At 43.4% G+C, this 1,114,614-nt stretch overlaps 5 protein-coding genes and 1 pseudogene across 8 annotated transcripts in view; 2 read left to right on the top strand and 4 right to left on the bottom strand.

Moving 5' to 3' along the window:
- Positions 1-24,916, bottom strand: part of CBX1 (chromobox 1) — a gene marked incomplete in the record, with an annotated part of 70,799 nt that extends 45,883 nt beyond the window's left edge. Inside the window, 2 exon segments of the mRNA XM_073608065.1 lie at positions 9,465-9,634; positions 24,573-24,916. Of these exon segments, the coding sequence (XP_073464166.1) occupies positions 9,465-9,577 (113 nt within the window).
- SNX11 (sorting nexin 11) lies at positions 24,741-84,199 on the top strand. 3 transcript variants are annotated; one of them, XM_073608067.1, is made up of 6 exons: positions 24,741-24,877; positions 31,338-31,392; positions 58,601-58,687; positions 58,862-58,962; positions 73,064-73,162; positions 80,219-84,199. In XM_073608067.1, exons 2-6 carry the CDS (start codon positions 31,381-31,383, stop codon positions 80,400-80,402), a joined length of 483 nt encoding a protein of 160 aa, XP_073464168.1. In that variant the 5' UTR covers positions 24,741-24,877; positions 31,338-31,380; the 3' UTR covers positions 80,403-84,199. The 3 variants fall into 3 exon arrangements, with proteins under 3 accessions (XP_073464168.1, XP_073464167.1, XP_073464169.1); XM_073608066.1 differs by having other exon boundaries at positions 24,746-25,090; XM_073608068.1 differs by having other exon boundaries at positions 24,764-24,895.
- A 66,761-nt stretch (positions 84,200-150,960) lies between these two features.
- On the bottom strand, positions 150,961-846,191 carry SKAP1 (src kinase associated phosphoprotein 1). Its single transcript, XM_073608061.1, has 12 exons — positions 846,035-846,191; positions 841,895-842,000; positions 769,895-769,920; positions 636,089-636,208; positions 323,648-323,713; positions 306,642-306,725; positions 304,589-304,713; positions 304,442-304,505; positions 301,807-301,959; positions 239,127-239,159; positions 235,215-235,327; positions 150,961-151,168 (listed from the first exon to the last, which is right to left on the bottom strand). The coding sequence occupies exons 1-12, from the start codon at positions 846,144-846,146 to the stop codon at positions 151,067-151,069; spliced, it is 1,104 nt and encodes a 367-aa protein (XP_073464162.1). The 5' UTR covers positions 846,147-846,191; the 3' UTR covers positions 150,961-151,066.
- Positions 846,192-871,031: 24,840 nt separating this feature from the next.
- Positions 871,032-879,240, top strand: LOC141113846 (uncharacterized). Of its 2 annotated transcripts, XM_073607165.1 has the most exons (6): positions 871,032-871,362; positions 871,468-871,554; positions 874,045-874,095; positions 875,045-875,086; positions 878,624-878,686; positions 878,778-879,240. In XM_073607165.1, coding segments are annotated over exons 1-6 (636 nt in total). In that variant the 5' UTR covers positions 871,032-871,361; the 3' UTR covers positions 879,170-879,240. The 2 variants fall into 2 exon arrangements, with proteins under 2 accessions (XP_073463266.1, XP_073463267.1); XM_073607166.1 differs by having other exon boundaries at positions 871,032-871,554.
- Positions 879,241-929,587: 50,347 nt separating this feature from the next.
- LOC141114636 (U2 spliceosomal RNA) lies at positions 929,588-929,710 on the bottom strand (annotated as a pseudogene).
- A 145,840-nt stretch (positions 929,711-1,075,550) lies between these two features.
- Positions 1,075,551-1,078,381, bottom strand: HOXB1 (homeobox B1). Its single transcript, XM_073607164.1, has 2 exons — positions 1,077,781-1,078,381; positions 1,075,551-1,075,870 (listed from the first exon to the last, which is right to left on the bottom strand). Exons 1-2 carry the CDS (start codon positions 1,078,379-1,078,381, stop codon positions 1,075,551-1,075,553), a joined length of 921 nt encoding a protein of 306 aa, XP_073463265.1.
- Positions 1,078,382-1,114,614: the final 36,233 nt, after the last annotated feature.

The following is a 1,114,614-nucleotide window of genomic DNA, read 5'->3' as shown; positions in this document are numbered from 1 at the left end:
AGAAATCATAAATTCTGCCAGGGTATGTAAACTTATGAGCACAAACTGTATAATATAACACACACACATACATACACACCCACATTTGTGATACTACATGGAGGAAATGGTGAGGCATGGCTTGTGACCTGCTACAAGAAGCTGCTTGACCCTTTAGTGAACAGAGACATGCTAGGTGAATGAATACAAATCGATCTGCCATGACACTACAAACTGCGCCACATCATATGAACCCACCATTTAAATGTTAAGGTAAACAAAAATGACAAGGGATGCAACTACACCAACTAGTTAAAAACAAAAACATTTGAAAGTGTACAATGCCTTTAACTTTTTTTTTTGGTAAAAAATAAAGTTTTCTTCCTGGAGTTCTTCTTTACAGCATTTCTAAACCCAAAACCGGAACTGTAAAAGTCTCCAATTTCAGGCTGTTAATTTTTTTTTTTTTTTTATAACTTCCTGTCTTTGTGTTTACACTCATTTGCCCCATTGTATCTATGAGGGCAGCCATGGTTGTCACATAGGCTGAACTTCAAAAATGTTTGCGTTTGTTCATCTCCAAGGCAGGTTGATGGGAATAGTAGTTACAAAACTACGATAAGGTTTCTGTGTGCTTTCTTTTAAGCTCACACGAAATGACAAGGACACTGCAGTTCTGGCAAGATCAACAGGTTATTTTCGTACTTGACAAAAATGTTCTTAGCTTGAAAAAGAGAACCAATACAGCCGCAACATTTGGTAAGCCGAAATAAATTAAACCTTTGGTTTTATGGCCGGTTCACACCAAGAACGTGTGCTTCGTTCCCATGTGGTGAAATTTTGCAACAGATTAGAACATGGGAAAAGTAGTGAATGCACCAAACTGCATGGTACTGCGGTACCATGTGATTTGCTGCCTGCCAACGCAATGCGTTTAGGGTGTCATTAACCACTTCCCGCCCGCCCTATAGCGGATTGACGTCCGGGAAGTGGTTCCGTTATCCTGACTGGACGTCATATGACGTCCAGCAGGATAACATGCCGGGGCGTGCATCGCGGCGATCGGCGGAGCGGTGTGTCAGCCTGACACACTGCTACACCGATCTTGGTAAAGAGCCTCCGGCGGAGGCTCTCTACCACGTGATCAGCCGTGTCCAATCACGGCTGATCACGCTGTCAATGGGAAGAGCCGTTGATCGGCTTTTCCTCACTAGCGTCTGACAGACGCGAGTAGAGGGGAGCCAATCGGCGGTTCTCCTGACAGGGGGGGGTCTGCGCTGATTGTTTATCAGCGCAGCCCCCCCTCAGATCACCACACTGGACCACCAGGGATCGCCACTAGGACCACCAGGGAAGGGGCAACATGTGGATGGCCAGGTACGTACCCCATGGCCATCCACATGTGCCCAATCTGTGCCAATCAGTGCCCACCAATCGGCACCATTATGTTCCAGATCTGCCCAGCAATGCCCCCAATATATTTTATCAGTGCCACCTGTCATTGCCCATCGGTGCCACCTGTCAGTGCCCATTGGTGCCACCTGTCAGTGCCCATTGGTGCCACCTGTCAGTGCCCATCGGTGCCCATCAATGTACCAATCAATGCCACCTACGAGTGCCCATCACTGCCGCATACCAGTGCCCATCAGTGCCACCTATCAGTGCCGATCATCAGTGCCCGTCAGTGCCACCTCATTGGTGCCACCTCATCGGTGCCCATCATTGAAGAAGAAAACGTACTTATTTACAAAACATTTTAACAGAAACAAAGAAAAACTTGTTTTTTTTCGAAATTTTCTGTCTTTTTTTTTTATTTGTTGCGCAAAAAATAAAAACCGCAGAGGTGATCAAATACCACCAAAAGAAAGCTCTATTTGTGGGAACAAAATGATAAAAAATTTGTTTGGGTACAGTGTAACATGACCGCGCAATTGTCATTCAAATTGCGACAGCGCTGAAAGCTGAAAATTGGTCTGGGCGGGAAGGTGTCTAAGTGCCTGGTATTCAAGTGGTTAACCATAAATTGGCACCCTCATGCAGATTGCAAGGCCAGTGCGATCACCTGCGGTGTGGGAAATGCAAACGGAATGGGCTTTTCCCACACCTGCCGTGTTCTGGTGTGAACCACCCCTAATGACCTTTCAATTGATCTTTCACCTCCCACCCTAAACTATATTTTATGTTCTTTCAACTGCGGCCTTCGCCCAACTGCCATCTACCACTAGTTCAATCTTGAACTGTACTATTAAAAAGAATGGTTATTCTTCCATCATTATATTGCCCAAATTTTGTGGCCACCTTCATCATTACCTGTATTCACATACCAAAAAAGGTGCTCTGGGTTCCTCCTCTTCTCCGTGTGCCAACATAGGAAGCCGCTTTCTTTTGTGGCACACCTGTAGACTTGATCCCGAGCCACATGCAGTGTGTCCATTGATACACACAGTGTGCGGCTCGGTTCCGCTCCGTCATCACTGGATTTGATTGACAGCATCAGGAGCCAATGGCTCCCACTGCTCTGAGTCCAGTGAGGAGGGGGGGAGAGAAAGAGAGAGCAGAGCCCCACTACTCTCAGGGACAGTGCTGGATCACGATCAGGCAAAGTATTTAGGGGGACCTGACAATAGGTTACCTTAATGCAGTGAACACACTAAGGTAAAAAACCTTTAGCCTTTACAATCACTAAGAAAGTACTGATTACCAACTATAGATGTTCCTAAATTATAGCCAGATTTATCAAGCCTTTCACAGTTTTATGTGTTAGGGTGCCACATGGCTTTGTTCAGCCCTCCTTGTACAACAGCTACAGACAGTGATGGTAATAAGTGAGCATGTGTTGTCAAGCTCAGAATTAGGAAGCACAGCAGATAAAAGTATAACTTTTTTTGGAGTGTACCTACACAGCCAAAATCATAAATCACTGGATGTACAAATGAACCTGAACAGCTTACAGCAAAACATTTTACTTTCAAACTAGATGCTGAAAGCCCCTTTCCCTCATCTCTCAGCAATTCTTAATCTTGTGTACACTGCCTGCTTCACCTGCCCAGTACAGCCTACATTCCTGGCATCTGCAAGATGACAAGAATGCAGCTGGGTGCAAGTAACTGCCCAATAGTGGAAGAGGAATGACTGGAACCCAGAAAAAAGGGGGCAGCAATAGACAGCGACTGTGCTAAAAAAACCAATGTGAAAAAAATTGCTACCAAAACGCAAAAAAAAAAAAAAAAAAAAATTAATTCGCATATACATAAAATCGCAAATATTTAAAAACTGTGTTCCTCCAGTTATGCAAATCCACTGGAAGTGGTGTGATATCTCCAAAGTAAGCTAAGCAACAATTGTGTATAGATATACTAAAAATGCGTTTGCAAATAATAATCAATCCAAATTAGTGCCAATAAATAAACAAATTAGATACATTCCCTGTGATAAGTGTTGAATTCTCCGTAATAAAAAAATAAACAAATGATATGCTTATAAAGGTGCAATACATGTACAATTGAGGAGTATAAATAGTGCCAATAGAATCTGATTAAATATAGATGATTAAATTCATGAGATAGGATAAGTAACAGGCGACAGCTCAATCCCCAGCAATCTGGGACATCTGGACTCCTGCAGCACTTATCTGTTCACCTTCTGAGCTATTTCTTCCACAGCCACAATGAATGGTAATTTTCTCAGTATCAAGTGGTTTTATGTAAAATAAACAAAGAGAGAAAACATTGCGCAATATTGTTACAATAAAAGTTCACAGGCAAAACAGCACAGTGATCAACTCACGTGTGCCCGACTTGTTTTAGGCATGCAGATAAGAAGATCTCTGCTGGCTTGTAAGGACAAGGCTTGCTGCGCAAGCTGCTGCTGCTTGATACAATGAATTCAGCAGACTGTGTCCTAAGCTCCTAACGCGTGGAAGGAGCTTAGGACACAGTCTGCTGAATTCATTGTATCAAGCAGTAGCAGCTTGCGCAGCAAGCCTTGTCCTTACAAGCCAGCAGAGATCTTCTTATCTGCATGCCTAAAACAAGTCGGGCACACGTGAGTTGATCACTGTGCTGTTTTGCCTGTGAACTTTTATTGTAACAATATTGCGCAATGTTTTCTCTCTTTGTTTATTTTACATAAAACCACTTGATACTGAGAAAATTACCATTCATTGTGGCTGTGGAAGAAATAGCTCAGAAGGTGAACAGATAAGTGCTGCAGGAGTCCAGATGTCCCAGATTGCTGGGGATTGAGCTGTCGCCTGTTACTTATCCTATCTCATGAATTTAATCATCTATATTTAATCAGATTCTATTGGCACTATTTATACTCATCAATTGTATATGTATTGCACCTTTATAAGCATATCATTTGTTTATTTTTTATTACGGAGGATTCAACACTTATCACAGGGAATGTATCTAATTTGTTTATTTATTGGCACTAATTTGGATTGATTACTATTTGCAAACGCATTTTTAGTATATCTATACACAATTGTTGCTTAGTTTACTTTGGAGATATCGCACCACTTCCAGTGGATTTGCATAACTGGAGGAACACAGTTTTTAAATATTTGCGATTTTTTCATATATTTGCGATTTTATGTATATGCGATTTTTTAGCGTTTTGGTAGCAATTTTTTTCACATTGGTTTTTTAGCACAAAAAATTATTTTCTCACATTGATTGAACTTTGTATCAGAGTGCATCAATCTATGTTATATGTTTTAATTTTTAGGGGATTCTGACCACTATATAATTGATAGCAGCTTGATATCATTGTCAATCTAACAATTTTTATTTAATTAATTGCACGTGCATTCACATACATTTGATTTACACTTATTTGATTGTATATGTCATGCTAGAACATTATTGCGCTTGGTGTTTTTGTTTATTTACTTTAATAGACAGCGACTAGCAACAGCTGTTATTTGTCAGCGCTGGAGGAGGGCAAACAGCCAGGCGAGTCAGACATAAATGACATCACAGCATGAACAGGATAACTAGAGTTTTGCGTTAAATTGTCAGTAAAAATATTCCCCAACCCCTCTGATGCCTATACTTACCTCTGCCCCGGCTCCCTCATTGACACAGGCAAACACAAGTAGCAGCCAACAAAAGCTAGTGATAATTCCACGCACCCTTTCTCCTTACCTATATCATTCGGTGCTGCATTGTGAAGAAGTAAATCGATCTCTTACAATTATCTACATACGCAAATATTTTAGAAAAAGGTGGCGGTAAATGCACTAAGGCTACTTTCACACTGGGGCGGTGCCGGCGTTAGTGGTAAAGCGCTGCTCGTTTCAGAAGCACTTTTACCCCCAAGAAGGGGTTAAAAATGGGTTACAAGCGCCCGTAATGCAGCGCTTCTGAATCGCTTTTCAGGCGCTTCCGAATCGGTGCCCATTCATTCCAATGGGCAGGGGCAGTGTGGAAGCGGTGTATACACCTCCCCAAAGTTGAGGCTTGCAGGACTTTTTTCCTGTCCTGCAAGCGCACCGCCCCAGTATGAAAGCACTCGGGCTTGAGAGGCAGTTTTCTGGCGCTTTACAGGTGCTATTTTTAGCGCTAAAATGCCTCAACGTGAAAGGGGTCTACAAGTACAGGTGTTTGAGGGTGCCCAGAACAGGTTAATGTGGTGGGTTTGAAGATATATTGTTCTTACAAGTCTGCTTAACCTCTTGCCGCCTGCATAACACACATACGCAAAAGCAAAAGGATGGACTTAAACTCGCACAAGCTGCACATGTGTTGCTGGGCGAATGATGTTTCTGTGCTGAAGGCGCACTCACTGTGTGCTCTTGGAATAGAGACTGAGATGTCAAAGACCGCTCTGAGTCTGGACTAACTATGGGTTGCTGGTGGGAATGGCTCCTAATTACCATATGTGACAGTAAATCACAGTAGTCACTTGATCAACAAATTATTCCACACTGTTCCCCCCCGACATTCATAACTTTTTAACCCTTTTGCTGCTGGACAGTGTACAGACCTACAGAACCATTTCCAGCTGTTAGCTGCATTCCCCCTACTGCTGTAAGCTCATGATCACAACTAATAGCAGAGCTGTTAATCAAACTCTGCTGAATAAAAGAATAGATGTGATCAGTGGCTGGCAAGCCGCTGACGGCAGCTCTTCACCTAAAGAGTGACCCCCCCCTCCCCACCACAGCTGCTATGCCCCTCTGATTCCATCACAGCTCCACATTCCCTCAACCATCTGCTTGCACCCGCTATAAAATGCCCCCACCACTCGTATTTGTCCCCTCTGTTTACTAGGTTTTCAGTTTGTGAATGAACAGGGAGTCTATGTACAGAGCACCTTCTGTTTATTCATCTGCAGTGCCTTTCTCTGTCTCAAAAAAAAAAAAAAAAAAAAGGGAGAGACATCAGGGGCTCGATTAGACCCTTGTAATCTCAGCAAGCCTCCCCAAGCAGGGCTGTATGTAAAAAAAACAAAAACAAAAAAAAAACACAATAAGGCCTTGGTTCACACAGGGCATACCTCAAAGTACACCCGTGTGGGGCCGTGCTTATCCACACAGGGATGCACAAGTGTTCCATGCATCCCCGACCAGGAAGTTCAATTGATGTAAATTGGGATGCAGCAGCTGCACAGGCCACTACTGCTCCCAATTTAACATCTGCACATTGTATGCGGTCGGGGTCGTGCACCTGCACCACTGACAAACGGGAAGCAGCTGCTGTGTTCGTGCAGCTACTGCATCCCAACTGACATCAATATGACTGTAGCAGCGCACATTTTCATGTGCAGACAGAGCTGTGTGTATTGGCTCGTTGATTACTACAGTGCTGCATTTAGATGTGTACAAAACTGTCTGCATCCAAAAGCAGTGTTCATTTCTGCCCGTGTGAGCGAGCTCTAAGAAAGTAGAATGTCATTGCCATTAGCCACCTATCAGATTGGGGAGCACCACCAATCTGATTTCAGGGGGGAAAAGGTTTTTAGAATAGTGTACATGGAGGATGCCTGCTGCTAGGTGTGTATAAAGACAAGACAGAAATGTAGACGATATACAAGTCATGGAGTTGTGCATTGATTACATTTGAATTATCTTTGAACACCACATATGCAGTATCAATCTTTTTTTCATTCATTCGGTTTTGAAATCCTTTCTAGTTATTTTTTCTCTGGTAACTGCACAAAAGAAAAGGGATAGCTATCAACACAATGAAAATGGTAACACGTTTGTATTTTTGAAATGAGAAAGAAAATAATCTGAATTTAATGTATTTGTGGAAAAACAGGAAAATAAAAAGCCAAGCTCATCAAAACATATTACTGCCTGTGTGATGAGAAAACATAAACAACATTGACAATTGTCTATATATTTCAAAAAAAAAAAAAAAAAAAAAAAAAAACACACACCACACCCTTACCTGATGTTCAAGAGCAAAGTCCCTTGAGAACTTGTTTACACTTGCAAGTTGGGGGGCAGAAAAAAAAAAAACCACACAGTTGAGTTACCTACCCCAACCATTCCCCTTTAGCTGCAAAGGCAGTGGCCGGGGGTGTAGGCATGCCAAAGCCACGATGCTTTGCAGCAGCAACTATACACCCTGTTGCATTTGGTGGGCACTACCACCCACTGAACGTGACCCATTGAGTGAATGGGGCAGTGGTGCAACTGCTGTGGTGGGGGGCAGTGCAATACTTAAGAGGTTAAGCAGGTGATGAGGTGGTGACATATTGCCTCCTCTCCGCCTGTGAAACGTCTCTGAAAAGGGATCTGAACGCAATCCATGCCGTAACTAAATCTGCCTTCAGGGACATTTATGGAGAAAATTAGTGATAAATGTACAAATCTGAATGCCTGTCAGAGTCTAAGCAACAGTTTTTCTGTGTATTGGTGATCTTGGGCAGCAAACTGACATATTTGTACAGGTTTGTAACAGATTTAGGCTTAATTTACCCCTGTATTGTACTCTGAGAAGCAATTTGTGGTTGATCGCTTTTCAGAGAGCTGTACAGGTGCAGTTGACAGGCATTCGGGAGGCGATACTGTTGCCTCATAAATGCCAGTTTTTGGTTTTTTTTCACAGCCAAACAGGGTTTTTCAATGGGAATCGAAATTGTTAGCTATGTGCTACTCTAACATGACTTTTCCTGGACAGACCTGACTGCTGATTTAGAGAGAAGAGCACAAATTTTAATAAATACCACCAGATCTCAGCACAGTATTCTTCCTAGTGTATTCTGCTCCAATATTAGTTTCTAGTATTAGGTGGTGTACAAATATAGAAAACTACTAAAGTTTGTAAAACATTTTCCTGATTTCTGCTCCATGCCAGATATGTCTAACCCAGAAATGGAATACTATTTAAAATACAACACCTTTCCTAAAAAGTTTATCATCTTAAAGCGGAGTTCCGGCCGAAATATGACTTTTAAAGATAAAAATACCCCTAGAATACTCATGCCTCGTGCAACGTAACAAAAGGTACGCTGTAAACTATGCCCAGTTTTCTATTTGTGCAGCATTATTTTCTTACTTTGTGAAGTTTCTGCACAGCGCGGCCATCTCCAGTGTGGGCATCTGAAGCCACAGTGTCCTTCCTAGATTCCGTGCATGCTGGCTACCCAGCATGCACCTACCGATCTCGCGCATGTGCAGTGCGATTGTGGTCAGTTTGGCATGGCACAGCCATGCCAAGCTGACCAAGATTTTCCATAGACGCCAATGTTAAATGTTACTGGAGCCGTGCGATGCCAAGCTGACCAAGATCTCCTAGGAGCCAACGTAAAACCAGAAATGACGCGCAACGCCACGGCCCCCTAGAGGAGGAAGTGAAATTAGAGATAGGCATAAATCAGGTAAGTGAACAGAAAAAAAATAAATAAATTGCCGATTCATTTTAAGGATGCACATTAGTGCTGCATAGTGAGGAGTGAAAAATGTGGGTGGAACTCCGCTTTAAGTCCTCATGCACACTGGACGTTTTTACAGCTGCTGTTTTTGGCTGTAGGCGTTTTTTTCTACAGTCATTAAACTCTCCATCATGTTATCCTATGTGTCCATGCACACATAGGCTGTTATCAGCAGTTTTTGGCAGTGGCGTTTTTGAGCAGTAAAAAAAAAAAACCCCAAAACTAGTGGGTTCTTAGAGAGGTTTGTTTTTCAGCTGTAAAAACGCTCTGATGCTGATAAACGCTCAAAAACGTTGCTCACCAGTGTTTAACATTTTTGATCCATAAAAAAAAAAAAAAAAAAAAAAAACGCTAAAATGTTATCGCGGAATAATGCTAAAAAACGCTATTGCAAAGACATTGAAAAACTCACTGCAAAGCTACTGACGTTTTTAGAACGTTATTTTAACATCCAGTGTGCATGAGGCCTAAGTCTTAATATGCATCTTAGGTTTTATCATTTAGTATGCATTCACTAAATGTTCAGTTTCTCTGTTTCAGATACATACACTATATCAGTTATATTATGGACAAGCCTCCATGATTAAAGTACTTACTTTGAGAAACCTTTCCACTTCAGCAGATATTCAACTTTTCCTTTAACAACCCGCCGATCCAAGACTTTCTCCACCACGTATTCCTCCTCCTCTTCATCTGCCACTTCTTCCATTTTCTTTTTGTTTTGTTTCTTTCCTGTAGCGGTCGCCAGTTTCCTGGTTTAGTGGGCCTGGAAGGTAAGGAAAGAAAAAAATAAAAATAATTAAAAAAAAAAAAAATTTTAAAACACAAACAAACCATTGCATTTATTGAAGAGTACATTTGCACAGCTGCTGATACCGACTAAACCAAATATTCCTAAAATTTCAGTATACAGTGGGGACGGAAAGTACCTTATTTATCGGCGTATAACACGCACCCCAAGTTTAGGAGAGAATTTTAAGGAAAAAAAACTTACATTAAAATGCCCATCAATGCAGCCATATGGTGTCCATCTGCAGCCTTGTTAGTGTCATTGCAGCCTTGCCAGTGCAGTTTTGCCCCAGTGCAGTCTTGTCAGTGCAGCCTTGTCAGTGCAGCCATGTCAGTGCAGCCATGTCAGTGCAGCCATGTCAGTGCAGCCATGTCAGTGCAGCCATGTCAGTGCAGCCATGTCAGTGCAGCCATGTCAGTGCAGCTTTGCCCCAGTGGTCAGTGCAGCCTTGCCCCCAGTGTCCATGCTTGGACAGATCGCCGCCGACATACTACATGCTATGTGTTTTAAATATGGCCCTCCGGAGTTCGGAGGGACTCGGCGGAGCTGAACGAACGCCGCCGAGATACACATAGTCGAGTGTACTCGGCTCTTTCCGGCGCCACTCACAGTACCGCCCTATGATGGACATAACACAGGTCCAATGGCGGGACTGGGCGTGACTGTGAGCGGCGCCGGAAAGAGCGGAGAACACTCGACTATGTGTATCACGGATCCGCCCCGTCACTGTGATTTAGGCGGCGCTCGTTCAGCTCTGCCGAGTCCCTCCGAACTCCGCGGCGCCATATTTAAAACTACACACTATGTGAATGTCGGCGGCGATCGCCGCCGATAGATCACAATTAGAGGGGATCGGCGTATAACACGCACCCACGATTTTAAGGGGGAAAAAGTGCGTGTTATACACCGATAAATACGGTATTCAGATCCCCTTAAATTTTTCACTCTGCTATATTGCAGCCATTTGCTAAAATAATTTTTTTTAAGTTCATTTTTTTCCTCATTAATGTACACACAGCACCCCATATTAACAGAAAAATACAGAATTGTTGACATTTTTGCAGATTAATTAAAAAAGAAAAACGTAAATATCACATGGTCCTAAGTATTCAGACCCTTTGCTCAGTATTTAGTAGAAGCACCCTTTTGATCTAATGCAGCCATGAGTCTTTTAGGGAAAGTTGCAACAAGTTTTTTACACCCGGATTTGGGGATCCTCTGCCATTCCTCCTTGCAGATCCTCTCCAGTTATGTCAGGTTGGATGGTAAACGTTGGTGGACAGCCATTTTTAGGTCTCTCCAGAGATGTTCAATTGGGTCTAAGTCGGGGCTCTGGCTGGGCCATTCAAGAACAGTCACGGAGTTGTTGTGAAGCCACTGCTTCTTTATTTTAGCTGTGTGCTTAGGGTCATTGTCTTGTTGGAAGGTAAACCTTCAGCCCAGTCTGAGGTCCTGAGCACTCTGGAGGTTTTCATCCAGGGATATCCTTGTACTTGGCCACATTCATGTTTCCCATGATTGCAACCAGTCGTCCTGTCCCTGCAGCTGAAAAACACCCCCACAGCATGATGCTGCCACCACCATGCTTCACTGTTGGGACTGTATTGGACAGGTGATGAGCAGTGCCTGGTTTTCTCCACACATACCACTTAGAATTAAGGCCAAAAAGTTCTATTTTGGTCTCATCAGACCAGAGAATATTATTTCTCACCATCTTGGAGTCCTTCAGGTGTTTTTTTTTAGCAAACTCCATGCGGGCTTTCATGTGTCTTGCACTGAGGAGAGGCTTCCACTGGGCCACTCTGCCATAAAGCCCTGACTGGTGGAGGGCTGCAGTGATGGTTGACTTTCTACAACTTTCTCCCATCTCCTGACTGCATCTTTGGAGCTCAGCCACAGTGATCTTTGGGTTCTTCTTTACCTCGCTCACCAAGGCCCTTCTCCCCCGATAGCTCAGTTTGGCCGGACGGCTAGCTCCAGGAAGGGTTCTGGTCGTCCCAAACGTCTTCCATTTAAGGATTATGGAGGCCACTGTGCTCTTAGGAACCTTAAGTGCAGCAGAAATTTTTTTGTAACCTTGACCAGATCTGTGCCTTGCCACAATTCTGTCTCTGATCTCTTCAGGCAGTTCCTTTGAACTCATGATTCTCATTTGCTCTGACATGCACTGTGAGCTGTAAGGTCTTATATAGACAGGTGTGTGGCTTTCCTAATCAAGTCCAATCAGTATAATTAAACACAGCTGGACTCAAATGAAGGTGTAGAACCATCTCAAAGATGATCAGAAGAAATGGACAGCATCTGAGTTAAATATATGAGTGTCACAGCAAAGGGTCTGAATACTTAAGACCATGTGATATTTCAGTTTTTCTTTTTTAATAAATCTGCAAAAATGTGAACAATTCTGTGGGGTGGGGGTGCTGTGTGTACATTAATGAGGGAAAAAACGAACTTAAATGATTTTAGCAAATGGCTGCAATATAACAAAGAGTGAAAAATTTAAAGGGGGTCTGAATACTTTCCGTCCCCACTGTATATCTTTTAAGCCTTTTCATGCAGAGGTATTTTTGCACAGTGGCTTGCAATGGTTTAAAAATTATTTTTTAGGCCTGAAGATTTAAAAAAAAAACAAAAAAAAACCCCACCATACTCTACATCCTTTACATTTTGGAGAATATGCCCATAAGCATGTGAAAACACAAGTGGCAGCAGTTACGAATGTACAACCTCGCACGGCATATTGTGCAATACATACAAAGCAGATGAGTGTTCTCCTTTAGTATTCTAGCACGAACTCACAAACCACAGGTCTACAAGTGTGACATCTGCATGATTTACCCTCAGTGGAGAAAAATCAGGTCTCCTGCCCTGCCAGACAGGGCTGTACTGTGTGGTAGAGGTGTGTAAATCTCAGGGATATATGGACAGAAATTCAAATGCTGCGATGGGTAAAATTATAAAATATTATATATATATATATTATATATATATATATATATATATATATATATATATATATATACACATATATACACACACACACACATACATATACATACATATACACACACACACACACATTGTCTAAAGTATTGAGACGCCTGCCTTTACACGCACATGAACTTTAATGACATCCCAGTCTTATGCTGGCCATACACTATACAGAAAATCGGCCGAACCCCTTTTCGAAAAACGAACGTTCGACCGTGACCGCAAACGATCGTGCCATCATATAATGACCGATAATCTGTTCAGTGGACATGAATAAATAATTTTGTGTTCGTTTTTTTACATATACCTAGTGCAGAAAGTTCGGACGGGAAACACATTAACCTTGCAATTTATCGTACGTTCGGCAGAAATTTTCCAAACATGCCGTTCGTTTTTTTTCCACAAAAACGTCACAAACGATTATCGATTTATACCCACTAACTTGCCGAAAAACGAACGAAGTGTCCATTCGAACGATTTTTCGGCCGATTTTTCGTATAGTGTATGGCCAGCATTAGTCCATAAGGTTCAATATAGAGTTGGCCCACCCTTTGCAGCTATAACAGGTTTAACTCTTCTGGGAAGGCTGTCCACAAGGTCTAGGAGCGAGTCTACGGTAATGTTTGACCGTTCTTCCAGAAGTGCATTTGTGAGGTACGGCACTGATGTGGATGAGAAGGCATGGCTCGCAGTCTCCGCTCTAATTCATCCCAAAAGGTGTTCTATTAGGTTGAAATCAGGACACTGTGCAGGCCAGTCAAGTTCCTCTGACCCAAACATGCTCATCCATATCTTAGAGACCCTGTTCTGACCTCAACCTGATAGAGATGGGATGAATTAGAGCAGAGACTGCGAGGGTGGGCCAACTCCATATTGAATCCTACAGACTAAAACTGGGATGCCTAGCAATAACTTTTGACAATATACTATATAAAAAAAAAAAAAAAGAAGAGCTATAGAATAATATATATCACTTTATTTTACTGCCTGGCAGTAAGAATAACCTTTATATATGTAATTTACAAGTATACGTGCAAATTATTTCATTTCTAAGCCACTAACACTAATATATATATATATATATAGGCTTTAAAAAAAAAAAAAAAAATTGCATGTATACTTGTAAATGACATATATAAAAAGGTTATTCTTACTGCCAGGCAGTAAAATACAGTGATTAGTGATGATTTAATGCCTACATTCTTAACCACATACATCACTATCCAATATCCATATATTTTGTTATATGGAGAACCATTCAAGAATCCAGCCAACCGTTCATGTGCATGAAATCTAGATAAAGGAGTACACAAGGGTGGGTGGGTGGGTGTATATATATATATATATATATATATATATATATATATATATATATATATATATATCTATCTAATAAGTTAATAATAATAAAAAAAAATATATCAATTATTTTTTTTTTTAAGGATTTTTTTTTATTTAAATACAATTTTTATCAAATATAAAATCATATAAATTTATATATTTTTTTTGGGGGGGGGGGGGGTTAGCAAATTTCACATTTTATAAAATGCTTTTGGAGTAAAAATCTATCTAAAGATAGTTTTCCATTTAAGATACATTAATAATCTATTTTTTCAGGAAGAAATGGAGCTTAGTTATGTAGCATGAGGCCGTGTATTCTGCAATACTTACATTTTTTGGCAAACTCATTCAATGAATCCAAGCCCTGTAAGCTGAGATAACATGCACTGCATTGATGCAGTCACACAATTTCACAGTAACCATGAAATAAAACAAAGTTCAGGAATATTCCTTTATCCCGTTGTTTTGCAAATATATGTACACTACAAACTATATGATTGAATCGGTTCTAATATCGTTGTTTTACTAACCTGGCAGCTTATTCTAAATAGGAAACCTTCATTTTGTTTGTAAATATTAAAAGATTCTAACTACCAGCAAGAATGAGTCCTTACATTTAAGGAGCACCTGTCATTTCAGATCCATCAGGCCAGCGCCTGTTAGCGGGCATCACCTCACCTGCTGCTGCCACATCCCTCACCTTGTTGTGTCGCTGCCACATCACCAGAGGTACCATTAAAGTGAATAGGACTGTCGGTGAGTCAACAGCGGATCAGAGGAGGAGCTGCTGCGGGACAGAAATGACAGTTGCTCTTTAAAAATTATGGATTTAAATTAAGCCTTTTTACTAAAGATTTAAATTGGCTTGATTTAAATCAAATCCACACCGGGAGTACATGATTTTTCTAATTTGTACATCACTAGACTAGTTTATATATTTCTTAGTCTAGCAGACAGGAAGAGAGATTGACCAGTCTTTTATCTTGGGTGTGCTCCCCCTCCTATTATTCCTACCAGCAATTTTCAGCAATCAATGAACAGCTTAGATTTGCTGAATACAGCAGCTGTAGTAGCTACTGTAAATGCTACAAAACGGTTTGTAAACATTGTTCAGAAGTAGGATACAAAAGTTACATTGTTATTTTTTATTTATTCTGTTACAAACATATGAAGATCAAAGGGATGACCTTTGAATGCCATCTGAATATGATGTCAGAGGCAACCTTACAAGAAAAATAAAAAAAAATAAAAGAATTTGCTTTAAAAAATAAAAATAAAATTCTATATACAGTGCTCAACATAAATGAGTACACCCCAACAGATTTTGACACTATACTACAAGTAGAAAGCCAAACTGGGGTGATTGTTTCCCGTGACAAAATACGGCACACACTACAGAGGAATGGCATGCATGGGTGTCTTCCATGAAGGAAGTCTCTCCTAATGGTTCTTACACACAATCCGAAAATCGGACAAAAAAAATTCCGGTTTCTAAGCGATCGTACGATAAATCAGAACGTTAGTATAGAGCTTTCGAGAGCCGATCACAACAGTTCATCCAATCGGACAAGCATGAAAATTTCTCGTATGATACCAGAACGTACGATTTTCATTCTGATTTTTTATTCTGTCATACGAGAATTTTCGTAAATCTAGTAACCTCTCCATTTTCGATATGTGACTAGCATGCAAAGAAAAACTGACCATCATCTGTCGTCTTTTTTTGGATCATGTTTTGTGGCATTTTTGTTTTAAATTTTTTTTTTTTTTTTTTTTTTTTATTAGTAATTGCAGCGATGTGCGTTTTTTTTTCGGGACTGCGACATTATGCTGGACACATCGGACATTTTTTACACTATTTTTGAGACCATTGTCATTTATACAGCGATCAATGCTATAAAAATGCATTGATTACTGTGTAAATGACACTTGCAGTGAAGGGGTTAACCACTAGGGGCAGTGAAGGGGATTAAGTGTGTCCTAGGGAGTGATTCTAACTGTTAGGGGGCTGGACTTCAACACACAGGACAGTGATCACTGCGCTCGATGAGAGAGAGCTGTGACCACTGTCCTGTCACTAGGCAGAACGGGGAAATGCTTTGTTTACAAAAGCATTTCCCCATTCTTCCTCTCCGTGACACGATCGCGGGCACCCGGCGGACATGGAGTCCGCGGGACCCGCGGTCACGGAGACTGCGTTCCTGCGACACTGCTCCTTAAAGGGGACGTACCTGTATGCCCTTTTACCTATCAGCGCCATTCTGACGACGTACATTGGTGTGCGTTGGTTGGCAAGCGGTGAAACATGGTGGTGGCAGCGTCCTTCTGTGGGGCTGCATGAGTGCTGCTGGTTTCGGGAAGCTGCATTTCATTAAGGATATCATGAATTCACAGATGTACTGCTCTATATTGAAAAAGAAGATGCTACCATCACTCTGTGTGCTTGGTCGTCGTGCACTTTTCCAACTTGACAATGATCCAAAACACACACACACCTAAGGCCACTGTTGTATTTCTGAAGAGGAACAGGGTGAAAAGGATTCAGTGGCCAAGTATGTCTCCTGATCCGAACCCAATGGAACACCTATGGGGAATTCTGAAGAGACAAGTTGAGCATCACTCTCCATCAAGCCTCTAAAAAAGGTTGTTCTTGAAGAATGGAAAAAGATAGATTTTGCGATATGTCACCAACTTGTTCATACCATGCCTAGAAGCCTTGGTGCTGTCCTCACAAATCATGGAGGTCATACACAATACTAGATGTAGTCGTTTTTGCATCAACTAACTTGAGTAAAACTAAAGAACTTGTAATCTAGGTTATATTATGAACCTTACTTTCATGTAATGATAGCAAGTGTGTCTCTCTCATCAGAGGTATATAGCAGTCTTGTGACTTCTATCAGTGTCCGGCTGAGCACTGGCTAAAGCTTGTAGGAGGCGTTTTCATTCTTATCCGACTGCCCTAATGGGCTACATGACCCCTGGCTCTCTGTCTAGGCAGTGCTGCATTGGTCCTGTGCTGATCACATATACCCTCCCAAAAAACAAAATCTCACTAGCAATACACAACAAACTGAGCATGTGCAGAGTGCCCCCAAGGCTCTGTACTATCAGCAGATGGATTGGGAACAGTAAAGGAAGGAGAGGAACAGAGAAGACAGGCTCAAACAGTCTTTTTACACAATGCGGAGGACAAGCATGCTTTACTGCATACACAGGCTGATTTTACTGTTGTGGGTCTAGTAACATTTTAAGTACAGAAGGTGGCTGCTTGTATACAAGTAGCATGTGGCCCAAAACTAAAGCTGAGAAGTGTGGGGTACAATCTAAAAATTTCAGAGGGAGAAGGATACCATCTCAATTTTCAGCATGGGCAAGAACAGAAAGGAAAACCTGCAACCTGCGGACATCAGAAGACCATGCCCAAATAGGACAACACATCCTTAACAGCACTCTACACAACTCTCATCTAGAGGCAGACAAAATCTTATAAAAAGGGTACAATAGCAATACAACCATTCAATAAAGAAAGAGCAGGTGAGAAGATAGTACAGCAAATACTACCAAATGGTGTAATAACTGGGTCAACTGTACAGAGTCAAACCAACAGTTCCATACTTTAGGTAACTTCTCTGGACATGCTCTGCATTCATACATGGCTGAGCATGTCCATTTTTTCTGAGGATAATCACCTTTATGGCATAAAATAAGAGCACACTCAAAGTTCTGAATTCTGCTGGTGGTACAATGCACTCCATTAATCCAAGAAGACAGGCTGGTATCATGAGGCGAACTTCTAAAGCAGTGACCCGAGAAATAATTTCGATGACCTCCCATCAAAAAGTCATAAGTCTTATTTAGAGGGTTCCAGCTCTCACCTCCTCCCGGCGCACCATGGCACCGGAAGGGAGATCACCCCTCCCTCTCAGCAATCATCTGGGACACGTCACAGGTCCCAGATGATTGCCCAGCCAGTCATGGCATGCGGGTACCCACAGCGTCAATGCCGGTGCCGCAGAGAGGAGGGAGAGACGAGCAGGGCTTCGTTCCTTCGCATCACTGGACCCTGGGACAGGTATGTTTCCGATTATTAAAAAAAAGTCAGCAGTTGCAGTATTTGTAGCTGCTGACTTAATTTTTTTTTTTTTTTTTTTTGAAATTTGTTTTTTGTATTTTTTTTTTTTTTTTAAGCAGAACTCCGCTTTATCTAAAGAGTCAATGCATTCTTGACATAGTGTCTTTTTCCAGCCTTCACATTTGCATGAAAGGCATTTTCTTTTAACCCCCCGGTTCAGAGCTCTTGGCCTGCCGTGACAAGGGGAAAAATAAAAAACAGAAAACAGAACTATCCTAGTGAGAGTCAGCCTGAACTTTACCAATATGCTCACCACAGGTGCACAGTGAGAAACCCAAAAGCCTCATGTGCCCAGACAGGCCTTGCCACCAGGGGGAAACCAAACTCAAATCCTATTGAAGAGATGGAGATAGAGAGATCCAAAAGTAAAAAAGAGAGCAGAACACACATCTGCCCCTTGCCTGGGTCTTTTGCTGGTGCCTGTGCCACTTGCTGTGGCCCCCAAATCCATGCTGGTACTGCAGCGTGTTGCATGTGGCTAAAACACTGGTTCCGGACTCCATTAGCGCCTCTGCGTCGGACCTATAGGCACCAGTCCTGTTACTCCCTCCTCCCCCTGGTACTGCTGGTTCGCTCCTCAGTTATTCACTTTTTTCTGAGTCAAGATTCACTTTAAAACGACAAACATTACTCATGGTATGATGTGACGCGACAAACAAGGCAGCAAGGTGTAAAATTTTTATTATATTCAATGGTACCCTTCACAACTGAGAGTAGTATTGTTCGAAGCTTTCGCTCAAAAAAGTATGGGGCCGCGTATAGCGTTTTTTACCCCAGCAGACTTCAACAATGGGAGTGCCTAAAAACCAGGGTAAAAACACACCTTATGCGCTTCTTTTGCCTAGTAACTAACTTTCCATTGGCTCAAAAAAATAAATAAATGCTCAAGCCTGAAACAATCGTAAAAACTCACATCCACTCCAGTGCTGCAGTGTCCACAAACTCCCTTGCCAGCTGCTGACCTCTTCAGTTGGTCTTCCTCTGGGGTTCGATTTTTGGCCCTTTAGATGGGTTGGGTAGGGCCGAGATGACATCACTGCCATGATTACGTGGGAGTTCATTCATATCGGCAGATGCTGAAATTGTACACTAAGCCGAGCATGTGCAGCTCTGTTTACATTGCAAACAGACAGGTAAGAACGCAGACATAGCACCTCTCTTCTGTATTAACATGCCTGCAGGTTTTCAAGTAGAGTAAGACCTTGGTTTGAGAGCGTTTTGCAAGACCAGCAAAATTTTTAAGTAAATTTTGACTTGATATACAAGCGATGTCTTGATAACCAAGTAGCGTCATGTCACAACAGAGTATAAAAGAGAAGAGAGGCGCCTCTAAGTGTAGCAATTTGGTTACATTTAATGAAGGTACAACATTTAGCAACTCACATGGTTGATGATTAAAACAGACACATCTAAGTATGGAGATATCCGGGGTAAAGCCGTCCATATAAACCATCCTCCACACCACCATCGACGTCATCCCTTACACGCTGTGGTTCAAGCCACGCTTTCAGATCGCTCTCCTGCAGGGTAGTCTTCCTGGTCATGATTGCAGACTGGTGAGAGCCGGTGGTGCGGGGGATGGTCTATGTGGACAGCTTTACCATGCCTGTGTCATGTGCCTCTTTTAATCATCATTAACCATGCGAGTCGCTAAATGTTGTACCTTCATTAAATGTAACCATATCGCTACACTTAGGCTCCGTTCACACCTAAAGCCGTGTACACACGACCAGACTGGTCCAACGGAACGAACCCGGACAATCCGACCGTGTGTGGGCTTCATTGGACCTTCAGCTGACTTTCTGTTGAAAATCAAAAGGACTTTAGATTTGGAACATGTTTCAAATCTTTCCGACGGACTCGAGTCCGGTCGAAAAACCCCTTCATCTGTATGCTGGTCCGACGGACAAAAAAAAAGGGACGCAAGGGCAGCTATTGGCTACTGCCTATAATCTTCCTTATTCTAGTCCCTTCGTACATCATCACGTTCAAACCAACGGACTTTAGTGTGTGGGCAAGTCCGGTCGTCCGAAAGTCCTTCGTAACTCCGTCGAAAGTCTGTCGGAAAGACCGTCGGACCTTTGATACTGAAAAGTCCGCTCGTGTGTACGCGGCATAAGAGTTTTTGCCCATTTTTCTGCTCCAAGCCTCAGCTCTAAAAACGCCCAACAAGACAAATCCCATTCATTTCAAAGGCCCCTGTTGACATCTGAGCGTTCTGTCGCCTAAAGCAAAACGCCTGTCGCCCAAAAAAAGTACATGAGTTTTTTTTGGCAGGTTACAGGCATTTTAATTCTTTTACATTGGTGACCTTTTAAAATTCAAAACGCCTGTATAAAAATGTTGCAAAAAAATGCCCAAAAAAACACCTGTAAAATAGCAACGCCTACATGTAAACGGAGCCTTCAAGGCGCCTCTCCTCTTTTATACCCTGTAGCTACTGCTGAATTTTGCTTCTAATCCCCTTGTAGAGGCTGCCATTTGTGGATGGACATTTTATGGTTACACAACCTATCATATTGCTATAATCTTTTTATAAGGACTATAAACTGAAGGACTTATGAATAAATGGTTGTGGAACGAATCATCTGAGTTTCCATTATTTCTTATGGGGAAATTTGCTTTGATATACAAGCATGTTTCTGGAATGAATTATGCTCACAATCCAAGGTTTTATTGTATTACAAGTATTTATATAGCGCCATCAATTTACACAGCACTTTACATATTTATTATTCATTTACATCAGTCCCTGCCCTCAAGGAAAATCACTATTTAAGATTGTCTCTTTTTCTACATAAAAGTCCACTTTTAGTGTGAATGTGGTGTTAGTAGTTATACATTGGTGTGGTAGCATATTTCAGCAGCAGAGTGGAGTTTAATCATCTCTAGTCAAAAAAACTATTGTTCTAGTAGCCTAGGAAGTTTTTTTTTTTTTTTATTGCTTTGCTGACTCAGAGCCAAAATGGATCACAAAGTACCGCACACAAACTGGTCTGACGTGTTATATAAGGCTCAGTGCAAGGGGTGCTCAAAAAGCCATCACACTCATCATAATCAATGTTTGCTCAGTTTAACAATTTTATACAAATAAGTCAAAAGACAAATTATGTCAACTCTCTGGCACACGACACTAATCTAACTAAAAATACTGGTGTAAATTTACCCATCCTCTACCCACATACAACCTTGGCATCTATAAACCCATCCATTACCCACTTACAACCATTGCACCTAAAAACCATCCAGTGCCTACACACAATTGCTGCCTCTGAACACACAGCCAGCGTTGTGGACATCTAGCGGTCCGATTTGTGTGCCAAATGCACCCTCCAACAGGATTATTCCATAACCACTTCTATTAGCAGCCCTGATGAAGAGGGAGTCCTTAGTCCCCCAAAACACATTGACCTCTTTTTATTGCTAAAACTTCAAATAAAATACCCTTATTATTTAACTTCACTGGATACCGGGTGCTCCTTTACTTTTCCTTCTTTCTCAATACAAACGGAGTCGATCTTAAGGCCGAACCCCGAGGTAGCAGCCCAAGCCCAAACCTCTTCCTCAAACTGGGCACAGACCTCTGGAAACCAATTCTTTCCATCTGCCCATAACCTTACAACACTGACTGATCGAGTCAATCTAGCACGATCTACACCTCCTCTTCCAAGCTACACACAATTCTGGCACTGATAAACCCATCCTCCACCCACATATAACCCTGGCTCCAATAAACCCCCTTTGTTGCCCATACACAAGCCTGGGACCAATAGAGGATTCGTTTAACAAACATTCTTGGCACCGAAAAAAAAAAAAAAAAAAAAAAAACCTCTGCCGGCATACAACCTCGGCACCTACAAACCCATCCTCTGTCCACATACAATTCTGAAACTGAAAAAAAACATCCTCTATCGACATACAACCCTGGCTCCAATGAATCCTTCTATTGCCCAAATTCAGCCCTAGGTTTAGTTTATGGGTGCCAGGGTTGTATGTGGGCAGCAGAGGATTATATATGTGTGACATAAAAGGCTGGCACCAATAAACCCATCCTCTGCCCACATACAATTTTTGGCACTGAAAAATAAATTCTCTGCCCACATACAACCAGGCAGCTATAAAGCTTTCCACTGCCCACATACTATCCAGGAGCCTAAAAACCTCTGCCCCCTTTTGCTGCCAGAGCCGGTTTTTGCACATGTCTAAGATATTATTTTATTTTATTTTAGGCCTGAGGATTACACAAAACCCACAAATATTATATATTTTCTGAAAGCAGATACCCTAAAGAATAAAATAGTGGTAGCTCCATTTTTTTTGTCACACGATATTACCACAAAAGGTCTAGGAAATGCAAAATTTCAGAAAAAAAAAAAAAAAAAAAAAAAAACAAACCACCATCAACGTGAAGTTTAGGGCAAACAACCGCAATAAAATTACCCACATTTTTTGGTAAAATATAAAAGGATGAGGTTGCATTGAGTAAATAGATACCCAACGTGCCAAAACCTTAAATTTTTGTGCGCCTGTGAAATGGCGGCAAACTTCAGGAGTCTGCCTGTCAGTTTCACACACAATCCCAGTGGCTGCAGCCACCGGATTGTGTGTAATACCGCCCCCCCCCCCCCCCCCCGTCAGGTCCGTACGGACACGGCGACGAAAGGGTTAATGCTTAAGAACAGACACAGCCAATCTTCTTCTTGGGGAAAAAAAGGCCTCCCCCTTTTTCAGGGTTTGAACAGCCAGTGTTAATAAAATCACAACAGAATGCACTGAGGAACCTGAGTTCGAGGATAAGTTCACCTTTAATAATAAATGCACATTTTTTTGCAGGAAAAAAAAAAAAGTATGCTTACTATTTTTTTCTTAGGAGCCTGTACAGCACTGCATCTGTGATCAGCAGATCACAGGTGCAATGTCAGGCTCCTGCAGACTCTTAGTATAGCTATTTGCCTGTACCTCCAATACCAGAAGACAATTACTTCAGTTCAGGAAGAATCAATGAACTACAACAATGCTCACCAGCACCCTCGTAGTCTTTTCATTAAGAAAACTCTGTGAATGAATGACGTGGCCGTGAGGGCGGAACCCAGTAAGGCTAAGCTCTTTTCAGATTGTGATAGTGGGTGCGGGGAGAAGATCCCTGGCCCGCTGAGGGGTCGGGGGAAAGCTGCAGGAGCAGGGACATGTTACACCCTAAAAACAGGTGGAACATGTAACATATTCCTGAAAGTGAACTTATCCTTTACAGTGGTTGTAAACCTCGGTGATAGGAACAGAGCTGAGGCTATCAGTGTACTGTGTGAAGGGGGTGTGTTTCTTCCCTCCAATCAGCTCTCAGAGCTCACTTTAGCACTTTGAATGGCTGTAGAGAAGAGAGGGATGCAGATGAACGGGAACAACTTAGGAGGATTTGTTTCATCTCTGTGTATCACCTGAGGCCAGTCACTTCACTGGGTATATGCGAGGGTCTATAATCACTTCAAGGCTTGATGTAAAGTAGCATGGCCTAATGGCACTACAGACAGCAGGGTACCCACATTCAACCCTGGCACTGATAAATCCTTCCACTGCTCACATACAACTCTGGCTTTTTAGTTACCAGGATTATATGTAGGCAGAGGATAGGTTTATTCTTGCCAGGGTTATATGTGGGCAGAGGATGGGAGTATTGATGCCAGGGTTATATGTGGGTAGATGATGGGATTACTGATGCCAGGGTTATATGTGGGTAGATGATGGGAGTATTGATGCCAGGGTTATATGTGGGTAGAAGATGATAGTATTGATGCCAGGGTTATATATGGGTAGATGATGGGACTATTGATGCCAGGGTTATATGTGGGTAGATGATGGGAGTATTGATGCCAGGGTTATATGTGGGTAGAAGATGGGAGTATTGATGCCAGGGTTATATGTGGGTAGAAGATGGGAGTATTAATGCAAGGGTTATATGTGGGTAGAAGATGGGAGTATTGATGCCAGGGTTATATGTGGGTAGAAGATGATAGTATTGATGCCAGGGTTATATGTGGGTAGAAGATGGGAGTATTAATGCAAGGGTTATATGTGGGTAGAAGATGGGAGTATTGATGCCAGGGTTATATGTGGGTAGAAGATGGGAGTATTAATGCCAGGGTTATATGTGGGCAGAGGATGGGAGTATTGATGCCAGGGTTATATGTGGGCAGAGGATGGGAGTATTGATGCCAGGGTTATATGTGGGCAGAGGATTATTGATGCCAGGGTTATATGTGGGCAGAGGATTATTGATGCCAGGGTTATATGTGGGTAGAAGATGGGAGTATTGATGCCAGGGTTATATGTGGGCAGAGGATAGAATTATACCACCCTGGTAGCTCTGCCCACACTGTGGGGGTCTCCTCGTCCTCCGGTATGCAGAGTGTTGCAGTCCCCATGGCCTCCTCCCCCCTGAGCCCCCCTCACCTCTGTGCACCACAACGCTCCCGGCTCTCAGGCCTGTGTTGGGTTGGGGCCGGTAGGTAGCCTCGGCCGGGTGCTGCACGGAGGTATCAGCGGGGACCGGCTGCACCTCCTCTCGCCCTATTCGTATGGTTCTAAAATGTGGCGCCTCCAAACAAAAGGCTCCACTCTGCCGCCACCAAGGCCGCGCACCGCGCATGCGTACCGCCGCCGAGCATCACGGGAGCTGGAGCTGCGATCCCTCGGCGTGTGCTGTGTGTGAATGGAGCGGGCTGAGGGGTCCTCTAAGGCTGGGAGAGGTGGAGGCGGTACGGGGGATACCCGGGGTGAGGAAGACTAGGGAGCGGGCGCTGTTATTTGTACGGAATACTTACACCACCACACAGACTACAACTCCCATCAGCACCAGCGCACACCGGAAGTGACCGGAGGGGAGAGCGGACAGCTGACAGAGGAACCTGTCTGCACTGCTAAGTTGTTATCTGGTGACAACATGAGGAGACCTGGCTGAGGGAGGCCTGGTAATGATTGGAGGATACTTGTGTGTATGAGGGAGGCCTGGTAATGATTGGAGGATACTTGTGTGTATGAGGGAGTCCTGGTAATGATTGGAGGATACTTGTGTGTATGAGGGAGGCCTGGTAATGATTGGAGGATACTTGTGTGTATGATGGAGGTCTGGTAATGATTGGAGGATACTTGTGTGTATGATGGAGGTCTGGTAATGATTGGAGGATACTTGTGTGTATGAGGGAGGTCTGGTAATGATTGGAGGATACTTGTGTGTATGAGGGAGGCCTGGTAATGATTGGAGGATACTTGTGTGTATGAGGGAGTCCTGGTAATGATTGGAGGATACTTGTGTGTATGAGGGAGGCCTGGTAATGATTGGAGGATACTTGTGTGTATGATGGAGGTCTGGTAATGATTGGAGGATACTTGTGTGTATGATGGAGGTCTGGTAATGATTGGAGGATACTTGTGTGTATGAGGGAGGTCTGGTAATGATTGGAGGATACTTGTGTGTATGATGGAGGTCTGGTAATGATTGGAGGATAGTTGTGTGTATGAGGGGAGTCTGGTAATGATTGGAGGATACTTGTGTGTATGAGGGAGGTCAGCTGAGGAGAGGAGGCTGTATCCTAATATGTAGAGGTTGGGTGGTGACAGGAAGCTCAGCAAACAAGGTTGGACTGTATTGTGTTTCTGCAAATATGAAAATTCACTAAAAAATGCATAGGTGTGAATCAGGCCTAAATGGGAGGCACTGGGTGATGGCGGTTGGGAGATTATGGGGGGCTGTATCCCTGGGTAAAGGCGGTTGGGAGATTATGGGGGGCTGTATCCCTGGGTAAAGGAGGTGGGGTGATTATGGGGGGCTGTATCCCTGGGTAAAGGAAGTTGGGTGATTATGGGGGGCTGTATCCCTGGGTAAAGGAGGTTGGGAGATTATGGGGGGCTGTATCCCTGGGTAAAGGAGGTTGGGTGATTATGGGGGGCTGTGTCCCTGGGTAAAGGAGGTTGGGATCATGAGCGGACATGGACCAGCCATCCACCTGCTCTGTGGGCGGACTCCAACAGAGCCGGTCTGTGTAAGGGGCCTAATAGTTGTGTCACAAGTTGGCTTACAAGGGTTCACTGTGAGCTGAATCACCTGGAAGTGCCTGGTCTTTGCCAGATCCCCTGATGGTGGAGGTGGAATTATGTGGCTTGCATTCCCAGGCAGCAGCTCTTGTGATACAAAAGAGATCGACAGTAGAGCCAATTGGACTTGGTGTTTAAGTCCCTGTGGTAAGTTGGCCCTCTTGTTGTTGGAATCGGTGTGGTGAAAAGGGTGAGGGTAGGTACATTATCAGGTGGGCCCCCTCCTTTATTGAGGTTTTGTTGATGAAGCCAGCGGAATTGGTTTACTAAAACCTGAAGAGTGCAAAATCTGGTGCAGCTCAACATAGAAACAAATCAGCTTCCAGGTTTTTTTTTTTTTTTTTTTGTCAAAGCTTAATTGAACAAACTGAGGTTAGAAGCTGGCTACCATGCACAGCTGCACCAGATTTTGTACTCTCCAGTTTTAGTAAGGCTCCATTCACACTTGTATGACTCCAAAGTTGCGCCGACTCTGCATTGTAAAACATTTAGGTATGACTTTCATGCAGCCTTTGAGGGTTAACATTGAAGTCTATGGCCCTCAACTTGCATGAAAGTCTGACCAAAGTAGTGTATGAATTAGTTTGAAGTTGCTGCAACTTCAAGTTGCACATATGAATGGTTATCTTCAGAAAATTGGGGAACGACTTGTCATGTGACTTTGTTGTCCAAAGTTGCATGACAAGTTGCACAAATGTGAATGGGTCATAATCAATCCCACTGTCTTTAAAGGGCTGGACTGTGATACCTGGCATCCCTAGTACACCCCTCCCCCTCTTCCATATCATCCTTTCTCATCTTGTAGCCCAATTGTGTTTCCTTTTAATCCAAAGCCAGTTACTGCTATTGGTCTGCATCATATGATAGGGACTTGATTGCTTATTGTAGGGAGTGACCCCTCACTCTGATCTTCCTCAGGAGAATGGTTTTAGATGTTGTGAAGAAACCCCCTGCATACAATTTCTACAGGGAAAATCATGATGATCTAGCCTTTCTAGAGATGTTTAGTTTTCAATTCTGAGCACTTGGTCTTTTTTCCTTTGTAATCTTCAACAGCGCCTTTCCATTTTACTGTCAATTCTACCACAAATTGACAGTAAAATTGGTTGCTGTGGACCATAGGACCATCTCTGGTCAGAGTGTTGTATCCCATTATCTGGGGGAAACAAGTTTTTTTTTTTTTTTTTTTTTTTTTTTACAAGTTTACATCCATTTTCCATGGCCAAGCAATCTGCTGGTTCATTGTATCCTTTGACCCTCTGATGCTGTGGAGATTGGCCTTCCAATGCAAATGATGTTCTTTGCTGATTTTGTACTGCAGCATTTATGATGTTACGCTTTTGTTCTGAGACCGATGCCAGCTGTCTGAGAACCTGGTTGCCCTTGGGTGAGGCTCAAAGAGCATCCTGTTAGAATGTGCTATAGTGATCCAGGTGCTTGGCAGACTTGGGTGGTTCAAGAGGAGTGCCCGTTGTCCAAAAAACATTCTCAGTTTATAGTGTATTGAAGATAAAATTAGATCCAACGCATTTCAGGGGAATTGCCTCCCCCTTCTTCAGGGCTAGTATATAGAGAGAAAGATGTATAGTAATGTATGTCCTGGCTAGAGATTTTTATCATGCATCTTTCTCTCTGTATACTAGCCCTGAAGAAGGGGGAGACAATTCCTCCAAAACGTGTTGGCTCTACTTGTATACTTTTATTGTCTATAAACAACTACTGTATATAAATCGTCAAGTGAGACTTTTTTTTTTTTTTTTTCGACATTGGGCACTCCTCTCCAATCGCCTAAGTGTTCCCTGCAGTAACGCCCCCATTGACGTTATCAGAAAGGTAGTAGTTTTAGACCCCAAGGAGTCTTATCACCTACCATCTACAATTGGGATATTACCCATTGGAAGCAATTCCCTTTATAACCTCCACACCCTAATATGCTGCTAGGCATCCTCCAGTGGCACCAGTCCAGGACTGTTATCCACCCAAACTTGATACCCACAGGTGCTTGGCAGAAGAATGCAGGAACTTTTCCCCACCACTGCTTTATGTTGTGAGATGAGGGTAGGAAGTTATAAGTGGCTCTGATGGCTGCCCTTGGCCGATATCCCTCCATCTCCCCATGTATCACTTTTTCCACTTTTTCTGGCTCCTTAAGTTAGTTTATAGGCCCTGATTGGTTATTAAGATGGTCTTTAGGCCCCTTTCACACTGCTACGACTTAAAAGTCGCGTGATTTTGACACAATTTTGCGGCCGTGGTCTTGCTGCAATTTCAAAATGATTTCAGGGAATGCCTGCGTAAACTTGAGGTCTGTGGACCTCAACTCGCATGAAAGTCGAAAAAAAGTAGTACAGGGACTACTTTGAAGTCGGCACGACTTGAAGTCGCGCATATATTAATGGTTATGATTGGAAATCATGGGGTATGACTTGTCATGTGACTTTGCAGTCCCAAGTCGCAGGACAAGTAGCACAAGTGTGAAAGGGACCTCAGGCATGCCACTCTGAGGCCTCCTGTCTCCTCATCTCACAGCAACTTTTGTCATCTGATACACATATTGATGTGCCTCCAACCCTATTTAACAAGTACACAGCATTATTTGTTTGCCCGTGAGACTTTAAATGAGGTGTATCACAAACATACACATGAATTATACATACTGTAACCTTTATTCACAATTTATATGTAGGGGATCAATTCAAAATAATAAGCTAAATTTCTATATTTGTATATCCACTCCATAAAATTGTTTAAATCATATTAATATTAGCCTCGAGTTCGTATTGGTGGTAACCGCTGACCAAATTGTACTTGTTCTCCCACCGTGCATTTAGGGCCTGTTCACACTAGAACACGGTGTGGAAAACCTGAGTTCCATGCGTGCTTCCTGCACCGCGTTCAAATCGCATTGCCCTTGCGATCTGCAGCAGGTATCCGTGAAATGTTAATGACACATCAAATGCAGATCGCTAAAGCAGTGTGTTTGCCCGTACCAGATCATAAGGTACAAAAGTAGTTTGATCTGGTTGCAGTGCGTTTGCAAAAGCAGTACATGCCCTACTTTTGGTGCAGTGCGATTTCAGGCCAGTAATGTGCACAGCGTTCCTGTGCGATTCCTAGTGCGAATCGGCCCTTAGAGGCTCTGATGGCGCACCCCGCCATAATGCCGACCCCCAGTGATTACCAAGCTGTAGTAACATCTGATGATGTGATATAAACTTGTAAGTCCTTGTGTTTTCCATGATTTGTTATTAGGCTATGTGTACCTTTTTTATGTGGGTGTGGGAGTGCCTGTAAATCACACACATTCCTTCACCCGCACACAAAATGTAGTGCTACACAGTAAACATGGCACTCCCATGCGCTGAAAAACGTAGTTTGGTTTCCCGCACACGGAAATAGCATGATGCAATTCGCATATTCTTCACTTTGATGTACCTACTGCATCTTGTATCGTTGCTCATGCCTGAAACACTTCCACATCCTGTAGGGTACTGATACTCTACAGAACATGGGTTTCTTCATGCTGCTCAGTTTCAACTGACTGATCTGACCTTCCTCCTAACAGAATCTGGTCAATGCCAGAGCCCTCTTTAAATGTTTAGACCACTAGTTGATGTTTTTATCCAGCCACATCTACAGGTTTGAAGAACAAATTCAATTGCTGGTGTCTTAAAGTGTTTATTACCCTGAAAAAAAAAAAAGATCCTGTCCCTTTAAAGCATGAATGACAGCACAATGCTTGGGCTGTGTAATTTGGCTATTTGTGTCGCCTGAAATAACTGGCTGATCCTGTCTGGTTCTACCCCCCTGTAAACTGACCACGGTTTATCATGGCTGCTGAGCCCCGACTCCGTGGTCAGTTTATGTGCCTCCATAATCTGTAGCTCTCCTCTGTCCTCTTCCGCATCCCACCCCCCCTCACCTGTCAGCTTGTGACAGTGCCCGCCCCTCCCCTCCTGCTGCTGAAATAGCTTTAGTATTTTTGGGCAATCCCCTGTGTTTTAGATAATGCAATGTCTCCAGTGTCTGTGCTTTATTAAAAAAATGCCTCTGTATACCTTATTTCAATCCAGCTCTCACGTGACCGGCCGCCCCTCTCCTCCTCTTCTCTCCTCCTCCCGACTGACATCAGCGGAGGATTCTCAGTTCCTCCCGCTGTAGCTGTTAGATCAGGAGGGGGAAGAGGCGACCGGCCACGTGAGTGGCGCTCGGAAATTAGATATACTGAGACATTTTTTTAATAAAGCACAGACACTGGAGACCTTGCATTATCATTATATATATATATTACCTCGCATGTGATCTGAGCAGCAATGTGGTATCTGACATCACATATGTGGCTTAATGTTGATGTGCCTCTTTGCTGAAATTTGTACAGCAAGTCTATAGCAAAAAGCAATCAAAACATCTGCTTGTCTGTGCTGACACCTGACAGGTCAGTTCCTGACTAACAAGGTGCCCCCAAATGTGTTTCCCCAAAACAAACAGGCAGCTCTTGTACCTGTTCGGTCAGCACTCAGCCTTTTCACCCAGCAGCTGACAGCTAAAGTAGAGAAAGCATGTCAGTTCACATACAATAAGGGCTATGAATTGCTGGGACTGTTTAATGGCTGCCAGGTAAGATGTGAACCTAAGAATGCAAGCTTTTCCCACCTAGAGTTCAGCAAAACCTTCTGGCCTCCAGGACACGACATATTCAAAGAAGACAAGAAGTCTTCTGTATATGAGATACAAACCCTGGAGCCCCTCATTACGTGTAGGTGAGAAACCTAGGTGACACATTTCAACTGTCCCACAATGCTGCCAGTCAGTGCCTTACAATACAAGGGTGGCTAGGTGGTAGTAGGGGGATGTGTATCTATGTGAAAGAGCTTGGATGGTAGAGTGAGACTATATATACTGTATGTGTGAGGAGGCTGGATGGTAATGAAAAGATTGTATGGCTATGTGGTTTTTAGAGGCAGATGTGACCTATAAATGTCATTATGGAAATAAAGATCCATTATAATATTTATATACAGAGATGATGTTTTATTAGCCATAAGGAGTGACATTGTATGTGTAGCCCCTAAAGAACCTTAAAAGTGACAACTGCGTACATTTACCTTATTTGTCTGTTTGCAGATGGTACCACATGTAAACTGGTTACAGGCTGTTTCAGAATAACATGGATGATGAGGTAAGGTTAAAAGTTGTGTGAGGTAGATAATACAGGGCAGTAATTGCTGTTAATAATAATAAAGCTAGGCAGAATTATTAGCCAGCAAATCTGAGATACAATGACAGTTGGGCATGTTTTAGACAAAACAGAAAATTAGACCTTGAAAAGCATAAACAGGCTGCCTACTCAGAACCATAATATGTAGTGGTATACCGAAACCGAAAATTCAGGATCCAAAACAAAAAGGTTTAAAAAAAAAAAATTAAATTTGAAGAATGTGGCTAGCGTTTTTGCATTGAATTGAATGGGATGCGATCTAACATTGCAGCCAATAGGACGTGTTTTTGCATTGCAGCCTATGGGTCGCCTTTTTTGCATTGCAGCTGATGAGACGCAGCGTGCCATTACCAGCACCTTTTTGTTTGTTTTTTTATTTCTTGCCGGTAACCCTATTTTCAGCCAATGATTTTCGGCGGCCGATATATATCGGTGCATCCATAATATGGTCATCTTCTTTTTGCAATGCAGATGTATGCCCAAAAGCACCCACTTTAAACTACTTGCTGTTATTCACAAACAGTTTTTTTTTTTCTATGAAAGTGCCACAACTACGAATTTTATAGCTGGCAATCACATTCAGTCTGGCCTTGGAAAATGAAATGGGTTTCCCAAAGTCTTTTATCCTCTTTATGTATTGTGGGTTAAATCTTCTTCTTGGACAGCTAAAAGACTTTGGACAGCAGCATTTCCAGTCTGGGGGGGGGAGGGGAGTGTTGCATATACTAGCAGATTGAAATACACTAACGAATGGAAGCCAATTTCTAGCTCACACTGCAGGTACAGCAAACACTCGTTTTTCTTTTGGAATAAAGGTGTACATGAATAAATAAAAGCTGATTGTTGTAAGCACCAGTCAGTGGTAAATGGTTTGTGTCAACCCTTTTAAACTGCTAAATTTGCAGAAGAATTTGTTCTGTTGAAAATCAGCAGACTAACTGGGCAGATCGCAGGTGAAAATAAAGTAAACTAATGCAGCTATTACATCTAAGAATTGGCAAGCTGCAATATAATACATGTTTGCTTTTGAGTATTAATACTTTTTTAAATTGTGATGCCAGTTTGTGTAGGATGGCCGGCTTGAGGATGAATAGAAATTCACTCACTCTTTGAGAGTGGAAATGATGGTCACTAAAAGTGCCAACTTTATGAAATAGTATTTAATTAGTTGCAGACTTTGGGCATGCTACACACACCCAATAAAAGGTCACCATGGTGCACAGGACGTGTGTAACACGTCCAGTCTCTCTGCCTGTTTGCCATGATTCCCCCCAGTAAATATATATATAGGCTTTGATTACCACTTGCCGACCAGCTCACGCACATTTACGGCGGCAGGTTAGCTCGTTTCCGCAAATCGACGTATGGGTACGTTGGCTCCCTTAAGAGCCATAGCAGGCACGTCTGCTGCACAGCGGAGGAACCGATGTGCGTGGCTGGTGGATGCGATGGCCACCCGTGATCGTGGGCACAAGAGCCACAACGGGGATCTGTGTATGTAAACGTACAAATCCCCGTTCTGACAGGGGAGGAGAGACAGATCTGCTGTTCTTAATAATTAGGAACAGCGATATGTCTCCTCCTCCAGTCAGTCCCATCTCCCCACAGTTAGAAACACTCATAAGGGAACACAATTAACCCCTTGATCGCCTCCTAGTGTTAATCCCTTTCCTGCCAGTGACTTTTATACAGTAATCAGTGGCTATTTTTAGCTCTAATCGCTGTATAAATGTCAATGGTCCCAAAAAAGTGTCAGATCTGTTGCACCGCAATGTCGCAGTCACACTAAAATTCGCTGATCGCTGCCATTACTAGTAAAAGAAAAATAAATAATAAAAATGCCATAAATATATCCTCTATTTTGTAGACGCTATAACTTTTGTGCAAACCAGTCAATATACGCTTATTGCGATTTTATTTTTAGCAAAAGTATGTAGAAGAATACATATTGGCATAAACTATTTTTTTTTTTTTTTAAAGAAAAAATTCGGGCTATTTATTATAGCAAAAAGTAAAAAAAAATTTTTTTTTTGTTTTTTTTTTTTTTTTTTTTTTTTTTGTTTTTTTCAACATTGTCGGTCTGTTTATAGCGCAAAAATACTGCAGAGGTGATCAAATACCACCAAAAGAAAGCTCTATTTGTGGGAAAAAAAGGACGTCAATTTTGTTTGGGTACAATGTTGCATGACCGTGCAATTGTCAGTTAAAGCGACAGAGTGCTTTAACTGACATCGCAAAAAATGGCCTGGTCATTAAGGGGGAAAATCTTCCAGGGCTGAAATGCTTAATCAAAGGAATGCTGTGCCGCCTTCAGGGGATTCGTCCTCTCTAACTGCATATGAACAGTGGTGGACTGGAGACCAGGGTACTAGAGGGGGTATATCAATGGTGTACGAATCGCTGCTTTTAAACAATAGCGGTCAAAAAAAGACAATATTTTTTACTCTCTGCTATAAAATATATCCCCCAAAAAAATTATATATATATATATATTATATTATTATATATAATATATAATTTTTTTTATTTTTTTTTTCTAGTAATGGTGGCGATCAGCGACTTATAGTAGGACTGCAATATTGTGGCGGACAAACCGTACACCTAACTGACACTTTTTGGGGACCAGTGACAGTAATACAGTGATTAGACATCTGCACTGTACTAATGACACTGGCAGGGAAGTGTTTAACATCAGGGGTGATCAAAGGGTTAAATGGGTCCCTAGGGAGTGCTTGCTAACTTTGGGGGAGGTGCTTTAACTGTGGGAAGGCAGAAGCGATCCTTGTTCCTGCTTAGCAGAAACACAGGATCTCTACCTTCCCTACTAACAGAATGGTGATCTGCCTTGGCGTGCCACACCGCCAAGACCCGGAAGTGTTAAAATCGTGTACTAGGTACATGACCTGGCACATACTGCCGCAGGGCGGTCGCTCTATGTGCACGGGGAGGTCTTTAAGCGGTTAATTGTGAGGAGGAACTAGAGTTTTGGTGATCCAGACTTAAAGTGTCCTTCAAAGGTATTCTGAATGTTTCCCTAATACAGGGGGTCCCCGGGTTACGAACGAGATAGGGACTGTAGGTTTGTTCTTAAGTCGAATTTGTTTGTAAGTCGGAACAGTACCTTTTTTAAGTACAAATCCAGTCTCAGAGTCAGGAAGTGAGATTAAATCCATCTAATGAGGATACAGACAGTATAATTTTTTTTTTATTTTAATTATTCTTTACTTTTTTTAATTACTTTGTTTTTTTTTTTTAATTTAATTAATACTGTATTTCTTATTTTTTTTATTTTTTTATAAATTTTTTTTCACTTAACTTTATTGCTATCACACAGGAGAAAACAATTCCCTGTGTGATAGCAATTGGAGGTGACAGGTTCCCTTTATTGACCCTGTCACCTCCTAGCACTGCTAGATTTTCTGTCAGAGCTGAGAGGGGAGGAGCACAGCTCTCCCCTCTCACTCTTTACATGGCGGCAGGGACAGGAGGAACAGGTACAGTACACTGCATATTAAGCATATTACAGTACTGCTCACAGGCTGTTACAGGCTGCTCACCTGATGGCACAGCAGGGAGATGGATAGATGCTGTGTCCAGGCAGGCCGGCCGCGGTGCACCTCCGCGGGGCAGCGCTCGTAGGAAAGACCGGGGATCCTGGAGGCTTCACTAGGCCGGACAAGGCCGCGGTGACGTAACTCGGGCCCCGTTCGTAAGTAGGGGTCGTTCGTAAGTTGGAAGTTCGTAGGTCGGGGACCCCCTGTATAGGCTAGTCTCAAAATCCTGACCAGATGGTACCTAGTCCCAACTCCCCTAGCCAGAATCTACAAGACCACTCCCACAAAATGCTTTCGGGATTGTAAGCTACGAGGTTCTATGCTTCACATTTTGGTGGGATTTTCCCTATTATGTGATGCGTAGAAGGGCCTTCAAGATGATATTTCTTGTTTTTCTTTTGTTGGTGCAGTCAAAGCTAGTGTAAACAATTCAGACGACACCTTCCATGTATCTCTCCCTTGTTTGTGGCTTCAGATGTCTGCATTAAGATGGTTATATCACCAACACAAGTTTGATGTTTAATTATTTTGTTTTAGATATTTGTACTCTGTACTACGTCAGCTGATGTTGTAATGTCTACTTATTGATGTTTACAATGCTGAAAATAAAATTCTTTTGAATGTAAGGCTTAATGTACACGGGACGCTGAGGCAACCTCCTCTGAATGAAATTTTTGACAGCTTGAAACTGGCGTTAGGCGCGTTTGCATGCCGCATTCGCATCTAGGAGCGTTTATTTAGGATAACATCATAGCCCAAAGCCCAAAAAACAGTATTATTTTACTATTTTAGCCATTCTGTGAGACCAGAGTGAGGAGTAGCAGTGTACTTGTATCTACCTCAATTTCGGTGCTTTTACTATGGATCCCATAATGAGCATATGTGATGAAATGCCCCTGACGTTGCTGTTGATGAGGCTGGAAAGACGTCGGAAATTGCGTGCGAGAACCAGAGTTCGTCGCTACTGGACTCATCCATTGATTGCGCAGCGCATGTCTGTAGGATATTTTTCCAACACGTATGTACAGCTGCGTAGTTTCCCTGATAATTTTTTTTAATTTGGAAGAGTGTGCCACCAGAGGAACATCTTCAGGGGGAAACCCTGACCCTAAACCTAACCTTGTTCTTCAGGGGGAAACCCTAACCCTAACGGGAAACCCTAACCTTGTTCTTCAGGGGAATCCCTAACCCTAAATATCAACATTCTGGACCACAAAATTTACATTAACAATTTTCTCATTTTATTTCCAAAAAATTTAGAAATAAAAAAAGCCAGATATTAAATTTAATGCAACTATGTTTGATCAAGTCGGGGGTCAAGCTCAATGGTGGGGTCATCTGGTTCAAATCTAACAACATATAGGTCAAATTCAATTTCTACTTTGGCTAACAGCAATGCTAGTGGTGTATAAATAATAAAATGTTCCTCTGTTCAAACCCTTATCAACCTTTAGTTTACTGTAATCAGCCCTAATTAACTCCTTTTCCCCTTCATTCAATTATTATTTTCTTGCTGATTTTAAACTGTTCACATTTAAACTTTTTTTTTTTTTGTTTCCTTTGTTCATTATCATGTTTGCACCTTTAACATATTGTATATGTATACATTTCACACAAAATGTAAACTAAAAAACACTTTATTTAATTTGTAAACAAGTTCTACTTCTTTTGTACCAGAATAGTCATTTTAGTGTCATTTGAAACAGGACAAATTACAGAATAAACTGTTCACTTTTTATCTGCAGTAACATTATTTATTTTTAAACATTGTTATTAAAAAATAAAAAAAATAATTGTTGCAAGACCGTATTACAAAAAGAAAGCCTTGTTTGTCCTAAAAAAAAAAATAAATTTTGTGTCACCCTGTTATAGTGATACTAAAGTCATTTTTTACTTTTTTTTTTTTTTTTTTTGTTAAAAACAACATATGTCATACTTACCTGCTCTCTGCAGTGGGTTTTGCACAGAGAAGCCCAGATCCTCCTCTTCTCAGTTCACTCTTTGGTGCTCCTGGCCCCTCCCTCCTGAGTGCCCCCACCTCAAGCAGCACATAGCTTGCTATGGGGGCATCTTAGCCGCAGCTCCCTGTGTCCGTTCAAACACAGAGCTGTGGCCAAGCCCCACCCCGTCTCGCTCATCATTGGTTCACTGACTTAACGACAGCAACAGGAGCCAGTGTATATATTACACACACACACATGATCCCACACTTCTGGGTAGGAGGTGTGCGCTGCTTCTGCTCTGACTTGTCAGAGCAGAAGCCAATCGTCGGGAAAATGTAAACAAGGCATAGCTCAATTCTCACAGGGGTGAAGTGATGAATTTTGTGTGTGTGGGAATAAAATCCATCACTTACCTTAGGGCACCTCACACAGTACACAAATAACACTGACTAGGCACACCTTTAAGACTTTCCCAGCCAGTGTCATTAGTACAGCGACAGTGCATATTTTTAGCACTGATCACTGTATTGGTGTCACTGGTTTCCACAAAGTGTTAAAAGTGTCAGATTGACTGCCGCAATATCACAGTCCCACTATAAGTCGCTGATCTCTGCCATTACTGGTATAAAATAAATAAAAATTCCAGTATATATCCTGTAGTTTGTAGACACTAATTTTTGTGCAAACCAATCAATATACGCTTATTGGGATTTTTTACCAAAATTATGTAACAGAATACATATGGTCCGCTAATAAAAAAAAAAAAAAAAAAAAAGTATTTATTTTTTTTCAAAATTGACTTTTTTTTTTTATAGCGCAAAAAATAAAAAACACAGAAGTGATCAAATACATAAATTTTATTTGGGAACAGTATTGCATGTTCGCGCAATTGTCAGCTAAAGTAAGCAGTGCCGTATCACAAAAAATGGCCTGTTCAGGAAGGGGGGGGATAAAATTTCCAGAGGTCAAGTGGTTAAAGTGATTGTAAAACAACCCATTCAGTTTAAAATTGAAATGAAAGGCAAAACATTTGTGTATAGATATAAAAAATATAAATACCTTTTTTTTATAAGTGATCACATTCCCTCTATTCTCAGCTGCATAAGAGCCTGGGACGGAGAGCTGGAAAACTAACCATGCTGTGCTTTCCTGCTTAGTGTGGTCAGTTTTTAATAGGAAAGCAGAGGGACTGACAAGAACACCAGGGATTTTACACAAAGGAAGCAATACAAAGAGAACTGGATACTGTCTCATACAATTACAGGGTACAGCAGGCACATATCAGGAATATGAAGTGTTGGGTTTACATATTCTTTAAGTAATGACAAAGTTATGGCTGAACAAACAGGTCCATAGCATAATTGTAAACATTGCTTTGGTCCGTAGAGGGTGAACAGGTGTGAGGCAAAATGGTTAATGCAGACTTCTCTCCCAGGTCCAAATAGTGCTTCAGTTAAGTCTGCCAGCTTTGTAGGGAGTTCCCATGGACTGAAGTTACAAAGCAGAATGAAATATGTAGATTCCTTCTCTGCATTAATGTAAAAAAAGATCTGTGTGCAGCTCCACCCCCCTCCCCCTTAGACTTGATCTTGATTCAGCTCTCTCTCTCCCTCTCCCCCTCCCATGGAGGCAATCATAGCCTGTGGGCAGGGAGTGATACTGAGCCACACTGTGTGTGTCCATTAACAAAAAAAGGCAGGTTCCCCACCCAAAAATAATCCTTCCTAGCACAGGACAAGCATCCATTTTGCGCTAATGTCCGTAGGTGATGGATGAGCCTTTGAAATATGTCTGAAGATTTCTTACTATGGGTGTTTTAGCTATGGATTTGCCAAGGACTGCCTGTCCCATACACCCCTGTGTGAAAAAGCAAGGGCTTTATCCAGATCACCTACGAATTGGGGCTTAGAGAGACGGTACCCGGACCCTGCTTTAGACATCCAGGATCTCACTAAATTCTGTGGACATTGCTAACTTGGGTACCTGGTATCTGATACTGATAGGGTGCTCTACAAGATCTAGAGTGGTAATCCCAAGGGCAGTCTTGTCCTTGGAAGGACCTTCAAGGCATGCCTGCAATGATGGGTGAAGGTTGTGCTCTGATAGCCCTGCAGACTGGACTAATGAGTGCCTCTGTGAGAAAGGTCCTTCTGTAGCTGTCCCCCTTGGATGTGTTCTATACTGCAGGATCCTGTTGTGCTTTGCTGCTGTGGGAGGGGACAGACTCAGCTGCCTGTGTTTGTTACTGTGCCTTCTGGCACAATAGCTTGGTCTCTGCCTTGGTGGAGAAAGAGGGTGAGCCCAGCCATCTAGAATGCTCACAACGACATCACATTGGCACGTGTGCAGCTGCCATTTTGGATTTCCCAGGGTCACTAACATGTGGAAATCTGCACAGGCAGAGTGTTTGGTTTTTCTTTTCCAGGGCATCTCCCTTCAAGTATTGTGATGGGGACTGCTAAGCCACTAGGAGTTTTTTGCTGCAGCTGTGTTATTGAGGCTTTATATCACTCGGCAAGCCATGGTGGAACACAGACAGGGAAATGACAAAGAGGTGGGCTCCCCAATCCCATTTTTTTGGTAGGGAAGACCCACACCCACTACATAGTTTTGTCCTCCAATTGCTTCCCTCGTCAGCTCAGTTCTAAATCCCTGTCCTTATCTGGTATTTCTACTTTTTCAGAGGTGCATTCGTTTGTGTCTATAGAGGTACTTTTGGCAGCCATCTCAGGCTTGAACAAACAGCTCTCAGGGATTCTCGCTGAGTTGGAACGCCTGGAATATAAACATAGGCACTCTCTTTTCCCTCCTCCCCTTTGCAGGAGGACTCCGGATGTAGTGTCTAGGTTCAGCACCAAGCTGGACAGATTTGTCTCCTCATCCAGGGATCTTCAGGTGTTTGTAGTGGATGCCTTGGTGACTCCTCAGGATCAGTTTTCTTTGATCAATGCGTTCCCTCTGCTTCAAGTCCTTGTTCACCTGCTCCTTAAGGTAAAGACAGAAGGTGTGTTGGTGATTCTTATTCCTTTGGCTTGGCCTCCCAAAATGTGGTACATATCCTCCTATGGTACATGGAGATCGCCCCCCTGCTGGAAGATGAGCTATAGACTCTTCAAGATTATCCAGGTCTGTGGTTGAAGACTCTGATATTCCATCCTGCTTTATGGTCCCTGGCTTTGACAGCATGGTTCTTGAGGCCCTAGTCCTAAGGGGCGGGGTTGTTACTGACTCCTAGCCTGCTCAGGTGAGGGAATATGTCCACCAGGAAAATATACCATCACACTTGAAAGGCTTAGTTTGTCTGGTATGAAAATAAAAAGTTTCATCCTTGATGGTATGCCGTGGCGTGCATTTTTGCTTTTCTCCAGTCAAGTATGGAGTTGTCTATGGTCTTGAGTACGATCAAGGGTCAGAGAGGTTTATTGCATCTCATTCCTTGGTAAAGGACTTTGTACAAGGGGAATGTTTCACCTCTCCGATCCCCAGTGAACCCATTCGGTATATTCCTTTAGTGTTTTTATGCGCAAAGTAGTCTTTGTGGCCATTGCTTTGGCTTGTAGGACTCAGAGCTGGCTGCACTCTCATTGAAGGAACCTTTTTGGTCCTTCACTGAGATAAGGTAGTGTAATGGCCTCAGCCTTCTTTTTTGCTTAAAGCGAAGTTCCACCCAAAAATGGAACTTCCACTTTTCCGGTTCTCCCCCCCCCCCTCCAGTGTCACATTTGGCACCTTGCAGGGGGGAGCATATCCCTGTCTAATACAGGTATTTTGCTCCCACTTCTGTGCATAGATACCCGAGCCACCCACGGGTTTCTATGCCACTTCCGGCGCCTTGTCCCCCCCCCCCCCCCCCGATGTCTTCTGGGAGAGACACAGTTCCCAGGAGACAGCCAGGACCAGTGGGATAGCGCAGTGCAAGTCGCGCATGTGCAGTAGGGAACCAGGAAGTAAAGCCGCAAGGCTTCACTTCCTGATTCCCTTACCGAAGATGGCGGCGGCAGCGCCCGAGAGCCGAGGGACAGATCGACTTCGGGTGCCGACATCACGGGCGCCCTGGACAGGTAAGTGTCCATATTTTAAAAGTCAGCAGCTGCAGTATTTGTAGCTGCTAACTTAAAAAAAAATAAAAAATCGGCGGAACTCTGAGGTGGTTTTCTTTTTCCACCTAAACCAGAACATTGTGTTACCTTTTTTTTTTTTTTTTGTCCTTGGATGTGGGTGGTCCACTGCGGCCATACCTGAAGTCTACAGCTCTGATTTTAGCGGTCAAATTTCACATTTGTAATGTCTGAAGGGCTCCATAAGAGAGGCTGCTTCTTCGATCTAGTATTTCTTGGTAGATTCATCAACTCATTTCTCAGGCCTATGGCATTAAAGCAGTAGTAAAGTCGGGGTTAAAAAAATGAATAAATTAAAACTTTCCCCTGTAAGTTAATGTGATAATGTGCTATTAGGCTTCCATCTTCACCCGGCCTTCCTTCCGGGTTCATGGCTCCGGCCATTTGAATGTCTGAGCCGAGATGATGTAGTTCCTGCACATGTCCACAGGAGCCATGATTGTGGCACAGGGCTCTGAAAGGATGGTGCACATGCATCAGTGGAGTCACTGGCTGCAGAAATGGTAAATATCCAGTCAAGGCGCAATCTACCGGGAGTCCCAGTGCTTCCTGGGTATTTCAGCATCAAGCTTCAGCTGTTCAAGGTAAAGGTCAAGATAGTTTCACCTCTGCGAACACCAGTTTTAAGTGGAATGTCCTGCAGGCGGCCTTGTAGTGGGTTTTTCCCTGTTCTGTTTTGTTTTTTAACTTGTTGCTGTTTCTTTGTTACCCAACTCCCTTATTCGGCTCTTTTGAGACATTCCAAGTAATCTTGAATAAAAAGAAACCCTGTGTCCTGTAATGTGCAATCAAGAAAAGAGGATTTTTGGTTCTGCTGTAAAAATCTTTTGCTTGGAGTACATCACAGAACACAGGATCCCTCCCCTCTTTGTGTTCAGTGCTTGTTACAAAACTGAGGCTGTGCTGGATGTGGTTATGCATGGATGGGGAAGCTTGCCTGTTTTTAGCCAGTGTCCATTCACCTGTAGGTGGCAGCATAACTCAAGTAAACATGAATAAGAAGAAACCCTGTGTCCTTTGATGTACTCCAAGAAAAGGATTCCATAAGTAAACCAAAAATCCTAAGTACTTGTCCCCCAGACCTTAACGAGCATTTAACATTTTTCCTGGAGTTGGGATTAAAGTTAGCCAATGAAAGCTATCTCTTAAACTTTAACTACTTGACCTCCGGAAGATTTATCCCCTTTATAACCAGGCCATTTTTTGCGATAAGGCACTGCTTTACTTTAAAGGGGTTTTAAACCCTTGTGTTTTCACCTTAATGCATCCTAATCCATCGGATCCTGCTGCTGTCAATCAATTTCAATGATGCAGGCGCCGGGGGGGCAGGGCCGAGTCCTGCATTCTGTGTGTCCACCTTAGGAGAGCATTCTCAAATGTGGACACTCGATGCGGGGAGGAGCTACCAGCGCCGCCGGGGGACCCCAGAAGTCGAGAATCGGGGCCACTCTGTGCAAAACTAACTGCACATTGGAGGTAAGTATGGCATGTTTGTTATTTAAAAAAAAAAAAAAAGGGGGTTTACAACCCCTTTAACTGACAATTGCACAGTCGTGCAATGCTGTACCCAAATAAAATGTATTTCTTTTTTTCCCCACAAATAGAGCTTTCTTTTGGTGGTATTTGATTGCTTCTGCATTTTTTATTTTGTTGTGCTATAAGCAAAACAATACCAACCATTTTGAAAAAAATATATATTTTTTACTTTCTGCTATAAAACATATCCAATAAAAAAAATCAAATTTTCTTCATAAATTTAGGTCAATATCTATTCTGCTACATATTTTTGATTAAAAAAAAAAAAAAATCCCAAGAAGCGTATATTGATTGGTTTGCGTAAAAGTTATAGCATTTACAAACTATGGGATATTTTTATTTATTTTTTACTAGTAATGGAGCCAATTAGTGACTTATACCGGGACTGCGTTATTGCGATGGACATTCTGACACTTTTTGGGAACCAGTGCTAAAAATATGCCTGGTCACAGTACTAATGACACTGGTTGGGAAGGGGTTAAACATCAAGGGCGATCAAAGGGTTAACTGTGTGCCTAACATATTTTACTGTACTGTGGGAGGTGCTTTTACTAGGGGAAGAGATGGTATCGCAGATTGCAGTTCTGGGTCTTTTCTTCACAATCAGCGGGTGCTGGCGGACATCAAGTTTACGATATCTGCCGATCAACTCCCGCTGTGTGTAAACACAGTGGGAGCGAGCCGGCGGTGGCACGCATGAGCGCTCCCTACCCGGAAGTGTAAGATCATTTTTTATATGTATGTGATCCAGCGTATAGGTGTTGCCCTGTAGCAGTGAAAGTGCTATAGGGTGGACTTGAACTAGTTAAACTCTACTGCTGGATTTTTAATTTTAGCCTTATTTTCTCATGAACTACAGTATTACATTTTATTTTTTTACCACTTCAAATTGCTTATTTTCTTGCTCCCATTAGTTGAGACCTCTGTAAAACTCACTTACACCCAGCCTGCAGCTAGCTGTATTTTAATAAACAATAACACGTATAATAAACTTTGTAAATTGGCCTTACATAACACCTCAGTAATCAATAAAATATGAAATCTGGTAAATTCAGCTGATTATTGTGGTAATGCCTTTAGTGAGTTTGAAAGTTTGATTTTACATCACTTAAAAAAAGCAGATAATGTATAGTAATGAAAATATATCATGTGTTATGCTTTTGTGATTTTTAAAGCAATATTAACCTTAAAATAATAATGTAATACATTGCAGCTCAGAAATCCTTAAATGTGCTGCATTCATTTTTTTTTTCTAAGGCTTTTTCCTGTTCATCTGGTGATATATCCAATACCAGACTTCCTGCCCTAAACTGGCCATAGATCTATTAAAATTCAGCCAGTTCAGCAGTGGCCAGCCAATCTTCAATCCATCTTTGGCCGGTTTGGTTCGACAGCAGTCGATCTACTGATTTGGCTGCTCATGAACAGGCTTGTGGAAAAACTTTAGTTCAATCACCACTGCAGCCAGTAGGCTGCAGTGCTGATCAATGTATTCTGACAGTGACTGAGTCCTGCTGACTTCTCCACTGTCAGAATACAATGACACAGCATGGAGGATTCCGCAATCTACCCTGTGAGTTATTTCTTTTTCCCTAAGCCTGCCGACTGATCAGAAAAAAAAGATGGAGCTTTAGGGCTCTTTCACACGGGGCGGATCAGTGATGATCCGCCCCGTGAACACCCGCTTGCTCAGCGGGGATCGCTCCGCCGATCCCCGCTGAGCAGGAAGATGACAGGACCTGTCAGAGCGCCGCTCTCCCCTATGGGGGATCGGATGATGACGGACCGTAGAGTCCGTCGTCATCCGATCCGAAAACGGATGTAAAAGTAGGGTTTTCCTCTGCTACACTTTTTCGGATCAGAGCGGGTCGGATGTCAGCGGACATGTCACCGCTGACATCCGACGTTCTTTAGGGATACATGTATGTCCGTTTTTTCATCCGAAAACGGAAGGATGAAAAACGGACATACGGATCGTCCGTGTGAAAGAGCCCTTAGGGTGTCTCAGGAAAAAAGAAAACCCGCTGCTCCAGTGAGATAAGGAAGTCTAATGATCCAGCAGGTGCTCGCCTCCGCACACAATGAAATTAGAAGAAATGGCCGCATGCCACTGTAGGTCAAAATCCTCTTTATTTGGACATCCCAAAAATTACAGGCATTAGAATCCTGGGTAGAAGCGTTTCACACACTTCACGTGTGCTTAGTCATTACACAGGTATGTCTGCAAATCAGTTCTTGTATAGTCCCACCAGGTACTAATTGCAGACTCCCTGTTGCATAAACCTCACATGTGAAAGAGAGACCTATGAATATATAATTGTATATATCACATATAGACAAAAGAAAAACAATTAACCAAAAATATAAGACAACTAAACACTAAATATAAAAAATAAAAACATTGTCATAAAACAGCACATAGTCTTGTGTCACCCCGTATCCTTATACTCTAAAACGAATAGCCAATAGACAACAGTTTTCCCTCCCCACCCTGATATGAAAAACAATAGATGCATATAAACACATACATATCAGTAGATGGGGGAATCTCCTAACATAGACTGGGAAAAGACAAACCGCACAAGACACAAAGAGACAGAAAGACAACTGACACACAAGTATACTGTATATTAAAACGTATTCATATACGATGCAGCCCACATCTGTAAGGAACAGATCGGGCACCATCGCATATAAAACACCATCAGTTGAGACCTCTGTGAGACTCACACCCAGCCTGCAGCTAGCTGTATTTTAATAAACAATAAGCCCTCATGCACACAGGCTGTTAAAAAAACGTTATGAAAACGCCAGTATCTTTGCAGTGAATTTTTTAAACTTTTTTTCAGCTTTTTTCAGCGTTTTTGCAATAGCGTTTTTTAGCGTTTTTGAGCGTTTTTCCGCGTTAGCGTTTGAGCGTTTTTCAGCGTTTTTCAGCGTTTTTCAGCGTTTTTCAGCGTTTTTGAGCGTTAGAGCGTTTTTACAGCTGAAAAACGTCTTTCAGAACGCACTGGTCCTGGGTTTTTTTTTACAGCTTAAAAACGCCTATGCCACTTGCAGCTCAAAAACGCCTAGGTGGGCATGAAGCCATAGACTAACATAGACAGGCCTTTTTAAGCTGCAAAAAAAGCTCAAAAAAGCAGCTGTAAAAACGTCCGTGTGCATGAGGACTTACACGTATAATAAACTTTGTAAATTGGCCTTACATACAGAACACCTCAGTAATCAATAAAATACATAAAATATGAAATCTGGTAAATTCAGCTGATTATTGCGGTAATGCCTTTCGTGAGTTTGAAAATTGATTTTACGTCACTTTAAAAAGCAAATAATGTATAGTAATGAAAATATATCATGCATTATGCTTTTTGTTATTTTTTGTTTTTTAAAGCAGTATTAACCTTCAAATAATAATGTAATACATTGCAGCACAGAAATCCTTAAATGTGCTGCATTCTTTTTTTTTTTTTTTTTTTTTTTTTTCCTAAGGCTTTTTCCTTTTCATCTGGTAATATATCCAATAACAAACTTCCTGCCTTAAACTGGCCATAGATCGATTAAAGTTCAGCAGGGGCCAGCCAATCTTCAATCCATCTATGACCAGTTTGGTTCGAGAGCAGTTGATCTACTGATTTGACTTCTCCACTGTCAGAGTACAATGACACAGCATGGAGGATTCTGCCATCTACTTTGAATGTGAGTTATTTCTTTTCCCCTAAGCCTGCCGACTGAACGTCAAAAAAGAGGGCGCTTTAGGATGTCTCCACCGGACTGGAGGAGCAAAGGAGATACCTTGGGACTGTAGCATTGTCAGTCTAGGGGTAGGATAGTGTTAGATGCACTAGCAGATTTAGATGGATTGGCTAACAAATTAACCACTTCAGCCCCGGAAGGATTTACCCCCTTCCTGACCAGAGCACTTTTTACAATTTGGCACTGCATCGCTTTAACTGCTAATTGCACGGTCATGCAATGCTGTACTCAAACGAAATTTGCGTCCTTTTCTTCCCACAAATAGAGCTTTCTTTTGATGGTATTTGATCACCTCTGCCATTTTTTATTTTTCCCCCTTCGTCTTTCAGGACAGCCACCATGAGAGATAGTCTTCTCCTCTTCCTCTAGGAAACACTGCGCCAGCCCATAAATTCTTACTTCCCCCTGCCAGACCTCAGTATTAGTGTTTCCTCCGGTGGGGAGACACTGTGCAAGGAACCTGGCCACTCAGTCAGGGTGACTATGGCTGTTTTTATTTTTTTGTAGCCTATAATGGAAGCAGGGGCTTCATAGGGGCTTGAGGGGGGACTTACCCCTCGTTCTGTTGCCACCACTTCCTAGCCGAGTGCGGCTTCAGGCTGTGGGGGCTCCCTATCGCGGCCACAGGGCTGCAGCATGCAGGCGTTCGCCTTTCCTGTGTACTATACAGACCGCTCTCTTTTTTTCTTTTTGGAACTAGGCGGGCCGGGCGACGTCATTTCCGGCGGAAGGGCGAATGCTTGTCTTTGACCCGCGGCTTCCGGTTCCGGGTCGCGGCACTGATAGGGAAGCCAGGCACAGGCTGGAGACGAGTCTGGGATGCGCACAGGCAGCGTAGGACTCGGTAGTAGCAACCACCTGCAAAGTCATGTCGGAAGCAGATGCTTAGCCAACGGACACTACCTCTAGGATTGTCCCTCCATGTATAGTTCCTGTCATGGGGGGGCAGACACCCTGGGTGGTCAGGGGGAGGGAGGCTCAGATCCCCACATATTAAGGAGGGTCTAGTGCACTCCCAGGGTTGTATCCTTGTTTTTTTTTTTTTTTTTAAAAAGTGACAAAATTTTTTTTTTTTTTTTTTTCTTTCATGTATTTCAGAAAGCTACAGAGAAGTCTAGGTCTACACATAGCTCTAAGAAGAGGTGTGCCTCTTGCAAAGACACATTAGGGGAAGCATGGACAAACGTCTTGTGTAGGGAGTGCATAGACTCCCTTGTTAAGGAGAGGGACTCTGAACAGGAGTCAGGACTTGCAGCCTCGGTCAAGGAGCTTTCGTCCACCTTTTATTTGAAAGGTTTCAGCCTCCCATTAGTCCAGCTCCCCAGGATACAACCCCGCCTCAGGCTCAGGGCTCTGCTCCTGCCCAACCTGCAACTTCAGTTAGGGCAGAGGAAGCTCCAGGGCCCTCCGGAGTGGAACAAAGACAACCAGACAGTTCCTCCTCCGATTCCCAGGATGGTTCTGAGAGGGAGGACCAGGACAGGGAGTCCAGGAAATCCTCCAGATATAAATTATCCCTGGAAGAGGTAGAGGACCTCTTAGGGGCTATTTATACAACCCTCGGTATTCAGGAGGACAGGAAACCCCTGACCCTTCATGACCAAATGTACAAAGGCTTGGGGGAACAAAGGAGGAAAGTTTTTCCAGTACATGAGGTACTGGTTGAAACTATTAAAAAGGAGTGGCAGGATCCCGAAAGGAAACCCTTTTTTTCTAGATCCTTAAAGAGGAGATTTCCGTTCTCGGATGATCCTACATCTATCTGGAATAAAAATCCCAAGTTAGATGCCGCCTTCTCCCAGGTTTCCAGACACACAGACCTGGCATTTGAGGACATGGGGGCCCTGGTGGATGTCATGGATAAGAGAATAGACTCTCTCCTCAAAAAGACTTGGGATTCAACAATTGGTAACTTAAAACCTGAGTTGGCTGTCACAGTAGTGGCTCACAATCTGGAGCACTGGCTCTCTAAGATTCAAGAGCATATTGAAGCTGGAACGGCAAAAGAAACCATTCTGTCTTCTTTCCCTACGATTCTGCGAGGTATCGCCTACATAGCTGATGCCTCGGCAGAGTCAGTACGTATGTTGGCCAGATCAGCGGCTCTGGCCAATTCGGCCAGGAGAGCCCTCTGGCTAAAAACTTGGCCGGGCGATAGCGCCTCTAAAGTCAAATTGTGCGGCATACCGTTAACGGGAGACCTTCTCTTTGGCCCAGGGTTAGAGACCGTCTTGGACCGCACAGCAGACAGGAAGAAATCCTTCCCGGTTAAGCGGAAAACCCCTGCACATACAAAGAAGGGGTTTCGTCCGCAAAAGCGTAAAGAAACTCCAAAGCCGGAAGGGCAAAAGAAATTTTGGGGTCAGAAAGGCAAGGGCAGGGGAGGGGCGATTTTTCGCCCTCCTGAACAGCCCCGTAAAAGTCAATGACTCCCCAACCAGGGTGGGGGGAAGACTAGGGGCCTTCCTCCCACAGTGGGAGGCAATATCCCCCAATCGCTTTATCCTAGGGATTATAAGAAGGGGGTACCATATCGAATTCACAAATCCTCCTCCACGTAGATTTCTTGTCACGCACCTACCCAGGTGTACGGCAAAAGCCGAGGCTCTGTTGGAAGCATTAAGAGATCTGGTAGATCAAAATGTGGTTTTCAGAGTTCCAAAGGCCGAGGAGAGAGAGGGTTTCTATTCACACATTTTCGTAGTGAAGAAACCCACAAGGAAATTCAGACTGATTCTGAATCTAAAGCCCCTGAACAGGTCAGTGACATACAGGAGATTCCGTATGGAAACAATTTTCACAGTCAGAGCCCTGTTGCCCCGCAACTGCTTTATGGTATCTCTGGACCTAAAGGACGCGTATCTACACGTTCCTATAACAGAAGCCTCGCAGAGGTTTCTTCGGCTAGCGGTAGATGTAGGTGGAACAACGGTACATCTACAGTTTCAGGCGCTGCCTTTCGGGCTATCCTCCTCGCCCCGCGAGGTCTTGGCGGAGGTGATGGCTTTTCTTCGGCTCCAGGGTATATCAGTGATAGCATACCTGGACGACCTGCTCCTATTTGCAGCGTGTCCACTGCAGTTAGTAAGAGATCTAGAACTAACAAAGCGGATTCTTACAGGTCTAGGGTGGCTAATGAACTTGGAGAAATCCAGTTTGATTCCTTCTCAGCGCATCACGTACTTAGGCTATCTGTTGGACTCAACGCTACTGAGAGTATTTCTTCCAGCAGAAAAAGTACAAAAACTGGACAAGGCAGTGGCTGTTCTCCAGTGCAGCAGTCAGGTCTCCATAAGAATTCTGATGTCGGTCCTAGGACTATTAACCACTACCCTCCCAGCAGTGCAATGGGCAGGTCTGCACTTTCGTCCCTTACAGTCCTTTGTCCTAAGGGTGTGGGATCACAGTCAGAAAGATCTGGACACCTTGGTACAGGTTCCACCCCAAGTAAAGAGATCCCTCTGGTGGTGGAGGAGGGTCTCAAACTTGTCGCAGGGTCGTCTGTGGTTCATCCCAGTTTCTCAGGTGGTAACCACAGACGCAAGCGGCAAGGGTTGGGGGGCGCATCTGGGTTCCCTTTTAGCACAGGGCACCTGGGAGGGCGACGAACTAAGAAGGTCGTCCAATTGGAAGGAGCTGAGGGCAATCAGGCTAGCACTCAGGTTCTTCAAAGAGGAGCTACAGGGCCACCATGTGCAGGTGCGGTCGGACAACTCGTCCGCCGTGGCCTATGTAAACAAACAGGGCGGCACAAGAAGCGGAGTCCTGTCGGCCTTAGCATCAGGCATTCTGAACTGGGCCGAGACTCACACTCTCTCACTCTCAGCAGTCTTCCTGATAGGAGAAAAGAATGTGATAGCAGATTTTCTCAGCCGAACCAAACTGAGAGAGGGCGATTGGATCCTCAACCAGGAGGTTTTCAATCTCATTTCAGAGAAATGGGGTCCTCCAGAAGTAGATCTGTTCGCGTCAAGAAGCAACGCGAAAGCCCCTTGTTTTTTCTCCCTAAACAGAGGGGAGGGAGCGCGAGGGGTCGACGCATTGATCCAGAACTGGCATTTCAGAATCTGCTATGCCTTCCCGCCCCCAGCGTTATTACCGGCAGTTCTCAGGAAGTTCCAGATGGAAAACACGTCCCTGTTTCTAGTAGCACCACATTGGCCAAAGAGGGCTTGGTTCTCAGTACTCAAGCAGCTAGCGGTCGAACCTCCCTTATTCCTGCCACCTCGAGAGGATCTCCTCTCACAGGGCCCAGTCCTCTGTCCACAGGTTCACCAATGGCAGTTAGCGGCCTGGCTACTGAGGAGGGTATGCTAAGAGCTAGTGGTTTTTCTGAGAAATTAATCTCCACCCTCCTCAACAGCAGGAAAAAGGAAACACGCCAGATTTATAAAAAGGTCTGGGTACGTTTCAATGAATGGTGTGCAGAAGGCTCCTTTGCGGTACACAGTCCAACAACGGTGTTGGAATTCCTTCAGTGCGGGGCAGATAGGGGTTTATCCATAAGTACCCTTAAAGGTCAGGTATCAGCACTCAGTGCTTATTTAGAAAAGCATCTGGCCACCAACCCTTGGGTGGTCAGATTCTTTAAGGCTCTGTCTAGACAAAGACCGGTTCAGGGCCCTCCCTTTCCCAAGTGGGACCTATCTTTAGTGTTACAGGGCCTGACGGGAACCCCCTTTGAACCTTTAGAGGAATGTCTATTAAAGGATCTTACGTTAAAAACTGTTTTTTTGGTAGCAGTGACTACTGCCAGGAGAGTCAGTGAGATTGAGGCCTTATCAGTTAGACCTCCTTTTTGCGTTATTTTTTCAGATCGGATCATCTTCAAGACTGATCCAGCATTTTTACCTAAAGTGGCTTCTGGTTTCCACAGAAGTCAGGAGGTAGTTCTACCCTCATTTTGTCCCAACCCCTCGGGGGAAAGGGAATTAAAATTTCATTCTTTGGACGTAAGGAGATGTATCCTTAAGTACCTAGAGCTGACCAAGAGGTTTAGAAAGTCAGACTCTTTATTTGTTTTGTTTTCTGGGGCCAGAAAAGGATGCAAAGCATCTCGACGCACTATTGCCAGATGGCTCAGAGTAACCATTGGCCAGGCCTATACATTAGCAGGGAAAGAAATCCCAATGGGTATAAGGGCACACTCTACCAGAGCTATGGCAGCTTCTCAGGCAGAAAAGGCTGGAGCAACGCCAGAGCAAATATGCAGGGCTGCAACATGGTCCAGCTATTCCACTTTCGTAAAGCACTACAGAGTGGACCTGGTGTCGGCTAGTGAGCAAGCCTTTGGGCGAAAGGTATTGCAAGCTGTAGTCCCACCCTAACTGGTAAGTGCTCGTTCATCCTCTCATGGTGGCTGTCCTGAAAGACGAAGGGGGAAAATTAGAGTTACGTACCGGTAACGTCTTTTCCAGTAGTCTTTCAGGACAGCCCTAGTTACCCACCCGAGATTTTTGGGTGTCTTATAAAAGACCAGAATGCAGTATGATAATGATATGGGATAGTATGTTATTAATGTGTTCTTGTGTCTCCCCAGCTGACCGGAGGTAATCTTGGAATATACTGAGGTCTGGCAGGGGGAAGTAAGAATTTATGGGCTGGCGCAGTGTTTCCTAGAGGAAGAGGAGGAGACTATCTCTCATGGTGGCTGTCCTGAAAGACTACTGGAAAAGACGTTACCGGTACGTAACTCTAATTTTTGCGCTATAAACGGAAAAAGACGGAAAATTTTGAAAACAAATGATATTTTCTACTTTTTGTTATAAAAAACAATCCAATAAACTCAATTTTAGTCATACAATTAGGCCAAAATGTATTCGGCCACATGTCTTTGGTAAAAAAAAATGTCAAGTGTATATTTATTGGTTTGCGCAAAAGTTATAGCGTCTACAAAATAGGGTACTTTTTCTGGAATTTACACAGCCTTTAATTTATGACTGCCTATGTCATTTCTTGAGGTGCTAAAATGGCAGGGCAGTACAAAACCCCCCCAAATTACCCCATTTTGGAAAGTAGACATCCCAAGGAAATTGCTGAGAGGCATGTTGAGCCCATTGAATATTAATTTTTTTATCCCAAGTGATTGAATAATGACAAAAAAAAAAAAATAAATTTACAAAAAGTTGTCACTAAATGATATATTGCTCACACAGGCCATGGGCATATGTGGAATTGCACCCCAAAATATATTCAGCTGCTCTTCCTGAGTACGGGGATACCACGTGTGGGACTTTTTGGGAGCCTAGCCACGTACGGGGCCCCGAAAACCAATCACCGCCTTCAGGATTTCTAAGGGGGTAAATTTTTGATTTCACTCCTCACTACCTATCACAGTTTTGAAGGCCATAAAATGCCCAGATGGCACAACCCCCCCCAATGACACCATTTTGGAAAGTAGACACCCCAAGCTATTTGCTGAGAGGCATGTTGAGTCCATGGAATATTTTATATTTTGACACAAGTTGCAGGAAAGTGACAATTTTTTTTTTTTTTTTTTTTTTTTTGCACAAAGTTGTCACTAAATGATATATTGCTCACACAGGCCATGGGCATATGTGGAATTGCACCCCAAAATACATTTAGCTACTTCTCCTGAGTACGGGGATACCACATGTGGGACTTTTTGGGAGCCTAGCTTCATATGGGGCTCTCAAAACCAATCACCGCCTTCAGGATTTCTAAGGGCGTAAATTTTTGATTTCACTCTTCACTGCCTATCACAGTTTCGGAGGCCATGGAATGCCCAGATGGCATACACCCCCCCCCCCCCCCCCCCCAAATGACCCCATTTTGGAAAGTAGACACCCCAAGCTATTTGCTGAGAGGCACGGTGAGTATTTTTCAGCTCTCATTTGTTTTTGAAAATGAAGAAAGACAAGAAAAAACATTTTTTTTTTTCAATTTTCAAAACTTTGTGACAAAAAGTGAGGTCTGCAAAATACTCACTATACCTCTCAGCAAATAGCTTGGGGTGTCTACTTTCCAAAATGGGGTCATTTGGGGGGGTTTTGTGCCACCTGGGCATTCCATGGCCTCCGAAACTGTGATAGGCAGTGAAGAGTGAAATCAAAAATTTACGCCCTTAGAAAGCCTGAAGGCGGTGCTTGGTTTTCGGGGTCCTGTACGTGGCTAGGCTCCCAAAAAGTCTCACACATGTGATATCCCCGTACTCAGGAGAAGCAACAGAATGTATTTTGGGGTGTAATGTCACATATTCCCATGGCATGTTTGAGCAATATATCATTTAGTGACAACTTTGTGCAAAAAAAAAAAAAAAAAAAATTGTCTTTTTCCCGCAACTTGTGTCACAATATAAAATATTCCATGGACTCGACATGCCTCTCAGCAAATAGCTTGGGGTATCTACTTTCCAAAATCGGGTCATTTGGGGGGGTTTTGAACTGTCCTGGCATTTTATGCACAACATTTAGAAGCTTATGTCACACATCACCCACTCTTCTAACCAAGACTTCTTCTAAGACAAAGCCCTTTCTGACACTTTTTGTTTACGTGAAAATTTTTTTTTTTTTTTGCAAGAAAATTACTTTGAACCCCCAAACATTATATATATTTTTTTAAAGCAAATGCTCTAAAGATTAAAATGGTGGGTGTTTCATTTTTTTTTTTTCCCACACAGTATTTGTGCAGCGATTTTTCAAACGCATTTTTTGGGGAAAAAACACACTTTTTTTTCATTTTTAATGCACTAAAACACACTATATTGCCCAAATGTTTGATGAAATAAAAAAGATGATCTTAGGCCGAGTACATGGATACCAAACATGACATGCTTTAAAATTGCGCACAAACGTGCAGTGGCGACAAACTAAATACATTTTTAAAAGCCTTTAAAAGCCTTTACAGGTTACCACTTTAGATTAAAAGAGGAGGTCTACTGCTAAAATTACTGCCCTCGATCTGACCTTCGCGGTGATACCTCACATGCATGGTGCAATTGCTGTTTACATTTGACGCCAGACCGACACTTGCGTTCGCCTTTGCGCGAGAGCAGGGGGGGACAGGAATGTAATTATCCCCTATGATAGCAATAGGTAGTGATAAGTACTCTTTTTTTTTTTTTTTTTTTTTTTTTTTTTTTAAATTGGGGTCTATTAGACCCTAGATCTCTCCTCTGCCCTCAAAGCATCTGACCACACCAAGATCGGTGTGATAAAATGCTTTCCCAATGGCGCTGTTTACATCTGGCGAAATCTAAGTCATGAAATGCTCATAGCTTCCGGTTTCTTAGGCCATAGAGATGTTTGGAGCCACTCTGGTCTCTGATCAGCTCTATGGTCAGCTGGCTGAATCACCGGCTGCATTCTCAGGCTCCCTGTTGGGACAGGAGAACCAGAGAAAAACATGGAAGACGGTGAGGGGGGGGGGGGGCGCATTTCCTCCCACAGCAGTCTAGAGGCTAATTAGCCGCTAGGATTGCTTTTACATGAAAGCCGACCGCTGGCTGAAAAGAATGATACCAAGATGATACCTAAACCTGCAGGCATCATTCTGGCATAACCACTCAAAGTCCAGCAACATACCAGTACGTTGCTGGTCCTTGTTGGGCATATATTGTAATCTTCTTTTTTTTTTTTTTTTTTCATGCAGCCTGTGGGCTGCATGAAAAAGAGATTGATCGGTGGGGATTCCCACCATTAAAATACCTCCCTTCATCCACCCACTTCTAATGATGGGCATACATGCACCGTTTGTATATGCCGACGCAAGGGGGCATCCTCCCGCAAAAGTTAGGAGCAAATCGCTCCTCCGCTCCTGCTGCCCCCATGCTTCGGCATATATCACCTCCGCTGGAGTCACGGCTTTTATATATTGTGGGAGCAAACGCTGTTGCTGTCAAGATAAATAAATCTGCTCTGCAGCTGAATGGCGTACCTGAAGACAAAAAAATGGTTAACAATAAAACACAGTAAACGGTAAAGTATAAAAAAATTGCATACCTGAAAAGCAAACATGATAAAACATAATAACAATAAAACATTGCAGAATAGAATACAGTAAAGAGCAGAACAATAGAGAGAGAGAGAACAATAAAACGACAACTATTTTTTTTTTTTTTTTGTAACTGTAACTTTTGTAACTGTAACCGGTTCCAGGTTCGGGTCTCTCAAAATGCGATGGCATCTTGGGAGACCCTGTGAAAGTGTGCCTAGTCTGTGCAATGCTGTACCCTACGCTAAAACTCAACTAGTGTATGGTAGCGTTCAAAACATTCACCAATGCAAAGACCAGGATTGTCAGGACAGGAGGGACAATAATAGCGGGTGTCACGCCTATATCTGCGCTTGCTGCAGACACAACATCTTTTTTGGGGGGGTTCGTTGGGTAGGGGTACTCGGGAGGACATAAAGAAAATGCCTCTCATGCAGCCGACTGCATTTGGTTGGGGATGTGAATGCGGGAAGTACGGGTGCTGCAGAAGTGGTGGGTTCCCAGTTAGGATTGGCGAATGCAGCAGGAAGGGCATTATGCGCACGACGGGCCTGTGTTTGTCTTCTTGGTGGCAGCGGGACACTTCTTGTGCTTGCCACCTCACCAGCTTGAACTGCACTTATGGGACTCGCCACGTCACCAAGTGTTACTGCAGTGCTGGTTTGACTACAACTGGGGTGTACTAGGCCACTGGTGCTTGCCAGTTCACCAAAACGGTACCAAAAAAACTGTTAGCGATCGCAGGGATCAGGCCTGACTCTGCAAACGCTGCAGTTATGCGTTTAATGTTTTGTAAGTTACAGTGATCGATCGATACTGCACTTAGGTGGGCTGGGCTGGTCCGGGCGGAGGGGCAAAACGCAGGTGCTAGCAGGTATCTGGGCTGATCCCGCTAACACTGCATTTTTGGGAACCCTAAACTGCTGGGGACGCTAGTATAGATCTGATCGGATCAGATATTGATCCGTTCAGATACTATACCACTAAGGGAGGTGTACGGTGCGTGCGTGGGTGTTAGCGCTACTGGCACTAACCTGACGCTGCCTGGGGCTGGTGCTTGCCAGTTCACCAAAAAAACTGTTAGCGATTGCAGGGATCAGGCCTGACTCTGCGAACACTGCAGTTATGCGTTTAGTGTTTTGTAAGTGACAGTGATCGATCGATACTGCACTTGGGTAGGCTGGGCTGGGCCGGGCAGAGGGGCAAAACGCAGGTGCTAGCAGGTATCTGGGCTGATCCCACTAACACTGCGTTTTTGGGAACCCTAAACTGCTGGGGACGCTAGTATAGATCTGATCGGATCAGATATTGATCTGTTCAGATACCATACCACTAAGGGAGGTGTATGCTGTGTGCGTGGGTGTTAGCGGTACTGGCGCTAACCTGACGCTGCCTGGGGCGATGCAGACCCTATCTGACCCTAAAACCTAAGTTATATCACCGCCGGGCGATTAGGGGGCTAAACCTTTATTCGGTAATAAACGGTGGGTGCCCTGACACTATAAAAAATAAACTAACTAACCAGCGTCACCCGTAACAGTTATAAGGTGATCACTGGTGAAAGGGTTAACTAGGGGGCAATCAGGGGGTTAAAACATTCATTAGATAATATATGGGGGTCCCTGACGCTATAAAACGCTGACAGCGAACCTAAATATTTATGTCCCTAACTAGCGTCACCTGTGACACTAATACAGCGATCAGGAAGACGATCGCTTAGTGACACTGGCGACAGGGGGTGATCAAGGGGTTAAAACTTTATTACGGGGGGTTAGGGGGGTACCCTAGACCTAAAGGGGGCCTAACACTAACTGTCACAAACTGACACCAATGCAGTAATCAGAAAAAAAAAAAAACTGCTTGGTGTCGGGGTGATGGGGGGTGTACAGTATGCCTGGCGTGTGCACTCTCCTCGACGCCGGAACGGAAAATACTGAGTCGAGGAGCGATGACATCACTTCCTCCGCTTCTGTTTACTACACAGAAGCCGAGGAAGCATTTCATTCGCCAGGAGCGATCGCGAGGGGGGAGCCACGAATGAGTGTCCTCCCCCTCACCTTTGATCGCCCCTGATGAGAATCCGAGCGCCGCAGGCAGCGGGGGGGGGTCGATCGGACCCCCCGCCCGCGGGCAGACAAGGAGATAGAGGTAAGTCCTTATGCCTGCCCGTGTCATTCTGCCGACGTACATCGTCGTCCGGCAACTGGTTAAAGGAGTACAGCCTATGCTCGTCTGGCTGTACTTCTCCTGTGGATCACAGGAGTGCAGTTCTTTTTACACTCCTGTGAGCCGTTTTCAGCAGAGAGCGGGCTGAAGTCACAGACCTGGTCCAGGCTCGGGCAAGATCGCAACATTGAAGTTGAGATCTTCCCACATGACTGCACCAACACCCGGCTCAGCCTCTCGGAGAGTCGCTGAGAGCCTAAGCCGACTGCTCCCACCCCCTCCACAGCCCAGCAAGCCGGGGTGTGAGATGGGGGCAGAGCACAGAGCTGCTGACTGACAGTCAGCAGCTTTCTGCTCAGGGAGCTGTGAGAACCAAGTGATCAGCAGTGTTCGATCGCTTGGTTCTCAGTGTTAGAGGCGCCAGGGGACAGATGCAGCATCTACCTGAGTAAGTATGATTCTTATTAAAAAAAAAAAAAAAAAAAGAACCATACTTCTTTTAAAGATCAATCCACCACTTTTTAAGCAGTTACAATAGTTTTCTCTTTTTGGGATAAAGGTTTTGCATAAATGAATAAAGGCTGATCCTTGTAAGCATCCCTGTCCGTGTCAAATAGTGTCTTAACTCTTTAACTGCCCCCTTTGCTGAACAACATGGCCTGTTAAAAAAAAATAACTGACTTGCTGACCAGATCACCAGATGAAAATAAAGGACATAAAGCCTTAAAAGGAATATTTTAGTTTTTGGGTTTAATACAGCTTTAACCTTCTGTTTCACTGCAATATGAATGGCTCCATGTCTTGCAGGACAAATCATATCTAGCAAATATACCAAGCTCTATCTCTATCAGCTATATCACCTTAATAAATATATCCATAAAAGAGCTGCAAAAAAAAAAAAAGGTAATGTGCAACCCATATCGACGAGAATTAATTGTACTATATTTGTCAGTTATAAGATTTCTTATTGCTTATTATGGGTTAGTACACTCTAGTACTTCCTCACTGAATAAGATAGATTGTGGTACATCAGTAAATTGCACCTTTGATTTGTGTACTTACAGTATGAGAGATTTATCTGCTGTCATTATCTGAACTCCCTGTCACTTTCCAGTAAGCACACAATGAGGTCTTTTGTGTTTTGTAGGAATTTATCACCGTACGTGTCCAGGATCCCAGACTGCAGAATGAAGGGTCATGGACATCCTATGTGGATTATAAAATATTCCTTCACGTGAGTAAGAGATTGGCAACGTCTGGGCCTCCATATTTTAGCACGAAGTCTGTGCTGAGATTTGTAGTTCCAAAAATGGGGAGTACAGATTGTCTTCATCCAAAAAAATCTGATTTTGTGATATTTTTATAGTAATTAAGTCTGTCTTTTACATGCCATTTTGCCTTTTCTTAGACCAACAGCAAGGCATTCACTGCCAAGACATCCTGTGTGAGAAGACGTTACAGGGAATTTGACTGGTTAAGGAAACAGCTGCAGAAATATGCTGGCCTAGTGTGAGTAGTTTTCCCTTAATATATTCCTTTGTACATGTGGACAAATGGACATATAAGAGCTGCAAGATGTCTACCCTGATGAGTTAAATTCTGATATCTGTTTTGGTGCTTAAAGAAGCTCGTTTGGCTGCACCTCTCCTGTGGATCACAGGAGTGCAGTTCGTCCTGCACTTCTGTGACCCATTTTTAGCAGACAGCGGACTTAAACCCGCTTTCAGCTGACATCACAAAGCCGATCCAGGCTCGGGAAAGATCGTGACAATAGAGTCGGGACCTCAGCGAGCTGCTGGGAGCCTAAGATGGCCACTCCCGCCCCTTCCAAGGACCAGGGCTCCTCAGGGAGCTGTGAAAACTGAGCGATCAGCGGTGTTTGATCACTCAGCTCTCAGTGTTAGAGGCGATGCTGCATCCACCTAGGAAAGTAAAAAAAAAAAAATACATCTCTTTTAACACCATGTAGACGCTGCTACACTGTTTTACATTGGGTTCTGTGATGAAATTAAGATACCGTGGATATAAAAAGTCTACACACCCCTGTTAAAATGTTAGGTTTCTGTGATGTAAAAAAATGAGACAAAAGATAAATCATTTCAGAACTTTTTCACCTTTTTTAATGTGACCTATCAGTTGAACAACAAACTGAAATCTTTTAGGTGGAGGGAAGTAAAAATAAAAAAACTAAAATAATATGGTTGCTTAAGTGTGCGCACCCATAGGCTCCATGCACACTGGCTTAAAAAATGTTGCTTGTTTTGTATTCTGCCTGTAGAACCAGCTCAAAGTTATCTTATGTGTTTACAGGCATATTTTGAGCTCCACATTTAGAGGCAGAAAAAAAAACCCTTCTGATTTGCATTTCTGATTGGAGCTTGGAGGCAGAAAAAAAATGTAAAACTCTCCTAAACTCGACTTTGTACTAAAAAATGCTCTATGTGAGTGTTTTTTACTCCCAAGAGAACAGATGTTTTTTTAAAACCAGTGTGCATGGAGCCTTAAATTAATACTTTGTTGAAGCACCTTTTTTGATTGTATTACAGCACTCAGTCTTTTTGGGTATGAGTCTATCAGCATGGCACATCTTGACTTGGCAATATTTTCCCACTCTTCTTCGCAAAAACACTCCAAATCTGTCAGATTGCGAGGGTATCTCCTGTGCACAGCCCTCTTCAGATCGCCCCACAGATTTCCAATCGGATTCAGGTCTGGGCTCTGGCTGGGCCATTCCACAACTTGAATATTCTTCTAGTGAAGCCATTCCTTTGTTGATTTGGATGTATGCTTTGGGTTGTTGTCATGGTGAAAGATGAAGTTCCTCTTCATGTTCAGCTTTCTAGCAGAAGCCTGAAGGTTTTATGTCAATATCGACTGGTATTTTAGAACTGTTCATAATTCCCTCTACCTTGACTAAGGCCCCTCTTCCAGCTGAAGAAAAACGGCCCCAAAGCGTGATGCTGCCACCACCATGCAGCACTGTGGGTATAGTGTTCTTTTGGTGATGTGCAGAGTTGTTTTTGCGCCAAACATATCTTTTAAAATTATGGCCAAAAACTTCAACTTTGGTTTCAACAGACCATAACACATTTTCCCACATGCTTTTGGGAGACTTCAGATGTGTTCTTGCCAAATTTAGCCATGCTTGGATGTTTTTCTTTGTAAGAAAAGTCTTCCATCTTACCACTCTACCCCATTGCCCAGACATATGAAGAATACGGGAGATTGTTGTCACATGTACAGGGGCGGACTGATAACTCATGGGGCCCTCGGCAATAGGAGATTATGGGGCCCCCAGGCAATCAGAGATTATGGGGCCACACAGTATACACACACACACACTATACAATCACACAGTATACACATACATGTACACACAGTATACACAGACAGATGTAAAAAAAACACAGCATACTATCCCTGGTTTTACTGAGTCTGGCTACCCTGATGGGGCCCCCTAGTGGCCCAGGGCCCTCAGGCAGTGCCCGAGTGGCTCAATGGTCAGTCCGCCCCTCCACATGTACCACACAGCCAGTACTTGCCAGATATTCCTGCAGCTCCTTTTAATGTGGATGTAAACCCGATTCATGAAATTTGAGCTGGGCACATATATCTGCAGTGTTTTTTGTTATCTCTCTTCAAAGCTCTATGTCCCATAGCTGTCTCCTGTCCCGTTATCAGCCTGATAACTTCTGACAAGTTCTCCATCACATATGATAAAAGCAGCCTGAGTTTTGTGTTGGAGAGGATGCTATAAATAGATTGGAACAGAGCTGAAAGTCTCTACCTAGGCTTCATTGCAGTGCTAACCAGAAAGAGAAAATCTCCTAACACTATCTGAACTTTCTAAACAGTATAAAAAGATGAAGACAGCAGATACAGGTAAAACTTATGTAGGGAGATTTGGTTCACCTCTGTGTATCATCTGAGGCTGTTCACTTCACTGGGTATATGTGAGGGTTTACATCCACTTTAACCACTTCAGCCCCAGACGGATTTGCCCCCTTCCTGACCAGGCCATTTTTTGCAATATGGCACTGCGTCGCTTTAACTGACAATTGCGCAGTCGTGCAACGTTGTACCCAAACAAAATTGATGTCCTTTTTCACCCACAAATAGAACTTTCTTTTGGTGGTATTTGATCACCTCGGCGGTTTTTATTTTTTGCGCTATAAACAAAAAAAAGCAACAATTTTGAAAAAAATATGATATGTTGTACTTTTTGCTATAATAAATATCCCAATATTTTTTTTTTTTTTTTTAATTTTTCCTCAGTTTAGGCTGATATGTATTCTTCTACATATGTTTGGTAAAAATAATTGCAATAAACGTATATTGATTGGTTTGCGCAAAAGTTATAGCGTCTACAAAATAGGGGGATAGTATTATGGCATTTTTGGCCTCTCGCATGCGTATTGTCCCTAAGCTAAGGAAGTCCCGCTTAAGGACGATACGCATGCGAGAGGACTTTATGACATCATTGCAGCCACCTTATCCACCTCTGTATACCGACAATATTATATGCCATTCATCCTAGCACTGGGGTCACAGTGCTTTTTACGTGAGTACCTGATTTTTATGAATAAAAATAAAGTATTTTAGCCACACAGTGTGCACTGTATATTTTTTCATTGTTTTTTACATGGTACTACGGTTGAAATTTAAGAGTGACAACGTGCGGGCGGTTGTTAAAACTGGTTGGACATCTTCTTCATCTGTACATTCAAGCTTCCATCTGTGACCACTGTAAATGGCGAACGCCTGTTTGACCCATCTGTTAGCTCAGGGGTCCAGTGATTGAGGTGAGCGGTTTGGCTAGCTGGTGGAGGAATCACTGGTTAGGAGATATCACATGAATGTCTATGAACACCCTTATCATCGCTGAGGAGATCTTATCTGTCAACTTTTATATCCATCTTTTATACCAAAGGGGACTTTTTAACATCTTATGCTATGAGCAATCTGTTATTTTGTTTCTGTACGCCCATTTGCCTGCCTGTGCCATTGTGCTGACGTACATCTGTGTGCGGCGGTCGGCAAGTGGTTAAAGAACCGACGTACAGCTATGACGGCTTGCGCAGGGGAGCCAACCTGCCGCAGTATAACGACGGCAGGTTGGGAAGGGGTTAATGTTCCTGTTGGCCTCTTGGCAGCCTCCCTGACCAGTTTTCTTCTCGTCTTCCTCAGTTTTGGAGGGACGTCCAGTTCTTGGTAATGTCACTGTTGTGCCATATTTTTTGTCCACTTGATGATGACTGTCTTCACTGTGTTCCATGGTATATCTAATGCCTTGGAAATTCTTTTGTACCTTTTCTCCTGACTGATACCTTTCAACAGTAAGAAACCTCTGATGCTTTGGAAGCTCTCTGCGGACCATGGCTTTTGCTGTATGATGCAACTAAAAAAATGTCAGGAAAGACCTACTAGAACAGCTGAACTTTATTTGGGATTAATCAGAGGCACTTTATATGATGGCAGGTGTGTGCTGACTCCTATTTAACATGGTTATGAATATGATTGCCTAATTCTGAACACAGCTACTATATCCCCAGTTATAAGAGGGCGTGCACACTTCTGCAACCACATTATTTTATTTTTAAAATTTTATCTCCCCCCCAAATTGAGCTGTGCAGTTTATAGGTCACATTAAAGGTGGAAAAATTTCTAAAATGATTTATCGGAAACCTGACATTTTAACAGGGGTGTGTAGACTTTTTATATCCACTGTATATAGTCCAGTTATGTGATTAATCCTTAAAGTAGAACTTCAGTCTGGCCTGTTTCTGTCTCTTTTGCCTCTGGAGCTGGGCTACTCTTTAATATTCCCCCTCTTCCCCTAACCCATGTAGCATTACATTTTCATTCAAATGGCAATACTGTAGGTACCCTTCTGTCTGTGTTATGCCTAGCCTCCTGCAAGACCCATTGATTGTAATAGACACAACCGCTGTGCTATATAGATTGTCACTTACAGCTGCTGAATCCTCAGTGGTGCTACAGTTCATGCCTTGCACACAGGACAGTGTACAGCAGGATGAAAATGAAGCATGAATGGTTGGGTGACCTTTCTTAAGTTTTTTTTTTTTTTTTTTTTTTTTTTTTTTTTATGCAGAAAAGCTCAGATAAATGTTAAAATACGGGTAGAAAGCTGGGCAGCAGGGAAGTGGGTATAAAAATATGGATATCTGTAGTTTTGAGTTCTGCTTTAACTCTGGTAGTTATAAGTTAATGTGTTTTTTTTACATTTACCTCCTTTGTTTACAGTAAATAAATCCTGTAGGGGTGCTGAAATGAATTCTATGGAAAATGAGCCTGGAGAGCTACAGAAGTTGCATGTTCTACCTTAGGAGTAGTTAAATAAAAGGTATATGAATTTAAAATAGACCTAAACCCAATCATAAAATAAAATATATTCTTTAACATGTTCCACAGTTGTCACCATGAGGAAGCCTGCCCTGAGCAATAACATGCACTGATCATCCATAACTTTATGACCACCCGCCTAAAAATTAGTAGGTCACCGTTTGCTGCCAAAACAGCCCTGACCCATCGAGGTATGGACTCTACTAGACCTCCTGAAGGTATGCTGTGGTATCTGACCCCAGGCTGTAAGTAGCAGATTCTTTTAAGTCCTATAAGTTGTGAGATCCGACCTCCACAGATCGGGCTGGTATTTTCAGGACATCCCAAAGATGCTTGATTGGATTGAGATCTGGAGAATTTGGAGGCCAAGTTAACATCTCAAACTCATTGTTTTGATCAAACCATTCTTGAACCATTCTTGCAGTGTGGCAGGGTGCATTATCCTGCTGAAAGAGGCCTCTGCCACCAGGGAATTCCATTTCCATGAAGGGGTGTCTTTCATCAGCAACAGTGTTTAGGTAGGTGGTACATGTCAAGGTAACATCCACATGAATGGCAGGATATTGCTCAACGCATCACACTACCTCTGCTGGCTTGCCTTCTTCCCATGCTGCATCCTGGTGCCATCTCTTCTCAAGTAAGTGATGCACACGCACCCAGCCATCCACATGATCTAAAAAAAAAATGTGATTCTTTAGATCAGGGCACCTTCTTCTATTGCGCCGTGATCCAGTTCTGATGTTCACATGCCCAATGTAACAGCTTTTGGCTGTGGACACGGGTCAGCATGGGCACTCTGACTGATCTGTGGCTTTGCAGACCCATACACAGCCGACTGCATTGCCTATTCTTTATGCTTTCAACACATCAACTTCAGGGACAACATGTTTGCTTGCTGCTTAATATCTCACCAACTTTTAGATACCGTTGTAAGGGTACAATCAATGTTTTCCACTTAGTGGTTATAAAGTTATGGCTGATCGGCATAGGCCATGTTTGGTTGAAGAAGGTTATGCCCTGCTATGCTCAGATAGCACAACAGAACCTGCATGTGAAGGTGAAGTTTTAGTCCCAAGTGACAGTGAAAGTGTCATTTTAGATATCTTCTCTGATGATGTTAGGCCCAGTACCAGCAAGGAGTTAGAGTACCAGTGCCAGCATGGGGTGGTTTTTATGTCAGATGCTGCAGGGCAAGATGCCGCTCGACCTGTGGATACCCTTTTGTGATGCTGGCAGGATCATTTACCCAACAAATGCAATCCTTTATGGCCACACCTGGTGTAAACATACAGTAGATGTGACTAATTTTAGTTCTATTGATTTTTTTCAAGGTGTTTGCAAGTGATGAGCTCTTAGAGCTTTTTTTCACTCTCTTATTTTTCGCAGCACCCCACATCTACCCTTCTGCAGAACTGGGTGCCAACACACCTTACAGAAATGAAAACATTTCTGAGTTATTCTGAACATGGGTTTAGTCCAAAAACCCAGAATTTCCTACTGCTTGGCCTCTAGCCTCATCAATGCTACGCTTGCTTTTTCACCATTGATACCCAATGACCAGTTTAAAGCAGTGCTCTGTTTCTTACATTTCAACAACTGTTTGATTATGGCAGCTAAATCCTTTTTTTATCTGGCAAATTTTCTGAATTTTTGGAAATTTATACCTTCAAACAAGTTTGATATAGGGTAAAAAAAAATTTTTTACAGGTTGTGCAAAAGCACAACATGGTTCCCGTTTGCCTTCAAAATATCAGAGGGACCGCCAAATTAATACCCAGGGCTGCCCAGAAATTAGAGGAATAAACTTGTACAGTTGATGCGCTTTCTAATCCAAAAGGGCTGCCACCTGCATGTGAATAACTATTACATCGGTGTGCAGCTTTTTAGATCTTTGCATGCTGAAAAACACAGGAGCATATGGCACCATGAAGAAAAATGCAAAGAATTCCCACCATCTCACCATCTGGTGAAACAGCATCTACAGCAAGGCACATCAGGTTTATCAGCAAGAGAAACTGCTGGGTGTCGAGTTTACTGACTGGAAAGACATATATATGCTGACAGTCCATCTACCCAGAGAGCACAGTGGCTGTAATGTAATTTGGGTCAGCTACACAAGGAAAAGTCACTTCTGTGTCACTGAATACAACAGCCGCGGCTAAAAGTTTTGAGAATGACAAAAATATTAATTTTCACAAAGTCTGCTGCTTCAGTGTTTTTAGATCTTTTTGTCAAATGTTACTATGGTATACTGAAGTATAATTACTAGCATTTCATAAGTTTCAAAGGCTTTTATTGACATTAAGTTTATGCAGAGTCAGTATTTGCAGTGTTGACCCTTCTTTTTCAAGACCTCTGCAATTCCACCTGGCCTGCTGTCAGTCAACTTCTGCACCACATCCTGACTGATGGCAGCTCATTCTTGTATAAAGCTTGGAATTTGTCAGAATGTGTGGGGTTTTTTTGTTCACCCGAGGTGATTAAGGTCTGGGGAGTTTCCTGGCCATGGACCCAAAGTTTTGATGTTTTGTTCCCCAAGCCACTTAGTTATCACTTTTGCCATATGACAAGATGCTCCATCATACTGGAAAAGGCATGTTCATCACCAAAGTGTTTTTGGATGGTTGGGAGAAGTTGCTCTCGGAGAATGTTTTTGTACCATTCTGTATTCATGGCTGTGTTCTTAGGAAAAATTGTGAGTGAGCTCACTCCCTTGGCTGAGAAGCAACCCCACACATGAATGGTATCAGGATGCTTTACTGTTGGCATGACACAGGACTGACGGTAGCACTCACCTTTTCTTCTCCAGACAAGGTTTTTTCCAGATGCTCCAAACATCCGGGAAAGGGGATATATCCCCTTTACCCTATTCCTTAGCAGTTCAATCCCTGTACCTTTTTTTCAGAATATCAGTCTGTCCCTGATTTCTTTTTCTGGAGAGAATTGGCTTCTTTGCTGCCCTTCATGACACCAGGCCATCCTCCAAAAGTCTTTTACCTCACTGTGTGTGCAGATACACTCACACCTGCCTGCTGCCATTCCTGAGCAAGCTCTGCACTGGTGGTGCCCCGATCCCGCAGCTAAATCAACTATAGGGGACGGCAGTCCTGGCGCTTGCTGGACTTTCTTGGGCGCCCTGAAGCCTTCTTCACAAATGCAGTGGAGATGTTTTTAATGGGGTTAAGTTCATTTTCATGGCAAAGAGGGACTTTGCAATTTAATTGCAATTGATCTGATCACTCTTCATAACATTCTGGACTGTATGCAAATTGCCACCATAAAATCTGAGGCAGCAGACTTTGTGAAAATTAATATTTTGTGTCGTGTCATTCTCAAAATTTTTAACCACGGCTGTACATAGGTGGGGGCAATGTAATCTGACCAAGCCTTATAGGCCTACCTGATATAAAACGGTTGCCATTTACCTGGTCCGGATGGTCTTCCATAACTCATATGCTCTATAAATATAATCTGTTGATACAGACAGGGTTTTGTTTTTTTGTTTTTTTTTTTGTAGTACCAGGAAACAAACTGGAGTATCTGATTCTTCAGCCAAGACCTGAACATCCCGCAGAGTCGGTGGATGTTGGGCAGGTATTTTTGTTCCTCATACCAAGCACTGTTAATATTAAAGCGGAAAATCACCCAAAAGAGAAAGTTCCGCACTGCCTCCCCCTCACCCCTCACCCCCCCCCCCCACCCCCTCCTCTGACATATTTGTCACAATTTTTTTTTTTTTTAAATGTTTTGACAGGTACCTGCTCCTCCACTTTCGCATTGGATTGCATAGTTCTCCCCACCACTGCCTGCAGCCTTCTGGAACATATTATAGGTCCCAGAAAACTGGAGGACCATTCACAAAGCGCAGCGCATCTTGCGCATGCACAGTGAGCAGCCAGCTGTGAAGGCGCAAGGAGTCACAGCCAGTTGCCCCCACAGTTAAGATGCGAGGGGACTGAAGACCGGTGAAGAAACCATCTTGGGTTATGAGTATCAGTTTATTAAAAGTATTTGTAGCTGCTGACTTTTAGGCTACGTTCACACGTAAGCATCATGTTTTCGGAGCAGATATGCCCATTTTTTTCATTGCAGCTTTTGTCGGGTTTTTATTTTTGGTGTGGAGTGCTGCTGAAAAGGGGTGGAAAGCTGCTGTTTGAGCAGAAAACGCTTGAAAAAAAGCTTATGTTGCACTTTTCAGGCATTTCCATCAAAGTCTATGGGGACAAACGCGCTCAGTTCTGGCTGAAAAAATAGCTCATGTACTTTTTTTGAGCAACAGGCTTTTTTGCTAAAAGCAACAGGACACTCATATGTGAACAAGGGCTACTGAAAACAGTAGGTATTTACTTGAGCGTTTTTGAGCTTCAAGCTACAAAACACTCAAGTGTGAACGGGGCCTTAATTTTTCACATACCTGAAGCTTCTCTTTTAGGCTAGGTTTCCACTATTGCATACTGAAAGTCGTGCAATTTTTTTTTTTTTTTTTGCCGCAATTTTGATGAGACTTGAAGAAATGTCTGTGTATTCTTAAGTCTATGGACCTCAAGTCGCATCAAAGTCAGACCAAAGTAGTGCAGGGACTACTTTGAAGTCGCTGGAGAAGGACAGGTGCTTCATGTGCAGGAAAAATGGATTAAGATGTGAAACCTGTTACTATCATTCCACCTATCCATCTAGACCAGGACTCTTCATCCAGGAAGTCATTTTAGAGTATTTTGATCAAGTGTCTGTAATGTATTTAGGATACCAGCTAAATTTGATTTGGATGTATTGCCTTCTCTGAAGTAAATTTGCAACTTATGTTTTTGGGCTCAACTACAGGTTCAAACCCACAAAAAATGCACAAATATGTGGTAGCCTTATCCAGATCAGGTTTGTTGGAGGATTCTTTTTTTCAGTTTTTTTGTGGGTCATGGTAATTGAAACAAATATATACAGGTGTGTTTTATTTATCTATTTATTTTTTTTAGTTTTTGTGCAACCCCAATTCCAAACAAATTGGGACGCTGTGTACAATCTACATAAAAACAGAATGCATTGATTTGCAAAACTCAAACGCATATTTTATTCCCAATAGAAAATGTACCATTTTGGAAAAAAAAAAAAGGAACTTTGAAATTGATGGCAGCAACAGACAAAAAAGTTGGGATAGGGTCAGGTTTACCCCTCTTCTTTTAGCAACACTTTGTAAATGTCTGGGAACTTAGGAGACCAGTTACTGGAAAGGAATATTGCCCCATTCTTGCCTGGTACAGGATTCTAACTGCTCAACGGTCCTGGGTCTTCTTTGTCATATTTTTTCATTCAAGGTGCGCCAAATATTTTCAGTTGGAGAAAGGTCTGGATTGTAGATGGGCCAGTTAAGCACCCACCGACTCTTCTACTACAAAGCCATTCTGTTGTCATAGATGCTGTATGCAGTTTAGCGTTGTCCTGCTGAAATATGTAAGGCATATGCTGCTTTAAAACTTGGATACATCTTTCAGCATTGATGGTGCCTTTCCACATGTGCAAGCTGCCATCTCCAGATGCACTAATGCACCCCTATATCATCAGAGATGCAGGCTTTTGAGCTGAGTGCTGATAACCCAGAAAGTCTCTCTTCTCTTTAGTCTGGAGGATGCGGCGCCCATGGTTGCCAAAAAGAATGTTACATTTCAATTCATCTGACCACAGGACAGTTTTCCACGTTGCAACAGACCATTTTTAATGAGTTGTGGCCCATCGCTTTGGCCCAGAGAAGATGGTGGCATATCTAGATAGAGCTTTACCTTGCTTATATGGATGGCTCAGTGAAATTTGTTCAGACAGTGATTTTTGGAAGTTTTTCTGAGCCCATCACAGAATCATGTCTGTTTTTAATGCAGTGCCATCTGAGGGCCAGAAGATCACATCCATCCAATATTTCTTTTTGACCTTGTCCCTTACACACAGAGGTTTTTTCAGATTCAGTGAATGCTCAGTGAAATTTGTTCAGACAGTGATTTTTGGAAGTTTTTCTGAGCCCATCACAGAATCATGTCTGTTTTTAATGCAGTGCCATCTGAGGGCCAGAAGATCACATCCATCCAATATTTCTTTTTGACCTTGTCCCTTACACACAGAGGTTTTTTCAGATTCACTACAGGTCAGCCTATAATAAGGCTGACCTGTAGCTACTGTGGATATCTCCCAAACCTCGTTTGTGCCGTTGCTTCAGCTGACGTGCCGCGCAAGTGACGTCATTGCAGCTCTGGCCAATCACCGCGCTGGAGCCAGCAATACCTGGAAATAACTCCGTCAAAGAAAATGTCGCCGGGCAGAGCAGTGTGCTGGGACCACTGCGGGGGCTTCGATCTAAGGTGAGTATTTCATAATGAGCTTGTATGCTATGCATACAAGCTCGTTATGCCTTTGACTTGCAGGTGTTTTTTTGTTTTTTTTAGTGGGTTTACAACCACTTTAAAGTCTTTGCAATTTTACATTGAGGAACATTATTCTGAAATTGTCCATTTTCAGACACAGCTTTTCAGTTTGGTGTAACTCTGCCCATCTTTACTTCTGAGACAATGACTCCCGAAGATCTTTTTATACCCAATCATATTACTGATCTGTTGTCCGTTAACATATTACATTGCAAAATGTTCTTCCAGCTCTTCCTTGTTAGTACCACTTACTTTGACAGCTTTTTAATGCCCTGTCCCAACTATTTTGAGACGTGTTGCTGGCATCAGTTTCAAAATTACTTTTTTTCCTAAAATACTACATTTTTTCAGTTTAAACATTTGATTTTTTTTTTCTATTGTGAATAAAAAATGGGCTTATGAGATTTGCAAATCATTGTTTTCTGTTTTTATGTAAACTTTTGGGCTAGTTTGCCTTTTTGTTTTAGAAAAATCAGGAGATCTCCATTAAAATTTACCACCAAATAAATGCCAAAATTGTAAAAGAAAATCCACCTGGATACACTAAGTACCCTGGTAAAGATATGTAACATTTTACTCACACATGCCAAAGTTGCAAAACTGGGTCAGGTGTTGGGGGTTTGTTTTACTATCGTCGGTAAAGGGCTAATGAGGAGTTTTGTTACTAAGTGGTCCATTCTGCCTATCCTGGATATCTCTCACTACAATGGATGCTATTATCAAGGAAGCTTAAGGCATAGGAGTGGCCACCTTACCCAGCAGTAGAAACTTGAGGAGCAGACTCGCAAGTCCTTTCCCACAGTTCAGAAGCATCCCATTTGTTTTACTGTGTCCTCAACTGTCCTGTTGAGACCCCTGCCCAAAGCTTGTCTGTGCTTTCACTAGAAAGACTGGACATTCTGAGCCTGCCAAATCCACATGCATGCCTTTCCTGGCATTAGGGTGCCCCCTATGGATGGGTTGGCTACTGACATTTTCAGACGCTTGGTATTGTTGCAGTCCCAATGCTTGGGTGCAAGTGTTGTAGTGTCCAAGAGTTTTGTACACTGCTCCCTCACCACTTTCTCACCTCTATGTTCCCGTGTGTCCTCTGCACTGGGACAATTTCCATTGTATGGTCTCTTGCATCAAGACCACTTTGAGTAGTCGGAACCGCTCTAATCTGTTTCGGAAGGGGAAGAGGAGTGGGGCTTTCAAACCCCTGGACCACTTTACTGACTGTGTGGGCAGTCATAGCTCATCACCCAGAGAGGTAAGTGCAGCAGGGACCACGGAGGTGTGCACTGTTTAGGTTGTTCGTTCACCTTTTAGATTTTTTGTGAAAAGGTGAAATTACACTTTAAGTTTATGCACTCCCATCCAGGAACTCTCCCGCTTGTGCATGAGTGTCTTGGATCTGATAGTGACCTTTTTTAAGGCAGTTCTGTGTGCCCAGTTCTATTTAAGAAATCTGCAATGTAACATTTGTTCATATTTTGACAAATGGATCTTGGACACACAGATTTGTTTAACACCAAAAACCATTGGTCCATATTGACATGATAGCCTCACGCAGTTGCTGCAGGTTTGTCGGCTGCCCATCCATGATGCCAATCTCCAGTTCTACCACATCCCAAAGGTGCTCTATTGGATTGAAATCTGGTGACTGTGGTGGCCATTGGAGTACAGTGACCTCATTGTCATGTTCAAGAAACCAGTGGTGAGCTGATTTGAGCTTTGTGACATGGTGCATTATTGTGCTGGAAGTATCCATCAGAAGATGAGTACACTGTAGTCATAAAGGGAGGGACATGGTCAGCAACAATACTCCAGGGAAGCGGTGGCATTGAAACAATGCTCAATTGGTACTAAGGGGCCCAAAGTGTGCCAAGAAAATACCCCGTACACCACCAGCCTGAACCGTTCATGCAAGGCAGGATGGATCCATGCTTTCATGTTGTAAATCTGCACCGTTTAGAAGATATTCACCCTGGATGCTGCCAGTGACATCACCAGCACATGTGTTCTGAAGGTCTGGCATACCTTGCCGGAACTTCAGAGCTTTGCGCCGGACCTGAAGGCTCCCACGCGCATGTGCAGGAGTGACGTCATCTTGGCTAAGGCCAATCATTGCAATAATAATACAAGTGATAGGGTTTTTTGTTTTTTGTTTTTTTTTTTTTTTTTACACACCAATATGAGCTTCTACCTGTCTGCTGGACATCTCTTTCCACACCTTCCTGTCTTCCCTGCATGTTTTGCAGATTCACCTCTGCTGCTGTTTACGTTCAAAGGACTACATATCCAATGGTACCTTGCTGCCTGCAAGCAGTGATTCCTGTACTGACCCCACCTCTTGAAACTCCTCTCAGCACCTCTGTAGATCAGTAGGCAGGCTCTGTGAAATGTGTGACACAACAGTGCCTACTCACAGGGCATAGTGAATACACTGAATGTCACAGACTTGAAGAAAGTAAATGTGTGGGGATCTTCACAAAGCAAAATCTATAAGATTGATGGGAATAGCCTAAAAATAATTGAAAATACAATGTGGAGATGAATATACGATTTCACCTTTTGACCATAGATATGCTTTAATAATCTTTTTCTCTACTCTAACCTACATAGTATTTTCCTTGTTGCTCTCACCTTGGACAAATGAGTCTAAAATGGCAGCTTTATCCTTCTAGAAACCTTTTTGATCCTTCAGAAGGGGCAAGGGCGGTCTTAAGATCTAGACCTTCCTACCTTCCCAAGCTGCTCTCTGCATGTCACCTTCATCAGGACTGCACCCTATTAAAATTGCATGATATCCATCTGCTTCCTGGCTTTTCTGATGCCGAGCTCCCCTTTTTTTTTTGTAGGCCTGTTCCTGCATTGCCAGGGAAAGTTCCTTTTCATATGGGATGCTCCGATGACTTTATTGAAACAAGAAGACAAGGGCTGCAGCAGTTTCTAGAACAGTAAGTCTTTATACAAATCTCAAGCAGCAAGGACACTTTTGCAGCACCAATGCTCCAACCTCCTGTGTGTCTCAAATGTTCCTACAAAAAAATGTGTTCAAAACAACATTTAAGTGTCTTCAATTAAATCTTTATACTTAAATATTCTGGTTCTTCCCCTACAATTCTCAGCTTTTTATTATTTTCATAAGTTTGACATGGTGAAATATAAAGGAGCCTAGTGATGTGAGCAAAAGAGAGTTTTAGGACTAATGTAATGTATACATTCAGTACCATATAGTTAAAGTAAAACATTGGCCTCCCATTGAAAAAAAAATAGAAAATTGGTTCAGCGTTTATAAGTGCTTTTCTCTTGGCCCCCCTGTAAAGTCCCACAAAAGCCTATTGAGCCTGCCCGTGCAGTTGGCCTATTGCAGTTTTCTGTGATGGTGTGGTAACGATGCTGCACTGCTTCTGATTTCATAGTGTTGCCACTCTTGTGTAGGCAGTGCCTGTTTGCACTCCACGGGGATAGGAAGATGCAAGGGGCATGGTTATCACTGTTCAGAATTCACTGTTCATTTAGACCCCTTTCACACTGGGGCGGTTTGCAGGCGTTATTGCGCTAAAAATACCGCCTGCAAACCGCCCCTAAACAGCCTCCGCTGTTTGTTCAGTGTGAAAGCCCGAGGGCTTTCACAGTGAAGCGGTGCGCTGGCAGGACGGTGAAAAGAGTCCTGCAAACCGCTTCTTTGGAGCGGTGAAGGAGCGGTGTATTCACCGCTCCTTCACCGCTCCTGCCCATTGAAATCAATGGGACAGCGCGGCTATACCGCGGCAATACCGCGGCTATAGCCGCGCTGTACGAAGGATTTTAACCCTTTTTCAGCCGCCAGCGGGAGTTAAAACCGCACCGCTAGCGGCCGAATACCGCTGCAAGAACGACGGTACAGCAGCGCTAAAAATAGCGCTGTTGTACCGCCAACGCCCCCACCGCCCCAGTGTGAAAGGGGCCTTACAAGCTTGTAGCTCCTCCATTAGCACAGGGTTCTCACCCTTTCCACTGCATTGCAGTCCTGCCTTAGCTAGGCAATGATATTCCCTTAGCACTGTCACCCTAGAGAAGAAGGATGCACACTCCTACACAGGTGTGTTATGTCCAGACCTACACCTTCTCCAAGTTAATAGACCTTATCCCCCTCCCGTGGAGCCATCCAATCACTTTTATCAGAATGCTTTTTGGCGACTCTTAAAACTGGTACTAAGCTCATAGCGGAAGCATCAGCTGTGAGCTTGGTTTAACCACTTGTCTACCATGTTTATAATCGTACTTTAGTAGCCAGGTAGTTAAAGCGGTAGTAAACTTGGAGAAAAACAAAATAGAAAATGTTCCCCTGCATCGCATACTAGAACATTATGTGAAACTTACCTTAAAACAAAGCCCTCCAGTGGTGCTCTCACTGCTGACAGGGATTCCATCTTCACCTGGTCTTCCTTGACTGTTTACAGCTTGGGTCTCTGAAGAAACCTCATGGGTATGCCGTTCTTTTAGAGCACATGCGCCAGTGACGTCACCTACACAAGTAAATATCTCCTAAACGTGCACCATTCAGTAGATATTTACAGTACCTACAGGTAAGCGTTATCATAGGCTTACCTGTAGGTAAAACATTAATAAATGGCCTTTACTACCACTTTAAAGGGACTGCAGGGCGAGGGGTTATAAACATGTTGCTGCTTATTATTCGTACAGCTTCCTCAGCTTGTCTGTCAACATTAGTGAACAACTCCAGTTGACTATGACTACCTAGCAATATACCATGACTAGATAAATGTGAACCTTTTGTGGTGTGGGTTTTGCTTTTGTTTTGTTTTTTTCATATTTGCAACAGAAATGTATATTTATGTGACTGTCTGTTTTATTCTTTTGCTGGTTTACTTGATATCTGATATCTTCTATTGTCCAATCTTGGTGAGCCTGTGCAAATTATAGCCTCAGTTTCATGTTCTTAGCTGACAGGAGTGGCACCCGGTGTGGTCTTCTGCTGCTGTAGCCCATCTGCTTCAAGGTTTGACTTGTGTGTTCAGAGATGGTATTCTGCATACCTTGGATGTAACGAGTGCTTATTTGTGTTACTGTTGTCTTTCTATCATCTTGAACCAGTCTGCCCATTCACCTCTGACATCAACAAGGCATTTTCGTCCATGCAACTGCTCCTGTTTTTCTCGGACCATTCTCTGTAATCTCTAGAGATGGTTGTGTGTGAAAATCCCAGTAGATCAGCAGTTTTTGAAATATTCAGACCAGCCCATCTGCCACCAACAGCCATGATATGTTCAAAGTCACTTAAATCCCCTTTTTTCCCCATTCTGATGCTGGGTTTGAACTTCAGCAAGTCTTCACCACGTCTAGATGTCTGAATGCATTGAGTTGCTGCCATGTGGTTGGCTGATTTGTGTTACCAAGCAATTGAGCAGGTGTACCTAATAAAGTGGCCACTGAGTGTAAGTATCCCATTGTCTGGTTTCATATAGAATGTTGTAGCAAACAGTTTACTTCTGCAGACGATTTTCAATTTAAAAATCATGATATTTCTTGTTCTTAAAAACTCTCCCTTACAAAGCTAAAGTGGATCCACTAGACTGACTTACTTTTTCCTAGCAGTGGTTTGTTTTTATTGGAGAGCATCTTTTTGTTTCAGTGATTTTTGTGTGCTGATTCTCTACCAGTAGATGGCAGTGTGAGAATGGAAGAAGGCTTAGCTCTCAGCTTATCTCATAGCAAATATTACAATGCCAGGTTTGGTTCTATCTCCTGCATCCACATTGGAAAAGGAAACAGGAAGTATGGATTCAGAACGTAATATACAGATAAGCTATTAAATCTTCAGCTAGTTATTTAAAAACATGGAATTGTTTCTGCTAGTGCCAACCATACCCCCTATTCCCTTGTACAGGTATTACATGGAGGGGGAGTGAAGAAAAAAGTACCTAATAGGTTCACAGAGAGAATAAAACAAAGCTGATGGAAATTAAAAAACAAAAGATGTAAACCCAGTCACTAAAACCTAATGGATTCTTTAACATACTGATGACATTTTAAATCTTTTTACATTTACAGCTTTCAATAAATGATGCTTACTAATCCTGCCATCAAAATGCCTTGTTTAGGCACTTCCTGTAATAGGGTGACAACATAAGAACAGGACATAAGAAAAAAATGTTCCCAAAGTGAGGGGAAATCCCCTCTTAGACAGTTGCCATCAGAGCAGGTGTTCTATTAAGGCCCAGTTTACACTAGTGTAATGCTATTTTAATCCAATCTTTCAGTGTGATTTTGTAGTACAATTGCAGTGTTTGATGTTTTTTTAATGCGTTTACTGCTGTGACTCATTCTTGCTGTCAGCAACAGGGATGAGTCATTGGTTGCTAAGGAGCTGGCACGTGCCAGTGTCCTAACAACCATGAATCATCCCTGCTATCAGCGGAAGATTCTTCCATAAACAAAAGCCAGCATTAAAGTGGATGTAAACCCTTACATATAGAGTGGCTTGCGAAAGTATTCGGCCCCCTTGAACTTTTCAACCTTTTACCACATTTCAGGCTTCAAACATAAAGATATAAAATTGTAATTTTTTGTGAAGAATCACCAACAAGTGGGACACAATTGTGAAGTGGAACGAAATCTATTGGATATTTTAAACTTTTTTAGCAATTAAAAAACTGAAAAGTGGTGCGTGCAAAATTATTCGGCCCCTTTACTTTCAGTGCAGCAAACTCACTCCAGAAGTTCAGCGAGGATCTCTGAATGATCCAATGTTGTCCTAAATGACTGATGGTGATAAATAGAATCCACCTGTGTGTAATCAAGTCTCTGTATAAATGCACCTGCTCTGTGATAGTCTCAGGGTTCTGTTGAAAGCGCAGAGAGCATCACGAAGACCAAGGAACACACCAGGCAGGTCCGTAATACTGTTGTGGAGAAGTTTAAAGCCGGATTTGGATACAAAAAGATTTCCCAAGCTTTAAACATCCCAAGGAGCACTGTGCAAGCGATCATTTTGAAATGGAAGGAGTATCAGACCACTGCAAATCTACCAAGACCTGGCTGTCCCTCTAAACTTTCAGCTCAGACAAGGAGAAGACTGATCAGAGATGCAGCCAAGAGGCCCATGATCACTCTGGATGAACTGCAGAGAACTACAGCTGAGGTGGGAGAGTCTGTCCATAGGACAACAATCAGTCGTACACTGCACAAATCTGCCCTTTATGGAAGAGTGGCAAGAAGAAAGCCATTTCTCAAAGATATCCATAAAAAGTCTCGTCTAAAGTTTGCCACAAGCCACCTGGGAGACACACCAAACATGTGGAAGAAGGTGCTCTGGTCCGATGAAACCAAAATCGAACTTTTTGGCCACAATGCAAAACGATATGTTTGGCGTAAAAGCAACACAGCTCATCACACTCAACACACCATCCCCACTGTCAAACATGGTGGTGGCAGCATCATGGTTTGGGCCTGCTTTTCTTCAGCAGGGACAGGGAAGATGGTTAAAATTGAGGGGAAGATGGATGCAGCCAAATACAGGACCATTCTGGATGAAAACCTGTTGGAGTCTGCAAAAGACCTGAAACTGGGACGGAGATTTATCTTCCAACAAGACAATGATCCCAAACATACAGCAAAATCTACAAAGGAATGGTTCACAAATAAACGTATCCTGGTGTTAGAATGGCCAAGTCAAAGTCCAGACCTGAATCCAATCGAGAATCTGTGGAAAGAGCTGAAAACTGCTGTTCACAAATGCTCTCCATCCAACCTCACTGAGCTCGAGCTGTTTTGCAAGGAAGAATGGGCAAGAAATTCAGTCTCTCGATGTGCAAAACTGATAGAGACATACCCCAAGCGACTTGCAGCTGTAATCGCAGCAAAAGGTGGCTCTACAAAGTATTAACGCAAGGGGGCCGAATAATTTTGCACGCCCCACTTTTCATTTTTTATTAGTTAAAAAAGTTTCAAAAATCCAAAAGATTTCGTTCCAGTTCACAATTGTGTCCCACTTGTTGGTGATTCTTCACAAAAAATAAAAATTTTATATCTTTATGTTTGAAGCCTGAAATGTGACAAAAGGTTGAAAAGTTCAAGGGGGCCGAATACTTTCGCAAGCCACTGTATACCCAGTGACTGGCCTCAGGTGATACACAGCCCTGGTATTGTTCAGGTGGGAGGGGCACACGCTCGTCTACCCCCCCCCCCCCCTGTGCTCGGATAAGAATCTGGTATGGATTTTGTGGGGAAGACCCCACACCATTTTTGATTTATTTTATTTGGGGTGTGTGGTTCCCCTTTAAATCCATACCAGACTGAAGGGCCAGGAATAGAGTAGGCGGTAAGGGGGGCATGCTGTTTTTCCTTTTTTTTTTTTCCCTTAATGCCTACTCTTTTGTTTGCTTTCTGTTGTCAGCAGGAAATCCCCCCCCCCCATTGACAGCAAGGATGACTCTTGGCTGTTAAGGCATCGGCAGGTACCGACTCCTTAGAGAGGCGTTTCAGTCTCCTGAGAAAAAAAATAAGTCAGTAGCTACAAATACTGTAGCTGCTGACTTTTGAAAAAACATACACTCACCTGTCCCATGATCCAGCAATGTGCTCACCCCTGCTGGTTTCACCTGCTGTCTTCTTTTCTTGATGCCGGCATCTTAACTATGGGCACTCGGCTGTGACAGCTTGCGGCTTCACAGCCGGGTGCCCACTGCGCATGCACGAGCAGCGCTGCACATCGTGAATGGACAAGCAGTCTTCTGGGACATGTCGCATGTCCCAGAAGACTGCAGGGGGGAGGGAGGAGAATTTCCGCTTACAATTGCCTAGGCTGTAGGAATCTTGAGTGGGTATTTGTCAAAATTGGGTACTCACTCCTCAAAAGTGCCAATTCTTCAAGAGGAGGGGGGGACTAGTCTTTAAAGCGGAACTTCCCCTTTTGAGCAGAGCTCCACTTTAACAACCAATGACTCATCCCTGCTGCTAACAGCAGGGATTGGTCACTGTTTTTTAGGATGCCAGCGCATGCTGATTCCTAACAAGCAAAAACACACGTTCATATGTGTTTGGTGCTACTCTATTGAGGTCTATGGGGCACAAAATCACACTGCATCGCACCAAAGTAGCACAGGTACTTTACCTAAAGTCACATCACAGTAGTGTAAAGGAAGGTATCCCTGTGACCCCACATCCATGTAATTTCAAAGTGCAATGGTAACTGGCAGCCTCAGCCTGGACTCCAGCCAGGCCATGCCCCCAATTTGTTTCACTCCGCCCCTTGGAGTGAAACTCATTGGGGGCGTGGCCTGGCCAGAGTCCAGGCTGAGGTTGTCACTTACCATTGCACTTTGGGATGACATGGAGATGCGGTCACAGGGATAACCTTCCTTTACACAAATCGATCTTAGGAGCTGCACAAGCTCCCTCCCGACCAGCACTCCCAGCAGTGGACATCAAGGATTAGTACCCCGTTCAGTGAGCCTGAGCGGCACATGATACGGGTCTTTTGGGTCACATCACAGTAGTGTTGCATTGGCATTGATGTGAAAGGGCCCTGTGGAAAACAATGTGATTTCCATTGTCATGCGATTCTGTGCAACTAAAGTCACATCTGAAATTGCACTACTGTGAACGGGGCCTAAAAGGGTTCCCCTCATCTGTCCTGGTGACAACTCAAAAATTTTGACTTTCCAGATGCATTCTATTTTAAGGGCAAGAATAAGGAGGTGAATCTACCTTGTGGGGGCCTAACCAGCAATAAAATCTGCTCTAACCCTTTCATACTCCATCCAAAGCTAAAAAGAGAGGTTCTGACTAAACATACACTTTAAGTACTCAGTGTTCTCATTTATCCGCTTTGGAATTCATTTACAAGTTGGTCATTTTGATATATTTGGTAAAGTATAAAGGGAGTCTTCTGTTTGTTGATCATTAATCACATGGGTAATAACCAATAGTGCTGTACCAGCAATGTCAGATGTATTTACTCAGATGGTCACTGTGCATATCTAACCATTGTTCTGTTTCTTCTGCAGAGCTGTACAGAACATGGTACTCTTGTCGGACAGTCAGCTGCACCTCTTCCTGCAGAGCCAGCTGCCTGTACAAGAGATTGAGGCCTGTGTGCAGGGTCACCGCTCATACACTGCTACTGAAGCCATCCTGAACTATGCTATATCCAACAGAGGATGGACCCAGGAGGAAGCTCTTTCCAGATAGTGGCAGTAGTTCAAGAAGAATTGTATAGGCTTCACACGTTGAACTGTAGCTATGTATTGGTAAAGGGAAACCATGCCTTGGTCAGAAAACATTGTGCACTTTAAATTGGACAACCCCTTGTGATGTCATATTATCCTGATTCCAAAACTGGACTTAATAATGATATACAGACATTGTCTAACTCCAATGATACTGGAATTCTGGTGGATATGTCTGTTGATGTTTTCCCTGACACTGGTCTATCCAGTATACATTATCTGTTTAGATGGTAAAAACAGATTAGGGGTGTTTTTCTGTATTGACTGACAACCTGGCTAGAAGACAACCCCTCAAAGTTTGAAATGCACTCTGTGCATGAGGACAGTATTACACTATTTAACCCGTTCTCGCCTAAGCCTATTTCTAACATTTGGTGTTTACAAGTTAAAATCTGTATTTTTTTACTAGAAAATTACTTAGAACCCCCAAACATTATATATATTTTTTTTTAGCAGAGAATCTAGAGAATAAAATGGCGATTGTTGCAATATTTTATGTCAAAGGGTATTTATGCAGCAGTGTTTTAAACGCAACTTTTTGGGAAAAGAGACACTTTCATGAATTTAAAAAAAAACAAAACAGTAAAGTTAGCCCAATTTTTTTTTTTTGTATAATGTGAAAGATGATGTTATGCCGAGTAAATAGATACCAAATATGTCACGCTTTATAATTGCACGTACTCGTGGAATGGCGACAAACTACGGTACCTAAAAATCTCCATAGGCAACACTGTAAATTTTTTTTACGGTTACTAGGTTAGAGTTACAGAGGAGGTCTAGCGCTGGAATTATTGCTCTCGCTCTGACGATCGCGGCGATACCTCACATGTGTGATTTGAACACCGTTTACATATGCAGGCGCAATTTCCGTATGCAGGGACGAGCTCACGGGGACGGGGGGGGGAGGGGGCCTTTACATTTTTATTTTTTTTATTTTTATATTATTAAATTGTGTTTAAAAAAAAAAAAAAAATCACTTTTATTGCTGTCAGGAGGAATGTAAACATCCCTTGTGACAGTAATAGGTGGTGACAGGTACTCTTTATGGAGGGATCGGGTGTCTAAAAGACCTCCAATCCCTCCTTTGCACTTCAAAGTATTCAGATTGCCGAAAACGGCAATTCTGAATACTGTATATTTTTTTTAAATCAGGCGCCATTTGCAGCCGAGTAAACGGGAAGTGACGTTGTGACGCCGCTTCCGTGTTTACATTCAGGAGACTGGAACAAAGCCGTTTCCGGCTTCGTGCCAGTCTGTCTCTAGCCGCCGAAAGTGGCGGGTCGTGGATCGGGTCTCCCAGTGGGACGGGACGCCCGATCAGAGAGGCATCAGGAGGGGGGTGTCCCCACCCGTTCCTCCGGGATAACAATCAAGCGGCTTTTAGCCACATCAGTTGTTATCCCTGGAAAGCCGATCGCCCGCTCTAAAAAAAACAGTACCGGGATGATGCCTGCAGCTTTAGGGGGTATATATAATTTTTTTTACAGCTGGCTTTCTCATGAAAGCAGCCAGAGCGGCTCATTAGCCACTGGAACGCCCCTTACGGCTGGTCACAGAGGTGAACAAAGACCAGATCTTTGATCGCCTCTATGGCCTTGGAGGACCAAAGTGATGTCATGACACCACTTCTGGTCTAGGGTGGAAGTAAAGGTAATGACCCCAGATATCTCCATAAAGATGACCTGCCATCCTTCTTCCTATTACAAGGGGGATGTTTACATTCTTTGTAAAAGGAATAAAAGTGATCAAAAACTAAATAAATTAAAGGGACAGTGTTAAAACAAAAATGAAAGCACCCCCATCCCTCTGTGCTCGCTTGTAGAAGCAAATGCATACGTAGGTCGTGCATGCATATGTAAATGCACCACACATGTGAGGTATCGCCATGTACGCTAGAGCGAGAGCAATAATTCTAGCACAAGACCTCCTCTGTAACTCTAAAGTGGTAACCTGTAAAAAAGTTTAAAGAGGAGTTACGGGCCCCCATGAAAAAATGAAGTCCGCAGCTACTAATACTGTAGCTGCAGACTTTTATTATTAGAACACTTACCTGTCCAGGGTTCTCGCGATGGTGGCACCCCAGCTGATTTTTGGATCGGCCCTCGGGTGCTGCTGCTGCCATTCGTAGTAAGGGAATTTGGCAGTGAATCCTTTCGGCTTCGCAGCCGGTTCCCTACTGCGAAGTGTGCTACGCTTTCTAATTGGCCTGGAGGTGGAGACAGGTACCTGTCAAAAACAGGTACTGGGGGCGGTGCGGGGGGCGCCCCCCTCCTCCGAAACATGCCAAATGTGGCACCGGAGGGGGGAGGAGTCAGTTAAGCGGAGGTTCTACTTTTGGAACTCCGCTTTAAAGTGTCGCCTGTGAAACATACCATAGTTTGTCACCATTCCACGAACGTGTGCAATTTTAAGGCGTGACATGTTGGGTATCTATTTACTCAGCGTAGCATCATCGTTCATATTTTAGATAAAAATTGGAGTATATATTGTGTGTGTTTGCTGTGTTTTTTTTTTTTTTTTTGTTTTTTGTTTTTTTTTTTTTTAGTTCATTAAAGTAGTTTTTCCTGAAAAAATTGCACTTGAAAAACTGCTCGGCAAATACCGTGTGGCATAAAAAATTGTGACGACCGCTATTTTATTCTCTAGGGTCTCTCTACTAGCAAACAAAAAGGAATGTTTGGGGGTTAGAAGTAATTTTCTAGCAAAAAATACTGATTTAAACAAAAGGTGCCAGAAAAGGCCTGGTCTAAAAGAAAAAAGGTGACGAGAAGGCCAATCAAAGGGAAGCTGCTTTCACAGTGTACACACATGGCGTATCAAAAATGAAGTACAGTTAAATTACAAAATAGCTTTATAAATTTTAAATGAAAATAATACAAAAAAAATCACACACATAAAAATACCTTTCTTCCACCAATAGAAAAGTCAAAGTTGTCATTGAGGAGATTTCCCTTCACTTCTGTCCTATAGCCAAAACAGGAAGTGAGAGGAAATCCCTGTAAATTAAAGGGAATCCCTTTGGGACCCCCAGGTCACCAGAACCAGTGTTCCCATTGGAAGATTTTCCCTCTTACTTTTCTGGGGACAACCCAAAATGTGGGATTTTTTTCTAATATGATCATGATATCATGATAAACAGGACAAATAGAGAGGGTGAATCTCCACAATGCGGACACAGACAGTGGTAATAACCTGACAAGGGTCTAATCCATCTCAAAGACTTAAAACAAAAAAAAAAAAAAAAGTTTGCCTTTAGTTATACTTTAGGTAAATCATCCCTGATGATTCCGTGTTTTTCCATATTTAGGTTTCTATGCATTACTGTTAAGAAACTGATCAAAAAAGGTGATTTATATCTTTACATTCCTTAAATACTGCATGCCTGGACCACTACTTATTTAACTCATACATTTATTTATTTCCTTTAGTGAATTGACTTTAACACCTTTTTATGAGTTATTTACCTCATGTTTTTGGTTTGTGAGGTAAATAACTCATAAGGTGATAATGAATTGACATTTTCAGCCTCTCATGAAATATTTGAAAAAACATGTCACATGATTCTATTATCTTATGAGATATATTTATTGGTTTGAGCCCTGAATGTCCTTCGATTTATTTTTGAATTGGATTCTATTTCAGCAAAGTGTGTAGAAATCTGTGCTTCTATTTTTGGTTATACTTGTGCTTCCTATAAGTGTGCATTTTTCATATTTTGTTACATTACAGTAAAAAGTAGCAAAGTGCACAGTTCATACACATACTTGTGTGCTGTCTTTCCTGCCAAAGGATTGTATTTTTCAACAGCAATTCTCTAATCTTTCTAGGCCATAGTATCACTGGATGAATGAAAGAAAAATTTGAAAGGTTGGCGTAATATGGCAGGAGTCAGTAATTCATGGGCACCATTAACCACTTGCTGGCCATAGCCTGTTTATAAATGTCCTGGACTCCAGGTGGTTAAAATGAGCTAACGGCTGCAGCCGTAAGCTTGGTACCACTTTTTTTAATTTTATTTTTCAGAGAACTCCCGCCTTTTATAGTAAAAGTGATCGCGGCGTCGGCCATTTTTAACTGACAGCTCCAGTTGGAAGTCGCTATGCTAACCATGCGAGGTTAGTCCAGCGATCTTCCCCACTGAGCTGTTGCGTTGTGACAGAGTGGCGGCCCCCCACCAGAACACTCCAATCAGCGCTGTCTGCCATTGTCTGAGAGCACTGATCGCGAGTCGGTCGGCTGCTGGTTTTCCAGCATGAATGTCCGACAGAAGCCGGCCAGCCTTACGTACACACGGGCAGCATGTCGGCCGGTATTTTTTGTACCGGCAAATGTCTCCTGACATTCTAGGGCCAATACTTATATTGAGGGAAATCTTGAATGTAAGAAACCATTTAAACAATTACCTATGGTAAGTCTTCTTCAGAAGTAAATGACAAAAAAAACAAAGTTAAAGGATCGTATTGGTTCTAGTTAGACATGTGCAGAACTGAAAAATTTGTTTAAATTTGGATAGATTCGTTTTGTTACTAATATCATTTCATTGATTCGTTTGGATTTGTTTTGGTTTCAAAAGGGCATTTCCCTATAACCCTGTGCGGTGGTTGTGGGGGTCTGCAGGCGGGAGGCTTATCGAAATCTGGAAGGGGGCCCCTCTTTATGTGTGAAAAATGTGTAAAGAAGAAAACCTCTGGTCTCTTAGAACGCTCTGGCCAACTGCCTGCTCTGCTGTCTGACATTTCTTAAATTGCTAAAGGGGGGGGAATCACCTGATGACATCAATGGGTGTCCATGCCCCTTTGTGCCATCACCAACCGACGGCATGGATTCTGTGGGGGTGGGGACCATACGCTGTTTTATTTTTCTGAATTTTCTATTGCTGGCATTCTTTTGTGTTTACATTTCTGCTCTCAGTAGGGAAGCCCGCTGACAGCTGATGAGTCATTGGTAGTTGCTTCCCGACCTGCTCTTTAACAACCAGCTATTCCTTCATACAGAATTCGAATCAGTCGATCATTTTTCAACCGATTCAAATTTTTCCGAAAATTTGGAATTAGTTAGAAAATGAATATACGAAACAAAATTAAACAAATTTCAACGAAATTCATTACTATTTAATTTGGATACATCTGAATCTCCAAATAACCAAAAATTCATCCGAATTTACAGTCGGAATGAAACTAATTGTACATGTCTAGTTCTAGTGGTGAAGGGTCATTCATAGAGATTTATAAAGGCAGAGGTAACAGATGAACTGGCTTTTTTTCAAGCTATATGCCCCTTTCACACTTTCAAATAAGAACGTTAGAGGTTACATGCAGGAGACCCAAGGGGTTCCTGGCAATTGTGGGCAGAGGACCCAAATATGCCCCCCCCCCCCCATAATGGGGGGACCAACCCGCAGCTATTCGTGGCTGCTTGCATGTAATCTCTCACGGAGTGATTACCAGCGAATGATCAGCCCTGTACCCAGACAGTATTCAGGGAGTATCATTCGAAGGTAATTGTGCTTGAACAATTTACATGAGAGCGGCCGCAATAAGCTGTGGGAACTGTCAGCTTTCCATTGCTTTCAAAAAGCATGGCCCATGGCTTTTGCCCTCAGCTAATCACCAAGAACCCCTGCTTGGTCTACTGCATGTAATCGCTAATGACCCCATTTAAAATTGTGAATGGGGCCTAATAAAGCAGTGGGTTCTAACAGAGAACTTTGAGCCATACTTACAGACCCTGGCAGTGGGGAAAGTGAAGAGAGTTCTGGGATGCAGACATTTGGGATTAAGGGAGGGAAAAGGATAGGGAGATAGGGGAACAATTGGGACTTTATATGAAGCAAACAGTCTCAGGAAAACTATAAATAAAAATATAAATATTTATTGGTACAGATAAATTATAGTTACATGAAAAAGACAATAATTGATAGTGTTTTGTATATAACCCATAGTGTTACATATATGTACACATGCACGTATAATGTAAACATATTACAGAAACAACCAACATAGGTAGAGAGGCCTCCCAAAACCCTGATCTGCATAGGTAATATCTAGAGAGAGACCCTGGGGTAATGGCATCTCAGTCTTGGAGCCACAAGAATGACGTAGGACATAAAGTGCTAATGATAAAAGACACATAGGTACAACCACGGCTTATTGCTAGCTCGATGCGTTTCATGGTTTGATATTACCACTCTTCAGGAGTAGGCACGTGATGCATGTCTAAAACAAAATCCATAAACAATTGACATGTGGCGGAGGAAAGGCTGCACATATGTAGAGAGATAGAACCAATCCCATATTAGTACTTAAAAACAGGTGTGCTGTGTAGGGAAATATGGCATGGCTTGTAGAACCAAAAGGACCAATGGTAATGCTAGCCGCAGGAACTGAGGGAGCATGTATCCAGACCGCAACCTGCCAGAAAGCCCCCCCCCCCATGCCAAGGATAACATCCATAACAGCTAGATCCCAATGGGAATGAGGATGGGCGTAATGTATACATAGTGACATCAAATGGAGGCTTCTGTAACAATAGTAACAATAATATAAAACTCCATGATACGCGGAGTATCCCATATTTATACTGGGGACATATAAATTGAAATATATGGTTAAATATGACAGAGCTCCAGTGACTAGATGATGTAAAAGCCCAGGTAGAGCAAAATTACCTTGTAAAAAGTGTAGAAATGCGAGTCCATAGGGATACCCTAAATATAAGGGACTACGAGCAGAAAATGGAGCCGGCAAGGGATAGGCATATAAAGGCACGGTCCAGGTACACCCCCCCAACGTCAAGCAGCGTGCAAGTGGGGAGGGAGGCGTCACACCCTGTGGTTGGTGCCAAATCCGACCTCTCATTCTGCATGAGAAGTGTGTACCTGGACTGTGCCTTTATATGCCTATCCCTTGCCGGCTCCATGTTCTGCTCGTAGTCCTTTATATTTAGGGTATCCCTATGGAATCGCATATCTCTTTACAGATGTGCAGCCTTTCCTCTGCCACATGTCAATTATTTATGGATTTTTTTTGTATTTTGTTTTAGACATGCATCACGTGCCTGCTCCTGAAGAGTGGTAATATCAAACCACGAAACGCATCGAGCTAGCAATAAGCCGTGGTTGTACCTATGTGCCTTTTATCATTATTAGCACTTTATGTCCTACTTCATTCTTGTGGCTCCAAGACTGAGATGCCATTACCCCAGGGTCTCACTGTAGATATTACCTATGCAGATCAGGGTTTTGGGGGGCCTCTCTACCTATGTAGTTGTTTCTGTAATATGTTTACATTATTCGTGCATGTGTACATATATGTAATTCTATGGGATATATACAAAACACTATCAATTATTGTCTTTTTCATGTAACTATGGTTTATCTGTACCAATAAATATTTATATTTTTGTTGATAGTTGTTTTCCCAAGACTGTGTGCTTCATATAAAGTCCCAATTGTCCCCCTATCTCCCCTCCTTTTCCCTCCCTTAATCCCATATTTGTCTACCATTTAGGGATGGAAAAAACATGGTCCCCTTTGATCATGACCTCACACAAAGTCCCATTTTGCTCTTTTTCTTTTAAAAGTTCTGGGATGCAGATCTAGGATCCAGATTCCTTTTACAATGCTTTAGTTAGACCTCAATTTGATGATTGTATCTGCTTCTGGAAAACCCCACTTACAAAAAGATATTGACAAGTTGGAACAAGGCCAGAGATGGGCAAAAAAGGAAAAGGTCTGAGGGATAACCTATTGGGAGAGACTGCAGGAACTTATGTGAAGAAAGAAGAGAAAGCGGGACATGACTGAAAATTTAAGGGTACATTCACACCAACATTACATTGCAGTGACCGGTGTGCACTGCGGTTCAGCCGCATCAGCACAGTGCTGATGCACCAATCTTGGTGGATCGCAATGTTCACCTTTTTTTTTTTTTTTTTTTTTTATTAACTTTATTGACATTCCACACAAATATCTCATAAAATGCATTGGGCTCCCTAGTGTCACAAGGCAGTGGATTGACGTACACTGCGCTAAAAAAAAAAAAAAAAAGCACACCACTGCAACGCAGTGGTGGGCACATAAGGAGACCAGGCATTTAGCACTGTCATGTGATGGGTTTGCATTGAAATAGCCGCTCAATGCAAAAAAAATAAAAAATACCCTTGTGTGGCCTTGTTAAAGCTGGGTATACACTGGTAAATTCTCAGAACATTTGATGATCCTTGGAAATAATTTGCTTTTAACATTTAATTTTGGTATGAGTGAACTTTACTGAATGAAAACCACATACACTTTTGTAATTTGTACATTCGAAAATAACTTTCTATTCTGCTCCTTCGAATTTTCTCGTCACTGCAATCAAACACAAACGCGGATTTGACCCCACTAATGATTGGAAAAACTAACAAATGTTCTTGCAACCAAAAATGTGAATTGAAACTCTACTAGTGTATACCCAGCTTAGGTGTAGGGCAGCAGTCCCCAACCTTTTTGGCACCAGAGACTGGCTTTGTGGCAGCCAATTTTTCCGAGGGGGAGAGAGATTTTCACATCACAACCCCCCCCCCCCCCTTTTGCAGCACAGTTTCTCCTTTAAATCAGTGTACACAGCCCCCCTTTAAAGCAGTCCCATAGTTGCCCCAGTTCCCCTTAACATAACAGCCCCCTTTAACATTGCAGTGCCCCTTTACAGAGCAGTCCCTTTTACATTAATGTAAAAGAGTCTGCACTGTAAAGGGGCAATGTAATGATGTAATGTAATGCCTCTTTACTGTGCATTTCCCTTATATCATGCCCCCACCCCCCTGTTCAATCTCCTGCCTCCCCTGCACAGTTCTACTTTGGCAGGGCGGAAGCAGTTATCAGTCTGTGTATCCTTTCCTGGGTATCCCACCCCACTGACGATATCCTATCAGTAGGGCATGTGCCGGTGTTCTGACATATAGTGTCCTCCTATCAGATAGTGTCCGCCCCGTACTGCGCAGGCGCAGCGCCTGCGCAGTACGGAGCAGCAGGAGATGCCGAAAATGTCCGAAGTTGATCAGCTGACCATCAGCTGTACACGGCGCTCGGGCACCTGTTAGCGATGGCTGTGTAAGAGGGCCCCTCGCGGGCTCGCTTCGCTCGCCACGCTTCGGGCACGGCCTCGCTGCGCTCGGCAACTATTTATTCTAACTCTATGTCCACTTGGATAGTAGGGAATGATCCTGGACATAGGGTAAGAATAAATGCGCAGGCGCCGTGTACAGCTGACGATCAGCTGTTGAACTTCGGAGACTTTCGGCGTCTCGTCTGTCCTCCGTACTGCGCCTGCGCAGTACAGGGCGGACACTTCTGGATAGGGGACTGTATTCGACAAAACACCGGGAGGAGCTGCAGATCTGAATGGAGGGTGGGAGCAGCACATCTCGTGTGATTACCCGCATGTTAGTATAAAAAGACCCCCGTTCTCCATCTCCTCCTGATAGGATGACAACGTCCAAAAGACGGGAAACCCGAGAGAGAACACACAGGCTAAGTTGCACAGCAGGAGGTGAGTGGCAACCGCAGTCCCTGATAGTCATGCCAAGAGTGCGGTTGCCGCTTACCCTCCTGTGAGGAGGGGACAAGGAATAGGCTGTCATATTTTTACCTTACGGCAGCAGGCTCTCTTCATCTATATGACTGTTCCCTTGAAACCTTTTCTCTAAGGCACTCTGGTCGCACGCTTACATCCTCATATATAACCCCAATTCCAAAAAGGTTGGGACACTGTAAAATCTGCATAATGATTTGCAAATCTTATAAACCCATATTTTATTCACAAAAGAAACATATCAAATGTTTAAATTGGGAAAATGTACCATTTTAAGAAAAAAGAAGGTAATTTTGAAATTGGTGGCCGTAACATGTCTCCAAAAATTTGGGACAGGGCCATGTTTCCCGCCACCTGCCACCCAGATGCAGCATGTCACTTGCCACCCTTACCTGCCACCCAGATGCAGGGTGTCACTTGCCACTGTCACCTGTCCCTCACATGCAACTTGTCACTTGCCTCCGTCACCTTTCACCCAGATGCAGCGTGTCTCTTGCCACCGTCACCTGCAACCCAGATGCAGCTTGCCATTTGCCACGTTTACCTGTCACTCAGATGCAGCTTGTCACTTGCCACCTAGATGCAGGGTGTCACTGGCTACCATCACCTGGCACCCAGATGCAGCTCGTCACTTGCCACCCAGATGCAGGGTGTCACTTGGCACCATCACCTGCAACCCAAATGCATCGTGTCACCTGTCACCAGATGTAGCGTGTCACTTGCCACTGTCACCTGCCATCTAGATGCAGCATGTCACACTTTCCACCTTTACCTGTCACCCAGATGCAGCTTCTTACTTGCCACCATCACCTTTCACCCAGATGCAGCGTGTCACTTGCCACCGTCACCTGCAACCCACACGCAGCGTGTCACTTACCACCATCACCTGTCACCCAGATGCAGCGTGTCACTTGACACCGTCACCTGCAATCCAGATGCAGCTTGTCATTTGCTACCTTTACCCGTCACTCAGATGCAGCGTGTCACTTGCCACTGTCACCAGATGCAGCTTGTCATTTGCCACCGTCACCTTTTACCCGGAAACAGCGTGTCACACTTTCCACCTTTACCTGTCACCCAGTGTGTCACTTGCCACTGTCACCTGCCACCCAGATGTAGCTTGTCACTGTCACCTGCCACCCAGATGCAGGCTGTCACTGGCTACCATCACCAGTCACCCAGATGTAGCTTGATGCCTTGCCACCATCACCTGTCACCCAGATACAGCTTGTCATTCGCCACCGTCACCAGATGCAGCGTGTCGCCACCGTCACCTGTCACCAGATGCAGTGTGTCACTTGCCACCTTTAACTGTCAACAGATGCAGCGTGTCACTTGCTACCATCACCTGTCACCCAGATGCAGCTTGTTACTTGCCACAATCAAACTGCCACCCAGATGCAGCGTGTCACTTGCCACCGTCACCTGTCACCCAGATGCAGCGTGTCACTTGCGACCATCACCTGTCACCCAGATGCAGCTTGTCACTTGCCACCATCACCTGCCACCAGATGCAGTGTGTTACTTGCGACTATCACCTGTCACTCAAATGCAGCTTGTCACTTGCCACCGTCACTTTTCACCCAGATGCAGCTTGTTACTTGCCACTGTCAACTGCCACCCAGATGCAAGGTGTCACTTGCTACCATCACCTGTCACCAGATGCAGCGTGTCACTTGCCACTGTCACCTGCAACCCAGGTGCAGCTTGTCATTTGCCACCTTTACCTGTCACCCAGATGCAGCTTGTCACCCAAATGCAGGGTGTCACTGGCTACCATCACCTGCAACCCAAATGCAGGGTGTCACTTGCCACTGTCACCTGCAACCTAAATGCATCGTGTGACCTGTCACCAGATGCAGCGTGTCACCTGCCATCCAGATGCAGTGTGTCACTGGCTACCGTCACTTTTCACCCAGATGCAGCGTGTCACACTTTCCACCTTTACCTGTCACCCAGATGCAACTTGTCACTTGCCACTGTCACCTGTGACCCAAATGCAGCTTGTTACTTGCCACCGTCACCTTTCACCCAAATGCAGCGTGTCACTTGCCACTGTCACCTGCAATCCACATGCAGCGTGTCACTTACCAACATCACCTGTCACCCAGATGCAGCGTGTCACTTGACACCTTCACCTGCAACCCAGATGGAGATTGTCATTTGCCACCTTTACCCGTCACTCAGATGCAGCGTGTCACTTGCCACTGTCACCAGATGCAGCATGTCATTTGCCCCTTTCACATTTTACCCAGATGCAGCGTGTCACACTTTCCACCTTTAACTGTCACCCAGATGCAACGTGTCACTTGCCACCAGCACTTGTCACCCATATGCAGCATGTCACTTGCTACCATCATCTGCCACCAGATGAATGGTGTTACCACTGTCGCCTGTTTCTCAAATGCAGCTTGTCACTGTCACCTGCCACCCAGATGCAGGTTGTCACTTATCACTGTCACCTGCCACTCAGATGCAGCTTGTAACTTACCAGTGTCACCTTTCACCCAGATGAAACGTGTCACACTTTCCACCTTTACCTGTCACCCAGATGCAGTGTGTCACTTGCCACCATCACCTGTCACCAGATGTAGTGTGTCACCTGCCACCCAGATGTAGCTGGTCACTTGCCACGGTCACATGTCACCCAGATGCAGCATGTCACTTGTCACCATTACCTGCCACCAGATGCAGCATGTCACTTGCCACCGTCACCTGTCATCTAGATGCAGCGTGTCACTTGCCAGAGTCACCTTTCACCCAGATGCAACGTGTCACTTGCCACCATCAACTGCCACCATATGCAGTGTCACTTGCCACTGTCACCTGCCACCCAGATGTAGCTTGTCACTTGCCACGGTCACAGGTCACCCAGATGCAGCTTGCCACTTTCCACCGTTACCTGCCACCAGATGAAGCGTGTTAATTCCCACTGTCACCTTTCACCCAGATGCAGCTTGTCACTTGTCACTGTTACCTGCCACCAGATGCAGCGTGTTAATTACCACTGTCACCTTTCACCCAGATGCAGCTTGTCACTTGCCACTGTTACCTGCCACCCAGATGCAGGGTGTCACTTGTCACTCTCACCTGCCACCCAGATGCAGCTTGTAACTTGCCAGTGTCACATTTCACCCAGATGCAACGTGTCATGCTTTCCACCTTTACCTGTCGCCCAGAAGCAGCGTGTCACTTGCCACCATCACCTGTCACCAGATGCAGTGTTTCACTTGCCACTGTCACCTGCCACCCAGATGTAGCTTGTCACTTGCCACTGTCACAGGTCACCCAGATGCAGCATGTCACTTGTCACCATTACCTGCCACCAGATGCAGCATGTCACTTGCCACCGTCACCTGTCATCTAGATGCAGCGTGTCACATGCCACAGTCACTTTTCCCCCAGATGCAGCGTGTCACTTGCCACCATCAACTGTCGCCATGTGCAGTGTGTCACTTGCCACTGTCACCTGATGTAGCTTCATTTGCCACGATCACAGGTCACCCAGATGCAACCTGCCACCAGATGCAGCGTGTTAATTCCCACTGTCACCTTTCACCCAGATGCAGCTTGTCACTTGCCACTGTTACCTGCCACCAGATGCAGCGTGTTAATTCCCACTGTCACCTGCCATCCAGATGCAGGGTGTCACTGGCTAGTGGCTACCATCACCTGTCACCCAGATGTAGCTTGTCGCTTGCCACCATCACCTGTCACCCAGATGCAGTGTCACTTTCCACCGTCAGCTGCAACACAAATGCAGCATGTCACTTGCCAACATCACCTGTCACCCAGATGCAGATTGTCACTTGCCACTGTCAACTTTCACCCAGATGCAGCTGGTCACTTGCCACCTTTACCTGTCACCCAGATGCGTGTCACTTGCCACTGTTACCTGCCACCAAGATGCAGCGTGTCACACTTTCCACCTTTACCTGTCACCCAGATGCAACGTGTCACTTGCCACCCAAATGCAGGGTGGCACTGGCTACCATCACCTGTCGCCCAGATGTAGCGTGTCACTTGCCACTGTCTCCTGTCACCCAGATGCAGCGTGTCACTTGCCACTGTCAGCTGCAACACAAATGCAGCATGTCACTTGCCAACGTCACCTGTCACCCAGATGCAGATTGTCACTTGCCACTGTCAACTTTCACCCAGATGCAGCTGGTCACTTGCCACCTTTACCTGTCACCCAGATGCGTGTCACTTGCCACTGCTACCTGCCACCCAGATGCAGCGTGTCACACTTTCCACCTTTACCTGTCACCCAGATGCAGGGTGTCACTGGCTACCATCACCTCTCACCAGATGCAGCGTGTCACTTGCCACCGTCTCCTGTCACCCAGATGCAGCGTGTCACTTGCCACCGTCTCCTGTCACCCAGATGCAGGGTGTCACTTGCCACCGTCTCCTGTCACCCAGATGCAGCATGTCACACTTTCCACCTTTACCTGTCACCCAGATGCAACGTGTCACTTGCCACCATCATTTATCACTTACATGCAGCGTGTCACTTGCCACTGTCACCAGATGCAGCATGTCACTTGCCACTGTCACCTGCCACCCAGATGCAGCCTGTCACCCAGATGCGTGTCACTTGCCACTGTACTCTGTCATCCAAATGCAGCATGTCACTTGCCACGTCACCTGCCACCCAGATGCAGGGTGTCACTGGCTAGTGGCTACCATCTCCTGTCACCCAGATGCAGCGTGTCAGTTGCCACTGTCACCTGCCACCGTCACCTTTCACCCAGATGCAGCGTGTCACTTGCCACCATCACCTGCCACCAGATGCAGTGTGTCACTTGCTACCATCACCTGTCACCCATATGCAGCTTGTCCCTTGCCACCGTCACCGGACACATAGATGCAGCATGTCACTTGTCACTGTCACCTGCCAGCCAGATGCAGGGTGTCACTGCCTACCATCACCAGTCACCCAGATGTAGCTTGTCGCCTTGCCACCGTCACCCAGATGCAGCGTGTCACCACTGCCACCTGTTACCAGATGCAGCGTGTCACTTGCCACCATCACCTGATGGAGTGTGTCACCGCCGTCACCTGATGCAGCGTGTTACTTGCCACCTTTACCTGTCACCAGATGCAGCGTGTCACTTGCTACCATCAACTGTCACCCAGATGCAGCTTGTTACTTGCCACAATCAACTGCCACCCATATGCAAGGTGTTACTTGCTACCATCACCTGTCACCAGATGCAGCGTGTCACTTGCCACCATCACCTGCAACCCAGATGCAGCTTGTCTTTTGCCACCTTTACCTGTCACTCAGATGCAGCTTGTCACTTGCCACCCAGATGCAGGGTGTCACTGGCTACCATCACCTGTCACCCAAATGCATCTTGTCACTTGCCTCCCAAATGCAGGGTGTCACTGGCTACCATCACCTGCAACCCAAATGCAGGCTGTCACTTGCCTCCCAAATGCAGGGTGTCAATGGCTACCATCACCTGTCACCCAGATGCAGCTTGTCACTTGCCTCCCAAATGCAGGGTGTAACTGGTTACCATCACCTGCAACCCAAATGCAGGCTGTCACTTGCCACTGTCACCTGCAACCCAAATGCATCATGTCACCTGTCACCAGATGTAGCATGTCACTTGCCACCATCACCTGTCACCAGAAGCAGCTTGTTACTTGCCACCGTCACCTTTCACCCAAATGCAGCGTGTCACTTGCCACTGTCACCTGCAATCCACATGCAGCGTGTCACTTACCACCATCACCTGTCACCCAGATGCAGCGTGTCACTTGACACCGTCACCTGCAACCCAGATGGATCTTGTCATTTGCCACCTTTACCTGTCACTCAGATGCAACATGTCACCAGACGCAGCGTTTCACACTTTCCACCTTTACCTGTCACCCAGATGCAACGTGTCACCTGCCACCATCACTTGTCACCCATATGCAGCATGTCACTTGCTACCATCATCTGCCACCAGATGAATGGTGTTACCACTGTCGCCTGTTTCTCAAATGCAGCTTGTCACCTTTTACCTGTCACTAGATGCAGCTTGTCACTGTCTCCTGCCACCCAGATGCAGGTTTTCACTTGTCACTAGGGATGAGCCGAACACCCCCCGGATCGGTTCGCACCAGAACCTGCGAACGGACTGAAAGTTCGCACAAACATTAGAACCCCATTGATGTCTATGGGACTCGAACGTTCAAAATCAAAAGTGCTCATTTTAAAGGCTAATTTGCATGGTATTGTCCTTAAAAGGGTTTGGGGACCCGGGTCCTACCCCAGGGGACATGTATCAATGCAAAAAAACTTTTAAAAAAGGACGTTTTTTCGGGAGCAGTGATTTTAATGATGCTTAAAGTAAAAAAAAAAAAAAGTGAAATATTCCTTTAAATATCGTACCTGGGGGGGTGTCTATAGTATGCCTGTAAAGTGGCGCGTGTTTCCCGTGTTTAGAACAGTCCCTGCACCAAATGTCATTTTTAAAGGAAAAAATCTCATTTAAAACTGCTTGCGGGTTTAATGTAATGTCGGGTCCTGGCAATATGGATGAAAATCAGTGAGACAAATGGTACCCCCCAGTCCATTACCAGGCCCTTTGGGTCTTGTATGGATATTAAGGGGAACCCCGCACCCAAATTAAAATAAGGAAAGGTGTGGGGCCACCAGGCCCTATAAACTCTGAACAGCAGTATACAGGCGGTGCAAACAAGACAGGGACTGTAGGTTTGTTGTTAAGTAGAATCTGTTTGTCATTTTGAACGGGTACATTTTTAACGTGTTTAGCTCCAGCCAAAATATCTTTTTTAAGCTTTTTGGAAAACATAGGGAAGGGTTATCACCTCTGTGACATTTGTTTTGCTGTCTTTCCTCCTCTTTAGAAGATTTCACCTCACTTTTTGTCCCAATGACAAATGTTTTTTGAGAATTTGGGGTTTTTTGTGGAACAAGGATTGGAAAGCATCAGTGGAAAGGAGAAATGTTTTTCCCATATTAACTCTTACAGGAGAGAATTTCCCTTCCTAGGGGTAGATTTCATCTCACTTCCTGTTGTCTCCTTCCATTTGCAAGTAGGAGTCGTTTGTAAGTTAGATGTTTGAAAGTAGGGGCCTGCCCTATATACTCAGCAGAAATTTGGGCCTTAGGTGTTGTTGTGGCCACAACAACGTAAGCTCTCACAGGGCCCTGCTATGAAATATTAGATCAAGAATTGTAATTACATGCCCCTGTTGAACAGGGGCAGAAAAACTGGGCCTTTGGTGGTGGTGGTGCCACAACACTGTAAATCCTCACTCGCTCTTGGTGGGTGCAGAAATGGGCCCTGCTGTGAAATATTAGATCAAGAATTGTAATTACATGCCCCTGTTGAACAGGGGCAGAAAAATTGGGCCTTTGGTGGTGGTGGTGGTGGTGCTGGTGCCACAACACTGCAACCCCTCACAGACACTCTAGTTAGAACGCAGGAACAAGCCCTGCTGCAAAGTATTGCATCAAAAATTGTAATTACACGCCCCTGTTAAACAGGGGCTAAAAAATTGTGCCTTAGGCACTGGTGGTGGCGCCCAGAACCAAAAATGTTCTTACAAGCTATCAGCGTGATGATTGAGGAGGAAGAGGATAATTACTCAGAGATAGTCACTCAGCATCAGCATAGGCAGTCTTTGAAGGGATCTGAGATTTTTAAAAAAATTATTCGGTTACATCAGCATCAGGTGCTTGGTAGCTGGTGGTGATCCAAGACTGATTCATTTTTATGAAGGTCAGTCGATCGACCGAGTCGGTGGACAGACGCACCCTGTGATTGGTTACCATGCCTCCAGCAGCACTGAATGTGCGTTCCGAAAGAACGCTGGATGCAGGACAGGCCAGTAGCTCAATTGCATACTGTGCAAGTTCTGGCCAGTGATCCATCCTCAAGACCCAGTAACCCAGAGGATTTTCGGTGGGAAAGGTGTCCAAGTCTGATCTTGCCCCTAGGTATTCCTGCACCATGTAAAACAGACGCTGGCGATGGTTGCTGGAACCGATCATACCTTGGGGCTGCAGACCAAAAAATTGTCTGAACGCATCGGTCAGACGGCCACCTTCTCCACCGCTCCTTCTTTGACTGACCGAAGCCTCAGCAACACGTTGTCCAGAAACAGGAGTTTGTAACCTCCCAGTTTCTGGGAACGCGTTGCACAGACCTTTCTGCAAGGCCTCCCGAAGATGTTTCATCCTCTGCTCCCTCTGCGATGGCAAGATAAGGTCCGCAACCTTACCCTTGTAACGTGGATCCTGTCCCCCAAGCACACCAGCTCAAGCACCGCATGGCATCTTTTGGCCTGCGTACTTGCGTAGCCCCTTGAACGGCTACGGAGCACTGCTGGTTCCGAGGACAAAGCACAGTAAGAGGCCATGGAGGAAGAAGAAGAGGAGGGGGTGGAGGAGAGAGGTGTGTCACAATCATTAGCATTTTGGAGGCGTGGTGGCGGAACAACCTCCAACACTACTGCACCTTGTCCTGCATCCTTCCCAGCTGCCAGCAGAGTCACCCAATGCGCCGTGAAACTTAGGTAATGTCCCTGTCCATGCCTGCTGGACCATGAGTCAGCGGTAATATGCACCTTACCGCTGACCGCCCTGTCCAGCGAGGCATGGACATTGCCTTCCACATGCCGGTAGAGAGCCGGAATCGCCTTCCATGAGAAAAAGTGGCGTTTGGGTACCTGCCACTGAGGAACCGCACATTCCACAAACTCACGGAAGGGGGCAGAGTCTACCAACTGAAAAGGCAGCAGTTGAAGTGCTAGCAATTTTGCCAAGCTAGCATTCAACCGCTGGGCATGTGGATGGCTGGGAGCAAACTTCTTTTGGCGGTGCAGCAGCTGGGGCAGAGAAATTTGCCTGGTGACATCGGTGTACCAAAAGCAGATTGCCCACAAGTACTTGGCTGTGACACACCTAATTCTACACCTTCATTCCTCTCAGTGCAGGTCTCAGAGAGGACTGAAGGTCTAGTGGGGTTGGAAATCTCAGCTGATGAGGAGCAAGGAGAGGTCCTCTTTGTTCTTTGGTGTGGGTCTTTTAGATACGCTTGCCAACGAACTGCATGGCAGGTCAACATATGTCTGGTCAAGCATGTGGTACCCAAGCGGGAGATGTTTTGGCCACGCGAGATACGCTTGAGACATATGTTGCAAATAGCAGCGGTGCGATCTGATGCACTCGTCTCAAAAAAGGCCCACACCAAAGAACTTTTTGAATAACGCGCAGAGACTGCAGCGCCCTGCATATGTGGAGCTTTGGGGTGTGATGCAGTCAATGTGCTGCCCTTATGATGTGCCACCTCCTCCTCCTCCTCCTCTCTCCTATCAGGCACCCACGTTGAGTCAGTGACCTCATCATCCCCTCCCTCCTCATCACTGGAGCAAACCTGGCAGTATGCTGCAGCAGAGGGAGCATGACTGCCAGATTGCTGTCCTTCTTGGGCACCCCCTCTGTCCGTGCTCATGTTACTGCCTTCATCGAGCTCAATATCATCATCAGAGCCTTCCAAATGCTGGGCATCCTCCTGGAGCATGTACCCAACACTGTGGTCAAACAGTTCGAGGGACTCCTCAGGAGGACATGGTGGGGCTAGGGAAGGAGTCACTGATGACATTGAGCCGAGGGAAGAGGCCGCTGCTTTGCCAGACAAAGTACCCTGGGCATGGGTGAGAGAGGATGAGGAGGATGAGGACGGCTTGGTCATCCACTCGACCAAGTCTTCCGCATGTTGCGGCTCAACACGGCCAGCTGCCGAAAAAAAGGCCAAGCATGTCCCACGGCCACATGCTGATGAGGATGCACCGTCTCCACGACCAGCACTAGACACAGAGCCTGCTTGCCCTCTCTTATTGGCTTGTGACTGTCTGCCTCTCCTTCTTGGCCTTCCAGACATACTAAAGGCCTGTAGCTGCACTAAGCTGGGATATATATATATATATATATATATATATATATATATATACTGATACTGCAGCTAGCAAAATCAACTGCCTGCCTGTAGTATGAGAACACCACCAACCTTCTACAGGTAGATTTAGCTGAACACTGTGAGGTGGACGCACCCTACTAACATGTAGGTTTAGCTGAACACTGTGAACAGGACGCACCCCACTAACTTGTAGGTTTAGCTGAACACTGTGAACAGGATGCACCCCACTAACTTGTAGGTTTAGCTGAACACTCTGAGCAGGACGCACCCCACTAACTTGTAGGTTTAGCTGAACACTGTGAGGTGGTCGCACCACACTAACTTGTAGGTTTAGCTGAACACTGTGAGCAGGACGCACCCCACTAACTTGTAGGTTTAGCTGAACACTGTGAGCAGGACGCACTGCACTAACTGTAAATAGTCTAGCTGCCTGACTGTGGTACTAATAGGATCAAAAGAACACCAGTAATTTTCTTCAGGTAGCTGTATATACTGTAACAAGACAAGCCTGCCTGTCAGTAAGAAGATAACAGGAACGGATCTAGCTGAACACTGTGAGCAGGACGCACTGCACTAACTTGTAGGTTTAGCTGAACACTGTGAGGTGGATGCACCCCACTAACTTGTAGGTTTAGCTGAACACTGTGAGCAGGACGCACTGCACTAACTGTAAATAGTCTAGCTGCCTGACTGTGGTACTAATAGGATCAAAAAAACACCAGTAATTTTCTTCAGGTAGCTGTATATACTGTAACAAGACAAGCCTGCCTGTCAGTAAGAAGATAACAGGAACGGATCTAGCTGAACACTGTGAGCAGGACGCACCCCACTAACTTGTAGGTTTAGCTGAACACTGTGAGGTGGACGCACCACACTAACTTGTAGGTTTAGCTGAACACTGTGAGCAGGACGCACCCCACGAACTTGTAGGTTTAGCTGAACACTGTGATCAGGACGCACCCCACTAACTTGTAGGTTTAGCTAAACACTGTGAGCGGGAAGCACCGCACTAACTTGTAGGTTTAGCTGAACACTGTGAGCAGGACGCACCCCACTAACTTGTAGGTTTAGCTGAACACTGTGAGCAGGACGCACCCCACTAACTTGTAGGTTTAGCTGAACACTGTGAGCAGGACGCACTGCACTAACTGTAAATAGTCTAGCCGCCTGACTGTGGTACTAATAGAATCAAAAGAACACCAGTAATTTTCTTCAGGTAGCTGTATATACTGTAACAAGACAAGCCTGCCTGTCAGTAAGAAGATAACAGGAACGGATCTAGCTGAACACTGTGAGCAGGACGCACCGCACTAACTTGTAGGTTTAGCTGAACACTGTGAGCAGGACGCACCCCACTAACTTGTAGGTTTAGCTGAACACTGTGAGCAGGACGCACCCCACTAACTTGTAGTTTTAGCTGAACACTGTGAGCAGGACGCACCCCACTAACTTGTAGTTTTAGCTGAACACTGTGAGCAGGACGCACTGCACTAACTGTAAATAGTCTAGCTGCCTGACTGTGGTACTAATTGGATCAAAAGAACACCAGCAATTTTCTGCCTGCCAGCCTGCCTGTCAGTAGGAAGATAACAAGAACGGATCTAGCTAAACTGAATACAGTGTGTATATATATATATATATATATATATATATATATATATATATGCAACACCTGGGATGCATATATATACACAATACACTAAGTGCAGCTAACTGACTGACTGTTCTGCCTAATCTATCTAACTCAAATCAAATTTCACTGTCTGTCTCTCTCTCTCTCTCTCTCAATGAACGCCGGAACACACACTACACAGGGCCGCCGTGCAGGCGGCCTTATATAGTGTGGGGCGTGTACTAAATCCCCTGAGCCATAATTGGCCAAAGCCTCCTTGGCTTTGGCCAATTACGGCTCTCTGTTCAGGCGGCGCTGTGATTGGCCAAGCATGAGGGTCATAGTGCATGCTTGGCCAATCATCAGCCAGCAATGCACTGCGATGCCGCAGTGAATTATGGGCCGTGACGCGCCACACGAATTTGGCGCGAACGGCCCATATCGTTCGCAATTTGGCGAACGGGCGAACAGACGAGTCGAACACGAAGCTCATCCCTACTTCTCACTGTCACCTGCCACCCAGATGCAGCTTGTAACTTGCCAGTGTTACCTTTCACCTAGATGCAACGTGTCACACTTTCCACCTTTATCTGTCACCCAGATGCAGTGTTTCACTTGCCACCATCACCTGTCACCAGATGCAGTGTGTCACTTGCAACCATCACCTGCCATCCAGATGCTGCATGTCACTTGCCACCGTCACCTTTCACCCAGATGCTGCGTGTCACTTGCCACCATCAACTGTCACCATATGCAGTGTGTCACTTGCCACTGTCACCTGCCACCCAGATGTAGCTTGTCAATTGCCACGGTCACAGGTCACCCAGATGCAGCTTGCCACTTTCCACTGTTACCTGCCACCAGATGCAGCATGTTAATTCCCACTGTCACTTTTCACCCAGATGCAGATTGTCACTTGCCACTGTTACCTGCCACCCAGATGCAGCGTCACTTTCCACCATCACCTGCAACACAAATGCAGCATGTCACTTGCCAACGTCACCTGTCACCCAGATGCAGATTGTCACTTGCCACTGTCACCTTTCACCCAGATACAGCTTGTCACTTGCCACCTTTACCTGTCATCCAGATGCATGTCAGTTGCCACGTCATCTGTCACCAAATGCAGCGTGTCACTTGCCACTGTCACCTGCCACCCAGATGCAGCATGTCACACTTTCCACCTTTACCTGTCACCCAGATGCAACGTGTCACTTGCCACCGTCACTTATCACTTACATGCAGCGTGTCACTTGCCACTGTCACCCAGATGCAGCGTGTCATTTGTCACCCAAATGCAGGGTGTCACTGGCTACCATCACCCGTCACCAAATGCAGGGTGTCACTTGCCACTGTCTGTCACCCAGATGCAGGGTGTCACTTGTCACCGTCACCTTTCACCCATATGCAGCTTGTCACTTGCCATCTTTACCTGTCACCCAGATGCGTGTCACTTGCCATGTCACCTGTCACCAGCTGCAGCGTGTCACTTGCCACTGTCATCTGCCACCCAGCTGTAGAGTGTCACTGGCTACCATCACTTGTCACCCAGATGTAGCTTGTAACTTGCCACTGTCACCTTTCACCCAGATGCAGCATGTCACACTTTCCACCTTTACCTGTCACCCAGATGCAACTTGTCACTTGCCACCATCACCTGTCACCCAGATGCAGCGTGTCACTTGCCACCGTCACCCAAATGGAGCGTGTCACTTGCCACGTCACCTGCCACCCAGATGCAGGGTGTCACTGGCTAGAGGCTACTATCTCCTGTCCCCTAGATGCAGCGTGTCAGTTGCCACTGTCACCTGCCAGCCAGATGCAGGGTGTCACTGGCTACCATCACCAGTCACCCAGATGTAGCTTGTCGCCTTGCCACCGTCACCCAGATACAGCGTGTCACTTGCCACTGTCAGCAGATGCAGTGTGTCACTTGCCACTTTCACCTGTCACCAGATGCAGCGTGTCACCACCGTCACCTGTTAACGGATGCAGCGTGTCACTTGCCACCATCACCTGATGCAGCGTGTCACCGCCGTCACCTGATGCAGCGTGTCACTTGCCACCTTTACCTGTCACCAGATGCAGCGTGTCACTTGCTACCATCAACTGCCACCCAGATGCAAGGTGTCACTTGCTACCATCACCTGTCACCAGATGCAGCGTGTCACTTGCCACCATCACCTGCAACCCAGATGCAGCTTGTCTTTTGCCACCTTTACCTGTCACCCAGATGCAGCTTGTCACTTACCACCCAAATGCAGGGTGTCACTGGCTACCATCACCTGCAACCCAAATGCAGGCTGTCACTTGCCACTGTCACCTGCAACCCAAATGCATCATGTCACCTGTCACCAGATGTAGCGTGTCACTTGCCACCATCACCTGTCACCAGATGCAGCTTGTTACTTGCCACCGTCGCCTTTCACCCAAATGCAGCGTGTCACTTGTCACTGTCACCTGCAATCCACATGCAGCGTGTCACTTACCACCATCACCTGTCACCCAGATGCAGCATGTCACTTGACACTGTCACCTGCAACCCAGATGGATCTTGTCATTTGCCACCTTTACCTGTCACTCAGATGCAGCGTGTCAATTGCCACTGTTACCAAATGCAGCGTGTCATTTGCCACGTCACCTTTTACCCAGGCACAGCGTGTCACACTTTCCACCTTTACCTGTCACCCAGATGCAACGTGTCACTTGCCACATCACTTGTCACCCATATGCAGCATGTCACTTGCTACCATCATCTGCCACCAGATGCATGGTGTTACTTAACACTGTCGCCTGTTTCTCAAATGCAGCTTGTCACCTTTTGCCTGTCACCAGTTGCAACTTGTCACTGTCACCTGCCACCCAGATGCAGGTTGTCACTTGTCACTGTCACCTGCCACCCAGATGCAGCTTGTAACTTGCCAGTGTCACCTGTCACCCAGATGCAGCGTGTCACTTGCCACCATCACCTGTCACCAGATGCAGTGTGTCACTTGCCACTGTCACCTGCCACCCAGATGTAGCTTGTCACTTGCCATGGTCACAGGTCACCCAGATGCAGCTTGCCACTTTCCACCGTTACCTGCCAACAGATGCAGCATGTTAATTCCCACTGTCACTTTTCACCCAGATGCAGCTTGTCACTTGCCACTGTCACCTGCAACGCAAATGCAGCATGTCACTTGCCAAAGTCACCTGACGCCCAGATGCAGATTGTCACTTGCCACTGTCACCTTTCACCCAGATACAGCTTGTCACTCGCCACCTTTACCTGTCATCCAGATGCGTGTCAGTTGCCACGTCATCTGTCACCAAATGCAGCGTGCCACTGTCACCTGCCACCCAGATGCAGCGTGTCACTTACCACCATCACCTGTCACCAAATGCAACGTGTCACACTTTCCACCTTTACCTGTCACCCAGATGCAACGTGTCACTTGCCACCCAAATGCAGGGTGTCACTGGCTACCATCACCTCTCACCAGATGCAGCGTGTCACTTGCCACCGTCTCCTGTCACCCAGATGCAGCGTGTCACTTGCCACTGTCTCCTGTCATCCAGATGCAGGGTGTCTCTTGCCACCGTCTCCTGTCACCCAGATGCAGCGTGTCACACTTTCCACCTTTACCTGTCAGCCAGATGCAACGTGTCACTTGCCACCGTCACTTATCACTTACATGCAGTGTGTCACTTGCCACTGTCACCCAGATGCAGCGTGCCACCCAAATGCAGGATGTCACTGGCTACCATCACCTCTCACCAGCCGCAGCGTGTCACTTGCCACTGTCATCTGCCACCCAGCTGTAGGATGTCACTGGCTACCATTACTTGTCACCCAGATGTAGCTTGTAACTTGCCACTGTCACCTTTCACCCAGATGCAGCGTGTCACACTTTCCACCTTTACCTGTCACCCAGATGCAACTTGTCACTTGCCACCATCACCTGTCACCCAGATGCAGCGTGTCACTTGCCACTGTCACCAGATGCAGCATGTCACTTGCCACCGTCACCTGCCACCCAGATGCAGCGTGTCACCTGTCACCCAGATGCATGTCACTTGCCACTGTACCCTGTCATCCAAATGCAGCATGTCACTTGCCACGTCACCTGCCACCCAGATGCAGGGTGTCACTGGCTAGTGGCTACCATCTCCTGTCACCCAGATGCAGCGTGTCAGTTGCCACTGTCACCTGCCACCGTCACCTTTCACCCAGATGCAGCGTGTCACTTGCCACTGTCACCTGCCACCCAGAAGCAGGGTTTCACTTGCCACCGTCACCTGTCACCAGATGGAGCGTGTCACTTGCCACCATCACCTGTCACCAGATGCAGTGTGTCACTTGCCACCGTCACCTGTCACCAGATGCAGTTTGTCACTTGCTACCATCTCCTGTCACCCATATGCATGCTTGTCCCTTGCCACCGTCACCAGACACATAGATGCAGCATGTCACTGTCACCTGTCAGCCAGATGCAGGGTGTCACTGCCTACCATCACCAGTCACCCAGATGTAGCTTGTCGCCTTGCCACCGTCACCCAGATGCAGCGTGTCACCACCGCCACCTGTTACCAGATGCAGCGTGTCACTTGCCACCATCACCTGATGCAGTGTGTCACCTCTGTCACCCGATGCAGCGTGTCACTTGCCACCTTTACCTGTCACCAGATGCAGCGTGTCACTTGCTACCATCAACTGTCACCCAGATGCAGCTTGTTACTTGCCACAATCAACTGCCACCCATATGCAAGGTGTCACTTGCTACCATCACCTGTCACCAGATGCAGCGTGTCACTTGCCACCATCACCTGCAACCCAGATGCAGCTTGTCTTTGGCCACCTTTACCTATCACTCAGATGCAGCTTGTCACTTGCCACCCAGATGCAGGGTGTCACTGGCTACCATCATCTGTCACCCAGATGCAACTTGTCACCTGCAACCCAAATGCATCATGTCACCTGTCACCAGATGTAGCGTGTCACTTGCCACCATCACCTGTTACCAGATGCAGCTTGTTACTTGCCACCGTCACCTTTCACCCAAATGCAGCGCGTCCTTGTCACTGTCACCTGTCACCAGATGCAGCGTGTCACCACCGTCACCTGTCACCAGATGCAGCGTGTCATTTGCCACCATCACCTGATGCAGCGTGTCACCACCGTCACCTGATGAAGCGTGTCACTTGCCACCTTTACCTGTCACCATCACCTGTCACCAGATGCAGCGTGTCACTTGCCACCATCACCTGCAACCCAGATGCAGCTTGTCTTTTGCCACCTTTACCTGTCACTCAGATGCAGTTTGTCACTTGCCACTCAGATGCAGGGTGTCACTGGTTACCATCACCTGCAACCCAAATGCAGGCTGTCACTTGCCACTGTCACCTGCAACCCAAATGCATTGTGTCACCTGTCACCAGATGTAGCATGTCACTTGCCACCATCACCTGTCACCAGAAGCAGCTTGTTACTTGCCACCATCACCTTTCACCCAAATGCAGCATGTCACTTGCCACTGTCACCTGCAATCCACATGCAGTGTGTCACTTACCACCATCATCTGTCACCCAGATGCAGCGTGTCACTTGACACCGTCACCTGCAACCCAGATGGATCTTGTCATTTGCCACCTTTACCTGTCACTCAGATGCAGCATGTCACTTGCCACTGTTACCAGACGCAGCGTGTCACACTTTCCACCTTTACCTGTCACCCAGATGCAACGTGTCACCTGCCACCATCACTTGTCACCCATATGCAGCATGTCACTTGCTACCATCATCTGCCACCAGATGAATGGTGTTACCACTGTCACCTGTTTCTCAAATGCAGCTTGTCACCTTTTACCTGTCACCAGATGCAGCTTGTCACTGTCACCTGCCACCCAGATGCAGGTTTTCACTTGTCACTGTCACCTGCCACCCAGATGCAGCTTGTAACTTGCCAGTGTTACCTTTCACCCAGATGCAACGTGTAACACTTTCCCCCTTTACCTGTCACCCAGATGCAGTGTTTCACTTGCCACCATCACCTGTCACCAGATGCAGTGTGTCACTTGCCACTGTCACCTGCCACCCAGATGTAGCTTGTCAACTGCCACGGTCACAGGTCACCCAGATGCAGCTTGCCACTTTCCACCGTTACCTGCCACCAGATGCAGCATGTTAATTTCCACTGTCACTTTTTACCCAGATGCAGCTTGTCACTTGCCACTGTTACCTGCCACCCAGATGCAGCATCACTTTCCACCGTCACCTGCAACACAAATGCAGCATTTCACTTGCCAACTTCACCTCTCACCCAGGTGCAGATTGTCACTTGCCACTGTCACCTTTCACCCAGATGCAGCTTGTCACTTGCCACCTTTACCTGTCATCCAGATGCATGTCAGTTGCCACGTCATCTGTCACCAAATGCAGCGTGTCACTTGCCGCTGTCACCTGCCACCCAGATGCAGCATGTCACACTTTCCACCTTTACCTGTCACCCAGATGCACTTACATGCAGCGTGTCACTTCCCACTGTCACCTGTCACCCAGATGCAGTGTGTCACTTGCCACCCAAATGCAGGGTGTCACTGGCTACCATCACCCGTCACCAGATGCAGGGTGTCACTTGCCACTGTCTCCTGTCACCCAGATGCAGGGTGTCACTTGCCACCGTCACCTTTCACCCATATGCAGCTTGTCACTTGCCATCTTTACCTGTCACCCAGATGCGTGTCACTTGCCATGTCACCTGTCACCAGCTGCAGCGTGTCACTTGCCACTGTCATCTGCCACCCAGCTGTAGGGTGTCACTGGCTATCATCACTTGTCACCCAGATTTAGCTTGTAACTTGCCACTGTCACCTTTCACCCAGATGCAGCATGTCACACTTTCCACCTTTACCTGTCACCCAGATGCAACTTGTCACTTGCCACCATCACCTGTCACCCAGATGCAGCGTGTCACTTGCCACCGTCACCTGTCACCCAAATGCAGCGTGTCACTTGCCACGTCACCTGCCACCCAGATGCAGGGTGTCACTGGCTAGTGGCTACTATCTCCTGTCACCCAGATGCAGCGTGTCAGTTGCCACTGTCACCTTCCACCCAGAAGCAGGGTGTTACTTGCCACCATCACCTTTCACCCAGATGCAGCGTGTCACTTGCCACTGTCACCTGCCACCCAGAAGCAGGGTTTCACTTGCCGTCACCTGTCACCAGATGCAGTGTGTCACTTGCCACCGTCACCTGTCACCAGATGCAGTGTGTCACTTGCTACCATCACCTGTCACCCATATGCAGCTTGTCCCTTTCCACCGTCACCAGACACATAGATGCAACATGTCACTTGCTACTGTCACCTGCCAGCCAGATGCAGGGTGTCACTGGCTACCATCACCAGTCACCCAGATGTAGCTTGTCGCCTTGCCACCGTCACCCAGATACAGCGTGTCACTTGCCACTGTCAGTAGATGCAGTGTGTCACTTGCCACTTTCACCTGTCACCAGATGCAGCGTGTCACCACCGTCACCTGTTAACGGATACAGCGTGTCACTTGCCACCATCACCTGATGCAGCGTGTCACTTGCCACCTTTACTTGTCACCAGATGCAGCGTGTCACTTGCTACCATCAACTGTCACCCAGATGCAGTTTGTTACTTGCCACAATCAACTGCCATCCAGATGCAAGGTGTCACTTGCTACCATCACCTGTCACCAGATGCAGCTTGTCTTTTGCCACCTTTACCTGTCACTCAGATGCAGCTTGTCACTTGCCACCTAGATGCAGGGTGTCACTGGCTACTGTCACCTGTCACCCAGATGCAGGCTGTCACTTGCCACTGTCATCTGCAATCCAAATGCATCATGTCACCTGTCACCAGATGTAGCGTGTCACTTGCCACCATCCCCTGTCACCAGATGCAGCTTGTTACTTGCCACCGTCGCCTTTCACCCAAATGCAGCGTGTCACTTGTCATTGTCACCTGCAATCCACATGCAGCGTGTCACTTACCACCATCACCTGTCACCCAGATGCAGTGTGTCAATTGCCACTGTTACCAGATGCAGCGTGTCATTTGCCACCATCACCTTTTACCCAGGCACAGCGTGTCACACTTTCCACCTTTACCTGTCACCCAGATGCAACGTGTCACTTGCCACATCACTTGTCACCCATATGCAGCATGTCACTTGCTACCATCATCTGCCACCAGATGCATGGTGTTACTTACCACTGTTGCCTGTTTCTCAAATGCAGCTTGTCACCTTTTACCTGCCACCCAGATGCAGGTTGTCACTTGTCACTGTCACCTGCCACCCAGATGCAGCTTGTAACTTGCCAGTGTCACCTGTCACCCAGATGCAGCGTGTCACTTGCCACCATCACCTGTCACCAGATGCAGTGTGTCACTTGCCCCCATCACCTGTCACCAGATGCAGTGTGTCACTTGCCACCATCACCTGTCACCAGATGCAGTGTGTCACTTGCCACCATCACCTGTCACCAGATGCAGTGTGTCACTTGCTACCATCACCTGTCACCCATATGCAGCTTGTCCCTTTCCACCGTCACCAGACACATAGATGCAACATGTCACTTGTCACTGTCACCTGCAAACCAGATGCAGGGTGTCACTGGCTACCATCACCAGTCACCCAGATGTAGCTTGTCGCCTTGCCACCGTCACTCAGATACAGTGTGTCACTTGCCACTTTCACCTGTCACCAGATGCAGCGTGTCACCACCGTCACCTGTTACCGGATGCAGCGTGTCACTTGCCACCATCACCTGATGCAGCGTGTCACTTGCCACCTTTACCTGTCACCAGATGCAGCGTGTCACTTGCTACCATCAACTGTCACCCAGATGCAGCTTGTTACTTGCCACAATCAACTGCCACCCAGATGCAAGGTGTCACTTGCTACCATCACCTGTCACCAGATGCAGCGTGTCACTTGCCACCATCACCTGCAACCCAGATGCAGCTTGTCTTTTGCCACCTTTACCTGTCACCCAGATGCAGCTTGTCACTTACCACCCAAATGCAGGGTGTCACTGGCTACCTTTACCTGCAACCCAAATGCAGGCTGTCACTTGCCACTGTCACCTGCAACCCAAATGCATCATGTCACCTGTCACCAGATGTAGCGTGTCGCTTGCCACCATCACCTGTCACCAGATGCAGCTTGTTACTTGCCACCGTCGCCTTTCACCCAAATGCAGCGTGTCACTTGTCACTGTCACCTGCAATCCACATGCAGCGTGTCACTTACCACCATCACCTGTCACCCAGATGCAGTGTGTCACTTGACACCATCACCTGCAACCCAGATGGATCTTGTCATTTGCCACCTTTACCTGTCACTCAGATGCAGTGTGTCACTTGCCACTGTCACCTGCCACCCAGATGTAGCTTGTCACTTGCCACTGTCACAGGTCACCCAGATGCAGCATGTCACTTGTCACCATTACCTGCCACCAGATGCAGCATGTCACTTGCCACCGTCACCTTTCACCCAGATGCAGCGTGTCACTTGCCACCATCAACTGTCACCATATGCAGCGTGTCACTTGCCACTGTCACCTGCCACCCAGATGTAGCTTGTCACTTGCCATGGTAACAGGTCACCCAGATGCAGCTTGCCACTTTCCACCGTTACCTGGCACCAGATGCAGCATGTTAATTCCCACTGTCACTTTTCACCCAGATGCAGCTTGTCACTTGCCACTGTTACCTGCCACCCAGATGCAGGGTGTCACTGGCTAGTGGCTACCATCACCTGTCACCCAGATGTAGCTTGTCGCTTGCCACCATCACCTGTCACCCAGATGCAGCGTCACTTTCCACCGTCACCTGCAACACAAATGCAGCATGTCACTTGCCAACGTCACCTGACACCCAGATGCAGATTGTCACTTGCCACTGTCACCTTTCACCCAGATACAGCTTGTCACTCGCCACCTTTACCTGTCATCCAGATGCGTGTCAGTTGCCACGTCATCTGTCACCAAATGCAGCGTGCCACTGTCACCTGCCACCCAGATGCAGCATGTCACTTACCACCATCACCTGTCACCCAGTTGCAGCGTGTCACTTGACACCGTCACCTGCAACCCAGATGGATCTTGCCATTTGCCACCTTTACCTGTCACTCAGATGCAGCGTGTCACTTGCCACTGTTACCAGATGCAGCGTGTCATTTGCCACCGTCCCCTTTTACCCAGACACAGCGTGTCACACTTTTCACCTTTACCTGTCACCCAGATGCAATGTGTCACTTGCCACCATCACTTATCACTCAGATGCAGCATGTCACTTGCCACCAGATGCAGTGTGTCACTTGTCACTGTCACCTGCCACCCATATGCATGGTGTCACTGGCTACCATCACCTGTCACACAGATGTAGCTTGTCACATGCTACTGTCATCAGGTCAACCAGATTCAGCGTGTCACTTGCCACTTTCACCTGTCACCCAGATGCAGCGTGTCACTTGCCACCATCACCTGTTTACAGATGCAATGTGTCACTTGCCACTGTCACCTTCCACCCAGATGCAGAGTGTCACTTGCCACCATCACCTGTCACCAGATGCAGCGTGTCACTTGTCACTGTCACCTGCCACCCAGATGCATGGTGTCACTGGCTACAATCACCTGTCACCCAGATGTAGCTTGTCACTTGCTACTGTCACAGGTCAACCAGATGCAGCATGTCACTTGCCACCATCACCTAGATGCAGCATGTCACTTGCCACCATCACTTGTCGCCCAGATGCAGCGTGTCACTTGACACCGTCACCTGCAACCCAGATGGATCTTGTCATTTGCCACCTTTACCTGTCACTCAGATGCAGCGTGTCAATTGCCACTGTTACCAGATGCAGCGTGTCACTGTCACCTGCCACCCAGATGCAGGTTGTCACTTGTCACTGTCGCCTGCCACCCAGATGCAGCTTGTAACTTGCCAGTGTCACCTGCCACCCAGATGCAGCGTGTCACTTGCCACCATCACCTGTCACCAGATGCAGTGTGTCACTTGCCACTGTCACCTGCCACCCAGATGTAGCTTGTCACTTGCCACTGTCACAGGTCACCCAGATGCAGCATGTCACTTGTCACCATTACCTGCCACCAGATGCAGCATGTCACTTGCCACCGTCACCTTTCACCCAGATGCAGCGTGTCACTTGCCACCATCAACTGTCACCATATGCAGCTTGTCACTTGCCACTGCCACCTGCCACCCAGATGTAGCTTGTCACTTGCCATGGTCACAGGTCACCCAGATGCAGCTTGCCACTTTCCACCGTTACCTGGCACCAGATGCAGCATGTTAATTCCCACTGTCACTTTTCACCCAGATGCAGCTTGTCACTTGCTACTGTTACCTGCCACCCAGATGCAGGGTGTCACTGGCTAGTGGCTACCATCACCTGTCACCCAGATGTAGCTTGTCGCTTGCCACCATCACCTGTCACCCAGATGCAGCGTCACTTTCCACCGTCACCTGCAACACAAATGCAGCATGTCACTTGCCAACGTCACCTGACACCCAGATGCCACCCAGATGCAGGTTGTCACTTGTCACTGTCGCCTGCTACCCAGATGCAGCTTGTAACTTGCCAGTGTCACTTGCCACCCAGATGCAGCGTGTCACTTGCCACCATCACCTGTCACCAGATGCAGTGTGTCACTTGCCATTGTCACCTGCCACCCAGATGTAGCTTGTCACTTGCCACTGTCACAGGTCACCCAGATGCAGCATGTCACTTGTCACCATTACCTGCCACCAGATGCAGCATGTCACTTGCCACCGTCACCTTTCACCCAGATGCAGCGTGTCACTTGCCACCATCAACTGTCACCATATGCAGCTTGTCACTTGCCACTGTCACCTGCCACCCAGATGTAGCTTGTCACTTGCCATGGTCACAGGTCACCCAGATGCAGCTTGCCACTTTCCACCGTTACCTGGCACCAGATGCAGCATGTTAATTCCCACTGTCACTTTTCACCCAGATGCAGCTTGTCACTTGCCACTGTTACCTGCCACCCAGATGCAGGGTTTCACTGGCTAGTGGCTACCATCACCTGTCACCCAGATGTAGCTTGTCGCTTGCCACCATCACCTGTCACCCAGATGCAGCGTCACTTTCCACCGTCACCTGCAACACAAATGCAGCATGTCCCTTGCCAACGTCACCTGACACCCAGATGCAGATTGTCACTTGCCACTGTCACCTTTCACCCAGATACAGCTTGTCACTCGCCACCTTTACCTGTCATCCAGATGCGTGTCAGTTGCCACGTCATCTGTCACCAAATGCAGCGTGCCACTGTCACCTGCCACCCAGATGCAGCATGTCACTTACCACCATCACCTGTCACCCAGTTGCAGCGTGTCACTTGACACCGTCACCTGCAACCCAGATGCCATTTGCCACCTTTACCTGTCACTCAGATGCAGCGTGTCACTTGCCACTGTTACCAGATGCAGCGTGTCATTTGCCACCGTCCCCTTTTACCCAGACACAGCGTGTCACACTTTTCACCTTTACCTGTCACCCAGATGCAACGTGTCACTTGCCACCATCATTTATCACTCAGATGCAGCATGTCACTTGCCACTGTCACCAGATGCAGTGTGTCACTTGTCACTGTCACCTGCCACCCATATGCATGGTGTCACTGGCTACCATCACCTGTCACACAGATGTAGCTTGTCACATGCTACTGTCATCAGGTCAACCAGATTCAGCGTGTCACTTGCCACTTTCACCTGTCACCCAGATGCAGCGTGTCACTTGCCACCATCACCTGTTTACAGATGCAATGTGTCACTTGCCACTGTCACCTTCCACCCAGATGCAGAGTGTCACTTGCCACCATCACCTGTCACCAGATGCAGCGTGTCACTTGTCACTGTCACCTGCCACCCAGATGCATGGTGTCACTAGCTACAATCACCTGTCACCCAGATGTAGCTTGTCACTTGCTACTGTCACAGGTCAACCAGATGCAGCATGTCACTTGCCACCATCACCTAGATGCAGCGTGTCACTTGCCACCATCACTTGTCGCCCAGATGCAGCATGTCACTTGCCACCATCACCTGCAACCCAGATGCAGCTTGTCACTTGCCATCTTTACCTGTCACCCAGATGCAGCATGTCACTTGTCTACATCACCCAGATGCAGCGTGATACTTTCCACCTTTACCCAGATGCAGCGTGACACTTGCCACCGTCACCCGCCACCCAGATGCAGCATGTCACTTGCCACTGTCACCCAGATGCAGCGTTTCACTTGCCACCATCACCTGTCACCCAGATGCAGAGTATCACTTGCCATTGTCACCCAGATGCAGAGTATCACTTGCCACTATCACCTGTCACACAGATGCAGTGTGCCACTTGCTACCGTCACCTGTAAAATGCAAAGGCAAAAAAAAACAAAAACTTGATTACACTGCTTCTGCCAGCTTCTCCCCAGCAGCCTTTGAGCAGGTAAACAGGCGCATTTGCTGGTCCTGGAGTGTGGGCAGGCGGTGAGAGATGATGATCTCTCTGCTCACCCGAGGCTGCAGCTGTGTCATGTGCAGCGTTTGTGCTTTGCTGTAAGGGTGGAACAGCGGTGATGCAAGGCAGGCAGTTACAGATGATGTCATCTCTCTGCTTGACCACCACATCGCTGACAGTGGAGCCTTCCAGCAGCCACCATTGCCTGTCACCAGATGCAACTTGTCACTTGCCACTGTCGCCGCAGTTCTTACTGAAGGAGAGGATACACTACTGCATGCAGTTTGCCTCATCTTTTGAGCTATTTCCAAGAGGGGCTAAGAGCTCCTATTCTGTAATGGACATTTGCTACTAATCTACTAAGGACTGTTTGAGGAAAGAAAAAAGTAGCCAGGTGGGGTTGACATTCTGCAAGCAGTAGAGCTGGAAACAGTGTCTACGGTGGAGTTGGAGATACTCCTGTATGCAGCCTTCAACACAGTGTTGGGTGTCCCCGATCGTCACTCCCCCTATGTCCGGATTTAGCCGGCCCGTGCACAAAAATGGCTCCAGCGAGCGCCAAAAAGAGGAGTGGCGACAGGAGGAAGCCTTGTCTCATTCCGTTCATGGTTCTGACAGCACCCCATTGGCTCTAACTCGAGCTGAGGGGTCTGAATATAGTGTATTTATCCAATTAAACATGGTGTCTCCAACCCCCACATATCGCAACACCGAAGACATAAATTGCCACTTGACCCTGTCAAAGGCTTTCTCCGTGTCTGTCCCCAGGAATACGCAGAAGGTGCAGTTTTTATTGACTATGTGTAGGAGTTTTAGGACTTCTATTGTGTTGTCTCTGGCCTCGCGGGTAGGTATGAAACCCACCTGATCTAAATGGATCAGGGTGGGGAGGTGCTCTTGAATTCTAGTGGCCAAAATTTTTGTGAAGATTTTTAGATCAGCGAAATCAGCCTGTAGCTGCCGCATAAGGTGGGGTCTTTGCCCTCTTCAGGTATCACCGCTATGTGGGCCAAGAGCGTGTCGCGAGGGAACTTCGTGTTGACTCCTAGGGCATTAAAGAATTTGTGTATAAATTTACCAAGAGATGGCAGTAGGGTCTTGTAATATGAGATGGTAAAGCCATCTGGGCCTGGGGCTTTCCCCAATTTAACTGAACCTATCGCGCTCTGCATCTCCTCCAGTGTAATAGGCTCACGCAGCAGTCTGCTTACCTCGGCAGGTAGCTTAGGCATTTGGGAGTTGTCCAAGTATTCCTCTGTTTGAGTCTGTAAAGGGGAGACCTTCTGAAGGTTATACAGTGATGTATAGAATCCTTGAAATTCCCTCGCGATGTGTTTGGGAAGGGAAACTTTCTGACCTGAGGAAGACATTATATGTGGTATGTAATTCGCGAGCATTTGTTCTCTTAAGGATTTGGCCAGGAGTTTACCACATTAATTGCCAGATTCATAAGAAATTCTCCGGCAGACTTGGAGTGCTGCTTTCGCTTTGAAATGCATTAGATCGGCTATCTTTTTGCAGAGAATCAGAAGATCCGTCTCCAGAGATGGGGTCTGGGCTTGTTTATGTCGGGTTTCTACCCTGTTTAAGTCGTTCAGTAGGGAGGTCAGCTGTAAGGAGCGCTGTTTTTTAATGCGGGACCCATGTTTAATAAGTACCCCGCAGATTGCCGCTTTATGAGCTTCCCACACAATGCCAGTGTCACTTCCTGCTATGCCGCTAGTCTAAAAGTAGCAGTCTAGTACCCTCGTCATGTCTTTGAGCACCTCTTCATCTTGTAAGAAGCTTTCATTTAGTCTCCAAGTTCTCGGCTTGGAGATGAGGTAGTCAGTTAGGTAGGACAGTTGGATTGGGGCGTGGTCTGACCATGTAATAAGACCGATCCCCACGTCCCGGACCGCCTGTAGTTGGGAGTGTGGAATAAGAAAGTAGTCAATTCTGGAGTACTGTTTATACGGCGAAGAATAAAAAGTGTAGTCCTTTTCAGAGGGGTGGAGAAGGCGCCAGGCATCTATCAGTTGTGCCCTGTGTAGGGATTGCACGATTTGTTTCCGAGAGCTAGGGTGTATTGATGAGTGACCAGAAGAGGTGTCTTCCAAGGGTATTAGCGGGGTATATGACGTCTCCTCCAAGTATCAACTGACCTCTTGTAAACTCAAACAGCGAGTCCAATCCTTGGACCAATCCTATTTAATTTGTTTATAAACGACCTGGAGGATGGGATAAACAGTTCAATCTCTGTATTTGCAGACGATACTAAGCTAAGCAGGGCAATAACTTCTCCGCAGGATGTGGAAACCTTGCAAAAAGACCTGAACAAATTAATGGGGTGGGCGACTACATGGCAAATGAAGTTCAATGTAGAAAAATGTAAAATAATGCATTTGGGTGGCAAAAATATGAATGCAATCTATACACTGGGGGAAGAACCTCTGGGGGAATCTAGGATGGAAAAGGACCTGGGGGTCCTAGTAGATGATAGGCTCAGCAATGGCATGCAATGCCAAGCTGCTGCTAATAAAGCAAACAGAATATTGGCATGCATTAAAAGGGGATCAACTCCAGAGATAAAACGATAATTCTCCCACTCTACAAGGCTCTGGTCCGGCCGCACCTGGAGTATGCTGTCCAGTTCTGGGCACCAGTCCTCAGGAAGGATGTACTGGAAATGGAGCAAGTACAAAGAAGGGCAACAAAGCTAATAAAGGGTCTGGAGGATCTTAGTTATGAGGAAAGGTTGCGAGCACTGAACTTATTCTCTCTGGAGAAGAGACGCTTGAGAGGGGATATGATTTCAATTTACAAATACTGTACTGGTGACCCCACAATAGGGATAAAACTTTTTCGCAGAAGAGAGTTTAATAAGACTCGTGGCCACTCATTACAATTAGAAGAAAAGAGGTTTAACCTTAAACTACATAGAGGGTTCTTTACTGTAAGAGCGGCAAGGATGTGGAATTTCCTTCCACAGGCGGTGGTCTCAGCAGGGAGCATTGATAGCTTCAAGAAACTATTAGATAATCACCTGAATGACCGCAACATACAGGGATATATAATGTAATACTGACACATAATCACACACATAGGTTGGACTTGATGGACTTATGTCTTTTTTCCTTGTCAAAAGAAGTTTATTGAGTATACAATGTTATAAAGATACATAAAGTAAGTTTACAAGGATCTATAAAGTAAGCTTATTGTTTTACAGTAGGGTTTATATAGGTAAATATCATGAAATTTCAAATATTAAACATTGGGTTCACGTAAACCTAAATTAAAGATATATATCATTTCCTTAGTTACTTTTGTAGGTATTTAAATGATTTATACCTACTATACATATTGTTTACAAGTAGAGTGTATATAGGTCAAATAAATTCTGATAATGAGCTTTAATCGTAAGGTGGAGAAAAGGAAAGAGAAAGAAGAAAAAGGGTTGAAAGGTAGAGGTATGGTCCACAAGGTTGTCCCGCTCGTCAGTTTATTATTCTTTTTAGTTCTCTTTGAAGCCTTAGAATGGGTGTCTCTGTAAGTCATTTAATCTGTTACCATGGCAACAGGACAGAGTCATTGAAGTTTGACAGGAACTGTTGTTTTATCCAAGGATGCCAAAGTTTTTCAAATTTTGGAATTTGATTTTGATCGATGGCTACCATCTTAGCATGGGACATTGTATTATTCATTCTGTGAATTGTTTCTGCTAGTACCAATGTAGGAGATTTCCATGCCTTGGCCACTGTTTGTTTTGCAGCCGTTATTAATTGGATCATAAGTTTGAATTGAGAGAGTGTTAACCATTCCGGTTTTAGATTAAGTAAAGTTAAATATGGATCTGGTTGTATTATTTTTTTAAATATTTTAGATGCAATCACGAAGACTTCCTTCCAGAAGGTTTGGATTACTGGGCACGTCCACCATATGTGTAAATATGTGCCTATTTCTGGGCATCCTCGAAAACAAAGAGCTGAGGTATTAGGTGAATATTTTGCCACTCTAGCGGGTACAAGGTACCAGCGAGTTAGGACTTTATAATTTGACTCCAGTGCTAAGATGTTGGGTGAAGATGACTTAGATGTGAGCCATATGTTAGACCAGTCCGTGTCTTCTAAAGTTCGTCCCAGGTCCTCCTCCCACCTCTGAACGTAAGAGGGTCTATTAAGATTTGCTACTCCATATAATTGATCATAAAGTGATGAAATTGTACCTTTAGCAAATGGATCTTTTGTACAGATTGATTCAAAAATGGAATGGTGTGGTGTATAGAAATTTTTGATTTGGAGATATCTAAATATCTCAGAGTTTGGTAGATCATATTTTTCTCTAAGCGATGGGAATGAAAGGAATGATTTAGATGCTATGAAATCATTTAGTGTCTGAATGCCTGATGTTGTCCAAGCTTTAAAAGAATTTGGGTAGATCCATGCCGGATAAAAGGCCGGATTTCTGATAAAAGAAAGGAGAGGATTGTGTGGAGATTGTAACTGATATTTGGTTTTTAGTTTATCCCAGAGAGATAAGAAGTGTTTAGTTATGGGATTATGAATTTTAAAGCGGTCTTTAGGATCAAGCCATAATAAATTTGATATTAATAGAGGGTCATTTTCTGAAGCTTCTATAAATACCCATAATGGGATTTCCTGTTTTGCATGGTATTTGGACAGACTGGCCAAATGTGCTGCTCTGTAGTAGTTAGTAAAATTAGGGTATCCCAGGCCTCCTTTATTTTTGGGAAGATGTAGTGTGTGTATAGGTATACGTGGTTTAGAAGAGCCCCATATAAACGAAGTTGCTCTTTTTTGTACTATTCTCAAAAAATAGGAAGGAATTGGAATAGGGAGGACTCTGAATAGATAAAGCAATTTGGGTAGAATAGTCATTTTGATTGCATTAATCTTCCCTATCCAGGATAAAGGAAGTTGCGACCATTGTTTTATTAGATTTGTGATCTGTCTTAATACAGGAGGATAATTGGTTGAGAATAAGTCAGAATGAGATGCTGTTAAATGAATTCCAAGATATGGGATTGATTTTTCTGCCCATGTGAATGGGAGTGCAGCCCTAGCCGGGATCAATTCCATGTTTGTGAGTGAAATATTAAGCACTAGGCATTTCTTAGGATTAATCATAAGGCCGGATAGGGCTGCAAATCCATCAAGAGCTGGTATTAAGTTAGGACCAGAGACCTGTGGTGATGATAGAAAAAGTAATATATCGTCTGCAAATATACATAATTTGTGTGTAATACCTCCTACTTCAATGCCAGTTATAGTTTGGTTTGTTCTGATGTATTGGGCCATGGGTTCGAGTATAAGGGCAAATAATAAGGGAGATAATGGGCAACCCTGTCGGGTACCTCTTTCGATATTAAAGGCTTCAGATTTGTATCCAGCATATTTTATATAGGCTTTGGGTTTATTATATAATGCTTTGATCCATGTTAAAAAGTGGGGTCCAAAACCCCATTTTTGTAATGAATATTGCATATATTGCCAGGATACTGTGTCAAATGCCCTCTTAATATCGAGAGATAGAAAACATAAAGGGATTTTCCGTTTTTTAGCAATATGTGCCAATAACACTGCCCTGCGTATATTATCGCCTGCCTGTCTATTTGGCATGAAGCCTACTTGATCTCTATGTATTAATTTTCCTATAATGCTATTGAGGCGTTTTGCTATTATTTTTGCTAATAATTTAATATCAAGGTTTAACAGAGAGATGGGCCGATAATTCACACAGGAAGTATCATCAGAAAGGGGTTTTGGGATCATACAAACAATTGCCATTAGTGTTTCTTGCCGAAAAGAATGTCCATCTAGAAGTTTGTTAAAAGTTTCAGTGAGAATGGGAGAGAGTATTTCTGAGAATGTTTTATAGTATAAAGCCGAGTAGCCGTCTGGGCCTGGTCTTTTGTTAAGTTTTAGGGCTTTTATGGCGTTAGCAACTTCATCTACAGTTATAGGCTCATCCAAACTGCTTTTTTGATTCTGAGATAACTCAGGTAAGGTTATTTGTGAGAAGAAGGATTCAGCCTCTGTAGGATTAAATTCATTGTTTGTCTTGTATAAAGTTGCGAGATGTGAGTGAAATTTATGGACTATTTTAACTGGATTACAAGTGTAAACATTTTTTGATAATTTCAAACGTATTGGTTTGAAAGATTTGTTAGTTGAATTTAATGCCCGAGCCAAATATGTACCTGGTTTGTTTGTATTCATGTAGAAATTGTGTTTGGAGCGTTTGAGGGATTTATCAACTGACTCAGTGAGAAATAGATCGTATTCCAATCTAGATTTTTCCAGATGAGATTTTGTACTCTGAGATGGATTATCTTGAAATGATATGTAGGCTGCATTAAAATTGAGTTCTAGTTTTTTTGCTAGATTTTTGCGTTCCCGTTTAAATAGTGCCATTTGTCTTTGTATTGTACCACGCAAGACAGGCTTATGAGCTTCCCACAGTGTTATTGGGGAGATGTCTGTTGTATTATTAATTGATATGTATTCCTTTAAAGCTTGTTCAATGGCCATCTGATGTAGTGGGTGTTTGAGCATTATGTCCGGTAAGTACCACGTTGGGTCATGCGCTTTTGGTATGGCTGAGGCTATAGTAGTGTATACTGCATTATGGTCAGACCACGGAATCGGAATTATATCTGATGCAATAATTTCTGGTATCATTCCTATTGTTAGAAAAATATGATCTATTCTGGTGAAGGTTTGATGAGGGTGCGAGAAATAAGTGAATTTCTTTTTCATTGGGTTACTTTCTCTCCATGAATCTACCAGATTGTATTTGGAAAGAAGTTGAGAAAAAGGTAATCTAGAGGTTATTTTGGATGGTGTAAAAGGTGATTTATCTAGAAATGGGAGGAGGACCTGGTTCGAATCCCCACACATTATCACTGTTCCTATTTTGTGTGTATTAATCACTTGTAATATATGTGAGAGGAATGGTGTAGGTTGTTTGTTAGGAGCATAGTAGGAAATCACCGTGATTGCTGTATCCATTATATAACCCATGAGTATCAGGTATCTACCTTCTGGGTCTTTAATTTCTGATGATAAGGTGAATGGTGTGGATCGGTGAAATGCAATTAGAGTTCCCCTTTGCTTGGTACAGGCAGAAGCCGTGTAAATTTGTTGATAAAAAGGAGAAATATATTTTGGAGTAGAATCTTTGGTGAAGTGTGTTTCTTGGAGGCATACTATGTGAGCCTTCTTGTTATGGAAAGTACGGAAGGCTTTGGTCCTTTTTTGAGGGACATTTATTCCCTGAACATTCAGGGAAAGTATATTCAGTGGTGCCATGGCAACAGATCAAATAGTTTTGACTTACTTTTTGTTATGCAGAGCTGACTGCGCAGATCAACCTGTGTGGACTGAAGAGATGAATAGATAGAAAAGAAACCAGTAAATTCTGGAGTAAAGAGTAAACAAAAAACATATGAGATTAGATGATACATTGTATAAATTATTTTTTGCAAGTAATCACAATTTACCCGTGAAAGAGAATAAATATCTCTCTCAGGGGAATAAGTGCCTTCGTCACACTCCCACATAATATGGTTGGGAGAATGAGGAGGGCTAATGGGGGTACACGGATCTTCCGCTTACAGGAGAGAAGTGCTATGTCAAAAGACATCAAAATGATGTTTCATTAATTGGAGTGCAGAATATAGTTTTTGTTGAAATTATTTATTCCAGGGTGGTTGTATATGGTTAGTCTTGCCCTAGGCTAAATAATTCAGTTAGAAAGGTACTGTTAATAACATTGGTATTGATGAAGATAGTTTGAATTATTTTGGGATTTTAACCCTTTTAGAGTAAACAATTACATATTTTATTCATATGCAACTGTTTAGAAATGTTAACTCATAAAATTGAGGTTGTATTGCTTCAGATTAGAATAAACAAAAACATAATTCTAGGAACTAGTATATAGTATATATATAGTACTAGTATATATTTGTTTTAAGAAAAGAAAGAAAAAGCTTCCATTACTTCTGGGTTATTAAACATATTTGTCCTAAAAAGTAATAAATCTATTGTTATTACCTGATAATATATAACTGAACAAGAATTTCCTTATTTCACTTATATATTCTAAGGCTATATGAATCAGAAGTAATAAGAAATATAACTGGAATGTAACATGATCCCACACAGTGTGTGACTATCAGAATGCAGTTACATTCAGTTATAAATACAGGTTTTTTATAGAGAACCATCTCTTAGTATAATAAATGAAGAGATATCAGGAATTTGGATGTCAGTCCATTGAATCTTCTTGGTCCATGGATGATGTGGCATAACGGCCTCTTTTGTGAGAATGATGACTCCCATTTTGTTCTGAAATTTTCTGGGTGCTGCCTGAAGGTGGAGATGATGCCATTCTTCTGCGTGTGGGAGTGTTGCTGCTTGTGGGTTCTGTCAGATTTAATTTTAAAAGGGTTTGTTGTAGTTCATCTGCTGATCTGCTTCTGTAAATTGTACCTTGGTAGTTAAATCTGACTGAAAAGGGGAAGCCCCATTGATACATAATGTTGTGGCGTTGCAGTTCCATTAGTTGGGGTTTCATGGATCGTCTTTTAGTAATAGTAAGTTGGGATAGGTCAGCAAAAATTTGATAATTGTGTTCTTGAAAATTAAGTTCCTTTTTTTCTCTTGCAGCAATTAGTATTTGTTCTTTCGTTCTGTAATAATGAAATTTTGTGATTATATCACGTGGGGGTCCATCTTTCTTTTTGGCTGTGAGGGCTCTGTGTACTCTGTCCAGTTCTAAACGTTCAATAGGGATATCTGGCTTTAGTTCTTGTAATAGAGCAGTAATAGTAGATTGCAGGTCTGTCACAGTTTCAGGTATTCCCCTTATGCGCAAGTTTGAACGTCTGGCTCTATTTTCGTAATCTTCAAGCTTAGTTTGAAGTATTAAATTCTCTTTTTTTAATTGTTCCAATTCTGTTATATTTTCTTGGGTTGTAATTTCAATTTCATCCATTTTTATTTCTAAGGCTGCGGTGCGGTTTCCCAGCTCTCTTATTTCTTTGGTTAGGCTTTTTGTTATTTGGTCTGAGGTTTGTTTTAAAGCCTTATGAAGCATCTTTTCAAATTGTAATAATATTACTGGGGATACTGAGGAGGCTTGTGGAGAAGTTTGTGAGAGGATTTGTTCTGTATCTGACTCAAATGGAGAGTCTTGCTGTGACATTTTCTGTCTGTGAGAGCGCCCTGATGCTGTATCTTGTGAGGTGACTGGAGCTGCTTCAGCTGCAGTGAGTGCCTGTGAGCTCTTTGTGAGGTGATTTTTATTTCTGCCACGGTTTCCTCCCAGTACCATATTTCCTGCCCAAACTTTCACAGTTTGTTCCCTGGGGCAAAAAGGTTCAAATGGATACCTTTTGAGCCTGCAGGCTCCGCTTTGTCCTTCTCTTCTCTCCTCAGCGGTGTGGAGCTCTAACAATGCATGTCTGCTCCGCTAGGCTCCGCCTCCTGCCCCCGACTTATGTCTTTTTTCAACCTCACCTACTATGTAACTATGAGTCTATGGCCTTGGTGATGAAGAGGTTTTGGTGGGTGTTTGGAGCTTAAATGCTCGCCAAAGTAATCTCGGTACCCCCAATCGTGCCTCTTAGAAACAGGTATCTTCCCTCTGGATCTGCCTTTACTTCTACACAAGTCCATGGGACCTTACGTGAAATGAGTATAGACATGCCCCGTGACTTAGTGGACTTATTCGTGGAGTGGTACACCACCAGAAATTTTTCTTTTCAGGATGGGTAGTCCGCCATCTCTAAAGAACTTTTCCTGAATGAAAGTGACATCAGTCTTCATACGGTGAAGTTCTTGAAATAGCATGCATCTCTTTTCAGGGACGTTAAGGCCCTTTGCATTTAGCGAGAGCACATTCACCATGTCCATGGCCCCGGGTGGGAGGAGGGGGGGGGATAGACGGAGGTTGGGACGGAGAGTAGCGGGGGAGAGAGGCTGGGGTGGTTAAGTGACTGGGGGAGAAAGTGAAGAAAGTGCTGGTCACTTAGTAAGAAGACCCACCTGAGAGGGGAAGGACTCTAAGGATGTAGCAAAATATTGCTAGAACGCTCCCTAGTTCCAGACTGGGAATTGAGCGTAGGCCTATGGGGGAATGTGGTCAGGAATAGCCGGGAGGAGGCTCACCAGCCACCCTCGACCCCCACAAATGTATTGAGTAATAAACTTTTGTAGTGAACCTAAACATACTGTATAACATGGAATAACATATTTGCATAGAACCAGAAATGTATGAAGCAAACAAAAAAATTGAACAGTAACATACACAGGCTGAGTTGAACATAGCCATTAACAGTGTCCCTTGTAATGACCGACCAATTCTGGGCAGCCTTTCTCCAATCTAGGCTTAGGGCAGATCCATAGCTCCCAACTGTCCCTGATTTCTTTCCAGTGCTAAACCTTTCATTCAAATTCTAAATTGCTGCATTTGTAAATTCCAAAAGCCAATATAAAGGAATAGTAGTGGTAAAAAAGCACCAATCTTGTTTTTTTTGTACAATTCTCCTTTAAGAGGGCGTGGCAATGAGTGTGTCCTATGCCTGTATGCTTTTGCTGATAGGTATCCCTCATTCCCATCTCAAAAAGTTGGGAGGTATGCAGATCCCCTTCCCTGACTGGCTCCCAACCACACTAGGGGAAGACCAGGGGATCTCCGGATCCTCCCCTCTCGGAATCCAGCTCCTGTCCCCCCCCCCCGAGACTGAGGGCGTATGCTCCCCCTATACCCAGCTCACTGCTGTCTACCCCGCGAGGGGATAAGTACTTTCCCGGGAGGCCAGGTAACTGCATGGGCCCCTCTTCATGACCTCCTCCTATGTGGGTATAATTTACTACCCTGCTTGACACCCTGCACAGTAAAACATTCTGACACAAAGTCCTTTGAAGTATGACAGTACCCCCAACAATAGGCATATTTTAGAGGCTTAGTATACATGCAAGGTAAGGAGTGAGTGCAAATCACAGATATATAACCTGGACTTGCTGTCTCATATGACTGAGATCATTTACAGTTCCTCTTGCGGTGCGGGTGTTAAGTGCACAGGCCCTCATCCCTAAAACATGTGAACCGGGAGGGGGTCCGGAGCGTTAGTGTCGGGCTTGAGGTGGGGGCCCCATGTGTCTTGCAGGTGGTGGCATGCAGAAGATTTACCAGATGGTGTGATGAGAAAGACTCTCAGTGGCCACCGGTCTGTCCAGCGTAAGGGTTGCATGTCCCTGCCATGAGCCTCTTCAATGTGGAGGATCAGGGCTTCAATGTCAGATTTCGTGGGGAGGGCCTGCAGAATGGTTCGTAGGTCCTCTCCCAGGCTGCTCGGGTTCTGCCAGGGACCAGCCATATCTGTTTGGAAGACCACCGGCGTTCCCAAAGGTTGATCTGGATCTGGGGAGAAGGTAAGAGGAGCAGATGGGTTTGGAGAGGCGCTGTCCTCCATGCGGGATCCACACGGTGCGGCAACAATGGCGCCCAGCAAGGCGCGCAGCGGGTCGCGGAAATATCGCTGGATCCCACTCTGAGTTGCAGGTGGCCAGTTCCCACGGGTTTGTCGATCTAGTCTTGTATCGTTTATGCGATATCATGCCGTATTTACATGCGTGTAGGTCGGCTGGTTAGTCGTGGTGGTCAGGGGAAAGCCGGGAGCTCCTCAGGAACACGTCTCTACAGTTCAAGATCTTGTAGAGTGAGGGAAAAAAGTATTTGCTCCCCTGCTGATTTTGTATGTTTTCCCACTGACAAACAAATGGTCAGTCTATAATTTTAATGGTAGGTTTATTTTAACAGTGAGAGACAGAATAACAACAAAAACATCCAGAGAACGGTACTTGCCTGACTGCATTATTTAAAATTTGGTGGAGGGGGGATTATGGTGTGGGGTTGTTTTTCAGGGATTGGGCTTGTCACCTTAGTTCCAGTGATAGGAATGCCTAAGGCGTCAGCATACCAAGACATTTTGGACAATTTCATGCTTCCAACTTTGTGGGAACAGTTTGGGGATAGCCCCTTCCTGTTCCAACATGACTGTGCACCAGTGCACAAAGCAAGGTCCATAAAGACATGAATGAGTGAGTTTGGGGTGGAGGAACTTGACTGGCCTGCACAGAGTCCTGACCTCAACCCGACAGAACACCTTTGGGATGAATTAGAGCGCAGACTGCGAGCCAGGCCTTCTCGTCCAACATCAATGCCTAACTTTACAAATGCGCTTCTGGAAGAATGGTCGAACATTCCCATAGACACACTCCTAAACCTTGTGGACAGCCTTCCTAGAAGAGTTGAAGCTGTTGTAGCTGTAAATCCCTAGCTAAATTGGGGGACATGGACAGAAGGTGGAGGTAGAGAACAGCAGGATCAACCAGGTTTTTTATAGAATACAGAAAATTAATCTCATAGTGACTGATTGAGTATGAACAGCATGTAATACATCATTTATTGATAGTTTTTTTTTATGAAGTGAATTTAGTGGCACTTTAAGACAGAGAAAGTGGATATCAGGGGAAAGGGGAGATGTTTCCTGCAAGAGAACCTGTCACAGTGAAGGAGTCTTTTTAAATGTAGGGTGAAGAAGGCACTTTAGAATGACAGTCTTTTTGTCTCTGCTAAGAGGGATTCTTTTTCAGATCCACAAGCAAGACTGCAGTTTAGGCCTTGTTTTTTTCCTATCCAGCTGGTCCCTTTTATTTAACAAAGATACCATACAGTAAACTACACTTTAAGCTAGTGGTGGGCAACTTAAGAAATAAAAGGGCCCCAAGTGAGACCCCTAAAATTACCAGAAGGCCACGCAATAGCTTTGTTTTTGTACATTTGTATTTATTTTGATGGTATTAATGAAACCTTAACCACTTCAGCCCCGGAAGATTAGGCTGCTCAATGACCAGAGCACTTTTTACAATTGCGCTGTTTTAACTGGTAATTGCGAGGTCATGCAATGTTGTACCCAAACAAAATTTGCGTCCATTTTTTCCCACAAATAGAGCTTTCTTTTGATGGTATTTGATTGCCTCTGCGATTTTTATTTTTTGCGATATAAATGGAAAAAGACCGAAAATTTTGAAAAAAATGATATTTTCTACTTTTTGTTATAAGAAAAATCCAACAAACTCAATTTTAGTCATATATTTAGGCCAAAATGTATTCAGCCACATGTCTTTGGTAAAAAAAAATGTCAATAAGTGTATATTTATTGGTTTGCGCAAAAGTTATAGCATCTACAAACTAGGGTACATTTTCTGGAATTTACGCAGCTTTTAGTTTATGACTGCCTATCTAATTTCTTGAGGTGCTAAAATGGCAGGTCAGTACAAACCCCCTTCCCCAAATTACCCCATTTTGGAAAGTAGACACCCCAACGAAATTGCTGAGAGGCTTGTTGAGCCCATTAAATATTTAATTTTTTTGTCATTGAAAAATGATTGAAAAATGACAAAAAATAAAATTACACAAAGTTGTCACTAAATGATATATTGCTCACACATGGCATGGTTATATGTGGAATTACACACCGAAATACATTCTGCTGCTTCTCCTGAGTACGGGGATACAACAAGTGTGAGACTTTTTGGGAGCCTAGCCGCGTACACGACCCCGAAAACCAAGCACCGCCTTCAGGATTTCTAAGGGCGTAAATTTTTTATTTCACTCCTCACTACCTATCACAGTTTCTAAGGCCATAAAATGCCAAGATAGCACAACCCCCCCCCCCCCCCCCAATGACCCCATTTTGGAAAGTGGACACCCCAAGCTATTTGATGAGAGGCATTTTGAGTCCATGGAATATATTATATTTTGCCACAAATTGCGGGAAAATGACAATATTTTTTTTTTTTTTTTTTTTGCACAAAGTTGTCACTAAATGATCTATTGCTCAAACATGCCATGGGCATATGTGAAATTACACCCCAAAATACATTCTGCTGCTTCTCCTGAGTACGGGGATACCACATGTGTGAGACTTTTTGGAAGCCTAGCCGTGTACAGGACCCTGAAATCCAATCACCGCCTTCAGGCTTTCTAAGGGCATAAAATGGTGATTTTACTCCTCACTGTTCCTTTCATTTTTTACAATAATTTTTATTGTTATGTCAGGGAATGTAAATATCCCCTATGATAGCAATAGTTAGTGAAAGTAACTCTTTTTTGAAAAAAAATGGGGTCTATTAGACACTAGATCTCTCTGCCCTCAAAGCATCTGACCACACCAAGATCGGTGCGATAAAATGCTTTGCCAATTTCCCAATGGCGCTGTTTATATCCGGCGAAACCTAATTCATGAAATGCTAATAGCTTCCGGTTTCTTAGGTCTATGGTCAGCTGGTGGAACCACCGGCTGCATTCTCGGGTTCCCTGTTGGGACAGGAAAGCCAGAGAAAATCATGGAAGACGGTGGGAGTGGGGGGGGGATGTTCCCTCCCACTGCTTGTAAAAGCAGTCTAGAGGCTAATTAGCCACTAGGATTGCTTTTACATGAAAGCCGACCACTGGCTGAAAAGAATGATACCTAAACCTTCAGGCATCATTCTGGTATAACCACTCAAAGTCCAGCAACATACCAGTACGTTGCTGGTCCTTGTTGGGCATATATTGTAATGTTCTTTTTTTCATGCAGCCTGTGGGTTGAACAAAAAAAAAAAGAGAGTGATCGGTGGGTATGCCCACCATTAAAAACCTTCATCCACCCACTTCTAATGATGGGCATACATGCACCATTTTTTTTTAACTGTGGTGGTGAAATCACCTCCTACAGCGCTGGAGTCGAGATTTACGTACCGTGGGACCAAACGCTGTTGCTGTCAAGATAAATAAATCAGTGCTGCAGCTGAATGGCGTACCTGCTGAATGGCGTACCAAATGATGGTTAACAATAAAACAAAGTAACATTATAGTATAACAGTAAGACTTACCATGCCTGCAAAGCAAATACAATAGAATATAGTAAAAATAAAACATTTTTTAACGCAAGCTGTGCCTAAAAAATATATGCCGAAGCATGGGGGCAATCTGCCCCCAATGTTAGGAGCAAATCGCTCCTCCACCCCTGCCCCCATGCTTCGGCATATATGCTCTTTTTTTTAACTGTGGTGGTGAAATCACCTCCGACAGCACTGGAGTTACGGCTTTATGTATCGTGGGAGCAAATAATGGTTAACAATAAAACAAAGTAATATTACAGTATAACAGTAAGACATACTATACCTGCAAAGCAAATACAATAAAACATAGTAAAAATAAAACATTACAGTTCTAAAATATAGTAACAACAGAGAGAGAACAATAGATATAGAACAATAGTGAGCGAACAGAGCGAATAGAGCAGAGAGCAGAGAGAGAACATAAGAGAGAGAACAATAGAGTGACAGAAGAAAAATAATTATGACAGACTTACCTGCAAACGGAGCCCTCCAGCGAAGCGATGTTGCACGCTCCCCTGGTCTCCGGCGCTTCTATCTTTGCCTGGTCTACCTTCAAGGGGTTGTAAAATGCATTAAGGTGAAAACCTTCTGTAGTGCAGTAGCCCCCCAGAGCCCCCCTTTTACATCCCTGAACCCGATCGTTCCATCAACGGGGACAAGCACCAGCTGCTGTCTTGGGTCCTCATGGGATAGATTGATAGCAGTGGGAGCCAATGGCTATGTCAATCAAATCCAGTGACATGAGAGCCGGGGGGCAGGGCCGAGACTCAGGAGCGCGCCCGCACGATTGCCCCAATGGAAAGTGGTTCACCAGGGGGGCACACGAGAAGAGGAGGAGCCAGAAGCGCTGCTGAGGCACCCCAAAAGAGAATCGGAGCCGCTCTGTGCAAAACCCTTGCACAGAGGAGGGAAGTATAACATATTTGTTATTAAATAAAAATAATAACAATAACCTTTACAACCCCTTTCAGGCCTTGTTTAGTTGGATTCTTGCATGGCTGTGCTGCGGTAATGTCACTCCTACAAATGCGCACGGCAATCACATGGGCTGTAAATGTGCTCTGAACACCGCATGCTCATATCACATTATCACTTCCAGGCAGGTGGACATTTATGACAGAAGAGACCTGTAGGGTCTCTTCAGTTATAAAAACCATGCCAGTGTTCTTTTTAACTTTTGACTTTACTACCACTTTAAAGTGTTCCACCTTTATTATAAGCAAATGGTGCTCTTCTAGATTGCTGCTTTTGAACGGGTATTTTCCCCTAGTTCCTTCCTTGATTTGACAATGTGAGCAAGCAGAAGTTCACAAATTGAAATGCTTTGTCCCCCCTCGCTGTGTTACATTGGGACACAAAATTGTCTGCTAATGTAACATTCAAATATGATCAAGTTGGCTTAGTATCAGATTGACATTTTCACGTGAGTGGTAAAATCCTGTATGGTGTAGTGGTCACTTGCGTTTTATTTTTTTATGCCCCCACAGTAAAAGCAAGTACCATCCAGAGCATCGGACATATTTTTGGGATCTTGGGATTAATAGGGAAAGGGGATCATTTTTTTATTTGTTATTTATTAAATTTGATTTTGTTTTTTTTCATGGTCGATCTTAATTACATCAGAGAAGACCTGATCTTCCCTCCCTCAAAAACCCCTGTAGCAACAGATCACCTATAATCCCTCTGATAATGTTTTTTTTGTAGCACAATTTAGTAAAAGGGTGGTCAATGACACAAACATTTCCAGCATATTAGATCCTGGATACTATTTCAGTTAATCTTGTTCCTTCAAGAAGAGGTAAAATATTAAAGCTTCAGTACTTCGACTTTACTGGAGGGATCGGCTGTGGCTCTAAGCCGTGCCTTCTCTATTGTCTTGCTGTCAGACAATTAAGTAAAAATGCATATTGGTGCAAACGGGAATAGACGCCATCACAATACTGACCAACTGATTTCCCGCTGAACAACAGTGAAATATCACCTAACCATGTATAAGATTATCAAAATAGCATAGCTCCCAACTGTCCCTGATTTCGGGACTGTCCCTGATTTGGAGCAATGTCAATCTGTCCCTCTTTCCTCCTCATTTGTCCCTCATTTTGGTCTGATCTATATAGTAGTATGTAAAATGCACTTTTTATCTTTCAAAAAGTGTTTCACAGTGCTAAACCTTTCATCCAGTTTCTAAATTGCTGCATTTGTACATTTTAAAAGCCAATATAAAGGAATAGTAGTGGTAAAAAAAAAAATCCTTGTGGATTTAACTAATCTTTTTTTTTAGTTAATTATTCTTTAAGGGGGTGTGGCAGGGGGCATGTCCTATACCTACATACGTTTGTTAGTAGGTGTCCCTCATTCCCATCTCAAAATGTTGGGAGGTGCAGAATCCAACCCTTTTCATATAGCTATTAACCACTTGCCAACCGCCTAACGCAGATATACTGCAGCAGAATGGCATGGGCAGGCAAAATCACGTACCCCCCCGGTGCCCGAGGCGGTCAGCATCATTAGGGGAGCGATCCGTGCTGAGGGGGAGGCCACTCATTTGTGGCCACCCCCTCGCGATCGCTCCCAACGAATGACAATCTTCCTCTGCTGCTGTAATGTGAACACCGGCAGAGGAAGTGATGTCATATCTCCTCGTATCGGTCTTTTCGTTCCGGCGCCGAGGAGAGAAGTCATCCAAGTAAGTCTGCACAACACTACACGTACAGTAGAACACTCTAGGCACACTTTTCACCCCACGATCACCTCCCTGTACCCCCTGTCACAGTGACACCAATAGCAGTTTTTTTTTTTCTGATTATTGCATTGGTGTCATTTTGTGACAGTTATAAGTGGTAGGGCAGTTAGTGTTAGCCCCCTTTAGGTCTAGGGTACCCCCCAACCCCCCCTAATAAAGTTTTAACCCCTGGATCACCCCCTGTCGCCAGTGTCACTAAGCGATCGTTTTTCTGATCGTTGTATTAGTGTCACAGGTGACGCTAGTTAGGGAGGTAAGTATATAGGTTCGCCGTTAGCGTTTTATAGCGTCAGGGACCCCCATATACTACCTAGTAAAGGTTTTAACCCCCTGATTGCCCCCTAGTTAACCCTTTCACCAGTGATCATCGTATAACTGTTACGGGTGACGCTGGTTAGTTAGTTTGTTTTTTTATAGTTTCAGGGCACCCCCCGTTTATTAGCTAATAAAGGTTTAACCCCCTGATCGCCCGGTGGTGATATAAGTTAAGTTTTAGGGTCAGATAGGTTCTGCGTCGCCCCAGGCAACATCAGGTTAGTGCCAGTACCGCTAACACCGACGCACGCAGCATACACCTCCCTTAGTGGTATAATATCTGAACGGATCAATATCTGATCCGATCAGATCTATACTAGCGTCCCCAGCAGTTTAGGGTTCCCAAAAACGCAGTGTTAGTGGGATCAGCCCAGATACCTGCTAGCACCTGCGTTTAGCCCCTCCGCCCAGCCCACCCAAGTGCAGTATCGATCGATCACTGTCACTTACAAAACACTAAACACACATAACTGCAGTGTTCGCAGAGTCAGGCCTGATCCCTGTGATTGCTAACAGCTTTTTTGGTAGCGTTTTGATACAGTCGCTAACAGTCAGGAGCTTTTTTACCTGTGAGTCTCACTAGTGTACCACTAAATTTAGAGCCCAAAATGGCAAATCGAAGGTACACTAGTGAAGAGGCCTACACGTTTCTGAGCATGACAGATAGTGAAGAGGAAGTCACTCATCTGTCAGATTCAGGCTCAGAATACGATCCTGTAAAGGACAGTGGCTCCATGACAGATAGCTCTGACGACGGAGTTGTGGTCCCTGCCAAGGTCAGGTGTACCAGACCCCAATATTCTTCTTCTGTTATTGATGTGCAAGAACCGCAGGTCCCCCGTATGGAGCAGAGCAGTACTAGCGCCGCTATTCCTTCTGGTGAACTGGCAAGCACCAGCGGCCTAGTACACCCTAGTCGTAGTCAATCCAGCACTGCAGTATCAGGTGGTGATGTGGCGAGTCCCATAAGTGCAATTCAAGCTGGTGAGGTGGCAAGCACAAGTAGTGTCCCGCTGCCACCAAGAAGACGAACACAGGCCCATCGTGCCCATAGTGCCCTTCCTGCTACATTCGCCAATCCTAATTGGGAACTCACCACTTCTGCAGCACCCGTACTTCCCCCATTCACTGGCCAACCCAACATTCAGGTGGAAACAGTTGATTTTACGTCATGTGATTTTTATTCACTGTTTTTCATTGAAGATCTCTATAGATCTATTGTGGAACAAAGCAATTTGTACGCTGGTCAACACATCACCACTATTCCCCAGTCCTCCCTTGCCAGAGATTAGAGACCAATTACGGTTTCCGAATTTAAGCTCTTTCTGGGCCTTTCCCTCAACATGAGCATAAATAAAAAGAGTAAGTTGCGGTCATATTGGTCCACTGACCCAATTCACCATATGCCCTTGTTCTCTGCCTCCATGACCAGGGCACGATACGAGCAAATCTTGCGGTTCATGCACTTAAATGACAATGAACTCTGTCGTCCTCGTGGAGACCCTGAATACGATCGGCTCTACAAAATTCGGCCCCTCGTAAACCACTTCAACCAATGTTTTGCAGACTTGTTTACTCCCCATCAAGTTGTCTGCGTTGATGAGTCCCTGATTAAGTTTTCTGGCCGCTTGTCATTCAAACAGTACCTACCCAGCAAGCGTTCCAGATAGGGGGTCAAGATGTATAAGCTCTGTGACAGGGCCACAGGCTATACATGTAGTTTTATGGTTTACAAGGGAAAAGATAATCACGTAGAGCCGACAAACTGCCCTGACTACATAGGAAGCGCTGGCAAGATTGTGTGGGACTTGGCGTCACCCTTATTCGGAAAGGGGCACCACTTACAGTATATGTGGACAATTATTACACGAGCGTGCCACTTTTTAGTCACTTGTTTGATCATCAGATTGGAGCATGTGGCACCGTGCGACCTAATCGCCAAGGCTTTCCCCAGCAGCTTGTAGATTCCCATCTTAGGCTGGGGGAGAGAGCCTGCTTCAAGTGTAATAACTTGCTCGCTATGAAGTGGAGGGATAATAAGAATGTTTTCGTTCTTACCTCCCTTCATGCAGACACGATGGTCCAAATTACTACGGCGACTGGTGTTGTGGAGAAACCCCTCTGTGTCCACGAATATAACCAAAATGTGGGAGGGGTGGACCTCGATGACCAGTTGTTGGCGCCATACCTAGTTGCCCGTAAGGCCAGACGCTGGTACAAAAAAGTGTCTGTTTATTTATTTCATTTGGCTTGGACGGACTGGATCCTTCCTTAAATTCCAGGAAGAGATCGTCAGAGCCCTTCTGTTTCCAGACGGTGCTCCACCTCACCTTCCCCAACCAAATGCAGTAAGCCGGCTGCATGAGAGGCATTTTTTTTATGTCCTCCCTGGCACCCCTACCCAACGAGCCCCCCAAAGAAAATGTTGTGTCTATAGAAAGTGCGGATATAGGCGTAACACTCGCTATTATTGTCCCTCCTGTCCTGACAATCCTGGTCTTTGCATTGGTGAATGTTTTGAACGCTACCATACACTAGTTGAGTATTAGCGTAGGGTACAGCACTGCACAGACTAGGCACACTTTTACAGGGTCTCCCAAGATGCCATCGCATTTTGAGAGACCCGAACCTGGAACCGGTTACAGTTACAAAAGTTACAGTTACAAACAAAAGTGTAAAAAAAAAAAAACACAAAAAAATATATAAGATAAAAAAAAAAAAATAGTTGTCGCTTTATTGTTCTCTCTCTCTCTATTCTCTCTCTCTCTATTGTTCTGCTCTTTTTTACTGTATTCTATTCTGCAGTGTTTTATTGTTATGTTTTATCATGTTTGCTTTATAGGTATGCAATTTTTTTTATACTTTACTGTTTACTGTGTTTTATTGTTAACCATTTTTTTGTTTTCAGGTGCGCCATTCAGCTGCAGAGCGGATTTATTTATCTTGACAGCAACAGCGTTTGCACGATACATAAAGCTGTGACTCCAGCGCTGTCGGAGGTGATTTCACCACCAGAGTTAAAAAAAAAAAGAGCATATGTGCCGAAGCACAGGGGCAGCAGGGGCGGAGGAGCGATTTGCAGATACCTTTTGTGGGTGGATGTCCCCATGCTTCGGCATATATATATATTTTAGGCACAGGTTGCGTTAAAAAATATTTTATTTTTTTACTTTTTTTTTTGTATTTGCTTTGCTGGTATGGTAAGTCTTACTGTTATACCGTAATGTTACTTTGTTTTATTGTTAACCATCATTTGCTTAGCAGGTACGCCATTCAGTTGTAGCGCGGATTTATTTATCTTGACAGCAACAGCGTTTGCTCCCACGATACATAAAGCCGTGACTCCAGCGCTATAGGAGGTGATTTCACCACCACAGTTAAAAAAAAGAGCATATATGCTGAAGCATGGGGGCAGCAGGAGCGATTTGCCCCCTACCTTTTGGGGCGGATGCCCCCATGCTTCGGCATATATATACGGTGCATGTACGCCCATCATTAGAAGTGGGTGGATGAAGGGAGGTATTCTAATGGTGGGCATACCCACCGATCAATATCTTTTTTTTTGTTCAGAGGAGTGTATTGCTCCCATGGTTCAGAGAAGCAGGATCTCACAGTCTATGGATAGTGTAGGACCCACTAATCATGGGGTATTTTGTCGCTGTAAGCCCTCATGCACACAGGCAGTTAAAAAAACGTTATGAAAACGCCAGTATCTTTGCAGTGATTTTTTAAAACTTTTTTCAGCGTTTTTCAGCGTTTTTGCAATAGCGTTTTTGAGCGTTTTTCTTTTTTTCAAATTTTTTTTTTTTTTTTTTTTCAATGGATCAAAAACGCTAAAAAACGTTGGTGAATGACGTTTTGAGCGTTTTTGAGCGTTTTTCAGCGTTAGAGCGTTTTTACAGCTGAAAAACGTCTCTCAGAACCCACTGGTCCTGGGTTTTTTTTACAGCTTAAAAACGCCTATGCCACTTGCAGCTCAAAAACGCCTAGGTGGGCATGAAGCCATAGACTAACATAGACAGGCCTTTTTAGTCCTCATGCACACGGACGTTTTTACAGCTGCTTTTTTGAGCTTTTTTTGCAGCTTAAAAAGGCCTGTCTATGTTAGTCTATGGCTTCATGCCCACCTAGGCGTTTTTGAGCTGCAAGTGGCATAGGCGTTTTTAAGCTGTAAAAAAAACCCAGGACCAGTGGGTTCTGAGAGACGTTTTTCAGCTGTAAAAACGCTCTAACGCTCAAAAACGCTCAAAAACGCTCAAAAACGTCATTCACCAACGTTTTTTAACGTTTTTGATCCATTGAAAAAAAAAAAAAATTTGAAAAAAAAAAACGCTCAAAAACGCTAACGCGGAAAAACGCTCAAAAACGCTATTGCAAAAACGCTGAAAAACGCTGAAAAAAGTTTTAAAAAATCACTGCAAAGATACTGGCGTTTTCATAACGTTTTTTTAACAGTCTGTGTGCATGAGGGCTTAAGCTGCAAAAAAAGCTCAAAAAAGCAGCTGTAAAAACGTCCGTGTGCATGAGGACTAAGTGGGCTTAAGCACCATATAACAATATGGTGTGACCAAATCCCCAAATTTTTTGATAATGTTTTTTTGAAAATGTCTAGGTGTTTTAAACAAGCCTTGCAGGAGGTAAATGTCTTTTTTGCATGTGTGCGCTGTAATATTTTGTTCTGTTGTATGGTCTTATGGCTGCACCATCTTTAACCACTTGCCGACCGCCTAACGTAGATATACGTCGGCAGAATGGCACGGGCAGGCAGAATCACGTACCTGTACGTGATCTGCCTCCCGTGGGCGGGGGGTCCGATCCGACCCCCCCCCCCCGGTGCCAGTGGCGGTCGGCATTTGACTGGGAGCATTGGGAGGCGAGGGGGAGACCATCCGATCGTGGCCCCCCCCCTCGCGATCGTTCCCAGCCAATCGGAATCCTCCCCTGCCTGTGTGTAGTTTCACACAGGCAGAGGATGTGATGTCATCTCTCCTCGGCTTGGCAGTTTCCGTTCCAGCGCCGAGGAGAGAAGACATGTAAGTGCACAAAACACACACACAGTAAAACATGCCAGGCACATAAAACACCCCGATCCCGATGCAGTATCGATCGATCACTGTCACTTACAAAACACTAAACAAATAACTGCAGCATTCGCAGAGTCAGGCCTGATCCCTGCGATCGCTAACAGTTTTCTTGGTAGCATTTTGGTGAACTGGCAAGCACCAGCCCCAGGCAGCGTCAGGTTAGCGCCAGTACCGCTAACACCCACGCACCGTACACCTCCCTTAGTGGTATAGTATCTGAACGGATCAATATCTGATCGGATCAGATCTATACTAGCGTCCCCAGCAGTTTAGGGTTCCCAAACACGCAGTGTTAGTGGGATCAGCCCAGATACCTGCTAGCACCTGCGTTTTGCCCCTCCGCCTGGCCCAGCCCAGCCCACCCAAGTGCAGTATCAATCGATCACTGTCACTTACAAAACACTAAACGCATAACTGCAGCGATCGCAGAGTCAGGCCTGATCCCTGCGATCGCTAACAGTTTTTCTGGTAGCGTTTTGGTGAACTGGCAAGCACCAGCCCCAGGCAGCGTCAGGTTAGCGCCAGTACCGCTAACACCCACGCACGCACCGTACACCTCCCTTGGTGGTATAGTATCTGATTGGATCAATATCTGATCTGATCAGATCTATACTAGCGTCCCCAGCAGTTTAGGGTTCCCACAAACGCAGTGTTAGCGGGATCAGCCCAGATACCTGCTAGCACCTGCGTTTTTCCCCTCCGCACGGACCAGCCCAGCCCACCCAAGTGCAGTATCGATCGATCACTGTCACTTACAAAACACTAAACCAATAACTGCAGCGTTCGCAGAGTCAGGCCTGATCCCTGCGATCGCTAACAGTTTTCTTGGTAGCGTTTTGGTGAACTGGCAAGCTCCAGCCCCAGGCAGCTTCAGGTTAGCGCCAGTACCGCTAACACCCACGCACGCACCGTACACCTCCCTTAGTGGTATAGTATCTGAACGGATCAATATCTGATCCGATCAGATCTATACTAGCATCCCCAGCAGTTTAGGGTTCCCACAAACGCAGTGTTAGCGGGATCAGCCCAGATACCTGCTAGCACCTGCGTTTTGCCCCTCCGCCCGGCCCAGCCCAGCCCACCCAAGTGCAGTATCGATCGATCACTGACACTTACAAAACACTAAACGCATAACTGCAGCGTTCGCAGAGTCAGGCCTGATCCCTGCGATCGCTAACAGTTTTTTTTGTAGCGTTTTGGTGAACTGGCAAGCACCAGCGGCCTAGTACACCCCGGTCGTAGTCAAACCCGCACTGCAGTAACACTTGGTGACGTGGCGAGTCCCATAAGTGCAGTTCAAGCTGGTGAGGTGGCAAGCACAAGTAGTGTCCCACTGCCACCAAGAAGACAAACACAGGCCCGTCGTGCCCATAATGCCCTTCCTGCTGCATTCGCCAATCCTAATTGGGAACCCACCACTTCTGCAGCACCCGTACTTCCCCCATTCACATCCCCAACCAAATGCAGTCGGCTGCATGAGAGGCATTTTCTTTATGTCCTCCCGAGTACCCCTACCCAACGAACCCCCCCCCAAAAAAGATGTCGTGTCTGCAGCAAGCGCGGATGTAGGCGTGACACCCACTATTATTGTCTCTCCTGTCCTGACAATCCTGGTCTTTGCATTGGTGAATGTTTTGAACGCTACCATTCACTAGTTGAGTATTAGCGTAGGGTACAGCATTGCACAGACTAGGCACACTTTCACAGGGTCTCCCAAGATGCCATCGCATTTTGAGAGACCCGAACCTGGAACCGGTTACAGTTATAAAAGTTAGTTACAAAAAAAAGTGTAAAAAAAAAAAAAAAAACACAAACAAAAATATAAAATAAAAAATAATAGTTGACGTTTTATTGTTCTTTCTCTCTCTATTCTCTCTATTGTTCTGCTCTTTTTTACTGTATTCTATTCTGCAATGTTTTATTGTTATTATGTTTTATCATGTTTGCTTTTCAGGTATGCAATTTTTTATACTTTACCGTTTACTGTGCTTTATTGTTAACCATTTTTTTGTCTTCAGGTACGCCATTCACGACTTTGAGTGGTTATACCAGAATGATGCCTGCAGGTTTAGGTATCATCTTGGTATCATTCTTTTCAGCCAGCGGTCGGCTTTCATGTAAAAGCAATCCTAACGGCTAATTAGCCTCTAGACTGCTTTTACAAGCAGTGGGAGGGAATGCCCCCCCCCAACGTCTTCCGTGTTTTTCTCTGGCTCTCCTGTCTCAACAGGGAACCTGAGAATGCAGCCGGTGATTCAGCCAGCTGACCATAGAGCTGATCAGAGACCAGAGTGGCTCCAATCATCTCTATGGCCTAAGAAACCGGAAGCTACGAGCATTTTATGACTTAAATTTCGCCGGATGTAAACAGCGCCATTGGGAAATTGGGAAAGCATTTTATCACACCGATCTTGGTGTGGTCAGATGCTTTGAGGGCAGAGGAGAAATCTAGGGTCTAATAGACCCCAATTTTTTCAAAAAAGAGTACCTGTCACTACCTATTGCTATGATAGGGGATATTTACATTCCCTGAGATAACAATAAAAATGATTTAAAAAAAAAAAAATGAAAGGAACAGTTTTAAAATAAGATAAAAATAATAATAATAATAAAGAAAAAAAAAAAAAAAAAAAAAAAGCACCCCTGTCCCCCCTGCTCTCGCGCTAAGGCGAACGCAAGCGTCGGTCTGGCGTCAAATGTAAACAGCAATTGCACCATGCATGTGAGGTATCACCGCGAACGTCAGATCAAGGGCAGTAATTTTAGCAGTAGACCTCCTCTGTAAATCTAAAGTGGTAACCTGTAAAGGCTTTTAAAGGCTTTTAAAAATGTATTTAGTTTGTCGCCACTGCACGTTTGTGCGCAATTTTAAAGCATGTCATGTTTGGTATCCATGTACTCGGCCTAAGATCATCTTTTTTATTTCATCAAACATTTGGGCAATATAGTGTGTTTTAGTGCATTAAAATTTAAAAAAGTGTGTTTTTTCCCCAAAAAATGCGTTTGAAAAATCGCTGCGCAAATATGCACCCACCATTTTAAACTGTAGGGCATTTGCTTTAAAAAAAATATATAATGTTTGGGGGTTCAAAGTAATTTTCTTGCAAAAAAAAAAAATTTTTTTATGTAATCAAAAAGTGTCAGAAAGGGCTTTGTCTTCAAGTGGTTAGAAGAGTGGGTGATGTGTGACATAAGCTTCTAAATGTTGTGTATAAAATGCCAGGACAGTTCAAAACCCCCCCAAATGACCCCATTTTGGAAAGTAGACACCCCAAGCTATTTGCTGAGAGGCATGTCGAGTCCATGGAATATTTTATATTGTGACACAAGTTGCGGGAAAGAGACAATTTTTAATTTTTTTTATTTTATTTTGCGCAAAGTTGTCACTAAATGATATATTGCTCAAACATGCCATGGGAATATGTGACATTACACCCCAAAATGCATTCTGTTGCTTCTCCTGAGTACGGGGATACCACATGTGTGAGACTTTTTGGGAGCATAGCCGCGTACGGGACCCCAAAAACCAAGCACCGCCTTCAGGCTTTCTAAGGCCGTAAATTTTTGATTTCACTCTTCACTGCCTATCACAGTTTCGGAGGCCATGGAATGCCCAGGTGGCAAAAAACCCCCCCAAATGACCCCATTTTGGAAAGTAGACACCCTAAGCTATTTGATGAGAGGTATAGTGAGTATTTTGCAGACCTCACTTTTTGTCACAAAGTTTTGAAAATTGAAAAAAGAAAAAAAAAAATGTTTTTTCTCGTCTTTCTTTATTTTCAAAAACAAATGAGAGCTGCAAAATACTCACCATGCCTCTCAGCAAATAGCTTGGGGTGTCTACTTTCCAAAATGGGGTCATTTGGGGGGGGGTTTGTGCCACCTGGGCATTCCATGGCCTCCGAAACTGTGATAGGCAGTGAAGAGTGAAATCAAAAATTTACACCCTTAGAAATCCTGAAGGCGGTGATTTGTTTTCGGGGCCCCGTACGCGGCTAGGCTCCCAAAAAGTCCCACACATGTGGTATCCCCGTACTCAGGAGAAGTAGCTAAATGTATTTTGGGGTGCAATTCCACATATGCCCATGGCCTGTGTGAGCAATATATCATTTAGTGACAACTTTGTGCAAAAAAAAAAAAAAATTTGTCACTTTCCCGCAACTTGTGTCAAAATATAAAACATTCCATGGACTCAACATGCCTCAAAGCAAATAGCTTGGGGTGTCTACTTTCCAAAATGGGGTCATTTGGGGGGGGTGTTATGCCATCTGGGCATTTTATGGCCTTCAAAACTGTGATAGGTAGTGAGGAGTAAAATCAAAAATGTACGCCCTTAGAAATCCTGAAGGCAGTGATTGGTTTTCGGGGCCCAGCGGCTAGGCTCCCAAAAAGTCCCACACATGTGGTATCCCCATACTCAGGAGAAGCAGCTAAATGTATTTTGGGGTGCAATTCCACATATGCCCATGGCCTGTGTGAGCAATATATCATTTAGTGACAACTTTTTGTAATTTTTTTTTTTTTTTTGTCATTATTCAATCACTTGGGACAAAAAAAATGAATATTCAATGGGCTCAACATGCCTCTCAGCAATTTCCTTGGGGTGTCTACTTTCCAAAATGGGGTCATTTGTGGGGGTTTTGTACTGCCCTACCATTTTAGCACCTCAAGAAACGACATAGGCAGTCATAAATTAAAGGCTGTGTAAATTCCAGAAAATGTACCCTAGTTTGTAGGCGCTATAACTTTTGCGCAAACCAATAAATATACACTTATTGACATTTTTTTTACCAAAGACATGTGGCCGAATACATTTTGGCCTAAATGTATGACTAAAATTGAGTTTATTGGATTTTTTTTAGAACAAAAAGTAGAAAATATCTTTTTTTTTTCAAAATTTTCGGTCTTTTTCCGTGTATAGCGCAAAAAATAAAAACGGCAGAGGTGATCAAATACCATCAAAAGAAAGCTCTATTTGTGGGAAGAAAAGGACGCAAATTTTGTTTGGGTACAGCATTGCATGACCGCGCAATTAGCAGTTAAAGCGACGCAGTGCCGAATTGTAAAAAGTGCTCTGGTCAGGAAGGGGGTAAAACCTTCCGGGGCTGAAGTGGTTAATGCATCTTTCAGGGTGTGTCCCCCAAATATCTTGTCTTGTATGGATTCTGACCAAATACTTTTGGCGAGGAGCACCCCACCCCCTCATCAGTGCCTCTCATTAGAGTCCACCTGTGTCACTCATGGGTGGAGACCTCAGTTCTCCCATATAGAGGAGTGTATTGCTCCCATGGTTCAGAGAAGCAGGATCTCCCAGTCTATGGATAGTGTAGGACCCACTAATCATGGGGTACTTTGTCGCAGTAAGTGGGTTTAAGCACCATATAGCAACATGGTGTGACCAAATCCCCATATTTTTTTATAACGTTTTTTGAAAATGTCTAGGTGTTTTAAATAAGCCTTGCAGGAGGTAAATGTCTTTTTTGCATGTGTGCGCTGTAATATTTTGTTCTGACTCACAGACAGTTCACACTGCCTTATGTGAATCGCTGGGAGTGTCAATACAAAGTTAATGACGCCCCCAGATCTGTTCACATATCGCAGAGTGAACTGTCAATTCGGACAGGAATCGAATCGCATGGGTGGGAACCGATTCTGGTGTGGACCAAAAAAAAGGTCCCGTACGACTCTGGTTCAAATGCAAAGCGAATTCAGCCATACAATCTGTATGGCTGAGTTTGCATCGCACAGACTTCGCATGTAATTTGTAAAGCAGTGCGGTGGGAGTCACATGCGATGTCGGACAGCACACCAATCTGAATCGAGCCAAACTTCACAAACTGGAGAAAGTAAGACCATGGATCTGAAGAATGCACACAGCTCTTCTCCTCTTTCACCTTTGGGCAGATCAGATCATAATTTGGTCTACTTCAATCCTTGTTATATGCCCCTGGTTAGGAGATAACCTGTGACCCCCAGATCGGTAAAAAGATGGTCTGAGGAGTCCTTTGAATTATTGTGGGGCTGTTTTGAGGTGATGGGTTGGAATGCACTCTGTGAACCACATGGAAGCATGGCCAGGATGAGGCAAGGCTGGGAGGGGCACTTGTCCTGGGCGCAGTCTTTTGAGGCTGGAGGGGGGCGACATATTGCAAGCTGCGCCACGCACTACTCCACCAAATCACCGCTGTCACAGTGCTGACTCTGCCTCTGCTACCAACATCATAGATAAGGGGTCGTAGACATAATCCGTGTCCCTGTTGCTGTGGCCACACTGCTCAACCTTAGTAACAGCGCTGTTGTTAGGGAAAATATGCTGGCTGACATCATCCACCCATCGTCGCTGCCCATTTTGTCATCGCTAGTGGTTGGTTGCTAGGACTGCCGATGTTCCAGAGGCCAATCAAGTGCTTGCCCCATCCCTAGGCCCTGGCATAATAGGAGAACAGAACTTCCTCCTTCAAACCTGCCAGTTCCCAGTGCCCCAGCTTCCTCGTGTATGCCCTGTAGCTGCCTGCTGCACTAAGAAGAAACGGACTATGATGTAAATGGGATCTCTGGGCACCATGATCAAAGGGGGAGCTCTGGGGACCCTGATCTAAGGGGTATGTCTAAGGAACCATGATCTAGGGTGGGATCTCTGGGGACCCTGATCTCAGGGGGATCTCTGAGGAACCATGATCTAGTGGGGATCTTTGAGGAACCATGATCTAATGGGGATTTCTGGGGACCCTGATCTATGGGGAATCTCTGGGGTCCCTGATCTAAGGGGAAGCTCTTGGGACCCTGATGTGAGGGGCTGACTCTGGGGACCCTGATATAAAAAGGGGGGAATCTGGGGTCACTAAGTTAAAAGGGGAAACTTTGGGGACTAATGAAAGGGGGGACTCTGATGTAAAGGGGTAAGTGATGTAAGGTGAGGACTTTGGGGACCCTAATGAAAGGGGGTACTCTGATGTAAAGGGGAACTCTGGGGACCCTGATGTAAGAGGGTAGTACTGCTGTACCACCATGATGAAATAATATGCATTGCTCATGGTTGAGGCAAGTAGCCACAGAACAGCATTAGTCCCGTCCAGCGGAGGCAATGTATACAGCCATGAGCAGGAGTATGTTCGTGTTCAGATCGACAGTCTGGTCTACAGCTCAATTGCCTGGTTTTACTACCCCTTGGCTGCACCTGGAACTAAAGCCCTCAGAGCCACACAGGGCCCCCTAGATAACTGCACCCCACAGAACCCCCAGCCTCCCAGCTCTCCACCCCCTTCAAATCACCACCAAATCAGTCCATTTTAGACTCGCACCACATTTTTCATTCCAGTGACACCACAGACACTGGGACATTTTTCCTTCCAGTGACATTGTTCGCCCCATATTTATTTGCACTATAGAATGTGTACCGCTATTAAACTCATATGTTACATATGTTTCCATGAGATGTGCTGCTCTTTACCCCACCCCACCTGCTACTCCACATGGAGGTGGAGGAGGGGTTTGGGGGGCGCCGTTTGGCATCTTTGCCCTAGACACTGGATGACCTCATCCTGGCACTGCATTGAAGTGACATCGATTGGCTTACTAAGTGTATAACACATATTAATTTCTGTGTAGATTCTTTTGTTCCAACAAGAATTGTTTATTATTATTCAAATAATAATAATAGTGGGTCACCATTTGTTGGACTTCTTATATGCACTCTCTCTGAGCACTTGATTTACGGTCATGCTGGTGCCATTTGTTACTTAGTAGTGTGGCTGTGTAATGGAATCATGAGAACTGCTTGCACTGAATGTGTTATGCTCCTCTTTACCAGATAGCCCCAGTTAATTTATAATTTACTTGTTTTAGGATTACAGGCTACTCATGAAATGCAGACGGGCCCCAGATTGTGAACAGTCCAAGTTGAACCCCTATATTCTAGCTCTGGTGATCTATTTCCCTCTTATTGAGTGTATGTAGGTCCTCCTACCCCACCCCCCTGGCACTATATAATACTTCATACTACATATTCCAGGTTGGTTATTAACCTTAAGATTTTTGGTTGAAATCGGTATCTCCTTTCCCAATCCCTACCCCACAACCCCCTCCCTTCCCTCTCCTTCTCTTCCCTCTTACCTCCTTTCCCCCCTTTTCCATCTTCTGCTTTACATTCACTCTTTTTTCCTTTTGCCTGTTCCTATTTCCCTGAAAACCCTTCTCTTCAGAGAAGCCTATCCTACCCACACCTAATAACTGTACTTTTTTTTTTTTTTTTCCCATCAGCTCATCCCCCACAGTTATTACCTTTTGTCTCCACTTGACCCTCCCTTCTAGATTGTAAGCTCTAACGAGCAGGGCCCTCTGATCCCTCCTGTATTGATTTGTATTGTAAGTGTACTGTCTGCCCCATGTTGTAAAGAGCTGCGCAAACTGTTGGCGCTATATAAATCCTGTATAATAATAATAATAATATTTACGCTGTCTATCTGGTTTTAATAGGATACCATTATCCTTTATCCTGTGTTTTCTCAATTTTTATTTTCAGTTGCTTTTCATAGCACCAGCTTACACATCTATTGCATGTCCCCCGTGCTCGTCTTAGGGGAGAGCTGGTGGCACTACGGCCTTGGTTGTCCTTGAGCATTGGTCCACATTGGTAAGCGACAATGTCATTCTGCAGCAATTGATGCATTAAATATTATTGTACTGTATTGTGTGTTATCAGACTTTATTTAGCATTATTCCTCCTGAAGAAGTGGTAGATATCCGTGAAACATGTAGAGGATTTATTGTTCACTGAGGATCTACTGTCCCTCCTTTTTTCAACCTTGGATGATACCAAGCACCAGTGCAATATGTGTTTATACACTCAGAAATATTCTGTTATTATGAGATTAGCGTTTTTAAATTTGTAGCTGGAAACTTGTTTTATACATTGTGTATCAATAAAAATGTATTTTTTACCTTTTTGTGCAATCCATTAGGGCAGTGTTTCTTAACTCCAGTCCTCAAGGAGCCCCAACAAGTCATTTTTCAGGCTTTCCATTATTTTGCACAGGTGATTTGATCAGTTTCACTGCCTTAATTACCACAGCTGTTTCATCTGAGGGAAATCCTGAAAATATGACCTGTTGGGGTGCCTTGAGGACTGGAGTTGAGAAATGCTGCATTAGTACCGAGTACTGAGTCCATTTATTCAAATATATGGAGACATATGAGGGAACTGTCTTCTTTCGTTCTTTTTATTGCCCTTAGCTCAGGCATACTGGTGGCTGTGGTTAGCTGAGAAAACCCCTCCTTCCCTCCTGGGAATTATGACATCATTTGCCTAGGTAAGAAACCAGGAAGTAACTGAAGAAATGGAAAAACAAAACCTGTTACAGTTCAGATACCAGCCTAGAGTGGGAGTTGAGGATGCTTTCTTCTTCATGCTAAATCGCATGTATGCACACCTGAGTAAGCCAGCGAGCACTATGAGGTTCATGTTTTCTTACTTCTGCAGTGCTTTTGATACCATCAGGCCGGCTCTCCTGGGCAAGAAGTTAACAGCGATGCAGGTTGATGTCTCCCTTGTGTCGTAGATTGTTGACTACCTGACTGGGGACCAAGGTGGTCAGCAATATTGGGGTTCCACAGGGGACAGTTCTCTCTCCTTTTCTCATTACTATCGATACCACTGATTTCAGCTACCAGAGTCTTGCCATCTTCAGAAGTTTTCTGATGACTCGGCAGTAGTAGGATATATTAGGGATGGGGAAAAGACTGAGTTGTGGAGAACTTTGTTACATGGTTTGAGGATAATCATCTGTATCTAAATGTGACTAGGACAAAGGAGCTGGTTGTGGATTTGAGAAGGAGGAGGACTCTGCGGACCCTGTCTATCCAAGGAGTGGATGCGGATGTAGTAGAAAATTATAAATATATGTGCGTGCACATAGCTAATTAACCAGACTAGAGCAAGAACACTGAAGTGCTCTATAGGAAGGGCCTATATAGGGTGGCCGACACCAACATGGATTGGATTGGAGTTGGAGTCTTTAACGGAGAAGAATGTTGTCTAAGGTACGTTCAATCTTGGGCAACACCTCCCACCCACTCCACAATACGCTGGTTAGTCTGAAGAGTACCTTCAGTGATAGATTGTCACAACCACCATGCACAACAGAAGGACACAGAATGACACAATGCACCACAGAATTAGGGCACCAGGCTTTGGGGGGGGGGCACAGTAAGATCCTCATCCCCATCCACTTGCTGGGGATTCAGATTTTTTATGTCTTCTGTGTCCCCCAGCAGGCAAACCAAAGCTTCAATGTTGCTCCTGGTAGGAGAGAGGGCGCAGTGTAGTCATTTTTTTTAGTTTGTCTGCTGTTTACTAGGCTACTGGCAGAGCGAGGAGAGAGCAGTAGGGGCGGTCTAGATGTTCCACTGTCAGAGTGGGCCGGCAAGGATGCAGAGGAGGGCGGATCCACGTGTGCTGGGAATGGTTGGGGCCCACTGTCATGCAGGCTCCAATGGGGAAAGGCAGGGTGCACCCAGCTGTGCAGGGTGGGTCAGACGAGGGGGTGCCAGAGGAGGGCCCCTGGAAGAGAAGGAAGAAAAGTAGGAGGTCAGGGTGAAGGAAGCAAAGATTTCAAAGCAGACTGGAGTTTCAAGATGTGCTGCTCAAGCTCTTTTGAAAAAGCACAAAGAAACTGGCACTGTTGAGGACCATAGACACAGTGGTTGGCCAAGGAAACAATGCAGCAGATGAAAGACACATCATGCTTACTTCCCTTTGACATCTGAAGATGTCCAGCAGTGCCATCAGCACAGAACTGGCGGAAACCAGTGGGACCCAGGTACACCGGAATTGGTGTTCATGGAAGAATTGCGGCCAAAAAGCCATACCTCCAATGTGGGAACAAGGCAAAGTGACTCAACTATGCACAAAAACATAGGAACTGTGGTGCAGAAAAATGGCAGCAGGTGCTCTGGGCTGATGAGTCAAAATAGGAAATATTTGCCTGTAGCAGGAGGCAGTTTGTTGGTGAAGGGCTGGAGAGCCGTACAATAATAAGTGTTTGCAGGCAACAGTGAAGAATGGCGGAGGTTCCTTGCAAGTTTGGGGCTGCATTTCAGCAAATAATATTGGAAATTTAGTCAGGATCAATGGTGTCTTCAATGCTGAGAAATACAGGCAGATACTTATCCATCATGCCATTCCATCAGAAATGTGTGTGATTGGCCCCAAATGTATTCTGCAGCAGGATAATGACCCAAAACATACAGCCAATGTCATTAAGAATGATCTTCAGCGTAACCCAAAACATACAGCAATTGTCATTAAGAATGATCTTCAGCGTAAAGAAGAACAAGGAGCCCTGGAAGTGATGGTTTTGCCCCTACAGAGCCCTGATCTCAACATCATGGAGTCTGTCTGGGATTACATGAAGAGACAGAAAGATTTGAGGCAGCCTACATCCTCAGAAGACCTGTGGTTAGTTCTCCAAGATGTTTGGAACAACCTACCTGCCAAGTTCCTTCAAAAACCTTAAGGTTTGCCACCTTAATGCATTTTATGCATTAAGGTGACAAACCTTCTGTACTTCAGCAGCCCCCCAAAGCCTCCCTTTTACATACCTGAACCCAATCGCTCCAGCGACGGGGATGAGCACAGCAGCTCCAGCCGCTGTCTCGGATCCTCATTGGATAGATTGATAGCAACAGGAGCCATTGGCTCCCGCTGCTGTCAATCAAATCCAGTGACACGGGAGCCGGGGGAGGGGCCGAGTCCTGCTGTCTGTGTCAATGGACGCAGCAGCAAGACTCGGAAGCGCGCCCGCATGAGGGCCTCCATGGAATGCGGCTCTCCGTGGGGGCACTCGAAAAGAGGAGAGGCAAGGATTGCTGCTGGGGGACCCCAGAAGAGGAGGATCGGGGCTGCTCTGTGCAAAACTCTTGCACAGAGGAGAAAAGTATAACACGTTTGTTATTTTTTTATATGAACCTTTACAACCCCTTTTAATGCTGTTTTGATTTTGATTACTCATCTGTTCATTTACTTTCCATTTTGTTAATTGAAAAAAAAAAAAAAAAAAAAAAACTACTAACACTTCTATTTCTGAAAGCATTCTTCATTTACAGCATTTTCACACCTGCTTAAAACTTTCACATAGTAGTGTATGTTGCTTTTGTGTGCCCTAAAATTAACTTTACTTCAATGAAACGTGTAGAATTCCTGTTCAACTATACTCCAACACAGTATGAAATGGAGATGATATTTGTGTAATCCTATTATAAATAATGGAAAATATGAGGTGAAAGGTCTTCATATTTTAAATGCAGTTATGCAATATACTTTTTAACTCTGAAATTATGTGCAATAAAAATGTTTTGTTATTGGGATTTGACATATGTGTTGACTGGTAACGTTAAAATCCCATCTAAAAGTACACATGTAGCTACAGTGATTTTTTTTTAATTTGCATTCTGTGCTCCTACTGGGTAGATACCCCCTCACTTCCTGTCTGGAAATCTCTCTAGTGATTTCTTTTGTAAAACGAGGAAGTGGTAGAACCTCTGTCAGGTTAATTAAGTTTGTGTTGTCCAGTTCAAATGGCATATGCTCTCCTTATCTCTTATCCTCCTGTCACAAAAACCTTGACAAAAGTACTGTATTTACTGTTCCATATCTAAACCTTACTAAAAATGCAGTTGGGCTTTAAATGTAGCATTTTTTTTAAATGTAACATTTCAGTGACTTGGGCTGTGCACTTGCTATCTAGTGGTCCCCAAGTGACTAGAATAAAAGTGACACATTTCATAGATATTTATGCACAAGCACATTTATTTGTTTGAAATTTCATCTCAGGAATAATTGGTACACTGGTTTAACAAATTCTGTCTATTGGAACATTTGCACCTTCAGATATTTCTCAGTTCATATGCTGATTGTAGATAATCTCTGGGCACGATACCAACCATGCCATGTAACACTCCAACCCACCAGCCATAGGCATTGTATTCCTGTAATGAAGCATATAAATTAGTAAATAAAATTTAACAGCACAAATCAGAATACGCAAGTCTGGTAGTAACTGGTCTCTAAAATTTACTGGCATTTTAAATAAAGATAAAGAGGAATATGGCAGGCTAAGGAGATGGGCCACTCGGTTTTAAAGCGCCACAAGGCTTTGGTGAATCAGTACACTAACCCACAGAAGCATATTACAATGCCAAACTCAAATAAACACCTCTCAACGCAAATGTTAAGCACAAGGTTTTCAGTGTTGACCTCTCACATCCCCATCCTTTTCCTAACCTTAAAGTAGTTCTAAAGGCTCAAGGGCTTGAAGGTAAAAAACCTTCTCTGAGCAGCAGCCTTCCCAGCCACCTCTAATATGTATAAAACATGGGAAATTACCGTGCTAACACATATTGAGCATTAAATCAACAAATTCAATTAACAAATTAAATAAAGCTGCAGCTCTACTGTGAGATACATACAGAAATACTAATAAAGAGCAAAGAGAGCTGAGCTAACCCTAATAAAATGATTAAATGTGCATAAATATAAGTGAATTGATAGTTCATATAGATCATCAAATCCATTGACCAAAAATCATATAAATATATAAAATATATATTAAATTGTCCGGGGCAGTGGGGGACCGATGGAGAGTCGAAAAGGACACAGGGGGACCCGGAGGAGGACATGGGGGGAATGGAGGAGGAGCCGGGAATGACACAGGGGGACCCGGAGGTTTACACAGAGGGGGATACGGAGCGCCAGGGGGAACGCAGGGGGACCAGGAGGAAGACACAGGGAGCACAGAGGGGGAGAGCCGGGGATGATCGGTGCGGCAGTGGGGGCAGTTACAAGTACCGATCTCCCTGACAGCCACTGGAGGAAGAGGAGGAGAAGTGGCTGTCAGAAAAGCTATACAGGGAGATCAGTGCGTGTGACTCCCCCCACCGCTGCACCGATCACACCTGAGGCTGCTTAAGTGTCGGGGCAAGCATCGGAGCATTTGCACGAGTACCGATACCAATACTAGTATCAGTGCAACCCTATTTTACACTATAGCGAGTTTTCCTTTTTTGGTATCCTGGCATTTTGTCCACCGAATGCTGAGTTGACTTCTTGGTTCCTGTGAGATGTCTGGTTGGCTTCTGTCCATGAGCTGACATCAGAGTTCCCCTCAGGATAAATGCCTTGGCTGGGCAATAGCCGCAAGCTTTTTAAGCTTGCCATCTGGTAAGCGTATCTTCTATGTGGTGGAGGTATACTGTTTTGTAGTGGTGTGACAACATTCATTTAATTGTTTCTAAAGAAAAAATTTGCGCTAGGTGTACAAACAGTAACTTAGTGAATATCACCCGTGAAGGAAAATCCTGCAGCTATGCACTATACCTTGATAAGGGCACTACTAAATAGATATAACAAAAAGCACAGCGCTGGATATAAATGCAAAAATACAACAAAAATTGATATTACTATTAAAGCACCAACAACTTTCATATGTGATAAAAGAAAAAAATAGAAATGAACAATAACATGAATGCTTCACTATAGTGATATATATGCGTGAACAATAACATGAATGCTTCACTATAGTGATATATATGCGTGACTATTCCCAGTTTTTTATCCACACATTTAGAAAAAAGTCCAAAGATGCAAAAATTATGTCAAAACAAATGTCCAAAAAAGCAATTAAATGTGACTTTGAATAATAAATCCGTGACTGTCACCGTGTTGAAATCCCGTCACCTGGTACAGATTGAAGGCTTACCAGATAGCCTCTGATCAGAGGCATAGAGCTAACAGCTTGGGGTTTGCCCTCCACAGCGGCTGGAACTTTAGCTGGGATGATGGATGTAGATCCACAAACGATCGCCACAGGCTTCCAGACAGCGGTACAATCAGGGAAGAGAGCTCTCACCGATATGGAAGTGTTTAAAAGAAAAGAGAAAACTCCAATGGTGTCGAACGTTTTATCTCTTGTTTATTAAAAGTCGCCTCACTGGCATCCATAAAAACACTTTTCCTTGCAAGGAACCAATACAGCTTTAAAACGAAACTCCGCGCATGCGCCGTCGGTACGAGCGTGTCTATCCTACGGCCGTTTCGTCAGAAATGACATCATCAGGGGCACCTGATAATTGTCAAGATGAACACTTAAGACACTCACCTATATGATTTTTGGCCAATGGATTTGATGATCTATATGGAATATTAATTGACCCCTAATCCTTTCCAGAGCCCCATCTTGATCCAGCAATGTGCATGAGAGCTCTCCAGGGGCTCTCCCTCCACTCTGTGAGCCAATGAAAAGAGAGGGAGGGCAGGGCAGAGCCGTGGCTCTGTGTGTAAATGGACACGCAGAGCCTCGACTTGGAAAAAAGCCTGCTTTGGTGCCCCCATTTCAAGCTGCTTGCTCTGGGGGCAGGAGGGAGGGGCCAAGAGCACCAGTGAGGGACCTGAAAAGAGGAGGATGCGGGTTGCTCTGTGCAAAATCACTGCACAGAGCAGGTATGACATGTTTATTATTTTAAAAAGAAAAAAAGCCTTTAATATCACTTTAGTATTAAATTCTCCCTCTGTTTGAGTGTTTACACCCACCCCTAATTCTCCCTAAGCTGGATTACAAGAACAATGATCGCCTACTCCCTACTTGTATAAAGGTAGAAGTAGGAAAGTGGGCAGAAATTAAAAAAAAGGTGGTATAGTGATGAGGGAGGTGTCGTCCAGAGATGTAAGACACACTCTATTCTGTGCTGCAGTAAGGAAGTGCATGATGGGATATGAAGTTTCCTGGTGGGTCACATGATGATAAAGCAAGCAAGGGGCTCAGGATGCATCCTTTGACATTTTGAAATATGAGGGTGAAGATTTAGGGCTGCCATGGAGTAGGTAAACAAGAGATATGTTTACAGGGATGGCTGGTGCAGAAAACACATTAGAAAAGGTTTCCATTTATGAAAAGTGAATTTTTGCTTGAAAAGGTGAACTTAGCCTTTAAAATGCAACTAGGAAACCTCTGTTTAGCAAAAATTGCCTCAATCAAAAATTAAATTAGCATGGCAAGTTAAAAATATCAGGTTTCACCAACCTGTATTTCTGAAACATATGTGCTGACAATTAACCTTGTGTTCTCAAAGTTTGACAATTTCAAGGCAAACAGCATTTTTAGATGCTTTTCATTATTAAAGCATTGCCTGATGCTCCGGGATGTAGGTAAATATTAAAATACATACCCAAAACTTGTCTGAACATGACAAGTATTTCATATGTATCCTAGAGAGTAAAGCTTAGTACACACTATTTGTTTTTTTTCATTAGCAGAAGGAAAAAAAAATTTAAGAGCTCGGGAGGAGCCGCTGTACTAACTTTGTTAGTACAACGCTCGCCCCCGCTGAGCTATCATGTTCTGACAGGGGGGACGGCCCTCCAATGCCAGAACACACCAATTAGTGCTTTGAGCCATTGGCTGAGAGCGCTGATCGGATGCCAATCGGCAGACCTTTTTCGGTCATGCTCCTTCAACAGAAGCCAGCCGAACAGCCAGCTTCTGTTGGACCGGCTGCCGCACACATGGATTCCCATTGAACCGGTCAATGCCGCCCGATATTTGACCTGATGTACGACCCTTATGCAAGACCTCAGAACATACATGACCATCTTTTTCTTCCTGAAATAAGGGCTTTGTTTTACTCAAGCTACCCTGTCAGACACTTGAGGATCTGTGCAGATAACCATTGGTTTAACTTTTTTTTTTCAAATGGACAGGCTAGGCATCATTCAAGATTATTTAAATATACAGAACACCCTTCACCCAAAGATCCCTTTGCCAGTTTTACTCCTCATGCTACCATAACACAACATTCTGATTGTTCAATGAAACAAACATTTCTATATTCTGACTGAATCTAGCACTCAGTGGTCATTTTGCACTACCATTGTCATTGTTTCCAGCTGATTTTGCAGGACTGAATAAAAGATAGAATTGACTGACTATTACAACTCTTACCTCATTGTCCTACCACTGTATAGGCTATCCCCCCTTCAGTCTATCATGAATGTTACTGCCTGACTCATCTACCTTGCCAAACATGCAGTGTCCACCACTCTTCTCTGCAAATCCTTCCACTGGCTTCCAATTGTGCAACAAATAAAATTCAAAATACTACCAACATACCAAACCATTTACAACTATATTCCAAACTATATCACCAATTTTTATCTTAATATATTACCCAAACTGTCCTCTCTGCTCCTCCCAGGGCCACATGCTCTCTAGTTCCCTTGTCTCTTCCTCCCATGCTCACCTCCAGGACTTCTCCAGATCTTCTCCCATTCAATGGAACACCCTACCTCAATCTGTCCAGCTATCTCCTACTCTATCCACATTCAGACTATTCCTGAAAACTCATCTTTTCAGGGAAGCCTATCCCACTCCCTCCCTAACAACTCAACTTTTAATTATTTCGGTGCAAACTATTATCGCTATATAAATCCTGTATAATAATGTGTTGTCTGAAGCAATCAACAGATCTTAAAAAAGCTGCTTTCAATTCTTGTCTAATTTTTTAAGAAACTTTTGACATCTGAAAGTGACTGAACTGATGCACAAATTTCACAAATCTAATCAGTTAAGGGCCTGTGTCAACAGGGTTTTACATTGCAATGCAAGTCCATGGTAATGCAAAATCCTCTTCAAGCAGGCCAAGTGCAGGTCATATGGAGGTCAACTGCAGGTCAAATGCCACGGCCAATGAATTCTGAATGATCTTAGAAGCTTTTCAAACTGATGTCAAATTTATGCCATTAACAAAAGTCCATAGTGCGTTAACACAGGCCCTAAAACAATTGAATTGAATGGTTGATCACATAATTGACCCATGCATTTATAGTCAGCTTTATAGACTTTGTGCTACAGCCTGTCCTCAGAATATTCAGACTGTAGTAATAATAACTGTAGGATTACAGTTCCAAATGTGCTGGAAAGGCTTCTAGGCTAAAAAAAAATATATATAGTTCCAATCAAATAACATTTTCCATATTTTTACATTTTAAGTCACTCTCATGCAGAAAGTACATTTTTACAGGCTTGTGTTAATCATTATTGCATAAATATGTAATTAAAGAAGAAACCCAATAGAAAATATGTGAATTAAAATTGGCAATATAACGCTTATAAATCTGACCAAATTGTTGAGGTAAGAGTTGAAGAAAAATAATCTAAAAAATAGTGGAGCTAATTGATAACCTCCCTGTGGGTTCACAATTGGACACATAACAGCTGTGTTGTTATATTGCTGCCAATTTTTTGTTGTGATGTCAGGGATGTCAAAAAAGGCAATCCCTGTGTAAGATCAGTAGCTTGCAGCAGAGTGAGCTATCCTGTGTGAAGTGAAAGAGTGAAAAACTTCACACGGTATAACTCACTCTGCTGCTGCAAGCTACTGATCCTACACAGGGATTGCCTTTTCTGACATCCCTTTTCACATATCTGTTTTGCACACATTCCTCCTTGGCCTTTTTATCCTTCCTACCATCATAACAGATATACATGTGAATATATGGGAGAAACCATCCATTTGTCTATATGAGAATACCTTCTATGGAGATCATTACCTCAATGACTGTATGAGGATTTGGCTTATGTGTCAAAGGTCTCCAGATCTGATGTCTTCAACTTTGGCATTTGCCAATACAAGCCTGTTTGACTCATAGGAAGCATGTCCTTTTGAGTTCCAGCCATCTGGTAAGCCTTTATCCTATCGGTGGCAGACTACTCACTTTCACATATTGTCTCATCACCTATTCACCAATTTTTAATGTACTAATGATGTTATGAACACTTGGCGTTTGTCCCTTTAAGGGCCATTCAGTTTCACCACATATTCCATTCCACCTATGGACTTTATGTTTATTTAATCAATTTGTTTTTCTTTTGATTTATTCATACAAAATCACTGTGTTTCTATTTCATTAGATTCCTACGTTGTTTTTACTAATCATTGTGAGACTCACTCAATGATCTTTGTTCACTTAAAGGTTTTAGCGCTGCACTTTTTACCTTTATTACCATACTGCAATTGTCTGCCGTATTAGCTGCTTTATTTTAGGGCGTATTGCGGTGTTATATTTGCACTCTTTCACTTTGTGTAAAAGATGGCAGATGGTTTGATTGAGGTTTGTATCATCTTCTCTTTTTATACATTTGCAAAATAGAATTCTTGTTGGGTGGTTGAGCATTTAGAACTAGCTGTGATGCTCCATTATCTTCATCTATCTCCTTTGTCATGCTATGCATATACTTTGAACAAAAATATTATTTTATTCTTATACAATGTGAAGAAGCAAGTAGATGGTGAAGCTAAAGGTGAAAGGGAGTTGCATGTAAGATGATGGTGGTGCATGAACTGATTGTTAGGAGGCATGGAGGCTGACTGTGGAAGCGTATAAAGAAATGTAGATGACAATGAAGGGGGTGGTGTGATGGGTGGAATTAGGAGTTGATAGGGAGGAGAAAATGAATGCTGATGAGGAGAGGTATGGTAGCTGATGCCACCTTTTAATGTGGGGGAGCTTTTGGTGGAATATGTGGGCAGAGAATGCTTGGAATCTCATCTTTGGGGTCACGGGACAGAAGGGCATATGCGTGATGAAAGTAGAGGGGAGAAGGTGATTTGAATGTAGTCTCAACAGGGAATTTAATGATGCTTGGATAGGGAGGAAGTGTAGGGCAGGGCCCACAATTTAGAGGAAGACAGCAGGGTTTTAGTTAAGGACAGCAGCTGAAAGAAAGCAGGGAAATTACAGGAGGGAACCAAGGCATAGGAGTTAAAGTGTGGAGGATGGGGGACCTCTGGGATAGAGGGGGAATGGTAGAGTATAAACCGGACCAGATTGTGGAAAGTCTGTGATGAAATAGTGTAATTATACAGCTCACATGACCAGAAAGATGATAAAAGGAGGTAGAGAGAAGTTGGTGGTAGCAGATCACAGATAGGAGGAAAAGAGCAGAAATCAAGAGAAGGTCATAGCTGGAAGAGGCAGTGGGATCGGGCCCACCCAATCACTATAACATTCTGCAAAGTCCTGCTGACAACCAACTTCCCTATCTAGTATCATTCCCAGAATTCGGGTACGGGTTTCTCCGCCGAGTGAGGTGGGTTGGGGGTGTATTTATTGACAGGTTAGTTCTAACAAATTTGTAACAGGAGAATATTTGCCTTCAGTCAACCTAGTCTAAAGCAGCCACAGAGCCTGCTGTCAGCTGTATGAATGTTTTGCTTATATCGCAAAAGTAAAAGTGAACTGGCTAAAAAAACTGGTGTAAATAGACATCTAAGATATGGTAAGCTGCAATAAATGTTTGCTTTTGGATGTAATACCGTTTTAGGAAAATAAAAAGCATTGTCTTATATACAAGATATGATAATTTTCTGAAGCAGACCACCATCTTCCAGATCTGACATCCTGTGTATTCAAAAATGTTCTTCAATATGCCATGGTTATAATGAATGACTATTTGAGCAGTTGTGAACACATTATGGTGTTTCACTCACTAGATATTCACTTTCCAAAAAAATAATCAAGAGATTCTAGTTAAAAATCTCAGGAGGTCAGGAATTTAGGAAGCACTACATCTGTCACCAGCAATTATTCCATGGCCAAGCAACTAGATTATACAACACCTCATAATCATGCACTTGCATGATTTGCTGTTTGGCTATTTACATAATGAAGTGACTATAGAGTGTACACAATATTAATATGTTAGCATAAGGCAATGTAACACTGTTCCCTGATGAATAAAATGTATAACAGAAAGGCTGTAATTCCAGTACTTCCCAGCGATAATGCTGCTTTAGGCATTCTTTAGTTTCTACCAAATGTATGAAAGTCAAAAAAGCAAATAGTCCTTTCCAGGATGGACCCTAGCTAGTAACAGAGGTACCAAAATAATGTTCCTGCAGAATATGTTACTACATGTTCCCTCCAATATTGGTCATGTATATACATTTGCTGAAGGTAGGTCAGTCCTGGGGAAAGATCATCCTACAATGAGAACACAGGAAATAATGCTGACCAATCATTTGCTCTTCTGTTTGCATTTTTCGATCACAGCTTCCATAGTTCAGGTTCTCTTTAATAAGGCAGTGAAAGATATGGCTCAAGGTCATTAGGGCCAAGAGACAGAAGCGATCTCTAGACAGAAATGCAATCATTCAATCATGGTAGGTCACATCGTGCCAGAAGCAGGTGGTCTTTCCATTATAGCAACTGCGTAGAAGCATATGCAGTGCATCTGGAAAGTATTCACAGCGCTTCACTTTTTCCACATTTTTTTATGTTACAGCCTTATTAGAAAAATGGATTAAAGTAATTACTTTCCTCAAAATTCTACAATCAATACTCCATAATGACAATGCGAAAGAAGTTTGTTTCAAATCTCAGCAAATTTATTAAAAATAAAAAACAAAAAAATCACATGTAAATAAGGATTCACAGCCTTTGCCATGTCACTCAAAATTGAGCTCAGGTGCATCATGTTTCCACTGATCATCCTTGAGGTGTTTCTACCTGTGATAAATTCAGTTGATTTGGACATGGTTTGGAAAGGCACACACCTGTCTATATAAGGTCCCACAGTTAACAGTGAATGTCAGAGCACAAACCAAGCCATGAAGTCCAAGGAATTCTCTGTAGACCTCAAGACAGGATTGTATCGAAGCACAGATCTGAGGAAGGGTAAAGAAAAATTTCTGCAGCATTAAAGGTCCCATTGAGCACAGTGGCCTTTGTCATTCTTATATTGAAGAAGTTTGGAACCACCAGGACTCTTTCTGGTCCCTCTGACAGAGCTCCAGTGTTTCTCTGTGGAGAGAGGAGAACGTTCCAGAAGAACAACCATCTATGCAGCACTCCACCAATCAGGCCTGTATGGTAGAGTGGCCAGGCAGTAGCCATTCCTCAGTAAAAGGCACATGACAACCCACCTGGAGTTTGCCAAAAGGCACCTGAAGGACTCTCAGACCATGAGAAATACAATTCTCTGGTCTGATGAAACATAGATTGAACTCTTTGGCCTGAATGGCAAGCGCCATGTCGGGAGGAAACCGGGCACCGCTCATCACCTGGCCAATACCATCCTCACAGTGAAGCATTGCTATGGGGATGCTTTTCAGTGGCAGGAACTGGTAGACTAGTCAGGATTGAGGGAAAGATGAATGCAGCAATGTACAGAGACATCCTTGATGAAAACTTGCTCCAGAGCGCTCTGGACCTCAGACTGGGGCGAAGGTTCATTTTCCAACAGGACAACGACCCTAAGCACACAGCTAAGGAGTGGCTATGGGACAACTCTGTGAATGTCCTTGGGTGGCCCAGCCAGATCTAAGACTTGACCCTGATTGAACATCTCTGGAGAGATCTGAAAATGGCTGTGCACTGACGCTCCCCGTCCAACCCAATGGAGCTGGAAAGGCCCTGCAAAGAAGAATGGGAGAAACCGCCCAACAATAGGTGTGCCAAGCTTGTAGCATCATATTTAAAAAGACTAGAGGCTGTAATTGGTACAAAAGGTGCTTCAAAAGTATTGAGCAAAGGCTGAGCAAAGATTTAAAACAAACTTCTTTCATGTTGTCATTATGGGGTATTGTTTGTAGAATTTTGAGGAAAATAATGAATTTAATCCATTTTGGAAAAAGGCTGTAACATAACAAAATGTGGAGAAAGTGAAGCGCTGTGAATACTTTCCGGATGCACTGTATCTTCATACCAGGAGTTTGGTTGCATGACCTTTGCTGAAAAGTAGGATTGGAATTCAGAATGGCTAATTCTCACCTTCAGTGGAGATCACATGTCCAAGGGACTAGGCCTTTAAAACATGTCATCAGCACTGAAGGGAACCCTTTCTTTGGATTTTTCATCTAACACAGGTTAATGTTAATATTTAAATATTAAATCAGTAACTGCTAAAAAAAAAAAAGTACAGTCAACGTTTAAGGTAGCACACACACACTTAGTTAAAGTGGACCTGAGCCAAAAAATGTAAATTGTGCCAAAGCAGGACCATTAAAATTATACCTTATGTCTTGAATTTTTCCTGAAAAACAGTTGTGCATATCATATGTCTAAAAAAATTCTGTGGCTTCCAGTGGTTCTATAGGCTGAAGGTTTTTAAGCTTAAAGCATTATCTGTGCAGCCTCCCCCAGCGACCCCTTATACTCACTTGAGTCCGATCTTGATCCAGCTATATGCATTGGAGCAGCATCTCTCTTTTACTCCTTATTGGCTCAGAGGCAGCAGCAGGAGCCAATTTGCTGTCAATCACAGCCAGTGAGGAAGGAGCGGGGGTGGAGTTGAGTCACGCTCTGTGTGTCAACGGAAACACAGAACCGGCTTGGGTGCAAGCCTGCATAAGTACCCCCATAGCAAGCAGCCTGCAATGGTAAGCACTCGGTGGGGGTGGAGGAGCCAGAAGCACCGGGGAGGACCCAAGAAGAGGACTGGGCTGCTCTGTGCAAAACTATTGCAGAGCAGGTAAGTATAACATGTTTGTAAACCACTGATTTTTATTTTAAAGTACAATCACTTTCAGTCTTGTTGCATATCTGTAGTGTGAGATTCTAAGGTACTGTAAACCTGTGACTTCCAGTTTCATGAGATTTGGAGTGGGATTAAACCCAAAACCAAAAATGTTATATACAATATTACAGTTTACCAATCATTAGCTATGGTGGCTGCAGTAGTTTTCTTTTTTTAGTTTTTTTTTCCCCTCGGTTTTAACCTGGTGATCTGGTCAGTAATACACCTCATGTAATAGAGTGTCCCCACCCACTCTGTATAAATGAGCACAGGGGACATATATTACATATACGGAAAATATTACTCCATCAGTCATCAGAACAGCAGTCATGGGGGTGGGGGGGGGGCAGTTCTGAAATGAGGACATAGAGTCCTGCTACTATCAAGATGGCTACCCCAATACAGAAATAGTGTGCAGAACAAGACATGGCAAGTAAGTGCCAGGATAAAGATCAGTGGCTGAAAGACCATAGACAAAATTGGTGACTAATCCTTTGCTCTCTGATTGCCTTTTTCAGCACAGATTCCAAAGTTCAGATTCTCTTCAATAAGGCAGTGAAAAATGTATGGATGATGTGCAAACTGCAGTAACCCACTAGCAGAATGACTTCAAGGCCAGGAACCATAAATGATTTCAAGGCTGAAATGCACTCATGCAATTATTGTAGATTGCAGACCACCAGATGCAGGCAGCCTCCGAATAATTATAGTAGCTGTGTTGAGAGCCAATGTCCCCAGGACTGAGAACAAAGGAAAGGGTGATCCCTGTAAATGTACATTTCAATTTCCACAGTCTGTTTGAAAACCCATATAAAAGTGGAATAGGCAGGCCTTAGCTGAACTCATGCAAGGGCTGCCTGCTTCCAGCAGTTTATGATCTCCACTGATTACCAAGTGCACTGCAGCAAAAAAAAAAAAAAATTATTATTAATTTACGGTTCCTGACAGTCTTTTTTTTTCACCACTTATCTGCACTTACAGTGTAGGATCCAAACAATGTTTACGCTGACCTGAGTCTTTAAAGCATGATTGCCTATTCTTAAAGACAGAAGTATTAGGTTATATTTGCAATGAGGCTTGGTAACCTGGATATAAAAGCTTATGTATCATAAAAGTACAGCTATTCTTTAACTGTTTTACTACATTCCAGGATTTAATCACCTAAACCTGTGATTAACCATGAAAAAATACTAACACGCAAACATTCCTTGTTGGAATAGGGACAAAGCCGGTAACAGAAGTAATACTTTTTCTGCAGAATATGCCACCGTTCCATTCAATATTGCCACATATGTAGCCCAGGCTTATGGTCCTCTGACATTTGCTAAAGGGAAAGGCCATCCAATGTGAACCCTGATCATCCCCTTTAGTAGAGATTACATGACAAGACAGCACTCAATGAAGCAAGCAGCAGCATTTTTTCCATCAAAGGTGCATATTTTAGCATATAACTCTATATCCATAATATAAAGGCTGTTAACAAAGCTTTATGTTAGCACCTGAATATACAGTAGCTCTGCTGTGGGCTATAAAAGCAGGAAATATGTAAATAGCCAAGATGGAGGCAGGTAAGCTGAAAAGGTCTTAAGTTTGAAAGCAAGGTCAATTGTATGACAAAGATTAAATGAGCTCCGGATCCTGCAGTCAGACGGGTTAATTATGCAAGAACCGAAAAACTGCACTAGTAAGCTAATTAAGCAAGTGAACAGGGACCTGCAAGTTTCTTATTATGAGAGCGGAGGGTTATTCCTAAAAAGCTCCTGGCTAGCAACTGAAAACTTCCAGCATCCTCTCTGCAATGTCAGCTCCCAGTTTCCTGCCTGCCAGCACCAGGACAGGAAGGTGTCATAAAAACCAGCCCTACTGCCTGAGCCACTCAGGGCCTCCGAATCACACACAATCAAAAGATTCATACTAATTAAATCCGGCACACTACCATCAGCACCAAACATTTCTCTCACTGCAGTGTGCCAAAAAGAATTAAAAGAACATTAAACTCTCAGCAATAACAGCTAAACTCCCGTTCCCTCTGCCAAATTGCACCACTCTGGATTATACAGATGTTTGTTAATTATGCTAATTTTTATTAAACTATTAAAAGGAAGAGTGTGCTGGCACAGCCAGTCTGGAATGTGCTGTGCTCAGGATCCTGGCTGCTCACGCTTCCCTGAGCATGAAGCTCTTTTCATCGTCTCGGAAGGGTAACCTATAGCGGGCACCATGTTAAGGCCAACACAACTCCATGGATGCATTATTTAATGCGAAAGCCTGACAAGTTCTCCAACAGAAACATCTCTTAGGCACCAGGATGCTTGATGAACACCCAGATGCACGAGGATGGCTCAGAGGCAAGATGGACATAAATCTGTCGGTAGCATCAGATCATTGAGAGCTTGATGTATGCCTTGTGCGTCTAATCAATCACAGTTATTGGTTTATGATTGCTTATTGCCAGTATTAGTGCCTGTCTGTTATACATTATTGTTTGGGAATGAATAAATTACAATATGCAGCCCCTGCCTGTTCTCTCGCTATGTGATGACAGTGATCCATCTCTCCCGAGCTTTCTGATAATACGGCGGGTAAGTGAGACGCTGTCATGGCAGTGACAGGGAATTATGGCCTTGTCACGCGCGTACTCTGCTGGATGAAGACGATCGCAGGACAGAAACACAGTCAACTGGCACTAATACATCCCAAGACCACCTCAAAATTAACTATGCATGTAAACACAAAGCCTTTTGGGGTTTCCCCAAACTCGGCGCTTCATCTTTGGTGGACTACAACGTGTGACCTGATGAAGGCGATAAACTTATTTCACAGCAACGATAAAATGAACCGCATTATCAAACATAAAGATTAACCTGGAAAGTAATTAAAATGTGCTTTCCCTAGTTAAAATCACTGACCCTAAACCCTTATCAAAAAACTGGTTTTGCACTACTCGCAAGCTACAGTGAGAATACCACATGAATAAGAATCTTATGAGCACCTAGGTCACGCATATGTGTTGATGGCCAGTATTTGTATAATGAATGGCTCCTCATCAGCCCAACGCACAATAATATCATTATGTGTGCAATGCTGAAGCAGAGAACGCTTTGAAAAAGGAAAGGTGGGGGGGATAAACCGAGATTTCGTCTAGTTCTGACCCTAACCCGCTGCTAATACGATGGGCCTATGAAAAGCAGGCATTAATAGGGACTCCATAAAGTGTGCACCGCTCTGACCGCACTCACTCCCTGAGGCACCGCAGCACAATTTGGAAACAATGTGAAGGAAACGTTTAATCTGCTCAACCCATCTGTGCTTCGCATTTCTGCAGCTCTCCCTGAGAGAGAGGCGCCTCCAATCTCCACATTGCCTTTAATATTCTCCTAAATCACATCAGCCGCGTGCTGGAAGGGCTATTGCTGGTGTATCACAGGTTCATGGAAAGTGCACAGGGAGGGGGACAGGAGACGTGGATAATTTCTATTTATTAGAGAAATATCCAAGTCTCGTCTTCTTGGCCCTTTGCAGAACCGCTGCCGAGCGTGCACAGTTCCTGATTAAGCTTTCTCGTTACCAGATGGGTGGAAGTGAAGGGTGTCGTAATTTGTATTTTTTGTTAATTAGCTTTGCTGCGCGATCTGCTGCTACAGGGGATAGATACTGTGCTGCCTTCCATCTCATGGAACCGGCTGGGGCACTGACGGGAGGCATCTTCTACTTTCTGCCACCTTCTGCAAGGTGACATTGTACAGTCTGACCGGACCCCCATCCCTCCCTATTTCTTGGAGGGTCTGCATTCCTTTATCTGGGAATAATTTAATCCTAACACGGACAGGGTGACAGATAGAAGCCGCCAGCCAGGGCTGCAGCCTGTTGGCGTGTTACCTCATCTGCACACGTGTATCTATGGTAACAGCTTCTAGCTTCATTTCCTGCATCCCCTAGAGGGGTGTCACAGTCAGATCCACCTGCTTCTCACCCTCCCCGATCCGGGGTCATGTTAAGGTCGGCACAATAAATGAATGTGAGTACTAATGATCTGTTTACTAGCTGTTTATGTTCTGTGTGTCAGGGGCACTCCAGAGCTCATTATGCTTGCAATTAGACTGCGCCACTGCTAGATATTTAACTCTTTTTTTTCTTTTAAATTAGCATTTTAATAACATTCTGTGAGCACTGAAACAAAGTGGTCATTTTTCACAGGCAAAGTTTCAGCTTCGCTTGAAACTTTCATAAATGATAGGCCTGTTTTTTTGTCTATTAGCTGAGGCAGAAGAATGTCAGAGGGACCTGACCACTGGGCATCCTAAAAGGTTTACCACCACCTCAGCCTGCGGTGGCATCATCTATGGTCATATGGTGGGACACACAACACAAACAAGATATGTCTCCATGTACGCCTGCACTCTTAAAAGGGACAACAAATGACAAGTTGGTTTATTCAGGAGAGCTTATAATGTAATTAATTACTGTGTTTTCCCTTATTAAATTAGTTCTGCTAGTTCAGTATGTTCAGCGTGCAGCTCTAAACTGTAACTCTCAAATACTACCAGCTTCTCACCAGGCTCCCAGTCCATCCAGACACATATAATATATTCAATAGTACTGATTTGAGGGAGTCCCCCGTGCCCATTACAACAATACGTGTAAAAATGATCTAGAGCAAAAATCTCTGGCTTTCATCTATATACAGCGGGTAAAATAAGTATTGAACAAGTCACCATTTTTCTAGGTAAATCTATTTCTAAAGGTGCTATTGACATGAAACTTTCACCACGTCTGTAACAACCCATGCAATCCATACGTACAAACAAACCAAACCAAATAAGTCCAGAAATGAAGTTATGTGTAATAAAATGGAATGACACAGGGAAAAAGTATTGAACACACAAAGAAAGGGAGGTGCAAAGAGGCACGGAAAGCCAAGATGCCAGCTGAAATCGGTAATTAGAAAGCAATCTGTCCTTTGTCAGTGCAAATAATATCAGCTGGTTCAGTCTCAACTTATGGCCTATAAAAATGTCTCACACAAGAAACATCTCATGATGGGTAAGAGCAAAGAGTTCTCTCAAGACCTTTGCAACCTTATTGTTATACTAATGGCATTGGTTACAGAAGGATTTCTAAACTTCTGAATGTTCCAGTGAGCACTGCTAGGGCCATAATCCAGAAGTGGAAAGAACATCATTTCACCATAAACTGGCCACGACCAGGTGCTTCTCGCAAGATTTCTGGCAGAGGAGTGAAAAAAATTATCGGAAGAACTGTCTAAGAGCCAAGGACCACTTGTGGAGAGCTTCAGAAAGACCTGGAGTTAGCAGGTATGATTGTTTAAAAGAAATCAATAAGTCATACACTCAACCGCCATGGCCTGTATGCATGCTCACCACATAAGACTCCATTGCTGAAGAAAAAGCATGTTGAAGCTCATTTAAAGTTTGCTGCACAACATTTAGACAAGCCTGTGAAATACTGTTAGAATATAGTCTGATCAGATGAGACCAAAATTGAACTCTTTGGATGCCATAATACACACATTTGGAGGTCAAATGGTACTGCACATCACCCCAAAAACACCCCCATACCAACGGTAAAGTTCGGAGGTAGGAACATCATGGTGTGGGGCTGTTTTTCAGCATAGGGTACTGGAAAACTTCATATCATTGAAGGAAGGATGAATGGAAAAATGTACAAAGACATTCTTGATAAAAATCTGCTGTCATCTACCAGGATGATGAAGACGAAAAGAGGGTGAACATTTCAGCAAGACATCCATCCCAAACACAAAGCCAAGAAAACGCTCAATTGGTTTCAAAGAAAGAAAATAAAGCTGCTAGAATGGCCCAGCCAATCACCTGACTTGAATCCAATAGAAAATCTATGGAAAGAACTAAAGATCAGAGTTTATAGAAGAGGCCAAGGGAACCTTCGACCAAGAATCACACCTGAGCAACGCATGTGACTAGTTTTCCCATACAGGAGGCGTCTTGAAGCTGTCATTACCAGCAAAGGATTTTGTATGAAGTATTACATAAATTTCAGTTAGTGTGTTCAAAAATTTTTCCCTGTGTCATTCCATTTTATTACAGATGTAGCACCCTGGTGTTTAGGCAGGGTTGCTAACAAATTTAGTTTGCCAGGTAGTAATTGTCCTAGCTAATTGTTAGAAGATCCACTGATTCCGCTCTAATTCTGGAATTGCTGCACCTTTCTCTTCTGTCACTAGGTGACACTGTGGCTGGTGACATTAGATTGACAGGGGCTTAGCAAAATCAGATCATGAATAGATGGGGCGTCTCAGCCAAGGCGGGGGTTTCTTTAGTCCATTAGCCTGCTGGGAGATCCTATTTATTTGGTTGGAGTCAGGTGATCAGGGTTCTGTGCCACCTAGACGGCTGTCTAGGTGGAGGTGTGTTATGTTGCCCCGAGTTGCTAGGCCGGAAACCAGAGGCCTATCCCCGAGACACCTGGCTGCTAGGCTGCCTGAGGCCTATCCGGGAGCAGGAGAAGCAGCGTAGGGTTGGGACGGCAGGATTGGAGTCCAGCCGAGTTGCGGAGTTTCCACCGGACGGGGAACCAGTTGTGGTCAGAGGTACAGGGGAAGCAGTTGTCACTAAGGGACCATCCACCTTAATACCGGAGACTACCGTGAGTAAGCTCAAGCAAGTACCAGAGCAGTCTTCTCACCAGCCGGGGACGGTGAAGAAATGGGAAAGCTTCAGCGAGTGCCAAGCTAGGGACCGAGCGGGTGACGCTTGAGGAGTATACAGCGGGTTAGCTGTGGAAAAGCTCAGAGGATCCAGTGACGACTGGGATCTGGAAGTCTAGTGAGAGACTAGGAGCTCAGTGAGTGAAGACTTACAGTCGGAGACAGAGAAGAACTATTCTGCGTTACCAAGAGTTATGTACGACTACCTTTAGTGACTGTTACAAGTTCAGTTGCCTTAGGAGACAGCAGTCCTACCTATACAGACGTGACCTCTGGCTGGAGGCCTTTCCCTGTATAGCGGTCTACCTATAGTGTTTCGGAGTCTGCCAATTACCATTGCATCTACCTAAGGGTGTGCTGGTCCTAACCCTCTCTCCCCCAGTTCTTGTTAAGAGACAATAAATCTCTTGTTTGCATTCAAAAAGTGATTGACGCCCATCATTTCATCTTGCATAACAGCCACCATGCCTGTTAACCCACTCTACAAGCAAGGATGTCAACTCTTGAGGTCACCATTAGGCCTCTGGAGGCTCGGGACCTTGCTACACACATAACTTAAACTTCTGAACTTATTTGTTTTGGTTTCTTTGTATGTATGGATTGCATGGGTTACTGACATGTGGTAAACATTTCATGTCAATAGCACCTTTAGAAATATATTTACCTAGAAAAATGGTGACGTGTTCAATACTTATTTTACCCGCTGTATATCCTCTCTATACATTTACCACACAGAGCAAAGTAGTAGAAGCTTATTAGTTTCCTAAATATTATACGCAGTGGTCAACTGACTACCATTCACTGTTAAATCAAAACACCTACCATGATTTTTAGCATATGACAAACATTTAAGCTCACAGGCCATAAGAACCCACCACGCGTCTGCGTGTTCTTTTAAACATGGTCATATGAAAAAAAGATACAAGACTGAACTTCCAGAAGTGCCGGTTCTTCAGTGTTCATGCATGGATGAAGGGCCACCCCGTGGGGACTGGCATACTCTGATAGCAATTGGTAAGCTGCAGGCTATTAGGCTCTGGCCCAGCTGCCCATACGTTGCTTCTGACAGTGGAAGGCCTTTCACCTGACTGCAGATCACTTGCACAGCTGCCTCTACCACCTTAGGTGTGGCCTCTCTGAGCTGATGTTGGAGAGAAGATGAGGAATGTATATTTCCTGGTAGTGTCCTGGAACCCAGGGATTTGTGGAAAATGGAATGAAGGGGCCTGCACCTGGGCATGGCAAGTAAAAAGGCACTCTACCCTACTTGAACTTGCTGTCGCTGGCAAGGGGTTGAATCTCAGTTCCATCGTCAGGTATAAGAGACGACCAGTCTCTGTCCTCAGGTGCTTCAGCGGATGGTGGTTCAGAGGGCTTTATAGCAGGTGCATTTCACACCGGGGCTGCGGCCACAGTAAAGCGCCGCTCGTTTTAGCGGCGTTTTACCGCTATTTAAGCAGTGCTTTTCGGCCGCTAGCAGGGTGCTTTTCACTCCAAATAAGGGGTTAAAAACTCCTGTGTTGCAGTGCTTCCGAATCGCTTTTCAGGCGCTTCAGAATTGCTGACCATTCATTCCAATGGGCAGGGCGTTTTGGGAGCACTAAATACAGCACTTCCAACCCCCCCAAAGATGCTGCTTGCAGGACTTTTTGGAAGGTCCCGCAAGCGCTACTTGCCTGGCGCTATGTGGCTTTGAAATGTGGCAGTGCTTTTACAAAAATGACACCCTCGGCATCTCTCCATACATTCCTGTGCTGGGTTGTCCCTGCCGGCCATCATGGCTTCTATTCTTGCACGCTGTTCCTCCAGACATGCCAGGGCCACATGCTGAACTATCCTCGGCCCCATGCAGCCTGCGGGTTGGACACCCCTGACCTAGAGCAAATTAGTTCTTAATTAAGCTGGTTATCTATGGGTCTAAATTGATTAAGCAGAAGTTTGTAAAAAAAAAAAAAAAAAGTTTTTTTCCTCTATTGCTGCATTTACAGCACATACCTCTAGTAAAGCATGCCCCACATCGTGCAGGCTGCTGCTTTGTGTAGACATTCTCTCCCCACGGTGTGTAGCGGTTTGGAGAAGAGTCCTGTGCGTCTTCTGGTCTATCTCAGGTCTGAACCCAGACAAAAATTCAAGCCCTGCTGTGAGCCTCTGCATACTCCCCTCCCATCTATTGTGGGGTGGGCAAGCTTGAATGTAGCTCAGTCCAAAGAACAGAAGCCACTACCCCCCATGCTGGAATTTTACTGCCAGGAAGTGGACTGGGCACCCCGTAGAAAAATAATTCTTCATGAAGCTGCAGCTTCCATAACATGGGACATATTTTATTACAAGTAGGTGATCTAACTACAGCTATGACTGTGAGAAAAAATGTTTGACTAAATTTCTGCTTTAATTCTGACATTTTGAAGCCTAACAAGCTTTAGGAGCTGTCTGTGTGACAATGTTATAAGAGATACAGTTGCAAAAAAGGGGTCCACTGCCCCTACCTATGACTGGCCATTACAGTAGGCAGCATTGGAGGGCAAATAGATATAAACAAGGCCAAGGATAAATCCAAGATAAAAATCAAAGCTTACTTACCGACCAGCCCGCTGACAACCGAATAAACCTGTCTAACAGTATGCATTAAAAGTAGAGGTTTAGTCTGCACACATTTGCAAATACATGTGTAAGCTACAGAGCCTCACCAAGGCACCCTGGTATCTGTAGTTCTTATCACTGACTGATGAGTGACTCCACAGTGGAAACACATGCATTCTGAGTGGGTGGAGGGCAGATGGACTGAAGGGAGCCCACCCCTTCTTAAAGGTACAGGTGCACACTGAGCACCCAGAAAATTGCACAATGGCTGCAAAGGTGTCAGTGCTGCTGACTGTAATGGCCAGTCATAGGTAGGGGCAGTGGACCCCTTTTTTGCAACAATATTATATTGGTCAGGCAACACAATGACACCTTTGCAGCTGTTGTGCAATTTGGTGGGTGCTCAGTGTGCACCTGTACCTTTAAGAAGGGTTAGGCTCCCTTCAGTCCATCTGCCCTCCACCTACTCATCAGAATGCATGTGTTTCCGCTGTGGAGTCACTCATCAGTCAGTGATAAGAACTACAGATACCAGGGTGCCTTGGCGAGGCTCTGTAGCTTACGCATGTATTTGCAAATGTGTGCAGACTAAACCTCTGTTTTTAATATATACTGTTAGACAGGTTGATTTGGTTGTCCGCGGGCTGGTCGGTAAGTAAGCTTGGATTTTTTCCTTGGATTTATCCTTGGCCTTGTTTATAAGCGACATACAGTGCCTTGAAAAAGTATTCATACCCTTGAAATTTTCCCCATTTTGTCATGTTACAACCAAAAACTTAAATGTATTTTATTGGGATTTTATGTGATAGACCAACGCAAAGTGGCACATACTGTATTTATCGGCATATAGCACGCAATTTTTCACTCTGGAAATCGGGTGCAAATAGTGTGTGCGTGTTATACGCCGATACTTCAATTTGGGCTGCCTCAGAGGGGACAGAGAGGGGGGCGGAACGAGCACCGTCAGATTACATACAGCGAGAATCACCTGTTTACTCAGCGGCCTCTGTATTAGAAGTCCTGTCTCCTGGGCCGGCATTGGACCAGTGTTCTGACTATCATAGAAGCTGGTCCAGGAGGCGTGACTTTGTTTTAAAGAGGCCGCCGAGTATACAGGAGATTCTCGCTGTATGTAATCTGATGGTGCTCGTCCCACCCCGCCTACCTGTCCCTCTGGGGCAGCAGTAATCTGAGGTGAGGCTGCAGATGGGCATTGATCAAGCTGCGTTGATGGCACCTGTGAGGCTGCAGATGGGCGTTGATCAAGCTGCGTTGATGGCACCTGTGAGGCTGCAGATGGGCATTGATCAAGCTGCATTGATGGACACTAGTGGGGCTGCATATGGGCAATGACCCTTATTTTGCTTCAAAGAATTTAAAAAATGTTTTTTTTCCTGAAACTTCCCTCTTAAAATAAAGGTGCGTGTTATACGCTGATAAATACAGTAATTATGAAGTGGAAGGAAAATCATAAATGGTTTTCAAATTTTTTGACAAATAAATATGTGAAAAGTTTGGCGTGCATTTGTATTCAGCCCCCCTGAGTCAATACTTTGTAGAACCACCTTTCACTGGAATTACAGCTGCAAGTCTTTTTGGGGATGTCTCTACCAGCTTTGCACATCTAGAGAGTGACATTTTTGCCCATTCTTCTTTGCAAAATAGCTCAAGTTCTGTTAGATTGAATGGAGAGGGTCTGTGAACAGCAATTTTCAAGTCTTGCCACAGATTTTCAATTGGATCTAGGTCTGGACTTCGACTGGGCCTTTCTAACACATGAATATACTTTGATCTAAGCCATTCCATTGTAGCTGTGGCTGTATATTTAAGGTCATTGTCCTGCTGGAAGGTGAACCTCCGCCCCAGTCTCAAGTCTTTTGCAGACTCTAACAGGCTTTCTTCTAAGATTGCCCTGTATTTGGCTCCATCCATCTTCCCATCAACTCTGACCAGCTTCCCTGTCCATGCTGAAGTAAAGCATCCTCACTACACGATGGTGCCACCACCATGTTTCACGGTGGGGATGGTATGTTCAGGGTGATGTGCGGTGTTAGTTTTCTGCCACACATAGCGTTTTGCTTTTAGGCCAAAAAGTTACATTTTGGTCTCATCTGAGCAGAGCACCTTCTTCCACATGTTTGCTGTGTCCTCCACATGGCTTCTCGCAAACTGCAAATGGGACTTCTTATGGCTTTCTTTTAACAATGGCTTTCTTCTTGCCACTCTTCCAGTAGCCTCCCTGGCGGTATTCCCGAGTGTGGCTCGGGGTTAAAATTCAGTACCATTAGCGGTAACCCCGAGCCACACTCGGGATCGCATTGCAGGATCCTGGGGCGGCTTTACTTACCTTGTCCCCGGGATCCTGCGATGTCCCCCGCAGTGTCCGAGGGCTCCGTCCTCCTCCGAAGCCTCTCCGTGCCAGGCTCCGTTCCCTGCGAGCGGCGCGACGCACGGGGGCGGAGCCTGGCGGCAAATTCAAAAAACTGTCAAAATCATAACACATACAGTACTGTAATCTTACAGATTACAGTACTGTATGAAATGATTTCACATCCCTTTTGTCCCCAGTGCTCTGGCCCATGCCCTGCATGCAGTTTTACATGATATACACTGTTCTTTCTGCCTGGAAACTGGAGATTGTCCATAGCAACCAAAAAGTGTCCCTTTACGTCAAAAGTGGCTTTAGACCAGCTAGAAAACAGCGATAGTAAATTAGAACACTTGCAGAATTGAGCGATAGTGAATTGTGGGGAAATTTATTTTATTACTATTTTTTTTAATTTTTTTTAATTATTTATTTTTATTTATTATATTATAATTTATGTTTTTGTGTTTCAAACTTTATCATACCCGGGATATCTACTAGACTCTGGTTTGGACAGATTTAAGTGTGTTATTGTTAAGATTTACAGACCTACAATATAAAACGCCAAATTTCCATGCAAAATAATTGTACCGCTTTCAGCACCTAAAATCCGAAAGAATCATACCGCCAGGGAGGTTAAGGCCAGACTTGTGGAGTGCATGACTAATAGTTGTACTGTGGACAGATTCTCCCTCCTGAGCTGTGAATCTCTGCAGCTCCTCCAGAGTTACCATGGGCCTCTTGGCTGATTCTCTGATTAATGCTCTCCTTGCCTGGCCTGTCAGTTTAGGTGGACGGCCATGTCTTGGTAGGTTTTCAGTTGTGCCATACTCTTTCCATTTTCAGATGATGGATTGAACAGTGCTCCGTGAGATATTCAAAGCTTGGGATATTTTTTTTATAACCTAACCCTGCTTTATACTTCTCCACAACTTTATCCCTGACCTGTCTGGTGTGTTCCTTGGCCTTCATGATGCTGTTTGTTCACTAAGGTTCTCTAACAAACTGAGATTAAATTACAAACAGGTGGACTCTATTTACTAATTAGGTGACTTCTGAAGGCAATTGGTTCCACTAGATTTTATTTAGGGGTATCAGAGTAAAGGGGGCTGAATGCAAATGCATGACACACTTTTCAGATATTTATTTGTAAAAAATTTGGAAAGCCATTTATCATTTTCCTTCCACTTCACAATTATGTTCCATTTTATGTTGGTCTATCACATAAAATCCCAATAAAATACATTTACGTTTTTGGTTGTAACATGACAAAATGTGGAAAATTTCAAGGGGTGTGAATACTTTTTCAAGGCACTGTAAGTTTAAAGGCAGAATTTACACCTTTGTATTTTTATGCTTTGCTGTTTTGCACTGAAATGAATTGAAATGCACATCAGTAATTTGTGTCATAACGCACACTGACACTCAAAATGAAGCATTAAAAACAAACAATGCATTTTAATGTGTGGTGCCATGCATTTTGGTGCTTTTCCACTGATTTCAATGGAAGATGCATTAAAGGGAAACACGCATATGTATGAATCCAGCCTCAGTATTTCAGTTTGAATTGCAGCTAAAATATATCCTTGGGACTTTCACATTAATTACACATTTGACTCTAATTTCCACCTATACGAAACAGATAAACGTTCTATATTACCTAAGGCACTGCTTAACCATGAACATGATTATGCAAAATATCCATAACATATTATGTTTAAAGCCCATATACCTCTAATGGTAATTTACTTAGCTAATACAGGCAATACAAAAAAGTATTCATTTGAGCACAATATATGCTTTTAATTTAGTTATGTTGGAAGATAAAACACAAAAAAGTAACATTTCCTTCCATGTTTATGGCATGAAATTGAGTCTGCAGCATATATAATCCACTCAAGGAAGGTAATAAAAATGTCTGCCTAAATCAAACTAGCACTGTAATGGAGAATAAAGATCTTGTCCATGGCTAAATCAGGGCTAATTCAACTTAACATAACTGGGTTCTTGTAGAAGGCATTCTTACAGTTTTTTTTTTTTTACAGTGTTAGTATCTCTGAACAGCCTATCCGACATTGTTTTTTAACAAGCCTGGTGCAGAGAGCCAAAATAGATTTGCAGTCATCTAAATAAAAAGAAGCCAGGGATTTTCCAGCAAGTTTGAGACCAAACATGCATAATTTTTTATTTGTTAACACAGATATTACTCCGATTGTTGCTCGTGTCACTACTGCAAAATCAAGATGTGCATATCAGTCTAAAGCAGGGGCCTCAAACCGGCAGGCCTCAAGCTGTTGCAGAACTACAAGTCCCATCATGCCTCTGCCTATGGGAGTCATGCTTGTAACTAGGGTTGTCCCGATACCACTTTTTAGGACCGAGTACAAGTACCAAAACTTTTTTTCAAGTACTCGCCGATACCAATTACCGATACTTTTTTTTTAATGTCACGTGACAGTGTTTTTTTTTTTTTTAAAACAATGCTTTCTTTTTTTTTCCTTTTTTTAGGAGGGGGGGGGGGGGAGGGGTGAACGGTGTCTGTGTGGTTTTTTATTTACATGTTTATTATTTTTTACAATAATATATTTTTTTATTATTTATTGCAATATGTGTTTTTTTTTTTTTTTTTTTAATCAGCCCTGTTGGGAGGTTTTGGTGAGATATCAGAGGTCTTAACAGACCCCAGATATCTCCCCCTTGAGACAGAGAAAGAGACCGAGGATAGAGATTCCCTAGTCCCTTTCTCTGCAGCCTCAGCTGCACTGAGAATGAATGGAGAAAAGACAGCGGCTCCTCTCCATTCATAAACTGAGACATCGTAATCACAGGAGATTACAATGTTTCAGTTATGTGAATGGACAGAGTCAGCTGACTCTATCCATTCACAAAGGAGGACATGGAGAGAGACAGCACAACGGAGAGAGACAGAGGGACAGCAGAACGGAGTGGGACAGCAGAACGGAGTGGGACAGCAGAACGGAGTGGGACAGCAGAACGGAGTGGGACAGCAGAACGGAGTGGGACAGCAGAACGGAGTGGGACAGCAGAACGGAGGGGGACAGCAGAACGGAGAGGGACAGCGGAACAGAGAGGGACAGAGGAATGGAGGGAGACAGCAGAACGGAGAGGGACAGCAGAACGGAGAGGGACAGCAGAACGGAGAGGGACAGCAGAACGGAGAGGGACAGCAGAACGGAGGGGGACAGCAGACTGGAGAGGGACAGCGGAACAGAGAGGGACAGAGGAATGGAGGGAGACAGCAGAAAGGAGAGGGACAGAGGAACGGAGGGAGACAGCACAACGGAGAGGGACAGAGGAACGGAGGGAGACAGAGGAACGGAGGGAGACAGCAGAACGGAGAGGGACAGCAAAACGGAGAGGGACAGAGGAACGGAGGGAGACAGCAGAACGGAGAGGGACAGCAGAACGGAGAGGGACAGCAGAACGGAGAGGGGCAGCAGAACGGAGAGGGGCAGCAGAACGGAGAGGGGCAGCAGAACGGAGAGGGGCAGCAGAACGGAGAGGGGCAGCAGAACGGAGAGGGACAGCAGAACGGAGAGGGACAGCAGAACGGAGAGGGACAGCAGAACGGAGAGGGACAGCAGAACGGAGAGGGACAGCGGAACGGAGAGGGACAGAGGAACGGAGAGGGACAGAGGAACGGAGGGGGACAGCGGAACGAAGAGGGACAGCGGAGGGGGACAGCAGAACAGAGGGTGCATGAAGGAGGATGCGGTGGGAGGATGTGGTGACAGTCAGTGGTGATCGCGTGTGGGGGAGTTACAAGCACCGATCACTGCTGTATGTCACTAAGCAGCTGAAAGCCGCGGGGGGGAGAAGCTTGTAACTCCCCCATGCGCCGATCACTGCTGACTGTATAGGTATCAGCGGAAGCATCGGGAGCATTTGCCTGAGTACAAGTACTTGGACAAATTCTCGGTATCGGTGCCGATATCGATACTAGTATCGGTATCGGGACAACCCTACTTGTAACTGTCAGCCTTGCAATGCCTCATGTGAATTGTAGTTTTGCAGCAGCTGGAGGGCCACCAGTTTGAGACCCCTGGTCTAAAGTGACCATGAGCCACCATAATTGCATAAAATGTTTAGGGTTCCTGCTTCTCAAGTAATGAATAGACCAGTGAGGGTTTAATACCGAGTACATTCATTTTTATATTTGTGGGCATGTGGACAGTGAAAAAACACTTAAAGCAGGACTAAACTTTATCAATCAACATTATTTATTTTTAATCCTTATTCTGCTAGCCTTAGTAAGTAAATAAAAAGGTATATTACATTTACTTGTTTTAAACTTTAGTTGCTTCCTGGTTTCTGGCCTAGGCCAAAATGATGTCATACAGCCCAGGGGTCTTCATGGGAATTTTTTCTTTTATCTGGAGGAGGGGTTTTTTCAGCTAAGCACACCCTCCTGCCTGCACGCCTTAGCTAAGGTCAGATGGATTACAGAAAGTAAAAGCTACATGAATCATCTTCCTTTACACAGGATGGCTGCAGCTAGAAATGCTAGGGGGTATTATTCAAAGTGTTTCCCAACAAAATGAAGCATGGAGGCATGAATGGATAAGTGAGCTTGCGTTTAATATTTAAAATGAATTAAATAGTGTTTTCAGTTTGTGGTGCTCAGATATAGTTAAAGTGGTTGTAAACTCAGATGTGAAATATGAACAACGCATATCCCTGCTCTATAGTGTGTACTTGGTTCTCAATCCAGAGCACTAAATGTCATTTCTGTCTGCTGTCCTGTTCTTCTGCTATCTGCTTGAGTCTTTTCAGACAAGTTTTCCTGACACCAAGAGAAAAAAGGTGACGGGGAGGGAGCTTCAGCGCACAGCCTGTGATTGACAGCCTCAGCTCTGTTCGTATGTGAAGGGGGGGGGGGGGGGGAGGTGTCATTCCCTCCAATCAGCTCTCAGAGCTTTCCTCACTGAGTTCTGCAGAGTGTATTTTCAGCTCCCCACCCCCTGTTTTCTGAAAGCTCAGACACGCTTTATAAATTCTGGACTTTGAACGGATGTAGAGAAGAGGGGGCTGCAGATAAACAAGTACACTTTATGTAGGAGGATTTTGTTTTGTCTCCTGACGCCAGTCACTTCACTGGGTATATGTGAGAGTTTACAACCAATTTACGCTCCACTTTAACCTCTTTCCAGCAAGCCAATTGTAAAAGGATGGCTAGGCAGAAGCATTGTTGTTCTGGGAGGACGCCATATGATGTCCTCCCAGGATTGGGCCATGCTCCAGTGCGCTCTGTCACCTGCCATATCCCCCGGACACAGGTGATGACAGATCACTGAAAGATCTGAAAGATCAGGATTACAGAAACTAAGACAGAAGTTGACTGCTTGATCGACTTCTCTCAAAGGGAAATGTTGGAAAATGTGCCTCGAACAGTGGCTGCAACCAATTAGCTGCAGCCATTGCTCAGTGTATTTTGACAGCGGCTGATGCCACTGTCAGAATACTATGTCCTGGCGGTGGGGTTCCTCCCTTCACCCCAAGTGTCTGGAGGAAGGAACCTGCGACTCAAAAATGTTATACAACACTAAACAGAATTAAAAACCAGGAGAATTGCGCTAAATTATTAGACTCGTGAGACAATATGATATGTGCTCACAGTGACAGACTAGTGCACCACAACAGGTGAAACCATGACCAACAAAAAACCAATGCAACCCCGTGTAGATGCACAAACTGATGAATGGTAAAAATATTGAAAGATTCTGAAGTGAATCAATAAAAAATGAAACAAAACAAAACTAAATAATGAATCAAAACATAGTATAAACATATAAGAACAATAAGTGACTAAAGTCCAAAAACTATTGGTGACTCCATAAAAGATAGTGAAATGAAAAGTCCATAAATTAATGATCCAATAGTAGTATCTTCATAGGTGATATGAATGAAAACACCCCAAGGGAAAGTGTTCATAGTAGAAGTGCCTCCACCATAGCAAACACTGCCGCTTACCAGATGATATTGGTCCCTTAATCACAGGGGACCGCAATCAGCAGATGACTGTTACCCCAGCCTGGGAACTTTGAGGAGTGAACCGGACTCGTCAATCCAAATAGTGGTGGTCTCCTCATAAAGTCAGATCGAACCCAGCAGCAAAATCCATATAAAAAATAATAAAGGCTCACAATAGTGTAAAAACCCTTAATATTTATTAACATATAGAAAAGACAAATGCGCACTTACATGGTAGTAGACAAATATCAGCATATAAAAGTATTGAGCCGGCCGGCCTTGAATAAACGCGTAGCTTCTGGGACTAAAGCATAAATCGGTGACGTCAGCACGTCGCTCCTTCTCCCTACACGTTTCGTCACTATAGGACGTTGTCACGGGGCACGGGCGGCATCCTGACGCACCGCTTAAGTACCTAGCATCGAACCAAGCCTCGGTCTGGGTCCTGGAGAAAGAACCACTAGGCGCCATCTTGGTCGAGGGTAAACATACACGTCTAAAAGACCGTATAAAAAGGGCAAGGCAAAAGCAGCCAGAAACCACCTAGCCAATTTAAAAAAACAAAAAGAAAATGTAACAAAATGCCAACTAATGTGAAAATTTTTAAAAATGTTACAGCCAAATAGTGAATTAAGGCCCATCCAATGAGAAAGTATAAAGATATAATAAATGTAATGAACGGCAAATGCGTCACAGCACACAAACAGCGCTGCGCAGCAAAGCAGATTACAAACCTATCCAAACTAGCAAAGCTATCTGAGCGGCTCTGAGGTTAAGCCCAGTCAAGGTCCTAATGTCATTAAATGAACGTAAGGACTATTGAAAGAATATGACATTAATCTCATAGGAAGTCCTGAATGTTGTAGGCGGGCGGGGAGTTAATCTGAATAACAAGACCTCTCAGTGAACAATATTAATAAATAGATAAAGGGACATAAGTGGAGTCGCCGTCCTCCCCTGACATAGAGGCGCCCCACAATTCTCCAGAACCCACCCGTAAAAAACATAAAAGTGGGCAATATTATAAATTCTCATATATCATCATATAACATGAGAATAAAAGAAACACAAATCAAATAATAACCAAAAAACCATAATAAATATATTCCAAGAATTGACAAGGAATACATAAATACAGAACAATATTAAAAAGAATACTAATAAAGAAATATTGTATAAAACAAAAGTGTTCCTATAACAAATAATTGAATTGGACAATAATGAGTTTAAAAGATATGCAAAGTCACTAGGAATTATCGTTGAAAGAATTAACATCAACATTGATGTTTAGGCCAAAGGGGGTGTAACTTATAATTCTATGGACACAAGACATCTCTAACTAGACAACTACCCCTCCAGTGGGGTTTATATTTGTCTATGCCTAGAAAGATTGTATTAGAAGGATCTCTGTTATGTGCTATAAGATAATGTTTTGATACAGAGTGTTTGGTGAAACCCTTGCGTATGTTAATTATATGTTGATTTAAGCGAACCTGCAAGGGTTGCTTGGTCCGGCCCACATACTGCAGGCCGCACGGACACTGAAGCATATATACAACCCCAACCGTGGAACAAGTAATGAAAGGCTCGATTGGAAAAGTTTTGGAGGTACAAGTAGAGGTAAAGCTAATGGTCCTTCTTGTCCTACAACAATTAAGTGAACAGACCTGGCACCTTCTACATTGATAATATCCAGTAAGTTCAGAGAAGAAACTGGATATATTCATGGGGGGGTTCAAAATATTAGGCGTCAATCTGTCTTTCAAAGATGGTGCACTCCTGAAAACCACCTGGATTTTATCTGGCAGAATGGATTTCAACACTCTATCATTTTTGAGGCTATGCCAATGTTTGTTTCTTATATGTTTAACCCTGGAGTGCTGGCAAGAAAAATAGGTGTCTCCAACCGGACCACCAGCCCTTTCAATTCAGCAGATCCTTACGGTCCACATTCTTTACCTGATCCAAAGTATTAGTGAGGGAATCGGGGGAATAGCCCTTGGCCACAAACCTTTGAGTTAAAATCTGTGCCTGAGTCAGAAACACACTATCCTCAGTACAATTACATTTTAATCTTAGAAATTGGCTCTTAGGCATAGACTTGAGCCACGAGACATTATGGCAACTATCGTTTGGGATAAACGAATTTCTGTCAGTTGGTTTGAAATATGTGGAAGTGACAAAACCATCCCCACCGACAGAAATCGTGAGATCCAAAAAGTGGATCTGTTTCAGACTAGTCTCGTAACTCAAATGGATGCCCCTATCATTGGCATTAAGGGAGCACATAAAGTCAGAAAGGTCAGAATGTCTCCCGTCCCATAGGAGGAGGATGTCGCCAGGACAAGGGGGTTGCTATGGGGGCTAAATATGCCCCCAGCCTGGCAAATTTATTTATGGCCAAGTGGGAGGAGGATGTTGTCTATGCCCAGCCAAGGCCAGAAGTGACCTTGTGGGTTTGTTACATAGACGACATCCTCCTCCTATGGGACGGGAGTCATTCTGACCTTTCTGACTTTATGTGCTCCCTTAATGCCAATGATAGGGGCATCCATTTGCGTTACGAGGCTAGTCTGGAACAGATCCACTTTTTGGATCTCACGATTTCTGTCGGTGGGGATGGTTTTGTCACTTCCACATATTTCAAACCAACTGACAGAAACTCGTTTATCCCAAACGATAGTTGCCATCACGCCTCGTGGCTCAAGTCTGTGCCTAAGAGCCAATTTCTAAGACTAAAACAGAATTGTACTGAGGATAGTGTGTTTCTGACTCAGGCACAGATTTTAACTCAAAGGTTTGCGGCCAAGGGCTATGCCCCGATTCCCTCACTAATACTTTGGATCAGGTAAAGAATGTGGACCGTAAGGATCTGCTGATTGAAAGGGCTGGTGGTCTGGTTGGAGACACCTATCGTTGTCCCTTCATCACCAATTTTTCTTGCCAGCACTCCAGGGTTAAACATATAATAAACAAACACTGGCATATCCTCAAAAATGATAGTGTTGAAATCCATTCTGCCAGATAAACCCCAGGTGGTTTTCAGGGGTGCACCATCTTTGAAAGACAGATTGGCGCCTAATATTTTGAACCCCACCACAAATAGATGCAGTTTCTTCTCTGAACTTGCTGAATTTTATCAATGTAGAAGGTGCCAGGTCTGTTCACTTAATTGTTGTAGGACAAGAAGGACCATTAGCTTTACCTCTACTTGTACCTCCAAAACTTTTCCAATCGAGCCTTTCATTACTTGCTCCATGGTTGGGGTTGTATATATGCTTCAGTGTCCGTGCGGCCTGCAGTATGTGGGCCGGACCAAGCAACCCTTGCACCCTTGCAGGTTCGCTTAAATGAACATATAAATAACATACGCAAGGGTTTCACCAAACACTCCGTATCAAAACATTATCTTATAGCACATAACAGAGATCCTACTAATACAATCTTTCTAGGCATAGACAAATATAAACCCCACTGGAGGGGTAGTTGTCGAGCTAGAAGCATCTCTAGGTTAGAGATGTCTTGGGTCCATAGAATTAAAACGGAGGACGGTGACTACACTTATCTCCCTCTATCTATTTAATAATATTGTTCACTGAGAGGTCTCGTTATTCAGATTAACGCCCGCCTACAACGTTCAGGACTTCCTATGAGATTAATGTCATATTCTTTCAATAGTCCTTACGTTCATTTATTGACATTAAGACCTTGACTGGGCTTAACCTCAGAGCCACTCAGATTGCTTTGCTAGTTTGGATAGGTTTGTGATCGGCTTTGCTGCGCAGCGCTGTTTGTGTGCTATGACGCATTTGCCTTTCATTACATTTATTATATCTTTATACTTTCTCATTGGATGGGCCTTAATGCACTATTTGGCTGTAACATTTAAAAAAATTTTCACATTAGTTGGCATTTTGTTACATTTTCTTTTTGTTTTTTTAAACTGGCTAGGTGGTTTCTGGCTGCTTTTGCCTTGCCCTTTTTATACGGTCTTTTAGACGTGTATGTCCATAGGTTTACCTTCGACCAAGATGGCGCCTAGTGGTTCTTTCTCCAGGACCCAGACCAAGGCTTGGTTAGATGCTAGGTACTTAAGTGGTGTGTCAGGACACCGCCCGTGCCCCGTGACGACGTCCTATAGTGACGAAACGCGTAGGGGGAAAGAGCAACACGCTGACGTCACCGCTTTATGCTTTAGTCCCGGAAGCTACGGGTTTATTCGAGGCCAGCCGGCTCAATACTTTTATATGCTGATATTTGTCTACTACCATGTAAGTGCGCATTTGTCTTTTCTATATTTTAATAAATATTAAGGGTTTTTACACTATCGTGAGCCTTTATTATTTTTATGTTGATTTTGCTGCTGGGTTCGATCTGACTTTATCAGGAAACCACCACTATTTGGATTGAAGAGTCCGGTTCACTCCTCAAAGATCCCGGGCTGGGGTAACAGTCATCTGCTGATTGCGGTCCCCTGTGATTAAGGGACCAATATCATCTGGTAAGCGGCAGTGTTTGCTATGGTGGAGGCACTTCTACTATGATCACTTTCCCTTGGGGTGTTTTCATTCACATCACCTATGAAGATACTACTATTGGATCTTTAATTTATGGACTTTTCATTTCACTATCTTTTATTGAGTCAGCAACAGTTTTTGGATTTTAGTCACTTATTGTTCTTATATGTTTATACTATGTTTTGATTCATTATTTAGTTTTGTTTTGTTTCAATTCATTTTTTATTGATTCACTTCAGAATCTTTCAATATTTTTAACATTCATCAGTTTGTGCATCTACACGGGGTTGCATTGGTTTTTTGTTGGTCATGGTTTCACCTGTTGTGGTGCACTAGTCTATGTCACTGTGAGCACATATCATATTGTCTCACGAGTCTAATAATTTAGCGCAATTCTCCTGGTTTTTAATTCTGTTTAGTGTTGTATAACATTTTTGAGTCGCAGCTTAGCCCACTTGTTAACCAATAGCACAGTTTTTTCTTTATACACTTAAACTTGTATCTGATTCAGATACGCAGTCTTCTCTTTTTTAGTGTTTGCTAATACTGAACATCCAGGAGCTATATAATTGCAGAATAATGAGAAATCAAAAAAAATAGGTATATAGAGGAAACACATTCTGTATCCCATAAATTTACTGTATATAAAGAGAGAAGAGCACTACCTGCATCCTTTCAGAAGCACTGAAGGCTTCTTGTGCCCATATAATTTTATACCCTCAGTAAGCATGCTCCCGTTCCTTCTGTGCTCTGTTTCTCAGTGTTCACTTCTTCCTCTCCGATCTCTTTGGTAAAAGGGTATCTACTGCTTCCTGTTGGCAGTACTGGAGGCTTTCTGTACACATTGGGGAGAATTTGCAAAGAGTGATGCAAGCATAATGCTTGCACTACTCTTCTAAACATAAAAAAGAACACATTTCTGTTCTACCATGACTGTGACACACACAGCAAAGAGAGCAGGAGAGCTGGAGTTGCATGCTCATATCTCTCTGCCTGTCTCTGCCCCCTGCCCAGCTTGGAGCAGGGAGGAGGAGGGTTGTTAACCCTGCAGACTTTGCTTGTGTAGTGTAATTGCTGTACAGGCTGAGAGTGGGATGTGAGTTGTCCGCTGACAGTGCACCAGGTCACAGTTGGTGAGAATCTGCCACAGTTTTCTATATGGAAAACTGCCACATTTAACCAGTTAATCTAGAAATAGAAACAGGTGGCACAGATAGACCGAGAACATGTCTATCTGCTTAGTTAATGTGGCACTTGCCATATATTACCATGATAAAGGTGCAGGAAGCTTAGTTAATTCCCCAGATTCCGTTTCATTTTTACATTCACACCTCCATGGCCTGTACAGCTCTTCTAACTCTGCTTTCCAACAGTGCACACCACCGACTCCTCCTGTGTGTCTGCTTCTTTCCCTTTTTCGTTGTCATCCTGTGCTATCACTAATATAAACAAGAATTTGAACTGAATGTAGACTAGGAAGTGAAGTCAATAAACTACTCTAACTTACAGCACACAGCAAATGGCGAGTAGACATACAAATATACACAGTGTCAGGGCAGATTTATTCAAACCATTGCTTTTGGTGTGATTTCCTGATGCAATAAAACAAAAACTTATGCATAATACAAGGTGTGCTGGCAGCATATTGAATGGATGTTATCAGCGATGCCAGATGTTGGTCATTACAGAACCCACGCTAGGGAGCATCTCAGTATGGTGTGTGATTTGACTATGGTCTGAGTCTAGGGCAGACATACTCAGAGCAAGCACACACAAACACACAGCTAAGACACACACAGTGTAGACACTTGTTAGAAGAATGTGGTGGCCCTCATGTTGGGATTTTTACTTTTGCATTAACGTTCACACTGACATTCTTCTTATGTTTAGTGCACTGTTGTTCACATGTTGAAGATGTATTTTGGCAAGGTGGAAATCTGAGATCTAACCAAGATTCCTTGGTTGGCAGTGTGCTGAGCAAGTGCAGAAGATGAGGAAAAACCAGCAGCATTAACCCCTCACAAACATGGACCATAATAAATGTCTTTAACAAAATGGCAACATTTATTCTACATCAATAAGGAAACGAACACACATTATCTGATGCATAACATGCAAATAGCTAAATTAAGACGGTATCGCACACAGGTATATGTGGTTGTGCATTTGGGCTTTAGATATATAGAGGCAGATAATGTAACACTGTGGCTGCCACACTCTTACAGCCAACTTTGATGAGCTGTTTGCTAACATGACCATATTACTGGAGCTTATATGCTGCAATCCAGATGGCCATGCTGACTCATTATATGTGCATGAGCAAGCATCCTCCATACTTGTGACATTCATTTGGTAAAATAATGTACAGCTGTGTGACTTTGGTGCAACTATATTATACTACTATTCCCCCCCCCCCCCCCCTTCATGTTCCCGTAGTCTTACTAAATTCATTATTCAAGAAGTAATATAAAACATTATATAGGATGCAAAGACTGGGACAGTGGTAATAATGGAAAATTTTAACTAGCCTGAAATTAACTGGAGAAATGGCACTGCTTGGGACAGTAAAAGGGCAGAAATGTATAAATGTATTACCAGACAATTTTATGGTACAGTTTCTAGAAGCCCCAATAAGATGTGATGCTCTGCTGGACATGTTTATCTGAAACAATGTGAAGCTTGTTACAAATGTCCAGATAAAAGAACATCTGAGTGGCAGTGACCAAAGCATGTTTTTTTTTAAATTTAAGTTGTAAACATAGCACATACTGAAAATAAAAAAACACAATATGTATTCTGCTACATATTTTTGGTAAAAAAAATCCCAATAAGCGTATATTGATTGGGTTGCGCAAAAGTTATAGCGTCTACAAACTATGGGATATTTTTTATTTATTTTTTGCTAGTAATAGCGACGATCAGTGACTTATAGCGGGACTGTGCGGTGGCCAAATCTGACACTAACTGAGACTTTTTGAGAACCAGTGACACTAATACAGTGATCAGTGCTAAAAATATGCACTGTCACTGTACTAATGACACTGGCTGGGATGGAGTTAAACATCTAGGGTGAACAAAGGGTTAAATCTGTGTCTAGCCAGTGTTTTGGTGTACACAGTGTGGTGCTTTTACCCCTGCTACGCAGGGAAAGTAAATCCATTACTTCCCCGCTGATAGGACAGAGCTCTGCCTTGTTTACATAGCCAGAGCCCTGTCCTGTGTGTGTCGGACGATTGTTAGGTGCCAGCGGTAATCCACTGGCCGGCACCCGCTGTGTAAAGTCACAGCAGAGCCAGGTTGCCGGTGTCGCATGCGCGCATCCCCTACCCGGAAGTGCCAGTTCACGTACTAGGTACGTGATATGGCGCAGCAGAGCCACCTTGCCACCGTATATCTATGGTATATGTTTGGCAAGCAGTTAAAGAGAGCAAATGTTCCAATGTCAATGCTGCTTCACAAAACTTAGACTGGGATGGAATATAGTCATCAAAGAATACAGAACAGAAATGGAAATATTTAACATTGACTATATGCAAACACACACTAAATATGTTCTTAAAGGCAATAAGTTTAAAAGGCTAAAACTAAAACCCTTATGGCTCAAGTCCAATGTTAAAAAAGCCATTAAGAATAAGAAAAGCTCACTTAAAAAAGTATATAAAAACATAGAACACATTTATTTCTATCTGAAAACTACAAAGAATATAACAAAATATTAAAACATATCAGGATTGCAAAAATGTAAATTGAACAACAGGTTGCGAAAGACAGAAGACAAACCCTCAAAATTATTTAATTACCAGTAAAAAGATCAGGTCGGAGCATGCAGACTCTTTACGAGATAACTCTGAGTGAGTGACTGGGGGCAAAGAGAAAGCAAATGTATGAAATACCTTCTTCAGCTCTGTGCATACAAAGGAAAATGCTGGAGCTCAAGTTCATAATGGGGATGGTATTGTCACAGCTTCAAATGAGCCACAATGGCTCAAAATTGATATGGTCCAGAATCAGGCAAAATAAAAGTAAACACAAAGCACCTGGACCAGATGGGGTACACCTACATTATGTGTCCTCGAAGAGCTGAGCTCTTTTTTTGTAAGCTGTTTTTAATTTTTAGATGCTCTTTAAGATCATATTGCATCATTTAAAAATAAATGTACCGACATATTCTTTTGCATTTGAGCTAGCAAAGCAATGCAACCACAATCAATGGCTGACGGATGTAATACACAGGCTCCCGCAGACTATTCCTCCAGCCCCAGTTCAGTTATAAAGCAGCTACTGAGTGTGGTGACGTCATTTGTGCTCCACTGAGATGTGTGGTGACAGATAGGACAAGTAGTCTTTTTGCACAGATATTGCACAGATGTTGTACCTATAATATGGGTATAACATGAAATATGCTGTGAAAGGTGGATTTAGCCTTTATTGGCTGGCTTTTTTTTTTGGGGGGGGGGGGTTAGGGCTCATACATCTTGTGGGGGGTGAAGTTTGGCATCTTCGCTCTGGGCGACCTTGTCACAGCAAAGGTGGTGTACCCCAAGGTTCAGTGTTGGGATCACGGATTTTTAATATAATTATCAATGACAGAGTTTGGGATTAAAAGTATAATTTCAGTGTTTACAGATGATACCAAGCTATGTAGTGGAAAGATATCCTTACAGGATGCCTTCAACTTACAAGCCAATCTCAATGCACTGTTTAATTGGGCAACTATGTGGCAAATGAGGTTTAATGTTGATAAATGTAACGTTACACACTTGGGGGCCAAAAACATGGATGCATCATACATCCTAGGAGGAGAACAGCTGAGGGAGTCAAAGGTGGAGAAGGATTTGGGTGTTCTGGTAGATCATAGACTTAATAGCATGCAATGCCAAGCTGTAGTTTCTAAAGCTAGAAAAATCTGTTCTTGTATTAAAGGTATGGACTGCAGAGAGAGATATCATTTGTACAAGTCATTAGTAAGTTCACAAAAGTGACATTGGAGAGCCAGATAAAGTGCAGAGAAGAGCAACCAAACTGATAAGAGGCATGGAGGAGCTCAGCTATGAGGAAAGATTAACTGAATTTTATTTATTATTTCTTGAAAAGAGGCAATTAGGAGGGATATGATGATCATGTATAAAAAGTGTTTCTACTTTGTGGTCATTACAGAGGACAAAAGTGCACGCTTTACATCTGGACGAAAAGAGATTTAACCTCCACATACAGAAAGGCTTCATCACAGTAAGAGCTGTGAAAATGTGGAACAGACTCCCTACAGAACTAGTTCTGGCCAGCTCAGTAGATCGTTTAAAAAAAAAAAAAAAATGGACACATTCCTCAATGCACAAAACACTAAACTAAATATTACCATTTATAAATGATAAACCCACTGATCGTTGATCCAGGGAATATCTGATTGCCATCGGGGGGATCAGGAAGGAATTTTGTTTTTCCTGTTAGAGCAAACTGGATCATGCTTTACAGGATCATTTTTGCCTTCCTCTGGATTAGCTGTGGGTTTATGGTTCTGCATAAGGAACCTTTCCATTTTTTAATTTTAGCTAAAGACACTTACAGTTACATAAAAAGCACTGAATTAGCTGAAAAAGACACTTTTTTAGTCCTTTATAAAACAAAAAAAGAATATTTTATGTTTGAAACTAGTGAGAAGAATGCTTACAAAAAATTTGAAACCAGTCTTGTCAGAAGGAAAGCACATGAGTATAATATTATGTTAACAGTGGAAGCAGGGCTGCTGATAGAAATCACGGAGCCCTGTACAGCCTACCTGACAAGGCCCCCTTCCTCCAAAAATATCAAATAACATTTTTGCTAAAATGCAACGCCCGCGATACTATGCTTTGCAGCCATGGCAGACATTATACCCCCTTCGAAAAAGACCCATTCAAGTGAATAGCAGCATGGAGGCAAAACCAGCACCTCCACAGTTAGTGATCGGTACTGATGTGTTCATTCATGGTGTTGTGTTCATTCAGGACGGTGAGCCCCCCCCACTCACCATCCTGAAATAACCCACGGGGAAAAGGGGAACACAGAGGTTCCAGACAGCAGGGAGAAGGGGATGCAGATACTAGAACTGATCCTCCTGCAGTGCAGCCAGAGAAAAAAAAGAAAAGTAGAAGCTAGCAGCACTGCACAAGAGCCACAAGTGTCAGCAATAAGGCAGTACCACTGGCCGTCCTGCTTGCCTGGTGCCCGGGCCCTCCTTTTGAACTGATGATGCCTGGGCCCAGTATAGGAGGGCTGGCTGTACTGCCTTATCAGCAGCCCTGAGTGGAAGTTTAGGAGTAATGCTTTATGGAAACAAGAGAAGCATGTATTTTAATAGGAAGTAAAACACAACTATGCTGCCAGCTAAATGAACTGAAATCATAAACACTTATCTTCCTTTCAAGCTATCCTTCCATACTATAGAAGCTACACATTCCCTCACCCCCTACGTAATAGTGATGAAAGGGAAAAGACATGGTTGTAGTCCTAATCAGTAGAGCGGCCTACATGGCTTCTCCAGATATACAGTGGAGTGAGTGAGTGTAGCCCCCCTAGAACAGGAAGTTTATTTGCAGAATCACCAGGTTAAAATTAAAAAAGGAAAAAAAGTCTGAAAAAGGAAACGAATGCAGTCATCACATTTAAAGACTTGTAAACTGCAATATATCATTTTTGGTCTACATATGCAGTAACAGCAGAAAGTTGTACATGTGCACAGCCTCATTAATATAGGAGAAGCTTTAGTGCACGAGCTAACAACAGCAGGGAAAGGAAGTGTGCACAGTTGCATGATGGCAGAGGAAGCACAGTTGTACAAGCTTCAACAACAGAGGTAGTACAGAAGAAGTACTGCTGTCTCATAAAAGCAAGAGGACCACATGTAAATGTAGCAAAATCCAGCACTGGGGTGGGTATTGGTATTATCACCATGGGGCTTTACTCAGATTAAAACAAACTTTCTCATGACCTATCTATCTGTACCTCCCACTCTCCAATGGGTCGCTAGAAGATCCAGACGAATCTGAAATAAAATACACAAATACAAACAATACAGTAATAGTTCCTTTATTGCAAGAAGCAAAACTCCATTTCCTGAGGAATGAAATTTTCTTTCCCGCCATGAACTATATTTACTGTCATAGATGGTTTTTCTTTAACCACTTGACAACTGGGCACTTAAACCCCCTTCCTAACCAGACCAATTTTCAGCTTTTGGTGCTCTCACATTTTGAATGACAATTACTCAGTCATGCAACACTGTATCTATATGAAATTTTTGTCCTTTTTTTCACACAAATGGAGCTTTCTTTTGGTGGTATTTAATCACCGCTGGGTTCTTTATTTTTTGCGCCGTAAAAGAAAAAAGACCGAAAAATCTGTAAAAAAATGCATTTTTCTTCATTTCTGTTATAATATTTTGCAAATTAGTAATTTTTCTTCATATATTTTGGCAAAAATTTATACCGCTACATATCTTTGGTAAAATTAACCCAAATCGGTGGATATTATTTGGTCTTTGTGAAAGTTATAGAGTCCAAAAGCTATGGTGCGAATATCTGAAAATTGATCACACCTGAAGTATTGACGGCCTATCTAATTTCTTGAGACCCTAACATTCCAGAAAAGTACAAATACCCCCCAAATGATACCTTTTTGGAAAGAAGACATTCCAAGGTATTTAGAAAGATGTATGGTGAGATTTTTGAAGTTGTCATTTTTTCCCACAATTCTTTGCAAAATCAAGGTTTTTTTTTTACTTTTTTTTTTTCCCACAAAATTGTCATATTAGCAGGTTATTTCTCACACACCACATATGCATACCACAAATTACACCCCAAAACACATTCTGCTATTACTCCCGAGTACGGCGATACCACATGTGTGAGACTTTTACACAGCGTGGCCACGTACAGAGGCCCAACATGCAGGGGAGCACCTTCAGGCGTTCTGTAGCTCCCAGGCCAATTCTGACATTTCTCTCCTACATGTAAAAATCATCATTTATTTGCTAGAAAATTACATAGAACCCCAAAACATTATATATGTTTTTTTAGCAAAGACCCTAGAGAATACAATGGCGGTCGTTGCAACTTTTTATCTCGCACGGTATTTGCGCAGCAATTTTTTTAACGCGTTTTTTTTGGGAAAAAAACTGTTTTGTGCTTTACAAAAACCAAAACAGTAAAGTTAGCCTAATGTTTTTGCATAATGTGAAAGATGAAGTTATACTGAGTAAATAGATACCCAACATGTCACCTTTCAAAATTGCACGCGCTTGTGGAATGGCGCCAAACTTTGCTACTCAAAAATCCCCATAGGCGACGCTTTAAAATTTTTTACTGGTTACATGTTTTGAGTTACAGAGGAGGTCTAGGGCCAAAATTATTACTCTCGCTCTACCGATCGCAGCGATACCTCACATGTGTGGTTTGAACACGGTTTTCATATGTGGGCGGGACTTACGTATGCGTTCGCTTCTGCATGCGAGCACGCAGGGACAGGGGCGCTTTAAAAATTTTTTATTTTTTTTTATTGTTCATTTTACTTTATTTATTTTAGTTTGATGCTTTTTTCCAAAAAAAAAAATTTTTGACCACTTTTATTCCTATTACAAGGAATATAAACATCCTTGTAATAGGAATATGGCATGACAGGTCCTCTTTACAGTGAGATATGGGGTCAATAAGACCCCACATCTCACCTCTAGGCTGGGAAGCCTGAAATAAAAAAAAAAAAAAAAACGATCCTGGCTTCGATCGTAGCGGTGAGTCGGTAGAAGCGCGGGAGGGGGGGACATCCCCTCTCGCCTCCCGTAAGAACGATCAAGCAGTGGAACAGCTGCTATGATCGTTCTCATGGTGTAGGGAATCGCCGGCTGAAAAAGCCGATATCTGAATGATGCCTGTAGCTGCAACCATCATTCAGATATCTCCGCACAAAGTCAAGGACGTTGTATGACGGCCGGTGGGCGGGAAGTGGTTAAAACGCATTTTTTTTTTAACACAAAGTTGTCCATTTATACAATATTTCTACCACATAACATGTACATACCAAAAATGACACCCCAAAATAGATTCCCCTGCTCCTTCTGAGTACGGCGATACCACATGTGTGAGACTTCCACAGCCTGGCCACATACAGAGGCCGAGTACAGCTGAGCATGGCTCGGTATGGCGGGGTATTGCGGAGTATGGCGGGGTATGGCGGGGTATTGCGGAGTATGGCGGGGTATTGCGGAGTATGGCGGGGTATTGCGGAGTATGGCGGGGTATTGCGGAGTATGGCGGGGTATTGCAGAGCATGGCAGAGTATGGCGGAGTATGGCGGAGTATGGCGGGGTATTGCGGAGTATGGCGGGGTATTGCAGGGTATGGCAGAGTATGGCGGGGTATTGCGGAGTATGGCGGGGTATTGCGGAGTATGGCGGGGTATGGCGGGGCATGGCAGAGTATGGCGGGGGCATGGCAGAGTATGGCGGGGGCATGGCAGGGTATGGCGGGGGCATTGCAGAGTATGGCGGGGGCATTGCAGAGTATTGCGGGGGAATTGCAGAGTATTGCACAGCATTGCAGAGTATTGTGGGGGCATTGCAGAGTATGGCGGGGGCATTGCAGAGTACTGCACAGCATTGCAGAGTATTGTGGGGGTATTGCAGAGTATTGTGGGGGTATTGCAGAGTATTGTGGGGGTATTGCAGAGTATTGTGGGGGTATTGCAGAGTATTGCACAGCATTGCAGAGTATTGTGGGGGTATTGCAGAGTATTGCACAGCATTGCAGAGTATTGTGGGGGTGTTGCAGAGTATTGTGGGGGTGTTGCAGAGTATTGCACAGCATTGCAGAGTATTGTGGGGGTATTGCAGAGTATTGTGGGGGTATTGCAGAGTATTGTGGGGGTGTTGCAGAGTATTGCTCAGCATTGCAGTGTAGTGGGGATGGCTGAGCATGGATGGATGGATGCCTGGATGTCTCTGTGCAGCGCTGTGGGCACTACACATACAGCCCACAGCGCTGCAGACATCCATCCATCCCCCTCCCCGCTCACTGTGTACCGATCGGTACACAGGCGGGGAGGAGAGGGGGAGGAGAGGAACCGGCGTCATCAGATGACGCCGGTCTGTTTACATGTGATCGCGCCGTCATTTGACGGCGCGATCACATGGTAAACGGCCGCGATTAGCGGCCATTTACCGGGATCCGTGATGCGCCGGGTCCTCAGGACCCGGCGGTCACGGATGTGTTCGGGTGCGCGCCCCAGGGGGGCGCGCGAGAGGGGAATTCTGGGAGGACGTCATAGTACGTCCACCCAGAGTTATCCAACCGCCCTGCAGCCGTCATTCGGCTATGGGCCGGTTGGTAAGTGGTTAAAGTTCCACCTTATCGAGAAACTGCTACCACCTGATGGCAGAAGTCATTGTAATACAAATCTTCTTAGGTTAGTGTTGAAAAAGAAACAAAATCTTGACACGTAGTCTCTCTAACAACTGACACTAACTAACTATCCCCATAGTCCTTGCATTGAAGAAAGGAAAAGAAGACAAGTTTTCAACTTCTTAGGTTGTTACCAAATAGAATGGTTATTATAGTCGATCACCAATAAAACCGGGGATCTGGTAAAGTCACAGCTTTGCCTTGTGCATCTATGTGATGAAGTATACGATGTTATCTTTTCCTAGCCGACAGATAACAGCCTTATCCGCATATATGTGTCTCCCGTAGCTCCAATGTAACAGGCATCCGGCAAACCGATCATCCATCACAGAAGAACATCCTGGCTTCCTAAAGGGCTTTGGCCCTTTCAAATAGTCCCAAATGTCTTCACTATACCAGCCTTTTCTTTTCTCCTCACTCTCTTGCATGATATCTCTAGGAATGTATGGGAATTCAAGCCAATACTCTGTGGCCACTCGCTTGTTTAACAGCTTCTTCAGTGGCGATGATTGTGGCCCAATCCATCCGGTAGGCCTGGGGCGACACGGTGGGTTGTTCCACGGTGAAAAGATATTCCCCGCAATGTAAGCATCGGACAAACGGTCAAGGACTTGCGACCAGTCTCTCGCATCCGTTACACAGCATGCCCAAAGCCTCTGAGTCTCCCGTTGTATATAGGATGAAACGCCCATGCGGTTTCAGGCGAATGCCTGTGTCCATCAGCAGCGCTCCAGGCAGTCTAAAACTCGCAGCGGTGCCTCCAGAGAACATTCTTGGCCCCATAGCAGACTGCATCCCTGGCATTCGGAACATAGCGACAGCTCTGTAGAACCTTCCATTTCCGCGTTTGGTCAGACCACGCGATGTGTCTCTGTGCATACTTTAGACAGCTCCTCCCATTGGCTCCTCTGGTCATGGAACTCCCGGGCTTTCTTAATTCCGCCCGCCAACTCGCCATTATCTTGACCCGTAACCAATCACATTGTTGAGCATGAATAAGAAAAAAATGGCAAAGTCCAAAGTCTTCTATTGCATTATTTCTGTGGCAAAGAAAAAAAGAAAAAGGTCCCTTAGTTGCTATAGGTAACCGTAAATCCCAAACTCGAGCACCCACATGTAGCAAAAGTCCAGCTTGTGGGGTGGGTATTGGTATTATCACTATGGGGCTTTACTCAGATTTCTGCTCCCCATATCAGATTATTACTTTAATCTCTTCAACCCCAAAGCTGTTGCTAATTATTTTTTTTCGGGCTTACAGTTACCTTGCTTCCAGTGTCCATCCTAGGGGTATTCATCACTCGTTCAATTGAAACACTGGCTCCAACACTTAGTCCTTTTTTCTCTTTCCAAGTTTTATTCAGTAACATCACACGCAATAGAAAGACAGAGGGTGAAAAAAGGATTTGGGTACCTTGGACATTGCGGTCGGAGATAATTTCTACATCCAGCGAATAACACTTCCAAAGCTGGATTCAGCAATCACCGGATAGGCCCCTCTCACTGACCTAGCAGCCGATGCAATGCTCAAAGACGGTCTCTGCCACAGACCTTACGATTCTAGGTGAACAAATTGTGGATTATCTAAACGGTCTCTGCCACAGACCGTACAGTCTTGAAAGAACTGACTGTGGTACTAATCCAAGATGCGTCTCCGACTGAGTTCCCAGGATCTTCTCAAGATACCAGCCTTATGCTCGGTCCTCTCCCGAAGAGTCCTCCCCTGGTCCCTGCAGTCCCTTGCTTCTTCCTGCAGGCCTGACAGCAAAGAGATCATCATGCCGACCCATAGGCCACTAAGACTCTGATCCTTCCTTTAGTAGCTAGGCCTTAGTTCTGCCAAGCTCAAGGTAGAACCTTAAGGATTCATAATCTCCCAGGCCAGGAGGGCCACGAGGTGGGGAGCGCCAACCCACCCCCCGAGCCCGGGGGGTCAGGAAGACCAACCGATAGCCAAAGAACCACGAAAGATGGCGTCTGTGCCTTAAATACCCCTACCCAGAAATGTCCAGTGTGTGAACCACTCCCACCGAAAAGCCTCTGAGCAACGAGTAGTCAATGTGTCTGACCAGACTGTATTTCCCAATCCACCAATGATGACAGCACCACCCATGGTTAGATGGAAATCTGCACAGTCCAGCCAATCTGGCACAGAAACCATTAAATTTAAGCAATAATAAGTTGAGCCAAAACTGCAGCTACAACTAATTTAAATTTCAAAAGAATAGCATCTGCTATTCAGGAGCAGGGCACTACATAAAGAATTCCCAGAGGCAAAAAAACCTCACTTATATAGCTTCAGAGATTCAAGGATACCCAAGTGTATTCAGAGGAAGCACAGGTGTATACTCTATTTAGTGTAGGTAACGCAAGGAGAGCAATGAGCAGGGGAAGCACAGGTAGGCATTTTTTTGAGAACAATATAATCTCAGACATGCAGCCTCAGGAAATCAAGAAGCACTGACATAAACCATCTTCAAAACAGAGAAAGCACAAGTTTATACCCTCTTCAGGTGAAGCACAGGCATGGAAGCAGGGGAAGCACAAGTTTATACCCTCTTCAGGTGAAGCACAGGCATTGAAGCAGGGGAAGCACTGCTACAGTATATAAAGCTTAGTAAGCAGGGAAAGCCCAGGTAAGCAATATTGTCAAATGACAGAAAGGGTAGGTGCAAAGTTTTCTGAAAGCACACACACACAGTAGCTGGAGAAACCCAGAAGCAAGCGAAGAGCCGTGTAATCAGGGGAATCATGGACATGTAATGGAAAGCATAAGTGCAACGTTTTCACACACATATGCTTTGGTAGAAAAAACACAAAAATAGGAATTTGTGTGAACATTAGGAGCAGCAAATGTGCAACACTACAAAACTGGACAACACAGCTATATAATCTCATGGACACAAGGGAAGCATATCTACAGTATAAAGCAGGGAGGCACAGCTGTATAATCTTATGGAAACAGGGGAAGCATATGTGTATTATGAAGCAGGGAATCATAGCTGTATAATGTTATGAAAACAGGGCATGCACATGTGTATTGTGAATCACAGAAGCACAGTTGTATAATCTTATGGAAACAAGGGAAGCGCACATATTACCAATCACAAAACAAAAGTTGTACTCACTTTTGGAAATGGGAAACACTCGTATTATGAAACAGGGAAGAACAGTCTGCACTTTCACATAGAAACAGTGAAGGAGAAGTGTACATCTCTGAAGCAGGTTTTAAACTCTGTTTTCAAGGACAATGGTTTATATTCACCGAGAGAAGGATAGTTCAGATGAAGTAGAAGCATATTGGAGGCTGCGTAGTGACCCAGATGTTACAGAGGGGCATGGGAGCACACTTGGAGACACAAGGGCATATTACAAGTCACTAGATGGTACAGCATGCACTGTGTGCACACTTGGAGGCACTAGATGACATAGAGTGCACTGGAGAACATTTGGAGACACAGGGCACATGATAAGTCACTAGATGACTAAGGGCACATTGGGGCACACTTGGGGACATGGGGGCACACAGGTGTGCACTTTAAGTCATTAAATAACATGGAGACATTTGGAGCCTCTAGACAACACAGGGTGCACTGGAGCACATTTGGAGACACAGGGATGTATGTTAAATCACTAGATTACGAGGGGCGCACATGGAGTCACTAGATGACTAAGGGCACACTGGAAGACATGGGGGCACACTTTAAGTCATTAGATAACATAGAGACACTAGATGACAAAGGGTGCACACTTGGATACACAGAAGTGCATGTTAAATCAATAGGTTACAAGGGGTGCACATGGAGTCACTAGATGACTAAGGGCACATTGGGGCACGCTTGGGACATGAAAGCACACAGGAGCGCACTTTAAGAGGTAACATGGGGTGCACTTGGAGACACTACACAACACCAATGCACTGAGATGCTCATGGAGGCACTAGAAGACACAGGACTGGCGGCACATAGAGAGTCACTGGGTGTGCTAGAGACACAGAGTACTAGAGGATGGCATGGAAAATAAAGGTAAGCACTACAGTAAGGGGGAGGTTCAGCTTCAATGTGGTGATGCTTGAATGTCAAGCCACACATGGCTTCACATTTTATGCTGACACTGCATCCTGAGAGAGGCAGGTATGACACCTGTTGGAGCAGGCCAAGCATAGTTATCCAACCTTGTGGAAATAGGGGAGGCACAATTGTAAAGCACTGGCGCAGCTGTCTGTAGACAATGTAAAGCTGAGGCCATCATCCTGCATTTTGGGGCACTGCTGATCTCTTCCTTACATCTTCTTACAAATTGATATTATCTTTGTTCCAGTACAGGAGACACAGAATGGGCACAAGGCTCACATCTACACAGTTGCGTTATTACATTACAATGGATTCTTTGTGGAGATAATTGGAAAGACCGCCTTTAATTGCTGATTTATATACTTTGCTGCTGACAGTAACCGGTGCTGGAGGGAGCTCAGTAATGTATTTCCTTTAATAAAAGTGGCCGATTTTTGTATGCGCCCCACCTGGGGATATGAACTTGGGTATAGTATTCTTTATTATTTTAGGGCTGGCTTGGGATTTACCCTAGCAATATCTTAGTCAGCACTATAGAAATGATAACCGTTATATATTATATAAGAGTTTACCAGTACCATCAGAACCAAAATATACACTGAAGCACATGCTATTGCAGGCATTTCCCATAACAATAATCTAGTATCAATACAGTATTTTATTACGTTTGGGTGAGCGGTGGTCTAGGCTGCTGGAGAGAGACACATTTATTGCCCCTTTGCTCCCATGCCTCTGTCTAGCAGAATAAAAACCAAACACCTATTTATGAAACAACAATAGTGATAGGAATGACAGTCACAGATTAAACATTTAGAGGTATCACAAAATACTAAACATTTTAGCAAAAATCTGACACTATTCAAAATGTGTTTTAACTAACCTGCAGTAGGTAAACTGTATGTATGTAAAAAAGGAAGAGTTAAAATTAACTGTGAGCAAAATATTATTTTTTAATAAACCTATATATGCGTGTATGTGTACATGTATATACTGTATATATATATGTATATATATATACAGAATCTAACAAAAGTGAGTACACCCCTCACATTTTTGTAAAGATTTTATTATATCTTTTCATGTGACAACACTGAAGAAATGACACTTTGCTACAATGTAAAGTAGTGAGTGTACAGCTTTTATAACAGTGTACATTTTCTGTCCCCTCAAAATAACTCAATACACAGCCATTGATGTCTAAACCGCTGTCAACAAAAGTAAGTACACCCCTAAGTGAAAATATCCAAATTGGGACCAAAGTGTCAATATTTAGTGTGGCCACCATTATTTCCCAGCACTGCCTTAACCCTCTTGGGCATGGAAATCACCAGAGCTTCACAGGTTGGGACAGGAGTCCTCTTTCACTCCTCCGTGACGACATCAGCGAGCTAGTGTATGTTAGAGACCTTGTGGTCCTCCACCTTCCTTTTGAGGATGCCCCACAGATGCTCAATAAGGTTTAGGTCTGGAGATATGCTTGGCCAGTCCATCACTTTTATCCTCAGCTTCTTTAGCAAGGCAGTGGTGGTCTTGGAAGTGTGTTTGGGGTCGTTATCATGTTGGAATACTGCCCTGCGGCCCAGTCTCTGAGGCAGGGGAACATGCTCTGTTTCATTATGTCATAGTACATGTTGGCATTCATGGTTCCCTCAATGAACGGTAGCTCCCCAGTGCCGGCAGCACTCATGCAGCTCCAGACCATGACACTCCCACCACCATGCTTGACTGTAGGCAAGACACACTTGTCTTTGTACTCCTCACCTGGTTGCCGCCACACATGCTGGACACCATCTGAACCAAATACGTTTATCAACCTCTGCAGCAATGCTGGCAGCACTCATATGTCTATTTCCCAAAGACAACCTCTGGATATGATGCTGAGCACATGCACTCAACTTCTTTGGTCGACCATGGCGAGGCCTGTTCTGAGTGAAACCTGTCCTGTTAAACCGCTGTATGGTCTTGGCCACCGTGCTGCAGCTCAGTTTCAGGGTATTGGCAATCTTCTTATAGCCTAGGCCATCTTTATGTAGAACAACAACTCTTTTTTTCAGATCCTTAGAGAGTTCTTTGCCATGAGGTGCCATGTTGAGTGGCACCTCATGTGGCATGTCCAGTGACCATTATGAGAGAGTGAGGCCCCTTTTACACGGGACGGATCCGTGTTGATCCGCCCCGTGTTTATCCGCTGCTCAGCGGGGATCGCTCCGCTTTCCCCAGCTGAGCAGGCAGATGACAGGGCGGGACCCGCACACTGTGCAGGGACCGCCCTGTCAGATCTCCGCTCTCCCCTATGGGGGATCGGAAGAACACGGACCGTCTGTCCGTGTTCCTCCGATCCGCTCTGCAGACGGATAGAAAAATAGGATTTTCTTCCGTCCGCAGAATCAGACGAGAGCGGAGGCGGACGACATCGGGTGTTAGCGGATGTACATCCGCTGACACCCGCTATCCCATAGGGATGCATGTATGTCCGTATTTCATCCGAAAACGGATGGATGAAATACGGACATACTGTCCGCATGTGTGAAAGGGGCCTGAGAGTGATAACACCAAATTTAACACACCTGCTCCCCATTCACACCTGAGACCTTGTAACACTAACGAGTCACATGACACCGGGGAGGGAAAATGGCTAATTGGGCTCAATTTGGACAATTTTACTTAGGGGTGTACTCACTTTTGTTGCCAGCGGTTTAGACATTAATGGCTGTGTGTTGTTATTTTGAGGGGACACCAAATTTACACTGTTATACAAGCTGTACACTCACTACTTTACATTGTAGCAAATTATAATTTCTTCAGTGTTGTCACATGAAAAGATATAATAAAATATTTACAAAAATGTGAGGGGTGTACTCACTTTTGAGAGCTACTGTGTATATATATATATATATATATATATATATATATATATATATATATATATATATATATATTGCAATATGAAAATTACCACGCAATACATCTTTGCTTAGCACTGTTGGCATGATGTGTAAAATTACTAGTACGTTTAGTTGTGCTTTTAAACACTTTGCAAGGCTAACATTGTGAGCAATCTCATGGCATGCAAATTTGAACATAACTGCCACAGCACTGTAGGAGGCATACATGTTGCTAGAGGACACTGAATAGGGAATTAAATTCATTGTAATTAATTCCATGTTTAATTACATGGAATTAAATCAAATCAAATATTAAATGCAAGTGCCTTTTTCGTGTGTTAGGCTCCATTCGCAAAGTGCATTCAGCCACAATCACTACAGGTAATCGCTGGCTGTGTGAACAATCACGAATAGCCATGACCGTCGACAGCCTGTCATTGCATTGTACAGGCCCATGGGCTATCCACACACAAATGTCAATCCCAGCTGCAGGATTCAGCAGATTCTTGCCACTTGAATGTACATTAACAGGGATTTCTTAACACACATCAAAATTGCAAATCCAGACCATTCACATCTTTGTGTTCTGACAACTCAGTAAAAATCTGTTACTGCATTGCATGTTAAATCATGATCAGCTGTGCATTGCTGTTGATTTTAAATGCCAGCTTGTTGTAACATGATCCTTGCTGCAAAGACCAGTTATAAGTGGGGCAGTGGGCACTTGTTTGTATCTTAAATATATTGGTCAGGCAAAGCACTGATACCTTTGCTGCCATAGTGCTACAGTATCTCACAAAAGTGAGTACACCCTTCACATTTTTGAAAAAAAAGTGTATTATATTTTTTCATGTGAGAACACTGAAGAAACTACACTTTGCTACAATGTAAAGTAGTGAGTGTACAGCTTGTAAAACAGTGTAAATTTGCTGTCCCCTCAAAATAACTCAACACACAGCCATTATTGTCTAAACCGCTGGCAACAAAAGTGAGTACGCCCCTAAGTGAAAATGTCCAAATTGGGCCCAAAGTGTCAATATTTTGTGTGGCCACCATTATTTTCCAGCACTGCCTTAACCCTCTTGGGCATGGAGTTCACCAGAGCTTCACAGGTTGCCAATAGAGTCCTCTTCCACTCCTCCATCCACCTTCCATTTGATCCATTTGTCTGGAGACATGCTTGGCCAGTCCATCACCTTTACCCCCAGCTTTTTTAGCAAGGCAGTGGTCGTCTTGGAGGTGTGTTTGGGAAGGTTATCATGTTGGAATACTGCCCTGCGGTCCAGTCTCTGAAGGGATGGGATTATGCTCTGCTTCAGCATGTCACAGTACAACAGTGAACTGTAGCTCCCCAGTGGTGGCAGCACTCATGCAGCCCCAGACCATGACACTCCCACCACCATGGTTGACTGTAGGCAAAACTCACTTGTCTTTGTACTCCTCACCTGGTTGCTGCCACACATGCTTGACCCCATCTGAACCAAATAAGTTTATCTTGGTCTCATCAGACCACAGGACATGGTTCCAGTAATCCATGTCCTTAGTCTGCTTGTCTTCAGCAAACTGTTTGCGGGATTTCTTGTGCATCATCTTTAGAAGAGGCTTCATTCTGGGATGACAGCCATGCAGACCAATTTGATGCAGTGTGTGGCATATGGTCTGAGCACTGACAGGCTGACCCCCAACCCATTCAACCTCTGCAGCAATGCTGGCAGCACTCATACATCTATTTTCCAAAGACAACCTCTGGATATGATGCTGAGCAGGTGTACTCAACTTCTTTGGTCGACCATAGTGAGGTCTGTTCTGAGCAGAACTTGTCCTGTTAAACCGCTGTATGGTCTTGGCCACTGTGCTGCAGCTCAGTTTCAGGGTCTTGGCAATCTTCTTATAGCCTAGGCCATCTTTATGTAGAGCAACAATTCTTTTTTTCAGATACTCAGAGAGTTCTTTGCCATGAGGTGCCATGTTGAACTTCCAGTGACCAGTATGAAAGAGTGAGAGCGATAACACAAAATTTAACACACCTGCTCCCCATTCACACCTGAGACCTTCTAACACTAACGAGTCACATAACACCGGGGAGGGAAAATGGCTAATTGGGCCCAATTTGGACATTTTCACTTAGGGATGTACTCACTTTTGTTGCCAGCGGTTTCAACATTAATGGCTGTGTGTTGAGTTATTTTGAGGAGACAGCAAATTTACACTGTTATACAAGCTGTACTCTTATTACTTTACATTGTAGCAAAGTGTCATTTCTTCAGTGTTGTCACATGAAAAGATATATTAAAATATTTACAAAAAGGTGAGGGGTGTACTCACTTTTGTTAGATACTGTATGTGCTGGGTGTTCAGTGTGCCCCTGTACCTTTAAGGAGGGATGTGCTCTTTCCAGGCTCACCTGCCCTTTGCTTATCCAATAAAATGAATATACTTCCATTGTGGAGACTCACAGAAGCTAGGCTGCATTCACACCTGAGCATATCGTTTTTAGTCACATGTTTTTGCCATGATTTTGTACAGGTCAAAAGGTCACTGTCAGGGCTGAGCCCAGCCCTGACAGTGACCTCTTGACCTGTACAAAATCGTGGCAAAAAACGCATTAAAAATTGTGGCAAAAACACACGACTTTCTGCCTGAAAACGATACGCTCAGGTGTGAATGCAGCCTAACTTCTGTCTAACCAGCTCCTATCTCTCCACAGTGACTCACCTATTGATGATATCCTGCTCGTCAGTCCTGTCTACTTAAGCTGTCCAGCCCAGATGATCTCTGGCTTCACCTGGGTCAACATCACAGAGACTATATCCTGCATTCCTGTTAAAGACTTTCTTGGCTGACATTCCTTCTGGCTCCAGATCCTGCTTGCTGTTCCACTATGCTGTTCCCTGGCTTCCTGACTTTCTGGCTTTTCTGACTATTCATTCCGGTTACCGAACTTTGAATATGTTTTGACTACGTTTGTTCTATTTACTTTTATTATTAAGCAAGTGTGATTTAAGTGTACTTCTGTCTCGGTCTTTCTCATGGTTTCTGACAGTCACCAATGTAAAAAGCAAAAAAAGCCTGTAATCTGCCTAAAAAGAAGCTCATGTACTTTTTTGAGCTTCAGGCATTTTGCTTCAGGCGACAGAAAGCTCAAATGTGAACAGGGGCCATTTAAATGAATGTGATTTTGCTTGTTGGGCATTTTTGAACTTTTGAGATGATCGTTTTACGAGCTGAAAACGCTGAGGTGTGAATGCAGCCTTAGAGTTAGGACAACAGAAAATGGGGTACCTTGTCGTGGCCTGTAGCTTATGCATGCATTTGAAAATATGTGCAGAATAAACCCCCATTTTTAACGCATATTGTTAGACAGGTCAGTTTGGTTGGTCGCAGGCTAGTTGGCAAATTTAGCTTGGAGATTTGCAAGCTTTTCCGATGTCTAGTGTAAATTTCCTGGTGCTTTCCCACACCCGGGAAGCCTCTTGTTGTGTCAAAAGATTCCATACAAGTGAAAAACTGTACGCAGCCCTACTCGTGTAAATGCCCATGTGTTGGCATTTGCATTAGCGTTTACCCAACCATGTGCATCTGACATATTTCCCAAATGCGAAACCTCCACGAAGTATCAGTGTTTACAGCCATTCACGTGCATGGCAGGCTGTACTCGCCATGTGCGGTTCTCTGGGCACGGAAAAGCACCATAAAAAATGCCTGCAACTCTCCATGCACACTGGTGCATACTGGTGCACCAGTAAAATCCTTTTCTTTTTTTGATGTTGGTATAAATCTAGTAGTCTGGGATGTGGTTCTGATAATATTAGGTCAGGAAGTCCATCCGTTGCTTCTAACCCTCCATGCACATGAACCCTTACCATAGTTGGCAACACACCTACACATCTGTGTGCTGAGATTTGCTGGATGCATCAAGCAAAGCAAAATAAACAGGCTGCCTTAACACAACATGCCCAAATAGGTTGCCCTAACGCAAAGTAACGTGTTGCATTAACACACTAAATTAACCCAACTCAGTGTGAATGTTAAAGATCATGTAATATGTCTGAATGACTGGCCTTGACAGATACAACTAAAGATATAATTAAAATGGTTTTAATGAATAAGGCAGGGGAGACAGGCTGCTGTGCAGTTCATACAGAGATGTGAGCATGTCTTTGGTGATATAAACCTCAAGATATCTATGCACTTGGCTAGCTTCACAGCATATTTCTCTGCCCTTGCTCTGCCCCCCCTTCTGAAAGTCGCTTGGTGTCTGCTCTCATTTATAAGAATTACCTGGCAGGAATAAGGCTGCCACAGGTTGTTCTAGACGATTGCTTTCTGCCTCAGAAAAGGAATGACCTGCTGAATATGACCGGCGTGTGACCGCTGCCTTCCAGCTGACCCTGGGTCTGCTTAACTCAATAGCACCTCGTGAGGTTAATAAATGGGGTCAAATGTCCCAGCTCTGCCTCCTGAGTCACCACACACATGCAACCTTGGAAAGCTAGAGCACAGTGGGAGAGCCATGCATCAATTCCTGCATCTTTTCATTACCATAAATCACCTACCCTCTGCAAAGGGACACAACACTAGTCCAAGTCAGAAAAAACAATGGTGTGCAATCCAGAGCCCACCAGAGGGCAGCAAACATCTTCTACACCCCAAATACATTTTATTTATGGAAAGTAAGAAAATTAACTTTTGCATTTTATGGAGATGTTGCCACATCCAGCTAAATACAATTAAAACAAGAAATACCGAAGTCTTCCAGTAATTAACACAAACCTTCTCTGTAGGCAGATAGGATGCTGAACAAAATGAACGTGGCTATAAAAGCTCTTTTATCCACTAACTAAACTTCAGGACCCCCCCAATACATTTCATCACCAATACTCATTACCCCAAATATATATCCCATTAACCCATTATGGAAGCTGACTTTTTTTTTCCTAAGAAATGTGAAATCTGTGCAAGGCAGATGGACGGAATGAGAATGGCTCAATAAAAACTGCAGTGTCCACGAGATTCCATGAAATTAATTACAAGAGGATTGGGAAGGAAATTAAGTTGCAGCTGAATGCACAGGACTACAGTGCATTTTATTCCCAGACTCAGCATTCCCCATATAGCCTCATAAATCCATGTATTTCATATGGGAAAAGACACCTTCCCTGCGATCCAGTCCAGCTAAGGGCACACATTGTAGATTTAGATATAAATTTCAACAGAGGTTCCTTAGACAGGGGTCAAAGTTGTTCCTAAAAGCTAGATTCCTCCATGTAGAGCTAGAGGCTAAAGGTTTGTAAAGATATGTCTTCATTCATTTCAAAGCAACTCCAGGTAAGGACAAGCAAAATGTATTCCGTTATCTGCCAATGTTCTACATCAATGCACAACCACTGAGCAGGGATACTAAGAGGAAACTGTGTTTGAGATGAGTAAATATGGAAGAATTACCCCCCGTATGACCAGGCCACTCGTTGCGATACGGCGCTGTATTACTTTAACTGACAATTGCGTGCAACACTGTACCCAAATAAAATTTATTTAATTTTTTTTCATACAAATAGACCTTTCTTTTGGTAGTTATAGATCACTAATGTGGTTTTTATTTTCTGCGCTATACAGTGAGGGAAAAAAGTATTTGATTCCCTGCTGATTTTGTATGTTTGCCCAGTGACAAAAGAATGATTGGTCTATAATTTTAATGGTAGGTTTATTATACAGAATAACAACAAAAATATCCAGAAAAACGGATTAAAAAAAGTTACAAATTGATTTGCATTTTAATGAGTGAAATAAATATTTGATTCCCTATCAATCAGCAAGATTTCTGGCTCCCAGGTGTCTTCTATACAGGAAACAAGCTGACATTAGGATCACCCTCTTAAAGGGAGTGCTCCTAATCTCAGCTTGTTACCTCTATAAAAAGACACCAGTCCACAGAAGCAATTGAACAATCAGATTCCAATCTCTCCACCATGGCCAAGACCAAAGAGCTGTCCAAAGATGTCTGGGACAAGATTGTAGACCTACACAAGGCTGGAACGGGCTACAAGACCCTCACCAAGCAGCTTGGTGAGAGGGTGACAACAGTTGGTGTGATTTTTCGAAACACAATATAACTGTCAATCTCCCTCGGCCTGGGGCTCCATGCAAGATCTCACTTCGTGGAGTTTCAATGATAATAAGAACGGTGAGAAATCAGCCCAGAACTAAATGGAAGAATCTTGTTAATGATCTCAAGGCAGCTGGAACCATAGTCACCAAGAAAACTACGCCATGAAGAACTAAAATCCTGCAGCGCCCGCAATTTCCCAATGCTCAAGAAAGCACATGTGTAGGCCCGTTTGAAGTTTTGCTAATGAAGATCTGAATGATTCAGAGGAGAACTGGGTGAAAGTGTTGTGGTCAGGTGGGACTAAAATCGAGCTCTTTGGCATCAACTCAACTCGCCGTGTTTGGAGGAGGAGGAATGCTGCCTATGACCCTAAGAACACCATCCCCAAGGAGGTGAAAACATGCTTGGGGGGGGGGGGGGTTCTGCAAAGGGGACAGGACAACTTCACTGCATCAAAGGGACGATGGACAGGGCCATGTACCGTCAATTCTTGGGTGAGAACCTCCTTCCCTCAGCCAGGGCATTGAAAATGGGTCGTGGATGGGTATTCCAGCATGACAATGGCTGAAGTTGAAGCACATTAAGGTCCTGGAGTGGCCTAGCCAGTCTCCAGACCTTAATCCCATAGAAAATATGTGGAGCTGAAGGTTCGAGTTACCAAACGTCAACCTCAAAACCTTAAAGGGTAAGTTCACCTTTACAGAAAATTCTGTAAGGTGAACTTACTCAGATCCCCCTCCTAGGTCCCACTGACGTGTACAGCCACAATCCCTGGTTCTAAGCCCCTGTATGTCCACGCCAGGAGCCCGGGGCTTAGAAACCCTCAAAACTGAATGTCCAAAACGTTCCTCGTCAGGGGGACGTTTTGGAGTATTCTAATTGGTCAGCGCCGTCACATGGGCAGCGCCGACCAATCAGCAGCCGCATAGCCCGTCCTATCAACTATGCAGAAGAAGAGAGGATCGAGAGAGGATTTCTAAGCCCCGGATTCCTGGCGCAGATATATCAGGGCTTAGAACCGGAGATTGCGGCGGTACAGGTCAGCGGGATCGGGAGGGGCGCCTGTGTAAGTCATGTTTTGCGAAGGGGTCAAATACTTATTTCACTCATTAAAATGTAAATCAAATTATACCTTTTTTGAAATGTGTTTTTCTGGATATTTTTGTTGTTATTCTGTCTCTCACTGTTAGAATGAACCTACCATAAAAATTATAGACTGATCATTTCTTTGTCAGTGGGCAAGTGTACAAAATCAGCAGGAGAGCAAATACTTTTTTCCCCTCACTGTAAAACATATCCAAAAATAATAAAATCTAATTTCTTCATGAATTGGGGCCAATATGTATTCTGCTACATATTTTTGGTAAAAAAAATCCCAAAAAGCGTATATTGATTTCATTGCGCAAAAGATATAACGTCCACAAAAAATGGGATTTATACTGGAATTTTTTTTATACTATGGGGGCACTCAGCGGGACTGCCATATAGCAGCGGACACTAACTGACACTTTGTGGGAACCAGTGACACTAATACAGTGATCGGTGCTAAAAATATGCACGGTCACTGTAATAATGACACTGGCTGGAAAGGGGTTAAATATCTAAGGTGATAAAAGGGTTAAATGTGTGCCTAGCCAGTGTTTTTGTGTACTGTGTGAGGTGCTTTTAGTAAGGTGAAGAGAATACAAAAACGAGGGCACACCAGCCTTGTGCATTATCCTTTGATATGTTTATTAAAGAAAAGCATAAAAAAAGCATAAAAAACTACTCACAAGCATATGAAATGAACCGCAATATAAAAGATTTTAACTTGTGGCAATCTGTCTAATAATAGCAGTCTCCAGATGACGAGAGAGAGGACATACGAACCACTGCTGACTGACGCGTTTTGAAGGGATACCTTCTTCCTCAGAGCCTGTCCTCTCTCTCGTCATCTGGAGACTGCTATTATTAGATGGATTGCCACAAGTTATTTTTTTTTTTATATTGCGGTTCCTTTCATATGCTTGTGAGTACTTTTTATTCTTTTCTTTAACCACTTAAGCCCTGGACCATTTGGCTGGCCAAAGACCAGAGCACTTTTTGCGATTCGGCACTGCGTCCCTTTAACTGACAATTGCGCAGTCGTGCGACGTGGCTCCTAAACAAAATTGACGTCCTTTTTTTCCCACAAATAGAGCTTTTTTTTTGTAGTATTTTGTGGTATTTGATCACCTTGGCGGTTTTTATTTTTTGCGTTATAAACAAAAAAAGAGCGTTATTTTTTACTTTTTGCTATAATAAATATCCCCCAAAAATATATAAAAAAACATTTTTTTCCCTCAGTTTAGGCCGATATGTATTCTTCTACATATTTTTGGTAAAAATAAATCGCAATAAGCGTTTATTGATTGGTTTGTGCAAAAGATATAGCGTCTACAAAATAGGGGATAGTTTTATGGCATTTTTATTAATATTATTTTTTTTTACTAGTAATGACGGCGATCAGCGATTTTTATCGTGACTGCGACATTACGGCGGACAGATCGGACACTTTTGGCGCTATTTTGGGACCATTCACATTTATACAGTGATCAGTGCAATTAAAAATGCATTGATTACTGTGTAAATGTGACTGGTAGTGAAGGGGTTAACCAGGAGGGGGCGCTGCAGGGGTTAAATGTGTCCTAGGGAGTGATTCTAACTGTAGGGGGGATGGGCTACGTGTGACACCTCACTGATCACCGCTCCTGATCACAGGAGCATCAGCATTTCCCCATTCTTCCTCTCCGTGACCACATGGCGGCAAATTTAAAGGGACATACCTGTACGCCCATTTGCCTGTCCGTGGCATTCTGCCAACGTAAATCTTCGTGTGGCGTCCGGCAAGCGGTTAATAAACATATCAAAGGATAATGCACAAGGCTGGTGCGCTCTTCTTTTTCTATTCTCTTTCTGATTGCTCGTATACCCCTATCCTGGAGGGCAGCAAGGCCTGAGACATTATCCACCCTGAACTTTAGATCACCTGATCAACACACTTGTGCGCAAGAGTATTTGTTTGCTGCAGCTTTTAGTAAGGGATGTGATGCATTTTATTCCCCGCTTTGCAGGAGAGCCATTCCACCACATCCCTGCTGTCAGAACGGAGCTCTGCCTTGTTTATCTAGGCAGAGCTCCATCCTGTGTGTATTTCTGACAATCGCTGGGTGCTGGGGGACATCCATTCGCCGGCACCCGCTGATCAGCTTCTGCTGGGACTAATCACAGCAGAAGCAGTGCGCCCCCTATGTGAAAGTGCAGAATATATGTGATTCTGCAAGAAAAGCCGCCCTGCAGTGGTAAATCTGCTATAGGGTGGCCGTTAAGTGGTTAATAAAATCAAAGTGTGTATTATATACTCACAAACCAACGTTTTTACAAGCTCATCAGAACAAATCCAGGAACAGAATAACAGAATTCCTGCATATCATCTCAACACATCAAGGAGGAGTTGCACAAATCTGGAAGACTAATGCGTTTTGAGGGACATGCCTTCTTACTCAAAGCCTTCCAGTTGCTACCTTTCTTTCACTTGCTCTTCCATCTAGATTGTAAACTCTCATGAGCAGGGCCCTCCTAATCCGCTTGTATCAAAATGAAATATAACTATACTGTCTCTATTATTTTGTAAAGTGCTACTCTTAACACATAAGGCCCTGAACACGGTACGGCATGCAGCCCTGTCCAGCCACAGCCTGCTATAGACTCTGAAAGATTGCAGGCAGTGTTGCTAGATGCTGCACCTGTGCCTCCCTGGCACACTAAAACAACAGGAGTGTCTATACATAACTCAGCTCCGAGAAAGTTATATTCACCTATCCGCGCTCCATTGCTTCATCTCTGCACTGCCATAGCCCATGCTAACAGAGTGAGGTTTTGAAAAAGTGGGTAACACCCCTGAAATGCATAACCAGCCCCTTGTCAACACAGAAGGGCTTGCTCACCATCGACCGACCACCTGGGAGATTGCCACCTGCTGGAGTCTTATTGATACATTTTTAAAAATTTCTTTCAAATGAATGTGAGTGCATATTTATTGTTTTTCATTTGACCAATATGTTTTAATAAATGCTACACTTCGGTAGGGGGTTTTTCTCTCTTGTAAGGGATGCATTAGATGAAGATTTCAAACTTTCTGCCATCCTACAGTGCAGCAGGAGGAATGCTTTGAACAGTGGATGCTGCAGCACCTAATTTGAAAAGAGAGAACTTTGAAGCTTTGTAAACAGACCAGAAGCACACAGAGTTGCTGAAACGAAAACCACAGCAGGCCTAGGCATATTCTCCACGCTGATAGACAAACTCAAGACTGGACTATGGAATCCTTCAAGATGTCCAAAGGGTGCCCTGAAATTTAAAAGGTCAGACGGGCACACAGGCACTGCCCTTTGGCTTTTTTATCTGCCAGCTTGCCCATGAATACTGTATGAACATTTGGCTCAGAGGATGTCTAGTAGACCTAGACACATTACATTAGATCTGCCAGATTGCCCAAATGGCATCCCATTTCTATGTATAAATTAAAGCTCTTCTGGATCCTAAAGAATATGTTACCCCCACATTTCATAAGCATGTTATGTGCCTGTTGTATCATGTACTTGTGTTAAAAGTATCCTGTTCATTTTGTATGTCTTCCTTTATGTAAAAACCCTGGTGTTCCTACCAGTCCCCCTGTTTTCTTTTTCAAACTGACCATGTTAGGCATTATTATTATTATTATTATTATTCAGGATTTATATAGCGCCAACAGTTTATGCAGCGCTTTACAATATAAAAAGGGAGACAATACAGTTATAATACAATACAATACAATAGGATGAAGAGGGCCCTGCTCAGAAGAGCTTACAATCTAATAGGGTGGGGCAGGTGGTACAAAAGGTTGTAACTGTGGGGAATGACCTGGTGGAAGTGGTAGGAGATTAGTTGGAGACGTGATAGGCTTTCCTGAAGAGATGAGTTTTCAGGGATTGCCTGAAGGTAGCAAGAGTAGGGGATAGCCGGATAGATGGAGGTAGCGAGTTCCAGAGGATGGGAGAGGCTCTGGAGAAATCCTGGAGACAAGCATGGGAGGAGGAGATGAGAGAGCTTGAAAGCAGGAGGTCTTGAGAAGAGCGGAGAGGTCGATTTGGGTGATGTTTGGAGACAAGATTAGTGATGTAGCTTGGGGCAGAGAGCACATCTATCCCAGCATGGTCTGGGAGCACAGCCTGCCTGGCCTCCAGTGGCTTAGACTTGTGCTGACATCCCCCCTGCATAGACATTTACCGTGAAGATCAATGTACTGATGTATCTCTAACCACAGCTCTCTCATCCCCTTATGCAGCAGAGAAAAGAGGTTAGGTGAGCATTTAGTTTAAAATTGAAATGCAATTACTGCTACAGGGCGGTGTCTATGCGCAGGATCATGTATATATACACGATCCCGCTCTTCTGGGTAGCGGGCGCGAATGCACGCCACTGGCAGCTCCCTCCCGCGGTGATTATTGACAGCGGGAGCCGTTCTGCGGGTTCCATGGACTCGACCTCCACAGGCACCCGCCGTTTATTCATTACACAGGCAGAACGGCAGTCTGCCTATGTAAACAAGGCAGATTGCCATTTTGTCAGTACAGAAGGCATGGATCCTGTGTTCCTGCAAAGCAGGGACATGGATCCATGCCTTCAATTAGTAAAAGCACCTCCCACACAGTGCAAAAACAGTGGCTAGGCACACAGTTAACCCTTTGACTGCCCCTGATGTTAACCCCTTCCCAGCCAGTGTCATGAGTACAGTGACTATTTTTTAGCACTGATCACTCTATTAGTGTCACTGGTCCCCAAAAAGTGTCAGTTAGTGTCTGCCGCAATATCGCAGTCCTGCAATAAGTCACTGATTGCCGTCATTACTGCTAAAAAAAATTTAAAAATCCATAAATATATCCCAAAATGTATAGATGCTATCATTTTTTGCACAAACCAATCATTATACGCTTATTGTGATTTTTTTTACCAAAAATACGTGGCAGAATACATATTGGCATAAACTGATAAAGAAATAACAATTTTTTTATTGGATATGTTCTGTAGCAGAAAGTAAAAAATTTTTTTTTTTTCAAAATTGTCGGTCTTTTTTGCTTATAGCCAAAAAACAAAAAAAAACACAGAAGTGATCAAATATCACCAAAGGAAAGCTATATTTGTAGGGAAAAAAGAGTATACATTTTATTTGGGCACAGTGTTGCACAACCGTGCAATTGTCAGTTAAAGTAACGCAGTGCCGTATCGCAAAAAACAGCCTGGTCATGAAGGGGGGTAAATCTTCCGGGGCTGAAGTGGTTACACATGGGGCCTATAGTTTTTCACTTTTCTCTAAACTGTTGACAATTCTTGACTAGTAAGATAGCACAAAAATATGACGTAGTCTACACCAACCACACCAGATTTCAACTGTTATCAGTTATGAGCAGTAAAGCGCTTGCTGATTTGTTGCACTGGGTTGATTAATTTTGCACATTGGTTTCTGCCTTATTAAAACTGGGTTGAAGTGACACAATCAAGAGAGATGAATTTGAACACAGCAAACAACCAATATCCTCCAGAGATTTTTCACTTGCTGTACTCTAGGCACATTGTAAGAATCACTAGATTGACAACATGTTATATAAATCAATTACAACTGTTGTGTTTAGGCAAAGGAATGATATTTATTACAAAGCACAATGAAATGATGTCTCTGCTGTCTTCTGCAAGCTGATGACTGCCTCCAGTATACAGCCAGATACTACACTCTACAAATGAAAGGCTCTACGCCCTGCATTATTTTTGCAGTACTCTAGAATGGAATCAGAGGAAAGTCCTAGATGTGATGCCACATCATTAGAGAGGTTGAGGTGAACTAAGGTGGGGGCAGGAAGAAAAGTGCAATGTCTTTACAATCTAGGTTTGTACATTTTTTTTAAAAAAAGCACAAGAGAATCCGTTTCCAAATTTACAAGAAAATAAAAACTTCACGTAGTAATAAAAAATGGTAAAATCCTGAGAAGTCTAGTGAAAAAGATTTTGGATGAGAAAACACCAAGGATAGAAAGTATCTCTAATGAAGTGTATCCCAGCTTCTTCATTGATGGTTCCTGTAGAGGCCTTCCGTTCACTGATGTCGATCCTCTTTATATCTGTGAACTACTGAATTTAACTTGGCTGTGTGTGTACAAAGATCCCATCCCAGCTCTCTGACTAAAGTCGGCCATAGACGGTTCGAATCATGTATGGGCAGGCTGATTGTACCTAGTTTATCGATCAATCAACTTGGGGATAACCAGCATGTCCGATTGTTCATGTGAATACTGCCAGCGGCTATAGCCACTAGTAATAATCACTGTGTGTTCTCTCGGCAGGGAGAGCTGCCTGTGTCCCCCTGCCAGGAGAACATAATAGCTCCACGGGGGGATTCCCCCATCAACACAGTCATAGGGAGAATACCCCCGTGATGATGGGGAATCCCCCCCCCCCCCCTGTGGAGCTATTATTACACCTTTTTACACCTATTTAGAAACTTCAGCTTTAAAGAAGAACTCCAGGAATCACAGCATTAAAAAAAAACTGCTGGTTTATAAAGGGTTGAGTCCACCGAGGTTTATGCCACCGCGTGGACTTATCTCTTTTATTTACGATTTACATTTTTACTGATTGCTGAGAGTATAACTATCTGGTGCTTTGTCGTTGGTCAATTGAGTCAGGTACAAGCAGCATTAGAGTCATGTGCAGCGTCATGTGTCATGTGTAGACAGTGGAGGGGAAGGGCGTGCAGTAACACAGCAGCTGCATCAGAGGGCTGGTAGTATAGAGATATATAAAAGCTGTTGGACTTCTTTAGTAATGGCAATTTTTACATAGTAATACTGGTACTGGTAGTAATACTGCCACTATCTTCCATCTTCCAGCTCCCATGCCGAGCAGCTGTCCTGCTGCACTGTGAACACAGGAGATTGCTCACTTGACACGAGTGCCATTCAGAGAGCTCAATGAATGCAAAGTGTTCTCTGACTGGATGGAGAAGAGATTGTGACATCAGGGCCACAACTCTACACCTTGTCCAATCAGAAAACGCCTTGCATTCATTGAGATAATGCATGGGACCTAAAAGAAAGCAGTGATCGCTGTAGAATCGGTACCTACTACAGTGATTTCTAGCTTAAATGGGGATCCCATTGGTATGGCACATACATACTTACAATGATCCAAGCTGGACCAATGTATTTATGTAAATATTATTATACATAAGCTTTAGCTTTAAGCTCTTGTAATCTAGCATTTTTTAAACTGCTGCAAATCCTGAGTTCTTCTTTAAGCCTTGTAAGGCTAGGTAAGGAATTTATCTGAAGCACAAATATGAGCAAGACAGCAGACCCTGACCCACATGTATCATAATCACGCTTATATCCAATATAATAAGACTAATAAATGCATGATTAGTCATAGTTAAGCTGGGTACACACTGACAGTTGTTTTTTTTTCCGCTTAACCAGTGGGTTGAAGGATAAAAAAACAAAAAAAAACAAAAGACAGACCCCCATGCCTACACAAGCGATGTTGGTGCAGCAATCTCCCCTGCTGTTCTATTAAATTCTGACAACGGGGAGGCTTTCCCGCCCACCTCCCTCTCTCCCTCTGAATTCACAGATCACTGATTGTAGCCATTTGCTGCAAGCGCAAATCTATTTCTGGTTTTCCAACATGTCCCTTCGACAGAAGTACAGCAGTAAATATGTACATAAGTCAGCAAAATTTTTTGTTTAAAAAAAATAACAAACGTGTTATACATACCTGCACTGTGCAATGGTTTTGCCCAGAGCAGCCCAGATCCTCCTCTTCTCAGGTCTCACGGTGATGCTCCTGACCCCTTCCCCCTGCCAAGTGCCCCCAGAGGAAACAGCTTGCTATAGTAGCCCCCAAGCAGGCTCACTCCCGGGCTGCTGCTCTGCGTGTCCATTCAGACACTGAGCCGTGGATCGGCCCTGCCCCCTCTGTCTTCTCATTGGCTCCAGCTGCTGTCTCAGCCAATCAGGAGGGAGAGTACCCAGAGAGCAGAGGCTCTCCTGCACATTGCTGGATCGCGATTGGGGGCTCAGGTAAGCATTATGGGGGCTGCTGCACACAGAAGGTTTTTCACCATCATGCACAGAATGCATGAAGTTAAAAAACCTTGAGCCCTTAGAACTACTTTAATATGAACGTAGGCCCAACTGGAGGCATAACAGATTACTGAGCTAGCAACATGGCCAAGCATTTGTAAAAAGTTTGCGTAAAGTGATTCCATTTTATGACATCTATTGTTACAGGTAATTGCTCTGGGTGACTATCCTTACACTGGCCTTTTACTGAGCATACCCCAGACTTTGCTATGCAATGTCTGAGGTATGGCATGTACTATACAATTCATACTCCTATTTCATTGTTTAATAATTAATTGTGTACCTAGAAAAATGATGGATCATTTATTAAATGTTGCTATTTTATTTATTTTTGTAAATGCATATAAAGCTGTCAAGTGCACTTGAACAGGAGCCCGAACCTTGGAAATAAATTGATACCAGCAAGAAATGTAAAACTGACAAAAGGAAGTGGGGAAGGTTCCCCGAGAAAAAAGTAAGTATAAAGCGACCCCAGACAGTATGTGAAAATACAAAAGAGTAAGCATCATTGGACTTATAAATATCACATAAAAATTGGAAAACCTCAACCCAACACTAAAATACCAATGTTGTTATCTTATAATAAAAACAAACACACAGGGCCCAGACTCACATAGACATAATAGTGTGTTATATATGTTGCCACTCTCCCACTATGCGCCTCATCAATGTCAAAAGTTCAACTGAGCTATATAGTGTTTAGATCAATATACAGTGGATATAAAAAGTCTACATGCCCCTGTTAAAATGTCAGGTTTCTGTGATGTAAAAAAAATGAGACAAAGATAAATCATTTCAAAACCTTTTCCACCTTTAAGGTGACCTATAAACTGTACAACTCAGTTGAAAAACAAACAGAAATCTTTTTGGGGGAGTAAAAATTAAAAAATAAAATAATGTGGTTGCATAAGTGTGCACACCCTCTTATAACTTGGGATGTAGCTGTGTTTAGAATTAAGCGATCACATTCAAACTCATGTTAAATAGGATTCAGTACACACCTGCCATCATATAAAGTGCCTCTGATTAATCCCAAATAAAGTTCAGCTGTTCTAGTAGGTCTTTCCTGACATTTTCTTAGTCGCATCCTACAGCAAAAGCCATGGTCTGCAGACAGCTTCCAAAGCATCAGAGGGATCTCATTGTTAAAAGGTATCAGTCAGGAGAAGGGCACAAAAGGATTTCCAAGGCATTAGATATACCATGGAACACAGTGAAGACAGTCATCATCAAGTGGAGAAAATATGGCACAACAGTGACATTACCAACAACTGGACGTCTCTCCAAATTGATGAAAAAACGCGAATAAAACTGGTCAGGGAGGCTGTCAAGAGGCCTACAGCAACATTAACCTGTTCCCGACCAGCCGCCGCAGTTGTACTGCGGCAGAATGGCACAGGCAGGCGAATCGTTGTCATGTTACGTCGCTCCTTAAGCGATGTGATGTGGTGATGTGCATTTTTTTTTTTTCGGCGCCAAACATATCTTTGGAATTATGGCCAAAAGTTCAACCTTTATTTTTATCAGACCATAACACATTTTCCCACATGCTTTTGGGAGACTTCAGATGTGTTTTTGCAAAATTAAGCCAGGCTTGGATGTTTTTCTTTGTAAGAAAAGGGGCGTGCCCGCAGCTCGCCCCTGGAGCCGTTGCGAGTGCCCGGCAGTCTCGATGAATGCCCGGCTCCCGCGATTGCTCATAACATGGCGAGAACCGGGATCTCTGTGTGTAAACTCTCTGAGGGGAGAAGTGACAGATCGTCTGTTCATACAAAGTATGAATAGCGATCTGTCATCTCCTCTAGTCAGTCCCCTCCCCCCTTTAGTTAGAACACACACTAACCCCTTGATCGCCCCCTAGTGTTAACCCCTTCACTGCCAGTGACATTTTTACAGTAATCAACGCATTTTTAAAGCATTGATCGCTGTATTAATACCAATGGTCCCAAAAATGTGTCAAAATTGTCTGATGTATCCGCCATAATGTTGCAGTCATGATAAAAATCACAGATCGCCGCCATTACTAGTAAAAAAAATAAATAATAATACAAATGCTATAAATCTATCCCCTATTTTATAGATGCTATAACTTTTGCGCAAACCAATAAATATACGCTTATTGCGATTTTTATTACCAAAAATATGTAGAAGAATATATATCGGCCTAAACTGAGAAAAAATTTGCTTTTTTAAAAAAATGAGGATATTTATTAGGGTTGTCCCGATACCGATACTAGTATCGGTATCGGCACCGATACCGAGCATTTGCCCAAGTACTTGTACTCGGGCAAATGCTCCCGATGCTTCCCCGATACCTAAAAGTCAGCTGTGATCGGCGCATGGGGGAGATACAAGCTTCTCCCCCAGCGGCTTTCAGCTGCTTTAGTGACACAGCGGTGATCGCTCACCGCTGACTGTCACTGCATTATCCTCCATGCCCCCTCCTTTCCTCTGTGCCTCTCCGCTGTCCCCTCCGTTCTTCTCTCCTTTTCTGTCCCCCTCCGCTGTCCCCTACGTCCCTCTTTCCTCCTCTGTGCCTCTCCGCTGTCCCCTCCGTTCCTCTTTCCTTCCCTGTGTCTCTCCGCTGTCCCCCTCCGTTCTCCCCCTCCGTTCCTCTTTCCTCCTCTGTGCCTCTCCGCTGTCCCCTCCGTTCCCCCCTCCTTCTCTGTCCCCCTCCGTTCTCCCCCTCCTCCTCCTCCTTCCTTTGTGAATAGACAGAGTCAGCTGACTCTGTCCATTCACATAACTGAAACATTGTAATCTTCTGTGATTACGATGTCTCAGTTTATGAATGGAGAGAAGCCGCTGTCTTCTCTCCATTCATTCTCAGTGCAGCTGAGGCTGCAGAGAAAGGGACTGGGGAATCTCTATCCTCTGTCTCTTTCTCTGTCTCAAGGGGGAGATATCAGAGGTCTGTTAAGACCCCTGATATCTCACCAAAGTCCCCCAACAGGGCTGATTAAAAAAAAAAAACAAAAACAAAAAAAACACATATTGCAATAAAGAATAAAAAAAAAAATTATTGTAAAAAATAAAAATTGTAAATTAAAAACAAAACAAAACACACACACACACACACATACACCGTTCACCCCCCCCCCCCCCCAAAAAAAAAAAAAAAAAAAAAGCACTGTTAAAAAAAAAAATTTAAAAAAACACTGTCACGTGACATAAAAAAAAAGTATCGGTATTCGGTATCGGCGAGTACTTGAAAAAAAGTATCGGTACTTGTACTCGGTCCTGAAAAAGTGGTATCGGGACAACCCTAATATTTATTATAGCAAAAAGTACAAAATATTGTGTTTTTTTCAAAATTGTGATTCTTTTTTTGTGTAAAGCGCAAAAAATAAAAACCGCAGAGATGATCAAATACCACCAAAAGAAAGCTCTATTTGTGGGAAAAAAAAAAGACGTCAATTTTGTTTTGGGTACAACGTCGCCCGACCACGCATTGTTAGTTAAAGCGTCGAAGTGTCGAATCGCAAAAAGTGCCCTGGTCAGGAAGGGGGTAAAATCTTCCGGGGGTTAAGCGGTTAAAGGAGCTGCAGGAATATCTGGCAAGTACTGGCTGTGTGGTACAAGTGACAACAATCTCCCGTATTCTTCATATGTTTGAGCTATGGGGTAGAGTGGCAAGACGGAAACCTTTTCTTACAAAGAAAAACATCCAAGCCTGGCTTAATTTTGCAAAAACACATCTGAAGTCTCCCAAAAGCATGTGGGAAAATGTGTTATGGTCTGATAAAAATAAAGGTTGAACTTTTGGCCATAATTCCAAAGATATGTTTGGCGCCAAAAAAAAAAAAATGCACATCACCAAAAGAACACCATACCCACAGTGATGCATGGTGGTGGCAGCATCATGCTTTGGGCTGTTTTTCTTCAGCTGGAACAGGGGCCTTAGACAATGTGGAGGGAATTATGAACAGTTCCAAATACCAGTCAATACTGGCACAAAACCTTCAGTCTTCTGCTAGAAAGCTGAACATGAAGAGGAATCTTTCAGCATGACAACAACCCGAAGCATACATCCAAATCAAAAAGAAATGGCTTCACCAGAAGAAGATTAAAGCCAGAGCCCAGACCTGAACCTGATTGAAAATCTGTGGGATGATATGAAGAGGGCTGTGCACAGGAGATACCCTCGCAATCTGACAGATTTGGAGTGTTTTTGCGAAGAAGAGTGGGCAAACACTGCCAAGTCAAGATGGGCCATGCTGATAGACTCATACCCAAAAAGACTGAGTGCTATAATACAATCAAAAGGTGCTTCAACTAAGTATTTGTTTAACCCTTTCATGACTAAGCCTATTTTTCAAATTTGGTACTTACAAGTTAAAATCTGTATTTTTTGCTAGAAAATTACTTAGAGTTACCAAACATTATATATATTTTTTTAGCAGAGAATCTAGAGAAGAAAATGGAGGTTGTTGCAATATTTTATATCACACGGTATTTGTGTAGCGGTGTTTTAAACGCAAGTTTTTGGAAAAGGGACACTTTCATAAATGTAAAAAAATCCAAATAGTAAAGTTACCCCAATTTTTTTATATAATGTGAAAGATGATGTTACGCCGAGTAAATAGATACCAAACATGTCACCCTTTATAATTGCACGCACTCGTGGAATGGCGACAAACTACGGTACCTATGAATTTCCATAGGCGACGCTTTAAATTTTTTTTACGGTTACCAGGTTAGAGTTACAGAGGAGGTCTAGGGCTAGAATTATTGCTCTCGCTCTGACGATTGTGGCGATATCTCACGTGTGATTTGAACACCGTTTACATATGCGGGCGCGACTTCCGTATGCGTTTTCTTCGCTGCGCGAATTGTAAATTGCGTTTAAAAAAAACATTTTTTTTTTTTAAATTTTATTGCTGTCACAAGGAATGTAAACATCCCTTGTGACAGTAATAGGTGGTGACAGGTACTCTTTATGAAGGGATCGGGGGTCTAAAAGACCCCCGATCCCTCCTTTGTACTTCACAGTATTCAGATCGCCGAAAACGGCGATTCTGAATACTGTGTATTTTTTTAAATTCGGCGCCATTGGCAGCCGAGTAAACGGGAAGTGACGTCATGATGTCGCTTCCGCGTTTACATTCAGAAGGCTGGAACAAAGCCGCCCACAGCTTCGTTCCAGCCCGCCCCCAGCCGCCGAAGGCAGGCGATTGAACACCTGGCTTCCCGATCGCACATGAGGCCCGGTAAGAGCGGCGGGAGGCGGCGGGAGGGGGGATGTCCCCTCCCGCTCCTCCGGTATAACAGCCGAGCGGCTTTTAGCCGCATCGGTTGTTATACTCGGATAGCCGATCGCCCGCTCTAAACAACGGTACAGGGATGATGCCTGCAGCTGCGGGCATCATCCCGGTATAACCCCGGAAAGCCGAGTACGCAGATGTGCGTACGTTCGGCGGGAAGGGGTTTTTAAGGGTGCTTATGCAACCATATTATTTTGTTTTTTTTATTTTTACTTCCCTCTACCGAAAAGATTTCAGTTTGTTGTTCAATTGAGTTGTACATTTATAAGTCACATTAAAGGTGGAAAAAGTTCTGAAATGATTTATCTTTGTCTCATTTTTTTACATCACAGAAACCTAACATTTTAACAGGGGTGTATAGACTTTTTATATCCACTGTAGTATCAAAGTGGCATAGAGAGGCACCAATGTACTGAGGTGTGTGGATCCTAAATGTTACTGAGGGGAAGCGAGCTATAGGTTTATCAGTGATATTTGTATACCAATATCAGCCATATAGACTGTACTTATGGTATATCGGCAGCACGGCAGTGTTCACCTGTCCTTTCAGTAATTGCAATGGATGGATTCACATTTACTTGGATTGCATATTGACTTTGATCGCTACTGATCCCTGAGTGAAAGTATCCCCAAGCAGATGCTTTATTACATCAATTACATCGGGAATACATTTCTGGGATATCTCTCAATGACATCTGATGTATGAGTGAACAATAGTCTGTTATGGACAGCTATTCCTCGCTCTCCAATCCACCGATAAACCAATAGCTCACTTGCCCTCAGTAACATTTATGCCGCGTACACACGATCGGACTTTCTGGCATACTTGGTCCGGCACACTTTCCGACGGACTTTGTCCGCCAGGTGCGGCGGACTTTAAAACGGACGGACTTGCCCACACACGACCAGACTTTCCGGCGGGCTAAATCCGCCCGTCTTTCCGATGGACTTTCGCCGGAGTTACAGCAGTCCAGCCGGAGAGAGCGTCATGTCAACATCTGGAGAAGAAAAGAGGGAAGAAGACAAGAAGACCACAAGTCCGGACCTCCGCTGGCAAAAGAGCGGCCTGAAGACAGCGGAGGAGCCGGCCGAAGAACTGGAACACCGGGAGAAGAGGCCGGAGAGAGCGGAGAAGAACCAACCGGATGCCGGGAGAAGAGGTATCGGAGGGACCCCCGAAGCCGGAAGAAGACCCCCGAAGCCGGAAGAAGACCCCCAAAGCCGGAGGAAGACCCCCCCGGAGCTGTCTAATAAATTATTTTAAAAACCTGTGTAGTGTGTTTTATTATTGACATTTTTTCCCTAGGTGAATGGGTAGGGGTACCATGTACCCCATACTCATTCACATAGGGTGGGGGGCCGGGATCTGGGGGCCCTCTTATTATAGGGGGCTCCCGGATTCCAATAAGCCCCCCGCCCGCAGGCCCCGACAACCAACGGCCAGGGTTGTCGGGAAGAGGCCCTTGTCCTCATCAACATTGGGACAAGGTGCTTTGGGGGAGGGGGGCCCCGCAGGGCCCCCCTCCCCCAAAGCACCCACCCCCCATGTTGAGGGCATGCGGCCTGGTACGGTTCAGGAGGGGGGGGGGCGCTCGCTCGACCCCACCCCCTTTCCTGACCGGCCGGGCTGCGCGCTCGGATCGGGGTCTGGTATGGATTCTAGGGGGGACCCCACGCCGTTTTTTCGGCGTAGGGGCTTCCCTTTATAACCCATACCAGACCTAAGGGCCTGGTATGCCCCGCGCTCGCCGCAATAGGAAAATTTGTTTTTCCTATTGCAGCGAGCGCGAAATGCAATACCCTGCCCTTGCGTCGTATCTGGTCCGTTGGACCAGCATACAGACGAGCGGGCTTTCCGTCGGACCAGCACACAGACGAGCGGACTTTCCGCCAGATCTAGGTCCGGCGGGCTTTTGGGAAAAAGTCCGCCGGAGCCTACACATGGTTGGATTGTCCGGCAGACTCTGGTCCGCCGGACCAAGTATGCCGGAAAGTCCGCTCGTGTGTACGCGGCATTAGAATTCACACTGCTCAGTACGTTGGTGCCTCTCTATGCCACTTTGATACTATATTGATGTAAACACTATATACAGTGCATCCGGAAAGTATTCACAGCGCTTCACTTTTTCCATATTTTGTTATATTACAGCCTTATTCCAAAATGGATTAAATTCATTATTTTCCTCAAAATTCTACAAACAATACCCCATAATGTCAACGTGAAAGAAGTTTGTTTGAAATCTTTGAAAAAATATTAAAAACAAAAAAAAATCACATGTACATAAGTATTCACAGCCCTTGCTCAATACTTTGTTTGGCACCAATTACAGCCTCAAGTCTTTTTAAATATGATGCTACAAGGTTGGCGCACCTTTTTTTGGGCTGTTACTCCCATTCTTCTTCGCAGTTCCTTTCAAAATCCATTAGGTTGGATGGGGAGTGTCGGTGCACAGATTAAACATCTCTAGAGATGTTTAATCGGGTTCAAGTCTGGGCTCTGGCTGGGCCACTCAAGGACATTCAAAGAGTTATCCTGTTGCCACTCCTTTGTTATCTTGGTTGTGTGCTTAGGGTCGTTGTCCTGTTGGAAGATGAACCTTAGCCACAGTCTGAGGTTCAGAGTGCTCTGGAGTAGGTTTTCATCAAGGATCTCTCTGTACATTGATGCATTAATCGTTCCCTAGATCCTGACTAGTCTCCCAGTTCCTGCTGCTGAAAAACATCCCCACAGCATGATGCTGCCACCACCATGCTTCAGGGTAGGGATGGTATTGGCCAGGTGATGAGCGGTGCCTGGTTTCCTGCAGACATGACACTTGCCATTCAGGCCAAAGAGTTCAATCTTTGTTTCATCAGACCAGAGAATTTTGTTTCTGATGGTCTGAGAGTCCTTCGGGTGCCTTTTGGCAAACTCCAGGCGGGCTGTCATGTGCCTTTCCGTCTGGCCACACTACTATACAGGCTTGATTGGTGGAGTGCTGCAGAGATGGTTGTTCTTCTGGAATGTTCTCCTCTCTTCACAGAGAAACACTGGAGTTCTGTCAGAGTGAACATCGGGTTCTTGGTCACCTCCCTGACTAAGGCCCTTCTCCCCTGATCGCTAAGTTTGGCCAGGCGGCCCGCTCTAGGAAGAGTCCTGATGGTTGCAAAATTCTTCCATTTACGGATGATGGAGGCCTCTGTGCTCATTGGGACCTTCAATGCTGCAGAAATATATCTGTACCCTTCTCCAGATATGTGCTTTGATACAATCTTGTCTCTGGGTCTACAGAGAATTCCTTGGACTTCATGACTTGGTTTGTGCTCTGACATGCACTGTTAACTGTGGGACCTTATATAAACAGGTGTGTGCCTTACCAAATCATGTCCAATCAACTGAATTTACCACAGGTGGACTCAAATCAAGTTGTAGAAACATCTCAAGGCTGGTCAGTGGAAACAGGATGCACCTGAGCTAAATTTTGAGTGTCATGGCAAAGGCTGTGAATACTTATGTACAGTGGGGACGGAAAGTATTCAGACCCCCTTACATTTTCACTCTTTGTTATATTGCAGCCGTTTGCTAAAATCATTTAAGTTCATTTTTTTCCCTCATTAATGTACACACAGCACCCCATATTGACAGAAAAACACAGACTTGTTGACATTTTTGTAGATTTATTAAAAAAGAAAAACTGAAATATCACATGGTCCTAAGTATTCAGACCCTTTGCTGTGACACTCATATATTTAACTCAGGTGCTGTCCATTTCTTCTGATCATCCTTGAGATGGTTCTACACCTTCATTTGAGTCCAGCTGTGTTTGATTATACTGATTGGACTTGATTGGGAAAGCCACACACCTGTCTATATAAGACCTTACATCTCACAGTGCATGTCAGAGCAAATGAAAATCATGAGGTCAAAGGAACTGCCTGAAGAGCTCAGAGACAGAATTGTGGCAAGGCACAGATCTGGCCAAGGTTACAAAAAAATTTCTGCTGCTTTTAAGGTTCCTAAGAGCACAGTGGCCTCCATAATCCTTAAATGGAAGACATTTGGGACGACCAGAACCCTAGAGCTGGCTGTCCAGCCAAACTGAGCTATCGGGGGAGACGAGCCTTGGTGAGAGAGGTAAAGAAGAACCCAAAGATCACTGTGGCTGAGCTCCAGAGATGCAGTCAGGAGATGGGAGAAAGTTGTAGAAAAATGAACTTAAATGATTTTAGCAAATGGCTGCAATATAACAAAGAGTGAAAAATTTAAGGGAGTCTGAATACTTTCCGTCCCCACTGTACATGTGATTTTTTTTTGTTTTTTATTTTTTATAAATTTGCAAAGATTTCAAACCAACTTCTTTCACATTGTCATTTATGGGGTAATGTTTGTAGAATTTTGAGGAAAATAATGAATTTAATCAATTTTGGAATAAGGCTGTAACATAACAAAATGTGGAAAAAGTGAAGCGCTGTAAATACTTTCCAATTTGCACTGTAGCTCAGTTGAGCTTTTGACATTGATGAGGCACATACAGGGATATACAAGGTAATACTGACATATAATCACACACATAGGTTGGAGATGTGTGTATGCTCCATCGAACATTTGCTGTCAGAATTTCCGCACACAAATGTTTGAGAGCAGGTTCTCAAATTTTCCGCCAACAAAACTTGTTGTTGGAAAGTCCAATCATGTGTACACAAGTCCGTCACACAAAAGTTCACGCATGCTCTGAATCAAGCACTGGCTATTGAACTTCCTTTTTCTCGGCTCGTCATACATCTTGTACGTCACCGCGTTCCCACACTCAGAATTTTTGGCTAACATTTGTGTGACCGTGTGTATGCAAGACAAGTTTGAGCCAACATTCTTCGGAAAAAATTCCACTGTTTTGTTGGGGGAAAGTCCGATCGTGTGTAGGCGGCAAAGGAGTGACACCAGAATTAGCTCACTATTATGTCTATGTGAGTCTGGGCCCTGTGTCTTTGTTTTATTATAAGATAACAACATTGTTATTTTAGTGTTGGGTAGAGGTTTTCCAATTTTCATGTGATATTTTTATAAGTCCAATAAAGCTTACTCTTATGTATTTCCACATACCGTCTGGGGTCGCTTTATACCTACTTTTTTCTTGGGGAACCTTCCCCTCTTCTTTTTTTTGTTATATTATTTTTGGTATGCTGACCCACGCCCACATGGTGAAATGACGGATGGTTATCCTCTCAGTTTCTTGATGCTTACTGTTCATCAGCAGCATCTCCCCCCCCTCCATTCGGTCTAAATGTAAAAACTGCCTTGGCCAGTTACGACCAAAGGAAGTGAGTCCATGGTAGTAAAAAACACAGCCCTTCCAGCTCTGTGCATTTTTCCAGCAATGTTTACACAGAAATTACTACACCCGGACACTTTGTCAAAAACAATCAATTTTAGCACTCATTTACATATCAAACTGCCAGAAAGAATTGTTTTTGTTGCTAACAGTAACCAATCTGGTTCCTTTCATGTTTATATGCAGATAAGGAAATGAAGAATCTGATTATTCTTCAATTATTATTGGTTATATGAGATCCCCAGATTCAAGGATCCTTGTCCCACCATTCCAACAAGCTAAACTATATATCACTGAGAAATTTTATCACCTGCCACCTGATGGATTGTCTATAGGAATACAGTACATAACAAGTCAACCTCCTGCTTACCAAAAAGGCTAGGGAAGTCTACCCAAAGCTTGTTAATTACCTTTTTTGGAGATACTCATTAATTGGGGTTTGGGAAGGCTCCCAGACTGAAGGGTCCAAGCATGTAAGCAGAGAGACAGCAGTTTCTTGGGAAAGAAAGACCCTGGGTAGGATTGTGTCTAAGACCAGACTCAGGTACTTCAAGTGATGAGTTAGATCTAAATCCTGAAGATGGAGGATCCACCCAAATTTCTGCAGTCTGTACCGTCCACTAGGATTTGGCTGACAGAACATTGCTTATCTGATTTTTTAGAAGGAGATCATCCAGACAGCCCACTACATGGATTCCCTGAGAATGTAGCAGAGCTAGGTTTGGGGAAAGCGCCTTGGTGAAGACCCGAGGTGAAGTGGACAGGCTTAAGGGAAAGGCAAAAAATGGATAATGTGTGCCCAAGGCAACAGCAGTTAGCCTTGATAAGGTGGCAAAATGAAGATATGTAAGTAGGCATCCTTAATGTCCACCACGAGTTCTCCAGCAGAAGTGACCTGAGACCTGAAAGGGACGAAAGGAACACTTCTCATTCTCGGGAAATAAAGGTTTACCTGCAGATGTCCTTGTTTTATTTCTCTGAGGTAGGAAGGTACTCTTACCAACAATGATTCCTTGATGTAGGTACCCAAGGAATTCCCAAAAAAAGGTGTTCCCCTTCAAAGATCACCCCCTCGAGAGACAGTTTGAGCCAAACGATCCTTTACATGTGTATTGAAAGTCAGCTCATCCTGGGTATTTGGCAAAGTGTATCCACTAATCCATCTGCACAGTAGTAAAAGGCCAAAGACAGGAGGTCCAGGTGTTGCTGGACAGATGGATCTGTCAATGGAGCGAGAGTCTGGGAGACTGCCATGTATGCGACAGCAGACTGCCATAGGGAACAAGGCCTTAAAAACAGGTTTCTAACCTATTGTCTACCAGGTCCTTAAAGAAAAGGAACATCTTTAACAGGTGCCTTTAAGGCTTTGGTAAGGCAAGAAACGGTTGTGTCCAAGACATAGATTACCCATTCCCTACATAAACCACGCTTACTAGGGTATTGCTGGGCAATAGTTTAGAAGGCCAGTCACCAAAAATGGGCTCTACTGAGACGGTCTTAGCAGGTTTAGGCATTTTTAGAGAACCAGTCTGGAGACCTTAGGATGGGCCGACGCAGACTGCTCTAAAACAGGGAATGTGAACACCACATCAATAAGGATCGTAATGGTAACCGTACGTTTGGGAGAGATCACAGCAGATAGTGTCTCTTCCTGAGCCTAGTACTCAGAAGCAGAGGATGCGTGATCCTCTTCCTTCTCAGGGTGTGGAAGCTGCTAGGGGAAAGTCAGAAATAGACTCTGCAGGAAATGCTGATGAAGCCTGTTTGCCTCCACCAGGGCTGAAATACTTCCCATAAGTCCAACACGGTGGCTCAGACAGCTCTTCTCTAGATAGACAAGAGGAGGTCTGTGCACCAAATAGAATTGAGGCCTCCAATGAAGGGGGAAACTAGGACTGACAGAACTAGGTCCTTTGGGAGAGACACTACAATCGCCCAGAGTAGTTAGCTGGGCGTGAGCTGGCAAGTCCCCTAAACCATTACCCTTGCATCTATCATCTGTACCCCAATGTCCCTCAAGTGGTACTCACGACCAACCACTGAGGAGAGGGAAGAGTTAAAGCCCACAGTGCCAGACACTGTAGGCAGCTGGATCCCAGGAGATCTCCAAGACAGCTGTGTTGGACTGGTGAGGTGAGAGCTGGTTAGCACGTGAGAGGAAAATGGCACGCACATTCGCAGTGAGTCCAGTGAAATTGAGGCTGCACAAGTGCAATGGTAGCCCCATGCTCTGGTCTGTGCTCCAGAGGGAAGTCAGAAAGGCGCCAAACTTAAAAATAACCAGTGCACCTGCTCCCTGGTTTTGACACTCCATTTAAATGTGTTGCAACCTGCTAGCCCACAATGGAACCACATCATCAATATTATCTTTTAAAAACAGAGGGTGGGTTTGTATTCATAAATAGAGACTCTCTGTGGGCACCATTCCTTTAAATTAGTCAAAACGTAAAAAAAACCTTCTCACCTCCAATGTTTGCGGGGTGATGACGTATTAAAAAGGACTTTGAATGTGCTCACAAAGTGATACAGACACCAAAATAAAATATTGATAACATTTTATTACAAACAATTAAAATGTGTGTTTCTGTCAGAAACCATAAATCAGACCGAGACAGAAGTACAATTAATCACACTTGTTTAATAATAATAAAAAGGTAAACAGAGTAAGCGTAGTCAATACATAGCCAGAGTTCAGTAACCAGATCGGGTGGTCAGCCAGTGCCAATGTCAGAGAGCCACGTAGTAGTACAGCAAGCAGGATCAGGAGCCAGAAGGGACGTCAGCCGAGCAAGTCTTCAACAGGAATGCAGGAGAAAGTCTCTGAGATGTGACCAAAGGCGAAGGCAGAGATGAAGTGAGCTGGACGGCTTTAAGTAGCCAGGACTGATGAGCAGATCATCAACAGCTGAGTCACTGTGGAGAGAAAGGAGCTGGCAATTAGCCGACAGCTGAGCGGCCAGCTCAGAGAAGGAAGGGCTAAGCCCAGTCCTGACAGTACCCCTCCTCAATGACCCCTCCCCCTCGGAGGACCACCGGGCTTGAGGGGAAAACGTCTATGGATATCACGGAGGCCCACGGAACCTACGGGAGTCAACGATGGATTGTACTTCATACTCCTCATGGTTCTCAACCTGTATAGGGTGAGGACGTGGCACCGAGGTGGTAAAGCAGTTGCAGACCAAAGGTTTCAATAAGGAGACATGAAACACATTAGAGATGTGCATACTAGGAAGAAGGTCCAACGCATAAGCCACTAGGTTAATCCTGAGAAGGATACGGAAAGGCCCAATAAACCGAGGTGCAAACTTCAAAGAAGGAACACGAAGTGGGAGGTTGCGAGACGACAGCCAGACTCTGTCCCCAACCTGGTAGGAAGGCGCAGGCAGGCGTCTGCCGTCAGCATGGAGTCTGTACCTATCGTTAGCATGTCGCAAAGCCTCCTGGACTTGTGCCCAAGTGGAACGAAGGCCACGGAGATGCTCCTCTAATGCAGGAATACTCTGCGGAACAAATGAGGCAGGCAACACGGAAGGTTGGAAACCATAGTTCGCCATAAATGGGGACAAACGGGAAGCTGAATTCAAGGCACTATTGTGAGCAAACTCCGCCCACAGTAAGAGGTCTTACCAGTTGTTATGATGGTCAGAAATATAGCAACGTAGGAATTGCTCCAAGGACTGACTGGCTCGTTCTGCGGCCCCATTAGACTGCGGGTGATACGCAGAGGAGAAAGCTAATCTGAATACCCAACTGTGCACAAAAGGCTCGACAGAACTGGGACACAAACTGACTACCCCTGTCTGAGACAATCACCTTGGGTAGCCCATGTAAGTGGAAGATCTACCGAGCAAAAATAGAAGCCAGTTCCTTAGAAGTAGGCAACTTCTTTAATGAAATACAATGTAACATTTTTGAGAACCGGTCAACCACCATAAGGATAACTGTGTTGCCCTGAGAGTTGGGTAACTCCACAATGAAATCCATAGACAGGTGGGTCCAGGGCCTCTCTCCATTGGGTATGGGTTGTAGGGGGCCCACTGGAAGGTGTCGTGGAGTCTTACTCTGAGCAGACACGGAACAGGCAGCTACAAGATGGTTACATCAGCACGTAGACTAGGCCACCAGAATTGTTGGGAAGTGGCCCAAAAGAGTTGATTCTTCCCAGGGTGGCCAGCAGCCTTGGGAGAATGGTAAGTCTGGAGCACAGCAGTACGGAGACTCTCTGGAACAAAGCAGCAGTCACAAGGTTTCTCAGCAGGAGCATCGACCTGAGCAGCAAGAATTGAGCGAACCATAGCCAGAATACGATCAGGAGGGATCACAGAAACCGGAACCGACTCCATCTTGGAAGTGGAGGAAAATTGTCGTGACAAGGCGTCAGCCCTTACATTCTTAGTACCGGGTAAGAATAAGACAATGTAATTAAAACTCGACAAGAAAAGAGCCCATCGCGCCCTTCTGGGAGAGAGGCGCTTAGCCTCAGACAAAAATGTGAGATTCTTATGGTCAGTAAGAATGAGAACCAGCACAGTGGTACCTTCAAGGAGATGTCTCCATTCTTTCAGGCCTAAAATGATTGCCAACAGCTCTCTGTCACCAATCTCGTAATTGCACTCTGCCGGTGACAATTTCTTGGAAAAGTAGCCACACGGATGCATAGCACACTCAGAGTTAGGACGTTGAGACAGAAGGGCGGCAACTCCAGTCTCAGAAGCATCAACTTCTAGGATAAAAGGCAACGTAGGATCAGGGTGTGCCAACACAGGAACAGAAACAAAGGCAGCCTTGAGAATCTCAAAGGCCTTAATGGACTCCGGAGACCAACTCTGTGGGTTGCCGTCTGTCCTGGTTATATCAGTCAGGGGCTTGACCAGAGAGGAGAAGTTACGAATAAACTTCCGATAATAGTTGGCAAAGCCAAGAAAACGCTGCAGACGACGTAATCCCACGGGTCGAGGCCACTGTAGGACCGCTGAAAGTTTCTCTGGGTCCATCGAAAAACCAGCAGTGGAAATGACATAGCCCAGGAATTTAACCTGTTCACAATGGAATTCGCACTTTTCCAATTTACAATAGAGATTGTTCTCTCTTAGTCTCTGAAGCACATGACAGACATCTGTGTGGTGGCCATCCAGGGACTTGGAAAATATGAGGATATCGTCGAGATAAACCACCACACATAACTGCAACAAACGGCTTGACCTTTGTCAAAGACATCGCTAAGAGCGTGGTACTCCTCCAGCAGGGAGGAGAGTGAAGAGGTGCACAGGACCTTGGCTACCTTCTGGAAGCATCTCTCACTGCACTGTGGCGACCAGGACAGAACCTCAGCACGGAGCCAATCAAAAGAAGGGTTGTGCCTCTGTAACCAAGGATAACCAATAACCAGCAGAAACTTAGGTGGGGAAATAACTTGAAATTGGATTATCTCATGGTGAAGGGCCCCTACGGCCATGGACAACGGAACAGTCTCATGAGTCACATGTGTAGGCTGTAGAGGTCTCCCATCAAGAGCCTCAATGGCAAGTGGAGTGTCACACAGCTGCAGCGGAATCGAGTGCTCCGATACAAAGGCAGCTTCAATGAACAGGCCTGCAGCCCCAGAGTCGATCAGAGCCTGTATCTCGACGGATGACTCAGCCCAAGACAGGGAAACTAAAACCTGGGGCTTATCTTTCTGGGAAACTGGAGACGAAACAACGCCACCTAAGGTCTGTCCTTGACAGGACCTCAAGGTTCGGGAGTTTCCTGGACGGGTAGGACAATACTTCAAAAAGTGACCAGCCTGGCAACAATAAAGGCGCAATCTCTCCCTCCTCCTAAGGGCTCTCTCATCCGCAGAAAGACACGTGAAGCCCAAGTGCATGGGTTCATCTTCACAGACTGACTCGGTATCAGGAGGCATGGGAGGTGAGGGAGGCAAGGGTGGGACTGCAAAGCTCGGAGACAAATGTACAGGAGGCTTGTGCCAGCGCTCCTTAAAAGAGAGTCTTTCTCTGAGTCTGGAGTCAATGAGGATGGCAAATGTGATCAACCTCTCCAGCTCAGTGGGTATATCTCGGGCTGCTATCTCATCCTTGATGTTATTCGAGAGACCATGAGAGAAGGCAGCCACGAGGGCCTCATTGTTCCAAGCAACCTCTGCTGTCAGAGTACAGAATTCAATGGTGTAATCAGCAACAGTTCTCGTACTCTGTTTGATGGACATGAGGCTCTTGGCAGCAGAAGCGGAGCGTGTGGGAACATCAAATACCCATTTGAAGGAAGCCACAAATTCTGGGTAACTCAGGACCATGGGTTTTTGCGTCTCCCATAGAGGGTTTGCCCAGGCCAAGGCTCTCTCAGAAAGCAAAGATATAACGAAACCTACTTTGCTTCTGTCCGTGGGAAACGCCTGGGGCAGCATCTCAAAGTATATCTCAACCTGGTTGAGAAAACCTCTGCATTGAACTGGATCGCCCCCAAATCGCTGGGGAAGTGGAGCGGAACCAGACATGCCACTTATAGAGGTAATACTAGAGGCGAGTGCCTGCACAGAGACTGGAGCAGCAGCAGGGATGGTCTGCAACACAGGTTGTTTGTAAGGCCAAACTGATCTATGCAGTGATCTTGGTCATCCAATCTGGAAAAAAAATTACCAACAAGTGGACTGACTGCATCTTCTGAATTCATGGCCTTCGCCTACTGTCAGAAACCATGAATCAGACCAAGACAGAAGTACAGTTAATCACACTTGTTTAATAATAATAAAAAGGTAAACAGAGTAAGCATAGTCAATACATAGCCAGAGTTCAGTAACCAGATCGGGTAGTCAGCCAATGCCAATGTCAGAGAGCCAGAGATCAACGTAGTAGTACAGCAAGCAGGATCAGGAGCCAGAAGGAACGTCAGCCGAGCAAGTCTTCAACAGGAACGCAGGAGAAAGTCTCTGAGATGTGGCCAAAGGCGAAGGCAGAGATGAAGTTAGCTGGACGGCTTTAAGTAGCCAGGACTGACGAGCAGATCATCAACAACTGAGTCACTGTGGAGAGAAAGGAGCTGGCAATTAGCTGACAGCTGAGCGGCCAGCTCAGAGAAGGAAGGGCTGAGCCCAGCCCTGACAGTTTGACACTTGTCAGATATGGCCATCCATGGATTTTTTACTGAGGTCCAGCATAAATCATATCATATACATATTTTTATCCATTCAACAGCTTTCGCGATTCATTCGCTTTCTCGGTATCTGCACCATAAACACGCATAGTCCGCATGCCAGGGTGCCTTTTTTCTGCATGTGAACCATGTGTATCGCTACCCCTTATTGTCTGGGAGTTGTCTTTTTGTTAATAGGGTTGAGAGTTTGTGAACATGTGCCACATTTGGGAAGTTCTTTTGTATGCTAGCATCACAAGTATCCCCCTGGGTCCACGTTTTGTCTTGTTGGCTATTATTGTTTCTTGTATTGGGATTGATCATCTAGTCAGTGAGAATGGGCCAAAAATTGTCAGCTGAACTGTGCCTGCATCCAATCAGATACAGGCACTGTTTGGGCATTTTGACAGCTGGAGGCGGCGAGTTTTAGAATACAATAACTGCAGCAAGAGAGATTTGTCCATCTGCCCTGTTTAGTGTGAATGGGGGGGAACTGTTCGATTTTTTTTTTATTTAAATCTGCGCACTGAGTGAAAAAAAAATGTGTATATGGCCTGTTTAAGTGAACTTTGGCTGGATAAGGAAGTTGGCTGCATCGCATACATGGGCTGATCACTAGCTTGTTCAGATTTAAAACAACCTGGTCTGCAAGGCAGCTGGCCAATGTATTGGTAGCTGTAGAAGAGTATTACTTTAATTACTTATTTCAGCTATCTTGCTTTCTATTTCACAGCTTTGTGAACACATGGTCTTAACATTTTTGTTATAATTCCCAATTCAGAATAGACATTATGTATGGTGGTCAGATCTATGATATCTAAAATGTTATTAAGCATGCACAAGAAACAAAAGAGAGGTCAAAGCACATCTACCATTACTATATTCCTAAGCAATGTTTCTGTCTACTCTAGAGTATTTCACCTTGCTCAAAATACGGATGATGTCTCCACGCTGAAATGACAGCTCATCACTCTTGTCACTCGTGCAATCCCAGAGTCCCTGGTAATAATCTGCATAATTAATTATGGATCCGCCTGTTGGAAAAAAAATTAGTACAAAACACTTAATGCTGTCAAAGGCACTTGCTACAGTCATTTCCCATTTCACTTACCAGGGGTCATTTCTAAACACGAATAAAAACAAATAGATCATTATATACAATATATCATACATAGTACAGCAAAATGATGATATTCATTTTATAGGCTGATAATTTAAATTAAAAACCCTAAGATACAAGTAAATCTTTAAAAGCATGCTAATAATATTCAGAAAAATGTCAAAATTCCCCCACCTTACAGGACTGTTTTATGTTATTTTGCATTTACATGTACTGTGCAGCAGAGGGCAGCCTCTTGTTCTGTGACAGCATTTCCAAAACTTTGATTTATCATGTATATCCAACAGGACTACTAGTGGTAGTTATTCACATTTAACTGCACGCTTTCTGTAATGTCAAAGATGTTTCACCACTTATCCAGGTAGAACTGGCAGAGAAAATGGCAGCAACATGAAGCTGTCAGCAATTGTAGAGGCCATACTGAGATTGGAATGCTCCATAATGCATACCTCCCAACTTTTTGAGATGGGAATGAGGGACACCTATCAGCAAAAGTATGCAGGCATAGGACACACCCCTTGCCACGCTCCCCTTATAGGAGAATTGTAAAAAAAACCAAGATTGGTTAAACCCACAAGTGCTTTTTTTACCACTACTATTCCTTTATATTGGCTATTGGAATTTACAAATGCAGCGATTTAGAGATCAGATAAAAGGTTTAGCACTGGGAAACACTTTTTGATAGATAAAAAGTGCATTTTATATACATCTATATACAGAGGGACATTGCTCCAAATCAGGGACAGTCCCTCGAAATTAGGGACAGTTGGGAACTTTGATAATGTGTATGTATGATGGGAAAAAACTCTCCTGCAGCCTCCAAAGCTTAAATTCCCCTTGAGATTATAATTTGGAAGTGATTTTAGTGATTTCCATAGGCAAAATAAAACATCCTCTGTAGACTGGTGAAGGTTATCCTTAGTATCAGAGTAATGCCCCGTACACACGGTCGGATTTTCCGACGGAAAATGTGTGATAGGACCTTGTTGTTGGAAATTCCGACCGTGTGTAGGCTCCATCACACATTTTCCATCGGAATTTCCGACACACAAAGTTTGAGAGCATGCTATCAAATTTTCCGACAACAAAAACCAATCCTTTAAATTCCGATCGTGTGTAGACAAATCCGATGGACAAAGTGCCACGCATGCTCAGAATAAATTAAGAGACGAAAGCTATTGGCTATTGCCCCGTTTATAGTCCCGACGTACGTGTTTTACGTCACCGCGTTCAGAACGATCGGATTTTCCGACAACTTTGTGTGACCGTGTGTATGCAAGACAAGTTTGAGCCAACATCCGTCGGAAAAAATCCATGGATTTTGTTGTCGGAATGTCCGATCAATGTCTGACCGTGTGTACGGGGCATAAGTGTATTGAAGGCCATACACAGTTGAAGGAAACGGGCATGATCCAATTGCTTTGCCTGTGGTTTGGTCCTCAGGATGTTTATGGAGAAGCAGAGAGTAGGGATGCGATCAGGCATGTTCAGATCCTAGTTGGAACCCACCTACACTATTCTGCCAGAAAGCTGTTCTCCACCCCACGGCCACACATATACACACTCTTTGTATATGGGCAGCTGCGGGCTGGGGAATGTCTGGGCCTCTTAAAACTGGCTCTGTACAGTGATAACTTCCAGGCGGGATAGCTCAGGTAGGTTCGGACCAGGATCTGAACACAACTGAGCTCATCCCTAGTGGGTTGTCCAATTGCCTTGATAAGCCTCAGGCAGTAATGTCTTCAGCTATCTCATAAAAAAATAGGATTAATAACTTACCTGTAAAAACGCTTTCTTAAAGTACAATCACAGGACAAAGAATTGGTTAATTCATGGACTAATGGGTAAAGCTCTCTACCTCAATTGGTTAATGATTTAACCATCCTTGTGTCCTGTGATGTATGATAAAGAAATATGAGTTATTTACATACAGTAAACACTATTATAGTAGTTCTCCACTCACTCTCACCTGAATGGGCCCAGGAGCTGCATCAGATCTCTGCTGCCTCTCGCTGAGCCTCTCTAAACTTAAGTTGTGACTGGAATGTACCTTTAAAGTGATCCACAAATATGGTACTGCATATATATTGTTACTTGTGGGTCTTCCTGAACAGACGTTGATGTAGAGGAAAAGCATGGCTGAAGCCAAGGAGTGGCAAGATTCAAAGGGCAGTTTTTGGTAAAAGTCCTCCCTCATACGCAAGTGGCTTATACTAGCTGGATGATTTTAAGAACCTTGCAACTATTTTTGAAATGTTAGCCTATGCTAAATGGTGGTTGACATGCAGACAAATTCGTAATGGAAAATGTTTCCTTTGAAAATTTAAATTAGAATTTGCTTTCGGTGCTGTCTTGTGTACTGCTTTTACAACAACTGGAACTCTTAATTTATTTGAAAAAGAAGCCTCAATAGAAGTTAGCAAAGCTTGTTAAATCCCTTATGGGATAATAGTGTATAACTCAATATCTTTTCTGTTTGGTTGACATGAAAACTACCTTTTCTGGTTAAATAATATATATATGTAAAAAAAAAATCCCTTATGGGACTATGTGCATATAACATTTCTCCCCATTAAAATCGTTGGTGCAGAATGGAGGCTGCAGGCTTAGACATTTATTTGTACAAATGGATCAGAGGAATCCCATGGATGCAGGGCAAGAAGGGCTACAGAATTCAGAGGGGGCTGCGGCTTCAGTGCCTCCTCTATCCTCTTCTTGTCAGGGCTGGGCTTCTGCTATTACTCTCTTCTCAATGCTCAAGGCTGCTCAGTAGCAGTTAATTACTAACCACTCATTGTTTCCACAGTGGCTCACCTGGTTACCATTACCTGCCCCATTAGTCCAGCTCCTTTTTGCTATTTAAACTGCCTTGCTTATCCCCTCTGTGCTTTTCGGTCAACATCTCCAGTGTGTCGCTGCTGTGTTTCTGTGTATGACTTTGCCTCGCGAATCTCTTTGCTGATTTCTGATCCTGATTTTTGGCTTCTGACAATGCTGACTTCTGGCTTCCTGATTCTGGCTCATCGAAATACTTCCAAACCCTGGCTTCTGTTTTTGACTATGCTCCTGATCTGTTTTTTTTTCTTTTTTCCTTTATTTTTTATTTTTTTCTTTTTTTTTTCTGATCTGATCTGTTATTTTTGCTGTTACATTAAGCCTAGGTTCACACTAATGTGATGCGGGAACCAGTGCGATTACAGCACTGATTCCTGCATCGCATCTCTCCCACAGGCAGTTCACACTGCCTTCTGTGAACCGCTGTGGGTGTCATTACATTGTTAATTGGGCGAGAACACCCATGCAATTTTGATTCTAGTGCGGGGAAAAACAAGTCCCTGCACTTTTTTCTGTGTGAATCTGATGCGAGTTCAGCCATACAACTGTATGGCTGAACTCGTATCTCACAGACATCGCATGTGATCGGCACCGCAGGTGCGGGTGTGGATCACATGCAATATCTGTTATCGCACTAGTGTGAAGCTAGGCTAAAGGTGTGATTTTTAACTACATTTTCTGTCTCTGCCTAGTTTATGGTTTCTGAAACCTCTATAGGAATGCCCATAATTTTGGCTTCTGCCTGGGGTGGAGCTACAATCAGCACTAACTAATAAACATTTTATTTGATTTTCAAACCACAGCACTGATTTTAATAGGGACAAGTGCTGACTTACAATGTAATACAAGTGCATTTATTTTTCACAAACTTTCCATACCTTCTAGATTTAAATCATAATCTTCTTCATCACCTGTGAAAAAAAAAAAAGTTTACAGATTAAGTCACAGCAAGTATCATTCCACTACCAGACTGACCATTCCCCCACAATATTACACAGATGTCTATATCATACAACATTTAACGGGGCCCATATTATTATTTTTATAATTATTCTTAAGGATTTAGACTGAGCCAATTTGTTCAGCACTTTACAAAGTAAATATACAGTACAGGTATGGACAAGAGAATAGGAGGGCCCAACTTAATTTTGGCAGAAATTTGCTACTTGGGTGGCCTTGTCTATACCCCCCCCCCTCCTCCATCCAACATTCTTCAATTAAAAAATGTTTTGGTTGAACAGTGGCTGCATCTTATCATGTAACATCCAATGCAGCATCTGCCAGATTGCAAAAGGCACAGAGAGAAATTCATCCACCCACACTGTATAGCAAGAATAGAGAAATATTTCTTGCAGCCCACAAGTATATGGACAGCTTTACAATCTAAAATGGAGGGGCAGCTGACACAAAAGGTAATAACTGTGAGGAACGAACTGATGGAGAAATACAGTTTTTAGTTGAAGGCAGGATAGGGAGATTGGATATGCAGGCCCAATCCAGCAGCCTTTGGATATCTGTGCTGACAGTGCTCTTTAAACCTGAATGCTGGTTCAGGTAAATATTTTTTTAACCTTATCGAAAAGGAGCAGGAACCAGAAACAGACACCTCTTGGCACCAAATTAAATTTTCCGCACAGGACTAAGAAACCTTGTGTCTATAACACTGAGCATTGAGCATACAGTACAACCCATATGGTGCAACTTATCTGGGTTATAATGCAGATGATATAAAAAAATGTCAATTGCATGTAATGAAATAGTTAAAAACAAATTGGGAGAAGCTAGGCTGCGATCAGCTATCATAGTTGTTTATTGAGGTATTTCCATACACAGGAGTGGGGCAAGATATCTGTATGGTACAGTCAGGGTGACTCCATAGAATCGTGGGTTGGAAATATGGTGCAGCAACAAGGTGCAAGTCCAGGGAGTAACACCGCAGGGCAGAATGAGACAAACAGCAGGATCACAAGGCCGCAATGTGGCATTGCAAGGGAGGGGTCCAGAGTCCCAGTACAGCGATACGGGCACAGCAAGGGACAAGGTAGCAAGATCACAGGGCAGCAATACAGATCATCAAAAGGATTCAAAGATTCTTGCTGTAGGCTCATTGGCTTAGCACAAGGATCCTGCAAGCTGATTAGCAGAGTGAGGGGCCAGCAATATCTACCAGATAGGGAGCGCTAGACCCTGAAAGGAATTGAGGGGGTGGGGGTTGGGTCCTGACCACAATTTTAGATCTCCCTGCGTAGTTTGTGGTTAAACCGCTTCTTAACCAACTTCATTAAAGTGGTGTTCCAGCCGAAATTATACTTTTTAAATAAAAATACTCCTATAATACACAAGCTTAATGTATTCTAGTAAAGTTAGTCTGTAAACTAAGGTCTGTTTTGTTAGTTTATAGCAGTAGTGTGTTATTTTATTAACTTACAGCAGGCCGTGGCCATCTTAAGTGTGGGCATCTGAAGCCAGACTGTATTTCTTCCTGCATCTCATCCTTACAGATCTTGCACATGCTCAGTGCAGCACAAGCAGTGTAATAGGTTTCAGGTCAGGTTTTCATAGCAACGGCAGTGTCAGAGGAAGTTGCCGCCCCTTCCCAGAAGGCATTGCAAACAGGAAATGATGCGATGGGCCACGGCCAGGGAGGAGGAAGTGAAAAATGAATACAGCGGGTATACAGTAGGTGCTGAGAAAAAAATTAAAATATATCCAATTCGTTTACAGTGCACAGTTTAGTGAGGGATGCTGAAGAGTTGTAAAAGTGGGTGGAACTCCACTTTAAGTTCCAGGCCACATGTCTTCGTATAGTTTCACTAAAGGCAAAATGTGGAGAGGGATTAGAACACATGTCAGGTTTTTATTGTTGTCTGTTCCCCTGTTAGGAAGATTCACCCTCTTTATTTGTCTATGTAGACACTAGTTCTGGTGACACCCCCAGGATTCACTCACTTTGGAGGGATTTCCCCACCTCTTCCCCTGACTTCTCTGTCAAGAGCAATGGCACAACGATCCACCCATCCCAGCATGCCAGAGTGCTAGGTGTTATCCTGGACTCTGAACTCTTTCAGCCCCACATCCAATCACATTCCAAAGCTTGCCTCCTCAACCTCTGCAACATCTCCAAAATACGTCCCTTCCTAACCCATGAAACCACAAAGCTCCTGATTGACTAGCACCTTAAAAACCGCTCAGCCTCTGCTACTCCTCTCTGCCAATCCCTCCACTGGCTGCAACTCACCCAATAAATTAAATTCAAAATACTAATAATAACTTACAAAGCCATCCACAACTCTGCCCCCAGCTACATCACTAACCTAGTCCCAAAATACCAACTAAATTGTCCTCTTCGTTCCGCCCAAGACCTCCCTCCTGCTCTCTAGTTCCCTAGTCACCTTCTCCCATACTCGCCTCCAGGACTTCTCCCGAGCCTATTCCATCCTATGGAACTCCCTACCTCAATCTGTCCAACTATCTCCAACTCTACTCACTTTTAGGCGATCCCTGAAAACTTTTCTTTTTAGAGGGGCCTATCCTGCCTCCACTTAACAACTATACTTTTATCTTCTTCATCAGCTCATCCCCCACAATTATTGCCTTTTGTATCACTTGACCCTCCCTCTTCGATTGTAAGCTCTAAGGAGCAGGGCCCTCTGATTCCTCCTGTATTGAATTGTATTGTATTTGTACTGTCTGCCCTAACGTTGTAAAGCGCTGCAAAAACTGTTGGCGCTACATAAATTCGGTATAACAATAATAAAAAATAACTGGTAGGGAAGATTTAGCAATCCTAGGCTGTGATTTTCCCCAAATAAAGGAGGACATGGCAGAGTCTATGGGTTAAAAAATCCTATGGGTAAGAAATATGGGTGCTGCTTCTAGAATAAAGACATTTGGGAAGGATCTTCATTTTGGAGTAATGTGGCCTAGAAAGATCAGGGAAATAGAACTCCACACCTGTAATTTAGATTCCATCTGTGTAAGAATGGGGGTTAAAATTAGAGGTACAAATTTAGACAAATTCTTCTGAATATGAAACCCCAAATATTTCAGGTGGTCTGTCATTTGCAAATGGGATCAGTGTAAATAGTCATAGGAGCTTGGGGGACCAATAGGGAATGTGTATAATTTTCCCAGCTCACTTTTAGCCCTGATAGGTCCCCAACAATTCACAACAAAGCTTGAAAGGAGGCCTGAGAGCCATCGGTATATACTAACGCATCGTCAGCATAAAATTACATTTTCTTCCCCAGGGAGCAACAGCAAGTGCTGCCAGTCAACAGATATTGCCTAACAGAAGAAGCCAGGGGTTCCATGGCAAAAGCTTTGTGGCCATGGCAAAAATTATACCCCTGTCCTGTTTAGCAAGCAATACCACCACCAAATGTGAGCCACTCAAGTGAAACAAAGCTGGGCTCACAGTTGTGGCATGGTATTCCCATTAACCACTTCAGCTCCGGAAAGGATTTACCCCCTTCCTGACCAGATCACTTTTTACAATTTGGCACTGCGTCGCTTTAACTGCTTATTACATGGTCATGCAATGCTGTACCCATTTTTTTCCCACAAATAGAGCTTTCTTTTGATGGTATTTGATCACCTCTGCGGTTTTTATTTTTTGCGCTATAAACGGAAAAAGGCCGAAAATTTTGAAAATAAATGATATTTTCTACTTTTTGTTATAAAAAAAATCCAATAAACTCAATTTTAGTCATACATTTAGGCCAAAATGTATTCGGCCACATGTCTTTGGTAAAAAAAAATGTCAATAAGCGTATATTTATTGGTTTGTGCAAAAGTTATAGTGTCTACAAACTAGGGTACATTTTCTGGAATTTACACAGCTTTTAGTTTATGACTGCCTATGTCATTTCTTGAGGTGCTAAAATGGCAGGGCAGTACAACCCCCCCCCCAAATGACCCCATTTTGGAAAGTAGACACCCCAAGGAAATTGCTGAGAGGCATGTTGAGCCCATTGAATATTAATTGTTTTTGTCCCAAGTGACTGAATAATGACAAAAAAAAAATGTACAAAAAGTTGTCACTAAATGATATATTGCTCACACAGGCCATGGGCATATGTGGAATTGCACCCCAAAATACATTCAGCTGCTTCTCCTGAGTACGGGGATACCACATGTGTGGGACTTTTTGGGAGCCTAGCTGCGTATGGGGCCCTGAAAAACAATCACTGCCTTCAGGATTTCTAAGGGCGTAAATTTTTGATTTCACTCCTCAATACCTATCACAGTTTTGAAGGCCATAAAATGCCCAGATGGCACAACCCCCCCCCCCCCAAATGACCCCATTTTGGAAAGTAGACACCCCAAGCTATTTGCTGAGAGGCATGTTGAGTCCATGGAATATTTTATATTTTGACAGAAGTTGCGGGAAAGTGACAATTTTTTTTTTTTTTTGCACAAAGTTGTCACTAAATGATATATTGCTCACACAGGCCATGGGCATATGTGGAATTGCACCCCAAAATACATTCAGCTGCTTCTCCTGAGTATGGGGATACCATGTGTGGGACTTTTTGGGAGCCTAGCCGCGTACGGGGCCCCGAAAACCAATCACCGCCTTCAGGATTTCTAAGGGCGTAAATTTTTTATTTCACTCTTCACTGCCTATCACAGTTTCGGAGGCCATGGAATGCCCAGGTGGCACAACCCCCCCCCCCCCCCAATGACCCCATTTTGGAAAGTAGACACCCCAAGCTATTTGCTGAGAGGCATGGTGAGTATTTTGCAGCTCTCATTTGTTTTTGAAAATGAAGAAAGACAAGAAGAAAACATTTTTTTTTCTTTTTTCAATTTTCAAAACTTTGTGACAAAAAGTGAGGTCTGCAAAATACTCACTGTACCTCTCAGCAAATAGCTTGGGGTGTCTACTTTCCAAAATAGGGTCATTTGGGGGGGTTTTGTGCCACTTGGGTATTCCATGGCCTCCGAAACTGTGATAGGCAGTGAAGAGTGAAATCAAAAATTTACGCCCTTAGAAAGCCTAAAGGCGGTGCTTGGTTTTCGGGGTCCCGTATGCGGCTAGGCTCCCAAAAAGTCTCACACATGTGGTATCCCCGTACTCAGGAGAAGCAACAGAATGTATTTTGGGGTGTAATTTCACACATTCCCATAGCATGTTTGAGCAATATATTATTTAGTGACAACTTTGTGCAAAAAAAAAAAAAAAATTGTCTTTTTCCTGCAACTTGTGTCACAATATAAAATATTCCATGGACTCGACATGCCTCTCAGCAAATAGCTTGGGGTGTCTACTTTCCAAAATGGGGTCATTTGGGGGTGTTTTGAACTGTCCTGGCATTTTATGCACAACATTTAGAAGCTCATGTCACACATCACCCACTCTTCCAACCACTTGAAGACAAAGCCCTTTCTGACACTTTTTGTTTACATGAGAAAATTATTTTTTTTTGCAAGAAAATTACTTTGAACCCCCAAACATTATATATTTTTTTTAAAGCAAATGCCCTACAGATTAAAATGGAAGGTGTTTCATTTTTTTTTTCACACAGTATTTGCGAAGCGATTTTTCAAACGCATTTTTTTGGGAAAAAACACACTTTTTTAAATTTTAATGCACTAAAACACACTATATTGCCCAAATGTTTGATGAAATAAAAAAGATGATCTTAGGCCGAGTACATGGATACCAAACATGACATGCTTTAAAATTGCGCACAAACGTGCAGTGGCGACAAACAAATAAATTTTTAAAAGCCTTTAAAGGTTACCACTTTAGATTTACAGAGGAGGTCTACTGCTAAAATTACTGCCCTCGATCTGACCTTCGCGGTGATACCTCACATGCATGGTGCAATTGCTGTTTACATTTGACGCCAGACCGACACTATTATTATTATTTTTTTTTTTCGCTTATTTATCTTGTTTTTAAACTGTTCCTTTCATTTTTTTTTTTTAATCATTTTTATTGTTATCTCAGGAAATGTAAATATCCCCTATGATAGCAATAGGTAGTGACAGGTACTCTTTTTTGAAAAAATTGGGGTCTATTAGACTCTAGATCTCTCCTCTGCCCTCAAAGCATCTGACCACAACAAGATCGGTGTGATAAAATGCTTTCCCAATTTCCCAATGGCGCTGTTTACATCCGGCGAAATCTAAGTCATGAAATGCTCATAGCTTCCTGTTTCTTAGGAAGATGTTTGGAGCCACTCTGGTCTCTGATCAGCTCTATGGTCAGCTGGCTGAATCACCGGCTGCATTCTCATGTTCCCTGTTGAGACAGGAGAGCCAGAGAAAAACACGGAAGATGGTGGGGGGGGGGGGGTCATTCCGCTAGGATTGCTTTTACATGAAAGCCGACCACTGGCTGAAAAGAATGATACCAAGATGATACCTAAACCTGCAGGCATCATTCTGGTATAACCACTCAAAGTCGTGAATGGCGTACCTGAAGACAAAAAATGGTTAACAATAAAACACAGTAAACGGTAAAGTATAAAAAATTGCATACCTGAAAAGCAAATATGATAAAACATAATAACAATAAAACACTGCAGAATAGAATACAGTAAAAAAGAGCAGAACAATAGAGAGAGAATAGAGAGAGAGAACAATAAAACGACAACTTTTTTTTTTTTATATTATATATTTTTTTGTGTTTTTTTTTTTTTTTTTTTTTTTTACACTTTTTTTTGGAACTGTAACTTTTATAACTGTAACCGGTTCCAGGTTTGGGTCTCTCAAAATGCGATGGCATCTTGGGAGACCCTGTGTTAGTGTGCCTAGTCTGTGCAATTGTGTACGCTAATACTCAACTAGTGTATGGTAGCGTTCAAAACATTCACCAATGCAAACCAGGATTGTCAGGACAGGAGGGACAATAATAGCAGGTGTCACGCCTATATCCACGCTTGCTGCAGACACGAAATCTTTTTTGGGGGGGTTCGTTGGGTATGGGTACTCGGGAGAACATAAAGAAAATACCTCTCATACAGCCGACTGCATTTGGTTGGGGATGTGAATGGGGAGAGTACGGGCGCTGCAGAAGTGGTGGGTTCCCAATTATTAGGATTGGCGAATGCAGCAGGAAGGGCATTATGGGCACGACGGGCCTGTGTTTGTCTTCTTCTTGGTGGCAGCGGGACACTACTTGTGCTTGCCACCTCACCAGCTTGAACTGCACTTATGGGACTCGCCACGTCACCAAGTGTTACTGTAGTGCTGGTTTGACTACGACCGGGGTGTACTAGGCCGCTGGTGCTTGCCAGTTCACCAAAACACTACCAAAAAAACTGTTAGCGATCGCAGGGATCAGGCCTGACTCTGCGAACGCTGCAGTTATGTGTGTTTAGTGTTTTGTAAGTGACAGTGATCGATCGATCGATACTGCACTTGGGTGAGCTGGGCTGGGCTGGGCCGGGCGGAGGGGCAAAACGCAGGTGCTAGCAGGTATCTGGGCTGATCCCCCTAACACTGCGTTTTTGGGAACCCTAAACTGCTGGGGACGCTAGTATAGATCTGATCGGATCAGATATTGATCCGTTCAGATACATATACCACTAAGGGAGGTGTATGGTGCGTGCTTGGGTGTTAGCGGTACTGGCGCTAACCTGACGCTGCCTGGGGCTGGTGCTTGCCAGTTCACCAAAACGCTACAAAAAAAACCTGTTAGCAATCGCAGGGATCAGGCCTGACTCTGCGAACGCTGCAGTTATGCGTTTAGTGTTTTGTAAGTGACAGTGGTCTATCGATACTGCATTTGGGTGGGCTGGGCTGGGCCGGGCGGAGGGGCAAAACGCAGGTGCTAGCAGGTATCTGGGCTGATCCCCCTAACACTGCGTTTTTGGGAACCCTAAATTGCTGGGGACGCTAGTATAGATCTGATCAGATCAGATATTGATCCATTCAGATACTATACCACTAAGGGAGGTGTACGGTGCGTGCGTGGGTGTTAGCGGTACTGGCGCTAACCTGACGCTGCCTGGGGCGACGCATATCATCGCCGGGCGATCAGGGGGCTAAATCTTTATTCGGTAATAAACGGCGGGTGCCCTGACACTATAAAAATAAACTAACTAACCAGCGTCACCCGTACCAGTTATACGGCGATCACTGGTGAAAGGGTTAACTAGGGGGCAATCAAGGGGTTAAAACATTTATTAGATAGTATATGTGGGTCCCTGATGCTATAAAACGCTGACGGCGAACCTATATATTTACCTCCCTAACTAGCGTCACCAGTGACACTAATACAGCGATCAGAAAAACAATCGCTTAGTGACACTGGTGACGGGGGGTGATCAAGGTTAAAACTTTATTAGAGAGGGTTAGGGGGGTATCCTAGACCTAAAGGGGGCTAACACTAACTGCCCTACCACACTAACTGTCACAAACTGACACCAATGCAAAAAAAAAACAAAACAAAAAAAAACTGCTTGGTGTCAGTGTGACGGGGGGGGGGGGGGTGGTGATTAGGGGGTGATCGGGGGGGTGATCGGGGGTGTAATGTATGCCTGGCATGTTCTACTGTGTGTGTTTTACACTCACTCAGATGTCTTCTCTCCTCGGCGCCAGAACGGAAAATACCGAGCCGAGGAGAGATGACATCACTTCCTCTGCTGCTGTTTACTATACAGCAGCAGAGGAATGATTCTATTGGCTGGGAGCGATCGGGAGGGGCACAAATGGATGGCCTCCCCCTCACCTCCAATCGCCGGGGGACAAATGCCAACCACCTCGGGCACCGGGGGGAGCCCGATCGGATCCCCCGCCCGCAGGAGGCAGATCACGTACAGGTACGTGATTCTGCCTGCCCGTGCCATTCTGCCGACGTATATCGTCGTGAGGCGGAATGGCAACTGGTTAAAAAACCCTGTTAAGCTGTCAACACCCTTCCCCCAAAAAACAGGCATTCAAGAGACAGCAGTATAGCCTTTTGAATGCCTGCCAGCCACTCCTGTACCTCTGCTTCAAAATTGATCCACCGTGAACTGCTTTTCAGAGACTGCTAAAAGTGTAGAAGAGCCTTTAGGAAATTTTCCTTCACTTATTGCCCTGGTGACAACAGTTCCACTAAACAGAAGCTGAAAGAAAATCTGAAACAGGAGCATAGACGGCAATAAAAAACTGATGGAAGGTTTAACCATCCCATACTCTGAAACAAAAACGAAAAAATAAACATTCTGGTTGGACAAGTCTTTGCCATTAACTCATGAAATAACTCTTTTCCTATAGTGGTTCCTTTCAGAAAGCTGGACAGCCTCCAATCACACATCACAGACTTTGTTTGGCATAAAGAGGTCACACTTGGCAAGGTCTAAACCCAGGAAGAATCCAGCCTTTTCTTATTTCAAAGATATTAACAGGCAGCCAGACTCGCTCAATTAATTCAATAGAATGCTCGTTCTACTTTGGCAAGACTGACAGAATTAGAAGTGAACCTGGTTCACCCCATGCCACTTCGCTATTTATGGTCCGTTCACAACAGCAAGTTGCAATGATCGCACGGGTTGCTGGTGTGTGCTGTGAAACACAGCAAAACCATTACTCATACTTTCAGATTCAGAATTCAGAATGTTTTATTTTCAATACTGTTTGCTTACATGTGTCTTACTTTATCATTTCTGTTTTTGTAAAACTTTCTATGCATTGCCCACCTAAGGATATTAAATGTATAATTATTAAATGGGTTTTTGCTTGCTCTAAAGAATGCACAAATCTGAAGAGACCACGAGTTGGTGTTTGCACTCTATAACTGATATTACCTTATTTAGCTAACCTGTAAATGTTAGTGTGTGATGTGTGAAAGCCTGTGTGCCAGCTTGGCACCATGTTACACTCTAAATATGAATGTCACATGCTCTAAAAGTTGGAGTTAGTCTTTAAGCAGTTAAACCTTTCACTAAAGGCTGGAATTCCTTGCAAGGAATTAACCAGTCATCAAAAACGCTCGGGTCATTTTTTTTAAAGAAACATACAGTTGTCCCTTTCCCCATTTTTGCTTCAATCCCTTTTGACAAATACTACGGAATGGCAGTTTTCTCTATCATCTTCTGCAAGCTAAGAGGGGTCAATACAGCTGACAAGACGAGGACAGTTCTTATATGTTTGCTGATAGGGAATGATATGGAACAGCATATTGTAACATTTAAGCCTAGCAAGAGTGCCAATCCAGATAACTGTGTGACGCACTTCTTAGATCCTCTTGGCAGGAGAGATTGCCATGCACATGGGGTTTATCTCTGGAAATAGGTGGACCCTTTGGTTACCGATGTCCCTTACTGGCACCTCCAGCTCATTTTTCATTTTCAACAAACTGAAAGAAAGAGGGAAACAGAGTGCCAGCAACATCAGTGGGAGAGAGTGCGCAAACTGAACATGGCTAGACTCCAGTACAGGATTGAATGGTCACAACCAACTGCATCAGGATCTCTAAGAGCCAGATCTGGACCTGTAGATGTCTGGAACTGTTTTGTCTGCAATCAAGTTTGGCATGTTGCAAGCCACTGTCCAAAGAGGAGGAGGCCCAGCCCACCAGGTAATGCGACAAGTGCATCCCCTGCAGTGTTGTTTGTTGTTGAGGAAGTAAGAGACCATGTGGACAACCCAGGTCACAACGTTACAGTTGGACTGTACTATACTGTACAGGATCAGAGGTTATTACTAGTGTATAGCTAATACCCAGGATGTTAATGTTTCTGCAATGTCAAGGTGCTGGGGGGGGGGACAATTTCCCTTTCCAGACCCTGATGGTACATTGGATGAGCAGAGGACAAGGGACTGGAAACCCAAGATGCTGTGCTCTGATGTGCAACTTTTAAAACTTTAATGAGTTTATGATAGCTCTTAAGATGAGAATAAATCAAGAGAGTTTGCCTTTACTTAACTGTGACATTTCTCAGTGTGGCAGAATGTATGCGTCAAGTTGTAAATGAGTTGCAAAATAAATGTATTGAAACTTAGAATGAGGAATGAATATTTTTTTTTTACAGCCTTGTACACAACCTTGTGTGTCTGTAACACATTTGGGGTAAAGTTATATGTGGCTTTTTCCTTTGTTACCACAGTTTCAAATTCTACCATTGCTGATTTGGTACTGTGCGACCGGTAAAGACTACAGGGTAATGGAGCAAATCCTACCCAATCTGAGTCTACTTTCTCAGCAGCTGGTAGTACGGAGTTCTGTCAGGTTACTAGATTTGGTGCTTAACCTAGAACCCAGGTGTTATGCTGACAGCCCTTCAGATGAGACATAGTAGAAATATGTAATAAAAAAAAGTCAGAGGGTGGGGGTCCTTGTGTCCATGCAACAGAACAAGCTCTAAGTCATGTTGGAAAGGCCTTGCTCAAACACCTCAGGGATGTAAATATTATTATTATTGTTATACAGGATTTATATAGCGTCAACAGTTTGCGCAGAGCTTTACAACATAAGGGCAGACAGTACAGTGACAGTACAATTCAATCCTAAATGAATCAGAGGGCCTTGCTCATTCATTAGAGTTTACAATTTAGGAGGGTCTAGTGATACAAAATGTAATAGCTGTGGGGGATTAGCTGATGGAGAAAATAAAAGTATAATGCCGTGTACACACGGGCGGACTTTTCGACCAAACTCGTCCGCCGGAACGAATCCGTCGGACAATTCGAAAGTGTGTGGGCTTCATCGGACTTCCGACGGACCTTTTCGGTCGAAAATCAGACGGACTTTAGATTTGAAACATGTTTCAAATCTTTCCAACGGATTCGAGTCCAGTCGAAAAATCCGTTCGTCTGTATGCTAGTCCGACGGACAAAAACCGATGCTACGGCAGCTATTGGCTACTGGCTATTAACTTCCTTATTTTAGTCCGGTCGTACGTCATCACGTACAAATCCGTCGGACTTTGGTGTGATCGTGTGTAGCCAAGTCTGTTCGTTCGAAAGTCTGTCGGAAGTCCGTCAAAAGTCCATCGGACCTTTGATGCCGAAAAGTCCACCCGTGTGTACACGGCATAAGTGTTAGGTAAGGGCAGAATAGGCTTCTCTGAACAGGAGGGTTTTCAGGGATCGTCTTAAAGGGAGTTCCACAGGCTAGGAGAGGCTCCAGAAAAGTCCTAGAGGCGAGCGAGGGAGGAGGTGACTAAGGGAACTAAAGAGCAGGAGGTCTTGGGAGGAACTTCTTGGGAGGATGGTATTTTGAGACTAGCTTGGTTATAGAGCTGGGGGCCACGTTGTGGATGGCTTTGTAAGTTGCTGTTAGTATTTTGAATTTAATTTACTGGCTGAGCCGAAGCCAGTGGATGGATTAACAGAGAGGAGTAGCAGACACTGAATGGTTGGTAGGGTGGATGAACCTGGCAGCAGCATTCATGATGGACTGAAGGGGGGATTGCTAGTGAACTAGGAGCTTTGTGGTGTTATTGGTTAGGAAGGGGCGTATTTTGGAGATGTTGAGGAGGTTGAGGTGGAAAGATATGGACGATTCTACGTGGGGCCGAAAGGATACTTCACAGTCCAGGATTACACCAAGGACAAATGTCTAAAGATGATGGCAGAACAAATGACAAATCTGCTTGAACCCTTCCAATATGTAGTTTGCAGCCACTGGATGAAGTAAATTTATTGAGTGATCTAGTGGCTGATCCAGATCTATCATAAAGAGCGTGTATTAGCCCTCATCTATCTGCAAGGGGACAGACTGAAAAATACTTGGTGCTGGAATCCAACTGGGGAACTTTTATACCCCAGACAGAGAACCCCAACTTTTGATTTACACTGGTGATGCAGGGAATAATTTTCCACCCCTAAATACAAGAGTCATGACTATTCTTTCTTGAACCTTGATGTTCTTTGTGTATTTCTTCCAGATCTGTGCAGTAATCCAGCATGAAACCTTGCCTCTGTGCAGGAGCTTCCTGTAATAAAGACTGGACACTGGTGATCTCTCTCTTTGTACAGGATGACTCATCCTGCATCTGCCTCTGCCCGTAGTTTCTGCAGGCAGCCTGTAGTGAGTGAAGCCTCCAGAGTTCCTACCATAGCTCTGCTCTCTGCACAGGCTACGTGCAGTACAGTGATGAGGCCACTGTTATTTCTACAACATAATATCTGGCTTTTCAAATGCATTTGGTACACATAAAGTGTTTTTATATCCTTTGAGGCTATTGAGGAATAAATCTGAATGAATGTTTTTGTGTCTGGAGTTCAGCTTTAATTCAGAATACCAATAACATTAATTATACCTTCATAGCGAGGGATTAGACCCTGTGTGTTTTCTCACTGGACACCAGTCTATGGGTCTACTGTACATCCCAAATTGCACAGGCTAGGTGTGTCATTTTCATTTGGTCTCTGAGACAAATATTTGTGTTTTAATTCTTGAAAGTTCTCAAAAGTTTAATAACCCATAACGTTTTATGTTGGTTCTGCTGGGCATAAAGCATCTATGTTTGGTATCTACGCATAACTTTGTGTCCGGTGCACAAAGCAAAAATCTTACTTTTGCAGTGTCATAAGAAAGTATCATCTCTATAATTTTTGCTGCTTCGTTGGACCCAAACAGTGTAATACGGATCAATAGTAAAGGACTCTGCTAACACATTCAGCAATTGTGTGGCCCTCTCATTCACTGGCAATGTGTTCTTTCTCTTTAAGGCCTGAATTATCTTTTTTCTTTTGTACTTAGACAAAGGGTGTTAATCTAGTTATTACTAATTGTATGTTCACATATTAAGCAGACTGGAATTTGGTTTGCATCTCTACCATAAAAAAGTAGGAACCATATTTCAAATATTCTTGTTCATAATATTGTATTTTTTACATTTCTAGAGAGGAAGGAGGTGAATGGCCATCATATTACCCATGAAGCATATAGTTTTGAGCTGACTGTGGCTCTTGCTCACACGTTTCTTTTATATTAAAAGAGTCACTCTTCATTTTCATTTTAAGACTCCATGCACACTGTGGATGAGGAATGAGTCACCAGTGTTTAGGCGCAAGCAGAGGGCACAGGTGCATTGTTTAACCCCTCCGCCGGCAGCCTGCCAAACGCTACAAGAGACTGACTGCTGGATGGTGCACCTAGCAGTACTAAAATTTAGGGTAGTATGAGCCCAAGTATATAGGCATTCGTCCCTGTGTGCATATCACCCTAAACATGAGTACTACTAGGTGCACAGTCCAGCCCTCTCTATCCATAGCAGCTGTCAGCCTCTCAGAGTTTGGCAGACTGCTGGCAGCAAGGCTGGACGGTGTACCTGTGCCCTCCACCTGCACCTAAGTAATGGAGCCTTATGCACTGGGGCTACATGACCAGTGTGCATGGGACCTAAATGTATCAAGGACAATAAATATGACAAAAAAATAGGGGTTTTTTGGCAGAATTTACACAGGTCTGAACTATTTTCCTCCAGACAGTTGTTCTCTGTGTTAACCCTTCCTGCTAACAACATGAAAGGTCTACAGCATCCTACTTTCTCCTCTTTCTTCCGATACTGACTTTTAGAAAGTCACATTACTGTAAAGCCCACCACAAAAACAGATTCAGTGTATCAAACCTTCAATTGTGGCCATGGGATCCAGACTCTAGCCAATAGCACTCTTATTCATATTGCTTTTGTATCCAAACCATAGACGGTTAACCTTTTCATAGCCAGATTATGTTTTGCATTCACAATATACTGGGGTTGATTTACTAAAGGGGTAAAGGCATTTTTACAGAGCTTAGTGAATGAGATGAATCTGTGTAGACGTCAATTATCCAATGATGTGCAAAGAAATAAAATCAAATTTTTTTTTTAATTTTCCTTGCACGTGATGGGTGATCTTTGCAAATTCTTACTAGATTCACTAAGCTATGACCAGTTCACTGATGTTGCAACTTGGGTGAGCAGATTGATGATACTGGGTTGTACCCCTGACATGTGCCAAGGAATCCCCAGGGTACACAAGAACCACTGCATTAAAGTGGATGTAAACCCAAAATTTATTTATTTATTTATTTTTTATGTCATATTGTAGAGTATAAGATTTCCTATCATTTGAGCCCAGTCTTGCCACACAGAGTAAATCCATCTCTGAGCAATCCTCTTTTATTGTTCAGTGAGAAAATTCTTGACAAACTGAGAAAAACTTTGTGAAATACTCCCCCTTGCGGTGAGTGACAGGTGATTTACATATCTCGTGCACCAGCCTAAGTAAGACACAGGCAGTATTTTTTAATTCCCTCCCACTTCTTTCTTCAGCAGCTCTGCCAGGATTGGCTGTTCCACATAATCTCAGCCCTGGCTGCAGACACTCCACTGGTCTGATGGGGGGGGGGGGGTTGCTGCTGGACACAGCTATATATATATATACTGTATATAGCTGTGTCCAGCAGCACTCCACCCCCCACCCCCCCCCCCGTAAATGACATGTGTAGCGTTTCCATCCTTTCCTCCGCTCTGCATCCTGACAGAGCCCGCTGGAATGGAGGGGAGTCGGCTGCGGGGGATGAGGGGGGTGGAGGAGGAAGACACAGCGGGCGGATAAGGACAGGAGGGGGGCCAGAGAAGAAGGGGAGGTGGTGGAGAGAACACTGTTTAGTAGGAATGGGTGGAAGGCGCGTGATCAGACGCTTACATCAAGAAATGTACGGTTTATTTATGTAAAAGAATACAGACATATAGATATAAAATCATACAAATACTACATAATATTATAAAAAAAAAAAAACAGGTAACAAAATAAGTACTAGGAAGTTAAAATTGGGGTGTGCCCATATTGAGGCAGGTATTTAAGAAAGGCTGACGAGTTTCGAGGAAAACCTCTTCATCAGAGCCAGGAGAACTGGAGCACAGTCTGTATGGGCCGGTTGGCCGACATGTGTACATGGGGAGAGGTGGTGTTGCTAGTAGGAGGATGTGTCCTGTGATGGACAATTGATTATTCCAAGTTCCATACCTAGGTGTTCTATGGATGTAAATAGATTGTATTTTCTTTTTGCGGTGCTGTTAGGCTGTCAGATGTGCCTGTCTCAGGAGAAGTGTGTAAACACAGCCGCAGACTGTAGAGATCCTTTGGAGTGGAGAGCCGTGTGATCCTGGCAGCAGAAGGGGGGGGGGGAGGAGGGAGGAGGTGTCCTTGAAAAACCTTTCCTATCCCTAGGCAGCAAGACGCTTTCTATCCAGGCATCAGCTGCCTCAAGGACACCTCCTCCTCCACCCCCTTCTGCTGCCAGGATCACACGGCTCTCCACTCCAAAGGATCTCTACAGTCTGCAGTAGGCTCTTTTCCGTGATCGGAGATGTACCGCACCACACCACCGATCTTCGCGCGAGCGGCATGTTGTGAAGGATGTCATATGACGTCCAGTCACAACAATTAAACCACCGCCCATCCGTCATTTTGCTATAGGCCAGGCAGCATATGGTTAAAAGAAGAAAAATAAACTTACTGGTTGGATCACCACAGGAAAATAAAGGAAAAAAGCCTAAATAAAATAAAATGAATGATGCCACCACATTTAATCCCAATTTCAAAAAAATTGGGACGCTGTGTCAAATTTACAGCCCCAATTCTAAAAAAGTTGTGACGCTGTGTAAAATCTACATAAAAACAGAATGCAATGATTTGAAAATCTCATAAACCCATAGTTTGTTTTGAAGCAGTGGTGACATAAAGCAAGAGTTTAAATTGAGTCTTAAGTAAATCGGGTGGGTGCTTATTCAAGAGAGCTTTGGTAGGGTCAGGTGCAAGAGTAAACCCAGCAAGCATGGACAGCACACGAAACACCTCAGCCCAAAAGGTCACCACAACAGGGCAAGACCACAAGATGTGCAAATGGGTTCCTCGAAAACATTCTGGAGGATAAGATGTAAGAATCTTGTTAATCCTCGCTGGTACAGGTAACATCTGGTGAGGAGTTTGAAGTTTGTTTCTAGAGCTAATATGTTCACCAAGGAAGATTTAGTGGATTGCCAAATGTCAGCCCAATCCTCTGGGCCTAGCTGGATATTGAGGTCTGAGTTCCAGCGAGTTAGTAGCATATAGTGGAGGTGCAAAGGTAGGAGGGGGAAAACAGATGCATGTATAATTTAGATATTGAGCCAGGGACCCTTGGGTCTGAGGAGCAAATATGTTTGGTTTGCAATTGTTAGTTTGGCCTACAATATAGGAGTAAAAGTGAGATATTTGAAAGTATCAGAAGATTTCCAAATTTGGTCATATAAAATATAAGGTAGAGCAGACATCTGTGACTGACAGTCACCAGCTCTCTGCTCAGGGAGCCCTGAGAATCGAGCGATCAGTAGTGTTTCATCGCTTGGTTCTCAGCCTTAGAGCTGGCGCGTGAACCGATGCTTCATCCACCTAGGCAAGTATGCTTTAAAAAAAAAAGAAGCAAAAAATAAACTCAACTTCTCTTTTAAGTTTGGCATATCAAATTTCCAAAACATGAGCAAGCCTGAAAGAAAGCACATACATCCGACTTGCATACGACTCATATTTACAAACGGAGGAAGCGAGAGGAAATCTGCCCCTAGGAAGGGAAATTTACTCCTGTAAGAGTTATCATGGGAAAAAGTATCCACTGAAGCTTTATCACCAATCCTTGTTTCCAAAATTTTCAAAATCTGTCACAGGGACAGAAAGTGAGGTAAAATATTCTGAACATAGGTACAGACAGACAGCAAAATTAACATTACAGAGGTGTTAACCTTGCCTTATGATATCTATCCAAAACGTTAAAAAATTGGTTGGAGTTACACCTAAAATAGACCTGTTCCAACTTACATACAAATTCAACTTAACCTCCCTGGCGGTATTCCCGAGTGTGGCTCGGGGTTAAAATTCAGTACCATTAGCGGTAACCCCGAGCCACACTCGGGATCGCATTGCAGGATCCTGGGGTGGCGTTACTTACCTTGTCCCCGGGATCCTGCGATGTCACCCGCAGTGTCCGAGGGCTCCGTCCTCCTCCGAAGCCTCTCCGTGCCAGGCTCCGTTCCCTGCGAGCGGCGCGGCGCACGGGGGCGGAGCCTGGCGGCAAATTAAAAAAATAGTAAAAATCATAACACATACAGTACTGTAATCTTACAGATTACAGTACTGTATGAAATGCTTTCACATCCCTTTTGTCCCCAGTGCTTTGGCCCATGCCCTGCATGCAGTTTTATATGATATATACTGTTCTTTCTGCCTGGAAACTGGAGATTGTCCATAGCAACCAAAAAGTGTCCCTTTATGTCAAAAGTGGCTTTAGACCAGCTAGAAAACAGCGATAGTAAATTAGAACACTTGCAGAATTGAGCGATAGTGAATTGTGGGGAAATTTATTTTATTACTATTTTTTTTTTTTTTTTTTTAATTATTTATTTTTATTTATTATATTATAATTTATGTTTTTGTGTTTCAAACTTTATCATACCCGGGATATCTACTAGACTGGTTTGGACAGATTTAAGTGTGTTATTGTTAAGATTTACAGACCTACAATATAAAACGCCAAATTTCCATGCAAAATAATTGTACCGCTTTCAGCACCTAAAATCCGAAATAATCATACCGCCAGGGAGGTTAAGAACAAGAATCTTGTTCCTAACCCAGGGACATGCCTGTATTTCTAATCCAAGGTTTAAATTTTTTAAAACTCTTTAATGACTGGTATGGTACCAATGGATTGGCACGAAGCACAATTGGCACCTATATTTAAAAAGTAATCAACATACTCACCCAGTATTTACAGCATAAGTTTACGTTCTATACAAAACATCCCAGAGCAATAAGGACAAGTACTGCAGATAAAGAACCTTTCAGGCAGGAAGCTTTCTCAGCTGGAGAAGAATGGCTTAGCCAAGTGACTAAACTTTGCTCTGGCTCCCCAACATGTTCCCATAGTTTTTATCATCACAGCTACAGAATCTTTCACCAATAACAACCATATATCAAGCAGAAGAGGCCAAACAATTTTTTCTGAGCGACTTGGTGGCCCTTTTCAGCGCCAAAGCACCTGCTTACAATTTGACCCTGCTAGAGAGAAGGGGGCTTACATCCCTTAAGGTGTCCCCCTCCCCGTTGTGGCTTACATCCCTTGGTAGGGTTTTGAGCATACAAGCCAGCAGAAAAGGGAAGATTGACCATGGTCATAAATTCATCCAAATACAATTCTAAGGTGACTACTGATGCCAATACGCATAAGGCTCTAAAGAGGGACCTCACTCTTGTACCACAGTCTCTATCCTGGGGAAGCTACATCATGTTTGTACTGACTTCCTAAGACACACAAGTAAGGCAAAAGAAGCCCCTTTTAAGACTGTCAGCAGCATGAACCTGCTATATGAATAGCTACTATCAGGGGCGGCTGGTGCTCAAAATTTTTTTTGGGGGGGGCGCAAACAAACTGAAAAATACTGACCCCCCCATCAATTGCAGCCTCACTGTGCCCATCAAATGCAGCCATTGTGCCCATCAAATGCAGCCACTGTGCCCATGAAACGCAGCCACTGTGCCCATCATACCTATCATATGCAGCCACGTGTGCCCATCATATGCAGCCACTTGTGCCCATCATATGCAGCCACTGTGCCCATCATATGCAGCCATGGGTGCCCAACATATGCAGCCACTTGAGCCCATCATATGCAGACGTTGTGCCCATCATATGCAGCCAGTTGTGCCCATCATATGCAGCCACTGTGCCCATCATATGCAGCCATGGGTGCCCAACATATGCAGCCACTTGAGCCCATCATATGCAGATGTTGTGCCCATCATATGCAGCCACTTGTGCCCATCATATGCAGCCACTTGTGCCCATCATATCCAGCCACTTGTGCCCATCAAATGCAGCCACTTGTGCCCAGTATATGCAGCCACTTGTGCCCATCATATGCAGCCACTTGTGCCCATCATATGCAGCCACTTGTACCTATCATATGCAGCCACTGTGCCCATCAAATGCAGCCAGTTGTGTCCATCATATGCAGCCACTTATGCCCATCAAATGCAGCCACTTGTGCCCATCATATGCAGCCACGTGTGCCCATCATATGCAGCCACTTCTGCCCATCATATGCAGCCACTTGTGTACATCATATGCAGCCACTGTGCCCATCATATGCAGCCACTTGTGCCCATCAAATGCAGCCACTTGTGCCCAGTATATGCAGCCACTTGTGCCCATCATATGCAGCCACTTCTGCCTATCAAATGCAGCCACTTCTGCCCATCAAATGCAGCCAATTGTGCCCATCATATGCAGCAACTTGTGCCTGAATGCAGCCACTTGTGCCCAGTATATGAAGCCACTTGTGTCCATCATATGCAGCCACTTGTGCCCATCATATGCAGCCACTGTGTTCATCAAATGCAGCCACTGTGTTCATCAAATGCAGCCAGTTGTGTCCATCAAATGCAGCCACTTGTGCCCATCATATGCAGCCACTTGTGCCCATCATATGCAGCCACTTGTGCCCATCATATGCAGCCACGTGTGCCCATCATATGCAGCCACTGTGTTCATCAAATGCAGCCACTGTGTTCATCAAATGCAGCCAGTTGTGTCCATCAAATGCAGCCATTTGTGCCCATCAAATGCAGCCACTTGTGCCCATCATATGCAGCCACGTGTGCCCATCATATGCAGCCACTTGTGCCCATCATATGCAGCCACTTGTGCCCATCAAATGCAGCCACTTGTGCCCATCATATGCAGCCACTGTGTTCATCAAATGCAGCCACTGTGTTCATCAAATGCAGCCAGTTGTGTCCATCAAATGCAGCCATTTGTGCTCATCAAATGCAGCCACTTGTGCCCATCATATGCAGCCACGTGTGCCCATCATATGCAGCCACTTGTGCCCATCAAATGCAGCCACTTGTGCCCAGTATATGCAGCCACTTGTGCCCATCATATGCAGCCACTGTGTTCATCAAATGCAGCCAGTTGTGTCCATCAAATGCAGCCATTTGTGCCCATCAAATGCAGCCACTTGTGCCCATCATATGCAGCCACTTGTGCCCATCATATGCAGCCACGTGTGCCCATCATATGCAGCCACTTGTGCCCATCAAATGCAGCCACTTGTGCCCAGTATATGCAGCCACCTGTGCCCATCATATGCAGCCACCTGTGCCCATCATATGCAGCCACCTGTGCCCATCATATGCAGCCAATTGTGCCCATCAAATGCAGCCAATTGTGCCCATCAAATGCAGCTACTTGTTGTGCCCATCATATGCAGCCACAGTGCCCACTGACACCCCCCCCCCACTCGCGGGGCTCGCGGCTCTGGCAGCAAACCCCCCGCACGCGTGGGTGCGGCTCTGACAGAGGGGACTTACCGCAGCAGCTCCTCTCCAATGCACCAGAACGGCGGCGACCTCCGCTCCAGTGTGTCTCCTCCACTCCTCTTCCTAAGTGCCAGGCATCCAAAAGGGTGGCCTGCCACTTTGGCCAATCAGGAAACAGGTCTGACACCCTTCCTCCTGATTGGCGGGGAGGAAGATTAGTGTGAAAATAGCGAAAATTAATTTGCTATCATCACACAATTGGGTGGGATCAGGGTGCACTCTCTGCACCCTAAGCCCACCCTATTTTGAAGCCTATTAGAGCCTCTGGCTCTAATCATGTGCTTGAAAATTTTCCACCCCTCCCGACCCCACCATAGGAATCCATGCATCCGGCATCCTGAAAGGGACCGGGCGCATGGATGGGGGGGCGGCGCCCATGCGCCCACAATGCACGAGCCGCCACTGGCTACTATACAATCAACCTGCCAAACAGAACTGAAGCCCTACAAAGTATGTTTCTTGTGGGACTTTTGTCTCAACACCATCTATTTCAAGTACATTGATAACTTCTACAGACAGAAACATGGCTGTGTTATGGGATCAACAGTATCTCCCATTGTAACTAACTTGTACATGGTGGAGTCGGAAAAGAGAACCATGAACTCTTTCAGGGGAATAACACCAAGTAATTGGTTCACGTATGTGTATGATACTTGGGTCGGGAATAGACTTCATAAAACAAGCTTTGTTGTATTTTGCTGGACTATGTGATACATGTTAAGGGACGGGGTGGAATTGGAGATAAAGGGCTACAGGAAACCAACTAGAATGCAAACTGGTGGTTTTTAGAACTCTGCTGTGATAGTAATAACAAGTACAAGGGCTAAAGGAGAAAAAAACACAGAAATCTTATGAGTTCCTAGAAAGCATTTGGTGACTGAGTTTCATTAGAACAGGATTCAACAGGGACAAAAGGTAGGTGGTGTGTGTGTCACAGTGGTTAGCACTTCTGGATTATTTTTTCCTAAGTGCATTATTTTAAATTTAGAAACAATGAACTGCGGGGGGCGTGGCCAAGGCAGGCATGTGAGAGGACGCATCTCCCACAGCTCCCAGCAGCGATCCGGTAACCGATCCTCCCCCAGCCCACATACCGACTTTCTTTTGCCCTATGCAGCACGGGCACGATCCTGAGACCCCAGGGGATCATCCGCCGGCTCTCTGCACCAGAGGAAAGTACCGAAAAGGACAAACTGAGATGACGGGCCTGGAGATCCAAGATGGCGCCGCGGCGTCCTCAGTGAAGCACACACCGCGCGGACAGGACAAGCTGAAAGACTCTGGGCCTAAAACAAGTAAGACGCCAACATTTTCTGGGAAAGATGCCCCTAGAGACATGATATACTATGCACAGAAAATGGCTGGGACATTGGGAACAGAGCAGCCATCCAGTCAGGCTGGGACACATGCTATGCAGGAGGCCATGCAGGCAGATAACACTCAGGTGCTCTGGGGAGAGGAGGAGGGGGAGCAGTCTGCCAATGCGCCTGGGGAACCACAAAGCGCAGCGGACCCGGACAATATGCAGCCTACTTTAGCTGACATACTCAGAGCTGTGAACAACTGTACAGCTTCTGTTAACACTTTGAAGGAGCAGTTTGGGGGTCTGAGAGAAGATATGTCACTACTAAGGCAAGACATACAGAAGATACGTGAGCGGACCACGGTTGTGGAAAGCAGAGTCAGTGACATAGAAGATCAGTTACCACCTATGACACAAGATACCAGAACAGCACTACAACTAGCCAGGGATGCATATGATCATGCAGAGGATCTGGAAAATCATTTAAGGCGAAACAATGCATAGTGGGGTTGCCTGGGAAAGTGGAGGGCAGGGACCCCACCACCTATGTCGAAAACTGGCTAATGGAACTCTTTGGAAAAAATGCATTTTCCCCAATGTTTGCAGTGGAACGTGCCCACCGAGTGCCTTCACGCCCTCCTCCACCAGGGGGCCCTCCAAGATCTATTCTGGCAAGAATTTTACATTACAAGGACAGAGAAGCAGTGCTGAGACAAGCTCTGGAAAAGGCAAATGTTCTCCATAATGGCGTCCGGGTATCCTTCTACCTGGACTTCTCGGCAGAAGTCCAGAGGCGCAGAGCTAAATTCACAGACGTGAAACGCAGATTGCGGCTTTTACAACTCCCATATGCTATGCTATATCCGGCGAAACTACGGATCGTGGTAAGAGGCCAAGCACAATTTTTTGAATCCGCTAAGGACGCTTCAGTCTGGTTGGATAGAAATGAGCAGGCGTTGAAACGGCAAGCTCCACAGGAAGAAGATTGAAAGGTCTAAACCGGCTGCTTGCAGAGCGCTGAGCTACTTGAAAATGTCCTTCTATATCCTTTTCTAGATGGGCAACCAGAGCATACCCTTTCTCCTTCTTTTCAATGTTGAAAGATGTTCCTTGGCTGGGGGACAGAATATTCCTAAGCAGTACAATGAGAGCAAATTGGAACAAAAGTTGAATTACGAATGACCATTTACATTGAAAAAGAGCGATGGAATATCGCATATGTTGTTAAAGTTGCCATGTTGGCAGAAAGTGCGGTTTATAGCACAAGAAGGTTTCCTTTTCCATTGCCCCCCATGGTTGCGGGGAAGAATTTACTAATGAGAGTCACAAGCAGAACGGATAATATATCAAAAGGGCACGAGTTCATCAACCTCACGGCAAAAGGCAAATCCAGTGGAACTATGCTACAGAAGTGGATCCACCACCTTGCACAGGTGCGCATAAATTACCTGTCAACATTACTTGCCTACCAGCAGACATGGCAGACATCCCGCTAGTATCTTGGAATGTTAGGGGACTCCACTCCCCACTGAAACGTACTATGATTCGTATGTGTTTGAAGAAATACATCCCCGGCATCCTTTGCTACCAATAGACCCACTTGACTGCGGACACTGTGAGCTTCCTAGGCTACCCTGGGTGGGAAAAGCCTATCATTCTACGAACACTTCATACTCTAGGGGAGTGAGCGTGCTGATTCACGGTAACCTGGACTATGAAGAAATTGCTAATGAAATTGATAGTGAAGGTCGATATGTTTTTCTCCATTGCAGATTGGGTACATTGACTTGTGTGCTGGCGGTGGTATATATCCCCCCCCCTTCACGGCGGCGGTGCTTAGGTCTCTGCTAACATTTCTGGGTGGCAGGCCTGACGCACCGCTGTTGGTAACGGGGGACTTTAACTGCTGTCTAAATCCAGTTGAAGATAGACACCCAGGACCCGGAGCCTCTGCCCTCTCCAGGGATACCCCCCTGGCGCGGTTGTTGCAAGAGGTGGGCTGGGTGGATATCTGGAGACACAGGAATCCAGGAGTTAGACAATTCACATGTTTTTCTAAAACCCATGGCTGTTTGTCTAGAATTGACCTGGGGGTGTGCAGCTTAAACATGCTCCCGTTTATTTCTGATATGATACATAGGCCTCGCAGCGTGTCTGACCACTCTCCAGTGGTTATACGGCTCATAATTGCCCTAATAGTTACATTACCCAAAGCCCCCTGGAAATTTAACTCTTTCTGGTTGAAACTATTCTGCTCACATGAGGGGATAGTAGGGAGCATGTGTGAGTTTTTCCGCACCCAGGATCCAAATGACTCGTTGGTTGGGCAGTGGGATGCCTTTAAGGCATATCTGAGGGGTGTATTAATCGCTGAAATGAATAAGGTTAAACAAGACTCATCCGCTCTTAAAAATGAACTTGAAGCTAAAGTACAAGAGATGGAACAATTGTATGTCGCGGATCCTTCTGATTCGACCAAGGAGGCATGGCAGGCAGCTTTGTCTGCATATTGTCAACTGCTATCCTCGTCGGCCGACAAGAAGAGATTCTTTGCAAAACAAGCTTTTTTTTGAGGAGGGCGAGAAAACAGGCCGCATACTGGCGAGAATCGCAAACTCATATCAGAAGTCCCCAACCATAGGGGCTATTAGGACTAAGACGGGTAACATATTTAATACGCCTGAGAAGGTGCTGCAGGAACTATCTACTTATTATGAAGACTTATATAAGCCGGGTACAGCTTACACACCCGAGGAGTTAGAACAATACTTAGGACAGATAGATTTCCCCAAATTAAACACAGATCAGAGGGTCCTCTTGGAGAACCCCCTTACAGTGGACGAACTACAGACTGCGGTTGGATCCTTTCCTAACTGCAAAGCGCCAGGGGAAGATGGAATTCCCATAGAGATATATAAACAGTATCCTACTGAACTACTACCCCAATTGCTTAAGGTCTTTAATAGAGCCCGAGAGGAGGGACGCCTACCAATATCAATGTCTAGGGCTAATATTGTTTTGCTACTTAAACCTGGTAAAGATCCAGTAGACCCGGGGGCATATCGCCCAATCTCTCTGTTACAGAGTGACGTGAAAATATTAGCTAAAGCCCTGGCCATTAGATTAAATGGAGTTATTACTTCAATTGTACATGGAGACCAGGCTGGCTTCATGCCCAATAAATCAACTGCGGTTAATTTGAGAAGGCTATTCCTTAATATGCAATCCAAAGCAGACAACATGGGTTCCAGGGCCTTGCTGTCTTTGGATGCCACTAAGGCATTTAATAGCATAGACTGGGACTATCTGTGGTCGGTCTTGCGGAATTTTGGATTTGGTCCACAATATGTCTCTTGGGTTAAGCTCCTTTATAGTCAGCCTGAGGCTACTGTGAGGGTGTCTGGCTTTCTCTCCCCGAGCTTCGCGTTGAGGAGAGGTACGAGACAGGGATGTCCCCTGTCCCCTCTCCTCTTCGCGCTGGCTATTGAACCATTGGCGATCGGAATCAGGGCAAATCGGGGCATTACAGGCTTCTGCTATGGTGACATGCAGGAAAAAATTATGTTGTATGCCGATGACACCATGCTCCTACTTGGTGACACTGGCCCCTCCCTTCAGGAGGCCATGTCGACCATATCTAAATTTGGGAGGTTTTCTGGCCTCCTCATAAATTGGTCAAAGTCTGCCCTTCTTTTATTGGATGGAGATGAAACGCAAGAGGTGTGCGCCACTTGCCCAATTCCGATTACTACTTCCTTCAAATATCTAGGGATTCAAATTACGTCCCAGCCCCGGGACTTTATACATTTAAATATACTTCCACTCCTACAACGCTTCTGAGACAAAATTAAGACCTGGAACTCTCTGTTAATATCGGTAGCAGGTAGAGTAAATTTAATAAAAATGATTCTTATGCCTCAGTTACTCTATTTTCTGCATAACACCCCTATGGTTATCCCCTTAAAAATATTTCATATAGTCAATGCCATTTTCTGAACTCTTATTTGGAAAAATGGTCCCGCCCGGATAAAATTAGAACACCTACAGAGACCCAAGGACTGTGGTGGACTGGCATTGCCCAACCCATGGTTGTATTACCTGGCCTCCCAATTACAGCACCTGATTGGTACATTTGTCCCGTCACAAAACTCATCCCACAGGCTAATGATTCATACAGTAGGTAAGGGACCGATCCATATGGCTTTAGAGGCTTTAGCCTTCACTAAACCACATAAAAAATACCCAACGTTTAGTCTGATTCAAAAAGTGTGGAATAAGTCCAAATATCTCCAGAATGCTGACGGATATACGGAATATAGTCCTATTTGGCACAATGAAACATATGGGGAACTAGCTAAATTACAATGCGGAGCTCATTGGAAGCAGTTTGGAGTCACTCATATCAAGCAAATATTCAGGGATGGAGTACTACGAACATTTGCAAACTTAAAGGAAACGTATAATCTGCCAGCCTCAATGTTATTTTACTATGTACAGCTCAAACATGCAATACACACACAGAGCCGCTCTTCGGAGTGGCATTTGTCCCCAACCCCGGTATTCAGCCTACTGAGGGATGCTGTCTCATCTAAAGGATTTATTTCTCAATGTTATGCCATCCTGCTACAGTCCGTGATGAGACGCCATCCCTTGAGGGTTAGAGAGAAATGGGAAACAGAGGTGGGACAACTAGACGGGGATCAGTGGGAGGAGATCTTTCAGGCAGTGAACCAATGTTCACTCAATGTGTCACAAAAACTCACCCAACTATATATATTACTGAGAACATATTACACTCCACACAGATTACATTTAATGAACAGGCAGGCGGAACCAACGTGTACCAGATGTAAACGTGAGCATGGAGACCTTATACACATGCTGTAGAAGTGCCCCAAGCTACACATGTATTGGGCAGGAGTGGTGCAAGACATTAACTCAATTTTTAATGTGAATCTTCCACAAGACCCTAGAGCGTGTCTCTTGGGGGCTTTGGAGGAATACGAATGGGAAGGACACACCAGAGAGGCTGTGCATAGCGTACTTTTTCAGGCCAGAAGGTTGATTATGACTCACTGGAAGTCTGATAGGCCCCCGACTATCAGGGAGTGGACGGATAATATTAACACAACTCTAAAAATGGAAAAGTTGATTTATCAACATAGAGGTAGCATGCCAAAATATGAAAAAATATGGGGTCCATGGTTGGATGTACCGGGATTAGCACCTATGGAGTTGGTATATGACAGGCTGCTAGGAATCAATGCCGGGTGAGACATGGACGGAGGTTGACTGTGACTGGAACAAGGTCTTAGCCATGTCATATCGAGACGGTTGATTGTTTACTGGATTATGTATTGTATAAGAGGAGCTATGTAACTCTGCTTACAATGTTTGTATTGTCCTTCCTGCAAACTCAATAAAATCTTGTTGGATTAAAAAAAAAGAAACAATGAACTGCAATTTCCATGTCTGTAGTAGGGTCTATACCCCTGGAGGTGTCTGTAACATGGAATATGATGTGGAATTGCTGCTTCTATCTTATGAATATATTTTTGTAAGTGAGGTCTTCGGAACTAGGCACAGTGCAGGCCAGTCAAGTTCCTCCACCCCAAACTCGCTCATCCATCTCTTTATGGACCTTGCTTTGTGCTCTGGTCCAAATCATTTGGTGGAAGGGGGATAATGGTGTGGTGTTGTTTTTCAGGGGTTGGGTTTGACCCCATAGTTCCAGTAAGGGGAACTCTTAAGGCATCAGCATACCAAGACAATTTGGACAATTTCATGCTCCCAACTTTGTGAGAACAGTTTGGGGAAGTCTCCTTCCTGACCTCAACCTGATAGAACACCTTTGGGATGAATTAGAGTGGAGACTATGAGCAAGGCCACCATTATCCAACATCAGTGCCTGACACCACAAATGCGCTTATGGAAGAATGGTCAAACATTCCCATAGACCAGGGGTTGGCAACCTTTGAGAGATGGAGATCTACTTGGACAACATTGAAGAGATCAAAGATCACCGGGGTGTGGCGCCCCTCCCCTTTTTTTTAAAGAAATTTTTGAGCAAGCCCCCCAATTAAAAGTAAAGACGCCATGAAGAAAACCTAGAAAAATCTACTAAAACGTCTAATATTTTTAAAATATTTTTAAAATGTCACTTTAAAAATATAAACTTAGCCTACCTTAAAAATATAGCTTCAGTGAGAAACTCGTCATTCATTTTCATTCATCCCTTTTTTCATGCCTGGGGAGTTGGTCATCCCCACAAATCTGATGCCGGAGTAGGATGCAGGGCAGTGTACAGAGGTCAGTATGATGTAGGGCAGCATACAGAGGTCAGAAGTATGTAGGGCAGCATACAGAAGTCAGTAGTAGGTAGGGCAGTGTATAGAGGTCAGTAGTAGGTAGGGCAGCGTACAGAGGTCAGCAGGAAGTAGGGCAGTGTACAGAGGTCAGTAGTAGCCAGTACAGGAGGGCAAGGTATAGGAAGGTCAGGGGAGCCAGGAGAGCACAGTACTGGAAGGTCAGGAGGATACAGTACAGTAGGATCAGAACAGCTGGGCATGGTTCTGGGGCATTAGAAAGGCTGGAGTGTCAGGGGGGTATGGGGCTCGGGCATCAGGAGGGCTGGGTGTCAGGAGGGCATCAGGGGGGCTGTGTGTCAGGAGGGCATCAGGGGGCTGGGTGTCAGGAGGGCATCAGGGGGTGGGTGTCAGGAGGGCATTAGAAAGACGGGTGTCAGGGGGGCATCAGGAAGGTGGGTGTCAGGAGGGCATCAGGGGGCTGGGTGTCAGAAGGGCATCAGGGGGGCTGGGTGTCAGGAGGGCATCAGCGGGGCTGGGTGTCAGGAAGACATCAGGGGGGCTGGGTGTCAGGAGGGCATCAGGGGGGCTGTGTGTCAGGAGGGCTTTAGGAGGGTTGGGTGTCAGGAGGGCACCAGGGGGGCTGGGTGTCAGGAGGGCATCAGGGGGTGGGTGTCAGGAGGGCATTAGGGGGATGGGTGTCAGGGGGCATCAGGAAGGTGGGTGTCAGGAGGGCATCAGGGGGCTGGGTGTCAGAAGGGCATCAGCGGGGCTTGGTGTCAGGAGGACATCAGGGGGCCTGGATGTCAGGAAGGCATCAGGGGGGCTGGGTGTCAGAAGGGCATCAGGGGGGCTGGGTGTCAGAAGGGCATTAGGGGGCTGGGTATCAGGGAGGCATCTGGGTGCTGGGTGTCAGGAGGGCATTAGGGAGGCTGGGTGTCAGGAGGACATCAGGGGGGCTGGGTGTCAGGAGGACCATCAGGGAGGCTGGGTGTCAGGAGGACATCAGGGAGGCTGGGTGTCAGGAGGACATCGGGGGGCTGGGTCTCAGGAGGACATCAGAGGGCTGGGTGTCAGGGGGGCATCAGGGGGCTGGGTGTCAGGAGGGCACCAGGGGGCTGGGTGTCAGGAGGGCATCAGGGGGTGGGTGTCAGTAGGTCATTAGGGGGATGGGTATCAGGAGGGCATCAGGGGGGCTGGGCATCAGGGGGGTGGGTGTAAGGAAGGCATCGGGGGGGTGGGTGTGAGGAGGGCTGAGGTGTCAGGGGCAGTGTACAGAGGTCAGTAGGATGCAGGGCAGTGTACAGAGATCAGCAGGATGCAGGACAGTGTACAGAGGTCAGTAGGATGCAGGGCAGTGTATAGAGGTCAGTAGGATGCAGGGCAGTGTACAAAAGTCCGCAGGATGCAGGGCAGTGTACAGAGGTCAGTAGGATGCAGGGCAGTGCACAGAGGTCAGTAGGATGTAGGGCAGTACAGAGGTCAGAAGAATATAGTACAGCATACAGAGGTCAGTAGTAGGTAGGGCAGCTAAACTAAAACTAGTTTTACTAAAACTAAAATGTCTAATATTTTTAAAATATTTTTAAAATGTCACTTTAAAAATATAAACTTAGCCTACCTTAAGAGATAGCTTCAGGGAGAAACTCGGCATTCACTTTCATTCACCCTTTTTTTCATGCCTGGGGAGTTGGTCATCCCCACAAATCTGATGCAGGAGTAGGATGCAGGGCAGTGTACAGAGGTCAATAGGATGCAGGGCAGTGTACAGAGGTCAGTATGATGTAGGGCAGTATACAGAGGTCAGAAGTATGTAGGACAGCATACAGAGGTCAGCAGTAGGTAGGGCAGCGTACAGAGGTCAGTAGTAGGTAGGGCAGCGTACAGAGGTTAGTAGTAGGTAGTACTGGGGTCAGGAGAGCAAGGTATAGGAGGGTCAAGGGAGCCAGAAGAGCACAGTACTGCAAGGTCAGGAGGGTACAGTACAGTAGGATCAGAACAGCTGGGCATGGTGCTGGTGCATTAGAAAGGCTGGAGTGTCAGGGGGGTATGGTGCTCGGGCATCAGGAGGGCTGGGTGTCATGAGGGCATCAGGGGGGCTGTGTGTCAGGAGGGCTTTAGGAGGGTTGGATGTCAGGGGGGCATTGTGGGGGCTGGGTGTCAGGAGGGCATCAGGGGGTGGGTGTCAGGAGGGCATTAGGGGGATGGGTGTCAGGAGGGCATCAGTAAGGTGGGTGTCAGGAGGGTATAAGGAGGGTGGGTGTCAGGAGGGCATCAGGGTGCTGGGTGCCAGGAGGGCATCAGGGAGGCTGGGTGTCAGGAGGCCATCAGGGGGGCTGGGTGTCAGGAGGACATCAGGGGGGCTGGATGTCAGGAGGACATCAGGGGGGCTGGGTGTCAGGAGGACATCAGGGGGCTGGGTGTCAGGGGGGCATCAGGGGGGTGGGTGTCAGGAGGGCATCATGGGGCTGGGTGTCAGGAGGGCATCAGTGGGTGGGTATCAGTAGGACATTAGGTGGATGGGTGTCAGGAGGGCATCAGGGGGGCTGGGTGTCAGGAGAGCATCAGGGTGCTGGGTGTCAGGAGGACATCAGGGGGGCTGGGTGCCAGGAGGACATCAGGGGGGCTGGGTGTGAGGGGCATTAGGGGAGGTGGGTGTCAGGAGGGCATCAGGGGGGCTGGGTGTCAGGAGGGCATCAGGGGGGCTGGGTGTCAGAAGGGCATCAGGGGAGTGGGTGTGAGGAGGGCATCAGGGGGGCTGGGTGTGAGAAGGGCATCAGGGGGGTGGGTGTGAGGAGGGCTGAGGTTTCAGGGACAGTGTACAGAGGTCAGTAGGATGTAGAGCAGTGTACAGAGATCAGTAGCAGGTAGTACTGGGGTCAGGAGGGCAAGGTATAGAAGGGTCAGGAGAGCACAGTACTGGAAGCTCAGGAGGGTACAGTACAGTGGGATCAGAACAGCTGGACATAGTGCTGGGGCATTAGAAAGGCTGGAGTGTCAGGGGGGTATGGTGCTGGGGCATCAGGAGGGCTGGGTGTCAGGAGGGCATAAGGGGGGCTATGTGTCAGAAGGGCTTTATGAGGGTTGGGTGTCAGGAGGGCATCAGGAAGGCTGGGTGTCAGGAGGGCGTCAGGGGGCCTGGGTGTCAGGAGGGCGTGTGTCAGGAGGGCGTCAGGGGGCTGGGTGTCAGGAGGGCATCAGGGGGACTGGGTGTCAGGAGGGCATCAGGGAGTCTGGGTGTCAGGAGGGCATCAGGGAGTCTGGGTGTCAGGAGGGCATCAGGGTGCTGGGTGTTAGGAGGGCATCAGGAGGGCTGGATATTAGGAGGGCATTATGGGGGCTGGGTGTCAGGAGGGCATTAGGGGTTCTGGGTGTCAGGAGGGCATCAGGGTGCTGGGTGTCAGGAGGGCATCAGGGTGCTGGGTGTCAGGAGGGCATCAGGGTGCTGGGTGTCAGGAGGGCATCAGGGTGCTGGGTGTCAGGAGGGCATCAGGAGGGCTGGATGTCAGAAGGGCATCAGGGGGGTTGGATGTCAGGAGGGCATCAGGGGGGCTGGATGTCAGGAGGGCATCAGGGGGGCTGGGTGTCAGGAGGGTATCAGGGGGGCTGGGTGTCAGGTGGGCATCTGGGGGACTGGGTGTCAGGAGGGCATTAGGAGTACTGGGTGTCAGGAGGGCATCAGGGTGCCGGTTGTCAGGAGGGCATCAAGGGGGCTGGGTGTCAGGAGGGCATCAGGGGGGCTGGGTGTCAGGAGGGCATCAGGAGGGCTGGGTGTCAGGAGGGCTGGGTGTCAGGAGGGCATTAGGGGGCTGGGTGTCAGGAGGGCATCAGGGTGCTGGGTGCCAGGAGGGAATCATGGAGGCTGGTTGTCAGGAGGACATCAGGGGGGCTGGGTGTCAGGAGGACATCAAGGGGGCTGGATGTCAGGAGGACATCAGGGGGGCTGGATGTCAGGGGGACATAAGGGGGCCGGGTGTCAGGGGGGCATCAGGGGGGTGGGTGTCAGGAGGGCATCATGGGGCTGGGTGTCAGGAGGGCATCAGGGGGTGGGTATCAGGAGGGCATTAGGGGGATGGGTGTCAGGAGGGCATCAGGGGGGCTGGGTGTCAGGAGAGCATCAGGGTGCTGGGTGTCAGGAGGGCATCAGGGGGCTGTGTGTCAGAAGGGCTTTAGGAGGGTTGGGTGTCAGGAGGGCATCAGGAAGGCTGGGTGTCAGGAGGGCGTCGGGGGGGCCTGGCTGTCAGGAGGGCGTCAGGAGGGTGGGTGTCAGGAGGGCGTCAGGGGGCTGGGTGTCAGGAGGGCATCAGGGGGACTGGATGTGAGTAGGGCATCAGGGGGACTGGGTGTCAGGAGGGCATCAGGGAGTCTGGGTGTCAGGAGGGCATCAGGGTGCTGGGTGTTAGGAGGACATCAGGAGGGCTGGATATCAGGAGCGCATTATGGGGGCTGGGTGTCAGGAGGGCATTAGGGGTTCTGGGTGTCAGGAGGCCATCAGGGTGCTGGGTGTCAGGAGGGCATCAGGGTGTTGGGTGTCAGGAGGGCATCAGGGGGGCTGGATGTCAGAAGGGTATCAGGGGGGTTGGATGTCAGGAGGGCATCAGGGGGGCTGGATGTCAGAAGGGCATCAGGGGGGTTGGATGTCAGGAGGGCATCAGGAGGGCTGGGTGTCAGGAGGGCATCTGGGGGACTGGGTGTCAGGAGGGCATTAGGGGTACTGGGTGTCAGGAGGGCATTAGGAGTACTGGGTGTCAGGAGGGCATCAGGGTGCTGGGTGTCAGGAGGGCATCAGGGGGGCTGGATGTCAGGAGGGCATCAGGGGGGCTGGGTGTCAGAAGAGCATTGAGGGGCTGGGTGTCAGGAGGGCATCAGGTGGTGAGTGTCAGGAGAGCATTAGGGGGGTGGGTGTCAGGAGGGCATTAGGGGGACTGGGTGTCAGGAGGGCATCAGGGGGGTGGGTGTCAGGAGGGCATCAGGGGGTGGGTGTGAGGAGGGCATCAGGGGAGTGTCAGGGGGGTGGGTGTCAGGAGGACTGAGGTGTCAGGGGGCTGGGGTGGAGAGCACAGAAGTTTTTTCAATGCAGAGTGGCGCAGGGAGGGTACAGTTGAAAACATACATATCCTGCCTCTTGGATCAGGGAGGAGAGGTGGGGAAGACCGTGGAAGAGAAAGAGCTTGGGCGTGCTTGGAGAAGAGCCTATTCCCGAGCGATTCTGTAGGCTTTCCCGCCCCGCAGCTGCAAGTATGCAAGGGGCTTTCTCAGCAGCCTAGGATTCGGTGCCCATGCGCCTGTGCCGCCACAGCTCAGGAGAAGACTGGGCGGCAACACTGGGATGTGTACACGAGTTACCTGTCACCTGTCAGCGGTCGACAGGTAGCTTGCGATCGACGGGTTGCCGACCCCCCCCCCCCATAGACACACTCCAAAACCTTGTGGAGAGTGTTCACAGAAGAGTTGAAGCTGTTATAGCTGCAAAGGGTGGGCCAACTCAATACTGAACCCTACAGACTAAGACTGGAATGCCATTAAAGTTCATGTGCGTGAAAAGGCAGGCGTCCCAATACTTTTGACAATATAGTACACACACACACACACGCACACACAGAGAGAACATAAATTCCCTTTGAAGTACAAGAAGGCTAAAGACTTGGCTAGTTGCTGTTTATATAGTAAAGGATATAACAAAGGTGAGATACCATGTATTTAAACACTGTGAACTGTGCACTGATTCACATTACATTGCAGCCCCCTTCCTGGATTAGAGCCCATCTCAAGTCTAATGCTTGTATACTGTTGTCTCTTGCTAACCAGGGGCAATCAATGAGAATTAGGTCAGCTTTTTATAAGATACAAATTGGACCCCATGCAGGAGGGTCAGCGGATTGGCGGCTCTGCCACCATTAGAGAGGAACATCTCTCCTAAATAAATCAAGACATGATTGTGGAGCTCTGCGCCCGCCAGACACAAACTCATTCACATTGATTTGAAGATAAATTATTGAAAGTGGCTTCGCTCACTTTCTGCATTTATAAGAACAACAAAGTGAGTGCATTGGCAAAAGAGACAAAAGGTAGGCACTCCTTGTCCTTTTCCCTTTGACTGACATGTCGCTTAATCTGCCAGATATCTTTTTTTAAGCAATGAATGCACTTCAATAAAACGTCTACATCTAGGAATACGAAAAGCAACACACATATTACACAGTTAAACAAACTGCACAGGACAGAATTCAACTCATGAATTACATTTTGCATTTAATAAAAAAAGAAAAACGGTTTAAGTTTGAATACACAAACACATTCTCTGAATTATGGCACATGCTGGATGGTGAAGGAATGGTCACCTTTGTTGGCAAATGGCACTGGTTGGCTGGAATAGGTTGAAAAGCATAACTCTTGTACAGAGTAACTAATAAAGAATTCAGCAAAGGCTGTTCTAAATGAACGTCTGCTTGCTTTCCTGGTCTGATGTAAATGGCTCTGCAGGAACCTGCCTGGTCCCAGCGCTCTCTCTTGTGCACAAACATCCGCTCCTGTACCAGTCTGTCTGGAACATGATCTCCTCTGTGCTGCTGAGAGAGAGTTCTTAATGTTTCCTTCTTAAAAGTCACATGGCCACTTGCACTCCACAGAAACCAACTTGCAAGGACCTTGTGATGGCCCAAGCTAATAGAGGCATTCGAGAGAAGGGTGAGAGTGCAGACCACAGGCACCTGGTGGGCACATTAACAAACTGGATGAGTCAGCTTTGTTTTAGTCTAAACTACTGTATGTTTCTTATTTATTATGCTTCACTTTCCAGCTCTGAGGGCTCTTTTGTCATCCTCAGCTTTATTATGATGATCAGCCTTCTGCTGGCTATCATCTGGTTAGAGAAGAATAAAGCCCAATTCGGATATTAAAAAGATCAAATGACCTCTTTTTCCCTGTTCATTCATAAACTACCATATACTTGCAATAAACACTGCGCAAACAAAGGGATTGCAAAAGAGTGCGCAATGACGCATACTACATTCAATTAAATGTCCTAACCGCGCGCTGCCCAGTATACATTTATAAACGTCCTGGGCAGCAAGTGGTTATACCAGGATCATGGCTGCAGCTGTCGCCCGATTACTTTTACGGTGCCCCCCCCCCCTTCTGCCACCTGCCACCATTTCTGTACTCTCCCATTCTACTGGGAACCCGGGACCTCTGTGCACAGAGGAGATGGACAAACATCTGTTCCCTGATTTCCTCTGTGACTAAAGAAGCCGGAAGAAACAAGGATTTTGTTACTTCTGATTTCAGTGCTTTCTTTATCTGGCTGGTACAGCCCCTGGCATCTGATCACACTGATCTGTGTTTGATGAAAAGTTCTGAAGTGCAGAGGGCCCATTAGACCCCTGATGTCTCCATAAGGAGTACCTGCTTATGATAGCAATAAAGTAAAATGGAAAAAAAAAAAGTAAAAAAAAAAAAATGTAAATAGAACAAATAAAAATAATTGTAAAAATGTTTTAATAAGCACCCCCTACCCCCCCTGTACTCTCACATGTAAACACAAACACACACTTAAGTCCTGCATGCATGCGCAAACAGTGATTGCACCACACCTGTGAGATATCACCATGTTGGAGTGAAAGCAATAATTCTAGCACCATAGCTCATGTTTAACTCTAAACTGATAACCTTCTAAGGGCTTTTAAAGTGTCCTTCTATGATTTGGATTTCTCTGCTGACAGCTTGTCTGGCTGTGGTCTTGGCACAATGGGAGTTTGTTACACTTCACATGGAGTATAGGGGTTGTAGCACCATACTTTTCTGTTATGGACGTTGCAAGCGATTAAAGTTGACCTGTACGAATGGATATATGAAAACTATTTTCCCACTCAGTAAAGAACAAGTAGCTTATGTGTATACAGGCGAAATACAGAGATAGTCCAGTACTGCAGTATGGGTATACAGACCCCGTTGAGTACAGCAATGTGATTACAATGGCACAGACAAGTACAAAAGTGTCATTACCTAGGTACCAGGTATGTTTCTAGACCCTGCCACCCAGGGTGTGTGCCCCAGGCTTTCTACTAAGTTCCCCGGGTTTCCTTTGAGATATGGAGATTATCCATTCTAAGCAATATACAGTTTTCAAATGTTATATAATGTATCTGCTTTTCAATTCATCTATTATTCATTTTGTCATCATAATGTGACATTACAGTTTTTAGACCATTTTTGTTCAGTTTAAGAGATATTAGTTTTAGATATGATCTAAAGTGATCATTATGGTAGCCTACCAGCCCCTCAACATTTTAATTTATATGCCCAAAGATTCCCATAGTCTTATAGGGCATTAAAAACACCCTTGACAGGCACAGTTGAGTACAGCAGTGTGATGAGACAGGTACAGTTGAGTATGGTAGTTTGGTTACACGTCACATACAATGTAAATACACAGAGACTGTTCAATACAGCAATATGATTACACAGAGACAAGTCAGTACAACAGTATGTACAAACAAATGGCCACTGCCCTCACCTATAACTGGCCTTTGCAGCAAGGAGCACATGGAAGGGCAAGGCATGCAAAACAAAACCAAAGAAATTCCCAGCTCAACTTACCTAACAGCCTGCAACCAACCGAATTATCGTGTCTAACAGTATTGCCGCGTACACACGATCGGAATTTTGGCCCGCAAAAGCCTGATGAGAGTTTTTTATCGGAAAATGCGACCGTGTGTATGCTCCATCGGTCTTTTGCTGGCGGAATTCCAGCCAGCAAAAGATTGAAAGCATGCTCTCAATTTTTCGGTCAGGAAAAGTTCCTATCCGAAAATGCGATTGTCTGTGGCAATTCCGACGTGCAAAATTCCTACGCATGCTCGGAAACAATTCAACGCATGCTCGGAAGCATTGAAATTAATTTTCTTGGCTCGTCGTAGTGTTGTACGTCACCGCCTTCTTGACGGTTGTAATTTCAGCAAACTTTTGCGTGACCGTGTGTATGCAAGGCAAACTTGAGCTGAATCCCGTCGGAAAAGCCGTCATATCTTTTTCCGACGAGAAATCCAATCTTGTGTATGCCGCATTAGTGTTAAAAACAGGGGATTAGTTTGCACACATTTGCAAATACATGCATAAGCTACAGAGCCCCATCAAGGCACCCCAGTAATATCTGCAGTTCTAACTCTAAATTTTGAGAGACTCCACAGTGGAAGCACATGCATTATAATGGATAGGCAGAGGGCAGGTGAGCCTGGAGGGAGCCCATCCCTTCTTAAAGGCACAGGGGGGCACTGTACTAGAAATTACAATTGCATGTCTTGCCCTTCCATGTGCTCATTGCTGCAAAGGTCAGTTATAGTCGAGGGCAGTGGCCATTTGTTTGTACTGTTTAAATATTGGTGAGGGGACACACTGGACACCTTTGCTGCCACAGTGCTATGTGCTGGGTGTCCAGTGCACCCCTGTGCCTTTTCGGATGGGCTCCGTCCAGGCTCACCTGCCCTCTTCCTACCCATTATAATGCATGTGCTTCCACTGTGGAGGCTCTTTAGAGTTAGGACTACAGATAATACTAGGGTGCCTTGATGGGGCTCTGTACCTTACACATGTATTTGCAAATGTGTGCAAACTAAGCCCCTGTTTTTAACGGATACTTTTAGACAGGCTAATTCAGTTGGTAGCAGGCTGGTCAGTAAGTTGATCTGGGAATTTTCTTTGGTTTTGTTTTGAGTACAACAGTATGACCACAAAGAGACAGTCCAGTACTGCAGTGTGATTAGACAGGGAAAGTCCAGTACAGTTGTGTGACTACACAGAGACAGTATAATACAGCTATGTTATTATACACAGTCCAGTACAGCTGTGTATTTGTGCACAGGGGTCCTGTGCGTCTTTTGGTCCGTTTCAGGTTGGAACTAAAAATTTGGGCCGAAATTTGACTTTAAACGGTGAATGGGGACGCACTGTACCCCTGCTGTGAGCCACATGTGGCAATACTGTGATCCCAGCCTTAATGAGAGAGTGAAGTCAGGGCTAGATTTCTATCATTGGTGCATGTGCACACACAAAACCTGGTGTTCAAAGTAACACCTTCAGCAAGGATCCCCTTTTCTTACCTGCTTAGTATTTTCTTAGTCTGTTCACTTCAGTCCTTTCACTTAAAATAGTGCAACAACACAAACATACTAGGTAAATGTATTTCAACTGATAATGGGGAAAAATTGTGTGGTCAATAACTACACAGAGAAATAGCCACCTGTTCGCCTGTACTGCCTATAGGCTCATGCCTACTGTGTGTACAGATTAGTACAGCAGTGTGACTAAAAAGATAGTTCAGAACAGTAACGTCACAACAAAGACAGTCCAGTACAACGGTCTTGTAAGTAGGCCGCCCATAATCCATACAAGTGTCCGGCACATGCAGATGGGCCCCACCTTCGCACAGGGTCTCGGGGCTGCTCTTGGCATTCTCAACCCACACCTTAACTGAATTCACGTGCAGGGATGCAGGTCGGGGGCCTTATACCACATTCTCCTGATTCTCATTATTTTAACCAGAGAATCCTCAAAGAACTTAGCCATGTTATAGCAAGAGCATTATTCCTAATTTATAAGTACAGCTTACTGATGAAAAGCAAAAATTGTACCAATATTCAAAAAAGGGCTGAGAAATAGACCTGAAAACTACAGACCAGTCAGCCTAACATCAATTGTTTGTAAATTATTGGAGGATGTAGAAATGTTTAAAAAAAGGCCTTGTTAAAAAAAAAAAGAGTGATGGCCAGCTAAATGGCTGATGAGGTTTAATATTGAAAATGTAAAGTAATACACTTGGGAGCTAAAAATATAAATGCAAGATACTTGCTAGGGCAGTGGCCTCCAAACTGTGGCCCTTTGCTCGCCTTTATCTGGCCCTTGTGCACCATTTCATCCACTTACTCCAACAGAGCATTATTCTTTCCACTAAAACCAAAAATAGGGCATTATTCCTCCCACTGAAACAAATGATGGTGTACTATTCCTTCCACTGACACCAACAATGGGGCACTAATTACTCCTATTGACTCCAATAATTTAACACTATTCCTCCCACTGACACCAACAATAGGGCATTATTCCTCCCACTGAAACAAATTATGGGGTACTATTCTATCCGCTGGCACCAACAATGGGGCACTATTTTTCCTGTTGACTCCAGTATTGGGGCACTATTCCTCCCACTGACACCAACAATGGAGCACTATTCCTCCCACTGACACCAACAATGGAGCACTATTCCTCCCACTGACGCCAACAATGGGGCACTATTCTTCCCAATGATACCAACGACGGGGCACTATTCCTTCCACTGGCACCAATGATGGGCACTATTCCTCCCATTGACACCAAATAAACAGCACTATTCCTCCCATAATACCAAAGATGAGGCACTTTCTACTCCCAAAATTCAAGATGTGGTTTGGCCACACTATGAGTATGCTGTCCAGTTTTGGTCACTAATCTTCAGAAAGGATCTGCTTGAACTGGAGAGAGTTTAGAGAAGGGCAAAAAAGCTAATAAGGGGGCTGGAGGGTATCAGTTATGAGGACAGACTACAAACAATACATTTATTCTCCCTGGAGAAAAGGTGCTTAAGAGAGGATATGACTGTAATATATTAATCCTTAGATGGGGATTCTAGCATTGGGAGGAAACCATTTAACCTAAGGTCTCTAAAGAAGATACATGGCCGCACGATGACTTTAGACAAGACGTAGCTTAAAGAGGAGTGCAGTCTCCTCACATAATTTGTAATAAAAACATCTTGGCCATTCTGAAGCTTCCCTCTAACCACTTTGCATATTATTTTATATATACTGTGATTCTGTACTTGCCAAATATGCTGCAGAAATCTCCCTCGACTAAGTCTTGCTGCAGCCATTTTAACTGTGGGCAGCTGAAGCTGCTGCCTGTCCAATTCATTAATTTACACAGACACACAGAGGCACACCTCCAGCTGTGCAGCCCTCATTGGCCCTCTTATGACTCATCCCCCCTCCCTTCCTGGCAAACTCAATAGAGTGGGAGAGAGAGAGAGAGCTGTGCATGATGTCATAAGCCTAGGCTTTTTACCAGACAAGAAACAGGAAGTGGGCTGTATATGGTATTTACTGGCAGAAAAAAAAACTGTTTTACTATCCTAAGTTAAAACAACAAGGGCAGAAGATTTAATAGATGGAAAGTTGAAAAAATGACTGAAGGTCCGCTTTAATTTTAAACTGCTTAAGGGTTTTTTTACTGTGAGAGCAGTAAGGATATGGAACTCTCTTTCACAGCTGGTGGTGTCAGTAGAGAGTGCAAATAGATTAAAAAAACTACTAGATGTGTTTCTCAGCAAAGACAGTGTACAGGGATATCGAAAATGGCAGTGACATAAATACACACACAAACAGATGAACGCACACACATAAGTTGAACTGGACAGACTGGTGTCTTTATTCAACCTTATCAACTATTTAACGATGTATGTAACCCTTTAGTGCCCGGAGCACAACTTACAGACAGGCCTGTGCTTCTACGTGGTCCAGGCCAGGGCTTGGGGAGGTTCACTGGATACCCATGATACACTGAGAGCCTCGGTCACCTGATGGTTGGAGCACAAGCGTTTCACTCTCACTGTCAGGGTGTGTTTTCCTTTCCCCAACTACCACCAGCTCCTGAGCTGACCAGATTTGCACCAGTAAATAGAAATCTCATTGTAAATATCACCAAAATTCTACTTACAAGGTATTGGCTGTGCCTTTCACTTCATTCTACCTTCTCTATAGTAGAACATCACACAAGGCTTGTTGATGTAGAATTACTTTTTTTTTTTTTTTTTTTTTTAATTAAAGATAGAAAAACAGTCCTTTCCAAATTATGGCAACAATTGTTCAGGCAAAACACAACTACACACACTGACTACACAAAGAAAGCCTTGTACAATACATTATTACAATAACTAAACCGATACTGTACAGAGATTGAGCAGTGTAACTGCATAGACACAATCCAACAGTGTCACTACTTAGGTGTGAATACACCAACATACCCTCTAGTACAGCAGTATGATTTTGCAGATACAGTCTTTTTTAATCAACAAAAAGGTTTTTATTGATGAGAACAGGGCATTACATTGTGTGTGTAAGACATATGTATGACATTTTAAGACATGACATTCACCATGGTTTAGATCCATCAGTCATGCAGAGCTCTCTCTATGTTATACACTTTAGCATATATTATATGACTCCAATTGTATAACCATTCATCCAGTTATCCCATCAGTAGCCTATCCACGCAATTTGGGGCGGAGCTCTGTCATATATTGGAAATTTTTTTGGTGATTTTCTATGTTGATATGTTTTTTTCCCGGATAAGAGTGGTGTTGACCATTTGAATCCATTGCGCCTCCTTTGGGGTACGTGCCGACAGCCACAAACGAGCAATCAGCTTCCTGGCCAAGTATATAAGTTTTGTGAGGGCAATGTATACCGGGGGAAGGTATAGGTCTTCATCTAGGCTGCCCAGTAAACACACCACTGGCTCCAGCCCAAGCTGGACCTGAACAACACTATTTATTCTAATGATAACGGCACTCCAATACCTCACTAGTTTGGGACACCTCCAAAGCATGTGAATAAGATCACCCAGATAAGCCTGGCATTTGGGACATATGTGAGAATCACCTCCACCCCATTTATGTAATTGTATAGGAGTTCAGTATACCCTATGTAGTATAAACAGGTGAGAAAATCTTTGTCCTGCTGACACTGATACCACTGGACCCACCCCCAGGATTTGATTCCACTGCTCACCATCGATGGGGCCTACATCTCGCTCCCACCCCTCTCTGCATGGTAACAAGTCTGGGGCTTGTATGTATGATAGGAGGTGGACATAAATTCTGGAGATGATTCCCTTCTTCTCCGGGTCGGAGTATATGGATTCAAGGAACGTGGAGTCTTCTAGCTGCAAGTTAGAGTGTCTGCTCTGATATCTAATGGCATGTTGTAGTTGTATATACTGAAAGTGGTGTCCTTTGAGTGCAGGGAATTCATTCAACAACTGGGTGAACGGCTTTAAGACAGATCCATCCAGTATTTGGGTGAGGAATCTAACCCCAGCTCTTTCCCACACTGATGGGTCGGGCACTCTAGTCAGGTCTGTGTAAAAGCGATTCCGCCATATAGGAGTCTGGCGGAGATATCCCGTCAAACCCAATATGGTCTTGACCCTCTCCCAGATTTTCATCAGTGACCGAACCGTAGGGCAGGTGGAGGGAACTCTAGGGAAACCCATCTCCATATTGGATAAAGCAGTGTAGTTCGTGTCATTGCCCAGGAGGAGACCCTTGGTAGGATCTAATCCCATCCCGAGATCCCAGCCCATGAAATGCTGTAACTGTGCAGACAAGTAGTACATTTGAGGGTGTGGGACCGCCATACCCCCCTGGTCCTTAGGGAGCTGTAGAGTGGCCAGTTTGATTCTTCTGAGATAAGAGCTTTGAACTGTGAGTCCATGTGCTGGAACCAGTATTGTGGTATCCAGATTGGGGCATTGTGTAAAATGTATAACAGCTGCGGCGCCCAGATAATTTTTTTGAGATTAACGTGACCGATCACCGACAGCGGCAACTTGCTCCAACTAGCCTGCTTCTGCTGGAACTTTTGCAGTATAAGTTTTAAGTTCAGGGCTATGTAGTCCTGTGTGTCCCCAGTCACCACTATTCCCAAGTATTTAAATGAGGAAACCACTTGTATGTGGGAAACGTCCTCCGGCAAAGGTGCTGGTAACGGATCCAGTGGCAACAGGGCTGACTTATGCCAGTTAATGGCAAATCCGATAGCTGTCCAAACAGGTTTATTAGTTGCATTACTGTTCTCAGAGAGGGGCCAGTATCTCCCAAGTACAGCAGAGTGTCGTCCGCATATAAGGAAATCTTTTCCTCCCCCTGTCCTTTGCGGAAACCAGTAATTCAGGGGAGGCCCATACCACAGCCGCAGGTGGCTCCAATGCGAGGGCGAACAGCAGGGGTGATAACGGACATCCCTGCCGTGTGCCCCGAAACAAAGGGAAGAGCTCCGATAGGGAATCATTTATCCTCACTCTGGCCATCGGAGCAGCGTACAGCAGCTGCACCAAGGAGATAAATTTATCTCCCAGACCAAAACGCCGCAAAACCTCCCACAGATATTTCCACTCCACGCTGTCAAAAGCTTTGGCAGTGTCGAGGGAAAAAATGGCCCTATTACCCAGGTTATCTACTGGGATTTGGGTATTAAGGAACAATCTTCTAATGTTCAGTGCCGTAGATCTAGCCGAAATGAAGCCAGACTGGTCAGAGTGAACCAGTTCAGCCACAACTCCTGAAAGTCTAATGGCTAATACTCTTGCTAATAGTTTGACGTCTGCATTAAGCAGAGATGTAGGCCTATAGGAGTCTGGCTGCAGTAAGTCTTTGCCCGGTTTTGGTAATACAATAATAATAGCCTCATTCATAGAGGTCGGTAAGTTACCTTCCTGTAGGGCACTGTTTAGTGTTTTTAGAAGATTGGGCAATAGGGTATCACCATATTTCCCGTATGTCTCTGTTGGTAGATCGTCAGCTCCCGGGGATTTATTGTTGGCCATCTGTGCTACCGCCAGTGTAAACTCCTCTAATTTCAGTGGTGCATTAAGGGCAGCGAGTCCCTGTTGTGTTACCCGAGGAAGAGAGCACTGGTCCAGAAAGTGGGCCAGATTCTCTTGTGTGGGGTGTAACTTAGATGTATAAAGGTCTTTAAAGAATTGTGAAACACGTCAGGTATGTGGGTCTGATCAGTAACTGTTACTTCGTCTGTGTTTTGAATGGCCTCTATATGGGTCGTACTCTGCTGGGTTTTAGCTATCATAGCTAGTAGATGACCTGTGTTTTCCCCTTCGTTAAAATATTTTTGCTGTAGCAAGAACCTTTTGTTTTCCGCAGCAGAGGTGGATACTTGTTGGTATAGGGCCTTTTCCTCCTGCCTCAGATACAGTCTAGTACAGCAGTTTGGGATTGATTACTCAAGAGACAGTTCATTACAGGGTTATCAGTGCTTGAACTCATTCCAATAGAGCAGTGTGATCATACAGATATAGTCCAAAGCAGCAAAATTCTTCACTAACTTCTGGGTCACTAACTCGGAAAAATAGGATTTTTTATACTCATGATAAAAAATTATTTTCTCTGCATTCACTGGAGGACACAACTCTGCTGTAGATCATCCCTAATTGGGTATATTGCCACCTGCAGGAGTTGGAAACTAGGTGTGCTAAGAATCCAAAGCCCAGGGGGCGGCCTCTGCTGGTGGCAAAAACCCCTTCCACAAGTGATGATCTATTTAGTTAGTGATGTGCTAAAGCAAAGCTGTGTCTGACAAAGAATAAAAAAGAAAAGCATGATCTCAGGATCCTGAGGCTAGCTACTCTGAGACTGGTAACAGAGGAATTTATGAAGAATTTCAGGTTGCCATTAGGGAAGTAATGCTCCTGCACGTGAAAGCCGCTAAAAAACAACTGTTATATCAGTCCCAGTGGATTTTTGACTGGGAGACTACTGGCTTTGTTGTCTAAAGAACAAGCTACTGCTATGCATATTTTATCCATTCTGATTGGACCCTGTTGATGGAACCGCAGGCTATCAATGCACAATTTGAGAGTTACTATGCTGGTCTGTACTCCTCGAGACTCTGAGGTATAGAACTCACATCTAGAGGCTGTTGACTTCCCAATCCTATCAGCTGAGTCAAGACGGATGCTAGATTCCCCAATAACCCTGAAGGAGACTCAGAGAGCAATAAGCTCTCTACAGGCTGGAAAGACCCCGGGGGAGGATGGTCTCCCCTCAGAGTTCTACAAAACCTATAGTGAACCGCTTGCTGAGAAACTCCAGGGGGTACTGATGTCATCCTCAGATGCAGCTTCTCTTCCTGTGTCCAGGGCTGCAAGCTGTGGTGGTGCCGAAACTGGGTAAGGATGTAGAACTTTGCTCCCCATATAGGCCCATCTCCCTTCTAAATGTTAATGCCAAGATATTTACAAAAATCCTGGCTTCCAGCCCTAATAAAGTTATTCTCTCCCTAATCCACGGAAATCAAATGGGTTTAATGCCGGCAAGGGGACAGATATCAATTTATGGAGATTCTTTACGATTGCTTATGCGCGGGGCAGTAACACCCCGGGGGCGGTGGCCTCTCTGGGTGCTGAAAAGGCTTTTGACTCGGTGGAGTGGGACTATTTGTGACAGGTGCTACTTAAATTTGGTTTTGGACCCAAATTCATCTCTTGGGTCCAACCACTATACTCTGACCCTATAGCCAGAGTAAGGACAAATAACACACTATATGAACCATTTCCACTCCACCGGGGTATTAGGCAGGGGTGCCCCCTCTCCCCGGGCTTGTTGGTGCCGGCACTCGAGCCTCTGGCAATACTTATTTAAGCGTCTTCTAGTGTCCGGGGTATACCGGTTGAGCCTCTAGTGGAGAAAATATCCCTCTATGCCGATGACAATATTATATTTGTGTGATGCCCAACAGTCCTTAGCTGCTGCCCTTGATATTATAAATACATTTGGTAGGTATTCTGGTGTTAGGATAAATTGGGATAAATCTGTGCTTTTCCCACTAATCCATATAGCGCCCCCTCTAAACTTTTCCGGCGCCTCTCGCTCGGGTATCTTTCTTTAAGTACCTAGGGATTCTCATTCAGAGGAATCTTTCTGTGTACCTGGATGACAACCTTTACCCAGTTTTGAATAGATTTCTCCAAAAATGTCTGGTGTGGAAAACATATTTGTCTCACATACTGTATTTCTAGGCAGCTAGGTGGATTTAAATGTAAAATTATTTTAAATGCTTTTTATCTGGTGATCCTGCCAGTAACACACTTCCTGTATTAGAGTGACAAAACTCATTCACTGTACTGTTTATTTGGAAGAGCAGTGTACTCATTCTAGGACTCTATTCTAATTGGACTACAAACATGTTCTCCTCTCTTCATCTTCAATGCATAAGGAAAAAGAGATTTTGTAGTTTGATCGATGGGAAGGCAGATACAAGTACTTTGATCCTCAACAATACATATAATTTAAGGCCTAAAATTTGATAACTGTAGGCATACTAAGTTAAAGAGACTCTGCTCCAAGCCACTCCTCTCCACTGCTGCTTGAAGCATGGGTGCCAAGTGCTATCTCCACCCCCAGATTAGATGCTGAAAAAAGTAAGCCACCACACACCAGAGGGATCACTAGTAGTATTTAGGTTTGTTGCTTGGGATATCCGCAAGCTTTACAGCACAGTCCCTGCCTTAGGACCATACCTCTACTGCATTTCACCCGATAGGGCTTAGTCATAGAGATACAATTAAGCCCTGTTGGGTGAAATGCGTTAAGGGTGGTGGTCCTAGGACAGGACTGTCAGTGTAAAGCTTGTGAATATCCCATGCAATAAACCTTGATACCAGTGATCACTCCAGTGCACGGTGGTTTCTTTTTTTCAGGATTTTGATAACTATGTAGTCATTTAATGGGGGTATAATCCACCTTTTTTCTCCTGCTAGAGGAGTACTTAGGTCATCAGTTTTTTTTCCTTTTTAATTCTTTAATGCTTTGCTTACATGTATGTCTTTTGTAAGCCTTGTATTTTTTTTATGCATTACTTACCTTTTTGGTATATTACAGTTTTTCCCCAGTAGGGCTATTTTCGGGGTAGGTGTTATCATGCCATGTGGTGTCTTCTCTTCCCCTCTCCCTCCCTACCTGTCTGGAATCCCTTGTGTAAAAGTGCTTGTAAAATACTAGAATCCCCTCCATTACAGTAACACACAAGGCAAACTGTGTATGTTTCTGCAATCCAACCGTGCCACGTACCTTCTTATAGCATCGCTGGGTGCTTCTGTGACCCGCCGGAGATCTGCAGAGGGTGGGGGGCCCGAGATCCTCCACTGACTGCTTGGAGAAGGGGAGATCAGCTGAGCGCTGCTCGGCGCTTCCATGGCCCACTAGAGCTCTGCAGAGGGAGGGGGGCCCGAGATCCCCCGCTGTCAGCTGAGGGGAGGAGGGCAGCAGGAGATCAGCTGATTGCCGAGCAGTGCTATTCCGAAGGTACTTGGCACAATTAGATCATACAAACACACACAGTTTACATTATACACTACTGCAACAGAGTGGATTCCAGCACTCTACCAGCAATTTAAACTAGGGCTTATATGGCAGCCCTTCCCGAAAATCACCCTGCAGGTGGAAGTGAACGCTTTACCCAAACAACTGCAGGGAAAGCATTTTGCGCATTTTCAAGAATTGTACTAGTCAGTTTTCTGGTGGAGAACACAGGTTTCAAACTAGAAATGAAGATGGGGCTTCTCACAAGCCTGTAAATGATAGCAGCCCATGCCTGTGTGATGGAACAGGATGCTTGTGTCCTTGTTGGCCACTGTGCTCAAAGGTTTCAAGAATATTCACTTTTCCTTTTCAACCGCTACCAGTGACACTTACCAACTGGCAGTACTGGCAATGTCTGAGTTATCTCTTTGCTTCTCTCCTTTTTTAGTAGATATAAAGAAGAGGTTAAGAGAAAGATATTAACCCTCCTGATCGCTTACAAAGCCAATCTCCTATAGTTGTTTTATGTGAAGATTTGAACCCAATAAACAGGGACCTTACTGTTCAATTGTACTGAAAGTATTCTTACTGTCAAATAATCTCTGCTGATGTAAGGTAAGCTTCAATTTGCATGCTATGGGTTACTTCATTTTGCATATCAGCAATGGTATTCACACTGCCCTATTAAATAAGGCCAAATGTGTTTGCTTGGGGTCCAAACCAAGGGTCAGAAGCATTATACCAGCTTACAAAAAAAAAAAAAAAAGCAACAGAAAGAGAACATAGTATTAAAGTGGATTTAAACTCAACATTTGGATCAGCTTTAAAAACTAGGGAGGCTTGAGAAACTGTGGCTATGGGTATTAAGCTGGCCATACATTATTCAGTTTCTTTGATCAGCCAGCTGCTCAAAAAAACAAAACTGTACAGATGATTGTATTGTCACAGCAGGACTCCTCTACTGCCAGAATACAATGATCAGCTCTCCAACTGACTGGCTGCAAGTGCTGATCGAACACAAATTTTCCAACAGTCCCGTTTGGGACGATCACTAGATTGAAAGGGAATGGCCATAGATGGATCTAAATCTAGCCCATTCCTGCTGAACCAGCTGAATTTCAATACATCTATGGCCAGCTATAGAATGAACATAAACATACCTTTTTGGTATCACAAGCAGATCTTGTGGGGCCACGTCATAATGAATCCACCTGAATACACGTCATAATGCTGCTGCAGTTTTACACTGGGGCACTGACATTAGCATTTTTCTATTAAAGTGGTGTAGACACCCATGATGCAGAGCCACTATAGACTGTGTGATACGAAGTGGGGTTGAGGTCACGTGACTTAGTACAAGAACACCACAGGATGTTAAGGTTACAGCTTCTGGGTACGTACCGTATATACACAGTATAGTATCTAATGCCTTTCCAATTGTTTCAAGCAGACCCAACAAAAAGAATACTCTTTGTTATTATTCTTTGTTATAATGGCCAAATGTTGCGGCCACCTTTATTGTCAACTGCATTCTCATACCAAAAGAACAACTTTAAAAAAGCAGACCCAAACCTTGAATTAGGATCGACTTTAAAGCCCAGAATGTTATTTTTGCCTGCTCAGGTCCTTTAAAAAGATATATTGCACAAGAAAAGATTTTATGGAAACAGTAAAGCTGGGTATACAAACATTCAAGAAACATTTTTCCATCCTAATCCTTAACATTTTCTCATCACTACAGTCAAAAACGAATATGGTTTTGACCTCACTAATGATTAGAAAAATGAACGAACATTCCCACAACAAAAAGAGTGGAACGAAATTCTATTAGTGTATATACCCAGCTTTTTCGTATTAACTCACACTGCAGATTTTTGATCCCATATAAGGCCTCATGCACAAGTTAAAGTAAAATAACGTTATAAAAACGTCAGTAGCTTTGCACTGAGTTTTTCAACTTTTTTCAACGTTTTTGCAATAGTGTTTTTCAGCATTTATTAGCGTTTTTCTGCGTTTGCGTTTTTTAGTGTTTTTTTTTTTTCAGAAAAAAAAATTATTTATTTTTTTTCAATGGATCAAAAACGTTAAAAAACGCAGGTGAGCGACCTTTCTGAGCGTTTATCGACGTTTATCAGCGTTAGAGCGTTTTTACAGCTGAAAAACGTCTCTCAGAACCCACTAGTTTTGGGTTTTTTTTACTGCTCATAAACGCCACTGCCCAAAACTGCTGATAACAGCCTATGTGTGCATGGACACATACGATAACATGATGGAGAGTTTAATGATTGTAGAAAAAAAAGTCTACAGCCAAAAACTGCCGTAAAACGTCAAAAAACGTCCAGTCTGCATGAGGCCTAAACAGTGGAAGCGTCCTACTGGCTGCTGCCACACTTATGCATTTTCACTGGCCCCCTCTCTTCACATGCAGTTTTAATCTGGTCGCCATTGCATTCATGGACTTGGCCACTAACTTTACCGACTGTGTTTGCACTTTTCCACTGACTTTCAATTTACCAGTGCATTTTTGCAGCAACTGCTACAAAGTCACCAGTGAACATTGCAAATGTAATGACGCACTAAGCACCACAAACTGAACACTATGCCAGGGCTCAAAATTTCAAGTCCTGAGCTACTAGCCAGGCCTTAAAGTGACACTAAAGGTTCGATTTTTATTTTTTAAAAATAACAAACATGTCATACTCACCTCCACTGTGCAGCTTGTTTTGCACAGAGTGGCCGAATGGCGTTTTCTGGGGTCCCCCGGCAGCTCTCCTAGCTCCTCCCCGTCTCAGATAACCCCCTGGGAGAAGCACTCTCCCGGGGGGTTACCTTGCGGACGCGCTCCCGAGTCCTGCATTCGACGTCCATAGCCGCCGAGTGAAGGACTCGGCCCCACCCCCGGCGCCCAAGTCATTGGATTTGATTGACAGCAGCGCGAGCCAATGGCTGCGCTGTTATCAATCTATCCAATGAATAGCCGAAAAGCCCGGGCAACGATCGAGCGCGGGACTTTCGAGGGCTCAGGTAAACCGGGGGGCTGGGGGTCTGGTAATCATCAGATGTTTTTTCACCTTAATGCATAGGATTCAAAAAACACATATAGTATACAAACCAAACAGTAAGGCCCGCCCACCACAATACGATAATGCGTCCCAAAAAATAAAGAAAAAAGTGATACACAGCAAGAAAAGGTGCATTGCATAAGTATGAACATTGCCTGTGAAGCTTGTCAACCCAACCCACACAACTCCCTCAACCCCCCATTACATATTTAACCAATATACACAACTTTATCAGTGCCCATCAGTGCAGCCTCACCTGTGCCCATCAATGCAACCTAAACTATGTTCATCAATGCAACCTCACCAGTGCCTATCAATGCAACCTCACCAGTGCCTATCAATGCAGCCTCACCTGTGCCCAACAATGCAGCCTCACCTGTGCCCAACAGTGCAGCCTCACCTGTGCCCAACAATGCAGCCTCACCTGTGCCCAATAATGCAGCATCACCTGTGCCCAACAATATAGCCTCACCTGTGCCCAACAATGCAGCCTTACCTGTGTCAAACAATGCAGCCTCAGCTGTGCCCAACAATGCAGCCTCACCTGTGCCCAACAATGCAGCCTCACCTGTGCCCATCAATGCAACCTAACCTATGTTCATCAATGCAACCTCACCAGTGCCTATCAATGCAACCTCACCAGTGCCTATCAATGCAGCCTCACCTGTGCCCAACAGTGCAGCCTCACCTGTGCCCAACAATGCAGCCTCACCTGTGCCCAATAATGCAGCATCACCTGTGCCCAACAATGCAGCCTCACCTGTGCCCAACAATGCAGCCTTACCTGTGTCCAACAATGCAGCCTCAGCTGTGCCCAACAATGCAGCCTCAGCTGTGCCCAACAATGCAGCCTCACCTGTGTCCAACAATGCAGCCTCACCAGTGCCTATCAATGCTGCTTCACCCTTGCAGGGGAAGAGAGAGGAGAGGAAGAGGATTATCAGAGAGCAGGGAACATCGCTGTAACAGCTGTCATTTGAATTGCTGAGTGTTTCCCGTGCTCGCTGTCAAATACAGCCCCGCCTCCTGGCCCGGGCACTTTGAAATTTGAAATATGTCAAAAGTTCCGACATTGGACCGATGTTCTATCAAAGTACCCGGGCCAGGAGGCGAGGCTGTATGTGACGGCGAGTGCGGGGAACACTCAGCAATTTAAATTAAAGCTGTAACAGCGATGTTCCCACTCTCTGATGATCCCGCCGCCAATCCTCTTTCCCTGGGTGATTGCTAGGAGGATGGCTTCTATTGAACCCCGCCTGCCGGCGTTGCTCGCCCCCCCCCCCCCGAGGCAGCCCCACACTCATCAGCAATCATTTTCAACTCGCAAAATGCAAGTAGGCAAGTGGAAATTTTGAGGGCTGCACTACGCTATACATTTTCCAGCCTGCTGAACTTTGTACATTGTCTAGAATACCTGGATGCTACAGGCATCATTCAGATATCCTTGTTTTCAGCTGGCAATTCTGTGCACCATAAGAACGTTCATAGCAGCAGTTCTGCCGCTTGATCGTTCTTACAGGTTGACGGAAGTGGACATCCCCCCTCCCGCCGCCATCCGGTGCTTCCCACAGGCTCTCCCGTGCCATCAGGGACCCGGAGAAAGAATCAGCCTCCGCCGGATGACGACCATAGAGATTTCCGGTGACCAGACATGTGAGATATCGCCGCGTGTGTTAGAGCGCAAGCAACAAGTCTAGCACTAGACCTCCTCTGTAACTCTAAATTGGTAACCTGTAAAACCTTTTAAAGTGTTGCCTATGGAGATTTTTAAGCCCTGAAGTTTGGCGCTATTCCATGAGCGTGCCAAATTTTAAAATGTGACATGTTGGGTATCTATTTACTCGGCGTAACATCATCTTTCACATTATACAAAAAAATTGGGCTAACTTTACTGTTTTGTTAATTTTTAATTCATGAAACAGTTTTTATTAAAAAAAAAAACGCTTTTGAAAAATTGTTGCACAAATACCGTGTGAGATAAAAAGGTTGCAACAACTGCCATTTTATTCCCTAGGGCACTGATGGCAAACCTCGGCAACCTCGGTACATTGCCCATGATGCTCATGCACTCTACAGTGTAGGTGAGCATCATGGGAAATGTAGTTCCAAAACATCTGGGGTGCCAAGGTTCGCCATCAAGGCCCTAGGGTGTCTGCTAAAAAAAACATATATAATGTTTGGGGGTTCAGAGTAATTTTCTAGCAAAAAAAATATGATTTTTACATCTAGGAAAGGAGCGCCAGAAAAGGCCCGGTATAGAAGTAGTAAAAGACTTTTCAGAGTTATAAAATTGCATAGTGATTGCTATTATCATTAGTAATTTTCATAACAACAGTAAGTTAGTAAGTTTACATAAAATAAAATAAAATAAAAATGGTTGTAAAATATTATAAAATATTACCTAGTCATCATTACTTAGAACAGGTTTTGCTAGTGACTGTTAATTTAGAGAAAATATGCAATACATTAAATTTTCTCAGTGAAATTAAAGAAAAATTCAGAAGAGTGACGAGAGAAGAATTAAAATAGAAAAAGAGGGAAAGGCATGAGTTAGGATACTAAAAGGCTATATGGTTAAAGCCTTAGGGGTCCCCCTATTGAAAGTAAAGGCTCAGGGGAAGCAAGAGGAGGCTTCAGAATCTCTGCTGTGACCATCTGTATGATAATGTCTAAGGGGCCTTTCACATGGGCTGATCAGACCCCAGTCTCTGGAGCGGCAGATGTCAGTGGACACCTGTCCGCTGACACCCGCCACCATCCGATCCTGTTTACCAAAAACAGACATACTGTATGGTGGTGTTATTCTTCATCCGTCTGGCGGATCGGATGGAAACGGACAGGCGGTTTCCATCTGATTGCCCCATATCGCAAATCGGGACTATGTCTGTCTCCACTCTGCATAGCAGAGCAGACACGGACTTCTCATCCGCCTGCTCAGCAGGGATCAGGGGTGAGATCCCCCACTGAGCAAGCAGATTCCGCTTAACGGAGGCGCTCATGCGAAAGGTGTAAATAAACAGATAAATCCGCGCTTAGGACAATATACGAGCTGCAGCCTCTCCCTAATTAGTTCCCCAAGGGGTCTAATTGCATAGATAGGATAGGTGGTCTGGGAGAAAAGTGGCGCTGCCCTATTGTACAATAAGGTATTTAATGGTGGATAAATTGCAACCTATGTTCATTAAAGTAGGTGCTTATAGGGGCTACCCCCCTATGTGCCTAAATGTGGTCAAACCTCGACCAATGACCGTATATGTGAAAAACCAAAAAAACAAGTGAAAAAATAAAAAATAAAGGGTTAAACTCCTATCACCCCAGTGTAAAAGAGTGCTTCATATATTCAGATTATCATAAATAATGTGGCCCCCTGCAGGGGTGTTTCTTTCTGGTGAGAGGGGGAGCACGGGGGGTGAGCACTTCAAGTCACCGTTTGAAATACACACAGAAGTCACTGCTTTATGTTCCTGAGGTTGATAAACTGCATATATACTGAACTCTGCTATCTACACCATCCGGTTAAAGCCATCTTCGGGTTTTAAATGGACAACATATTTTGAGAAATTTATTCATCTGCTGACATTTATAATATATAATTTTAAAAAGGTTTTTTTCATGATTCCCATGCGACCTGCTATGTGTTGAATCTCAATGTAATTTGAATTTGAGGCCATACCAATAATTCCCCTAGGAACTATAACAAAAAGATTTTGGCACTGGCACTTTATATTTATTATACATATTTTTTCACTTTTCAAAGGGAGTTTGCCCCTGAGAGAGCGCCATATTGTCACAATAGTTTTGAACTTTGGGGTGATTTCTAATTTAATAATTATACGTGTTACCGAATCAATTTCTATTTTCACAATATATATGTAACCTCTGGCACTGACACTTTATATCCATCACACACACTTCTTCACCCATAAGGAAATTTTTGCACCTTATAGGACGCCATAGTGTCACAATACTTTTGAACTCTGGGGTTAATTTTTAATTTTCCAGTTTTTAAAGAATCATTTGTCACTCCCACATTATTTATGATAATCTGAATATATGAAGCACTCTTTTACACTGGGGTGATAGGAGTTTAACCCTTTATTTTTTATTTTTTCACTTGTTTTTTTGGTTTTTCACATATACGGTCATTGGTCGAGGTTTGACCACATTTAGGCACATAGGGGGGTAGCCCCAATAAGCACCTACTTTAATGAACATAGGTTGCAATTTATCCACCATTAAATACCTTATTGTACAATAGGGCAGCGCCACTTTTCTCCCAGACCACCTATCCTAGCTCATGCGAAAGGGGCCTACAGAGAAATGTAAAACAACTCAGGAGGGAGGGAAGCATGGACATATTAAATCCATGGGTAACTATTTATTTATTTATTCTGTTGGTTGAACTAGATGGACTTAGGCTGAAATCCCACTATGGGCGGTGACCAGTGTTTTACTACATTGTAAAACGCCATAAATCACAAGGACACACAAAAAACAATTGTTTTCTGTGTGTCCCAATCAGACTGCAATTCAGCCTGGAGCTGTGCCGCAGTGAGCTGCGATAAAATGCACATGCTGCATTTTATCGCATCGCACCACACATGCACACAGGATCGCATATCACTGTACAGTAGCGCACCACATCATGCTGCTGTACAGTGAAATGACTGAAGTGTACTTTTGTACACTTTAAATAAAGTTCAGTAAAAAAAGGAAGCTGTATGATGCACTGAATCACGCACCACACCGCCCAGCCCACCGCAGTCAACACTAACAGCTGCCGGAGAGGAAACCGCTGAGGTTTACCTCTCTGGCAGCTGTTTGCTGTATGTGAATTATCCCTCAATGTAAAAATCTCAATGACCTTTTAGTTTAAGGGTATATTCACATTTACGAATGCACCCTGGTGGCGATTACATGCGAGAACATCAGCAGGGGTTTCCGTAGTTAGTTGTGAGTAAGCAGCCCCATTCAAAGCAGTGAGTGGTTGCTAGCTCTCGCTGCTAATTGCGCCCACTTGCATGTAATCCTTCATGCTTCAATCACCTACGAGCGATCGGCCGTGGACGCAGACTGCCACGCACTTTGCAGGTCTAAATGCACCCTTATAAGCATTCGTAACCAAATGGTTGTCATTGCACAAGCAAAATATACTCAGTTGTTTTAAAATCGATAACCCAAAATAACCGTTTACATGCCTTGGTACAGAAACATAAAAAAAAAAATCTACAAAGCTGAAAAATGATGCTTTGTAATGTTTATACCGCTCAACAGTAAAGAACAACATTACTAATAGAATCTTCTGCACATGCAACTCATCCTGCGTAGGTTCTGACTCTTGAAGACACTTTTATCTCTTGGAGCAGGTAAAGTGAATCTTGAGCAGACTAAATTCCGGGCACTGTGCTAAGTGATACTGCCCCCTCCAAATGTAGCAGGCCAGTAAAAGTATCCCAGTCCTGCTGCACAACTCCCATAGGGCTCCAAAGTGATCTGTCTCACTTTCTTGCTGCGTTACGGGAAGTCTCCCTGGAGAAAAGGTTTTTTTTTCCTGCTGTAATCGCAGACAGTCTCAGTGCTCATCCACATTTATTGCCATTAATGGCTTCAGTCTTCTCGCTGTATTTGAGCTCATCTCCAAGACGACAGGAGGGCTCAAAAGGTCTCGAGCACAGAAAGAAGGTCAGCCCTGATGGATTAATATACTGAGATAGGAATCCATCTTACATTTGGTCTTTGTGTAATGCATGCAATCACATTGGAAAAGGAGTTGATTAGAATCGCATCACGCGATGACTTTTTATGACAGTATATACTACAGCAAACAGAGCGGCGATGGCACGACAGTTATCCTAGTAGCGGGTCTCACTAAGAGCCCTAACATGTGAACATCTCTTTATAAAGATGATGTTACAGGCCTAAGCTGAACTGGTCAGCTTGAACAATCAGGGGACAGTGCTTCCCCTGGAAAATCCAATTGTACCAAGCATCCAGCTACCAGACAAGTACCCTCATTAATCTACTCTTTGTCTAATGTCTTCTTTCTCACACATCCTTAATATCCTTATCCTCCAACATGCACATACGTCTCCAAAATCATGTTATCCCATATTGGGTATCACAGAAAATGAAATGTGACATTTAAACCTTGTTATCTATCTTTCATCACCACGCTGCCGGTTTCTGCCTTTTCTCATTTTGTAATTTCTGTCCTTATACAAGTAGGGTACTTGCACACGGTACTGATGTGTGAACATCAATATTCCCGGTTCAAATGTCTTGCGTTTATTTTGTGCATATTTGCACGCATGCATAAAATAAATTCCAGCTCCCAGAATGCAATTCACATTAATAGTGCACACAGGTGCTTGCGTGTATTTGTGGGACTATGCACGAAAAACGCTAACCAGCAATGCAAATTTCAGGTTTTTTTTCGTTTTTCTTACTGATCTATACGCAGCACATGTTTATGCATCTGTGTATACAGGCGCAATGAAAACAATGGTCTGCACCTACAACAGTAAAAATATATGTACAGTGCTCAGCACAAATGAGTACACCCCTTTTGAATAGTAAGATTTTAATCAATATCCCAATGAACACGAAAACAATTTCCAAAACTTTGACAAAACTGAGTTTTATAGAACATTTGTTTAGCTCATTACATGAAAGTAAGGTTAATAATATAACTTAGAATACAAAATCTCAAATTAGTTAATGCAAAAATGAATACAAACCATAACAAAAATTACTATATCTAATATAGTAGTATGACCTCCATGATTTGTAAGGACAGCACCAAGTCTTCTAGGCATGGTATAAACAAGTTGGCGACATATTGCAACATCTAATTTTTCCATTCTTCAAGAACGACCTCTTTTAGAGACATACTTGGCCACTGAATCATTGTCACCCTGTTCTTCTTCAGAAATACAACAGTTGCCTTAGATGTGTGTTTTGGATCATTGTCATGTTGGAAAAGTGCACGGCGACCACGGGCACGGAGTAATGGCAGCATCTTCTCTTTCATAATAGAGCAGTACATCTGTGAATTCACAATATCATCAATGAAATGCAGCTCCCTGACACCAGCAGCACTCGTGCAGCCCCACAGAAGGACACTGCCACCACCATGTATCACTGTAGGCACCATGCATTTTCCTTTGTGCTCCTCACCTTTGCGACGCCATACAGTTGTGAATCCATCAGTTCCAAAAAACATTTATCTTGGTTCATCACTCCAGAGTACAGAGTCTGAGTAATCTTCTTTTGCAGCACGGGCCCTGGCACATTCTAGGTGTGCTTTTTTGTGCATGGGTATTAAATGAGATTTCCTTCATGGGCAACACCCATGCATGCCATTCCTCTGCAGTGTACATCGCATTGTGTCACGGGAAACAATCACCCCAGTTTGGCTTTCTACTTCTTTAGCTAACTGCAGTGAACTTGCATGGTGATTTTCTTCAACCTTCCTCATCAGAGGACGCTCCTTTGAAGGTGTTCACTTCCGTGGACGGCCTGGACGTCACTGTGAGATGGTTGCAGCTTCACCTTTGTTAAATTTTTGTATCACTTTTCCTACAGTATTCTGACTAAGTAAAGCTTTGCTGATCTTCTTGTAGCTTTCAACTTTCCTGTGTAAAGAAATTATTTTCTATCTCAGGCCTTGTGACATTTCTTTTCCATGTGGTGCCATTACTGGCAGCATGAAATGGGAAGGGGTTTTCTTTGTTAAGGCTGGCCATATTTGGTCGAATTTTGAAAGAATTTTCTTTTGAAAATCAGAAAATTTGTGTGTTTTGTGATCTGATGGTTCCACCATTGATTTCGAAATTCGACCAACCAAGCCTTTAATTTCACCTCATGATGCTACAGAAAAGAATTTTCGTGGCTGGGAATCTTCTTTTCTTGCACAAGCGCATTTCTTTTTCGATTACATTTCTTATACGATTCTCCCATCATTGATTATAAAATCATCAGTTTTTCAAACAATTTCCAATATGTCAGATTACTCAAATTCGATGGCTGCCCGAAAATCAGCTGTACCTGCAGCCCACTAATGGTGCGAAATACGAACGAAAATTCTTAGATGAGATTTTCGAAAGAAAATTCTTTTGAAATTCGACCCATGTATGGCCTGCCTAAGTAAGGCTCTTTTATAATTAACTGTCTGCTGGACACCTGTTTAATAAATAATTAGACTCACCTGTAGTTGAATTCTTGTTAATTAGGATTTTGTTGTCTAAAATTTTGCTTTGCTCCTAAGACTTTCATTGGGGTGTATTCATTATATTATATGTATTCAGTATATTGTCGCATAGTGTCCCATAGAAAATTTTGATTCAGAAAGCAAAGTAAAGGTTTTCTGACAAATCTGTCGGGGCGTGTACTCATTTATGCTGAACACTATATATATATATATATATATATATAAACTGTATGCGTAAAACACCGCTGTGTTTTCAGGCAGCAGTGTGCAAGAGCCCTTATACATTTCTGTTCCGTTTATAAACTAAATATGGCCATGCACCAGTCAAAATGTGTCTGGTTCAGCAGGGTCCGGCTGAATTTTGAACAGTGTGTGACAGTCCCTGTTTGATTGACTTCTGATGAAGGGACATGTAAATTTTGTTAAAAAAATTAAAATTGAAGTGCCTGATAAAAGTCTATTCCAATAAAAGTCAGGGGGACAATCAAAAAAGTAGCCAATGCATTTATGGGGTTCAAGAGTGCCCCCTTCATCAGGGCTAGAAAGAACATATGGACATCTCCAAATCAATACATTATCCCCTCCTTAGAGTCATATTCAAAACCAAACAGCCAATAGTACTGAAAGTGTCAAAATAATACTGTATACAAAAACTTAAGACGAATATGAGAACATAAAGACTAATCCATACTTTCAGTCAAGTACCGATACCTTTGCGGTGCGATCTGAGCACATTCAAAATGGGTTCAAATCGCACTGCAAAAAATCACATGCGATTTGAACACGAATGCGGTGTGACTCCTGTCGGAACCACATGCGGTTTCCTGGACTGCTCCTGTGTGAACCCAGGCTGAAGCCTCTATGGTAAGCCTGGGTTCACACAGAAGGGGTGCGGGAAACCGCATGTTATTCGGACAAGAATTCAATCCCATGTGATTATTTGCAGTGCAAATGTATCAGTTTGGGTATTGGAGCATTTGCATTGGAGCATTTGCATAAGTACTTGTGCAAATGCTTAGAATCGGCACCGATACCGGTATCCGTGCAACCTTAATCTATGCCATTTCAGTTCATCAATTGGGTAAAAAAAATATTATTTCAATTATTATGATAAAAATTTTTAATAATTTATTCTGGTTAATATATAGACTTAATGAGAAATAAATATATAAAAAATTGTAATATATATCCCAAAACTGATATGTGTATAACATAAACCATGCATTATACCAACTGACTGTACAATTGCTAAATTAAAAAAACAATAATACTAATAAAAATAATAATCATTATTTTTAAAATAATACATTCTGATTAAAATATGGACCTAATGGGAATAAATAAATATATGTTGGAAATATTTTCTTGATCAGCTTCTGCAGCCAACCCGCTGCAGACACTGATCAGTGTATTTTGACAGCAGTCGTTGCAGTTGCAGAATACAATGCCTCAAGAAGGGGGCTGGGGGATTCTTCCTTCCACTTCATTTGCGGTGGATGAGGGAATTTGTTACATAACTGGCTGAACAGAAAAAAACAGTGTATGACCAGCTTAAGAAACTTAAAAAGATCAATCTATGGGACCACAAAATGTGTACCTATGTAGCTATATAAGGGCAAGCCCAAAAATGTGTGTTGTTGTGGGTTTTGTCCCACTTTTATGAAAGCAATTATTATAATACGTGACTTATACAATGCCAACAGTTTGAAGAACGCTTTATATAATTTAGATGGTATAGTTACAATTCAATCCAGTACAGGAGCATTCTGATACTGCTGCAAGATATTGGCAGCGCCACATAGGATGACAACAGGCATGTATAAGTGTAAAACCCTACTACAGCTTTACCTTGCTACTACAGGCTTCTAAAGTGAGACTGCAGTTGGAGGTATCAGATTGAAAAGTACAATTAGTATACTGTAAAGCCATGTGCACACCAGATGCAGCAAGTATGCTTGCCTGATTACCAAAACCCAATCACAGACTGCCTGCTCACCAAAACCCAATCATAGACTGCTTGTTCCCCAAAGCCCACTCACAGACTGCCTGTTCACAAAAAGCCCAATCACAGACTGTCTGATCACAAAAAGCCCAATCACAGACTGCCTGATCACCGAAGCCCAATCACAGACTCCCTGTTCACAAAAAGCCCAATCACAGACTGCCTGTTCACAAAAAGCCCAATCACAGACTGCCTCATCACCAAAGCCCAATCACAGACTGCCTGCTCACTAAAATCCAATCACAGGTTGGCTGGGTGTCATCACTGACACTTATTGTGTATTGTGTCCACTACTCTCAGTATATCATTAGCTTTGCATTTGCTGATCATGTTCAATTAATACATGCAGAGTGTGAGATGCATTCAGCAAACACAATACTGTCAATAAGTTCTGACAGCTGTGATCACAGTAGACATCAATGATGACTTCTCCTGACATGAAGTCAGCCTGCAGGCAAGATGTGGTGAGCTCAGCCCCCACCTAATGGGTACAGGCATATATCCCTGCTTTATCTAGTGTATACATGATGTTTACATTTACATTCCTGGTTGGAGGAGTCTGTCAGTAACCGATCAACCTCTACAGAAGCAGCTTATGATTTTTACACTAAAAGTACAGATTAGCAAAAGCTGAATATCTTGAGATAGTGAAAATATGGCTGTTTGTGCTTGTAAAGCATTTTTTCCCCCTTTCTGTGAACCTCCTGCCTTCTCCTGTACAATGTTGGCTCTCGAACTCGGTGCAGGAAGCACCAACCAGCAGTGGCCAAAGGACCAGCAGTGCAGAAAAAGAAGCCTGCGGCACAGCTGCACATGGACTCTGAACAGTGACAAAGTGGACGGCGCTAGAGAAAAATCTCGCAGGAGCTGGGTTTTAATGTAGCAATTTGATTCAATTTTCCACTCTATAAAATTACCCATCACCGCTCCTTGCTGTCTAACAGACACCTTCACTCTTAATTTAACAATCTGATCCAATTCTGCCAGGGAAATTGGAAAAATTTATCACCTGTGAAATTTTATTTTTCCTCGGTTGTATCTGTTTTTGTAAAACTTCATTAACGACGATGACTTGCTGAGGAAATAATGTTTTCTTTCTTTTTTTTTCCTGATCTGCTTGGGACACGAGAAATAGCCCCAGCAGAGCCTGTAGGCTCATTAGCATAATAAAACAAAGAGAAGCTTACAATGAGCAAAGACAGCAAGCCTTTGGAAAAATGTGTGGGTGCAATGATGCCCTTTTGTATTATGGATAACCTCTTACCTGGTACCACCTCATAGATATCATCATCATCCTCAATTGGGCTATCTGCTCTGTCCAGACTAGTACGCTGACCCATAGAAGAAGAATTTAGGCTTTCCACATCATCATAGGACTCCTCATCATCTTCACATGGTATAGAGGTTGACAAGATATCTGGGCAAATATAAGAACATCTTACTAAGATATGTTAAAGGGATGGCTGTAAATGACATTACACGTACATGGTTAAGCATGCCTATACCGTATATGCATAATTTTACCCATATCTAGGGTATTTTCAGACTTTTAACATGGAAAGCGGTCTTCAAATATGCTTGTCTTTCTCAGGAGAGCATGACACCATGTAGCCCATTTGACAAGTATGTAAATCCTAAATCTATGTTTGGTCTGCTTGGTGTCATGCCTCATTGCTTCGTTTTCTTAAGCAGAAAGTTTATAATTTAAATAATACATTTTATTGGCTAACTCAAAGCTGCATTAAATTCAAAACCAATCCTTTGGTGTGATGGCTGCATTAATTTTATTTTTTTAGTCTTTTTTTGCTCTTTTTTCACCTGGTGATCTGGCCAGTAACATACCTCCTGAATTAGAGTCTCCCCACTTTGGATTAGGGCTGGAGACTGCACTGGACTGACTCGATCAGTCACTAATCATTGGTGGGTGGTAACTTGGGCGAGTAGGAAGAGATCTATTCCAGGGGTATATGCCCAATTTGAGGATGGTGGCAATGAGCCCTCTTGGGGCTTGGGTTGCTTCTTTCCGGTATGGCCTTACCGTCGTTTCCATATGTAGACTTAGAAAGGTGAATAGAAAAAGAGCGCCAGGTCCAATATGATGCAAGTTAGATGGCATGTTAGAAGACGTTTATTGAGAATAGCTGTAAGTACATCGAGCCAACACGCTTTGGGGGAACAGAGACTCCTTTTTCTTCAGGGCCATTTCTGCATGCTAATAGTTAGGAAGAATTCCCAAACAGGTGTGTCAATGGCAAACAATCAGAGGGATGCCAGTCAGAGTATCGGTGTTGTTTGCAGAGGCAACACTGAAGGGGGCATTTGGCACCACAGCATTTAAAAAAAACATTCTGGATGAAGGCGCGCAAGGGTACCTTTAGACAGCAGCATTGTTAATCTGGGGGGGGGGGGGTGTTAGATGTACTAGCAGATTTATATCCACTAACAAACTGAAGACAAACTTTAGCTCACACTGCAGTTACAAAAGCAGTAACAGCAACCGTTTTTTTCTTCTGGGATAAAAGATGATCATTTTAAGGACCCCGGTCAGTGGCAAATTTCTTGACTCGATGCTCTAAATGCTACATTTGCTGGGGAGCTTGTTCCGTTGAAGAATAACAGACTTACTGGCTGGATCATCAGATGAAAATAAAGAAAGCCTAAAAAAGAAAATGAATGCATCCACCACATCTAAGGATTGGTAAACTGCAATATAAGAAATGTTTGCTTTTGGGTTTAATAACACTTTAAGTTAAAGCGGAGTTCCACCCAAAAGTGGAACTTACGCTCATTTGTCTCCTCTCCCCCTCTGGTGCCACAATTGCCACCGTTCGGGGGGGAGGGGGAACAGGATACCTGTTCCCATTTCCGGGAGTCCACACCGCGGTCCATGACGTCACCGTGGGGCTTCCCCCCCCCTGTCGCTGGGCCAGTAGGAGAAAGGAATGGGGCCTCGCGCATGTGCAGTAGGGTTCCCGGCGCGAAGCCATAAGGCTACACTGCCGGGTTCCCTTACCCGCACTGGCGGCGGTAGCACCCGACAGCTTATGAAAACATCAGCTGCGGTTCTGACATTGCTGGACTTCAGGACAGGTAAGTGTCCTATTATTAAAAGCCAGCAGCTGCAGTATGTGTAGTTGCTGGCTTTTAATTTTCTTTTTTTTTTTTGGGCAGACCTCCGCTTTAATAAAGAAGGAACGCACATGGCAGGCTGACAAATGCTGCTGCTATTTGTGAGGCAATGGTTTAGCATCGTCTGCCTGCAATAGGAAGTACTGTTACTGGCAGGATTTCCGGGTATGAAATTTCGCAAAAAGGTTTTTATTTTCTCAAGAGAAATGTATACAGTGAGACATGACACGAGACATAATGAAAAATAGATTATAGGTTTATAAATACTTTGAAATCACATCTGCCCACTACTATTTAAAGTCTAATTTGACTTGGTAGTATAATTTTTTACAATGACAGGTGAATTAATATTCCACATAGTTATTAGCGTGTATTAATTTGCATTGCATATTATATAAATCCTCAACAATGATCTTGCCTCAAACTCTTGTAAAAGAACTGAACACAAGGGGGTTGATTTACTCAAACTGGAGAGTGCAAAATCTGGTGCAGCTCTGCATAAAAACCAATCAGCCTCCAGGTTTTTTTGTCAAAGCTTAATTGAACAAGCTGAAGTTAGAAGCCGATTGGCTACCATGCTTTTGCACTCTCAAGTTTTAGTAAATCAGTCCTAAGGCTTCCCACGCTGCTGGTCTGAGAAATGCAGTTTTGTTCACCAGCATACATTTTTAAATCATGTGAAATTCATAACCCCTTCCATATGCCTTAAAATTGTAGTACTGTTTAAACAGATCTTACACATATGCACAAAAGGGTGAAGTTAAACTCACCTTTCACCAAGAACTGTATTTGGTCAACCCAGTCCTTGGCCTCTGCTGGGCTGGCAGCTGTAAACTGACAATTGAAAGTTGATAAAAAGTGTTAGCTAGGCATTTTGACCTCCTCTTTTGCTTTGAATTATAAGCACTGGATATTACCTGATAGCTGCGGTTACCCGGAGACACAAGCTCAAAGCAGGAATCTCGACGAGAGTCTTTGCGGATGTACGGAACCAGCTTAGAGCTACAATCTTTTATCAAGAAGCCTCCTTTTGGAACTTTTCCTATAATTGAATGTGTTTTATGTTAAATGGCATCATCCTAAAGCATTTACATATCGTAATATATGCATTTGGTTTGCCAGTTACGTTAAGCAATTATTTTAAGAAGCTCTATCCCTGTACCATCTAGTATAGGACCAATCTATACCCTATTTTGTTGTTTCACGTTTTACTTCTCCTCTAGCTCCCCTTTCTATGTTGTCAGAAATATTCCCAAAGAACACTTACTGCAGGCAGAAAGACGTTGAGCATAAACAACATGTAGATAAACCATATTAGCACATAGCCTCCTCCTCTCAAACCCAGCATGTGGAATTCCTCCTTAGTTTATAATCACTGATAATAGTGCCTTGAAAAATATTCACACCCCTTGAAATTTTCCACGTTTTGTCATGTTACAACAAAAAACGAGATTTTATGTGATAGAGCAGCACAAAGTGGCACATAATTGTGAAGTGGAAGGAAAAAAATATATGGTTTTCAAATTTTTTAAACAAATAAATCTGTGAAAAGTGTGGCATCCATTTGTATTCAGCCCCCCTGAGTCAATACTTTGTAGAACCACCTTTCACTGTAATTACAGCTGCAAGTCTTTTTGGGGATGTCTCTACCAGCTTTGCACATCTAGAGAGTGACATTTTTGACCATTCTTCTTTGCAAAATAGCTTAAGCTCTGTCAGATTGGATGGAGAGCGTCTGAACAGAAATTTTCAAATCTTGTCACAGATTCTCAATTGGATTTAGGTCTGGACTTTGACTGGGCCATTCTAACACATGAATATGCTTTAATCGAAACCATTCCATTGTAGCTCTGGCTGTATGTTTAGGGTCGTTGTCCTGCTGGAAGGTGAACCTCCGCCCCAGTCTCAAGCCTTTTGCAGACTCTTAACAGGTTTTCTTCTAAGATTGCCCTGTATTTGGCTTTATCCATCTTCCCATTAACTCTGACCAGCTTCCCTGTCCCTGCTGAAGAAAAGCATCCCCACAACATGATGCCCCCACCACCATGTTTCACGGTGGGGATGGTGTGTTCAGGGTGATGTGCAGTGTTAGTTTTCTGCCACACATAGCGTTTTGATTTTAGGCCAAAAAGTTCAGTTTTGGTCTCATCTGACCAGAGCAGCTTCTTCCACATGTTTGCTGTGTCCCCCACATGGCTTTTCGCAAACTGCAAACAGGACTCCTTATGCCTTTCTTTCAACAATTGCTTTATTTTTGCCACTGTTCCATAAAGACCAGATTTGTGGAGTGCACGACTAATAGTTGTCCTATGGACAGATTCTCCTACCTGAGCTGTGGATCTCTACAGCTCCTCTAGAGTTACCATGGGCATTTTGGCAGCTTCTCTAATTCTCTCCTTGCCTGGCCTGTCAGTTTAGGTGGACAAATATGTCTTGGTAGGTTTGCAGTTGTGCCATACTCTTTCCATTTTCGGATGATGGATTGAACAGTGCTCTGTGAGATGTTCAAAGCTGGGATATTTTTTTATAACCTAACCCTGCTTTTAACTCCTCCACAACTTTATCCTTGACCTGTCTGATGTGTTCCTTGGCCTTCGTGATGCTGTTTGTTCACTAAGGTATTTATACTGAAATTAAATTACACACAGGTGGACTCTTAATTACTAATTAGGTGAGACGTCAGAAGGCAATTGGTTCCATTAGATTTTAGTTAGGGGTATCAGGGTAAAGGGGGCTGAATACAAATGCACGTCACACTTTTCAGAGATTTATTTGTAAAAAATTTTGAAAACCATTTATCATTTTTCTTCCACTTCACAATTATGTTCCACTTTGTGCTGGTCTATCACATAAAATCCCAATAAAATACATTTATCTTTTTGGTTGTAACATGACAAAATGTGGAAACTTTTAAGAGGTATGAATACTTTTTCAAGTCACTGTAGTTCACAAAGTCAACTGATGAGTTACCTTTCTCACTGGAATAGTAACAAAAGCTCATGTTGGTAAGAACACACCACCTCTTCCGCCATTCTGACCCAAATAAACCATGGTCTGGAACAAAGAATAGATACAAAATTAGAAAATGTTATCTTGCTCTTCTTTTTGATACATTAGTGTCCAGGTTTTATTGTCATATATAAATTAGAATCAAATCTGCAAACTGGAACAGCTTGGTTGTGTTGGGAAGACAGGATTGCATTATAGGCAAACTATTAAATGTCCAAATGAAAAACATTAAAAGTAAAAAAAAGTCCCTAGTTGTAATTATATTTCATCACAGAAATATATAATATTCCCAACCACCAAAAAGCTCTGCTATGCTTAGAAGTGCTTCATCAGCACAGCACAGCTAGGTTTAAAAAAGTAGAAACTTTTAACTTCTGGTAAAATTGTATTTTGAATAATAAGGAAACATCACTAGTGCCTTTGCATACTGCTGTCAAGCAGTATACTTAAACAATGAATGTCAATGATAGATCATGTTATTAAGGACTCCATCATACTATGCTTATCTGTGGCATTACTGCCCTAATGCTAATGTACAATATTCTGCACATTATTGTGCTCTGCATTAAGGTAGCTAATTCATTTTAAAAGGAATGAGAATGCACAGCAACATAAGAAGGAACAATGTCGCTTTGGCGGATTTTTTTTGTGCTGCCACTTATTGTAGTTGGGTACTGGGGTGACATTCTACATTCATGTAAATTACCACAATGTAATAGTGTGAAGTAAGCCTAAATGTTACAACCATTACTCAAGGTGGCCTCTTTCAAGAATAAAATTAACTTTTTGAAAAAATAGACCTAATTTTTTTCTTACATTTTGATCTGTGATCACTGGCAACACACAGGAACAAATGTGTAAAAACAGAGTTAACATGATACCAACCTTATTTGTAATATGAGGATATACGCCTATCGGTCATAACATTACTGACAGGTAAAGTGAACGATAAGTTGAAAGCATAAAAAAATGGCCAAACGTAAGGATTTGAGCAACTGTGACAAGGGCCAAATTGTAATGATTAGACGACTGGGTCAGGGCAACTTCAAAACTGCAGCTCTTGTGGGATGTTCCCAGTCTGCATCGGTCTGGACCTACCAAAAGTGGGTCAAGGAAGGAAAACCAGCAAACCGAGGACAGGGTCATGGGTGGCCAAGGCTTACTGATGTATATATGGAACAAAAGCAGGCTGTGTAGTCCAAATCAATAGAAGAGCTGCTGTACCTCAAATTGCTGATAAAGTTAATGCTAGTTCTAATAGAAGTTAGTCAAAATACTTTGGTTTCTCTTCAGATGTAATAAATATTTTGCTTTTCAGAGGAACAACTATGAGTTTTCTGTAATTTTTTGAGGCTTGGTGACCAACCGGGCTTAAAAGCTAAGTTCACCTTTTTTTTTTCTAAATTCCAGCTCCCCCCCATGTACCAATATAGCATTAATGTACTTCTTTTGCAAGAATAAAACAGCTTTCCATTAGTTCTGCACCGGCTTACCTAACTCTCTTCATAGCTGTTTAAACACACTGCTCGATTATTTCTGCCTTACTTCCTGGTCAAACCAGCTGAAGGTAGATGATGCAGGGTGTGTGCTAATGAGATCAGCTAGTCAACTGCTTCCTGTGTCATGACCTAAAGACTGACCAGAAAGTAAGGCACAAGTAATCAAGCAGTGTGGTTTTTTTTAATCAAAAGGACGTTTATTGAGCATAAAAAAAGGATACATACACAAGTACCAAGTGCAACAGGCACTAAACAGAAGGGTAACACCTTTGACATAACCTACAGAGAAGCAATGCATATGTCAGATCACATTAATTAGGGTATTCCTGAGAACCAGACCACTAGGGCCGGTGGGCTCGTGTGGAGGGGTAACATGTAGTTCTTTCCCATAGAGATATAAGGTTTGCAGGGACCATATAACATTGTACTCAAGAGCATAAAAAACAGTTGGATTAAGGGGAAACGAGCAAATGCGTGAGCCACACTGGAGGCTGTGCCTCAACCAGGGATTATCACTCAACCGTGCATGTGGATGAGTTGTCCAACCACCTGTCCCAAATTTTATTGTATTTGGATGGGCAACCTCTATGCAAGTACAACACCTTTTTTAAAGAGGAGGGTGGCATTCACTGCCCTTATCCATTGCTGAAAGGCAGGGGGGTCACTTTGATCCAGGTGCGAACTATTTGCATTCTGGCAGGAAATAGAGATTTTTGTAGAAATATGTTAAGGTACTTCTCCTCTTCAGGGATAGAGAGGATGCAAAGTAGACACTGGTGGGGGCAAAGAGATAGGGGAGAGCCCATGCAGTCATGAATGAACTTAACCACCTGTGACCAGTATTCCTGGAGTCGTGGGCAGGCCCATAGCAGGTGGTAAAATGTACCCTTGGGATCCCATCCCTTGGGGCAGGTCGGACTATAGACAGGTTTGAACCTAAATAGGCGAGTCGGGGTGAGGTAAGACCTATGCAGGATGTATAGGCATGTGAGTCGGTCTGGCAGTTTGGAGGATACTGTCTTAGAGGTGGCCAGTGCATTCTCCCAGTCTCCATCCTCTACAGCCCCCAGGTCCGTCTCCCATTTGGACTTCAGCCGGTACACCTGCAAAGTGGCCGCGGGCAGCATGAGGTTGTTGTAGAAAGAGGAGATCAGACCCCTGGGGTCCTGGCTGCGAACCACATCCACCAGGAGCAGCAACTCAAGCCTGGGGACAGAGTCTCCAAACTGGGAGTTGAGGGCGTATCAAAGCTGGAGGTAGCAGAAGAGCATTCGGTTAGGTAGGCCAAATTTGTCTTTAATGGCCTGGAATGACCTGACCGTACCGTCGTCCAGAACATGTGAGAGAAACAGTAATCCTTTGGCCGTCCAGAGGTTTTGGTCAGGGACCGTGAGCAGTTTGGGAAGTTGAGAGTTGCCCCACAGAGGTGTGTGAGTGTGAAATGTAGGGGCCTTGGTAATGGTCATGACAAGTTGCCAAAACTTACAGTGATGGAACTACATATTGCTTCTGGTGTCTGAGGGCCCATGGGTGCCACGCAGGATGAATTGGAATGGGTGGGCGACCAAGCCGGTGCAGGGAGAGCACACCAGGGTAGAGTGCCAGTCTCTGTCAATTTGGTTGTAGTAATAGAAATGGGACAGTTGAGAGGCAAAGGGTGGGGTCAGGGAGGGCAGTGCCACCCAAGTGAACAGGACATTTCAGAGTTCACCAGGGGAGTTTGTGTCGGGAGGAGCCCCATACAAATGTATTAAGGGTAGCTTCCATGGACTTAAAGAGGGAGGAATGTAGAGGGGCGCATGCCAGAATAAGTAGAGCAGCTTGGGGAGGAGAATCATTTTAACTAGATTTATACGTCCCATGACTCCAAGAGGTAGTCGGGACCAAACTCGGGTCTTTGTTTTGAGGAGGGCAAAAAGTGGTTCTAGATTCAGGCCTATGCAGTCTGCGGGGGCTCTCGAGCAGTGCACACCTAGGTACTTGATTTGACTTGCTCTGACCAGTGGGAGTGCGGCCTGGGCCACCGATGGGACATCAACATCCAGTGGGAGGATTTGGGATTTGGACCAATTGATTTGCAGGCCGGAATATTCTCCAAACTGCTTTATTAGCTGTAGAGCTGTCGCTAGGGAGGGGCCAGAGTCTTCCAAATAGAGAAGCATGTCATCCGCATAGGGGCTGAGGATCTCAGTCATCCGGCCCTTGTGGAGGCCTTTAATATGGGGATGGGCTCTGATGGCGATAGACAGTGGCTCCACGGCCAGGGCGTACAGCAATGGAGATATGGGACACCCTTGGCAAGTGCCCCTGGATAGCGCAAAGGAGTCGGAAATCCTGCCGTTGACTTGGATCCAGGCAGTGGGGGCCTGGTAGAGGAGCTGTAGGCCTTTGACGAATTTAGGGCCGAAGCCAAACCTGCGGAGACATTCCCAAAGGTAGATCCATTCCACAGAATCAAATGCCTTGGCGACGTCTAGGCTTACCACCACTCTGGATCCCGTGTTGTCATGTGTGGCCTGTAAATTCATAAAGAGCCTACGAAGGTTGAATGCAGTGTTCTTGTTGGGCATGAACCCGGTTTGATCAGGATGAATCAGAGTATTACTTTGTTGAGTCACAGGGCGAGAATTTTGGCTAGGATTTTTACATCTAGTTGTAGGAGTGAGATAGGGTGGTAAGATTCTGGAAAGAGGGGGTCCTTGCCGGGTTTGGGGATGAGAACAATGAGAGCTTCTCCCATAGATGACGGGAGGGTCGCAGAGTCGAAAATGTGGGTATATAGAGCCTGCAGTTTGGGAATGACGACTTCTTGAAACGGTGTATAAAATTCTAGGGGAAGGCCGTCAGAACCAGGTGCCTTAGAGGGTGGGAGGTTGCCAGCGCCTCGGTAATGCAACCTGAGGTGATAGGCGCTTCTAAACATTTGGGAGTGGGTAAGGGTGGGGAAGTCGATGTCCTGGAGGAACTGGGATAGTTCAGTTTGAGTGTGTTGTGCTGTGGATGTATAAAGATCAGAATAAAACCGCCTGAACTCCTCTGCCATCAAGCCAGGGGCTGAAATCTCAGCCCCAGAGGCTGCCTGGAGCTGGACCACAACTGGGGGTCTGTGGTCGAGGTGGGCTATATAGGCGAGCAGTTTACCCGCATGTTCGCCATGCTCAAAAATGCGCTGTTTACTAAAAAAAATACCCTGCTTCGCCTTTTCAAAGTGTAATTGATCAGTGCATCTAGATTGCAAACGGACAAGGGAAGCATTGGCTGCCGAGGGGTCTGTGAGGAACACCTATTTGAGGGAGCTCAACCGCTCTTCAAACTGTTGTAGTGCGAGTTTGGATGTGGCTTTGTGCCTTTTTATGCATGTAGACTGAACGGGTGTGGAGTTTGAAAGCCTCCCACACCAACCCGGTGGGCGCCGAGCCCAGGTTAAGGCGGAAAAAATGTGTCCATTCCCTTTGGACGGCGTCCAATTCCGGGAGGGGGAGGCCGCGGGAAGGCGTATTGTCACCCAGTACGGGGAATGGTCTGAGAGCACTCTGACACCGAACCCCACATCCATGAGGTCGGGCAGCAGGGTGGGGGAGATCAGTACCAAGTCAATACGGGACATGGCTGGTTGTGAGGGGGTGAAGCAGTGAACTCTGAAAGGAACCTGCCAAATCTAGTGATAGATGGGGGAGGTGACGTTTGGACATTTGTGCTGAGTCTGTCTATGCTGGGGTTAATCATCATATTAAAGTCGCCCAACCATATTACAGGTACTGTGGGGTGTTTGGCCATGAAAGCAATTCCCTCCTGCAGGGCATTGAATTGGAATGGTGGTGGGATATAAAATGCCATGAGGAGCACCTCCAGGCCACCGATGGCCGCATGGAGGAATAGGAACCGGCCCTGAGTAGCCGGCCGCAGATTGTGGAGCTGGAATTGCACTGTTTTGGCAATTAGGATGGCTATCCCGCGGAAGTTGGAAGTGTGGGGAGCATGATAGAGCTAGCCCACTCAGGGTTTTTTGAGTGCCATTTGGGTTTGGCCCGTAATGTGGGTTTCAACCAGGACAGACACGTCTGCACGTATAAATTTGAGGTTGGAAAGGATACCTACACGCATGATGGGTTGTGGGGGCAACAAAGAAACTGTAGAGCACACAACTGTGTGGGGTGAAAAGTGTGCAACTAGTCCAAGTAAGTGCAGATGGAGTGTCTGAGGGCAAAAAGGATCCAAGAAACAGGGAATGGAGGGGGAGAAGCGGGGCGCCCCGTGCACTGGCACTGGCATGGGGGCAGTATGTGGGAGCCGAGCTGTCCACAGGGAATCAATGATAAAAAAGGGGGGGGAGATCGGGCATGGAGGAGTAAGCAATGCAGGTCCGGAACAGCTAGGCCACAGCCAGGGGGTCCCGAGCAGCAGCGAAGAGGGTAAAGTTGTGCGTGGAGGTTTAACGATGTGCAGGGCCCGCCGCCTCGCGGTGTTCCAGCCATGACAGGACAGCAGCACGGTCTTCAAAAAATTGAGCATTTCCGTCGCAGACCACGCGGAGCCTCGCTGGAAACAACATTGCGTAGGTGAGGTGATGGATGCGGAGCTGGCGCTTGGCCTTTTCTTCTGCACCTCAGCAGAAAAGTCCAGGAACACTGCCACGGTGACATTGCCAACCGGGATGTTCCCCCCACTCCCGAGTGAGGCGCACAACAGTGTCCCGGTCCCTGTAATTCAGGAGTTTTGCGATGAAGGTTCGCGGAGGTGCGCCGGCCGGTGGAGGACGAGCGGCCAGGCGGTGAGCACGCTCCACCACAAACGTGGTTGAGAAGGCCTCTCTGCCGTAGGTTTTACTGAGGAGGTTTTCAAGGCATGTGGGGGGGTCAGAACCCTTTGTTCTTTCAGGGAGACCCACGAACCGGAGATTGCATCTTTGGAGTCTGTTCTCCATGTCGTCCTGCTGGTGCTGGGGCTGCTCCGTGGTCATCTGCAGGGGTGTGATGGCTGATTCTAGCAGATGAGTTATTGTATTTACACCTCCAATCTTTTGATATCAATCTTAGAGGTAAGGGTAGTCTAGCACAGGGAGACAGCCTCAAGGATTTTGGTGGCGTCACTGGAGGGTGACTCCTCTGCGGTCTGGATGTGTGCGATGCCATCTTCCTCCACATACTCCCGACCCTCATGGCGATATTTGTCCAGCTTGGCTATGGCCTCAGATGTCCGTTTCGGTGGTGAAATGGAGGCGGGAGTGCATTTATAGGAGGATTTCCCCAGAGGATAAGTGTACAGGATAGTTTCTCAGATGGAGCCCTCACTCTGCACACCCTACGCCATGTAGCTCCAGGCCATGCCCCAAAGCAGTGTATGAAGAGAGTGAGGTAAGCCTGTGTAGAATTCATGGAAAGCGATTTTATTTTTGCAAAATAAGCACATTAATGCTATATTGGTACATAGAGGAGCTGGAATTTAGAGAAAAAAAAAAGGTGAACTTAGCCTTTTAAAAAACAGTCAGAATACAGAATGCATCTCAGTTTGTTTTGTAGGGGGCTGTGTAGCCACAGACCTGTCAGTGTGTCCATGCGGACCCGTGTCCACAGCCAAAAGCATCTACAATGGGCACATGACCATCAGAACTAAACCAAAGAGCAATAGAAGAAGGTGTCTTTGAGGAGTTGACTTAGCCTCCAAATTCTCCAGATCTCATTCCAGTCTGTGGGATGTGCTGGAAAAGGTTTTCCCTGCAAAGGTAAAGCATAATGGGCTACTATGCATCGCATAGTAGCCCATTATGTGTCACTTATCTGAAACCGAAGCCTGCGATGTCCCCGCTGGCTGGAAGCGTGCATCTTCAGCCCTCTTCCTTCCAGGGCTACGAACTCCGGCTCTGTGACTGGGCGGAGTCGTGTGACGTCACTCCCGCGCTTGCGTGTGGGAGCTGCCAGTCACGGCATGACCCCAGCTAGAAACGGCACAGCGTGCCCTTTCTAAAGTGCGCATGCGCCCAATACATCGGCGCATGCACAGAAGAACTCGTCGTACGGGGAATTGTAAATATCTCCTAAACCATGTAGGTTTAGGAGAATTTCCAACACTTACAGGCCTTAATCTAGGCTTACCTGTAGGTGAAAGTGGTAGTACAGGGTGTACAACCACTGTAAAGAACTGCCACTGACGGCTTGGTGCCAGATATCACAGCATACCTTCAGAGGTCTAGAGAAGTCCATCCTCAACAGGTCACTGGCTTTTTTGTAGGGAGACCTACTCATTATTAGGTGGGTGGTCAAATGGTTGATTGGTGTATATGTCTTCATATATTTAACTGACCCCTAATATTGATCCCCCAGTATGGAAGGATGTGTGAGCTTATCACATTGTGCAGTGACTTAATCATTAATTTTTGTCAGAGAGGCTTTTCTGTATATTTGGAAAGCAAAAGCAGAGTGGAAAAGCCTATCCAGAACTGACAAGCCCCAATGAAGACAATAGAATTGGTCTTTATGGAAATTCAGTTTCAGCACTCCATGGAGATGTGCTCTAAATACTGTTGGATGAAGCACTGACTCAGAGAACAGTCTTGTAAATGACATTTTCTAAAAGTCCCCAGAGACTGGTTTTATAAATCCCCAACCTATCCTTGCTGTTTCAGTGAACATGTCACAGACAAGCGCAAAACAACTCCGTAATCCAGCTGGCCCAAGAGACAAACATTATTTTCCCACCTCATGGTATGCTGCACGATACACTGTAGCATAGGAGAAGCTTTCGCATAAGCAAGCATGCGTATTAACAAGCTTGGGCTACAATATTGACTCAAACTGTAAGTAAACCCTAACAATGAACTTATCTTGCTTGCTTCCTTTTGGTCTGCAAAATCTACAATTAAACGTTTTTGATTACACATTATATTGCCAAAAGTATTGTGACACCTGCCTTTACACGCACGTGAACTTTAATGGCATCCCAGTCTTAGTCCATATGGCTCAATATTCAGTTGGCCCCCACTTTGCAGCTATAACAGCTTAAACTCTTCTGGAAAGGCTGTCCACAAGGTTTAGGAGTGTGTCTATGGGAATGTTTGACCATACTTCCAGAAGCGCATTTTGTGAGGTAAGGCACTGATTTTGGACGAATAGGCCTGGCTCCCAGTCTCCGCTCTAATTCATCCCAAAGGTGTTCTATCGGGTTGACATCATACTCTGTGTGGGCCAGTCAAGTCCCTCCACCCCAAACTCGCTCATCGATGTCTTTATGGACTTTGCTTTGTGCACTGGTGCGCAGTCATGTTGGAACAGGAAGGGGACATCTCCAAACTGTTCCTACAAAGTTGGGAGCATGAAATTGTTCAAAATGTCTTGGTATGTTGACGCCTAAAGAGTTCCCTCACTGGAACGTAGGGGCCAAGCCCAACCCTGTAAAACAACCCCACACCATAATCCTCTCTACACCAAACTTTACACTTGGCACAATGCAGTCAGGCAAGTACTGTTCTCCTGGCAGCCGCCAAACCCAGTCTCGTCCATCGGATTGCCAGACAGAGGATCACAGAGTGATTTGTCACTCCAAAGAACACGTTCCCACTGCTCTAGAGTCCAGTGGCGGCGTGATTTACACCACTGCATCCAACGCTTTGAATTGCACTTGGTGATGTAAGGCTTGAATGCTTGGATGCAGCTGCTCAGCCATGGAAACCCATTCCATGAAGCTCTCTATGCGCTGTTGTTGTGTTAATCCGAAGGCCACACAAAGTTTGGAGGTCTGTAGCTATTGACTCTGCAGCTAGTTAGCGACTTTTGCGCATTTCAGCATGAGCTGACCCCGCTCTGTCATTTTATATGGCCTACCACTTTGTGGCTGAGTTGCTGTTGTTCCTAGTTGCTTCCACCTTTGTTATAATACCACTAACAGTTGACCGTGGAATATTTAGTAGCAAGGAAATTTCACAATCTGACTTATTGCACAGGTGGCAACCTATCACGGTACCACACTTTAATTTACTGTGCTCCTGAGAGCGACCCATTCTTTCACAAATGTTTGTAGAAGCAGTCTGCATGCCTAGGTACTTGATTTTATACACCTGTGGCCATGGAGGTGATTGGAACACCTGAAAGCAATGATTTGGAGGGGTGTCACAATACTTTTGACAATATAGTGTATCTGTTCAATAAGTGCAAAAACGTATCTGTTGATTAAGAAAAATAGGATTTTTGTCCTCATTTTAAATATTTTCATTGGAACTCTTAAGAGACATAGACTGTTGGTTTATACTGCCTTATGGAGGATTTGGACACTGGCAAGCAAAAAACATTGACCAGCCTGGTATAACCCCTCCCACTCCCAGCATGCATCAGTTTTGTAACAAAGCTATGTCCAGAGCAAAGCCATAACCACTGAGAGTGAAACAAGTGACCCTCAATGAAAAAAAATAATTTTACAGTGAGCTTAAGAATCAAATTTTCCTTCTTGCTCATTGAAGAACACAGGATTTAGAGATAACTGGGACATCCAAAAATAGTCAAATTATAGGTGGATAACGCAACAATAAATGCTAACAGGCCCACTACAACACAACAGAAAAAAAAAAACGGGGACTGCCTGCAGTTTAAAGCGGACCTTATGCCCAAAACTGAGGCCTGAACTTCCACCCAGTAAAACTTAAAGGTAAAAGAACAGAAGACCAGGTGGCAGCCATGCAGATCTTGTAAACAGTTGCCTGATGCCGAAAAGCCCAAGAAGCACTCAGATCTAGCAGAGTGTGCTTTGACAGGAAAGGTCGGAACCTGATCCCCACCCCCCCAAGACTATTGGCTTTAACGGTGTCTGGGCGACTGAGAAATGGTGGAGCGAGAAAGTAGTTTCCTATCGCGGGGCCCATCTGAGTTGACAAAGAGAGAGTTCGTCTTCCTAATTGAAGCAGTGGCTCTGAGTTAAACTCGTACAGCACAAATTACTACCAGACAATGAGGAGAAATTCCCCTTTGAAGTACTGGAGTGGGAAAGAGGGATGAAAGTACAAAGTCCTGTTTGGGGTGAAAGGTTGAAACCACCTTAGGAAGGAAAGAGGTTTCTTGGCCTCAACACTACCCTGTTTTTATGAAAAAGTTCTTTACAAGATAATGCCGCCAATTCAAACACGCACCTTGCAGAGTTGACGGCAACAAGTAAAGCAACCTTAAGAATAGGAGTGGAATGTGAAACATTGTTGATAGGGTCCAAATATGTTTTTTTGAATTACAAATTTTGATCCCATGGAGAGACAAGTGAACTACAAAGGGAACCACATGAGAGACACCCTGTACAAAAGTCTTAATCAAAGATTGGAAGGTTAGCAGTCTCTGAAACAAGATCAAAAGTGCCGCAATTTGTTACTTGATGGTACTCAGGGCCAATTGCTGGTCCAGACCCAATTGTAAAAAGGTCAGGATGTGCCTCACAGAATATTTTTCAGGATGAAAGTTTCCTTGCACTAAGCAAAAAAAGTATTCCACGTGTGATGTTAGACATTCTGGGAAGTGGAAATACTATCTTTAACCACTTAAGCCCCGGACCATTTGGCTGGCCAAAGACCAGAGCACTTTTTGCGATTCGGCACCAAGCTCAATTGCGCGGTCGTGGCTCCCAAACAAAATTGACGTCCTTTTTTTCCCACAAATAGAGCTTTTTTTTGGTGGTATTTGATCACCTCTGTGGTTTTTATTTTTTGCGCTATAAACAAAAAAAGAGCAACAATTTTGAAAAAAAAGCAATATTTTTTACTTTTTGCTATAATAAATATCCCCAAAAAATATATAAAAAAAAAATTTTTTCCTCAGTTTAGGCCAATATACGTATTCTTCTACATATTTTTGGTTAAAAAAATCGCAATAAGCGTTTATTGATTGGTTTGAGCAAAAGTTGTAGCATCTACAAAGTAGCGGATAGTTTTATGGCATTTTTATTAATATATTTTTTTTTTTACTAGTAATGGCAGTGATCAGAGATTTTTATCGTGACTGCGACATTATGGCGGACAGGTCGGACACTTTTGGCGCAATTTTGTGACCATTCACATTTATACAGCGATCAGTGCAATTAAAAATGCATTGATTGCTGTGTAAATGTGACTGGCAGTGAAGGGGTTAACGATCGCAGGTTAACGATCGCAGGTATCCCTGTGGACATCGAGTCCGCGGGACCCGCGATCACACTCACGGTGCTTGCGGCAGGGTTGCGCGCGTGCCGCCGGCGGCGTGCATGCTACCACACGGCGGCAAATTTAAAGGGATGTACACCCATTTGCCTGTCCGTGCCATTGTGTCGACGTCAATGTACATGCGGCGGTCGGCAAGTGGTTCAAAGGGAAGTATGGGATTTTTATTTTTATTTTAAATCATACTTACCTAGGAGGATGCAATATCGCTTTGATGCTGCATCTGTGCCCCGCCAGATCTAAGGCTGAGAACCGAGCAATCAAACACCGCAGATCGACCGGTTCTCAGTGTTCCCTGAGCAGAGAGCCGGTGTCAGTCACCGGCTCTCTGCTCTGCCCCCCCCCCCCCCCCATGGGCTCCTGATGCTCACCCCACATGGCCTATTCATGAGTACTGCAGAAACAGAATCACAAGGGGCTGTGCTACAGCTCTGGACATCAAAGGTGCTCCATGGCTAACTAACACAGTACACAAAAGATCTGGAAATCACCACAATGCACAAAAATGGCTGGAAAAAATACTCAAAAAATACTCAAACCTTTCACAGTAGAGAACGGTGTCCATCCTCCAAGGACACTAGCAAAAATTGAAGTATGCTGGGTGTGGGAGGGTTATCCCTGGTCACTGTTTTTTTGTTAGTGTAGAGTCCAAATTCTCCTGTAGGCAACAGTATAACCCATATGTTCCTGAATACAGTGTCCCTCAATATATCCTTTCAAAAGGAAAGTCAAATACCTGTTAATTTTGCCAGAAATGTTTTGAGCTGATGACTTCCTGTGCTGTTTGCCTGTGCACAAGGAGGGGTAATGGGAATGAGGAGGGGGGTTAGGAGAGGTCTGTGTCCTTTGTAACACACTAGAAATGAAGTAGGCAGAGCAGACACCACATGCTTAGGAATTCAGAGCTGTGTTGGCATATCAGAGAGAAAGGTATGAGCATACTATATAATTCTGGTGAATTAAGTTATTCTGGACATGCCACGTGTTCAAAGGATAAGACATGGGGAAATGGGCCATACATTTCAAGGCTAACATATAGCACAGTAGTCCCCATTCCAGCTTTTCTTCTTCTACATAACTTGATATGGAAGAAGACAGACAGAGCATTACAATTATCTGCAACTTTAGCTTTTCTGTATAATGCCTTATGCCATGTACACACGGGCGGACTTTTCGACTGGACTGGTCCGACGGACCGAATCCGGCGGACAATCCGACCGTATGCGGGCTCCATCGGACCTGCAGAGTACTTTTTCGGTCAATAAGCTGACAGACTTTAGATTTGGAACTAACGGTCGAAAAATCCGCTCGTCTGTATGCCACTCCGACGGACGAAAACCCATGCTAGGGCAGCTATTGGCTACCGGCTATCAACTTCCTTATTTTAGTCCGGTCGTACGTCATCATGTACGAATCCGTTGGACTTTGGTGTGATCGTGTGTAGGCAAGTCCGTTCGTTCAAAAGTCCGTCGGAAGTCCACCAAAAGTCCGTCGAAAGTCCGTCGGAAAGTCTGTCGGACCAGTCCGGTCGAAAAGTCCGCCTATGTGTACGTGGCATTAGGCTCTATATTTAAAATAAAAGCTCATGTATGTCTGAAGTGAAGGTCTACATGCAATTTTATTGAGAACAGTTCAACCTTACTCCAAAAATAATGGTTCCCTTTTTGAAGGAATAGTTTATCAGAATACAGCATATTGTGATCGATTAGAGTAATATTTTGTAAAAATATTTAGAAACACCAATCTCATTTTAATGGTTGGAGGATATGTAAAACAATCTGCTTTCATCCTTCCTACTATCCAATACATATATTAAAGATTAAAAGCCGATCTTACAAAGCCAATTCCTGTTTCAATAGAAGGAAATTCTGCCTACTTCCTGTATCAACCAGCTCTATTTCGTACAAGAGCTTATGCTTCTCCCAATGCACAGTTGGCTTCTGCTCCAAAATCTCTCCCCAGTAACATTATCTGCTATTTTAATCACACCTCACCTCATACCTGTACATCATATTACTGCCTGCTTCTCTACCAACACTTTCTGTCTGCTCCTCTACATTAATTTAATCTTAAAGCTGTGGCAGTTCCTAGACCTGGTATCAGTCTTCTGCAGTACTGGTACATCAGGACTGGAGTGAGAGAGGAAGGAAATGTACAAGGAGCCAATCAGTTTATGTGCAGAAGCATGCTGATGGGAGGAAAGAGCAAATAGTTAGTACAGCGGCTCCTCCCGAGCTCTTCAGTTTTTTTCTCGATCATCCCGCTGGGTTGAACGAAAAATGAAACTGTAATGCCCTGTACACACGATAGGTTTTTCCAATGGAAAATGTGTGATAGGACCTTGTTGTCGACCGTGTGTAGGCTCCATCACACATTTTCCATGGGAATTTCCGACACACAAAGTTTGAGAGCTTGCTATAAAATTTTCCGACAACAAAATCCGTTGTCGGAAATTCCGATCGTGTGTACACAAATCCGACGCACAAAGTGCCACGCATGCTCAGAACAAATTAAGAGACGAAAGCTATTGGCTACTGCCCCATTTATAGTCCCGGCGTACGTGTTTTACTTCACTGCGTTCAAGACGATCGGATTTTCCGACAACTTTGTGTGACCGTGTGAATGCAAGACAAGTTTGAGCCAACATCCGTCGGAAAAAATCCATGGATTTTGTTGTCGGAATGTCCGATCAATGTCCGACCGTGTGTACAGGGCATTAGTGTATACCAGGCTTAAATATACAGTATCCCACAAAAGTGAGTACACCCCTCACATTTTTGTAAATATTTTATTATATCTTTTTATGTGACAACACTGAAGAAATGACACTTTGCTACAATGTAATGTAGTAAGTGTACAGCTTGTATAACTGTAAATTTGCTGTCCCCTCAAAATTACACACAGCCATTAATGTCTAAACCGCTGGCAACAAAAGTGAGTACACCTCTAAGCGAAAATGTCCAAATTGGGCCCAAAGTGTCAATATTTTGTGTGGCCACCATTATTTTCCAGCACTGCCTTAACCCTCTTGGACATGGAGTTCACCAGAGCTTCACAGGTTGCCACTGGAGTCCTCTTCCACTCCTCCACGACAACATCACGGAGCTGGTGGATGTTAGAGACCTTGCGCTCCTCCACCACCCATTTGAGGATGCCCCACAGATGCTCAATAGGGTTTAGGTCTGGAAACATGTTTGGCCAGTCCATCACTTTTACCCTCAGCTTCTTTAGCAAAGGAGTTGTCGTCTTGGAGGTGTGTTTGGGGTCGTTATGTTGGAATACTGCCCTGCGGCCCAGTCTCTGAGGGGAGGGGATCAAGCTCTACTTCAGTATGTCACAGTACATGTTGGCATTCATGGTTCCCTCAATGAACTGTAGCTCCCCAGTGCTGGCAGCACTCATGCAGCCCCAGACATCACACTCCCACCACCATGCTTGACTGTAGGCAAGACACATTTGTCTTTGTACTCCTCACCTGGTTGCCACCACACACGCCTGACACTATCTGAACCAAATAAGTTTGTCTTCAGAAAACTGTTTGCGGGCTTTCTTGTGCATCATCTTTAGAAGGGGCTTCCTTCTGGGACGACAGCCATGCAGACCAATTTGATGCAGTGTCCAGCATATGGTCTGAGCACTGACAGGCTTAACCCCCAAGCCTTCAACCTCTGCAGCAATGCTGGCAGCACTCATAGGTCTATTTCCCAAAGACAACCTCTGGATATGACGCTGAGCACGTGCACTCAACTTCTTTGGTCAAACATGGTGAGACCTGTTCTGAGTGGAACCTGTCCTGTTAAACCGCTGTATGGTTTTGGCCACCGTGCTGCAGCTCAGTTTCAGAGTCTTGGCAATCTTCTTATAGCCTAGGCCATCTTTATGAAGAGCAACAATTATTTTTTTCAGATCTTTAGAGAGTTCTTTGCCATGAGGTGCCATGTTGAACTTCCAGTATCCATTATGAGAGAGTGAGAGTGATAACACCAAATTTAACACACCTGCTCCACATTCAAACCTGAGACCTTGTAAGACTAACAAGTCACATGACACCGGGGAGGGAAAATGGCTAATTGGGCCCAATTTGGCTTGGCTTGCATACACACGGTCACACAAAAGTTCGCTGAACTTTGACCGCCAAGAACACGGTGACGTACAACAGTACGACGAGCCAAGAAAATGAAGTTCAATGCTTCTGAGCATGCGCCGAACTGTTTCCGAGCATGCGTAGGAATTGTGCGCGTCGGAATTGGTACAGACGATCAGAATTTCAGAATGGGAACTTTTTCTGACTGAAAAATTGAGAACATGCTCACAATCGTTTGCTGGCTGGAATTCCGCCAGCAAAAGTCCGATGGAGCATACACACGGTCGCATTTTTGGACCAAAAGCTCTCATCGGACTTTTGCCAGCAGAATTTACGCTTGTGTGTACGGGGCATTAGACTGAGTATTTTGTTACCATGGCACCTGAAAGTTGATGGGATATATTAGGAACACAAAAAAAAAATAGGCAAGCATAAGGATTTTAGTGACTTTGACACAGGCCAAATTGTAATGGCTAGGCAACTGGGTCAGAGCAACTTAAGCTCTCCTGGGATGTTTCCAGTCTGCAGTGGTCAGGACCTACCAAAAGGGGTCCAAAGAAGGAAAACCAGTGAACTGGTAACAGAGTCATGGGCAGCCAAGGCTCTTTGATACATGTAGGGAGCGAGGGCTGGTCCATGTAGAAGAAAAGCTACTGTAGCTCAGATTGCTAAAAAAGTTAATGCTGGTTCTGACAGAAGGGTGTCAGAACATACAGTGGATCTCAGTTTATTGCGTATGGGGCTGTGTAGCAGGGTGCCCATGCTGAGCCGTGTCCACAGCCGAAAGCGCCTTTAATGGGCTATTGAACATCAGAACTGGACCACGGAGCAATGGAAGAAGGTGGCATGAGTCTGATCAATCATCAGAAAATATTCTTTTACATCATGTGGATGGCCAGGTACATGTGCGTGACTTACCTGTGGAAGAGATGGCACCAGGATGCACTATGGGAAGAAGGAAAGCTGGCAGAGGCAGTGTGTTGCTTTTGGCAATGTTCTTCTGGGAAACTTTGGAACCTGCCATTCAAGTCCTTGTCTCGATGGGTCAGGGTTGTTTTGGGGACAAATAGGGGGACCTACCCAATATTAGACATGTGGTTATAACGTTATGGCTAATTGGTGAATGTATGTATATATCAAAAGTTCAGAATGCAACTAAACAAAGTTATGGCAAGAGCGATCACTTCCTGTGAACAATTCTGAAGCGCACGCATGGCTTTACCTTTGTTTCTTTTTTCCAGATAACCTTGCTTCAAAAGTTTTTCAGGTTCTCCTGCATCTTCAGATTCTGAAATGAAAAGATTCCAATATTGTAAATAGGGAATCAGATGAAGTATTAATTTAATATAAATTTAATTTGGGTACAGTGTTGCATGAATGCGCAATTGTCAGTTAAACTAATGCAGTGCCAAAAAGCAAAAAATGGCCTGTCATGAAGGGGGTAAATCTTCCAGAGGTCAAGTGGTTAAGCCTCCTTTTAGGTGCATGCATAATGCCCCTTTTACTCACCCAGCCCTGAGCCCATTAAAACCACACCCACCAGTCACTATTGGTGCTGACTTCCAACCCAGATGCAGACATGACCAAGCACATCACTTTTCTACCTCACACGGAAAAAAGGAAGACGGGATTGCTGAGGCTTTTTTATCATAATCAAAATTTATTGTACAGCCAGACACTAAAATGTTGTCAAGAATAATTATTGATTGTTTATTATGACCTTAATTTTTTATTACTGCGATATTCCAAAATGTCTGTGGCTGTTAGCTACCACAACAGTCCATCAGGTATGAAATATATGTACTTACATTGTGCCAAGCTGGAACATTGTAATCCAAATCATACCTGGAGCTCAGTTTTAAATTTAACTTGTACTGAAAATGTACGACAGCTGCCACCGCTGAACTCTCCTTTTAAAGGCCAAGTCTGGGGTGCTGTTCAATTTATCCATTCAGTTGGGTCCCCCTTGGACTGCATGCTCGCTTGACTGGGAAAGGGGAAGAAATAAGTACACATACTTACCTTATTCCTCTTTCTCTTATCACTTGGCTCTATTCTCTCACTGACCTATGCTCTGGAATTCGCCAGACCGTACAATGCAGGACTGCTGGTCTTGCATTGTATGTGAAGAGAACAGAGAGCTGCAATTGGCCATATGCAGAAGATGCTTTCTGAACCATACTTACTGTGAATTGTGCTCAGGCTGTTTTTAGATCTTATTGCAAATTATCCTAATAGGAAATGTTGTTTTGAGATGGTTTCATTGCCTTCTGCAAAACAGACAAGGGCGCATGCACAGAGGGACTGCCAAGAACTTTACAATGAGCAGGTGGGATGGTCTTTTCAGATTTACCAATGCAGGCAGGGCTTGGATGTATCTCTAGTGACAATGAGTTCCTGCTGTTATTTGCAATGGTATTGTAAAAGAGGTCCCTCTCCTGGTAAAAAGAAAGGGGTCAAAATCAAATAAGGGATTTCTATATTTCTGGGCAACAAAAAAATTGTATTAATAGAAGTAATTATGGAGGACAAACTGACCTATAAATGGACCACATATATAAACATACCGTAATTAAAAAGGGCAGTATTTGGTGTCTGAACTTTTCATGTCACACATCTAGGAAAAAAAACTGGTCATACACACTAGAAGGAAATGTAAATTCGTTCTGAATCCCCAGCACCCAGGTCACTTAATTTACGATCCTGGCATCTCTCCGGACACAGAAGTGTTACAGTTGGGCAGCCAAGCAGTTAACAAAAAAAAAATTAGCATGGAAATTAAAATTCAAGGCAGCTTATTTAAACTGCGGTGCATATTTATGGAATATTTAGTATTCTGGTATGTGGCGTGCACAACATGGGAGGAAATATGAATATTACATTACTGTCCCCGAACCAGCATCCAGGACCCTGCTGGCAAGAGCATAACAAATGCCGCAGTAAAAAGTTTTATTTAGATGTTAAGTCTCCCGCCCGCAGCAGGATTTCGGAGAGCGTGCCGCACGCGACCATCACAACGCACTCAGGAATTGAATTACCCAGGGGGGAGACACTGCTGATGAGCTTTGCTGCGCTTATTTAATTTCATTTACTTTCAGTCCATTAGCAGCATGGGGCTTTCTGTATCCCCACAAGAATGTCATAGGCATGAAAACGCTGTATAAATTACAGAGAGATAAACCCTAAACTCACTGCTACACGTACATGTTGAGAGGTTCACTGAAAGGTCTGACCCCCTCTCCTCTATGCTTTTACTTTGGTTTTAAATATCTAAGATAAGTAATTTTTACAGCTTTACCAATTCCTGTTGTTTGGTATCGGGATTTAAGAAAAACTCCACTGAAAAAAAAGAAAAGAAATGTTTTTAATAATTCTGGGGTTCATCACTGGCCCCCGTCCAATGCTCCATCAGTGCCTCCCCTCCAATGCTCCAGCAGTGGCCCCCCATCCAATGCTCCAGCAGTGGCCCCCCATCTAATGCTCCAGCAGTGCCCCCCCCTTCCAAAGCTCCATCATTGCCCCTCCCATTCAATGCTCCATATGTGGCCACCCTCCAATGCTCCATCAGTGCCTCCCCTTCCAAAGCTCCATCAATGGCCCCCTTTCCAAAGCTCCATCAGTGGCCCCCAACCAATGCTCCATCAGTGGCCCCCCATCCAATGCTCCATCAGTGGCCACCATCCAATGCTACATCAGTGGCCACCATCCAATGCTCCATCAGTGGCCCCCCCATCCAATGCTCCCTCAGTGCCCCCCATCCATCAGTGGCCCCATCAGTGCCCCCGTCCAATGTTCCATCAGTGGCCCCATTTAATACTCCATTAGGGGCCCTGTGGAATGCTCCAGCAGTGGCCCCAATTCAATCTGCCCTCAGTGTCCTTCATCCAATGCTCCATCAGTGCCCCTCATCCAATGCTCCATCAGTGCTTCCTCATCCAATGCTCCATCAGTGCCCCTCGTCCAATGCTCCATCAGTGCCCCTCGTCCAATGCTCCATCAGTGCCCCCCATCCAATACTCCATCAGGGGCCCTGTGGAATGCTCCATCAGTGGCCCCACTCCAATCCGCCCTCAGTGTCCTCCATCCAATGCTCCATCAGTGCCCCACATCCAATGCTCCATCAGTGCTTCCTTATCCAATGCTCCATCAGTGCCCCCCTGTCCAATGCTCCATCAGTGCCCCCCTGTCCAATGCTCCATCAGTGGCCCCCATCCAATGTGCCATCAGTGTCCTCCATCCAATGCTCCATCAGTGCCCCTCATCTAATGCTCCATTAGTGCTTCCTCATCCAATGCTCCATCAGTGCCCCCGTCCAATGCTTCATCAGTGCTTCCCTATCCAATGCTTCATCAGTGCCCCCATGCAATATATCGTTGCTCTTTTACCCCAGACAAGACTACTTATTCCTATTTTTATTATTTAGGAGAAAAAGCAATATAAATTTGAATAGTACATATTATAATTTAATACAGGTATAGGTAAAACTCTAGTCTATGATTATTATTATTATTATTATACAGTATTTATATAGCGCCAACAGTTTACGTAGCGCTTTACAACTTGAGGGTAGACAGTACAAATACAATACAATTTGATACAGTAGGAATCAGAGGGCCCTGCTCCTTAGAGCTTACAGTTTTACAACAATATGAAACAAAAGAAAAATTGACAAACCACTGGGATTACTCAATCTTAGTTTAAAAGAAATATTGCAATTTCCTGGTTTGCATTAGTGTATTTATATTTTTTAACTTATGCCAGTCTGACCACTAAGCACAAGTATTTGGTCAGATTTAGTTGATCAGACTACTTTTTTCTAGTCTCAAAATATATTCAAAAGCAGTGGTGGTCAACTTTCTTGATATGGGGGCTTCAAATGCAGCCCCCAACATTACCAAAGGGCCTCACATAAAATCCAGTGAAAGTTCATTATCAGAGACAGCAGACACACAACAGGATATAGTCAAAAACTATGGGCATTATTATACAGGAGATGGTCAGGGACTTTTAGCATTATACAGGAGATGGTCAGGGACTATGGACGGACATAATACCAGTGATGGTCAGAGATTGCAGACATGATGCAAGAGCTTGTCAGAGACTGTTGGCAAGCTGCAGGAGACTGTCAGAGACTGTGAACATGCTATAGGAGTCGTTGGAGACTGAGGACATACTTCAGGAGACAGCCAGAGTGGAGCTGCAATAAATCACTGTTATAACCGAGCAATAGGGAAACACATATTAGTGTCTTCAAAAAGTGCCAAAAGGCCAAAAGGCCAAATGCAGCCCTTAGGCTTAGGATTTACTTAAAAACAAATAGCCTGTTCACTTTCCAAGGGAATTTTCTCTTAACTTAGTGTGGTGTAAATTCTCTTGCCAAAAGAACACCAAATCACACGCAAAGGGGGAAAAAAAAAACAGCATTTTTGCTTGCACATAATTAGATGATGGAAGTCAGCAGAACTTCACCTCATATATTCATCACTGGGCATTAAATTATTTACATATTCTTAACAAGCAACACAAAGGGAAGATTTACTAAAACGGGAGCGCTCAGAATCTGATTCAGCTGTGCATGGTAGCCAATCAGCTTCTAACTTCTTCAATTAAGCTTCAACAATAAAACCTGGAAGCTGATTGGTTTCTATGCAGAACTGCACCAGATTTTGCATGCTCCTGTTTTAGAAAAGCTCCCCCAAAAAAGTATAACTAAAGGCAAAACTTTTTTATTTGATTTTATATAGAGGGGAGAGGGATTAGATCCCCTGTATAGATTTTATAGCTGTCTGTGTCCCCATTAGGGAGATTAATCGTCTCTATTTTTCCTGTTTACCACTATCATTGAAAGTGAAAGTAAAAGAAAATCACACATTTTGGGTTGTCCCCAGGAAAAGTCATGGAGAGGAAATCTTCCAATAGGGACACTGGTTCTGGTGAACTGGGGTCCCCAAGGAATGTCTTTGTTGGGATTGCCTCTCACTTCCTGTTTGGCTTTGGGACAGGAAGTGAGGGGGAACAATACCTCACGTACTGTGTGTAATACATGGAGGCATGATACACTGCATCTAATAGAGGAATAGGGCACTGCTTGCAATAGAGAGGAGAGAACATGCAGAATCTAAGAAGAAGGTAGAGTCCTGATTGGGATTTTACTGGTTTCCCACCTTTAAAAAAATATATATAAATGGTACTACTCTTAGTGCAAGTGGTAAATGAAGCTCGGACTGCAACATATGTTGCATCCATTGTAAAGCACCTGGAGCCTCAACATTCTATCCCTGCGTCCCAATATGCAGAAATAATCAGAAGCATTAGCAAAAGACTGGTGAAATTTCAGGGTGCACCATGATGGCACTGTCATGCTCCTGAAATGGGAACACTTGTTCCTGTGACAACTAAGAAAGTGTTTCCCTCACACTACAAAGATAACCTCTCATTTCCTGTTAAAGGAGAAGTAAAGCCAAAGTTCATTTCATTCTGAAGCCCACTGTCGGCTGACGTCACAAAGCCGATCCAGGCTCGGTAAAGATCACAACCATATGATGGAGATCCGCCCACATGCCTGGACCGGCACCTGGTTTGGCCTCTCATGGAGCTGCTGAGAGCCTGATATGGCCGCTCCCGCCCCCTCCACAGCCCAGTGCTCCAGTGAGCGCTGGAGGGGCAGAGACAGCAGTGGCTGACAGTCACCAGCACTCTGCTTAGAGAGCTGTGAGAACCAAGTGATCGGCGGTGTTTGATTGCTCGGTTCTCAGCCTTAGAGCCAGCGGGGGACATCTACCTAGGTAAGTATGATTCTAAAATAAAAACAAATTCCCATACTTCTCTATTAAGTCTACAAAAAGGAATTATTAGGAAACCTCCCTAAGGAGATGACATGGCACAGATGAAAAAAAATGACAGCAATTTAAGCCCTTCCATCTTAAAAAAAAAAAACAGTTTTGGCATTAAATATACTTTAATATATATTTATGACACACGTAAATAAGGATGAACAATCAATTCACTATTATTCGGTCTCATAAAGGTACACCAGACACACTGTACTTGTAGAAAATAAAGAGGAATGATAAAATTCCACTTTAAGCTCAAGAAGAGCATGAAGGACACAACTAAAGCCTGCCCGAAAATGGCAGCATTTATCATAATAAAACAAATACTGTAAATCTCTTGCTCTCTCTCCACAGCTCATTAGGCCAGCTCTGAAACATATATGCAACTTTGCAGGAGTCCTACCGGGTTAGTGAGTGAAGCTGTGAATTCCAAGCTTACCACAGCAGCTGGACGGCATGCATGAGGTTTTATGTATTCTGTGTTTGCTGATCTACTATGTAAACAAGGCACCAAAAACGTGAAAAGAAAAGCACTCCTAAAATTGAGATCAGACGGTTCTTCAAAGATTTCATTGCCAAGCAAAATTATATTGTGGCTTGCTAAAATTCTGCTTCGAGACATAAGAGTACTATTCAGCAGATGTGATTTCCACACAGACTACGAGGCTTAGCATCACATGGCTGCTGCGTGTCACTTGCATTGAGTCACAGCTAATCACTGGGATGAAAATAAATGGATAAATATGCTGGGTCACAACCTCACACTTCTCTAAATCCAGTCCTTACAACCTTTCAAACATCCTACACCCTTACAAACTGTCCAGGATCAGATTACCCCCTTATACTATTAGAAGTTACCATGTACACCACCTACCGACAACGCTACAGCACAGGTCTAGCCTCAATGGCTATCAGTGCACAGACTTCATCAGAAAATTATCCACAAACTTAGGTTGGCCTTACATGGTGTGGATCTTCATCAGTTCCTGATAAACCAGCCAAAATTTGCTTTGTGGAAGGTTTTGTCAGCCCCCTCCCACCCAACATTCTTTGATATAAAAATCTAAAAAGAAGAGCAGAAATTGTGGGCTGAACAGTGGCTGCATCAAATTAGATGGAGTCGCTGTTTGGGTATTCTGAAAGCCCCTGGTGGTTATTTCTGAATACAATAGCCACATCAAGAGATTCATCAATCTGCATTGCATAGCGTGGATTGAGAATTTGGATGTAGCACCTTCTACTTAGGTAGGTGCTAGAATAGGATTTTTGTGTATAGGTAAGGTAAACTTGTTTGATTTGGTTTGTGTGGGTTGGAAGTGTCTCAGAGTAGCAGGTGGTGACTAACAGGCAGCGTCACTGAGACATCCCTCTTTCTTCTAGAGGATTCTAGAAGTAAAGCTGCCTGAAGTGTTCTAAGGAGCCCTGACCAATCCCCAACCTGGATTGGCAGGGGTCAGGCCTCCTTAAAGACCCGGGGTCAGCCCAGCTGGGGAGGGGGGGGAGTTGGGGGAGTTGTTCAGAGCTTGAAGATGGAGTGCTAGGCTGTTGGGGACTCTGAGGGAGCCCCCCAGTCTGGGGAGGGGAGTGACCTTGGTTGGGCCGGGGGCTCAGGTGTGGACAGAGCCCTTCAAGAAAACGTGAAGGTTCTGGACAGGAGGAGCAGAGAGGACAGCAGTAGCTAGCATTGCCGGGCAAGTCTTTAAGGAGAGGAACAACTGGTTGCAACCAGGAGGGCTGGTGAGTGACATGCACAGTCGGGAGGACTGGGCAGGCACGCCTGAGAGGACTGGGAGCATGCAGTCTGGAATGGGTGCAGAGCCAGTGGAGTGGACTGTGGCATCATGGGCAGTGGAGTCGAGAAGCTACAGCCAGGAGGGCTGGCAGGGCCTGAAGAGGGCTGACTGGAAGCAGTAATCCATCTGTAGGACAGCTAGCACTGGAGACTTTCTATTTTCTTGCTACATCATAGGGTCCCGCGGTCCCTGCCTGCAAAGGGAGGTTGCTAAGGTCTGGCTGAGTCAGAGTCAGGCCTAACTATTTAGTGCTAGCTGATCCTGAGATTCAAGAGCTGTGCAGGAGGAAGGAAGAGGAATAGTCTGCAAGCAAGGAAGGTGCTGGAGAAGAATGAAGTAGTAATGTGTATAGGGAGTGTACATAGTTCGTCCCAATTGATTGTTCTACAATTCATTGGGCATCCCATATTTTCCTTACCCCATCCAAGTTAAATTCCCTAAATAAAACAAAAACAAAAAAAACAAGCACATGGACTGTTCATTGTCTAATGCTTCGTACACACGGTCGGATTTTCAGACGGAAAATGTTCGATGGGAGCTTGTTGTCGGAAATTCCGACCGTATGTAGACTCCATCGGACATTTTCCATCGGAATTTCCGTCACACAAAATTTGAGATCTGGATCTCAAATTTTCCGACAACAAAATCCATTGTCGTAAATTCCGATCGTGTGTAGACAATTTCGACGCACAAAGTTCCACGCATGCTCAGAATCAAGCAGAAGAGCCGCACTGGCTACTGAACTTCAATTTTCTCGGCTCATCGTACATGTTGTATGTCACCGCATTCTTGAGGTTTGGAATTTCCGACAAGATTTGTGTGACCGTGTGTATGCAAGACAAGTTTGAGCCAACATCCGTCGGAATGTCCGATCGTGTGTACGGGGATACTGCTAGATGTAATATTTTGTATTAATCGTGCTGATTTATGCCATGCTTTCTCACCATGTGAGTTTCTTACATGTCTCTCTGGTGCACATGAAAGACTATGCTCTCTAAGAGAGTTAAGCCTAGTACACATGGGCCTGATGTTGGGTGGCTTCGGGTTGTTCAATAGAAACTGTCCAACATTCGGCCCGTGTGTACTGGAGTCGGCCGGCTTCCGTCAAAGGGGCATGGCCAAAAAAGGTCTGCCGACTGGCTCCAGATCAGCACTCTCAGCCAATGGCTGAGAGCGCTGACTGGAGTGTTCTGTCGGGGGGCCGTCCCCCTGTCAGAACACAATAGTACAGAAATCTCCCCTGCTGTTCTAACGTCGGATAGTTAGTACAGAGGCTCCTCCGGGGCTGTCAGTTTTTTTTTTCGTTCAGCCCTGCTGGTGTGTGGTAGGCTTTAGAGGGAAATTTACTAAAACTGTTGTACACAGAATCTGGTGCGGCTGTGCATAGTAACCAATCAGCTTCAGCTTGTTCCGTTAAGCTTTGCCAATAAAACCTAGAAGCTGATTGATTACTATGCACACCTGCAGCAAATTCTGTGTTCACCTGTTTTAGTAAAGCTTCCCCTTATGACTTGATTTACTAAAACTGGAGAGTGCAAAATCTGCTGCAACTGTGCAAGGTAGCCAATCGGCTTCTAATTTCAGCTTGTTCAAACTTTGACAAAAAAAAAAACTTTTGTGTCTAAGTACACTGCCCTCTCCAAACCCATATACCTAACCACAAAACTATGGAGCATATTCCTTTTGCACACCATACTGGAATTAACCATTTGGCACAGTGGGTACTGCAACGACTCCCCACTGTTAATGGAATGGATCATGATTAAGAAATGTTGTCAGTACACCGACAAGCTTGTCCCAAAATGCAAAGCTCTTTTTTATTGCATTATCACGATATGTGATCATGTGAAAGATATGTGATGGCACGAAAGATGTTTTGGGAATGTGCATGGACCCTTCATCACATGGCTCATGAAGGGTCTCTACGTGATCCTGAAGCATTATCGTTCTAGGAGTCCATGCATTAAATAAGAGTTTTTCACTTTGAAACAAGCTTGCCGATGTGCTAACAACATATCTAACCCCATAACCAAACTCTTCACCTTAAAGTGGTTGTAAACCCTCACATACAGTATAGCCAGTAAAGTGACTGGCCTCAGGTTATACACAGAGAGGAAACAAATCCTCATACATATGTCGTACCTGTTCATCTGCAGTCTTCTCTTCTCTACATCCATTCAAAGTGCAGAATTTATAAAGCTTGTCCGAGCTGTCAGAAATAGGCAGTGGAGAGCTGAAATTACACACTGCAGAGCTCAGTGAGGAGAGCTCTGAGAGTTGATTGGAGAGGAGGGATACAATCCCATTCACACAGCACACAGGAACAGAGCTGAGGCTGTAAATCAGCCAGAGCTCCCTCCCCTGTCACCTTTTTTCTCTTGGTGTCTGGAAAACTTGTCAGAAGTGACTCATGCTAATAGCAGAGAAAACAGGCAGCAGACAGAAATGACACTTGCTCTGGGTAGAGATAAGTACACACTATAGAGGGATATGCTTCCTTAATATTACATGTCTGTGGTGTACAACCACTTTAAAAGGATAAGTATAGCCAAAACTATTTTGGCTATAATTCTCTTATGGATCACAGAAGTGCAGTTCGCTCTGCACTCCTGTGATCCGTTTTCTGTCAGCTGACGTCACAGAGTCAGTACAGGCTCTGAAAGCATCCCGACCATATGGTCAGGATCTGCTCAGGAGCCTGGACTGGTAGCTGGCTCAGCCTCTCAGTGATCTGCTGAGAGCCGGTGCCAGCCCCAGACTGTCAGTCCCCTGCTCTCTGCTCACAGAAAGCTGAGAACTGAGCGATCAACAATCTTTGATTGCTCAGTTCTCAGTGCAGAGCCGGCAGGGGAAAGATGCAACACTGGTTTAATGCTGCATCCACCTAGTTGAGTATACATTTTTGTTTTTAAAGTCCAAACTTTTCTTTTAATCTAAAATCTAACACTAACAATAAAACCTATACTTATACAGTGCCATTAAATGGACACATGGGATGTCCCACCTGCTATCTGAAAGGACTTCTTTTGTTACAGTATTGGACAGTATTGGTCTCTAAGCAGGGAACAGAATTCAAAACTTCAAACCATCCGTGTGCATGAACACCTGAAGTGCAAATGTGCTGTAGAGTAACAATCCAGGTGCTTTTCTGAGCCCCGGAGTGCACACATCAAGCCATAGAAGTGAAAGGCTCTGCCAGGTAACGTGATGCTTTTTTGCATCAGTATTTACACGCACATGTTTTCCCTGAAGACTGCCTATCCTTGTTTCACATTATTAGATATTTCTGTTGTTTTGACCACACCTGTGTATTCAAGTTGAATGTATTGATCTTTTGCATATGCTAAGGATTAAAATAAATTGAGATAAAACAATCTGTGCGCTGACAAACGTCTTAGTATCTCAGTTATAACACAGTTTCTCTTTCCATAATGTTCTGATGCTCCTCTCTTCGGTTCTATTTCAGTCCTATCCCACCAGCTGGAAGACAATAGTTTGTGTTGTCACAACATAGCAGGTGGCATCAGAGTGATTGTGAGTCATAAAACAGATGTCATCTTGTAAAAGGTAAGTGATGCTCTTTACACATTGAAGGTAGAAATATGTCTCAACTTGAAATGGCACATACATACAAAATTGGAAACTGAGGTCACAAAAGGTAAGCCATTGAGGCCTGACAAGAATGATGGCTTCACAAACTTTTATTTGTTTTTTAATTGCAGGATATTGATTAGTTAAATACCATATTGTATATTTATATGTTCTGAGTATTTAGTTGTTTTGTCTTTCACCAATAAACCCAGGGCCATCTTAATAGCATCATGGGCCCCTGGGCAAAGTAATGCTCTGGGGCCCCTACAATAGAGACAGCGCAGGTAAACAGACATCAAGTAGGTAGGAGGCAGACAAGTGGAGCTTCCCCTTTTGGGTGGAGCTCCGCATTTAAACAAAAACAATCATTCTGTACAGCAAAGAAACAGTGGGAAAATACTACATACATAAAGTAACAAAGCTGTCCTGTGCATAGAATATATCTGCTAGATCGATGCCTCCCCAGCACTATGGCCCCTCTACACCCCAGATATCCCCCCAGCACTCTGACCCCTCTACACCCCAGATATCCCCCCAGCACTCTGACCCCTCTACACCCCAGATATCCCCCCAGCACTCTGACCCCTCTACACCCTAGATATCTCCCCAGCACTCTGACCCCTCTACACCCCAGATATCCCCCAGCACTCTGACCCCTCTACACCTCAGATATCCCCCCAGCACTCTGACCCCTCTACACCCCAGATATCCCCCCAGCACTCTGACCCCTCTACACCCCAGATATCCCCCCAGCACTCTGACCCCTCTACACCCCAGATATCCCCCCAGCACTCTGACCCCTCTACACCCCAGATATCCCCTCAGCACTCTGACCCCTCTACACCCTAGATATCTCCCCAGCACTCTGACCCCTCTACACCCCAGATATCCCCCAGCACTCTGACCCCTCTACACCTCAGATATCCCCCCAGCACTCTGACCCCTCTACACCCCAGATATCCCCCAGCACTCTGACCCCTCTACACCTCAGATATCCCCCCAGCACTCTGACCCCTCTACACCCCAGATATCCCCCAGCACTCTGACCCCTCTACACCTCAGATATCCCCCCAGCACTCTGACCCCTCTACACCCCAGATATCCCCCCAGCACTCTGACTCCTCTACACCCCAGATATCCCCCCAGCACTCTGACCCCTCTACACCCTAGATATTCCCCCCAGCACTGTAACCATATACCATAAGATACCCCTTGTATTGTGACCCCACTACATCCCTGATACCCCCTACACTGTGGCTTCTCTACATCCCTGATACCTCTAGCACTATAGCCACCTAAGCTACCCCAAGCACTGCTACCCCCTATACACCTCAAATCCCCCCTCAGCATTGTTTTCCCCCATACACCATTGATATCCCCCAGCACTATTATTCCATCCATGTAGCACCCCCTTTTCCAGTGGAGATACAGTGCATGTAAACTTTTGGCCCTGTGCCCACCTCCAGCACTGGACTCACCTATACCAATCAACCAGGCAGAAGGAGGGGCGGAGGAGGAAGCATTCCTCCGGCCATTCCAAGCCTTTCGGTGCAAACAGTGCTGGACAGTTGAGCTCACCATGACACCATCCACAATGCTACTTCCGCAGGTGAGCTCTCAGTGCTGCCGACTCAGCAGCTCCCACTCCAGCTCCTACCATGCAGCCTTCGAGTCCTGAACATTCAAGCTGCATGGGGCGGGGTCAGAGCATCACTGGCACCCTGGCCCTGCCCCTCCCTGCTGGCTGTGAAATAATAGGTATCGTTCTGCACAGCAGTCTCTCAGTGCCATCATGGGGCCCCCAATTTCCGGGCAGCATGAGCTCAAGGACCAGCTGGGGAAAGTGCAGGCGCCCCCCATGCAGCTGGGGCCCCTGGGCAGTGCCCAGGTGTGCCCTCTTATTAAGACAGCCCTGAATAAACCTGAGCACTTACAGCTCCCAGCCTGCGGAATTATCTTCCACTTGTTGAGGTCATGCCTCTACTTCCACTTCGTGTAAGCAATCTGCCAGTGTCTGAAAACATCACAGACCACTGGTGCCCAAACTGCAACCCAGGGGCCACATGCAGCCCTTTGTCACTTATTGCGTGGCCCTCAGAGTGTTTTTTTTGAGGGCACCGTAGGGAACATAAGTGTGGTAGCATGGATTTGTAAAGAAGCTGTAATATTAGTGAACTATCAACTCCAGTCTCTGATGATCTCCTTCAGCATGTCTTCAGTGTGACAGTTTTTTATAGTAATACGATCACAGATTATATGATGCCTTTTGGGGGTGTCAGGGGCCACACATGAGGCCCCTAAATAAAGAAAGTTGATAAATACTTTCTTAGATCAACAATATTCTGTAATGCAATAAATCTATATTAAAGTTGGCCATACACTGATCAAAATTCAGCCAGCTGAGCAGGGACCAGCCAAATTTCAATCAGTGTACAGCAGTCCCCACTTAACAGAAGTAGATCATTTGAGCAACTTCTGTTAAACAAATATGCTGGAAAACTTTTCTTGATCAGTGGCTGCAGCCTATTAGCTGAAGCTGCCTGTAGGGGGGTAGGCGGGCGGTACTTCCTCCACTTCCCCTCCTCATAGGGTGCCAAGTGTGGGTCACATAGGGGGTCTACGCTAGGCACCTTGGTAAGGGTCGCTGCCTTACACATGAGGTATCTTTACTTGAACAGACGAATGAACTATAGGTGACTCACGCAATGTTAATGTACACCACTACAATTACTGTTGCATTTTGGAGGGACATGCAAAGCCAATGCCCTCTCCACTTGTCCAGCATATCTCTGCTACCTCACTCCCAGTTATGGAATGGGGTCCTGCCGTGCACATAGCGCGGACTCCATGCACGCACTTCCTTGACTCTTCCTCTTCTGTACCTGTGCACAGGCAGAGGATCTCTGTGGTGCTGATCTGCTCCTCTTGCTATAGTAGACAATCTGCTCTCGGAGAGAATGCCGACAACTCCTCCTGCAAGAGGCTATCCCACCTGCCACATGTACACGCTTAGGACAAGCTGCATGTAAAACATTTGTTACCCTTGGTAACCACTTGTGTCTTCACACTGTATTAACTCTTGTACTGCTGTCTTCATACCCCAGTATGTCTCAACTGACCCAACTGTGAAGTATGTGTGCCGGTTACTTGCATTACACCTCTTTGGTAACCAGACCAGGCAAGGACAAAGTTTCAAAAGCTTTACTAAAAACTCTCAGCATACAGAACAAAGTGCACAGTCTTTTCCTAACATCCCTAACCTCTAACTCAGGCTTTGTAGCTGCCCCAGCATACCTGCACAGGATAGAGTCCACAGTTGGAATCTTTGGGCAACTTGCAGATCTTAGCATTCCCATACACTGTAGAAGGATCTTTAACCAAAGAGTGTCTGGACTTGTCAGCAGACTGGATGGAGGGACTTCAGCAATGGCAACATGTCTTATACTATGTACACCCCCCCAAATCCAGACGCCATCCCTGTTTTATACAGCACAACACCGGACCAGGGGGTTGGTCCCAAGAAAGCCTGGCAACAAAGACACAGGAAGCATGTTAACTCTAACCCTCCCAGCCGGGTAAGCATTAAACTAAACCTGCTTACATGGCCACTAGTGTATTCTGAAACCTGCTTGTCACGCTGTTCAGAAAATGCCCTGGCGGGAGGAAATGTCTTCATCCACCTCGTTTGTGAGGATAGAGGAATCTCTTTACTCACAGTGCAAGCCCTTCATCTCTCCGCATTCTGATGTGCAGATGAAGATGAAGGTGAAGGTGAAGATCGGAAGCAAATATAAAGATACAGTATATTTTAGGTACTTCTATAAGCATTTAAAAATCACTTTTATGAATTTAAATCTACACATAACAGAACTAAAGGATGATTTAAAAAAAATTTAAGTAAGGTAACTTATCTTACCTAATATTAAAGCCTACGTAACACAGTGGCTTTCTCACAGAGGTTCTATTTCTGGAGCTGAGATTTAGCTAAATGCTGCAAGCTCTGCCAATGAGATCCAACTCCCAATGGTCTTTCTCCCTTGTATCCTACATTCAGCATGCACACTTTACTTCTCAGTACCCATGCCACAATGTGATGGCTCATTCAGTGCAAAAAGTTTACTAGCCAGTTTTCACAGCAGTGTATGAGCATTTACCCTTTCAGAAACAATTTTCTAGGGTATATACAGTTGTGCTCATAAGTTTACATACCCTGGCAGAATTTATGATTTCTTGGCCATTTTTCAGAGAATATGAATGATAACACAAAAACTTTTCTTTCACCCATGGTTAGTGTTTGGCTGAAGTCAATTATTATCAATCAACTGTGTTTACTCTTTTTAGATCATAATGGCAACAGAAACTACCCAAATGACCCTGATCAAAAGTTTACATACCCCAGTTCTTAATACAGTGTATTGCCCCCTTTAACATCAATGACAGCTTGAAGTCTTTTGTGGTATTTGTGGATGAGGCTCTTTATCTTCTCAGATGGTAAAGCTGCCCATTCCTCTTGGCAAAAAGCCTCCAGTTCCTGCAAGTTCTTGGGCTATCTTGCATGAACTGCACGTTTGAGATCTCCCCAGAGTGGCTCAATGATATTGAGGTCAGGGGATTGAGATGGCCACTCCAGAACCTTCACTTTATTTTGCTGTAGCCAAAGACAGGTCGACTTGGCCTTGTGTTTTGGATCATTGTCATGTTGGAATGTCCAAGCACGTCCCATGTGCAGCTTCCTGGCTGATGAATGCAAATGTTCTTCCAATATTTTTTGATAACATACTGCATTCATCTTGCCATCAATTTTGACCAAATTTCCTGTGCCTTTGTAGCTCACACATCCCAAAACATCAGCGATCCATCTCTGTGTTTCACAGTAGGAATGGTGTATCTTTCATTATAGGCCTTGTTGACTCCTCTTCAAATGTAGCGTTTATGGTTGTGGCCAAAAAGCTCAATTTTTGTCTCATCACTCAAAATGACTTTGTGCCAGAAGGTTTGAGGGTTGTCTCTGTGCTGTTTGGCGTATTGTAAGCGGGATACTTTGTGGCATTTGCTTAGTAATGGCTTTCTTCTGGCGACTTGACCATGCAGCCCATCTTTCTTCAAGTGCCTCCTTATTGTGCATCTTGGAACAGCCACACCACATTTTTTTCAGAGAGTCCTGTATTTCACCTGAAGTTATTTGTGGTGTTTTCTTTGTATCCCGAACAATTTTCCTGGCAGTTGAGGCTGAAATTTTAGTTGCTCTACCTTACCATGGTTTGGTTTCAACAGAATCCCTCATTTTCCACTTCTTGATTAAAGCTTGAACACTGCTGATTGACATTCTCAATTCAGTGGATATCTTTTTATATCCCTTTCCTATATTATACAGTTTAACTACCTTTTTCTGCAGATCCTTTGACAATTCCTTTGCTGTCCCCATGACTCAGAATCCAGAAACGTCAGTGCAGCACTAGATAAAAGATGCAAGGGTCTGTCAGGAGTCCAGAAACTCAATGAGCTTTTATACACACACATTATTTACAAGCAAACAGATCACAGGTGAAGATGGTTACATTTAATAGATAATCAAACCCCTTTACCAGGGTATGTAAACTTTTTATCAGGGTCATTTGGGTAGTTTCTGTTGCCATTATGATTTAAAAGGAATAACACAGTTGATTAATAATAAATGGCTTCAGCCAAACACTAACCATGAGTGAAAGAAATGCTTTTGTGTTATCATTCATATTCTCTGAAAAATGGCCAAGAAATCATAAATTCTGCCAAGGTATGTAAACTTATGAGCACAACTATATCAACCCTCACTGATCACCCACCAAAGTATGCACATTAACCTTTCAGTTGCCAGTCCACAGCAGATGTGTTAACCCTTCAGTAACCAATCCCAATCATATGTGTATTAACCTTTAAGTGGCTAGTCTTTAGCATAAGTACATTAACCCTCAATGGTCAGTCTCCAGCATATGGGTGTTAACCCCTCAGTGGACAGTTACTAGCCAATGCACATTACCCCTCAGTAGCCAGTCTCCAGCCTAGGGACCAGTCCCCAGTGTATGCCCATCAGAGTGTCTTTCACAGTACCACTTATTTTGAAAGAACAACCTCCCACCCACTGGTACATTATGTAGTCAGTGCCGGGAGCCAAAACCTGTGTAAGCTCTAAGTCGGATAGATAATGTCCAAGCTTACACAGGATTAATGACTTCCTTCCCTTCCTGCCATGACACTAGCCTGGTGATCTGACACTCAGACTTTAGCAGACTATCCTGGGAGCAAGGGGGGAATCTCACACTCACAGACTCCTCTATACCAGTGAATAACTGGGTAAAGCTTGATGACTCTAATGGCCCAAAAGAGCAGTGGGGAAGTTCAGCAAAGAGAGAGAATCAGTGGAGACAAGGCTTATATTTCAAAAGAACCCTGAGAAAAAGTAATCTCTTTTCAAGCACTATGTTGCTTATTAATGCCTTGGTTATAGATGATGAGAAGGAGAGGGGGTGAGGGGGGTGACTTGCTGCACTGACTCCTCAACTTGCATGCATAAGTATCAGCTTAAGCTTTTAAGCTGTGCAAACAGGCTTTTTACAACAAAGGAGAACATGAGATACTAAAAATATTGTGAAAATGGACCTTAAGGTTTCTAACTAGCTGGCTGGATAGAAGAGCACATAAAATGTATATGCAATATTTAATTTTTATCCTACTAAAAATAATTTTCTTAACTTTTCTAGTCCTAATTATAATATATATAAAGAAACCATGTACGAAAACACTTTGGTTCCCTTTTGAATAAGTACTAAACTATTTTGTTGGGATACAAAACTAAATCTAAAATTCTACCTTTACAGAAAATAACATATTAATGTGTTTATACATTTATTTAGATATATAACCTATTTTAAAATGCTCATAATTTTATTATCTGAAGTCCTGATATAATTCTGCATCTGCACTTTTCTGGGTGTGGGTTAAAATGAAAAAACTCCCCCAAGAAAAGAAAAAATACCATTCAGATTTCTGTTCATGTAGTCTTACTCTACTGAGGTTGCACTGTGCATCATTGACATTTACTATGAAGTTAAGAGTCAAACCCTCCTTTCCTTTAAGCCAAGGAAGCTCCTAACTTAGCCTCTGTTTGATCTGCAGTTGCACATTTCAGGGCTTTGCAATTCAGTAGGCTGAGAGACAACAGAAACACACTAGTAACTGTAATAGACATAATTTAAGGTGTCCCTTGAATGCAACTGTCTTGGCAAACCATTAAACTGATGGGTTTAGTTCTGCTTTAAGTCTGTCCCATTGGCCATTTTGTTCTGTACACCTCAGGGCTTCCATTCGATTGTAGAGATCTCCCAAGGCAATCATTACAAAAGTACATGGGGTTATTGATACAGTAAAGTAAAGATTCATGAACAGAGAGAAAGCAATGTCAGAAAATGCACAGGAAATATATTATGAGTTGATAGAATTTGGAAATAATGTGAAGTTTTTGTGCTTTTAGCATAAATGAAACAAATCCTTGTCCTACAACAGCAGTGGACAGTTAAGACAACACCAGGGGGGTTCCATGCCTCAGTTGAATGCACAGAACAGAAGAATAGAGAAGAAAACCTTTATAACTGGTGGAGGGGACATGACCAGCAGCACAAGTGTGCAGATAAAAATTATCTCCTTTTCATGCAGAAAACCTAACATTAATTCACCACCCAACCACCACACCAAAGTCCTACACAGCTGCTCAAGATGGCACTCAGCTGGCAACAAAGCCATGACAACACAAAGCATTTTCAAAGTAATGGGATTTACTAAAACAGGTATCAGATCCATTGCACACAGCCATCATGGCCTGTAAAACTTCCCCAACAGCAAAAACAAAATAGATGTGGGTTTGTTGGGAAAGGAACTTCAAATAGGAGAGAAAGGTTCTTTGAATGAAAAGACCAGCTCTGCTCCCTACCAGTGCATTAATCTTCCATCACAAAAGACAGAGAATTGGGCATAAAAAAGGATGATATAGGAAATAAGCTCAGATGAAATAATGAGATGTACAATATCTCACAAAAGCGAGTACACCCCTCACATTTTTTAAAATACTTTATTATATCTTTCATGTGACAACACTGAAGAAATGACACTTTGCAACAATGTAAAGTAGTGAGTGTACAGCTTGTATAACAGTGTCAATTTGCTGACCTCTCAAACTAACTTAACACACAGCCATTAATGTCTAAACAACTGCCAACAAAAGTGAGTACACCTCATAAGTGAAAATGTCCATATTGGGCCCAATTAGCAATTTTCCCTCCCCAGTGTCATGTGACTCATTAGTGTTACAAGCTCTCAGGTTTGAATGGGGAACAGGTGTGTTAAATTTGGTGTTATCACTCTCACTCTCTCATACTGGTCACTGGAAATGCAACATGGCACCTCATGGCAAAAGAAAGTCTCTGAGGATCTGAAAAAAAAGAATTGTTGCTCTACATAAAGATGACCTAGGCTATAAGAAGATTGCCAAGACCCTGAAAGTGAGCTGCAGCGAGGTGGCCAAGGCCATACAGCGTTTTTAACAGGACAGGTTCCACTCAAAACAAGCCTCACCATGGTCGACCAAAGTAGTTGAGTGCACGTGCTCATTGTCATATCCAGAGGTTGTCTTTAGAAAATAGACATATGAGTGCTGCCAGCGTTGCTGCAGAGGTTGAAGGGGTGGGGGGTCAGCCTGTCAGTGCTCAGACCATACGCAGCACACTGCATCAAATTGGTCTGCATGGCTGTCGTCCCAGAAGGAAGCCTCTTCTAAAGATGATGCACAAGAAAGCCCGCAAACAGTTTGCTGAAGACAAGCAGACTAAGGTCTGATGAGACCAAGATAAACTTATTTTAGATGATGTCAAGCGTGTGTGGCGGCAACCAGGTGAGGAGTACAAAGACAAGTTTGTCTTGCCTACAGTCAAGCATGGTGGTGGGAGTGTCATGGTCTGGGGCTGCATGAATGCTGCTGGCACTGGGGAGCTACATTTCAGTGAGGGAACCATGAATGCCAACACGTACTGTGACATACTGAAGCAGAGCATGATCCCCTAGCTTTGGAGACTGGGCTGCAGGGCAGTATTCCAACATTAAACAACCCCAAACACACCTCCAAGACAACCACTGCCTTGCTAAAGAAGCTGAGGGTAAAGGTGATGGACTGGCCAAGCATGTCTCCAGAGCTAAACCCTATCGAGCATCTGTGGGGCATCCTCAAACGGAATGTGGAGGAGCGCAAGGTCTCTAACATCCACCAGCTCCATGATGTTGTCATGGAGGAGTGGAAGAGGACTCCACTGGCAACCTGTGAGGCTCTGTGAACTCCATGCCCAAGAGGGTTAAGGCAGTGCTATAAAATGGTGGCCACACAAAATATTGACACTTTGGGCCCAATTTGGACATTTTCACTTAGGGGTGTACTCACATTTGTTGCCAGCAGTTTAGGCATTAATGGCTGGATGTTAAGTTATATTGAGGGGACAGCAAATTTACACTGTTATACAAGCTGTACACTCACTACTTTACATTGTAGCAAAGTGTCATTTCTTTCAGTGTTGTCACATGAAAAGATATAAAATATTTACAAAAATGTGAGGGTTGTACTCACTTTTGTAAGATACTGTATAATAAGGAACATCTGAAAATGTAGAGGGATAGAACCCTGACACATTTGTGACAAAACAGGTAAAATCCCCTTTTTGGACATACAGAATCCTTTCTGGCCATTGAAGTACAAAGGGACCAAAGAGTCCATGCACAATCAACAGCAATGAGTGCATCAACTAGACCTCTTCTTGTACAACTATTAAACAGCAAAAACACAGACAATATTCTCAGATTAGCAAGACAGAAATAAGAATTTAAATACAAAAATGCAAAAGGCACGATCTTTCATTTTTCTTGGAACTACACAACCAAAAGGGCAAAATGGCCAAACATGGCAGTCCAGTTTCAAATTATGCATTCTTCCAAATTCTGTGCTGTTCAAACATCTCTAATTACCTAGTGATCCTACCAGCATTTCTATTGATGAATTCTCTTCTTTTTTTCTCGGTCAGTGCTAACCATGGGTTCAGAATTTAGAACGAAAATTCTTAGTAAAGTTTTAGGAAAATTTGTACAAAAATTCTCAGAACATTCGTTTGTCATTCAAAGGATTTTGTTTGATTTTAATATTTGATTTTGGAATGAATGATCTTTACAGAACAAAAACCACATTGTTAGAAATTCCATCCTGCTCCTTCAAAATTTCTCTTCACTGTGGTCGAAAATGAACATCGATTTGATCCCATTAATTATTAGAAAATGAACAAATTTTCTAAGACCCTTCTTTTTCCAAGAATTTTCGCTACCCATCTATGGCCAGCAATATTAACAGCAGGACACCAGATCCATTGCATAGCCCAGCCAGGAGTGATCTGCTCTAGAACTGCACACAACTAGACAGAAAAAGGTATTCACACTTAAAGTATATAAAAAAACAAAAATAAAAATCAAGAATTATTAACTTTTACATTTTTTATTTAATAAATAAGGTAAACGAGGAAGGCTCACGTCACATACACCTTACAGTGCATTGAAAAAGTATTTATACCCCTTGAAATTTACCACATTTTGTCATGTTACCACCAAAAATGTAAATTTATTTTATTGGGATTTTATGTGATAGACCAACACAAAGTGGCAGGAAAATGATAAATGGTTTTCAACATTTTTTACAAATAAATATGTGAAAAGTGTGGCGTGCATTTGTTTTCAGCCCCTGCGAGTCTACTTTGTAGAACCACCTTTTGCTGCAATTACAGCTGCAAGTCTTTTTGGGGATGTCTCTACCAGCTTTGCACATCTAGAGAGTTACGTTTTTGCCCATTCTTCTTTGAAAAATAGCAGATTGGATGGAGAGCGTCTGTGAACAGCAATTTTCAAGTCTTGCCACAGATTCTCAATTGGATTTAGGTCTGGACTTTGACTGGGCCATTCTAACACATGGATATGCTTTTAATCTAAACCATTCCATTGTAGCTCTGGCTGTATGTTTAGGGTCATTGTCCTGCTTGAAGGTGAACCTCCACCCTAGTCTCAAGTCTTTTGCAGACTCTAACAGGTTTTTCTTCTAAGATTGCCCTTTTTTTTGACTCCACTCATCTTCCCATCAACTCTGACCAGCTTCCCTGTCCCTGCTGAAGAAAAGCATTACCGCAACATGATGCTCCTGCCATCACCATGTTTCACGGTGGGGATGGTGTGTTCAGGGTTATGTGCAGTGCTAGTTTTCCACCACACATAGCGTTTTGCTTTTAGAACAAAAAGTTCAATTTTGGTCTCATCTGACCATCTTCACACCTTCTTCCACATGTTTGCTGTGTCCCCCACATGGCTTCTAGCAAACTGCAGTTGGGACTTCTTTTTGCTTTCTTTCAACAATGGCTTTCTTCTTGCCACTCTTCCATAAAGGCCAGATTTGTGGAGTGCATAACTAACAGTTGTCCTGTGGACAGATTCTCCCACCTGAGCTGTGGATTCTCAATTGGATTTAGGTCTGGACTTTGACTGGGCCATTCTAACACATGGATATGCTTTTAATCTAAACCATTCCATTGTAGCTCTGGCTGTATGTTTAGGGTCATTGTCCTGCTTGAAGGTGAACCTCCACCCTAGTCTCAAGTCTTTTGCAGACTCTAACAGGTTTTTCTTCTAAGATTGCCCTTTTTTTTGACTCCACTCATCTTCCCATCAACTCTGACCAGCTTCCCTGTCCCTGCTGAAGAAAAGCATTACCGCAACATGATGCTCCTGCCATCACCATGTTTCACGGTGGGGATGGTGTGTTCAGGGTTATGTGCAGTGCTAGTTTTCCACCACACATAGCGTTTTGCTTTTAGAACAAAAAGTTCAATTTTGGTCTCATCTGACCATCTTCACACCTTCTTCCACATGTTTGCTGTGTCCCCCACATGGCTTCTAGCAAACTGCAGTTGGGACTTCTTTTTGCTTTCTTTCAACAATGGCTTTCTTCTTGCCACTCTTCCATAAAGGCCAGATTTGTGGAGTGCATAACTAACAGTTGTCCTGTGGACAGATTCTCCCACCTGAGCTGTGGATCTCGCCATCTCCTCCAGAGTTACCATGGGCCTTCTGGCTGCTTCTCTGATTAATGCTCTCCTTACCCGGGCTGTCAGTTTAGGTGGACGGCCATATCTTGGTAGGTTTGCAGTTGTGCCACACTCTTTCCATTTTTGGATGATGGATTAAACAGTGCTCCTAAAGATGTTCAAAGCTTGGGATCTTTTTTTCATACCCTAACCCTGCTTTAACCCTTTCGCCGTCAGGTCTGTACGTCATACGGACCTTACAGCAGGGGGTATTACACCCAATCCAGTGGCTGCAGCCACCGGTACTGTGTGTGAAGCTGACAGGCAGACTCTTGCCTGTCAGGTGAGAGCATTCATGCGGCGGCGAGTCCGGAACCTCCATGGCCAGTGCCAGTGGCTAGAGGGGAAGGAGAAGAGCAGACACACATTCGCTCTCCTCCCCTTCTTCTTGTGACCCAGAAAGCGAAATCTCTGACGTCATTTCTGGGTCAAGCTCTCGGTGTCTCCGGCTAGCTCAGCCAGGAAATAATGTTTTGCAATGCGATCTGCATTGCAAAACATTTAGTGGAGTACAGGGGAGACATACAGTGTCTGTTAGACCCCGCATATCTCAATCTCAGTAAAGAGAAGTTACACTCAAGCACATAAAATCCCCCCCAATTTTTTTTAAGGCCCTTCACCCACCCCCCCATATACACACGCGTGAACGTAAACGCATTTGTCGGGGCGTCTACGCGTGAAAATGTTTATTGCAATACACATGTTACGTATCGCACACCGGAGTGAGAGCAATAATTCTAATACAAGACTGACCTCCTCCATAACACAAAACTGGTACCTATAGGGGGCTTTTGAAGCATCACCTATAGAAAGTATAGGGTACTGAAGTCTGCCATTTCACGGACGCACAAAAATTTAAGGTTTGGCATGTTGGGTATCTAGTTACTCGGTGCAACCTCGTCTTTTATATTTTACCAAAAATGTGGGTAATTTATTGCATTTGTTTGCCCTAAAATTCACGCTAGTGTGTTTTTTTCTGACATTTTGAGTTTCCAAGACCTTTACGGGAAATGCAATTAGCGGACCTCCAGCTTTTGCAAAACTACAAGTCCCATCATGCCTCTGCCTCTGGGTGTCATGCTTGTGGCTATCAGAGTCTTGCTATGTCTCATGGGACTTGTAGTTCTGCAACAGCTGGAGGTCTGCTAATTGCATATCCCCGCTCTAGGGTATCTGCTTTCAGAAAAAAATATAATATTTGTGGGTTTTGTGTAATCTTCAGGCCTAAAATTATTTTTTAAACATGTGTGCAAAAAAACGCAAAAAATCGGCTCTGGTAGAGAAAGGGTTAAACCTCTCCACAACCTTATTCCTGACCTGTCTGGTATGTTTCTTGACCTTCATGATGCTGTTTGTTCACTAAGGTTCTCCAAGGCAATTGGTTCCACTAGATTTTAGTTAGAGGTATCAGAGTAAAGGGGGCTCAATACAAATGCACGCCACACTTTTCACATATTTATTTGTAAAAAATGTTAAAAATTGTTTATCATTTTCCTTCCACTTTGCAATTTTGTGCCACTTTGTGTTGGTCTATCACATAAAATCCCAATAAAATATGTTAACGTTTTTGGTTGTAACATGACAAAATGTAAAAAAATTTCAAGGGGTATGAATACTTTTTCAAGGCACTGTATGTAATCATCCATCCTCTGTTCACCATTCTACAAAATAAGGCATCAATCTATTTTTTACACAGTTAAGTAATACACCATACTATAAAAAAAGACATTGGTCTATTTTTAACACAGTTAAAAGCAGTAGTAAACCACATCCTTAAACAAACAAAAACAAAAAAAAACTATGCAAGACAATTGCATAATGTGCTAGTATGTATCGCATACTAGCACATTCTGAAATACTTACCTTAGAAAGGAGCCCTCCAGTGGCACGCTGTCACCGCCGACAGGGCTTCCATCTTCACCCGGTCGTCCTTCCAGGTTTGCATGCTCTGGCTGTCTGATTGGCCGCGCCACGATGACATCACTCCTGTACATGCGCGCGGGAGTCACAGCGGTGGCAGGAAGCTCTAAAGGGATGGCACAGGTATGCCCTCCAATTAGAGCGCATGCACCAGTAAGGTCACTGGCTGCATGCAGGGTGAATATCTCCAACACAGTGCAAGTTTAGGAGATATTCACTGTACCTACAGGTAAGCCTTATTATAGATTTACCTGTAGGTTCAAGTGAAAAAAAAAAAACTCTTTACTACCACTTTAAGTAATCCACCATACTACAAAAAAAGACATCAGACTACTTTTAAACAGTTACAACTGTTGTTACTGTGTTACGCAACTGACAGACATTCCATAGTATGCCATCATAATGTTATACTGGCCACAAAGGGAAAATTATTAGTAAACGCAAGATGACACATTATATGTGATCAGCATAGAACGTTTTCTGCTTAAAGCAGCCTGTTGTGCCTGTGAGCTACAACAGAGGAGAAAATTGTACATGTGGACATTTACATATTAAGAAATGAAACTTAAAATACTGAAAATTGTGACACAAAACAATACTGAGCATATTCAGTTTTGGCTCACTCCTCTCTGACTTTTCTACTGGTTAATAGGGCTGTTAACTACAGAAATTGGCCAATAGTAAAGATTGGGAAGGGACAGGGGCAACCATAACTTTATTAACTGAGGTCACCAATAGAGCTACTATGAATCGGAGCTTGGAGGTAGTCTACAAACCAAGTAACAGCATGTGTGCTGGCACATTGTTAAAGAGATAGTAAAGTACAATTTTTTGTTCTGCGAAATGAGCTGCTAATAGCAAATTACTCTTGCTGTTGTTTTTATAATTTTTCTCTTCTGCACTTTCTCCTTATACTGCTCCCCCCCCCCCCCCAGCCGTACTGCTGGACTCCAGGCTTGTGGGTGCCCCCTGCACCTTCTGGGACTTATGAAGTCCTGACGGAGACTCCAATACTCGTGCGCTCCCATTTAGTACTATGTACAGCTTTTTCTGAGAACAGATGTGAGTAACATTGGAGTTCTTAACCACTAGAGATCCGCGCTATAGCCGAATGACGGCTACAGCGTGGACCTGCTTTGCTGGGACTACGTCCATTGACGTCGTCCCGTGCGCGTGCGGCCTGCGCGCTCCCTGCAGGGTGCGCGTGTCGCACTCTGTGGTCAGCGAGTCTATGAGACTCGCCTGATCACAGATCGGAGTAAGGGGTCGATCCCGACCCCTTACCACATGATCAGCTGTCAGCCAATGACAGCTGATCATGTGACATCAACAGAGCCGGTAATCGGCTATTTTTTCTCCTCGCGCTGACAGCGTGAGGAGGAAAAAAAAGATGATCACCGGCGGCCGTGAGAGGGACATCAGTCCCGATCACGGCGAGTGCCACCAGATCATCAGTGCCCACCTGTGCCCTCTGCCAGTGCCACCTAGCAATAGGCAGCAGTGCCGCCTACCAGTGCCCACCAGCGCCACCCATCAGTGCCCACAGAGCCACCCATCAGTGCCCACAGTGCCACCCATCAGTGCCCATAATGCCACCCATCAGTGCCCACAGTGCCACCTATCAGTGCCCACAATCAGTGCCTCAACAACAGTGCTGCACATCAGTGCCACCTATCAGTGCCCATCAGTGTCACCTACCAGTGCCCATCAGTAGTGCCCATCAGTGCTGCCCATCAGTGCCCATCAGTGCTGCCCATCAGTGCCACCTATCAGTGCCACCTATCAGTGCCACCCATCAGTGCCCATCAGTGGCCATCAGTGCCGCCTTATCTGTCCCCATCAGTGCCGCCTTATCTGTGCCTATCAGTGCCGCCTTAACTGTGCCTATCAGTGCCGCCTTAAATGTGCCCATCCGTGCCCATCAGTGCAGCCTATCAGTGCCCACCAGTGCCACCTCATCAGCGCATATCAATGAAGGAGAAAAATTACCTGTTTGCAAAATTTTATAACAAACTATTAAACATGATTTTTTTTTCAAAGTTTTCCATCTTTTTTTGTTTGTTTAGCAAAAAATAAAAATACCACCAAAAGAAAGCTCTATTTGTGGGGAAAAAATTATAAAAATGTCATTTGGGTACAGTGTTGTATGACCGCGCAATTGTCATTCAAAGTGCATCAGCGCTGAAAGCTGAAAACTGGTCTGGGCAGGAGGGGGGTTTAAGTGGCCAGTAAGCAAGTGGTTAAAGGAACGTACACGAAGTGGAGACTCCAGCAGGACTCTACAGGTCCCCGAAGGCATCTATATAACTGGAGTTGGGCAGCGTGGCCAAGGGGCAGTATGAGGAGGTATACTGTGTCTCACTGTGCTACTAGTGCAAGCGCCTTTAAGTAAGTCTATGGAGGTTCATAGGGTGTTTGAGGGGTTCAGGGAAGTACTAGGCAGTGGACAGGGTGGAGTTACGAGGTTGACAGTACAGATTTGAAATCGAGGAGAACAAAAAAGAGAGGGGAAATGGTAAGATCCCTTTTCCTCCATCCTAGGTCTCCACAAATTTCTGTACCTACTGGAGGTTTTTTGCTGGAGTGGTGTAAGAACGGTATCTAGCAGCATTTTACGACTGGAAGTAGTGGTGGACTTAGTCCAATAGGGGATGTCACAGTTTATTCATACTTTACCTGCATGTATACCACATCTCCCTTGATAATTTCAAGAAAAAGGTTCCACCTTTGGAAAATTAATTGCATGCTGCTGCATCCTCACTGGATCTGGTCCCTGTTCTAATACTCCATTTAGGCCTGCATGTGAATGGGCAGGCAGCTCAACCAGGTCTGCACTGATCATGGCTGATAGCACAATACCCACTATCATGTCCAGTCTTATCCAGCAGCATTAATTAGTCTGTTCCAGTGTTTGGCTTTTATTGCTTTAGAACGTTCATAGCATGGACAAGCTGGATGAGGCAGATAATACAAATGGATCCCACGTGTGGTATTTATCTTCTCCTTTATCTCCTTTAATTTTTATAGTCACTTGCTTATCACAATACATACCAGATTACAGGAGACCAGTTTTGGTACTTTTGTATAATTTTAAAACAACATGATATATGGCATAATTCCCCTTTAAAGGGGAACCCCAGATATTACTTTTTGGTTTAAAGTAATTAAATAAAGATAGTATCAGCACAATAAAGCTGTGGAAAGATTTCAGCAAAGAAAATTGGAAATGGGGTCTTCCTTGGCTACTCTCTCTGCATACAGGCAAGCAGGTATACGCTGAAGCTAGAGAAAACATTTAAGAAAAAAACTGCCTTTATTTAGTCATTATTTTCAGTTTTTTTTTTTATCATCCTTTGAGTCAAAGTGTCATTTATAGTAAGAGGGACCCCATTCCTTGTTTTAGAGTCTTGTACATATGCCATCATTCTAGTCATTCTCTACATACATTATTCTCACACACAAGGAGGTCTCCCTCTCCTCTATTCCTTTTATTTTTTTCAGGATCAAAAGCCACAACCTGATACTATTTATGGCTTGTTCAGCCAAACTGGAATGGCCTTTATTAGCACTTATTTATGTCTGAAAGGATGTCTTAGGTCTTGTGTTCAGCAGCCTTGTTATACTGGATCATTAGTTTCACCATCTGGGTCACAGTGATTGTTAAGTTGACCATACACGGAGCAAACTTTGTCCAGTTCCTAATGAACGGGCTGAAATTTGATCAATGGATGACATCTTTCAATAAAAAAAAAAAAAAAAGGAGAAAAATTGTCGGCCCAACAGAGTCTGCATCCAATCACTGGATTGGATGCAGGTACTGTTCAGGTATTAATGGAATAGCCTCAGGAGGAGATTCATCCATATACTCTGTTGAGAATGGATGGCGGAATCTGTTATGCCGCAGACACACGAGCGGAATGTCTGACAGAAAAAGTCCGATGGAAGCTTTTCATCATATATTCCGCTCATGTGTATTCCTCATCGGACTTTTTTTTTAGAAAATTCTGACGGACCTAGAAATAGAACATGTTCTAAATATTTCCGACGGAAACCAATTCCTATCGGGAAAATCGCTCGTCTGTATGCTGTTTTGACGGACCAAAAACGACGCATGCTCTGAAGCAAGTACATGACGGAAGCTATTGGCTACTGGCTATTGAACTTCCTTTTTCTAGTCCCGTTGTACGTGTTGTACGTCACTGCATTCTTGACGGTCGGACTTTGGTTTGACCGTGTGTAGGCAAGACCTCTTGAATGGAATTCCGTCGGAGTTCCGTCTGAGAAACCTTCGGAGTTTATTCAGACGGCAAAACCAGTCGTGTGTACAGGGCATTAGACTCATTTTGTTCAGCCTGCAGAAATAAGTGGGTGTATGCCCAGCTTTAGCCCTGGGCACCAATACTTTTAACACGATGTTGTGTTATTCTTGGTAAGGAGTTTCAGGGAATAAGTAAACGTATCATGAGGGGACCATGAAAAGAGACCCGCCAAAGCTGATCTTCAGAAAATGCTAGTTGCCCGGCCAGTATGCAGACTTGCTGGTTGCAAAACTGTCTGAGTTTTTGACCTGGAAAAGTACAGTATACAAATCAAGGAAAAGTCAGAGAAAAGTCAGAAGTCTCTATCTGTATACTTGTTCCAGGTCATTGCCTCTAACTACTAAAATGAGAGGGTCAACAAGTCTCATGACAGACTTCTGTTAAATTAGAGTAATGCCGCGTACACACGAGCAGACTTTTCAACCAGACTGGTCCGATGGGCCGAGTTCGGCGGACAATTCGACCGTGTGTGGGCTTCATCGGACCTGCAACGGACTTTTTCAGTCGACAGACTTTAGATTTGGAACATGTTTCAAATCCTTATGTTGGAACTCCGTCGAACTCAGTTCCTATCAAAAAGTCAGTTCGTCTGTATGCTAGTCTGACGGACAAAAACCGACTCTAGGGCAGCTATTGGCTACTGGCTATCAACTTCCTTATTTTAGTCCGGTCGTACGTCATCACATAAGAATCCATCGCACTTTGGTGTGATCGTGTGTAGGCAAGTGCGTTTGTTCGGAAAGTCAGTCGGAAGTCTGCCGAAAGTCCGTCGGATAGACCGTCGGACCAGTCCGGTCGAAAAGTCAGCTCGTGTGTACGCGGCATTAGGCTTATGATCATGGGTTAGGAAATTAATGTAGAACAAATGTTACATTTTAAAAAATTCGGCCTGTACATGTGTGTGTGTAAATGTTAAGTGCCATCATTTATGTGTGTACTTTATTCTTTCTTGTATTAACCCCTTGCCGCCGAGTGTATGCATATATGTGGCTTTGGCTTTAGGGGGTTATACCGGGATGATGCCCGCAGCTGCAGGCATCATCCCAGTAACGTTTTTTAGAGCAGGCTATTGGCTATCCAGGGATAACAACCGATGTGGCTAAAAGCCGCTCGGTTGTTATCCCGGAGGAGCGGGAGTGGACATCCCAACTCCCGCCGCCTTCCGCCGCTCTTACCGGGCCTCCCATCCCACCGGAAGACCCAATCCTCGATCCGCCACTTCCGGCGGCTAGAGACAGACTGGCACGAAGCCGGAAACGGCTCTGTTCCAGTCTTCTCTCTGTAAACACGGAAGTGACGTCACAATGATACTTCCTGTTTACTTGGCTGCCAATGGCCCCTGTTTTTAAAAAATATACAGTATTCAGAATCGCCGTTTTCAGCGATCTGAATACTCTGAAGTGCAAAGGAGGGATTGGGGGTCTTTTAGACCCCCAATCCCTCCATAAAGAGTACCTGTAACCACCTTTTACTGTCACAATGGATGTTTACATTCCTTGTGACAGCAATAAAAGTGATAAAAAATAAAAAAAAAAAAAACACAATGTAAAAAAATAAAAATTAATGAAATTAAAAAAAAATTAAACATTTTTTTTAAGGCGCCCCTGTCCCCGCAAGCTCGCGCAGCAAAGAAAACGCATACGGAAGTCGTACCCGCATGTGAGGTATTGCCACAATTGTCAGAGCGAGAGCAATAATTCTAGCACTAGACCTCCTCTGTAACTCTAACCTGGTAACCGTTATTTTTTTTTAAATATCGCTTATGGAGATTTTTAGGTACCGTAGTTTGTCGCCATTCCACGAGTGTGCGCACTTTTAAAGCGTGACATGTTTGGTATCTATTTACTCGGCGTAACATCATCTTTCACATTATACAAAAAGTTGCGTTTAAAAGACCGCTGCACAAATACCGTGTGACATAAATATTTCAACAATCGCCATTTTATTCTCTAGATTCTCTGCTAAAAAAATATACATAATGTTTGTGGGTTCTAAGTAATTTTCTAGCAAAAAATACAGATTTTAACTTGTAAACACCAAATGTCAGAAATAGGCTTAGTCATGAAAAGGTAGAGGTGTAGACTCCAGAGAGAGACAAATAATTTTGCCCCTGTACAAATCGTTAGGAATATGCAGTTACGTTTTGGACACCTCAAAAATATTATCACAAAAATTATATTGGGGGACAAGAGAAAGTGCACAGAAGGGCAACCAAACTGATAAGAGGCAGGGAGAAGATCAGGTATGAGGAAAGATTAGGTGAATTTAATTTTTTCTCTCTTAAGAAGAGGAGATAAAGGGGCATATGACCAACATGTATAAATACATAAGCAGTCCATATAGTGAACTTGGTGTTGAGTTGTTCACTTTCTGGGTCTACTATGCAGGCACTTCTGGGAAGAGTGGACTTCTGTTTAAGAGTGCCTGCATAGTTCCAGCACAGATGCCATTGCATCACCAGTCATTAACATAAGGGGGCACCACTTATGCACCACCGACCACCAATGTAAAAGGGCACTTCACCACTGACCACCCCGAAGGAGACCATTGACCTATGACTACTAACCAAAGGGGTTACCTAATCAATTTCCACCAATGTCAGGGGGCACTTCATCACTGACCTCCACTGACGTTACTGATGGAAGGAGGTGCTGCCCTGACCACTCTGCAGCATGCATACCCTAGATCACATATGTCAAACACAAATCCAGCTCTCCACGCCTTGTCACGTGGCCCTCACACCCAGTTTTGCAGCCGAAACATGGCAGAACACCTCTACCACCACCTCCTGCTCCCTGCTGTTACTTGTAAACAGAGAAGCCTTCTGTTTTCAAGGGAAAGCTTTCCTCAAATTTAACAGATCCCTGCATGCGCTCACGGCTGGAACAGATCTCCATAGAGTGAGAGAACGATCTCCCTGCAAGGCACACCACCTACAGAAGGAGTTACTAAAGCCAGGCCAGGTAGGCGAGAGGGATGCAAGGAAGCTTTGAGGTAGGTGTGTGTGTGTGTGGAGGGGGTGTTTGGTGTTGAGGTTGCACACCTTGAACTCTGTACACAGCACACCCCTGAACTCTGCATGCAGCGCACCACTAAACTGTGCATTCTGTACATAGCGCACCCCTGAACTCTGCACCTAGTGTACCCTTAAACCCTGCATTCTGTATATAGCACTTACCTGAACTCTGTACCTAGCGCACTCCTGAACCCTGTACTCTATACATAGTGCACCCCAGATAGAACCGGCCCTTTGAGGGCAACAAAACTGCTGTTGTGGCCCGCGATGAATTTGAATCCCAGCCCTAGATATATTACTGACTGTAGCACTTTATAAGCTGTGCTGTAAATTAACCACTTCATGACCACACTATATCCGAATGACAGCTACAGTACAGCCAGACAGTTCTGGGAGGGTGCCATATGATGTCCTCCCATGATCGCACCTGCTGCGCGCCCGCTGTGGTATGTGAGCGGCGTGCTCTGTGATGGCTGTATCCTTAGGACACAGCTGATCACAGATTGGGCCAATCACAGCGGCCCTTTACCACATTATCAGCTGTATCCAATCACACACTGACAAAGTGAGGAGAGGAGAGCCGATAACCGTCTTGTGTGAACAGGACATCTACCAGCCTCATCAGTGCCCACCAGTGCAGCCTCATCAGTGCAGCCTATCATTGCTCATCAGTGCAGCCTCATCAGCGCACATCAGTGAATGCCAAAAATTACTTGTTTGCAAAATTTTTAACAAACTATGAAAAATGTCAAAATTTTCGGTCTTTTTTCGTTTTAGCAAAAAATAAAAAAACCAGTGGTGATTAAATACCACCAAAGGAATATCTGTGTGAAAAAAATGATATAAATGTCATATAGGTGCAGTATTGCAATTGTCATTCAAAATGTGACAGTGCTGAAAGCTGGAAATTGACCTGGGCAGGAAGGGGTTAAAAATGTCCAGTAGGCAAGTGGTTAAATATACAGCCTGACCAAAGTGATGCTATATAGTCCTCTACCATTTTCATTCAAGTGGAAATATAAAATTGACACAGGCAATCTGTGCTAAATCAGACTCTGTAATTCAGCCAGGGTCAATACCGGGGAAATGAGGACCAGGTCTAGCCAGATCTATTTTTTGTCATTTTTGGAGCAGACCAGATGCAGCAGGAAGATGCGGCATGACAGATTGATGTGTGTGTAGTGCTAAAAGGAAGTGACATCACAAGCTCCATTTTCTTCTTGTTTCTCTTTAGTTAGAGTGGAATATGAGTATCCACCTTTCACTAGTACAGATAAAAGCATCAGTTATCAGGAAAGGTGGGGTTTATGAAAACCGTGTCCGTCTGTCCTCACGCCTACACAGATAAATACTCTTATCAGCAGGCGCACAAACAGTCGCACACCTGCACTGTGCAGTCCGATTCCTACCCTGACACTGAACTCTGACTAATCTTTTAAGAGAAAAAGTCACAATGATTAATTTCACATCTTAATTAATACAAACAAACAAGGAAGGGGATGGAATGCTGCCAGTGACAGCTTGAGGAGGTGATGAAGAGCAGAGCACATCTGACTGGTGCCTGGCCTTTCATGTGAGGACTGTAGCCTAATAACATGTAAATATCATCAACTTCACATCACAACCTATCCAAATATTTTCATTTCTGTGGCTCAGCAGACACTGTATGTAGCCTAATCCCAGGCTCTTTCTGTGCAGGCTGGGGGAGCTGGAGATCAAGCAGAGCCAAAGAGAAAGGCCATCAAGGCACTGGAAGTAGGGACACTGGAGGGAGGGAGATACTGTTCGAGAAACACAGTACATGTACTATATGTGATTGGGGGGGAGAAACGATCGACGTTATCAGGGTTTGTAACGAGAGCACACACTGACAGGAGAAAGCCCCATGCAGACTGTGCCGAGCACCTCAGAAAAAAACAGGGAACAGATGTTTGGTATGCTGAAATCACTGACGTGAAGCAATGCGGGAAGGTTAGGCAGATTAGAAAGAGAGAGAACTCAAAAAGCAGAAAGATCGGTCAAACAAGCAAAGGATTGTCGAAAACACGAAGTAGAAGATGAAAAAAATTACACTACGCTCCGAAAAAGGAATACCTGACCTTATCTATGAAAGAGTCATGATCTGGACTTTTAATACACTGGGCCTCTGAAGGTTTATATCAGGGATATGCAATTAGCGGACCTCCAGCTGTTGCAAAACTACAAGTCCCATCATGCCTCTGGGTGTCATGCTTGTGGCTGTCAGAGTCTTGCTATGCCTCATGGGACTTGTAGTTCTGCAACAGCTGGAGGTCTGCTAATTGCATATCCCTGGTTTATATCAAGCGTCATGCATCCTTTTTTTCCACTAAGATATCGCATGACTTAGCACCTATACAATTCTGAACATTTCATTCATGTGCTAAAATCATGTACGAGGGCTGTGCCAAAAATAATTCAAAAGCAGGTATAACTTTATTAACTTACATAGGTTGTACAAATTTTACATCTTGGCGGAATAACTCTTCCTCTCTAGTAACCCATCTTCTTTTTCATTGCCAGTTAATAATAAATACAAAGCAGAAGCAATGTGCCATCACTGAGTTATTGATGAAAGAGGGTTGCAGGATGTCCAACATCCACAGGAGACTACAGAATGTTTACAGAGATGTCATCATTGGTGACTCTTGTCAATGGTGTCATCTCCCTAAACATTCTGTAGCCTTCTGTAGATGTCAGATAGACGGCACCCCTCCTTCATCAAGAACTCAGTGATGGCACGTTGCTTCTGCTTGGAATCTATTATTTACCTGCAATGAAAAAGAAGAAGAAACGTTACTATAGAAAAAGAACTACCCTACCAGCATGTGAAATTTGAACAATCTATGTAAGTTAATAAAAAAAGTTATGTCCATTTTGCAGCCTTTGCATTAAAAGAGAAATATGGGAAAGATTGTTTTTCTTGAATCATACTTACCTAGGTGGATGCAGCATTGCTCTGATGCTGCATCCCCCGCCGGCTGTAACACTGAGAATTGAGTTATCGAACATCGCAGATCGCTCAGTTATCACAGCTCGGTAAGCAGAGAGCTGGTGACTGACAGTCACCGGCTCTCTGTTCTGCCCCCCCCCCTATGCTCCCTGGACCACTGGGCTGTGGAGGGGGCTTATGCGGCTGGCTCAGGCTCTCAGTGGCTTGCTGAGAGGCTGAGCTGGGTGCCAGTCCAGGCATGTGGGTGGATCCCAACCATATGGTCGCGATCTTTCCCGAGCCTGGATCGGCTCTGTGACGTCAGCAGAATTTAGCTCGCTGTTTGCTGAAAATGGCTCACAGAAGTGCAAAACGAACTGCACTCCTGTGATCCACAGGAGAAGTACAGCTAACGAGCTTTGTCTGTACTTCTTCTTTCAGGCCCCACCCCATGACTTAGTTATTGCTAAAAGTACAGAAATCTGTAGCAGCAAGACGCATATTGGGCATGATTTATTTTATTTATATATTTATTACAGGTACTTATATAGTACCGTCAATTTAAGCAGTGCTTTACATATACTGTATATTGTGCATTCACATCAGTCCTTTCCCTCAAAGGAGCTTACAATCTAAGGTCCTGAAGTCACATTCATACATACATACATACTAGGGCCAAGTTTTACAGGAGCCAAGTAACCTACAAGCATGTCTTTGGAGTGTGGAAGGAAACAGGAGTACCCCAGAGGAAACCCACGCAGGCACAGGGAGAACATGCAAACTCCAGGCAGGTAGTGCCGTGGTTGGGATTCAAAATGACAAACTTAGTGTATGTAAATATTTTGACTTTCATGCTGATCAGTGGTAAAAAAGTCAGTTAATACATGTTTTTGCATGATAAAGCAATGATTTCTAACCAATATGCTGTACCATGCAAACACCTTTGTTGCCATTGTCTGCAATGTGCTGGTCACTCAGCTTTGGGGCAGTCATTGAGAAAGCCCCTGTTTCTGTTCTGCACACATGAAAAGGGAAAAGCGGGGAAAAAAGCAGGTTTTTAACAATACAAAGCTTCCTCTGATTAGCTGAGGTGGAGATCATGACATCACCTGCCCGCCTCTCCACCTCAGCCAAAAAGAGGAAGCTTTGTATTTATTGATTAAAAAAAATGTTGATGGCTGAGCAGGGTTTATTCAGACTCAAATTTGTACCGGCAGCAGACAGGAAGTCTGGAACACAAAGCTGTATATACTGTATGTAGCATCTGCTACATACAGTATGCAGCACTAACAGCAGCCACATCAATAAGTAAAGGAAACAGTTTGTTTGGGCCAGCTTGGTCTTGTGATTTATCAGACCCCCCCTTCACAGATCACGTTACATGCAGTGTTCACTATGAAACAACGTTTCCAAAAGGAGAAGGTTGAATGAGGTAGTGGGTCCCCATCTGGAGCATGACAGAAGCCTTGGAGCTATTAAGTAATTGGCAGTGTTGCAGCAGGAAGAGGACAGGGCATCCCTGCACAAAAGATTTCTAGAAGAAGTTCCAGCTGCCTGCATGACTTGGGAAATACTTCAATAAAGGTAAGTTAGGTCACTAAAGCTGTAGAGAATATAGATTTTCTTTTTTTTTTTAATAAACTTTAGCTTTAATACTAATGACACACTTTGATAAAACTTCATACTACTGACACATCCATTCCTATGACACCTAAACCTACTTAGAAATTTTGACACATCCATGCCTACCTAAGCTGGTTATACACTGATAGATGTAAAAATAAAATCAGAATCCTTCATCTAAGCCAACAGCCTGGATGAATTCATTCTTCCTGGCGGGCTATTTTATTCTGCTTCGGGCTGGATTTAGCAACTGTTCAGCTGAAAATTTTCACCTGGCTTCTTCTATTTTATAATCAACGGATATTGGGTGGGAGGGGGCTGAGAGGACCACCCATTAGGCGAATTTCCTCCAGTTTGTTAGGAACCGGCCATAATCCACACAACGTATAGACAGCTTTAGAACTTTAAACACATGTCTAATTGAATAGAACTTAAAGTGATACTAAACACACACACACTGTTATATACCATTTACATCATTTCTTCTCTTTCTGTATGTGGATGAAGAGATTGTAATTATTTTAATAAAAAAAGAAAACATTTAAAGTACCTTTTTCCTAACAATATTCAGCTGTCACATGACCTAGCTCTTTCCCAGCCTGTCTGCAGGGAAACATAAGCAGGAGGAGCTTCTATTCCTCTGCTGCTGGTCACATGTTAAGAATAAAAAAAAAACAGCCTTTGGAATACAGAGTAAAAATAAAATAAATTATATCAATAAACAGTTTCAATTTGTCATACAAATATATATTTGAGATCAAATTGTTTATTTTTGGGCAATAACATAGTATGGGTGGATTTCGGACAGTCACAGGCTGCGTCACGCCCCTCCAGCCTGTGTCTTAGAATAACTCTCCAAATATCACCCAAATCGTCCTCTCCGCGCTTCTCAAGACCTCCTACTTTCAAGCTCTCTCGTCTCCTCCTCCCATGCTCGTCTCCAGGATTTCTCCAGAGCCTCTCCCATCCTCTGGAACTCGCTACCTCCACTGGTGATCCCTGAAAACTCATCTCTTCAGGAAAGCCTATCATGTCTCCAACTAATCTCCTACCACTTCCATCAGCTCATTCCCCAAGGTTACAACCTTTTGTATCACCTGCCCCACCCTATTAGATTGTAAGCTCTTCTGAGCAGGGCCCTCTTAATCTTCTTGTATTTTATTGCACTGTAACTATATTGTCTCCTTTTATATTGTAAAACGCTGCATAAACTGTTGGCGCTATATAAATCCTGTATAATAATAATAACACCTCCATCGATCTATATGTAATATCCTGCCCCCATTGTGTATAGCCGATTAGTGGGCATGGAGTGGGCTGTCATTTACCACAGTGTATATGCCCACATGTGTGACTCTATAGTCACATGGGCTGCGATGTGACAGGGAGGAAATGTTCAGGCTAGAAATACACTGAAAACTGTGCACTAGCTGCCAACACTGCTCTGCAATATCCCCAACTGCAGTGGGGACATGGACAGGAGAGTGAGATAGAGAAAAGCAGGATCAACAAAGTTTTCTTGCAGGATACAAAAATGAATACCATAGTGATTGAGTGAGTATGAACAGCATGTAAAACATCATTGATAGTTTTTAATGATGTGGGTTTAGTGACACTTTACGTTTGAACATAACCAACTTATGCAACAGTTCTAATGTGCGCTTTTACATATTACATAATGTTGCCACAAATCAGCTTTCTGCTGTATATTCGTGTAATTAAAATAAACAGTTTCCACTGATTTTATAAAAAAAAAAGCTGTTAAAAACAAAAAAAAATGGAATGAAAGCTAAATAATTTATCTAGTAAAGTATACAGACAGCCAAAGTATTCCAAAACTATAAAAAGCATTAAAATATGGAAAACCACAATAGGAAAGCATAGAATCAAAGAGGGGAGAAGTAAAGGGTAGAAAGAGGAGCAGCAAATGGTCAGGTGACAAATGAAACCAGAGAGAACAATGTCAGGGCAATCAAGAAGGACATGAGAAACCACAGCCAGGGGAGCAAGACTAGATGAAAACAGTGACAGGAGCAAGTACAGACAGGAGATGGTTTGTGGGAATGGTGGCTTTCCAGAGACAGGTGTAATGGTCCTGACAACAGGGAAACAGAGGGCACAAACAGGAGCATGTCTAGTTGGAGAGACCGAGTGGGAAAATAAATAGATCAGAGTCTAATGAAGGGGCCCATCCTGCTGCCGTTCACAGGAGCAAACATTTTTTTTAGCAGCTTGATAAAGATTCACACGCTGTTCAAATCTGTTCACTTCTAAGCAGTGTTAATTTTGTAAAAAAAAAAAATATTTTCGTCGACTAAATTACCACTATTTTAGTCAACTAAAATACAACGAAAACTAAAATGGCATTTTAGTCAAAAGACTAAACTACAACTAAAACTAAAATAGCATTTTAGTCAGAAGACTATGACTAAAACTAAATCGAATGTTTACATCAAAATTAACACTGCTTCCAAGGCAGAAATCCAGATAACTGCTAAAAGTGATCAAGAAAGCCAAATAACACATGTCATTAGAGGCTACATTAACCACTTAAGGACCGGAAGGATTTGCCTCCTTAATGATCAGGCCATTTTTTGCGATACGGCACTGCGTCGCTTTAACTGACAATTGTGCGGTCGTGCGGTGTTGTACCTAAAAAAATTGATGTGCTTTTTTCCCACAAATAGAGCTATTTTTTGGTTGTATTTGATCACCTCTGCGGTTATTTTTTTTTTTTTGCGCTATAAACAAAAAAAGAGCGACAATTTAAAAAAAAAAAAAAAAAACAATATTTTTACTTTTTGATATAATAAATCTCCCAAAAAATGTAAAAATGTCTTCATCAGTTTAGGCCGATATGTATTCTTCTACATATTTTTGGTAAAAAAATCGCAATAAGCGTATATTGATTGGTTTGAGCAAAAGTTATCAAAAGCGTCTACAAAATAGGGGATAGATATATGGCATTTTTATTATTTATTTTTTACTAGTAATGGCGACGCTCTGCGATTTTTAGCGGGAGTGCGACATTGCGGCAGTCAGATCGGACACTTTTTTGGGACCAGTGACGTTTATCTAGCGATCAAAGCTAAAAATAGCCACTGATTACTGTATAAATGTCACTGGTAGGGAAGGGGTTAACACTAGGGGGCAATCAAGGGGTTAAGCGTTCCCTAGGGAGGGGTTTCTAACTGTGGGGGGAGTGGACTGACTGGGAGTAGAGATAGATCGCTGTTCCTGATCACTAGGAACAGCAGATCTCTCTCTAATCCCCTGTCAGAACGGGGATCTGTCTGTTTACATACACAGATCCCCGTTCTGGCTCTCCGAAGATCGATCACGGGTGGGCGGCGAATATCGCGGCCACCAGCCACATGCATTGGCATCGCGCGCGCCCCCCTTTAGCTTCTTAAAGCGGCTGACGTAGTATGACGGCGATTTGCGCAGTCATGTCAACCTGCCTCAGTACAACTGCCACGGCTGGTCGGCAAGCAGTTAAACATGCCCTCTGCTATTAACCACTTGAGCCCCGGACCATTATGCTGCCTAAGGACCAGAGGTCTTTTTCCAATTTGGCACTGCGTCGCTTTAACTGCTAATTGCGCGGTCATGCAATGCTGTACCCAAACGAAATTTGCGTCCTTTTCTTCCCACAAATAGAGCTTTCTTTTGATGGTATTTGATCACCTCTGCGGTTTTTATTTTTTGCGCTATAAACGGAAAAAGACCGAAAATTTTGAAAAAAAATTATATTTTCTACTTTTTGTTATAAAAAAAATCCAATAAACTAAATTTTAGTCATACATTTAGGCCAAAATGTATTCGGCCACATGTCTTTGGTAAAAAAAATGTCAATAAGCGTATATTTATTGGTTTACGCAAAAGTTATAGCGTCTACAAACTAGGGTACATTTTCTGTAATTTACACAGCTTTTAGTTTATGACTGCCTATGTCATTTCTTGAGGTGCTAAAATGGCAGGGCAGTACAAAACCCCCCCAAGTGACCCCATTTTGGAAAGTAGACACCCCAAGGAAATTGCTGAGAGGCATGTTGAACCCATTGAATATTTATTTTTTTTGTCCCAAGTGATTGAATAATGACAAAAAAAAAAAATATTTACAAAAAGTTGTCACTAAATGATATATTGCTCACACAGGCCATGGGCCTATGTGGAATTGCACCCCAAAATACATTCAGCTGCTTCTCCTGAGTATGGGGATACCACATGTGTGGGACTTTTTGGGAGCCTAGCCGCGTACGGGGCCCTGAAAACCAATCACCGCCTTCAGGATTTCTAAGGGTGTAAATTTTTGATTTTACTCCTCACTACCTATCACAGTTTCGGAGGCCATGGAATGCCCAGGTGGCATAAAACCCCCCAAAATGACCCCATTTTGGAAAGTAGACACCCCAAGCTATTTGCTGAGAGGCATATTGAGTCCATGGAATATTTTATATTTTGACACAAGTTGTGGGAAAGTGACACTTTTTTTTTTTTTTTTTTTGCATAAAGTTGTCACTAAATGATATATTGCTCACACAGGCCATGGGCATATGTGGAATTGCACCCCAAAATACATTTAGCTGCTTCTCCTGAGTATGGGGATACCACATGTGTGGGACTTTTTGGGAGCCTAGCCGCGTACGGGGCCCCAAAATCCAATCACCGCCTTCAGGATTTCTAAGGGTGAAAATTTTTGATTTCACTCTTCACTGCCTATCACAGTTTCGGAGGCCATGGAATGCCCAGGTGGCACAAAACCCCCCCAAATGACCCCATTTTGGAAAGTAGACACCCAAAGCTATTTGCTGAGAGGCATGGTGAGTATTTTGCAGCTCTCATTTGTTTTTGAAAATGAAGAAAGACAAGAAAAAACTTTTTTTTTTTCTTTTTTCAATTTTCAAAACTTTGTGACAAAAAGTGAGGTCTGCGAAATACTCACTATACCTCTCAGCAAATAGCTTGGGGTGTCTACTTTCCAAAATGGGGTCATTTGGGGGGGTTTTGTGCCACCTGGGCTTTCCATGGCCTCCGAAACTGTGATAGGCAGTGAAGAGTGAAATCAAAAATTCACGCCCTTAGAAAGCCTGAAGGCGGTGCTTGGTTTTCGGGGTCCCGTACATGGCTAGGCTCCCAAAAAGTCTCACACATGTGGTATCCCCGTACTCAGGAGAAGCAGCAGAATGTATTTTGGGGTGTAATTTCACATATTTCCATGGCATGTTTGAGCAATATATCATTTAGTGACAACTTTGTGCAAAAAAAAAAAAAAAAATGTGTCTCTTTCCCGCAACTTGTGTCACAATATAAAATATTCCATGGACTCGACATGCCTCTCAGCAAATAGCTTGGGGTGTCTACTTTCCCAAATGGGGTCATTTGGGGGGGTTTTGAACTGTCCTGGTATTTTATGCACAACATTTAGAAGCTTATGTCACACATCACCCACTCTTCTAACCACTTGAAGACAAAGCCCTTTCTGACACTTATTGTTTACATGAAAAAGTTATTTTTTTTTTGCAAAAAAATTACTTTGAACCCCCAAACATTATATATTTTTTTAAAGCAAATGCCCTACAGATTAAAATGGTGGGTGTTTCATTTTTTTTTTTCACACAGTATTTGCGCAGCGATTTTTCAAACGCATTTTTTGGGGAAAAAACACACTTTTTTAAATTTTAATGCACTAAAACACACTATATTGCCCAAATGTTTGATGAAATAAAAAAGATGATCTTAGACCGAGTACATGGATACCAAACATGACATGCTTTAAAATTGCGCACAAACGTGCAGTGGCAACAAAATAAATACATTTTTAAAAGCCTTTAAAAGCCTTTACAGGTTACCACTTTAGATCTACAGAGGAGGTCTACTGCAAAAATTACTGCCCTCGATCTGACCTTCGCGGTGATACCTCACATGCATGGTGCAATTGCTGTTTACGTTTGACGACAGACCGCCGATTGCGTTCGCCTTAGCGCGAGAGCAGGGGGCGACAGGGGTGCTTTTTTTTTTTTTTTTTTTCTTTATTATTTTTCTGCTTTTTTTATCTTATTTTTAAACTGTTCCTTTCATATTTTTTTTTTTAATCATTTTTATTGTTATCTCGGGGAATGTAAATATCCCCTATGATAGCAATAGGTAGTGACAGGTACTCTTTTTTGAAAAAATTGGGGTCTATTAGACCCTAGATCTCTCCTCTGCCCTCAAAGCATCTGACCACACCAAGATCGGTGTGATAAAATGCTTCCCCAATTTCCCAATGGCGCTATTTACATCCGGCGAAATCTAAGTCATAAAATGCTCGTAGCTTCCGGTTTCTTAGGCCATAGAGATGTTTGGAGCCACTCTGGTCTCTGATCAGCTCTATGGTCAGCTGGCTGAATCACCGGCTGCATTCTCAGGTTCCCTGTTGAGACAGGAGAGCCAGAGAAAAACACGGAAGACGGTGGGGGGGGGGGCATTCCCTCCCACGGCTTGTAAAAGCAGTCTAGAGGCTAATTAGCCGCTAGGATTGCTTTTACATGAAAGCCGACCGCTGGCTGAAAAGAATGATACCAAGATGATACCTAAATCTGCAGGCATCATTCTGGTATAACCACTCAAAGTCGTGAATGGCGTACCTGAAGACAAAAAAATGGTTAACAATAAAGCACAGTAAACGGTAAAGTATAAAAAATTGCACACCTGAAAAAGCAAACATGATAAAACATAATAACAATAAAACATTGCAGAATAGAATACAGTAAAAAAGAGCAGAACAATAGAGAGAGAACAATAAAACGACAACTATTTTTTTTTATTTTATATATATTTTTTTTTTTTGACACTTTTTTTGTAACTAACTTTTGTAACTGTAACCGGTTCCAGGTTCGGGTCTCTCAAAATGCGATGGCATCTTGGGAGACCCTGTGAAAGTGTGCCTAGTCTGTGGAATGCTGTACCCTACGCTAATACTCAACTAGTGAATGGTAGCGTTCAAAACATTCACCAATGCAAAGACCAGGATTGTCAGGACAGGAGGGACAATAATAGCGGGTGTCACGCCTATATCCGCGCTTCCTGCAGACACAACATCTTTTTTGGGGGTTCGTTGGGTAGGGGTACTCGGGAGGACATAAAGAAAATGCCTCTCATGCAGCCGACTGCATTTGGTTGGGGATGTGAATGGGGGAAGTACGGGCGCTGCAGAAGCGGTGGGTTCCCAATTAGGATTGGCGAATGCAGCAGGAAGGGCACTATGGGCACGACGGGCCTGTGTTTGTCTTTTTGGTGGCAGCGGGACACTACTTGTGCTTGCCACCTCACCAGCTTGAACTGCACTTATGGGACTGGCCACGTCACCAAGTGTTGCTGCAGCGCTGGTTTGACTACGACCGGGGTGTACTAGGCCGCTGGTGCTTGCCAGTTCACCAAAACGCTACCAAAAAAACTGTTAGCGATCGCAGGGATCAGGCCTGACTCTGCGAACGCTGCAGTTATGCGTTTAGTGTTTTGTAAGTGTCAGTGATCGATCGATACTGCACTTGGGTGGGCTGGGCTGGGCTGGGCTGGGCCGGGCGGAGGGGCAAAACGCAGGTGCTAGCAGGTATCTGGGCTGATCCCGCTAACACTGCGTTTTTGGGAACCCTAAACTGCTGGGGACGCTAGTATAGATCTGATCGGATCAGATATTGATCCGTTCAGATACTATACCACTAAGGGAGGTGTACGGTGCGTGCGTGGGTGTTAGCGGTACTGGCGCTAACCTGACGCTGCCTGGGGCTGGTGCTTGCCAGTTCACCAAAACGCTACCAAAAAAACTGTTAGCGATCGCAGGGATCAGGCCTGACTCTGCGAACGCTGCAGTTATGCGTTTAGTGTTTTGTAAGGGACAGTGATCGATCGATACTGCACTTGGGTGGGCCGGGCCGGGCGGAGGGGCAAAACGCAGGTGCTAGCAGGTATCTGGGCTGATCCCGCTAACACTGCGTTTTTGGGAACCCTAAACTGCTGGGGACGCTAGTATAGATCTGATCGGATCAGATATTGATCCGATCAGATACTATACCACTAAGGGAGGTGTACGGTGCGTGCGTGGGTGTTAGCGCTACTGGCGCTAACCTGACGCTGCCTGGTGCTTGCTTGCCAGTTCACCAAAATGCTACCAAAAAAACTGTTAGCGATCGCAGGGATCAGGCCTGACTCTGCGAACGCTGCAGTTATGCGTTTAGTGTTTTGTAAGTGACAGCGATCGATCGATACTGCACTTGGGTGGGCTGGGCTGGGCCGGGCGGAGGGACAAAACGCAGGTGCTAGCAGGTATCTGGGCTGATCCCGCTAACACTGTGTTTTTGGGAACCCTAAACTGCTGGGGACACTAGTATAGATCTGATCGGATCAGATATTGATCTGTACAGATAATATACCACTAAGGGAGGCGTATGCTGCGTGCGTGGGTGTTAGCGGTACTGGCGCTAATCTGACGCTGCCTGGGGCGACGCATATCACCGCCGGGCGATCAGGGGGCTAAACCTTTATTCGGTAATAAACGGCGGGTGCCCTGACACTATAAAAAATAAACGAACTAACCAGCGTCAACCGTAACGTTTATACGGTGATCAGTGGTGAAAGGGTTAACTAGGGGGCAATCAAGGGGTTAAAACATTTATTAGATAGTATATGGGGGTCCCTGACGCTATAAAACGCTGACGGCGAACCTAAATATTTACGTCCCTAACTAGCGTCACCAGCGACACTAATACAGCGATCAGAAAAATGATCGCTTAGTGACACTGGTGACAGGGGGTGATCAAGGGGTTAAAACTTTATTAGGGGGGGTTAGGGGGGTATCCTAGACCTAAAGGGGGGTAATACTAACTGTCCCAACACTGTAACTGTCACAAACTGACACTATGCAGTAATCAGAAAAAAAAAAAAAAAATAAAAAAACCTGCTGGTGTCAGTTTGTGACGGGGGGGGGGGTTGATTGGGGGGGGATCGGGGGGCGATCGGGGGGGGGATCGGGGTGTTTTGTATGCCTGGCATGTTCTACTGTGTGTGTGTAGTGTTTTCACTTACTCGGATGTCTTCTCCCCTCGGCGCTGGAACGGAAACTACCGAGCCGAGGGGAGATGACATCATTTCCTTTGCTGCTGTTTAGCATACAGCAGCAAAGGAATGTTCCCATTGGCCGGCGGCGATCGCGAGGGGGGGGCCACGAACGGATGGCCTCCCCCTCATCTCGGATCGCCGGGGAACAGAACGGGACCGCCTCGGGCACCGGGGGGGTCCGATCGGACCCCCCACCCGCGGAAGGCAAATCACGTACATGTACGTGATTTTGCCTGCCCGTGCCGCTTTGCCGACGTAAATCGGCGTTAGGCGGTCCTTAAGTGGCTAAGAAGCATTGGGATTCATAATCATTTTAGTGTTCTCTACTGTAGTGGTTCTCAACCTCAGTCCTCAAGTACCCCCAACAGGCCATGTTTTGGGAATTTCTCTTAGATAAAATAGATAGATAAATAGATAAAAAATAGATAAAATAGATAAAAAGCAACTTGATGTTCATTAACACTTAAGCTGCTCTACTTCATATTTATTTTATTTTTTTTAAAGGATGGCGCCCTCATATTGTTATTTGATGTTCATTAAACCAGATGACTCTTATGCCCCGTACACACGGTCGGACTTTGTTCGGACATTCCGACAACAAAATCCTAGGATTTTTTCCGACCGATGTTGGCTCAAACTTGTCTTGCATACACACGGTCACACAAAGTTGTCGGAAAATCCGATCGTTCTGAACGCGGTGACGTAAAACACGTACGGCGGGACTATAAACGGGGCAGTAGCCAATAGCTTTCATCTCTTTATTTATTCTGAGCATGCGTGGCACTTTGTGCGTCGGATTTGTGTACACACGATCGGAAATTCTGACAACAGATTTTGTTGTCGGAAAATTTTATAGCCTGCTCTCAAACTTTGTGTGTCGGAAAATCCAATGGAAAATGTGTGATGGAGCCTACACACGGTCGGAATTTCCGACAACAAGGTCCTATCACACATTTTCTGTCGGAAAATCCGACCGTGTGTACGGGGCATTAGACAGATGATAATGGGCACCTGTGCCGATCAGAACACTGACTGGCTTTTTTTTTCTTTTTTTTTAGATCACTTTTAATTCACCAAAGGACAACAGGTGTAACAGGTAGGTATGTTCTTCAGTAACAGTAACAGCAATAGTTCATTGTGTTAAATAAAAACTATTTACAGTCTTGTGCTAATGCACCCAATTCATTTCTTAATTTGTTGGTAAAAGTTTCTTAAATATAATAATCTTAAAATACTTATGGTTCTTGTCTTTGTTTTTTTTTAGGTTAAAAAAATTAAAGAGGTAGGGGCACCCATTAAAAGTTTACCCTGGGCCCACTCAAGTCTTTAAGCTGCTTTGAATGACAGTACGGTTAGGTTTAGCTAAAGCAAATGCTGACTACATGGCTCTCCTGTGTATGTCAGCTCAATACATTTCTCACCCACTGTTGATGAAACGTATACTCTCTTTAAGCACTCTAAAGAAGGGCATAAGAATCTATTAATCTGAGATGTGGCTCACTTTTACTGTGCTCTGACTCTTGCATGAAGACCTAAGATCTTCGCACCCACCAAACTGCACTGACTACAGCTGTTAGCAGACTTCAATACAGCTCTGTTAATATATGGGTTTTATCACTCAACACATTGTATGTCAGTGCAGGTCTACACATAATCAGAACAAAAATGAATACAAGTACATTTCTGGTCCGTTGATATGCAATTTGTCCTGCAATAGCCTCTGTTCATCAAAGAGATGAATGTGCCATCAACATCAACGTAGGTCACTGGGCCTGTAGATCTCAGATGTTCACACACAAGTATGAGTACCCTCAATGAAGCCTTCAAATTGTGCTTCTGCAGAACGTTCTATAGCATTCTGGAGACATTCATTTTTATTTTTAACTTTCAATACTTATGTCCGCATGATGTAACATAAAACAAAGCAAAGACAGGTGAAAGGAAGTGCCAGGAGGTTATTGCAGTCAGGCACAACACAGATGGAAGGGATATCTAGTAATAGAGAGGAAATGGAGCAGGGGAAGAGGAAAGCTACACCGAAGTGCAAATATTTAATGGGAAAGTACACAGGGAATGTACAGCCAAACAAAGTACAACCTACAGCTACCCGAATCTGAAGCCTGTGCCAACATTTGTCCTGGACACTCTATGAATTCTTTCACCAGTGCTTTAACCATTTGAGGTATTTAGTAAGAGACATAGTGAGTTTTTTTAAGTTGTAATTTTCTGTCACAATTTTTTGGAAAACGAAGAAATTAAATACAAAAAACATTTTTGCTTTTTATTTACAATTTTTTTCTTTTTTTTTACCATACTGTGACCTATGAGGAGGTGATTAGTTTTTTTTTCACTATGATTGCTTATTACAGTGATGATCTGATCACTGTTATAAGCAATCATTTTCATAAATAGCACGTGCCCTTGTGATAACTTTGGCCACAGTTATCACATGGTACAGGTCGACTGTGCTTGGCCCCTTTACTATCTGATCACTATGGCCAATCATAGAGATCACAAGAGTGCACAATGAATGGCTATGAATGAAAGTAATTGTGTACTGATATTGTGTATTGACATATGATCACTGTGATTGATCACAGTGATCACATGGTACCAGGGACGGCCTCGGTACAACAATCTGTTTTCTGATGTGTCTTGTGGACACAGCGGGTGACAGATCATGTGGCAGCATGGTCCTTGGGTGTGCAAGAGGCTGCACTTGGAGGACATCACATGACGTCCACCCAGGATAACACTGCTCCTGCTTGGCCATCATTTTACAACAGGCCAGGTGTAAATAGTTAATAATGTATGCGTTTTTAAACTTCATCAATGTGCATTAGGCCATGCAGTTTTTTGTGTTTTTGCACGCTGATGCAAGCAAGCATTTTATATCTGATTTGTTGCATGCATTTTTTATGGTCTAACAAAAAAAAAAAGGGGGGGGGGTCATATTTATAAAGCAGTGGATGTGACTCTCACCAAACATTCACTGGATGTGTTTCTTCCTGGTACATGTTTTAAATTACATTTACCGATTCATCTACAGGAAATGTTCAGTGAAAGTCACATTCACTGCATTATACATGAACCCCAAATCCCTGTGTTAATCACACTATACAGCATTTCACTGCTTCCATTCTTTTCAGTGGGACCTTAAACCACAACTTCACTCAAAAAGTCCCGCTGGTTCACTCCCTCCCTCCAGCTTGTAACTCATTAGGTGAGAATGGTGTCACTTGCCCTGCCCCCTACTTGCATGCATCACATGTCCCAGCAAGCTGCAGGACCATTCACAAAGTGCTGCACGAGCTTGTGTATGTGCAGTGGGAAGCCAGCTGTGGTTTCTCACAGCTGGCTCTTGTATCCAGGCTGGCAGCACAGGGGGACCCACAGCTTTAATAATTGGCTGTGGGAAGATAGCACTGGACCCCAGGTATTGGTAAATACCTGATTTTTAAAAGTCAGTAGCTACATTATTTGTAGCTGCTGACTTTAAAAGAAAAAACAAACTGAAGTTCCTACTTAACATACCAAAAAAACAAACATTTATACTCACCTAGGTGGATGCAGCATTGATCCAATGATGCATCTATCCCCCACCGGCTCTGCAGTGAGAACTGAGTGATCATCACCACTAATCAGTCAGTTCACCCTTTCTACTCTGAGCAGAGAGCCGTGACTTTCAGTCACTGGCTTTCTGCACTGCTCCTCCAGCGCTCACTGGAGCGCTGGGTTGTGGTGGGGCTGGTTCAGACTCTCAGAGGATCGCTGAGATGCTGAGCCAGGTGCCAGTCTAGGCATCTGAGTGGATCCCAACCATATCTTTCCCAAGCTTGGACCGGCTGAGTGACGTCACCTGACAGTGGGTCACCGGAATGCAGAACGAACTGCACTCCTGTGACCTACAGGAGAAGTAGGGCCAAAAAAACTTTAGCCATAGTTCTTCTTTAAAGTGTTCAGAAACACAATAAAAGTCATGCAGGCCACGACTTATAAAGCTAGATCTACAGATGTATCTCAAAAAATTTGAATGTCATCAAAAAGCTAATGTATTTCAGTACTTTAAATCAAAACGTAAAACTCATATATTATATAGATTCATTACACATGGAGTGATATATTTCAAAAATGTATTTCTTTTAATTTTGGTGATTATAGCTTACAGCTAGTGAAAACTCAAAATTCAGTATCTCAGAAAATTAGAATATTGTAAAATTATTGTAGACTCGTGATGTCACACTCTAATCAGCTAATTAACTCAAAACACCTGTAAAGGTTTTCTGAGCCTTAAATGGTCTCTCAGTCTGGTTCAGTAGGTTACACAATCATGGGGAAGACTGGTGCCTTGACAGTTTTTCAGAAGGCAGTCATTGACACCCTCCACAAGGAGGGTAAGTCACAAAAGGTCATTGCTAAAGAAGCTGGCTGTTCACAGATTGCTATATCCAAGCATATTAATGGGAAGTTGAGTGGAAGGAAAAGAGTGTGGTAGAAGCAACAAGGATGCCCAAGCAACAAGAATAACCACAGCCTTGAGTGAGAGGATTGTGAAGCAAAGGCCGTTTAAGAATGAGGGGAGATTCACAAAGAGTGGACTACGGCTGGTGTCAGTGCTTCAAGAGCCACCACACACAGACATATACAGGACATGAGCTACAACTGTCGCATTCCTTGTGTCTAGAAACAGCTGCATCGGAGATAACGTCCGAAGCGTCTTACCCGAGCTGAGGAGAAAAAGCACCCGATTGTTGCTCAGTGGTCCAAAGTCCTCTTTTTTTTCATTTAATTTGTAAATCAAGGTCCCAGAATCTGGAGGAAGAGTAGAGAGGCACAGAATTCAAGTTCCATGAGGTTAAGTGTGATGTTTCCACAGTCAGTGATGATTTGGGGAGCCATGTCATCTGCTGGTGTTGGTCCACTGTGTTTTTATCAAGTCCAAAGTCAGCGCAGCCCTCTACCAGGAAATTATAGAGCACTTCATGCTTCCCTCTGCTGACCATCTTCATGGAGATGCTGATTTAATTTTACAGCAGGACTTGGCTCCTGCCCACACTGCTTAAAGTACCAATACCTGGTTTAATGATTATGATATCACTGTGCTTGATTGGCCAGCAAATTCACCCGATCTAAACCCCATAGAGAATCTATGGAGTATTGTGAAGAGGAAGATGAGAGACACCAGACCCAACAATGCAGACAAGCTGAAGGCCGCTATCAAAGCAACCAGGGCTTCCATAACATTGCAGCAGTGCCACAGGCTGATGGCCTCCGTGCCACGACGCATTGATGCAGTAAGTCATACAAAAGAAGCCCCAATCAAGTATTGAGGGCATACTATACTGTACATGGACATACTTTTCAGTAAGCCTACATTTCTGTATTAAAAACACTTTTTTATTGGTCTTTTGTAATATTCTAATTTTCTGAGATACTTAATTTTGGGGATTTACTAGCTATAAGCCATAATTATCACTCTGTGTGTAATGAATCGATATGATATATGAGTTTCACTTTTTGAATTGAATTACTGAAATAACAACATCAACTCAGATACAATCACTGTTCAGTTACTCAGACAGCTGCGGAACCAGGGAAGATTTCTTCATCCATGCTGTATAACAGGGATAGGCAACCTCAACCCTCCAGCTGTAGCAAAACTACAAATCCCATGATGCCTGTGATTGTGGGGGTCTTGCAATGTTTAATGGGACTTGTAGTTTCAAAACAGCTGGAGGGCTGAGGCTGCCTACCCCTGCTGTATAAGGTAGCCATACGCAGCTCAAATTGTGAAATTTCAGCACCACCTAACTGGATAAACTTAGAATAAATATATCAAAGGAGCTGGATGTAAAATTGTCAGCCAAACGGTGACTACATCCTATCAGCTACTGCCACTGTTTGGGTATTCAGACAGTGGTGGCAATTTGAATACAATAGCCACAAAAGGAGATTCCTCTATGTATGCTATTTAGCGTGGATTAGGAAATATATAAATATATGGAAAGCCTTAGATCTGAACTGGACTTATTTACTTCCATTATGACCCAGTGTTTGGTGTGTTGTTCCTCTACCTTAGCAGAGATCATGTGACCAATGCTTAGTTTTTACACGTGACACACCACCATGTGATCTTGGAACAGTGATTTCATCCACCAAGGTATTTCATGTCTTCTGTACAGTCTAAGCATGCCGCCAACCATCCATGTGACAGTGTTCAGGCCTAAGGATTGGCTGTTCATGCATGTGACAATCCACTGATTGTTGGACTTCGGTTCTTTAAATCATCGAGGTTTAGCATCACATGTGGGTATTACCTAGGGCATGCTGCATGCAAATCCAGTCCACCTAGTTATTCTCCAGACTGACATCTACCCATGAAGGCATTTTGATATTTGCATCTCCTTCCAAGAGCCAGCTTGCACCAGGGCTGGGGGCTCCTGAGGGGAGTACTAAGGCATGATCCTGTGATATTTTCAGGAAGATTTGTACAGCACTCTGATAGCCCCTCCCACCCACCATGACCTGCCTGCACAGAGAAGCACAGAGACCCAGTGATTACATCAATAAGTCTAAAATAAGGTATGTAATGAAGACAGAAAACTTTTATTAATTTTCGGTAGCAGTGAAGATTAAATGTCAGCTTTAAGGCTAAAGTCATATCTCTGCATGTATTTTACATGCATAACCATTTATTCCTATGAAAGATTGGCTTTTCTGGAAACTATACCAAAGTTTTACCAAACAGCATTTTTTTTATCACACCAAAAAACATATATGTTAACCTAGTCTTATCTTTGTCCATATCATATTACTCTGATTTAAGATAATAACTTGTGTCATGCTTCTGAAATTGAATGCAATTTCAAGCACAGAAGACCTAAATGAAACCTCTATTGTAGCCATAATCAAGATATCACTCAATAAGAGGTTAACACGCCATCTAGATATAGGATATGGCAGATGTTGGCTCACACTCCTTCCACAAGGGAGCAGTAGAAGATCATGATTGGGCATAATGATGTTTCCATCCCCCACTCTATCGCTACCTCCTAGCACCTTTCTTAACTTCTCAGTCATTCTTCTGTTCATATATTTGAAATGCCCAAGAACTGACCCCTTCAATAGCATTATATTATGATGATAATCTCTATTCTAATCACTCTCTGGGGGGAACAAAACCCAAACATGAATGCATTTAAATCCTTAAAAAAAAGATTGAGGCGGTACGGACAACTAACACCAAATAAGAAATAAACCCCCCCCCCCGAAAAATAGATTGAATCGCAGGCAAGTGACCGAATATATCGAAGATCACATATAATATATTCATCCATCCACTTGGAACCTTAGAAAACAAGGAGCTTGCAATCTTAGGTCTTTAATTCTGAGATATAACCTTACGGTTGTGAATGAACTTTGAAAATCCCAAAAATCTTACAAACAGCGCAGAGTAGCCTTCTAGAAGGCAAATACAGCATGCAATGAGTTACTGTATCTCACAAAAATGAGTACACCCCTCACATTTTTGTAAATATTTTATTCTATTTTTTCATGCGAAAACACTGAAGAAATGACACTTTGCTACAATGTAAATTAGTGAGTGTACAGCTTGTATAACAGTGTAAATTTGCTGTCCCCTCAAACTAACGCAACACACAGGCATTAATGTCCGAACCACTAGCAGCAAAAGTGAGTACACCCCTAAGTGAACCTGTCCAAATTGGGCCCAAAGTGTCAATATTTTGTGTGGCCACCATTATTTTCCAGCACTGCCTTAACCCTCTTGGGCATGTAGTTTACCGGAGCTTCACAGGTTGCCACTGGAGTCCTCTTCCACTCCTCCATGATGACATCACAGAGCTGGTGGATGTTAGAGACCTTGCGCTCCTCCACCTCCTGTTTGAGGATACCCCACAGATGCTCAATAGGGTTTAGGTCTGGAGACATGTTTGGCCAGTCCATCACCTTTACCCTTAGCTTCTTTAGCAGAGCAGTGGTCATCTTGGAGGTGTGTTTGGGGTCCTTATCATGTTGGAATAATGCACGCTGTCTACATGCTGTCTACATGTTACACGCTGTCTCCGAAGGGAGGGGATCATACTCTGGTTAACGTTGGAGGTGTGGCCTGGCTGGAACCCAGGCTGAGACTGCCACATACTTTTCCATTAGTGGATTTGCAGCAATGTGCGGCTTGAGGGATCTCTCCTTCACTACATGCTGATGTTTGGAGCCGAGACGAGCTATGTTCCTGGCCGGCACTCCCAGCAGTTGGCCATTGACTGGAATCCACATTTGTACATACGTACAGCAGGGACCAGCCAAATTTCGATCCATTTGAGGGCTAGCTAGTTGTACACAAGTCAATCTACTAATCGACCTGTAGAAAACCAGCCTGTCAGGTTTTTCCCGAATGATCAGTGCTGCCAGCTTTAGCAGGCAACACTGATCATTGTATTCTACTGATGGGGAAGGCTCCACAACACATTACAATGGCACAGCAGGAGGATTCCCATATCAAATATGTGGACGGGGGATTTGGCTAACTTTTTTTGTTCAACCCGCTGGCTGAAGGAAAAAAATGAATCATGTATGGGCTGCCTAAGTCCACCTTTAGCAAAAAATAAGTGCACCCTGCAGCCCTGAAGCCTGCAAATGATTGCAATGACAATCATAGGGTCACGGGTTCATTGCTCCAGCTCCTGTAGACTATTCCTCCAGCCTCAGGTCTATATGAGGTACTTCAGCTATAGGGCTGAAGGAAGTATCAATGGTCATCACTGCACTTGTGCTCTGTTAGGAACTACAAGGCTCTCTGCCATAACTACTAAGGGACTTGTAGTTTCTACATTCACAGATCTCAGTTAATGAATGAGGTTGCTGTGTGGGAGGAGGCACACACACCTGCGATTAATTAAAATAGTGACAGGAGCTGGTTGGGATAAGAACCCCAGATTCTATAAGTGAGGAAGGGGTAAAGGGTCTGCAGACTCTGGCGATGTTTCATGCTACATTCTAAATATGGGTATAACATGAACCATGGTCAGATATGAGGTGTTGAGTCTGCTTGTCTTCAGAAAACTGTTTGCGGGCTTTCTTGTGCATCATCTTTAGAATAGGCTGCCTTCTGGGATGACAGCCATGCAGACCAATTTGATGCAGTGTCCAGCATATGGTCTGAGCACTGACAAGCTGACCCCCCACCCCTTCAAACTCTGCAGCAATGCCGGCAGCACTTACATGTCTATTTCCCAAAGACAACCTCTGGATATGACGCTGAGCATGTGCACTCAACTTCTTTGGTCGAACAAGGTGAGACCTGTTCTGAGTGGAACCTGTCCTGTTAAACCACTGTATGGTCTTGGTCACCATGCGGCAGCTCAGTTTCAGGGTCTTGGCAATCTTCTTATAGCCTAGGCCATCTTTATGAAGAGCAACAATTCTATTTTTCAGATCCTCAGAGAGTTCTTTGCCATGATGAGGTGCCATGTTGAACTTCCAGTGACCAGTATGAGAGAGTGAGAGCGATAACACCAAATTTAACATACCCTGCTCCCCATTCGCACCTGAGACATTGTAACACTAACGAGTCACATGACACCGGGGAGGGAAAATTACTAATTGGGCCCAATTTGGAAATTTTCCCTTAGGGGTGTACTCAATTTTGTTGCCAACGGTTTAGACATTAATGGCTGTGTGTTGAGTTATTTTGAGGGGACAGAAAATTTGCACTGTTATACAAGCTGTACACTCACTACTTTACATTGTAGCAAAGTGTCATTTCTTCAGTGTTGTCACATTAAAAGATATAATAAAATATTTACAAAAATATGTGTGAACCATTGTCTCCCAAAATACATAAATACAGCTGTCAGTGCCTAAGTGACCAGTTACCAAGCCATAGCCCATAGGGTGGGGAGTGTATATAGCCCTGTATAAGTTACCACTTTCTCACAAAGTTAAAAGCTTCCAGTGGCCATTATGAGAGAGTGAGAGTGATAACACCAAATTTAACACACCTGCTCCACATTCACACCTGAGACCTTGCAGGCTTTCTTGTGTATCATCTTTAGAAGAGGCTTCCTTCTAGGACGACAGCCATTCAGACCAATTTGATGCAGTGCGTGGCGTATAGTCTGAGCACTGACAGACTGATCCCCCACCCCTTCAACCTCTGCAGCAATGTCTATTTCCCAAAGACAACCTCTGAATATGACGCTGAGCATGTGCACTCAACTTCTTTGGTCCACCATGGTGAGCCCTGTTCTGAGTGGAACCTGTCCTGTTAAACCACTGTATGGTCTTGGCCACCGTGCTGCAACTCAGTTTCAGGGTTTTGGCGAGAGCGGAGAGCAGTAACATCAAATTTAACACATCTGCTCCCCATTTATACCTGAGACCTTATAACACTAACCAGTCACATGATACCGGGGAGAGAAAATGGCTAATTGGGCCCAATTTTCACTTAGGGGTGTACTCACTTTAGTTGCCAGCAGTTTAGACATTAATGGCTGTGTGATAAGTTATTTTGAGGGGACAGGAAATTTACACTGTTATACAAGCTGTACTTAAATCTTAGAGTAAACAATATCACTCTTCCAGCACTTAGATAAAACAATATTAAAATTGATTAAACAGGCTGCTGCTATAATAATAAATACATATGTATCAGAAGTCTAAAAAGTTCATGTACAGTGAGCCAAAAGACTTAAAGTATAAGTAAACCCCCCTATCGTTTTCAGCCAAGGAAGCTGCCATCTTTGCCTCTGTTTAATCTACAACTGCCATGATGCTGCACATGTGCTCAGTTACGACACCAGTCACTGGATGGTTTGACAGTTTGGTTGAGAGCACAACCAATGGGAGTCTTACATTTCCGGCACGTGCCGGAAATGAAACCGTTTTATGGATGGGTTTACGTCCGCTTTAAGCAGTGCTCTTCAGTGTATTAAATACAGAATTTTTCACAGTTTATAATTATCCACCCTGTGACATGTGAGTTTAAACTGGAGCTTAATCATATTGAGTGTTCATTGGGGTGCTTGATGGATAGAGTATAAAAACCTTCACTGCACCACGTGATTCCACTCACCTCAAAATTCGCACTCACCAGATTGAGATAGGGTAAACGCTTTTTGAATAAATCTTTCACATTAACCAATTCATATAGGAAGGCCACTTTATCTATGATCAATCAAAAACTCCTGAGCAATTTGAAGCGTGTCGCTGGGCATTCAAGCTCTGATACTGCTGGCAATCCACAATAGCGCATAACTCCACAACACCTAAGTCCTGAACTTCTCATATCCTCTATTAGCACTTTCACCTAGCAGCAAAAAGGGTCACTGGTTCAAACCACGACACCATCTACCTGGAGTTTGCATGTTCTTCCTGTGCCTGCGTGGGTTTCCTATTGGTACTCCGGTTTCCTCCCACACTCTAAAGACATGCTGGTAGGTTAATTGGATCCTGTCTAAATTGGCCCTAGTATGTATGAATGTGTGTTAGGGACCTTAGGTTGTAAGCTCCTTGAGGGAAGGGACTGATGTGAGTGTGCAATATATATGTAAAGCGCTGCATAAATTGACAGTGCTATATAAGTTAATGATATAAATTAAATAAATATATAATGAAAAGATATAATAAAATATTTACAAAAATGTGAGGGGTGTATTCACTTTTGTGAGATATTGTATATGTAGAGTGCTCTGTAAATTGACAACGCTATAGAAGTAACGAAAATGAAACTCTAAATTAATAATAATAAAGGCATTTTACCTTAAGCGTAATAACGAATCATGGACTTGCAAAACTTTTATTATATTGTCTATATTGGACGACCTGTCAAGCACTGCGTAAACTGTTGATGCTATATAAATCCTGTATAATAATATTAGAATTAATTGTCCTTGATCAACATCTGACTTGCAGCCTTGGATATGCTGTACTCTGATACACTTTGCATGTCAACTGCTAGGCTTACACCCAAAAAAAAGAAAGCATTTTATTGTAAGTGCTGTTTAAAACCTGCACACTTTTCTATGGCTAAACAAAAACAGAATTATGTTATTTTCAATCCAAGATTTGATAATCTACCACAACTGGTTAATTTCATGTACAAAAACACTGTTTAAAGACTGATAAACTGGCAAAAGCCAAACGCATCCTCTGAAGACAGTCAGTAATGATAGTTTTTATGAATGACAGTGGAAGACTGTTGTATCGCTTCGTAGAATTCTGCTAAATATAAACACACCATTCTTAATGATGAATAATTTCTAGAAATTACATTTTTTGAATTGTTAAAAATCATTGTAAGTTTTTATTTTTTTTCTGTTCCTGGATATAATTTTTACATTTATCTGACCCCCGTTGGCATTTTTTGCTTACCCCTCTTTGGTTTTGTTGAAATTTAAATTAATTTTTATTGATTGGATGAAAAGTTGCTCTGCCATAAGAGTAGTATAGAATACAATGTGAACCAAAAGATCAAATGGATACAGGTAACTTAATTCATAATGTATGTATAAATTAAACGGATGAAGAAGACAGACTAATAACAGCAAAGAAGAAAAAAGGGAAATTATTTATTCTAATGACCAAAGAATTATGCAAGTAATGGACATTTAAGTTATGTTTTTAATGCACAGATATATGTTGAATTCATCAGTGAAAACATATTATTATCCTGGTTTCCAATGACTCTGGTAATCAGATATTCTTCAATAAGATTGAAAATAGGATGTATTCCACAAAAATTTAAAAATACTTTTTTATTTATTTCTCGGTAATGTTCTTCATTACATTGGCTAATAAGATCATTTTGTTTAATTGGTTTTCTTTTTGATCAAACATGAAGACGTAGACTTGATTGCAAAGGGTCCTTGAAACAGTCTGGGACCCCAGATGATGCTCTCTGTCTACATTGCTAATTTTCTTTTATTCCGTGCATGGGCAGTGTGCTCTCACAAGGTAGTCAACTCATTCCTGTAATAATTGACACACATGAATTACACTGTCTAATTTCCAGAGAGTAGTTGAATGAACCCAATAAGCCACAGATCCTGTACAAGGTTGTTGCATGACTAATTAATCAAATGAGCCGACAACCTTGATCATACTAAGTGCAGGTAATAGCAAAGATCTCATATACCAATTTAAAAATTAAGATTTTTGTATTTACTGTATTTTTTTTTTTTTAAGTCGACTGAGGGGCACAGAAGATCTGAAACAGACTGGGCTATACTGCCATTCTTAGAAGGTTAGGAAACGGACAAAAAAAAAACATTGCAGGCCAGCACCTGTATCTTCCTCTATTCAGCATGGCTCAGTTTTGTGAGCAAGCAGTACATAAGCTAATATAACAAAAAGGGACACAACATGTGTCCCTTAATGGAAAAATCGTTATTGCCCATTGAAGTATATAGAAATTGAGGAATTATTTCACAGTCAGGACATCCAAAAGTAGTCCTACTGAGAAGTGGGCAACAGCCACAGAGAAGTCCAATGAATTTAGGGACCATTCCACACCAGAGTATCTTAAGGAATTATTGCCTATATCAAGGCTAGATGAAGAAAAGGCCATGCAAAATAGAGGAACTGACACAATCAAAAAGAGGGCACCGACGATCAACCCGGAGCTCCAGGCCAGAACAAAGAATCACCTCTAGGAGGAAACTAGAACATGAAAAAAACCATGGCCCCCATCCAACTGGAGGACCATCCAACTATCCACCCAAAAACAGGTGGAAAACACACTATATAAAAATAGTACAGTCATGAACATCACATCTCAGCACCCAGGTGATGTACAGCAAAGGTCAGGGCAAAACAGAGACACATAAAAGAATCCCTAATGACTTAGATTTCAGAGAACCAGACTGAAGGGCTACATAAGAGGATATACCAGTTAAAGGGGTCGTCCCAAGGAGGATGGGAGGGAACTAACTCACCCCCCATTAGAGACTGACAAATAGCGCCTGGAACCTTTTGGTCCATACAAACCATATTTGTGTCTTGCACAGAGACCAGACTTCATAAGAAAGAGGAAAAGACTGAAAAGGCCTGAGAGACCATATTAGAAAACCATCCAATAGCAACCCCACAACCTGCGAAAGGCAAAGACAGGAACAAATCTGCTATACTTTGGGAAAATGTCAAAGGATCACAGCAAGTGTACTCTCTTTAGGGTAGATTTGAGCTAAACAGCCCCACTCAACGATGACCTATGGCTACAAGTGCTAGACACCTGGCAATTTATAGTTAGATGCGTTTTGCAGATGATTGGAACGCCAGAATCCAGGAAACTGACCTTCTTTAAGAAATGCTGCCTGATCGCTCCACAATGGGGATGCCAGAAAAAAGGAATAGGATGGGCATAAGGATTAATGCTGTGATGAGGGCCTGGAACCACTGTAGGATGTTGATGTGCTTGGTCCTTACCAGGATAATAAGCAGTAGGAGCTGATCCCTGTTGATCTTGTGGGTTACGGGTTCCCTCGGGAGGGATGGGACTGAGGTGTATCAAACACCACAAGGGGTGAAACCACATCTGAGAAAAAAGGACTCTCTTGTGGGAAGGAGTACAAGTCAGAGTGGAATACCATTTCCAAGGACAGGTTGCTACTAATGGCAGGGTCCTCTTTAAGGGATTAAAACCCAAAGTAGCACAGTTTCACAAATAAAGGTCACTGCCTACACAAGGTGAAGAGACATTTCAGTTATTTCAATATTTGAAAGTAGGGAATTAATCTGACTGTTAGCGAAATCCCAAAATATGAGAACATCAACAACCCGTTCAATAACATGCCTGTTAATATAAGTTTCTAGAGCATGGTAGGGAGAGACCACTGAGCTATACATTCTCTCTCAAAGAAAAAAAGCTATGCCGCATTCTCCAGAGGAGCAGAGGAAGTTACAGGGTGTTTCCAGTCCTCATAGAGGAATGACTTACAGTGACTGTAATGGTCTTTGTAGTTGTAGGAGCTCTAAAAGAACATAGGCCTGAAACAGCAGGCTGATCCTCTAAATGCAGGGTAGCGTGTACTGCATCGACTAGGTTAGAAACATCTAGGTTAGAACATAGGCCTGAAACAGCAGGCTGATCCTCTAAATGCAGGGTAGCGTGTACTGCATCGACTAGGTTAGAAACATCTCCTTGTAAATCTGAGAATTTGCAGGTAGCTAAAAAACAGCATTTCCTGCAGACTGTAAGGGCTTAGATGGGTCTTAGGCACATTTTGAGTTGAAGACCCAGAGTCCTAGGCCGCCCAACAGAGCTGAAAAAGACTCCCCAAGAGGATGGCCGCATAGTAATATGGGTCTTGGATCGAAGGACATCCAATAAATGCCTCCAGAAGCGGTAGGAAGGTATGGTCTGAAGTCACCTGCCGTAGTATGACTGTCCTCTATGTGGGCAGGGGAATGAGGCTGGAGAATGGATGACCCCTCTAGTGGTTCAAGAATAGCAGCGTGCTTCCTATAGGCTGAATAGTGGGAAAATTAGCACGGCACGTATGCATGGAAAACTTAACCTAGTGGATTATGTTACTGCTCAGTTCCCTAAGCCTTAAAATAATTGTCAACCTCTGAATTAAAAAAATTAACAAAACATATCCTGTTTTTCCAAACACCAGGCAATCCTTGGAGACGTGCTTCCCCCTTCACCCCAGCACAAAACAGGTGATTGACAGCTACAGATGTCAATGTTTCCCAGTGAAACCGTATAGAGGGGAGGGGGAGTGTCTTTTTCCTCCACTCAGGTCTCAGCTCTATGCTGTGCAATGTGTGACCTCAGATTCCTGCCCCCTACCTCCTGCAAGCCAAGCAATACCATCTAAACTGTTTACTTTGGAAGGTTGCAGATAAACAGGTACAGCTTATGCAGCAGGATTTAATTCAGCATTGTGTATCACCTGAGGCTAGTCACTTCAGTGAGCTTATGTAAGGGTTTATTATCACTTTAACATTTACCGTGGTGAAACCAATGCTGGAGAGAATTTGAAAAAGGCACCCAACAATACAAATTGAAAGGTAGTTCCCAGTCGGAATACACCACTTGCTTTAAGAGCGGGTGAAAGGAAAACACTTGCGTACCCTGTTGAGGCTTCAAAGAATCTAGGGAGGAACAAGGTGTTTCGGGGACCTCTTCTGGAGGCAACTTAAAAGCTGTACAAACTACCTGTGTGAGAGTATGGATGAGAAGCTTTTGTGATTGAGAGGTTGACATAATCTGAGCCTCTTCTGATTCATCAGAGGCAGATTCCTCAGATTGGATACCACCTGCTTTATCAGCCACCACCTTTTCTACCCAGTCTTGCATATAGGAGGAACAGGGGAAGGGAATCTATCACACTTTCTGCCACTCTGCGTGACAGAAGCGATCATACCAGTAATTTAGCTTTCCAAACCAGCCAAAGCTGATGGTAGATCCTCCCTAGTAATATATGCTGAGGTAGAAGCATTGGTAGCAGCCATAATGGCAGATAGACACAGTGGCTCAGATTGCTCGTGTCTACCGGTTCTTCAGGAGAGGCTATTGCAGTTCCTATTAGCTTCTACAGGAGCAATAGGTGGAACACTTGTGCCCTTTGCTGCAGCGGTCCCCTCAGTGCGCTTTCTGGAGGACATAGCTTGCTGAAGCAAATGGTAACTGGCTTTGTAAAAAGTAATACACAAGTCCCTCAGTACCACAATTTCCCCTTGGAAGACTCCTGTATAAATGACCTGGTCTTCCTGTTAGTGCAACATAACTAGGCTGCCACTTATCAACATCCAAAGGACTCACGTGACCCCAGGATAGGCTGCTCTGTGTCCCTCCAATCTGTCCAACAGGACTTCTGACTGCAGCTTTTTAAAAAAGCTTCCCACTGCTTGTGTAGCGCCACATGGATGCTCCCGCACCGTGTCCGCGCCTGTGGAGGGAAAAACGAAGGAAAAACACAGTACAGCAACTCATGCCCTCTAGAGGGCAAAACAAGCATAGCAAGGAAAAAGTCAGCCTAGATTTAAAAGAGTGTTGCAGGGGAATACCTAATAATCAGCCCATGCTTGCACAGGGCCACTCACTACTCCCGCCGCAGGACTATGGCCTAAGCCAGAGGTACAGCCTTCACCCATCACGGCGGGTATTGCCAGTCACAGACCTTCAAGGACTGGGTACCCTTTCATGTTTTAGGATCCACTCCCTTGGACCAGTATAGCACCCTGCAGGAATGCCTTAGCTCTGTGGTGTCCAAGATTCCACTACGCAGGGTCCGGCGCCCGGAGGTCGCAATACAGGCAGAACCTCGTAGTTGCTTTTGATCTTCTTTATGAGGCTCGGGTATTAGCATAGTAGCTTTTTTGAAATGGATCCGATTTGGAAAAGCCGTCCCTTGATTCTCAAGAACCTGTTCAGGATTACAGCATGGAAGCTCACAGAGAGTTTAAGAGTCACCATCCACCTTTAAGACACCTGCAAAAAAACTGAAGTACTTCCTGTATGTGAGGGGTTATATAGAGGGGGACTGCCTGTCTTTTTTGTTCTGCCAGTGTCCATTCGCCTATAGGTGGCGCACAACAGAGGTGGAAATGTAAATGGTTGCTCTGTGTCTCGTGATGTATGAGAAGGAAATAAGTATTTGATCCCCAAACAAAACATGACTTAGCACTTTGTGGAGAAACCCTTGTTGGCAATCACAGGGGTAAGACGTTTCTTGTAGTTAATGACCAGGTTTGCACACATCTCAGGAGGGATTTTGGTCCACTCTTCTTTATATATTTTCTCTGAAACATTAAGGTTTATTGTCTGTTGCTTGGCAACTCGAAGTTTCAGCTCCCTCCATAAATTTTCTATAGGATTAAGGTCTGGAGACTGGCTAGGCCACTCCATGACCTTAATGCGCTTCTTCTTGAGCCACTCCTTTGTTGCCTTGGCGGTATGTTTTGGGTCACTGTCATGGTAAAAGACCCATCCACGACCCATCTTCAGTGTTCTGGCTGAGAGAAGAAGGTTGTCATCCAAGATTTTACAATACATGACCCCGTCCATTGGCCCCTCAATGCGGCAAAGTCGGTCTGTACCTTTAGCAGAAAAACAGCCCTAAAGCATAATGTTTCCACCTCCATGCTTGACTGTAGGGATGGTGTTCTTAGGGTCATAGTCAGCACACACCACCAAGGCAACAAAGCAGTGGCTCAAGAAGAAGCACATTAAGGTCACAGAGTGGCCTAGCCAGTCTCCAGACCTTAATCCTATAGAAAATGTATTGAGGGAGTTGAAACTTTGAGTTGCCAAGCGACAGCCAAGAAACCTTAAGGATTTAGATGTGTGTTTGATGTGTGCAAACCTGGTCACCAACTACAAGAAACGTCTTACTTCTATGCTTGCCAACAAGGGTTTCTCCACCAAGTACTAAATCATGTTTTGCTTAGGAATCAAATACTTATTTTACTCACTGAACTGCAACTTAATTTATAGCATTTGTTTTATGTATTTTTTTCTGGATTTTTGGTTAATATTCTGTCTCTATCATGTAAAATACATCTATGATAAAAATTATAGACCCTTCATTTCTTTGTAAATGGGCAAACTTCCAAAATCTGCAGAGGGTCAAATAATTATTTCCCCCACTGTACATATGGGACCTCCACGTAGGCACCACCACTACATTGATTGTTGATAGCTTCCGGGTCTCATGCCCTGCTGCTTACTGAACACCTGCTTGGCACAGGCTCTATTCAAAGAACTCCTGCTATTTTTCTCATCACCTCTCCACTTCATCCAGTGGTGCCTATTTTAGTGATTTTTAGCTTCCAGGGGGATTGATCTCACAGGTATGGCACACATTACAGTCCAAGCTGTATAAATTGCCATCCCTAGAATTAATCTTTAACATTTTATCATTTAAATAAACTTAACCTCCTTAACCTCCACAACATCTCCAGAATTTGACCCTTACCGACTAATGACACCACAAAGCAATTTATTCACTGTTTGATTATTTCCCGCCTTGACTACTGCAACTCTCTCCTTAATGGCCTACCCTTACGCAGGCTATCCCCCCTTCAGTCTATTATGAATGCTGCTGCTAGACTAAAACATCTCACTAACCAATCCGTGACTGCTGCTCCTCTCTGCCAATCCCTTCAATGGCTTCCCCTACCCCACCGTATAAAATTCAAAATGCTAACCACAACATACAAGGCCATCCACAACATCGCCCCCAGCTACATCACCAACCTCATCTGCAGATATCGCCCAAATCGTCCCCTCCGCTCCTTCCAGGACCTCCTGCTCTCTAGCTCCCTTGTTACCTCCTCTCATGCTCATCTTCAGGACTTCTCCAGAGCCTCTCCCATCCACTGGAATTCCCTGTCCCGGTATATCCGATCAGCCCCTAACCTGTCCACCTTTAGGAGATCCCTGAAAACTCACTTATTCAGGGAAGCCTATCCCACACCCACCTAACAATTCCATAAAATCATTCCCCGCATCTATTACCTTTTGTACCACCACCCGCTCCCTTTAGAATGTAAGCTCTATGAGCAGGGCCCTCCTGTCCCTGTATTTCACTGTACTGTAATTGTGCTGTCCCCCTTCTACATTGTAAAGCACTGCGTAAACTGTTGGCACTATATAAATTGTGAATAATAATAATAATAAGAAGAAGAAGAAGAAAACCTGTTTTTTGTTTGGATGGCTGTATGTTCCCCTTTGAATATATATATATATATATATATATATATATAAAAAAGAGAATAATTTCTTATTCTGCTTCAGTATCAGTATTCGGCTGTCATTCTGTACTCTGTGGCCAGCAGACTCAGTAACTGTACAGTTTTCCTACGCCAGCAGTTAGCGCCACATGAAGGGGCAAAGATCAATCCAATTTGTTCCTTGTGGCAAATGTTGTCGATGCAATTCCAAGGAGGGTTATGTACAGTTTGTATCAACAAGATTCCCTGTTGATAAGATAGCAAAGCACCAGATGCTGGTCAATGGGGATTTAAAGGAATTTCTATTTAAGAATAGATTTATGCCAAATATGTAAGTCATGGCTCATTACAATGTTTGTAATCACGTTGGCAAACATGCACAAATGTCAGTCTACATGGGGTTAAAGTGGACATAAACTGTAAAGTTAGATCAACTTTAATAACACAGTCAAGGACTACAAATACAGATTAGGGGTGTGAAACTGTGCAATACCTTTCCTGCCAGCTGTAAAAAGTAGGTCCTGCAGTGCTCCAGCTCATGGACATGGGACCTGAAGCCTCCATGTTGGGACTCAATCTACAGCAGGTCTACACTATGACTACTAACATCAGCAAAATCTTAATTTACTTTCATTGAAACTCTGCTGGCAACTAAGCTGCAGAAAAAAATGTCTGAGCAGCAGTAAACTGCCACTGGGTAAGACCCAAAATTGGAGTACCATACAGCCTGCTATGTAAATATAACAGTGACTTTTCAGCACAACCCTTAGCTTGCCTCACTAATGCTCCAACTCTAATCAAATAGGTGTAACTTTACGAAGTCAGTCTGCTATAAAGCATAACACGTGAACCTTAAATTCAAGATCTTCCAAGATACTTAAATTTCAAGGTCTTTTGATTTCCTTTTCAAGCATAGCTTACCTTCCCCACACAGTAACAGACATGAAACCCTTAGAAGCTCCTGGGGTCGAATTTAGCTGGAAGTGAATCCAGCATTCTGGCAATTCCCGTATGCAAGAGCAGAGGTTACTTTTAAAGAAATTTCATGTCAAAACAACCAGGGGATCCAAAGGACAGATCACATATAGACAGTCAAAGACATGCAACTCTTTATTCTTCCTGTAACGCCATGTTTGGGTCCACATCACAGAAGCCGCCTATAAGCAAATAGGGCCACTTATCACATTAAAAATTACAAGTAGTAAATCTATCACATAGCCCTTGGTGTAGCTGCTGGACTTTTGCCTACAAATGATTAGGAGTATCAGAGTAAAGGGGGCTGAACACAAATGCATGCCACACTTTTCAGATATTTAACTGTAAAAAAAAAAAATGAAAACCAATTATTATTTGCCTTCCACTTCAAAATTGTGTGCCACTTTGTGTTGGTCTATCACATAAAATCCCAATAAAATACATTTACGTTTTTGGTTGTAACATGACAAAATATGGAAAATTTCAAGGGATATGAACAAGGCACTGTATATAGATAGATAGATAGATAGATAGATAGATAGATAGATAGATAGATAGATAGATAGATAGATAGATAGATAGATAGATAGGACTTTCTTCTTACATTGTGAATGTAATAGATTTTTAATGTGGTTGGCTATTAGGAACAATGGACATTTCTCAGAAAAATCCATACAACATTTTTCCTGGTCCATATACTGTAACTTGGAAGGTTTGAGACTAGTACTAGAACACAATCTCTTGTTTAGAAAAATCCACTTCTACACAGACTCTAGGTACAGCCTTGGGCAGCTTTCCTGCTAGTCTTTTTGTCAGATTCCTGGAGAAAAAGTTCATCTATGTTCATTTCTATTGTACAGACATGGTTATGATAAGCAGAGATTTTCTTATTTGGAAAGGTAACACCACCACTTTTTCCAAATGTGGGATCTTTTTTTAGTTTGGTAACTTACCTTTGTTTATTCCAAACCATCAGGGAGAAAACGCATGCTATATTTACAAAGTGCACATTCCAGGCATATTCTCAGAGGATTAACCACATCACAATTCTGTGCATTTGCTCAGAGCCTGATTAGCGGTTGGTTAAGATGGCTGTGTAACTTGTCTTCCTAGGATATCCCCAGGAGGTACTCGAACACTCAAAGCAGTCTTTAAATACTCCAGAATATGTAAGTTTAAAAAAAGATCATTCCTAAAGTTCAGCTTTGAAATGCAGTAATAAATATTACATATTGGGATTTTTTTTTCTTTTTAACACATGGGTATACTTTGCATTTGTATGGGCATACATAGCAATAGTATTTTTTTTCTGTTGTGTTAACCATAAATAAATGCAAGTTTGTAGTTTAAGTGATGCCTTTTTATGTCTAACTTAAATTTTTAAAGATGCCTATCATGGGACATAATACCTGGAGAAGGAAAATCTTGCATTCAATAACCAATAAAATGTATCATCTGAACTACAAAAATGTTGTAAAGGAATATAATAATTAGATGGGATTGTAATGTCATGATGATATCATTACTTTCATTTGAAATAACTTGCCAACTGATTTGGTCTATTTATTAATTATATGCCTTACATTGCCTGATAAAGGTATCCTGTGTGGTTTGAAAATATTGGTCTGTGATGAGGACTATTGTCCACTGATGTCTGAATAAAGATTTCATATTTCGTGGGAAAGATTTGCTGTTGAAGATTCTTGTGTAAAGTTTCATTTTTTATGGCTTCATCCATCTGATCACTTCACCGCCTGTCCTAAAATATATAATGTGTGTCAGACACAAGCATAACCAATTATTCTGGCATGCGTCTTTTTCCTAAGAGTAACTTCTGCTTACGCATTTTTTCATTACAGATTTGTGAAAGGCATATGGTAAGTCTTTCTAACTCAAACTGATTGTGCCAGTCTTAAGCTGGCCATACATGGACTGAAGTTTGTTCGGTTCAGCTGTGACCGGCCAAATTTTGATCCATGTATTGTCAGGGAGGTCGTACTGCCCTGTTGGATTTTAGCGGCTTGATCAGCAGTTTCGGCATTAGCCTACAACGCTGATCAACTGCTGATCAACATATTCTTACTGCAGGGAAGTTTCTCCGCTGTCAGAATACAATAGCTCAGCGGGGAGGATTCCCTTATCCACATCAAATGGGTTGACTGTGGAATTGAGTCAGTTTTTTTTTTTCATTCAACCTGCTGGTTGCTGCCTTAGGGAAAATCATACTTGAAATTCCACTGATTTAGGGAATTATATAGTTAACACTTCAGTGCACAAAAAAAAAAAAATCTTACTTTTGATTAGATGCTGGTTAGCTAAAATTCGAAAAATTAGTTTATGTGTTAAGCACTTTGGTAGCAGCATTTAATAACTTCAGCCACCAATTTGAAACAGCGATTACGAAAGAGTCAAATTATCATCAATAGAACTATTAATTAGGTTAGAGTGAATCTTTATGATGTAGGGGAGCCAGAATGCCACGGGGAATATCCTGTCCGTGATGATGGTCAATAAAAGGTATAACATGGTAATGGGTCCATCCACAGCTGCAACAATGAACCAAATCTTTAAAATTTTACTCTATTCTGAAATACATTATACTGGGGTGTTGTTCATTCAAACAGAAAAGATGTAATACAAAGGCTGTAATGAAAGTAATGCAAAAGTGAGTCGTTGGTCGTAAGTCGGTATAGTAACTTCCTCTAAAGTAACTACTATTTCATAGCAGGTAAATAATGGATTCCAAACAGAAGCAACGTGCAATCATTGAGTTCTTGACTTGTCATTAGCAACTCTTGTCAGTGGTGTCATCTCTAAACATTCTGTAGCCTTCTGTAGATGTCTGACAGCCTGTACCCTTCCCTGGTCAAGAACTCAATGACTGCACATTTCTTCTGCTTGGAATCCATTATTTCCCTGCAATGAAGAAGAAGAGTTACTATAGAAGAAGAGTTACTCTACCGACATGTGAAATTTTAGCGACCTATGTAAGTTAATAAAAAACATTTTTGCACTACTTTCGGTACAGCCCTTGTAATATAACTACTGCATTCCAAGTAAGTGGCTTAAATGATGCTTTAAAAATCTTTAGACATAGCAAATATATTAGAAAGTTTACATCTTATGCCATTTTTCAGTCTAGTTCTGAATCATACAGGGAATTCCCACTCCAAACATGATAAAATAAATGCGCAGTCTCCATTTAAATACACTGACTGTGTGCGAGGTGCGCATTGAAGAAATAAACCATGTTCCATTGATCGCTTCAATTTCAGTAACTTGTTCAGGCATTGATCTTCCTCGTGCCATCAAGAATGGGATTAATAATACAGCATGCCATTGATTACTGTAATACTGCTGATCATACCTGCCACTGGGGCTACTCAGAGAAGCCTTGTCTCTAATAGTCTCACTAGAGGACAGTAAAGGGGAATATATCATTACTAGATTCCTACTTAGCTTTAAGCAAACCTTCCCAGCTCCTGTGGGACTAAGCTTAAACAGTTTTGTAAAGTACTAGCAATCCACCCAACAGAAAAATATATATTTTTACTATGAGTCTCATCTTGTGATTTATCACAGTTTGGTAGAATTATGTTTCATTCTCAGGGCGTAGAGTAGAAAATTATAAAATAAAGGTAAGCGAGCTGGCAACAGACTTATTCAACATGTTCCCAAAAGTCAAAAGACCTGTGGGGAGGAAGCACCTCAGCTGATTTCTTACAGAACACATCCCGGTAATCGCTATATGCAGTGGGAAGATCAGAAGATACAGATGTGGTAGCAATCGGAAGTCTCTCCTTGGGGGCAACCTTGAAAAGGCAGGACGAAAAACATGAGGGACCCCAAGCCAGGATCTGCCCAGAGATCCAGTCCACATGTGGAGAGTGGAGCTGTAGCCATGGAAGGCCCAATACAATGGGGGTAGATGCCTTGGGTAGAATGAGGAAGGATATCCACTCCTGGTGGAGTATCCCTACAGACATCTTAATAGGTACAGTCTGGAAGCGGATAGGGCCCCCTGGGAGAACAGTAGCATCAATTGCCGAGACTACCAGTGGCGTAGTGAGGGGCAAAAGGGTAAGCTTCATGGAAGAAGCAGTTCTCCAGTCCAAAAAATTGCCAGCAGCCCTGGAATCTAGCTATGTAAAGATCGATTGAGGAAAAGCGCCTACATGAAGGAACACCGGAAGAAGACGAGAAGGTGAGGTTTCTGGGTCCAATACTCCATCTTTCAGATGTATTAGACCCAAGCATTTCCTGTATGAAGCGAGCAGGAGTAACAAAAATGACCCTTGCCCCCACAATAGAGACACTAGCCCAGAGTTCTGCGCCTAACACATTCCTTCAGGGGTTAGCCTGGTCCGGCTCAGCTGCATAGGTCCCTCAGCAGGCAGAAGATGCTCCACGGGATGAAGGGAGGGGTGCTCAGACTGGCTAGGGCCCAGGGAGTGCTGGTGTGTTTTTTCTAGGGAACTCTCCTGAAAACGAATGGCGATCTGGTTACACAAGGAAATTACATCATACAAACCAGCGGGGATGGCTCTTCCCACTAATTCGTCTTTCACTCAGTTAGAGAGGCCATGTAAAAAGGTTGCAACCAATGCCTCATTGTTCCAGCTCAACTCAGCTGTGGAGAGGAAGGAAATGATATAGGATACCTTTGCCCGATCAGACAGGAAGTTTTGAGGCTGGAGCTCAAAATGAATGGTGCATAAACTGAGGAACCCCCCGCAGGCCTTGGAGTTGTAGTGAATGTGTGGCTGTGACTGCAACCGGAACAGGTGCAGCCGCCGATTGTACTTGAGGTTGCTGACTCAGGGTTCCCAAGGAGGCCTGTAGCTGCTCGAAGTGGGAAGCCAGATCCTGGAGGAATCGCATCACCTGTGTCTGATTCTATTCCTCGATCTCAAGTCTGCGAACTATGCCCTACAATGGATCATCTGCAGGTAGCAGCACGTCAGCCGGGTCCATGGCTGATCAAACTGTCAGGTCATCTGTGTCCAGGTGACAGATGCACCCCGTTGGGGTCTGGAGTGCACCACAAGGTAGTGGAACCTACGGCTGACTGCTGTGGATGGAGCTCTAGGTGATACAGAAGAGCAGGTACTCTGTAGTGCCAACATGGATGACACTGGGAGCTAGAGCATGAGATTTCCCAGGGCGCAAAATCTAAGAGCCAGCGGGTGTTTACCAGTTTGCCGCTAGTGGTGGGGATGGAATTAGCTGCAGTCTGGCTCCAGGTGGCAACCACTAGGGCCTCCCAGCTCACGCTTACGGTAGATCACAGGGATGTAGAGAGGAAGCTGCAGACTATGACAACAAAGGATAGTCAGGAGATAGCCAAAGGTTGGGGCAAAAAGCAGGTAAGGATAGTCATGACATAGCCAAAGGTCAGGGGAAACAAGCAGGTAAGGACAGTCAAGAACAAGCCAAGATCGGTAACTGGAATCAGACATAGAACACACAGCATGTAGCACACAATATTGATCAGCAGGGCTGGCTTGCAGTGCACAGGTTAATATAGAGTTCCCTGATAGGGGCTGGGGTGGAGTCATGCTTTGAGGAGAGATTACTTAAGCAGCCAGGTGAGAGTGGCTGGCCTCTTAACCTCCCTGGCGGTATGATTATTTCGGATTTAGGTGCTGAAAGCGGTACAATTATTTTGCATGGAAATTTGGCGTTTTATATTGTAGGTCGGTAAATCTTAACAATAACACACTTAAATCTGTCCAAACCAGAGTCTAGTAGATATCCCGGGTATGATAAAGTTTGAAACACAAAAACATAAATTATAATATAATAAATAAAAATAAATAATTAAAAAAAAAAAAAAAAAATAGTAATAAAATAAATTTCCCCACAATTCACTATCGCTCAATTCTGCAAGTGTTCTAATTTACTATCGCTGTTTTCTAGCTGGTCTAAAGCCACTTTTGACGTAAAGGGACACTTTTTGGTTGTTATGGACAATCTCCAGTTTCCAGGCAGAAAGAACAGTGTATATCATGTAAAACTGCATGCAGGGCATGGGCCAAAGCACTGGGGACAAAAGGGATGTGAAATCATTTCATACAGTACTGTAATCTGTAAGATTACAGTACTGTATGTGTTATGATTTTTACTTTTTTTTTAATTTGCCGCCAGGCTCCGCCCCCGTGCGTCGCGCCGCTCGCAGGGAACGGAGCCTGGCACGGAGAGGCTTCGGAGGAGGACGGAGTCCTCGGACACTGCGGGTGACATCGCAGGATCCCGGGGACAAGGTAAGTAAAGCCGCCCCAGGATCCTGCAATGCGATCCCGAGTGTGGCTCGGGGTTACCGCTAATGGTACTGAATTTTAACCCCGAGCCACACTCGGGAATACCGCCAGGGAGGCTACGCTGAGCACATGGAGAGATAAGCTGACAGACAAACATTACTGCATATCCATGACAATTTAAGTCCCAGGGCTAGTTTAAAGCAGCAAACCATGCTAAACGCATGGGAAGTACAGTGTTGATGCATCGATCCTGGGGCATTGCACAGTTTTCTTTATTTTTGATTTTTATAACTTAATTAAATCTCACAAATGGCATTTAATTCAGTTCTATACATTACAGTGGCTTTTTGATGTAGTAATTTGCGTAGCGACACACCTTGAAAAAAGTACTACGTACAGTACTTTTTGCAGCACACGCCACCACAATGTGGTGTGAACAGACTGCGAAGAAAACAAATTGCCTTGTTTTTGCGTTAGGACTGCACTGAGCAAGGCTGCCAAACACAGCCCAAAGTAAATGGTGTTAAGGGGCCCTTACAAAATATATGCAGGCAAATCCAAAATTCTTTTTTACAGTGCTTCTGGGCATAACTAAAGATCCTTGACTCATGAGGCTGTGGAGTTTTGGAACCAAGCAAAAAATAAGGGTATCATCAGTTAAAGGGATTAAATAAACAAGGTCATCAATAAACAGTAACTGAGAGATGAAAATGTGAGCTGCTGCATACATAGGCTGTGTTATGCTTAGGGGTGTAAAATCAATTTTTGGGGAGGAGCGGAGGGGATAAATGAATTGGGATCTAACTTAGAACTATTGTTTTCTTTTATTTTTGATTAAATATATGCTAAATGTAAAAATTCCCATTGTGTGTTCTTATTTCAAACCCTTGTTTCTAATTATAGTTTTTTAATTATAAATGTATATGATGATCATATTTGCTCATTATCAATGCAGGCTGTGCTAGCTGGACCCTGATGATACTCTTATCTCACTACTAGACTAAGGCTGGCCACACATTATACAATTTTCTTGTACAATTTTCCATTAGATTTACCAAAACCATACAATACGAGATCAAATCTGAACACTTTCAATTTGTATGCAATTAGGCAGGCCCTTGTACTACATAGTTGAAGGTATTTTGTATAATGTACGGCTAGTTTAAGACTTCTTTCACACAGAGTGGGGTCCCCTCCAATCAGCAAGGGATCTATAAGCAGACCCCCTGCTGAATCAGAGCTGAATGGGACAGATGTGAGTTTTTTACATCTGTGCCATTTCTGATTGTGCCGGCGGACATGGACGGACCTGTGACAGTTCTATGGGTGGTCAGATACAAATGGACTCCACTGTCAGTTTACATCAGGTTACCTTCCATCCATCACAATGGGAAAGGGCACAGTCCTTTTCCGTTTTTTTTTTTTTTTTTGCACCTGGACAGACTCAGAGTTAGGCGGATGCAAACAGACACAAGGCCTTTGCCCTGATTCACACTGGTGCGATTTGACATGCAATTTGACATGTCAAATCGGCGGCAACTGCCGGCAGTGGCAGCGTCCTAATCGGTGCGACGCTGCATTTGAGGCGCCGCACCGATTTCAAAAAGCAGTTTCTGTACTACTTTTTGAGATTTCAGGTTGCGATTTCCATTGACATCTGTGCAGAAACCCACACAGATGTCTGTGAATTTTCACCGATTTCAAAAAGCAGTTTCTGTACTACTTTTTGAGATTTCAGGTTGCGATTTCCATTGACATCTGTGCAGAAACCCACACAGATGTCTGTGAAATCACCGCTGAAATCAGGACTGGCATGCAGTAGTGAAATTGTGCGAGTTCTGCTGAACTCACACGGCTTTATTCCCACAGCTCAGTGTGAACCTGGGCTTTAACATTCACCTGTCCATAGGACTGCATGGAGCTTCCAATCAGGTCCGCCTGAAAAACTGACAGGTGGACTTGATCGGATTGACCACGTAAAAGGGCCCTAAGGCCTCATTTACACTTGCAGTTGGGGGGGGTTTGGCGTGGTAAAAACATGAGATTGCGTTGCAATTTTACTGCCCCCCAATTGTTCCCTCTTAAGTTGAAAAGGCAGGAGACAGGGGAGTACACATGTTGTAGCCCCGATGCAATGCATGTGGTGTGGCAAAAATAATAGCCTCCTGTCACTTTTGGCGGGTAGTGATGTGCACGACCCATTCAACTAAATGGGGCCACACCACAATTGCCCCGCAATATGCGCAATGTATACAGTTGCAGCACTGTGGTGCAGGTTTATGGGGGTTGAAACAGGCAGTGAGGAGGCGACACAGTGCATAGGCAACTTTATGCTTTATGATCAAGTTCTTCTGCGTTTAGATGTATTTAGATACATTTAAACCTGAAGGCAACTAAATGTACAGTGTGAATTTTACAACTAAGAATCATTATATGCATTCATATACATTTAGAAATGGTCTATAAACACATATAAGTGCAGGTTTGTCAATGCTAGTGTAAAAAAGGCCTTAGTCTACGATTAAGGTCACATGAGGATGCTCATCTAAAACGTGTTTTATTCCTGGTAACTAAAATGTACATTTCATTGAAAATCATAATGTGATTTGCTCAAACTGAGATGTACCCCCCACTGATTGTGTATAGTGGGCATTTTTTAAAATCAGATCATTTTTATTAATATAAGAAATAGAAAAATACATCTATGTATAGGTATTTGTGCCGAGGGGATCAATGCCGCATCCATCAAACTCAGCAAGCTACCCCTCTCTGCCAACCCCTCCACTGCCTTCCGCTCACCCAACTAATGAAATTCAAAATACTAACAACAACTTACAAAGCCATCCACAACTCTGCTCCTAGCTACATCACCAACCTAGTCTCAAAGTGCCAACCAAAAATCATTCTTTGTTCATCCCAAGACATCCTGCTCTCTAGCTTCCTTGTCACCTCCCCCTATGCTTGCCTCCAGGACTTCTCCCATCCTCTGGAAATCCCTACCCCAATCTGTCTGATTATCTCCTACTCTGTCCACTTTTAGACCATCTCTAAAAAACCCTTCTCTTTAGAGAAGACTATCCTACCCCCCTCTAACAACTGTACTTTTGTTTTCTCCATCAACTCGTCCCCCACAGTTATCACCTTTTGTAATGTATAATCCCTTTTGGATTGTAAGCTCTAATGAGCGGAGCTCTCTGAATCCTCCTGTATTGAACTGTATTGTAACTGTATTGTCTGCCCTCATGTTGTGAAACGCTGCGAAAACTGTTGGTGCTATATAAATCTAGTATAATAATAATAATTTGGATTTATATGAAAAGATGTATGAAATACATAGTTTTTGTGGATAAGACTTCTGTCCAATATATGTAATTTGGGACATCTCCACAGCATATGTATAAGCCTGGGGATTGTGCACATCTTGGGCACGTCTCGTATGGACGCCAAAGTGGTCATGTTTTTCTGGCATTGGAAGCTTTTTTGGAGAGAATCCTTCACTTCCCGCCTGGTAAAAAGGTTGTGCCTAAAACAGGCGTTAATGGAGCCTTGGATAACACTAAACCCTGGGGTTCTAACCTTTCCCCACTCTATTCAGAACTAAAAATTAAAAAAATTAAAAAAAAAGATTTGGTTTATAGGTACACTTTAATCCTCAAAGTTCATGCACTGTAGTTGTTCACTTGGTAATTCTGCAGTTACATAGTTACATCGTTAGTCAGGTTGAAAAAAGACACAAGTCCTAGATATCTAGTTCAACCAGAAAAAAAAAATAATAATAATACAATCCCATATACATAGTTGCCAATATTGCAAAAAAAAAATTCGGGACACTTTTTTTGCATGTGTGGTGGAGCCTGCTATAATTAGGGGGCGTGGCATTCGTTTGTAGGCGGGGCATACTGTAACAGAAAAATGGGTCGCGCGAAGCACGGCGCGACGAAAAATGGGCATGGCTTGATCGGAATAGAGGGCGTGTCTTAAATGGGCGTGGCTCGGAAGGGGTGTGGTATGAGATGAATGAGGGATGGAGGGAGAGAAAGAAAAAGAAAGAGAAAGAAAAAGAAAGAGAGAAAGAAAAACAGAGAAAGAAAGAGGGATGGAGTGACAGCAGGCCCAGGTCCTACACAACAGTAGAAATATGTGTATTCCAGAAAGTTTAACAAATCAGCAGATAAAGATACTCCAAACACCTGGTGTTGGCGCTTCAATCATCCCGGCACCATGGTTGTTATGGTGTCAGGATGATTGAAGTGCATTATTTCTATAATTACATTGTAATATATAAATGAAATTATTTAACTCACCATAATGCAGAATCAGTGGGAACCCTGAGCATGTCACCTGCCACGTCGCCTGCCACCAGATGCCGTCAGGTGTCCCCAGCGGAGTCCTCCCTTACATCAGGCATTTCCAGCTGACTCCTCCCTTACATCAGGCATTGCCAGCAGAGTCCTCCCTTACATCAGGCATTGCAGCGGAGTCCCCCTTACATCAGACATTGCCAGCGGAGTCCCCCTTACATCAGACATTGCAGCGGAGTCCCCCCTTACATCAGACATTGCAGTGGAGTCCCTCTTACATCAGGAATTGCAGCGGAGTCCCCCCTTACATCAGGCATTGCAGCGGAGTCCCCCCTTACATCAGGCATTGCAGCAGAGTCCCCCCTACATCAGGCATTGCAGCGGAGTCCCCCCTTACATCAGGCATTGCAGCGGAGTCCCCCCTTACATCAGGCATTGCAGCGGAGTCCCCCCTTACATCAGGCATTGCAGCGGAGTCCCCCCTTACATCAGACATTGCAGCGGAGTCCCCCCTTACATCAGACATTGCAGCGGAGTCCCCCTTACATCAGACATTGCAGCGGAGTCCCCCCTTACATCAGACATTGCAGCAGAGTCCCCCTTACATCAGACATTGCAGCGGAGTCCCCCCTTACATCAGACATTGCAGCGGAGTCCCCCCTACATCAGACATTGCAACGGAGTCCCCCCTTACATCAAGCATTGTAGTGGAGTCCCCCTTACATCAGACATTGCAGCGGAGTCCCCCCTTTCATCAGGCACTGCCAGCAGAGTCCTGTCTTTACACCAGGCATCCCCAATGGAGTCAGGCATTCCCAGCAGTGCAGAATGGGACAAAATAGCCGGGTGGCTGCCAATAGCAATTAAGCTGCGGCGCCACCCACCCCTGCCCCTTCCCACATCAGGTCGCAGCGGGGCGGGTCACAGCTCAAATTCTATTGGCAGTCACTCGGCCATTACTAAATAGTAATTTGGCCTCTGGGAAAATGGCAGCCGGTGGAGACATTGTCTCCTTCGGCCACAGACCTCTAGCAGCAGGCGGCGGCGGAAAAAATAAAAATTGGTAAAATTAGAATTTCCCGGGACATTTCCCGGGAATGGCTAAATCCGAGAAACGGGGCTAAATCCCGGCAATGTCCCGGGAACAACTGGTAAGAATGCATATACACAATCCTTCACCCACAGTTGATCCAGAGGAAGGCAAAAAACCCCAGCAAAGCATGATTCAATTTGCTACAACAGGGGAAAAAAATTCTTCCTGACCCCCGAGAGGCAATCAGATTTTCCCTGGATCAACTTTACCTATAAATGTCAGTCCCCAGTTATATTATGTACATTTATGAATGAATCCAGGCCTTTCTTAAAGCAATCTACTGAACTTGCCAGAACCACCTCTGGAGGGAGTCTATTCCACATGTTCACAGCTCTGTGAAGAAACCTTTCCATATTTGGAGATTAAATCTTTTTTCCTCTAGACGTAAAGAGTGCCCCCTTGTCCTCTGTGATGACCTTAAGGCTGGATTCACACCAGTCCGTTGCAAATTCCAGCACAGCTCTCTGTTGCGAAGAGAAAAAGCAGCTGTTCAGCACTTCCTCTCCATTTGTAGCTGCGGATCAGCTGAGCAGGGAGAGGGGAAGGTGTAGTGAGGAGGGGGACAGAATGCCTGTTCACAACGTAACGCGTCTGCGAATCAGATGTGTTCCCATAGAAGAATATGTGCCTGCAATTCGCACCGCACTGCCTAGGAAACGCACATTTTTTGGGGCAATGCGGAGTGCGAATGCAACGCACATATGTGAACCAGACTGATTGAAAGTAATAGATTTTAACATTTTCTGCATATTGGATGCGGTGTAAGTCGCAACAATGCATACTGCGAAAGCAACCAAAGAGTTTTTTTAAGGGAAAGAAGTGGAATGTTATGCAATGGCCAAGTCAATCACTTGACCTGAATCCGATTGAGCATGCATTTCACTTGCTGAAGACAAAACCGAAGGGAAAATGCCCCAAGAACTGAAGACAGTTGCAGTAGAGGCCTGGCAGAGCATCACCAGGGATAAAACCCAGCGTCTGGTGAGGTCTATGCATTCCAGACTTCAGGCTGTAATTGACTGCAAAGGATTTGCAACCAAGTATTAAAAAGTGAAAGTTTGATTGATGATTGTTAATCTGTCCCATTACTTTTAGTCCCTTAAAAAGTGGGAGGCACATATACAAACTGTTGTAATTCCTACACCATTCACCTGATTTGGATGTAAATACCCTCAAATTAAAGCTGAAAGTCTGCAGTTAAAGCACATCTTGTTTGTTTCATTTCAAATCCATTGTGGTGGTGTATAGAGCCAAAAAGATTAGAATTGTGTCAATGTCCCAATATTTATGGACCTGACTGTACATTTTCTAGTAGGTGTCCCTCGTTCCCATCTCAAAATGTTGGGAGGTATGCTTAAATTGGTTTGGTGTATGTTTTGAGGAATAATTACTGCACAATGCCTGCAACTACAGAGGTCACTAAATGTTTGTTTTAAAGCTGGTGCAGTGTTTTATTTTATTTTAATGTGTAAAGCCTACAGCTACAGTTCTACTTTTAGCTGAAGTGTCTGTAGAGCCCTTCAGAGACTTACATGCTCTTATCTGGCAGGCATACAAGTTTTCATCTATGGAGAGGGCAGATGAAGGGGGAGCAAGAAAAATTGTGCTGCTTGTGCCTACTTATTAGGAGAGAATGGTGAGATGAACACATTTTTTAACCAATTCAACTGCTCATTTGCCTTGACACTAGCCAATCAATTGCACCTGTGGGCCCACAAAAAATGACCAACTGTTATCTCATATATATGTGCATCTTTACTGTAATCAAGTATGCATCTTTACTGTAAGGGACTCTGTCATATAAGAATCATGGAAGCATAATATTGCTAAACCCTCCTTTTGAGAGTATTAGTTGGCCGTCATGCTAATGCTTTGGCTTCCATGCTTTTCAAGTTGCTGACCTGGAATAGGGAATCCTGGCATTTTTCTGACGTGTATGATATACAAGTACAGTATTCTTTTTCAATTGTTGAATTTTGCTTTAGCTTATGAACACAATTTTAACTTCAGCCAACTTAACAAATCACAGTAGTTCTGAGGAGGTCCAGATTACTGCACGGGTATATTAATGACTTTATCTATGACTCTAAAGCAGGGGTGCTCAAATTTTTGAAGAGTGGGGGCAACCTAAGCGATTTGGTAACCGGTCGCGGGTAACAATAAAATTCAATGATTCGGAATTTCATTTTTTTTTATTTTGAATAACATGATGAAGATTTTAAGCAACAACACAGTGGCTAAGTTGTTGGCACTTCTGCCTAGCAGCACTAGGGTTGTCAGTTCAAATCCCAACTATGACACTACCTACCTGGAGTTTGCATGTTCTCCGTGCGTCAGCGAGCTTAGATTGTAAGCTACTTGAGGGCAGGGACTGATGTGAATGTACAATACACAGTATATGTAAAGCACTGCGTAAATTGACAGTGCTATAAAAGCACCTGTAACAAATAAACAATCAGGATCATCATTTTACGTGGGACCAATCCCTGATGGATGTTTACCCACTGTTTAATCACAAAAATCCAATTTTTTATTAACCAGATCACCATTAATCCCATTCTTGTGCTCGGGTATAACCAGAAAAAAAGCTCTGAACCAGTCTAGGCAAAAAAACAGACCAGGGAAGCGTATGCCCTAGTAGTGCAATACACTTCTTTATTAAAGCGGGGGTCAACCTATCTATTGTATTTTTTTTTTTGGAGTTCATTCACAAACTTTTCTTCTCATGATTATCTACTCACATGTTCTGTGTAATAAGTCCGCCTGTGTCCGATTTCGTTGTAAAGAATAACTTATAAAATTCACTGAAGGCGGTTTCCATCTTCATTGTGGGCATTTGAAGCCCACAAGCATGTATTTCCTGGATGCGGTGAATGCTGTGCTCCCAGCATTCAAAGAGATGTTGTGATGACGCTGTTGCACAATGCATGCTGGGAAGTCTGAGACTAGCTCCCAGGGGACTGTGGGAGGGGCTAAAAACACGCCTACTCCCATGGGAGGAAAACCAGGAAGTGCTAAGAAGATTAGAAAAAAAAGGTAATTACGGCGATTTAAATTTTTTTTTACACAGCATGTCAGCATCTAGGCAAAGAAGAGAATGCATAGAGATAATGTTCAAAATTTGGGTGGAACCCCGCTTTAAGCAAAACTAAAATGACACATAATGCACTTACATGCTCCTGGAATTGCACTAAGCTCAACACATAACTGTGAGAGTCCACCTTCAGAACCCCTGTATGGGTGCCACCAGGGCCGCTATTAGAAATCATGGGGCACCGTACAGGCTACTGATGGGCCCCATTTACCCCACCCACAACCCCACCCCTGCCTCCGCCCCTGACCCCACAAGGGAGGGGGGGATCTGGGGGACTGGTGGCAGGAGCTGAAACATGTAACATGTTCCAAAAGTTGAACCTTTAATAACCATTATTATTCTAAACTTTTTACACTATTGTAAAGCAGCAGAGATGTCTTATTTCAGAACTTTGACTAATTAGCAGGGATGAGCTCAGGCGTGTTCGGACCGTAGTCTGAACTCACCTTAGCTATACCACCAGGAAGCTTTACAGCGTCCCACCAATCATAACTGGATCTGAATGGGAGAGATGTCAGTGTTCTGACATCTGTCCCCATACACCACGGACTTGTGTCCATTTACATCAGGCCTCTGATTTTGACCTGAATTGACATGGAGGTGAGCGGATCCAAATGCACACAAGTCAATTCATATCTGGACTCCTGTAGACCTAACATGGAGCTTTCAATCAGGTCCGCATGAAAAACTGACAGGTGGACCTAATTGCAAAGCTTGGGTGAAAGGTTCTTAACAGCTTTAAGACCACCCGCTGTCGTTCAGAATGGCACTGCTGCGCAAAATCACCGTAGCTGTACGGCGCTCGCGGATAGGTGGCGCGCGCCCCCACAGTGTCCACGGATTCGTTACAGAACCAATCAGTCTTCAGGTCCAGGCCAATGATTTCTGGCCTAGACCTGCTGATCGGTTCTGGCGAATGAAATGCCTCCCCTGCATGTGTAATGTAAACACAGGCAGGGGAAGTGATGTCATCTCCCCTAGTGGAACTCTTTTCAGTTCCAGAGGAGAGAGGAAGTCTAACAGTGAGTTGCACAACACCTCACCAACACCAGTACACGTAGGCGAACTTGTCACCCCATGATCGTCCCCCCCAGTTAACCCCTTCACTCCCTGTCACTGTATCACCAAATGCAGTTTTCTGATTTTTCACTGATCACTGTACTGGTGTCATTTGTGACACTAATCAGTGTTAGGGCAGTTAGTAGTAGGCCCAGGTATCCCCTAACCTCCCTAATAAAGGTTTAACCCCTTGATCGCCCCCAGTTAACCCTTTCACTTATTTCTGATCACTGTATTTAGTGTCATGCTAGTTAGCTAGTTACTGTCACCGTCAGGTTTTTATAGCATTAGGGTACCCACCATATATTGCTGAATAAAGGTTTAACCCCCTGATCCCCCCCCAGTACAGGTTTTAATGTCAGGGTCAGCCCCAGGCAGGGTCAGATTAGTGCCAGTAGCGCTAACACCCATGCAAGCACCATACACCTCCCTTACTAGTATAGTGTTTGAACGGATCAATATCTTTCTGATCAGATCTATACTAGCGTCCCCAGTAGTTTAGGGTTCCCAAAAACGCAGCATTAGCAGGATCAGCCCAGATACCTGCTAGCAGCTGCGTTTAGCCCCTCCCCTAGTCCAGCCCACCCAAGTGCAGTACCAATCGTTAATTACAAAACACAACACACATTATACTTACAAAACACAACACACATAACTGCAGCGTTCAGGGAGTCAGGCCTGATCACTGTGAATGCTAACTGTTTTTTTGGTAGCGATTGAAGCAGGCTCTGACAACCAGGTGTTTTTTTTCCTGTGAGTCACTGTACCTGTAAATTTAGAGGCCACAATGTCCAATTGGAGGTACCGTGGTGAAGAGGCCTACGCATTTCTGAGCATGACAGATGATAGTGAAGAGGAAGTCACCCATCTGTCAGATTCAGGCTCAGAATTACGAACCAGTAGACAGCAGCGGCACCCAACAGATAGCTCTGATGACGGAGTAGTGGTCGCTGCCAAGGTCATACCCGACCCCGTTCTTCTTCTGTTGTTGAGGTGCAAGAACCGCAGGCTCTCATATGGAGCAGAGAGCCAGTACTAGTGCTGCTCATTCTTCTGGTGAACTGGCAAGCACCAGTGGCCTAGCACATCCTGGTCATACATCCAGCACTGCAGTAACACTTGGTGACATGGCGAGTCCCATAAGTGCAGTTCAAGCTGGTGCGGTGGCTAGCACAAGTAGTGTCCCACAGCCACCAAGAAGACAAACACAGGCCCGTCAAGCCCATAGTGCCTTTCCTGCTGCATTTGCCAATCCTAATTGGGAGCCCACCCCTTTTGCAGCGCCCGTACTACCCCCATTCAGTGGCCACCCTGGAATTCAGGTGGAAACAGTTGATTTTACGTCACTTGATTTTTATTCATTGTTTTTCACAGAAGATCTCTATAGATCAATTGTGGACCAAAGCAATTTGTATGCTGGTCAATTCATCGCCGCTAATCCCCAGTAGACCCTTGCCAGAGAATGGAAACCTATTACGGTTTCCCAATTTAAGACCTTTCTGGGCCTCCTCATGGGCATAGTTAAAAAAGTAAGTTGCGGTCATATTGGTCCACTCACCCAATTCACCATATGCCCATGTTCTCTGCCTCCATGACCAGGACGCAATGCGAGCAGATCTTACGTTGCATGCATTTTAATGACAATGAACGCTGTCGTTCTCGGGTTGACTCTGAATTTGATCGGCTCTACAAGATTCGGCCCCTTGTAAACTACTTTAAACAACAGTTTGCAGCATTGTTTACTCCTGATCAAGTTCTCTGTGTTGATGAGTCGCTGATTAAATTTTCTGGCCGCTTGTCTTTCAAACAGTATCTTCTCAGCAAGTGTGTCAGATATGGGGTCAAGTTGTATAAGCTCTGTGACAGGGCAACAGGCTATACATATAGTTTTACGGTTATGACGGAAAAGATAGTCACTTGGAGCCTGAGAACTGCCCATACTACATAGGGAGTGCTGGTAAGATTGTGTGGACCTTGGTGTTCCCCTTATTCGGAAAGGGGTAGCGCTTGTACGTGGACAATTATTATACGAGCGTGCCACTTTTTAGTCACTTAATCATGAAATTGGTGCATGGGGCTTACCCCAGCGGCTTGTAGAATCCCGACTTAGACTGGGGGAGAGAGCCTGCTTGAAGTGTAATAATTTGCTTGCAGTGAAGTTGAGGGATAATCGGAATGTTTTCGTTCTGTCCTCCCTTCACGCAGATACAACTGTCCAAATTCAAACGGTGACTGGTGATGTGGAGAAACCCCTCTGTGTCCACGAATACAACCTAAATATGGGAGGGGTGGACCTCAACGACCAGTTGTTGGCTCCGTACCTAATTGCCTGTAAGGCCAGACGCTGGTACAAAAAAGTGTCTGTATACCTATTTCAATTGGCTCTGCAGAACGTTTATGTGCTATATCAAGCGTCAGGATGAACTGGATCCTTCCTTAAATTCCAGGAAGAGATCATCACAGCCCTTCTGTTTCCAGATGGTGCTGTGTCCCAACTTCCCAATGCAAATGCAGTGAGCCGGCTGCATGAAAGGCACGTCCCAGAAGTCCTTTGTGGTACCTCAGATCTGTGTCTGTAGGAAACGCGGATACAGGCGTGACACCTGCTTTTATTGTCTCTCCTGTGCTAACCAACCTGGTCTCTGAATCGGTGAATCTTTCCAATGCTACCACACACTAGTGGAGTAGTAGCATAGGGTACAGCACGTCACAGTCTAGGGTACACTTTCACAGGGTCTCCAAAGATGTCATCGCATTTTTAGAGACCTGAACCTGGAACCTATACAGTTACAAATAAAAGTGTAGGAAAAAAAAAAAGGAAAAAAAAAAGCCAAAAATAGTTGTAGTTTTATTATTTATTTATTTATTTATTTCAGGTACTTATATAGCGCCGTCAATTTACGCAGCGCTTTACATATACATTGTACATTCACATCAGTCCCTACCCTCAAGGAGCTTACAATCTAAGGTCCCTAACTCACATTCATACATACTAGGGACAATTTAGACAGGATCTAATTAACCTACCAGCATGTCTTTGGAGTGTGGGAGGAAACCGGTGTACCCGGAGGAAACCCACGCAGGCACAGGGAGAACATGCAAACTCCAAGCAGGTAGTGTTGTGGTTGGGATTCGAACCAGCGACCCTTCTTACTGCTAGGCGAGAGTGCTACCACTACACCACTGTGTTTTATTGTTGTTCTCTCTCTTTTCTCTCCCTTGTTCTCTCTCTACTGTTCTGCTCTGTTTCACTGAATTTTATAACTGCAATGTAATTGTTTTATATCTTACCGTTTACTGTGTTTTATTGTTAACCATTATTTTATTTGTAGGTACGCCATTCAGCTGCAGCACTGATGCATATATCTTGAAAGAAACAGCGCTTGCTCTCACGATACAAAAATCAGCGACTCCAGCGCTGTAGGAGGCGATTTCACCACCACAGTTAAAAAAAGAGCATATATGTCGAAGCATGGGAGCAGGGGTAGAGGGGCGATTTGCTCCTAACATTAGGGGCGGATTGCCCCCATGCTTCGGCATATATTTTTTACTCTTTTTTTGGCACAGATTGTTGTTGTTTTATTGAGGTAATGTTTTATTGTTACTATTGTTTGCTTTTCAGGTACGCTATTCAGCTGCAGCACTGATTTATTTATCTTGACAGCAACAGCGTTTGCTCTCACGATACATAAATCAGCGACTCCAGCGCTGTAGGAGGTGATTTCACCACCACAGTTTTAAAAAAAAAAACCAGAAAAACGCGCCCATCATTAGATGTGGGTGGATGCAGGGCGGTATTCTAATGGTGGGCATACCCACCTATCAATCTCTTTTTTTCGTTTAGCCCACAGGCTGCATGAAAAAAAAGAACATTGCAATATATGCCCAACAAGGACCAGCAACATACTGGTATGTTGCTGGACTTTGAGTAGTTATACCAGAATGATGTCTGCAGGTTTCGGTATCATCTTGGTATCAGTCTTTTCAGTCAGCGGTCGCTCTCATGTAAAAGCAATCCTAGCGGATAATTAGCCCCTAGACTGCTTTTACAAGCAGTGGGAGGGAACATCCCCCCTCCCGCCGTCTTCCATGGTTTTCTCTGGCTCTCCTGTCCCACCGAGGAACCTCATAATGCAGCCGGTGGTTCTGTCAGCTGACCATAGAGCTGATCGGAGACCAGAATGGCTCCAATCATCTCTATGGCCTAAGAAACCAGAAGCTACGAGCATTTCATGACTTCGGTTTCGCCAGATATAAACAGTGCCATTGGGAAATTGGGAAATCATCTTATCACAGCGATCTTGGTGTGGTCAAATGCATTGAGGGCAGAGGAGAGATCTAGAGTCTAACAGACCCCAATTATTTTTAAAAAGAGTACCTGTCACTACCTATTGCTATCATAGGAGATCTCTACTGTTACGATACCCTCCACGCTTTACACTTCTTGCCCACAGGCACAATCATTCCTTCCCTCTTTCAACCCCACCACTATAGACGAGGTTGCTAAACTACTTGCTAATGTCCACCTTACCACCTGCCCTCTGGATCCTGTTCCCTCACAAATGCTACGTTCACCCTCTGGCTCTATGCTACACTCTCTAACCCACATCTTCAATCTCTCCCCCTCTTCTGGCATCTTCCCCAACTCTCTAAAACATGCACTTGTCAGACCCATACTTAAAAAGTCCTCACTGGACCCATCCAATCTCAACAACCTACTCCCCATGTCAGACTTTCACGTACCTGACTGATGAACCCGATATAGCAGGGGAAGGCCTCCCTTACGTATCTGGTTCCCGGCCCCTGATAGTGTAAACAGAAGGCACAGGAGCGCAGAGTGGTATGAGAGCCTGGCGGGTGACTTGCGGAGATAAGGCCCAAGATCCTGGTGCAAGCGGATTGGAGGTACTTGGTAGGCTGGAGCACAGTTAACTGGTGCAGAGCAGGAGCAAAGTAGGCAGGTCCGGTCACAGGCAGAGTTGGCAGCAGGCGGTCAGCACAGTACAAGGGAGCAGGCAGGTTCAAAGTCCAGGTCACAGGCAGGGTCGGCAGCAGGCGGTCAGCGTGGTACAAGGGAGCAGGCAGATTCAAAGTCAAAGGCAAGCTGGGGTCAGATGCAGGCAGATAGCAGGGGAGAATACGATAGACAAGCCGGGTCACAGGGAGATCAAACTTTCAGACAGGCAAACAGGAAGCACGGGAACTGGGAGCTGCAGAACGGACAGCACCGAGCAAAGTGCACCAGCACACTAAATAGGGTGATTGGCGCCAAACACAGTGCGCGCGTGCGCACACCCGCGCAACGGCGCGCACGGGCACGCGCCCGCGCGGACTGGCGCGAACCGGCGCACACCAGAGTGCCTGACATTAACTCTGTTCTGGGATCTTCTTTGACAGTGCCCCCTTCTTAAGGGCGGCCTCCGGATTCCCAGCTGGGCCAGTCTATCTGCGTGGGCATTCTGAAAATCCCTTAAGAGTTCTTCAGCGTGCAGGTTGCTTTCCGGTTCCCAGGAATTATCTTCTGGTCCATACCCCCTCCGCTTGATTAAGTATTGGGCTTGGTTGTGTCTCTTCCTGCAGTCCAGGATTGCTTCCACCTCAAATTCCTCCTCATTGTTGATGATTACGGGTTCAGGCGGGCCGGTATTACGACCCGAAAAGGAATTGGGAGTAACAGGTTTAAGCAAGGACACGTGGAAGACTGGGTGGACCTTCAGTGTATTGGGTAAGTCAAGCTCATAGGTCACATCAATTTGGGACCCAACTTCCTTGAGGGGCAAGCCATCTTTAAGTTAACAGTAGACAACCAAACCTGGTTGCCAGGTTCTAACATGAGCTCTCCTCGCTTTTTCCTGTCGTACATCCTTTTATTGTATTCCTGGGTTTTAGCCATGGTTTCTCGTAGTAAATTGTTGGTGACGAAGAAGTTCATTGTTTCGGAGACTGCGGGAATCGCACATTCGGGTAAGGAACCGATCAGAAAGGACGGGTGAAAGCCATAGTTTGCAAAGAATGGTGTTTGTTTAATGGCCGAGTGCACAGAGTTGTTGTAGGCAAACTCGGCAATAGGCAGAAGAGAGACCCAATCGTCCTGTGAGAAGGCATAAAAGCAGCGGAGGTATTGTCCTAGAGTCTGATTAGTTCTCTCCGTCTGCCCATTTGTCTGGGGATGGTAGGCAGAAGAGAACGCCAATTCAATCTCAAGGGAACTACAGAGAGCCTTCCAAAACCTGGAAGTGAACTGAACACCTCGATCCGATACTATACTTGATGGCACTCCATGTAGTAGCACTATTTCCTTGATGAAGATCTTCGCTGTTTCCAAAGCTGAAGGTGTACCTTTCATGGGCAGGAAATTAGCCATTTTAGACAGTCTATTCACAATGACGAAGATGGTGGAGAAACTCTCTGCCAGAGAGAGCTCTATGATGAAATCCATTGAAATCATTTTCCATGGCCTTTCTGGAATGGGTAAGGGTCTTAATAGGCCCCAGGCCTTCGCTCGGCTATTCTTGCTTCAAGCACAGGTGGTGCATGATTCCACATAACTCTTGCAATCGTTTGCCAGCTGAGGCCACCAAAAAGTACTTTGTACCAGCTCTGTTGTTTTCAGAATACCAAAATGCCCGGCCAACTTGTCGTCGTGGCAGAGTTCCAGTACTGCCACCCTCAGATTCTCTGGAACCATGATTTTGTCCTTGTGTCGGAACAGACTATCTTGCATGCTTACATTAACTTCCGCAGAAGGAGACCAACTCCTGGAGGCTTGTTTAATTTGGGATATGAGATCCCCCTGAATTAGCAGAAAATTTCCAGCAGGGAGAATGGTGTCTGGAGGCAAGGATTCCCTGGAGTCATGGAACATGCGGGATAATGCATCCAGTTTGATGTTCTTGGAGCCAGGCCTGTAAGTGTAATGTGGAACTGAAATCTAGAGAAAAACAGGGCCCACCTTGCCTGCCGTGGTCTCAATCTCTTGGCTGTTCTCAGGTACTCCAGGTTTTTGTGGTCCGTGTAGACCAGAATAGGATGTGCAGCACCCTCCAATAGGTAGCGCCATTCTTCTAGTGCGGCCTTGATGGCCAAGAGCTCCCGATCTCCCATGTCGTAATTTTTCTCCGCAGTGGAGAGCTTCCATGAGAAAAAGGCTACTGGATGGAGGAGAGCTTTGGCACCTTGCCGCTGAGAAAGTACTGCCCCTACTGCGAACTCTGATGCATCCACTTCAAGGACAAACGTTAAGGCAGGGTCTGGATGTTTCAGAATAGAGGCGGAGGTAAATAGTTACTTGAGCTTTTCAAAGGCAGATTGCGCCTGAGGGGACCAACTGAATCAGTTCCCTTGCTTGGTCAGTTCAGTGATGGGGACAATTATTGCAGAAAAGCCCCTTATGAACTTCCGGTAGAAGCTGGCGAAGCCGATGAAGCGTTGGACCCCTTTTTTATCAGAGGGAGCGGGCCAGTCCAGGATAGCTGACACTTTTTGAGGATCCATCTTAATGCCGTTGATAGAAATGATTAGGCCGAGGAACTGAATGCACTGGAGTTCAAACTTGCATTTTTCCAATTTAGTATAAAGTCCATGCTGCCTGAGCCGGGTTAAAACATTCCGGACATGCCTGCAATGCTCAATGACTGAGGAGGAAAAGATCAAAATGTCGTCTAGGAACACTATAACGTATAAGTCCAGAAGGTCACGGAAGATGTCATTAACAAAGTGTTGAAATGTCGCTGGTGCGTTGCACAGACCAAAGGGCATGATGAGGTATTCAAAGTGCCCGAACCTGGTACGGAAGGCAGTTTTCCATACATCTCCCTCTCTGATGCGAATTAAGTTATAGGCACCACGGAGGTCAAGTTTGGTAAAGATTATTGCTGAACCCAGTCTTTGAAAAAGTTCAGGCACGAGGTAAAGGGTAACGATTCTTGATGGTTACTTTATTTAGTTCCCTGTAGTCGATACAAGGCCGTAGAGAGTGATCCTTCTTCTCGACAAAGAAAATGCCGGCCCCAGCTGGTGAAATGGATGGATGGATAAAACCTCTCTTCAGATTCTCATCAATATAGACCTTGAGGGTATCCAGCTCCTGCTCTGTTAAGGGAAAGATTCTCCCAAAGGGAACTTCAGATCCAGGCAAAAGTTCTATTGGACAATCATAAGGTCTATGAGGAGGAAGGGTCTCTGCCCCCTTTTTACTAAAGACATCAAAAAAGTCCCGTTAAGGAGCAGGGATCGCCTGCTGCGATTCAGTGTCAATGTCCAGACACAGGAATGCTGTGCAAACAGTGCTGTTGGCAGTAACTGGAAAGGAACTTGATTTCACCAGAGACCCGGTCAATGCTAGGGTTATGGGCCTGTAACCAAGGCATCCCCAGAATAATAGGGAAAAGTGGTGAAGAGATGCTGTCCAAACAAAGAAATTCCTGATGATGAGTGCTCATGATAGCCAGCAGAGGGATAGTCTCCTGGGTGACCGGACCAGAGCTAAGGTTGAAACCATCAGCAAGGTAGACAGCAAGTCCCTGTGACTTCGGTTGGAGAGGAATGCGGTGGTGAGCAGCAAAAGTTAGGTCAATGAAGCAGCTGCATGCTCCGGAGTCAATTATGCCCGAGACTGGAAGATCCTGTCCTGGAAGCTGTAGAATAATGGAGAAAGCCAGGTGGTTAGCAAGGTTAGGCAAGGCAGGTGCAAACTTAGAAGTTGAAAGGGACTTACGTGTCTTGTTAGGGCAAGATCTCACGTAGTGACCCGATTCTCTGCAATACATACATAGATTGTTGACACGTCGGCGCTGTCGCTCTTCTGGAGTGAGAGATGGGCGGAGAAGCCCGAGCTGCATCGGTTCAGAGGTATCGAGGACCGAGGTAGGTGGTACATGAGGGCTTTGGCCAACAGGGCTGGTAGCACTAGGGACCTTGGGAAGGACCCAGGTGGGACGGAATTGGTTGGTGGACCTCTCGGAACGGCGCTCCCTTAGGCGCCGATCAATATGAACAGACAGGTTGATAAGGTCATCCAATGTTTGGGGTATTCCAACCCCTGCCAGTTCATCTTTTTTAATTGAATCGGATAAACCCATATGAAATTGGTAACGCAGGGCAGCGTCATTCCAGTTCGGATCCGAACTCCAATGCCTGAACTCCAGGACATGATCTTCTGCGGGTCTGCGTCCCTGTTGTAAGGCGTGCAAGGCGGATTCAGCGGTGGCTTTTAACTGGGGATCCTCATACAGCTGAGACATAGCGGCAAAGAAGGTATCCAGGCTATCCAGAAATGTTGATTTTTGCTCCAGAAGACGGTGGGCCCAGGTCTGTGGTTCACCAGACAGAAGAGAAATCACAAAGCCCACCTTGGTTGCTTCCAATGAAAAGGTGCGTGGTTGCAAAGCGAAGTAAAGTTCGCAGGCATTGCGGATCGATCGGTATTTACTACGCTCACCAGTAAATCTTTCGGGTGTAGGGACCCTGGGTTCAGGGGGTAACATAACCACAGAGGGTGCAGATGAGAGTCCAGCAGCGGAAGCAACTTGAGGGTTGGCAGGTGAGGACAACACCTGGACTCGTCCCTCCAGCCTAGTATAACCTTCTTGAAGGCTCTTCACAGCTTGTGTGAGACCCGCCAGGTGTCTGCACAGTTCCTCCATGGGAGAGGTCCCCTGCTCGGGCTCGGACATGGCTGTCCGATACTGTCAGACTTTCACGTACCTGACTGACTAACCCGATATAGCAGGGGAAGGCCTCCCTTACGTATCTGGTTCCCGGCCCCTGATAGTGTAAACAGAAGGCACGGGAGCGCAGAGTGGTATGAGAGCCACTAGGAGATAAGGCCCAAGATCCAAGTGCAAGCGGATTGGAGGTACTTGGTAGGCTGGAGTTCAGTTAACTGGTGCAGAGCAGGAGCAAAGTAGGCAGGTCCGGTCACAGGCAGAGTTGGCAGCAGGCGGTCAGCACAGTACAAGGGAGCAGGCAGGTTCAAAGTCCAGGTCACAGGCAGGGTCGGCAGCAGGCGGTCAGCGTGGTACAAGGAAGCAGGCAGAGTCAAAGTCAAAGGCAAGCCGGGGTCAGATGCAGGCAAGTAGCAGGGGAGAATCCGATAGACAAGCCGGGTCACAGGGAGATTAAACTTTCAGACAGGCAAACAGGAAGCACGAGAACTGGGAGCGGCAGATCGGACAGCACCGAGCAAAGTGCACCAGCACACTAAATAGGACGATTGGTGCCAAACACCGTGCGCGCGCCCGCACAACCGGCGCACACCAGAGTGCCTGACATTAACTCTGTTTTAGGAAATTCTCTGACACCCCATCTCTTTGCTCCCCTTCTTATCCAAACTCCCCGAACGTCTGGTCTACAACCGACTGAGCATCCACCTCACTGATAATAGCCTTCTTGATCCCCTTCAGTCTGGATTTCGTCCTCAACACTCCACAGAAACTGCTCTCTTAAAACTAACAAACGATCTACTAACGGCCAAAACCAATCGACACTTATCTGTACTCCTACTCCTGGACCTCTCTGCTGCCTTTGATACGGTTGACCACCCCCTCCTCCTCAAAAAACTCCACGCCTTTGGTCTCCGTGACTGTATTCTTCGCTGGTTCTCTCACATTTATCCAACCGCACGTTTAGCGTTTCCTACAACTCTACTTCCTCTTCCTTTCTCAGTTGGGGTCCCCCAAGGTTCTGTTCTTGGACCTCTCCTATTTTCAATCTACACCTCCTTTCTGGGTCAGCTGATAGCCTCCGATGGCTTCCAATACCACCTCTACGCTGACGACACCTAAATCTATTTCTCTACCCCTCAGCTCACTCCCTCTGTCTCCTCACGTATCGCTAATTTACTATCAGATATATCAGTCTGGATGTCACACCACTTCCTCAAACTCAATCTATCCAAAACCAAACTTATAATTTTTCCTCCCCCATATCTCTCTGTCAAAATCGATGGCACAACTATAAGCCCATCCCCCACATGCCGAAGTTCTAGGTGTAGTCCTGGACTCTGAACTCTCCTTTAAGCACCATGTCCAATCACTGCCCAAATCTTGCCACCTCAACCTCCACAACATCTCCAAAATACGCCCCTTTCTAACCAATGACACAACTAGATTGTAAGCTCCTTGAGGGTAGGGACTGATGTGAATGTACAATGTATATGTAAATCGCTGTGTAAATTGATGGCGCTATATAAGTACCTTAAATAATAATAACAAAGCTCTTAATTCACTTGCTGGTCATCTCTCTCCTCGACTACTGCAACTCCCTTCTCATTGGCCTACCTCTACATAGTCTATCACCTCTTCAATCCATCATGAATGCTGCTGCCAAACTCATCCACCTTACCAATCGCTCTATCTCTGCTACCCCTCTCTGTCAATCCCTGGCTTCCGGTCGACCAAAGAATTAAATTCAAAATACCAACAACTACGTACAAAGCCAACCACAATTTAGCCCCCAGCTACATCATTAGCCTAGTCTCTAAATACCAACCTACTCATTCTCTTCGTTCCTTTCAAGACCTTCTGCTCTCTAGCTCCCTCATCACCTCATCCCATGCTCGCCTCCTGGACTTTTCCAAAGCCTCTCCAATCCTATGGAATGCCCTACCCCAATCTGTCCACTCATTTCCTACTCTATTAGCTTTTAGATGATCCCTGAAAACCTTTCTCTTCAGAGAAGCCTACCCTACCCACATCTAACAACATCTGTTTTTAATTTTCTCCATCAGCTCACCCCCCACAGTTATTACCTTTTGTTTCCACTTGACCCTCCCTTCTAGATTGTAAGCTCTAACGAGCAGGGCCCTCTGATCCCTCCTGTATTGATTTGTATTGTAAGTGTACTGTCTGCCCTCATGTTGTAAAGCGCTGCAAAAAATGTTGGCGCTATATAAATCCTGTATAATAATAATCATAATAATAATAATAATAATAGGGGATATTTACATTCTATGTGATAACAATAAAGATGCTGAAAAAAAATGAAAATAACAGTGTAAAAATAAAATAAAAAAGCAAAATAAATAACAAAAAAAAACACCCCTGTCCCCCTGTGCTTGCGCGCAAAGGCGAACGCAAGCATTGGTCTTGTGTCATATGTAAACAGCAATTGCACCATGCATGTGAGGTATCACCTCCTCTGTAAATCTAAAGTGGTAACCTGTAAAGGCTTTTAAAAATGTATGTAGTTTGTTGCCGCTGCATGGTTGTGTGCAATTTTAAAGCATGTAGTGTTTGATATCGATGTACTCGGCATATGATCATCTTTTACATTTTACCAAACATTCGGGCAATATAGTGTGTTTTAGTGCATTCAAATTCAAAAAAGTGTTTTTTTTTTTCTGAAAAAAATTGCATTTGAAAAACCGCTGCACAAATACTGTGTAGGGCCTTTGCTTTAAAAAAAAAGTATATATAATGTTTGGGAGTTCAAAGTAATCTTCTAGCAAAAAAAGTTTTTTTTTCATGTAAACAAGAAGTGTCAGAAAGGGCTTTGTCTTCAAGTGGTTAGAAGAGTGGGTGATGTGTGGCATAAGCTTCTAATGTTGTGCATAAAATACCACAACAGTTTTTCTTTTTTCAAGTTTTTAAAACTTTGTGACAAATCGAGATATGAAAAATACTCAACATGCCTCTCAGCTTGGGGTGTCTTGGGGAAGCAGCAGAATGTATTTTGGGGTGTAATTTCACATTTGCCCATGGCATGTTTGAGCAATTTAGTGACAACTTTGTGAAAAAAAAATATATATATTGTAATTTTTCCGAAACTTGTGGCAAAATATAAAATATTCCATGGACTCAACATGCCTCTCAGCAAATAGCTTGGGGTGTCTACTTTCAAAAATGGGGTCAAATGGGGGGTTTTGTGCTATCTGGGCATTTCATGGCCTCCAAAACTGTGATAGGTAGTAAGGCGTGAAATGAAAAATTTATGCCCTTAAGGGCGTGCATGGTTTTCGGGGTCCTGTATGTAGCTAGACTTCCAGAAAGTCTCACACATGTGGTATCCCCATACTCAGGAGAAGCAGCAGAATGTATTTTGGGGTGTCATTTCACATATGCCCATGTCATGTTTGAGCAATATATCATTTCAGTGACAACTTTGTGTAAATTTTTTTTTTTTTGTAATTTTTCAATCACGTGACAAAAAAATAAAATATCTATTGTGCTCAACAAGCCTCACAGCAAATTCCTTAGGGTATCTACTCTCCAAAATGGAAGGGGGGGGGGGGGTTGTACTGCCCTGTCATTTTAGGACCTCAAGAAATGAGAGAGGCAGTCACAAATTAAAAGCTGCGTAAATTCCAAAAAATGTACCCTAGTTTGTAGACATTATAACTTTTGCTCAAACCAATAAATATATGCCTATTGATTTTTTTTTTTCACCCGGGACATGTGGCTGAATGCTTTTTGGCCTAAATGTAGGACTAAAATTTAGTTTATTGTATTTTTTTTATAACAAAAAGTAGAAAATATAATTTTCTGTCTTTTTTCGTTTATATCGCAAAAAATAAAAACTGCAGAGGTGATCAAATAACACCAAAAGAAAGCTCTATTTGTGGGAAAAAAGGACGCAAATTTTGTTTGGGTAAAGTATTGCATGACCACGCAATTACCAGTTAAAGCAGCGCAGTGCCAAATTTTAAAAAGTGCTCTGGTCAGGAAAGGGGTAAAACCTTCCTGGGGTGAAGTGGTTAAAGGGGAGTGGTTTGGGGATGGTAAAAATGCAGCTTGGCCGTATGTTTTTACTGTTCCCCCCTCCACATCACACGTGTAAAGTAGCATCTCATTGTGTGCTCATGGTCATTGTTATGATGATCAGAGCACAGCAGATACTCTATGGCTCTGTCAGTGTAACATGGCTATTGGGTGCTGACTTTATGTCTGTACTGTATGTAACACACAGCCATAAATTAAGAAAGTCAGCACCCAACAGCCATGTGAGACTGAAAGAGCCATAGAGCACCTGCTGTGCTCTGATCAACATAATGATAATGACCATGAGCACACATGTCTGGGGACTGCACTTTAGCCTGTGTGATATGCCAGTGTGTCATTGTGTGTGCAGGGGGACTGCTTGCCTGTACACCGCCACTGCGATTACCCTTGCTGTGCTATCGCCACCTCAGCGATCAGTCTCTCCGCCAGCACTTACTGAGGGAGGGGAGCCACATTACAATGGAATCCATCCCCTAGGGAAAGCATTCAGTGAGTGGCCGAAACTTTAGTTTGTGCAGGTACACTGGTGCAGAGCAGCCTGCGGCGCGTGATTGTCTGCCTGCACCCGAAAATGGGGAAAAAGTCCCTCTTCTGCTCTCACCTCCTGGGCCCCTCTGTTAAACTGATGGGGCCCAGGAAATTACTATATGCATTGGTAATCAAGAGGGTGCAGCTTAATAAAGTTATTTAGCTAGTTTGTTTTTTTAGCTAGAAATTAACTACAAATCTCCTTTGGCCCCCCTGCTGACCGGGCCCAGTACAATAGGGCTGGTTGTACTGCCACTAAAGGCTCCTCTCCCCGTGTCTTTCACAAAAAGAGCTGCTGCAACCAAGAGGAATATTTACTCAAGTGCACCAAGCGGAACTTGGTGATGTCACAGACACAATGCAAAAGGGTATTTAAACCAGCTTGCAACACAAGCAGACATCTATAACAAATATATCCAGCTATGAGATAGCAGTCAGAGCATTTACTTCCTGCACACCACTAGTGATTTACTCCACCATATGATCTTGGTGTCTCTTTTCAGCCTGGTGGCAACATTGGAACATGTGGTGGAGTCACTAGCAGTGTGCAGGTTGCCTTTCCTACTGCTACCCTCACATTTCCGAATGCTGCTAAAATACACTGCATTATTACTCCGTGCTATTTCACTAGATATGGTACCTGATTAGAGATTCTGGTAGCCATTTCACAAACTGCCTTTTTATGTTAACTAGTTCACCTGAGGAAGATGTGTGTAATCCTATCCATTTTCTCTTAGTACACTTCTTTTATTTCTCTCTCACAGCAGCAGAATGAACCCACCTCAGAAGTCATGTTTCTAGATAAGTGCATAGGAGAGATGTCCCATGAGCTGGAATACCTTGTGTTGTCTTGCAGCTGCCATTTAAAGGGAAAAAGAGAAATGATACCCAAGACTTTAAATGTTATTATTATTTGTTTAAGTATGCTTCCCGCCAGCATTTCCATTTAATGTCCACAGCTGCAACGTGATTTTTTATTGGTTTCGCCAAAATAAGGCTCATGAGAGCAGCCATGTTGTGTTCAGTAAAAAAAAAAACAAAGTTTTCAATACTAATGCCCCTTTGCCATGATTAAATAGATTGATGTTACGCATGACTAATGATAGCAACATAAAGCGTTTCCTAATTACACTGGCACTTATAAGCAATTTTACTGCATGAGAAATTCATTTTTCACTTGAGACATGTTTACACACCCGGCTGCACCAATGAGTGCTAGCACTGCTTGGCCATTCTGCTAATAAAAAATCTGATCTATACCATGGATACAGCAGAAACTGGGGTAAGCAATTAGCATGCAATTATTTGTGCATTATTACATATAAACTTTGTTTCCTGTATTATTATTATTAAGCCAACTGCCTGTAAAGTGTACCCTTACAGCTGACGCTGTACACAACTTCTTATTGCAGCACCTGTATACCACATATCACAGTCATTGCGGCAACTGGAATTTTAGGAAGTACTTCTAGATGCATACATTCATTTGTAATGTACTCAGAAGTTTGAAACCTTAAAGTGATTGTGAAGCTTTGTTTTTTTTTTAAATAACAAACATGTCATACTTATCTCCACTGTGCAGTTCATTTTGCACAGTGTGGCCCTGATCATCCTCTTCTGGGGTCCCCCAGCAGCACTATCAGCTCCTCTCTCCGCATCGTATAACCCCCTAGGAGAAGCGCTCTTCCGGGGGTTACCTTGCGGGCGCGCTCCTGAGTCCAGCATCATTGGATTTGATTGAGAGCAGCGGGAGCTGCTATCAATCTATCCAATCAAGACCAGAGAACCCCAGGCAGAGAGGTCCAGCGCTTCTCAGCCAAGGGATCGAGGGGTCAGGTGAGTATAACCGGGGGCTAGGGGGCCGGCCACTGTCAGAAGTTTTTGTACCTTGATGCATAAGTTGCATTAGGGTAAAAAACACGAGGGTTTACAACGCCTTTAAGCCTCGTACACACAATGAGAATATAGGATGAATGATCGTCCGGTTTTTTGGGTTTTTTTGCATACTAGTCTTATATCGAAAATGAAGAGGTTACTAAAGTTACGAAAATTCTTGTATGACAGAATACAACTTCAGAAGTGATGTAATGTATTGTATTTCAACATATTCTTTCATTTCTGAACATAAGCAGCCTTGGTCACTAAATTTTTTTCAGACGAATACTGTACTGGTTAAAGGGTTTGTAACCCTACATTATGATTTTCTGCCATTCCCCCTATTTTAACCACGTCCCATATAACAAAATGACGTGTGCAAAGTGGTTAAAATATCCTGACACTGCGTTGATCGGGGATGGCTCGTGTCCCTCAGACATAGCCCATCCCCGAGCAGGGTAAACAGCCAATGAAATTAGAGAAATCCGAGTCAGCGAAGGAAACCGTCCCTCCAAAAAGAATAAGGAGATCAGGACCAAGATCAGAAGACCTGCCTACCACCAGCAGCGCCAGATCCCAGGAAGAGGAACCCAGTACCAGAACTGGAATTACACATCCAACCCAAAGAATGCAGGCCCAGTCCTACCTTCCCTATGCCCTGCCAAACCCCTTATGGTTGCCTGCCAGCTCAGGGTCCACTATAATCCCCCCTTTCACTGCACAGCCAGGTGCGCAGTCCAACACTACAAATTTTTCCCAATTAGATTATTTGTATTTGTTTATCCCAGATGATTTGTTGCAGTACACGGTGGACCAAACAAATCTCTATGTAGAGCAATTTATTGCTTCAAACCCCAATTCATCCTACGCCCATATGTTCCAATGGCAACTTCTTACACTAGACGTATTAAAAATGTTTTTGAGCCTTACTAAGAAGAACGAACTGCGTGCCTACTGGTCCACCAACCCATTCACCACATGCCAATATATTTTGCTGTCATGTCCAGGACACGCTATGACATGATTATGCGTTTCCTACATTTTAATGATAATTCGCAGTGCGCTCCCTGAGATCATCCCAACCACGACAAATTGTACAAAATACCTAATAAAAAAAAAATTCCCAGCAATTTGCTGAAGTTTTTGTCCCAGACCAAAATATTTGTGTGGATGAATCCCTTATCCACTTTACTGGCCGGCTGCAGTTCAAACAATATATTCCAAGTAAGAGAGCCAGGTACAGGTAGAAACTGAATAAACTATGTGATAGAGCCACTGGATATGTGTACACCTTCCGGCTGTATGAAGGCAAAAACTCCCAGCTCCAGCTCCCTAATTGCCCAACATATATTGGAACCAGTGGTAAAATTGTCTGGGGAGGGGCGTGACCGGAAGCCAACCTTAATGGACGCTTGATCTCCTAGCTCCATCAGCCCGCAGCACTTAAGGCAATATAGGGGACGATCCACTACACCCATATGGGCAAATCGAGGACCACCCGATCCTCCAAACACAGGGGCACATCACAACCCCCTCCAGGAGCATCCACAGACCTCCGCGCCTTCTTCCTCCAGGCGGACATGTCCCAGAGCGGAGGAGACAAGATGGCGCTGGACACCCCCGCACCTGGATGCCGGAGCTCTGAACAGACCCCGCCGCCTCTTCTTACCCAGCATCAGCACCCGACAGGCGGTGATGGTCATTGCGAACCCAGATACGCATGCCGGAGCAGTGAGTCCATCCATCCACCCGGATCCCCAGACCCTGCAGCCACGTGGGCCGCAGCCGACCATGCTGCCTGCCTCCACACAGCACTATACACAGTGCTCTGCTGCGTTCCCGAGGCTGAGGGTCGGATCCAGTATCCTCAAAGCCCTCTGACTTTTCCCAGGACTATCCAGCTCTGCCAGGCCCTGCACATCCCCCCGAAGGGGTGCACCGTGACCCAGGAGATGACTGTGACAGTTCATGGGCCTTGGCAGTCTTCTCTCCCCCTCCCAAGGCACAGAGACTATCCAGATCCAGAGACCCCAGTGTCTCTAAGCAGCAATTTGCCTCTACACCCTCGTATGCACAAAAAGCCAGCACCCCACCCCATCTACCAGCAGAGACCCACCATACGAGGCCTCCCCAACAACCACAGGCGTTGATGTGGTCTGAACCATGGGATCCCCCATTAACTGGACCACATCTGCCATCTGAAGCAGAATCACTCAGTCCACGCTCCCCGCCACCTGGTCCATCCTCACCCTGCCAGCAATTTGGCCTGATACAGGCTCCACATGTGCCGCCTCAGTGGCACACATATCTACAAGCCATGCTAAAGAGGACTTTAGACAATTGATAGAGGACGTGAAATCCACCTGCCGCACAGAAATTCAAGTTCTCCAGACAGGTCTCAAGCACTTGGGCTATAGAGTGGAAATGGCTGAAGAAGAAATCCAGGAAACTAAACTGGACGTCCATAGAACACAACTTCAGGGAGAAGAACACCGTTCTCTCCTTAGGGACATGCAGAGGCACGTAGAGGATTTGGACAACAGGGGGTGCTGCAACAACATTCGGGTGAGAGGTATCCCAGAATCAGAGGGCACCGAAGACCTGCAATCAACTCTACAATCCATCTTTAATAACCTACTTGGTGAACCCCCCACGAAACATATAGAAATGGACAGAGCTCACCGAGCTTTGTGACCCAAGGGAGCTTTCTCAAAACCGAGAGATGTTACCTGCAGAATTACCTCCTATCCCCTTAAAGAAGGAATTATGAAGCAGGCACGCCTGGCACGCAAAGTTATCTTTGATGGGGTACAGATACAATTATACCCTGACCTCTCTTGGATCACCCTGCAAAAACGCAGACTCCTCCAACCTTTACTACAAATATTGCAGACCAAGGCAATTCCCTATCGATGGGGCTTCCCCTTTACCCTCACTGCAAAACAACAGGGCAAAACTGCTATACTGAGATACCCGGAGGATCTCCGTACGTTCTGCGACACCCTAGAAATCCAACCCCCACAGTTGCCAGACTGGGACTTGGTGGCCACCCCTCCAACACCGCCCACGGTCTGGCAGAAAGTGCCCACCCAGAAGCAGCTCGCAATCCTGTCAAGCACAAGAATTGATAAGCCTTATCGCACCTCTAAAGTTCATACCTTATTACAGGACTTGAACATTCCAGTACAGTTGCTCTACCTGTCCGGAACTTATCTGCCTGTTAAATTTCTAGTTTAGAGTCCCCAAAATTGCCCCTAACTAACTAGCCATTAAGGGCTTGTTTCGATCGAGCTCCGAGAGAGTAGACGTTCATCCGATCACCTCTTACCCCCTCTTGATTTGTAGAACAGAGATTTAAACAGTTTGTCTGTGTTACCTTACTAGTTACGGGCTCCCTGGTGCCCTCTCTCGGCCGGTCCATTGTATGCTTTTCTTTATCACTTGGTTCTAACTACTTACCTCGTTCTTCCCCAACTCTTTTTCTTCTTCTTTCCCCTCAGTCATCTTCAGGTATGCGTAGTGGTGTGTGTGAAGTGTCCTGGTCTCCTCCTGGGGAGGGCCGGCTCCTGGTCCCTGGCCTCAGACCCTGGTGCGTCTCCACTAGGTAAGCAAATAATCATCCTTCTGTACATAACCAGATGGCAAAGATCCTATCCTTAAATGTACATGGCCTAAACTCTAATAAAAAAAGGCATCTGGCGCTGAGGGAGTTCAGACAGTCGGGAGCTGATATTATACTAGTACAAGAGACACATTTCAATAAAGGGGGCTCGTTCGCATTTGCCTCCAAGTATTTTCCCCAGATATATCTATCATTGAGTATTCATAAAAAAGTGGGAGTGGCCATACTTATTAAGAAGGGAACCCCCTTCACTTGTGTAAATCAATATTGCGATCCTAAGGGCCACTTTATTATCCTACAGGGACTCTGGCATACACAACTCATCACGTTATGTGCCATATATGCACCAAATACTAAACAATACAACTTTCTCTCCAAGGTACAAGGTATATACTCGCATTTTTAAATCAAATCCTGGAGTTTTGGTGGTGGGAGGGGACTTCAACCTCGTCCAATCAGCAACTGCGGATCGCCAGGTGGTGGACTCCCGGGTGCCCCCACCTGGGATCCTTAGGGACTCTAGATTGTTTCGACAAATCTCTAGACGATATGCGCTCTTTGATGCATGGAGGGCCCTTCACCCAGGTGATTGGCAGTACACGTTTTACTCCACCCCCACCGTACACACTCCCGAATAGACTACTTTTTTGTCAATAATCATACAATTAAACTAATACGTGCAGCTCAAATACTCCCTATCTCCTGGTCGAATCACGCCCCCATTCTACTTACGCTGGAATTAGACATTCCTAACCGTAGATCCTATAACTGGAGACTTAATACGTTCCTTCTCCAACATCATCCTACCCAAGTAGAACTACATTCCACCCTTAAGCATTACTTCATAGAAAATGCCTCCCCAGATATTTCGCCATCCATACTCTGGGAAGCCCATAAGGCAGTCCTCCGCGGTAAATGTATAGCATTGTCCTCCGCAATGAAGAAAGACACACTAGCTGAAAAACAAAAGCAGAACAGGACCTTAGGGTGCTTGAACGCAAGCTCCAAGATACCCCCACAATACCCCTCCTCAGGAAAATAATCAATCTTCCTTCAACTCTTAAGGATCTCGCCCTAGGTCACATAGAAAAAACACTGACCAGACTGAAACAAATGTTCTATGACAAAGGAAATAAAGCGCATTCCCTTCTAGCTAACAAATTACGCTAAAAGTCCCACATGCAAACGCCACACCAGATAAAAAACAAATCGGGACAATTAATATCCCACCCTACGGAGATTGCCCATGTCTTTGCAGACTGCTACAAAAACCTCTACAAAAACCTCTACAACAACCCAGACATACCCAGCAATCCCCCCTCACCGGACCTATCCCACAAAATGCGAGAATACCTAGAACGCAGCGGAATTCCCCATCTATCACCATCTGATCTGCTGTCATTGAATACACAGGTCACGGATGAGGAAATAGAAGTTATAGATCTGGTGGATGTGGCGAACAGAGAAAACCTGGCATCCTTGCTACTAAGCCTGGATGCAGAAAAAGCTTTCGATCGCTTGGGGTGGCCTTTCCTGTTCGCCACACTACAACATATGGGTTTCCGGGGCCCCTTTTTACAAGCAATCAGACACCTTTATTCCAACCCCTCATCTCAAGTCAGAACCCCCTTTGCACTCTCCGCAGCATTTTCAGTGGCAAATGGTACTAGACAGGGGTGTCCACTCTCACCCCTGCTATTTGCGCTCTGTGTCGAACCCCTGGCCGCATCTATCAGGAACAATCCAGATATTCGGGGGATCTCAATTATTTCCCTCTTTGCCGACGACATTATACTCACATTGACCCAGCCCCATGTTACCCTTCCGATTTTGCATACAGAATTAGATCGCTTTCGTGTTCTTTCAGGATATAAAATTAACGCGTCAAAGTCAGAAGCACTCCCAATTAATATCCCTGATGCAGAGGTCACACTCTTAAAATCCAATTTTCCATTCACTTGGAAATCGACCGCCCTGAAGTACTTGGGAACCTTCATCACCTCCAAATTCAACACTTTGTACCAAGAAAACTCCCCCCCTCTTCCGCTCCATTAGATCCTCATTGCTCCAATGGAAAAAACACCATATCTCTCTATTAGGGCGAATCGCTTCGATTAAAATGACTATCCTCCCGAAGCTACTATATCTCTTTCAAACACTACCCATACCAATTCCATACAACCACCTGAAAAAACTCCAGTCTGACCTACTTCATTATGTTTGGAATTATAAAAGACACAGTTTCCCGAGATCAGAGTTGATGGCGTCCCGTAGTGAGGGGGGATTAGCATTCCCCAACATTATTAAATGCTATCAAGCAGCTCAGCTGCGAGCAGTAGCCTCGTGGTTTACCCACAATTCTTACAATAAATGGACAGAAATTGAAAAATTATGGCTAGCTCCCATACACCCAAATAATCTACTGTGGAATGCGAATGCGGACGTAGCCCCTGAGCTTATGCTGGGCCCCATGTCCCAAGTGAGACGGATATGGCGTACACTGGCTCATTCTCAAGGACTGTCATCAGAAAAATCATTTCTGACTTCTTTCATCTGTAATCTTAAAGTGCCGGATAGCCTTACTTATCAAATGTCACACCCCTGGACATCCCGGAATTTATTCCACTTTGGGAACCTGGTGGACCCTAGGACACGAAAACTATTGTCATTCTCTGATCTACAGAACAAATATGAACTTCCCAGACAGGTGTTCTATGGTATTTACAAATCCGACATTATGCACTTACTATAACTCCTACTCTGCAATTTTCCCCTCCATCCCCATTTGAAACTATAATTTTAGCAGGTAATACCCAGAAGGGACTCATATCGGGTATATATAGGATCCTAAATACATTTTCCCTGGAAGGGCAAGGCAAACATTCTTATATGACTAAATGGGAGAAGATCCTCAATGAGGAAATCCCTATAACACAATGGCAGGCGATATGGTCCCAAGCTGCAAAGAGCTCAATATGCACATTATATAAAGAAAATTCTTATAAAATTCTCCTACTCTGGTACATGACTCCAGAGGTGCTCCACACCATTTTCCCCACTAGTTCTGATAGGTGCTGGCGATGCCAGGGAGCAAAGGGCACCTTTCTACATATATATTGGAGTTGCCCATTACTATCCCCTTACTGGTCAACGGTCCAACAGTTACTAGCTCGCCTCTTGGAGACACAGGTCCAGGCGTCCCCAAAATTCTTTTTGTTAGGCCTATCACCACTTAAGCTTCCTACCCCATACAAGAAGCTAGTACGTCATGTTCTAACAGCAGTGCGATGCCTCATAGCATTACACTGGAAACACACTACCCCACCCTCTGCTGAGGATCTTTATTCCAGAATTAAGGATGTAGAACTGATGGAGAAAATGACGGCCAGAATACAAGACAGATTGGACGCGCATAACAGGGTCTGGGAGCTATGGCATCTCCGGGAGGACCCACCATGATCAGGTAACACCACCACTTGAATGACTTCTATACCCCCTTTACCCCCTTCTTTTTCTATTACCCCCCTCTACTCTTCTATACTGCATACCCCTGTGACTTGTATAGTTACAGATAATAAAGTTACAGTGTTGCAACAGTATTAACGTTACATACATGCCAATAGATTCGCTAAAAGATATATACTAAATCGCCATTGGCAATTAGCATTAGTATTTGTGAATAGATGTCTAGCATCAGCAATATATATGATAATTTACACTTGTGTATTGCCTTTACATTTTCTTTTTTTTTTTTTTGCATAATGTACCGCAAATACGATTGATAATAATAATAAAATGCTATTTGGAAAAAAAATTGTCTGGGACCTTGCATACCACCCCCTGTTCAAAAAAGGATACCATTTATATGTAAACAATTACTACAGCAGCTTGCCCCTTTTTCGTCAAAACATGGCTTGCGGTACCTTCAGAAAAAACAGGAAGGGCTTCCCACAGAGTTTATTATCAAAAAGACTACAAAGCGGGGAATCCGCATTCATGAGGAATGAGGAAGTGTTGAGCATGAAATGGCGGAACAAGAAAGATGTTCACATGATGTCTACAATCCACTTTGACACCTTGGTGGAGATTCAGAGAAGACACGGCCCCACAACTGTATTCATCAACCCGAAAATCTCATTACTGGTATAAAAAAGTTGCATTTCATCTTTTTCATATGGCCATGTTTAATTCGTATGTCTGCTATCAAAAATCAGCTAAAAACTAACCCATCAAATATATTGAAGATATATATATATATATATATATATTCAAATATATTGAAGACATTGTCACTGCCCTTATTTACCAGCAAGGACCCGCACCAGGAAGCATTCGCTCCTATAACATCCCCCCCCCGGAATCCAGAAGAAGACGCCAAAAGAGATGTTGTGTAGTCAGCAGAGGAGTTAGAAGAGATACCAGCTATTATTGTCCCCAATGTCCCTCCCAACCTGGCCTGTGTATCGGAGATTGCTTCAGAAATTATCACACATCCATCAGATATTAGTTCCACTTATTTTTAACAGACTGCCATTTCCCCGTTTCAAATACCTGTTCGGATCATTTGCCTGCTACCACATTTCTACCTTCCACGTTAACTGACCCTGGCCTGTTTACCAACGATGCATTTGCCTGCAGTTTTAAACCACGTTTCTGACTTCCACGTGCACCTACCTCGGGCCTGTAATTCAAACATGTTTTTTGCCTGCCACTTGGACTGATCTTTTGCCTTTCTACTTTCAATACACAGGGATCTCACATATGTGAGGGGCTTCAGAATAGTGTTCTGAGTAGAGAAAACTAGTTTTTGATTTTCTGTGTTCCCAGAACAGGGTCTGGTGTCCGGAGGCTTCAAAGAGATTTGGGTGAGAGAAACCTCTACCCCTGTCCCCCTAGCCCTAAGCTTGATGGTCCTTCCTGCTGCCTGGACCAATACTTTGGCTGCACTGACCATATAGCTGCCTGTAATGACCCAGGACTTTATGGACCATGTTTCTTCCTGCTGCCTGGACCTATACTTTGGCTGTGTTGACCATATCTCCCTGCTGCCTCTACTGACTATGGACAGTATTTCTGTCTGGACATATCTGCCTGCTACCTGAACCAATGCTTTGGCTGTGCTGACAGTATCTCTGCCTGTACTATGAACAGTATTTCTGCCTGCTGCCTAGACCATTGCTTTTGCTGTCGCTGACCACATTCCTGCCTGTTGCCTGGACCGATGCTCTCTCCTGTGGACCACTGCACTACTAAAACCACAAGTAATCTTTTGTTATTTGGTATGTACATGCTATGTGTTAGAAATATGAAGGGCCTTCAAAAATGTGATCGGTAGTCAGAAAATTATATGTGTAATTTATGCTCCTAGAACGCCTGGAGGTGCTACTATGATGTTGGGCCTCTGTATATGGCCAGGCTGTGTAAAAGTCTCACACATGTGGTATTGCTATACTCAGGAGGAGTAGCAGAAAGTATTTTGGGGTATCATTTGTGCTATGTACATGCTATGTATTAGAAATATTTTATACTATTTGTATAATTTTTGTTTACAACTTTGTATAAAAAAAAAAAAAGTTTTCATTTTCTTTCCACGTTTTCTGAAAACTTGTGGAAAAAAATGAACCATTTAAAAGACTCATAATGCCTCATAGAATATACTTTGGGGTGTTTGCTTTCCAAAATGGGGTCATTTTGTGGGCATTTCCATTGTCCTGGTGCTCCAGGGCCTTCAAAAGTGTGATAGGTTTTTATGAAATTATATGTCTAATTTATGCTCCTAGAACCCCTGCTGAAGCTCCCTGCATGTAGGGCCTCTGTATGTGCCCAGGTTTTGTAAAAGTCTCACACATTTGGTATTGTCATACTGAGGAGTAGCACAATGTATTTTGGGGTGTAATTGCAAGTATGCATATGCTGTGTATGATAAATAACTTGTTAAAATGACAAGTTTCTGTAAAAAAGTCTTAATTTTCCCAATAATTGTGGGGAAGAATTGCAACTTCAAAAAACTTACCAAGCCTCTTAAATACCTTGGACTGTCTACTTTTCAAAAAGGAGTTATTTGTACTTTCCTGGCTTGTTAGACCCCTTTCGCGCTGGGGCCGCAGTGCGTTAGCGGTAAAGCGCCGCTCTCGATTTACCGCTGTTTAAGTTAAACGTGCCCCACTAGCGGCCGAAGAAGGGATTAAAAGAGCCCGTGTTGCGGTGCTTCCGAATTGCTTTTCAGGCACTTTGGAATCGCTGGCCATTAGTTTCAATGGGCAGAGCGTTTTAGGAGCGCTGTATACAGCGCTCCCAAACTGCCCCAAAGATGCTGCTTGCAGGATTTTTCCTAACGTCCCGTGTTAAGCGTGTTAAAAGTCCCACTGAAATGAATGGGAGGCGAATTTCAGGCGATATTTCTAGTGTAAAAGGGGTCTTACTGTCTCAAGAAATTACATAGGCCATCAGTACATCAGGTATGATCAATTATCAATGATTAGCACCATAGCTTGTAGACTCTATAACTTTCACACAGACTAAATAATATAATACCAAAGATATGTAGCAGTATAAATTTTGGCCCAAATTTATGAAGAATGATTTATTTGCAAAATTTCACAATAAAAACTAAAAAAAGTGTTTGTCTTTCAAAATGTTCACTCTTTTTTCGGTTATATCGCAACAAATAAAAAGCCTGGCGGTGATTAAATACGACCAAAAGAATCTATTTGTGTGAAAAAAATTATAAAAATGTTGTTTGGGTACAGTGTAGCATGACTGAGTAATTGTCATTCAAAGTGTGAGAGCACTAAAAACTGAAAATTGGTCTGGGCGGGAAGGGGTATATGTGCCCTGTATTGAAGTGGTTAAACTGTCATCCTGCACAGTGTAATTGTTTGTTAAAATTGAATCCTCTAAATACCTTTTTGTGAAGTATCTTCAGGCCAGTCACACGACTCCTGGCCGCTCTGATACTCCGATCCAAGGCTACAGCAGAAGCCGAGCTCTCCCGCTAGCCACTTGGCTCCTCCCACTGTAGCCCTGGATCTGAGTATCAGAGCAGCCTGGAGTCACGTGAACGGTCTGAAAATACATCACAAAAAGGTATTTAGAGGCTTAATTTCTAACAATTACACAGTGCAGGATGGAAGCTTAAGAGAGGGTCTGGCAGCGATTTTTAAAAAATCGTAGTATTTTACTAACAGCAGCAGGGGAGGAGGACACAGAGACACAGACTCCCAAACTGAAAGGCAGGGAGGGAGGAGAGGACAGAGGAGCACACAGAAGAGCTACGGATGATGGAGGCTAGTAAAATGACCACGGTGTCAGGGCTCAGAAGCCATGATAAACCGTGGCCAGTTTACAAGGGGGAGAGCAAAAACTGGCAGGATTAGCCAGGTTTTATACAGCTTTCAGAGGGGCAGGTTAGATAGCACAAGCACTGTGCTGTTTAACCTGCTATAAGGTAACAGGATACCTTTTTTTTTTTTTTTTTAGGTTACAAACGCTTTAAATGAAAATTGTTCGTTCTGGTATCGTACGAGAAAAAAATTCATGCTGGTCCTTTCAGATAATTTCACGTGAACTGAACTGTTGTGATCGGTTCTTGAAAGCGATATTTTTCATACGATTTTCTCATGTGTATTAGGCATTACTGCAGACAGTGGACTAATTGCAGGACTGATCATCTTCAAGCCTACAGTCCTAGTTTTACCCACATAAATGTCATTCATCCGAGTTTTTGGGGATACATGAACAATTCATCCCCTGTATAATGGATTAATATAATTTTTCCCAAATTTAGTCACAGATCACATGTGCTTCAAAACTACAGTCTAGTTTTTTTTAAGAGCATTTTTAAAACAGTTAACTTGTTCTGAATCAAGAACTGCATGTCGGGTTAATACTTTTAATGGTTAGCAGCAGCCATTACAGCATGCCTTCAGGCATGTGACTTTTATCAGACCTATAACGAAAATAAGAATGAGCCTCGTGCCTTGAATGCTTGCAGGATAGCTGCCAATTAAAGCTTCACATCAGGCAGATAAAACACCATTAACTGTAAGTTATGTATTAACCATTAAATGCAATTAATATAAGTACCAAAACCCGTCTTGAGAACAACCTCTTATAATGCCCTGGACAACAATATTTGCATTGCAGAGCTAATCAGTCTGCTGTTACAAAACATGCTGACGAAAGAAGAAAGATGGCCTTATAAGTCTACTGCTGCTCTTTCAATGTCCAATCACAAGCTGAGAGCAGGGAGGTGGCCAAGCTGTATTGCTTAACCAAAGTAAAGAAAATTGTGCACACTGATTTGGCTATAATATTAAAATCTAAGGACTGGTAGGAGAAAAATTATTTCACATTCAAAACCGCTTCCATATTCATGTTTAAAGTGTGTCTGACTGTTTACCCAGAGATCACCTTTAAAATGATTTTTCTTTGCACAAAATGCATAGTTGTTTTTTAAATAATTCCATAACGGACATAGAGCCACACCTAAAATGTCATTCTCCCCAAGCAGTAAAGCTGAAATAAGTAGTAAAGCTGAGCCTGAAAGAAGTAAAGCAGAATTACTGCTATACCAAGTACGGTAGCTTAACAGTATTCTAAGTTCTTTTGCAGTTAAACTAGTACACAAATATATATTTTGACTTTGAAGTTAGCTTTTTGCCTGAAGTTATTAAACTGAATTGTATATCAGAAGTGTCCTCTTCAAAGTCACCATCCAATCCTTATTTTAGATAGATGTCAGGCTCTTTGCCCTTCCAAGTACCACTTAGAGTGAAGGACATTATTACTAGAGATTATGCCATCTTTTGCGATAAGGACATAAGGGGGATCTCCCGAGTGGGTTCTAAAGGGGGGCTGTTGAGGCAAAAGGTCTAAATTGAGATCCATTGGAGCAAGAAGTGACTGAATAGGAATTGTGATATGAATAATGCCTTCATAAAGGTACAGGCCAAAGAATGTGTGAGCAAAGGCTACTGAAACAAGACCATCAAAGCCGAAATCTGACCTTCAAGTGTGCTCAGTGGAGATCCATACCCAACTCAAGGCAGCTTGGAGTTCGGGTTACTGAATAAGATTGACAGATAAGACTCAGGTATTTAGCCTTCCAAGTACAATGGATGTGCACACTGGAGATGCATCATACTTCCCATTGGCTCGGGGGGCGAGGCAGGGGTGTCCATTGTCGCACTTGCTTTTTGCCCTGGTGGTGGAGTCATTAGCCATAGCTATTAGAACAGCGGAGGACGTAAAGGGACTTAGAAGGGGGAGCGTGGAAAAAAAAAATGTGCTATATGCGGATGATATACCCTTGCTTTTGGGAGATATGGAACACTCATTGATAACGGCAATGGATATCATAAAAAGATTTGGTTCGTTCTCCGGACTTTCCATTAACTGGGAAAAAACTGTTCTCCTCCCAGTGGATGGAATAGTACAGGGACTACCAGAAAATGCTAGACAATTACAAATAGTAGAGAGTTTTAAATATTTGGGTGTTAATAGAAAGGTAAACCCTAAGTTGTATATAATAAAAAATCTAGAGGCCTTAATAAAGGCATTTAGAACAAAATGCGGGACATGGAACCGTCTTCCTCTGTCAGTGGTAGGTCATTGCAGCTTAATCAAGATGACATGGCTACCACAGCTCTTGTATATCTTGCAAAATTTGCCAATATGGATCCCCGGGACATGGTTCACGAAACTGGAGGGCCTATTTAGGAAATTGATCTGGAGGAAAGGACAGGCTAGAGTCCTAATGAAGGTACCGCAGCTGCCGAGAGATAAGGGAGGTTTAGCTGTGCCACATCCCTGGAGTTATTTCCTGGCAGCTCAGTTACAACAGATGGGGGGTTGGGAGGTAGGTAATTCTACCACTAGTTATAATTCACGAGCGCTAATGTCTTGTACCCCACATATACACCTGATAGAAGCATTGAAAGCACTGGGTTGAATATGTATCATTTTTGTACTGTTTTTATGGTGTTTTGTATGAAAAATATTTCTGTGTTTATTGGAAAAAAGAAAATGAAAATAAAGGAGATGCATAATCTCCATTCTCGGCATCTTACAAACAGGTAAAGCATATTTCGATCGCTTTTGGCAAAACAACAGTGCCTGCTAACTAACCTGATGTAATGCTTTACTTTATCTAATGCTGTGCTGTCAATACATTTGATGCAGCCACAAGGTATACAAGTGTACCAAGTACTAGATTGCATAGTCTATGACCTTCTTGGACCCGAAAGCTTGGTGGAAATCACTGCCTCTAAGAGACCTCTCACCCAACACCTGGGATTCAATAGTCATGCCAGTGAGTGTGAAGCAGAGATCATATGACCTACGATCATAGGTCTGCAATGTGCAGAAGCTGCTACTAAGCATTAACAACCAGAAAAACCAGGTGGGAGTACCAGGTTCTTCTTGGCCAGTCCACAGCAATAAGGATACCTTCTGTGTAATGCACCCAAACACGTATATCTACTGCGTCTCCCAGTGGGTCTCAAAGTACATGTGAACCTGCCCACCTTGGAATGCTCTTAAGTTTAAATCCACCATTTCTCATTGTTGACTGATAGGATGGAATACTTCCTGGTGAAAAGACCATTCTACCAGGATAGGCATTGGTAATTACAAATCCAATCGCTAGGTTTCTACTCCTGGAATGCAGACTGCTGAGAGGACAGGCACATGGACTCCAACTCAGTAACAGATTTGTTCCACTTTCTCACCACAGTCACGTTTCTTATGCCCTCTTGCTGATTGGCATTGTCAGACAGTACCCTCACTGGATATACCTCACGGGATGAGCCTCCAATGGGTTTAGTGCAGCACAGACAGCCTTATGGCTCTGTATTTCTAGCAGTTTGGATTGTTCCTGCATCCAGCTACATTAAGCACCCAGAACATGTCTTCAACTGGAGAGGCTTGCGTCCTTAGTGAGAATCCTTCAGCAGAGGGGCAGGAAAAGACTAGCCAAAGTCTGCACCTGATCAGATTACATAGAGATCTGTGGGTAATATCGGCGCTACATTACCATTTGTGATTTTCCAGGTTCTTATGCAAACATTGCAAACCCTCTTCAACATAGGAACACTATGTTGTTTATTTGGCATATGGCAAATGGAAATGTATTCTGGAGACCAACTGCCTAAGAGAGGTTTTCCCTCTTTTCGAACTGATTTCCACTCACTTACTGCTAAGTCCATGAGACAGGAAATTAATGGAACTCTCCCCAGTGCAGAAGAGATGTGATAAGGTCAGGGATTTAATTTAGAGTTCTCACTTAATATGATGCCTACATGTAAATCTGTTTTTAACTTTTTGGCTGTTGAACTCAAATGAAGCTGCTTTTGTTTTCTTGTAACTATATTGCCATGGTGTTGAAGCTTGTGTTCGTAACCCAGGTGACTCCTGTTGTTGTTTACCCTTGCCCTGTGTGGGGGGGTTGTGCTAATGCTATTGTTTGTATAAAAGGCCTTGGAAAGATTAAAGAGCGGCAGTCCATTATGCTCAAGAACTGATACACGGATTTCTGACTCTGTGTCTTAATTCCTATATGAAGCAATAATTTGGCAAAGCAATATAAACTATAAGCAACTTATTTAACAGTTGCATCTAACATTTTGGCGCCCGGACGAGGAACTCACCGATGATACTACAAGAGGTGGATGAGCTACGCTGACGGAACAAAAGAAATAGGCATTCCGGGAATCACAGATCAAAAAAAACCTGCGCAGGTAAGAAAAAGCTTTATTTTTCTTATATTCTGTGCTCCCCTGATTTGTGCCTATCCGTTCTGTCAGTTACGGTTCTCCTGGTTTTAAAACACCAGCCTCTGTAGTGGTGAGTCTAGAATTACTGCATATTTTAGTTTATATTGCTGGAATTATTTGTTTGTTTTTGTTATCTGTGTTTGTCTTGTCTGTCTTGTTGAGAAAGTGAATGAGCCTTGTCAAGGATGGTATGAGTTAGAAGGGGATTGCCGAACTAAGCAACAGAATGCGCCTTACCTCACACGATTGGGAACCTGAGGGCTTGTGAGCTTGGGGGTCTGACGCTTATGCTTAACCTCACATCTAACTCATAAACCATAGACGGGTTGAGAATATAAGCCCTGTCTGCTCCATAAAGCAGGGATAAGAGTGTATGAGAGGGATTCCCAGATACGAGGGGGGGAATAAGGTCTCAACAAAGTCCCGAGATCTAGTCGGATACCTGGCCACTTAAAGGAATGCTTGTATATGTTGTAGCCGCATTTTTGTATATGTTGTAGCCGCATTCTGGTTTGTTATTGGGCTAGCATATAAAGTAATTATTTATTATTGGGCTAGCATATAAAGTAATTCGGTTTCAGAAATCTCATTCCGGAGAGGTTTCTAGAATTCTAGCACCCTAGGAGGAAGGCAACGAGGAACTAGTGTAACTTAGCTGGTTTGCTATTGGGCTAGCATATAAAGTAATTATTAATTCTTGTATATGTTGTAGCCGCATTATATTGTACACTAAGTGTCCCACACGCTACCTAGGCAGGACTGTTAGAATGGGCCAGAGGAACACAAAACCCCGTCAGGGAATTGTAGCGCATTATACGGTGCCACAGATAATTAAAAACATCTGTGGAGAAGATGAAGCACGGGACTTAAAGGATGTCCTTCGTAAATTTAAGGTGAAAGGAGCAGCGGGTTTAGACCTGGATGTATGGAGTGAAATAGTGAAAAAAAAAAAAAAAAAAGTGAAATAAAAAGGGACAGACAAGGAGAGGTGTTAGAGAAGCAATGGATGAGTCAGGTTCAATGCTTAATTAAGGTTTCAAATAGAGAAAAAGAAGTGGGGTGGAAATATAATCCAGATTGTGATGGTTGGGATATGAAAGATAGAAGAACAAAAAATGTTGAAATTTTAAATAATCTTAGTTCAACCATCCCACCCCCATACACTGACATAGAACGTAAACCACACAAGATATATCCTGTACTTAAGGGTAGAGAATGTTTTTTTTTGTTGTTTTTTTTCAGGTTTGTGGAGTATAAGAATTTCATTCAGAAACTGTAGCTCCCGTACGCACTGATACATGCATTATAGTAAAGCCAGCTGTTTTTTTGTAGATTTGTGACACAGTTAATGAATACACATGAAGCGACCTGGCAGGATGGGGAGGATCTATGCAGACATAAAAATGACTCTGACCCTGTTTAACCAGTTTATGACTGACCTGCAGACCGAGCTGAGGGGGATGGCAATACTGGAGACAGACAGACACATAGACTCAAGGGCTCCTTTTATTGTTAGATTAGAAGTTTTCTGTCAGGCAAAACAACAAGAGAGGGGGTCAATATCACCCATGAAACAAATGCCAGGACAGACTGTATCAGAATTTTACTTGTCTATGGAAAGTATGATGGCAGATGAGAGAATGGATTTAGAGCTGCCAGTCACGATCCGAGCCTTCAATAGACAGTTTATGGAAGGATTAATTCCACAGATAAGTGAAAGACTGAAAGCTTGCACACCACCCTTAATTTGTTGCGATTTTTGGCAGAAAAAGGTTGCAAAGGTTAATAAGAAGAAGTTGCAAGTGTGTCAGGAAAAGGTTATCTTTTTGGGACATTGTATATCACAAGGTACAAGACATCTCACTGAGGAGAGGATTCAAGTGATAAAGGGAATGTTACCCCCACGGAATTTCAAACAATTGCGTATGTTTTTAGGTATCGTGTCATATTGTAGACAGTGGATACCACATGCTAGCGCTTTGATGCAGCCATTATACGATTGTTTGAAAATTGTACCGTATATGCTTACAGAAATAGCTTATGAGTCGTTTATCACTTTGAAAAAGTTGTTGATTTCTGCCCCGGCTATTGGTATACCAGATTACACCAAGATATTTAATCTGTACATTGCTGAGATCACTGGACATGCCACAGGTGTTCTGACACAGGCACATGTAAAACAAAGACCAGTCGCTTACTTTTCAGCAGCATTAGATCCAGTATCTAGAGGTTCACCGTCTTGTGTACGGGCGGTAGCTGCAGTGTCAATTATCATAGATAAGTCATCAGAGATTGTTCTAGACAATCCAGTCGTAGTGCATACCACACATGACATACATGCAATCTTGTCTCAGGTACAGCCCAAACACATTTCAATGGCTAGGCAATTAAGATTACAGTGTACTTTACTCTTACCTCCAAATGTTACTTTTCAGCGCTGTACAACCTTAAATTTGGCCACCTTTTTGCCTCTTCAGTCACCAGATTTGGCAAGGGGGAATGATAGTACTAATAGTACTAGTGAGAAAAGAAATGAGGACACTGACACTCTTTTGTTTAAGGAAGTAAATGAACACGATTGTTTTCAGCTCATGGAACAGGAGACAATGGGATTCCCACATGTTACAGATACACCGATTTTAAACGCTGAGCACACTTTGTACATAGATGGCAGTAGGTTTGCTGATGACAAGGGTAAATATCACACAGGGTATGCTGTAGTGACTGATACACAGGTGACTTAAGCATAGCCCTTACCAGCCCACATGTCAGCACAGGAAGCAGAATTAAAAGCTTTAGAACAAGCCCTAGAATACTTAAAAGGGCGAGAAGGGAATATTTACACTGACTCCACTTACGCTTATGGTGTAGCGCACTATTATGGCCACATATGGAAGGCTAGAGGTTATCTGACAGCAGCAGGTACACCTGTAAAACATGGAGAAGGGATTAAGAGAGTCCTGAACAATCTTCAAAAGGTTAAACGAGTGGCCATCATGAAGATAGCGGCACACACGAGCGCAAAAACAATTGAGGCAAAAGGAAATGCATTTGCAGATTTGACTGCAAAACAGGCAGCTCTAGGGGAAGGAAGCCCTGAGACCTTAGCAGCGGTAGAGGTGAGTATCCCAGAACCAACATGGCAGCAGCTGAGTAAATTACAGGAGCAAGCAGGGGAGAGCGAGAAAGATAAGTGGGTCAGGATGGGAGCAGCACCAGACCTTGACAATGTATGGAGGGAAGGGGGCAAAATATGCCTACCTGCCTCTCTGTACCCAGCAATGGCAGCGGCAGTTCACCTACCCACACACGTCAGTTCCAATTCCATGTATAGGATTGTGAACCAAGGATGGCTCGCCCCCGGATTCAGTAGCACTGCAAGAAATTACTGTGCAGCCTGCCAAATCTGTCTCCTGAATAACCCAGGACAGAGAGTAAAAACCCCACGAAAACACCAGGTCCGGGCCCAATACCCCTTCCAGAGACTGCACATTGATTACATACAAATGCCTAAGAGCGGCCCTTTTGAATTTGTCCTCGTGTGTATCGATTTATTCTCAGGTTGGCCCGAAAGTTATCCAGTAAAATCGGCTACAGCTAAAGCCACAGCTAAGAAACTGATCACTGAGTTAATACCTAGGTTTGGTCTTCCTGAAACCATAGAATCAGATAGGGGGACACACTTTACAGGAGAAATCATGCAGAATGTGATGACCATGTTAGGGGTTCAACAAAGTTTTCACACCCCTTACCACCCACAGAGTTCAGGATCAGTGGAGAGAGTAAATGGGACAATAAAGTTAAAAATACAAAAAGCCATGCAAGAGTTAAACAAGCCTTGGCCAGAATGCCTGCCTTTGGCTTTGTTCTCTATAAGGTACACTCCAACAGGAAAGACAGGATTATCCCCATATGAGATACTTTTTGGGAATGCACCTAGATTAGGTCTATACTTTCCACAGAGTATGCAATTGCAATGTGATAGTTTGACTGCATATGTGATACAATTACAACAACGTCTAACTAAGATCCACAAAAGTGTGTATTCTTCTCTTCCAGACCCTAACTCAATAACAGGTACACATACTCTGCTACCAGGGGATTATGTATATGTGAAGAAACACACCAGAAAGACATTGGAACCCAGGTTTGAAGGTCCTTACCAAGTACTCTTGACCACAGCCACCTCAGTAAAGCTGGAAGGAAAACCTACCTGGATACACGCATCACATTGCAAGAAACAACCCGAGAGAACAACATGATGAAATATCTACTTACATATTTTTGTTGAAGATTGTTGTTTTACAAATATATGCATGGACTCCTGGTATTAATGTACTTGAAGTAGAGGAAACAACAACTTTCGAATGGGCTACAGATGATCCTAAAGTAGCAAATTATTATTGACAAAGGTAGACTAGTACATCTTTCCTCACAGATACAACAGGATACTGCACCACATTGGTGGGATATATTTAGTGGAATGTCTTCTACAGCAACCAATACCTTTCACTGGTTGTTAAGTCCAATGGTAATTATTATTCTAATATTAATATCACTTACAATCACGAATATATGTGTATACAGGAAAATAAATAGGAAAATTAGGAGAATAGACAGGGTATACTGATAAATGTGTATTGACATCACCCTACTCCTATAAAACTCCTCTTCTTGAATTTTAAGATGTTGGTAATACCTAGGGAGATGGGTTCTACCCCTCTGACAACTCGCGGTCAGGGAAAGGACTCTGGGGAAAAACTGACTAGAACTTATTCATGAGGACCCAGGGGGAAGGAGAGGATGATGTCAAAGGGGGAAATTGATAAGGTCAGGGATTTAATTTAGAGTTCTCACTTAATATGATGCCTACATGTAAATCTGTTTTTAACTTTTTGGCTGTTGAACTCAAATGAAGCTGCTTTTGTTTTCTTGTAACTATATTGCCATGGTGTTGAAGCTTGTGTTCGTAACCCAGGTGACTCCTGTTGTTGTTTACCCTTGCCCTGTGTGGGGGGGTTGTGCTAATGCTATTGTTTGTATAAAAGGCCTTGGAAAGATTAAAGAGCGGCAGTCCATTATGCTCAAGAACTGATACACGGATTTCTGACTCTGTGTCTTAATTCCTATATGAAGCAATAATTTGGCAAAGCAATATAAACTATAAGCAACTTATTTAACAGTTGCATCTAACAGATGTCAAAAAGGCTTTAATTATTAAACACTATCCAAAAATCACAAAAAAAGTTTCTGTGTTACATAACTTGAGGGCATATTTCTAAAGAAGCGAATGTGATTTTCACTAACGATTCACTGGGAGTGAATCAACCAGTATCATTTAAAATACATGCACCAGGATGTTTCACCTGTAGAGAATTGTATGGCGAATTTCAGATCCACTGCTTTATCAAAAAAGTCTCATAATAGGCTCCTGTACAAAAAGAGAGGTTGTGGTGTTGCCCTCAGTAACTGAAAAGCTGTCAGCACCCATGTACTAAATCGCTAACACCTGTATTCTGAGAACTAAACACCTGTATTCTGGCTGGTTGCCATGAGCAAAAACTCATAAAACCAAATATTTGAATAAAAGGAATTTTTTAATTTTAAGTGAAACTGTACCTTTCACCACATTATCAATCATCCATCTACAATAAGCTGTAAAATTCATTAATTCTAGTAGCACATGGGGCAACAAACGATTTATCATAGATATGATATTTTCAAACAATATTTTGCTCAAATTTGATTGCTCAACACAAAAAAGGAAAATATCGATTTGACAACATTCAACCCCGCTTTTCTGTCTGTTTAAAAAAAGGGAATAATTTATTAGTAAAACTATCCATTTAGTGCAATCCATTTCTGAAAGACATAAGCCTTTTAGTTAACAGAAAGAGTAAGGAAAGATATCAAGATATGATTTGAAAATATATTGATTAGCTTGAAGTATTCCTAGAAGTTTACTGTTAAGATGCAATGATATTTTAATGCTATATTAATAGATTTCTTTAAGACATGTTTAACATACCTTTTTTTTATAAAGCAAATCTGGTTACGGTGCCAGAGTGCCATGTGTATCTTAGTGATGATGTGGGAATAATGGCGGTGATACCTCACTATGGAGGCTGTTAGCGGATGTAAATCAGCTGATGATCTGTCAGAATCTTCACTCTGGCCGATGTACTGCCAGTTTATGTAGCGCCATTGCTGCCAGCATGTGAAAGATAAATGTGACCCTTGGTTCCCTGGGTGAGTAGGATACACGCACCTCCAGCAGCAACTACCCTAAGGGATAAAAGCACTTCATCAAATTGCCCGTTCTCTGGCAAAGAGAGCAAAAAGTGTTTGTATGTATGCGTTTGGTCACCTCCCCCTGTATAAAGAGAGGAAAAGACTGTAGTAAATTCACACACCTAACAGAAGAGGCTGGCAGTAAATCCAGGTCTCCTCCTCACCCCCTTTATTATCACATTCACAGCATGAAGTTATGAGCTTCCACACAGCTCCTGCTATAAAAAGGTGATGGATGATAGGGAAACCTCAGGGAGTTAATATATTCTCCCATTAAATTTTACTTTAATTGGTATTTGAGTCAATCAGAAAGCCACTAGACAGTGAATTAAGGAAGAGAAAGGAATGACGAGGGACAGAAGACTATGAGGCTTGCCCAGCTCACTGGGTACAAGGGCCTGCTCTCCTTATATTGGAAAGGAGAGCATAGTAATTTGCAGTAATATTATGAAAATCAGTTAAATGTGTGTCTATGGTATAGATAATTTCCCATGATCAAATAGAAACAATCACAGCTCATTTACTAATAAATAGGTCATTCATGAAATGTTCTTCTACAGCAATAATTGGATTTTTTAACTTATTGTACAACCTCATTCTTGGACTTCATCGAGGGACACATGATTCAGTGACAATCAGGGTATACTGTCACTTAAAGGAGGATTTGGACACTGGCAAACAAAAAAGAGTGACCAGTCAGTATAGCCACTCTTACTCCTAGCATGCCTTAGTTTTGTATAAAAGCAATGCTAGGAGTAAGATCAGGAGTGGGACCTGTGTCCTTAATGGATTTTTTAGTGAGGGCAAAAATCTAAATTATGCTGTGGAAGAAAACGTATTTCTTCCTCATTCAGGGACACAGAATTCAGTGACTATTGGGACATCCAAAAGCAGTCCAACTAAGGGGTGGGCAACAGCAACAAAATACTAACTGAGCCACCTGAAGGACCTTATGACCAAAGGTGACATCAGATGAGGCTTGAATATAAACCTGGTGAAACATAGAGAACATGTGAACAGATAACTATGCGGTGGTCTTCCAGATCTGGGGAGACAGTAGCCTGATGCCGAAACAGGCTAAACACTCACCGATAGACTTTGCCTTAATAGAAAAAGGTGGAACCTTATTCTTAAAGGATAAGTTCACTTTACCTGCAAAAAATGTGCATTTTTTTTAATGTGAGAGGCTATGCCATGGCTCTGGACCCAGAAAGCACTTGTTGGCTTCTATGCTATACTAGTAACAAGTTACTAACACTATATTAAGAAAGAGTGCAGTCTGAATGATAGCCTGGATGATAGTCTTTACGTCTGCAAGGTCACTGGCTGATTATAGTACTAACTTCCAGATAATGTAGCCACTTTAGGCCCATGAGATTGGACCCTACCTAAACAATCTATTCAACACAGTAGACTCTCACACTACATAGGTGCTGATAAATCCAAAGGAGAGAATACAGTACAATCATGTTGTAAAATGTGGCCATCATAAAAGTGGTTGTGGCCTACAAGACCACCTTCCCCTTTTGTTATGATAATAAGGACTTACAACATGTTTGTCTGGACTGAATAAAGCTTGTTATGAAGAGCAACACCACCAGAGTGTGGCCCTGTGTTTGATTTGGTGAAAAAAAAAGACCATAAACAAAGAAAGGCAGGGCCTCTAAGAAAAATATTTTATGGTAAGTACAAATATTAAATGTTCTTCTTATTCATTGAGGGACACAAGTCATAGATACCTGGGACAGTCAAAATGAGAGGTGGGCAGCACTGCAAAAAAAAAGAAAATACTCCAACAGGTCCCTACTAACAGAATAACCGGGGAGTGCTTGTAGCTCAAAGAGCTTATTGAAAAAAAATGGTGCCAGATGGGGAATCAGAGAACACCTGAAAACACATGTAAAGTGAAGACCAGGTGGCAGCCTTGCAAATCTGGGAAAAATCTGAGAAACAGTTGCCTGGGGCCAAAGAGCCCAAGAAGCACTCACAGATCTAGTAGCGTTACAGGAAAGGGTGTAACCCAATCCTTAAGACCACAGGCTTCAACAATGCTCTGTCACCAAGAAATGGTGAAGCAAGAAACTGCTTTACTTTGGCAGGGACTAAGAGAGTATGGGGGAGACTTACTAAAACTGGTGCACACAGAGTCTGGTGCAGCTGTGTGCATAGTAGCCAATCAACTCCCAGATTTTATTGTCAAAGCTTAAAGTGTAACTCCACTTTTGTTGAGAAAAAAACATTCCCCTCTGGGTGATCAATGTACATTGCAAGGATTATAACAAACTTTGTTGCAGATTTCTACCGTTTGTTACTCTGAAGAAATCCCTGTGTGTTTCTCTGTGCCTCTGTTCTGAGTAGGTCTAATTGGAGTGGTTTCATAATTAACTGTCAGGTGTGTAGCTACAGGGCACGAATGAAGAAATCTGCTGGGCCTGCATCCCTTTAGACGGGTTCCTATTGAAAGTATCTCTAAAAAAATGACATTTTTGTTGCAAGGGATGCCTGAAATCTGACTTGTATCTTAGTGTAGACTTCTGGGAAAATTGGTGAGCCAATCACACAAACAGGAAATTATGTTTCTGGGGAGTGGTCAGTACATACTCTGTGTACAGAAAACTCCAGGTAGCCATATTGCAAAATATTCTCAGAAAATTACATTGGCTGCAGATCGAAAAGGAAAGGTAATTTTTAATAACATTCAATCACAAAATGATTAGTGTCGCAATCATATGCGCTATATTATTTTTTCTTTATTTGCTTTTTTTTTCCCCACGAAAGTGGAGTTACCCTTTAATTGAACAAGCTGAAGTTAGACGCTAATTGGTTACTATGCACAGCTTGCACCAGATTCTGTGTGCACTAGTTTTAGCAAGTCTTCTCCAGTCCGTCTTTCTAAAGAAAGCACAGGCTGAAAGATAAATGCAAGAAGACAGAAGAAAAAAGTACAATGTTGGTTGAGGTGAAAAGCTGAACCTAACAAAGCACTGTTTTCTTAAAACATATCTAAACTCAAAAACAAAAATGCAATGTATTACAGCTTATGTGTCCTTAGATGAGGTGACTAAATTTGCTGTTTTGTTTTTCTGGCTTTGTTTCCTTTTTTTTTTTTTTGCTTCTGCTTTATTCTGTGATTGATACACTTTCTCTACTTTCTCTATCTAGGTGGCTACAATCACTCCTCTAGTGTATCTGTGGGGGCAGCCAAAAATATAGTATTGTCTTTGCTTTCAGTTCAGGACACTAACTGGTCTGCTTGCTGAAAATGTATTTAAACTGAACAAATAAAACAAATGCAGCCACCACATCTAAAAACTGGTAAGCTGTAATTAAGTTTTTATTCTTGGGTTTAGTTTAGGCTGGAGGGGGGGTCAGCAACCTGTAGATTGTGATCTATCAGTAGATTGAGGGCAGGTGACTGGTAAATCGCGGTCTGGGCTTGCTGACCTGTCATCCCAAAGCATCAAGCAGAGTGCAATTCAGAGGGACTACTTGAAGGCTAGAGCTGTAGTAGGGAGCAAGTGCCCCATAATCTGATGCCTCCTCTGTAGTGCTGGCTCCTGTCTCATGTAGAGTGAAACCAAATGCACTCCACCTCTTATCCCGGCTAGCGGTCCCCAGAGTAGTGCCAGCATAAGGAAAGAGATCTTCAGGTCAGTGTAAGGCTGGGTTCACACTATGTGCAGCCGCGGGGCAATTCAGGGGGACTGGTTCGCACCTGTTCACCGTTTCAGGTCCGAATTAGGTCTGAACTTTTGACTGAATTCGGACCTGAAACTGATCCAAAGACGCACAGGACTCTTCTGCTGTGCTCCCCACCGCCTCCCCGGAGATGTGTGAACCGGCTCCATTGAGAGCCAGTCACATTCTACTGTCATGCGAATTGGATATGGGAAAAAACCCACATCCAATTCACAATAGTGTGAACCCAACCTAAAGCAATTCACTGGCACCTGGCAAGCATGACTCATTCAAGTGACTGAGGCTGCTCTGCAAGTGCCCTGCAATCTTTTGCAGTGCAGCAAACAAGGATTTAAAGCAGGCAGCATTGTGTTTTCTCACCACCTGCTTTATCCCTTTGAACCCTGCAGAAGCATGCAGTTGCATGGAGCTTTCAGAGTGGCCCCATTTACTTGAACGGGTCGTGATTGGCAGGCGGTAGCACCTGCCAAAAGCAACAGGGGGTTCAAATCCTGCTGTGGCATGTGTACACCCTTGCTTGAGCAGCTAAAGGGGGTAGGGATCGAAGGCGGTAAACTCAAACTTAAAACTAAACTCAAACACAGGGTTTTATTACCCCTTTACTTTATGCATGAATGAGCCCTAAGGGTGCCGCTGCAGAATGCAACTAAGGGCTCATTCTGCAGACACTGCTGCTCCTCTGAAAAGCGATCCGAGTGTGTTCAACAGGTGGTGAGACAATATGTTTCCTCCTCACCACCTGATTTAAACCCATGATTGCCATGTAATGCAAGCGATTGGACACGGTAGTAAGGCAATTAGAGGTTTAAACCAAGTGTGAGGAGGTGACACTGGGCAACACTGTGCCTGGTGATATTTGACTTCTCCCATGTTGTTCAAGTAGATCTCCACCTATTTAAGGTTTTAACCCTAGTTTAGGCAAATAAGTTTGCTCCTGTCAGTAACAGTAGTTTATATTGCAGGCTGACCACACTAAGCCATTGTTTTGCAATTTGCACCAGCTTTGGCATCTTGACATGTAAACGCCTTCAGTTGACTATTGGGATCCCTATCTGATAGACCTAATAGGCGGTTAGCTGAAGGAGCATGCACAGCAGGTCCAACTCCTGACAAAACTTTACTTTGTGTTGAATATAGCAGGTAAGAGTTAGAGCCATTGTCAGGTTTTTTATTGCCATCTACCCCCTACTGGGAAGATTTCCCCTCGCATCTGAGCAGAACAGGAAATTCTGAAAAAAAAAACGTTTAAATGGGGTCCAAGACAAACACAAAAGCACATTTCTATTACACTCAGGAAAATCTTATCAATGGTGTCACAAACAGAGACAAAAATATGAGGGACACTTTAACTCTTCCCCATTCTACACAAACCTGCTGGAGTGAGTCTTTATATCTTTCCGACCATAATCACTATGGTCATGAAGGTTCAATAAGCAGTATAAGGCCACGTGGAAGTCAACATATTGACCAGTGCAGGCCAAAGCTTACTCACAGCTTTCAATGTGTTCCTGAAAAGGGACACATCCATCTAAGGACATCTGTCAATGCCTTGAATAGAAGACACACAAACTACTCCTTCAAGCTGTTTTGTTTTTTATTAGCACATCCCAATGGTATTAGGGCAACATGTACACATCCACAAACTACAATAGGGTAAACATTTAAACATGGATTCCATGTGTCCAGGACACCTTGGAACTAAATGATAGGCAACCAGAATGAATTGGCCCAATGGCAGTATATGTAAATGCTTGTAAAGGCAGAACAGCACAAAGAGTATGCACAATTTGTGAGGGCAGTGTTCCCAGGTTACCATTTATGGCATTTATTCTGCTGAGTCTTATGAAAAAACAATCTACCTACAAAGACCCTGGATTAAGCTCAACCCCCTTAAAAGCCATAATGTTAAACACAAAATGTAAAAACACCAAAAGTGCCTTTTGTTGCTTGTTGTATCACAATGCAATATAAGGTACTGATAATGATAATATGTTTTACAAATATTTATTTAATGTGCTAAAGTATACTATTCTTAAGAATACCACATCAGGCAGCCTCTAATATTCATAAACCATAAAAGTCCATTCAAATTTTTTTTAAATGTGATGTGCATAGGGATGTAGAATGCCATGGGCATTCTCAATCTGAAGAGATTAATATATAATATTCCAGAAGGTTACAGTTCCATGCAGGTATCTGATCTCCACTCATAAGCACTTTAAAGCAGCTGGTAGTACCTGGTATATGCAGTTAGGCACATGTGGTCCGGGTGGACTAAACACAATCATCACCTGTATGCTGTATATTCGTATTTGCCAGATAACGGCCATTGCACCTCCCTCGCACATCAGCCAGTGGCATCAAGTAAGTCCATAAAGTAGGAGGATTATACCATCCAAGTCCATTAGCCATTCAAAGGAAAGCCAGCCATATACTGCCCAACAATATTGTGGCAAATCCTCAGAAAAATAGTAGATAATGTAGAATGATACTTATCAGTCCCAGCTATTGTATCTCAGAAAAAGGCATGGCATGTGTCAAGATGAACGCTTGAACGGTTTCGCCGGCTTAGACCAGCTGCATCAGAGGCAAAATGGCATGTTTATATATTGTTTAAAATGGCAGCCAGGCATTCCAGCAACGTGCAAAATGATCATAAGTTGTTTTGAGTCTTATGAAAACCAATATTTTTGGTGATGCCAGAAGAAAAACTATCAGTAGGGGCTTCTGAAAAACTGGCAAACTGACACACAGACTAGCACAGCACAATTTTTATCATACGTACACTTTGGTTGCATACGTTTGGCCCTTTGCAGATTTATTTATATAGCTCAGTAGCAATAGCACTGTAGCTTTCAAATACAGTACATTTATAAAATGTGCGTTAACTGTAGATGGTACTATATGTCACTAGGTTTATGCAAATTTTGTTGCATTGGCTCCCCTATGTACTGGTGGGATTGCGGACAAGTAGGATCTCTATACCATATACTCTGGGCATGTAAATGTTCAACCAGCTTTTGGCACAAAATATCTATCATCATTTCTGATATTACTGGAATATTAACGCCTGTCAATCCAGCTTTAGCGCCACTAAAGTTAGAAATAGAGCAGTGGCTGAAAGGACACCACATCATTTTTACCCATATTCTCAAAACCCCAATTGTTAGAAACTGGAAATCCCAGTTGACAACTAATCCATCAGAGGTCCTCTCTCTAGTTAGAACCAATTTCTCTTAAGAAAAAGCCCTAAAAGCTCTGAGTTGCAACTCATACCCGACCTACTCTAAGGTAAGGCAACCTCTTATAGAGTGGAGTTCTGTTCACAAAACCTAAATTTAGAGATTGAGATCTCTCTTGGTCTCACTGATATGATATCAATGATCGGATATTATTTACTGATCCAATTTGGCTGTGTAACAATATTTCTGTTATTTTCTTTTGTTTTCACCCTGTACTATACATGAAGCATGAGCTACTAAGCATCTGTGTATGCTATATACTCTGCATTTGTATTAAAAAAATTAATTAAAATCTATTGACAAAAAAAAAAAATGTGCGCTAACATGAAAATGTATCAATAGGAATGGTGCAGCGCTAAAAAATATTAATGTAAAAATGTCCCAAAAGAATCAAAATAAATGTGGTCAAACAAAACTCCTCTCCGTCAGGAAGAAATAATACTCTAATCAGCGAGATCCACATTGAAAGGAGACACAGAAGAGAGATGAAAACACCGTCACCAACACCCAAACTAACTGACCCTTACCATCAGTGTATGGGTTATACACGTGTGTAGAAAAAAGGCAGTCTTCATAGAATAAACCAACGATCTTCTAATGGAGTAGCACCAACATATTCCCCTCTGAACTAAATGGAAGGCTTTAGATCTCCTTTTGGTAGCTGGATATTAAACCAAGTATACTCCAGTATGCATATGCACCTCAAGATCGTGGTACGTAGGGAATAAAAAGAAAACGCTCATTGCACAATCTCCATAAACAAGGATAATTTATAGAAAAGATAAGTCCAGCACTTCTAGCCACAAAGATGGCCGCCGTGTCACCGTCCCACCGCGTCCTGCCTCGTCAGCCCAACGTTTCATCATCAACATGCGTCTTCAGGGGCATAGTTATGACGCCCCTGAACTGGACTTCCGCCTGTCCAGTTCTGTCGTTCCTATAAATACACGTCAGTTTGCGTCATAACTACGCCCCTGAAGACGCATGTTGATGATGAAACGTTGAGCGATGATAGAGACTGGCGACGCAGGACGTGGTGGGACAGTGACAAGGGTCAGTTTGTTTGGATGTTGGTGACGGTGTTTTCATCTCTCTTCTGTGTCTCCTTTCAATATGGATCTCACTGATTAGAGTATTATTTCTTCCTGACGGAGAGGACTTTTGTTTGACCACATTTATTTTGGTTCTTATTGGGACATTTTTACATTAATATTTTTTAGCGCTGCACCATTCCTATTGATATCTCTTCAATTGTATCCAGCAATTTTTGTGTCAGCAGCTTCTACTATATGTTTTATTAAGCGCAACAGATTCTGTTTTTATTAACATGAAAATGTATTGTTGCTCCTAGCTATCAGTCAGAATCCTTGTTTCATTTTTAGCCATTGTGTTCAGAAATGAAAAGCAGAAGCTAACGGGCCCCTTTCACATGGCCGGTTTGTTGCGGCCGCCAGATTCCTGTGCCAGCCAGATTCCTGCGCCAAGAATCTGTGAAATCTTGCTACTGGAATAACTGGGTTATGCGATCAGCAGAGGTTTGAAAAAGCATGACTTTAGTGTGAAACGCGTCAACCTCTGTACATGTGTTCTATGTCCTGGTGGCAGTCTTTTATTGTTTCAATAAACATTGTTGGATTGGCGGTGGTGTGCACCCGAATTCCTCTTTCTTCATATTGCTATGGAAGCAAGCCAGGGCTAGCACCCAATCAATCCATTTGAATTACACTCACCTGGAGCAGCGTTTGCTCTCTCTTCCTACAATCAGCAGAGGTCGCTCTGAACATTTAAACGAATGGCGTGTTCACAGCAGCTGCTGCTAAATGCATGTATCTGCACACAGAGCAATTGGCGGTGGTTTGTCCGAGCCTGGACGTAGTCAGCTGAAAAGATAATGGATATCAGAGGTTCCCACTGGTCAACAATGTAAGACTGTCCTTCTCCCATTGACCACCAATATATGGGACCACTACACCAACTACAAAAAAGAAGCACTTTTACACTGACCACCAATGTAAGGGCCACTACAATTTCCACCATTGGTGTTTCTTTTCTTGCCATTATTATTTGTTCCATATCACGATTGTTACTGAGCATTAAATACATTACTCTGGGAATCAAATATGCTAGATACACTACATTTTTTATTCTTTTATGTATTAATATATTCACAACTTACTGACCACTCAAATGCAGTAAGTAATAATTCAGCAGGGGTAGTCAAATGTGGTCAAAAGAAATAATTTAGCAGGGGTTCCCCAAGATATGAAAATTATTTCAAGGGTTCCTCTGTATTAAAAAGGTTGAGAAAAGCCAATCTAGACCATACGCTAGAAGGGGACATAGACCAGCCCGCACAGCAGTGTTTGTGCACTTGTAGCTTGCTTGCTTAAGGTCATCTATGGGGAAGTAAGTGTTGCATCCCATGTTTTTGGTGTGTGTGCGGTCTGCACAAGTGTGTGCTTTGTCTGTCAGAGGTCAGAGTGCTCCAGTATTTTACAGTCCTTAAAGCCATGAGTTTGGCAGAGAGGTGCCCTGGGCTTGTGTTGTCTCAGTATCCAGATATGACTGAACTGTAGACCTCTCCATGCCCTGCTAGCCTCTCACTGTGCTCTTTGTCCAGCTGTATAAAAAGGTTACTGAAATCTGGCTGGCTCACACATCCTATAGCTCAACACACCCTCTCCTCTCCATGGACAGGAAATCCAGGCTGAGCCTGACCTCATCCTGAACTTTGCACATTGTAAAGGACTCTGATTGATCTTTAGAGTTTGGTTGAAGAGTCCATGTACTTGCATGCAAGGAAGAGAATGTTCCTTTTAGCCATATCAGTATATACATAAACATCTAAAAACATAATAAGGTTCAAACTTGGAAAATTATATAACTGTCTTAAGGCCTGGTTCACACCTTTATATGTGCACTCTATAACACACAAAAACACCTCATAGAAATACATTGAATTCAGTGAGGCTGTTCACATCTGTGTGCTGCCTTAGCAAAAATGAGACATCTCAGATTTTCTGTGCATTTTCAAATGCTGTGATTCTAAAAAAAAATAAGGGAAATGTTTTAAAATGCATGTTAAAAACTGATGAAAAAGTGGACACTATTTGATGTGAATCTGGCCTAAGAAATGAACAGAAGGACTCATATACACTGCCTTAGGTGGGTGCAGTATTTCCCACCTAGAAATATGAAGCTCACTGCAACCAGACCACAGACTGCTATTGTGTTACTGGTACGAATCATTGATTCAAAGGATAGGAGCAGTGGCTGTTGCTGCTCCTAGGTCCGTAAAATCAGGGGGTCCATCAAAGACAATACTGCCCAATACTTCACACAAAATGAAACTCCTAATGCAGAGGAAGCTTTAAATTTGCCTTCCAACTCTGTGCAGACTATTGGGAAAGACAGTAGGCTAATCACATGAACAAGAAGTAAGCTTTCTGAGGATGCTGTGTAGGTGTGTGTGTGTGTGTGTGTGTGTGGGGGGGGGGGTCACAGACAGAAGTGATGGGGTAGTTTAGAACCACACAAGCCAGGTATCTCAGAGACAGCTTTTTTATCCTTAGCAGAAACAGAGGCGGTAAAGCCATCTGAACTCTTCTACGTGCGAACTGTGTGGCAACTTCTGATGTGAAGTGGTGGGAGATCTCCATTGCTCAGTAGTTTTCTGCTCTTTCGCAAGTGCATACAGTTTTGAAGCTATTTATATTTAGTACAGTCTCGCCTTTTTTATTTAACCACTTGCTTACTAGGCACTTATACCCCCCTCCTATCCAGACCAATTTTCAGCTTTCGGTGCTCTCACACTTTGAATGGCAATTACTCAGTCATGCAACACTGTACCCAAATGATTTTTTGTTCTTTTTTTCATACAAATAGAGCTTTATTTTGGTGGTATTTGATTATCTCTGGGTTTTTTATTTTTTGCGCTATAAATGAAAAAAGACCGAAAATTTTGAAAAAAAACACATTTTTCCTAATTTCTGTGATAAAATTTTGCAAATTCGTAATTTTTCTTCATAAATTTTGGCCACAATTTATACTGCTACATATCTTTGGTAAAAATAACCAAAAATTTGTGGAAATTATTTGGTCTGTGTGAAAGTTTTAGAGTCTACAAGCTATGGTGCAAATCATAAAAAAATTATCACATCTGATGTACTGAGGCCTATCTCATTTCCTGAGACCCTAACAAGCCAGGAAAGTACAAATGCCCCCCAAATAACCCCTTTTTGGAAAGTAGACATTTCAATGTATTTAGTTAGAGGCATGGTGAGTTATTTGAAGTTGTATTTTTTTCCCACAATTCTTTGCAAAATTGAGATTCCCCCACAAAATTGTCATTGTAATACCTTATTTCTCTCACATGGCATGTGTATACCACAAATGACACCCCAAAATACATTCTGCTACTCCTCCTGAGTATTACGATACCACATGTGTGGGACTTTTTCACTGCCTGGCCACATACAGAGGCCCAACATGCATGGAGCACCATCAGGTGTTCTAGGAGCATAAATTACACATCACATTTCTCAACCACCTATTACACTTTTGAAGGCCCTGGAGCACCAGGACAATGGAAACACCCACAAAATGACCCCATTTTGGAAAGCTAACACCCCAACGTATAATCTATGAGGCATAATGAGTCTTTTGAATGGTTTATTTTTTTCCAGAAGTTTTTGGAAAATGTGGAAAAAAATGAAAACGCATTATTTTTTACACAAAGTTGTCCGTTTATAAGATATTTCCAACACATAGCATTTAGATAGCAAAAATGACACCCCGAAATACATTCTGCTACTCCTCCTGAGTATGGCGTGTGAGACTTCTACACAGCCTGGCCACATACAGAGATCCAACATGCAAGGAACACCGTCAGGTGTTCCAGGGACACATAGCATGCACATACCAAGAATTACACCCCAAAATACATTATGCTGAGCAAAGCGTAAACAAAAAAGATTACCTGTGGTTGTAGTAGCGCAGTTGTACACAGGAGGATAGCACTGGTCCAGGCAGCAGGCAGGGACTTGGTCAGCAGCGGCGAACACAATTGTCCAGGCAGCAGGCAGGGTTACTGTCCATATAAAGTCCAGGGTCAGTGCAGGCAGAGATATTGTCCGCAGTGCCAAAAATATTGGTCCTGGTAGTAGGCAGGTCCATGTGGTGTGGTCAGTGCAACAGGCAGAGGCATGACGGCAGTAAGTCCTACAGGCAGAAGTAGGGCCTCGTTCAGGACAGAATGGGGACAGGGGTAGAGGCTTCTCCCACCCAAATCTCTTTGAAGCCTCCGAGTCTCCAGACCCTAATCTAGGATTGAGAAAACAAAATAAATTGTTTTCTTCATCCAGAAAAACAATTCTGGAGCCCCTCACATATGTGAGACCCCTGTGTTGAATCCCACTAGTCCAGTTGCAGGGTACAAGATCAGTCCAAGAGGCAGGCAAATATCATGGTCAAACAGTCCAAGGTCAGTTCCAGATCAGGTAGAGGTATGTACAGAATCGTTGGGCAGAAGCATGGTCGAATAACAGTCCAGGGTCAGTTCCAGATCAGGCAGAGGTATGTGCAGAATCGTTAGGCAGAAGCATGGTCGAATAACAGTCCAGGGTCAGTTCCAGATCAGGCAGAGGTATGTGCAGAATCGTTAGGCAGAAGCGTGATCAAATAACAAGCCAGGGTCAGTTACAGAGGAGGCAGTGGCATAAGGCGTGTGAGGGTAAATTGCAGGAACGGAGGCTTACGTTTACCATACTTCACTAATAATTTACTGAAGTATGGTAACGACGAAAACATTCACCTATGCAGAGGCCTGGTTCAGAAGGACATTGTGCACAATAATAAGATGTGTCTCTTCTGAATCCAGCTCTGGTACACACCTTACATTTTTTTTGCCGTCGTTGGCCTGTTGGTTTGGGAGGGAGCTTATCTGGAAAGTGGCGTTCGGAGAGTCGACTTAGAACATCAGATCGGATATTTTCTGGGGGGCCGTTCGAGAATGTAAGGGCAGTGAAAACTTCCTCCTGGTAGCCAAGGAAGCGTTTGGGGTTTTGGGTGGAGTTACGATAAATGACATAAGAATTGTAGATGGCCAAATGAAAAAAATAAATTGCGACTTTCTTATACCAATGGTATGTCCGTCTTGTGGCAAGGTACGGTTCCAGCATCTGGTCATTCAAGTCGACTCCCCCCATAAACAAATAATAGTCAAAGATGCATTTAGGTTTCTGTATGGGGCCATTTCTTCTGTGGATTTCCATGAAGGTATCATCGTGGATTGAAGACATGTACACATCTCTTTTGTCTCTCCACTTCACTGCCAAAACCTCGTTGTTTCGTAGACTCGCTGTTTCTCCTTTTCTCAATTTTTTATTGACCAGACTTTGAGGAAAGCCCTTCCGGTTCTTTTTGATGGTACCACATGCAGGCGTCTTCTTCCGATGCAGGTTGTGGAACAGGGGCAGAGATGTGTAGAAGTTATCTATGTACAGGTGGTAGCCTTTCTCCAGTAGGGGGTATGTGAGATCCCAAACAATTTTCCCGCTTGATCCCAAGTAGTCTGGGCAATTAGGGGGTTGCAGCTGGGTGTCCTTCCCTTCGTACACTTTGAAGGCATACAAGTAACCTGTGACTCGGTCACATAATTTGTATACCTTCACCCCATAGCGTGCCCTTTTACTGGGAATATATTGCTTTATTTTAAGCCTGCCACTAAACTTAAGAAGGGACTCATCCACACATATGTTTTTGTCTGGGGTAAACAGCAGGGGGAATAGTGCAGAAATATAATTTAAAAGTGGCCGAATTTTGAAAAGTCTATCATAGTTTGGGTCATTTCGGGGAGGGCACTGGGTATTGTCGTTGAAATGAAGAAACCTCATTATCATGAGGTATCTGTTTCTGGGCATTACCTTGGAGTATATTGGCATGTGTTGGAGGGGGTGGGTTGACCAATAGGACAGCAAAGTGTTTTTTTTCGTGAGTCCCATGTTAAATGTGAGCCCTAAAAAAACCTTCAACTCCTCCACCGTTAGGTCTCTCCATTCGTAGGGACGGGCATAGTAGGACGTTGGATTATTCGCAATGAATTGCTGTGCATAAAGGTTGCACTGGGCCACAATACTTGACAGCATGTCCTCGGTAAAAATTAAATTAAAAAAATCTATTGGGGAAAAATTCTCCGTGTTCACCTGGACTCCTGGCTGGGCAGTGAAAGGGGGAATGTTGGCTTCTCCTGAATTAGGAGGAAGCCACAAGGGGTTCTGCAGGGCATAGGGAAGGCTGGCATGGGTCCTTGGCCTTTCTTGCCGAGGCACTGCGGTGCTGGTGGATGGCACTGCAGTGCTGGTGGATGGCACTGCGGTGCTGGTAGATGCCACTGCGGTGCTGGTGGACGGGACTGCCGTGCTGGTGGACGGGACTGCCGTGCTGGTGGACGGGACTGCCGTGCTGGTGGATGGGACTGCGGTGCTGGTAGATGCCACTGCTTCCCCACCAGAACGCCTTCGTTTGGCGGGCCGAATCTCTTCCTCCTCTGAGTCACTCAGTGTTTCACTACTTAGGACTGGCTCATAATTTATGTCCGACTCGGAATCGGAAAGGGAATCTGAAAAAGAGAGCTCCCCGTTGCTCTCGTCGGCCTGGGACAGTATTTGGTACGCCTCCTCGGCGGAAAAGCTTCTTTTGGCCATGGTTGCTAAGCCTGCACTGATGGGCACTGATGAGGCGGCACTGATGAGCACAGATGGGCACTGAGGTGGCACAGAGGGGCACTGATGAGGTGGAACAGATGTGCACTGATGAGGTGGAACAGATGTGCACTAATGAGGTGGAACAGATGTGCAGATGTGCACTGATGAGGTGGCACAGGTGTGCACTGATGAGGTGGCACAGGTGGGCACTGATGAGGCGGCACAGGTGGGCACTGATGAGGCGGCACAGGTGGGCACTGATGAGGCGGCACAGGTGGGCACTGATGAGGTGGAACAGATGTGCACTGAGATTGCACAGATGTGCACTTATGAGGTGGCACAGCTGGGCACTGATGGGACGGCACAGATGGGGCGGCACAGATGGAGCGGCACAGATGGGGCGGCACAGATGGAGCAGTACAGATGGGCACTGATGAGGCGGCACAGATGTGCACTGAGGCAGCACAGATGTGCACTGAGGCAGCACAGATGTGCACTGATTGGCACAGGTGGGCACTGATGAGGTGGCACAGGTGGGCACTGATGAGGTGGCACAGGTGGGCACTGATGAGGTGGCACAGGTGGGCACTGATTGTGCAGATGTGCAGCTGGACACTGATCACCGCTGGGCAGACAGGTGGGCACCGATTGGCACAGGTGGGCACCGATTGGCACAGGTGGGCACCAATTGGCACAGGTGGGCACCGATTGGCACTGTACTGATGGTGCACTGTATTGATGGGGCACTGTATTGATGGGGCACTGTATTGATGGGCACTGTAGGCACAGTAAATGACAAACGGACACTCACAGATCACTGACAGATCTCTCTCTCCTCACACGCTGTCTCTGTGTGAGGAGAGAGAGCCGGCAATGAGAGATGATCTCAATTGTTTACATTTTAGATCATCTCTCATTGGAGGCAGCGATCGTGCTGTAAACGGCCGCTGTGATTGGCCGTTTACAGCGATCTGTGATTGGCTGTGTCCAAGGGACACGGCCAACACAGAATTTCCCCGTTGCGCGCTCGTGAGCGCGCACGGGGAGCGAGGAAAGGGGAGGATGTCATATGACGTCCTCCCGGGAATTGACATCCGCGCTGAAGCCGTCATTCGGCTACGGCCAGATGTCAGGAGGTTAATGGAAAGTATGGAAAATTGAAGTCCTAGGTCTTAAAATTACCTAAGCCTTGTGAAGATCAAGGAAGGGTGCCCTTTAGGACAAAGCTGCCAGCTCTGAAACCATACTTGCAGAAGTGATGTTATGAGGTGAGCCACTTTCTGAGACAAGGGTAGCAAAGATCCCTGATAGGTTCAAAAGTAGGATTCTGGCGAACATCAAATTAGAATCCCATGGTTCCTGCAGAGGCCTCACAGGGAACGCATCATGAGTAATCCACTGTATAAAGGAGTGAAATAAAGCTGGCCATACATTGATTAAAATTTGGCAAGATCAGCAGGGAATGGCTGAATTCTGATAAATGTGTGTGGCTGTCCCTGTTCAACAGAAGTCGATTATTTGATTTATTTCTGTTGAACAGACAAGTTGAAATTTTTTTCTTGATCAGCAGCTGCTGTCAGAGAAGGGCTGGTTGGTATGGCAGCTGCAAGGAAACATCTGAAAACTGACTACCTAGATTTGAGTACTAGGACCTTTTTCGCCAATCAGGGATACCTTCCAGCCCAATCTATACTGGAAGTTTGGGAAAAGGATTTAGGGGAGGATATACAGGTGCATCTCAAAAAATTCGATTATCAAAAAGTTAATTTATTTCAGTAATTCAGTTCAAAAAGTGAAACTCATATATTTTATAGATTCATTACACACAGTGATACATTTCAAGCATTTCTTTATTTTAATTTTGTTGATTATGGCTTACAGCTAGTAAAAACCCAAAATTCAGTATCTAAGAAAATTTGAATAATACATAAGACCTATAAAAAAGGATTTTTAATACAGAAATGTTGGCTTACTGAAAAGTATGTACAGTATAGTATGCACTCAATACTTGGTCGGGGCTCCTTTTGCATAAATTACTGCATCAATGCGGCATGGCATGGAGGTGATCAGCCTGTGGCAATGCTGAGGTGTTATGTAAGCCCAGGTTGCTTTGATAGCAGCCTTCTGCTCATCTGCATTGTTGGGTCTGGCGTCTCTCATCTTCCTCTTAACAATACCCCACAGACTCTCTATGGGGTTTAGGTCATGCGAGTTTGCTGGCCAATCAAGCACAGTGATACCATATTCATTAAACCAGGTATTGGTACTTTTGGCAATGTGTGCAGGTGCCAAGTCCTGCTGGAAAATGAAATCAGAACCTCCATAAAACTGGTCAGCAGAGGGAAGCACGAAGTGCTCTCGAATTTCCTGGTAGAGTGCTGCGGCTCTCTGCTCAGAGTAGAAGGGGAGAACTGACTGATTAGTGGTGTTTGATCACTCAGTTCGCACTACAGAGCTGGCGGGATAGATGCATCATCGGATCGATGCTGCATCCACCTAGGTGAGTATAAATGTTTGTTTGTCTGTATGTTAAGTAGGGATTTCAGTTTGTTTTTTGTTTTTTAAAGTCAGCAGCTACAAATAATGTAGCTACTGACTTTTAAAAATCAGGTATTTACCAATACCTGGGTTCCAGTGCTATCTTCCCACAGCCAATTCTTACAGCTGTGGGTTCCCCTGCGCTGCCATCTTGGATACAAGAGCCAGCTGTGAGAAACCACATACCCTCCTTTTGGAGGGTGTCAATAACTGTATTCTGGACAACTGTCAAATCAGCAGTCTTCCCCATGATTGTGTAACCTACTGAACCAGACTGAGAGACCATTTAAAGGCTCAGGAAACCTTTACAGGTGTTTTGAGTTAATTTGCTGATTTAAGTGTGACACCATGAGTATATTGAAATATACTCAAATATTCAAATTTTCTAAGATACTGAATTTTGGGTTTTCACTGGCTGTAAGTCATAATCATCAAAATTAAAAGAAAGAAATGTATGAAATGTATCACTCTCTGTGTAATAAATCTAACTAATATATGTGTTTCACTTTTTGATTTGAATTACTGAAATAAATTAACTTTTTACTGATATTCAAATTTTTTGAGATGCACCTGTACATTGTATATATACCTGTACATTGTAGATATAGATTGTAAGCACTAACGAGCAGGGCCTTCTGATTCCTTGCACCAAATTGTTTTGTAACTGTAATGTCTGCCTTTATTTTGTAAAGCGCTGCAAAAACTGTTGGCGCTATATATATAATCCTGTATAATACTAACAATATATACATACAAAATGCAAATGCAAAAGCAAATACAAAACCACCTGGTGTATAGACGACTCTCCCTTGTCAGCAGATTCTGGAGTTTTGACATACCAGGGTTGCTTGAAACTAACGGAGGAAGTTGGTTTGTAGATGCACAATGTTTGTGTGGCACCCGAGAACGTGGCCCAGGTTGTGGTTGCTCCTTGTTAATCTTACATCCTCTCCCCCTTTTCAAGATGCTAAGCCCTTGTGGAGCTTACCAACCTATGGGCACCCTCTTGTGGTGACTTTAATTGGTAATAACTCAAATAATGGTGGGCAGCCCCCGTTTGCTCTCCTGTGGTGCAACAATATACCATCTGGGACCCATGACTTTGAGAGTGCTGGTGTCATCTTGAGATCCCATTATTTTGAGTTTTCATAAGATTCTTGACTTATGAAAACTCTTTCTATGACAATATACAATTCTTTGTGGATATCCAATGCCTTTCTGGATAATGGTGTAAGCTTAATGTAACTAGGATTCTCCCTGAAGAAGCCACAAAGGCGAAAACATGTTGAAACAAGAGCTTTTACATGAAGCCATTTTTTGACCACAAGAATTACTGTGAAGTTGTAATGGTTTTAATGTGCAGTTTGTTTATATGAAAAAATTAAATTATCGTTTTACCAAATATTTTGGGGCTATTTGGTACATGAAAAGTCCCATTTACTTCTCTTTTTGGTGTGGCAATTTACCTCTCCATCCGTTTTTGAGTGGGCAAACCCTTTTATCTTCAAACTGCCCTGCAGAAAATGCACAAAGAGTGCAAGGAAAACATATACGAGCTGATATCTAAAGGGTGTGTCATTTAGGTATCAAGGCCACAATTAGGCTTGTACATTCTATATCACGAAGCATTACACGCAAAAGTGAATTATAGGTAATTTACCATAATTTCCAGTTATGTCAATAGGGAGCTACAGTTGTGTGAAAAAGTATTTGCCCCTTTCTGATTTTTTTATTTTTTGCATATTTGTCACATTTAAATTACTAAGATCATCAAATTATATTATTACACAAAGATAACCTTAGTAAATACAAAATGCAGAATGGAAAATGGTTATTCCCGCGCTATCATGTGCAGGTATATGAAAGGATGGAAGAGCTGCTTGCACCGAATAGTCCAAGTAAACCCTACACTAACAGCCGAATCAATATACAGTATAGTGCTTTGAACTCTCCCATGGATGCCATTTTTGCCCAGTCTCTATCTTATTGTTGAAACATGAACACTGATCTTACCTGAGGCAAGTGAGGCCTGCAGTTCTTTAGATGTTGTTATAGGTTCTTTTATGACCTCCTGGATGAGTCGTCGTTGTGCTCTTGGAGTCATTTTGGTTGGCCAGCCACTCCTGGTAAGGTTCACCACTGTTCCAATTTTCCTCTATTTGTGGATAATGGCTTTCACCGTGGTTCGCTGGTGTCCCAAACCCTTAGAATTGGCTTTGTAATGCTTTCCAGACTGATACATGTCAATGACTTTGTTTCTCATCTGTTCTTGAACTTCTTTAGATCACGGCATGATGTGTTGCTTTTTGAGATCTTTTAGCGTGCTTCACTTTGTCAGACAGCTTCTATTTAAGTGATTTTTGATTCAACAGGTCTGGCAGTAATCAGGCCTAGGTGTGGCAAGTGAAATTTAACTCAGCTTTCCAAAAAATGGTAGTTAATCACAGTTCATTCATGATTCAGCATGGGAGGGGCAATTACTTTTTCACATAGGGCCAGTCAGGTTTGAACAGCTTTTTTCCCGTAATAAATGAAATAATTTAAAAACTGCATCTTGGATTTACTCAAGTTATCTTTGTGTAATATTAAAATTTGTTTGATGATCTGAATCATTTACGTGTGAGAAATATGCAAAAAGAATAGAAAATCAGGAAGGTGGCAAATACTTTTTCACAACACTGTATGTACAGTATCTCACAAAAGTGAGTACACCCCTTACACTTTTGTAAATAGTGTATTATATCTTTTCATGTGACAACACTGAAGAAATGACACTTTGCTACAATGTAAAGTAGTGAGTGTACAGCTTGTATAACAATGTAAATTTGTCTGTCCCCTCAAAATAACTCAACACACAGCCATTAATGTCTAAACCGCTGACAACAAAAGTGAATACACCCCTAAGTGAAAATGTCCAAATTGGGCCCAATTAGCCATTTTCCCTCCCCGATGTCATGTAACTCGTTAGTTTTACAGATGTGAATGGGGAGCGAGTGTGTTAAATTTGGTGTTATCGCTCTCACTCTCTCATACTGGTAACTGGAAGTTCAACATGGCACAACATGGCACCTCATGGCAAACAACTTTCTGAGGATTTGAAAAAAAAAATGTTGTTCTACACAAAGATGGCCTAGGCTATAAGAAGAGTGCCAAGACTCCAAGACTCAGAAACTGAGCTGCAGCACGTTGGCCAAGACCATACAGCGTTTTAACAGGACAGGTTCCACTCAGAACAGGCCTTGCCATGGTCGACCAAAGAAGTTGAGTGCACGTGCTCAGCGTCATATCCAGAGGTTGTCTTTGGGAAATAGACGAATGAGTGCTACCAGCATTGCTGCAGAGGTTGAAGGGGTGGGGGGCAGCCTGTCAGTGCTCAGACCATACGGCGCACACTGCATCAAATTGGTCTGCATGGCTGTCATCCCAGAAGGAAGCCTCTTCTAAAGACGATGCAAAAGAAAGCCCGCAGACAGTTTGCTGAAGACAAGGAGACTAAGGACATGGATTACTGGAACCATGTCCTGTAGTCTGATGAGACCAAGATACATTTATTTGGTTCAGATGGTGTCAAGTGTGTGTGGCGGCAACCAGGTGAGGAGTACAAAGACAAGTGTATCTGCCTACAGTCAAGAATGGTGGTGGGAGTGTCATGGTCTGGGGCTGCATGAGTGCTGCCGGCACTGGGGAGCTACAGTGCATTGAGGGAACCATGAATGCCAACATGTACTGTGACATACTGAAGCAGAGCATGATCCCCTCCCTTCGGAGACTGGGCCGCAGGGCAGTATTCCAATATGATAATGACCCCAAACACACCTCCAAGGTGACCACTACCTTGCTAAAGAAGCTGAGGGTAAAGGTGATGGACTGGCCAAGCGTGTCTCCAGACCTAAACCCTATTGAGCATCTGTGTGGCATCCTCAAACAAAATGTGAAGGAGTGCAAAGTCTCTAACATCCACCGGCTCCGTGATGTCATCATGAAGGAGTGGAAGAGGACTTGACTGGCAACCTGTGAAGCTCTGGTGAACTCCATGCCCAAGAGGGTTAAGGCAGTGCTGGAAAATAATGGTGAGATACACTTTGTGTGTTACATACACACTGCATAGGAGTTCACTATTTCCAGAAAAACTTGTTTTTCTATGTACTAGACTCTAGTAATTCCCCATAACTACAGCAATGATCATTTTTTGCATTTAACTGGAGAGGGGAAAAAAATAAGCTTTTGAACTAAGTTTGACACTGGGTGGTAAGCTAGTAGTACATGTAGCTACCCTTTACACATTATGAACAGTGAAAGTTAACTTATTCTTTATACATAGACTGGCCTACATGTAACTACTGAGGCCCAATCTCATGTGTCCTTGCTCTGCAATACCACATACAAAAACAAAATAAGATAATGACAATTCAGCTGTCTAATGCAATATACACTCTATGCGTTTGGCTAAAACAAGTTTTAACCAAGCTTAAAAAACAATGGCGCAAGGGGTAATTTTAAATACATCTTAACTAACACACCGTAAATCAAAATCAACACCTGGGGCATGATCAGAGCATTATGGGTCACAGGGCAAATTTAGCAAAAGAGCCTTTTTAACTCTATAAAATTTCATAGAGCATTAAATGTTGCCAAAGGGCATACCGTGAAGCAATGGGTATTAAACAGCAGAGAATATAATGGAGGAAATAACTGTCATGCAAGGCAAAATAAAGCTATAATTTGATTTGGTGTCATTTAGATTCCACAAAACCATTGTACACTTTACATAACAGGAGGATATATTTGCAAAACAGCTTCAAATGATCAGTTTTGGAAAACCTCACCAATTATAGTCGTACTCATACCATCCAGAGGCGTTGAACCCTGGATAGCTCGAGCAGACCTGTGCCCCCCCTATTAGTTACCTAAAATAATATAAGACATGATTTTTATGTTTACAGCTTGTTTTCTATTATAATTTTGATATATATCGATCATGAGAATGTACACTATATCAGTTATCACACCAAATAGCACTTCCATAAATTTTAAGGCAGACTTTACTACCTGTGTTTTTATGTGCTGTTGATTTTATGCAACGAGATAGGTGTAGTCAGGAAAATTTTAACGTAAGGTGACGTAAAAAAAAGATTACACAACATACAATATATCCACTTGCGACATATACATACATATGTGATAACTAATTGAACAAACTCCCATAGTTTTTTACGCCTAATTAAAAACTATTATTATTATAAATTTTAACAGCCCAAATTGACAGCATACATTTGGACAGGTCTCAACCAAAATATAATAGTAAGGATGACAGATTCCCTTTAAGCACTGGGAATTCCTCTTTCTTTTACAATCCACGCAGCTTGTCACCATGAAAAGGAAAGGTTTATCCTGGTAAGTGTGACAGGGTTTCTCCTAGGAATATAATTCAGCCGCAGGGGAACAACGGAAACAGCAGCAGAGTCCTGAATCTCAGCCTGCAGATTTATGGCCCTCATTTTCTCTCTTTACTGCAAATACAATCAGGCAGTAATAGCCTGACACAGGAATACTAGCAAAGCGTACCCAGGGCTGACAGAAAAGCAATGTCAACCAAAATCTAAGAGTTTATAAAGGAACAAACCTCTCCAGCAATAGCAATGAGAAGTCCATCAGGAAAGTGAGTGGTGCCTGTGTTTTATTCCTCACCTTCTAGGGATTACTACAAGCACACAGTGAAAGTAAGGGGGAAAAAAAGACAGACATACCAAAGGGACACCAGCAGAGGGAGACTGAAAGAGAAACACCAGCAACAGAGAGTAAAAATGTAGACTTTCTGCTATTGCAAACAGACTCTTCTCTGACTGTTGGCTTCATTACATACTGTATATACTCGAGTATAAGCCGAGTTTTTCAGTACTTTTTCTTTTGTGCTGAAAATGCCCCCCTCGGCTTATACTCGAGTCAAGCACTTTTCTGCAACAGAGAATGACATTTTCCGAACCAACTTTGGGGCCCTTTTTTTTCAGGGCCACTTGGTGCTAGGAACACAAAATTTGGTGTGCAAACCCGGTCAAACAAGCACTACAACATATCCAAAGCTGGGGTTCCTAGCTCTAAGTGGCCCCGAGACACAGGGCCCCAATATCGGTTCAGAAAATGTCATTCTCTGCTGCAAAATTGGTCAACTGTGTCCATCTGCAGCAATGTCATTTCGGGACCCTTTGGGTTAAGAGACCCCAAATTTTGGCTGCAGCTAGGGGGCATCTAGGAACCCTTAACTACCGAGTTTGAAGTTCGGGGGACCTATGGCTGCAAATGGGCACAGTGAGGCATGCAAATGGGCATTGTTGACCCTCTTTTCCACTTACAGTAGCTGCGCATTTCTCACCCTAGGCTTATACTCGAGTCAATCCGAGTATAAGCTCGAGTCAATTCCCAGTTTTTTGTGGTAAAATTAGGTGCCTCTGCTTATATTCGGGTTGGCTTATACTCGAGTATATACGGTAAGTCAAAGTTTGCTATTTCTTCCTAACTAGACATTCGGGCTTATTCAATATTTAGTTTGTGATATAGTACCAATAAATGATGTTGCGCCCAACAGGCTATATTCAAAGTGCAGTGACCCAGGACAATCAATTAGATGTGTTATTCAAAGCCATAACATACACCAGCACACCACAGATCTTGAAAATAAAGTCCAAGATACATGGTGTGCTGGTGATGTTCTGACTTATGGTTTCCAGCTGGTAGTTGCTACAGCACCCACCTACTTCAGGCCATGTGATGGGAATATTCTATGTGTTCTTTAACATGCAAACTAGAGCATACATTCTCTGCCCTAAAGCACTTTGGATCTTTTGAACCCTGCCCCACCACCACAATCATAAAAGCCAATAGGTTTTCTTTTTGCCTACTTTTATTTTGCCTACTTTTTTTTGGTCCAGTCTGCCCCCTCCCTCTCTTCATTCTCACCATACCCCCTCCAGCAGCTACTTGGCATATCCACATAAGATATACCAGGAGGCATCAGCTTACAGAGTGTGGCTGGAGGAGGGTGGACCCCGTGGCTGACCATTGGGGGACAGGCTGCAAGAACCCGGAAGAGGCAGCCAGCTCCCAATTATATCACAAATAGCTGGTGACATGGAAATTGCCAGAACATATATCGCCAGCACATCACAGATCTTGAAAATAACGTCCAAGATCCATGGTGTGCTGGCAATGTTTTGACTTGTGGTTTCCAGCTGGTAGTTGCTACAGCACCCACTTACTTCAGGCCATGTGATGGGAATATTCTACGTGTTCTTTAAAGTACAACATAGAGCATACCTTCTCTGCCCTAAAGCACTTTAAATCCTTTGACCCCCACCACCCCCACCACCACCACAATCATAAAAGCCAATGGTTTTTCTTTTTTGCCTACTTGTTTTTTGGTCCAGTCTGCCTCCCTCTCTCCATTCTCACTATACCCCCATCCAGCTACTTGAGATATCCACATCAGATATCCCAGGGGGCATCAGCTTACAGAGTGTGGCTGGATAAGGGTGAACCCTTTGGCCCACCACTGGGGGGTATGCTGCAAGAACCCGGAAGAGACAGCCAGCTCCCAATGATATTACAAAGAAATATGGTGACATGGGACCTGTCACAACATATTTTGCCAGCACACCACAAATTATGAAAATAACGTCCAAGATCCAATAGCTCAAGAATGTAGTATGCAACATGGTCACTCATGTGTCTCAAATAATCAGTGGGAAATTGCTTCTATAATTATCCAAAGATAGGCAGAGGTTTTAGAGGTTTTAGGGATACCCTGATATAAAACCTATAGCTGGAAGAAAGCCATGGCTTATCTAGATCTAGAATACTCTAACATTAGCCACAGAACAAACACATTCTATAGAACGGGTCCAAAATTACGTTTTTGGTGTGCAAAAGGATTAGGGTATGTAACATGCCTTAATTATTTGGCAATTTACTTTCTTTTTTACTAGCTATAGTTTTGTAAAACCAATAATGTATTTAAAAGTTCATGTTTACATAATTACACATAATCACGCTCTTTCCTGCTCCAATGGTGTTTACAGTCTAATGTCTATTCCAGAAGAAGACTCAGATATTTGTGGACACAAAAAGAAAATATGTATATTCTATGCACAAAGGTATTCAAGTATTGCTTCTTTCCATATCTAAAATATAATACAATAGAGTCAAACAATTAACATTGTGCAAGTTTGTAACATAGAGTATACATGAATTCAGATACGCACATTTTAAACAATGGTTTAAAATAATTTAAAAGGGAGATGCAAATTTTAAAACCCTGGTTTACCGATAATAAGACTTGTGCAAAAAGGCAGCGTACTAGTAGTATCCAAAGTGTAGTGCCACAAAGGAATTAATAAAGTTGGCCATACTTGTGAAGATTTTTCTTTTTTAGCCCAACAGTATTGATGGACGAATCTCCCTCTGCCAGCTACTGTATTCTGACCTAGTTTGGTCAGAATAACCAAACCAGGGACTGCAACTGTAGTCGCTGGTCAGGCAACTTTTTGCCTCCCAACTCCTCATATTTCAGGCTAAGTCACCGAAATCAGAACCCAAAGAGACACGTGTGTATGCCCAGCTTTGTGTTCTGACCTGAACAGTGGCTGTAGCCGATTGTCTTTAGTGACTGATTCACACAATTTTTTTCGGCTCCTTTGATTTCTCAATCAAAGTTTGTCAAGCCAGGTAGTGTCAGCAGTGTTACCTATGGCACAAATTTTGACCTGAATCACAGAAAACGGCTGAAATTCGAGTCATGTATGGCAAGCTTTAATGCAAAAGTTAAAGTGGAATTAAGCCCAAAACCAAAAATGAAATACACTATATTAACAAAAGTATTGGGATGCCTGCCTTTACACAAAGTCCTAGTCTGTAGGATTCAATATTAAGTTGGCCCATCCTTTGCAGCTATAACAGCTTTAACTCTTCTGGGAAGGCTGTCCACAAGGTTTAGGAGTGTGTCTATGGGAATGTTTGACCATTTTTCCAGAAGCACATTTGTGAAGTCAGGCACTGATGTGGATGAGAAGGTCTGGCTCACAATCTCCTCTCTAATTCATCCCAAATGTGTTCTATCGGGTTGAGGTCAGGACTCTGCACTGGTCCAAATCATTTGGTGGAGGGGGGATTATAGTTTGGGGTTGTTTTTCTTGGCCCATTAGTTTCAGTCAGGGGAACACCTGAGGCATCAGCATATCAAGACACTTTGGACAATTTCATGCTTCCATCTTTGTGGGAACAGTTTGGGGATGGCCCCTTCCTGTTCCAACATGACTGCGCACCAGTGCACAAATAAGGTCCATAAAGACATGGGTGAGTGAGTTTGGGATGGAGGAACTTGACTGGCCTGCACAGATTCCTGACCTCAACCCGATAGAACACCTTTGGAATTAATTAGAGTGGAGACTGCGAGCCAGGCCTTCTCATCCACATTAGTGACTGACTTCACAAATGCGCTTCTGGAAGAATGGTCAAACATTCCCATAGACTCGCTCCTAGACCTTGTGGACAGCTTCCCAGAAGAGTTAAAGCTGTTATAGCTGCAAAGGGTGGGCCAACTTAATATTGAACCCTACGGACTATTGCCCCGTACACACGGTCGGATTTTCCGATGCAAAATGTCCGATCGGAGCGTGTTGTCGGAAATTCCGACCGTGTGTGGGCTCCATCGGACATTTTCCATCGGATTTTCCGACACACAAAGTTGGAGAGCAGGAGATAAAATTTTCCGACAACAAAATCCGTTGTCGGAAATTCCGATCGTGTGTACACAAATCCGACGGACAAAGTGCCACGCATGCTCAGAATAAATAAAGAGATGAAAGCTATTGGCCACTGCCCCGTTTATAGTCCCGACGTACATGTTTTACGTCACCGCGTTTAAAACAATCGGATTTTCCGACAACTTTGTGTGACCGTGTGTATGCAAGACAAGTTTGAGACAACATCCGTCGGAAAAAATCCTAGGATTTTGTTGTCGGAATGTCCGAACAAAGTCCGACCGTGTGTACGGGGCATAAGACTGGGATGCCATTAACCAATTCAGCCCTGGAAGGATTTGCCCCCTTCCTGACCAGGCCATTTTTTGCGATACGGTGCTGCGTCACTTTAACTGACAATTGCGCAGTCATGCAACGTTGTACTCAAACAAAATTGATGTCCTTTTTTTCCCCCACAAATAGAGCTTTTTTTTGGTGGTATTTGCTCATCTCTGCGGTTTTTATTTTTTAGGCTATAAACAAAAAAAGAGCGTCAACTTAAAAAAAAAAAAACAACTATATTTTGTACTTTTTGCTATAATAAATATCCCAAAAAATGTAAAAAAAACAAAACAAATTTCTTCCTCAGTTTAGGCCGATATGTATTCTTCTTCATATTTTTGGTAAAAAAAAATCGCAATAAGCGTATATTGATTGGTTTGTGCAAAAGTTATAGCGTCTATAAAATAGGGGATAGATTTATGGTATTTTTTTTTTACTAGTAATGGTGGTCAGCAATTTTTATTGTGACTGCGACATTGCGGTGGACAGATTGGACATTTTTGACACTATTTTGGGACCAGTGAAATTTATACAGCGATAGAGCTAAAAATAGCCACTGATTACTGTATAAATGTCATTGGGAGGGAAGGGGTTAACACTAGGGGGCGATCAAGGGGTTAACTGTGTTCCCTAGGTGTGTTCTAACTGTGGGGGGATGGGACTGACATGGGGAGGAGACCAATCGGTGTTCCTACTTAGTAGGAGCACACAATCTGTCTCCTCTCCCCTGAGAGAACCGGGATATTTGTGTGTTTACACACACAGATCCCCGGTTCTCGCTCTGTCACAAGCTATCGCGGGTGCCTGGCGGTCATTGGCTCCAGGCGTGCGCGCCTGCTAAAGCGTCTTAAAGAGCCGACGTACAGCTACGATGACTCGCACAGGGAAGCCAACCTGCTGCAGTATAACCGTGGCGGCTGCCCGGGAAGGGGTTAAAGGTCATGCATGTAAAGGCAGGCATCCCAATTCTTTTGGTAATAGTGTATATAGCAGCTTACCAATAACTAGATGGGGTGGCTGCATTTGTTTTCTTTTCTTAGGCTTTTCCCTTTGTTTTCCCCTGATGATCTGGCCAGTAACACACCTCCCGTATTAGAGTTTGGGTTTAGAAAGCCCGGCCCCTAATGACACACCAGGTTCGCCCCAGGGCATTCTGTAAATGGCCTCTTGGGATATATGATGGGGGTTTCCCAGAACAGGACACGTCATTCTGCATTATGCCTAATGTGGCATTGGGTGGGGTCCCAGGAAAGTCCCCCTATTATATTTGAGGAGGGTGGGGAGCTGGCATAGGGGTGAACTTTTTTTGCGGATAAAGTTCTGCTTTAATCTAGCCATACATTATGTGAGTTTAGAACTGGCTAAAATTTACTTAGAGGGTGACCTTGTTGGCACCCTCCCACCGAACTTCTTTTGACTGAAAAATTGAAGGAGCTGGATGGAAAAAATTGTTAATTGAATAACAGCTGCATCCAAATCACATGCAGCCGCTGTGCAGGTGTCTTGATAGTCAGTAGGGCCAGCTGTCAAAATTCTATAGCTGAAATGGGAGATTTGTTTACCCGCGATGGAGGAATCGGTTCGATCCATTTTTGTTCAGCCCACAAGATGATTTAAAAAATTTATAAGTATAAAGCCAACTTAAGTAGACACATTAATTAAGTAAAATAAACAAGGATTCAATTGCTTTGAATTATCTTTAAGCTAAAACGTTTTGCACTTTTCAACTTTCTGGGACATTTTTATAAATTTGATATTTGAGTGTGGACTTTTTTGTGTAACTCTTACATTTTTACTCTTTTAACAAGACAAATCCTCTGTCATCGGTGCTAACCCATAAAACAAAACATGCAATCATATTCTTATGAAACGAGATACATAAATATCTAGAAATAGCATGCTTTATGAGCAGTATAGAGATTACACTACTACAGACACTGATCTGATGACCCCAAGCTGGACATGTCTCTTTGATCAGAAGGCTTTAGGTTAGGCCATAAAACAATCTTGTGAAAGTAATCTGCTCCTCCTTTTTCCTTCCTCAGCTATCCCCCAACAGAGGAAGGGAACCGTCTGTCCTGTGAGAACATCTTGAGATCAGATCATGGTGCATAAATGGGAGACAATCACATAACAGAGCAGCAGAGGAACAGAATTCACACCACAGCAGGCCAGCCATAAATGTTTTCTCCTTGCTGTGTTTACAGCCACCATTCAGTAGCAGCTTTATCTTTGTAGGGTGATAAATACCTCAGACTCATTCTGGTGTATTCTTGCTGCAGCTGGGACTCCAGACGCAAGCCTTTCCTTTGAACCATCCAAAAAACAGGAGTACAATAGCCATCCTCTGCCTGACAAAGAGCAGCTTCCTGTCCTGTTCAATATGATGGAGCTTTTCTCTGCTAGGTGATAAGAACCAATCCTCTAAACATACCAAAAACCTGGGAACAAAGATTTTATACATTCTTTCCCAAGATAAAACACCAAAAAAAAAATTATATAAAAATGTGTGCTGTTTTTTTTCACGTTAGAAATAATACAATTACCTAAAACCACACTGGTTTTTAAATATTTCCTGTGTTGGCTAATAAGATGATATATGTTGTCTTGTATGAGCAGGGCTTCATCAAGCCTGACCAAGCCTAACAGGTGGCTTTTGCTGCATGAACAAACCACTCATCTAGGCATTATGTTTTTTTTTGTTTTTTTTTTACTTTTAATTTTCTTACATTTTTTCTAACAGCCCTGTTAGTTGATAAAATATCCCAACGTCCCACTTTTGAGACTGAGAAAGGGATTGAGGACACAGATTCCTCAATCCTTTCTCTGCAGCCTCAGCTGCAGAGTGAATGAACTTTAAGTACTCTGTACAGAAGCTCCCTGTTCCTTTACAAACTGAAGCAATGTAAACACAGGGAGGGCCACAGGGGGATTGGTTCTAGTAATTGCGCCGACTCCTGCTGCTCTGGGCACCCCTTTTGAATTTTTGGGGCCTGGGCCCTGTACAGGAAGGCAGGTGCTACCCCTTATCAGCGGTCCTGTGTTTGAGTATTAAGCTGGCTATACGTGGTGCAAACATGGTCGATTGCTGACAAACTGGTCAAATTTCTCTCTGTGGGTGGCCCTGTCAAAACCCTCCCACCCAACATCCTTCAAATCAAAAACTGTATGCTGATCAGCCCCATCCAATCAGATGTAAACACTGTTTGGGGTAGTTTGATAACCGGTGGTGCTGCCTCTCAGAATGCAATAGCCACAGCAGATTTGCCCGTCGGTGTATTGGTTTAGCATGGATGGAGGAATCTGACCCTTTTCACTCAGCCTGAAAGTGACTTCAGCTTTCACTGACATTATATGTTATTATTACTAATGAGGTCAAGAGCACTATATTCCTCATCTAGTATATTGGTATCCCCTCTCTGTCAAAATAATAAATATTAAACTGTGGTCTAACTGCTGCAATCACCGAGAGGGTCTATCCGTGACCAATAAAGGAATGTGTAAAAGTGAATGGTACTGCGCTGTTAATATTATGATCAAAGTGTAACACTTAGACCGGGTTCACACTGGTATGACAAACGCTCCTACATTGGGAGGTCATGTGACATGACGTGTGAAAAGCAATGTTTCCCTATGAGAGCCGTCTTAACTGGTCTGACACAAGTTGGTCCGTTTTTTAAAAATGCTCCCTGCACTACTTTGGTCGACATTGATCTTACTTCAGTCCATTGAATATCACTGAAGTCGGATCAAAGTTGGATCACGGTCCTAACTGATCCGACTTTGGCATGTGACTTGTGCTCTGATGATCTTGAAGGGGAACTCCACGCCAAATTAAAAAAGAAAAAGGCATGGGTTCCCCCTCCAAGACCATACCAGGCCCTTCGGTCTGGCATAAATTTTAAGAGGAACCCCCACGCCGAAAAAACGGCGTGGGGTCCCCCCCGAAATCCATACCAGACCCTTATCAGAGCACGCAGCCCGGCGGTGACGTCATAAAGGGCGGGGCCTCCCAATGATGTCACCCGGTGACCCCGCCCCATGCCAATATAAGTAGTGGCACACAGCGCACCCAGCATTACAGCAGGACAGAGCGTTGAGTCAACATCAAAAGAACAGAGGGAGAAGACAGCGGAGAAGGCCCGGCAAAAGAGCAAGAAGACAGCGGATAAGACCCGGCAGAGGCAGAAGACAGCGGACAGAGGGAGAAGAACCAGAGAGGGCTAGAAGACATCAGCGGAAAAGACCGGAGAGGAGAGAAGAACCGGGGCTACTAGAAGACATCAGGGGAGAAGAACCGGCAGAGGCAGAAGATGTCAGCGGAGAAGGCAGAAGAGCCAGAGAGGGGATAAGAAATCGGAAGAGACACCGGAGCTGCCTTAATAAATTACTTTAAAAACTGTGTATTGTGTTTTATTTTTGAAACTTTTTTTAGGTAAATGGGTAGGGGTACAATGTACCCAATATTTTCACATAGGGTGGGGGTCCAGGATCTGGGAGCCCCCTTCTTTCAGATTCTGAAAAGCCCCCTCCCACAGACCCCGACAACCAACGCCCAGGGTTGTCCTCATCAACATGGGGACAAGGTGCTTTGAGGTGGGGGGGGCACAATGCCCCCCTGCCCCAAAGCACCCCCCCATATTGAGGGCATGCAGCCTGGTACCGTTCAGGAGGTGGGGCACTCGCTTGTCCCCACCCCCTTTCCTGACCTGCTGGGCTGCGTTCTCGGATAAGGGTCTGGTATGCTTTTTAAGGGTTAACCTTAACATCCATACCAGACCAAAGGGCTTGATATGGTCTTGGAGGGGGAACCCATGGAATTTTTTTTTTCATTTGGGCGGGGGTTCCCCCTAAAGATTCATACCAGACACAAAGTGCCTGCATTATCGGGATCAAAGTCGGATCCCTGTTCATTTCCCTGTTCACAGATGTCGGACTTCAAGTCGCAGGGCAAAGTCGGATCCACAGTCGTACGATTGTCGTATCGTACCAGTGTGAACACGGCCTTAAGCTGGTAGAGACATAATATTGAATCCAAACAGTGTACTAAAATCGAAACAATACAAGTAAATATATATACAGTGGGGACGGAAAGTATTCAGACCCCCTTAAATTTTTCACGCTTTGTTATATTGCAGCCATTTGCTAAAATCATTTAGGTTTATTTTTTTCCTCATTAATGTACACACAGCACCCCATATTGACAGAAAAACAAAGAATTGTTGACATTTTTGCAGATTTATTAAAAAAGAAAAACTAAAATATCACATGGTCCTAAGTATTCAGACTCTTAGCTCAGTATTTAGTAGAAGCACCCTTTTGATCTAATACAGCCATGAGTCTTTTTGGGAAAGATGCAACAAGTATTTCACACCTGGATTTGGGGATCCTCTGCCATTCCTCCTTGCAGATCCTCTCCAGTTCTGTCAGGTTGGATGGTAAACGTTGGTGGACAGCCATTTTTAGGTCTCTCCAGAGATGCTCAATTGGGTTTAAGTCAGGGCTCTGGCTGGGCCATTCAAGAACAGTCACAGAGTTGTTGTGAAGCCACTCCTTCGTTATTTTAGCTGTGTTCTTAGGGTCATTGTCTTGTTGGAAGGTAAACCTTCGGCCCAGTCTGAGGTCCTGAGCACTCTGGAGAAGGTTTTTGTCCAGAATATCCTTGTACTTGGCCGCATTCATCCTTCCCTCAATTGCAACCAGTCGTCCTGTCCCTGCAGTTGAAAAACACCCCCACAGCATGATGCTGCCACCAACATGCTTCACTGTTGGGACTGTATTGGACAGGTGATGAGCAGTGCCTGGTTTTCTCCACACATACTGCTTAGAATTAAGGCCAAAAAGTTCAATCTTGGTCTCCTCAGACCAGAGAATCTTATTTCTCACCATCTTGGAGTCCTTCAGGTGTTTTTTAGCAAACTCCATGCGGGCTTTCATGTGTCTTGCACTGAGGAGAGGCGTCCGTCGGGTCACTCTGCCATAAAGCCCCGACTGGTGGAGGGCTGCAGTGATGGTTGACTTTCTACAACTTTCTCCCATCTCCCGAATGAATCTCTGGAGCTCAGTGATCTTTGGGTTCTGCTTTACCTCTCTCACCAAGGCTATTCTCCCCCGATAGCTCAGTTTGGCCGGACGGTCAGCTCTAGGAAGGGTTCTGGTCATCCCAAACGTCTTCCATTTAAGGATTATGGAGGCCACTGTGCTCTTAGGAACCTTAAGTGCAGCAGAATTTTTTTTTGTAACCTTGGCCAGATCTGTGCCTTGCCACAATTCTGTCTCTAAGCTCTTCAGGCAGTTCCTTTGACCTCATGATTCTCATTTGCTCTGACATGCACTGTGAGCTGTAAGGTCTTATATAGACAGGTGTGTGGCTTTCCCAATCAAGTCCAATCAGTATAATCAAACACAGCTGGACTCAAATGAAGTTGTAGAACCATCTCAAGGAAGAAGAAATGGACAGCACCTGAGTTAAATATATGAGTGTCACAGCAAAGCGTCTGAATACTTAGGACCATGTGATATTTCAGTTTTTCTTTTTTTTATAAATCTGCTAAAATGTCAACAATTCTGTGTTTTTCTGTCAATTTGGGGTGCTGTGTGTACATTAATGAGGAAAAAAACGAACTTAAATGATTTTAGCAAATGGCTGCAATATAACAAAGAGTGAAAAATTTAAGGAGGTCTGAATACTTCCCGTCCCCACTGTATATAATAAAGTCCTTGGAGCTGGTGCTGACAGGATAAAAAACAGGGGAGGGTAAAGTGATAAAGTCCCTCTCCCACGCTTGTTTAGAATAAAGGAAATAAAATGGATGTCTTTTCTTTCTTGTGCAGTGACACCTAAATACAAAGTGACTGCTCACCTTACAGCTGTAAGGTAACAGCGTTTGACAATAGTAATGGAGGTCCTGGATGGTATAATCAGCCTCGCTGTAGACTTCTAAGGATGGATACCAATGAAATCATCTAGGGGGCCTTTTTCTCCTAATAGGTGATTCCCACTGGGACAAATGTATTAGATGTACTTCTTGGAAGCAGATAGGTAGCTGATAGGTAGCTGATGAAGTCACTTGGGCGTGACGCTACGCGTCAGGACAGACAGGCACACCGGAAATTACTTCGGCGTACGAGCTTGCCGCTCATGGACTGTATGTTTTTATCCTGCAGGTTTATGTGAGTACCATATAGTCTTATAGGAACACGAGGCGGAGCTATTCGAATCATTCTCATGGGCCAACTGTGAATCCAGATTGGTAAGCTTCTAGCACAGATGCTACCTAAATTTTAAAGCCATTTATTGAAACTTACATACAGCTGTTTCAAGCTTGTTAGCCCTCATCGGGAAATGGGAAGCACATAGACAATTTAAACAGTCAGGTTATGGCATGGGACCAAAAACCCTCTACTAGAAACTATGTAAAATACAGCATGGTCTTCCTAAAGAAAATTCCATCCTTGCAGTGGGGCTTCCCACATACTGCAACGGTTACATGATTGTTTATGCCCAGGGTAACAGTAACACAGACTTTTACTTGCGTAATACCTTGCCCTACCTGACAGCTTGTGCTCTCCTCTTCCCCCAGATGCTCTAGTTTATGAGTGGACCTCTTGGCACCTTCACATACAATGCATCGCTATTGGCCCTGCCTAGTACTTGATGAGGTCAGAGTTCCTGTGATGGCTAGAGGGCCTTATAGGAGAGGCTATAGGGGGTGGTCACATAGCGTGGAGGGGGCATGTAGAAGCGAGCGATTAGGTAAATAAAAATCCTTTTACTGGTAACCTAGGTGCAAGCATTTAACCCTTGGATTGCAGGGGGAGTCCCATTGCAAGGGAGGATTTTTCTATTCCTCAGAGTTCAGCTTTAAACAGAAGGTAGAAATCTTACCTAAAAATAATCTATAGATTAAATCTGGCCAAACAGTGTAGATGGAAATTGCCAGAATACACTGATCAAGAAATATTTTTCAACATATTCCTTCGATAAATTTCCAACGTCTGACTTTTCACTGTGTTGCCAGCTTTAATGTAGAAGTTCAACTTTTCACCAAAAAAAAATGAAAAGGTGAACAAACACCATACACCCCCCTTCCCACCCAGGTCCCCTCTGCATTTACCTACATGGATGATTAGCTTTCATTGCCCATGCAGCTGATGCAGGAGTCCAATTATTTGAAAGTCGTGGTCTTGTTCTGAGACAGATCAAAGTGATTACGATTGGTCACGTGTTGACAAGTGACTGTTTTGGCTAATCTGAATCACTATGATCCGTTCCACTGTCCTCAAGGAAAAAAGGCCGTGGGCAGTGAAAGCTAATCATCCATGAAGGTAGGTGCAGCAGGAAATATTAAAATGGGGAGGATGTACAGTATTGGTTCTTCTTTAATTTTTTATGAAAAGGTTATCTTATAAGATCTGCTACCTGCACTCCTAAACAGCAACCAACACTGCCTGGACTGGGCAAACAGCCCTGGCTGACTGCCCCGAGAAAATGCTAAAAGGTGGTTACAAAAAAAAACCCACTTGGAAGACCCCACGCCTGGGCAAATGTCCAATATCCTGAAAGGTTCAAACTCCAAATTTCTTAAGGTATGGGAACCATGGATTGCAACAATGGGGACAGTGGTCGGCGCAAAGGCAAAAAATTCCCAGTCTATTAAAGTTCATATGTATAAATAGGTGGTCCTAGGGCAAGCTGTTCCAAGAGTTGTAGCTGGCTCTAGGGAGATAAGAAAAGAAGCAAAAAGGGAAAGCGCCACTAAGTAGACAGGTAAAATTTATTAAACCCCTAAATAGGGCTACTCACACAACTGAGTTAAAAACAGGCTCATCTCTGAGTTTTGGTCCAGGGCACCATGCTGATCGTCCACCTGTATCGCTGGGGAGGAGAAGATGCTTTGGTATCCCAGGAGCTGGCAGAGAAAGTCCGCTGGTAGTGGTTCCTTGTCCCGATGGAACGCAGCGTAGGCACAGCTGCCTCCCCAACACTGTGGTTCACACTGCGTTTCATTGGGACAGGAGCCATCAGCTACCAGCAGACTTCCTCCCCCAGCTCCTGGGATACCAAAGCGTCTTCTTCCCCCCGTGATACAGGTGGGGGATCAGCATTGCGCCCCAGGCCAAAACTCAGAGACGAGCCTGTTTTTAAATCAGTTGTGTGAGTAGTCCTATTTAGGGGTATAATAAATGTTACCTGTCCTACTACACTTAATGGGGCTTTCCCTTTCTGCTTCCATGTGAACCATGGATCTCTTACAAGTGTCCCACACTCCAATGGGCCTGTTCAGGCCACATATGACCGCTACCTCCGAAGCTTCCTAGTCTGGTATGTCCCTTCCTCCTTCCCCCTCTCCTTCCTCCCCCTCTTGCTATAACCCCTTCCTTTCTCCCCTGGTTTCCTTCTCTGGTATTTATCTGTCTATCTATCATAGGGTCGTAGTCCCTTAGGGCTGGCTTCCTGAGGAAGCCCACTCCCGAGGCGTTCATACTGAGGCCTTAGGGATATAGCTGATGCTATTTGGTATCAGCTACTATGACTGTAGCCCTTGCTGTTTTTCATCTGTAATACCTGATCATCGCTTAGCCCCTGCGCGGGCTAACTATATGTCTGTTCTTGCTCTCAAACAACAATAAAAATATTGCAACACAAAAAAAAACACTTTTCTCCATGAAAGAAAAATATAATATGTACATGAAAGCAGGACATGAACAAAGCCCCCCTAACCCCAAAGAGGTGACCGATTAAAAGCTTGGAACGCGGTACTTTTAATAGAATGCTTAGGGGCCATGTCAGACAGTGCCCAGTCTTAGAACCTTCTATGGAAAGAAATAAATATCTGTAGAATTTCTGACAGTGTCAGGTGATTTAGCAAATCTCAAGCACTTGCTTAAATCAAGCATTGGATCGTCTCTTCTAACCCTTCATGTCTCAAGAAAAGAAAAAAACAGTCTGTGTCTCTATGGCTGCAAACCGAACTATAAGCTCTTTGGGGGCCGAGACGTATGTTGCAAAAATGTAATGGTTGAAACTTTGCACCACTACAGACCCACTCCTTTACATTATCCATGGATTAACAGGGTGCTTGCTCAAAGCACCCTGTCCCTGCTCATCATTAAAGGGAATGAATTAATAGAGGCCGCACTCCAATCTCCACATTTTCGGATTATTTTATTCAAGCATCCATGCGATAACTACAGCCACATTTCAAATCTATCACATCAAAGCATAGTTATAAATACAATATATAGGTAAAATGTGTTCTACAAGTGTAAATCCAGTGCAACATAGTGTACAGTGCTCAATATTAATGAGTGATCATCAAAAGTGCTGATGTGCATCAATAAATCAAAAGTTTATATTGTGCTTCTTCCACTGGGACCATATAATGGAGGAGGGAGGTGATAATGATGTTTTTAAATTGTAGTGATCCGGTGAAACCGGGCTCTCTGGACTCTCACCTTAGATAGAATAAATATGGGCATCAAAACAAGTTCTTTATTGGATGTAGTGTAGTGCCATTCAGGTAGGGCTTCTCTGGTGGTGTAGCGGTTCTCCTGATGTAAAGCACCTATCAGATATGGGAAAGAAGGGGGTTGCCCACCTGGGCTCCACCAGTCCGGTGGAATAAACAGGGAAGGGAGAGAGAGAGGCCTCCAATGGTGTAGTATGTTAAATAAAATTGCTATTTATTGAAAGTTAAAGTGGTCTCTTACATTGCAAATGATTAAAAACAGCATAAAAGTAAAAACAAGTTGAGGAGCGGCGTCTGAGGCGCCTCCTTACTGACTTCCGGTTTCGTCTGCTCTCGGCCACGCCCCACGCGTTACGTCACCACTCGTGACTTCAACTGGGGAAAAAAAAGGAGCCCAGGTGGGCAACCCCCTTCTTTCCCATATCTGATAGGTGCTTTACATCAGGAGAACCGCTACACCACCAGAGAAGCCCTACCTGAATGGCACTACACTACATCCAATAAAGAACTTGTTTTGATGCCCATATTTATTCTATCTAAGGTGAGAGTCCAGAGAGCCCGGTTTCACCGGATCACTACAATTTAAAAACATCATTATCACCTCCCTCTTCCATTATATGGTCCCAGTGGAAGAAGCACAATATAAACTTTTGATTTATTGATGCACATTAGCACTTTTGATGATCACTCATTAATATTAATATTGAGCACTGTACACTATGTTGCACTGGATTTACACTTGTAGAACACATTTTACCTATATATTGTATTTATAACTATGCTTTGATGTGATAGATTTGAAGCGCGAAATCACTTTATTATCATCATTTTGCTGAGTGTAAGTGAACACTTTCGATTTTGCTGCAGTCCGTAGAGACATCATCACTATTTACACACATTTACTATTATTTTTTCATCATCCGTTATTTTAGCTAGTCACGTTGATATTGACTCAGTCCGTTTACTCAATTTAGCGCGAGGTACTACACCATACAGCCACATTCTCCACCCAATACCAATACTTCCTTAACACATTTCACCACACAGTGCTTGATCACAAGTAACAAGGATCCTTTTGATCAATCCCTGTGTGATGAAATGCAGCTGTACTTATGGCATGGAGGCTTGAGTAAAATAATCCAGAAAAGTGGATATTGGAGTTCAGCTCCTATTCATGTATTCTCAAAAATGTAATGGTGCTAAATAGCACTAAAATTAACTCTAAAGAAAACAGATGGATGCACCCTGACAGAATCCTTACCAAGCAGAAGAAAATTAATACAATACATGCCCAGAAGGCAAAACTTGGTGACAAACATTAGAAACCGATGCATAGCCACCACTGGGCAATGTAGATTGCCTACAACAATTAATACTGAGAAGTCTGTTCATTTTTTTGGGAAAAGGCAAGAACAGAAATAAGTTGGGGCTGAGAATCACACAGAGATGTGATGGAAGGTTCAGAAGCTGAACACAGATGTGTTACTAGAGAGAAATCAATGAGGCTTAGACTCTGCAAGAGTTAGAGAAATAAAAACAACGCACAGCCATTCCAAGAGGCTCTGTCGTGTGACTGGCTCCAGCTGACCTGTAGGGAACATATGAGCTGTTAAATATGATTGCACAAGACAAGCAGGACTCAGGTTAGAGTGACTGCAGACAGCAGCCCAATACTTGCCTGTTTAACACAACCTGACAAACATCTATTGTCTGTCTCTGACAACACAGCCTTTCATATAATCACAGCAGACGGTATTCCCTAATTAGCCCTATACATTAATAACGTGTTCATTAATCCCGGGTTTTAAGAGCTAGTAGAAATAACAGGGATTGCTCATCATTGCTACAGCCATCATCCAGGCTGACAAAGGTCGCACGTTGAAAAATAATAAGAACATGTTAACGTTTTTTTCCGAAGAAAATATTATCTTCTTCCCCTTTCCCATTTTTTTATGGAAAGAGATTCTGCCAGTTCGCCCAGGAAAAAAAAGAAGTACTTTTAAAATGAGATTATGCACCTTCAGGGTACCATTAGGAAGTTTTACTGTACTGAGATGACATGAAGGCTCTGGAATTAATATCCCCGAGATGTTTCAAACCTGCAATAGCAATTATTGTACTACGTGTCCCTGGATAAATAATAGGGCCATTCAACTAATTAGCTACAATGATTTCAGCTCCCTGTAAATTCTGTCTCGCTCGGCCATAAAATAACACAGGGAAACTTTCTGTAACAAACTTGTGTCACCAAAGACTTCCATTATTTAATTCACAACGTGTGTGCTCAGGGTGCTATGGTTACAAGACAAGGCGTTTAGAAAGCAACTATATAAAGAATTACGCAGAGGAGGAATCCAAAGAGTGTATACAACTACATCAATAGGTGAAGAAATTATAAAAGAGGAAGAAGAAATCTGTCTTTAACTATAAAAACAGAAAGGAAAGTACAGGTGTCGACTATAAAAAATAATCAGTTTTCTGCTTGAATTTTTTAGTTTGTACTTGGAAAATGACAGCTGTGACCAGATTAGTTATAGTGATAAAAAAGGTAAAATTTTGAGCTGCCCCGAAACATTTTTTTTTTGCATTAAGGTAAAAAAAAACGTAAGCATTTACAGCCACTTTAAGATTATGGAGATCTCCGCCAAAAGTATATTCAAAGCTGAGGTTTATTTAAAAAACATTTTCTCTTTACAACTTTAGTTACAATACTTGCCTGTAATGAAGTATGTCTGTGGAAATCTTCACTGTGGGGCTTCCCCATCCTCTTCCTACTAATGAACCTGCTGTCCTGTTCCTCCTGGCACTGTGGGGGTTTACAGCTTTGGGTCTCCAGGCTCAGCTGCACTAAAGATAATCCAACATGAAATCCCTCCTGCCCTCTTCTCCACTGAAAAAGTTCTTTAACAGATGATTACGCTGTCTGTAACACGATCTGTGAATGGGGAAGAGAATCCTGTGACTGATCAGACTCTTCCCCATTCACAGATCATGTTACATCACTCATAGTCTTACTATGGGGCAGCCATTGTCAGCTGTCCATCCGGTACACTGAAACTGGTGCTGGGACCCAATCATGTGACCGGACCGGAGCGTCTTCAGAATAGGTAAGAATAGGCATCTTTCCTTTTACAGGGTAGATAAAATAGGCTTAGAATGTACCTGCAGACTTTCAAGGGGTATACTGTATGTTGCACATCTAATTTCTTGACTACTAATCACTTTTTTGGATATCCTGGAGTTCCAGAGATAGTAGAAACAGCCATAAAATTACCACATTTTGGGGGGAAAACACCCAAAAGTATTCTTTTTAAGAGGCATGGTGAGTAATTTAATTTTTTGCCACAGGGTTTTGAAAAGTAAAGAACAACATTTTTTTAAAAATTGCAAATATGTCAATTACAACCCCTGGCAAAAAGTATGGAATCCCCACTTTTGGAAAATGTTCATTCAATTGTTTAATTGTATAGAAAAAAACTAATCACAAACATGCCTCAAAACTATTTTCATATAGCATTCCAAACTTCTGGATGTAAGAAACACGTAAAAAAATGAAAAAGAAAGAAAACTGTAGTCAATTGCAATTGTTTTTGCAGAGAATTCTGAGAAAATATTATCAAATCATAAAACAAAAAAAAAAAAAAACTACAGTACACCACCAGTACTTTGTTGCACCACCTCTGGCTTTTTTAACAGCTCAAATTCTTTAGAGGCATGGATTTAACTATCGAAAAACAGTATTCTTCATCAATCCAGCTCCAACTTTCTTTTATTGCAGTTGCCAGATCAGCTTTGCAGGTTGGAGCCTTGTCATGGACCATTTTCTTTCATTTCCACCACAGATTTTCAATTGGATTGAGATCCGGACTATTTGCAGGCCATGCCGTCGACATTATATGTTTTTCTTTGAGGAAAGTTTTCATGGCTTTTGCCCTATGGCAAGATGCATTATCATCCTGAAAAATGATGTTATCACCAAACATCCTTTCAATTGATGAAATAAGAAAAAGTGTCCAAAATCTCAATATAAACGTGTGCATTTATTGAAGATTTAATGACTGTCATCTCTCCCGTACCTTTACCTGACATGCAACCCCATATCATCAATGATTGTGGAAATTTGCATGTTTTCTTCAGGCGGGCATCTTTAACAATTTAATGATTTCATCTCATCACCCTGCCCAATGCATATTTGTGATTCATCACTGAATATCACTTTCATCCAGTCAGCCACAGTTCATGATTGCTTTTCTTTAGCCCACTGTAATATTGTTTTTTTCTGTTTAGGTGTTAAAGAAGGTTTTTGTTTGGCTTTTCTGTATGTTAATCCCATTTCTTTAGGCAATGACTTACAGTTTGGTCAAAGACATTGACTTCAGTTTCTGACCAATTGTTCCTTATTTGTTTTGTGGTGCATTTTCTGTTTTCAGGGCATATTGCTTTAAGTTTTCTATCTTGACCCTTTGATATCTTCCTTGGTCAACCAGTATGCTTTCATTTAACAACCTTCCCGTTTGATTTGTACTTGATCCATATTTTAGACACAGCTGATTGCGAACAAACACAATTTTTGCAACATCCCGTGATAATTTACCTTCTTGTAGAAGTTTTATAATCCTCTCCTTTCTGTCAACTCACATTTCTTGTGTTGGAGCCATAATTCATGTCAATCAGGTTAAGGTTTGCAAGCACTCTTTTTTAACTGCAGACTAATTAGCAGATGTAATCTGATGCAGATGTTTGTTTTAGAACTGCAAAGTACATGGTGATTCCATCATCTTTTCCTCAGAATTGAGTGATTCCATATTTTTTTTTCTGCTTAATCTGCAAAAACAGTTGCAATTGACTACATTTTCCTTTCTTTTTTTATTTAAGGGTTTTTTAAAGCCAGAAGGTTGGAATGTTCAATGAAAATAGTTTTGAGGCACGTCTGTAATTATTTTTTTCTAAACAATTAAATGAACATTTGCCAAGAGTGGTGATTCCATAGTTTTTGCCTGGGTTTGTAATAGATTATTTCTATCACACTGTATGGGCAAATTTAGAATGACACTCCAAAACACACCCTACTACTCCTCCAGTGGATGGGGATACAAAATGTGTGAGACTTTTTTAAAGCCTAGCTCAATTAGGGGTGCACATCTTCACTGGCCTCACGATTCGATTACGATTATCTGGTCAACGATTCGATTCGATTCCACGATGCATCACGATTACCGACGAGCTCCCACTTCCGCTTGGGACACCTAGGCGGCCCTTCCGCCCTGCAATCTTCTGGGACACATCACAGTTCCCAAAAGATTGCCTGGCTATGCAGGACAGCGCAGTGAGACATGCGCACCCGGCTGTGAAGCTGCAAGCTGTCACAGCCGGGTTTCCCACAGTAGTATTGCCAGCGCTGTGGACAGGCAGGGGAGAGAAGGGAGGGTTTGGGTGGCCACGTCGCTGGATTGTGGGACAGGTGAGTGTCTTTTTATTAAAAGTCAGAAGATACACTTTTTTTGTAGCTGCTGACTTTTAATAAACAAAAAATTGACTGAAACTCTGCTTTGAATTAAAAATAACCTCACTCCCTTAAAAAGTGCACTAATCCGGTGCACTACAGGGTACAGGAATTCACACACACTGCTGCTGGGAGGTCAGGAGGGATTACAATCCACAGCTGACAAACAGCTCTGTGAAGTTCCCTGTACTGTCTCTGTGCTGACCAGTGGCAGCTGATGCTCAAAATTTTTGGGGGGCGCAAACTGAAAAATACTGAACCTCCCCCATCAAACACAGCCACTGTGCCCATCAAACGCAGCCACTGTGCCCGTCAAATGCAGCCACTGTGCCCGTCAAACACAGCCACTGTGCCCGTTAAATGCAGCCACCTGTGCCCATCAAACACAGCCACCTGTACCCGTCAAACGCAGCCACTTGTGCCCGTCAAACACAGCCACCTGTGCCCGTCAAATGCAGCCACTTGTGCCCATCAAACACAGCCACTTGTGCCCGTCAAACACAGCCACCTGTGCCTATCAAACGCAGCCACCTGTGCCTGTCAAACGCAGCCACCTGTGCCCGTCAAACGCAGCCACTTGTGCCCGTCAAACGCAGCCACCTGTGCCCGTCAAACACAGCCACCTGTGCCGTCAAATGCAGCCACCTATGCCCATTAAATGCAGCCATCACTTCACTAACCCCCCCCCCCACAATGCACGGGCCACCATTGGTGCTGACAGTTCCTTGGCATTCCTGTTTGCACCTTCCAGCACACTAGGAGTTAACAGTGGAATGTGCACAGGATAGCCAGGGACCTGTCAGCACGGAGCGAGAGGTGTAAGCAGAGTACAAATTTGTACTCTACTGTCTACTTACTGTTGTTAAAATTACTTTATTTTAATAAATGCTGTATTACAATGGATGATGTGCCCCACTGTATGTGCTTTTTAAAAAACTATGTCACTTAATACCGAATTTCACAGCAGTACGATACATGTGACTCCCGGCCCGTCCCGCCCCTCTCAGCTCTACTCTCATGTCTCCTGAGTCCTGACGTCAGCGGGGAATTCTCAGCCCCGCCTGCTGACTATAGCTATCGTATCAGAGGAGAGGCAGGCAGGGCTGAGAATTCCCCGCTGACGTCAGGACTCAGGAGAGCAGAGAGGAGAGCGGAGAGGGGCGGGATGGGGCGGGAGTCACATGTATCGTACTACTGTGAAATTCAGTATGAAGTGACATAGTTTTTTAAAAAGCACATACAGTGGGGTACATCATCCATTGTAATACAGCATTTATTAAAATAAAGTAATTTTGAAAAAACGCTCCGAGCGCTTTCCCGGGAGGGGTGGGGCTAGTCGTCATGACGTCATCCGCAATCGATTTTCCAGTCCTTATGCATTGATGCCGCATCGGGGACACCCGAATCGCGATGCATCGATGCAACGATTAATTTCAGCACTCCTAAGCTCAATGGTTCTCAACTACTGTCCTCAGGACCCACTAACAGGCCAGATTTTAAGTATTACCTTGGGGAGACGCAGACTAGACTCTTGCAAACCTGGCCTGTTAGTGGGTCCTGAGGACAGGAGTTGAGAACCACTGGCCTAGCTGCAAAGAGGGGCCCAAAATCCAAAGATTGCCTTCAGACAAGGGGCATAAATTACACATCCAATCATCTATCTATAACCTTTATCACCTGAATGTACTACACTGCTAGTGCTTGCAATTCAGAAGGTTATTCACTGCTTGACATAGTACATCTGAGTCTCTTAGCAGTGACCCCTTTATCCTCTAAATCAGAAGTGGCCGTTACTGAACTGCTGATTTTCTCAGGTCTCCTCCCCTCTGCCCTCATCAGTTATACTCAGAATTTGAAAGACTTCCTCACTGATGTCCATTTTTGGCAGCAGCTGTGCTGGAACCTTATGCACTGGTACTGGTGCTGGTTGGTGATTAGGACACCAGTTGTAGCCAATAATGGTACAAGATGATACTGTACTGGTGTGGCTGGCAATCAGGTTACTGGTACTTGCCTACACTGAGTCTGGTAACACTGTACTGGTGTATCGGTGATCAGGAACACTTCTGCTGGCTTACACTAACTCTGGTGACACTGGCACTGCTGTGGCGGCAATCAAAACACTGTTGTTAGTTTATACTGGCATGGTTAGTAATCAGGAACTTTGGCTGACTTGCTGGCTGCACTGGCCTGGTGACCGGTATGGGAGCAAACAAAGACACTGTTTCTGGCTGCACTGGTATGGTGACACCGTTTACAGGTATGGCTAGTTATCAGTGATACAGTGGCTGACTGTATTGGTCTGGTGACACTGTACTGGTGTGGCAGCCATCAAGGACACTGTGGCTGGCTACACTGGTCTGGCAACACTGTCTACTGGTATGGCAATTATCTGGGACACTTGGGCTAGCAGCACTGGTCTAGCATTGCGATTAGGGACAATGTGGCTGGCAGCTATGCTCTGATGACACAGTGTACTGGTGCGGCAGCGATCAGGGACACTGTAGCTGGCTGCACTGGTCTAAAGAGACTGTGTACTGGTATGGCAGCAATTAGGGACACTGTGGCTGGCTGTACTGGTTTGGTGACACTGAACGAGCTGCTGGCATCCACAGTGGAAAATACTCTGACTGCTGGCTGCAAAATGTAGCTTTGTTTACATGTGTGATTGTCATGTACCTGAGTGTTTTCAAACTGGGATCTTCCTGGTCCCACAGCTGCAGTCTTACCTGTTATGCCACGGAGGAGCTCTGGAGTTATTGCAATGTTCTCCCGGCTTGATGCATTGCCTTGGACTCACTAGCCCCACCTGCTGGCAGCTGCGGACAATGTACAATCAAGCAGCCCATAAATAGCAGCACTTCCTGTTACTCAGTGCCCGTTTGGACTAGCTCCCTGGGTGTATTGATGACTCTGTGATTTGGACTACCGTGTATTGAACCTGAGCCTGAATTCTTGACCAATCTCCAGCCTGCTGATTTGGTACTTCACCGCCAGCCCATGTATGACCTCCACCTGTCTGTCCATTCTTTGGAATTCGCTTTGCCTGATCTGTTGCTGACTTGACCTGCCTGACTACGTTTTCGTCTGAATCCTCAGCAAACAACCTCCACTTCGGACACTACCTACCACAGGTACCTTACATTACAAACGGGCCACAATGGCCATGGACCCTGCTGAGATTGATAAGGTGATTTAGCGCCAGGGACAATTGATTGTAGCTCATGAACAGCAACTTGCTTGCCTGGCCCCTCTGCACCGGTCCAGACACCGGCTCCTACTCCTGCTCCAATCAAACCCGCCTCTTCCGTACCACCCAACCTTCCCTTGCTTGAAAAATTGAGTGGTGATCCTGAGGACTGCAGATGTTTTTTAAATGTTTGCCATTTGCATTACCGCAACAACCCTGGGACGTTTACCACTTCATCTGCCAAAGTGACTTTTGTAATTTCCTTGTTAAAGGGGAAGGCCCTGGCCTGGGTCTCTCCTTACCTGGAACGCAATGATCCTGTGCTGCAAGACGCTGACAAATTTCTGGCTTCTCTCCAGACTGTATTTGGCAAGCCAGATAGAGCTTCTGGACTCACTTTTGGACATACAGCAAGGTACCAGGTCTGTGACACAGTATGCGATTGAGTTCCGTACCCTGCCTGCTGAGACTAATTTGGACTCAAGGGCATTAGGTGCAGCCTTCCAAAAAAGTCTTAAAGATCGCATCAAGGATGAATTAGTCTATAAGGATCCCCCCAAAGACCTTGAAAAATTCATAGAGCTGTGTGTTCGTCTGGATGTCCGGTATCATGAAAGGTGCCAAGAGAGATTTAGAACTTGCAAGCTTCCTAGGCTAGTTTACCGTTTGGCCCCTAACTTCCAAGCTCCACCTCAGCCAGAACATGAAATCTCAGTTGAACGCCAGGCACCTGTGGAACCCATGGAAATCAGCCGTCTCCACCTAACAGAGTCAGAGAACCAAAGGAGGCGTTCATTGGGCCTATGCATGTACTGTGGACTTAAAGGACATTTGTTATCTGTCTGCCCTTCCTGTCCAGCAAAAGGCAGGGTCTAACCAGTTGTGGAGATGCTGGGTTAGACCTTACAGGTATATTCTCCAAGACCAAGATTACCCTTCCCACAATTATCCATTTGGCCTCTAAACTTGTTTCCTGTGAGGCTTTTGTGGATTCTGGAGCCGCTGACATATTCCTGGACTACAATTTTGCTAAGGAAAATCACATGCCATTTATTCCCAAGTCTAGAACCCTGAGCATCACCACCCTGAATGGACAACCATTGGGAGATGGCCTTGTAAAGTTTGAGACTACGACAATCACCCTTCAGGTAGGCGCACTCCACAAAGTGGAAATTGTCTTCTCTCTTGATTCTCCACTTCTGCCCGTTATCCTTGGTTACCCAAGGTTACAACAACATAACCCTTCTTTTGACTGGGATAATGGAGAACTAACCTCTTGGGGGCCGTCCTGTTATCTAAACTGTTTGTCTCAACCCAAAAGACTTTCTGGTTTTCTGGTTGTCTATTGGCTTCCATGGCCATCCCATCTACATTGCCTCACAAATACCATGAGTTTGCAGATGTATTTTGCAAGCAAAAGGCAAAGGTTTTACCTCCACATCGTTCTTTTGACTGCGCGATTAATTTGATTCCTGGAACACCTCTTCCCAAAGGAAGGACCTATCCCCTGTCATTGCCTGAACAAAAATAAATGGAGGAATATGTAAAAGACAACTTGGAAAGAGGTTTTATCCAAGCCTCTTCTTCTCCAGTAGGGGCAGGTTTTTTCTTTGTTGAGAAAAAAGATGGGGGTCTTTGACCATGCATAGACTATCGAGGGTTAAATCAAATCACCGTAAAAGACTCCTACCCATTGCCTCTCATTCTAGAACTTTTAGGGAGCTGTTATCTTCTCTAAGCTGGACCTCCGAGGAGCTTATAATCTGATTCAAATTAGAAAAGGGGACAAGTGGAAGACAGCATTCAACACCTGTAATGGACATTTTGAGTATCTGGTTATGCCATTTGGACTGTGTAACGCCCCTGCTGTCTTCCAACGCTTCATGAATGACATTTTTCACGATTTCAGCAACAGTTTTGTTATCATCTACTTGGACAACATTTTAATCTTTTCCAAGACTCATCTAGAGCACATCTCACATGTAAAGCATGTATTACAATGACTGAGAGAAAACCACCTTTTACGCGAAGATTGAGAAATGCCGTTTCCATCAAAGCCGTATACCTTTCCTTGGATACATTATAAGTGCTGTCGGATTCCAAATGGACCCTCAAAAACTTTCTGCTGTCATGCAATGTCCCCAACTGACCACTTAAGGGGGCTCCAAAGTTTTAGGGTTTGCAAATTTCTAGGGTTTGCAAATTACTACAGACGCTTCATCAAAGATTTTGCCTCCATTGCTGCCCCCTTAATGCTATGACTAAGAAAGGTACAAATTGCAAGGTGTGGCCCTCAGAAGCGGAATCAGCTTTCCAGCAATTAAAAGACATGTTCAGCAAGGCTCCAGTTCTTCAGCATCCAAATCCCGATCTCCAGAACATTGTTCAGGTTGATGCCTCCAAGGTAGGAGCAGGTGCCGTGCTGTCCCAGAGACAGCCTAAGTCCGGTAGAATCCATCCAGTGGTGTTTTTTTCTAGAAAGTTTTTTCCAGCGGAGATGAATTATGATGTTGGGAATTGAGAACTACTGCCCATCAAATTGGCATTGTCTGAATGGCAACATCTTCTGGAAGGGGCTCCCAAGCCTTTTTCTATCCTGACTGACCATAAAAACCTGCTGTATCTTCAGACTACTAAACGTTTGAATTCACGTCAGGCTCGATGGGCTCTGTTTTTCTCCCATTTTAATTTTGTTCTTTATGTCCCTGGGCATAAAAACAAGAAAGCCGATGCTCTTTCCAGATAGTTCGCTACTTCTGAAGAAGATCGACCTACCGAGCAGTATATAATCCCACCTCACAAAATTAACGCACTGATCTGTACGGCTCTTTCCCAACAGTTACAAGAAACCCAGAATCGTGTTCCCCAAGGCTTGAAGATACCACCAGGTCGCCTGTTTGTAGCCCCTAGCCTCAGAAAACCTGTACTCCTCTGGGCACATGATGGTGTGTTATCCGGTCATTCTGATGTCGCCATCACTCTTAAGACCTTGCAGCATCATGTCTGGTGGCCTCATATGAAAAAAGATGTTACTGACTATGTGGCTGCCTGTCCAACTTGTGCTGCTAATAAAGTACCCCACACATTGCCTCCTGGACTGTTACAACCACTTCCTGCACCTTGCCAGCCTTGAACCTATTTGACTATGGACTTCATTACAGACTTACCCAAGTCCGAGGGCATGACTGCTATATGGGTCATAGCGGATCGCATTTCCAAAATGTCTCATTTTGTACCGCTCCCTGGATTACCTACAGCGGAAGCACTGTCTACCCTCTTCCTTTCCCATATTGTGAAACATCATGGCATACCTACCAATGTCGTCTCAGACCGCGGATCCCAGTTTGTTTCCTGATTCTGGAGAGCGTTCTCACTCTCTACCTCACATCACCCTCAAACAGATGGTAAAACCGAAAGCATGAACCAGACCCTGGAAACCTATCTTTGACATTATGTCAATGCGTTATACTCCAACTGGTCTGAGTATTTGCCTTTGGCTGTATTCGCCATTAACTCCCGTTGGCACAGTGCACTTCATACCACACCATTCTATGCAGCCCTAGGCTATCACCCTCAGACTTTTCCCCTACTTCAGCTTTCTTCTGGTGTATCATCAGCAGGTGAAAAATATTCTGCTACACTGGAAAAAGATTTGCTTATTACTACTGAAGTCAGCAGGCAAGTATGCGCTTTCCTCCAACAAACGAAGACACCATATACCTCCATATGTGGTGGGGGATAGAGTTTGGCAATCAACCAAATACGTGAGACTGAAACAACCTTCTACCAAATTGGGCCCACGATTCATCGGTCCTTACAGAATTACTGCTTGAGTCGGGCCAGTCTCCTATCGGTTGAAATTGCCCTCCTCTGTCCGGATACATCCCGTATTACATGTTTCCCTCCTCAAAAAGGCAATTTTCAATCGCTACTCCAGAACGCAACAGCTACTTCCTCCTGTTCTTGTTCATGGACAAAATGAGTTTGAAGTCTCTAAGATTCTTGATTCTAGAAGGCAGGGTCGTGGCCTACAGTATCTGGTGGAAGACACCCATTCAGCCCACACACTGGTCTGTTGTTACCATTAGCCTTTGTCCATATTACATCTAGTGTATTATCACCCTTTGGTCAGTTATATTTGCATACTGCTGCCAGGGGGCCTTGCTGGGCTGAGCTGTTCCCCTTTCGCTTTTGGTCTTTTGTGGCAGTGGTTTTCATCCAGCTCGGGGGCTGCGATGTGCATAGGGGAGCTCTGTTCCTGATCTCTTGCTGTCCTCTCCTGTCTGTTGACGGGGGCGGCCACCTGCACATCGGCGCCATGTTTTCCACGCCCATACACTGACGTCTCCCTGAGGTAACTCAGGTGTGGGCTGTGTGGGTCATCCCGGACGGTTGGGTGGTTGTTGCATCTGTGCACCCCCCTTTGATGGTGGATGTCTTTTGGACGCCCATGCGTCACCGCCCGTACATGACGCTGGGGGTGTAGCCTTCGGGGTCTTGTGGGTATATCTGGACGTTCAGCACGGTTGGCTTTCTGATTCACTACATGGCGACTGGATAGAGCGGTCACATCTCTAAGAACAAACTGACAACCACTGGATGTTTTTCACTCCATTGAGGTACAACTTTTTTACTTTCCTGACATCTATTGGGTTTGTTACATTGTTTTTATACACATGTAATACTATATCATTCTACATTGCCCCGTAGTCTCTCTGCTCATACCAGTTTTATAACCATGCATTCATGCATTTACTATATTCCATATCTCAGTTAGTTTGTTCATACCAAGATACTCTTATAAGCTTAATTCACTTACTTACATCTTTATGTATATATAAATGAAAGCTTAGAACCCTATACAATAAGTTCATTTTGCATTTATGATGCCCTCTGATATATATGCATCCTTGCAGACATTTTCCAGACACAATTTTAAGGGGCTAAGTGGAGACCGCAGTGAGAAATACCCCTATCCAGTCCGTGCTGATCCTCCGGATGTTCCCCTATTGTGGCCTTTGTTTTGTTCCGCCTCCTCAGCTCCCGAGCTGGATGCATTACACTGCTGCCATCTTGATATCCAGCGTTTGGCGATTCATCTCAGACTTCGGTAAGTATGAGGTCTCTGCATCAGGCCTCTCTTGCTAATCATTCCATCTGCCCCCATTTACCAACCACATACATTTATTGATCTTATTACTTACATTGCAGATACAACATTCATGCATCCGCCCCTGAAGAGCGAGCAGGGTCTCGCGAAATGCATAGGGCTTCATTGATGCTTATTTTATGCCGGTACATGCTGGGTATTATTGATGTCTGCATTATGTTTACATACTTCCCTGTCCACATGTATGTACATTTTATCATCTTATTTTGTATGTGTACTCACTGACCCAGCAACTTTCAAGTTTCATTGTTGCTCATTGATGTATAACATTTGTAATAAATCTTTGTATATTTACGTTCATCTGTGTTGTGTACATTGGCTATTATGCCTGGTAACTCACAATCATTGTTGTTACCGCTCAGTTACATAACATTTTGAAATGAATAAATTGATTTTGTCTCAGTGTTTACTGTGGACATTGGCTAAACCTCTCTCACCTCATCTAAAGTCCCAGGGCTATTTTTCTTGTTTTTTTGTGCACTATTAGGGATGGAGGTGTCAGAGGGGTCACACCAGACCTTAATCTTCCTTTTTTTGATTGAACCTGGGTGGAAGACACCCATTCAGCCCACACACTGGTCTGTTGTTACCATTAGCCTTTGTCCATATTACATCTAGTGTATTATCACCCTTTGGCCAGTTATATTTGCATACTGCTCCCAGGGGGCCTTGCTGGGCTGAGTTGTTCCCCTTTCGCTGTTGGTCTTTTGTGGCAGTGGTTTTCATCCAGCTCGGGGGCTGCGATGTGCATAGGGGAGCTTCTGTTCCTGATCTCTTGCTGTCCTCTCCTGTCTGTTGACGGGGGTGGCCACCTGCACATCGGCGCCATGTTTTCCACGCCCATACACTGACATCTCCCTGAGGTAACTCAGGTGTGGGCTGTGTGGGTCATCCCGGACGGTTGGGTGGTTGTTGCATCTGTGCACCCCCCTTTGATGGTGGATGTCTTTTGGACGTCCATGCGTCACCGCCCGTACATGACGCTGGGGGTGTAGCCTTCGGGGTCTTGTGGGTAAATCTGGACGTTCAGCACGGTTGGGTTTCTGATTCACTACTTGGCGATTGGATAGAGCGGTCACATCTCTAAGAACAAACTGACAACCATTGGATGTTTTTCACTCCATTGAGGTACAACTTTTTTACTTTCCTGACATCTATTGGGTTTGTTACATTGTTTTTATACACATGTAATACTATATCATTCTACATTGCCCTGTAGTCTCTCTGCTCATACCAGTTTTATAACCATGCATTCATGCATTTACTATATTCCATATCTCAGTTAGTTTGTTCATACCAAGATACTCTTATAAGCTTAATTCACTTACTTACATCTTTATGTGTATATAAATGAAAGCTTAGAACCCTATACAATAAGTTCATTTTGCATTTATGATGCCCTCTGATATATATGCATCCTTGCAGACATTTTCCAGACACAATTTTAAGGGGCTAAGTGGAGACCGCAGTGAGAAATACCCCTATCCAGTCCGTGCTGATCCTCCGGATGTTCCCCTATTGTGGCCTTTGTTTTGTTCCGCCTCCTCAGCTCCCGAGCTGGATGCATTACACTGCTGCCATCTTGATATCCAGCGTTTGGCGATTCATCTCAGACTTCGGTAAGTATGAGGTCTCTGCATCAGGCCTCTCTTGCTAATCATTCCATCTGCCCCCATTTACCAACCACATACATTTATTGATCTTATTACTTACATTGCAGATACAACATTCATGCATCCGCCCCTGAAGAGCGAGCAGGGTCTCGCGAAATGCATAGGGCTTCATTGATGCTTATTTTATGCCGGTACATGCTGGGTATTATTGATGTCTGCATTATGTTTACATACTTCCCTGTCCACATGTATGTACATTTTATCATCTTATTTTGTATGTGTACTCACTGACCCAGCAACTTTCAAGTTTCATTGTTGCTCATTGATGTATAACATTTGTAATAAATCTTTGTATATTTACGTTCATCTGTGTTGTGTACATTGGCTATTATGCCTGGTAACTCACAATCATTGTTGTTACCGCTCAGTTACATAACATTTTGAAATGAATAAATTGATTTTGTCTCAGTGTTTACTGTGGACATTGGCTAAACCTCTCTCACCTCATCTAAAGTCCCAGGGCTATTTTTCTTGTTTTTTTGTGCACTATTAGGGATGGAGGTGTCAGAGGGGTCACACCAGACCTTAATCTTCCTTTTTTTGATTGAACCTGGGTGGAAGACACCCATTCAGCCCACACACTGGTCTGTTGTTACCATTAGCCTTTGTCCATATTACATCTAGTGTATTATCACCCTTTGGCCAGTTATATTTGCATACTGCTCCCAGGGGGCCTTGCTGGGCTGAGTTGTTCCCCTTTCGCTGTTGGTCTTTTGTGGCAGTGGTTTTCATCCAGCTCGGGGGCTGCGATGTGCATAGGGGAGCTTCTGTTCCTGATCTCTTGCTGTCCTCTCCTGTCTGTTGACGGGGGTGGCCACCTGCACATCGGCGCCATGTTTTCCACGCCCATACACTGACATCTCCCTGAGGTAACTCAGGTGTGGGCTGTGTGGGTCATCCCGGACGGTTGGGTGGTTGTTGCATCTGTGCACCCCCCTTTGATGGTGGATGTCTTTTGGACGTCCATGCGTCACCGCCCGTACATGACGCTGGGGGTGTAGCCTTCGGGGTCTTGTGGGTAAATCTGGACGTTCAGCACGGTTGGGTTTCTGATTCACTACTTGGCGATTGGATAGAGCGGTCACATCTCTAAGAACAAACTGACAACCATTGGATGTTTTTCAATCCATTGAGGTACAACTTTTTTACTTTCCTGACATCTATTGGGTTTGTTACATTGTTTTTATACACATGTAATACTATATCATTCTACATTGCCCTGTAGTCTCTCTGCTCATACCAGTTTTATAACCATGCATTCATGCATTTACTATATTCCATATCTCAGTTAGTTTGTTCATACCAAGATACTCTTATAAGCTTAATTCACTTACTTACATCTTTATGTGTATATAAATTAAAGCTTAGAACCCTATACAATAAGTTCATTTTGCATTTATGATGCCCTCTGATATATATGCATCCTTGCAGACATTTTCCAGACACAATTTTAAGGGGCTAAGTGGAGACCGCAGTGAGAAATACCCCTATCCAGTCCGTGCTGATCCTCCGGATGTTCCCCTATTGTGGCCTTTGTTTTGTTCCGCCTCCTCAGCTCCCGAGCTGGATGCATTACACTGCTGCCATCTTGATATCCAGCGTTTGGCGATTCATCTCAGACTTCGGTAAGTATGAGGTCTCTGCATCAGGCCTCTCTTGCTAATCATTCCATCTGCCCCCATTTACCAACCACATACATTTATTGATCTTATTACTTACATTGCAGATACAACATTCATGCATCCGCCCCTGAAGAGCGAGCAGGGTCTCGCGAAATGCATAGGGCTTCATTGATGCTTATTTTATGCCGGTACATGCTGGGTATTATTGATGTCTGCATTATGTTTACATACTTCCCTGTCCACATGTATGTACATTTTATCATCTTATTTTGTATGTGTACTTACTGACCCAGCAACTTTCAAGTTTTATTGTTGCTCATTGATGTATAACATTTGTAATAAATCTTTGTATATTTACCTTCATCTGTGTTGTGTACATTGGCTATTATGCCTGGTAACTCACAATCATTGTTGTTACCGCTCAGTTACATAACATTTTGAAATGAATAAATTGATTTTGTCTCAGTGTTTACTGTGGACATTGGCTAAACCTCTCTTACCTCATCTAAAGTCCCAGGGCTATTTTTCTTGTTTTTTTTTTTGTGCAGTATCTGGTTCATTGGAAGGGATATCCCGTCACATATCGTTCCTGGGTCCCAGCCAAAGATTTACATGCTCCTGCTCTAATTCAAGACTTCCATGCCTTCTTTCCCACTAAACCCTGCTAGGCCCCCAGAGGGGTCCACTGGGGAGGGGGCCCTGTCATGTACCTGAGTGTCTTTGAACCGGGATGTTCCTGGTCCCACAGCTACAGTCTTACCTGTTGTGCCACGGAGCAGCTCTGGAGTTATTGTACTGTTCTCCCAGCTTGATGCATTGCCTTGGGCTCACTAGCCCCACCTGCTGCCAGCTGCGGACAATGTACAATCAAGCATTCCATAAATAGCAGCACTTCCTGTTACTCAGTGCCTGTTTGTTTGGACTAGCTCCCTTGGTGTATTGATATCTGTGATTTGGACTACCGTGTATTGAACCTCTGCCTGAATCCTTGACCATTCTCCAGCCTGCTGATTTGGTACTTCACCGCCAGCCCGTGTATGACCTCCGCCTGTCTGATCATTCTTTGGATTTTGATTTTGTAGCGCTTTGCCTGATCTGTTGCTGACTTGACCTGCCTGACTACGTTTTTGTCTGAATCCTCAGCATACAAGCTCCACTTCAGACACTACCTACCACAGGTACCTTACAGTGATCATTGTAATTAGTTACGGTGATCACATGGTACAGGGCCAATTTAATTCCCTCCATACCCTTGTTTTGTAATTTGCTGTATCCAAGTGAGACATCGGTCACAGAATCTGCTGGTGAGCACACTAGTGGTTGTCCTCCCAGTTGCCTCACCATTTTTGTACGACGACTGAACGGAAAGTGGTTAAAGGACACAGGGTTCGGTTTTCCAGAGATAAATGGGACATCCAAAAACAGTCTGAGTGGTGGGCAAAACAATAGAACTGGGGCAGCTCAAAGAGCTGTTTGAAGTACCCTACTCCTTAAGTTGACATCAGATGAAGGCTGAACATCCACCCAGTAAAACTAAGAGAATGTGTGAACAGAAAACCAGGTGAGAGCCTTGCAACTCAGGGAAACAGTTGCATGATGTCAAAAAGCCCAAAAGGCACTCACAGATCTAACAGGAGATGGGAGGGTGGAACCTGCTCCATAAGACCATAAGCTTGAACAATGATCTGTCTGAGCCACCAAAATATGGTGGAGAGGCTGGTTTGTTTCATGGGGATCAACAGAAATGACAAAAAGAGAGTCAGTCTTTCTAAAGGAAGCGGTGGCTGAGAAGTAAACCCGCACAGCACAAACTACATTTGTGCAGAAGGGGAAAATTCCCTTTTAATGTACTAGACTTGCACAGCAATGGAAGGACACGTGTTCTGGTGGAGGTGAAAGGCCAAACCACCTAAGGAAGAAAGGAGGATCTAGGCCTTAACACCAGCTCATCCATGTGTAAGAGCAGATGGGGTTCTTTACAGAAAAAGCCTGCCAGCTCAGACATGCACCTCACAGAAGTGTTAGCAACAAGGATCACCATATTAGGGAAGAGTTGAAAAGGGAATATCTCTGATGAGTTAAAGATATGGTCTTTTGAGTGCAGACAGGACCAGATTCAAATATCACAGATAGATGGCTGTAAAGAGGCAACCACATGAGAACCACCCTGTACAAAAGTCCTAGCAGTCTTTGAAATGCATGAGCCAAGATTTACCCTTTTATGGTACTCAAGGCTAAATGCTGGACCAGGCCTGATTCCAGAAATGCAAGGATTCTTTTCACTAGGTAGTATTTCCTGGGATGAAAGCATCCTTCTTTTGTACATGGCAAAATAAGTCATCCATGTGCAAGCCAGACTTTCTAACTTTTATCAGCGCGAGAATTAATCAAAGAGACCCCTGTCTCTTCAGACCTGGGCTTTAAGAGCCTTGCATTTTAAGCCAACTGCTGTGAAGCAAGGTGGTAAACTGGTCCTTAGGATAGGATGTCCAGTTTCTCTGGACGAGTCCACATGGTGTCTAACAGAAGTATTATTAGGTATGAGTACCACATCCCCCTGGGCCAGTTCAAAGCTATAAGAATCTACAGAATGCCCCTCCAGCTCAATAGCTCAATCCTGCAGAACAGATAAGGAATTTGTTTCATAGGAAGAAAGGCATAGAACAGGCTCTACTGATCCATGGAGTCACCAGAGCATCCACTGCTTCCGCCAGAGCATCTCTGCATCTGGAGATAAACCTGTCCAATTTGTTGTTGAACCTGGAGGCCAAAGGGTAGTAGAATACTGCACTGAAAATAAGCAGAACGCTGGAGCTAACAGGGACTAAGAAAGAATAAAAAGCAAACAAAAAGGTTGAAAAGAAGCATAGCATTCACAAAACAGAAGGTTCAATAAAAAAAGCATACAAAAAAGGGTCAGAGTAGGAGAAAAAAGCATGGTGCTAATTCTGATATGCTGAGATCAGGGGAAGTGAGGGAAGCTAGAGGAAAGAAATTGTGAAGGAACATGAAGAAGAAGGGGTGTTTGGGGGTGCTGGAGTGATGAGGTTTTGGAGTGACTGGAATGGATTCAAAAGGGGTGCTTGGGTTTGTGAAGAAGGGGTAAAAGACTGTGGAGTTACATGTAGCAATAAGTGGTGCTGAGGAATGGTGGAGATGGAATGGTGAGAAAACTTTAGAGTGACAATAATACAGACATGGGACTTCAGTAGAGAAGAGGTGGTGAGACTGTGGAATGACCAAAAGGCTTATTATGTGCGATGACAGATGCTAGAGATGGAGCAATAATACAGAAGAAGTGCTATGTAACTGAGGGATATAAGGGAAAAAGAGCATTGGGCATGAAATCACAGTGTAAGTACTACTGTGGCACATGCATAGAGTGCTGACTGGTTCAAAGAACATTGGGGAAGATGAGGCTTAAAACAGAGGGAAAGTGGTGATTCTTATAGAATGGAGACATGCCAGGGCAGAATGGTGTCAGAACAGACCTATGTGGAGTAGGGCAGTATGTGGCAGAACCAGTGAAGATGGATGGTGTTGGGGCACAGAACTCAACAGAAGAGAAATATTGGGTCTCAGCACTGAGGAGGACCACAGTGTCAAGGCAGGGTGCTGAGTTTATGAGCAAAACAGAGAAACAGCATTGAGAAATAGAGCAATGTTACAGCAGAGCACTGAGGAAGAAAGCAGTGTCAGGAAACAGCACTGAGGAAGACAGCAATGTTAGAGCAGGGCACTGAGGAGGCCAGCTGTATTAGGGCACAACAATGAGAAGCAGAACATTGTCGGGGCAGTACATTGAGGAGGAAAGCAGTATCAGGACACAAAAACAGAGGTTGAGAGCAGTATCAGGGCACAACACTATGCAGGAAAGCAATGTTCAACCAGGGTGCCACAAACATTGTCAAATCATTGGTTGATAAGTAGGAAGTCAGGCTCCTGCATCGCATTATTGTTAGCCTCTCCTCTGCTCCTCTCTATCACCACTGGGTCATGCTCGTAAAGAAAGGAAGAGAAAAAGAGGGAGAAGAAAAATGCTACAATACCAGCCAGTACCAGTGTGCAAAGGTGGAGTAATAAATCACATCGAATGTTAGGTGGCCCATGAATGTGGATGCTGCTGCGATATGTAAAACTATTAGTTACGTTTTTTTGCATTTTAGAATGGGGAGCCTTAAGATTGTACATGCTTTAAATGTTAAGAAGCACTGGGGTAAAGCACTGAGGAGCGAAGTATAGTGGCACAGTACTGAGGAGTATAGAAACCTTTTCTCTAATGCCACTTAACCACCCCCCACATGATCATTATTGCGCAGCATGGGAGGATAAAGTAGCTATATGGCATGGGAAGGTTATGCAGATATATACCATAGTCCACTACAATTGCTTGAAATCAAATTGTTTCAATGGAGTGCATATTCAAGTCATATATCATAAGAGGTGCTGTCATGTTATTGTGTTGAAAGTGGTATTAAAACCAAAAGCAAACATTTATTATATTGCAGATTACCAATTTATAGATGTGATGGCTGCATTTTTAGACTTGCTTTCATCTATATTCACCTGGTGATCTGGACAGTAAGTCTGTTGTCTTTCAAAAGAACAAGCTCTCTTGCATATGTATCAGTTACGGGGATGACACACACCATTCAACGCTGGTGGGGGTGCTTACAATGATCAGTTTTAAATATTTATGTAAAACCTTTAACGCAAAAGAAAAGAAAATGTTTGCTGTAACTGCTTACAAAGTATCTAGTGCTAGTGCATCCAACATTCCCCTCCCCCAAGACTGCCAAAGCTGCAGTCCAAAGGTGCCCCTTGTGCTCCTTCATCCAGAGTTGGGGCACTCTAATACAGATCAGCAGGTGAAAACTGAGGGAAAAAACCTAAGAGATCAAATGCAGCCACCACATCTAATGATTGGTAAGCTGTGATATATTCCATTCAGTTTCGGGTTTAATACCACTTTAAATAAAAACAACAAATGCGCATTATGGAAGAAAGGGGCTGCTGTAAATGTATAAATACATATTAAATATACAGTAATTCACTTATCACATTTTTAGTATACCACATTTCATAGTAAAGCCAGGCTGACTATGGAGCAAGAGCACACATGAGCTCACAATAGTGCACACTAGTTATGATTCTGAGCAACGACAAGTTTTGTCTTGGCTGGCACTGCTGACAAACTGACAGTAGCTGGTACTCAAATACACACACCTAGCTAAGACAGTGGACAATAGCTACTCACTTGTGAGCTCCATAGTAAACAAAGCAATAGTTCTGGTAGAGGTTAATAAAACATCTATGTAACATGTCATGTCTGAGCTTAAGGGCAACTGCATCATTCAGAACAGCAAAATGACTGAGCCATGCTCACAAAACCAATGTACCGTTTTAGTCTACTATGGCTATTCACTAGGGAGTAACCATATAGTAAATAGAATGTGTAAATGCCCTGGGACCTATAAAGTTGGGGGGGGGGGGGGGAATTACTGCAACTCCCCTTTATTTACAAGCTTACATTTTGTACAATACATCATAATTTCCTTTCTTTTGCACCTGTCAGCCCACAGTGTACCAGAGGTATGGGGTTCTAATATGTTTATCTAGTACCTCAAGGGCTGGACAGGATAGTCAGGGGATTCTGTGATATGAGGCACACACAGTTTAAATGTTCAAAAATGACTTGTGACTTAAACTTACACATTTACCTATACCTATTGCCTAAGTCAGTGGTTTCAAACTGGCAGTTTGTCACTGTCAGTCTTGCAATGCCTCATGGGACTTGTAGTTCTGCAACAGCTGAAGAAACCTCAGTTTGACACGCGTGGCCTGACCTAATGCAGACACAAAATGGCAAAACAGCCAAATACATACCACTAAACAAAAAAGTGGCAATTTCCCTGTGAAAAGCAAAAAGAAGTCTCCACAAGAATAAAATAGATACATTAAGTGGTACAAACATTAAAAATTTGAATTGCTCCAGGTATATTACTTTATTTTTAGAAAGGAAATGTATTGTGGGGTCTGCTGCTCGTATTAATTATAGGAAAAGGGTGGGGGAATGCGGGAAATCCTGCAGTTCGGAAATAATTCCTTTCCCCTTTGGAGACCTTTATGGTGAATGTAAAGCCGGATTTTCTGTGTTGGCTTGGAATCAGAACAACATTCCCTTTAGGTTAAGCACGTTGGTCAGGACCTATACAACAACACCGCCCTAAAGGCTGTACATGTTTTACACTCATTTAAAGTAGCCATTTTGTAAGACAGCTGATCAGGAATGACTTCTGAATATGATGTGCTCTTCCAGTCCAAACAATACAATCAGTCTTAATTACAAAGTTATGTACTCTATTTTTCATTGCTATAGACTATAGACATAAATTGTAAAACCCCTTCCCTATTGTGATGAGGCCCATATTTTGCACTCAGAGGTGATTTTTTTTGTCATTCTTTGTGCAGCATGGTAAGATCATTATAGCAGAGTTCCACCTAAAAGTGGAAGTTCTGCTTTAAGCACTCCTCACCCCCTTTTATGCCACATTTGGCATGTCATTTTTTTTTGGGGGGGGGGGGGGGGCAGGTACAGTGAGGCAAAAAAGTATTTTGTCAGACACCAATTGTGCAAGTACTCCCACTTAAAAAGATGAGAGAGGCCTGTAATTGTCTTCATAGGTATACCTCAACTATGAGAGACAAAATGTGGAAACAAATCTAGACAATCACATTGTCTGATTTTTGAAAGAATTTATTTGCAATTATGGTGGAAAATAAGTATTTGGTCACCTACAAACAAGCAAGATTTCTGGCTCTCACAGACCTGTATCTTCTTCTTCAAGAGGCTCCTCTGTCCTCCATTCATTACCTGTATTAATGGCACCTGTTTGAACTTGTTATCAGTATAAAAGACACCTGTCCACAACCTCAAACAGTCACACTCCAAACTCCAATATGGTGAAGACCAAAGAGCTGTCGAAGGACACCAGAAACAAAATTGTAGACCTGCACCAGGCTGGGAAGACTGAATCTGCAATAGGCAAGCAGCTTGGTGTGAAGAAATCATCTGTGGGAGCAATAATTAGAAAATGGAAGACATACAAGACTAGAGGTCGACCGATATGGGTTTTTCTCTGGCCGATGCCGATATTTAGAAATCGCGGTGGCCGATGGCCGATATGTGATGCTGATTTTTTTGGGCCGATATATTAGGCCGTTTCGGCAGCAGCACTTCAGTGGAGCATTTAACCCCTTCCTCGGCCGCTAGCTGGGTTATAAGCGCCCCGCTAGCAGCCGAATAGCGCCGCTAAAAAGACGGTAAAGCGCCGCTAAAACTAACAGCGTTTTACCGTCAACGCCTGCCCACTTCAGTGTGAAAGCAACCTTAAGTAATAAGTGATACAGAAAATTTTTTACATTTAAACATTTATTGAACAAAACAAACCTCCAATCAGTTCACTTGTATGTATAATTAAGATTAAAAAAAAAAAAACTATATCTTAAATATTAAATACACAAAAACAGGTAACCAAAACTTTTGGACGAAAAAAAATGGGCTAACTTTACTGCTTATTTATTTATTTTTTTTTAATTAGTGTATTTTATTTTAAAAAATTGCATTTGAAAGACCGCTGTGCAACAACCACTATTTTATTCCCTAGGGTCTCTGCTAAAAAAAATATATATAATGTTTGGGGGTTCCAAGTGATTTTCTAGCAGAAAATACAGAATTTTTACTTGTAAAAAAACAAGTGTCAAAAAAGATTTAGTCTTTAAATGGTTAAACTGAGAACTTCTACACACGAGTTCAGTCTATTGATAAAAGAACCCGAAGAGATACAAATGTATCTTCTTATCAGATTTGGCAGGCTGCCCAGAGGAGGAGAGAAGAAACCTTCAGACAACTTGCAATTGACTTCTATTACAGAAGTCATTTGCAAGTCCCGCTGAAGTTATAATCGGCTTTTTTTATCAGCACAATCGGCCGATGCCGATATATCGGTCGACCTCTATACAAGACCACTGATAATCTCCCTTGATCTGGGGCTCCACGCAAGATCTCACCCCGTGGGGTCAAAATGATCACAAGAACGGTGAGCAAAAATCCCAGAACCACACAGGGGGACCTAGTGAATGACCTGCAGAGAGCTGGAACCAATGTAACAAAGGCTACCATCAGTAACACACTACGCCGCCAGGGACTCAGATCCTGCAGTGCCAGACGTGTCCCCCTGCTTAAGCCAGTACATGTCCGGGCCCGTCTGAGGTTTGCTAGAGAGCATTTGGATGATCCAGAAGAGGATTGGGAGAATGTCATATGGTCACTGGCACATATACTTTGGCACATATACTTTTTTGCCCCACTGTACCTAGTTTTGACAGGTACCTGGCTCCCACTTGCACTCGGGCTGCCTAGGCTCCCTCCCTGCAATTTTATGGCACATGTTGCAGGTCACAGAAGATTGCCCTGCCATTATTGCAACTATCTCTTTCACTGCTATAGGACTTTTCCACTGTTTCCGTCTCCACTGCTAATTGTTGCCTCAGCAGTATAAACATTGCACCACTTCCACACCTCGTGTGCACTCCTCACCAGTGTCTACAATAGCTTCTATCAGATTTCTCCCCTCACAGTTTTCAGTAACTTCTCTGGCAGCAATCTGCCATTATTTGCCCCCTTTTCTCCATCCTTACTAGCGGGCATAGGTGTGCACCCCAAAGTTTACATACATACAGACACACACTATTATAAATTTATAGTGTGTGTCTGTCCCTTACTCGAATCTGTGATCACTTGAGTCTCAGTGACTCGGTGATCACAGCGCGCGCAGGGAGCGTGCAAAGGGGAGGCCGTCATTTGACGGCCTCCCGGAAATTCAGGTCTGCGCTGTGGCCGTCATTCGGCTATAGCGCGGACGCCAAGAGGTTAATGTTGAAAAATGTAAAGTAATGCATTTGGGTGCTAGAAATATGAATGTAAGTTAGGGAGGAGAACCACTGGGAGAATCTAGGATGGAAAAAGATCTGGGGGCTCCTAGTAGATGACAGGCTCAGCAATGGCATGCAATGCCAAGCTGTTGCAAGTAAAGCCAAGAGAATATTAGTGTGCATCAAAAAGGGGATTCACTCCAGAGATAAATCAATAATTCTCCCACTCCTCAAGACTCTGGCCCGGCCGCATCTTGAGTATGCTGTTCAGTTCTGGGCACCAGTCCACAAGAAGGATGTGCTGGAATTAGTTCAAAGAAGGGCAAAAAAGCTAATAAAGGGCCCGGAGGACCACAGTTATGAGAAAAGACTACAAAAGCATTACAGGGGGTCCCCGGGTTACGAACAAGATAGGGACTGTAGGTTTGTTCTTAAGTCGAATTTGTTTGTAAGTCGGAACAGTACCTTTTTTTTCATTGCAAATCCAGTCTTTTATTTATTTTTGTATAATTTTCTTATTTTTAATATTACTTTTCTTATTCTTTACTTTTTTAATTACTTCTTTTTTATTTTATTAATTTCATTATTACTGTATTTCTTATTTTTTTTTTTTATTGTTATCAATTTTTTTTCATTTAAACTTTATTGCTATCACACAGGAGAAAACAATTCCCTGTGTGATAGCAATTGGAGGTGACAGGTTCTCTTTATTGACCCTGTCACCTCCAAAACAGGAGTCCCAGCACTGTGCTAGATTTCCACAGCACAGCACAGCTCTCCCCTCTCACTGTTTACATGGCAGCAGGGACAGGAGACACCAGAGAGAGGGGAGCTGATGTGTGATGGCACAGCAGGGAGATGGATGGATGGAGACAGCAGCAGTGTCTGTGATCCGAGTCCGGGCAGGCCGGCCAGCTGCCTGGCCGGCCGCAGTGCACCTCGGCGGGGCAGCGGCGCAGGAAAGACCGGGGATCCTGGAGGCTTCACTAGGCCGCGGCCACAACGGGCAGTTTTAGCGGCCTGGCAGGCCACCGGACCGTACCAGGCCTGTGGATGGGCAGACCAGGAACGGAGGAACAGCTCAGTCAAGCAAGGAGAGGAAGATTCGGCCGGCAGTGACGTCATTCGGGCCCCGTTCGTAAGTAGGAGTTGTTCGCAACTCGGATGTTCGTAAGTCGGGGACCCCCTGTACGTATTCTCTCTGGAGAAGAGGTGCTTGAGAAGAGATATGATAGCGATATTCAAATACCTTCCTGGTGACCCTAGCATAGGGAAAAAAAACGTTAGAGTTGGAGAGAGTTTAAAAAGACACGTGGCCATTTATTGAAATTGGAAGAGAAGCGTTTTAATTGCAAACTGCGTAGAGGTTTCTTTACTGTCAGAGCAGTAAGGATATGAAATTCTCTTCCACAAGCAATGGTATCAGCAGGGAGCGTCAATAGTTTAAAAAAAAAATATTAGATGGGCATCTTAACAATCACAACATACAGGGATATACGATTTACCATTGACATAAACACATACACACACCACAGGTTGAACTGGATGGAAGGTGTCTTTATTCAACCTTGCCAACTATGTTCTGCCTGGTCCCTTAATTCTAATACTAGAACCTGGCAGAACCCTTAGACTGCAAGCACACAGCATATTAAAATATTCCCATCTATACAGGATTGTTCTGTCAGGAGTTGGCAGAAAAATCCAGCCTAAAAAAATGCTTGGTGCATATATACAGTATCTCACAAAAGTGAGTACACCCCTCACATTTTTGTAAATATTTTATGCTATCTTCTCATGTGACAACAGTGAAGAAATTACTCTTTGCTACAATGTAAAGTAGTGAGTGTACAACTTGTATAACAATGTAAATTTGCTGTCCCCTCAAAATAACTCAACACACAGCCAATAATGTCTAAACTGCTGGAAACAAAAGTGAGTACACCCTTAAGTGAAAATGTCCAAATTGGGTCCAAAGTGTCAATATTTTGTGTGGCCACCATTATTTTCCAGCACTGCCTTGACCCTCTTTGGCATGGAGTTCACCAGAGCTTCACAGGTTGCCACTGGAGTCCTCTTCCACTCCTCCATGACGACATCATGGAGTTGGTGTATGTTAGAGACCTTGCGCTCCTCCACCTTCCGTTTGAGGATGCCCCACAAATGCTCAATAGGGTTTAGGTCTAGAGACATGCTTAGCCAGTCCATCACCTTTACCCTCAGCTTCTTTAGCAAGGCAGTGGTCGTCTTGGAGGTGTGTTTGGGGTCGTTATCATGTTGGAATACTTCCCTGCGGCCCAGTCACCGAAGGGAGGGGATCATGCTCTGCTTCAGTATATCACAGTACATGTTGGCATTCATGGTTCCCTCAATGAACTGTAGCTCCCCAGTGTCTGCAGCACTCATGCAGCCCCAGACCATGACACTCCCACCACCATGCTTGACTGTAGGCAAGACACACTTCTCTTTGTACTACTCAACTGGTTGCCGCCACACACGCTTGACACCATCTGAACCAAATAAATGTATCTTGGTCTCATCAGACCACAGACATGGTTCCAGTAATCCATGTCCTTAGTCTGCTTGTCTTCAGCAAACTTTCTTTTGCATCATTTTTAGAAGCGGCTTCCTTCTGGGATGACAGCCATGCAGACCAATTTGATGCAGTGTGCGCCGTATGGTCTGAGCACTGACAGATTGACCCCCCACCCCTTCAACCTCTGCAGCAATACTGGCAGCACTCATAAGTCCATTTCCCAAAGACAACCTCTGGATATGACGCTGAGCACGTGCACTCAACTTCTTTGGTCGACCATGGCAAGGCCTGTCCTGAGTGGAACCTGTCCCATTAAACTGCTGTGTGGTCTTGGCCACCGTGCTGCAGCTCAGTTTCAGGGTCTTGGCAATCTTCTTATAGCCTAGGCCATCTTTATGTAGAGCAACAATTCTTTTTTTTCAGATCCTCAGAGTTCTTTGCCATGAGGTGCCATGTTGAACTTCCAGTGACCAGTATGAGAGAGTGAGAGCAATAACACCAAATTTAACACACCTGCTCCCCATTCACACCTGAGATCATGAGTCACATGACACCGGGGAGGAAAAATGGCTAATTGGGCCCAATTTGGACATTTTCACTTAGGGGTGTACTCACTTTTGTTTAGACATTAATGGCTTTGTGTTAATTTAGTTTTAGGGGACAGCAAATTTACACTGTTATACAAGCTGTACACTCAATACTTTACATTGTAGTAAAGTGTAATTTCTTCAGTGTTGTCACATAAAAAGATATAATAAAATATTTACAAAAACGTGAGGGGTGTACACATTTTTGTGAGATACTATACATGTTTATGTGCATATGCATGTAAACTCATTCTATTTGCCGCTATATTTATTTATTTTGACTACTATAATGAATATACATGTTTTTGTGCATATGTGCATACATTATGCCAGTAAGCTCTTCTCCGAACACAGGATGGGGTAATTTTTTTAATGCCCCTAAACACTACTTTAAAGTATGAAGCTAAACACCACAACATGCATGGACACATTGGCCAAAATAAAGTTAAGGCACAAAAAAATGTATTAATCAAAAATGTCTCTAAATGGACAGCCATTAGTGTATTTTCTGTGGGAAATGCAGGTTCTTGCTGATAGAGCTAGAAGATCCTGAGTAAAATATGTACCTAAAGTACTCGTGTTTAGACGCATACAAAACGACTTTATGCATGTACAGTATATGCATTTACTTGAGTTTACATGTATACACACAGAAAATCTGCAGATATGTACAGCCCGGCCATAGCTGATTCCTCCTTTTTTGTATGCTGCACATTTCCCCATAGATTCCTATAGTTCTGCCTTTAGATGCATACAAACCTGCAGTGCCTTGAAAAAGTATTCATATCCCATGACATTTTCCACATTTTGTCATGTTACAACCAAAAATGTAAATGTTTTATTGGGATTTTATGTGGTATACCAACACAAAGTGGCACATAACTGTGAAGTGGAAGGAAAATTATAAATAGTTTTCAACATTTTTCACAAATAAATATGTAAAAAGTGTTGCGTGCATTTGTATACAGCCCCCTTGAGTCAATACTTTGTAGAACCACCTTTCGCCTCAATTACAGCTGCAAGTCTTTTTGGGTATGTCTCTACTGGCTTTGCACATCTAGAGAATGACATTTTGCCCATTCTTCTTTGCAAAATAGCTCAAGCTCTGTCAGATTGGATGGAGAGCATCTGTGAACAGCAATTTTCAAGTCTTGTCACAGATTCTCAATTGGATTTAGGTCTGGACTTTGACTGGGTCATTCTAACACATGAATATGCTTTGATCTAAACCATTCCATTGTAGCTCTGGCTGTATGTTTAGGGTCGTTGTCCTGCTGGAAGGGGAACCTCTGCCCCAGTCTCAAGTCTTTTGCAGACTCTAACAGGTTTTCTTCTAAGATTGCCCTGTATTTGGCTCCTTCCATCTTCCCAACAACTCTGACCAGCTTCACTGTCCCTGCTGAAGAAAAGCATCTTCACAACATGATGCTGCCAACATGTTTCACGGTGGGGATGGTGTGTTCAGGGTAATGTGCAGTGTTAGTTTTCTACCACATATAGCGACTTATTTTAGGCCAATGAGTTTCATTTTGGTCTCATCTGCCCAGAGCACCTTCTTCCACATGTTTGCTGTGTCCCCTACATGGCTTCTCGCAAACTGCAAATGGGACTTCTTATGGCTTTCTTTCAACAATGTCTTTCTTCTTGCCACTTTTGCATAATGGCCAGATTAGTGGAATGCATGACTAATAGTTATCCTGTGGACAGATTCTCCCACCTGAGCTGTGGATCTCTGCAGCTCCTCCAGAGTTTCCATGGGCCTCTTGGCTGCTTCTTTGATTAATGCTCTCCTTGCCTGGCCTGACAGTTTGGGTGGACGACCATGTCTTGGTAGGTTTGCAGTTGTGCTATACTCTGTCACCATCATGTTTCACAGTGGGAATGGTGTGTTCAGGGTGATGTGCAGTGTTAGTTTTCCACCAAACATAGCGTTTTGCTTTTAGGCCAAAAAATAGGATTTTTCGTACCACTTACCTGTAAAATCCTTTTCTTAGAGTACATCATGGGACACAGAGTCAGGCTAATATTCATTACCTGCTGGGTTATATTTCATCATCAGATGAATGGACACTGGTAGACCAAAGGTCTTCAGACAGGAAGTGATCCTATATAACCCCTCCCATACAGGAAGTACTTTAGTTTTGTAGTAAGCACTAAATCTTCAAAAAAGAGGGGAGGGATCTCTGTGTCCCATGATGTACTCAAAGAAAAGGATTTTACAGCTAAGTATGACGAAAAAAATCCTATTTTCTTTTTCATACATCATGGAACACTGAGTCAGGCTAATATTCTTTACCTGCTGGGACGTCCCAGAGCAATAGCCTTAAGGGGAGGGAGACATCCTGCCAAACAATAGCCATCAGAACTTATACGGCAGCCCGCAGTACACTGCGGCAGAAAGCCGAATCCTCGGCTGCTCGAACATCCACTTGATAAAATTGTTGTGAACTTATGCACTGAAGACCAGGTAGCAGCCTTATAAATCTGAGCCACAGATACCTGATGGCGAAAAGCCCAGGAGGTTCCTATACCCCTGTAGAATGAGCTCTCACCCTAAAGGAAGGAGTTTTATGTTTCAGACCGTAGGACTGAATGACCAACTTACGGACCCAATTGGCAATGGAAGCTTTGGAAGCTGCCTGCCCCTTCTTGGGTCCTTTTGGTAAAACAAAAAAAGAGTCAGATCTTTGGATCTCCGCAGATCTAGACAAATAAACCTTGACTGCCCGGACAACGTCCAAAGAATGCAGTCCTCTTTTCCGCTGAACAAGGCTGAGAGAAAAACAAAGGCAAAATAATTTCTTGATTTAAATGAAAGGCCGACACCACTTTTGGCAAAAAGGATGGAACAGGTCGAAACACGACTCTGTCATGGTGAAGGATCAAGTACGGTTCCCTGCATGAAAGGGCCACCAACTCCAACACCCTTCTAGCCAAGGTAATAGCCATCCAGAAGGCTTGCTTGTGCGACAGCAAGTCTAATGGAATTTCTTTAATAGGTTCAAATGGTTGTTTCTGTAACACAGATAGCACCAAGTTCAAGTCCCAAGGAAACATAGGTGACCTAATGGGGGGAAGAAAGCGAGTTGCCCCTTGCATAAAGGTTCGGATCAGTGAATGGGAGGCTAAAGGCCTTTGGAAGAATACTTATAGGGCTGAAACTTGACCTCTGATTGTACTCAAAGCAAATTTGATTTCCACAGCTGACTGTAGACAAGAGAGAATTCTCCCAATCACATATTTCCGAGGATGCCATTTTCTGGCTTTACACCAAGCAATATAAGTCTTCCAGATCTTATGATAAATCTTCCTAGTGACAGCTTTTCTAGCATTCACTAGAGTAGACACCACTGGTCCCGAGATGCCACTGTCCTTTAACACCCTGGCTTCAATAGCCATGCCATCAAATTTATAGACTGTAAATTGGGGCGGAATATAGGACCTTGAGACAGTAGATCGGGGCGACCTGGAAGCGTCCATGGCCCATCTTTTGTCAGTCTCACAATCTCCAGGAACCAGGGCCTTCTGAGCCAGGCTGGTGCCACCAGAATGACTGGAACCCCCTCTCTCCAAATCCTGCGCAAACAAATGTGGAAGGAGAGGGATCGGAGGGAAAGCATAAACCAGGGAGTACTGGCTCCATGGAACTATCAGAGCATTTGCTCCAATTGCCAGAGGATCTCTTGTTCGAGACACAAACTGCTGTAGCTTGTTGTTGAACCTGGATGCCAGTAGGTTGACCTCTGGCCATCCCCAATGTTGGCAAATTTTCTGGAACACCTCTGGGTGTGGGGACCATTCCCCCGGGCAGATCTGCTGGCAGGTGAGATACTCTGCCTTTCAGTTCTCTACTCCCATGATATGGACTGCCGATATAATTGGCACATGTCCCTCTGCCCAGGCTAGTATGTAGTTCACTATAAAAATTAAAAATCTGTTGCCCTAACAATATATAATAAACAAATTAAAAAAGCAGCTAACACTAAATTGCTGGACACAATAACACAATATAAAATGGAAGGTGTAGCGCAAAAAATTTTTTTTTAAACAATAAAGTCCATCTATAATAAAAAAAACTGGAAAGACGATCAAACTGAAGAACCAGATAGAGCAGACAGGAAAGCCACCACCAGCACCCAAACCAACTGATCCTTACGGTCAGTGCGTAGGGTACACACAATATAAATTGGATTTATGGCCCCAGCAGTTCCTCTGCATATATTGATTCACTCCACTGTTAGACCAACCTATTCCTCTCCACACGGATAGAATGAACCCAAAAGACTGCTTCTAATTATAAACTTCACTGGATCACTCCAGCATCCACATGAAGGTACATGAGAAAACAGGGCTCATTGCGCAGACATCCAAATAAATAAGATGTTTATTAAATAAAAAGCTGGTACACTCACATTAATGGATGAACTGTCAGGCATATGGAAACAATCATTGTTTCAAACCAGAAAGATGGCCGCTGTGTCTCCGGTCAGCGTCTCGCGTCACACACGTCCTTTAGCTCAGGATAAAGACAGGGAAGATCTGCTGGTGTTTGCGGGTAAATCGAAAGGGATCCCAACCGGGGGTGTCTGTGACACCAGGAAGTTACTGGTTTTACAGTCAGGAACACAGATGGCAATGAAACTTGATAGTAGGGCTGCACGATTCTGGTTTTTAAACTTGCTTAAAGCCATCACCTCTTAGCGGGCTTAAAAACCAGAATTTTTTTAGCGCTACACCTTCCATTTCATATAGTATGTAGTCCACCTCCTTCAGAGCTGAACGACACCTGGTACCGTCTTGGTTATTTATATAGGCCACTGCCGTGGCATTGTCAGACTGAACCCTAATGGGGCATTTTCCCTTTCGCAGGTTCTGATCCTGCAACCACCAGTTTAGGTATAAGCATGCCTGAGGAGATAATTATGCACATTGGATAATCCAGGGCTTTTCTTCCTCTGTTCCAAGCCAACAAGATGTCTTGTTGTAAGGGCCTGGAATGGAACTGGGCATAGGGCACTGCCTCAAAGGAGGTCACCATCCTCCCTAGAAGACTCATACAGAGCCGAATGGAGGGTTGTCTGGTGCCCCTTATCTGACACACCTGATTCTTCAGGGCACAGATCCTTACGGGTGGCAAGAATACTCATGCTTGGACCGTGTTTAGGATCAGACCTAAGTACTTTAGACTTTGAGCTGGTTTCAAGGCTGACTTTTCGGTATTTATGATCCAGCCTGAGCTTTTCAAATACCGCACTGTGTATATTATGCTCTGTTCTAGAGCCTGTACTGAGTGATCTCTGAGCAGGAGGTCTTACATATATCCAAGCACCAGGATCCCTTGGGCTCTTAAAAGACCCAGTACTGGTACCCTTTGTGAACACCCGGGGAGCTGTAGCAAGCCCGAAGGGTAGAGCCACAAACTGAAAATTAAGTTCCTCTACTGCAAAACGTAGGAACCTCTGATGAGGCTGAAAGATAGGTACGTGTAAATACGCGTCTTTTATATCGATGGAGGCTAGAAAGTCTCCCCTCTGAAGTGAGGTTACTACTGAGCGGACAGACTCCATCCGAAAGGACTGTATAAATAGATGCTTGTTCAGGGACCTTAGGTCCAAAATAGGCCTTGTGTCCCCGTTTGGTTTCTGAACCATAAACAGGTTTGAGTAAAACCCTGTGCCACTTTCAAATACAAGAACCTTTACAATCACTCCTTGATACACTAGATAATGTAGTGCCTGAAGCAATAAGTTTATTTTTGGAGGATCCGAGGGAACTTTGGATCTTAGAAACCTCTGAGGAGGAACCCCGCGCAATTCCAGCTTGTAACCGAGAGATATAGATGAGGTGACCCGCTCGTCCTGAATTGTTGTTTTCCAAATGTTCGCAAAGTGCAGCAACCTTCCCCCCACCTGACAGAGTGGGGACGTCCCCTCAAAAGGAGGGCTTGGTGCTGGGTTTAGAAGAATTTTGGACCCACAGACTTTTTTGGCCCTGGCCTTGCGGCTTGCCCCTGGACCAAGCGTCCTGCTGGTGGCAGAACCGCCCTGACGCTTGGACGTGTGAGGAAGCAGTCCCTGGGTTTTCAAACAAGGGATGTCTGGTACTTTTCTTTACAGGAAGTGGAGAACTCTTCCCTCCGGAAATCTTTTGGATATATTTGTCCAAGTGATCACCGAATAAGCATTCCCCATTAAACGAGAAACCTGCCAATAACTTTTTACAAGGAAGCTCGGCTGACCAGTTCTTAAGCTATAAAAGTCTGCGCATATGTACAGACAAGAGAGCCAGACGAGAAACATGCTGTATTGAATCCTTTAAAGCATCAACAGCAAAACACAGCGCTCGAGGAATATCTGTCTTACTTTCAGGCAGATCATCCACCTGGTTAGGCCTATCAGGCCGTTTGACCTAATCCTGCCAAAGAAAGGGAAGCCTTTAACCACTTAAAGCGGGGGTCCACCTATCTATCGTTTTTTTTTTTTTTTTTGAGTTCATTCACAAACTTTTCTTCTCAGCATTACATACTCACATATTGTGTGTAATATGTCCGCCTGTGTCAAATTTCGTCGGAAAGAATAACTTATATTATTCACTGCAGGCGGTTTCCATCTTCATTGTGGGCATTTGAAGCCCACAAGCATTTATTTCCTGGATGTGGTGAATGCTGTGCTCCCAGTATTCACCGCTCGTTCCCGCACATGCTCAGTGGCATCCTGGGAAGCCTGAGACTAGCTCCCAGGAGTCTGGGACAGGCTAGAAACACGCCTACTCCCACGGGAGGAGAACCAGGAAGTGCAAAGAAGAATAGAAAAATAAAAGGTAATTACGGCGATTTAAATTTTTTTAAACGGCATGTCAGCATCTAGGCAAGGAAGAGAATACATACAGATATTGTTCAAAATTTGGGTGGAACCCCGCTTTAAGGACCAAGCCTCTTTCTGAGATTTGTTGTTTACAAGTTAAAAACTGTTTTTTTTGCTAGAAAATTACTTAGAACCCACAAACGTTATAATTTTTTTTTTCTAAGACCCTAGAGAATAAAATGGCGGTCCTTGCAATACTTTCTGTCACACCGTATTTGCGCAGCGGTCTTACAAGCACACTTTTTTTGGAAAAAATACACTTTTTTGAATTAAAAAATAAGACAACAGTAAAGTTAGCCCAATTGTTGTTATTTTGTGAAAGATAATGTTACGCCGAGTAAATTGATACCCAACATGTCACACTTCAAAATTGCGTCCACTCGTGGAATGGCGACAAACTTTTACCCTTAAAAATCTCCATAGGCGACGTTTAAAAAATTCTACAGGTTGCATATTTTGAGTTACAGAGGAGGTCTAGGGCTAGAATTATTGCTATTGCTCTTGCTCTACCGATCGCAGCCTCACCTCACTTGTGTGGTTTGAACATCGTTTTCATATGCGGGAGATACTCACGTATGTGTTCGCTTCTGCATGCAAGCTTGGCGGGACGGAGCGCGTTTAAAATTTTTTTTTCCTTTATTTTACCTTTTATTTTTACAGTGTTGTTTTTTAAAAGAAAAAGATTGTGTCACTTTTATTCCTATTACAAGGAATGTAAATATCCCTTGTAATAGAAAAAAAGCATGACAAGACCTTTTAAATATGAGATCTGGGGTCAAAAAGATCTCAGATCTCATATTTACACTAAAATGCCAAAAAAAAAAAAAGGCCCTTTAAGAGCTATGGGCAGAAGTGAAGTTTTGACGTCGCTTCCGCCCTGCCATGGTATGGAGACGGGTGGGGGCCATCTTCCCCTCACTCGTCTCCATACCACACACAGAAGAGGATCCAATCGCCTCCGCCGCTCCCGACGGCTCCGGTAAGCGGTGGAGAGCACTGGAGCACGGCGGGAGGGGGGCCCCCTCCTGCCGCCGATAAAAGTGATCTTGTGGCGAATCCACCCCAGAGATCACTATTATCGGAAACCGGACTGCCAGCCGAAGAAGAGGATATCAGGGTTATGGCAGCTATCTGCTGCCATAACAAAGATATCCCTCTTCAAAGTTAGGACATATATCGGCATTCGGCGGTCCGGAAGTGGTTAATAATAACTCCAATTTCTTGTCAATAGGGTCTTTCAAGCCCTGTGCGTTATCTACCTGACAAGTTAAGTTCTTGTTTAAGGAAGAGACTGCTGCATTCATTCATGGGTTATAAAAGGGGAAAAAACTCTTAGGAGGAACAAAATTCCTGTCAGGATGTTCCCATTTTGCGTACACCGCCTGTTTCAACAGGGGATATAGAGGGAAAGTCTGTGCGACCTGAAGAGGCCTCAGCGATCCCAAAGAGGACCAGGGGGGCTCAGTCACCTCTGTAAGAGGCAACTTAAAGGCAGAACGAACCATTACGGTCAGTCAGGATCAAAAACCTCTGCGACTGAGAGGCAGACATCGACTGGATATCCTCTTGTCCAGATTGCTCAGAAGTAGACTCATCTGCCGGGCACTCCACCGAATCCTGAGCTTTAAGCTCTTCCCCATCCTCAACCCATTCCTGCTCCGGACTAGGAGACTCCGGGGAGGGGGATCTGTCACGCTTCCTGCCACCCTGCGGGATGGAGGCATTCATGCCAGCAATCCTGTACTCTAACCCAGCTAGGACTGAGGACAGTTCATCCTTAGTGATAAAGGGTGCAGCAGCAGCTTTGACTGTAGGCACAATACCAAAGAGGCACAGCGGCTCAGATTGCCCGGAAGCCTCTGGTCCTTCAGGGGATACAACACTAGGGATACGACTAGGTTCATCAGGAACTACTGCCCTTCCCTGTGGTGTTAGTTAGTCCCACTCCTCTTTTTGGAAGGCATTTAATAGCCACAAAGTGTACTTGGGTGTAGTATTAAAACACCTCAGAAGGGAGACCCTTTAATAGGGCTCACCAAGCCCCTATGCAACAATCCTGCTAAGCACCTTTAGCCTGCCAAGCAACACCTGGTGACTCACGTGACCCGGGTAAGGAAAAATTAACCAATGCAAGTATCTGTTCAGAGCCTGCTCTGTGTCCCACAGCTGCCTTCTGAAAGCATCACATGCTTGGCCTACACAGCTTAAATAGGCTGAGTGTCTGCGCCGGAACATTCTGTGCGTGCGTGCGCATGCATGCACGTGTATGGTCCCGACGAAGGGGCATGACTGCATTTGCGGACGACGCGAATATTCGTGCGCCCGGATAAAGGCTACTGTGCATGTGTGGTGAAGTGGCGTGCGTCATGGCCACCAAACAAACTGATGAGCACAGTGGCGCATTTGTAAACGCACGTGCGCCATGGTGAACCAAGGCGAAATGGCGCACCATCGTGCGCCATCATACAGGTAAAAAACAGCCAGACACAAGCAAAAAAGGTACACTTTGCAAACACCCACAGCTAGCCCAGAACTCCCCCGTATGGTCACCGCACACAAGTGTCCAGCTTTTATCTAGCTTGACTGATTGTTTACAATCACTGGGACACCCCACAATAATAAAATAAAGGGGTTTCACTTACCCGTCCAGGCACAGGGCCACTTAGAAACTAAGGGCCCAATCTTCACCCTTCAAGGTGGGTTCCTGTCACTTGGACCTTCAAGGACTGGGTACCCTTTTCATGTTTAGGGTCCACTCCCTTGGACCTGTAACAGCGCCCTGCAGGAAATGCCTTAGCGCTGTAGTGTCCAGAATTTCCACTCCGCAGGGTCCAGTGCCCGGAGGCCACATTACAGGCAAAACCTCGCAGGATCTTGAGTCTTCTTTGCGAGGCTCGGGTACCATTTATCTAAGCATAAAAGCCTGTGTCAAATGGATCCGATCGGTCAATCCCTTGATTCATTTTGGAACTATTTGTGGGACTAGAGACCTGGAGCTTAGAGAGCTCAAACAAACCGTGCCATCCACCTTGCAGACACTGGTAAAAAACTAAAGTACTTCCTGTATGGGAGGGGTTATATAGGGAATCACTTCCTGTCTGAAGACCTTTGGTCTACCAGTGTCCAATCACCTGATGATGAACTATAACCAAGCAGGTAATGAATATTAGCCTGACTCTGTGTCTCATGATTTATGAAAAAAAAAGTAAAATTTTGGTCTCATCTGACCAGAGCGCTTTCTTCTACATGTTTTCTGTGTTCCTCACAAGGCTTCTCGAAAACTGCAAACGGGACTTCTTATGGCTTTTTTCAACAATGGCTTTCTTCTTGCCACTCTTCCATAAAGGCCAGATTAGTGGAATGCACGACTAATAGATGTCCTGTGGACAGATTCTCCCACCTGAGCTGTGAATCTCTGCAGCTCCTCCAGAGTTACTATGGGTCTCTTGGCTGATTCTCTGATTAATGCTCTCCTTGCCTGGCTTGTCAGTTTAGGTGGACGGCCATGTCTTGGTAGGTTTGCAGTTGTGCCATACTCTTTCCAATTTCAGATGATGTATTAAACAGTGCTCCGTGAGATGTTGAAAGCTTGGGATATTTTTTTATAACCTAACCCTGCTTTAACCTTCTTCACAACTTTATCCCTGACCTGCCTGGTGTGTTCCTTGGTCTTCATGATGCTGTTTGTTCACTAACAAACCTCTGAGGGGAGCCACCCAACATATGAGGGTAGGGGAAGGATGACGTGAGACGGCGTCAGACAGGGAGGGAGGAACCTGGGTGTGCTGGCCGGCCGGACCACGAGCGTCGATGCGGAAGCTGCGGTGGGAATGAGAAGGGGAGGAGAGAAGCCGGGGCTGAGACCTCATCCCGTCTGAAGCACTCTGGCTCCCTGAGGCGCTGGGAACGCCTACCCACACAGCGGATCGTGGGGCTGGTATTGTGCAGCCCGGGTGGCGTGACATACAGTGTGGGACTGGTGTCCCCCCCCCCCCTCGGGACTCCGTCCACGGAGGCTCTGTCTTGGAGTGTGGAGGCTGAACGTGGAAGAAAGGACGAGTAGTCAACTGCTGCACTACGGAAGGAGAAACCTCCAAGCTCCACCGAAAGGTTCTCTGTAAGTACAGTGTAGATGCTCAACACTCCTGGAGAGAGAGGTAAGAGTGGATCACCCCACAGTGTGAAGATCAGGATATGAATGTACCCCCAGGAAGTGTATAAGCTGTAAGTAATTTCTCTAGTCTGGCAATGTGGCTTCATTGAAAGTAATCAGGAGTATGCTACTTAACTGAAGGGTGTTGAGGGGAGGACTGGTTGAGCACCTACACCTGAAATTGTTGAATTGCTGAACTTGTGAATTACTTTTGAATTCTTTTTTAACTTTTGAATTACTGAAATTTTCTGTGGGCTGTATTGCTCCTGGTATCCCTTAGGGGGAAGTTGGAGGGGTCTGTAGACAGGAAAAGAGGTAAGAGCAGGCCCTGAATAGGACCCTGGCGTAGAGGATTGTGGGTACCATTACAAGCTAATAAAGAACTTATTAAACTTGTATAAAAAACCAGGACCGGACACCTATACTGCAGGGGGGTCTGCTGATCCACCATGAGTAAATCCTCGTTTAAAGCCACTAGGGGTGACACCTAAAACCCCAAAAGATAACACCTCGGGGAGTATAATTAAACAGTACCTGGCCCAGGGGCTCCGCCCAAATAACATCAATTCAGCACCCCCAAAGCAAGGTAAAGCGGATAAGAAGGGATCTGAGGAGAGGAAAAATTGTACCCCAAATCAGTCTAGAGAAGATTTAGCAATTGAAAGCGAACTAGAATCAACTAGACTAGAAGACCAAAGGACTGAGGCCCAACTCCCCACAAAAGGAGATATTCTGGCAATGTTCACGAGATTGGAAAATGCTATTAAAACTGAGATAAACATGCTGAGATCTGACCTGGGACACCTGCCGGCTAGAATTGAGACGGCAGAGGACACATTGGACAAACAAGCCCGGGAGATCCCTGCTCTCAAGGACCAAGTTAAAAACATACAACATAACCAGGCTAAACTCCTCTATAGGTTAGAGGACCAAGAAAACAGAAATAGAAGGCAGAATTTGAGAATATGCTCGGTACCGGAAAGGAAGGGGGAAGACCTGAGGAAGGTTACAGGAGAAATCTTTTCCCCAATACTCGGTGTAGGCATAGAGGACTTTCCGAACATCGAACGGGTACACCGGGTGGGGAGATTTGATGCCAATAGGCCCGACAGAACGCGGGACATTATAGCGAGATTTAGATTTTACGAGGACAAAGCCAGGATTTGGACAAATTTAAGCGGGAAAACTCCTCTGCAGTATGAGGGTGCTGAAATCCAGGTTTTTTCGGACCTGGCTCCAGAGAAGGGAGGATGGGAGGAATGGGGTGGATGGGGAGGGGGAATACCTCTGCTATATGGCCTGTAAAAATAGTTAAAACTAACTATAGATAAAAAAAAACAAGCCTTAGATAGGAATCTTGGATTAAAAAGATGACAACCATTAATTTTATGACCTACAACGTTAGGGGACTGAATATTCCCAGTAAGAAACATATGATAATGAAAGAGCTTAAACGGTACGGGGCGGATGTGGTATTTCTTCAAGAGACACATATTTCTTATGAGTCAAATGTCAAACTGTCATCTAGGGACTTTCCGGTATGGTTTAATGGGGACACAGTTATTAAAGGAGCGAGGGGGGTAGCAATTGGGTTCGCGAATGGAACCCGTTTCGTACTGGAAGATAGGTTAACCGATCCTGAGGGTAGATTCCTGTTTTTAAAAGGGAAATTAGGCGAAGAGGAATATACGATGGCAAATATTTATGCCCCCAATAAAAACCAGATGAAATACCTTAAAAATATCTTGGCAAAATTGAGGGACTTTAGGAAAGGACACACGATTATGATGGGAAATTTGAACTTCTGTATGACACCTGGCCTTGACAGTAGGACCCGGTTGCGGGAGACTACTTCCGTTCAATTAAAAGAGGTTAAACAAAAACTGCATGCCAGCCAATTGGTTGACGTTTGGAGGATTCAACATCCTAAAGCACAAGATTTTACGTTTTACTCCCCCGTGCACGGGTCCTACTCTAGGATAGATTACATTTTTGTAGAACATAGGGATATAGACAAGGTGATGGAGTCCAAGATTGAATCTTCTACACTATCGGACCATGCCCCGGTTAGGATGAAAATGTCAGTACCAGGGAAATTAGGCCATCGGGTCTGATGGTGTTTGAACGAAGAGTTGATTCGAGATGAGGAAGGCTCTGCATTGGTATTAAGGGAACTCGAAAATTATTTCTCATTAAACGACACAGGAGAAGTAACGGGGTCAACCTTGTGGGAGGCTCATAAGGCCTACATCAGGGGGATCCTGATCGAGTTAGGATCACGTAAAAAAGGAGAGAACTGAGAAAACACGCATACTTATGGATGAACTAGGCAAAGCCGAACAAGAGCATAAAAAACATCCGGCCCGCCATCAAGAGTTATATCAAAAGGTAATAAATAAAAGAGCTGAGCTAAAGGTTTTATTAGATCACGAAACTAAGATGGTCTTGAATAGGACTGCAAGGGAAAGATATAAGTGGGGAAATAAACCCAGTAAACATCTGGCAAAAATATTACAAAAGAAAAAAGCCATCAACTATATAGAGAAAATACAAACTAAGGAAGGTAATATGGTCTACTCGCCTAAAGGAATTGCAGATATATTTAGAACTTATTACCAAGAATTATACTCAGTACAGCAGCAGGAAGCTCGACCTGGTGAAAAGAACAGAAAAATAACTAATTTTCTTAGGAATGCAGGACTCCCGAAAATAGCCAAAGAGGTCGGGGAAGCACTGGAGGCCCCGATCTCTGAGGAAGAAATAGGGATAGCCCTGTCAGAATCGGCACTGGGGAAAAGTCCAGGGCTGGACGGCTTTACAATATCTTATTACAAAAAATTCAAAACGATCCTAGTCCCAAAGCTCTGCCAATATATGAACGGCCTGGGGGTAGAGCATAAAATTGGTAGGGATGCATTATCAGCGGCCATCACCGTTATCTTAAAAGAAGGAAAGGAGGAAACGTTGTGTTCTAGCTACAGGCCAATCATCTCATTACTTAACGCTGACATAAAACTTTTCGCCAAAGTATTGGCTGGGAGGCTAAAGGGATTAATGAACATACTGGTAAACCCGGACCAGGTCGGATTTACCCCTAAAAGGGAAGGGAGAGATAATGGGGCAAAAACTGTACTTTTACTCCAAATGATAAAAGAGAGAGGCCCCCCCCCAGGACTGCTACTGTCGATCGATGACGAAAAGGCTTTCGACAGGGTAGACTGGGGGTTCATGATCCAGACTCTGGGGACTATGGGCATTGGCCCAAGAATGAATGGTTGGATTAAATCATTATATCATCATCCAACTGCATCAATAAAATTAAATGGACTAGTGTCTCTCCCTTTCGAGATGAAAAATGGGACGAGGCAGGGGTGCCCCCTGTCCCCAATGCTATTCGTCCTGTCCCCGGAACCACTTCTGGCCACGATACATAACAACACTAGCATATCTGGATTTAAGCTGGGAAAGAAAGAATATAAACTCTCCGCATTTGCAGACGATATACTGTTTTATGTCACGAACCCCCGGAATACAATGCACAATTTAACAAATACCCTGAAACAATATGGGGAAATCTCCAATTTTAAAATAAACCTTGCAAAATCCGAGATATTAAATATTAATTTAAGTCAGACAGAAGAAAGTGTATTAAAAAATGAGTTTAAATTTACTTGGACAAAAGAATTAAAGTATTTGGGAATCAATTTAGCAAATACAAGGGAGAAGATTTATAAAATAAACTATATTCCCCTATTAGATCTGGTCTGACTGCAAAAAATTCCTTGGAACGTCACTATCCTGGTTGGGACAGATCAATATTATAAAAATGGTGATCCTCCCTAAGGTTATGTACAGATTTCAGATGTTGCCAGTAGCCCTCCCTCAACAATACTTGAGAAGATTAAAAATATTGCTAATGAATTTAATTTGGAAACATAAAAAAACGAGAGTTTCCTTTCAAACGTTGAAACAGGGGAAAATGAAGGGAGGTTTAGCGGTCCCTGACATCTCAATTTACTATAAAGCTGTTGTATTGTCCAGAGTGGTAGAATGGGCCAAGGAAAAAAATGAGAAAAAATGGGTTAGTATAGAGAAAACACTAAGTAAAGCACAATTAGGTAGTATTATTTGGAACCCCCCACAACACAGAAGATTAGACGAAAACACTGATACACTGACACACAATGCCTTTAAAATTTGGAACGGGGTATATAAATGGCTTAATGGCAAATACAATTCACCTTTAATTACACTGATAGATAATGAATATTTTCCACCAGGAATGAATAGCATAGGAGGAGTTTGGTTAAAAAAGGGTGTCACACAATTAAGGGATGTAATTAAAAAAGGAAAAATGATTCCCACACAGGATTTGATGCACATTAATCTTGCACAGGGGATGGTTGAATGGCGGTCTCTCCAGCTGAATCATTTTGTTAAAAATGTACCTCAACCTATCAGATCCGGATACGATCTCTCCATTTTTGAACAATTGTTCGTGGGAGAGGATCTGAGAAACACTATATCAAAAATGTATAAAGTGTTACTGAAGACTGACAAAGTGGAGATACCGCCCTTCATTAGAAAATGGGAGAGGGAATTGGGGACAATGCAGGACAAGAAGCTTATTGGAAAAATCTTGAAACTTGCTCATACCTCGGCAGTTGACAGCAGAACAGCAGAAATGAATTATAAGTGCCTGGTAAGATGGTACGCAACCCCAGATAAAACAAGTAAATTTCAGTGCAATACATCAGCAGATTGTTGGAGAGGATGCAAAGAGGTAGGTTCCATGACACATCTGTGGTGGGATTGCCCTAAAATCAGGGAATTTTGGAAAAAGATTCTGCAATTTATTAAGGTGATTACAAAAAAAGAAGTTGTGGAAGACCCGTGGGTGGTGTTGTTCCATGGTGGGGAGGGTGACATAAAGCAGTATAAAAGGTCTTTGGTCCCTCACCTATTAAACGCCGCTACGAGACTTATACCCAAGAACTGGGAAAAGGAGGAAACCCCACTAATCTGGGAGTGGATAGATATGGTTGAGGAAACATATATAATAGAATGTTGGGGAAGCAGTATGGATGAGGATACCAATAGAGCCACAGCAAAATGTGAGGGTTGGACAACTTTCAAAAAGACTTGGAGCTACGCCCAGGAATTGAGATTGTAGGATCTTTGGCAAGGAGACGATCAGTCTAAGTAATAATCTAGCGATCGGAGGGATAGCAGAGGTGGGTAGGGTTAAGGGGGCAGGGTTGAGGGGGGGTGTAGTGGGTAGTGGGTCTAGTCTGTCTAGGTTGAATAAACTGAATGTAAATTTGTTATTTTTAAATTTGCTACTATGATGTGACAATGACAGGGATGGAAAAGATGAACTGCAAAGCTGATTCAAGTCCCTTAATGCTGTCTGCTGAAGTGGCAGGAAAAAAAAAAAAAAAAAAAAAAAACCTCTGAGGGCTTCACAGAACAGCTGTACTTATACTGAGATTAAATTACACACAGGTGGACTCTATTTACAAATTAGGTGACTTCTAAGGGCAATTGGTTCCATTAGATTTTAGTTAGCGGTATCACAGTAAAGGGGGCTGAATACAAATGCACGCCAAATTTTTCAGATATTTGTAAAAAAAAATGAAAACCATTTATCATTTCCTTCCACTTCACAATTATGTGCCACTTTGTGTAGGCCTATCATATAAAATCCCAATAAAATACATTTACGTTTTTGATTGTAACATGACAAAATGTGGAAAATTTCAAGGGGTATGAATACTTTTTCAAGGCACTGTATATGCTGCACACATCTAAACATGGCATTTTAGACGGCGGTGTAAATAAGCCCAAAAGTGGTGTTTTATTGCCTGTGTGCATGAGGCCTTAGGCTACATTCACACTAGATCGCCGCATTTTCCATTGTTTTTTCAAGCGCTTTTTTTATTAGCAGAATTGCAAATGTCAGTTTTTTCAGCGTTTTTTCATCTAGGTGTTTTGTTTTAGACAATGGAAATCACTGGGGGTAGATCAGCTAACAAACGCCTGTAAAAACGCTTGATAACCCCTCAGCACCCAGTCCCCAGCTCATGAGCCCTAAAGTAAATTTGTGTCCAGACTGAGCACACTAAAGTATATTCTGAACAAGCAAAAAAAACAATCACAATAAAACAAGCACTCACCTCTGTAGCTACAAGCAATGTAAAGAAATTCATTATCAAAGTTCAGAGACATTAAAATCTAATCTTGTTGAAATCAATGTTGAAAAAAAAAAAATGTTTTACTTTCTGCTATAAAACATATCCAATAACAAAATGTAAAAAATCGAATTCCTTCACCAGTGTAGTAGGCCAATATGTATTCTGCTACATGTTTTTGGTAAAAAAAAATCCCAATAAGCGTATATTGATTGGGTTAAGCAAAAGTTATAGTGTCTACAAACCATGGGATATATTAATAGAATTTTTATTTATTTATTATTTTTTTAAAATCAGTAATGGAAGCGATCAGCAACTGTTTAGTTTTAGAGACGGTCATGTCCAGCTTATTTTCTATAGCTTCCAACCTGGATCCCAGGTTCTGGAAGTCCTCCAGGATATCACCGGTGATTTTGGCTGCTGTTTGTGCTAGACCCCTGTCCAACAGATCTGACAGTTTCATGAAGAGGTCAGGAGCTGTGAGGATGGAGTGGGGGAACAGGTCAGATAGAGAGGACACATCTGTTGATCGGATAGGGGGGCCCCAGAGTGGAGACCAGGAGATCCTCCATAGAGTGTTCAATGAGGGATTCTGTGGAGGCCAGGGAGGGGGCCACGGGTTGGTGGTTACTCACGTGGGTCCCAGGGTGAAGATTAGGGTAGCTGGAGCCAGGGCTTGCCTGAGTCTGGAGAGCTCCTCTGTGCCTGGAGTGTGTGGCTGCATGGCGCCTGCTACCTCGGAATCGGCCCGGTGTTAAACTGCGGCCCCAGGTCCCTCCGGACTGAGCCCGCTGACATGTGTCCGTTCTCTGGGCTTTCCACCGTTGGATGGTGGCAGTGTGGTGGGTCCCGGGACCCTGTGTCCCCTTGCTAGGTGCGCCGTTTGGCCGTGGCAGTGCTGAGCTCCTGGCTTAAGCGGCCATCTTAGAGATATCCACGCATGCGCCCCTGGAGGATGTTTTTCTACCATTCTTTATTCATGGCTGTGTTCTTAGAAAAAATTTTGAGTGAGCCCACTCTTTTGGCTGAGAAGCAACCCCACACATGAATGGTATCAGGATGCTTTACTGTTGGCATGACACAGGACTGACGGTAGTGCTAACCTTTTCTTCTCCGGACAAGGTTTCTTCCAGATGCTCCAAACAATCAGAAAGGGGATTCATCAGAGAAAATTACTTTACCCCAGTCCTCAACAGTCCAGTCCTTGAACCATTTGCAGAATATCAGTCTGTCCCTGATGTTTTTTCCTGGAGAGAAGTGGCTTCTTTGCTACCCTTGACACCAGGCCATTATCCTAAAGTCTTCTCCTCACTGTGCGTGCAGATACACTCACACCTGCCTGCTGCTATTACTGAGCAAGCTCTGTACTGCACTGCTGGTGACCTGATCCAGCAGCTGAATCAACTGTAGGAGACGGTCCTGGCACTTGCTGGGCTTTCTTGGGTGCCCTGAAGCCTTCTTCACAAATGCAGTGGAAATGTTTTTTTATGGAATTAAAGTGATTGTAAACCTTCTTTTTAAAAAATAAAAAACATATCATACTTGCCTCCACTGTGCAGCTCGTTTTGCACAGTGTGGCCCCGATCATTGTCTTCTGGGGTCCCCCAGCGGCAATCGCGGCTCCTCCCCGCATCTGTAAACCCCTTGTTACCTTGCGGGCGTGCTCCCGAGTCAAGCATTTGCGTCCATAGACACAGAATGCCAGATTCGGCCCCGTCCCCGCCACCCATGTCATTGGATCTGATTGACAGCAGTGAGAACCAATGACTGTGCTGCTATCAATTTATCCAACCAAGAGCCGAGAACCCTAGGCAGAGAGGTACAGCGCGTCTCTGTCGAAGGAGCTCAGATGAGTAGAACGAGAGTGCGCATAGCAGTATAAAAATAACAGAGCCCTGTAAAAAAAAAAAAAAAAGTAACGTATACAAGTATGTCTAGAAAAAAATAATGATTCAACAAATTCTTGCATAAGCAAAGTTGAGCCTGGGGGCTTATGTATAACTTCTTTCCATTCATCAAGTATGGTTTCCACCTTACCTATCCTGATTTCCAATATTTAGCTTATAGTACAGTACAGGTGCATTTTAACATATTTAACCTCAACTACAGCATGTTCTCACAAGAGCCTACATGCAATACAACTCTTCATACACATAGCATGTTCATGATTCTTACAACTATTGGCAGTGATAATTAAACATGACATTAACCTTGTTAGAAAGCTCTGAGAGGCCATTGTAACATACTGTTTAAAGAGTTATGGTAACTGTTTAGAGGCATTGCAATATTTGCTGCAATTTATCTCTTTGCTGTTTATACTGAAAACTATGTTTAAATTAATCACAGCTAGGTGGCAGCAGATACATATGACAAAGGCATTCTCACATTTGAAGGAGATTATAATCTACCAAAACATTTAACCTCTTCTTGACAATCACCTTATTGCCAGCACACTGAAATCAATAATGTTGTTCACATCCACCTCTCACTACTTTTTTTAACCCTGAAATGCCCAAACATTTACTGCCTTTAAGTATTTTACAGGCTTATTCCAAAATGGATTCAATTCATTATTTTCTTCAAAATTCTACAAACAATCCCCCCCATAATGACAATGTGAAAGAAGTTTGTTTGAAATCTTTAAATTTATTAAAAATTAAAAAAAATCCCATGTACATAAGTATTCACAGCCTTTGCTCAATACGTTGTTGAAACACCTTTGGCTTTTGAGTATGATGCTACAAACTTGGCTAATTTTGGGCAGTTTCACACAGCCATTTATAGATCTCTCCAGAAGTGTTCAATCGGGTTCAAGTCTGAGCTCTTGTCGGGCCACTCAAGGACATTCACAGAGTTGTCCCGTAGCCAATTCTTTGTTATCTTGGCTGTGTGCTTAGGGTCATTGTCCTGTTGGAAGATGAACCTTTGCCCCAGTCTGAGGTCCAGAGCGCTCTGGAGTAGGTTTTCATCAAGGATGTCTCTGTACATTGCTGTATTCATCTTTCCCTCAATCCTGACTAGTTTCCCAGTTCCTGCCGCTGAAAAATATCCCCATAGCATGATGCTGCCACCACCAACCTTCACTGTAGGGATGGTATTGGCCATCCGGTTCTTGGTCACCTCCCTGACTAAGGCCCTTCTCCCCCGATCGCTCAGTTTGGCCAGACGGCCAGCTCAAGGGAGAGTCCTGGTGGTTCCAAACTTCTTCCATTTATGGATGATAGAGGCCATCAATGCTGCAGAAATTTTTCTGTACCCTTCCCCACATCTGTGCCTCGATACAATCCTGTCCCTGAGGTCTACATACAATTCCTTGGCCTTCATGGCTTGGTTTGTGCTCTGACATGCACTGTGAACTGTGGGACCTTATATAGACAGGTGTGTGCCTTTTCAAATCAGGTCCAATCAACTGAATTTACCACAGGTGGACTCCAATCGAGTTGTAGAAACATCTCAAGGATAATCAGTGGAAACAGGATGCACCTGAGCTCAATTTTGAGTGTCATGGCAAAGGCTGTGAATACTTATGTACATGGGATCATTTTGTTTTTTATTTTTAATACATTTGCAAAGACTTCAAACAAACTTCTTTCACGATGTCATTAAGGGGTATTGTTTGGAGAATTTTGATAAAAATAATGAATTGAATCCATTTTGGAATAAGGCTATAACAACAAAATGTGTAAAAAGTGAAGCATTGTGAATACTTTCCGAATGCACTGCAAGCATTCCCCAGTAAGGATTTGTTAAAATTCTTACTCCAGCATGTGCAGTTTACAACTTTCAATGCTGCTGGCTCCTGCTCTCTCAGTGCTGCTTCCCTGAGCTTCCAGTCTTCACAGGAAAGTGCTCAAGCGAAACTTCACCCATTTGGGGCATCTTTTTTTTTTTGAGGGGGTGTGGGTACCTGATTTTAAAAGGTGCCTTCTCCCCCACTTCTTGTCAGACAGTTGCAGCGATCTGAGAAGAAGCTCTCCCCCCCCTCCTTCCCCTCAGCCTTCTGGGACATGTCACAGGTCCCAGAAATCTGTGTGACCAATCAAATAGTGCAGCGCAGCACGCAGCTCAGGCATGTGCAGTGAGCAACCGGCTGTGAAGCTGCAAGCAGTCATAGCCGGCTGCCCACAGTTAATGTGCCAGCGCCAGGGACTGAAACCCAGTGCAGAAACTGCCTGGGGGAGGACAACGCTGAATCCTGGGGCAGATAAGTATCCTATTATTAAAAGTCAGCAGCTACAGTTTTTTTTAGCTGCTGACTCTTAATTTTTGAACAGCTGACTGGACAACTGCTTTAACAGTGGACAGTGCAGTCTCCAGTCAGTCTGTTAGCTTGGAGAAGTGAGGGAGAGCTGGACGGAGTAGAAGGGGAGTGCCTTGCCATTCTAGTCTATGGGGGCTGTGTGTTCCTATTGATTCACACAGTGTAGGGTGACACAACTTTAGTTGTGTCAAGGGTTCCTCCACAGGACACTATGGAGAATTGCTTTTTCTTTTAAATAACAAACACATTATACTTACCTGCTCTGTGCAGTGGTTTTGCACAGAGCAGCCCCAATCCTCTTCTTCTCAGGTGCCCCGCCAGCGCTCTTCCTGACTGCCCCCAGAGCAAGAAGCTTGCAATAGGGGCACCCAAGCAAGCTCGTTAATGAGCTGCGGCTCTGCATGTCCATTCAGACACAAAGCCACGATTCGGCCCGCCCCCTCTTTCTCCTCACTGGCTCACTGGCTGTGATTGACAGCAGCTCCTGCAGCTGTCTCAGTCAATGAGGAGGGAGAGTTCCTGGAGAGCCGAGGCTCTAATGCACATCGCTGGAGGAAGATGGCGCTCAGGTAAGTATTAAGGGGGGGGGGGTGCTGATTTCGAGGGACTGTCCCTCATTCTGGAACAAAGTTCCTCTGTCCCTCTTATCTCCTCATTTATCCCTCATTTTGGTCTGATCTACATAGTTGTATTTAAAATGCATTACTTATCTATCAAAAAGTGTTTCCCAGTGCTAAACCTTTCATCCAAAATCTAAATTGCTGCATTTGTAAATTCCAAAAGCTAATATAAAGGAATAGTAATGTTAAAAAAGCACTTGTGAGTTTAACCAATCTTGTTTTTTGTACAATTTTCCTTTAAGGGGGCATAGCAGGGGGCGTGTTCTATGCCTACATACTTTTGCTAATACGTATCCCTCATTCCCATCTCAGAAAGTTGGGAGGTATGCTAGTCTGAGTGTACAATAAATTACAGAAGTCTGGTACCAAATGAAATTCAGTGGGGCATACACTTCTGAACACATACAGTGCTAAATGCGAGCAATGATTGGAACAGCATACAGCTGCATTTCAGCCCGTCTTTGATTTTCACAGGCTGCTAGCAAAGGGCTTTACACTTTTAGCTTCTTTGTGCCTAAAAAAATGTTGGTTTTTAGTTGTGTGAAGTAAACAACCCGTGTACATGAGCCCTTAAAGTTTTTTTTATCTTAAAAGAGAAGTATAGATTTTTTTTTGCTAATCATACTTACCTCGGTGGATGAAGCATCAGACCAATGCTGCAGCTGTCCCCCGGCATCTCTGCACTGAGAACCGAGCCACCGAACATCGCAGATGGCTCGGTTCTCACTCCTCCCCGAGCAGAGCGATGCTGACTGTCAGTCAGCATCGCTCCTGGTCTGCTTCTGCATGCTCATTGGAGCAATGAGCTGTGGAAGAGCGAGGAGAGACCTTTCCCTCCTGATTAGCTGAGACAGCAGCGGGCGTCATTGGCTCCCGCTGCTGTCAATCAAATTCAGCGAGCCAATGAAGAGAGAGGGGACGGGACAGAGCCACGGCTCCATGTCTGAATGAACACACAGAGCAGTGCCTCGGCTCCTGGCCCCCATAGCAAGCTGCATGCTGTAGGGGCACTCGGCAGGAGGGAGGGGCCAGGAGCGCCGGTGAGGGACCCGAGAAGATCTGGGCTGCTCTGTGCAAAACCACTGCACAGAGCAGGTAAGTATAACATGTTTATTATTTTCTAAACAAAAACAAAACAACCCCTTGAGGCTCGATTCACACAGGGGCAACACGACTTCAACGCGACTTTGCAACGCGACTTCAACCCGACTTCAACACGACTTGTGGATCCGACTTTCAATGAACAGGGATCCGACTTGGATCCCCGCCACTGTGTTTGGTATGAATTAGGGGGAACTCCGCGCCAAATTTTAAATAAAAATCCGGCATGGGTTCCCCCCCCAGGAGCATACCAGGCCCTTGGGTCCGGTATGGATCTTGAGGGGAACCCCCCTACGCCGAAACGACGGCGTGGGGGGTCCCCCCCAATCCATACCAGACCCTTATCCGAGCACGCAGCCCGGCCGGACAGGAATGGGGGTGGGGACGAGCGAGCGCGCCCCCCCCCTCCTGAACCGTACCAGGCCGCATGCCCTCAACATGGGGGGGTTGGTGCCTTGGGGGAGGGGGGCGCGCTGCGGCCCCCCCACCCCAAAGAACCTTGTCCCCATGTTGATGAGGACAAGGGCCTCTTCCCGACAACCCTGGCCGTTGGTTGTCGGGGTCTGCGGGTGGGGGCTTATCGGAATCCGGGAGCCCCCTTTAATAAGGGGGCCCCCAGATCCCGGCCCCCCACCCTATGAGAATGAGTATGGGGTACATCGTACCCCTACCCATTCACCTAGGGAAAAGTGTCAATTTAAAAAAAAAACACTACATAGATTTTTAAAGTATTTTATTAGACAGCTCCGGGGTCTTCTTCCGACTTCGGGGGTCTCTCCGGTTCTTCTCCGCGCTCTCCGGGTCTTCTGCCGGGCTCCTCCGCTCTCTTCTACCGCTCTTTTGCTAAAGCGGAGGAGCCCGGTCTTCCGTCTTCTGCCCTCTTTTCTTCTGATGTTGACACGACGCTCTCTCCGGCTAGAATGCTCTCTGTGCGCTCTGCTCTGACTTATATAGGCGGTGACCCCGCCCCCTTATGCCGTCACAGTCCCTGGGCATGCTGGGACTATGACTGCATAAGGGGGCGTGGTCATTGGGCAATGACCACGCCCCTAAAACGTCACAGTCCCAGCATGCCCAGGGACTGTGATGGCATAAGGGGGCGTGGTCACCACCTATATAAGTCAGAGCGGAGCGCTCAGAGTGCATTCCAGCCCCAGAGAGCGTCGTGTCAACATCAGGAGAAAAGAGGGCAGAAGACGGAAGACCGGGCTCCTCCGCTTTAGCAAAAGAGCGGCAGAAGAGAGCGGAGGAGCCCGGCAGAAGACCCGGAGAGAGCGGAGAAGAACCGGAGAGACCCCCGAAGAGAAGAAGGCAGCAGACCGGGCTCCTCCGCTATAGCAAAAGAGCGGCAAAAGAGCAGAAAATAGCGGAGCAGCCCGGCAGAAGACCCGGAGAGCGCGGAGAAGACCCCCGAAGTCGGAAGAAGACCCCCGGAGCTGTCTAATAAAATACTTTAAAAATCTATGTAGTGTTTTTTTTTTAAATTTACACTTTTTCCCTAGGTGAATGGGTAGGGGTACGATGTACCCCATACTCATTCACATAGGGTGGGGGGCCGGGATCTGGGGGCCCCCTTATTAAAGGGGGCTCCCGGATTCCGATAAGCCCTCCGCCCGCAGACCCCGACAACCAACGGCCAGGGTTGTCGGGAAGAGGCCCTTGTCCTCATCAGCATGGGGACAAGGTGCTTTGGGGTGGGGGGGCCGCAGCGCGCCCCCCTCCCCCAAGGCACCAACCCCCCATGTTGAGGGCATGCGGCCTGGTACGGTTCAGGAGGGGGGGGGCGCTCGCTCGTCCCCACCCCCATTCCTGTCCGGCCGGGCTGCGTGCTCGGATAAGGGTCTGGTATGGATTGGGGGGGACCCCCCACACAGTTTCTTCGGCGTAGGGGGTTTCCCTCAAGGTCCATACCAGACCCAAGGGCCTGGTATGCCCCTGGAGGGGGAACCCATGCCGTATTTTTATTTAAAATTTGGCGCGGAGTTCCCCCTCAAGATCATCTGAGCACAAGTCGCATGCCGAAGTCGGATCATGCGAGACGGCGATCCGACTTCAATGATAGTCAATAGGCTGAAGTCGGATCAAAGTCGGATCAAAGTAGTACAGGGAGTGCGCTCTGAAGTCGGAGCGACCTCAGTAGTGTCTATTAAGACGCTCCCATTCACTTAAATGTGAATCTCTTTCTGGGGCGACTTGGGGCGACTTGAGGGCGTACAAGTCGGATCCCAAGTCGCCCCAGTGTGAACCGAGCCTTAATGTTACTTTAAGGCACGGTTCACACTGTCGCGACTTTGAAGCTGTCATCCCAGCGTGACTTTGGCACGACTTGCATAGGTCTTCTTTGCCAGAAGTCAATGCATGTCCTGCCACAGTCGAACTAAAAGTAGTGCAGGACGCAAGTCACTCCTATCAGAATGGTTCCATTGCACTTAATGGGGCGCGACTTGTCATGCGACATGTGCTCTCAAAGTCGGAGCGCATGCTACACCAGTGTGAACTGGGCCTTAAAGCGGTTGTAAAGGCAGAGGGTTTTTTTTATCTTAATGCATTCTAAAAAATAAAATGCCTTCTGTGTGCAGCAGCCCCCCCCCCCCAATATTTACCTGAGGTCCCTTTCTGTCCAGCGATGTCCAAGAGTGTCTCAAGCGTCCAAGATTCTCCCCCCTGATTGGCTGAGATACAACAGAGGCGCCATTGGCTGCCGCTGCTGTCAAAGTCAGCTAGCCAAACAGGAGAGAGAGTGGGCAGGGATGGCTCAGGGCTCCGTGTCTGAATGGACACAGGGAGCTTTGACTCGGCTTGGGTGCCCCCATAGCAAGCTGTTTGCTGTGGGGGCACTCAATAGGAGGGAGGGGCCAGGATCACAGAAGAGGAGGATCCAGGCTCCTCTGTGCAAATCCACTGCACAGAGGAAGTAAGTATAACATATTTGTTATTGTTTTATAGAAAAAAAAATAAAAAACAAGACTGTACAATCCCTTTAAGTAAAAATAAAGGGATAAGAGCTCTGTCTAAAGTAGCTTATAGTCGAATGCTAAAACTGAAACCACCGTCATTAAAAATTTTAAGGAGTTTCTAATGAAATTTGTAGTGTCACTGAAGGAACTATTGAATGCTTTGATGAACAGTTTTTCATATGGGGATGCTAATATATAAATACAGTTAATGTACATAAATATAGGAGTTCTAGAATGCAAACTTACATTGTATTCATATTTGTTATTCGTACAGTATAAGTTCACTGCTATTGATAACTTACCAGCAATTTCTGGCTGTGGAAAGGTTGAGGTGAAACTGCTAAATTCATGTTTCAGTATGGTGAACAGGTAAAAAGTAATTTGAGTAGCAAACATCCCATCCCTGCCACATATATACACACCAACAAATAAAAATTGTAACTTCAAAGTGCAACTAACCCCTCGTATGCTTTACAGTCAAGGAAGCTGCCATCTTAGCCTCTGTTTAATCTGCAGTTGCCATGGTGCTGCACATGTGATCAGCGATGACAACAGACATTTGATGGCTTGACACTTCATTTGACAGTACAAGCAAATGTGATAAATATAATTTACAACATGCCATAAATGTGGCGGTTTTTGAAAACCATTCAATCAATAGGATTAGTTGAAATGTGTGAAGATGAGTCACTAGTTATGATGGAAAGATATCATTGCCAATTCACACTCTATCTGTAATTCTCAGTGAAATAAAAAAGTCAGGCCAAAAATTTTTGAGTTTGCCCTCAAGGACAAGAAGTGAAGGTAAATCATCCAATGGGGACACCTTGTTTCATGGACAACTAAGTGGGGAATTCCCAGGAAACACGTGAAGATAGACTTTTCCAACGGTACACAGGCAAAAAAAAAACCTGGCAGGGGTTTTCATACTTCCACACTTTGTTCATACTAAAAAAACAAAGTTACATAGATTAATACACTTTAATATGCAATTATATCTTGGCCAACCATGCCTTGGTTAGTTTTAATTAACTGGCTACAGGGTTGCGGGAAATGAAGGTATGGAACTTTGTTTACCACATTTAATGTCTCATTCACAGAGACTTCCCTCTGGGAATAATGAAGGAGCAATTCCTAGACACAAACTTCTTGGTCCATGGGGTTTACATACCACATATGCACCATTGTGCTCACTGATTCACATCCTCTGTAGTCTTTTCCTTCGTTTTCCACATTAGCTGACACTATGTACCATCTCATAAGCCCTTTAAGTGAGTTTCCTGAGCCAGTGTGCTGTGAAACCACTTGGCAGAGGTATAAAAGATTTCTATCCGGTCCTCCACTCATGATGAAGTGTTGAAAGCTTTTCACAGGTATTTAAATGATTAAGTAAATATAGATTAGCAAATGTACTCATGTTTGATACCACGCTGTCATCAGGTCCTTCATTCCATTTTTTTTTTTTTTCATTCTAGGGATACTAAAGGGGAAAAAAGAAACCTTTCTGAATCATAATTTGTCCACAGACATGAGATTATTGCTGCACGATCCTGTGGATTTTGTTGGGACTGGGCAACATTCATGATTTAGAAATACTATGGGGTGGATTTACTAAAGGCAAATAGACTGCAGGGTTGATTTTCCAAAACTAGAGAGTGCAAAATCTGGTGCAGCTGTGCATGGCAGCCAATCAGCTTCTAACTTCCGCTTATTCAATTAAGCTTTGACAATAAGTCCTCGTTTAGCTGAACTCGCACGATTTTAAACCCACATTTCAGTGCGAGTTCAGGGGAGATTTGAAAGACATCTGTGTGGGTAATGCACAGATGTCTATTGAAGTCGCCCCCCCGAAGTCGCCAAAAGTAGTGCATGAACTACTTTTGGAAATTAGGGACGGTGCCGTTGCCGACAATAGGCTGCAATTTGGCATGCGGTTTGACATGTCAAATCGCGCCGATGTGAACGGGGGCTCAAACCTGGAAGCAGATTGGTTTGTATGCAGAGCTGCACCAGATTTTGCAATTTTACAGTTTTAGTAAATCAACCTTTATGGGTGCTATGCTGTGCTGAACTCCTGGACTGACAGTACATACTGTGAGCAACTATTTAGCTTGCTTGGATCTTTCTGGCCTATGCTCCTGAGAAAACTTGGATATCAGAGGTCTCTGCAATGACAATAATCATGTGCATCCAGCTGATACAAGTGTGTAAATTTCCTCAACTCCAAGAAGTCATTTCCTGACGGTGTCTCTGGTCACAAAGCTGTAAATTAAAATGGAGTTTCAGCAAAAAAAAAAAACACCCCTGTGTTGTTTCCACCTAATCCTATATCCAACGGGATTAGTAGTGAATGTAAATTTTGTAAATGTTTTTTTTTCTTAAAAAACGTACCTTGCTGTCCCCACCAAGCACACTCCCATCCTAAGTGTGGGCATCTGAAGCCCACTTTTATCTCCTTCTTTGATACAATGCTGTTGGCTATCTCACGCATGCGCATATTATACAAAGTGCAGCGAGGCGATTCTACAAGCGGCGAATGGCCATTTACTGCTGGGAATGATGGCACTCATATCCCAGGAGCCAATGGACGGGCGGACGGACATGACGTACTGCGGAAGCAGAGGATTAAAACCTAAAAAAAAGGTATTTGCACTACAGGAACAAAAAAAACTGAAAAAACAAAGTCAAGTAGATTATAGGACATGGATAACAACAGCATTAAAACCACATTGCTTTTTATGTGGCTATGTTTTGAAACCATCTGCTTATTATTGTTGCCTGTATGTCCCTGTGACTGTGTTTACCAATTAGGATCTGTCTGGTCCGTCCTGGCAGCACTGGACAAAGAGGAGAGAAAACAGCAAAGATTTCAAATCCCTGGACCGATGGAGCGGCTTGCAGGAGACTTGACAGTGCAGGATGCAGTAAGTACACCGGGAACTGGGAGGGGGAGGGAGTCCAGTGTTACAGAAAATCTGTAAAGGTGACCTAAAACTTTAAGCAGACCTTACTCACAAGATGCACTTTGTCTTACTGGATTGCACTCCACTCCACAATGATAAAAAGCCAACCTTTTTGTGTATGTGCATGTATTTAATTTTTTTTCCCCAGTTAACCCTCCTTCATTCTCAGCTAAGGTGAGAATGATATAGTCCCTGCTACTGGAGCCTGCTTGGATATCCGTGTCACCTATTCCAGGAGGCTTCGACTGAAGCATCACACTGCACTGGAGGGCGAACCTTGCACTGCATCATCAGGGGTCTGGCTGCAAAAACCCAGAAGAAACAGTTGGCTACCAGTGACAGAAGAGAGGAAGATGGTGGCACAGAACCTGGCACCCAGCAGCAGATCACAACATAACAAAGCTGGGTTCTCTGGACACCTGAGTATATGAATTAAAAGTGGTAGTAAAGCCCACTTTGTGATTTTTATCTACAAGTAAGCCTATAAGGCGGCTTACCTGTAGGTAAAATGGATATCTCCTAAACTTGCACCATTGAGGTGTGAAGTTCCTCTTTAACAAGTTGGTAAGAGGAGCTGCCTGAAAAGCAGGTGTTATATATAATAAAACGAGTACAACAATTTACAGTACAGTAGAAGGCTTTGGGTAACCCCTGAATATAATGCCCAATAAATCCAAGAATAAACATGTATTAAAAATACCTTTATTAAAATTGCTGTACTGTATATCCCCAACCCAAATTTAAAAAGCAATTCAAACAATGACCAGTCACCACATGCCCTGGAAGGAACCAATGACTAGAATTGTGAACTCAATGGATACACTCAAAAATTGGATTAAGTCCAATTTTAAGTTTTTTTTTTTTTATCACAACCATTATGGAGTTTACAATTCTACAAATTAGTTCCTTCAGGGTATGTGGTAAATGGGCATTGTTTTTATTGTTTTTACTGTGGGTTAAGGGATATGTGGTACAGTCGTTTGAATGCAAGTATTTCTGATACATACATTTATTTTTGGATTTGAAAATTTTCAGTCTTTTTATAGGGGATACCCAAAGTTTTCAATATATTGTATTCCCTATTTATTTGGAACCAATGTATCTTTTCTTTCTTGTTTCTCCCTCCTTTATTTTGTGATTTTCCCATAGAGCTACTTACCTTCTTATCCATAACTAATGTAATGTCATAGGGCACTGGTTGCACCAGGACCTAAATGAGTTTAGTTACACTTTTGCTTGTAATAGAGACATTCTTTTTCACAAACTTACAATATTTTGATTAAACTAACGGTAATACAACATTGTCGCCAAAATAAATATATATAAAAGCCCTTTCATGACTAAGCCTATTTTTGAAATTTGGTGTTTACAAGTTAAAATCCATATTTTTTGCTAGAAAATTACTTAGAACCCCCAAACATTATATATATTTTTTTAGCAGAGAATCTAGAGAATAAAATGACGATTGTTGCAATATTTTTTATCACACGGTATTTGTGCAGCGGTGTTTTAAACGCAAATTTTTGGAAAAGTGACACTTTCATGAATTTTAAAAAATCCAAACAGTAAAGTTACCCCAATTTTTTTGTATAATGTGAAAGATGATGTTACGCCGAGTAAATAGATACCAAACATGTCACCCTTTATAATTGCACGCACTCGTGGAATGGCGACGAACTACAGTACCTTTGAATTTCCATAGGCGACGCTTTAAAAATTTTTTATGGTTACCAGGTTTGAGCTACAGAGGAGGTCTAGGGCTAGAATTATTGCTCTCGCTCTGACGATCGCGGCGATACCTCACATGTGTGGTTTGAACACCGTTTACATATGCGGGCGCGACTTCCGTATGCGTTTTCTTCGCTGCGCGAGCTCGCGGGGACAGGGGCACTTTAAAAAATTATTTTTTTTTTTTTTTATTTATTTTATTTATTTTTGTACTTTATAAATTGTGTTTAAAATTTTTTTTTTTTTTTTTACTTTTATTGCTGTCATAAGCAATGTAAACATCCCTTGTGACAGTAATATGTGGTGACAGGTACTCTTTATGGAGGGATGGGGGGTCTAAAAGACCCCCCATCCCTCCTTTACACTTCAAAGTATTCAGATCGCCGAAAACGGCGATTCTGAATACTGTGTACTTTTTTAAATTCGGCGCCATTGGCAGCCGAGTAAACGGGAAGTGACGTCATGACGTCGCTTCCGCGTTTACAGCAAGAAGGCTGGAACGAAGCCGCTCGCAGCTTCGTTCCAGTCCGCCCCCAGCCGCCGAAGGCAGCGGAACGGACACCGGGCCTCCCGATCGCACGGGAGGCCCGGTAACAGCGGCGGGAGGCGGCGAGAGGGGGGGGATGTCCCCTCCCGCTCCTCCGGTATAATAACCGAGCGGCTTTTAGCCGCATCGGTTGTTATACTCGGGTAGCCGATCGCCCGCTGAAAACAACGGTACCGGGATGATGCCTGCAGCTGCGGGCATCATCCCGGTATAACCCCGGAAAGCCGAGTACGCATATATGCTTCGGTCGGCGGGAAGGGGATAAAGCTGCATCTGCAAAAAAAGATATGTGTCCCTCATGCTACATGCACCACCAATTGCTCCTGCTGTAAAGAATGATTGACAGCTAGAAAAACCTCAGAATCCAACCCTTCTGGGAGTGTCAGATTCCTGGCTCCCACTGCGCTCAGTGGTTCCTCCCACCGACCCCTGCATCACTATAGTGACATTGGCAGCAGAAGTCGTCAGTATCTAAATTCTTCTTTGCAGGTGCAGCTTTATTTTACATGTCCGTTTAAAAGACAGTTGCTTTAAAGTGTACGTCCAGCCATTACTTTTTTTTTTTTTTATTAAAGTGTTACTAAACCCACAACAGTAAAATTAGTCTGTATATGTAGTAAATCATGCTTGTTATACTCACTGTGGAACCTAAGGGGTTAATCCTTTGCATTGTGTATAAAGCTGTTTGATCCTGTCTCTCCAATGCCCTGTACACACGATAGGATTTTCCGACGGAAAATGTTTGATAGGAGCTTGTTGTCGGAAATTCTGACCGTGTGTAGGCTCCATCACACATTTTCCATCGGAATCTCTGTCACACAAAGTTTGAGAGCTGGTCCTCAAATTTTCTGACAACAAAATCCGTTGTCGTAAATTCCGATTGTGTGTACACAATTCCGATGCACAAAGTGCCACGCATGCTCAGAATCAAGCAGAAGAGCAGCACTGGCTATTGAACTTCATTTTTCTCGGCTCGTCGTACGTGTTGTATGTCACCGCGTTCACTACTTTGTGTGACCGTGTGTATGCAAGACAAGTTTGAACCAACATCCATCGGAAAAAAAACATGGATTTTGTTGTCGGAAAATCCTATTGTGTGTACAGGGCATGATTCTCCTATTCTTCCACTGTCTCAAAAAAATAACATGATATTTACAGAGCAAGGGGAAAGACTGCACTTGCTCAGTTTGGTGTGTATTGCTAGAGATTTTTTTTTTTTTTTTTTCTTGGGAGGGTGCATGTGATCAGCACAGGGCCTATCAGCCCTGTCCAGACAGAGGATTAGGGGAGAATGAAAACTCTTCCTACAAGCTTTACTAGGAACTGATAGAAGTCACAAGGCTGCTATATATTGCTGATGAGAAAAGGTATTTAGCAGTTTATATTTACTAAAATAATTTTATTTCCATGTTCTGTGTACTGTGGGAGACCAGATACAGTGAATGCAGTTTGTGGGTTTAGTAACACTATAAGTTTTGGATAGTGAGGAAGAATTAGACCTTCTGTTTTTTTTGTTTTGTTTTGTTTTGTTTTTTTACTGTTATTCATGGCTGCATTAGAGAGATTTCCTTTCATCGACTGTATTGGTACCAACAGTTTAACCAGTGAGGGAAAATCTCATCAGACAGAATTAAATGGGTTTTTTTATTTAGTAAAGTAGGGGAAGGCTTGAAGCCCTGTCAGCATTTTATTGCTGTTCGTGTTCCTATTTAGAGTCCTGACTATCAATACAAACCAGAAAGGGGTTACAATCCTTTTCCACTCTATGCAAAGTTAAAAAAAAAAAACATGTTTTGGCTGAACGTATTATACACATCATACATTATTTAAAGTTTTTATTTTAGCAACTTTTGTTGTAAAAGAAAATCCTCTATATGGAATGCTTTCTCCTTTCATCACTGCCTGAGCAGTCGAGTATTGTTTTACAGATCTATAGCAAATAGATTTGTAGCATCGCAAGTCAGAAGCAGAGAGATGAAGACACAAAATCTGCTGCCTGCTTTGAAAATGTCAAGAAAAAAAGAACAGCTTTTGCTTCTAGATCCATCTTCCCGAAGACTGAACGAAAATGTTAAAAAGGAAAATATATAGACACACGAGGGGATGCAGCAATCAGCAAAAGTGCTTGCCATGAAAAATAATGATGCTATTTTGAATACAAAAGCTTAGTTCAATTGCCATTTGCTTAAGGTGATATTATCTATAGACATGTCACATTGCCTATCCGTACAACATGGCAAAAGCTTGGATTTCTTGACATTAAACGAGTTCTTAGCCTTGGTTACACGTACCCCTAGGGGTATCTTGACACGTCAGCTGATACCAAGGGGGGGGGGGTTCCAAAATCATCAATCATTTCCCAAGGTTGCAACACCTGTGAGCTGATGCAAGGGACATGTGGTTGGTGGACAGTGTTCTCCAAAATAAATCATTTAGGTACCATATAGTATAAATGCAAAACTTGCTTAGGTCATGAGGCGGTTAACTGTAAATAAATAAATAACTGTCCCAGGTTTGAATGAACAAGCAATATGTGTGGGGCTCCTATTGGATGAAGATTGGTTGCCATGGAGCTTAATGAAGGTTTCATACATTGTTTTTTTGTGTTTGGCCTCACAGTAATCTGGCTTCATGATTTAAGTATTGAAAGAAAGTTTGGAGGAAAAGGATGAATGCAACAGATACATTTTTCCCAATTTTCTCCTAACTTGGGGTGAAGTGGGCAGAGAACAGAGCACAGAGAGGGAACATAGGATTTTGCATACACATTGTATCATTGTCTCCAGTCATTTATTGCAGAAAACAGGACCTTATTCCTCAACAAGTGGGCAAAGCTTCAAGCTACAAGCTTAGTGAGCAGTGATTAAAAGGAAAAGGCTAAAATCTCCATCCACAACCATAAAATGAGAGTACTTCTTCCTATCACTTCACATCAAAAGCAATCACCTTATTTACACACTAGGGTGTACAATACCAAAGGTCGTGAAAACAGGACCGCTCGGAGCTAAGCTCTGATCCATACCCGATTGAAGGAAGTTTATAAACTGGATAGCTTAAATAAGTATGTGGGTTCAGGCAGAGGAAGTAAGCCTTCCAAGTACAATCGTATACCTTCCAGGAATAAGGTAACAAGTCCAGAGCATGATGAAAATCACTACTTCTAAGAAACTTCTCCCACCATACCCATTATTTAATAGCCATACAATGAAAGCCAGTGAACTAGAAGCAGGGTGTAGTATCAGGCCCCTGAGACCATAGGTTTGGTAGGTGTAGAAAGCTGCCACCAAGCATCAGCAACCAGATAGGTGGGAGTACCAGGTTTTTCATGGCAAGTCCACAGCTATGAGGTATTGGGGAATATCTTCTGACTTCTTTCTCCACAGAAGTGAAGAATGGAGTTTCAATGAAGGAAACACATCAGGGAACACTACATCCAAAGGGTGAAAGGTGCATCTACTGCATCTGCCAGTGGTTCGCAAATTGTCTGTAAAACTGTCTACGTCTTGGATGTGATTGGGAGCTGTCAAGTCAACAATCGGCATTTCTCACTTAGTGCAGTACATGGCATTTGACACAGTGAAAGATGCGTTCAACTTTTTAAATCAGTTGTAAAGGCAGAAGGTTTTTTTTTTATCTTAATGCATTAAGCTAAAGGCTCTGTGTGTACCAGCCCTTACCTGAGTCCCATCTCTGTCCAGCAATGTCTATGAGTCCCTCGGCCATCTGGGACTCTCCTTCTGATTGGCTGAGACACAGCAACAACGCCATTGGCTCCTACGGCTGTCATTTAAAGTCAGTTAGCCAATCAGGAGAGAGAGGGGAGGAGCCAGGAGCAGCGAAGAGGGGTCAGAGAAGAGGAGGATCCTGGCTGCCCTGTGCAAAACCAACCAGGTAAGTATAAGATTTTTTTTTTTTTAAACTTTACAATCACTTTAAGCCATAACCAAGCTTCTTGTGCCACCTTGGTGATTGATGTATGCAAATGACATGGTATTGCTGGACTGTGTCCTCACTGGATATGCCTCCAAATGATGTGTCCAGTGTAGCAGAAACAGCCTTATGGCTTGTATTTCCAGCAATTTAAATTACTGTATTAATCCTTTCTGCGTCTAATGGCCCTGCCAAAGTACCAAGAACACTTCCTCAGTCAGAGCGGCTCACCACAGTGCGAGAACCGTCCAGCAGAGGGGGGGAAACAACTTACCCAGAGTCATCAATATATGATGAGTCAAATCTCCTTGTCCAGGGAAATCTCCCCATCTGAACAAGATCACCCGTTAAAGTCTCCTGGTGCGGAATTGGGCAAAGAGGACCACATCAAAGGACAATACAGTGAGTCTTATAATCCACATGCACAAGTAGAGCTCATTGGAATCCGCGATGGACGGGGCCAGCACCTGGTCTGTGTGTTAGTGGAGGTGGAGATGGGAGACTGACCTAGTGCGGTGTTAACACACATCTATAGAGAGGGGTTTCATTGCATCCAAATTATCTACAATCAGGACTCCAGGCAGAGAACCTCAATCTTGTATCCTGCATATACCACCCCAGATGTGTGAAATATTCTAGAGCCAAAAATTCACACAATAGCAAAAGACAGCAGACCCTATTCTCAGTATGTGGGAGGAAACCTTCAAATTGTGGAAGACTTGGCATTCCAGGGCTGTGGCTGAAATATTTGCTCTGGAAAAGCAGCATACCTTAACCACTTGCCGACCGGCTCCCGCCGATATACTTCGACAAAGTGGCACGGGTGCGCAAAACAACTTATCCATGCGTCGCTGTGTCATCGGCGGCTAGCGGATGCGTGCGTTGGCCACGCGCCATAGGAGCTTGTCCGCGGATCCCGCAGACTCGATGTCTACCAATGGCCCGCGATCGTGACACCGAGAGACAGAACGGGGGGATGCCTATGTAAACAAGGCATTTCCCTGTTCTGCCTAGCAACATGACAGGGATCTACTGCTCCCAGTGATTGGGAGCAGTGATCTCTGTCATGTTCTAGTGAGCCCATCCACCCTAAAGTTAGAACACGCCCAGGGAACACACTTAACCCCTTGATCGCCCCCTAGTGTTTAACCCCTTCCCTGCCAGTGACATTTACACAGTAATCAGTACATTTTTATAGCACTGATCGCTGTATAAATGCCAATGGTCCCAAAAAAGTGTAAAAAGTGTCCGATCTGTCCGCCGCAATGTCACAGTCATGATAAAAATCGCAGATCGCCGCCATTACTAATTTTTTAAAAAATGAATAATAACAATGCCATAAATCTATCCCCTATTTTGCAGACGTGATAACTTTTGCACAAACCAATCAATATACGTTTATTGGTATTTTTTTAACAAAAATATGTAGAAGAATACATATCGGCCTAAACTGAGGAAGAAATTTGTTATTTTATAAATTTTTTTGGAATATTTATTATAGCAAAAAGTTAAAAATACTGCTTTTTTTTCAAAATGTCCGCTCTTTTTTTGTTTATAGCGCAAAAAATAAACAACGCAGAGGTGATCAAATACCACCAAAAGAAAGCTATATTTGTGGGAAACAAAGGACGTCATATTTGTTAGGGTACAACGTTGCACGACCACCCAATTGTCAGTTAAAGTGACGTATCGCAAAAAAGGGCTTGGTCGGGAAGGGGGTAAATCCTTCCAGGCCTGAAGTGGTTAAAGGCTTCTTGTGCATGAAAGAATTATTGTGGGTCTGAAAAGATGGTACACCGTTCTGCACGGTAGGCTTAGGTTTGTAGGTCTGGGGAAGATGGGTGCTTTTCTTGCCTGGGGCATTCTTAAAGTGTTACTAAACCCACACCAATAAAATCTGTCTATATATGCAGAATAGCATGCGTATCATACTCACTGTGGAACTTAAGGGGTTAATGCTTTGCATTGTGTAAAAATGCTCTTTGATCCTCTATGCACACATTCTCCCCCTCCTGCAGGGTATCTCTTGGCAAGGCCAGATAAGACATAGTGAGGGTAATAAAGCTACACAGGCTCAGTTTGGTCTCTAGTGCTGGAGAGAACAGCTCCTTGTTGAGCTGAGCTTTTCAGGTCACATGGTATTGACATCACACATTTGGGCATGTATACAGATCGTAAAACACAGCCCAGTCCCTCCTTCCTCCTCCATACCTAGTAACTAAAAAATAACACAGTGGGTGGGACATCTTGATTCATGGATGATCCGCCTCCCATAACAGCATGAGGACACAGGCTGTAGTGGAAACCTCCTCCTACCTGAACACTCAGCACTACGGGCAGACCCTGCAGTTTATCATGGTATACAGATCAGCCAAAAAGATATAAAGTGCCAGTATTTTTATGTAAAAAGAAGATTTCTAAGCTGTGGACACTGCAGGGGGGCAGATGAACTATTTTGATATTATTGGGTTTAGTAACACTTTAAAGATCTCATCCGGAAATAAACCAAAGCAATTTTTCCATATAAAAGGAAGTTGAGTCAAATACTTTTTGGAGGCCCAACTGGCTGATCAGCCTTTCTGCAGGACAATTCTATAAAGAACCACTGCTGATTTTTCAGATCAATTAAAACTAGTGAAATGTTCTCAGCCACAAGTTTCTGATGCAGAAGCTAAGCCTAATTTTTTAACCGTCTTGGAGACCCAGGCAGAGGCAAAAATGGGTTGGAAAAATTTAATTGGATCAGATCCCTAAAGGAAGCAGATACTTCAACTGTGATGACAGTTTCATTGGTAAGGTGAGAGGCAGGTGGACCCAAAGAGTGACTCACCTGTTCAGTGGCCCCTCAGGGAAGGACAACTATTTGAAAATAGAGAAAAAAAAGTCAGGCTGCTTCTAAAAAAAGGCAATCATATCAAACTGTTGATGAGTGCAGAAAACCTTAGCTTATTGCTTGAGTTTGCAGAAACTCAAAATAGGTGCCCGACTTTGACATTGGTAGAGGGATCCTTCAATTTAGGTGTCTCACTGACCATCTAAATAATCTATAGCCACATTCTCCCAAGAAGAAGAATCATATAGAAGCTCCCTGTGGATGGGAAGGGGAAAGAATCGGCACTTGATTCATGTGCCTTATTGGGCCCAGGTGAAGCAGGTGAGACTTCAGAGTTACCCATTAGAACTATTCCAAGGACGGGTGTCTGAACCTCAGTCCAGCACTCAAAAAAAAATTAAGATATAAAGCCCTTAAAGCGAAGCTCCACCCAAAAGGGTTACGCTTAGCTGCCACATTTGGCACCTTTTGGAGGGGAGGGGGGAGCGGGTACTTGGTTTTGACCAGCCCATTAGCAAACTAAATGTCATTCAGTTAGGGTTTACATTTTAGGTAACAGTCTAAATGCAAAGCAGGTACCCTCAGGTTTTCTGTACAGACCATTTTCCTCTACAGACTTTCTCTAGAAGTTATTGCTGGTGATGCTCCAATTGGTTAGTTCCACTTGAAGAGAAAAAATTGTGCAAAACATGTGCCAAATCTAGCAATGCATCAAGTGAGGAATTTTAGTAATAGCTAATTCCAGTATGGCCTAATTTTATTTTCAGAGTTAGTTGCTCCACAAACTCTATGTCAATTACTAACTGCTTAAAATGGTCTTTTTTCTAGTAGATATGGTTGAATATGACTTGCCTAAATTTAAATTTGTATAGCAACCTAGCTTGAAGAGTGCTGCTTTATAAACGAACCGAACAGTTCTCCTTCCCCTAGCTCAGTTGGTTAAAACAAGAAAAAAAGCTGAAAGGGTTCCAGTGCTGAATATTGTATGAATAGTGTTGCTAAGCAGAAAACATGGCTGGACACTAACACTAAATATAAGAAATCACAGGAAGCTCTAGGAAGAAGGTCGAGGCTGTGTTTTGTGACCGCTGGTTGACCCAAGCTTTGGACAGTCTGACAGACAGTCCTAGCATTTGTACTTCAAACACATTCTTCTTCCTGAACGCAGGCTGCCCAGGCAGTAACAAGGCACCTTCCAAGCCATTTACATCAGCTCAATGAAAAGGATGAGTTAAGTCTTCTTTTTTTGTGGATTTTTAATTGGTCGTTTGCACAAAATATTCATTGTACATTACAAAACCAAAAATATTAACCCCTGGTAAACATTACCTCACACAGACATCAAATCGGTCTCAAACTATGTAGAAAGTATAAAGATTAACATTATTGCCCGAGAGAGTAGAGAATGGAAAAGAAAAAAACACGAGTGATGCGACGGAGGATCAAACATACTGTGGCATTAATTCACATTGGAGCATATCCGGCTCTATAAACATGCCTCAAACACTGCTCCTGTCACACTATTTATGGGGTCGCCAAGACTTCAATGCCAATTAGAGTCTTATTAGCTTCTTGCTGGGTGAAAAATCTGACACAGTTTGCACTGAAAGGAAGCACCAGCTACTCAGCCTCTTATTGCAATTGGAGGAACGCACCCTCAATGACATAGTGAATCTTTAATAAGCAGGCAGAGCAGTGAACTTGTGAACCGCACACTGATGACCCAATGGGAGCTGTTAACTTGTGCTCCCGGCAAAGGGTTCTCAGGTAGGATACGTTGTTGAACCTGCTGATCATGTGGTGTGCTGCATTAAATGCTCATTTTTCATCCAAATAAGACTTTAAAGCACATATGGTTGTTCCAAGTGGTGGCTCTGCTTTCTGGTAACAAAGCACCTGCCTCAATGAGTACACAACTGGGATATTTGACATGACCAGTCCGGTCACAAGATTCGGAATCCTGTAAATTTCAAACACTATATTAAAGAGATTTGGTATCCAAGTTATGCAGGCAGCATAACTTGCCAATCTAAAGGTGGACATTCACAGGACATTTTATCTATTAGCTAGCAAGCAATCAAGACATATAAAAAATACTCATACTTCCCCAAGCATTATTTGTTTATATAGTATACTGCATAAGCAGCAAATGTGGCAGCAAGTTTAAGAGGAATTCCACCCAATATGGATTTCTGTGTTTTAGGTTGACTGGGTACAAGGTTCCCCCCGCAGTCAATACTGCAGTCCAGGACTCAGGAGCTATATGACTGCAGCATAAGCAGTTAGTTATGACAGGATGGGAGCTCAGCTTTTCAGGTAAGCTACTTGCTATTAATCATGACTTCTCTCCAGCGGATTCTCAGTAGGTATATAGAAAGAACTAAAAGTGGATGAAACAAGTAGGTCAGGGATAATAGGAACCTTACCCTAATAAGCCTAAACAAGAGACTGAACACCATCTTGGGCCATTCAAGATGGATAAATCCATTTTTGATGCAACTGCTTTTCAAACCTTGTCTTGACATATTGTTCACTGCATAAACCTATGAAAACTTTCGACATTTCAAAAAACATTTAATTAGATTTGCCTTTAGCCAAATGTTTAATGGCTTTAATTAATCTAGTAACTCTAAAATATTATCTTATGAAGACAATACAAGAGGATTCCAAACTAAGAACGATTGGACCCTTAGTAGAGTGCCTAATTTTTAGGGCATCTTGGTTTCACTATGCCTTATAAACATGATTTCTAGGGAATAATGGACGGACTAGCTAACATCTGCCAACAGGAACCCCAGAGAGAAGATCTTCTCCAAGAAACCCGAACCCTCCTCCATCAACTCCTCCATCAACATAGCGATAACATATCCCACTCTCGCTCTGCTCAGAAGCTCAGAAATAGGATTTACCCATCTTCTCCGGATTCTATGTAGGAATAAACAAACAAAAGCATGCAGGTTGGTTATCATGAATGCTTGGCATAAAGCTATGTGAGATATGCAGTGTGCACAAGCAGAGCAACAATATCTGGAGGAAGGTCTTTCATCTGAGATTCCACAAAAGTTTAAAACTGGTTGGTTTAGTGAAAACTAAACTGTTGTTTTTGATGGATGTAATGCTTTTACTTTTAGTGGAGAGAGAATGTGGTATATACAGTGCCTTGAAAAAGTATTCCTACCCCTTGAAATGTTCCACATTTTGTCATGTTACAACCAAAAACGTACATGTATGTAATTGGGATTTTATGTGATAGGCCAACACAAAGTGGCACATAATTGTGAAGTGGAAGGAAAATGATAAATGGTTTTCAATTTTTTTTACAAATCTGTGAAAAGTGTGGTGTGTATTTGTATTCAGTCCCCGAGTCAATACTTTGTAGAACCACCTTTAGCTGCAAGTCTTTTTGGGTATAGCTAGAGAGTGAATTTTTTGCCAATTCTTCTTTGCAAAATAGCTCAAGCTCCGTCAGATTGGATGGAGAGCATCTGTGAACAGCAGTTTTCAAGTCTTGCCACAGATTCTCAATTGGATTTAGGTCTGGATTGGTCCATTCTAACACATGAATATGCTTTGCTCTAAACCATTCCATTGTAGCTCTGGCTGTATGTTTAGGGTCATTGTCCTGCTGGAAGGTGAACCTCCGCCCCAGTCTCAAATCTTTTGCAGACTAACAGTATTTGGCTCCACCCCTCTTTCCATCAACTCTGACCAGTTTCCCTGTCCCTGCTGAAGAAAAGCATTCCCACACCATGATACTGCCACCACCATGTTTCACGGTGTTCAGGGTGATGTGTAGTGTTAGTTTTCTGGCACACATAGCGTTTTGCTTTTAGAGCAAAATGTTCAATTTTGGTCTCATCTGACCAGAGCACCTTCTTCCACATGTTTGCTGTATCCCCCACATGGATTCTCGCAAACTCCAATTGGGACTTCTTAAGGCTTTCTTTCAACAATGGCTTTCTTCTTGCCACTCTTCCATAAAGGCCAGATTTGTGGAATGCATGACTAATATTTGTCCTGTGGACAAATTCTCCCACCTGAGCTGTTGATCTCTGCAGCTCCTCCAGAGTTACCATGGGCCTCTTGGCTGCTTCTCTGATTAATGTTCTCCTTGCTCGACCTGTTAGTTTCGTTGGTTTGTTCATGTCTTGGTAGGTTTGCAGTTGTGCCATACTCTTTCCATTTTCAGATGATGAATTGAACTGTGCTCCGTGAGATGTTCAAAACTTGAGATTTGTTTTATAACCTAACCTTGCTTTAAACTTCTCCACAACTTTATAGCTGACCTGTCTGGTGTGTTCCTTGGCCTTCATAATATTGTTTATTCATTAAGGTTCTCTAACAATGCTCTGAGGTATTCATAGAACAGCTGTATTGATACAGAGATTAAATTACACATAGGTAGACTCTATTTACTAATTAGGTGACTTCTGAAGTTAAATGGTTCCACTAGATTTTAGGCTTATCAGAGTAAAGGAGGCTGAATACAAATGCACGCCACACTTTTTAGAAATGTATTTGTAAAAAATTTAGAAAACCATTTATCATTTTCCTTCCACTTCACAATTATGTGCCACTTTGTGTTGGCCTATCACATAAAATCCCAATAAAATACATTTACGTTTTTAGTTGTAACATGACAAAATGTGGAAAATTTCAAGGGGTATGAATACTTTTTCAAGGCACTGTAGAGCCTGACACCTCCAAAGCATGCATAGCACAGCTAAGCAGAGAAATCTAGAACATTATTATTATTATACAGGATTTATACAGCACTTTACAACCCTAGGGCAAACAGTACAGTTACGACAATTCAATACAAGAGGAATCAGAGGGCCCTGCTCATTAAAGCTTACAAACTAAAAGGGAGGGTCAAGTGAAACAAAAGGTAATAACTGTGGGAGATGAGCTGATGAAGAAAATGAAAGTACAGTTGTTAGGTGGAGCCAGGATAGGCTGAAGAAAAAAGTTTTCAGGGATTGCCTAAAAGTGGATAGAGGAGATAGTCGGATAGATTGGGGTAGGGAATTCCAAAGGATGGGAGAGGCTCAGGAGAAGTCCTGGAGGCGAGCATGGGAGGAAGTGACAAGAGAGCTAGAGAGCAGGAGGTCTTGAGAGGAACAAAGAGAACAATTTGGTTGGTATTTTGAGACTAGGTTAGTGATGTAGCTGGAGGCTGAGTTGTGGATGGCTTTGTTAGTTATTGTTAGTATTTTGAATTTAATTCATTGGGTGAGTGTCAGCCAATGGACAGATTATATTATATATATTTAGACCCCTTTCACACTGGGGCAGTTTTCAGGCGCTTTAGCGCTGGAAATAGCCTCTGCTAAGCGCCTGAAAACTGCCTCCCATTCATTCAAGTGTGACTTTTCACACTGGGGTGGTGCGCTTGTGAAACGTTCCGAAAAGTCTTGTAAGCAACATCTTTGGGGCATTTTGGGAGCCCTGTATTTAGCACTCCCAAAATTCCTGCCCATTGAAATGAATGGGCAGCGTTTCTGTAAAGCACTTCGGAAGCGCGGCAACACGGGAGTTTTTAACCCCTTCTTTGGAGTTAAAAGCACCCTGCTGGCGGCCGAAAAGCGCAACAGAGCTAAAGTGCCGGTAAAACAAGCAGCGCTTTAGCGCTAACGTGCCCGCGGCCCCAGTATGAAAGGGGTCTTATTTAAAGTATGACTAAAGGCAAAACTTTTCTTTTAGTCTTGGATAGAGTACAGAAGGATTAGAATGCTTGTCAGTTTTTATTGCTACCGAATAGAATGTAGCCTGGTGCACCCAGTGATCTCTCTCCATCCCTTCATTATTGTATCCATTGCAACCAATTAATTTGTCTTGGGACTTTAAATAACAACAAAAATAATGTGCAATACTGGCTGCAAAATAGAAGTTAATAGGGCAAACATATAGTGAGTATGTAAAGGGGTGTGCCAGTAAAAAGAAATAGACCACCAAGTGCCCAGAGCCAAATATAAAAACAAATATGGGCAGCCAAAACATAAATCACCAAAGGTCAAGAGCTCTTAATATATTATTAAATAAATATTAAAGTCAGAATAGGCGATAAACAGCAACAATAAAGTGCAGCACTGGCTGCAATCTAGCAGTAATTAGAGGAAACACATTAGTTTGTGAAAGGTACAAAAAAACTGCATCTGGTGGTAATGAAAGCTCTTGACTCTTGGTAATTTATGCTTTGGCTGCTCATATTAAGTTTCAATATTCGGCTCTGGGCACTTTGTGGTCTCCTTTTTCTGTGGACTGAACTTTGTGCCTTTCCCTTCCTTATACCGCTAGATGCAGCTTTTTACACCTTTCACATACTCACTATATATGTTTGGCCTATTCACTGCTCTGGTCGGTGACGTCACAAGGGGGCGATGCCACCAGGTGACATCGCCAGGTGGATCCGCCCCTTACCTATATAAGAACTGTCAAAAGACAAGCCAGGCATTTGGCAGTTTGCCTTTTTTTTTGTTCTTTTTCGCGTCCAGCAGTGGCGGCGGCGGCGTGACTGACAATGGATCTATATTGGGGGACATTGTTTTTTTATTTTTAATAAATGGATTGTCAAAAACCGCCTCCTATTTTTATTCACTTTTTCGGTGAATGGATAGAGGTACCCCATACTCATTCACAACTTTGGTACAAGATGCTTTGGGGTGGGCTTCCAGATTCCGATAAGCCCCCTTCCCACAGACCCATACAACCACAGCCCAGGGTTGTGGTTATGAGTCCCTTGTCCCCATTAACATTGGTACAAGATGCTTTGGGGTGGGGGGGCAGAGCCCCCCCACTCCAAAGCACCCACCCCCCCATGTTGAGGGCATGTGGCCTGGTATGGTTCGGGGGGGCACTTGCTCGTTCCCACCTTTCCTTACATGCTGGCCTGCATGCTCAGATAAGTGTCTGTTATGAACTTTGAGGGGGACCCCACGCCGTTTTTGAAAAATATTTTGGTGTAGGGTTCCCCTTAAGATCCATACCAGACCCGAAGGGCCTGGTATTGATTAGGGGGGACCCCCACACTGTTGTTTTTAACATTTTTCTATTGCCGGCAATGGTTATGTATTGACAGCAATTTAATATGTGATTTGACTTTTTTTTTTCTTTAGAAATGTCAGTTTTGCTACAGTAGATTCGATCCACGGTACATGTGCAACTTTGCAGGCAGACTAAGGAGACCCCCCAGGCACTATATTTAAAGGAATTTTTCATTTTTATTGTTGCACTTTAAGCATCATAAAAATCACTGCTCCTGTAAAAACGATCTTTTAAAAAAGAAACCTTGCATTGATACATGTCCCCCAGGGCAGTGCCCGGACCCCCATACCCTTTTTATGGCCATAACTTGCATATAAGCCTTCAAAATGGGACTTTTGATTTTTCAAGTTCAGGTTTTATAGACTTTAATAGGGTTCACCCTTCGGTCAGAACTTTTTCTCTGTTCGGGAGTTCTGGTGGGAACCGAACAGGGGAGTGTTCGGCCCATCGCTACCAACAACGTGAGTTTACTCCTGCCTCAAAAATATCTTGAAACCACCTGTGTTGGGCTTGTGTTGATGGTATCAATTTGAAGAGTTTTTCAGATCATTCAGAATTAACTGAGACGTGCAGTTGACCACTTTCTGACCCGTTTTTAACTTGCTTCATGTAGGTTTTGCACTCCTATAGACTTGTATAAGAATGCAAATACCTGAACAAAATTTACAAAGTCCAGTAAATTGACAGCTGGGTGAAGAAATGGTTTTCGTGACCTTCAGAATGGTGTCTGGTCTGGTCATGTTATTTGCAAGTTTTTTCTTCATTCGAATAGAAGAAAATCTTTTTTTTGTGTCTTTGTATACAGTGGGGATAGAAAGTATTCAGACCCCCTTAAATTTTTCACTCTTTGTTATATTGCCGCCATTTGCTAAAATCATTAAAGTTCATTTTTTTCCTCATTAATGTACACACAGAACCCCATATTGACAGAAAAACACAGAATTGTTGACATTTTTGCAGATTTATTAAAAAAGAAAAAAACTGAAATATCACATGGTCCTAAGTATTCAGACCCTTTGCTGTGACACTGTGCTAAGGCGCTTAGCACAGGTGCTGTTAAGGTGCTGTTCATTTCTTCTGATCATCCTTGAGATGGTTCTACACCTTCATTTGAGTCCAGCTGTGTTTGATTATACTGATTGGACTTGATTAGGAAAGCCACAAACCTGTCTATATAAGACCTTACAGCTCACAGTGCATGTCAGAGCAAATGAGAATCATGAGGTCAAAGGAACTGCCTGAAGAGCTCAGAGACAGAATTGTGGCAAGGCACAGATCTGGCCAAGGTTACAAAAAAATTTCTGCTGCACTTAAGGTTCCTAAGAGCACAGTGGCCTCCATAATCCTTAAATGGAAGATGTTTGGGATGACCAGAACCCTTCCTAGAGCTAGCCGTCCGGCCAAACTGAGCTATCGGGGGAGAAGAGCCTTGGTGAGAGAGGTAAAGAAGAACCCAAAGATCACTGTGGCTGAGCTCCAGAGATGCAGTCGGGAGATGGGAGAAAGTTGTAGAAAGTCAACCATCACTGCAGCCCTCCACCAGTCGGGGCTTTATGGCAGACACATGAAAGCCTGCATGGAGTTTGCTAAAAAACACCCAAAGCACTCCAAGATGATGAGAAATAAGATTCTCTGGTCTGATGAGACCAAGATAGAACTTTTTGGCCTTATTTCTAAGCGGTATGTGTGGAGGAAACCAGGCACTGCTCATCACCTGTCCAATACAGTCCCAACAATGAAGCATGGTGGTGGCAGCATCATGCTGTGGGGTGTTTTTTAGCTGCAGGGACAGGACGACTGGTTGCAGTCGAGGCAAAGATGAATGCGGCCAAGTACAGGGATATTCTGAATGAAAACCTTCTCCAGAGTGCTCAGGACCTCAGACTGGGCCGAAGGTTTACCTTCCAACAAGACAATGACCCTAAGCACACAGCTAATATAACAAAAGAGGTGGCTTCACATCAACTCTGTTCCAGGGGCGGATCCAGAGCCTAGTCTCGGGAGGGGCACTGGCAGAAAATACACTAACTGACCCCCATACTACACTAACTGACCCCCATGCTACACTAACTGACCACCATACTACACTAACTGACCACTATACTACACTAACTGACCACCATACTACACTAACTGACCACTATACTACACTAAATGACCCCCATGCTACACTAACTGACCACTATACTACACTAACTGACCACTATACTACACTAACTGACCCCCATACTACACTAACTGACCACTATACTACACTAACTGACCCCCATGCTACACTAACTGACCACCATACTACACTAACTGACCACTATACTACACTAACTGACCACCATACTACACTAACTGACCACCATACTACACTAACTGACCCACCATACTACATTAACTGACCCCCATACTACACTAACTGACCACTATATTACACTAACTGACCACTATATTACACTAACTGACCCCCATACTACACTAACTGACCCCCATGCTACACTAACTGACCCCCATGCTACACTAACTGACCCCCATGCTACACTAACTGACCACCACGCTACACTAACTGACCACTATACTACACTAACTGACCACCATACTACACTAACTGACCCCCAAACTACACTAACTGACCCCCATACTACACTAACTGACCACCATGCAACACTAACTGACCACTATACTACACTAACTGACCACCATACTATAACTGACCCCCATACTACACTAACTGACCCACCATACTACACTGACTTTCTCTCTCCCCCCCCCCCCGGGCCAGTAACAGGACTGTCATGAGGGAGTCTCACTCACCTTCGTGTCTGGCTGGCCTGCATCAGTCTGGAGGAGGAGAAGACAGCGGCGGCTCACAATGCTTCTCTCCCCCACGCTGTAGCTGCCATGTTCAGTGTCCGGCGCAGCGCTCTGTGATTGGGTGTATGGGGGTCATGTGCGGAGGCGGGACTTCAGGAGCAATCACGGACAGGCCAGCTCTAGCCTCACGTGACCCCCATATGCCCAATCACAGGGCGCCGGACACTGAACATGGCGGCCGGAGCCCGGGGACACAGGAAGATAGAATTAGGAGGAGGCAGCCAGTGACACATACTGGCGCCCCCCTAAATGTCACGCCCGGGGCCACGGCACCCCCCACGCTAGGAGCTCACTCACCTGCCTACTCCCGCTGACTGGCCCGCCTGCAAACTCGTCCCTGGGCCCTGACTGGCCTGTTCATTGCACTAATTTCTCGGAGGGGGCAATTTCCCCGTTGCCCCCCCCCCCTGGATCCACCCCCTGCTCTGTTCTTGAATGGCCCAGCCAGAGCCCTGACTTAAACCCAATTGAGCAACTCTGGGGAGACCTAAAAATGGCTGTCCACCAACGTTTACCATCCAACCTGACAGAACTGGAGAGGATCTGGAAGGAGGAATGGCAGAGGATCCCCAAATCCAGGTGTGAAAAACTTGTTGCATCTTTCCCAAAAAGACCCATGGCTGTATTAGATCAAAAGGGTGCTTCTACTAAATACTGAGCAAAGGGTCTGAATACTTAGGGCCATGTGATATTTCAGTTTTTCTTTTTTAATAAAACTGCAAAAATGTCAACAATTCTGTGTTTTTCTGTCAATATGGGGTGCTATGTGTACATTAATGAGGAAAAAAATGAACTTAAATGATTTTAGCAAATGGCTGCAATATAACAAAGAGTGAAAAATTTAAGAGGGTCTGAATACTTTCCGTCCCCACTGTATGTACTGAAAAGAACTGAACTGGATACAAAAGGAAAATGCTAGAAAACAAAATATAAAGGCAAAAGTCATGCCTTAGATTATTAAAACTATTGGCTGTGCAATGTTTTATGTATATTGCACTGGATGTTTAACGAAAATACAATTTGTATTAGGGCCAGTAAATGAGACTTACTGCTAGCTACACCATGACCTGGATAAATGAAACCCTTCACAGACATATCTTAGTGCACTCTGAGTTGTCAGCAAAGCTTAAAGTGCCGTATAACTTAAAAGAAACCTGTCAAGATAGACATATGGAAACTGCTACTGTTGACTTCCTTTGGATGGTGTAACCTTCCTTCACTACTTGGTGAGTCTCTGAGCTGAAATACATGTCAAGAGTGCAAAAATGCAAAAGTCAGCCATAGGGGCTACCATTTTAAAATCCAGGCCATAGACGTGCAAAGTTAGTCTCCTATCTTATCCTAATTCCTCCATCTGGTCCCTCAAGAAAGTATACATGTTAGTTCATAAAACCAATCAGAAAGACTTACTGTATATGTCTAACAATAATCCGAACTGCAGTATAATGTTACTTAAGTAGCGTGTTGCATTATATATATATATATATATATATATATATATATACACACACACACACACACATACCCATGGCTTTCTCCTGCTCCATTCTTCTGTTATCAGCATTATAACTTCTGACAAGTTCTCCGTCAACTGTGATAAAACCAGGCTGAATTTTGTGTCAGGGTGGGTGCTATAAATAGATTAGCAAAGAGCTGGTTTATTCACAGCACAGCTCTGCAAGTCTCTGCCTATGTGGAGAGGGGGTGTGTGCCTTTCCTCCAATCAGCTGTCTCACAGTGTATGGCAATAATCCACATCCACATTTGAATCAGGAAGAGAAAATTCTAACAAGATGTGCACTTTCTAAACAGTATATAAAGCTGAAGACAGCAGATATACATGTAAACTTATGTAGGGAGATTTGTTTCATCTCTGTGTATCATCTGAGGTTGTTCACTTCATTGGGTATATGTGAGGGTTTACAGCTACTTTAAACGCTTGTGGACTGGCAGATATATGTATACAGCTGTATTATTTCGGGAGGAGGTACTTCTGGAACTGAGCTCCTGTGATTGCGCTGTGACTAAACACAACAAATCACATGCCACTGGAAGTAGCTCTGTACCAAGTGATCGCTGTGACCAATCAGAACTTTACAGAATGTAAACACATGCTGCAGCTAACAGCCACATGTCACATACTAGCCTGACCAGAAAGCCTTTGCACACTGATTGGTGTGTGAGAGGAAATAAAACCTTCATTAGCCAACACTGATTCAATGTTTTTATTTATATTATAAAAAAAATTAAAAGTGCTTATTAACCACTTATGGACCGCCCACGCAGATACACTGTGGCATGGTGGCCCTCCTGCGCAAAATCACATAACTGTACATGATTTCGTGCACAGGGTCTAGGGCACGCGCGCCGCCAGCGACCCGCTCCAACTGGACACAGCGGGAGCCAATTAGCGGGTTCGGTGGACGCGATGTCCACGGGACCCGCCGATCGTTCTGAGAAGAGGCAGAACGGTAGTCTGCCTATGCAAACAAATGAGATTGCTGTTCTGCCAGAGGGGAAAATGGATATTTTAATCAGAAATCAGTTCATCAGAAACACAGATCTCTGTTTTCCCTTAGTCAAAGCACATCCCCCAGTTAGAAAGCACCCCCTAGGGACATATTTAACCCTTTGATCGCCCCTGATGTTAGCCCCTTCCCTGCCAGTGTCATTTGTACAGTGATGGTGCATTTTCTTTAGCACTGATCACTGTACTAGTGTCCCTGGTCCCTTTAAAGTGTCACTTAGTGTCAGATTGACCCGCCACAATGTTGCAATCGCTGATTGCCACCATTACTAGTAAAAAAAAATAAAAAATAAATAAAAATTCCATAAATATATAACATAGTTTGTAGACGCTATAACTTTTGTGCAAACCAATGAATATATGCTTATTGCGAATTTTTTTTACCAAAAATATGTAACAGAATACATATTGGCCTAAATTGATGAATACATTGGATTTTTTACATTTTTTGGGGTATGTTTTATAGCAAAAAGTAAAAAAAAAATTTTTTTTTTTTTTTCAAAATTGTCAGTCTTTTTTTGTTTATAGCGCAAAAAAATAAAAACCACAGAGGAGATCAAATACCACCAAAAGAAAGCTTTATTTGTGGGAAAAAAAGGACATCAAATTTATTTGGATACAGTGTCACACGACCACGCAGTTGTCAGTTAAAGCAACACAGTGCTGTATCACAAAAAATGGCCTGGTCGTGAAGGGGGTAAAACCTTCCAGGGCTGAAGTGGTTAAAAGCTATATTGGTCTAAGAAAACCAATATAAAACTCATTTGGGTATATAGTTGCATGGCCAAGTAATTGTCAGTCAAAATATTACAGCACTGAAAACTGAAAAATGGCCTTGTTAATGAGGGGGGTGAAACATGCCGGTACTGAAGTGGTTAAAATTTGGTTGACTTACCCTTTGTCCCAATCGACTGCTCCAGCCCCTGAAATTTCCTGTGTACATTTTGCTTAGATCTATTCACATTTCCCTCTGCCTCTGGCCTCTCAAGCACCAAGAGCTACAGAAAGCGAAAGTAGAGAGAGGTGTCACAATTCCTTTATACTTGGAAGTGCTAGGAATTTACCAAGCACAGAGTGGGGTGCAGGGAAAGTAAGTATTAACTCATATGGCCTCACTCGCACTCCCGCTTTTAGCTTTTCTAAATATAGGAAAAGTCATTTGGGAAGTATAAACAATTTTTATGCTTCCCGGATGACTTTTTTATGCCTTTAGATGTTCCTGTTTAAAACTTTAGCAGTGCGTTAAAAGACATTTAGTTGCATTTAGTGTGTCTGGACCCGGCGGGGTTGATTTACTAAAGGTAAAAAGACGGTGCACTTTACAAGTGCAGTTGCACTCATTTCCCCAGAGCTTAGTGAATGCAGTGATGTTTCACTTTGTAAAAATAACCAATCGGGTCCAAGGGCTATTTTTCTTTAAAAAGCAAAAAATTTATTTTCGTTTGTACCTGATTCAGTGATGGAAATCAGCAGAGCTTCACCACATTTACTAATCTCCAGGGAAAATGAGCGCATCTGCACTTGCAAAGTGCACAGTCTACTTACCTTTAGTAAATCATCCCCACGGAATTCTATGTGCTCTAAATGGACCTAAACTGGCTGCACCTAAATGCAGGTAAGTGCAGAGTGTTCATGACAATTAGACACATTAGAAATGTCCTCCGAACACATATAAATGCAGGTTTGACAGTTCCAGTGTGTATGAGGCCATAGTGATGCCTGTGGATGAACATGTTACTTTGTCTGATTTAAAAAAAGTACTAGTTTGCTTTAACTCTTTAGGGTTGCAGACCACGCTGGACTGACTCAATCAGTGGTAGTTCAATAGGTAAGTGATGGCAGGGGCAGGTTGGAAGAGTTCTCTTCTGATGATTTCTGCCCAATTTAACAGGAAGGTGGTAGTGAGCCCTTTATTTAGGGGCACGGGCTTCTACCTCTGGGTATAGCCTTGAAGTTGTTTCCAGGTGTACTAGTAAAGGTAGGTAGAAAGGAGTGCCCAATATCCAATGAAAGGCAAATAGGAAGGTGAATTTGTAGTCATTATTGAAAGAGGCAACAAGTTATCAAGCCAACATGTTTCGGGGGGGCAAAGACTCCCCCTTCCTCAGGGCTGCTGCTGTATGTGGATGGTGAATGGGGAAGAATACCAAATGGGTGTGTCTATAACACCAAGATCAGAATTAAATGTATCCGCTGTGTTAGCAGAGGCAGCGTGGGCCAACATTTCAAATATACAGCAGCAGCCCTCAGGAAGGAGGAGTCTTTGCTCCTCCGAAACACGTTGGCCTGATAACTTTTTACTCTTTCAATAAAAGACAAAAACATTCACCTTCCTACTTGCTTTTAATTGGATATTGGGCGCTCCTTTCTACCTACCACAACTAATACACGCGGAAATAACCTCAAGGCTGTACCCAGAGGTAGCAGCCCGAGCCCCTAAATAAAGGGGTCACTACCACCTTCCTAGTAAATTGGGCAGAAATCATCAGAAGAGAGCTCTTCCAACCTACCCTCGTCATCACTTACCCATTGACCTAATACCTAAAACTACTAGTTGAGTCAGTCCAGCACTGTCTCCAACCCTGAAAAGTTAAAAACAAACCAGTACTTTTTTTGGATCAAAGTAACATGTTTATCCACAGGCATCGCTATGGCCTCATTCACACTGGTGCAGTGATTCAAAAGTACTTTGCTTTTAACATTCGATTTTGTAGTGAATGGACTGTCCCAAATGAAATCCACATTCACTGTTAGAAATTAGTTTGTTCAAGAAAGATTTCCCATCCTGCTTCTTCAAATTTTCTTGCCACTGTGTTCGAAAACGAGCATTGGTTTGACACTAACAATTAGAAAATCAAATACATGTACTTAAAACGAAAATTTTCAAACTAAATTCTGCTAGAGTATGGCCAGCTTAAGCGTGCAACATGTAATGCCAAATTGACGTTAAATTGCATTCTCGGGGACTCAGAAGGCAATGAAGCCAGTTGGTCAGAAGGGATTTTAACCACTTGCCGCTCGTATAACTTATACAGCAGCAAGGTGGAACTGCTGCACCGAGTTCACCTACCTAGTGCGTGATCCGACACTTCCGGGTCCGGGGTGCGCATGCGTGCTGCCGGCGACCCACTCTTGCTGTAATTATACACACAGTGGGAGCTGATCTGCGGGTACCGTGGTCTCGATGTCCGCCGGCAACTGCCGATCATCAGCCACATAGACAACAGTGCAATCTGCCTATGCAAACAAGGCAGATTGCCTTTCTGACAGAAGGGAAGGCATGGATCCTGGGTCTCTGCAAAGCAGGGACTAGGATCCATGCCTTCGTCTAGAAAAAGCATATCCCACAATTCAGAAGAACACTGGTTAGGCACACAGTTAACCCTTTGATCGCCCCTGATGTTAACCCCTTCCCAGCCAGTGTCATTAGTTCATTGACAGTGAATATTTTTAGCACTGTGTTAGTGTAACTGGTTCCCAAAAAGTGTCAAAAGTATCAGAATGTCTGCTGCAACATCGCAGTCCTGCTATAAGTCGCTGATCGTAGCCATTACTAGTAAAAAAAATAAAAATAAAAAAATAAATATAAATATCTCATAGTTTGTAGATGCTATAACTTTTGCGCAACCCAATCAATATGCGCTTATTGTATTATTATTATACCAAAAATATGTAGCAGAATACATATTGGCCTAAATTGATGAAGACATTTGATTTTTTATCAGATATGTTTAATAGCAGAAAGCAAAAAATTTTTTTTCCCCAAAATTGTGCAGTCTTTTTTTTTGTTTATAGCGCAAAAAATAGAAAATGGCTTTTTCAGGGCTTGAGCAGTTTGTACTAATAAAATCACAACAGAATGCACAAATGGACCTGTGTTAAGCGCTAGCCAGCCAGCCGTCTCAGTTTCACTGCGGCAAGTTGGCATGGCTGCGCAAATCGCCGTAGCTGTACATCGACTTTAAGACGCTATAGCGGGCACTCGCAGTGTGTCCCCAGAGCCGATGCACGTGCCCGGCGGGCGAGATGACCACCGGGCACCCGCGATCGCTCCTGACAGAACGAGAACGGGGATCTGTGTGTGGAAACACACAAATCCTGATTCTGTCAGGGGAGTAGAGACAAATCGTGTGTTCCTACAAAGTAGGAAAAACGATATGTCTCCTCCCCCAGTCAGTCCCATCCCCCCACAGTTAGAAACACACAAAGGGAACACAGTTAACCCCTTGATCGCCCCCTAGTGTTAACCCCTTCCCCGCCAGTGACATTTATACAGTAATCGGTAGCTATTTTTAGCTCTGATCGCTGTATAAATGTCAATGGTCCCAAAAAAGTGTCAAAAGTGTCTGATCTGTCTGCATGCAATGTTGCAGTCCCAATAAAAATCACAAGATCGCCATTACTAGTAAAAAAAAAATAATAAAATGGTATAAATCCCCTATTTTGTAGACCCTATAACTTTTGCACTTTCACTGGAAAGGGGTGGGACTTTAAATGAGACATGGGGCTTTGCTCCATCCCAAATACAAAAGAAAAACCAATCAAATCAAATTTGCACAAACCAATCAATATAAGCTTATTGCAATTTTTTTTTTACCAAAAATATGTAGAAGAATACATATTGGCCTAAACTGATGAAGAAATTTTTTTACATTTTTTTGGGATATTATAGCAAAAAGTACAAAGTATTGTTTTTTTTTTCAAAATTGTCGCTCTTTTTTTGTTTATAGCGCAAAAAATAAAAACCGCAAAGGTGATCAAATAACACCAAAAGAAAGCTCTATTTGTGGAGAAAAAAAGGACATAAATTTTGTTTGGGTACAACGTCGTATGACCGCGCAATTGTCAGTTAAAGCGACACAGTGCCGTATCGCAAAAAATGGCCTGGTCAGGAAGGAGGCAAATCCTTCCGGGGCTGAAGTGGTTAAGACTGGATAAAGACTAGTGTCTCCTGTCAGCACTGCTCCCCATGGTTCATTTCAGTCTCATTGTTTTGAGAACCTGCTTGCATTTTCCCAGAGAATCAGAACCATCTCTGGCCCACCCCACTATAGGCTAACTGAGAGAAAGTCAAGGTTTGCAGTTCTGAAACCTATGAACACTTGCCCATATGCTAACACTAATATGGCCATTTATTCTGTCACTGACCACACTCTTCTAGTCACTTTACCCACACCTCAAAATGACCTTGGCACTAAACACACCACAATACTGCCATAATGACAATTGTCACTACACGCACTCTCCGTAGAAGGGTAGAGAAGCTGATAACTCTGATACAGAGATCTGTCATTGTTACTAAAAGAAGCTGGCTACTGGCTTTCTTATATGTATAGAAGGGAAAAAAATCAAAGCTAAACAGAATCTCATTAAAAGAGAAGTCTGGGTTTTTTTTTTTTTTTTTCAGTTTCATACTTACCTATGCCGCATCTGTCCCCCGGCGTCTCTACACTGAGATCGTCTCTACCAAGCGATCGAACATCGCGGATGGCTCGGTTCTCTCCGCTCCCCAAGCAGAGAGCTGTCAATCTGCAGCTCTCTGCTCTGCTCCCTCCTCACTCACTGGAGCGCTGAGCTGTGGAGGGACGTGGGGGGGGCATCTCAGGCTCTCAGCGGCTCCCTGATAGGCTGAGACGGGTATCAATCCAGGCACCTGGCGGATCCAGACTCCCATTGTCGGGATGACGCGGTGCCTGGACTGATTTCTGTGACGTCACCAGAGAGCAGACTTCAGATCGCTCTCGGCTGATAACTGGTCACAGGAGTGTAAAACGAATTGCACTCCTGTGATCCATAGGAGAAGCCCAGCCAAACAAGCTTTGGCTGGACTTCTCTTTAAATAGCTATTTTTTCACACTGTAAAAGGAAATTAGGTGTAGGAGGATATATACCGATCAGCCATAACCTTTTCTGATCACCCACCTAATATTCAGTAGTTCCCTTTTTTGCCACCAAGCCGGGCCTGACCTGTAGAGGCATAGACAACACTAGACCTGTGAAGGTATGCTGTGGTATCTGGCACCAACCCCTCAGAAGTAGATCCTTTAAGTCCAGTAAGTTGCAAAGTGGGGCCTTCATGGATCAGACTTGTTTTTCTAACACATCCCACAGATGCTCAATTAAGATCTGGAAAATTTGGAGGCCAAAACCTCAATCTTGTTGTTGCGTTCCTCACACCTATCTTAAACCACTTTTGCAATGTAGCAGGGAACATTATCCTTCTGAAAGAGGCCACAGTTTTCAGGAAATTGTGTTTCCATGAAAGGGAGTACCTGGGTCATCAAGAATGTTTAGGTTAGTAACATCCACATGAATGGCAGGACCCAAGTTCTCCCAGCAGAACATGCCCAAAGCATCACACTGCCCCTGTCGGCTTCCCTTCTTCCAATACTGCATCCTGGTGCGGTCTCTTCTCCAGGAAAGTGAAAAACACACCCAGCTATCCACATGATGTAAAAGAAAATGTTATTCATCAGCCCAGACCTTCTTCCATTGCTCCCTGGTCCAGTTCTGATGCACACATGCCTATTGTGGGTGTTTTTGGCTGTGGATATAGGTCGGCATGGGCCCCCTGACTGGTCTGTGGCTACACAGCTCCATACACAACAATCTTCGATACCAGTTTTTTCTGCTTTCAACACATCAACTTCCGGGACAGCATTTTTACTTGCTGCCTAATTTAATCCATGACTTTCAGATGCTACAGTAACAAGATAACCAGTGTTATTTGCTTAATCTGTCAGTGGTCTTCAAGTTATGGCTGATCAATGTAATTTGCTTCATGGACAAAATAAATAAAAAGCTATAGTGAACACAGCAGTAATATGCTTAAAATTTTAGGACTAATCATATGACTAATCATATGTATGTAGTCTGCACAGACATAAGAGATAGACTTCACATATTTTAAACCCACATCTCTGCAGCTTTCCTGCTTTCTAAAGACAGGAAGCTCTGTCCAGGAATACATCTCACCACTATGACACACTCCATATTGCTCCATTGTTCCTGCTGCCACTGGCTCAAGCCACAAGTATTTGAAAAATTTTGGATTGGGTCCTGTACAATCACACAGGACTATCCTCAGTGTTTATATGGAATACAACTTAGAGGCGGTTAGACAAATGCAGCTTGTTGTAGCTCTGCCTGTGGACTCATTTTATAAATCATCCAGGACTATGGTGTTAATGTCCTGTAATAAAAACGTGAACAGTGTTTGGATGGGCTTCTGCGCAGAAGATAGTACGCTGCTGCCTGTCTTTGTTTTTTGTTTCAAAAATAAAGTAGCTTGTAACCAATAACCAGACACTTCGGGTTTGGCACATAACAGGCTATGCAGATTTCTGTGAGAAAAGTGATCAGATAAGATGAGGGTACAAAAATGCCCTCTGAAGAGCCACCTCCAGGCTCCTGCCTTCAGTGGCTGTTTATCAAATGCCAATCTGGCTGCAAATATACAGGAACAATTCCATAGAGACATACACATTGGCAATATCATAAAAGGGATCCCTGCTGTTTTTTAGGGGTTTCTGTGCTTTAGCACACATTTATTTTGCCCTCTTGGGTCCTCCCACTCCCCTTCCATCAACATGTGATTGCCATTCTTAAAGTGATTCTAAAAGCAAACTTTTTTATTTTTTGGAAAAATAACAAACCTGTCATATTTACCTGCTCTGTGCAATAGTTTTGCACAAAGCAGCCCCCATCCTCCTCTTCTCGGGTCCATCGCCAGTGCTCTTGGCCCCTCCTCCCAGCCGAGTGTCCCCATAGCAAGCTGCTGCTCTTGTGCACATCATTGGATTTAGATCAGGTTCAGCCAAGTATTTAAGGGGGGCTGTTTTTTTTTTTTTTTTTTTTTTAATCCTAATGCCTTTTTTAGCTTAATGCCCTTAGAACCACTTTTAATAAAACCATTCCATTTTCATTACCTAGCTTATTTTAGACACATCATCACTGAGCTTCTCTGTGCAAGAGGACAAATCATGACTGGTGAGAGGGGCCAGCAGAGTGCTGTACATAGTTTCCTGAAAACATTCCAGAACCCTGCCCCAGTACTGTTCTTAAGAGCCCACAGGCCTGATGCAAGCATTGGGCTGGCAATTGGGAGGAGTTTTGTAAATATCAAAATGCCCTCATGGGTGGGTGTCAGTCTGGAGGAATGACCATTCCTAGGCAGTCTACATTTTCACACAAACCACCCTAGGTAAAACCCACATGTAAAGCCAAGCCTCAAAAATTTAAAGAACTGAAATAGAAAGAATACAAGGGGCAGGCAGAAGACTGAAGGCAAGCAGAGAGTTCAGATTTAATCCATGAATAAACAGCTATCTCCAATGTCAGAGTTGATTGATGACTGAAATTAAAGACTGACCAGAACAGTGAAGATTTTTTTTCTTTTCACATTGGAAACCTAAAGTGTTGTTGGCCCATTACATTAGAACCTACGTATCTGTTCTATCAGTCTTCTCTAATCCAAAAGTTCTAAAAGGCCCTGGTGCAAAAACAGTGTTGCAAGCCTACCAACATGGAGATCCCATTTGATTGATTGCCATGTCTGATTTAGAGGGCTGTCAGGGGCCCATTATTGCAAAATTAAAAATTAAAAGGGCACCCTAATAAGTTAACAAATATAGGGATTGATTTTACTTATACCGAGGTATGTTGTGCAGCATCTACCATGACAGCTAATGGCGTCCAGCACTTGTAAAACATGCTACACATAAAAAGCTAGACTTTTTTACTATGGTTCAACATGGCAGTAATCAAGATGGAAAAAATAATAATTTAGAAGACCGATATAACTTTGAACCTGGTAAATCTGAAGTTTTAAATGTACTACATTCAGTAGATTATTCCTAAAAACAAATATCCATAATAAAAAGCCAACATATGCCTTTGCTTGTAGCCATTCAGCACGGTTATAAAATGCTGATCAAACAGCTTTTTTACATCAAACCAAGTCTTAGACATTTAGGTGAATAAGTTCTAGATACAAGAATTTCATGCTACAAAAGCAAAAAATGTCCCAATCAATCAATTAAAGCTACGTAAAAATCCAATGTGTGGCTTAAATGGAGATCAATGTGGATTGTTCTAAGGACGTATACACCTTCTTGAAACTCACTACCGACACACTCTAGTATCACCATTTGTTTCCCTAACAAAGCTTCAGGGGGCAGCCAGCTCATCGAAATTTCATTAATCTAATAGAGTAAAAAATCTAATTCTGCTGGGGCGAGGTGCTACCTGGGAAAGATAACCTTTGCCTGAACTCCCGCGGCTCTGATCTTTCTGCTATTAGTCTGATGAAACAGACAGCAACAAGGATGATTACAGTCATCAACCTCAACAGCGTAAGCTCAGCAATGTACTTATAAACAAAGGGCACCATTACATATTTACAGAACTCTGAGCTCAATGTTTGTGGGAAGAAAAGAAAGACCCCATGAAGAAATAGCAAACGTGTAGGGCACATATACAGACATCAGGCGCAGCACACCACCTCTAATTTTAGCTGGAAGGCATTATTGATGGTTCCTATGAAGGTAGTCTTTACAGAAAAAGTTTTCTTTTTTTTTAATTTTTTATTTTGATAAATTCTTTATTGATTTGAAAAGAGAAAGTAGACACAACTGAGTATGAGCCACACACAGTTGCAGTCAAATGTTAGAACACATAATGAGAGATAGTGGACAGCATATAGATTAAATGTTTTAGCGCATATCTTGCGTGTATATATGCATACGTCTCTTTGAAGGTCTGGTGTGGTGTATGGACTTTAATCTTGGTTTTGGATGTAGTGAAGCATTCTTTTATTAAAGCATTTGTTAACCTCAAAAAAAAAAAAAAAAAAAAAAGAAAAAAAACTGATCCTGTCCCTTTAAAGCATGTTATACAGCACAGTACTTGTGCTGTGTAATTTGCCCCCCTGTAAGACCTGGGTGATCCTGCCAGTTTCTACCCTCCCCTATGTAAACTGACCACGGTATATCATGGCTGCTGAGCTCTGACACCATGGTCAATTTACGTGCCTCCCTCATCCGCAGCCCTCCTGTCCTCCTGTGTGCTCCCGTGTCCTCCTCCCCACTATCCCTGCCTGTATGCTCCTGTGTCAGTGCCCGCCACCTCCGCTCCTGCTGCTCTCATAACTGTTAAAAAAACTTTATATAAGCCCCTCTGTGTCCTAATAACAAGTGCTCCTGTCTGTGTGCTTCATTAAAAAATTGCCTCCTTTACCGGATTTCAGAGCAGTTCCCCGCGATCATGTGACCAGCTGGCTCTCTCTTTCCTCTCCTTTTCACGTCCTGGCTGACATCAGCGGGGGAATCTCGGCCCCACGCACTGCATCTGTCACCCGGGCAGAGGAGATAGCCGGCCAGTGATGTGATTGCAAGGAACCGCTGTGAAATACAGTAAAGGAGGCATTTTTTTAATAAAACACACAGACAGGAGCACTTATTATTAGGACACAGCGGGGCTTATATAAGGATATAGAAATGGGTTAACAACCACTTTTAGTAACAAGATCTTCTGTAGGTACATTCACCAGGTTCAGTATGGTGGTAACTCTGATTCTTCCTTGAATTTTTCATCTCATTGGTGAGGGGAGGAAATGTGGCATATGGTGAGGAGTAATAAGTGGGTGGGGGGTGCTGCATTTCTTTTTTTGTGTTGCACAGTGCTGCATTGCTATCTCTTCCATCACAATGCCGTGCAACAAAAAAAAATGTCCGACTGAGTCCAGAGTCGCTGCTTCAGTGACAGCAGAGCTCAGAGTATTGCCACGTACACACAGCCGGACTTGACAACGGGCTAAACTCCATTGGCATTTCCAACGGAAAGATTTAGAACATGTTCTATATCTGAGTCCGTCGGAAATGCTGACATAAAAAGTCCGATGGGGTATACACACGGTCAGCATGTCCGTCCGAAAGCTCCCATCGGATTTTTTCTGTCGGGAAGTCCGCCCGTGTGTATGCGGCAATAGGCTAAGAGATAATTCCCTTCCCATTCCACTTATATGCCAGAGCCAAGAGGACTCTCTCTGAGCTCACACTGCATAGGCTGGTGAGTTAGTTTGAGGGAGGGGGTATCTTTGTTAGGGGTTTGTATGGTGGGGGGGGGGTTCTACTATGATTCAACACCTGTCAAATCCTCTGTTCAGAATGCTCTTCAGAGGGAAAAGCATATGTGAAGGAGGGGCTTCTTTCTTTCTTTTTTAGGAGAGTGGTCTGTGCTTGGGGGGGCGGGGGGATGGGGGAACTATGCTGAGGGGTTTATGCTGGAAGGGTCTATCTGTACTGAGGGGTCTGTGCTGGGGAGGGAGGGGGGTCAGTCTGCGTTGAGGGGCCTGTGCTGAGGAAGGAGGGGATCAGTCTGTGTTGGGGGGGTCAGTGCTTGGGAGGAGGGGTCCATCTGTGCTGAGGGGTCTGTGCTGAGGGAGGGGAATCTGTATAGAAGGGCTTGTGCTGGGCATCTGTACTGCATAGTCTGTGCTTGGTGGGGGGGGTCAGTCTGTGCTGGGAGAAGAGTCTGTACTGAGGAGTTTGTGCTGGGGGGATCTGTACTGAGGGGGTAGGCTGAAAGAGGGATGTAGGGGAAGATTTTAGGGGGATATAGGCTTTGGGGGGCAGGAGGGGGATGATTTGTACTGTGAATATGGGGTAATTGGTTGCACTTTATAAAATGGCCTGTTGTACACTTTTGACCCCTACACTATACACACTTAGTGGTTGATTTACTAATACTGGAGAGTGCAAAATCCAAGCTTAATTGAACAAGCTGAAGTTAGAAGCCGATTGGCTACCATGCACAGTTGTACCAGATTTTGCAGTCTCTAGTTTTAGTAAATCAACTCCTTTGTGTCATGGTCAGGGGTCAGGCTCGGACACAAGTAGTTAAAGCAGTAGAAAGACTCCCAGAATAAGTATACTGGGAGTAAACAAGCAGGTCACCCTGGCGGCTGATGTGGGCTTACACAAAGTTTGGGGTCTAAGCACTAATTGGTATTCACCAGAGCTCCTGATGGTGGATATGGGTTTTGCTGCATGTTAGTTAGTACCGGGTCACGGTCCTCAGGATCAACCCTACCGGAGGTGAGCAAGCCAGGGTCCAGTAACAGATATAGCATGTAGGAATCAAGCAGAAGTCAGTAAACAAGCCAAAGGCCAGTAATAAATAGTAGCAGGTTGGGATCAAGTTGAAGAGTAGTCAAGGAACAAGCCTAAGGAGTGGTAGTGGAGATAAGGACAGCCGCAGGTACGCAAAGGAGAAAGATATCAGCAAGAGGGAGCACAATGATCAGGAAGTGCAAAGACATGGCTTAAATCAGGAAGTTCATAGGAGAAGCAAAGAGTTCAAGGTTCACCAGTAACAAGGGACAAGGCAAGAAAGGATCAGACAGGGAGCTGTCCGGCATCTCAGGTGGCTCAGCAGGAAGAGTCACTGTAGGACACTTATATTAAAGGTCAATGGGAGAATTAAACTTACGTTGTTGACCAGTGAGAAGACTGCCCCCTTTACAGAAAGCTAAAAAGATAGTTGATATTAGGCCTCATTCACATGGGGAAAACAAAAGTGGCCACAGCGTGAACATCAATATGAGCATATATCATTTAATAAATGGGTAAGGGAAGGGCTGCAAAACTGTGAAGATGGTGAAGAGCAGCACAGCCAGTCAGCACAAACAGCTGTCATGTACAGACTCCAGGACTGCCAGAAGGGGCAGGCAGTGTCTGCAGGCTAACTAGATCAAAGCAGCAACCATTGAGGGTGAAAAGGGGGCGTGTACAATGCATTTCAGAGGACCTGCCTCCTTTTTCAAGTATGCCCAATCATCGGACAGGGTAGTCTTTTATACCAGTATCTGGAAGCTGGTAATGCAGGTGGAAGAGTGAATTGATTATGACAGATTAAAATGGACCAATCAACTGACGGGAGAGGGGGATCAGTGAATGACAGTTAAAAAAGCACAAAATTAAAAAACACAAAAACAGAGTACAAAAACACAACTAAAAACTCAGCATATCTGAGACAAATCTGAAACAATTGAAATAGGGGAAGATAACTGTAAACAGTGGGGAAGATGTTTGTAGGTATTGTTACACATGATTGGATAAGCCCATGGGAGATCTAAAAGAAATATCAGGAGAGAACATAATAAAATATTCCCATGGATCTTAGATCATTGTGATTCCCATGAGGGATACTAAGCAAGGGAGCACAAGGGCAGAGAACAAATGGGAGACAAACAGTACTACCAGTTCGTACTGGAGTGAATCCCAACTAGGTGACAGTGAATAGACCAAAAAACAATAATAAATAAAACAAAAAATAAAATTAATTTGAAAAGAAATGAATAAAAGTGAAACTTTTAAGAAATCTGAATTATAAATGCAGGGACCCAGAGAAATTGTGTATGAATATTCACAAATAAAAAGGAAGGCAAGAAAAGATGACTCCTAATGCCTTACCTATAAACCAGGACCCCCACACAGTTATATGAATACATACATGTATACATATATAAGAGTGCTGATGCTGGACCATTGATTCAAGGACATATGTAATGAATATACAGGTCAGTTGGGTAAATTGCAGCATTACACTAAATAGTAAAAATCATGAAGGGATAGTCAGTCACACTATATTATCGTATGAACGTCCAATTCCTCATTCAAACCTTTTGGAGTGAGAGTGTTCAGAGTAAAAATCCAAAAAGTCTCACGTTTGTATAGCTGTTGGAATCTTTCGCCAAAAGAAGGAAAAAGGAGGGATAGACTCTATAACCCATATCTTGAGATCTTTGGTGGATTTATTGTGTTTGAGAGTGAAGTGTCTGGATACACTGTGCTCCACGTCACCCTTTTTAACGAATCTTCTATGCTCACCAAATCTAGCACGGGCTGTATGGATAGTGCAGCCCACATGAGGCAATTCCATAATTGACCCCGTGCAAGGCTGTGTTTTGCCAGCATGGGGATGCACACATGCTGTGTGCATCCCCATGCTGGTGTCCCGTTGTTGTCTATTGGGACATGTGGCTGCATGGACACAGCCACTATATCCTCAAACTCATCCTGTGTGTGTTCAGGGACCCGCACCCACATGTCATTGGGACACAGTAGCTTTGTCCCTGCAAACATGTGTCCCAAAAGACAACTATGGGACACCAGCACGGGGATGCACACAACACCTGTGCATGCCCATGCCGGCAAAACACAGCATAGAATAGCCCCATGTGAACGAGGCTTTAGTGATTACTGAGAGTTAAAAATCGTTCATTGCTCCTCATTATTTACTGCTGGAAACCTCCTGAGGAACCCCATGGAACCCTGTTCTAGACTCAAATTTGTCCCAGACATATACTGATATCATATAGTGCACATTACTGCTTTTTGGGAATAAACAGTATATTTAATATCCCCAAAACTGGTAGCATTGTGCTTAAAGATAAACTTCACCTTTTGCAGCATGTTACACCCATATTTGAGAAGTAACATGGTCCAAATAAGACCCCCCCAACCAGGGAGTTCTTCGCCCAGAACAAAATTTATGCTGTTGTGTGGGGCTCCGCCAGCACAGCAAAGTTATTCATTCACAAAGATCTGTGAAAAAATGTACTACAAGCCCTATCCGCCACCACATAGACAGAGTTGTAGTTCTTAACGGAGCATGAATGCATTGATTACCGCCCTCGTAGTCCACTGACACTCTCTTCAGCCCTCTGACTGAGAGTCCCTACCTTGGTAGGGACAGAGAGCTGGAGAAAGAGTCTGCAGGAGCCTGACATTACACCCACGATCCACTGATCGCAGATGCAATGCGTTGCACAGGCATTTGCAAACAAAAAAATAAATGAATACAAAAAAATAAATTTTTGCAAACAAAAAAATACATTTTTCCGTCTTGCAAATGTATGTGAACTGCTTTTTTGCTTAAAGAGGCTGTCTCTAGAAAAAAGTTTACCAAACTGTGGATTGCCCCTTATTTTATGCTCTGATAACAATGATCACCAGATGAAAGAATGTGGTGACCAGTGGAGATACTGCAATAAGTACCTGACAGAGGTTCTAAACTGTACCTGCACTATTAAAAAGTATTAAAGTGTTGGCTGGAGTTTGTTTTTAATGGTTCAGATCCAAGTATACAGTGGGGACGGAAAGTATTCAGACTCCCTTAAATTTTTCACTCTTTGTTATATTGCAGCCATTTGCTAAAATCATTTAAGTTAATTTATTTTCCTCATTAACCCTTTCATGACTAAGCCTATTTTTGACATTTGGTGTTTACAAGTTAAAATCCATATTTTTTGCTAGAAAATTACTTAGAGCCCCCAAACATTATATATATTTTTTTAGCAGAGAATCTAGAGAACAAAATGGCGATTGTTGCAATATTTTATATCACACGGTATTTGTACAGCGGTGTTTTAATGCAACTTTTTGGGAAAAGGGACACTTTCATGAATTAAAAAAAAAACACTGTAAAGTTAGCCCAGTTTTTTTGTATAATGTGAAAGATGATGTTACGCCGAGTAAATAGATACCAAACATGTCACGCTTTATAATTGCGCGCACTAGTGGAATGGCGACAAACTACGGTACTTAAAAATCTCCATAGGCGACGCTTTAAATTTTTTTTACGGTTACCAGGTTAGAGTTACAGAGGAGGTCTGGTGCTAGAAATATTGCTCTCGCTCTGACGATCGCGGCAATACCTCACATGTGTGATTTGAACCCCCGTTTACATATGCGGGCGCGACTTCCGTATGCGTTTTCTTTGCTGCGCAAGCTCGCGGGGACGGGGCGCTTTAAAAAAAAAAAAAAATTCTTATTTATTTTAATATTAATAAATTGTGTTTTAAAAAAAAAAAATGTTGATCACTTTTATTGCTGTCACAAGGAATGTAAACATCCCTTGTGACAGTAATAGGTGGTGACAGGTACTCCGATCCCTCCTGTGCACGTCAAAGTATTCAGATCGCCGTTTTCGGCTGAGTTCCAGAGATGCAGTCGGGAGATGGGAGGAGGTTGTAGAAAGTCAACCATCACTGCAGCCCTCCACCAGTCGGGGCTTTATGACAGAGTGGTCCGACGGAAGCCTCTCCTCAGTGCAAGACACATGAAAGCCTGCATGGAGTTTGCTAAAAAACACCTGAAGGACTCCAAGATCGTGAGAAATAAGATTCTTTGGTATGATGAGACCAAGATAGAACTTTTTGGCCTTAATTCTAAGCAGTATGTGTGGAGAAAACCAGGCACTGCTCATCACCTGTCCAATACAGTCCCAACAGTGAAGCATAGTGGTGGCAGCATCATGCTGTGGGAGTGTTTTTCAGCTGCAGGGACAGGACGACCGGTTGCAATCGAGGGAAAGATGAATGCGGCCAAGTGCAGGGATATCCTGGATGAAAACCTTCTCCAAAGTGTTCAGGACCTCAGACTGGACCGAAGGCTTACCTTCCAACAAGACAATGACCCTAAGCACACAGCTAAAATAACGAAGGAGTGGCTTCACAACAACTCTGTGACTGTTCTTAAATGGCCCAGCCAGAGCCCTGACTTAAACCCAATTGAGCATCTCTGGAGAGACCTAAAAATGGCTGTCCACCAACATTTATCATCCAACCTGACAGAACTGGAGAGGATCTGCAAGGAGGAATGGCAGAGGATCCCCAAATCCAGGTGTGAAAAACTTGTTGCATCTTTCCCAAAAAGACTCATGGCTGTATTAGATCAAGAGGGTGCTTCTACTAAATACTAAGCAAAGGGTCTGAATACTTAGGACCATGTGATATATCAGTTTTTCTTTTTTAATAAATCTGCAAAAATGTCAACAATTCTGTGTTTTCCTGTCAATATGGGGTGCTGTGTGTACATTAATGAGGAAAAAAATGAACTTAAATGATTTTAGCAAATGGTTGCAATATAACAAAGAGTGAAAAATTTAAGGGGGTCTGAATACTTTCCGTCCCCACTGTATATTGTAGGCAACATTTTTCTAGCTTGTTTAGTTATTAAAAAGGACTCACCCTCTTCACTCAGACCAATCCAACACCAAAAAGAAGGGATAAGGGGCATACTGTTCTTGAAATGTGCATATTCAGTCAGTGTTTACTTTTTACATAGCCATGTCAAAATGTGCAAAGGCAATCACTTAATAAACTAGCTGAATGAGTGCGTACGAAAATTACCAATAACCTCCATGACAGAGATTGCACAGAGGTCAATGTGGCCACTGATATCAAAAGATTTTCTGTCCTGATGAATCAATTCTCATACAGCTGTATCTTCATTGCCCAAGTAAGACGTGTCAGGAAAAGTATGTTAAAAAGGTGAGCTTATCATAACGCAAAATAAATGATCTCTCATTAATAACATAGCCTGAGCTGCAATGCATAGTTACTGTCAACACATTTTCATAAGAAATGACAGCTGGAACACTTCCTCCATTTGTTGTGTATTGGAAACCATGACAAACGCTAATACAATGAACATAGTATGTGGGTGTTCTATCACTAAATGGTTGGATGACATGCTTTTAATACTAAAGAATATATCATGAAGTGGCAAAAACTCCCAAAGACTAGTCTGTATATATTGGTTGTACCTACTGAAGAAAAAAAAAACATATTGCTGTAAGTTTTCTGAATCCCAACCAGGACACTAGCTGCATGGAGCTTGCATGTTCTCCTTGTCATTTGGTGGGTTTTCTTCCACACATCAAAGACATGCCGGTACGTTAACAGGCTCCTCTTTAAAATTACCCTAATATGTGTGTGCATGTGAGATGTGGACTTTAGGCCTCATGCACACTGGACGTTAAAATAACGTTATAAAAAAGGCAGTAGCTTTGCAGTGAGTCTTTCCATGTTTTCTAACGTTTTTGTGTTTTTAGTATTTATAGCGTTTTTACGCGTTAGCAATTTTTAGCGTTTTTTTTTTTTTTTAAGACTTTTAAAAAAAAAATTTAAATGGATTAAAAACGCCAGTGAGCCACGTTTTTGAGCGTTTATCAACGTTTATCAGCGTTTAACGTTTTTAGGCTTTTTTGTGGTCAGAAAAACAGCTCCTGAAGGCGATTTTAGGGCATTCAGTCAACAGCCCATAAACTCCACTGCTGATAAATGTCCAAAAACGTCCATGCGTGCATGGACACATAGGATAACATAGAGGGGTGTTTATGGGCTGTTAAAAAAAACACCCAAACTCCCAAAAAACTGAAAATTTATTATCAAATACTTACCGTAATTTTCCTTTCCTAATGGACTGCATGGCAGTCTACGTGTGGGTTTACCCCGCCTCCTCACCAATGCTATAGGACCCCATTCCCATAAATTTGAGCTCACCGCTAGAGACTGTGTTCCGTAACTAGCTAACTCTTGACTGATGGGTGGGAACTCTGTCTGCCATGGAGTCCATCAGGAAAATTACGATAAGTATTTGATAATAAATTTTCCGTTTTCCTGACAGACTCAATGGCAGTCTACGTGTGGGAAATAACTATCCAGACCACACGGGTGGGTATGCTGATCAAAAAAAATTTAATTTGGCCCGTCAATCGACAGGATTCTTAAACCAAAGTTCACAGAAGATAGAGAAGCAGGTTCTATTCAGTAATGTGACATAAAGGTATTAATGGAGGCCCATGAGGCCACTTTGCAGATGACGTCTGGAGCCACATGCCGGGCTGCTGCCCACGAAGCCGCCATACCCCTGGTGGACTATGCCGTCACTACCTCTGGAGTAGCCAAGCCCTTAGCCCTATAAGCCTGATGGATGGACTGGACGATCCAGGCCGCAATTGTTCTGGTCGAAGCTCGCCTCCCTCTGTTATTGCCGGAGTGCAAGACAAACAGGTAGTCGGGGCGTCTGAAGGAGGAAGTAGCTTGCAGGTATTCCTTCAGTATTTCGCCTACATCCAGAGAGTGGCCTTCAGTGGACCCCAGGGCCCTGAATGTAGGTCAATTTCTTGGTTCTCATGGAACACTGAAGTAACTTTCGGGTTTGAGCCGAGCATAGGGATGAGGACCACCCGGTCCAGGTAGAAAGTCAGGAATGCCCCAAGGACCCGATCTCAGAAACCCTCTTGGCCGAAGCGACGGCCACTAGGAAAGCAACTTTTGCAGAAAGGTCTTTATTACAAAGCGGAGCAGATCTTGCGGTACTGAGTCCAGACAGTGAGTCAAGAACAAGGGGAAGATCCCATTTTGTGAATCTTGGCCTTCTTTGGGGCCTGAGTCTGCCAGATTAGAGGGTGAACGGCCCATGATGTTTCGGAGAAGGCTGACAAGGCTGAGACTTGGACCCTGAGAGAGCTGATGGACAGAGACAGATCTAGGCCGGATTGAAGGAAACTGAGGACATCCTGGATTTCTGAATCTCTGAACGATCTGCCTCTAGAGGATGAGAATTTGACAAACTTGGCCCATATTCTCCCATAGACTTTATTCGTGCTCGCCATTCTCGAGCTCATGAGGGTGGAAATCACTCTAGACGCGCACCCGAGAGATTCCAGCCTCTCCCTCTCAAGAGCCAGACCATCAGTCTCAGTAACGACAGGCAAGAGTGCAGGACGGCCCCCTGAGAAAGTCCGGCCTGAGAGGGAGAGGCACCGGGTCCCGGAAGCTGAGATGGGTCAGGTGGGGAAACCATGGCCTGTTCGGCCAGTAAGGCGCTATCACCACCACCTCAACTGCTTCTGCTCGGAGTCTCCGTAAAAACCTGAGGATGACTGGGAGTGGAGGAAAAGCGTATGCCCTGTTGAAGCTGCACCGATCTGTCAGGGCATCTATTCCGAAGGCCTGGCTGCAACGGCCCCAAGTTTAATACTGTCAGCGCTGGGCTCAGCCCTTATTTCTCAAAGCTGGCCGCTCAGCTGTTGGCTAATTGCCAGCTCCTTTCTCTCCAGTGACTCACCCATTGATGATATCCTGCTCGTCAGTCCTGCCTACTTAAGCTATTCAGCCCAGATGATCTCTGCCTTTGTCACATCTCTAGAGACGCTCTCCTGTGTTCCTGTTAAAGACTTGCTTGGCTGACATTCCTTCTGGCTCCAGATCCTGCTTGCTGTTTTACTAGGCTCATCTCTGGCTCCCTGACGTTTTGGCTTGCTTGATCAGCTAGTAATGAAATATGAGTGGTGTATCCGCGCAACGGAACAGAAAATTAAAAAAGTGGAGAAAATGGAAAAAAAATGGAAACAATGGAAGAAATCGCATAAAGGACTGCTGCCTCCACAGATGTGATTTCCACCTAGGTGGAAAAAACAGAAGGTAAGTGAAAGGTTAGTGTGTGGGTGTGGCGCTGTCCTAATTTATAGAAATACTTGGTAAATTGTGTGTAGCCAAATCCCATATGTAAAGTCGCATAAACCAAAAATGCAAATAAAAAATTAAACGAAAATAAAACCAAACATAAAACAGCAAAGTGACCCCCTTTGGAGTGTATAGGTGTAACGTTGTCCTAGTGGAGAAAAAAAGAGGAGAAAATGAAAAAAACTGGAAACAATGGAAGAAATCGCATAAAGGACTGCTGCCTCCACAAATGTGATTTCCACCAAGGTGGAAAAAACAGAAGGTAAGTGAAGGGTTAGTGTGTGGGTGTGGCACAGTCCTAATTCATAGAAATACTTGGTAAATCGTGTGTAGCCAAATCCCATATGTAAAGTCGCATATAAAGTATAAACCAAAATTGCAAATAAAAAATTCAACGAAAATAAAACCAAACATAAAACAGCAAAGTGACCCCCTTTGGAGTGTGTAGGTGTAATGTTGTCCTAGTTTAAAAAATACTTTGTAAATCGTGTGTAGCCAGATCCCACATGTAAAATCGCATGTAAATTATAAACAAAATATAAACAAAATCGCATATAGCAAATATAACGGCTAGGTTGGCCCCCTTTGAATTGGGGGAGGGGGAAGGGGAACAGGGGATGAAATAAAAAAATGACTTTAGCCAAAGCTATTCCATCCGCATAAAAACCCCATATAGTGATTGACAAACATAACATTGCTGAATAATTACATAGGTTAAATCGTGACTAGTGCTCAGTGCAGTTTAAGTGAAAAACTTGACATCTTTGTAAAACAAGGCAGGTATTTGTATTAATCTTGGTGACCAGGTGCTCGTGTCTTGTGATCATGCGGACACTCACCAGCTTCTTTAACCCCTGCGGGGGTAATGCGCAGTCACAGTGTATGCCACTGTGCGGCAATCCACAGGCTGTTTCTGGGTCACGGACGCTCCAGTTGAGGTCCCTATGACGAAACGCGTAGGGCGTGGCCTATTCTGACGCTTTTGCATCATCTCCCAGAGGATCACCAACTTAAATCTGACGCTCTCCTGTTTTGATGACATTTGGTTGCCTATTATAAACTGCTTAAATGTGAGTACCATTCTGTCATCTGCGTTCAATAAAGAGTGTTTTATGGTTTTACGCTATGGAATCTCCTCTTTCTTCTCTTATGCCTAAAACGTCACCGTGACCCAGAAACAGCCTGTGGATTGCCGCACAGTGGCATACACTGTGACTGCGCATTACCCCCGCAGGGGTTAAAGAAGCTGGTGAGTGTCCGCATGATCACAAGACACGAGCACCTGGTCACCAAGATTAATACAAATACCTGCCTTGTTTTACAAAGATGTCAAGTTTTTCACTTAAACTGCACTGAGCACTAGTCACGATTTAATCTATGTAATTATTCAGCAATGTTATGTTTGTCAATCACTATATGGGGTTTTTATGCGGATGGAATAGCTTTGGCTAAAGTCATTTTTTTATTTCATCCCCTGTTCCCCTTCCCCCTCCCCCAATTCAAAGGGCGCCAACCTAGCCGTTATATTTGCTATATGCGATTTTGTTTATATTTTGTTTATAATTTACATGCGATTTTACATGTGGGATCTGGCTACACACGATTTACAAAGTATTTTTTAAACTAGGACAACGTTACACCTACACACTCCAAAGGGGGTCACTTTGCTGTTTTATGTTTGGTTTTATTTTCGTTGAATTTTTTATTTGCAATTTTGGTTTATACTTTATATGCGACTTTACATATGGGATTTGGCTACACACGATTTACCAAGTATTTCTATGAATTAGGACTGTGCCACACCCACACACTAACCCTTCACTTACCTTCTGTTTTTTCCACCTTGGTGGAAATCACATTTGTGGAGGCAGCAGTCCTTTATGCGATTTCTTCCATTGTTTCCATTTTTTTTCATTTTCTCCACTTTTTTCTCCACTAGGACAACATTACACCTACACACTCCAAAGGGGGTCACTTTGCTGTTTTATGTTTGGTTTTATTTTCGTTTAATTTTTTATTTGCAATTTTGGTTTATGCGACTTTACATATGGGATTTGGATACACACAATTTACCAAGTATTTCTATAAATTAGGACAGCGCCACACCCACACACTAACCCTTCACTTGCTTGATCAGCTGTTCAGGTTCCTGAACTCTGACTATGTTTTAACTATGTTTATTCTGTTTACCTTTTTATTATTATTTTTAAACAAGTGTGATTTAACTGTTCGGGATTGACTCCCAAGGACAGGATCCATTCGAACGTCTGCACATGAAGGGACCACTTGTTGTGGAATTCTGCTTGGAAGTTCTGGACTCTGGGGACAAAGACCGCTGAAATATTGGCCAGGTTTTTCTGAGCCCAGGACATGATGGGCTTGACTTCTTGGAGCAAGGTGGAGCTCTGAGTGCCCCCTTGCCTCTTCACATAGGAGACCTCTGTGGTGTTGTCCATTCTCAATAAAACTGATTCCCTTTTGAGGAGATGAGTGAAAGATTGGAGGGCACACCAGGCTGCCCGTAGTTCCAAGACATCGGTCGTGATGGTGACCCATCAGACGGGGGCAATGGAGTGGCAGGTGAGCAGATTTTTGCGCTGGAGCCACCAAAAGAACCTGTTCCCCATCACATATGTTATGTGAATGGTTTGATAGGCGTCCCCTGAGTTCTATTGCTGGAGAAACCCTGTCTGGAAAGGGCGTAACCTCCACAGAGACCACTTGACCATAGGGGTCGCAGAGACCATTGTGTCAACAATTTTTAGGCACTGTGAAGCCCTAAGGTGTGAGGAGCTTAAGGCCTGTGAAATTCTCTCTCAAATGACCGGGATCTTCTCCACTGGGAGAGAGATGGTACTTTCCAGCGTGTCGAACTGGGCCCCTAAGTATATCAGGCACTGGACTGGTTCCAGATGGCTTTACTCCAGGTTTAGGAGCCAACCGAATTCGAGCAGTGTGGTGATAACCTGCTCCCTGTGTATTAGCAGCTGCTCCCTGTCTTGGGAAAATAGCAGGAAGTCGTCGAGATAGTGGTACAAGCGTATTCCTTTTGTTGTGATGAGGGCCACCACGGCCAGAAGAACTTTGGAAAAGACTCGGGTGAGGTCATTAAACCGAAAGGTAGGCAGGTGAACTGTAGGTGTTCCTGCCCGACCCTGAGCCGGAGGTATCTGCGGAATTTTTCTGCCACAGGCACGTGAAAATAGACATCTTTTAAGTCGATTGAGATTAGCCAATCGCCTGGCTGCATGGCTTGCTGGATGGTATACAGAGTCTCCATTTTGAATCTTTCGTATTTTATAAACTAGATAAGTTAGGTCTATCACGGGATGCCATGAACCATTTTTCTTTTGCACCAAGAAGAGAGGGGAGTATACCCCGTGGAACTCTTTGCCTTTCAGTACAGGCACCACTGTTCCCTGTGCTAACAGCAAATCCACGTAGGACAGTAACACCTGCTTCTTTTCTTCTAACAGTGGTAGCAGGAAAGAAATAAATCTGGGGGGAGGAGTACTGGTGAAGGACCATGTGTGGCCTGTCGAGACCGTCTTGATGGTCCAGTAATCTGAGATTGAGGCCACCCAGATGTGCCGGGAGAGAAGCAGTCACGCCCCCACCCAACCCGCCGGGACGGGCCCAACCTCAAATGACTTAGCCGGCTCACGTCCACTGGACACCTGGCTTTTGGCAGGCTTTTGGAAGGATGCCTGCCCTCTGCCCTAATTCCTTCTGAAGTCTCGGCCGGGCCTATAAGAGCGTACTTCTCTTGACTGCTGTGTACTGCACCTTCTGAGGCTGGGGCCTCTTCCGACCGAGCAGACGCCTATCCTGAGACAAGAAGGTCGACTTTACACCTGTGGCCTGGAATATGGCACTATCCAGCCTATTGCTGAACAACGAGGGCCCCGTAAAGGGGATCCTACACCAGGCTTGTTTGCTGGATCGGCGAGCCAAGGGCATAACCATAAGGCCCGCTTAGCCGTGACCGAGGACAGCATAGTAAGGACCAGCAGGGGGATAGGGTCGATCGAAGCCTCCCCCAGGAAGGCCACTGCCAGCTTCAATTCCTGGACTGCTGAGCCCCTGGCCAGTTCTTCTGAGACTCCCCTGAGCATGGAGTCCATGTTCTCTGTCCAGGCCTCCATGGTCTATTCTCCTCTCAAGCCCGTCCTTGAAGGATACAGTGTCCTCTAAGGGAAGAGTGACATGTTTGGCCAGTCGAATCAGCGCTGTGTCTACGAGGGGAGTGTTTTCCAGATGTTTCACTTCCTCTGCCTTGAAGAAGTATAATCTGGAGGTTTTACTTGACATAGAAGCCTTCTTATCTTCCTTGCGCCACTCCTCATCAATGATGTCCTTCAATTCAGAAAGGAGCGGGAAGTTAAAACGTTCCTTCCGCAGGTGTTTAAATAACTTCCTTTGCTTAGCCGGGGAAGTGGAAGGATCTAACCACTTGACGGCCTCTTTGATCACCTTAATTAGTGGAGAAACAAGGGCGAAGTCGAAGCATCTGACAAATTCGTCTCCTTCCAACTCGCTGTTCGAAGACCAGGGAGAAGCATCATAAGGCTGGGATGGGCCCGGATCCTCCTGGGCCTCGTCAGCCAGATAGAGTGGTGGGCTGGCTCCGCGTGTGGGTTGTACCCCACTCCTTGAGGGATTGCTGCATCACACACTTAACAAGAGAGTCCATCTGTTGGTTTTCCGTCTCTTTCTCCCCGCCCGCCCGAGCATAACATGGATCACACAATGATTTGCCCCCCAGGACTCGTGTCCCACACTCCCAGCAGGCTCTGCGATCAGAGCAGCTGTCCTAGCAGTGGGCGCGGTGTCTGGAGGAGGAATGGGAACATCTCCTCTGCTGATGGGTCCTAAACGGAGAGTTATGTCTGGACCTGGATGAGGAAGGTTGACGTTGCAACCTGGCAAGGTCCCGATCATCTCGGATGGTAGACTGGTGGTCCGACCTGGATCAGCTAAAATGAGAAGGGTAGAAAGCATGACATTAGGGGATATGTCCATTCAATCGTGGACCTGGCCCCCCCTCCTCACACCCCAAGTACCTAGAGCGTGAGGGCTGGCCGCACGGAGGCGGTGACTTGTCTATGGCACCCTGGCGGACGAATTGGTGATAATCTCACAGCCTTTTAGGAACACCCACACGTCCTAGGAGAAAAGGGTACAAATAGCAGTGCAGCTTCCCCTTTAAGAGCCATCTCCGTCCCCCTCTGCACCATAGCCCCAGCCTGGATCTTACTTTAACCCGAGAGCCTGTTGCCTGGAGGAGCTCCCGCAAACTGCCCACAGTAATCCCCAACATGACAGGGGCTCACAGGGATTGAAATATCCCCACCGTAGTGACGTCACCGCCGTGTCCGGTCTGCACCTGCGCAATGGCAACCCGCCGTAGAATGTCCCCGACCGCACCGCGCATGCGCGAAACCAAGGCTCATTTTTTTCCAAGAAACACGCATGTGCAGAAGCGTGCCAGAGCCGTGACCCGGAAGGGTGAGCTGTGTCCTGAAACGCAGAAGCATTCCAGGCACCACGGAGAAAAAAAAAAGAAAACAGGGCACATAAGGAAACACAAAACAGGGGCACACATACATAAACTGCTGCCATGGAGGAAACTTTAGACCTTGCCAGCCGATCCTCTGCGCCTGGGCATACAGAGGCTGTCCCCAAAACTGGACACAAAGGCCTGGAGCCACGCACCTGCTCATGCCTGGGTTCTGGGCTATCTTGACACCGCTAAGAACATATGCCTGGCACCAACCTCGATCGATTGGACATCCGTAAACATGAGTACATTGCTTGTAGGTCCAATGAGGAGGACAAACAAGGAACGCAGTCCCTAGCGGTGAGCTCAAATTTATGGGAGTGGGGACCTATGGCATTGGAGAGGAGGCGGGGTTAACCCACACGTAGACTGCCATGGAGTCTGTCAAGAAACGGACGTTTTCGAGCTTCAGTGTGTATGGAGCCTTAGACAGTAAAGCCATGTACACTCAACCGGACTTTTCGACTGGACTGGCCTGACGGAATGAATCCGTCGGTCAATCCGACTGTGTGTGGGCTTCATCGGACCTTCAGCTGACTTTTTCTGTCGAAAATCAGACGGACTTTAGAATTGGAACATGTTTCAAATCTTTCCGACGGACTCGAGTCCGGTCGAAAAATCCGTTCATCTGTACACTAGTCCGACGGACAAAAAAGGACGCAAGGGCAGCTATTGGCTACTGGCTATGAACTTCCTTATTCTAGTCCCTTCGTACATCATCACGTTCAAACCAACGGACTTTTGAACGGACTTAAATCCGTTCGTGTGTGGGCAAGTCCGGTCGTTCGAAAGTCCGTTGGAAAGACCGTTGGACCTTTGATGCTGAAAAGTCCGCTCGTGTGTACGCGGCATAAACCCCTTGAGGGCAGAGACTGATTTTAATGTGCAAAATGCAGAGCACTGCATAAATTGTCAGCGCTATATAAATACCTGTAATAATAATAATATTGTGCTAAAGCAAATATATTTAAATGTATCTGTACTGCAGAACACAGCATATTATCGGTGCAAACAATCATTTTTTTTTAACAAGTTGTTTATGGGTTGGTAGCCCAGAAAACCAGCATAGAAAGCCACAAAAAAGTCAAACACTTTTACTGATCACCTTTACTAATGAGCAATTACTGTAATACATGGCCATATATCCAATACAGATTTAATTTAAAGCTAATCAGCCTAAAGTACATACAGGAGTAGATGTGGATGTATTTTTCAACTACAGAAAGATAGTATTCTTTCAGTACATGAAGGGTAAACCTGAAACATAGTGGTCTTTTCTGGCAGGGAGTTGGATGGGTTGTTATTGTATGCTACTGCATGCTATGGGGGGAAGAGTTAGTGGTGCGGTACAAGCCAACCTTTTTCGCCAGAGAAAAAGTCTCTCAGATTCTTGATGTTTAGCAACCATAGTCTACAATACATGCATAAGCAATGTCAGAATAGTGGGGTTAAGGACTGAAAACAAATAATACTAAACTGGTTAAATATACCCCAATGATATCAACACATACAGTGGATATAAAAAGTCTACACACCCCTGTTAAAATGTCGAGTTTCTGTGATGTAAAAAAAAATGAGACAAAGATAAATAATTTCAGAACTTTTTCCACCTTTTAATGTGACCTATAAACTGTACAACTCAATTGCACAACAAATTCTTTAAAAATGGAGGGAAGTAAAAATAAAAAACTAAAATAATATGGTTGCATAAGTGTGCACACCTTTAAGGCTGGTTCACACCACAAAAAAGCACTCCAGATCCATTCCGGATGCTTTTCTGCATGCACGTTTTTAACGCAGTTTGGATGCGTTCCAGTACATTTTTGGTGTGGTTCCGGATGCATTCCGGACTGCATCTGGTGTGAACCATCCCTAAAAAATAACATAGCCACCACGCCTAAAGACCAGTAAACTACAGTATATTCATTTGTTTGGGTTATGTTACACTTTGATCTTGCACTTCATAGGCCAGGGGTGTCAAACTCAATTTCACTGTGGGTCACATCAGCATTATGGTGGCCGGTTGTATCTGTAGGACTATATAAATTTATGCAGGTATTTTTCGCTCAGAAAACAGCTGCAGGAATTCTAACCATGCTCCTTGCCAAACTGCATCAAATGACGGTTGTGGTCAAATTGCAGTAACAGTGAGAGGATCCTCTAGGAGTGCTTTATGTGCGCAGTTCAGCAATGCGCTATGTACATAATACATAGTTCAGGGGTGCGCTACTTTACGAGTGCAGTTTCAGGGGTGCCCAATGCAAAGTGTGCAGAATTTAGGGGTGCCCTATGCACAGAATGTAGAGTTCAGGGGTGCTCTATGTACAGAGTGCAGGGTTGCTCTAAGTGCAGAGTTCAGGGGTTCTCTATGTACAGAGTGCAGAGTTCAGGGGTTCTCTACGTACAGAATGCAGAGTTTAGGAATGCGCTGAGTACAGAATACAGGGTTCAGGAGTGCGCTACATACAGAGTGCAGGGTTTAGGGGTGTGCTATGCACAGTGTGCAGGGTTCAGCTCTCTTTCACAGGCTATCTGCATCTCACTTCCACCCCTCCTTGGCTTTGAACTTTTCACAACTCTCCCTCATCCCCCACCTCTGCACACATTGCCCTCCACAGCCCTGCAAAAGCTTCCTTGCATCTCACCTACCCGGCTTAGCTCTAGTATTTCTGGGTTTCACCTCTCTCACTTGCAGGGAGATCATTGGTCGGCATCTGTGCACCCAGGCAACAGATGGGGATAACAGTGCAACTTACCATGTGATTCCTCATCCCACACTGCACACGCATCTAAATGTCCCCACCGTGACTGCAGGGCAAACATGGATCTGTGAGAGCCACTGAGAGAAAAGCTGTCCTTGTAAATTCAGAAGGCTTCTATATTTACAAGTGACAATGGTGAGCGGGGAGCCGAGGCCGAGAGCCGGAGGTGGCAGAACAGAGTTTCGCCACATTCTACCTGAAAAAAAGGTCCTGGGTGCGAGGGCAACATGAAATGGCCTGGTGGGCTGGATTCAGCCAGCTGGTCTTGTGTTTGACATGTATGTCCTAGGAGATGTTCTCATAGCTACAACACAAGTAGTGATTTAATGTATTTTTGGTGAACCTGAGTTTTTTGTAGCCATCTATTAGTCAAAAGTGTTTAGATTCTACTATACCTCTGGAGAGACCCCTGGCTTTCTTTACTGCACATCAAAATGAATACAATAAAAATCCAATGAAAACTAGCTAACTTTGTTATTTTTGGCAGCTAAGCAAGCTATAGCTTTTGGTAAAAGCACAGCATTCCTTTCCTGGAGGTAAAGAATCAAATGAATAGATTTAAGATCAATTAAATGCTTTCTAGTATACTAATAGACAATCACACAATATGCTCAATAATACGGTCCCCATGGCTCTTTGCACTTTCTACAATAAATTCAATTTTGATCACTTACCTTACCTTTAATCACTAGCTATCCAGCCTGCCAATTCAGTGGACACACAAGTGTTGTAGCCCCATTGCCCTTGACCCCCTTGTAGAAGCCAATGTTTCTGATTCCTAATTGATATTTTCTATGACTTTCTTACCTTTACCTTCATACCAGCCTTTCTCTTGTTATTCTTGCTTATGTATTTATTTATGTGCAGCACATTCCAACCCATTAAAGCACACTATAAAGCTCTGCTGCACATAGAGTTAAATAGAGTGCAATATTACAGTAAAAAAAGAATCAAGCACACTGACGCATTGAAAAAATGGATTGTAGTGCATGTGTACAGAAAACACACCATGGCGTGAGTTATGCACACATTAATGCGCACCCACTGATGTGAACAAGTTCTATTTGGCATCAGCTTCTTGCAATCCCCTGTAAAACAGCATTCAGACTAGGGGAGCTGTGTAAATCTCAGAAGTGGATAGACAGAAATGCAAATCCTTTGGCAGGTAAAACAGCTTTCACATATGCATTTAATCTGAGTGCTTAGCTGTTTGCCTGGAGTTCATCTTTAAATCTAACCTGAAGTGAAAGCAATCACTTGTACTACAATGCAGGAATTTCCAGGTGGCTCGATGTTGGATCAGAGGTCTTATTCAGCTCCCTGGGTGCCTAGAATCTCAGTTCTCTGATATTCATAATTACTGACCCAGTATATCTGGTAGAGAGCCTGGCCCTGGCCCCTCTAACCTCCAAAAACGTATTATTGCTCAGCGAGGGTCTCTATCACAGGGATGGCCAAAAAGTGAGGCTTAGAAAGTAGAAGGGGGAACAGCCAGGCTCTTAAACAGAAAGCTGGGTTGATATTTATATCCTAGAGCACCTCAAGATTATGGGCATTCAGGTTCTAAAGAGGACAACTAACCTGACTCTCAAGCAACTGGAAGTGTCCACTAGATTGTAACAGTAGTAGCTCGGGAAATTTTTACTATGCAAATACTCCCTTTAAGATGGCAGGTATCTGCGGAGGCATTCCCTTTGCCTCCCAAATGGTTATGTTCAAGATGACAATAGACTGCTTAAAGGGTAAGTTCATCTGTTCACAAAAATTGAGCAAAAAAAAAGTGAACTCCAAATATCCTGGTCACCCCTCTGGACCCTGCTGCCAGAGTGAGCATCCTTTATAATGCTCAAAATGGCAAGTGGTTATTGGTCAGTGTTAATTTTTTGTGGGGAAATCTACCACAAGAAGAAACCTCAAATGTGCGGCTCATTGGTCAGTGCGTTCACAAGACTGTGCTGATTAGACATTGTGATCATTATGATGTATACTCATTTCGGAACTGACAGCACGGAGCATTATGTGCAGCGTGGTCAGGAAAGGTGGCCAGGATATTTGGAGTTAATTTTCATAAATAGGTGAATTTACCCTTTAAGCACCTCATAGTGTTTTGTGGGATGCAAACTAGGGTGTACCCATTATTCCTTTCTGGGAAGTCCGTCTTCTTTTTGGGGTGCCCCAGAGAGGGCAACTGTCGCTCTAAGGCAGTGTTTTTCAACCTTTTTTCAGTCAAGGCACCCTTTAAGATGCTAAACATCAAATCTCGAGACACCCTATTCTAAAATTTAAAAAACTCAACTAATAGTTTTACATAATGTAGTAACATCCACATGCGTAGGATACCCAACATTTGTGGTGATTTATTCTTTCCAAGCAAATACGTCTTTGCACACCTGATTAGTATTCCAATGTTTCTCTTCTCCCTCTGTTTCTGTCCCTCACTCAGCTAATGTGACCCTGGTGCTGAAGGAGAGGGGCTGGTGCACGACGTCCTACTTATCAACCAATGACATCATTGGTTGTTAGGACACTGGCGGCTGTATTGGTGCACAATGAAAACCTGTGGCTTTGTGCAACTAATAGGCAGGCTTGATGCACCCACTGGCTTATATACAGTTTTTGGGCAATTTCTAGGTATTTTGCCAAGGCACCCCTGAAGACACCTGAAGGCACCCCAGGGTGCCTGGACACCCTGGTTGAACAAGGCTGCTCTAAGGAGCTGAGCTGGCATTTTATGGTGTCTATTTCTACACAACAGCCATAGGGGGAGATTTACTAAAACTGGTGCACACAGAATCTGATGCAGCTCTGCATAGTAACCAATCAGCTTCTAGGTTTGATTGTCAAAGGTAAGTTGAACAAGCTGAAGTTACAACGGTTTGGTTACTATCTACAGCTGCACCAGATTCTGTGTGCACCAGTTTTGGTAAATCTCCCCCCGTAATGTTTATTGTTTTACTGCAATACAATAAAATTCTTTAAAGATGTCAGTATTAACATACTCTTTTTTTTATTGCAAAGTAAGACAAAGGGAGACTCACATTTTAATAGATGAAACGAGCATGTATAGAGAGTAGTACTGGTCAGTCTTTGGGCTCTCACAAGTGGTCCCGGTGGAGTAGCAGCATCTGGCAATGGAGCTGTATGGATGAAAGGCTGTAGGAAGCAGCCGTTTGCCGCATTTACCAGCATAGAGCGCAAGATGGCGCAGACGTGATGTCACTATGGCGGTTAAGCTGATGTAAAGTGAGGTCATGTCCGGCTCAGCGCCATCTTATGTTCCACGCTGGTCAATGCAGCGAGTGGCCGCTTCCTACAGTCTTTCATCCATACAGAGACTGACCAGAACTGCTCTATACATGCTCATTTGATCTATTGAAATGTGAGTCTCCCTTTGCCTTACTTTCAATAAATTAGAGTACATTATTACTGCACTTAGTCTGGCGCCCCTCTGTGTATTTCTTGTGTACCTACAAAGCTGCTTGCTTCACTCTTATGCCCTGTACACACAATCGGACATTGATCGGACATTCCGACAACAAAATCCATGCATTTTTTCCGACGGATGTTGGCTCAAACTTGTTTTGCATACACACGGTTGCACAAAGTTGTCGGAAAATTCGATCGTTCTAAATGCGGTGACGTAAAACACGTACGTCGGGACTATAAACGGGGCAGTAGCCAATAGCTTTCGTCTCTTAATTTATTCTGAGCATGCGTGGCACTTTGTGCGTCGGAATTGTCCAAACACGGTCGGAATTTATACGAACGGATTTTGTTTTTGGAAAGTTTTATAGCCTGCTCTCAAACTTTGTGTGTCGGAAATTCCGATGGAAAAAGTCTGATGGAGCCCACACATGGTCGGAATTTCTGACAACAAGCTCCGATCGCACATATTCCGGCAGGAAAGTCCGACCGTGTGTACAGGGCATAACGGTGCTGCCGCTGGTGCTGTTACAAACATCATCTGATACTATGGAATTTTAATGGACTTTATTGTTCAAGTTGTTACGCTTTTATGATCAGCACTGTATGTCTTATTATGCTACATCCATCTAGTGCCACTATAGATTTTTTGAAAATAAAAGGCAATTTCCAAATGCCAGGGATCAACACACTGTATTTGTAAAAAAAAATTGCCAGAGCTCTTCATCCTGAAAAACTGTATGTAAATTGTTCTATGCAAATGCCGGCAAAAGCAAATGTTACCAGGCTATTTTCTCTCCAGATTGGATGTTATTCATTCTTAACTTTTGCGTGAATCATGAATATTACGCATAATGACCCCTAGGTGAAGCTGATGATCATACTAAATAAATACTAATTTACTATGATCTTTAGCTCCATCTATTGGCCATAATGCGGTATTTTCCTGATTCATTATACTCTTATGAACGAAGAACATCTGACCTGGAGAGAGAATAGCCTAGTAACATTCCATTTTGCCACATTCACATGTACATGCAGTTTAGCCTTGCAGATTTGTTTTTTATAAATACACCCAACTGTGTATTATGTATATAATTGTAGTAATAGGAAAACACCTGCAACTTGGTAGCCTTACTGTAATTCAGACTTTAGTGTTCACCATGGACATAATTTGCACTGTATGCCCCCCCCCCCCCCCCATGCTAGTGTGAGCTCCCTTTGAGGGGGCTCTGGCTCCTTTCTACCATCTAGAAAAAACCTGACCAGTTAATTATCCCTAGCATGTGTGTATCAGCAATCTTGAAGAGCAGGGACTGACTTGAATGGGAAACTAAAAGGCTACATGATGCAAATTAAATGCATATATTATAATACAAAAATAACTCAGTGGTTATATCGACTCAGAGCTAAAACACTGCGCTGTAACAATCGTTTACATATCGGTTCCCAAAAATGTCTGCCTCCACTCACTGCCCTGGGTGCATTTTAAGGTGACATAAATCAGAGGCTTACTGTGAAAATATTTCTAACATCTGGAAAGCAGAGAATGGATCAACATTGTCTGGATCTATTCAGATTCAAGGGCAGAATGCATGATAAAATGTGCTTGTCATGGTGGCACAAGTCTGGGTCTGCTTGTCTACCTATCACACTGTGCTGTGTCTGTGGGCCTCTGCTAACATCTTCGGGAAAAGTGAACATGAAAGGCAGCATTTAGTAAATAAGACTCCTGCTTTTCCTCTCCTCTTAAAGAGAAAAACAGATGCGTGCACACTCTCCCTTTTCGCAGATGAGCCTTTGGGGAACAGAATGAACTTTTGAACCAAAGATGTGGAGCTTGTACCTCCCCTGTTCTCACTTTAATAAACATTTTTTTCCTTCAATTCATTAAGATTCAAGGAGGAAAAAAAAGTCAAGAGAGGATTAATTTGGCATGCATGGCACACACTGATCATACCTTTGGATGCTTATTAAATCTATGCATGATTGCGCTGGAGAAAATGAATCGCATTGTTTTTCTGCAGTGAGTAAGATGGGGAGCAGCAGAGTCAAAAACAAAAAAAAAGGAGAAGATGATGCAAGAGGTTGATGCCTGCAAGCGGCAAAAAACTACACAATAGGAAGGAAGGCAATAAATACGTTCCTGACGGCAGATTAAAAGGATCAGAAAAAAAGTTAAGGATGCAAAATATGGCAAAAATGTTGTTAGAATACTAGTATAAATACTACGGTCATTAATCAAACTACGGTTCCTCAAATATATATTAAAGACAAAATAAAGAAGCAGGTATTTAGAGCCCTTTCAAAACCATGCGCATGCAATGCTTTGCATTCTACCAAATGCATTATTGTGTACTTACCATTCATTTCAAAGGGCCTGCTTGAAGGAAACCTGTAGTGAGCCGAAATGGGAGAATGTGCTGATCTTCTGGCCCACTCAGGCTTAAAGTTTATGTAAACCCTAAATCTATATTTCAGTATGTTTGGCATTATGACTCACTGTTTTATTAAAATCTGAAATCCAGATAGATATAAAATACACAAATCAATGCATTTCTGTAATTATTCATTTATTTTTAAAGGTATTTTCTTTAAATGCATTTGACTTCTTGCAGGCACTGAACAGCAGAGCCCAGATTTAGTGAGGAAGTAGCAGCACAAACAGCCAATTACGTGTGCTGCAATGTATGGAGCATGACTATAGGAGGAGTGAGCAGATTTACAGAGAGATGAGCTCATAATTCTGATGCTACTCCTTTTACTGTCCAGTCACAAGATAGGGAAATGAGCTGTAACCCTAGGTTCACGATAAGACAAACAATAGTGCGCTACAATTAACTTTCTAATAAAGTGCACAGACTACTGTTGAAACAGTGAAAAATAGTGGTATTACATATGAATGTTAATAAATGGTACTAACAATAAATAAAAAGTGTGCATATCAGCAGTGAATATATGTGATATGGAGACCTTCAATACACTGCTACTAAATGTGTTAAATCACCAACACTGGAGGCATGCAACACCCCTCCACAGGAGCAGATGTTAGCCCAAATAACAATAGTCCCACACTCCTTATGAACAGATAGCTCCACAACAAGGAAGGTGACAGGTATTATTGCCGGCTGATGAAAAATCCCCAAATTACACAGCATTAATGATCTGCTATTAAATCCAGCTCATCCTCTTGGCTCCACCAATTGGTTTACTCATAAAATAGAGATAAAAGAAACAAATCATTGCACAATGATCAGCAACCATATCATCACATGCAGCGCACAAGCGGATCCACTCACATATCCTTAAAAGATACCAGCACTTAGAGAACAGACGCTACTAGCGAATTCCTTTCCTCCTACCGCATCCACCGTGCTTCATGCAGACACATCGGATGACGTCACTGGGTTCTCCCGACACGTTGCGTCACATCTGTCGAAGCTTCATCTGTCACATGCTACCCTTGATAAAGTCACGTGACATGTGACGCAACGCTTTGGGAGAACCCAGTGACGTCATCCGATGTGTCTGCATGAAGCACGGTGGATGCGGTAGGAGGAAAGGAATTCACTAGTAGCGTCTGATTGTTCTCTAAGCGCTGGTATCTTATAAGGATATGTGAGTGGATCCGCTTGTGCGCTGCATGTGATGATGTGGGCAATGATTTGTTTCTTTTATCTCTATTTTATTTTATTTATTTATTTTTATTTATTTTAGGTACTTATATAGCACCGTCAATTTACGCAGCGCTTTACATATACATTGTACATTCACATCAGTCCCTACCCTCAAGGGGCTTACAATCTAAGGTCCCTAACTCACATTCATACATACTAGGGACAATTTAGACAGGATCCAATTAACCTACCAGCATGTCTTTGGAGTGTGGGAGGAAACCGGAGTACCCGGAGGAAACCCACGCAGGCACAGGGAGAACATGCAAACTCCAAGCAGGTAGTGTCGTGGTTGGGATTCGAACCAGTGACCCTTCTTACTGCTAGGCGAGAGTACTACCACCACACCACTGTGACGCCCATATTTTATGAGTAAACCAATCGGTGGAGCCAAGAGGATGAGCGGGATTTAATAGCAGATCATTAATGCTGTGTAATTTGGGGATTTTTCATCACCCTGCAATAATACCTGTCACCTTCCTTGTTGTGGAGCTATCTGTTCATAAGGAGTGTGGGACTATTGTTATTTGGGCTAACATCTGCTCCTGTGGAGGGGTGTTGCATGCCTCCAGTGTTGGTAATTTAATACATTCAGTAGCAGTGTATTGAAGGTCACCATATCATATATATTCACTGCTGATATGCACATTATTTGTATTTATTGTTAGTACCATTTATTAACATTCATATGTAATACCACTATTTTTCATTGTTTCAACAGTAGTCTGTGCACTTTATTAGAAAGTTAATTGTAGCACACTATTGTTTGTCTTATCATATATTTTAAGTGTCAGAGCACTATGAGAATGGTTGCAGCTTAATTATTTAGGCATTCTCTAATTTGATATATTTAATCACATATCAGCGCTTTAGTACACCATTTTTTCAACCCTAGGTTCACACCTATGCATTTTTTAGTGCGTTTTGCACTTTGCAGAAATGCACTACAGTCCATTTAACATGGTTTCCTATGGTCATGACGTCATCTCTGATTGCCCCTGTGTTCCCTGCTGTTCTCATAGGCTGGAAATGCTGGAATCCACCTGCACGATCTGTCAGCTGCACTTCAGAGACACGGACGTTTAGGAGAAAAACCACCTCCGGATTTTGCTGCAGGATTACTATCATGCTTGTGTTTATGCTCCCTTTGTGAGTAGTTTTACTTTTGATTTATTAAATGGTTTACCAATACTGCACTTAGAGGCGCTGTGTTTCTTTTCCTTTGTTGCATTGCAGAGACTGCTTCTAGCTCTTCAAACTGGCCGCCCTTAGTGCTGATACATGGATTCCTCTCCCTCTTCATCTTAGAGACTGTTGCTATGGACTTCGTCCCTCCTATTGAGAGACTTTTTTAATCACATTTATTTGATCTGTGTACCTCCAGGGTCTCTCCTCAAACGAGCGCTGAGTTTATTTTTTGTCAAAATATGTATTTCAACTGTATATATAGCGGTTTGCCTGGAGTTCAGGTTTAAGAAAATTTTCTTAGCTAGAGATCCTGCCAGAGATAGCACTCCCTACTGAAGGCCGACTACCCTAAGCCATTGCCTGGCAATTAGCAGAAGCATTGTCAGCCAGCCATGGCAGCTTGTTCAGTTTGCTTTTGGGCGACTTACCTGATAAGAAGCTCAATGGCCAACTGAAGCAGCACACGTGACAATGCTTCTGCTTTTTGCAAGGCAGTGACTTGGTGTTAACCTGCAATGGGAAACACTGTTACTAGCAGGATCTCCAGGTAGGAAACTTTGTAGCTGATTTACAAACCAATTTGATTAAAGTGGAACCGTATCTAGTTTTTTCAGCTTATAGTACGGTATTTATATGCAACTAGCCATGATCCTTGTTTGCATCGCTTAACTAACTTTTAGTTATGTTAGTCTCCGGAAAACAGTGGAACTTAGGCGCTGTCTTAGGCAAGTGGTTGTTTATGATAAAATCTTCCTCTCCACTTGTATTCACATACTCTTGAATCCTCGGACATGATTTCCACATTTTGATCGCTGTTTTTTACCTGTAAACCTTTTAGATATTGTTGTTTTATGATTGTATTGTTGACTACATTTGAAGACTAACTTCTTTTTGTATGCAACTGATAGTTGCATTTCTTTTTCCTTGTGTATTATACCACGTACCTTTATAAATAAAGTGAATTTGAATAAAAAAGTGGAACTAAAGTCTGCATTGTTATGGTTGGGCTCTGGCCATAATGTGCAAAGATGCACAGCATATTTACAGTATATATTATGGAACACTTAACTTCCAAAGTGCCCTCTTCCAGCAATGCAACATCTTGTGATCTCCCTCTGACACCACCACTGACATCTTCTCTGGGTCTATTTCCGAGTTTAGCCTAGTTGGCCATCTTGGCCTGGGTGACAAAACTCCCACATATGCACATAGGCGTTAATTCATCTTAGGAAACAAATCATGTCAAGATTGAGCAAATTGCTTGTAAATGCTTTAAGGGCACAACAGGTATACATAGCTTCTTCTTAAAGTGGTTATAAAGGCACAAGGTTATTTACCTTCATGCATTCTATGCATGAAGGTAAAAAATCTTCTGTGTGCAGGAGCCCCCCAGACCCCCCTATTACTTACCTGAGCCCCCTCTCGATCCTTGCCTCTCCAGGGACTCACAGTCCTGATTGGATTTTGGCAGTAGCGGGAGCCATTGGCTCCCACTGCTGTCAATCACAACCAGTGAGCCAATCAAGAGATGGGGGGAGGCTAACCGTGGCTCTGTGTGTGAATTGACACACAGAGCCGGAGGTCAGGAGCGCGCCTGCTTGGGTGCCCCTGGAGCAAGCTGCTTGCTGTGGGGGCATCCGGCTGAAGGGAGGAGCCAGGAGCACCGGTGAGAGACTTGAAAAGAGGAGGATCCAGGCTGCTCTGTGCAAAACCATTGCACAGAGCAGGTAAGTATAACATGTTTGTTATTTAAAAAAACAAAAAAAATAAGGCTTTAGTATCACTTTAATAAAAACCTACCTGCTAGCAATTTTTTTTGTAAAAGATATTAGTTTCACTTCAAGAAAACTGTATACAGGGAAAATTTATGCCAAACACTTTTAAAAATAGGGATAAATAAGAGCTACACTTCTAGGTGCTTTATTCAACCATCAATAGTTCAGCTGCATCCATGTTATCTCCGCCGGTAGACCACCACCTCCTTAACCAGTTTCACCACAATTAACTTGATCAAGTCATTTGTGGTGAAACACGTTAAGAAGGTGGTGGTGGTGGTTTTTCGGGTGGAGACATTATGGATGCAGCTGAACTATTGATGGTTGAATAAAGCACCCGGAGGAGCATTCCTAGGTATGTGACTCATTCATCCAGATTTTTCAATGGTGAGTAGAGATGGACTTCTTTGAGCCAGCACCCTGTTTGTCCAGATATGGCACAAGGCACAGGTTTAGAGCAGTGCTGTGATCTATGAATGTTTAAAATACTAAAAAGTCAGAGGGATAAATGTTCTACCTGAGTTTCAGTACATCTGTAAAAAAATTTGCTACTTAGTTATGAACAGGATTTTCACTTGAACTGCATTTTCATACAGTAATATTCATCTTTTACTGCAGGAAAATGGAAAAGGGTAATTGCACTCTTATACAGTAAACAGTCAGTCACCCTGGTAATTGCTCATTTTTGCCTCACATGTGTACATTTATTCATAGATCAGTAAGGGTGAATGGTTTCTAAATAAATCACTTCAACTCAATAAAAGTACCAATGCAGGGACCACAAGTTTTCTACAATACAAAAGATCCCTTTACAGCAATCATAGAAGTTAAATATGAAGAGAGAGTACCTGAGCACAATAGTAGAGCGTGGTAGGAAAATTGATAGGATACATTTTTCTAAAAAAATTTGACAAATTTCTGTTCTTTGGTAAGAATGCAGATATATGAGGAGTCAATGAGACCATGTAATGACATTGTATGTCTATGCATATAAAACAGAAGATGTATGATCATTTGATGGAATCTATTAGACTGGCAACCACCAAATGTGTAACAACCAACCACATGTTAATGTAAACAAATGTATTTCTAATGCACCATCTTCAAACAGCTTTTATATTGGTAGGCTTGGCTATGTTGGTAGCCTACATATGTTAGAAAGCTTATGCAATGATAAGGAGTTCATGGAGGAAAGAGGTTCTATAAGATAATCATTACCGCAACATTTTGACAAATGCTCAGTTGGCTTAGACAGAAATTTCCTAAAGTTTACATGTTGCTGAAGTCAAGTATTGTAATTGTGTCTTCCAAGCTCATAAATCATGCAGTTATGTAGAAAAACAAACCATCCAGCAGTCAGACCATCTTCCAACAAACAACTGTAGTCTGATGAGTATTGCCAGCTTTATGGTCTTCAAGAGATACAGTGGAACAAATTATAGGAAAGAACTGTTAACATTGCTCGTAAAAACACATTCTCCCTGTCATTCTTCCATACTGCACTAGAAACCTAACAAAGTGTCTGCAGATGTTCAGACCTAAAGTAGAAACACCTACAAAAGGCACACTTGCAGCTTCTCAATTTTCATTTACAAGCGAAGGAGGATTCTAATTTTGGACGAATTTTCGTCAGTTTTTTGTTGGATGCCAGTCCCAAATTGAAAGCGAAGAGGGTACTCACCATCAGAAAATGTTCTGACAGAATTCAACGTCAGAAGTGACGTAATGTCCAGTTTTTGTCTGCCAAAAATTTGTAAACGGCTGTCAAAAGCAGCATACTAACGATCAGAAAATCGGCAGATCATTCATCGGACAAAATTTATCTTCAGATTTTCTGACCGTGTGTACGGGCCTTAAGGGCCCGTACACACGGTCAGAAAATCTGAAGTTAAATTTCGGATGTGCAGGCTCCAAAATTTTTGTCTGATGTGACCACAATGTCCGATTTTCTTTTCATTAGTACAGTTTTCTGCCCAAAAAATATCTGAAGCGCAAAACTAGGCATTGACGTTGAATTCAGTCGTCCGAAAATTTTCTGATGATTAGTACCCTCTTCACTTTAGCTTTGAGATTAGCATCCAACAAAAAAATTACTAAAATTAGTCCAATAATCTGACCCTGTGTACAAGGCTCTAGACCTCATACACATTATTAGATTTTCCTGCAGAATTTTGTCTTCAGATTTACCAAAACCATGTAGTGCAAGGACCTGCCTAATTGCATACAAATTTAAACTCTTATGGTTTGACCTCATATTATATGGTTTGGGTAAATCTGAAGACAAAAATCTGCAGAAAATCTAATAGTGTGTATGGTGTCTAACAGTTATTTTTTTTCGTTCAACTCAGCAGGCTGAATGAAAAAAAAAAACTGAAGAACTCAAGAGGAGCCACTGTACTTACAATCCCTTGTTAGTACAGCAACGTGCCACACTGCTATACACACAGGCCAGTTTCTATTGAGCCAGCCAATGCCGCCGGATATTCCGCCCTTGTGTATGGCCCTTTAAGCTGGATACACACTATACAAGTTTTGTAGTTCGATTTCCTTTAGATTTACCTTCAACTACCTGATTGCATACAAATTGAAAGTGTTTAGGTTTGACCTCATATTATATGGATTTGGTAAATCTAAATGAAAAAATCTAAAGAAAATTGTATAGTGTATATCCAGCTTTAGGGTGTACTATTAAAATGTTATTTACAGCAGCTTACTGATCCTTAAATGTGGTGGCTGCATTAGCTTTCTATTTTAGGCTTTTTTCCTTTATTTTCAATTGGTGATCTGGCAAGTAACACAACTCCTGTCTTAGGGGGTCTTCACTTACTTCCCGTTCCACTCCTGAAATAAAATAGAATGTGGCTGAGCACTGATTAGCCATTCACAGGAAGCTTTGTATTCTATGAATAAATACAAAGCTTTCTCTGATTGGCTGAGGTAAAGATCTTGCTGTCATCTGTCCACCTCAGCCAATCAGAGGAAGCTTTATATTAATTCATAGAATACAAAATCTTCCCATGAATGGCCGAGCAGCGGTCAGTCCAAATTTTGTCCTGGGAGTGGGACGGAAAGATTTTGCCCCACTGCCGAAACACAGCGCTGTATATTGTACCTAGCCGAGGAGCCCAGCATGCCCAGCAAGCGTACCTTTTAGTGCAGTAAATAGTTTAAGGGAACATTAAACGCAGAGTTAGATTTTGAAGGGTAACTTCACTTTTGTGGGGGAAAAATTAGCAAATAAAAAAATATTATAGCATATACAAATGCGACACAAGTCATATTGTAATTTAATGCTATTAAAAATTACCTTTCTTTTACAATCTGCAGAGCTGTAAATTTCTATAAAATGCAATGTGATATGGCTACATGGAGGTGTTCTATATGGTACACAGAAGGCCTCCCAGTATTGTCATTTCCTGCTTGTGTGATTGGCTCACTGATTTTCTCAGAAGTCTGCATGAAGATACAAATCAGATTTTGGGCATCCCCATGCAGCAAAAAAAAGTCATTTTTGGTGAGATACTCCCAAAGGGAAATCACGTCTAAAGGGATGCAGACATTGCAACTTTGCTCATTAGAGCCCTGTAGGTGTAGCAGCTGACTGATAAATATAAATACACTCCCATATAGATTCCTTCAGCACATGGAAACAGACTAACAAACAACTATTTCTCCAGGATAACAAAAGGTAGGACTCTGCAACAAAGTTTGTTAGAATCCTTGCAATGTACATTAATCACCCAGAGGGGAATGTTTTTTTCTCAACAAAAGTGGAGTTACTCTTTAAAAAAAAAAAGAAGAATGCAGGCAGCACGTCTAAGAATTAGTAAGCTCCAATATAATACATTTTTGTTTTTGAGTTGATTACCGCTCTAAGGTAAAAAAAATCTCCAAATAGGTCTAATTTTAGTATAACATATTGAATACAGTAAATTATATGGAACTCAAATTCAGCAGAACTTTACAGGAAAAACAGACAATCAAAGGAGCCTACAATCTAATGTACCTAGGAGACACAAAGAAATTGGATTAATTTAGGCCTTTGTAAAAAACTTAAAAAAAAAAAGGCTGAAGGATTGCTTACTTTCTGCCACAACGCTCACCAAGAACCTGCCCGAGCGCACAGTCTAGAACCTCCTCCTTGCGATACAGAGCAAATTTAAGCACACTGGATATTACAATGAAAAAATATTTGCTATCGTATTTCCACCTGTCTGAGCTCTAATCATAGCTTAAACTAATTTTTTTTTTTTAAATAAGAAACATACCTACTCTGTGCAACGGTTTTGCACATGGCAGCCCTGATCCTCTTCTTTTCATGTCCCTTGCTGGTGCTCCTGGCTACTCCCACTCGAGCAGTGCCCCCAGAGAAAGCTGTTTGCCCTGGGGGTACAGCTGCATGCTTGCTCCCGAGCCGCTACTCTATGCGTTCATAAGACACAGAGCCGTGGCCAGTGGTGGCAGGTCTCTTTTCGTCTCCTCCTCCTCCTCTGCATCACGGTGCCTTTACCGTGCGTCTCCTCCCTCCTCCTCCTATGCGTCCAATAGGATCGCCGGTCCTTTCAGCCAATCGGGTGATGGGTCTTAGGACCCACTTCCTAATTGGCCGGGAGGAGGATCAACTGGGTGGGCTCGGAACACAGTGCATATGAAATTCCACTAGTGTACAAGACTAATGGCAATTCAAAAATACCTGCAGAAAACTAAACTCCCTCAGCTCCCAACACCAATTTTCAAATCGGTGGAACCAGATATCACAACTTCAAAAACAATACAAGTCATTAAAAAACAGCTACTGAAAAATGTCCAGGTAGCTTCTCCCTATCCTGTTATAAAACCTTTCACGGTATCCTTGCCCACATTTCCATACCTACTGTATGTGAACAGTTAGGGAAAGAACTTTATATGAGACCAGAGTCTCTCTTGGCCCATATAACATTTCTTCCCAAGGAATAAAAAGACCCATCTACCTGTGCCGGCTGTAGGCCTTCTTGCTACCAGATTACAACCTCTTCTGCCCAAATGCATCTCTAATAACCAAGTTTACTTTGTGCCAGGAAGAGAGGCCAGAGCCAAGGACCTTAGTGTCCTGAGCCTAACACACTAATCTAAACAGCCAAGGTCACTAGTCTTAGCTTTTAGCTTTTGAGTTGGGTTTTAATGTTGCTAAAAACAAATAGTTTTTAGTCTGCATCCTGTTTCCTCCACATAATATCTACTTGCTCACCACTATTAAAATGCATGATTTTCATGTAATGACCTACTGTACAAGACTGTTCTCTTTTTTGTACTTATTGTACACACTTTATGTGGGAATATCAATAAACAGAAAATTTAAAATAATGAAAGACCCAAACACAAGCAAAGTAACTTGGCATATGCAATCCAAAGTAGTGAGGAATTTAAAGAACTGTGCATAAAGGGAAACCTAACCTAAAGCTGAGTACACACTACAGTTTTTTTCATGCAACCCAGAGGGTTGCACGAAAAAAGACTTTCAGCTTTGGTAGTAGCCACTATACTAACCATGCAATGTGTGTTCTGCCATTGGCTGAGAGCGCTGATCCAGAGACCATCGGCTGCTGCAGCATATACGTCTGACAGAAGCTGGTCGGCTTCTGTCAGAAAGCCTGACATACACATGGGCAGAATGTTGACTGTTTTTCTTTTTGAACCGGCAAATGTCTCCCAACATTCTGTCCATGTGTACAGGGCTTAACACTCAGTAAATGCAGAAGAGAGCAAACTGTGAAGTTCAGGACTCAGCAGTCTACACCTTAAGGGGAATGTTCCAGAACTGCAAGGTGGAACTGGTATGCAAGGGATTTTTTTTTTCATTTTTTTATTGTACTTTTCAAGAGTTTGGTACAATAAAGAGCCTATTGGGCACACCCAGGCTCGTTGGACAAACAAACATAGAAAGCAAGAAAAGGAAACTAAAACAAAACAAAACCATAACTAAAAAGTACACTCAGACCACAGTGATTTTAAAGAGGCTATAAATGTCAAACCTGATTAACCAACTCTAAACAGGGTGAGGGAACTTTTGACACCACCTATCACCCACATACAAAGCAGGTTTTTTATAAAATCACAGCAGCAATTTTACCGTTTTTAACTTTAGCCATGTAACCACAATAATTACAACGTCCCCCAAGATTTAACAGCACCATGGTTATGTAAGTTAGAACGTCTGCGACAATTAAAATCTGCCATGACTTTTATGATTCCTTGACATTTGGATTAAAAAGGCTAAAATTCAGGGGGTATGTTCCCTACACTCATTTGAACTAAGAAAGCAACAGATGAGTGGCGAAACGTCTTATTACAAAACAAGTCCAGCTTAATATAACTAACTACTACTAGCTATACGAATACTATAGACCTGGAAAGAAGAACCTTCATGATATTATACTTCATGAGATCCAATTTGATCATCATTTAGTTATACTATATTGTATGGTTGTGGTAGAAGAACAGATGGTCCAGATTAAACCAAGAAAAACAAACTGCATTCAGTGTGCCTGGAGGGATTTGAATCCAGGAGCTCAGTGCTACAGGGACCAACCACTTGTCCACAATGTTGAACAATTAGAAGACATGCATACAATCAAAGCTGCAGTCTAAATTGATAGAAGAACTAGTAAAGCTATATACATGAAGGATGAAGATAGTGAAACAAAGAATATAGTCTTCTATGAGAGGCTGCTTACCAGACACACAATGTAAAACATTGTGTAGAAATGTGTTCAATTATGCCACAATGTGGACAGGTGCCTGAAATAATGCCACTGTGCTTCTGGCCTGACAAATCACCCATGTTTTACTTACAGAAACACATTGGCTATGGTGCCAACATCAGCCACCCACACAAAGGTCATTTTACGGGCAGCAGAACTGGCACATTGTAGAGATGGGGCACAGAGACTGATTTGTTGCAGAGTTACTCTATGAACTATCAGAAAAATGTGCTACGTATGGAAATGGAAAGGCATTACACAAACAGTATAAATAGCTCTTATTAGTTACTTCCATTATGTTGGTTAAACTTCTTTTTTTTATAGTCTTGAAATGATGCGTGTGCCTACTGCACGGACAGACTATCAGTATCAGGACAGGGGCAAATTGCTGTGGAAAATACCCTAAACCACACAAAATGTAATTTTACATGACAAAATTTATGGAGGAGATCCATAACTCCAAGTGTGCATGTGTACAGTATGTCAATGATGCAGAATGGCAAAGACTGTTTCCTGTACTACATCTTAACAGATTTAATATGGTACGCTTCTGTGTATAAAAACCAATACTAGCACTATACTAAGAGAACGGTAAGCATTACCATATGCAAAAGACACGTATCTCCTAATACTTTACCACACAATACCTGCACAGACATGCTCATTTTTACTGTACTATGTGCTATGGCACCACTCTAAAAAATACATATTTCCTCTTTGGAAAAGTAACTTTTTTTGTAACTGAAATGTCCCAAGGTTATCTCATGCCATTTCACTTACCGTACTCCACAAACAGTCTAATTACACCAGTAAAAGTCAATGGATAGCTACTGCATATGGATATGTTTGCATTTAACTATATTATTTCTGTAAGCATATTTAGTTAATATAATTCATGAGAAATGTAACTTTGCAATGTGACATTAATCACAGTATCAATGACCACAAGTATTCTTTATACCTAGCCTGCCTGATGGGCAGGTGCATTATAGAGCAAGCAATATCTATATTGAACAGACCAGATATATTTGTTAGAAGCAAAATTTTTATTGCTTTAAGAGGGATTTTTTAATTTATTCTCAAAAAATGGAAATTCTCTTTGTAAAGACGTATCAAGGAACTAAGCAATCACTGCAGATATCTATATGCGAATGCCCATGTCCTGCCAGACACCCAACTTTTAAATTTGTAGTCATTCTTCAATTCATTACTGTTTGGCTGATGGCATGCACAATCTAACAGGCACCAAAAGTGAAAATGTATTTAACTTTCCTACTGCATGTGGAGAGCTTTCCAAGTGCAGTACAGAGGTCATCCCTAGCTGGCCAAAGCAAGCTGCTTTTAAAGCTAACCTTCAAAAAGCTGATATCTACACCTCCCCCAAGTATACAAATTAAAAAAAATAATATAACAATATACAACATTCACTAGCCACCATCACAGTATATGCTGATTTTTTATAAACAGATATTTTGATGTCAATGGCTTTAATAAGCATTTTGGTATTTTCATAAATTTGATAAGCATCATCAAAACAGGAATTTCCTAACAATTATGTTTTGGAAGCATACCTAGCTTGGTGCTGGTCAATTTGACCATAGCATAATTACTACCTTAAATTGGACCTTTAAAGTACTAAAACGTAAGGTTTGCTTATTACATCCCCCACCCCATGCCCTAAGAAAACTGTTGTAAGGTCTGCTTTTAGGAAATGTTGGAAGATTATTTTTAAAGCTACATTAGAAATTAACTTTCAGGGTTTTGTCCACACCATGTCCACCGAGCTGTGTTATTCTGCACAGAATGGTGTGAACAGGGTGCACAGTAAACAATTGCAGCCTAACGGAAATAGGGTGAACAAGCTCAAGTGAACAAATTCACTTCGAAAAAAATTGCTTGTTGAAGTTTTCATTCTAAACACAGAAAATGCCGTGATGTGACCCTTTACCTTGATGGTAATCAACCTGGTCAAGGGCAGGTTTAAAAATTTAAAAATAAACCATTCTGTTTTAAGTGGATTTTCTATTTTTTTTTTTTCAAGTTGATTTTTTTTTTTGTTATTAAATTTGAAATATTTGTTTAAAAATAAACAATTAACTCAAAGGTGGTGGTTTATTATTATACTGTTAATGGTGACTGAATTATATGCGGTTCAAGACAGAGAATGTCTTATTTGTAGAGTATCTGCTGGAATTGCCAGATTCTCTAAAGTTCAGTTGGAACTTTTGTCACTCCGTTTTTGAATTTTTACTTTCTTTGTTTCACTGCAAATTACATTATATTGTCACCGTCTTGAAAATCCTAATATTGAAAACAACTAAAAGTTATTGAACTGAAAAAAAATAGTTAATGCACAAGTGTCCAATACAAGGTCCGCTGGCTGAATCCAGCCCACCAGACCATTTCATATGGCCCTTTCCCCTCTTTTGCAGCTGCGGCACCCCCCTCCCCTCTGCCCCCACCTTGTCTCAGCAGTCAGCAGCAGAGAGAAGAAGAGAACTCTGCCAGATCCTGTGCTTTTCAGTGCAGCCGCGGAGAGGCTCACCTCTGCCCTCCTCCATCTCAGCAGTTGGCAGTAGAGAGGTGAAATCCCCCTAAAGATCCTGTGCTTTCTGTGCAGCCACAGTACCCCCCTCGCCTATGCCTCCCCTGGTCCCAGCATTCAGCAGACTCCGGCAGCTGACTCCAGCCCTTCTGTGGTCCTTCTCCAGACCCTGCACTTTCTGCTTCCCAGCTCCGGCCCCAGCTTCTTCTCAGCAGCAGCACAAAATAAGGGGGTTGCACTGTGATGTATAAGGAGGGTGGGGGACTCTTGACATCTGATGTAAGGAGGGGTGGGGTGTTCTTTGAGAGCAAGCATAATGGTGATGTGGCCCACAGTGAAATCGGGTTTGATGCCTCTGAGTTAATGCATGACAAAGGATTCAAAGTACTGTGGTCTAGCTAAAATGACAAAGCAGGCTGGCACTGTAACTTCCAACTAAACCTGAACCATCTTATAAGGAAAAAGTCACTGAAATTAGTGATTCCGTTTCTTGTGTAAAATTTGCCTTATTGTTCACTGCTTTTTCAAGAGAGGAGTTACCATATAGAGATAAAAATGTAAAAAAAATAGCCTAAATCTCCACTTGCTGTCTTAAAAAAAGATTGCAAAAAAAATACAATATTTCATGTCCCATCCCCCCCACCCCCCAAAAAAAAAACTTTTCTCCTCTGGCTCAGTGAACCTGCTGGTGATGAGGGCCCAAGCTTAGCCAGTAAAAGAGCCTCTGAGAGAAAGTTAAATGCAACTTTTCTCCAGCTCTCTCCCCCTCAGCTGGCTCTCCAGCAGAGCAAAGCAGGACAGGCACTGGTGCAACAGTTCCCTCAAACAACATTGCACACCCTGCTGTTCCACTGCTCTCCTGTCTCTGCTGTGCAGCTGTCAGTTCTGCTTGTTGGCAGAAGTGTGTGCCATACAAAATTCATTAGGATGCACTGGGCTCTCTAAAGTGCAGCCAGTAAGATCAACACAGACCATAAGATAGGACCTGGGATTGCAAAGCTTCTGGCCCCTGTGAGTGGGTGGCAGTCCTGACACATGGGGGATGTAAATTGCTGGGGGGAGGAAGTGAAGTGGCGGGAGAGAACTATGAGGGAGCGGCAGGGAAGGTGGTAAGCTGTGGGAAGGGGGTAAACGTTAAAGGATTTTTTTTTGGGGGGGGGGGGTGGAAAATGAAGTTTGGAAACTAATGAGGGGGTAAATATTGGAGTTGTGGGAGGGGATAAATGGTGTGGATGAATTTTTGCAGTGTTTTTGTATTTCTGTTTCCACCTTTGGTAACTTTTAATTATATAAAGGAAATCAGTTATTAAAATAGTGTTTGGACAGCAGTTTACTAAATGGTTAACGCATCATGCTTTACTGAATTTGCTGAGACAAAATTCATTTCAGATCAAAATTATCCTCAGGCATGAATTCATTATTTTAGGTAACTATCTTAAAGTGGTTCCAAATTCTAAACGTTTTTTACCTTAATGCATTAAGTTAAAAAAAATGCCCCACAACCTGTGGCCTCCCTCATCCCCTAAAACGTACTTACCTCCTCTCATGTTCCAGCGCTGTCCCAGCTGCAGCAGCGCTGCTCTCTTCCTGGTATCTCAGGAGACATATGCAGAAGGGAGCCATAGGCTCCTGATGCTGTCAGTTAAATCCTCCACGGAGGGAGTGGGGGGAATGGTAGAGCCGGGCTGTGTGTGTCCATGGATGCACACAGCTCAACTCAGAAACCCTCAGGAAAGGAGATGCGGACAGCACCAGCAGTGGACTCCAGAAGAGGAGGTAAGGGACCGCTCTGTGCAATACCATTGCACAGCGCAGGTAAGTATAACATCTTTCTTTAATTTGAATTAAACAAAAAATTACCTTTACAATCATTTTAAGCATCTAGCACAGGCAATGTCCAGAGATTATGACTACATGAATCTTTCTATAACAGATCAGGAAGTGTCAAAACTGCCATTGTTCCAATTATTTGCATGCACCAAGAATCTAAACAGCAAAAATATCCATTAGACTGTTACATTCGGCTTTACAACACTTGCATCCCACAACGTGTGACAAATTGAAGTCAATGGGGCCACATTTTAAACATTTATATCTGAAAAACTCCCCTCTGCCTTCAGCCAGCAATAAAACATTTTGTTTAAAAGGGACAAAAGAAGAAAGAAGAAGGAATATTTTACTTTCAACTATAACAAGAACAAAACACTATTGTATGTATCCTGGTATGAACACATAACTTCTTTAACCTACCAGTTCCCACATAAAGTCTACGACTCCTGTGGGAGCATAGCATACTGGGAATTTTCTAGAGTTTCAATATCTAGCTACCCATATAAGAATTCTTCATTTTGACTGTAACAAACCTTGAAATTCCTACAGGAGGCTATTACACATGAGCTTGTCCATCACGTCAGAGCAACAAGCGAGAGGACAAGAGAAGATGGACAGACAAGCATCTCCCGCAGAAGGAGGTCAGCTCTGAAGACATGGTTTAACTAGCAGAGTTCAGACAGGTCAAAGTGTGACCGGCTCAGACCCGGGGTGAAAAGTTCACCCAGCTGAGAGAAAAACCAATACGTCCGGGCAAGGCTTGCTGTATCATTTATTTCAATTTACAACAAACCATGCATATAAAATCTAGATAAACTCTATTTTAATCTCCTGTAGCTGCAAAATTTATTCAAGCAGATGTCTGAGGTTCTTTGCCCCTATACGTTGAAAAAGACAATTCTGAAAGTTGAGTAGAGGTTCAGTTATTAGGAGTGGTACCTAATTGCATCAGTTTAAAAAAATGATATCTTTTGTAACTCATTTTAGATTGACGTTCCTCTAATGAGAATGAAGTACATCTTCAGTTACACCCTCTTTTTTCATCTCTTTCATAGTATACAGATGGACATGGACAAGTGAGATGCAAAAATACTAACATAAATATACATAAATACATCTAACAGGGCATGGGTAGACCAGTGCATAGCCAGGCTGCAGACTTTTTCAACCACAAGGTGGCCCTGTACAGCCCCAAGTGGGCCTTGCAGCTTTAATTTCTCCAGTATACTTGCAAAGCTGCCAACATTTTTAAATCACTGTACAAGGACAGAAGTGCACCTGGGATACTGTCTTGGAGGCCCACAGTGCATTACATTCCCATTATGGCATATGTAATATAATGGATCATAAATATAAAGCTAACCACATATTCACTAACTCTGAATAAAAGCAAGCAATCCAGCATGATAAAAACTGGGATGTCTTGTGATGGTCTTTAAATCTCAAGATCAGAAACATTTTCAGGGTCAAAATTCCAAAAAAACAAAAAGGCCTGGACAGTTGATAGGCACATGTAACAACAATGAGTCGGCCCTATATAAGGACACTTGCTACAACAGAGGGTCCCCCCAAAAAATGTACAAAGTATGGTCTAAATGGCTTCAGGATGACTCCACAGCACAAACATTGGATACTTCTCATTAAGTGATAACCCGCTATGTTCATAATATTTCAGGTTTATGGGGGGGGTGATTGAGGCCTTGTCAGTCAGACAGAGGAGGAACTTTTCTCCTGTTTTACTCTTAAGTTTGAGCGTGAGCCACACACACACATAGGTATGATAGGTGTTTTATACCATGTTGTCTTTTGTTTTTGTATACTGGCAGGACGTACGGCAGTTGCCATGCAGTCTGCTTCAGTTCTGACCCCTGCGTGGGTTTCCTTTTCGTATTTCTCTTTAAAAATTCAACAAGAAGGTTAAAAAAAAAACAACAAGGTGGACCTGTTTTCAGATGGCGGACCCATTTGACCTTTATTAGTAATAAAATACCTATAAACAGAGATATATCCTGCTTTGAAATCTTTGTGTGCCTAAATAAAAATGTTTTCTATCAAACTAGAACATATATACACCCAGTACTACCAATGTGCTAAACTTTTCTCACTGTTGCTTTATTTAAATGTACATTACCCAGATACTGCAACTGACACCCAAAATGAATTATATCACTTAAGAAAACAGAAGAGTATGGGGCTAGCGCCAGCCAGGTCCTATGTGATACCCAGCCAAGGATAACAAACTTTTTAGACCTTTGTCAGAATGTGCATTCCTAAAGGTAAAAAAGTCAGTTATTTTCTAGAAGCCTGCCCAATATAGTTCAGAAAAAAAAATCTGCTAATCATTTTAGAACAATCAAAATAAAAAGTTTCAGCAGGACACTATAAGGCAAGAGAGAAATTGCGCACCTATAAATTGCAAACAAGGCTGTAGCAGATGGAAGAAGTGCCAGAAGAAACAGTTGAAAAAATTAAGAACAATAAAAAATACACTTAAATAAAATAAACAAATAAAATTTATTATACTCAAGAATACAGATTAGGTTAATAAAATAGATTAAAAACCGTATTGACATCAAAGCATTACCTCCTCTAATTATATCAATTCAAAAGGTAATTAAACCAAGTAGATCATATAATTAGGCCTGATGCACACCTATGCATTTTTAGTGCTTTTTGCATTTTGCAGATTTGCACTACAGTCCATTTAACATGGTTTCCTATGGAACACGTTCTGTAGTGCAAATTTGCAAAATGCAAAAAGCACTAAAAATGCATAGGTGTGAATCAGGCCTTAGATATCCAGCTAACATGCAAAACATAATCAGTAGACACATTTGGAGGACAGATTTAATCTGTAAACAATTACAAATAAAATTTTTACTATGAAGGTTTCAGAAAAATACTAAAGATAAGCACCAGAACTGCCTTAGATAACTGTGGGGGGCTGTAACATGTAATTCCGACATGAAGAAACAAATATAAACAAGAAAAAAAAATGCCAAGTTTCCAGTGTGCAATCACAGAAAGACTGATAGTAAACTTGACCTGCCAATGGTATGATCCAGTGGCCATTTTTTATCCCCTTTCACCAGCAGCCCTCCCCTCGGCATGTGCACGGTCAGGTCATGCACAGATTCGGGTGAAACTCGGTTCACATTTACATACAGGCGGAGTTTCACAAAGAAAGCCCATCTGTTCCCGTCACACAGTACAAATCGAGTGTCACCCAACTTGCTGCTAACAGCAGACTCCTTTCCCATTAGGAGGAGTAACGGAGAGATCTAGTTACAGAGCTGCTGATTTGGGTATAAATGCCACATAGCTGAAAACATTTTATTACAAGCCAGCGAGCCATAAAGTTTCTATATTTTTATTCTTCTAACAGCTCTTGCACCCTTTTCTTATTGTTAATCGTTGAACAGAGAGCCACAAGGGCTAGACACCTTTAAAAAATCTTTCCAGAGCAAGGCTAATGGGTAAGCAATTGTGTGTGTATGTAGGAGGCTAAAAAATGCAGTATAAACACACCATGAACTCTGAACTTTAATTGCCCTATAGCTTTGTTAATGTACTTTCAGTTTTGTTCTGTGAACCTTTGTGAGAACACCATTTGGGAGAGGTTAAGGTAGGGGAAAGCAAAGTGTCAGGCAGTGAGTATATGGAAGCTGGTATGCAGTTACTCCTAGTCCCCAAATAGCTTGTTATGAGGCCTCTCTGCTTCCCACAGTTCACATACAAGTCCAATTTGGTCTTCAACTGATCCCTTACAACACCTGGCACCAAAAAGGAGCACACAATGCAAACAACTCTTTCGTGTTTGGGAGTCATTGCTGTATCTGCACAAAAAAGCCCAAGTCCCATCTATCAAATCAAATGTGGTGAAAGATTTTGTTAAAAGCTGAAGGACCAACATAATACAGTGCAGCTAGCAGGTGCTCGCCTGCTCCCCATCTGTCTCTAACTTTGGTGACTCCCTCAATATTTCATCCCTCATAAAAATTTTAATCCACAAGCAAGATTTGTTATTTCCAATTCATCATGATCGAACTTTATCCTTCAGCCTAATTACCATGACCAGAATAACTGCATGAAATGCGTCACCCTCCATATACAGATCATTTGAATGTCAGAAACTGGAATTCGAACATGTGCAACAAAGTAATACATCTATAAAATCGAAATAACTATTTTTATAGTAACTCTACATTCTGCATCATTATTCTGGTCTGCTATTAAACCTACAAACATTAATGCACTAACATCTTCATCAATGCTTTACTGATCGCTCATAATAAAGAACCAACAACACTAAGATGTGTAACCACTATGAAAAAGTTGCCATTAACATTCACAAATATGTATGTAAATGTTCCAATTCCCGTACATAAATTGAAATAACTGATATTAAAATTCACTTAGCAGACACTCTTACGTTCTAAGCTATTTTAGGTAAAGGCTGCTTGGATGAAACAGCCTCCACTATGGGACTAATGGATAACCCATTGACAAACTCATGATCCACACCCACATTTCCTCTTTTCCTTTTTTAATTTTAGATATAAGACAATAATTTAAGGTTAGCAAGAGAATACTCGATAAGAAGTCAGAGGTATATGTTTCCATATCCATAATTTAATATATACCCCAAAAGAGTCCATTAAACCTACATATGAGTCCATTAAAATTGTACTTCACTTAAGATGACTTTGACAATGACTGATATATAAATCTCAAAATGTATATGTATCGGTAGGGTATGCAGGAGCATTCATGTTGAGAAATGGCTGTTAAAGCGGGGGTCCACCTATCTATCGTTTTTTTTTTTTGGAGTTCATTCACAAACTTTTCTTCTCATGATTATCTACTCACATGTTCTGTGTAATAAGTCCACCTGTGTCCGATTTCGTTGTAAAGAATAACTTATAAAATTCACTGAAGGCGGTTTCCATCTTCATTGTGGGCATTTGAAGCCCACAAGCATGTATTTCCTGGATGCGGTGAATGCTGTGCTCCCAGCATTCACCGAGATGTTGTGATGACGCTGTTGCACAATGCATGCTGGGAAGCCTGAGACTAGCTCCCAGGGGACTGTGGGAGGTCTGGGAGAGGCTAGAAACATGCCTACTCCCATGGGAGGAAAACCAGGAAGTGCTAAGAAGATTAGAAAAAAAAAGGTAATTACGGCGATTTAAATTTTTTTACACAGCATGTCAGCATCTAGGCAAGGAAGAGAATGCATAGAGATAATGTTCAAAATTTGGGTGGAACCCCGCTTTAAGAGGAAAAATGGGAGTAACTCCTCAATATTCAATGATTTTTGATAAATTTGGAACTATTTTAGAAAATTATGAAGCCCAAATGAATGAGTTGAGACTTTCAAGGTGCCACATACAGTAGGAGTCCAACAACGTTGTTTTAAGATGATACGACTGCACCTTATTACATACAAAAACACATATAGAATTATTTAAAATAGTTCCAAGTGGATCAAACAACAGTAGATTTTGGGGAGTCACATTTTACAGAGCTGTTGGTCTCATATGTGGCACCTTAAAAGGACTAACCCTTTGTTCCTTTGGGGTATATGTTTAATTATGGTGTGGTAGGGAAGCGATGCCTTGGTCACCCCTCATCCCACAACAACTGGGATTTCCACATCCATACACAACTAGAGACATGTGGTACTACCCCAGTTCCTTATCAGCCATTTAAGGCTACAACAGACACAACAGGCTACCTATCTTTAATAGTTTTTTACTGGACTGGAAATTTATTGCATACAGAAGAATGTCTCAAGGACACAATCTTCATCTCAAATATCTTACATTCTAAAAGCTAAATAAACATTTATTTACCAACATATCTATAAATGTGAACTTCTTTTTTTATATAACCCATGCTAGCTGTGATCTGCATGTGTCATCCCTTTAACACAATAAGAATGAAAAACATGTAAGAATGAACAACAGGGTGCCATAGAGATTTCCTACTTTGTGCAAAATGCTGCAAGAACAGTATTGCTCTTTTTCCAAATTTCGTAAGCACAAACTGTGCTTGGTGGGAAAGTTGAAAATAGGGAGGTGAACAGGGACTGAACCTTGAACTCAATTTACCCTTTGAACTCATTGCTTTTAACTGGGCTAACTGTGCTTTGCCTTTAAACAAATTTCACAACAATCTGGAACCCTCTCGCTCACTGTGTTTAGAATAAGATGTATGGGCATGGGGTTGACCCAATTACCTGCAGCTTCCTTTCTCTACAAGGTGAAAGCTTCGTATGTGAACATACATTGAACTCTGAACTCTTTGCACCTTGTCTTTTGGCTGGCGATCGCCTTTTCAGACCCACTTTCCATGGTAATGCTTTTATTTTTTTTGCTGTGCCAGAACAAGTTTGTCCACCAGCAGACGGGAGAACGGGCTACTTATTAAAACATTTGCTTGAAAAACAGATTGCCGAATAGGTCTCTTTATTGCACTCTGAAAGCTTTATAGTGCAATGAAATAATGTATTTTCCTTTTCTCCTGACCTGGGTTAGTGCTGGCTTGGGGCGATCAGTTACAACGCTGCCAAACCTGCTGTTTGCATGCATACGACGCTCTGTATCTATGTTCTTAGACACCTTGCAGTCTGCTGCCCTCTTAGCTACAACACACCCTTACCTTGGCCCTGAAATTCACCAATCCTATTCTATGCTGTAACAAATAACTAATCAAAGAATTGCATTTCACAAACGCAGCAGACCATATTTTCAGCTTCATTAATTCTGCAACTGCCTCTAGGAAGGGCATTAAAATCATTCTAAATACTCATCAATGGTAATTAAAAAAAAAAAAAAAAAACAACGGGGAGTGAGGAAACATCTTAAAAATAAAAGTTTCTTTTTTTCTTCTTTAGTATGTTGTGACAGTTCAAACTAAGACATTAAAGCAAGAAACCAGAAACAAGCAAGATTTTACAATCTATACTTAACAAGGTATTTCTGAAACTGACCGAGTGTAGTAGTGAGGTTAATACGTATTTACTGGGAGTCAAATGGTTTCCTGGCTCATTAAATAATCTGCCTGCTACTTAAAAGATGAAATGGCCTTATTATTTCAGGCAAATCCCTTCAGGACTCTTAATAACACACAAGGGGACAGAACCATTTCACTGCATAAGGATGAAAATAATGTTTTTTTGTTTTGTTTTTTCTCCTTAACATACCTAAGATTTCAAGTAAGAAGGCAAAGCTTTCCTTTCAGATAAAGAGATGTGTGTGTTTAGGCCAGAATATAATTTATGAGTCTGGTGACTGAAGAGGGCTGTTCCTCACTTAGATGCCTTTAATCGGCAGCAGGAACAACCTTTAGCCAGCTGCTGAACCTAAAACTTTACAGGGGTGTTAATGTTTTCGAAAAATTTGTCAGAGCTCCAACTGATACAATCGGTCTGAGGGGCCCTTGTGCAGCAAAGGCTGAATAACGTTTCCTTTGCAGCCATTCATTTTCTTAATGAACAAGGTGCTATTAGCAAGAAAGGAGAGACCTGGCTTCAAGGATGGATTAAACACGCTGGCACAGATGCTCTGACTCTCGAGGATGTTGAAGAGGCAACAATACACAAATTCAAGAGTCAACAAAGAAATGACAGATACTCAAATCTAAACACACAGACTAACAGACAAGACTGCCATCGGCCAAAATTGCACAACTCTTAAATATAAAGTAATAAAAGTAACATAGGAACCTATCTGTATACCGTATGTATCATGCATTCAGCTTACTGATAGAGGCTTGTGGAGCCATTACACTTAGCGGAAATCAAAATTTTATCAAAATTTTATAAAAACACTGAAAAAGTTAGTTTTACTTCTACTAGGCTGTAAGCTTCATGAGCTGCTGACTAGGAATAATATGTATAGCAGACAAGATCTGAAGTGGAATATAACATGTAATTATGTATGTCTGTAATAATTATTTTTTAAAAAGCAGTCAAAATGTAGAGTTGTATCATCTTGTTCGTGTATTCATTTGGGCTTAATGAACACGGGACATTTTAAAACCTCCCCTGAACGATTTAACTTGACAGATAGTAAACGACGTTAAAAAACGTCAGTTTTTCCGCGTTTACATGCCGCGTTTGCGTTTAATATATATATATATATATATATATTTTTTCAAATAGTCAAAAATGTATCTCCATTAAAAACGGCTGTAAACGAAAGACGGCTAAAAGTGAGTTACCGCATTTACACACGTTTAGAAGCTGTTACAGGCATTTGGTGTTTCAAATGCCTCTGAGGCTCCATGCACATTGGCTTAAAAAAACGTTGCTTCTACAGGAGTTTGTGTTCTGCTTGTAGAAGCAGCTCAATGTTATCCTATGTGTCCATGCACATCAGGACGTTAAGAGGCATATTTTGAGTTTAACGTTTAGAGGCAGAAAAAAAAAACCCTTCTGGTTCGCGTTTCTGATTGGAGGTTGGAGGCAGAAAAAACGTAAAACTCACCTAAACTAGTCTAAACTTTGTACAAAAAATGCTCTATATGAGCGTTTTTTTACTCCCGAGAGAACAGACTTTTTTTAAGCCCAGTGTGCATGGAGTCTAAACATTCATCCTGAATGCATTTTTTTGCTTTCCAGAAAATGCTTCTAAACTCAACTGCCTAGAAACAACTATAAGGACCCTGTGTACATGTACTGATAAGATAACATAGAGGATAGTTAAGGGGCAGCTGGAAAAAAACACCCAACTGCTCCTTAGGTTCCATGCACACTGGCTTAAAAAACACTGCTTCTACAGGAGTTTTGTGTTCTGCCTGTAGAAGCAGCTCCATGTTATCCATGCGCATTAGGACGTTAAGGAGCATATTTTGAGTTTAACGTTTAGAGGCAGAGAAAAAAACCCGTCTGGATTGTATTTCTGATTGGTGCTTACTGGCAGAAAAAACGTAAAACTCTCCTAAACTCATCTACACTTTGTACAAAAAATGCTTTATGAGAACGTTTTTTTACTCCCAAGAGAACAGACGTTTTTTAAACCCAGTGTGCATGAAGCCTAAATGTCCGTTTACCAGCAGCAGTGTACATGAAGCCTTATTTTTATTTTATTTATTTATTTCAGGTACTTATTGTACTCTCTCTTATCTACTTGCAAATAATTTAGAATTAGTAAGCTTTTTTCGAGATTTGGATCTTTAGGACATCATTTATGCCTCTTCCAGCAAGTACTTTTTTTCAGCTTTGACAATTAAAATAATATTGAACATAAAAAGAAAGAGTTCCATTTTAAAAAATCTGCCTTCGAAAAGATAATTAAACTCATAGGTAATCTCAAAAATACTTTTTCTTTAAACAATTAAATATCTTTTTTAATGTACAAAAAAAGGGTTGTTCTTTATTTGGACCCTTATGGGTTTTTACCATCACTGACAGTTACTTTAAAATGGGTTAACTTAAGGCAATGTTATCTGAAAAGAAAACACTGTCACGTAAAATTTTGTTTATTTATTATCAGTATTTATATAGAGCTGACATCAGTCCCTGTCCTCAAGGAGCTTACAGTGTTAGGACCCTATCTCCCATTCATACCTACACATACTAGAGCCAATTCAGACATGCGCCAATTAACCTACCACACAGGCAAAGAGAGAACATGCAAACTCCAGGCATGTAGTGCCGTGGTTGGGATTTGGAACCAGTGCTACCAGGCAAAAGTGGTAACCACAATGTTACTGTGCTGTTCCTTTTTTTCATTTCACATGCCTTTATTTTTCAGCTCCTTTGATTTTCAGAATTAAGTTTATCGAGCTGGCTGGAGCGGACAATACCTTCCACAGCTCAAGTTTCGGACAATTCCTGTTAAATCAGCTAATATTTGAGCCCAGTTGGCCAGCATGATAAAACCACATGTTCACAGGGTTACAAAGCTGCTGTGATTTCACTGAAGAACAAATAGCATTGTCACAATGCTAAATGGATGTAAAAATCAACAGATGTACTGGCAGGATCAAAGGGTAGTTGCACTGTGCAAGGGAGTTCAGAATGAGGAAAATCTGCTGACTTCCATCATCCAATCATATGCAAGCAAAAATGCTGTTTTTTTTTTTCACACACATGATTGGGTATTCTTTGCAAAGTTAAACTTCACCTCAGCCTATTTGCCTTTAATAAATCAACCCAATTTTGCTATTACTACTAACACATAAAAGCATATAGGTGTTATATTTTTTTAACCATAGATTTACTTTAAGTTATGGGGAAATTTTCACACTTTTTTGATTTATTAGCTACAATATTGTTACTCTTGACATGCTTGTTAGGACATTGCCTTTCATAGAATATTATATTTAAAATAATATCTCACACATACCGTATTTATTACATTTATCTACATCTAAAAGACATTACACTTATAAAATTCTTATAAAATATAGAAGAAGTTGCAACGATGCTCTCATTCTAAAAATGCACATTTATAAGACAGAAAATGAAATAAACATGGATCTACAGCAAGAAAAAGAACCATTACAGTTTTAATTATCACTATTTGTTGAATGTAGCGTTGGGTATGGAAAGCATTCATATCATTCATGTCAATTCTAACAGTAAGCTATTCTTCTGTATACACTTTTCCTTTTTCTTTATTTGTATTTTCAAGATACTGAAAGCAATAAGAAGACTTCCAGATTTTTCAACACACCTTTTGTTACAGAATGAACTGGTTTCTGAAATGTACTGCTTCTGCAGTGTAATACTAATTAGGTATAACACATATGTAATTAGAAAAAATAAAATAAATTACAGTTTTTTTTTTTTAGACCTTTTTTATAATATACAAACAGGTTGATTCACAAGAAAGCTATGAGCTTTTTAAATTACACATATGTGCTATGTGTATTTTATATACACTAAAGCTTTAGCTTTGTATCTAGCTGTGTATATCAGAGCTGTCTATTTTTCAGAGTATTTGCCATTTTAGGTTTAGGTAAAACAGTATTCTTCAATGGGGATGTACGACAGGAAGCCATCTGTGTTCTACACCTTAGTCTTAATTTGGTAACATTGAAATATGCACAGAAATGCATAGAATGCATATATTCTATAAGTCTAATGCAAAGGGTATATTTTTATTTTATTGACCTTTTACTATAGAGATCTGCCTATACTACACAGGTACATAGTAATCCTAGCTTTCATTATGGTGCATTGTATATGTTCTGCCTCCAGCATGATATTCACCAAGTTGGTCTGTCTGCATTATCAGATTTGACCACAAGATGGAGCTTGTGGTAAATTTACTGTTTTTGCAGAAGGTAAAAACTGTTCAGCTTTAATGAAAGTTCCCATCATTCTTTAGTGTAAGAAAATGAAACAAGGTGCATCCTGGGAGCTCAGACTCCACCTTAGAGACTAAAGAGAAGGAACTAGCAGAGCACATGTTGGATTGGCACTTGCATCTCTTTACATCCGCTAATGACAGCATCGCTAGTATGAATCATTTACTGCCATGCACAGCCTAATTGTTCATTGTATTTTCTGTATATTTCATATACTGATTATATGTACTTTTATCCTAATAGTTTCACCCACCCTGTTTTGGTATTAAAGCTTCAAGATTACACTCAGTCCGGTTTATTGCACAATAGGAGGGTTTAGCATATTGCATATTGAGTTGCACACAGGGAAACGTGTAGCGAGGACAGAACAGTATACACACTAACTCTCCGACTGCCTGATATTGGTTCACACTACAGCAATCAGCCTGATCATTCACATAGTGTACAGCTTGTTAAAATGCAGACATGCCGTGGCTCTGTAATTGTTTCTGACTTCTATAAATATAACTGGCTAATGAAGAAACATGCTTCATTAATTGCAGGTCCTAAACATTTTGTTCAGTGTAACTCTCAAGCTGTAATGAAGTTTGCCAAAAACTTCCCTACTGCTGGGTTTGCACCCTTCATGACCACAGAAAAGTTATGAGAGTTTCTTTTAAGCTATACTTTTAATTTTTTTATTTAATTAAGCATGATAATTGTTTCATAGAACGTAGAGCTTCCTCTTGGTAACACATATTAATAGATTGGATATTCGGCATTTAAACATAGAAGTCTTGACACAGAAGTTAAGCAAACAGGTAATGGTGGGCTTAAAGAAATCTAAAAGCCGACATGGCACCTCATGACAAAATACTTTCCAAGGATCTGAAGAAAAAAAGAATTGTTGCTCTACATAAAGATGGCCTAGGCTATAAGAAGATTGCCAAGACCCTGAACCTGAGCTGCAGCAAGGTGGCCAAGACCATACAGCGGTTTAACAGGACAGGTTCCACTCAGAACAGGCCTCGCCATGGTCGACCAAAGAAGTTGAGTGCACATGCTCAGCGTCATATCCAGAGGTTGTCTTTGGGAAATAGACGTATGAGTGCTGTCAGCACTGCTGCAGAGGTTGAAGGGGTGGGGGGTCATCCTGTCAGTGCTCAGACCATACGCCGCACACTGCATCAAATTGATCTGCATGGCTGTCGTCCCAGAAGGAAGCCTCTTCTAACGATGATGCACAAGAAGGCCCGCAAACAGTTTGCTGAAGACATGCGGACTAAGGACATGGATTGCTGGAACCACATCCTGTGATTGGATGAGACCAAGATAAACTTATTTGGTTCAGATGGTGTCAAGCATGTGTGGCGGCAACCAGGTGAGGAGTACAAAGACAAGTGTGTCTTGCCTACAGTCAAGCATGGTGGTGGGAGTGTCTTGGTCTGGGGCCGCATGAGTGCTGCCGGCACTGGGGAGCTACAGTTCATTGAGTGAACCATGAATGCCAACATGTACTGTGACATACTGAAGCAGAGCATGATCCCCTCTCTTCAGGGACTGGGCCACAGGGCAGTATTCCAACATGATAACGACCTGAAACACACTTCCAAGATGACCACTGCCTTGCTAAAAAAGCTGAGGGTAAAGTTGTTGGACTTGTCTCCAGACCTAAACCCTATTGAGCATCTGTGGGGCATCCTCAAGTGGAAGGTGGAGGAGCACAAGGTCTCTAACATCCACCAGCTCCGTGATATTGCCATGGAGGAGTGGAAGAGGACTCCAGTGGCAACCTGTGAAGATCTGGTGAACTCCATGCCCAAGAGGGTTAAGGCAGTGCTGGGTAATAATGGTGGCCACACAAAATATTGACACTTTGGGCCCAATTCGGACATTCTCACTTAGGGGTGTATTCACTTTTGTTGTCAGCGGCATAGACATTAATGGCTGTGTGTTAAATTATTTTGAGGGGACAGCAAATTTACACTGTTATACAAGCTGTACACTCACTACTTTACATTGTAGCAAAGTGTCATTTCTTCAGTGTTGTCACATGAAAAGATGTAATAAAATATTTATATATATATATATATATATATATATATATATATATATATATATATATATATATACACACACACACACACACACACACACATCTATATCCCTAAATTTAAAAAAGTTTTATTTCTCAATTGATATTGGGCAAAGTCAGAATATCTGGAGCAGCTGGTTTATAGCACAGATACGACCCAATATGAATCCAATCCAAAACTACACACATCAAGTTGTAAGGGGAGCACACAGTAACTGCTCCTATAGAAAGATTGTAGGAAACATAAAATATACCGATCAGCCATAACATTATGACCACCCACTATCCACTAGACCTCTAAAGGTATCTGTCACCAAGTCTGCCAAGTCGTCGATAGCAGCTTATTTAACTAAATCAACGCTGGGCACTTTCCACCCTTCCTGCCCAGGACAACTTTCAGCGCTGTCACACTTTGAATGACAATTTTTGACTAAATTTTTAACATTTTCTTCCCACAAACAAATAGAGCTTTCTTTTGGTGGTATTTGATCACCACTGGTGTTTTTATTTTATGCTAAACAAACTAAGAAAGACCAACATTTTTGAAAAAAAAATGTTTTTCTTTGTTTCTGTTATAAAGTTTTGTTTTGTCCTTCACTGACAGGCACTGATGAGGCTGCATTGATGGGCACTGATAAGGTGGCACTGATGAGGAGGCACTAATATGTAGAATTGATGGGCACTGATAGGCGGCACTGATATACAGCACTGATGGGCACCGATAGGCAGCACTGATATGTAGCACTGATGGGCACTGATAGGTGGCATTGATGGGCACTAATAGGCGGCACTCATGGGCACTAACAGGAAGCACTGATGGGCACTGACAGGCGGCACTGATGGGCACTAATAGATGGCACTGATGAGGTACTGACAGTCATTATTGATTGGCATCTATGAAGGGCACTGACAGGCGTTACTGATGGACACTTTGATGGACACTGACTGGCAGCTGAAGGGCAGTGATTGGCACATATGGTGGGCACCTCTGATGGGGGCTGAGCTGATAACCAATGCGCTGATTATCAGCGCAGACACCCCCCCCCCCCCCAGATAGGAAAGCCACCAATCGGCTCTCCTGTCAGTGCGAACCGAGGAAAACCATTTACCGCAACTTCCTGGTTACACGTTGTGATCAGCTGTGATTGGTCACAGCTGATCACGTGGTAAAGAGTCTACGTCATAGGCTCTTTACCACAATCGGAGTTGCGGTGTGTCAGACTGACACACCACATCACCGATTGCCGCGCTGCGCACCCCCACGGGCGTGCGATCGTGGCTTATCCTGCAGGACGTCATATGACGTCCAGTCAGGATAACCGAACCACTTTGCGCACGTCATTCAGTTATATGGCGGGCAGTGGTTAAAGTGGTTGTTAACCCTCACTTATACCCAGGGAAGTGAACAGCCCCAGATGATACACAGAGATGAAACAAATCCTCCTACATAGGTTTTACTTGTTTATCTGAAGTTTCCCCTTCTCTACACCCTTTCAAAAGTGCAGAAATGTGTTAAAAACCTTTCATCATCTGTCAGCAGCACAGAGAAGAGAGAAGAGAGACTGCAGCTACAGTGTGTCAGAGCTGACTGGAGGAAACAGTATAGTACTATGTTCTGCACGCCCCCCGTGGTGACTTTTCACTGCCCCCCCCCCCCCGGTGGCCTATCCTCTGCCATATTGGTCTGACCAGCACAGGTTCTTAAATCGTAGTATTTTGCATTGTTTTGTATGTCTGAGTTTATGGTTTTATATCCTAATTATATGTTATGTATTTTGATAGCGACGACACATTTTATGCTCCCGAAGAAGCGTGAAGACACACGCAACATGTTGAGCATTTGTGTGATATGATTTAACCTTTCGTTGATCTGCTATCCAGCCATCTTCTCGGACCTGTCGCTACTCTGGATGGTTATCCTCATGTCCGAGTTACTATGGATCTAGATTGTTCTGTATAGCAACAGCTTCATTTAACATCTTTATGTATCTATGTGATTTGTGGTTTTTAACTGGTGCTTTATTTATATGTTTTTCTCAATAAATTATTTTTGTTATATATATACTTGGTGTTACTGTGCCTACAAAGTCCAAAGTCCCTTCTCTTCTCCTTTTGCCAATATAGTTATAGGACGTGGCACTTTTATATTGATTATGTAGCCACAGCACCACTCTGTATTAGGATACATTTCCATTTCGGTATGTATTGACTGGAGAAAAGGAACGCCCCCCCCCCCCCCTCCACACAGCAGAAGAACTGTGTTGTGAATAGACAAGCTCCATTCTGAGCTTTCCCTTTTCCCCCCAACACAAATTTATCTCATGTGTCGGGAAAACAAACCACCAGAGAGAAACTACACTTAGAGCTTTGGAGAGAGATAAGTAAACACTGCAGATATATGTGCTTTGCTCAAATTCCAAGACTGAGGTTTACAACCACTTTAAGTAATGCAAGTTGCGAGATGGGGCCTCTGTGGATTGGACTTGTTTTTCCAGGACATCCCACAGAATCTCGATTGGACTGAGATCTGGAGAATGTGGAGGCCAATTCTTCACCTCAAACTCATTATTGTGTTCCTCAAATCATTCTAGAATTCATCAGATTAGGTAGGTCACCTTCTTCTATTGCTTCCATTGGTTCAGTTTTAATGCTCGTATGCCCATTGCAGGCGCTTTTAGCTGGGCATAGGTCAGGGACAGGTCAGCATGGGCACCCTGACCGGCCTGCAGCTATGCAGGCGCACATGCAACAAACTGCAATGCACCGACACCTTTCTAACAGAACTAGAATAAACCAGAAGAAATTTGAGCTACAGTAGCTCTTCTATTGGATCAGACTACACGGCAAGCTTTTGCTCTCCACGTGCATCAATGAGCCTTGACTGCCCATGGTCTTGTTGCCAGTTCAATGCTTTTCCTTCCTTGGACCACTTTTAGTAGGTCCTGACCACTGCAGACTGGGAACATCCCACAAAAGCTGCAGTTTTGCTGATACTTTGACCCAGGCATCTAGTTATTACAATTTGGCTTTGTAAAAGTCACTCAAATCCTTGCGCTTGCCCAATTTTTCTGCTTTAACATCAACTTCAGGGACAGCATGCTCACTTGCTGCCTCATATATCCCACCCACTTTCAGATGCCATTATAGCAAGATAATCAAAGTTGTTTACTTTACCTGTTAGTGGCTATAATATCAATAATATTAATTTTAAAGGGTGCCACAACTGGAAAAAGGCTAAGAAACACTGCTCTAAATGTAAGAAATTATGTTTAAAGCAGGGTGTAATTCCATGTTTGACCACAGGGGGACACTGCATATCTCTGTTTATCTGTAAAATAAAGAAACCTGAACAGAATTTACAGTGTATGTGTGTGTGTATATATATATATATATATATATATATATATATATATATATATATATATATATACATACATACACACACACACATTTTTTTTTTTACTCCAACAATTTGTTTCTAAAGTGTTGAACATAAACAAATGCACTTCAGCTCCACAGGCAATATGCCTTTTAACTTGACATTTCTAAGTTATAAAAACCAAAGTCATTCACATCTCATTTGTAGCTGTATACTAAACAACTTCAATTATAAGCTTGATGCTTGTAATTAAAAAATCACTTTTACTGAACAACATACTCTTGATAGATAAGATACGATAAGTAATGAAGAGAAGCAGCTTAAGTGGGCATCCTTGTGTCTGTATGGCAAGGCCCTTTTCACTGTCAACTATAAAATTAATCACTAGAAAGGGTTAAAATATTATTCATCTGTCATTTCCTAGTTTTAAAATAAAAAAAAGTACTTAGCTACTTACCAGACAAAAAAATACTGAAAGAGTGAAGGGAGAAAAAAGCTATCAAAATCACATTTTAAAACAGGAAAAAAACAGAACAAAAACCAACATCTGACTGGTTGCAATGGACACCCATTTTTAAACAAACTAGGTTGCTGTTGGTTGCAGTTGTTGACCACTCTTTTTCAGATTGGTATTTGCCTGGCCGTAATACCTTTAAAATGACTGTAAGATTGTTAACAAGGCTGTATCAAATATCAGGCCCACATAGTCCAATAGGTGAGTTGGGTCCAACGATGACTTCCAAAGGTCAAGTATCCTCTGGAATTTCTGTAGAGTCTGGACTGACCACTGGACATTAGCTGACCGGATTAGGGACTACTGATCCTTTAATGGGTCATCTTCCAGGAATGTAAAAGCAACCAGACAGCAGAGAAGTGGTACCAGGCATGGGTGACAGGTCCTCCGATAGCAAGGGGGGTTGGTATTCTGACTCTCTCCCTAGCGGTTTCCCAAAAGCAGCCAGGACCAAACCCGCAGTATGGCGACCCCATGAACCTAGCCGCATGGTACAGGAATTAATGAAGTGAACACATGAGGTCCACACTTAGTTAATGGCAAGACCCCATTCCGCCCGGTGTGCAGACATGGCATTCAAATACACCCTAATCACCCTGACTACATCCACACAATGAAAGGCAAATTAAAAAAGACTGGCTTGGGTCAAAAACTACAAACACACAAGGCCTTCATTTAACCACTTGACAACTGGGCACTTAAACCCCCTTCCTAACCAGACCAATTTTCAGCTTTCAGTGCTCTCACACTTTGAATGACAATTACTCAGTCATGCAACACTGTACCCATATGAAGTGTTTGTCCTTTTTTTCCACACAAATAGAGCTTTCTTTTGGTGGGATTTAATTACCGCTGTTTTTTTTATTATTTTATTTATTCTCCTACTCCTCCTGAGTATGGCGATACCACATGTGTGAGACTTTTACACAGCCTGGCCACATAGAGAGGTCCAACATGTAGGGAGCACCATCAGGTGTTTTAGGGGCATAAATGTCAAATCTAATTTGACTACCTATTACACTTTGAGGCACTGCAGTGGCATTGATGTGAACTGATGTGGCATGGATAAGCTGTGGATGGAGATGGCTAAGCATGGTTGAGCCATGAATGTGGATGGCTGGGTATGGCTGAGTATGGATGGGTATGGCTGAGTACGGATGGGATGGCTGGGTGGGTATGGCTGAGTATGGATGGATGGATGAGTATTGCTGAGTATAGGTGGCTGAGCATGGATGGATGGATGAGTATTGCTGAGGATGGATGAGTATTGCCGAGTATGGATGGATGCATGGATGTATGGATGAGTATTGCTGAGGATGGATGGATGGATGAGTATTGCTGAGTATAGATGAGTATTGCTGAGTATGGATGGATGAGTATTGCTGAGCATGGATGGGATGGATGAGTATTTCTGAGCATGGATGAGTATGGATGGGATGGATGGATGAGTACTTCTGAGCATGGATGAGTATGGATGGGATGAGTACTTCTGAGCATGGATGAGTATGGATGGAATGGATGGATGAGTACTTCTGAGCATGGATGAGTATGGATGGGATGAATAGATGAGCACTTCTGAGCATGGATAAGTATGGATGGATGAGTACTTCTGAGCATGAATGAGTATGGATGGGATGGATGGATGAGTACTTCTGAGCATGGATGAGTATGGATGGATGAGTACATCTGAGCATGGATAAGTATGGATGGGATGGATGAGTATTTCTGAGCATGAATGAGTATGGATGGGATGGATGAATGAGTACTTCTGAGCATGGATGAGTATGGATGGGATGGATGAGTACTTCTGAGCATGGATGAGTATGGATGAGTACTTCTGAGCATGGATGAGTATGGATGGATGAGTACTTCTGAGCATGGATGAGTATGGATGGGATGGATGGATGAGTATTTCTCTGAGCATGGATGGATGAGTACTTCTGTGAGCATGGATGGGATGGATGGATGAGTACTTCTGTGAGCATGAATGGGATGGATGGATGAGTACTTCTGTGAGCATGGATGGGATGGATGGATGAGTACCTATGTGAGCATGGATGCATGAGTACTTCGGTGAGCATGGATGGGATGGATGAGTTTTGAAGTGATTGCTCTGTCATTTGACGGAGTGATCACGTGGTAAGCGGCCATGGTCACGGATGCTCCTGGGTGCGCATGGTCCATGGACGCCCTCCCAGAATAAGCCGACAGCGCTGCAGCCGTCTTTCGGCTATGGCCCGGTCGGCATGTGGTTAAGTAGAAAGCTCATACCACCTTAGGCAGGAAAAAGAGCCTATGACGCAGGACAACCTTATTCTTATGAAGGACCCAAAAAAGGAGGCTTGCAAGACAGTATTGGCAGTTTGGAGATTCTATGTTCCAAAGTTATGGCTACTAAGAATGCGACTTTCTGAGTGTTGGCAGCAAGAGCCCCCTAAGGGCAGTATTTACCAACAGTACCTGGATAATGTGGCTGTGATGCCAGAGGGCACGGAGATAAGACCAACACTGACACCTGAACCTTAATTGTGCTCAAGGCCTACCACTGCTCTATTTTGTTCTGGAGAACAGCAAGGAGACAAGCAACAGAAAAGAAGGACATATGGGCAGCGCAGTGGCTAAGTGGTTAGTACTTCTGCCCAGCAGCAATAGGGTCACTGGTTTGAATCCCAACCACGATACTACCTGCAAGGAGTTTGCATGTTCTTCCTGTGCCTGTGTGGGTTTCTTCCGGGTGCTCCAGTTTCCTCCCACACTCCAAAAGACATGCTGGTAGGCTAATGGGCTCCTGTCTAAATTGGCTTTGGTATGAGTATGTATAAATGTGAGTTAGGGACCTTAGATTGTAAGCTCCTTGAGGGCAGGGACTGATTTGAATGTACAATATACACTATATTGCCAAAAGTATTGTGACGCCTGCCTTTACACAGATACATGAACTTTAATGGCATCCCAGTCTTAAGCCTCGTACACACGGTTTGATTGTTGACAGGGGATTGTCTGTTGACTGACTGTTGTCCTAAAATTTTACCGTACACTCCTTTTGACAATTGTTGTCCAATTTTCCGCAAACAAATGTTGGATGACAGGCTAGTAAATTTCAGTCGGACAGCAGTTTGACGTCAGATTTTCGTATGGTCAGTACACAAATCCGTCACACTAAAGTTGAAAGTACAAACACGCGTGCTCGGAATCAATGCTCACCAAACACGAAATTAGCAGAAGGGGCCCAAAGAGTGGAGCGCGAGAGCTGAAATTCCTCGTAGTACGTCACTACGTTCATGTTTGTGGCACGACAATTGTGTACCATTAGTATGCAAGACAAGATCCTGGCACAAGCCCTTTTCACAAAAATCAGACGCTCGGTTGGCCAACAATCGTACCGTGTGTACAAGGATTTAGTCTGTAGGGTTCAATATTGAGAGGGCCCACCCTTTGCAGCTATAACAGCTTCAACTCTTCTGGGAAGGCTGTCCACAAGGTTTAGGAGTGTGTCTATGGGAATGTTTGACCATTCTTCCAGAAGTGCTTTTGTAAGGTCAGGCACTGATGTTGGACGAGAAGGCCTGGCTCGCAGTCTCCGCTCTAATTCATCCCAAAGGTTCTATCGGGTTGAGGTCAGGACTCTATGCAGACCAGTCAAGTTCTTCTACCCCAAACTCGCTCATCCATGTATTTATGGACCTTTCTTTGTGCACTGGTGTGCGGTCCTGTTGGAACAGGAAGGAGCCATCCTCAAACTGTTCCCAGAAAGTTGGGAGCATGATATTGTCCAAAATATCTTGGTATGCTGATGTCTTAAGAGTTCCCTTCACTAGAACTAAGGGGCCAAGTTCAACTTCTGAAAAACAACCCCACATCATAACCCCCCTCCACCAAATGATTTGTAGAGTGCACAAAGCAAGGTCCATAAAGACATGGATGAAAGAGTTTGGGGTGGAGGAACTTGACTGGCCTGCACAGAGTCCTGACCTCAACCCGATAGAACACCTTTGGGATGAATTAGAGCGGAGACTGCAAGCCAGGCCTTCTCGTTCAACATCAGTGCCTGGCCTCACAAATGCGCTTCTGGAAGAATGGTCAAACACACTTCTAAAGCTTGTGGACAGCCTTCCCATTAGAGTTTGTGTGCGTGTAAAGGCAGGCACAATACTTTTGACAATATAGTGTATATGTAAAGCACTGCGTAAATTAACAGTGCTATATATAAGTACCTGTAATAAATAAATATCCCACAACATGAATACCTCTAGAATGAAGCATAGGTGGAACTTGGGCAAGCACCTGGTGAAGACCCTGTGTATTATGGACAAACCAAAGAAAAAGGCAAAATGATAATGGTGAGGAAGTGGAAAGATGAGGATGTGCAAGTACTAATCCACAATGTCCATGGAGACCAGAAAGTCCCTAGGTAAAAGAAAGGCAATGATCAATATGGCTGAATCCATGCAGAACTTTTGGACTTGCAAGAACAAGTGACAGTTTTCACATCTGGAATGGGCAGAGTGCCTCCATTTGTGGGACAGCGAACAGGTTCAAGTAGAAACCCCAAAACTGTTCCTTGTTCAGAACGTTTCCTAGCATCAGGAGACAAAGGCCTACCTGTGGGAGTGCAAGTCTTTTTCTGGGGGAGAAGAATATTCTTACCCCCAGTGATTTCCTTGATAAAGTTACCCAAGGATGTATTCCATAAGCTCTATCTGTTGAAGGGGCGTCCTCGCAAGACACTTCTTGCTCAAGAATTCCGCTAATCATCATTTGAGTCAGGGGATCCTCATCATGGGAACGGAAAAGAAACTCATCCTGTAAATCTCATGAAGAGTATCCCCCAAGCCATCCATGAAGTAGGGTAGGGCCACGGGTAAAAGCTCCAGGTGGTGGTTAAAGTGACAATAAATATCATCATTCTCCAAAAATAATCCATACACATCCACTACTTAATGGTCCTGTAATCTTTTTTTAATGAAATTGTTTCTTCTACCTCCTTGTAATTTCCTCTTTGAACTTAAGAGCCTCTCCTTTTTCCCCTCCACTTTCATTTGATTGAAACAGGCAGTGCACGTTAGTTGTGGTCAGATGTGCTGCTCTTTGCACACTACAAATCCCATAATCCATAGTTCAATGTCCCCTGTCCAGAGAAGGTGGCTACTTTCCTACATACAGTGGAACCCTGGAAAACAATCATAGCCATCCTGTAACAGGAAGTTGGATCACATCATACTTAGAATTTGTTTCTTTTAAACCTAAATGTAGTGTCACTTTAAAGGAGGCATCTGTTAACATGGAGCCAGGGTTTGGGGCCATGTGCTGAGTCCAGACAGGAAGCATATGGCAGATGGCTATGAATGCAGCAACAAATTGCACAGCAGGACCTACCAGAGAAAACAAGGCTTTAAATAGGTTCTTCATCAATATGACTGATGTCTTTATCAAGTTCCATCTCAACTTCGCACTCTATGTTGGGCATACCAATGAAGGAGTCTTCAGGGACAGGGCAAACTGTTGATGAACCACGCCCCCGGACCTGTACAGCACCCTGCAGCAAGCTCAACACGAAGCTACATGCTAATGTGAGCAACCACAATGGATCCAGTGTCCGAAGAAACAATACAGACGGCCCTGCATCTTCTTCCAGGTGGGAACCGGGGACAATCCCACAAGTCCCACAAGGAGCCAACCAATCAGGAAAGCTTCAGAGAAGTAGCCACTGTGGCTACAGAGCAGCTAGGAAAACTGATGAAAGAGTTTTGAGAAAAAACAGATGTTAAAAGAGGTAAGACTCTTTCAGTAGGTAGAAGATAACTATCACCTAAGGACAATGGCAAAAAATGAAGGCTTACTGGGGGTGGGAGGGGTTATTTAGGGGATGCCCTTGCAGCTTCTTTTGTGTCCAATCATTTGAAGGTAGCTGCATATAACCCAAGCTAAGATCCTGTGTCCTGTACTGTATGATAAAGAAATAAAATCGCACCGTACTATATTGCACAGTCAAATGTGTCGTTGTGCACTGTATTGCTAAAAAAGTGCAGGTAACACTCTTCATACACTGAGGAACACTGACAGCCCAATCAAAAAGGATGAACTGGACTGACACATTATTTACTTTTTACTTACATAGCGGCATCAATTTACACAGCATTTTACATATATAGTATATTGTACATTCACATCAGTCCTTACCCTCAAGGAGTTTACAATCTCAGGTCCCTAACTCACAGGAGCCAATTAACCTACCAGCAAGTCTTCAGAGTGTGGGAGGAAACCGGAGTACCAGAAGGAAACCCACGCAGGCACAGGTTTAACATGCAAACTCCAGGCAGGTTATTGCAGTGGTTGGGATTTGATCCAGAAGTGCTAACCGCTTAGCCACGGTGTTGCCCACTGCACCCCAATGCTTGTGTAATGCATGAAAGTGCATGGAATGGGTGCACTGTACTGCTTTGCTAAAAATAGTGCAGGAGTGTTTCAAAAATGTAAATTGGCTCTTAGGGAATCTATTTCTTAAAAACATACTATTCACGGTATCACCATAACGCTACTTGCTAATTACATGTAAACAATTTTGTCATCTTTCCTTTTTAGCATGTCTGCTCTTGCTAAGTTGTGCCGAGTATAAACAGGATTTAGTGGAATGGTGAGTCAAAGCACAGCTTAAAGTGGATGTAAACCCGAATTTTTTTTTTTTTTTTTGATATCATACTGTAGAGTATACGATTTCCTATCATTTGAGCCCAGTCTTGCCACACAGAATTAATCCATCTCTGAGCAATCCTCTTTTATTGTTCAGTGAAATAAATCTTGACAAACTGAGAAAAACTTTGTCAAATACTCCCCCTTGCTGTGAGTGACAGGTGATTTACATATCTCGTGCACCAGCCTAAGACACATGCAGTGTTTTTTAATTCCCTCCCCCACTCCGTTCTTCAGCAGCTCTGCAAGGATTAGCTGTTCCACACCTCAGCATGATTTGGCATGCTGAAGTCATGTGGTTACTTTCCTGTCTTTTCACTGGATGTTAGAGATCATAGGAGAAGTTCAGTGTTTGAAATACACAGGAGAAAATGCATATTGACAAGGGAAGTGTAGAGGTGGGCGGGGAGTCTACGGACATCACGACTCCACCCACCGAGCTCCAGACAACAGACCCGCCCACAGAATATGCAGTTTTTCTGGTCTAATAACAGACAGAGGGGAGACATTTAACAGGTAAAGATACATGCAGGAGGCATGTATATCCTTATAGATAACCCCTATGGCAGTAGTTTAGAAAGGATGACATTGGGTTTACATCCACTTTAAAAGTCTGGCGGGTCCTGTTCAGTACCTTATATTATAAAATCACAAATTGTAAAATAACAGAAGTCCTTTTTAAAGAATCACTAACAAAATAGTCAACTTCAAGCCTAAAACCTTGAACTTACCATCATCCACGTAGTCTGATGTAAGTGAGACTTCATCAGACGCCAAAGAAGTCCCATGGCTCAGGCTATGGTTATCATCATAACTGTCTTGTCCTGTTGCTGCAACATTAGTGTCACCACCTAAGAAAATAAGCAAACAATTTAGAAAATGTTGGTAAAGCACATGAAAGATGTAATCATTTTTACTTGGATTTGTAACACTAAGGTCCCTGGGTTTCCATAAAAAAATATCCTCCTTCCTGTCACTCCCTGATGCTTTTAGACCCAGTGTGATGCTGACCTTCTTCTCTTGATGTTACCTGAGTCTATGCATTGTATTTGTATCAGTAACATGTACATTTGGCAAAACAAAAAACCTTGTTGTGTTTTTCACGATCAATCAGTGCCGGCAGCACTAATCTGTGTATTCTGACACCAGGGAAGTTTCCCCACTGTTCGAATACATTTACTCAGTAGGAAGGATTCCCCTATCCACAAGTGGATGGTTGAAATCGGGTCATTTTTTTCGTTCGACCAGCGAGTTGTAAGAAAAACAATGACTAATGTATGCGCTGCCTTAAACATCTTACATGTTTACAAACCTACTGTTTGTTACGAAAATTAAAGCAGAATTACAGTGCCTTGCAAAAGTATTCACCCCTCTTGGCTTTTTACCTATTTTGTTACATTACAGCCTTTAGTTCAATTTTTTTAAATCTGAATTATATGTGATGGAGCAGAACACTGGTCTGATGAGACTAAAATTGAACTTTTTGGCCATCAAAGAAAACGCTATGTCTGGCGCAAACCCAACACATACCCCAAAGAACACCATCCCCACAGTAAAACATGGTGGTGGCAGAATCATGCTGTGGGGATGTTTTTCAGAAGTCGGGACTGGGAAACTGGTCAGAGTTGAGGGAAAGATGGACAGTGCTAAATACAGGGATATTCTTGCGCAAAACCTGTACCACTCTGTGTGTGATTTGAGGCTAGGACGGAGGTTCACCTTCCAGCAGGTCAATGACCCCAAACACACTGCTAAAGCAACACTTGAGTGGTTTAAGGTGAAACATGTAAATGTGTTGGAATGGCCTAGTCAAAGACCAGACCTCAATCCAATAGAAAATCTGTGGTCAGAGTTCAAGATTGCTGTTCACAAACGCCAACCATCCAACTTGAAGGAGCTGGAGCAGTTTTGCAAGGAGGAATGGGCAAAAATCCCAGTTGTAAGATGGGGCAAGCTCATAGAGACTTTTCCAAAGTGACTTGGAGCTGTGATAGCCGCAAAAGGTGGCTCTACAAAGTATTGACTTTAGGGGGGTGAATAGTTATGCACATTGACTTTTTCTGTTATTTTGTCCTATTTGTTGTTTGCTTCACAATAAAAAAAAAAAAAAAACATCTTCAAAGTTGTGGGCATGTTCTGTAAAATAAATGATGCAAACCCTCAAACAATCCATGTTAATTCCAGGTTGTGAGGCAACAAAACACGAAAAATGTCAAGGGGGTGAATACTTTTGCAAGGCACTGTAAACCCTCCTATCCTTTTCAGCCAAGAAAGCTGCCATCTTAGCCTCTGTTGGATCTGCAACTGCCATGATGCTGCACATGTGATCAGTTATGACACCAGATGGTTTGACAGTTTGGTTGCGAGCACAAGCAAACGTGATAGTTAGCATTCCTGGGAGGATGTGAAATTTAACCGATTCCCCACTGACAGCAGAATGTAAACAAAAGAATCGACATAAAAAAATAAATAATAGAGAAAGAGAAATGGCGTGCAGGTGTAGGTGCTCGGATAAGGGTCTGGTATGGACTTTGGGGGAGCCCAACCCATTTTGTATTTTGGTGTTGGATTCTCCTTAAAATCCATATCCATATCAGGCCTTATTATTACCAGGCCTTACATTTGGGGGGGGCACGCATTCTCTTCGTGGTGTGCGGTCCCGAAGGGCCTGGTATGGATTTGGGGGTGGGCATTGCAGGCCTTTTTTATCTTTATTTTTTTAAATCAGCTCTTTTGTGCTGGCTCCTTAACAATCAATGACTCATTCCTGCTGGCTGACGTCACGGATAAGTTGCAGTAGTAACACGCATTAAGAAAAGTATCAAAAACACACCAAGTCGCACTGCAGCTGCTCTACAGAATTGCATTGAAAATCAGATCAAAATTGCACTGCACTAGTGTGAAGCTAGCCTTATGGTATCACAGCTAGTCTAAAAACCAAAGGTGAGCTAAGAGAGAAATGTATTTCCTCCTTCATACTCTAGGTGTAAAGCTTGGTAGTTTTTTTAGTTCAAACCCCCAGTGCGTTGAATGAAAAAAAACCTGACAGCTCTGGTTGGAGCCGCTGAACTAACAGACTCCCACCCCCCCACCAGAGCACCCTGGTCAGCGCACTCAGCTATTGGCTGAGAGCGCTGATTGGGAGCTAGTCAGCTTCTGGCTTTCCAGCATGCTCGGCCAAATAGCCAGCTTCTGTCAGAGAAGCTGACAAACCCATGGGCCGAATTGCGGTCACTTTTTATAGAGCCGGCCGATGTCTTCTGACATTCGGCCCGTGTGTACTAGGCATAACACTGCGATGATAAGCAAAGCACACCACTTCTGTAAGTGGTAGACTTCTAGTGGGCCATATGATGTTCCAGATCTCCAAAAGGTAGCAACTAGCTCTTCTCACAAGCTGGTGGTTGTGGTGCTGATGTAAATGTCACTGGGCCCTGGGACAGCTGTTAGTAGTGGAACAAAATTGGTTTGACTTTCCCATAGAGCTGATAACATGTCTAAAATGGACCCCCTGCCATGTAGTACAATGATGAGACAGCAATTGAGGCTAGGTAATGTGTATGGCCAGAGGCGGATCTAGGCTTTGTGAGGCCTTAGGCAAAACTTAGACATGAGGCCCCACTCATGCTTATAATGGGAAAAATAATTCAAGCGATAAAAAATAACAGTGTGCCCCCCCCCCCCCCTGCTGGGGGGGATCTCCAGGATGGAGGCTGGGAAATGGGGCTGGTAAATGTCATTTACCGTATATACACGAGTATAAGTCAAATTTTTCAGCCCTTTTTTTTTGGGCTGAAAGTGCCCCCCTCGAATTATACTCGGGTCACCCTTTAGACGTGATGTCCTATTGGGAATTTTTGTTGCCGGGGATATCTAAATTTGTATCTTAGTGCAGACTTCTGGGGAAATCAGTGAGCCAATCACACAAGCAGGAAATTACATATCTGGGGGGCGTTCTATACACATTCTGTGTACAGACACCTCCAGGTAGCCATATTGCAATGCATTTCACAGAAAATTACGGAGCTGCAGATTGAAAAGGAAAGGTAAATTTTAATAACATTCAATAACAATATGACTTGTGTCGCAATTGTATACGCTATATTGTTTTTTTTTATTTGCTATTTTTTTTTTCCACGAATGTGGAGTTGCCCTTTAATGTTAGTTCACACAAACAAAGAGAAAAAAATGACCTCATGTGCTGTTACAGCTCAGTTGTTGTTTTTAGCTCTCTTAACGTGTTACTAAACCCAGGACCCTGCATTCACTATATCTGGTCTCCCACAGTACACAGAACATGGAAATGCAATCTTTTTAGTAAATAAAAATTGCTAAATACCTTTTCTCATCAGCAGTATATAGCAGTCTTGTGACTTCTATCAGTATCTGGCTGAGCACTGGTTAAAGTTTGTGGGAGGAGTTTTCATTCTCCTCTGACTGACCGATGAGGCTGCATGACCCCTGACTTTCTGTCTGGACAGTGCTAATCGGCCCTGTGCTAATCACATGCACCCTCCCAAAAACCAACCAAAAAAATTTTTTTCTAGCAATACACACCAAACAGCATGTGCAGAGTGCTCCCAAGGCTCTGTTCTATCAACAGATGGATTGGGGACAGTAAGAGAAGGGGAGGATCAGAGGAGACAGGATCAAACTGCCTTTTTACACAATACGGAGGATTAAGCCCTTAAATTTTATAGTAGAGTATAACAAGCATGTTTTACTGCATATACAGACTGTAACGAGTCCCTTGCTTGCTCGGTTCCACTCTCCCGACACTCCTCTGCAGCTATTGAATCAGACTGCAACGTTTGATGGTTCAGTCATCCAATGCTCCGGGACTACAACTACAGCTCTGTGCCGTTCTAGTCCAGTTGTGATAGCTCAGAACAAACACCAGGCAGGCTTATGTAAGTTCAAACAGGAATCTTTTTTACACAATGCGGAGGATTAAGCCCTTAAATTTTATAGTAGAGTATAACAAGCATGCTTTACTGCATATACAGACTAATCTTACTGTTGTGGGTTTAGTAACACTTTAAGGCATTGCTCATTAATGATTAAGTCGGTATGACGAAACATGTTGGGGCGTGACTGTACGGCAATCACATGTAACATCTGAAACTGCACATCGAACGAGGAAGTGGAGATCTGATTCGAGCCTGAGGGGCGGGTGAGAGTATTTTGCCTGCACACCTCAGGTCCGCCGTGACCACCACACATCGCTGTTATAAGTTGTTTGAAGAGCTGCTGTGATTTCACTATATGCGTTTAAAGAATTTATTTGATGTGAGTTTAATGATTGAAGATTTTTTGAAGCGTTTTAATTAAACTGGTTTTACATTATTGCACTATCTGGAGCACTTTATTATTTACATGTGGAGAGATCCTGATTGATGTTCACGGCTGGAGTCTGAAATTTCACTTAACCCCTTTATGTGTGGTGCAAAGTGCTTTAGCCAAACATGAAAGTGTAAGGCATTGGAAGCTGGTGAGTGTGTTATCTGAAGGGAGACGAATCATGTCACATATTGGTGTGGTGGAAGAATTGAGAAGACACTTTATAAAGCTTCACTATTTGAAGAAATTATTCATGGACTTTTTTCTTAGTTAAATGTGTTTTTTATTATTTTTCTCACTTGCCACAGGGTGTTTTAAATAGTTTGATGCACGTTAATAATATATACTTTCACTGTATTATTGAATTTAGCGCCACTATTTTTATCTCTTTGTTTATGCTATTGCTGTTAGAGGTTTACATTTTGTTCACATTGCTCATTAATTACAGTTCTCTCCAGCTTTGCTGAGACATTGCTCATTTTCATCCTCTTTACAGCTATTCCTACCCCACTACAGCCCAGGATTTAACTAACAACATTGGGAATAGCCTAGAAGGTATTTAAGCGCCAGCCTATGAAATTACTTGTGCTTTGTCTGCAAACCATTTACCTGAGAGCAAGAACTTTAATACTGAAGTATTTTTCCTGTTGTTGCTGACCCAGATTACCTGAGCCTTCTCTCTTTATTTGCTTTTTTCATTGTGAACTGTCTGACTATTCTCTGCTTGCTGCCTGCCAAGACCCCTGCCTGATCTCGACTACTCTCTCATCTCTAGTCTAGTTTATTGCTTACTCGTTGCTGACCCAGACCCTTTGTTTAATCCTGCCTACACTCTACTTCCCTTTCTCCACACTGTAGCGTCCTTGTCCCCACTCATCCTTTGGTTGGTTGGGCTTGAGGGCTGCAACCTGGTATCAGCATGCAGCAAAATCTATCTCCACAATCAGGAGCTCTGGCGAAAATCAGTTGGTGCTTAGACTCCCCAGCTTGGGTGAGTCCATATTATCTGCCAAGGGGTGTAGTCAAAACAAAAAAACAGCCACGTAGTTGGCTACTGGAGATAGTTCTCTGCTTGATAAACTCTGCAAGCAGATTTCATAACTCCAAATTCCTGTACACAAATTCGGAGGGTTTTTTTTCACTTAGAGGACCGCATTGAATCCCTGTTCAGCTTAGCTAGGCTCTTTGCCAGCCCCTCTGTTCCTGCCTCTAGTTTGCTACTATCACTAAATGCAAGGTGCCATTTCGAGATAATTTCTCCAAGTATCATAGCCAATTTAGAGTCTTTCATAGGTACTTGTCTCCTCTACTTTTCACTATAATACCACACCTTTACTGATAAATGGGTACTGTAGTCTCTCTCCTTCAGGGGAACCTCAAACATTCAATAGAATGTTTGAGGACATTCAATAGAATGCCCTTAAGCACCAGTCCTGCCCAGGCCTCTGAGAACAGGTAAAAGATTAATAAGCTTGAGTTAGAATCCCAGACACACTGGTCCTTTTTCCACCTATGGGGGCCTTGTGGGTTTCCTCCACCTATTTCTTGTTTGGTCCTCATGTTTATTCTTGTGCCTATATCGGTTACCAAGATTGAACTGCCTTATTCGCGAAGCCTCAATTAAGTTTCCGTCTCTCTCCTCCCTCCACCCCTTCCCTTTTGTTTCTTATGTACCAGCATAGTTGCCAACTGCCCCAAATTTCCCAAGACAATCCCAGATTTAGACCTTTGTCCTTTTAGTGTTTCCCGGGAAATGTCCCGGGAAATCAGTGTTTTCCCGCCTACTCGCCACTGCCCCCGCTAGGGGGTCCACGGCCGGCAGTGAAATCTCTTCGCCGGCCGCCATTTTACAGAAGACCAGCTCTCGTATAGCCTGGTCACTCCCCGAGAGGAACAAGCAAGAGGCGGAGCTGGCCAGGTGGCTGCCAATAGAAATTGAGCTGCCGCCAACCCCTGCCCCTCGGCCTTCCCACCTGTTGTGGGAAAGGCCACGGGGCGGGGGTTGGTGGCAGCTCAATTTCTATTGGCAGCCATCCAGCCGGCTCCGCCTCTTGCTTGTTCCCCTCGGGAAATGTGACCTGTGTTACACCAGGCTGGTCTACTGTAATGGCGGTGGAGACTCCACTGCTGGGACACCTGATATAAGGGAGGGCTCCACTGAGGGACACCTGATGTAAGGGGGGCTCCACTGGGAGACAACTGATGTAAGGGGGGCTCCACTGAGGGACACCTGATGTAAGGGGGGGCTCCACTGGGGGACACCTGATGTAAGGGGGGCTCCACGGGGGGGACACCTGATGTAAAGGGGGGCTCCACTGGGAGACAACTGATGTAAGGGGGGCTCCACTGAGGGACACCTGATGTAAGGGGGGGCTCCACTGGGGGACACCTGATGTAAGGGGGGCTCCACGGGGGGGACACCTGATGTAAAGGGGGGCTTCACTGGGGGACAACTGATATAAGGGGGGGGCCGCTGAGGGACACCTGATGTAAGGGGGGACACCGCTGAGGGATAAGGTTTATTCTACTGATCATGATAAGCCCAATATGAATGTAAGACTTTTGTTAACATGCTTATCACATCATTTGTCTGGATCAAAGCCCCTAAAACTGTATATTAGTCTATGAAATTATGATCTATAGTAATGTGATCATGAATATCTGTTTACTGTAGAAAAAACATAACCAATTCAATGTGAGAGGAACATTATCCCGGGCACGTCTCATGCATCCAGCCTGGGATGACAGCTAGGAACATGCTCAAGTGATCAAGTTCTCACCGCAGCACAAACCTTGGGTGACAGGTCTGGCAAGCGGTGCCTCAGTAATTAGGAGGAGAGTGACACTGAGCAAGCCAATATAAAGGCATGCAGAACAGTCCATTGGGGACACGGTCAGTCTTAGCCCCAGTCACAGACTTACTAGACAACAAGAATAATTCTTTCATTAATTAGCTGCCTTACTCCCGAAGTCCAAAGAGATCTATATCTTACAGGAAAAACAATATAATTAGCTGAGCACTTTAGACCAATAATCTATTCCATTCTGCTGGCTTCTCAACTTGCAGCAGCATTATAATCTCTAGACTAGATATGGATTTAGCACACACTGAAAGACCAGCATTTTCCATTTGTGCATGCTCAATGTAAGTCATAAAATAAATTCTTACAATAAGCTGCAAAAAGCCAATTGAATTTAAATGAGTATAAGAACATATGGACAGAGGTGAAATGCAAAATAGCATTTTAGCCACTTCATAAACACATGAATTCAGTTGTGAAAATTGCTATAAAACAAAACTTTTTTCCCCAAATTATCATATACTAATGCTGCACTCTGGAAAACGGTAACTCTACACACATAGAGTTTTTAGAATTAAATACTGTAGCCAAGAACGCAAAACCCAGCGCTATCTTAGGCAATAGACCTTTTTAACTGGTAGTAAAATAGAAAAAAAGTTTATTATTTATTACTAGCAGTAAAAAGCAAATGGTGGTTGGAAATAGACGCATAGAGCTTCCTACAACTAAGATTTTTTTCCTCTCATAAATATGCACAGTCAGATTACATAAGTGTACATTTTTATTTCCATGTAGGATGAAAAGGGCTAGAAGAGGAGACAATTCTTGACAATGGCTTACCAGTTATCTGTGAAAATTCAACCTAGCCAATCAATGTTTTCCTCCAGATCAGGTACCTTGGGGTATTTACATGAGTCATAAAGCACTCATATACATGAAATAATTTCCCTCAATGTAACCAGGACCAAGAGATGGTGATCTTACGTTAAAGCACCTTCCATGTTCCTTACTTGCATAACAGATGGACTTTTCCTTTTCAGATTTACTATTTATAGATAAGCAAAAAAGGGTCTGATTTACCTGCAAGAAGAAAGTGTTCTGTATTTCTGCACCCAGGAGTCATCAGTGCTTGCATTCGCCATTGTCAGCAGCCTGTACAAATGACAGCCCGACAGCAGTGGTAATTACGTAGATGAAAACATTTTCGCCATAAGTTTCGTCAGCGGTATTTTTCCAGTGACGAAAACGAAATGAAAATGACTCCACATTTTCATCAATTAACGAAAACTATGTCGAATATCAATTCTCATTTTCATCAATGAACTAGAACAGAACTAAAATGTGAGGTTGGGATGTTTACCCAGATGAACTTCCGGTTTCATCAGAGCTCCGCCTGTAAAGCCTGTGAGCGTTTACCCTCCCAGCAAGCAAGGTAGCGACCCTAGAGTGCTTAGTGGTGTGGAGTGCTTAGCACTGTGCAGCATTACAGGCCTCCTTAGATGACCGTCCAGAACACTGTGTGCATTAGCCTCCTCAGACCACTGTCCAGAGCACTGTGCAGCATGTTCAGGCCTCCGTCCCTCCAGAGCACTGTGTGCCTTACTGGCCTCCTCATACCAACGTCCAGAGCACTGTGCATTACAGACCGCTGTCCAGAACACTGTGCATTGCAGACCACCGTCCAGAACACTGCAGGATTTACAGGCCTCCTCAGTCCACCGTCCAGAGAACTGTGCATTACCGGCCTCCTCAGACCGCTGTCCAGAACACTGTGCATTACAGCCCTCCTCAGACCACCATCCAGAGCACTGTGTGCATTACAAGCACCCTTAGACCTCCAAGAGCACCGTGCAGCATTTACAGGCCTCCTCATGCCACCGTCCAGAGTGTCTGTGTAGTTTGTTCAAACCTTACTACCATAAATAATAACATACAGTGGGAATAATAATTATTTGATCTCCTGCAGATTTTGTAAGTTTTTTCACTTACAAAGAAACAAAGGGTCTATCATTTTTATCATAGGTGTATTTTAAATGATAGAGACAGAATATAAACCAAAAAGCCAGAAAAAACACAAGATACAAATGTTATAAATTTAATTACAATTCAGTGAGTAAAATAAGTATTTGATCCCCTAACAACTAACAATAATTCTGGCCCCCACTCTGGCTACAATATGTGCTCATGTGGTACACAGATTAGTCCTGTCAATTTTAGGAGGTGTGCCTAACGACAACTTGTTATGTGTATAAAAGACACCTGTCCACAGAATCTCTTTCTTTAACTCAAACCTCACCTTCATGGCCAAGACCAAAAGAGCTGTCAAAGGACATCAGGGACAAGATTGTAGACCTGCACAAGGCTGGAATGGGCTACAAGACCATCAGCAAGAAGCTTGGTGAGAAGGAGACAACTGTTGGAGCGATTACTCGCAAATGGAAGAAATATAAACTAACCACCAATCGCCCTCGGTCTGGAGCTCCATGCAAGTTTTCGCCTCATGGGGGAAGTATGATCATGAGAAAAGTGTGGGATCAGGCCAGAACTACACAGAAGGAGCTTGTGAATGATCTCAAGGCAGTTGGGACCACAGTCAACAAACAAACCATTGGTAAAACAATACGCCCCAATTGATTAAAATCCTGCAGAACCTGCAAGGTCCCCCTCCTAAAGAAGGCACATGTACAGGACCATCTGAAGTTTGCCAATGAACATCTAAATGATTCAGGGAAGGATTAGGAGAAAGTGCTGTGGTCAGATGAGACCAAAATTGAGCTCTTTGGCAATAACTCGACTCGCCGTGTTTGGCTGACTATGACCCTAATGCCCTGTACACACGGTTGGACATTGATCGGACATTCCGACATCAAAATCCATGGATTTTTTCCGACGGATGTTGGCTCAAACTTGTCTTGCATACACACGGTCACACAAAGTTGTCGGAAAATCCGATCGTTCTAAACGCGGTGATGTAAAACACATATGTCGGGACTATAAACGGGGCAGTAGCCAATAGCTTTTGTCTCTTAATTTATTCTGAGCATGCGTGGCACTTTGTGCGTCGGATTTGTATACACACGATCGGAATTTCCGACAACGGATCTTGTTGTCGGAAAATTTTATAGCAAGCTCTCAAACTTTGTGTCTCGGAAATTCCAATGGAAAATGTGTGATGGAGCCCACACTTGGTCGGAATTTCCGAAAACAAGATCCTAAAACACATTTTCTGTAGGAAAATCTGACTGTGTGTACAGGGCATAAGAATACCATCCCTACAGTCAAGCACTGAGGTGGAAACATAATAGTTTAAGGCTGTTTCTCTGCTAAAGGTACAGGTCGACTTTGCTGCATTGAGGGGCCAATGAACGGGGCCATGTCTTGTAAAATCTTGGATGAGAACCTTCTTCCCTCAGCCAGATCTCTGAAGATGGGTCGTTAATGGGTCTTCCAGCATGACAATGACCCAAAACATACTGCCAAAGCAACAAAGGAGTGGCTCAAGAAGAAGCACATTAAGGTCATGGAGTGGCCTAGCCAGTCTCCAGACTTTAATCCTATAGAATATGTATAGAGGGAGCTAACTTTGTATCTATGTAAACCTGGTAACCAACTACAAGAAATGTTTTCATTCTGTGCTTGCCAACAAGGGTTTCTCCACCAAGTACTAAGTCACCTTTTGCTTGGGGATCAAATACTTATTTTACTCACTGAACTCAATTTATAACATTTGTATTGTGTGTTTTTTTTGTGGATTTTTGGTTGATATTCTGTCTCTGGCATTTAAAATACACCTATGAAAAAAATTATAGACCCTTAATTTCTTTGTAAGTAGGCAAACCTACAAAATCTGCAGGGGATCAAATAATTATTTTCCCCACTGTTTTCGTTTTTTTTCCTTCAGGATTATATAATGAGCTTGGAAGTTCTAGAGAATTGCTTAAATAATTCATTACAATTTAACCAAACCCATTAGATTTTAGTTGAGTAAAATGATTTTAGTCAACTAAAATGTACTGGGGATTTTAGTTGACTAAATATGACTAAAACTAAAACAATTCAGATGACTAAAATTTAATTAAAACTAAAATCGGATTTTAGTCAAAAAACTATGACTAAAACTAAATCGAACTTTGATGCCAAAATTAACACTGCCCGACAGATGCTTTGACCGTACACATGTAACCACAAATTTTACATGTGTATAGAGATGGGTAAGCAGCCAGAAATACACTCCTTGATTGTGTACAGTCCTTTGTGCCCGCATGCATAAGCCCTTAGCAACATCTATGGCTAACACACCCATTTTTCCATGTCTTTATACGGATAGGGCAATAAAGCTTAGAACGCCCAAAATAAACCCCATCTTTTTCATTTCTTTATTAAACTTTAATTTAAGTATTTTTTAGAGCTGCACATCATGCATATCTCCTCGGCCCTCTGTTCCAGTTTCTGGTTTGTACACTTGTGGGTACACATTCCTATGAAGTGACATGGCAGTTTTTACACGTTAGCACTCTATGGTCAATAAGTAAAAACATAATTTTAGATTTCCAGATATTAAGTCATAATTCAACGACCAACCTGGGACGATGATAATGCATGTTGGGGCCATTGTGAGCAGATTAAATTTAAAAGATGAGAACGTGTCACTTTAATAAATAACAAATATTTCTAGGATAAAAATTATGTGCACTTGCGAATAACAAAGATACCAAGAGTTGTAAATAGGCAATGTATTAAACGTCACAGCCCATTAATTTATATTTCAAAAATAATGGCACTAAAATTATGCTTTTTCCTCTGGCATGCGCAGAGATGTGCGATGTGAAACTGAGATTTGCATGTGTATGTGTGTCCTGACTGCATATGGGCATGTATGTGCACGAATGTGTATTTATGTGCATGCGTGTGTATACATACAGTATCTCACAATAGTGAGTACACCCCTCACATTTTTGTAAATATTTTATTATATCTTTTCATGTGAAAACACTGAAAAAATTACACTTGTAATGTAAAGTAGTGAGTATACAGCTTGTATAACAGTGTAAATTTGCTGTCTCCTCTAAACTGCTGACAGCATAAGTGAGTACACCCGCGAAAATGTCCAAATTGGGCCCAAAGTATCCAAATTTTGTGTGGCCACCATTTTTTTCCAGCACTGCCTTAACCCTCTTGGGCATGGAGTTCACCAGAGTTTCACAGGTTGCCACTGGAGTCCTCTTCCACTCCTCCATGACGACATCACGAAGCTGATGGATGTTAGAGACCTTGCGCTCCTCCACCTTTTGTTTGAGGATGCCCCACAGATGCTCAATAGGGTTTAGGTCTGGAGACATGCTTGGCCAGTCCATCACCTTTATCCTCAGCTTCTTTAGCAAGGCAGTGGTCGTCTTGGTGGTGTGTTTGGGGTCTTTATCATGTTGGCATACTGCCCTGCGGCCCAGTCTTCAAAGGGAGGGGATCATGCTCTGCTTCAGTATGCAAAGTACATGTTGGCATTCATGGTTCCCTAAATGAACTGTAGCTCCCCAGTGCCGGCAGCACTCATGCAGCCCCAGACCATGACACTCCCAACACCATGCTTGACTGAAGGCAAGACACACTTGTCTTTGTACTCATCACTTGGTTGCCGCCACACATGCTTGACAACATCTGAACAAAATAAGTTCATCTTGGTCTCATCAGACCACAGGACGACAGCCTTGCAGACCAATTTGATGCAGTGTGCGGCGTATGGTCTGAGCACTGACAGGTTGACCCCCCACCCCTTTAACCACTGCAGCAATATTGGCAGCACTCATACGTCTATTTCTCAAAGACAACTGCGTTTTGCCCCTCCGCCCGGCCCAGCCCACCCAAGTGCAGTATCGATCGATCACTGTCACTTACAAAACACTAAACGCGTAACTGCAGCTTTCGCAGAGTCAGGCCTGATCCCTGCGATCGCTAACAGTTTTTTTGGTAGCATTTTGGTGAACTGACAAGCACCAGCCCCAGGCAGCGTCAGGTTAGCGCCAGTACCGCTAACACCCACGCACGCACCATACACCTCCCTTAGTGGTATAGTATCTGAACGGATCAATATCTGATCCGATCAGATCTATACTAGCGTCCCCAGCAGTTTAGGGTTCCCAAAAACACAGTGTTAGCGGGATCAGCCCAGATACCTGCTAGCACCTGCGTTTTGCCCCTCCGCTCGGCCCAGCCCAGCCCACCCAAGTGCAGTATCGATCACTGTCACTTACAAAACACTAAACACATAACTGCAGCGTTCGCAGAGTCAGGCTTGATCCCTGCGATCACTAACAGTTTTTTTGGTAGCGTTTTGGTGAACTGGCAAGCACCAGCGGCCTAGTACACCCCGGTCGTAGTCAAACCAGCACTGCAGTAACACTTGGTGACGTGGCGAGTCCCATAAGTGCAGTTGAAGCTGGTGAAGTGGCAAGCACAAGTAGTGTCCCGCTGCCACCAAGAAGAAGACAAACAAGCCCGTCGTGCCCATAGTGCCCTTCCTGCTGCATTCGCCAATCCTAATTGGGAACCCACCGCTTCTGCAGCACCCGTACTTTCCCCATTCACATCCCCAACCAAATGCAGTCGGCTGCATGAGAGGCATTTTCTTTATGTGCTCCCGAGTACCCCTACCCAACGACCCCCCCCCCAAAAAAGATGTCGTGTCTGCAGCAAGTGCGGATATAGGCGTGACACCCGCTATTATTGTCCCTCCTGTCCTGACAATCCTGGTCTTTGCATTGGTGAATGTTTTGAACGCTACCATTCACTAGTTGAGTATTAGCGTAGAGTACAGCACTGCACAGACTAGGCACACTTTCACAGGGTCTCCCAAGATGCCATCGCATTTTGAAAGACTCGAACCTGGAACCGGTTACAGTTATAAAAGTTACAGTTACAAAAAAAAAAATATATAAAATAAAAAAAAATAGTTGTCGTTTTATTGTTCTCTCTCTCTCTATTCTCTCTCTATTGTTCTGCTCTTTTTTACTGTATTCTATTCTGCAATGTTTTATTGTTATTGTTATTATGTTTTATCATATTTGCTTTTCAGGTATGCAATTTTTTATACTTTACCGTTTACTGTGTTTTATTGTTAACCATTTTTTTGTCTTCAGGTACGCCATTCACGACTTTGAGTGGTTATACCAGAATGATGCCTGCAGGTTTAGGTATAATCTTGGTATCATTCTTTTCAGCCAGCAGTCGGCTTTCATGTAAAAGCAATCCTAGCGGCTAATTAGCCTCTAGACTGCTTTTACAAGCAGTGGGAGGGAATGCCCCCCCCCCACCGTCTTCCGTGTTTTTCTCTGGCTCTCCTGTCTCAACAGGGAACCTGAGAATGCAGCCGGGGATTCAGCCAGCTGACCATAGAGCTGATCAGAGACCAGAGTGGCTCCAAACATCTCTATGGCCTAAGAAACCGGAAGCTACGAGCATTTTATGACTTAGATTTCGCCGGATGTAAACAGCGCCATTGGGAAATTGGGAAAGCATTTTATCACACTGATCTTGGTGTGATCAGATGCTTTGAGGGCAGAGGAGAGATCTAGGGTCTAATAGACCTCAATTTTTTCAAAAAAGAGTACCTGTCACTACCTATTGTTATCATAGGGGATATTTACACTCCCTGAGATAACAATAAAAATGATTAAAAATAAAAATGAAAGGAACAGTTTAAAAATAAGAAAAAAAAGCAAAAAAATAATAAAGAAAAAAAAAATAAAAAGCACCCCTGTCCCCCCTGCTCTCGCGCTAAGGCGAACGCAAGCGTCGGTCTGGTGTCAAATGTAAACAGCAATTGCACCATGCATGTGAGGTATCACCGCAAAGGTCAGATCGAGGGCAGTAATTTTAGCAGTAGACCTCCTCTGTAAATCTAAAGTGGTAACCTGTAAAGGCTTTTAAAGGCTTTTAAATTGCGCACAATTTTAAAGCATGTCATGTTTGGTATCCATGCACTCGGCCTAAGATCATCTTTTTTATTTCATCAAAAATTTGGGCAATATAGTGTGTTTTAGTGCATTAAAATTTAAAAAAGTGTGTTTTTTCCCCAAAAAAAGCGTTTGAAAAAACACTGTGCAAATACTGTGTGAAAAAAAAAATGAAACACCCACCATTTTAATCTGTAGGGCATTTGCTTTAAAAAAAATATATAATGTTTGGGGGTTCAAAGTAATTTTCTTGCAAAAAAAAATAATTTTTTCATGTAAACAAAAAGTGTCAGAAAGGGCTTTGTCTTCAAGTGGTTAGAAGAGTGGTTGATATGCTTCTAAATGTTGTGCATAAAATGCCAGGACAGTTCAAAACTCCCCCAAATGACCCCATTTTGGAAAGTAGACACCCCAAGTTATTTGCTGAGAGGCATGTCGAGTCCATGGAATATTTTATATTGTGACACAAGTTGCGGGAAAGAGACAAATTTTTTTTTTTTGCACAAAGTTGTCACTAAATGATATATTGCTCAAAAATGCCATGGGAATATGTGAAATTACACCCCAAAATACATTCTGTTGCTTCTCCTGAGTACGGGGATACCACATGTGGGAGCCTAGCCTTGTACGGGACCCCAAAAACCAAGCACCGCATTCAGGCTTTCTAAGGGCGTAAATTTTTGATTTTACTCTTCACTGCCTATCACAGTTTTGGAGGCCATGGAATGCCCAGGTGGCACAAACCCCCCCAAATGACCCTATTTTGTAAAGTAGATACCCCAAGTTATTTGCTGAGAGGTATAGTGAGTATTTTGCAGACCTCACTTTTTGTCACAAAGTTTTGAAAATTGAAAAAAGGAAAAAAAATTTTTTTTTTCTTGTCTTTCTTCATTTTCAAAAACAAATGAGAGCTGCAAAATACTTGGGGTGTCTACTTTCCAAAATGGGGTCATTTGGGGGGAGTTTGTGCCACCTGGGCATTCCATGGCCTCCGAAACTGTGATAGGCAGTGAAGAGCGAAATCAAAAATTTACACCCTTAGAATTCCTGAAGGTGGTGATTGGTTTTCTGGGCCCCATACGCGGCTAGGCTCCCAAAAAGTCCCACACATGTGGTATCCCCATACTCAGGAGAAGCAGCTAAATTTATTTTGGGGTGCAATTCCACATATGCCCATGGCCTGTGTGAGCAATATATCATTTAGTGACAACTTTGTGCAAAAAAAAAAAAAAAAAAATTTGTCACTGTCCCGCAACTTGTGTCAAAATATAAAATATTCCATGGACTCAACATGCCTCTCAGCAAATAGCTTGGGGTGTCTACTTTCCAAAATGGGGTCATTTGGGGGGGTTTTGTGCCATCTGGGCATTTTATGGCCTTCAAAACTGTAAAAGGTAGTGAGGAGCAAAATCAAAAATTTACGCCCTTTAGAAATCCTGAAGGCGGTGGTGTCTGGTTTTCGGGGACCTGTACGCGGCTAGGCTCCCAAAAAATCCCACACATGTGGTATCCCCGTACTCAGGAGAAGCAGCTGAATGTATTTTGGGGTGCAATTCCACATATGCCCATGGCCTGTGTGAGCAATATATCATTTAGTGACAACTTTTTGTAATTTTTTTTTTGTCATTATTCAATCTCTTGGGACAAAAACAATTAATATTCAATGGGCTCAACATGCCTCTCAACAATTTCCTTGGGGTGTCTACTTTCCAAAATGGGGTCATTTGGGGGGGTTTGTACTGCCCTGCCATTTTAGCACCTCAAGAAATGACATAGGCAGTCATAAACTAAAAGTGTAGGTGTGGCGCTGTTCCTTTTTATATCTTAAGTGATCTGTGGTGTCTTATTATTTGAGTGGGTGGTGATGGTGATACTAATGATATTGGCAAGTTCGGCCACACCCTACGCGTTTCATCATATGACGCTCCCGTAGACGTCCAATGACGAAATGCGTAGGGCGTGGCCTAATCTGCGTCTCCCAAAACAAACAGGATTGCTAGCAGACGACCTGGATTTTACTCTTTTGCGTATATGACCTTTTTAAAAGGTGAGTACCACTGTTCATTCTTGAAATAAAACTCTTTTAAATGATTTCACGCTATGGGCATCCCTTCTCTTTTTATGTGAAATACTACCACGATCCTGAGATCGCCAGGAGCTGCTGCACAGTGGCAAAAACTGTGACTGCCTGATACCCCAGCAGGGGTGAAGACAGCTGGTGAGTGTTTGCACATTAAGAGCACAAGATTCTAATAGCACTGGCACCAATGAAACTAAGAATATCACTATCAAGGAAACAAGAATAAAGACCATTGCACTGAATATTTTTGTGGGATAAAAGGACTTTTCACATTGACCAATTTTTTTTAGCACTTCTTATGAAAGGTTTCCAATGATTTTGGTTTATTAGAACAATCTCAACGTTGTCCCTTCACCCACCTCTTTTTCTCCCCCTTCGCACTCTCCCCTCTTCCCTACCCCCCCTTCCCTTCCCCCCCTACCCCCTTGTATTTGATTCAATAAAGTTGTGGACTTCACCAATATTCGCAAGCGTGTATCACATAAGTATCTTTACCATTTATATAGGGTCAGAATAACCACTAGCTGATGTAATTTTGTCTGACCTCTTTTTTATTTTTTCATTTTATGCATTTTATTTTGGTTTATTGTACATCATGATAGAACTTGCCAATATCATTAGTATCACCATCACCACCCACTCAAATAATAAGACACCACAGGTCACTTAAGATATAAAAAGGAACAGCGCCACACCTACACTTTATTTTCTAATTTAGCCTTTCCCACTCCATGTGGTGATTGCATTCTAGGGGGCAGCAGTTCCAGTTCACCTGAAATTTATTGCAAATCATTTCTCTCCATTTCCACTGCGCGGGTCACTATTATATTTTCTAGTCATAAACTAAAAGCTGTGTAAATTCCAGAAAATGTACCCTAGTTTGTAGACACTATAACTTTTGCGCAAACCAATATACGCTTATTGACATTTTTTTACCAAAGACATGTGGCCGAATACATTTTGGCCTAAATGTATGACTAAAATTGAGTTTATTGGATTTTTTTTATAACAAAAATTAGAAAATATAATTTTTTTTCTAAATTTTCGGTCTTTTTCCGTTTATAGCGCAAAAAATAAAAACCGCAGAGGTGATCAAATACCATCAAAAGAAAGCTCTATTTGTGGGAAGAAAAGGACGCAAATTTCGTTTGGGTACAGCATTGCATGACTGCGCAATTAGCAGTTAAAGCGACGCAGTGCCAAATTGAAAAAGTGCTCTGGTCAGGAAGGGGGTAAATCCTTTCGGGGCTGAAGTGGTTAAAATTGCGCACACTCGTGGAAGGGCGACAAGCTATGGTACTTAAAAATCTGCATAGGCGACACTTTATAAATTTCTACAGGTTACCAGTTTAGAGCTACAGGGGAGGTGTTGCGCTAGAATTATTGCTCTCGCTCTAACGATCATGGCGATACCTCACATGTGGTTTGAACACAGTTTACATTTGTGGGCATGATCAAAGCCGATTCCAGGTTCGTTCAGGTCTCCGGCCAGCCGGTGGACGTGCCGGCTGGACGCTCGGGCCTTACGGTAGGACAGGAGAGCCGGGAGAGCCACGGAAGACAGCGTCCCCTCCCATTGCGTGTAATAACAGCCGAGCGGCTGCTTAGCCGCACAGGTTGTTGGTACAAGAAAGCCGACTGTCGGCTTTAACAAATGGTACTGGGATGATGCCTGCAACTGCAACCCCTTCAAGCCAAAGGCCACATATTTGCATTACGTTGGCGTGAAGGGGTTAAAGGATAAGTTCACCTTTAAAAAAATAAATAAAAATGCCCTTTTTTTGCAGGTAAATAGATGTGCATTTACTATTTTTTGTTTGTAGGAATCTAGTAAGCATTGCACCTTGCGATCAGCTGATTCACAGGAGCAATGCAACTGTCATTGTAAGCTGTCTGCTCGTACGGGCAGGCAGTTACACAATGACAGGAAGACTCAGTTAACTACCTAGAGTGCTCAACAGCGCCCTGGTAGTTCATTGAGAACTACAAGCCGTCAACTGCGAAAGCTGTCGGTACTTGTAGTACATTCATTCACAGAACTCTGGGAGCCCCGCACAGCCATGCTCTTTTCAAATAGTGACAACGGGTGCGGGGAGAAAATCCCCACCCTGCTATCACGGGGGAGGGAGGGGTAAATTGGGAAGTGGATACAGGAGCGAGAACATTTGTTCCCCCTAAAAATGGTTGGAACATGTAGCATGTTCCCAAAGGTGAACTTACAGTATCCTTTATGCCATAGCATTGATGGCAGTGAAAGGGTTAACAAAAAAACCCCAAGATTTGATTAGCATGGATACTGATCCAATCCTAAAACTTCCCCACAGCAATCCACAGCTCCCTCCTAGAAATCAGCGCAATCTCCAGAGGGTGCTGCAGCTTTAATATTCCGAATATCTCATATAATCGGTGAAGGGCTGGCTGCTTATGACAGGGGGTGCCATTTAGGCAGCTCATTTTACAGCAGCACTAGCTCCATATTCACAATAATAGAAAATTATCGCAAGGCAGCTGCTACAGTGATACCGCAGAATTACTGTCTTTAAGAATATTTATTGCTGTGACTATGAGATCACTAGCATTCTCCGAGTAAAAAGATTTGATTGTATTATTACAGGTACTTATATAGTGCTGATACTTTACGCAGAGTGTACATTTTACTATTTACTCACATCAGTCCCTGCCATTACAAGGTCTCACATACACACATACTAGGGCCGATATAGACAGGAGCCTATTGCCTAACCAGCATATCTTTGGAGTGTGGAAGGAAACCCAACATGCAAACTGTATGCAGATAGAGTCCTAGCCAGGTTTTAAACTAAGGACCCCAGTGCCGCAAGGCAGAATCGCTAACCACTGATCCACTCTGTGCTTAAATGGATAAACTTTTAGGTGTAGCCCAAACTAACCTGCCACACCTCTCCCTCTCCTCCAACACGCTCTTCTCTTTCTGATCTGTTTCTTTTAGACATCAGTATTGAAATCTTTCAATATGATTGCATACAAGGTCTAGCCTCATCAGTGACACTCACTGAGATATATGCATGGTGCAATTTTCAGAATTAAATAAAAAGACTGCCTTGCCCTGTATAAGAGCAGGCAAAGGCACTTCACCACTACTCATGTTAATATAAAAATATATTTCACACTGGTTGCTGAATATATGTAAAGTAATTATACTAGAAAAATTCCCTGTCCCAAGAAAAAGAAGAAGTCCCTGTTCCTGTTACAAGAAAAAGTCCCTGTGAAATATTGATTTCTATTTGAGAAACTTTTACATTCAACAGTAGGGGGAGCTCTCTGAGCAGCAGTATTGGGAAAGAACACATTCAACGTGCCTTATGAATAGTCTCTGCCAATTTGTTAACTGAAGTAAATTATTATACACAAATGAATACATTTAATACTGTCATTTATCCTTTGGGACTTCTGTATTATTTAGGTGCAGTCAAAATACAGCATCCGCAGTCATTTGCCAGCAAAATATACTGAAATTATAAGCAGCAAGGTTTCCTAAGCTTGCCAGACACCAGTAGAATTTAGTTTGAACATTTGTAGAGAAATACAGAAAATTGTTTGTCAGAGCAATCGACAGAACCATTATGGATTTAACAAATTTTGAATGAAAACCAGGAAAATGTTCGTTTTATTGCCTATGTGCATTACAACAAGCACGATTTTACCCAAGTGTTCGTTCACATTGACAATTGAGAATTTAGAATCGCATTCACAGTTAGAATTTCATTTGTTCAGAAAAAGAAATTCCATCCTTCTTTAATTTTCCTTGTCAATAAGGTCAAAACAATTGTCGATTTGAACCCATTAACTATTAGAAAATCAAATGAACTTTTTTGAAAATTTTTTCGAATGAAGTTCTGCTGGTGTATTCTTTACTGCTTTACCCTGTGTTTTATCCTTACTTTGATAATTCAGTAGATCTGACTGAGTAGTTAAGTGGAACTTAAAGCAAACGTGAGCATGTCTGCATTTAAATTTATTCAGTGTGAAAAACTATTTACTGAGTGTCTGTTACATTCATCCCAGTGTTCATCTTGTGCTGACTGTCCTGCTAGATATATCTGTATTGTTGACAGAATCCTCTTATTAGATTAGTGGAGGAAATATGAACTAGTGTATAAGTACTGGCTATTGAAGCTGCATTGAAACACAGAATCATGTGACCAGAAGCTGAAGTACCACCTGAAAGCACAAAGCAGAACACTGGCTGCAGGACACCTAGCTTAACCACTTGCCGGCCAGGCTTTTTCTGGCACTTTTTGTTTACAAGTTTAACCAGTTAAGGACCGCCCGCCGCAGTTATACTGCGGCAGGTTGGCTCTCCTGGGCAAATTACCGTCATTGTAAGTCGGGCGCGCCCACCCGCGGCGATCAGATTCATTTCAGAACTGATCAGTCTCAAGGCCCAGGCCAATGATTTCTGGCCTGGACCTGGTGATCGGTTGTCCTCTGCCTGTGTAATGTAAACACAGGCAGAGGAAGTGATGTCACCTCCCCTCGTGGAGCTCTTTTCAGTTCCAGAGAGAGGACCTCTAACCGTGAGTTGCACCAACACTACAGTAACACCAGTACACGTAGGCATACTTGTCGAACCCCTGATCGCCCTCCCCAGTTTACCCTTTTACTCCCTGTCACAGTGTCACCAAGTGCAGTTTTCCGATTTTTCACTGATCACTGTACTGGTGTCACTTGTGACACTAATCATTGTTAGGGCCCTTAGTAGTAGACCCAGGTAGGCTTAGGGTACTCCCCATTAACCCTCTAATAAAGGTTTAACCCTCTGATCACCCCCCAGGTAACCCTTTCACCCCCTGTCACCTGTGTCACTAATATAGTGTACAGATCTCTTTTCTGATTTCTGTATTTAGTGTCACGGGTGACGCTAGTTAGCCAGTTAGCAAGTTACTGTCACCGTCCCTTTTTTATAGCGTCAGGGTACCCAAAATATATTACCTAATAAAAGGTTTAACCCCCTGATCACCTCCTCAGGACAGGTTTTAGTGTCAGTTAGGGTCAGCGTCAATCCCAGGCAGCGTCAGATTAGTGTCAGTAGCGCTAACACCCAAGCACACACCATACACCTCCCTTACTAGTATAGTGTTTGAACGGATCAATATCTTTGATCTGATCAGAACTATATCAGCGTCCCCAGTAGTATAGTATTCCCAAAAACACGGCATCAGCAGGATCAGCCAAGACACCTGCTAGCACCTGCGTTTAGCCCCTCTGCCCAGCCCACCCAAGTGCAGTATCAATAGATCACTGTCGCTTACAAAACACAACACACAAAACTGCAGTGTTAGCAGAGTTACGCCTGATCCCTGCAAACGCTAACAGTTTAATTTTTTATTTTTTTGGTAGCGATGGAAGCAGTCACTGACAACCAGGTGCTCTTTTGCCTGTCAGTCGCACTAGCGGTACCTGTAAATTTAGAGACCAAAATGTCCAAACAGAGGTACACTAGTGAAGAGGCCTACACGTTGCTGAGCATGACAGATGAGAGCGCAGGGGAAGCCTCACTGTCAGATTCAGGCTCAGTATACGAACCGGTAAAGAGCCACAGCACCCTGACAGATAGCTCTGATGACGGAGTAGTGGTCCCTGCTAAGGTTAGGCTTACCCGACCCTGATCCCGTTCTTCTGTTGTTGAGGTGCAAGGGCTCTGGTATGGAGCAGAGAGCCAGTACTAGTGCTGCTCATGCTTCTGGCGAACTGGCAAGCACCAGCGGCCTAGTACATCCTGGTCGTAGACAAACCAGCACTGCAGTAACACTTGGTGACGAGTCGCATAAATGCAGTTCAAGCTGGTGTGGTGGCTAGCACAAGTAGTGCCCCCCAGCCACCAAGAGTTCGAACACAGGCCCATAGAGCCCATAGTTCCCTTCCCGATGCATATCCTGATTGGGAGCCCACCACTTCTGCAGTGCCCGTACTTCTCCCACTCACTGGCCAACCCAGAATTCAGGGTGGAAACAGTTGATTTTACGTCACTTGATCTTTATTCACTGTTTTTCACAGAAGATATCTATAGATCTATTGTGGACCAAAGCAATTTGTATGCTGGTCAATTAATCGTCGCTAATCCCCATTTGACCCTTGCCAGAGAATGGAAACCTATTACGGTTTCCGAATTTAAGACCTTTCTGAGCCTATCCCTCCTCATGGGTAGGGATGAGCCGAACACCCCCCGGTTCGGTTCGCACCAGAACCTGTGAACGGACCGAAAATTCGCACCAACGTTAGAACCCCATTGACGTCTATGGGACTCGAATGTTCAAAATCAAAAGTGCTCATTTTAAAGGCTAATTTGTATGGTATTGTCCTAAAAAAGGTTTGGGGACCTGGGTCCTGCCCCAGGGGACATGTATCAATGCAAAAAAAACTTTTAAAAACGTCTGTTTTTTCGGGAGCAGTGATTTTAATGATGCTTAAAGTAAAAAAAAAAAAAAGTGAAATATTCCTTTAAATATTGTACCTGGGGGGTGTCTATAGTATGCTTGTAAAGTGGTGCGTGTTTCCCGTGCTTAGAACAGTCCCTGCAAAAAATGTAAAGACATGCTGGTAGGTTAATTGGATCCTGTCTAAATTGTCCCTAGTATGTATGAATGTGAGTTAGGGACCTTAGATTGTAAGCTCCTTGAGGGTAGGGACTGATGTGAATGTACAATGTATATGTAAAGCGCTGCGTAAATTGATGGCGCTATATAAGTACCTGAAATAAATAAATAAAGGAAAAAAAGTCATTTAAAACTGCTTGTGGCTTTAATATAATGTCGGGTCCTGGCAATATGGTTGAAAATCAGTGAGACAAACGGCATAGGTACCCCCCAGTCCATTACCAGGCCCTTTGGGTCTTGTATGGATATTAAGGGGAACCCCGCACCGAAATTAAAAAAGGAAACAGCAGTATACAGGCTCTGTACTCTGAACAGCAGCATACAGGCAGTGCAAACAAGACAGGGACTGTAGGTTTGTTGTTAAGTAGAATCTGTTTGTAATTTTGAACTGGTACATTTTTAAGGTGTTTAGCTCCAGCCAAAAAAGCTTTTTGGAAAACATAGGGAAGGGTTATCACCCCTGTGACATTTGTTTTGCTTTCTGTGCTCCTCTTCAGAAGATTTCACCTCACTTTTTGTCCCAATGACAAATGTTTTTTGGAAATTTGGGGGTTTTTGTGAAAGGATTGGTGATAAATCATCAGTGGAAAGGAGAAATGTTTTTCCCATATTAACTTTTACAGGAGAGAATTTCCCTTCCTAGGGGTAGATTTCATCTCACTTCCTGTTGTCTCCTTCCGTTTGCAAGTAGGAGTGGTTTGTAAGTTGGATGTTTGAAAGTAGGGGCCTGCCCTATATACTCAGCAGAAATTTGGGCCTTAGGTGTTGTTGTGGCCACAACACTGTAAGCCCTCACAGGGCCCTGCTGTGAAATATTAGATCAAGAATTGTAATTACATTCCCCTGTTGAACAGGGGCTGAAAAATTGGGCCTTAGGCACTGGTGCCACAACACTGCAACCCCTCACAGATACTCTAGTTGGAATGCAGGAACGAGCCCTGCTGCAAAGTATTGCATCAAAAGTTGTAATTACACGCCCCTGTTAAACAGGGGCTGAAAAATTGGGCCTTAGGCACTGGTGCTGGTGCCACAACACTGCAACCCCTCACAGATACTCTAGTTGGAAAGCAGGAACGAGCCCTGCTGCAAAGTATTGAATCAAAAATTGTAATTCCCCCCCCCCCTGTTAAACAGGGGCAGAAAAATTGGGCCTTTGGTGGTGGTGGTGCCACAACACTGTAAGTCTTCACTCGCTCTTGGTGGGCGCAGAAACGGGCCCTGCTGTGAAATATGAGATCAAGAATTGTAATTACATGCTCCTGTTGAACAGGGGCTGAAAAATTGGGCCTTGGGCACTGGTGCTGGTGCCACAACACTGCAACCCCTCACAGATACTCTAGTTGGAACGCAGAAACGAGCCCTGCTGCAAAGTATTGCATCAAAAATTGTAATTACACGCCCCTGTTAAACAGGGGCTGAAAAATCAGGCCTTAGGCATTGGTGCTGGTGCCACAACACTGCAACCCCTCACAGATATTCTAGTTGTAATGCAGGAACGAGCCCTGCTGGAAAGTATTGCATCAAAAATTGTAATTACACGCCCCTGTTGAACAGGGGCTGAAAAATTGGGCCTTAGGCACTGGTGGTGGCGCCCAGAACCAAAAATGTTCTTACAAGCTTTCATTGAGGAGGAAAAGGATAATTACTCATGATAGTCACTCAGCATCAGCATAGGCAGTCTTTGAAGGGATCTGAGATTTCAAAAAAAATTATTCGGTTACATCAGCATCGGGTGCTTGGTAGCTGGTGGTGATCCAAGACTGATTCATTTTTATGAAGGTCAGTCGATCAACCGAGTCGGTAAACAGACGCACCCTGTGATCGGTTACAAAGCCTCCAGCAGCACTGAATATGCGTTTCGAAAGAACGCTGGATGCAGGACAGGCCAGTAGCTCAATTGCATACTGTGCAAGCTCTGGCCAGTGATCCATCCTCGAGACCCAGTAACCCAGAGGATTTTCGGTAGGAAAGGTGTCCAAGTCAGATCTTGCCCCTAGGTATTCCTGCACCATGTAAAACAGATGCTGGCGATAGTTGCTGGAACCGATCATACCTTGGGGCTAAAAGATAAAAAATTATCTGAACGTATCAGTCAGACGGCCACCTTCTCCACCGCTCCTTCTTTGACTGACCGAAGCCTCAGCAACACGTTGTCCAGAAACAGGAGTTTGTAACCTCCCAGTCTCTGGGAACGCGTTGCACAGACCTTTCTGCACAGCCTCCTGAAGAAGTTTCATCCTCTGCTCCCTCTGGGACGGCAAGTTAAGGTCCGCAACCTTACCCTTGTAACGTGGATCAAGGAGGGTTGCCAGCCAGTATTGGTTCTTCTCCTTGATACCACGAATACGAGGATCCTTATGCAGGCTTTGCAGGATCAGGGAGGCCATGCAGCGTAGGTTTGCTGAGGCATTCGGTCCGGAGTCCTCTGGGTCACTAAGGACGACATGGTCCGCAGCCACCTCCTCCCAGCCACGTACAAGTCCATGTGTTTTTTGGGACTGATCCCTTAAAGACTGCTGCTGATGCTGAGTGCCAGGCTCCACCTCCATACTGACACAATCCTCCTTCTCCTCCTCCTCCTCGTCCTCTTCCTGTGTGATTGGCGGGCACGCAGGAACAATGACTGGATAAAGGGGGCCTTGAGAGCTAAGGAAGTCCTCCTCTTCCTGCCTCTGTTCTGCCTCAAGTGCCCTGTCCATTATTCCATGCAGCGTGTGCTCCAACAGGTGGACAAGGGGGACAGTGTCACTGATGCATGCACTGTCACTGCTCACCATCCTCGTGGCCTCCTCAAATGGTGACAGGACAGTGCATGCATCCCTGATCATGGCCCACTGGCGTGGGGAAAAAAAAAACAAGCTCCCCTGACCCTGTCCTGGTGCCATAGTCACACAGGTACTCATTGATGGCCCTCTGCTGCGTGTGCAGCCGCTGCAGCATGGCCAACGTTGAGTTCCACCTGGTGGGCATGTCACAGATTAGGCGGTTCTTGGGCAGGTTAAACTCCTTTTGGAGGTCTGCCAGCCGAGCACTGGCATTATATGACCGTCGGAAATGCACACAGACTTTCCTGGCCTGCCTCAGGACATCCTGTAAGCCCGGGTACCTGCCCAAGAACCGCTGCACCACCAAGTTAAGGACGTGAGCCAAACAGGGCACATGGGTCATTTGTCCCTGTCGGAGGGCAGAGAGGAGGTTGGTGCCATTGTCACAAACCACCATTCCTGCCTTAAGTTGGCGTGGCGTCAACCACCTCTGAACCTGCCCCTGCAGAGCTGACAGAACCTCTGCCCCAGTGTGGCTCCTGTCCCCCAAGCACACCAGCTCAAGCACCGCATGGCATCTTTTGGCCTGCATACTTGCGTAGCCCCTTGAATGGCTACGAAGCACCGCTGGTTCCGAGGACAAAGCACAGGAAGAGGCCATGGAGGAAGAAGAAGAGGAGGGGGTGGAGGAGAGAGGTGTGTCAAAATCATTAGTAGTGGCATTTTGGAGGCGTGGTGGCGGAACAACCTCCAACACTACTGCACCGTGTCCTGCATCCTTCCCAGCTGCCAGCAGAGTCACCCAATGCGCGGTGAAACTTAGGTAACGTCCCTGTCCATGCCTGCTGGACCATGAGTCAGCGGTAATATGCACCTTACCGCTGACCGCCCTGTCCAGCGAGGCATGGACATTGCCTTCCACATGCCGGTAGAGAGCCGGAATTGCCTTCCGTGAGAAAAAGTGGCGTTTGGGTACCTGCCACTGAGGAACCAAACATTCCACAAACTCACGGAAGGGGGCAGAGTCTACCAACTGAAAAGGCAGCAGTTGAAGTGCTAGCAATTTTGCCAAGCTAGCATTCAACCGCTGGGCATGTGGATGGCTGGGAGCGAACTTCTTTTGGCGGTGCAGCAGCTGGGGCAGGGAAATTTGCCTGGTACAGTCTGACGTCGGTGTACCGAAAGCAGATTGCCCACAAGTACTTGGCTGTGACACACCTAATTCTACACCTTCATTCTTCTCAGTGCAGGTCTCAGGGAGGACTGAAGGTATAGTGGGGTTGGAGATGTCAGCTGATGAGGAGCAAGGAGAGGTCCTCTTTGTTCTTTGGTGTGGGTCTTTTAGATACGCTTGCCAACAAACTGCATGGCAGGTCAACATATGTGTGGTCAAGCATGTGGTGCCCAAGCGGGAGATGTTTTGGCCACGTGAGATACGCTTGAGACATATGTTGCAAATAGCAGCAGTGCGATCTGATGCACTCGTCTCAAAAAAGGCCCACACCAAAGAACTTTTGGAATAATGCGCAGAGACTGCAGCGCCCTGCACATGCGGAGCTTTGGGGTGTGATGCAGTCAGTGTGCTGCCCTTAGGCTGGACCCTGGATCGCATCCTGCCTCGTTGGTGATGTGCCTCCTGCTCCTCAATCCTATCAGGCACCCACGTTGAGTCAGTGACCTCATCATCCCCTCCCTCCTCATCACTGGAGCAAACCTGGCAGTATGCTGCAGCAGGGGGAGCATGACTGCCAGATTGTTGTCCTTCTTGGGCACCCCCTCTGTCCGTGCTCACGTTACTGCCTTCATCTAGCTCAGTATCATCATCAGAGCCTTCTAAACGCTGGGCATCCTCCTGGAGCATGTACCCAACACTGTGGTCAAACAGTTCGAGGGACTCCTCAGGAGGACATGGTGGGGCTAGGGAAGGAGTCACTGATGCCATTGAGCCGAGGGAAGAGGCCGCGTTGACAGCTGATTTGCTAGACAAAGTACCCTGAGCATGGGTGAGAGAGGATGAGGAGGATGAGGACGGCTTGGTCATCTACTCGAGCAAGTCTTCCGCATGTTGTGGCTCAACACGGCCAGCTGCCGAAAAAAAAAGGACAAGCGTGTCCCACGGGCACGTGCTGATGAGGATGCACCGTCTCCATGACCACCGTCTCCTGGACACAGAGCCTGCTTGCCCTCTTTTATTGGCTTGTGATTGTCTGCCTCCTTGTTGGCCTTCCAGACATACTAATGGCCTGTAGCTAAGCTGGGATATATATATATATATATATATACTGTTACTGCAGCTAGCAAAATCAACTGCCTGCCTGTAATATGAAAACACCACCAACCTTCTACAGGTAGCTTTAGCTGAACACTGTGCAGAGCTCGCAAAAAAACTAACTTGTAGCTTATTTAGCTGCCTGCGGTAGTGATAGGATCAGGAAAACACCACCAACCTTCTACAGGTAGCTTTAGGTGAACACTGTGCGGAGCTTGCAAAAAACTAACTTGTAGCTTATTTAGCTGCCTGCGGTAGTGATAGGATCAGGAAAACACCACCAACCTTCTACAGGTAGTTTTAGCTGAACACTGTGAGGAGGACGCACTACACTAACTTGTAGCTTTAGCTGAACACTGTGAGGAGGATGCACTACACTAACTTGTAGCTTTAGCTGAACACTGTGCAGAGGTCGCACTACACTAACTTGTAGTTTTAGCTGAACACTGTGAGGAGGACATACTACACTAACTTGTAGCTTTAGCTGAACACTGTGCAGAGGTCGCACTACACTAACTTGTAGTTTTAGCTGAACACTGTTCAGAGGATGCACTACACTAACTTGTAGCTTTAGCTGAACACTGTGCAGAGGTTGCACTACACTAACTTGTAGTTTTAGCTGAACACTGTTCAGAGGACGCACTACACTAACTTGTAGTTTTAGCTGAACACTGTGCAGAGGTCGCACTACACTAACTTGTAGTTTTAGCTGAACACTGTGAGGAGGACGCACTACACTAACTTGTAGCTTTAGCTGAACACTGTGAGGAGGACGCACTACACTAACTTGTAGCTTTAGCTGAACACTGTGCACTACACTAACTTGTAGTTTTAGCTGAACACTGTGAGGAGGACGCACTACACTAACTTGTAGCTTATTTAGCTGCCTGCGGTAGTGATAGGATCAGGAAAACACCACCAACCTTCTACAGGTAGCTTTAGGTGAATACTGTGCAGAGCTCGCAAAAAAACTAACTTGTAGCTTATTTAGCTGCCTGCGGTAGTGATAGGATCAGGAAAACACCACCAACCTTCTACAGGTAGCTTTAGGTGAACACTGTGCAGAGCTCGCAAAAAAAAACTTGTAGCTTATTTAGCTGCCTGCGGTAGTGATAGGATCAGGAAAACACCACCAACCTTCTACAGGTAGCTTTAGGTGAACACTGTGCAGAGCTTGCAAAAAACGAACTTGTAGCTTATTTAGCTGCCTGCGGTAGTGATAGGATCAGGAAAAGACCACCAACCTTTTACAGGTAGCTTTAGCTGAACACTGTGCAGAGCTCACACTACACTAACTTGTCGTTTTAGCTGAACACTGTGAGGAGGACGCACTACACTAACTTGTAGCTTTAGCTGAACACTGTTCAGAGGACGCACTACACTAACTTGTAGCTTTAGCTGAACACTGTGCAGAGGTCGCAATACACTAACTTGTAGTTTTAGCTGAACACTGTTCAGAGGACGCACTACACTAACTTGTAGCTTTAGCTGAACACTGTGCAGAGGTCGCACTACACTAACTTGTAGTTTTAGCTGAACACTGTTCAGAGGATGCACTACACTAACTTGTAGCTTTAGCTGAACACTGTGCAGAGGTTGCACTACACTAACTTGTAGTTTTAGCTGAACACTGTTCAGAGGACGCACTACACTAACTTGTAGTTTTAGCTGAACACTGTGCAGAGGTCGCACTACACTAACTTGTAGTTTTAGCTGAACACTGTGAGGAGGACGCACTACACTAACTTGTAGCTTTAGCTGAACACTGTGAGGAGGACGCACTACACTAACTTGTAGCTTTAGCTGAACACTGTGCACTACACTAACTTGTAGTTTTAGCTGAACACTGTGAGGAGGACGCACTACACTAACTTGTAGCTTATTTAGCTGCCTGCGGTAGTGATAGGATCAGGAAAACGCCACCAACCTTCTACAGGTAGCTTTAGGTGAATACTGTGCAGAGCTCGCAAAAAAACTAACTTGTAGCTTATTTAGCTGCCTGCGGTAGTGATAGGATCAGGAAAACACCACCAACCTTCTACAGGTAGCTTTAGGTGAACACTGTGCAGAGCTCGCAAAAAAAAACTTGTAGCTTATTTAGCTGCCTGCGGTAGTGATAGGATCAGGAAAACACCACCAACCTTCTACAGGTAGCTTTAGGTGAACACTGTGCAGAGCTTGCAAAAAACGAACTTGTAGCTTATTTAGCTGCCTGCGGTAGTGATAGGATCAGGAAAAGACCACCAACCTTTTACAGGTAGCTTTAGCTGAACACTGTGCAGAGCTCCACTACACTAACTTGTCGTTTTAGCTGAACACTGTGAGGAGAACGCACTACACTAACTTGTAGCTTTAGCTGAACACTGTTCAGAGGACGCACTACACTAACTTGTAGCTTTAGCTGAACACTGTGCAGAGGTCGCAATACACTAACTTGTAGTTTTAGCTGAACACTGTTCAGAGGACGCACTACACTAACTTGTAGCTTTAGCTGAACACTGTGCAGAGGTTGCACTACACTAACTTGTAGTTTTAGCTGAACACTGTGAGGACGCACTACACTAACTTGTAGCTTTAGCTGAACACTGTGAGGAGGATGCACTACTCTAACTTGTAGCTTTAGCTGAACACTGTGCAGAGGTCACTCTAAACTAACTTGTAGCTTTAGCTGAACACTGTGAGGAGGAAGCACTACACTAACTTGTAGTTTTAGCTGAACACTGTGCAGAGGTCACACTAAACTAACTTGTAGCTTTAACTGAACACTGTGAGGAGGACGCACTACACTAACTGTAAATAGTCTAGCTGCCTGACTGTGGTACTAATAGGATCAAAAGAACACCAGCAATTTTCTTCAGGTAGCTGTAAATACTGTAACAAGACAAGCCTGCCTGTCAGTAGGAAGATAACAGGAAGGGATCTAGCTAAACTAAATACAGTGTATATATATTTATATATATACACACAACACCTGGGATGCATATATATACACAATACACTGTAAGTGCAGCTAACTCACTGACTGTCCTGCCTAATCTATCTAACTTAAATCAAATGACACTGTCTCTCTGTCTATCTCTTTCAATGCCGGAACACACACTACACAGGGCCGTCGTGCAGGCGGCCTTATATAGTGTGGGGCGTGTACTAAATCCCCTGAGCCATAATTGGCCAAAGCCTCCTTGGCCTTAGCCAATTACGGCTTTCTGTTCAGATGGCGCTGTTATTGGCCAAGCATGCGGGTCATAGTGCATGCTTGGCCAATCATCAGCCAGCGATGCACTAGCAGGCCTCAGTGAATTATGGGCCGTGACGTGCCACACGAATTTGGCGCGAACGGCCCATATCGTTCGCAATTCGGCGAACGATTGAACAGACGATGTTCGACTTGAACATGGGTTTGACTCGAACGCGAAGCTCATCCCTACTCATGGGTATTACTAAAAGAGTGGGTTGCAGTCATACTGCACACATGGAAGTAATCACTCCCACAAGAATGCTGTCAGTCAGCTAAGAAAATGTAAACAAACTTCCGGCTGCTATAGCAGCTGAGAGATTGTGTACATGCCAGTGCGTATGCCGATGTATGACATAAGTCAGCGGCAGCAAAAAGGTTAACAGAACTAAAAGATTGGAGGGCAGAAGCAGTCACTAGATCTATGTACACTGTCATAGGATCTTTACTGCATCTGGTTTTAACATTCTAAAAGTGTGTTGGAGACCCCTTTTGTACTGGCTTTAGCATCAGTAGTTGCATCTCAAACCTTAACAGAGTGGGCAAATTTTTTTGATAAGGGCCTAGTAGAGGAAGTTTCAAATTTTTATGTGGATTTGCCAGAGCAGGTGAAACAGGGCCTAAAGTATGTCTGTAAAGTGGGCAGCACAGTGGTGTAGTGGGTAGCATTCTTGCCTAGCAGTAAAAAGGGTCGCTGGTTTGAATCCCAACCACGACACTACCTGCCTGGAGTTTGCATGTTCTACCTTTTTTGCCTGAACTCAGGAAGACCAAGAATTCTTAACTCAAACTTGGCTCAGCAGCAAGCTGTTTAACCACTTCAATACTGGGCACTTTTACCCCTATCCTGCCCAGGCCAAAAAGGCGTTGTAAAGGCAGAAGGTTTATTTTAACTTAATGCATTCTATGCATTAAGATAGAAAAACCTTCTGTGTGTAGCAGCCTCCCCAGCACCCCCTAATAACTTACCTGAGCCGCTTCTTTCTCCAGTGATGTCCACGAGTAGAAAGACGAAAACAGAACATTCCATAGCTCAACTTACCAACCAATCTGCCAACCGACCAAATTAACCTGTCCAACAGTCTGCATTAAAAACAGGGGATACTCCTCCTGATTGGCTGAGACACAGCAGCGATGCTATTGGCTCCCGCTGCTGTCAATCAAAGTCGGTCAGCCAATCAGGGGAGAGAGGGGGCAGGACATTCAGACATGGAGCTCTGACTCGGCTCGGGTGCCCCCATAGAAAGCTGCTGCTGACACTCGATAGGAGGGAGGGGCCAGGACCAGCTAAGAGGGACACGAGAAGAGGAGGATCCAGGCTGCTCTGTGTAAAACCAACTGCACAGAGGAGGTAAGTATAACATGTTTGTTATTTTTTTTTTAAACAAGACCGCTGTCGCACTTTAAATGACAATTGCGTGGTCATGCAACGCTGTACCCAAACAAAATTTTTATCATTTTGCTCACACAACTAGATCTTACTTTTGGTGGTATTTAATCACCACAGTTTTTTTTGCTAAATAAATTAACCACCTGACATCCGGCCGTAGCCGAATGACGGCTTCAGCGCGGATGTCAATTCCCGGGAGGACGTCATATGACGGCCTCCCCTTTCCTCGCTCCCCGTGCGCGCTCACGAGCGCGCAACGGGGAAATTCTGTGTTGGCCGTGTCCCTTGGACACAGCCAATCACAGATCGCTGTAAACGGCCAATCACAGCGGCCGTTTACAGCGCGATCGCTGCCTCCAATGAGAGATGATCTACAATGTAAACAATTGAGATCATCTCTCATTGCCGGTTCTCTCTCCTCACACAGAGACAGCGTGTGAGGAGAGAGAGAAACTGTCAGCGATCTGTGAGTCTGTATTAACATTTACTGTGCCTACAGTGCCCACAGTGCCCATCAATACAGTGCCCATCAACACAGTGCCCCATCAATACAGTGCCCCATCAATACAGTGCCCCATCAGTACAGTGCAGCATCAGTACAGTGCCAATCGGTGCCCACCTGTGCCAAATCGGTGCCCACCTGTGCCAATCGGTGCCCACCTGTGCCAATCGGTGCCCACCTGTGCCAATCGGTGCCCACCTGTGCCAATCGGTGTCCACCTGTCTGCCCAGCGGTGATTAGTGTCCAGCTGCACATCTGCACAATCAGTGACCACCTGTGTCACCTCATCAGTGCCCACCTGTGCCACCTCATCAGTGCCCACCTGTGCCACCTCATCAGTGCCCACCTGTGCCACCTCAGTGCCCACCTGTGCCAATCAGTGCACATCTGTGCTGCCTCAGTGCACATCTGTGCTGCCTCAGTGCACATCTGTGCCGCCTCATCAGTGCCCATCTGTGCCGCTCCATCTGTGCCGCTCCATCTGTGCCGCCCCATCTGTGCCGCCCCATCTGTGCCGTCCCATCAGTGCCCAGCTGTGCCACCTCATAAGTGCACATCTGTGCAATCTCAGTGCACATCTGTTCCACCTCGTCAGTGCCCACCTGTGCCGCCTCATCAGTGCCCACCTGTGCCGCCTCATCAGTGCCCACCTGTGCCGCCTCATCAGTGCCCACCTGTGCCGCCTCATCAGTGCCCACCTGTGCCACCTCATCAGTGCACATCTGCACATCTGTTCCACCTCATAAGTGCACATCTGTGCAATCTCAGTGCACATCTGTTCCACCTCGTCAGTGCCCACCTGTGCCGCCTCATCAGTGCCCACCTGTGCCGCCTCATCAGTGCCCACCTGTGCCGCCTCATCAGTGCCCACCTGTGCCACCTCATCAGTGCACATCTGCACATCTGTCCACCTCATTAGTGCACATCTGTTCCACCTCATCAGTGCACATCTGTTCCACCTCATCAGTGCCCCTCTGTGCCACCTCAGTGCCCATCTGTGCTCATCAGTGCCGCCTCATCAGTGCAGGCTTAGCAACCATGGCCAAAAGAAGCTTTTCCGCCGAGGAGGCGTACCAAATACTGTCCCAGGCCGACGAGAGCAACGGGGAGCTCTCTTTTTCAGATTCCCTTTCTGATTCCGAGTCGGACATAACTTATGAGCCAGTCCTCAGTAGTGAAACACTGAGTGACTCAGAGGAGGAAGAGATTCGGCCCGCCAAACGAAGGCGTTCTGGTGGGGAGGCAGTGGCATCTACTAGCACGGCAGTCCCGTCCACCAGCACGGCAGTCCCGTCCACCAGCACGGCAGTCCCGTCCACCAGCACGGCAGTCCCGTCCATCAGCACGGCAGTCCCGTCCATCAGCATGGCAGTCCCGTCCACCAGCACGGCAGTCCCGTCCACCAGCACCGCAGTGCCTCGGCAAGAAAGGCCAAGGACCCAAGCCAGCCTTCCCTATGCCCTGCAGAACCCCTTGTGGCTTCCTCCTAATTCAGGAGAAGCCAACATTCCCCCTTTCACTGCCCAGCCAGGAGTCCAGGTGAACACGGAGAATTTTTCCCCAATAGATTTTTTTAATTTATTTTTTACCGAGGACATGCTGTCAAGTATTGTGGCCCAGTGCAACCTTTATGCACATCAATTCATTGCAAATAATCCAACATCCTACTATGCCCGTCCCTACGAATGGAGAGACCTAACGGTGGTGGAGTTGAAGGTTTTTTTAGGGCTCACATTTAACATGGGACTCACGAAAAAAAACACTTTGCTGTCCTATTGGTCAACCCGCCCCCTCCAACACCTGCCAATATACTCCAAGGTGATGCCCAGAAACAGATACCTCATGATATTGAGGTTTCTTCATTTCAACGACAATACCCAGTGCCCTCCCCGAAATGACCCAAACTATGATAGACTTTTCAAAATTCGGCCACTTTTAAATTATTTTTCTGCACTATTCCCCTTGCTGTTTACCCCAGACAAAAACATATGTGTGGATGAGTCCCTTCTTAAGTTTAGTGGCAGGCTTAAGATGAAGCAATATATTCCCAGTAAAAGGGCACGCTATGGGGTGAAGGTATACAAATTATGTGACCGAGTCACAGGTTACTTGTATGCCTTCAAAGTGTACGAAGGGAAGGACACCCAGCTGCAACCCCCTAATTGCCCAGACTACTTGGGATCAAGCGGGAAAATTGTTTGGGATCTCACATACCCCCTACTGGAGAAAGGCTACCACCTGTACGTAGATAACTTCTACACATCTCTGCCCCTTTTCCACAACCTGCATCGGATGAAGACGCCTGCATGTGGTACCATCAAAAAGAACCGGAAGGGCTTTCCTCAAAGTCTGGTCAATAAAAAATTGAGAAAAGGAGAAACGGCGAGTCTACGAAACAACGAGATTTTGGCAGTGAAGTGGAGAGACAAAAGAGATGTATACATGTTGTCTTCAATCCACGATGATACCTTCATGGAAGTCCCCAGAAGAAATGGCCCCATACAGAAACCTAAATGTGTCTTTGACTATAATTTGTTTATGGGGGGAGTCGACTTGAATGACCAGATGCTGGAACCGTACCTTGCCACAAGACGGACATACCATTGGTATAAGAAAGTCGCAATTTATTTTTTTAATTTGGCCATCTACAATTCTTATGTCATTTATCGAAACTCCACCCAAAACCCCAAACGCTTCCTTGGCTACCAGGAAGACGTTTTCACTGCCCTTACATTCCCGAACGGCCCCCCAGAAAATATCCGATCTGATGTTCTAAGTCGACTCTCCGAACGCCACTTCCCAGATAAGATCCCTCCCAAACCAACAGGCCAACGACGGCAAAAAAAATGTAAAGTGTGTACCAGAGCTGGATTCAGAAGAGACACATCTTATTATTGTGCACAATGTCCTTCTGAACCAGGCCTCTGCGTAGGTGAATGTTTTCGTCGTTACCATACTTTAGTAAATTATTAGTAAAGTATGGTAAACGTAAGCCTCCGTTCCTGCAATTTACCCTCACACCCCTTATGCCACTGCCTCCTCTGTAACTGACCCTGGCTTGTTATTTGACCACGCTTTTGCCTAACGATTCTGCACATACCTCTGCCTGATCTGGAACTGACCCTGGACTGTTATTCGACCATGCTTCTGCCCAACGATTCTGCACATACCTCTGCCTGATCTGGAACTGACCCTGGACTGTTATTCGACCATGCTTCTGCCCAACGATTCTGTACATACCTCTGCCTGATCTGGAACTGACCTTGGACTGTTTGACCATGATATTTGCCTGCCTCTTGGACTGATCTTGTACCCTGCAACTGGACTAGTGGGATTCAACACAGGGGTCTCACATATGTGAGGGGCTCCAGAATTGTTTTTCTGGATGAAGAAAACAATTTATTTTGTTTTCTCAATCCTAGATTAGGGTCTGGAGACTCGGAGGCTTCAAAGAGATTTGGGTGGGAGAAGCCTCTACCCCTGTCCCCATTCTGTCCTGAACGAGGCCCTACTTCTGCCTGTAGGACTTACTGCCGTCACGCCTCTGCCTGTTGCACTGACCACACCACATGGACCTGCCTACTACCAGGACCAATATTTTTGGCACTGCGGACAATATCTCTGCCTGCACTGACCCTGGACTTTATATGGACAGTAACCCTGCCTGCTGCCTGGACAATTGTGTTCGCCGCTGCTGACCAAGTCCCTGCCTGCTGCCTGGACCAGTGCTTTCCTCCTGCGTACAACTGCGCTACTACAACCACAGGTAATCTTTTTTGTTTACGCTTTGCTCAGCATAATGTATTTTGGGGTGTAATTCTTGGTATGTGCATGCTATGTGTCCCTAGAACACCTGATGGTGCTCCATGCATGTTGGGCCTCTGTATGTGGCCAGGCAGTGAAAAAGTCCCTCACATTTGGTATCGTAATACTCAGGAGGAGTAGCAGAATGTATTTTGGGGTGTCATTTGTGGTATACACATGCCATGTGAGAGAAATAAGCTATTACAATGACAATTTTGTGGGGAAAAAAAAAAAAAAAAAAAAATCTCAATTTTGCAAAGAATTGTGGGAAAAAAATACAACTTCAAATAACTCACCATGCCTCTAACTAAATACATTGAAATGTCTACTTTCCAAAAAGGGGTTATTTGGGGGGCATTTGTACTTTCCTGGCTTGTTAGGGTCTCAGGAAATGAGATAGGCCTCAGTACATCAGATGTGATAATTTTTTTATGATTTGCACCATAGCTTGTAGACTCTAAAACTTTCACACAGACCAAATAATTTCCACAAATTTTTGGTTATTTTTACCAAAGATATGTAGCAGTATAAATTGTGGCCAAAATTTATGAAGAAAAATTACGAATTTGCAAAATTTTATCACAGAAATTAGAAAAAATGTGTTTTTTTTCAAAATTTTTTCATTTATAGCGCAAAAAATAAAAAACCCAGAGGTGATCAAATACCACCAAAATAAAGCTCTATTTGTATGAAGAAAAGGACAAAAAAATCATTTGGGTACAGTGTTGCATGACTGAGTAATTGTCATTCAAAGTGTGAGAGCACTGAAAGCTGAAAATTGGTCTGGATAGGAGGGGGGTTTAAGTGCCTAGTAAGCAAGTGGTTAAAAAAGACTGAAAATTTTGAAAACATTTTTTTCTTCATTTCATTTCTGTTATAAAATGTTGCAAATAATTATTCTTCATAAATGTAGGCCAAAATGTATTCTGCTACATTTAGTTAGTGAAAATAACCCAAATTAGTGTATATTATTTAGACTGTAGGAAAGTTATAGAGTCCACAAACTATGGTATATATCTGAAAATGTTTCATTCCTGATGTACTGATGGATTTTCTCATTTCACGAGGCACCAAAATGCCAGGACAGTACAAATACCCCCCAAATTACCCCTTTTTTGGGAAGTAGACAGTCCAAGGTATTTAGTAAGAGGCATGATGGGTTTCATGAGTTTGTAATTTTTTGTCACAATTTTTTGGAAATAAAGAAATTGTCACCAGTGCAGTACAGCGTCATAATATAACTGGTGCGGTGGTGATCAGGGCAACTAGCTGCTGACCGTATAAAATAAAATACTAATTTAATCATTTCTTTATATTTTTTTTTTATATTTTATTACTTTTTTCTTCTTTTTTTAACACATTGTGACCAGAGCAATAAAATGTTACCATAGTAACATTGTACTACTCTAAGGGAAGTGGTTAGTATTTTTTTTTTTTTTTTTGACACATTATGATTGCTTATGCATTGCTATAAACAAGCATTTTCCTGAATGAAACTGATTCATTCAGTTTGTTTTGTTGTGATTAGCTGTGATTGGTCAAAGCTAATCACATGGTACAGATGGGCTGTGATTGGCCCTATCTGTACCATGTGATCACATTGGCCAATCACAGCAAGCAACACAATTATACACAATCAATGGCATGAAAGGAAGCCATCCATTGTTTACAATTGTCATTTGATCTGCTGTGATTAGTCACATGGTACCGGCAATGGGTCAGTATACTGATCATTCATTTGTTGTGTCCCCTGATCCAGGAGGAGTTCATATGATGTTTTAAGCTTGTAACATTCTGTTTTGAAGGTGCTGCACTTTTTTTTTTTTTTACAAATTTGACCCCACTTTTTCATCCCATATGCATTTTTTTTTCATTTGCTTGGAAATTTGGACAAGGGATTAAGCCCTCTATAAAAGGCAGTCCAAGCTCATGAAATTTTGCTCCCATCTGTTCAGCTTAAGGTGGGGAGATGACTTGTAAAGTTTGTGGACTATTCACTAACCCATGTATTGGACAAATGAGTGTAGTGAATTGATAGCCTCAAGCTTCAAATTTCATATAACCACAGGGGATATTTGCCTCTAATGCCGGCCATACACGGTTGGAAAATCATTTGAAAAAGCATTTGATATGCTCGATCACTCGACTTTTGAAACATTAGTGGGCTAACTTCGATTATAGAAATGCAAAGTTTTATGGTAAAAAAAAACAAAACAAACCGTCATGTTGGATTTTTTGAGGCCTAAACGATCAATTTTCTAAACATTAGTAGTGTAATAGATCGAAAACAGTTTGAAAAATCTACACAGCATGCGTGTGTTAAAATGTAACCACGGATCGTGTAATCGACTGGTGTAAAATGTACTGTTTAGGTTATCAATAATCTGTCAATATTTAGGTGACATATTTCGATACAATGATGGTGTTATCGCATGCACATTCAACAGATCTTTAGAAATCTGACAGTTTTTTTCGAACAATTTTCTAACGATGTATGGCAAGCTTAACCTGCACCCCTCGTAGTCGTTTTCTGATTTACGTCTTGCCGTTGAGGGACTCCTGGCCTAGGGAGTGCTGATTCAAGCTCCAGCTGCAAAAATATTCCAGGGTTTTTATGCAAACCTCTCATGGGGTTTAAGAAGGGCAGAGAACGACAGGTCTTGGATCTGAAAGCATTGAACATATCTGTCAAGATCTACAAGTTCAACATGGAGTTGATCAGTTTGGCAACGTCCCTGCATTAGGGGGGTTTCTGTCATCCATAGATATCAATGATGCATATCAACATGTATCTATTACCAGGGTTACCAGTGGTTCTTGTGCTTCGTGTTAGGGGAGGAGCATTATCATTCTGCAGCTATGCCCAAACCGTGTTCACCTTGGCACCAGCGTTAGCCATCTTGAGGTTGTGGGGACATCAATTGTCGTTTGCATGAGGAGTCTTACTCTGAACAGGAGTCCAAACTTTCCTTCACCATTCAGAAGTCCTTGCCGATTCTTTCACATAATTTGGAATACCTGGATTTGGTCTTGAATACCACCCAGAGAAAAGTGTTCCTTCCAGCAAAAATACTACAAAAAGTTCAACTTCAGTTTCAACACTGCATGCACTGGGTCAGCAGTTCCTATACCTAACACTACACCTTGCAGCACAATATCATATTGTAGTGCAACAAGTCTCCTCTGTCATTGGGAGTAAGATCAAGGGAAGCTGCCTTATTAAGTCATCTTTAGTTTAGTTCCTCTGCCCCCCCTTGCTGCTAGCTGGGAAATCAAAGGACGGTAACCCACAGAGTTGTTCTTCAGAGTCCATTAAGGCCTTTGAGAGTCTCAAGGCTGCCTTTGTTTCTGCTCCTCTGTTTGCACATCCTGATCCTACGTTACTTTTTATCCTTGAGGTCGATGTTTCTGAGACTGGAGTTGGCGCCCTTCTGTCTAAACGTCTTGCCTCTGAAAGTGCTATGCATCCTTGTGGCTACTTTTCCAACTTCTGTCTAAACGTCCTGCCTCTGAGAGTGCTATGCATTCTTGTGGCTACTTTTTCAAGAAATTGTCACCTGCAGAGTGAAATTACGAGATTGGTGACAGAGACTGTTAGCGATCATTTTAGCCCTGAAAGAATGGAGACATCTCCTCGAAGGTACCACTGTGCCGGTTCTCATTCTTACTGACCATAAGAATCTCACATTCTTGTCTGGGGCTAAACGCCTCTCTCCAAGAAGGGCGCGATGGGCTATTTTTTTGTCTAGTTTCAATTACATTGTCTCATTCTTACCCGGTACTAAGAATGTAAGGGCTGACGCTTTGCCACGACAATTTTCCTCCACTTCCAAGATGGAGTCGTTCCAGTTCCTGTGATTCCTCCTGATCGTATTCTGGCTACGGTTCGCACCAGTCTCACTTCTACTTTGGGTGACAAAATTCTTGCTGCTCAGGTCCATGCTCCTCCTGAGAAACCTTGTGACCGCTGCTTTGTTCCAGAGAGTCTCCGTACTGCCGTGCTCCAATCTTACCATTCTCCCAAGGCTGCTGGCCATCCTGGGAAGAATCAATTCTTTTGGGCCATTTCCCAACAATTCTGGTGGCCTAGTCTACATGCTGATGTAACCGCCTTCTTTGTTGCCTGTTCTGTGTGTGCTCAGAGTAAGACTCCACGACACCTTCCAGTGGGCCTCCTACAACCCATACCCAATGGAGAGAGGCCCTGGACCCACCTGTCTATGGATTTCATTGTGGAGTTACCCAACTCCCAGGGCAACACAGTTATCCTTATGGTGGTTGACCAGTACTCAAAAATGTCTCATTGCATTCCACTTAAGAAGTTGCCCACTTCTAAGGAACTGGCTTCCATTTTTGCTCAGGAGATCTTTTGCTTACATGGGCTACCCAAGGTGATTGTCTCGGACAGGGGTAGTCAGTTTGTGTTCCGCTTCTGGCAAGCCTTTTGTGCACAGTTGGGAATTCAGCTTGCTTTCTCCTCTGCGTATCACCCGCAGTCTAATTGGGCCGCAGAACGAGCCAATCAGTCCTTGGAGAAATTCTTACGTTGCTATATTTCTGACTGTCATAACAACTGGTCAGACCTCTTACCGTGGGTGGAGTTTGCTCACAATAGTGCCTTGAATTCTGCTTCCTGATTGTCCCTGTTTATGGAAAACTATAGTTTCCAACCTACTATGTTGCCTGACTCATTTGTTCCGCAGAGTATTCCTGCATTAGAGGAGAATCTCTGTGGTCTTCGTTCCACTTGGGCACAAGTCCAGGAGGCTTTGCGACATGCTAATGATAGGTACAGACTCCATACTGACCGCAGACGCCTACCTGTGCCTTCCTACCAAGTTGGGGACAGGGTCTGGCTGTCATCTTGCAACCTCCGTCTTCGTATTCCCTCTCTGATGTTTGCACCTCGGTTTATTGGGCCTTTCCGTATTCTTCGCAGGATTAACCCAGTGGCTTACGCATTAGACCCTCCTTCTAATATGCGTATCTCAAATGTATTTCATGTCTCCTTAATAAAACCTTGGGTCTGCAACTGCTTTACCACTTTGGTGCCTCGTCCTCACCCTGTAGAGGTTGAGAACCATGAGGAATATGAAGTACAGTCCATTGTTGACTCCCGTAGGTTCCATGGGTGCATACAGTACCTGGTGCATTGGAAAAGGTACGGTCCGGAGGAAGGCTCTTGGGTCTCATCCTCGGACGTACATGCCCCTGTCCTCCTCCGTGATTTCCATAGACGTTTTCCCTTCAAGCCTGGTGGTCCTCTGAGGGGGAGAGGTCATTGAGGAGGGGTACTGTCAGGGCTGAGCTCAGCACTTCCTTCTCTGAGCTGGCCGCTCAGTTGTTGGATAATTGCCAGCTCCTATCTCTCCACAGTGACTCAACTGTTGATGATATCCTGCTCGTCATTCTTGCCTACTTAAGCCATCCAGCCCAGATGATCTCTGCCTTCGCCTTGGTCAACATCACAGAGACTATCTCCTGCATTCCCGTTAAAGACTTGCTTGGCTGACATTCCTTCTGGCTCCAGATCCTGCTTGCTGTTCCACTACGCTGTTCCCTGGCTTCCTGACTTTCTGGCTTGTCTGACTATCCATTCAGGTTACTGAACTTTGGCTATGTTTTGACTACGTTTGTTCTATTTACTGTTATTATTAAACAAGTGTGATTTAAGTGTACTTCTGTCTCGGTCTGATTCATGGTTTCTGACACACTGATAGGCAGCATTGATGGGCACTGATAGGTGGTACTGATAGGCAGCATTGATAAACAATGATAGGCGACACTGAAATGCAGCACTGATCAGCGGCACTGATAAGCAGCATTGATAGACACTAATAGGCGGCATTGATGAGCACTGATAGGTGGCACTGATAGGCAGCACTGATTATCAGTGTAAACAATTTACTGACATTCTTGGCAATTAATGCCTCTCCTTTCCTTACACAGACACAGCATGGGAGGAAAGGGCTGCCGATACCCAGCAAGTCTGTTTACATGTAATCAGCTAATCACATGGTAAAGGGCTGCTGTGATTGCGCTGGATGGATGTCCCAGGGGGCATATGGGAGGCAGAGCTCTGGGAGGATATCCATGGACACCCTCACAAAATTGGAAGCCCAGGGGGGTCGGCTGGAAGGGGGGGTCATGGGGGGACATCATGGTTTCTTGCACCGGGGCCCTGAAGGTTCTAGTTATGCCCCTGGAGTGAAATAAGTATTTGACCCCCTTCGTAAAACATGACTTAGTACTTTGTGGCAAAACCCTTGTTGGCAATCACAGATGTCAGACGTTTCTTGTAGCTGGCCCCCAGGTTTGCACACATCTCAGGAGGGATTTTGTCCCACTCCTCTTTTCAGATTCTCTCCAAGTCATTAAGGTTTTGAGGCTGACGTTTGGTAACTCAAACCTTCAGCTCTCTCCACATATTTTCTACGGGATTAAGGTGCGGAGACTGGCTAGGCCACTCCAGAACCTTGTATAAAGTACTCAATGTTAATGAGTGATCATCAAAAGTGCTGATGTGCATCAATAAATCAAAAGTTTATATTGTGCTTCATGCACTGGGACCATATAATGGAGGAAGAAGGTGATGGTGATATCTTTAAATTGAAGTGATCCGGTAAAACCGGGCTCTCTGGACTCTCACCTTAAATAAGATAAATTTGGGCATCAAGACAGGTTCTTTATTGGATGTAGTGTGATGTCATTCAGGTAGGGCTTCTCTGGTGGTGTAATAGTTCTCCCGAAATAAAGCACCTATCAGATAGAGGAAGGAAGCGGGTTGCCCACCTGGGCTCCACCAGTCCGGTGGAATAAACAGGGAAAGGGAGAGAGAGAGGTCTCCAATGGTGTAGTATGTTAAGTAAAGGTACTATTTATTGAAAATTAAAAGTGGTCTCTTACATTTCTAATAGTTAAAAACAGCATAAAAGCAAAAACAAGCTGAGGAGCGGCGTCTGAGGCGCCTCCTTACTGACTTCCGGTTTCGTCTGCTCTCTGCCACGCCCTACGCGTTACGTCACCGCTCGTGACTTCAACTGGGGAACCGGATTGGCCCGAGAGGGAAATCTTTTATGTGATGATACTCAGAGGCCGCTCCTCAGCTTGTTTATGCTTTTATGCTGTTTTTAACTATTAGAAATGTAAGAGACCACTTTTAATTTTCAATAAATAGTACCTTTACGTAACATACTACACCATTGGGGGCCTCTCTCACGCCCTTCCCTGTTTATTCCACCAGACTGGTGGAGCTCAGGTGGGCAACCCCCTTCCTTCCTCTATCTGATAGGTGCTTTATTTCGGGAGAACCATTACACCACCAGAGAAGCCCTACCTGAATGACATCACACTACATCCAATAAAGAACCTGTTTTGATGCCCAAATTTATCTTATTTAAGGTGAGAGTCCAGAGAGCCCGGTTTTACCGGATCACTTCAATTTAAAGATATCACCATCACCTTCTTCCTCCATTATATGGTCCCAGTGGATGAAGCACAATATAAACTTTTGATTTATTGATGCACATCAGCACTTTTGATGATCACTCATTAACATTGAGCACTTTATACTATGTTGCACTGTTGATTTACACCTGTAGAACACACTTTACTTATACAATTGTATATATAATCATGCTTTGATGTGATAGATTTGAAGCGCGAAATCACTTTATTATCATTATTTTGTTGAGTGTAAGTGAACACTTTTGATTTTGCTGCAGTCCATAGAGACATCATCACTATTTACACGTTTTCACTAATTTTTATCATCCACTATTTTTCATCATCCGTCATTTTAATCAGTTACGTTGATATTGACTCAGTCCGTTTACTCAATATAGCGCGAGGGATTACACCACACACTCCAGAACCTTAATGTGCTTCTTCTTGAGCCACTTCTTTGTTGCCTTGGCCGTGTGTTTTGGGTCATTGTTATGTTGGAATACCCATCCACGACCCATTTTCAATGCCCCGGCTGAGGGAAGGAGGTTCTCACCCAAGATTTGTATACGGCCCCGTCTATCGTCCTTTTAATGCAGTGAAGTTGTCCTGTCCTCTTATCAGAAAAACACGTCTAAATCATAATGTTTCCACCTCTGTGTTTGATGGTGGGGATGGTGTTCTTGGGGTCAAAGACAGCATTCCTCCTCCTCCAAACACGGCGAGTTGAGTTGTTGCCAAAGAGCTCAATTTTGGTCTAACCTGACCACAACACTTTCACTCCTCTGAATCATTCAGATGTTCATTAGCAAACTTCAGACAGGCCTGTTTATGTGCTTTCTTGAGCAAGGGAACCTTGTGGGCCCTGCAGGATTTCAGTCCTTTACAGCATAGTGGGTTACCAATTGTTTTCTTTGCAACTATGGTCCCAGCTGCCTTGAGATCATTGACAAGATTCTCTGTGTAGTTCTGGGCTAATTCCTCACTGTTCTCATGATCATTGAAACTCCACAAGGTGAGATCTTGCATGGAGACCCAGACCGAGGGAGATTAACAGTTATTTTGTGTTTCTTCCATTTGCGAATAATCGCACCAACTGTTGTCACCCTCTCACCAAGCTGCTTGGTGATGGTCTTGTAGCCCATTCCAGCCTTGTGTAGGTCTACAATCTTGTCCCTGACATCCTTGGACAGCTTTTTGTCTTGGCCATGGTGGAGAGATTGGAATCTGAAACCCTTTAAGAGAGTGCTCCTAATCTCAGCTTCTTGACTGTAAAGAAGACACATGGGAGCCAGAAATCTTGCTGATTGATAGGAGATCAAATACTTATTTCACTCATTAAAATGCAAATCAATTTATAACTTTTTTGAAATGCGTTTTTCTGGATATTTTTGTTGTTATTTTGTCTCTCACTGTAAAAAAAAACCTACCATTAAAATTATAAACTGATCATTTCTTTTTCAGTTGGCAAATGTACAAAATCAGCAGGGGATCAAGTACTTTTTTCCCCTCACTGTATCTCACATTGGATCAGGCAAACTGTTATCCATGCTTATGCAATCAAGCATCAAGAACCACAGATTATAGCACATCAACACCAACACTAAAGCTGGCCATAGATGATTCGCATCTCTGCTGAACCGGCCAAGATTTGAACCATGAATGGGCAGGCTAAATGTACCCAATTTGTTCGAACTATTAACTTGGTACAACCAGCCTGCTGAATTTTACATGCGATTATTGCTAGCGGGTATTATAGGCCCCCGCCCGCCAGGAGAACACAATGGCTCCATGGGAGGGATTCCCCCATCAACACCAAGTTGATGGGGATATTGAGCAATTTTCTTTCCTGCAACCACTGAAAATCCCTCCATCTATGGCCGGCTTATGTCCATCCAGAGCTTTCCCACATTAAGCATCAGTTTTTCAGGTTTGTAAGGTGACCACATGGTCCTCCGTCCACACATTCACTAGGTTTTACAAGGTGGATGATGTCAGTTTTGGGCCTCAAGGGGATTGTAAAGTCTTCTTTTTTTTTTTTTTGTATGAAAATAACAAACATGTCATACTTACCTGTGAAGTAGTTTTGCACAGAGCAGCCCAGATTCACCTCTTTTCGGGTCCCTTTTTGGTGCTCCTGACCCCAACCTCCTGTCGAGTGCCCCCACAGCAAGCAGCTTGCTATGGGGGCACCCGAGCCAAGCCGCAGGTCCATGTGTCCATTCAGATAGAATGCATTAAGATAAAAAACCTTTTGACTTTACAATCACTCTAAGTTTTGAGGACAACAATTTAACTAGCCTGGGTCAATTTCGTAAGAGAAGATTAGTCTGTTTTTTAATTTTATGTTTTTTCACCCTGTTATGCTACTGCTTTAGGATCTCCCAGTAGGTGTTGATCTAAAGCAGAAGCTGTGCCCTACAAAGAACGAAAATGAAAACAGGATTTTTTGACTCACCAAGGATCTTTTTCTTTTTTTTTTTTAAATCTTTATTTAAATTTTCATATTATAAATATATAAACAACCCCTCTTTCAATGGGGTAAAACAGTCCCCCAAAAATACACATTGTACACAAGCATATAAATCCCCAAGTGAACCCCGGTCCAACCCACCTATTCCCCCCTCCCGCAGACTGGTCTCATTTCATGACCCCAATGGAAAGAGGCGTCCCTCCGCCCCATGGAACAAACAGACCCATGGGTCAATCTGGATAACCCTACCCGTTATCACTTCAGTCAACTTAATCACCTTCTGCCAGAAGATTTTGATTTTTGGGCAGTCCCACCACAAATGCGCCATTGTTCCCGGGGCCTCGCAACCTCTCCAGCATTCCGGCGATCTATCAGTATTAATTTTACTTATTTTAGTGGGAGTCATACACCACCTGGTCTGGCATTTATAGTTGGTCTCAATCGTTTTCATATCTATTGCTGTGCTATGTGATGCCTCCAAAATGCTCCCCACCCATCTTTTCTCACATCTAACCCCTAAATCTTCTTCCCATTTTTTAATAAAGGGCGGTACTGTTTCCCCCCCATTATTTATCAGTATTTTATATACCGCTGAGATATTCCTCTTCACTGTATCCCTACAGAATAGTTTCTCAAACGGTCTATAGTCTACTTCTTCCCTCAAAGAACCTGGTAAGCTTTTGACAAAGTGTTCGAGCTGACCATACCTCCACCCATTTACCTTCAATAAATCCCTCTTTGTTACTAAATCATGATATGTGCAAATTTTTCCCCTATTAATAATGTCCTTTAATTGTGCTTCACTATTCAATATCCAATTTCCTCCCACTTCCTCCATCCCCGGGGGAAAATATGTGTTCTCCTTTAAATAAATTAAGGGGGAATTATACTCCCACTTCCTAGTGCGGTGAATTTGGTCCCATGTTTTCAACGTGAAATGTGTTAAAACGTGTGTATCTACTCCTAAATACCTGTGTTGCGAAGGGTTCCAGATTATGTGATTTAATCTTACATTACTTAAACTCATTTCTAAGTTAACCCATCTTTTATTGACGCTTCCCTTTGCTCAATCTAGTGCCCGTGCTAATACAATAGCTTTGTGGTAATTTCTAAAATCCGGAAAACCCAACCCTCCCAGTGCTTTTTCCCTACTCAACACCGTGTTCGTTAACCTAGGTTTTTTATTCTTCTAGACATATCTACTTATTAAACCTTTTAATGTTCTGAAAAAGGATTGGGGTAGTGGGATCGGGAGCATTTGTAATTTGTAGAGCACTTTAGGGGCTAGCACCATTTTGACTATGTTGACTCGTCCTATCCAAGAGACCGGGCGATTTGAAATTCTTTTTATTTCTGCTCGGATTTCATCTAGGAAGGGTATGAAGTTGAACTGAAAAATCTTCCTGATAGAGCCCGCCAGACTAACTCCAAGATACATGATTTTATCCCTCCAAGGGAAACGAAAGACCTCTCTGAGTCTAACCACTTCCTGCTTGTTGATGTTAATTTTTAGAGCTTCAGATTTCTCAATGTTAATTTTGTAATTTGACATCTCACTGAATTTCTTCATTGTGGCTAATAGATTGGGGATCGTGGTTCTAGGTTTGGTGATGTAAAAAAGAACATCATCGGCAAAAGCAGCCAATTTATGTTCCTCCTTTCCTAATAAACATCCACTAATATCCGGGTTTTTTCGGATAGTAGCCAATAAAGGCTCCAAGGTTAGGACAAATAGGAGTGGGGACAGCGGGCATCCTTGTCTAGTCCCACTTTTCATAATGAATGGCGCAGAGGGTACGTTGTTGACTTTCACAAATGCCGTTGGTTGATCATATAGTATTTTAATCCATTTTAGCATAGTGGGCCCTAAACCCAATACTGCCAGCGTTTTGAACATGAATCCCCAGTCTACTCTGTCGAATGCCTTTTCGGCATCTATCGACAGACGTAGACCTGGGGATCCCTTTGATCTTATGGCCTCTATGATGAGAAGAGAACGCACCCCGTTATCTCGGCCCTCTCTCCCTGGGATAAATCCCACCTGGTCCGCATGGACCAGTTTGGACATGAATCCCTTGAGCCTGAGCGCCAATACCTTCGCATATAATTTAGTATCCGCATTTAAAAGCGCGATTGGCCCAAAGCTTAGGAATCAAGGTCACTGAAGCTGTTAATGCCTCTCTACACATTTCACCCTGTTTCCCAAGGCCGTTCCAGACCTTACAGAGCCTAGGAAGCAGTAAATCTTTAATTTTTTTGTAAAAGCTGGATGTGAAACCGGCTCTTGCCTGGAGGGGATGATCTCAGAGCCAAGCCTACTTCTTCTACCGTTATCGGTCTTTCTAGCTCCTTTGTGTCATCTACTGACAATTTGGGAAGGCCTGCCTCCTCTAAAAAGTTTCTCACCTTCTCCTCCATCTCTTGCCCAAGGATCTTTTTCTGTGTCCATTAGAGCACAAAGCCCTCTGGCTTGCTGCTGCCTGTGTGTAGATATGCTTTGTTTTGTTTTACACTGCTATGTTTTTTAACTGACCTTGCTTGCAGTTTTGATTTGCTTTTGGTCATCAGTGGGTATACCCCTGGGCTGTCTTTTTATTTTTTGGTTGTGCAGTGCAACCTGTCATTTAGTGTCGTCGGTTCGAATCTCAACCACGGCACTACCTGCCTGGATTTTACATGTTCTCCCTGTGCCTGTGTGGGTTTTCTCCGGGTACTCTGGTTTCCTCCCACACTCCAAAGATATGCTGGTAGGTTAATTGGTTTCTATCTAAATTGGCCCTAGTATTTGTAAGTATAAATGTGAGTCAGGGACCTTGGATTGTAAGCTCCTTGAGGGCAGGGACTGATGTGTATGTAATTTATATGTAAAGAGCTGTGTAAATTGATGACGCTATACAAGTACCTATAATTATTAAATAATGAGAGAAATACATAAATTGCAGATATCCTTCTGAAAATGCTAGTTGTTGGATTTTAATGTTTATACAGTGCTTTGAAAATGTATTCATACCCCTTAAAATTTTCCAAATTTTATCAGGTTACAACCAAAAACATATTTTATTGGGATTTTATGTGATAGACCAACACAAAGTGGGACATATTTGTGAAGTGGAAGGAAAATGATAAATGGTTTTCAAAATGTTTTGCAAATATGTGAAAAGTGTGGCGTGCATTTGTATTCAGCCCCCTTTACTCTGATACTCCTAACTAAAATCTAGTGGAACCAATTGCCTTCAGAAGTTACTTAAAGTGGAGTTCCGGGGGGAGGAACCAGAAAAGCGGAAGTTCCATTTTTGGGTGGAACTCCGCCTTTAATTAGTAAATAGAGTTCACATGTGTGTAATTTAATCTCAGTATAAATACAGCTGTTCTGTGAAGCCCTCATAAGTTTGTTAGAGAACCTTAGAGAACAAACCGCATCATGAAGGCAAGGAACACACCAGACAGGTCATGGATAAAGTTGGGCAGAAGTTTAAAGCAGGCTAGGTTGTAAAAAAATATCCCAAGCTTTGAACATCTCATGGAGCGCTGTTCAATCCCTCATTCAAAAAAAAAAAGAGTATGGCACAACTGCAAACCTACCAAGCCATGGCCGTCCACCTAAACTGACAGGCCGGGCAAGAAGAGCATTATCCTGAAAAGCAGCCAAGAGGCCCATGGTAACTCTGGTGGAGCTGCAGAGATTCACAGCTCAGGTGGGAGAATCTGTCCACAGGACAACTATTAGTCATGCACTCCACAAATCTGGCCTTTATGGAAGAGTGGCAAGAAGAAAGCCATTGTTGAAAGAAAGCCATAGGAAGTCCCGTTTGCAGTTTGCGAGAAGCCATGTGGAGGACACAGCAAACGTGGAAGAAGGTGCTCTGGTCAGATGAGACCAAAATTGTACTTTTTGGCCTAAAAGCAAAATGCTATGTGTGGCAGAAAACTAACACTGCACATCACCCTGAACACACCATCCCCACCGTGAAACATGGTGGTGGCAGCATCATGTTGGGATGCTTTTCTTCAGTAGGGACAAGAAAGTTTGTCAGAGTTAATGGGATGATAGATGGAGCCAAATACAAGGCAATCTTAAAAGAAAACCTGTTAGAATCTGCAAAAGACTTGAGACTGGGGTGGAGGTTCACCTTCCAGCAGGACAATGACCCCAAACATACAGCCAGAGCTACAATGAAATGGTTTAGATCAAAGCATATCCATGGCTCAGTCAAAGTCCAGACCTAAATCGAATCTGTAGCAAGACTTGAAAATTGATGTTCACAGACATTCTCCATCCAATCTGACAGAGCTTGAGCTATTTTGAAAAGAAGAATGGGCAAAATTGTCACTCTCTAGATGTGCAAAGCTGGTAGAGACATCCCCAAAAAGACTTGCAGCTGTAATTGCAGTGAAAGGTGGTTATACGAAGTATTGACTCAGGGGGGATGAATACAAATGCACGCCACACTTTTCACATATTTGTAAAAAAAATTGAAAACCATTTATCATTTTCCTTTCACTTCACAGTTATGTGTGACTCTGTGTTGGTTTATCATATGAAATCCCAATAAAATACATTTACATTTTTGGTTGTAACATGACAAAATGTGGAAAATTTCAAGGGGTATGAATACTTTTTCAAGGCACTGTACGCTGACTTTAATCATTTCTATGTCACTGACCTGCAGATATGCAGATATGGAAAGTCGAAAATGTATCAAACGTCCTCATCTGCATAGTTGTTCCAGGTCAGTGACTGAAAATATTAAAGTAAAAAAGAGTACACAATAAACAGTATTTTTAGCAATGAAAGCATCCATGTTTCTCCCATGACAGGACTGTTAAAAAAACAGTAATGTCTACCTAGGTGTGGAAATATCCCTTGAACTCTGTGCAGGAAGGGTGATGAAACCCTATATGTATTCAGATTCAGGTTGGTATGATAATGCAGCAGAAAAGGGGCACAATGTAACATTTACACAGTATGGTCGTTCTCCTGCGCTTAGTGCTGTGGAGTTAGCCTTGAACCGAGGACACCACCTGTGTTTAGTTGCCCACCTGTGTTTATGTCACTTACACATGCTGTTAAGCATGCTGTTATATGTAGTCTCTTGGTTTTAAAATATGCAAGACAAGTAAACAGAATTTGCTTATTTTAGCAAGGAGAAAGGGCATTTTTGAGCTAGACTGTCAATAGGGATCAAGAAGAGGTGGGTAAAAAGTGTAAATTGCTTTCACCTTTTTTCAAACAATCCTCCTGCCACTCTCTGTGAAAGACTTATTTTGGGCGAAATCAGCGATTTACACCCTAAGCTCACCATTTTCTTTATAGCTGTATTTTAACAGTATAATGCATTTAAAATAAAAAGTGACAGCAATGATGGCCATAGATAGCCTGAACATTACAAGTGACCCATAAGATTTTTTAGCACCACTTTGTTTTTAAGCTGCTTCTAAACTCATAAGGAGCTATAGCGAGCTAGTCATGCAATCAAAAGCACTAAGTTTTGCAAAAGAAATTGGACAGCTTTCTAGAAAATCACACAAGGTATGGGTCCAATTTGCTGTGGAGCACAGGAAAGGACCAGGCGTGTGCTGCTGGATGACCATCACGGAAGCTTCCAATACTTGTATAACTAGTTCAAGAACAAGCCGATATCTGCCTATCTGTTATAGGGAGATATCTGCCTATCAAAGCCTACACCTGGATACTGAATCTTCACAGTTGTTTATGCATGTAGTCACTCCATTGTGACTAAACCACCAAGATCACTATATTTAACTATTGGTGGATGTAAACTAAGCTGGCCATAGAGGATCGAATCAAGGCCGGTTCAGCAAGGATCGGCCGAGAGTCGATCCATCTATGGGCAGGCTGATTGTACCCAAGTGGATTCCTATATTGACTTGGGTCCAACCAGCCTGTTAGATTTTTAGCATGCAATTACTGCCTGCGGCTATAACTGCTATCAGTAATGGGGCGTACACACGGTGGGACTTTTCGGCTACAAAAAGTTAGTAATATTAATATGTGTGAGTTGGGGGCGAGTGGCGCTGCCTATAAATTAAAAAGTGATCTTAGTGGATCACCCTTCTCAAAGGAGAGTGCACTAAGGTGAGCTACCTTTAGGTGGTGTGCTCAAATGCTCCACCTTCTAAAGATAATAAAACATTTTGAGCCGCCTCAGACGACATCCACTGATAAAACGTGTAAGGCAGGGCTACGCACACACGTCATTTTTTGATCTAGTGAAGCTCCGGTCTGTGGAACGTACGCTGACCTAGAGCACTTGTTGTTGTGTTTTAAGCTGTATTGGGTTGGAGACCACCACTCATTTATTTTAAAGTAGAATTTTGTTTTACCTATCTTTTAATAAAAAGCACTTTTCGGGTTTTCACTATGAAAGCCCATCTCTTTTCTGTATGAGGATACAATATCGGGGGTATAGAGAAAGAGACTCCTACACTCTGACCCAGGGTTAAAAGAACGTTCCAACAATCCTTTGAGAGTCTGGAGGCTTTGGATTTCCCAGGACGTGCTGAAGGAGGGAGTGATCAGCCTGGCAGCCACCGCATACTCACTACATGCGGTTTACCCCTGTAGGGGTGCTAGGATCTGGTGAGTAGGGATTCAAAAGGGGAGCACAACAGTCACCCATCACTTTGCAGAAGAATTGGAAACGAATTCAAGCACAAATCACTTTAAATATTGCACAAATCACCTGAAAATTGTGTTATCAGCGATCATATAAGATTGGACTGCCTTTCAATATTGATATATATATTTTTTTTCATTCATTGATTCCTTTTTTTTTCTGCACTGTGTCCAGTTGAAGTTTTTTTAAAAGGACACACCTACCACTTTGAGTGTGGTTACAAACACTTGCATGTGCTGTTTTTTATCTGTTCACATCTTGTGTTTAGAAGGAGACTCTAGGAATATTCAATTCTGATGTTAATGTATGTAAAGGGATTTTGATGAATGCACAGTTTGTACACAAGGTATAAAAAGTTTTATTATCTTTAGAAGGTGGAGCATTTGAGCACACCAAATTTCTAATACACCTGAAGGTAACTCACTTTAGCGCACTCTCATTTAATTTACAGGCAGCGCCACTCACCCCCAACTCACACATATTAATATTGCAACTGGAGCGCCTTAATTGGGGCCCCCAATGGGAGGCTGCAGCCTAGCCTACACCTAAGCGAGGATCTATTAAATATATATATAAGCCTTAATGTTAGTATCCAGTTATTTTTTTTTTTTTTAAGCAATCTACTGAGCTGGACAGAACCAGCTCTTGAGAAAGTCTATTCCACATTTTCACAGCTCTTACTGTGAAGAAACCTTTCTGTATTTGGAGATTAAATCTCCTTTTCTCCAAACGTAAAGTGTGCCCCCTTGTCCTCGTTGATGACCTTAAAGTGAATAACGCAACACCAAGTTCACTATATGGACCCCTTATGTATTTATACATGATGATCATATCCCCCCTTATCTCCTCTTATCAATAGCTGTGCTCCTTAATGACTCTTATCAGTTTGGCTGCCCTTCTCTGCACATTCTCCAGTTCTCCGATATCCTTGTGAACTGGTGCCCAAAACTGAACTGCATATTCCAGATAAGGATTTTGCTTGCTTTGGAAACCGCAGCTTGGCACTGCATGCTATTATTAAGCTTATGATCTACCAAAACCCCCAGATCCTTCTCCACCATTGACTTCCCCAGTTGTACTCCCCCTAGTATGTATGATGCATGCATATTCTTAGCCCCCACGTGCATAACTTTACATTTATCAACATTAAACCTCATTTGCCAAATAGTTGCCCAATTAAACAGCGCATTAAGGTCAGCTTGTAAGGTATTGCAGTGGTATTGCACAGAGCAGCCTCAAACCTTCTCTTGCACCAAAACTCCCGTTTGCTATGGGGGGGGGCACATGTGCATGCCCTCTCCCAAACTGTGTGTGCTTTTGGAGCCCCTGCTTCCTTCGAACAGCATTTGTTTGACAGCAGCAGGAGCCAATGCCCGAATCCCTGTGTGAAGAGGAAGAGAGGGGAAAGAAGAGATGCAGCTGCGCACAGCACTGAATTGATTGGGGACTCAGGTACTGTAAGTATTTAGGGAGGTGGGGGAGGATAGAAAGCTGTAAATGTGTTTTACCTTAATGCAGGAAATGCATTAAGGTAAAAAACTTTTGGCTTTAGAACCACTTTAACAAGCATTTCATCCTTGCTGTGCAGGGAATAAGGAGAAGGAATATTGCAAGAGCAGTTGTTTTTTACAATATGTCTTTTCCTTTTACAGTTTTAAGTACAACTTTTTTTTTTTTGTGGAATAGAAATTACCGTGGGCAACAGAATTAAGTCTTGTAATAATCTGGAAAATGTACAGTGCCTTGAAAAAGTATTAATTAAATTTTCCACATTTTGTCATGTTAAAACCAAAAACGTAAATGTATTTTATTGGGATTTTATGTGATAGACCAACACAAAGTGGCACATAATTGTGAAGTGGAAGGAAAATGATGAATTGTTTTCAAATTTTTTTACAAATAAATATCTATCAAGTGTGGTGTGCATTTGTATTCAGCCCCCCTGAATCAACACTTGGTAGAACCACCTTTCACTGCAATTACAGCTGCAAGTCTTTTTGGGGATGTCTCTAACAGCTTTGCACATCTAGAGAGTGACATTTTTGCCCATTCTTCTTTGAAAAATAGCTCAAGCTCTGTCAGATTGGATGGAGAGCGTCTGTGAATAGCAATTTTCAAGTCTTGCCACAGATTCATAATTGGATTTAGGTCTGGACTTTGACTGGGCCATTCTAACACATGAATATGTTTTGATCTAAACTATTCCATTTAGATCAAAATGTTTAGGGTGGCTGTATGTTTAGGGTAATCTTAGAAGAAAAGCTGTTAGAGCCTGCAAAAGACTTAAGACTGGGGCGGAGGTTCACCTTCCAGCAGGGCAACGACCCTAAACATACAGCCAGAGCTACAATGGAATGGTTTAGATCAAAGCATATTCATGTCTTAGAATGGCCCAGTCAAAGTCCAAACCTAAATCCAATTGAGAATCTGTTGCAAGGCTTGAAAATTGCTGTTCACAGACGCTTCTCATCTAATCTGACAGAGCTTGAGCTATTTTGAAAAGAATGGGCAAAAATTTCACTCTCTAGATGTGCAAAGCTAGTAGAGACATACCCAAAAAGACTTGCAGCTGTAGTTGCAGTGAAAGGTGGTTCTACAAAGTATGGACTCAGTGGGGCTGAATACAAATGCACACCACACTTTTCACATAATTATTTGTAAAAAAAATTGAAAATCATTTATCATCTTCCTTCCACTTCAATTACGTGCCACTTTGTGTTGGTCTATCACATAAAATCCCCAAAAATGTTGGTTGTAACATGACAAAATGTTGAAAATTTCATGGGGTATGAATACTTTTTCAAGGCACTGTAGCTATTCTAGTCCAGATCATAAAGAGAAAAAGTTCTAAAGTCTATATCAGCCATTTTAACCAGGGTTCCATTGAACCCTAGGGTTTGTAAAGAGGTTGCTAGGGGGTTCCTTGAGCATTGACTGATTGACCTCTATTTTAATGGTGCCTGCATAGTTCCAGGGCCAATGCCACTTGGAAAAACCAACAGCATCACTCCAGAGGTATTTTTAGCTTTCTGTAAGTGGGGCAATTCTTCCCACTGCCCTCCAATGAGTTGGTTTTAGCAGGATTTCCCGAACATCTAAAAATTATTTCAATGGTTCCTCTAGAGAAAAAAGGTTGAGAAAGGCTAGTCTATATTTTTCAAAGATATCAGCTCTAGCAGTTTTCAAGTTATCATAGATCACAATGACTTATTATACCATTATACAGGTATCACACAAAAATTAACAGCACTGCTAGACCACTGACACTGATGTTCTCATCAAGCTGCGAGGCTAAAGAAGGAGAACATCTGAGTCTACAAATGAGCTGAATCAAAATGTCAACTGCAGAAAACAAAATCCTTTTTTTACAGTGTCATTAGAACGTGGCGCCTCTTTGATTTTTGCTGCATCTTCCTCCAATTCCAAGCATAGATTCAATCAAAATAAAAGCAAAGAGCTTATTACATTTCAAACTGTGTGGACTTCTCCTTGATTAACAATGTGGTTGCTCACTTTAAAGGGTTTGTAAACCTTCAAGGTTTTTCACCTCAATGCATTCTATGTATTAAGGTGAAAAACCTCCTGTAATGCTGCACCCCCCCCCCCCCCCCGAGCCCCCATTTTACTTACCTGTACTCCCTTTATCACGTCTCGGGGATGAGCACACCAGCAAAAGCCAGTGTCTTCAGTCCTGATTGTATGGATTGATAGCAGCGCAGCCATTGGCTCCTGCTGCTGTCAATCAAATCCAATGACCCAGGTGCTGGGGGGTGGGGCCGAGTCATAGATTCGGCTTCTATGGATGCAGAATAAATGACTCGGGAGCGCGCCCGCAAGGTAACCCCCCGGGACAGCGCTTCTCTTAGAGGGTTATCTAATGCGGGGAGGAGCCGTGAGAGCCGCCGAGGGACCCCAGAAGAGGATGTTCGGGGCCACTCTGTGCAAAACGAGCTGCACAGTGAAGGTAAGTATGACTGTCAGGTCACCTGTATCCAGGTGACAGATGCACCCCATTGGGGTCAGGAGTGCACCACTATGATAGTGGACCCTAAGGCTGACTGCTGCAGATGGAACTGGGGGTGGTTCAGGAAGGCAGGTCCCCTGGAGCACCAACACGGATCCAACAGTGAGTTAGAGCATAGATTCCCCAGGGCGCGGAGTCTAAGAGCCAGTTGGTGTTCACCAGAGCCTCTAGTGGTGAGGATGGACTGGGCTGCAACTGGCTCCAGGTCGCAGCCCCCAGGGTCTCCCAGCTCACGCTCACGGTAGGCTACAGGAGGATGGAGATTAAACAGCAGCCCAGGACAGCAAGGAATGGTAAGGAGGTAGTCAAATGTCGGGGCGACTAGCAGACAAGGATAACAGAGAACACGCCAAAAGTCAGGGTCACAGGCAAACAGGCATAGTTGAGAATAGTCAGGAATAGTCAGGAACACCCCAAGATCGGTAACAGAGACAGAGACAAACTTAGAGCACACGGCAAACAGGAAGCCAAACATACAATATTGCACGGCAAGGCAGGCTTGGAGAATACGGTGTTAAATAGTGGTTCCTGTTGAGGCTAGGGTGCAGCCACACAGAGGGAAGATTACTTAAGCATGCAGGTGTGAGAGTACAAGCCTCAAGGCTGATACACAGACCAGGTAAGAGACAGACAGGTCATGAATGTATTACTGCAAGGTCATGACAATGACATGTTTGTTATTTAAAAAAAAAAAAAAAAGCTTTAGTGTCACTTTAAGTGAGGCTTGCAACATGTCATCACTGTGTTCTTGATATAACATTTCTTAACCGCTTGCCGACCGTCAATTGACAGCCAGGCGGCGCGGCTCTCGTTGCAGGAGGGCGTCATATGACGGCCTCCCATTTAAACAGGGAATGCGCGCGATCGTGCGCGCGCATCCCTGTTCCTTCGGTGGCGGCGTGTCACGGAGACACCGCTCGCCACCGAGGGGGGTGAACAGCCATTGGACATGGCTGTTTACCACGTCATCGGCCATGATGAAGTCACGGCCGATCACAGATAGGTCCACCCCATTGTGCACGGCGCATGCGCGTCGGTGGCGGAGTGTTCCCGGGAACACTACTCGTCCCCGACGCCGGTAAACAGCCATTGGCTGGCTGTTTACCCACGTGATCAGCTGTGATCCATTCACAGCCGATCATAAATGTAAACACAGAGCGGTAACTAGCTGTTACCAGCTCTTCTCTCCTCACACACCGTTTCCAGTGTGAGGAGAGAAGAGCCAGAAGCAGTGAGTTACCGATCTGTGTTCTGTAGTGTCTGCACAAACACCACACCTGTCCCATCGCCCCCCCCCAATTGTCACCTGTCACCCAACAGTCACCACAGTCACCCAATAAAGTGCACCTGTCACATAAGGGACTGCCATCAGTGACCGTCAGCGGTGCACCTGTCACAAATCAGTGACCATCAGCGGTGCACCTGTCACCCGTCACCCATCAGTGACCGCCAGCCATCACCCGTCACCCATCAGTGACCGCCAGCCATCACCCGTCACCCATCAGTGACCGCCAGCCTTCACCCGTCACCCATCAGTGACCGCTAGCCGTCACCCATCAGTGACCACCAGCCATCACCCGTCACCCATCAGTGACTGCCAGCCATCACCCGTCACCCATCAGTGACCGCCAGCCGTCACCCATCAGTGACCGCCAGCCATCACCCGTCACCCATCAGTGACCGCCAGCCTTCACCCGTCGCCCATCAGTGACCGCTAGCCGTCACCCATCAGTGACCGCCAGCCATCACCCGTCACCCATCAGTGACCGCCAGCCATCACCCGTCACCCATCAGTAACCGCCAGCCATCACCCATCACTCATCAGTGACCGCCAGCCATCACCCGTCACCCATCAGTGACCGCCAGCCATCACCCATCACCCATCAGTGATCATCAGCGGTGCACCTGTCACCCGTCACCCATCAGTGACCGCCAGCCATCACCCATCAGTGACCGCCAGCCATCACCCGTCACCCATCAGTGACCGCTAGCCGTCACCCATCAGTGACCACCAGCCATCACCCGTCACCCATCAGTGACTGCCAGCCATCACCCGTCACCCATCAGTGACCGCCAGCCATCACCCGTCACCCATCAGTGACCGCCAGCCATCACCCGTCACCCATCAGTGACCGCCAGCCTTCACCCGTCGCCCATCAGTGACCGCTAGCCGTCACCCATCAGTGACCGCCAGCCATCACCCGTCACCCATCAGTGACCGCCAGCCATCACCCGTCACCCATCAGTAACCGCCAGCCATCACCCGTCACCCATCAGTGACCGCCAGCCATCACCCGTCACCCATCAGTGACCGCCAGCCATCACCCATCACCCATCAGTGATCATCAGCGGTGCACCTGTCACCCGTCACCCATCAGTGACCGCCAGCCATCACCCATCAGTGACCGCCAGCCATCACCCGTCACCCATCAGTGACCGCTAGCCGTCACCCATCAGTGACCACCAGCCATCACCCGTCACCCATCAGTGACTGCCAGCCATCACCCGTCACCCATCAGTGACCGCCAGCCATCACCCGTCACCCATCAGTGACCGCCAGCCATCACCCGTCACCCATCAGTGACCGCCAGCCTTCACCCATTGCCCATCAGTGACCGCTAGCCGTCACCCATCAGTGACCGCCAGCCATCACCCGTCACCCATCAGTGACCGCCAGCCATCACCCGTCACCCATCAGTAACCGCCAGCCATCACCCGTCACTAATCAGTGACCGCCAGCCATCACCCGTCACCCATCAGTGACCGCCAGCCATCACCCGTCACCCATCAGTGACTGCCAGCCATCACCCGTCACCCATCAGTAACTGCCAGCCATCACCCGTCACTCATCAGTGACCGCCAGCCATCACCCGTCACCCATCAGTGACCGCCAGCCATCACCTGTCACCCTTTAGTGACCGTCACCCATCACCAGTCACTGTCCGTGGCCTGTCACCCATCAGTGACAATCGCCTGTCACACCGTCATCACCGATCAGTGAACGTCAGCTGCCACCCATCGCACAGGCCATCAGTGACCGTCACCTGCCACCTGTCACACCGCGTCATGCCCAAAAGAGTATACAGCAGTGAGGAGGCATTCCAGATCCTCTCCATGACCGATGAGAGCAACGGGGAGTTCTCATCAGATTCCAATTCTGATTCTGAATCAAATTCGGCATTTGAACCAAATAGTGAATCAGGAAATGATTCGGAGGAAGAATGGGTCCCTCCCAAAAGGGCACGGCACTCTGGAAACCAGGATTATGTTCCCAGGCCCAGTACCAGTGCTGCAATCACCAATAGGCCCCAGGAACAAATTCCCAGGCCCAGTACCAGCGCTGCCGCCAGCATTAGGCCCCGGGAACAAATGCCCAGTACCAGCGCTGCCGCCGGCTATAGGCCCCAGGAACAAATGCCCAGACCCAGTACCAGTCCTGCCACATCACGCCTGAGTACCAGCACAGGAAATTCCAATCCAACTACTGGAGTGTCACACCCCCCAAGAGCCAGGGCCTCTACATACATGCCAGATGGTCTTGCCAACCCAACATGGCTGCCTTCCAACTCGGCATCGCCAATTATTCCCCCGTTCACAGCACTGCCAGGTGTGCAGACCAACACCCGAAATTTCTCAGAGATTGATTTCTTTCATATGTTTTTGCCCGACACTATGCTGCAATTTATTGTGGACCAGACAAATTTGTATGCCCAACAATATATTGCCAACAACCCCCAATCATCCTATGCCCGTCCTTTTTGATTTGGAGGAGTTCAAAGTGTTTATGGGCCTCACCCTAAACATGGGGATTACAAAAAAAAATGAAGGACATGCCTATTGGTCCACCAACCCTATCCACAATATGCCCATTTATTCTGCCCTAATGTCCAGGTCCCGATACAAGATGATAATGCGCTTTCTTCACTTCAGCGACAACACCCAGTGCCCTCCCCACAATCATCCAAATTACGACAAGTTATTCAAGATTCGCCCACTGATAAATTTCTTTTCCCAACAATTTGCAGAACTCTATGTCCCCGATCAGAATATTTGCGTCGATGAGTCCCTGGTACCCTTTTCAGGCCGGCTAGGAATAAAGCAGTATATTCCTAGCAAAAGGGCCAGATACGGAGTAAAGTTATACAAGCTATGTGAGAGAGCCACGGGATATTTGTATGCGTTCCGCATATATGAAGGAAAAGATTCCCAGCTCCAGCCCCCTGAGTGCCCGGCCTACATGGGCACAACTGGAAAGATTGTATGGGACCTGGCATACCCACTTCTAAACAAAGGATATCACATTTACGTTGACAACTTTTACACGAGCCTGCCCCTTTTCAAACACTTATACACTGCAAAAACCCTGGCCTGTGGAACCTCCAGAAAAAATAGAAAGGGCTTCCCACAATCTTTAGCGAACAAAAAGCTGCGAAGGGGGGAAAGAGCATCATTGAGATGCAACGAATTGCTGGCCTTGAGGTGAAAGGATAAGAGGGACGTGCACATGATGTCCACCATCCATGACAACACTGCAATTGAGGTACAAAGAAGACAAGGTCCCATTGAAAAGCCAACATGTGTCCAAGATTATAATCTCTACATGGGGGGGGGGGGGTTGATTTTAACGATCAAATGATTCAGCCCTATTTGTCAATAAGGAGGTCCCGATTCTGGTATAAAAAGGTAGCAATTTATCTCATCCATTTGGCCATTTACAATTCCTACGTAGTCTACACCAAATCCATTGAAAGCCCCACCCCCTTCCTAAAATTCATAGAAGAAGTTGTCACGTCCCTCATCTATCACCAAAGACCCCCCCAGAAGACCTTCGCTCTGAGGCTGTTTGCCGACTTCATGTGCGCCACTTCCCCTTCAGCATTCCACCATCTGAAGCAGGCCGAAGACGGCAAAAAAAAAGTCGCGTGTGCACCAAAAAAGGATTTAGAAAAGATACCAGCTACCATTGTCCCCAGTGTCCCTCCCAACCTGGCCTTTGCATTGGTGAATGCTTCCAACTTTATCATACATCCATAAATTATTAGCCCATATTTTTAACCATTTCCCCATTTTCATCATCTGTGCTGACCATTTTCCATTCTTTCCCAAATAACCATGCCACTGCCTTCCACGTGAACTGACCCTGGCCTGTTTTTTGACTATGCCTCTGCGTACCGTTTGGACTGCTTTCATGTGAACTGACCCTGGCCTGTTTTGTGACTATGCCTCTGCCTACCGTTTGGACTGCCTCCACGTGAACTGACCCTGGCCTGTTTTATCAACTACGCTACTGCCTACCGCTTGGACTGCTTGCACGTGAACTGACCCTGGCCTGTTTTATGGACTATGCTTTTGCCTACCGCTTGGACTGATCTGTTGCCCTGCTACTGTAGTACACAGGGGTCTCACATATGTGAGGGGCTCCAGAATTGTTTTTCCGGTTGGAGAAAACAATTATTTTTGTTTTCTCCGGGTTTCGGAATTAGGGTCTGGAGTCTTCATAGAGATTTGGGTGGGTCGAAGCCTCTACCCCTGTGCCCCTGTGCACAGGTCTTACCTGATTGTGGCCCTCAGCCTGCTGCTGACTTGCTGCCACCATGCCCATGCCTGTCGCATGTATGGACCACACTGCTACCTGGACTATGCAAATAATTAGCTGTAGCAGGAGGCAGTATGTTTATGAAAGGCTGGAGAGCCGTACAATAATGAGTGTCTGCAGTTAACAGTGTACCAGGACAAATAATATGGCTGTGCTGGCTGTCTCTGCCTGGACAATTTCTATGGACTGTGCTGTGCCGACTATAGACAATATTCCTGCCTGCTGCCTGGCTAGTTAATATTGCTGTCGCTAAGCACCTCCCTGCCTGCTGCCTGGACCAGTGCTCTCCTCTGTGGATACTACTAAAAGCACAGGTAATGCTTTTTTTTTTACCCTTTCTGCAATAGAATTTATTTTGGATTGTAATTCTTGGTATGTGCATGCTATGTGTTAGAAATATGAAGGGTTTTCAAAAATGATAGGTTGCCAGGAAATTATATATATATATATATATATATATATATATATATATATACACATGCTGTGCAAAAGTCTCACACATGTGGTATCGCTATACTCAGGAGGAGTAGCAGAATGTATTTTGGAGTGTCATCTTTGCTTTGTACATGCTATGTGTTGGAAATATCTGATAAATGGACAACTTTGTGTAAAAAAAATGCGTTTTCATTTTTTTCCACATTTTCCAAAAACTTCTGGAAAAAAATGAACCGTTCAAAAGACGCATTATGCCTCATAGATTATACGTTGGGGTGTTTGCTTTGCAAAATGGGGTCATTTTGGGGGCAATTCCATTGTCCTATGCTCCAGGGCCTTCAAAAATGCAATAGGTGGTTGAGAAATGAGATGTGTCATTTATGATCGTAGATCGCCTGATGGTGCTACTTCAATGTTGGGCCTTTGTATGTGGCCACGCTGTGTAAAAGTCTCACACATGTGGTATCGCTATACTCAGGAGGAGTAGCAGAATGTATTTTGGGGTGTCATCTTTTCTACGTACATGCTATGTGTTGGAAATATCTGATAAATGGACAACTTTGTGTAAAAAAAAATGCGTTTTCATTTTTTTCCACATTTTCCAAAAACTTCTGGAAAAAAATGAACCGTTCAAAAGACTCATTATGCCTCATAGATTATACGTTGGGGTGTTTGCTTTCCAAAATGGGGTCATTTTGGGGGCAATTCCATTGTCCTGGTGCTCCAGGGCCTTCAAAAGTGTAATAGGTGGTTGAGAAATGAGATGTGTCATTTATGCTCGTAAAATGCATGGAGATGCTACTTCAATGTTGGGCCTTTGTACGTGGCCAGGCTGTGTAAAAGTCTCACACATGTGGTATCGCAATACTCAGGAAGAGTAGCAGAATGTATTTTGGGGTGTAATTTGTTGTATGCATATGCTCTGAGAGAGAAATAACCTGTTAATATGACAATTTTGTAAAAAAAAAAAAAAAAAACCTTCATTTTGCAAAGAATTGTGGGAAAAAATTACAACTTAAAAAAATTCACCATGCTACTTACTTAATACCTTGGAATGTCTACTTTCTAAAAAGGGGTCATTTAGGGGGTATTTGTACTTTTCTGACTTGTTAGCCCCGGTTCACACTGAGGCAGCGCGACTTGCAGCGCGACTGCCTCAGGCAACCTGGCGGCGACTTGCAAAACAACTTCTATATAGAAGTCTATGCAAGTCGCCTCAAGTCGCCCCCAAAGTAGTACAGGAACCTTTTTCTAAGTCGGAGCGACTTGCGTCGCTCTGATCAGAACGGTTCCATTGTACAGAACGGGACGCTACTTGTCAGGCGGCTAGGTCGCCTGACAAGTCGTCCTAGTGTGAACCGACCCTTAGTGTCCCAAGAAATGAGATAGACCTTCAGTACATCTGTGTGATCAGATGTGATCAATTTTCAGTGATTGGCACCATAGTTTGTAGACTCTATAACTTTCACAAAGACCAAATAATTTACACTAATTTGGGTTATTTTTACCAAAGATATGTAGCAGTATAAATTTAGGCCAAAATTTATGAAGAAAAAAAAAAATTTTATTACAGAAACAAAGAAAAAGGCATTTTTTTTCACAAAATTTACGGTCTTTTTTTATTTATAGCACAAAAAATAAAAAACCCACTAGTGATTAAATGCCACCAAAAGAAAGCTCTATATGTGTGAAAAAAAGGACGCAAATTTCATATGGATACAGTGTTGCATGACAGAGTAATTGTCATTCAAAGTGTGAGAGCGCTGAAAGCTGAAAATTGGTCTGGGCAGGAAGGGGGTGTAAGTGCACTGTATTGAGGTGGTTAAAGAAGAACTAAAGGCAAAACATTTTTTTTCATTTGGATAGACTAAGAGAGGTTTCTAACACAGGAAGTGAGAGGAAATCCCTTCAAAGTGAGCAAATACCTAGTTGTCACCAGAACTAGTGTCCTTATTGTTAGATTGCCTCTCTATTCCTGTTCTGGTGATAATACCCCAAAATTGGGGATTTTCTTTCACTTTCATTCTCGGTGATAACAGTCACCAGGACAAAGATAGTGAATCTCCCTAACAAGAGAACAGACAGCACTAAAACCCTAATGCCCTGTACACACGGGCGGACTTTTCGGCAACAAAGGTCCGACAGTCTTTCCGACAGACTTTCCACGGACTTTTGACGGACTTCCGACGGACATTCGAACGAACGGACTTGCCTACACACAAGCACACCAAAGTCCGACGGATTCGTACGTGATGACGTACGATCGGACTAAAATAAGGAAGTTCATAGCCAGTAGCCAATAGTTGCCCTAGCGTCGGTTTTCGTCTGTCGGACTAGCATACAGACGAGCAGATTTTTCAATAGGAACTGGGTCCGGCGGAGTTCCGACGTAAAGATTTGAAACATGTTCCAAATCTAAAGTCTGTCAGATTTTCGACAGAAACAGTCCGCTGAAGGTCCGATGAAGCCCACACACTGTCGGATTGTCTGCCGGATTCGGTCCGTCGGACCAGTCCGGTCGAAAAGTTCGCTCGTGTGTACAGGGCATAACAGGTGTTCTTATCCCTCTCTCTTCTGTCCAAAACTTAAACAAGTTTTGCATTTAGTTATACTTTAATTTCTTCTAAAAGGTTCATCCTCTCACCTCTAGATGATTTATTTCAAAATGTATTTTCAAGAAAGTGTTTGTTCATGGTGGTATTTCTGCATTTCTGATCATATAGTAACCAAACTAGGGTTTGGTTTGCCTCCCTATCACGAAAATAAAAAGTCATATTTCAAATATCCTTGTTGATATCACATTTTTTTTCTGGAGGGGACTGTCCTGTGGAAGATGTGAATGGCTTGTTGAATAGTCAACCCCCACAGTCCCTAATGGGTCTGTCACTTTGAGGTAATGGTGGCTTATGCTCAAGATTTCCTTATCTTGAGCCACCCGATCGATTTTATGGGGCTCTCAAAGTGCGCTCGGTTTGATAAGTGAGAGCGGGAGGAACTCGGTATCCCCCCGTGACTAATGACCCCAGAAGCGGTGAGTATTACATCACTTCCGAGGTCACAGCTGTCATTCCTCGACATTCAGATTTTAACACGTGTAAAAAATTAAAAAGTCACCTCGGTAGACAAGTGGTTAAAAAGAAGGTTTTTGCATATCAAAGGGTCAGTAAGATCCATGGCAACCAGGTACCATCCAAATAAAGCCCCATACATATTGCTTATTTATGCAAACCACGGACAGCTTTTGCATTCATAATTTACTGTGTCCATAATATGATATATTATAGAGAAAACTGTATCCCAATCACATTATAACTATTGCACAAGTTCAAGATAAATTCTGAGAAGCTAATTGATGCATACACCAGGTTGAGAACTATCCTAGATCACTTTTAATATTCATCAGTCCAGTGCATATCAGCTTGTTCTTGCCATTTTATTTTTATTTTTCACACCAGTTTTGGACTGTAATGCCAAAATATCTTTCCCTTTAACTGGATTGTTTGTTACCATCTGCCTTCATCTGTTTGCACTTCTAGCACCACTCATGTTCAACTGGATTCATTAAGGGCAGATGTCTAACAAGAGAGCAGATACTGCTATCTGCAGAACACTGCACTGTGTACTGCACCTGCATGCTACGTGTGCAGCCTGTGGTTTCCTTTGCATAATGAGAACTCTCTTGTATTAGACATCTCAGTCATGTGAGTTTAGCAGGTCATGTCTTTGGGTTCTCCTCCTGCCGACACTGTTCTTCCACCCATTCATAAAAATAAATGGGGCTTTGCTTGCTTCCTAGTAAGCAAGCAAGCAAGCAAGGAGCTTGCTTGCTGGCTTGTAAACAAATAGCAAAGCTGCTGCTTTTCAAAGAAATCTTTTTCTTTGAAAGCAGCAGCACCGTTGCGGTAAGGCTATACACTGCTTTATAAATCATAGTTACATATTAAGGTGAATGAAGACACCAGTCCAACCTGATAGTGTATGTGTCTAAAATGTTCTATATCCCCGTACATTAAGGTCGCTAAGAAACATATCTAAAAGATTTCTTAATTTATTCACACTCCCCGCTGACACCACCAATTTTGGAGGGGGATTCTACGTCCTTACTGCTCTAAGGCCCTATTCACATCTCCGTGTTTCCAATCACGTGGCAAAATGCGTGTTTTGCCGGAATCGTGCTGCAAACACACATTGCACTTGTCTTGCCATTAAGTGTTAACGGCACCCCAAGCACAGGTAGCAGGCACCCATTTGCATGTTTTCTCTTACAACAAATGTGCAGCAAATGCACCAAAAAGTGTGGTTAAAAACACACACACCATGCTCTGCTCAAAAAACAGTAGAGGAGCTATTTTGTCACACATAGGACAGGCTATTCAAGTGAATGGGCTGCCCTATCCGTGATGAGCATTAACATGTGAAAAACGTGCAATAAACGCAAGTGTGTATGCAAGATTCGACTACACGCAAATGTGAATGCAACCTAAATAGCAAAATTGCGGTAAAAACACATTTTTCTGTGTATCAGATGCATTTGATGTGCGTTTCTGGTGCGTTTTTGGGTTCCCTGCACCTGTGAAAAATGGACATGTGACTCAAAGACGTACCAAAAATGCAAAATCGCGGTGCATTTTTACCACAATGTTTCCATTCATTTCAATAGGAAGCTGCATCTTTGGTGCGGGTTTGAAAACCGCACCAAAGATGCAGCATGCAGGACTTTTCAAAACACACTTCACTTGTAACGCAGTGGTGTGAAAATTCCCATAGGATTTAAAGGGAAACATTTTCCCAGCATTTTTCTTGGAAAGAAAAAACGCAGGAGAAACCTATCAGTGTGAAAGGGCTCTAACAGTAAAAAAACCCTTGTACAGTTTAAGACTGAACCACTTCTCCTCCATTGTCATTATGTGGCCACGTGTCTTTTTTACAAACCTAAGGTTAAATAGTTTCCTCCCAACTACTCTGCTTTGGCAAATTCAGGAAGGTGAATGTTCTTGAATCCACATTTATAAAACAGACCTATAGCTGTCCCAAAACTGGAAAACACTTGTAAATGGAAAAAAAAATTACAATTCAGAACAAAACTTGCCAACTGAATTTATTTAATTCATTTACAAACATAATACTAATACAATTTGACAATTCCTTAGAGAGCACCCTTCCCATCAATATCAAAGATGCTTGAGCACACGTACACACAGTCACAGTGAGTCTACAAGAATAGACATTACTAGCAGGAATTCCGGCTCACAGCGCTATTAAATAACACATACAGGGATTACAGTTTCCAGCCAAGTGTACATTAATTATATAGCACATACATGTAAGCCTCTACATCCTGTTCACTCCACACATCCTACTGAAAGCTCAGTGTTCTATGAAATTAAATGAAATTATTAGCAAGGTACACAGCACAATGTCAGCTTACTAGGAGTGACAGAAAAAGGGGGATAAAAAGCAAGTTGCAAGGTCTAAATATAAGTTGACGTTACTGAATCAGTGGCGGAATGCAGTTCTGAAAATCACCAGTAGGGTGAGCTGCAGCACAGTGTTTACAATTCAGCCTCGTGTACTTTGCAGCAAAGATTCTATTTAAAAGAAACCTACTATGGAAGAAATGCAGTAGCTGCCATTATTAACTTTCTTCTGAAAATGCTACTTGACTGGCCCTAACATTATTAGTTATTTCAGTCAATGATGCAGAAGATGAAGGAAATTAGAGGTTGTTGTTCTTATTATTCATTTACATCAACTCCGATGTCAAAATGCTATATAGTTATACAGTAAAATGCAGTACTAACATGAAACAATAAAAGAAAGGATCCTGCAAGCAGAGGACAATCTACAGGTATAGGTAGATAGGTAGAGGAATGAGTGAGCTGTATTTGAAGTGACAGCAGGTGTTAGATGTGAAGGAAGTAGTTGGTCCAGTGATTAACCCTTTTGCTGCTTTTTTTCTTTGTTCATTTACACACTTGTTAAAATGCAGATTACTTGAACTCCAAAAACAGTATATAGAACCACCTTTCGCTGCAATTACAGCTGCAAGTCTTTTTGGGGATGTCTCTACCAGCTTTGCACATCTGTGAAATTTTAACCATTATCCTTTGCAAAATAGCTCACGCTCTGTCAGATTGGATGGAGAGCATCTGTGAACAGCAATTTTCAAGTCTTACCACAGATTCTCAATTGGATTTAGGTCTGGACTTTGACTGGGCCATTCCAACACACGAATATGCTTTCATCTAAACCATTCCATTGTAGCTCTGGGTGTATGTTTAGGGTCCTTGTCTTGCTAGGAGAACCTCCGCCCCAGTCTCAATTCTTTTGCAGACTAACAGGTTTTCTTCTAAGACTGCCCTGTATTTCGCTCCATCCATCTTCCCATCAACTCTGACCTGCTTTCCTATCCCTGCTGAAGAAAAGCATCCCCACAACATGATGCTGCCACCACCATGTTTCACGGTGGGGATGATGTGTTCAGGGTGATGTGCAGTGTTTTCTGCCACACATAGCGTTTTGCTTTTAGGCCAAAAAATTCCATTTTGGTCTCATCTGAGCACCTTCTTCCACATATTTGCTGTGTCTCCCACATGACTTCTCGCAAACTGCAGTGCAAACGGGACTTCTTATGACTTTCTTTCAGCAATGGCTTTCTTCTTGCTACTCTTCCATAAAGGCCAGATTTGTGGAGTGCACGTCTAATAGGTGTCCTATGGACAGATTCTCCCACCTGAGCTGTGGATCTCTGCAGCTCCTCCAAGGTTACCATGGGCCTCTTGGCTACTTCTCTGATTAATTCTCTCCTTACCCGGCCTGTCCGTTTAGGTGGACGGCCATGTCTTGGTAGGTTTGCAGTTGTGCCATACACTTTCCATTTTTGGATGATGGATTGAACAGTGCTCTCTGAGATGTTCAAAGTTTGGGATATTTTTTTATAACCTAACCCTGCTTTAAACTTCTCCACAACTTTATCCCTGACCTCGCCGCCCTGAGTGGGGCGCCCCCCTTGCTCTATCATGCCCAGTGTGACGCTGGAGGCTATCTGAGGGTGGACTGGACATCCCAAGCACGCTCTTCTGTTTATATCTCCTGCACCACTGGTTATCTCAAACTACATGCACTATCTGTCGTTTGATACTATTTCACTTGAGACTCCTTTTGGAGCCATATCTTGTGACTTGTGTTTGGGCCCTCGTTCCATACGTGGTTTAGCTTCCTCAGCTCCCGTGACAGATGACCTATCCTAGCGGTTCCTTTCCAGCGCAGTATCATATACCTCTGTTTTTCAGGCCCATACTAATGGATGCATCCGCTCCTGATGAAGTGTCTTCACACGAAACCTGTTGAGCTTTGCCAGGATGCAACCTTGTTTTAGTCAGTCATCATTGTAACTTTTTTTCATCATTACATTTATTAATTGTCTTCTGATACAGAGTATCTACTCCTTACATTGGAAACTGGAACGTGCTGCTATTTCGTTTCCAAGGTTGTATTTACATTAATTAACTGGATTATGTAGTTGTATCTTTTAATGTTATGTGTTTATGAACAGTACTTTATTCAACAATCACTTTATATGCATTGGCTTTTAATGTTCTTCATATTGAGTGTGATTGTATACCCTTTCTGTGTTAATTAAACTCATTAAGCCACTATGTATTATTTTGTTCAATTGCCATTTGCCTCAAAAAGTCCCAATTTCCTTTTTACATTCCATTGATTTAGGGGTGGAGGCACATATTATTATTATTATTATTATAATACACGATTTATATAACGCCAACAGTTTACGCAGCACTTTACAGGCTGTAATGCATACACTGAGGCTGCAATGCATACACAGGAGGCATACACTGAGGCTGCAATGCATACACAGGAGGCATACACTGAGGCACAGAGGCATAAACTGAGGCATGCAATGGACACAGTGTGGTTAACCCTCGGAATATACTCGAGTCAATACGTTTTCCCAGTTTTTTGTGGTAAAAGTAGGTCCTCGGCTTATATTCGGATCGACTTATACTCGAGTATATACGGTAATTCAATTTTATCTGACCAGAATAACTTTTTCATGTGGCCTCAGAATCTTCAAGGTGTGTTTGGACAAAGCTCAGTCATGACTGCATGTGGCCTTTCTTGAGCAGCGGCTTTTTTTTTTGCAACCCTCCCATACAAGCCACAAATGTGGCTTATTTGTGATATTGTTGTCACATGCACACAATGACCACTCTCATAAGTTTTTGCAACTGCTTCAGAGTTGATGTAGGCCTCTTGGTAGTCTCTTTGACGAGTTTTCTCCCGGCTGTTTCATCCAGTTTGGAGTGACGTCCTGGCTTGGCACGTGCAGCATGCGAACACGCCGGAGCTCATCCTTAGTCCTGATCCAGGGAGGGTCTGTGTTGTACCAAATACCTTCCACTTCTTAACCACTTGCTTACTGGGCACTTAAACCCCCCTCCTATCCAGACCAATTTTCAGCTTTCAGCGCTGATGAACTTTGAATGACAATTGCGCGGACATACAACACTGTACCCAAATGAAATTTTTATCATTTTATTCCCACAAATAGAGCTTTCTTTTGGTGGTATTTGATCACCTTTGCGGTTTTTATTTTTGTTAAAAAATGTAAAAAGACCGAATTTTTAAAAAATACATTTTTTAAATATATTTTGTTATAAAATTTATAAAAATTTATAAAAAGGCAATTTTTCTCCTTCATTGATGCTGATGAGGCAGCACTGATGGGTGGCAATAATGGGCACTGATCGGTTACACTGATAGGCAGCACTGCTAGGTGGCACTGATTGGCACCACTAGTGGGCATTGATAGGTGGCACTCATGGGCATTGATAGGTGTTGCATTGGTGGGCACTGTCAGGTGGCACTGTCAGGGGGTACTGGTGGCACATATGAGGCAGAATTGCCTCTTGCTCTTCGGGACCGATGTCCCTTGCTGATAAGCCGGTGATTGGCTTTTTTTTCTTCTCGCGCTGGCAGAGTGTGGAGAAGAAAAAAAACTATCACAGAGCTTTTGTTTTGATCATGTGATCAACTGTCATTGGCTGACAGCTGATCACATGGTAAGGGGCTGGGACCGGCCTGTTACTCAGATCGGTGATCACCCGAGTCTCAGTAACTCAGTGATCACAGCGCGCTCCGCGCGCACCCTGCAGGGCGCGTGCACAGGGGAGGCCGTCATATGACGGCCTCCCGGAAATTCAGGTCCACACTGTAGCTATCATTCGGCTATAGCACGGATGTCAAGTGGTTAATAATATACTTCACTCTGCTTCTAGGCATTGATAAAGCTTTTTAATTTTTTTTTGTGTCCGTCTCTTGACTTGTGCCTGACCACAACTTTATCCCAGAGATCTTTTGACAGTGCCTTGCCACCCATAGCTGATTGCTTGCTTCAGTTGCACTACAAGGGACTGAAATGCTCCAGGAAAAGCTTTTCATGCTGAGCTAATCAAAATGACCACAGCTGATCACGGTTGAAAGTCAAATGATTTTATCAAAACAATAAACATATTGAAAGTCAAATAACTTTGTTTGCCATTGAGAAGGCGATTAGCTATACCTGATTGAGTCATTTTTAGGAGGGGTGATCTTTTTTCCAATCCAGTGATTCTGTTTTGGATTTTGTTTATTTTTTTCTGACATGTTGGTGTTATATCTTTCACTTGGATGCTATAAGTTGCACTGAGTAAATACAGCCGGATAAAACAAAAACCGCGTCTGTCTTCATTTTAGGCTGCAATGCAACAAAATTGATTATTTTAAAGGGGGTGATTATTTTTTATACCCACTGTATTATCCAATTTTTTGGTAAAATATAAAATAAAAGATTAAGTTGAGTCTGCCAAACATGGTAGGCATTAAAATTGCACACACCTGTGAAACAGCGACAAACTACGGTATCCAAATTGTCCATAGACAATGCTTTAAAGTGATTCTAAACATAGTTTTTTTTTTCTTTAAAATAACAAACATGTCATACTTACCTGTTCTGTGCAATGATTTTGCACAGAGTAGCCTTGATCCTTCTCTTCCTGGGTCCCCCGCAGGTGCTCCTGCCGTATGTAAAACACCTTCTGCCTTTATAACCACTTTAAAGATAAATTCCAGATATGGATATTTTTACATAGTTAGTTTGGACCAATGTACCTATTCATATACCATTATCTGTGGGATCCGTGTGGAAGCTGGAAATCACCGGTTGTTACACCGCTATTAGACCCCTTTCACAATGGGGTGTTTTTCAGGAGTCTTAGCGTTAAAAAAAGCACCTGTAAAGCGTCTGAAAGAAGTTTCATCTGCAATCCCAATGTGAAAGCCTGAGCCCTTTCACAGTGCCAGCGCCCAAAAAATGCTGGTAAAGCCCCAGTTAAGACCCCTTTCACACTGGGACGTTTTTCAGGCGTTTTTTCAGGCGCTGGCAGTGTGAAAGGGTTCGGGCCATCAGCGCACCCAGCCCGGTGGCAAAAACACAAAAGCGATGTAAAGAAGCTGCTTGCGGGACTTTTTTTGATGCCCTGTCAGTGCAGCGCCCCAGTGTGAAAGCACTCGGGCTTTCACATTGGGATTGCAGATGAGGCTTCTTTCAGGCACTTTAAAAAAAAGCCTGAAAAATGCCCCAGTGTGAAAGGGGTCTAATAGCGGTGTAACAACCGGTGATTTCCAGCTTCCACACGGATCCCACAGATATGGTATATGCATAGGTAAATTGGTCCAAACTAACTATGTAAAAATATCCATATCTGGAATTTATCTTTAGGCCCCTTTCACACCGGGGCAGTGCGGGCATCGGTGGTAAAACGGCGCTATTTTTAGCGCTGTTTTACCGTTGTTTTAGCGGCGGTATTTGGCCGCTAGCGGGGCGGTTTTAACCCCCCCTAGCGGCCGAAAAAGGGTTAAAACCACACGCAAAGCGCCGCTACAGTGCCGCTACAGCGGCGCTATGCTGGCGGTATAGCTGCGCTGCCCCATTGATTTCAATGGGCAGGAGCGGTGAAGGAGCAGTGAATATGCTGCTCCTTCACCGCTCCAAAGATGCTGTTTGCAGGAGTTTTTTTTCTCTCCTGTCAGCGCACCGCTCTAGTGTGAAAGCCCTCTGGCTTTCGAACTGGAGAAACAGCATTGGCAGTTTCAGGTCGGTTTGCAGGCGCTATTTTTAGCGCCTGCAAACCGCCCCAGTATGAAAGGGGCCTTAAAGTGGTTATAAAGACAGAAGGTGTTTTACATATGGCAGGAGCGCCAGCGGGGGACCCAGGAAGAGAAGGATCACAGGAGGTTGTCCACTTGGCATGGGTGTGCCATTCAGAGATTGCTTGCATTTTCTTAACCACTTCAAGACTAAACCTATTTCTGACATTTGTTGTTAACAAGTTAAAATCAGTATTTTTTGCTAGAAAATTACTTAGAAGCCCCAAACATTATATATATTTTTTTAGCAGAGACCCTAGAGAATAAAATGGTGGTCGTTTTACAATTGTATGTCAGGCTGTATTTGCGCTGCGGTCTTTCAAACACAATTTTTGGGGGAAAAAATACACTTCAATTAATTAAAAGAAAACAAAACAGTAAGGTTAGCCCAATTTTTTTGTATAATGTGAAAGATGATGTTACGCCTAACATGTCATGCTTAAAAACTGCTCTCACTCGTGGAATGGCGACAAACTACAATACTTAAAAATCTCCATAGGCGACGCTTTACATTTTTTAACGGTTACCAGTTTAGACTTACAGAAGTGGTCTTGAGCTAGAATTATTGCTCTTGCTCTAATGATCGCGGCAATACCCGACATGTGTGATTTGAACACGGTTTACATTTGCAGGTGTGACTTACGTATGGCTTTTCTTTGGCGCGCGAGCACAGAGGGACGAGGCGCTTTAAAAAAAAAAATGTTTCCCCTATTTATTTTTATACAGTATCCTAAACCCCTCCTCTACACTTGAAAGTATTCAAAACGCCAGGATGGGCGTTTTTGAATTCTTAAATTTTTTTTTTTACATGGCGCCGTTGGCTGCCGAGTAAACTGGAAGTGACGTCGCTTTTTGGTTTCTACATTGGAGACCCGATCAAAGCTGAATCCGGCTTTGTTCGGGACTCCGGCCAGCCGGCGAACGTGCCGGCTGGTGGCTCGCGTCTCCCAATGGGATGGGAGACCCAGGTGGAGCGGAGGAGGGGGGTCCCTTCCTGCTCCTTGTAATAAGCTGCAGGCATCACCCGGTACAACCACTTCAGCAAAATGACTTACAGGTATGTGATTTTGCGTGAAGTGGTTAATGGATGCAAAGCATTCTCTGACTGGACCAATTGGAGAAGCGGGGCAGTGACATGACTTAATATGCGTGGTGTAATCATAATTTTTGTGCGCAGGTGCACCCAGCACGTGCGTTTACGTTCTTATGCCATGTAGGTGGAGGGGGGCTTTAATATATTTTTTAGGATCTTTGATTTGGTTTTCTGTAACTGACATTTATTTGTTTTTTTGACTAATGTTATTGCAGTGGCATTGACTAGGTCTCTATAAGGATATATTAGCGGTCTATTCCCCAGTGAGACCTTTGCACGCCTTTAAAGTTAATCCAGCACAGATCATGACAGCGCTGAAACCAGAAGTGACGAAAAGCTTGTCATTTACTGCAGGGATGATTAGCAAATGGATATTTACTGATCATCCTCCAGTCTCCCTTGCTGACACCCCCATGGATGTCCCAGGTACCCAAGAGGGGCAGCAGAGCTCGGAATACATGCTGGGGGCTCAGGCACCTTCTACAGGCTATAGAAGTGATTGAGCGGCTTTACAACCACCCAAATCACTTCTTGTAAAAAAAACTGACTACCTGCAGAAGGAATTTAAACAAACCTACCAGAGGAGTCTGTGTACAGGTCCTTGCTGTTACGGACGTACGCCTTACTTTAGTGGCACAGACAGGGTTGACTAGATTAAGTATTGGCAGAATTTAAGTCGGCCATAGATGGTTCAAATCTCGGCCAGCTCAGCAGGGATCGGCCAAGATTCAAACCAACTATGGGCAGGCTGAATGTACCCAAGTCTATCCATCGATTGACTTGGGTACAACCAGCATGGTGGATTTTTGGCATAGCAATAATCACTGTGCTCTCCTGTCAGGATCAGCTCCCTGCACCATCTATGGCCTGCCTTAGACGCTACCTCAGTGACAATGGACAAAAAGAAGAGTTAAAGAGGAGCTTCAGGCTCCCCCAAAAAATGTAAAGTCAGCAACTGCAAATACTGTAGCTGACTTTTAATGTAAGGAAAATTAGCTGTCCAGGAAATCAGCGATGTTGTCACCCGAGCCAATTTTTAATTGCAAGCGCCGGCATCTCTGGTAAGGGAAACAGGAAGTGAAGCCTTGCAGCTTCATGGCTGGTTTCCTACTGCTTATGCTGCAACTTGTGAATGGTCCCATAGTCTTCTGGGACCTGTGATGTGTCCCAGAAGACTGCGGGGGAAGGAGGGGGCTGCAGAAATCTGAGCCTGTCAAAACTAGTACCGCTCCCCCTGCCTCCAAAAAAGTGCCAAATTGTGGCGGGGGGGGGCGCGAAGGTGAAAACAAGTGGAGCTTTCACTTTTTAAAGTGGTTATAAAGTTTTTTGCCTTTATACATTTTATGCAGGAAGGCTAAAAACTTTCTGTGTGCAGCAGCCCCCCCCCCCCCCCCCAGCACTTACATGAGCGCTCTCCCGATCCAGCGATGTCCACAAGAGCTCTCTGGGGACTCATGCTCCTGATTGGCCATTAGCTTTCGCTGCTGTCAATCACAGACAGTGATCCAGGAGGATGTGATCAGTGATCAGGAGACGGAGGGGCAGGTTCGAGCTGTAGCTCTGTGTGTGAATGGACACACAGAGCTGCGGCTCGGGAGCACGCCTGCTTGGGTGCCCCCACAGCTGCTGTGGGGGCACCGGGGGGGGGGGTTAGGTGCCAGGAATGCCAGCAGGAGACCCGAGAAGAGGAGGATCCAGGCTCTTCTGTGCAAAACCACTACACAGAGCAGGTAAGTATAACAGGTTTGTTATTTAAATTTAAAAAAAAACAAAAATAACAAGTGTTTAATAACACTTTAAGCTCCCAAGCAGGTACAAAGACAGCAGAATAACTAATGCTCCTCCACTCACAAAACTTTATCTATCTAATACTTGGTTTACATATACTTGCACATGCACATGAGCACATTTGCCCATACAGAGTAAACGCCAGGCATATTTTGGTGCCCAGGATTCACAGGTAGTGTGTACAACTTGCTACCAGTAGCCTATCAAAATCAATGATAGGCTAAAATATGCAGTAGCTGTATGCGCATGCAAGTGGTATCTGCACCTGAGTACAGGGGCATATGCCCCGAATGTGGACTTTCTGTGTTGGACATACAGCTCTGTATGCAAGTACTGCTCACATGTGCGTATAGCTGCTGCATGTTTCAGCCTATCTTTGATTTTGAAAGTCTATTGGCTGTATGTATCACTAATCCTAATTCAAATTACAGTAAGGGAAAAAAAAGTATTTGATCCCCTGCTGATTTTGTACATTTGCCCACTGACAAAGAAATGATCAGTCTATCATTTTAATGGTAGGTGTATTTTTAACAGTGAGAGACAGAATAACAACAAAAATATCCAGAAAAACTAATTTCAAAAAAGTTATAAATTGATTTGCATTTTAATGAGTGAAATAAGTATTTGACCCCTTCGCAAAACATGACTTAGTACTTGGTATCAAAACTATTGTTGGCAATCACAGAGGTCAGACGTTTCTTGTAGTTGGCCACTCCTCCTTGCTGATCCTCTCCAAGTCATTAAGGTTTTGAGGCTGACGTTTGGTAACTCGAACCTTCAGCTACCTCCACATATTTTCTATGGGATTAAGGTTTGGAGACTGGCTAGGTCACTCCAAGACTTTAATGTGCTTCTTCTTGAGCCACTCCTTTTTTGCCTTGGCCGTGTCCTTTGGGTCATTGTCATGCTGGAATACTCATCTACGACCCATTTTCAATGCCCCGGCTGAGGGAAGGAGGTTCTCACCCAAGATTTCATGGTACATGGCCCCATCCATCGTCCCTTTGATACGGTGAAGTTGTCCTGTCCCCTTACCAAAAAACACCCTCAAAGCATAATGTTTCCACCTCCATATTTGGCGGTGGGGATGGTGTTCTTAGGGTCATAGGCAGCATCCCTCCTCCTCCAAGCACAGAGAGTTGAGTTGATGTCAAAGAGCTCAATTTTGGTCTCTTCTGACTACAACACTTTCACCAGTTATCCTCTGAAGCATTGTACATGTGCTTTCTTGGGCAGAAGGACTTTGCGGGCGCTGCAGGATTTCCAGTTGTTTTCTTGATGACTATGGTCCCAGCTGTCTTGAGATCATTGACAAGATTCTCCCATGTAGTTCTGGGCTGTTTCCTCACTGTTCTCATGATCATTGAAACTCCATGAAGTGAGATCCCAGAGCGAGGGAGACTGACAGTTATTTTGCGAATAATTGCACCAACTGTTGTCACCCTCTCACCATGCTGCTTGGAGAAGGTCTTGTAGCCCATTCCAGCCTTTTGTAGGTCTACAATCTTGTCCCCGACATCCTTGGACAGCTCTTTGGTCTTGGCCATGGTGGAGAGAATGGAATCTGATTGATTGATTGCTTGCTTCTGTGGCCAGGTGTCTTTTACACAGGTAACAAGCTGAGATTAGGAACACTCCATTTAAGAGATGTTAAACACAAAACAGAGTTTTACGCTGTGTACTGACGGATCAAAAATTGGTCGGTTCATGGTTGTGGCCCTCATAGTTCTGTTAAACAGATACGCTGAAAAACTTTTATCAAAAAGCAGCTGCAGCCGCTGACAGAAAGTTAGAATACAATGTGCTGGGAGGCACAGTGGTGTAATGGGTAGCACTCTCACCTAGCAGTAAAAAGGGTCGCTGGTTTGAATCCCAATCACGACACTACCTGCCTGGAGTTTGCATGTTCTCCCTGTGCCTGCGTGGGTTTCCTCCGGGTACTTCGGTTTCCTCCCACACTCCAAAGACATGTTGGTAGGTTAATTGGCTTCTGTTTAAATTGGTCCCAGCATATTAATGTGAAATGTGAGTTAGGGACCTTAGATTGTAAGCTCCTTGAGGGTAGAGACTGATGTGAATGTATACAGTGGGGACGGAAAGTATTCAGACCCCCTTAAATTTTTCACTCTTTGTTATATTGCAGCCATTTGCTAAAATAATTTAAGTTCATTTTTTTCATCATTAATGTACACACAGCACCCCATATATTGACAGAAAAACACAGAATTGTTGACATTTTTGCAGATTTATTAAAAAAGAAAAACTGAAATATCACATGTTCCTAAGTATTCAGACCCTTTGCTGTGACACTCATATATTTAACTCAGGTGCTGTCCATTTCTTCTGATCATCCTTGAGATGGTTCTACACCTTCATTTGAGTCCAGCTGTGTTTGATTATACTGACTGGACTTGATTAGGAAAGCCACACACCTGTCTGTATAAGACCTTACAGCTCACAGTGCATGTCAGAGCAAATGAGAATCATGAGGTCAAAGGAACTGCCTGAAGAGCTCAGAGACAGAATTGTGGCAAGGCACAGATCTGGCCAAGGTTACAAAAAAATTTCTGCTGCACTTAAGGTTCCTAAGAGCACAGTGGCCTCCATAATCCTTGAATGGAAGACTTTTGGGATGACCAGAACCCTTCCTAGAGCTGGCTGTCCTGCCAAACTGAGCTATCGGGGGAGAAGAGCCTTGGTGAGAGAGGTAAAGAAGAACCCAAAGATCACTGTGGCTGAGCTCCAGAGATGCAGTCGGGAGATGGGAGAAAGTTGTAGAAAGTCAACCATCACTGCAGCCCTCCCTCGGGGCTTTATGGCAGAGTGGCCCGAAGCCTCTCCTCAGTGCAAGACACATGAAAGGCCACATGGAGTTTGCTAAAAAACACCTGAAGGACTCCAAGATGGTGAGAAATAAGATTCTCTGGTCTGATGAGACCAAGATAGAACTTTTTGGCCTTAATTCTAAGCGGTATGTGTGGAGAAAACCAGGCACTGCTCATCACCTGTCCAATACAGTCCCAACAGTGAAGCATGGTGGTGGCAGCATCATGCTGTGGGGGTGTTTTTCAGCTGCAGGGACAGGACGACTGGTTGCAATTGAGGGAAAGATGAATGCAGCCAAGTACAGGGATATCCTGGACGAAAACCTTCTCCAGAGTGCTCAGGACCTCAGACTGGGCCGAAGGTTTACCTTCCAACAAGTCAATGACCCTAAGCACACAGCTAAAATAATGAAGGAGTGGCTTCACAACAACTCTGTGACTGTTCTTGAATGGCCCAGCCATGATTGAGCATCTCTGGAGAGACCTAAAAATGGCTGTCCACCAACATTTACCATCCAACCTGACAGAACTGGAGAGGATCTGCAAGGAGGAATGGCAGAGGATCCCTAAATCCAGGTGTGAAAAACTTATTGCATCTTTCCCAAAAAGACTCATGGCTGTATTAGATCAAAAGGCTGCCTCTACTAAATACTGAGCAAAGGGTCTGAATACTTAGGACCATGTGATATTTCAGTTTTTCTTTTTTAATAAATCTGTAAAAATGTCAACAATTCTGTGTTTTTCTGTCTATATGGGGTGCTGTGTGTACATTAATGAGGGAAAAAAATGAACTTAAATCATTTTAGCAAATGGCTGCAATATACAGTGGCAGAACACTAGGGCCCGGTGGCAAGACAACCTTTGCAACCCTGATAGTTCTCCCACTGCTTTGGACCCTTATATATTCTTGGTATACTGGTGACATATATCTCTTGTTTTCTGTCACCCTGGGGGGTCCCAATACAGTAGGAACGGAGCTTACTGCAGAACATGTGAAAGGGCCCATTGCGGGATCGTAGTAAAGGGCCCCAGGATATATATATATATATAATTGCATTTTATAGTTGCCCCCCTACTTTTTTCCCTGTCCCCTCATGTGCCCCCCCTAAATATGAAAGCTGGAGACGCCACTGGATGCATTTATGGCTACTGTTGGAAGAACAGCAGAAAGAGTAAGGTGGCCCCCAGACCAGTGGGCTGGTATTATTGCTCCTTTCCTCGCTGGAGATCCCCAGAAGGCCTATTTCTATTTGTCAGCTGCTGATGCCAAGGATTACAAATGGCTGAAGGCAGAAATTCTGGCCCACCTCTGGGTGACTATTGCTATGCGGGCCCAAAGGGTACACTATCGGAGGTACTGCCTGGACTGTCCGCCAAGGGCTCAGTTGCATGACCTGAGTCAGCTGGTCAAAAAATGGCTGCAGTCTGAGGTGTTAACGGGTCCCCAGATAGTGAAGCAGGTTGTATTAGACCGGTACCTGAGGTCGCTGCCAAATGACCTTCAGCGCTGGGTGAATCATGGGGACCCCAAGACAGCACATGAACTTGTAGAAATGGTTGAGAGATATGCTGTGGTGGAGGAACTACTGGGACCTGTCAAACCTCTAAGACTCTTATCAGTGAGGAGAGCCAAGCCATCTAAAAAAACAAGGAGTCAGAATTCAGGAGAGTCATGGAGCAACCCCCCAGTGTCCCAGAGCTCTGCTCCGTCATGAAGGAATGAGGGCGTGCTGTACTGGCGGTGTCACTCCCAGGGCCATATCCCGACCCACTGTCCCCTGCAGGAGGAACCCATGGAGCGTGGCGCTCTACGGAGGATATCGTTTTATGCCCAAAAGGTCTGTGCTGCCCACCTGGACATGACTGAGGGGGAGTTTGAATGTGACCTTTGGGTGAACCAGTTTCACGCCCAAGCGATGTTGGACTCCAGAAGTATGGTAACACTTGTGGGTGGTGTGCATACATGGGGATACCAAGGAATACCCACTGTTGTCAGTGACAATCACCACGGCCTGTGGCACAATTGACCAGGAGGTTGGGGTAGTACCCAACCTCATCCATGATGTTATTATAGGAAGGGACTGCCCTTTATTAGTTGAACTTTGGGACTATGTGAGTCAAGAAACTGCTCGGTTCCCTTTAACCTCCTTGGCGGTATTCCCGAGTGTGGCAAGGGGGGAATTTTCAGTACCAAAAGCGGTAACCCCGAGCCACACTTGGGATTGCATTGCAAGATCCAGGCAAGTCCGACAGATTTTTCGACAGAAAAGGTCCGATGAAGCCCACACACGATCGAATTGTCCGACGGATTTGTTCCATCGGACCAGTTCGGTCGAAAAGTCCGGTCGTTTGTACAGGGCATTAGAATTACAGGCCTACAATATAAAACGCCAAATTTGCATGCAAAACATTGTACCGCTGACATAATCTGACATAATCAGACCGCCAGGGAGGTTAAGGGGCTGGACACATACGCTTTAGAGAACACTGATAGAGTTGCATCTGGGGCAGATGGTCCACCAGCTAAGGGGATCCCTGAGGGGTGAGAACCAACTCTTATGCAGGTCATGGCTGGGGAGAACATAGAGGAAGCCTCCCCTCTGCAGGTTTTGACCACCCTGATCTCTAGGTGCATTTTTCTTCCGTATTTTCTTCTGCCCAAAAGAGGGATCCCACACTGAAAAATGCCTGGCAACAGGTTACTGTCATTAATGGGGTTTCACAAGTGCCGGAGGCCAAAAAAAGTTTCCCTGCTTTGTGGTTATTGGAACTGCTAGATCAGGTTACCGAGGTTAGGAGAGAAGTGGTCGACCAGTTACTGGTTCCCCAGCCCTTCAGACACACAGTGCCCGACCTAGCCCACCACGCATTGGGGGGGACCTGCGGGCTGACAGGACTTAGGCGTGAATAACGGGCCAGTTCTACTGACCGGTAGTGACAGCAGAGGTGAGACGTTATTCCAATTCATGTCCCACCTGCCAGCTTACTGCGCCTATGCCCCACTTGAGGAACCCGTTGGTGCCGTTGCCAATTATCGAGGTACCATTTGAGCGCATTGCAATTGATTTTGTGGGCCCATTGGTGAAATCAGCTCCGGGCCACTAATACATCCTCGTGGTACTCGATTATGCCACCAGGTATCCAGAGGCAGTTCCCCTAAGGCAGACTACTTCAAAAGCAATTGCCAGAGAATTGTTTTATATGTTCTCAAGGACAGGATTCAGAAAGGAGATCTTGACAGACCAGGAAACCCCATTCATATCTCAGGTGATGGCAGATCTGTGCAAGTTGTTTCAAAGCAAACAGCTGCGCATATCTGTCTATCATCCACAGACAGATGGGACTGGTAGAGCGGTTCAATAAAACTCTCAAGTCAATATTTAAAAGGATTGTGCAACAAGATGGTAAAGACTGGGACTGTCTACCCCCAGCACTGATGTTTGCTATTTGGAATCAAATTGGTGTTAGGGCAAAGACCACAGTGACTGCTTGGCTTAGTGATGGTTTGAGTGAAACCCCATCGCATCCCTGAGGCACATAGGAAAGCATTGTCAGAGGAAGTCCAGAAAATGCTTGAACTTGATATTATTGAGGAATCGCAGAACTCACCAAAGGCTACTGGCAAATACCTTTAACTAAGGAAGCCCGAGAAAAGATTGCCTTTTTTACCCCAGATGGCCATTTTCAGTACAAAATACAGTTCGGCTTGCATTCTGCTTCAGCTACAGTACCTTCCAGAGAGCTATGGATAAAACCCTACATCTACTTTGGAAATACACTTCAGTGTATTTAGATGACATTGTCATCTTTAGTACAGACTGGGAATCCCATCTTCCCCGAATGCAGGCAGTCTTAGACTCTCTAAATAAGGAAGGATTAACGTCAAACCCAGAAAAGTGTTCCATTGCTATGGAAGAGACCAAATACATTGTGGGTACATTGTGGGTAGAGGGTTGGTGAAACCACAGATGAACAAAGTAGAGGATATCCAGGCTTGGCCCCGTCCAGTCACAAAGTAACAGGTGCAAGCCTTTTTGAGCATCGTGGGGTACTACCGTAGGTTTGTCCCCAACTTCGCCACGATTGCTGTACCTCTCACAGATTGGAATGACAAGGCTGAGAAGGCTTTCCAGGAGCTTAAAACAGCTTTGTGTCAGTATCAAGTACTGGTCACTCCTGACTTCTCAAGAGAATTTGTTGTTCAAATAGATGCCTCCAGTGAAGGCTTGGGAGCTGTTCTATCCCAAGAGGTCAATGGGGAGGAAGAACCCATAGTAGACAACTGACACCTGCCGAGAGAAATTACACTGTGGTGGAGCTGTGGGAGTGCCTGGCCATTAAGTGGGCTCTGAACTCACTACGCTATTTTCTCCACGGTAGGAAGTTTAGCCTGGTGTCAGACCATGCCCCATTGACCTGGATGAGACAGAAAAAACACACAAATGCCAGAGTTACCAGGTGGTTTTTGGCGTTGCAAGAGTTCAAATTTGTAGTTGAACACAGACCAGGAAAGCAACACCAGAACGCGGATGCCCTCTCTAGGGTACACTGTAAGGTGTCCCATATTGCCTTGGACACCTCCATGTCGAGGCGGGGATATGTACAGGACACCGGGAATGTGTCCTGGATGGCAGGTACATTCTCCCGATATTTGAGTTGTGGTCCCTTTAAGGGGGACAGTTGCAGAGCTTTTGTGGTACTTAGGGGTTCTCACCCAAGCAGGGTGAGGTGTCCTGGGTTACATTTGGCTGGAGAGGACTGACTTCCAGGACTCTCTGGATTGCTAAAATTATATTAGGGACCTGGGATTTTGAAGGTTCAAAGAGACTTGGGGGGGCTTCAAATCCTGCCTACCAGGACTTTGGTCCCAAAAGGGGTTAAGTCCCAGGTGAGTGAGGCTTGAAAGACAGCAGAGGGAAATCAGCACCTGTGTCAAGGAAGTGAGTGGAAGAGAGAGACTCACAAGCTGTGTAGCAAGTGTGAGCTCTCAGACAAACTGAGACACAGGCTGCTAACCCTACTGTGTGGCCTACCTGGCATCCCTTTCAATGAAGGAGCCTAACCCCTGTATGGGACCGAAGCCTAGCAGTGAGCCTGCTGTTTGATTACCAATACAAGATTTCAGGTTGTTCATTTACTTTGGGAGAAGTAAACTGTCTTTTTGTTTAACCGTGACTAAAATAAGGTAAATGTTCAGAGAATGGTCAGCAGAAGTTGTGTCGTCATTTCAGACCTGGGAAGCACTTTGCGGTTCACTAGCTTTGTACATAAGGTAGTTTGCATACGCTGGGAATCATCAAGGACTGAATTACACCAGAGACTGTACCACTGCTCTAAAACTTATGAGGACTCTGGAGCTAACTGACACAGTACAAACAAAGCTGAAATGAGCCACATTGCAGGTCTCAGTTCTCAAACATCACATACCAAGCCATCTTCTCCACTTTCAGAAGCATATTCACACTGGGAGTCATTAGAGACTGGGTTACACCAGAGACTGTACCACAGTTCTGGAACTAGAGAGCCACCCGATGATGACACAGCACACACGTGCTTGCAATGCACCACATTGCAGAGTCCAGTGCCCTAAGATCACATTTCAGTTTATGCCTGTCCCATCCATGAGCCCATACTTCAGACTGGATCATGGCTATGGACCAGAGAAGCACCCCGTGGCTAACATAGTACATTAAGGCCAGATGCACACAGTATTCTCTATGACACCATTTCGCCTACAGGAGATAAGCAGCAGAAAAACATGGTAAAAGGTTGTGTTTTTGCATACGTATTCAAGTGTCTAGCCTTAATGCAGTCTATTGGCAATAATGTTAATTTATTCTGCCCATTAGAATGTATTAATGCGCGAGCATGCATAAACACACCCACCGTTAATACGTGTTTAGGTGTTTTTGAGCATTTTTTTATGCTCAAAAGCTCCTTTCCTGAAAATGAATTTGGTGGGGGGGGTTTCTGCTTCTAAACGTCCCTCCCTCTAAACTGCTGTGAAGACCTATAGTGTGCATGGACACATAGGCTAACATTGATGGGCATATACAGGCAGAGAAAAAAGAAGCTTGGAAAAAAAGAAGCTTGTAGAAGTAGCATTTTTGAGCTCAAGTGTGCATGAGCTCTAATGTCTGGAATCTAGCACAAGCAAACCCCAGTGACTAAGGGCCACATTTTAGCAAGGCTCCAAGATCTTTGGTCTAGTGGGGTCCAAGTCCGCTCTTCAACCTTCTTCTAACCTGGAATAGTAGCAAAAAACTAAAGTATGGCAGATAGGGGCAGGTTTGTTGGGGCTGGCCATCAATGTTTTTTTCTCTGGGTGCCAATGTCTACTGTCCTGTACACACGGTCAGATTTTCTGACGGAAAATGTGTGATAGGACCTTGTTGTCAGAAATTCCGACCATGTGTGGGCATCACACATTTTCCATCGGATTTTCCGACACACAAAGTTTGAGAGCAGTCTATAAAATTTTCCGACAACAAAATCCGTTGTTGGAAATTCCGATTGTGTGTACACAAATCCGACGCACAAAGTGCCACGCATGCTCAGAATAAATAAAGAGATGAAAGCTATTGGCTACTGCCTCGTTTATAGTCCCGACGTACGTGTTTTACGTCACCGCATTCAGAACGATCGGATTTTCCGACAACTTTGTGTGACAGTGTGTATGCAAGACAAGTTTGAGCCAACATCCGTCGGAAAAAATCCTAGGATTTTTTTGTCGGAATGTCCGATCAATGTCCGACCGTGTGTACGGGGCATACCTCCTGAAGGCAACTGCATGTAATCCAAGTGACCAAGAATTACTACATTCCAGTGTCCCTCAATAAAGAAATTCACATTTTAAACATTGGTCATCTCATTAGAAGATTTACCCTTACCACCTATTCTGGTGACAACTGTAAACTTTTGGATTTTCAATTACTTTTTGTCTCTGTAACAGTGGTCACTAGGACAAATAGAGAGTGGAAATCTACCTAGCCAGGATTATTATTATACAGGATTTATATAGCGACAACAGTTTGTGTAGTGCTTTACAACATGAGGGCAGACAGTACAGTTACAATACAATTCAATACAGGAGGAATCAGAGGGCCCTGTTAGTTAAAGCTTCCAATCTAGGAGGGAGGGTCAAGCGATACAAAAAGGTAATAACTGTGGGGGAAGAGGTGATGGAGAAAATTAAAGTACAGTTGTTAGGTAAATGCAGGATAGACTTCTCTGAAGAGATGGGTTTTCAGGGATCGTCTAAAAGCAAACAGAGTAGGAGATAATCTGACAGATTGGGGTAGGGAGTGCCAAAGGATGGGTGAGGCTCAGAAAAATTACTGGAGGCGAGCATGGGAGTAGGTGACAAAGAAGCTAGAGAGCAGGAGGTCTTGCGAAGAACAAGAGAACAATTAGGTTTGATATTTTGAGATTAGATTAGTGGTGTAGCTGGGAGTCGATGTCTTTGTAAGTTGTTGTTAGTATTTTGAATTTAATTTATTGGGTGAGCGGGAGCGAATGGAGGGACTGACACAGAGGAGTAGCAGACACTGAGAGGTTGGTAAGGTGGATGAGCCTGGCATTAGCATTCATAATGGACTAAAGGAGGGACAGCCTATGTAAAGGTAAGCCAAGGATAGAGACAGGTCTCAGATTTAGGTCATACATACACTTTAACCCTTTCACTGCCATGCCCATACGTCGTACGGACCTACAAAAGTGCCTGCAGGTGGCCAGGTCCATACAACGTACGGACCTCATTTCTCCCTCTCCTATCAGCTCATGGTCACTTCAATAACCATAAACTTATAGCAGAATTGTTGAGTAGACTTTGCGGAACAATTCTATAACTCTGATGAGCGGATTACAACCCGCTGATCAGAGTTATTAACCTCAAATGTGATCTCCCCCCCCCCCAAGCCGCCGATTCCCTGCCTTATCCCCTTCAACCCCCTTCTTCCCCCCTCAGCACTGATTACCCCCCTCCACCCGATCCCTGCAGCTACCCTCATTAGCCGGCATCCCTCCTATTCCACTCCCACTGGCTTCAGGTGCTGCATGGGGCTTGGGGGGGATCCAGATGTGTCTCCCTGCTAGTGAGATAGCCCCCCATTCTGGCCCCCGCACCCCCAATCTATGCCTGCTCCTGCAGCATCCCTCCTTCCCTCCCGCTGCCTGCAGATTCTGTCTGCAGCTCTGGCGAGCTGTCAGGCTGGGGAGCGCGGCGGGGGGGGGGGTCGATGCGGGTGGTGGGTGAGGTTAGGGCTTGGGGGTGCTTGGTAAACATGTTTACCAAGCTCCCCCCTGTAGTACAGTGGACATGTTACATGAAAAATGTAAAAAGTTAAAAAAAAAAAACACATAGTAAGACCCAACAGGTCCGCCCGCACTCACCCCTCCACAGCTTCCCCAGCTTCCCCTTCCGGCCCAACCCAATCCGTCCTGATCGGCCAGTAGGAGAAGCGGGAAGACAATAGCAAATATTAATTCGCTATTGTCACAAGTGGGTGGGTTCGGGGTGCAATGCTCTGCGCCCCGAGCCCAACCTTTTTCAAGCCAATTAGAGCCTCAGACTCTAATCATGTGGCTTGAAAAAAAAAAACTCATACAAACATACAAGTCTGACACCCTGCAGGGGGGCAGCGCCCCAGCACCCCTAATGAACCGGCTGCTCCTGGTAAGACCCCCTCTCACATGGAGTGGACTCTGTCAAGCAGATCTGTCTGCTCAGCAGGGCATCTGTCTGCTGATCCCCGCTGAGGAGGCGGATGACAGGTCATCAGCAGAGCGGACACAGCCTGCTGTTCCCTATGGAGCGGCCGGATGGAAATGGACCGCCTGTCCATTTACATCGGGTACCAGCCAATCCAATCTGCTAGATGGATGGGGAACAGAATCCCCATCCGTCTGCTTTTAGCGGAATGGACTGGATCGGATGCAGGTGGGTGTAAACGGACAGATGTCTATTTACATCAGCCTCTCCATAGAGAACAATGGGTGGTCTGATTGGGCCCGCCTGAAAAATGGACAGGTAGACCCGATTGTTGTGGTTGTGTGAAAGGGGCCCAAGACCTTGTTCACACAGGGCATACACAGTGTACCTTACAGGGATGCACAGGTGTTCCGTGCAGGCAGTCCCATTTATGTCATTTGGGATGTAGCAACTGCACAATTTTACATCCATGTAGGTCCGCATGCATGTCCCTGAGCTCACACTGTCTGTGTTCGGGGTTATGTACCCACACCCACACGGATGTCAGATTGGGAACAGCAGCTATGCCTGTGTAGCCGTAGCAACCCAATTGACATAAATGGGACTGCCTGTACGGGAATGCACTGAACACCTGTGCATCCCCGTGCGGGTAATCATGGCCCTCCATGGGCATACACTTATATGCCACATGTCAACGATGCTTTAGTAGCAATTTAGCAGGAATTTTGTAAGTTATATTGTGTTTATGTGCACTATTAATGATTTTAGTGTATTTTTAGTGAAAAAGCAATATGATGAACATTTGCGCAATTATTGCAGGGGCCGTAAAAAAATCTGTAGCACTTTTTTTTTATTCTACAGGTCATGTACTTTCAGAAAACGTCTTGTTTGAGGGGTCTTTTCAAATTCTGAAACCAATAGCCATTGGTTTCTGCTGCTGTCAATCACAGCCGGTGAGGAGGGAGCAGAGGCAGGATTGAGCCATGCTCTGTGTGTTCCATATACACACAGAGGCGGCTTGAAAGAGAGAATGCACAAATGCCCCCAGAGGCGGCTACTTGTTCTGGGGGCACTCGGCAAAGGGAAAGGGGTCGGAAACAATGGTGTAGGACCCAAGAAGAGGAGGCTCAAAGCTGCTCTATGCAAAACCAATACACAGAGCAGGTAAGTATGATGTGTTTATTGTTTTAAAGAAAAAAAATAACCTTAATAACCCCTTTAAGTGGTTAGCCTAAATCAGGTGGTCAATGATTGTGTCATTCGATTTGAACTAGTTGTCAGCTGGCATTTTTTTAAAAGGCAAGGTACTATAGATACTGTTGTGCCTTGTTTTTGCTCTTATATATGTTGGCTTCTGTGATAATGTATAGTAGCAATAAAGTAATGTGCAGTGGAAGGTGTATGCTTATGTCTTATCACTTTATAGAAGAAAATGCTCATTAATTTTGAAAGCTTGTAAAAATACATGAATAGGCATTCTATAGCTTGTTTTGTATGTTTTTGTGCATATTCCTAGCTTGTACAAATAATAAAATATGGAGAGTATACAGGAATATTATTTTACCAAAATGCTTTAACCTACATCAAGACAAAAAAATCTATTTTTTTTTTTTTTTTTGCAACAATGTGGCTTATTTTCTAGAGTTTCTGGGAATTTGGTTCAGTTCCTGTTTTATGTAGGCTTGCCAAAAATATGGGCTCCTTCCATTATAGTCAGGTGACTTGCTCTTATTTGGGAATATTACATATACTTCTGCCTGTTGGAGCATTGTGCAGAATAAGCAGGGTGTGATAAACTCTACTAACATTTGATGGATCAAGATAGAAATATGAACTAAAAATTAAGCTGGCAACACAAAGAGCCTCCCTCCACCCAACATGCACATCAGCTTCACATTGTGAGGGTTCTCCCCAAGTAATGCTTGGAAGACAGGAGAGGGAGTGCTTAGTTACAGTATCTCTATTCATCTTAATGATTTGTCAGAAGAATAAAATACCAGACAAAAAAATTACATGTCTGATTGCTAAACTTGTTAAAGCTAGTCTCCTGGAGTCTCCCTATGTTGTTGTTCATGTTCCTTACAGTATATGCAGAGATTATCACAACATTGAACATTTCCTTTGATGGTCTTTACCTGTGTATGTTATGTAATCCTGTATCTCAAATATTTGTAGGATGCCAATGATGATCTCCTTTTGGAAAGCTGGTTGTATTGCTATTTTGCTAATTTGAGGGTTACTGTACATTCTGAGCCATTGCTCCACAAAAATGCAGATCAGAAGTTCTGACTTTTCTCTGTATGAGTGACACATAATAGGAGACTAGCAACAGCCAGACAACCAGCATTTTCAGAATGGCAGCCTCCATATTTTTTCAGCATAGGTGTACTCTCTAGCATTTGTTTTGTGTATATACAGTACTTTATATCAATGGATAGATAGAAAAAATACATTAAAAAATGTATATATATTTATCTGTATGCTTACTCACAACCCTTAAGGAAAGATGGCACTACCAGGGAATTCAATAAAGCATTAGCACCACTTCTCTGGCACTGATATGGACCTTTAAAAAGTCTTGTGCCAGATTCATGCAACTTTACAAAGTTGTGTTATTACTGTGCAAAATTAAAAAAAAAATAATATAGATAGATGTAAGATAGATGGATAGATAGTAAAACTAAGGTTAAGTGAGATCAACTCTACGTTGGCATACAGAGACAGGTAGTGTGCCTGTCTCTGTGCGCTGCTGTGTAAAAGAGCAGTTTCCTTGCCATCGATACCTCCTCCCCATCTTCACTGGTTGTCAAGGACTCCAAGCAAGTACTGACACACTGACAGTAAGCAGAGCCTGATGGGGAAGCCAAGACACTAGTTCCCCATCAGGTAAAAAGCATTTCCAAATTTTGTCATGTCACAACAAAAAAACGTAAATGTATTTTATTGGGATTTTATGTGATAGACCAACACAAAGTGGCACATAATTGTGAAGTGGAAGGAAAATGATAAATGGTTTTCCAAATTTTTTCCAAATAAATATGTGAAAAGTGTGTCGTGCATTTGTATTCAGCCCCCCGAGTCAACACTTTGTAGAACCACCTTTCACTGCAATTACAGCTGCAAGTCTTTTTCGGGATGTCTCTACCAACTTTGCACATCTAGAGAGTGACATTATTGCCCATTCTTCTTTGCAAAATAGCTCAAGCTCTGTCAGATTGGATGGAGAGCATCTGTGAACAGCAATTTTCAAGTGTTGCCACAGATTCTCAATTGGATTCAAGTCTGGACTTTGACTGGGCCATTCTAACACATGAACATGCTTTGATCTAAACCATTACATTGTAGCTCTGGCTGTATGTTTAGGGTCGTTGTCCTGGTTAACCTCTGCCCTAGTCACAAGTCTTTTGCAGACTCTAACAGGTTTTCTGCTAAGATTGGCCTGTATTTGGCTCTATCCATCTTCCCATCAACTCTGACCAGCTTCCCTGTTTCTGCTGAAGAAAAGTATCCCCACAACATGATGATGCCACCACCATGTTTCATGATGGAGATGGTGTGTTCAGGGTGTTGTGCAGTGTTAGTTTTCCGCCACACATAGCGTTTTACTTTTAGGCCAAAAAATTAAATTTTGGTCTCATCTGACCAGAGCACCTTCTTCTCGCCAATGACAAACGGGAGTTCTTATGGCTTTCTTTCGACAATGGCTTTCTTCTTGCCACTCTTCCATAAAGGCCAGATTTATGGAGTGCGCGCCTAATAGTTGTCTTGTGGACAGATTCTCCTACCTGAGCTGTGGATCTCTGCAGCTCCTCCAGAGTTACCATGGGCCTCTTGGCTGCTTCTCTGATTAATGCTCTCTTTGCCCGGCCTGTCAGTTTAGGTGGACGGCCATGTCTTGGTAGGTTTGCAGTTGTGCCAGACTCTTTCCATTTTGGATGATGGATTGAACAGTGCTCCGTGAGATATTTAAAGCTTGGGATATTTTTCTAGAACCTCTAGAACCTAACCCTGCTTTAAACTTCTCCGCAACTTTATCCCTGACCTGTCTGGTGTGTTCCTTGGCCTTCATGATGCTGTTTGTTCACCAAGGTTCTCTAACAAACATCTGAGGGCTTCACAGAACACCTGTATTTATAATAATATTAAATTACACATAGGTGGACTATTTATTAATTAGATGACTTCTGAAGGCAATTGGTTTTACTAGATTTTAGTTAGGGATATCAGAGTAAGGGGGCTGAATACAAATGCACGGCACACTTTTCAGATAATTATTTCTAAAAAAAATTGAAAACCATTTATAATTTTCCTTCCACTTCACAATTATGTGCCACTTTGTGTTGGTCTAACACATAAAAACCCAATCAAATACATTTAAGTTTTTGGTTGTAACATGACAACATGTGGAAAATTTCAAGGGGCATGAATACTTTTTCAAGGCACTGTACATCTACTATATACAGTGTGTTTCAAAAATAATGACCCAATTTTAATACCTTATATCTGTGCAACCACACACCTGTACTACTTGAACGGGCGTGGCCTAGAATTTCAAATGACAGCCACTACCATGCCCAAATTGATGCTAACCTCACTCGTTAACAAGATGGCGTTTTGTGTTCTCCAATTTAGCAAAACTGAGTCCGTAATAACAGTGCAGTGTGTGTTTCGACAACGTTTCGGGATTGATCCACCAGTGGCAAAGAACATTTGTCGTTGATTTAAACAATTTGAAGAATCAGGGTGTTTATGTAAGGGGAAGAGTCCAGGGCGACCATGCACTTCAAAGGAAAATGTGCAACAAATTCAAGAGACTTTTCAGTGCAGCCTGCACAAGTCTGCTCGTCGTGCTAGCCGAGAACTTGTGATCCCTCGTACGACCTATTTGGCGTGTGTTAAGAATAGGTTTGCTTCTGAGGCCATACCAATTGCAACTGCTGCAAGCTCTTCGTGTAAGTGACAGAAGAAAATGTTTAGATTATGCTCTTATGCCGTGTGCACACGGGCGGACTTTTCGACAGGACTGGTCTGACGGAACGAATTCTTGGACAATCCGACCCTGTGTGGGCTTCATCGGACCTTCAGCAGACTTTTTCGGTCGAAAATCAGACGGACCATAGATTTGGAACATGTTTCAAATCTTTCCAACGGACTCGAGTCCGGTCGAAAAATCCGTTCGTCTGTATGCTAGTCCGACGGACAAAAAAGGAAGCAAGGGCAGCTATTGGCTACTGGCTATGAACTTCCTTATTCTAGTCCCTTCGTACGTCATCACGTTCATACCAACGGACTTTCGAACGGACTTTAGTCCGTTCGTGTGTGGGCAAGTCCGGTCGTCCGAAAGTCCGTCGTAACCCCCGTCGAAAGTCCATCGGAAAGACCGTTGGACGTTTGATGCTGAAAAGTCCGCCCATGTGTACACAGCTTTAGACGACATGGAGGGCAACAGATTCTTACCGCAGTTGATTTTTAGTGATGAAGCAACGTTTCATTTAAGCGGTAACGTTTTGTGTCACAAGACTTGGCACTACACTATTCGCCCTCAAGATCTTCAGACATTACACCCTGTGACTTTTTGTTGTGGGGATATGTAAAACAACACTGGCTTGAATTAGCTTAAAAACAGAATCAAGGCTGCAGTAACTTCTGTGGAAAAAACACCTTGCACTCTCTGCCCCCCGAGCCCCCATTTTACTTACCTGAGCCCCGAATCTCCCTGGGCGCGATCCTGCATTGCTTTCTCCCAGCTCCTGTGGGCTCTTCATTGGATGATTGATAGCAGCACAGCCATTGGCTCCTGCTGCTGTCAATCAAATCAATGATGCGGCGCGCCAGTGTCGAGTGATACACTCCTGGTGCCAGTCCAGGCATGTGGGCGGATCCTGACTTCATTGTCGCAATCTTGCTCGAGCCTGGAACATCTCTGGGACATCAGCTGACAGTGGGCTTCAGGAGTGTAACAGGAGTGCACACAGAAGTGCGCCCGAAAGCTAACCCCCTTGGGAGAGTGCTTTCCAGAGGAGGGGTTAGCTCTTGCAGGGAGGAGCCGAGACAGCCGCCGAGGGACCCCAGAAGATGAGGATCTAGGCCACTCTGTGCAAAACAAACTGCACAGTGGAGGTAAGTATCACATGTTTGTTATTTGAAAAAAAAAAAACAAACCTACACAACCCCTTTAAAGTGCTTGTACAATTCTATCATACACTCTATTACCGTATTTTATAATGTACAATGTGTGTGTTTCTGTAATATTAGTGTGCCAAATACCTTTGTCGCAGCGCTGCTCGGCGCTCAGCTGATCTCCTGCTGCTCTCGTCCTCTTCTCCTAGCTGTCAGCGGGGGATCTCGCACCCCCCTCTGCAGTGCTCAGGGTGGGAAAGAGAGCGGCGGTGGGTAACGTAAGTGCTGAGCGGCGCTGTAACAAAGGTATTCAGTAAGAGTTCTGTGAATGGCAGAGAAGGCGAAAGGGGATGGGTGGACGGCACAATTTTTCTCTGTAGTTAACCTTCAGAGTGCCACAAGACAGCCACCTGTGAAGAGGACACTGCAGGGATGATGTTTAGCAGAAGCAACTGCTTGGGATACTCACTATTACATGCATGGGTCTGTACTCCAAAAAAATATTTACTGAGCTTAAGCTTTAATTTAGATTAAGAGAATGAATACATCATGTCAATTTCATATGCTGATTTTTTAAGTATATCCTCTTTAGTCACTATTTGAACAAAGATCTAATGTTTTCTTTTTCATATATGTTGAAAAAGTCCATAATTTCTATAGGCAGGGAGGGAGAGAGGGAGAGAAGTCAGGGGGCACAGTCTGGCAAAAACACATTACATAAGAAGACCTACCCCAAAAATAAGCCCTACTGTGTCTTTTGTTGCCAAAATTAATATAAGATTTATTTTCATGGAAAAACGGTACCTGTGATAAATAAGTGAAAAATAAAGAAAACGTGCCAAGTCACACCTTTCGGCCATACATTCTGTATAGAGATATACACATCAGACCAAAAGAGGGACAACTGAGGCTCCACAAGTAACAGAGGGATTTGGTCTGAAAAGAGAGACAGCCCCTTCAAATGGAATAGTTGGGATCTATGTCGTAGTATAGTAGTGTGCGCATACTTGGCCCAGACTAAAAGAGAAGTATGGGATTTTTTTCCCCCCAATCATACTTACCGAGGTGGATGCAGCTTTGGTCCCCTGCCAGCTCTAACACTTAGAACCGAGCGATCTAACACCGTTGATCGCTCAGTTCTCACAGTTCCTTCACTGACAGTCCCCAGCTCCTTGCTTTGCCCCCCTCGCTCATTGGAGCGCTGGGCTTTGGGGGGGGGGGGCAGGAGCGGCCGGCTCAGGTTCTCAGAGGCTCGCTGAGAGGCTGAGCCGGGTGCCAATCCAGGCATGTGGGCGGATCCTGACTTCATTGTCGCAATCTTGCTCGAACCTGGAACACCTCTGGAACATCAGCCGACAGTGGGCTTTAGGAGTGTAACAGGAGTGCAGAACGGACTGCATTTCTGTGATCCATAGGAGACGTACAGCCAAACAAGCTTTGGCTGTACTTCTTTAACAGAAGCAATAAAGCCAGTCAGTAAATCACTGCTCTCCCATTGCTGGATGGTGCTCTCTCCCGCTCTCTCTCATATCCACTGCAAACAGGGAGCTTTGGTCGAATTAACAGGATTCCAGAAGAAGCAAGACAATAGAGAGGGAACTCCAAGAACTATTGACTTTCTGTGCGGTGTTTACATTTTTAACACATCATAAATTTCAACCTGGTTACGTTGTCATTACAGCTCTTAGAAGTACTCTCCAACTGCTGGCACGAAGGCAGGAGGATTCTGTAAATAATAGTTAGTGAAATCACTTTGCACTCCATTAATTCATAAAACACTCTCTATCTACTTCAAAAGCAATCTCTTTGTCACCACACAAAATGGTGTTTTCTATTTTAACGATTTGCTACTTGTACTTGTCATAACTACATGAGGCAAGTATGTTATTGTAAGCGGCATTCTCACAGTAAAGTAACATAGCTCTCTATCATTCTACTACCTACACACTACCCTTCAGCTACAAGTTTCAGGCTGCTAGTAATCCCCTCATAAATCAAAGGCATAATCCGTATTCCAACAGAAGTATGTGGCAGGAAGCGAATACCTAAGGGAAACAAGATCGTGCTGTCAAATTGCACAGTAAAAAACAAGGATCTAACAATGATGATGAATGTAAACTGGAAGACTGCGCAGACCTTGTCCATCTTGACACAGGAAGGAAAAACTAATGTGACTACCACAATATTTGCACTATGCAAATTTGTTAAAAAAAGGAAAGACTTGATGGAGCCTTAAAGTATAACCACTTGCCGACCGCTCTATAGTAGATTTACTGCTACAGGGCAGCCGATCTGTGCGGAATCATGTATATATACATGATTCTGCACTTCTGGGTAGAGTTAGCGCATGAATGCCGCTTCTGCTGTGATTAGTCACAGCAGAAGCCAATCAGTGGGGGCCAGCTAACAGATGTCTGCTGGCACCCACTGATCACCAAGGAGACACACTGGACGGAGCTCTGCATATGTAAACAAACAATGCAGAGCTCTGTCCTGTCAGCGAAGATGTGCTGGATTTTGTTTCCTGCAAAGTGGGGAATAAAATCCAGCACATCCCTTAGTACAAGCAGCACACTACACAAAAACACTGGTTAGGCACACATATAACTCTTTGATCACCCTATATGTTTAACCCCTTCCCAGTCAGTGTCATTAGTACATGGATAGTGCATATTTTTAGCACTGTATTAGTGTCGCTGGTTCCCACAAAGTGTCAAAAGTGTCAGTTAGTATCAGATTGTCCGCCACTATCGCAGTCCAGCTGATCGCCGCCATTACTAGTACAAGAAAAAAAAATTATAAATACCATAGTTTGTAGACACTATAACTTTTGTGCAAACCAATCAGTATAATATCGAGAATTTCATTTTACCAAAAATATGTAGCAGAATACATATTGGCCTAAATTTATGAAAAAATTTGATTTTTTTTTTATTATTGAATATGATTTACAGCAGAAAGTAAAAAATATTGTTTTTTTTTAAAAATTGTTGGGTTTTTGGTTTATAACGCAAAAAATAAAAAACACAGTGTTGCTCAAATATCACCAAAAGAAAGCTCCATTTGTGGGGAAAAAAAAATAAACTTAATTTACGTACAGTATTGCAGGTCCGCACATTTGTCAGTTAAAATAACGCAGTGCCGTATAGCAAAAAATAGCCTGGTCAGGAAGGGGGGTAAATCTTCCGAAGGTCAAGTGGTTAACTAAGGCAAAACTTTTTTTTTTCCTGTTTTGGATGGATTGGAGAGGGATTAAAACACCTGTCAAGTTTTTAATACCATCTATGCTACTTTGGGTTGTCAACGCAACAGGAATAGAGAAGACATCTTCCAATGAGGTCACTAGTTCTGGTGACAACCAGAAATGTTTTTACTGTGCAGGGATTTCCTCTCACTTCCTGTTTTGGTTATGGGACAGTAAGTGAAGGAAAATCTCCCCTCCCTTAGTTCTACTTTCATACATAGAATCATTTGACATGTATAATGGTAGAGCTCTATATTTTTTACTACCATGCTGAGGCCTCCAGAGTTCTACTCTGCTGGACAACAGAACACCTCTACCCATCATCTCCAGAACATAAGGGACAGGTGTTCTGTAATCCAGTAGAGGAGAGCTCAGGCAGTTCTAACAAAATTTCTGTGCAGGAAGTTAAGAGCATACTCAATTTCAGCAGAATCAACTGTGATATTCCGTGCTTGCAGAGTTTTTCTTTTTTTAAAAAGAAAAACCATGGGAAAATGTGCATATATTGCAGTGATATGCTTATTGTTTTTTGTATTGCTTTACTTTTATAACTTGGGAAAATAATTCATCACTTAAAGCGGAGCTCTACCTAAAAGGGGAAGCTGCGCTTGTTCACATCCCCCCTTCCACTGCCACATTTGGCACTTTCTGAGAGGGAGGGAAAGTAGGTACCTGGTTTTGACAGGTACCCACTCCCACTTTCGAGTAAGATAGACGATCGGCGGGCGTGGCTTAGCGGTAGATGTAACAGGAAGCACGGGCTCTCTGCTCCGCCAAAGATCCTAACTTTAATCCTGTTAACCTCTTTTCACGGCTCGTTCCAAGGTTGCCAATACTGGAACCAGTAGCTGACACCCCCAGCTACACGGCGGTGTTCTCGGCTCCACGGTATCCCATGTCTAAGCGGGGATCTGCGTCTCGCTCCCCTCCAGACCAAGCTTGCCAAGATGGCGGTGGGCCGCTTCGTGCAGCCGAGAACTACAAGGCTGCAGCACTAAAATTCTTTGCCAAAATGGCATCCAAGGATCCCCCTCAGCCCACACCCCTCCAGGCTGACACAAATGACATCCACAACAAGGCTGATGACATAATACCGCTGGAGGACCCTACCACACTGTCCCTTCTCCCATGGGACAGTGTGAGTACCCCGGTGTGTGTACCAGACATGTTGTCAGCCCGTCACCCTGAACACAGCATTAGAGGGCAGACTAAGCACATTGGAGCATGACTGGGCCCCTATACAACGCGAGGTGCACTACAATACAATGGCGGTGATCCCTCTGTTTATTGCTGATTACGCAACAACTGAACTCCGACATGCTCAAGGGGTATTTCTCTCTTTTCCCTTTACACGTACAATGGTATGGTGCATATGTAAGCAATACATCCTCCCCTGAAAGCTATTTGTCGGTCAGATATTTCACGATAATATGTCATGGCTAGATCTCATGTAGTGCTTAGCTGGGGCCTGGGTAACTGAGTAAAGAGGTTGGCTGTGACACAAGCGCTTACGGTCCTCCATACTTTGTCTACAAGAAACGCATATGCATACTGATCAATCTGTACATTTCTCGGCTCGTATGTTCAGCCAACAGTTTCACTCTACCTATTCCTCGTTCTCTCGAGGAGCGAGTATACTGATCCCCCAGAGGATTCCCTTTACTTGCACACTCTCAGTAATAGATGACAACGGGAGGTATATTTTTCTTAGATGCAACCTGGAGGGACTCGAATGTATTTCAGCCAACATATACATACCCCCTCCCTTCTCCGCAGAAGTCCTTAAAATTTTGGCAGGTTTTTGGCCCACCATTCCAATGTCCCAGCTCTCATTGTGGCCGACTTTAATAATTACTTAAACTTCCAGCTAGATAAATTTACGATGGCTCGTCCCAATTGACTAAAGGCGGGTGGCCCGACACCATTTGCCAATCTTATAGCGGAGATGGGACTACATGATGTCTGGCACCTAAAAAAACCCTCAAGCTAAGACTTATTCCTGCCACTCTGCATCACACAGGGGCCTCTCCAAAATTGACCTTGGTCTTTGCAATGAGGAAATGCTATCATTTATTGCTGATGCTCACTATGACCACTCTCCATACTGGGCCAAGATAACTACCTCTGGCCCCAGCAAAAAAGGAAACACTGAAAATAAATCCATTCTGGCTCTCCTTGTTCCCTACATCAGACCCCTGAGGCTCTTGTGGATTTTATTACCATTAATAAAAACACAGCGTCCCCAGGCATGTGCTGGGAAGCCCTTAAGGCCTTTCTCAGAGGCCAGTTCATCAAAACAATTTCCTCCATAAAGACTAATGCCCCGTACACACAGTCGGACATTGATCGGACATTTCGACAACAAAATCCATGGATTTTTTCCGACGGATGTTGGCTCAAACTTGTCTTGCATACACACGGTCACACAAAGTTATCGGAAAATCTGATCGTTCTGAATGCTGTGACATAAAACACGAACGTCGGGACTATAAACGGGGCAATAGCCAATAGCTTTCGTATCTTAATTTATTCTGAGCATGCGTGGCACTTTGTCCGTCGGATTTGTCTACACACGATCGGAACTTAAAGGATCGGATTTTGTTGTCGGAAAATTTTATAGCATGCTTTCAAACTTTGTGTGTTGTAAATTCCGATGGAAAAAGTCCGATAGTGCCCACACACGGTCGGAATTTCCGACGACAAGCTCCGATCGCACATATTCCGTCGGAAAGTCCGACCGTGTGTACAGTGCATAAGACCAAGGCCTGGGAGCTATCTGTCCTACAGGAACTAAGAGAAGCGGAGTCAGGGTTCACTGCAAACCCAACTGACCATACCGAACGGAGATGGTCGGAAGCACAAAAGTTGGCTAACCATATGACAATATCGAAAGCAGAAAACAAACGTTTTTTTTTTGCAACAGAAATACTATGAGGAGGGGAGAACACTGGACACATGTTGGCCATGATGGCTAAATCCAGTAGAGGCCCCTCCTTCATAGCGGCTGTCCAGGACACCTCGGGCCAGGTGGTAACTACCCACCCAGGGGTGATGACGACATTCCTAGCATTCTATGTAGACGTGTACTTCTCTAAGGTCTCTCCTGCTTCCACAGATATTTGGGGACTTCCTCCCTGGATGCACTCTGCCGTACCTCGATCGGTCTGATAGGGACATGTTAAATGCCCCTCTCACAACCGATGAATTACTAGAGGCTCTGGCCCTTTCCCCTCCTGGTAAATCTCAGGGGGCGGACAGGCTGCCGGCAGAGGTTTACAAAACATATGCTGACACTTTGCTACTTTGCTACTAAAGCAGACTTTAACGGAGGCCCTAGAACTAGGTCAATTGCCCCCATCTATGACAGAGGCTACTATAATTCTGATACCTAAGCCAGGCAAAGATCCCCTCCTCCCGAACTCCTACAGGCCCACCTCCCTTTTAACGATGGACGTGAAACTTCTGGCCAGAGTATTGGCCACTCGTCTAGCGTCTGTCATTCAAAAGCTCATTCACCGTGATCAGTCAGGGTTCATTCCCTCCAAATCCACGGCGTTAAACATAAGACGTTTGTTCCTCAATCTGCAGGTCCCGGTGGACAACCCTGGCAATAGGGCGGTGCTATCCTTCGATGCTGCCAAAGCTTTCTACAGCGTCGAGTGGCCATGCCTGTGAGAGGTCCTGCAGAGGTTTGGATTGGGGAATAACTTCATTAGAGGGGTCCAGGTGCTCTACACGAACCCCACTGCCAGGCTACAAATTAACGATGGTCTCTCTGACCCTTTCTGTCTTTACAGAGGCAGGAGGCAGGGGTGCCCATTGTCGCCCCTGTGGTCACTTTAGCCCTGGAACCACTGGCGGAGAGCATGACCATTGATATCCAGATTTGTGAGAGGCCCTACGGCTGATAAAATATAGTTATATGCAAGCAAGAAATTTATTGAGAATGGGACTTTAAAGGTACTTCATATTTAAGACAAAACAATTGAGTAATATAAAAATATAAATCATTTATTCAAAAAACACAGAAAATGATAAAAATATGACTACAGTTACAATCATGGTCCTGGGTATGCACACCTGTCCCAACCCTGACCAAATGAGAGAACTGAAGTTACATATGTGTGGTTCCTATGTCCTAAAGTTTCGACATGTTTAGCCGGAACGGCTTAATCAGGAAAAGGACGGAGGCATTCAATTAATAAATGTTAAAAGCAGCAAATTGTGTATAACCTTAGGTGTATAAAGAAAAAACAAACAAAAATTGAATAAGGGCCCATGTTGACTACTACATGAAGCGGTACAGGGATATTTTGACTAAGGCATACCATAGAGGTACCATAGATTTAAACACCTTTAAATTCCTTGACACCTCTAACTGTATCACTCCAACCTCTTGCGCGCTGCCTAAGGTGCACAAGAGCCTAGTAAACCCCCCTGGTCGTCCCATTATTTCAGGTTGTGGATCATTGACTAAAAAGGCCAGTCAGTTGGTCGATGAGTATTTACATTCACACGTGAAGGGACTATTCTCCTATGTTATGGACACTATTGAACTATTAAAAACCCTGGATGGGTTTTACCTACCCCAGGGATCCTGGTTGGTCGCAATCGACATAGAGGCCCTATACATTCCATACCACATACCATGGGAGGTGGAGTTGTGCGGGACTTTCTGAGTGAACGTGACCTTGACTCATGGAAATATAATGAGTTTGTTATTGAGATGCTGGAATTCATATTAACACATAAAGTTTTTGTATTTAGAGGTTCCCACTACCTCCAGGTGCAGGGTGTTGCTATGGGGGCCAAATGTGCCCCCTCTTATGCAAACTGTACCTAGGGGGTGGGAACGAGATCTTTTTTCTGATGAGTCAAGGTCAATAGATATTGGTCAGATTGTATCATGGCATCGTTACATAGATGATGTTTTTATGGTGTGGGCAGGATCAAAAGAGAACTTGTTAAAATTTTTCGAAGATCTACAGGTTAATACATATAATTTAAAATTCACATATACGTTTGACCAATCAAGGATAACCTTTCTGGATGTAGAAATCTTTATAAATGACACAGGTATGATCTGCTCCACTCTATTCAGAAAACCATCGGCGGGAAATAGCTCGCATCCCGAAAAATTGATCAAAAGTATACCGTACAGCCAATTTCTAAGACTTAAACGCAACTGCACACAGGATGGGGATTTTCAGAAAGAAGCTAATTTGTTGCAGGATCGCCTTCTAGCTAGAGGTTATAGTAGTACATGCCTAAGGAAAGCGTTTAATCGAGTAAAAAAATCTCAGTAGACATAGGCTGTTATATAAACCTAGGCAAGATAAATCCTCTACATCGACACGCATTATTACCAAATATAGTCGACAACATGCTAAAATACGTAACATCTATAACAAATATTGGTACTTACTGGCCGCTGATCAAAGAGTTTGTAAATTCATCAAACCTCATCCAGAGATCACTTACAAGAGATCTCGTTCACTCAGATACTCTGGTTATCAGCCACTACAGTAGTACAAATATAGTTAAGACTAAGTCCCCGGGTACCTACCCATGTGGCAAATGCAATTTTTGTCATTTCATTATCGCAGGAAGGAGTATTGAGCTTCCCAACAACAACATCTGGACCCCTAAGTACAGAACCAACTGTCAATCAGTTGGTTCTGTATATTTAATGAAATGCTGTAGTGGAGCGTTTTATGTGGGAAAAACAAAGCGCCCACTGTTTTGTAGAATCAGAGACCATGTGTCTCTGATCTCTAAACATAAAATGGAGACACCCATAAGCCGTCATGTGGGACTGTACCACAATTACAATCTCAAGTCCATTGGTTTTTTCAGCCTTGAACAACTACCCCAACATGAACGTGGGGGGGACATTGATAACAAGCTTCTCCAGTTGGAGACTAGATGGATCTATACGTTGCAGGCCACCCGGCACCCGGGCCTGAACGAGGGGATTAGCTATTAGCCTTTTCTGTGACTGGTACCCCGTTTTGATGGGTATGTACTTGGTTTGGGAGCAACTATTTTTGCAATGCAGGCTCTATTCACCACAGTTTATGACTTTGTCATTGATGTAATTTCTCCATGCCACTCCACATACCCTTTGGAGCCACTTGGAGGCCCCGTATGTGTGCGCTTTGGCGTGTGCCTGGTCGCTGCCCTTGAGGTGATGTCGCCGGCTGTTTGACCACCAAGCAGTGAGTGAAATGAAAATTAAATGAGATATTAAATGAAATTGTGTATTTATGATGATATCTTGTTTATGCTGATTGTGAATTGATAAGTGTGATGCACATGCATGGTCATATTTGGGTTGTCCCCCGGAGAGGGGGTGGTTTTTTTTTTCTCTTTCCCAGGATCTATATCTGCCCCATCGGGATCCACTCTTGTCCTTGTCTTTTGACTCCCGTACAGGCGCCCAAGGGTGTGCACTAGGACTAGCGATCTGCCCCCAAGGGTGGTGCTGTCTCGCTGCATGCCCGCCTTGAGGTGCTCTGTCCTCTACAGCATTCCGGTTATATGTTACATCTCCAAACACTGCAGGATAGCTCCGCTGTCTTGCACTGTCTGCATGGCCTGTACTTTGCCTTGTTAGACTGAAAACCGGATGTGGTTATCAATTCCAGCTTCCAGGTATTAGTCTATGCTGCTTGTACCTCCCTCTTTGGTCCGCGGGGCGCCACGGCGGCGTGACGTCACACGCTGTCTTTTGGCGACATGGGGAGGGATATTTAAACCCCAGACAGTGCAGATGCTTTTCAAACTGCACGGAAGCTCATAAGCTATACGGCTGGGACTCCAAGGTAATTATTTCACTTTGGCACTAAGATTGATTGTATCCCCGTTTGGGTTTCTAAGGGACTTTGCATTTATGAGTATACACCTTTTATGTTGTAGAGATCGACTGTAGCCATCTTTTCCACTTGGAAATCTGGCTTTTTGTTCCCCTGCCATCCCCATGTATCTTCCTGGTATTGGCGTTTGAGTAAGACTGGAATAGCTCAAGAGTTAATCTTTGAGGTGAGAAGATTATTGATTCATATATTTTGAAATTATAAGGTAGGGCTTAAAGACCTCCTTGTAGTATAGTGTTTATACGTCTTCTTAGATTTTGTAGATGGCGCCAAGTTATTTATATACAGTGAATACATCAATGCCCTCTTTGTCCTGTCCGCATGAGCTCCGGGTACTAACATCATTATATTCACAGAGTTATGGGAGTGTGGTGAGTACAGTTTATTTATATTTTGCTTATGACCTGGTGCTCCCTTCACCCCAAAAAATTATTTATTTTCACCCTGATGTATAATTCATTGCAGATACTGCTACACCTTTATTTGTTTGACCAAACTAAAAACTACATCCCTCCCTACGGGAAGTCTGACACCTTATGGACAAGTTTGGGGTCTAGGCAGCAGGGCTGTCCTGGTCCCTCCCAGCTTTGCCCTATCCAGGACCTATTATCAAGGTATAGGGGTTGGGCTCCGTTTGGGGGTGGGGTTGTGGGTTTTTTTTTTGGGGGGGGTGGGCGGGGTACTCTCTTTCTTGATGGACAATATGAACCATGCATGTGCAGTGTTATATCTTGTTAAAAAAAAACTTTTTTTGTATTGTGATGTATTAATTAATTTTTGTTTGTTTTTTTCTTTATAAACCTAAGGTTATACACAATTTGCTGCTTTTAACATTTATTATTTTAATGCCTCCACCCTTTTCCTGATGAAGCCGTTCCAGCGAAACATGTCGAAACTTTAGGACATAGGAACCACACATATGTAACTTCAGCTCTCTCATTTGGTCAGGGTTGGGACAGGTGTGCATACCCAGGACCAGGATTGTAACTGTAGTCATATTTTTATCATTTTCTGTGTTTTTTGAATAAATGATTTATATTTTTATATTACTCAATTATTTTGTCTTAAATATGAAGTCCCTTTAAAGTCCCATTTTCAATAAATTTCTTGCTTACTAATTTTAGGGATGTTGGTACGTTTATATATCATGTTTTTCCCTTTGGTGCTGACCTCTCTCCACAAATCTCTATAGTTATATGCAGATGACACTCTCCTATATCTAGGAGATACTTCCACCTCACTACAAAATGTAATGTCCCTAATTACGCAGTTTGGCACCTTTTCTGGCTTCTCCATAAACTGGAGTAAGTCAGCCCTCCTACCTTTGGATAAGCTCCCAGCATCATTGCCGGACAGTGCCCAGTCTCTTCAGGGTGTCTGCTCCTTTAAATATTTGGGGGTTCAGGTTACTCCGGACACCTCCAGATACCTCTTAACTTACTCCCTATCATCACTAAGCTACAAGTCAAATGCAAGCTACCCATTTCAATCACCAGTAGGGCCAATCTTATAAAGATGGTGTGGGCATCTCAGCTATTATACATACTGCATAACTCCCCGCAATGGAACCCACACAGATGGTTCACACGCATTGACACTATATTTAGAAGCCTCCTCTGGAAAAAAAGATTGCTAGAATCAAACTCTCCACACTGCAGTATAGTAAGGACCAGGGTGGACTTACAGTCCCCAACATGAGACTCTATTTCCCGGCCTCTCAGCTTCAGCACCTGGGTGGCTGGGGAGGGGTGGATATGATGGACACTATTCGTAGCTTACTGTTCCCTGGCACACAGCCCCCCACCGCTTCACATCTTGAGGCAGATCTCCCCCAGCACCCTAAATCGATGCCTACCATACACCTACTGTCCAAAATATGGGTCCTTATCAAACACAGTTTGGCCATGAAGGGCTTTACGGCCCATACTCCACTGTGGCATAACCCTTGCTACACGTAACTGCAGAAACTAGAGGGGTTTCAGTCTTGGGAAGCTAAGGGCATTCTAAACATGTCGCAACTCTATAATCAGACCATCCTTAAATCATACACTGCCTACAGGAGGAGTTCGGGCTACCAAAACACAATTTTTATAGATACCTCCAATTTCGACATGCTTTACAACCGCAGACACAACTGTCCAGGCTGGAAATCATAGAACATCCGTTAATAACTGACATAACACACAGAATAAAAAGGCATGATCTCACAGATATTTAGTACACTCACATCAAGGACGCAGGATGCAGCCAAACTACCGTGTAGACATAGGTGGGAACAAGACCTAGGAGAGATTGGGGGCTAAGACTGGGAACTATGTTTACATGTTTCAGTGTCGCCATCGTATAGGCTCTCCCAGCTATTCATCCTGCACAGAACCTCGGTGTTGCTTCACAGATGGGGCAGGAGGGAGTCCCCTCTGTGCCCCAGATGTGGGGGGCCAACGGGGACCTCATACACTTGCTTTGGCGCTGCCCCAAACTCTTCAGATATTGGAGGACTGTAACTAATACCATATCATCTGTTTATCAAACCACTGTACCGCTACACCCCGTCACCTGCTTGTTGGGCGCGGTTGATGAGGAATTCTTTACCCCACCAACTAATGTGGCTGTAACTAATTAAATGTAACTCTCTAGATCCTTGAAACAATTGCTAATTACGTTCACCATATCACGATAATTTAAAGGTTTTTGAGTCTGATCACGGAACAATTGATCATTCTAAGTATCCCCTCTCTCACTGGTCGGCCAGAGGTATTTACCGCTGCAACCCAATATGGACTTGGTTGTGAGGCTTCAGTTAGTTCACCTTCCCGTTGGAAGGTAGTCAGTTCATTCACAGTACCCTAGCGTATATGACTACCAGTGTGTCACTGTGCTATCAGCTTATCAGCGGAATGTACGGTGCTAAAAACAAGGAATGGGCACATCTATCATAAGCATTTTAATAGAAATGTCATGTCTTAGTTTTACGTGCCTTATACCATCGTCTGTATACTATACTGTTATTGATGTACACCCTGAAGATATGTTTCTATGTCTGTTCATATTATACCTCAAATCTTGTGACACAATAAAAAACTTTCTGATTTAAAAAAAAAAAAAAAAAAAGATAGATGATCGGCGAACTACAACATTTCCGGTCCCCCCCCCCCCCCCCGCAGCCTTCTGGGACACACACAGGTCCCAGAAGAGGGCAGGACCATTCAGAAGGCGCAACGCGACTCACACATGCACGGTAGGAAACTGGCTGTGAAGCCTGAAGGCTTCACGGCTGGTTTTCCTTACAATGCCAGTGCCTGCACCCGAAACCGACTGACGAATCGGCTCGGGGTGCCGACATCATGGGATACCTGGACAGGTAAGTGTCCTTATATTAAAAGTCAGCAGTACAGTATTTGTAGCTGCTGACATTTATTTTATTTTTATTTTTTTACAGACTGAAGCTCCTCTTTAACAAGCAGTTTTGCGCCAAAAATTGGGAATCTACTTCATTAATACTAGTGATTTTGATGCCTTTGTTGATAGCTGAATCAAGAACCAAAAGTCAATTGATCCCACAAATATTTTACAACAAAGTAAATAATATAAAGCAAATGGCCTGAATGTGTAGACTGGACAATATTCGACTTGTGCAATTCATATAAACAGAATATTTATAATATTATATTTATTCAGTTCAACTGTACCATAGACATGCAGTCATAATGCACACCCAGTTCAGTCTCAGATTCAATCTCTTGAGCTTGGAATACAAAAAGAGACTGTTACAGGATACATCCATATGTCAATGTGCTAGGTACAAACTATGGCAGTACAGAAACCTGGTGGTCTGTAAAATGTTGGACAAAAAGCAATTCTTTCTTCTGGGGAGAAGTTACAAATGATCAGTTACTACTAATGCACATCTAAGCCTAGAATCCATTTGCAATGAGTACCACCATTGTTCATGTACATAGGAGCTATATTATTGCAACATGCTTTATCCCCCCCCCCCCCCATGTAAGCCACTGAGAAGACAGTGTGATGCTGCAATCATTGAAAAAATTATGTACTGCACTCAGACATAAGGCAACTATGTATGAAAGGCACAACTGTAATATTTTAATGTAGTCTACACCACAGGCTCGAACAGTGGTAGAAGTACCCCTGGGAGTTTCTCTGCCTTACATTAAATTCATTAAAACAGTGTTAAGTTTTAGAAAATAATAAATCACATGTAAAACAGTAGTAATTCTGGTGATTTATAAACATGTTGGATTATTTGAAAATGTTTATGACCAGTTAAGGGATACGAATATTAAATATGCCAATGCCAAGAGGTACTTGAAATTAGGTGACACACTTCAAAGGGTATATGGTAAATTACTTTTACTAATATATTATTCCAGACAGGCTCAAAAACAACATCATTAAAGACAACTTTTAAACCATGCCAAAAAAAAGGCAAATGAAGGGCAAAGGTCCAATCAAAAGCATTGCCTCTATGCTCCCTGCAGCTGATCCTTTCCCAAAGACTGACTTTGCATACCTCATCCATGCGGTTTCCCTGTGTGGAGGCAGCCATCTTATTAATGATGTTAGACTTGTCCCCCAATAACCAGTGATCTGAAAAATGGGGGCTTAGGGCATTCACATGTAAGGAACTGTACTCTTACAATCTAGTGAAGAATATAAAATATAGCTTTATCATGGTACTGCTAAACTACATTTAAAAACTTTCTAGATGTTCCCTATAGAATAGAAAAAAAACAGCCCACTTTGAATACATACTCACTTTATCACTTTCATATCAGGTATTGATTTATTTAAAAAAAAAAAAAAAAACACTCAATGCAGTTTAATATACCGTTATTTAATGTTGTGTCCCATAATCCCTTGCATGGTAGCACCAAGACTGGGAGAGAGATGGGCAGCACTGTAACATAGTCAAGGCTAAAATTAGAAACTTTCTAATAATAGGAGAAAGCATAGTGATGACCTTATCTGTGTGTTGCTGCTCGTTTATTGTGCACTCACAGGCTGGAGTGGGTTGTACTAAGCCTGGAGTACTCAAAGTCAGAATAATTGGCAAGGAGGTCATATGGAGAATAAGCTTGTCTATGCTGTGTGGCAGAGGTGTCTGGATTTTGACAGCCGAAGAATAGAATTACCAACCCTTTCATAGGTAAGGCGGTTTTTATACATACATTTTAATGCCTAACAAATACAAATTTTGTCTAAATACACAAGGCATGTACTCTTGCTTGAATCTTTCATCTTTTCTATGTTCCTTCCAAACCCCTGTATTAATCCAAGATGAAACTTTGCCCCTCTACAGAAACTTCCTGAAATAAAGAATCGTCACAGCTGCTCTCCCTGTGCAGAGTGAATGGTCAGGTCTCCGCCCATCTATAGTTTTCTACAAGCAGCCTGTATTGGGGGACCTGCTCTATGTCACTCCTACAACTCTGATCTTTAAAAAAGGCTATGTACAGCATATTGATAATGCCTGGCGTCCCAAATGACTAAAAAATCTTTTTCACCAATGTTCATTCTCTCCAATGTTCTTTGAGGGACATTGCATCATAGATTCATATATATACGTGGGTATACTGCAACATACAGGAGGATTGGACAAAAACTGTAAACCAAAAAGGGGCCAGCTATGTCTAGTGGTTATACCCCTGTACTTGCCATATAGTTGTAGCAAACAGTAAAATAAACTGGTAGACTTACATAAAGTGAAAGACTTCCCAAAATTAACAATTAACTAATAATGGCAAAAAGTCAATTAATAGAGAACCAAATAGATTAAGGGGGAGCTGTGTCCCTCAAAGAATCCTATTTTCTCCACTGTTCATTGAGGGACACAGCACTGTAGCAGTCCCAAAGTGAGGAATGGGCAAGGATATCCAAACAACCAAAACGTGCAAAATTGTAGTCCAGAAAAAAGGAGGTGATCCCACAGCCAACTGCTGAATCTCATGGCGGATGCTAGCATCTACCAATGCAGCCATATCCACCATAGGGAACTTGGCAAAGGAGTAGACAGAAAAACAGGCTGCAGATTTATAAACCTAGGAGACTGAAGCCCAATGACAGAAGACCCAGGTTACACTTACCACTATCGTAGAGGGAGTAACGAGGTGGGAAGGTGAATGCCTATTCTTCAGGGTAAAAGTCTAAAAAGGGTCTGGTGAATCCAATAGAAGATGATCGCACTAGAAGTGGAGGCACCCTTACTGGAATGATCTGGAATGACAAATAAATGGCTTTCCAAAAGAAGCAGTGGGTTTCAAGTACACCCTTACAGCTCTAGCCAAATCTAGGGAATGGAGAACAATATCTATAAGAAACTGCACCTGTTGTCCCCCAACCCAAGGGGGATACCCTCACAGGGGAACAATGTGAGTCACCTCCTTAACAAGGGTATGGACCAAGGAATGGTTAGCTAGAAACCATGGGAAAAGAATAGACAAGTTTGAAACCTGTACTTTGATTCTGCTAAGCATGAAACTCTGGTTTACTCCATCTGGAGAACGGACAGTATCCTACTCATGGAAAACAGAGGACTGAAATTATGCAACTTGTACAGCTTTCCAGGTGAATAGGTAAACCTCTAGAGAGGTCTCTTGTCTCTCAGCACTTGGGCTTTAACAACCTTGCTGTTACTTTGAGAGGCAGGACTGAACATTGGGATAGCAAGTTTGGCCTATCCAGCAGCCTCCACAGCACTTGCAGACGAATTAGGCCTGAGCACCAAAGCCTAATTGGCCAATCCAGAGCAATGAGGATGATGGGAAACATCAGAAGGGGGAAATATGGAAACCAGAGTGCTGAAGAGGTGTGGTGTAAGAGGGAGATTTGAAGAAAAAAAATAGGATTTTTTTTTATTTTACTCATCATCAAATCCTTTTTTGGAGTCTATTGAGAGACACAGGAATTCAAATACGGTCAGGTTAAATTGCCAACCCACAGGAGGATTGGACACTAGCAAAAAAAAAAAAACAGTATCTGAATTCCTGTGTTCCTTGATGGACAAAAAAGAAAATAGGACTTTTGTACTCACCGTAAAAAAAAACTTTTTTTGGAGTCATTTGAGGGACACAGATATTCAAAGTCTCTCATTTTGTGTCCAATCTTTCTGTATGCAACAGTATAAACTGACAATACCTGAATTCTTTCTCCCTAAATGGGCAAGAAAGAAAATAGTTTTTGGCAGTGTGAACTGGAACACTACCTTGTAACCAACCCGTAATCAGTACCTCCCATACCCAAACATCTGAGATGTTGCCAAAAGTCTGAAATAAATGTAATAGATAATAGACCTCTTCCACCCCGAGATTCCAGATGAGGGCAAACCTCTGTGTAGAGGCGACTTTTGGCCCGAACGCCTTTGCTTGACCTCAATGATTTAAACCAGCCAAGGTGGCCATTTTGGGGGCACCGGTGGCCTTGAAAGAGAAACAAATTAACTTCTTGTGCATAGAAAAAGACAGCACACTCTTACATAGAGGATCCTTCCCTTTTGAGGAAATGAGATGAGTGCTCTTTTACCCCTGTGGCATTCTTGATGATCCAAGGTAGCTTCCAATTGAATGGAAACTCAGTGAAGGCCTTCCTAGATGTTTAATTTGTAAATCTGAATTTGAGTCATAGAACCCTCCAGATAATCACAAAGGTCTTTCTATTGTTTGACACGAGACAGCTGGAATCTAGTGGTGCATCACACAAGTATCTGAGTACCTGAACCTTCTGCTCTGTCAATTCAATGAGATGTTTCGGTGCATGCAAATCTGGACACCATCTAAGACAACTTAGCAGAGGTCACAATTGAAGCCTACTGGGGGTAAGCGGAATGTAGCCCACTTTTTGATGAAGTATTTGACAAAGGAATAAAGGACAGAAAAACCTTTAGAAAGGTAAAAGGACCCGTTGGGTAATTTCTTCTCTTTGCACATAAAAGAAAAGGGAAAACTCTAGCGGAACACACAGGTTTTGTAGGAGTCCAGAGCAGCCGCCTTGCTGGAGAAAGGGTCTGACTGGTCCCAGTTACAGCCTGTATGAGATCTTAAACTGTCATTTGTTGTGACAAGGAAACTACCTACTGCTCATCCTCAAACAAAAAGCTGAGAACCACAGACATTTAGAACACTGGCAAGTCTTCAAAGCCATATCTTTTAGAGTGAATTCACTGATCCTGGCATTGCCCCCCAGTATTTCTTAGCCTAGTTAATGGTCACCAAAGCCACCCATTACACTGAGGAACCAACAATATTCTTTGGAAATGGGAGGTGATGTAATCAATTTTAACTTTTACAGGAAAGGTCAGGATAGCACAAGAAAAATATGCATCCAACTGCCTATATCTCAGAATCTACTCCTCATTTTTTAACATGCAGTTAAAAAAAACACTTCTGCATTTTCAACATATGTTTAGTTAAAACTACTCAAGGTTGTGACAAGTTTATCTTTAAAAAATTCAACTAATCGAACAATCAGCATATTAAAAATGTTCACGGTAAGCATCCGATTGTTGTAAGACATGAAATTGCTACAACATAGTAAGCCCAGAAAAAGATTTCCAAATAATTCCTACTTAATCACTCCACCCCTTTTCCAAACATGTGTGGCTTGGTGCTCAGCAAAACCAGTCAGGAAACAGCATACTGTAAGCTCTGTATGGCTAATTTATTCGAAGCAAAAGGAAAAAAAAAGTGTTATAATAACCTAATCATTTTGTTTCAATTTTCTAAACAGTAATATGACAATGAAAAACAAAATGTTACTGGCTGCTATGGCCAACAGTTCCACTTTCTGGATCTCCACTTCAACAAATCAGTCTTTAAAAGGCAGCACGCTGTTTCCATAGCAAGAGAATACTGTGTTCTCTGGGAACTGCACAGCTGCACTACATCTCACACATTTACATGTTATGGAGACATTTACAAGGAGAAATTATACTGTTATAAAATTTGTCACTGTCAGACACAAGACGATCATTTCATTTAGGAAGAAGAGAAACGTCACGACGGGCCCAGAATAAATTAGCTAATCTATAAATGCTACCTTGTTTGGCGGAGAACTTTAAATAAAGATGTTTTTGCGCTACATTTTTTTTTTTTTTTTAACACTGTTAAACTCAGAAGCACAATGAAACATAACAAGAAAATATTTAAAGGGGCATTTGTTCCAATTCAAGAAGATGCCCTTGAAGAGAATCTAAAATCAATACAAGAAACCGGTCATGGCATAAAACACGTAAGATTCAATCTCTGATCTCTTTGGGAAATGTTAGTTTGTCAAAATAATCTACTGGCTTCAAAACCACCAATTCGGCACAAACATACACCTAGTGAAGCCAAAACTCCCTACCTGCATACTTGTTCAAGGTCAATGTCAGAGAATCAGTACAGTACATTAGTCTTTAAACTATCATTTTCCTTTTACCGAATTCCCTTGAACATTCCCTTACTCTATGCATACACTATCATTTATTTATAGGGTCAACAATATTTGCATCTATTTTACATATAAACTATAAGATTTTTGATTAAAAGAGAAGTATGAGATTTGTTTTTAATCATACTCACCTAGCTGGATGCAGCATCGGTCTGATGCTGCATCTGTCCCCCACCGGCTCTAACACTGAGAACTGAGCGATCAAACACCGCAGATCTCTCAGTTCTCACAGCTCAGTGAGCAGAGAGCCGGTGACTGTCAGTCACCGGCTCTCTGCTCTACCCCCCCTGCGCTCACTGGAGCGCTGGGCTGTGGTGGGGGCGGGAGTGGCCAGATTAGGCTCTCAGCAGCTCGCTGAGAGGCTAAGCTGAGTGCCAGTCCAGGCATGTGGGCGGATCCCAACCATATGCTCACCATCTTTCCCGAGCCTGCACTGGCTCTGTGATGTCAGCCGACAGTGGAATTCAGCCCACTGTCTGCTGAAAATGGGTCACAGGAGTGCAGAACAAACTGCATTCCTGCGATCCACAGGAGAAGTACATATACAGTGGGGACGGAAAGTATTCAGACCCCCTTAAATTTTTCACTCTTTGTTATATTGCAGCTATTTGCTAAAATCATTTAAGTTCATTTTTTTTCCTCATTAATCTACACACAGCACCCCATATTGACAGAAAAACACAGAATTGTTGACATTTTTGCAGATTTATTAAAAAAAGAAAAACTGAAATATCACATGGTCCTAAGTATTCAGACCCTTTGCTCAGTATTTAGTAGAAGCACCCTTTTGATCGAATACAGCCATGAGTCTTTTTGGGAAAGATGCAACAAGTTTTTCACACCTGGATTTGGGGATCCTCTGCCATTCCTCCTTGCAGATCCTCTCCAGTTCTGTCAGGTTGGATGGTAAACGTATGTGGACAGCCATTTTTAGGTCTCTCCAGAGATGCTCAATTGGGTTTAAGTCAGGGCTCTGACTGGGCCATACAAGAACATTCACAGAGTTGTTGTGAAGCCACTCCTTTGTTATTTTAGCTGTGTGCTTAGGGTCATTGTCTTGTTGGAAGGTAAACCTTCAGCCCAGTCTGAGGTCCTGAGCACTCCGGAGAAGGTTTTCATCCAGGATATCGCTGTACTTGGCCACATTCATCTTTCCTTCGATTGCAACCAGTCGTCCTGTCCCTGCAGCTGAAAAACACCCCCACAGCATGATGCTGCCACCACCATGCTTCACTGTTGGGACTGTATTGGACAGGTGATGAGCAGTGCCTGGTTTTCTCCACACATACCGCTTAGAATTAAGTCCAAAAAGTTCTATCTTGGTCTCATCAGACCAGAGAATCTTATTTCTCACCATCTTGGAGTCCTTCAGGTGTTTTTTTTATCAAACTCCATGTGGGCTTTCATGTGTCTTGCACTGAGGAGAGGCTTCCGTAAAGCCCCAACTGGTGGAGGGCTGCAGTGATGGTTGACTTTCTACAACTTTCTCCCATCTCCCAACTGCATCTCTGGAGCTCAGTCACAGTGATCTTTGGGTTCTTCTTAACTTCTCTCACCAAGCCTCTTATCCGATAGCTCAGTTTGGCCAGACGGGCAGCTCTAGAAAGGGTTCTGGTCGTCCCAAATGTCTTCCATTTAAGGATTATGGAGGCCACTGTGCTCTTAGGAACCTTAAGTGCAGCAGAAATTTTTTTGTAACCTTTGCCATATCTGTGCCTTGCCACAATTCTGTCTCTGAGCTCTTCAGGCAGTTCCTTTGACCTCATGATTTTCATTTGCTCTGACATGAACTGTGAGCTGTAAGGTCTTATATAGACAGGTGTGTGGCTTTCCTAATCAAGTCCAATCAGTATAATCAAACACAGCTGGACTCAAATGAAGGTGTAGAACCATCTCAAGGATGATCAGAAGAAATGGACAGCACCTGAGTTAAATATATTAGTGTCACAGCAAAGGGTCTGAATACTTAGGACCATGTGATATTTCAGTTTTTCTTTTTTAATAAATCTGCAAAAATGTCAACAATTCTGTGTTTTTCTGTCAATATGGGGTGCTATGTACATTAATGAGGAAAAAAAATGAACTTAAATGATTTTCGTAAATGGCTGCAATATAACAAAGAGTGAAAAATTTAAGGGAGTCTGAATACTTTCCGTCCCCACTGTAAATGAGCTTTGGCTGTACTTCTTCTTTAATAATGCTGCATGATGATTGGTTATGATAAAAGCAACAATAAAGTACAATCAGTGACGCAAGCTCACACTGGATTAACTACAATCTTTAGTGGAGTAATTTTGGCAGTTCTGGTACCAACTCAAGGATTAACATAAACAGCGGCTGTGGCTACAATACTTACCTCATCCTAGGCGCTGTCCCCCAAAATCATTCCATTGTGCTACTAGATGTCCTCAGTCATTCAGGTTGAATGACTTCTTAGCTGGGGTGTTACCACGATGCCCTGGACTCGCAGTGCAATGACGCAGACAGTGGCGCTAACCAGTGGCGGCTGGTGCTCAAAATTTTTTGGGGGGGCGCAAACAAGCTGAAAAATTCTGAAACAAAAACATCAAATGCAGCCACTGTGCCCATCAAATGCAGCCACTGTGCCCATCAAATGCAGCCACTGTGCCCATCAAATGCAACCACTGTGCCCATCAAATGCAACCACTGTGCCCATCAAATGCAAGCAAATGTGCTGATCATATGCAGTCACTGTGCCCAGCAAATGCAGCCACTGTGCCCATCATATGCAGCCAACTGTGCCCAGCAAATGCAGCCAACTGTGCCCATCATATGCAGCCACTGTGCCCATCATATGCAGCCATTTATGCCCCATCATAAGCAGCCAACTGTGCCCCATCATATGCAGCCACTGTGACCATCATATGCAGCCGACTGTGCCCCATCATATGCAGCCAACTGTGCCCAGCAAATGCAGCCACTGTGCCCATCATATGTAGCCACTGTTCCCATCATATGCAGCCATTTGTGCCCATCATATGCAGCCAACTGTGCCCATCATATACAGCCAACTGTGCCCCATCATATGCAGTCAATGTGACACCCGCCCGCTCGCTGTCTGCCTGGCCCTTCCCTCATCGTGGTGGCGGGTCAGGCAGCGCGGGGACGACGACGAGCTGTGGAACGGGTAGCGCGGATCAGGCGGCGACTCCTGTGTCCTCCATGCATCTCTTCTTGCCTTCTGCTAGGCGGCCAATAGGATCGCTTGTGCCTTCAGCCAATCAGGTGACAGGTATTAGACCCACGCCTCCTGATTAGCTGAGAGGCAGTTCATTCACTTTTCTAACACAGCTAGGTGGACTCCGAGCGCAATGCTCTGCGCCACGAGTCCACCTTTTTTTAAGCCGATTAGAGCCTATGGCTCTAATCAAGTGCTTCAAAAAAAACACCCCCGCTGCTGTAATTCAGATGCCCCGCGTCTGAAAAGGGGCCGTATACCTGAATAGGGGGTGGCAGCAGCAGCCATGGATAGATTCATGCTATGCATGAATTTATCCATGATACATATAGGGTTGTGGCTGGAGAGAGGGGGCGGCTCCAGTGCGCCCTTAATGGACGCACCGCCACTGGCACTAACATTGGTGGAGGTCCACCCACCACTGAGATGAGGGAAAGAGACCCTGCACATCACAGGGGGAGGGGGTTATTGTGGGGGACTGTGGCTTTAGGAATCAGTCGCTATAAGGAAAATCTACATATCTGCATACTGAATATCATTACAAGTATGGCAAAGCAAGTAATATCAAAAAGCCATGTGAAAAATTACTTTCAAATTAATTTAGCAAAAGTGTATTCACTGAGCATACACTACAGTCTTTATTTATATGGAATCTGGATCACAGAATGACAATTCTGTCTTCATTGCTTTTATAAATACATTTTTTTAATTCTTCCAATGCTAATCCATACACAGACCAAGTGCATTGTTCACTAAGAAGAAAGCTCTAATTAAAACTATTTTGTGCCTGTTCTTTTTGTTTGCAGCTAGAAAACATCTGGCTATTGTATTTTATCAAATAAAGCCAGATGTTAAGTGCATCTGGTAATGGCACCTAAACAAAGGTTTTAATGCAATTAGGAAGACCAGACTGCTGTGAGGCCTGTATGAAAATGTGATAACAATTCTGCTGGGATCTCTGGAGCAGTCACACAGGCACTACGTGCTCAAGTGCCACATGACCAAAGAGAGAAGAAAATCAGCATCTTGTAATTTGTTCCCAGACACAATAAATATTTAGATAGAGCAATTACAGATCTGTCAGATGTGGTTCTGGAAATATTCCATGAAATAAGTGTAAGTGGCTATCAAAATAGCCAACAGATCTACAATAAAAGGAGGTATAAAACTGCTACCATATAACAAACATGGAAGAATAAATTAGCATTGGGCTGCGTTATGAAGAATGCAACACAGAAAGGAGGATGTGCTGCCAAAACAACCAAATTTCTTGCTTCACATCCCAACACTGGTTAGAAAATTAACAATTAAACCCTAAAATAGTTACTATAAGCATGAGCACTTTTTAACTGCCTTCAGTTTTCATAGATCACCCTTTCTGTAATACGTATCATGTGGTCATACAAGCTTTAGAAACAAACAAACAAGAAAAATAGCCCTGGGACTTTAGATGAGGTGAGAGAGGTTTAGCCAATGTCCACAGTGAACACTGAGACAAAATCAATTTATTCATTTCAAAATGTTATGTAACTGAGCGGTAACAATGATTGTGAGTTACCAGGCATAATAGCCAATGTACACAACACAGATGAACGTAAATATACAAAGATTTATTACAAATGTTATACATCAATGAGCAACAATAAAACTTGAAAGTTGCTGGGTCAGTAAGTACACATACAAAATAAGATGATAAAATGCACATACATGTGGACAGGGACAAGCTTTAGAAACAACTATTCCGTCTGAGCATTCAATCAATCAGTTGTAAACAATGATAGTTCAATTTAAATTTAGCATACACCAGGAACTGGTTTGCATGAATCCAGTCCCTGTCAATGACTGAATTATCAGATCAGAATTGGCAAATAATGCTTCTTTTGAGTTGGAATAAATCAAAGATAATCTAGTGGCAGATGATCTTGTTGACGATCCTTTGCTAAAATTATCAGAATTTTCCAACCCATCCAAATATGTTTCCAAATTCAGTGCCATGAAATTGGTTAAAGGAGACTGAAATAGCAGTAAAACACAATTACTATTTGCTAAATTCTGGTAAAATAGTTTTTATTGTAGGAAGCACAACGTAACAATTGATCACCCACGCAGGAGTACAGCACAAACATATCATAAAGGCATGGGCAAAAATATGATCAGCTAAATATTTTGGAAATACAAAGTGTCCACTGAGCAACCTAGGGGTAGGAGCTGTAGGTCCACATATGTCTCCTAGGTCCAAGGGCCTACAAAGGAAGTGGGGGAGATTTACTAAAGCTGGTGCAAGTCAGAATCTAATGCAGCTGTGCATGGTAGCCAATCAGCTTCTAACTTCAGCTTGTTCAATTAAAGTGGATGTAAACCCAATTTTTTAAATTTATTTTTTATATCATACTGTAGAGCAGGGGTCTTCAAACTGTGGCCCTCCAGTTGTTCGGGAACTTCAATTCCCACCCTGCCATGTCATGTCTGTGAATGTCAAAATTTTACAATGCCTCATGGGAAGTGTAGTTCGGCAACAGCTGGAGGGCCGTAGTTTGAGGATCCCTGCTGTAGAGTATAAGATTTCCTATCATTTGAGCCCAGTCTTGCCACACAGAGTTAATCCATCTCTGAGCAATCCTCTTTTATTGTTCAGTGAGATCATTCTTGACAAACTGAGAAACACTTTGTCAAATACTCCCCCTTGCTGTGAGTGACAGGTGATTTACATCTCGTGCACTGGCCAAAGACACATGCAGTATTTTTTAATTCCCTCCCACTCCTTTCTTCAGCAGCTCAGCAAGGATTGGCTGTTCCACAACTCAGCATGATTTGGCATGCTGAAGTCATGTGGTTACTTTCCTGTCTTTTCACTGGATGCTAGAGATCATAGCAGAAGTTCAGTGTTAGAAATACACAGGGGAGTGTAGAGGTGGGTGGGGAGTCTACTGACATCACGACTCCACCCACCGAGCTCCAGACAACAGACCCACCCACAGTTTTTCGGGTCTAATAACAGACAGAGGGGAGACATTTAACAGGAAAGGATACATGCAGGAGGCATGTATATCCTTATAGATAACCCCTATGGCAGTAGTTTAGAAAGGATGACATTGGGTTTACATCCACTTTAAGCTTTGTCAATAAAACCTGGAAGCTGGTTTCTATGCAGAGCTGCACCAGGTTTTGCATTATCCAGTTTTCGTAAATAACCCCCCATGTTTCAGGTGCACTAGTTTGCATCAAAGGATAATATATATGCAGATTTACTGTACACCTCTTCCGGGGGGTCGACATGAATAAGTAAAGATAAGAAAATGGTGTAAAAACTCAGTAGGTTAAGTGCAAAAATTATGACATAGCAGCATTAGCCACATGTCAACAAAAATGCCCAAGGTCCGGGGATTTAGGGTCGGCACTATGGAAAGTTGAGACTGAGGGCAAACATATGCTTAATCTCAGCAGCAGAAAAAAGAAAAAAACAAGAAGAACAAAAAAAAGGGGGGAGAAGGGAGAGGGAGGAGGAGGAGTCCTGCAGGCTGGGGAAATTAAAGTGGATGTAAACCCGAAATTTTTTTTTTAATCATACTGTAGGAGTATAAGATTTGCTATCATTTGAGCCCAGTCTTGCCACATAGAGTTAATCCCTCTCTGAGCAATCCCCTTTTATTGTTCAGTGAGACAATTCTTGACAAACTGAGAAAAACTTTGTCAAATGCTCCCCCTTGCTGTGAGTGACAGGTGATTTACATCTCGTGCATTAGCCTAAGAGACATGCAGTATTTTTAAATTCCCTCCCCCACTCCTTTCTTCAGCACCTCTGCAAGAATTGGCTGTTCCACACCTCACCATGATTTGGCATGCTGAAGTCATGTGGTTACTTTCCTGTCTTTTCACTGGATGTTAGAGATCACAGCAGAAGTTCAGTGTTAGAAATACACAGAGAAAATGCATATTGACAAGGGGAGTGTAGAGGTGGGCGGGGACTCTACTGACATCACGACTCCACCCACCGAGCTCCAGACAACAGACCCACCCACAGAATATGCCGTTTTTCAGGTCTAATAACAGAGACATTTGACAGGTAAGGATACATGCAGGAGGCATATATATCCTTTTAGATAACCCCTATGGCAGTAGTTTAGAAAGGATGACATTGGGTTTACATCCACTTTAAGAAGAGTCAACTAAGACCCAGACTGTTTGGATGCAGGGTGGGGAGAGCATAGGATCACCAGGGTGATCATACTTGAAAAATTTAGAATGAGAGTTATATAGGATGCTAGACATTTTTTTCATTGATCATGAGTTCAAAATGCTCACCATGGCAAACGGCACAGAGGCCTTCTTCCAGGCCCTGGCGTTCACCTGTTTAGTGACTATGAACAGATATGTCGCCAACTTTTGTGGTATAAGAACAATCCCTGGCAATGCAATCAGGCCACTTTAGCATCCTTGCAAAGTGGTATATGAAACAGGGAGTAGAGGAGCCCAAACACCCTGGATCAGAACCCTGTTAGACGGAGGCAAGACCACCAAATGTGGAAAATGTCTCCTCATTGGCCGCGGCCCCTGAAACACCTTTTACTATATGATGGGTTCGAACTCGCTATTCGGTCCGGGACCAAATTCCATCTTAGGAGAACCTTGTATGCAACCTCTAGGGTAGCTGTGTTGAATGAGCACTTGGCAATGGAGGACCCGGCTTAACTCCACTCCTCTGGGTCAATGGAGATCACCAGATCGTGTTCCCACCGCAACTTGTAAGACGCTGCCACTGGAGGGGCTATAGCGTTAAGAGGAGAATAGATCCTTGAGATGGTGCCTGGGAAGCCGGGAGGATGGAGAATGGAGGCAGATGTGTTTGAAGATTGTTTTTAGAAAGGGGTAAGAGGAGTTGCATCTCAGAGAGGACACCCAGTGGTGCAGTTGGGCGTAAGGAAAAATTCTGCGGGCAGCTCCTCGTAGGCTTCCTGTAAAGAAGGCCAGGAGGGGAGGCTATTTGCTAAGTTCAATCAAAATATTTAATAGATTGGTCACATACTGTAGGTGTATAACCAGTGTAAGTCATGAATCCAGACAATTGGAACTACCACCTTCCCTGGTAACAGGTAAGTTGTCAGCTCATATTTATGGGGCATTTTCAGATATAAGCAGACATCACCAGCCCACCAATACTGGTGAGGTATGTCAGCGGGTTGGAATGTACTTTTCCCACTAGTTACTACTGATACTTACTCTTTAAAAAGGTCAGCAGTGTTTCATCATTGCATAAGCATCTGCATCTGGCCAATATGACATTGTTATGCCCACATCATTTTTTCAGCTTTAGTTAATGAAGGCAACTATTAAATGTCTGCCTGAATCCAGTGTAGCTCCACCTCTCACCCATCCACCGACCCACTAGAAATGGCCCAGAATGTGCAAGAGATCTCTTTTTTCTTTTTTTTTTAAAATGCAGTGCAAAGCATCTCAGCAAGACATGGTATTCCAAGAAGCTTTGCACTGTGCTTGGCAAAGCAGCCAAGTGATCCTGTTGACTGCATAGCTGCTGCTAATTGGGTTCAATGAATGTGTAAAACAGTTGATGGGGAGGACACACCTACTTTGCTGAGTGTCATCTCATGAAAGCAAGGTTTGGGGTCACTAAAACAGTTGTATACTACAAACCCAGGGGCGGACTGACCATTCGGGCACTCGGGCACTGCCTGAGGGCCCCATGCCACTAAGGGGCCCCATTAGGGTTTCCAGCCTCAATAAAACCAGGGACAGTATGTAAAAATCTGTGTTTTTTTAAAAATCCCAAGATTATAGCTGCCCCGCCTCTCCAGTACCTTTTCAGTGTGTGTGTATGTGTATTCTGTGTGTGTATACTGTGTGTGTATATTGTGTGTCTGTCTGTGTATACTGTATGTGTGTGTGTGTATACTGTGTGGCCCCATAATCTATTGCCTGGGGGCCCCATAATCTTCTATTGCCTGGGGGCCCCATAATCTCCTATTGCCCGGGGGCCCCATAATCTTCTATTGCCCGGGGGCCCCATGAGTTGTCAGTCCGCCCCTGTACAAACCTCATCCTGGCCATGCACTTGGTTGGCCAGTAGTGATGAGCTCAGGCATGTTCTGGATCGTAGTCCCAACCCACCTGAGCACTCCCGCCAGTAAGCAGACACTGCACACTGCCAATCATAGGCAGTGAGGCATTTCCTGGTCTGTGCAATTGTGGACCGGGAAATGCCTCACTGCCTACGATTGGTGGTATGCAGTGTCGGCTTCCTGGCGGGAGTGCTCAGGTGGATTGGGACTACGATCCCGAACACGCCTTAGCCCATCACTATTGTCCAGCATTCAACCACAAATGTTTCCTGGTTTGAAACGACTAAAAATTTGGCCTGAATGAGTAGTATTGTGGAGGGTTTGATAGTTTTCCACATTAATTTAAAACACTTGGTCCCTGTTAAATATGTAATGATAATGATTAAAAGCTGACTGAAAGCCAAAGTGTCACAGGATTGCCTAATTATAGCCAGCAATATTCTGCCCATATACCCATCAATGTACAGGGGAATTTACTAAGCTTTGAAAAGGACCAACAACCAAATGGACCACTGCATCCTTTCACCAAAGCCATAGAATGATTAATGGTATCAACAGGAACTGTTAATGGTAGGCTGAAATATTCTATTTGGTAATTTTAATAACTGAACGTTGGTTGAAATTGCCTGAAAATTTTGAATTGAAGATTTATTATATAAAATTTGAATTCAATGATATGGTTTTATTATATATTATTTTATAAAAAAAAAAAAAAAAAAACTTAAAATAACTTATTGTAAGCTGTAAAGAGTAACTTTAAGCAAAATTGTTAATAATGAAATTCCCAGGTGTCAGGGGATCAAGGGCACTACATTTGGAAAGAACATAAAGGGGAATTTTTAAGGTGCCAGAATCATAACTCAAACTGAAAAGTAAAATATCCACAAATGTATTACAACATAAACATTGTAAAAAACAACACTTTCACAGTATTGATCATAAAACCATCCATGTGGCTTGAATGCATGGGCAGTAACTTGAGCACTACATGTTTTCGCCAAAAGTTTCGCTTCCTCAGGAGACTTATGAATGCTGCAAAAAGGCGCCATGGATTTGGATCTCTATTTATCTGGAGGGTGCAATCTGTATTCTTATGCCCCGTACACATGGTCGGATTTTCCGACGGAAAATGTGTGATAGGACCTTGTTGTCGGAAATTCCGACCGTGTGTAGGCTCCATCACACATTTTCCATCGGATTTTCCGACACACAAAGTTTGAGAGCAGGCTATAAAATTTTCCAACAACAAAATCCGTTGTCGGAATTTCCGATCGTGTGTACACAAATCCGATGCACAAAGTGCCACGCATGCTCAGAATAAATAAAGAGATGAAAGCTATTGGCTACTGCCCCGTTTATAGTCCCAACGTACGTGTTTTACGTCACCGCGTTCAGAACGATCGGATTTTCCGACAACTTTGTGTGACCGTGTGTATGCAAGACAAGTTTGAGCCAACATCCGTCGGAAAAAATCCTAGGATTTTGTTGTCAGAATGTCCAATCAATGTCCGACCGTGTGTCCGGGGCATAAGAGTGGTGGGATTACCTATGCACCTCTAAAGTAGCGGTAGGTATCAACCAGAATGGACCTATGTTCATCTATGAATAGGGCAATTTTGAGTGCCTGTTCTGGATCATGACCCCCTTTTATGCTGATTATCTACAGGTTGATGTATATATGGCTTTCTCCCTCCTATGGCTACTGTTTTTTTCCTTAGGGCGACCCTATTGATGCAGAATCTCTGTTTTTTATCACTTTTCAACTATCTAGTGTTCCTGAGCACCCTTGGTAAGAAAACCCTCTAAGCGACCCACGTATATATGCTTTGTATTCTTATATATTGTTATTTTACTATGAACTTTACATAGGATTGTTGGTTAATTTACAAATATCATATCTCATTTTAGTGGCGTCTTATGCAGTAGTCATAAGTCTCCTGAGAAAGCCACAGTTTTGGTGAAACATGTAACGCTGAAGTTACTGCACATGGATTCAAGCCGCATGGATACTCTGTGATGGTTTTATGATCAATACTGTGAAAGTATTGTTTTTAAACAATGTTTATATTGTAATAAAATTGTGGATATTTCACTTTTTCTCTTTGAATTATGATTCTGGCACCTTAAAAATCCCCCATTGTTATGTTCTTTCCAAACTGTTTAAGCAAAATCGATAAATGAAAAAAAACAGACTTGGATATAAGTGTTAAAAACTGATTTTAAAAAAAACACGTTTTTAAACAGACATACTGAGTTGTCACCAATGTACATTTATTTTCTAAGCAGATTTTCATTGGAGAGAACATCAGGCAAAGGCCACTTAAAGTGATTGTAAAATCTGGTTTAAAAAAAAATAAACATGTTATACTTACCTGCTCTGTGCAGTACATTTGCATAGAGCAGCCCAGATCCTCCTCTACTTGGGTCCGTCTTTGCTGCTCCTGGCCCCTCCTTCCTGTTGAGTGCCCCCACAGCAAGCAGCTTGCTATGGGGGCACTCGAGCCGAGTCGCAGCTCTGTGTGTACATTCAGACAAGGAGCTGTGGTTTGGCCCTGCCCCCTCTCTCCTGATTGGCTAACTGACTTTGATTGACAGCAGCGGGAGCCAATGGTGTCACTGCTGTGTCTCAGCCAATCAGGAGGGAGTCCCGGACAGCCAAAGGACTCATGGTCATAGCTGGATAGAGATGGGACTCAGGTAAGTATGAGGGGGGCTGCTGCACACAGAAGGCATTTTATCTTAATGCATAGAATGCATTAAGATAAATAACCTTCTGCCGTTACAACCACTTTAAACCCACTGGGCCACTACAGTGCTTAGCATAAGTATTCAATCACTGTGGACTTTGCCACATTTGGTAGTGTTAAAACTTGAGATTGAAGGATTCCAACTGTGTGTTTACTATCCGCTTTAAAATATACCTAACATTTGAATGTGAAACACATATTGTTGAGTCATGTTTAACTGCATTTACAGCTGCTGATCTTTAAAGTGTATATAAACCTTCACCTTGTAAAACAACCCATTCAGTGTAAAATAGAAATGAAAGGTAAAACAATTGTGTATAGGATATAAAAAATATTATAAATACCTTTTTTCTCTTTTTTTAAATTATCATATTCCCTCTGTTCTCAGCTGCATAATTGCTGGGGGAGAAGCAGCAGCACACTGAGCTCTCCAGTGAATGGGTGTGCAGCAGGGGCGTGTCAGGACAAGTCTGATCATTGGAGGAGAGCACACTGAGATTCCAGCATAGCTAGAGAACTGAACACAGTGTGCACTCCTGCTTAGTGTGGTCAGCTTTTAATAGGAAAGCAGAGGTACTGGCAAGAACACTAGGGACTTTACACAAATGAAGCAATACAAAGAGAACAGGATACCTTTTCATACAAATACATGGTACAGCAGGCACATATCAGGAATATGAAATGTTGGGGGTAACAAACGCTTTAGGGAAAAATCTCTACAGATTTGATCCTGCAATTTTTAATCATTATCATTGCCACTTTTTCTTGGAAAAACTGCTCTAGCCTTGTAATACTAAGACCATTGGTGAACAGCAACTTTCAGGTTTTGACACAGTTTCTCAACTGGGTTGATGTCGGTCTCTTTGATTGTCACTGTCATGTTGAAAGGTAACCCTCTCCTCTAATTCTTGTGTTTTGCAGATTGAAAAAAGGTTTCTTATAAAACTGGCCTATACTTAGCTTAATTTATCCTGTCTTCCACCCCGACCAGTTTACAAGTCCCTGATAATGAAAAGCACTTTTTTCTATATGTTAGCCAAGTTTCCCACCTGCCTTCTGGCTAATGTGATTTAATATATGTGTATTTTTTAAGCAATTCATTTCTTCCTTTTTTTTTCTTCAATGAAGTCCAGCTTTTGTGGCACATGCAGGTTGCAGTTGTCCCAACAGGTCCTTCCATCTCAGCTGTGGATGTCTTCGGCTCCTGCAGACTATTGTCACCACTGGTCTCTTGGTCACTTTCCTGCAGTTAGTATTGTATTTAAAACAGTTGATCACAGTGAAGGGATTATGTGGTTTAAAGTAGAATTAAACCCCATTCATAATTTAAAATATTTCAGCACAGATTAAACATGGAAAAAACTAAAAAAAAATGATATGCAGGCATTTCCTCAGAGATTCTCAAGGCTTTCATATTGCATGGGTGTATTTGTGTTCTCCCAAGAACAAGAAGCAGTTTTACCAATGGATCCACAAGAATCCTCAGACATGTTTATGTTCAATGGTGCACAAAGTTCTGACAATGAGGAAATCTCAAATAAAATTGGAGATTGTATTCATAAATATTGGTCCAATTTACTGACAGCCTAATTTGTAGAAAACGTAACACCACATTTCATCTGCACTTTTCATCTACAGTAACACTACTTGTTTTAAAACAACTAACACAGGATTGCACAGAAGACAAATTGCTGTAAGGCAATATAGCCAAAAAAAGCCTTGTTTGACCCCCAAAATTGTATTTATTACTTTATTATCTTAAGTAATGATAAGGTTATTGTCAATAGCAGAAATTTTCTCTGGTCCATAAGGATTATATCGGTCTGAGAACTGAAGTGGTTATAATCTGGGCTACCTTAAAATCCAAGCATTGCACATTGTTTCAAAAATGAGAGAATCAAACATTTAAATAATAGGTGCTGCAACATCCCAAGGATCCCCCTCATTGTGATCATTGTAAAGTACAGTTATGATCATAAGTTTACATACCCTGGAAGAATGTATGATTTCTTGGCCATTTTTCAAAGAATATGAATGATAACACAAAAACTTTTCTTTCACTCATGGCTAGTGTTTGGCTGAAGCCATTTATTATCAATCAACTGTATTTACTCTTTTTAAATCATAATCACAACAGAAACTACCCAAATGACCCTGATCAAAAGTTTACATACCCTGGTGATTTTGGCCTGATAACATACACACAAGTTGACACAAAGGGGTTTGAACGGCTATTAAAAGGTAACCATCCTCACCTGCGATCTGTTTGCTTGTAATTAGTGTGTGCGTATAAAAGGTCAATGAGTTTCTGGACTCCTGACAGAACCTTGCATCTTTCATCCAGTACTGCACTGATGTTTCTGGATTCTGAGTCATGGGGAAAGCAAAAGAATTGTCAAAGGATCTGCGGGAAAAGGTAGTTGAATTGTATAACACAGGAAAGGGATATAAAAAGATATCCAAGGAATTGAGAATGCCAATCAGCAGCGTTCAAACTATAATCAAGAAGTGGAAAATGAGGGGTTCTGTTGAAACCAAACCACGGTCAGGTAGAGCAACTAAAATTTCAGCCACAACTGCCAGGAAAATTGTTTGGGATGCAAAGAAAACACCACAAATAACTTCAGGTGAAATAATGCACAAAGATGCACAATAAGGATCACTTGAAGAAAGATGGGATGCATGGTTGAGTCGCCAGAAGAAAGCCATTACTACGCAAATGCCACAAAGTATCCCACTTACAATACGCCAAACAACACAGAGACAAGCCTCAAACCTTCTGGCACAAAGTTATTTGGAGTGATGAGACCAAAATTGAGCTTTTTGGCCACAACCATAAACGCTTCATTTGGAGAGAAGTCAACAAGGCCTATGATGAAAGGTACACCATTCCTACTGTGAAACACGGAGGTGGATCGCTGATGTTTTGGGGATGCGTGAGCTACAAAGGCACAGGAATTGATGAAAAAAATTGATGGCAAGATGAATGCAGTATGTTATCAAAAAATACTGGAGGAACATTTGTACTCATCAGCCAGGAAGCTGCGCATGGGACGTACTTGGACATTCCAACATGACAATGATCCAAAACACAAGGCCAAATCGACCTGTCATTGGCTACAGCAGAATAAAGTGAAGGAGTGGCTATCTCAGTCTCCTGACCTCAATATCATTGAGTGACTCTGGGGAGATCTCAAACGTGCAGTTCATGCAAGACAGCCCAAGAATTTACAGGAACTGGAGGCTTTCTGCCAAGAGGAATGGGCTGCTTTACCATCTGAGAAGATAAGGAGCCTCATCCACAAATACCACAAAAGACTTCAAGCTGTCATTGATGTTAAAGGGGGCAATATACGGTATTAAGAACTGGGGTATGTAAACTTTTGATCAGGGTCATTTGGGTAGTTTCTGTTGCCATTATGATTTAAAAGGAGTAAACAGAGTTGATTGATAATAAATGGCTTCAGCCAAACACTAACCATGAGTGAAAGAAAAGTTTTTGTGTTATCATTCATATTCTCTGAAAAATGGCCAAGAAATCATAAATTCTGCGAGGGTATGTAAACTTATAAGCACAACTGTATGTACCTAAATACTGTCAGTTAAGGAATTTCTCAACCCCAAAATGGTAAATTAAAGAGGTGCTTTAGTCTGGTTTCCAAAAATTTTAATTCAGTAGCTACAAAAACTGGAAAAACAGTTCTAGGTCCTCGTTCCCCGAAAAAAAAATCCAAATATAAGTTTTCTTGATAGATTTTATATGTAAGCAAGACCTACTACATCACATTATGTAAAAAGAAAAACACAGTGAGCACATGTGGGAAAAGCACAGCAGAGTCTACATGTTAAAAATGTATTACCTATAAGTTCATAATAAACTGGGTCTTAGAAAAGGGGATCTAGATAGGGAGCACCTACATCAGCAGTGAATGCTCAGCTTTCACCTGATCATGATCTATATATATTTTTATAACCCATACCCAATTTGTGCTTTGCCAAAGCTGTATTGTGGACTGTTTTTTAAGCGTATTGGTCTTCATTCTGTTAGATATATTCTCCAACAAACTAAGGGGCCCTTAAAGTGGATGTAAACCTGAAGATTTTTTTTGAATGAAGACTTCTACCTGGTACAGTAGAGGATGTCAAGTCATCTGTGCCCAGTCTTGCCACAAAGAGTTAATCCAGCTCTGAGCAATCCTCTGATCTTTTTTACTATAATAAAAAACTACACACAGATAAATTTGTGTTGCCACTCCCTACACTGCTGTGACTGACATCTGATTTCCTTATCTCATGCACAAGCATAAGAGCAGAGAGAGTGTCTACGATTCATGAATCCTCCACTCTGACTGGCACCAAGTGTATAGGACATGCGCAGGAGTGTATATGACAGGGGGCAGTGAGCGTGCTCTGCTTCTGCTGTGCGCAAACTTTTTTCTATACAGGCATGAGGTTCGTCCTTGTGACGCTGCCTGGCCAAGGGGAGTGTAGTGGTGGTCGGGGAGTCTTGTGATGTCATGACTCCACCCAACAAGCGCCGCCAAATAGACCCGCCCACCGATTCCGGAGTTTTGCGGGGCTCCAAATGCAGAAAGGGGTTACATTTGGAAGGTAGGGTGACATACAGGAGGCTTGCATGTACTGTATATATAGATTATGTGCCATAATTTAATACATGGTGAGCGGTGGATTTACATCCACTTTAAGAAACTGGTATATTTATTCTGAGATCACATGCAAATACAGTATGTGGACCAAATTAAACATGTTACATTATTCTGCAGGCATTAATTGCACTTAAGCTTATTCAGGGTTCTCACAGCAAAAAAGGGGGCATTAAGCCTTTTCAGTTTTTTTATTTGTAACTAATTTGGAAACTGTAGACATTTTCCACTTTGATACTATGTAGATCTATAACATAATATGCCATATTAAATCTATTTTAACTCAAGGTAGAAATACCATAAATGTGGAAAAAACTAATGGGAATGGGGGGGTTAAATACTTATGCAAAACATATGATGACTGCCAAAGGTTTATAACAACTGCTAACACAGATGAGTGTAGCTTACTTGAATATATCCTTAGATATTAGATAAACATTGCCTGCACCTATGAAGGATCGAAGGCCTATGCCTATGTACAATGTCTTATGCCAGTGGTCATCAACCCTGTCCTCAGGGCCCACTAACAGGCCAGATTTTAAGTATTACCTTGGGGAGATGCAGACTAGAATACTGCAATCACTGAGCAGCAAATGATATCACCTGTGATGTATTTCCGTTATCTTGCAAACCTGGCCTGTTAGTGGGCCCTGAGGACAGGGTTGATGACCAATGTCTTATGCAACTACAAACAATGGGATCTTTCTTAAATATACAATTTTCTTTTTGCTGTTTTTATGGTAGAGTCATTCACCGATGCACAAAAAATAATTACTACAATTGAATTGAATGGTTAAAAGATTACACAAGTGTAAAATTATGGCTAATCAGGTGTTCTTGTTGGGCTGAACTTGTTTATTACTATTCATGTGGACTGGGGAAAGAACTATATTTGTGCCATAGGCTCCCTTAATATATAGACCATTCTTATTGATGAGCTTTCTATTACATACATGAAGAATCCAGCAAGCAGAAAAATAACTTTCCTAGTGTTCATGGCAAGTGGGAAGACCTATAAATTCCGGTCCAGAAAGTATCATTAATAAATCCTCAGATATACAGTATATAAGAAACTGGCACATGATTCAGGCCACTGAATACATAATATTGTATCACCATCAGTATCTTTGAGCAATAACGATAATTTTCACAATCATAAAGGCTCACCTTTATGTTGAACATCAAAGTGGTGCCTAAAAGAAAAAACAAACCATTATTAAAGGGTAATTATAACGGTCTTGGTTCAAAGTCATTTTATTTTTTACATATATATTGTATTTATATTTTTCTAACTGTTTTGTATATTCTTTTTAATAATAGGTGATGCTTCTGATGTCCTCTATCTTTGGTGTGGGGCAGTGAACATATTTTGTTAGGCTTCACTCTGAAATTTAGGATTAGGATTTGTAATGGTTATGTATCTTTAATTTGCTTTAACTGCTTAATTTGTTCCCGATTTGAAAGCCGTATATGGTTACTCAACTTATTTCATAAGTGTTCCTGCCTGAGAAACAGCATTAAATACTTTAACCTGAAACTGTTGCAAATGGAACATTTTGTACATTTGTCACTTTTGTTTGGATTTTCAATACATATTAACAGGGTTGTAAACCCTTGTTTTGTTTTTAAACAACAACAAACATGCCTATACTTACCTGCTCTGTGCAATCGGTTTGCACAAAGCAGCCCCGATCCTCTTCTTCTGGGGTGCCCCGCCAGCGCTTCAGGCCCCTCTTCTTTATCAGGTGCCCCCACGGAAAGCCTTGTCCCCTGGGGGCACCCATGCGGGCTTGCTCCCGAGTCCTGCTGCTGCATCCATTAACACAGACAGTGGGACACGACCCACTCCCTGCTCCCCTGTCACTGGATTTGATTGACAGCAATGGGAGCCAATGACTCTGTGATCAATCTATCCAATGAGGAGAAAGACAGTGGCTGGAGCCACTATGCTCATGCACATCGCTGGACCAGATTGGGCTCAGGTAAGAAAAAGGGGGGAGGGTCTGGACGGAGCAGCAGCACAGAAGGGTTTTAACCTTAAAGTGGAGTTCCACCCTAAAAACAGAAATGTCATTTATGTGCATGAAAAAAAAAAAAACATTTGTAGAAATTTTTTTCTTTTACTCACCTCTAAAAACCTGTTGCTAGGGGGTCCCTCGTAGTCTACCTCCTTCAGTGCCTGGGCTCTTGACGTCACTTCCCTCGGCGCAGGAAGGGAGATCAGCTCTGCCCCCTCCCTCTTGTCAATCCTCTGGGACACGTCTCAGGTCCCAGATGATTGCGCAACCAATCACGGCGCGCAGCGCTGCTCGCGCATGCGCAGTGGGTGCCCGGCTGTGAAGCCACAGCCGGGCACCCACAGTTACAATGCCAGTGCTGCCGAGCGGAGGGGGTAACGAGCGGGGCTTTGATCCCCCGCATCGCTGGACCCTGGGACAGGAAAGTGTCCAATTATTAAAAGTCAGCAGCTGCAGTATTTCTAGCTGCTGACTTTTAATTTTTTTTTTTTTTAAAGCGGAACACCACTTTAATGCATAGAATGCGTTAAGGTGAAAAAACCTTGAGGCTTTACAACCACTTGAAATACAGCAATCCTAGACTTGTATTTTCACATTGCAACTCTCCTTTTATATGCTTCTTATTTATTCATTCATATTTAGTAATCAAGCTTTTGCCCACATCTTATAGCATTCATCAAGTGCTCAAAGCCATCAGATACAAAATTCATTAAATACATAGCAATTCATATCACATGATTATTCCAGCCCATGAAATTAGTGAACACTTGCATAACTTGTCCAGAGCTACAAGTTAACTCCTGCATTCCCAGGGCAATGGGGGCTGGGTCACACCACACGCAATGTACAGCACATAATGGGTGTACACTGCTGTGCTTTGTAAATGTCCGCTCTTTTCTTTTTTTTCCCCTAACTTCGTAAGTGAATATAAAGGCCGATTATTTTTATTTCAAAACCCTGTCTTCATCTCACCTAGTGATAGATGCGTGCTCCAGTACGTGGAAACTCAACTGGCTTGAGGACCCTTTTCAGAAAAGTGCCAGAGTACTGGATGTTCAACCATGATTTGCCTAATCAATGATTTAGAGGCAGATATTCTATCTAGTCCATCCCACTGCAAGAGATAATTTTAAAGTTCTAACATTTTCTAGCTATTATCCATTATCCATTTCAAAAAAAAAAAATCTACACCAATTTACTAGTTTGGAGAATTTTAAATGATGGAGAAAATGGAACCTAAACTACTAAAGAGGGATTATTCTACAGAATTGGTGGAACTGGAATATTGGAAAATCCCTCAGGAATAATTAGAACAAGCCAAAAGATGTGGACAACCTGAACGGTTATCCTTCATGGTGGATCATTCAAACCATGTAAGTGAATAGTGATAAATGTGTGTGCTGCTATGTAAAGAACTCAAAATTGTGCTAACAATATAACAATTGAATGAAAATGAACAGCTGCAACCATTTAAAAGTGCACTCCAACACTACCGTAAAAATAATGATGTATAAGGAATGGTGCGGTTGCTTCATAACTAAAATTAAATAAATTCATGGGTAAAACATAAACATAGATTGCAAAGCATAGGGACTAGGGAGTCCAAAAAATCACAAATAAAATCCAAGTGAAAAAAATAGTCCAAGTGCAAAAAATATATATAAAAAAACTGCTCAGTCCATATCGTGATTGAAGTAAAATATATATCCAGTGAGACAAACAGCAACCACCGCCACCAATGAATGAATTGACTGCTCACCTCAGGAGATGACCAAAAGGTCAAACAAAGCTTAAATCTCAAAGTATGGCTGCTAGGGTCCCCGCTGTACAAGCTCCAACATGCCTGCTTGAATACTCCGGTAATGTGCCTCTTGATCAATAATCACTCAGAGAGAGCAAAAATAGCACTAGCGCAATATTGCCAGTAAAATAAAATGCATTTATTCAATACCTGCTTACATTAAAGTTTGGCAAGATCCTCAATACAGGTATAGAGAAAAAGAGTCGCCTCCTCACCACACTTCCATACACTGTAGACACCGGAAGTGATGTTACAAGGCTCCACCCGACACGTTGCGTCACTGGTCACGTGACTTTCTCAGGGATAGGAATTTTCATTTCATGTGACTAGATAAATGAAGTGCAGTTGAGAACATTCTCAAATCCTTTAGCAAATCAGCCACCCTGTGTTTTGAAGGACTGGGAAGAATATGTATCCCTATATGCCCTGCACACAGAGTAATGTTATTATGGGAATGCCCTGTGGATTGGTATATATAGAGGGAACAACTCAACACATTAAAGTGATACTAAAGTCTATTTTTTTTTTCATTTAAAAATAACAAACATGTTATACTTACCTGCTATGTGTAACAGTTTTGCCCAGAGCAGCCCAGGTTCTCCTCTTCTCGGGTCCCTCACTAGCGCTCCTGGTCCCTCCCTCCTGCTGTGTACCTCCACTGCAAGCAGCTTGCTATGGAGGCACCCGAGCCAAGCCGCTGCTCTGTGTGTCCATTCAGACACGGAGCCGCGGCTCGGCCTAGCCCCTTCTTTCTCCTCATTGGCTCGTTGACTTTGATTGACAGCAGCGGGAGACAATGGCGCACCGCTGCTGTCTCAGCCAATGAGGAGGGAAAGTCCCGAACAGCCGAGACTCTTTTGCAAAATCGCTGGATCGAGATGGGGCTTAGGTAAAGTATTAGGGGGGCTGCTGAACACAGAAGGTTTTTTCATCTTAATGCATAGCTGTTTTTATCTTTTGGACTCATCACTGTAAATAGAGTTGAACTTGCTAATGGCAAGTTCAACTCTATTATCATATTAAAGGGAAACTAAACCCTTCTATCCTTTACAGCAAAGGAAGCTGCCATATTGCAGTTGTCATGGTACTGCACATGTGATTAGTTATGACACCAGCTATTTGATGGCTTGACAGTTCAGTTGTGAGCTGAAGCAAATGTCATAGTCATCATTCACGGCATGCCTTGTTTTGGTGAACCGGTAAATCGGTGGGTTTAACTAGTAATTGGCACACATTTTCATATTTACCATTAACGTGTACTGAACAGTAATATGGGCTTTCAGTTTCAGTGTGATCCCTGTCTCTCATGGCTCAGCTGTGCTTTGTCAGGGCTGTAGCATATTATTTTCAGATGCATTCGGGCTTTATTTATATATTTATTTTATTTTTTATTTATTCTGAATTAACTGTTGTAAATCAGCTTCGAGATGGATTTAACACAAAAAAATCTGTTCACGCATACCGTTTTCAAACATAACCAGAGCACTACCTGCCTGGAGTTAGCATGTTCTCCCTGTGTCTGTTTGGGTTTCCTCCCACACTCCAAAGACATGCAGGTAAGTTCATTGCCTCCTGTCTAAATTGGCTCTACTATATGTATGTATGAATGTGAGTTAGGGACCTTAGATTGTAAGCTCATTGAGGGCAGGGACTGATATGAATGTACAATATATATGTAAAGTGCTGCATAAATTGACGGCGCTATAGAAGTACCTGTAATAAATAAATAAGAATTGATCTGTAAGACTTACTACTTTGTAGACTTCCAGATGTTTACTGGGAATTTTAGAGGATTCCAACTTATCTAATTATAAAAAACGCCATTTACACAATTTCTATTTTTTTTATGCTAAGAAGACTATAGAAATCTAGTGGAGGCCACAATCTCCTGTTACTTGGATTGGTCAACCAAATTATCCCTATGTACAAATTAATTTATGAGGCACAAGGATGCTTAAAGAGATTAAAAAACGATGGTCTCCCTGGCTGCCTGTGTACTATACTGACTTATTAATAATTTATGGAGGTTCCCATGTATAACGCAGGATAATTTGTGACTCACACAATAGGTGGTTGTTAGACTTATATGATGTTATATATTATTGGTTGGTATTGTCATATATAGCTTTGGTACATTAAGTAGCTATGTGTTAATTGTATTTTTTTTTTCTATACACAAGCTGTATAATTGCCTTTTTTATTTTTTTTTCTTTGTTTATGAAAAATCAATAAAAACCTTTAAGGCTAGGTTTGCAACTGTGTTTTGATTTTATTTTTGATGCGGATGTGGGGGTTTTTTTGCAGAAAAGACTATAAAAAACATTTACATGAAGTTTTGGTGCGTTTCTATTGCAGTCAATGGTGCACACAATCACGCTGCATTGCACCAAAGTAGCACCTGTACCTTCCCTAAAGCTGCATCGCAGTTGCATTGCAGTGATGTGAATGGGCACCATTGAAATCAATGTGATTTTCATTGTCATGCGCTTCTGTGTGACCCTAGTCGCATCTGAAATAGCACTAGTGTGAATCAGGGCAAAAAAAAACCAAAACAAGTAACCCCCTTCATCCCCCATGATAACGGATGGGGGTTCCTATGTCGCAAAGCCGCTGTTACATTTTAACCACTTGCTTACTGGGCACTTAATCCCCCCTCCTGCCCAGACCAATTTTCAGCTTTCAGCGCTGTCACACTTTGAATGACATGAGTGACAATTGCGCGGTCATACAATACTGTACCCAAATGAAATTTTTATAATTTTTTTCCCACAAATAGAGCTTTCTTTTGGTGGTATTTAATCACAGCTGGGATTTTTATTTTTTGCTAAACAAACAAAAAAAGATGGAAAATTCTGAAAAAAAAAAAAAAAAATCATGTTTCATAGTTTGTTATAAAATTTTGCAAACAGGTAATTTTTCTCCTTCATTGATATGCGCTGATGAGGCGGCACTGGTGGGCACTGATAGGCTGCACTGATGGGCACAGATAGGCACAGTTAAGGCGGCACTGATGGACAAAGTTAAGGCGGCACTGATAGGCACAGATAAGGCGGCACTGATGGGGACAGATAAGGCGGTATTGATGGGCACAGATAAGGCAGCACTGATGGTCACTGATGGGCGCTGATGGGTGGCACGGATAGGTGGCACTGATGGGCAGCACTGATGGGCACTGGTAGGTGACACTGATGGGCACTGGTAGGTGACACTGATGTGCAGCACTGTTGTTGTGGCACTGATTGTGGGCGCTGATGGGTGGCACTGTGGGCACTGATGGGTGACGCTGGTGGGCACTGGTAGGCGGCACTGCTGCCTATTGCTATGTGTCACTGGCAGGGGGTACAGATGATTGCCGTGATCGGGACTGATGTCCCTCTCACGGCCGCCCGCGATCAGCTTTTTTTTTCCTCCTCACGCTGTCAGCGCGAGGAGAAAAAATAGCCGATTACCGGCTCTGTTTACATCACATGATTAGCTGTCATTGGCTGACAGCTGATCATGTGGTAAGGGGTCGGGACCGACCCCTTACTCTGATCTGTGATCAGGCGAGTCACATAGACTCGCTGATCACCGAGCGCACGCGCCCTGCAGGGGGCGCGCAGGCCGCTCGTGCACGGGACGACGTCAATAGACCTAGTCCCGGCAATGTAGGTCCGCGCTGTTGCCGTCATTTGGCAATAGCGCGGATATGAGGAGGTTAAATTCAGTAAGGCTGTAAGAGGCTCTGCCTGTACATTTACATGGGTAACATTTGTATTTACTAAAATTAACTTTACTGTATTTTTTTGCTGAACATCTGCCCTTGATAAACTATTGTCCTAATATCGAATGATAAAAAATGGAACTATAATTTTATTCTCCAGGGCATCTGCTTTCAAATCATTTATACTATTTGGGGGCTTTAACTAATTTTTGAGCCCAAAACTATTTGTTAACGTGTGCAAAGAGTGGCTTTGGCAGCAAATGAGAAATAATTAATGATTTTGTGACTATTAATCCTATGGGTGCCACTGAAAATAACGGAAAATTGAATACTTACCTTTTCGTAATTTTCCTTTCCTGGTGCCTGCCCATGGCAGCATACCAATGGTTGGTTGCAACCCCCCCCCTACCAACCCACAGGACCACTTTAACTCTATAAAAAAGAGTTTCTCCCCTCAGCCGGTATTCTTGTAACTAGATCTCATAACGCTAAGGATCATTGAAGGGAGGGTGTATGCTGCCATGGGCAGGCACCAGGAAAGGCAAATTACGGAAAGGTAAGTATTCAATTTTCCGTTTTCCTGGTGCCTATATGGCAGCAAACCAATGGTAAATAACTCACTTACAGGGAGGGTACTGCAATGAGAAAATTTAATGAGAAAAAGAAAAAACTACAGTACAGACGACTGCAAGAACCTTTCCCCAAACTCTCAGGAAGTAAGAACTGCTGGGTCTACACTATAGTGAGACATGAACGTGCAGAAGGATGACCAGCTGGCCGCTCGGCAAATTGTCTCAGGGGAGACCCGTGCCAAGGCTGCCCAGGAGGAGACTATTCCACGCGTAGAATGCGCATTAACCGCATCTGGAACTGGAAGACCACTAGCCCGATATGCTCTTTGGATTAACCTCACAATCCAGCTTGCCAAGATAGTCTTGGATGCCGCCATTCCTCTTTCCTTAATTGTTGCGTCCAATTTAAGTAGTGTCTTAGGGATCTGGCTATATCCAACTCATGCAGTTTCGAGGAGGCTGGGTCCTCCCCGAATGCTGGAAGAACCCACTCCTGGTTCAGATAGAAGACTGAAGGCACTTTAGGAATGATTTGATGAATAGGCTGCAACACCACTCTGTCTGGGAAGAAGGTAATGTAGGGTTCATGTGACCCTAACGCTTGGATCTCAGATACTCTGCGACCTGAAGTGATGGCGATTAGAAAGACCGCCTTCAAAGAAATATCCTCCAAGGTGCATTCTTCTATGGGAGCAAAAGGAGGTTTTGAAAGGACACTAAGCACGATAGTCAAGTCCCATTTGGGGTATAACGTCTTCCTGGGAGATCGCAATCTTAAAACTGCCTTCAGGAAACGTTCTACAAGATGATCTAGTACCCACCAGGTATCTGTTAAAGCTGAAAGGGCTGAAACCTTGAACTCAAGTGTTTTCAGGCCCAAACCTAAGTCCAATCCACTCTGTAAAAAGAGGAGTATATTCTGGACACCGGGATTTAGGGGATCGAAATGGTTAGCCTCTGCTAATTCCGTAAACTTTCTCCAAACTCTATAGTAGGTGGTATTAGTAGATGATTTTCTGGCCTGTAGTAGTGTTTGGATAACACTATGTGAACATCCTAGCTCGCCCAACCTTTTCCGCTCAACTTCCAGGTCCTCAAGTCTAGGATCTCCGGATGCGGGTGACAGAACTTGTCCTGAGACAGAAGGTTGTCTATGCGTGGAAGGGGAAGCGGTTTGCACAAGGCCATCTTGACCAGAAGCGTGAACCATGGTCTTTTGGGCCAGTATGGAATCACTGCCAAAACTGTGATCTTCTCTGTTGTTAGGCGTTGGAGAAACCTCAGTATCAGAGGTGTTGGGGGATATGCATATCCCATCTGAAAGTTCCACGTTTTTTTTACCTAACTATATATATATATATATATATATATATATATATATATATATATACACATATACATATATACTTATACATATATATATTTTTTTATTTATTTATTTTTTTATTTATTTATTTCGGGTACTTATATAGCGCCATCAATTTACGCAGCGCTTTACATATACATTGCACAATCTAAGGTCCCTAACTCACAATCATACATACTAGGGACAATTTTAGACAGGATCCAATTAACCTACCAGCATGTCTTTGGATATATATATATATACACACATAAAAATAAATATATATATATATATACACACACATAAAAATAAATATATATATATATATATATATATATATATAAAAATAAATAAATAAATATATATATATATATATATATATATATATATATATATATATATATATATATATATATATATATATATATATATACATACATCCCCACAAGCGATGCCCCAAAAGTACCTTGGCCAGGCTCCATTGTATTAAAACAATAGGGAAGACACCTAGAGAGATGTCTTCTCCTTGATAGCTGGCTGCTTAATGAATGCAAAGGCTCTCCATTTATTCTGAGAGCACTTTGGGAGTACCAAGATGGCCGCAGACGGCCTCAACATGCGCCGCGCCGTCCGTGGTGTCACACCGTGACTCCGCCCCCCCCGCCGGGTAAAACAGACCGAACGGCGCGCGCAAAGCGCCGCACACTTTCACAGGAGGAGAGGGGAAACACTCATGGAGGAACGCTGAGAAGCAGGTAACAGCCTGATAATACATATAGCTATCGGACATGCCATAAGGAAAGAAATAGAGGAGAAAGATAGGCTCCTGTTAATCTTCCAAAGTTGGCCAGAAAAGATCCACAGAAAAACGGCCGCCCATACTTATCTGGCGCATTTAGCAGCCCAAGCAATGGGACTCCATACTGCAGAAGAGCATGAACCTACAACGGTTACACCATCAAGCGGTGAGGTAGGGCGGATAGTGATCCTGCTGGAATGAAAACAGAGAAAAGAATACCGGCTGAGGGGAGCAACTCTTTTTTATAGAGTTAAAGTGGTCCTGTGGGTTGGTAGGGGGCGGAGCAACCAACCATTGGTATGCTGCCATGGAGGCACCAGAAAAGCTAGGTATGAACACTGTGGCACACATGGCCTAGGGGCTGCTGACCCCTGTCTTAGAACATGTACTTATCCCTAGGAGAGGTGGCAACAGGGTTTTGAAATAAGAATAGGCATCATGGATACTTTTGTTTCAAACTGTGTATCCAACAGGATTGAACAATGACTTCAATATACAGTTGTTTTTATGAACAAAGTACTATACAAAGGAGAACTTTTGTAAATAAGCATTTATGTGATTTTATTTTAGGAAAACTGATTTCCCTGGGGAAGGGTTAACTTGCCATTCTAGACAAGTAACACAAGAGCTTGCTCATTTCCTAGCCTGCACTGATAATGTCATATGAATTGCTATAAATTTAATACATTTTCTGATGATTTTAAGCACTTGATAAATGTTATGGAATGCATTAGAAAATAAGTGCTGCAGTCTATTCCTAAAGTGGCTTTTGGAAATTTGGGAACAACCTTCCTTTAGCAAATCAGCTTCAGTGCTTACAAAAGGAGACCACATAGGGAAGTATTTATAAAACATGTTAATAGCAATTCACCTAGTGAAAGTGGGGCAAAAATAAATAATAGTTATTAGCGTATTTCTTGAGCTGTTCAAATGCTTTTCATTGATCTCAGGCCCGGTTCACACTGATGTGAGTTCATGACGAATGCGATGCATCAAAAACACTTTAAATTCGCATGTCATCCCTAAAGTCATTGTTTTTAATGACGGTCGTTCACATACATGTGTTGAGATTCCTCTACGAATGCGATGGGATTAAAAAAAGGGTCTTGTGCGAGTTTACTGTGTTGCGTTGCGAATTTAGTCTTCATAGACATCAATGTAAATCGTTCTTGAATCGCACTGATGGGTCACATATGTGCGAATTCCACCACACTACTCTCCACAAAAACCAGGAAGTACACAGGAAGTTAACACCTTTTTTTTTTTTTTTTTTTACATTATGATTCCATTAGCTAGAATATCAATCGCAGCTATGTCCAACTCCTAAAATTTGCGGTAAAATTCCAGTAAATTCGCACCTCACAAAGGACAAAAAACGGAACAAAATCACAGCGCATCAGTGTGAACCGGGCCTAAAACAGAAAATGGCACATTTGGCCACTAAATGGCGATAAAGTGATTGTAAAGGTTCATTTTTTTTTTAAATAACAAACATGTTATACTTGCCTCCTCTGTGCAGTGGTTTTGCACAGAGCAGCCTGGATCATCCTTTTCTCTGATCCTTTTTGCTGCTCCTGGCCCATCCCTCCTATCCAACAGCTTCCTATGGGGGCATTGGAGCCGAGTCACAGCTACGTGTGTCTATTCAAACACGGAGCCCCGACCCAGCCTCCTCTCTCTCCTGATTGGCTGACTGACTTTTACTGACAGCCATGGGAGCCAATGGCGCCGCTGCTGTGTCTCAGCCAAACAGGAGTGTCCCGGACAGCTTAGACAGCCGTGGACATCGCTGGAGAGAGATGGAGCTCAGGTAAGTAATTGGGGGGGTGCTTTGGTGGCTGCTACACACAAAAGGTTTGTTATCTTAACCACTTGCCCACCGGCTCAGGCCATTATACATCAGCAAAGTGGCACGTTCCCGCGAATCAACGTATTGATGCGTTGTCCCCTTTAAGAGCCGCTGCCGGCCACCCACGATCGCGGGCATGAGAGCCAGCACGGGGATTTGTGTGTGTAAACACACAAATCCCTGTTCTGTCAGGGGAGAGGAGACATATTGTTTGTTCCTAGTAAGTAGGAACAGCGATATGTCTCCTCCCCCAGTCAGTCCCATCCCCATACAGTTAGAAACACTAACTAGGGAACACATTTAACCCCTTGTTCGCCCCTAGTGTTAACCCCTTCCCTGCCAGTTACATTTACACAGTAATCAGTGAATTTTTATAGCACTAATCGCTTTAAAAATGTCAATGATCCGCAATTTTATGGGCAAATCACGGACCACCCGCTCCTCCAAATACAGGGGATCACTGAATCCCCCTCCGGGTGCCTCCACAGACCTCCGCTCCTACTTCACTCAGCCGGACGCATCTCGGAACGAGGAGGCCAACATGGCGCCGGTCACTTCCGCGCCTCACCACCGGAGCTCCTCTCAGGCTCCACAGCCTGCTCCGGACCGACTGCAACATGCGGGGGACCCTCCACTGGAGGAGGCGATCTCCCAGGAGAGCATCCCTCACACCGAAGCGGTGAGTTCTTCCCCACATGCCGGCGTCCAGACGGCACAAACACATGGGCCGCCATCAGCCACGCTCCCTATCTCCGCCCCGCCATACACGCAGTGCTCAGCAGCATTTCCGAGGCTGCTGCGAACGACTTCTGACCCCCAGATCCAGAGCCAGGACCCCGCATCCCCGCTCTCCTCAGACCTCTCCCAGGACTATCCACCACTACCTAGGCCTGCAGGCCCCCCTGCCAGAGCGCATCAGCTCCCTGAGGGAACACAGGACAGTGCCTGGACCATCACGGTTACATCCCCTCCACCTAAAGCGCAGAGGTTATCCCGTTCCAGAGACTCTAGCACATCCAGACACCACCCATCCTCCACGCCTTCATATGCACAGAAGGCAGGAGCCCTGACCTTACTTCCAACAGGGGCTAGCCCCCCCCGCCAGCGACAGGCCGAAACCTGGTCAGACCCATGGGACTCCCCAGCAACTGGAACGCAATCAAACAGGGAGGAGGGAATCACATACTCCAACGCCACTCCACCTGGCAGATCATCACCCAACCAGCGTTATGGTACCACAGAGGATCCACCTTTACATCCTCAGTGGGAAGCATATCTACAAGCTATACCCACAAAGGAAGATTTCAGGCAACTCATTGAAGATGTGAAATCCACCTGCCGCACAGAAATCCAAGTACTCCAAACGGGGCTCAAACACCTGGCAGACAGGATGGAAATGGCTGAAGAAGAGATACAAGAAACCAAACTGGCGGTCCATAGGACACAACTCCAGGGAGCTGACCACAGAGAAATGTTGAGAGATATGCAAAGACACGTGGAAGACCTGGACAATCGAGGACGCCGCAACAACATACGAGTGAGAGGCGTCCCGGAGGCGGAGGGACCCGAGGACCTCCAAACAATCCTACAATCTGTCTTTAATAATTTAATTGGGGAGCCACCTAACAAACACATTGAAATGGACAGAGCTCACAGAGCGCTTCGCCCTAAAGGCGCCACCGCTAAACCGAGAGATATTATTTGTAGAGTCAGCTCCTACCCCATCAAGGAAGAAATCATGAAGCGGGCCCGCTTGGCTCGTAAAGTGACTTTTGATGATGTCCAGATACAACTGTACCCAGACCTCTCCTGGATCACCCTGCAAAAACGCAGACTTCTCCAGCCGCTACTACAGTTATTGCAGAAAGAGAACATCACCTATCGCTGGGGTTTCCCCTTCAGCCTCACGGCAAAACACCAGGGCAAATCCGCGGTAATGAGGTATCCAGAAGATCTGCGCACCTTTTGTAACATTCTTGAAATCCCGGCACCAAAGCTACCGGACTGGGACATTGTAGCAACCCCACCACCACCGCCTACAGTCTGGCAGAGAGTGCCTCCCTCCAACCGGTCCCGGGACTCTGACCCGCAACGCAAGCCCACCAAGCAAAAGAACCGCTGAGATGCAACTACTGTGACTCTTTATATCTGCAGGACCTAAGCATTTAGGCTCAATATATACTCCCAGTTAGACTGCAGTTTACTTTAGTTTGTTTTAAGCAACTTCAGCTTAGGACCCCCAAGATTGACCCCCCATGCTGAAATTCACTTTATCACCTAGGGCTTAACTCAGATGAGCTCCGGAGAGATGGGTATAAACCCAGTTCACTACCACCACCCCCCCCCCGATAGTTAGATAGATATCAGTGCAGGGTCATAGACTATGTGCTGTAGAATAGTTGTTTTTGGCTGGCTACGGGCTCCCGGGTGCCCCTTCCCACTCCTCTTTCTTGGGGTGGGGGGGCTCAGGGGAATCCGTCCAGACCTGGGCCCGTTGGCCTCTATAGGTTTATTAGGAATGTATGTTCTCCATGTTCCTTACACACTAACAGTGTTTTTCTCTCTCTCTAACTATCCTCCTTCCTTTTCTTCCCAGCCATCATCAAACCTAACCAGCAACCACCGTGCAGAGTCCTGGTCTCCTCCCGGAGAGTGCCTGCCCCAAGCCCCAGTCCGGACTGCTGATGCATCAACATTAGGTGAGCACCTACTCACACAACCCCACACATTACCATGGCTAGGATACTCTCATTAAATGTACATGGCTTAAACTCCAATAAAAAAAGACATCTGGCGCTGGGGGAATTCAGGCAGTCAGGGGCTGATATTATTATGGTTCAGGAGACCCACTATGATAGGGGGGGCTCCTTCGCGTTCGCCTCCAGGCACTACTCTCAGATCTATATGGCTTCGGGCACCCGTAAAAAGGCAGGAGTGGCCATACTTATTAAGAGGGGGGCCCCCTTCACCTGCGTGACCCAGCATTGCGACCCACATGGCCACTTCATAATTTTACAGGGACAATGGCAGTCACAGGACATTACCTTATGCACTTTGTATGCCCCGAATGTCAAACAGCACAGTTTTCTGTCCAAGGTGTATACCCGCCTCTTTAAAAAAACACCTAAGGTTCTGGTAATAGGAGGCGACTTCAATCTTACCCACTCATCTTACACAGATCGCCAGACGGTAGGCCCCCAAACAACCTCGCCCAGAGTACTCAGAGACTCGAGACTATTCAGGCAAATCTCCAGACGATATGCGCTCTTTGATGCGTGGAGGGCTCTCCGTCCAGGCGATCGACAATACACGTTCTATTCAGCCCCCCATCGCACCCACTCCAGGATAGACTACTTTTTTGTTAATAATCACACTCTACAGCTCACCCACACGGCTCAAATTCTCCCGATCTCATGGTCTGACCATGCCCCTATCCTGCTCACCATAGACCTTGGCACTGCCTTCCGTAGGCCTTATAATTGGAAGCTTAACACCTTCCTCCTCCAACACCAGCCCTCCCTGACGGAATTAAATTCCACTCTACAACTATATTTCAAAGAGAATAATAACCAGGAGGTCTCCTCTACCACGCTCTGGGAAGCCCATAAGGCAGTTCTCCGAGGTAAATGTATAACGCTCTCCACAGCGCTAAAAAAAGACGCCCTAACTGCAAAAGTGAAAGCGGAAAAAGAACTTAGAGTATTAGAACACAAGCTCCAAACTAACCCCACAATACCTTTACTTAAAAAAATAACTAACCTTCGTATGACTCTTAGGGACCTAGCCTTAGGTCAGGTAGAGAGGGCCTTGACTAGACTAAAACAATTGTTTTATGACAAGGGTAATAAGGCCCACTCTCTCCTAGCCAACAAACTCCGTGAACGTACCCACATGCTATCCCCGAATCAGATTAAAAACAGGGGAGGTCAGCTGTTATCTCACCCAGTGGACATCGCCCGAACTTTTGCAGAATTCTACAAAGACCTATACAACAGTCCCGACATACCCAGTAACCCTCCCTCTCCAGACCTGACTCAAAAGATGCGACAATATTTGGAGCAAAGTGGAATTCCACATCTCCAATCATCTGACCTGCTATCGCTTAATGCACAGATAACAGAAGAGGAAATAGAACTGACTGTCAAAAACCTACCATCCCATAAAGCCCCTGGCCCAGATGGCTTTCCTTATGAATATTATAAGACATTTCTCCCTCAGCTGCTTCCCTATATGTGCAAGCTGTTTAATACCTTCCTCCATGACACCCCTATCCCAGTAGACATGCAGCGATCCTTTATCACCTTAATTCCCAAACCAGACAAAGACCCATCCCTCTGCGCCAATTACAGACCCATTGCACTCCTGAACTCAGACCTGAAAATTTTCACCAAACTTTTATCCAACCGCCTAAATATGATCCTTCCGTCACTGATCCACAAGGATCAGGTGGGGTTCGTCCCACTGCGGCAAGCAAGTGATAACACCAGAAGGGTGATTGACCTGGTGGACGTGGCGGACAGGGAGGGATCCGCCTCTATGCTACTGAGCCTTGACGCCGAAAAGGCTTTTGACCGTTTGGGGTGGCCCTTCCTGTTCGCCACACTGACCCACATGGGCTTCTGTGGACCCTTTATGCGAGCGATCAGGCACCTCTACTCCAACCCCACCTCACAGGTCAGAACCCCCTTTGCACTCTCCACACCCTTCTCGGTGGCGAACGGCACCAGACAGGGGTGTCCACTGTCGCCTCTATTATTTGCACTGTGCGTGGAACCTTTGGCCGCCTCGATCCGGAACAATCCGGACATACGGGGGATAATGGTCAGGGATAGGGAATTTAAAATCTCTCTATTTGCCGATGACATTATCCTTACACTAACCCATCCTCATCTCACCCTCCCGGTTCTACATAGGGAATTAGACAATTTTAGAGCTCTCTCAGGCTATAAAATCAATGCATTAAAATCAGAGGCCCTACCTATACATATCCCTGAAGCTGAACTTGCACTCTTAAAAGCCAACTTCCATTACAACTGGAAAACGACAGCTCTAAAGTACCTAGGGACCTATATCACCCCCAAATATGCCACCCTATACCAAGAAAACTTTCCTCCGCTCTTCCACTCTGTCAGAACATTGCTGACACAGTGGAAAAAGCATCATATCTCCCTTTTGGGCCGTATAGCCTCTATTAAGATGACCATCCTCCCGAAGCTCCTATATCTTTTCCAAACCCTTCCTATCCCCATACCACTTAAACACTTGAAAAAGCTCCAGTCGGAGCTACTCCAATTTGTCTGGAACTATAAAAGGCATAGAATACCGAGGACGGTAATGCTGGCGTCGCGCAGGGAGGGAGGACTAGCTTTCCCCGACATTACTAAATACTACCAGGCTGCGCAATTAAGAGCGATAGCCTCATGGTTCACTCAAAAATCATTTAATAAATGGACCGAAATCGAAAAGCTTTGGCTAGCTCCAATACACCCGAACAACCTTCTATGGAGTGCGGAGGCGGAGGTGCCCCCCGGGCGGATGCTGGGCCCCATGTCTTTGTTACAACGAACTTGGCGTGCACTGGCCCGACCTCACAAATTGTCCTCGGAGAGATCACCGCTGACCTCTTTTATCTGCAATCCCAAAGTGCCAGATAGCCTCACACACCAGATGTCTTACCCTTGGTCCTCTAGAAACTTATTTCATTTTGGAAGTATAGTGGAACCTAGAACTCGTAAATTATTATCTTTTTCAGAATTACAAGCAAAATACGACCTGCCAAAACAGGCATTCTACGGATATTTACAAATTAGGCACTACGCACTGACTATAACCCCGAACCTGCAGTTCTCTCCACCATCCCCCTTTGAATCTATAATACTAGAGGGGAATGCACAGAAAGGGGTCATTTCGGGAATTTATAAGATCCTAAATGCCATCTCCCTAGAGGAGCAGGGAAAACACTCATACATGCTTAAATGGGAGAAAATCCTTGAAGAAGAACTACCTCTAGCACAATGGCAGGCGATCTGGAATCAAACAGCAAAGAGTTCAATGTGCACCCTTTATAAGGAAAATGCATACAAAATTTTGTTCTTCTGGTATATGACTCCAGATGTACTCCATGCAATTTTCCCTGCTACCTCAGACCGGTGTTGGCGCTGTCAGGGAGCAAGGGGCACCCTCATACATATCTACTGGGAGTGCCCACTGATTGTCCCCTTTTGGGATAAGGTCCAGCATCTATTGTCCCACCTTTTGGAACTGCAGGTCCAAGCTTCTCCAAAGTTCTTTTTACTAGGACTATCACCACTCAAGCTCCGCACACCATATAAGAAACTAGTAAGGCATATACTCACAGCGGCCAGATGTCTAGTAGCCCTAAACTGGAAACGCTGTTCCCCACCCTCTCCTGAAGATCTTTACTCCAGAATTAAAGACGTTGAACTGATGGAGAGAATGACGGCTAGATTGCGGGACAGGCTGGAGGCACACAATGGGGTGTGGGAGCTGTGGCATCTCCGGGAGGACCCACCATGACCAGGTACCAACCCTACTCAGATGGCTTACCTTATACTTTCCCCCCCTCTCCCTCTTTCTCTCTTCCTTCCCTTCTACTCGTTCCTCTACAACACAGTTATTACAGATTTGAATTTTCATAGGCATTACCTTACATTAATGTAATTGAATTAACATTCTCTACTCACAAAAGGAATGGCTAGCAGTTAAACAATGAGATATCTTTGAAACTTAATATGATCTCAAAACCCCTATATCATAAGTATATGTTTGATTGTGGATAAGATATGTTGAATAATATTTACAACTTTCCATGCTCCTTTATTCTGTATTGCAACCAAGAATGAAACAATAATAAAAACTGTTATTTGAAAAAAAAAAAAATGTCAATGGTCCCAAAAATGTGTCAAAAGTATCCGATCTGTCCCCTGCAATGTCGCAGTACTGCTAAAAATCGCTGATCACCACCATTATTAGTAAAAAAATTATAATAAAAGTGCCATAAATCTTCCCCATAGTTTGTAGACGCTATAACTTTTGCGCAAACCAATCAATATACGTTTATTGCGGTTTTTCTTATCAAAAATAATGTAGGAGAATATATATTGGCCTAAACTGATAAAGACATTTTTTAAAACATTTTTGGCGATATTTATTATAGCAAAAAGTAAAAAATATTGTTTTTTCTTTAACCTCTTGCCGACCAGCTCACAATATACTTCCACAAAGTGGCACAGGTGCACAAAACAACGTACACGTCGCTGCGTCATCGGCGGCTAGCGGGTGTGTGCCCGCAACACGCAGCAAGAGCGTGCCTGTGGGTCCCGCGGACTCGATGTCCACCGGTGGACCGCGATCGTGACACAGAGAGGCAGAACAGTGAGATGGAGGCTGAAGTGGTTAAATTAGTTGCACTTTTTTTGTTTATAGCTCAAAAAATAAAAACCGCAGAGGTGATCAAATACCACCAAAAGAAAGCTCTATTTGTGGGAAAAAAAGGATGCAAATTTCCTTTGGACACAGCATTGCATGACCGCGCAATTTTCGGTTAAAGCGGTGCAGTGCCAAATTGTAAATTGTCCTCTGGTCAGGAAGGGGGTAAAATCTTAATGCATAGAATACATGAAGATAATAAACCTTCTGCCTTTACAACTCCTTTACCACTTAAGGTCCGGGCCTATTTTTCAGACTCGGTGTTTACAAGTTAAAATCGTTTTTTTTTGCTAGAAATTTACTCAGAACCCCCAAACATTATATATATTTTTTTCAGGCAGAGAATAAAAAGGTAGTCGTTGCAATACTTTATGTCACACCGTATTTGTGCAGCAGCCTTACAAGCGCAATTTTATGGGAAAAAACACTTTTTTGAGTTAAAAAATAGGACAACAGTAAAGTTAGTCCAATTTTTTTTTACATTGTGAAAGATAATGTTATGCTGAGTAAATTGATACCCAACATGTCACGCTTCAAAATTGTGCCGCTCGTGGAATGGCGACAAACTTTTACCCTTAAAAATCTCCATATTTAAAAAATTCTACCGGTTGTATGTTTTGCGTTACAGAGGAGGTCTATAGCTAGAATTATTGCTCTCACTCTACTGATCACGGCAATACCTCACATGTGTGGTTTGAACACTGTTTTCATATGCGGCCGCTACTCACGTATGCGTTCGCTTCTGCACGCGAGCTCGACGGGACGGGGCGCGTTTAAAAAAAAAAAAAATTTTTCTTATTTACTTTACCTTTTATTTTTTATTTTTACACTGTTTAAAAAAAAAAAAAAGCGTCATTTTTTTTCCCTATTACAAGGAATGCAAACATCCCTTGTAATAGAAAAAAAGCATGACAGGACCTCTTAAATGTGAGATCTGGGGTCAAAAAGACCTCAAATCTCATATTTACACTAAAATAAAAAAATTGTCATTTAAAAAAATGAAAAAAAAAAAAAAAAGGCCCTTTAAGAACTAGGGGCGGAAGTGACGTTTTGACATCGCTTCCGCCCTGCAATGTCAGTGAGATGGGTGGGGGCCATCTTTCCCTCACTCGTCTCCATGCGCTGCCACAGGAAGGATCCGATCGCATCCGCCGTTGCTGACGGCTCCGGTAAGCTGATAAGGGCATCGGATCGAGGCGGGACCTCCTCTCCCGCCGCCGCTAAAAGTGATCACGCGGCGATTCTCCGCAGAGACCACTTTTATTTTATACCGCCGGCTGAACACGGGGATACTGGGGTTATGGCAGCTAGCTGCTGCTATGACAACGATATCTGCCCTCAAAGTAGGGAAGTACATCGGCGTGCGGCGGTCCGGAAGTGTGGTTAAGAATGCTACTTAGTGCCATCTAGTGGCCATATGTGGTGTTTTTAATTTTAAATCAATGAAGAACATTCAACAAATATTTTACAATACCATTCATTAAAGTAGAACTGAAGACAATTTTTTTTTTCCATTTTGGATAGTGTAAGGGAGGGTTATCATCCCTGTCAGTTTTTGCTAACTGTGTCCCATTGGAGGGATTTCCCATTACTTCCTGTCCCATAGCTGCAACAGGAATTGATTGGAAATGCCTCAAAAATAAGGGAAATCAAGGTAACCACCACAACTAGTGTCCCTATTCGAAGATTTCTCCTCTATTCTTGTTCTGGTGACCACTCAAAATTTAACATTTTCCTTTACTTTCACTTTTAGAGATAACGGTCATGAAGACAAATAGGGAGGTTGAATCTCCTTAATGGGGGCCCAGACAACAATAAAACCTGACAGGTGTTCTAATCCCTCTTCTCACTTCTGTTAAACACTTGCCGACCGCCGCACACACATATACGTCGGCAGAACGCAATAGGCAGGCAAATGGGCATACCTGTACGTCCCTTTAAATTTACTGCCTATCAGGCTCACACCCGCCACGTGCCGCGGGAGCGTGCCCGCGGGTCCCGCAAACTCAATGTTCGCCAGCGGCCCGCGATTGCGGCGAGAAGGGGCAGAACGGAGAGATGCCTATGTAAACAAGGCATTTCCCTGTTCTGCCTAGTGAGATGACAGGGATCTACTGCTCCCTCTCATCGGGAGCAGTGACCTCTGTCATGTTGTAGTGAGTCCATCCCCCCACAGTTAGAATCACTCCCTAGGACACACTTAACCCCTTGATCGTCCCCTAGTGTTTAACCCCTTCCCTGCCAGTGTCATTTATACAGTAATCAGTGGCTATTTGTAGCTCTGATCGCTGTATAAATTACAATGGTCCCAAAATAGTGTCAAAAGTGTTATATGTGTCCCCCATAATTTCGCAGTCCCAATAAAAAAAATGCCATAAATCTATCCCCTATTTTGTAGACGCTATAACTTTTGCGCAAACCAATCAATATACACTTATTGCGATTTTTTTTACCAAAAATATGTAGAAGAATATATATCGGCCTAAATTGTGTAAGAAATGTTTTTTTTTTTGTAATTCCTTTCTTTCTTTTCAAGATGATACAGTTTAACAGTCAAAAACAGATGACAGTGTATATAAGAAAAACAGAAACGTGTAACAGAAAGGGTTAGATGTTATATCAGCAGTGTCAAATATTGATTCCCTCGGTTATGCACTCTGTAGAATACATGTAAGGGTGAGGCTGTATGACGGAGCTGTCCATGTGCTAAACTGGGGAGGCTTCCAGACTGTTACCTTAATAACCCACTTAGGCTAGTATAGCTACCAGGGCCATACCGTGAGAAACACATTCACAGCTGTCTGGGAGGGTTGCCTACCGAGTACCAGCTGAGCCCAGCCATGGGACACAACAGACCGGTGATGTAAAAATAGGATATTCATATTATCTGACTAGACTAGCCCATGACTGGGAGCAATTTGGGGAAGGAAGGACAAGGGGAGAGAGGAAGGGGGGGGGGGGGATTGGACTCCCCGGATGGGGGGGCGGGGGGGATAAAGCGAGGGTAAGAAGGTAGCTGGGTAGAGGGGTGAAGAGGGGGGGAGAAAGGAAGATGGAGACGGTGCCCCCCGACTAGGGAGTAACCCGAGCCCCAGGGATTAATCAGGCTGTGCAACCTCTCGGAGGTATGCTTCGGTGTAGATGTAATGTTGCCATGGTCGCCATGTCTCCCGGAAGGCCTCCTCCCTACCGTACAAGGTGGCAGTGAGATCCTCCATGTTTCTTAGTTCATTCATCTTGGCAAACCACTGGGATTTCGTTGGTGGAGTCTCCAATCTCCAACACAAAGGGATGCATGCCTTGGCGGTGTTAAATAACTGGTTGGTAAGGGAGGCTTTGTATTTCTTGATGGGTCGCTAATGCCTCGTTTCCACTGAGCGGATCGGTTCGGTACGGTACGCTATTTTGGGTGTTTCCATTATGAAAGTGGCCCATACAACTGAACCGAACCGTTCCATTCAGGGTCCTGCTTCAGATGTGGGGCCATAGAAAATGGAACGGTTCGGTTAGGGCGGAGCTACGATACATTCCACTGATTGGCTGACAGAAAACCCTCTGCTGTGCTATGCTGAGGCATTTTTTCTAAACCCTGTATGGCCCCTTGTGGTCCCACTTGCAGTGGAAATGCTCACCAGAATAGACCGGACCATTCTAGGCCATTCAAACTGTACCGACCCGAACCGATCCGCTCAGTGGAAACAAGGCAGGTGTTTGATCGTGCGTGCCACCTCCAGCCAGTAGGGTTTGATTTTGGGGCAGTCCCAAAAGATGTGGAGCATCGTTCCCTCTTCCACACCACAACGCCAGCAAAGACTGGGGACTTGCGGGAAGAAACGGTGCAGAGTAGTAGGCACTCTATACCATCGGATCATAATTTTATAGCATGTCTCTTGGACTCTGGTGGCTATGGATGACTTATGGGCAAAGTGTAGGATGTTCTCCCTCTGTGAGTCATTGAATCGAACTCCTAAATACACTTCCCACTTAGATAGCAAGGGGGGGGGATAAACCCTTCTGCTGGTGAAATCAAGGAGGAGTAGATTAGAGATAGACAGTGGCGGATCGGTTCTCTGCGGTGGCAGATTTGTTCCAGTTCTGTGAGCTGGCGTGATATGTCCTGGGTCCGTGCGCACCGGACTAAAAAGTTACACAGTTGGAGACCACTCCAGTAGTCCAGTGGGGAGTCTGCAGCCGACACCCCAGCTTTTGCTGTGAGTTGGCCATCCGGGCCCACAAAGTCGTGGAGGTGAAGCCGCCCCCCCACAGTCAAACGCCTAAAAATAGGACCTTGACGACCGGGTGGGAAGTCCAGGTTACCCAAGATTGGCACCATATGGGAGGGCATCGGGGATACTGAGAAGTGTCAGAAGGCATCTCTGGACACCTGTATTGTGCTTCCTAGCGTGGGATGGTCAGTGAGGTCCCTCGGTAGAAGGGTGGCGATCCACGGCACAGCTCTTGGCCATTCCATCTGAGTCCTCCAACTCAATTGCCACCCACTGTTTAGCCTCTGCGTGGCAATGCCAGTCGACCACTCTAGTGAGATGTGCCACCCTGTAGTAGGCCTTTATGTCTGGGAGGCCGACTCCGCCCCTGTGCTCTGCCATAGGAGGAGTTGCAGTCTAATACGTGTTTTTCAATGCGACCAGACAAAGTCACGAAACATCGAGTCGGTTCAGAAATTTGTTTTTTTTTTAAATATTTTTTGGGGATATTATAGCAAAAAGAAAGAAATATTTCTTTTTTTCAAAACTGTCGCTCTTTCTTTGTTTATAGCGCAAAAAATTAAAACCGCAGAGGTGATCAAATACCATCAAAAGAAAGCTCTATTTGTGGGAAAAAAGGACGTCAATTTTGTTTGGGTACAATGTCGCACGGCCGCGCAATTGTCAGCTAAAGCGACGCAGTACAGAATCTCAAAAAATACTCTGGTCAGGAAGGGGGTAAAGTGGTTGTAAACCCACTACAAAAAAAAAAAAAATGCAAGACAAAGGCACAATGAGCTAGTATGCAGATCATACTGTAAATCCAGGAAGTAAACAGGCAGCGGCTTCAGCTGCTCACAGTTAAAATAGATGCAGCCAGACTTAGTGGAGGGAGATTTCTGCAGCATATTTGGCAAGTACAGAATCACAGTATATATACTATAAAATAATATGCAAAGTGGTTGGAGGGAAGCTTCAGAATGGCAAAGATGTTTTTATTACAAATTATGTGAGCGGATTGCAGTTCCTCTTTAAGAAAGATGTCACACAAGTTCAATTGCCAGGCAGTGGGAGGCAGTACAAAAAGTACTTTTTTCACTACAGCAGAGGTGTGAACTGCGCACATAGGAGATAAAGCAATTCTGCACTCTCCATGTGGTGCAACTTCGCTAGAATAGCCACCCAATGCAGACCCATTGCATCTGGTGTAAATCAGCTGTTTTTCAGCAGAACAAGCTGTCCTGCAAATATAGCAGTTAGAGGGTTAAGACAAACCATTTGCCACTGACAGGAATGCTTACAATGATCAGCTTTTAATAACCGCAGAGTGAGTTGGAGTTAGCTTCAATTTGTTAGTATATCTAAATCTGCTAGTACATCTACCAGTCCCCTCCCCCAGACTGAAAATGCTGCTGTCAAATAGGTACCCCCTGTGCTCCTTCATCCACAGTGGAGACATCCTAATACAGGAGGAGTGTTACAGGCCAGATCACCAGGTGAAGACTGAGTGAAAACTTGGGTTTAATTCCGCTTTAAGCACAAGGCTACTGAACACATTAGTTCTGATATTGGATGCGAACTGGAACTAATTGCAATGATCACACTCTATGCATACAAGGAAGCATTGATAATGTATGCATACAAGAATGTATGCTGTTTTCAGATATTTGATATCTAATCCACACAGTCATCTTTAGTATGCGAACATCATCATATTACAAAAACAGTCCAGTGCAGTCCAGACAGCCAAGGTAAAGTACAAGCAAACACGTTACATGTTTGTTAAGTCCAATTCAGCACCATAGAACCCGGCTTTGTGATTCCAGCATTGTGATATACTTTCATTCCTCAAGTTTCCCAAACTCAACTAAAACCACTGTTTGCACTAAAGTATTATAAAACATGAATTAAAATGTATGCAAACCCATCAACAAAACCCTACCAGCCTTGGGTGACCCTTTCCTGGTGATCCTTTCAGTAACATACTTCTTGTCCTAAGACAGGGGAGCCCCACGGCGCCCTTTGATGTGACACGCAACCACCTGCTCTGAGATGTATTGCCAACTCACCATCCCAGAGCACAAGTGTTGTGAATGGAGCCGGTGTCCTGTTAAATAATGCCCCCGTCGAAAAATGCATCTGATGCACTGCGCATCCGCAGTACATGACATCGTGCCAGCTGATCGGGATATCATCATAACATTTACACTGGGCATGCGTAGTTCGTCGATTGTCAGATTGTCAGATTCTGCCTCGCTCTCTGCGCATGCACTGAATGTCACAGGTGGAATACTTTTTCTATTGGGCGGATTGGGGGCGTGTAGGGTGTGAAAACAATTGTTATTGGGAGAATTGCAGAGTGACTTTGCAGCATGAATTTGTGGACAAGGATGGAGGTTGGATTTGGTGTTCATGGCGGTGGAAGTTGCATATTGTCGTGAGTACATTTATACAACACTGTAAGGGAGCACAACGGAGTCCCTCCTTACATCAGTGTCTCCAGCGGAGTCCCTCCTTACATCAGGTGTCCCCAGTGAAGTCCCTCCTTACATCAGTGTCCCCAGCGCAGTCTCTCCTTACATCAGTGTCTCCAGCAGAGTCCCTCCTTACATCAAGTGTCCCCAGCGAAGTCCCTCCTTACATCAGGTGTCCCCAGCGAAGTCCCTCCTTACATCAGGTGTCCCCAGCGAAGTCCCTCCTTACATCAGGTGTCCCCAGCGAAGTCCCTCCTTACATCAGGTGTCCCCAGTGAAGTCCCTCCTTACATCAGTGTCCCCAGCAAATTCCCTCCCTACTTCAGTGTCCCCAGTGGAGTCCCGCCTTACATCAGTGTCCCGCCTTACATCAGTGTCCCCAGCAGAGTGCTCCCTTACAGTGTTGTATAAATGTACTCACGACAATATGCAACTTCCACCGTCCTGAACACCAAATACAACCTCCGAACTCGTCCACAAATTTGCGCTGCAAAGTCACCCCATAACCTGCCCAATAACAATTGCTTTCACACCATACACACCCACAATCCTCCTTAATAGAAAAAGTATTCCACCTATGACATGGCACACATGCGCAGAGAGCGAGGTAGAATCTGACATTTCAATTCTCTTTCAGCGGTTTGCCTTCCGTCGAACAAAATGCATCCGACGAACTGCGCATGCCCAGTGTAAACGTCACGCCAGCTGATCGGGATATCAGCTGCCTTGATGTCACGTACTGCGCATGCGCAGTGCGTTGGATGCATTTTTCGACGGGAGGCATTATTCGACAGGACACTGGTGGTAAAGGAAACAAGCCCCTGCGGAGCAGGGCCGCATAAACCGATGCTTCCTGTATAGCGCCGCCTCCTGTCACAGACGGAGTGATACCAACTGCACTCCGCCTGGGACAGCAAAAGCCAGCGATACATGAATGGAAGACTGTTATTAAAGGTCCGTTTATTACTAAAATCACAGTGTATATATATCTGCTCTGCAGTGGTTATTGGGCTGCTTTCATACTGATCCGCAGGTGCACTGTGGTTGGCTGCACTGAGCCATAGACTTCTGTTATTACCTGTGGGTTTGGTGAGCTTTCTGAAAGTGCACCACACCTGCAGGATATAATAGAAGTCTATGGCAAAAGCTACAGGTGCGCGGTGCGGGTAAACCCAACGTATCAGTGTGAAAGCAGCATTAGGCCCCTTTCACGTGATCAATCCGATCGGGTCCGCCTGTCTGTTTTTCAGGCAGACCCAATCGTACCCTCCATTCACCTCTATGGAGTAGCAGATGTAAACTGACTTTTGTCCATTTATACCTGCCTACCTCCAATCCGATAAAAAAAAAAAAAAAAAAAAAAACAGAAGGGATCCGTCCTCTTCCGTCTGGGCAGGTTGGATTGGAGGACCCATACAGTAGAGCAGGCTGTATCCGTGTCCGCTCTGCATATGCAAAGTGGACACAAACCTGTTATCTGCCCACTCTGCTCATTGTGGCTTAAGTGGCCCTCGCTCTTCAAAAGGTTGGGCACCCCTTTCCTAGGATGACTACGCTCACTCACCATACTGTCTCTATAGAGGAGGAGCAGAGTTGCCACCCTCGAACATGATAACTGCTACTAGCTATGAAAGTGTCAGTTAGGGCTCGTTTACACTTGCTTCAAAGCATGGCTTCGGACAGGCTTTGTTAAAGCTCTCTGAACACCATTCAAAGCTCCTGTCACTAAATAAAATGCTTAGCTTACAGTCCTGTTTACAACTTGTGTTTGCTTTGCTTCAAAAATTATACCCCATGTTGCTTTAGTGGTGCTTTAAAGCATCTTTAACCTGTTGCCGACCAGCCGCCATCGTTATACGACGGAAGGTTGGCACGGCTGCGCAAACCGCCATAGGTGTACGTCGGACACTTTAAGAGCTGTGGGAAGCGCGCAAACCTCCAAGGGCGCCCGTAGCTCCACGCCAGAACAAATGCGCGTGGCCGGTGGCCACAATGTCCGGCGGCCACCCGCAATCGCTCCGCAGAGAGCCAAAATGGGGATCTGTCAATGTAAACAGACAGATCCCCGTTCTGACAGGGGGGGAGCGAGAGATCTTCTGTTCCCAGTGATCAGGAACAGCGATCTCTCTCCTACTCCAGTCAGTCCAATCCCCCCCGCAAGTTAGAAACCCCTCCCAGGGAACACATTTAACCCAATGATCACCCCCTAGTGTTAACCCCTTCCCTGCCAGTGACATTTACACAGTAATCAGTGCATTTTTATAGCACTGATCGCTGTATAAATGACAATGGTCCCAAAATAGTGTCAAAGGTGTCCGATCTGTCCGCCACTATGTCGCAGTCCTGCTAAAAATCGCTGATCACCGCTATTACTAGTAAAAAGAAAACTTTATAACAAAAATGCCATAAATATTTTTTTTTTTGGGGGGGGGATATTTATTATAGCAAAAAGTTAAAAATATTGGGGTTTTTTCAAAATTGTCGTTTTTTTGTTTTGTTTACAGCACAAAAAATAAAAACAGCAGAGGTGATCAAATACCACCAAAAGAAAGCTGTATTTGTGGGGAAAAAAGGACATAAATTTTGTTTGTGTATAACGTCGCATGACTGTGCAATTGTCAGTTAAAGCGACGCAGTGCTGTATCGCAAAAAATGGCCTGGTCAGGAATTGGGTAAATCCTTCTGTGGCTGAAGTGGTTAAAGCCTCCATAGAAGTCTATGGCAAAGCTCGCTTGAAGCACCTGCAGCTTTTGAGAGGTCTTAATTCAGCTTTAGCTTTGCTTTGTTTTGGAGAAATTGCAGGTATGAGATATCAACACACACGCACACAGCATCTGCCAAGCTTCATTAATGCTTCAAAAAAGCATAATTGAAGCACCACTGAAGCATCACAAAGCACCACAGAAGCATCAAAAACAAAAAAGCATGTTGAAGTGGTAGGCGCTGTAATGTGTGTTGAAGTCGAAGCAAGTGTAAATGAGCCCTCAGTGTCCCTCCCAGCCAGTGTCAGCACCAGATTGCCCACCACACTATCACAGTCACACTATAAGTCGCTGATCACCGCCATTACTAGTATAGTGTCTGTATGGATCAGCATCAGAACTATAATTGTGTCCCCAATAGTATGGTGTTCCCAAAAACACAGTTTTAGATGTAGGATTTTTTTTTAACCATAGATATGTAGCAAAATACATTTTGACCTACATTTCTAAAGACATTTTATTTTATTGGATATGTTTTACAGCAGAAAGTAGAAAATATCTTTTTTAGACTTTTTTAGTACATATAATAAAAAAACAGTGGTGATCAAATGCCACCAACATACCTATATTTATGTGCAAAACATGATATAAATTTCATTCACGTAGTGTTGCATGACCGCGCAATTACCAGTTAAAGTAGCGCAGTGCTGATCAGCAAAGAATGCCCTAGTCATGAAGGGGGTAAAACCTTCAGGTGGTCTATTGTTTAAATACCAAAAAGATTCCTCTTCTAAGTTAAATTGATGGAAACATTTTTCCTCTGTATGCAGCTGATGTCCCGTTATCTTTTATTCCTGCAAGGCCATCAATGGCTCAGAGATCAAATGAAGCCTTACAAGAGTCTGTCAAATGTTGGACCTCACACATTGCAACTGATTTACTAAAGGAGTGGAGCAAGTTTACTTTCTAAGTGAATTTTCACTTATCTCAGTGAATGAGTTCAAGTAATGTGAAAATTCACTTTGCGAAGAATGCCTAATCATGTGCAGGTTAAATAAAAATGATTATTTTTTCTCTGATACAATAATCAAAATCACCACAACTCCACCTCTTTCACTAAGATTAGGGACTTTTCTCTTTGCTTAGAAAATGAGGTACAGCTGTGCTGACTTCAAACATCCAATCGTGTGCAAAGAAAAATGCTGCTTTTTTTTCTTAATTTCCTCTGTGATGTGCTGTAATGCAGCTGCATTCTGGAGGTGGATTAGCGTACCATTCAAAATGAATGGCAGTGTGACTCACTAACGCCTGCATGGTGCTATACTGCAACATTTTACCAAGTCTTACAACAACATGGTAGTGTGAACGAGCTCTTATTGTTCTGTCGAAATGTAATAACTCTACATAATTCAACAGGAAAAATGGCAACATAATTTTCCACTTCATCCACCATGTCATTAACAAACAGAGCAAAAAAGAAATGTGCCCAATAACAAGCTTTTTTTGTGCACACTATTAATAGTAACAGTTAAAATTCTTTAACCACTTGTCTACAGTGCAATTGTTTCATTTTTTGCACACATGCTAAAATCTGCATTTTTTGCAAAAAATTATTGTCTATATTTTCTGAAACCAGAGACCCTAGAAAATAAAATGGTAGTAGTTGCAATCTTTCATGCACAGTTATATTTGCACAGTTACACAATATTTGTGCACTTATTTATCAAACGCATATTTTCAGGAAAAAATACAATAAAAAGAATTTTAGTGCACATAAACACAAAACCCAATTTTTTAGTAAAATATAAAAGATGCGGTTGCATTAAGAAAAGAGATACCAAACATGTTGAGCCTTAACATTGCAATAAACTACGGTACCCCAAATTCTCAATTTAAAAGCCTGTAAAGGTAATGACTTTTAGAGTTAACTGTGAACTATGGCCCTAGAATTATTGCTCTCACTCCGATGTTCGAGCCTGGGAACCACCGCAGGTGCAGCCGGCACTGTTCTTTGAGGGCCCTCTAAGAGCCCCTTAAAAGATCACTTTTACCAGAAATCCCTTCACTGGCTCCTAAAGCTGGTATCAAGTCCATTGAAACTGGTATCAAGAGCTTGCTGTAACCATTTGTCTACCATGACGTTTATAAGTGTACATTGGTAGACAAGTGGTTAAACAGCAACTCCAGAGAACTTGAAAAATCTCCCTTGCAGTGGGGCTGCACCCACACTGAAAAGGTTATCTGTTTGTTTAATCTAGGGGTTACAAAAAACACTTTTGCTTATCTGACTCTCCATTCCTCCAGCAAAAGGCACTCCCTCATGCTCCAGCCAGTGGACTATCCCAAGATGTCCTCACATCCAATGCAAAGCCATGGATCCTGCATCAGTCTTGATGAAGTCAAGACCTTAGGCTTAATGTACAAGGGACGTTCTTACAACCTCTCCCGAATGATTTAACTTGACAGATAGTAACCCATGCTTAAAGCGTTAGTTTTGCCACATTTACATTCTGCTTTTAGCCACGTTTGCGTTTAGAAGCATTTGAATATTTTGAAAAAATATTTTTTTTTTAAATAGCCAAAAAATTAAAAACGCCTGTAAACAAAACGCAGCTAAACGCAAGTTACCGCGTTTAGAAGCGTTTGGCGCTTGAAATGCCTCTAAACTCAGCGTCTGAACTCATTTTTTTTGCATTCCAAAAAAGATCTCTAAACTCAACTGCCTAAAAACTGCCTAAAAACTACATTAAACGAACCTGTGTACATGTACACATAAGATAACTCTGGATGAGGTCAGGGGCAGCTGAAAAATCCAACTGCCTCTGAACATCCGTTTACCAGCAGCAGTGTACATGAGGCTTAGACTGCTGGAACACTGATAGAGAAGACACTGCAGGGACTGGTGTAGCATCAGAGAGAAGCAGCACATAGGCTAAGAAAATGTAATTTTCAGTGCCCTTTAGACAAGCTGAAAGCCCTTGAAGTTTCCTGGAGTTGAACTTTAATTTACTGTGCTATTTGGCCTTCTACAAACATTTTTCCCTAGCCCTTGTGTCCTAAAATTGTGTTCAAGCTTTCATAACCGAGAGTGCCAAATATAAAATACAAACTTCACTTCACAACACTTCTAGCCTCCAGCATTCGCTTCTGCATGCAAGCACAGAGGGATGGGGGTGGTTTAATTTTTTTGTTTATTATTATTATTTATTTTATAAATGTTAATGTCCATTTCATTTTTTTTTTATCACTTTTATTCCTATCACAGGGAATGTAAACATCCCTTGTGATACAAATAGGGGATGTCAGGTCATCTTTATGGAGAGATCTGGGGTCTATAAGACCCCAAATCTATCCTCTACCTTTGAAAGCATCAGATCAAATAATAAAAAAATAAATAAATAAACATTGATCTTATGCTTTAAAAAAAAAAAAGAAAAAGTTTATTCTGCGCTAGACTGGAAGTGGCGTCATGGTGTTGCTCCAGTCCTCCTAGATCATAGAGGTGAAGAGAGATGATCTGAAAAAAAACGTCGAGCAGTGGGATAGAGGGACACCCCTCCCCGTGCTTCTAAAAGCGATCCAGCAGCTAATCAGCTGCTCAGATCACTTTAATGAGAAAGAGAATTGCCGACTGCAAAAAATACCGGGGCTTTGTCTGATAGCTTTAGCCATAACTCTGATAAACCACTTTACAGACGCAATGTATATATACGTATTGCGGTCTTTAATATAAGGCCGGTTCACACCAGATGCAGTGGGACTGCATTGGGCAGCTATTCCAGAGTAGTCCCACCACATGACAAGGCAAAAATGCCTTGTCTCCTGTGTGCCTGGTACCACAGCGGCTGGTGTGAATGGATCGTTAGACATGACCTGTGTTTTAAAACACATGCCGATCCTATTGTTAAATTAAATTATTGTCTGCCATTGAGTTTTTGTATAAAGCCCTTTAGAATACTTAAAAAAAACGCAACTCTTCCTGCAATAGGCAAATAATTTTGAATTGGGTGTTATATCGCTCCATATTATTATCTGTAATGAACAACTCCTTTGTGAAAACAAAACTTTTTCTTTGAGCTTTACTATATATAAATCACTTTGCCACAGTAAGCAATTAACAATGTTATGTAAAATTACTGTTGCCCTTCATCATTTATTTTAGGGGAACAGGAACACAAATCCACAATGACCCAAAAATTGTACTTCTCTCAATAATGCCAAAAGAGATGTTCTTCGCCACTTTCTCACTGCAACCATAGTATTAATACCTTGATACTGTAGATCCACCATACTACTAACCCTAGTGCAGTGGGCTTTTAACCTCAATTCTATAAACGATCTAGAAAACCTCTTAACAAAGAAGTATGACAGATTGAACCAGTTCAAGATAACGTGGGCCTCCTGGACCATATTCAGATTCTCACAGGATTTTTAAGCCATGCTCTCTAATTACTCTTGCTCATACTGATACAGTACAAGCCATGATGTAGAGGGGATAGAACACCATCTATCCCCACCCTGTCCTTACCCATTTTGTCCTCTCTCATCTCCTTTTCCACTCCAACCCACTGTCTGTAATTTCTTCCATACCAAACTAAATCTCTTATGCTGCATATACACGGTCGGAATTTCCGTCAAAAAAAGTGTGATGGGAGCTTTTGGTCGGATATTTTGACCGTGTGTATGCTCCATCAAACTTTTTCTGCCTAATTTCAGCCAGCAAAAGATTGAGAGCTGGTTCTCTATTTTTCAGACGGAAAAAGTTCTTGATGGAAATTCCGTTCGTCTGTATGCAATTCCGACGCGCAAAAAAACACGAATGCTCGGAAACAATTCGATGCATGCTCGGAAGCATTGAACTTCATTTTCTCGACTCGTCGTGGTGTTATACGTCACCGCGTTCTTGACGGTCGAAAGTTCAGAGAACTTTTGTGTGGCCGTGTGTATGCAAACCAAGCTTTGAGCGGAATTCCGTCGCAAAAACCATCCAAGATTTTGGAAATTCCGTTTGTGTGTACGGGGCATAACTCTGTCTCTCCCCTGTATCTTCCTCCTAAAAATAGTACCTGCATAGCGCCTGTAAAAAGCCTCTCCTCTCACTTCAGTGTGTATACACCGCTCCTAAAGCGCCACTGCCCATTTAAATCAATGGGCAGCACCGGCAACCGCCGGCATAGCGCCACTGCAGCAGCGCTTTGCGGGAGGTTTTAACCCTTTTTCGGCCACTAGCGGGGGTTAAAAGCGTCCCGCTAGTAATGGCTTTACCGCCGATGCCCCCAATGCCCCAGTGTGAAAGTAGCCTTAAAAATTAAAAGTCAGCAGTTACAAAAACTGTAATAGGACACTCACCTGTCCCAGGACAAAGCCATGTCCTCACCTGGCCAGTTTCTTCACCGGGCTTCGGTCCCCAGCATACTAACTCTGGGCAGAAGGCTGTGACTGCATGCAGCTTTACAGCCGGCTGCTCGCCGTGCTGCGCTATTTAATTGGTCCTGCAGCTTTCTGGGACCTGTGACATGTCCCAGAAAGCTGCGGGGGAAGGAGGGGGGCTAAACTTCTGCTCAGATCCCCACACCGATCTGACCAAAGGTGGCTGAGCGGGTACCTGTCAAAACCAGGTACCCGCTCCCCCCATAAAATTATCCCCTTTTGGGTAAAGTTGCGCTTTAATATCATTTACCTTAAAGCATTTGTTACCCCAACACTTCATATTCCTGATATGTGCCTGCTGTACCATGTACTTGTATGAGGAAGTATCCTGTTCCCTTTGCACTGCTTCCTTTATGTGAAATCTCTGATGTGAAAGTGCAGCGCTAAAAATATAAATAAAAAAAAATGAATTTAAACAAACATGTGCAACAATCACCAAACAAATATGTGCAACAGTGAGAGACAGGATCATGCACTAGATGTGACGAAACACGTAGGGCGTAGCCAACGCTTGTGACGTCATCACACGCATTGATACTATAAAGTGGCGTAGCGACGCGTGTGACGTCATCACACACATCGATACTATAAAGTGGCCTGTCTCACTCACGGGACTGGTTGTATATGCTAAGCACTTACATGATTTTATATTATGAGTGTCTAGTACATTTTAAATCAAGTGTTATTGCGATTTTGGCTTTTCCGACTTTCTTCTAATGTCACAGCTGAATAGTCCGATTGCCATATGTGTGTAACCCGGTTGGAGGTGGAAGTGCACGGTATTCCGGAGAGGTACAAACCTGAGGTTATGGCTGTTATACCTGTATAATCTGAAGTGGAGGTGCACGATATCCCAGACGGTAACCACTGAGAAATACAAGCGCATTTTGACTCTTTTCTTTAACTGAAAGTGTCCATTTGCTTTGGTAAGCATATCTATGTAGCATATGATGGTGGATCACACCAGTGTAAAATTTCACGAAGGATCATATATTCAAGCATAAATGAAGATTTTGCAGACTCTTTTGGGTCTGTCACTAATTATTGCACAAACAGGGGGTCCCCGGGTTACGAACAGGATAGGGACTGTAGGTTTGTTCTTAAGTCGAATTTGTTTGTAAGTCGGAACAGTACCTTTTTTAAGTGCAAATCTAGTCTCAGAGACAGGATGTAAACCCAAATCAACAGAGAAAGGCAACCGGATGGCAGGGGCGGCATGGTTAGTTCAAATATGTTTTGTTTCTTTTATTTTTTTACTTTTTAATCACTTTTTTTTATTTGTATTTATTTGTAGCTTGTCGTTTACTTTTATTAATTATTTAATTATTACTGTATTTCTTATTTTTATTTTTTTTTATCAATTTTTTTTTCACTTAACTTTATTGCTATCACACAGGAGGAAACAATTCCCTGTGTGATAGCAATTGGAGGTGACAGGTTCTCTTTATTGACCCTGTCACCTCCAAAACAGGAGTCCAGGAGGGCAGCTGAGCACAGCTCTCCCCTCTCACTATTTTCACTGTATGGCACAGCAAGGAGATGGATGGTGAAAGCAGCCATCAGAGGCTAGGCAGGCCGGCCGGCCGCGGTGCACCCTTGCGGGGCAGCGGCGTAGGAAAGACCGGGGATCCTGGAGGCTTCGTAGGCCGCACAAGGCCTCGGCCACGACGGGCAGTTTTAGCGGCCTGGCAGGCCACCGGACCATACCAGGCCTGTGGATGGGCAGGCAGGAGGACAAAGGGGACCCGCAGCCAAGCCAGGAACGGAGGAAAGGCTCAGGAGAGGAAGATTCGGCCAGCAGTGACATCATTCGGGCCCCGTTCGTAAGTAGGGGTTGTTCGCAACTCGGATGTTCGTAAGTCGGGACCCCCTGTATTTGTTTGGTTGCTGATTGTTGCATGCTTGTTTGAGTTCGTTTTTTTTTGTCTTTTTTTGCACTGCACTTTTGTTTATATTAAAAAAATAAAACTGAACTAAAATGACTGTTGCATTTTACAACACCCATCTTATTCTCTAAAATTAACAAAACATTGATGTCACTTCTTTGCCACCATTCTAATTAGCACTGAAAGTGTTCTATACAATGTTGGGGCTTGTTCACAAGTGAAAACTACGAGTGGTGAAAACTACAGATCAAATAAACCTGCGGTTTTTAAAGGGTTATTCAAATGTGATAGTAACGTGTCCTAGAAGGACACCTACCAGTGGCAGCCGCTCCAATAGGGGCGGAGGGGAGCGGCCCCCCCCAATCTACATGCAGGGTGCCGGACACATAGATTTTAATGTTTTTTTTTTTTTTTTTCTAAAGCAAGTGATTAGAGCCTGAGGCTCTAATTGGCTTAAAAAAGAGTGGGCTTAGGGCACAGAGCACTGCACCCTAAGCCCACCCAGTTGTGTGACAAATTCGCTATTGTCTTCTTGCTTCTCCTCTTAGGACCCGATTGGTTGAAAGGAGAAGTGACTGTATTGGCCGGGAGCAGGAGGGAGGCGCCAAGGAGGAGACACAGGGGGAAGTCGCTGAAGCTGCCCGCAGCCTGGATGGGGTAAGTGCAGGGCTGATGGGCGGACGAACCACGACTGTGCGACAGAGGGTGGGTGGGGTGTTTGACCAATCACACGATCAAGCAACCGGGGGTTAGGGGTTTGACTGGCCGACTGACTGATGATTGATAAAGCGGGGGGTTTGGGTGGTTTGTTTTCCCGCCCCCCCCCAAAAAAATAGAGCACCAGCCACTACTGACATCTACTACTGAATTACATGTTAACTAACTGCATAGATTTTAAATGAACCACTAAAACAATGGCCAAGTTATAAAATGCGACTGATGCAATGCATCTCTGCGTCATTTTTTAAACTACATAATTTAATTGCAGGGAACATTCAACATAGCACTCAGCAGATCCAGTTCGAAAGACCAACATAATCACCATACTGAATTATAACCCAGTCTGACAAGACATCTATTTGTTTTTAGATCATTTCATCCAGTGGAAATCAGAGGGGAAGAAGGCCAAGTTAGCCTTTTAGCCTACTTTTCTCAGTCATCGTATTTCTCACCCTCTTACCTTTAACCTTTACCATACTCACTCATTACAGTTTTGTCAAGACCACCTCCAGAACAAAAACTGGAGTCAAGGCCAATTGCAATCCAGATAGGATCATCCTGAAAAAAATTTGGCCAGCCTGCTGCACCAGCACCCGAATACTACCTTATTCCTGATAGCATGAGGCTGAATACTATCCAGCAGAATGTTTAAATCTGTCGGAACCTCAAGGCCACGATGGCATAATGGTCAAAGAGCCCACTGTTTTCACTCTTCCTCCTAGAGGAAAGTTGCTGTAGGCTTTACTCTATAATACATATCAGATTTGCCAACACTACAATCATGCTTGAGGTGATTGTAGCCGTATTAGTGCACTTGTGACAGAGACAATTGAGTACTGTCCATGATACTTTTTAACCGGTTCAATACTGGGCATTTTCACCCCCTTCCTTCCCAGACCAATTTTTAGTTTTCAGCGCTGTCGCACTTTAAGCGACAATTGCGCGGTCGTGCGACGTTGTACCCAAACAAAATTGATGTCCTTTTTTCCCCACAAATAGAGCTTTCTTTTGGTGGTATTTGATCACCTCTGCGGTTTTTATTTTTTGAGCTAGAAACAAAAGAAGAGAGACAATTTTGAAAAAAACACAATATTTTTTACTTTTTGCTATAATAAATATCCCAATTTAAAAAAAAAAAAACAAATTTTTTCCTCAGTTTCGGCCGATACATATTCTTCTACATATTTTTGGTAAAAAAAAATCGCAATAAGCGTATATTGATTGGTTTGCGCAAAGGTTATAGCGTCTATAAAATACGGGATAGATTTATGGCATTTTTAAAAAAAAAAGAATTTATTTTTTTTTTTTACTAGTAATAGCGGCGATCGCGATTTTTTTTCATGACTGCGATATTATGGCGGACACGTCGGACACTTTTGACACATTTTTGGGAACATTCACATTTATACAGCGATCAATGCTATAAAATTGCATTGATTACTGTGTAAATGTGACAGGCAGTGAAGGGGTTAACCACTAGGGGGTGGGGAGGGGTTAAATGTGTTTCCTAGGGAATGCTTCTAACTGTAGGGGGCGGGGACGCACAAGGGGAGGAGACCGATCAGTGTTCCTCTGTTCTGGGAACACAGATCGGTCTCCTCTGAGCTGACAGGATGTGGATCTGTGTGTTTACACACACAGATCAACGGTCCGGCCCGGTTAACGGGCAATCGCAGGTGCCCGGCGGACATTGCGGCCGCCGGGCACACGCACCGGGTCCCGAGCAACGCGGCGGGCGCGCCCCCTAGGCAGCCGGGAACCCGAGGCCGTCATATGACGTCCACCCAGGATGGGAGATCCCATCTGTGGACGTCATTTGACTATAGGCTGGTGCTGAAGTGGTTAAACATTGCTGACCTCTTGACCTGTGCAAAATAAAAAAAAGCGCGACTTTCTGCCTGAAAACGAAATGCTCAGGTGTGAATGCAGCCTAAAGCTTGTCCTGAAAAACTGTATGTTAGTGCAAATAAAAAAAAGTATCACGGACAGTACTCAAGTGTCTGTGTTAGCACACCAAATGTGGGGTTCCACCAAGTGGCCCCAAGATATGGGGCCCCAAAGTCGGGTCGCAAAATGTCAAGCAATTTTCTGCAGCAGACTATAACATTTTGTGACCCGACTTTGGGGCCCCATATCTCGGGGCTACCTGGTGCTAGGAACCCTAAATTTGGATATGTTGTAGTGCTACACCAAATTTAGGGTTCCTAGCACTAAGTGGCCCCGAGATATGGGGCCCCAAAGTCGGGTCGTAAAATGTCATTCTCTGCTGCAGTTTACCATCATATTTCTGTGTTTTCTGGTCCAAAAAATAGGGTTCCTTTAAAAACACTTATAAACGCAAACGCGGCTAAACGCGGTACCGGTGTTTAGCCGCGTTTGGTGTCTGAAACGTGGAAAACTTTTGCGTCTGAACCCATTTTTTTGCTTCTGGAAAAACGAGGTTAAATGAAACTGCCTAAAACCACCAAAAAACGAGACTGTGTACATGGACACATAGGATAACATTGAATGAGTTCAGGGGCAGTTGAAAAAAGTGTCCAACTGCCTCTGAACGGGCGTTTAACAGGGTCTCATGTGCATGAGGCCTTAAGGTTACTGGTTTCAAAAGGATAGCCCTCCATGTTATGTCTCTAGGAAGCAAAGCATGTCTGTATTGTGAGGGATATGGCCATATTATACAGTATATATACAGTTGTGCTCATAAGTTTACATACCCTGGCAGAATTTATGATTTCTTGACCATTTTTCAGAGAATATAACACAAAACTTTTCTTTCACTCATGGTGTTAGTGTTTGGCTGAAGCCATTTATTATCAATGAACTGTGTTTACTCTTTTTAAAACATAATGACAACAGAAACTAGCCAAATGACCCTGATCAAAATTTTAGATACCCCAGTTCTTAATACCGTGTATTGCCCCCTTTAACATCAATGACAGCTTAAAGTCTTTTGTGATATTTGTGGATGAGGCTCTTTATCTTCTCAGATTGGGCATCTAAATTTATGAGCACAACTGTATAATATATATATATATATATATATATATATATATATATATATATATATATATATACATACATACATATACATACACACATATACACACACACACACCCCTCACATTTTTGTAAATATTTTATTATGACTTTTCATGTGACAACACTGAAGAAATGACACTTTGCTACAATGTAAAGTAGTGAGTGTACAGCTTGTATAACAGTGTAAATTTGCTGTCCCCTCAAAATAACAACACACAGCCATTTAATGTCTAAACTGCTGGCAACATAAGTGAGTATGTCCCTAAGTGAAAATGTCCATATTGGACCCAATTAGCCATTTTCCCTCCCTGGTGTCACATGACTCGTTAGTGTTACAAGGTCACAGGTGTGAATGGGGAGCAGGTGTGTTAAATTTGGAGTTATCACTCTCAATCTCTCATACTGGTCAATGGAAGTTCAACATGGCACCTCATGGCAAAGAACTCTCTGAGGATCTCTGAAAAAAAGAATTGTTGCTCTACGTAAAGATGGCCTAGGTTTTAAGAAGATTGCCAAGACCCTGAAAATGAGCTGCAGCACGGTGGCCAAGACCATACAGTAGTTTAACAGGACAGGTTTCACTCAGAACAGGCCTCGCCATGGTCGACCAAAGGAGTTGAGTGCACATGATCAGCACCATATCCAGAGGTTGTCTTTGGGAAATAGATGTATGAGTGCTTCCAGCATTGCTGCAGGGGTAGAAGGGGTAGGGGGGTCAGCCTGTCAGTGCTCAGACCATACGCCGTACACTGCATCAAATTAGTCTGCATGACTGTCATCCCAGAAGGAAGCCTCTTCTAAAGATGATGCACAAGAAAGCCTGCAGTTTGCTGAAGACAAGCAGACTAAGGAGATGGAATACTGGAACCATGTCCTGTGGTCTGATGAGACCAAGATAAACTTATTTGGTTCAGGTGTCAAGCGTGTGTGGCGGCAACCATGAGTACAAAGACAAGTGTGTCTTGCCTACAGTCACGCATGGTGGGGGGAGTGTCATGATCTGGGGCTGCATGAGTACTGCCGGCACTGGGGAGCTACAATTCATTGAGGGAGCCATGATTGCCAACATGTACTGTGACATACTGAAGCAGAGCATAATCCACTCCCTTCAGAGACTGGGCCTCGGGGCAGTATTCCAACATGATAACGACCCCAAACACACCCCCAAGATGGCCACTGCCTTGCTAAAGAAGCTGAGGGTAAAGGTGATGGACTGGTCAAGCAAGTTTCCAGACCTAAGTCCTATTGAGCATCTGTGGGGCATTCTCAAACAGAAGGTGGAGGAGCACAAGGTCTCTAACATCTACCAGCTCTGTGATGTCATCATGGAGGAGTGGAAGAGGACTCCAATGGCAACCTGTGAAGCTCTGGTGAACTCCATGCCCAAGAGGGTTAATTAAGGCAGTGCTGGAAAATAATGGCGGTCACACAAAATATTTACACTTTGGGCCCAATTAGGATATTTTCACTTAGGGTAGTACTCACTTATGTTGCCAGCGGTTTAGACATTATTGGCTGTGTGTTGAGTCATTTTGAGGGGACAGCAAAAGTGACACTGTTATACAAGCTGTACACTCACTACTTTACATTGTAGCAAAGTGTCATTTCTTCAGTGTTGTCACATGAAAAGATATAAAATATTTACAAAAATGTGAGGGGTGTACTCACTTTTGTGAGATACTGTACATAATTTTATCACTAGGAGCACTTGCTATACAACCACAACACCCAACATGTTTCAAGATGTATTCTTATCCTATTCATCAGTGGTGTGTAGAAGGTCCTAGGTCTAAAAAGAGAAACATTAGACCATACCATAATTTTATACATTGATGAATCACTGTCTTTAATAGTCCCATGTGAGGATTTGTTTCTTTTTTGCAATTACATTAGGAATGTGGACAGTGTAACACATCGCAACCCACACACCAATTTCCCCTTATCCACTTCAATACCAGGCACTTTTACTCCCTCCCTGCCCAGGCCAATTTTCAGCTTTCGGCTTAGTGCTGTCAAATTTTGGGCCCAATTAGGATATTTTCACTTAGGGGTGTACTCACTTATGTTGCCAGCGGTTTAGACATTCTTGGCTGTGTGTTGAGTCATTTTGAGAGGACAGCAAATTTACACTGTTATGCAAGCTGTACACTCACTACTTTACATTGTAACAAAGAGTCATTTCTTCAGTGTTGTCACATGAAAAGATAGAATAAAATATTTACAAAAATGTGAGGGGTGTATTCACTTTTGTGAGATACTGTGTGTATCAAATGTCCGTATTATAACAAACTGAGCACTGCATAAGATACAGGAAATCATTTACAACATAACCCATTGTATTTACAAATGTTGAAAAAAAAACCTCTACAGAAAACAATATGTTCCATCTATGACAAACACCTCTAGAGAACTTCCTGAGAGATACCACAAACTCCACAATGTGTGCTTGGTTGCAGTTCTGACAAACTGTCTTGCTAAATAACATAGGTAATATAAATACACTATATTACCAAAAGTAACACACATGAGCTTTAATGGCATCCCAGTCTTATGCCGCGTACACACGGTCGGACTTTTCGTCTACAAAAGTCCGACAGCCTGTCCGACAGACTTCCGGCGGACTTTCAGCGGACTTGCAGCAGACTTTCTAACGAACGGACTTGCCTACACACGACCACACAAAAGTCCGACGGATTCGTACGTGATGACGTACACCGGACTAAAATAAGGAAGTTCATAGCCGGTAGCCAATAGCTGCCCTAGCATGGGTTTTTGTCCGTCGGACTAGCATACAGACGAGCGGACTTCGGGGTCCGTCGTACTTACGACGTAAAGATTTGAAGCATGCTTCAAATCTAAAGTCCGTCGGATTTTAGGCTAAAAAAGTCCGTTGAAAGTCCGGAGAAGCCCACACACGATCGGATTACCAGCCAGCTTTAGTCCGTCAGCGTCCGTTGGACTTTTGTAGACGAAAAGTCCGACCGTGTGTACGCGGCATTAGTCCGTAGGGTTCAATCTTCAGTTGGCCCACTTGTAGCTATAACAGCTTCAACTCTTCTGGGAAGGTTGTCCACAAGGTTTAGGAGTGTGTCTATGGGAATGTTTGACCATTCTTCCAGAAGTGCATTTGAGAGGTCAGCCACTGATGTTGGAGGAAAGGCCTGACTCGCAGTCTCCCCTCTAATTTATCCCAAAGGAGTTCTATTGGGTTGAGGTCAGAACTCTGTGCAGGCCAGTCAAGTTTCTCCACCCCAAACTCACTCATCCATGTCTTTATGGACCTTGATTTGTGCACAGGTCCAAATCATTTGGTGGAGGGGGGATTATGGTGTGGGGTTGTTTTTCAGGGGTTGGGCTTGGCCCCTTAGTTCCAGTGAAGGAAACTCGTAAGGCGTCAGCATACCAAGACATTTTGGCTGATTTCATGCTTCCAACTTTGTGGGAACAGTTTGGGGATGGCCCCTTCCTGTTCCAATATGACTGTGCACCAGTGCACAAAGCAAGGTCCATAAAGACATAGATGTGTGAGTTTGGGGTGGAGGAACTTGACTGGTCTGCACCTGAGTCCTGACCTCAACCCGATAAAACACCTTTGGGATGAATTAGAGCAGAGACTGCGAGCCGGGCCTTCTCGTCCAACATCGGTGCCTTTCCTCACAAATGCGCTGCTGGAAGAATGGTCAAAGATTCCCATAGACACACTCCTAAATCTTGTGAACAGCCTTCCCAGAAAATCTGAAGCTGTTATAGCTGCAAAGGGTGGGCCAACTCAATATTTAACTCTACGGACTAAGACTGGGATGCCATTAAAGTTCATGTGCGTGCAAAGGCAGGCGTCCCAATACTTTTTGTATTATAATGTATATATACAGTTGTGCTCATAAGTTTACATACCCTGGCAGAATTTATGATTTCTTGGCCATTTTTCAGAGAATATGAATGATAACACGAAAACTTTTCTTTCACTCATGGTTATTGTTTGGCTGAAGCTATTTATTATCAATCAACTGTGTTTACACTTTTTAAATCATAATGACAACAAAAACTACCCAAATGACCCTAATCAAAAGTTCACGTACCCCAGTTCTTAATACAGTGTATTGCCCCCTTTAACATCAATGACAGCTTGAAGTCTTTTGTGGTATTTGTGGATGAGGCTCTTTATCTTCTCAGATGGTAAAGCTGCCCATTCCTCTTGGCAAAAAGCCTCCAGTTCCTGTAAATTCTTGGGCTGTCTTGCATAAACTGCACATTTGAGATCTCCCCAGAGTGGCTCAATAATTTCGAGGTCAGGAGACTGAGATCACCACTCCAGAACCTTCACTTTTTTCTGCTGTAGCCAATGACAGGCTGACTTGGCCTTGTGTTTTGGATCATTGTTTTGTTGGAATGTCCAAGTACGTCCCATGTGCAGCTTCCTGGCTGAAGAATGCAAATGTTCCTCCAGTATTTTTTGATAACATACCGCATTCATCTTGCCATCAATTTTGACCAAATTTCCTGTGCCTTTGTAGCTCACACATCCCCAAAACATCAGCGATCCCCTTCCGTGTTTCACAGTAGGAATGGTGTACTTTTCATCATAGGCCTTGTTGACTCCTCTCCAAATGTAGCATGTATGGTTGTGACCAAAAAGCTCAGTTTTGGTCTCATCACTACAAATGACTTTGTGCCAGAAGGTTTGAGGCTTGTCTCTGTGCTGTTTGGTGTATTGTAAGCGGGATACTTTGTGGCATTTGTGTAGTAATGGCTTTCTTCTGGCGACTCGACCATGCAGCCCATTTTTCTTCATTTGCATCCCGAACAATTTTCCTGCCAGTTGTGGCTGAAATTTTTTATCAGTTTGTATACCTGACCGTGGTTTGGTTTCAACGGAACCCCTCATTTTCCACTTCTTGATTAGAGTTTGAACACTGCTGATTGGCATTCTCAATTCCTTGGGTATCTTTTTATACCCCTTTCCTGTTTTATATAGTTCAACTACCTTTTCCCGCAGATCCTTTGACAATTCTTTTGCTTTCCCCATGACTCAGAATCCAGAAAAGCCAGTGCGGCACTGGATGAAAGATGCAAGGGTCTGTCAGGAGTCCAGAAACTAATTGACCTTTTATATACACACACTAATTATAAGCAAACAGATCACAGGTGAGGATGGTTACCTTTAAAGAGGAAGTAAACCCCGGATGATTTTCCTATTTTTTTTCCAGTTTTATATACTATATATTATTGCAACTTTAAACAGCAAATTTGGCAAAAAACGAGTCAGGAAAATACCTTTTTTATCATATTTTGTATCTCTTCACTTCCGGGTATTGGCCGTGCCATGTCTACTGCTGTTTCTTAAATCTAATATTGATGTAATTCCCTCCCTTACTAGGTTTCCCTATACAAATCTCGCGCATGCGCCGTATCGCCTAAACCAAGCCTCTATCTCGATTGTCGTTACTACGGCAACCAAGCTAAACCATAGCTGAAGCTACATAACTTGCAAGGCGGTATCGCGAGATTTCCCTCTGTGCCGTTCACACAGTGTGCCGTTAAAGGATAAACCTACTGCGCAATCACGCCTGACTTCACCCACGCTTGCAGGGCAATTGCTATGGAAACTACAACAGTCAGTACACTTTCACAGGCAGCGATTAGCTGCCTGTGCTATCTAGGTTTGAAAAAGCACAAGTTGTATTGGAGGGTTTACAACCACTTTAATAGCCATTCAAACCCTTTTGTGTCAACTTGTGTGCATGTTATCAGGCCGAAATCACCAGGGTATGTAAACTTTTGATCAGGGGTATTTGGCTAGTTTCTGTTGTCATTATGATTTAAAAAGAGTAAACACAGTTTACTCTTCAGCCAAACACTAACCATGAGTGAAACAATTTTTTTTGCGTTATCATTCATATTTTCTGAAAAATGGCCAAGAAATCATAAATTCTGACAGGGTATGTAAACTTATGAGCACAACTATATATATATCTATCTAGATAGATAGATAGATAGATAGATAGATAGATGGATAGATAGATATATTTATATGTAGATAGATATAGATATATATACACATATAGTGTTGTTTCAATACAGTGTTCATAATTGGGGAGCATTACTTCTTTTACAACTTAAAGAGGAAGTAAAGTCTTCATCTTTAATTGTACCTACAGATAAACAAGGAAAAAAGGTGTACTATAGCAGTAAACTTAGGTCGGCCTTTAGACATAGGTTTACTGCTATAGTACACCATTTTTCCTTTTTTATTCCCTCAATTTACAGATGTGGCTATGTGAGTGGACTCCTTTTCTGTTCATTGTACCTACAGATAATCCTATAATAACGCTTACCTGTAGGTACTGTAAATATCTCCTAAACTTGCACCGTTCAGGGGATATTTACTATATACGCTGCCGACGTCATTGGCGCATGCGCACTGAAGGAACAGCCCACTCGTGCCGTTTCTTCAGGGCCCGTACCATGACCGGCTGCTCACACATGGGAGTGACGTCATCGCAGCTCCGGACAATCACAGCACCGGAGCCTATGAACCCGGATGCAACTCTGGGAAAGTTGTCGGCCCTGTCAGTGGTGTGCTGGCACCAGGGCATCGTTCTAAGGTAAGTATTCATTATGTCTTTGTCTTGCAGGGGTTTTTTGGGGGGGAATTTTTTTGAAGGTTTACAACCTCTTTAATATGCCTTCTAGTTATTATTAGAATCTGAGTATATGAATCAGCTATAAAGGAGGTATTAACAGCAAATCAATTTCTGGTTAGACTTGACTTACTGTATGTAATTGTCTAAATGTATTTTGTTTGGCTTTGGATTTGGTAGGGAAAGGTTAAACCCCTGCTAATATATTTTTTGCTGTTTGTGTACTGTTTGAGAGATTTCTCCTCACTAAAAGGAAAACTAGGGATGAAATTATTTTCGAAAAAAAACCCAGGTCATTAGTGGACGCTCTGAAATAATGCCCAATTGCAATAAACTATTGACAATGCACTTCCTACCATTTGAACTTTGGCCAGATGACTTAAAATGGCCAATAAGGGGGCACATGGAGAAACCAGCCCCCTCACTATCAAAGGCTTGGCCCCTAGTAGCTTAACCACTTGTGGGCTGCACTATAGCCAAAAGACAGCTACAGTACAGTCCTCCAGTTCTGGGAGGACATCTATTGGTGTCCTCTCAGAATCCTGCCCCCTGCACGCCTCCAGGGTGTGCATCAGGCACGTTCTATGATTGCTGTGTCCTTCGGATACAGTTGATCACAGATTGACATAAAGGGCCAATCACAGCGGCCCTTAACTATGTGATCAGCTGTGTCCAATCACAGCTGATTTCTTGTAAACAAATGCTAGTTATTGGCATTTCCTTTCCTCAGCGCTGTAACTGTGTGAGGAAAGGAAAGCCGATAATTGGCAATCCTGTCACAGCACAAATTTACACTCATAATCAGTGCCCTGATTATCAGTGAAGCCCCATCAATGGCAATCAGTGCCCATCAGTGCAGCTTATTAGTGTCCATCAGTGCCTCTTCATTAGTGCCGCTTATCAGTGCCCATTAGTGCCACTGTATTTTATTTTATTTTCAAAATTTTCTGTATTTATTTGTTTGCTTAGCAAAAAATAGAAAACCCAGTGGTGATTATATACCACCAAACTAAAGCTCTATATGTCTAAAAAAAAAATTATAAAAATGTCATATATATACAGTGTTGCATGACAGTGCAATTGTCATTCAAAGTACGAAAGCACCAAAGCTGAAAATTGGCCCGGTCAGGAAGGGGGTAAGAGTGTCAAGTAGGCAAGTGGTTAAAACTGTCCTGCTGCTGGCCTATTTGCTATTGTATCCTATGCAATATTGGCCATTTTGATCTTGTTTTAGAGACCATTGGGCTTTCATTCCTTAATTAAGACCTAATCTGGTTCTCTTCAGAAACAGCCTTTTTTCCTTGTCAAAAGAAGTTTATTGAGTATACAATGTTATAAAGATACATAAAGTAAGTTTACAAGGATCTATAAAGTAAGCTCATTGTTTTACAGTAGGGTTTATATAGGTAAATATCATGAAATTTCAAATATTAAACATTGGGTTCACGTAAACCTAAATTAAAGATATATATCATTTCCTTAGTTACTTTTGTAGGTATTTAAATGATTTATACCTACTATACATATTGTTTACAAGTAGAGTGTATATAGGTCAAATAAATTCTGATAATGAGCTTTAATCGTAAGGTGGAGAAAAGGAAAGAGAAAGAAGAAAAAGGGTTGAAAGGTAGAGGTATGGTCCACAAGGTTGTCCCGCTCGTCAGTTTATTATTCTTTTTAGTTCTCTTTGAAGCCTTAGAATGGGTGTCTCTGTAAGTCATTTAATCTGTTACCATGGCAACAGGACAGAGTCATTGAAGTTTGACAGGAACTGTTGTTTTATCCAAGGATGCCAAAGTTTTTCAAATTTTGGAATTTGATTTTGATCAATGGCTACCATCTTAGCATGGGACATTGTATTATTCATTCTGTGAATTGTTTCTGCTAGTACCAATGTAGGAGATTTCCATGCCTTGGCCACTGTTTGTTTTGCAGCCGTAATTAGTTGGATCATAAGTTTGAATTGAGAGAGTGTTAACCATTCCGGTTTTAGATTAAGTAAAGTTAAATATGGATCTGGTTGTATTATTTTTTTAAATATTTTAGATGCAATCACGAAGACTTCCTTCCAGAAGGTTTGGATTACTGGGCACGTCCACCATATGTGTAAATATGTGCCTATTTCTGGGCATCCTCGAAAACAAAGAGCTGAGGTATTAGGTGAATATTTTGACACTCTAGCGGGTACAAGGTACCAGCGAGTTAGGACTTTATAATTTGTCTCCAGTGCTAAGATGTTGGGTGAAGATGACTTAGATGTGAGCCATATGTTAGACCAGTCCGTGTCTTCTAAAGTTCGTCCCAGGTCCTCCTCCCACCTCTGAACGTAAGAGGGTCTATTAAGATTTGCTACTCCATATAATTGATTATAAAGTGATGAAATTGTACCTTTAGCAAATGGATCTTTTGTACAGATTGATTCAAAAATGGATAATTGGGATAATGGTGTATCCCCCTTTAGGAATGGTGTATAGAAATTTTTGATTTGGAGATATCTAAATATCTCAGAGTTTGGTAGATCATATTTTTCTCTAAGCGATGGGAATGAAAGGAATGATTTAGATGCTATGAAGTCATTTAGTGTCTGAATGCCTGATGTTGTGCAAGCTTTAAAAGAATTTGGGTAGATCCATGCCGGATAAAAGGCCGGATTTCTGATAAAAGAAAGGAGAGGATTGTGTGGAGATTGTAACTGATATTTGGTTTTTAGTTTATCCCAGAGAGATAAGAAGTGTTTAGTTATGGAATTTTGAGAAACAGCCTTTTTTAACATTAGATGCATTCCTCCCTCTACTCTCACCTACAAAGTGGGATTTCTTCTAGCCATCCCCCCTGCAAAGCCAGATCAGAAACAGACGTTACGTGTAAAAAATATTAAAAATATTTTTTTTACATTTTGCAAATACAGTATGTTAATGATAAAAATGTGCAAATACATAGACAAAACTATAGAGCACAGAGATCCTGTTTGGTACCTGAAAAGGAAACAGATTTGTGCATGGGGATCCCCAAGCAGTCCTAAGACACCAGCCTCCATCTCCCCTTTATATATATACCTTATTTAAGGACATGTGTGTTTGAGTGCATTTTTGATGCGTTGTACAGCGTTCCAGTACAGTCAATTGCAGGAAAAATGCAGCATGTTCTACTTTTTTTTCTGGAACGCACTGCAACTGCAAGCACTGGTGTGAACTATGCCATTGAAGACCATATATAACCTACTTTTCATGTGTTTTTGATGCAGAAAAAAACACACTGGACTGCATGTGGTGTGAACTGGCCCTAAAATCTATTCATTATTTTTATTTATTTTTTGCATTCACACACCATGCAGTACCCAGCTCCCCATACCCTTTTTGACAATGGCTTGCCTTTTAGCCTTGAAAATGTTCAGAATTATCAGAATTCAACCACCAAAGAAATAAATCAGGTTTGATTTTAAGTGTGGAAATTTTTGATGACCCCAAACAAATGGAACCCAGGCATATTTGCTCATCCCTAGAGGAAACCACTCCAAAGTAAGAGGAAATCTCTTCTTAGACAGATATCACAGCAACAGTTGTCCCTAATGGAAACCTTACCCTCACCTCTTACTAGAGACAACTCTAAAATTTTGGATTTCCCTCCACTTTCAATCTCTGTGACTCCAGTGGGGACACATACAGCAATACAAAATTGACAGAGGTTCTAACTCGTCTACGCTTTATCAATTTGTTTTGGCTATACATATGCTAGGAATCAAATCATAAAGTTGCAAAATACTCAATGTAATATTACAGTTACTCATGGAGCTGGGAAAGATTTAAAGGTAAAAAATGATCTACTAAATAATGTTGTGTCATAGTGCATCCGGAAAGTATTCACATTGCTTCACTTTTTCCACATTTTGTTATGCTACAGGCTTATTCCAAAATTGATTAAATTAATTATTTTCCTCAATATTCTACAAACAATACCGCATAATGACAACGTGAAAGAAATTTGTTTGAAATCTTTGCAAATTTATTAAAAATGAAAAAAAAAACGAAAAAAAAAAAAAATGTACATAAGTATTCACAGCCTTTGCTCAATACTTTGTTGAAGCACCTTTGGCACCAATTACAGCCGCAAGTCTTTTTGAGTATGATGCTACAAGCTTGGCAGACCTATTTTTGGGCAATTTCTCCAATTCTTCTTTGCAGGACCTCTCAAGCTCAGGTTGGATGGGGAGCGTCGGTGCACAGCCATTTTCAGATCTCTCCAGAGATGTTCAATCGGGTTCAAATCTGGGCTCTGGCTAAGCCACTCAAGGATATTCACAGAGTCTGTCCCGTAGCCACTCTGTGCTTAGGGTCTTTGTCCTGTTGGAAGCTGAACCTTCGCACCAGTCTGAGCTTCAGAGCATTCTGGAGCAGTTTTTAGCAATAATGCTAATTAGCAATAATGCTAATAAACTTTCCCTCGATCCTGACTAGTCTCCCAGTTCCTGCCGCTGAAAAACATCCCCAAAGCATGATGCTGGCACCACCTTGCTTCACTGTAGGGATGGTTTTGGCCAGGTGATGAGCAGTTCCTGGCTTCTCCCACACATGACGCTTGCCATTCAGGCCAAAGAGTTTAATCCTTGTTTCATCAGACCAGAGAATTTTGTTTCTCATGGTCTGAGAGTCCTTCAGTTGACTTTTGGCAAACTCCAGGCGGACTGTCATGTGCCTTTTACTGAGGAGTGGCTTCTGTCTGGCCACTCTACCATACAGGCCTGATTGGTGGAGTAGAGGAAACAGAGTGATTTCGCGCACAACAATAATAAAAGTGATAATGGAGTGATACTAAAGTGTCAAAAAATCGTTATACAAGTAGGTGGACAATGATGGAAATCATAATAAAAAATAATGAATGAAATCAATCAATAAATAAGTCCAAAAAAATCAAATAATTAGGCGTAAGTGTTCGTGGATCTTCACTGAACTTCTGCTATGATCTCTAACATCCAGTGAAAAGACAGGAAAGTAACCACATGACTTCAGCATGCCAAATCATGCTGAGGTGTGGAACAGCCAATCCTTGCAGAGCTGCTGAAGAAAGGAGTTTTTCTCAGTTTGTCAAGAATTGTCTCACTGAACAATAAAAGAGGATTGCTCAGAGATGGATTAACTCTGTGTGGCAAGACTGGGCTCAAATGATAGGAAATCTTATACTCTATCTACAGTATGATAAAAAAAAAAAAAAAAAAAAATCGGGTTTACATCCACTTTAAGGCATTTACCCAGGCCTATGGAGGTAAGGGCTCTGTGAGCACATTACTGTACAGATGCCATCCATTATTGCCCACATCACCTACCATTTTTTTGGAGAAGATCCACGAACACTTATGCCTAATTATTTGATTTTTTTGGACTTATTTATTGATTGATTTCATTCATCATTTTTTATTATGATTTCCATCATTGTCCACCTACTTGTATAACGATTTTTTGACACTTTAGTATCACTCCATTATCACTTTTATTATTGTTGTGTGCGAAATCACTCTGTTTCCTCTTGTCTATTGGTTGATTTGTGTATACCATCAGATTTTGCAGCACTACACATAGTTTTTCATTTTTTAGTAGCGCAGAGGTCCTTACATTCTTTCTGATTGGTGGAGTGCTGCAGAGATGTTTTTTCTTCTAGAAGGTTCTCCTCTCTCCACAGAGAAATGCTGGAGCTCTGTTAGAGTGACCATCGGGTTCTTGGTCACCTCCCTGCCTAAGGCCCTTCTCCATGATCGCTCAGTTTGGCTGGGTGACCGGCTCTAGGAAGAGTCCTGGTGGTTCTAAACTTCTTCCTTTCATGGATGATGGAGGACACTGTGCTCATTGGGACCTTCAATTGTGCAGAAATTTTTCTGTACCCTTCCCCAGATCTGTGCCACCATACAATCCTGTCTCAGAGGTCTACAAACCATTCCTTGTACTTCATAAATTGGTTTGTGCTCTGACATGCACTGTTAACTGTGAGAAATTATATAGACAGGGCCGTCTTTAATATTGACTGGACCCCGTGCAAACATTTTCTTGGGCCCCCTCTTCCGTGCAATTTCGCTCTCCACATGCTTTGAGACATACAATAAATAGCAGCTAGACTCAAAATCAGTTTACTGAATCAGATCAGGCAGTGATTGTGATTGGTTGCCAGAGGTTACAGTGTATAATTACCGCTCACTGACTGGCTGCTAGAGGTTACAGCACACATTATGGTTCACTGTTTATTTTCTAGAGGTTACAGCACATGACTTCTGCTTGTTGATTGGTTGTTAGAGATTACTGTACATCAGTACTGCTCACTGATTGATTGCTAGAGGTTACCGGACATCTATACCACTCACTAATTGGTTCCTAGAGGTTACTGCATATTCTTACTGCTCAATGATTAGTTGCAAGAGGTTAGTGCACAGCATTACTGCTCACTAATTTTTTTTGTCAAAGGTGTAGCACATCATCTCCTCACTGCTGCACACCATGGACTGGGGAGGTGAGGGGACCCATCAATAGACAGAAAACTCCTAGGAATCCTAGGACTCCTCTGATCAGTGGCAATGCTGGGGGAGGGGGGGGGGGGTTGATCAGTGGCAATGCTGGGGGGTTAATGGGATCAGTAACAGTGGTGGGGGGGGTGGGATTAGTTAAGAGGCAATACACTGTGGCAAATTCTGAATCTTGTACAGCAAAGCTCGAGATCTTTGGCGAGTATATAGTGGAGGATTCTACCAATGTAATGGGGAATTTACAATGACCACCCATGTGAGGGGGGATTTACACTGACCATCAATGTGAGGGGGATTTTGCATTGACCACCATGTAACGGGGGATTTTACACCACCCACCAATAGGAAAAAGGGATTTCTACACTGACACCAATGTAATTAAAGCATTTACACCAACTACCAGTGTAAGGGGGAATATACAATGACCTCCATGTAAGAGGAATTTGCACTGACAACCATTGTTGAGGAGATTTGTACTGACCACCAATGTAAGGTGACACTTCTACACCGACCACCAATGTTAGGGGGGATTTACACTGATCACCAATGTAAAGGGGGATTTACACTGACCACCAGTATAAGGACAATTCTGCACTGACCACCAATGTAAAGGGAAATGAACACTGATCACCAATGTAATGAAGAATATACACTTACAACCAATGTAATGGGGGATTTTACAACAACAGCCAATAAAGGGGGATTTATACCGTGGCCGTCAATGTAAGGGGGATTTACACTCACCACCAATGTAAGGAAAAAAAAGGGGGCTTCTACATGGACCACCAATGTAAGGGAGGATTTAAAACTGACCAAAAATGCAAGTTTGGATTTTTTTTAACAATTACCAATATAAAGGAGTTTCCACACTGGCCACCAATGTAATGGGGATTTACACTGACCCCTAATGTAATAGGAGCATTCACAGTAACCACCAATGTAAAGAGGGATTTACACTGACCACCAATGTAAGGGGGCCTTTACACTGGTCACTAGTGTAAATGAAAGGATTCTACACCAAGCCCCAATGTAATGAGAAGATTTACACTGACCACCAATGTAACTGAGACATTTAGCCTGCGTTCACATTTGTGTGTGTCGGGAACACATGAAAAATCGATTTTCTTACACCACAGAAACATGCTGCCCCTTAGCAGATACACAGCAGTGCCATTAATTGTTAATGACACCCTCATGCATCAGCTGAGATGTGCATATTCACATGCAACAAAATTCAGTGTGCTGTGACACCATGTTATTTTGAAGAAAGGTTCCACCTTCAATTTGCTTACCTTTGCTGAGCAGGCTAATGTTAGGCTTAATGACTATAGTTGTAGGCAGGACTCCTTTACCTCCCCAGTGGACAGCATTCAGCCGAAGTGATGGTAGATATGACCTCAGGGGGACATGATATACATATGAATGCCACCTCTATTTACATATCAATGCAGCAGTCTGCTACTATTTACTTTTGTTGCAGCTGCTATTTACATATCATTGCAGGTTATTTACATGTAAACACAGGGTCTTCAGGTGAGTTATCTGTACATGGCAAAAGGGCAGAGCTGGGTAGCAGCAACAGAACTTTACACTAAGATATCGGGACACAGTACAGGACTAAAACTTCAAGGGATAAGGGAATTTAAACTCGGCTAGTTGGCAAGTATGAGGCAGCTGCTTTGGGCCCCACAACAATAATGGGGCCCAGGGCAGGGGCCCAGGGCAGCTGCCCCTTTTGCCCTGCCTTAAAAACGGTCTTGTATATAGACAGGTGTGTGCCTTTCCAAATCATGGCCAGTCAACTGAATTTACCACAAGTGGACTCCAATCAAGTTGCAGAAACATCTCAAGGATGATCAGTGGAAATAGGATGCACCTGAGCTCAATTTTGAGTATCATGGCAAAGGCTGTGAATACTTATGTAGGTGTGATGTTTTTTATTTTTAACCACTTGCCGACCGTCTCACGCCGATATATGGCAGCAAAGTGATTTGTTCCCACGAATCGCTGTAGGGGTACGTCTGTACCTTTAAGGGCGATAGCAGGTGCGGGTACTCGCTGCACAGCAGGAAATCTGATGCACGTGGTCGGCAGGCGCGATCGCGTGCACAGGAACAGGGATTTGTGTGTGTAAACACACAAATCTCTGTTCTATCAGGAGAGAAGAGACATATCGATTGTTCCTACTAAGTAAATTTCTCTTCCTCTACTAAGTCCTATCCCCTCACAGTTAGAACACACCCAGGGAACACACATTTAACCCCTTGATTGCCCCCTAGTGTTAACCCCTTCCCTGCCAGTGACATTTACACAGTAATCAGTGCATTTTTATAGCAGTGATCGCTGTATAAATGTCAATGGTCCCAAAAATGTGTCAACAGTGTCCTATCTGTCTGCCGCAATGTCGCAGTACCGCTAAAAATCGCAGATCACCGCCATTACTAGTAAAAAAAAAAAAAAATTAATAAAAATGCCATAAATCATTCCAATAGTTTTTAGACGCTATAACTTTTGCGCAAACCAATCAATATACGCTTGTTGCGATTTTTTTACCAAAAATATGTAGAATAATATATATTGGCCTAAACTGAGGAAGAGATTTGTTTTTTAAAAACATTTTTGGGAATATTTATTATAGCAAAAAGTAAAAAAAAGTTTGTTTGTTTTTTCAAAATTGTCGCTCTTTTTTAGTTTATAGCGCAAAAAAATAAAAAAGAGGTGATCAAATACCACCAAAAGAAAACTCTGTTTGTGGGGGAAAAAAAGGACGTCAATTTTGTTTGGGTACAGCCAAATCTTCCAGTCTGTAAGTGGTGACATAAATTTGCAAAGATGTCAAACAGACTTCTTTTACATTGTCATTATGGGGTATTTTTTGTAGAATTTTAAGGGAAATAATGAATTTAATCCATTTTGGAATATGGTTGTAACATAACAAAATGTGGAAAAAGTGAAGCACTGTGAATACTTTCCAGATGCACTGTATGGCTAAGGTCTAATATATATATATATCAGTAGAACACATGGGGACAAGACCCCTACCCAGAGAGCACTGCCAAAATGCCAGCATTTCAGTGTTTTGCATAAGAGGACGTTTCCAGTGGTATTTTACATACTACATATTATTATTATTGTTATTATTATTATACAGGATTTATATAGCACCAACAGTTTGCATATTTTCAATAGCACAATTTTCCAGGCTGTGCACATGTTCAGCAATGCCATGTGATTAGATAGCCGCAGCATGCTTCAGGGAATTCTAATCACTTACAATAGGGACTACATTATTATACTGTGGATAGCATATCCCAGATTAAAATCATTTCATTACCTTCTGAATGATTATTCTCATTACCAAAGATACAGTTGCATAGATAAAATACTTACAAGCTCAAATTTTAAACACAACCACTGGGTCTGAAACACCAAAGGAAAAGCTAAACTGTGTATTAAATCAGCATAAATATTAGGGTATTATAATGTCTACGCTAAAAGTAAAGGAACATTTCCTACAAAGTTTCCTTACAATTTTGCTCCCACTGCCCTAAGTATGTCTAGCTCACCAATTCACTCCCCCCACACCGCAGCCCTTACCTAGATCTCACTTCAAGGCCTATAGCCTTGATCTAGATCCCGGTGCATTTCGGCCCAATAGGCTTATAATAGTCTACCAGTTCATAAAAAAGGATGGAGGGATGTCAACAATAGGTAACAAAAGGTGAGGAAACTTTATGGGAAAATTTCCTTATCATAAGAAACGTGTAGAAAAAAAATATGGAAGCTGTCATTGCTGCCTTGGAATTTAAAGATATGTAGGGTGTAGGGCTGTCACCTTGATACTAGCTTGATTGCCTAGTAGGTCACTGACATGGAACAAGCATACAGGACAAGAGGCTATACTTCACTGCCCACATTCTTGTTCCAGGTCAGTGACTTAATAGCTAGAGAAGCCAGGGTCAGCATGAAAGCTCGGGGAATCAGTAGGTGTAGCTCCCATATCAAATGTTTAAAATATCAGTATAATGTAAGTAATCATATCAATGTGCACTTTGCCCTAAAAATATTGTTTCTCCATATAAGTTATATTATATATATATATATACACTGTAGAAATTGGGAAGGCATAAGTGTTTATTACAAATTCAGGCTCTGCTTTATGCCTTTATGACCTTACATAATTACATATCTACAAGACAGTGTCTGTCTGATTGAAAACAACAGGCTCCTTGCGGACTCTGATCATGTGAGATCCCCGCAATATTAGAAAATTGTAAAATGTTCTGAGATTGACTCTCCAACAAAATGATAATTTACAACTTGCTCAAAACACAATTACAGCTAGCTTGAGCTCCTAGTCTAGAAATACCTCCCTAGAACAAAAGGAAAAAAAGGATCTGTGCCCAAATGATGTACAAAAACATAAAACAAGCCTTTGTTTAACTACCACTTACCGACCGTCGCACGACTATATACGTCCTGACTTTGAAGAGGGATATCTCGGTAATGGCAGCAGCTGCTGCCACAACCGAGGTATCCATCTCTTCAGGCGGCGGTTCGGTTAACAATAATGGTGGTCTCTGCGGCGGATTCACCGTGAGATCACCGTTATTGGCGGCGGGAGAGGGGCCCCCTGCCGCTCTCCCACACCCTCCACTGCTTACCACAGCCATTAGCAGCGGCGGAGGCGATCGGGTGCTGTCCGTGGCTGGGTATGGAGACGAGTGAGGGTAAGATGGCCCCCACCCGTCTCCATACCATAGCAGGGCGGAAGGCACATTTTTTTGTTGTCATTTTTTTCAAATGACAACTTTTTTTTTTCTTTTATTACATTTAAGTCCAAATATGAGATCTGAGGAATTTTTGACCCCAGATCTCATATTTAAGAGGACCTCTCATGATTTTTTCTATTACAAGGGATGTTTACATCCCTTAATAGGAATAAAAGTGACCCAATTTAAAAAAAATAAAAAAAAGTGTAAAAATAAATAAAATCAAATAAAATAAATAAGATAAAATAAGATAAAAATTATTTTTTTTTAAAGTGCCCCGTCCCGACGAGCTCGCGCGCAGAAGCGAACGCATACGTGAGTAGCGCCCGCATATGAAAACGGTGGTCAAACCACACATGTGAGGTATCGCCGCGATCAGTAGAGCGAGAGCAATAATTCTAGCCCTAGACCTCCTCTGTAACTCAAAACATGCAACCTGTAGAATTTTTTAAACGTCGCCTATGGAGATTTTTAAGGGTAAAAGTTTGACGGCATTCCACGAGCGGCCGCAATTTTGAAGCGTGACATGTTGGGTATCAATTTACTCGGTGTAACATTATCTTTCACAATATAAAAAAAAATGGGCTAACTTTACTGTTATCTTATTTTTTTATTCAAAAAAGTGAATTTTTAAAAAAAAAAGTGCACTTGTAAGACCGCTGTGCAAATACGGTGTGCCAAAAAGTATTGCAATGACCGTCATTTTATTCTCTAGGGTGTGAGAAAGAAAAATGTATAATGTTTAGGGGTCCTAAGTAATTTTCTAGCAAAAAAAACGTGTTTTTAACTTGTAAACACCGAGTTTGAAAAAGAGGCCTGGTCTTTAAGTGGTTAAACCACCAATAGCCTCAAAAAATTATCCCAATTGCTGTCCGTTACAATTCAGCAAGTAGGGTAAGGAGTTGCAGTCCACACGGTTCTCAGTTTAGTTACGTGTGCCACTCTGGGACTATACATCCCACCACAAGTTGCCCCATTACTTTGGAAGGTCTCGAAAAGAAAAACTCTGCCGCTTTTAACAACCACTGGTTGTTCTGAGAACTACAGGGGGACGTGTACATGACTTAGAAGGTTACCACCATAACATTTGTCCTGCTCTCACAATAGCTCTAGAACATAGGATTTCCCTTTACTTTCTGTCTTGGTGACCTTCATGATGGGCATACCATAAAGGCTTTGCTCCTGGACCTATATAGTACCCTAAGACTAACAACAGTGCCCAAATTGACATTGCTGGCCAGGTACGATCCCCCAGAGCTCAGCTGAGTTGAGCTTACCAAAACTTGCAGAAGATGCAGGCAGGGAGTTTGACAGAAGAATCTTGAGCCCAAGATCCAAAAACCTTGGAGAAGGTAACTTTCTCATCTCATTCTCATCACCTTCAGTAGATACCATACGTGTCCCAGTGTCACCAGACCAATGTAAGCCATCAACAGTGTTCCTGATTGCTGCCACACCAGTCCCAGTGTCACCAAACTAGTGCAGCCAACAACAACATTTAAATCACCAACATACCAATCCCTTTGTTGCCAGACCAGTGCAGCCAGCAACAGCATTCCTGATCACCCCAACACCAGTTCCATTGTCACCAGACCAGTGCAGCCAGCAACAGTGTTCCTGATCACCACAACACCAGTTCCACTGTCGCCAGACCAGTACAGCCAGAAACAGTATTCTTGATCACTAGCCACAATAGTCCAAGTGTCATCAGACCAGTGTAAGCCAGCAACAGTGTTCCTGATCGCCATCAACTCAGTTTTGTCAGATCAGTGCAGCCAAACAGTGTTTCTGATCACTGCCATACCAGTGTCAGTGTCACCAGAACTAGTGCAGCCTTTGATCGCTGCCACATCAGTACAGTTTAAACAATGTAACAATGTAAACAAGTGTAAGCCACAAACAGTGTTTCTGATCACAATTACACCAGTGTCACCAGAGCCAATGTAGCCATGAATAGTGTCCCTAATTGCTGCCACATCAGTACAGTGTTACCAGTGCCAGTGTATCCAGCAACAGTGTTCCCGATCACCACCACACCAGTGCCTGTTGTATTGACCCTGGTCTGACACATCTGCACTGATTACATTCCTGTGAGCCACCAGCCCCAGCCATCCCCTGAGACAATGTTGGTTGATTTTTGTAATACACAAAATACAATGTCCATTGTACAGCTTTGTGGTTAGATTCAATAAAAGTCTACAGTAAAAAAAAAAAAAGATACAATGTCCAGTACATCAACAGTACAAACATTGAAAGTCTCACACATGTGGTAATTCCATACTCAGAAGGAGTAGCAGAGTATGTTTTCTGTTCATTCTGCATGTGAGATATAATTTTCAAATCATTTTCCACATTTTCACAAAACTTGAGGCAAAAAAATTGGATTTTTATAACAGCTTACCTGTAAAATCCTTTTCTTGGAGTACATCACGGGACACAGAGCCACAGTAATAACTGTATGGGTTATATGGCACCTTCAGGTGATGGACACTGGCACACCCTAAACAGGAAGTTCAATTCCCATATAACCCCTCCCGTTACCGGGAGTACCCCAGTTTTGTAGCAAAGCAATACACTTGTAACCAGAAAGAGGGGAGGGACCTCTGTGTTCTGTGATGTACTTCAAGAAAAGGATTTTACAGGTAAGCTGTTATAAAAATCCTATTTTCTTTATCGTACATCACGGGACACAGAGCCACAGTAATAACTGTATGGGATATCCCAGAGCAATGCCACCTGAGGGGAGGGGACACAAACAAAAGTAGGGTGCAAACAGACCTGAGGACCTATACTGCTGCCTGCAGCACACTGCACCCAAAGGAGACATCCTCATGCCTTGTTACATCCACCTGATAGAATCTGGTGAATGTATGGACTGAAGACCAGGTTGTGGCCTTGCAGATTTGAGCCATGGAGGCTTGGTGATGCACTGCCCACAAAGCACTAACAGCCCTGGTGGAGTGCGCTTTGACTTGAAAAGGTGGAATCTTCCTCTTCAAGCCATCAGCTTGAATAATTACCTGCCGAATCCATTTGGCAATAGTGCGTTTCGATGCTGCCTGTCCTTTCCTAGGACCTTCAGGCAACACGAACAAAACATCTGTTTTCCGAATCTGAGTAGTCGCCTTCAAATAGATTTTGACTGCTCTCACTACATCCAAAGAATGTAGTGTCTTTTCTTCCTTAGAACAGGATTCTGGAAAAAATGAAGGCAAAACAATATCCTGGTTTAGGTAAAAACCTGAAACCACCTTTGGCAGAAAGCTAGAATGAGGACACAATACTACTCTATCCTTGTGAATGATTAAATAGGGCTCTTTACAAGAAAGAGCCTCCAACTCTGATACCCTTCTTACAGAAGAAATGGCTACCAGCAAAACTAGCTTCCTTGTCAAAAGGACCAAAGGAATATGTCATATCGGCTCAAAAGGCTGTTTCTGTAATGCCGACAGAACTAAATTCAAGTCCCAAGGGTTCAGGGGTGCTCTAACCGGTGGATTAAGCCGCGTTACCGCCTGTATAAAGCTTCGGACGAAAGAATGCGAAGAAAGTGGACGTTGAAACAATACTTATAAGGCCAAGACTTGGCCCTAGATAGTACTCAAAGCTAGTTTCATCTCTAGCCCCATTTGCAGAAAGGCAAGAATTCTACCTATGCCATACTTCCTAGGATGCCAACCCCTGGATTCACACTGAGACTGAAAGCCCGTGATTCTTTAGAATGTGGGTTTCAATAGCCAAACCGTTAAAGTTATTGATTGTAAAGTAGGATGGAACACTGGTCCCTGCGACAGCAGGTCTGAAAGTGGTGGTAGGGTCCATGGGGCCCCTACTGCCATCTTTACTATTTCTACATAGCAAAATCTTCTGGGCCACAAGTACTACCAACCTTTCCTGCTTGATCCTGCAAAGAAGTCAAAGTAGCAGCATAATAGGAGGGAATGCATAAATCAGTGAAAACTGATCCCACGGGGTCACCAACGCATCTGTTCCGCATGCGAGTGGATCCCTTGTTCTTGAAACAAAAGTTGTCGACTTTGTAATTGAACCTGGACACAAACATCCAGATCTACATCCAGCATCCCCCATCTTTGGCCTATAGTCAGAAAGATGTTGGGGTGAAGGGACCATTCCCCTGGGAACAACTGCTGGCGACTTAAGTAGTTTGCCTGCCAATTCTCTACCCCTGGAATGAAGATTGCTGATATGCACGGCACATGTTTTTCTGCCCAGGTCAGGTTATGGTTATCTCTCCCTGGGCTGCCTGACTTCTGGTGCCCCCTTGGTGATTGATATAAGCCATTGCTGTGGCATTGTCGGATTGAATCCTGACAGGAGAATTCTGCAACCTGAATATCCAGGCCACTAGGGCTAAACGCGCTGCCCGAATCTCTAGAATGTTGATGGGCAAGGTCCTTTCGGTTCTGGACCATTTCCCTTGGACAGACGCTTCTTCCAGGACTGCCCTCCAACCTGAAAGGCTGGCATCTGTTGTTACCACCTTCCAGGTAACCGGTAAGAAGGATTTCCCCTTCTGCGGATTCTCGGATATCCTCCACCAACTGAGGCTCTGGCGCACCTTTGGCGACAAAGGCATTGGAAAGTCTAGTGCTTGAATCTTCTTGTTCCAGGCCGATAGGATACTGTTTGCAGCAGTCTCGAATGTAAATGAGCATAGGGAACTGCTTCGAATGAAGCCACCATCTTCCCCAACAACCAAAGGCGAATGGAAGGACCCTTCTTTGCCCCTTCTGGGCTGTATCTATGACTAGACCCAAGCACTCTAATCTTCTTACTGGCTTTAGAGAAGATTTCTCTGGGTTGATGGCCCAACTTAGGTATTCCAGGTAGTTGACTGTGGTGACCACGCTTTGGTCCAAGCGGACTACCGACCGGTCTATTAAGAGCAGGTCGTCCAGGTATGCAATTATTGTTATACCATGAGTCCTTAATCTGGCCAGAGGAAGGACCAAAAGTTTTGTAAACACCTGAGGTGCAGTAGCTATACCGAAAGGCAAGGATACAACCTGAAAATGAAGTTTTTCTACTTCGAAATGCAGATACTTCTGGTGAGTGGGGAAAATAGGTACATGCAGGTATGCATCCTTGATGTCGATTGATGCCAGAAGCTCGCCCCCTTGTAGGATGGAGACTACTGATCGGATTGATTCCATGCGAAAAAGAGCGAATCCTAAGGAATTGGTTTAGATCTTTGAGATTTAGATTGGGTCTGACATCCCCATTTGGTTTTGGTACCGTGAAAAGGTTTGAATAAAACCCCGACCCCTGCTCTTCCACAGGGACCACCATGATCACTTTTTGCGACAAAAGTCAGTCTAACGCTAGAAAGAGAGACTTCTTTTTCTCTGGATCTTTTGGAGACATTTGATCTGAGGAAACGAGGAGACAGGAATTCTCAGAACTCTAGTTTGTAACCTAGAGCTATTGTGGAGACCACCCATCTGTCCCGAAATTCTTCCTGCCAGACCTTTGAGAACTGCAGAAATCTTCCCCCCACTCGAGCGAGCAGAGGTACCCCTTCATAAAGAGGCTTTAGCGTTCTGTCTTGCGGGTTTCCTCCCCCAGGACTTCTTTTGTCCCTGGGGTTGACCCAGAGGTTTATCTCTTGAACCTGAAAGTGGAGGCCGACTGCCTGGAGGCTGATGCCCTTGGCACTGGAGAAAGAGCCCGTTTAAATGAGGGACGTTTACTCTTTCTTAACTGGCAAAAGGGTACTTTTCCCACTTGATATTTTTTAGAATAAAGTGTTGAAAACTTTTTAGGAGGGAAAAAGTGCTTATCTGGGTGATCCCACTCAGAATAGATAAGCTTTTCTAGTAATGAATGGACAGGAAAGGCACACAAGGCTTGCGGAGGCTTTAGTGAACTTAAACAAGAAGTGGGCTTTTCAATCGACTCAGTGAAGTGTAGCTTAAATGTGGAGCGGACCATTTCAGTAAGAGAATGCACCAGCAATTTCTCAGCAAGTGAAGCTGAAGAAGGTCCTTCCCCACTTGATTCCTCGGAAGATCAGCCTGTTCACGGTCCCCTGAGGGGGCTTCATCTTCCCCCTCCCACAGTTCCTCCGTTTGAGGATCCTGGGTGGTAGAAGGGGACCTAATGCATTCTATCCACTCTGTGAAGACATGATTAAAGCCACTAATCTTTCCTCTAAACCACTCATAGCTGAGGAGAAAATCTGCTCAGTTATATAGACAGGGGCTGAAGTGTCGGAAGCAACTGCAGCCCCTGATGACCCTAATGGCTCACTATGACCAGCCTCCTTAGATTGGGATGGTGTTGCAGAGGGAGGGTCCTTAGGACCTGAGGGCGACCCCTTTGTGTCCTGGTTTTTGTGGCATTTGAACCACCTCCTCTGGTGATAGTGCTGAGCACAAACGCAGATGTACCAGCAAAAAAAAAAAAAAAAAACACCCACTGCTGAGCAAGTCAGTCCAGCAACTGCAGCTGCTATTAAGCTCAGCCTGATGCTTACGTAAATGTGCCTGGGAATGCCTGTGTCACCCACTCACATGCCACCCGTCTGCTCTGTGTCCCTCCTTTAGGTGTATGCACCTGAAAAAAAAAAAAAAAAAGTGCACTGTATAGCTATACAACTCGCGTTGTGGACGCTGAAGCAAGCCAACGCCGCTAAGCCCCCCCCCCTTCCTCCGACCACCCACCGCGCCCCCCCCCCCCCATCTATTTTAAATTAGATCGTTTTCCCGCGCAAGCGGGCTCCAATCCTGACCGGACCGCATGGAGGAAGACTGGGGTGGAGGAGAAGAGGAGAGCTGCCGAAGGGAACCGCTGTAATGGCAGCAGGAGCGGCGCAGCATACCGCCGTCTGATACCATGCTCTGGAGTGAAACTGTCCAGGTGGGGGACATTCCTAGGAGAAAAAAAACCCTTTCCCACGACTTTACCTGGAGCCTGGGCCAGAGGAAGTCTGCAGCTTGATACACAGAGCGAGACTGACAAGCATGGAACAGGTATGTGCTCTTGACAGCCCCCCATGGTGACTATAGGCATGACAACATTTACTTAAAAGGAGAAAAAACCCATAAGAATTAGAAAAATTCTTTAGGAATCTCTCTTTACCTTATCCAGCTGCAGGGTTCTGTGGTAACAGACCCAGTTTTCACCTCTCACGGTGGGCTCCGTTAAAAAACCTTCAGGGACTGGGGCTCCTTTTTTATCAGGGGATCCACAGCCCTGGGCCTGTAAAAAGCACCCCGCCAGGAACATGGCTGAAAAAAACAAATCCTGGATCCCGGGGCCTAGCTCTCTAAAAAGAGAAGCGTTACAGGTAAAACCTAATTTCTTCAGACACGAGGCCCGGGTACCTATCAATTTGGCCTGGAAAAGACATTTTGAATGGATCTGGTTGCATGGCTTGCCCCAGTAAGAAATATTCCAGCGGAGCTCAGCACAGCACATCTTTAATCGTGACCAACACGTAAGACATTGGCGAAAAAACTGAGGTACTCCCGGTAAGGGGAGGGGTTATATGGGGAATTGAACTTCCTGTTTAGGGTGTGCCAGTGTCCATCACCTGAAGGTGCCATATAACCCATACAGTTATTACTGTGGCTCTGTATCCCGTGATGTACGATAAAGAAATAAATCTTCAAAATAATCACTATGCCTCTAAAAATATGTTTACTCTCTTCAAAATGTGGTATTTTTTGGCTGTTTCTATTGCTCCAGGACCTAGTCAGGAAATTAGCGTAATGCCCCTTGAAAGCCTGAAGGTGCTTTTTGGATCTTGGGTCCCATTATGCAGCTAGGCTGCAAAAAAGTCTCACATACTGTGTATGGTAGCCTCATATTTAGGAGGAGAAGCAGAATATGTTTTCAGGTGTATTTCTAACTGGCAATAAAGGTCTGCACGCCATTATTATCTACATCATTTGTTACCAACAATAGATTAATTTTTTATGGTGCTAAAACACATTGTATCAATCTGCTAGTACAATCATTTGAAATATATAAAGTACACCACATATCGATTCATAGGATATTTCTTACATACTTAGAAATACAATCATTTTAAGTATATAGAGTAAGCACACCACATAAGAAAAATTCTTTAGCAATAAAATTGTATTAGGCATATACATACAATTATATAATAGGTACAAATATCAAGTATGTCATATCACATCAAGCATAATACAGAATAGATACTCGGTCCACTTTTGCATCACACCAACAAAAATGCATGTACAGTATATAGGTACAGTGAGCTTAGTACATACAGCAGCTGATGTTCAGAAATACCTACGGGAGTTCAGTACCCAGAATAATGAAAAGTAATGAAAAGGGTAGCTGAGCCAGACCCTGGTAAAAGAGAGAGGAGGGGAAAAAAAAACAATGTTTCGGGGATGTAAGAACTGACCTTTCTCAAGAACTTTCTACCTCTTTTAGCAGAGAGAAAACCCCTCTCTATAGCTGGACATACACCATGTAATTCGGTTGCCTGATCTCTGCACAACCCAACAGATTCATACAGCGTATTATGTAGAATAACCTTTGCAATACAAACAGTTAGCCTTTAACCCTAATCTGGCAAGCCAGAGCACTACATAGTAACCGTTGAATCTAAAGGAGACAATCAAATCTGGTCACATTCTGCATTCATACACTTAGACCTCATACACACTTTTAGATTTTCTACAGATTTTTGTCTTCAGATTTACCAAAACCATATAATATGAGGTCAAACCTTCAGAGTTTCAATTTGTAGGCAATCAGGCAGGCCCTTGCCCTACATGGTTTTGGTAAATCTGAAGACAAAAATCTGCAGAAAATCTAATAGTGTGTATGGGGTCTAAGGGCAGTGATGGTGAACCTTGGCACCCCAGATGTTTTGGAACTACATTTCCCATGATGCTCATGCACTCTGCAGTGTAGTTGAGCATCATGGGAAATGTAGTCCCAAAACATCTGGGGTGCCAAGGTTCGCCATCACTGCCTTAGGGTATAATGTGTCTAATTTAAAAATCCAATATAATTCCCTCTATAATATAAGCCTAGCCAAGTCCCCCCATCTTGGTGGACATTTGACTTCCTCAACCCCATTGAACCATAATTGTGATGTGTTGTAATTTGCATTGCAGAACTGGCGTGCTACTGGCAAGGTAGGATCACCCCTTCTCACTTCGCTTCTGTTTTCATCGAATCTAGATAGGAGGATCTTGAGAAATTGAGTTTTTACATCCCAGAAATGTTGTTTTTTTCCTCCTCTCTCTTTTTACCAGGGTCTGGCTCAGCTACTGTATCCTTTACATTACCCTATTCTGGGTACTGAACTCCCCTCTCCCCGAAACATGCCAGCCAAAGGGGGGGGGGGCAAATAAGCAGAGCTTCCCCTTTTGGGTGGAGCTCTGCTTTAATTGACAGCTTTTTGAAATAAAATACATTTTCATTTTCTTTCTTCATTTTCCAAAAGACTCACCATGCCTGTTAAATACTTTTAGGTGTATGCTTTCCAAAATGGTGTCATTTTGTGGGTGTTTCTACCATCCTGCTACTCCAGGGCCTCCAAAAAAAAGTGACAGGTAGTCAGGACATTAGACGCCTAATTTATGCCCCTTGAAAGCCGGAAGGTGCTCCTTGGATTCTGGACCCCTTTAAGTGGCTAGGCTGCAAAAAAAGCCTCACATATGTGGTATCCCCATACTCAGGATGAATAGCAGAAAGTGTTTTAGGGCGCAATTCTAAGTATGCTGACAGCTGTGTGAAAGAAATACATTTTCGTTTTCTTTCTTCATTTTCCAAAAACTTCTGGCAAAAAATTTGATTCTCAAAAGACTCACCATGCCTCTAATTACTGTAAATACGTTGGAGAGTCAGATGTATTATTTATGTCCCTTGAAAGCCTGAAGGTGTTTCTTGGATTATGGGCCCCTCTATGCATCTAGGCAGCAATTATCCCCATACTCGAGAGCAGTAGAAGAATGTGTTTTGGGGTGTAATCATATATAGGCCTATGCTGTGAGAATAGTTAAAATGACAACTTTGTGAAACAAAAACAAATTTTATTGACTTTCTTAATTTTCAAACATATTGTGGCAAAAAAAAATCTAAATCGCACCATGCTCCTTAACCAAATACCATGAAGTATCTACTTATAAAAACATGGGTCATTTTGGGGGTGTTTGTACTGTCCTGACATTTTAAAGTGGTTGTAAACCTCAGATATGAAAAATGAAAAAAGCTTATCCCTCTATATTGTATACTTGTCTCAATCCAGAGCACTAAGTGTAATTTCTGTCTGCTGCTTCATTCCTTTGCTATCCGCATGAATCACTTCTGACAAGTTTTCCTGACACCAAGAGAAAAAAAGGTGACAGGTGAGGAGATCCCAGCTAATTGACAGCCTCAGCTCTGTTCCTGTGTGCTGTGTAAAGGAGGGAGGGGGGGTGCCCCTTCCCTCCAATCAGCTCTCAGAGCTCTCTTCACTGAGCTACAGGGTGTAACTTCAGCCCTCTGCCGCCTTTTTTCTGACAGCTCAGACAAGCTTTATAATTTATGAACTTTGCACAAATGTAGATGAAAAGACTGCAGATAAACAGGTGCAACTTATGTAGGATGATTTGTTTCATCTCTGTGTATCACCTGAGGCCCAATAGAATATAGCGACTACGTAAAATAACGATGTATTTATAATTCATAAATTTGTGTTTCTCTCGCATAGAAAAAATTGCCCTGAAGAAGACCCCTAACCTAATTGGTCGAAACGCATAGGTATACTATGTGAAACTCCACACAAGCCTAATGGTTTTATATAACTTGAGTTCATGTGTATTTTTCCTATTGTTGATGAGTTATGTTTTTATATGTCAATGCCAGAATTGCTTTTTACGACTCCAATGTAATTGTATTAATACCTTTTTGATACGATACAAACAAATAAATAATTTTTATGGAAGTCATTCGCTATTCCTTTCGATCATATTCTTGCTGATAAAAAACCCCTCGGGGGATCTTCCATTCAAATACACTATGCAAATTTCATCCAGTTCCTGATCAACTGGCAGAAATTCTCTTCGTGGCTCTGTCACCACCCTCCTGCCCAAAATTCGCCAAAATCAAAATGAGCGTGCACAAAACTTGTCAGATGAACAGCGGCTGTATCCGATTGGCTGCTAACTGGGTATTCTGACAGTCCTTTGTGTCGGCTGTCAGAATATTAAAAGAGCAGCAGGAGATTTGGCTGTCCATGTTGCACAGAGTTGAAGCAGTGGCGTCACTAGGGTTGGTGTCACCCGGTGCCAAAAAAATTGGTGTCACCCCCCTCCGCCAACTACCTCAGTACAGACCCCCCTCCACTAACTACAGGCCCCACTCCATCAATATAGCCCCCCTCCCTCAGTACAGACCCCCTTCCATCAATATAGACCCCCCCACTAAGTACAGACTCCCCTCCCTCAGTACAGACCCCCTCCATCAGTACAGACCCCCGCTCAGTGCAGACCCCCTTTCCTCAGTATAGACCCCCCACTAAGTACTGACCCCCTCCCTCAGTACAGACCTCCCATCAGTACAGAAACCCTCCCTCAGTACAGAGTCTGCAGACCCCCCTCCATCAGTATCAACCTCCCACCTCAGTGCAGACCGCCCCATCAGTACATACACCCCCCCCCCAGTGCTGACCCCCATCAGTATAGAATCCCCCGTCAGTGCAGACTCCCCCATCAGTATAGAATCCCCCGTCAGTGCAGACTCCCCCATCAGTATAAAATCCCCCCCTCAGTTCAGAGCCCCCCATTAGTATAGAATCCCCCCCTCAGTGCAGACCCCCCATTAGTATAGATTCCCCCCTCAGTGCAGAGCACCCCATTTGTATAGAATCCCCCTCAGTGCAGAGCCCCCCATTAGTATAGAATCCCCCTCAGTGCAGTGCCCCCCATTAGTATAGAATCCCCCTCAGTGCAGAGCCCCCATTAGTATAGAATCCCCCTCAGTGCAGAGCCCCCATTAGTATAGAATCCCCCTCAGTGCAGAGCCCCCCATTAGTATAGAATCCCCCTCAGTGCAGAGCCCCCCATTAGTATAGAATCCCCCTCAGTGCAGAGCCCCCCATTAGTATAGAATCCCCCTTAGTGCAGAGCCCCCATTAGTATAGAATCCCCCTCAGTGCAGAGCCCCCATTTGTATAGAATCCCCCTCAGTGCAGAGCCCCCCATTAGTATAGAATCCCCCCAGTGCAGAGCCCCCATTAGTATAGAATCCCCCTCAGTTCAGAGCCCCCATTAGTATAGAATCCCCCTCAGTGCAGAGCCCCCCATTAGTATAGAATCCCCCTCAGTGCAGAGCCCCCCATTAGTATAGAATCCCCCTCAGTGCAGAGCCCCCATTAGTATAGAATCCCCCTCAGTGCAGAGCCCCCCATTTGTATAGAATCCCCCTCAGTGCAGAGCCCCCCATTAGTATAGAATCCCCCCAGTGCAGAGCCCCCATTAGTATAGAATCCCCCAGTGCAGTGCCCCCCATTAGTATAGAATCCCCCTCAGTGCAGCGCCCCCCATTAGTATAGAATCCCCCTCAGTGCAGCGCCCCCCATTAGTATAGAATCCCCCCCAGTGTAGAGCCCCCATTAGTATAGAATCCCCCCCAGTGTAGAGCCCCCATTAGTATAGAATCCCCCAGTGCAGCGCCCCCCATTAGTATAGAATCCCCCTCAGTGCAGCGCCCCCCATTAGTATAGAATCCCCCTCAGTGCAGCGCCCCCCATTAGTATAGAATCCCCCTGCACATGTCCACCCACATACTGTATGCATAAAGTTTACAGACCTCAGAACAGCGCGGACAGATGCACACAGCCATGTGTGTCCCTCGGGCTCCTCCTCCTCCTGTGTGAAGTAAACAGAGAGGAGGGGGAGGCGGCTTCAGTCCGCTGTGCTGAGGGACACAGCACAAGCCGCAGTGGGCAGTGTAGCGGTGTGTGCCGCTACCTACGGGTGTCACCCCTCTGGCGGGTGTCACCCGGTGCGGCCCGCACCCCCCGCACCCACCTAACAACGCCACTGAGTTGAAGTAGTAATCTGTTGAATTTTTTTTTTAGTTCATCCCGCAGGTACAGTATGTGTGTGTAAGTGTGTATGGCTAAGTTGAACCTTAGCTTGTCAAATCCATTCCTTCCTTATAAATTTGGACTTGCACAGAAAGGCATCTGTTAGAAGTATATTTTTTATCACTGGACTTCAAGTGGTCATCCTGGTACCGTTTTTTATAGAGCCAGCTCTCTTGTAAAAGCCATCCTATCAGCTACCTACCTGCTGGATTGCTTTTACAAGCAGCAGGAAGGGATGTCTGTCCGTCCGTTCCCCACCCCCCCTCCTGCAGCTTTCTTGGACTCTCTCTTTCCACCAGATCGGCTCTCAGCTATATTAACCTGGAAGCGATGACCTGACATAACTTAGTTATACCAGGATGTCCACAGCGCCATTTAAAAAAAAAATCAAAAGCATTCAAAAACACAGATCATGGTGTTTTGAATGCTTTTAAGGGCAGAGGAGGGATTGCCTGTCACATGTCTATTGCTGTCACAAGGATGTTTACATTCCTTGTGACAGCAATAAAAGTGAACAAAAAAATATATGTGTAAAACAATTAAAAATAAAGATAAATACATAAATTATTAATAAAAAAATTGTGAGGTATCACTGTGAACATCAGGTCATGAGCAGTAATTCTAGCATTAGACCTCCTCTGTAAATCTAAAGTTGTAACCTGTAAAGACTTTTAAAGCGTCTCCTACGGAAGGTAAAATTTACATCGTTTGCCGCTGTTGCACGGGGGTGCACATTTTTAAAGCGTGACATGTTTGGGATCTCTTTATTCAGCGTAACATCATCCTTTGTATTTTACAAAAAATTGGGTTATGTATTGTATTTTTGTATTCAAATTAAAAAAATTTTATTTAAAAAAACACTTTGCAAATACCATGTGACTTAAGATATTACAAATCCCCACCAATTTATTCTCAAGGGCCTCTGCTTTAAAAAATATATAATGTTTGGGTTTTCTAAGTAATTTCATAGAAAGAAAATACTGATTGTTACATGTGAAAAAAGTGCCAGAAAATGCCTGGTCTGGAAGTGAATATATACACTATATTGTCAAAAGTACTGGTACGTCTGCCTTTACACGCACACGACCTTCAATGGCATCCCAGACTTTTTTTTTAACAAGAAATGGCATCCCAGTCTTAATCCGTAGGGTTCAATATTGAGTTGGCCCACCCTTTGCAGCTATAACAGCTTCAATTCTTCTGGGAAGGCTGTCCACAAGGTTTAGGAGTGTGTTTATGGGAATGTTTGACCCTTCTTCCAGAAGCGCATTTGTGAGGTCAGGCACTGATGTGGATGAGAAGGCCTGGTTCGCAGTCTTCGCTCTAATTCATCCCAAAGATGTTCTATCGGGTTGAGGTCAGGACCCTGTGCAGGTCAGTCATGTTCCTCCACCCCAAACTCGCTCATCCATGTCTTTATGGACCTTGCTTTGTGCACTGGTGCGCAGTCATGTTGGACCAGGAAGGGGCCATCCCCAAACTGTTCCCACAAAGATGGAAGCATGAAATTATCCAAAATGTCTTGGTATGCTGACGCCTTAAGAGTTCCCTTCACTGGAACTAAGGGGCCAAGCCCAACCCCTGAAACAAAACTCCACACCATAATTCCCCCCTCCACCAAATGATTTGGACCAGTGCACAAAGAAAAGTCCATAAAGACATGGATGAGTGAGTTTGGGATAGAGGAACTTGAGTGGCCTGCACTTCAACCCGATAGAACACCTTTGGGATGAATTTGAGTGGAGACTGTGAGGCAGGCCTTCTCTTCCACATCAGTGCCTGACCTCACAAATGAGCTGGACAGTTGTCCCAATACTTTTGACAACATGGTGTATATCCATATATAATTTGGATATATATATATAATTTTCCCAGATGCTAGTAATGGAACAATCTGTAGTTGTACTTACCTGCATTTCTTTTCTTTTTTTACAAGCTTTGTACAATAGACAATACAATCGTCAAAGGAAATAAAATGCTGGTGTGACTACTAAATAAATTTGCAGGTACCGCACATGTGGTGGATGGTAAAAGATCAGTAAGTCCAGTACAATGGAAGAAAATTGCTCAGTTTAAGAGCAAGCATAACATATACTGTATGTGAGTATAGGTCCTTTGTAAAGTAACAAACAGCCGAAGTACACAGCTGTTACAAAAAAAAAAAAAAAAAACCTACCTATTTCGAACCAGTCTAAAACCATGCAGTATTTCCTCTCCGAGTTCTCTTGCTCGGATGCTCACATCCTCATACTGAAGAATTTCAGACAGAAAAGTCTCTGCATCTAGAAGTCAAACACAAAATATTCAAGCTTGCTCACTACTTGATAATAAGCATTTAAATGCCATTATATAACTAATAAATGTGCTTCCCCTTGCCCTCTATTTATCTAGAATTAAACGATTAGCATTTTTAGGACTAACTGACAAATTAGAAGCACTGGAATCTATGCTAAGTGTTAGTGCAACAGTGTAGCATGCAAAGCATATATTTATGGTGTAAGCCTGGAGCGTGATCAATCACGCAGGTTCCATGCTGGAAGCCATCTTTTATACTAATCTGATTTAAAGCTATTTATGGGGATCGTATTAATCATGCTCTGCAATTGAAGGAGAAGGCTCATTATAACCACAGAAGACAGTACGACACAGCACACTAGACAGGTGGACTACTGTATTAAGATGGAAGGGAGGTGAGCTTACGTCTGGTGCAGTTTTCAGCAAAATGCATGTTTTTTAGTGAAGAATGGAACCACAAGTAAAACTCTACTGACCTACTTCATGGATTTTTATACTCTATATACCAGTGTTTCTCAACCATTTATTCATTTGCGGCACCTTATGCAGAATCTCAACGCATCCCAGTCTAAAATGTAAAAAATTTAATGCCGCGTACACACGATCAGAATTTCCGACAACAAATGTTCAATGTGAGCTTGTTTTCGGAAATTCCGACCGTGTGTAGGCTCCATCGAACATTTTTTGTCGGAATTTCCGACAACAAAAATTTGAGAGCTGGTTCTCAAATTTTCCAACAACAAAATCCGTTGTCGGAAATTCCGATCGTGTGTAGACAATTCTGACACACAAAATTCCATGCATGCTTGGAATTAAGCAGAAGAGCCGTACTGGCTATTGAATTAAATTTTTCTCGGCTCATCGTACGAGTTGTACGTCACCGCGTTCTTGGCGATCGGAATTCCCGACAACATTTGTGTGACCGCGCACACAACCGCCTTGATGAAATTAAAGTGATACTAAAGGATCGTTTTTTTTATTTTTTTAAATAACAAACATATCATACTTACGTCCACTGTGCAGCTCGTTTTGCACAGAGTGGCCCCCAACATTCATTTCTGGGGTTCCTCGGTGGCTCTTGGGGCTCCTCCCCGCATCAGATAACCCCCTTGGAGAAGTGCTCTCCCGAGGGGGTTACCTTGCGGGCGCGCTTCCGGGTCCAGCATTCGGCGTCCATAGAGCCAATGGCTGCGCTGCTATCAATCTATCCAATCAAGATCTGGGAACTTGTGGAGAGAGGGACGGCGGGGACGCGCCAACGGAAATTCGGGGCTCAGGTGAGTAAAACGGGGGGCTGGGGGGCCGGTGACTGCAAGGTGTTTTTTCACCTTAATGCATTCTAAAAAGCACGAGCCTTTACAACCCCTTTAACATCAGAAGCCCTCCTTATGTCAACCTCCCCATCTCATCAGTGATTTCCCTATACATGAGAGCCCGCTATTCTAGGGTCCTCTCTTCACATCAGAGCCCACCCCCCAGTCACAGTGCCCCCTAATCACACATTCCCCCAATCACACAATCCCTACTTTTTAGGTCCAGCAGTGCGGCAGAGGGTGGGAGGTGAAGTAGATCTGGAGGAGATGGACTTCTGTCCTTTCCTGAATGCTGGAGGCAGACCTGCATATCACAAGCCATGGTTCAGCATCATATATTACCACAGCCAGCTGCCAGCACCATAGGATCAAATGATGCTGAGTCTCGTAGCCCTAAAACATCATTTGGTGCAATGGTGCAGGAGGTCAGCCTGTCCACACTATGGGACTCAGTACACTAATTCAGGGCAAACTAAGTCCCATGCCCACTGCACCCTGGGTGAGAAACACTTCTCTATACAAACAATAGGAAAACAGGTCAGATCAGGCACTTTTTATCTTTTGCCTACATGCAACTAAAACCAGTTCAAGTCTGTCCTATAGCAGTATTACTGCTACAGGACGGCACCTGTGCACTGGATCACGTATATATACGTGATCTGGCTCCCCTGGATGGGGCGCACATGCGCACAACCGACGACTTGCTGTAATCACACACAGCAGGAGCCCAGCGCCGGGTACCGCAGACTCGATATCTGCCAGCACCCATCAATGATTGAGGAGAGAGGCAGAACAGTGTTCTGTCTATGTAAACAAGGCAGACTGCCGTTCTGTCAGGAGGGAAGGCATGGATCCTGTGTTCCTGCAAAGCATGGACATGGATCCATGCCTTCCCCTTGTTGAAGCACCTCCTACAGTACACAAACACTGGCTAAGCATAGTTAACCCTTTGATTGTCCCTAATGTTTACCCCTTCCAAGCCAGTGTCATTAGTACAGTGACAATGCATATTTTTTTTAACACTGATCATTGAATTAGTATCATTGGTTCCCAAAAAGTGTCAAAAGTGTCAGCGTCCAGATTGTCCGCTGCAATATAGCAGTCCCGCTATAAGTCGCCGATTGCCGCCATTACTAGTAAAAATAAATAAATAAATAGAAATATCCCACAGTTTGTAGACGTTATAACTTTTGCGTAAACCAATCAATACAGGCTTATTGGGATTTCTTTTTACCAAAAAATATGTAGCAGAATACATACTGTCATAAATTGATGAAGAAATTGAAATTTTTAACCCCATGCCGACCAGCCGCCGCAGTTGTACTGCGGCAACATGGCTCGGCTGCGCAAATCGCCGTCATGGTACATCGGTACCATAGACGGCCACTAGGGGGCACGTGCCCCCTGCTCGCCCACGGAGCCGATGCGAGTGCCCGGCGGTCGCGCGATCGCTCGGGGCACACTGAGAACCGAGATCTGTGTGTATAAACACACAGTTTCTGGTTCTCTGAGGGGAGAACAGACAGATCGTCTATTCATACAGAGTATGAACAGCGATCTGTCATCTCCCCTGCACAGCCCCCTCCCCCCATCAGTTAGAACAAGTACTAGGACACACTTAACCCCTTCACTGTCCCCTAGTGGTTAACCCCTTCACTGCCAGTGACATTTTTACAGTAATCAAAGCAATTTTATAGCACTGATTGCTGTAAAAATGCCAGTGGTCCCAAAAATGTGTCAAAATTGTCAGACGTGTCCACCATAATGTCGCAGTCCCGATAAAAAATCGCAGATCGCCGCCATTACTAGTAAAAAAAAAAAAATTAATAATAAAAATGCCATAAAACTATCCCCTATTTTGTAGACGCTATAACTTTTGTGCAAACCAATCAATATACGCTTATTGCGATTTTTTTTTTACTAAAAATATGTAGAAGAATACATATCGGCCTAAACTGAGGAAAAAAAATGTTTTTTATATATTTTTGGGGGATATTTATTATAGCAAAATATACTGCGTTTTTTTCAAAATTGGTGCTTCTTTTTGTTTATAGCTCAAAAAATAAAAACCGCAGAGGTGATCAAATACCACCAAAAGAAAGCTCTATTTGTGGGGGAAAAAAAGGATGTCAATTTTGTTTGGGTCCAACGTCACACGACCGTGCAATTGTCAGTTAAAGCAATGCAGTGCTGAATCGCAAAAAGTGCTCTGGTCTTTGGCCAGCCAAATGGTCCGGGGCTGAAGTGGTTAAAGTTTTTATTGGATATGTTTTATAGCAGAAATTTAAAAAATATTTTTTTTTTCAGAATTGTCAGATTTTTTGTTATTAAAAAAAACACGCAGAGGTGATCAAATACCACCAAAAGAAAGCTCTATTTTGTGGGGGAAAAATAACATAAATTTTATTTGAGTACAGCGTTGCAAGACCGCGCAATTTTTCAGTTAAAATAACGCAGTGCTGTATCACTGTCTGGTCAGAAAGGGTGGAGGGGGGGTAAATCTTCTGGAGGTCAAGTGGTTAAGGTGAACCAAGTAAAAAAAGAAGAGCTTCTCATTAGTCAGCGCACTCCTGTGGTCACACTGACTAATAAGCACATGCAAGCATTGTGATGGTGTACTGACACGCTGACTATACTAGGACATAGAATGAGAAGGCTGTGACTAGGAGGAGTGATGTACGGTCAGGGAGAGGCTAGCTCTTAGTCACCTGTCAGAAGGATGACAACGTCCCGCGGAATGTCCGAGTTCATCTTCTCCGGAGACACGCCGTATCCAGACACAGTACAGAGAACCGGCTGAGGGGCGGGGTGAGAGGTCATGTGACCCCGGGCACTCAGGAAACCCCGGAGGGAGGGTGGCGGGCTCTAGTCTGTGAGGTGAAGGAAGGTGGCGGGCTCTAGTCTGTGAGGTGAAGGAAGGTGGCGGGCTCTGTGTGAGGTGAAGGAAGGTGGCGGGCTCAGTTTGAGGTGAAGGTGTTAGCCGGGTAGTTCTCAGTCGGACGAGGAACTTTGGGGTTTGTGCAGCGTTCTCATCCCCCACAAAGCTGTCCCGGTATAGAGGTAGCACAGAGGATTAGAGAAGGAGTGAGATGTGAGGAGAAAGTGGAGCCCTGCGATTCACAGATGACGGTTGGGGCGCTCTGGCTTCGTGCCCACTTGTTCTGTGCAGGAATGCGTGCAAAATTGCGTTCTTTCCCTCAAAACGCTGGCCGTTTGCAGATACGTGGGGGCGTTGCGAAGGCCAGGGTCACACTCGAGGCCACTTCAGTCTCACGAAACGGCACGTCAAAATAAATCACGTTATTTTCAGCGGTACCCATTCATGTCAGCGCGTTTTTGGAAAAGGTTCAGGTGCACAATTTCGGCCCCATAGATAGGGTTACCACCTCATCGCTTTAAAGCGGTAGTAAACCCGCTGACACTTTTTATATACACCTGTAAGGTAAAAGGCATAATGAGCTAGTATGCACTGTATACTAGCTCATTATGAAATACTTACCTTAGAACGAGGCATCGGTATCTTACCTGGTCCACGCGGAGTTAGCTGACATGTTGCCTCGGCGTGTCTTCCGGGTATCGCAGCTCCAGCACTGTGAGTGGCTGGAGCCACGATGTCGTCATTCCCGCGCATGCACGCGGGAAACTTCTTTCCGGCAAGGTCCGGCATCTGCCGGGCTTTCAGCCGAGAATCCCCTGTGCCGCTGAAGTCAGCGGCTCATTGCAAGGGGAATATCTCCTAAACCATACTTTTTTTCACACCGTATTTGCGCAGCGGTCTTACACTTTTTTGAATAAAAAAATAAAACAGTAAAGTTAGTCCAATTTTTTTTTTATATTGTGAAAGATAATGTTACGCCAAGTAAATTGATACTCAACATGTCATGCTTCAAAATTGTGCCCGCTCGTGGAATGGCGTCAAACTTTTACCCTCAAAAATCTCCATAGGTGACATTTCAAAAATTCTACAGGTTGCATGTTTTGCGTTACAGAGTAGGTCTAGGGCTAGAATTATTGCTCTCACTCGCTCGCACATGTGTGGTTTGACCACTGTTTTCATATGCGGACGCTACTCACGTATGCGTTCGCTCCTGCGCGTGAGCTCGCCGAGACGGGGTTTTTTTTTTTTTTTTTTAATTTATTATTTATTTTACATGATTTTATTTTTATTGACACTGTTTTAAAAAAAAAAAATTGTGTCACTTTTATTCATATCACAAGGAATGTAAACATCCCTTGTAATAGAAAAAAGCATGACAGGACCTCTTAAATATGAGATCTGGGGTCAAAAAGACCTCAGATCTCAATATTTACACTAAAATGCACTAAAAAAATGCACTAAAAAAAAAAAAGTAATTGAAAAAAATGTGCCTATAAGACGTATGGGCAGAAGTGACGTTTTGACGTCGCTTCCGCCCAGCAGTGTCATGGAGACGAGTGGGCGCCATCTTGGCCTCACTCGTCTCCAGGCACAGCAGGAAGGCAGACGCGATCGCCTCCGCTGCTAACGACGGCTCCAGTAAGTGGGGGGGGGCCCTCTTCCGCCACCGATAAAAGTGATCTTGCGGCAAATCCACCGTAGAAACCACTTTTATCTGAAAGCCGACCACCGCACGAAAACGGGGATACTGGTTAGCTGCTGCCATAACAACGATATCCGCCGCCAAACTTTGGATGTACATCGGCAAGTGGTTAATCAGCCACAGAACCTGCGTAATTAATATGTGTTCAGTTTTAACCACTTCAATACCCAGCCATAGTCAAATGACGCCCACAGATAGGATCACCCATCCTGGGTGGGCGTCATGTGACATCCTCGGCTTTATGCTGCCACTGGGGGCCCGCAGAGCGGCGATTGGGGATCCGGCGTGTCCCGAGGGACACAGCCGTTCCCCCGATGGGGGTAATGGAGCGGCGGCGGAGCTTCGGGAGCAGTGATTGGTCACTATGCGGAGCAGCGGCGTGCACGGTGTCCGTGCGTGCCCCCGGTGGTGCGCAGAGCCGGGATCGGGGCTGAGGCTTTTCCCTTGGATACAGCCCAGCCCTGATCAGTGTAAAGAGCCAATGAAATTGGCTCTTTACCATGTGACTGGCTGTGTCCAATCACAGCCAGTCACTAAATGTAAACAAAACAGTGTGTAACCGCTGTTGCTGGGTTCTCCTCTTCACACACCGATCCAGTGTGAGGAGGAGATCAGCTAACAGTGAGTTACATATTACAGTACCCTATACTGAACTACTGTGGCCAGATTGCCCTCCCTAAATAAAGAGGACCTGCCACCAGGAGTACCTGCCACCAGAGTACCCGCCACCTGCCACCAGAGGATCCACCACCAGAGTACATACAGCCACTATGTCCACAACGGTGTACACCCCAGAAGAGGCATACGAAGTACTCAGTCTGACCGATGAGAGAAACGGGGAGCTCTCACCGATCAGTTCTGGTTTGGAATATGAGCCCCCCGAAGGCAGCACATCAGGATCCGAATCGGAGTGTCCATCGTACATAGGAATAAGTGGAAAAATTGTTTGGGAGTTGGCATTCCCACTTCTCCAAAAGGGTATCATATTTACATGGACAACTATTACACCAGTTTGCCCCTTCTCCGCCACCTATACCTAAAAAAAACTTTGGCCTATGGTACAACAAGGAAAAACCAAAAGGGCTTCCCACAGCGTCTTGTCATCACAACCATTCCAAGAGGGGAATTGACAAGCTTGAGGAACGAGGAAGTGTTGGTTGTGAAGTGGAGGGATAGGAAAGACGTGTACATTGTGTCCACCATCCACGATGTCACCTGAACTTCGCAGAAGACGCGGTCCTGTTCGCAAGCCTTCCTGTATCAACGAGTACAATGAATTCATGGGGGGGTGGATTTAAATGATCAAATGTTGCAGCCCTATCTTTCAACAAGAAAATCCCTCTTCTGGTACAAAAAAAGTCGCAATTTACTTTTTTCATTTGGCCCTTTTAAATGCTTTCATCTACCAAAAATCAACGGAAACGCCCACCACCTTCATAAAGTTTATTGAAGACGTTGTCACTGCCCTGATCTACCAACAAGTATCCCCCCAGAAAGCATTTGCTCTGATTGTGTCAGCAGACTACATGAGCGCCATTTTTCGGACCATATTCCACCAACAGGATCCGGAAGACGATGCCAAAAAAAATGTCGGGTGTGCAACAAAAGAGAAATTGGGAAAGACACCAGCTTCCATTGTCAAGACTGTCCCTCCAACCTGGCCTTTGCATCAGAGAATGCTTCAAGCGATATCACACTCTCAAGCTATTAGCCCATATTTCTAATACTGCCATTTCCTCGTTTTCAGTTTCTGTCCTGACTACCCGAATATTTCCCTGCCTCAACCAATCATATCATTGTCTTCCATGTGATCTGACCCTGGCCTGTTTCTCGACTAAGCCTCTGCCTACCGTCTGCATTGTTTATCCGCCATGTTTCTGCCTTTCATGTGAACTGTATCGACTATGCCTCTGCCTACCGTCTATTTCTGCCTTTTACCTGCACTGACCTTGGCCTGTTGACCATGTTTTTGCCTGCCCCTTGGATTGATCTTTCACCCTGCTACACAGGGGTCTCACATATGTTAGGGGGTCCAGAATAGTGTTCTGTGTTCAGAAAACCAGTTTTTGGTTTTCTGTGTTCCTAGTACAGGGTCTGGTTGTCCGGAGGCTTCAAAGCGATTTGGGTGGGAGAAGCCTCTACCCCTGTCCCCTTTCTTTCCTGACTGATGCCCTAAGCTTGATGGTCCTACCTGCTCCCTGGACAAATACTCTGGCTGTGCTGACCATGCCTGCTGCATGTACTAACTATGGACAGTATTCCTGCCTGCTGCATGGACGATCCTTTGATCCTTTTGCTGCTGCTGACCACATCCCTGCCTGCTATCTGGACCAATGCTTTGGCTGTGCTGATATCTCTACCCGAACTGACTATTCCTGCCTGCTGCCTGTTTTGCTGTCACTGTCCACGTTCCTGCCTGCTGCCTGGACTGATGCTCTTCTCTGAGGACCACTGCACTACTAAAACCGCAGGTAATCTTTTCTTTACCCTTTGCTCAGCAGAATGTATTTTGGTTTGTAATTGGTATGTACAGTACATGCTATGTGTTAGAAATACGAAGGGCTTTCAACAATGTGATAGGTTGGTAGGAATTTATGTGTGTAATTTATGCTCCTAGAACACCCGACAATGCTACTTGGATGTTGGGCCTCTGTATGTGGCCAGGCTGTGTAAAAGCTTCACACATGGTTATCGCCATACTCAGGAGGAGTAGCAGAATGTATTTTGGGGTGTCCTTTTTGCTATGTACATGCTATGTGTTGGAAATATCTTATAAATGGACAACTTTGTATTAAAAAAATGCGTTTTCATTTTTCTTCTACGTATTCCAAAAACTTCGGGGGAAAAAAATGAACCATTCAAAAGATTCATTATGCCTCGTAGATTATACATTGTGGTGTTAGCTTTCCAAAATGGGATCATTTTGTGAGCGTTTCCATTGTTCTGGTGCTCCAGGACCTTCAAAAATGTAATAGGTGGTTGAGAAATGAGATGTGTAATTTATGCTCCTAGAATGCCTGAAGGTGTTATTTCAATGTTGGGCCTCTGTATGTGTCCAGGCTGTGTAAAGGTCTCACACATTTGGTATCGCCATACTAAGGAGGAGTAGCAGAATGTATTTTGGGGTGTCATTTTTGCTATGCACATGCTATGTGTTGGAAATATCCAGGGCCTTCAAAAGTGTGATAGATTGTCATCAAATGAGATGTGCAATCTATGCTCGTAGAACGCCTGACAGTGCTACTTGGATGTTAGACCTCTGTATGTGGCCAGGCTGTGTAAAAGTCTCACACGTGTGGTATCACTATACTCAGGAGTAGCAGAATGTATTTTGGGGTGTCATTGTAAGTATGCATGTGCTGTGTGAGAGAAATAACTTGTTATTATGAAATTTTGTGCAAAAAAAAAAAAAAAAAAAAAGAATTGTGGGAAAAAAATTATAACTTCAAAAAACTCACCATGCCTGTTACTAAATACCTTGCAATGTCTGCTTTTCAAAAAGGGGTAATTTGGTGGATATCTGTACTTTCCTGGCTTGTTAGGGTCTCAAGAAATGAGATAGGCCTTCAGTACATCAGATGTGATCATTTTTCAATGATTTGCACCATAGCTTGTAGACTCTAGAACTTTCACAGAGACCAAATAATATACACTAATTTGGGTTATTTTTACTAAAGATATGTAGTAGTATACATTTTGGCTACATACATTTATAAGAAAAATGACTCGTTTGCAAAATTTTACAATAGAAACTAAAAAAAAGTGTGTTTTTTTTTTTTTGTTTTTTCTGTTTTGTTTTTTTTAATTTCTCTTTTTTTCGCTTATATTGCAAATAATAAAAAACCCAGCAGTGATTAAATACCACCAAAAGAAAGCTCTGTTTGTGAGAAAAAAAATATAAAAATTGGGTTTGGGTACACTAGCATGACTGAGTAATTGTCATTCAAAGTGTGAGAGTGCTGATCCCAAAACCAATACCGAAAGTGACTGTTTTTAAAAATATTTTTATACAGGAGATGGTCAGAGACTGCGGACGTGGTACAGGAGATGGTCAGAGACTGCGGACGTGGTACAGGAGATGGTCAGAGACTGCGGACTTGGTACAGGAGATGGTCAGAGACTGCGGACTTGGTACAGGAGATGGTCAGAGACTGCGGACGTGGTACAGGAGATGGTCAGAGACTGCGGACGTGGTACAGGAGATGGTCAGAGACTGCGGACGTGGTACAGGAGATGGTCAGAGACTGCGGACGTGGTACAGGAGATGGTCAGAGACTGCGGACGTGGTACAGGAGATGGTCAGAGACTGCGGACGTGGTACAGGAGATGGTCAGAGACTGCGGACGTGGTACAGGAGATGGTCAGAGACTGCGGACGTGGTACAGGAGATGGTCAGAGACTGCGGACGTGGTACAGGAGATGGTCAGAGACTGCGGACGTGGTACAGGAGATGGTCAGAGACTGCGGACGTGGTACAGGAGATGGTCAGAGACTGCGGACGTGGTACAGGAGATGGTCAGAGACTGCGGACGTGGTACAGGAGATGGTCAGAGACTGCGGACGTGGTACAGGAGATGGTCAGAGACTGCGGACGTGGTACAGGAGATGGTCAGAGACTGCGGACGTGGTACAGGAGATGGTCAGAGACTGCGGACTTTGTACAGGAGATGGTCAGAGACTGCGGACTTTGTACAGGAGATGGTCAGAGACTGAGGACATGGTACAGGAGATGGTCAGAGACTGGGGACATGGTACAGGAGATGGTCAGAGACTGGGGACATGGTACAGGAGATGGTCAGAGACTGGGGACATGGTACAGGAGATGGTCAGAGACTGGGGACATGGTAAAAGAGAATAATGCAGCCTCACCAGTACACATCAGATGCAGCCAGCCAGTGTCCCCAGTAGTGCAGCCAGTGAAGGGAGGAGAGCCGCCGCATGTTTGATTACAGTGCCGGGAACATCACAGCTTTCATTTCAATAGCTGTGTGTTCCCCGCTGCGCGCCGTCACATACAGCCCTTCCCCCTTGTCTGGGCAATTTGATAGACAGCGCTGATCTGGAGGGCTTCATGGCCAGGATGGAGAAAACCTTCAGGAAGGACATTGAGGATTTGCAGGCAGACACAGCTCATATTGGGGGCAGAGTAGAGGCTTTAGAGGCAACAGTGGAGGGCATTACCCCTACCCTGCAGGCCCTACAGACACGCTGCAGGATGCAAGATCAACGTATTGATTCTTTGCTTGACCAACTTGATGATGCAGAGAACAGGAGCCGAAGGGTTAATATTCGCATACGCGGTTTACCAGAAGCCACAGGACCCAGAGACATTATCCCTTCCCTCCAGGGGTTATTCACAGATTCTGGGTAGGGATGCTTCTGATCACATAGAGATCGATCGGGCCCTCAGACCCCCCTCTGATGATCCTGACAAACCCCGGGACATTATTTGCAAATTGCACAAATATACGGTGAAAGAACGTATCATGTACCATGTCAGGGGGACCTGTCACGTGGACTTTGATGGAGCCAAGCTGTCCTTATTCCCAGACTTATCCAGACGCACGTTGGTGCAACGCAGGGCCCTCAAGCCACTGTTAGCAGTCTTGAAGGACGCCCACCTGGTATACCGCTGGGGGTTCCCCTTCAGCCTCTCGGTCACCAAGGGAGGCCAGCAAGTCACGTTACAGAACAAGTCGGACTTACCTCACTTTCTTTCCCGCCTCGGCTTACCTGCAGTGAACATACCTGATTGGCGCACATCTCCAGATGTTCCAGCTCACCCGGAACCCTGGTGACAGGGTCGTTGCAGACGCCGCAACAAACCCCCTGATGGTCCCACTGTCACCGCTGAGCAGGGTCCCTCTTCTTCCTCAGCGCGCGCGCTGATTGCCTGTTATAACACCGGAGTACTCGTTCTTCCTTTCTTAGGACTGGTGTTTTATCTTTGCCTTGTTTTTTTGTTTTATGTATTCTTTTTCATGTATTTTGCTGCTGCAGATAATTTGAATGCACATCCGATTCGCGGACGTGCTCATGTAATGGAGCGGGTCCCCTAGCAGGGCTCCTGCCTGATGTCTCCCAACTCACCCCCCATAGGTGAACTCCTGGGAGTTACACTCCTCGGCCAAGGATGTCCACGGTGCGTGGGTCGCCCGAACCTTTTGGGGCCGGCTGGCCGAGAGGTGACCCCTGCACCATCGGTGTTATGCCCCGTACACACGGTCGGATTTTCCGACAGAAAATGTGTGATAGGACCTTGTTGTCGGAAATTCCGACCGTGTGTAGGCTCCATCACACATTTTCCATCGGATTTTCCGACACAAAGTTTGAGAGCAGGCTATAAAATTTTCCGACATCAAAATCCGTTGTCGGAATTTCCGCTCGTATGTACACAAATCCGACGCACAAAGTGCCACGCATGCTCAGAATAAAGAGATGAAAGCTATTGGCTACTGCCCGTTTATAGTCCCGACGTATGTGTTTTACGTCACCGCATTCAGAATGATCGGATTTTCCGACAACTTTGTGTGACCGTGTGTATGCAAGACAAGTTTGAGCCAACATCAGTCGGAAAAAATCCTAGGATTTTGTTGTCGGAATGTCCGACCGTGTGTACGGGGCATAAGAGTTACTCACTTGCCCACTAGGCATTATGTTTTTTTTTTCTTTTTTTTTTTCTGTTATGTATTACCTATATGTTTTTTGTTCTTTCATTATCTGGGCTATACTCATATGTTTTTTTTTTCTTTTCACCACCTCAGGTTTAATGGGTCAATTTGCTGTGGGTCTCTCCTCATCCTCCTTAAGCCCTTGGGGCGATGTTACCGGTAACCAACTATGGCTGTTCTGAAGATCGTACAATGTCCGTGGCCTAGGCTCCCCATCCAAACGCAGTAAGTTGTGGCTTGAGACAAAGAAACTGGGTGCACATATTTTACTTTTGCAGGAAACTCATTTCAGGACTGACTCGGTTCCCCGCCTCCCCACACACATATACAACCAATGTTATCTCAGCAACTCACCCAGACCTAAATCTGGTGGAGTTGCGGTTTCAATACATAAGAATTGCCCTTTTATTCCCCTAGACCACTATGCAGATCCCGACGGCAGATTTGTCTTTCTGAAAGGCACTCTGTTCGACCACAAGCTTACACTCGTTGCGCTTTTTGCTCCTAATTCCAGGCAACTGGAGTTTTTGGACAAAGTATTGGACACTCTTTCCACTTTTCGTGAGGGGCGACTGGTGGTGGGGGGGAGACTTTAATGTCTGCCCCAACCCACAGCTGGATACCTCCCCTGGCCGCTCTACACACTCGTTTGCTTTTCTTAAACGATTCCGTAAGACCTTACATGCTAATCATCTGGTCGACTGCTGGAGAGTGACTCACCCCACCGTAAAAGACTTTAGCTACTATTCTGCCATGCATAAAGTGTATAAGCGGATAGACCTCCTATTGGTGGACCAATGTTTTTTGGAGTCGCTCTCCGGCTCGTCGATTGGATCACTGACAATCGCCGACCATGCACCCATCTCCATAGCTCCTCTATCTCCAGATGTCCGTCAATGGACATAGCGGTTAAATGAAAACCTGCTGGACGATGCAGTGGCACAAAAGCGGGTCTCAGATACCATCTTTTTATATTTTAAAGAGAATATGACGGGTGAGGCGGGGATGGCATATGTATGGGAGGGACATAAGGCCGTGATATGGGGCGAACTTATTTCCCAGGGCTCTAGACTTAAAAAGGCAGGCAGTGGGAAACTTCAATCCCTGCTGGCACGGCGGAGCTCAAACATAAACGCCAAATGACACCACTCCTCTATGAGGAGATGATGGCCCTTAGAGAAAAGCTTTCCAACCTGTTAGAAACGAGAACATGGGATAGACTGCAATATGTTTCCCATAAATTTTATGAGTTCGGAAATAAATGCGGTAGACTACTAGCTAGGGCCCTCAAACGACAACGCACATCCGGCCACGTCCATAAACTCCAAACTACCTCGGGTTCCCTAACCGTATTGTCCTCCAAAATTGCGGACACCTTTCGGGAATATTATGCCCAACTTTACCAACTTCCTGCCATACTCGCCGGTCATACGCCCTCACAGAAAAGGAATGTATTTCACAATATCTAGAAGAAGCACTAACTCCCCAGCTGTCGAAACAAATCAGCGAGCAGCTTGACAGGCCTATAGCTGTAACAGAGATTGAAGCTATTATTAACCCCTTCCCGCTGACCGAACGCATATATGCGTACTCGGCTTTCCGGGGTTATACCGGGATGATGCCCGCAGCTGCAGGCATCATCCCGGTACCGTTGTTTTCAGCGGGCGATCGGCTACCCGAGTATAACAACCGATGCGGCTAAAAGCCGCATCGGTTGTTATACCGGAGGAGCGGGAGGGGACATCCCCCCCCTCCCGCCGCTGTTACCGGGCCTCCCGTGCGATCGGGAGGCCCGGTGTCCGTTCGGCGGCTGGGGGCGGACTGGAACGAAGCTGCGAGCGGCTTCGTTCCAGCCTTCTTCTTGTAAATGCGGAAGCGACGTCATGACGTCACTTCCCGTTTACTCGGCTGCCAATAGCGCCGAATTTAAAAAAGTACACAGTATTCAGAATCGCCGTTTTCGGCGATCTGAATACTTTGAAGTGTAAAGGAGGGATGGGGGGTCTTTTAGACCCCCCATCCCTCCATAAAGAGTACCTGTCACCACATATTACTGTCACAAGGGATGTTTACATTGCTTGTGACAGCAATAAAAGTAAAAAAAAAAAAAAAAAAAAAAATTTTAAACACAATTTATAAAGTACAAAAATAAATAAATTAAATAAAAAAAAAAAAAATGTTTAAAGTGCCCCTGTCCCCGCGAGCTCGCGCAGCGAAAAAAACGCATACGGAAGTCGCGCCCGCATATGTAAACGGTGTTCAAACCACACATGTGAGGTATCGCCACGATCGTCAGACCGAGAGCAATAATTCTAGCCCTAGACCTCCTCTGTAGCTCAAACCTGGTAACCGTAAAAATTTTTTAAATCGTCGCCTATGGAAATTCAAAGGTACCGTAGTTCGTCACCATTCCACGAGTGCGTGCAATTATAAAGGGTGACATGTTTGGTATCTATTTACTTGGCGTAACATCATCTTTCACATTATACAAAAAAATTGGGGTAACTTTACTGTTTGGATTTTTTAAAATACATGAAAGTGTCACTTTTCCAAAAATTTGCGTTTAAAACACCGCTGCACAAATACCGTGTGATAAAAAATATTGCAACAATCGCCATTTTATTCTCTAGATTCTCTGCTAAAAAAATATATATAATGTTTGGGGGTTCTAAGTCATTTTCTAGCAAAAAATACGGATTTTAACTTGTAAACACCAAATTTCAAAAATAGGCTTAGTCATGAAAGGGTTAAAGACCTTCTGCAAGGAAAGAGTCCTGGCCTAGACGGGTTTAACAATGCATATTATTGCAAATATTCACACCTTTTGTCTGATCGCATGTGCACATACTTTAATGCCCTGGCATCAGGCACTTCCCTTCCGAAGGAGGCATTGTTGGCACACATTGCTGTCCTTCCAAAGGAGGGTAAGGACCTATCCACCCCTAGCAGCTATAGGCCTGATCTCGTTGTTGAACACTGACATCAAGATATTAGCGAAGATTTTGGCTAATCGACTTAAACCCGTCCTTCCGACGGTAATTCACCCGGACCAAACAGGATTTATAACAGGTAGGGAGGCCAGGGATAATTACAATCGAGCTATACAACTGATCCACTGGGCGAACCTGCAGCGGCCCAGTGCACACTGTCTCCTTCTATCCACGGATGCTGAAAAAGCTTTTGACAAGGTGGACTGGGCCTACCTTCTGGCGGTGTTATCCAGATTGGGCCCAGGCAATAATATGCTCAGGTGGATAGGCTCCTTATACAGCTCTCCAGAAGCACGGTTTAAAGTAAATGGGACGCTTTCTAACCCTTTCCCTATACGGAACGGGACAAGGCAGGGGTGCCCTCTGTCCCCCCTGATATTCGCCCTCACCCTGGAACCGCTACGCAACATGATACGGTCTAACACTAACATCAAGGGGCTCACGGTAGGGACGACAGAACACAAACTATCGGCGTATGCTAATGATCTATTTTATGTCACAGACCCACTGATTTCCCTCACTAACGTTATTTCGGCGCTACGGAGATTCCATTCTCTCTCCAACTTTAAAATTAACTATAGTAAATCGGAGATTCTCCCTCTTACTATTCCTCCTGCGATGCGCTCACAATTACAAGCCTTCTTTTCCTTTACAGGGTGCTGCTCCTCCTTAAAATATTTAGGCATTCACCTTCCAGCTACAATTGCACAATTATAAACGTGTAACTTTGCCCCCTTACTCACCACGATTAAAGCTGATCTTTTGCAATGGGATCGTACCACCTTCTTCTAAATTCTACGCTATATGGGCCATTTGAATACATTATATGTCTAATATGGTGATGTCACCACCTTCTACCACCCCTGAGCAGGCAGTTTGAAGAATGATGGCACACAATTAATATCTTGATGGATGAGACCCACGCACTTTATAACCCTAGGTTTTCTATATCAGTTAATGATTTATGCCCCGTACACACGGTCGGATTTTCCGACGGAAAATGTGTGATAGGACCTTGTTGTCGGAAATTCCGACCGTGTGTAGGCTCCTTCACACATTTTCCATCGGATTTTCTGACACACAAAGTTTGAGAGCAGGATATAAAATTTTCCGACAACAAAATCCGTTGTCGGAAATTCCGATCGTGTGTACACAAATCCGACGGACAAAGTGCCACGCATGCTCAGAATAAATAAAGAGATGAAAGCTATTGGCCACTGCCCCCGTTTATAGTCCCGGCGTACGTGTTTTACGTCACCACGTTCAGAACGATTGGATTTTCCGACAACTTTGTGTGACCGTGTGTATGCAAGACAAGTTTGAGCCAACATCCGTCGGAAAAAATCCTAGGATTTTGTTGTCGGAATGTCCGAACAAAGTCCGACCGTGTGTACGGGGCATAGCACTATCGTGCTGCTTAACTGTTTATCTTGCTCTTGGTACTTGGGATTGCCCTCTCCCCTTCCTCCACCTTCTGGGTTATATTGGGTGTAGTAAGCGCGATGTTACACCCTAGACATGAGTGTGCAATCCTGTTTTGATGCAACAGTTAAAAAACTCAATAGCCCCCCGATGCCGTGGGATATAAGTTGATGAAGTCATATGAGGTCTGCTACCTGAATGCATCAGAGGTTTTTATATATACGTACAACTCAATCCCCTTCCCCTTGTCTTGTCTCCCTCTTGTTTTGTTGCAGTCTGTTTTTTTTTTTTTTTTTTTCAATGTATGTTATTTTGAAAATATAAAGATTATACAAAATAAAAGTGATCTTGCGGCGAATCCGCCGCTGAGACCACTTTTTATCTGAAAGCAGATCGCCTGCTGAAGAAGATTACCAGGGTTATGGCAGCTATCCACTGCCATAACGATGGTATTCCTCTTCAAACAGCCAATGTATAAGACGACGGGTGGGCGGTTTTGTGTATAAAGTTTGGCTCACATCCACTTTTTGGGCGGACACAGCAATCTATTCATTGAATGTGCTGCTGTATCTGCAGGGAAAATGTCCCTGACCCTTTTCTAAAACACAGCTCCACATAAACTGCAAGGTGCTTTTGCACCCTGTGGTTTCATGGACCTGAAAATGCACTGCTTTTTTCGATGTGTGGGGGTACCGTTAAGAAATAATGTCACCCCTGCACATCTGCATAACAGCTGCCTGTTTGGGTGCCTGAACGTGTGCAATTCACACTAGCGGTCGACCGATTATTGGGGGCCGATTATTCACATTTTTCAAATAATCGGTATCGGTCAGAAACTTACCGATATTGGTCAGTCCTCCTTCCCCTGTTCCCGCGCGACGCTCGCTGCAGTCACTGGCAGAGGGATGATATCATCTCTCACTGCCCACCTTGCATCACCGCTGTTCCGCCCTTACAGCAGGGCCACTAAGGCTGGTCCTGACAGAGCTGCACGCGAACAGAGAGATAGTTACATCATCTCTCACCACCTGCCCGCATGTGGAAGTTTACCCGCTTGGACGCCACTGGGCAGAGGCTGCCAGAAGTAGTGACATGCTGCATCTGGGTGGCGGGTGACATGCTGCATCTGAGTGGCAGGTGACGGTGATGTACAGAATGTCGGCGCCTGTTAGCCTGAAAGGCGGCCGAAAAATCGGTATTGGTTCTGAAAAAAACGATATTGGTCGATCCCTATTTTACACGCAGTAGTGTGAACCTAGCCTGCAATCCATGCTTCTCCTACAAAAAATGCATGAAACATGGAAAACATGTCAAAAACGCAGCTGCTCTAGTGTGAACCTGGCCTAATTCTAAGACTGGGTTTACGCTATCTGTGGGTGATGGACTGCATGTAACCAGACGCTTCCCTGCACACGCATCAAAAGGCACAGATGTTAGGCAGAGTCGCAGGGGTGCCATTAACCACTTCAATACCCGGCACTTCCTGCCCAGGCCGATTTTTTTTTTTTTTTCTCGTTTTAGTGCTGTCATACTTTGAATGACAATTGCACGGTCATGCAACACTGTACCCATATGAAATTTTTATCAAATAAAAATTGAAATAAAATTTCTGCATACATTTAGGCCAATATGTATTCTGCTACATATTTTTGTTAAAAATTTTTTTCCAATAAGCGTATATAGATTGGTTTGCACTAAAATTATAGCGTCTACAAACTATGGAATTTTTATTTATTTTTCACTAGTAATGGCGGCGATCAGAGACTTATATCGGGGGTGCGATATTGTGGTGGACAAATCGAGCACTAACTGACACTTTTTGGGGACTCGTGACACTAATAAAGTGATCGGTGCTAAAAAATATACACTGTCACTGTACTGATGACACTGTCTGGGAAGGGGTTAACATCAGTGGCGATCAAAGGATTAAACGTGTGCGTAACCAGTGTTTGTGTATTGTGTCTGTGTGGGAGATGCTTTTACTAGGGGAAGGCTTTGCAGGAACACAGGATCAATGCCTTCCCTACCTACAGAACAGCGATCTGCCCTGTTTACATAGGCAGATTGCCATCCATTCGGGCTCACAGCCCAATGATCGGCAGGTGCTGGTGAACATCGAGTCCACGGTACATGCAGATTAGCTCCCACTGTGTATAACCACAGCGGGAGCGGGTCGCCGGCGGCGCACATGCGCGCCCCAGATCTAGAAGTTCAAGATCACGTACTAGGTATGTGATCCTGCGCAGCAGAGCAGTCTTGCCACTGTATATGTAAGTTATAAGATTGGCAAGCGGTTAATCACCACTGGGCTTTTTATTTTTTGCTAAAGAAACAAAAAAAGCCCGAAAATTTTGAAAAAACAAAAACATTTTTCTTAGTTTCTAATTTTGCAAATAAGTAATTTTTCTTCTTCACTGATGTGCACTGATGAGGCAATACTGATAAGCTGCACTCGTAGGTGGCACTGATAATCCGTGTAGACTGTGCTGGCAGCCTTGCTTGTTATTAGCTCTCATTTCCTCACACAGACACGGCGCGTGAGGAAAGGACTGCTGATTACCGGCAAGTCTGTTTACATGCGATCAGCTGTGATTGGACACAGCTGTTCACATGATAAAGGGCCACTGTGATTGGCCCTTTACCCCGATCTGTGATCAGCTGTGTCCAAAAGACACAGCGGTTACAGAGTGCACCCGATGTGCGGCCCAGGGGGTAGGGTTCTGGGAGGATGCCCTCCCAGAACTATAGTGCCATGCTATAGCGCGGTACTAAAGTGGTTAATTCTTAATGGCACCGCCACATACTGGATACCAAAGGGCAGTTGTGCAAGCTGAGAGGCACGTATCATTCTGCGTTTTCCCTGCAGCTGGGATTTTGGAAATGGCACCAGACCTTTTCCCTACGTTTTCCGTAGCTACAGCAGCCCATTCAAATTAATAGGTTGCTGTGCCCACGCAAACCTAGCCACCAGGAAACCAACATAGTGTGATCCTTGGCCAGTGTTTCTCAACTCCAGTCCTCAGGGCGCCTCAACATGTTTTCAGGCTCTCCATTATTTTGCACAGGTGATTTGATCAGTTTAATTGCCTTAGTAATTACCACAGCTGTTTCATCTAAGGGAAATCCTGAAAACATGACCTTTTGGGGCGCCTTGAGGACTGGAGTTGAGAAACACTGTCCTAGGCTAAGCCCCCGGTCATACTAGTGTGTTTTCTCCTGTGTTTGCAATTGCACTCGTGCGGGCTCGCACCTGTGTCCTGCTGCTGTGACCATTGACACAGACAGCAGGACTCTGCTCCACCACCGTGTCATTGGATTTGATTGACAGCTGCGCTGCTATCAATCTATCCAATCAGGACCTGAGACCGGCTGGAGCTGGTGTGCTCGTCCCCGTCACTGGAAAGACCAACCCCTTATCTATGGTGCCTGTTAATATCAATGCAGCCCAGTGCAGTGTGTTTTTGAAAGGTGCAGGTGTTTCTTTTGGTGCAGCATAGTGTGCTCAATAGGCTTCATTGGGAACACATGGACAATTCCCGTAAAACACATGTACATGAGTTTTGTGTATACAAATAGGGTTGCCACTTCAACCCTTTAAACCCGAACACATAAGAATTACACAGGTTCTGAGGCTAATTTAATGCAGATAAGGCACCAAGTGAGTTTAATTATCACCTTAATCAGCCTTAATGTGTGTTCAGTTTTAAAGGAATGAGGTGGCAACCCTATATACAAACCAGTCTGCTTCTCCTACCAAATAACGTATAAAACCATGCTAAAAAAAATTACACTGAAAAAAGGCATGATTAAAGTGGTTGTAAACCCTTTACAACTACTTTTTACTACAGGCAAGCCTATAGTTAGGCTTACCTGTAGCTACACTGGATATCTCCTAAACCTGCACGGTTTAGGAGATATCCCTGTATTTGCATGTGCCGACGTCATTGGCACATGCGCACCTAAGCAAACTGATGTACATGCCGTTGCTTCAGTTAGACTGTGCCGTTACCGGCGGCTCCCGTGCGCATGCACAGGAGTGACGTCATCGCTGCTCCGGCCAATCACAGCACCGGAGCCGCAATACCCGGAAGTAACCCCCAGGAGCGATGTCGGCTGCCAGATCGGTGAACGAGGACCGCTGCCTAGGCTTCGATCTCAGGTAAGTAATTCATAATGAGCTAGTAGGCATACTAGCTCGTTATGCCTTTGTCTTGCAGGGGTTTTTTTTTTTTTTTTTTTAGGGTTTTCAACCACTTTAACCACTTGCCGCCTCGCCTACGCTTACTACGATGGGTTGGCACGGGCAGACTCAGTCACATACAGTGCCTTGAAAAAGCATTCATACCCCTTGAAATTTTCAAAATTTTGTGAAGTTACAACCAAAAACGTAAATGTATTTTATTGGGGATTTTATGTGATAGACCAACACAAAGTGGCACATAATTGTCAAGTGGAAGGAAAATGATAATTGGTTTTCAAAATTTTTTCCAAATAAATATCTGAAAAGTGTGGCATGCATTTGTATTCAGCCCCTTTTATTCTGATACCCCTAACTAAAATCCAGAGGAACCAATTGCCTTCAGAAGTCACCTAATTAACTAGAATCCACCTGTGTGTCATTTAATCTCAGTATAAATACGGCTGTTTTCTGAAGCCCTCAGAGGTTTGTTAGAGAACCTTATAAACAAACAGCATCATAAAGGTCGAGGAACACAACAGACAGGTCAGGGATAAAGTTGTGGAGAAGTTTTAAAGCAGGTTTGGGTTTTAAAAAAAAGATCCTAAGCTTTGAACTTCTCATGGAGCACTGTCCAATCCATCATCCGATAATAGAGTATGGCACAACTGCAAACCTACCAAGACATGGCCGTCCACCTAAACTGACAGGCCGGGCAAGGAGAGCATTAATCAGAGAAGCAGCCAGTAGGCTCATGGTAACTCTGGAGGAGCGGCAGAGATCAACAGTTCAGGTGGGAGAATCTGTCCACAGGAGTTAGCAGTTTGCGAGAAGCCATGTGAGGAACACAGCAAACATGTGAAAGAAATGTGCTCTGGTCAGAGGAGACCAAAATTGAACTTTTTGGCCTAAGGCCCCTTTCACACGGACGGACCGTCTATCCGTTTTTCTTCCATCCGTCGACGGACGACAATGCATTCCTATGGGCAAACGGATGACCATCCGTTACCATCAGTTAACCTCCGCTTCCGTTTTTATCCGTTTTTTTTAACGTACAAAGCTACGTCCAGATCCGTCAAAACGGATATTAACTGACGTTAACTGACAATGTCCGTCAACGTCCGATCAGTTAAGATCCGTTTCGAAGAAATAATTCAAAGTTCATAATTTGACAAATAAAAAAACAAAGTGAAAAAACCTTTATTTTAAAAGGGTTATGCAGAATAATAAAACTAAAACTGTTTTGAACATATCATGTGCTTTTGTGTCTTTTTATGCTATCAAAACACAATGAAATACCCAAATTTATGAATTAATAAATTAAAATTTGCACTGCATTATTTATATATATATATATATATATATATATATATATATATATATATATATATATATATATATATATATATATATATATGTATGTGTACTGCCATGAAACTTCTCCTGATGGAGATAGAAAGTAGTCGGCAAATTGTTCACGCATGGCAGTGTAGGATGGGTGGAGCAAGGCTTTCTAGGTAATTTCCTTAAATGCAAAGAAATTGCTGTAAATGGATGAAAACGGATACAAAAACGGATGAAAAAACGGATGTAAACGTGTACATTAACGGATGAAGACGGATATTAACGGAACGGAAGACGGATGAAAACGGAGATGAACGGATGACGGATGAAGATGGATGAAGCAACGGATAAGAACTGATACGTTTTTAACGTGGCTAAACTGATGGTGCCCGTGTGAAAGGGGCCTAAATGCAAAAACGCTATGTGTGTGGTGGAAAACTATCGCTGCACATCACCCCGAACACACCATCCACACCCTGAAACATGGTGGTGGCAGCATCATGTTGTGGGGATACTTTTCTTCAGCAGGGACAGGGAAGCTGGTCAGAGTTGATGGGAAGATGGATGGCGCCAAATACAGGCCAATTATAGAAGAAAACCCGTTAGAGTCTGCAAGAGACTGGGGCGGAGGTTCACCTTCGAGCAGAACAACGACCCTAAACATATAGCCAGAGCTACAATGAAATGGTTTACATCAAAGCATATTCATGTGTTAGAATGGTCCAGACCTAAATCCAATGGAGAATCTGTGACAAGACTTGAAAATTGCTGTTCACAGACACTCTCCATCCAATCTGACAGAGCTTGAGCTATTTTGCAAAGAAGAATGGGCAAAAATTTCACTCTCTAGATGTGCAAAGCTGCTAGAGACATCCCCAAAAAGACTTGCAGCTGTAATTGCAGTGAAAGGTGGTTCTACAAAGTATTGACTCAGGGGGGCTGAATACAAATGCACGCCACACTTTTCACATATTTATTTGTAAAAAAATTTAAAAACCATTTATAATTTTCCTTCCATTTCAGAAATATGTGGCACTTTATGTTGGTCTATCACCTAAAATCCCAATAACCTACATTTACGTTTTTTGATTGTAACATGACAAAATGTGAGAAACTTCAAGGGGTGTGAATACTTTTTTCAATGCACTGTATATACGTAATTGAGCCTCTTGCAGGTTAGGAACGCACAGTGTGCCCTTCCTGTGACAGACACAGCAGATTACTGTTAATGGTAATCAGTAACCGGGTATCATGTGATTGGTTATAGAGATCACATGACAACAATGTAAACAACCTGTCATGAATGACTTTCCATTCACGAGCTGCTTGCTTACTGTTGTGATCTGTGATTGACCCAAAGCAATCACTTGGTACTTGGCTACCTGTACAATGTGATTAGCTTAGCCAATCACAGATCACATTCATAAGCAAGCTGTTCGTAAATGGTTAACCTATTCATGAAAGCGAAAACTATTGCTTATAGAGTGATCATCACTGTATAAGCACTAACAGTGTAAAAAAAAAAAAAAACTAAATTCCTGATCAGTTAGCGGCAGAACTTTCGAACATTGCAAAAGTTTGGAACCGAATAACGAACCCAATTAAAGTCTATGGGACCCGAACTGGAATAATAAAATGAAAGCTTATATGCAAGTAATTGAACATCCAATGGTTATGGGGGTCCGGGTACTGGCCTGGGGGACATGTATCGATGAAAAAAAGTTTGTAAAAAACATCATTTTTAAAAGAACAGTGATTTACTGTTGCTTAAAGTGAAACCATCAAAATGAAAAATAGCAATAAAAATTCCTTTCAATATAGTGCCTGGGGGGTCTCCTTATTCTGCCTGTATTGTGGCACATATGTACTGTGTATAGAAGCTGCTGCAGCAATAATGACCTTTTATAAAGCCAAAAAAATTTCATTTTCCATTCAAGCTTTTTTTATTTTATAAACCATGGCTTGTGGTAAACATGCACTGATTAAACAAGCAGTAATGCACTCAAATATACTGCTTTAAAAGTACAGTAACACAGATTTTTTTTTTTATGTTTCAATATTTTTGTTAAGAATTTCATTGTACAAGAAATTAGATATAAAGCAAGTTACATAAGTATGGTCACATAACAGTTTAAGTACGTCTACAATAATGATAACAATAGTAGTATTAAGCATCAACTTGGGCATGTCAATGTATCTAGACTTAAAGTTTCATGAGGGCCGAGCCCAATGAATGTTAAAGTTAGACATAATACCTAGGAGATAACCTAGATAAAGTATTTGGGGAGGCCGCTTATGCCACCAATGCACCCATTCACCCCTGTTTGGGTCATACTGTGAATGGGTGGAGGTGGTCGCAGCCGCGTTTAGTTAATTAAGAGCGTACTTTGTGTGATATATTTCAACCTATTATCGAGGAACCTTAGTTTCTGTATTTGGGGATGGGAGGGTAAGGGTAGGGTGGGAAAATGATTGGATAAAATCATTATTACTTTCTCCAATCATGGCTCTGACTGTGCTCTGTGCCTTGATTGGGCAAAGATTTCATTGCTTCAGCCAATCAGGCCTTACAATGCACTGTGCACTGGCGCAGTGCATTGTGGTAATTCGTCGGGCCAAACAAACGGTCGATCACTCCGATAATGCGGGTGTTCGTCAAATGGGGAAACAGCCAATGTTCTGCCCAAACTCATGCTCGGGCCGAACTGTTTGTCCAACTCTACAAGCAAATACAGAGTAGCAATACTTTGCGGTGTGATGTGCGACAATACAAAATAAATGGGCGCAAATCGCACTGCAAAATGGCGCATGTGATTTGAACAGGAATGTGGTGCGATTCCTGTCCGAATCACATGCGATTTCTCCCATCACTCTGTGTGTGTGTGTGTGTGTGTGTGTGTGTGTGTGTGTGTGTGTGTGTAGTAAGGGAAAAGCGCCATCTAGTTGGCAGTTTATTTAAATGTTAGAACTCACATTTAGCCTAGGTTCACATTGACTGCGGGAATGAAATTGTGCGAGTTCAGCTGAACTCGCACAATTTCTTTCCTGCGTGTCAGTCGGACTTCGGGGGAGATTTCAGAGACATCTGTGTGGGTTTCTGCCAATGCTATAATGTGCGTATTCACTGGTGTGAATGCTACAGAGTGGCTTCAAATGGATAAAGTCCAGGAATAATCTTGTATAGGAAACCGTTAACAAAGCACTTCCTTAATCCTGAAACTAGATTCAAGTTGCATACCAAGTTGATTATGGATAACATCAATCATACTGGCTAGTGGTGGCTCACATATAGTGTGATGACCCTGGTATTAGTTCCTGAGATAAAGTTCATCATGCATGGGGATCTCAGGGTCACTCCTCCATTGCCAAGCGAACCTGCATCTGTTGCACACTAAGGCCATCCCTTCGTCATCAACGTGCTGACGCTGCGTTTCCTTAGCTAGGCTTGCTAACTTGAAGTTAGCAAGCCTAGCTAAGGAAACGCAGTGTCAGCACATCGATGATGAGGAGACAGCCTTAGTGTGCAACAGATGCGGCTTCACTTGGCAATGGAGAAGTGATCGTGGGATCCTTAATTCCGCTGCATGCGGAGATACTGTGCCCCATCCGAACAGAGTTCTGGGTCTAACTGCAATAGGACAGCAATTGCTACCTGCATACAAGTCTTGAAAGCCCTAGGTGGATGAGGCAGCAGAGACGGCGAAGGTGGTGAGATACAAGTGTTCCCCTGTGTATTGAAATAGGATGTCACTTGAGGCTTACATGCTGTGAACCAGAATGGCCTGGTGATTTTCTATCATCAGCGGGACCGGGACACCTATGCAGATTTTACATTTGAACTGTACTTAATGCGAATTCTAACATTTTTAAAAAACTGCCCACTAGATGGCGCTTTTCCTTTTACACACACACATGCGGTGGGGGAAATTGCATGTGATTCTTTGCAGTGCGATTTGAACCCATTAATTTTGTATTGACGCAAGTCGCAAGGCAAAGCATTGGTTTCAGGATCATTTTCACGAGTACTTGTGAAAATGCTCAGTATCAGAAGTGATATCCGTATCGGTGCATCCCTACTTTTCACCTTGTAAATTGAATGTTCACTGTGAATGTTAGTAACTAAATTTACCCTATTTTGAATACCCAGTCACGTGTGAGGGAATTTACCTACTTCCCACCCAGGTAAATTCTGGCATTTCTCCCCTACATGTAAAAATCATCATTGTTTTGCTAGAAAATTATTCAGAACCCCCAACATTGTATATTGTGAATATTATATTGAGAATAAAATGGTGGGTGTTTGTGATTTTTTTTTTTTTTGTTTGTTTTTTTATGTCACACGGTGTTTGTGCAGCAATTTTTCAATTGCAATGATTTTGGGGAAAAAATACACTTTAATGTATTTTAGTGCAAAAAAACACAATATATAACCCCATTTTTTTGTAAAATATACAAAGATAATATTACGCCGAGTAAATAGATACCAACATGTCACACTTTACAATTGCGCACACTCGTGGAATAGCAAAAAAACTAAATCTCCATAGGTGACAGTTTAAACATTTTTCCAGGTTACCAGTTTAGAGTTACACAGAAGGTCTAGCACTAGAATTATTGCTCTCGCTATAACGTTTGCAGCGATACCTCACATGTGGTATGAACACCGTTTACATATGCGGGCGTGACCTAAGTATGCATTCACTTCTGTGCATGAGGGGATGGGAGCACTTTTAAAAAAAAATTATTATTATTTGTTTTAACTTTTTTTTACACTGTCCCTTTATTTATTTATTAGATTTTTTTTTTTAATCATTTTTATTCCTATCGCAAGAAATGTAAACATCCCTTGTGATAGAAGTAAGGCATGACAGGTCCTCCTTTATGGAGATATCTGGGGTCTTTAAGACCCCAGATATCTCATCTATCCTGGAAAGCATGAGATCAAAGGAAAAAAAAACATTGATCTCGTCTTTCCAAAAAAAAAAAGGCAGTGTTTACATCTGCCAGAGCTGGAAGGGACAACGTGACATCCCTTCCAGCCTACCAGAATCATAGAGATGGCTGGGGACCATCCGGTTCACGGCCAGCTCTATGGTAACCCGATGGAACTGCCGGATCAGATCTCAGGCTCCCTAACTGCACGGGGGAGCCTGGAGAGGCTGCCTGTAAACCAATCCAGCAGCTAATCCGAAGCTATGGTGGCTTTTACATTGTAGGGAACCACTGGCTAAAAAAAAGATACCAGGATGATGCCTGTAGCTGCAGGCATCATCACAATATCTCGACTCATATGATGTCCTATGGGAAGGAAGCGGTTATAAAAAAAAAAAAATAAAAACTAGCACAAGACTGAGTATGCAAAGTGAACACAGCTTTATATTATTAATTATCATTCACTTTGCTAAGTGAATAACTAGATTCGTAAATACCCCACAGTCTTTCTCCAACCTAAGTTTTATGAAGCCACCCAAGAGCAATATGTTCCTTTCTGTTCTTGACTAGAACAGTTGCTAAAGAACAGTTCATATAGTAAGTTGTATTTTCTATGGCTGAACTGCCATAAGTATGACCACAAAATCAGTGATGCTGCACCACCTATATTTCTGTATTGCATCCTCCTTTCCAAATGTTTTTCTAGCAAATCTGTACACAAAGAACTGAAAATTTGAACTAGATGTTCTGTGTATGTATTGTCTTGCCATACAATTCAGTATTAAAAACAACCTCAGAATGAGTATTTTTAATAACAGTATGCTCTGTTCCAGGAAGATTTTAGTAAAAAGTCAAGTAACAGAGTAACCTGGACATACACTTTAATAATTTGTCTTTTGTATAGGAGATATCTACTAACTTTTTTACCCACTTATTTTATCGGACTGTTTTTTATTGCTAATAAAGGTGTCCGTTTATGAAACAGTGATGAATCATCACTGCAGAGATTGCCAGCATTCACTGTGTAAATTCTTCACAGGAGTGTGCCGGTTTATCATCCTGTGTAGACTGCTTCTCTTCAGGTGAAGAGAAGCGATCTACAAACGTTCACAACGCTCCCTGTGAATGGGAGGCTGTAGTCTCGGGAGAGATCCCGAGACTACGGTAATGTTAAAACAAAGTGAAAGTAAATAATTAAACAGCACACTTCATTAATAAAATAAAAAAATTAAGCTATAAGTCCACCATTCACACATATACACCCCCCCCCCCCTTATTGTAAAACTTAACTAATATTAACATTTTACACAATAATTAAACACGTTCTTATATTCTCATGAATGGTGTATATATAAAATGGTTTATCCTGTATCCGTCAACCATCGGTACACCGTTGATGAAAATTTAAATTTAATTTTAATATAAATTAATAATTAAAATTATATAAATACAAATATTGAATAAAAAATAAAAAAAATTAATTAAAAAAGTGAAATGAGATTCCCCTCTAATAAAATTGACCTGTCCATGGGTTCAAACCATCTCTTTGGGTGCCAAAAAATATATATAACGCAGAATTGCGTTTTGGTGTCAAGGGCGGTGAGTAACTGGGACCGATTGTTTGCTTCCCAGTCTAAAAAACTTTCTTATTCGAGGAAAGCGGAAATATGGCATTCGATTGTCCTTGAAGTCAACGCCGCAGGGGACATTGCCCACAACGTCGATACGTATAGGCGTCGATTGAATGATATTAAAGTACAGATAAAAAAAAACGTACCTACATTGCAAGACATCAACGTGGTACCGGGGGAGGACCTCCAGCAAATATCACCTTCTCCTGCTATGAGGAAGGATTGAAGGGGTGCCTCGGGCCCGACGTTGTCAGTGGTTTACCGGGAGAACATGATTCTGATGCTCATAGTAAGTAATTCTTTATAAAATTCAATACAATATAATTTTTTTTTATTTTTTCAATCTAAATTTTATTTTTTTTATAAAGTAATTAAAACATTTTTTTTTTCACAGTGTTAGGAGAACCATCGGGTACAGACCATAATGTAGCTGAAGTATATAATGAGGGCAATGAGACAATGCTCCTCTTTGATGATGATGGTAAGTAGTTTTTTATATTAATTTTTTAAAACTGCTTGTCCCCCACCCACAGATCATTTACTGTGGGCGGGCGGCATGGGCAGGCTGAATCACATACATGCACGTCATCCAGCCCGCTCCTGTTTAATAACACATTGCACGCCCCTCCCACGACACTGGACACAGCGAAGCCTGGACCACAACTGCTCACTTTGCCCCCCCTTCACATCGAGCCAATTTGACATGTAAAATCACATGCCAAATTCCCGCCTATTGCTGGCAATGGTACTGTCATAATTCTTGCCATGATGTCTTTGCGGCACCGCACCGATTCACAAAAGTAGTTCCTGCACTACTTTTGGTGATTTTGGGTGCGAATTGAATAGACATCTGTGCAACCCGCACAGATGTCTCTCTCAAATCGCCCCCAAAGTCGGACCCCAATGCTGAACCCTCAGTGCCCATGTGCAGTAGTTAACCAGCTTTGAAGCCAAAAGGCCGGGTTTCCTTACAAGGAATGGTGGCGGCAGCACCCTGGAGTTGATCCTAAGATCGGCTTTGAGTGCCAACATCGTGGGCTCTCTCGACAGGTAAGTGCCCTAATATTAAAGGTCAGCAGTATTACAGCATTTGTACCCGAACAACATGGGAGAAGTCAAAGATAATCAGGCATAGTGTTGCCTCCTCACACCTGATTTAAACCTGTCATACTACCATGTCACAATCGCGTGCATTACACGGCACTTATGGGTTTAAATCAGGTGGAGAGGAGGCAATATATCACCTCTTCATCACCTGTCAAACACACTGATCGCTTTTCAGAGGAGCACCAGTGCCTGCTGCACTTGTGAAAGGGCCCTTAGTTGCATTCGGCAATGGCACTCTTAAGGGTTGTTTACACATAAAGTTCATGGGTGGTAAAACTATGCGGTTGAGTCATGGTTTTATCACCCCCAATCTCTACCCCCTTTAGCTGCTGAGGCAGCATTCAAAGGTGTACACATGCCGCGGCAGGAATTCAGCCCCATGTTACTTTTGGTGGTTGCTACAGCCTGCCCATCGCAACCCTTTCCAGTAAATGGGGCCACTCTGCAAGCGCCTTGCACCTGCATGCTTCTGCGGGGTCCAAGGGGTTAAAGAATGTACTGACAAAGCAACACAATGCTGCCTGCTTTAACCCCTTGTTTGTTGTACTGTAAAAGGTTGCAGGGCACTTGCAGAGTGGGCCTCATTCACTTGAATGGGTCATGCTTGGCAGGTGCTACACCCACCAGCTATGGCAGCATATGCTATTATGCCCAGTGTATTGCTTCACACTGAACTGAAGATCTCTTATTTCCTTCTGCTGGCACCACTCTGGAGACTGCTAGCTGGCATAAGAGATGGAGTACAGTTGGTATCACTTCGCAGTGGATAGGAGACGGCACCACAGAGGAAGCACCAGCTTATGCAGCTCTTGCTCCCTACTACAGCTCCAACTTTACAAGTAGTCCCTCTGCATTGCACTCTGATGCTCTTGTATGGTGGGTCAGCAAGCCCAGACCACGATCTACTAGTCACAGTCAACTGTCCGCGATCTACTAGTTGCTGACCACCGCTCTAAAGAATTTTAAAGCATCACCTATGGAGATTTTAGTGTGCTGTAATTTTTGGTAATTTCATGCCCGCACTGTATTCTAAGACTTGGCAGGTTTGGTATCTATTTACTCAACGCAACCTCATCTTTAATATTTTTTCAAGCAATGGGTATTAAATTGTGTGCGTTTGCACTAAAATTCATTTATTTATATTTTTAACTAAAAGTTGCATTTAATAAAGGACAAAGAAAAAAGGACCAAAAATGTCACCTTTAATCTCACAGGGCCTCTGCTTTCCGAAAATGCACCCCAACTCTCCTTGTCTATCCTCCCCTGCTGACATTCTCAGCTCCTTCTCTTCTCTGTACGACCTCATAGGAAGCCAGTTCCTATTGGGCCCCACCTGCTGGCTGACTCCAAAGCTGGGCTTTGTGTTTCTATATTGACACACAGCGGTGCTCAGACCTTGCCCCCCCACCTCACATTATTTGATTTACAGCAGCAGGATTCGATGCTTCCTGCTGCTGTCTCTCATCCTGCTGAACCTGCTTGCTGCTGAAGGCTGGCTGAGAGGGCTGTTGTTTAAAGCCTGGTACAGTTTTTCTCCATTCAACCCAGTCGATTGAGCAAAAAAACCTGTCAATTCTTTGCAGGAGCCACTGTGCTAACGAACACAACATTATTACAGTGATCTCATCTGCTGAGCTGTTCCATTCTGACAGAGGAACATATCATAAGTGGCTCCTATGAGGGTAGTGTTACATGGCATTAATCGTCTATATTTTGTATATTTGTCTCACAGATGGCCCAATTACATAGGGAGTTATTGTCCACATCTTTTAGAGGTGCCTTATTATAAATATTAAAATGGAGTAGTTTATATTCTGATTAATGTGAACAAAATTAAATTTGATATGATTGTTGTGTTTTACAGATAACACTCAAATAACTTTCGAAAACGAAGACAATCATGATAGCATCAATGGTAAGTGAAAAATCCCGTCATGTAGATGGATGATAATTTATTTATACCTGAAGCTGTGCTACAATATGAAGATGTTTAAGTGGTTTTAAAGCATACACAATTTTTACCTTAAAGTAGAGTTCCACTCAAAAGTTGAACTTCCGCTTATCTGTCTACCCCCCTGGTGCCACATTTGGCACCTTTCAGGAGAACAGGTACCTATTTTTGACAGGTACCGTTCCCCACTTTAGGGAGACCGGGCCGCCCCCTCTTCCTGCCTTCACCGCCAGATCAATCTAAAAGCACAGTGCCCATGTGCAGTAGGGGACCGGCTGTGAAGCCGAAAGGCTTCACTGCAGGGTTCCCTTAACGGGAATGGTGACAGCTGCACCCGACAGATGATCCGAAGATCGGCTGGGGTGCCGACATCGCTGGCTCGCTAGACTGGTAAGTGTCCATATATCAAAAGTCAGCAGCTACAGTATTTGTTGCTGCTGACTTTTAATTTTTCGTGGAGAGGCGGGACCTCCTCTTTAATACATTCCTTGCATTATGGTACAACATGTCTGCAGGTCTTGTCTCCCCTCACCTACGGGACTCGCTGGCTACACTGGGGCACCGGGAGCCACTAGCTCCCACTGCTGTCAATCAAAGCCTGTGACAATTAAGTTGGGGCGGGGCAAAATCTACTGTCTGTGTAATGGATGTAGCAGCAGGGCTTGGGAACAAGCACTCACAAGTGATCCCATGGGCAGCGGCTTTCCGTGGGGGCACTGGACAGACAGGAGTGGCCAGGAGCAACGTTGGGGGAGGGAAGGGGGTGGGGTCTGTGAATAAGAATAGGAGGTTCAAGGCCGTTCTATGCAGTTCCATTGTACAGAGCAGGTAAGTAGAAAGATGCTTGTTATTTAAAAACAAAATGTCACCTTTACAATCTCTCTTAGTTGATTTTATTTTCTTCTCTTTGTAGTTCCTGTTGAAGATGAAAATCAAGCTGGGCCTTCAAATATGGGTAACTATATATTAGATTAATTACAAGCATTACAAATGTATAATTTTCCGATGAAGCTTTTTAACCACTTACCAACCGGCCCATAGCCGAATGATGGCTGCAGGGCGGTTGGATAACTCTGGGTGGACGTACTATGACGTCCTCCCAGAATTCCCCTCTCGCGCGCCCCCTGGGGCGCGCACCCGAACACATCCGTGACCGCCGGGTCCAGGGGACCCGGCGCATCACGGATCCCGGTAAATGGCCGCTGATCGCGGCCGTTTACCATGTGATCGAGCCGTCAAATGACGGCGCGATCACATGTAAACAGACCGGCGTCATCTGATGACGCCGGTTCCTCTCCTCCCCTCCTGTGTACCGATCGGTACACTGTGAGCGGGGAGGGGGATGGATGGATGTCTGCAGCGCTGTGGGCTGTATGTGTAGTGCCCACAGCGCTGCACAGAGACATCCATCCATCCATGCTCAGCCATCCCTCACTACTAATGCTGTGCAATACTCTGCAATACCAGCACAATACTCTGCAATGCTGTGCAATACTCTGCAATACCCCCACAATACTCTGCAATGCTGTGCAATACTCTGCAATACCCCCACAATACTCTGCAATACCCCCGCAATACTCTGCAATGCCCCCACAATACTCTGCAATACCCCCACAATACTCTGCAATACTCTGCAATACCCCCACAATACTCTGCAATACTCTGCAATACCCCCACAATACTCTGCAATACCCCCACAATACTCTGCAACACCCCCACAATACTCTGCAATGCTGTGCAATACTCTGCAATACCCCCACAATACTCTGCAATGCTGTGCAATACTCTGCAATACCCCCACAATACTCTGCAATGCTGTGCAATACTCTGCAATGCCCCCACAATACTCTGCAATGCCCCCCGCCATACTCTGCAATGCCCCCCGCCATACTCTGCCATGCCCCCCGCCATACTCTGCCATGCCCCCCGCCATACTCTGCCATGCCCCCCGCCATACTCCGCCATACCCCGCCATACTCCGCCATACCCCGCCATACCCCGCCATACTCCGCCATACTCCGCCATACCCTGCCATACTCCGCCATACCCTGCCATACTCCGCAATACCCCGCCATACTCCGCCATACCCCGCCATACTCCGCCATACTCCGCCATACCCCGCCATACTCCGCCATACCCCGCCATACTCCGCCATACTCCGCCATACTCCGCAATACCCTGCCATACCCTGCCATACTCTGCCATACTCTGCCATACTCTGCCATACTCTGCCATACCCCGCCATACTCCGCCATACTCCGCCATACCCCGCCATACTCCGCCATACCCCGCCATACTCCGCCATACTCCGCAATACCCTGCCATACCCTGCCATACTCTGCCATACTCTGCCATACCCCGCCATACCCCGCCATACTCCGCCATACCCCGCAATACCCCGCCATACTCCGCAATACCCCGCCATACCCTGCCATGCTGAGCCATGCTCAGCTGTACTCGGCCTCTGTATGTGGCCAGGCTGTGGAAGTCTCACACATGGGGTATCGCCGTACTCAGGAGGAGCAGGAGAATCTATTTTGGGGTGTCATTTTTGGCATGTACATGTTATGTGGTAGAAATATTGTATAAATGGACAACTTTGTGTTAAAAAAAAAAAAAGCGTTTTAACCACTTCCCGCCCGCCGGCCGTCATACAACGTCCTTGACTTTGTGCGGAGATACCTGAATGATGGTTGCAGCTACAGGCATCATTCAGATATCAGCTTTTTCAGCCGGCGATTCCCTACACCATGAGAACTATCATAGCAGCTGTTCCACTGCTTGATCGTTCTTACGGGAGGCGAGAGGGGACGTCCCCCCTTCCCGCCGCCTTGCGGTGCTTCTACCGACTCACCGCTACGATCGAAGCCAGGATCTTTTTTTTTTTTTTTTTTTAATTTCAGGCTTCCCAGCCTGGAGGTGAGATGTGGGGTCTTATTGACCCCATATCTCACTGTAAAGAGGACCTGTCATGCCATATTCCTATTACAAGGATGTTTATATTCCTTATAATAGGAATAAAAGTGGTCAAATTTTTTTTTTTTTGGAAAAAAGCATCAAACTAAAATAAATAAAGTAAAATGAACAATAAAAAAAAAAAAAAAAATTTTTAAAGCGCCCCTGTCCCTGTGTGCTCGCATGCAGAAGCGAACGCATACGTAAGTCCCACATATGAAAACGGTGTTCAAACCACACATGTGAGGTATCGCTGCGATCGGTAGAGCGAGAGCAATAATTTTGGCCCTAGACCTCCTCTGTAACTCAAAACATGTAACCAGTAAAAAATTTTAAAGCGTCGCCTATGGGGATTTTTGAGTAGCAAAGTTTGGCGCCATTCCACAAGCGCGTGCAATTTTGAAGGGTGACATGTTGGGTATCTATTTACTCGGCGTAACTTCATCTTTCACATTATGCAAAAACATTGGGCTAACTTTACTGTTTTGGTTTTTGTAAAGCACAAAACATTTTTTTTTCCAAAAAAAACGCGTTAAAAAAATTGCTACGCAAATACCGTGCGAGATAAAAAGTTGCAACGACCGCCATTGTATTCTCTAGGGTCTTTGCTAAAAAAACATATATAATGTTTTGGGGTTCTAAGTAATTTTCTAGCTAATAAATGATGATTTTTACATGTAGGAGAGAAATATCAGAATTGGCCTGGGTGCTCCAGAACGCCTGAAGGTGCTCCCCTGCATGTTGGGCCTCTGTATGTGGCCACACTGTGTAAAAGTCTCACACATGTGGTATCACCATACTCGGGAGTAATAGCAGAATGTCTTTTGGGGTGTAATTTGTGGTATGCATATGCGGTCTGTGAGAAATACCCTGCTAATATGACAATTTTGTGGAAAAAAAAAAAAGTAAAAAAAAAACCTTGATTTTGCAAAGAATTGTGGGAAAAAATGACAACTTCAAAAAACTCACCATGCATCTTTCTAAATACCTTGGAATGTCCTCTTTCCAAAAAGGGGTCATTTGGGGGGTATTTGTACTTTTCTGGCATGTTAGGGTCTCAAGAAATTAGATAGGCCGTCAGTAATTCAGGTGTGATCAATTTTCAGATATGCGCACCATAGCTTTTGGACTCTATAACTTTCAAAAAGACCAAATAATATCCACCGATTTGGGTTATTTTTACCAAAGATATGTAGCGGTATAAATTTTGGCCAAAATATATGAAGAAAAATTACTAATTTGCAAAATATTATAACAGAAATGAAGAAAAATGTATTTTTTTACAGATTTTTCGGTCTTTTTTCTTTTACGGCGCAAAAAATAAAGAACCCAGCAGTGATTAAATACCACCAAAAGAAAGCTCTATTTGTGTGAAAAAAAGGACAAAAATTTCATAAAGATACAGTGTTGCATGACAGAGTAATTGTCATTCAAAATGTGAGAGCACCAAAAGCTGAAAATTGGTCTGGTTAGGAAGGGGGTTTAAGTGCCCAGTTGTCAAGTGGTTAAAAAAAAAAAACTATTACTTTTTTTTCAGAACCACCTATTATTTGCGATGAACATCAGAGAGATGCCATGGATATGGAGGAATTAACAACTAGTAAATCTAAAACCCCTTAAAATACTGATATTTAATATAATTTTTTTTGAAGAATAATACGTTTCATAATTGTATTTTTATTATGTTGCAGATAATGAGGAGGGTAGGCACCAGGCATCAGCTGATCCCAATCCAGCACCAGGTCCCATACGGGTCCCAAGAGGGAGAAGGAGAAGAGAGCTCTTGGCCCAAAGAGAGGAGGAAGCCAGCAATGCTTCTTTGCTTTTATCCCAAACTCTAAACTCCATGATTGTAAATTTAAAAGAGGGACAGCAGCAGCAAGATCAGGCGATGGAAGAGGAGCGAAGTTATCGCAATTCCCTTCTATCCGAATTAAGAAGGCATAATGACCTTGTGGAATCCCAGCAAGCGCTCCTAAAACAAATGGTGGAAGAACAAAAAAAAATGTCATCTGCCCTTTTTTATGTGGTGGGGTCCATTTCACAACACCTGGCCCCTACTGACCAATCCCAAAATCTATAAAAAATATTGTTTTAAATGTTTTTCAAGTTTACACTATTGTTAAAAAAATTTGCATTATTGTTTAAAATAAATTGTTTTATTTTATTCCCAAATAAAAATATTTGAAGGGAATCATTTTTGTTTTGTTTTTTTCTCATCAAAATCATATTTATTTTTATTGTAAAGACATCACAAATTATTTGTATTTTTAAGACATCAGCATACATTTTGTATAATTCTACTGGGATGCCATCGGGCCCAGGGGTCTTGCCAGGCTGAAGTGTCTTTACCAACTTTATTATTTCCTCCACCGTGATAGGTGTATCAAATTTATTCTGAGTAACCGGGTAAGTTGTGCCAGGGGGCACAGAAACATAGTTGTAAGTAGCTAGTGCTAACAATTAGGGTGCAAAAACAGTACAACGTGTAAGCTGTAAAAGCAACTCTCAGTTCCATGGATCAACAGTGTGGTGTCAGGGAATCAAGCCACCGTGAGGCTTCCCTTGGAGATGTGATCTCAAGCGAGCCATGAACAAAATGCTGTTACCGATGTTGCAAGCCCTCATGATCGCCTTCACTTAGTCGAATGACTTCTGGAGCTTCTGCGTCTCCACCGAGTAGTCCGGTAAGATCAACAGCCTGTTTTCCTGTAAACGGAGGTTGCTAATCAACCTGGAGGCTCTGATGATTTCAAAAAGTTAAGCGTAGGATGAGGGTTTGGGAGGTGCTCCAGGGGGTCCAGGTTTAGGTGGAAATCGATCCACCTGCTACGCAGCGTAGTAAGGGGAGAAATGGGCATCAGGCAGCAAAGCCCAGTAGGTGCAGGCAGTAAAGGGCCCTCCTCGCTGTGGCTGATGTGCCTGGGTTCTGATGTTGCCATCTTCCTCAACTGCTCTGCATCTGTAAATTTAACAATATAATATAGTACATATTAACATTAATGGAAAATATTTTATTTTAAAGATGACATTTGAAACATCAGTTAAATATATCATCTGTTCCCCACAAGCTCCATGGTCAAGAAATAAATGTTGACATGACAATTCATTGCTTATTAAAGTGGTTGTAAACCCTTACAGACTACTTTGACCTACAAGTAAGCCTAGATTAAGGCTTACCTGTAGGTCCAAGAAATATCTCCTAAACCTACACGGTTTAGGAGATATTTGCTAAAAGACAGGCACCGCTGTCTATGGTGCATGCACCGTGGACAGCGGTGACGTCATCGCTGCTCCGGCCAATCACAGCGCCAGAGCCACGATACCCGGAAGAAGATGGACGCGCCGTACCAGAGGGGACAGCGGTGACATTGCAGGCTCCTGCGTCAGGTAAGTGACACATAATGGGCTACTATGCGATGCATAGTAGCCCATTATGCTTTATGTTTGCAGGGAAACAAAGAGGAAGTAAACCCATCAGGGTTTACTTCCTCTTTAATTGTCAAGTGAAGGGGCTAATCCAGCTGGTGATATAGCCTCTGGATGGACGCAAAACATTTTTTGGAGGGATGCATACAGAGGCTATAGAGCAGGGGTGTCCATAATTTTTTCGATTAGGGCCAGATCTGATGAAGTGAACATGCGTGTGGGCCAACTATTTTGCCTGACATTCTTTGAACCATTTAAATTCAGTCTAAGTGTGTTCGTACAAGCACTAATACACTGCCCAACAAGAATTATCTTGCCTTTGTGGCTGTTAGTGGTGATGAGCATGGGCGTGTTATTTGGATATATATATATATCTATTTGGATATATATCTGAATCCCTGAGCACCGCTAAGGGCTTAGGATGAGCTCGGGCGTGTAGTGCCTATCAATGCAGCCTAATCAGTGGCCATCTGCAGCCTCACCGTTGCCATGAATGCAGCCTCACCATTGGCATCAGTGCAGCCTGATCGATGCCCATCTGCAGCCTCAGAGGGGGCGGACCAAGCGCTGACACATTACATATAGGAGAATCACCGGTTTACTCGGAGTTCTCTTTAATACAAAGTCCCGCCTTCTATGATAGACAGGACAGTCATTTAATGGCAGCCCAGGAGACGAGACTTCCTAATACAGATGCTGCAGAGTAAACAGGACTTTCTCCTGTATGTAATCTGACAGCACTCGTCCTACCCTCTCCTTGTCCCCTCCAAGGCAGTGCCGATAAATACGGTATATATATTTTGTGGCCCCGGGGGCCTAAAAATATATATATATATCCAAATTACTAGGGGGCCTATTAAACCAGAATGCGGGGCCGCAATTGGCCTGCAGGCCGGACTTTGGACATACCTGCTATAGAGCGTCTGTGATGTGACCTGACATCAATCTGTAGCCTGTTTGCAAGTGATTCAGGATCAGATTAGAGCAAAAGTATAGCCCTCAGGTGAGCCAAAAAAGAAGTATGACCAAAGAGGATTGGTCATACTTTCTCTTTCAATAATGAATTTTTTACGGTCTTCTGTAACCTAAACATAAATTCTAGTATGTAATTGTTACATTTTTAACAGTACATGACTACATTAAAACAAAAGTTTACAATTAAAAAAAAAAGTGAATCATAATCACATTGGTGGATGCAGCATTGGTCCAATGAGGCATCTGTCCCTTGACGCTTAAAAGAATGAAAACTGAGTGATCGAAGACTGTTGATCTTACAGTTCTCACTCTTCTGTGTGCAGAGAGTGGTGACTGTTAGTTACCAGCTCTTTACTCTGCCCCTCCAGCTCTCACTAGAGCACCAAGCTGTGGATGGCTCATGAGCAGCTGGTTCAGTCTCTTACTGAGAATAAGCCAGCTGTTGCTACTGAATCTTGGTGTATTCCGACAAAGAAGTCGGGATAACGCCAAAGTATCGAATAGCCCATTGTCAGGTGAATGCGGGTCAGAACGAAGTTCACTACTATACTGTAATACTTACCTGCTCTGTGTGATTTTGCACAAAACAGCCATGATACTCCTCTTGTGGGGTACCCCACTTGCACTTCTGGCACCTCCCCCCACTGAGTGCACCTATAGCAAGTCACTTGCTATGGAGTGACTCATGTGTGCTTGCTCCCTAGCCAGCTCTGTGTGTCCATTGACACGTAGAGAGCGGGTAAACCCTGCCCCTTGCTACATCCTCAAGTAAAAAATGAAATAAAGAAATCATTGTAAATATTCGACTTATATATAAAATGCCAGGTGTCCACTTGAACAGGATAGGATCACAAACATTAAACTAATTAATCGTCCTTCTTTGTAGATCCTAGAAAACATAATATTAAATTATAATTAAAAAACAGAGCACATTACAACAACATATACATTTACATTTAAATTATTAAATAATTACCCTGAAATGGTTCTGAATAAGTCTCTGAGGGACATGATTCCCTAGGTCTGAGGAATCTTCAGAGGCAGCCGGGAGTGCCCGTATTTCTGGTGGCAGATCATCATTGATGTGCAAGTCTACATTGTTTGCAAGAGCAATATTGTGTAGAATTGCACATACAATAATGATATCTGACACCAGTTCCGGAGAGTGCTGTAAAAACCCGCCAGTTTTCGAGAGGCATCGGAATGTGGATTTCCACATTCCAAATGTCCTCTAACTGAACGGGTACGGATATGTGCACTATTATATCTAACCTCGGCCACAGTCTGGGGATTCGACAGAGGCGTCAGCAACCAAGATCGACATCCATATCCTGCGTCTCCTAGAATAACAAATGAAAATATCATAAGTAATATTTAACAATTAGTTAAAATAAATAATAAAGAAATGTACATTTGCTTACCCACCAGCCAGCCCTCTGGCATTTGTCTTCTTTCGAATCGTTCAAAGAGAGCTGACTGCCGCAGGATATGGCTGTCGTGGCAACTTCCGGGAAACCCAGATCTGATACTCATAATGCGCTGGTGGGAGTCTACCACCACTTGCACATTTAACGAGTGGTAGCTTTACCTGTTACGGAATTGCTCCTCCCTTGTATGTGGTGGTATCAGCGCAATATGAGTAAAGTCTATGGCTCCCAGGCAATTTGGCATCCCTCCTTGTCGGAAAAATCCAACCTTCACCTCTTGCCATTCTTCATCGGTTCTAGGGAAATGGATGTACCTATCCATATGTCTCTTGATAGCTTTCAGAACTGGTTTCAGGAATCTAGAAAGACTGGGACGACTAATTCCAATGATCCGAGCACATGACGGCTGAAAGTTACCCGTCGCTAAGTAATTTAGGACAGCCAATAGCCTGACAATGGCAGGGATTGCATGGGTTCTCCTCGTCAGGGGTTCAATTTCATCTGATATGAGGTGGTAAACCTCCATGACCCCCTGACGGTTCAGCCGAAACATGTCCTCGACATCATTGTCAGACAGCTCATCCAGGACTGTGCGTCTCCAGAACACACAAGGCTGTCTGAGCCTAACATTTGTGATCCTATCCTGTGCAATGCGAACAGCTGCTGCTGCGACAGCTGTTACGGCTAATAGTAGGATGGTCTCCTCAATATCCATGTCTGAAATAAACAATAATAATAATATATATAAGATTTAAAAATGGCTCATTTTGCTAACTATTATGCATATAATATATATATTTGTGTGTGTGCATATCTTTTTATACTTATATGGCAGTACATCGTGTACTGTTAAATCAATCTAACAACATAAACATAAACTTAAAAAAAAGAAAGGAGCTTTAGTTTAACCACTTAAGGACCAGCCTCGTTTTGGATTTTAGGTGTTTACATGTTTAAAACAGGTTTTTTTGCTAGAAAATTACTTAGAACCCCCAAACATTATATATGGTTTTTCTTCGAACACCCTGTAGAATAAAATGGTGGTCATTGTAATACTTTTTTTTGCACCGTATTTGCGCAGCGGTCTTAAAAGCGCACTTTATTTGGAAAAAAATCACTTTTTTGAATAAAAAAATAAGACAACAGTAAAGTTATCCCAATTTTTTGTTATATTGTGAAATATAATGTTACGCCAAGTAAATTGATACCCATCATGTCACGCTTGAAAATTGCGCCCGCTCGTGGAATGGCGTCTAACTTTTACCCTCAAAAATCTCCATAGGGGACGTTTAAAAAATTCTACAGGTTGAATATTTTGCGGTACAGAGGAGGTCTAGGGCTAGAATTATTGCTCTCGCTCTACCGGTCGCTGTGATACCTCACATGTGTGGTTTGACCACCGTTTTCATATGCGGGCGCTACTCGCGTATGCGTTCGCTTCTGCGCGCAAGCTCGTCGGGACGGGGGGGTTTTAAATTTTTTTTTTTATTATTATTATTTATTTTACAATATTTTATTTATTTTTAAACTGTTTTAAAAAAAAATAAATGGTGTCACTTTTATTCCTATTATAAGGAATGTAAACATCCCTTGTAATAGAAAAAAGCATGGCAGGACCTCTTAAATATGAGATCTGGGGTCAAAAAGACCTCAGATCTCGTATTTACACTAAAATGCAATAAAAAAAAAAAAAAGTCATTTAAAAAAATGACATTTGAAAAAATGTGCCTTTAAGAGGCGTGGACGGAAGTGACGTTTTGACGTCGCTTCCGCCCAGCAGTGTCATGGAAACGAGTGGGCGCCATCTTAGCCCCACTCGTCTCCAGACACAGGACGGAGACGGAATCGATCGCCTCCGCCGCTACCGACGGCTCCGGTAAGCGGCGGAGGGCACCGGATCGTGGCGGGAGGGGGGGGGCCTCTTCCGCCACCGATAAAAGTGATCTTGCGGCGAATCCGCCGCAGGGACCACTTTTATCTGAAAGCCGGCCGCCGCACGAAAACGGGGATACCGGGGTTATGGCAGCTAGCTGCTGCCATAACAACGATATCCGCCGCCAAAGTTTGGACGTACATCACTCCTGCACCCCATATGGATAGGCCGCCACTGTGTATATATGTATGTGTATATATATGTGTATATATATATATATATGTGTATATATATATATATATATGTGTGTATATATATATATATATATATATATATATATATATACACACATACAAACACATACATATATATATATACACACACACATACATACACACACATATACACACACACACACACACACATATATACACACATACATACACACATATATATATCTAGATAGATAGATGGATAGATATACACACATACATACACACATATATATATGTATATATATATATAGAGATAGATAGATAGATATATGCCCACATATATAGAGCTATGCACACACACAAATATAATTTATATACATGTGTCTAACCTGGTGTAGAGCTTAGGTGGGGGCTGGTGAAACATGGGGAGATGTAATTCCTATCTCTCTTGGCGGCAAGATGGAAGGAGGAAGTCAATAAACTTCCTATTTCCTCCTAACTTCTCAGGTGAATTCTCTCCTCCCTCCCCAGTTCACCAGCTCTGGGCTGGTGAACTGGGGAGTGTGAATTTGAGCACAGATCGCCAGTGAAGTGCTGACATCAACACTTCATAAACTGGCCGTTTCTGTGCATAATAATGAGAGCTTCTCTGCACGCTGTGAAGATCAACGGAGAACAAGTTCTCCATTGATCTTCACACTTTGATAAACCGCTAATGGTCAGAGATGAGCTGCGATCCCCAGGATCACAGCTTATCACTGTTTCATAAACGGACACCAAAATGGAATATTGTACATATGTTGTAATATCTATTGAAACATCATATGGAATTCTGATAATGTTTTTTGCCCGCAAATCTGAGACAGTTGTGCTAGTTTATGACAAACTTTAAACAAAATGAAAACCCTATTCACTGACAGCCATCCTTGAAGTGAGTTATGTCACCACTCTGTGAACATTATTAGAACCACAGGCTGGCTTTACTTTTGACTTTGATGTAGTATGTTATGAATGGTCCTGTATGTACTGAAACACCAAGGCAGCAATTACCAGACTGCGCATTGGGTTGTAGAGTTTGTCGCCATTGATTCAAAGTGCTTTTTCTAATACCATAATATTAAGTGTTTAGTATTACTATTAAGTGTTAGCTTTCACTTGTCTTCCTCCCATACCCAAATCTAGGTGTAGATTATGGGTATTGTAGAGTTAGGCATGGATTGAAATCCAGCTGCCAAATGATTTTTGCTAATAATGTGTTATGTTATCCTGCACAGTTCTGTAGTTCAATTGTACATGTAAGGACACAGCTGACAATTGCATTTTCACCTAACAACTTCTACTAATTCTACATCCACATACTAACAAAACCTCCAGGACACTGAGGCATGTCCCTTCATATAAATCACACTCCCACATTATCTTCCTTACCCTGCTGCTTTTCCTAACGTCTGGTGACATATTCCTAAACCCTGGGCCTCCATCATTTGGCTTTGCCCAACGCTCCAATCACCCTACACCCTCTGGCAACAGCTGAAATCCACAGAACTTAGTCTCTATTCCTCTTCTTCCCCAACCCAGCCTCCCCATCTCCTGTGCCCCCTGTTATGCCTGCTCTGTCTGTAACAATCTCACCTCCCTCCACAACCTCTTTATCACAAATTTCTTTAACCTACTTGCCATTACCGAAACCTCTCTTCATGAATCCGATACTGCTTCTCCTGCTTCCCTCTCCCATTGTGGCCTTCTCTGGACTCACTCCCCCCTGACCCACCAGACGGAAGGGAGGCAGAGTGGGAATCCTTCTAGCCCCAAGCAGCACCTATCAGGTACTTCACCCACCTCCCTCCTGACACACTCCTCTTTTGAGGCACATTGTATTGGTCTATTTTCTTTTGTTTCTCTAAGAATTGTTGTCATCTACTAGCCCCCTGGATCAACCTTCCTTGATGACATCTCTGCCTGCTTACCCTACTTTCTCTCTTCTAAAATCCCCACAATCATTCTCGGAGACTTCAACATCCCTGGTAATGCTAATACTACTACTTCTAAACTTCTCAGTCTAATCTCATCTCATGACCAGAAGCAATGGATCCAGGCTCCTACTCACTCCAATGGCAACACCCTTGACCTTGTTTTCTCCTATCTATGCACACTGTGCAACCTCTCCAACAATCCTCCCCCACTCTCTAATCACCAACTTATTAGTTTCGCTCTCTCCCAGTCTTCCACCTCCTCTCTCGCCAGCCGCCTAACAGTTACCCGTACAAACCTTTGCCACCTGAACCCTTCTTTTCTCTACTCTGCTACTGACCACCTCTATGACACAGTCTCACCCCTGTCCTGCCCCAACCTAGCCACTTCCATCTACAACAGATCACTGTCTTCCTCCCTAGACAAGCTCGCCCCCCTCACTGCACACAGAATCAGCCCCCCACCTCTACAACCCTGGCAAAACAGACAACACTAGAAGTCTCAGAAACTTCTAGTGTTGTCGCAACTTGAGTGCACTTCCCAGGAAGACTTCAACCAATATAAATCTGCCCTCCAAAAAGACCTATTTTACCACTCTCATTAACACACTCTCATTCCGTCCCGTTAACTCTTCTTTACCTTTAACTCTCTACTTCGTCCTCCACTGCCTCCACCCACCAACTCACTCACTGCCCAAGAGATCGCCAATCACTTCAAAAATAAGATTGATACAATGCATGAGGAGATCTCCAATCTCCCCCAATTAACACTCCATGTCCACAGGTACAATCATTACTTCCCTCATTCAACCCTGCTAGTGTTAACAAGGTTGTTAAACTTTTTTCTAACACCCATCTAACCGCCTGCCCCCTGGATCCTGCTCCCTCGCAAATGCTAAGGTCACCCTCCGACTCTATTCTACACTCTCTAACTCAATTATTCAATCTCTCCCTCTCTTCTGGCATCTTCCCCAACGCTCTAAAACATGCGCTACTCACCCCATCCTTGAAAAGCCCTAACAACCTTTGCCTCATCTCCTTACTCCACTTCTCCTCCAAACTCCTTGAACGACTGGTCTACAACCGACTGAGCGACCATTTGACTAAGCACAAACTTCTTGATCCCCTTCAGTCTGGATTTCGCCCTCAACACTCCTCGGAAACTGCTCTCCTTAAACTCACCAATGACCTACTAACGGCTAAAACCAACAAACACTATTCTGTACTACTCCTTCTGGACTTCTCTGCTGCCTTTGATACAGTGGACCATCCCCTTCTCCTCAAAAAACTCCACGCTTTTGGTCTCTGTGACTGTACTCTTTGCTGGTTCTTGTCCTACAGCACCTATCCCACCGCACCTCCAGTGTCACTTACAGCTCTACTTCCTCCTTCCGCTTCCTTTCTCCACCCCAAGGTTCTGTTCTTGGACCTCTCCTCTTCCCAATCTACACCTCCTCCTTGGGTCAGCCCCCATGGCTTTCAATACCATTTCTACGTGGATGAAACCCAAATCTATCTCTCCACCCCCCAGCTCACTCCATCAGTATCCTCACGCATCACCAACTTACTAACAGACATATCTGCCTGGATTTTGCATCACTTACTCAAACTCAACCTATCCAAAACCAAGCTCATAGTTGCATAATAGGTGAGTTTGATAAAAGACACAAGTCCATCAAGTCCAACCTATGTGTGTTTGTAACTATATATCAGTATTACATTGTATATCCCTGTATGTTGCGGTCTTTCAGGTGCTTATCTAATAGTTTTTTTTTTTTGATTATCGATGCCCCCCGCTGAAACCACATCCTTGCCGCTCTTATGCCCCGTACACACGGTCGGATTTTCCGATGGAAAATGTCCGATCGGAGCGTGTTGTTGGAAATTCCGACCGTGTGTGGGCTCCATCGGACATTTTCCATCGGATTTTCCGACACACAAAGTTGGACAGCAGGAGATAAAATTTTCCGACAACAAAATCCGATCGCGTCAATTCCGACCGTGTGTGGCCTGTTCCGACGCACAAAGTGCCACGCATGCTCAGAAGAAATTCCGAGATGGGACAGCTCGTTCTGGTAAACTTAGTGTTCGCAATGGATACAGCACTTTCGTCACGCTGCAATGTTCAAAATGGTTTAATACAGCGCACTCTCTTCTTCTTTATAATGTGACAAGAATTAAGTAGTTTTGCTGCTCATATTCACACACACTTCTCACAAACTTATTTCGTTACTATTTATCGGGATTCCCTCAATATATTTTGATTTCTCACATCTGACAACATATTTTTGTATATATTTTTTTTTTTTTTGGCTTTAATGTAGATTCTTTTTTTGTGTTTCTATTTTTTTTTTTTTTTTTTGCGATTTTGATTTGTACTCCCGAAAATGTTTGTGTGTGTTTTTTGTGACAAGTTCCCACAACACCATTGATATGTTGTTATATTTAATCTGTAGGAGATTGGTGTTGTTGTCCCTTGTTAATTTCACATTGTACTTTAGAAATGTACCTGAATCGTCACCAACAAACTGTCCTTTTTGGATGAAAACACACACAGGAGAGTATAATTTACCTAAAAAATTTTATGAAGGGCTCACAACTAAACAAAGAGGGAGGCAAAGCTGAAGAAACTGCAGAAGTGGGTGAAGCCTTGGACCCCCAGGGCAGACATCAACTATTTAAAAGCAAAATTGGTGGCCTGAGGAGTCCTTATCTAAGAGAGGGCAGTGTGGTCCAGAAGTCCCAGAGATCCGGAAAGCAGCAGATGACATCTGTGTCCCCAGGCTGTGGTCATACGAGAGACTGCATCTTCTGTCAGACCAGACTGAACCCAGGGTCATCACTCTTTGGTCTTCTTTCCACGCTTCCTTCCACGCTGTGGCTGTGGTGGTGGAGTTGTGGCAGCAGGAGGAGGAGGAGGAGGATCGTCGATCTCAATGACATCCGTCTTGGGTGTTAGTTCCCCACTCAACCCCTTACGTAGGACTTTATAAATCAGGTCCTCAGAGAGCTTGCGTTGACCCTCCTGCATGCCCTGCAATTTGGTGGAAGCCATGCAGGCAAAGTCCTCTTCAGGACTGGGGAAGGCTCGTAGGGACGCAGAAGCCTCCTGGATCAGCCTGTACGCTGAATCCTGCACGGGACTCGGAGTGGCCTTCCTGGCCCTTTTGTATGGAAGGCGGAGGGGAGGGACCTGAGACTCAGTCAGGCTGCGACTGGTCCCAGGCTTCTCTTGGCTGACACTTAGCCCCGCCTCCTCCTGGCTGCCACTAATCCCCGCCTCCCCCTGGCTGCCACTAATCCCCACCTCCTCCTGACTGCCACATTCCACAACCTCCTCCTGGCTGAGGTCTTCCTGTGTATGAAAAAGGGACATAGTTTTAGTATTGTTTTCATCAATCACACACAATTTTCACCTCCTGACTGCTGCAAATTGAATGTTAACAAATATAACAGACTATCCTTCTGAGCCCAGCATTTTTCATTTTTGTCCCAATTTTGGGTGCCCACTACTGTCTATTGATATGTAAAACACTTTTCAATCAGCAATTAGTGATCAATAATAACATCTAGTAAACATCATTTATTTATTGTCCTGAAATCTGTAGAAGAATGCTATACCTGGCTCCAGCTGGGCTCCTCCACTTCTTCCTGGCTGGAAGGCCCAGGTTGGATATCGGAAGCCTCAGCTGGGGTGGAAGGAAGAGTAGAGAGGGATTCCCTGACTTCAGTGTGGTCTGACAGAAATCGCAGTCTCTCATAGTACCACAGCCTGGGGACATAAACGTCATCTGCTCCAGCTCCTGATCTCTGGGAATTCGTTACCTTCTTGCGCTCCCTAAGATAAGTGCTCCTCAGGCCACCAATTTTAGCTTTTAAATAGGGGATGGTTGCTGTGGGGACCACCGGCTTCACCAACTCCAGCAGTTTCTCCAGCGCTGCCTGCCTTTTCTGTTTGTGGTTATAGTGGGGGTGTCTGACCTGCCACAGATAGGGCAGCTCCCTGTACTTGTCTATGAACAGGGGCAGGAAATTGTGGTCGTTGAACCCATCCATTTTCTCTGCAAGACACAACACAAGACAAACCATAATGTCAGGCAAAACTCCCCTAATCTTGTTACAATATAGGCTTCCATTTCGAAGCAGTATAGGCGCAAGTTTAGATCTTACCTTCGTTATCACGATCGGCGTCTCCGATGCTCCTTCCTCCGCTCACAGATCGTACGTTAGACGCACGTGTGTTACGCTTTATACACACTGCGCATGCGTATAACTCCGCCCGCCCCTGACGTTCTTTCTAGTCTATTCCCCGCCCCTTTTCATTCGGCGCAGTGGGGGAAGAGCACATGGCGGATAGACAGCATGATCGTTATAATTGGAGCAACGAGGAGGAGGAGGAAAGGCCGGAGCCTGAAACGTCCCGATCCAGAAGGAGATTTAAGAACTCAAATATGTCCTTTGGGGAGATGTTGGAAATGGTGGAATCCTGAAGAAGTCCGACTATGATGGAAAGTATGGGCCTTACCCCAACCCCAATGTCCGAAAGGCCAAGATCATGGCGAAAGTGGTCAGGAGTCTGCACCGGAAATTCGGGGTACGACGATCGAAAGATCAGCTCAGGAAGCGGTGGTCGGACCTGAAATTACGAGAACATGAGCAGTACCGAAAGATCCGGAGAGTGCTACAAAAAAGTAGTTGTGCTGTGTTCCTATTCTTTTTGTGTTTATTACGTTCGTGCTGCTCCATGTGCTTTTAGGAACTGTTGTACAGTTTAAAATGGCAACTTTCATGTTCATGGGCACATTATTCGTTCGGATCAAACATTTTTCGTTCCAAATATAAAATACCATTGTTTAGCCCATATGCATTTGGCCACCATTTTGACGCCCTATACTTGTCTTAAAAGAATTGGGTTGTGTAGATGGCTTTGTTACTAGAATGAAATGCAAACTAGATTCTGTGTAAGGAGAGGACACTCAGCAGCTGTTTTCACATCTGGACACTGGAGCTCTAGTGTGGGACAAAAGAACACCATTTTAATTAGGGGGACCACACAGGTGCTCCAGTGTATACTATAGGGGGGTCTCCATCTGTGAAGCTTGTACTAAACAGGTAAAGTATTGCAGGTTGACAAAGGGCATTAAAAAAATTACATCTTGGAACTCTGCTAAAAACAAGATAATTGTACCCCACTTCCAAGCAATGTTTCATCTTTATAGTTCTGACATTAAATATCTGTGTGCTAATTATACCATTTTTGTTTGACATAGGGGAGAAAAGACTCGGAGGACACCCCTCATCTGAGGAGACCAGAGCCCCCCCCTCTGGAAGAAGGTGAAATCCCCCCAACACAAGCTGAGCAGGAGGATGAAGACGTGGTGGAACTAGTCACCACAACAGGTGAGTGTCTGCGACCACAGGCTCAGATAAGAGATGGATGGCGGCATTTTTTTTAAACCAAATTTATTTTGGGGTTCCTCTCTTTTAAGGTGATCGTGAGGTTGTGGATGAAGATCCTTTCACATCCGAAAGTGCCCAGATCCTGATCGGGGAGATCATGGGGTGTAATTTACAATTGGAAATCATCAAGCAAAACATCAGTGATGTTATTCCAAAATATAAAAACATCATTGATGTTTTGGGGCGAGTTTAAAACCCCTCCAAATCACTTTCTTCTTTTGTGTGCTACAATGTGCTAAATGTTTTTGTGATTTTTCCGAAAACCAAATTTGGAGGATGCACACAGTGTGTCAACATGTGCTATCTGCCATCACGGGAGATCAATGGACGCGTTTTGGGTTTGCAACCCCTTCCTCAATAATAAAGTAGCGGTGAGGAAGGGTTTGCTCCCCCAAAACACATCCCTTGATCCCCCGTGATGGCAGGTAGCACATGTTGACATTGGGAAATTTGTGTGCATCTTCCAAATTTGGCTTTTCCTGGGGTGACTTCCCCCCATCTGAACGCTATATCAAACACAGTTCCTAAATACTCATGTCTGATATTGCCTTCAAGTTCTACCAAATGTGAACTTTGTAAGATCAAGATTTGTGTCTTTCTTGTTGGTTTTACACAGGCCTGTTTTCTATAAAATGGACATTTTGATTTGGGATAATGCCACCACAAAAATTGTTATACAACAAACATGTTGGTTTGTCAGCAAAACCTTTGGTAAATGCACATGTGATTGTGCAGGTATTAAAAAGATTGTTGATCAAGAATGTGTGGATTATTGTCTCAACGCTACAACACTTTTGGGGTGATGTAATTGTTGTTTTATGAGAAAATGGGGGTTATTTCCTAAGGGCAAATCCACTTTGCACTACAAGTGCAGTTTCAGTGCAGTTGCAAGTGCACTTGTAGTGAAATGTGTTTTTGCATTTAGTAAATAACAGCCAACAGTGCTTTGTATAAGGTTACACAATCACGACATTTTCTGGACTCCACACATTTCTGTCAGGGTCAGCTCAAACAAACACAAGCAGTAAATGTCCACAAAGATTTTTTTTTTTTTTTTTTTAATTTGAAAAAGGCTTCACATATTGTCTGGCATATTGATAGCCCCCCTACCCACAAAGAACTCCAGGTAGCGTAACCGGACATCATGGGCACTCAGGGAGGGCAAGCCAGGACGGCCACTTTCATGCGCCGTCAGTGTGGTTTGATGTAGGATTCCAGCCTCAGGCCCAACTGAGCCAGCATAGTTGGCCGAATGTTTCCGTAAAAAGTTATGGAGAACACAGCACGCAAGTATTATATGGTTCAGTTTATACTCCGCCATATGGATAGGTGTCAGAAATAGGCGGAACCGGCTGGCCAGGATTCCAAATGTGTTCTCCACCACTCTTGGGGCTCTGGCCAGCCGGTATTTAAAAACCCTCTGTTCCGGGGTGAGGGTCCTCATCGGGAATGGCCGCATCAGGTGGTCCCCCAGCGCAAATGCTTCATCAGCAACGAACACAAATGGGAGTCCTTCAACATTGTCCTCTGGAGCTGGCAAGTCCAAGCTGCCATTCTGGAGACGCCTGTAGAACTCCGTCTGGGTGATGACTCCACCATCGGACATCCGGCCATTCTTCCCCACGTCCACATACAAGAAGTCGTAATTAGCCGACACCACCGCCAACATCACTATACTATTAAACCCCTTGTAATTATAATAGTACGACCCCGATTTGGGTGGTGGGACGATGTGGACGTGTTTCCCATCAATTGCCCCTCCGCAGTTAGGAAAGTCCCACCGCTCTGCAAAGTGGGAGGCCACAGTCTGCCATTCCTGTGGCGTGGAAGGAAACTGTTGAGGAAAAAACAATAAACATTACTATTTTTACTCTGAAACATGGCAAGCAGATTAGACACAAACATTATGGGGCAACCTCCAGATAGCATTTATTAAGGGGAATTTAACAAGGCCAAAGTATAAGGTACACCTATCATATTCCCCCTCCCCCCCCTCTCATGGGCCATTTCTAACATTATGGGGTGTGTGGAAATCTTGGACAGGTAACCCTCTTCACTTCATTGAGAGATGAATGCCTAAATAATGGGTATTACTTTGAACAGCCCCTCCTTAGTTACACTATTGGCAGCCCACTGGACAGTTAAGAAGTGTCTGAATACAAAGATATAAATACACACTGTACACATTTGAGGGCATTTGGACATTCTGCTATTACCTATCAAGATAATAATAGGATACAAAAACTTTAAACAGTACCATTGGAAAGTATACAGGCAGGCCCTTGCACTACATGCTTTGGGGAATTCATCCATATAAATATGACCAGTAAAGAGGTGGGTATAGTGTGTATGGGTTTGGCAAAGTCAGCAGATAGATGATTAAGGATAGAGAATTGGGATCAGCTGACTTAGCAGTTGGGGGGAGGGAGGGTTACTAAAAATTATTTGGGGACACCACAAAAAAAAGCCTTTGGCACTCTGCCTGAATTTAAATCAAAAATAACATTACCAAACATTTTAGGGGGTGTTTGGGGTAAAGCACTACTATGGAGCAGATAAAATACATTGTTAAGTGACTACATGAGGTGAATATAGGGCAGGAGACACCATGCTGGGGAGGTTATTGAAGGGCAAATATGTATGAAGGACCTTAAATAATAATTACATAAAAATCCAGCATGCATGAGGACAAAGGGGACATTCACAGCATATTACAAGCATGGTAATTAGGGAATGAGGAAAGAAATACAATATATTATCAAACATTAAAGACAATAAAATGTGATATAAAAGGATACAAATCTTACCTTCATATACTCCTTCTGCAGGACCTGGATGATGGCAGAACAGGTCTCTGGGATAATGATCCCCAGAGCCTGGGGGGAGATGTCTGTTGAGAACTTGAGGTCCTGCAGGCTTCTCCCTGTGGCCAAATACCGCAGGGTAGCGACCAACCTCTGCTCCGGAGTGATGGCTTGCCTCATGCAGGTATCCTGCCTGCTGATATAGGGGGTCAGCGAAGCCAACAAACGGTGAAACACGGGGTCCGTCATCCTGAGAAAGTTCCTGAAATCATCAGGATTATTCTCACGGAGCAAAGGCATATAAGAGAACTGGTCACACTGAAGCAACCAATTCTTGGTCCATGAACTCCTCCCCACCCTGTTCATGGACTGGACTTGTGTCAAGGTCAGGACCCCAACACCAAGCCCCCGCACAGCACGAACTCTACGAGGAGTACGCATACGAAACGTGGCTAGAAAACGGTCGGCTGCTCAGAACGAAGTAACAGAACGCACTAAAGAACAGCAAGGCCTGTGAAGAGCGACCTGAAAAACAGCAACGAGCAGGCAAGATCACACAGAAAACTCTGATACGAACTGACTGCACGCACTGAAGAGCAGATACAAACCCACAAGCACAAACTGAACGGCAGAAAACAATCTGAAAGCCACGAGTCTGAAAAAGCGCGAATCGTCTCTCACCAAACTTTTACTAACACGAGATTAGCAAAAGGAGCCCAAAGGGTGCCGCGCTTGGTTCTGAACCGGCCTTTTCTAGTCTCGTCGTACGTGGTGTACGTGACCGCGTGGTTGGCGATCGGAAATTCCGACAACTTTGTGCGACCGTGTGTAGGCAAAACAAGTTTGAGCCAACATCCGTCGGAAAAAATCCTAGGATTTTGTTGTCGGAATGTCCGAACAAAGTCCGACCGTGTGTACGCCCTATTACAGTAAGGAACCTTCTATGCAGTTTAAGGTTAAACCTCTTTTCTTCTAATTTTAGTGAGTGGCCACGTGTATTATTAAACTCCCTTCTGTGAAAAAGTTTTATCCCTATTGTGGGGTCACCAGTATGGTATTTGTAAATGGAAATCATATCCCCTCTCAAGCGTCTCTTCTCCAGAGAGAATATGTTCAGTGCTCGCAACCTTTCTTCATAACTAATATCCTTCACCCTTTATTAGCTTTGTTGCTCTTCTTTGTACTTGCTCCATTTCCAGTACATCCTTCCTGAGGACTGGTGCCCAGAACTGGACCGCATACTCCAGGTGAGGCCGGACCAAAGTTTTGTAGAGTGGGAGAATTATCGCTTTATCCCTGGAGTTAATCCCCATGCATGACAATATTCTGTTTGCTTTGTTAGCAGCAGCTTGGCATTGCATGCCATTGCTGAGCCTGTCATCTACTAGGACCCCCAGGTCCTTTACCATCCTAAATTCCCCCAGAGGTTCTCCCCTTAGTGTATAGAATGGATACATATTTTTGCAACCCAAATGCATTATTTTAAATTTTTCTACATTAAACCTCATTTGCCATGTAGTTGCCCACCCCGTTAATTTGTTCAGATCTTCTTGCAAGGTTTCCACATCTTGCGGATAGGTTATTGCCCTGCTTAGCTTAGTGCCCTCTGCAAATACAGAGATTGAGCTGTTTACCCCATCCTCCAGGTCGTTTATGAACAAATTAAATAGGATTTGTCCCAGCACAGAACCCTGGGGGACCCCACTTCCCACCCCTGACCATTCCGAGTATTCCCCATTTATCACCACCGTCTGACCTCGACCTTCTAGCCAGTTTTCAATCCAATGTACTCATCCTATGGTCCATGCCAACGGACCTTATTTTGTACAGTAAATGTTTATAGGGAACTGTGTCAAATGCTTTTACAAAATCCAGATACACCACGTCTACGGGCCTTCCTTTATCTAGATGGCAGCTCACCTCATAGAAGGTTAATAGATTGGTTTGGCAAGAATGATTCTTCATGAATCCATGCTGATTGTTGCTAACGATACCGTTTTCATTACTAAAATCTTGTATATAGTCCCTTATCATCCCCTCCAAGAGCTTGCATACTATTGATGTTAGGCTAACTGGTCTGTAATTCCCAGGGATGTATTTTGGCCCTTTTTTAAATATTGGTGCTACATTGGCTTTTCTCCAATCAGCTGGTACCATTCCAGTCAGTAGACTGTCAGTAAAAATTAGGAACAATGGTCTGACAGTTACTTGACTGAGTTCTCTAAGTACCCTCAGGTGCAAGCCATCCTGGTGATTTATTTAATGTTAAGTTTCCCAAGTCTATTTCTAATTCTGTCCTCTGTTAGCCATGAGGGTGCTTCCTGTGATGTGTCATGAGGACAAACACTGCAGTTTTGGTTACTGAAGCCCCCCCGATTCCCTTGTGAAGACTGAGGAGAAGAATAAATGCAATACCTTCACCATCTCCTCATCCTTTGTAACCAGACGTCCTTCCTCGTTCTTTTTGGGGCCAATATGGTCTGTCCTCCCTTTTTTACTGTTTATATACTTAAAGAATTTCTAGGGATTTTTTTCTTCTCTTCTGCTATGTGTCTTTCGTGTTCTATCTTAGCCGCCCTAATGCACCCTTACATATCTTGTTGCATTCTTTGTAAAGTCTGAATGCTGATGATGATCCCTCATGATATTTCTTCCCCCACGTGCCTCTTACCCTGATTTCTCTGTCAAAATCAACAGCTCAACTATCAACCCATCCCCCCCCCCATGCCAAGGTCTCATGTGTAATCCTGGACTCTGAACTATCCTTTCGGCCCCACATCCAATCGCTGTCTAAAGCTTGCCTCAACCTCCACAACATCTCCAAGATACGCCCCTTCCCAACTAATGACACCACAAAGCTTCTAATCCACTCCCTGGTCATCTCTTGCCTCGACTACTGTAACTCCCTATTCATTGGCTTAACTTTAAATAGGCTATCCCCCCTTCAGTCCATCATGAATGCTGCTGCCAAGCTCATCCACCTTACAAACCGCTCACGTCTGCTACCCCTCTTTGCCCATCCTCCGTCAGCTGCCATTCAACTAACAAATTAAATTCAAGATACTAACAATAACTTACAAAGCCATCCACAACTTGGCCCCCAGCTACACCACTAACCTTGTCTCACAATACCAACCGAACCGTTCTCTTCATTCCTCCCAAGACCTCCTGCTCTCTAGCTCCCTTGTCACCTCATACCATGCTCGCCGCCAGGACTCCTCCAGAGCCTCTACCATCCTCTGGAATGCTCTACCCCAATCTGTCCAACTATTTTCTACTTTGTCCACTTTCAGACGATCCCTGAAAATGTATCTCTTCAGAGAAGGCTATCTGGCCCCCACCTAACAACTGTACATTTATTTTCTCAATCAGCACATCCCCCACAGTTATTACCTCTTGTATCACTTGGCCCTCCCTCTTAGATTGTAAGCTCTAACGAGCATGGCTCTCTGATTCCTACTGTATTGTAAGTGTATTCTAGTTGTACTGTCTACCCTCAAGTTGTAAAGCGATGCGTAAACTGTCAGCGCTATATAAATCCTGTATAATAATAATAATCCAACTTTGGCTTCCAGCATGTGAGCATCTTGAGGGTGAGGTTGCAAGACTCCATCTCCTGACCCCCATATGCACTACATTGCATCTCCTTGCTTTTGTACAACTGACTCTGAGATCTACTGTGTCATTAACCTGGGAACGTGATAGTGTCATTTCCCCATTCATGTGGGAATACTCAGGCCTAGCAGCTGGCCTGGTGACCATCTCAGGTGAGTACATCACATGCTCCTCCAAATTCTGTAGTGTAACTAGCTGTGGAAGATCATGAAGTTGCAAAGAAGCACAGGTAAAGTAAGTGTATAGGGGGTCAAGGAGGAGGGCTTTCCTGAAACACTGTCACTTTGCACTACAAAGGCAAGGTGAAAGATTCTCTTTAACTGCTCTGGAGGGTTTTACCCCCTTCATGACCAGGCAATTTTTTGCCATTTAGCACTGTGTTATTTTAACTGGTAATTGCACGGTCATGCAACACTGTAGCCAACAAAATTTTATATAATTTTTTTTTTCGCACAAAGAGCTTTCTTTTGGTGGTATTTGATTACCATTGGGTTTTTAATCTTTTATAATGTAAACGAAAAAAAGACCGAAAAGTTTGAAAAATATTTTTTACTTTCGGCTATTTATTATTATTATTATACAGGATTTATATAACACCAACAGTTTGCACAGCGCTTTACAACATGAGGGCAGACAGTACAGTTACAATACAAAAAAAATTTTAATCCAATTTCTTTATGAATTTTTGGCCAAAATGTATTCTGCTACGTCTTTGGTGAAAAAAAAAAAAAAATCCCAGTATGTGTATATTGATTGATTTACATTAAAGTTCTAGCGCTGACAAACTATGGTATATACACTGGAATTGTTTTTTTTTTTTGTTTTTTTTACACTACTAGCAGTGGTGATCAGCGACTTATATTGGGACTGTGATAGTGTGGCAGACAATCATACAAGTGGCACTAATACAGTGATCAGTGCTAATACTATGTCACTGTACTAGTGACACTGGCTGGGGTTAGGGGTTAACATCGGGTAATCAAGGGGTTAAATGTGTGCCAAACCATGTGTAATGTGTGCTGATTTTTACTAAAGATCTCTTTGTTCTCCCTGCTTTTCAGGGAGAAGAAACAGAGATCATTCCCTCTGTACAGAGCCCTGTGTTGCAGTGTTCATTTTGGCAGCAAATTTCAATTTAGTTTTAGTCTTAGTCTTTTGACTAAAATGGCATTTTAGTTTTAGTCCCATTTTACTGTTCTGCAATTGTTCTGGTTTTAGTCGTATTTAGTCGACTAAAATCTCCAGTACATTTTAGTTGACTGAAACTCATTTCAGTTGTCTAAAATCTAATGGGTGTAGTTAAATTGTAATGCATTGTTTAAGCATTTCTCTACAATTTCCAAACTCATTATATACTCCTGCAGTGAAAAATCCAATATGTTATTATTTATGGTATTAAGGTTTGAACATGCACTACAGCCCAGTGTTAATTTTGATGTCAAATTTCAATTTAGTTTTAGTCATACTCTTTTTACTAAAATGGCATATTAGTTTTAGTCGTATTTTAGTCTTCTCAATTGTTTTGGTCAACTAAAATAGTATTAATTTAGTTGCCAAAAATGTATTAGTCGATGAAATTAACACTGCTGTGTTGATTGCACACAGCCAATCAGCAGGTCCCGGCCGTGAATCATTGGTCGGGACCAGCTGACAAACTTCCGCTGTGTACGATCACAGCGGATGTCGTGGGGGGTCATGCATTTGCGCGCCCTAAACCCAGAAACGGGCAGCGATGAACCAGTTTGTCGCCGTGCCTTTACCCGTCCACCCGTCTGCAGTACATTGAGGGCGGTCTAGAAGTAGTTAAGGAACACATAAAAAAACACACATGCTGACAACATAAATCTGGTAACAAATATGCCAGGGTACTCAATGGGACTGGATCCATCTGATCACAAGTGGCCTGCTTCTTTCTGGTTACTGCCATAGCAAGGGACAGGAGTTATGTGAGGTAGAGGCACTGATTTGTTGTATAGACAAAAGCAATTCTATTAATAGTAGAGTATAAACCTGTCCCTGTAAGTAAATAATAAATGTTTGGGTAGCGCTTGCACTGTGGACAAAATACAACAGTTACAATAAAACATTCTCATAAAAAAAAAGTGTCGCACAACTCCTAAGGTAAACTGGCAGCACTTACTTATAAAGACACCAGCTGTAGATGACTAGATTTGCTGTGTCATGTAGTACCACAATGTTCATGATACCTGTGGAGCTTGGACTCCTCTATAGCTGTAAATATGGAATACTTGCAAACGGAGCATATGGGCTACCATCATAGTCTCAGCTGCAAATGCTCAGGTGGATTGTGGGCTGGATACCGCTTCGGTGTAAACAGAAAAAGGTCTCTCCTAACTTGGTGACCTCGCACTAAAGCTAATACTGATGCATTTTGATTGGAAAACATCAATGACAGATTGACGTTTTCCAGTCTAAATGCATCAGTGGGCCTTGAAACGTAGGGTTTCATATCACTTTAGCTAGTATATCACTAGGACAGGTAAAATTACAACATTCAGCTTTCCTTGCTTATAGCTGTTAACAATCTATTACAGCAGCAGCAAGCACTCTCATCTGAACTAAGCAATATTAACCCTTTCATGACTAAGCCTATTTTTGACATTTGTTAAAATCCGTATTTTTTGCTAGAAAATTACTTAGAGCCCCCAAACATTATATATATATATTTTTTAGCAGAGAATCTAGAGAATAAAATGGCAATTGTTGCAATATTTTATGTCACACGGTATTTGTGCAGCGGTGTTTTAAACGCAACTTTTTGGGAAAAGGGACACATTCATGAATTTAAAAAAAACGAAACAGTAAAGTTAGCCCAATTTTTTTTGTATAATGTGAAAGATGATGTTACGCCGAGTAAATAGATACCAAACATGTAATGCTGTATAATTGCACGCACTCGTGGAATGGCAACAAATTACAGTACCTAAAAATCTCCATAGGCGATGCTTTGATTTTTTTTTACGGTTACCAGGTTAGAGTTACAGAGGAGATCTAGTGCTAGAATTATTGCTCTCACTCTGACGATCACGGTGATACTTCACATGTGTGATTTGAACACCGTTTACATATGCGGGCGCGACTTCCGTATGCGTTTTCTTTGCTGCGCGAGCTCGCGGCGATGGGGGCGCTTTAAAAAATGTTTTTTCCTTATTTATTTTAATTTAATATTAATAAATTGTTTTTGTTTTTTTCTAAATAATTTTGATCACTTTTATTGCTGTCACAAGGGATGTAAACATCCCTTGTGACAGTTACAGGTGGTGACAGGTACTCTTTTTATGGAGGGATCAGGGGTCTAAAAGACCCCCGATCCCTACTTTTGTACTTCAAAGTATTCAGATCGCTGTTCCAAATCCAAAATACTGTATATTTTTTTTTAAACCGGCGCCATCCGAGTAAACGGGAAGTGACGTCATGACGTTGCTTCCGTGTTTACAATTAGGAGGCTGGAACGAAGCCACTCACGGCTTCGTTCCAGACTGTCACTAGCCGCCGGAGGCGGCGGATTGTTGATCGGGCCTCCCGGTGGAACAGGAGGCCCGGTATGAGCGGCGTGAGGGGGGGGGCGTCCCCTCCCGCTCTTCCGGTATAACAGCCGAGCGGCTTTTACCCGCATCAGTTGTTATCGCTGGAAAGCCGATCGCCGGCTCTAAAAAAACAGTACCATACTGCAGCTGCGGGCATCATCCCAGTATAACCCCCGAAAGCCGAGTACGCACATCTGCTTATGCTCGGTGGCAAGGGGTTAAACCCCAAAACAAAAAAGTAATATACTGCAGCTTACCAATTCTTAAATGTGGCTGCATTAGTTTTTTTTTTATTTTTACCTGGTAATCCAGCCAGTAACGCAATTCCTATCTTAGGGTGTCTTCACTCTGGATGGAGGAGTAACCGAGACATCTTGGGACAGCAGCATTTTCAATCTGGGGAGAGGGTAGTTGTCACGTACCTTGGTTGGAGGCTGAGTTGAGGAGAGGGCTCCCTTTGCAGCTCCGCTCGAGCACCCCTGAATGTGGTGACAGAGGTACAAGGCTCAAAGAAGCACGGGTGTCAGTAGCTTGGTAGCAGGGGATCGCCATGCACAGAGACGTAGTCAAGGTGAGCCAGGTTCATACACAGTGTTGTAAAGTTTTATTATGTTCTGCAGTTTTGGTGCGCTTTCTAAAAGCATATCAAAAGTCCTGCATACAGGACTCTTAATGCGCTTTCAGAAAGCGCACCAAAACCATGAGGAAGGTGCAGCTAAATGACTTAAGATTTTTTACTTGCTGCTATCTACAGTCCTTGATAATAAACAAAAAGAATGCGCAAAACCTTGGACCGTAAAAATCACAATGAAGGCAAACAAAAAAGTGATACAAATAATATCAGCATCAATAAATAAAACTACCAATAAAGTGGAAAAATAAAGGCATGTTCAATTTAAATCAAACAATGATATAATATAAATGAAAGTCTGTATATCCCTTCGGGAATGGGTCTCCACTAGGGGGCCAATATAAATATTCTTGTGTGAAAATGAAAGTCCACTCCCAAAAGAATATTTCAGGACTCCACTAGGGGGCCAGCGTAGAATCTTGTGTGAAAATGAAATGCCACAGTTCCCCGATTTTTAGTCCCAACCACCTCGGACATAGACACACTATTACCAAAAGTATTGGGATGCCTGCCTTTACACGCACATGAACTTAAATGACAACCCAGTCTTAGTCCGTAGGGTTCAATATTGAGTTGGCCCACCCTTTGCAGCTATAACAGCTTCAACTCTTCTGGAAAGGCTGTCCATAAGGTTTAGGAGTGTGTCTATGGGAATGTTTGACCGTTCTTCCAGAAGCGCAGTTGTGAGGTCAGGCACTGATGTTGGACAAGAAGGCCTGGCTCTCATCCATTTCTTTATGGACCTTGCTTTGTGCACTGGTCCGAACCATTTGGTGGAGGGGGGATTATGGTGTGGGGTTGTTTTTCAGCGGTTGGGCTTGGCCCCCTAGTTCCAGTTCTTAAGGCATCAGCATACGTATACATTCTGGACAATTTCATACTCCCAACTTTGTGGGAACAGTTTGGGGATGGCCCCTTCCTGTTCCAACATGACTGAGCACCAGTGCACAAAGCAAGGTCCATAAAGATATGGATGAGTGAGTTTGGGCTGGAGGAACTTGACTGGCCTGCACAGAGTCCTGACCTCAACCCGATAGAACACCTTTGGAATGAATTAGAGTGGAGACTGCGAGCCAGGCCTTCTTGTCCACATCAGTGCCTGACCTCACAAATGTGCTTCTGTAAGAATGGTCAAACATTTCCATAGACACGCTCCTAAACCTTGTGGACAGCCTTCCCAGAAGAGTTAAAGCTGTTGCTTGATGATAGCTGCAAAGGGAGGGCCAACTCAATATAGAACCCTACAGACTAAGACTGGGATGCTATTAAAGTTCATGTGTGTGTAAAGGCAGGAGTCCCAATACTTTTAATAATGTAGTCTCCAGATGATAAGAGATTACTAGCGCAGGATACACCAAATATGAATCACACCAGGGTATGGTAACAACCTCCACACCTACCAGGTCCTCCCCTGGCTGTCCAAAAAACACAATTCTCCACAGTAATGCCACGTACACACAATCGCACATTCCGACAACAAAATCCATGTTTTTTTTCTGACGGATGTTGGCTCACTTGTCTTGCATACACACGGTCACACAAATAGAAATTCCAAACGTCAAGAACGCAGGGACGTACAACATGTACGACGGCACTATGAAAGGGAAGTTCAATACAATGTGCAACACCCTTTGGGCTCCTTCTGCTAATCTCTTAAACTGAAATAAGATTTCCTTTGATTTACTGCTTGTGTTTCTTTTAGCTGTCTCCTAGGTTATCCAATGGGCTTTTATTTTTTGGCCATTTTCTTCAATAGTGCAAACGTAATTTATTTGATACAAATACATTATTCATCATTTGCAGCAACATGAATGAATTTTTGTAAGTCACGAAAATGGCATGATTGTGGCAAATTATAAAGCACTCCGGGGGTTATTTACTAAAGGAAAATCCACTTTGCACTCCAAGTGCACTGCAAAAGTGCACTTGAAACTGCACTAAAAGTGCACTTGTAGTGCAAAGTGGATTTGCCTTTAGTAAATAACCCCCATTGTCTCTGTAAACACCAACTTAAGCCAAAAACTGCTATTGAGCATTGAAAGAAGCCACACATTGTTGAATAGAAAACTTTTTACTCTGCGCATTCACATGTGCATTAGAAAAGGGTTTTTGAACAAACCAACATATTTTTGTAATAACATTTTTGGTTTTGATAGTACAAATAGACTGTTTGGTGTTAAACAGGCATGTTTAAAACCATAAAACAATACACAACTCAGGAACTTACTAAGTTCAACTTTGATAAATTGAAGGCAATATCAGACATTAGTATGTCCAAACTGTGTTGATATTGCCTTCATCAGATGGGGTGATGTCACCCCTGGGAAAACCAAATTTTGAAGATGCACACAAATTGAGAGTCAAAATGGGCATTTTCCTCCTGATCCCATGCCTAATGTCAACATGTGCTAGCTCCCATCATGGGGGATTAATGGACGTGTTTCAGGGGTGCAACCCCTTCCTCTCACCTACTTGAGTTGCGAGGAAGGGGTTGCACCCACAAAACGCGTTCCTTGATATCCCGTGATGGCAGATAGCACATGCTGACACGCTGTGTGCATCTTCAAAATTTGGATTTCAATATACTTCAAAAAAGTTTCTAAAATCTTAAAAATATAAAAAATTTGAAGAATTTTGGTATGTTTTAGATTCTGCTGTCATTGATGTCTTCCTTGATCTTCTGTAAATCACAATTGCACACCATCTCCCCGATGAGGACGTATGCACTTGTGAAATGAGATTCTTCTTCCACAACATCCACATCACCTAAAATTGAAAAACACACCATGTATCAAAAATATGCAGGCATACATCTATTACCTGAAGCTGTGGTCTCAGACACTCACCTGTTGTGGTCACTATTTTGCCCACTTCATAAACATCTCCTTCCTCCACATCCTCAGGTTGTGATGTTGTGAGTTCCCCTGCTTTTGGAGATTAGGGGTCCCTGGTGACCTCAGGCGTCCCAAGTCTTTTCTCCCTTATCTGAATTAAAAAATAGGTATACTTAGCACACAGATATTTGAGGCCAGAAATAGGAATATGAAACATTGCTTGAAGTGTCGTACAGTTGTCTATTTTGGTAGCGTTCCAAGCTGAAACATGTTTTTTTTTGCCTTTAGAAAGCTGGAATAATTACCTTTTTTGTGCAAGTTTCACAGATGGAAACACCCCTAGTATCCACTGGAGCACCTGTGTGGGACACCTTAAAAAGTTTGTTCTGGTGTCGCACACTAGTGTCCCAGCGTCCAGAAGTGTAAACAGCTGCTGAGTGTCCTCTCCTTACACTGAATCAAGTTTGAATTTCATTCTAGTTACAAACCCATCTAGACAACAATGTAATAAACTTCTTTTAATACAAATAGGCATGAACAAATGTAGTTAACCTGCATCTGCAAAAAACATTGTATTAGTGGGTGAACAAACGATGTTTACTACGAACGATTACTGTGCCCACGAACCTGAAAGTTGCCATTTTAAACTGTACAACACTAAAGAAAAGCACATGGAGCAGCACAAACGTAATAATAATAATAGAAACACAGGACAAATACTTTTTAGAAGCACTCTCTTGATCCTTCTGTACTGATCCTGCTCTCTCAATTTTAGGTCTGACCATCGTTTCCTCAGTTGATCCTTGGATCGTAGTATCCCAAAATTCCTGTGCAGATTTTTCACAACTGTAGCCATGATCTTGGCCGTTCTCACATTTGGGTTGGGGTAAGGTCCATGCTTCCCATCATAGTCGGCCCTCTTCAAGATGTCCACCATCTCTACAAAGGACATATTTGAGGCCTTAAATCTCCTCCGGGATCAGGACGTTTGTGGCTCCAGGCTTTCCTCATTGCTGCTAGTATCGTGCACTTGCTCTTTCTCCGCCATGTGCTCTCCCACTGCGCCAAAAGACAAGGGGCGGGGAATATACTATAAAGAAGGTCAGGGGCGGGCGGAGTTTCACGCATGCACAGTGTATATAAAGCGCAAAACGCGTGCGTCGTACGTAAGATCTGTGAGCGGAGGAAGGAGTAGCAGAAGTGCCAATCCTGATAACAAAGGTACAATTTTAACCACTTGCCGACCGCCTCATGCTGATATATGTCAGCAGAATGGCACGGGCAGGCAGAATCACGTACACCCCCCCGTACCCGAGGCGGTTGGCGTTTGTCCCCCGGCGAACGGAGGTAAGGGGGAGGCCATCCATTCGTGGCCCCCCCCTCGCGATCGCTCCCAGCCAATGGTATCATTCTTCTGCCTCTGTATAGTACACAGAGGCAGAGGAAATTATGTCATCTCTCCTCGGCTCGGTATTTTCCGTAACGGCGCAGAGGAGAGAAGACTGCAATGTGAGTGCACAACACTACACATCACAGTAGAACATGCCAGGCACACATAACACCCCCCTTTACCCCCCGATGCCCCCCCCATCACCCCCCAATCACCCCTCCCCCCCCGTCACACTGACACCAAGCAGTTTTTGTTTTTTTTTCTGATTACTGCATTGGTGTCAGTTTGTGACAGTTAGTGTGGTAGGGCAGTTAGTGTTAGCCCCTTTAGGTCTAGGGTACCCCCTAACCCCCCCTAATAAAGTTTTAACCCCTTGATCACCCCCCGTCGCCAGTGTCACTAAGCGATCATTTTTCTGATCGCTGTATTAGTGTCACTGGTGATGCTAGTTAGGGAGGTAAATATTTAGGTTCGCCGTCAGCGTTTTATAGCGTCAGGGACCCCCATATACTACCTAATGTTTTAACCCCTTGATTGCCCCCTAGTTAACCCTTTCACCACTGATCACCGTATAACCGTTACTGGTGACGCTGGTTAGTTAGTTTATTTTTTATAGTGTCCGGGCATCCGCCGTTTATTACCTAATAAAGGTTTAGCCCCCTGATCGCCCGGCGGTGATATGCGTTGCCCCAGGCAGCGTCAGGTTAGCGCCAGTACCGCTAACACCCACGCACGCAGCATATGCCTCCCTTAGTGGTATAGTATCTGAACGGATCAATATCTGATCCGATCAGATCTATACTAGCGTCCCCAGCAGTTTAGGGTTCCCAAAAACGCAGTGTTAGTGGGATCAGCCCAGATACCTGCTAGCACCTGCGTTTTGCCCCTCCGCCCAGCCCACCCAAGTGCAGTATCGATCGATCACTGTCACTTACAAAACACTAAACGCATAACTGCAGCGTTCGCAGAGTCAGGCCTGATCCCTGTGATCGCTAAAAGTTTTTTTGGTAGCGTTTTGGTGAACTGGCAAGCATCAGCGGCCTAGTACAACCCCGGTCATAGTCAAACCAGCACTGCAGTAACACTTGGTGACGTGGCGAGTCCCATAAGTGCAGTTCAAGCTGGTGAGGTGGCAAGCACAAGTAGTGTCCCGCTGCCACCAAGAAGAAGACAAATACAGGCCCGTCGTGCCCATAATGCCCTTCCTGCTGCATTCGCCAATCCTAATTGGGAACCCACCACTTCTGCAGCGCCCGTACTTCCCCCATTCACATCCCCAACCAAATGCAGTCGGCTGCATGAGAGGCATTTTCTTTATGTCCTCCCGAGTACCCCTACCCAGCGAACCCCCCCAAAAAAGATGTCGTGTCTGCAGCAAGCGCGGATATAGGCGTGACACCCGCTATTATTGTCCCTCCTGTCCTGACAATCCTGGTCTTTGCATTGGTGAATGTTTTGAACGCTACCATTCACTAGTTGAGTATTAGGGTAGGGTACAGCATTGCACAGACTAGGCACACTTTCACAGGGTCTCCCAAGATGCCATCGCATTTTGAGAGACCCGAACCTGGAACCGGTTACAGTTATAAAAGTTAGTTACAAAAAAAGTGTAAAAAAAAAAACAAAAAAAATATAAAATAAAAAAAATAGTTGTTTTATTATTCTCTCTCTCTCTATTCTCTCTCTATTGTTCTGCTCTTTTTTACTGTATTCTATTCTGCAATGTTTTATTGTTATTATGTTTTATCATGTTTGCTTTTCAGGTATGCAATTTTTTATACTTTACCGTTTACTGTGTTTTATTGTTAACCATTTTTTTGTCTTCAGGTACGCCATTCACGAATTTGAGTGGGTATACCAGAATGATGCCTGCAGGTTTAGGTATCATCTTGGTATCATTCTTTTCAGCCAGCGGTCGGCTTTCATGTAAAAGCAATCCTAGTGGCTAATTAGCCTCTAGACTGCTTTTACAAGCAGTGGGAGGGAATGCCCCCCCCCCCACCGTCTTCCGTGTTTTTCTCTGGCTCTCCTGTCTCAACAGGGTACCGGAGAATGCAGCCGGTGATTCAGCCAGCTGACCATAGAGCTGATCAGAGACCACAGTGGCTCCAAACATCTCTATGGCCTAAGAAACCAGACGCTACAAGCATTTCATGACTTAGATTTCGACGGATGTAAACAGCACCATTGGGAAAGCATTTTATCACACCGATCTTGGTGTGGTCAGATGCTTTGAGGGCAGAGGAGAGGTCTAGGGTCTAATAGACTCCAATTTTTTCAAAAAAGAGTACCTGTCACTACCTATTGCTATCATAGGGGATATTTACATTCCCTGAGATAACAATAAAAATGATTTAAAAAAAAAAAATGAAAGGAACAGTTTAAAAATAAGATAAAAAAAGAAAAAAAAAAGCACCCCTGTCCCCCCATGCTCTTACGCTAAGGCGAACGGAAGCGTCGGTCTGGCGTCAAATGTAAAACAGCAATTGCACCATGCATGTGAGGTATCACCGCGAAGGTCAGATCGAGGGCAGTAATTTTAGCAGTAGACCTCCTCTGTAAATCTAAAGTGGTAACCTTTAAAGGCTTTTAAAAATGTATTTATTTTGTTGCCACTGCACGTTTGTGCGCAATTTTAAAGCATGTCATGTTTGGTATCCATGTACTCGGCCTAAGATCATCTTTTTTATTTCATCAAACATTTGGGCAATATAGTGTGTTTTAGTGCATTAAAATTTTAAAAAGTGTGTTTGTTCCCCCAAAAATGCATTTAAAAAATTGCTGCGCAAATACTTTGTGAAAAAAAAAAAAATTAAACACCCACCATTTTAATCTGTAGGGCATTTGCTTTAAAAAATATATAATGTTTGGGGGTTCAAAGTAATTTTCTTGCAAAAAAAGATAATTTTTTCATGTAAACAAAAAGTGTCAGAAAGGGCTTTGTCTTCAAGTGGTTAGAAGAGTGGGTGATGTGTGACATAAGCTTCTAAATGTTGTGCATAAAATGCCAGGACAGTTCAAAACCCCCCCAAATGACCCCATTTTGGAAAGTAGACACCCCAAGCTATTTGCTGAGAGGCATGTCGAGTCCATGGAATATTTTATATTGTGACACAAGTTGCGGGAAAGAGACAATTTTTTTTTTTGCACAAAGTTGTCACTAAATGATATATTGCTCAAACATGCCATGGGAATATGTGACATTACACCCCAAAATACATTCTGTTGCTTCTCCTGAGTACGGGGATACCACGTGTGAGACTTTTTGGGAGCCTAGCCGCGTACGGGACCCCGAAAACCAAGCACCGCCTTCAGGCTTTCTGAGGGTGTAAATTTTTGATTTCACTCTTCACTGCCTATCACAGTTTCGGAGGCCATGGAATGCCCAGGTGGCACAAAACCCCCCCAAATGACCCTATTTTTGTCTTTCTTCATTTTCAAAAACAAATGAGAGCTGCAAAATACTCACCATGCCTCTCAGCAAATAGCTTGGGGTGTCTACTTTCCAAAATGGGGTCATTTGGGGGGGGGGGGGTTTGTGCCACCTGGGCATTCCATGGCCTCCGAAACTGTGATAGGCAGTGAAGAGTGAAATCAAAAATTTACTTCCTTAGAAATCCTGAAGGCGGTGATTGGTTTTCGGGGCCCCGTACGCGGCTAGGCTCCCAAAAAGTCCTACACATGTTGTATCCCCGTACTCAGGAGAAGCACCTGAATGTATTTTGGGGTGCAATTCCACATATGCCCATGGCCTGTGTGAGCAATATATCATTTAGTGACAACTTTTTGTAATTTTTTTTTTTTTTTTTTTGTCATTATTCAGTCACTTGGGACAAAAAAAATGAATATTCAATGGGCTCAACATGCCTCTCAGCAATTTCCTTGGGGTGTCTACTTTCCAAAATGGGGTCATTTGGGGGGGTTTGTACTGCCCTGCCATTTTAGCACCTCAAGAAATGACATAGGCAGTCATAAACTAAAAGCTGTGTAAATTCCAGAAAATGTACCCTAGCTTGTAGACGTTATAACTTTTGCGCAAACCAATAAATATACGCTTATTGACATTTTTTTACCAAAGACATGTGGCCGAATACATTTTGGCCTAAATGTATGACTAAAATTGAGTTTATTGGATTTTTTTTATAACAAAAAGTAGAAAATATAATTTTTTTTCAAAATTTTCGGTCTTTTTCCGTTTATAGCGCAAAAAATAAAAACCGCAGAGGTGATCAAATACCATCAAAAGAAAGCTCTATTTGTGGGAAGAAAAGGACGCAAATTTCGTTTGGGTACAGCATTGCATGACAGCGCAATTGGCAGTTAAGGCGACGCAGTGCCAAATTGTAAAAAGTGCTCTGGTCAGGAAGGGGGTAAATCTTTCCGGGGCTGAAGTGGTTAACTTGGTGCATCAGTGGCCTATACAGCTTATAAATTGAGGCCTATATTGGGACAAGATTAGGAGAGTTTAGCCGGACATTAGGGTTTGTCTTGTGTTGTGTCTTGCAGAGAAAATTGATGGCTTCAGTGATCACAACTTCCTCCACCTATTGGCCTAAAAGAGGCAGGCAGCGCTGGATGGAGAAACTGCTGGAGTTGGTGAAGCCGCAGATCCCCACAGCAACCATCCCATATTTGAAGGCCAAAATTGGTGGCCTGAGGAGCACATATAATAGGGAAAGCAATAAGGTCCAGGATTCCCTGAGATCAGGAGCAGCAGCAGATGACATTTATGTACCCAGGCTGTGGTACTATGACACAGGGCCGGTACAAGGAAGGGGCAGATGCCCTGGGCGATACAGTTTACTGCAGGGAGGGGGGCGCAGGTGAAGTGGGCTTCTAAAAACTGGCTGTGTGTGTGATTGTACACACCAGCCGCTAATAGCTGCAGTTGCAACGATGTGCCGAGTGCGCTCCTTCACCCGGCACAAGCTAACATGTCAGCCCTTCAATTGCCTTCCCTGTCAGTGGAGATACTCTGCCTCCCCCCCCTGACAGGCGCTTCGTGGTTCCGTCCGGCCCGGCGTGACGTCACTCACTGAGAGGCCGGGTGTCTTGTCCCCATTGGATAGTGTCCGCCCTGTACTGCGCAGGCGCAGCGCTTGCACAGTACGGAGGACAAAGGAGACGCCGAAAGTCTCTGAAGATTAACAGCTGTTCATCGCTCTACACGGAGACTTTCGGTATCTCCTTTGTCCTACGTACTGCGCAAGCGCTGCGCCTGCGCAGTACAGGGCAAACACTATCCGATGGGGGGGCCCTTTCTTGTCAGAACACCGGCGATGATGGGAGGCGGGATTGGAGGACTCACAGGAGCATCATACAGTGCTGCTGAGGCTGTGACCAAGAGGAGGAACTAAACACTGAGTGACTGCAGTGTGTATTGCACAAGTAAGCAAAGCAGATGATTGCTGCTTAATTAACTGTGTAGATTTAGGGGGGGGGGGGGGGGTTGGAGGTGGCTGAGGGGAGGCTAATTACCAATGGTATTACATTTCAGTAATGTACAGCATGGAGGGGGGTTAATGTATTGCCATTGGGCACTGATGCATTAGTGACCAGTAGCAGTCAATTAACCCCTTTGTGCTGCATTGGTGGCACCAGTATCAGTGTTATGCTGCAGCATGAAGGGGTTAATGGACACTGATACTGGTGCCACTAATGCAGCACAAAGGGGTTAATTAACTGCTACTGGTCACTAATGCATCAGTGACCAATGGCAATACATTAATCCCCCTCCATGCTGTACATTACAAATTGGGTCAAACACCAGTGATAAGAACAAAGTCCCAATTACTCGATTGCATGGACCTCCTATCACATGTAATCGCATAAGGATCAAAACAAGCTGGCTGGCTAATCACAGCTACCCGTCCTTCTGGGATTCGAGAAGCGCAGTGATGTCAGGTGATGGAGCGAATCCCGGAAGGACGAGTAGCTGCGATTAGCCAGCCGGCTTGTTTTGATCCTTATGCGATTACATGTTTTTGCTGTAAAAGCTAAATTTTATACTTTAAATAAAGTTTTTAACCACTTGCCGCCGCCATATAGCAGAATGACGGCGGCAAAGTGGTTTCAATACCCTGACTGGGCGTCATCTGACGTACGCAGGATATTGAGCCGCTGCGCGCCCCCGGGGGCACGTATCGCGGTTGTTATCGGGGCACGATCGTTGTTGCGGTGTGTCAGTCTGACACCCCGCAACACCGATTTAGGTAAAGAGTCTCTGATGGAGACTCTTTACCACGTGATCAGCCATGTCCAATCACGGCTGATCACGATGTATATAGGAAGAGCCAGTGATCGGCTTTTCCTCACTCGCGTCTGACAGATGCAAGTAGAGGAGAGCCGATCGGCTGCTCTCCTGACAGGGGGGGTCTGTGCTGATTATCAGCACAGCCCCCCCTCGGATCCCACCCAGGACCACCAGGGAAGCCGCCCAGGACCATCAGGGAAGCCATTCACACTGGACCACCAGGTATGCCCCCTAGACCCCCAGGGAAATACTAATCTGTGCCCAGGCAGCTGCCAATCAATGCCCAGGCAGCTGCCAATCAGTGCCCACTCACAATGCCTACCAGTGCCACCAGGTATGCCTATCAGTGCCCATCAATGCCACGTATCAGTGCCCAGCAGTGCCGCCTATCAGTGCCCAGCAGTGCCGCCTATCAGTGCCACCCATAAGAATCCATCTTTGCAGCCTTTCAGTGCCCATCAGTGTCGCCTATCAGTGCCACTCATGAGTGCCCATCAGTGCTGCATATCAGTGCCGCCTACCAGTGCCGCATGTCAGTGCCCGCTCATTGGTGCCACCTCATCGGTGCCGCCTTCTTAGTGCCCATCAGTGAAAGAGAAAACTTACTTATTTACAAAATTTTTTTTTAACAGAAACAAAAGCAAAACTTTTATTTTTTTCAAAATTTTTGGTCTTTTTTTATTTGTTTAGCAAAAAATAAAAACCGCAGAGGTGATCAAATACCACCAAAAGAAAGCTCTATTTGTGGGTACAAAATGATAAAAATTTAGTTTGGGTACAGTGTTGTATGACCGCGCAATTGTCATTCAAACTGCGACAGCACTGAAAGCTGAAAATTGGTCTGGGCAGGAAGGTGTATAAGTGCCCAGTATTAAAGTGGTTAAATATTTTTACAGTATGGCTATCAAGCCTTTTTGTATCTTGGGGACCATCTGTGATATTGTTTCCTGGATGGTGGGACCACTTGCCAGAAGGGGTTCCTTGGATGGTTAAAGGACCTGGCTCGGTTTAGAGCCACAAGTGTCGCTGACCTTCCCTGATAGGAGGTCTGTGCAATCTGGTAAGCAAGCACTTTATCTATGGTGGAGGTTACTGTCACAGGATCACTCAGTTGAAGGTGGCGGATGTTACCAAAGAACTTTTTTATCACATTGGGACTTTGTTTTTATCACTGGTGCTTGACTCAATATTAATTAGGGCAACTCTGTTTATGAATTTATGATTTGGGACTGTGTTATATCTCACAGTAGAGTTGGCGGCTGCTTTAGATGTTTGTGTTTATTTTAGAATAATTAGCGCCGTTTTTTGCTTTATTTGATGCAAATTACAAATGCCATTGGTAATTAACCACTTGCCGACCCATCACAGTACATATACTGCTATGGGGTGGCAGCTACAGGTGTATGATGCTGCCTGTTTCAGGGTGTCGGGCGCATGCTCCCACCCACTTTATCACCTGTGATTTGACACATCAGGACTGTCAGCAGATCCCAGCCAATGATTCAAGGCTGGGACATGCTGATCGGCTGTGTCAAATCACAACCCAGAACTCTGTGTTGACAATCAATACAGGGGCTCTTTACAGAGGGAATGATCACTTTTTTTTTCCTATTCCTGAAAAGCACTGACTCTTTGTTTACACGGGGGGAGGGGGGGTGCAGTTTGTCATCTTCACCCTGGGCACCAAATTACCTTGTCCCGACACTGCTATGACAGACTGCGTTTTCTGTCAGACCAGACTGAAGTCAGACAATCACTCTCAACCCTTCCTTCCACTCTTCCTTCCACCCCAGCTGAGGCTTCCGACGTCTATCCTGGGCCTTCCAGCCAGGAAGAAGTGGAGGAGCCCAGCTTGAGCCAGGTATAGCATTGTTCCACATATTTCTTGTCGTAAAATTAATGATGTTAACTAGATGTTATTATTGATCACTTATTGCTGATTTAATAAAGTGTTTTACATATCAATACACAGTAGTGGCCAAAAAATGATTGGGGCAAGAATAAAAAATGCTGGGCTCAGAATGATAGTCTTTTTTCTATTTGTTAACATTCAATTTGCAACAGTCGTGAGCTCAAAATTGTGTGTGATGAACAAAAAACTAAAACTATGTCCCTTTTTCATACACAGGAAAGTCTCAGCCAGGAGGAGGGCGTGGAATGTGGCAGCCAGGAGGAGGCTGTGGAATGTGGCAGCCAGGAGGTGGCACGGCCCAGTAGCCCGACCGAATCCCAGGTCCCTCCCCTCTGCCTTCCAACCAAAAGGCCCAGGAAGGGGAGGAATGTGGAGGAGGCAGCGCTTGGGCTGATTCGGAAGGCTAATGCTGCCCTCGGAAACACCCCCACTCTTCAAGAGGACTTTGCCTCCATGGCTGCATGCCAAATGCAGGAAAAGGAGGAGGGCCAACGCCTCATCTGTGAGGAAATTATGTATCTGACCCTAAATAAGAGGTTGAGGGGCCAACTCACAACCAAAACCCCCCTGTGTGAGTATGACCATCCTCCTCCACCTCCTGCCACAACTCCAACACCACAGCCTAGAAGCAAGCGTGAAAGGAAGAAAAGAGAGTGATGGCCTGGGTTCAGTCTGATCTGACAAAAGACGCAGGCTGTTGTATGACCACAGCCTGGGGACATATATGTCATCTGCTGCTGTTTCTGATCTCACGGAGTCCTGGACCGGATTGTGCTCACTATTATATGGACTCCTCAGGCTACCAATTTTGCCTGTAAAATAGTTGATGCGTGCCCTGGGGTACAAAGGCTTCCCCAGTTTCTCCAGCGTTGCCTTCCTCTTTATTTTCTTATGACCCATAATAAATGGCTATTTTTAATTCACAAATACTTGCCTGTGTTTTACTTCAAAAAGGACAGTTTGTTTGTGAGTAGGTAGGTACATTTCCTAAATACAATGTCAAATTGACAAGGGACACCAACCAACCTCCTTCAGGTAAAAAAAAATACAAGACAATAATGGTGTTGTGGTAACTTGACACACAAAAGGAAATAAAATATTATGGCGATCACTAAAAAAAAAAAAAAAAAAAAAAACCCAAAAAAAATTCACTATAAAAATAAATGCAAAACATTATTATGGAAATCTTTTTTTTTTTTTTATCAAAAAGGTCTTTATTGAACATTTTAAGTAAATACATCTTCCGGTGCACAGTTTTCTACATTTCAGTGTCATATTCATACAATGTATAGCATAGGTTCTTATAGTATTACTACATAGCCCTCTAATTTTCATTATACAATTTTAAAATATAATTGACTCCCAACATCCTTCCAATTCGCATATATTATACATCCTTCCCATTTTCATTAATTTATTTATCTAAGGACCTTGTAAGAGCCTTGTCATGACTAGTTCTCTCGGACTAAGTCCTGGTGTGTCTAACCAACTTGACCAGATGCGTTCAAACCTATGTGGGCAACCTCTATGTTGATATATGTATTTTTCCATAGTTAGAGTTTTACCCATATGCGTTATCCACATTTTGACAGAGGGCGGTGCTGCAGACTTCCATGCCATTAGTATAAGTTTTCTAGCTTGAAATAAAGCCCTGGAGAAAGCCACTTTAGTTTGTTCCTCTGGGATTACCTCATCCAGTACCCCTAACAAACAGTACATAGGATCTACAGGTACCGTCGTTTGGAACACTCCATTTAGTGTATTAATCACCTCATGCCAGTACCGATGGAGCTTCGGACATCGCCACAGAAGATGTATAAGATCCGCACTGTGCTGTCGACATCGGCAGCACAGGGGGTCCGCCACTCTGCCCATCCTGTGCAACTTGGATGGAGTGTAGTGCACTCTAAGTATTATATATAGTTGGGACACTTTTTGCGCAACGTTGAGGGAGCACGTAGGTATGGCTTGTAACGCTTCCTCCCATTGATTCTCAGTTATCTGACCCAGGTCCCTTCTCCATGCATCAATTGCCTTACATGCGTAAGCACCTAGGTACTTGGTAAGTAGCATTTGGTAACACATGGAAATAATCCCTTTGGTTACACTGGATGACTGCAACACATGGAACACAGGCGTGGGACAAAGTTCCCACTCACCTGCGTCTCCCTGCGCCGCAATTGCGTGCCGAAGCTGTATATAGGGATAGTACATAGTGTCTGGGAGCCCAAATGTGGTCTGCAATTCTGCAAAGGACATCAGTTTACCATGTTTAAATATGTGAAAGAGCATGGTCACCCCGTGGGACCTCCATCTGGGCTCACGCTGTAACTTAGCTAGCAACACATAGGTGCGATTTCCCCATATTGGGCTGTATTCTGTAAATCCCTGCACCCCTTGTAGTTGTCTACTTTTGTTCCATACTTTCTGTACCAGGGATAATGTCGGAGTTTTTTTGTTAGACTTCGCGAATATTTGTGCCTCTAGAGGAATGGTCTCAGCACCCGTAGCAAAAAGCATCAATCGCGCTGCTGAGCCCATTGGTTCATGTGTCATAGATCCCACAAGGTGTTGCAACTGCGCCGCAATGTAGTACAGCCAAGGGTTGGGGACCGCCAACCCTCCGCCATCTTTTGGATACTGCAACTGCTCTAGCCGAACTCTGGGTGCTTTGTTGTGCCACAGCAGTCGCCGAAAAAGAGTATTGACTACTCTGAAAATTTTTAAATGTATCACTACTGGTGAGTTGTGGAGGAAATATAATAGCTGGGGCATTAAAATCATTTTAATGAGATTTGCCTTTCCCGCTAGCGACATCATTAGGTTGTTCCATGTATTTATTTTGTCACGAAAGCGGGACAGCAATGGGAATATATTTAAAGAGCAGAAGTCCCCAACGCATGGGGATATCTGGACGCCCAGGTATTTAAATCCAGTGGTGGTTGGAATGGGGCAAGAGTCAGGCAGACTCACATCCCGGCTCTCGTCCAACATCATCAGGGCCGATTTAGACCAATTTATAGTCAGGCCTGAGAAATGTCCAAATTGCTCTATTATATCCATTACCCCCAGTAGTGACCGACTAGTGTCTCCCAGGAATAGCAACATGTCATCCGCATATAACATGAGCTTTTCATGCAAGTCACCATACTTGAATCCCACTATCTGTGGACTATCCCTTATTTGAGCCGCCAGAGGTTCTATGGCGATCGCAAAGAGCAGGGGGGACAGCGGGCAACCTTGCATTATTATGGAAATCTGACGAAAAAAATAAATAATATTATTCAGGAGATCACGAGAAATAATAAAGAAATCAGTTTGTCAGAACTCTGTGTGAATATCAGCAGAAAAACAACTTCAATATTCTAGCATTATAAAGAAGAAGAGAATGTACTTGATTCAGAGCATGCGTGGAATTTTGTGCGTTGGAATTGTGTGTACACGCTCAGAATTTACGAGAACGGATTTTTCGGAAAATTTGAGATCCAGATCTCAAATTTTGTTTGTCGGAAATTCCAACAGAAAATGTCCGATGGTGCCTACACACGGTCGGAATTTCCGACAACAGGCTCCCATCGAACGTTTGTTGTCAGAAATTCCGACCGTGTGTACGCGGCATAAGATTAAAAAAAAAAAACAAGAAAAAACAAAGGACCACAAGGTAAGATTGCAATTAACACCTATTTATTTCATGAAAATATACTCACAAGCATTTCAGGGTAACAAAAGCTCACAGACACCATGCTGCGATACACCAGCAGGTGTGATGACATCATAGGCTGCCAGCCCCTCTTTACGTGTTTTGTCTATGAAAGGAACATCCTCAGGGGACATAAAGAAAGGTGCACAGTCCTTGTTCAGAAGAGGAAGCATAGTATCTACTTATCTGCATGCTCAGTGAATTTTTAAGGGTGCCTGAAAGGATTCTGAATGCCTTTCTGATGCCATCAACATTTAGCAAATGTTTGCTGATCACCTAAACAGCACCACAATTTGACTAATGTTAAATAAAACTAGAAGCCTAACCGCTCCTATTTCAGTAGTCTTTCTAAAGTACTATACTAAATTACTATCTATTCTTGTTATGTTACAATAATAACCCTTTTAGTATTTAAGCACACTTCTTTTAAATAATATTACTTAAAAGCATTGTTGACATGTGATAAGGAAGAAATATGCAGAACCAAAGGTATGCAGTATATGTCTTATGTTATATTGCTACAAGAAACAAGATATCTTTATTCCTTCTGTTTTCTGACAAAAATTTAGATGATATATTTCCAGATTACAAGCTGTTGGCATTGGTGCAAATAGTTAAGAATAACAACATAATGAATTTACAAAGGTGTACTTTTTTTAACCATACTGATGATTTTGTCTTTGATTGGTATAATCAGTTAGAAACCGTGTAATCATTAGGCTTTGGCCAAACTTGCACCGGACCCCAGGTAGTATCTGCTACTTTATTACCTTACCAGAAGCACCAGTGTCGCTTCCTACATCCTACCTGCGTAATCTACCTGCAAATCTTTCCTCATTACCCCAGTGTTTAAGGCCATTCTAACAAAAGCAAACATTTTAGATTACTAGTCCTTAAATGTGGTAGCTGCATTAGTTTTCTTTTTTCAGGCTTTTCCCCCTTTATTTTTACTTGGTGGATCTGTCTGTAACAAACCTCCTATCGAGTGACAATGCTTACTGTATTGTATGTGTTGAGAAGCAGCATTGTCACCCTAAGAAAGGAAGTGTGTTAAGCCCCTTTCACATGGACACCATCCAGTCTGATCAGTCCAGATCCATGAACCTGATCCCCTGGTGAATTGGAGCAGAATGGGACAGATAGAGGTCACTACTGTGACACCCTTGTCTGTTCAGTTTTTTTCTGCATTTTAAAATTGGAGCTTTCTAGAAAAAATAAGGGGCTGCACACCAATGATGATACCGTGCTTAAATACAAATTATCCAGGTCACACAATCTACACTGTCACATCCCACCTGTCGTAACCCCCCCCCCCCTTTCCACAGATGGAGCTTTCTGGGCCCCTGTTGGACTGCTTCTATTTACGTCCGGCTACCTCTGATTCATCACATTTACAGTGCCTTGAAAAAGTATTCATACCCCTTGAAATTTTCCACATTTTGTGATGTTACAACCAAAAATGTTAATGTATTTTAATGGGATTTTTATGTGATAAACCAACATAAAATGGCACATAATTGTGAAGTGGAAGCAAAATGATAAATGGTTTCCCACATTTTTTTTACAAATAAACATCTGAAAAGTGTGGTGTGCATTTTTTTTTCCTAATATTTTTTTTTTATTGAAAAGTTTGACATCACAAACATATCAGGTAGATATCAATCAGTATTCAGCTTATTGTTATGACAGTATTACAAATACTTAAGATATAATCCAACAATGTATTGCATGTTCCATTAGTATGAAGAAATAATCAATGTTCACTGGGTATTTTCAACTCGACCCGCTGGGCAAAAAAAAAAAAACCCAGTAGGTAAATACATACAATATTAGACCTATAGTAACCTAATAACATATAAGTCTAATTAGTATTCAAAGTCACTACCTTGTGCAATAACATAGAAACCTGCAAGAACCTGAATATGGTACGAAGAGGCAGGTGAAGGAAAGGGAGGGATCGAGGAGAGATAGTGGAAAAGACATAGTAGGGAACTTTTGTACCATTTCCTGAGGATGTCAATGTCAAAACCAAACTTAATGAAATACTATAACAACCCAAAAAGTAATAGGTTTAAACTACATGTAGAGAAAAGAAAAAGAGAAAAAGAAGGAAAGCAGAAATAAGGAAATAAGAAAGGGAAAGGAGAGGTATTCCAGAGGGAAAGGAGAGGAATTCCAGAGGTTCAGCCCAGAGCTCATTAGGGAACCGAAATGTAACGGATCCCATATCTTATAAAAATTTTTTAGAGCTATTATGAAGTGTGAGTAAGTTTGTCATTTACCATAATCCAGTTGATTTTATTTTTAACATAATCTAGAGGAATAACTGATTGTTTCCAATGCCGGGCCACTGTAATCCTTGCCGCTAATAATACATATGATCTACGGATATTCACTCCTGTCACTGAGTGTATCAAATTAAATACCCTAATCCAAAACCTAGTCACCAAGGGGCACTGTCACCAAATATGGAAAATTGTCCCCGATTGACCACAGCGTCGGAAACAGGTGATGTAGATGGATGCATTTTAGCCACCCGAGTTGGGACCAACGTAACAGTGTTTTATAATTGACTTCAATTAGCGTGGTATTGATAGAGATTTTGGATAAATTATAAGCAATATCCTGTCATTCAGACAGATCAAAGTTAAGATTCAGATCTTTTTCCTATTGGTTCATATAGGAAAGCTTTGAGTTAGGTTCAGTGAGGGAAGCATACACCATAGATAATCGTCCCTTTGTTTGACCCCTTGTTTGACAAGATAACTCAAACATTGTAAGTGTAAGCGGCTCAATTATTAGATTAAGTTTGTTTCTGACAAAGAATGCAATTTGGTTATATCAAAATATTTCACTGGTAGGTAAGTGCATTTTGTCCTTGTAATGTTGCAAAGAATATACCTGGTTGCCATTAAGATAGTCGCCAATCCTCAGCAATCCTTTATTAAGCCACCAATGAAATGACTGTGGTACTAATTCCGGTGGAAACTCCGGATTGCAGAAGATGGGAGCTAAAGGTGTGTTTGGGGACGACAGTGATGTCCGGTGGCGCACTCTATCCCAAACCGCCAATGACTGTGATAAGGAAGGGCATAATATGGGAGGGCGTAACCGGCTAGGAAGCCACATCAGTGATCCTATGGCCAAGTGGTGACAGGAGATCACCTCCATGGAAACCCAAAGAGGTGCGGGGCCTGTAGCAGTAGTTTGGGCAAGTTGTGAGATCTGGGCAGCTTGAAAGTAGTTTAGTAAATTAGGGAGACCAAGGCCTCCCTTTAATTTTGAGGCATATAGGATCTGTTTGTTCATGCGAGGTCTTCTATTACCCCAGATAAAGTGAAGAACCTCAGCTTGTAAACACTGTAGATCTCCTCTCGGGACTATCACTGGTAGAGTTCCAAAATAATAAAGTATCCTGGGTAGAAGCATCATTTTGACAGAGTTGATTCTGCCAAACCATGATAGGGAATAGTCCGCCCAGCGGCGAAGGTTGTCTTTAAGTTTTTTAAATAATGGGGAATAATTAGCTTTATAGAGAGTCCCTATAGAAGATGTTAATTGGATCCCTAAATATGATAGGGAATGCGATGCCCATTGAAAGTTATAGTTATCCCAAAGGGTCCTTACTATTGGGTGGGGAAGTGAGACATTAAGGGCTGTTGTTTTGTGAGGGTTCAGGGAGAGGCCAGAAAGCCCAGAGAACTAGTCTAATAAGGATAGTAAATGAGGTAGAGTGACTTGAGGGTTTGTAACATACATAAGGACATCATCAGCAAATAAAGCACATTTATGTTCTTGCTGTCCACAATACCAGAAATATTAGGGTGTGACCGAATGGCCATGGCCAACGGCTCGATAGCTAATGCGAAAAGTAAGGGTGAAAGGGGGCATCCCTGTCTTGTACCACGTTTGATAGTGAAAGACAGCAATTTGTAGCCCCATATGGAAACTTGAGCCGACGGAGATCCATATAAAGTTTTCAATAAGGATAAAAAGCTAGGCTCAAATCCGAAAGTCTCTAAAGTAGTAAATAAATAGTTCCAATTCACACTATCAAAAGCCTTATGAAGGTCTAATGATAGAAGGAGAAGCTCCCGAGAAAGGGGGGTATCCCAGTTAGTACGTACAGCTGAAATCAAGGTTATAGTTCTGCGGATTTGGTCTAGTGTTTGGCGCCCAGAAATAAATCCTGATTGATCTTTATGAATATATTCTGCCAAGAATGTGTTAAGATGTAGGGCCATGAGTTTCGTAAGAATTCACAAAAATCACAATTGATTAGCGAGATAATTAAGGACATCGGTAGTATCTTTATTAGGTTTTGAGATAACACTAATATGGGCCTTATTTTCATCGAGAGGAACCACACCTCCATCCCGCAAGGAATTAAAATAGAGAGCCATGTGTGGGACCAGCTGTTCTGAGAATTTTTTGTAATAGAGATTAGTGAGACCATCTGGTCCTGGTGACTTATGGAGTGATAGCAGTTTGATGGTATTGCTGATCTCTTCACAAGTAATGGGTTGGTCCATTAAATCTCTATGTGCTTCCTCAATAGTGGGAATTAGGTAGGCCCCTAAAAATTCCTTAATAGAAGAAGAAGCGGCCTCCCAGGGCTGTCCATGTAGGTCAGCATAAAAATTATGAAATTCATGAAGAATTTTTTGAGGATTTTGAGAAATATGACCTCCTGAAAGTCTAATTTTGGGCAATGCCGAGTGAGTATATCTAGGAGTGAGCTTGTGTGCCAGCAAAGATCCTGGGCGATCCCGCCAAGTGAAGAACCTATGACTGGACCAGCGGAGTTGCTTCTCTGCTTTTGGGGTGAGGCATATGTTGAGCTCTAAACGGGCTTGTTCAAGTTTAGTTAATAGGTCAGAGGATGGGGACTTTTTATGTTGAGTGGCTAGAGCTTCGTATTCCCTAGTTTTAGCATAAATCAACTCGTCTCGCGCTTTTTTAAGCCTGGGAGACAGCTGAATAAGGAACCCTCTTTATGTGCTGCCCAATTGATTGCGGGGGTGGTATCTTCCGCTTTATTAATTTCAAAATAATTCTTCAAGTAGGTAGAAATCTCAAGACAGTAAGATTCATTACTGAGGAGCAATTCATTTAGACGCCAATGTGATTTGGCTATTTTAATTGTCAAGTCTGAGAGCTGTAGCATTATAGGATCCTGGTCTGACCATGTGGTAGAGATTATTTTGGCTGAGAGTAACTTAGGTAGAAGTCCCGAGAGGAGAAAAACATGATCAATACGAGAATAATTATTATGAGCTCTCGAAAAATGAGAATAATCTTTAGAGGTAGGGTTGGCTTCCCTCCAGGCATCTACAAGATCATAGTGATATAGTAACTGAGCAAATTTACGACTTTGCTTGGAAGGGGATCTTAAAGAAGCCTTGTGAGATTTATCCATTATAAGGTCTAAAGCCAAGTTGGAATCACCCGCTAATATAACATTCCCTTCAAATTCAGGGGCTAAAATTTGCAGTAATGACCGAAAGAAAGCTGTTTGATTCGTATTAGGGGCATAATAAACCAAAAAGGTCACCAGTTTTCTCCCAGGTAGCCCTTAACTAGGAGGTATCTTCCTTCCTGGTCTTTAATGACTTTCGTTTCAGTAAATGAGAGCCGTCTATATAAACAGAGAGCCACCCCCCTCTTTTTTTCTGAAGCATTGGCAAAATAGCACACAGGATAATCTTTATGAATGTACCGTGGTGTAAATGAGGGAAGAAAGTGTGTCTCCTGCAAGGCTATAATATCAGCACCCATAGATTGGTAATACGTGAGGGCTTTAATTAGTTTAGAAGGTGTTCCTAGGCCCTGAACGTTGTGAGAGAGTATTCAGATAGTACTTACTGCCTTAGACATGATAGAAAATCAGCGTAAATATCAATTTTTAAACTTACCCCTCCATCTGAAATTCGAGAAATCCAGGGGGACCGATTGAGACTCTGGGTGACTCTCAGGAAGGAAAAGCAAAAGGAGTTAAAGTAAGAGCAGAGAAAAAGAAGGAAAGGGAGAAAATGTTCAGGCCAGGAACCTCCCGGCTCTGTACAGAACATAAGGGGGGAGTTCAGGAAATAAGTGCAGTGGCTAATGTCCATAAGTGGACTGAGAAGCCACCGCCAGAGAGAAAAAATAAAACTAAAAGGATAAATAGATATTAAATCTTCAGGTCACTCGACAGGAGGTCATCGATTTCTTCGTCATCCGTGGAGACCAGAGAGCGGGGGAGGAGGGTCGCTGGATCTTTGCTGGTTCCGCGAGGATGGGCTGTGCGTGATAAAATCCAGTTTCAAAAGGATATGTTCACCATCAGGAAAAGTCAAAAGCAATATGATTTGCCATTGTAAGTAAATTGGAGCCGAAAAGGATAATTCCATCGACAGCGAATATTCCTGTCGATCAAGGGTGAGAGTAGAGGCTTGAAGGATCTTCTTTTTTGAATAGTGGCCTGGGAGATGTCCGCAAACACTTGAATTTTATAACCATTAATTTCAAGATCTGGGTGGTCTCTAGCATAGCGCATGAATGCTTCTTTGATTCTGAAAAAATGGGGCTTCACAATCACATCTCTAGGTCGTCCTTCGGTTTCGGGGGGATAAGAGCCCTGTGTATACAATCTATTTCCATGTGGATTTCATCGAAGTCTGTCTGGTACTGCAGATTGCATCAGAGCCTGGGCGATGGAGGTAATATCTCTTTCCGTTTCTGGGAGACCTCTGATACGAAAATTGTAGCGCCGGGCGCGATTTTCAAGATCATCAATTTTCATATAGGCTTCTTCCAGGCGGTCTTGTAGATCAGTGATCATGTTGGAATTTTGGAACACTCTGTGGACAGTGTCATCTACCTTTGATTCAGTGCTCTCCAGACGGTCCCCTAACTCCTGAAAATCCTGTTTTATTTCAGATGACAATTTATCTGTAGCTTTTGATAGTTCCCTCTGTAGTAAATCAGCAAAACGGGCAAGCAATATTGGATCCCCTGAGTATTGTGGCTGATTTGGTAATGAGTCAGGAGAATCAGCAGAGCAGTCCAGGTTAGGTTCCTGGCTGCTTGATTGGCTAAGAATGATATCTGCCATTTCTTTATCATTGGCTGAGGAAGCACAGGAATCATGGCCAGGGGACTGAGTCTGTGAGGGAGATTTAGCAGGGCTTAGTGACATGCAGGGATTAATCATAATCTCATCTGCAGCTGGGGAGGTCGTGGGACAGTCCGTACTTTGGTCTCCCAATCCAGGTAGCTGTAGCTTTTCCCTCCGCTGTGGATGTTGTGCAGGTCTGCCTCCTCCGGAGCTCAGAGACATGTGGGAGCTAGTGCCAGTCGCCATCTTGCCTCCTCTGCCTGCTGACCGAGTCGGGTTGCGATAGCCTCCCTGGGTCCTTCCCGTTTGCCGAGAGGACATGCGACAGGGAGTAGCTCGAGTGAGTGATCCGGACTAGTATGCTGCGGGGCCGCTGTATATAGCTATTAGTGCCGAGGGTGTGTGGAGCGGCTCAGGGAGACATCCACCTCGGCCGTCCGCGCATGCGCTCCCCTGTGGTGTGCATTTTTATTCAGCCCCCTTTACTCTGATACCCCTAACTAAAATCTAGTGGAACCAGCTGCCTTCAGAAGTCACCTATTTAGTAAATAGAGTCCACCTGTGTGTAATTTAATCTCAGTATGAATACAGCTGTTCTGTGAAGCCTTCAGAGGTGTGTTAGAGAACCTTAATGAACAATCAGCATCATGAAGGCCAAGGAACACACCAGACAGGTCAGGGATCAAGTTGTGGAGAAGTTTAAAGCAGGGTTAAGTTATTAAAAAAAAAGATCCCAAGTATTGAACATCTCACGGAGCACTGTTCAATCCATCCTGAAAATGGAAAGAGTATGTCACAACTGCAAACCCCTATGAAGACATGGCCGTCCACCTAAACTGACAGTCCAGGCAAGGAGAGCATTAATCAGAGAAGCAGCCAAATGGCCCATGGCAACTTTGGAGGAGCTGCAGAGATCCACAGCTCAGGTGGGAGAATCTGTCCACAGGACAACTATTAGTCGTGCACTCCACAAACCTGGCCTTTATGGAAGAGTGACAAGAAGAAAGCCATAAGAAGTCTTGTTTGCAGTTTGCCATGTGGGGGACACCGCAAACGTGGCAGTTGTGGAGGCCTCTGTTGCACTTCCTGCCCAACACTCCTGAAGGTGGAGACAGAATGTGGGGGCACGGAGTGGCACCAGTGCTGAAGTAGCTGGCTGGTGACGTCCGCTCTAGGTGGATGAAGCTGGGGGTCACAGACCTAAGAAAAGGATACTGAAGCAGCTTGGCACCAAAGTAGGAGATGGTAGCAGGGCCAGTATGCAGGCAGCCGAGTAAAAAGGGAAAGAGTGAGCAGGCAGAGCAAGTCCAGGAAGCAGGCCAAGGTGGGTAACAGCCAGGCAGCGCAGTACAGAATCAGCAGGCAAAGACGAGTCCAGTAAACAGGCCGAAGCCAGAAAGATCACGTGAACAAGGTAATGCAGGAAAAAAGGGCAAAGTCCAGAAGAAAGCCGGGTCAAACACAGGTAATAAAGTTCAATGCATCGGGTCTCAGGAATACAGGTACAAGCTGAAGATCAGTCAGCAACTGCTCAAGGTGACAGACCAGTTTAAAAAGACCACCAGGTTCCAAGTATGCACACTAATTCGTATGTGCACGTGTACGTGTGTGAGTGCGCGCACGGATGCGAGCACGATAAACTGGAATAGTACATCTATTGCCTCTTTGCCTAGAAGTATTAGCATGTGAACAATGCACACATGCACGAATATGAGCATAAGCCTGCACTGGTTTTCTGGTGCTGGGAATCTTGTGTGTAGTGTTGTATGCGGATTTCTTCCAAAAGATGTTGTCCCTTGTCCTACACACTTGAGCAGGTGTATGTGTTGCATTTGGAGGGACACGCAGAACCTATGCCCAGTCCTTCAGTCAGCGTACCTCTGTTACCTCATGCCCAGTAACAGAATATGGTTCCCACTGAGCACATAGCGTGGACCTCATGCGTGCTCCTCTTAACCCTCCTCATTCCATAGCAGGTGACCAGATATTAGATCTCCGTAACGCTAATCCACTCCTGGAGTTCGCCAAAGACAGACAGCTAGGGAGGGAGACGAATACTGATCCCCCTCGCTACTGGAGAACATGTCACCTATTCAGGTACCACGCCAACAACTGTTTGCTGTCCTTCCTTCTGGTTACCCATAGGAACTTCTTTGCAAGTTAACCTTTTGTTGTGGTGATGTTTCACGGACTCCAATGTGCTAATTCAGACCCAGGTTTCTTAGAGAGACTCCAAGACCCCACATGCACACCTTGAGTAAACCACTGAGCAGAGGCTTTGAGCAGAGTATACTGAACATTTGGCAGAAGATGTACAACATGCAACAATGTCCTTTCCCTAAATAAACTTAACTGTGGCAGCCCCAGGTTACCTGTACAGGTATGTGCATCCTGAGCCTGTTCTAGATTCCAGGTTTTTCCCCCGTTCTTGGTTACCCTCTCCCCAGGAACCAGGCCTCTTCCCTTTATATCACACAGGAGGGAGGCTGGACTCCAGAGGAAAACCCATGAATACACAAGTTGAGTCAGTACAAACCCTAACCCCTTTTTTTCTTTTTAAGTCCACTGCGGTGCAAAAACCTTAAAGGAAAAAACCCATAAGTGTAAAAAAAAAAAAAAATGCATGTGTAAACACAAAAATGTGCACTTAAGGGTGTGTCTTTAGTCCACCCCCCCGAAGTAGTAGGACCTCTATCCTGACCCCCGGGGTGCAAGGCTCCTGACGGGGACATAGATTTACATGGTCCGCCTAGCCAGAAGGCCTGGCAGACCCCGTTCTTCTAAGATCGCCAAAGCCATCCTTGAAAATTAAGCCAGGGGAGCTCTCCCGAAGAGAGACCCCCGGAGGCAGGGGAGGAAGGAACCTAAGGACCACACATCCTCCCCCTCAGGGTAAACCCAAGGACTCACACCCTACATCCAGTGAAAAACACGCACACAAAAGTAAAGGTGACAAACGTGAGAGGAAAATAAATAGTGTTTAAAACGTGGCCATGAAAAATGTGCACAAGCTAGGCCCTGAGGCCTGGTATACAAAAATTGCCCCCGGACTTAGCCAAAAGGCCTATCCCTAAAAGGCGCTGTGCAGAGGGAAAGCAATTTAGTGACTGTGACATGTGTCTTTTCACACCATGTGGTCCCACACACAAGTGTTACTAAGAGCACCCCTAGGATGACCACTCCCAGGGGACACAGACACAGCAGACCTTCTGCCTTCCCAGCCCATGGCCAGACAAGGTAGAATGTTCAAACCAGGACATAATGGGCTCTTCCAGCTTTCTCGGAATTACTCCCGTGCTCCAACTGCCTGTGGGTGCCACGGTTTCTGTTCCAGCCGGTACTAACCTTCTAAGCCCCCATCACTCCAGAAGGTTTGCATAGCCACCACCCCAACCTTGGTCAGTGCAGGATAATAGCACAGCGCCCCCACTGGATCACTGATAAGAACAGATACTACACTTGATCTTAGCCAAAAGGCAGAGAAGCAATTAACCCCTTCCCTCCCAACCTAGACAGCCAGGTAGACTGACTTACCAAAACCTGACTAACCACTGGTAGCTTACAGAAGAGAACTGGGGAGGCTGATAACTTTGGGAGACATTTATTAAACCTTTAGCTCCTGGTGCATTTTTTTATTTTTCTCACAAATGTTAAATTCTAATACTAAATTGCCTTAAGCCTGCTAAAAAAAAAACAGGCTCACAGCTGTTATTACCAAGACATAGGGGACATGCAATTTGTAGCAAAGTTGAAGCAGTTGTGTATCAATTAATATGCAATTTGCATGCAAAAATGTTGGCCTTATTCTTTGGGTCTATTTGTGACGAAAGCAAAATATTTTATTTTATATGATAGTTTGACTGAATAGCGAAAGAGCACAAGGAGTACACACCGCTCCAAGGTAACTTTACTTTGGAGCGCCGCTATTTCTATTTTCTATCCCATGACTAAATAGTGACTGTCTGCCTGTTTTCTCAGTTGTGCAAAAAAGAAATAATTTCCTAACTTGTATTCTAAATTAAAGAACGAGTGAATTAGCAGCTTCCACAATAAGCTTTTATAAAATTGTTTTTAAATTTTAGTTAAATGAAAAAAAAATTACAGGGACACTGAATTTCTGGCAGGATCAACAAGTATTTTTCTGTACTCAGCCTGAAAAAAAGAAAATTAATGCAGCCACCACATCTGGGAACTGGTTAGCTTTAAAGTGGCACTAAATGATATCCTTATTCTTCCCCTGTAATCTATTTTCCACAAAATTGTTTCATACTATATTTTTTTTACCTCCTTGTAATGTTCTTTGCGAGCTCCCAAACCTCATCATAGTCCTCTCACTTCCATTTGTTTGGAACGAGCACTGCACGTTAGTTGTGGTCATGCACTGCCTTATGCACATTACAAAACCCATAGTCCATATTCTATCTCAGGATGGAGCAAGAGAGGGTGGCTACATTCCTGAATACAGTTGGACCATGGAAAAGAAACGTAGCCACTCTCTAACGGGAGGTTGGATCACAGAAGCAAAAAAAAAAAACTGATTTGGAGGAGACTGAGAACAGATAGGAAGTAGTTTTTTTAAAGTTAAAAATACATACTTGAATAGAATTCTTTTTTTTTTTAAACCAGAGTTTGGTTTCCCTTAAATATACTTCATTTTTGTTTTTAGGTTTAGATATACTACAGGGAATGCATTTTTCTTTCATAAAGGCTTACCCTAATTCTTTTAATTTCCACTTTAACTACCAGCCCCCGGACATGAACTGAGCCTGCTTGCATCATTTTTTTAGTTCTCTCTTATATAATTTTATTTCTATGAAATTGTTTAATAAAAACTATATTAAAAATAGATGTTGTTTTAATAGATTGATTTCATAGATTAAATTAATAGATTGTTTAATAATAGATTATTTCTATAGATTCAATTTCTAAAGATCAGTTTTAGAGATTTACATTTTTATCTCAGTTTGCCATTGTTGTTTTTAAAAACTCAGTAGCCATTTTGTGGCACCACGAAAACCACTGTTGACTGACAAATGCTATACAATATTGCATTACGACATATACCCATTCTTTTAGGTATAATATTTAAGTTATTATATATATTATTATATTATATGTTAAAATAATATTATATGTTATTTAAATTAAAAATAGTTTTTTCTCAAATCAAGATGTCCTAAACGTTTTTAGAAATCCATTATAGGAAACGAGTGTGACAGTAAAATTAGGATGATTCAGAATTTCTATCTTGTTTATCTGTAACAATAAGGAATTATTTCAGCAGGGGGCAGTGTTGAGTGAAGACCCCATTTGTATTGGGATAGCATTTAAAGAGGTGTTCAGTTGCCCTTGAATATGTCTATCATGTGTGCATATTAGTAAAATATCAATAACAAAAATAAAGAATACTACTCTAAAGGTATATACACATATATATCTATATACAGCATCTCACAAAAGTGAGTACACCCCTCACATTTTTGTAAATATTTTATTATATCTTTTCATGTGACAACACTGAAGAAATGACACTTTGCTACAATGTAAAGTAGTGAGTGTACAGCTTGTATAACAGTGTAAATTTGCTGTTCCTCAAAATAACTCAACACACAGCCATTAATGTCTGGCTGGCAACAAAAGTGAGTACACACCTAAGTGAAAATGTCCAAATTGAGCCCAATTAGCCATTTTCCCTGCCCGGTGTCATGTAACACATTAGTGTTACAAGGTCTCAGGTGTGAATGGGGAGCAGGTGTGTTAAATTTTGGTGTTATCACTCTCCCTCTCCCATACTGGTCACTGGAATTTCAACATGGCACCTCATGGCAAAGAACTCTCTGAGGATCTGAAAAAAAAGAATTGTTGCTCTACATAAACATGGCCTAGGCCAGGGGTCGGCAACCCACGGCCTGCGGGCCGTACCTGCCCCACCACTGCTAATTGTCCGGCCCGTCAGTGCCCGTGATTAATTCACGTGCACCCGGCCCGCAGACTTTTTACATTAAACAGCAGGTGATTGGTTGCCGGGCGATCCTAGCAACCAATCACCAGCCTGCTGATGTAAAAAGTTAACTTCAGAAGTTTCCGCCCCCATCCATTCCTATGATACCAGCTGGCAGCCGCTCTCTTCTGTGCTCTACACCTGTGTAAGGTAGGAGAGTTCTACCTACACAGTGTGTGTGGGGCACAGGAAACTTGCTATGGGGGAGGGGGCAGAGGACACTATGAGAATGATGTGAAGAGGACAGCGGACACTGCAATGGGGGAGGCCCCTATTAGGACCCCATCACCCCTGGGGACAGGGACCCCATCTCCCCTGGGGACATGGACACTATCTCCCCTGGCTGGGGACAGGGACCCCATCACCCCTGGGGACAGGGACTCCATCTCCCCTGGGGACAGGGACCCCTTCTCACTTTGGGACAGGGACTCCATCACTCCTGGGGATGAGGCCCCATCACCCCCTGAGGACAGGACCCCCTTTTCCCCTAGGGACAGGGACCCCAACTCCAGGCCATGCTGGCTGGCAGGGCTGGAGTCAGACACCCTTGGGTGCCAAGAAGGAGGAGAGTGCAGTAAAGCTTGAATCCCCAGCCACATGCTCCCTCAGGGTGAACTGGCTTTGTATTAGTGAAGCACCTTAAACTGAGGTAAACCTGTACTGTTATTATTACTATGTTAGGTATATTATTATCTTCATTTTTTAGCCGGTGAATGCGGCCCTCCATGCATTCACATACATTGAATCCAGCCCTTAAGTGGAAAAAGGTTGCTGACCCCTGGCCTAGGCTATAAGAAGGTTGCCAAGACCCTGAAACTGAGCTGCAGCACGGTGGCCAAGAGCATACAGCGGTTTAACAAGACAGGTTCCACTCAGAACAGGCCTAGCCATGGTCGACCAAATAAGTTGAGCGCACGTGCTCAGCGTCATATCCAGAGGTTATAGATGTATGAGTGCTGCCAGCATTGCTGCAGAGGTTGAAGGGGTGCGGGGTCAGCCTGTCAGTGCTCAGACCATATGCGGCACACTGCATCAAATTGGTCTGCATGGCTGTCATCCCAGAAGGATGCCTCTTCTAAAGCTGATGCACAAAAAAGCCTGCAAACAGTTTGCTGTAGAGAAGCAGACTAAAGACATGGATTACTGGAACCATGTCCTGTGGTCTAATGAGACCAAGATAAACGTATTTGGCTCAGATGGTGTCAAGCGTGTGTGGCGGCAACCAGGTGAGGAGTACAAAGACAAGTGTGTCTTGCCTACAGTAAAGCATGGTGGTGGGAGTATCATGATCTGGGGCTGCATGAGTGCTGCCAGCACTGGGGAGCTACGGTTCATTGAGGGAACCATGAATGCCAACATGTAATGTGACATACTGAAGCAGAGAATGATCCCCTCCCTTCGGAGACTGGGCCTCAGGGCAGTATTCCAACATGATAATGGCCCCAAACACATCTCCAAGAGGACCACTGCCTTGCTTAAGAAACTGAGGGTAAAGGTGTTGGACTGGCCAAGCAGGTCTCCAGACCTAAACCGTATTGAGCATCTGTGGGGCATCCTCAAACGGAAGGTGGAGGAGCGCAAGGTCTCTAACATCCACTAGCTCCGTGATGTCATCATGGAGGAGTGGAAGAGGACTCCAGTGGCAACCTGTGAAGCTCTGGTGAACTCCATGCCCAAGAGGGTTAAGGCAGTGCTGGAAAATAATGGTGGCCACACAAAATATTGACACTTTGGGCCCAATTTGGACATTTTCACTTAGGGGTGTACTCACTTTTGTTGTCAGCGGTTTAAACATTAATGGCTGTGTGTTGAGTTATTTTGAGGGGACAGCAAATTTACACTGTTATACAAACTGTGCACTCACTACTTTCCATTGTAGCAAAGTGTAATTTCTTCAGTGTTGTCACATGAAAAGATATAAAAAAATTTACAAAAATGTGAGGGGTGTACTCACTTTTGTTAGATACTGTATATATAGCCTTCCCAAGGGTTAGTGTATGCGATAATGTGTGCATTTATTCAGGTAAGAAATAGAAATAGCCAAAGTGTTACATAGCTATGCTTTTTATTATTCTAGAAGTTGATGCACTAATCACAGTGGATCCGCTTGTTACCTGCAGGAAGCTGGCTAGTCATCCTGCCTATCTTGGCTCAAATTAAAGTGCAGAACCAGCTTCCTGGCTGAGTGCAGCTTGCAGGACAGGGTATGAAACCTTAGATGAGAATTGAGATTATCCATTGGACTGTGACCTGCAGTGTCCTTTTCTTGCAGCCTGATTGATGACTTAGGTTTAATTCAGAGGTGGGTATTGATCTGCATGCTGCCTGGTCAGTGTGTGTGACAAAAACAGGCTCCAATGTATAGCGCCAGTGTAGACTCTTTTTCCGAGTCTCAATACCATCAACCAGCTTTATCGACTCTTTTATTGACAACACTGTAGCCTAATGAGGAGTAGAAGAGCACACTTCATTATGTCCATACTAGTGACATTCTGTATGAACAAGAGGAGATTGTCATATAACATTGTGTATAGTGTAGGTTGTATAAAAAGCAGCTAATCACCATGGACATACAGTGTCTCAATCTGCTTCCATTTAGTGGCTCTCTAATGGTAAGTGTCATTCTCTTAACATTAGTCCTGTTCTCGTTAGTGGTAAAGACTTCAAGTGTTTATTTTCCACACAGCACATTGATTAAAAAAGGCACAAAAGAACACGCATAGTTGGATGATATAGAATAGTATTCTTAAATAAATGCTGCCCAATAATATTAATCATAAAATAGAAGTATAAGTATTTATACTGTATACTAGAGTCCACACTAATCTCTGTAATAGCAACATCCTGGCCCAATGTTCATAGCTGTTTGTCTTTTTTTTTTAAACAGAGGTAAGTAGACATGTGGTTCTGTCTAAATTGCCCCTTAGACAACCCAGTTATTTCTATGCTCATAAGGAGGATTATCATACTCGACTGAGACGTCCTCCTGCAAACCCCCTTTCTCAGATGTTTGATTATGTACGAGGTGGTATCAAAAAGTTTTAAAACTAGATTTGTAACATGCCAACAGATGGCTGCACCAGGGGCGGATCCAGGGGGGGGCAATGGGGCAATTGCACCCCCCGAGAACATACGATCAGCTGAGCCCTGAGCCGGTGGGTGAGCGAGTAATCATGCCGCCGTCCCGGAGCGAGCGGCTGGCGTGTGACTGAGGCTGAGCGAGGCAGCGAGCAGGCAGGTGTTGAAGCTGCTCCCCTTCTGATAATATGACTGAAGAGACGTTGCGTCGCGGCCATCTTGGTACTCCCGCACTCGTCCACAGTAAGCCTAGTGTTTGTAAGTCGGCAAGCGGACATCTTTATACACCCACCAGAGTCTTGCTTATCACAGTTATTTTTAACAGTAAACTCAACTTATATTTCGCTAAATAAGCTGAGTTTATTGTTAAAAATAACTGTGAAAAGCAAGACTCCGGTGGGTGTATAAAGATGTCTGCTTGCCGACTTCTAACTCTAGTCTTACTGCTGACAAGTGAGGGTGTACCAAGATGGTCGCAATGCAACATGCTTTTGCATGCATATTCTGATGAGTTACAATATCTCTCACTGCCCGCCCTCACTCTGGGACACATCCACTGGCAACTTGGCAAGTGACAATCCGCATGTTGTGGCAGGCGACATTGGCAAGTGACAATCCGCATGTTGTGGCAGGCGACATTGGCAAGTGACAATCCGCATGTTGTGGCAGGCGACATTGGCAAGTGACAATCTGCATGTTGTGGCAGGCGACATTGGCAAGTGACAATCCGCATCTTCTGGCAGGCGACATTGGCAAGTGACAATCCGCATCTTGTAGCAGGCGACATTGGCAAGTGACAATCCGCATCTTGTGGCAGGCGACATTGGCAAGTGACAATCCGCATCTTGTGGCAGGCGACATTGGCAAGTGACAATCCACATCTGGTGGCAGGCGACATTGGCAAGTGACACGCTGCATCTGGTGGCAGGCGACGGTAGCAAGTGACACTCTCAGGGCTCCCAATGATTCTGCATTATGGTGAACGATTTCATTTTACATTACAATGTAATAATATAAATAATGCGCCTCAATCATCCTGACACCACATCAACCATGGTGCTGTGATGATTGAAGCGCCAACACCAGCCATTGCCCCGACAAATTGCCCGCAAAATTTTATGGCAGTGCCCCTCCCGAGACTAGGCTCTGGATCTGCCCCTGGGCTGCACGCACAGTCACAGGAAGAACCGACCTTCATGAGCCAGTGTGCCAAAAGGCATCGCCTTGTGTACATAGGGAGCTGTGCAATTGGTGCTATTCTGACCACATGTGTTATCACTTCTGCTACTCTATCATAGACAGTAAGTTAGACCAGGGTTTCTCAACTCCAGTCCTCAAGGCGCCCCAACAGGTCATGTTTTCAGGCTTTCCATTATTTTTCACAGGTGATGTGATCAGTTTCACTGCCTTAGTAATTACCACACCTATTTCATCTGAGGGAAATCCTGAAAACATGACCTGTTGGGGCGCCTTGAGGACTGGAGTTGAGAAACACTGAGTTAGACTAAAGATGCTGCAATAAGTTGAAGATCCAGCTCAAAGGTCACTATTTTGACACCGCTACAGAGATCCAGCACGAATAGCAGAAGGTGCTTGACACGCTTCGAAAAGAAGACTTCCAGAGCACATTCCAGAAGTGGCAGAGACACTGGGAGTGCTGTATTACTGTGCAAGGGGGCTATTTTGAAGGTGATAGTGTGTAAACATAGAAAAATAAAATACTTTCTTGTAAACAGAGCTAGTCTCGAAAATTTTTGATACCACCTTGAATGCCAATCAACAAGAGTGTATTCTAAAATGCAGTTAATTTGGTTTCTTTCTTCTACTTTCTTAACAAGTTATTTCTGCCATACCAGTTAGCTCCATATAATCATTCAATAATATACATAGGTAAACCTGCTCTACTACTGTTGAATTGTAACTGCCAGCATCCCAAAATTAATAGAACTGACGTTATCATAAGGAATGAGACTTTATTTCCAGCACTCAAATGAATATCCATAACAAATAGTATGTATAAAAATATAATAATTTATTTCATGCAAAGGTAAAACTATTCATACAAAATACCAGTTAATTTTGTACTCTTGAGTAGTTAAAAACAACTGAACTTGGTAATAACAGACCAACCAGCAAATAGTTTACAATAGAAGACCATCCCACAAGTATATAGTAGCTAAGGGTCTAGGTCAGTGGTTGTCAACTTATGAGCTAAAGAGGCCTTCAAATGTGGTCCCTGACATCACCAAAGGACCGCACATAATGTCCATTATATTTAATGCTTTAGAGGACTGTCAGAAACTGCAGCCCTAATAGAGTAAATGAGGGTCGGAGAGTGTGAACATGATACATTGTTGGCTGGGGATATGCTACAGAAGACAATACGAAACTGGAAACATGGTACATAAGGCTAGTGGAGATCAATGCTATTACCCTAATCATTGTTCCCATTTTAGACTGCTGAAGGCTGCAGATCATATGCCAAAGGGCCGCAGGTTCGGCACCAGGGGTCTAGGTGTTTTTTGTCATTTAGAGCTGCTTCCTCAGTCCCTTGGTAGGCTTGTTACAGTGAGTTGATTTTTATAATCAAGTGTAACCACTTCCTTACCGCTACACGGCTACAGAGTAGCTCTGTTGTTTCAGGAAGATGTCCATAGACATCCTCCTGAAACCACGCCCCTCCTGTGCCCCGTGAGGCACACATCTGGCGCAATCTATGATTGCTATGTCCTTCGGATACAGCCGATCAAAGATCGTGGTAAAGGGCCAATCACAGCGGTTTTTACCATGTGATCAGCTGTGTCCAATCACAGCTGATCACAGTTAAACAGACTTGCTGGTTATTGACATTGCTTTTATTAGCGTGGTGACAGCATGAGGAGAGCTGGTAACCGGCCATCCTAACAGGGGACATTTGCACAGATAATCAGGGCACTGATGATCAGTTCCCTAAATATCAGTCCAGCCCCATCAGTGCCCATCAGTGCTGTCCATCAGTGCCTCCACATCAGTACCGCCTATCAGTGCCCCCTATTAGTGCCGCATATCAGTGCAGTCTCATCAGTGCCCATCAATGCCGCCTCATCAGTGGCCACCAGTGCAGCCTATCACTGCACATCAGTGCAGCCTCATTAGCGCACATGAGTGAAGGTGAAGGAGAAAAATTACCTATTTGCAAAATTTTATAACAGAAACCAAAAAAATGTTGTTTTTTAAAAAATTTCTGACTTTCTTCGATTGTTTAGCAAAAATAAAAAACCTAGTGGTGAATAAATACCACCAAAAGAAAACTCTATCTGGTCTGGTCAGGAAGTGCCCAGTAACCAAGTGGTTAACATAAGGCTGTATTGTCTGTCCCCCAATCATGTACATAGTGCTGGAACCAAACATATATAACACAGCATTCCCCTGGGTATGGGCACAACCATGCCACACCACCAAGAAGTAGTTCTATACCACAAAACACACAGACCCTTTGGTTCATACTACGTACTGGTGTGATGATTTTCTACTGTAAACTGTAAGGTGGTTGATCAGTTTTAATCATTATCAGTGGTTTTTAACTACTCAAGAGCATTATATATTGGTATTGGTATCCTGTATGTATAGTTTGAACCTTTGTATAAAATACATTTTTATATTTTTATACATACTATCTGTTTGTAATAGATATTCTTTGTGAACGCAGGAAATAAAGTCCCGCTCCTTATGATACTTCCGTTTTACCTCCATATTACGCCAGATATTAGATGATGGGAACCTAATATCTGTCTCGCAGAAGCTGAGCTATGGAAAAAAAGTTAAACTTTTGGGCTATATTGGCATTTTTATCATAGATTGGGGGAAGTGCTTGCTGATAAAAGGGAAAAATATGCCCCTCCATCACTGAGCGATTTGCAGTGACATCATTGTTTTATATGCAATGTTGACTCCGTGATTATCATTCACACAAAGATCCAGGTAATTACAGTCAAAGCCTTTTGCTGTACACTTTATTAACCTTTCAAATGTTTGTGCAACCATTCTTTTTACTATGCAACCCTTCTAGATACTGGTAGACTAACTTTCGACCATGCTGTTTTTATCTCTAACCTGTGAAAAGATGTTAAAGAATTATTCAGCTCACCATGACAAAAAATGAAACTGAAACTGAAAAGGATCTACATCAGATGGCTTTAAAACTGTTGGAGATACTATTTTAAAATGGTTTGGAAAGATGTAAACCTTCCGTGAACAACTAAAACCAGGCTTCGTTGACAGAGTCTTGTTACAGTGCAGGGTCTGGGAGCCATTACACTTGGCTCCACATCTCCCGATCATTAAAAGTGCAGCCATCAGTATCATTTCTACATATTGAAATGCGTAAATGAGTCTACAGCAAGAGTTGCCATGGAAACCCAGTGACATCTTGCTTTACCATGGGGACAGCAATTCATCTCGCTCATATAGGCTTGAATTGATAGATGACGTGTTATATACATTTTTTTGCTAGATGTAAAGTCTGTAAAATAATAATTATACAAATTGCTTAAGTAAATTACAAATATAAATTGTGTAGCTAAGATAGACCCTGTGTCCACAAATAGTCTCTATTCTTATTGTTGTAAGCTGGCACATTCATGTAGCATGTATGGGACATGTGCACAGTCACAAGACATTATGCTATCCTTGCCAATGTCATTTGGGAGACCTAGAATGTGTAGCTCACATTGAAAACAGGGCACACCATGTCCCCAGGTGCCCTTAGTGCTATAAATCAGCCTGGTAGAAAGCAGAGATGAACTCTTCCAATTTAGAGTCAGAACTCAAGTCTAAGCAGCCACCCTATGTCACCCCAAACACAATCTCACAGGCTTCCATGTGCCTTACATATGCAGGCTCATGAGTCACTTCTAGTCAATTTCTGTCCGTACCAATTTCCTATGTGTAGAGAAACTTTACTATATTCACCAGCAGTGGCGGCCTGTCCATAGGGGCGCCCGGGTGCCGCACCCCCCCCCCCCCCTTTAGTCAACCTAACATTATATATAGTTTAAATAAAAGCTGACTATTGTAAGCATCATATCAGGTTTAAATAAAGTGGGTCCAAGTACAAAAATGTATTTCATGTATTAGGTCCTATCATGGCACTTGTATGTGCATCTGTATTAAAGCATATGGAAGGCAAAAAAAAAATGTAAATAAAAATGTGCATTGGTATATGCTTCCTATGATTTTTTTATTTTTTTTTTTTTCAATTAGCCTTGACAATAGACAAAAAAAATAAAACTGGTTTCCCATAGACTTCAGTGATTTTTGGCATAAGTTGGAGGTTCACAGACTTCTTGCCGGGGTCACCAAATCCATGTTGAACTGAACGTGGGCAGATTTGGTCATCCCTTATTGACATATAAAGAGTGCCATCCTTCATTACTAACAGTGCATTTTTTCAGTTGGTTTGCGCCGAACTGCGAGGCTGTGCTATATACCATGATCTGCGAGGCTATGCTATATACCATGATCTGCGAGGCTGGGCTCTATACCTTGATCTGCGACGCTGCGCTATATACCATGATCTGCGAGGCTGCGCTATATACCATGATTTGCGAGGCTGCGCTATATACCATGATCTGCAAGGCTGTGCTATATACTCTGTCCTGTGATGCTGAGCTATTTACTCTGTCCTGTGATGCTGGGACTGTATACTCTGTCCTGTGATCTGAGCTGTATACTCCTGACACTATGGGTGGAAGCAAGTGTAATACAGGGGACAGAGTGGGTTGATTCTATAAGGGGTGTGGTTTATGAGACATGGGAGGGGTCAAAAAGATGGTCGCTGTCTGGCGCCCCCCCATCCAAAAACTTCACCAGCCACCATTGCTCACCAGTTATGTTTCCATGCATGTACGTGTAGCGATACCACTGTAGGAGCCGCTTGAATAATACCCAGATAGTCCTTACGTCTTCACTGGCAGCAAGGCACAAGGTAGTTTCTGCAGCCAGGTGCACACACTCACTTCACCTCAATGTAGACCAGTCTTGGGGTTTTGTTTTGTAGTTTTATTTTAGAGGAACTTGGATAGGTTAGGGGATTTGCAGTAGGATACTCCAGAATAAAACTATGCACAAAATGAGGACTCTAGCTGATCTAAAAATTTGCAGTACGTGTCCTTTGCTGGGAGCAGATGGCAGACTTCTCCTGTGTAGCAGTGCAGAAATAAAGAGCATGATCAAAACTCTCTTGTAGTGAAGGACAGGTAGACAAAGCTCTTCCATTTAGTTGGACCTTTGGCTGACTGTACTAGCACAAAGGTGTAGCCAAAAAGAACAGGCCCCTAGATCTTTGGTCTGTACTCACAGGAGTCGCAAACAGATCCACTTAGGCACGGCTCCCCTTCAGTCAGCTCTTCAGAAGCTCTTCAGAAGCACCTGGCTGTGGATTAATTAGTGGGAGACCCGGGCACAAAAATTCAAGCTGTTCCTGCGAGGGTAGCGCTTTACGTGGGAGCCCTTACATTTTTGTGCCTGGGTTTCCCACTGATTAATCCACAGCCAGCCACAGGGTATTTTCACACAGCCAGATGCCCACACTCTTCCGCTCCTTGTCTCCAATAACCAATCTAGGGGAAGTGTTTTTGTATTTTATTTGGAGAACTTGGATAGGAGAAGAGATTTAGTAGAATACTCCAAAATAACTATTTACAAGCAAGGCCAAATTCTTAATAGAACTGTGTAGGAGACTGTCAGTAGAACCATGCAGCAGGCTGTACAGAATAGAGCAAGTCCCTTTGTACCAGAAGGAATTTAATGGACTTTGCTTCTTCAAGACAGGAGCCAGTGTTACCTTTAGCTTACACCCAGTATGCTGACTTCTAGCACCAAGAGGGGGATTTAGCAACAACAGTCCCTAGGTTCCCTTTAGAGGGACTGTACTCACAAGGCCCTGGCCACAGGTCTCCTTCCTCCGCGATACCAGAAAGGATCCGTGGACATCCTCCCTCAGTCAGCTTGCAAGAGAACCATGGGTTTCAGCTTCTGTGTTTCAGGCCCTCAGGTTGCCAACCAGAGCCCGCATGGCAGCCTGTGCTGGGGAGAGTCAGCAGCGCCCTCCCTACCTGGACCTCTCTCTGTAGAGGAAGATCCAGAACTCACATTCTCTTCAGATATAAATACAGGTACCCAGCATGCATTCAGGCACATCCTCTTCTAAATGGCCAGGGCTGTATGGACATCTATGCTCTCATCTGCAAGGTTTCCACTAACTGACCAATACCTCCCATAGCTACCAGACCAGTGTGAAACATCAAGACAGCATCAGAGCACTAAACAGACTCTGCTAAACAATCACAGCCTCTGTTAAGCAGACAGCACTTTAATTTTTTCTGACTGTCTCCCTGTTAGGCAGAGAAACCAAAAACTATATTTACTCACTCTAGAACCTACTGTACCTAGGGTGGCGCTACACTTACATATTCTGAAGCTACTCAAGTCCAGCAAAATGCTCTATCCATTGGCGGCAATCAGTATTGAGGAGAGATTGCCAACAATGGCTGCAAATGCCAATACGGTGACATCAGTATGGGGCATCCTTTGTCGTGCTGCCCCTCCTCTACACTGAAGCTGCCGCTGACAGCTAATCATAGTACCGGACAGGAGCGGCTTCAGAGTGGTTAAGTATACAAATCTTTTCTTTACAGGCTTAGATACAACAGACTTAGAATGGCAGTGGGAGTAGGTTTAGATTAAGTTAGAATTTGCCTGAATTTCCACTGAAGGCAGGCTATAGATGGGCAGTTGTGCGTCTAAAAACCTTGACCATGGACACAATTGCAATACAACAGTTTTTTCAATTGCAGTTCACCTAAAAGGCAAAAATGGTACATTCCTGGCTTTCTTTTTTTGACAAGCTGAAGGATCAGTCCCACCATTTTCACCCTTTGGGTTAGCATTAACAGTCCTAATCCTCACCTGAGCATTGCAATGGGCTGTCAAACTGGGGTCTGGATCAGCATTTCATTACCATACTATCTCTACTGTTCAGAACCTACCACTCTACAACTTTCTTTTTTACTTCTCTGTCTTCAGCCTGTTGACTGGACTATAAATGATCCTCTGACTGGGGAAGTCCTCCCTGTGCTCACCCTCTCCTGAAAGCCTGCCGAAATACTTCCTCCTCCATCGTCAGAGCCTACAACATGCAAAGATCACACCATTATGAAATTCAATTGAGCTTAGTGGAGTGTCAACTTGCAAAGAAACTCCCACTGTATGCCTGAACTGTAGTGTGCACGGGAGTAAGGGAAGGGAATATAAAGATAGATTTCAGACTCTAGCAATTTTGAGAGCCCAGAAGTTACCGAAATAAATATGCAGTCAGACAGACTAAGAACTTTCATTTTGATAATTTGACTCCCATTTTCCAGTTACAGCAGTTGTATGTAGTGTCAGACTATAACCGTGCAGTCTAAAGCTGGCCATACATGTAAAGATTGTACAAGAGTAATCCATATACATAAAGATTAAATGTAGGGCTGAACAAGGGAAATTCAAAGATTCCCCCACCACGCTAAACAGCATGGATGGTCAAATCTTCTGCTGCCAGCTATGTTGTACAACTCTGGCTATTAGAATACCCAAACAGTGACTGCCCAGCCAACTTTTTTTGTGCCTGGCTCCTTTGAATTTTCCCCTGCGTGAGCTGTGACTCACAGCCTGTAGTAGAGACCCCATCTCCTGATCCTAATGCCGCGTACACACGGTCGGAATTTCTGCCAGCAAAAGTCCGATGTGAGCTTTTCGTCGGAAATTCCGACCGTATGTATGGTCCATCAGACTTTTGCTGGCGGAATTTCCGCCAGCAAAAGATTGAGAGCTGGTTCTCAATTTTTCCGACTGAAAAAATTCCTATTGGAAAATACAATAGTCTGTAGCAATTCCGACGCGCAAAATTCCTACACATGCTCGGAAACAGTTTGACGCATGCTCGGAAGCATTGAACTTCATTTTCTCGGCTCGTCGTAGTGTTGTACGTCACCGCGTTCTTGAGGGTCGAAAGTTCTGAGAACTTTTGTGTGACCGTGTGTATGCAAGCCAAGCTTGAGTAGAATTCCGTCAGAAAAACCATCCAAGGCTTTTCAGACGAGAATTCCGATCGTGTGTACGCGGCTTCCACTGCCTGACACGTAGAGGAAGTGATGATATCCCCCAAGGTAAGAACCCCCCTCTCCCGTCCAACTGGCTGCATCCCCCCTCCACCTGGCTGCATTCCCCTCTTCTGTCCACCTGGCTGCATTTCCCCCTCTCCTGTCCACCTGGCTGCAATACCCCTCTCTTGTCCACCTGGCTGCACTCCCCTCTCCTGTCCACCTGGCTGCACAACCCTATCCTGTCCACCTGGCTATATCCCCCCTCTCCTGTCCACCTGGCCGCATCCCTCATCTCCTGTCCATGTGAATGCATCCCCCCTCTCCTGTCCACCTGGCTGCACCCCCTCTCTCTTGTCCACCTGGCTGCATCCCCTCTCTCATGTCCACCTGGCTGCATCCCCTCTCTCATGTCCACCTGGCTGCATCCCCACTCTTCTGTCCACTTGGCTACACCCCCTCCTCTCCTGTCCATCTGGCTCTGTCCTCCCCCCACCTGGCTGCATCACCCGATCCACCTGGCTGCATCCCCCCTCCACCTGGCTGCATCTACCCTCTCCTGTACACCTAGGTCTGTCCTCCCCCCACCTGGCTGCACCCCCCCCTCGGCCTCTCCTGTCCACCTAGCAGCACCCCCCTGCCACCTGGCTGCATCCCCCCTCTCCTGTGCACCTGGCTGCATCCTCCCTCCACCTGGCTGCATCCCCACTCTCCTGTCCACCTGGCTGCATCCCCCCTCTCCTGTCCACCTGGCTGCAACCCCCTCTCCTGTCCACCTGGCTTCACCCACCCTCTCCTGTCCACCTGGCTCTGTTCCCCCCCAGCCCCCCCCCTCCCTCTCCCGAGAAGAGACGTCCAGGGCGATTGCCCTACACATGTTATATATCACCGCGCATGCCAGAGTGAGAGCAATAATTCTAGCATCATAACTACTGAATAACACTAACCTGATGTTCTGCATGGGCATTTAAAGTGTTGCCTGTGAAAAAATATAGGGTACTGAAGTTTTTCGCTGTTTCATGGGTGCACACACACAAAGCTATAGGTCATCAGTGTAGTGTTATGCAGGAGTTCTTGTGCTAGAATTATTAAATTGATTTAGATTTTTCTTTTTTGGGAGGCTGGAGGCAGGCGGCGCAAGTATCTGGTCCTGCCTAGGGCGCAAAATAGTCTCGCACTGGCCTTGTGTGCGGGTAAGCTTGTGCTGATGGGTGTAGCTGTTAGTAAGCTCTGCCAGCACAGGGTACTGCAGTGTGAGAACAGGAAACCACATTTTCAGAGGGAGTAAAAGGTATTTACAGTATTTCCAAGCAAACATCAGTCACACATCATAACGTGTGGGATACAAGACTATAAAGAGATAGAAAGCTGTAAGATTTTAATGGGTTTTAAACATACCATGCTGGAATTGCAGCCATAAACTAGCTAGCTGTGCATGGTTTAATCTGATTTTTCAGAAACAAATTATCCAACCCGTCAGAGAGCTTCCTGTTATTCAAGATGCATATGCAATAGGAAGCAGATGTCTGACTATCTTCCCTTTTGTGCTATATATGCAGTGGTACAGCAGCATCTCTGTTCATCACTACTAGTCACTTGCCTCAGCATGTCTGGCAGCGTCTGTACACATCATAGGTGAGTTGCTGAGCGAGGAGACCTTGCCTCCTCACTAGTCAGCAGCCCTGGGATGGGAAATATGGACAGGTTTTCCACTTTTTGTGTACCAGCTTTTTTAGAGTCTATATACATTAGAGATTTACAGACGAGGAACAGCAGAGAAACATTCATTTTTAACTTCTGTATATGTCTGTCACCCATGTGGCCATATTAGCATCCTCGCCCCTTTGTGTACATACATTTGTGGGGCGGGGAATTCTCTGGCCTGATTGGGCAGCAGTGGGTGGGAGTGAAAGCTTCCTTCCGGGTTCTTTCTGAACCCAAGTTTAGACCAAACCTGAGCTCGTCCTTAAAAGTAAGAATATGACACCAGCTTTCTAAAATAATTAAAACTAGCATGCTTCATGTCAAAGGTTTTCAGCAAATAATAGCAAATAATATAATTCAGTCACCTCCAGGGGGGTACAAACTTGTGCAAACGTCTGTATACAATTTCAGAAAAATTGTTTGAGAGGCCATGCCAATGTTTCTTATTTAATTTTGCATGTGGCCCTATTTAAAGTGCAACTCAGTGTTAGTTGAGAAAATTATTATCAATGTACATTGCAGGGATTTTAACCACTTGACCTCCGGAAGATTTACCCCCTTCATGACCAGGCCATTTTTTTTGCGATACGTCACTACGTTACTTTGACAACTGCGCAGTCATGCGACGCTGTACCCAAATAACAGGAAAGCAAAGGAATAAGAAGGGTAAGGGCCCCTTACTCTTGAGGAAGAATGATGAGACACAAAAAGTGTAAATAAGGATGGTAGGCCTAAAAATAACTACCTATAATGTACGCGGCCTAAATGCTCCCACGAAAAGGGCTAACATAGTTGGCGAACTGCAACTCCTGAAGGCGGACGTAGTATTTCTGCAGGAGACCATTTCTCCATAAACACTAACTATAAAATATTTTCGAAAGATTACCCCCTATGGTATTACGGGGATTCCCCAATCAGCCGAGCAAAAGGAGTGGCCATGAGGTTTGCCAGAGGGGTACGATTTGATCTAGACGAGAGAAAGATAGACCCCGAAGGGCGATATTTATTTTTGAGAGGAAAATTAAATGGAGCAGAGTGCACCCTGGCAAACATCTATGGCCCAAATAAAAACCCCATCGGCTACCTACTGAAGGTAACGGCTGACCTAATGGAATTCAAGAAAGGGGGTGTAATAATGGGGGGGGGGTTTCAATTTTTGCTTAGAACTGATGGAGGACAGTACGTCACGTGCACAGGGGACTGGAAAGAGATGGAGGAATAAATTAAAAAAGAAACTGCACCAATACCAACTGGTAGATGTTTGGAGGTTACAGCACCCAAAAATAAGAGACTATACATTCCACTCCCCTGTACATGTGTCGTACTCTAGATTGCATTTTTTTTTTTGATAGAGCACAGGCTATTAGAGGCGGTTGTCGGTGCGAATATCGGTATAATGACTTTCTCTGATAACGCGCTGGTGACGTTACAATTACAGATAGGAGAGCTCGACAGACGAAGTAATATGTGGAGACTAAATGAGGAATTACTGCATGATAAAGTAATAGAAGAATGTATGAAAAAAGAACTAGAGATGTATTTTAAAGAAAATAATACGGAAGGCGTATCAGAAATGACGGTGTGGGAAGCCCATAAGGCCTATATAAGAGGTATCATGATAATGGAGGGGTCAGAGAAGAGAAAGAGCATTAGAGAAAATACAAGGGTCCTGAGTAAAGAAATGAACACATTAGAACAACTCCACAAGAATAAGAACGATAGGGAAATCTTGCTAAAACTTAGCCGAAAAAGGGAGGAGATGAGAGAACTTATAGAGCAAGAAACAAGAACCATCTATAATAGAGTAAAGAGAGAAAGGTGCCAATACAGGAATAAACCTGGGAAACACCTGGCGCAGGTTTTAGCGAAAAAAAATCAGCAAACTATATAGACAAAATACAAACAGGCAATGGGGAATTCGTACATAAAACAGTAGAAATTGCCAGGAAGTTTCAGGAGTACTATGGGAGTCTATATGCCATTAATAAACTAGGTACCAAAGAAGAGGCGGAGCAGAAACAGGAAAAAATAAAAGCTTATCTAAGAGAGAGCGGCTTAGAGAAAATTTCAGAGGAGCAATTTAGTCAGCTAGAGGCCCCTATCTCTGAGGAAGAGATAATAAAAATTATAAAAGAAACACCGGCGGGGAAAAGCCCTGGGCCAGATGGCCTGACGATACTCTATTATAGAAAGTTTAAAGACATCTTAATCCCAAAAAATGTGCTCTTATATGAACGGGATAGGGAAGAAGTGGGAACTACGTAATGAAGCCCTGGAGGCCACTATTGTTGTTATTCCAAAAGAAGGGAAAGATGGAACGCTATGTTCCAGCTATAGACCTATCGCTCTCCTAAACTTAGATACTAAAATATATGCAAAAATTCTCGCTGATAGAATGAAAAAAATAATGCAAAATATAATATACCCAGATCAGGTAGGTTTTATTCCTGGGAGGGAGGGGCGAGACAACAGAACCAGGACCCTGTTAGCAATACAGAAGATGAAAGACAGTGGGGCCCCAGGACTACTCCTGTCGATTGATGCTGAGAAAGCATTCGACAGGGTAGACTGGGGCCTCATGCAGGGTACCTGGGAAGAAATAGGATTGGGAGTGAAAATGATAAAACGTATAAAGGCCCTATATAATAGACCTACAGCAAGGGTAAAGATAAATGGCACAGTATCAGCACTGTTTGAAATGCTCAACGGAACGAGACAGGGGTGTCCACTATCCCCCCTGCTGTTTGTGTTGGCGCTGGAACCACTCCTAACTAGGATAAGACAGAACCCAGACATAAGGGGGATAAAGTTGGGGGAGGAAATTCATAAGTTAGCGGCGTATGCGGACGACATTTTGTTCTATGTAACCAGCCCCAAGATATCCTTGCCAAATTTAATGAAAACCCTAAAAGAGTACGGTGAGATATCAAACTTTAAGGTGAATCCATCTAAGTCCAAGACTTTAATTTTCAATATACCAAAAAAGGAAGAACTTATACTCCAAAAAAACTTTCCATTTGTATGGGGTGAAAAAGAAATGAAGTACTTAGGGGTTAAGATAACTAAAACTAGTGTAAGCCTATATCAAGCAAATTTCCTCCCTCTATTGGACGAGATTAAAACAGAGTTAAATAGAATCATAACAGGACGTCTATCCTGGGGGGGGATAATCAATATTTTTAAAATGGTCATCCTCCCCAAAATTATGTATAAAATGCAGATGCTACCGATCCCACTCCCGGAGGTGTTTTTCAAAATGTTACAAAAGTTATTTTTAAGATTTATATGGAGAAGGAAAAAAGCACGAATAAGTTTGACACAGTTAACTAAAGATAAGATAAGAGGAGGTTGGGGATCACCAGATGTTAGGAATTATTATAAGGCTGTAATATTGTCACGGATAGTAGAATGGGTAAAAGAAAATAGAGAAAAGAGATGGGTTAAGATGGAAAGCACAATAAGCACAGTTAATTTGGGTAAAATAATTTGGATTTCCCCACGATTTAGAAAGCTTGGCAACGGTACAAACAATATCACTAGAAATGCACTAAACATATGGGATCAATTACATAGTAAGGAAAAATGGGAATACAACTCACCATTAATACCACTAACAAACACAGAATATTTTATCCCTGGAATGGAAGTATGGTTCGGGAAATGGATAACACTAGCTAATGCACAACTGAAAGACATCACGGAGCAAGGAAAAATTTACACTTACCAAGACTTAAAAGGTAAACGGGAGTGGAGATCAATAGATGAATGGCAGTATAACCAACTAAAACACTTTACAGAATCCTTGCCCCAGCCAATATGAACTGAGGCAAATTTGCTCCCCTTAGAGAAAATCTGTGTTGACAAGGGAAAGACGAGGGTGATTTCAAGGATATATAGAGCACTTATGGAGAGGACAGGGTCGGAGATACCATCGTATATTGAAAAATGGGAAAATGAACTCGGAACATCCTTGAAAAAAGAGGAGATCAGACAAATATTGCGACGGGTTTATGTTACCACAGTAAATAATAGTATGATAGAAATAAACTACTGTACAAATGTTTAGCTAGATGGCATATTACCCCTGATAAAGTACATAAATATCAAGATGAAAAGTCGCAATATTGCTGGCGAGGGTGCAAAGACATGGGGACGATGTCCCACATATGGTGGCAATGCCCGGAAATTTAAAAATATTGGGACGAGATAAGGCAAATAATCGGGGAAATAACTAACATAACGCTCCCAGACGATCCGTGGGGCTGCCTTTTTCACGGGATAAATATGCCAACCAAACAATATCTGAGAACCTTACTGCCGCCACTTTTGAATGCAGCCAAAAGTCTTATACCTAGACATTGAAAGGAACCAAAAAGACCCACAATAAGGAACTGGTGCAACAAAGTAAGTGAAATTCAAAACTTAGAGTATCTAAGGTTTAGCGATGGGGAAGGTTTGGAAGCTTATGAGGAAAAATGTCAGGAATGGGTTAAATACAAATTAACAATGAGATACGCCAAAGTCATGGGAGCATAGGGACAACAGCAGAGAGGAAATAAAAGAAAAACATTGGTAATTAATAAGAGGAATATAGAGGAGAAACCGAGAGAGAGGACCTGAAATGTGACTGGTAGATGGGGGGTTGGACGGACAGGATGGGGTGTCCTGTCTGCGGGAATAAACTTATCTATATATACTATATAAACTTTAAATATATAAGTAAACGGGGTAAAGGGGAGTTTGCATAATAAAAAAAATAAATAAATAAAAAATAAAAAAAAAAAAATAATAAAAAAAAGCTACTATGATGTGATTCGAGCGGGGACTAGAATGAACTGAATTAAAGTACCCCAAAAGAACTGAAGTAGCAAAAAAAAACAAAAAAACAAAACAAAAAAAACAAATAACATTTGTGTCTTTTTTTTCCACAAATAGAGCTTTCTTTTGGTGGTATTTGATCACCTCTGCGTTTTTTATTGTTTGTGCTATAAAAAACAAAGACCGTCAATTAAATAAAAAATATATATATGTAGCATACTGAAGTTTTAGCAGGGTTGTTCCTTACAAATTTATTTGCCAGTAGTAGTTATCCTGGTTGATTGCTAGAGATCCATTGATTTCTCCATAAGTTTGGCCTTGTTGCACTTTGCACTTCTACCCCTAGGTGGCCGGGTATTTGGTGGTACTTAATTTGAGAAGGGCAACCCACGGTCAGGTTATACGGGGTGTCTCAGCCAATGGGCAAGGGTTTTCTTGAATCCCTTGGGCTGCTGGGAGAGCCTATATATTTGGGTGAGGTCAGGTGATCGGGGTTCTGTGCCACCTGGATGGCTGTCTGGGTGGACGTGTGTCATATTGCCCGGGCTGCTAGGCCGGAGATTGTGCCTATCCTGGGCATATCTGGCCAGTGGCGGCCCGTGCATTAAGGGTGAACGGGCATCACCCCCTCTCTCCTGCCACCCCCCTCTAGCACCAATATCTATCTATGTCCGCCACTGCCACCCCCTATTCAGGCTCCCGGCCTCTTTTCGGGTGCGGGGCACCTGAATTACAGCAGCGGGGGTGGTTTTTAAGCACCTGATTAGAGCCATAGGCTCTAATAGGCATCAAAAAAGGTGACCTGCGAGTGCTATGCTGGGCGCTCGCAGGTCACTCAGCTGTATTAGGAAAGCGAATGAATATTCGCTTTCCTAACACTTAACCGCCTCTCCGCCAATCAGGTGCACGGATCCGTTACCCATCACCTGATTGGCTGAAACGACAGGTGCTGTGATTGGACGCCAGGCATCCAATCATAGCAGAGGACGGGAAGAGAGGACGGGAGAAGACTTCGAGGAGCTGTCCCACAGAGACAGGTAAGTGCACACTGCGGGCCGGCAGGGGGCACAGTGGCTGCATTTGATGGGGCACAGTGGTGGCAATTGATGGGCACAGTGGGAGCAATTGATGGGCAAAGTGGCAGTATTTGATGGGCACAGTGGCTGCGTTTGATGGGGCACAGTGGCGGCATTTGTGGGCAAAGTGGGAGCAATTGATGGGCACAGTGGCAGCAATTGATGGGCACAGTGGCGGCAATTGATGGGCACAGTGGCTGCGTTTGATGGGCACAGTGGCTGCGTTTGATGGCACAGTGGCGGCAATTGATGGGCACAGTGGCTGCATTTTATGGGGCACAGTGGCTGCATTTGATGGCACAGTGGCTGCGTTTGATGGCACAGTGGCGGCAATTGATGGGCACAGTGGCAGCAATTGATGGGCACAGTGGCAGCAATTGATGGGCACAGTGGCTGCATTTTATGGGGCACAGTGGCTGGGTTTGATGGCACAGTGGCGGCAATTGATGGGCACAGTGGCTGCGATTGATGGCACAGTGGCTGCGATTGATGGCACAGTGACTGTGATTGATGGTACAGTGAGGCTGCAATTGATGGAGTTTTTTTCAGAATTTTTCAGTTTGTCTGCGCCCCCCCAAAAATTTTGAGCACCAGCCGCCACTGCTAGGCTGTCTGAGGGTCTATCCAGACGTAAGAGGGCAGCGCAGGGTTGGGATTGCGGCTTGCAGTCCAAACAAAAGTTGACTTCTGGAGAAATCCGTCAGCCAATCATCCAGGACATTTTATTTCTTGGGGCATACTGTGGCACCAACAATGTACAGATCATCACTTTGCACTATTGCACTGAATTTTACAGAAAATTCCAGTGGCTGCAGATTGAAACGAAAAGGTAATTTTGTATAACATAAATACAGTATGCATGGCTTGTGCAGCAGTTGTACGGTATATGCTACGTTGTATATTTTTTTAATTTGCATTTTTTTTTTTTTAATTTCAGCAGTTTTGTATTAATTTTTTTTTTTTTTTTTTTTTTACAAAAAGAATGTACATGCAAAAGATGACCAATCAATTTGTACATTGTCCACATGGTTGCACAATATAGATCGTATGCAAAACATTATAAAGGAGACAAATGAATGAAAAACATGACAAGGTACATGCCAATAGCTCAGGAAGAAATGAGTAGAAGTCTCTGAGATCATCTTGGAAATGTCAGGTAAACATAGAACTAATATTTCAGATAAATAGTGCAAGTGCGCCCTGGGGGAGCATGGAAAGATTGGAGGATGAGGGTGGGAACTAATATCTTCCTTCCATGAGAACAATCCCTCATGTACCAGACTTATCAAGATTAACTGCCATCAGGTGCCTAGTAAGAACAATATGGATCATATTAAGAGACATTTTTTTTTCATAAAGGTGGAGATAGGCCCCTTTCACACGGGCGGACTGTTCAAGTCTGCCTGTCAGTTTTTTAGGCAGACCTGAACAGACGCTGCATACAGGTCTATGGAGCGATGGATGTCAGCGGTGACATGTCCGCTGACATCCGACCCGCTCCGATCCGCTAAAGTGTGACGGATGGAAACCCTTATCCTTTAGTAAATAAACAGATTACTTTTATTTCATAGGAAATCAAACATAGTATAATATAATGGAAAGTTTATTTTTATTTAAAATAATATTTTATATTTTCTTTATTTATTACAAGTACTTATATAGCGTCGTCAATTTACACAGCCAGGGCAGGACTTAGGGTGGTGGGGGCCCCTGGGCTTGAGTGACTTTCGGGCTCTACCTTCTATACATTATTTTAAATAGAACAAAATGTTGACTGGTACCGTAGACAGTGTTACATGTTAAAAAAACGTAATAATCTATTTATATGACCACTGATTGAAGGTTGAAAAACGTGACACTGATTACAGTTGACACTAATATGTGGCACTGATACGTGGCACTGATGACAGATGGCACTAATACGTGGGCACTGATGACAGATGGCACTAATACGTGGCACTGATGACAGATGACACTAATATGTGGAACTGATGACAGATGGCACTAATACGTGGCACTGATGACACGTGACACTGATGACAGATGACACTAATATGTGGCACCGATGACAGATGGCACTAATACGTGGCACTGATGACATGTGACACTGATGACAGATGACACTAATACGTGGCACTGATGACAGATGGCACTAATATGTGGCACTGATGACAGATTGCACTAATACGTGGCACTGATGACACGTGGCACTGATGACAGATGGCACTAATACGTGGCACTAATGACACGTGACACTGATAACAGATGGCACGTGACACTGACAGGTGGCACTGATGACAGATGGCACTGATACGTGGCACTGGGGGCAGCTGGCACTGGGGACAGATGGCGATGGGGACATTTGGCACTGATAGGTGGCACTGGGGACAGATGGCGATGGGGACATTTGGCACTGATAGGTGGCACTGGGGACAGATGGCGATGGGGACATTTGGCACTGATAGGTGGCACTGGGGACAGATGGCACTATGTTGTGTAGTGTAACTGTAACTAGTGTGAGTGTTCACTCACCGCTGCAGCACGGAAGCTCTCCCTTTTCACACGCTGTCTCTGTGTGAGGAGGGAGAGCTGACGATGAGAGATGATCTCATATGTTTACATATCAGATCACCTCTCATTGGACATTCCGAGTGCTAAATGGCCGCTGTGATTGGCCATTTAGCACGATCTGTGATTGGCTGTGTCCAAGGGACACGGCCAACACAGAACCACCCCGATGCGCAGCCGCGCGCAGAGGCGAAGTAAACAGGAAGATGTCCAGGGACGCCCTCCCGGCAATTGGCGTTCGCACTGTAACCGTCTTTCGGCTATAGCGCGGGCACCGCGGATCCCCCTATTGGGCGGGGCCCATTGGCTTGAGCCCAGTCAAGCCCAATAGTAAGTCCGGCCCTGTACACAGCGCTTTATACATCTATTGTACATTCACATCAGTCTCTGCCCTCAAGGAGCTTACAATCTAAGGTTCTAACTTACATTCAACATTAACAAACTAGGGCCAATTTAGACAGGAGCCAATGAACCTACCAACATGTGTTTGGGGTGTGGAAGGAAATGGAGAACATGGAAACTCCAGGCAGGTAGTGACGGGGTTGGGATTCAAACTGACGACCCTGGTGCTGCTAGTGTTTCATCATCATGTGTGGATACACTGGATGTGGATACACTCAATATAATCACCATTTACTAGAATTTATTTATACTGTATATCAGTGAAACTGTACTATATAGAAACATTTATTTGCTATTTCATAGATCCCCATATCGCATTACCATTCAGAATTTTGCTTGTTCAAATAAGAAAGAAGAAAAATGTTCAGCCCTTCTCCTTTGATTTTTTTTTTTACCTCCCTACATGTATGGTCAAAAATGATTGTCGGTTTGTGCACATTAACTGATTCAGCTTTTTAGACGTATCTTGTATATCCAAAATTTGAACAGGTTGCAGCAGCTGCTGTGAACTTGTTTCTGTGTTGCTCATCAGGCTCCCGGATTTTGTGATCTGGGCAGCTGTAGAGCAACCCAGATCACCTTTACAGTACTCACAGGTCCTGCTCCCTTACTCCCACCACACTACACCCCCCACTAGGAGGTATATAGTTACATATAGTTTCATAGTTAGGTTGAAAAAAGATCCATCTAGGTCAACCAGTATAAAACAAACTAATAAAAAACTTCCATATACACAATCCTATACCCACTGTTGATTCAGATCAGTGGTTCTCAACTCCTGTCCTCAGGACCCACTAAGAGGCCACATTTTAAGTATTACAGTGGAACCTCGGATTACAAGCATAATCCGTTCCAGGAGAATGTTGTTATCCAAAGCACTCGCATATCAAAGCGAGTTTCCCCATAGAAGTCGATGAAAACGAAGATAACTTGTTCCCCATTGACTTCTATTGCATGCAGTACCGCATGTGGCAAGAGGTGGGGGGGCGCCAGAGAGCCTCGGAAATACTCGGGGACAGCTGAACTCGGAAAGGCTCGGAAAGAATCGGGAACGGAGTATATCCGATTATTTCCGAGTGGTTCTGAGTATTTCCAAACGGCTCTGAACCATTCCGAGTGTCACCGGCACCCCCGCACCTCAGGCCAAATGCAGTAATGCACACCCCATTGGCTTGAATTCTGCTCGTTTTGCGAGACAACACTTGCAAACCGAGTCATAATAAAAAAAAAAAGTTGCTCATCTTTCAAAACGCTCGTTAACCACGTTACTCGTTAACCAAGGTTCCACTGTACCTCGGGGAGATGCAGACTAGAATACTGCAATCACTGAGCAGCAAATGATATCACCTGTGATGTATTTCAGTTATCTTGCACACCTGGCCTGTTAGTGGGTCCTGAAAGGGCCAGACTTTCGATTGGGCTTGATTGGGCTCAAGCCCAGGCACCCCGGCCAATAGGGGGCCCGTCCGTTCCGAAAGCGGCCGGGAGTCACTGAAAGCCGCTGAGATACACAGGACATGCGGCTGTGTATCTCAGCGGCGCCATTTTTAAACTGAAAGACTGCAATGACAAGACAGCAAATGACACTGGGGCAAGGCTACACTGACATGGCTGCATTGATGGGCATTTAAATAAAAAAAAACAAAAATTTAGAGTTGGGGTCTGCAGGATACAGGGTGCCTTGCCATGGCCTGCAGCTTATGCATGTATTTGCAAATGTGTGCAACTAAACCCCTGTTTTTAACGCATACTGTTAGGCAGGTTAATTCGGTTGGTCGCAGGCTGGTTGGTAAGTTGAGCTTGGAAATTCTGTGGTTTTATTTTATTTCAAAACATTTTTATTTTGAGAAAAGGCAGGTATACAAAACAGAATTATACTTTGTCAAGTATAGGCGTAACAGAATAGAACAGTGTCTAAAAAGAAAATACTGAAACATTTGGCTTCGGTACAGAGAACCTTTGCTCATGCAATACCTGTCTCGGAATATAGTCTAGCACAGATAAGGGTATTAGAGAGAGCTGTATTCTGCCACTCATGGGATGATCCCTAACCCGGCACCCCTTATGGGAGCACACTGTGCCGGGGCGAGGGACCCCCACCTGATCTCAGGGGCCCGAGCTCGCCCTAGAAACGCTCGTACCCCGTTAGGAGTACATCTCTGAGAACCGAAGGATAAGTCAGAGCAATAGGGGGAGAGGGAATTGTGTAATTCCCTTCTCCACTACTGTCGTTGACACTGAACATTAACAGAATTTGAGCAAACAAAGCAACCATGTAGCTGAAACAATACCAAGGTCTAAAGGAGACCTAAGGAAGAAAGGAAAGTAAGAGGAAAGAAGGAAAGAAAAGGATAGAGGGGAGGAGGGAGGGGTGGAACATCACTCGTGCGTTAATGGTAAACTTTATGTGGGTCCATTAGGAGGACCTAAAGTCACTCCTACCAATTGGGCCCATGGATTCCAGATACCCTCAAATTTCTTCATAGTGTCCTGAACTATACTAGTGAATTTTTTCTGGGACATTATCCAGGATATTTTCCTTTTGGCAGCCGGGAGTGAGACTCCCGGTTGTTTCCATGCTCTGGCGATTGTGAGCTTAGCCCCCAGTAACACAAAGTGAATCAATCTGCAAGAGGATTTCGAGATCCCCGGGATTGGGGCATTAAGCAGGACTACCAGAGGAGTTCTGGGAATCCGAGACTCAACCAGTTCTTCCAGTATATTAAATATTCTTTTCCAGAAGGAACGAATTCTGGGGCATTCCCACCATATGTGAGACATGGTGCCCTTAAGCTGGCAACCTCTGAAGCAGAGAGAGTCAGCCGTTGGATATATGGAGGCCAGTCTAGTCGGTGTATAATACCATCTGGAGATCACTTTCAGGCTGGCCTCCACTAAAGTGGTATTGAGGACACCCTGGAAGGATCTGAAGCAAGATTTATGCCAATCTTCCAACTTCCAATTAAAGTGGAGCTCGGACTCCCAGGCCTCCATATAAGTCGTTTTTGAGTCTGGCGATGTAAGTGACGAGTAGATCACCGAGATCCTACCTCTCTGGTCTCTGGCCTGGCCACACCACATTTCGTAGTCAGAAAATTTTGGGGGGAGGTCTTTGTCTTTACAAATTGATTTTAAGAAATGGGAGATTTGGCTGAAGCGGAAGTTTTCAGATAAGGGCATGTCTAGTGTTTTGATGCAGTGTTTTAGAGTGAAGGGGCCTGCGGCCGTGAAAAGTTGTCCTATCCTGTATAGGCCTTTATCCACCCACCACTTGAAGGCCAGAACATTGTTTCCTGGAGGGAAATCTGGATTATTATAAATATGAGTAAGGGGTATATATGCCGATACTAATGCTGTTGTAGTGCGTAAGGAGTCCCATAGGGCAAAAGAGTGGGAAAGTGTCGGGGCCATTATAGAGGGTCTGTTTCTTGGGGGTGTCCAAAGGAGAAAGTCTAGCGTGAAATTAGGAACTGCTTGTTTTTCTATTGCGACCCAATCAGGTTTTTCGGACCAGTCTGGCAGCTTGGTAGTACTTGTAAAGGTGGGGTAGACCCAGTCCTCCCTTTTTCCTATGTAGGCAAAGGGTTCTTTGAGGAATTCTGTATCCCGCCTTGCCCCAGATGAATTTTATAAGTTTGCTTTGGAAAGATCTAATGTGGTCCTTCCGGAGAGGAATGGGCAAGGCGCGAAACAGGTATAGCAATCTGGGAAGTAAAGTCATTTTGACTGAATTTATCCTCCCCACCCAAGAAATATTGTTACGGGACCAGGTGTTTAGATCTGTTTCAAGTTTGCGATACATAGGAGGGTAATTATGGCCATATAGAATTTCGGTTTTAGCTGTCAAGTTAATACCTAAGTATTTGATGGAGTTGTCACGCCATTTGAAGGGAAAGTTTTGTTGTAGGAGATTAACAGTCTCGGGTGGAAGTGATATGTTGAGGGCTCGTGACTTAGTATAATTAACTTCTAACCCAGACAGTTTGGCGAAGGCCTCTAAGGTTTTGCATAGATTGGGAAGGGAGGTAACAGGGGAGGTGAGGAAGAGCAGGACGTCATCTGCGTATAGCCCGCATTTGTGAGTTTGGGAGCCGCAAGAAACTCCCTGGATGTTTGGATTATTACGAATTGCAATAGCAAGCGTTTCAATGGCCATTGCAAAAATGATCGGCGAGAGTGGGCATCCTTGTCTAGTCCCTTTTTTAATTATGATGGGTTTTGAGTAATATTCTTGCAGGCGAATACTGGCACTGGGATTGGAGTAAAGTGCCCGTATCAGTCCGAGGAATCTTTTGCCGAAGCCCCATCCCTCTAACATGGCAAAGATATATGGCCAGGAGACAGAATCAAAGGCCTTTTGTAGGTCTAATGACAGGAGCATACCCGATTCTTTGGGACCTCCCGCCCAGTTAGATTGAAGGATGGAGACCAAGTCTATGGCCCGCCTGATTTGATCTGGGCCTTGTCTGCCCAGGATGAAACCCACTTGATCCTTGTCTATATACATACTGATGAAGGAAGCCATGCGATTAGCCAGGATCTTGGTCAGAATTTCGACATCACAGTTAATGAGTGATATAGGGCGATAGTTCCCAACATCTTCTGGATTCTTGTCCGGTTTAGGGATCACTGCGATGTACGCAGTATTAAGTTGAGGATCAAGTGGGTTCCCCTGTGTTTTAGAGTTGAAGAAGTGTGTTAGATGTATGGCTAAGGTGTTGGAGAAGGTCTTTTTTCAGTGATTTTATTACTTCAAGTACCTCTTCTTCCGTGAACGGGGCTTCAAGGCTGTCTCTATGTTCCGCTGAGAGCGCTGGAAGAGAGAGACCGCCCAGGAAGGAATCTAGGGTAGTGTCCTGAGAGGGAGATGTTGACGAATAAAGGCTGCTGTAAAAACCCTGGAAGGCCTCTAATATTTTGGAAGGATCAGCCGTGGAGCCCTGGCCTGGGATCTTTATTTTAGGCATCGTATATGATTTAATTCGGGGCGTTAATTTAGCGGCCAGCATGGAGCCCACCCTATCCCCTTGGGTGTAGAATTTATGCTTGTTCCAGCGAATTTGTTTTTCAGCCTTAGCTGTCAGGGCTAGGCTGAGCTCCAACCTAGCCTTATCTAGCTGGGATATCGAGCAGGGGGAGGGGTTGGCTTTGTGAAGAGTCTGAAGTTTGGAGAATTCAGCCTCCAAGATCTCTATTTCAGCCTCTCTTTCCCTCTTCAGCTGGGAAGCTAGTTTGATTAGCTCCCCTCTAATAACGGTTTTATGGGCAGCCCACACTGTTTCTGGTGATATGCCCTCGGTTTTGTTAAGGAGAAAGTATTCTTTTAGAGATTTGTTTAGCATTGTGACGTGGATTGGATCTGAGAGAATGGATTCGTTAAGTCTCCATTGTCCCCTGCCCGATCTGCGGTGGTGTGCGTGAATTTCCATGACCACCAGGGAATGATCAGATAAAACAGTGTCTTTGGTATGGGATTTTATGATCAAGGGAACGGACTGTGTGTTGACGAGGAGGTGATCAATCCTGGCAAAAGAGTTGTGTGGGTGGGAGAAGTGGGTATAGTCCCTTTTAGTAGGGTTCGATTCCCCCCAGACGTCCGCTAACCCGTGGGCATGGATGAGTCTAGCTATTTTAAGGCTTTGTTTGGTAGGGCGGGTAAGCTGATTCGCGGGGGGCCTGGATTTATCCAGCCGTTGATCGAAAGCGGTGTTCGAGTCGCCACCAAAGATAACCGTACCCTCTAGTGACGGTGAAAGAGCGCTCAGGAGGTTCTGGAAAAAAGCCGCTTGGCCCTTATTAGGGGCATAATAGGAGACTAGGGAGTAGATCTGTTCGTCTATTTTACCCTTAATTAAGAGAAACCTTCCATTTGGGTCTTTAATTTCTGCGAGCCAACTGAAGTTGCAAGTTTTGGCAAACGCTATAGCCACCCCTTTGGATTTATTTTCGGCACTGGCCAAATAAGATTTTGGATATTGGGTGTGAAGGAACTTGGGACAGTAACTGGCCGGGAAATGAGTTTCCTGCAATAGAACAACATCTAGTTTGGAAGCTTTAAAAAAGTTAAAAATTCTGCGTCTTTTAACAGGTGAATTTAAGCTCTGAACATTATGGGTGGCAATCCTTAAAGTGTCGGGTGTGGGATCAGCCATGAGACCAGAGAGAGAGTGCTACAGAGTCCTCCCTCACTCACCATTGCTGAGACCTTCAGGAGCCGCTCCGACAGGGAATGCAGTGCTTTGATCACGGTAGGATCTTCCGATCGAGGGGAAAAACCTCTGAACTGAGCTGCAAAGAAAAAAGAACCTTTAAGTGATATTCCGTGAGTAGGGCGGGGAAGGGAGTAGAAAAGAAGGACAAGAGAAAGAAAGAAAAGAGAAGGAAAGAAAAAAAGGAAAAAAGGGGAGAGAGCTCTCCCTCCAGGGGAACCACGAGCCCCAGGAGGATAGAGAATCCCCCCCATCCTCTCACTGTAACTTGTGAGAGACGATATTAACAAATGTCCGACTGAAGTTGGACTTCCTATCCCCCGGAAACCCGCGGGAGACCAAGGGATAGGAGGAGGCACATGCAATCCGCCCCAAATCACGGCGCCTTATAACCTTTGCTAAATGTTAACTATGATGCTGGAATCCAGTAAGCAAGAACAATTAAAGAGAAACTATGAGGTTTCCGACCCCTAGACATACCCCATCCTGAGTGCGCCACTCTCCAGGTCTCTATTGAGCAGAGAGTGGAGGCGTTGCAATGGGGGCCTAAGCTTGAGCCATTAGAATAACAAAAAAAAAAGAAATTTTGAAAGAAAACAAAATAAAAAAATTAGTCAAGCTAGGAGATTCCAATTTTGCTATTGTCCTCTAATAATGGAGAGGTAGCAGTGAGTAAAATTGCTCCCAAGGAGAGGGAGAGAGTCAGTTTCTTTTATCAGGAAGACAGTCAGTTTCAAGAGAGACCGACATCAGGAGACACAAAGGATGTAGTGGTCAAGTGGTCATGGGGGACCATGGTGGGAAGATCTTCTGGATTTGTTCTTGGACCAAAGAGGGTTTGGGGAACCAGTCGGAGGGGGATGCTTGTTGGAGCCAGCAGAGGGAGGGGGTGCTCCCGTGTCCATTTCCTGCGAGATTATTTTTAGGTTGAGTAGTAGCTTCTCTCCCATTATAAAGCTGGAGAAGGAATGGTTCTGTCCTTTGTGAGAGAACTTAACCGCAAACGGAAAGGCCCATCTGTACTTGATGTCCTTCTGAGCCATAGAGGATAGTAGGGGTTTCAGAGTTCTTCTGCGCTGTATGGTGGAGGGAGAGATGTCCGCAAAGATTTGCACTGTGTGGCCTTGGCAGAAAATTTGGGAGAGGGTCCGGGCCTGTTTCATAACAGCTTCTTTTACGTCATAGTAATGTGGTTTGGCAATGATGTCCCTGGGGGAACCGTCTTTCCTGGGGGGTCCCAGGGCCCTGTGAACCCTGTCCAGTTCCAGACGTGCTGATGGAATGTTTGGGATCAGTTCTTTCATGAGGTCCTGCGTGGCCGCCTCGACATCTAAGACTTATTCTGGGAGACCTCTGATCCTAAAGTTCAGCCTCCAAGATCTGTTCTCCAAATCATCTATGCATAGTTAGCTGTTTCTAGTTGGTCTTGGAGGGATTGAATCAGATCCGAGTTCTGGTGTGAGACTGCAGCAGTCTGTTCAAACTTTCCTTCAATGGCGTCCATTCTGGAGCCTATATTCTGCAGGTCCGCTTTAATGTCTCTGGTAATTTTAGCTGCCGTGGCCTCTAGCCCCCTTTCAAGGAGAATGGAGAATTTGGAGATGAGGTCCTCCATCATAAGCTGGGGGTTCTGGGGCAATGTGCTGAGGGGGATAGGCGCAGCATAGATAGGTGTCATCGGGCCTGCTGGGGAGAAGGCCTGATCTCCAAATGCGCGGCTGAGGAGGGACTCTGTGAAGGCCGGTGAGGGAGTCAGAGTCTGCATTCCTGTGTTGTGGGGGTAGGGGTGATGTGGAGAAGGGCAGGGGACACCACTTGCCTGTGGTCCAGTGTCGCTTCTTTGAGGGAAGCATGGTGCTGTGCTGCAGTGGCGGCCGCAGTGGCCATCTTGGTACACCCGCTGCGGGTGGAGGTGGTGAATTCGGGGATCAGGCTTCTCCTGACCCCGGTTCCGTGCATATGGGGATGTGCTTGAGGGGTTCCTGAGCCGTGTCTGTAGCAGCCGAGCGGGGTCGGAAACGTGCGCTGGGCGCGCCTGAGATGGTGAGGTGCGGAGCTCCTGGCTCAAGCGGCCATCTCGGAACTCTCGCGCATGCGCATTCCAAGCTCTCTTTGGTTTTATTTTACATTGATGGGCATTTAAATGTAAGTTTTTTCCTTAAACTTCCCTCCTAAACTTGGGGTGCGTGTTATATGCCGATAAATACGGTAATTATCATTTTATCTTTTTTTATTGCTTTTATTAATCGTGGACCCAGGACGAATAACAGTACAGTATCCCCCACTTATACGCTTATATATTATCTATTTTTGTGAGTAGCCATTTGGCTGTTTTGTCTTGTCCAATTAAACAGAAGTTCTTTAATACTGCACTGAGTCTGGCGCACCTTATCCTTTTCTATTTCTGTTATATAGAGCTGTGCATATGTATAGAAGGTAGGGCCCGAAAGTGACTCAAGTCCAGGGGCTTCCACCACCCTGAGGACAGGAGTTGAGAAACACTGATCCAGAGGAAGGCAAAAAAAAAATTTCCTGATCCCCCAGGAGGCAATCAGATATTCCTTGGATCAACTGCCTCTGGTGTTATTACCTATAAATGCGGGTATCCAGTTATATTTTGTGCATTTAGGAATGCGTCCAGCTGTTAATCAGCTTTCCTTTCCTCACACAGTGACAGGAAAGGAAATGCCGATAACCTGCATTTGTTTACACGTGATGAGCTGTGATTGGACACAGTTGATCACATTGTAAGGGCCACTTTGATTGGCCGTTTTCCTTTATCTGTGATCAGCTATGTCCAAAGGACACAGCGATCACAGAGCGTACCTCTAGGGCACGTGGGGGGGGGGGGGGGTTGTAGGAGAACGTCAGTAGAACTAAATGATCGTGCTGTAGCTGTCTTCCAGCTATAGCGAAGTCAGCAAGTGGTTAAACAAAATTCTGCCTGTGTATGGCTAGCTTTAGTGCTTTGCCTGCAGATCTTATAGTTTTTTTTAAAGCACAGACTGATTTTACTGTTGTGGATTTAGTAACTCTTTAATGTATTTTTAAATGCAAGCATTGTAAATCTGAAAAATCTGAATTTGAAATAGCATAAAGGGACAATGTTGCTGGCAGAAAGCATGCTGATAGGAGGAGAAAGCATAGTGACAGAGATATGAGCTCATCGCTGCTGTTTCTATTATAACCACAGGCTTGGGTGGGTTCAGGACTTAGCGGAAGTGTGTTAAAGATGCTAGCCATCAGATTGAGGGCATCCAGTGGCAGAAAAAAAGCCAGTGAAAATTCAGGATTGGGTGAACATTGTGACAAAAGCTGGCTTTGTTTTTTATATTTTTTGGGGGTAATCTTTGGCCAACCAATTTTCACAGAAGTCTGCAATAAGATACAGTCAAATTTTGGGCATCCTCTGCAATAGGAATTTTGGTTTTGATGAGATACTCTACAGAGGGTTAAAAATTTCCTCAGAGCACAGAGTGCACCAGTTGATTATAATGAACCAGACCATCCATTTTAGAATCAGTATTCTAAGGGCATGGTGAAACAAACAGCTTTTTCTTCAGAGCAGCAAAAAAGAAACAAATCTCCTTATGGATTATTAATAACAGTGACCCATCTATGTATACAAAATATATAACAAAACTTTATTATACAAATAGTTCAGTAAAAAATTTCAGCTTAAAAAGAAAGTGCTGGCAGGAGATGAATGCATAGTTCAGCATGTTGTGACTTTGTGCCCAAGCAGAGTACACAGTAGAAGTAATTTATATACAGTATCCCACAAAAGTGAGTACACCCCTCACAGTTTTGTAAATATTTTATTGTATCTTTTCATGTGACAACACTGAAGAAATTACACTTTGCTAAAATGTAAAGTAGTGAGTGTACAGCTTGTATAACAGTGTAAATTTGCTGTCCCCTCAAAATAACTCAACACACAGCCATTAATGTCTAAACCGCTGGCAACAAAAGTGAGGACACCCCTAAGTGAAAATGTCCAAATGGGCCCAAAGTGTCAATATTTTGTGTGGCCACCATTATTTTCCAGCACTGCCTTAACCCTCTTGGGCATGGAGTTCACCAGAGCTTTACAGGTTGTCACTGGAGTCCTCTTCCACTCCTTCATGATGATATCATGGAGCTGGTGGATGTTAGAGACCTTGCGCTCCTCCACCTTCCATTTGAGGATGCCCCACAGATGCTCAATAAAGTTTAGGTCTGGAGACATGCTTGGCCAGTCCATCACCTTTACCCTCAGCTTCTTTAGTAAGGCAGTGGTCATCTTGGAAGTTTGTTTGGGGTCGTTATTATGTTGGAATACTGCCCTGCGGCCCAGTCTCCGAAGGCAGGGGATCATGCTCTGCTTCAGTATGTCACAGAACATGTTAGCATTCATGGCTCCCTCAATAAACTGTATCTCCCCAGTACCTGCAGCCAGGCCAGCCATCAGAAATTTTTGGGCCCCTTACACAGCTTTAGAATTTGGCCAATCGCCCCCCCCCCCCGCGAGCCTGACCACCAACATTCCCCAGGGCTTGCTGCTTGCTTATGGGCTATCCTACCGAATCCGCACACCGGCCACCTCACCTGTACGCACTCTCAGTCCTCCCCATAATCCTGTATATATATTAGCCCCCCACACCTGTATATTTGTCAGCCCCCCAAACCTGTATATTTGTCAGCCCCCTCACACCTGTATATATGGCAGCCCCCCTCACATACATCTGTGTATATGTCAGCGCCACCCCCCACACACACCTGTATATATATCAGCCACCCCCCAACACACACCTGTATATATGTCACCCCCCCACACACACCTGTATATATGTCAGCGGCCCCACACACACTTGTATATATGTCAGCGCCCCCCCACACACCTGTATATATGTAAGCCACCCCCCCACACACACAAGCCTCTGGCCCCTCCCTATACACACACAGCCCCCCTCCCTTTCCTTCACAGCCCCTGCTTGTAACTTCCTACCTGGCCCCAGCTCGTTTTTACAAAGCTGACATGTTGCTGAGAAGCATAGTGCAGGCAGATCACCGTCACACGAGGGGGGAACTTGTGCACATAGTAGCCAGATGTGGCAGTAAAGAGTTCGATGTCTAAAATCAATGACATGAGAAATGCAGAAACTGAGATTGTTTCTATACTGCACAGCACAGATCCCCTTCGCATGTCCTGCCTTCTTCTGGCATGGGCGGGCCCCTTACAGTTGTAATGGCTGTACCCCCCTGACGGCAGTCCTGCCTGCAGCACTTATGCAGCCCTAGACCATGACACTCCCACCACCATGCTTCACTGTAGGCAAAACACACTTGTCTTTGTACTCCTCACCTGGTTGTCACCACACACGCTTGACACCATCTGATCCAAATTATCTTATTCTCATCAGACCACAGGGCATGGTTCCAGTACTCCATGTCCTTAGTCTGCTTGTCTTCAGTAAACTGTTTGCGGGCTTTCTTGTGCATCATCTTTAGAAGAGGCTTCCTTCTGGGACGACAGCCATGCAGACCAATTTGGTGCAGTATGTGGCGTATGGTCTAAGCACTGACAGGCTGACCCCCCCACCCCTTCAACCTCTGCAGCAATGCTGGCAGCACTCATACCTCTATTTCCCAAAGACAACCTCTGGATATGACACTGAGCATGTGCACTCAACTTCTTTAGTCGACCAAAGGGGAGGCCTGTTCTGAGTGGAACCTGTCCTATTATACCGCTGTATGGTCTTGGCCACCATGCTGCAGCTCAGTTTCAGGGTCTTGACAATCTTCTTATAGCCTAGGCCATCTTTATGTAGAGCAACAATTCTTTTTTTAAGATTCTCAGAGAGATCTTTGTCATGAGGTGCCATGTTGAACTTCCAGTGACCAGTATGAGAGAGTGAGAGTGATAACACCAAATTTCACACCAGTTCCCCATTCACACCTGAGACCTTGTAACACTACTCACATGACACCGGGGAGGAAAAATGGCTAATTGGGCCCAATTTGGACATTTTCACTTAGGGGTGTACTCACTTTTGTTGCCAGCGGTTTAGACATTAATGGCTGTGCGTTGAGTTATTTTGAGGAGACAGCAAATTTACACTGTTATACAAGCTGTACACTCACTACTTTTCATTGTAGCAGCGTCATTTCTTCAGTGTTGTCACATGAAAAGATATAATAAAATATTTACAAAAATGTGAGGGGTGTACTCACTTTTGTGAAATACTGTACATAGCACTTGCTATACAACCACAACACCAAACATGTTTCAAGACGTATTCTTATCCTATTCATCAGTGGCGTGTAGAAGGTCCTAGGTCTAAAAAAAAAAATTATTTAGAGGGAAGGGAACTATGCAAGAGACTGATCCTAGAGGTTTCTGCCACATCCCAAAGGCAAAATTGGAAGAAACAAAGGGTGTCCCCAAAGGATAATATGGGCAGAAGGCCAATAAAGGATAGTATAAAGTAGGGATACCAGATATAAAAAATTTAACAAATTTTATTCAGAATACAATTAGAAAATATACAAAATTACAAAATTACAAAAATAGCTTAAAAACTTTTGAAAAGAGCATGATTTGTAAATGCAAATGATGTACATAGCTGATAAATGCTACAGACGGCGCTGAAAAGCGCAGTTATTACATAACCAACCACCCTACATGTTTCGGAAAGGGTCACAGAAAAATAAATTTCTATGGAAAGTGTACTTCCTTCTTCAGGGGTTTAGGTAGGTTGTAATGTTGCATTTCTATCGAGAAGAAATTAGAGAGTATAAATATATCTGAGTGAAAGTACCCCATAATTCCAAGTTTACAATTTATTCATACATTGACATAATTGTGAGATGGCAAAATACAGTCAAGGAAATGTAATTACATACTTACAGATCAAAAAGTGCTCTGTTAGTGGCAGGAAAGTTACACAGCACATGTGCAGGCAGATTGGGTCCCACACCCAAAAGGTCCTTTTGAGAAACTTGATCAATGTGCAAGGAGTTATTTTCTAAGCACAGAGGTAATATGCATCCACTCATTCAGTGAATATGAGACATATGGAGATATTCATGAAGACAGGGTGAAAGGATGGTGGCAGGGACCCCCCCTCTCTCTCATACACCCATAAATCAGCAAAAGCGGCAGGTCAGAGCTCGCAGGAGCCACCTGAATCAGGGTATGGAGAGCATATTCCTGTCAAAATACAAAAAAAAAATACAAAAAGAGGGGGTATATATGTGTATGCTGCAAGACTCAACTTACAGTATAAATTTAATGGCATACTTTCATTCAATGGGGAGAGCAAACAGATAAACCAAGAAAGCTTGGCCAGGAGGGAGAAAAAAACAGCTTTAAAAGAGCTAGGTATCACATGGGATTGAAGCTGCAGAGAGAGAGCTGTATCAACAAGGATATATATAAAGAGAGAGAGCATAGAAAACAACAAGAGTGCTATCTGTATTCTAACCTTGCTTTTAGATCGATCCCAATGTGTCCATGTCAGATGCCTCAGCTGTGTAGCGCTGATTTGGCAAATGTGTTGGGTGGTTTAAATATCCCTCCTGGGGGAGTGGTGGCCCAGAAGCAGCCAATTAGTAAGTTAAGAAGGCGGAGTCCATGTGACAGGTCCTACAACACAGCTGCATAAATCATTGCTGCTGTGTATATGAGCTCTCCACTAGAGGCTCCTCAGTCTATGCAGCGCGGCGACGTCAGACGTCGACCAAGACTGCTGACACCGAAGGTGGGCGGCAGCTGAAAGCGAAGGATGAAAAAACCGCTACTACACATGCGCGAGGACAAAGAAGGCCATGGCGCATGCGCTAGGCTGCTGCCTTGAAAGAAGCCCCCGGTCCTGCAAGAAAGACGGATCGGAGGCTCCCCGGTGCCAGGGAGCGCCGATGATTTGGGTTTTTTTTAAAACAAAAGAACGAAAAAGAAAAAATACAAAAATATAAAATAAAAGAATTGATTAAATAAAAAATTAATGAAATACTGAGCAGAATATAATTTACAAAAGTGTCCAGCTAATATCGGTTGTTGTATAGGAATAACCATTTGCCCATATGTCAGTATTGATGATGGAGAGAAAAATAATAAGTTGTAATAGTACAATACTGTTAAATATTGGACTCTTATATTGGGGATGGTAGCCCAATCCACCTGCATTGGTGTTACAGTTGGATAGTGTACTAAAAGACCTGCAAGAAATCACAAAGAGGCATGAGTACATTTTTAACATATCTAACAAATATCATTGAGAACAACTTAGAGAAAGTGTCTAGATTAATAGATATAAGTCGACAACCTACACATTTGGTTTATAAGGATCCAAAATTAATCAAAGCACAGCGGAAGTATGAGGGGGGACAGAGAAAATAAAAATATGAAAAAGAGGTCAAAATGAAAGGAAAATTAAAAAACATGAAAAAACAAGAAGACATCATTGAAGATGGATGAGTCTGAAGACTCATAAATCTTTATCAAACTTTCCGGTTACAAAGCCAGGTAAGAAAGGTTTGAGATTGAAGGCTTCGTTTAAGCCTGGTGGTGAGGTGGCATTTAGATTTTAGATCCACCGAAGCTCACGCTGTAGCAGATATTTATCATAATCTCCACCTCGTGGGCTTGGGTGCAGCCGATCGAGAACCAGAACTGATATAGTGGGACAGATACCATTATGGGTTTGAGCAACATGTCTGCCCAATGGCAGATCGGGATTAGCAGTTTCCATAGCTCTAATGTGGCGATATAGTCTTTGCCACAATTTTTGCACTGTTTTGCCTACATAAAAGCAATTACAGTTGCATAAAATTAGATAAACCACTCCTGTTGTCTGGCAATTGGAGTAGTGCTTTGGTTTAAATGGCATGCCATTGGGCAGGTAAATGTTTTTTCTGGTATTCATGTACTTACAGTAGGAACATGACCCGCATGGGAAAGTACCCACTGTCTTGCAAGGATCCCCTCTCACTGAACCACGGAATTCACTCTGGACCAAAAGATCACCTACCGAGGTAGCTCGTCTAGGTCTAAAAAGAGAAATATTAAGAGAAATATTAGACCATACCATAATTTTATACATTGATGAATCACTATCTTTAATAGTCCCATGGGAAGATTTGTTTCTTTTTTGCAATTACCTTAGGAATGTGGACAGTGTAACATATCGTAACCCACACACCAATTTCTCCTTATCCACTTCAATACCGGGCACTTTTACTCCCTCCCTGCCCAGGCCAATTTTCAGCTTTTAGTGCTGTCAAATTTGAGTGACAATTGCACAGTCATGCAACATTGTGCCCAAATTAAATATTTAACATTTGTTTGAGACGGATAGAGCTTTCTTTTGGTGGTATTTAATCACCACTGTTTTAATTTTTTGATAAGCAAACAAAAAAAGACCGAAAAGTGTGAAAAAAAAAAAGTTTTTCTTAGTTTCTGTAATAAGATTTTTCAAATAAAATAAAGTAATTTTTCTCCTTCACTGATGGGCACTGATGAGGCTGCACTGATGGGCATTGATGAGACTGCACTGATGGGCATTGATAAGGCTGCACTGATGAGGCAGTACTGATGGGCACTGATGAGGCTGCACTGATGGGCCCTGATAGGCTGCACTGATAGACATTGAAAGGCTGCACTGATGGGCATTGAAAAGGCTGCACTGATGAGGCGGTACTGATGGGCATGGATGAAATGGCACTGATGGGCACTGATAAGCTGCACTGATGGGCACTGATAAGGCTGCACTGATGGGCACTGATAGGCAGCACTGATTGGCACTGATAAGCTGCACTGATGGGGCTGCACTAATAATCAGGGCACTGATGATCAACGCCCTGATTATCAGTGTAAACTGACAGTCTTGCTGGTTCACGGCTCTCCTTTCCTCACACAGAGACAACATGGGATGAAAGGACTGCCAATAACTGGCAAGTCTGTTTACATGTAATCAGCAGTGATTGGACACAGCTAAACACATGGTAAAGGGCTGCTGTGATTGGCCCTTTGCTGAAGAACACAGCGGTCACAGAGCACGCCAGATGTGCGCCCCGGGGAGGCGGGGTTCTGGGAGAACGTCCATGCATGCCCTCCCAGAACTGGAAGCCCGTGCTGTAGCCATCTTTTGGCTATAGCTTGGGTGGGAAGATGTTATGTAAAATTTCTTCAGAGTAAGAAAAAGTAGGACTCTGCTACAATACAAAGTTTGTTAGGATCCTTGCAATATACATTGATCACCCAGAGGGGAATGTTTTTTTTTCTCAACAAAAGTGTTACTATTTAAAGCCGAAGAAAAAACACCTGTGGAGAAAAGTTGGAAAATATGTTTATCTTACCCCAGGCTTCCACCCACCTTCGTAAGGGTGATGTATGATTCTTCTGTCAAGACCCTGGGAACTCCCAAATCTCAATTTTAGTAAATCAACCCCAGTGTTCCCAGGATCTCACTGGAAGGATCGTCACGCCACTAACTCCCCTCGGGGACAAGGTAAGTATATTTTGGAACTTTTTTCAACAGGTGTTTTCTTACAGCATAAATGCAGTTTGTAAAGAGGGAAAGTCTAATGGAATAAATGCAAATTGCTTTTTAGTACAAGGGCTGCTTAAATCGCACAAATATATAGAACACTCAGTACACAAAAACCAGCAGACATTCTTACACATGATACAACAATGCACAACACGTATTTTCACATGCAACACGCACACACAGACTCCTGTTTAAATTCTAGGAGAGATAATGTCACAGGCTATGGCCCCTGATCTGTAAATGAGCAGCTGATACAGTGTGCCAGATGGACATAACACTTTTAGAGATATCTCTAGCTGCAAGAGGTGAAAGGTCATCATAGAAGCCCCCTGGGAAAGCATGTGGGTCTCTAGTTTGATAGTGCTGTCATGAAAGGCTCAACATGCTACCATAAAAACTGCTCTTTCAGTTTAGCTTTTTTTTTTTTTATATATAATTTGTATGATCAGCCTTTTTTTTCTAATAAATACAAGTATATGAAACCCCTTGTACAGTAATTTATAGTATAAAATAGGAGGTTATTACATTGGATTCACCATCGACAATCTTCAATTTAAGAGGATCCTTGTCTGATAGCGGATTTATCAAAATAATATATTAGCAAGGTCTTATAAGTGTAGTTCATCCCTCACACCAGCATGTAAAAGGTGGGTAGTTAGTTTGAAGAGTAAAAGAAAGAAGTGAAGATAAGACAGGGAAAGAGAAAGTGAGAAAAAAATGTGTAGGCAAAAGATTGGGGGGTTAGAGTAATAAGTGAAAAAGAAGATGCGTATGGGGCTTAGGCAGCCCATACACAATTTTTTTTTGTTTAACCAATGGGTTGAATGAAAAAAAAAATGACTTGATTCACCCAACCACACATTTGTGGTGGATGGGGGAATCGTTCCCGTTGAGGTATTATATTCTGACAACGGGGAGACTTCCCCACCATTAGAATACAATGCTCACCACTGCCAGCTCTAGCTGGTGGAGATGATCATGCGTAAATTTTTCAACAGGCTGGTTATGCAGAAGTTGGTCGGGAGATTGACTTCTGTACAACTGGTCTGCCCATACATGGATCTAAATATGTCCATTTCCTGTTGAACCGGCCGAATTTTGATCCCTGTATGGCCGGCTTAAAGCAGGCCACACACCAGTAGAATTTTGTTTGAATGGAAATTCTAAAAAAACGTTCATCAGAGCATTCCAGCTTGCCAGTCAATTAATTTAGTTTGAAAGCCCTGAAAATTGAATCCGGACCTGCTACTCGTAAGGAATCCCAGACTTATGTAGCCTCCCTGGCGGTTTTCCCGAGTGTGGCTCGGGGTTAAAATTCAGTACCATTAGCGGTAACCCCGAGCCACACTCGGGATCGCATTGCAGGATCCTGGGGCAGCGTTACTTACCTTGTCCCCGGGATCCTGCGATGTCCCCCGCAGTGTCCGAGGGCTCCGTCCTCCTCCGAAGCCTCTCCGTGCCAGGCTCCGTTCCCTGCGAGCGGCGCGACGCACGGGGGCGGAGCCTGGCGGCAAATTCAAAAAAAGTAAAAATCACAATACATACAGTACACTGTAATCTTACAGATTACAGTACTGTATGAAATGATTTAACATCCCTTTTGTCCCCAGTGCTTTGGCCCATGCCCTGCATGCAATTTTATATGATATATACTGTTCTTTCTGCCTGGAAACTGGAGATTGTCCATAGCAATCAAAAAGTGTCCCTTTACGTCAAAAGTGGCTTTAGACCATCTAGAAAACAGCGATAGTAAATTAGAACACTTGCAGAATTGAGCGATAGTGAATTGTGGGGAAATTTATTTTATTACTATTTTTTTTTTTTTTTTTTAATTATTTATTTTTATTTATTATATTATAATTTATGTTTTTGTGTTTCAAACTTTAGCATACCGGGATATCTACTAGACTCTGGTTTGGACAGATTTAAGTGTGTTATTGTTAAGATTTACAGACCTACAATATAAAACGCCAAATTTCCATGCAAAATAATGGTACCGCTTTCAGCACCTAAAATCCAAAAAAATCATACCGCCAGGGAGGTTAACAGGATGGAAAATACATTCATTTAGTTTGTTTGAAAAAAAATTCCAAGAAAATGAAAGAAAATTCTACTGGTGTATGTTCAACTTAATGAAGCCCCTTGTCCTGGTCAGGGAAATTGGCTAGTTAGTTTATTAATGAAAATCAAGTTTTTCACTTCTTGGAATTTTTGTAGATTAACATTTTTAAAAGTAAGCTTCACGCAAAAAAAAAAATTACAATTTTCCCAATTCTATATCATAATCTATTGTATCCAGTGATTGTGAAATTCCACAAATAATCACTAAACCTAAAAAGTTGGGGGCCTTTGGAGCCAGGGACACAGTAGTGTGTAACTGTAATTAGCAAAGCACAGCTATATAACACTGAAATTGTCAGCTCATAATTGCAAGTGCAGTCTACCATGTAACTCATTCCATAGGTCCCATTGTTTTCAGCTTTAGGAATCCATTGCAGCATTTCACTTCTAAATTTATGTGTTATCTGTGTCACGTTTATAGCTCAAAATCATGGATCCTTATGATGAGCTATTTAGATAAATTTTATCATTAAAAAAATTATAATATTTACAGGTGATTTATTTTTTTAAATCCATAAATAAAATTATTTATTAAAGCGACATAGAGACCAATAGAGTTGTGCAAATTGCATTCATGGGGGTAGACTGCAAGTAAATTTTCCCCAGAGCTTAGCGAATGAGGTGAAGTTGTACTGACTTCTATCATCCAATCATTTGGAAACAATGCAAAATGCATTTTTATTTTATACATTTCCCATACATGTGATTGGACATTCTTTGTGGAACACTAAGTTCTGGAGAAAATTCTCTTTTAAAATGAACAGTACTTTTGCCTTTAGTAAATAAACACCCATGCAGTACAGACTGCAGTAGCTCATAACAGCCAATCATATTTTGAATGCATCATTTGGCATGTTGCTGTTTGCATTATTAAATACATTTGACATGGTGGATAATTCAAAGTGAGTGCTTGACGTTTTTGACAAAAACTGTGCAGTGCATGTCAGATGAAAGACTGAAAATGTACCAAAACCTGTAATTATGTACGTTGCTATTTTAAGTTTATAGGTTGTAAAATAATTGCTTTCCTCTATCGTTTACCAGACTACACAGTTATATTTTAAACCTTTTTCTCTGAGATCTAAATAATTTGTGGATTTTCTCTGCCACGTCTCATCCTTCAGTGTGACGTACAGTAGCTCAAGGCTGGTGGAGTTAGGGTAATATTGCATGTGGAACACTTGATTGATCACCACCGTCCTTCATAGTATCCGCCACCTGTGACAGCCTCTCACCCCAGCTGCCTGTACCTGAGGCTGCTGATCCATGCTGTCAGGTAGGACTGCAGTTTTCCTCTTGTATGCCTTCTGTTAGTATATCCTGACCCCCTGATGTCACACTAATTTAAATACCAAAGCTCTAGGCACGGTCTTCATAACATGTCTGCCTACATGTGAAGCTTTGATCTTGGTTTATTGTAAGGGCTTATTTACACCAATGTGGCTTTCATCTGTTTCCCTAAAACGTCATTATATTTGCTTGCGATATATGCAATAGTTCCATGTAAATATTGATTTTAGATTTTTTTCCTTTTTCGCTCATCCAGTGGTCAACGTTTGTCTTTGAATTTCATCTTCAAATGTGGAATTGTTACTCCACTATTAGGGATGCACCGATACCAGTTTTTTAAGACCGAGTACCGATACGTTTCCTTAGGTACTCGCCGATACCAATTACCGATACCTATTTTTTCATTTTATTTATTTATTTATTTATTTTTAACACTGTACCTTTAACTTTTTTTTGATCAACTTTATTGCTATTACAAGGGATGAACAACATCCCGTGTAATAGCATTGGCCGTGAAAGGTCCTCTTAATGGAGAGATCTGGGGTCTATTAGATCCCAAATCTCTCCTCTGGCCTCCAATGCAGCCAAGTAAAAAAGGGAGAGAGGTTATAGGCACAATGGTTTGATACCTAATCTGCTATGAACAATGTTCATGAAAGTATAATATGTGAGTCTATAATAAGACCAAGCAGATCCAACGCTAGGACAAGCTTCTTGCAGAACTGTAGCAGACTCTAAATACACGAAGGACTAGAACAAAAAAAGAGAAGCGCCTCTAAGTGCAGCAGAACATGTAAATGCTTTAATTACCCCAATAGTGGGCTACTCACAATTTAACAGTTAAAACAGGCACATCATGAAGTATAGGTCCAGAACGCCAGGTGAGCTGGGTCTCCGGAGCTGCTGGTGCCGCCGGATGTCATATGAAAGATGCCCCAGGACACCTATCCCTACACGTGGCGATGGGGTCTCCTTCAGCTACTCCTCTTCTTGGTCAGATGACCTAGTCTCTGCCCCATGGCCCTGAAGACCGTGAAGTAAAATTAATGGGTTGCCAGCTGGCCGTAGGGCAGAGCAGCCCAGCCACCGCAGCTGCCTGGGACATGTGGGTGGCGGGTGTCACCCAGGTGTGGCTCCCACCCCCCTAGCAATGCCACTGTACACCCCCAAGGTGACATCATTTCCGGTATCAGTCTCAGGTACCGATACTAAAATGCTTAGTATTGCACCGATACCTGTATCGGTGCAACCCTATCCACTATTAAAGAATTGAGCGATCCACTATTAAAGAATTGAGCGATCTGCAGCTGCAGCTGATTTTTTAGCTTTTTTTTGCTTTTTAGTTGAGCTTTATTTTGAGCGGCACCATTCATTTGAATGAGCCTCCCTCCTCTCCAAAAATGCTCCGAAAGAAGGTCATGTACCAAATCTTGTGTTTGCAGTCGTGATTTTGGCCACAAATGTAGCGTGATTTGTTGATCGTCAAACGCGGCAAAACCGTCCCGCATTTGGAGTGCCATTAAGAAATAATAGCATTCTGCATTTTGCAGTGATTCTGGAATTGCGGACAGAATCACAGCAATTACTTCTGCGATCCAGAACGCTTAGGTGTGAATGGAGTCTAACGCACAATACAGCTTTCCTGTAGATACAATTAAAATACAAGTACTGCATAAATATAGTAAAATTCTTAGAACTCCATATTTTGTTTTCCTTTTCTACAAACAGAAACTACAGTAGCATTTATCAAACATGTATCATTGACTGTAAAAGAAAAAATATAAACTAAATGTATCAACAGAGATAAGAGTCACCAAATTGGGTGATCTTCCTCAATGAGAGGTCCCTGACAACCAAGGGTTTTTTTCCTTAAAACTGGAGAGTGCAAAATCTGGTTCAGCTCTGCATAGAAACCAATTAGCTCCCAGATTTTTTGTTAAAGTTTAACCACTCGACCCTTCATGACAAAGCCATTTTTCGCGATACGGCACTGCATTATTTTAACTGACAATTGCGCGGCCGTACAACATTGTACTCAAATAAAAGTCATATCAATTTTTCCCACAAATAGAGCTTTCCTCTGGTGGTATTTGATCACCTCTGCCTTTTTAATTTTTTTCGCTATAATTAAAAAAAAACAATTTTGAAAAAAAAAAAAACAATATTTTTTACTTTCTGCTATAAAACATATCCAATAAAAATGTAAAAAAATCGAATTTCTTCATTAAATCAGGCCAATATGTATTCTGCTACGATGCCCTCTGAAGACGTAATTACGAAACGCGTCAGGCGTGATCACGCGACCTACTAGCTAGAGACAGACAGCGTAATCCCAGGACTCATCGTGGTGGGCGGGACGTTCGGAACTCCGACCAGCGGTGAGCCGACACTGAATCTGTGACAGGCTGTTTTTTACTATCTATGGAGTGCCTCCCCTTCTATTTTCTGCATGATACAACAATGGTATTGAACTGCCCTGACTAAAGAGGACTGAGGCATGCTGGTGGTGGAGGAGCCGATCTAAGCGGGGAAGGATAAGACAGGCTTGCTTGATAAGACAGCCTCTGGTAAGCTTATATCCAGAGGGGGGCTGGTCACGCGGTGATGCGGTTAAGGTGTGGCGACCCAAGGATAGTGCACTCCAGAGGGATTAGAATTTTTTCCCCTGAATTGATGTCTCTTGCATGCATGGAATTGTTTACAGAAAAACTTTCAAGGGTTTGCAGTTATTGCAATTGACTCTATATGTCAGTTTTAAAACACCACTCATTGTATCTGTCAGGACTATTTAGTTATTTAGTTGGAGCAATTGATTTCACATGACTGCATTTGACAGCTTCTTATCATCATTGGATCCAACACTTCAGATACTGAGGTTTATTGTATAGTTTGAGTGTAACAGATCATTTTAGCAGTATATGAGCCATCATATTTATCAATCTTTACAATCTCACTAAGCGCTGTTAATACTGTCTTCTCCTAAGAGAGTATACTTTTTTACGTATTCTGCTACATGTTTTTGGTAAAATCCCAATAACCATATATTGATTGGTTTACGCTAATGTTATAACGTCTACAAACTATGGGATATATTTGTGGAATTTTTTATTTTATACTAGTAATGGCGGCGATTGGCGAATTAACAGGGGGACTGCGATATTGCGGTGGACTATCGGACACTTCTGACACTTTGCGGGAACCAGTGACACTAATACAGTGCTCAGTGCTAAAAATATGCACTGTATTAATGACACTGACTGGGAAGGGATTAAACATCTAGGGCGATCAAAGGGTTAACTGTGTATCTGGCCAGTGTTTTTGTGTACACAGTGTGCTGCTTTCACTAGGGGAAGAGATCAATTCTAGTTACTGCTTTGCAGAGAGACAGGATCAGTCCCTAGCCCTCATGTCAGAGCTGAGATAAGCCTTGTTTATATAGGCATATCTCAGTTCTCCGTGTTTTACTAATGATCGGCGGGTGCCAGAGGACATCTAGTCCATGGGACCCGCTTCTGCTGTGAATTATCACAACAAAAGTGTCCCGCCAGCGGCAGCGCGCATGCCCCCTGCAGGCGGAAATACAAAATAACATATATAAATACATGATTCTGCCCACAGCTGCTGCCCTGTAGCAGTAAAATGGCTATAGGGCAATCAGCAAGTAGTAAGCTGAGGTTAGAAGCTGATAGGCTACCATGCACAGCTGCACCAGATTTTGCACTCTCCACTTTTAGTAATTCAACCCGCAAGTGTGTTGTTCTGTCTGGAGCCCAGAATTCTTCAACAGCGTTTTTCTTTTCTCCTACAAACAGTGGCTTCCTCTCTTTCACACTTCACTGATGGTCCATCTCTTTTATGGGGCCCCAATAACTAAACTGAAATATGGAAAAAAGCAAAAAGTGGTAGAGGAGGGGAAGGCCGGAGGCCAGGTGGGACTTTAAATGAGGCAGTAGACAGATTGGAGTAAGATAAAAATGTGTACAAATTTATTGGTGGAAAATTCTGGGTATATAACACATGTAAAGGGTTACGTGTGCATGCGCACAAGCCATAGCCTACATGAATGCATATGTATACAGACAGTCAACAATAGTATGTCTAACCATATATAACTGTAGCAGATGTACACTGTACAATAAATACATATATCTATACTGGGGAGCACAAAACACATGATGTAAAAAGTGAGTATGAAAATAAAATAATGAGGTACATCAAAACATTAATAACTGTCAAATCCAATTAAAAGCCCAGTGGCTGCATCCTTGGTGCCCGACGCGTTTCTGTGAATACACTTCTTCAGGGGCGGATGCTACAGGATTTCTGAAATTACAAAGTATGAAGCCATCAAAGAATAGAAATAAATACAACCAGAAAGGACAATGTGTCAATTTCTGGGTACTCACGATGTCACCAGACTATGGTACAGGGCAGGGACTGGGCAGGGAATAGCTCTCTTTTTTATGTGTGGTAGTGCACCTTATGGTCCACACACATATTTGTGTGCAACTACATGTTGCTCCAATTTTGGGCGCACCTTACACAATCCAGCATGGTGGCTGGGTTCTGGGCTTCGGGCTGCTCTTTTCCCAGAGCTGCGATGCGCTCTGCGTGCCTTCCCCATCCCCCCCACGTCCGCCCCTTTGCTTTGGGCTGGTTTGGTGTGGGGGATCGGGTGGGTGCACACACCGCATCGGCGCCACGCAGTGCTCCCGCACATGACGTCACCAGTTGGCGCCGTTGTGCGGGCGCATAGGTTTCCATCTGGTGTCGGCGTAGCTGTACGCAGTGACGTCAGCCTGGGCGGGTCCCTGCCGTGAGCAGGGATCCCCGCCCCACGTACCGCCGGCCTGTCAGCGTGACGTCGGTGGCAATCACCGGCGCGGCCGGGACGCATATTAGGCGTCGCCCCAGGCACACTTTTCCCTCCTCTGCTCTCCACAACAGAACAGACGCCATAGCGTTGGTCAGCCTCGGTTTTAAGCACCTCAAGGTAACACTCTATGAATATACTACAACCTCCTACTCCCCTTACTCTTTAGTGTCAGTACTGTGACCTTTTCTATGGATTCCATCATCCACTTTAGGTCCACCATCCCACCCATGATTGGCTATGTTTTGCAGAGGATGCTTGTGCTTTGGGGATGATGCCGATGTGTGCCTGTCTTGCGCTGGATTGCCTGCCACCCCAGCTCCGGGGGAGAGCTATTCCCTGCCCAGTCCCTGCCCTGTACCATAGTCTGGTGACATCGTGAGTACCCAGAAATTGACACATTGTCCTTTCTGGTTGTATTTATTTCTATTCTTTGATGGCTTCATACTTTGTAATTTCAGAAATCCTGTAGCATCCGCCCCTGAAGAAGTGTATTCACAGAAACGCGTCGGGCACCAAGGATGCAGCCACTGGGCTTTTAATTGGATTTGACAGTTATTAATGTTTTGATGTACCTCATTATTTTATTTTCATACTCACTTTTTACATCATGTGTTTTGTGCTCCCCAGTATAGATATATGTATTTATTGTACAGTGTACATCTGCTACAGTTATATATGGTTAGACATACTATTGTTGACTGTCTGTATACATATGCATTCATGTAGGCTATGGCTTGTGCGCATGCACACGTAACCCTTTACATGTGTTGTATACCCAGAATTTTCCACCAATAAATTTGTACACATTTTTATCTTACTCCAATCTGTCTACTGCCTCATTTAAAGTCCCACCTGGCCTCCGGCCTTCCCCTCCTCTTTTTCTTGTATTCGGGATGGAGGCACAGCCCCACGCCTCATTTAAAGTTCCAAACCTTTTCCATTAAAAAGCAAAAAGTGGTTACCAAAGTAACTTACTACAAAGCTGGTTTCTGTGTGCAAGAGAAAAAAAAATTCTATTTGAAGTTTTTGGGCATTGGACAGAAGACCGGACCTCTTGTGCAAGCACCCAGAGGTGTCTACAACACAAGACAAGTACCGTATATACTCGAGTATAAGCCAAACCGAATATAATTCGAGGCACCTCATTTTACCACAAAAAACTGGGAAAAACGTATTGACTCAAGTATAAGCCTAGGGTGGGAAATGCAGCAGCTACTGGTAAACAATGCCCATCTGCAGCCTCACTGTGCTCATCTGCAGCCTCACTGTGCCCATCTGCAGCCTCACTGTACCCATCTGCAGCCTCACTATGCCCACCTGTACCTTTGATTACAAAAACAGCAGGTGTTTCCCGCTGTGTCATGCAACTGCAGTCTTAACTGTTCGGCGGTCGTCAACTGTAACAAAGCCCCTCGCCCCTCGTCCGTGATAGACGGAACACTGATTCAGTTTACCAGCATTGTTTCAATTTTCAGTGTTCCGTCTATCATGGACGAGGAGGAGGCAGGGTTTGTTACAGTGGATGGCCGCCGAACAGTTAAGACTGCATGACACAGTGGGAGACCCTCACTCGAGTATAAGCCGAGGGGGGCTTTTTCAGCATAAAAAATGTGCTGAAAAAGTCAGCTTATACTTGAGTATATATGGTATATATGGTATATATGGTATATATATATATATATATATATATATATATGTATATATATGTATATATATGTATATATATATATATATGTATATATATATGTATATATATATGTATATATATATATATATATATATATGTATATATATATATATATATATATATATATGTATATATATATATATATATGTATATATATATATGTATATATATATATATATATATATATATATATATATATATATATATATAAATTTCTTTTTCTTTTTTTTTTTTTCTTACATGGGCCATAGGTTCGCCATACACAGGAATATCTCTCATTAGTATTGATAGCAAGAATTAAAATAAACAACATGAAACTGGGCTATAAGGTATGAAATACAAGGCAAAAAAGCAGCTTGCCCATATACTTTGTAGGATATACTATATCAAGTTCAAATGTAAAGAAAGTGGCGCATTCATTTTTAAATGATCTAATTATGTCAATGTACAATGCAAAATAAATCAATATTGATTTGTTATATGATCAATATTTCTTCAAAAATTGATATATGCTCAATATTTATTAAAAAATCAACATATCAAATAAAAATACACAGTGAACACGTCACAAACGTGCAAATAAAGTGTCACTCAAAAACATAAAATATACAGTAGGTGTCACTCAAAATGTCCAAGCAACTGCGACGAATCGTCCTCCAATTGTGACTGTAGGTGCTTAAAAGTAAATCTTCATGTGTATTCGACCACATGCCCACCCCACCTTGTTACACATAAAGGCTCACAAAAATTGGTGTTACCCACAATGTATGAGAAGTCAGACTGCGCTAGATGTGACCACCAATTCTAACATGGTTCCCCTCCTCAGCAAACAATGCACTTGAGAGAAGGAAAAGAAAGGGTCCCACGCTCAAGTAGTGTAAAATCCATGATAAAAGTTTTATCAGTGATCAGTACCAAACAAACTACATTTACCGAAATTCCTTCAGCAGCCACATGCATCAGACGTCACCACGCATGCCTGTAGGAGGAGTGCAGCATGGTGCGGCAGCAATAATTCATACAATAAGGTGCTATGGAAAACTTGTATTGAAATCATAGAGCAACAGTTCACAACAAATCCAGTATTGTGAAGAGAGCAAGTATCAGCCGGACTGACAGTGTCTGTCAAGAGAGCTGAACGCGGCCTGGCCATCTCATGCCCAAGCGGAATGATGTTCAAAGGAGTTGCAAGCCTATGCTTTTCCCCTTGTCAGGAACCTTTCCCTAACGCTAGTACTGTCCCTAACAGAAGTGGTACCTGTCCCCACTATACCAGCTCGCAAATGCGTGCCAAACCTGGGAGCCTTAAATAGGCTCTGCCTGACCCAAGATGGCTGCTGGAGTTACACAGGGCGGCAGCATCCAATAGGATAGCTTCCGCAGTGACCCAGGAAACCATAGAGGAACCTCTCCAACAGCAGTGCTGCTGTGGAAGAGCACCACCTGCAGTGGAAAAGTAGACTGCACCTACCTACATGCCTATCACATATCTGGTGGAGGCTGGAACATTGTTGGGGCTTCTCTTGCACCTTCTGCCTGGCACTCCTGAAGGTGGAGATAGGAAGTGTGAAGGCACAGAGTGGCACAAGTGCCATGGTAGCCGGCTAACGGTATCTGTGCTGCTGGTAGGTGGAACTATAAACTATTGAGCAGGCTAAGGTCAGTAACAACCAGGCAGCATGAACTGAATCAACAGAGACAAGTCCAGTAATCAGGTCAAGGGCGGTAGAAGCCGGGCAGAAGCAATACAGAATCAGTAGGCAGAAACAAATCTAATAAACAGTACTTGGTAATAATGTTTTTTTTTATGTTGTTTTTTTTCTTTTGTTTACATTTAAAATCTTAAAATAACCTTTGAAATGACATTAACATTAGGTTACATGAGATTTCAGTGACTGGGATTACATTTACTTTATAAATAAAAACACAATGTCATAGGAATTAAAAAAAAAAACAGGCCGAGGTCAGAATAACCGGATGAGCAAGATTCAGGCAGAGAGCAGAGGCGAAGTCCAGGGAGAAGCTAGGTCATACACGGTTAAAGACAATTGCAACGGAGCAGGTCTCAGGACACTCCGTTGCAATCTGAACACCATTCAGCAATTTCTCCCAGTGACGCATTTTTTTTAAAGTGTTACTAAACCCAGGACCCTGCATTCACTATACCTGGTCTGCCACAGTACACAATATATGGAAATGCAATTATTTTAGTAAATATAAATACCTTTTCTCATCAGCAGTATATAGCAGTTTTATGACTTCTATCAGTGTCTAGTTAAAGCTTGTAGAAGGAGTTTTCATTCTACTCTGACGGTCCACTGAGGCTGCAGGACCCCTGACCCTTTGTCTGGACAGTGCTGATTGGCCCTGTGCTGATCACATACACCCTCCCAAGAAAAAAAACTCTCCAGCAATACACACCAAACTGAGCATGTGCAGAGTGCCCCCAAGGCTCTGTCCTGTCAGCAGAGGGACAGTGAAAGAAGGGAGGATCAGAGAAGACAGGATCAAACAGCCTTTTTACACAATGCAAAGGATTAACCCCTTAGGTTCAACAGTGAGTATAACAAGCATGCTTTACTGCATACACAGAATGATTTTACTGTTGTGGGTTTAGTAACACTTTAAATAGACCGCTTGGTGCCAAATGTGCATGTTATTTCCTACGTACAGTGCAACGCACACGCATATGAGCATAAGTTCACAATGGTTTTCTGATTGACCTTACAATGCCTTAAGACACGTAGTGGAATGCACATGAAGATGTACTTTTAAGCACCTGCGGTCGCAATTGAAGGATGATTTGTCACAGTTGAATCTTGACGTTATAAATTTTAATGACACCTATATTTTATGTTTGCGTGGCACTTTATTTGCATGTGTGTATCTTGTTCACTAGACATGTGCAATTCGTTTTGTTCTGAATTTGTTTTTTTAGTGAATTTCGACAAATCCGTTAATTCGTAACTGTCCGAATTAACGAAAACCCGTTTAATTAATTTTTCTGAGTGTTCGTAAATATGAGTATTCAAAAAGTTACGAATTATTCAAAATTACGATTGCCATATCTAAACAAATAGTACGTAACAAATTAATAATAATAAATAACAATAATAATAATAAAAACATTTTGTTATTATTATTATTTATTATTAATATGTTTAGATGCGGCATTCGTTATTTTAGATAATTCATAACTTTGGAAAAATTCGTATTCGTTACGCTCACTTCGTTACGCCAAATTTGAAAGGAAATTCCAATACCTATAATTTAATAGTTACTTATTATTAGTTAGTTAGTTATTCTTTTGAATTTTCAGATTTTCTTTCCTATTTTTGGACTTTTTAATTTTAAAATTTACGAATTTGTAAATTGCGATCATAACGAATGACCCGAAAAAAAAACAAAAAAAAACAAATGATATGAAAACGGAAATGAGCACATTTTTCAGCAGTGCACATGTCTATTGTTCACTGTGAGGGAGATTTACTAAAACTGGTGCACACAGGATCTGGTGCAACTGTGCATAGTAACCAATCATCTTCTAGGTTCTATTGTCAAAGCTTAATTGAACAAGTTAGAAGCTGATCGGTTACTATGCACAGCTGCACCAGATTCTGTGAGCGCCAGGTTAAATCAATGTCCCTGTGTGTATTTTCATTTTTATTTGATAAGTTGCTATTTTTGAAGAAATATTGTTCATGTTTGTTTTGCATTGCTCTTTGAGATGATTAGATCATTTATAAATTAGTGCGGAACTTTCTTTTACATTAGTAATGACAGCAGATTAGACATTGCATGGTATCCTCAACATCACTGGTTTGCTGATACCATATTTTTTCCCCAGTGACTCAGCTTTCATTTCACTGGGTCAGGTGGAGAACAGATTGTTCAAAAAGATTCCCCACCAAGCTGTATATTCCCCGCAGGTGATAAGCATTACAATGCTATAAGGATTTCATAAACGATGCTAGGGACATACAAAAATGACCTTGGAGCAGAGCCACCAGCCAGAGTCCCTGTCTGAAATTTAAACCTGCCCTTCAGCAAAGAAAACATAGCAATGCCATTGCATTTATCCCTTCTGTGCTACAGATGCCGGAAAAACCAAAGAAACTCAGACATGGTCTGCTTTACTAAGGTATTATAGCACTGGGATGGTACAAAATGATTGTATCTCCATACTTGTGTAGCACAGACTCCAGACTGGGCTGGCTGATTTATCCCTATTTCTGTGAAGCCCATGGCAGCCAGGCACAAAGCAGTTCACCGTCTCTCAACTCAGAAACCAGGCAGTGCATGTTTTTTTTGTAGTTTATTTGCTGGTTTAACATGGGTAGGGTGGGGGTGAGCCTTGGGATACTCCAAACTAGCAGAAAAATAATGGAGGGCACCTCTAACTGCACTGTCTCTTCAGGTTGCAACTACCCTCTTGTATTTAGTGTTTAGTGAACTACAATTCAGGGTACCCCATTGCGAAGGTAAAGCCTGAGTGAGCCGACTAGCGTGAGCTCTCCCAAAAGGTGGCAAGAATAGTCCCTGAGATCTTTCAGACTTGTACTCACTGCGCCCTGTGCACTTCAATGCTTTCTGGGTGTCTCCAGATTAGATCCTCTGTGGACTACCTGCACTGCTCTTCAGGAACTCTGGATGTGGGTCCACTAAATCTAGCTGGAGCTGGGACCCAGATAAGCTTATTTTAAGCTGCAGCTATCAGTCCAGAGGACCTCAGCCCTCAGGCTGGGTCTTCTCCCATAGGAACAAGGACCCCTGTGTTCCAAGCCCAAACTTATTTATACACACCTCAGCCCCCTACTGGCCATTCTTCCTGTCAGGAATTGGCTGAAGCTGCATGAATATGCAGGTGAGGGTCTGCCTCCTCCACTAACTAAATCCTGCAAACCTACCAGAATCCAGGGGAAAGTGGCAGAGCCTGCAACCAGCAGAACCCAGAACAGCCAAAAGCAATCAAACTTCGCTCCACTGACTACAGTGGAGCCAAAAAAATAAATTTGCCTCAACTGTAGCAGCCTAGCTAGGAGGGTGCTACACTAGCATAATGGACATGATGTTGTAGACATTTTTGATGAATACATACTGTATATTACATGGTACAGACAGGGCCAATCACAGCCCATTTGAACCAATAGACGGTTCCACACACTGTCATTCAGTAAAAATGTTTGCTTACAGCAGTGAAATTCACTGCTATAAGCAAACGCAGTATGTAAAAAAAAAATAATAAATCCTGATCAACTCCCCAGAGTATTTGGTTTTTCTTAATTTTCCAAAAAATGTGACAAAAAAAATGCAACTTCAAAAAAACACTCCAGGATCAGGATTGATCAATTTTCATATATATATATATATATATATATATATATATATATATATATATATATATACAGTATTTATCGGCGTATAACACGCACAGGCGTATAACACGCACATTCATTTTAAGAGGGAAGTTTCAGGAAAAAAACTTAAATTTTAAATAAGGAACTTTGAAGCAAAATAAGGGTCAGTGCCCATCTGCAGCCTCACCATTGCCATCAATGCAGCCTGATCAATGCCCATCTGCAGCCTCACAAGTGCCATCAATGCAGCCTCACCAGTCCACATCAATGCAGCTACCTCACCATTGCCATCAATGTAGCAGCCTCACCATTGCCATCAATGCAGCAGCCTTGCCAATGCCATCAGTGCAGACTGATCGATGCCCATCTGCAGCCTAGAGGGGACAGGGAGGGGGGCGGGACGAGCGCCAACAGGTTACATACAGTGAGAATCTCCTATGATCAGGCCCGGATTTACTCCCTTTGCCGCCCCAAGGCCGGGCCCTTCAATGCCGCCCCCCCCAACCCCCCCCCACACACACACACCACCAGAAAGTGCCCCCAGACATAATACGGTCAAAGACTGCAGACATGATACAAGAGATGGTCAGAGACTGCAATCATAGTACAGGAGATGGTCAGAGATTGCAGACATGATACAGGAGACGGTCAGAGACTGCAGTTCCTATGGACATTAGTAGATAATGGCCGATCGGCCCTCTCACCTGACCCAGCGATACAGCAACGGTTCCCTCTGATCAGGAGTCAGCTCACTCTGAATTGCCCGTGGCAAGTCTGTTGGGTAGCACCCAGATCTGTATTCCTGCAATGACTCCATTCTTTTCTCCGCCAGGGATGGCGCTAGGCTGTGTGGCTTTCCCTCTGGTGGCGCAGGGCAGCGGGGTTCTCTCTCTGATGGTGTTCCCTCAGCACTGCCCTCTCCCTCTGGAGTCCTGGGTGTACTTTCCTGGGTGTAGACCCCCCCAGGACAAACCACCCCCCTCCATTAGTACAGACCCCCCCAGGACAAACCCCCATCCATTAGTACAGACCCCCACCAGGACAAACCCCCCTCCCTTCATTAGTACAGATCCCCCCAGGACAAACCCCCCTCCCTTAGTACAGACCCCCCCTAGGACAAACCCCCCTCCCTTCATTAGTACAGACCCCCCCAGGACAAACCCCCCTCCCTTCATTAGTACAGACCCCCCCAGGACAAACCCCCCTCCCTTCATTAGTACAGATCCCCCCAAGACAAACCCCCCTCCCTTAGTACAGACCCCCCCTAGGACAAACCCCCCTCCCTTCATTAGTACAGACCCCCCCAGGACAAACCCCCCTCCCTTTATTAGTACAGACCCCCCCAGGACAAACCCCCCTCCCTTCATTAGTACAGACCCCCCAGGACAAACGCCCCTCCATTAGTACAAACCCCCCAGGACAATCCCCCCTCCATTAGTAAATACCCCCCAGGACAATCCCCCCTCCATTAGTACATACCCCCCAGGACAACCCCCCTCCATTAGTACAAACTCCCCCAGGTCAACCCCCCTCCATTAGTACAAACCCCCCCAGGACAACCCCCTCTCCATTAGTACAAACCCCCCCAGGTCAACCCCCACCCCCTCCATTAGCACAGACCCCCCCAGGACCAACCCCCCTCCCTTCATTAGTACAGACCCCCCAGGACAAACGCCCCTCCATTAGTACAAACCCCCCAGGACAACCCCCCTCCATTAGTACATACCCCCCAGGACAACCCCCCCTCCATTAGTACATACCCCCCAGGACAACCCCCCTCCATTAGTAAACCCCCCCCCAGGTCAACACCCCCTCCATTAGTACAAACCCCCCCAGGACAACCCCCTCTCCATTAGTACAAACCCCCCCAGGTCAACCCCCACCCCCTCCATTAGCACAGACCCCCCCCAGGACAAACCACCCCTCCCTTCATTAGTACAGACCCCCCCAGGACAAACCCCCCCTCCATTAGTACAGACCCCCAGGACAACCCCCCCTCCATTAGTACAGACCCCCAGGACAACCCCCCCTTCATTAGTACAACCCCCCCCAGACAAACCCCCCCTTCACTAGTACAGAGCCCCAGGACAACCCCCCCCTTTACTAGTACAGAGCCCCAGGACAACCCCCCCCTCCCAGGACAACTCCCCCTCCATAAGTGAACAGATGGAACAGATGGAGACAGGCTTGGGCGGGAGTGAGAGACACAGGAGAACACGCGCCCCCCCCCGCCCCCCGCACAGAGACCAGCCGCTCCGATCTCCGGCGGCTGCTCTCCTTCTTTGACAGGAGGAGGGAGGGGGGACAGGCTGAAGCCTCGAAAAAAACAGCAGCGGCGGCGGTGGGAGCGGAGGGAGCCGCGTCTGGACACAGAGAGTAGGAGGAAGGAGAGGAGCACTCTAGCGCTTCAGCGCCCCCACCTCTCTGGTGCCCGGGTGCGCTGCATGCTGCTAGGTTAGTGTGGGGGGCGGCCGAGAAGTCGTTGCAGGAGCGGCGCCGGGCCGCCCCTGTACCACTGCCGCCCCGAGGCCTGGCCTCGGTGGCCTTATGGGAAATCCGGCCCTGCCTATGATAGACAGAACAGTAGTCCAATGGCAGCCCAGGAGATGGGACTTCTTATTACAGAGACCGCTAAGTAAACAGAGGATTCTTACTGTATGTAACCTGACGGCGCTCGTCCCGCTCCCCTCCCTGTCCCCTTCGAGGCAGCTAAAATTGAAGTATTGGCGTATAACACGCACACGCTATTTGCACCCGATTTTTCATGGTGAAAAAGTGAGTGTTATACGCCAATAAATACAATGGCCTTTTTTTGTTTATTTTGCAAAAAATAACAAAACCCAGTGGTGATTAAATACCACCAAAAAAAAAGCTCTATTTGTGTGAACAAAATGATAAAAATGTAGTGTGGGAACAGTGTTGCATGACTACGCAAATGTCATTCAGAGTGCAACAGCACTGAAAGCTGAAAAATTGGCCTGGACCGGAAGGGGGTAAAGTGCCTGGCATTGAAGTGGTTAAAATCTCAATGAAAAAAAGGAACAGTGTCAAAATAATCAGTGCTGAGAAACATCCATTTTAGACAAAATGTTTCTGTGTACAATTCACTGATAAAACAGATTTATTACTATTTTTATTGAGGTGATTATTATGAAATATATAATGAAATTTTATTATGAAAAAAAGTTTGGTATAATTAGATATTACCTTTCATAAAAAACTTGTTATATTTATATTATATTAAATTGTAAAGAGGTGGTGCATGACTGGAAGATTTACTTTGGCTTTCCATAATATGAATAAATAACAAAACTGTTTTCTTTCTTTTTTTTTTGACATTTTTGTCAGAGAGAGTGCTGAGAATTAAATAAGATCTTACAGAATTGAGACACTGTACATATTATAGGATGTTACGGATGCAATATTTGCAAGAGGATACTCATGTCTGGCAGTTAAAAGGCTAGTTTTAGTTACTGACCCATAAGGTTTACCAAAGTGCTGTACCTGATCAAAGACTCTGTTTTAATGCAATTAAATACAAAAACCTATAACTTTTTATACATATTTATTTATTATATGTACTTATATAGAGCTGTCAATTTATGCAGCGCTTTACATATATTATACATTCACATCAGTCCCTGCCCTCAAGGAGCTTACAATCTAAGGTTCCCAACTCACATGCATTTTTTGATTGGTTAAATTAATAATAATGAAATTAATAATAGTTAAAATATTTGTTCATTAACCACTTTCTGCCCTCGCTATAGCCGAATGACGGCTACAGCGTGGGCTTCCCATGCGAGGAAGGCGTCAATAGACGTCCTCCCATGATTGTGCTGCAAGCTCTGTGACTGCCGAGTCCTTCCTATTCGGCTGATCACAGAACAGGGCAAAGGACAAATCACAACGGGCCCTTTACCATGTAATCAGCTGTCAGCCAATGACCACTGATCACGGAAGTAAACAAGCCGGTTATCGGCTTTTTTTCTCCTCATTATCAGCATGAGAAGAGAATCAGAAAACTGGTAACCGGCTTCTGTTACAGGGACATCGGTCTCTGCTTCGGTGCCCACCAGTGCAGATAATCATTGCCCACCAGTGCCACCTCTCAGAGCCCTTTAGTGCCACCTATCAGTGCCCATCAGTGCCACCTATCAGAGCCGTTTCATCAGTGCCCACCAGTGCTGCCTCAGTGTCCATCAGTGCCTATCGGTGCCACCTATCAGTGCTGCCTCATCAGTACCTATCAGTGCAGCCTCATCAGCACACATCAGTGAAGGAGAAAAATCATTTGTTTGCAAAACTTGATAAACTATGAAAAAAAAAATTGTTTATTTAGCAAAAAATAAAAAACCCAGTAGTGATTAACCACTTCAATACTGGACACTTGTACACCTTCCTGTCCAGACCAATTTTCAGCTTTCAGCGCTGTCGGAATTTGAATGACAATTGCGTGGTCATGCTACACTGTAGCTAAACTAAATTTTTATCATTTTGTTCCCACAAATAGAGCTTTCTTTTGGTGGTATTTGATCACTTCTGGGATTTTTATTTTCTGCTAAACAAATAAAAAAAAGACAGAAAATTTTGGGGAAAAAATGTTTTTTTTTTGTTTCGGTTACAAAACTGTGTAAATAAGTAAGTTTTCTCCTTCACTGATGGGGCTGCACTGACGGGCACTGATAATGTGGCACCGATGAGGTGGCACCAATGAGGTGGCACTGATGAGGTGGCATTGATGGGCACTGATGATGGGCACTAATATGCGGCACTGATGGGGCACTGATAGGTGGCACTGATATGCAGCACTGATGGGTACACATAGGTGGCACTGATGGGCACTGATAGGTGGCACTGATATGCAGCACTGATGGGTACACATAGGTGGCACTGATGGGCACTGATAGGCGGCACGGATGGGCACTGATAGGCAGCATGGATGGGCACTGATAGGTGGCACGGATAGGCATGGATGGGCACTGATAGGTGGCACTGATGTACTGTAATGTATGGTACTGATGGATGCCAATCAGTGCCAAACAATAATGCCTGCCAATCAGTGATTCCCATTGTGGGCACTGATTGGCATCCATTCTGGGCACTGATTGGCATCCCTGGTGGTCTAGGGTGGCATACCTGGTGCTAACATCCCTGGTGGTCCTAGTGGCCTCCCTGGTGGTCCAGTGTGGGCAGCCTCGGGGGGGGGGCTGCGCTGATAATCGATCAGCACAGACCCCCCCGTCAGAGGAGCAGCCGATCAGCTCTCCTCTACTCGTGTCTGACAGACAAGAGTCAGGAAAAGCCGATCAACGTGATTGGACACAGCTGATCACGTGGTAAAGAGTCTCTGTCAGAGACTCTCTACCTAGATCGCCACGATGCGTGCCCCCGGGGGCGCGCATCGGCTTAATATCCTGGCGACGTCATATGACATCCAGTCAGGATGTTGAAACCACTTTGCTGCCGTCATTTTGCTATATGGCGGGCGGCAAGTGGTTAAATACCCCCAAAAGAAAGCTTTTTTTGTGTGAACAAAATGATGCATGTTTTATATGGGTACATTGTAGCATGACCACGCAATTGTCATTAAAAGTGCAACAGTGCTGAAAGCTGAAAATTGGCCTGGGCAGGAAGGAGATATAAGTGTCCAGTAGGTAAATGGTTAAATTAACCTTCCTTTTAACAAATAAATATTAAATATAAGTACTTATAATAGTAATCAGAGACAGAAAATCAGTAAACTACTCTCACTGTACATACTAAGCAGAAAACGTCCACAGTACATATAAAGCAGCAAATAACACTGTTTCCTCTTTTACAAATTTAATTTTTTTTTTTCTGTTCCAAACTTCTTTTATTGAAAAAAGTACAAGAACATCAGAAAGGTGGGTTACATACAAATGTACACATGTTGATGAGATTGTTTACATTGGCCAATCTCTTATATATTTTAGAAGAAATTTAAAAAAATGTATTGAACCATCATTTTTCATTTCCTGCCTATTCAAACCACAGTCCTATCACCAAACGCCAAAAGTATCATTTAGTTTACACTTGTAACCATTCATTCTTTTATTATCCATATAATTCATTTTCATCACTTTTTATACATTATAAGCTCTCTGCAAAAACATATTTTAGATAAAAATAAAAACCTGCCTACTGAGCTTGTTCTCTTTTTGGACATTCCAAACAGCAGTGATTCACAGTATCCCATAGCCACGAAAAAGCCATAAAGATGATTATCTTGTAAACAAATGCATGTCTGTACACGTCTGGAAATGTGTCTAAATGGAGTGTAGAAAACTGATTTTTGTTAATCAAATAACATTTTATTTTTTAAATAAATACAGAATAGAAAGTGGATCAAAGTTTTTTTTTTGTTTTTTTTTTTTGTTAATACATTTTGTTATATCTGTTATATCACTATTAACACTAACATAAATTAACATATAATATTTATAAGGTAGGTCACATGCAGATGGAAAGTGAAGCATGTTTATCAGTTCTACAAGGATAGATTAGAGGCTAAGCCCTTGTTAACAATAGCGTGACATAGTAACCCATGGTGCATGTGGATGTTTGAAGTTGCCTCATTTGCATATAAGAGGATGAGCGGCTTTCATGCATATTCGCATACCTCCAGGAAATGCTTACATAAAGGGGCTAGAGGTGTAATCCAGTCAGATTACAAGACTCTACAATGGAAAAGAAAAGATTTACTAAAGAGTAATATCAAACACATAGCAGGGTTGCTGCCTTAGAGCTAGGTAACTCCAAGGTCATATAAAGAGCACCAAGTGCCTTTCCATATGTCTGTCCCAAAGCTGTGTGTCTATACTCTTTTTGCAATTTAGTGGAACTTTCTGCTATAAAAAGTAAGGTCATATTATATTTTTTTGCAGCAATATGAACGTATTTGCATATATTTTTTTTACGCAATGAGTGAACTATATATACAGTATCTCACAAAAGTGAGTACACTCCTCACATTTTTGTAAATATTTTATTATATCTTTTCATGTGACAACACTGAAGAAATTACACTTTGCTACAATGTTTCCAGTAATCCATGTCCTTAGTCTGCTTGTCTTCAGCAAACTGTTTGCAGGCTTTCTTGTGCATCATCTTTAGAAGAGGCTTCCTTCTGGGACAACAGCCATGCAGACCAATTTGATGCAGTGTGCTGCGCATGGTCTGAGAACTGACAGGCTGACCCCCCCCCCCCCCCCAACCCTTCAACCTCTGCAGCAATGCTGGCAGCACTCATATGTCTATTTCCCAAAGACAACCTCTGGATATGACGCTGAGCATGTGCACTCAACTTCTTTGGTCGACCATGGTGAGGCCTGTTCTGAGTGGAACCTGTCCTGTTAAAAAACGCTGTATGGTCTTGGCCACCGTGCTGCAGCTCAGTTTCAGGGTCTTGGCAATCTTCTTATAGCCTAGGCCAGGGATATGCAATTAGCGGACGTCCAGCTGTTGCAGATGTACAAGTCCCATGGGGCATAGCAAGACTCTGACGGCCACAAACATGACACCCAAAGGCAGAGGCATGATGGGACTTGTAGTTTTGCAACAGCTGGAGGTCCGGTAATTGCATATCCCTGGCCTAGGCCATCTTTATGTAGAGCAACAATTCTTTTTTTCAGATACTCAGAGAGTTCTTTGGCATGAGGTGCCATGTTGAACTTCCAGTGACCAGTATGAGAGAGTGAGAACACCAAATTTAACACACCTGCTCCCCATTCACACCTGATACCTTGTAACACTAACGAGTCACATGACACTGGGGAGGGAAAATGGCAAATTGGGCCCAATTTGGACATTTTCACTTAGGGGTGTACTCACTTTTGTTGCCAGCAGTTTAGACATTAATGGCTGTGTGTTGAGTTATTTTGAGGGCACAGCAAATTTACACTGTTATATAAGCTGTACACTCAATACTTTACATTGTAGCAAAGTGTCATTTCTTCAGTGTTGTCACATGAAAAGATATAATAAAATATCTACAAAAATGTGAGGGGTGTACTCACTTTTGTGAGATACTGTAGACATATTATATTTATATACACATATATATATATATACTTCCATATACATGTGTGGGGGGTTTACATATTTTTTTATATATATATATATATATATATATATATATATATATATATATATATATATATACATAGATAGATAGATAGATAGATAGATAGATAGATAGATAGATAGATAGATAGATAGATAGATAGATAGATAGATAGATAAATAGATAGATATAGATAGATATAGATATAGATATAGATATATAGATCTATATATAGATCTATAGATATATATATATATATATATATATCTATAGATCTATAGATCTATAGATATATATATATATATCTATAGATCTATATATAGACCTATAGATATATATATATATATATATATATATATATATATATATATATATATACATATGTAAATTCTCTATACATGTGTGGGGTGAAAACAAAAAAATTCAGTAAAATCAAAGAAAAATTAATATCTGCAGAGGAATACTAATCTTTACTGCTCCCACACCTTCGAACATTGCTACATCCAGGAGGAATCCTCCATTGAAGTTTGCTGGGACCGACACTTCAAAGAGTGTTGATTTCCTGTGTCCCCTGCATCACTCAATGGTACTTCCCATCGACCTCCACATCACTAAAAGCGGAGTTCCACCCAAATTTTGAACAATATCTGTATGTATTCTCTTCCTTGCCTAGATGCTGACATGCCGTTTAAAAAAATTTAAATCGCCGTAATTACCTTTTATTTTTCTATTCTTCTTTGCACTTCCTGGTTCTCCTCCCGTGGGAGTAGGCGTGTTTCTAGCCTCTCCCAGACTCCTGTGAGCTAGTCTCAGGCTTCCCAGGATGCCACTGAGCATGTGCGGGAACGAGCGGTGAATGCTGGGAGCACAGCATTCACCACATCCAGGAAATAAATGCTTGTGGGCTTCAAATGCCCACAATGAAGATGGAAACCGCCTGCAGTGAATAATATAAGTTATTCTTTCCGACGAAATCTGACACAGGCGAACATATTACACACAATATGTGAGTATGTAATGCTGAGAAGAAAAGTTTGTGAATGAACTCAAAAAAAAAAAAAGGATAGATAGGTGGACCCCCGCTTAAACCACACAGTAGTGACATGGAGTTTGGCAGGAGGAACCAACAACCATTTCAAGGGAAACAGGAGATTGACATTACCAAAGGTGTCAGTCTCTCAGCCGATTCTAGCAGAAAATGAATCTTGAGCTGAGCAGGGTTCACTGACATTGGCATCAGAAAAGGTGAGTATTCACTCTCTTTGTTTGCAGTTTTTTTTTTCTTTTTTTTTGCGCAAATTCATTTTGCTAACAGGGTCGCTTAAAAGTAAACGTTTCGCAAGCCCAGGAAGTTCAAATAGAGAAATGATAATAAATGTATAAGCAGATATTACAATAATTAAAGGCTGCGCAAACAACTAAAGCTGCAACTAAACTTATATATCAATTTTTACCTTATCTTTAAAAGTTAAAGCTAAAGTTTAATCTGCCTATATTTTGCCTTCCCAGGTTCGTTCCTGACACTTAATTAACATGCTAATGATTTAAAAAAAAAAAAAACTTTCTATTTTCATTATATATCTGATTTTAGGCCTAGTGACATCATTGCTAAGTCTCTGTGCTTCGTTATGCAATGTAGACAGATCATGGCTGAAAAGTATCTTGAAAACATCATATATACACATAAAGAAATCAGGCGCCAATATATGGATATAAAAGATCTATTTATCCCTTGAAGAGGGAACACAAACAACAGCATCAAGAAAATCGGTATCATGGATGTATGGGCACACAGAGTCCTAAGTGCTTCTATCAAGGTTTTCTTGTTGCTGAAAACATCATGTGACCGTACTGACAAATCAGAACCGCTCTGATCCATCCTGGTGTCCCTAAGGAAGGAAGAGGAAGAACAGCATGGTCTTCAAATAAGTCAGGGACTGCTGACCTGGACTACGTGGCAACTGTATCTCCCATGGAGGTAAGCGCAGTGGGGATCAGGGAGGTGAGGAGAGTATAAAGGTGAACTAGCCCCTTAAATTTCTTCTTCTAATTGGTTAATGAACCCACCCATCACATTAAAAGCCAATAGCGAGGCTCAGACAGCAGTTCTCCAGATGAATGCTAATCTAGTGATCATTTTCACATGGGGTTTTTCAGTATTAATTCAACTTTTCAGAGAAAAATGAAAAGGTTGACTAACACTGTACACCCTCAACATGTATTATTATATCCTCAGTTTGAGCTGATTGGGTATGTGACAAGTTTACTTTAATGTCAGGGACTTATCTACAGTGGATTCATTCAGCTGGTCAGTCTGGTTGGTGTTTCTTGGTAAATCCACCTGTCAGCCTTATGCCACTTACTGCTGTTTGCCCTTTTATCAGCCCGGGTTTCTACTGCCTGCCTTTTGTTCTTGCGGTCTTGCTTCCTGCTGTTGATCCTCCTGTTCACCCGAGGTCCTATAGTTTTCCTTTTGCTGCTACACTTGTTGCTTATTCTCCTCCAGTTCATGCTGGTTCTATTGTACTTCCTGCACATTAAAGCCTCATGCACACAGGGCATTTGAATTTCTCCTCTGAACTTTACTCTTGGCAGGAAAAAGCAGCTTAACCACTTTAATACCAGGCACTTAGACACCTTCCCGCCCAGACCAATTTTCAGCTTTCAGCGCTGTCGCAATTTGAATGACAATTGCGCGGTCATGCTACACTGTACCCAAACAAATTTTTTATCATTTTGTTCCCACAAATAGAGCTTTCTTTTGGTGGTATTTGATCACCTCTGCGGTTTTTATTTTTTGTGCAACAAATAAAAAAAGACCGAAAATTTTGAAAAAAAACAAGTTTTTCTTTGTTTCTGTTAAAACTTTTTTGTAAATAAGTACGTTTTCTTCTTCAATGACGGGCACTGATATGGCTGCACTGACGGGCACTGACGGGCACTGATACGGCGGCACTGATGGGCACCGATGAGGTGGCACCAATGAGGTGGCACTGATGAGGTGGCACTGACGGGCACTGATGATGGGCACTGATAGGCGGCACTGATGGGCACTGATAGGCGGCACTGATGGGCACTGATAGGTGGCACTGGTATGCGGCACTGATGGGCACTCATAGGTGGCACAGATGGGCACTTATAGGCGGCACTGATGGGCACTCATAGGTGGCATTGATGGGCACTCATAGGTGGCATTGATGGTTACTTATGGGTGGCACTGATAGTTGGCACAGATGGGCATGGATGGGCACTGATAGATGGGCACTGATGGGCACGGATGGGCACTGACAGGTGGCATTAATGGACACTGATGGGTGGCACTGATGGCACTGCTTGTTTGCAGTGATGCCCCTAAGGGTGGCATTGCTGGGCATCACTGCAACATAATGGTGCCAATCAGTGCCCATTTGTGGGCACTGATTGGCACAGATTTGGCACACTGGGCACATGTGGATGGCCATGGGGTACATACCTGGCCATCCACATGTTGCCCCTTCCCTGGTGGTCCTAGTTGCGATCCCTGGTGGTCCAGTGTGGTGATCTGTGGGGGGGCTGCGCTGATAAACAATCAGCGCAGACCCCCCCCCGCCAGGAGAGCCGCCGATCGGCTCTCCTCTAATCGCGTCTGTCAGACGCGAGTGAGGAAGAGCCGATCAACGGCTCTTCCTATTGACAGCGTGATCAGCCGTGATTGGACACGGCTGATCACGTGGTAAAGAGCCTCCGCCGGAGGCTTTTTACCAAGATCAGTGTAGCGGTGTGTCAGACTGACTGACACACCGCTCCACCGATCGCCGTGATGCGCGCCCCCGGGGGTGCGCTGCGGCATGTTATCCTGCTGGACGTCATATGACGTCCAGTCAGGATAACAGAACCACTTCCCGGACGTCAATCCGCTATAGGGCGGGCGGGAAGTGGTTAAAAAGCATGCATAAAATTGTGTATTGCACATGAGTTTAGGCACATCAAGTATTTGAGCGTTTATGAATTCTATTGGCCAGAATATGAATTTATTTTGGCCATTGGAATGAATGAACCCTCAAGCGCTAAAGGCTTCTAGTGTTTAGGCGCATTTACATGCGTTTAAGTGCGTTTAATGTTTTTCTCTGCCCAAAAACTCCTCTCCTGAACACACTGGTGATGTGTTTTTTTCTGCCTGTAGACCCTCCTCTTCTAATACAACTGTAAATCCCTATGTGTGCATGGACACATAGGCTAAGACCACATACACACTATTAGATTTTCTGCAGATTTTTGTCTTCAGAGTTATCAAAACCATGTAGTGCAAGGGCCTGCCTGAGTGCATACAATTTGAAACTGTAATGCCTCATACACACAATCGGACTTTCCAGCCATAAAAACTGTGGAATTTTGTCCTAAGGGTGTTGGCCCAAACCTGTCTTGCATACACACGGTCACACCATTTTTGGCCAACAATTACGAACGTAGTGACGTACTAGACGTACTACGTGGTTTTTCAGCTCTTTTGCTCCACCCTTTGAGCTCCTTCTGCTAATTTCGTGTTAGTAGAAGTTTGGCGAGTGTTGATTCGAGCTTTTAATTTCACACTTTTCATTTCACGCTTTTCAGTTTGTTTCTGAACAGCCCTTCGTCAACCAGACATGTTGCGGAATCGGACGAGATAACGTGTTATTTATTATTGGCCTTGGAGTTATTGCTTTGACATTACTTTTGTTGGTTGAATAATGATTTGATTTGGTATATTTTCTATATTGTTTGATGCATAGAATGCACTTTTTGGTTAAGTTCTATTGGCAAATAGCATGTCTAGTTTTATTTGTTTTCTTTTTTAATGCACAATAAAAAAATTGTGGAGAATAATACTTGGCTATGTGTTATACTTCAAATGACAGTTTGGGAGTAGGCAGTTACATTTTAAAAAATACAATGTAAAATTGACAAGGGACACCAACATACAGTCATGTCCATAAATATTGGCACATCAACGCAATTCTAATCTTTTTGGCTCTATACACCACCACTATGGATGAGCTTCGAGTTCAAGTCGAACTCATGTTTGACTCGAACATCGGCTGTTCGCCGAAAAGCGAACAATTTTGGGTGTTCGCGGCAAATTCGAAAGCCACGGAACACCCTTTAAAAGTCTATGGGAGAAATCAAAAGTGCTAATTTTAAAGGCTTATATGCATGGTATTGTCATAAAAAGTGTTTGGGGACCTGGGTCCTGCCCCAGGGGGCATGTATCACTGCAAAAAGAAGTTTTAAAAACGGCCGTTTTTTCGGGAGCAGTGACTTTAATAATGCTTAAAGTGAAACAATAAAAGTGTAATATTCCATTAAATTTCGTACCTGGGGGTGTCTATAGTATGCCTGTAAAGGGGTGCATGTTTCCCGTGTTTAGAACAGTCTGACAGCAAAATGACATTTCAAAGGAAAAAAAGTCATTTAAAACTACTCGCGGCTATTAATAAATTGTCGGTCCGACAATACACATAAAATTTCATTTATAAAAACAGCAAGGGATTTCCCCACGGGGAACCCTGAACCAAAATTTAAAACAAAAATGACATGGGGGTTCCCCTAAATTCCATACGAGGCCCTTCAGGTCTGGTATGGATATTAAGGGGAACCCGCACCAAAATTTTTTAAAAAAATGGCGTGGGGGTCCCCCTCAAAATCCAAACCAGACCCTTCAGGTCTGGTATGGATTTTAAGGGGAACCCCGCACCAAAATTTAAAAAAATGGCGTGGGTTCCCACTAATAATCCATATCAGACCCTTATCCGAGCACGCAACCTGGCAGGCCACAGGAAAAGAGGGGGGGACAAGAGAGCGCCCCCCCTCCTGAACCGTACCAGGCCACATGCCCTCAACATTGGGAGGGTGCTTTGAGGTAGCCCCCAAAGCACCTTGTCCTCATGTTGATGAGGACAAGGGCCTCATCCCCACAACCCTTGACCGGTGGTTGTGGGGGTCTGCGGGCGGGGGGCTTATCGGAATCTGGAAGCCCCCTTTAACAAAGGGAACCCCAGATCCCGCCCCCCCGTGTGAAATGTTAATCTTACCATTTCACAAAAAAAGTGTCAAAAATGTTAAAAATGACAAGAGACAGTTTTTGACAATTCCTTTATTTCCTTTTATTAATAAGTCTTCTTCTTTCCATCTTCTTCGGGTCTTCTTTCTTCTTCCTGCCTTCTTCCTTCGGTTTCTTCCTCCATCTTCTTCTTCCTCTGCTTCTTCCTCCTATCCTCTGCTTCTTGCTCCGGTGTTCTCATCCGGCATCTTCCTCCGTGGCGTCTACTTCCCCGATTCGTTCTTGGGCCGGTCCGCGTTCACAGGAGGCTCCCGCTGTGTGACGCTTCTGTTCTTCTGACACTTCTTATATATCGGAGGGCGGGGCCACCCAGTGACCCCGCTCCCCTCTGACGCACGGGGACTTGACGGGGACTTCCCTATGGCTTTCCCCGTGACTTCAGCGGGGGCGGGGTCACCCAGTTACGTAACCCCGCCCCCCTCGTGATACATGTCCCCTGGGGCAGGACCCAGGTCCCCATACACTTTTTATGACAATAACTTGCATATAAGCCTTTAAAATTAGCACTTTTGATTATTCATGTTTGAGTCCCATAGACTTTAATGGTGTTCGCGTGTTCGAACAAATTTTTTGCCTGATCGCATGTTCTGGTGCGAATCGAACAGGGGGGTGTTCGGCTCATCCCTAACCACCACAATGGATTTGAAATGAAACAAACAAGATGTGCTTTAACTGCAGACTTTCAGCTTTAATTTGAGGGTATTTACATCCAAATCAGGTGAACGGTGTAGGAAAACAGTTTGTATATGTGCCTCCCACTTTTTAAGGGACCAAAAGTAATGGGACAGATTAACAATCATCCATCAAACTTTCACTTTTTAATACTTGGTTGCAAATCCTTTGCAGTCAACTACAGCCTGAAGTCTAGAACGCATAGACATCACCAGACGCTGGGTTTCATCCCTGGTGATGCTCTGCCAGGCCTCTACTGCAACTGTCTTCAGTTCCTGCTTGTTCTTCTTTCCCTTCGGTTTTGTCTTCAGCAAGTGAAATGCATGCTCAATCAGACTCAGGTCAGGTGATTGACCTGGCCATTGCATAACATTCCACTTCTTTCCCTTAACCTCCCTGGCGGTATGATTATTTCGGATTTTAGATGCTGAAAGCGGTACAATTATTTTATTATTTATGGAAATTTGGCGTTTTATATTGTAGGCCTGTAATTCTTAACAATAACACACTTAAATCTGTCCACCAAGAGTCTAGTAGATATCCCGGGTATGATGAAGTTTGAAACACAAAATCATAAATTATAATATAAATAAATATAAATAATTAAAAAAAATAATAATATAATGATAATAAAATAAATTTCCCCACGATTCACTATCGCTCAATTCTGCAAGTGTTCTAATTTACTATCACTGTTTTCTAGCTGGTCTAAAGCCACTTCTGATGTAAAGGGACACTTTTTGGTTGCTATGGACAATCTCAAGTTTCCAGGCAGAAAGAACAGTATATATAATATAAAACTGCATGCAGGGCATGGGCCAAAGCACTGGGGACAAAAGGGATGTGAAATGATTTCATACAGTAATGTATTCTGTAAGATTAAAGTACTGTACGTGTTATGACTTTTACATTCTTTTGAATTTGCCGCCAGGCTCTGCCCCCGTGCATTGCAACGCTCGCAGGGAACGGAGCCTGGCACAGAGAGGCTTCGGGCAGAGGACGGAGCCCGCAGACAGCGCGGGGGGACATTGCAGGATCCTGGGGACAAGGTAAGTACAGTGCACCAGGATCCTGCAATGCAATACTGAGTGTGGCTCGGGGTTACCGCTAATGGTGCTGGAATTTAGCCCCGAGCCACACTTGGGATTACCGTCAGGGAGGTTAAAAAACTCTTTGGTTGCTTTCGCAGTATGCTTCGGGTCATTGTCCATCTGCATTGTGAAGCGCCGTTCAATGAGTTCTGAAGCATTTTGCTGAATATGAGCAGATAATATTGCCCGAAACACTTCAGAATTCATCCTGCTGCTTTTGTCAGCAGTCACATCATCAATAAATACAAGAGAACCAGTTCCATTGGTAGCCATACATGCCCACGCCATGACACTACCACCACCATGCTTCACTGATGAGGTGGTATGCTTTGGATCATGAGCAGTTCCTTTCCTTCTCTCTACTCTTCTCTTCCCATCACTCTGGTACAAGTTGATCTTGGTCTCATCTGTCCATAGGATGTTGTTGCAGAACTGTGAAGGCTTTTTTAGACGTTGTTTGGCAAACTCTAATCTGGCCTTCCTGTTTTTGAGGCTCACCAATGGTTTACATCTTGTGGGGAACCCTCTGTATCCACTCTGGTGAAGTCTTCTCTTGATTGTTAACTTTCACACACATACACCTACCTCCTGGAGAGTGTTCTTGATCTGGCCAACTGTTGTGAAGGGTGTTTTCATCACCAGGGAAAGATTTCTTCAGTCATCCACCACTGTTGTTTTCCGTGGTCTCCTGGGTTATTTGGTGTTGCTGAGCTCACCGGTGCGTTCTTTCTTTTGAAGGATGTTCCTAACAGTTGATTTGGCCACACCTAATGTTTTTGCTACTGTTGAAGACCCTCTTGGTCGAAACGCGTCGGACGATCTCCCCTTCCTTACGCTACTTAGATTTTATTTCAATTGTGATCACTTTTATCCATTTTTTGTATGGTATTTTTAGAAATAAAAATCCCTGGTTTACCTGCACTATGCAGAAGCTTTTTATTTTTTATTTGCATGTTACCCCGATGCAAGAAACTGCCTTCCAGTAGCCCTACTTCCATCACGGGGTCTGGATCAAATCTGTCCCCGGCTTCTCCTTGGAATACATCCTTGAGGTCTATTGGCTGATATCCAGTTGGCGGCCCTTCCTGATGTTTCTTCACCCCACCAGAGAAGTCGAGAAGTGAGACAGAGGTTCCACCGTTCCGGATATCGTTTTCCAGCCTAGGTTTGGCTCCATGCACCATTGACTCCATGTCATATGACAGTGGAGTCCACGTCATCTGGTAAGAGTACCCATCTTATCTTACTTCCTGATGTTTTCATTCTGATGCCCCATATCGAGATGTTGGTTTACAGCTACGGAAGTTCTATACCCCGTTGTTGACTCACAGTCACAGATCCACACCGTGCACCATTGACTTTAATTTCCAGTCTCACATCATTTTTTGGTCCATACCAGTTCCTCTTATTAATTTGAGTTTGGAATCATCCATTTACCATATGTGGACACTTTATACTGTGTTTGTTCATTTCATTTCACTTATGGTTTTTGCACATATGCTTTACTGTTCAGTACAGCATCTCTTACTTAATTGTTTCACTACACCCTAACTTCCTAATATTTCTTAGCGCTGCATTTTTTTTCCCAGTCTATAATGGGTTTGTTTTGTTTTTTCAGCCTAATGATGGCTTGCTTCACTGATAGTGACAGCTCTTTGGATCTCATATTGAGAGTTGACAGCAACAGATTCCAAATGCAAATAGCACACTTAAAATGAACTCTGGACCTTTTATCTGCTCTTTGTAAAGGGGATAATGAGGGACTAACACACACCTGGCCATGGAACAGCTGAGCAGCCAATTGCCCCATTACTTTTGGTCCCTTAAAACGTGGGAGGCACATATACAAACTGTTGTAATTCCTACACCGGTCACCTGATTTGGATGTAAATACCCTCAAATTAAAGCTGAAAGTCTGCTGTTAAAGCACATCTTGTTCGTTTCATTTCAAATCCATTGTGGCGGTGTATAGAGCCAAAAAGATTAGAATTGCGTCGATGTCCCAATATTTATGGACCTGACTGTAGTTGTATCTTTGATCTTAAAAATTACGGAATAATGGTGTTGTGGTAACTTGCCCCCCCCCCCAAAAAAAAAGCGCATAATAATATTATTCTTGATATCACTAGAAAAAAAAAGCCTTTGAAAATTTGTTTGCAATAACTCCATCAGTATCACCAGCAAAGCAGCTCCATTATTATCCCATTAAAGAAAAAGAGAATGTGCGCTGCATTTCGAGATTTCATAATTTGCCGCGTCACGAATGTTAATTCTCCATTACGAACGCTAGTTTACAAGACCGACCGCTTCCAGCTCGTACTTGCTTCCGAGCATGCGTATTTGTACTTTGGACTTTTGTCCGACGGACTTGTGTACACACATTCGGAAAATCCGACAACACACTTTTGTCCGCGGAAAATTTGAAAACCTGCCATCCAACATTTGTCTGCGGAAAGTCCGACAACAGTTGTCCGATGGAGCGTACACACGGTTGGATTTACCGCCAACAGCCTGTCATCACACCTTTCTCATTGGAAAGTCCGATCGTGTGTACAGGGCTTTAAGGTTTGACCTCATATTATATGGTTTTGGTAAATCTGAAGACAAAAATCTGCAGAAAATCTAATAGTGTGTATGGGGTCTTACATTGAGGTGCATTTACAGGCAGAAAAAAAAACACCAAATGCCTGTAAAAATTGATTTTTTTAAGCCCAGTGTCCGTGAGCCCTAGCTCATATACACTTGTTCTTTTTATTGTCTTTTTATAGACATGAGGGGTTGTGGCCAAATGTATAAATCCATAATTGATTTTTAAGTAAGGTGTAAGTTCTAGAACCATTATTATGATTATGCTTCACTACCCAAGGAATCACTTAAAGTAATTTTTTCATCTTTCCACATGACGTCACTCCCGCGAGTGCGCGCGGGAGCCGCCAGTCACAGCATGACCCCTATTATAAACGGCACAATGTGACCTTTCAAAGCGCGCATGCGCCATAGTCATCGCCGCTCTGCTTTTTTCTAATTATCTCCTAAACCATGGAGGTTTAGGAGATATTTCAAGCAGCTACAGGCAAGCCTTAATATAGGCTTACCCATAGGTAAAAGTCGTTGTACAGAGTGTACAACCACTTTAAAATGGTTGCAGCCAGATTTCCGCTGCATATTTGGCAAGTACAGAATCACTTTATATATAAAATAATGTGCAAAGTGGTTGGAGGGAAGCTTCAAACGGGCAAAGATGTTTTTTAATACAAATTATGTGAGCAGACTGCAGTTCCTCTTTAACAAGAACAGGCATGCAGGAGTTTAGGCTTTTCACTGCTGCATGCTTGTTCCAAAAATATTGGCTTATTAGGTGGTGAAGCTACAATCATAATGACAGCCTGGAGCCCCCATCTTTGAAAACAAGCCAGCAATAGCAGCCATTCTATTACGTTTTACACACGTTTCTTAGTGACCAAGTACATCCCTTCATGGAAATGTTATTCCCTAATGGCAGAGGCCTCTTTTAGCAGGATATTACTCTCTGTTTCAAGAACATACCAACAAGTTCAAGGTGTTGACCTGGCCTCCAAATTCTCCAGATCTCAATCCAAACAAGCATCCATGGGATATGCTGGAAAATCAAGTCCAATCCATGAGGCTCCACCTCACAACTTACAGGACTTAAAAGATCTGCTACTGATGCCATTGTGCCAGAGTTCTAATGGTGTCCATGCCTTGATGGGTCAGGGCTGTTTAGGCAGGACTTACACAATATTAGGTGGGTGGTCATGAAGTTATGGCTGATTGGTGTATATAGTTATGAAAAAAGTTACCGCCAGATGAATGTTGCGGCAGAGTCCAGTCTCATGGGCCCCTGAGGATGATCATGATGCAGTGTTCGTCTTGGTGTCGAAGACCTGAAGAGAGAATCAGCGAGGAAGGGGAGATCTTACAACCATTGTCCGACCAGCCTGAAAGAAGCTTCTCACCTGCAGAAACCATGGTGTGACATTGGAACTCAGAATCAGCCTATCTGCTCTGCTTATTAGTCCTTAGTATTTTTTAATCTGCCATGCAGCCAGAACTCCAACTACCTATGGGCCATTGGATGCCTATCCTGGTTTTCAGCCTTGCATCAGATCTCTGCCCCCTGCCTTCCGGAGATCAGAAATGCTGTGTAAACTGTAGTTTTGAACTCAAGGGTTCATAGTGAGGGGGTATGGGGAGGATGGTTAGATGGGTCACAGTGCAAGGGGTGTTCGGGGGCATGGTAAAGGGGTCACATGGCGGGGGGAGTATCGCTGGGGTGGGGGATAATGGGTAGAGGGGTCACAGTGCTGAGGATATCTGCGAAGTAGAGAGGTGACAGTGCATGGGTATCGGGGGGGGGGAAATGAGTATAGGGCTCATAGTGAGGGGGTATGGGGAGGATGGCTAGAAGGGTCACAGTGCAGGGGGTGTCGGGGGGCATGGGTAGAGGGGTCACTGTGCAGGGGGGTATCGGGGGGGTGAATGCGAAGAGGGGTTACTTTGCGGAAGGTTATCTTTGGGGGTGGAGGATAATGGGTAGAATGGTCACAGTGCTGGGGATATCTGAGGTAGAGAGAGGTGACAGTGCAGGGGGTATCTGGGGTATAGAGGGGTCGCAGTGCAGGGGGTATCAAGGGGGAGAATGGGTAGAGGGGTCACAATGCAGGGGAGGTATCGGGGTCACAATGCATGGGGGTGTTGAGAGGGATAATGGGTAGAGGGGTCACATTGCAAGGGGGAAGGTGTTGTCAGGGGGATAATGGGAAGAGGGGTCAGTCTTTGCTACCTCTCAGAAAAGCAATCTGTGGTGGATAGCGTGTGGGGGATACTTCATGGGAGGTGATTTGTTGCCTCTTAGCAGCCTGTTTTAACTCTATAAATGCCACACCCCCATGCTGCAACCACGTGCATTTTGTGGGACAGCTGCAGTGTGACTTTGAAGAGAAAGTGAGAGTTTGATGACAACAGCTGTGGCGCAGCCTCATACACTTAAATGGATCGCATTAGGAGGCTGTTTAATATGTGCTGTGCCATGTGTACAGCCATGAGCAGCTGCGTACCCTTCTTTAGGTGGGTGGTTGGGGGGGGGCATAAAACCATGGCTGTCTGATTTTACCACCCCCTGGCTGCCTGTGTGAATGAATACTAAAGCAATGGAGAAGAGTAGAGACGTTGTATAAATGTGATCCATGCATTGATGTTACCATGGTTGTGTAGAATGCCATTTTCTGTTAAGTTTGAGTGTGGGCAGGGAAACAGGGGACCCCATGATCTTGTATTGCCTGGGGGCCCCATCAGTTGTCAGTGCGCCCCTGCCTGGCACTAACACACATCAAAACCCATCTCCACCATCAGGAGCCGTAGTAAATAGCGGTTATTGCTTAGACTCCGCACCTTAGGTGAGCCCGTGTCATCCACCAGGGTGACCACATTGTATACCTATCCTGCCGGACAGTGGGAGCCTCTCTACTGCTTTAACTACTGGTCTCCGAACCTGACCGTGACAGTGCTGCTTAAATTGATGGCGCTATACAAGTACCTGTAACAAATAAATAGTTCATTAATAAATGTATTAGCTAGACATAAAGCACATTTTTACATAATTAATGCTTTTAAGCACTTTTCTAGGTAATGGTAACTACGTTCAAATTAAAAAAACGGCCATGATTTACAGTGTTACATGCCCCTTTTTATCTGTTATCTCCTTCTGCAGGTTAGATAAATATCTAGTGTCATGAGTGGAAAAATAAAACTGCCTTCCCCCTTATAGTGTGTAATTGCGCTGGACACTCAGCATCTGCCCCTTTCAGATTAGGCATCTGTTTGTATATATTTCTGATTTGATGTTCCTATAACTTGCAGAGATTTTTTTTTTTTTTTATCTTTACAACCGTGTTTTGCCTGATGGAACCTCTGGGAATATTACCAAATATATGGCAAATCCCACCTCAGCCGTAACTCCCCTAATCTATTCTTCCTTCTGTTTTTAAATATGTGCATCTTTCTCCTATTCAGGCAATGAGAAAAAACTGCTCTCTAGGCCTGTTCTCAATAGCTGGGGATATACAATACATGGGCAGCCCATCAATAACTGCTCCTGACAGGGCTATAGTGGGAGCGGAGTCACTGCCTTAGGACTGGCTTTTCAGCCGGAGACAGGCTGCATACAGGAATCACAGAGAAGGCCAGACAAGGTTCGGGAGAAGGGGAAAAGTGTCAGAGATGGAGGGGACAAATATATATTAGGGAATTCAGCAAGTAAAAGAAAAACATTTACCTTGGTTTCATACTGTATTTAAAAAGTTCTGTCTCCATTATTAAAATCAAGTATTTTATGTAATGCATGGACTTTGTTATTTTGAAATGTAATTTTCATTCTTTCTCTAATTAGTGGTCTGGACAGCATGATACCTAAATGGTTATTTTGTCCTTGGTTAAAATCCCACAAAGGATATCACATGCATGGGGTTTGCATGTCCTCTGGATGCTCTGATGTCCTCCCATAATCCAAAACCTTACTGGTAATATAACTGGCTTCCATCCAAACTGACACTATGGTACATTTAAATGACCATAATAAGGACATCACATTATAATTTTATTTGGAAGCAAAGCCTGATGTGAATAGTTCCATGTACTTTTAATGCATTGCAGAATCTGACAACTTTATATACATTCATAAAGCAAATCAAATATTTGTTATCTGGCATGTCAGGACTGGAGGCTTTATTGTTTTCCCAAATAATTGCACAACCGGCTATCATCACATATAGCAGACAAAAAATAAATTGAAACAAACATGGGTTGAATACAAATTTGTAAGCAGATAAAATGCAACAATAAGTTAATTAAATGGACAGACATTTGTATTCTTTGATTATGTGAAATTCATTTTTTTTTTATGTGATTCTACACGTTTAAAATAACAAATAGAAAAGTATGGGACTTTTTAGGTGCTACCAATCTCAGGAATAGACAATTTCAATATTAATATTCCCTATTATCTTTTATTTTTATTATTATACAGGATTTATACAGCGCCAACAGTTTGCGCAGCGCTTTACAACATGAGGACAGACAGTACAGCTACAATACAATTGAATACAGGAGAAATCAGAGGGCCCTAATCGTTAGAGCTTACAATCTAGGATGCAGGGTCAATTGATACAAAAGGTATTTATATTTTATTAGGTGAAATATATTAAAAACAGAAAATAAAAATAGGTGTAAGAGTTCCATATAATCCCAATATACAGCACCAGATATGAACAAGAGATAAAACCGCGCAAATGTGCTAAAAATGCAAAAATAAATGAATCTAAAGCTCCAGATACATATGAAATAGTATCCCTCTCATTAAATGTGTATATAAATAAAAAAAAGTGCTGCGCTAAAAACAAATATGCATAAAAAGTATTGCATAAAAATGGAAATTAATCAAAACAGTGAACAGTGATAAAGTGACAGTGCTTGCTTGGCTTTTAGAAGACGTCCTTTGATGCTGAAACGCGTCAAGAAGAGCCTTATGCCGACCCCACCACATCCTTAGAACCAGGGATCTCTGACGGTTTGTGACATCTGTACATGTCTTTATTATTATTGTGAGTATATCTCTGTCTATTATATAAAGAAGGTACTAGTCTTTTATTGTACCAGGGAGAAGCGTATTCTTTCTCTCTTCACATGGTTACCCTTATATGGAGTCTTGGGGAGCGCGTTCTGTGTCAGACTCCTGATGACCAGGGAACTTTGGAGTCATATAGTGACAGTCTTGGGGTGATCTAATATTCGGTAAATTACTTATCTTGAGAAAGGGGGTCATGTTCATTTGGTAAGCATGGACTTTATCACACAAGTGTTGATGGTGGTAGCTGCTGGTGGTCAATTTATTTAAGGAGCACTTCAACATGGACCCTTTGGATTTGAATATTGGGATTTTTTGGACTATTTAATCCTTTTGATATTTTAGGGAACTGTATCACCTTTTTGTTGAATTTTTATTTTTATGCTATAATTTTTATATATATTTGTTTTTAGCACAGTACTTTTTTTTATATAGCACAAGATACCTTTTTTGATCCTCCTATATAACTACATGTGTAGCAAGCTGGTTAAACAGCCATAGCAAACAAATTGCATTACAACACATAAAGCTCCAGAAAACAAGGAGAATTGGGCATGAGAGAATGCTTTACCCCAATGCGTTTTGCAGGTTGTGGTTCATCAGGGAATCCTTAGGTGAACTGCTATAAAACCAATGATGCTGCTTGATCATGAAAGAGGAAGAAGGAAGGGAAAGGTGAATTGGACACAAGTCTGCAACAGGAACAGATACACAAAAGGGGGGGGGGCAAAATTCAGTCTGACCATCAAGAAATATTTGCTGCAAGACAGGAGAATTGTGACCTAGAGTAATATTCCAAAAAAAGAACGACTATATCGTTAAGATGTTGTCCTTTGTATACAGCAGCACATAGAACAACCCCCATCCACAATCACATGTCATCCTGTATGCTCATAGTTAGGTTGAAAAAAGACACTAGTTCAACCAATAAAAAAAAAACACAAATAGAAAACCTCCATATGTGCTCATATGTGTACTTATCTACATTTGACTGCATTTAAAAAAATACAAAGTACAAACCAATTGTAATACTGTACATGTAACAACTAAAGGTTCTATTTGCCTGTGCATTCATGTGATTTCAAAATGACAGAAAACACATAGGAGCAACGTACATCTATACACTCAATCACTGTGACAACCCTTAAGCTGGCCACACAGTTAGATCGTCATCCGAACATTGCTATGGAAATTCTGAAAAATCCTTTGTCAGAAAATTCTTTCTTACTTTCGAAAACCTTTAAAAATTTGTTCAGGCCTGCTCTTTGAATAAAATCCTAGATGTATTAAACAGCTTCAATTATAATATGTATGATTTTTTTCCTGAACGAAAACCACATTTAAAGTTAGAATTTCATTTGTTCAAGAAAACTTTTCCATTCTGCACCTTTGAATTTTCTTGTCACTGCAGCTGAATATGAATATGAATATGAATGTCGATTTGACCCCACTAACCATTAGAAAATCTAGCAAACATCCGTATGTTCCACTGGTGTTTGGCCAGCTTTAGCTGCAAAATTGTAAGCCTCTATGTTGAATAAAGTTATGCTTCCAAGCTTGATTAGAACTACCAGCTGGAGACCGGTAACCGGAGTATATATTGTCAGCACATAATGGATCTTTAAGATGTTGTCCAAATATACACTATATTCTCCAAGGTGTTCTATCGGGTTGAGGTCAGGACTCTGTGCAGGCAGTCAAGTTCCTCCACCCCAAACTCCCTCATCCATGTCTTTATGGACCTTGCTTTCTGCACTTCAGGCACAGTCAGGTTGGAACAGGAAGGGGCCATCCCCAAACTGTTCCCACAAAGTTGGGAGCATGAAATTGTCCAAAATGTCTTGGTATGCTGACGCCTTAAGAGTTCCCTTCACTGGAACTAAGGGGCCAATCCCAACCCCTGAAAAACAAACCCACACCATAATCCCCCCTCCACCAAATAATTTGGACCAGTGCACAAAACAAGGTCCATAAAGACATGGATGAGCGAGTTTGGGTTGGAGCAACTTGACTGACCTGGACAGAGTCCTGACCTCAACCGGATATAACACATTTGGGATAAATTAGAGTGGAGACTGTGAGCCAGGCCTTCTCGTCCAACATCAGTGCCTGACCTCACAAATGCGCTTTGAGAAGAATAGTCAAACATTCCCATAGACACACTCCTAAACCTTGTGGACAGCCTTCCCAGAAAAGTTGAAGCTGTTGTAGCTGCAAAGGGTGGGCCAACTCAATAGTGAACCCTACGGACAAAGACAGGGGTGCCATTAAAGTTCATGTGCTTGCAAAAAGCAGGTGTCCCAATACTTTAGACAATATAGTGTATATTGAGGTGATCAGACCACATTGTTAAGGTGCAACATTTCAGGGCCACGTAGGAACCCTTTGTCAGGCATGTTTTCCCCATATAATACCGCATACTGCAAATAATGGTAATAGTAGTGCCATTAACAACTATAAAGCAACTAGCAAATTTAATATGTTATGAAAAAAATAGAACTCCCTAGGAAATAACAACCCCCCAGGATCAGTGCCCATTTCAGCAATAATAACCGCCAGCATTGTTGCCAGTTTCTGTAATGATCCCCAACATTGTTGCCAGTTTCTGCAATGATCCCCAGCATTGGTGCCAGTTTCTGCAATGATCCCCTCTGGCGGGTGTCATCCGGCTGTGGCCCACACCCCCCTGCCCCCCCCATAGCAACACCAATGCCGTAGTGTACTGGTTATATGTACTTTTATGCCCCGTACACACGATCGGACATTGATCAGACATTCCGACAACAAAATCCATGGATTTTTGCCGACGGATGTTGGCTCAAACTTGTTTTGCGTACACACGGTCGCACAAAGTTGTCGGAATTTCCGATCGCCAAGAACGCAGTGACATACACCACGTACGACGAGACTAGAAAAGGCCAATTCAGAACCAAGCGCGGCACCCTTTGGACTCCTTTTGCTAATCTCGTGTTAGTAAAAGTTTGGTGAGAGACGATTCGCGCTTTTTCAGACTCGTGGTTTTCAGATCGTTTTCTGCTGTTCAGTTTGTGCTTGTGGGTTTGTATCTGCTCTTCCGTGCCTGCAGCAAGTGACGCGTGACTCTTGTCATTCTGTTCTTGTTAGTTCGTTACTGTTTTTCAGGTCGCTCTTCACAGGCCTTGCTGTTCTTCAGTGCGTTTTGTTACTTCGTTCTGAGCAGCCGACTGTTGTCTAGCCATGTTGCGTATACGTACTCCTCGTAGAGTTCGTGCTATGCGGGGGCTTGGTGTTGGGGTCCTGACCTTGACACAAGTCCAGTCCATGAATAGGGTTGGGAGGAGTTCATGGACCAAGAATTGGTTGCTTCAGCGTGACCAGTTCTGTCATATGCCTTTGCTCCGTGAGATCCGTGAGAATAATCCTGATGATTTCAGGAACTTTCTCCGGATGACGGACCCCGTATTTCACCGTTTGTTGGCTTTGCTGACCTCCTATATTAGCAGGCAGGATACCTGCATGAGGCAAGCCATCACTCCGGAGCAGAGGCTCGTCGCCACCCTGCGGTACTTGGCGACGGGGAGAAGCCTGCAGGACCTGAAGTTCTCAACAGGCATCTCCTTCCAGGCTCTGGGGATCATTATCTCAGAGACCTGTTCTGCCATCATACAGGTCCTGCAGAAGGAGTATATTAAGGTAAGATTTTTATCCTTTAATATCACATTTTATTGTATTTAATGTTTGATAGTATATTGTATTTCTTTCCTCATTCCCTAATTACCATGATTGGAATATGCTGTGAATGTCCCCTTTGTCCTCATGCATGCTTGATATTTTTGTAATTATTTTTGTTGTCCTTCATACATATTTGCCTTCACTTACCTCCCCAGCATGGTCTCCTGGCCCTATATTTACCTCATGTAGTCACTTAACAATGTATTTAATCAGCTCCATAGTAGTGCTTTACCCCAAACACACCTAAAAATGTTTTGAAATGTGATTTGTGCTTTATATTCAGGCAGAGTGCCAGAGGCTTTTTTTGGGGGGTCCCCAAATCATTTGGAACCCTCCCTTCCCCCAACTGCTAAGTCAGCTGATACCAATTCTCTATCTATCCTCAATCATTTATCTGCTGACTTTGCCAAACCCATACACACTATACTCATCTCTTTTGTGGTCAGATGTATGGATGAATTCCCCAAAGCATGTAGTGCAAGGGCCTGCCTGTATACTTTAAAATGGTAATGTTTAAAGTTTTTGTATCCTATTATTATCTTGATAGGTAATAGCAGAATGTCCAAATGTGCTCAAATGTGTACAGTGTGTATTTATATCTTCGTATTATGTCACTTCTTACCTGTCCAGTGGGCTGCCAATAGTGTAACTAAGGAGGGGTGTTCAAAGTAATACCCATTATTTAGGCATTCATCTCTCAATGAAGTGGAGAGGGTAACCTGTCCAAGAGTTCCCCCCCTTATAATGTTAGAAATGGCCCATGGGGGGGGGGGGGATATGATCGGTGTACCTTATACTTTGGTCTTTAAAAACTCCCATAAATAAATGTTATCTTGATGTTGGCCAAGAATGTTTGTGTCTAATCTGCTTTCCATGTTTATGTGCAAAAAGATTAATTTTTTTTGTTTTACTCCACAGTTTCCTTCCACGCCACAGGAATGGCAGACTGTGGCCTCCCACTTTGCCCAGCGGTGGGACTTTCCTAACTGCGGAGGGGCAATTGATGGGAAACACGTCCACATCATCCCACCACCCAACTCGGGTCGTACTATTATAATTATAAGGGGTTCAATAGTATTGTTATGTTGGCGGTGGTGTCGGCTACTTATGAATTTCTGTATGTGGACATGGGGAAGAATGGCCGGATGTCCGATGGTGGAGCCATCACCCAGACGGAGTTCTACAGGCGTCTCCAGAATGGCAGCTTGGACTTGCCACCTCCAGAAGACAATGTGGAAGGACTCCCATTCGTCTTTGTTGTGGATGAAGCTTTTGCGCTGGGGAACCATCTTATGCGGTCATTACCGATGAGGACCCTCACCCCGGACCAGAGGGTTTTTAATTACCGGGCTGGCCAGAGCCAGAAGAGTGGTGGAGAACACGTTTCGAATCATGGCCAGCCGGCTCCGCCTATTTCTTACACCCATACATATGGCGGAGTACAAACTGAATCACATTATCCTGGCGTGCTGTGTTCTACACAACTTTTTACGGCAACATTCTGCTAACTATGCTGGCTCAGTTGGGCCTGAGGCTGGAATTCAAAATGAACCCACCCTGACGGCGCTTGAAAATGGCCGTCCTGGCTTGCCCCCCCTGAGTGCCCATGATGTCCGGCTAAGATACCTTGAATTCTTTGCGGGTAGGGGGGCTATCAATATGCCCAACAATGTGTAAAACCTTTTTCAAATAAAAAAAAAAATAAGCAAATCTTTGGTGACATTTACTGCTTGTGTTTGTTTTAGCTGACCCTGACAGAAATGTGGTGAGTCCCGAAAATGGCGTGATTGTGTAACCTTACAAAGCTCTGTTGGGTGTTATTTACTAAAGGCAAAGACACTTTGCACTACAAGTGCACTTGAAACTGCACTTGTATTGCAAAGTGGATTTGCCCTTAGGAAATAACACCCATTGTCACAGAAAGCAGCAGTTAGAGCACCCCAAAAGTGTTGTAGCATTGAGACAATAATCCACATATTCTTGATTAACAATCTTTTTAATACCTGCACAATCACATGTGCATTTAGAAAAGGTTTTTAAAACAAACCAACATGTTTGTTGTATAACAATTTTTGGTGTCACATTAGAAAAAGTAGAAATGTCCATTTACGATAAAACAGGAATGTTTAAAACCAAGAAAGACACAAATCTTGAACTTACAAAGTTCACATTTGGTAGAACTTGAAGGCAATATCAGACATGAGTATTTAGAAACTGTGTTTGATATTGCGTTCAGATGGGGTGAAGTCACCCCCGGAAAAGCCAAATTTTGAAGATGCACACAAATAGCCGAATGTCAACATGTGCTAGCTGCCATCATGGGGGATCAAGGGATGTGTTTTGGGGAGCAACCCCTTTCTCTCAGCTACTTTATTATTGAGGAAGGGGTCGCACCCTCAAAACGCGTCCATTGATCTCCCGTGATGGCAGATAGCACATGTTGACACACTGTGTGCCTCTTCAAAATTTGTCTTTTCTCCAATTTGACAAAAAATGTTAAAATTGTAGCACACCATAAAACAAAGGGATTTGGAGGGGTTTTAAACTCTCCCCAAAACATCAATGATGTTCTTATTTTTTTGAAGAACATCATTGATGTTTTCTTGATGTTTTCCAAGTCCCTATTACACCCCATGATCTCCCCAATCAGGATCTGTGCACTTTCCGAGGTGAAAGGATCTGGATCCACATCCACATCACGATCACCTAAAAAGATAGAAACCAAAAAAAACATGTATTATAAATATTCCGGTATCCATCTCTTAGCTGAGCCTGTGGTCGCAGACACTCACCTGTTGTGGTGCCAATTTCCATCACGTCTTCCTCCTCCTGCTCTGTTTGTCTTGGGTGGATTTCCCCTTCTTCCAGAGGTGGGGGGTCTCTGGTCTCCTCAGATGAGGGGTGTCCTCCGAGTCTTTTCTCCCGTATGTAAAAAAAAAACGGTATACTTAGCACACAGATATTTGAGGAAAGATCTATAAATATGAAACATTGCTTGTAAGTGGGGTACATATGTCTGTTTTGGCAGAGTTCCAAGATGTAGAATTTTTAGTATCCTTTGTCAAGCTTCAGTACTTTACCTGTTTTGTACAAGCTTCACAGATGGAGACACCCCTATAGTATACACTGGAGCACCTGTGTGGGCCCCCTAATAAAAAAGGTGTTCTTGTGTCCCACACTAGTGATCCAGCGTCCAGATGTCTAAACAGCTGCTGAGTGTCCTCTCCTTACACAGAATCTAGTTTGCATTTCATTCTAGTAACAAACCCATCTACACAACCAAATTATTTTCAGACAAGTAGGCCCTAAAAAATGTGGGCAAATGCATATGGCCAAAACAATGGTGTTTTATAGGCCGAAAGAAAAATGTTTGATACGAACGAATAATGTGCCCATGAACATGAAAGTTGACATTTTAAACTGGATAACAGTTAAGAAAAGCACATGGAGCAGCATGAACGTAATAAACACAAAAAGAATAGGAACACAGCACAACTACTTACTTTTTTGCAGCACTCTCCGGATCTTTCTGTACTGCTCGTGCTCTCTTAATTTTAGGTCCGACCACCGCATCCTGAGCTGATCTTTTGATCGACGTACCCCGAAATTCCGGTGCAGACTTTTGACCACTTTCGCCATGATCTTGGCCTTTCGGACATTGGGGTTGGGGTAAGGTCCATACTTTCCATCATAGTCGGCCTTCTTCAGGATGTCGACCATCTCCAACATCTCCCCAAAGGACATATTTGATGCCTTAAATCGTCTCCTTCTGGATCGGGACATTTCTGCCTCCGGCTTTCCTCCTCCTCCTCCTCGTTGGTGTAAATATCAGACACATGTTCTGACTCCGCCATGTGCTCTTCCCTACTGTGCCGAACGAGAAGGGGAGGGGAATAGACTAGAAAGAACGTCAGGGGCGGGCGGAGTTTCACGCATGCGCAGTGTCTATAAAGCGTAATGCGTGCGTAGTACGTACGATCTGTGAGCGGAGGAAGGAGTAACGGAGGCGCCGATCGTGATAACGAAGGTAAGATTTAACATTGAGCCTATACTGCTTCTAGATTGAGGCCTGTATTTGCACAAGTTTAGAAGACTTTAGGCTGACATTAGGGTTTGTCTTGTATTGTGTCTTGCAGTGAAAATGGATATCTTGAAAGATAAGGACTTTATGGCAATCTTCATTGATATGTTCAGGGAGCTGCCCTGTCTATGGGAGATAAACCACCCTGAATAAAAGAACCAAACAAAGAGGACGGCCCCTTTCACACGATCGGATCGTTCAGGTCTGCCTGTCAGTTTTGACGGCGGACCTGAACGGGCGCTCCATGTTAGCCAATGGAGCGACAGATGTCAGCGGAGACATGTCCGCTGACATCCGACCCGGTCCGATCCGCAAAAAGTGGATGGCCCTACGTCCAGATCCGTCGCTGGCGGATCGGGTGAGATCTGATGAATACGGACATGTTGTCTGTTTTCATCCGATCCCTCCATAGGCAGCAGCGGCACCTGACAAGCCCCTCCCCGCTCAGTGAGCAGAGAGGGACCTGTCATCCGCCGGCTCAGCGGAGATCAATGGAGAGATCTCCCGATGAGCCGGCGGACAGAGGCGGGCTCCGCGGAAACGGAGTCCGCCTCATGTGAATGAGGCCGAAGGCAGCGCTGGATAATTTGTTGGAATTTGTGAAGACGGTGATCCCCACGGCAGACATCGCCTATTTGAAGATCCTAATTGGTGGCCTGAGGGGCACTTATCTAAGGGAGCACAAGAAGGTCCAGGATTCCCAGAGATCAGGAGCTGCAGATGACATTTATGTCCCCAGGCTGTGGTACTATGACAGGCTGCATTTTCTGGCAGGTCAGACTGAACCCAGGCCAGCGCTCTCCAGTCTTCCTTCCATGCTTCCTTCCCCCCCCCAGCTGAGGCTTCTGAAGCCCAACCTGGGCCTTCCAGGCAGCAACATGTGGAGGAGCCCAGCTTGAGCCAGGCATAGCATTCCTCTAAATATTTCTGGTTGTTCCATCAATGATGTTAACTAGATGTTAGTTTGGAGTACTAATTTATGATTGTGATTGATGATGCAAAAACTACAACCTTGTCCCTTTTTCATACACAGGGAAGTCTCAGCCAGGAGGTGGCCGGGCCAAGCAGGCTGCCTGATATCCAGGTCCCTCCCCTACATCTTCAAAGACAAAGTGGCAGGAAGAGGAGTAACTTGGAGGAGGCTGCCATAGGCCTCTTTTGGAAGGCTACAGAGGCCCTGAGAAGCCCCCACAGTGTGGAGGAGGACTTTGCTGGCCTAACTGCCTGCAAAATGCTGCAGATGGAGGAGGGCCAACGACTCCTGTGTGAGTCCTTAATTTTGGAAGCTCTCAATAAGGGGTTGAGGGGCCAAATAACATGCGCTACCCACATTTGTAACCTCACACATAGTCCCCCTCCTTCTCCAGGTCCTACTACTTCTCCTCCTCCTTCTCCTCCTCCAGGTCCTACTCCTCCTCCTCCACCTCCTCCTCCACCTTCAGGTCCTACTCCTCCTCCTGCCATATTTCCAACACCAGAGCCACAGCCAGGAAGGATCATGGAAAGAAGACCAGAGAGTGATGACCCTGGGTCCAGTCTGGTCTGGCAAAAGATGCAGCCTCTTGTAGTACCACAGCCTGGGGACACAGATGTCATCTGCTGCTTTCCGGATCTCTGGGACTTCTGGACCAGACTGCACTCCCTTACATATGGACTCCTCAGGCCACCAATTTTGCTGTCAAATAATTGATGTCTGCCCTGGGGGTCCAAGGCTGGGCCTTCCAGGCAGCAACATGTGGAGGAGCCCAGCTTGAGCCAGGCATAGCATTCCTCTAAATATTTCTGGTTGTCCCATCAATGATGTTAACTAGATGTTAGTTTGGAGTACTAATTTATGATTGTGATTGATGATGCAAAAACTACAACCATGTCCCTTTTTCATACACAGGGAAGTCTCAGCCAGGAGGTGGCCGGGCCAAGCAGGCTGCCTGATATCCAGGTCCCTCCCCTACACCTTCAAAGACAAAGTGGCAGGAAGAGGAGTAACTTGGAGGAGGCTGCCATAGGCCTCTTTTGGAAGGCTACAGAGGCCCTGAGAAGCCCCCACAGTGTGGAGGAGGACTTTGCTGGCCTAACTGCCTGCAAAATGCTGCAGATGGAGGAGGGCCAACGACTCCTGTGTGAGTCCTTAATTTTGGAAGCTCTCAATAAGGGGTTGAGGGGCCAAATAACATGTGCTACCCACATTTGTAACCTCACACATAGTCCTCCTCCTTCTCCAGGTCCTACTACTCCTCCTCCTCCTTCTCCTCCTCCAGGTCCTACTCCTCCTCCTCCACCTCCTCCTCCTCCTCCAGGTCCTACTCCTCCTCCTGCCATATTTCCAACACCAGAGCCACAGCCAGGAAGGATCATGGAAAGAAGACCAGAGAGTGATGACCCTGGGTCCAGTCTGGTCTGGCAAAAGATGCAGCCTCTTGTAGTACCACAGCCTGGGGACACAGATGTCATCTGCTGCTTTCTGGATCTCTGGGACTTCTGGACCAGACTGCACTCCCTTACATATGGACTCCTCAGGCCACCAATTTTGCTGTCAAATAATTGATGTCTGCCCTGGGGGTCCAAGGCTTCGCCAATCTCTGATGTTTCTCCAGCGTTGCCTCCCTCTTTGTTTGTCTCTGAGCCCTTAATAAAGGATTTTTTGTTTCAATTATACTCGCCCATGTGTGTTTTCCTTAAAAAAGGACTGTTTGTGAGGATTCAGGTACATTTTAAAAATACAATGTGAAATTAACAAGGGACACCAACACCAAGCAACCTTCTTGAGATTAAATAATACAAGATAATAATGGTGTTGTGGTAACTTGACACACAAAACACACACAAAAATATTATGGAGTAAAACTAAAAATAAAATAAAACAAAGATCAGCCTTGAAAAAAATACAAACCCAAAAAAAAACAAAAAAACAGCCTTGACAAAAAAATAAATAAATAAAACAACAAAAAAGAAATTTTGTCAGATGTGACAAATCAAAATATATTGAGGGAATCACGATAAATAATAAAGAAAGAAGTTTTCGAGAAGTCTGTGTGAATATGAGCAGCAAAACTACTTCATTCTTCTCACATTATAAAGAAGAAGAGAGTGCGCTGTATTAAACCATTTTTTACAGCATGACGAAAGTGCTGTATCCATTGCAAACGCTAATTTTACCAGACCGAGCTGTTCCGTCTCAGAATTTCTTCTGAGCATGCGTGGCACTTTGTGCGTCGGAACTAGCCACACACGGTCGGAATTGACGCGATCGGATTTTGTTGTCAGAAAATTTTATAGCCTGCTCTCAAACTTTGTGTGTTGGAAAATCCGATGGAAAATGTCCGATGGAGCCCACACACGGTGAGAATGTCTGACAACACGCTCCGATTGCACATTTTCCGTTGGAAAGTCCGACCGTGTGTACGGGGCATTACACATACCAGGGCTGCTTCTGTCAGTTTTTCAGGTGGACCTGATCAGAAGGTCCATTCATCTCTATGGATAGGACAGTGTAAACAGACTTGTGTCTCTTTACACCCGCCTACCTCCAGGTCCAATCAGTTGACTAAAAAACAGAAGGGGATCCGTCCTCTTCCGTTTAGGCAGAGTGGACCGAGGGTAGTCAGGTGTAAATGGGCAGCAGAGTCCGTTTACCCCCGACTGCCCATAGAGTGTGTATCATCCGAGTGAGCTGATCCCCTGCTGATCAGAACAGAATCCGCCCCATATGAAAGGGGCCTAATGCTAAAAATTACTAGTAAACAGAACTGTAATAGGCTAAAGAAATGGGGAAGTGAAATGAGTGCAATCCTTTTTATTAACCAGAGGTGTATATTGTAGAAAAATTTATTATTTCAATTACATACATTCACATTTCTATACCAGGATCCCACTTGTTTCACCTCTAACAGGAATATTGTTTCTTCAGATTACTTGATGTTATTTGCATGCATATCAATTATTCATCTCTTGATCAATCCCAATCACAAGTTACATTGTTATCCAAAGCCTGACAGTAAACAGTATGTTATTAACCACTTGCCTACTGGGCACTTTTACCCCCTTCCTGCCCAGGCCAATTTTCAGCTTTCAGCGCTGTCGCACTTTGAATGACAATTCCACGGTCATGCAACACTGTACCCAAACAAAATTGTTATAAATTTTTTCACACAAATAGAGCTTTCTTTTGGTGGTATTCAATCACCTCTGGGTTTTTTATTGTTTGCTAAATAAACTAATAAAGACCAACAATTTTGAAAAAAAAAAACTTTTTCCATAGTGTTTGATAAAATTTAGCAAACTGGTAATTTTTCTTTTTTTATTGATGTGCACTGATGAGGCTGCACTAATGGGCACTGATAGGCTGCACTGATGAGCACTGATGGGCACAGATGAGGTGGCACTGATGGGCATAGATGGGCACTGATAGGCTGTACTGATGGCCACTGATGAGGCGGCACTGGTGGGCACTGACAAGAAGGCACTTATGGTCACTGATAGGCAGCACTGATGGGCACTGATAGACGGCACTGATAGGCGGCATTGGTGGGCACTGATAGGTGGCACTGATGGGCACTGGTAGGCGGCACTGATAGGTGACACTGATGAGCACTGATTGGCACTACTGGTGGGCACAGATTGACAGCACTGTTGGGACTGCACTGATAAACAGGACACTGATAATCAGTGCCCTAATTATCAGTGTACATGTGTACAGCTCTCTTCTCCTCTCCTCCGATAACCGGCTTCTGTTTACCTCCGTGATCAGCTGTGATTGGACACAGCTGATCACGTGGTAAAGAGCTTCTGATTGGATCTTTACCTCATTCTGTGATCAGCAGGGTCCAGCAGAACACAGAGAGAGCCACCCGCACCCTGCAGCGGGTGCGGTCACGGGAAGCCTTCATTTGATGGTGTCCCAGAACTGGATGACCGCACTGTAGCCGTCATTAGGCTATAGCACTATCAGCAAGTGGTTAAAACAGCAACAGGTCATTCCATCATCGATGTAGAAACCTGCTGCCAACCTATGGTGCGAAGGTGGCATGCAGCCCTTTGGCATTTACTGTGCATCCCCTGGGCCCTCTGCAGTGGTCTGTTTTAGAAATGTGCAGAATGAAAACATTTGTTTTGTTTAGTTTTGGACAAATTCATTAAGCCAAAAATTTCATTTAGTTTTGTCTTCAATTCGGTTAGAATTTTTCATCTGTATTCCAATTCAATATCAGAAAATTAGTTAGATACTACTTGTTCATAGACTGTTTAAATATTTGCCATTTTATCAGATAAAAATAAGTTTTCACAACATGAAAGCCTCCATTATGGGCCCAACAGAATATGTCACATAAAATTATAGGGAGGTTATCATCATTATAATTTATAAAAATTGTTGAGCTACAAGAGTATTTGCTGGACCCCATACACCTTGATGCTATTCACGAAATACCCCTAAATTCTTCTATTGGAAATTATGGCAGCAACTTTATGCGTTGTATAAAAATTTAATTACTATTACTAACATGAAATTCAGATGATTGAAGATACTATTTTTTGGATACCTTAAGACGCACATGCATAATAATTAAGTTTAGTCATTACAAGCATGTTATGCCTTCTCTTGTGCACACTAGCCACTGCTGCCAGAACAGGGTTGGGGGGGAAACAAGGCATTAAAATGAGTATACTATACTTATACAATCCCATTTAAAGCTGAGTTCCACCCAAAAGTGGAACTCCTGCTCATCTGATTCCTCCCCCCCTCCGGTGCCACAATTGGCACCTTTCAGGGGGGAGGGGGGTGCAGATACCTGTCTACTACAGGTATTTGCACCCACTTCCTAGAATAGACTCCAGCGGGAGTCACACCCCTTCCCGCCCCCCCCCCCCTGTCTCCTGGGAAACACACAGGTCCCAGGAGATATCGGGGACCAATTAGGACGCGCAGTGCGACTCGCGCATAGCAGTAGGGAACCAGGAAGTGAAGCCGCAATGTTTCACTTCATGATTCCCTCACAGAGAATGGCAGCGGCAGCAGCCGAGAGCCGAGCGATTGATCGGCTTCGGCTGCCGACATCGCTGGACTCCAGGCCAGGTAAGTGTCCATTTATTAAAAGTCAGCAGCTGCAGTATTTGTAGCTGCTGGCTTTTAATATTTTTTTTTTTTAGGTGGACTCCCTCTTTAAGAAGATCCAATGAGTTAAATACTGGTAATGGTAATGGATTGGATATGTACTGTACAATAGATTCCTGTTTTATATTTGGTACAATTTATGAACAGTAGATTCCACTGCAGTCAGCAGTTTTATTAGGTAAGTTAATGCAAGAGCTAAAATTAACATGCTAAGTGCAGTAATAGTAACCCTAACCCATGCCAAATCATTACATTCATTTTTCAATAGAGATAGATTAGTGGAAGGTTATTTCAAGTTGATTAATATAAAAAAGAATAACTTTAATTTGTATATCAAAACTGGTTCTTGCCATATGCAGATATGTTCCAAAAAACAGAATGTTTTTTGGAGATTATACAAAAGTTGGGGAAGCCCTGTCAGTCACCATTGTCCTCTCCACTGTGGCCAAAAGGGAACAAGAAATTATTTATGGAGTTGGAAATGTCACATTTGGCCCAAATTTGCAAAATTTGGTCCTAACTGTGTATGACTAGATCTATGGAATTGTAAATCTACCCTGTAACAGATTTGGCAAGCACTAATGGGGCCTACATGTTATATGATAATCAGAGGGAAAGTTCTGTATTTGGAACGATCATTAGATTGTCATATAATGTGTACACAAATTTCAAGAGCCAATTCAGACCTTCCAAAAGAAAATTACCGAAGGAGCAAACTGCAAAAAATGTTTTTGTGTAATGTGTACTGGTTTCGTACAATAAAACATCACATGAGAAATATTGCGCAGAATCGAAAAAAAAAAATTACAACCCAGAAGAACATGCAGCCATTCGGAACCACTAAATAAAAATCATATGCATAATAATAATAATAATAATAATGTATAAAAATATGTACAGTATATGACAATATGTTTGACACAATGTCCTTTTAATAATTGCGATGAGAGTCATGCAGTAACATGTGTCTTCTGGTTTCTGCCCTCCTACAGAGCAGTATGGAGCAGGTTCTACCCTATTTGACCAGTGCTCTTGGAATAACCGCACCCTATTTTTAATTTTTTTTTAACATCTTGGTTGGTTTTGATGGTCTAGTTTGATTCTTAAGAGTTTGCTGCACCTACTATGTACGTACACCATTGTTGTTTAAAAAACTTTTTTTTATGAGCGTTCCAGCTTCCTTTTTTTTTATTTAGAGTGGTTAAGAAAATTACTGTCTATTCATTGGAAGCCCTGGGAGGTACAGAAAGTTCCCAGTGGCCCTGCTGTGGAAATCCTCTTGGAAATGCTGTGGTCACTTTGGTCATTTTTTTCTGGCCAGATGCTATGGCCAAATGTTGTGAGCTTCTTGAAGCTTTTAGGCAGAGAAATAAAAGATCAAACACTTGTAAAAGCAGCTTTTTTTTAGCTGCAGTGTGCATGAGCCCTCAAAGGGGTTTCTCTACTGCTATCACTTGACAGAGACTACAGCTGAACATGGCTATCCCTTTATTTAACAGGATCTTCAAACTTCCTTGGTCAACTCTCTTTTTCCTCCCACTGCCCTCTCACGTCTAGCTGAGACCTTCTGACACTGTTTGACAAGAGTACCCAACTTCTACCTGTTTTACTTCAGCTTCCTCCACTGTTAACCACTAACCGCTGCCCAGATTGCCCAACATTTGACCAAGCTGGCTTCTTATACACTGGGCTTCCAGTGCTGCCACTCTATTAACAGAATTCAATTAGGCATTTTTGTATTGTGAGTATTACAATTACCATGTAATTTAATCAAATACTGCATGTAAGCACAGTATACAATAATTGGGAAAAAATAACATCAGGTTTGGTTAAGCTTACAGAATCACTTGTATTTATAACAAATCTTTTACCTTCCCCTCAATTCTCTTCATATTATTGATCATTGCGCCAGCAGAGAAAAGAATTCTTCAAGTAATAGGATTGGCCTGCAGGTGAAAACATTAAGGTCAGCAGGCCATACATTGATCTTTGTATTTACAATGACTTGTGATAATCAATGGGGTTAACCCAGATTTAAACCACTTTCTTTCTCGATAGATAGATGTGAGTGTGTATAAACAGGTGGTTTTAAACAAAATTACATCTATACATCCATATAACTGATCCAGATAGATTGTACAGAATAATAATACATGGTTTCTTATTAATTGATTTGCGGTCACAGCTTGCCAGTGTGAGAAAGAGCAGAAAATGAATGCAATAAAGAGGGTCATACTAAATTAATATATATTAATGTATATAAGCCTCATTACCTTTTCAATGTCATGTACAATGTGTGACACTATGCTTAGGACAGAATTTAAAATTTGAATTAATTATGTACTGTAGCTGTCAGTAGCGTATAGAAAAACAACCTAAAGCAGAACCCCAGTCACCAAAATAGAACCACCACCTAGAAGAACCTATAAATCCATCAGTTGTGTTAAAGTGATACAAAAGTCTTGTTTTTGTTCTTTTGTTAAAAATAACAAACATGTAATGGTTTTGCACAGAGCAGCCCCGATCCTTCTCTTCTCGGGTCCCTCTTCGGTGCTCCTGGCCCCTCCCTCCTGTTGAGTGCCCCCACAGCAAGCAGCATGCTATGGTGGCACCCAAGCCAAGCCACAGATCCCTGTGTCCCTTCAGACACGGAGCCAAGGCCCAGCCCTGTCCGCTTTCTCTCCTCATTGGCTGACTGACTTTGATTGACAGCAGTGGGAGCCAATGGCAATGCTGCCTCAGCCAATCAGGAGGGGAGTCCAGGGCAATCAAGACACTCCTGCAACATTGCTGGATCTTAATGGACCTCAGGTAAGTGTTAGGGGGGCTTCTGCACACAGAAGGCTTTTTATCCTAATGTATAGAATGCATTGAGATAAAAAAAAACTTCTGCCCTTACAACCACTTTAAATACCTGAAATAGTGAATACAATTTTGACTCCTATGATATTGCTTGAATTCAGAATTTCCTCTTTTTTAAGTGGTCCACATCAAGGCCATGTATGTTGATGCCACCTGGGGTACAAAATTTCCTGCAAGCTTCTGTACAATATCTAATGCTTCTACTCAGCATACCCTCTTTGCACTTGACTGCGTTGACCTGCCCAAGCTTTGCATACATGATGTGCTCTGCATCTTGCAAGAGATGTACAGCTTAGGTGGGCCCCCTTTATTTTGATGAATGTCCATCCCTCAACACGTGGTAACAACAGCCTGATGGGTTTTTCCAGTGATGATATTACTCAATCCTTTGGTCCAATCTGTAAACTTAACCAATGGAAATAGGCTGTGGTTATCTTCTCTACTATAAAGAACTGACAGCTTTCCATGGATGTTCACAACCTGGGTCATACCAATATAGTTCATCAAATTAGGACTCAACACACAAGGTGCCCAAAGAAAAAAATTAATACATTTTCACAGAAATTCACAACATGTTGGTTTATACCACCTTCTGATGCATGTCATACATTTGATAAATGCATTAGGCAGCGCCATATAGATGTGAACTAGCTACAAGAATTTATGGCATTTTCATAGAGTAAAATGTGTTTTACAGTAGGAAGGAGTAAACAGGCTCTTAAAGGATGATTAAACCTAAGAACACAAATGTTATACATTACAGTTTACCAGACCTTAGATGTGGTGTCTGCAACAGTTTTCTTTTCTCTGTCCAAGAACATTTTCTACAAGTACAGAATATTCACATTGATCTTGGCAGGAATGCATTGTCTTTGTCAATTCCTTTGAGCTAAATTTATTCTATCAGCATCCATGTAAAGGAGATGAATAAAGGCAGACATGCTTACATTTTAGCCTAAATGGCAACCATGGCTCTCTCCACAGATAAAGTGCAAAGACAGGACATGTGTTATATTCAGGTTTTCCAGATAAAAATAAAAGGAAATAAATATGTAAAAAAAAAAAGAAAATGAATGCAGCAATTACATCTAAAGACTGGTAGGCTGCAATATATATATATATATTTTTTTTGGATTTAGATACCCTCTAAACCGATCAAATAGTGAAGCATAAACCTTCAGCATGAAATCATTTTTGGATTTATTTTCTGATGCCTCTATGTTTAATGGAGACCATGCCAGTAAAGTCCAAATCGGGTTTATGGAGCTCAGGAATGAGGGGATCTGCCTGTTCTTTTTGGTTAGTGTGTACCCTTAAACTAAATCTCTCTAAAACTGAGCTATTAATATTCCCCCCCCGCCCGTGCCCCCCTCCATGACTTTTCCATCAAAATCAACAATGCAACCATCAGTCCCTCCCCTCACGCCAGGGTACTAGGTGTAATCCTAGACTCTGACTTGTCATGTCAGCCTCAAATCCAATCGTTGTCAAAAGTTTGTAGAATTCACCTCCGTAACATCTCTAAAATTCACCCCTTTTTAACAAATGAAACCACCAAGCTCCTCATTCACTCCCTTGTTATCTCTCGCCTTGACTATTGCAACTCCCTTCTCATTGGCTTACCTCTCCATAGGCTATCCCATCTTCAGTCTATCATGAATGCTGCTGCCAGACTTATCCACCTTACCAACTGCTCAGTGTCTGCCAGCCCTCTACTCCAATCCCTACACTGGCTCCCATTCACCCAGCTAATTAAATTCAAAATACTAACCACAACATACAAAGCCATTCACTCTGCCCCGAGCTACATCACTAATCTCGTCTCCAAATATCACCCAAATCGACCTCTCCGCTCTTCTCAAGACCTCCTGCTTTCAAGTTCTCTCATCTTCTCCTCCAATGCTCGTCTCCAGGATTTCTCCAGAGCCTCTCCCATCCTCTGGAACTCGCTACCTCCATCTATCCGGCTATCCCCTACTCTTGCTACCTTCAGGCGATCCCTGAAAACTCTTCAGGAAAGCTTATCACGTCTCCAACTAATCTCCTACCACTTCCTTCAGCTCATTCCCCACAGTTACAACCTTTTGTACCACCTGCCCCACCCTATTTGATTGTAAGCTCTTCTGAGTAGGGCCCTCTTAATCCTCTTGTATTTTATTGTATTATAACTGTATTGTCTCCCTTTTATATTGTAAAGCGCTGTGTAAACTGTTGGCGCTATATAAATCCTGTATAATAATAATAATAATACTCTGCCATAGGAAATAGTGACTGAGCACCCCACCACATGTGCTGTGCAACACCACTACACCTAGAATAGCTTGAAGAGCAAGTGAGTATAGTTTCCTACCTGTTTCCCTTTCTACCATCAGATGACCCACAATTTGATCTCCAAACTTCTGCACTGCCAGGTTGGCAAGATCCTTTGTGCCTGGTACACATGGGGCGAATATCGACCAGTTCAACAGAAACTGGCTGACATTCGGCCCTTGTGTAAAACAATCTGTCCAACAGAAACCCAACAGAAAACTCATAGTGTGTACCAGGCATTAGACATATTCCAAATACAGCATTCCCCAAGGCCGTGGCTTACCAAGCCACCTTTTCAGTTCCTAGAATGTCAGGAAGACACTCCAGCATCTAAAAATTGAAGAAGTGGCTTGGCAAGTTACAAAACGTCTTCAACATTACAGAACAAGTCCTGCTGAATGTGACTAACTACTACTAAATATACCATAATCTTGATAAATGAGAACCTTCACAGACATAAATGTGCATCCTCCTTGGCAAACTTCCTTGAACACAACTGTAATTCAGTGTTTTTCCTATGGTAGGTTATTTTCCTATGGTTTTCCTCATAAATCCAGATGTTTTCATGTGGAAGAGATGGATATCAATTCCTTAGCTGTCACACTAGGGTTCTTGCCACTTGTCTGGGAATTGTACTCTTGCACTGATGTATGTAGTGTGCCCAATCCTCAAGAGAGTGTAACCAGTGATAAATGTCTCTTATTTGTAATCCATATGGCTGATTATACACACCAAAATCTGTAGAAAATTTTTTTATATTTTAAATGCCCATACTTTATAATACCTTAGCCAAAAGGGTTTCAAAAACAGCTGCTTTAAGATAAACTATAACAATACTATACCTAAAGTTTGCTCCATATTTACAGATAAACACTTCTACGGAATAATTTTAGAGTTAATCTTATGAATCCCACATTGTATGTGAACATAACAATAGGTTAAAATCTGAAAATGTCATAGGAAAATAAATATTTTCATCATTCAGGAATATCTTTTAGTTCAAATTTGCATCCTTTGTTGTTATTTGTAACATATAACATGTCAATTTACCTGACCACTAGTATTGAACTATCAAATTCAATTTACAATAAATATTTTTTGCAGCTAAAGGAAGTTTGTTACCACATTTAAAATTACAGCATATACAACGTAGCAGCTATAAAAGTCATACCTTTAAAAAGCATGGTAATTGCAATTGTATGTATTTGTGTTGTTGCATACTGGTCTATAGATATTTTTTAAGAGCTGAGATGTGATGGAATAAGGGAAGGCAGAAATGGATTCATAGCTGTGTTAATCTACTTTTTCCCCATTACAGTCAGAGGAAATGGGTCAGAAATCATCAGATGATGCAAAACCTTGTATATGTTGGTCTTTTTTCATGGAGTACCATATTACATACATCATAGTTTATGAACTACTAGCAGGCAATGATGTATTTTACACACACAATCAAAGCATTAAAACAAACTGAAATCTGCAATAGAATCTATTCATTTTAATCTGTGGCTTCTCTGCTAACTGATAAATATGATTTGGGTAACTACAAAATATGAGTGACCCCCCCTTCCATTCTGGACTCATTCCCATTGTGACAATCTCAGTGCAAGCTTCACTCAAAAATGGTGAGCAAGTAGATTGGAGAATATGGGGATGACATACTAAGAGACTGTTGCAAGGGAAGTTGCACTCTGCAAGGAAATCTTCCCCAGAGCTTAGTGAATATGGTGCAATTATAGTGCAATTTAACTTTGCAAAGGATACCCAATCATGTGCAAGGAAAATAAAAAAAACTGCATTTTTACTTGCACATGCTTGGCTGGTGGAAGTCATCAGAGCTTCACCTCATGCACTAAGCTCTGGGGAAACCTACCTTGCAAAGTGCACCATTCCTTTGCAAAGTGAAGCATCTGTAGGCATTTCGTAACTCATACCCTATGAGTTTATGTTTAACCATCTCCTTTTGTTATGAATGAACTTGCTCAGTGCTCACTCCCGAGGTCTACTGGCATAATGAAAGGGCACAGGCAGGGGCTGGAAGAGAAGGCTTCAGGCATGGCACCTTGACAGCCCCATTGTGAAAGTATTACGTTATTTAAGAAAATGTTGTTACCTATTTTTTTTCTGACAATTTTCTACTTATAATTCAGAACATTGGAAAAAGTATTTCTATAAACATAAACCCGACCATACATGGATCAAAATTTGGCCGGTTCAGCAGGGACCAGATGAATTTGGATCCATGCATGGGCAGGCTGATTGTACCCAAGTCAATCCATCGATCGACTTGGATACAACCAGCCTGTTGGATTTTTGGCATGTGATTACTGCTGGCAACCATAGCCCCCAGCAGTAATCATTGTGTTATGCCAGCCGTGAAGGCTCTCCACGCCCCCCCTTCTTCACTGGCAGAACACAATAGCACTGTGTCACACACTGACTGTGTTGATGGGGGAATCAAGCTTTCAAATCAAATCATCTATGGGCTGCCTAAGGGAAAAGGGAGCTACAACTGTCCTTCAGTGTATGCCTGCCTTTGAGAACCCAGAGTCTTTTGTGTCATTCAGCATAGTATGGTCCTATGTCTGCACACCACACTGAGGTGCAATGGCCAGGGTTTGCACTGGCTGAAAAGTCCCTGCAAATGTCGTATGCCTTTTTTCTTCATTTTCTTAGACTGGCCATAATTATTTTTTTTTTGGTTCAGTCCAAATGAAGTGCGGCAGTCAAGTTTGTGCCCTAATCATGTATAACATTGCCAGGCTGCAGATGGCATGGAATCAGCCACCTCTCAGCTTGGGCCTGGAGAACTCTAAATAAATAATAGACAGTACTCAGACAGCTAACGATTCATGTTTCATATATTTATGAAAAGAAGAATCATATACTGTAAAAGACATAACATTGCAGTACATGCACAAGATCTCCCCACACATCTTCTATCTAGACAAAGGCAAACTCTCAGATACAAGCATAGTATACATTTTCATTTGAACAGGGAGAAGATCCAGGCTAAAATACAGCAATTAATAAGCATCAATACACATGGATAGATACCAGGAACATACCAGACAAAACCTTCAGTTGGCATGCAGACCCTTAGGATCAGGTGGAGGCGGGAATCACATTTTCTTTTTCCTTTCTCAAGTGACATCCACTTGGAGAGCTGCCAGCAGTTGTGGTTCCTTTTCCCCAGGCAGATGAGCTATAGCAGTGCATTGCATATTTTGGCTTGAGAAGTACCTGAGGTGCTTGGGAGCACCTGGTGGTGATGATATAGAGGGGTGTCCCTGAAGAAGGATGAGGACAGTGTGGAGGAAGGGCAGAGGTGATATAGCTGACAGCTTCTCCTGCAAAGTCTAGCAAAAGTCACCTCTCTGCATTCTCCTCAGCTACCAAAAGTTCAAAGTTTACAAAGCTTTTGGACCCATGGTTTAAATTTGCTTTTGATCAGATGAAGCCGAGTTGTAAGCTTATTGCGTTCATTCAGATAGGAAAAAAATATGATTATTTTTATTGCCTTTGAAATGTACCTTTCCTTCCTAGCATAATACTGCCCAAGCACATTTATTCTGCGTCTTGTGTTTATCCCTGGATTTCTACATTAATGATATTTGCCATGTTCCAGTGCTGGATACAAATCTGCACGTAATATATGAGTAAGGTGGAATTTCTATTAAACAAAACTGAAAATACAAGGATCAGGGAATGTATTTTTTAGATCAGGTTATCTCAACCAGGGTTCCATGGAACCCTAAGGCTCCTCCAGAGGTTGCTAGGGGTTCCTTGAGCAATTTCTGCCTCTCAGATAAGTTCCTACTGACACCAACAAGGTTTTTAGCTATCCGTAAGGAGGTCATTTTTTCTCAATGCCCCCATGTGTAACAGGGACATGCAGTGAGGTCAGTGGCTGGTGAGGCGCTGGCTAGTATCAGAGCTTGATACACACAGGTTACATACACCACGAATATTAGAGCGAGAGCAATAATTCTAGCACTAGACCTCTAAACATGTAAAAAATGTTAACCGGTTCCCGGCTGGACATAACTGCGGCAGAATGGCTCCCCGCCGCGCGTGCCTGGAGCCGATGCGAGTGCCCGGTGTGGGGGATGACCACCGGGCACCCACGATCGCTCGTGACAGAGCGAGAACCGGGATCTGTGTGTGTAAACACACAAATCCCGGTTCTCTCAGGTGAGAGGAGAGAAAGATCGTGTGTTCATACATACATGAACATACATTAACATGCTCCCCTAGTTAGTCTGTAAGAGTCCAGGGCTTACTACGCTTGCACCAATGGTGCATTACCGCAAGAGGAAATCTGTGCCAACTGAGCATATGCCAAAGATGCCTCACTGCGCCAACCCACACCTGCACAGAAGACCTGATGGAAAAAGACAGGAAAATGCCCCGGGAGGCGCACAGGAAGTGATATCAACCTGATGTAAAAAGGCGGGAAAATGCCCAGGAGGCGCACAGGAAGTGACCTCAACCTGATGGAAAAAAGCGGGAAAATGCCCAGGAGGCGCACAGGAAGTGCACTCAAACTTCCCTATATAACCCAGCCCAGACACTGCCAAATTGCTGGATTATCTTCAGCCCCCCCTTGTTCCTGTGCTAGTGTGTGATCTGTCTGGACTTGTGACCTGGAAACCTATTTGACTACTCTTGTTTGCTGCTTGCCATTGACCTCAGATTTGTACCTTGACCATTCTACTTCTTTGCCCCTTTTGTACTCAGCTGCCAGATTGGAACCGAACCCGGCTTGGATCTCGACCATTCTTCTTCTGATTAACCCTTTTATACTTCGTTGCCAAACTGGACTGGACCTCAGCTCGGATCTCGGACTAAGGCTTGCACGGTGCTCCGTACCCCTGACACCCATGCCACTCGGTGTCCACCAAGTCCCTGTCTCCATCTCCAGAGGCTTCAAGGACCCGAGGTGCAAGGGAGGCCTCCTCACTACTTCAGTCTCACCTCAGGTACATGGCCCTCGTGACACAGTCCCATCCCCCCCACAGTTAGAACACACTAGGGAACACATTTAACCCCTTCATCGTCCCCTAGTGTTAACCCCTTCACTGCCAGTGACATTTATACAGTAATCAGTGTATTTTTATAGCACTGTTCACTGTATGATTGTCAATGGTCCAAAAATGTATCAAAAGTGTCAAATTTGTCAGCCGCAATATCACAGTCCCGAAAAAAATCGCAGATCACCATCATTACTAGTATAGCGTTTTTTTTACCTATCAGTCTAAACAGAGGGAAAAAAACATTTTTTTGAAAAAAAAATTGGGATATTTATTATAGCAAAAAGTAAAAGGTATTGGGAGTTTTTTACTAAAGGCAAATCCACTTTGCACTGCCAATGCACTTGGAAGTGCAGTCGCTGTAGATCCGAGGGGGACATGCAAGGAAAGTAAAAAACAGCATTTTAGCTTGCACATGATTGGATGATAAAATCAGCAGAGCTTCCACTCATTTCATATCTACCCCTTAGATTTAGAGCAACTGCACTTTAAAGTGCACTTGCAGTACAAAGTGGATTTGCCTTTCGTTAATAACCCCCATTGTGTTTTTTTCAAAATTGTCGCTCTTCTTTTGTTTATAGCACAAAAAATAAAAACCACAGAGGTGATCAAATACTTTTTTTTGTGGAAAAAAAGGATGTGAATTTTGTTTGGGTACAGCGTAGCACATCCGCGCAATTGTAGTTAAAGCAACGCAGTGCCGTATCGCAAAAAATGGCCTGGTAATTGAGCAGCCAAATCTTCCGGGGCTGAAGTGGTTGAAGCGTCGCTTATGATTTGAAAAAAATATGATTTTTACATGTAGGAGAGAAGTGTCAGAATTGGCCTGGGTGACAAGTGGTTAATTTCCATAAGTAATATACAAATAATTATTATATATATATATATATATATATATATATATATATATATATATATATATATATATATACTATATTTTCAAAAACTGTACTCAAGCAGGTGGCTTAACGGACAAATTACTGAAGTTTGAAGTTATAATTTCACAGTAAATCAATAAATAATAAATTATTATCTTATAACATATAGCATATACATATATAAATTACCTTGATTATAAAAGTACCTTTTCAGCAGCAGCAGATTCGCATTCTCCCTCTTAACTGTGTGAGAAAAACATGGGATTGTGGTAAACCTTATACACATAAACACATTTTTTCCTTCTAATTAAGAGGGCTGGGCTGGAAGGGAGTATTTGCCTTTTAGATGCATGCACCCTTCTATGACACTGCAGTGAGAGGGGAGCCTCCACTGCAGCATTTTTAATGGACAGCTTGGGCCCATGGTACTTTACTATTGGTCCAAGGCTTTAACCACTTGCCGACCAGCCGCTACAGTTGTACTGCGGCAGAATGGCACGGCTGGGCGAAACAACGTTGTGTAACGTCGCTTCGCCCTGTGGCCACTAGGGGGCGCGCGCGACCCCTGCATGGCCCCCCGAGCCGATGCGAGTGCCCGGCGGTCTCGATCACTGCCGGGCTCCCGCAATCGCCAATGAGACACGGAGAACCTAGAACTGTGTGTGTAAACACAGTTTCCGATTCTCTGAGGGGGGAAGTGACAGATCATCTGTTCATACAGAGCTTCCCTGCACAGTCCCCATCCCCCTTCAGTTAGAACGCACACTAGGACACACTTAACCCCTTCACTGCCCCCTAGTGTTAACCCCTTACTGCCAGTGACATTTTTACAGTAATCAATGCATTCTTAATCGCACTGATCGCTGTATTAATGCCAATAGTCCCAAAAATGTGTCAAAAATGTCCGCCATAATGTCGCAGTCACAAAAAAATCACAGATCGCCGCCATTACTAGTAAAAAAAGAATTAATAATAAAAATGCTATAAATCTATCTCCTATTTTGTAGACGCTATAACTTTTGCGCAAGTCAACCAATATACGCTTATTGCGATTTTTTTACCAAAAATATGTTGAAGAATACATATCCGACTAAACTGCGGAAAAAAATAGTTTTTTATATATATTTTTGGGGGATATTTATCATAGCAAAAAGTAAAAAATATTTGTTTTTTTTTTCAAAATTGTCGCTCTTTTTTTTGTTTATGGCGCAAAAAATAAAAACTGCAGAGGTGATCAAATACCACCAAAAGAAAGCTCTATTTGTGGGAAAAAAAGGACGTCAATTTTGTTTGGATGCAACATCGCACGACCGCAAAATTGTCAGTTAAAACGATGCAGTGCCAAATAGCAAAAAGTACTCTGGTCAGGAAGGGGGTAAAATCTTCCGGGGCTGAAGTGGTTAAGCTGTCAATTGAGCTCAGTGCCTCTGACAAGAAGTGAGGAGAGGCACTGTGAGCTCATCCTCTCAGTCTGCTGCAAACAGAGTGTGTTAGCTTGTATTTAAACTGGCCGCTCTGTATGTAGCTTCTGACCAGTTGCACAAGGTGCCCCGTATCTCCGGAACCATAGGTCCTAGGAGCCCCAAATTTTGACCAGTGGTGGGGTAGGACTTCGGCTACCTACCCCCCAGGCCGCCGAGCTACGACCCTCGAAGCTCGATTGTTTTTTTTTGTTTGTTTTTTTATTTTTTATTTTTATGTTCATGGCAGGTGAGGCTCTGCCTCACCTGCCTCCCCTGGCTGCACGTCCCTGATGTGCAAGGAGCATTCTTCCCATTGACCATCACACTAATATGTTATGAGTTGTAGATATAGTAATTTTTAGCAGATGTTTCCTGAGACCATAAAATTATTTCAAGGGTTCCTCCTTTGTGTTGAAAAGGTTGAGAAAAGCTGTTTTAAATGTTAGCTATACCATGGTCTGGATAATTGAGAACCTTCACAGAAATCACCTATGTTGTTGTGGTAATATATGTAATATATAGATATAGATATAGAGATATATATGTATATATATATATATATATATATATATATATATATATATATATATATATATATATATATATATGTATATATCTATATTTATCTATATTTATAGATATATATATAGATATATATATAGATATAAATATCTATACATATATAGTACATATATAGATATCTATATTTATATCTATATATATCTACATCTATATATAGATATATATAGATATAGATATATCTATATACAGTATATACTGTATATACGTAGCCTTCTAACGCACAACCACTTGACCCTTTTGTGTAATCTCTTGTCTGTCTTAGTGTCAATAAATGCTTATCCATTTTTAAGACAATTTGTAGTGTTTGGAAAACTTGGTGTTAACCTTTAGGAGACTCTCTGACAGAAAGTCAACCTCCTGATATATTGCAAAGATGTGTGGCTGAGTCTTTAGCTTTTAAAGGTGTGATAGACAGAAGCTACAAGCACGGAGCAATCGGTCTTCTCAACGATGCTGTCACTTTTGGGGGAGACAGTTATGTATTCATATAAATAAGATAAAAGGTTCACTGTATTGTTTAGATAACGTTAACCCCATGTTATATGTACAGCCACTATAACTGGCTAAATGGGTTATGGTGTAAAGAGGCCCAAAATGAATCAAATACACATTTTATTAACCCATTGATAAGCGCAGCAAAACAGAATGCATTTATGTATCATCATTCCTTTTACAAATCCAAAAATTTGAGTTTATACATTGTCAAGGATAGTAGATGGAGCCAAGCCAATCATTCCTCTAGTGCTCAACTGTCCATTTGAGACAGCTGCTATATTGCATAGATTTTACCATTACAATGAAATAATATTTTTGGCCTTGTGATTGATATGATGTCAGGTAAACGCCTTACTATCCTGATCTTGATTTTGCAAATTTATATACAGTATATATGCTAACTATAGGTGTGCACAGCCTATTGCATTAGGGTGTGCACCTCAAAGCTCAAACACATATGTGTGTGTGTGTGTGCATGTCTATGTATACTGATGGTGTCAGTAGGGTAGCGGATTGTGTCAGTAGGGCACAGATTGGTGTCAGTAGGGCAGCGGCACAGATTGGTGTCAGTAGGGCAGTGGATGGTGTCAGAAGTTTTTATTTCTATTATTTTATTTTTTACAATTTTTATTTATTTTTTATTCTTTAACTATTTTTTTAGGAGCCCCATTAGGGGGCTTTGGTGAAATATCAGGGGTTTACACAGGGGGGGAGTTTGCGCAACACGTGGTGATTAGGGTGTGCCCAGGCACAACTATCACTCCCTGTGCGCACGCCTATAATGCTAACCATTTGCAATGTGTTATGGAGCATCTTAGGGAAGCCTTTGGCTCTAACTGGCTTGACTAACCCTTTCACTCAATCAGCTATCTGAGACCCAACAAAAAGTTGGTTCACATATTAGCGGTCTATATATATATATATATATATATATATATATATATATATATATATTTATGGTCGGAGCCCTATGTCCGATATGGACATAGATAACACTTAATAATAAAGATAAGACTTACCATCGGAAATAGACCTGGAAGTGTGGACTTACCATATGAAATGGACCTGAAAGTGTGCCTTGGTCTAATGGCCGGTATGCCAAAATAAGGGGGCATACCCTGGTTTTAAGAAATGATTATTCTGTAGAGAGAAATGAGATGAAATGAATGAAATGAAATGAATGCCTTGAAATGGGGATGGGAGGGTGGGTATCGCGCACAGGAAACCGACAAGCACCACAGGTGAGCGGGCTGCTTAAATACCCACCGGGCTCCTCCCATAAATTCAGGCCACCATACTGGCCTTCCTACTTATGGTCGGAGCCCTATGTCCGATATGGACATAGATAACACTTAATAATAAAGATAAGACTTACCATCGGAAATAGACCTGGAAGTGTGGACTTACCATATGAAATGGACCTGAAAGTGTGCCTTGGTCTAATGGCCGGTATGCCAAAATAAGGGGGCAAAAACATTCAGGTAGGGATATAATATATAATTGGTTTTCAGGTATTCATTGAGCCAATTTGGAGAATGCCTGTGCCATCTCTACTTGAGGATTGGGTATATACCGGGCGACGCAGGCTGATTTCCATCTGCCTAGTCTTTTGATGATGTGGTCTGGAACCCCCTGGCGGGTTGCTGCGGAGGCTGCTCCGATGCGGAAGGAGTGTCCGGAGTACTGACTGGGTTTAAGGTGAAGATTGCAGAGAAGTATCCTTATGTGTTTTACAAAGTGACATGCGTTTAAGGGTTTAACTGGGAATGGTAGAAGAGGACTGGTGTCCGATTGTTCAGGCAGGAGTGAGAGGAGACGGTTAAGTACGGTGACTGGACACCAGCTGTTATTGGTTCTGTAGAGGTGAAATGTCCACTCCAGAGCCTGTTTCCTGGGTTTAAGAAACCTCGAGGTGAAGGATGAAATGGTCTTGGTGGCGAAGCAAGTGCCGTCTGCGTAATACTTGGTCTGTGGGGTGGTTATAGGTGAACCCGTAGTAAGCCAACTATATGGCTGCTTGTAGGACCGTGCTGGGCAGGAGACCGAATGGCGAAGTAGCCAGAATAGTCGACATATCCCTGAAGATGGGCCCCGTAATGGGTAAGCGCTTAGTACTAATCACTGGTTGTTGTTTCTGGATGCCCCTTAGGATGGCTCGTATAGCGTGTGATGAGAACAGTGAAGATTTTGTGGGGTCTTCCAGGGTCACGAAATGTTGTATGCCGGCTAGGTATAGCCGAATGGTATTGTAAGATAAGGTCAGCTGAGTGTGGCAGTATGAAATGCAGGCCAATACCTGTTTGACATCTATTGGTCCTTTACGGCAGGATGTGAGAAATTTATTGAACGCCTTTCAAGCTGTCTGGTAGGCTTTGAGTGTGTTATGAGAGAGTGAGTGATTGATGAGCTGCGTTGCTCCTTGTAAATGTTAAACTAGTCCAGGGTCAGTTGTGACCAGGCAGGGATAGGGGCCGACACTGGATCGGCTCCGGGAACCTGTTTGGAAAGGAGGTGTAGTTAGAACGTGACAGTGCGTCAGCAGCTAATTGTGTCTGCCTGGAATAAATGCACAGTGTATGTTAAACTGATGCTGTAAGAACAGTTGTACCAATCTGCGCAGGAAGGACATGACTGCTGGGGAATTGGACCTGCCTTTGTTGATGTCTGCCGTGGCCTGATTGTCGGTGGTGAAGATTACGGTTTGCCCTGTCCAATGGTGACCCCAGAGTTGTGCAGCTGCCACCATGGGGTAGAGTTCGAGGAGGGAAGATGTTTTGAATAAGCCGGGTATCAACAGTATCTGTTGAGGCCAGGGTCCTGAAAACCAATGATGGCCAAAAATTGCAGCGAAACCTGTGGTGGCTGCAGCGTCTGTCACCACCTGGGGTGACAGGGCTGAAACCATGGGTATAATTAGGGATATGCCATTCCGGGAGGACGGAATTCGTCCCACATAGATAGGTCCGCTATTGCTGCGGAGTCTAGATTTAAGATCTGACCGGGGTCTTGTGTTTCTGGCAGGAATCTCAGCAGGCGTGACACGAAGGTGCGGCCTTGTGGAATAATTCGTATGGCGAAATTCAGCATTGCCAGGAGAGATTGCAACTGCTTCTTGGTACACCCCTTGGTGTGGGTGAATTTGTGAAGGACCGCCTTAATGCGGGTTAGTTTGTCGAGGGGGAGACTGGCTTGCATAGCGCAGGTGTCTAAGTTGGCCCCCGAGAAAGGTGATGTTATGTGCTGGCCTTCTACTTTGTGCTTGGTGATGGGAAGATTGGGTTTTCCGAATATCGCTCTGAGTTTGTCGAGGTCTCCTGGGGGCTTGCTGGGAGGTTCCATTAGTAGGAAGTCGTCCAGGTAATGGATGACTTTTGTCACTGAGCCTTGTGTAACAGTATCCAAGCAAGAGACTGAGCGAATGTGTCGAAGAGCCAAGGGCTGCTCTTCGAACCGAACGTCAGTTTTGTGGCCAAATAATATGCCTCCTTCCACTTGATGCCATGCCAGCACCAAAGGGATGGATGGATAGGCAGGAGCTTAAAGGCATCCAAGATGTCGGTTTTGGAAAGCCAGGCACCTGTACCTGCTTTGATGACTGCTTGTATCGGCATGTCTACGGAGGAATATTTTAGGGAGAATTCTTCGGAGGGAATCAGGGAATTGAGACTGGGGATGTGGGAAGAATGAGGCGCAGACAGGCGGTACCCCAAACGTAATTTATTTGTGAATTTGCCCTTGACGAGCCCCAAATAGGGCTGACTCTCCAAGTGCTGAAAGGGGGCTGAGTGAAAGGCCTATAACGTACTCTCGGTCTAGTTCTGTTTGTAAGAGCCGATCTATGGTTTGTTCGTCGATGGCTGCTGAACGAATATTCCCACATTCGTACGTACTGTGAGGTAGTGAAATGAGGCCTGTGTGAAAGCCGACAGAGGGGCCGTGAAGTCTTCGCTGCCGGCCTGTGACATGATTTGATCTGATGAGAATATCCTGTTTTTGAGCTCGTATATTTTTTTTTTTTTTTTTTTTTTTGTGAGAACGAAATGATTCGAAATGTTTGCCTTGATGTTTGAAATGACTGAACTGCATGACAAAGGTCCGGCCTGGCCGTGTCGTGACTGATGCGACCGTGAACCGGGCCCTGGAGCATGCACTGAAACGAGGCAACAGAAGAAACATTGGTGCACACCGGGACGGATCGGTGCTTGTTTGATGCATCTGGATTCGAATCGGAGCGCAGCATGAAATGAAATGAGAGAAATGTTTACCTTGACCGAGGCTTGAATTGGTTGTGCCGTGTTTTGCGACTGGCAACCGACCGAGCTCTGGTATAGGTATGGATTTTTTTTTTTTTTTTTTTTTTTGAGGAAAATGAAAAGGTGACAATTCGTGAAGGGATTGCTAAGTAACTTGAAGCAATGATTTGTATGATGCTTGCAATCTTGTGACAATGAAATGATTCGAAATGTTTGCTTTGATTGTGAAATGAATGAACTGCATGACAGAGGTGCGGCCTGGACGTGTCACGATTTGTTCGACCGTGAACCGGGCTCTGGAGCATGTATTGAAATGGGGCAACTGAAAATATTGGTGCTCCTGGGACGAATCGGTGCTTGTTTGATGCATCTGGATTCGAATAGGAGTGCAGTATTAAATGACATGAGAGAAATTATTGTTTTGACCGCGGCTCGAATTGGTTGTGCCGTGTTAGCGACTGGCAACTAACCGAGCTCTGGTATAGGTATGAAATGCGATCGGAACCAGTGATGCATGCCGTGACGAATCGGTGCACCTCAGATGCGACTGGTTTCGAAACGGTGATGCGTTGTGGGAGTGAAATGGTAGAAATTGCATGACAGAGATGTGGATCAATCCCCCGATGTCTGCGATTAGCTATGATCTGGACTCTGGAGCATGTGTCAGAAATGTGGCCAATCCTGGGCACGCCGAGACGAATCGGTGCATTTTCATGCGACTGATTTCATGTCGGAATGTGACACGTGGAAATGAAATGATAACCATGACAGAGGTACAAATGACTGATAACGTAACTCTGGAGCATGTATAGAAATGAGGCCAATCCTGGGGCACGCCGAGACGAATCGGTGCATTTCATGCGACTGAATTCATGTCGGAACGTGATACATGAAATGAAATGATAACCATGACAGAGGTACGAATGACTGATAAGACGTAACTCTGGAGCATGTATAGAAATGAGGCCAATCCTGGGGCACGCCGAGACGAATCGGTGCATTTCATGCGACTGAATTCATGTCGGAACGTGATACGTGGAAATGAAATGATAACCATGACAGAGGTACGAATGACTGAGAAAACGTAACTCTGGAGCATGTATAGAAATGAGGCCAATCCTGGGGCACGCCGAGACGAATCGGTGCATTTTTCATGCGACTGAATTCATGTCGGGACGTGATACATGGAAATGAAATGATAACCATGACAGAGGTACGAATGACTGATAAAACGTAACTCTGGAGCATGTATAGAAATGAGGCCAATCCTGGGGCACGCCGAGATGAATCGGTGCATTTCATGCGACTGAATTCATGTCGGAACGTGATACATGGAAATGAAATGATAACCATGACAGAGGTACGAATGACTGATAAAACGTAACTCTGGAGCATGTATAGAAATGAGGCCAATCCTGGGGCACGCCGAGACGAATCGGTGCATTTTTCATGCGACTGAATTCATGTCGGGACGTGATACATGGAAATGAAATGATAACCATGACAGAGGTACAATTGACTGACAATAACGTAACTCTGGAGCATGTATAGAAATGAGGCCGTAATAACTGGGGCACACCGGAACGAATCGGCGCATCTTTGGTGCGACTGGATTCGAATCGGAGCGCGGTAGGTGACTGAAATGAGAAATGATTTGAAAATGTCAGAAATGAGTTCAGAAATGTTTTCAGAAATGAGAAATGATTTGAAATGTCCGAAATGAGTTTAGAAATGTCTCAGAAATGAGAAATGATTGGTATCGAACTAACTTGATTTGATCTTTTACAAAATTGCGACTGGCTATGGCTGTCTACTGATACCGACATGCTAGAAATGAAGCGACGTCAGCGTCGCTGTGCTATCGAATTTGTAACATATCGAAAGTACGAGCGATATACATTGCAGTTTGTGAAATGCGGGTGAAACGAAATTTGAACTCACGGTTTAGTGACATGATATGAAAAACGAAAAGTCCGACGGGACCCTACCTGCGACAGCCAAGCCAGACGCGTGGTACGAACGATACGGATCGGTAAACACTGACACTCTCGAGCACGAAATAGCAAATGCGGGAACTTCGCGAGACAACGATTTACGGACGTTTGGTATTCGGATAGTCGGCCTAGTGACGTAACGTATCGCGCACAGGAAACCGACAAGCACCACAGGTGAGCGGGCTGCTTAAATACCCACCGGGCTCCTCCCATAAATTCAGGCCACCATACTGGCCTTCCTACATATATATATTTATATATATAGAGATATATATAGAGAGAGATATAGATAGATAGATAGATAGATAGATAGATAGATAGATAGATAGATAGATAGATAGATAGATAGATAGATAGATAGATAGATAGATAGATAGATAGATAGATAGATAGATTTATAGATATATATATAGATATATATATTCACTGGCCAGCAGTGGTTGATGCAAATACACAGGAGGCCCTCATACTAGCACAGAGAGACCGGCCCAGTACTATAAACTGAGTTTTGCTAGCACATGACTGGGTTTTTAAAGTGAACACACCTTCACCTTATTCACTAGCATTCATTTTTTAAAGTAAACATACACTTTTTTAAATTGAGTATTCACTTTTTGAAGTGAACAGCATTTGCTTCTTATATAAATCAATCCAATTGGCTACATGGCATTTCTATGTTCTTGAACAGAAAGCCAGCACTTTGGGATGATAATTTTCACTTAGGGGTGTACTCACTTTTGTTGCCAGTGGTTTAGATATTAATGGCTGTGTGTTGAGTTATTTTGAGGGGACAGCAAATTTACACTGTTATACAAGCTGTACGTTCACTACTTTACATTGTAGCAAAGTGTCATTTCTTCAGTGTTGTCACATGAAAAGATATAATAACATATTTACAAAAATGTGAGGGGTGTACTCACTTTTGTGTGATACTGTACATGGGCTGCCTGCATGCAGCAGCTGGTGGCTCAAGCTGCATAAACATTGAGCCCATTTACTTTCTACGGGCCTTCTAAAGCGCTGCGCAAACTTTTGGCGCTATATAAATCCGGTAAAATAATAATTGCCATAGTGAATGGGGCCTTAATAATGCGAATAAGAATTATTATTAATAGTAGACTTCTGCGCCGTCAATAATTTGTTTTGTTTCTTTCCGTTTCGTATTAGAATTATTTTGTAATTCGTGTCCGAAATTTCGTATGAATTACGAATTTTCGTTAGGTTCATTAACTTTTCGTAACAATTATGAATGTTCGTTATGATGAATTTATCATTATGAGGGGCTCCCACCATCCCTGTGCTGACTTCCTGGGTTTTAACTTTTAGGTTCGTTAACTTTTCGTAACAATTATGAATGTTCGTTAGGAATTTGGATCCGAAATTCGTAAACAAAATTTCGTATTTCGTACAAAATTCGGAAGCATAGCAATTCATATTTCGGATCCTCTCAAATGTACGAATTTATGGAAATTCGAACGAATTTTCGATTCGTACGAAACTAATTGCACATGTCTAATTAATAGTAAATAGTTCATGGCCCAAAAAAACTAGTATATAAGAGCATAATGTAATGCCCATACCCTAATGGAGTTATTTCTATTATTACTAGGTGGGACTCTGGAAAAAAATACTGCCCAGTGCTTTCTGGGCTCATAAACGTTCAGATTGTGCTTGAAATTTTCATTCAGCCCCTGATCACATCATTTTACTTATTCTCTATCACTGCTCTTTAGGTATTTTTTCCTCCCCAATTCTTTATACAGTTAAGTGCAGGGCCAAAATGGAACTCCACTTAAATGGATAAGATTACAATACATCAAGCTAAAGGTTAATAAAGAAATAAAGAGGAAACACTTAATCCAGATGTAAAACAAAGTTTTGCCTAAAGTTGGAGTATTTTTTATACTAGCCCAGACTGTGTTTGGTTCAGACATTCACTTTAATACAGAAGCATTTTATTTCTGTATTCCTATGCACATGTTTGGGTGTTAGAAGTGAACAAATCAGTGTAAAAATGATTGCTTTGCTTTAATAAGGTAATGTCTAATGTTAATTTTAAGCAACATTAACAGCCTTGATACCATAAATAAATAAAGAGTGCTAGAAGGGCTGAAATATTTACTATTCCTGGTGCAAATGCTGATTCAGGATCCCTTCAGTACCAGCTGCATTCAGGGCCATCTTAATAGCAGGGGCCCCTGGGCAAGGTAATGCTATGGGGCCCCTACAAGCTTGCCCCAATTTACGCACCTACTCTCAAGAATGAAAGTACAATATTTCTACTTTACAGTGTGTCACTTGCTACTGTCCCCTGTCACCAGATTCAGCGTGTCACTTGCCACCGGTCCCTTGTCATCAGATTCAGCGTGTCACTTGCCACCGTCACCTGTCACCAGATTCAGTGTGTCACTTGCCACCCGTCCCCTGTCACCAGATTCAGAGTGTCACTTGCCACCCGTCCCCTGCCACCAGATTCAGCGTGTCACTTTCCACCCGTCTCGTCACCAGATTTAGCATGTCACTTGCCACCCATCCCGTCACCAGATTCAGCGTGTCGCTTGCCACCGTCACCTGCCACCAGATTCAGTGTGTCACTTGCCACCGTCACCTGTCACCAAATTCAGTATGTCACTTGCCACCCATCCCCTGCCACCAGTCCCCTGCCACCTGATTCAGCGTGTCACTTGCCACCCGTCCCGTTACCAGATTTAGCGTGTCAGTTGCTACCCATCCCGACACCAGATTTAGCGTGTCACTTGCCACCCATCCCGTCACCAGATTTAGCATGTCACTTGCCACCGGTTCCTCTCCAGAGACACAGCCGGTCTCTCCCCACTGCTGACAGGAGGAGGGGGATAGGCAAGAAATAGAGCCCTCTTCTGACAGCGGCAGCTCGAGGGGGGAGGGGCAGCACAGTTTCTTCTCTTCAGACCCGCTCGTCATCGGCACTTGAGCTTCGGCACCCCCCTCTGCCTTAGCTCGCTCAGTCACTCAGGGAGGCTCAGGGGAGGTGGTGACAGCCCAGCTTGCAGGTGGAACCAAAGATGCTGCCGCACACTGGACTGCCTGTGCCCACTCAGCCTGACTCCGTTGTCCCACTGCTAGTACTATTTGTCCGGCTCTGATGGGGCCAGGGCCCGTGCAAGACTATTTTGTGCCCTAGGCAAGACCAGCTACTTGCGGCCCCCCAAAAAACAAAACTTCTTTACCTCTAAAATATAATTTCTATACGGTATAGAAAGGGCGCAAAATAGTCTAGCGCAGGCCATGTCTATACCCCCCTGTGATGTTTGTTGCCCCCGCATTGAACTACCATACAAAGCGAGCATAGTTGCCAACATTTAAATTTTTTTTTTTTTTAGAGGACTGGATGACAGCAGGGGGACTGGGTGACAGCAGAGGGATTGGGTGACAGCAGAGGGACAGGGCGACAGCAGGGGACTGGGTGACAGCAGGGGACTGGGTGACAGCAGGGGGACTGGGTGACAGCAGAGGGACAGGGCGACAGCAGGGGACTGGGTGACAGCAGGGGACTGGGTGACAGCAGGGGACTGGGTGACAGCAGGCAGAGGACTGGGAGAAATTGGGTTAAAAATTTACAGTGAGGACAGCGCTACAGGAAAAAACAGGTACCATCTTGATCTTTGTCAGCTAACAGAACTTTTTTACTTATATGTTATATATCACCACACAATCTGTACATATCACCCTCACTTCTCCCCTCCCCCTACTACTGCACTCATCACCTCTTTCTAACTCTAAGCCCACTTGCTAACATACCCCCCAGGATACTAAAGCATGTCCCCTCATACAAATCATATTCTCATATTACCTCCCTTACTCTTCTGCTTCTCCTAATCGCTGGAGATATTTCCCCAAACCCTGGGCCTCCCTTATTTAACTGTGCCCAACACACCCATCGCCATCACCCTACACCCTCTGGCAGTAGTCGCAATCTACACAATTTAGTCTCCATTCCTCTTCTTCCCAACACCAGCCTCCCTCTCTCTTGTGCCCTCTGGAACGCCCGCTCTGTCTGCAACAAACTCACTGCTGTTCATGATCTCTTTGTCACTAATTCCTTTAATCTACTTGCTCTCACCGAAACCTGGCTCCACGAATATGACACCCCTTCTCCTGCTTCCCTCTCCCAGGGTGGCCTTTACTGGACTCACTCCCCTAGGCCTAATGGACGCAAGGGAGGTGGAGTGGGATTCCTCCTATCCCCCCAGAGCACCTTCCAGGTTATTCACCCTCCTTCCTCTTTTTCCCTCTCATTATTTGAAGCCCACTGTATACGTCTATTCTCTCCTACTTCCCTAAGAATTGCTGTGATCTACCGGCCCCCTGGACCATTATCGACTTTCCTTGATGAGTTTTCTGCCTGGCTACCCTACTTTCTCTCTTCGGATATTCCCACAATCCTTCTCGGTGATTTCAACATCCCTGCTAATACAAACACTCCTGCTACTTCTAAACTTCTTAGTCTAACCTCTTCATTTGACCTGAAGCAATGGGTACAGGCTCCTACTCACTCTGATGGCAACACCCTTGACCTTGTATTCTCCTACCTATGCACTCCATGCAACTTCTCTAACAATCCTTTTCCTCTCTCGGACCACCACCTTATTAGTTTCTCTCTCCCCCTGTCTTCCACCACCTTTCCCTCCAATCGCCTAACCATCACCCATAGAAACTTTCGCAACTTCAACTCCTGTCTCCTCTATTCTGCTACTGACCACCTCTATGACAAAATCTCTCCCCTGTCCTGCCCCAACCAAGCCATGTCCATCTACAATAAATATCTGTCCTCCACCCTGGATAAGCTCGCTCCCCTCACTACACGCAGAATCAGGCCTCGACCCCTACAACCCTGGCAAACAGATGACACTAAAATTCTCAAAAAACGTAGTCGCGCTCTTGAGCGTCTGTGGCACAAGACTAAGTCTCTCAAAGACTTCAACCAATACAAATCTGCCCTCCAAATATACTATTCTTTCCTCCACACTGCCAAGCAAACCTATTTTACAACTCTTATTAACACCTTCTCATCCAATCCTCGTAAACTCTTCTCTACCTTCAACTCTCTACTTTGTCCTCCACCGCCTCCACCCACTGACTTACTCACTGCCCAGGAAATCGCTAATCACTTCAAAAACAAGATTGATACAATCCGTGATGAAATCTCTATTCTACAGGTATCTCCCCCAGCTAAGACCCCATGTCAACAGATACAACTGACACTCCCCCTATTCAAATCTACTACTACAGATGAAGTTGCTAAACTCCTTTCTATCGCCCACCTAACCACCTGTACCCTGGACCCTATTCCCTCTCAAACGCTACGGTCACCCTCTGACCCCATCCTACACTCTCTAACCCACATCTTCAATCTCTCCCTCACCTCTGGCATCTTCCCCGATGCTCTAAAACATGCACTGGTCACCCCCATACTCAAAAAGCGGTCCTTGGACCCTACCAATCTTAACAACCTACGCCCAATCTCCTTGCTCCCCTTTTCCTCTAAACTCCTTAAACGCCTGGTTTACAACCAACTGAGTGACCACCTCATTAAAACAACCTTCTTGATCCCCTTCAATCTGGATTTCGCCCTCAACACTCCACAGAAACTGCTCTTTTAAAACTCACAAATGACCTACTAACTGCAAAAACCAATGGACACTATTCTGTACTCCTACTTCTGGATCTTTCAGCTGCCTTTGACACGGTTGACCACCCCCTCCTCCTCAAAAAACTTTACTCCCTCGGTCTCCGTGACTGTGCTCTTCAGTGGCTCTCATCCTACCTATCCCAACGCACCTTCATTGTCACTTACAATTCTACTTCCTCCACTCCTCTTCCCTTCTCTGTCGGGGTCCCCCAAGGTTCTGTTCTTGGACCTCTTTTATTTTCAATCTACACCTCTTCCTTGGGTCAGCTGATAGCCTCTCACGGCTTTCAATATCATTTCTATGCTGATGACACACAAATCTATCTCTCCTCCCCTCAACTCACTCCATCAGTCTCCTCACGCATCACTAACTTACTAACCGACATATCTGTATGGATGTCACACCACTTCCTCAAACTCAACTTGTCCAAAACCGAGCTTATAATATTTCCTCCCCCACGTTCCTCTTCCCCCGACTTCTCTGTCAAGAGCAATGGCAAAACCATCCACCCGTCCCCACATGTCAGGGTACTAGGTGTTATCCTGGATTCTGAACTCTCCTTTCAGCCCCACATCCAATCACTTTCCAAAGCTTGCCGCCTTAACCTCCGCAACATCTCTAAACTATGTCCCTTTCTAACCAATGAAACCACAAAGCTCCTGATTCACTCCCTGGTTATCTCTCGCCTTGACTACTGCAACTCACTCCTCATTGGCTTACCTTTAAACAGACTATCCCCCCTTCAGTCCATCATGAATGCTGCTGCCAGACTCATCCACCTTACAAACCGCTCAGTGTCTGCTACCCCTCTCTGCCAATCCCTCCATTGGCTACCACTCGCCCAACAAATTAAATTCAAAATACTAACAATAAGTTACAAAGCCATCCACAACTCTGCCCCCAGCTACATCACTAACCTAGTCTCAAAATACCAACCTAATCGCCATCTCCGTTCCTCCCAAGACCTCCTGCTCTCTAGCTCCCTCATCACCTCCTCCCATATCCGCCTCCAGGACTTCTCCCGAGCCTCGCCCATCCTCTGGAATTCCCTACCCCAATCTGTCAGACTGTCTCCAACTTTATCCACTTTTAGGCGATCCCTGAAAACTTTCCTCTTCAGAGAAGCCTATCCTGCCTCCATCTAACAACTGCACTATTTTCTCCATTAGCTCATCCCCCACAGCTATTACCCTTTTGTATCACTTGACCCTCCCTCCTAGATTGTAAGCTCTAATGAGCAGGGCCCTCTGATTCCTCCTGTATTGAATTGTATTGTACTTGTACTGTCTGCCCTAATGTTGTAAAGCGCTGCGTAAACTGTCGGCGCTATATAAATCCTGTATAATAATAATAATAATAATATGTAAAAGTCTAAAGATAGAAGTAATAAAGTTGACAAAGCTCAAGATGGTATCTGGTTTTTCCTGTAGCACTGTCCTGAGTGTAAGAAATCAAGCAGAGCAGTTTTCAACCAAATTTCTCTCGATTCAGTGGCTGCATAAAAAAGAAAAACACATTTTTAGAGCCTTTTTTACCTCCATGTTGCTCTGCCCAGAAGGACCATGCGATCATCTCTGAGGTCGGCAGCTCCGCCCCCCAATGACAGGCGGGGTCACCCCTTGCCTGGCCACACCCCCTCACAAGTCCCGACCATTGACAATGAAGGAGGCGGGCCAGCTCCTCGGGATCAATCAGAGCCCTGAGCCGCCGAACAGCTCTGCAGCTGGGGGAGCCGGGGGAAGGATCTGTCAGTGTACTGCATGCGATAGTTCCCTCCCCGCGCTCCTGCACGATCCCCGGCAGCAGACATTCCCTCTCCACCTCCGGTACACACTCCTGCAGGTAACGGCGCGCTGGCCCTGGAAGGGGCCCGGGGTGCCAGGTGAATGGCCCAGTGGTGCCCGCTCAGAAAGACGGCCCTGGTGGGGCCCCCCAAGCAAGTGGGGCCCCCAGGCAACTGCCCAGCATGCCCATACAAAAAGACAGCCCTGGCTGCATTACCTAAAGCTTTGCCATGGACCCTGTGATCTCCACTGAAGGGAAGAATCCGATTTCAGGTGTACAAAATATCTACAATAGAGTTTACTTGATCACATATTTACAATTTCGATCGCAGAATTAACATTCAAGGGGGGCATAGAGCAGCTTTTTTTCCGAGAAAGGTAAGCATTTTTTCCATTCTGTTATTCTTTATCTACTATTAAAGAGAATACAATCACCGGCCACTTTATTAGGTACACCTTGCTAGTACCCAGTTGGACCCCCTTTTGCCTTCAGAACTGCCTTCATTCTTCATGGCATAGATTCAACAAAGTGTTGGAAACATTCCTCAGAGATTTTGGTCTATAGTGACATGATAACATCACGCAGATTTGTCGGCTGCACATCCATGATGCGAATCTCCCGTTACACCACATCCCAAAGGTGCTCTATTGGATTGAGATCTGGTGACTGTGGAGGCCATTGGAGTACAGTGACCTCATTGTCATGTTCAAGAAACCAGTGGTGAGGTGATCTGAGCTTTGTGACATGGTGCATTATCCTGCTGGAAGGAGCCATCAGAAGATGGGTACACTGTAGTCATAAAGGGATGGACATGGTCAGCAACAATACGCAGGTAGGCCGTGGCATTGAAACGATGCTCAATTGGTTCTAAGGGGCCTGAAGTGTGCCAAGAAAATATCCCCCACACCATTACACCGCCACCACAAGCCTGAACTATTGATACAAGGCAGGATGGATCCATGCTTTCATATTGTTTACGCCAAATTCTGACCCTACCATCTGAATGTCAAAGCTGAAATCGAGACTCATCAGACCAGGCAACATTTTTCCAACCTTCTATTGTCCAGTTTTGGTGAGCCTGTGCAAATTGTGGACCTGTTCTTAGCTGACATGAGTGACACGCAGTGTGGTCTTCTGCTCTTGTAGCCCATCTGCTTTAAGGTTTGATGTGTTGTGCATTCACAGATGGTATTCTGCATACCTTGGTTATAAAGAGTGGTTATTTGAGTTACTGTAGCTTTCTATTACCTTAGTCTGCCCATTCTCCTCTGACCTCTGAGATCAACAAGGCATTTTTGTCCACACAACTGCTGCTCACTGGATATTTTATCTTTTTCGGACCATTCTCAGTAAACCTGAGAGATGGTTGTTTGTGAAAATCCCAGTAGATCAGCGGTTTTTCAAATACTTAGACCAGCCTGTCTGGCACCAACAACCATGCCACGCTCAAGGTCACTTAAATCCCCTTTCTTCCCCATTCTGATGCTCAGTTTGAACTTCAGCAAGTCGTCTTCAGCAGGTCTAGATGCCTAAATGCATTGAGTTGCTGCCATGTGATTGGCTGATTAGCAATTTGTGTTGACAAGCAAATGAACAGGTGTACCTAATAAAGTGTCCGGTGAGTGTACATATCCTTTTTTCAGTGCATAGAGTAGGTAAATAGTAAAACCATTATCAGGTTATTTTTTGCTGTCAGCGTAAGGCTGGGGAGATTTCCCTTCATGTCCTCTCTCAAAGATGCAGCAGGAAGTAAGATACAATCTCTCCAAAATGAAAAGAATTCTCATTTTAGAGAGTTGTCACCAGAATATTTGACCTTTCCCAATGCTATCAATAATTAAAGCAATTCAATGGCAATCCAACCAGTGATTATGCTATTTTTCAAGTTCCTTTGACAGACCAAGCTGTCCAGACAAAGTAACAGTTGTGGCAGGAAGTAAATGAAAATCTCCCCAGTGGGGCATAAATGGGGAAAAAACACTCCCTTACGATATCCAAATAAAACAAAAAAAGTTTTGCCTTTAGTTCTACTTTCAGAATTGGCAAGCTGCAATTTATTATTATTTTTTAGCTTTTGTATTTAATTCCCCTTTAAGTGCCTATTTGAAAATACATATATATTTAAAAGACACGTGTACATTTTTATATAATGCTGTTTATTAAAAAAAAAGAACAGATACACGTTATGCTGTTTCAGGGTTACAGGAAATGGATAACAGGAAGCATTTGTACATCTTAGTAGTCATTAGTTTATATGACAATATAATGTATTTTATTACTTATGTAGCAAAAGTCAACATTCCCAAAATGCATATTTTTATTAACCTCTTGCTTACTGGGCACTTAAACCCCCCATCCTGCCCAGACCAATTTTTAGCTTTCAGCGATGTCACACTTTGAATGACAATTGCGCAGTCATACAACACTGTACTAAAATTAAATTTTTATAATTTTTTTTAACACAAATGGAGCATTCTTTTGGTGGTATTTAATCACCACCTGGGTTTTTATTTTTTGCTAAACAAACAAAAAAAGGCAGAAATTTAAAAAAAACCAAAAAAAACAAAAAAAAACCAAGTTTCATAGTTTGTTATAAAATTTTGCAATTCGCTGATGAGGCTGCACTGATGGGCACTGATGGGCTGCACTGATGGGCACAGATAAGGCGACACTGATAGGCACTGATAAGACGGCACTGATGGGCACTGATAAGACGGCACTGATGGGCACTGATAAGATGGCACTGATGGGTGGCACTGATGAGTGGCACTGAGGGGTGGCACTGATAGATGTCACTTATGGGCATTGACAGGTGGCACTGATGGGCACTGGTAGGTGGCACTGATGGGCACTGGTAGGTGGTATTGATAGGCAGTGCTGGTGATGAGGCACTGCTTGGTGACATTTATAGGTGGCACTGTGGGCACTGATAGGTGACACTGTGGCACTGATAGGTGACACTGTGGGCACTGATGGGTGGTACTGTGGGCACTGATGGGTGGTACTGTGGGCACTGGTAGGTGGTGTTGGTGGGCACTGATAGGTGGCGCTGGTGGGCACTGGTAGGTGGCACAGGTGGGCACAGAAGCCTCTGCGGAGGCTCTCCACGATCGGGACCGATGTCCCTCTCACAGCCGCCGGTGATCTGTTTACATCACATGATCAACTGTCATTGGCTGACAGCTGATCGCGTGGTAAGGGGTCGGGATCGACCACTTACTCCAATCTGTGATCAGCCGGGTCTCATAGACTCGCTGATCACAGAGCGCACTGCGCGTGCCCTGCAGGAGGCACACAGGCCGCTCGAGCACGGGAGGACGTCTATGGACACCCTCCCGGCAAATTAGGTCCGCACTGCAGCTGTCTTTCGGCTATAGTACGGACAGGAGGTGGTTAATATTGGCGCCGTTATTTTATATTTCTATACAAGCAGACAATACCCAAGCTCAACCACAGATTTAGAAAATTCTTGCTGAGATTCGGTACTCAGGCTGGGGGGATCCCCATTCCCCTGTTCGAACATCCAAAGCAGAAATTCAGCCAGCAACTCGATAACTCTTTAGTATTATCCTTTATTTGGCTACATCATATACACAGGATCAATGCTGACATGTTTCGGCTATTACAGCCTTACTCATAGCCGTACCCATAGCTATAGCTATGGTTAAGGCTGTAATAGCCGAAACATGTCAGCATTGATCCTGTGTATATGATGTAGCCAAATAAAGGATCATTTTCTGCGTTTGACTATTAATTTCTACCATTAAAATTTTTTGGAAAGGGTTACACAACATATAAACTGTACATGGCAACATTAGAAATGCTCCATACAGATATACCCAGAGGTTGAATTTGTATTGTATTTTTGCTGGTTTTTTTTTTCCTTTCGAAAGACCAAATTTTCACTTCTAGGCACAGGTGCTTAATTTGATTTAAATATTTTCACTGTATACCTCATTCCAATGGAGGCTAGCTTCTCTGGCAGGAAGAATCTGCTTTTAACTTCAGCTTGTTCAATTAAGCTTTGACAAAAAAAAAACCTGGAAGCTGATTGGTTTCTATGCAGAGCAGCACCGCATTTTGTACTCCCCAGTTTAAGCAAATCAACCCCATTGTAAATGTCCATCTTGACACAACAACTTTCCTTGATGGCCATGGATGATAGCATGATTGAACATTCAATTCCATTTCTTGTCAAAATCGCCAAGCATTCAAAGATGTAAAATGGTTGTTTCGATCATGAAAAAATAGGATCAAAATTGCCTAAATCGAACAAGGTGAAAAAAATCAGAAAAATTTGAAAATCACTTTCAATTAATTTTCTGCAATTTTTAACTACACAATCAACTGAATTCTGGTGGAATTTTGGATAGTAGATTGCTTAGTCTCTTGCTATAATATTTGTAATTCCTGGTGGCCCAAAAATCATTGAAGTTGATTGAAAATCACCACATATACATATGTCCATTTTTTGGGGTTTTTCTCATTTGAAAATATTAGTGTCAGGGCTGGGCTCAGCCCTTCCTTCTCTGAGCTGGCCGCTCAACTGTCGGCTAATTGCCAGCTCCCATCCCTCTCCACAGTTACTCAGCTGTTGATGATCCTGCTCATCAGTCCTGCCTACTTAAGCTGTCCAGTCCAGAGGAGCTCTGCCTTCACCTTGGTTATCATCACAAGAAACATCTCCTGCGTTCCTGTTTAAAGACTGCCTTTGCTTACATCCCTTCTGGCTCTGAATTCTGCTTGCTGTTCCACTACTTTGATCCCTGATTTCTGGCTTGGCTGACTATCTTTTCTGGTTACTGAACTTTGGCTATGTTTTGACTACGTTTGTTCTACTAACTTTTATTATTAAACAAGTGTGATTTAACTGTACTTCTGTGTCGGTCTGATTTCATGGTTTCTGACAATTAGCAACCACCTTTTATCTTATCCATTAGCTGTGAATATGACCACCTCAAAGCACTTGTGCTTATCTGTCTTTCAAGATCATCTTCCATAGCACACACTCTACTATTAGCATTGTATACTCTTTATCACAGAATAGTGACCTGCTTTGTGACCTTTTTCAGTGTTCATTAATGCACAATTGCTACTTTACCTGTGCATACACACAGGTAAGGTAGATTCAGACAGTGTGATAACTTAAAACATTTCCATAAATGATAACCTATCTGCTCTCACTCCATCATGTCTCTACAGTCTGGCTATTTACCCTCTGATAACCTCTGCCCTGAATAGGCAAAGCCTTGTGTCTTGCTAGTTTACAACTGATAAGGGAGGGCAAGGTGGTCAGGAACCTCAAACAATAAAAGATGAATTTCAACAACCCCTTCTTCAGCAGTAATTACCTTTTTCTCTTTCTATACAATTTCACTGCTGGCTGTCAGCATGTTTGTGTTCTATTAAAAGATAGCCTCGGAAATATTGAATTACAGCAAAATAAGAGAAAAAAAATATAAATGTTGCATTTATTAAAATATAGAAAGCACAGTAGCACCTTCTTAACACTCAAGTTGTCTGTTGTCTCACTTCCATCACAAATCCCCAAAACAAGGAGCTTATTCATTTTAGAATAGTTGGGCAGACCCACACAAATCTTTCCTTTATGCCCCTGGGCCAATTGTGCATTTACAACAGCTGGTTTATTGCACTGGTGCTCATCCATTTCAATACCACCAAATCAGCCTAAATAATTTACGGGACCCCAAGTAATTGCTAATGGTAAATGGCCCTCCAGATTTGTTAAACAAACCATTAATGAGGGATTTACTTCTTGAATTCAGAACTAAAGAATAAAAATTATTTTAAAATTGAAGTATGGCTATCGTCCTTTTTAACAAGACATTTGAGCTTGTTAGTGAGCCACATAGGGGATTATTTACTAAAACTGGAGTGTGCAAAATCTGGCGCAGCTCTGCATAGAAACCAATCAGTTTCCTGGTTTTATTAACTGTTTTCGGACCGCCCACCATACATATAAGATGGCAGGGCGGCCTGGCTGCGTGAAGCAACGTACCTGTACATTGTTTCCTTATCGGGGGCCGCGGGCGCATGTGCCGCCAGTGACCCACTCCAGTTGTGATTGGGCACAGCAGGAGCCAATCATGGGTCAATCCAATCAATATACAATCAATATACACTTATTGGGATTTTTTTTTTTACCAAAAACATGCAGCTGAATACATATTGGCCTAAAATGATGAATATTTTTAGATTTTTTTACATTTTTTATTGGGCATTTTTTATAGCAAAAAGTAAAAAATATAGTTTTTTTTTGTTTATAGCGCAAAATATAAAAACCGCAGAGGTGATCAAATACCACCAAAAGAAAGCCCTATTTGTGGGGAAAAAAGAACATCAATTTTTTTTGGTACAGCGTCACATGACCGCACAATTGTCAGTTAAAGTAACGTAGTGCCGTATCTCAAAAAATGGCCTGGTCATGAAGGGGGTAAAACCTTCTGGGGCTGAAGTGGTTAAAGCTTAATTCAACAGGCTGAGGTTAGAAGCTGATTGGCTACCATGGACAGCTTTACCAGATTCTGATTGCTGCAGTTTTAGAACCCCCCCCCCCCACATAATGTTCTAAAATACTAGAATTATACCTAGGTTCACATTGGATCGATTTGGCATGTGATTTGACATGTCAAATCGCATGCCAAATCGACGCCCATGGCACCGTCTGATTCTCAAAAGTAGTTCCTGTACTACTTTTGGTGACTTCAGGGTGCGATTTCCATAGGCCTCTGTGCAGCAACCTGCACAGATTTCTATGAAATCGACCACAAAGTCAGGACTGACATGTGGGAATGAAATTGTGCCAGTTCAGCTGAACTGGCACGATTTCATTCCCTTCTGTCTGTGTGAACCTAGGCTAAATGTCCTAAAAAATTCACATTGCTCTTTAACCACTTTCCGACTGTACAACCTAAATATAGGGTGGCAAATCGGCTTGACTGCGCCAGATCACGTACCTAGTACATGATCTGACACTTCCAGGTAGGGGGCGTGCATGCACGCCACCGGCGGCTCGCTCCCGCTGTGTATAATCAATGTCGATGTCGATTGCACCCGCACCCACTGATCGTTAGGTAGAGAGCTAGAACAACGATCTGCAAACAATGAAGATTGCTGTTCTGACAGGAGAGAAGCCATGGATCCTGTGTCTCTGCAAAGCAGGGACTAGGATCCATGTATTCCCCTAGTAAAAGCACCTCCCCCACAGTACACTAAAACACTGGCTAGGAACACAGTTAACCCTTTGATCGCCCCAGATGTTTAACCCCTTCTCAGCCATTAGCACAGTGACAGTGCATATTTTTAGTAATAGTGTCACTGGTGCTCAAAATGTGTCAAACGTGTCAGTTAGTGTCTAACTATCTGCCTCAAAATCGCAGTCCCGCTATAAGTCGCTTATCGTTGCCATTAATAGTAATAAAAAATAAATAATAATATCCCATAGTTTGTAGACACTATAAAACATATGTTGCAGAATACATATTGACCTAAATTAATGAAGAAATTTGCGTTTTTTTTCAATGTTTTTATTTGGATAGTTTCTTTTTTCAAAATGGTCTTTTTTTGTTTAAAGCACAAAAAATAAATAAGCAAAGAGATGATCAAATACCACCAAAAGAAAGCTCTATTTGTGGGTAAAAAAAGGTCATACATTTTATTTGGGTACAACATCGCACGACTGTGCAATTGTCAGTTAAATAACACAGTGCCGTATAGCAAAAAATGTCCTGGTCCTGAAGGGGGGGGGGGTAAATCTTTAAGAGTGCAAGTGGTTAAACTGCCTGCCTAAAGTGGTAGTAAACTCTCCCGGGTTTTTTTTTGTTTTTTTTAATGGGCCCCTACAGGTTTATGCTAAAAGGTGCTAGTATGCGCCACAAACTAGCTTATTTAGGGCAGACTTACCTGTGAAACGCAGCCCTCCAGTCACTGCTCCCAGCACTTCCATCTTCAACTGATTTTCCCTCAAGGTTCACGCTCTTTGGCCTTTTGAATAGCTGGGCCCCCAATGATGTCAATCTTGCACATGCGCACAGGAGTCAAAATCAAGATGCAGCTCGCTCTGCATTCATGGCAAGCTCTTATCAAAAGCTTACCTGTAGGTACAAATGTATAATAATACCTGTCAATCCTCTAATGTACCTATACCACCTGTCCATTTTTTATAAAGGAAGTTTTGGGGCCTGGGGCAACTTCCCCTTTTACCCCCTTATAAATCGGACACTGGTGGTAAGAATCGAATATTATAACTGTTTAATAAAAGTGGATCGTAGGTGTGCAGCCATCTGGATTTATAATGTATAATATTCGATTCTTACCACCAGTGTCCGATTTATAAGGGGGTAAAAGGGGAAGTTGCCCCAGGCCCCAAACTTCCTTTATAAAAAAATGAAACGTATTTTCCCTCAAGACTTCAGTAGTGTGTTTGGGGAGGAAATGTGCAGTTTGCAGCCTTTTCCAAGCTCTGGTTATGTCTCACCCCATTTCAACAGGTAGTTTTATTACATGATGAAGGGCTGGCTTGCTGATACCTTTCCAGGTGTTAATATAACTCTTATGCCTCGTACACACGATCGGACTTTCCGCCAACAAAACCGTGGAATTTTGTCTGTAGGGTGTTGGCTCAAACTTGTCTTGCATACATTTTTTTCGTGCTTTTCATTTAGCGCTTTTCAGTTTGCGCTTTTCCTTTTGTGCTTTTCAGTTCATTTCTGAACGGCCGTTTGTCAACCAGCCATGTTGCGGAATTGGAGGAGATAACGTTTTATTTATTATTGGCCTTGGAGTTATTGCTTTGACATTATTTTTTTGGTTGAATAATGATTTAATTTGGTATATTTTCTATATTTTTGGATGCATAGAATGCACTTTTTGGGTAAGTTCTATTGGCAGATAACATGTCTAATTTTATTTGATTTCTTTTTTTTAATGCACAATAAAAAAAATTGTGTAGAATAATACTTGGCTATGTGTTTTACTTCAAATGACAGTTTGGGAGTAGGCAGTTACATTTAAAAAATACAATGTAAAATTGACAAGGGACACCAACATAGTTGTATCTTTGTTCTTAAAAACTACGGGATAATGGTGTTGTGATAACTTGCACAAATAAAAAAAAAAAACATAATAATATTATATCACTAAAAAAAAAAAAAAAGCCTTTGAAAATTAGTTTGCACTAATTCCATCAGTATCACCAGCAAAGCAGATTCATTATTATCCCATTAAAGAAGAAGAGAATTGTGCGCTGCATTTGGAGATTTCATAATTTGCCACGTCACGAATGTTAATTCTCCATTACGATCGCTAGTTTACAAGACCGACCGCTTCTGCTTCCAAGCATGCGTGTTTGTACTTTGGACTTTCATCCAACATTTCCATTCGGAAAGTCCGATCATGTGTACGGGGCTTTAGAATATATTTCAGCATGATGGTCACTAGTTGTTCAGGAAAAGGGTCTGTCAGTAAAATTGTCACTGATAAAGAGCTACTTTAATCGTAAGTTATTTATTGTAAGGTGTTTTTTTTTTTCCTTTATAACAATGCAGTGGTGTGTTGCGAACAAAAGGCAACTTGAAAATCAGTCAGTAACAAGTCATTGCCCCACTTTCAACACACTTAAAGCGGTATTAAACCAAAAGCCAAAAATTTTATATATTGCAGCTTACCAGTCATTAGATGTGGCGGCTGCATCAGTTTTCTTTTTTTGGCTTTACCCCCTCAGTTTTCACCTCCCATATTAGTGAGATACAACTCCAGAGGAATGAGCAGAGGAGGCACAGCAGACAGCAGCATTGTCAGTCTGGGGGGGAGGGGAGTGTTAGATGTATTAGCAGATTTGGAACCACTTGAAGCCAAACTCCATCTTACAGTTTATAATCGGTTGAAAAATCCCACAAAATAAATTCAACTTTTTATATGAAATAAAACTAAAAAATCCCACAAAAGAAATGAAACCCCAAAAATACCACCATTACAACAAAAGCCCACGTTTTTTTTAAATTAATTAAAGACAAAAAAAAGATATGCCATAATGACATGCATATATGGGAGTAGACAAAATATAGTTTACTGCTTTGTTATGAAATTGATCTGTTCAGGGTTGACGTGAAGTAAATGTATCATAAACAAGTGGATAGCGGGCATAGAAGTGAAGAATGACCACAAAAGGAAAGGGGAGTATACCTAAATAACAAGAGAGGGTAAGGACCAATGAAGGGAACAGGCATGAATGGAAATGCAGGAGAGTGATCACAAATGATATACAGGATGCAAGTGGAGGAGAACGATAAGGTATGAGGCATTGATAGAATTAAAGGAGACTGGTCACACAGGGAAGGAAAACAAGCATGGAAGAAGTAGAGGGGAATGACCAGGCAAGAAACCCCTCCCTGACGTATCCATTGCTGGGGTAAGAAGGACATTTGATACTTATATATCTACGCAGCAAGAGAAGGAAGTGGCATAGGGTAATGCTTGTCTGTGCTGCTTAGATCAGGAAAGAAACATTAGTGATTAGAACAGGTTTTCTAACCTGTCTGATCCATGTCTGACGCAATAGCCATGAGACTGCTTACTGACCAAGCCAAAAATGGCAGGGTCAACCATTTGTCATCTCCTGGGCATCACAAGATACACCTTTGAAAACAAAAGTTAGTAAAATGGCTCCAGGGGTAAGGCATAGGCACTTTGGGGTGTTTCCTTTCAGTCTGTGGCTTGAATGCACTGTCTGCAGCCCAGAGTTGGTGGAGAAAGAGCCAAACTAATGGAACAGTAGAGAAGATGCCACACAGCACAGAACCAGATAGGAGAAGTAGTCAACGAGAAGGCGTGAAACTGTGCAGATGACAACGCACAGCTGGAGAAAGAACAACCACACTGAAGAAATTAAACAGTGAGAATGAGAACACATGGCCAGGGAGAGAACGGGTGATATAAGGAGTGATCGTTGGAAAATGGAGAAATGAAATAACAAACTCCAAGAAACTAACTATTTACCAGTCACTTCAGAGAGACTACAAACTGGCTCCATACTTAGCGGTGCTACAAGACACCAAAGACAGTACAGACTGAGCGCCCACAGCCTGCAAATCGAATTAGGACAGCACAGACAGATCTACAAGCCCTGGGAAAGTAGATTGTGCCAGCAATGTGACCAGGGGGTCCTGGAGGATGAGAACCACTTCCTGCTCTGGTGCCCTAATTACTCATCAGTGATGGACACCCACTTCCAAAGACTCTTCGCTCTCATCCCAGACTTAAATTCTATTAAAAGAGAGGAGGAAACTTCAAATTCTACTAGGGGAAGAGGAGCCAATGAGGAATATAGCTGCACAATATGTAACAGCATGTCACAGACTGGGAGGAACATGAAAAACTGAGGACTTAAAAATTCTTTTCATGGACTTACCCCCATCCCCCTTTATATTACCCCTTACCCCCCAAATGTGCCCTAGAGCTACCCCCCCCCACCACCCCTTACCCCCCAAATGTGCCCTAGAACTACCCCCCCACCCAACTTCCCATTTTCCATACAAACTCAACTGCTTTGGCCATGCTAAAATGTATTTTGTCCTGCCAATAAAGCTTATTTGAATGAAAATGTTCTTGAATTAGGATAGAAGTAATTCCAAAATGGGAGCAAAGACATAGGAGTGTAATACTGAGAAAGACAGATTAGAGAAGGTGCACACACTGTGGGGGTGTAAAGCTGAAGGTGTGCAAGAAGCCTTCACTTCTCTGGACAGGAGTGGAGGCCGCATCCTCTTGATATAATACAAGAGGACCCTAATGAAGATCTTGAGAACAGCTTAATACTGGCCATACACCATAGTAGATTTTCAAACATTTGTATACATTTTTTGAAAGAAAAATTTGACATGTCAAATGTCATTTAAAAAGTACTTCAAATTTTCTCTTGCTTTTAATATACGATTTTGGAATTAATGGACTTTTCCCAACACAAACCACAAACGCTGGTAAAAATGTGTTAATTTTCCATTCTGCTCCTTCGAATTCTCTTGCCACTGCAGTCGAAAAGGAATATCAATTTGACCCCACTAATGTTTACAAAATTGAAAAAACTTAAATTAAAAAATTTTGAACAGAATTTTACTACTGGTGTATTGCCTGCATTACTTTTCTTGAAACATTTAGTAGCTAAATAGAAAAGTGAGCAAAAATAGCCCATAGGTCAGACTTTAGAGGCACATTGGACAGTATTTGATATAAAAAATATATATTTTATTTATGACAGTACAAATAGAGCAAAAAAGTAGAGAATTAAAAAAGCATATAACACACATTAAGTGCAATACATAGCATGGAGGAACATGCTTCCTGTACATAACAGTGAGCCCCTGTGCGTAAACGCGTTTAGCTATTTAGTTTCATCAGGACACATTCAGGGGTTGTTGGAAAGAACAGGCCTCATTATCTTGTCAGAAAGTCCATGGAAGATAATCTCCCCACTAAGCATCCTGTATCACCATATATAGTATTCAAGTATTTGGATATTTAGAACCAGAAGTGATTCAGAATATCAAAAGTGCACTTTTCTGGGGGTATGCTGTATGCAGCGAAAGCCATGGTGGCCTTGGGGGACTAGTAAATATGATATAGTCTCATTGCTGTCTGCTGATTGCAGTTTGGGCTATTGCTCACCACTCATATATATGCTGTGTAGTCTGGCCAACATTATGTATGCCAGTGGCTTTGCGGTCTGAGGACAGTCCTATATGGTTGTATCTATACTAAAAAACACCCCCTCCTTTCTTTTTGCCTTTTTGGGTCTCCCCTTACCCTTTAATTAGTGAATGCTTCATGTGATATCCTGAATCACTCACTTCTGGTTAAAACAATCCAAATACTTGAATACTATATATGGTGATACTGGATGCTTAGTGGGGAGATTATCGTCTATGGACTTTCTGACAAGATAGTGAGACCTGTTCTTTCCAACAACTCCTGAATGTGTCCTGATGGAGCTAAACAGTGAAACGCGTTGACGCACAGTGGCTCGCTGTTGTGTACATGATGTATGTTCCTCCATGCTATGAATTGTGTTTAATGTGTGTTATATATATATATATATATATATATATATATATATATATATATATATATATATATATATATAGTTCTGGAGTGTAGAGAGCAAAGTATTTTCTACAACCTTCATCTCTCAAAGAACTAAAGGTTTTTTCTTCTTGGAGAATATTGTAAAATCATTTACGCACAGTTCAGAACTTGAGTAACAGTGTTTCAAGAAGAAGTAAATAAGGTAGAGAGCACTCCTATGGCCACATCCCTAAGAGAAATTTAGTAGCTAAAGAGAAAAGTGGGCAAAAATAGCCCATAGGTCGGACTTTAGAGGCACATTGGACAGTATTTAAAAAAATATATATTTTATTCATGACAGTACAAAATACAAATAGAGCAAAAAAAAAATAGAGAATTAAAAAAGCATATATATATATATATATATGTTCAGTAGTATTTAGGTCTGCTCATTGTGGATGCTATGGAAAGTGTTTGAGTCTTATTACCATTAAACCACATCTGAATGCAAAACATCCTTTGGTTTTCTGTAAACCCACGTAACAGTCTTGCATCAACCTAGAGATGTTAAATATGGGGGTTCAGTCAGCGCAAGACGATATGCATAAACTCACAAAATTAAAGCAGCTCTACACTAAAAGGTCAATATATGAAAATCCTTCTGAACATGTAATAGGTAAATAACAGTGCAGCGCTAAGAATATATACAGAAACAAAATAACAGATTGCTAATAGCATAAGATGTTAAAAAGTCTCCTTTGGTATAAAAGATGGATATAAAAGTTGACACATAAGATCTTCTCAGCGGTGATAAGGGTGTTCATAGACATTCATGTGATATCTCTTAATCAGTGATTCCTCCACCAGCTAGCCAAACCGCTCACCTCAATCACTGGACCCCTGAGCTAACAGGATGGGTCAAACAGGCGTTAGCCACTTACAGTGGTCACAGATGGAATCTTGAATGTACAGATGAATAAGATACGATGTCCAACCACTTTTAACGACCACACGTTGTCACTCTTAAATTCCAACCATAGTACCATGTAAAAACCAATGAAAAAATATATAGTGCACACTGTGCGGCTAAAATACTTTCTTTTTATTCATAAAAATCAGGTACTCACATAAAAAGCACTGTGACCCCAGTGCTAGGATGAATGGCATATAATATTGTCGGTATACGTAGGTGGATAAGGTGACGTCACTGCAGCCACCTTATCCACGAGAGGACTTTATGACATCACTGCAGCCACCTTATCCACCTATGTATACCGACAATATTACATGCCATTCATCCTAGCACTGGGGTCACAGTGCTTTTTATGTGAGTACCTGATTTTTATAAATAAAAAGTATTTTAGCCACACAGTGTGCACTATATATTTTTTCATTGGTTTTTACATGGTACTACGGTTGGAATTTAAGAGTGACAACTTGCAGGTTGTTAAAAGTGGTTGGACATCGTATCTTATTCATCTGTACATTCAAGCTTCCATCTGTGACCACTGTAAGTGGCGAACGCCTGTTTGACTCATCTGTTAGCTCAGGGGTCCAGTGATTGAGGTGAGCAGTTTGGCTAGCTGGTGGAGGAATCACTGATTAGGAGATATCACATGAATGTCTATGAACACCCTTATCACCGCTGAGGAGATCTTATCTGTCAACTTTTATATCCATCTTTTATACCAAAGGGGAATTTTTAACATCTTATGCTATGAGCAATCTGTTATTTTGTTTCTGTATATATTCTTAGCGCTGCACTGTTATTAACCTAGAGATGTTGCCACTTTTTCTACATGAGAAACAGACCGCTAGGTATTTTGACTAAAGTACTGGGGTTGATTTACTAAAGCAGTAGGTAATGTCAATACCTTCTTTACTATGTACACATTCTCTAATCTGTTAACTAAACCATAACTAGACTCTAACCTAAACTTTCCCTTCCTGTTACATACTGCTCTAAACATTTTTATTACTTAATACTTATTTTTTTGGCTTTGGAAGTCCAGCACCATGCCTCTCCAAAGCAACCTCTCCAAAACCGTCAACCTTCCATTATGCCTTATACTCCCTGGAAATTTCAAGCTTCTAGTTCACAGGGAGCTCATATCCCGAAGTGACAAACCTGCCCATGCTTTGGGAGTTGATCAGGGAGTATTGTCACCTTAGGGGCAGAAGTGTAGGAGGTGGCATGATCAAAAGGTAAAAGACCTGTAAAAAGAAAAGAAAAATGGAAAGGATGACCCCTTAGAACAAGGTTTCTCAACTAGGGTTCCTCCAGAGGTTACTAGGAGTTCCTTGAGCAATGAGCAAGTTCCCACTGATACCATTGATCTTTTTATCTATCTGCAAGGGGGTGATTCTTCCCAATGACCCCAAGTGTAAGGTGCATTCACCCAACGTCCATCACACTAATGTATCGTGAGTTGTAGTTTTTTAGCAGGGGTTCCCTGAAACCGGAAAGTTATTTCAAGGGTTCCTCTGTGCTGAAAAGTTTGCGAAAGGCTGCCTTAGAACAAGGATAAGCTATTATTTTATCAATTTTAATTTTTAGGTTTGGTTACAGTTTAGTGGTTTCCATTGCAGGTTTTCATGGACATCTGGCCTAATGCAGGTCTCTGGAGGCATACACCATATACTGCCCTTAAAGACAATGGAAAACAATACAGTCAGATGGTGAAGCTCAAAACCCTGGGGCCAGGAATACCTTAAAAGGAAAATACAACTCTAACCTAATTGCTTTTATTGTTATCATTGGATATAAATACATTTAGCTTTAGATATGATTATTAAAGCAAAAAAATAACCCCAGATTTTTTTTTTCAAGCATTACAAAAAAAAAATGTTATGTCTGAAAATCTGGTTGGTAAAAGATAGTAACAATGTTCATTTTAGAGTATGTAAAAACAATACAAATTGTGATTGGTAACAGACCTAAAACAATTTTACCTGGTTTCTTGTATGGTATGACCTTCAAAACCTCAGATTTCCATAAAATTCCCAGAGACCTCCTATGCAAGGTAGTGGAGTTTTCAAGGTTTAACCAGCTAACCCCAGTATGCAAAAGCACTACATACTATTGATGTTGACCTATGCAATGCTATGTTAACAGTCCTGCTTGAATGGAAGGATGAACAGAAGGGGTAAAATACTAGATTAAATAGATTTTCTGGAAAATGCTACTCCAGGCTCCCGACAATATTGGTTAGATATCTGGATTCCTAGACATTTAGTCAAATGGGAGGATCAGACATTCAGATTTGCTGAACCTTGCCTTTAGCAGAGATCATGTAAGGATTCTGAGGGAGCCTAAAAACGTATTTTCTTTGGTAAATGTACTTTTTTGCAATTTATTATGCTGTATGTGACCCTCCCAGTGAGACTATTAACATATCTTTATGTTAAAGTTGATGTGCGAAAAACATTTTTTGCCCATTTCCTTAGGCTGTCGCAACATTTGCTCCATATATTACTGTAGCACTACCCCCACAAGGGCTGCAAGTGAAAGGGTTCCCCACTGCTGCGCAGCCAGTCACTCAGCATTTTCCTTCTTTCATCCAGACATAGAAATCAATCTTTGGCTTGTTTTGTTGTTTTATTAGGGGATGATAACTTGGATGGGGTAAGGGATTATGGAATGCCCAGTGTGACACCAATGTAACTTAAGGGACACTTCCTCCCTATTTACAGACTCCTCTTCAGCCTTCCAGCTGTACAGTCTTTGTTCCTCTCTTGCACAGCTTCTGCTGGTTCACTCCTGAGGGAACTGATAGGCTTCTTGTCAGGTCAGCAATAGCCCATTACAGGCAGGAACTCTCAATCCCTTGAGCACAAATGGAGTGAAGCAGCCTATAACCTCTCCTTCTGCTTACCTGTGGTCACTGATCCCAGTTCCACTGTTTGCAGAAGATGCTAGCTCACCTGGCTGCCACCAGCCGCACCTGGTTGTCTTCGTATTCCCAGTCTTCCTAACTGACACACACATAGAGATTCCCCAGGGCAAGGCTGATGAAGACTTGGCACACCACTGTTTTCAAGAGAGCACTGCTAAAACTGGCAGTCTCTCCCCTTGTCTGTGCCTGCACCGTGTTGATCTTCTCACTGTCTCTCCTTGTTCTCTCTGCTGCCTTTCCAGCTTGAATCCCTCCAACTGCCTCCTGTGGTGGGATCCTTTCAGGCCAACCTCCTGAGCTCCAGCCCGAGGTAACCCCCCAAGGGCCACCGACAGCCTCCCTCAGCACTGCTTCTCCATCTTCCAACTGACTCCCCTGCTGGCATGGCCCATGTCTATTTAGGGCTTCTTTAGCTTCCTGACAGGCCCACTCCTGGGTATTTGCCCCTAAATATTCAAGACAGCTCCTACTCACCTCCACCCACTAGTTCCAGAACATTCTCTAACATTCTCCAAAAATGGGGAGGCACCAGAGAGCTGCCAGGATGAGTCATCCAGTCCTGGCTAATAACCCTGGCCCAGATTCAGTGACTCAGTGGTTTGTTCCAGAGCCAAACAATTGCTTTTACCTACACTCACGTCTAGTAGCATACACTAGAGGTTGATACATTACTATTACCCAAGCAGCAGTTTCCTGTCAGCGCCCAGCATCTGGCTCTAAGACTTGCACACTGAATACACTGATCACTGTGGGTCACTCACTCTGCACCTCCTCTATTCCCAAAAAATCTTGCGTTCATCTTAAAGAATGCACCGAGCACTTTGCAGTAATTGAAATGAAGGCCTTTTATGAATAGAAGAGGTGTCGAGTAAGCAGACCACAATGATCAGGGTACTAAGTGTAATGTAGTCGGACTACATGTCTCAGCACCAGACAATTTGGCACCAACAGGCGACTGCTGCCTGAATGAAAGTAGATATGTAACAAATGCTCCTGCAGCCAGAGAAGGGGCACATATCATTAGCGTTAGCCTATTTTTACTGTGCAAATAGTCAAAAATCATTTGAGGCCATATTTCAACTTTAACATTTGCAATGTCCGTTCTAAGAAAAGAAACATGCCAGAGAAAGTGGGAATTCATAAGGAACGTTAGCCTTCTGGGCTCAGTTTAATGTGCCAATCATGTTAGCCTCCCAGATAGCGCATATGTGCGGCTGCAAAATTGGTGGGCTTTAACGCCCACATGCACATCTATGGATAGCCGAGGTTTGCGTTAAGAACGTGCTCACTGCATGCTCCCAGCATAGTGACCAAGATGTCATAGACAGCTTTCCATCTCTAGTCGTGATCTGGAGCTGACAGGATGGACTCCTGATCATATGACCACTGTGATAACCATTCATAGTGGTGGTCAGTTGATCGGAAAGTCCATTCTAACCCCAGGTATAAAGTTCCATTTGAAGAGACCCTGGGGCTGGGCAGAAAGGGACTAATGGTGTTGCAAATTCTTACTTTCAGTAATATAAACAACAGTTACAAGTATACAATAAAGACATGTAATGTAACACTATATAATGTCACACTATATAATGCTGCAAAAATAAGAACATGTACTATTATGTCATCATTTGGACTTGCCACATTCTAGAATGTACCCCATAGCTGGTTATGAGATGACAAATTATTTTGTTACATGAAAAATGATTCCTTCTGAACACCTGCAGTGTATGTCTTGGTATTAAAATATTACATATACACTTTTAATGCTTGTGGTAGACATACTGTTACAATTACTGGACATGTAATTTGTATGATTGGTCTGTGGTAACCTTAAACACATTTTACTTCATGGGAAATATGTTTCTTCTATTTCCCTGCACGTGATGATGGGTTGAAGTCTGTAAGCTCTCAAATGAATAGTTGGAATTTCTGGAGTTCACTTTGGAAGTGGTCTACATCTTTTTTTGTAGACCAGGATAGCTCTTTTCAATGTACTGTAGAAAAATACAGTATTGCCTATCAGAGTTATGTACACTGCTGAGAACAGGGTCACTGGGGACCCAGGAGGGGAAGGAAGACCTTAACATGACCTTAAGCTGCTGTCCATCCTGAGCCTGTCCTGGGACATCCAACCTAGCCAGTGATGCTTTGAATTCCAGCTGAACTTTACATGAACCTAAGCCTGGGGGAAGAATCCTGTAGGACAGGACTGCCAAGAGGAGATCCTAGGACAGGTCATCAACTTGGGTAAATATTGAAGTAGGCCATCGAAAAAACTGGACTAAAATAAAGCTGTCAGGGAATGGTAAACTGAGAAGAAAATGGGTAAAAGGGGGAGAAAGAGCATTTACGCTGGCTCCAATTCCTAAGAGCACCTGAACAAAAACAAGGTAAGGCGTACAGGAAAAGGTCACTTGCAGGACACCTTCATATAGAAATGTAGCCAGATAAAAAATAAAACTTTTGTGTAATTACCAAAGAAAAAAAAATAAATGTGTTAATAAAAAAAGTGTAATACAGTGGAGTTGTTAGTAAAGAATAAAAATACAAAAGTGAATGTTCACTAAGCTTAGCAAAAGAGGATGAAGATGGGCTCAGTTTTTTTATGCCAATCACGTTAGCAAAAAACAGGTTCAGCTAATTTACTGGTACTCACTTTGCTAAGTAAACATTAATTTGTCAAAGTGAACAGCATCCACTACTTGAGTGAATCAACCCCAGTTCGTAAGCAAAAATGTAGTCCAGCACCTAGTACTTACCCTGTTTCCCCGAAAATAAGACCTAGCGTGATTGTCGGTAATGGCTGCAATATAACCCCTACCCCCCAAATAAGCCCTAGTTAAAGTCCTTGTAGGTCTTATTTTCAGGGTAGGGCTTCTTTTCGGGGAAACAGGGTAGGGCTTATTTGGGGGGGTAGGGCTTATATTGCAGCCATCACCGACAATCATGCTAGGTCTTATTTTCGGGGAAACAGGGTAGTAGGTATGTTACCATAAATGATTATCTATCTATTATATTATTTTTTTTACATTCATTGTAAATGTTACATTTTCTGATGTAGTCAAATTGGCTAGTCACCGGAGACAGAGTCCTTAATTAACAAAAAATGGTCTGGACCATATCTCTTCTAGTTCATGCTACAGCTAAAAAAACTGTGGTCATTGAAAAAAAAAACTCCACTCTGCCTTGAGCATAAGGGCTCATTAAAAAAAAATGTCCATAGCAGCAAATCAGGTGTGAGCATCACTCATCTCATTTTCTGTAGAAATCTATAGTCTGAATTACTGCTGTAGACAACATGTTTTGTTCTTAAATGATTGCAATATGTTTTCTTTAAATAGAGGAGCCCATTGGACTTATATCTACAATCAATTATACCACACTGATAAATAGATAGACACGTAAATAGATATATAGGCTCAGCCATTCTTAACCAGGGTTCCACTGAACCCTAGGCTTCATCTAGTGGTTGCTAGGGTTTCTGGAGCTGCTTCTGATTGATCTTCCACCTGGTGTTGTTGGTTGGCATAGTCCTGGGGGCAACACTATGTGGCAGAGTCAGAAGCATGACACCAATGTTCTTTTTAGCTAAGTTCCCCCCACTGTAGGGGGAACCTTTTCCACTCACCCCAAGGTAAGAGGTTTTTTTTCCCCGCTGACTGTTAAAGTAGAGGGTATGTTCCCACTGATCACCAATATAAAGGGCATTTTTCCAACTGACTGTCAATGTAAGGCATTCTTCCAATTGAAAACCAATGTAAGCGACATTTTCCCACTGACTGCCAATGTAAAAGGCATTTTTCCCCACAATTAACAGATAGATAGATAGATAGATAGATAGATAGATAGATAGATAGATAGATAGATAGATAGACACAGTCAGATTTTCATTCACATATTCCTAGAAAAATCATTTGCCAGAACATTCTTTCTTGCCATCATTGGGGGAGATTTACTAAAACTGGAGCACTCAGATTCAGCTGAGCTGCAGCTGTACATTGTAGGGAATTGGCTTCTAACTTCAGCGTGTTCAATAAATCTTTGGTAATAAAACCTGGAAGCTAATTAGTTTCAATGCAGAGCTGCACCAGATTTTGCAAGCTCCAATTTTAGTAAATGTCCCCAATTGAGTTAAAATAGAACTACACTGTTTCTAAGCACCACTGACCAAAACCACAATTGAATTATTTTTAATATTCAAAGCAAACTCCCCCATCCATTCATGTCTACATGCTTTATTTTGTTGAGAAAACAATACCTAGCATTTTTTGGCTGTAGCAATCTTGAGTATGCGCAGATGATTAATGTAGCATTTGCTTCCTGGAATCCATTTGCCCTTAGCTCAGGCATGCAAGCAGGAGGGTGCTCTGAGCTGAAGAGATCCCTCCCCTCCTCCTGAAGACTCCTGGGATGAATGACATCATTTGGCTAGGCATTAAAACCAGAAAGTAACTGAATGAATATAAATGTAATAAATAAATATGATATACCTTCATATCCATTTACTAATGCTAGCAGCATAGGGATTACAAATAGTCAATGCTGATTAAGGCTGGGTTCACATATATGCGATTTGGATGCGTTTCCAACTGCATCCAATTTGCATAACATGTTAATGTGACTGTCTCTCAATGGAGCCAGTTCACACGTGTCCAGGCCGGCCGCCGTGCGGTTTTGAAAAGGGTCCTGTGCGGTTTTGGGTCCAATTTAGGTGCGAATTCAGGCAAAAATTCACACCTGAATCGCACCTGAACCGGTGAACATAAACGCAACAGACTTTGGACTGCAAACCGCAGCCGGACATGTGTAGACCCAGCCTGAGTGAGTTCCGCTTTAACTCATTTTGTTGAAAAGCCCTTAAAATTCTGTCCAGACCTACAATTTGAAAGAAATCCCACACCTATTAAACAGGTTCCATAACAATATGTACGATTCCCCTCCCCCACCCCCAACAAAAACCACACTTGCGGGTAAAATTTTGTTCGCTCAAGAATTTTTCCTCATCCTGCTCCTTCGAATTTTCTAGTCACTGTGGTCGAAAACTAATTTGACCTCCACTAACCATTAGAAAATCGAATATTTAGAAAACAAAAATGTGGGTTATGGGCAGCAATAGAACTATAGATATATTTTGTATATTGCTACAAAAATAAAAAATAAAAAAAAATAAAGACTCAGATAGTAGATGTTGTAAACAAGCATGACCAACTTTAAAAGTGTGCCACTTAAATATCAAAGATTCCATGCAGGATGAAAGAGTATTTGCAGTTTGCAATCACCTAACTCCCATCCTGTCTCCAGGGTGTGACTACTGGAATATAAATACATGTTCACATGAACACTCTTTGAGACCCTTTTCACTTTTAAATTTTAACCAACCATGCAAGCTTTTGTTGTATTCAGGGTCAGAAATACGAAGACTTCCCTTTGTAGACTCCATATCCTTCTGTCCTAACCCTAGTTATTTATCATTGAAGGAGCTCTTTAATAGCAGCAATGTAAGCTCCCACCAAGGTGACTTGATTGGTGACAAGCCATTCCATCCTAAACCCTTCAAATAAACACAACTCATCTGACTCATGAGTTGCAACCCCAAGTCATAAAATTGTCTCCATTAGCCATAATTAGGTAATTGCACTTATTTACCTTTTACAATGTTTCATTCGTTTAAAAAGACGTGTTCACTTACCCCTATACATCATATTTTATAGAGAAAACAAGCCAAACTATTACTTCTAAATTGAGGTAGATTTATTTCTAAAGGTGAAAACATTAAAAAAAAATTAAAAATGTAATTTTTACAATAAGTAAAACAAGAATTTATTTTTACCGCAAAACAGAAAAAAAAAACTATTCATTTGAACAAGTTACTTATTATAGGCAAACAGCATCCTGAAAGCAACATAATGTCACTTAGTAAAATACATAGACTAGGCAATAGGGATTATCATTTTGGTTTTAAACACATTCTTTACGGTCTACAGGCACTGGTTTTGTAGTTGTTTTGAAGAAACCAATTATAATGGGGGTCATACACCCCCCAAAAAAAAAGTAATTGGTCATTAAATAAAATATTAATGCAACATACATAAATATTTTTCTGTGCTTTGCTGTCAACTGAAAATGATCCAAAATGCAATGGATCATTCATAAACGATTACAAACTATAATAGATCTGTATAGGGATCGATTCTATGGTACACCCAGATATTAGTTTGTGCGATCAGAAGTGATTGGCAAATTATGTTGAGTTAAAATTAAACAAAATTGATTGATTGGAGGGTCTTTGCATTTTTTTTGTTCGATTTGATAGGCTTAATACCATCCAAAGATCTTCTGAATGTTAATATAAATGCATGTGTGGCCGCCATTAAATGCGTTTCATTATTAGCGCACACTAATTTTTGGAGTGATAACCCTTGTGAAAACAATCTGGTTGGAATCTGGAAGAAACACGTGACATATATACATAAATAAAACCCACAGAGGTGGGCAGCCCAGCAAACAAATGGAGGTGCCTAAAGTGCATCTCCTGTGACATCATAGACTTTCCCTGAGAGAACCTGTCTAAGCTCCCTTTGTTCAGTGGAATTCAAACAATCGAGTGTCTGTATATAAATAAGGAGTTTTTTGTAGAAGAAAATAGACTATTTACACCCTCTGCATAAAAAATCGTTTTTCTTTTTTTTTTATCCAGTGCAATCTGTCCATGGTAGTCCCTTACAAAGAGTTCGGAGAGGTGTCAGGTGAGGTGGAACTGGACACGTCTGATGCCTCACTGCTCTCCTTTAATGAGCCCTTAGTGACCCCAGAAGTGAATCCTTCCTTCTCTCTTTTCTTCTGCTTCATCCTCCGGTTCTGGAACCAGATTTTCACTTGAGTCTCGTTTAGTTCTAGTGTGGCAGCGATCTCCACCCGCCTGGCCCGTGTCAAGTACTTGTTAAAGTGGAACTCCTTCTCCAGCTCCGTTAGCTGCTTGGTGGTGAAGTTGGTCCTCATGCTGTTCTGTTGGGAGGACAACCCATAATCCGCTGATTTCGCTGTTACAAAAATGGAGCAATTAGTTTTACATTTTCATAACTATTTCTATAAAGATACTAGCAGCTGAAACTCTTCTTATCTATGGCGAAGAAAGGTCTGCTTCAGGGAAAAAATAGAACCATACCTGATCGAGACTCAACGTTAGGTGGCCTCAGTACTTGACTCAAAGTTCTGGTGGCCTCAGTACTTGACTCAAAGTTCTGGTGGCCTTAGTACTTGACTCAGAGTTCTGGGGGCCTCAATACTTGTCTCAAAGTTCCGATAGCCTCAATGCTTGACTCAAAATTCTGGTGGCCTCACTACTTGACTCAAAGTATTACTGGCCTCAGTACTTTAAGTCGCTGCCCTGGAACAAGGAGGGGGGCTAGTGAAGTCAGAACAAAATGTCCTGGTCTGCACTTGTTTCAGGTCAGAAAAGAATTGAGGTCATTATATCAACGTTAACAACTAGTCAACCAACATTTTTCAAAGGGAGAGTCAATCAATGGTAGCCTACATGTTTTTGCAGTGCTGTTTCCTTTTCAACCTCTCTCTCCTACATACTCTCTCATAATATTCGTTAGTAGCATGTATACAGATTTTTTCCCCTAATGACCTCTTCATAGTCAGGATGATGGCAGAATTTATAGGAGTAGCCATGATAAAAACTATGAAGTCAAAGCTAGATAGCTTTGTGGTATATAGAAGTACAGCTTTACTTTTAGTCTACTCACTTTCTAATCTATTCGATGTAATATTCGTTAGTGGCATGTATTTTCTTTGTACAATGACTTCTTCATAGTCTGGACGAGGGCAGAACTTATGGGAACAACCAAGATAAAAACTATAAGCTCCAGCTAAATAGCTCTTTGGTATAGAGCAGTGCAGCTTTACTTTCTGTCTACTCGCTTTCTAATGTATTCACTTTGTGTTAGAAGTATGCATACAGATTTTGTTTCCAATAAGCTCTGCATAGACTTGATGAGGACATAGCTTTTGGGAACAACCAAGATAAAAGCTAGAAAATTGTTATATGTTATTATATACCAGAGAGCTCTTTAGCTGGACTTTACAGTATATATCAGTACAGCTTTACCTTTCAGTCTGCTCGCTTTCTAATTTATTTATTTTGTATTAGTGGTATGCCTACTGTTTTTTTTTTCTCCTAATGAGCTTTGCATAGATTTGATGAGAACATAGCTTTTGGGAGCAACCAAGATAAAAAACTGTTAAGGTCCGGCTAGATAGCTCTCTGGTATATTCTATTATATACCAGAGAGCTATCTGGCTGGACATTCACAGTATATAGCAGTAAAGCTTTAGTCTACTCATTTTCTAATTTATCCACTTTTAGTAGTATATACAGATCCCCCCACCCAATGAGCGCTGCATAGATTGATGTGAACATAGCTTTTGAGACCAACCAGAAAACTGTGGAACTCCAACTATAAAGCTCTCTGGTATATAAGGCTTTAACTTTAGTCTACTCACTTTCCAGGCTATTCACTTCTATGTGTTTTGTAGTATTATTATGAATACATTTTTTCCCCAATACCCCCTTGATAGACTGAATGAAAGCAAGATTTAAAGGTAGCAATCACCCGACTGCGAAGCTCCAGCTAGATAGCCCTCTGATATCAAGCCATACATTAAATAAATTATAAAAGAATGGACTACATGAACAGAAGACGAGTTTGATTTATTCAGCTGTTTTATTATTTATTTTCCCTGACAATGCTAAAAACATATATATGTCAGGACTACTGAGAAGATGATATAAAGGTTTATGATGTTAAACAGTGATCTGGGCAAGGCTTGCAGCCATCAAGCAAGATGGATGAGCTCCTAATGATCCTCACCCACTTTTTACTGAACTTGAGGCCCAACCAAAAGAGAGGTAATAAGTCATGTCTCAGTGTCTTATACTCACTGGTCTTTGGTGGATTCCTCTTCACTTTCATCCAGTCGAAGGTCGGGTTAGATGATGCCTGTTCAGGCTGGCAGGAGAGGTCCTTGTCCTCGTGCAATAGGGGAGAATGGTTGGGGTAGCCCTGTAGCAAGGCTTGCTGTTCCTGACCATAGGAGTGCTGCTGGAAATGCACGTTTCCTGGCACTGCTCCACAATATCCTTCTGAGCCAGTGTTTGAAGCTGTGTTGGTCGGATAAGGCTGATTCTGGAAATAGGTTCCTTCTGCTTCTTGGCTAATGTAGACTTGGTGCCCATATCCCTGGTTGCAAGTCTGTGATGTGTAACTAGGGATGGAGCTGGCATAGGTTAAATTTGCGCTTGATGGATGAAGATGATGATGATAGCTGGGGTTCTGCTGGTGAAACTGATTGGAGACTGGACCAGATCCCCCTACAATAAAACGTCCATCACCGTTATAAATGTCACTGGTAGTGGTACCCGGGCACGCTGGATAGGTGGGTGTCCCTTGATCTAAGTGGTGGTATCCTCTGGGTGAGTAGGCACTAGTCCCACGGTTACAAATTGCATAGTCCAAAAAGGAGCCCATTCTGGTATTGTCCATCTGCCAGAGATGGAGGAGGGTCAACCTGTTTCGAGGGATTTCTCCTGCCCTACAACCTTTAGGTAGTATGTCAAAGCTGTAAACTTCCATCCATAGATTGCCAGGCTTCAAACCCCTCTGTCTCTCACTGAGAAGGCACGTGATTCTCAGGGGACCAATGGCTGAGGACCTCCTGAAGCTTGTCAGATATCTGAGCCCATCCATCATGGCCCATGACATTTGCATGACAAAGAAACTTCAATCAAACCCGGCCCATCAATCTGATAACGACACTTTAGCGTCAGAATCTTTCTTCAGAGCCTCCAAAGGAAAACTTGGATTTATTCAGGACTTTTTAAGTGTTAAAAGACCTCAAGCAAAAGGGGGAAAAAGGATCTGGCAAATTGGATGAGAACTTTGTTTTAATCGAAAGAGCCTTTCTTTCTCCTCCTGATTCTCCATCTGCCAGTTTTAAAGGGATCATGCTGGCTATTTCTTTTTGTTTTGTTTTGTTTTTTTTTTTTTGCTTTTTTTGTGTTTATTTTTTATTACTGTTCTTCTGTAATTAATAAATAAATGAACGAATAAACAAATAAATAAGGTACACATGGTCTTTTAAAGATGCAGCAATGCATTCTGACAACTGACGACGATTTATAACATTGTGTGCAATGAAAGCCCACCAAGACCCTACAATAAGAGATTGTCCTGCTGGTAGCATGGCCATAGGGTTGTCTATAATCCATAAATCCAGTTTTCTGATGCCTTGTCTCCACTCACAAAAACACACCAGTCTAGCAGCTAAAACCAACAAATTGGGAGATAATCCTTCATCTTGGTGTCCCACTCCTAGCCCACTGGGTTGGTGGCAGGAAAGTGTCTCCTCTCCTCTTGTGTCTTTGTTAAAGGGTTAGGATTGGGAAATAAGTCTCTCCCACTCAGTTCTCCCGTTAAAAGGAAACAGTTAGGTAAGCAACATTTATTTACTTGTTACAACATGGGAGACAAGAGCATCTAACAATATGACGCCCACCCTCATTTGTAATACTTGTCAAGAAGCTGCACCAAGTCCCAGAGTCTGGGGACAGGAGTTCATGGACAACTCTGCTGGCCCCTAAATCTCTTTTAATGAACAATTTGTACTGTGCTGTGTTATAGATCCCCCAGGATCCCTGTGCTTACCCCTCCATGTGTTATATTTATGATGCTAAATGATTTTCACCGAAGTAAAGGACCACAGCACACATTTTTTTTAATGGAAATTTATTATTTGCCATTTATTAGAAATATGACATCACACAGATGCAGAGTGGGTGTTATTGGGTCATTGCTGCAAGGAAGAAATCCCCATTTCTCATCCCTGCGCAGCCCTCTACATATCTAATTAATGTTTCGGCTGAGGTTGCATAAGGGCAGTTCATTTGATTTGGATTTTAAATCAGTTATTTATTTTATTTAGCCGGGGTAATTGAATCTAGTGACTAAAAAATGATCCGCTGATTACACGGGACACGAATTGTGTTACCTATAAATGATGTTTGTTTCTAACATTGGAACAAAGGTCTGCATTGTGCTGTGTACAGTCAGTGTGTGTTTTAGATTGCCACTCAGGGTAATGTTTTAAAAATGTTACAGATCCTTTCAATCTTCTTGCTTCTGCTATTTCTAATGAATTGCAAGTCTTTCCTGTAATGAAATGTGTGCTATCTTCACATCTCATGCTGCTTTTTTGTATCACCAGCTGTGAAGAAGACAACATTTCTGTCTTTTTTGTACCATATCCTTGTGGCCAATTTGATGTTTGTAGTTTTATATTTGTAGAAAGTGTTAAATTTTTTATGTATCTTCTGCTTACTGGTTACATAGCTATGTAATGTTCTTATCTCCTGTGTAATGTGCCATCAAATCTTTATATAGAGATAAAATGACATCTGATGGTGGTACACCCATCCAAGCACTAAGTATAAGCCTGACCTTTCCTATTGTCGGGTTGTGGTTTATAAGGCAGGCAGAAGGGAGTTTTGAAGGTTGAGTGGAGGCTGTGCATATTCACTTTCCAAAGAGTATGTTCAATTTGCACACTGAATATTAGTGAATAAGATAAAGCTGTGTTCAATTTATGTACCCATTCATGTGTTAGAAAATGTCCTTTTTTTATTTCTTCTGCTCCTAATTTGAATTTAAAATTAAAACAGTTTCACCTCATTTACTGTGATTCCTTTCTTAAAGTGGTCATACCCTCTTGCAAAGTGAACATTGGGAACATTTACTAAAGGTAAATGGACTGTGTACAGTTGCACTCTGCAAGTGCAGTTGCTCCAGAGCTTAGTAAATGAGGTAAAGTTTCACTTTATAAAGAACACCCAATCACATGCAAGGAAAATTAAAAAACAAAACAAAAAAAACAGCATTTTTGGTTGCACTTGATTGGATGATGGAAGTCAGCAGAGCTCTCCCTCATTTACTAAGCCCCTGCGTTTGCAGAAGTGCACTGTCTAATTGCCTTTAGTAAATAAACTCCTGTGCACTTTGCAAGTGCCATTGCACTCTGCAAGGGCATTTGCTCCAGAGCTTAGTAAATGAGGTGAAGCTTCACTAGTAAAGAATACCCAATCACACGCAAGGAAAATCTAAAAAAAAACAAAAAAAACAGCATTTTTGGTTGCACATCATTGGATGATGGAAGTAAGCAGAGCTTCTCCTCATTTACTAAGCTCTGGAGCAAATGTCCTTGCAGAGTGCAACTGCACTTGCAAAGTTCACAGCCTATTTGCCTCTGGTAAATCATCCCCATTGACTTTGCTAGGTAAACAGCCTATACTCCTTTAATATACCAACCCCATAGACATAAGACTTTTGTTCATAATCAGATATCCTGTAGTCCAAACAGTAGGATAGCATAATATTTTAGAGATTTCCCTGGTATATTGCTGTTTTTCTAAGGTAGGCATAAATCCAAGAATGTTCCTGATATTATTTAGAGTATTGTGGAAATGGTCTGTGCTAAAATAGCTAAAGTAAAACAAGTTAGGGAGCATCAAGGCTTCATTGATCTCTCTGGGCAGTAATAGCAATTGTCTGGGGTGTCTGCTTTTCTCTGAAGGTGTCATTTTGACTAAGCTTGCTGAAATTATGAGTTAAAACTGAACTCCAGGCTATATAAATATTGTCTAAGTGGTATGTGTATTTTTGCATACTTGAATCTTGGTGTGATTAGTATATTTCTTCCAGATCTGTGCAGTGATCCAGTGTGAAACTTTGTCTCTGTGCAGGAACTTCCTGTAATAAAGACCAGTCACTGCTGCTTTCTCTTTTGTATAGGTTGGCTGGTCATGTCTGCGCCTCCTCCTGTAGTTATTTTACAGGCTACTTATAGTGGGTGGAGTCAGCTGGATCCCTCCCACAGCTCTGATCTCTGCACAGACTACAGCCTATTGATGCTGTTACTGCTAGTTTTACAAGGCAGTATCTTGGTTTGCAAAGACAGTTGGAGAACACAGAATGGATATATTATGGCTTTATTGTGTCTATTGAGGAAAATATTTAAAAACATTGGTGCCCAGCTTTAAGAGCCGATGTCAGGTTGATAGCATGGCATGTCAAGTACCCATGAGGAATTTCCACACAAAACAAATGATAATGTCCAAGTTAGGTTTCAGTATCAACCAGTATAAGTGGTGTACAAGTATTAAGCTTGGATTTCAGGACAGGAGAAAGCCATGTCAAAATTGGAAAAAATATTTGGGTCAAGTGAGTTAAGAGCTGATGCTAGCCTGACAGCATGATATGCCAATACAGCTAAATACCCATATAGTGAAGAATTGCCACACATTGCAAGTGATAATGCCCCACCCAGCTTTATATTAGTATCGCTATGTATAGGTGAAGTACAAGTAATTTTAACTTCGATCTTCAGATAGAAGCTATATCAAAATTGGAAAAAGATAGACATTATCCCACTGTTCTCACCCAGTGTCCCATAGTAACCCACCTAAGCAGAATGTGAATGTTAGGTAAAAATAAATATTTCTAGTATTTACATTTTTCCCTACTTTGCCAATTCTGGCATTTCTCTCCTACATGTAAAAATCATCATTTTGTTAGCTAGAAAACTACTCAAAACCCCCAAACATTATACATACATTTTTAAGCAAAGGCCCTAGAGAATAAAATGGTTCATGTTGCAATTTTTTATGTCACACGATATTTGTGCAGCGTTTTTTTCATATGCAACTTTTTTGGGAAAAAATACACTTTCAATGCAAAAAATACAATATATAACCCAATTTTTTGTTAAAATATAAAAGATGAGATAATGCTGGGTAAATATATTCCTAACATGTCATGGTTTAAAATTGTGCACGCTAGTAGAATGATGCCAAACTACAGTACTTAAAAATCTCCTTAGGCAACGCTTTAACATTTTTTTAATGTTACCAGTTTAGAGTTACAGAGGAGGTCCTGTGCTAGAATTATTGCTCTTGCTATAGCATTAGCAGTGATACCTCACATGTGTGGTGCGAAAATTGTTTACATAATCAGGCGTGACCTACGTATGTGTTCACTTCTGTGCATGAGCACAAGGAGACAGGCGTGCTTTAAATTATTTATTTTTTTAATTATTATTTATGTATTTTTTTTTACACTGTTCCTTTATTTTTATTTTATCACTTTTATTCCTATCACAAGAAATGTAAACATCCTTTGTGATAGAAATAAGGCAGGACAGGTCCTCTTTATGAAGAGATCTGGGGTCTATTAAGACCCCAAATCTCTCCTCCACCTTGGAAAACATGAGATTAAGAAAAAGTGATCTCTGCCAACAAAAAACAAAAATGGCAGCGTTTACATCTGCCAAAACTGGAAGTGACGCCATGACATCACTTTCGGCCTCCCAGGAGCATAGAGATGGCTGGGGACCATCTGGTCCACGGCCGGCTCTGTGGTAACCTGGCAGAAGTGGCCGAACGGATCCCTGGCTCACCGATCACATGGGAGAGCCCGGAGAGGCGCGGTGGGTGATAGGAGGGGGGGGCATCCCCTTTGCCTGCCTCTAAAAGCAATCCAGTGCCTAATTAGCCGCTTTGGTGGCTTTTACATCAGAGGGCTGAAAAGAAAGATACCAAGATGATGCCTGTAGCTGCACTTCCATGTATGCCTTATGTTCGGGAAGTGGTTAAACCAAAGTCATTTTTTTTAAAATTATTTAATGGATTAAGGGAGGGCTATAACTCCTGTCCGTTTTTTTGTGTGTCCTATAGGAGAGATTTCCCTTCACTTCCTGTCATGTAACCAAAATAGGAAGTGGGAGGAAATCCCTCTAAAGTGAAGGAATCCTGGGATGACCCAGAACTAGTGTCCCCATTGAAATATTTCCTCTCTATTACTGTTCTTATGTCAACCCAAAATATGGGATTTTCTTTTTACTTTTATGTTCAATAAAACTGGTAAACAGGACAAATAAGAAAAGGTAAATTTCCCTAAGGGGGGCACAGACAACAATAAAAACTGACAGGTGTTCTAACCCCTCTCTGCTCTGTCCAAAACTGAAAAAAGCATCGCCTTTAATTATACTTTAATAATGTTGGTCATAATGCTCTCCTGCTGGGATAAGTACTTACCATAATCCTAACCTTTGAAAACCAATGATAAAATAATGCATTTGAAGAAATGTTGCTAGATGAGTAAAAGGAAGTATTTTCAAGGATGCTGATAAATTTCTATGTTTTGAAAGCCAATCCCTCTTCTTTATTTGCTGCTTTTTAGCCATTTGGAGAATTGCCAGATATCAGAGTTTTGGTGGAAAAAGTCAATCTATCACCGCAGCATCCCTGGTCAACATTAGCATCATTTGGCAAAAGAAGACTGATTACCATCTGTTTATTAACAATGAAATGTCCCTTTGTATCACTGGGATTCCAGATTTTACAATGATTATCTGAGTATATATGTGGTTATTCTTTAAATAATCTAATAAAGTGCCTTGTCAAAAGATGAATAGCCAGATCTTCTGAATCTGCTCATGTGCAGGAGACCTTTAATTAAAAGAGATAAAGGGGTTGATCTTCTAAAGGAGTTTGCAACGATAAAGCATTTTTTATGATGTTGCAGATACATTTTCTATGTTTTTAATGTAAAATCTGTTTTTCAGTGCCAGGTGCCATACATTATAGTATTGCACTTTGTCAGTGTTACTATCTTTTTATACAGTTCATATTATCGTCTTCCATGTTGGGGTACCATTGATAGATACTTTTATGATATATAGAAAAATTGAATATTTTGGTCTACATCTGTTCTGTAATGGTCTAGGTTTGCACAGGGTCGATTACTTGCTCCCCTCCCCCTCCTAGCAGTGTTCATGCCTGGTGATTGGCTGCTTAGGCTTAAGCATTGCATCATTGGAGGAGTGGCAGAAGGTCATAGGCCATACCCAGTACCCAGAAGCACCAGGTATTTCTGAGGGCTCCAGTGGTGGGATGGAGAACCAGAGGACTGCTATGAAGATGAGTAATGTAAAGAGCAATGTGCTAGATTCTCTGCAACCCCTTCTAAGTATGTTCTATAGTAGCCTTTCTCAAATGTTTTACCCCAAAGAAACCCTTGCAATAATTTACAGGTCTCAGGGAACCCCTGCTAAGATTAGTCCATTGGTGGTCATTGGGAAAATGCCACTCGCATTGACGGTGGCAAGTGGGAAGAATGCTCCCTTTACAGTGAGGTTCAGAATGCCCCCCCCCCCTCACAGTCATGTCTATTGCTCTGCCAAGTGGTGTTGGACTTGGAACTATGCAGGCACCACCACATGGAGGTCCTTTAGCCACAGCTCAAGGAACCCCTAGTCACCTTCTTAGGAGCCCCAGGGATCCATGGAACCCTGGTTGAGAATCGTTGTTCTATAGAGTTAATTTATGAAGGATAGAGGCTGTTCTCATAACAAAGGGAATGGCCACTTAGCTCAGTAAATAAAGTGTGCTTAGCTGTGTTCATATTAAATGCCAACTTGTGCAAGGAAATAAAAAATTATATTTTTTGCTTGCATGTGATTGGGTGATTGAAGTGAACACAGCTTTACCTTATTCCCTAAACAGTCTATGTCCATTCATCATTAACCCTTGAGTGTGATTGCATAGCAGGCGATTGCATCTTGCTTGTGATGTAAGCAGCCCCAGCAGAGTTAGATCTGTCATTCAAGTGACACTCTCTAATTTTCTATTTCTTTCCTCCCCCAGCATACATGGCTAGTTAAATTCAAGTCAAGCAACACATTCAAGCCTCACTTGCAATGACCAGGCCAGCAGAAAATGAGTATTTTAAAACACTGGAAGCATTCATTGCTGTACATTGAGACTTTTTGAAATATTAGAGTATGTTAGCATGACCAGTCCTCTTTTTTTATAGAGAAAATGTGCCAGACTGTTCAAGGTGTATGTTATCTGTTAAAAAAGAGATGAGTGAAGGAAAGACTAGTCTGTCTTGTACAGATTGTCCATTGTGCTTTTTGACCAGAACTAGTGCAAGTATATTCTACAGCTTGGCATAGAAATCCTGAGCCCTGCATTGCCCTTCCTACAGCGAGATCAAGTACTACTAGTGATATGAAGTACACCCATTGGAAAACACAGCTACCAAGGCTATCAGGGTATTATTTTATTTTTTTTAATGTTCCTGCTGATTGACCATCCCAACAGATGGAGGATGGCATTTGGGTTTAGCTTAGTCTCAAATTCAATACACCCAAGTCCCAATGCTGGTCTCACCAATAACAATCTTCTCATACAATTTCTTTACTGACTACCTAATTATGCATTGTGAAGGCCTATCCAAACAATCCATTCAATGTTTTTTTAAACTCAGTTACAGTACATTGTAATTAGTAAATCCAATGGAGAGTGAACAATCAAAGTAAGACATGTGTGGCAAGCCTTAGTAACACAGGGGTACACAGAGGAAGATCCTATGGGCAACAAAAATAATTGCTGGCACCTCGGGGTGTATATTTTGAGGTATGGCTTTTACCTTAAGCCTCGGTTCACACTAGATGCATTGCAAATTCACAGCGAATTTGCTGCGGATTCCGCGTCTCATCAAAATCGCAACCTGTTCATAGAAACTGATTGCAGAGTTTATGTTAAGTTAATGACACCCCAAAATTGGTTTGCAAAACGCAGTGCGTAATCGGATCGCATGAGTGTGAACCTGGGCTTAAAGGTCTGCAAAAGCCATTAGCATTATATCAAAATGCATATAAATCAAAGAACAAAAATAAAATGTATTGCAGCTTACCAGTTCTTTGCTGTAGTGGCTGCATTTCTTTTCTTTTTCAGTCCTTTATCCTTTGTTTTCACCTGGTGATTCTGCTAATAACATACTTCTGGTCTTAAAGTGGATCTCCTGCCAAAAAGGGAAGTTCCGCTTTAAGCACTCCTCCCCCCTTCCCTGCCACATTTGGAATGTCATTTTTTTTGGGGGGGGGGGGAGCATGTACCTAATTTTGACAGATACACGCCCCCACTTGGGTGATCTGAGCAGAAGTTCTCCTCTTGCCCTTTCTCCCTCCAGTCTTCTGGGACATGTCACAGGTCCCAGAAGACTGCCAGACCATTCAGCATGCACAACGCACCTCGTGCATGCGCACCCGGCTATAATGCCCAAGCTGTCACAGCCAGATGCCCACAGTTGAAATGCTGGCACTGGGGAGAGGAGAGCGAGAGAATTGACGGTCCGGATGATGACCACTTAGTTGAATCCTGGGACAGGTGAGTGTGTGTTTATTAAAAGACAGCAGCTACACTTGCAGCTACTGACTTTTAATAAACTCAAAAAAGACTGGAGCTCCTCTTTTAAGGTGACAACACTCACTTTTTGTATCATAGTGGAGCAGAAGCAACATTGTCATACAAGAAAAAGTTTTGTTTTATTTTGAGACTACAGAACACCTCCCTCTCTCCTTGTCTCTATAACATCTGTAGTGTACAAAGGAACAATGCTAAAAGTTATCAGCTAACAAGATATCTCTTTTATTGTACTAATTGAACAGATATAGCAAAATACTTTTTAAGTGTTATTGAACCCATTCAGTTTACAATCTAAATGTACACAACGTTTGTGTATATATTAAAAAAACATGATAATTACAGTTTTTTCTTTTTTCACAAGACCTCAGCTGCATAAGGGGCTTTGAGAGGTGGGGGTGGGGACTGTAGGGAGGCATGTTAGCAGGAGGCAGAGAAGCAGCAGTACACTGATCCTCCCAGCTCGTCTGTATGCTGTTCTGACCTACCAAAAACGACGCATGCTCTGGAGCAAGTATGAAACAGAAGCTATTGGCTACTGGCTATTGAACTTCCGTTTTCTAGTCCCATCGTACGTGTTGTATGTCACCGTGTTCTAGACGGTCAGAATTTGCTGTGACCATGTGTATGCAAGATAGCTTGAGTGGAATTCCATCGGAACTCCGTCAGAAAAACCTTCAGAGTTTATTCCGACTGGAAAACCGGTCGTGTGTACAGGGCATTAAGGTTTTTGAGATGGAATTCCGCTCAAGCTGTCTTACATACACACGGTCACACCAAATTCCGACCGTCCAGAACGCGGTGACGTACAACACATACGACGGGAGTAGAAAACGGAAGTTCAATAGCCAGTGGCCAATAGCTTCCATCTCGTACTTCAGAGCATGCATCGTTTTTGGTAAGTCGGAACAGCATACAGACGATCGGTTTTCCCGATAGGAATTGGTTCCGTCAGAAAAATTTAGAACATGTTCTCTTTCTAGGTCCGTCATTATTTTCGATGTAAAAAGTCAGATGATGCATACACACGATCGGAATATACGATGAAAAGCTCCCGTCTGACTTTTTCTGTCGGACATTCCGCTCGTGTGTACACGGCATAAAGAGGCATGCCAGCACAAGTCTCACCATTGGAATACAGGGAGGCTGTGCTCCCAAGTAGAATGTAAAGAAATAAATGACCACACTGGGATGGATGTGTTTTCTAGCATGGTCATGATCTAGCATGGTCAGTTTGAAATAGGAAAGCAGGGGCATTGGCAGGATCACCAGATAATTCACACAAAGTAAGCAATGCAAAGAGAACAGAGTACTTTTTATTACAAGTACATGGTGCAGCAGGCACATATCAGGAATATGAAATGTTGGGTTAGCATACTATAACAGAACAAAAGGGTACAAATAAAGGAATAGTGATGAGTTTGGTGTTTCGTTCATGCTTGGGTTTGTTGGGTATTCAATCTATTTGCAGTTAACGGACCTGGAAAAACGAATGCAGCCATTCGCCTCTATAGCAACCGACTTACTACCACTAATTCTCCTCCTGGCCTTTGAACTTAGGTCAAGTGGCTTAAGCTTGCTATATAAAGTTAGTTTTTTGGGTGGGTTTTTGCTCAGCTGGTGAAGTGAATGAAAAAAAAAACATCAAATTCCTCCATCCACACAAACAAGGTGGATGGAGAACCCCCTGGGACATTAAGGGGACATTGAGGGGAATTTATCAAAAACTATAGCAGTTGTGCATGGCAACCGATCAGCTTTCATTTTTCATTTTAAAGCTTAACTGAACAAGCTGATTAGTTGCCATGCACATCTGTTCATAATTCTGTCTATTCCACTTTAATAAATCCCCCCCCCCCATTGTATTCTTACAGTGGCACTCACCACTGTTGGAATACACTGATCAGTGGCTGCAGCTGATTAACTGCAGTCGCTGATCATCAGAAAATTTTCCAACATGTCCCTTGGACAGAAGTCAATTAAATAATTTACTTTATTTGGGTGGGAAAGGGCACACACTGATCAACATTCAGCTATTCTCTGCTGGCCAAATTTCAATCAGTGAATGGTCAGTTTTAGAATACCCAGTAGTGGAGCCTTTGTAATGTGCCAGACCTCTAATGATAAAAGCCTGTATTTCCAGCAGGCATTTGTCAATGTGTGTTGGATTAGATAGGGAGAGTTGACAGTGTGCAATTAATAATTATGCTATTCAGTGCTATAAACAGTGCTTTACACAGTGCTGTATTGTCCTATATTACTGTGAGCAGGGCCCTCTGATTCCTCCTGTATTGAATTGTATTGTAACTGTACTGTTTGCCTTCATGTTGTAAAGTGCTGCGCAAACTGTTGGTGCTATACACAGTATCTCACAAAAGTGAGTACACCTCTCACATTTTTGTAAATATTTTACTATATCTTTTCATTTGACAACACTGTAGAAATGACACTTTGCTACATAGGTGTGCGCAGCCTAATGCATTAGGGTGTGCACCCTTAAGCTCAAACACACATGCATGTGTATGTATCTACATATATATGACTCTGGCACATTGATCTCCCTGCTGGCACAGTGAAAGAGAAAAGGATAAACACTTCTCTTACCGCAGAGCCAGTAAGAGGGAGATCTTTCCCAAGTTTTTGTTGCTACACAGAACGATAACACTAATGCGCATGGAGGGATTAGGGTGTGCCTGGGCACACCCGGCACACCCTGTGCGCACGCCTATGCTTTGCTACGATGTAAAGTAGTGAGTGTACAGTGTAACAGTGTAAATTTGCTGTCCCCTCAAAATAACTCAACGCACAGCCAATAATGTCTAAACCGCTAGCAACAAAAGTGAGTGCACCCCAAATTGGGCCCAATTAGCCATTTTCCCTCCCCGGAGTCACGTGACTCGTTAGTTTTACAAGGTCTCAGGTGCGAATGGGGAGCAGGTGTGTTAAATTTGGTGTTATCAGCCTTTCAGTGTTCAGACCATACACCACACATTGCATCAAATTGATCTACATGGCTGTGGTCCCAGAAGGGAGCCTCTTCTAAAGATGATGCACAAGGAAGCCCACAAACATTTTACTGAAGACAAGAAAACTAAGGACATGGATTACTGGGACCATGCCTTGTGGTCTGATGAGACCAAGATAAACTTATATGGTTCAGATGGCATCAAGTGTGTGTGGTGGCAACCAGGTGAGGACTACAAAGACAAGTGTGTCTTGACTACAAGTCAAGCATGGTGGTGGGAGTGTCATGGTCTGGGGCTGCATGAATTCTTCCGGCACTGGGGAGATACAGTTCCTTGAGGGAAAAATGAATGCCAACATGTACTGTGACATACTGAAGCAGAGCATGATCCCTTCTTTTAGAAGACTGGGCCGCAGGGCAGTTTTCTAACATGATAACAACCCCAAACACACCTCCAAGACGACCACTGCCTTGCTAAAGAAGCTGAGGTAAAGGTGATGGACTGGCCAAGCATGTCACCAGACCTAAACCCTATTGAGCATCTGTGGGGCATCCTCAAATGGAAGGCGGAGGAGCGCTAACATCCACCAGCTCCGTGATGTCGTCATGGAGGAGTAGAAGAGGACTCCAGTGGCAACCTGTGAAACTCTGGTGAACTCCATGCCCAAGAGGGTTAAGGCAGTGCTGGAAAATAATGGTGGCCACACAAAATATTGACACTTTGGGCCCAATTTGGATATTTTCACTTGGGGGTGGGACTTTGTATGAAGCTCATGGTAACAAAATGAATAGAATGGTGGATAGTAAAGTATTTGATAATACATAGATACATGTTTACATACAATACATTTCATATACATAGAAATGCACACTCCATAGTGCCAATTTCTGAAACAGTAATATCTGGTAATAACATATTTATAAACCTTAATCACATGATAAGATTAAGGAATCCACCAACATTCAAGATTGGATATACACATATACAAGCGATGTCTTGATATACAAGTAGCGTCATGTCACAACTGAGTATAAAAGAGAAGAGAGGTGCCTCTAAGTATAGCAATATGCTTACATTTAATGAAAGTACAACATTTAGCAACTCACATAGTTGATGATTAAAACAGACACATTTAAGTATGCAGGCATCAGGGGTAAAGCTGTCCACATAAACCATCCTCCACACCGCCATCTAGGTCATCCCTTCCACCCTGCGCGCTCCATGAACAGTTCAAGCCTCGCTTTCAGATCGCTCTACTGCAGGGTAGTCTTCCCGGTCATGATTGCAGACTGACAGTGGTGAGAGACGGCGGTGCGGAGGATGGTCTGTTTGGACAGCTTTACCCCAGATGCCTGCATACTTAGATGTGCCTCTTTTAATCATCAACCATATGAGTTTCTAAATGTTATATCTTTATTAAATGTAACCATATTGCTACACTTACAGGCGCCTCTCTTCTATACACTGTAACTCCTGCTGGATTTTGCTTCTAATCCCTTGTGGGGGCTTCCATTTGTGGCAAGAATTAACTATGGAAGTGAGAAAAGGGTACACAAGCGCCTAAGCACTCTTGATGCTACACGTAGTAGGCACTTGTGTCCCAATGAGCCAACTGTGCACCAAAATCAAATTATGCAAGAAATTAATATTATAATATATCAGCAAACTCATTACTATTGCTAGGGGCCCAAGTGCTGAACGTGTATAAACTAAAATAAATTGTTGCTTTTGCATCAGGCCATATACAGTATATTCTTGGACAGAACAGTGCGAGTATAGCAAAGTTATAAGTCCAGTCCTTGAGTGGCGCATTACAGTCAATGAGGTAGATTATTTTTGAGCATTATAATGCTTCCAAGCACAGTATAAGATACATTTAAACATCAGTGAGGCTTTAATCACATCAAATGCCTTTTAACACCTATATCAGGGGTCTCAAACTGGCGGCCCTCCAGCTGTTGCGAAACTACATGTCCCATGAGACATTGCAAAGCTGACAGTTACAAGCATGACTCCCACAGGCGGGGCATGATGGGACTTGTAGTTTCGCAACAGCTGGAGGGCCGCCAGTTTGAAACCCCTGACCTATATTCTTAAAAAAGGAATATGCTTAATGAGGATGTATGTACAACTGGGGACAATTAGCCAAAGCTTGCTGTAACAGTTTTAGTTGACATACTATCTTCTAGTTGCCTGGGAAGTCTTTGTATACTGTCAACTGATTTAAATTTTTCTAACACAAACTAAGATCTTGGTTCCTTATACTCCCATACCTTCCATTAAACAGTTATAATAATTAATGCAAAAATTTGGTTGAAGGATGGCATTGTTAGGTTCAACTTTTAAATAAGTTGCTTTAAGTTTATATTGCTTTGTCAAATTATTGCTTCTATAAGAAAGATGACACAGAGTCAGGTATGTCTGTATCACAATTCTGAGCATAAAGGACTGCTCCCTTTACTTCTTTTATAGGCAGTTCTACAAGCAGTAATCTTATCGGCATTACCAAATGAGGTTAAAGTACAAAGAGTTTCTTATCAGCGAACATGTAATGATTATTCAGCAGTTCCAAATTCCATCTAGATACAGATTGATACGTACAAAAAAGAGAAAAGAGCACAAACAATTTAAATAGAACAATTGATACGTACACAGGTAAGAAAGGAGCACAAACAATTTAAATAGAACAATTGATACGTACACAGGTAAGCAAAAGCAGAAACAGTTAAAGTGGAACTCTAAGTCATTATTTCAAACCTATCAATTTCCCCCTTTGACATCATCCTCTCCCTCCCCCTGGGTCCTCATGAATAAGTTCTAGTCAGTTTTTCCCCAGAGTCCTTTCCCTGACCGCGAGTTGTCAGAGGGGTAGAACCCATCCCCCTAGGTATTACCAACATCTTAAAATTCAAGAAGAGGAGTTTTATAGGAGTAGGGTGATGTCAATACACATTTATCAGTATACCCTGTCTATTCTCCTAATTTTCCTATTTATTTTCCTGTATACACATATATTTGTGATTGTAAGTGATATTAATATTAGAATAATAATTACCATTGGACTTAACAACCAGTGAAAGATATTGGTTGCTGTAGAAGACATTCCACTAAATATATCCCACCAATGTGGTGCAGTATCCTGTTGTATCTGTGAGGAAAGATGTACTAGTCTACCTTTGTCAATAATCATTTGCTACTTTAGGATCATCTATAGCCCATTCGAAAGTTGTTGTTTCCTCTACTTCAAGTACATTAATACCAGGAGTCCATGCATATATTTGTAAAACAACAATCTTCAACAAAAAATATGTAAGTAGATATTTCATCATGTTGTTTTCTCGGGTTGTTTCTTGCAATGTGATGCGTGTATCCAGGTAGGTTTTCCTTCCAGCTTTACTGAGGTGGCTGTGGTCAAGAGTACTTGGTAATCCCCTGGTAGCAGCATATGTGTACCTGTTATTGAATTAGGGTCTGGAAGAGAAGAATACACACTTTTGTGGATCTTAGTTAGACGTTGTTGTAATTGTATCACATATGCAGTCAAACTATCACATTGCAATTGCATACTCTGTGGAAAGTATAAACCTAATCTAGGTGCACTACCAAAAAGTATCTCATATGGGGACAATCCTGTTTTTCCTGTTGGAGTGTACCTTATAGAGAATAAAGCCAGAGGCAGGCATTCTGGCCAAGGCTTGTTTAACTCTTGCACGTCTTTTTGTATTTTTAACTTTATTGTCCCATTTACTCTCTCCACTGATCCTGAACTCTGTGGGTGGTAAGGGGTGTGAAAACTTTGTTGAACCCCTAACATAGTCATCACATTCTGCATGATTTCTCCTGTAAAGTGTGTCCCCCTATCTGATTCTATGGTTTCAGGAAGACCAAACCTAGGTATTAACTCAGTGATCAGTTTCTTAGCTGTGGCTTTAGCTGTAGCCGATTTTAATCCCTTCTCCATGTTTTACAGGTATACCTGCTGCTGTCAGATAACCTCTAGCCCTCCATATGTGGCCATAATCGTGCGCTACACCATAAGCGTAGGCGGAGTCAGTGTAAATATTCCCTTCTCGTTCTTTTAAGTATTCTAGGGCTTGTTCTAAAGCTTTTAATTCTGCTTCCTGTGCTGACATGTGGGCTGGTAAGGGCTGTGCGTCAATCACCTGCGTATCAGTCACTACAGCATACCCTGTGTGATATTTACCCTTGTCATCAGCAAACCTACTGCCATCTATGTACAAAGTGTGCTCAGCATTTAAAATCGGTGTATCTGTAACATGTGGGAATCCCATTGTCTCCTGTTCCATGAGCTGAAAACAATCGTGCTCATTTACTTCCTTAAACAAGAGAGTGTCAGTTTCCTCATTTCCTTTCTCACTAGTACTATTAGCACTATCATTCCCCCTTGCCAAATCTGGTGACTGAAGAGGCAAAAAGGTGGCCAAATTTAAGGTTGTACAGCGCTGAAAAGTAACATTTGGAGGTAAGAGTAAAGCACACTGTAATCTTAATTGCCTAGCCATGGAAATGTGTTTAGGCTGTACCTGAGACAAGATTGCATGTATGTCATGTGTGGTATGCACTACGACTAGATTGTCTAGAACAATCTCTGATGACTTATCTATGATAATTGACACTGCAGCTACCGCCCGTACACAGGACGGTGAACCTCTAGATACTGGATCTAATGCTGCTGAAAAGTAAGCGACTGGTCTTTGTTTTACATGTGCCTGTGTCAGAACACCTGTGGCGTGTCCAGTGATCTCAGCAATGTACAGATTAAATATCTTAGTATAATCTAAAGTGATAAAGGACTCATATGCTACTTCTGTAAGCATATACGGTACAATTTTCAAACAATCGTATAATGGCTGCATCAAAGCGCTAGCATGTGGTATCCACTGTCTACAATATGACACAATACCTAAAAACATACGCAATTGTTTGAAATTCCGTGGGGGTAACATTCCCTTTATCACTTGAACCCTCTCCTCAGTGAGATGTCTTGTACCCTGTGATATACAATGTCCCAAAAAGATAACTTTTTCCTGGCACATTTGTAATTTGTTCTTATTAACCTTGCAACCTTTTTCTGCCAAAAATCGCAACAAATTAAGGGTGGTGTGCAAGCTTTCAGTCTTTCACTTATCTGTGGAATTAATCCTTCCATAAATTGTCTATTGAAGGCTCGGATCGTGACTGGCAGAGCCAAATCCAATCCCTCATCTGCCATCATACTTTCCATAGATAAGTAAAATTCTGATACAGTCTGTCCTGGCATTTGTTTCATGGGTGATATTGACCCCCTCTCTTGTTGTTTTGCCTGACAGAAAGCTTCTAATCTAACAATAAAAGGAGCCCTTGAGTCTATATGTCTGACATGTCCTGTCTCCAGTATTGCCATCCCCCTCAGCTCGGTCTGCAGGTCAGTCATAAACTGGTTAAACAGGGTCAGAGTCATTTTATGTCTGCATAAATCCTCCCCATCCTGCCAGGTTGCTTCATGTGTATTCATTAACTGTGTCACAAATCTACAGAAAACAGCTGGCTTTACTATAATGCATGTATCAGTGCGTACGGGGGCTACAGTTTCTGAATGAAATTCTTGTACTCCACAAACCTGAAAAACCCATTCTCTACCCTTAAGTACAGGATATATCTTGTGTGGTTTACGTTCTATGTCAGTGTATGGGGGTGGGATGGTTGAGCTGGGATTATTTAAAATTTCAACATTTTTTGTTCTTCTATCTTTCATATCCCAATCATCACAGTCTGGATTATATTTTCACCCCTCTTCTTTTGCTCTATTTGAGACCTTAATTAAGCATTGAACCTGACGCATCCATTGCTTCTCTAACACCTCTCCTTGTCTGTCTCTTTTTTATTTCACTCCATACATCCGGGTCTAAGCCCGCTGCTCCTTTCACCTTAAATTTACGAAGGACATCCTTTAAGTCCTGTGCTTCGGTTTTCCCATAAATGTTCTTAATTATCTGTGGCACCGTATAGTGCGCCACAATTCCCTGACGGGGTTTTGTGTTCCTCTGGCCCATTCTAACAGTCCTGCCTAGGTAGCGTGTGGGACACTTAGTGTACAATATAATGCGGCTACAACATATACAAGAATGAATAATTACTTTATATGCTAGCCCAATAGCAAACCAGCTAAGTTACACTAGTTCCTCGTTGCCTTCCTCCTAGGGTGCTAGAATTCTAAAAACCTCTCCGGAATGAGATTTCTGAAATCGAATTACTTTATATGCTAGCCCAATAATAAATAATTACTTTATATGCTAGCCCAATAACAAACCAGAATGCGGCTACAACATATACAAAAATGCGGCTACAACATATACAAGCATTCCTTTAAGTGGCCAGGTATCCGACTAGATCTCCGGGCTTTATGGAGACCTCATTACCCTCCCCGTATCTGGGAATCCCTCTCATACACTCTTATCCCTGCTTTATGGAGCAGACAGGGCTTATACTCTCAACCCGTCTATGGTTTATGAGTTAGATGTGAGGTTAAGCATAAGCGTCAGACCCCCAAGCTCACAAGCCCTCAAGTTCCCAATCATGTGAGGTAAGGCGCATTCCGTTGCTTAGTTCGGCAATCCCCTTCTAACTCATACCATCCTTGACAAGGCTCATTCACTTTCTCAACAAGACAGACAAGACAGACACAGACAACAAAACAAACAAATAATTCCAGCAATATAAACTAAAATATGCAGTAATTCTAGACTCACCACTACAGAGGCTGGTGTTTTAAAACCAGGAGAACCGTAACTGACAGAACGGATAGGCACAAATCAGGGGAGCACAGAATATAAGAAAAATAAAGCTTTTTCTTACCTGGCCAGGTTTTTTTAATCTGTGGTTCCCGGAATGCCTATTCCTTTTTGTTCCGTCAGCGTAGCTCAGCCACCTCTTGTAGTATCATCGGTGAGTCCCTGTTCTTCGGGCGCCAAAATGTTAGGTTCAACTTTTAAATAAGTTGCTTTAAGTTTATATTGCTTTGTCAAATTATTGCTTCTATAAGAAAGATGACACGGAGTCAGGTATGTCTGTATCACAATTCTGAGCATAAAGGACTGCTCCCTTTACTTCTTTTATAGGCAGTTCTACAAGCAGTAATCTTATCGGCATTACCAAATGAGGTTAAGGTACAAAGAGTTTCTTATCAGCGAACATGTAATGATTATTCAGCAGTTCCAAATTCCATCTAGATACAGATTGATACGTACAAAAAAGAGAAAAGAGCACAAACAATTTAAATAGAACAATTGATACGTACACAGGTAAGAAAGGAGCACAAACAATTTAAATAGAACAATTGATACGTACACAGGTAAGCAAAAGCAGAAACAATTAAAGTGGAACTCTAAGTCATTATTTCAACCCTATCAGCATTTAGAAAGAGTGTAAACATGCCTTAGAAATCTTGGGGTATGGGGGAGGCATCAGTAATCTGGGTCTCTTTAGTACTATTACGATTTCATTACCTGTGGTAGAAAAGGTAGATAAATGAGTGCTATGATTACTAAACATAATTACATATTTATATTAGGTAATTAGCTTAGCATGCAACTGATTAAAAGAGGGGAGGCCAGCAAATGAACTTTAATCTTTAGCACCATAAAGTTTAATGTTTGAAATTCAATAATTGCCCATATTCTCAGGATTCAGTTGATGACAAGAAGGATCCTTTATATATTCCTTAGTGTATGTGATATTTTTATAGTATAACAAAGTTATACTACTTAGCAGTTACAAATGATACGTTGTGGGTAATGTCATTTCAAAAATTCTAGCTGGAGAGGTATTGTACAATAAACCAACCAGCAGTGAATGGCCTTTAGAAACCCTGCCACCAATATATTTGTACAGTGCCACCCAACTGCCACAACCAGTATATAAGGATCTCATTCTTTATTGGGCTGTTCATTTTTGTTACTTTATGGTAGAGCGAAACACCACCTGCCACAAAAAGGAGTAGTCAGAAGAACCCATATCAGGATGAGGCAGCTGGTAAAATTAGTTTTGGTAAGGAGTACTATTTACATCATTAATTGCATATGCTCAAAAATGTGAAAAATAGGTATTCCTGGGCACTGTATGATGAGATATGTTTTTGGTTGTTGTTTTTTTTATATAATTTTGGGTATATTTCAGTAGTAAGTATACAGGGAGGGAAAAAAGTATTTGATCCCCTGCTGATTTTGTACATTTGCCCACTGACAAAGAAATGATCAGTCTATCATTTTAATGGTCAGTTTATTTTAACAGTGAGAGACAGAATAACAAACAAAAAAAAAAAAAACACATTTCAAAAAAGTTATAAATTGATTGATATTTTAATGAGTGAAATACATATTTGATCCCCTATCAATCAGCAAGATTTCTGGCTCCCACGTGTCTTCTATACAGGTAACGAGCTTAGATTAGGAGTACTCTCCTAAAGGGAGTGCTCCTAATCTCAGCTTGTTAGTTGTATAAAAGTCACCTGTCCATAGAAGCAATCAATCAGATTCCAATCTCTCCAGCATGGCCAAGACCAAAGAGCTGTCTAAGGATGTCAGAGACAAGATTGTAGACCTATATAAGGCTGGAATGGGCTACAAGACCATCGCCAAGCAGCTTGGTGAGAAGGTGGAAACAGTTGGTGCGATTATTTGCAAATGGAAGAAACACAAAATAACTGTCAATCTCGCTCGTTCTGGGGCTCCATGCAAGATCTCACCTTGTGGAGTTTCAATGATCATGAGAATGGTGAGGAATTAGCCCAGAACTACACAGGAGAATCTTGCCAATGATCTCAAGGCAGTTGGGACCATAGTCACCAAGAAAACAACTGGTAACACACTACGCCGTGAAGGACTGAAATCCTGCAGCGCCCGCAAGGTCACTCTGCTCAAGAAAGCACATATACAGGCCCGTCTGATGTTTGCTAATGATCATCTGAATGATTCAGAGGAGAACTGGGTGAAAGTGTTGCGGTCAGATGAAACCAAAATCGAGCTCTTTGGCATCAACTCATCTCGCTGTGTTTGGAGGAGGAGGAATGCTGCCTATGACCCCAAGAACACCATCCCCACCATCAAACATGGAGGTGGAAACATTATGCTTTGTGGGTGTTTTTCTGCTAAGGGGACTGGACAACTTCACCGCATCAAAGGTATGATGAACAGGGCCATGTACTGTCAAACCTTGGGTGAGAACCTCCTTCCCTCAGCCAGGGCACTGAAAATGGGTCGTGGATAGGTATTCCAGCATGACAATGACCCAAAACACACAGCCGGGGCAAAAAAAAAGAAGTGGCTCAAGAAGAAGTACATTAAGGTCTTGGAGTGGCCTAGCCAGTCTCAAGACCTTAATTCCATAAAAAATATGTAGAAGGAGCTGAAGGTTCGAGTTACCAATTATCAGCCTCGAAACCTTAATAGCTTGGAGAGGGTCTGCAAAGAGGAGTGGGACAAAATCTCTCCTGAGCAGGGGCGGATTAATGCACAGGCTGGTCTAGGCTGCAGCCTAGGGCCCTACGTGTGCAAGGGCCCCCGATTGGCCATGATATTTTTATTAATTTATATATATTTATGTATATGTAGAATAAAAACTATGCCTGCGTGTTTTACGAATACGCCGATAAATTTTTTTTAACCAACAGGGGGCGGGGATCGGGTGGTCTGCCCCGGGTGTCACCCATTGGGGGGGGGTATCAGGCCAGCTGTACTGCCTCTCCTGGCCCTGGGGACAGCGCTGCCAGCATACTTTAAAGTTGAGAAAACATTACTGCCAGCCCTTTCTCATGCACAGCTCCTCGTGTGTCACTCTCAATGTAAATGGAAGTCTCTTAATACCTCAATTAAAGCCCCTCTGTCTGGCCGCTCTCCTCCTCCCGCTCCACCTCCTTCCCGAGTGTATCCTTTGATTGCAGGAGTAGAGCGGTCATGTGACCGTCAATGAAACAGCAGAGGAGAGCAGTCACATGACCGGGTCACGAAGAATGGCATTAATTGAGGTATTTAGAAGCTTTGATTTACAATGAGTGACACAGGAGGAGCGGTGTATGAGAAAGGGCTGGCAGTGATGTTTTCTCAACTTTAGAGTATTCTTTCCCAGGAGACTTGGGGTCTCCTGGGAGTGCATGGGGGCTTTATAATGAAAGAGGCCTGTGTGATATGCAGGTAAAGGGGTCTGTGTACTATGCAGATGTCTGTGTACTGTGCAGAGAAAGGGGTCTGTGTACTGTGCAGGAAAAGGGGGCTGTGTTATGTGCAGGGGGGTCTGTGTACTGTGCAGGTAAAGGGGTCTGTGTACTATGCAGATGTCTGTGTACTGTGCAGAGAAAGGGGTCTGTGTACTGTGCAGGAAAAGAGGGCTGTGTTATGTGCAGGGGGTCTGTGTACTGTGCAGATGGTTATGTACTGTGCAGGGAAAGGGGTCTGTGTATTGTGCAGAGGGTTGTGTACTGTGCAGAAAAAGGGGGCTGTGTACTGTGCAGGGGGGCTGTGTACTGTGAAGGGGGCTGTGGGAAGTTTTTTTTCCCTGAAACTTCCCTCTTAATGTTAGGGTGCGTGTTATATGCACTCTGAAAATGAAACAAAGGCGCCACTCTAAGTGCAGTAAAAAACATGGAGTTTAATAAAACTGTAAAACTGTAAAAAGGTACTTACAAAAGGTACATAGTGAACAAGCATGTTGGCAAAAGCTGTCGGATATCATGGGAGTGAGTCTGGTCCATTTACTGGATTGCAGTGGTGTCCGATGGACAGGCTGCGCCGATGGATGCTGGCACTTCCTGCCGTTGGAAGGTATGATTGTTCTGCTGTTGATTATTGCTTGCTTTTATGTGCTGCTGCTGCTGTTTATGGTATTTGTATGGCTTTTTTTTTATTGAAATATTACACAGCGTTTCGATTGGTCTCTGTCAGGATGTTGTGATTTTGCCTCAGTTAAACAGGAGCTGCTGCAGACGTTTTTGGCCTAACTGTTGGTTTAGAAAGGTAAAATCTGTTACCAGCTTGCAGGTGTATTTTGAATGCTTTTTTTCTGTGGCATTGCTGTTTATAGTAGGCTCATGTCTGAATGTGTTTGGGCTGTAGACCTGAGAGTTGCACTTGAGGCGTGTAATATAGGTCTACCCTTTTACACATGGCACTAAATAATTTATTTTCTGGTAAAGCATGCTTAGGAGGGGGCCACACAAAAAGTAGCCTAGGGGCCCATGACCACCTTAATCCTCCACTGCTCCTGAGATGTGTGCAAACCTGGTGGCCAACTACAAGAAATGTCTGACCTCTGTGATTGCCAACAAGGGTTTTCCCACAAAGTACTTAGTCATGTTTTGCAAAGGGGTCAAATACTTATTTCACTCATTAAAATGCAAATCAATTGATAACTTTTTTAAATGCGTTTTTCTGGATATTTTTGTTGTTATTCTGTCTCTCACTCTTAAAATAAACCGACCATTAAAATTATAGACTGATCATTTATTTGTCAGTGGGCAAACGTACAAAATCAGCAGGGGAGCAAATACTTTTTCCCCTCACTGTATGATGAGTAGTGATGGGTGCATTTATCAGGCTCAATTTGCCAAGGGTTTGGTAAATCTTATTCAAAATTCAGAAATCTCAGATTTAGAGTTGAAACCTCTTGAAGTCTTCAAGTTTCAGAAGTTTCAATTCTGGCGATTTTTAGGGATAATGGGCAAATGACTGAAGGAACGCTTGGAAAGTTAGATACGGCCAGAGAGACATGTATCAATGCAACCTATTTTCGTAGGCTTCAAGTGTATCATTGAAAATACACAAATGCTTTAAATTACATGCTTGGGGGTTGGTTTAAATCAGCAGCGGGACAGGTTTAGTCTAGGATAATAGGCTTAACTGGTGTGTGCCTAACTTTTTTTTATCTATGGGGATATGGTTTTTCCTTTCAAATGATACAGCGCTGCACACAAAAGCCTACTCTGTGTACAGATGGTCAGTAATAAGTGAATGCTCTGCTTTGAGCACCTCAAACATAAAAAAGGCTATCAACATAAAATAGGAAAAAACCCACAAATTAAAGTTGAAACAAAAGCCCAATTTATTTCCATACAATTTAATTGAATTAATTGAAAATACATTGGGGCAGAGCAGTACAGAACAATGATATAAAGTTCAGGGCTCCTTATTGAGAATTATTACAGGACTGTTGGGAAATCACCCTCCTCAAAAAGTGAAACTGACTGGCCTCAATAAGTCGCTGCCTTGGAACTTATCAATAAGGATATCTGACTTTCCAGATCTGCATACTTGTTCTGGGTCAATACCAATAAAACAAGAATATGTAAATGAGTGTTGCCAGATTCACTTTATTACACATACAGTAAGAGCAGAATTGAGATGGTAACTATCTGTCTTCTTATCCTCTATGGTTTACAATAGCTTACGTTATACATACTGGAGATTAAAGTATTGCTTTCAAAACTTGACACAATCTTTACTATTTTGGATTTCGATTTGCCATAGTTAACATCCCTAGCAATGAGATGGCTTTTATACAGAAAGCAAGATATGGAGAGCCAGGAGAAATAGATACACCAGCTACAAACTGAATGGACTGAAGTATGTCAAATGTATGTGTAGGGTAAGTAAATGTGGTTGTCGTCACGTCCTCCATGTTCCCCTCCTCGGTGGGTGCCAAGTGTGAGTCACATACTGTAGGAGGCCCACCCCGGGGTGGGTTCTTCTGGGCTACGCTAAGCACTTTATACAGACTCACTGCCTCACACAGGGGGAACTCTGACTTTCACACATCACTGGATTTCCAGGCTCTGGTAGAACAACATTACGAAATCCCCTAGCTTTTCCTAGGTTTTTGCCCTTGGGCTTAAACCCCCTGTTCCCTTTATATCACACAGAACCAGTTGGATTGGAGTCTGTTTCTGACAAAGTCAGTAATTGGCATATTAACCGCTTGCCGACCAGCCGCCGCAATTGTACTGCGTCAACATGGCTCGGCTGCGCAAATCTGCGTCATGTTACTTCGCATCTTTATGTGGTCACTAGGTGCGCACATGCGCGCACCCGCTGCTCGCCCCCGGAGCTGATCGCTCGTGACACAGCAAGAACCAGGATCTCTGTGTGTAAACACAGAGATCCCGGTTCTCTGAGGGGAGAAGAGACAGATCGTGTGTTCATACAGAGTATGAACACCGATCTATCTCTTCCCCTAGCAAGTTCCATCCCCCCTTCAGTTAGAACACACACTAAGGAACACAGTTAACCCCTTGATTGCCCCCTAGTGTTAACCCCTTTTACTGCCAGTTACATTTTTACAGTAATCAATGCATTTTTATAGCACTGATCACTGTAAAAATGCCAATGGTCCCAAAAATGTGTCAAAATTGTCCGATGTATCCGCCATAATGTCACAGTCATGATAAAAATCGCAGATCGCCGCCATTACTAGTAAAAAAAATAATAATAAAAATGCTATAAATCTATCCCTTAATTTGTAGATGCTATAACTTTTGCACAAACCAATCAATATACACTTATTGCGATTTTTATTACCAAAAATATGTAGAAGAATACATAGTGGCCTAAACTGAGAAAAAATTTGCCTTTTTAAAAAAAAAAATGGAGATATTTATTATAGCAAAAAGTACAAAATGTAGCATTTTTTTTTTTAAATGCTTGCTCTTTTTCTGTTTATAGCGCAAAAAATAAAAACTGCAGAGATGATCAAATACCATCAAAAGAAAGCTCTATTTGTGGGAAAAAAAAGGACGTCAATTTTGTTTTGGTACAACGTCGCATGACCGCGCAATTGTCAGTTAAAGCGTTGCAGTGCCGAATCTCAAAAAATGGCCCGGTCATTCAGCAGCCAAATCTTCCGGGGCTGAAGCGGTTAAAGAGGGACTTCAAGCCCCAGTGATCCTTCTGGGCAGTGGGTACTCTGACTTCGACACATCACTGGATTTCCAGACTCTGGTAGAACAGCATTACGAAATCCCCTAGCTTTTTCCTAGTTTTTTGTCCTTAGGCTCGAACCCCCTGTTCCTTTTATATCACACGGAACCAGTGGGTTTGACCCAGTGAAGCCCACCAAAAGAAAACCCAGTAACACAATTAACTCTAGACTTCCCAGCTTGGGCAGTGTTAACTATTATCTGCCTACATATGTGCTGAATTGATGCTTAATAAATGGTCATGAAAGGAAAGCTGTGGGCACATACAACAGTGGGGCTCCTGGTAAGACCACACAAGTTGCACAAAGCTAAGTCATATATTATGCCAGCAACATATTGCTACTGACAGCAGAGGCTTGGATTATACATTCCAAAGCATATTTGGCTTCACTCTATATACAGGCAGTCCCCTACTTACAAACGACTCCTACTTACAAACGTAGGGAGACAACAGGAAGTGAGAGGAAATCTACCCCTAGGAAGGGAAATTCTCTCCTGTAAGAGTTAATATGGGGAAAAGATGTCTGCACTGATGCTTTTTCACTAATCCTCGTTTCCCCTAATAACCCAAAATTTTCAAAATCCAATAGTCATTGGGACAGAAAGTGAGGTAAAATCTTCTGAAGAGGAGCACAGACAGCAAAGCCAACGTTACAGGGGTGATAACCCTTCCCTATGTTATCCAAAAAGCTTAAAATAGATTTTTTGGCTGGAGCTACACTTAAAAAATGTACCTGTTCCAACTTACAAACAGATTCAACTTAAGAACAAGCCTACAGTCCCTATCTTGTTTGTAACCCGGGGACCGCCTGTAAACAGTAAAACCTAGCCTATATTTATTTATACCAAAAGTGGTACCTTTAATTCCCAAGCATAATGGGTTTGACATTATTCATTTACTGGAATCAGGACTGGCATGCATGTAGTAATACTAGAAATTGACATTATATTTTATAGACGTCTAAAAAATATAATGGCAAAAGCGTGACATAAATTGGGTTGTACTTTGAAAAGTGTAATACAATTTATGTCACTCTAAATGCACTCAGAGCATAACACTGAAAATATATCCAGATAAAGCTAGTGGGGTTAAGGTGTCTACAGACATTAGAGAACTTTTATGCAACCTGGCCATTTGTCGCCCAATTATGGAAGATAGGCTAGCATGCACAGCGTTCCTTCTAACCCAAAAGCACTGACATCTAAGTTCAAAATACAGAGAATTCTATGAATATAGGAGGTGCCAAGAAAGCAACCCTTTGTGAACAGTAGGTTTGGATAAAAGGTTTTGATCCTCGTTCAAGGTTTTATTGATGTCTGTGTCCTCATTGGTGGGGTTCACCCTGTAATTGTTCTGATGTCACTGAGAAAGAAAGGGAGGGGAAATCTAAAATTTTAGATTTCCTCCAGGAACAAGAGGTAAAGGAAAATCTCCCAAAGGGGACCCCTTTTTTTGGTACTAACTGTTTAAGGGGGAACTCCCCTAGCTTTGGGAGATTTCCTCTGACTTTCTGTTGTGTCTATGAGACAGGTAAATTCCCCCCAATGGCACACAGACAGCAAACCATAACCAGGTAGGGATTTTAACCCTTCCTTAAACTCTAAAAAAATAAAAAAATAAATGTTTTTACTACACCTTTACTTCAAACCCAAAATCAAAGTAAAACAAATTAGCTATTTATTTTACATTCCCAGTGATTTCCTAACCTAACCTGATAGAATGGCTGTTGGTACAGTTACCTTGTTGAAGGTCTGGGCTTCATTCATGTTTCCTCCATCTCCTGTTCCAGAACCTAGTCTAGGTGGGGGGCAAAAGGCGGGTGCAGACACAAGCACTGATTGATTCTGCCTGAGCAGCCCTTCAGTGCATTTGACTGCACACAGTTGGCACCCTCCACCTTGACAGTTGACTTCATCTCAGAAAGGCCAGTGTTGGTTCTCTAAATGTACAATTAACCTCCTAAATGTAAAGTAGTCCAGTGGTGTGCTACTAAGTTAGAGAGCAGTATGGGGAGTGTAAATAGCTAAACCTTTTTTTTCAGGTTAGTATGGGACTCTCTAATAGTTGACTGTAACATTGGTGTTTATTGATCCACTTGGTAATTAAAAGATAAAAAAAAATCCATGTGCTGTAGAATGAACCTTCCATTCTATCGCCTCCTGTACCAGAGTCTACTGAAGTGTTAAGGCAGTTCCATATGATTCTGGAACATGCAGCTGAAGCATAGCAATGCATTGTTTACCTTTTTTTTCAGCTATACCAATTAACTGATCATTGTTGGTTCCCACACATAAACAAGTAGATTAGACGCATAAAATAGTGGTCTTATGAAATGTGTTTTTTGGAGGTATTTGTTCATTAATTGAAGCAAAATTGTGCAAATTTTTATAAATGCAGTCCTTGCAATGGACCAACATTACAAGAAATAAATTCCATTTTGGTCACTGGTCACTGAACAATGGGCTTGCACATGTAGTTTTCTGTTACGACATATCCTGTACTGGGAATCAAAGTTGGGCACATTTGCATGTGTATTGTGCATGAGTCACTGGCCCAGAATAAGTATGCAGATCAGGAGTTTTCCCTTTGATTTTCCAAATCCTCATGTTTGTTGTGGCTTGGTGATTCAGAAAGTATTGAAGGCAGACAGCCTGTCCCAGTGGCATTTTCAGCTGGAGTTTAACCATGTTAGTATCTATAATTTTCTCAACACAAATTTCCTTTTAACGTCCTGTTAATGCTTTCCATAGAAATTGCTTGACAGTTGCCTGTCATAGACATTTTTGCCCAGATCAAGTAATAATCTCCTGTCTATAGGATGCTCCACACCAATCACTGTTGCTGTTTGTGAGATAATATACACTATGACTATCTGCCAGTACCGCTTATTTCCCTTGCCTTTCCATTGATGTGTACAAGAACATTAGGCCAAGCAGGCTATTCTTGTCCATGCTTATGAAGAGCTTAGGCTGGGTGGTGGCCATATCATGATTACATAGTCAAACTATCCCCCTAATGTCTATGGTATTCTTACAGTAGGCTGCACAAGGGAACTTGCTACTATTTATAATAGCTGAAAATCCTATCTGTAGATCCCATTAAAACTATCTTCAATTTGTTACTAAGGGTTTAAACTTACTGAATTTAAAGCCTACTACACACGAGTAGAAAATTTTAAAAAATACTGCTTTCGAAGCGATCGTATGATAATCTGATCATTAGTACACAGTACAGGTCATGCTAAATTACCCGATGGGACAAGCACAATTTTTTTTCTCATACGATACCAGATCGTACGATTTTTGTTTAATCAGTACAGTTTTAGTCCGAAAATACAATACAAATCAATACATTACATCACTTCCGATTTTGTATTCTGTCGTACGAGAAATTTCGTAACTTTAGTAACCTCTTAATTTTTGATATGACATTAGCATGCAAAAAAAAAAAAAAGAACGATCATTCGTCCAATGATCTGATCGTGTGTACCAGGCTTAAGGCTAACCCATGCCCTTTTATCATCTCCGTGTCCAGAGAGAGCAGCTGTGTTGGCAACTAAAGCATTCATATAAGATGTTGGATGGCATGGGGTGAGGTATAAAGTGGTATTAAACCCAATACCAATAATGCAATATATTGTAGCTTACCAATCATTAGATGTGGTGGCTGCATTCGTTTTCATTTTTTAGTTTTTTTTCCCTCTGTTTTCACCTGGTGATCTGGCCAATAACGCACCTCCTGTATTAGAATGCCTGCACGCTGGACGAAGAAGCACAGGGGCACCTTTGGACAGCAGCATTGTTAATTTTGGGTGGAAGGGAGTGTTAGATGTACTAGCAGATTTAGATACACTAACAAATTAAAGCTGAACTCCAGCTAATACTTTTTAAGCAAGCAGTTACAGCAAACAGTTGTGTTTCTTTTGCTATAAAGGTTTTACATAAATAAAAAAATAAAGCTGATTATTGTAAGCACCTCTTCCAGTAGTAAATGTTTTGTCTTAACCCTGTAACTCATGGGTGCTTAACCTGTGGCCCTCCAGCTGTTGCCGAACTATAAGTCCCATGAGGCATTGCAAGCTGCTGACAGTTACAAGCATAACTCCCAAGGTCAGGGGCATGATGGGAGTTGTAGTTCTGCAACAGCTGGAGGGCCACAGTCTGAGCATCCATGCTGTAACTGATAAATCTGCAGAACAGCTTGTTCTGTTGAAAATCAACACACTTACTGAACAGAACTGGATGAAAAATAAGGAAAGAAATCTTAAGAAAGAAAACTGTAGCCATCACATGTAAGAATTGGTAATCTGCAATATAATTAATGTTTGCTTTTGGGTTTAATACCGCTTTAGACTGGCCATATGGATTCTCCCATCCACACAATCGAGATGGAAATATTCTGACAGCGGGACAGTGAGGGTTCAAGAGGAGTCAATCATTAGATTGACTGTTCTCCAACTGGAATGGCCATAGATTGATTGAAATTCGGCTGGTCCCTGATGAACCGGACACATTTTGATCCATCTATGGTCAGCTTTAGTCTCAAAGTCAATGAGCTCAGGCCTTACAGTGATAGTAAAGGCTGTTTTTTTTTTCCTGAAAAAATAACAAACATGTTATACTTACCTGCTCTGTTGCAGTGGATTTGCACAGAGCAGCCTGGATCCTCCTCTTCTCAGGTCCCTCTTCTGTGCTCCTGGCCCCTCCCTCCTGTTCAGTGCCCCCACAGCAAGCAGCTTGCTATGGGGGCACCCGAGCCGAGTCACAGCTCCCAGTGTCTATTCAGACATGGAGCCCCGCCCCAGCCCCACCCCTCTCTTCCCTGATTGGCCAGCTGACTTTGATTGACAGCAGCGGCAGCCAATTGTGTCTCAGCCAATTAGGAGGGAGAACCTCGGCAGGCTGAGACACTCGTGGACATCGCTTGGCAGAGAGGAACCTCAAGTAAGTGTTAGGGGGGCTGAGGGGGGCTGCTGCACACAGAAGGCTTTTTATCTTAATGCATAGAATGCATTAACCACTTCCCGACCGCCGCACGACTATATACGTCCTAAGTTTGAACGGGGATATCGTTGTTATGGCAGCAGCTAGCTGCCATAACCCCGGTATCCCCGTTTTCGTGCGGCGGGCGGCTTTCAGATAAAAGTGGTCCCTGAGGCGGATTCGCCGCGAGATCACTTTTATCGTTGGCGGGAGAGGGGCCCCCCCCCTCCCGCCGCGATCCGGTGCGCTCCGCCGCTTACCGGAGCCGTCGGTAGCGGCGGAGGCGATCGCGTCCTTCTGCGTGGTGTGTCTGGAGACGAGTGAGGCCAAGATGGCGCTCACTCGTTTCCATGATACTGCTGGGCGGAAGCGACGTCAAAACGTCACTTCCGTCCACGCCTCTTAAAGGCATATTTTTTCAAATGTCATTTTTCTAAATGACTTTTTTTTTTTTTTTATTGCATTTTAGTGTAAATATGAGATCTGAGGTCTTTTTGACCCCAGATCTCATATTTAAGAGGTCCTGCCATGCTTTTTTCTATTACAAGGGATGTTTACATTCCTTGTAATAGGAATAAAAGTGACACAATTTTTTTTTTTTAAACAGTGTAAAAATAAATAAAATATTTTAAAATAAATAATAAAAATTAAAAAAAAAATTTTTAAAACCCCCCTGTCCCGACGAGCTCGCGCGCAGAAGTGAACGCATACGCGAGTAGCGCCCGCATATGAAAACGGTGGTCAAACCACACATGTGAGGTATCACAGCGACCGGTAGAGCGTAGCAATAATTCTAGCCCTAGACCTCCTCTGTAGCGCAAAATATGCAACCTGTAGAATTTTTTAAACGTCGCCTATGGAGATTTTTGAGGGTAAAAGTTTGACGCCATTCCACGAGCGGGCGCAATTTTCAAGCATGACATGTTGGGTATCAATTTACTTGGCGTAACATTATATTTCACAATATAAAAAAAAATTGGGATAACTTTACTGTTGTTTTATTTTTTTATTCAAAAAAGTGAATTTTTTCCAAAAAAAGTGCGCTTATAAGACCGCTGCGCAAATACGGTGCAAAAAAAAGTATTGCAATGACCGCCATTGTATTCTCTAGGGTGTTAGAAGAAAAACCATATATAATGTTTGGGGGTTCTAAGTAATTTTCTAGCAGAAAAACCTGTTTTAAACATGTAAACACCTAAAATCCAAAACGAGGCTGGTCCTTAAGTGGTTAAGATAAAAAACCTTCTGCCTTTACAATCCCTTTAAGGCCCTTTTCACACGGACGGATAGAATGGTGCTTTTAGCTGCGGATTTTCTAATTTTCTACCGCAGCTAAAAGCACACAATGCTTTCCTATGGCCCCATTCACACACTGCGTTTAACTGTGAATTAGATACATGCAGTTCCGTGCGGATAGAAAAAATAGAATTGACTGCGTCCAGGAGCGATTTAGCACAGGTAATCGCAGTGCACTGTGTCAGCTGCGGATAACAGCGCCGAGCTGAATGATTTTTCCTTTTCTGATGAGCGACAAGCATCAATGCCCAGCACTGTTTGGTATGAATCTTGAGGGGGAACTCCACAAAAATTTTAAATAAAAAACCAGCATGGGTTACCCCCCCAGTGGCATACCAGGCCCTTAGGTCTGGTATGGATTTTAAGAGGAACCCCCTGCGCCGAAAAAATGGCGTGGGGTCCTCCCCAAAATCCATACCAGACCCTTATCTGAGCACGCAGCCCGGTCGGTCAGGAAGGGGGGTGGGGACGGGCAGGCGGCTCCCCTCTTGAGCCGTACCAGGCCGCATGCCCTCAACATGGGAGGTGGGTGCTTTGGGGGAGGGGGCGCCCTGCGCCCCCCCCACCCCAAAGCACCTTGTCCCCATGTTGATGAGGACAAGGGCCTCTTCCCGACAACCCTGGCCATTGGTTGTCGGGGTCTGCGGGCGGGGGGCTTATCGGAATCCGGGAGTCCTCTTTAATAAGGGAGCCCCCAGATCCCGGCTCCCCACCTTATGTGAATGAGTATGGGGTACATGGTACCCCTACCCATTCACCTAGGGAAAAAGTGTCAATAAAAAAAACACTACACAGGTTTTTAAAGTAATTTATTAGACAGCTCCGGGGGTCTTCTTCCGACTTCGGGGGTCTCTCCGGTTCTTCTCCGCACTCTCCGGGTCTTCTGCCGGGCTCCTCCGCTAACCTTCTGCTCTTTTGCCGCTCTTTTGCTAGTGGAGGAGCCCGGTCTGCTGCCTTCTGCCTTCTGCACAGAATAGCCGGTCCGTGTGAAAGGCGCCTATTGCTGGCCATGAAGGTTACATTCTACTTGTACAATTTCTGCAGATTTTCCATCAATGCATAGCAAAGGACAACCAAAGCAATTAATTGCATTTATTTAAACTTAGATACAGTACATTGTGTTGGTAAATCTAACAGTGTTTGTACAATCAGACTGTGACATGTGTGGCAAGCATACATAACAGAGGGGTGCACAGAGCAAGATCTGGCCAACAATGTTTGTTTTAGGTTTTGTTGGGATGTGTGTTCTTAGGTAAGAATTTTATGGTACATTAAAAGGTCTGTAATAGCTTACCAGTCCTTAGATGTGGTGGCTGCAATACATTTCTTTTCTTATGTCTGTGAAGGTCTTCGTTTATCAAGATCATGGTATATCTAGTAGTAGTTAGTCACATTCAACTGGACTTGTTCTGTAATTTTGAAGATGATTCATAGATTAGCAAGCCACTTCTTCAGTTCCAAGAGTGTCAGGAAGATATTCCATACCGGGTGAATATGGAAGTGCCAACAATTCGCCACTTGAGGGCTTCGTTTTAAGGTAAGTTTGTCATGCTGTGCCAGTATGTGGTGCATACTAACACATTATAGCTTAAACCACCTGAGCGCCCACATATTGTTTTTTTTTTTATTGCTAGAGATTACTACTGCTTTAAAACAACATTATATGTGGAAGAAGGATGATGATGAAGGCCCCCACCCCCCTGGATAGTTGTTCTATTTTGAAATAGATGGCCTCTTTCCATTGACATCACTAGGGTTGTGTCACCTGGTGCAGAAAGACCCCCTTCACACTGGGGCCATGGCCGCGTTCATGGTAAAGTGCCACTCATTTTAGCAGCACTTTACTGCTGTTTAAGCAGCAATTCTGAGTCGCTTTTTGGCCACTAGCGGGGCACTTTTAACCCCAAAGAAAGGGTTAAAAACTGCCGTGTTGCAACGCTTCTGAAGCGCTTTTCAGACGATTCAGAATTGCTGCCCATTCATTGCAATGACCAGGGGAGTTTTGGGAGCGCTGTATACAGCACTCTCAACCCGCCCCAAAGATGCTGCTTGCAGGACTTTTCCGACTTTAAAGCTTGGCATGTTGCGTATCTATTTTTCCATGCAACCTCATCTTTTATACAGGGTGACCGACAGGAGTTGGACATTTTAGAACAGGTAGTACACATCAAGCAGTGGACATTACAACATCGTTTGTATGCTTACGACAGCTGTGGTGAGTCTATCGCAGTAACGCTGCAGCTATTTTGTAGAGAATTCAATGTTGGTTGACACAGTGCCATTCCCAGTCGCAATATTCATGATGAGCGGGGAAGCTCATTTTCATTTGAATTGAACATAAGCAGAACCTTTGTTACTGGGCCCCCGAAAATCCTACGAACACTCAAGAAAGATCTCTCCACTCTGCATGTGTTACAGTATGGTGCGCGGATGCCCCTTTTGACATTATCGGGCCATATTTTTTTTCGCGGAAAACTGTGTAACAGTGACTATTAACTTGGAACATTACATTCACATGCTGAACAACTTCTTATGATCAGAACTGCGAAGACGATGAATAAACATGAGAAATGTTTATTTACAGCAGGATGGTGCCACAGCGCATACTACCAATGCACCAATGGAAGTTCTTCTAAACATGTTCCCTGGGCGCCTCATTTCATGTTTTGGCGATGTGCCATGGCCCCCAAGGTCTCCTGACTTGTCATCATGTGATTTCTTCCTATGGGGGTACCAGAAGAGCCCTGTGTACACTCACAAACCCCGTAATTTGAATGAATTGAAGGATGCCATCTGACAAGAAGTGCTCACGATTTATCAATAGTTGTTGGCCCGAGTGATGGATGATTTCAAGTGAAGGATTGAAAGTTGCATTTAAGAGTATGGTCGTCATCTAAATGACATTATTTTTCATAACTGAATAAGTAATTCAAATGGAATGTCTTGACCTCTGTTTTTGTAAAAATAAATCCATTTTGAGTTGGAAAGCTACAGAGTACTGTTTTTTCAAAACCGTCCGACTCCCATAGGTCACCCTGTATTTTATAAAAAAATAGGTAATACAGTTGTGCTCATAAGTTTACATACCCTGGCAGAATTTATGATTTCTTGGCCATTTTTCAGTGAATATGAATGATAACACAAAAACTTTTCTTTCACTCATTGTTAGTGTTTGTCTGAAGCTATTTATTACCAATCAACTGTGTTTACTCTTTTTAAATCATAATCACAACAGAAACTACCCAAATGACCCTGATCAAAAGTTTAAATACCCTGGTGATTTTGGCCTGATAACATGCACACAAGTTGACACAAAGGGGTTTGAATGGCTATTAAAGGTAACCATCCTCACCTTGATCTGTTTGCTTGTAATTAGTGTGTGTGTATAAACGGTCAATGAGTTTCTGTACTCCTGACAGACCCTTGCCTCCTTTATCCAGTGCTGCACTGACGTTTCTGGATTCTGAGTCATGAGGAAAGCAAAAGAATTGTCAAAGGATCTGCGGGAAAAGGTAGTTGAACTGTATAAAACAGGAAAGGGATAAAAAAAGATAACCAAGGAATTGAGAATGCCAATCAGCAGTGTTCAAACTCTAATCAAGAAGTGGAAAATGAGGGGTTCTGTTGAAACCAAACCACGGTTAGGTAGACCAACTAAAATTTCAGCCACAACTGCCAGGAAAATTGTTTGGGATGAAAAGAAAAACCCACAAATAACTTCAGGTGAAATACAGGACTCTCTGAAAACATGTAGTGTGGGTGTCTCAAGATGCACAATAAGGAGGCACTTGAAGAAAGATGGGCTGCATGGTCGCCAGAAGAAAGCCATTACTATGCAAATGCCACAGAGTATCCCACCTAAAATACGCCAAACAGCACAGAGACAAGCATCAAACCTTCTGGCACAAAGTCATTTTGAGTGATGAGATCAAAATTTTGCTTTTTGGCCACATTCATAAACGCTACATTTGGAGAGGAGTCAACAAGGCCTATGATGAAAGGCACACCATTCCTACTGTGAAACACGGAGGTGGATCGCTGATGTTTTGGGGATGTGTGAGCTACAAAAGCACAGGAAATTTGGTCAAAATTGATGGCAAGATGAATGCAGTAGGTTATAAAAAAATGCTGGAGGAACATTTGCATTCATCAGCCAGGAAGCTGCACATGGGACGTACTTGAACATTCCAACATGACAATGATCCAAAACACAAGGCCAAGTCGACCTGTCATTGCCTACAGCAGAATAAAGTG

Source organism: Aquarana catesbeiana, linkage group LG12 (assembly GCF_042186555.1).
Source record: "Aquarana catesbeiana isolate 2022-GZ linkage group LG12, ASM4218655v1, whole genome shotgun sequence".
In the NCBI taxonomy this organism is placed as follows: domain Eukaryota; kingdom Metazoa; phylum Chordata; class Amphibia; order Anura; family Ranidae; genus Aquarana; species Aquarana catesbeiana.
Note: the sequence above shows the minus strand (reverse complement) of the source record. Positions and strands in the feature narration are given on the sequence as shown.

What these genes read in the sequence shown, in the direction of transcription:
- HOXB1 (XM_073607164.1), bottom strand. Translation starts at nt 1,078,381, where the DNA reads ATGGACAATACCAGAATGGGCTCCTTTTTGGACTATGCAATTTGTAAC. An exon ending in GAGGAATCCACCAAAGACCA is followed by an intron (nt 1,075,871 to 1,077,780) that starts GTGAGTATAAGA and finishes TTTTTGTAACAG; the next exon opens with CGAAATCAGCGGATTATGGG.
- SKAP1 (XM_073608061.1), bottom strand. Translation starts at nt 846,146, where the DNA reads ATGACCTCTCACCCCGCCCCTCAGCCGGTTCTCTGTACTGTGTCTGGA. An exon ending in CGTTGTCATCCTTCTGACAG is followed by an intron (nt 842,001 to 846,034) that starts GTGACTAAGAGC and finishes TTTGACTTCTAG; the next exon opens with ATGCAGAGACTTTTCTGTCT. An exon ending in TTATGATTTAAATCTAGAAG is followed by an intron (nt 235,328 to 239,126) that starts GTATGGAAAGTT and finishes TTTTTCCAACAG; the next exon opens with GCGGATCCATAATTAATTAT.
- SNX11 (XM_073608067.1), top strand. An exon ending in ATTATAAAATATTCCTTCAC is followed by an intron (nt 58,688 to 58,861) that starts GTGAGTAAGAGA and finishes GCCTTTTCTTAG; the next exon opens with ACCAACAGCAAGGCATTCAC. An exon ending in CTGCAGCAGTTTCTAGAACA is followed by an intron (nt 73,163 to 80,218) that starts GTAAGTCTTTAT and finishes TTTCTTCTGCAG; the next exon opens with AGCTGTACAGAACATGGTAC.
- LOC141113846 (XM_073607165.1), top strand. An exon ending in GCTCCTCTTTGATGATGATG is followed by an intron (nt 871,555 to 874,044) that starts GTAAGTAGTTTT and finishes TGTGTTTTACAG; the next exon opens with ATAACACTCAAATAACTTTC. An exon ending in CAATCATGATAGCATCAATG is followed by an intron (nt 874,096 to 875,044) that starts GTAAGTGAAAAA and finishes TTCTCTTTGTAG; the next exon opens with TTCCTGTTGAAGATGAAAAT.